At 36.1% G+C, this 1,153,433-nt stretch overlaps 1 protein-coding gene across 3 annotated transcripts; it reads left to right on the plus strand.

Annotated features, from left to right (window-relative positions):
* Positions 1-165,541: 165,541 nt before the first annotated feature.
* CSMD3 (CUB and Sushi multiple domains 3) lies at positions 165,542-897,812 on the plus strand. Of its 3 annotated transcripts, XM_074897604.1 has the most exons (71): positions 165,542-165,855; positions 251,533-251,755; positions 284,616-284,728; positions 331,810-332,004; positions 374,296-374,503; positions 410,142-410,254; positions 437,945-438,253; positions 452,685-452,762; positions 457,729-457,816; positions 473,751-473,875; positions 488,453-488,574; positions 523,255-523,358; positions 528,414-528,526; positions 579,518-579,700; positions 580,838-581,164; positions 587,269-587,463; positions 597,200-597,338; positions 602,274-602,461; positions 604,824-605,012; positions 614,226-614,342; positions 625,835-626,050; positions 626,378-626,566; positions 641,377-641,546; positions 649,747-649,903; positions 654,025-654,216; positions 657,818-657,944; positions 658,748-658,950; positions 677,168-677,359; positions 681,913-682,051; positions 684,287-684,474; positions 692,492-692,686; positions 716,173-716,289; positions 754,872-754,985; positions 755,651-755,746; positions 756,571-756,774; positions 760,854-760,978; positions 764,674-764,770; positions 765,703-765,807; positions 773,750-773,868; positions 776,468-776,537; positions 778,212-778,328; positions 784,543-784,752; positions 788,467-788,655; positions 792,202-792,379; positions 795,188-795,333; positions 797,984-798,064; positions 799,228-799,341; positions 805,378-805,566; positions 805,978-806,124; positions 808,649-808,837; positions 815,481-815,666; positions 817,011-817,205; positions 818,383-818,556; positions 831,236-831,409; positions 834,064-834,237; positions 837,102-837,287; positions 844,547-844,720; positions 852,369-852,551; positions 854,190-854,366; positions 859,901-860,080; positions 863,848-864,021; positions 867,678-867,851; positions 868,111-868,184; positions 875,621-875,732; positions 877,084-877,263; positions 883,273-883,338; positions 885,419-885,577; positions 890,844-890,956; positions 893,558-893,645; positions 896,120-896,255; positions 897,609-897,812. In XM_074897604.1, the coding sequence occupies exons 1-71, from the start codon at positions 165,678-165,680 to the stop codon at positions 897,766-897,768; spliced, it is 11,121 nt and encodes a 3,706-aa protein (XP_074753705.1). In that variant the 5' UTR covers positions 165,542-165,677; the 3' UTR covers positions 897,769-897,812. The 3 variants fall into 3 exon arrangements, with proteins under 3 accessions (XP_074753705.1, XP_074753706.1, XP_074753708.1); XM_074897605.1 differs by lacking the exons at positions 437,945-438,253; positions 817,011-817,205; XM_074897607.1 differs by lacking the exons at positions 437,945-438,253; positions 452,685-452,762; positions 754,872-754,985; positions 755,651-755,746.
* Positions 897,813-1,153,433: the final 255,621 nt, after the last annotated feature.

Below are 1,153,433 nucleotides of genomic sequence, written 5' to 3' on the forward strand. Positions count from 1 at the left end.
AAGCTTAGAGGAATTCAGTCTTCCTCTCTTACTAGGTTTCAAAAGTAGAAAGAAAAACTACAGTCAAAGACAGTATTGGGAAAACTGTTTCCTTTGCAGTTAATGCAGATAAAAGAAGTACCTCTGAAAGTACATTTAAAATTATTTCTTTTTCAGCAATATTTATACTGGAATTAATGATAAAGTCTCCAGTAAAACATTACTCTACTGGAAAAGGTAAAGTCATTGAAGTTGGAATGCTCTGTAGACCAAGATAACTTTATGTAATGAAATATATATAGAGACGTATGTGTATGTACAGATATACATACACAATCACATTTAGAATCAAAACATTTTTATTATCTATTTCAACCTTGCTACAATGAAATTTAACAAATTTTCATTACAGGATATTTTTTTCTTGTTAAATGTATTTATAATAGAATCATAGAATCATTTAGGTGGGAAAAGACATTTAAGATCATTGAGTCCAACCATTAACTCAACACTGCCAAGTCCACCACTAAACCATGTCCCTAGTGCCACATCTACACCACTTTTAAGTACCTTCAGGATGGTGACACAGCCACTTCTCTGGGCAGCCTGTTCTAATGCTTGACAACCCCTTCCATGAAGAAATTTTACCTAGTACCCAGTCCAAATTTCCCTTGACGCAACCCAAGGACATTTCCTCTTGTCCTATTGCTTTTCACTTGGGAAAGGAGACTGACACTCACACCATTGCAGTCTCCTTTCAGGTAGTTGTAGAGAGTGATAAGGTTTCCCCTGAGCCCCCTTTTCTCCAGACCAAACAACACTCAGTTCCCTCAATTACTCCTCATAAGATTTGGGGTCCAGACCCTTCACCTGAATAATTGTTCTTCTTTGGATGTGCTCCAAAATGAAACACAGTATTTGAGGTGCAGTCTCACCAGTGCCAAGTACAAGGGGACAATCACTTCCCTAGTCCCAGCTGCCCAGACTATTTCTAACACAAGCCAGGATGCCATTGGCCTTCTTGGCCACCTGGGCACACTGCTGGCTCCTGTTCAGCCGGCTGTCAATCAACACCCCCAGGTCCCTCTCTGACTGGCAGCTCTCCAGCCACTCCTCCCCAAGCCTGTAGCGCTGCTGGGGGTTGTTGTGGCCCAAGGGCAGCCCCCAGCATTTGCCCTTAGTGAAACTCCTCCAGTTGGCCTCAGCCCATGGCTCCAGCCTGTCCAGGTCTCTCTGCAGAGCCTCCCTACCCTCGAGCACATCAACACTCCCACCCAACTGGGTGTCATCTGCAAACTAACTGAGGGTGCACTCGATCCCCTTCTCCAGGTCATTGACAAAGATATTAAATTAAACTGGCCCCAATACTGAGCCCTGGGGAATGCCACTTGTGTCACTGGCCACCAGCTATATTTAGCTTCATTCACCAGTACTCTTTGGGCTTGACCACCCAGCCAGTTTTTTACCCAGTGAAGCGTATGCCTATCCAAGCCATGAGCAGCCAGTTTCTCCAGGAGAATGCTGTGGGAAATGGTGTTAAAGACTGTAATAACGTGCAAGTAGATGACATTCACAGCCTTTCCCTCATCCTTGTCATAGAAGGATATCAGGTTAGTTCAAGCAGGTCCTGTCTCTCATACACCCATGCTGACTGGGCCTGATCACTTTGTTGTCCTGCACATGATGCACGATGGCATTCAACATGAGCTGCTCCACAACACTCCCTGGCACCAAGCTCAGACTGATAGGCCTGTAACTCCTTGGATCCTGCTTCCAGCCCTCCTCATAGACGGGTGTCACATTTGCTAACTTTAAGTCTACTGGGACTTCCCCAGTTAGCCAGGACTGCTGACAAATGATGGAATTTGGCTTGGTGAGTGCTTCAGCATCTCCTTCTGTACTCCTGGGTGGATCCCATTTGGTCACATAGACTTGGTGCAGCAAGTCACTGTCTCCTCTTGGATTATGGGAGTTTATTTTACATTATATGTTCCAAGATAAAATTAGAAAATGGAAGTCACTAACATAAGATATTAAAATTCTACTGGTGTGTTTTACTTAAGTCAAAACATTTTTTTAAATGGTTGAATAGAAATTTTCAAGACATACTTTAAATTAATTTAGAATGAAATCAGATTTATGAAACTGTATAATTTCCCATGAAATGGACATTCCCACTTGTCATTTTTGTAAACCTGGATGGAAATGACTGCCCATTCACCTTATATTGTCTCTCTATATGCATGAATGATATGTTAATTTAAGCAGAGTTACCAGTGAATGTTTTACCAGAGTTTTTTTACGCTGTGAATAGTTGTGTATCTCTTTGAATAGGAGAATCTTGCAAATACATAAAGCTTTTTACAGTTTACTACACTTACTATTGTTTCCAATGCCTATTCTTGGAATTTCTTTAACTGTCAAGTCTGGGTGGGTGTAAATTACAGTTTTAACCTTCAGCAAAGAAGCTTCCACTTCCATGGATCTCAGCTGATTCTATATATAAATGGTTTTGAAATAAACAACTCAAAAGATACAAATTCTGCTCAGGAAAACTATCAGCCATGTCTCACTGGGAGAACGTACACTAGTACACTTGCTCAGTTTTTCTTTCTTAATCTCATAATCATCTTTTTCTTATAATCATCCACTGTCAAATTATCTAAGTAGTGAGGATGCTCTTAAATACATAAAAATCCAATTCTACCTGTGCTACACGTTTTAATCTGTAAGTACTTCTTAGCCCAAAAACAATCCCACAGAAAGTCTATAGTTTCCATGAGCCAATTGTATTTACACATCTATTTTGGAAGAATTATTTTAGCTTTTGGCAAAAATATCACCTACACTTATAAGTCAAAAGCATCTGTTCAACATTCCTCTCTTTCTTCCTCACAATCTGCAACTGTATGTGTTCATTGCAAAGCCTGTACAACTGGGTATAACTGACGGTTGATTCTTGATCCTTCTGCAGTGCCTATTCCACTTGGAGAAAATATGTCATTTCTGAATACTTTTCTAGCACTTTTCACCTGAGTTAGCTTTATGTGTTCTCTTACAGAAAGCTGCGGTCCTTTCTTATTTATACCTGTGTGCTGTAAAGCTGTAAAAAATTCCTGAATCTAGTTGATTGCCCATCATTTAGTAGATTGATAAAGTTATCAGATTTGTATAGCAATGTTCATTTGAAATCATTCTATAAAGTGGTGAAGCTATATGCAAAGGGGTTTTTTTACAGATCCTTAAGATTAACACAGTCTTATTTTATAGAAATTCAGAAAGTCTTTTTAGAGTAGATTAAAAAGTCTTGTTATCACTTTATCCCATGACTTCCCAATTTCTATTCTTCTGATAAATTTTTGCTTCTTTCCTGATTAAAATGATATTTCTAGTAGAAATATTCTCATTCAAGGATCTGCAGTGTCATATGGCCTTTGCAACCTCATTAAATATACCCTCAGTAAAACTAAATTGAGCCCAGTTCAAATCTATTTTCTGCTTTTTTATTAAATTAACAATTTATGCTACTGGAAAAAAAAAAAAAAAACACAAAAAAACCCAAAAACAAACAAAAACAACCCCCACCACAACAACAACAAAACCCACAAAACAAAATAAATGAAAAAACAACCCAAACTATTTAAGTACTTCATTGAAGGATGCAAAAGCTGTGCAAATAATTATGAAACCTGATAAACTTAGAAAACATTACTGTATGTACTGGGTTTGCATGGCAAGGCTTTGGTAGTGGAGTGGCTACAGGGGTGGAGTCTGTGAGAAACTGCTAGAAGTTTCCCCTGTGTCTAACAGAGCCCATGACAGTTGGCTCCAAGACACTGGAGCTCCAGGCACCAGAGCAGAGACTCCCCTGCAGCCCGTGGTGCAGCCCATGGTGAGGCAGCTGTGCCCCTGCAGCCCGTGGAGGCCCACGCTGGAGCAGAGACTCACCTGCAGCCCGTGGAGAATCACGTTCTGGAGCAGGTGGATGTGTTCAAAGGAGGCTGTGACCCTCTAGGAAGCCTGTGCTGGAGCAAGATCGTGGCAGGACCAGTGACCCTGTGAAGAGGGGCCCACACTGGAGCAGGTGTGCTGGCAGGCTTTGAGACCCTGTGGGGGACACATGCTGGAGCAGTCTGTTCCTGATGGACTGCACTTGTGGAAGGGACCCACACTGGAGCAGTTTGTGAAGAACTGCAGCTCATGGGGAGGATTCACATTGGAGAAGTTTGTGGAGGACTGTCTCCCATAGGAAAGACCCTACACTGGAGCAGGGGAAGAGTGTGAGGAGTCCTCCCCACAAGGAGGAAGAAGTGGCAGAGGCAATGTGTGCTGAACTGACTGCACCCCCCATTCCCTCTCACCCTGCACTGCTGGCAGGGAGGAGGTAGAGAATTCAAGAGTGAAGTTGAGCCCAGGAATAAGGGAGGGGTGGGGGAAGGTGTTTTAAGATTCGTTTTTTATTATGTCATTACCATACTCTGAGTAGATTGGTAATAAATTAAATTAATTTTTCTCAAGTTGAGTCTGTTTTGCCCATGATGGTAACCGGTGAATGATCTCCCCCTGTCCTTGTCTCGACACATGAGCCTCTCATTATATTTTCTCTCCCCTGTCCAGCTGAGGTGAGGGAGTAATAGAGTGGCATCCAGCCAGGGTCAACGCACCACACCATAATTTCCAACTGCAAGCACAGTAAGCTAGTAAGCCAACTGACCTCCCATGTTCTAGCTTCACGGACATTTTCAGTGTAGGGTTAAAAGGCAAAGTTAACTTTGACAAGGTCTTCTGGATTCTGGAGAGTATTAAATACTCTTTGCATTTTGTTGCACCAAATCTTTAGATATTTGCCTCCTAAATGGAATTCACTACCTGAATTTTTCACACTAGCTTCACACATAAAGCCCAGAAGCACATAAATGCATTAGAAAAATTCAGTTCCCAGAAAGGCACATACTGAATGGAAGATGCTTGAAGTAGTCAGAAAAATTGCTGATGACAGAGCCATATCTTAAATTTTGCTTCTTTTCAGAGTGTATGCTACAGAAATATCCCTTCTCTCATTTTGATTTATGCCTTTCTGGAAGCAGGTGTGGAACACCTTAGTTTACAACAGACAGATGGCAAAATTGGCACTACTTCCTTTGCTGTGCCCTTATATCTAGTATCTGAACACTCACCCAAGACTTGGATTCAGGTGCCAACTCCCTGATGAAATGAAAGTCACATCCACTATCTCACAGAAGCCTGACCTAACTACAGTGGTGCAGGTTACCCTAGACTAATGTTTGGGAAGATGCTCCATCGTCTGTTAAATAATTAAATAGGCTAAGGGACAGAGAAAAAGTGACTCTTAAGATACTCATTACTCAACAGCTTGATCCACAAATGGGCCACAACATCTCTAAAGGTCTTTATGCCAAATTTTAGTCATGAGGGCCTAAATAAACAAGGGTCAAACATCCCTTTACAATAACAGAGAGCTTGTTATCAGGAAGAGGCTTACAAGCTGCAAATCTCTTCGTTGGTAAGGAACCTTCTGGAACTCTAAAAGTGAGAGTGCTGGTGAGCCGAATGCATTTTTTTCATTGTTCACTTGTAGTATATTATGCTAAGTACTTATACCAAAATCCTTTATTGTAGGAAAATTCCGATATCTTTCAACTGAAAACTGGCTTTTAAAATCAGGTTATTCAGAGTTTTAGAATATCTTAACTGTTGTTTATTTTTAATAACAACACAAGAGACAAGGGAATATTATTCTTAAATGAAGGCCTAAAAAAGCAGGCAGTGATGGGGGAACAGTCAGTGAAATGCAAGCATACACTGACTTCTGTGCAGTGTGCTCACTGAATAGTAAAACAACCCACCACAATATTTCCTGGTGCAACAGGTCAAAGGCCAGTCCATGTATTCTGATTTTCTCTCCATAGTTAGCTGCCATTAGACAGAAAAGCTAGTTTATTGGATAAGTAGTCCAAGTAGAGTTTATAGGCCCTGGTAGGGGATGACAGGTACATATCTGTTAATGGTAGCACATATATAAATCAGAAAATATTTTAAGTAAACTTGAGGAGATATTGTGAATATGGATTTGTTAGATAATTCATATTTCATTGAAAAAACCCTTGATGTAGACTTAAACTAATTGACTTGAAGGTTTGTTTGATTTGCTAGGCCTGACTAATGAAGAGAAAGTAAAATATTCTCTATCAAGTAACTTATTATTTGTGTGAGGGAGGAAAGCAGGTAATAGATTTATATTTTATCCTGTCCTACCTAGATTATGGCAGATTTCTTTAAACCTTTAGAGAAGTAAAAAAGACATCTTTTCAGTAGTCAAGTAGAAAGTTTCCACTGTTATGTATGTATTGTGGGGTTTGTTCTCTTCTATAAACTGCATTGCATAGGTAGAAGAATTCCAGAGAATGTTGTTCTTGCTATTAGAAATGAAACCCAGAGTAGCTCTTAAAAAAAACCCAGATGGTACTTAACATTTTTTATATTTGTGACTTATCATATAAATAAAGTAAGCCTGTTTTACTACTGTAAGTAGTTAATAAAACCTGATACCAATATCACAGGAAGAAGACTATTTTCACAAAACTGTATGTTACCCATATTTTTGAAAAAAATATTAATTTAAAATAAAAAGTCATAAATACAAGTCCAGAATTAAAACACCATGCAGTAATTAATGCACAGAAGAAAAGTGATTCTGAACTCTTGTTTTTAAATATACATTTGAATAAGCAGTGGAATAAATTCAGGCTGTAGTACAACAAATGTGTAGAAAATTGAAGTCACAGTTATAATAACTAGCTTTTCCCAGTTTAAAAGAGTATAAATTACTTATGTTCATCAAGAGGGCACAATACAGACTTTAATAACTAAAGTTTCATATTTTATATTGCTGGCATTATTATTTTTAACCTTAAGGTAAAAGTTTGGAAAAGTACAAAACTGGTATATTCAAGATCTCTAAGCTGATCTTAAAAAAATCCTTTCCCCATTCCTCCTAAAAACTATAGTCCTAAACCCAGTGTGATATGAACTCTAAAATTTGATCTTGTAGAACTGATTGGATTTTTGATTTTACCATCTTTAAAACTCATTATAATATTTTTGTGTGTCTGAAATTTCCCAGAGCGGGAAAAGGATCTTGGGGCCAGAGTTAGCTGGGCTCATTGAGAGTGCTTTAAACTAGATTTGAAGGGGGAGGGGGACAAAACTGGAACTCCCAGACATAAGCCCCAGGGTAGATTACCCAAGTTTGTGGGCTGTTGTGCCAGTGACAACCCTCACCCTGCTATCCCAGTGGAGGCAAGGGATGGAGACATGCAGCACAACAAAGATGCAATGGATATGGATGGATCAGTAACCGTGGTAACATCTGTGAAAGGTCAGGCTGGAATGAGGACCTCTAAATGCAGAACAGTGCTGGGGACATCAGCCCCTCTGAAGTGCATCTATACCAATGCACACAGCACAGGTAACAAACAGGAGGAGCTTGAAGCCATGATGCAACAGGAAAATTATGATGTAGTGCCTATCACAGAAACATGGTGGGATGTCTCCCATAACTGGAGTGTGCCCGTTGATGGCTACAAGCTCTTTAGAAGGGATAGACAAGGAAGGAGAGGTGGTGGGGTGGTGCTGTATGTTAGGGACTGTGATGATTGCTTTTAGCAGAAGTACAGTGAAGAAAGGGTGGAGTGTGTTTGCGTTAGAATCAGGGGGAAGGCCAAGAGGGCAGATATCAGAGTGGGAGTCTATTATAGGCCACCCGAGGTGGATGAAAGCTTCTATAGGCACTTAGGAGAAATCGCACGATCACTTTCACTTGTTCTTGTGGGAGACTTTAACTTCCCAGACTTCTGCTGGAAATACAACACAGCAGAGGGGGACCAGTCCCAGAGATTCCTGGAATGTGTGGGAGATAACTTCCTGACACAGCTGGTGAGTGAACCGACCAGAGAAGGTGCCCTGCTGGATCTCCTCTTTGTGAACAGAGAAGGACTGGTGGGTGATGTGGCAGTTGGAGGGTGACTAGGGCACAGTGATCATTTAATAATACAGTTCTCTACTTTTAGAGAGGCCAGGAGACGGGACAGCAGAACTGACATACTGGACTTCTAAAGGGCTGACTTTGACCTCTTGAGGCAACTGCTTGACAGAATTCCTTTGGAGATGGTCCTGAAGGGTATAGTGGTCCAAGAAGGCTGGACACTCTTTAAGAAGGAAGCCATAATGGCACAGGAGCAGGCTGTCCCCAGGTGCTGTAAGAGAAGTCAGTGACAGAGAAGACCAGCCTGGCTGAACAGGGAGCTTTGGCTGCAACTCAGGGAGAAAAGGAGAGTTTACAGACTTTGGAAGAAGAGAGCAGCCACTCACAGTGATTACAAAGACACTGAGGCAATGCAGGGCAGAAAGAAATCAGGAGGTCTAAAGCCCAGCTAGAAATTGATCTGGCTTCAGCAAAGATAAAAAGAAATGTTTCTATCAGTACGTCAACAGTAAAAAAAAGACCAGGGAGAGCCTCCATCCCCTGATAGATGCAGGAGGAATCATGGCAACGAGCGATGAGGAAAAGGTTGAGGTGCGTAATGTCTTCTTCGCCTCAGTCTTTAATAACAAGATTAGTTGTACTGAGGGAATCCAGCCTCCTCAGCCAGAAGACAGAGAATGGGACAATGCCCCCCCCCCCCCCCCCCCCCATCCAGGAGGAGACATTCAGTGACCTGCTGCATCACACAGACACACACAAGTCTATGGGACCAGATGGGATTCACCCAAGGGTGCTGAAGGAGCTGGCTGGGGTGCTCGCCAAGCCACTTTCCATCATTTACCAACAGTCCTGGTTGACCAGGGAGGTCCCAACAGGTTGGAAATTGGCCAATGTGATGCCCATATATAAGAAGATTCAGAAGGATGATCCGGGAAATTACAGGCCTGTCAGCTTGACTTCAGTGTCCAGGAAGCTGATGGAGCAGCTCATCCTGAGTACCATCATACAACACGTTCAGGACAAACAGGGGATCAGTCCCAGTCAGCATGGGTTTATGAAAGGCAGGTCCTGCTTGACAAACCTGATCTCCTTCTATGACATGTTTCTGCTTGTGATCTGCTTATTGGATGAGGGAAAGGCTGTGGATGTTGTTTACCTTGACTTTAGTAAGGCCTTTGACACCATTTCCCACAGCATTCTCCTGGCAAAACTGGCTGCTTGCAGCTTAGATGGGCACACGCTTTGCTGGGTAAAAAAACTGTCTGGATGGCCGGGCCCAAAGAGTTGTGGTGAACGGAGTTAACTCCAGTGATGTCCCCCAGGGCTCGGTGTTGGGTCCACTCCTGTTTAACATCTTTATTGATGATCTAGACGAGGGGATTGAGTGCACCCCCAGTCAGTTTGCAGATGACACCCAGCTGGGTGGGAGTGTTGATGTGCTCGAGGGTAGGGAGGCTCTGCAGAGAGACCTGGACAGGCTGGAGCCATGGGCTGAGGCCAACTGGAAGAGTTTCACTAAGGCCAAATGCCGGGGGCTGCCCTTGGGCCACAACAACCCCCAGCAGCGCTACAGGCTTGGGGAGGAGTGGCTGGAGAGCTGCCAGTCAGAGAGGGACCTGGGGGGGTTGATTGACACCCGGCTGAACAGGAGCCAGCAGTGTGCCCAGGTGGCCAAGAAGGCCAATGGCATCCTGGCTTGTGTCAGCAATAGCGTGGCCAGCAGGGACAGGGAAGGGATCTGACCCTGTACTCGGCACTGGTGAGGCCGCCCCTTGATTCCTGTGTTCAGTTTTGGGCCCCTCACTACAAAAAGGACATTGAATGACTCGAGCGTGTCCAGAGAAGGGCAACAAAGCTGGTGCAGGGTCTGAAGCACAGGTCGTACGGGGAGCGGCTGAGGGAACTCAGGGTGTTTAGTCTGGAGAAGAGGTGGCTGAGGGGAGACCTCATCGCCCTCTACAGCTGCCTGAAAGGAGGTTGGAGAGAGCTGGGGATGAGTCTCTTTAACGAAGTAACAAGTGATAGGACAAGAGGAAATGTCCTCAAGTTGCACCAGGGAAGGTTTAGACTAGATATTAGGAAGCATTTATTTCCAGAACGGGTTGTTAGTGGTTGGAAAGTGCTGCCCAGGGCAGTGGTGGAGTCCCCATCCCTGGAAGTGTTTAAGAGTTGGGTTGACATAGCACTGAGGGATCTGGTGTAGTTGGGAACCATCAGTGCTAGGTTAATGTTTGGACTGGATGATCTTCAAGGTCTTTTCCAACTGGATGATTCTATGATTCTGTGATTCTGTGAAATTCAAACAGCAGTAAGAAATATAGGATATTATATTTCCTCAATTTTTAAATTTATTATGACTATTGTTTGACTACACACGTTATCACTGTGAGCTGACTGAGCAATTGCCCCATATGACCATTTCTGCTTTATGGAGATCTGCACTTGTTAGTGATTATGTTTTACAGTTTCTGTGTCAATAAAAGAATATTTTAAAATATGCAACAACTTCAAAAACATTATGCCCCTACTTCATTATTTTTATTCATTCTTTGATAGAAACTTTTCTAAAAATTGAATCACTCAGCTCCTAATGTAAAGTAAAACCAATGAGTACATTAACATTAAGTAGGCATTTAATCTGTCAGAAGCATGGTAGGCTTTTTTGCAATTGTGAGGATTTAGCAAGCTCACCTGGAAAATGACTTCTTTACATAGTTAGAACAGCATAAACTGTCTGAAATCACAAGCCAATGGAGAAATCGAGAATGTTTCTGTCTGTTGTTTTCAAATATTCATTCAATATATTAAAAGATCTTCATTCTTATTCACTCTCCGGAGTGTTGTTTGTTTTCCTCTAGATGATATAAACAATTTTTGGGAATAATAATTGGAAGAAAATAAGATATTTGATGTGAGTCACCTTCTAATGTAAAATTGCAAATTCTCCTGTTATTACTTGTGTGCCAAAATGCTGATAGAAAATGCATGATGCACATTTATGAATCTGTTACTCAGCCTGAAGTAGTATATGTGAAAATAGTCACATTCCAAGAAGGAATTCTGGGGCAAAACAATGGTTTAATAAGAGTTGTATCACTAGAGTGTCTGTATTTTGTTGATCCTTGTTTTCCTCTAATTATAATGACCAAAAGAAACTATAAGGTATGAACTGTAATTTTATGGACCAATGAAATAGTTAACTGATCAGTATTGAGGGGAGGGAAGTATTAATCAGAGAACACAGTTAATAAAAAAAATAAAAAGTTTATGTTGGCGACTTAATATCTACAAAAGACAGTCTTTATCTTCTTCATTGTCTTGAGGAAATTACCAGTGACAATGAACTCAGAAGCTTAATATAAAACTGAAACATTACTGTAGAAGTGAACTGCATAAATGTGAGTGAGAGTCTTGAGAAAGCAGACACATTTTTTCATGCAAGTACACCTGAGTCATATGTTATACATCACTAGATACTTGTATTTTCACTGTAGCTGGAATCCAGCTTGTACATTCAAGGAAATATAAAAATATAATGTTCCTACCACTCTATGGAATAATGTAATCCCTTTTCAAGGTAAAATACTGCCTATCATTTCTATCTAGTGTCACAGTCAGAAGCAGAGGACTAATGGTTGCTCGTATAGACAATGCTTTACTCACTTTGGTCCTTGAGCGCTAAAGGTCATAACATGACCAGAGCTAACAAAGGTGATGTTACGAGGGTGGTGAGACACAGGAACAGCTTGCCCGGAGAAGCTGTGGATGGCCCCTCTATGAGAGACTGAAATGTCAAGTGATTGTTTCAAATCTTGCTTGTATGTCATAGGGTGGTGTCAGTACCACTTTGACCATCCATCAAAGACCAGCTGTGACCTTTGTAATTAATCTAAGGAATGTCACCCAAGAAAGCAGGAGTGTATTGAAGGATGCACCCTCCTACTCCCTTGCAGTTGTATTGACAAACTCCTTAGTTAAACCTCAGAGAGGTGGACTGAGTGAAACCAGGTGTTTCTCAACAACAACAAGGACAACTGATCACTAGCCATTGTATAAGCCCCTTACATTGTGGCTCTATTGTGTACACCAGACACCATGTTAATGAACTGGTAAGAGGTGAGCTTTTCTGCCCCAGAAGCCCAGTGATTGCTCAGGAAGCATGAAGTCAGCAAAAGCCTGTGGGACCAGAAGAAAAACAAAACGTGAGCAGATATGCTCATCAGCTGATACGATGAACTTGTCAACAGAAAACTTTGCTGTGTGTGCACCCACTCCTGAATCTAGATCTGTTGTGCACCCACCACCAAAGAATTGAAGACTGAGGACCGATGGGATGCCGCTGGATCCATGGTGGTGACTATTCTTGCAACTCTATTCTGGATGATTGCTTTATTTTTGTCTTTTCCTTCCATTCTGTCCTATCGCTACCCCTCTTCAGTTTTAATAATAAAACCTGCTTTGAGTGTATGGCATTTGACCTCGTTTGTGTTTAATCTCGCTCCTGGGATCATATTGAAACTTCCCCTGACATTGGATCAGGACACTCTCCCTGAAAGTATTTCAAGGCCAGGTTGGATGGGGCATTGAACAACCTGATCTAGTGGAAGGAGTCCCTAGGGGCTGGAACTAGATAATCTTTAAGGTCTCTTCCAACCCAAACCATTCTATGGTTCTATGATTCTGCAGTGTTTAAGGCTCTAGGATTCTGTGAAAAATCGTAGCAAAGGAAACAGTGTAGTCCCCTGTTATTTATTTATGTTTTTTTTAATGCACACAATTTTTAAAAGTTAATTGCATACAATTTAGAAATTCAGCAATAAAGTTCATCCAAAGTTATTAGGAACAGATCAATCTGCTGTATAAACATACTCACGTTTTATTCTTGTTTGTGTCTTCCAAAAAAGGAGTTGTCACAATTTTCTGAATCAGACTTCATGTTACTTATGTTTGTTATGTTGTTATCAAAGTTGTTACTCAAACCAAGCATTCAGCAGTTTAGATAACAAAATGTTCATTAAGCCACATGCTGTCTTGTGCAGATCCATGAACATACTGGTTCATGGATAAGCATTGAATTTCCTTAGTACATACTGATTCACGGAAAAAAAGATTCTACAACTCAGAGAGAGTTATAAAGCGAGTATGTTTACTCTGGTGCCGGGGTGTAAGGGGATCTGTCCACAAAGCTTGCACACCCACTGCACATTTTACCAAAAACTTATGTAGTGTGGATATCCATATTCATTGGATTACATAACACAAACATACACATGCACGAGTAAGGCTGGGTTAGTTTGAAAGGCTGATGTTGACAGTTTATGTTCCCTTTACACCTGGACTTTGCCTCCGGTGGGCATCTTCGGGGGTCTTTGGGAGGAAGGCTCGTAGTCTTTCTCACTTTGTTTTTTCCCCGGAGCATGCGCAGATTGTCTTGGCCAATTTCTTGAATTACAAGAGTGTTTTCCAGCCTGTTTACTCTTTCTATCTTATCTAAAAGAACCAATAGAACTTCTACCGTCTGTATATGGCTATCTTTACTCATTAGAAAGACTCCAACTAGTTAGAGCACACCTGTTCCCCAAGGACAAAACCATAATATATAGTTCTTGGTAGATTTTCACAGTGAACTGCTTTGTTTTATGAACACAGTAGTCCTTGGTAAAATTCCGCAGAACAGTCTGGGCAAGCAGGATTCTTAGCAATATTAAAAAAACACTATAAGTAATTCTATAACTTACTATAAGTAAATAAGGTGCTATGCAGTTTTCTATAAGTAAATAAATAAGTCTCAAAACAAGTAGTCATTTCTGTGTATCAATATTCATCTCCTGCATACTATCCAAACCTACATTGATAATGTGGTGTAACATTAACTGGACATTAACTGCTATCATTCAATAACATTTCAAAAGTAAGTTCTTAGGGGAAAAAAATATTGGGCCAGATCCAACAGCCCAAGAGAGAGGTCACTGCCCCAGCTCCATCACTCCATGTTCTATCAGTGGCAAGGCTGAAGATGTATTTCCAGAAGGAACATGCACACAGAGCACACATACATATCACATATGTACATATACACATGGCTGGCCACACATATATCATGAACAGGCTCACAAAGCATTCACAAGCATTCACATGAACACACAAGCACCAGTGGCCTCATTCTGCTTCCCTTTCTTGCTGAGCAGGTGGAGGTCCACTAGAGAGAATACATATAAAGTTATGTACAATTTGTACTCCTCCAGCAGCTGGGATCAGACACTCAGTCTATCCAGTAGCTGTTCCTGGATCTCAGTCTCCCCAGCTGCTGGCACCTGGATGCACAAGTCCTCACTCCAGCTGTCATTACAGAACGTTTCACTCACACACACACACCCACACACCACACACCCCTGCAAGCAGGTTTCCCAGTTAACCATAAACCATACAGTCTCTCCAGCAACTGGCCAAGACTCCCCTGGTCCCCAAGTAGCCAAGTCCGCCACAGTCTCATCTATAGAGAGATCCCCTTACCCTGCTCCCAGGACACGTCTTGTACTCACTGGCTAGTCCAGCTTGACCTTCTCTGTATTGCTCACACGCTCACTTACAGACCACACTCACTCCATTTGCTGGCACTACGGACCCACATGCCTCCAACCTCTGGTCCCACCCGCAGGGCTGGCACTTGATTTCACTCAGTCAGGTCTCCCCATTCACTGGCACCCAGTCACAAGGGTCTTTCAGCCCATGGTTCCAGCCCAGTTGCTGGCACCCAGACCTAGCTGTTGCAGTTCCTGACACCACGGATACATGGGCCCCTGTGATCCATGGTACCACTCCAGTTGCTGTCGCTTAATCCGCTCACTCCAGTTTCTCCAGCTGTTGTCACTGCAAACACACAGGCCCTCTAGCCTATGATCTGGCTCCAGTTGCTGCACTCACATCCCCATACACTCACATGCACACAAAACAGAGTTCCTCACCCAGGAAAGAGTTAGAAAATAATTCAGTGAGAAGATGGGATAGACTGTGCAGATCAGGCATGGTTAGTGGTAGACAAGTGTACTGGCAACCAAATTCTTTATATATGACTGGCCCTTTTTACCTCTTTATCCTCTTTTTTCTCACACTTGTTCCTCCTCAAATCATCTGGATCCATTCCTTTCCCCACCTTTGGTTCCCTCCCTAAACATTCCCATAATAAGTCCTGTGCACTTCCAAAATGTTCTTCCCTTGCATCCCATAGCATGTCTCATACTCTTAGACAGCAACCTATCTCTGTCCTAAATGTGGTGTGGCATTGACTCATCGTGATGGGTTTCACACCTGGTAACTGGGGCTGAGGTACTCCTGGGAATGCTCTGGAAGGCACCCAAACAGGGTGTCCCTTTCTCTGAGACCCTGAATCAGAGTCTCGTCTGCCATTGGGCCTCTCTGCTCTTCTGGACTTCCGAAGATGAGCATGTGATGGGCTGATGGCTCCTGTTGTGGGCCTAGGAATAGCTTATCAGGGTATTATTTGGGTTTCTGTGCTCCTCTGTGAGGATGCAGATGAGCTTTTATCACAAAACCTAACATAAGCAATGTACAAGATACACGGAAAATATTTTAAAAGGAAAAAACCTGGAAATAAGCCATTTAGAGTCCTCAGTTATCACTATTGATTCCAGACCCTTTGTTATCCAGTAACAAAGTAATCTGTTTTAATTGAGTTGTCCCTAAAACAGAACAACCATTGCTTCTTACAAACAAATGGAGATATAGAGGACCACTTGATATTGAGTTAGTCTGAAATACCTTACTGTCTATATAGGAGCTAGACACTGTTTACTGGATAGTTTGTGACAGGTGTCATTTCATTTCATTTTAGTCAATTATGATGATAATGCAGGTCTACTTTATAATTATCAGGAATAGACAGGCATCTCTAAAGAGCAGATCATCCTGTAAGAGGAGTGGAAGATGAATGGGATGATTGTATTTATAGACTCTGTCTCTTTGTAAAGACTACTACTGAGGGAATCTGGACAAGTAATTTAGCCTGGAAACCTACCTTTTGGAGGTTAAAGATTGTGGATTTTGTTGCCATCCTGAATGCTGCTCCCACATGCCTACTACATAGGGGTAGCAGAAACTACTCCAGACTCTGATACTTGATTTCATGTGTCCATATATTGCCTAAGAAAATGTTGAATATTTAGTGTTGCAGTTGAAACTGAGCCTTGAATTAAAAGCAACATTCTTTAAAGCAGAATTACACAAGTGTATGTATGCCAACAGAACACAATCCTGATGTATAATATGGCAAATAAAAACCGGGTGATTAATTCACTGTAAAAGATGTATAGATGCAGACTAAAAACTTCAAATTTAAATCTAAAGTTTAGCTATTTCAATATCTTGTTCTGTCTGCTCTTTAGAATTACTTGACTTACTTGACTTGACCATAAGTCCTTTCATTGCCATTAATGCACTTAGCAATCAAACACTCAGTCTTACCTTAATTGTACTCTAACTACTTTTTCTGGTAAACACAAATTCTTTACTTTGCTGAATACATTTCTGTGGCAATTGAGTCACGGACTCTCCATGAAGTGCAGAAGGAAAAAACCTTTATTATTACAATAGTACATACTTATGATATGGTTAAAGCTCTTACTTCATAATTAGCGGATCAGCAATTAGACAGCTATCTACTTTTTCTCCTATCAGCATAAGACCTTTTTTAACACATGCACTGTGCAGACCAATCAACTTCTTGTTCAGGCGCTGTTCACGCAGCAGTAACTTATCACAGTTCAGTGTTGCAGTTGTCCGTTGTTTTCCCCTGCCACCTTGGCACAACTCAGCAGTTTCTTATCTTTCTCCCAAGGCCTGTTTCTCATCAAAGCCTTGCTGCTTCTCAGGGGTCTTCACAGAGGTGACAGGCTGATGTCGACTTTCCTCTTTCCCACACATTTCTAGGAATGAACAGAAAGGTGAAATTAAGACTGATATTGTGGTTTTTATGTCAACGTGGCTTCACATTATTTGACAGTGATTAAGACACATGATAGCAAGAATGGGAATAAATTCCAAACATACTTGCTTATATTTGCTGATTTAGAAGGCCTTATATTTTTTATCCTTAGAAACACAATTAAACACCGTCAAATGTATGTACGTCTAATCAAAGAAAGTTCCAGCAAGCTGCAGTTTTGTGTGTCTGCCCATGCTCATTTATTCTGAGAACCAGAAGGCAGACTATCATTGTAAAGTCTATTTTCTCCTTTCCAGAGCTGGCTTAACTTTTGCATTTTCATAAAACACAAACAAACATTTTTTAAAAATATTTTTTTAGTGAACAAATGGTTGTCCCAGAAAGTCCATCTGGTAGAAATCTGAGGTTGCTGACAGCCCTGACTGTCCCTGCCCTGCCTCCCTCAAGCTTCCCGTGAGCTGAACCTGAACCCAGGACTCCATTTCAGCCCTCCAGGACCATCAGCTCCTGTACCAATGATAACACAGCAGGGATAGTCTTCAGCTCACCACCACCCTGCCATGCCTAGCCATGGGCCCAGCCAATCAGGCCCATCCTTCAGCCAAAGGCCCAGCCTAGCCCTTGCCCAGCCCTGCTACAGGGAAGTGCCCAATGTCCAGGGCTGGGGCTGCCCTGGATGCCCCCCAGTCTGCCCTGCTCTCTGCCTGGAACAGTGGGACAGGTCTGGCTGATAGTCCCAGTCCCTCCGCCCCACGGAAGTCCCCTCCATCTCCAACTACCATGGAGACCCTGGACCATGCTCTGCCTTGACACAATCATACATTGACATCTGCTTAGGCTGAAGGCAGTATTTCACAGCTCAAATACCTAAACATATATCAGTAGAGTATAAAATGTTTATTGTTATTAATTTACATTGCTTCCATAAATGTCATGTAAGATTTATGGGACAGATAAAAAGACATGGTGCATGAAATGAAGAGCTCACAATCTAATTTTAGAGAATAGAGAGCAGAAGTAACCAAGTCATACGACTGGAGTGACTCATCAAGAAATGTGTCCAGCGGCAAAAAATAGGTAAGCTAGTATGGATCATGGAACTGGCATCAGAGGGAAGAACACAGAATCAGACAGAAATATCTGGCAGAGCCAGCAGGATGAGGGGGAAAGGATAAAAAACATGGATGCACATGTAGGCTAGGAAAATGACAATGTGAATCTCCTTGTGATAAAAAGGTATACTGGCAAAGGCTCAATAGGAATAAAAATTTAATATATTTTCAGGTGTTGGCACTGAAATCAAGCAAATAATTCTGCATGTGAATAGCATCCATAAAAACAGGATTAAGAGAATACTAATTGTATCACTCTGACTTCATAAATGTGCAAATTGAATGATGAAAAATAGCAATTTTATTTTACCAGGGAATACACAGTGAGAATACACAGTGTTCATTTCAGACAAACCTATTGGAGGAAATATAAAAATCTAGTGGCTTTCACTAAGCACCTACATAATGCCAGATTTTTCATATCACGTGTTAAATAGTTTTTGGCAGCTCATACTAGGCAGTATTATTAATGAAACTGCTGGTTTAAAAAATTGGCAGACTTGGTGTGAAAGTGAAACTAATCATAATGGTGTGATGTGGGAATTAATTCAAGACTGGCAGAATTACATTTGCTTCATTTACAGGGAATCATTTTACAAGACAAAAATACACAAGAAACCTTTCCTGAAATAAACTAATCCAGTAACCAATTAGATGTGACAACTTCCTGTAAATCTGTAATTTCATAGTCACTCCATACTGAGCAACCTATAGGAATATGACATGGATAAAACCCGTTGCATGATTTCCAGTTACTACTCAAATTTTCCAATTTCTTTATGCAGATACTCCCTACCCCTGTTCATCCTGTTTCTGATTTCTTTAGTACATCACAGAAGCATCAAGCTCAGTTCAGGCTTCGGGATAGATACCTTAGTTCTAATTCTATGGAAAAACCTATGGATTTGCTTATATTTATGTAGCGAGAGTAGTACATCTGTGCTCTATAGGTAGTACTCAGAGCATAAGGAGAAGTAGAACTTATGTTACAGCAGTGGCGCAAAATAAAGCGAAAACAGGGAGTGATGAAAGTAGAGATGTTAAAGATAGGAAGAGTCATACAATCTGTCACTTTTTCAGTGCACATTCCCCATGGTTACAATTACCTATAGATTTTTTCCTGTTTGGTTTCAACAGACAATTGTGGATTTTCTTTCAGATCTTTATTTGGAAGATCATTTCCCAGCACAAGAAATCACATTCTTGGGTCTTTCCCATGATTAATTTTGGCATTTGCACCTCAGTAAAATACTCATGAGTATTCCTAACTAGGGATATGGTGTAGTTGAGAAAGGTCCAGTGTTAGGTTAATGGTTGGACTAGATGATCGTCAAGGTCTTTTCCAACCTAGATGATTCTGTGATTCTGTAATTATTGTCCAGAGCATGACCCAAATCATGGATCCTTTTAGCCATACCTTATCTGTGTAGTGTAGATTTGCCTTTAGGCCCCAGACTGGGCAGTAGTCGTTATTAAATTCAGGGCTGCTGTAGATGTTGAAATTCATACATTCCTTCTCTTTTTGTATGGGAATGTGTTGAAGTGGAATATCTTCTGGAGTCTTCTTCTGGTGGGGGAGACCTGAAGTTCATCATCCTTGTGTGTCCAAATGAAACTTTCTGCACTCCACACTGCTCTGTTCCTCATGTGTTAACTACCACATTCCTTTTACCACCTTACTGTCAGCCTGCCCACAGATGCCAGTGGGAGCAGAGCAGTTCCTTCTGGCATGAATGGTGCCAAATGACCTTCAGCGTCTGTTTGCTCACATACAGCCCAGCAAACCACAGCTGCAATGCTTACCAAGTCCTGTGACAGTGAGCTGCACAGAGGGCTCTGCGCTATGTTAGCTTGATCAAGAAGATATGTTTTACCAATGTTTTCTCCTATATGCAAGGGAACTTTATTGTGTCTTTGACTGTATCTCATGGGTTTTGTGTTCCTGATGATAATTTGACCTGTCCAGAGGGCTTGAATCCAGCACACTTCTCATATGCACGCCTGGCAACCTACCATCTAAATCATGATCCCCACTAATTTCTAGTAGAAGATATGAAGTCCTTTAAAGGCTATAAAGCAATATTTCAATGCTTGCCCCTTTAGCTGTCTGATTTTTACTGAAATAATGGAAATATAATGCTGTTTTTACAGATGAAGACCACACTTACTTTTGTAAAATCCTTCTCTAATATATTATAATATATATTTCTCTAAAATATTATAACATTTCATGTAGAGTATTTTCCTGACTTGCTGTTTTAAACATAGTGGGTTGGCTGCCCCTCCTCAGATGTTGGCAGCTGGGGACTGCAGGGGTGGCCTCTGTGAGGAGAGGCTAGGGGCTGCCTCATGCCAGACACAGTGGGTCCCAGTCAGCTCCAGTGGACCCATGGCAGGGCACAGCTGAGCCCACCGGTGACTCTCGTGGCACCTCTGTAATAATTGATTTAAGAAAGGGCAAAAGACTGCATAGGCAGTGAAGAAAGAGAGAAAAAACTGTAAAAAACAACAACAACAACAACAACAACAACAAAACACCAAAAAAACCCCACCAACAATACAAAACAGAAAGCACCAAATTCAGAAGAGAAGTGGGGAGGAGGTGTTCTAGGACCTGGATTCCTGTCTGTGCTCCAGGGTACAGATATTCCCCTGAAGCCCATGGAAGATCCGATGCTGGAGCAGGTGGATATGTCCTAAAAGAAGCTGCAGCCTCTGGAGAGCCCATGGTGGAGCAGGGGAAAGATGTGAAGAGGAAGGAGTAGAAGAGATAAACCAACCCTCTTTGTTTCTCACCATACTACTCTATTTTTAGTTGGCAATAAATTAAATTAATTTTCCCCAAGTTGAGTGTGTTTTGTCCATGGTGGTAAGTAATCTCCCTATCTTTGTCTTGACCCACAAGTTGTTAATTTTATTTTCTCTCCCTGTCCTGTTGAGGAGGGAGAATGAGCAAGTGGCTGGGTGGGCATCTGGCAGGTACCAAGATTAAACCACCACACATGGTATCATTCTTTCACCACTTTCTTTCTTTGTAAGTTTTCTTTCTTTTATTTTTTTCCCATAATACTTTCTTTTTATTATGAATTTAATTTTAATATTTTAAAATAAATTCAGGAGATACTTAACACTATGATGCTATTTTTAGAATTATTGTATGTGAGGTAATGTTTTTGTATGCTAAATTACTAAAGATTTAATGATATTTTATTAAAAAATAAGTATCTGCTCATTTAATCAAAAGTCAATATCTACTTAATATTTGTTGATGAATTATTGAATATATCATTGCATCGTCAGTAGATCTAGACAATCATATGAAATGTGTAATTTTTCCTGCTTCAAGAATGTGGCTGATATGATTGAAGGTGTCTGAGAAATGCTAGACTGTTAAGTCCCGTTAGCATCCTTGTCAAAATACAATAAATTAATATTGGCCAAATACTTAATATTACCAAGATTAATGTGTACAGAAGAGAGAATATGGCTCCCACATTTACATGTATACACTGGGGTTTTTTAATAGAGCTTTCAGAAATGTATCAGTCCTATAAATCAGACCTGTTAAATCCACAACATCTCTGGGCAATTCCAATCTGTATTGCTCTCAGCCGAAGTTAACACCTAATAGATTTTAACATACAACAGAGGCACTTACATCTGAATCCAGTGAGAGGGGATAAAACTCAAAGCTTAGGTGAACCTCCTGAAGGATTCTGAAAAGGTCTAACTGCTGATGCAAGCTTCCTCCAAAGAATCGATTACATAAACTATGATAAATACAGTGGGATTGAGTGCACCCTCAGCAAATTTGCAGTCATTAACAAGGTGAGTGGTGTGTTGACATGCCTGAGGGATGGGATGCCATTCAAAGGGACCTGGACAAGCTTGAGAAATGGGCCTATGTGAACATCATGAAGTTCAACCAGGCCAAGTGCAAGGTCCTACACCAGGTTCAGTGCAACCCCAGGTACCAATATAGGCTAGGAGATGGAAGGATTGAGAGCAGCCCTGCAGAGAAAGAATTGGGGATACTGATGGATGAGAAGCTGAACATGAGCCAGCAATGTGCACTCACAGCCCAGAAAGCCAACTGTATCCTGGGCTGCATCTAAATAAGTGTGGCCAGCAGGTCGAGAGAGGTGATTCTGTCCCCGACTCCACTCTGGTGAGACCCCATCTGTAGTACTGGGTCCAGCTCTGGAGTCCTCAATACAAGAAAGACAAGGCCTTGTTGGACTGTCCAGAGGAAGACCACAAAAATTATCTTCTCCTATGAAGAAAAGCTGAGAGAGTTGGGGTTGTTTGTCCTGGAGAAGAGCAGGCTCCAGGGAGAACTTCTTGAGGCCTTTCAGTACTTAAAGGTGGCTTTAAGAAAGAGGGGGACAAACTTTTTAGCAGGACCTGTTGCAATAGGAGAAGGGGCAATGGTTTAAAACTGAAAAAGAGTAGATTCAGACTATAAAGAAGAAATTTTTTATGATGAGGATGGTGAAACACTGGAAAGGTTTCCCAGAGATGTGGTAGATGCCCCATCCCTGGAAACATTCCAGGTCAGGCTGGATGGGGCTCTGAGCAACCTGATCTGGTTGAGAAGATGTCCTTGCTCATTGCAGGGGGGTTGGACAAATGACCTTTAAACATCCCTTCCAATCCAACCCATTCTCTGATTCTATGAAACTAGGCATGATCAATCATATTTTCAAATCAATTGTTTTCTATAGTGCAACACTCTCCAAGTAGCACAGTGCTTAAGATAGATAGAATATCTTTCACACTGTTTATTTATTTTAAGCAGCAATTAATATCCATTTAATACTTGTATATCAATTAGATTTGTACATATGCACTGTAGGGCAATAATATGTTATTTTGCCAATCATTGCACAATGGCAACAGTGAAAGAATGCTTAATTGAGTACTATACAAACTCTACCTTCTACGTATTTCCTTGCAAAAGTGAGATTCCTTCTGCACAGTTTTTAGTGACAGAATATTTTTTCCCATTTCAGCTGAAGTAGTTAAAATAGTATGAACTCCTAAAAAATATATAGGTATACAAAAATAAAGATTTTCTTTCTGTAGTGGGAGCACTTAAGTGTTTTTCTTTAAGAAGAGGTGCACCAAGCTCTGAAACAGACATAAATTTACAGCCATGTTCTAGGTCTCAGGAAAGGCAATGAGTTACAGTGGAATTGCTGACAGTTCTGCTAGCCCTAACAGTATTGGCATAATAACTAGACGTATCTTTCTTTAAATAGATTTGTAGCTTATAGTGAATTGTGAGGAGCTTTGGTTTTTCTCTTATCATTTCCAAGAAAACCTGAAGTGGACATATTAAATGCATAAATACTTCCCCATTACAAAGACTAATACTATTAATTCATGAACACTTTTGTTGATTTATGATGTAGTATAATGCAAGGAGCTTGCATCCTGCTGATAGATTCAGATAAGGAAAATTGGAGGCTGAAGTGTTTTACTCTATATCTTGAAAATGTGCATAATCTTAATGAGCAGAAACTAAACATTTTCTCAGTTGCAACCTGAAGAAGGATGGATGGGACACCAAAATTACATATACATTCATTTGGGGGCCCTTCCTTTTTCAAGAACTGATATTTTGACTGTGTCCCTGTATTTTAATTTCTATGGAGGCAGACTCTTGAATAGCCTCAGTCTGAATTTATGCTAGGAAATGGAACCACTCTGTATTGTACCCACCAAAGTGTAGGGTGTCGGAGTAGGTTACATGGCGTTACTGTTATATTCTGACTGAGAGATTTTAATAAGGGGAAGATACATTCCAATTTAGTTTTGGCTTCTCAGTGGTCTTACAGAGAATGCAGAAATGCAATTTCAGGTGAAAAGAAAAGCATGGTGAGACATATCAAGGTTCATATATGAAAAAAAATTTCTACATTCCTTGTGCCAGAGAAAAATGGAAAAAAGCAAAAAAAGAAATAAGAGCTGAAACTGCCACAGCCCAAGAGAAGCTGAAGGTCTAATAACACCTCCCTACAGGAGAACACGCTTTTACGCAGAGGACACAGTATCCCTCAAGTCCTCATTTTTGAGTTGTCAGGAAGCTATGGCCTAAGAATCTAAAAGCATGAGATGCGACTCTGAATTGAGGAATTGGGAGCATTAGCTCAAAAGTTAGCTATGACAAATATCATTTTACATAATATGCTAAAGAAAGTCAAAGATGCACACTGTACTGGAACAGGTTGGCTATTCCACATAGACAATCATTCACTCTTTTGCACTACCTTTAGCATTCCAGTTGCTAACTGTTATCAGGGTTACAAATATTTATGTATTACTGGTTTTGATTTTTCTAACTAACCTTGGGCTGTTTTGCTAGATTAAACTGACAATTTACAATATGGTATCTCCTTGTTACATATGTATTAACTCAGGTTACTGCATAAATTTAAATTGAATAAATGGATTGATTTCTTATATTTGTGTTAGAAATAACGTTTTCACAACCCAAATACCTGATGTTGCAATTTTCTGTATCTACAACAGTATTAAAAAACCAGACTATTCCAGTGTATTCTCACACAAGCATTGTATTCCCTGTAATACTTTTTAGCTACTTCAAGAAGGAGATGTGGAAAGTTTTCTTAGACAGTCTATTTTTACTGAATTGGACATCAATAGTAGAAATGACAAATTATCCAGTTCACTTACAGCCTACCAGGTAGCTTCTGTCTGCTACTTTTTGAGGTATTATAAGGGTGCTTATGTCATGTTTATTTCTGAGAGAAATATAAGGTTGTCTTTGCACAGTTACCTGATAGAAAGAACAATTTACCCTTTGGAATTTTGCTTTTAACTGAAATAGGTGAAAAAAGTGGATTTCAGCTCAATTTTTGCCATGAGGGAGGTTTTTAGCATGCTAAAATCATATCCAGTGCATTACTGTTGTAATAAAATTTAACTACAGTTGTGTAAGGTTACACTGAGTTCTATTTTATTTACCTTTCTTCTTATTCTAGACTAAATGCCGTTCATCTAAATGGAAATTTCACTAAAAGTTTATTAAAAACTTTAACAAAATGTAATACACATTTTGGAAAAGAGATTAAATAAATCCCTCAAAGAGGAGCACTAATCAGAAAGTTTAAAAATTAAAGGCAGGGTTTCCAATCTCTTTCAAACATGTGAAACAAAGATTGTTGTAAAAGCAAATGTATGCATATGAACTCTATCCTTTTAAAAACTCAGGTTTTGAATATTTGCAAAAAATGTAAGACATCATAGATAATATGGTACGAATGTTCCTTTTTTGAAATGAATCTTTTTACTTCATTGCAATATTTTGCACCAGAGCAAAACCAAAGATTGACAAAATTCAGACTAAGTCAGTTTAAAGGAGAAAAAAAGTATTGATTTTTTTAAAAAATAGATGTAAATATGACAAATCATCAATATTATGAACTCTCTTACCATACCTCTCCAATAGTTCTGCCAACCATACACCCATTTTAAAGTTAGCTGGAAGCTGGACAGGCAAGCTATATTTGGAGTTAAAATATAGCATAAGTTATTAAATTCACCCTTATTCTTCCTTATCTATACCTAAAGGTATCATTGACGGATTGACTAGACATCTAATGATGGTTTGTGGTAAGTAAGCTCTAACAAAAACGAGTTCAGAACAGCAAATTTGATGGGGTACTCCCCTCCTAAACCTCATCACCAAACTGCCTATAGACATCTGACAATGAAAAGTAACTGTACAACAAGTCATACAAATGCAGCATGGAAAATATTTTCCTACCTCTGCAGTGTTTTTCACTGATGGAAATGTAAAACAGAGAATGATTTATACAGTAGCAAAAATTACCAGCAAGGGAACCGCTATAATGTTTCTCTTACTGGGGTTTTTTGTTTGTTTGTTTGTTTTTACTTAAGTTAGGTGCTAGATGCATGAGATAAGAAAGAAAGATACTGTAATAAAGGCCAAGGAGAAGAGGAGGAAGAAGAAAGAAGATGTGCAACTTCAGAAGGATCAGGCTAAAGTGAAGATACTGCATTATGGATGGTATATCAGGCATTATTGTCCCAATCCAATGTCAGGGGAGGTTTCAGTATGATCCCAGGAATGAGATTAAGACACAAATGAGGTCAAATGCCGTACAGCCTTTCAAATTTTATTTCCGTAAAAAGAGGTAATAGCAATAGGACAGAGGGAAGCAGAAAAGGTCAGAACAGCTAAGCAAGAAAACAGAAGGGATCCAGCAAGCTCAGTTACCACCACCATGAATCCAGTGGCATCCCGTAGGTTCAGTCTTGGTGCAGGTGATGGGGGTTCCCCCAAGAGAAGAGTATACAGTCCTTTTATCATCTCATCCCCAAAATTAGTCCATCCATTTCCACAGAGCTCATGATCATATTCGCCGCCCCATGTTCCTCCACGTGCGCATGCCCAGGTGTTCATGGTGGTCGCACCAGGGGCGGCGGGGGTTGGCCAATGATGCCTTTAGCCTCTGCATGTCCTCCTTCCGTCTTCTTCCCCCAGCCCTGCATGCAAGCATAGCTTGGTAGATGATATGAAAGAGGTAGTTTCTCCAGTTTGGGGCAGACACTGTGGTTTTTTCAGGTTTATTTCAGGGTGTACTTCTTCACAGCACTGGAATGTTGAGGCCCTGTTTAGGCAGTGGTGCAGTGTTGAAAAAGGCAATTGACACAGCCCAACAGTCTTACACCACCCTGCGGCTCGGGAGATGGTAAGGGCAAAACAGCAATGCTGAGACAAAATGGCTGACACAGTCCCTTACAATTATATCCACTGCATTCTTAAAGTTGTAAAGCCATTGCCTTTGATTGAAAGGCAAATCTAGTCAAAATTATTGGAAATAATTATTTAAATAGAAGAGAAGATGTTTTAAATAAATATAGTTCCAAATAACTCTGTGACTGTTCTAATTTGGACCAGTGAAAATATCACACCCTAATTTGATTTGGAATTTTAAGGGAGAACAGAAAAAGGAGAAGAATTAACAATAGAGAATATAAAACCACAACATCATGAGTCTTGGCCAACTGTCAAGAACTGCTTAATCGTTGATGCAATCTATCACTGAATTTAATATATTTACAAATAAGAGGTTTGATTTAAGGAAAGGTAAATGTAAAAACTCTGTGGCTGCTGAAACTGCATACAGAAATACTGAAAAATGGTTGGTAATTCCAGTGCAAAACAAGAGCAGAAATTATTTAGCTTTTCTTTAATATGTTTTAGGTTTTAATAAGAGAATCATATAAATGTATGAGCTACAGGCTGTTTTACTCTTTTGAAATATAACACTGATTATAAATAATAGAAAATCCCATAGCAGCAGCTTGCAACATTCTTCAAAAATGGATGTAAAGGTATCAAATGCTACTGCACCTTGCTAATAAGTCATTCAGACTCTAAGGGTAAGGGTAAGTATGGAATCCAAGCTCTATGCCTGAATATTAAATACTTGTTAAACAGACATTTACAGACGAAGAAAATTCACCATGTGTTTCTGAATTATCAAGCATGATATTAATATTCAATTGGTGAGCTGCTGTGTGGAAAGAAAGACCTGCTGGAGGCTTTAAATGCTAAATGCATGTCTCCATTTACTGTAACTGCATACTAAAAGCACTGCTCTGTCATACATTAGAAAGAAAAGTTCAAGAGCCATTATAATGTAGAAAAAGTCCAAATGCAAGGTACTTGGTTTGAGTTCTTAGAATTAATTGAAGTCATAAGCACAATAAAGGGAGGAAAATAATCTTTGCCTACATGCATGTATAGTAGTTTGCTTCTTAAAATTATACCTCTCTCCAGCTTTTGCATTAATCAGTAGTTGAAAGGTTTTCTGTTTAGAGATGAGTGAACTGTTCTGGTAAAATTAAAAGCTGATTCAAATGTTTTGCCATCACTTCTGCTTTTTGAACTACAGTTGGTAACATTCATATATGTTTGGCTGCAGATTTCTTATTCTAGCGAGGGAAAACAGAAGAAAATTATCGTCTTCCTAGTACACTGAGTACAGGTAAATTCACTGAGATCATATGATCTCAGAAAATGCTCAGGGCAACCACCTGAGCTGACTTTAGGCATATACCATAAACCTAATTCCATATCTTATGTAGGCAGCCAGTCTGGGTCTGGGGACAGAGCCAATGGAAAAGGGAAATCTCAGAGTCTGTATTTAAAGGTATATGGTGGCCAACACCAGGAAATCTATGTTGATAGGATGTGAGTAGGAGCTAACTTTTCATCCCCTTAAAGGCAGGGGGTATCTGCCAGAAGCACTGCACTCTTCCCTGATCTGTGTCACAGAGGAGGAAGTATGAAGGACGATTTGTCCTATACAGCGTAGTATCTCAGAGCTAATACATTGCAACCTCTGTCACTGACCTCATATTACAGCAACAAACATCATAGCACTGCAGACTCCAAATAAATGTTTTGGAACCTGCAGTCCTTCATTGTCTATAGTTGAAGTTAGTTCAGTCAATTGCATCTATCATGGTTGTATGGTGTGGCACTATGACTACTGGTCATCAGATATGTACAGAGGGTTAGGCCATCATCCATGTGGTCTGGATGTCTTCACATATCTTTGAAGGGATCGAGCTTGACAATGGTATTGTACGTTCCAGCAAGATGGTATCTGGGGCATACTCCCCTCTCTCACACCAAAAACAATTTTAGGAACAATATTTTGAGGAAGCACTTTCCCTCAACATTCCTAGAATTTTGGGCAGGACATTTTACTCACCATCTTCTAGATATGGGCTTCTGAAAGAAATGAAGGGAAATTTTTAATTCAACAAGCATTATTACAGCTACTACTGTATCTCTCATTGACAGTCTTCTACAGAGAATGAATTACACTCTTTCTAAATAACGTAGCCATAAGATTTCTGCAGCAAATAGCATATAAGAGTATGTATAACATAAATTGTGATTCACAGTTTCAAGACTTCTGCCAGGCAACATATCCTGCTCCTTTCATTTCCTTCTTCTTCTCCACCTTCATTGATAAGCTTTGAGATAGCAGGGAAAGGAAGATTTGGAGGATGGCCTCAGATATCTTCAATACAATGAAGACAGCAAATTTGATTATGTCAGAAGATGTTTTTTCAGTGATCATTATGTGTTAGGACAGTCCAGGCTCCCAAGTACAATAGTGCCCGCCTTCAACATGAAGATGAAAGATGTAAGTTATTAAGAGATGTGACCCTCTTAGTCTGTTTAACCTACCACAAGCCATTCAAGATGAAGGGGATATCATGGTCTCACAGACAGCTGCTTACTCCTTCACTAACAGTATTTTGAATACTGAACAGACTAGACAAAACAACAGCCATGACACTAGGTAATATCAAGATGACAGGGAAGAAGAGTAAAGGACAGTGACATACAATGGAAAATTCTGTTAATTTTTTCTTGAAACACTAAAATTGAAAAAGAGATTCCAGAATGGCTTCTAGACATCGTGGGCCTCCTTTCCTCGTCACTTCCACAATAAGGCAGTGGCCTATTATGCGATCCTCCCAAGAAATACTAGCAGCTGCAATGGGTGGCACTTCCAAGCTGCGTGTGAAAGGTAACGCAAGGGATTTGTTGAATGTGAGCACTTCTATCAAGCTTACCGTTGTGTCATAAGACATGCCTGAGGCAGACATCAGTCACATGCTCTAGTAATCAGTGCTGCTTAAACTAGACCACAGGAGAAATCTTTCAGATAGCTACAGGTAAGTTCACAGGTGCTAATAACTGAAGTTCTACTTATAGGAAGGGACAGGTTGGGACACTGTATGTCACTGTGTCCTGCCACAGTTCAAAGCTGAAGCCATTAGCAAGCAGGCTTGCTGAGACCACTTTGTTTCTGAGGCCTTCATTATCCAACAACACATAAGAAAACATGTCCCTTCTGATGACAACAGGACATAGCTATGAACTGTGAGGCATATCCAAATTTCATGCAAGTCATATGCAAATGATAAGCAAAATCTGATTTCTCTGCTTTATAATCAACATCATCCTTCCAGATTGCCATCATATTAGGTTTTAGTGCTATAGTAGTGTTAGTGACAATGTTACTACCATCAATATCAGTCTAAATGATTCAGAATTTTACAGCACTCTCATCAGATCGTTATGTAAATCTATTCAAATATTAAGGAAGGCTTTAACAAATTTATCTGCTACCAAGAAAGAAGAATAGAAAAGCCTGAACAAAACCATCATTTTGTCTCTTCTGAGGTAGCATGTCTGTTTCTCTGTAGTCCTATTTAAAAAGAAGCACATAGCTGTATTGCCTCAGGAACTGCCAAGAAAAGATATTATTCTATCACAAAGGCATGATTTCCTCCCTGTTCTCTCATTACTCCCAGAGGTTAGCAATTTGCTACTAGCTCTGAACAATGTCAAATGCTGTTTCAGAAACATGGAACACCTCATGGGACTTTGAGGGAAGGAGAGAAGGAAAATCACAGTTCCAGTTTTCTTTTGTCGAGTTTCCTCCTGGATGCAGTGATTAAATAAGTTCTAACTCTGCCCTTGCTCTGTCCACATCAGCTGTTGCAGCAAAGAGTCTGGGAAGAGAGTCTGAAATGTTATGTCTCAACATAAATAAGGGTAATAGACCAAGACCCAGAACTGTTATCAGTTTATACACACTAAATTAACAATTTTGTACACATGTGACATAAAGCTTATCCCACAGAATCCTTCTACCTTAAATCATATTCCTTATATCTTACTTTGAAATTTTCTAATTCAGAAAAATTTCTACTTTTAATCACTTATTCTTGTTCAGGGACTATGCTTCTTTTCTTCTTTTTTTATTTTCTCCTATAGTAGATGTGTGACTTGGTCATTTTTTGGGTAAAAATTTTAAATAACTGTTAGATATGGTATATAACTATATTTTATTCTAATTTATGAATAAAATTTATGGTTAAATTTTAGGGTTATTTCTTTCTATAATTTGAGACCAGAAAGAGACCAAGAATTTAAACTGAAGTAAACTTAAATACAAAAATGTTGTTATGAGGTAATATTTAATTAATTACTTTAGGTAAAAGAAAGTGTTAAATGGGCTGATGCTTTTAATATTGGCTCAATCACAGGTAGACAGAATATGTTGCAGCATACTGATTTCTATTTTTTTATACATATTTGTTTTAATTCATAGAACAGTATTTTCATTACTCAGATTCTAGTAGATATTAATAAGGCTCTCCATTAGTCAGTACTCATTCTGTTATCTTATTGTATATTGCATAACTTGATAGTTTCAAATATTGTATTTTCATGAAAGATGCTCAACAAATTCATGCCTGGCACAACCCTTCCAAAGTGGAACTGCTTCAAGGGTTAGTTTGCTCATTGTATCTAAGAGTTTCAGAACTTAAAGTATAGACATTGTCTGAAAGTGACTACAAAAATGACGTGGTTTCCAACATTTATTGCCTCACAATGATTCTCAGAATCAATCAGTTCAGATTATGATTCTCAGCTTTGATTGAGATGAGTTCAGTGCACACTGAAGTAACTAAAGGGAGGGAGGGATAGAAAATGCCGTTAAAAGACGTTTCAGTGATCCTGCCATCCTGCACCTGGTCAGTCAAAAATCTAATAAATCCCTCCCAGAATACTTGAAGAATACCAGACACCCAGCCTCAGAAAGTGACACAAGTGACCAAAATGGTATGAAGCACAGATCACATGCAAAGCCTCAGACTTAGTCTGTGGAAAGCAGTAGATCTATCAGATGCCTTTTAAAAATCTGTCTGATGAGTGTAAACTGGAGTCTCAAATTCAAGATGAATTTTTTTCAATGCATCTCCTAACAATAAATACTTCAGTAACAATTTACTCAACAGTCCTGATGATTATATGACTAGAATAGAATACAATCACTTTTCTTCACATATATTGATGCTACAATACTGACACAGCAAGACATGATTTGATGTTGATCACTAAACTCGTAGACATGAAGATGAACACACAAGAACATCAGACCATAGGGGAAGCATTGCCATTGATGTTTTTCCAATCAGCTTAGTTCAGCCTCTTTCTTCTCAAATATGTAGGAACAGATCCAAATAGTTACCAGACTAAGTGTTTCAGAAGCATGACACTTTTTAAGTCCCATCTTCTTTTACAAAGTGTAAAATCATTATACTTGTGGTGGTTTAAGCCCTGCTGGGACCGGAGAGCACGTTGCTGTTGTCCCTCCCCCACCCGCAGCCAGTCAGGCTGGCAGTGAGGCACAAACCCCGGGTTAAAATAAGAAGAAATTTAATACAACAGTGTGATAAACAATCTGAACACCAGTGGCAATGATAACAACAATAAACAGCAATAACAGTGAACAAGACAAATGATATACAGAGAAATACCGCAAAATGGTCAGGGAACAAAGCCGACGCGTGGGCCCCGCCACCAAAAAGCCAAAGAGAAAGTAAAATCAAAGTTTCCCGCCCCTGGACCTGACGCCAGCATGGTATGAATAACCCGGCTGGAGATCCCTTCCCCCTCTCTCTCTGCTGGGGAAACTCAACCCTATCCTAGTTGAACCAGGACAAGACTGTTCTAACAGGGCTGTGCTTTAGACCTCAGAAATGTTTCACTGGAATAACACTGTCAATTTATAGTTCAGACTTTAGTGGCAAGTGATTAAACCTTGACAAAATATCCCTCTTCTAAAACAGCACTGCATGGAAACATATTATTCTTTATGATTAATGCAGTGAAGTGTGCAGTTGTAAGATGCCTGATTCAGTTGTATGCATTCAGAGAACTATCTTTACTGTAATATATTAAAAGGTCCAAGCTGCAACTGAATAATGGCCGTGAGTTACAGAGCAAAGGAGCTCTTGGAAGTCTTTTATACAGACAGGATAACTACATGCTGTTTGTGAAAGATGTTCATTCAAGCCATACTCAACATGTCTATGCATCAGGGTATATTGTGCAGAAAGAACTTCCACAGACAAGAAGTTGTAGCAGCAGACTTCAGAGGAATCCTGTTTCCTTTTTCTTTGCAGCCGTAATGTCAAAGAGTTGTCAGCTTAAAAACTTTTCAGGTGTTACAAAATGATGTAATACCAATAATTAAAAAGATTTTATTTTCCTCCACTTGATGTTCCTATACTATCGCAAATATAGGTGAACTCATCAGCTTCAAAACAGAATTGTTTTGAAATAAGGAATTACAAATAATAATAATGTTTTATAAGTTTTCTGATATGAGTCAGAGTATTTCCATCCCACTTCTATAGTTGTAGAGGAAAAAACATAAATCATAACTTCATACTGACAGACAAACAGCCTTTGAACAGCTTAGTCTTACATAACCCAAAAACCACTGCTGAACTTCATGGTACAATACGTATCAAAACAGTCCTTTCCAAAAGGCTCAATTTTCTCATAAGTCTAACTTTTCTACAAGCAAGCTTATAAAGGCCTGAAAAATTAAACACAACCTTAATTTTATTATTTATCGTATGTGCTCAAATGATCTCATAGCTTATGTTACGCTTAAAAAACACTCATACTGGGTCTGGCTAGGATGGAGCTAATTTTCTTCATATCAGCCTGTATGGTGCTGTGTTTTGGGTTTGTGACTAAAACAGCGTTGATAACACATCTATTTTTTCACTGTTACTGAGCACTATTTCCAATGTCAAGTCTTTCTCTGTTTCTCACTCTGACCCTCCACCAAGCAAACAGGCCAGGAGTGGGCAAGAATCTGGGAGGGGAAACAACAGGGACAGCTGCCCCCAAATGTCCAAGGGATATTCCAGGCCATATGACAACATGTTCATCAATAAAAATAATGGGGGTGGGGGTGGTGTGGGGGGTGTTCAAGGTAGTTGTTCACAGACTGGCTGTGCATCAGTCTGCTTGCAGAAGGTAGTCAGTTATTGCCTTTGCATCACTTCGGTTTTTTTGTTTGTTTTTGTTTTTTTTTCTTGTTTTTTTGTTTCTTGTTTTTTTTTTGGGGGGGGAGGGGGCAGTCCTTCTTCACTTACTAAACTGTTTTTATCTCAACCCATGAGGTTTTTTGCTTTTGGTATTCTTACTCATTCCCCAGTCCAGTAGTGGAAGGGAGTGAGAAAGTGGATGCATGTGTACTTAGCTGCTACCCAGGGTCAACCCAACACAACTCTTTGAATGTTTGTCAGGGTAGCAGGCAGGTGAGTGGACTGTTGACCTGGCCCTGGGCTGAAGTTAAGTTAACTGAATGGGATGTGAGAAAGTACAGGACATGACAGAAGAAATGTCTGGACATGACAATACCAGTCTGAGAAGCTGCCAGGGGTTAAAGACAGTGTCACAAGGACAGCTGGATCTCATGGGTATGTAAATGCAGCAACAAGGAAGTCCTGAGCCTCACAGATTCCTGCAGGGAGCACTGGGTCCCCTTAGGAGTGTATTTGCCCAAGGCCAGCACTGCCAGGGTAACTGTGCCAGTCAGTAATGCTACCCACAGCTGTCACCCACATAGTGAGCAAATTATGAAACTGGGTATGGATGGAAGGTGAAAAAATAAATAAGGGCAGGTTCTTTACCTGAGGGGACAAGGGTGGTGAAAATTGGATCAAGAACCAGAAAAAGTGATAACAATGTATGTAAATCATTTCATTGGTGCTGTCCAGGCACACTTGTCAGGCAGTCCTGTGTTTGATGCCACAGACTGTGACTGACTAAATCCCTAGGGACAGAATGTGACCCCTACAATGGAAGAAGGCTCAGTAGAGATGGGCAAGGATGATGTGCCCATGAAGCTCAGAGAATAAAGTGAAGAAGCTTGCTTTATCTCAACACAAAGGGAAACAGAGGATGGCCTTCATTTTAGACAAATATCTATCAACAGTTGAGTGTTTCAGATGGTGGTGTAAATTTTTCTCCCTGAATTCATTAAAAGAATGTGAAGTGTGGTGTTCCCTCACCAATATTATGGAAAAATCAGAACAGCTGTGTTATTCTGCTCCTAACTTTGCTGGTCAATTCAGGGCTATTCGCCAGGGACCTCCAAACAGCCCCAATCACATGCTTTACTTTACCTTGTAGTCTTTTTTTTTTTTTTTTTTTTTTCCTTGTTTCCTTCTCCTGGATAAATAATTATAATCCATTAAACTTCTCCATTTGCTCCAGTTTTACTGATTTTTACATACTTGCTTTTTAATTTTGGTCTTAGACATCAAGCCCTTGCTGAACCAGTGGAACATGTTTCATTTTTTTTTAGTATATTTTGCTGAGATTCAGCTCCTGATAGTCTCCTCCTACAACTTCTAGAGTTTCTGCCTTTCTTGTTTTAGTAGCTTAGGCCCAGGTCAGGTGAAGCCAGCTACTTTTCCCCTCACATTTTCTGCAGGATCTAGAAATTTCTCATCTTGATACCCTGTTAATCTGTCCATGGGAGAGGGCTACCTACCTGCACCCATACCTTAAGAAAGACCAAAGAGGTTTACAAGTTCAAAAGAAGGCTTGCAAATAGAAGCTAGAACAAATTATGTTATCTAAATAAAGAAAATACACTGCAACTTGGTAGGACAAAATAGAAGTAAATAATTCTCCCACTGCCCATTTTGCCTTTTCAGGTTTCCGGAATGGTCAGTAGGATTGTCTGCCTCTGCTTCACATCACTGTTTGCAACTTCTGTGGAGATCTAAAAGGGAAACTTTTGTCTCAACATCCTCTTTTCCTGGAATGCTGACTGTCCCAATCCAGTGTCAGAGGAAGTTTTGATATGATCCCAAGAGCGAGATTAAGATACAGACAAGGTCAAATGCCATACACTCAAAACAGCTTTTATTATTAAAGGTGAAGAGTTGTAGCAATATGACAGAATGGAAGGAAAAGACAGAAATCAAGCAAGTATCTGGAAGAGAGTTGCAAGAATAGTTACCACTGTGGATTCAGCAGCATCCTGTCAGTCCTGTCTTCAGTTCTTCAGTAGTGGGTGCACACACAGCAAAGTTCTCTGTCACCTTTTAAACTCATCATCTGATGAGGATGGTCAGGTATTCCACAAACTCATTTCCATAAGAGATGAGGAAAAAGATGGAACATGGGTTCTGCGTATGCATTGAGGGTGAAATGGGTTGTACCACTCCTTGTCCAATTGAGTCACAATTGTATGCACCCTGACCACCTTTGTTTTTTCCTCTGTTCCCACAGGTTTTTGTTGACTTCATATTTCTTGATCAATCATCCAGCTTCTGGGGCAGAAATGCTCACGTCTTCTCAGTTCAATGGCAAAGGTGTGAAGTCATTAGCAAGGCCTCCATGGTGTCTGGCATACACAATAGATTCACAAAGTATCAGGCTTACACAATGGAGCCAGTGATTAGCAGGCCTTGTGCTTGAGAGGAAACATCCAGTTTCACTCAGTCCATGTTTCCCCGCTTTGAGGCTTATCTAAGGACTTTGTCAATACAACTGCAAGGGAGTGGGGGGTGCATCCTCCAATACACTCCCACTTCCTTTGGTGACATTACAAAGGCCATAGCTTGTCCTCGAGGTTTGTTCGAGGCATTACTGGGACCACTCTGTGACTCAAAGCACACACACAAGCAAGCTTTGAGACAACCATTTGACATTTCAGTTTCTCACACTGACTTTCACCTCCACCAGTCAAACTTTACACACAGCTGAAAATAACTGTGGAGGGCACGCGAACAGTGCATGAACAGCGAAAACTAGAGAGCATGCACTCCCAAGATTACTAAACAGTCCACATGATAACCAACAGACATGCAGTACCCCATAGCAATAGGCTGTGATGACATCCTATGGCAACATACTGTGGTAAAATAGTAATGGCAACATAGTGCGGTAAAGTGGCATAAAAGGCGAAGCCCAACAACAGGAGTGGCTGTCTCTGGAGCTCCCCCAGCATGAATGAAGAAAACGGACACCACGAGATGTCACTGGAACTCCGCAGTGGTGACTATCTTCTGCTTGAAACAAACTGTTGGATTTTTCTTACTTTTCTGTTTTTCTCTTTCTCTTCAAGAGTTACTCTGACTTTTTATACAATAAGGTACAGATAGTATCCTAACTGAAATCGACCTTGCTTTTGTCATAATTCCATCTGTAGTGATCCACAAAAGAACCTCGGAACTCCAGCAGGACTGGATTCCAACAAGCTCCTCTTTCCTAACTATGTCTCATGCTTCAGAAGAAACATCTCACGTCCTCCAAAGGGTACATGTGATTCAGTTTTCTCATAAATTTAGCACAATTGAGAATGATAAATCAAACTCCCTTGATTATCACAGTCTATTGCACATACATACCCTTTTTCTACTCTAGCCATGGCCATTATCAAGGGTAATACATGAATATGCCCAACATCTTTTGTTTACTACATCATACATGCCATTGATTTCTTAGTGATGATCACCTTAAATAGTTATTTCCTGTCTTTTAATATTTGCCTGTAAAATCCCACATACACTAGGGATATATTTATCAGCATAAACAGAGGGAATAGAAAAAAAAAATCCATCTTTAAATATTAGTTGTACCTAACTTTAGACACGAAATAATAAAACTCTTTAAACAAAATTCTACAATATTTTCATTCTGTCTTTACAAGACACTATTAAAAATATTTATTAAAATTAATCAAAGAAGCATGAATATTGAGAAACTTTATTTTCTATGTGTTTAATAGTAAATTATTGTATTTCTGGTGAAAGGCATTAAAATAAATTCTGCATTCACTAATATAAGTGAAGTAATTTCAGAAATTTTTATCTGGACAGAAATTTTTATCTGGACATCTGCAAACCATCTTCACATATGAGCTTAGTCAAGTTCCAGGCTTCATTAGTGAAAAATTAAAAATACAAAAATTACAGCATACATTATGAAAATATTATGTACAATATCTAAATCTTGTGAATTGACTACCGATTTTCCCAGGATATTACTGTGTTTCATTTATAAAGACCCCCATAAGGTTCTCATCTCTGGGTCTGGAAACTAGCTGTTAAACACTGCATAACTGGTTATGGTGTCTGAAAATGAGATTCACCTATCGATCTAGAAATATGGACACAGACTACTACTGCTGACTAATACTATATATACATTTTTTGTGCCATGGTGCTGATAGCAGCTCCTCCGCAAGCAGAAGGGAAATAACACACAATACAGAAAACCTAACTTCCATTTCACCCAAACCAACATAATTTCACATATCACAGAATGTGAACAGTATCTTATAGTTTCCTTCAAAGTATTGCATAATACAGATCAGGAATTATTACTGATTGGAGTTCTTTCTGTTTCAATAGATTAAGATTTTCTATTTTATGCAAAACAGTGTCACAATCAGCTTTTTCTAGCTGAAAGAACAAGATGAATTTCACAGTTTCTGTCTTTCTCCAACCCAACTGTGTTTTTTGGTTTGGTTTGGTTTGGGTTTTGGTTTGGGTTTCTTTGTTCTGGTTTGGGATTTTTATTATTCCAATTAAGGTGTGTGTGATCTTTAACAAGAAACATTTAATGAATCCTCTTTAGGATTTAGCACTGTTACCTGGTAGCTGGAGAAGTCTGTGTGAAAGGGCAGATGGCAGTCATATCCCACTCCAAACAAATTTAACCTGTCTCCTCCATTTTGAGTGACTGCTTTTGTGTGAAGAATTTAATACAAAGCAGAACAGTGATCTTCTAGGTGTGCTCTGCATGAGGCTGGCAGGCATCCTCAGAGAGCATTTCCCACAGTTTTAGTATGTTCCCAAAGTCTTCTATGTCTAGCTCCTTACACCGTGAATTTTATTTTAATTAGATGACATACTAAACAGAAAATCCATGTTCAGTAGCAATCACTTTGAAATTGTGTCACATTGGTGTAAAACAAACATTCAGTGTGTAAGGCATTAAAGAAAAAAGCCTCAAAGTTTTATAACGTGCAGCTTTTAATTTATTCTGTTTATTTGTAGCAATTACTAATTAAAACTTCAAATCAGAATTCCACTGTTCACTAACCATATATAACAGTGTTTCCTTAGACTTCTCCTGAGAAGTGTTCACCTTTAGCAATGACAAAAAGGTCATCTGTCATTCACAGCAAGAAATATTAAATATGTTGAGAGTTTGAGTGAGGTTGGAGGGTGAAAATCTAATTGTTTATTTTTTTCTTAGTTATGTTGTTCTGTCATTTTCAAGTCTCTTTCTTTTTGTTTTCTTCAAATAGATTTGCAAGGTTGATGTAGCAATTAGCCAGATAGAACAGAGGCTAATTACTCTGATTTACTCCTGAGAGACAGCAGAACTTTCTAGTGAAAAGCAGAGCCAGATATGTGTAAGAAAACTGAAAAATCAGCTTTCGTGAGTTTGAGAGTGAGTTTAGGAAAAATCACTGGAAATGATCACTCATACAATATTGGAATAGTAGGACAGAAAAAAGATGAGAAGTAGCTGAAACTCCAGGGAGAAGAACATAGGTTTCATCTTTTGAGGAGTCTGCTTATGTGGGATATGATAAACTCTTTGTGGAGGACAAATAAGTGAGGAATGATAACTATAAGTAAAGCCTGAGCTATTGCTCAGACAGTGCAGTGACACTGATGCTAGAGTGTAATTTTTTTTTCCTAATGATACATCTACAGTTGAGAATTTGTGTAAAACATAAATAACCACTTCTCTCCATAACCACTGAAATTAAAAAGGTAGGTAAGGGAGAAAGTTAGCAAGTTGATAAATTGATTTATGAGTTTTCTGTTAAACAACTCATTATCATGGATCAAATATGACAAAGAGCTTATTAAAATATTTCTCAGGAAAGCATATTCATAAAAATAAATATGAAGCCAAGATCTTAGTGGAGCTGGATGAAATTGCACATTTTTTGTATCATAAATTGCAATAAAAATGCAAAATGGCAATATTTTTTGAAACAAAATGTATTACATTTTGTCTTGTCAAAATACTTTGATATTGTCAAAATGTTTTGTACAGATAAGATGAAAAAGTTTTACTTAAATAGTATATTTTAGAATATAATATACAGTAGTCAAAGGAAGATGCCAATATGAAGTGTTTTGACACTATTGAGGCATTATGTCACAAAAATCTTCCTATTTGTTCTGTAGTGTGGAGGTGTGGGAGAGAATCTGTCAGAGTACAATATAATAGTGAGAAAAGAACTGTCCTAAGAAAGGTATTAGGTGACAAATACTTTTATCAAAAATATTAAATTGTGACATGGCAATTTCTATTAAAGTTACCAAAATAGAAGTGTTAACGTTGAGCATTATCAAGTGTTGATATTAATAGCTGGAAATGACTTTTTAGGCATTTAGTAAACACTTTTGTTATAATAAAGGAGAGGGAAACTGGGCAAATTTAAGAAATAAAAGGTGTATAGTGTTTTAATAGCAAATGTTACCACTCAAACATTAGTTCTTTCTTGACTCGATTCAGACAATACAATTTACTATTGAAGCTTTATAGAAAGGAGCAAATAAATATGACTGTGCTGTTTCAACAATTATATTATCCAAACCATTGGAAGTGAACTATGCATCATCTCTTTATTTTTATTTTTAACTTACATATGACAGACAGTCCAGGTAAGGAGAATGGCCAGTGAAATGGAAAGGGAAAGGAATCATTGCTTGTTTTAGTCATATCTGATGAGGCAAACCAAACATAGAAATACAGATGAGTGCAATCATTCAGTCTCAAAAAACTGAGTCACCCTTTCTCGGATGAGTCATCACTGTTCAAAGCACTAATATACCATCATAAATGTGCATAAAGCACTATCAGAAATGTGCATGGCACTTAGCATGTTCATTTAGAAAAATACCATTTCATCACCAAGGAAATTAATTTGCAACTTTTCACTAGCTATAATTCAAAAGAAGACAATGCTCCTAGGTTCAGAACACCGAAAGTGTCTGCACCGCATTCTAATAAACCTTTGTCCAGACATTCCTACAAACAAATTAAGAGAATAATTCTCAGAAGTGTAAAGAAAACACAGTTCTTTTTTATTACAGCTAAAGCTTCTAGAAAAGCAGAATTATATTTGCTATCACCATCACATTTCTGGAAAGTAAAAAACTCCAACAAAACCAAAATTCACAACCCAGTTTTATGATGGTAATAATATTCTAAGGGAAGAAAAAGAGTATTATTGTCAATGGTGGCACTGTCTCCATGTGATCCTTTTCATACGTGGCTTTGCAAACCATCTACTACTGAATGATTGTATGTGAACAAAGAAAATGCATTTTCAGTTAAAAAATACAGATGAGAAACTTGGTTGAACACAGATGGTTGAAACTTTAACTTACATCTTTGGTGAAAAGAATAGGAAGTATAAGAAAATAAAATGTACCTATTGTTAGAACACTCTGTAACCCGAAAACCCAGTTGACCTTATAGAAGGGCTGATCACAGGGCAACTAACACTGCTTCCGATGCATAGGTAACCTTACTTCAGATGGAACAGAATTAATTACAATCTGAAAAAAGTTTTCAATGAAGAGTATTATACCAAACTACACTTACACTAAATAAAGACATTTTGCAAAAATAACTGCAGAAAAACTACAGAAATTTAATTAAAAATGCTACAATGTTCATATCCAAAGTAAAAAAAAAAAAAAAAAAAAAAGTGTAGGACGGTTTTATTTGATGTGTGTAATGCTGTTCCTCAGAAGATTATACGTTGTGTGCAAATGTACACGGAGACTGAGCGCTGTCTGAGATCTACTGGTACCAAAACTGGCAACAGAGATTATGATTGTATTTTTATTATTTTTCTGTGAAAGGGAGTAATAAAGTACATATAAATTTCATTAAGTATTCTAAATTTTAATCCCAGATTATGAAAAAGATAGTATGAAGATGGGCATTGTGATGGTCTGATGAAATCACTGTTAATGTCTCAAACATCCAATAGAGAATTTTGGTAAAGATGGTCTCTGTGGACATGTGAGGGTTGTGCAGCCAACGGTAGGAAGACTCAAGGAGAGGAGGGAGACCCACAGTGTGGAACCACACTTTTCTGAGGCTGAACTTCCTCATCTTGAGCGATTCTGTAAAGAGCCAATGGAGAAGCGGTTTTCATGATGCGTACGTTAAGAATAAAGGTCAGTCATACCTGCAGGGAGGGGGGAGTGAGTCCCCAACGACCTCCAAGCTCACTGACCCACTTCCAGAAGAACCTGAAGCTACAAAATACACATGGACCAAAGCAAAGAGAATTCTAGAAGCATAGACTGCGCATGATGCCTAATTAGCCCAATGAGTTCAAGTGTCCGCCCAGAGGAGGGGCAAGGAATTATAAAAAGAACATGACTCAAAGCCCCTGCTGGCTGTGCCCCTCTGGAACTGGACCCCTACAGTCTGGCTGGAGCAACGCTGGAACCAGGATGGGTGAAATCTTTCTTTTCTGTCTTTCTCTCTCCTTCCCTGCCTTTCTCACTCTCTTTTTGTCTCCTTTTTCTCTCATTCTCTATCCTTGTATCCCTGTGTGTAAGGCAAAGCTTGTTGGGGCATGTTTACGGCTTGTCAGGGCATGTCTGCCACTTGTCGGGATAGGTTGTAAAATCTGTCACTTGTCAGCATACATTGTAAGGTTTGCAGTTTGTCAGTGTTTCATAAGATTTACCACTTGTTGCAGAAGTTGCAAGGATTACTGACAAAGTTTCATATCAATATGTGTTGTGAGCAAATAAAAATTGAGTTTTGTGAACTAAAGAATCCCTGGTGTCATTTCACCTTAATCCTGACCTGGGCATCAGCAGCTCTGAGTCACTGTCCTGAGAAATTGGGATGTGAAAGGCATACAGACAACCTGTATCAGTGGTCAATCAAGAAAACAACAACAAAAACAACAAAAAATTTAAAAAAAAAGAAGTTCTACTTTATGTTCAAATAACAGTCTATATTCAGAATCCTTTTGTTGTTTTGGGTGCCAATGTTAAAGAAAAGGTGAAGGAAGCTCTGGATAAAAACCTTGACTGACTTGGAATGCAGTTACAGATGTACTAAAAGGGAATGGCCCTTGTCCAAGTATAAATTATTTTTAAGGTAAACTTCTATTTTATAGGGAGGGGAAGGGAAGGGAAGGGAAGGGAAGGGAAGGGAAGGGAAGGGAAGGGAAGGGAAGGGAAGGGAAGGGGAGGGGAGGGGAGGGGAGGGGAGGGGAGGGGAGGGGAGGGGAGGGGAGGGGAGGGGAGGGGAGGGGAGGGGAGGGGAGGGGAGAGGAGAGGAGAGGAGAGGAGAGGAGAGGAGAGGAGAGGAGAGGAGAGGAGAGGAGAGGAGAGGAGAGGAGAGGAGAGGAGAGGAGAGGAGAGGAGAGGAGAGGAGAGGAGAGGAGAGGAGAGGAGAGGAGAGGAGAGGAGAGGAGAGGAGAGGAGAGGAGAGGAGAGAAGAGAAGAGAAGAGAAGAGAAGAGAAGAGAAGAGAAGAGAAGAGAAGAGAAGAGAAGAGAAGAGAAGAGAAGAGAAGAGAAGAGAAGAGAAGAGAAGAGAAGAGAAGAGAAGAGAAGAGAAGAGAAGAGAAGAGAAGAGAAGAGAAAGAAGAGAAGTCAAGTCATGCAGTCATTGATAGTGACAGTTTATTGTTTGTGGTACTTGGATATGAAAACCTAGGCACCATTTACTGTTTTGCCATTGTCCAAATAAAACACCTTAATGACTGTGCTCACTGCAAGTTTCCAGTTTGGATTTCTTTCTGCTAGATCTGCTGCACCTTCGGTAAGTAATCTACTGAGACAAATTGAATACATGTTATTTCGGGGAAAACAGACTGCACTTATCACACAATTTACGCAGATGTCTTCTGCTCTTACCAGAGATTCTCCCCTGAATCAAAGACACATATCTCAACAGCTAATTTAAATAAAACTGATACATTCCCAGCAAAATTTTATATTTAATTGACCATGATTGTCAAAGAGCAAACGGCTCTATCCAGCTATAACTAAAAGTATTGACAGTGTTTCTTTGTTATTTTTCACCATCCAGGATTTTTTTGAGAAAACAATTTACACTTAATCACTTTGTAAGCAACATATCAAATCTAATCAATTAATTCTTCATAAAGATGTGCAATTCACACACACATATATATATATATGTCTAATATTACTCAATTCATTTGATTTTAAATTTTCAAATTTTATGGGGGTTTCTAGTTCCTCCAGTAGGTTCAATTCACTCCTACTAGAAAGCATGACTAGGACTAAGGAAATACTGTAGGTAATTTATGGCCAGCTCAGTTAGTATGGTGGCATAGGGATGTAAACTTCTAACTCCATTAATCATTTCAAAACAAGAAGTCTATCCACAGGTAACAAGTACAATGTCTATAATTAACTTAAAAAGTGTTTCATGTAATTTTTCATTCTCCTTTGGTCAGGTAAGTGACATTGCTTGAAAACTCAAGCAACTTTCTTAAGACACCATGGGCTACCAATTAAAGCAACAGACTTCCCATGATACAGCATTCCAGACAGCAATTAAGTCAGCTTCCTTTACAATCAGCACAACACACCATCCATCTTTGGTGAACCTTGAGGTGCAATTGCACTTGACAGATGCCCCTAACTAACTACTGTGTTAGTTGGCGCTAACATTTTGAGACAGATATTTGTGGATGGCCACAGTAAGGGCAGCAGCCTTCTGCTCTTTGTCAATGTGATTCAGCCTGGAGGCTGAAGTGAAATGTTAGTTTTATTTGTTTAGGAACGCAGGCAAATACAGGAAAGCCAAAATGTGTGTCATGAATATAACAATACACTTTATGGCACATTCAATCTATTCTTCTAGTGTTTCATATTGTGTATGGGTGGAATTGCCTCAGATAAACCTTCGGACTTTATCACTGCTATTGTATAAAAAAGCATTTGCTCTCAAGAAAATCACCTATGAGTAAATTTAAGATTTAGTTATCTTGTATGCTTGACCGCATTCTGTGATATCATGTGACCGAAAAAAGAGAACATAAATGTCAGGACCCTAGTCTGAGACCTGGCTCTTGAGATATTTCTTAGGTCTTCCAGTGTTATATGTAGTGAATGTGGTTAGAGAACAAAGTACTCATGTATATTCAACATAAACAGACTGCTTTATATCTGGAAGAGCTAGATTTGATCTAGTGTCTGCTTTTTCAGTTATAGAGCAGCTGGATCACAGAAGATTGACATATTACTTTGTCCAAAATCCAGTACAGAAGTGTAAATTCTTCAGGAACTGACCAAACACAACTTCTGGGGTAGAAAACACAGTAAGTAAACGCTTAGTCATCCCATCATCCTGCAAAAAGTATAGAAACAGATTTGAAAAAAAAGGAAATGACCTACACATCCCAAAAATCTATTAACCTAACTGTTTCAACAATGTTTTGTTACTGAGAGCTGAAGCAAGAAAAAGTAGTTTTCTGACAACATAGCATATAAATTAATAGTTTATTTAAAACTTAGGAAGTTTACATTTTGCATCCTGTAGTCCTAGTCACCAATTAGGAATAGTAGACACCAGTCAAAAAATTTAGAAAAATCTTAGAGTGGGATTAAGAATACGATTTTATAATAATCATTGTTTTCTGAGTAAAACTGAGTTCAAGTAAAGTGAATTAGCAAAAAAAACCCCACAGTAAAGCCTGTCAGAGGGGATAACACTGAATCTAACACAGGGTAACTCTTTATGAAAAATACCAGACTTGTAGCCCCTAGGTTTTTGATTCACTGGACCTGATGCAGAGGAGTCTACAGGATCTCTGTGTCACTTTGGCAATATACATCAACCTTGTGCACAGGATCATCTCTAAATATGAGTCCAGAAGCCACAGTCAGTGATTCCTTGCCATTTTACTTGACAATATGGGCAACGCGGTGAACTTGTTTTTTATGGCAGACATATCTATGCACTTTAAATTTAACTAACTCATTTTGTAATGGGTTGTTTGTTATCTGATGCAGAAGGGAACTGAAAGTAAAAGACTCCAGAACACACTTGCAAGGCTCTGTGCCAAAATGAGTATTCTTCTTCAACCCAGTGCTTCAGAAGGAAATGCATACCATTTTATCCCTTTAGCACTGAGAAAAGAGTGCTACATTAATCATTCAAACTATACACAAAGTAGTCAAAATAAATTCCATCTTTCAGGAAAAATATTAATTGAAGAAAATGAGAGGACGATGCTTATTAATTTAGGAAAGGTAGTATTAGAATTCTCTCAGTCCTTTTGGAAAAAAAAAAAAAAAAAAAAGCAAAATCACACTGCAAAGAAATTAAAAGTGTGTATTTAAACTTGAGTAATTAAACTCCTGTGAACTCTTTAGAAAAAGAGTATACAGCGAATTTTCCCTGTACATGCAAATAAAACTAGAAAGGTATGTGTCACAGTATCTGGAAGTATTAAGCAGAGGGTGATCTTTTATGACTACTTTTTCCAGGGTTCAGTGTGAGCCTTATTTTCTCATTAAAATTGTTAGGGTCTAGATAAGCTCCTTGAAATTTACTTAAAAAGGTCCCAATGTTCTTGTGAATTCTGGAAAGAAACTAACATGTTTATGCTAAGACACAATCTTTATGGGTTATTCAATTATTTTTCTTCTACAATGCACTGCTTTACTAAAAAAATTCAGGAGTCCTTATACTCCTGTACATTCTAGATGCTTTAGAAAATAATTTTTGTGGTGTATTCCATTATTTATTGACTCAGAGTTTGAATTTCTTGCAAGTCATATATCCACATTATATCTAAAAATTGAATTAATAACATTCCCCCAAACTATAATGAGAATCTCTTAAGAACATACTGCATTATAATTAGCTGTTAAGAACTGAACCTAAAAGAAAAAGATAATTAATTTCACAGGTTTAAGTGAAACTAATCTGACCTGTAAACGAATTAGAAATCATTGTGAAGTTCAAATAGCCATAACCAGAAATTATTTTTCGTAAATTATGTGAATAGATTGTTTACAGATTTCCAAGCTATCACCCTCTAAAGAATTACTTCCCGATGTCCAAAAATTTCAGCTCAGTTTTTAATATATTTTTTTTTTTTTTAGTGGTAATGCTTTTAGTTAAAGTAAACTCATATCTATAAATATAAAATATCAACCCATATGAAAACTCATAATCTTTACTCTTTAATCATATATTATTTCTCTCCATATGCATAATTCATTAATTATATCACACATTCCCATGGTAGTTTTAGTTCTGATGAATCAGCATCTTTACAAATATTTTGGAAATTCCTGACAAACTTTTACTCAATAGCACCATTCAAATTTAACATCATTAATGACAAATCATATTAAATTACAGCAGGTACAGTAATAAGAACATTATGTCACCAGCTAATATGTTTAATTTTAAATAGCTTCAGTTTGCAATTTGTCAATTTAGGCTTTACATGGCTTTTCTGAGGAGCACGGGTTTGACAGTGAGTAATGCTTTTGCATCGTGTAGTAATGTAAAATGTTCAGAGTATCTTTATCCATTTCAGGCAACTGCCCATGATATATCTATTGACACTGATGTTCTAATACAGCTTGTTCCTGTCAGATTCTTTTAATCCTATCTGTCTGAATTGAAAAACTATTTAAGAAAAAGTATTAATCTTTATGCTGGCTCATGCTACAATTATTATGAGGATGAGGAATTGTAACAGTGTGCTGCAGGCCTAATATTATGTGTTAGTCATCATCTTTGATCAGTGTTTTGAAGCTTCACTGCTGATGGAAGGGATGGAAAGCAATTATACAGCATTACCATTGAGGTGTTCTTCAAAGTCCATCATGTTTCTCCTTCTTCTTCTTTTGCTCTAGAAAATGACAAGTTTTATTATGTTATATATCCTTTTACATTGTGAAAATCACCCTTTGTTAGCTAAAAACTCTTTTTATTTAAAAACTATCAACAAAACTGCCTTTGTTACTCAGTGCATTATACAAGTTATGTCTAACACAGAAGATTGTATGTTGATTTTACTTATATGCTTGCAAATGGTAAGGACATGTTTACTTCTTTATATTAAGTGAAAAACCCAAACTAAAACCACTTTTTATTGTTCTGTCATAAGAAACTTGCTGAACCTCAGTAAGAGAAAATAAAAGACAGTACCAGAATCAGTTTAGAAAGCTCTTTCAAGTTTTCACCTGAATTATAACAAACTAGTTTAATGTAAGTGTTTTCCTCTAGTAATTGTTTCTGCTGTTTCCTGCCATTGTGACATTTTCATCCCTGGCAGAACAAATTCTTACCTTTACAGAAAATTAGTTATACCTACTGTGTATAAATTTCCTTCTTCATAAAAGTAGGTGTATTGATATTCAATGGTATTCAATATTAATAGTGGTTGGGGTTTTTTTAACTCTCCACAGCTCATCTATTGAAATTACCAGGACATGCTTTATCGTTCTTCATTGCTCTGCAGTTTTAGAATGTGACTATCTTTTCCTTACTGCTTTGGTTACTGCTTTGTATGACATGCTTTGATCATGTTTTTTAAGTTTCATTTTCACTATATTCTGCAATCACACTCCTCTTTCCCTTCTAAAATTTCCAGTTTTGTGACTTCCAGAAAAATGTTGACAATCGCACCATGGAGGGTCTGTCATGCATTGTGGGATGTGGTACAGTGAAATCCTTCCCTCCCACCCCCTCCCATACACAAGAGTGAGTGAAAACATAGGCATGGCTTCTGTGATGTATTTCACTCTGTCAAGAACAGAAATAAAAATTATGAAAAGACCACAAAGGAGACACGTTATCATGGTGTTTCTGAGGCCAAAAGTGGCCATTACTGAGGACTCAACTGTCAGCACTTCTAAAATGACTTTTTGGTTCTTAGAACCACATGTGCCTACCCACATCTAAGCCAAAGTAATTCCTCAGACAGTATGAGAAATCTCCCCAACTGTGTCAAGAGTGCATATTTCTAAGAGCCTTGAGATATTGTTTCTGCTCAGAATTAGATGTGGTGCTTCTAGTAATTTACAGCCTCCTGATCTTCTCTGTGCTATGTCCCTCATTGCTGAGAAAAGTCTCATGGGAGACAATCATAAAGAAAGTTCAGGAGAAATTACCATTTCCAATATTCAGGTAGCCTTCATAAGTCAACTGTACCATCATACTTTATATGTCTTGCTTTCTGCCCCCTAAGGTGGAAGGAAGGTTAATCTACCGTGAGAACAGAAATCTCTTTACTAGCTGTTCTAAAAGATAATTATTCTCATTAAAAAAAAGAAGTGTTAGGCATCTTTCCACTGAGGAGCACATGCAGATTCACTCAACCTCAATTTCTGTCTGACTTAGAGACTATGAAATTTTTCCTATGGTCTTTTTTAATACATTGGTTGATATAGTAAAATGACAAGGAAACCTTGTTGGAGGTATTTCAAAAGCTGGTTTTGAAACCAATGAGAAATCTCAGTGCAGTAGACCTACAAGATTATGACAAGACTGAAAAAAAAAAAAAAATAGTTTTCAAGAATATAGCACATACATCTGAGGCCTATAAGTAGAGGACAATAACTTTATTAGATTATAAACATTTATTTTACAAAGATGAGAAATTTGATAATTTGCCTACAGATTGATCACACAGATTTCCTGTCACTCTCTACAATCAGCATTTGCCTTTACAGATACCACAGAACCATTTTACTACAAATTCTTGTTTGTCCAAATGTCCAAAATTGTAGCAAGTAAACACATCAGCCCATAGTCAGGGGATGGAAAAAAGCAATTTTAAAAAAGGAAAAAAACCCAACAAAACAGTTAAAAACATACTAAGACTTTTTCTTAAAAATATTTTCAACACATTCAGCTGTGAAAAGAGAATAACATATAGATAGACACTGTCCTGTTCTGTCATTTCCATATTCTAGGAAACCTGTGAAGGCTGAGATTTCCTTTGTTCCAGTTTATGCTTTTTGCATCCCTTTCTTTGCTTAATTTTCATCACCTTTGAACAGGACAGGAATATCATGGAACTAACTTTAGAATAAAGACATGCAGATTAATACTTCAGTATCCCACTATTATCAACAGATAACAGAGGTAGGTGATTGTGACACTGTTCCTGATGAATGAGAATATCTAAATCAAGCCCCTACCTCTAGATGAATATCCAGGATCTAGATCCCAAGCAGAGAAATAGATGCTTAAGATCCACGGGAGTGGGGAAGTTAAAAAAGATACATTTGCATAATATTTCAGCTTGGTTATCTTAGTGTTATTTTTTTCTTAAATGTACTCAAATGTATAGTCCTTTCAAAGCACACTGCTCTCACTATTTATTAGGTTTTTCACTATTTATTTATTAAGGGGTTTTTAAGTCTATCACCTAAATTAGACTTTTGACTTCAAATTCTCTTCACCACAGATTTCCCAGCTGTCTCACTGGACAGACTATATAGTTAATGTACAGTCTTTTCTACAATGTTTTCTAAGCTTAGTTTGATAGCTGATATTATTTCAACATGCTTTTTCATGGCATAAATTTTTTATGCAAATACTTTGACATGTCAAGCTCTCTTTTTCTGTGAGCACACTTTGGTTATTTCATGAATGTTAAAGGAACTTTTACTAGGATGAAAAAGTCAGGGGAGTCGATAAACATAATTTTTCAAGATAGAAAAGTTGAGTCTCTCTCACTGACACTAAAACACACTTGATCGCTTCCCTACTCTGATGCACTTTGTGTCTCTGGAAAGAATTATGTAAATTGGGCCACACTTAAAGTTCTGAACAACTTCACATGAAAAGGCTTTATTAACACATGCTGTTCTAAGATCCTTGTTTGCAAAAATATATAAAAGCACATTGTACTTTCCAATGAGCTAAAATGCTCAAATATTATATTAGAACCTATATGCTATAGTTCCTTTGAAAAGATTAACATGGTTTACACATATACATCTTTGGGGTTTCATGTTTTCTTTATAAAGGAATATAGGATTCAGAAGCAAGATTTAGAAGAAATTAATTTTCTTCTTCAAAGCATATTTACATTTATAATAAACCAAAGAGAAAAAAAAATCTAGAAAAGTCATTTTTCAAAGCATTACTTGACATAAGTACTTTCAAACAAATGTAAAAAATATCATAGTGTCAGAAAGAAGATATTCCATTTTAAAAATTAAGCCAGTCAAAACTGAAAACCATTAATTGCATAATTCCATCCATATTCCTGGATTTGAATGTAGTAAGAACGAGAAAATTTGGCAGATTAAGTTACTAACAGGATTCAAGTACAAAAGTGCAAAATGCAGAGAACATGGAAATGATGTGACAAAAAACTGAAAATGTTAAGAAAAGGAATTATTTTAAAACTTTGTGTCAAGGAGTTAAGACTGTTTTTTAAAGAGAAAGTTAAGCAATAAGATTATCAATGAGAAAAAGATCATGTGGAATATCAATTGTAAAAATCTACTGTTTGCATGTGCTATGTTAAAAACAGCGAGAACAATGAAACCTAAAAAGAAAAATTCAGGTAACAATAACAATATAATTATATTATTACAACTATTATATAGTTATATCAAAAAACATGGATAGATTGCAAAATAAGAATATATTTGTTCCTGAAATTGAACCATTATTACTGAAAAATAATGAAAAAGCATTGAGAATAGGCATGTGTTTAAAAAATACAACTTAAGTAAAATACAGCTTAATTTTAAATATATGCAGTTTAAGTATGGACATTCAGCAGAGGATGTTTAGAAGGAGTTAAAAAAAGATGAATGAAAGTTCTAATCTTTATGTGTGTTAACAGACAATATGATTATAAGAAAAGTTCTATTAACATCTTTAAAGGTTTTCTAATACATACAAAATCTCTTTATGACAGTTATGATTATGTACAAATTTTAGTCAAGACACCAAATAAGCTTAACAAATTTGTGTGAGAATAAGAATAGCTGTTAGACTCCTATTTCATTTACATTAAAAATTCATGCTAGAGAGATAATCCTTGGGTGCTTGCTTTTATCTTTGACTCTTGGATGTCTGGGTCAGCTTTATGTAATCCTTCCTCTTCCGCTCATGGAGGATCTCTGCAGATGTTCTATCCAGGATGGCAGAGAAAGTAATTTTGAAAAAAAGTAAGTGAATGGTCCATAATTTTGATGATTAACTATATAAACACTTCAAAAAGAAACGGTGAAGAAAAGGCAAAACCACCTAAAAATAGATTGACCACGGTGAAACAAAGGCAAAAATACCTATAAACACATTTAGCAGTTTTCAAATTATGCAGGTAATTGAGTTAGTTTTAAGTGAGACAGTTTGGGTAATGGAAGCGAAATACTCTACCCTGGGCTCTAAATTGCTCTAGCAAGACTACTATAAACTTGTTAGCTGGTTCTGGTATTACACCACTGTAAGATGCTGGTTCTCAAACTGGGTCTGTTCCTTGTGCCAGTACAACCCTGGGCAGGTGGTAACCTGCTCATCACCCCATGCCCTGCCCTGGCCCTATCCCAGTTACCTCTCTCATGTCTCTCCTATGTCTGGCAGCCTTTCCATCTGCGTGATTCATTCTGTAACGCCTTCCAGTTTAAGAACTTATTTCATAAAATATGAAGAAAAAAGAGAGAAAGACAGATTAGGGACAGTTTAATTAATTAGGTAATTATATATAACAAACCCCAAATATTCGTATTAAGTGGAAAGTAATAAATACCGTTATGTCTCAGGCTGATGAAACATTTATGAAGGAAAATAACAGTACCAGAATGCATGGATCTGAAGTTATATCTTACAAGAAAATATGAGACATACATTTCAATTACTGTTTTCCTGAATGCCATTTCAACTTGCCTCTAATGGACACTTGTATCTTGGAAAACAACACTGTTCACTCTAAGCAAGAAATAAATCACTTTCCCTGAATAGAGGTCTGATCCTTTCAAGTGTGGGCCATATTTTCACTAAGATAAATTTCAGTGAAACTGATTATCTTATGAAATCCCCTTATTGGGCCAAAAATATAATGAGATGTCATCTTTTATCTGAGTAGTTGATTCATGAATTCTAATTTACAGCTAATTGGATTTCTGATCCAAATACTGTCTCTAGTTATACACTTGAAAACATGCTGAATAAGACTGTTATTCAACTAAAGATGATATATTTTGATGTTCAAATACACTGACAAAATTTAAGTTATGAAACTTCAATTAAACTTTATTAGGTTAAAAAATTAAGTTATTCATATATTTTTTTAAGTGATAATTAACTTTTATCACTGCCATATAGACATGGAGTGTGACTAGATTGTTCTACACAAATGTAGGCTTTAAACACCTTTCATTAACTGTTAGATAATGTATAACTTTAAACATTAATTTAAAAATTTATTTAAACAGTGAATATATTTTATTATTGATACTACAAATCCTGCATTTCCATTAAAAATTCATTGTTAATATATCTCTGCATTTCCAATCTTAATTTCTGATAACTTGCACATTTTCTAACTCTCAGTGAGTTAAAATGTCATAATTTAAAATGGCTTTATTCAAATGAAGAAAGGTAACTAGTAATTACTGTGTGAGGTATCAATTACTATCTTAAAGCTTGAATTTTATTTTGAAGTATAACATTAAATAACAAATGTACGCAGAGTAAATTGGAATAAACATCTTCACTGCTCTTTAAAAACAAAATGGGTTAGGTTTTGTCAATTATTTTTAATCTGTGAAGATCCAAAACTCAATTTTTATTTCTTTTTAAACTCATGTCTGTTTAATACTTGTACCAGAGTATCTGTGCCAGTTAAGAATGGGAAAGCAAGCATGTGGAAAAGACGCACCTGGATACCTCCTGGAGGGAAATGCCGAATGACACCAAACATGTCCAAGTTCCACCAGCTGCTGCAGCTGCATTGCTGGAGTGCTGCTTCCCTTGGGAAGAGGTGTTCTCAACTATATCTTGCAAAGGCTGAAAGAGCAGAGAAGGCTCTGCCCAACAACATTTTGCAGTAAATCTCTGTTCCTAACCAATATGTCCTATTTCTATAGCTTCTATTTTTTAAATGCAAATAATAAATAAATAAATCTGTCATCTATTTACGTCAAGACCATACATCAAAGAAAATCTTAATTTTCTTTACAACACAGTTGAGAAAGTGTTCTTATACAAGACCAGCTACGTAGTCTCCTAAAAGTAAGTTCCACTCAGAATATGGCTGAGAAACATTGTGGGTTATAAAATTTCACTCAACCCCATAAAATAAACTGCAGTTCTGATTCTATGGATAAATATCCAACATTTTAGTTTATTGATCTCACACTGCACATAAGAACGAGCCAGACAACCCTAACAACCCATTTTTAACACAAAGATTTCAGAGGAATGAAATGAGTTTTTATGGAGAAACAATTTGAACGATAGTTTAAAAGGATATTAATGCATCTAGAGGAGGGCAACCAAGCTTGTGAAGGGGCTGGAAGTCATGTCCTGTGAGGAGTGACTAAGGACATTGGGCTTGTCTAGTTTGGAGAGAGGGAGTCTGAGGGGTGACATTGCTCCCTGCAGCTTCCAGAGGAGGGGAAGTGGAGAGGGAGGTGTGGATCTCTTTGCCCTGATATCCAGTGACAGGATATGTGGGAATGGTTCAAAGCTGCATCAGGGGAGTTTCAGACTTGACGTGAGGAAACATCTGTTTACTGAGAGGGTATTCAAACAGTGGAACAGGCTTCCTAGAGAGGTGGTCAATACCTTATTGCCTGTCAGTGTTTAAGAGGCATTTGGGCAATGACTTTAATAACATGCTTTAACTTTTGATCAGCTCTGAAGTGGTCAGGCAGTTGCGCTAGATGATCATTGTGGGTTCCTTTCACATGGCACTATTATATTCTACCATATTGTATGGATTCTATTCTATTCTATTCTATCCTATCCTATCCTATTCTATTTTTTTGAGATAAATGTTCAGTTGTCTTAAGCTTCAGAAAAGTTCTTAAATGATAACTCACATATAAGCTCAAAGGTACAAAGCAGCTGTAATAAGCGCTATTATCAATTAATTAATTAATTCATTCACTCATTATTTTATGAGAAGGCATCAGTTTAGTGGCTTGACATATAATGTTCTAAATTTTGACTTTGGAAATAGTTTTAAACCATCTTTCCAGAACACTGGATGCACATTCTTTTCCTGAATTTTAGTTGAAAATGCCTAATTTTTGGCTGGGTTAGTAGTTTCTCACCCAAGTGTTTGACATGCCTTAATTCATCCGTTGTGCACTTTCTGACATATGATAGGATAGACAAGGGGAGGCATAAGGCATGTGTTATTGTAGCAGCTACAAGTTACCAAGTAATTTTTGCAGGCAATCTAAATTTTCTTAAAAGGACTCATACAGCTAAATATTCTGCAAACCGTTGTCCAATGTTGCTGTCTGGAATTTTATCTAGTTTCCATAGGCCACAATGGCCTTCCACCCCAGGTATTTGATCTCTGGGCTGCGTCACAGTAACTGTGTTCTTTAATGGTTCCTTTTCTGAGACATTAAGAAATTCTTCTTAGCAACAATCCTTTGTTCTTTATACAACTGTTGCAGTAGGAATTATCTAAAGTAGATTAGCCTGTTGATAAAATTTTCTACTACCCTAGAAACAATTACAACACTTCAGTTTTCTTCTATTTATTAAAGACAAAACTCTTACAGATTTAGAGAGTGCTTTAGTGAATATTTCTGTATAATTTAGTTTTATACACAGTTACTCTGAGACAAGTTTTTAAACAAAAGGCAATATTTTTTTATGATTTGTTTATTGTTTTGGTTCGTTTTATTCTGTCTTCCTGTATGTTCTTGCAGAATTACAGCCTTGATTTACAGCTGGTTTGCCATCATTAAGTAATTTTAATATTCTACAATGTGTGGCCCCACAGCTTAGTTTGGGTTTTGATTTTTGGTTTTTTTTTTTTTTTTATTTTTCAGTAGTGGAAGTTGCCAGCTGAAATTCTCATTTTTTATTGCATTCTGCCTTTAAACACTTGCTTCTGGGAAATGCTTGGATGCTTTTAAGCAAACTTCATCACATAAAAGAAATTTGTAGTAAAAAGAGTGACTTCTCTCTGCAGGAAATGCAATTTTCAAAGACATCAAGCATAGGAGATGCCTACATTCAACTATGTATTATGACAAAGAATTTGGGTTTCTAGCAGCAGGAGTATCTCTGAGCTATAAGAAATCACAGGTCTCTTTGAAACTGGAGAATATGCAATCTATCCTTTGCTGGAGATATATTTAAGATCTGATTAGCCTTCTTTGTATAAAAAGTCAGATGAAACAATGGCTGCAAGCACACAAAAAGTGAACAGAGTGTGAAGCTGGCCAAAAACTATGTTTATGGAATTAAAAAAGGTTTCAGTACAATATGATATCAAAACCAATAGAGATGGATATGTCTTAATGTGGGAGCAATGCAAAAATCAGCAAGAGAAGTACAGAGGCAGGAAGAGAAGAAAAATAAGATGAGAAGGTCCACAGTGTTGGGGGGGGGGGGGGAAGACAGATTTGGTTTGCATCTCCAGAAAGATGGTTTTGGCTTCCTTTATGCTACATGTTTTGAATTTTGTGCTTTTTATGTATATAACAAGGACCGTGTCAAAAATATATAATCACTTTATATATATCACTAATCACAATTTCTTCCTTGATTCAAAGGGACTTTCAAGCTCACTTTTATACTAATGAAATAAGAAGAGCGAGGTACTGTACTAGCTCAAATATTGATGAACAATCAGCTCTCATGGTTTAATTGTCAGGGCTCTCACTCATATGATTTATCCCATCTCCCAGACAATCTCAATCTCCCAGACAATGTCTGAGCATGACACAGGAGAATAACAGGCCAAAGGATAGGCAGAATGAATGAAGATACCTTGTTTTACCATGAAAGAGAATACAACCATATGCAGGTGAATTAGACTGGATCACTTGCTCTCAAACAAGCAAACAGGGCCTGGCTCCTTTTTACTGGAAGAGATATAGGCTATGAACCTTCATAGGAGTCAGCTGAAGTTGGACATTATATTAGGTACAAAGCTGATGTTCCACAGTGTCAACCAGTTATATCTTAAACATTGAGTCTTCTCCCAAACTGTTGATACTGAATATTTACTGGATGGAGCAACCTTCAAGATTTCAAATATTAATTAGCTGATTAAGTCAACTTTTAAATGCACACCTCTGATGACCGTGTAATGCGTCCATTTTTCTTCAAGTTCTATTAAACCGGAATTTTATTTCAAGATTTACAAAAGTTTTAAATGAATGATTGGATACTGCAATACATGCTGCAGATTAAAAAAAAAAAAAAGAGAGAGAGAAAAAACACAAGGTTTTTTATGTAAATTCAGTTGTTTTCAACATAGTTGAGAATATCTCTAGCTTAAGGCTCATTTATGCTGCATTATTCTTGAAAGAAAGCAAATCAATATTGGTTTATAGCAAGTAGCATATATGATTTGAAATTATATACAGAATACTGTACTTCCTCTTCAAAAGAGTTCCCAGATAAATAATTGTCATTGCTATGACTGTGGAGGTTCTTAGCCCTACTTTACAAATTAACTCATTCATCTGTCTTGGTTTTCCTCTCACATGAGAGTCTAATGACCACTCTCACATTTTATTCTTAACTGTCATTACTAGTATTTCTCCTGACATAAATATTAAATACTTTGGCACCCAAAACATTTTTGACTGGCCATTTTCTAGTCAAAAAAGTGTATAGGGTCTTCAGATCCCATCCTGAAGAATGTAGAGAAAACAGTATCACAAAAGAGCAAACTGAAAAATACAATAAGCTCTTGCTTAACTAGATAAATGATTTTCCTAAATTTAAGTGCTCTAAATGTCTCTTGCTACATTCGTTACTCTGCTATATATAGAGCTGCCTTGCAATGAGATTTTCTTAGTCTGATGACCAGAAGAGGTCAGCTGTCCCCAGTAAAGCTTCATATATCAGAAATTCTGGTGATGACTGTAGTAAAACTTTGAAATCCTGATGAATATATTTTATGCATATTATCATGCTGTGACAACTAGAGTTCTTACAAGATGTTCACATCAATCAGGAGAACTTAAAAAAATGATTTAGTCTTTAAACCAAGCAATCATTACCTGGCATTACAGTAAATCCATTGTTTTCCAGAAATTTCACTGGAATTTCTACATATGCACTGTCCAGTGGTTTGTGCATAAAATTAAACCTGACTCTTCCCAGAAACATTAGATCTACTGACCACATGGAGAACAAATGTAAAGTATGTTCACATGTATCTCCACCAGAAGTAGGGGAGGCCCAGTCATATGGACCTCTTGTCCAACCAGTTAACCTCCAGTTCACTTTTATATACATCTCTCTCAATATTGTATGCTCCTAGTCTTTCTTGATGAGTTACGTAAATAGCAAGTTAGATCTGTAAAGTTGGTCTATTTTACAAAAACACTTAGCAAATGGCTAGAAGGCAAATAAGATAATAGAGGTACTTACTAATTTTTCATTCACATTCTTCACTAGATTACTAGGTAGCATCTAATCACAAAGAAAGCATAGAATTGCTATGAAGTTCCATGCAAGCTTGAAAACATATGGCATGTGTAACAGTGATTTTCTCTTTCTCTCTTCTTCTCTGACAATGAAATATAGAATACAGGAAGGCATGAGATCAGGGAGACAACTGAAGGCAACCAGTGAATTTAGCCAGATAAGCTCTTTGGATAGTTAAGCAGCAGCTCTGTTAAAATGGAAGCCAGTACTGTTTCTTTTAAGCATATTCTTAGTTTGAACAGATGTCCTTTAAATAACAAAGACAACCCTTAAATTTTTCTAATAAGGGACTGCATACAAGCAGGATGTACTGTGCTGGAAATGAATAAAAAATGCCATGCAGTTCAGCATCTTCTACAGTGAAAGTTCTGACAAGATGAAAATTCTTGCAGCCTGGCACACAGGTCAGGCAATAAGCAGAGATTTGAAGTCATAAAGTTTATTTTATATCAAGTATGACATCACATTTTGATTCATCAAACAAGATGGTTGAGGTTCTGAGCATCTGATTAAGGCCTCTGAAACAAGTCCATGGGATGACTGCAGTTAGATTCCTGGAAAAGAGAATCTGAACTTGACATTGATGTGTTAGCCAGGGAGGGTTTGTAATTCAGTCAGCATTAGCATTTCAAAACAGAAACAGTTGTAGGCACTTTGGCTAATTTTATTCTATTTTTTTTTTTTTTTTTTTTTTTTCTTTTAGACGAATAGAGACATTAAACATTTAGGTGTTTCAGCTCTTCTGTTACCTTCAGACAGAGCTTAGAGAAAATTTCAGAGTCTCAAGAGAGTGCTGATCTGATCTGGATCTACCCAAAATATAATGAAATCAACAATAACAAAAAAAAGCACATTAGGTATGGTTTCTTTCATCAACATTACAGGCTAGAGAAACACTCCTGCCTATATGAACATAAAGTGTCAAAAATTTGGAGACTGGACTTCAGTTTTCCACCCTTTCTCAAGGTATCTCAAGAGCATAGTTTTCACTTCTCTCATGTGAGCTCCCTAACCATAAACTCCTTCCTGTTCCTTCTTCTGGGCAAGGAACAATAAAGAAATAAACAAAAGACAGACTAGCTCTTCGGCTCAATAACTATCCCTCAATTCCTTCTGATGTGGCTTAGTATGTAATTGGTTCTGGTTCTGACCCTTTAGTGACTCAAATGTATGCTTAGTTCTGTGTTCAGGACCAGAATGTAAATATGCACTGCTAGAAAAGTGCCATAAATATTATTATATATCCATGGGTTGCTAATATTTGTTATTCTATTACACTTATTGCCTCTGCCTATCAGAGGTATTAACTGTCCCAGGCAAGACCCAACAGTGTTTTTTATACTTATTCATTCCTTTGCCACATCCTGGTGGAAAAGGCATTTGTTTTGGCAATAATTTCAGACAGAGTGGGAAATCAGACTCAGAGCTAACATTTCTGATGAGAAACAGGTGCAAGCTCACTGATCAGACTGCTAGAGCAGTGAATCACCTTTCCAAGATACCTCTCTCCATCCTTCAACCACTTTTACAATCTAAACAGCTAACATAAACACTCTGACTCAGTCACAGGCAAATAAATCATAGAATCATAGAATGGTTTGGTTGGAAGGGACCATCAAGATCATCTATTTCCAACCCCCTGCCATGGGCAGGGACACCTTCCACTAGCCCAGGTTGCTCAAAGCCCTGTCCAACCCAGCCTGTAACACTTCCAGGGATGGGGCAGCCACAGCTTCTCTGGGCAACCTGTGCCAGGGCCTCATCACTCTCATAGTAAAGAATTTCTCCCTAATATCTAATCTAAATCTACCCTCTTTCAGTTTAAAACCATTACCCCTTGCCCTATCACTACACTGATAAAAAGTCCCTTCTCATCTTTCCTGTAGCCCCTTTTAAGTACTGGAAGGAAGCTATAAGGTCTCCTCAGAGCCTTCTCTTCTCCAGGCTGAACAACCCCAAATCTCTCAGCCTGCATTTTAGGAATGCCTAAAGTCATGGTTCCTATGTAGCAATATCATTGACAGTAATAGATTCATTTCAGAAGCACAGTCACAACCAAATATCTAAATGAGATTGTATAAATATAGCTAAACATAATATTCCAAGAAACTCCAGACAGTATCAAAGATCATGGCAGAATTGGTACTTGAAGGCTAAGCAGGAACATGTCAGATAAAGCAGTGACAGGGACCTTTAAAAGATCTGTGCTTAGGTATGAATTCTGATTACTTGGCATTTGAAAGAAGTTCCTGAACTGTTCATGATAGAGGGAACAGAACAAGAAAAATATATAGAGTGGGAGGAGATTACAAAGAAATACAAAAGAGATATGATAGTGTGAAGGTTAAGAAGTAGGTGGGTAAACATACACACACATACACACTATATTATGTGCTTGTTTAATTCCTGTGTTGATGTAACATCAAACAGAATTAATGTCATACATACAGTATGAGATATTTCCAGGCTCAGTTTTCAGGTTCCTAAATATAACTTCTTAATCGTATATTTAGGCATAAATCAACCATATGTGTAGGTTACAGGCATTTGATTTCACACGCAATGTAAACCAAATCTGATCTGGATTTTGATTAAATTTTGCTTAAAATAAAATACAGCTTGCATTACAAGGTGTCAGTAAAAGCATTGACTAAGAATATCTCACCCCTCCTCATTCTTTCTCATTATCACAAGCTCATTAAAAAAGAAAAGAAAATAAAGAAAAAAGATTAACATGAAGGATCATTATAAATTGTAAACATTAATCCAGCATTTTATAGAACAAGTAATTGCAAATAAGTATCATAAAATTACAATGTCATTATAAAGGTTTATGAAAAAGAAACCCTAGGACAAACACAAGTATGACTGCAATGGCCCTATGCCTTTTGATGCTCTGCAATGAATGGTGCTCTGCATCATTTTTGTGGTTTTTTTTGTTTGTTTTTTTTTTAAGTTGAAGAAAACATATGAAACATCTGTATTGTCTCATATGAATTACAGAGGAATGACACTTGGCTTAGTAAATTGTTTTTCCAGTGCAAAGGTTTCATCTTTGCATCTCAGAAAAAGCTTTTGAGTTTATCTAATACATGATCAATAAGACAGGAAACAAAAGACACTACTATTTCTGAACTGAATCGATTGCATACTATTACGTTAAAAATTAGTCTAATTCTCATCTGAAAATGCTCCAAAGGTATCCATTTACAGTATGTTTAATGCTATAAATGTTACTCTAATTATATATATTAATGCCAGTAAATCAGAATTGTAAGCACCTAGGAAGCTGTGTCAGCAAGGGAATCATGCTCAATGTGTTTGAAAAAACAGTACATGACACGTCCTGACTGAGTTACAATACCCGTATCACTTGAAAGATCCTGAAATGGTGGAGAATTTGTAACATCTTGACACAGCCATAAGGGCATTAACAGCATCACATGGGCCCCTCACTCACCTCTGCACATCGACCTAGGACCTCATTTCCAGGGTCATCAGTCCCTGCCCCAGCAACGCTGTAGAAGCGCTGGTCTGCAGCCCTGTCCCCATCCCCTGGACACACCCCTCAGCCCTATGATCTGTCCTGATCCTTTCTACTTTTGTTCCCAGGTGATGTCTTGGAGGGATTGTGGACCTGGTTCATCACTTGTCATGTCAATGGACTCTGTTACCTGTCCTCAGCTCTGCCTGTGTTCAGTCCTTCCAGGACTCTTCCCCATCAACAAGGGCGCAGCCTGAGCAGGATCAGCCTTGGCTCCTGGATTCGCATCCCTTTGGGACTAGCTTGCCCTCAGTGTTCCCTGGCATTCCACTCCTGAAAAAGTTTACCTTAGATGTAGTCTGAATTCCTCTAGCTTCAGATTTTTGGTAGAATCTTTTGCTGTGTTGCAGTCAGCTAAGCTATCCTCTCTGTTGTAGGCAACTACAGATCGTGATCAAGTTACTGGTTGAAATTCTTTCGGATAAAATATTAGCAGGGTTCCTGGAACTTGAATTATTTTCCTAGCAGTTTCCTGAAGCCTATTTATCACCTTGACATCATTTTATATAAACATACAGAAAAGTAATACAATTTTTGTATCTGTACTTTTCTACTTATAAATCAACCCCTTTTATGTTAGCATTCCAGACTGTTTAGAGCCTGAGCAAGCCTTAAATGTAGGTTAAATAGACACAGGCATCTTTCAAGAAACACAGGTTACAGCCACTGCACTCCTGATGAACAGCCTCCCTAAGCTCCATGAGCAGTACACACGCTGTTGTTCCCCTCTCTGCTTCCCGTAGGACTGCTTCACCCAGCAAATTTCACAAATACGCATTGCTCACGTAGGTGATGCCTCCTCCAGTCACGACCTTGTGTCCTTTGCCTGGTGATAATAGTCTGAACCAAAACCGAGATAAATTAATTCTCTCTCTTCTCCACCTGTAAAATATAACACATATTTCAGTAGTACAACGCTCGTAAAAATAACAGACACAGTCTTAAAGTTTAGTAACCTAAAACAGAGAAAGAAGTAAAGGAATGTAAAGGTGGTCAAGAAAAATGTGGTAGGATGCAAGCATATAGCTGTTGTTTGATATAAAAACAGCAACAGCAAACAAGAAGGGGGGAAGAGTACACAATGGCCATATTATCTCAATGCATTGATGATCTGGCAAAAACATATTTCATACCATTTCGCTGGCATGCTTACCAAATGAATTACCAGTCATACACTCTTAACAAAATCGTCAAGGTGGGCAGACAGCTCTGGAGACTGTCTAGTCCGTTGGCATTCTCAGAGAAGGTAGGATCAGCTAAGGTGTGTTGCTCAGGGCTGTGGTGTTAGGTTTTGAATATCTCCAAGGATGGAGACTCCACAACTGCTCTGGGCAACTTGCTCCAGGGTTTGTTTTTACTGTTTCCTAAAACAGAGGTAGATAACTAAAAATAGACCTTCCCCCCCCCCCCTCCCCCCCCCCCCCCTTATGGGCTTATTTTCATTGAAAAAACATTCCATGCTACAGTTTTTGTGGTACAACCTGATATAAAATATTAAGGATGTTGCTAAGGATTGAATTTTATTTATGGCTGTAGATGTGTGAGCAGGATTGTTGGAGGACTTTGATACAAAACCCCTCCGAAAACCATTATTTTCCAGTGAAATTGTGAAGATGAAAAACGTTTCTGCTATTACTACAGACACAGGAAGCTGGTGATGCATTAACTAATACTTTTGAATCTTTACTAAGCTAGCAGCCAAACTGTGATGCTAGAGGGTGCAGACGTGCTAAAAACATCATATTTTGCATGAGGCATAAAACATTAAAACTATGACTGTAAAAGTCTCAGATCTGAACCGACATGAAAAAAATTTCAAGAAACTTTTGTAATTTCTTATATTGGAAATAGCCATTTCCATCTTTTTGCTAGGTTCCTGGAATCCTGGGGAGTTCAGATGATGTATTTATTAATCAGAATTTTAATTTTATATAAGATTATTAATTAAGATTGCTTTACAAGTGTCTCTCTGGTATTGAGCCCTTCATTATAACCCAGAATAAAATATGTATGTTCAGTTCAGAGATAAGGAAGCTCTCACAATTGAGCAATGCAGGTGCAAAGGTGGTTCTATGCATTCATACCAAATGTTTTCTCGGCTGTGCATCAATGAAATCATGTTCCTCACTCACATGAGACCCTTAGCCATTATGTAGGTCCTTTATTTAATCAAATTATGTACATTATAAATCTTTTCTGTAGAAAATATTCTCTCCCGGTGAACAGATGAGGAACCGTGGGGAGTCACTACAGACCAAGGCACTGAGGAACTTGGCAGTGCTTAGCAGGCATGATACTATGCCTGGCAGAAGTAGCACTCGAGTTTTTTGCAGCAGGGGTGGAGAGTGAGATGGACCAATTTGTCGTGCTGTGAATCATCAGCTTAGGTGACAAATTTAAGAGGGGAGTAAAGGGCACATTAGGAACAGCTATGCAAGAGTCCTGTCTGAAGCTCAGACAGCACAGAAATGGTGATAGGATAAAGAAAAAAACTGATGAGAAATGATAGCTTTACATGAAATTAAAAAAAGGAGAAGAAAAACTATCAGTGGGCTTCACTGTCATTATCTGTAACTAAGACTCCTGCTATGTATAACTGTCACTATCATGATCATCATTACTAAAAAACGGGTAGAGAAAGGGAACAGTGAACTGATAGCAAAAAGATACTGTGACAGCATGCTAACAAATCTAATGTTCACCACTGTGTGCTCTTGGGTGTCTTCATGGGCCTTGTACTTTCTGATAATTTACACTGCATTATCAGTTTAATTTAAAAGAATTTGTGAAATAATTTTATTAAATCATTTCTAAAAATGTATGTAAATATATGCAGTAAGGACAGAGACCTTCTCTATCTGTAAATACTAACGGCAGGAATAGAAATCACTCTGTACATTTTAACCAGAGACATTGGTCAGATCCACAACTCTGTCAAGTCAATAGAGTCTTATTAATTTTAATAAAAATTCGTCAAAAGCTATGAGCTATCAGCATCTGTTAGTTAGGAGACAAGGATTTACATGTGATTTTTTTGGCATGCTTCCCTTGAAATTATCTGGATTAGTTGCTTAGATGGTGTCAGACAGGCCCTCCTTGGTATATTTTTCCACAACATAAACCATAGTTCAGCTGAAAGTTGGTGTTAGTTGGCACAAAGCTATGATTTTTTGATCTGGATGATTGTCCATAATCTGATAAAGATACAGAAAATTTATCCCTTTCTTCCCTTTCTAATATCCCCTTTTACATTTTAAGTGCCAGTCCCCTTTTTCTTTACATTATCTAATTCATTAACATAATTAAGTTAAACTTATAGTGAATTTTATCTTGAAGTTTCTTCTTCTTGACTTTAGAGAATAGGAAAAGTTTGTTTGCTCAACCTTTTTTTTTCCTCTGCCCTTCTCCCCCCACGTATATTATTTCTATAAAAGCTATTACCTCCTTCTACAAATTCTGTCTCACTTCTATCCATAGAACTTCATGGCTTTTACGAAAGCAGTATCTAAAATTAGAACACTCATTACATGACTACCTTTTGCAGATCAGGTGAAAAAACAGAGTATATTTGTCGGTGACTTAGTACTACCCTGCTGATCAAACTATCACACACTTTTTCCCACATTTTTTTCCCCCATTCATCTACAGTGTATGTCTTTAAAATAATTACATATAAAATAAACTTTAAAAATCTTTGAATATTCATTATGATTTCACTTTGTTAATTATTTCCATGGAGAAAGAAAATATTTAAAGCGGGGCCAAGATAATCACCGAGCTGTATGAAAAATGTACGTCAGAAATCCATCCACCATTGGATTGGACATCCTTACAATTCCTTATATTATATTATTTCTGGAGAAATAATGCAAGAGTTCTTGATTTACTGCTGATATTTTGGATACTATATGTTTCCTGTAAATAGTGCAATGATAAGAGAGAACTAATTAGATCTACTAATATGGCTTCATCTTTTTTTCTTTTGTTTTATTAGTGTCATCATTTGACTATAATGATAAAAGAGAAAAAGAACCAAAGTTAGCAGTATAAGTAAATAAGGAAACATTTAAAGATTCAGATAGGTGAAATTAAAAAGACTGAAAAAAATGCAGAAAAAATTGCAGGTATTGCAAAGGAGAAAATAAATAAGTAAAGGAATGTCACATTAAAACTGGATTTTTCCATTAAACACAGTACAAAAGATTTTATTTAAAACATAAAATGCAATGTTATTTAGACAAGAAGAGTATCGTCTTTTAGTGGCTTCAGCACTGACTGGACTTCTGCAGAAGAGAGTAATTGCTTCATTTAAGAGAAATAATTGAGTGGTCAGCTAATGTGATTCTCATAAGTTGTTTCATAACATACAGTTTTTTGAGGATGAGGCTTCACACATAAGGATGTTTATTCACGGAAGACATTTATGCAAAGTGATATTAGTGTACAGATACCTCATATATTTTAAGATGAAAAATAAATTCTTGCTCTGAATCCTCATGCTGTCATTCTCTTAATTACAGTTTTTACTGTGGAATTTCATTTTCTTCCCTCCTTAAATAAATACTTTTTTTTAGACTGTAAAAACCATAAAACTACTACCTACTTCAATGAAAATTGAAACCAAGATTTATGTTCCGGAAGATCAAACAGACCCCTCGGAGGCCAATGCTATGAACCCTGATGTCGCAATTTACATCTTGGGATTTGGCTTTGGTTTTAAGTGTCTTGACATTTCTGACTAACGTTCAGCACATCTGAACTGAATTATGACAGAAACTGATCCATAACTGCCACATGCCAATCATTTATTGTGTTTTTACCAGCCCATCTCTACATGTATTTCAACAATAAAAGCAGTTGCACTGGTTGAATATGGCCACTGATACATGTACCATGTATAAAAAAAGACTATATGTAAGCAGTAAAACATGACACTGACGTCTGAATGCCCTAAATAAATGCAGTTTGGTTTATGACATATTTATATATGTGAGACTATGCTATGATTAAAGTGAAATAAACACCCTTTATCTTCACAGCTTTTCATGAGTTTTAGTATCACTATAGAAATAAAAAAAATATTTATTTATGGAAGAAAAACCTGAGTTTATACAAGTGCTATTCAGTGGAGTCACTTAGAAATTCACTCCGTTATAGCTTTTGTTTTCTGCAGTAGCAGATTTTCCCAATATTTTATACATTCAACAAGAAACACATCTTATTTAGGGAAGTCCCATTATTTTTCAAAATGGAATCTACAAAGCCAAATAAAATGTGGTAGATATGATATTACAGGTAAGAAGAGTGCCATTATAAGACAATAAAAACCTAGTGGCAAGTAGATTTGCTGAGGAGGTTGCAGTAACACTCCATTATTCCAAACCTGTTCCTGAATTTGATCTATATTTGCCCAATAATGTCAATCTGCCTCATACAGCTAGTAGTAATACTGGTTTGTTTATGTGGAAGCTCAGTGTAGGCAGTACAGGTTTGGCATCAGTAGCTTTGAGAGTCATTAATTCCTTCCAGAGAATTACCCCATGAAGCTGGAGGGACTTCAGTATGAGGGAGAGTGCCTCTTCTTTCACATTGAATGCTCCATTTGAGAAAAATACATAAATATCTGCAGTGATAGACAGTGATTTTTTTACATGGTGACTTTGTATCAGCAGGAAGATGGAAGAAGATGCCATTTGTATAAAGGTGGCCATAATGAACAGTAGTAAATAAAATAGTTGTAAAACTTGCATTTCTTAGTAGAGTCATAGAACCATAGAACGGTTCAGGTTGGAAGGGACCTTTAAAAGTCATCTAGTCCAACCCCCCTGCAATGAGCAGAGACATCTTCAACTAGATCAGGTTGCTCAAAGCCCTGTTGAACATAGCCTTGAATGTTTCCAGGGATGAGCCATTCACAACTTCGCTGGGCAACCTGTTCCAGTGTCTCTAGTCCCATCATAAAAAAGTTTCTTATGTCCAATTAAATCTACCATCTGTAAGTTTAAACGCTTTGTCCCTTATCCCATCAATAGAGACCTTGGTAAAAAGTCTCTGTCTTTCTTATATCTCCCATTACATACTGAAGTATCTTTTATATAGAGAGCTGCAACATAAACATAAATGCAAACCGGGTTTTGCTAGTTAGTCTAACACCTATTCCATTTCAGTCGATAATAATTCCACATCACAGTTTTGCTGAGATCTGGTTTCAGGCTTATGTTTGTGATTCTTACTATCCTCCATTGTACGCACTTCCACATAAAGTACAGAAGATTTACACATCAGAAATTAATAGGTAAATCATGACTGTGAAAGAGAAAATGTGACTCAGATAAACATAGGAAAGTCGGTCCACAATGAACAGAAGGCGGGTAGCTGAAAAAAACAATTAAAAAAGATAAAATTGAGATTTTGTCAGGGGGAGTGTTTTTTGGTTTTGTTTTGGTTTTGTTGGGGTTTTTTTGTTTGGTTTTTTTTTTTTTTTTGGGGGGGGGGGTGTATTTTGTTTGTTTGTCTGTTTTTTCCCCAGGAGAAAAGATGAGAGAGAAAGAACAAAACCAACCAGAACATAACAGGAAAATATCCTTAAACTGCAAGACACATCAACTACCTGCATTACACATAGATCACAGAATGTCTTCATATTCACACTTTGTCTTAAACTGATAGGATTTATGGCTGATTAACTTGATTCCCAAGGAAAATGTTTATAGAAGTACTTTGCAAGGTGAATCTCAAGAAGTCCATTGGCCCTATTTGTTCTACTCTAATAGGGCAATCTTAGGAATAATATCCAAGAATCTATAAATTTAGAATTTAATTTTTTTCACATCATATTAACTTGGAAAGCCTAAGATAAACAAACTTCGTGTATTACCAGAAAAGTAGTTACTAGACAAGTATTACTAGAAGAGTAATACTTGCCTAGTAGAAGAATAAACATACAAGGCTGGACAAATTAACAGAAGAACTCCATAGTTATATTTTAATATATATTAAATCATATATGTATATTAATATCAGATTTTGTAATTTAGAGCTGTTTCTAGGAAACTATTATTCTAATTTACTCTTTGCTAAAATTGAAGTAGTCCGAAAAGTTTGATGAAGTGTAGCAAAACAGAAAAACAAATTTACATTCATTATAAACTCTCTAAACTGCAGGTAGTCAGTTTAGGATTTCCAAGGTGCTAACCTCCAAAAGAAGTATTTCATATCTATCAGTAACAACACTAATAATGGAAACACAGCATTTCAAAGAGACATACAAAACTTCACTATTTAATGTAAAACATTTAACATTGTAAATAGAAGAGATTAACATCTAGTGCAGTTACCTTTAATCCAGATGGGTACATAATCAGTAAACCTATTATTATTTTTTAATAATCCTGAACATATTGAAGATTACTTGCCAGATTATGTAAAAAAAAAATATAAAAGCAGAAGCAGTTCAAATCTGTTAAAAGATTTTTTTCTGGGATTACACCAGTTTACCATAAAATAAATCAGCTAATTTGTCTGCTCTCTCTCTTGGTCATACTGTTTTTGTCTCTCTTTCAGACTTTTGTTATGTATTGTTAACTCTAAGTTATTTGCAGCAGAACTTGACGTTTATTGTACATACTTTGCATACTATGTATAGTTTGAGAGCTGTGTTCCTGAAGGTACTTAGGCCAACAGGCATAAGTGTCATGCCACTGAGGACACAAGCAATACCCTGTACACAAGTAGCACAGAGACGAGCAGGTCTCCAATCTGCAAGGGGCAGCCCATGCCTCAGTCCCTGTCTCAGCCACACCACTTCACAATCTGCTGTATTAGGGACAACCTGCAGCCCATGGTAGTTGTTGCTACTAAATATAGTATGGCTGAAATCGGGACCCTCATTATAACTTCACTGGTGGTAGCTTCAACAGAAATTCAGGATGGATCCCCTGGACAGAATTTTCAGTACCCCTTCTTGCAGGCACTAATTCTTTACTCAGCCAAGGCAGCAAAAATAACTGTGTTGGTTTTGATTGCTTAACTGAACAACAGAAGTAGTGGTAGTACTATTCTCCAGATTTTATGACCATGATTAACTAATCATAGTAATAAATTAATTGGCAGACAATTAGGAAAAAGTAAAGCTGTACATTTTTCCTGATAGACTTCTTACTTGGGATTTCTTTTAAATATTATAGAGTTGGAATAATCAGTGTTGCATACCCTAGAACTAAGGACAGGGTTCTTGAAAGGGGCTGTATTTGGGACTTGAAATATTAAGTAATATTTTAGGTGCAGGTTTTTTTTTTTTCTGTCCACAATTATTTGTTGTTCTCACTTTACTGATTTTATCTGTTTCTGATTACGCTTCAAGAAACAAGTCTTAGAATACCCTTTCTCACTGAACAATTAGATTTAAAATACATAATAAAGAATCCAGGCTGTTTCATTTACCCAAGATTTTTTTTTTTTCGTTTTCAATTTACACCTTGTTTTGGAAGATAAAAATGAAGTCAATTTGTAGGTACTAACTACTGAAAAATATTGAACATCCAAGGAAAAAATCAATCAAAAAAATAATTAACTTCAATATTTCTCATTTTAAACACTATATGAATTATAATTTTGAACATCGTTGATAGAACATTCATTCTCTTTTACAAATTTGTGGACTTTCTTAGTGCAATATTAAAACTACATAGTTCATATTTTTTGGTATGTAGCTACTACTTTTTATTAAACTTAATAACCAATCATTTCCAATTGTCAGAAGTAAGATTATCTGTGCCTCAAAATACTTGAATAGTATATTTGTCTTCTATGTTATCTCTGTGATATTAGTTTCTGGTAAGCGGTTTAAGAATCTATTGAGTTTAACTAACTCCTAATATTCAATCTCTTTGAGAAGCAGATTCTCACACTTTTTTTCAAACTGTCATGGGGCAACTGAACACCACCCAGCCGCTGTCTCACTCCTTCCCCCTCAGGGATGGGGAGATGGAATAAAACAAAAGGCTCAGGGATCAGAACAAGGATGGGGAGGGTTGACTCATCCATTACAGTCACAGGCAAAAGGCTGACTCGACTGGGGAAGAAAAAAACCCATTAATTTAATTTCAATTTCACCACCACCACTAATTTACCAATCAGAGTAGGAGAGTGAGAAATACAACCACTTCTTTAAAAAAACCCTTCCCCCCCTCTCCCTGCTTCCTGGGCTCATCTCTGCTCCCCATTTCTTTGCCTCCTCCCCACAGTGGCACAGGGGACAGGGCATGTGGATTACAGCCTGTTCATCACCCACTGTTTCTGCTGCTCCTTCCTCCTCCGGCGAGGACTCCTCACACCAGCTGCTCCAGCATGGGGTCCTTCTCATGGGAGACAGTCCTATACAAACCTCTCCCATGTGAGTCCTTCCCACAGGCTGCAGCTCTTCATGAACTGCTCCAGCCCGGGTCCCTTCCACGGGCTGCAGTAGTCCCAGCAACAGACTGCTCCAGCGCGGGCTTCCCTCTGAGCCACGGCCCTCTTCAGGTGTGGGCCTCGGGTCCTCCACGGGCTGCAGGGGCACAGCCTGTCCTCTCACCATGGGCTGCAGAGGAATCTCTGCTCTGGTGCACCGACCCCTCCTCCTCCTCCTTTCTTCAGCTGACCTTGGTGTTTGCATAGGTATTTCCCTCACAATTCCCTCTCCTTTCCAGGTTTCCCTTCTTAAATGCATTATCACAAGGGTGCAGACATCATTGCTAATTGGCTTGGCCTTGGCCAGAGGTGGGTCTGACTTGGAGCTCAGGGAGCTTCAAGAAGCTTCTCACAGGAGCCACCTCTGTAGCCCCCTCCCCCACTACCAAAAATCTCTGCCACACACAAACTCAACATACAAGTATTTAAGAAAATAGGCTACCAACACACATCAACTATAAAATAAACCTGTCATGCCTACTCCTGCAGAAGAACCTGGAAGGGACTTTGCATATGCCAAAATTACCAGGAAACAGCTAAAGATACTGTAGAAGATGGATGCCAGAGCTGCTAGTTGTAATTACTCTTCACTATATTTATATAGTATTTTTCAATAGCTTAATTTTTTTAATATGAAAAGAAATGAAACAATTCCTTGTATTTTTGAATGTATGGCCCACCTAATGCCTTTTTCTTAATGATCAAATGACAGAGGAGCATTGAAGACTATATGAAAGGTATTCAAAATGAACTGCCAAGTCTGTATCAACAGAAATTATAAGAAAAGTTTTATAACAAGGTCTGCAAAGTTATATCTGCACAGACATCTTGCATATGAAATTACCTGCATATTAAATTTTAGCCGGAATAAATGATGAATAATCAAAATATTAAAACCCAAAGAAATAGTCTATAAAGGAAATTTGGGAACAATTACAACTATAAAAGCACTAATGATATGGCTGGAATAAATGAGTTAGAAATAATACCTCCATATTTATGTTATAAAACTATTAATATCTTAATTGTCCACATCCCTCCATTTTCCACTCATTACAATTTAAATGTCTGAGTTAAATGTTGTCATACATAAAATTTTTGCAAAGACTGAGTAGACTGACAAGTGCTATGTAGCAGTAATAAGCGTTTCAGAGATGCAGGGTAAGCATAGCATTCAATAGCCAGATCTCAAATCTACAGTTTACTGAACAGACCTAACTCTTCTTACTAACTAAACTGTGCTGTTACTTCATGTTTTTCGGTGTAATGATAAATGCATCTCCTTTTTAACACAAGCTTCTGAATAATGATACAGACTTATAAACAAGATACCATGAGGAAAGCTAGAGCTGTTCTCTACTTCATGTTGATGTCTGTCTGTTAGCTAATATAGAATAGAAGACAGTTTACTCCTAAATAGAAGTTGTTAGTGTGATCTTACAAATCATAGCGCACATACGTGATGTATATATCTATTACACATGCGTGTGTAAGTATGTGTGTTTGTGTATTTACTGACTTAGATCAGAAGACATGTCCATACCACCATATTCTTCTAATTTAACATAGTTTTTCTTAAGTGTTCTATGCTACTGTGTAATGCAAGTATGACTGTATAGAAATAAGAACAAAGTAATTTGCATCTAGAACACTGAATTGATATTTGGTAATAAAGACTCACAATCTGATCTGACTTGCTCAAGTCATGCAACAAGGCAGCTGGTACTTTTCTTTCTTTTGTTTATCCATAAAATGTTTTCATCTACAGTTCATTACCTTTATATTCACAAGCTCAGTTAAATTAATTAATTTAAATGCCATTTTTACAGGCTTGGTTCTCATTGTTCTGGGTATTCTAAGTTACGGTGATTCTTTGTTTGGTTTTGGAAGAGACATTGTGTTATCTCTTTCCTCTCAAAAATCTATTTGATTAATACCAAATTCAGCATTCAGGATGACAGATTTAAATAACAGACACATTGATTTAATTAATAAAAACACTGTTTTCATGTTAGAATTTACCTCAGTGACCATGTAAAAATACTTCATTAAAACCATTTTACAAAAACATAAACAAGTCTTCATACAGTCTGTAAATGTTTTCAAACATTTGTATGTATTCTGCCTAATAAATTGAGTACTCTACTATATATACTTTAACATATATATTGCAATTGTTAACTATCCAACAAAGGAATAGTAATGTGTAGGGAAAAAACAAAACAAAACGCACAAACAAAAAGTGTCAGGAATGCTTTCCACATGCTAGATACATTAAATTCTTAGCTTCTGAAAGCAGGATTACTCCAAATGGCAAGAAAATGCGAAACAAAACCCAGGCATATCTGCAGATAATGATCCCAGAGTCAAAGATTGATTTGGATTGGAAGGCACCTTTAAAGATCATCCAGTTCCAGCTCCCCGTCATGGGCACAGACAACTTTCACTAGATCAGGTTGCTGAAGGCCCAATCCAATCTGACTTTGAACATCTCCCGTGATGGGACATGAACTTCTCTGGGAAGCTTGTTCCAGTGTCTCCCTAGCATCATCATAAAGAACTTCTTTCTTGTGTCCAGTCCAAATCTACCCTCTTTCAGTTCAAAACTGTTATCCCTTGTCTGGTCACTAAAGGCTTTAGTGAAAAGTTTCTCTCCATTTTTCTTGTAAATGCCCTTTAAATTAAGGCCACAGTGAGTTCTCCCTGGAGACTTCTCCAGGCTGAACAACCTTAACTGCCTCAGCTTTTCTTCATAGGAGAGGTGCTCCAGCCCTCTGATCATTCCGTGGCCCTCCTGTGGACCCACTCCAACAGGTTCATGTGTTTTTTGTGCTGGAGCCCCCACAGCTGGATGCAGTACTCCAGGTTGGGTCTCACAAGAGCGCAACAGAGGGGCAGAATCACCTCCCTTGACCTGCTGGCCACACTTTAAATGTAGCCCAGGATACAGTTGGCTTTCTGGACTGAAAGCCTACATTGTTGGTTCATGTTCAGTTTTTCATCCGTCAGTACCCCTAAGTTATTCTCTGCAGAGCTGGTCTCAACCCTTTCATCCCCCAGGCTGTACTGATACTGGGGGTTGCCCTGACCCAGGTGCAGGACCTTGCACTTGGCCTTATTGAACCTCATGAGGTTCATGTAAGCCTACTTCTTCAGTCTATCGAGGTCCCTTTGGATGGCATCCTTTCCTTCAAGTGAATCGACAACACCATTCCACTTGGTGTCATCTGCAAACTTGCTGAAGGTGCCCTTAATGCCATTACATCATTACTGTAAATATGAACAGTACCGGTCACCGTATGGACCAGTGAGACATCACTTGTTAGTGATCTCTGTTTGGACACAACCATTGACAGGAACCCTCCGGATATGGCCATCCAGCCAATTCCTTATCCATCGAATAGTCCACTCATCAGATCCCTATCTCTCAAATTTAGCAACAAGGATGTTGTGTGGGACTGTGTCAAAGGCTTTACAGAAGTCAAGAAGTCAGTTGCTCTTACCGTATCCACCAATGCACTCACTCCATGGTAGAAGGCCACCAGATTAGTCAGACCTATCATTTTATGACAACAAACAGTGAGTCCTTCTGCAACTATAGGTCTTCTTGGCTAGAAGACAGTCATGTAAACATTCTTCACCCACTCTTCTATTCAGTGGAGTAAAAGTCCACTCCATAAGTCCTCAGGATTAATGACCACAGTGAGTCTGCAAAGTATGTGTTCATAGACACATCTTGACTGGAAACTGTGTTGTTCAGTTGGATAATTAGATAACATGCAGATATCTCATTTTTTGTGGCAGGTGCTACTGTTATTGCTCTGCCTTTTTTCCCATGTATTGTGTGATAGAGCTATATGTCTATTTCCAGGCTTTTCACTGTGAAATAATGGTTTACTACACAGCTTACCTACAGTTCTGCAAGAGTAGCCCTACATCTCATCCTTGATCTGCCCAAGTCATGTAACCACATAGACTTTTGTAGTGCATCCATTAACTGATATATTTGTTCTGCACCCTATGATACTGTATCCAGCTGATGCAATACATTTACATCATGGAAACAGAAGTAAATAGTTACACAAGTATTCAATATCCATGAGTTAGATATAACTAGATAGTATTTACTGATTTCCATTAGATGGTGTTGATGTTGTTTCAGGCAAACTCATCTTTGTGTTTCCAAAGCTAATTGAAAACTCACTCAATTTCAATAATTCACTTAGATTTAATTAAGAGAACAGATAGAGAAAAGGAACAGAGAAAAAAAAAATACATGCTGAAAATTAAAGAAAGACTTTATTATTATTTCTGTCATTTTAAATCTAACTAACTCCTCTGTGGTTCTAATGCCTTCCATTATTTTTAAAATATATTTATCAATATGTATATGCTCCTTTGCCCCTTTGTAAGCACCCTGTCAACAAATTAACAAGACTTTTATGGCAAAATTTGCCTATGAGCAAAGTGACACTATCGTAGTAAAAAGGAGGTTGATTCTAGTTTCTTTTTGGACAAAAATCACAGACATCATTTATTCTCAAATGTATCTTTACCATTTTACATAAAATATTAAACTTTCATGGCATCTGGTGATAATACTATAACAGAACCTGACTGCATAATTTACATCAGTTAACTGTACTGAATTTCACCATATTTTTCACCTTTATTCTCATCATACTTCTTCCTCTCATCTTTCATCTGAAATTGTTGACTTGGGTTTTATGGTATCTGGGAAAGACATTCATCTTCATTTTCTTTCCTCCCACCCTTTTCTCTCTCACCTTTATTTCTTTACCTTCCAACTTTTACCTCCCACTTTTCTGTTCATGTTGAGTGTGTCATTTATCAATTGCAAAATAATAACAAATGTATTATTGTGTTAGTATAGAGATTTGTGTCCCTGACTTGCTATTGCAGAGGTTTATGTTTCCATTTCTAGCACAAAATAATGTTTCTGAAGATTTATATAGCTTATGCATCATAAGAGAAGTCTGAATTGGCTGGCTGGTGATGTCAGGCTCAATTACTGATATCCTCTCACATAGATTGCTCTTCATAGACATTATACATGTCTAATGATGTCTACACTGTCATGAATAATACGCTTAATCTCAATTTAAAGGATACTTGACCTCAGCTTTGCCCTAATTATATTGCATTACTTTTTACTCATTTATATAGCACTTTAATACCACACACTGAGAAACTGTTTAATTTTCAGAGACTGTCCTTCCAGCATCAAACTCCATTATTTCCTACCTTGCTGATGGCTAGGAATTGCTTGATTAGGGATACTTTCTAACTGAGCTATAATCTTTTGTCACCAATTATTAAATATGCTATCATGAACACTCTTCTAGGACCACAGATCAATAACATCTATAAACATCTTTCATAAACATCTACATGGAAATACATGAATACTTACATATAAATACAAATATTTAAAGTTATATGGCAAAATTCTGTTAACAAGTGGCTGCATATACGAGCAGGCTTGGAAATAGGCTGGGGTTCAATATAAAAAGAAATAAAGAAACAAATACCATTACCTCTGACTGTGAAAGATCATTTACTTGTATATAACATTTTTTCCTGGATAGTTAGTCAGACTTCAGGTTACTTTGGGCAGGGACATTTTTTTATGATCCATTTGTACACTGATTAGCATGATGGCACTTTCTGACAGCACTGTAGTCCCAGTAAATGGTGAAGACAACAATAGAGCCCTAAAAATTTCTTAATTCCCTCAACACAAATCACCATCATGAAGTTGATTACTTCTTGAAAAAAGAAAGCACTGCAGTATAAATAATTTATTTCCTTCTTACTAGAAATAGTTTCACTCATCTGTTTTATTGCCAAAAATAAAGACTATAGATAATAAGATGATGTGATTGGAGAGCATGAGGTGTTTGAAAAATTGGCTGATTTACTCCATAAATATTCTGACAGAGCTTTATCATAGTTTTGGAGTCATGTCCTCAGAAGATGGCCTAGGAGTCCACATGCAAGTATCTGGCAAGAAATTGTATGTGGAATAGGCAGGAAAACAAAGGTAGAGAAATATGGGCAAACAAGAGAGAAAAATGAAATAAGTTTATAGAAATTTTGGAGAAAAAGTGATGGAAGTCATGAGTCAGACCTGTAAAACTTGGAAACAGTCGCAAGAAAGAGGACAGAACTCTAATATTATTTCCTTCATAATATAAGAATATTTGAACTCTTCAGAAGAAAGTAATCTTTCAGTAAAGAATATAAAAGACAGGAAAATATTGAGACAGAAAAAAAAAAAAAAAGTAGTATTAAACAGGAAAGAACATGGAAGTTAGTATAAAAGCAAAGTTAATAATCCAAGGAAGTACTAAATTCAACAGTAGACTTTACTGTTTTGCTTATATTGCTGCAATTCTTAGTTACATGTATAAACAAGGGAAGAGAACTCAGGCATGAGGCCCAGGAAGAATTCGTGACATGGTACAACCAGGTTTCTGGCAGATCTTAAAAGACTGGTCTCCTGGATAAAACCATAGGGAAGAGAATCTCATGCTGTCTCTTTTAAGACAGAATTTGAGGCTACATTTGCAGCTATTTTTGCCTTTCCTTTCAGTATTATTGACATTTTTTCTTATAGTTAGGAGAAATGTCTTTGGCTATGGGACAATAACACTTCCCATTCGGTTTACCTCTGAAATAAATTTCTATTAATAAGACATTTCCTGCAAAAATAGTCCTTATTAATAAAATTCACTGTAATGTCAATGGAACTAGGCCATATTTTAAGGCATAGATGTATTTATTTTGTAGTACAGTAAGAGAAATACAAACCACAAAATTGCTGACTCCAGAACAATTAAAATTTATGGAAAAAGAAATTCTTTCATACTTACATAATTGCCTTACTGAATCATACAAGAAAAAATGGTATGATAAAATGGAACACAATTTGTACAAAATTTTAAACTTGTCAGAGCCAGACAACATTGCATCACACAAAAGGGAACAAGATTACCTTGCAAAACTAATAAAAATTAGCTTCTCTTTAGGAACTGAACAGACCAATAGTAATTTTTTTAAAAAATTAATTTATGTAATTTTTCTCTAAACATAACTCCAGATAAGATCTTCTCAACTAATTATTTGTGACTAATTTTCACAAAGTTTTCAAGTAAAATCTCACTCAGTGACTCAGTATCCTCCACAAAGCATTACTCTTTCCCCTTCCTGAAAGCTATTATAAAAAATATTAACAGAACTTTCCTTCCTTGAGAAATGTTCATGGCAACTGAAATCCTATTTTGACTAAAATAATAATATTTCTTATCATAATTTGTACATGAACCTTACAGTAGAAATTATATATAGGTCAATATTTCATCTTTACAATTTTAAAGACATGAAACAGAATCAGAGAAACTAGAAACTGATTCACGGTACAACGCAATCACACACACTAAAAAGATAAAAGAGTCAAAATTAGGATGGAGATTAAAATACAGAAAAACTGTTTTCCAAACAAAAAAATTGTGTGGGATAATATATGCAATTTTACCACTCTGCTTATATGGATATTATAATGTGCACATCATTATTTGCATAACTGACTTACTGCAAATTTAGTTTTATTTAAATATTCTCACACAATTTGTAGAACAGGCAAGTCCCAGTTCTATTACAACAGATACACACCATGATCTTTCTATGTTCAGATAAATCTTAAATCCAATGTAAGAGGAATTCTTTATTGTCTTTCTTACAAACATTGTTCATCCATTTCTGAATAGTCCGTTCTGTACAGTTATGTGTGAGACTTTCTGAAATGTTTATTTGTACAATATAGTTCATTGACTGACTAGTCTTATACACAAAGAAGTGAATTAATTCTGAAAGCAGTCTGGATCCCTTGATTATTAGACTAATCTGACAATATGATCTTTCATTGGATCCAACTAAAATTCTTGAAGGATAGAATTCAAAGGGTCTTGTAATGACCATCACCGCTATTAACTTTTAGTCACCTTAGTCAAACTTATTTCTTGTTGTCCTTGTTATGTGTAGGACTAGTAAAAAACCCAAGAATAAGATTAACAAAACTCAGAATGATAAATAAGAATCCACTGACACCAGTAGTACAGCTTCAATGTTCAGATATGGAAGAACTTAGTCATATTACCATAAAAGCCGGCAGAGGAACTCTCTAAGACTCATTCTGGAGTTTTAGAAAGCAGGCATTCTTTATTGCAGTGCTGCAGCACATGTCTGCTCATTGGCCTCAGTGCTCACGCATGCTCACAAAGGTCTGTTGAGGAGGGGTTGTGCAGCTGTGCTGGGTCTTGAGCTGGTTTGTTTTCATTTGTCCCGTCCTTGTTCCTGTTATCTTCAAGAATAGGCCCCAACTGTATTTATTACTGTCTTATCTTCAAACCCTTCTTCTTCATGAAAGCACCAACCTTCAGCTGTGTCTGCACATATGAGAAGCTACATTGACACTGACCTAATTTATTCTCAGTAAAAAATGTTTAGCAAGACAAAAAAGCAAGATGAAAAAAAAAAAAAAAAAAAAGTTAGCATGACATTTTGGCTTACATTTCCACATCTTATTCCTCCGCACTTCAATATGAGTTAAGCACCCCTATTTCATCTAGACATTAGCCATTTCTTATCTTTGTATTTCCTCTGTGGTACCTTTGTGCTACCCCCATGAGTGTATGAACAGCTTCACAAAATGAACTGGGACAGGGAGTTGACTTGAAAAATAACACAGCAAAATACAATTAGCTTCCATAGAATTTTTCTTGCTTTTTGAGCTGTGTAATTTATAGTCAGTTCCATGCTCTAAAGCCTGAGAAATCCCAAAATACTACAGTACGGGTATTAGAGAATGTTTATGTGTACATGAGCCCATTTTTCCTTAGACAGGATTTGAATTTATAACATCCATGTTCTAGCTAAATACTCTTTCATAGAGTAGGTAATGATAGGTTTGAATTCCTCTCAGAAGCTTCTTTCTAAATTATTTTTCTCTATCTGTTTGGTTTGGTTTGTTTACTAAAAGCCTGACTCTTACATGGAGGTTTTCTACCTCTGGAGAAAAGGGTTTAGGCCAACCCTAAAATAACCTCTTTCCTATTGACATAACAACAACAGTAACAACAGCATTACCAAACTGTGTAGCTCCCCCAAAAGCAAACAATTTTCTTTTATGTTTGTTTGATTTGGGTAATTGCTATGTAAAATGTGTAATCATATCTGAACAATTTGATTGTCATAGTCTGGCCACGCAGAATTGCCCTCTGTGATAAATGTAAAGATGTATTATACTTATTCCAGCAACGATCTTTACTGTTTAATGATTCTGAATATTTTAGAATGTAACAGGGAAAAAGACTGATTGCTGAAAATCTATATTCCTGTTATATGACCACTGTGAAAACTAAAGCTTCTTACATTCAGATGTTTATTCTGCTGAAGTGGTGTCTGTACAAAATAAACAAGCTTTGATCCCCACATTATTTTAAATAGTTTTATCTCTATAGTAATATAAGCCAGTCCAATCAGCTATAAATAAACTATTTTGCTTCTAAGTGAAAGAAAATAGCAACTAGGCAAAAAAGTAAGCAAGAAGAAAAACAGAAAGCTCAACCAGACCACTAATTCATTTGTCAAGGACACATCCACCCCTACTTCATATCAGGTTCACCTGCAATAGAAAAATACCCTTTTTCTTACCAGTGTTATGCATGAGATCAACCTGAAGATTCATATAACCCATGTTAGAGGATGCTGGATGGAGTCAAGGCTTCTGTGGCTCCCTGTTCCCAGAGTGCAGCTGGTAGAAAGCCTGAGCACATGCTCCCTCACAGGAGGAACAACCCCCACCCCATCCTCACCCCAACCCTACCCTGCTACACTCAGAGTCTGCTACGCATATACACACCCTGAGTGCACACAGATGGCTGCGCAGATAACACAGAGAGAAAAGTGCTTTACCAGCACCTACATAAACGCCCAGCACTCGCACAAACATGAACAGCACAGATGATTTGATCCTGTTCCTCTGCAATAACAGGGTTCAGGAAAGTCAGCCAGTAGGATGTATGTGTACATACACTATAGATCCCCATCATAGCTGGGCCTTTTGGTCTTGATCAGAAAATGGGACTCTGCTCCGCTTTGTATGCATCACCTGAACCTTTTATAAACAAATGAAACATCGATCTTTTATAAACATTTATGTTTCATTTCTAAGCAGCATCTTCTTTTAATTAACATTTGAGAGGTTTCTTCTCTGCACCTTCCAGAGTAGTAAGGAATGCTCCTGAAAATACAACCTCAGGTGCATGCATATCAGTGCACATAGTCTGGGCAACAAAGAGGAGGAACCAGAGCTCTGTGCTCAGTCAGAGTTATGATGCCATATCATAGGAATCACAGAAACCTGGTGGGAAAACTTACGTGACTGGAGATGGAGTTAGACTTGATGTAAAAGAGAAATTTAAGTGTATGTACATGAGCTACGGAGACCATAAAAGTTTTCTACTAAGGTAGACTTTGGATCAAGACTAGAGGGATTGTCACCAAGGGGGACTTTATGTGAGGTATCTGTTACCAACCTCCTAGTCAGGTTGACAGACAATCAAAATACTCCCTAACATACAGGTCTACCCCACTGCCTCTCCTTCATTGCCTATCCCTTCTGAAGAGTTTATAGCCATTCATTAATGTTCTCCAGTTGTGCAAGTCATCCTACTATGTTTCTATAATGGCAACTATGTCATAGTTTTCCTGCTGCACAATAGCTTCCAATTACTCCTGCTTGTTGTTCAGGCTATGTGCATTGGTGTAGGTTGGTCTACTGATCCTGACACCTTTTTTTGTGGAGAGAAGCCCTAATTCCTATATGATTGTTCTCAGGTGCTTCCATGGTTTCTAACACATCAATAACCCTTGCATCTTTGCTGGTGCATGATCTCCATCCCCTACCTCCACTAAAATGGCAGACAAAAGTACCTCACTAGCACACCATCCCTCAAACATTTGTGTGCTGTCCCCAGGCTTATGTCTAGTGAAATTGTTTTTATCCCCTTCCCCCTTTAAATCTAGTTTAAAGCTCTTTCCATGAGCCCTGCTAACTCCTGTGCAAAGACACTTTTTCCCCCTTGAGACAGCTCTACTCCATCTGTTGCCAGCAGCCCTAGTGTTGTGTAACCAACCAATGATCAAAAAATCCAAAATTCTGGTGGATATAGCTGGACCCAAGATTACAGGAGGACCCAAGATTACAGGATCTAGTAGTTACGACAACACATTTGTTGACCCACCAGTAGTGGAGGAAAGGCTGGTCTGCAGCCTCTTGGAAGGACTCAACCCACATAAATCTGTAGGCCTGGGCAGACCTCACCCCAGGTTCTTAAGAGAAGTGGCTGACATTGTTGCAAGGCCACTATCTATAATATTTGAAAAGTTGTGGAGATCAGGGGATATCCCTGATGACTGGAAGAGGGCAACTGTCATACTCATTTACAAGAAAGATCTGAAAGGGGACCCAGGGAACTACAGGCCCATCAGTGTTACTTCAGTCCCCGTGAAAGTAATGGAACAAGTCCTCCTAGAAAGTATTACAAACCCAATGAAGCAGCTTATTGAGAAAAGCCAACACGGTTTTACCAGTTGTATATCATGCCAGATTAGCCTGATTGCCTTCTACAACAAATTAAATTTTTTTCTCAACATGAGAACAATGGATGTTGTTTACCTGCACTTCAGCAAAGCATCTGAAATTTCCCATAGCCTTCTCCTGAACAAACTAGCAACATACAGCTTGGATGGGAGGTCAGTGAAACGGGGAGGGACTTGGCTAAAGGCCACACTCAGAGGGTGGTGTTCAATGTTCTTTACTAAGGCTGGCAGCCTGTCAGAAGCGGGATTCCCTAGGCATCAATACCGGGCCCTATGCTGTTCAACATCTTCATAAATGATCCGTATGATGGGAGTAAAAGCACCCTCACAAGTTTGCTAATGGCACCAGGCTGGGCGGTAAGGTGAACATGCCAGAAGGGAGAGCCATCTTACAGAGACATGGACAGGCTGGAATAGCAGGCTAGCACCAAGTGTATGGAGTTTGAAGAAGACAGTGCCTACACATGGGAAATAATGACCAAAGATCCCAGCACAGGCTAGGATCTGTGTGACTGGGGAGCTGCCTTGCTGATAAGGACCTGTGTGGCCTGGTGGACAACAAGCTGAACATGAGTCAGCAGTGCGCTGCTGCAGCAATGAAGGCAAAATGAGTCTTGGCTGCATCTACAGGAGCATTACTAGCAGAGATAAAGATGTGATCATCCCACTTTACTCAGAACTACTTGTCAGCTGAAATACTGTGTCCATTTCTGGTCCTCACAGTTCAAAATGATGTGGACAAACATCCACCTTTGATCATCTGCATGGTCCTAAGAAGGGCCATGAAGATGATCAAAGTGCTGAAGAACCTGCCTTATGAAGAACAACAGAAGATGTTGGATCTTTTCTCCCTGGAGAAGAGAAGGCTCAGGGGGACATGATAACACTATTCCTGTACTTAAAGGGTTGTTACAAAAAGGAGTCTCTCTCTTCACAAGAAGCCACATGGAGAAGACGAGGGCAATGGATGCAAGTTGCACCAGGAGAGGTTTATATATCCTTGATATAAGAAAGATTTTTTTTACAGCAAGAACAATCAATGACTGTGACAGCCTCCCTAGGCAGAGTCCCCATAACTGTAGGTTTTCAACACATGTAATCTCATCTAGGTTTCCTTTTCCACAAAAGGTTGAACCAGACAATCTTTTCATGTTCATTCCAAACTGGGCTGTTTTATAATTCTGTGATGTTGAATTCATTGACAAAATTTTGATTTCTGCTAAAATAATTTAATATATTAAAATTATAAGTTTATATAGTGACTGATTTTTTTTTTTTTAATTTATATGAAGAGAAATTTGTTTGGGATGATCCAAAATCAAAATTATACTGTGATTTTTAATGAAGGCGTATTACGAATAGTCTTTGAAAAAAAAAAAAAAAATTATGCAGCTATGCTTTGGCAAAACAATGATTCAGTCTTAGTACAATTATACTCCACAAATATCACCGGGTATATTAATTAGTCACATAAAATACTAAAAACTTATTGGTTTACTCTTTTAGAAAAAGTAAAATCTGCACACATAATCCAATGGTTAACCTCTCTCACATATTCCTGCCTCTACTTGGGGACAGATCTGCTGATGATATGAATCAGCTCTAGTCAACATTTATGTACTTTGTTCTCTTTATTCACAGAAATTTATGTTTAAAACTTCAGGAACATCAGTTATAGACCCTAATGCATGCATTGCATACCCCACTACATTAGCCGTAAAGCAGAATATTGGGGCAAGAAATAATATTGGATTTTGATCCCATGTCTACAAGTTTGATTAAATATTTTTGGTAAGAACTTGTTGAAAGTAGAAAGAATATTCAGAATATTTGAAGATTACATTTTATTTTTAAAAGATAATTTTTTTTGGCATTATTCTCCACAACCATTAATCTATTTCTCAAAAATATTTCACTGAATTGTTATTTGCTAAAAATAATTTAATCAAAAATTTTTATAAGGAAATTTCAGATAATGTTCTTCAAAATTTCACTAAGAATGTCTTATAAAATAATAGTAAAAAGTGTAAGAAACAGAATATGTTTGCAACGTTAACATTTTTGTGTGAAAACATATCTTGAAAAAATATTTGCATTACATATTTGGTTTACATTATTTTTCATCATATCTGATTTTTAGCTTATTAGCATATATTACATCATGTTAGATTACATTTTAATCTTCTTTAAAATTATTATTTTGATTTTAATTTACTCATGCAGAAAAAAAAAAAAAAAAAGTTATGTATTAAAACTATTGTAGTTTTCTGAAGAAAAGAGTTGCTTAAAAATTACCTTATAGACCTATCTCCTCCAACCAGTTTGAATGGTACTGTGTGTTGATATAAATGTGAAATAAATACTGTATTGACTTCTTACTCAAATCACTGAGTGCACTCAAGATCCATGAGTCATTGCTTTATGAAACAACTTTCCCAGAAATAATAAAAGCAACTTAACATTAATGTGCTCAAAGACATGGGAATCTTCCAGATGATCTTTCCAAACCATCAAAAGCTTCATTTGCTGCTAATAAAAATTGAGGCAAATGACAAATACAATCTTTTTCCATCTTTATAAAGACCTTTCTGTGAAATTAAAACTTGATATCCTGATACACTTCTTTTCCTCAATTTTTTAGCTCAGTGGATTGTTAGGACATGAAGAGATTGTGAAATTTATTTAAGATGTGAAAAAATAAAAATACAAAGCATTCAATAACCAAAAGTATTCTACTGTTAGCTGACTAGTTTAAGCCTAGACCTACAGGCACTGGAAAGATCTGGGAACCTACAGAGACCAGCTTACTATAGCTATCCAAGTACGCCTCAGCTTTACTGAATAATGTTTTATTAGCACTTCAGTGCTCCCTGATGGTGTCAGGGTCAGTCTGAGTTGCCCTTCCCCTGAAAATGTAAAAATATATCTCTGCGTATGCAGACACTAAAGGAGCCAGTACATCCCCTAAAGGAAGTGTTAGGGAACCAACACAGCCAGGCACATTGGATAGTGCCTTGCTCTGTGCTGACTCAGCTTTATATATCCATTTTAGGAAAAAATGGTTATCTCCCCGGTGGTGTCTCTCTCCTTCCATCAGCTGTAGACATATGGTTTCATTAGATATTAAACTTTTATATAATCTTTCAGGTGAGCTGAATGCCACCGTTAAGCTAAGCCACTCCAAAACATTTTAAGACAAGCTTTCTCCAGAAACTGAGCTTTATGCAGATATATTCTTGACATGTTAGGAGTCCTCTGCAGTTGGTTGTCTGAAGTTTCTGGGTCTGCAGAGATCCATCAATATTGTATCATACTGGCAATATTCATCAAAAGATTAAGAGGCTCTGAGGAAAGAAATTAACATGTTTTACGGAGTGAACAGCTTTTGCATATGTATAATGTAATATATGACTATTCTGGATTAATACACAATATTGCAGAAAACTTGACTACCCAGTGAGAAATAATAACAACAGATGCAGAGAATGAATTTAGTCACTGAACTGCAGAACATGGAAATTTTAATCCAGCTTCAGCTGAAATATCTCAAAAAACCTTAAGGACCTATTAACTACGGATTTAATACTTATGCCTACATAATATATTTTTCTAAGTAGGACACTTTTTTCTCTGTGTAAAGCATAACTTGATAGTGGTGGAAGTCTGTGGCTTTTCTGTGGCTTTACTGAACAAATAAAATTTTAATGACAGAAACATGATTCACAAATTAGACATCTATGCAGATGTACATTATTTATGCATTGAATTATTTCTATGTGACACAGAAAGGACAAGCAAGTCCTTTTGACCCAAATTTTACTTTGATTTTGATGTTTTAGCCATGACCTAATTTAGTTCTGTCTCAGGCATGTTTATAAAGTACTCAGCACTTAGACCATATGGTGCAGTTAGAGGCACAGAGCATCATTTGAACCTTCCCTAGAATTAGACTTCAGACACTTTGTAGTGTTAAAATTAAAGCCTAACTTTTGAAATTAGTAGTTACTACATAACGTATATGTAATTCTAGAAGGTCCTCACAAACCAGCATTAAAGCTTCAAATTATCTGTAAAAAATTCCATCTCTTTCTGATCTCTATAAATAGCATTGATCATGGAAACAGTAAATTGCTGCTTCTTAATTTATGTCTTGGTAATTATCTATCCATATAACTATATATTTACTTCTGCCTTTGACATAGGAATTGTCTGCAAGTACCAAATCACACATTGTCTTTAACCAACAATTAGATGTATATTTACACAATCTCCAGCAATGTAATTCTGGATGCACTTTACTGCAAATAATACCACTGATGCTAAAACTGTTAACTACATGAATGAATGGACAAATAAAACCTGGATGTCACAAAATGATCACATATTCTCACATAAATTTATGTGCACAAAGTAAAAAAGAATCATGTACCTGGCAGGAATCTCAAAAGTCTATCCAGTCTTTCGACTTGCTTTCCGCTTGATATTCTAGTCTATTTTATATAGACTATTTAGATTTAGAATTTGTGACACACTTTTTAATCCACTCTTGAGGATCCAGTGAGAAGAACCCAACTCATTACTAAGAAGGATTTTTAGTGCTTTGTTGTATTTACTGAGTGAATTCAGGCCTACGGCACAGGCACAATTTCCTTGCCAGATCTGCTGTAATTACACAATTAAGCTTTTTCTTTCTAATAGTTTATTCTCAGCTTTCTTATTTCAATCATGAAGCACAATGTCAAAAGACTTTAAAAGTCAAGGTATATGACTGTACTATTTCTATTCTGTTTACAAGGCCTATTATCATATTGCAGTAGTAAATTAGGTTATTTGAGGTAATTTGTTCTTGAGAAATCTTTTCTGGCTATTACTCTCCTCTTTCATTTCCAGATGATCTAGGTTTGCTAAATTATTTGTTCCAGTCACTATTTAGAAATTAATGTAAAGCTGACAGATACATTAATTCCATGGCTCCTCCCTTTCCACATTTTTTTTTTTTTTTGAAGTGTGGCACAACAATTGCCTTTTTCCTCTTTTATCCATAAATTCTCAGAATAACTATCTGTACTCTCATTTCACCAGTCAATTCTTTAGTTACACAGAATGAAAAACATTACTCTTACAATATGAAAACACCTAACTTATCTATGTAGCCTCTAGACTATTCTTGATTTATTCAAGTCTGAAATATTCTTTTATTGATGATTTTAACTATATTTACTTCTAGATTGTATCTGGTATTTTAGTCAAGAACTATACAAAAAAATTACCAAGCATGTCAACCTTCTTAGCATCATTTGCCAATGGTTTCCTACTCTGATAACAGTGAACCCATTATCAGTAAATCAACTTTTTCACTGTCTGTATGCCTTATTTTTGTAGTCAGTTAAAAGTCAGCCCAGTGATCTGTTACTATATTTTGGGAGTGATTAATCCATTTGACCACATGTAAATATCTACTATGAATATCCTTTACTGTATAGTTAATGTAGTGAAACAGATCCTCCTAGAATGCAATCCAGCACATCCTAAACTTTAGCAGAGAGTGAGTATCCGTTTTCTCCTACTCCCAGGGAGAGAGTTTAGAATTACCAGCTTACATGCAACAGTCTCTGTTGCGTATATCTGTAGTTATGTGAGGGTGCTCCCAAAAAGCATGATTCATATGATCTTCCAGATTTACTGGTCTGTGTGGACTCCCATAATGTTAATGATACTATTCTTTTTGCCCTTGTATCATTATAAGAACCCTTCAGAAAGCTCCATTTACAATTCCAGTGTCAGAATTTGTTCTTTTTGTTATAAGGCTGAGTTGGTCCCTCTTCTGTTGCCTTCCTTTTCTAGCAACTATACCCAATTATATTTGTATTCCAGTCTGGTAAAATATTTTAACCAGTCTGTGACATTCTAGTTTAATAATAATATATATATTAATAATCTATATTCATTCTGAGTTGTACAGGATGGTGCCAGTCCTGCAGAGGACTACAAAACATGTCCATCCTGCCACGTCCAGAGTCACACTGTCCAGCTGCCTCAATATTCTTACTCTCAGTTTACTTTTGTAGGGCAATCTTGAAGGAATAAAAGCCCTATACTTATGATTTTTCAGCAAGAGTTCAACAAAAAGAATCTCATAATGGAAAATCATTGAAGAAAACATTAATGAATGACATTGCTTCAAAGCCATAGTATTTGCATGATGTTATGAAAGTAAGAATCTGGAAACCAAAGTTCTCCAAAAAAATTTTAACATTTTTAAATATAGCTGTTGTAATTTATTGTTCAATGTATCAATTACATCTCATCTGAGTTTTCATACAAACTACTCAGAAAGTTTAATTTATTTGGCTTTCTTCTATGCAAATTAATATGCAAAAATGTAATAGAAGATTTCTGAATGTCCTACTCTGAGCATTATTTTCTACTTCTCTGTCATTCCAAATGTTTCTAAAGTGTGTGGTGATTATATGAAAGCCATCATTATCCTCTAATGTTTTTTACTATGTCTAGGCTGGCCTTTATATTATTTCCCCACATATTTTCAGTAAGAAAAAAGATGCTTTTCTAACTTGCAATCACAGCACACCATAGATATTCTCTTTGTTATATTGGAAGGAAAAACAAAGATAACTTATTCAGACTGGGACGGGACAGAGATGGACTTGAAAGCAAATAGCTCCCTTCTTTGAAGGTTTGACTATTTCTATTTGGTTCCAGTACTGACACCACAGAATATTAGTTGTCTTATTCCTGATTCTAATTTTGGTTTGACACCTCTGACCCACAGATTGCTAGATCTTCTTTCTTAAGCACAAGCCTTATGATGTCTTGTGGTTGGGTTTTGTTTTTTTTTTCTTTAAACTCCAGCTTGGGGAAAAATATGATTATAGAATCTCAGTATCCATTTAAATTAATAGTAAAATATTCTTGATGATTGCACAGAAAATACTTGAGATGGTGAAATCTAAACACTTATAAGAGGCAAACAGAAAAAGCTTTATCTTATGGTCACTAAGTGAATGCCATGACTATTCCAGTTCTGAAATATTCAGGTTTAACAATATTCCATTCTGTTGTCTCTAAATTCCCACTAAATGTGTATGAAATAAAAAAAAAAACAAAAAAAAAAACAAAACAAAACCAACAACCAAACCAATAATGCTCAGGAAGCATGACTATTAAAAAAAAAAAAAAAAAAGGAAAAAACAAACCCCACAAAATAACAAACAAAACCTCAAACAATTCAAAAGCAATTTATTAATTTATTTCGATACAGCATGCTACTATTACATTTTGTCTGTATAAATCAAATACAAGTAACGGGTAGAAGCGTTGTCTCAAATTGAATGTGGTTTTGGAGAAGTAATCTAGTTCTTTATAGTTAATTGTTTCTAGGCACACCAATCACAAATGAACCTAAAGCTCATTGGTGCATGATCTCTTCTGGTCTGACAGGACTCTGATCTCAGAGTGATTATTCCAGCATGTAAATTCTTTGCCAACATGCATGAGCACTGCACAGTAGTGCCTACTGTTCCCGTCTGAATTATCTTTTTGAAATAAAGATTGTGGTTGCAAACAGAAATTAAGACCCTCAGCTTCCTATATTATATTGTGTTGTAACAGTTTGGTCAGGTGCCACTGGCAGCAGGAAAAGTATGGTTTAAGCATCAGCTTCCTCTTAAAATTAACTCGTAATCATCAGCTCCAGACACAAATCAGCGTGTGTTGTAACACCAACCCCAACCCCAGTAATAACATTAATCCAACGTATATTGAAAGGAATAGTAAGCAAATGCTCTGCAGCACCTTGGTGGTTATTTTACCTTGAATTCTCCACTGATACTATAAATATTTTCTAAAGAAGTATCCCTTCCACAGCTTATTCTCCCCTACCTTTTGCCCTCTGATACTTCTCTCATGATTACTGAATGGTTAGTGTCATAAAATGGTTGTCAGTGATTAGTTGTCATAGAAATGAGGAATACATTTATGCAGACATCCCCAGGCTCTACAGAAAGCTGAAGACAGGGGGAAAAGAGCCTTATTTTGTTACTTCTTACAAAAACAGTATTTTTAATATTTTTTCAGTGTCTGCACAAAATCTTACTAGTTTTATTCCTAAAGCTGCTTGGAAAACCAGTCTTTAAAAATTTATTGGGATCTATTTCTGTCACTTGTGACTTTGGGGAAAAGCTTCTATAATACCTAATTTGGATAATGGATACAAAATATTAATTCCTGTGTTCCACTGGGGGAAAAAAAAAAATACAACTGAAGTCCCCTAGAAAAATCTTGGTACAAATTAGTCTGTGGTCCCAATAAAGTGTTTTAAATTCTTCACAGCATATACTTGCTTTCATATGTGTTCAAGTAGCAAAGGGTGCATCACTAAAGTTTTGGTTATAATTAATTCATTATTCATGGTACATTAAGTACTACATTTCTCTTTATTGAAAGTACAAAGATAGTTTTATATGTTCTATATAACGTACATAAAATGTATGAATTCTAACTAGCATAAATAATATTCACACTGGCACAAATGGGTGCTAACCATAGATCTTGTTCATTTCCAGTCGACCCAAATGTGCACAAAGATTCTTCCCCTCATAATCATACTAAAGTTAAATAAATCATATAATAGTCTAAAGTTAAATGAAATAACTGTGATGACACATCTGGAAAGTAATTGGTCATAGAGTTCAAAATTCTGTGAAATAACAGAAAACTCTCTTTTTTTGTTTGTTTTATCCTGCATTCATTTTAAAACAAAACTGAAAAGCATTTGCAGACACAGCTTTTCCTTTTGAAATGATCAGTTGCTAACAACTTCCAGTTAAAATCTTCATTGTATACGTTGGTTCAACCAGTGTCAGATACATGAATATATACATTTCTCTTTTGTGTATTGTATTTGGTATACTGTGTTGGATTTCTATAGGGAGATAAATGTTCATGACTCGCTTCCAAATATCTTTTAACAAACTGTTTGAGACATCTGCTAGTAATGTAAACCTAATAGGGCTCAAGAGACAACTGCTGAAAAGTTCCTTACATTTCAACCTAAAATGATCATTAGGCATGTGTTTAGTATGTTTATACAAGAAACTTATACAAGAACCTTAGACATGAATGTTTGAACTTTTGCAGCAGATGATTCTTTCTGATGAGAGCTGATATTTTTCACATTTGATAACATTTTTGTATTATTTCAGCATCTCCTTGGTAAAAATGTGCCATGTGAGCCAAAGTATATAAGCATCTTCATGCACTGCAAATGTCACTTCCTATTAAATTATTTTGATAAATCTACTTTTCTCTAGTGTATAGAACAGGTCTCTATATACAGAAATCAAAGAGTATAAAAAGATTTCATTTATACTGCAAAATTACCTAGATATTTATATTTTCTAATGCTTAAAATTTCTAATTCACTCTTGTAACTGAGAAAGGAGAAAATAATGATGGGCAGAGATTACCAAGAAGACCCTCTCATTTTTTGATCGTCCTTAGGAAAATGTGGCATGTGTGATGGTATTACATTTCCAGTAGGAGAGCAGGAAAAACTGAACCAAATGTAAAAGTAACATTCATTTTCTTGGAAAGCAACAAAACAAGGGTGCTGAGTAGAACAAATATGGACAGAGTGATTGCAGTGGAAGACGATATAAATATGTCTTCCTCCCCTCCCTCATTTGGCTTGTCTTTGCCATCTTCTTTTGCAAAAGAATCGGCAGAGGTAAACCTGTTCTAAAGCTGTGGTGAGCCTTTGCGTTCATATTTAATAGGTAGTCTTTAAAGGCCAGTAGCCTGGCTACATAAACGTAATCAAGAAAACTGTAGAGCAAATGCTAAGCTACGTTTACCTTTAATGACAATGCTTACACAGGCAGCAGTACAGCATGAGACATGAGTGATCAGTCTGCATATGACTTTCTCAAGTATGTTGCTAATCACCCATCTATTTTCTGTTGGAGTCTTTTATAGTCTTCTACAGAATTTACAGACAGCTCTGACTATATTGTCAAATATAGATTCCTTCATTAGGATGTGACATTACTTTATATATGTAAAAAGTAATTTGTAATAATAGCCTTAGAGCCTCCTGAACTTTCTACATATCTACTGATACTTTTGGGGTGGGAGAAGTCTGAGCAATGTCAGATGTGACTGCTACAGTCTTGTGATAATTTGATTACATATATTCTTATTCCAAATTTTTTGATAATTGTCTCTGCACAACAATAGAGTTCAGAAACATCCGTGTGCATATATATGTATATAACATATATAGTATAGCATTATAATATAGTACAGTATGTGTATAGAAATTTTGTAACTGTCATATTGATATCTATTTAATTTATAACCATGTATGGATGAGTTACAACTTAATTGTTTTCCAGATGTAAAAGTGTTGCATATATCTTTCCAAAACAAATCCTTACTACACAAAGATTTAACGGTAGTAAAGGCCACTGATTTTAAAACAAAAACACATTGTATATGGCTACAGTGTCATATACTCAGTTAGTGGAGACACAGTGGAAAAAGAATTTTGCATTACTTGTTTACTGATAAGTATTGAGCAATGAGGTAAGCATCCTCAGGCAAGAAACAAGATGGTTCTGTTTCTTCGGTACAAAAATATGATTGTTCTTGCAGGACTAGAGGATGGCTTCCTCAGCAAAATACCTCACCTTCTTGAAACTTGCTGCGTCAATCATAGATGCCTACTGCAAGCTGGCACTGGTAGACCACTCCTGAATGGTCTACCCAGGAACAAAAAGTACAGGCTGCTTTTCTTTCTTTGGTATTTTTCAAACCTCTAAAAGTCAAAGACTGGAGCAAACATAAATATGTTAATGCAGCCACTAGTTGTGCCGTTAATTTTAGGCACCATCTTGCTACACTTACTTCTTTATCCCAACTGACATTTTATTCACTTAGTCACTACTACACTGCAGCAAAATTGCAACTGCACTAAACGTAACTTAGAATGGAAAGACATAGAGCATAACACATTTCCACCTATTAACAATCAACAGTTGGGTTTTTTTCCACAATGTTAGATGCAAAATCTTTAATTCCTAAATTGTATAACATGCTTAGTCTTTGCAACGTGGCACATTTGCATATTGAAATGGATGGAAAATAAGAATAATGTACAATGCTAGGAAATCTGAACATAAACAATAAGGAAAAATGTTTAAACTCTTATTCTTTTAATCATTTCAGGATGCAGCTTATTGATATAATATTTTGTTGAAGACTATTTAACTACATGGGTTTCAGTAGAAGTTTAGACATGTCTAGATTAGTCTCAAAAATTTTTCCATTATAATACTAAGCCTCCATTCATCCTCTGATTGTATTTTGGACAGGGATTTCCATTTAGCCCTTTCCCAGCTGTTTCAAGGGTCCTTTTCTGCACAGACTGCAATAAAATATTCAGCTTTTAATTTCTAAATTTTTCTGCATATCACTACCCATTTTTCTTCCAGAATGATCTTTAGAGGCAACTATTTCTCTCCTCTTGATCCAAAACTACAAATACAGCAAACGTAATGCTAGAAAGAAGAAACAAAACCAAACCAAACCACCCCAACAACACCCCCCACCCACCCACCCAAAACAAAAAAAAACGCAAAAGCCAAAAACAACTTGGAAGAGGGATTTTTTTTTTTTCGAGCTAAAAGATCCAGTCAGCTTATCCCTCTTCATTTAGCTTGCCATCACTTAAACCTTCTGGTAATTTGAAAGCATGTCAACTATTGCACATACTCTATGCAAACCTTCAGGTGACCTACTCACAATCCATAAAATTATGACTCTTAAGAATGTGGACTCCTTTTTCCTCCTCCTCACATTAGATATCTTCTTCTTAATACCAAAACCATATTTTCAACACTTCAGTCAATAACCTGGTTACTGAGCTCCCTCTGCTTCTACTGAAGTCAAGGTTAGTTACCTTTTACATTGTCCTGTTTCTTTCTCCAATACATTTACATGGCAAAACTACAACTTTACGATCATTAATAACAGTTACAACTATGCAAGCTAATGTAATTACGTTAAAATCATATGCTTCAGGGCATAAAATGATAATCTATGGGAGTCAGGAAAGAATTTTTCTTTTCTCATTATGACATTAAACAATGCACAGGTGCTTTATGGTGGATTTTGCTGTTACTTGAAGCACCAAGTACAGGCAGCTGCTTATGGAAACAGAATGCCAGAGTAGGTTTAATGATGGCAATAATCCAACATTACCTCTTTTATATTCTCATAAAATCTCACCCATCAAGTCTCTTATCGTGACAAATAATATTGAGATTATGGTGAACACATAGCTTATTTTTATTTAATAGTTCCTTTGCTAAAAGGGTACTCCTCTGTGTTTCCACCAGACATTTGGAAATATATTTTTGTTTTTATAAATAAAAGCCCTGTGATTAACTCTGGAAGCAAATATTAAAACTGAAAAGTGAAAAGTTGCTGGGAAGTAAAGTAAGAGTATTAAGTAAGTGCACATGATTTCAAATAAACCCCCCAAAATATGCTCCAAATCCACGTTTTCCTATATTCCATTTCCCTTAATACAGAGGAAGAGAAGGAGCAAGAAGCAAAAGTTATCCAATAAAAATAACCAATAAAAATAATACAGAAACCATAACAAAATGAGATAGCAATAGAATAAACACACGCTAAATGAAGATCTTCAGTTCCTTGGATGATCTATTTCCAGAGACAATCGGCTATTTATTAATTCTTTCTACTCTAAAAAAAACCCAACAACAAAAAAACCCCACAAACAAACCAACAACCTAAACTGTGGATACCGATGAAAACAAAACAAAAAAAACCACTTTTATCAATTTTGAGTTTATAAATTGATTCATTTGTATTCATCCTAAATTCATTATCCTACAACATTACTCCAAAGTTTTGCCAGATGGTCAGTGAAATCATGAACGAAGATCAAATCTGTAGATTTTCCTCTTAGAACTAAAATTATTGACTTGAATCCCAAGCCAGAGTTTTTCAAATCTCTAACTACATTCTCCTGGTCCCTTTGGTAGTTAACCCTCCCCACCTCTCTCCCTTGGGATAAATTCTAATTGTCCCCACCAGTTACAGAGTAATCGGAGGGAGATTAAAATCACTAGGCTACAGTTAGCTTTTGGGAATATTTCCTTAGATTCTTAAAATTGTTGTTAAAGCCAGGTGGAGTGAACTCTGATTCTGTATATGAAACAATGGAAACAATTATTAGAGAAATAAAACACATCATTATTGCATGTGGATCCATAATAAATAAAGCAGTTGTTGTATCTTGGAGAGGGAGAAGATTTTGAAATTGTTACCTTGGTTCCCCAGCAGCTGGCATGAATATCTAGTAGATAAACAGTCCAGTACCAGACCATTTACCTCTCTCCCATCCAGAAAATTGTTCTCGTATCAGTTTGGTGATCAGTTCCCAAATGAGAAATGTATTCAGCCAACCTGTCTCAGGTCTCTTGGGAAATGTTACCTAGTGCCATCATCATTCTCTGTCTTCGATGTGTATTAATTTCAATTTCATGTAATGCTTGAAAGAAAAGGTATAATGAGAGTTTGCTTAATTTTACTCACCTATCTAAGCACCCATATCCCAAATTTGTGTGATATATTATCTGTATCATTGTTATCAAGGTTATCTCTTAACAGCCCTTTCTACTCCTCCTTTTTTTTTTTTTTTTTTTTTTTTTTCATATCAGGCTGCCTGCATTGAAAAATCTGAGTTTGCAAAAAGCAATACTGCTTTGGAAAATGAGATGAATTCCTGATCAAAAACCTTCACAAAGGAAGCTTGCTTGATAGACATATTTTATGTTCCTCTCACATAAACAGTGGACAGTAGTTTCTTTCTCTCTGAAGCTTTGTCCATCTGTGTTCTTTGCTAAATTAATTAGGCCATTGTTGCAGTGGACCTACAGATGGGAATAGTCTTTCTTGTTCTTGAAAACTTGAGAACATGAATGTGGTTAATTCACAAACTTGTACACTCAAATATTCATACAAAAAATAGTCAAATCAATAAATAGCTATAATGCCTTGAGACTGCTGTAATTAGGCATATTGAATTTACAGAACCTGAGTCTAAAACATTATATACTTACAAAGCCCTGTTTGCAGTATTTCCATGAAGATAAAACCTACTTTTTTTTTTTTCTTTTCCAGACAGGCTTGAGAAAATCACACTGCACTCATTATTACTGAACAAAGGAAAAAGAATTAATTTCTCAAAAAATTTAAATAAATTACCAAATTCTGGTCAGGGTGAAGACATTTAGTTTAACAGGATCTCATATGAATATTTTTAGCTGTGTTCTGCATAAAAGGTGTGTGTATGTATGTACAAAATAATAACACTTAGATTAAATTGGGAATGTAGATTTTCACTGGATCTAAATCTGTTCACTTGGTCTTAATTGACTCTGAAGTTGGAACAGGATCTTGATTCAGTTTTCACAACTAAACTGCAAACATAAATCTGAACAGACTCTAAATTTGGGACCTGTCTTTGTGGCTTAGGCATATCGTTGCTTTAAAAACCAGCAGAAATCATCCTCAGAACATAGAACGTAGAAACACAGTATCTGTGAGAGTTGCTCTTTCATAAGAGAACTATTTTATATTAAAAAAATCCCTCGAGAATAAAATCTGGATGACTGAGTAGAGGAAAATATAAGGATTCTCTTTTGCATGTTGTTTAATTACCACTGCTTCAAGCCAGAAGAATTCACTATTCCCTTTAGGATATGATCTGCAGTGTGAACTATGTTAATCCAAGAAGGCTACTGCTGCAGCTCTTTAAGGCATGACTAAAAAAATGTTTTCTGAATTCAGAAAATCTGAAATGAAAATGATGCACAGCTGGGACCTCTGGAGGTTTAATAATGAGTTTATTTGGTTAGGAGGTATTGCTGCATGCTTTACATTTTCATTTACTGTTATTTTTTAAGTCAAAGACTACCATGCACTAGTGCAAGTCTATCTTGAGAAGACTGTACAACTGCTTCATCTATCAAATTCATAAAGATGTTTATAGATTTCTCGTTAAATTGATATATTTTTTACAACATTTATTGCTATATAGATGTCTCATCTGTTTTCAGTCCCAGTGAACACTAATAGCACCTTACATCTGGAACCCTGACAAATTCAGAGGTCAAATAGTTCCCTAGAAAGGTTCTTCCATGGCAAAGAAAAATAAGAAAAGGAATAACACTGCAAATAGCTGAGCTATAGCTCAGCTGGAAAACACAGTCAGTCTCCTTTAGGGATTACAAAACACTTCTTTGCCAAAGACAAGAGCTGGAAAACAGTAATTGTTATAGTAATGAAGATAGATGTTATGCATTGGGGTATTGATATGAATACTTCAAGAACTAAAACCTGACTGAATGGTAATCAAATCTTTGGAATAACAAATCATATTAGCAAGAAGTTTCTAATGCACAGACATAAAGTCTTGAAATTCAGTGAGAGAAAAAATAGAGTGTAAAGACAGTTTAAAGACATTTGGGGGGGAAAAAAAAAAACAGCCAACAAATAACAAACAAAAAACTATCACAACCAACTTGGAAAAGTGCAAATTAATATGTATAAATAAAAACTATTCAGAAGAATTATCCCATCCAGCTGAAATAAAAAATGTCGAATATAATTTCCAAAATAACATGGATGTAATACAATATATGTAGCAAATATTCTATAGAAAAATACTTTAAATTCAACACAGTTGTTCATTTGTGTATTGCAACCTATTGCTAGTTGAAATGACCCATGACTGGGAGCTGGTCCACTGAGTTTCCTCACATTAGTACAACAGTACAATCAAGTAATGAAATGCAGTCTTCTAGACCTAACATACCAAACCGGGGAACTATGGAGGGACCCAGCTGTCAGTGTAATATTAATCATCAATTTGTTGTTTGTTTTTACACTGGTCTATCCCGTACAAAAACCCTACAATTTTATAACTGTTCTCCTTTCTATTTTGTAGGAGTCATGTGGTCACATAATAGGCATCAGGCATAAACTTAATAGGAAACAAGCTAGACTGTTATTCAGTTCTAATTTTACTGTTGTTGACCTTTTCTCTGTGTATTGCAGAGGAAACAGTAGAATAAAGTTATTCTTGTTCTATACAGTACCCTCTAGAATAGAGAGGGATTCCTCAATATCACCTTATACAAATTATTTTATTATTTTATTTTATTTTATTTTATTTTATTTTTTTAAACAGAAAATTGAGTTCATACCAGATCTCTTTTTGAATTTAGATCTTATGAAAACAAAATATAATGAACATAGGGATTTTTAGGTCTTGTAACAGCTATAATTCAAATGTAATGTAGATAGTTGTATTTAAATGTAATATTTTATAATTCCAGTAGTTTTGTGCTGTCTTAAAGAAAACCACTAAATGTCCAAATCTGCACATTTTTTACTCAATTTTTTGTGCATATGATAAACTCTGATACAATTTTGTCTTTATTCAAATACTTGTATATCTTCTGCACTAAAGGTTGTTTTTATGTTAACTACAAAAACTACACAGCTTTTACTAAGGAAATCAGTCTTATGGAAAACTGCCCAATGCCAACAACATATTTTTTTTATTTTATAGTTTGAGGAAATAAAAAATACAATAATTTTCATACCAAAAGACAGGTTTGTTTTCCCTACAAAAGTCTGCAGAATGTGAAGGCAATAGAAACCTAATATCCTACTCTCTTCAGTTATCAGAGGTATGTTTTAAAATAAAATATTCTACACTAATAGCAGTGAACCATCAATTTTCTGTAAGTGGTTATCTTTAATAGATATATTGAAATAATTTAAAGTCAGTAAAAGGACTCTCATTTTATTTAGTAACTTTGGATCAGGCTCAAACTCATTTATTTCTACTATTTCATTTTTTCTCTCATTTTACATATCCAGTTTAACTTCAGGACATGATTGATTTCAGCTAACATTAGTCTTTAAAAGTGTTAGGTATTTAGGATGCCTCTATGGTTAGTTAAGATATCTATCTAGGATATATATTGCGGAATGATTAGAGGTGCTTGTATCTCACTCCTAAATACTAATGAAGCCTAGACAGGTATATGTTGCTAGATTTGTGACAAGTAAAAGTGTATTAAGTGAATCTGATCTGTCCATTTTAAGGTCTTCAGCATATTTAGAAATTACATATCCAGATCCCCTAAACACGCATCCCAAATTTTGGATGTCCTTAGTAAATTGTACACTGATAATAGCACCAAACTATTGAATAGGTAATCTGCTGTACATGCTAAAGAAGTACCTTATTATTTCTAAGGATGGTCTTTTGATTAACATGCTAGACAGAGACTCGAGCTATCCTTACATTCACAGACAGCTCCATGGAACAGGAAGAGTCTTTTGTTGGTCTTCTGTTTTTATAGAAGGTTTTAAAAAAATCTCTTTCCCCTTTCCGTTTCTTTTAGCATAGAGCTCCTTACAAATTCAAATCCTTTGGCTTGTGGCATTTTTATTAGTGCCTATTAAAATCGAACTAATCACGCTAATATATTATCATGAATAGTTGTATTGACATATTCTCTGTTTTTTCAGATATAATTTCAAAATTATGTTAAAATGTCTACATTCATTACAATTATGATAGAAGTTTTCTTTTATACAATACGTTTTCTGTTATTAAAGCACATAGCTAATGTACCTCAATTCCATAACAATACATGTCCCTTTTTTTTTGTCTTTTTTGTTTGTTTGTTTGTTTTTCAGAGCCATAAAGATTAATACCTATTTTTCTGGAATCACAGTAGGAACTTGCAAATGACGTGTGAAATGAAAATATCCCAGTCCAGTGTGCAGGCAGAATATGGAAAATGATATGCATTCTTAGACAAGATATGGACAAGAAAAAAAAAAAAAAAATTAGAATTAACCAGAACACTTAAAGGAACAAACAAAACCCACTGTAGTCACAGAAAGACTCTTATTAACCTCTGTAGACTTCAAATGTAGTGATTCTAGATGGTTTCTTTGAAGGAGTATCTTTTTTTTTTTATCTCTTCCATCAGACTTATTTCTTTAAATCTTTAAAGCTCCTAGCAGTCATACAACTCTAATACCAAGATTTACTCAGACCATATATTCCAAATCACCTGCATATACTTGAAATATGTAAACAAGTAATGTAATAGAAAAATGACAATCATAGAAAAGTCCAGATTGGAAAGGAACTCTGGGATCACATGTTCACCTTTCTATTGAAATCTGGCATTAAATTAGGTTATCCATGGCTCTGTCAAAACAGTCGAGTATTTCCAGTGAAGGAAATTCTACCACTCCTCTGAAGAACTTATTGCAAGATTTCATTATTCCCACAGGAAAGACTGTTTCCTATACTCAGACTGAATTGCCCCTGAAGAAACTTGTATGTGTTGTCCTGCCACATGCATTCTTGCAAAGGAAATATCTCTGTCTTTACAGTAAAGACATTTTAGGTGCTGGAAGACCGTGATTACACTCACACATGCCATGCAGCCACCTCCTCTCCATCATGGATTAACTCAATTTCTTCGATATTTTCATGCATCAGGTTCTGCAGTCCCCTAATCATCAGAGTGGTGGCACTCCACTGGGCCCTTTCAATTTTTTAGTTTTTCCTCTCACTTGAACTAGAGGAACCACAGCTGGACATGTTATTCCAGGTGTGGCCTAAGAAGTTCCAAGTAGGGTGGACTTATCATACACCTTTACCTGCTGGATTTGCTCTTACTGATGCAGCCCGGGACATGCTTTGCCTTCCTCGCTGCCCTACTACACTACTAACTGATGTTCATCTTCCTGTCCACCAGGACACCCAAAGGCATTTCAGCAGAACAATAACTCAGCCTGTATTGCCACTGGGGATAATTCCATCCCCTGTGCAGTACTTTCCACTTAACTTTGTTAAACCTCATAAAATCCTTGCTAGACCAATCTTGCAGTCCACTGATGTGTCTCCATCTAGTGGATCTTCCTTCCAGTGTATCTACCTCTCCTCCCAATCTGACATCTGCAGGCTTGATGAGGAGGCATTCAGTCCTGTCATCCAGAACATTTACAGAGATTTCAAATAGTATTGGACTCAGTATTGCTCCCTTTATGGGAGAAAAGCTTTTCTGAAAATGTTCTCTTCACAACATGAGGAGAAAGAAAGCAGAAATTATTTCGGCCTGATAGAATAATGGCTCAACAGAAAATCCAGGGACATGTACATTTTACATCTAGTGTGTTTGAGAGGTGCGTTCGGTGAGAATTTGTTTTCATCCATTCTTGGAGTCCTACAGCATGCACCTGAGGGCACCACTGGTATGCTCAGAACAGTTTCCCTCCTGGTGGAACCAGTGCTGAAGTCACAGAGCAGGAAGTCACTTAAAGCACCCGTGTGAATGCAAGGTTCTCCAGCAGCTCTTTCTACATGTGCATGGCTTGTGCTAGGACCAGGATCTCATGCCAGCTTCGTTGCTAGTAATTACATGATGGGACAAGACATATGGATCTGGAACCATAACAGACCATGTTAAATCAAATGTTTTTCCTTCCTTGCATTGCACCTGTCAGTAATGTAGACATATCCAATAAGGCCTATCATTGGATTCAGTGCAATTTGATTTGGCTCCAAATACATAGCGTAATCCTGAGTAATAATCAGGAAATCTTGATTTTTTCCAGATTGTCTCAGATTCTCCCTTACAAAATAACTGTTATTTGCACAGGTAGACAGATTGTAAACTACATGACATAGAACCAGTGTAGCCCTGTAAATATAGTATTGCTGGCCACAGTGTCTAATTTAATTCTTCAGTGCCTCAGGAGTAAAAACTGTCCAGGCTGATCTTGGCCTACCTAGAATTTTGGTTTAGCTTGTTTCACTGTAACAACTGTCTAACGATCAGTTGAATACTACTTAATTCAATCTAGCTCTAGTTGAATTTTCTGCAATTGTTACACCTCTTGTTATAATAATTTTGATTTCTGTAACTAATAGATCTTAATAATCAGCAGGTTCTTTACAACCCCAGGATAAAAATGTAATGTAGAAAAGTACAAGTATAAGATGATAGCAGAGCCCTTAAGGGTGTGGGTATAGAATAATACCTGAGGCACCTAGCTTATAACACCTAAAGCGATCAGATTTTGGTCAATAATGGAATACAGCCTTGAGACCTACATAAAAGTAGTTTTATGTATGACAAAGTGAACAAAAAAAAGGTGTCCAATATATGTAAAACATGCCATATATATTTATTTCAGATATAAAGTGGAGTTTAAATTAATAAATAAAGATATAAAAAATGTAACAAAATAATTCCTGTAAATCTCAGAGGGAGCAGGAAAGAACCCCCACCAGAAATATCATATTTTCAGAAAAAAAATCAGTCAACTGGTGACTCAGCTCAAAGTTCCCCATAATTTATTGTTGAGGAAGGTTAGCCCTGTTAACCTTAGGATCCCAGAGGCAGTGTAAGGGTAAGCACGAAGCCAGAGAAAAAGGATAGATACTAGGAAGTTTGTGTATAACAATTTTAACTATATTATCAGTGGAAGTTTTCTCCTTTTTCTGTAATAATTAGATTATTTAGACTATAAATGTTACTATTGTTGGACTATTAATTTTAGTATAATTGTAACTCATAAATCTTTGGTTAGTCTGTTAAGACTTTAATTAGACTAAAAAATTTTCCCTTTGCATACAAGGTATGTTTCTCAGTCCTCATTAATTGCAGTAAATGCAACACTTAAAAAGTTGAGTGTATCTAGTCTTAAGTCACATTTTTTTCCTACTGTATTACTATTTAAAAACAAAACAAAACTAAACAAAACAAAACCTGGCTATGACAACTGCGGGGTATTTTTTAATCTTTTTCAATTAAAATATTAAAGAACATTTTAGAAAAGACCTTTAATTGTTTTGGTGAGCTGGAGAGAATTTAATTCTTTGGGCTAGATCTATGAGGAAGTTGCTATATAGCCCTGTGATCATAAAAATGAACATATTGAAATTATCTAGGCATCTAGAACTGAAATCCAGAGTAGGTTTGCCCAAAGAGGCTGTTGACCTTGAATTGCATATATTCAAAACCCAGCTGGACATGTACCTGAGCTACCCGTACTTGGTAGCCCTGCTTTGAGCAGGTAAGTCGTACTTGAAGACATCCAGAGGCTTCCAGCTTCAATTATTGTCATTCTGCAATTCTGCAAATATTTGCCTCATTCTTCATATACTGAGATTTTCATTACATAAAATATTACATATGCAGTGTCCCTAATATTTTTCTCATTAGGCCAAAAATTAAAATCTTTACCAGGATTATCAGAAGCTTGTGCTTACTTCTGTCTTCTTGTAGGCTTTTAAAACATACTATTTTATATTTCATAGAAGTACCCTGGCAGTGGGTTATGGAGCACTCTGATGTGGTGTTTCCTTTAAATATTTTGCAGAAGATCTTTAACTTCCACATAAAATTAAAACCAGGTTTGATGAGAAGGTATAGTAAACTATCTCTATAGATAGTAACTGTGGTATCCTCACAGACAAAGAATATGCAGGTTAAATGCTGTCATATTTATTAATTAATTGATAAATACTGAAAGGCTTTAATAAGGTCTCCCAGGACCCTTCTCTTCTCCAGGAAGAACAACTCCAACTCTGTCAGCTTTTCTTCTTAGGAGAGAAGTTTGAGCCCTCTGATCATTTTTGTGACCCTCCTCTGGACCCCCTTCAACAGGTTCCTGTCTTTTCTGTGCTGAGGACCCCAGAGCTGGACACAGCACTGCAGGTGGGGTCTCACCAGAGCAGAATGGAGGGAGAGAATCACCTCCCTCAATCTGCTGGTCATGCTTCTTTTGATGTAGCCCCGTATACGCTTGGCTTTCTGGGCTGTGAGCATGCATTGCTGGCTCATGTCCAGCTTTTTATCTACCAGTGGCCCCAAGTCCTTCGCGACTGGGCTGCTCTCAATCCCTTCATCCCCCAGCCTGTATTGATACTGGGGGTTGCCCTGACTCAGGTGCAGGACCTTGCGCTTGGCCTTGTTGAATTTCATGAGGTTCACATGGGCCCACTTCTCAAGCTGTAATATCACGTGGATGTCACATGGATATCATGAGGTTGTAAAGAGCTCAAGAGTTATAAAAAAAGAATCTGAACTTTGACAACATTCCACTCCCATATTTATTTCTTTCTAACATTTTCCAAACACAATACTGAAAAACCATAGATCTGTGGCTAACAGTGGCCTAGGACCAAAGGGATTGGGGGATGATCAGATGTGAAAAGATTTAAGAAATAGGAGCTGAAGGAGTTTCAGAGGGAGACACTAACACTACCCTCTGTTTTACTTAGAACAGCATTATTTCAATATTATGCAGCATAATTTGGGACATTCTTAACAATATTTCATGGCATTCAGTACAACTGGCAAAAAAAAAGTGGCATGCCAAAATTTTATGCAGCCTGGACCATAACTAATAAAAGAGGAAAAGGTTACTCCTAACCCCATTGTATGGAACAAAAAGACTAGTTTCATCCTTGACATTGTAATGCTGTAGACAGAAGGTTCATGTAGTTGTACTGATTTTTTTCTTTTTTCAAGATATAGATTTTTCTTTTTAGAAACATTGATTTCACTATATGTTTTAATGTTGTATGTGTATATCATGAAATATTTCTCCCATGAGTGTTTTACTGATATCTTTATTTCATGGCAGATTAAGTGAAATTCAGTTCCAAATTAAAACATGTATAATTTGCTTTCTAAATGTAGATTTTTCTCTTTGTCAAAACTCCCATGACAGTAAACATAGAGCTACCAACAGAAACTACAGAAATACTCAATGGCTTTAAACAGAAAGAGAGTAGATTTAGATTAGATATAAGGAAGAATTTCAGCACTAAGAGGGTGGTGAGACACTGGCACAGGTTTCCCAGAGCAGCTGTGGCTGCCCCCTCCCTGGCAGTGTTCAAGGCCAGGTTGGACGGGGCTGTGAGCAACCTGGGCTAGTGGAAGGTGTCCCTGCCCATGGCAGGGGGGTGGAACTAGGTGATCTTGAAGGTTCCTTTCAATGCAAACCATTCTGTGATAGACATATATTTACTCAACCACATTTCTCTCTAAGATCTATTGACTGTTCTGATTAGATTTTCAGTGACATAATGAAGACTAGACACGTATCTCACCCGTGTGAGATAGTAACTAAGAGAATTTATCAGAGGTAAGCCCGGGGATTAATGCCTCCAGTGTGGATGTACAAGATGTGTTCTTCATGTCATCATTTTTGAATTTTTGGTAAAACTTTGTACTAGACAATGTACTGTCAAATCATTGATTTTGTGCTATTGAAAACATTTTTATCTGAACTCTTTCTGAAGCTTTTTTTTTTTGTTTTGAAGAAAACTAAAATTGTCTATATTTGACTTAAACTGACTCTCACACTCTGACTTTAAATTTACAATATTTCCTCTGTGCTTTCTTGTTCTGAACTTGGGAAGTTGTGTTCTTATAAGTGTTAATCAGAAGAAAAGCAAAAACTGGAAACAAAGCTCACAAAACATATTTCCTTTATATGTCTGTCTTTTTCAATCCAGTTTATTTTTGTTGTACTTCCACTAAAGAATATTTGCCCTATTCTTCCTCTGCAAAATAGAAGCTCCTACTTTCTACACACCTACTTCTTACCTGAAAGTAGAACCAAATGATCTAACAAAAGAAGAAAAAAAAAAAAGATATAAAAATATCTCTCTATATATCTATCTATCTCTATCTATCTATCTATCTATCTATCTATCTATCTATCATCTCCTTTATTTATTCATGGGTCAGACTAAGCTTTTCTTTAAAATCTTTCCATATATTTAATATAAAAGAATGTTTTTTACCTGTTCATCTATGTGCCTAACAAGTGCCAGCTGGCTGTGGAATAGGGTTACTGGTATGTTTATTACTAAGGTAATTTTACTACAGCAATTTGATTTTCAGTGTGAGGTTGAAGTTAGTTACTGCGAAGTCCTGGATAAAGTTGAAAATAAGAGTGGCAAATGGACATCAGCATTAAAGGGCTTCAACATACAATGCAGTTAGTACTACTGTATTCTGGTGGTTCACTAAAAAGATTAACAACATTATGTTGACTCAAAATCCATTTACATAATATCTGATTCTAATATCTGTGCATGTTTACTTAATGAAAGTTTAAGACCTTTCTGTTTTCTTATTAGACACTTCATAACCCATGTATTTTTGATTTATTTTTAAGCTAAACTTCTTCCAGTATTTTGTGAATACATCCTTACTGAATGATCCAATAATAAGAGGCAACCAGATGATGGGAGTATTTTATTTTCCAGCAGACTACAATTCTGAAGCAAGCAGTCTCTTGACATTTAATAGACTAGCACTTAAATGAAGGACTGATTGTTTATTGCATAAAATGTTGCTTGATTTCTCTCCAATTACATTTTGGGTATTTTAATGTTTACAATGTAACTTTAAAAACTTTTAGCACATTGTGAATTCAGAATCATGTCACGTACAACAAAGGTTGGATCTGCTCTAGACCACAGAACACCTATTTCATTAAGATTACTACTTTTTCTGTCATGTTTAAATGTAGTTTAACAGCTCTTGTTTTATAAAATAAACTTGTTTTACAAAGGTACACAATAAACAGGAAATTTTGGGACTCCAGTTTTCAAAGAGAAATTGCATCAAATTTTGTTCATATGTTTGATGGCTTTCAATCTTCCAAAATGTGAGTTATATAGATAATCATCCTCAAATTTGATTTGTGGGTTGTTGGTTTTTTTTTTTCCTTTTTTTCTTATTACAGTCAGACCTTGTTTGTCCAATCTTCCCTATAGGGTACCATACCTTATGTACCATGGGCTTAGACTGTAAAAGAACAAATATATTAAAAAGTTAGAAAAGAGGACTAAGTCAACAAACTATAACTCTAATTTTTAAGACATGAGTCATAATTTTCAAAAAGGGATTATTAAAGTCAATTTGCTAAGTTTAAGTTTAAGGCAAATATGAGTACATAAACGAGTACATATTGATTTTTGTCCCCTGTGAATCTTATGTGCAAGTTGTTTCATATTCTAAAGCTAGTGGGTTAATTTAGGTAACTGAGAAGCTTATGACTTTTTTAAAATTTTATTTTATTTATTAATGATAGCTGCTCTTCCTACCTTGGTTATAGGTAAGGCTGTGATCTGACATGGATTTCTCTTGGCCACAGTTCAAGTGGTAAGCAGACTCCAAAGAATTCCCACTGTATCACCAGCTACACTGGTAGAATTTTTTGGTGGCTCAAATTGCCTGGTGAAGGAACTGTTCTTCATGAATATGATTTTGAGAAGAAAGGGAAAGAAAAAACATTTTTAAATTGAGCCGATTCATTAATTTAATTCCCCAGAGATAGCAATATCAGCGGAAACAATTGGGGCAGGAAGTGCCAGGGCAGCTGTAAATGGTAGCAGTGGAACTAGTTAAAGGAATCTATGTCAAATGATACCCTGACTGCAAAAGGTTCAGCCCTTTGTGGCAGCCAATTCATTGCTCACTTCACTTGATATTTCAGTCTTCTATGCTATAACCTTCACTTGGGCAAAGTAGTAGTTATTAACCCAAGCTTTCATATTGAAGTTCCACTAAAATCGGTGGGAATATTTACAACATTAAATGACATGTGTGTGTTAAGGAATATGGCACTGAACTCTTTCCATTTGCTCATAAGCTGCTCAGTCAGCAGACATTTCTGGCATATAAATGCCTCTGGATCTCACGGTTTTGTTTTCATTTACTAAACACATTCAAGTAGGTACATCTAAGACAAACAAAATTAAATGTGAAACAGTCAGTGAGTGAGTCATTCACCTTACCTAGTCATCAGCACTAGAAATAATAGACATTAGTATTAAAAAGCAATAGCACTAGAGGTCATCAAGTAGTATAAGACAACTATCTACTTGTTTTAAATAATGCATTATCTTTAGAGTGCTCCACTCGAAGGAAAACGCTGAGGGGTTCCTCCAGAATCACACAAGAAAGGAGACAATGTAAGGTTTACTCTAAATATAATACTTCTTAAGACATGGATGGCAGAATCCTAATGAATTCAAAGGTTTTTATTATAGAATAATGAAACATTACAAATTTTTATTGTGGTTTAGATTATTTTGCCTCCATGAGCAGAGGATAGATGAATTTAAACAGATGACTAATTTTATTGACCTAACACTTGGAAGAAGTGCTGAATGCTTACCTCTTGCAGTTACGGGTCATTTAATAAGGCTTGGTGGAAGATTTCAAAGCACTTTCTATAGGAAATAGGTTAGCTTTACTCTGCTGCCTCAGAATTGATTCACTTTTTCACTCTATCTTATTTTATTACATAAAGGATAACAAGGAGAACCTTTTTTTTCAAGGATTCTCTGTTCTTCTTACAGTCAAGAAACCCAGACTAGACACGTCCTTAGAGCTGGCCCACTGAGACTTACCTATGCTGGATATTGTTGACAATTTATGGTGAATGAACCATTTTTACAGGTAGATTCCTGTTGCCTTAATTTGAATTGTGCTTCCTGAAGCCCTGATTAGTTATTAATCAGATTCATGTAATCCTGGAAAATTAATCTGGCATGCATCAGAGTCACTAGGAAATGAGGGAGAGAAGGGCAGGAAAGACATTTTGGCAAGTAAAAAAGGGCAAAGAATAAAGAAGATGAAGGGCTGTAATCATGTGGGAAATAAACATTAGGAATAAAAGGGCAATGTTGGTAGGAAAAAAATAGTAGTAACTGGCATCAGTAATTAATATTTTTAATAAATCTGTTATTAAGCTTATTATTTATCCTAGAAATTAAAGAGCTGTGAAAATATACTATCAGTATCTCAGTGACAGTGATGTGGTGAAAGGATATAAAAAGGAAGGAAGGAAGGAAGGAAGGAAGGAAGGAAGGAAGGAAGGAAGGAAGGAAGGAAGGAAGGAAGGAAGGAAGGAAGGAAGGAAGGAAGGAAGGAAGGAAGGAAGGACAAAGGAGATGCAAAAATTAATGGTAAACTTTATTTTTTTCACAAAATAACTAATATGACTGGATTATCTATTACAGGGGACAGTTCAAGTTGTAATTGAGGAGAATGTATGTTTTTGAATGGGCTGTAAACAATTATGGAAATCACAACATAGTTAAAAAAGAATAGGAAGAAAAATTAAACTGAATTTTATAAGCTTTTGAAGAATGTTAGATTTTCTGGCACATTTGGAATAAGCTTTTACCATTTTATTTTTCTACCTTCACAGAATGCATGATACTCCTGTAATATTTTTAAATAGTACGGATGTTTATATTACTTGCAAAGCCCGTACATGTAAGAGATCAAATGTACTTGCCATTTAAAGCCTGAGTTCATGAGTCTGGGGGCAAGGATATAACTCTTACCCATATTTGTCAGTAAACCCTGTTGCACATTTCTATTGATTTCAATTTAGAAATATTTTGCTTTAAAATTAAATGGAAATTATTTTTCTTTTTTTTTTTTGTTTTTTTTTTTGAGGGTGGTAAGAGAAGAGTCTCTGACTGTTTCTGATATACACATAACTTACATCTTTCTCATAAAAGTATCACCAACAGAATAGATTCAACTGCTGCATTCAATCTATTAAGGAAAAAAATTATTTCTTTTGCCTTCTTTTTCTAAGCACCAGATGCCAGGAAAAGTTGAGTTTCTTAAGAGGCCCCTAACAGTTTCTATTTGTCTTGGGACATAACAAGCAGGCTGATCCTCTAACCTGAGTCTGATCCAAGTCCTCCTGAGGACAAATGCACTGTTATAGAATACAGCAGGAATCGAGCTAAACCGCAGAGATGAAAAACAGGTATGAGGGAAGCAGAAAAACAAAATCAGGCTAGATCACAAAGGCATTAGTTAATTAAAGAAGTGCTAAGATTTCACTGAAGCCTTGTATTTGAACCAGAGCAACGTGAGACTCCAGCACAGGAATCCTCCAGGACAGGCAGAAGGGAGGGGGGGTTGCTGCTCTCTAGTCTTGCAGCATGCACTATATTAACAGCAGTGCCTCACGGAGTCCTCTCAGCAGTGCTCCTATCTAATTCTCCACTAAGATGAGGTCTCTGTCAGTTTGTCATTACAGGATGCAAGGGATAGTGATCTATAATTCCCTTATTTCCCCTTTATCAACTGCAGTCTCCCCGCTTCTCAGAGAGTTTGCTATGGTGCTGGGGAGACCAATCACTCCAAATTCAGTGCAGTTCCTTTTTACCTACAGGTCTCAGTTTTATTCTGGATGAACACTACTAAAAGAGTGGAATGTTTGTCAGAGCAGAACTTGTATTCGGAAAGAAAGTTAGGATTTGTCCCACTTTTAGCTCTTCAGAAATTAACTCTTAGCTGAATTGAAGAGACTTGAAAACAAAAAACAATTAAGATCAATACTGGAGACCTTTCTCTCTCTAAAGAACCATAGGCAAAAACTGACAACTGAAATTAAACAAGTTCTTATCAGGGTCATCAGGGAAATCAAGACAAAGCTTCAGAAATGGAACAATGTGTTTCTAACAACCATAAGTAAATTTACTTAGAGAATAAAATAGACAATCCAAATTACTTCAGGAGATATTTTTTATGATACCATATAACTGAACAAGACAAGTGTGGTGAGACAGACATTCTTTCTGGTCTTTAATATATTCTGTGTTTGTATATACTACAGTAAAATTATGGAACCGATAAAATGAGCTGGTTTATCCAAATGGTACATCACTCTGGATAATTTTTTCTTGCTTTTTAAGATGGAAGATCTGTTTATAATTTATTGACATATTTATTCTTATTAGTATATATAAATTTCATATCAGATCATATGAATTCGTTAATAAGCAGTGCCAGTTTCTGTATAGAGGTTCTTGGTGCTTAACACCAGCAGATCGTGCCTTGCTTGGGAATAGGAGATACAAAGTTTCTAGTGAGCTACTATACAGTAATTCATTGTACTTTTATAAAGTGAACACAATTTACCTGCAGTGCTAAGATTATTAGCTATTTACTTAGTATCTTTTGTTGATTGAAACTGCTTGTGGTTATTGCTGCCAATATACAAACCCATTGTTTAAACCGGAAAATCTGAATACTATATTTTGGATCAGAATTTTATCACCAGTGTAAGTTCCTCTATACCGTGTTTATGCTTCTCTCTCTTTGTTAATTTATTTTTTATTTCTGTGCGAAGACATTCAGAGATTAAAAAAAAAAAAAAAAAAAAAAGGATACTTCATTAGATTTCTAAGTGGACCACCTGAGTAAAATGGATTTTGATCCTATATTAACCTTGATCTTCTTGAGCATATGCAAACAAGAAATGTACAATAAAATATGGCTTAAAGGTTTTTTTGCTACTTGTGTATGTTAGAAGCAATTAATTACAAAGCAACAACAGCGGCTTTTGCATCCTAGAACTATTCAAAGCTGTGTAACTATCTAGTGCTATGTTTTAGAAAATTATTAAAGTCTTGAATACAAAAATACCTTCATTCAAGATCCACCAGTGAGACAATAATCCAATCGCTGAATCAGTGAAAATTCATTATACGGAAAATTCCCATCATCTTCCTGTCTGTTCTTTTTTATCTCCAAATACATAATTCATACTTTCTTTCCTTTAGATGCAACTCACTAACAGGGTATTTCACCCTTCACACTATTCCTTGTGTCCTCACAGCAGTACTATATAGTGGGCAGTATCATTATATTCAGTTTGCAGACAAAGAGATAAAAAGATAAATGATTAATTGAAAGTCAGAAAAGAGGTCTATGACAAATAAGACTTTGAAATTTGGTGCCCCAAATGCTACAATTCTATTAGGTAAGACTTTATATATTGAAAGCAAAATTTTCATCCACTTATCTAAAATGATAATGTTTTCAATTCAACAGTATGCTCAGAAAAATAAAAATCATACCAGAGCTTAATTTGCTTATTGACCTATGAACTAAATGCATCAAGACTAGTATCTGAAATTTCAAGCAGGAGCTATTTCTCTCTTTCATTCATTTTAATAATAATATTTTTAATATTTTGTTCCATTACTGACTGAATAATTTTCTTAGGTTACTTGAGGAATTTGACTGTAAATATTCCTAGTTTTTTCAATTTTCTCAATTTTGAGAAAGACATAAAAAACTGTTTGCTTGAAACTGGCAAATAAGAATTCAAACTACACTAAAATACAGAGAAACGCTGCTGTGTGGAGTAAAGCCGAATAAAGAAAAGATAAACTGCTTAAGATACAAAACAGACAAGATATCATCTATCAAAAAGAAGAAAACACTTCAACAAAAATAGAGATGAGAATGTGGATGTTTTAAAAGGATTTCACTTGGTGTAAGTTGCCATTATGAAAATCAATCCAAGCTACAAACCAAGTTTTATTTAGTTTCATTTAGCATTGAATAACCATTGAAAAGAGGATGTGAAAATGCAATCTGAAATCCAAGCTACCTGCTAAACATAACCTGTCGTAGTACCATCATTGAGAACTAGAACAGCCCTGCAGATAAAAAGAAAAGAAACATAAAGGTGTCAAGAGATAGAAATGAGAGATAAGTCAGTCTGGAGATTTTAATAACAATGAAACACAGCAGAACATATAAAGCTAGTACACCATTCCAGGAGCAAGGGTCAAAGAAAGAAAGGAGTATTTCCAAAATGAAAGGGGGAAAGTTTGTATGTGTTACACTACAACATGGCTTATAAAACACATCAACAATAGCTGTAGATAGTTATATCAACAAAACTTAGTCCAGTTCAAGTTCTGAATCTCACTTCTCTTTCTTTTTTCTTTTTTTTTTTTTTTCCCTGTAGTGATCATAATTATTCAAAATCCAAGTTTTGAATCCTGGGCCATTATAGGCAGGGAACAGCTAAACTCAGATGTGCAGATGGACCTACCTTAATAAGCATTCTGACTGCCGTACATTCTGTAACTTCTTTGTAGAGAAGTAAACATGGTATATGAGACCGGTCTACCTAGCACTCAGCATGAAAGCTGAACAGAGGGAAAAAAACGCTAAAAAAACCCCCAACAAACCCACATCCAAAAAAACACCAACTTCCCCCCCATCCCAAATAAACAATTGAGAAAATAAAATCCTCTGCAGCCATAACACCACTATGGAATAATATATAAATGAGCTGGTTTATCCAAATAGTACATGACTCTGCATTATTTTTTCTTTGCTTCTTAAGATGAAATATCTGGTTAGAATTTATTGATATATTATGTGATATATATAACATCTTGTTCGTAGTAAAGCTCCCTGGTTACATAATTTTTTACAGCTTTGTCTTAGCATGTTGTTGAACTTCTTTTCTGATTTTGGTATTCCTGACCTTTTGGACTCTTCACAGCTGCCATATTTTAGTCCTACTCCTTAGGGTGCTTTGATTTTCTTACTGGCGTAATTCTTTCTTCATCCATAAAAGAAGTAGACTCTTGAGATGCTTGGATTTACACCTTACTTAAATGCCTTAACTGGTCATGTAATTAATTACTTAGTAGTCATTTAACATATACTAAACAATGTAAATTGCATTAACCATATTGCTCATAATAGTACCTACATATTAGGACAATGAAACTACGTGCTATACAAATGTCAACAGGTGGACACTCCAGGCTTCAAAGAGCTCACAGAAAGAATACATATATCAAGGACAGGATAAAAGAGAGCCAGAAAACACACACTGGGGGGAAAAAAAAAAAAAAAAAGGCATTAAATGAATCCTGATTTTCACTTTTGTGCTGCTATGAAAATTTTCCATCTCTGTTGCTTGTTTCTCCACATTATCCATCCACTTCCCACACACCCCCCCAGCTTTGGGGAGGGAACATTTAAGACTTTTTAGTATTAGTTGGGACTTCTCCCAACTAAATTGCTATCATTTTTCTTCCTCTGAACGCAAATATGACATAATCAACTAATAAGAATACCTTAAAATGGTGTCATTTATGACTTTCACAACTTACAGTACAATAGAAATAAGACAATTCTGCTTTAGTTTAGAATAAGGCAGAGCATGAATCTTGAGCTCAATTCAGAGACTAGTTCAATTCTCCCGATGTTTGAATTCAAAGTATCAAAAACTAGGTCTCAACAGCTGATGAATACTAATTTCTTCATTGAGAAGTAGTAAATTAAGACTAAATCTTCCTCATTATTGTAGATTTTAGAAAGATACTGATACATCTTTTTGATGTATTAAGCATAAAAACCCCAGAATACTTAAAAGTTCTAATCAAATAATTGATCAATATTTTCTTTTTCTTGTTCGAAAAAAAATGAGTATTGCACTAAAAATCTTGTTATGGGCCTGAAAAGAACACATTTTGAGAAGCCAAGAATTCATTCTTAGTCAATTAAAATAAGACAAACAATCTAATCAAAATACAAGTTATAAAAATACAACAGCAAGTTATCAGAGTCCAAAGCTGTTTGCCAGCAGCTTGACCGTTTGTTGATGGGGGCCCTCTAGGTTGGTCTATGAGCCTTTTTGTTCAGTGATTCTCAATTATTCAGGTTTTCTATCCCTTTTGTTAACCTTAAAACTTACTTTACCTTGAATCGTATGAGGTGTGATTTGCAGTTTGGGATTTCTGTTTGCAGACTAGGACTTCTTAGCCCTGTAGTCCAGTAAATACAATATTGCCATTGTTAGTAACAGGCTGTGTACTGACTTTGTGGGGCCTCAGGCCTGAGGTTTGCAAAGTTTACTTTGAATTTTCTTCAACCTGCTTGGAACTTTGTTTTTATTTAATTTGTCTGTAACAGCAACTTTTCTAATCACTGAGGCTATGCCCAATTTCTTTTACTTTTACTTATGCTTGTATAGTGTAACTATAGTTTTTATATAGATAGAAGAGCAAGCATGGGATCATAAGAGACAGAACACATGCTTCAGACCTCAGGGCTATAAACAACTCGGAGAAATGCAGACATGTGAACTGTTTTTAGGGTTTGTTATAAGGGGAACAAAGAAAAAGAAAACAGATACATAAAATGCACCATATGTAGAATATGGTTGCAGATCAATGAAGAAAGATCAAGATGCAAAGTAGGTTTGACAAAGACATAAAAATAGACCTAGATAAATCCTGGAGAGAGGAGGAGGAAGAAATCATCATCATTAACACCGTACTCCTCCAGAGGAAGGATTTAGGATGGTGATGACTTGCCATATCCCACTCCAGATTGAAGACATTTACCTCAGCATAGAGAGAAGCAGTGAAGAGATGGACAGAAAAAGGACTAGGTACTAAGATGTGTGTATAACAGTTTAAATTATTATAGCAGTGTGGGGGGGGGTCATAATGGCAGTACACTTAATTTACCTTTTCTGTAATAACTAAATCTTGACTAATAAAAATTCATTATTAGATTGTAGGATTACAGCTGTACGAACAATAAATTTTTGGCTGCATATATAAACTGTCTTTCCATAGTAAAATTTCAGTATTAGGAAGTAGCCTGTAGTATCATTTTGTGTCCACTCATCTATGCCGCTTTTTATCCAGAAACAATTTAATCTGCACAGAATAACTACTTGTTATCACTATAATCTAAAGCAAAATTTTAAAGTTACCTGATCATGAGACAAACGCTAACACATCTTAAACAAGCTAAAATAACTCAGGCCAAGAAAAGCACAAACAAGTCCTGAGTCTCCTAAACCTGGAAACATATACTTGTAAAGGCAATAACCATATTTTACTGGGCTACAGAAGATGATTTGATAAAGTGAAAGAAACACAGGAGAGATGGATTAGTAAAAGCAATTGATAATGAGAAATGGGAGAGCAGGCATAAAGGGTGTGAAGGTGTCCTAGTTTCAGCCAGGTTAGAGCTAAATTTCATTGGGCTGAGAGGGAGCACAGCTAGAGGGCTGGGTCTGGATTGATCATTGGAGTATTCCGTATCATGTGACATCATGCTCAATATAAAGGGGGACACTTTATCCGTTTCTGCTTCGATTTTGGTTTCCTGGTCAGTTGGAGGCAGAATCTTTTGTGTGGTCGGGATCACTGCTGGGGATGGGCTGCGTACCAGTCACTGGTTGGCGAGCAACTACTGTATATTACCTGTTTGGAGATTCTATTGTTTTGTTAGTATTACAAAATTTTTTTAAAATTTAATCTACTCATTTCTTTTTTTGTCCCTCTCCTATTTAACGAGGCAGGAGGGGAGGTAAATGACTGGCCACATGTTGATTGGCTACTGGCCAAGTTCAAACCACACCAGTCTTTTGGTGCCCAATGTGGAGCTAGGGGTTTGAGATAACTACAGATCGGGTCATTTTTATTGCTTGGGTACTTAAGATTTTATGACCTCACATGCTATGTGTATTTCCCATGCTGTTCTCACCATCCGTGAAAGTTGGGTTAAGATTTTGATTTTGCTGTACTTCGTAATGCTGATCTATAACAGGATGCAGTTATTGGTCCTGGGGCTACTTACAATTGTGTTTGAGAAATTCAGGAATTTCAAATATCCTTGATGCTGACATTAACATTGTCATCTTACTGCTAGGAGCTAGTGTGTTCCTGAATGTGGTTTAGGTTTTGTTCAACGTTAAGCAACTATTTAAGAGTATCACTTGGAAATTTACCCCAAGGTTGGAGAATTGAGTGGCTGGGCATGTAAAGTAGTATGGGCAAGTACCTAGAAGAGTGGGCACTTCCAGTGTATTGGAACTTTGCTCCTGCACAGGTGCAGAATCCTGAAGAACTAGTCAAATATTTGGAAAAAGTATGTTGTCACCCAGGTAACTCCGGAGAGACACAGCTCACTGCAAGATGCTGGGGCCTAGCCCACGCGCACCGAGTGCTATTAGACACTGTTCAGCACTCTCAAGAAGAAGAGAAGGGCTCTGGATCTAGTAACCAAGTAACAGAAACCGCAGCCACTACAAGCCAGAGGACGAGCGCTGCAGCTGAATCAGAGGACCAACCCATGATGATGTCAGTTGCTCCCATACATAAGAAGAAATGCACAAGAAAATCCCCTCGCACTGTACATGGTGACAATGAACCAGGGCCATCAGAGGAACAGGAGGAGCAGGCGGAGGCAGTGATAGTCACCCAGTCCTTATCCCTGAGTGAGTGGCAAGACATGTGAAAATATTCAGTCACGGTCCAGGTGAGCAACTCATTATCTGGCTGCTCCAATGCTGGGATAGCAGGGCCAGTAGCATGGAATTAGAGGATAGAGAGGCCAGGCAGATGGGATCCCTGTCTAAGGAAGGGGGCATTGACAAAGCCATTGGAAAGAAGACACAAAATCTCAGTCTCTGGAGGCATCTTTTGTCAAGCGTGAGGGAGAGGTATCCCTTCAAGGAATATTTTGTATGCCATCCAAGTAAGTACCACTGTGGAGAGAGGCATTCAATACTTGAGGGAGCTGCCATGCAGGAGACAGTTTACTATGACCCAGATAATGCACAGCTACCCACAGATCCAGATGAGGTCCAGTGCACCCGGCCCATGTGGAGGAAGTTTGTATGGAGCACACCCTCATCATATGCCAATGCTTTAACAGTAATGGACTGGAGAGACGAAGAGGAACCAACAGTGGATGAATTAGCTCACTGACTACAACAATATGAAGAAAGGCTCTCTTCCTCCCTTGTCACGGCTGCGGAGGAATTATCTCAGGAATTCCAGCAATTTAAAGAGGACATGTCCTACTCCCCACCTGCACAGACTAGAATCTCAGCTATTAGGAGCAGTCATTTCTCTACTCGAGAGCATCGCCTGCATGACTATGGAGAAGACATGAAGAAATGGGATGGAAAACCTACCTAGCTCCTAAAGAAACAGATATGTGAGTTCGAAGGAAGAACAAGTACAAAACAGGGTTCTTTTAGGAGAAAGCTGCCCCGGTTTCCAGTAATCAAGTGCCTAAACAGAGCAGAAAGGTCAAATTTGCTCACAATCCTATGAGAAGAACTTCTGATTTGTATTCACAAGAAGTGAGTGATCAAGATAAGACTGAAACCCATGCACACCACACTAACCCATTTGTTGTTAGGGAGTTTTATGACTAACACTAGAGGGGACCTGCCTACAGCCAGGTGGAGGACATGGACAACTGAGTTTACTGGACTGTGTGGATTTGATGTCCTGGCACATCTGACCCCCAGCAGTATAAGGCTTTAGTGGACACTGGTGTTCAATGCACCCTAATGCTGTCAAATTTTAAAGGAGCAGAATCTATTTGTATTTCAGGAGTGACAGGGGAGTCTCAGCGTTGACTGTATTGGAGGCTGAGGTGAACCTAAATGGAAAAGAGTGGGAAAAACACCCCATTGTGACTGGCCCAGATGCTTCATGTATTCTTGGCATAGATTATCTCAGGAGAGGGTATTTTAAGGACCCAAAAGGGTACCGGTGGGCTTTTGGTATAGCTGCCTTGGAAACAGAAGGAATTAAACAGCTGTCTGTGTTACCTGGTCTCTCAGAGGATCCTTCTGCTGTGGGATTGCTGAAGGTTGAAGAAAAACGGGTGCCAATTGCCACTGCAACAGTGCACCAACGGCAATATCGCACCAATTGAGACTCTGTAATCCCAGTCCATAAACTGATTTGTCAGCTAGAGAGCCAAGGAGTCATCAGCAAGACACACTCCCCCTTTAACAGCCCCATATGGCCAGTGCAAACTGTGGCCTGCATTCTGCTACCAGAGAGATGGATAAAAATGCATTGGCAATATCAATCATGGCATACCACTTGGCCACCTAACCTAACCTAACCCTAACCCTAACCCTAACCCTAACCATTTACTATCCTACTTACTAGTCTATTTATCATTGTTTTATAGAAAAAGATCTCTTTTTTGACATATAGGCTAGTCGTAAATAAAGTGAGAGTGGGAGTTTAATTCTTTTATCCCCACGGTGTATAAGGTATCTTAGACTAAGGTTTTGGTTCAGATGTATTCCTTGCATCTCTCCAAACAAGAAGGCATTAATGGTTAGCAAACTGATAAAACTACATGCCAAAGTGATCAATTAATTCTTAGCCATACAAAGCACACTGATTCTCCAAAGGCTTTGAAGAAAGTGCATACTTATTCCAATCTATATATTAAAAGGATAATTGCATCATAGTGATATCTACCTAAATGAATGTTAGCTTTCCTACAATTTTTAAGTGTAGCTCAATATAGAAGAACTTCCAGATAAGAGTGGGAGCTGAGCTCGTCTCTTCTATTCCACTGGAGACATATAGTTCCATATAGTGATAAGTAATTTCGTATCTACTCAGAAGAACTCCACAACCTTTCTAACTTAATTTAAAAAATCAATATCAAGAGCCAACTGTAGGTCCAAATACTGAAATTAATGCCCCACCAGAAGAGAAAGTTAATAAAGACAAGATGCTCCTAAAAGAATTCAAGGTGTTACCAATGAATACTGATTTTAGTAAGGCATTTGACACCGTTTTCCACAGCATTATCCCAGCAAAACTGACTGCTCGTGGCTTGGATGGGCACATGCTTTGCTGGGTAAAAATCTGTCTGGATGGCCGGGCCCAAAGAGTTGTGGTGAACGGAGTTAAATCCAGTTGGCGGCCGGTCACGAGTGGTGTCCCCCAGGGCTCGTTTTTGGGACCACTCCTGTTTAACATCTTTATTGATGATCTAGACGAGAGGATCGAGTGCACCCTCAGTCAGTTTGCAGATGACACCCAGTTGGGTGGGAGTGTTGATGTGCTCGAGGGTAGGGAGGCTCTGCAGAGAGACCTGGACAGGCTGGAGCCATGGGCTGAGCCCAACTGGAGGAGTTTCGCTGAGGCCAAATGCCGGGGGCTGCCCTTGGGCCACAACAACCCTCAGCAGCGCTACAGGCTTGGGGAGGAGTGGCTGGAGAGCTGCCAGTCAGAGAGGCACCTGGGGGGGTTGATTGACAGCCGGCTGAACAGGAGCCAGCAGTGTGCCCAGGTGGCCAAGAAGGCCAATGGCATCCTGGCTTGTGTCAGCAATAGCGTGGCCAGCAGGGACAGGGAAGGGATCTGACCCCTGGACTCGGCACTGGTGAGGCCGCCCCTCGATTCCTGTGTTCAGTTTTGGGCCCCTCACTACAAAAAGGACATTGAATGACTCGAGCGTGTCCAGAGAAGGGCAACGGAGCTGGTGCAGGCTCTGGAGCACAGGTCATACAGGGAGCGGCTGAGGGAACTGGGGGTGTTTAGTCTGGAGAAGAGGAGGCTGAGGGGAGACCTCATCGCCCTCTACAGCTGCCTGAAAGGAGGGTGCAGAGAGCTGGGGATGAGTCTCTTAGCCAAGTAACAAGCAATAGGTCAAGAGGAAATGGCCTCAAGTTGTTACAGGGAAGATTTAGACTAGATGACAAGAAGCATTTCTTTCAAGAATGGGTTGTTAGGGTTGGAATGGGCTTCCCAGGGAGGTGGTGGAGTCCCCATCCCTGGAAGTGTTTAAGAGTCAGGTTGACATAGCGCTGAGGGATATGGTGTAGCTGGGAACTGTCAGTGTTAGGCTAATGGTCGGACTGGATGATCTTCAGGGTCTTTTCCAACCTAGATATTTCTGTAATTCTCTGATTCTGTGAATATTAAAGGCTTGGGCCTGACATCATTGAGACTTATGTCAGCTTTTTATCAGCTGAGGGTCTGACCATGTACTGTAAAGCAATGTGGAGCAAAATTCAGCCTACCTATATTATCTGAGTTAGAACAACACATAAAAGTAGTCTCCTAGCTCCAGCAGGGTCTCCTAAGTGAGGCAGCCACACTTATTCCACAGCTTATCAACAAGATCTTTTGGAGAAGTTACTTTTCTCTGCTGACACATATCTTCACCTGCATTTGCAAATGATGTACCAACAGAACCAGGCAACAGAATATGCGAGTCGCATCAAAATACTTTATGAGGAATAGATGCCAAGTATTTTTCTGAGCAGACAGGTCTAATGGAGCAAATGTAGAATTCTTTCACACAGAAACCTCACAGTAAGTACTTAAAATAACAGAATTGAGAAATCAAGTCTTGCCAGTCCTGAGAAGGCTTAAATGCATAGCTCTGCTTTCTGAGAAATTGTATGAACTTCCAAACTGAAGCCTGGGGCTGAGCTCAGCCTTCCTGATGAAAATGGGATACTTCTTAGTAACCACATGCAGCATTACGGAAGTCATACAGGGAATAAGTTAAAAGAAGGTTGATTGCTGTATGACAAGGTCTCTGCTGAGATCTGAGATCTTTCTTCATTTCTGGTCAACATTCCCAATGGCAATTGTACATTTTATCCAATTACCTTTAAATGTAAAATGCATGTTTTTTGATGTAGAGTTCAGACTGACAGTCCTTCCCACCTTTTCACGCACCTAGTTAAGTGACACTGCAGCTTCATAAGTCATCCGTTGTGGGAAGTGCAAAATCAAGGTCTTAATTATTTAAATAACTACTTGTATGTAAATATTAAACCCTAGATATAATAAGTAAACAAATAGAATAGCACAATCAAGGGCAAATTAACAGTAATCCATTCTAGAATATTTTCCAGCTAACACTGTTCACTGGATTTGTCCAGAATTCACAAGTTCCATTCCTTAACCCTATTGTTTTTAATATTGACCACATTGTTTAACATAATTCTGTTTGGTTGACCATAATAATAATATATATGATTACAAAATACAAATTATAAGAAAACTATATAGATATTATAACTTTTGTTTGGATTTTAGTTTGGGTTTTGACTTTTATTTTACAATGATGCATATAAATTTAAGACATTTTGGCATATGTGAGTATATTTATAAAATGTCACATGCTTTGTATAGAGAAATATTAGATTAAAGATAAGGCAACAATATGGAAGGGAAAAAATTACTTTTTTTCAGTATAGTTATCAACTAAAGAAGCTGTACAATAAAGGTGTATTTAACAGGTAATATGCTTAGATTCCAATAGCTTTCTTTTAATATAACATTTTAAACAAATTTGTCCTTGCTATAACATGCACTCAATTAATAATTTATGAAATTTATTCAATGTATATCTGCCTTTTCAAATAACTGTGCACAATGCATTAATTTTTATTTCTTGGACTGCTTTTATGATCAAAGCCATGAATATAACTTTCTTATATTGAACATCCCAAACACATAGCACAGTTTGGGTAGAAGATTTTGAGACTGCTTTTGCATTTTTGAGGTGATTTCTTGGTGACCTCAAAGTCATCTAGTTCTGTTCCTATTAGAACTGGTTATACTTCTGAATCAGCTAAAAAGCTACAAACAATCAGTTTGTAACTATGGAGTCATTCACATCTCTGGTTTGCCTGATTAAAATAAGGAACCTTGAACCTCAGCCTCTCAAACCAATGTGGGAAATAAATAGCAAGCATAATTTCAAATACTTACTTTGCCTCATTCCATTCAATAGCATATATTTAAATCCCATTACCCAGCCATGTGTTACAGCCGGTTAGCTATGGGTTTATCTCCTTTATTTAGTGATTACATTCTACTGAACAGTAAAAAAGACTGAGAAAAGCAAGACAAACCAGTACCCAAAGGGTCAAAGCTATCAAAAGGTATTTAATGAATTGATCTTCAAGATTTTGTTAATGTGAGAAGGCAAAACAATGGGAAGACTTGATCCAAATGTTTTCAGTTATTCCAAGGTTTTGTTCAGCTTCACTGTTTCATGATCTTAATATTTTTCATTCTGAAATTAAAAATTTCTCTTAATTACATTTTACTCAAAATCAGTCAATTTCTCTGAAGAGCTTTTGTCTTGACAAACTGTATTTTCTAATAAAATACACTTCAGTATTATCCTAATGTCTGCTTATGATACTGTCCTGGTTTCAGACAGGTTAGAGTTAACGTTCCTTGGGTTGAGAGGTGTGCAGGTTTAAGCCTTGCCGGAATGGAGAGCACGTTGCTGTTGCCCCTCCCCCACCCTCAGCCGGTTGGGCTGGAAGTTAAACACAGACCCAGGCTAAAATAAGAAGAAATTGAATACAACAGTGTGATAAACAATCTGAACAACAACAGTGGCAATGATAACGACAATAAACAGCAATAACAGTGAACAAGACAAAAGCTATACAAAGAAATACCGCAAGATGGTCAGGGAGCAAGGCCGCCATGTGTATGGCAACCCCCAAAACCCAAAGCGAAAGTAAAGGGTCTCCAGCCCTGGACCTGGTGTCAGCATGGTATGAATAACCCAGCTGGAGATCCCTTCCTCCTCTCTCTTTGCTGGGGAAAAACTTGACCCTATCCCAGCTGAACCAGGACAAGAGGGAGCACAGCTAGAGGGTCAGGCCCGGATGGATCATTGGAGTATTCCATATCATGTGACATTGTGCTCAGTATATAAAGGAGGCGTGTGCTCTCTCATTTCCATTTTCCGATCAGCATGGCAAGATTTTTGGTGCGGTCAGAATCGCTGCTGAGGGCAGGCTGTGTACCGGTCTCCAGTTGGTGAAAAACTGCATTGTATATTACCCATTTGGACTTACTATTGTTACCGTTGCTTTGTTACTATTACTAAATTATCTTTTTTTTTTTTAATTCAACCTATTAATTTTCTTTTTTGTCCCTCCCATATTTCACCAGGGAAGGGAGGGGGGGAAATAAATGACTGGCCATGTGGCGATTGACTACTGTTGTGGTTTGAATGCAGCTGGTAGCAAATCGCCACATGGGCAATTGTTTACTTGCCCTCCCCACCCCCAACCCCCCTGGTGGAATAGGGGAGGGATAAAAGAAGAAATTTTTAGTTGAATAAAAAAAAAATTTAGTAATACTAACAAAACCAAAAGTAACAATAGTAGTCCAAAGTGGGTAAAATGCAGCAATGGCTCATCAAGTGGTGACCGGTACAGAGTCTGCCCTCAGCAGCGATACGACTGCAACAGAAAATCCTGCCACATAGACCCAGAAACTGAAAACAAAAAACCCATGTGAGAGAGCATGTGTCTATCTATATGCTGAGCATGATGTCACGTGACATGGAATGCTCCAATGATTGATTGGGACCTGGCCCTCCAGCTGTGCTCCCTCTCAGCCCAACGAAAGTTAACTCTATCCTGGCCAAAACCAGGACAGCTACTGGCCGAGTTCAAACCATGACAGATACTTATGTCTACTAAATCTAATTCTAAATGCATGCCTGTAAGGTTCTGCAAGTTTCTGCTTGAAATATCTTGTCAGGATGATGCTTTTTAACAGTGAGAAGGGTCCTGAAGGAAAAAGCGCTGAAAGAAATAACCACCTTTTAATGTTGAAAACATCAGTAAAGAGTCTCTACTGTAAAATATTAGTCATTCAGACAACAGAAGAGACTTTTAAAGGAAAACAAAAAAAAAATGCAAATTAAAATTTTATGTGAAATATTGTTTTATATATAAAGTGACAGTTAGTTGTGGAATCCTGGCATAATAATCTTCAGCATTTCAAGACAATCTTACTAGACTACCCCACTTGGAGCACTGTGTCCAGCTCAGGGGTCCCCAGTATAAGAATGACATGGACCTGCTCAAGGAGGTCCAGAGGAGGCCATGAAGATGATCAGGGAGCTGGAGCACCTTCCTTATGAGGACAGGCTGAGAGATTTGGGGTTGTTCAGCCTGGAGAAGAGCAGGCTCTGGGGAGACCTTATAGCGGCCTTCCAGTACTTAAAAAGGGCTACAGGAAAGATGAGAAGGGACTCTTTATCGGGGAGTGTAGGGATAGGACAAGGGGTAATGGTTTTAAACTGGAAGAAGGTAGATTTAGATTAGATTTTAGGAAGAAATTCTTTACTGTGAGGGTGGTGAGACACTGGAACAGGTTGCCCAGAGGAGTTGTGGCTGCCCCCTCCCTGGCAGTGTTCAAGGCCAGGTTGGACGGGGCTTTGGGCAACCTGGGCTAGTGGAAGGTGTCCCTGCCCATGGCAGGGGGGTTGGAAATAGATGATCTTTAAGGTCCCTTCCAACCCAACCCATTCTATGATTCTATATGGTAGAATTCTGTGTGCAAGTAAACTAAGTTCTGACAATCTAACATTAAATTCCCATTCCAATGAAATTTTCAACGCTTTTAAAGAAATCGAAAGATTTACTTTTGCAAAGACTCCAACATCAAAAGTTATTCTGATTTCAGCAGAAGTTTCATGGACTGAATATTTTAGAATTATGTCCTAAAAGCCAGATTAAATATTCAATAACTTTTACTTACTGCAGTAGCTTTTTTCAGGCTAACATCTTTATCAAACTATATTTAATGCAGAGCAGCTCTTTTCATGGTGGCCTGTAAAAACAGATTGTTTCCTCTTCTAATTAGATTTTCATTTGCATGAAAAGAGTATCTTTGATTAGAAGCATTTACAGCTTATTTTTTACCACAGCCTTCTGTGAAATCATAATCATTTTCATAGCAATAATTTGTGATATCACAAACAGAAGATTATTAATTCAAGTAGAGATGATGAGCTGTTAAGATCCTGTTTTCAGTCAAGGTTCTTGGCCACATGGAAAAAAAAAAAAGGGTTATATAAAACTGCACAGTATCAGTAAATACATTGACAGCACTGAAGACTGAGGTTTGTCTGCAGAGCAGTTGTCATTACTTTTAGCTTCTCACACACAGACATACCGTTAAGTATTTCAGCCTTGTTTTGAAAGAACAAATCTGAGAGACTGAGAAGGTTGTTGATTTCCTTTGTTCACCAAGAAAGGGTGACACAGAGGCCAGTTATTGTATGAGAATGACATAGCATCTTCTGAAAAACATTTTATGAATCACGGTATAGCTTCAGAAACTAAAAGCTAATATAATTTATTGGGAGACATATACCAAAACACATTTATTTAGAAATTCTAATTTGCTACAGTACAGATGCATCTTATCACTCTTCAGAGAACGTTTTGTTTATAAACAATATAAACATTTTATTTAATCTCTTTTTTAAAAAAACTTTTCATCTTCCTTCATGCACTGTTATTAACAATCTTAAGTGTAAATGGGATCTTTATTTTTTAACAGCTCATCTGTTCAGCCTGAATTTGTAATCATCTGTCTGTGGTAATATAAATTGTTGCTACAGCTTGTAGTTTTGAACTAATTTATATATTTTTCACTACTGAAGCATATTTTCATTGTAGTAGATGGATTCTGGAATTTTCACCTCTTCTTTATCAAACATTTTGATGAGTTTTGTTTAACCATGAGGTCATCTTCTATGACAGAGAAGTTTCCAGAAGCTCTAGAAAACTAGAGCACAAAGAGCTCTAGAAATCTAGAACACTAGATTTAAATTAATTCTGTTAGCAAAGGTCTCAAAGTATACCATATTGCATCAAATGCCTGACGTGTCAGCAATAACGTGGCCAGCAGGGACAGGGAAGGGATCTGACCCCTGGACTCAGCACTGGTGAGGCCGCCCCTCGATTCCTGTGTTCAGTTTTGGGCCCCTCACTACAAAAAGGACATTGAATGACTCGAGCGTGTCCAGAGAAGGGCAACGAAGCTGGTGCAGGCTCTGGAGCACAGGTCGTACGGGGAGCGGCTGAGGGAACTGGGGGGGTTTAGTCTGGAGAAGAGGAGGCTGAGGGGAGACCTCATCACCCTCTACAGCTGCCTGAAAGGAGGGTGCAGAGAGCTGGGGATGAGTCTCTTTAACCAAGTGATAAGTGATAGGACAAGAGGGAATGGCCTCAAGTTGTGTCAGGGAAGGTTTAGACTGGTTATTAGGAAGTATTTCTTTACAGAATGGGTTGCTAGGCATTGGAATGGGCTGTTCAGGGAGGTGGTGGACTCCCCATCCCTGGAGGTGTTTAAGAGTCGGGTTGACATAGCGCTGAGGGATATGGTGTAGTTGGGGACTGTCAGTGTTAGGTCAATGGTTGGACTGGATGATCTTCAAGGTCTTTTCCAACCTAGGTGATTCTGTGATTCTGTGATTATTGTCACCCATGAATCATATAATGTTTTTCACAAAAGCAGATCCTATAACTAATTAAATATGGACATATACTCATTCGTACTTGTCCATTTGTACTCAAGTTTTTTAAAGTACTTATTTCCATCAGAATTACAGATTCACCGCATTTAATAAAAGTGCTACTACCCATGGAGGGCCAAGCTGTAAAAGCCTTAAAGTATGGAATATTTCCTGTTCATAGAAGCATACGGGCATGCAATCAAAAGCAATCAATTTATGGCAGCTTTACAAGTCACTGTTCATCAGGTGAGCTATAACAGACCATATGTGCACACTTAGCTCACCCTAACTGTGAGGTGAAATGCATTAGCTTAAACTAATTTCATGGGCGTATAAATTTTACCTTACCTTTTGGCAAGGTTAAGATGATGTGTAGTCCATCGTAGTGATACAACAGCTGTCTGCTATCTTGTTAGAAGGCTGTAACTCAGTCTGGACTGATCCAGGTAAAGTTTTTAGACTATCAGGTTTAATTCTGTAAAAGGTAATTTTTTAATTGATCTCAGTGATTGAAAACAATAAACCATATATTTCACAAAAGATCCAGTCCTTATTCAAAGGATCAGCAAGAGAAAACGTCACCATTTTCTACTACTTTGATTTAATTACATCCTCCCTTTATCAAAAGTGTGACTTTTATTTCTAATTGCACCAGATTTTATGATTCCAAGATACAATTTTTCTTATATCTTTCTTTATCAGATAAAAAAGCCCAATAATAAAAAACTCAATAATTCACTGGAATTTTCTTATACATAATTTTTGTTTCTTTGAAGACTGCCTTGTGATATATCTAATTTCTACCATAACATCAGCCTCAGTTAAGGAAATTACTATCACAAATATTTTTGAATTCATCCTTCAAACCTGTGAATGTGATACACATTTTCAGCTGTCTTCATCATCATTAAGCATTTTTCACATGTTACGAGATACTGGCCATAAACATCAGCCTACTACAGTATCACTCTAAACACAGCTTTGCAGTACAACAGTGAAGACAGACATCTATGAATAGTTTTTCCAAGTGTACTTGTAAGTTAAAGCTTCTCAACAAATAAGGAATATGAACACACAATTTTGTCCTTTTCCTGTTCTCATTTTTATTGTTTTCCTACTTTTGGAATTAACAGTATCTTTTTGTCTGCTGCTTCAAACCAGATTATTATTTCACCAGGAGCTAGTGAAACTATATGCAACTATATCTTCCATTACTTTCACCTGTTACACCTGGTACACTCAATATGAGTTTTCAGATTCCATAATAATACAAATAACAGCAGATATTAATCACTTCAGGCACACTAATTGACTTCAGATTTTTCACCTTGTCAGATTTCTCTTAAAATATTTTCATTTTCTAGTCTATTCCTATTTTCAGGTCAGGATCTTATAATTAATCAAATAAGCAGAATTTTATTCCCAAATTATTAACACAAACATAGGAGTCAGAATATGGACTTCTAAGCAACATTGCATTGTTCCTGAATGAACTATCATGAAATTCCTTCCAAACTGAACTAGAACAGCTTCATTTCTTTGTGATATTCTATTGCCTAAAATACTCTTTCCACAGTAAATTGAAGATGGTAAGAATGCACATAAAATATGGTTCTAATTATAACCAAATTATGTATGGGTTCAGAGAACCGCCTCTCTGATGACTGCTGTTGTCTCTTATAGCTGTCTCTTCCAAGCAGTTAAAAGTTTTGTTAATCCTTGCTTAATCTCCTGTGTTTTTTATGACTGTACCTCCTCTCAGGATGATAGCAATGGACTGAGTATGCATAAATGCCATGTTACTTTTCTTCCACTGTACAATGTATACTTACATGCAGCTCAATAAATGTTCATATGCTTAATAAAAGTGTACTCCGGCACATACTTAAGAAAAAGAATATGAGACATGAGACCTATTCCCACAGCAAAAGAACAACTGTACAACATGTAGATAAGAACTTTTTCTTGCTTCACTGAAATGCAATGTAGTCCAATATAAATTGCCTCAAGGTAAGTTTACTACTTCCCTAATTATGACCTGTGTTTTTTCATTGCTCTATACACTGAACAATGACCAATAAAGAAAACTGTAGCATCAGAGTGCCATTTTATAGGCTTGGGAGCTTTCAGAGCTCTATTGAATATTTAAAACGTAGATTATTGTATACTGTAGATACTTGATGTACTCATGAATTGCTTTATAATAAACAAAGTATATTATTTAGCAGACTATCTAGAATTTTGAAAACAAATTGTTATTTTTGAAAACAGCTTTACCTTCCAGTGTCAAGAAACTTACGTAAAGATAAGCCTCACTAGAGAAATGATCTTGCAAACCACCATTTTCTAAAAATTTTAATGTTTTTCAGGCATTGCTCTGAATAAATCAACCCAAAAAAATCGATGTTAGCTCTTCCTCTTATAAAATCTTGTGGTATTCTCAAGAACTGTGAGAAAATACATAATTGTGCAATTATCTATAACACCTGAATACCTAAAAATGAATGTCATCACATATCTTTCTATTAAATACTAAGATAAGAGACCTCTAAAGATTCTTACTGAGACATTGGTGACTGACAAGTAGGCATGAGCTTCTGATATTATAGAATTATTTTTTTTTCTGAAATTGAAAGTTGTGGGTTGAAATTGTTTCTGAAATTGAGCTTGTAAGTAGTGAATAGTGTATCCCTAATGCCATACAAATCAAATTACATTATGATATGTACTAGTCTCAACTGAAATCTAAGCACATACTGAAGCATCCTATTGAGTTGAAAAAGACTACTCAGTACAACACAAATGATACTTAGCACATCACAGAATTCATCTTTTTGTTAGACAGAGGATAACGATAATATTGGAGCATCAGTAATCATGTTAACTGAAAACAATTTATAGATACTCTGATGAATAGGTTAGGAAAGTTCCATAAGAGATCTTGCTTTATGTTTCTGCAAAAAACATATGCCTCAGAAAAAGGATCCTTAGGCATAAGCAAAGTAGAATCAATAGTACATTAAGCCCTGCAACAATATCAAGTTTTATGTTTGGAAGAAATTACTCAGAAATAACAAGTAAAATGAAACATCAAAGAAAATATTCTAAATAACAACATTTAATTCTAAAAAATTCTAAACAACAACAACAAAAATCTCAATTTTTTAATAAATTTCTGTGTATTTAGAAGTCCTGTCATTTTTAGTATTTTAAAATTTTATCAGTTGTGTGGGTCCTAGTAAAGAAAAAAAAAAAATCCTAATATAAATGACCATAACAACATGGTATCTAGTTTTTCTGCATGAAAACTGTACACTATATTATTTGTATGAACTGACAAATTTGAACTTATAACCTTTCGTAAAAGTTTCAGCCATCCATTCACAAACTGATTAACAAAACTACCCAGAAATGAAGTAAGAACAATGAACAGGGAATAATTCATCAGTGGTATATGAACTGTCAAATTTGTTCATCTGAACTGTTCAGCAAAGAGAAGGAAGAAAAGATATTCAGTGAAATCAAGCTATTTAAGCAAACAGTCCACAAACACATATTACAGGACATTTTTTTCTTTGCAACTAACAATTCATCCTGTTTTACTTAAAGTTTTTAACAGGACTATTAACCTCAAAAAAGAGAAAATTATAGCCATACTGAAATGTCTTTATACAGAGATTGTATATTGATTCAATTCACAGAACATGCTGCTAGCAAACAGACACTCCAAAGGTAGTTAGCTCCATGCTTACATTTTTAATGTCCTTAGAGCTACTGGAGGTTACCAGCTGTGACCTTTAATTACAGTACTTCTGCCTGGATTTCTGAAAAAGCAGTTATTTATTTAAAGGTTCTCCCTACAATTATACTGTCTTGCATCAGACTTATTAGCTGTACGCATCATTTCCCCATGCAGTAGGACGTCTCCTTTTAATTTAAAACTTATTGGCTAGTTTGAAAGTCCTTTAAACAAATAGTAATGCATGGTAATTAAAACAAATGTGATAATTAAACAACAAATCATAATTTATGGAAGTTGGTCTATTGTTTCATAAACTACTCTCTAAGACCTGGCTAAGTAGGCCTTCAAGAAAGGAGGAAGGAGGTATATTTCCACAGAGCCTTTAACAGAGCTGTTGAATTAAACATGTTCCAGCAGTAAATAAGTAGATAATGTAATGGTTGAACAAAGATCCCCACTCCAGGAATTTCTTGGTTCTAAAAACCCAAAAGTTAATCTTCTTGACTTTTTATGAAGTGGATGTCTCGTTTAACTAGAATGCATGTATGCATATACTTGTTTACAATCTAGTGTATCTGATATCAAACAATACTTATATGAATTACAGATGCAAGAAAAATAAGCAATCAGTTGATTAGTTTCACACGTGTAATGTGTCCAAGGAAATCAGATGTATCTTAGTTTCACCTAAAGACTGAAAATATTTATTTCTGTGAAATTTGTATCATATTCAATAACTTTTGAAAAAAACATGACAAGCTATAATCAGGTAAACTTCTTCAGTTAAACAAACCCTAATGAAAAGAAACATCCATTTAATAAAACGTCTTCATACTGGTAGTTCTATGATTTATGTCTGGTAACAATAAAAATGTAAATATGCTTTCCTTACAATCATTCTGTTATGCTTCAGCTAATGACATTATGAGCCCACAGTATAACTTTATTAGGTACCCATCTAGAATTATTTCAGTATAAAACATATTGATCCATCAAAGATGTACTCCTGGAAAATACACAGTTGACTGAGTTGGCCATATTCAGTATGCTAATTAATATTTTCTTTCCTCTAACTATGTGAATCTCTGCCTTTGTACTCTCCAGATAAAGAAAAAAGGTCAGTTAGCTTTCGATCTGAGTCAGAAAAATAAATCAAGTGGATGTCAGAAATATTCAAAAAGCATCTTCAAATTACTTAAAAGGACCATTTTATATTCCAGATTTTTGACAAGTGATTCATATTTTTAAGATGAGCAACAAAAATCCATCATCTTTGCAACAAGAAGTCTTTGAGCTCCTAGCTGAAATTCCTCATTGAAGAAATATTTTGCAGTTAAAGAACTGGGGAACTTACTCCTTTTTAAACACTTTCCAAAGATGAAAATATGAGCTTTGTAGCACCTACTTATGTGAACAAAATTTTCACATGAGAAATTTATCAAATCAAAGAAATTATTTGGCTGCCCAACAAAAATCTTCTAAATCTCCTGCATTAGTCAAACCAGAGTGTGTTACTGAAGATACAGACAACATTTTATAAGAGAAATACAATTCTTGAGTCTTCAGATAAAACTCGAAAAACTGTAAGCATAATTGAACATAATAATATTGCTTATTAGCTCAGAACTGGCAATGTACTTACTAGCATATAGACCTGAAATTAATTCACTTCATGTGTATAACTTGGGATAAATCCATCTTAAAAAGAAAAGTGAATGTGAAGATGGTTCCCTACTAAACAATATTTCTTATCTTTCCATTTTCTGCCTTTTTTCATCGTCTTTTCTCTTTTCATTCTCCAGTTTCACTTTCCTTTGGCTTCATTTTCTTTTGATCCTATTAACTAACCCTGAAGAGTTCTATGACATCCCTACCTCCTTATTGAACTTCAAAAAGTTAAACTAAGTTTATCAGCTTACACCTTGATTACTTTTTGAGTTTCCTCCAGCCATTTCTTTGGTTTATCTTCTCCAATTGCACGATAAATTTTTGAAGAGAAGCAGGTTTTTTTCCCCATTCTGTTTTATGACAAAGAATATTTGTATGATTTTAATGAGGCCTTTAGGCACAATCATAACACAAACAATATCATTCACAATAACAAAAAAAATATTAAGAAAATGACCTTAAATACTCTTTATGCTTTCGGTTTATGATCTTCATATACTGTCAAGCAAAATTTACACTATATTCTGCAAGACAAAGATAATTCATTCACTTACATGAGCAAATGGCAAAATGAACTATTTCAGTCACAAGAATAGCTGATGAGAAAGGAGCTATTGCTCTGCATTTTTGATGCCATGTTATGGTATGTTGTACCACGTACTTAAAAAAAAAGACATAGATGTCTTGCATACTTGTTGCAGTTTGCTAAAATGAAGTAGGTACAAATAAATAATATAAAAAATAAAACCCCTGGACTTAAATAGTAATTTCTTATGAATAATTGAATGGATCTTGAATAACTGTCTTCTCTCAAAAATATGTATATCTACAGCTAGGTATTTATGTATGTACATACATAGAAACCTTAATACGTTGATCTATACCTACACAACTGCTTGTGGTAGCAGCCTTTTTGCTACTCCAGCCTATAAAGTTCTGTGCCCCTACTTCAATGACTTCAGGTAATTAGCTGTTAAATCTCATTTAAAAGCCCACATTGGTATTCTGAAGACTTCAGAATGGAATTTTGGTTCCATTCTAGCAATAATACTGGTCTGTTTTTTGAATGGTGTTTTTAGGAAAGGAGTGAAGATGGTTGTTCCCTCAGGGTATTTCTGATAAAAAGAGCTCTAGATAGTTATTACTATCACTTCAGCATCAGCAGGTAGAATCCATCCCACATAGATAAAAAGAGAAAACAGTATTAATTTACTTATGAGGTTCTCTGGGATGCTCTGAGAGACTTTTTCAACATTCCTCCATTTCTGCATAGAAATTCGCTCATTTCATTAGATCATTGCTATAACTGCAATCCCACTTAGAAATCTCAGTTACTGCAAAGGATGGATATTTTACCTTTAGCTCAGTAATATTTCACCTTTAGCCCCTGTAGTGATTTTTAATTGCTCCATCGTTAGGTCTCAGCAGTTTATTGTCTTTATTCTGTTAGTGTTACATTGTTCCCTAGTTTAATTTTATGAAGATAATTATACAATTCCTAAGATTAGTGGATTCAAACATCTTCTGTATTTTAGATACTGTTTCTTAATCTCTGCAAAAGCTCACACTCAGCTGACATTCATTGCCTGATATAATATTTTGCTTACTTTTAGTTACAAATTAGTGGAACCACAAACTTCTATGCTGTCTGGAAGCTAGTAGATTTGTCTGAATTTAGTCATTATTTCTGTAAAAGGAACATATCAAACAATTTCTATTCAAGAAACAGAACAAAAAGTTATAATGAAATGTACATTTAAAGAAAACTCTTTTCAACTCACTTTACTTTCTACCACAAAGGCATGTCCTTCTAAAACACATCTGTTTGTGCTAAATTAGTAATGTTACCCACAGCTACCATTCCTACATTAGAATGTAATCTGAATCCTGAACTACTGAAATTAGCCTCTTGAGTAAATCCAATCAGGTTGTGTTACAGCAGAAAAATTGTTCAAAAAACCCTAGATTGTATTGTAGTAAAACTCCAACGTTCTTGGACACATGCAGAAACAGAAAAACCTCCATAACTAATGCTATTATGTGAAAATTTATGAGCAATTTGAGAATGTAAAACAAGCCTTACTGAAAACCTTGATGGGTGTCATGGTTTAACCCTAGATGGCAACTAAGCGCCGCACAGCTATTTGCTCACTCCCCCATAGTGGGATGGAGGAAAGAATCGGAAGGGTAAAAGTAAGAAAACTTGTGGACTGAGACAAAGACCATTTAATAGGTGAAACAAAAGCTGCACATGCAAGCAAAGCAAGATAAGGAATTCATTCACCACTTCCCACTGGCAGGCAGGTGTTCCTCCCTCTCCAGGAAAGCAGGGCTCCGTCACGCGTAATGGTTACTTAGGAAGACAAACACCATCACTCCGAACATCCCCCCTTCCTCCTTCTTCTTCCAGCTTTTATTGCTGAGCATGACATCATACAGTATGGAATATCTCTTTGGTCAGTCGGGGTTAGCTGTCCCAGCTGTGTCTCCTCCCAACATCTTGTGCACTCCCAGCCTACTCACTGGTGGTGCAGTATGAGAAGCAGAAAAGACCTTGACTCTGTGTAAGCACTGCTCAGCAATAAATAAAACATCCCTGTGTTTTACTGTTTTGTCTGAACCTCCTGTGATGCAGCTTTGAACCATTCCCATGCATCCTGCCACTGGATACCAGGATCAACACCTCCCTCTCTGCTTGCCCACCTCAGGAAGTTGTAGAGAGCAATTAGGTCATCCCTCAGCCCCCTTCCCTTCAAACTAAACAAACCCAGTGTCCTCAGCCACTCCTCAGAGTACATGCCTTCCAGCCCCTTCATCAGCATTCTTGCCCTCCTCTGGATGCGTTCAAGGACCTTAACATCCTTTTTAAATTGTGGGGTGCAATTTACAGGATTGCATATCCCACAGTATGGGAATGCAATTAGTACAGCTATAGCTAATAGTTTCAGTATGTACTATGTCAGAATTAATTTACTTTGTACAGCCCTTTGCAGAGAGGAAAGCATGGTGTTAAAATGCACTGTCTACCAGTTCGCTTTCAAGTGCAATCTTCCAAAATGGAAGCTCAGTTAATGTCAGCTGTGGTTATTTTCTTTCCTAGGAGGCAGACATCCATTTTTTTAAGTGACTACACTGACATCATCAGCTTCATGTTCAGATCCCACCCTCAGAGTGTGGCTGTTGCTCAGCCATCCAGTGGAGAGCTGGATCTGCTGGTCATGACTGTGTGGAGTTGTACTCCAGCAGGCTACAGATGGGTGAAGGCCCTCTGAACATTCCTCTCAGGCTCCACCATTCATGCTTTGATGTCATCAAATGTATGAAACAGTGAAGTTCATGGTCAGGTCTTTTGAATTTAGATTGCAGAAAACCATCATTCAAGAAATGCAGGTTTCCTTGTCCAAATCATATTCTGGATTTCATGGCATCCATGAGAAAGAAAAAGCTGTATCTCACAGTATAGTTCTACAGCCCCCATACTCCCTACCAGCTCCTGACAGAAGAAATATCCACTAAATCAATAAACTGTGTGTGAAGAACTGCAGAGTAGAAATAAATAATGCAATGTCAGGTAGAGCGCCATGAGTTTCTGTTACAGTTTGGAACCATCAGAGCAGGAAATTGTTCTTGGAGGCATGAGTAGATCACAGGGTGACTATGAGCCACAACTGTAATACAGGCAGATGCATTCTTGTGTGTCAGGTAAGATATTTCCATAGGAAAGGCAAGCATTGTGCAACGATGTGGTGAAAACTCACCTGTACCACTGCGGACATTTCTCATTCCTGAGGTTCAAGAAAGATAAATACCAGCTGGGGTGAAGGCAAACAAAGACTAAGCAGTTCATTAGGGGCATGGAGGGCCTACAGAAGAAGAAACTGACAAGAAGGAGCAAGACAAAGGCTGAGATGGCTGCCATCACTTTCAAGAAAAGTATCAAGGTTGAAAGCCAGAGCAGGAAAAGAGCTATTGAAGTGCAAGGAAAAATATGGTAAAGAGAACAATTCAGGACTTCTTTCCAAGAAGACTTCACCATAAGCATCATGCTCTCGATGTATGTGCAAAGTTCATGCAGAGGTAACCAAACGCCTTTCTTTCACCTCTGGCCAAATGAATGTATATGGTATAAATGAACTTATTTACATAGTCTGAATGTACATACCAGTTTTGGCACCAGTGTATAAAATGACAGGAATTTCCTTACTCTTTCCATACTCAAAATACTAAATTCTAAGGGACAAAGATTTGCCAGGGTTTTAGATAAGATCTGAACATCTTCCCATGAAGTGAGGTAGGCAAATGGGATGAAGGGCTATAGGATGGTCAGTGGGGATAGGCAGGGCATGTGAGATGAAGGAGTTGCACTGTATATAAGGGAGAATTTTGCCTGTACAGCCCTTATGGTTAGAGATTGTGTGGTTGAGAGCTTCTGGGTGAGGATTAGCGGAAGAGGATTAGGGGAATGGAAGACAAAGCAGATATTGTTGTGGGTGCCTACTATCAATCACCTAGCCAAGATGGTAGCACTGATGAGTTATTCTACAGGCAGTCAGGAGAAATTAGGAGAAATCTCTGAATCAGTAGCCCTCATCCCTATGGGACATTTCAGCTTCCCAGACATCAACAGGGAATACCATAATGCCATGACAAGCAAATATGGGAAATTCCTGAAAATAATTTGTTGAGGATAATTTCTTGTCCCAAGTAATCAGTGAGTCAACTAGGAAGGATGATATCCTACACATGTCTTTTTTGAATAGAAAAGGACTCATGGCGTATGTGATGGTAATTGGCTGTCTTGGCCACAATGACCATGAAATGTTTGTTTAAAATTTTCGGTGTAATGAGACAAAAAGGTCAGCAGAGTTGCTATGCCAGATGTCAAGAGAAAAAAACTTTAAGCTACTCAGGGAGCTACTTAGCACTGTCCCCTGGGAATCTGTTTTTGTGGGTTTAGGAGTACATTAGTGCCAGTCATTTTTAAAGAACCATCTTACAAAAGCACAGTGCAGGCAATCCCACTGTGCCCTAAGTCAAGCAAGCAGGGCAGAAGAATAGCTTGACTGAGCAGGGAACTCGGTTTGGAACACAGGAAGAGAAATTGTGTGATCTCTGGAAGAGACTTCAGGCTTTGCAGGAAAATTACAGGTGGTCAATTCCCCATGCCTGTCACTGTTTAGGAGGCACTTGGACAATTACCTTAATAAAATGCTTTAACTTTTGGTGAGCCCTGAAATGGCAGGTGGGGCTGCGGGGGACCCCATCACCCCCATGCCACAATACCACCAGCTGGCAACACAGCAGTCATAATGTCCTGAGGCAAGACAAAGGGAGCATCCTCCTGTGTCCCACTGCCAGCTGGCTTCGTTTTGCCATCAGGACAGAGCTGGCCTGGGGACAGCCTGAAGATATCTGAAAGGAACTCCTTGAGGAGCCTGTGGAATTACTTGGAGGAGGCTGAGGGAAGAAGAGTGGTGGCAGGATGGGACTGCTAGAGGTTCTTCACTGCAAGACCAGCTCCTGGAGGGGCCATGTTCAAAGCTTATCTGACTGGCTGAAATCCTGCCTCAGCCTTTGGGGAACAGACACCAGCTCCTCAGGAGATTAGAAGAACCACCAACACCTGGAGGTGCCTGAGGCTATCAGGGGTTTTCAGCTGGCTAGCAGTGGCAACATCAAGAGAATGCCTTCTTTGGGAGCATTTGAGAAGCACTGCAGAGCTCACCATCATCCCCTGTGGAGTCAGGGCCACCAGCCACAAGAAATGAGATGCAAAGGTGTTTCATGGGGTTCCAGTGCTTTGAGGCACCCACTGGTATCCTGCCAGGTGTGGGAAAAATTCTTAACCCCAAGGTCTATCAGGCTGGGGGCATTTTACCACTCTCAGAAGTTCCCAAAATGGCTCTGGGTTGAGTGAAAATAGGGGTTGGGCATATTCTGAGCAACGTGTGGGACAAGGAAGCAAGTCTTGTTCAAGTACTCAGGGAATAGCTGATTGCCAGCTATGGGGTCAGGAAGAAATTTTCCCCTGGGTCAAATTGGCACTGGTCTCTGGGGGCTTTTTGTTTTCCTCTGCAGCACTGAGCACAGCAGTTTGTCAGGCCTCCTCTGGTACATTTTGTGTAGGTTACCACCTGCTGCTCATGCACCATGAAGTGACCTCTCATGCCCTGTAGCCAGGGTAAGGAAGGATTTTTTTTTCCCACAGGGTGGACCAGCAGCAGTCCCCAGGAGTTTTTTGCCTTCCTCTACTTCACTGAGTACAGCCCTTTGCTAGGGCTCCTCTGGGTCATTTTAGCTAGGTGCCTGCTGCTCATGCTCTCCAAAGGTGGCCCTTGTGCCCTGCATCTGCATCTGGGGGGAGGAAACATTCTTTGCCCCCAGGGAAGGCTGGCAAAGGTCCCCTGGGTTGTTTTTTTGTTCTCTTCAGCTGTAGCACTGATCATAGCCCTTTGTCAAAGGGCCATTTTGCCTAGGTTCTTGCCTGCTGTTCTTGCATCACCAAGGCACCACTCATGCCCTGGCTTTCTCTGGCTCTCTTTCCCATTGCAAGTTTATAGCAGGAGCAAGCTCTGGTCTTCCCTTGGCTCCACTTCCCCAGGTGTTCTTGTTTGTGCAAAACAGCCTGCACTTGGACAGGCTCCAGGCTTGCTGCACCATTAGTAGGTGCCACTTTTCAGCTCTTCCTGCATGCAATACAAGCCCAGGGCAGGCACAAGAGCACTGCTCACGCATCACTGGCCAAGAAGCACAGGAGAGCAAATCTCTGAAGGCAAAAATTATGCTTGCCATAGATATGTGTCTTACTTGCAAAAATATCCCACAGTACCACACACCTCTTCTTTTGTGTGTGGTTGGTCCTGATCCTTATTCCTCAAATTCTCACTCTTCAGGGAAGAGGGACTGCTCCACCTGTGTTGCTGCTGCTGCTGCTTTGTGAAGCTCTCTGACTTGCCTTTAACAAACTGCAAGGAATATTTTTTCAACATACACTGAAAAATGCATCAGTCTGTTCCTGGATACACATGCACATTGTGTTAATGCTTGTGAGCATTGTCTCTGAAGCAGATTCAGAAAAATAAAATAAAATAAAATAAAATAAAATAAAATAAAATAAAATAAAATAAAATAACCTTTGTGATATGTGTCCTTGCAAGTGTTTTTGGAGCTGAAAAACCCCTGGCATTTCAGGCAAAGAACAATCTTATTGTTATTCAACTCATGGTGAGTACAGGGAATAGAATAGAATAGAATAGTTATGTCTATAGTTATGCATGACAATTTATGACTTAGGTCATCCAGGATAGCAGCTATCTGCAGTGCAGGTCCCAGGCCCATTCAGAAGACAGGGTCAGAGACAGGCACACCTACAATATCACTGAGGTAGGGACTGAATCATCCCTGCATTATAAACAGTCCTTTCAGCACAAATCCAAAACATAGCCCCATACCAGCTACTATGAAGAAAATTAACTCTATCCCAGCAAAAAAACAGCATAATGGGGAATGAAATGGTTGCTTGCTAATAATATCCCCTAGAAAAATGTAACTTCTTAATATTATTTTCATGTTGTACTGAGAGTTCAGAATACTTTCTCTAAATAATACCATTTCTACTAGCATTAACAGTATTTATAGTAAGAACTTTATTCGAGGGACAAATTGTATCTGCGTCGTCCTTCATCAGGAAGTGTTTTGTCAAGCCATTATAAATCATGCTGAAATTCTGTTGTCTGGGGTAGTCTCTGAGGACAAAACTAGTGAGAAACAGACCTATCATCAAGACAGAGAAGCAGCAGGTGAAAACACACTTTTGACCACTTCATGTGAGTTCTAGTTCTGTCTTTGTGTTGTTGTGGAAGGAAAAACGCACATTCACTGTCCCCTCTGAGCTCAATATATAGAAAACTTAATGCTTCAGCAGTAGTTGCTCTTTTGTGGCACATGCTGTCTTTGTACTGAATAGAGGTGTTAGACAAGAGATTTTTTAAAAAATCACACTCCACAGTGAAACAAAACTCTCATCATTCAAAACTGTCCATGGCAATGAGAAACTACAGTACGAAATGAACTCTGCGGCACCCAGCAGTTCAGAGATTAAGAAGCTGGTAGGATACACACAGGTTCAAAAGCCAGCCCAGCATGAAAGACAGGAAAGACACAAACCTCATATCTTCTGTGAGAAAGTTAAGAAAACATAATTATCCACCACTGGATTTTTTTTTGTTCTGGTGTTCATTGGAACTTTCTATGAATTCTTTCTCAAATTTTTATTGAAGACTGAGCATTATACATACAAATTTAGTTACTCTACCATCATTTTCTGTTGAAAATCTCTCATTTACTTTCTTCAATTTAAAATGAGAATTGAATGACCTTTTACTACATAAAAGTCTGTTATCTGAATGTCCAACTATTTCTTCAGTATATATCTCAACAAAATTGTTGCAGAAAGCAAATAAGAAAAATGGATTTGCATGATCAAGTTGCATCAGTGTAACATGACAGACAAAAAAGTTTCAGTGAAGTCTTCATCTTTCCGATATGTTAGATATTACATCTTTGAGAAGCTCAAATCATTGTACCTCTCTGGCAAATTGAGTTTATGATAGATGTTTTCTTTGGTAAACACAATAATGCATTCAAAGGTTCAAAGAGTTTATAAATACTGTTCAGGCTGTGAATATATCAGTGAGGTTGGCAGAGTCCTACATTTTCATTAACAGAGTCACAGAATCATCAAGGTTGAAAAAGACCTTGAAGATCATCCAGTCCAACCATTAACCTAACACTGACCATTTTCAACTACACCATATCCCTCAGCGCTATGTTGACCCAACTCTTAAACAGCTCCAGGGATGGGGACTCCACCACTGCCTTGGGTCAGCCCATTCCAATGTCTAACAACCCGTTCTGTAAAGAAATGCTTCCTAATATCCAGCCTAAACCTTCCCTGGCACAACTTGAGGCCATTCCGTCTTCTCCTATTGCTTGTTACTTGGTTAAAGAGACTCATCCCCAGCTCTCTGCAACCTCCTTTCAGGCAGCTGTAGAGGGCGATGAGGTCTCCCCTCAGCCTCCTCTTCTCCAGACTAAACACCCCCAGTTCCCTCAGCCGCTCCCCGTACGACCTGTGCTCCAGAGCCTGCACCAGCTCCGTTGCCCTTCTCTGGACACGCTCGAGTCATTCAATGTCCTTTTTGTAGTGAGGGGCCCAAAACTGAACACAGGAATCGAGGGGCGGCCTCACCAGTGCCGAGTCCAGGGGTCAGATCCCTTCCCTGTCCCTGCTGGCCACGCTATTGCTGACACAAGCCAGGATGCCATTGGCTTTCTTGGCCACCTGGGCACACTGCTGGCTCCTGTTCAGCCGGCTGTCAATCAACACCCCCAGGTCCCTCTCTGACTGGCAGCTCTCCAGCCACTCCTCCCCAAGCCTGTAGCGCTGCTGGGGGTTGTTGTGGCCCAAGGGCAGCCCCCGGCATTTGGCCTCAGTGAAACTCCTCCAGTTGGCCTCAGCCCATGGCTCCAGCCTGTCCAGGTCTCTCTGCAGAGCCTCCCTACCCTCGAGCACATCAACACTCCCACCCAGCTGGGTGTCATCTGCAAACTGACTGAGGGTGCACTCGATCCCCTTGTCTAGATCATCAATAAAGATGTTAAACAGGAGTGGCCCCAAAACCAACCCCTGGGGGACACCACTCGTGACCGGCTGCCAACCGGATTTAACTCCATTCAAAACAACTCTTCAGGCCCAGCCATGCAGCCACTTTTTTACCCAGTGAAACATATGCCCATCCAAGACATGAGCAGCCAATTTAAAGTGGAAAGCATCTTGGGGAGCACCAAAGAAAGATCCTTCAACACCGTTGGGTGTATCCCGTCTGTCCCATAGACTTTTGTACATCTATGTGATACAGTAGATCATTGACTAACTGCTCCTGGATTGTGGGAGGGTCGTTTTCCCAGTCTCTGTCTTCTGGCTGAGGAGGCTGGATTCCCCCAGTACAACTAGTCTTGTTATTAGAGACGGAGGCAAAGAACACGTTAAGCACCTCAGCGTTTTCCTCATCACTCGTTGCCATGTTTCCTCCTGCGTCTAGCAGGGGGTGGAGGGTCTCCTTGGTCTTTCTTTTGCTGTTGACATAGAAACATTTCTTGTTGTCCTTGACTGCTGAAGCCAGATTAATTTCTAGCTGGGCTTAGACCTCCTGATTTCTGCCCTGCATAGCCTCACAGCCTCTTTGTAATCACTGTGAGTGGCTAGCACCTTCTTCCAAAAACTGTAAGCTCTCCTTTTCTCTGCAGCCAAAGCTCCCTGTTCAGCCAGGGTGGTCTTCTCTGGTGACGGCTTCTCTTACAGCACCTGGGGACATCCTGTTCCTGTGCCATTAACACTCCCTTCTTAAAGAGTGTCCAGCCTTCCTGGACCCCTATACCCTTCAGGACCGTCTCCCAAGGGATCCTGTCAAGCAGTTGCCTAAACAAGTCAAAGTCAGCTCTTTGGAAGTCCAGATTGTCAGTTCTGCTGCCCCCTTTCCTGGCCTCTCTAAGAATAGAGAAGTCTATTATTAAATGATCACTATGCCCTACTTGGCCTCCAACGGCTACATCATGTCAATATTATCTACCTGGATTTTCAAAAAGCATTTGACACAGTTCCCCATAGGATTCTTATAGAAAAACTGGCTGCCCATGGACTGGATAAGCGAACAGTCTTCTGGGTGAAGCACTGGCTGGTTGGGTGTTCCTAGAGAGTGGTGGTCAATGGAGCTAAATCCAGCTGGCAGTCGGACACAATGGTGCTCCTCAGGGCTTGGTCTTAGGACCATTTCTGTTTCACATCTTGATAAGGACATAGAGTGTATTATCAGTAAATTCACAGATTATTCCAAATTAAGCGGTAATGTCCATCTGCATGAGGATAGGGAAGCTCTACAGAGAGACTTGGATAGATTGGATTGGTGGGCCAACGTTAACGGGATGAGCTTCAACAAGGCCAAGTGCCAGGTCCTGCACTTGGGCCACAACAACCCCATGTATCGCTACAGGCTTGGGGAGGGGTGGCTGGAGAGCTGTCTGGAAGAGAAGGATCTGCAGGTTCTAACTGACAAGCAGCTGAACATAAGCCAGCAGTGTGCCCAGGTGGCCAAGAAAGTCAACGGCATCCTGGCTTGTGTCAGAAATAGTGTGACCAGCAGAAGTAGGGAAGTGATGGTCCCCCTGTACTCTGCACTGGTGAGGCCACACCTGGAGTATTGTGTCCAGTTTTGGGCACCTCAATATGAGAGAGATATTGAGGTGCTGGAGCGAGTGCAGAGGAGGGCAATGAAGCTCGCGAAGGGCCTGGAGAACAGATCCTGTGAGGAGCAATTGAAGGAGCTGGGACTGTTCAGTTTGAGGAAGAGAAGGCTGAGGGGAGACCTCATCACTCTCTACAGCTCCCTGAAAGGACATTGTAGAGAGGTTGGTGCTGGTCTCTTCTCACAGGTGATTAGTGACAGAACAAGGGGGGGACGGCGGCTTTAAACTCCAACAGGGGAGGTTCAGACTGGACATTAGGAAAAAAAATTTCACAGAGAGAGTGGTCAGACAGAGGAACAGGCTTCCCAGGGAGGTGGTGGAGTCACCATCCCTGGATGTGTTTAAGGGTCATTTAGATGAGATGCTGGGAGATACAGTGTAGGGGAGAACTTGTAGAGTAGGGCTGATGGTTGGACTCGATGATCCCAAGGGTCTTTTCCAACCTGAATTAGTCTATGATTGTATGATTCTATGATCATCCACCAGTCCTTCTCTGTTCACAAAGGGGAGATCCAGCAGGGCACCTTCTCTGGTCAGTTCACTCACCAGCTGTGTCAGGAAGTTATCTCCCACACATTCCAGGAATCTCCAGGACTGGTCCCACTCTGCTGTGTTGTATTTCCAGCAGAAGTCTGGGCAGTTAAAGTCTCCCACAAGAACAAGGGCAAGCGATCGTGCGATTTCTCCTAAGTGCCTATAGAAGCTTTCATCCACCTCACTGTCCTGGTTGGGTGGCCTATAATGTATGTTATACAGCACTACCCCATCACCTCTCCTTCCTTGTCTATCCCTTGTAAAGACCTTGTAGCCATCAACTGGCACACTCGAGTCATGGGAAACATCCCACCATGTTTCTGTGATAGCCACTACATCATAATTTTCCTGTTGCATCACGGCTTTAAGCCTGTTTGTTACCTGTGCTGTGTGCATTGGTATAGATGCACTTCAGAGGGGCTGATGTCCCCAGCACTGTTCTGCATTTAGAGGTCCTCATTCCAGCCTGACCTTTCACAGGTGTTACCACGGTTACTGATCCATCCATATCCATTGCATCTTTGTTGTGCTGCATGTCTCCATCCATTGCCTCCACTGGGATAGCAGAGTGAGGGTCATCACTGGCACACCAGCCCCAAACTCTGGTAATCTACCCTGGGGCTTATATCTGGGAGTTCCAGTTTTGTCCCCCTCCCACTTCAAATCTAGTTTAAAGCATTATCAATGAGCCCAGCTAACTCCTGACCCAGGATCCTTCTCCCTCTCTTGGACAGATGCATCCCATCTGATGCCAAAAGTTCTGGCATCCTGTATATTAACCCGTGACTGAAATATCCAAAGCCCTCCTGGTAACACCATTATCGGAGCCACAAGTTCATCTGTTGAGTTCTCCTGTAATCTTTCTCATCCATCTCTGCAACTGAAGGGATGGAAGAGAAACTAGTTGTGCCCCCAAGCCCTTAACCAGTTTCCCCAAGGCCCTGAAATGTCTCTTCATTGATTTAGGACTTCTCTTGGTAATATCGTCACTACCTGCCTGAATAACCAAGGGAGGGTAGTAGTCCTTAGATCTCACTAGAGTGGGGAGTTTTACCATGAGATCCTTTACCCAGGCCCTGGGAAAGCAGCAGACTTCCCTATCAAGCGGGTCTGGTCTGCATATGGGGCCTTTGACACCCCTCAGAATGGAGTCACCCACTACAATGACCCTACTGAGATTCTTTTTAGAATTGGCTTTAATACCTGGTCTAGAGCGACCCGGCCTTGGTGGACCTTGATCTTCCTCCTTGTTTGGCTCATTTTCTTCATCCTTCTGTACTTCATTCAAAAGTTCCAGGGCACCGTATCTGTCGTGAAGGGGAACCATGGAAGGTGAGGGAGATCAGGAGGGGATTTTCCGGCCTCCCTGAGCAGGGACCTGTTTCCAGTCTCCCCCATCTCTTAGGTGCCCTCCTTCTACTTTGTAGCAAGAGGGTGAGGGATCTCCTGACTCTTTTGGAGCCTCCATTTACTCCTTTTTCTCCAGGGGTGCTAAGGTGTTACTCTACCAATCAATGTTCCTTTCGCACTCCCTAATACTTCTTAATCTTTCAATCTCTTCTTTGAGTTCCGCTACCAGGCTGAGCAGGTCACGCAGCTGATGGCAGCGCACACAGGCGCTGTCCCTGCTGCCCTCCGGCAGGACTGACAGGCTCGGGCACTCCCTGCAGCCTGGGACCTGGACCGCTGCATGTTTGCGTGGCAGCTCCGTCTGGGTCATCATGTTCTTTCTGGTGGTGGTTTTGCCCCGAGTGGAGACCAAAGTTCCGTCTACTCATGGAGAACAATACCTAGTTCAGATGAGCTCTAGACCCAGGAGAGGGACTGTGCCCTGTCCGCTTGAACTGACACAAAGTGTTCTGATGTGCCAGGCCCTGTTTGCCCGTCCTGGTCACCTGGCTCCTGGTTGCTCTCGCTCCCTGGGGGATCCTCTTGTACATGGGAGGGCGTTGGGCATTGTCACTCCAGTCTCTGCCTGCTCCGAGTCCCCACTGTCCTCATTGGTGACTCACTCTTCCCGCTCATGAAGGAGGCAGCTTGAAGCACTCCCTCTTCCCTGGGCTTCTGCCTTCTTGGCTTGCGATTTTTACTGCAGGTTTTTTGATGCTTTCAGAAGGGTCCCCCGCCGCTGTCCTCCTCTTCAGAGCCCTCTCCTCAGCAACTGGTGTTAGGTGTGTATTTAACCAGAGCAGTGTACATTCCACTAAACTTAAATGCAATACTTAGACCACCAATATGTTGGTGGTAACATACAGTAGCACATGCTTGACTGTTGCTTTATGAAAGAATGTGGGAACTTTAATTTTGTGCTTGTACTTCAAGATTAATTCACTTAGCACATACCATATATTTTCAATTTATTAATTTGTACTTTATTTCTTAAATACTATCATCAGTTAGAATTAGAGACTGAATCATTTTGAAAAAGTCCTTAAAAAAATTATTAGCGAAAAAACTTTTTCAACTTTTTATTTTGAAATACATGATTATATATAATATGGAAAAGACCAGCTAGTTAGGACAAACATATATACCTATGGTAGAAGAAATCTTATGAGGACAAACATATATACCTATGGTAAAAGAAATCTTATGAGCGTCACCCCAGATTGCAAAGTCTGTCGATTATGAAAGAGAACAAAAAAAACCCCAGGGTACTAGCACTTTCTATTAGTTATTGAAGAATAACTTTGTATTGAACAAATGAGCAGTGAAATCACACTTGCATATAGCAAATTAATTCTTTATATAAAAAATACTCCCCTATGCAACACATATTGTAGAAATTCTGTATCAAAGCAGTTTTAAACATAACTAACTAGTCCTTAGGAAGCATTTTTAATTTTCTGTAAAAATTTTGCCCTGTTGAATCTTCTTCTGATATGTAATACATTTTCATTCTGAAAATTTTTCAGAAAAAGGGGAATTTTCCTTTCCTTTTTAGCCATAACAAAGTTATGGTAAACAAAAATTTATTAAATTCTCACCTGTGTTTTAAGACTCTTGAACATCAAACTTGCTCCACAAATGCTAGCTGAATTCTGAGTCTGTGTCTGTAATATATTTGAGTGAACACTACTGTCATGGAAATAATTGTTTCTGTGGCTTTTACTTCTTACACATATGCTCTTGTAAATTATTCAGTAAATACTAAAATCTACACTTAAGAACTGCAAGTGCTGGATAATTTGATTTTTATTACGTGTAAATGTTTTTAGTATTTTCCTGGTTTAGAAAGTTCTCTCTAATGAGCATCAATCTCACACTCAGGAAAAAAAAAGCAGAAATCTAAGCTTTACAATGTTGGTTTCGGGTACTTAAATCACAAGACTTTTCCTTGCATCACAAGGTGGAAGCCCTTTTCCTTTTTTCCTCTTTTCTTTCAAACCATTTAAAGAGAATTTAGCACTGATAAAAAGATGCATTGTGATAGTCATGGAAAGTGAGTTTCTTCTGTGCTTAGAGCAAGTATACAAAGACACTAAAAATAATGTAAATTCTAAAGAAATTAATTTATCCAACGAACTCATTTCATATGTCAGTGTTTAATGACTTAAGTGATGCTCATTTAAAGTTTCCCCTTTCTTCTGGCTTTTTTCCCAGTGTCGCGGATGAAAGTATTGACACGGTAAAGATTTAGAAAAATAATCTAGATTTATTAATAACTAACAACTATTTGTCAATACAAAATAACTCAGAAAGAAAAGTGACTTATTCAGGTTCTAAAATGACAATATTCACTCTAACTTACTTAACGGTACCTTAATTTATACACATATGTACATGCGCATACACAAACCAGACATATACATACAGAAACAAAGGGGTTTGGATTTGGTAAAATGAACACAAAAGGGACAAGCACACAGGAACAAGGGTAAGGGTACGTACCCACACACACACCCCCACCAATAAACAGGTGCAATAGAAGCTAGCTCAAAGAAAATTTCCCTCTCCAGTTTAGAGCAAATACTCACAATGCCTTGGCATTCCTCAATGGGCGATAATTGAGACTCGAGCGGGGGGACTTCGCCCTGGCCTTCCGTCTGGAGCAGACGACACCTTAAGGGTTTTGGTACCTGAGAGGCGTCCCAGCTCAGGGGAGATGCTGGTCACAGGCCGCTGCGATCCAGGAGAGCTCAAAGGGCCTCTCTGATGGTCGCAGTTTATAGGGTCCAAGATAATTGACTTTTGTCAAATATTGTCTGGTGCCTTCCGGCAGTTGCACAAGAATTTGAATAACATGCAACCCTGTTATTGTTCCATCTGATCACATCCCAGGCACAGGTGTGTCAGGCCATCAGGAGATGATGGGCCATTATAACCTTTTCCAAGCAATTGGGAGGGGCAGGAGCCAGGCTCCTCAAGGTTATCAGTCCTTATCTCCATAGATTGGTGTATGGCTTGGGGGAATGTGGATGGAATCACACCTGGCACCAAGCAGCCCAACAAGGAGGGCAGGGAGGGGTAGGAATTGCACCACCACACCCAGTTATGGAAGTAAAAAGATCTCTTGGGGTTTAGTCCGGAGAAGAGGAGGCTGAAGGGAGACCTCATCGCCCTCTACAGCTGCCTGAAAGGAGGGTGCAGAGAGCTGGGGATGAGCCTCTTGAACCAAGTAACAAGCGATAGGACAAGAGGGAATGGCCTCAAGTTGCACCAGGGAAGGTTTAGGATGGATATTAGGAAGCATTTCTTTACAGAACATGTTGTTAGGTGTTGGAATGGGCTGCTCAGGGAGGTGGTGGAGTCCCCATCCCTGGAGGTGTTTAAGAGTAGGGTCGACATAGCGCTGAGGGATCTGGTGTAGTTGGGAACTGTCAATGTTAGGTCAATGGTTGGACTGGATGATCTTCAAGGTCCTTTCCAACCTAGTTGATTCTGTTAGTCTGTAATTAGACTCCACAGGTCCTATCATTTACGCATCTCAAGGTATCTACTTCAAATTCCCTGAGGAATTTATAGTCCCTTTGAATTTGACATTCCTTTCAATTTTCTACTAAACCAACCATCATACTTGCTAGATTCACACCAGTAAAACCTTCAGAATTATTGACAATATTTGCAACAGTCCAAAACTTCATGAAAATGTATGTCTTTGTATGTTCTTTTTTCCCGTCCCAACCCAGAAGAGCAAATTCTGCATTTTTCTTTCTGTGGTCTTTCTACTTCTTGCTGAGCATCACAATCAGATACAAAGGGCTTTCTATGGATTCATTAAGGGGCAAAAAGGTGTTCCAGTTCCAAATCAGAGGGCAATAAATCATTGTGAAAAGATACAACAGAGGAATGAAAAAAATCACTCTTCATTCTACAAAGTGGTACCAAGCCAGTCCATGATTACTATCTGCTGCCCTAAAGTTGCAAGAGAGGATAGATATATACCCTAAATTACATCCCTAACATAACCTTTTCAATGCTATCCCCATAATCATGGCAAAAGTTAATTAATTCCTTGCTCAAAGGCAAACAAAGATCAAATCAAATGAAGAAATCATTAACAAACCAAACCCCTCCTCTGGAATTAAGTCTCACCTTCAGCCTCTTCTGGAAACAGGTAGCCAGAAGCATATGTTCTCTTCAGTGAGGACTGGAACAAGTTATTTTAATTTTAATGTGATTCAGATCTCTTATTTTCATCACATGAATTTCTTAAATCCTTTCCTTGCCTATTTTGTCTGTGTTCTCTCATTCTCTATGTGTAAGTGCTGCACACCACACAATTGGCAGCAGCTGGAGAAGAGGCTGTGAGTCACAATGCCCATAGGCATGTGTCCCAGCAACACGAGATACCTGGCTCTGTTTATCTTTCCCCAGTGAATTTAATCCTGAATGTGTGTGTGAGCACACGTCATACCTTAGCAAACCTCAAACTGCACTAGCTGGCAAGCAGAAGAACTGCATGGAAACACACAGAGTCTGAGCCAGGGGGTGGGTGAGGGCCCCACTGCCCAGGAACAGGTATTAGGTAGACTTAGACCACCTAATAGTAGACTAATGAGGGATCTGTGGCTGCATGGGTGCAAGATCAGTGTGAGACAGGTGTGGAAGCATATGCATCTGTTTGCTAGTGAACATCAAGCTAAACTAGGTGGTGCATAGGAGACCTGCATGCTGGATAAGGAGCCCAGGGTGCACCTATGGGCATTAGATTAGATTAGATTAGATTAGCCATGTCAATACTCAAGGAATCCATGACTGTGTGTTGTGAAGCTACAGAGTGAGGGTGTGTGTGAATTTTTACTTCAGTCCTGATCAATCAGAAAGGAGGAGCAGGACTGGGCTGCTTTATGTGAGTGCTATGGCTGTTCATAGGGCTGCTGCTAAGGACAGCGCCCTGTCTGTGGTAGCTTTGGTTGCCAGCCATGTTAAGAGTCCTCTGTGTGTGTGTGCATGCCTCTGGGACACAGGCTTAGCCTCACTACCTGCCAAACCTGCAAGCAGGGACAGCAGCAGCAACATCCATGGGAGTGAGATGGAGAGACCGCTGGGTTCCCAGGCTGCACCTGGCTGGCCTTCAGCAACTGCAAAGAAGAAACCCTGGTCCTGGAATCCACGGGCTTCAGCAACTCATAACTTCCTCAACATTTTCACTTTTGCTATCCCTGAATTAGATGTTAGTTTTGATTTGATTTGCTTTGAACAGCTTTTACACATATCCATTAAAAATACAAAACAACATTCTTTTCAGCTGTTTGACTCATATCTTTTTCACAGGAACACAGCATCTGATGTACAAGATCAGAGGCCTATTTAATCTAATTTTCAAACACTTTGTGTAATGCTAGGTGTTTCAGTGAGATGCTATGAAAGCTGTCATGTTGAATGGTTCTGTTAACAAAATCCTCATTTCAGAGATTACTAAATTATGGATCTAGGATTCTCTGAGGATTGGTAAGAACAGAGAAGTCAGCATTACACATGGGACAAGAAGAGTGTCCTTCTGAGTAAGCAAGTATCCATAACTTGAACAGATGCTGCTTCAATGAATGTTGCCAGCAAAAAAGAGAGTTTCCAGATCCTTACTGAGAGCATGAGGAAAAGGTAATAGCAGCAATGAGGACTCCGCTAGTCTGGATAAGAAGGCAAGAGAAGGGGACAGATACACTCGGACCTGAAAGGATCCAGAGATGGAAGCAGTATCTGCAGAAGATGAGGTGGCTGAGGGGACAAAACACAGTGCTTCTTCTCTGATGGTCAGTGCTTTTAGGATACTGCAATTGAATATGTATGTGTCTATAAATAAATGTGCACATATATAATAGATATATATATATATGCATGTATCAGTTAATTAAGAAATTGCTGTGATAAAGTGTTTAGAATGACAAATCAGGCCAGTTTTAAGCTTTAAACCAAACATTACTAAATTTATTAATTAACAACATATTTTGTGCTAATAGTTCTTGCATGTTACTGATCATCATCACTATCTATACAAAACTGTCAGTCAGTAATGCTAATGTGCTACATTAGTTATGAGTATACAACACCCTGGAGCTCATGATGACACCATTGGCTATGGTCCTTGGTGGTTCTCAGATGCCGAGGTTAAGATGATCAAGCCTGAGAGGTTTTGATGTGAGAATTTAGAACTGAAGTGGGTTCATTTTATTTCTTCTCCACATTTCTACCATGTTTAATGCTTTTATGCTATTTGGTCCCCCAAAGGGGAAGCAGGGGTCTCATCTGCTCCCAAAAGTGCTTATACTGTTTTTTTTCTTGTCTTACAAGTCATGCTTCTTGTGCGTTCCCCAAATTGCCCTGCATGCAGCTATACACCTTTGTCCCTTTGAAGATCACATTCCTCACATACTTTGTGAAGTGCTTATGCATTGTGTCTAGTTCTGCCATCACAGCATTCAAAATACATAATTATTGATGCTGATTACCTTGTTTTAGTACTCTTATATTTGGATTCAAGGCAAGTTAGTACTGGCTAGGGCACTTGTAGTTTCCAACTGACATAAGCCTCTGATTTGGCTACAAGGTATATGGCACCGAGAGAAGTTATTTAAGCCATAATTTCAAAGTCTTAGCTCCAAGCAAAGTGCACAAAGAGATGGGGGCATTCAGTAATCAGATAGACAACATCCAGCCCTCTGAGTACAGAGTTTCCTGAAGTCGCAAATAAAGAATGACAAAGAAATGTGTCAGGAGTTTACACACCTGATTCTCAGTTAAAGGGAAATTATTTTTTTATATGATGATTATCAGCCTAGAATTCTCTCCCGGACCTTGGTTCTTAAATAATTTCTTTAAGAAACACAGTCGAGTCACTTATTCCAAATGATGCCTGGAAGGAATTGTGCTTAGTAAAAATCTCAGGAGCAAACAGCTTGCAAGAATTTGGGAGTCAGACCAGATGCTCAGTATAGGAGACATACTATCTGGAAAGTATGGACACTGATCAAAGGAGAAAAACATGCTTCATCCCCTTGAGAAAGGCTCATGAATAAGCATTTAATGAAGAATATGTTTTAGGAGAACAGAAACATGTGTCTAGTTCTAGTAAGTATGACATAAAAACCTTACTAAACAGCCATTGCAGAACATAAAATTTAGTAAATTCCAACTTTTGTTGATTTCAGAAATATTTTCTCATCCCCAATATTTTTTCCTCTCTGCATTCACCCTGTTTCCCCTACATTCAATATGTAATGATGTGAGAAGAGATGGATGTAAGGGCCATTATAAACTGTTAACGTGAAATGGCATCATTTTACTTATGTCAGTTAAAGAATATCTACACACAGCAGCTGAAGAAAAATTTTTTAAAGGTGTATTTTCCTCTACAAGTAATCGAGTTTGATAATATATCTATGTCAAATAAACATTTATAACAGAAAATAGAATAGAATAGAATAGAATAGAATAGAATAGAATAGAATAGAATAGAATAGAACAGAACAGAACGGTTCAGCTGGAAGGGACCTACAATGATCAGTTAGTCCAACTACCTGACCACTTCAGGGCTGACCAAAAGTTAAAGCACATTATTAAGGGCACTGTCCAAATGCCTCCTAAACACTGACAGGCTTGGGGCATCGCCCACCTCTCTAGGAAGCCTGTTCCAGTGTTTGACCACCCTGACAGTAAACAAATGCTTCCAAATATCAAGTCTGAATCTCCCCTGGTGTAGCTCTGAACCATTCCCACATATTCTGTCACTGGGAGAAGAGATCAGCATCTCCCTCTCCATGTCTGCTCCTCAGGAACCTGTAGAGAGCGGTGTTACCCCTCAGCCTTCTTTTCTCTAACCAAGACAAACCCAAACTCCTTAGCCACTCTTCACAGGACATCCCTTCCAGTCCTGTCACCAGCTATGTTGCCCTCCTCTGGATGCATTCAAGGACCTTCACATCTTTCTTAAGTGGTGGGGCCCAGAACTGCACACAGTATTCAAGGTGAGGCCTCACCAACACTGAATACAGTGGGATAGTCACCACTTTTGACTGTCTGGTTATAGTGTGTTTGATGCACTCCAGGATGCAGTCTGCCCACTGCTGGCTCATATTGAGCCTGCTGCTGACCAGCACCTCCAGATCCCTTTCTGCAGGGCTGCTCGCCAGACACTACTCTCACAGCTTATACTTGTGCTCAGCGTTACTCTATCCTAGGTGCAGAATCTGGTATTTGTCCTTGTTAAACTTCATGCCACTGGTGATTGCCCAATGCTCCAGCCTATCCAGATCTCTCTGCAAGGCCTCTTGTCCCTCGAGTGAGTCAACAGCACCTCCCAGTTTAGTATCATCAGCAAGGGTGCATTCAACTCCTGCATCCAGATAACTGATAAAAATATTGAGCAGAACTGACCCTAGAATTGAACCCTGAGGAAAACCACTGGTGACTGGTCGCCAGCCAAATACAGCCTCAGCCCTGCTGCCCAGCCAGTTCTTCACCCAGTCCACCATGAACTCACTCAATCCACAGCTGGACAATTTATCCAGAAGGATGCTGTGAGTGACAATATCAAAAGCCTTACTAAAATCCAGAAAAACTACATCCACTGCCTTCCCTTCAACCATTATGTGGGTGACCTTATCTTAAAAAGATATTAGTTAGACAGGACTTTCCCTTTGTGAACACAAGCTGACTCTGTCTGATGATTGCATTGCTCTTTTTTTTAAAATGCCTTTCTGTAGCACCCATTGTAATCTCCTCCATAAATTCTCCAGAAGATGAAATTAGACAAACAGGTCTGTAGTTTCCTGGGTCTTCCTTCATGCCCTTCTTATAAATTGGATTAATAGTGGCTAGCTTCCAGTCAGGGACCTCCCCAGGCTCCCAAGACCTTTGTTAGGTAACTGAGAGGGGTCCTGCTGTAACATCTGCTAGCTCCTTCAGTACTCTGGGATGAACCCCATCAGGCCCCATGGACTTACGGACATTCAGCTGATACAACAGGTCCATTACAATTTCAGTGTCCACCAATGGAAAGCCACTGTTCCCACAGTTGTGGTCCTCCAACTCAGAGGATGAGGCAGCCCAAGGTCTATCAATATTATTAAAGACTGAGGAAAAAAACCATTGAATGCCTATGCCTTTTCTTCATCCCTATTTGTCAGATGACCATCAAGTATCGATCCAACATGTTCCTTAGACCTCTTCTTGCTTCCAGACATCATACAATTTCTTTTTCCTCTTGAGCTCCAAGAGGACCTCCCTGTTCAGCCAAGCTGGTGTTTCACCCCACCTGCTTGCTTTGTTATAGTGTGCATTAATTATATTAAATTACACAGAGTTCATATAATATATATTTTGCTATATATTTTCCACCATATTCTAGACATAATCCAGTATTTTATGTGACGAAACCAAATCAAATTATTTTGAGTAGCCTTTCAAATATTCAACATTAATTCCAATGTATTTTCTTGAAATAACTCTGAAATATCTACAAATTGAACTTGCTCCATTTAATGTCTGTAGAACTACTAAAGATTTTTTTACACTCACTCAAGTTCATTGTCAATTTTTCAACATATTCAATATTCAACAATCTTATTATTTTCTTCACTTGTAGCCCTTCAATGTTTCTAGTGCAAATCTTATTTCTCATTTGGTATAAAATATTTTTATGCCACTTATTGTACCTCTAAAATACTTTTGCCAGAGGCTATTAGGATTTCAGGGAACAAACTGCTTGCTTATAAATAAAACAATTTTCTTAAAAAGACAAATAGACTGAGATGAATACAGTGATACATTCACTAAGACAATACACTACAGTCCATTTTTCTTTGTTTCTATAATAACAACACATATATGGATAGACACTATGCCTGAAATAAAAAATGCAACTGATCACTATTTCAGAAGATAGGTAACATCTTCATATGAAACTGGAAATCCTAAAGCAGTAAAAATACCTCAGAAGAAAAAGATTAGAGGAATTTGATGACATAAATTGTTTATATGGAATAAATCAGCACAGTATGGATAATAAAAAATTAGTGCCTCTAGATATTAGTACCCTACTTTCTATTTATTGAAGTACTTTATTCTTTATAACTGAAATAGGACTTAAAACAATAGTTCATCTAGTCCATTCATGAGAATGGGTAATGTTACACATTCTATATTTTCATGTAAAAAACAATAATCACAGAACAGTTCTAGAATTAATAGTAGTGTACATAGCTTGACAACAAATTTTGCTACTCATCAAAACAATAAATAGACAAGAAGCGGCACATTCAGTAGCATAAAACTAAGTAAACTATAGATGTATAGTGCTGAAAAATGTAACCTGCCATCTGAAATGCAGACAAGGGTACTAACTAGCATACTGTCAACAGGTGACTGGTATCCTTTATCTTCTTATCTCTCCATTTTTTCACATTTGCTCCTCCCTAAACCACCCTGATCCCTCCATTTCCCCACCTTTAGTTTCTTCCCTAAACATCCCATAACATGTCTCACACAATCCCAGCATGCTCTTCCCCTGCATCCCATAATGGGCTCTGTCCCCCAGGGCAGGAACCCCCAAGTCTATGTGGTGCCCCAGAGAATCACCCCCAGGGACTCACGGTCCGTAGCCCGTGGGGCTGATTCCCTCCTGGGACAGCCCTGGTGAGGTCGTGGCAGGGGTTCGTGTCTCTGTGCTCCAATGTGTGTCTGGGGGTGAGCTTTTTATCACATACCCTAACACAGGTCAGCTCACATCTGCAATTCAAGCTGCACAAAAAATTACAGCATCACCACATCACCACTCAGTAGCTCATCATTCTCCAAGTGATACACAATGCCCATACAGAAAAAGAAGCAAGCAACAGAGTTGGTTGTGAAATGCTATTCAAAATCAGTACTGATACACTCTTCGCTGTAATACTGCACTTGGCTAAACAGGGCATGGGATTCAAATATTATAAATCATTTGAGAGTGGAGTACAGAGCGAAATAGATAGGAAAAGGGTCTAGCTATGTTCATGCATACCAAATATCTAGCTGAAACAAAATAGCCTGAAACTAGTCCAATCATCTTTTCCACCCACTCTCTAACTCCCCACCAGCTTCAGATCAGTGTCTAACATTAAATAATACAAACAAAAGTCTGAAATATTTTATTAGGCTACCTTGAACACTCTGAGACAAATTAATAATGCAGTCACGAATCAAAATTAAACGTCTCAGCTGTGTTATTTCTGTTCATCAGATACATTTAAGTTCCATTTTTGCCTGTCTTTTCTTCAAGATTAGAAATTGCAAACACTTGACACCAAAATTTCATAACCTATCTGTGCCTTTATAACCTCAGCATATGGAATCTAAGCCATCGGTATACTTTAGTTGCAGATCCAGAAATATGTCTCTAAAACAGGTTATCAGTTCTGTCTGCAATGTCAACAGTCTCTATAGTCTTAAGTGTTTATTAAAGAATATATGGCAGTATGAATTACTTGAAAATGTTCATTATATAATTCTGAATCTGAAATTAGAGTCAAGGTTACCAATATTTTACAGGCTTAGGTTTTTTACAGCTCCATGCACAGAATCCCTGTTCAAACCAAGGAGAATCCTTCATGCAGAATAACAACAAAACAGAGGCCTTCTAGATTTGTTCTCCTGTGGACGCCAGAGGATTTATATATGTAACTCCTGTAAGTATCATCAAGAATAATTAATTATTAATTTTATATCTACAGTGCTTATCTTCCCTAACATTCCAAGAACCACACAAAAACATTAAAAACATTAAACATTAACCAATGCAACAGAAAATACAGATAAAAACCAGTCACATAAATAATTAAAACAAAATGTGAGATGCAGTAGAAACCTTTTTTCTATGAAGTATTCTTTTCACCCCCTGGCTAACAAATAGAAGTTTACTGAGAAAATCTACACTCACCGGTAAGAATGCATTTCAGGTTTGCTCAATGAAGAATGATAGTACATACAGCATATCTGATTATCACTGAATGACAGTTAAATAACTGACATGTTTAATATACCTTTACTATGTCTCAATCTAATGCAAACAGGAAAGTGGAATTTGTAAGGATGTTTTAATCTCCCCCCACCAGCTCACCCACTTTCCTACCTACACAATCCACTAAAAAAATGAAATCTTTTTTATTCCCGTTTCAGTGCCTCACAACCCTTTCCTGATTTATTTTCCTTTACATACTGCAGTAGTACTATTATGACAGAAGGATAATATTTGATGCAATTCTAAGACAATTCTCTTTTGTTTATTACTTCAGTGATAAACCATAGCCATTTCCTACCATGCTTCCCCCAGTACTTACCTCTTCTCTTTTGTTCTACTAACACTACGTGCAGCCATTCCCTGTTACGGAATTTCCCTTATTTATGTCCATGGCATCCAGAACTCCAGGTGATAATCTGTCTTTAAGTATATACTAAATAACTGTATGTGGTGCAAAGATCACATGGAATAACTTCTAAACTTCTGCCACTCAAGTGTTCCTTTGGCAACCTTTGACTGAACAATGTTTTACTGTATCACATTCATAAACTGGTTGGGAGCTACTTCCATATCTCAACAAAGCAGTGCATTGAGCAGAGTAAACAATGACATCTTTAGTCATGGATCAAAGGTCCTAAACTGCCAGATCTAAGGGGTAATACAGCTAGTGTTCAAATAGCTATTTGAACATATGCCACTCAATTATTAAGGACAGGGGAATGAAGATATAAATTCTGCCCAAGCTGACTGCATAGCATATCTTAGTGAGCCTGGCCTCACTGAACATACCACGTAAAAAGTCATTCTGCCTGTGTAAAGAAGTCAGACACTTCTGATTTTTCACACACCCTATAGGATTTCCAAATCATCAAACTCTACTGATCAGAGATGGGAGAACGGTGGTGACAGATTTCGCTGAGAATGTCAGTTATCTAACTCCCAGACAAACACAACTACACACCAAGATCACCTTGTGTGATCATGACTGGCACAATAAAAATAAATTTAGTCACTAAGATATGCAAAATCTGGTAGGAGTAGGCCAGAATTCCTTGAATTCCACTTGAAAACTAAGTGTTATATAGTACAATATCTAAATCAGGAAATGTTGCACAAAATAGAATTGCATTCTTTCTCGTCTCCAAAGAGATTTCAGATGTGGCCTCTAGCAGAATGCAAGGAACATTTAATAGGGAGATAACAAAATCACAGCTAATTGTGATAATGAAACATATGATCTGTCTCCCCATGAACAGTAAATCTGAAAGAAATACTTTTTTTTTTTTTTTTTTTTTTAATCCGTCAGTGTAAGTGGGTACTCTGGAATATTGCTGCTATATGGTTTTCTTGAAGAGAGATATTTTTGTGGCAGTGGTGGCTTAGAACATGATTTATGAAAACTTAAGTTAAAAAGTAGTCAAGAGGAGGGAGACATTACGGCACCTTTCCCCTCCAGTTATTTCCATCACTATATTTGCTTTAATGCATCTTTGTTTGGGTTGTATTATACTTGATCTACATACTACAGCTGTATCCTGTACTGTGAATATGTGGCAATAAAATCAGGACATGGTAGTACCCCAACATTTGTACAATGATCCCCACCTCACTCTTCCAATACAAACTTCATTATCTGTTTCATACCAGTAAAACTGTTCTACTCTGAGTAAACAGGAGTGCCACCTACCTGGGGATGGCACAACCTCCTCTTTGTTACCTCCCCTGATGGACTCCAACACGTGTTGAAAAGCATAAGTGATAAAATGGAAGTTTAGGAGTATATTTGTGACACTCTCCTACTGTTTTCAAGGTAAGAGAAGAATGCTAGGGCTCACCAACAGACAAGCAGGCAGTTCAGGGTCATAGTTAGGTCTAACAATCAGATTTGGGTTTACAACCAGATGGACTAAATTATGGGATTTCAGAAAATTCTACATTCTGCATTAGGTCAGGATGTTCAAAGTAGATATGTGAAATATGAGTGAATGAGATTTATAACCTAAGTCAAAACCACATTTTTAAATATCATGGCCTATATGCTTTACACATGCCTACATATGCTGTCTGTGCTTGCAAGCATTGCATATCATATTATTCACAGTGTTATTTGTCACAGAAGACCCCACTGCATTTTTTAAAGCAAAGCAATCAGTCTATCTACAATTAGAGTGAGGTTACCCAGGGGTGAAATGTAGGAGTTATTTAACAAAATAAAGCTACCTTACACAAAAGTAAATGACAGTGAATGAAGAATAACAAATGCAGTTGAAAATGTAGGAGGAATTTGTAATGTAATTATCAAAACTTAAATTTGATCTGCCTTGCCAAAGTGAACAGGGAACTGTGAAGGGGGGAAAAGTGAATACCAGTAGCAATACATTATTCCATAGAACTGTTCTTGGGTATTTTTCTTGGAGATTCTAAGGCAAGAGTACATGCTTACAGATACTATAACTAAGGCATCACAGCATGGTTTACCTTATGAAGCATCCAACAATAACAGCACGAAGGAGTATCATCACTGTCAGGTCTCCAATACATGTTTTCCACTAGCAGTGCTGATATTCATGTGCCTGACAGGTCAGACATTTAAGTATCTGCCCATTTCTGATTTCAGCACATTTTAAAATTCTTGGGAGTATTTAATCACAGTGATTGACTTAATGGTCCTTGCCAAGTCACTTTCATCCTTGACTGGTACCCAAATGATCAATAAGCTTGACCACGCCAAAAGAGGGGAAAAAGAAAGAAGGAGAGAGGAAAAGAATAAAAAAGTAAAGAAAGAGGAAGAATAAGGGAGAGAAAGAAAACACAAAGGGAGGAAGAAAAACAGAGTGAGAGAGCACAAGAAGGAAAGAGAGAAAGAAGGCAAGAAGGGGAGGAAGAAGATAAGAGGGAGGGAGGGAGGGAGGGAGGGAGGGAGGGAGGGAGGGAGGGAGGGAGGGAGGGAGGGAGGGAAAATAAGAGGGACGAGGAAGATACTATATGAATATGAAACACAGCATAATCTACAGGTTGAACCCAGATCACTCAAAAGGTTATGGGATGCTAGTATTTAACAACAAAACAACCACAATAAAAATGGAACATCACAATGATTGAGGCTTGGGGTGAGGGCTATTCTACAAATTAATTCAAATCAGTCCCTAGCATTAATACTATCAAATGTGCCTAAAATTTGCCTAAGTAGCTTAAGTACTGTTTTAAAAATGCATCTACATTACTTGAAAACCTAACGGTCTTTGAAAATTAGTAGGAATTTGGCCACAAAAATTCCTTGGGCCTCCCATTTTTAACTGTAAGCATTTCTTTGTTCACATTTAACATCTAACTGATGAGCCAAAATTTCATTTTCAGAAGTAATACAGATAACTCACACCATAAATCTTACTGGATGTCAAGCAGACATGACTTCTAACAGCATTAAAATAACCCTCCTAAATAAGTTAGGTATTGAAGTACTGAGCAATGCAATGCAAGAATTAGAAATAATAAGTCTAGGTCTTCAATATCTATCTCATCCTCTGTAACTGATGAAGTATTTATGCCAAGGAGGTTTGAGTTCTAGAGCTGGTAAGTGTTCTTGGGGGCATAAAGGCAGAACTTTATTCCAAGCACATTGAAAAAGCTGAGTAACAGAAGTGAGGCCATTCCTGCTATTCTGAAAGAACAAGTTTCCCTTCAGTTTTTCATCACTCTTGAAAAATGGAATCTAGTTACATGCATACATACACGCATAAATGTAAATGCATGTATATAGTAAAGAGAGATATATTAGAATTCTTTTAAAGAATACAGTAGGCAGGTTCTGAACAGAGTGGCTTTCACCCATCCCACATGACCTAAAACAGGGACCACTGAAATTGTCACAAAGTTGATCCTATCGTGGTACTGCCCTTAACACCAGCACAGGGCTCGTATCACTTGTGAGATCACATTCCTGAGCCACTGCAGAGGAGGCGAACAGGCCCAAGTTTCAATTACAACAGTCACACTCCAAGACTTATGTGTCTGCAAGAGAGGGCTGTAGACAGTACACGAGGCCATGAAATATATACCTTTGCTTCTCCCCAGTAAACAAACTTGTATGGATCCGATGGGGCCGGTTAGTGTCAGCACTTGGAGCTGAAGATATTTTTTGCTCACACCGTCTACATGCAGTCTTTCAGCTACAGAGACGAGTTCAGCAGCCATATGTGGGGCCACACTCTGCCCAGTGCTGTGGGTCTCAGTGACACAGGACCCAGCTGTGAGCAAAGGCGGAGGGCAGGCACATGCTCCTCACCTCTGCACCCACCGGGGAGCAGACTCACGGCCAGGCGAACTTCCTCTTCTGCACTGTGCTTTGGGGTAAAGGATGAATCATTACCTTTACAGATCCCTTCAGTACTATTTGCTATGATCTTGTGGTACTACTGCATATATATAGATATACAAAATTTATATATACATACGTTCGTACAAATGAATATATGCACCTACACGTATATAGAAAGCCTCACGTCACATCCACGCTCTTATTGAAAACGGTTCCTAACCAGGACACACCTTTCCACAGACGCACTCTCCATCCACACAGAACCCCCCCCACACTGTTGAAGATGGGGAAATGCAAACGCCTGTGCACACACACGCAAAGATCCACGCCTCATGACTGCCCGCCAAAACTGCCCAACTCACACACGGCACTTCAGATTATATCCACGCACTCACACACGTGCACATGCACACATATGCCCAGACACATAAAAACATACACATGCGAACCCATATAAATGAAGACATACACGCACGTGTGCAAGACAAAACCATGTGAGAGGCATGCACATTGACACGTGTAAGAACACATGCACACATACGCACACACACAAGATACATGTACAGAGACACAGATGCACGCACATTCACCGCAGATGCATGCATACACACACACGGAACATGTGTGTACACACACACACGCACTCACCTGTAGAGAATCACACCAGCACTCAGAGGCACACCCACCCATGCGCTCACATATGCGTGCACACACACAATATGCACACACACACACGTGTACACGCAATCACACACCACGCACACGATCATGCAACGTGCACCCGCATTCGGCAGGACAGCAGAGGGGTGCACACCTACACACCCACTCGGACACAGATACGCGTGCAGACACTCACGGGTGCCAACGGGCGCACCCAAAGGCACCGGCACCCCCACCACACCGCGCAGCGCGCGCACTCGCGGGCCCCGCGGCCGCACCCGCCCCGCGGGGACGGTCACACGTGCGCACCCGCCCTGACGCACAAAAAGGCCCCCCCACCCCCCCCGCAGCGCACACCTCCGCCCGCCCCGCCACATGCGCATCCCGCCCCGCAAGCACTGCTTGCCCGCCCCTCCGCACGCTACCCTCAGCGGAGGGAACGGCCGCCGCGCGCACCTTGCGCGGTATTTACGCCGGGGAGGGAAGCCGAAAGCGCGGATCCCGAGCGGCGCGAGGCGGGGTCGCTGCCGATTCCCGCAGCCCCGTGTCCCCCTGAGCCGGGCGCCCCCCGCGCAGCGCCGCGCAGCCTCCCCCGCTCCCGCGGAGCGGCGCGGCCCGGGCGGCGCGGCGGCGCGGCCGCTAGGTGGCGCCAGCGCTCTTCCTGGCGGAGCGGCGGCCGCCGCGCCCCCGCCCCCACGGCCCGGCCCGGCCCGGCTCGGCGGGAGCCGCGGCCCCGCCCTCTGCGCGGCGCTGCGCGGCCCTGCGCGGCCCTGCGCGGCCCCGCGCCGCCCTGCGCCCTCCCCGCCCGCCGCGCCGGGGGTCCCTCCGCTGCGGGCACGGCTGTGGCCGCGCTCTTCGGGCAGCGGGGCTGTGCCCGCCGCCTCCCCTCGCCCGCGGAGACCGGGTTGTCATTAATGTCTCCGCGCAGTTAGCCCGCAGGTCCCCCCGGGGACTCACATGTTGCCGTCTGAGTGTGTGTGTGTGGGGGGGAGCGTGTGTGACACCGAGAGGGAGGGGGCGGGGGTGCCGGTGGCAGCCCCAGGCACCGCACGGGAATTCTGGGCGAGGAGCGCGGGTGATGTCCGCGAGCGGCGGCAGGACGGAGCAGCCCGCCGAGCTCCACAGCTGCCCGGGGGCCCTGCGGGGGGGGCCTGCGGAGACCTCGCCGCTGTGTTATTTCCCGAGACGTTTTCCTAGGCAGAATTGATCCTCATGGGGGAAGAGGGGGGCGGGGGGAGAATCTCGATTGCAAATACTGTTTGGAGTTTATTCGAGAGTGTCTGAGCTTTAAGATGCTTCTGCGTGGCTGCTGGCGGATGCTGTAAGGAGCCAGGATTGTGGTGGGTTTCGGCTGTGCAGGGAGTTGGGGTAGCGGGGGGTGGGGGGAAGGAAAATACACGATCGAGAGTAGCTGAGACTTTGTGCCCCCGTTGGAGAGATGGTTGAGTCCTCGTCAAGGTTGCTGTGGTATCCCAGAAACACCATTCACTCCGAGCTGTGACCGCGCACCATCAACAGCAACAACTCCGCTGCGCCTGGCCAAGGAACAGGAATTAGGAGCTCTCAAGAGTAATATGAAAGGGATCTGCAGAGGGGAAATCCGTGCAAAGGAATCGAAATTAGCAGACTTTTGGGAAAGGGGATGTACTAAATGCGGCCGGCTGGACTTCATCCTGGTGAAGAAAATGGAGATTAAAAGTGGATTTACATTTTGGAACCTCGTCTTTTTATTGATGGTTTCGTGTGTGAAAGGTAGGGTAGTATTTGAGGGGTATATTTTTAGGGGTCCGTTTGCTTTCGGTCAGGGCGTTGCAAGCTCTTGTCTTATACCAAGGTGTATTACAAAATATATTTTATCTCTTATTTTAAATTTTTACCCTGGGTACTTTGCAGTGGAAAGATATAAATAGTCGCTAAATCGCGGAGGAAAGGAGTTGATTCAGAGGTCTCTTCGGAGATAGGAAATGTATTTGCTTGCCAGGCTTGGCGTTCAATGCAGTGACTGAGCTGGGGCTCAATAAATATTCTTGCAGTATGCTCAAACGGAGACGTGAGTTGGTTCATATAGCCTCTAACTAGTGTATTTTCAAGCAAATCCCACCGGATGACTTTTTTAAGGTGATGATGATGGTAGTGGGGTGGGGGAGGTTACCCACATTTCTGGGTTTCGGTCGAGCAACGGGCTCTTTGCGGGAATGCCTGTATCAATGCACTTATTAGTTTAACCCGTTGCGTGGGGAAAGTTACGGAGGAGCCCAGCGTGTGCATAGCCGTGTCTGAGCCCGAAATGCGCTTCACGCTCAGCTGTTTGTATGCATGCAGGGCTCCCCGGCTGTCGAAAAGGTACCGTAGCAATTCAGCCTTGAAGGCATGGTCTGCCCCTGGGTGCAAAGATCGACACCTTCTCTCTTCCCTCCTTTGGTCCCTTTTCCCTTATGTGTGCCTGAGGGGCGGAGGGGGGGGGGGGGGGGGCGCTTCTTGGGTTGTTTTTTTTTTATCTTTTTTTTTTTTTTTCGAGGCAGGGGCTATTTTGCTTTCTTCCTGCTTCTGTGTTCATGAAAGGAGAGCAAAAAGGAAACCTCTAGTTCGTGGCATAAATATCTCCACTAAGTCTGTGCTTGCAGACAGTTAAGGGAAATGCTACACACAGAGGAAAGAGGAAATATGTGGCTTGAATAATGTGCAGCTTCAAAATTACACAGGCATCGCTAAACGGTGAAGTGCTGATCCCATCACGCGTGCCTTCAGTAAAAGGATCTATTCTGCAACTCCCCACAGTCGGCTGCCTGCCCGAAATAATCTCCCCTTGTTTGTGGCCAGTGATTAATATCTGATTAATCACCCTTTTATCCCCCTCCTCATCCTCATCCCTCCTCCACGCTACACTCATACATTCCCAGAATATGTAGTAGACGTTATCGATCCTCTCCGAGTTTTTAGACTTGGTTGTCGCCTACAGAGGTTGCCTGCACGGGTGGATAAGAGGTGTGTTGGGGGGGGGGGGGGGGGGGGCATTCAAAGGCGTGCCTTCCCAAGCTGGCTCTGCCTTGGATGAAGCAGTTTATTGTAGAGCTTTGCAGCTGCTTGTCCCCCCATTTACAGCGCGTGAAAAAGATAATTCGTGTTTCACGGAGACGGTGTCGAGGGCTTTTGCCTCATCCCACGTTATCCTGACGCGGGGGATGCGAGGGGAAGGGGCTTGCCTGTGATGTTAATGCACATTTTAATTACAGACAGCTTCTCTCTGTGTCTATTGAAGCGAGCTGCTCCCTGCGCTTTGCCCCGTTCCGGAGGTGGTCTGCGACCAAGACCAACCCGGGGCTTTGGGGGCATTGCTTCTCCCTGGTTCAGCCTCCTGTCCTTAACGCCTTCTCTGTGACGGGTGCGACCATTTGCAAGTAATCGGCTCGCTGCCTGCGAGGCGCGCCGTGCCGCTCCGCGGCGCTCAGCGGGCGCGGTACGGAGGCGCTGGGGCTGCTGCCGAAGCAGCTGCTTTGTGAGCGCGGGTCGCGGGGCGGCAGCATCCTACAAAATTAGAGTCTAGGGCGGTTCTCCCCTCGGTCGCGACGGCCGAGGGAGCAGCGCAAGTTTCCCCAGCACCTGTTGAGAAGCCGCTTCACTTGCCCTTGGCCGCGGGGGAACACTGGGTACGGAAGGCAACAGCCGGGATGAAGCACCTAAAACAGCACGAGAAAAAAAAAAACGGGCTTTGCAAAACTGACCCTTTCTCTTTCTGCCTGTGTACAGTCCCAGAGAGGTGCTAGTGAAGGGTCTTCTTCTCTATTGTCAGGCCCTGAGCTTCCCAGGTGCTGACCCCGGCAGTTTCCGTAGACTTCCCTCAGACTGAAGGGTCCTCACAGAAACTGCAAATCCAGTAGGTCAGATTAGACACCCTGGATGCGGGCTCTTTTAGGCAGCCAAGCTCCACCGATCTGGCTTGAACTCACTGCATCACTGCATCTGTTCTGGGCGTTTATATTTAGTTCTCTCCCCACTCCCGTGAATGAATACATTTTACCTTGATTTACATTCCCATTGTGTCAGCACATGCTTCTGCTCCCAGAAACCTTGGCAGAAGCCAGCAATGAATTAATACCTGCCCATTTAAAACATTCCAGGTGTTGGAAGAAAGGTGACTCCCCAGATCCTGCATCTGCCTTACCATTGCCTGGTAAGGCCTTCCCACCACACCCCACCTCTGCAAGCTCTAGCCCATACCCTTCTTTGCTTAATCACTTCTACTGAATAGTCCAGCACCAAATCGTAACACCCAAACTGTTGCTGAGGTTCCTGTCATCCAGACCTCTTTCACAGCTTTCCTTGCTACCTGCCTCTCAGGCCCTTCCTACTTTCATCATCATCGTGTCGCCATTTCTCCAGTCTCAATCCACAGCTATCCCACTGGTAGAGGTGTCAAACCATCCCAGGGTGCTTGAGGAGCCATGTTCATATCTGATTGTGTGTGCCTTGTATATATCCGTATAGAAAAAAAAAAAAATCTTCATGCTTATCTATAAATTTTTCCCTCTTTGCAATCTTGAAACAATACTTAGGAGGGTTTAGAAAAAGGAGAAGAAAGAAGGAGAAAACGGGAGGAAGGAAATGTCAGAACTGCCGGGGAAAAGGTGACAGGAAGAGCTGAAGTAAAGAAGAATTGTACCTTCTTCAATGAAAATCTTTTAACTGTCTGCACAATATCCCATTACACCTTGAATCAATCTCCAACAAAATCTTCCTTGGGTAGACATGGAGTAAAAAAGCAAAGAAAAGGCACCACTGAAAAGTGAGAGAAGACACAGAAGGCAAACACCCTACCCCCCCCAACTCAACCCTCAAAAAATGCCCAACAGAGTGATTTCTGGCCAGCTGCGGGGGATGATGGATCCTGTGCTCTTCCCTTTAGATGCGTAAGACACAAGGAAAACTGCTTCTCCCTCTCTTTCTGCCCCCACCACAGGAGAAATGAAAAGCACCATTTAGGCACGGAAGATACAAACCAAGCTTGTAGGAGCAGGGAGTGGAAACCTCCACTGTCCAACTCCCTTACAGAAAGGGGAGGAGAGAGGATAAAAGAAAAAAAAAAAAAAACACCACAAAGTAAAAGCAGCATCAGTGAGCTTTTCCTCCTAGGATTTGGGAGAGAAATCACTAATACCTGCACCCCTTCGGTTTGGCACCTCCCTCCACCAAAAAAAAAAATAAAAAAAAAAAATGCGTGTGATCTGTTTGTGGAAGAAAACCAGAGAGAAAATCGGGCGAAATGACCAGAGACCACAAGACTCCCTCCATCTCTTCTGCTTAGCTGTTGCTCCAAGACAGAGAGCAGCAAGGTCTGCTCTTTTGTCTGCTTGGCTAAAATGAAGCCTTGCCTCTGCTGTTGTTCCTCTGTTCCCCTGTTGCAGTTGTGACAAGCGGAACAAGGGCAGCTTTCAAAATAAAAGGGAGATGAAGCAACAGCTCATTGACAGAATAAGTGATGAGAAAATGGAGAGGATTTCCATTTCCAGTGATGGGGATGTGGGAGTACTTAGCAGGGACAAAGCATGCCCTGTTTCTTTCAGCTACCTCCGCAGTCTCCCTTCTCCCCCATTCCTACCTAACCCCGCTCCCGCCCGGCTCCGCCGGCCCCTCCCCGCCGCTTCCCTCCCCCTCGCCTGACTTCAGGAGTTACTGGCACGGGTGGGCGCAGCGCAGTGCTCGCTCTGTCCCCATCGCGGAAACCTGTGGGCGCCCCACACTAGGTTCAGGTTTCCTCATTCCCAGCTGGTCGTTGCCGCTGCTGCATCTTTGTACGCGTGTGTTTGTGCGTGTACGCACGCAGGGGTGCAGGGAGACACGGGCTAGAGAAGGGACGACGTCGTCCTTCCTCCTCAACTCCTCCGCACCCGCTCAGCTTCCCTACGGTGCCCCTTTCCCATAAACTCCAGCAGATCGCGCAGGGCTTCTGCTCCGCGGGCTGCGCACAGACCCTGGGCGATTTTTCTCAAGCTACACAGTTCTCCAGGGTTGCAAAGTTACCCTCTCTCGCCCCTCCGCCCCTTCTCCTTCAGGGCTAAACCAAGGCTCCGCTATGCCCTCCGCTTAACGCACGGCTCCTCCTCCTCCTGGAGGGGAGGAATGAAGAAACACACAACCCCTCGCAGCAGCGTCAGCGGGGACCGCTGCCCCCTCCCCTGCCCGGTGGCATTAGGCACCCGCAAAGGGCAGAGAGGAACGTCGCCTGCGGTCTCCGCTTGTTCGCTGACAGCAGCAGTCGCCAGGCGGAGCCGGCACGGAGCGGCGGCAGCCAGCCGGCAGCCTCCCCCCGCCGGCAGCCTCCTCCCGCCGGCAACCTCCCCCCGCCGGCAGCCTGCTTCACCCGGCAGCCTCCCCCCGCCGGCTGCCTCCTCTCGCCGGCAGCCTCCTCCCGCCGGCAGCCTCCTTCACCCGGCAGCCTCCCCCCGCCGGCAGCCTCCCCCCGCCGGCAGCCTCCTCCCGCCGGCAGCCTCCCCCCTCCGGCAGCCTCCCCCCCGCCGGCAGCCTCCTCCCGCACCCGGCACGGCAGCGGTCCCGGCAGCGGCCTCCGCAGCCGCCCGAGGCGGCCACACCTCCAGGGAGTCCTTTTTAATACACTCTTCAGTCGCTTGGCTTTGCTTTCCTGAGCTCAGTGGCTCCCGCAAGTCTTTTGTTTGCAAGTCTGAGGCGGCATTAGGGTGTTTGGTAGGGTGGTTGGGTGGTTGAACATACAGAAATAGCCCCTCGCTCCCTGAACACAGCGAGCCGGGAGGCTCCAAGCAACCACACAGGCTGAGGAGGGAAAGGTTGTGTCTTCAACTCTGTTATCATCAACATTTCGACTTGCAAGCACCAGCCCAAGAGACCTTCCTTTTTCAAAACTGCTGCGCAATAAACATAGCAGAAACTTGCAGTCTACCTGATTTTTTTCTTGTTTCTTTGTGGGATTTTTTGTTTGGTTTTGGGGAACAAGCCAAGTAGGATCAATTGCCCATCTTGCTTAATGCCCTTCATCTCCGACGGTGGCTTTTAGCAGCAGTCTAGGGAAGGATACGAGAAACACAGCAAGTACAGAGGTGACTAGCACATTATCCTGCATTTCAGCAGCCAGCGGTTTTGGGCCTCCCTGGCTAGAGGCTGCTTTTGGAACAGCACGTTTTAAGACTGGTCTGTGCTCCACTCATTTGTATATTCTCTCTCCTACCCCTTCCCCTTCTCCCTCCCCTCCACCTCCCTTCCATATCATTGTGTTCATATACATTCTCCATCCTTTACATCTGGGTGAGAGCACTGAATAGTATGAAAACTTGTAATAAAATTGTCTTTATTATACCCAGTGTTGTTGACGTGCTACATAGGTCAACCCCAAAATTTGAGATTTGTAACCAATGAATGCACATGGGTCCAGTAAAGATAAACACATATGTAGAGAAATTTTAAAATATTTTGAAATATCCCATGGGGATGGCTCAATTTACACGATTATAGCACCCTTTCAGAGAAAAGGTTATGAAGAATAACGTAGCCTCCTATCCCTCTTTTTTTTTTTTTTTTTTTAAAAGAAGTGTCTTGGACACTATTTGATTTTCAGAGGTATTGAGCATTTCCAATTACAGTTAGCTCCAGTAAGAGACTGAGAAACCAGTTAGCACCTCTGAAGAAAGGCCAACTGAATCCGTTGTTACAATGCTGGAACAAAGAGATAGACAATGGAAGTCAAAGGAAAACATCTGTAAATTAACTTGCAACTTTATGTTTAAAATTATGATTCTACAGAATCTGATAAATTGGAAATGGTAGTAATAGGAAAGGCTTTATGATCTGACATGAAAATTCTTTTTCCTTGTCCACTAATAGAAAACTTCCAATTCTAATTCAAGGGGATTGTGACATTTCAGACTTAACTTCTTGCTGATGAGTATCATTCGGCTTGTATTTCTGGACATAATGGTTAAGGTTGAAATGACAGAACAAAGCCTTTCTGGGGAATTAGTTTACCTGTTACTCCAAAGCAATCTCCCAGGAAAGAACAGTCAGAGAACAGACATTTGGTTTAAATTGTTGTTTTTTTCTTAGACCCCTATAATTTTAAGGCAGCTCTTACTACACAAGTTATTTGAAGAAGTAATATTTAAGTAACAAATCAGAGAGGCCTGTGATAAAAGTAGTTATTATAAGGCTATAAAAGTTATTGTTTTGATTGAATAATTTTCATGATAAGGTTTATTGCAGAATTCCAGAACTCTTATGAGCTTTAAACACGTGCCTTTCAAACAACTTTGGAGAAGAATGTTTCCTTCTCAGTGAAATTGTACATTTTGTCTACCAAAGAAAAAAAAAAAAAAAGAATATTTGCATTTATCAAAAATTCAAAGGACAATATTTGGCAATTGTCTGGAACCTAAAGAGAAGGGTGCATGATACATAATGTAGAGGATGTCATCTGCTTCTTAAAAAAAAAGCCTAATGGTATCAGAAAATGTTGAATATCTGCTTCCCAACATCCAGTTTCTCTTCTGAGAAATGGAATGAACAAGGATATTGGACTATGAGGAAGATTTGTTAAAATAATCATGCACTCACAAACACAGATATACCAAGTTTTTGTAGATGCTTACATTTAGTTGTTTACTTTTCCTGGGCAGATCTGTATTCAAGTCTCACTGCCTTGTTCTTACAGATCACGTAAGATTTACTATGGCTCCATAATTACGGCATTACAAGTGCTGAATACCGTTGTAAATGTCAAAGACGGAAATGGTGGAAATTCATCATCTCCTTCCCAGTGTCTGAAATGTTAGATGGATATGTTTATAGATTTCAGAACAGTGTTACTCAGAGAGAGAGAGCGCGAGAGAGAGAACGCCTACACATACTGGGGAATGGCATACAAGGGATTCCACCAGAACCGGTCCTTTCATAGAACTCTATTATCGAAGAGCAAGATGGGATGCAACCAGCACAGACATAGAGGGACAGACTGCCCATTTTCCCCTGGATTCTACAGAATGCATCATAGTGTCATGTATCATATTCATTTTGTATCATAGAAATAAGGTGAATAACAGTAACTTAATCACAGAAGGATTCAAGGGGTGATGAATTCTCACCTCCCAAGGCCTGTGAATTACAGAGATTATTTTTGCAGTAGGACTAAAGAAATCTGGAGGTTTGAGGCAGAAATGACTGAGTAGTTACTTGGATTTTACAGATGATGAATCACTACTTCTGACCTTGATTTCTATTTTGTCTCTTTTCCCATATTTACATATCTTATTAGCATTATATCTTTATGCATTGTAATTTGTTTGATTTCATTCTCATGGAATTGTGTAGATGTATATGTGTACACATACATATATAATATGGACAAATAGAAATTATATCCATATATTTGGTTATGTTATGCAGAAGTTCAGTAGACTGCATTGTTGGATTACAAAGGCACGGGTAGACTTGAAATGTACGTGCTTTCTAAACTACCCATTACCTCTTAACTATTGTGTATTCCCAATCTCAGAAGGAAGTTCTACTGTAATACATAACAGATTTCACTAACAAGGCAAGAGTACAAGTAGTGATAGCTAGCAAATGCTAGAAGGGAAGCTCGATAAAAAGAAAAGACACCAGTTATTAAAAACACCAATAAAAACTGATCTTAGCACACTAAGACACAATTATTTATTCCCACTGATTTAGGGAATTTTTACCAAATATATAATTTCTATAAAACTCTTTTTAGTAGAATGAAAACGTCTAATCACTTTTCAAGTAGAGAAAAAAAGATTTCTGTGCTATTTTCTGTTTTATTTTAATACTGGTATTAGCTTTTTAAAAGTCTTGACATACCACATCTCAGAGGTGACTGTATTTCAGTGGCAGTTAAAATGATCCCTCTGCGATCATTACCTTCTTATAGAACTGTTTTCAGACCCAGCAAGTGGCTATCTCCAAGTGTAGTTTGGAGTCCTTAGCTAAAATGAGCTACATAAATGCAGAGTACAGATATTCAGTGAAACTACTTGAATTACAAAACTTTTCCTCCGATATTTAATCTGACCCAGAAGGAAAACTTAACATTCACATTCACATAGTTAGCTTTTTTGATTACTGTGCAATTTTGTTTGGGCATCAAATCTTAGTCTAATTAAAACTGATCTCTTAAAAAGCTATACTAAAACTTGCATTTTTTGCTTCTGTGTATCTTCTTTGATCCAAAGGTGAATGGAAGTTATAAAACAGGTTATAAAATGAGCTTCTAAGCTCCCTGTTGTTGAGTCCATTGAAAGCAACAGGAGAGTTCAGAACAGGACCTTTGAGAGTAGACTTGCCTCTGCTTCTTTTCATACTGAGTTTTGAATTACGGTTTTCTGTACATATATTTCATTTGACTTGGAAATATAACAGAAGTAATGTATGGCACAATGCACTAGAAATTTTCAATAGAAGTGCTCTTTGAAAAACTCACATTGCATTTTAAACCTAAAGATTATAAAATTACATTTCTATTTAAGTAAAATAAATTATATATTTGGATACAGTCAGAAAATGCTCTGTCTTTCTATATTTTCTTGATGAACCTGTCAGCACTTCTAGGGATCAGTCCCCTAGAATCAGTATAATGGTACCCCCTCAGAGTCTAGAAACATGTAGAACATGCTAGCAGAAAATAAATACATGTAGATCATGTAGGGATCAGTCCACTAGAATCAGTATAATGCCACCCTCTCAGAGTCTAGAAACATGTAATATACTGAGCTACAGTCCCAAAAACTAAAATATACTGGAAAACAAGGGTCCAAACTATGAGTTTTGAAAAGTCTATCTGATTAACCAAAGGTGGAGGAAAGAAAAGAATAGGTCTTTAGCCATCTTACATAGTCAAGTCAATCAGCTCTGTAGTAAAATATGCTTTTTTCATGCATCTCTAGGTGCAGGTGGGAGCACAGACACATACACACAACGTATGCAAGCGTGTGTGTGCACGCTAGCACTTCTGGTAGCAGGCGTCTGTAGCTGTGTGCTCTATCAAGAAGAACCTATGCTTAATTCATGACTATGCTCATCTTGTTTGTTTTACCTTGAATATTCTAACTGACATTTATGCTTTAATCATATGACTACTGCTACTGACTTTAGCAATGTTTGTTGCATGACATGGCGGTTTTAATGACCACAAGAGAAGAAACACATATAATTCATAATGTATAACTGAAAGGGCAAGACATTTTCTCCAAAATCTTTACATCAATATAGTGCTCCTAAAAGTGCTTATCTGGTTAGGAAATTTTCATCAGTCTAATATATTGAAGTAACATGATACAAATTGTACTTTATCAAGAGAATATTTTAGCAATACTCATGAAAACCGTTCTTCCCTCTTAGGTCTATTACTAAAATGGCTAAGATTTTTACAGCATTCACATTATTTACCAAATATTAAATCCTTTCATATGAAACTGCTAAAAGATTTCCGCTTCAATTAGACCCTTCAATAAAGGTTCCCAGAACTGGGGGGGAAAAAGCGTTTTACATTTGATGGTCTTGAAAAATGTCCTCTTAAAATTGAAAGAGGAGAACTGACTGCTCAGTCTTCAGTTTTGGTGTGATCTTCAACTTAAAACCAAATAGGAACATCGTTACTTACTCCTTTTTACACTAGTATTTGGCATATCTATCACTTCCGTTCAGAATTCTTCTTTTCAATAGCAACTCCTTCACACAATTCACATAGTTGCTCGCTTCAGAAACTTTATCAAATCACGTTTTTACCCATTATGTCAATCTTGGTAACTCCTTCCTGGAAAAATAAAGTACCTCTGACATTTGGGAGAATATTTCTTTAGAGGTTTTTATAAATACTATTTAATGAATTTTCATATATCATAAACGCAACCATATTCTCCTTATAGCAATTATAGATGTCTTGTAAGAATGTGAATGTTATACTTCTTCAGTGGCCCAATTTTCTACTCAAGTACTTCAGCATTCTTGAGAAAGTTTAATTTTCAGCCCTCTTCTGTGGAAAGAAAAATAGCATAGACACTAGACTGGCAATAGCATTTCTGTGTTTTTCATAGAGGATACAGTGCCAGCAGAACCTCCCATGTCTTCTCATACAAGGATAACAATTTTCCCCTGACATATAAGTGAGAAATATTTTATTGACATTTTCATTGACAGCAGTGGAAAGTTACACCAATCAACAATATAAGACTGGTTTTTGTAAACATCCTGACAACCTTATGCTTCTCAAAGCTATTTATCTGTAATAGCGATGAGCAACAGAATCAATGTTTAATGCAGTATGAGTTCAACAGCCTTGGTGACTCCTGCATGCCTCCCTAACTTTCCTAACGATATGCTTCAAAAATTCCTAAATCTTTCTAGTACTACAGTTGCAGGTTATTGAAATTTGTATGTGTTTCTACACTAATTTCAGCTAGTTTTAAATTAAGCTACCCATAAAAAACCCACTCTTCTAAGCTCTATCTATATATTTTTACTACACTCAAATTCCAGCTCATCAGCTAGCTCCTGTAATTTTTCCAAATTTATCCAGCCTCCCCTGCACTTCTGGGCTCCCTTCCCAAACTCTCTTCCCACTCCACAAGTACCACTGGAGAAGTCCCAAAAACATAAAGCCTGCAGTAAAATACAGAAAGTTCTTTTCAGTTTCTATGTCATTTGCAAAGTCTTTTTGTCTCCCAAAGTAACAACCGTGTAAGAGTAATCTGTTAGGAAATTAAATATCCTCACAGCCTTACAGTCATAGATTAGATTTACTGGCTTTTTCAGGATGTTCTTTGGATTTTAAATCATCTGCAAGAAGGCAAGATTGGAAGAGTGGAGTTTCAGATATGCTTGTTTTCATTCTTCTCTCTATTGTACATGTCTACATGATTATTTTCTGGTAACCAAAATAAAACTCCTTCACCTCAAACAAAAAAAACCTTCCAAACACATGATTAAAAAAGGTCAAAACCTAATCGCAACTTCAAGATAAGATCATTTCCTGCATACAGATAAACACTATAGAATCAGATGGTTAACATTTGGTTACTTGGTATATTTTGGAAGTCCAAGATTTATCATCTTCTCTGTTTTTCAAGCTTCAATGTATGCAATGAAACTATCCATGTGACATAGTAAGGGAAGTCTTAAGGATCTAATATTACTACTGTATCCTTTACTGATATCATCATTCTTCAGTGACCACTACAGACTAGTCAGGACTCTACATTTTACAGGATATCATAAATTATTTAAAAAATGAAATAGAAAAGGCAAAAAACCCACCCCACATAGGGTAAAACAGGGCTAGATTTGTGGGGATTCTGTTACTCACTTGTTTCAAGCTTGACTTTGAGCATTTCAATGAAATCATGAGAGTTTGCTATGTATCGGCCTTGTGAAAGCTACTGTTCCAAATTGCTCCCTTTGGGACCTCGTGTACTGGTCACCTCTTTGAAATACAATGACTGCTGAGTTAACTCAGATGTGATATCTAAAGAGTCAGAGTGTGCCACAGATAACAGCTAAGGAGAGAACCTGCTCAGCAGAACCTCTATAATTATTAAGAACTAGAATTTAGTGTAAGTCTGAGGTAACTATATGTAAAAGGGGTCATTTTTTTAAAAAGGTAGTACACAATACAGTACCATTGAATCATCATTAAAGAAATTGAAGATACTACTGAAGATATAGCTGTACTTTAATGCTTAGATGGTTTCTGAAGAACATTTTCTTCATCCTTAAAAGTTTAATTTTTTTCCATTATTAAGCCAGTACACAGTGTCCTGTAGGTGAACATCCTCTGGCCAAACTGATTTGGATATACTCAGTTGGTATTTTTTTTCTCCTCATCTGCTTCCTCTGTGCTTCATTTGCACAAAGTTTATTTGCACCATCTCTTTTGTACCGTACTTTTTCATGCTTTTAATTCACAGACTGCTTGGGGCTAGTTTCCTATTCTGTGTCTGGCACACTTGGATGACTACCTGTTTTGAGAAGCTCTATCATTGATTTTTGCTGTTTGTCCATCTCTTATTAGGATTTTAAATATGCCAGTTACTTGAATATCCATATTTTACAGTCTCAGTGACTTCTTTTTTCTTTCTAAATTAACTATCTCGTTTCTATTGATGGCTCAATTAATGTTTCTAACGGTGTTTCGATTGCATGTTGCTTGGTGGTTGTCTGCATTCAAAGCTTCTTACTTCTCAAGTGAGAAGTGTATTTTTGAACAAGAGTAATCATCCATTCAATTATAAACTTATTGAAATATTTACCAGTAGATTATTTTAGAGCTTGTCCCCACTGAAATGTAAAGATTTGTCATTGACTTTTATCAAAACAGATTGTTATAACAAACAACATACTTCTTTTCAACACAGAGAAGCTTATTTAGGATGTGACAGCTCTACAAAACTTTTCATACCATGCATAAGACTAAACTGATAAAACTGAAAAACTCTAACATTTGAACTCTATGAGATTCTTTTTGGCCAGTACCCTAAAATGGTATTAGAGATAGTGGGCTAAGTAACTGGCACTCTCAAAAAACCTTACAGGCTTTAGTCCATTTCTGTTCACTGTCTTATTATGACTGTTAAATGAGTCCTAAAAAAATGTGTCAGACTTCAAGATTACTATCAGGTTTTATTATAGTTTTCAAATCCCATTCTAACTCATCATTCATTTATAAAGATGGCAGGAGAAAGCTAGAGTTCAAAGACGAGCAGAAATTCTAAAATATATTTTAAAGCCTAAAGTAAATAATTCCAAAACTTTAGAAGACAGTGAGTCAAAAGTTTATTAGCCAATCATGGTTTTTTAACTGTGATATGGTCTAGAAGTTGGCAGAAATGCATGAGAAACCCTCAGAGTTTAAAGTTTCTGGCTGATCTCTAAATCAAAAACAGCTGAGCAGATTTAAATATTTTGTGTAAACAAATTTGCATCCAGGCTGCTAATCTGCATGCCAGCTTTCAGTTTGACATTTTCTGAAATGATGGAAAAATGCTAAGCCCTTAATGCTAAATGGAGTTCATAATGGAAATGCTGACAGACCCGTAATTACCTGTATTGTGATTCTGTTGAAAGCTTCTTTATCTGTCTAATCTTTCACAATGCAGTTAAATATATAAATTCTTGAAAGGAGGAAAAAAGGACCTTTATGTTAGAAATGCTGAACTGTAGCAATGATGTATTTTCTTCCAGACATCTTATGGAGGTAACAGCGAAAAAAAAAAAAAATTAAAAAAAGATGTAGCATTTCCTATGGAACGGTAAAAGCAGACAGTGATGCTTAAAAGTTTGACTTAACCTTCATTTTTCAGTCTTTTGGAGTCACCTTTATGGTAAGGTTTGAGTAGACAGATCCACTCAACCATTTTTAATATGGCAATAAGGCATTATCATAGAAGAAATTTGTCATTGTCGACATGGCAAAAAAAATCCCAACCAATAACAAATACAGAAATTAACATTTCACTACCCTAATACTGACTATCTGTGCTAAACTCTTTTGTGCTGGGGGGAGAAAGAAATAGGGGATGATATGTTTAAAAAAACTTCTCTGGGAAATTAAGTGAAATAATAAGAAGTGAGAGAAAGGTATTTATCTAGACTCTGTACTTTAGAAAGTCCATAATTTGGAAACTGCATTATCTGCCAACCTTAGAATAGTCTTGAAGTTTCTCTGGAGGAGCTTTTTTTCAGTCTCGTTTTCATTCCCCCCATGAAGATCTTCTCCAATTTATCCAGTCTATAACCATCTGAAAAACTAGACATTTGCTCTGCAGCGACTGCTTAGGATGGATGATTCAGACATACCAGCCCTTCTCCATCCTCACACAATCTCTGTGCACTAGACAGGGCACGCAGCTGTCCCTGCAGAACAACTATAACACACCACAGTAGCCCTTCATTGAAACAGAATGTCCTCTAGCACTTTTGGCCTTTGTGGTTTACTGTAAGAATGAAACCTGTTTTTCCAAGACTCCCACAGCAAGGAAGGACAAACAAAATATCCCAAGGGAAAACAGAGGAATATACCCCTCTGATACCTTCTCTCCAAACTGGCACCTTCTTCAGAAAGTCCTGGACTTTTTATTTCTGCTTATAAAGCAGCTGCTTTAGTTCCAAGATCAGTTATTTTCCCATCTCTGTATCTTCTTTAACATCACTCTGCCTTTTTGGACTTGTGGAGATTAGGACTCCAGGCAGTGTTCATGATATGGGTACATCAGGGTTTTCTGTAGGGGATTTTATACTTTGCCTTACTCTCTTTGTCTTACTTTTGTTGATCATGCTTAATATTTGGGGTGGGAGGACTTAACTGCCATGGAACACAAAGTCAGTAATTTCAGAGAAATGTCAGTGATGGCTGAGATCAAAACTTTAAGTTCCAAGTTCAGCATCATGCAGGTATCATTTAGATATATCTTCCTATACACATATTAATCTCTAAAACTCACCTACTTATGCATTAATTTTGTGAGGACATTGTGGAGTTTCTCAGCATTGGTGCATCATTTGATTACTTAAAGTATCTTAACATTATCAGCAGTCATGCAAATTTCACTGCATACCCCTTACTCCATGGGTATGGAGATCTGGAGGAAAACTGATCGCATAACTGATCCTAGGGAAACCCCACTTTTGATTCTTCCTCATCTAAGCAAGTGATCATTAAGCCCTACCCTGCTTCTTATCCTTTAACCAGCTTTAAGTTCAGAAAAGGATTTTTCCATCTGTCCTGCGGCAATTTATTTACTTTAACTACATTTGGTGGGGAGCCTTGTCAAAAGGTTCTTGTATGTTGACAGTGACTAAATTTTAAGAGATTAGATATTTTGATTAATGCATCTTTACCCAGAATTCCATTTCTCTGGATGATAGCTTTAACCAAAGACATTTAGTGGGAGTATTTTTTGCCTGCCTCACACCTCCTTCCATAAGCTTGAATACAAAACCAAATCCAGAAGATGACAGTGGACAAGAGGTTTAGCCACTATGCAATATGGAGAAGATTAATTCAGCCACTTCAAGTGTTTGTGACAGCTGTTGAAGGCCCAAACTTGGAGGTCCAGTACAAAGAGTCAGGCTTGTAATCCCGGTTTCACGGAGATGAGTAAATGAAGTATGAGTGCAAGCCTATGGACAGTCTCTAGTGTGTCTCTTTCTAGAGAGCTCCCTATTGGCAGCCCACAGAAATCCGAGCCCTTAGCACATTAGCTGCTGTTAATGCTAGTGGAATTAATGAAGTATGTAGAAGTATGTAGTAATGAAGTATGAAGGACCTAACCTACATTTCTGAACTCCAGTCTTGGACCTCCTATCTTATGGTTTAACTGTTGAAAGAAGGGTGAGAATCCATCTCAACTCTGCAACATCTGACTTATAAGCACCCAACCTCACTTGGTCAAGACCCAAAACCACTGGAGAAAAGGGCTGTCTTCCTTTCTCCATTACACAGAAGAGCCATAAATATTTTGTGAGCAGAATCATAACGCTTTTCATGGTACTCCTGAGGTAGAATAAGCTTGTTTAGTACTTTAATAGCAGTCTTAAAAACTGTATTTCTGGAGTTGCAGGAAATGGTGCTGATTCTGTTGGAAGCACTTTTCTTTCTAGAATTTGAACTGAACTACTATTCCAGGCAAAGTGTTAGAGACACGGAATTGTTGCAGTTACCGTGTTTCAGATGAGATGTTGCTGGCATGTCTGGTCCTGAAAGATTGCATGGTATTTTTCATGGAATATTGTTATTAGCCTTCATCTGCTGGCTAAATTCCAATTTGGATAATTACTGTCTGCTATCTAAATTCTCTAAGCACAGTATGTTAAATACCTTCTATACTTCCTTTTCTAATCTTCTGAGGGGCATTTCTGAGATTTATTAAATAATAGTTCTGCTTAATTTAAAAGGCAACTGCTTCTAATGCTAGGGGAAAGTGATTGTTTTAGAAGATGTGTTGACTACTCGGTGCTCAGTGATAAATTACACAACGGCATTGGTGGTGCTTGCCATGTAGGAAGAGTTCCTTAGCACTGTACAAAACAAAAGCTAGCTGCAATTTAATTTAGAGTTAAAAGAAACATTTTAGAGAAACGATACGGTATGTTCTACTCAAGAAGATAAGAAATCTACATAGAAACTTTTTGCAAAAGTGACAGGATTTTGAAGGTTTAAAATAGATTTCTTATTCAAGATGAGGGATAAATACACACAAGTGTAGTACAACAGAGGATGGAAAAAAGTGCAAAGAAGTGCAAAAATTTGAATTTGTCTCAGATATGAAATAAATCAAAGAGACAAAATTGGTCAGTTGAACCAGTCATAAATCCAATGTATGAGAAGGAAACATGTCAGGCATAGCTGAGTAAGAGCACTTTGCTAAGCACATACTTGTTCTGGGAAAGGGAGAGGGAGAGGGAGAGGGAAGGGAAGGGAAGGGAAGGGAAGGGAAGGGAAGGGAAGGGAAGGGAAGGGAAAAAAATAAAAGAGATTAATTTAGGTTCAATATTAGTCATATTATTGTTCAGAGTGGTTTTGAACACTCCTAATTTTTTGACTAGTTTAGGGATAATTTGTTAAACTTCAGTGCATCATTCCATCCAAACCTTGTGTTTGCCCTATGGTAAGTAGCAATATTCACCAAAGTAAGAAAGAGATAGGAAGCAAAAGGACTTCACAGAAATGTCCTGCCTCAAAAGTTCAGTGCTCGAATGTTCCGTATCTCCATATTTTCTCTGTGCCTGTTGACACAGCTGTGTTAAACTAGAAAAAGCCCTCTCCTGTGTAATTTTTTCAGATCTTATTTACCTCCCACAGAATACCCTTCACCAAACCAGAAGATTTTTGCTCTCCATGAAGAAAGGACAGCAGTGTTGACATTTTTGCTCATAATTTTTCCACCGTGTATTTTGCAAACTCTATACAGGCCCACGGGAAAACTTTATTTATGTGGGTTTTACACAGAACAATTCAACATGCATAATACAAGCTCATAATTCTATAGTTTCTGGTACTGTCTGGCATTATTTTAATTCAAGACAAAAACATAATAATAATACTTACATACTGATGTTTGCTTAAACTATATCTAAGCTCAGTCCTATCTGTTTAAAAAGCACAATACCAAGAGCATTTTACATATACTATATGTAAATTAGGTATTCGTAGGGTTGATGGATGTCTGGATTGAATGGAATCAGAGTTTGTGTTTATAGCCCTTTGAGAAATCATTTAAATCTTATTTAAGGCAACAGTTGTTACAGTGCAGATGTTTGTCTTGACTGTGATCTCAAACCTTGAGGACTTCTATATTTCTCTGGTGTTACAGAAACACAGAGGCCTTTTTGGCCAGGTTATCATTATGACTTACTGTTGCTGAAAGCTACATTAATTGCTATTTTGGAGTTTTCTCCATACAGAATTTTCATTAGCTTAGTTTCTTGTTTGAATACAAAATTAATAAATATGAATGTAATACAATATGCACAGTTCCAAACCAAATAATGTCATTCTTGCAGGTAATGATCAGGAGAAAAACAGAATAAGTTAATTCCTATGTTAAACAGTTTCACTATTCGTGGGTTAGGAAAACCTCAGGTACTTTTGTTTGCAATTTACAGATAGATTAAAAAAATAAAAAATCAGGATATACGTTGTAGTTTGAAATGCACTTTGAAGTCTTCAGTTCTTTACAGTTTAACAAGAAATTGGCTTCAAGGGAATTACTGCTGTCCTTTGATAGAGAAAAACAAAAATAAAATCTTGAAGTTAGTGGGTCAAATATCATCTGCTTTAAACAGATGGAAATCATGAATAATTATTCATAAAAACCTATTTATATGCCCTTTCTAGGGTTATTATTGCACTTTTTTTTCACATATATTGCAAAGTAAAAAAGAAAAAGTAAAATTATCTCATATCTGCACATTAAGAAACAACAGTGGTTTGTTTTATAACTGTTCTGAGAAGTTGGGTGGGTCCAATTCTAGTGCAGACAACACAAAGCTAATGTTTGCCATCAGACTGTATTGCAGGATTTATTCCCAACCTTCCAACTATTTCTTAATTTTTATCATTGTGTTTCACTAATACATGCTGTTAAGAAAGATAACTAAGTTTCTGAGAATTAGATCACTAGGAGAAATTAAAAAATAACTCTCCAGATAAACTCTCAGATAATGCTTTGTTTTTGCCAGCTTCAATGAGGTTTAAGAGTACATCTTACTGATTTTTCAGTATTGGGGCTATGAATCTCTTATCATGCAGTTTGGGAATGAGACTGTGCAATATTTTCAAAATTTCCAGAATAAGATTTCTTTCATACCTGGAAGAAATACTTTTTCTGAGAATTATCCTACTTTCACAATTGTATTACTTTTCATTTTGCATTTATACATGGGTTATTTCTGAGTTTCAGCTCAATATATCATGTCTTGCATCTGAAACCAAACATTTCCCTGCTGTCTAGTGGGGTGTATAATCTTATTTAAAATGCTGAAATATACAAAAAATTGAAACCACACTGAACAATTGTATCCACATTGCCATTTAGACCCATGCATCTGCTCAGTGTCTCATCCTTCTGAGCTTGTTGACCATCTATGTTACCTTCTGAAACTTTCTCCATGTCCATTCATGCAATTCATGAAATATCACAATATGGCCAAACTTACACAATTACAAGTGCTGAAATAATTTTCTTCCTACAATCCATCAGCACATTTCAGCTTGGAGGCAGCAGGTTCTTGAATTGCTATTACACACTACAAAATAAACACATGAACATGTGTATTTCCTCCTTCACTTCCTCCTGGCTGTGAACTCAGTCCTTTTTAATAGCATATTTTTCTTTTTTTGAATATCTGTTAATTCCTAAAAAAAGTTTCAATTTCAGAAAATGGAAGGAAAAAAGGGAGTATTGCCCAAGTGCCTCTCATTCTACAAATTTCAAAGACTCAGATATAAATTTGAGAAAACAATTTTTATATTTGCAAAAATAGTAAGAAAAAATCATTGCTTGTTTCTGCATTTTGAGAAAAATTACTGTAGGTTACTAGTTAACTGTAGTTAAATTAAGGATTTTAACTGAAATTAAGGATTTAAGTTTTGCCTTTGAAATATTACTTCTCCTCCCTAATGCAATTCAAACACCTGTATATTGAAACTGTTAAAGCAACATCACCAAAATCAATTTTTGTTACTGTTTCCATTATCATCCTTGTGGTAGGTTTTTGTTTGTTTGGTTGGTTGGTTTGTTCATATATGAGTAGAGGTTTGGGGATTCTTTTTATCTCAGCATAATTCTGAGCTTTCACAAGCAATGGATGACTTTCTCTGTTGGGAGTGAGAAAGGAGGAAAAAAGAGCCAAATGGTCCTTGTGTGTGCATTTAGGGCAACATGTTCTGGCCTGACTCCAGAGATGCAGCTCTGTAGAGACAGATAAAGGACAGTTTGAATTTCAGCTCGTGATACACTTTGCAATCCTTTGGGTTAAAAGTTGCTACATCTATGCAAACATTACTTCAATAGCAAGCCATACAATACTTTAGGTATCCTCCTGTTGTTCTCTCCTCTCAGCTGGGAGGTTTATCTGTTGGTGAGCCAGCCTAGCTGTTCACCTGTACGGAGCAAGTGGACCTGCAGGGAATGCCGGATGCTCCTCCACAGAGCACAAAGCAGCCATGCAGAATGGAGCATCCTCTGTGATAAGTAGGCCGTTTCCCACCGTAGTAAAGCAATTACACACTACGTTATATTGTGAGCCTTAAATGATTGAATGTCCCCTTTGAACATTCAAAGGTTTCCTACTATACTTGCTCACTGTTATTGCTTTTTACATTGCCTTGCAGCAAATTAGTGGAATATACTGTAAGAAAAAGAAGATAATCAGCATCTTATTTGCATACAAACATAATATTATATTCAAATTATCCTCTTTATGTTTCTCGTTTTCCTAGGATGTTTTCTTCAGTCTGTATGAAGTTTGCCCATTCTATCTGTATTCTCCTATTAATGTTTTGTTGCATAACACAACAGATTTTTTTTTCTACTTTTATTCCCTCCCTGAATATAACAGCTAAATTAGACAATGGTAAGAACATCTGCAATACTTCACTATTAAGTTTTACCAATTTATACCAAGCAAGTCAGAAAAGTTAGACAAAAATGATAAAAACTTTCAACAAAAATGCAACTCTTCACTTTCTCACTGAATAGAAAATGGTTGAGGATGGCTTCAATATTCCTATCATTGTCACTTTGCCTAAATTTATAGCAAATTTCTCAGGCTTATAATGCCTTTGGCAACAGCCCCTGTGCTTTCCCCTCCACTAGAGAAGAACAAGAAATTGCAGTCACGATGAAGGCCAGTTTCCCTAGCAGCCGGCTTCCTTACTCTAGTATGTTCATGGGTGTCTCTGGCTCATACCCATTACTGTATTGTGCTTGTGTTGTATGAAATCATTTGTACTTTGAGGGACATGTGAATGATAAGAGAATGGGAGGTGATTTTTCTAAGAGGAACATAATGAAAGAAAGCTAAACTATGTACAGTTACAAGTGCCTTCATTATTGACAATGTCTGAACTGCAGACCTGCTGAGACATAATGGGGAATCGCAGCTTCAGGGAGCCATCTGTAAATCTCAATGCAAAATCATTCAACCCAGCAAAGTTAAAGCAGAAGGAGGTCTATTTTAACCTTTTTTTTTTTTTTTTTTTTTTTTTTTTTTTTTTCCTGGCTGGAAAAAATTCTTTCTAAGGCAGTTTACAGCAGAATAAAGAGATTTCCATTCTACCTCAATTCTGCCTTATCTTGACCAACTTTAGGCAGTGACCCAGTTTTCATGCAGTATGTATTAACATTGTACCACTGATAGAGAAAATGTTAATGTATTTCCTGAAGGACACTTTGACTGCAGTTTTTGAAAATAGGGAAGTATGTAATTATGACATTTCTTAATTTATATATTCTTGAATTTATTACCTGAAAAATGTCTCAGGAAGCCAGTGTTATTAGTGTTTATAATGGGAAGAGTTTGACCTTACTGTGTTAGCAGTGAGAAAAAGTTAAAATGATCTTTAAAGCAGGCTGTTTTGCCCATTGCTTTGTACCTCTACATGTCAGATTAGGAAGGACCCAAAATATGTACAGAAATCAAACGAAATAGTTTTTAATGTAACTGTTAATTGCTTCACATATTCTACATGAGGCAATACTCTAAAGTGAGTCATTAAAGAAATTAGTATAACAATCAGCTTTAGTTACCATTTGCTCAGCCATTTCAATAGGAAGGAAAAGGAGAACAAAATTGCTTCCTATGGCAAGTCTTTAAAATCATAGTATCTCACAAAGATTACTGTACATACACCACTGTTTCTGGATTATATGCAGTTCCTTGCACTGCCAAATACTGAGAAAAACCCAGCACTACACTTCAGGGTTGTGCTTAATATGAATCCAAAGTTCACTGGGCTCATTGTAGACTTCACGGGGCTTCAGGTCCATAACAGTAGCTAAAAATAAGCAAAATAGTCTTCACAGATATGAGTAGTGAAACATAGGTAAATCCAGCACTAATCGTTTAGAACTATAACACATAGAAATATTTCCTTTTCATTGCTAAAAAGAAATTATAGTGTATGATCATGTAGTCATGGTTTGACATTCAAAATAAGCCACAAATGTGTTATGTTTGAACTAGTGGAAAGAGAAATAGCGTATAGGGGAGAAGATAACACCCAGGCAGATGATCTGCCCAGTGATTTGGTTTATTTTTATTCTAAAATACAATTCACAGTTCTCTCTACCACTGATCAGGAGCAGCATGTTTAAAAGCTGCACTTCATGCGGTGTCAGCTAGTAAATATTGGCACTGTTTCAAGGTGTTAGTAAAGAAACAGCATCTTTCACAGAATACTAGTTTTCTAATAAACCCTGGCACAGCTAACTTTTTCTTGAAGGATTTTTTAATGCTGCTTAGACATAAAAAAATTTGATAGTCCTTCCGAGCTAGTGGATATTGAAGCATGTTAAAAAAGCTTTCGTGCTAACTATGAGGATTTTAATTGCTCTTGTCTTTTCAGTCTCTGTCATTATTTTAGCTCCTACATACATTTATACTATTAGTTGGATGTAAAACATTTTGTAGTAATTAAGACTCAGGCTCAGTTTTCTCAGTGGTTTCTCTTCATCATATTCTCTGTTCCAAAGAGATTTATTAGAAACAAGGATTGTTTGTTAGATTCATTCTCTTTCCCAATAACAGCTGCATTACCTTACCCATTTCTAACTGAATTGTTTTAGTCACATGCCAAATGTGTTTTTCTCCATTTTGGGATAACAGCCTTACTTTCAAATACAGACAATGCAACAATGACACAAAGATGCTGTTGTACAAACTCCTGGTCCAAAACTCCACTAAGACACTATGAAGAGAGTAAAGTACAAATGTATATATGTGAGCAGAACAAGTAGAAAGAAAAACAAAGAGACAAATGTTCCCAGAACAAATTCTAGAGACAGCTGTTCCACAACAGATTGATTAGACATTGTGCTGTTGTGATTCTGAGTATTTACGATTTCTTTAATTCTATCATGCATTGCACTTTGGATTATCTTCTATCACACAATTTATTAACAGTTGTCATTTCATCAGTATATTAAGTCTATGCAAAATCTTCGGTCATTAACAGTATGATGCATTAAATTCACATGTCTTTCAATGCCACTTACAGACATCTTTCAGTCTGACAATCCTAGGTGTTCTGGGTAGACTTGGCTGATTTTTGGTTACCTGATGAACATTTTGTTTATCAAGCTGTAACCTGTTGTTTACCAGTATCCTACTTAAGATATTTTCTACTTCTATGAACAGGTATAATATATATTTTACTATTTTTCAGGCATTCAGAGTGTTGCTTTGATCTGTTCAGTTGCTAGAGAGAAAAGAGGATAGCCACTTCAAGACAAAAAAAAAAAACAACAACAAAAAAACACAACAGAGTCAAAGCTATACCTTGAATTGAAACACATAGAGATATTTCCTTTTTAATATTAAATACTTTTGTTACTTACAAATTTGAATTGAAACACGTAGAAATATTTCCTTTTTAAGGTAAAATACCTTTGTTACTTAAAACATATCTGAGAGGTAAATAATGCATCAGAAGAAAAGGAGAAGAGGAAAATAGCTAGAGCTGAAACATGTTAATCTAATGTGTGAATGCATGCAAACTGATACAAAGTACAAGTGATCTAGCAGAGTGAGCAGACCAGCTCATTTAACATAAGGTCTTATTGACAAGTTAGGTTTAATTTCATTTTTTTAGTCTTTGAGATTCTTTCAACTCTTTTCAACCTCTGTTCAAACCTTTCTTTCAATGTACTTAATCCTTTTTGTCGCAGTCTTTAAACCGCCTTTAATTCTGCAGTGTCATTTCTGGTACAGGCTGGGCACTGCTGTATGCAGTTTTCTAGATATGACTGTGCCATTAATATTGTGTAATGGCATTTCTTAATGATCTATTGTACATATTGATATACCACCCCATGCTTTAGTATCTAGCAGTGCTATCATCTTTAATGCATGTTTCCTTATACCAATGTCATAAGGGAGCACTATTATCTTGCTTGCAGATAGAAAGTCTTTCTGCAAGTCAGTTATGGGCCAGATTTTTTAAGGGTATTTAGGTACCTAACGACCCAGGCAAGTTCCTAGCGGAACTGACAGAAGACTAAATGACTAAATCCCATTATTTCAATAGATATTAGGCACTACATTTTTCAAAATCATTCTGTGGCCTATCTGAATTTCCAGACCCTAAATACCTTTTAAAATTCCTAAAGAATTTTTAAAATGTCCAAGTGAATTCCCAAAGTTACAGAAGACTTTGGTCAGGCAGAAAGCTGAAGCTATGTCTCCTGATTCCAGGACACCTCTGTTAACATTGGATCTGTGATAAATCCTCTCCTTTTATGTGAGTAAATGTAAATTACTAACCATGTTATCTTGCATCTCTTACTATGTAAAAAGGAATAATCTCCAAAGTTTTATTATATTATTGTAAATTACTATTTTTTTTCTAATACAATATTAGGTTGCATACTGCTTTTCAATACTAACCTGCCATCCATCTAAAATAATCAGACTACTGCAATAATTAATAAAATGGAAGTGACACAAATCTCTAATTTGTAGGTGTTGCTTTTTCTGACAGACATTCCCTTTACTATGTTAAAGCATTAAGTGAAGATAGTTACCAGTGACATACATGTACATACAGTCAAAACCATTGGAAAAGGGCACATATACAATGAATGCAGATGAGAATTCTTACTATTGATTAAGACATACAAATAATTGTACTTCCATAACATATGTGCAAGATCTGGTAAATTAGTCTGGTAAAAAAGGAATTCATATTGCTTTTTTAAAACACATTTTATACATGATCCCTTTTTCAGGTGCTTATTTGCTACAGTTTCTCCAAAGCTGGTACCCATCAGGCAGCTGGTGAGGTGAGACCATTGCACATTATGGAGATCAGCACTGTCTCATTATTTACTTGCAATCCCTAGTCTGCATGCACTTGTGGTTTTTTGGTTTGGTTTTGTTTTGTTTTGTTTTTTAAACTGAAGTATTTTTAAATCAAATTCTGTGTCTTTCCTGTCTCTATTCAGTGCATAGCACAACATACACCTTGTATATGTCAATATTTCAGGGGTATTGTGACATAATAATGGTGGAAGCTACACACATCATTAATTTAGTGCATCTAATTATCTACTGCTTAGTGCTTTTGAAAAGCACAGTTGCTATAAATGATACAAAAGCATAATTTTACATTTTGAATGGCAATAGCAATTTACGTCCATATTTAAAAACATACATGACAAAAGGAGATTCACAGAGATGAAGAATCAAACCTCATCTCTGTGCAGTTCTTGGCCTTTAATAAATAAATAAATAAATTGGACTTTAGAAGTTTATAAACTCTTAAAAATGTTTCAGTAGGCTGGCTAATGATTATTCAAAATGCATGCAAAAATAACCTACCAAATTAACTTGAAAGTTGGTTGGGTTTTTGTTGTTGGGGATTTTTTATATTAAAGTTCAAAATGGAAAATATTTGTCTTGAATATCACAAACATATTCCTAATTTAACTGAAACTTTCTCATATTTTAATCAATTATTAATCTGTAAAGAAGAAACTTTTGGTGGTTTCCTGAAGGATTTTTTTTTTTTTTTCCTAGCATAAACTAATGAATAATGGATTGTCATGTTATAGATATTTGGTAAAAATATGACTAACAATATGTAAATATTCTGATCTTTTCTCAAATATTTATTGGGAATGTCTGTATTTATGCCCACTTTCAATTTAATACAAGGAGAACACATATCTTTGTCAGACATTAATGGTAATATTGACATCTGCACCCTAAATTCACAGAATCACAGAATCATCTAGGTTGGAAAAGATCTTGAAGATCATCCAGTCCAACCATTAGCCTAACATTGACAGTTCCCAACTACACCAGATCCCTCAGCACTATGTCAACCCGACTCTTAAACACCTCCAGGAATGGGGACTCCACCACTGCCCTGGCAGCCCATTCCAACGCCTAACAACCCGTTCTGGAAATAAATGCTTCCTGATATCCAGTCTAAACCTTCCATGGTGCAACTTGAGGCCATTCCCTCTTGTCCTATCGCTTGTTACTTGGTTAAAGAGACTCATCCCCAGCTCTCTGCAACCTCCTTTCAGGCAGCTGTAGAGGGCGAAGAGGTCTCCCCTCAGCCTCCTCTTCTCCAGACTAAACACCCCCAGTTCCCTCAGCCGCTCCCCGTACGACCTGTGCTCCAGAGCCTGCACCAGCTTCGTTGCCCTTCTCTGGACACGCTCGAGTCATTCAATGTCCTTTTTGTAGTGAGGGGCCCAAAACTGAACACAGGAATCGAGGGGCGGCCTCACCAGTGCCGAGTACAGGGTCAGATCCCTTCCCTGTCCCTGCTGGCCACGCTATTGCTGACACAAGCCAGGATGCCATTGGCCTTCTTGGCCACCTGGGCACACTGCTGGCTCCTGTTCAGCCGGCTGTCAATCAACACCCCCAGGTCCCTCTCTGACTGGCAGCTCTCCAGCCACTCCTCCCCAAGCCTGTAGCGCTGCTGGGAGTTGTTGTGGCCCAAGGGCAGCCCCCGGCATTTGCCCTTAGTGAAACTCCTCCAGTTGGCCTCAGCCCATGGCTCCAGCCTGTCCAGGTCTCTCTGCAGAGCCTCCCTACCCTCGAGCAGACCAACACTCCCACCCAACTGGGTGTCATCTGCAAACTGACTGAGGGTGCACTCGATCCCTTCGTCTAGTTCTTCAATAAAGATGTTAAACAGGAGTGGCCCTAAAACTGAGCCCTGGGGGACACCACTCGTGACAGGCTGCCAACTGGATTTAACTCCGTTCACCACAACTCTTTGGGCCTGACCACCCAGCCTGTTTTTTACTCAGTGAAGTGTGTGCCCAACTAAGGCACGAGTAGCCAGTTACACTGGGAGAATGCTGTGGGAAATGGTGTCCAAGGCCTTGCTAAAGTCAAGGTAGACAACATCCACAGCCTTTCCCTCATCCAATAAGCAGGTCGCCCTGTCGTAGAAGGAGATCAGGTTTGTCAGGCAGGACCTGCCTTTCATAAACCCATGCTGACTGAGCCTGATCCCCTGGTTGTCCATTATGTGACTTCTAATGACACTCAAGATGATCTGCTCCATGACCTTCCCTGGCACCGAGGTCAGACTGACAGGTCTATAGTTTCCTGGATCCTCCTTTCTGCCTCTTTTGTAGATGGGTGTCACATTTGCCACCCTCCAGTCCAATGGGACCTCCCCAGTTAGCCATGATTTCAGGTAAATCATGGACAGCGGCTTGGCGAGCACATCTGCCAACTCCCTCAGCACCCTTGGGTGTAACCCATCTGGTCCCACAGACTTGTGTGCATCCAAGTGGTGCAGCAGGTCTCTGACCACCTCCTCTTCAACTGTGCTGACCTCAGCCTGCTTCCCCTCCCCATCTCCCAGCTCCTGAGGCTGGGTGTCCAGGGAACAGCCAGTTCCACTGCTAAAGACTGAGGCAAAGTAGGCGCTGAGCACCTCAGCCTTTTCCTCATCCTTAGTTACCATGTTTCCCTCTGCATCCAGTAAGGGAGGGAGATTTTCCCTAATCCTCCTTTTGCTGCTAATGAATTTATAGAAACTTTTTTTATCATTCTTAATTACTATAGCCAAGTTGAGCTCTAACTGTGCTTTGGCTCTACTAAAGTTTTCCCAGCACAGCTTCACTACATCTTTATAGTCTTCATGAGAGACCTGGCCGCTCCTCCAAAGTCATAGATTCTCCTTTTGTTGTTGAGATCCAGCCAAAGGTCCCTGTTTAGCCAGGCTGGGCTCCTTCCCTGCCTGAATGTTTTTCAGTACACGGGAACAGCCTGCTCCTGTGCCTTTAAGACTTCTCTCTTGAAGTATGTCCAGCCTTCCTGGACTCCCATACCCTTCAGGGCAGCCTCCCAAGGGATTTTGTTAATCAGTCTTTTGAACAGGTCAGAGTTTGCCCTTCAGAAGTCTAAGGTGGCAGTTTTACTAACCCCTCTCTTTGTTTCTCCAAGGATGGAAAACTCAGTCATCTCATGATCACTGCACCCTAGACGCCCTCCAACCTTTACCTCCCCCACAAGCTCTTCCCTGTTCACAAGCAGCAGGTCCAGGAGGGCCCCTTCCCTGGTCGGCTCACTCACGAAATTCCCTTCCCTTGGCTGCAGAAAAATACAGCTAGCTATATAATACTCTGAAAAATGCAGAAATGTCAGAAAAAAATGGGCCAAACATTTTTTTTCCCCTTGGTATCCATTCAGTTCTCTATGTGAAGAGGCCAGCCAGTCAGTATGGGATGATCGTTGTTTGAATAAAGAACTTACTAAAGTATTTATTATTAATATGTTTTTTTTTTTCACTACATTGCTGTTGCTTAGTCATGAATAGTTTTGTAAGATACCGGTTATTTTTTGGCTCCATCTTCTAATTCTTCTTATAATAATTTTTCAGTGATAAAAGGGATTGCAAGGTTAAAGAAAAATAGACCAGATGCAGAGGAACAAATATTTAGGCTCTAGTATTGGTCTTGTACTTTTACATTTCAGTGTCTCAGGTGTATGTAAATGTTCTGTCCTCCTATGTAGTTGCTATATCCATTACAAGTTCAAATCAGTATAATCTTTTTTTTTTTTTTTCTGAGGTTTGGAGGTTTTTGTCCATGTTTGCTACAGCTGTATTGTTCAATGTAATACTCAAGACTGGGAATTCTACTTACAGCCATCTTTTGTTTTGATGTATAAATCAAGAGGCACAGAAAGAAAAATTATTTAAGTGATTGTTAGTGCTTGAATCAAGAACATTTTATGTCTTGTATTCTTGATCTTTCCTTCTGTTCCAATGAATATTTGTTCCTGTTTTTTTCTCTTCTTTTTGTTAAATAGCAATAGAATGACTACAAATGGAGGACTGGAGAATGTCCAACAACCATATTCTGGTGTTTAGGGAAATCTAGAAGAAAAGTGAATTCCCTCAGGCAGAACAGACAATTTCTGAACCAGGAAGAACACTATAATTATGTTTCATTGTAGTGTTTCTGCTTTTTTTTTTTTTTTCCCTTTTTTTTTTTTTTTTCCTCTGGGAGGTTTTTAAGGACAAAAAAGAACAGTGTTACATTCACTTGGTGTATTTAGAGTAAAGTTGTGACCCTCAGAGCATTTTATAAGAGACCTAGTCTATTAGATATATTTTGAGAATGCCCACTACTTGTTCTGAAGACGTGAGCAAAGGGTTGGCTTTGATCTTATCTGGGTCAAGTCCAGGCTAAGTATCAGACAGCTGCTCAGCGTCTCAATCCCATCCATATTAAAGCACAGCAAGGTATGTTCAGAGTGGATTTTAGGCACCCAAGGAACTTTTATATAAGATACTGCTTACTTTTGAGTGTATTTTCCTCTCCAAATATGACATCAGTGGAAAAGGACATTTCTGGATCATAATTTTCATGAAGATAAAATGTAGGTACCCAAATCTCACTTTATCTAGGAGTGAGGAACACACTGGAAGATAATAAAATATCTTACATCATAAATCGCCACAATTTAATGTGGGTGGGTAGCTCAGATGTCCAATCCATGTCTTCCTAACATTGTGCTATCTTGCGGAGTGTTATTTATAAGACTTGTTCTGATTTACATAAATAATTTCCCTTGGCAACTTCAAAAGGCTTAAGCAGGAATAACAAAGCCAAACCCAAAGCCAAGTGTCATGACTGATGCCGATTCATACCAGATGTTCATTTGTTTTGGAGCTCCATACAAGTATTTTTTCTGAATATCTAGCATTTATTCTTCTTGACTAAAGGAACCCAGGCTTTTAAGGTTATTTCATGACAATTTTCTTTTTTATGGCCAAGCAGATTTAGGAGTTTCATATTTAAGATACTCAGATCTCCAGAGATACTTTGACTCCAATTTCAGTAGCTTCAGTGTGTTTACAAGTAGCATATTTAATGTCTAACAGTGTAACACTTCCATACTGCTCAATACTTTCTAAAAGCAACTGTAGATGAAAGGAATATTTGGATAACATCAACACTTAATCAGTAGACAGAACACATCACGGACATGTGATTTGCTACATGTCTTTATGATCCATCACTGTATGTTTGGGGGATCAAAACTGTATATTTGGTTGGAGAACTGGAAAAAAGTTTTCATTTAGGTTTATTACTGAGTCAAAAGAGTGTGTGCTAAAGTTATATCTTAATAATTATGACAAATATTTGAATTAAAATACCTTGGTTTAAGTTTTTTACACTGGGAATTCTCTGAATAGCCAGGATTAAACAACTATTGCTGAATAACATAATTTGTTTCAGGAATTACATTTGCTTATGACTTCTCTCAATTTACTAGATAGCAATTTAAAGAGGCATGTGGATCTTATTTTCATGGGGGTTTCTACCTCTTCCTTTCTCCTAAATTTGTAAATTCCCAAAATATGAATGCATCAGAAGTAACTCACTGGCCGTGCATGAAACAGCTATGTGCGATAAAACAGTAACTGCTCTGTTTCTCATAGCTGAGTTCAAGCCAATGCAACTCTTTGTGCTATTAGGGATTAAACCTTCTCTATTTTGTGCTACAATGTCTGCAGAAAAACTTGGCATGCACTGGACCTTCTTTATCATCTATATTGCTGGGAGAGAGAGCTGCTTTCATTTACTGTATACGTCTGCTGAAATCAAACCAGCTGGACCTTGTTTTCGTGTGGGTTTAAATTTTGATGTTGTTATTTGTTTTGTTTTGTTTTTTTAAAGAAGAAATGTTCACAACAATGATACTAAAATAATATTTCAGTATTCAAGAAGTAGTAGATACAGTTACTTTTCTTTATTGTTAGTGCATTTTGATAATGGAAAGACAGTCTCTCACCTCTTTAGTCTGCTACTCTTGGCAGACTTCTGACATTATTTATCCTGCATTTGCTAATTCATTCTCATAAAGTTGACAACTCTAAAAATCTTTGTGGGTTTTTAGAGATGAATACAGCATGTGAATTCTGAATTGCATCAATTTTATCATGTATAAAATATTCTTTTTACAAGCTACATTCAGCTTTTCTGCTTGTGTAATATTTCTAATGCACAGTATGTCACAAAATAAATGCTCAAACCTTTATGTAAAATTCAATAATTTATTGCTACAGCTTCACGTTTACTGAAAAAATGTTTTGTAAACAGAGAAAATTCCTTTTCATTCCCTAAAGACATACCATAGAGACCAATTAATATTTGCAAAGGATTCTATTATCCTGAGCTGAAATACTAGGGAAAATGCTGAAATATCTATACTTTACGATGCATAATACCTATCAGTATGTTCTTGCTTCTGTGTGTGATCCTGCACACACAAGTTTAATTTCATTTGCAGTGAAATAATCCTATTAACTCTTTCCTCTTCTTTTCCTGTTGAACTGAGTGGCAAAACTCCCACAGGACTTGAAGAACAAGACAAATTTCTTAATATAGTTAATAAAGTTAATTATGGGACTAGATTCAATTACATGGGTATCACAGAACAAACAGCATCTACTTGCTGCCTTAGTACTGTTGTCTTCCCTCCCTTCTTTCCAGAGGCCATACAAAAAAAGCATGTTGTAAGCTAGAGCAGAGCTGCTCGACTCCTGGGTGTGGCTTGTGTTTAACTTGGGTAAAAGCTTAGATGGCCTCCATCACATTTATTTTTTTCAACAATTCTGAAGTCATTTCACCAGGTGTTATGGATTCCAGAGATCGACTTGCAGCCTGCACATCCACTTTTACCCAGCACTTACAAAAAGCAGGAAAAATATACATGTGACGTGTATAGGATTGTTTTTGCTTTCAGAAATTAACCAACATAATAGGCAAAAGTGATGATGAAATGATCATTGAGTTAGAATATTTTTCATATATCCATCAATTATGTAATTATACATTTGAATAATTATTATACCAAAGAACATTTAAGTGTTACATGCTATAGCATATTTCCCATAATATTTTAGAGCAAAAGCAATTCCAACTGAAAAAAATAAAATCCAATTTCTTTTCTTGTTATGTTTTTAGAAGATGATTTTCGAAGCATATTAGGTAAAGTTGAGATATCAAAAAACACTTGAAAGTACAAAGAAATGAACAGAATAGAAAAACAAAGGAATGCAGAGAAATTCAGAGCAAACAGATATTAATCCTTTATAGGAATACCTTGCTCCCATTTGGTGGCAGAAAGTGTCTTCAATAACCTTATGTATGAAGCTGAAATCACATTAAAATGAATGATAGTTCAGCACATACTTAAAATTAGTCAATTAAATTTAATTAATTCATTGAATTACAGGATTTTTTTCTTCTTTTTCTAGAAGTTTCTCAGATATTATCGTATGAAAAGTCCCTGGGCAACAGCTAGCTGTTACTCCTTCTACTCCCATATAGAAAAAAGGGCTGTGGTGGGTGGACCCTTGCTGGATGTCAGGTACCTGCCAGATCCATTCTACCACTTCCCCCTCTCAGCTGGACAGGGTAGAGAAAATATAATGAAAGGCTCATGGGATGAGATAAGGACAGGGAGAGATCATTCACCAATTACCATCATTGTCAAAACAAACTTGACTTGGGGAAAAATTAATTTAATTTATTACCAATCAAATCAGAGTAGGATAATGAGAAATAAAACCAAATCTTAAAACACCTTCCCCCCATCCCTCCCTTCTTCCTGGGCTCAGCTTTGCTTCTTATTTCTCTACCTCCTCTCTACCAGTGGCTCAGGGGAATGGCAATGGGGGTTGTTGTCAGTTCATCACACGTTGTCTCTGTCATCCCTTCCTCCTCAGGGGCAGGACTCCTTACACTCTTCCCCTGCTCCAGCGTGAGGTCCCTCCCAGGGGAGGCAGTCCTCCATGCACTTCTCCAACATGAGTCCTTCCCATGGGCTGCAGTTCTGCATGAACTGCTCCAGCACGGGTCCCCTCCATGGGGTGCAGTACATCAGGAACAGATTGCTCCAGGCTGGGTCCCCCTTGGGGTCACAAGTCCTGCCAGAAAACTTGCTCCAGTGTGGGGTTCATGGGTCCACAGGTCCAGAGACTGCTCCAGCAGGGGCTTCCCATAGGGTCACAGCTTCCTTCGAGCACATCCACCTACTCCAGCGTTGGGATCTTCACAGGCTGCAGGTGGAGATCTGCTCCGCTGTTAACCTCCACGGGCTTCAGGGGCACAGCTGCCTCCCCATGGGCTGCACCACAGGCTGCAGGGGAATCTCTGCTCTGGCACCTGGAGCACCCTCCTTCTTCACTGACCTTGCTGTCTGCAGAACTGTTTCTCTTGCATATTCTCACTCCTCTCTCTCTGCTGCTATTGTTATTGCACAGTATTTTTCCCCTTCTTAAATATATTATCACAGAGGCACTATCACTGTTGCTGATGGGCTTGGCCTTGGCCAGTGGTGGGTCCGTCTTGGAGCCCTCTGGCATTGGCTCTTTTGAACACATGGGAAGCTTCCAGCAGCTTCTCACAGAAGCCAAACGAAAGGCCCCCACTACCAAAACCTTGCCACTCAAACCCAATACAAAGGCAAAGAAATGGAAGGATTTTACTATAGTTGAGATTTGGATGATAGCTGATGTGAAATGAATGTTTACAATAGTCATTCACTTTCTTATTGAAATACTAGGCAAAACATCTTTCCTGTATTATATTTTTTAGTTAGAGGGAAAGAAATTTTTGAATGGTTTAAACTAAGGCATGTGGGTTTGTGGGTTCTTTTTTTTTTTGACTTTGATGGAACATGAGTGTGCTTTTGCAAACCTTTTTGTTATTTAGGATATGTAAATTTTATGGTTTTCCATCCCAGTTTCATTTCAGTCGTCTTAAACGTCCATCCTACTGCTTTTTATTGACAATTTTTCAATGAATTCATCAGGATTCCCAGCCTTTTCTCTAACCTCTCAAAGCTCCACTTATTTCCCAGAAGGTCTATTACCTTTTGGTTGTAAATTGCCATTTTATAGCCATAATGCATTCATTAACTCCAACACTTTTTATCACTACTCAGAATTGACCCTTCCAAATTATTTTGAAAACCAGAGTGTAGTTTCAAGCATAGTATGTTGGATTTTTTCTCTTTCACTAATGACCTGCTCCTGTGTGACTCATACTTTATTTAAATATGCTTTTGGCTTTCATTGCATCTCAGTGTCTTCCATTATTGGAAACCAAACTGAGTAATTAGAGCAAAACCTAGCCATTCATTTTAGTGAAAACTGAGCCAAAAAGGGTGACTGCAAAATGCAGGATACTTGCTTATGGGAACAAGCTAGTTTATAGACTAGAGAGTGGGCTTTTTATCTTTTCTTTTTTTTAAAAAAAAAAAAAAAATTAATTGCTTAATAATGGATACAAAATAAATATGTAGATAGTATGCTGCTTTTTTAAGGTGTATACATTTTCACTTGGCAAAATATAGGGTATGAGATTTTGAAAGCCCTTAGTATTGACCCAATCTTGTTCTCATTTCAGATACTTCCAGTGACTGCAAAAGAAGGGATTTCTGTCAGGGCTGAGTGTTGTTGAAGATCCTATCCACCCTGTTCAGTAGTACTTATCACTTGGTATTGTTTTATGAATACAAAGTGTCATATAAATAAGGGAAAAAGCCATGAGTTTGGAGTAACAATGTTAAGCATTTCATTAGTGCCAGCAGTGAGTGACATAAGAAACTGCAGCCTCAGACAAACCTTTGTAGTCCTGAAAGTGCTACATATCCATTTAAGTTAAAATCGCCTATACTGAGTAAGGATGAAAAAATTAACATGGCTTTGAGAGGGACAAACACAAAAGATGCTAGGTTGTCACAAATATAGGTTTATTCTGATCACTGGTTTTATAACCAGTAACTTCTGCAGATACTTTTTTTTTTTTTTTAAATAAACCTTTTATGCTGTAATTTCAATTAATTAAGTAAAAAGTATAAAACTTTTAAATCACTTAATCAGACTTAGGCCATCACATTTCCCTCATGTATTCTTGTGTTGTGTCCTAAAATCTTCATTTTTAATGAGTTCATTAAAAAGTATGCAATTTGAATATCAAAACCCTTTAACTGGATAAAAATATAACTACTGTGCTAATTAGAGATTGTCTGGATTTATCTCTCTAACTTAAATTTCATACTACTCTCCGCTGGCCTGTCAGTCAGATTTACTTCCTTCTTCCTTCTTGCAGTGGAACTACTTGAACAACATGAATGACAGGTAACTTGGTCTTTCATAAAAAGATAATTTGGTTTATTACAGAAATTTGGGTGTGTGGGAGCTCTACATTAATTTCCTGTATTCTTTTTTAACATTTTGAAACATTTTAAAATCATGAACTCCAATCACAGAGTCTGAAAGTAAATCCTGAAAGTTCAAGTATTCAGGGAATAATGAGCATGACAGCCAGCACAGGGAGGGAGTAACGATGGTGAACTTCCTGTGTGTAGTTCAGCTACATTTGCACTGTTCCTGAAAATTATAATTTTCTGTGATTCTGTTGATGGTTGGACTGGATGATCTTCAAGGTCTTGTCCAACCTAGACAATTTTGTGATATAAGCAGGATTCTTTATGGAAAAGGCCCTTTTAGAATTAATTCCATGTTTTGTTCTTGTGTTTCTTGGTAGCAAATACCTATCTTGTTTAAGATTTTTTCTCATTTGTATCTTATTTTTGATACTCTAATAATAAACTTTCAGAGTATACACTACACTAAATGCATTAACACAGCCAATATTATTACCACAGACAGGTCTGAATGGGTTTGGGAAGTGGCTGCTCCAGGTGACAGTAATGTGGATACAATGGAGAAGTTTGTATTGCTGCTTTAGTGTAGAAGAAAAGAGCATTTAGCTTCCAGAAAAGTCAATCTCTTTAAAGCTGTAGCATTCATTTTAAAAAACTTCCTGTTTTGCTTTAATTCTTTCTTTTTCTCTGCTGCTTTCTCTTTGTGCTTCTTATCCCTTTTTCCCAAAAGGTGTTTTTCTCACCTTTCTTAGGCAAATTCCATTCACAGCAGGATGATTTATTTCAGCGTTTATGCAGTTTTTCAAAGGTGAAGATACTTAGCTTTGACTTAAATCTGGGTTGTAAAAGTGACCCTGCCAAAGACTGCTCTGGAGCAACTGTAAGCAGAGTTGCTTGTGTGTGTGCCAGGGCAAACTGTCAAGGGAAGAAAAAGAAAGCTGCAGGAAATGGGGAGAGAAGTCTTGGCGTTGCCTAAAATGGAGCTTTCAGATTTGCTCTATGTGACAAATCCTTACCTCTTTTAATTTAGCTCTGTTGTTTATTTATTTATTCTTACTTGGAAATTAAATAAATAAGAAGAGAATACACTCATAAATGTCATTTAGGTAGAACAATATATAAAAAATATTTTGGTTATCTATATCAAGTTGGAAGTCTAGGGAATCAGAATGAAAATCTAGGATAATTTTATTCCTCTTTTTTTTTTTTTTTTTCTGACTCTTTCAAAATAATTTGTAGAATTTTTATTAGACAGAAATCAAAACCAAAAAGATGTGCGAAATCTGGGTCAGTTATGGTATGAGAACAAGAAAAGAAGCAAGAAGAAAATCAAATATAGTGGGACCTGCATTAAATTCATGCTTTCCCCTGATGGAATTGGTTATTAATGTTTCTGTCTTGGAAATAAAAAGATTCTTCACATTCCACTGATCCCCCAGCTCTGTTTTATGAGCCAGATATTTGTCCTACTAGTTTGTCATGTATGCAACGGTGCTGTAAGCAGCACACAAATTACTTGCTAAGGTCAATGACATTGCTAATTTCTTCTTAGGGAACCCATCAGTGACCAGCTTAATTAAGTGCAAGCTGGATTCTACTTCTATGCAAATACTGCTGATAGATTATACATACTATAGCAAGAGAAAGAAGACCAATAGTCTGCACAAAGCTATATGTGTTATTTTTCTCTTTTTGCCTCTGGTAACAAAGTTGGGTGAGACATTTTAGTAAGTAAAGATAAGACTTGTCCCAGGGCTATTCAGTACTCATGAAGCACGACTTCAGTGGCCTATTTCTTTATTTTAAATATAGATTTTATTTTTGGTTTGCTTGATTAGTATTTTTTTTTTTTTTCAGACAAGGGTAGCTAATACTGAAGCTTAAACCAAAGGGATTATCCCTGAACAAAATTATTGTGCTTAGGATGGCATTCAATACACTTGCCACGATCTAAGCCTTCAGGGTGTATTCAAGTATGTTATAGGAAGATGAAATCCATCTGCTAGGCTAAATTCCATTATTCAAGACTATTATTAGGGCTTCTCCATAGCTGAGTGCCTTCTATACCAGCTTTTTTAGGCAAGGTTTGCTACCTACACATAACTACAGTTTCAATTCATGTTTATTCTCAATAAATGGAATCTGCCAAAGAGCTGTAAAGGAGGATGCTCTACCATGCCTAAAGTAGTGGTCACGTTCCTTAATAAGAGTTGAGATGGAGGATAGTCTATGCCTCAATTTACCTGTGAGATATATGAAAGCACCAGCAGGGAGGTTTGCCAGGTTCCCTGCACACTCTTATTCAGACAGCAGGGGCTCACCTTTGAAGCCAGTTTTCTATGAAAACAAGATCTGAACAGTTCTATTGCTTTCCTCTGTCCCATGCTATTCAGCTTTGCACTTTTTATACCAAAGTTCTTATACCAAGTTAACAAACTTCAGCATATGGCTGGAGGTTACAGAAGTTTCCATTTCTATGGGCTCTGTGAAAATAAGTAAGGAGAAGAAAACCTAAATAGTGTTTGTCCATTCTATGCCAGTAGAACTTTTCAAGAGAAATCAGATAGACTACCACACAACAGAAAACCCATACAGATGGGTGAATAAATTGGTTCTGGAGAAAAAATAATTTCAATCAGACCTTAGAATTTACCAAATGATATAACTACAAAATAGTCCTCACAGACCAGACTTCATAAATCTGCTGCTCATGGAATTGTTAGACCTTATTTCATTTTTCACTGGTTAATTTTTAATTTTTTTTTTGGTTATGAAATTGTCTTGTTTGCAGTATAGAATTGTATAATCATTTTCAGCACTCACCTCATTTACACTTAAAAATCAATGACAATCTAAGTATTTCTGAAAATTAAACATTGATTTAAGCACCTTTTTTTTTTTTTTAGCTGTCCCACTAGAAAACATTGCTCATGTGGCTACTTCTAAGAAAATATTTTCAATGGCTTAACTGAGTAACATATTAAAACACTAAATTTAAATTTGTAAAATGGATGGCAATTCATTACATCTATAAAATTTACTTGCACTTATAATAATTTTAAATAATATTTACTTGACAATTAGGTTTTAAATATAAACCAAAAATAACCAGTTGCGCCTAATCTTTGCAGTCTTTTCCATTATCAGTTCACTGTGATTTACTTCCCTGAACCTTTCTAATATTTTGAAGTCATTAAAGGAAACAAACGTTGCTTTCAATGCTGGAGTGGCTTCATATTCATGTAGGCAGTGTTTATATTTCCGAATGCCAATATAACTTTACCAGCATTAAAGTGACCAGGATATATATTTTGGAAGATTGTAGCTGTTGCTGCAACTTGTTTCACCTCCATTATGGAACCTTAATAATGCCATGAAGAGGTCTGTGTTCTGGATTCGGTTAATTCTCAGCCTGCATAAAATGTTTCAGCTTTACACACATAGCAGAATCCTTGACATAGCTGCAGAACTGGTACAAGTTAATGTCACTGTTTGTGTGCAAGACCCTTGTCATTGACCCCAGAGACATCAAATTCTGTCTTTAGTAATACTTGTATAAATCAGAAGTAGGTTCATTGATTTCACTTACTCAGTATTTACAGTGGGATGAAACTGAGAATATAATTTGCCCTGTATGTCTAAATTTAACCTTGACACAGACATGCACAGTCCCTATTCACTTGAAATGAAGCAGTAAGGGAATTAAAAGATCGTATTGGTAAGTGGAAACCAGTGAAATACTGAAAGGGCAAAAGTTAGAAAAATAGCTGAATGGCCAGTTTAAATTAGAGAAATCACAATTTCATCTTCCCCTCCTGATCTTTTGCTTTGAACTTTCCTCATCTCTTACCAGAAGTAGCTGTATTTAGAGTCACTCTTTTGGGTGAGTGTAATGCAGTATGGATTAATCTTAATTTTTTCTCAGTGAGGAACTATTCTTAATGATGTGCTTATGAGTCCAGTTTCTGCTACTTGACTGCATGAAAACAATAGTTAGACATCTAGTCTCTTAAGAGAGACTGAAAGTTCATCTAAGCCAGAAAATGGTTATTCTTAACATGAGGTTTTGGTTTTTATAGTGAACAATGATTAATCTAAACCTTGAATAGTATTCTAATTATTAAGAGATTATTAAAATGCAGCTTCAGGTTATAGTGTGAGAAACACAACTAATGCTGTCTTTCATCCAATTATGTGGACTGAAAAGAAATTTTTATCAGGTTTTTATATCTAATAAGACTATAATAACTTAGAAAACATTAAGCTTTTTCCAGGGAAAGAATCCACAACTTTGCTTATGCCTACAAAGAACCATGTAGTTCATGGTGCTCTATAATTATACTGGATGTTCCTTGAGCCTCGACCTTGACTGTTTTGGCTGACTAAAACTGAAAGTTTATTTTAAAGTCTATAGCATTCTTCATATAAATTATTTTTATGCCTCTTGCTTTCAAAATACATTTTATTCTCTGTTCCTTAGATAACAATTCCTTGTGATATGGATATAATGATATTTGCTAAAATTTCCTATGAGTGGTAAATATTTTCCCATTTTCTGTAGCTGTCATTAAACTGTATTTCCTGTCCAGAAAATAACAAAAGATGATAGTACGATGTACCTATCAGGGTCATCACAATTAAATTGTATAGAAATACATAAAATAAAACTTAATAGAAAATTGCTCCTTTCCTCTGCAGAGACTTGTTCCTCCAGGGTTTCTTTAGGATGGGCATCTTTAATCTTTAAAACCAGATACCATGCCGAAACTATGTCCCAGAATAAGAATATTTTTTGTACAGTAAATACGTTTTGCAAAACTGAGTATTGCAGCTGTCATATTCATCATGAAATCCTCAGCATGGAAAGTTATCTCCTTCTCTACACTGAGACCACACTTGCATGCACACACATCCTTCTGACTGGGAGGTATAAACTTGTGCTGGGCAAGTTAGGGTTGGTGTTTGTTTTTTTTTTTTTTTTTCCTTCTCTCTCATGCACAGAGGAATAACCTTTTTTTAATATAAGCTTGGTTAGTTATTTCATAACCACTAATGTCTTTAACTTCATAATAATCCTCTTTAAAGTAAAAACTGTGTAAGTTTTTAAAGATAGAGAGGTGTCAAAAGATACAGGTGTGCATCTAGTAATACTTTCAACAGTGCATAAATAATTCAGTTACAGCTCTGTCTGCATCAGCAGATGCCTACCCCTCAATTCAAAGGTCCCTATATTTTGTGTAGAACATAAGAAACAAGTGGTAGAAAGTACACATTAGATTCGTAGTTTCAGGCTGAATGACCTGTTTTTTATTCAGACATGATGATATCAAAATCATCGAGCTCTTTCTCTGATTTTCATATGGTTCTGATAAACATTTTCACTAGTATTAATGTTGCAGTCCTTGTTATATGGATACAGAAATGCTTCCAGTTTTAAAGCCAGGTATTTAATCTTGAAGAAATACATTCTGTGTATCCTGATGTTATGAATTTTGACCTTACAGAAGCATGTCAAATGAAGATTAATTAAATTTGTGCTTTTATATTTACCCAATCCCTTAGAAGTTTAAGATAATCCCTTCTGCCTCCCTCAGATTTTACCATCTCCGTACACCTGTGGTGAGCAAGATACAGTGAACAAAATTCCTAGGATTTTTCATGGCTTCTGGAATTAGGAGGGGCTGGAAAGTCAACAAAAATAGTTGCAGGACATCAGAGGACATTAGATTGCTTTCTTATATGGATAATCCTAGTAGAATGTTGTTTTCAGGGCTGAATGAAGATATTAATTACTCTTCTACTTCTAGTTTATAGGTGATATGTTGATAACATATATGTACAAACGTCATCATAATTTACTTTGTAAGTTTTACCAGCTAAACTTTGGGCCCAAATAGGGGATTGTCTTACAATGAATTGATTTCATCCTCTATATGAAGTAATGCAATATCAGAACTGTAATATCAGTCAACACCCTCGATGCAAATCACCAAGAAGATTAATTCTGGATATGCTGAATTTTACTGGGACATAAAAGTGAGCATATTAGAACAGAGCAGACTTTTGGCCCACCAAAACTTCCACCCAGGAAGTAACAAAACCCTGAGAGGAAACTTGAGAAACTAGTAATACTAGAGTCATGGACAGATACAGTTTTCTCTTCAGCAAGGTTATAAACTAAGCAACGTTTTCATTATTCATCCACAAGGCCAATGATTAGAGATAAGTAGCCTTCACACTATTGCTCAATCTGCAGATACCATTACAAAGAGTTTTCCTGTAAGTACCTACTAAATATATAACAGATAGACTTACTGCACACAAAGTCTTGAAACAATCTACAACTTAGGATTTAATTACTGGAGAGTTAAAATAGGAGGATGCCAGTGGAGAAGAAATACACTGTTCAAAGAAATACGCTGCAAGATACTTTTACTTCTCTTTCATAACCATAGAATCTCTCAGTTAAGTTTTTCAGCTGCTGTGGCAATTTATGGCTCAGTGTGATAAGAACTCAGGACAGCACTCCACTGCTGAGATATTTCACCCACTGATTTTAATGCCCACCCTTATCAAGCACTTACTGTAATCATATGGAAGGAAGAACTGGTTTATAAACTATGGAAAATAGTGCATCTTTAATGTATGTAGTCAGGGACTGTGGGATACAGCTGTTCTGCTGCCTACACTACAGTGTCCTGACGACATGTGTTGGGTATAGGCAAGAAAAAATTATTAGAAAAAGAATTTAAAAAATTACTATATACTTACTGCCACCAGCTTTAATTGGAAATTATACAAGTCTTTTAATATCAAAATGAGGTAAGCAAAATACAATACTATATCTTCATTTATTAATGATATGAAGGGGAAAATATCTATGTAGTTCATGTATCTGTGAGCCCTCTTGGTCTTTTAGCATTTCTTCCTTGACTTGGACTTCATTACATTTTTCTTAATTTCTTCTTTGTTGGTTTCAATGAAATAGATGTTTTCAACCTAAAGCAATGCTCTCACCCAAGAAATTTGGACTATTAGAGACAGAAAATCAGAATGATGATAGCAAAGGAGGAGCAAATTTACACTTTTAAATAATTTCAGTTTATCATGGGTATACTTAAAAAAAAATATATTTTTTTTAATCAATTATAATACTTACCAATTTAGCAGTAACTATCAACAGAAGTGCTTATTAGGGACAGTGATTATGGCGATTCATGGAAAGAACCGAAACATTTTGTAAAACAAAAAAACCACTCTATTTTACACATAGAGTGAGCTATTACTATAATACAGACAGTATTTTGTTCCTATGCCTTCTTTAAGGGTTTGTTGTTTAGGTTTTTTTGTGTTTGTTTGGTTGGGTTTTTTTTCCAACCAACAGAGGTTCCTTCTGTTGAGACGTTATTAAAACTAGCTTTTTATAATATTAAAGGCAGCAAGTTCATATATATTTGATCTTTGCTGAATATCAGTCATGTTTAAATTGAGTCTTCCCCCCCCTGCAAAATAATGAGAAATAAAATCCACTGAGAACTATTAAACACAAAGGGATACGTCTTAACTTCATAAATTTCCAAGGAATTCAACTGCAGAATATACTAAGGAAGTTTTACTGCATGATTACCTTGTTTCATATTCTTCTCCAAGAATTTAATTTACAGACTAATGTAGCATGCAGGAGGTAGGACAGTCTAACTTTTACTATGCTTCATTATTAGGGCTGTAATAGTGACATGAGGAAAATAACACTTATTAACAAATGTGTATGATTTCCATATAGCAAGAAACACAAGTGTAATGTGATTCATGTCCCAGGCTATATTTATGGTGGTAAGAAAACTTGCATTATTTTTCCATGCTAAAAAAAAAATAAAAAAAGTGGAGCTAAGAACATAAATTACAACTTCCTAAGAAAATAATTACTGTAAAAGCATAAATTATTGTAAAGGGATCCATGCAAGACCCATTAAAGACATTAACTCATGTTTGCTCAGTGTACACCTGAGAAGATAAATACATTTCTGTGGACGCATGCAAAACGTTTGCTTTTGAACAATGTGTTGTTATTAAATCACTAGCTGGAGAGGATTCATAAATGTAGGAAGGATAGTTGGTAGCCATTTTGTCTTTTGCTCTGAAATTGGTGAAAACTTGGTATTACTGCTTTTAGTCCTTCTTAGGTGATTTCCTTCTGTTCTTCAGCAAAGATTCTGATATAGAAGCATCCAGATAAAACTGAGTGTATTTTTTTATGTTTCTTTGTGAGAAGAGGTGAATGCATGAACTGATGTGCACATGCTTCTTTTGTGTTCTTTGGTACTATAACCTGACAGAACTAATGAAGACAAATGGTTTCATTCAGCAACTCTGCATGTGTTTTCGTTTTTTTTGTTTGTTTGGTTGGTTGGTTTTTTAAACTCATTTGCAGCTCTTCATGGCCTTGTTTTGCATTAGGATGCCTAGTGTTACTTCTTCCATATTCTTTACTGTGTTAGCAAGGTTCCCATTTCTTCTTCTGCTTTCCTATTGACAGTTTTGATGGGTTATACGGAAGGAAGATAATGAGTAACACTGGTTCTAGGATGAATTAAAAAAAGAAAAAAATGGGGGTTTTTTATATCTGATGAGCTATGCATGCTGATCTCTAATTCTTTAATTTCATGTTGAGTTTGGTTTGGGCTTACATGCTGATAACCAGTTTTCAAAGGGTTTTTTGCTTTGTTTTGTGTCTTAGTGTTTCATGAGATGGTGTAATGGTAGGAATTAAAGCATGTCAGAAATATGTGAAAGCAATTTTGTCTTTTTAAGACATTGAGATACAATAATGATTTCAAGCAACCCTTACGGAAATAAATAGATTCTTTCCTAATATAGACTGTTAGCAAAACATTTTTTTTTTTAAATATATATATATATATATATATGTATGTTTCGAAAAGGCTCAAGAAAATGTATAAAGTTCTGTGGAAAGTTTACCCTACGTTATGTTTTACATAAATTTATCCTAACATAACAATTGGACATTAATTCTGTGTGGACATTAATTCAGATTTGAAATTAATTACCTTTTACAAAACAATTCCCAACTAGAAATGTAATAAAATCGTCATTTAAAATGAAAAACCCATTGGATCTAATTTAGATACTTGAATTTTGTGGCTAAATTTTAGCCAGTCAGTCAAAGGTCTTTTCATAATCAACATATGAAAACGAACAGTAGTAGTGGCCAGTTCACATGGTCCTTCTGAGATGTTAATCTGAAGACAAGATCAAGTGCCCTTTTCTCTCCTTTGTATATAAAGGAAACATAGAATACCTAGCCCAGGCTTAGAAACACAAATTTTAGATGCCTAAACCAGGTCAGAAAAATCCCATCCAATGCAATCAATGGAAAACACATAACTGCTACTTAGTTTAAATTTTCAGAGTAGGCATTTCTGATCCCTTCTGAGGCAGTCTTTTTTTTGTGTGTGTTTTTTTTTTTTTTTCTTTTTAAAAATATAAAGAAATATGAAAAGACACTCTTCATAAGAAAACAGGTCTTACTGAGCACTGAATTTTAAAATATCAAATAGGTTGAAATTAGTCACAAGACAAACTTCAATGTTTAGGACATGGACTTAAGTTTCAGATCAGATCTGTTTTAATTATTCGACTACTCAATGACCTGTGAGGCAAATAAGATTAACTGTTAGGACACTTTGTAAAATGCATTTGATGGAATGCATATGAACATCCATATAGTTTATGACTGTCATGAACGATTGCTATAACCTGCCATGTATGTCTCAGCATGGAGATGGAGGAATTAGCATGAAAGCAGTTGTGTTGCTGGGAATTATTCTTCCTTTCCCCCATTGCCTAGAAACATTAACATTTATGTTTGCTTTTGTTTAAATTCCACAGATCTCAAAATCTCTTTGGATTTTGTAGTATGGGGAAAAGTGGTCTTAAAAATACCATCACGCTGCACTGTGGGACCTGTAGTTCAGGAGGTTCATTTGCTTATTCTTCTCCAGGAACTGGAGGACTCCTTGGTGGACTGAAGTCTCTGTGCTTACCCTTTTTATATTTCCTTCATCTGTTACAGTTCACTACCACTGCCTGACTACAGCTTGGTCATGCCCCACAGCTTCTGTCATTACTTAATTTTGGAGAAAATCCACTACTTTCATGGTATGAAGGAAACTTTTATGTAGAAGAAGGAAGTAATGTATTAAAGGTTTCTATTTAAAGTACTTTCGGAAGTAAATGTTCTGCCCAATCATGGAAGTCTTCAGTCCATCTAACTAACTCATTGAAATGAACTGTGAGGACCTGATATATGGATAAGAAAGTTTCTTGTGTATGATGTCAAAACAAAATAAAACTTTTCCAAAATATTAATATGAATAAAATACTGACCAATGCTGTGTTATTCAGCAGTAAGATTCTGAGTAATACACTAATTTAAAACAGATCCTGTCTGAATTTAGTGTATTTTTCATTATGATTATTGTGCAACAGCACAGGTGTAAGAGCTTTCATACAGAGTATATGCAACACATTTCCTTTAAGAAAAAGGAAAGGTGCTTATATAATTGAAGTACATCTTTTTCATAGTACAACTGTATATCAGCTCTCAAGCAAGTACTGTAATACACTACTGAGTCTTCACTACAGGTAGCAAGATCAGGGACATTACTACAATAATTTTAACTGGAAAAAATATATGGTGTTGGCTTTTCTAAAACCTGCTTAAAATTTTCACTGAAATCAATGGAATGACATATGATTAACACCCAAAGAAGAAACCAGTTGGAGCTTTCCTCATCCTTCTTCATGGACACAGGCTATGAGAACTATCATCTAATTTATGTCAGATGACAAGGTACTAACTTTTCCTAGCATGTTCTGAGTTCAGGTAGCTTTGGGAAATGTTAAAGTTAGGAAAAACAAAACAAAATCACAACATCACATTTACGGAAGATTGAAAATCAATATTTAAAAAGCATATTTCTATATCATCTATCATTAATGAAAATAGAAGGACCATTGCAGATCACAAGCAGATCACACTTCCTGCCCTCCTAGAATAGATTTTGTTCTTTCCTATATCTTTATAGAAACAAAATGTTACAAAAGGTTAAGTTTTTGTCTTACAGTTGGACAGACAGGCAAACAAATATGTTTTCTATGAAAATCCAAGGATCCTAGGTAACACTTTCATTTTAAAATGTATTCTGGGCCTGTATATTTTAATTAGATTCTTAAATGTCTAGCGAAACAGTACCAAAACAATTTGATGTCTTAAAGCTAGTCATTCAATCATAGATACTCATTGTTTTTGGAGAAGAAAATGACAGCTTTGTAACATTTTTTAGAATGACTCTACACAGCTTAACAAACTAAGCTTACAGAGACCTAGACCTAGCAAAGCTTTTGTCAGTATTTGATAAAACAATAGTATTTTTGAAACTCTAAATTCGTTAAGAGGCTTAATGATCATTCAACAGAAAAAAATGTAAGTCCAGTCCTACTGTGGTAGTTCAGGATAGGGCAGTGTTGTCAACTATTTCTTCTCCCAAAATGGATTGAAATGTCTTTTGGTGGCTACTTCCCAACCATCTGCTTCAAAGAGAATGAAAAGGAATATAGTGCCCTCTTTTTCACTCAGCTCACAAACATATTTATTGGGCTCAAACAGGTGATCATAGTGCCCTGTCTGAAATTCAGGACAGTACAGGTACATTCAGATAAAGTATTAAACCTAATTAGTACTGGGATCATTAAAAACCAACCCAAAAGTAAAAAAAAATACCACCACCACCCCCCAACCCAAATACATATTTTTCAAAAGTTTCAGTAGTGTCAGCAAAACATTATCTTGAATGAAGTGGTAGAAAATACAGTGTATTATATGTATTCTTTGATTTGTCTGAATGATTACTGTCTAGTTTTAAATTTCACTGTAGCTTGTAGTTACTTTTACACTGAGTAGAGTTATGGTCTTACTGTAGGAGGAAAGATTCAGACTTCAGTGAAAGGCAAGACCATATGATCTGAGGCATCATTTTAATTTATGGTTCAGAACCTCAGCCAGTCTGATGATGTTAATACTTGCTTCTGGAACCATTAGGGCAAACAAGTAATTTTAATTGGGTGAAAGGACTTTTGTCTGGACACCCATTTGCCATACCCATTCTTAAGTAATACGCAAGAATGGTACTGATGAAGTCAGTTGATTCCAATATGCAAGCTTCAAGTCTATGACCCAAAACAATGTGGCCAATTGGGGAAATAAATTGTGGTGATCAGCTCTTCACATGAAGCTGATTTTATAAATGTACATCTGCTACTGCCACAAAAATATTATTACTTTCCACAAGCCTCTTCCTTATGTAATCACAACATGATTTTAACTACATAAAACCTCTCTTTTCTAAAAAGGTTGTCATGATTAAATTGAGAATTCCTTTGATTACATGAGACTTCAATTATCTGAATGTTTTGTTTCCTTTAGGACTTCAAAATACTCAAGAGTATTGTATTATCATGTTGCAGTTGCTTGCATAAGGGAAATGATAGATATTATCTCTATCTCCAGTGTGTGACTCTCTGTAGAGGCCATCTGGTCCTTAAGATTCTTGATGTCAGTCTGATGTTAGTACATTGTGTATTTATATTTGCATATATGTCCCAGTAAATCCAGGATGGCAGCATATTCTAAAGCCATGTGAGATAGTGTTCACATCTGACCAACCCATAGGGTTATCGTATCCTACTGTTAATTTATATTTTACATAATTAATCTAAAGATGCAAAAAATAAGTAAAACATTTTATGATAAGTAGCTAATTCTTTTCTCATTTTTGAGAATAGGTCAAGGACACTTGTGTCACCTGGACAAATACAGACATTTTTATAGTTTCTAACTGAGAGTTGCTCAAAAATGAGTTACATGTATTTGAATATGTAAATCTCATCCTTCAGTTGACACTGCATCATTATGGGAAGGACTGTGATATTAATAGTATTATCTATTTTATTCTGGAAAAATAAAGTGCAAATGCAGAGTTGGATACATGCCTGTCACACTAAATGGAAGACAACACTCCAGCTCCATTTGCAAATATAGTGAGAAAAACTTCCTGAATATATCAAAGTGCAAATTAATGCTTATGTCCACAGTTAGTATTAAAAAAAAAAAAAAAAAAAGTGTTCAATTTTTTCAGAGATCTCTTTTCTAAGATACACCATCAATATGCTTCTTTGATTTCTAGAAGTCATTTCAGTGTTTTCCTTGGAATTTCCAATTTGATACTTTGCTAATTGTATGGGTAAAAATGCCTTGATGATAGTCTAAAATATTTTTGCACTTCTGCTTCAGTGCTGTAATTCACAGTTTGTTAATACAATATTTCTGTTTGGCATGCCTTTTCCAATCTTAAAGCTCGCCAAGTCAGCCATGATATGTAATATGTGATTACAAATCTATGATCATACAGTAGTTCATATTCCAAAAAGAGAAGATATTGATAAATAAAGTTATTTTTCAGTCATCCCAATCCATACAAAATTTTAGCGATGTAGGTAACTTAGATGACATATTCATTGGCAAAGTGATATGGTTCATACTGTATTGTATTTCACAGAAACACTTGACTACTGAATGGTTGAGCTTGAAGGGGACCTTTGGAACTCATCTACTCCAGCTCCCTTGCTCAAGCAGGGCCACCTAGACTAGACTGACCAGGACTGTGTCCAGAGATTTTGAATGTCTCCAAGGATGGAGACTCCACAACCTCCCTGGGTACCTTCTCAGTCACACTTACATTAAAAAAAGTGTCTTGATGTTCAGACAGAACATCCTATGTTTTAGCTTGTGCCCATTGTTTCCTGTCCTATCACTGAACACCACTGAGAAGACCCTCACTCGATCCTCTTAGCACCCTCCTTTCATGTATTTATATACATTGATAAGATCCCCCTGACCCTTCTCTTCTCCAGGCTAAGAGCTCTTTCAGCCTTACTACATAAGAGAGATGCTCAAGTCCCTTAATCATCTTCATGTCCCTTCATTGGACTCCCTCTACTCTGTCAATGTCTGTCTTGTACCGGGAAGCCAACAACTGGATACAGTATGTCAGGTGTAGACTCACCAGTGCTTAGTAGAGGGGAATGACCACATCCCTCAGTCTGCTGGCTACACTCCTAATACTGCCCAGGATACCATTTGCCTTTTCAGCAAGGGCACATTGCTGGCTTATGTTCAACTTTATGTTCACCAGGACCTCAGGGCCTTTTCTGCTAATCTTCTTCCCACCTGGTGGCCTCTAGCATGTACTGGTTGACTGGTTGGTGGTTTTTTTCTTCCCCAGGGGTTGGGCTTTGCAATTCCTTTTGTTAAATTTCATGATGTTCATGTTGGCTCACTTCTTAAGCCTGTTGAGGTCCCTCTGGATGGCAGCATGACCCTCTGGCATATCAGCTGTTCCTCCCAATTTGGTGTTGTCTGCAAATAGGCTGAGGGTACTCTCTGCACAATAAAACAAAATTGAAACTTCCTTTTATGTCTACGGAAGGCCTGTTTAAGAACTACGATAAGAAGTTTCCCCATGATATTCATTTCTATATGCACTCTTTCTTTTACTAGTTTCTTCTTGAAAATTCGTGATTGTAGTCAAAATTATCTGATTTCCTCAGTCTTTCAGGAAAGCATTTAGAAAATCATAATTTACTTTGAAATGTAATGAAATTACAAAAAATCTGAAACCAAAAGATAAAAAATGTTAGTGATGATTTGTCTAAAAAACTAACCGAGTCAGTTAATGGCATCTTGGTTTTTGAGGGAAATGTTTTCAAGATTGCTTGTTCTTTCTTTGTACATTTATATCTCCTGCTAATGTTCCTGGAAATTGTCAAAAAATAGAAATATAATAGATGATAAAGGAATTTTAGGGTTAAATAGAAAGATTCTAAACACTTATAGTAGATATTAATATCTTCAGTAGAGTTGTGGGTGTCTTTCTGCACTCTACAACAATCCAGAAGTAAGAGCACGTTCCATATTTTTTCAACTCCCTCTGTTAGTTTTATACCAAGGAGCTAAACACAACAGATGCAAAACAGTGAAAAGATATCCAAGTCTGTATGAATGCAGTTAAAAATACCCAGACATCTTTAATTTATGGAATCCCAAGCAGATGGTAGAATATGTTTACTGAACTCTCGTCTCTTTTTCTCCAAAGAACTAGAAGCTTTAAATATCGCAGCATGTTTCAGAATTTGGCAGTGAAGACATGAGTTTTCTGTGGTTTCTTCTTTTTTTGATGTCCTAATAGGATGTTCTTAAATTTGGAACACTGTTAAAATTTGTGATAGCTACAAATCTCACTCAAATTACTGATTTGAGATCTCTATCATTTTATTTAAAAAAATCGTATGAAAGTGTTGACTTACTGTTTTCAGAGTCTGTACTACTATTTGATTTAGGAATTATAATTTATCACTGTCAGAATTAGGCTGCTTTGAAGGCCAAAGTTACAATTAAATAATGTAGTTTGTTTTCTTGAGTAATAGGATTATAATAAGATGATTTCAATATCTTTGCACGTAAGGACAATGTAGTGTTTGTCTTAAACATATCTTCCAGATAGATATTAATTCCTACTTTGAGACAACAAAAGATTGGAGTATGTCCTGGAGTCACTGATTGTTTCAGTTACTCATTGAGGATCCTCTTAAAACTTTCTTCTCTCTTTTTTTTTAAGTCAGTTCAGTCAAAATGGCTTTAATTTTCCTTCATTTTTTGTTATTTTTTATCTACTCATGTAAATTATCGATCATAGTTCAGTTTCAGGAATTAAACAATTTAAGTGATTAAAGGAGAAGTAATAGAAAAAAATCAGAACTACTGTTACTACATATCAGTAAGTAATATCACGTATCAGATACCACATATCAGATGCAGTTTGTACCTACATGTGGCTTCATGTTCAGGTGGTTATTTAGTAATATGTTCGGTAATATTCCCGTCTGAGGACTACATGATAGCAGTGCTCTACATATCTAGATAACTATTCATAATTATGTTGTGTTTTCATGTCCTCACATGTAGTCATGCACTTGTTTTGAATTATTCTGAGAACTTACTTGACGTTCAGAAAATCTGAATGATCTAAAATTTTTTATTGTCTCAGGCTTCAAGATAATGGAGCATACACTGTTAGCCTTCTGCATGAGGCTGTTTTTTCAAAGTGATTAGATGCAATATGTGTTAAAATCTGTGTGTACAACCTGTGTGAATCTATCTGAAAAGATCAAATTACAGTCTAGAACTTCTGAACACTTCTTAACAAAAGTGCTTGGCTGTGTGAGCTTCCTTAGAAGCCTGACTAAAACAGAACAGGACAAAGGGAGGAAGCAGGAGGCAGTTTCTAAGGTGACCATTCTTCAGGGTTATTTCTCTGAAGAAATTCCTGAAACTCAGTCTTCAGGTGAAAGAGGGAAAATGAACTTTTGGTTACTAAATTTTTATAGGCTTTTTAATGGATTCTGAAGAAACAAGTAAACCACATGTAAAACAGGAGCAGAGTACTTCTGTCATTACCTACACATCCAAGAGTCAAAGTGAAACTCCTGTCCATTTTATGGCTATCAAAAATTGTGTGGGTATTATGGACTTTCGAACATTTCCTTCCTTCTCCAAATACAGTATCATGAGAGTTAATGATAAGAGAAAGGATTCTCATGCAGGCAACTGTATTCTGTGTGTTTCAAATGATAGTTATAGTAGCAATTCATGGATGGCTAAGCCTCAAAGTTTGAATAAGGGAAGTATGTGTATGTGCATATATCCCATTTTATATATTCAAAAATGTGTGGAACTGAGTGAAAGTTGAATTTAATCTACCTAAATCTGCAGGTTTGCATTCAGCAAGTATAATCCTAATAAAGAGGAAGAGTAGTGTTAATTAATTAACACTTGACAGTTGAATTTCACATCAGAGAAGAAAACTGGGTGGTTTGGGGAAGCAGGTTATAAGAATATGTAGAAGTGCAATCTACATATCTAGAATGGAAACATATACATCTGGATATATACTTTCATGTATACATAATTGTGATCTGTTTAAAAACTTCATTTTTTTCTCTTATATTCCTAAAATTTGCATTTCTTTGATTCCAAAAATATCTTTTATTATTTATTTTGTTTGTTAATAATGATATTGATTCCTTAGAAGGTTTTCAGACCTTCTAACTGCCTACAGTAACATAAAATATGTATAAATATAAATAGTGTTATAAATAATTCTTGACAATTTTGACATGTGTAATTTAATTTATTCATTTGAACAATAACCTCTCAAACACTGACATTCTGAGCTTGTGAAACATGAGTGCTGTTCTGTGAAAACTTCTAAATAATAGTTTTGAAGAAAGTGAAGACGTGAAATATATATATTGAAAAGGAAATTGTGAACTCTTGAAAAATCTAACTGTGTGGTGTTAATTGTCCCCTTGAATGTTCCATTAAGCATAAGGATGAGAATTCACATCTTTTATTTGCATTAATCACTTGTACTGCTCTTCTGTGATTGCTAGTTATAAGCATTTGAACTGCACAAACAATTAAATCTCTATATTTTAATAACTCTTCCGGAACTCCAGTATTATATATCAAAAGTGTCTGAATCTAAATGTTAACTATCTGACTAAAAATAAAAGGTAGGGAAATGAGAATTATGGTTAAGAAAAGTGTGTTCTCAGCTGTGACCGCTTGTGACAAAGACGTATGAAACCTAACTCTTCTTCATTTCATCCAGTGACTTACTGAAAGAAGTATAGTTTTTTTTAATTAAGGCAGTGGCTATATGAAGGAAAACAAATTCTTTTCAGCCTAGAAGGTATTACTCACTTGGTGATTTTATGATATGGAAACGTTTTGGTTAAACAACCTGTATCTTATTGTTATAGAGGCTCTCAAATAAACAAGCAACCACCAAAAATTAAAAATTTATTGTAAACACAATTAACTAGCCCTCCACAAATTACAGGTTCAAATGTCCATGAGAGAGCAGAACAACTTCCTAGGGTTTAATAACAACCCAAAATGCTCTATCACTCACCTAAGTGAGGGCTCTCAATCTCAAGGACCTTGTCATGGCAGGTCCCGCCCGACCCAAGTTACCTCAAGGAGCTTTCTTGGGCAGTGTCCTGACCCAAGTTAACTCAAGGAGTTTCCTTGGCTAGTGTCCGACCCAAGTTAACTCAAGGGGTTTCACTGGACGGCATCCCAACCCAGAGAGTCCTCAGCTTCAGCGTGCTGCTCCGGGGGACAAACTCAAAATGGCTCCCCAGGGGACTCCATTTATACACAGGCTGAATCTGATCTGTGGTCAATAGTGGCTCCTATTGGCCAAAGGCCCCAAGTACCGTGAAGCCCCAAGAACAAAGGCAGTCAGGAGCTGCTACACTTCAGCAGCCAAGAAGCCGTGTTTTCATTGGGTGGGTGCACCTGCCACACTTATTCTTTCTGGAGGAACCAAAACACCCGTGGTTATGAATTACTTCATAGCAAGGCTTTGTTTTTGTGGTATCAAAGTGGGGAAGTAATCTGGTAAGAGGCTTTTAACGTCTTGTTCCTGGCTTGCATATTTCTTACACAAGGATTTTGACCAGAACTGTTGGAATTCCTTTTAAATAAGCTAAAATGATAATAATTATGTTTAAGGACCATTTACCTGTACAGTTGGATAAGTTATGGAGTCTCTTATCTGCTTTTGAATACATAATTCTGACATATCTGTTATGCGCACATTGTCTTTCTGGTCCCGAGACTATAGGAGCTGGAGCCATAATACCTATCAGAATACATTTTCTAAAGCTTTTTTATTCTTTAACCTTGTTCCTTAATGCACAAGTCTTCAACAAGACAAGAAAATGGATCTAGTCAATTACTTCTCTTCCTTACATAAAAGTACCAGTTTGTCCCTTAAAATAGTCACACAAGAGAAAAAGAAGGAAACACCCTATACAACCTGATCATCTGGCTGATTACAAAATTTCACCTAACGCTTTTCTGATTTCCTCATGAAAATAAACACTTTAAAAATGTGACATAAAGCACCATAAGAGAAACAAAGTGCAATGCTAAAAATAGAACTCCAAGTCCACTGTGAATAGTATGTTTGTGTGTATCTGTGGACAATGATTTAAATTTATACACTTGTTAAATTGTACACTACACTTCAAAATCAAGTCAGCGGATATCCTACATCTCATTTGTCCCAAATGCTGACTTTGTCTTTAAAAGTATCTTTTTTGATTTGTTGTCATATCAGTTCCTAAATAACGAAGCTAATTAAATGTGCCTTTTTTTGTTGTTTTGTTTTTCTCTGAAGATTGTAAGAAAAAAACCTACCTTGTAATTAAGTGAATTGAGCATTGTTATACAGGATTTACACTATGTAAGAGGAATTGTAATTGGTTGGTTCCTATTTTTTTTTTTAATTGTGATTACATCAAACTCTTCAAGAAAGAGCCTTTTATTGATGTGGAAAATTATATATATATATAAATGTATTTTTAAATACATGAGGATATAGCTGTAGCCTAAAGTGCAGATATAGTTTGGACAGCAAGGAGTGTAACATCAAATTAAATATATTTTCTGTGAGATTAAAGTAAATTCAGCAACTATATACCAAATTCTGTATTTAAATGATCTGGGAAACATTTGAGGGGAAGGTGGAAAAAGGATGTGGTCAGGACTCTAGAAGTCAACCCAGGGTAATCCCAAAGAGGCAAAAACCAATGTGCAGCTCAGTAGAGAGTCTGGTCCAGGGGTAAATCACACTTCACTGATCTGATTGTCTTCTACGATAACATGACTGAGTCTTCAGATGAGGAGAGAGCAGTAGATGTCATTTACCTTGACTTTAGCAAGACTTGTGACACTATCAGGCAGTTAAACATTATGATCAGGATGTGCGAAAACTGTTTGGATTGTTGGTTCCAGAGAACAATTGTTAATGTGTTGGACTCTGTCTGAAGGCTGGTAACAGATAGAGGGTCTTGGGCCTGTCTTATTTAATATCTTTATCAGCGTTTGGTAGAAGGCTGTGAAGTGCACTCCCACCAAGTTTATAGATGACACCAAATTGGGAGGAAAATAAATGCAAAAATTACACTCAGTAAAACCTCCTTTAAAATGCTGTAACTCACTACACAAACTGAGTGACTTAGGAAAGATATATGGGAAAGAATAGAATTAATTAACCTGAATGTCAGGTTAATTCACTAATCTATTATAAAATACAGCAAAATGAGTATGCAGAAAGATACAGTATCTGCAAAAAGATTAGCACAGTACAGCTACATCTCATAGGTCATTCTTTGTTTTACTTAATTCAATAGGAACATCAGAGAACTATATTTCTAGAACTCAACTTCAAATGATCAAGTTTTGGAAATGTGAATAAAATGTAAATAAAACCTAGTTAACCATCTGAATATATGACTTAATTTTCCTAGCTGGGAACACTGAGAATTTCACACTGAATTTGCAGATAAACTTGTAGATAAGCTTCTAAAAGTGTATAATTTTTCTCTTTTTGTTTTTAAATGATCAGTAGGAGATGCTCAATATTTGTTACTCTGTAAATTTGCTATGTACAGAGGAAATAAGATCAGTCAGTTGGGAATAAATACCATATGAAGATAATAATTTAATTCTATTCAGGGATGATGAATGCTTTTCCTTTAACTTCGATTTCCTTTGTTACTTACCATGGGAAATCCATGTCTGTTTTACACCTCTATCAGCACAGCTGTTGTTTATACAGTCCTTGTTTTAAGAACCTTATGAAATTTATGAACCAAAACCTGCTTCTTACTGAACTCAGTGCACCGTCTTTCAGTGGAACATTTCAGTATTTTAATGGAGGAGAAAGCCAAAGTAAGGTGTGTTGGCAGATACTACAGAATTACTGTTTGTACAGGCTGCTAGGTTTGAGGCTTGATCTACTATTCTGTCATAAGTAGAGCAACACATGTTTAGATGGCTGGTTTGGGGGCTTTTTGATACAAAGGTAATGCATCTGAAGTTCATTTTGGATTTTTTTTTGTAATTTTTATGCATTTAATTAGGACATCATAAAACCAGATTTCTGCACTATCACCTGAGTTATGATGTCATGAAGGACTCAGGTTTAACTACATATGGAGTTACTAACTTGGGTGCCAGTTCTTCATAAATTTAGGTGATATCATATAATTTCCTATAAAATACTTTGTTGCCAAGTAGGTCATATTACACTCAAGTACTTATTTCATCATTATGAATACAGGTGAATCGAAGGAACCTAGAAACTGCATACATTACTATAATGTTAAGCTGCTTTAAAAATTGTCTGTAAATTGTCTAAAAAACCACCAAAAGAAGCAGGAATAAAGGTTAGCACTGCAAGTAGACTTGCCCAGACATAACAGAAAAAAAAATATTTCAGTTCATAATTTGGCATTTTTTATTTAATAGAAAAGTATGTTTAATTTCTACTTTAATTAGGAATGTAAGAGTAAATAAAACAGAGATCAGGGTGCAGGAAATCCAAGTAGAAGTTCCTGTTTTCTTTTTCCTTGTCTTTCTTATCTTATTCTTGCTCCTATGTTCCTATTTTCAGCTTAGGCTTGTTTTACTTGTAAATAATAAATGTGAATATTTTTTGAAATGTAGATTTTATAAGACATTCAGAAAAATATCCCTGCCCAGGTCTTGTTGCAAGTCAAGGAAAAAAAGGTTCAGAAGTATTCTGAACAAAGTATTATTTAGCTCTTCATATATGCAATTGATAAAGATTGGGGGTTTTTAATATGTTTCCCATTGTAAAATTTTCATTCAGTCTTTATTTTCAGTTATTCTAAATCTTGCTAGACAACTTCTCTTGACTAAATAGTAAGCTGAAAATACTGATAGAACCCCACAATCTGACAACTCTTGTCCCCATTTTATGCATGAAGTATAGGACAGAGACATTTGAGCTCGTGGGATGCCACAGAGGTTGCGTAGCAACGGATGCGAGAAGCATCTCATCTCTGCTGACTGTCAGACTCCCAGGACAGCAGAGGAAGTATTTCAGGGATTGCAACTTCAGACTCTAACCTTTTCTGTTTAAAAGAAAAAAATATTTTTAAACAATACTGGATAAGCATACATGGCTTTTCAGGTTCCACTGAGACAAGGAGAGTTAAACAGGAATATTAATAATTTTTTTTTTTTTTTTAAAGAGCTTTTTCTTCATCCTTGCACTATCAGAGAATAAAGCTAAATATGGGAGAAAAATATGAAAGGAAAATATCATATTATTTTGCCCACTGACAACATTGTGCTACAATTAATTTTTGTCAATGATAGGCGAACACTATTTGTATTTTTCTGCATCAGTGGATCCTTTGTTGTGCAACGAGGGCAGTAAGAGATGAATGATACACATAGAATAAAGGGTTGGAAGTCAGGAGGACTGGCCGTTAAAAGTGACAATGAAAAAAGTTGCAGTTGGGCTAGATAAGACTGGTCACTAAGTGCGTGGCATTTCCCATTGTTAAAATTTCTAATATTTTGATTTCAGGTTTTTCATACTTTACAAAGTACAAATAGGACTTTAGAAAGGATTTTCATTTCTTTACAAAGAAAACGTGTAAATCCCAATAACATTTCACACTTCTATAACTGTTCTTTTAGAAGATTATAAAGCCCTTTAACAACACTAAGCAACAAAGCTTTGTGACAAATTACTCCCAGATATAAGCAAAACCTAAGCATGGCTCCACAGAGAAGTAATTAGGACAAACTGGCACGCTGTTTAGACTGGAAATCATCATAGAATAAGATTGCCTTTTTAAGCCTCTTAAAGAGCTTGAAGTGATAGATTAATTTGTCAACAAAATGTAGACACCTCCTGCATTAAGCTGAGTGAGGATTTTCAGGATCAGAAGTCTGGATTTAGGTGCCTCAAATCCATATTCATTCTCTCTGGTGCAGAGTCTTGATGTTACGTAAGTGGCTTAAAACAAACTTTTAAGGTAGTCAGTAGTTGTATGTTTGTCAGTAACCTAACCAAGGTCCCAGAGGCTGAGTATTCGGGAGTGTTAAGAGTTACAGTGTCGGTGGAGGCCGTCAGTAATGTGCTTTTGAACTTGTGTGAGATACAAAAGGTTACATAGTGTGAAAAATTAGATGACTCTAAAAGCATACTTTGTAAGGACTTCTGGATTTGAAGGCTATGAACTTCAATTCCTCACCTCTAAACTAGTATTACCTAATCTAACCTGGATATTTTTTGAGGAAGCCATGTTGACACTTTTGGGAACCGGACAATTGCAGAGGAGTTACTGTATCTGAGGCATATACACTTTTTTTCAATGGTGAAATTTCACATCCAGGCTTTGTTTTTGTTATTTTCATATTGTTTCACCATAGGATAAAATAAAATATGAATTATGAATGTTCATGTCCAATCTTTGCTTAAGAAGAATGACATGTAATTCAAGAATGGCCAATTTGTTATGATCCCTGTGAAACAAAGCCTGACCCAACTGGGAATGGTATCTCAGTGGCTGAAAATGACTGGTTTTGAACTGCTGCTGAGCAGACACAATTAGGATCTTCATATCCCGAGATGAGAAAATTCATTTCCATGCCTGTAAGCAAAAATAGTGCCAAGTGCTAGAAGCACCCAAGGCATGCTTACACAGATAAACAAAGCCTGGGATGCATTACATCAACTGCATGAAAGTAGTCTGCTAAATAGGTGGACTGCAATACATAAGTAGCATTCTTGCCCAAATAATGTTGTTATATATTTTAAAATAACTGTATTAAATATCACACATAAAAAGCTAATTAAGAGAAAGGCATTCTGCCAAATACATTAGCATTGACATTCAGAAATTGTTTTGGAGTAGATACTGTGATTTCAGAACCTGCTTTCATTTTGGAAAGGACCGCTAAATTGGAAACCTCCAGTGTTCATAATACCCACTGAAGAACCTAAAAAAATATTATTGCATAATTTCACTTGTTTAACAGCTTTAAAGTATGGTTCATACTCACCTATGGCATTGAATATAAAAGTAGCTATACTATTTGAAATATAAAAATATTTGGTAAAGCTGAGCAATTAATCTTTCCTGAAACATTTTTATTGCCAACATGTTTTACCACAGCACAGAAAATATAAAAGAATAAAATTCAGTTCTATAGCTACAAACTTCCCGTACATGATTAGGTCATTTCAAAAGACCTGCTGTATATTAGCTTAACTAATGTGTAATGACAGGAATCTCTTCAGACTAAAAAAATAATCATATAATGTGTATCTTGTGGTAAATAAATGCACATCTTGCTTCCCATTAAATAAAAGTTAAGATTTATTAATATTTTAATGCCAGCCTTAAAGCCTATTTAATTTTCAGTATGAAGTTTGAACCCACAAAAATTTATCCATAAAAATTAAAGTGGTATACACGTTTATGAACCTGGATTTTTAAAGTTTCCAGTATTACCTTTCCTAGCATCAGATAATTTAGCAGCAATTACCTTTAATATTTGACAGTGGTATCTTTTTTCCAAACAGTAGCAGGAAATTAAATACAAGAGAAAATATTTAGCCTGTGCTTTGTGGAACTAACAAATTAAATATGAAGAAAAATTATTATTATTATTCTATTCCTGTAGATGGGACACTGAGTCACAAAAATTGTATTAAGATCATAACATTGCATAAAAAGTGATGGAATAAGAATCGAAAGTAAACCTTAAAGAATTCTCTGATTACCATATTACTAAATTCTTCCATTCATAAATATTTTTTCCTATGCTTAGTGCTCAACCTTTCTAATCCATGCTTCTAGTCATAGCACTTCATTCTTACCTTTCATAACTTCCTTTCATATTTGTTGCCCTTTGTGTCCACTTTTGTAATTGCTGACAGTTCTATAATTACACACACAAAGAGAAATATGTACTTGGCATGTAATAAGTATATATATAGTATGTAGCATAACTACTTACATTTCCTAGCATTTGATGACTAGAATAACTGTGAAAATAATATAGTATTTTGGTACAAGCCATCGTTACTATTTTAGGTAAAAAAAAAAAAAAAATTCCTTTTGTTTTTTAGTCTTAATTTAGATCTCAAATATATGTAAGAAATAAGAATTAAGAAATAAGAAATAAGAACTGAGGACCACAGTGAAACCCCTTTTCATTCAATCCTTGTTTATTATGTTTTAGCACTCGCTGTATATAGGTAAATAAGTGTGACAACTTAGTTTATATTATTTCCATATATCTAAGTTTGCAAGTTAAAGAATCTATATTATCAGATCAATTTCTAAAAATCTTTTTGCATGTCCAAATAATTTTGGTTTTCAATTTTAAAAATATACTAGAGAAAATAATATGTAGCATGGTCTAGATGCACACAATTTTCATATACCGTGTTTTAATAAACATTGAAATTAAGTTCATGATGCTTTGTCTTTGAAGGAAAATCAGAAAAAAACCCCACTAATTTGTTTTCTATTATGAACTACTGAAGTTCAAACTCGTTATAAGAATCAAGTTGAAATTACACAGGCATCTTCCTCAGAATCTTTCTTCTAAATTAAGGCAAGAGTGCATTGCAGATAGATAATGATGCTTGCAAGTGTGCAGTAACAGCTTCCTTCTGTTACTTAACTGCTTATTATCTCTGAAGTGTTCTTTCCCTCTTGTCCCTTGTTACATGACATGAGAGTTTGTCCTCTGCACTTGCCTAACCTCAAAAGTAGAACCTACACATGGAAACTTATGTCTGGAGACCTTTGATGTTACAATGCAGATTATTGCTTGGCTGACCAATGCAGCTCCTAGCTGTTACCAAAATTATTTTTTTCCAGAGCTGCGTACAAAGTCATTCAATAACATTTATTTTTCTTAGCAGATATAACAGAGAAGGAATAAGATGAGGGCCCTCCTTTGTAGAAGGTTCCAAGGAGAAGATCTGTTCTTAAACATTGCGTATTACACAGGGGGGCTTGTTGTAGTTTTAAAGAATTTGCTAAATCCTGATCAGGAAAGATACCGTGTTAAGAGCAGGGGGGCACTAAAAATAATCCTGACATTCTGGACCCTGCTAACTTTTTCACATGATTGATGAAGATTTGTGTCATCTCCATATTTCTGTAAACCAGAAGTCTGTAATATTTTAACTTTCAGAACACTTAGAGATTAGTCAATTATGAACGGCTAATTACAAATTATTTGACTAGTACATAAACGTGGATGACAGAAGCTATTGATGTAATCTCAGAGAGTGTGTCTGTGAGCTGTGAAAAATATTACTGATGCTACTGCTTAGTTTATGCTGGCTGAGGGAAATGTGAGAACACTTCACCGAGAATTAATACGGCACTGCAGTTTCTCAATGCATCTGAAAGCCAGCAGATGGAGTGTTTCGGTTACGATGATGAATACAGTCATTCCAAATTCCATCAGAACAGCTGATACCTAACCCTTGCATCACAGCAGTTACACTTTGCCTTTTAGCAACCAAATGCTTAAAAGCTTTGGGATGCAAAGCAATTCTGGTGCAGACCATCTTACATTTACAAATGTTATTTCTATGTATAACAAATGATACAAATGATGCAAAACATATTACATTTATGAATGTTATTTCTATGTATTATTATAATAATAATAACAAAAATAACAATAAAATAAAGTTAATATATGTAATATAATAATACATGTAGCAATTACTATTATTATTAACTGTGAATGCAGTTCTGTATCAAGTATATTTCCTACACTTTCACAGTATTTAAGACGGTTTATGTAAATGTGATGCAGACAATCTTGTCACTTGCAAAAATGTTTCTTTTCAATTCTTTCACATTCTTTCTGGAATGGACTGTCTTGTTTGTTTTTCATATGAGTTTTTTCAATTTACATCATATTCAATGTTCTGTATTCATAGCCTCTTGTGCTCTTGCTTATTTTAGGATAGATCTTCCATGTGTAATCCAACATAAATTATTTATTTATTTAATTTCTAGAGACTAAAATGTACTTTATCTTAAATACAGAAATACAGTAAAAAAATAAAATAGGCAAAATTTAATCTTTGTTCTTCTATTTGTCCCATTTGTAATTTAAAAAAATAATTTGTATATAAAAAAAAAGAATCATACTATGGATCCCTCCAGTTACTAGTCTTAGACATTCAGACTTCCCCAGCAGCTGGCCCTGAAGGCCCCAGCAACCCTTGTCCCCTCCCTCCCCTCTCCACCAAGCAATGTCTCAGTGCACAGGAGCTGGCTGGCACCTCCTGACCCCTCCAGTAACCAACCTACAGACTCTCTGGTCTGTCCCAGATCCAGCTTCCACACCTGGATTCCAAGATTTTACCCTACTCACCAGTTAGTCCTAGTTGATATTCACCGGCCACCACACACTGATGTATGTCCTTACACACTATGGATGAACTCTGGCCTGGTCAGTCACTGTCACCAAGGAAGCATGAATGTCTCACACCTGGTCCCACCCCAGTTGCTGCATTCAGACCCCAAACAGACACATTCACGGGGTATAGAGACCCTCTCACCTAGGAAAGAGTTAGAGATGGAGTTCAATGAGTAGATAGAACTGACTGCACTGACCAGGCACAGGGCATGGCCAGACCAGCACACTGACCAGTAAACTGCTGACAGGTGACTGGTGCCCTTTACCTTCTTACCTCTCCAGTTTTACATATCTGTTCCTCCCCAAACAACCTCAATCCTCTCTTTCACACCTTTGATCATCTCCTAAACATCCAATAATAAATCTTACACAACCCTGGAATGATTTCCTATGGGGATGCAGTGCAGAGACTCAAGTCTCTGACTGGGCTACTGGGGTTTCTGCAAGGCTGTTATCATATAAGCTAACAATCTGCTTAAAAAAATCAGCTCAGAGGTAAGCAAATCTGGCCACAAAATTTTTTTTTAGGAGAATGCAAAATTTTGAAATAACATTTTATTCTTAATTGGAACATTGTGAACCTTTCACAAGGTTATACGGCAAGAAAGTCTAGAAAGACTGATAAATAATCAATGAGATCATATCAGCCATAACTCAGAAATTATTTCCTTATTAAGAGGAACTACTTTCCAAGTAAATAAAGACTGTATCTATTTTTCCAAACATATAAAGCCTATAAAGGGAAAAAATCCCTTCCCGTCCTGAAGTTTATAATGATAGAAAGAATTATGTTAATGCATAATTTTTCTTATCTGAGTAACAATAATTTTATCTGAAGGAATACTACTGTGAGTAAATCTTGTATGCAATGCTGAGCAGAAATATTTTTGCAGTAAAATTTCTAAGGTCAGATATTTTTGTTTCTCTACTAAATAATTTTCTACTTTTTTTGTATAATTTACTGTATTTACTGCATTCACAATTTTAATTCGTAAAAAACCTCTGCTGTTTCACTCAGTAAAGATTTTTAAAATCAACACTGAGATCAAAATAATGTAAGCAACACGTAAAGCTTAACAACACTGAGCTCTCTGAAAAGATTTTCAAGTTTTGAATTAAAGTGCATCTTGAGTAAAATAAATCAAAACAGTAATAGCATAAGAAAAAATATGATGAATAGCAATGTTGATCTATTGTTTTTGTGTAGGAAGATCTGAACTGAATGTCTTTATCATGGTTCATTAGTGAAATTATTACTTGCAGAAAAAACAAAACAAAAATATTCCTATTCTACAGGATCTTCAAGCCAATTGTTTTTTCTGTTTCAAAACAGAGAAGGAGTTGTAGAAAGATAATACTGACAGCAGGTTCACAATCCAGTTCAAAGTTATTCATACTGAAAAGGTAAAATCTTAGCCATTTTTGCAAATAGAATTTCTGAAAAATGCATGTTAGATCTGATCAAGATTTTATAGGAAGGGAAAGTGTTGTTATAGCGTAACATTTTATTTTCTCACATATGTTTATGAGAACCTGGATGCAGTCAGAGGAACAAATTTTCCTGTTATTTCAACCAATACTAGAAGTTCTATCCCCACTTCTTTCTTTCCTTGCATGACAGGCCATCCATGAGAACCTGTACTGTTTGTTTGGGAGTCATTATATGCAGTACTAAGGAACAGAGAAGGCACCTGCGTACGTATAAAGTCATCTAGAAAAATATAGACCAATGTACATGGTTAACAAAAAAGAAAGCACAACCCCCCCCAAAATAACACAATATTTACTAAGAAAAATTAAATCTGGAAGAAATAAATGCTGCAGATCTTAAAATGACAGTGGCAGCCATCAAAGTGTGTCTGTAATCTGGTGATGTGACATCACTTTAATATGGAGAAGAAATACAGGAGAAATATAGGAGAAAGTTATATAAACTTGTAGTTTATTCCATCATTTTTCTCTAAACTGTATAACAAGAAAATATACAGAGCTTCAGAGACTTTGATGTAGTCACGATAGGTATGTTTCATTTATTACTTGGACTGTATGCTCATTATCAGTGTGTAGGAAAGGAAAGAATAAACAATGGAAAGATTATATCTAAAGCACTTTGTGATGGAGATAAATTCTGCCTGTTTAAATGCAGCTTCAGTTAGTAGTTCATCCAGAAGGTTTTTGTAGGATGACACAGGTTTAAGAAAGGAAGAGGTTTCTGAAGAAAGGGCTTCAGTATCTTTTTTAACCTTAGATGTGAGAGAACTAGAGAAATTATGCCAGAAGAGAAAATTCAGTTGCTGTGGTTTCATAATTACATAATGTAGTTCTAGATATTAACATCTAGAACATGACTGCTTGTATGCATATGCAATGTAATTGTGGGAATTATTTCCATTGAGATAGTTTATCCTGCATTTTTATTAACTTCATGGGCTAAGTATTTTCTTGTGTGAACAGCTTCTACAGAGCACACTGGTTAAATTGAATGTGCTTTTGGGACTTTGCAGTGTGTATTTCTCTTCTTTTAATATTCAAGAATTAGGCAAGAAAATAATTCCAGAGCATCTTGTCTGAACTGTCTGACCTATCATTTAATCATGCCATAATTTCATACATCCCATTCTTACATATCTCTTTTAAATTCCCTCCTTTCATTCAGTCTCACATTGTCTCAGCATTTTTTTTTTCCTAGTTGTTGTATTACTTCTGTTTACGAATGCAATTGAAAAGTTATCAGCTGCTTATACCATTGCAACTTGCTTGGGAAGAATTTTCAGGTATATTGATTTAAAACCACAGCATTACATGAATTTTGTGGGATCACCCATTTATAATTTTTTTTTTTTTTTTAATTTTAGATCATTGCTTTAGTATAGTAGAGATTTTATTCAGATAAACAAAAAAATGTCCAGGTTGACTTCTGCAGTTTTTTTCATTAATTTTAAACCAGTTACTTTTCATTTAGAGGTGTGTTAAATCAAATCAAGTTGTGTTCCTTTTCAACCATTGTTGTTTTCTCAAATGCTTTTTTATGGTCCTTGTGAATATCCTCCTGGCCTTTTCCGTCTTTGAATCTCTCAAAAGATTTCATCACTGTAAAATTCTGATACCTCTTCCTTTAATTTTTACAAATTCATTAGCTAGTTAAAAAAAAAAAAAAAAGTTGCAGTACAGTGTTCTTTCTCTCTATTCTTAACACTCCACACAACTTAGAGTCTAATAAAGGTAAGTAAACTTTCTAAAGTATTCTGAGTTCATAGGAAATTAGAACAATTAAATTCAATTTTTACCTTTTTCATAGATGTCTATAAACTCTTCAGAAGGGATAGGCAATGAAGGAGAAGAAGTGGGGTAGCCCTGTATGTTAGGGAGTATTTTGATTGTCTAGAGCTTAATGATGGTAATGATAGGGTTGAGTGTTCATGGGTAAGAATCAGGGGAAGGCCAACAAGGCATATATCATGGTGGAAGTCTGTTACAGACCATCCAACCAGGATGAAGAGGCAGAAATATTCTATAAGCAGAAATACCGAAATATTCTATAAGCAGCTGGGAGAAGTCTCACAATCACTTTTCCTCATTTTTGTGAGACTTCAACCTACCAGATGTCTGCTGGTAATACAGTGCTGCAGAGAGGAAGGGATGGACATTCTTCCAGAAGAAATCTTAAAGGTGCAAGAGCAGACTGTCCCCACGTACTGAAAAACAAGTTGGGGGGAAAGACCAGTCTGGCTGAATGTAGAGCTTTGGCTGGAACTCGGGGATAAAAAAGGAGAGTTTATGATCTTTGGAAGAAGGGGAAGGCAACTCAGGAGAACTACAAGGCTGTTGTGAAGTTATTCAGGGAGAAAATCAGAAGGGCCAAAGCCCTCCTAGAACTTAATCTGGCTACTGCTTTAAGAGACAATAAAAAATATTTCTGTAAATATATCTTTTATTGGATGCAAGGTGAAACATAGTGACAAAGGCTGAGGAAAAGGCTGAGGTAATTAATGCCTTCTTTGCCTCAGTCTTTAATGGTAAAACTGATTGCTCTACAGGTACCCAGACCTCTGAGCTGGAAGACAGAGACAGGGAGCAGAATGAAGCCCCAGTAATCCAGGGGAAAATGGTTAGTGACCTGCTACACCACTTAGATACACACAAATCTATGGGGCTGGATCGGATCCACCTAAGGGTACTGGGGGAGCTAAGGGAAGTGCTCACCAAGCCACTTTTCATCATTTGTCATCAGTCCTGGCTAACAGGGTGTCCCAGCTGACTAGAAGTTATCAGATGTGATACCCATCTACAAGAAGGGCTGGAAGGAGGATCCAGGGAACTACAAGTCTGGCCTTAATGACAGGGAAGGTTGTGGAGCACATCATCTTCAGTGCCATCACACAGCACGTACAGGACAACTAGTTGATCAGGCCCAGTCAGCATGAAACACAGGTTCTGTTTCACTAACCTGATCTTCTATAACAAAGTAATCCACTTAGTGGATGAGGGAAAGGCTGTGGATGTTGTCTACCTGGACTTTAGTAAAGCCTTTGACACTGTTTTCCACAGCATTCTCCTGGCAAAACTGGCTGATCGTGGCTTGGATGGGCACACGCTTTGCTGGGTAAAAAACTGGCAGGATGGACAGGCCCAAAGAGTTGTGGTGAACAGAGTTAAATTCAGTTGACAGCTGGTCATGAGTGACGTTCCCCAGGTCTCAGTATTGGGGCCAGTTCTGTATAATTTATTTATCAATGATGTGGAAGAGGGGATTGAGTGCACACTCAGTAAGTTTGCAGATGACATGAAGTTGGGCTGCACTGTTGTTCTGCTTGGGGGTAAGAAGGCTCTACAGAGGAATCTGGACAGGCTGGATTGATGGGCCAAGGCCAATTGTAATGAGGTACAACAAGGCTAAGGGCTGAGTCCGGCACTTGTGTCACAACAACCCCATGCAATGCTACAGGCCTGGGGAAGAGTGCCTGGAAAGCTGCCTGGCAGAAAAAGACCTGAGAGTGTTGGTCAACAGCTGGCTGAATATGAGCCAGCAGTGTGCCCAGGTGGCCTAGAAGGCCAATGGCATCCTGGCTTGTATCAGAAATATTCCAGCCAGGAGGATTAGGGAAGTGATCATTCCTCTGTGCTCAGCACTGGTGAGGCTGCACCTCAAGTACTGTGTTCAGTTTTGGGCCCCTCACTACAAAAGAGACATTGAGGTGTTGTAGCTTGTCCAAGAAGGACAACAAAGCTGGTGAAGGGTCTAGAGAACAAGACTTATGAGAAGTGGCTGAAGGAACTGTGTTTGTTTAGCCTGGAGAAAAGGAGGCTGAGTGGAGACCTCATTACTCTCTACTACTAGCTGAGAGGTGGGTGTCAGTTTCTTTAACCAAGTACCAACATATAAGATGAGAGGAAATTGCCTCAAGTTGTGCCAGGGGAGGTCTAGATTGGAAATTAGGAAAAATTTCTTCATGGAAAGGATTGTCAAGAGTTGGAGCAGGCTGCACAGGGAAGTGATTGAATCACCATCCGTGGAGGTATTTAAGAGACATATATATGTGGCACCTAAGGACGTGGTTTAGTGGTGGAATTGACAGTGTTAGGTTAATGGTTAGACTCGATGATCTTAAAGGTCTTTTCCAACCTAAACAGTTCTATGATTCTGTGATTCTAGATGCTGCCATAGTAAGCATGATTAATAACGTACTTCTACTCATACACCCCACGTTGGGCGCCAGAAAGAACTGTTGTGGTTTGAACTCAGCCAGCAGCCAAACACCACACAGCTGGTCACCCCTAACTACCATCTCTACCAACATGTTATCTTTCATGCTGATTTGTTTCTGAGTTTATGGTTTTAAAAAAGCCTTTGTGAAGGACTTTATTGAAAGCCTTTTAGACATTCATGTAAGTCATACCTACAGTTTCTCTTCTGTGACACTATTTTGAGGACTTTCTAGTCTTCAGACACATTTTTTTGTTGTCGTTTCTCTTATGTTTCAGGTTGTTTTAACTTGCTCCATTGACACTGTCTGTATTGTGGATTTCTTAATGCCATGACTTTCACGATCTGTTTTCTAAAAACTGAAGTATGAATAGCTTTTTAGTTACCATTTTTCCTTAGTAGACTTTTTCAAATGATGATGCTACCTAATTGCATCTTAACTGTCAATTTCATTTGAAAAATAAAATTAACAAATAATTTTATACTATCTGCCTGCAAAACAAATAAACTGAATAATACATTACTATTTTTGTTTGCTTTCTGTTTCTGAAAGTGGAGGGGTAGGTTGAGGGGCATGGAAGTTACCCAGTGAGCTGTTTTGAACAGAGGTCTTCCAAATGTAATGTAAACATTCTAATTAAAGTCCTTACCTCCAGACTGAAAGAAATGCAACACGCTGTCCCCTCCTCGTCCCATCTCATTCTAAATATATTTTAATTACAATAATGAAACAAATACTTCACAGTGCATTTTGTACTGTAATAAAGAAGAAAAAAAATACTAATGGCAGAAAAGGAAAGCACATTTTATTCACGAGTGTTCTGCTGATTTTGCAGGTAGAACTTTCTTGTGCTTTATCTTGGAGATTTTTTTTTTTTTTAATTAGTTATTTACAGATGTTCGAAGGGCAATGGTCTTTATAGATACCATTGTGTAGAGCTGTAGTGGCTTTCTGTCTCTTTTTTTTTTCCCTAAGTAGATCTTTAGATGTATGATTATCTTAGCTCAAAGTCAATGTAGCTATGTCATTCTGTAATCATTTAGGTCTGATCCTCATGAATTAATGATAAGATGTAAGAATTCCTTTCTCTAACTTTTCATATAAATGTTTTGCCATAACGAATCCCAAGAAACACTAAGTTACAAAAAATTAAAGAGAAAAGTGGCGCGATATGTCACAATTTGTGAACCCAGTAACAGCTCAGTGTAGATCTGTAAGTGTTCTTTTATCTTTCTTGAGCTCATTAGCTGTAATAATCTTCCTGATTCTGGGTCACTCATTGAAGTGTAAAACGCAAAGGGATATGATTATATTTACCTCTTTTACCTCTTAAGACTTTTTTTTTTTTTTTTTTTTTTTTTGACATCTAGGGACTGATGAGAAGGGTAACTGTAACTAATGTTACTGCGTTATTCCTTAGGCATTTTGCAAATCATGTAACTCAGTCAGATGGAATATTCCAGCATGTTTCTCTACCACATCTCAATGTCATCTTCCCCTGTAGCAGGTAATGCAAACCACAGAAAGGTTACTAGCTGAAGTAGGCAATAAATTCCCATAACATGAAGTTTAAAAGACAGATCAAGAGATGTTTTCTCCAATTATATGTTTTAAAAGCAATTACTGTCGATAGTCAATTAAAATTTACTTTTATTCCTAAAACTACTTATCATCGATTTTCTTCATTTTACACAGTAATCTGAAGAAAGATTAGAGAAATAGTATTTAAACAGTGTAAAAAATGCGGAAAAAAAACTTGAAGTGGAAAAAAGCAGTATATAATTTATTGCAATGAAGACTTGCATAAGAAAAGAATGTATGCATGTTGAGAATGTGCTTAATTGTTTTGCTGAATAGGACCATCTAGGAAGACATTACCCAGAATTAATGATTGGTCTACTTTGGCAAAACATTGTAAAAAAGATAAAATGTAGATTTTTATGAACTGTTGATAAAGCAATAAAGTACAAAGAAAGGAAAAAAGTTAAATCTTCTGTTTTTCTCCATTCCAAATATAATTTTGAAATATATCTCAATGTTATTAAATTATATGTCTGGTTAGATGTATAGGGTTGGGGTTTTTTTTTCATTGTTTTATAATTTCTGCTGGGCTATCACAGGGTTTTTTTGTGAGCAAGGGAACAATTTTTGTGAAGTTGTTTTGTGAACAGAATCCTAAAGTGCAAAAAGGAAATAAGATCTAGAGGAAGTGTCCCACATATTCTAAATGAAATCTAAAAATGTATTCATTATTCATGTAAATGAACAGTCAATTCTTATCGAGAGCTGCCTTATCCTCAGAATTTCTGAATATTAGAACACATTCTTGGGTATCTAATCTCTTATCTCAAAGTATAGCTAATGTATGGGTTTCATCTGGTATTTAATACATTAAGTTCTCTGTGACTTAAAAAAAAATTAAATCACAATTAAAATGAATTCTTACTTCCTCTTTAAGTTCCTATAAGCATTTTTCAGACAACTATAAATACAGTATACACTAGCATGATTATTTTAAAAGATAACCTATTTGAGTGGTCCCCATGATTTGTTTTGTTTTTGAAGTACTGAGAAGTCCCCTCTGAATTTTGTTATTACACATATGCTGAGCTTTCAGACAGCTTTAATGAAATTTAAGCTTTGAAAGCAGTCACTGAATCCAGGCATAGAGATATTCAGCTTCTTTAAATGAAGATCTGCTATCTATAAGCTTTGTGGTGAGTTCTAAGAGTTACTCTGTTAATCAACCCAAATCATGATAACAATGTTTAGCCTTGATACACCACTTTACATTACATGTTCAAAAAGCCTTTCCAGTATTAAAAATTGCACTTAGTAGCACACAGTTATAGCCTCTGGATTTTTGAATGCACTGAGAAGCAGTTATATTCTCTCCCCACAACATAAATCATATGCAGTTTGCTGCAGTAATTCAACAAAGTCAACACATCCTTTACATCCAAGAAGTAAGTGCTATTTTTAAATAGTTGTTAGGTTCACTGTGCATTGATTTCAGCTTATTACACTGCATTAATAACTTAGTCACATCACTCAAATTACAACAAAATAATTAAGAAAAACAGAAAAATATAATTACTTTTTGTTTGAAAATTCTGTAATTTCCATTCAGACTGGGTAAATTATTCATACTGGGTGTGGATTCCATTTTCATTTCAGTGCACTGATAGCATAATCACATAGTCCTAATTATAGAGATAGTAAATAAGAGAGAAAAGAATATACCGCTCTTCACTTCTGTAGAAGTGTCTATTGGCACACTAAGCACTAATTAAAATTCATTATTGCATCACATTTTGCACAGATACAGAAGTTTTGTAACAAAAAGAAGAGAAGATATTTTGTGTGGGAAGGAGGAAGACAGAGGGTTACTGTTAAGATGTTTTTCAGTGAGTACTATTCTTGGTCTCTAGTCCTTGTTCGAATGCTTACAGTTGTTCCCTTAATGCTGTTGCTGCTGCTCACTGGTGTAATGTGAGCTGGGGCACTCTAAAAAGAAACCCATTGCAGAGCATTCATTTGCACCAGCTGCAGAGCTGATACAATTTTCATCATGTTTCTCTTGAAGAGCTGGTTAAGCAGGATTGCTATTACACACTCTTCCCCTCTTCACTGCCATCTCTCCATCAACTCCACCCTGTGCACACAAAGGCCGGATTTTAGGATATGAAATTGTCCTGGGATTCCCTGCATCTCCCTCTTGTAGGGAGGGAAGAAGCATCTGAGCAGCTTACTTACATCTGCACCTCTTGAGAGGAACCTGTTACAGGGAGGGGGAGATTTAAAAACATCTTGATGCTCCCGCCAATACCAACAAGATGTGATGGCTTCAGTTAGTACTGATGGAAAACGCCGACAGGTTTCTCCTTGAAGTGCTGTCCATCTTGCATTCTGCTGTGCATACTACAGTGATGGCGGCAGCGACGACAACTCTGGGTTGTGATACTCCAAGAGAAAATGGAGACCAGATGTTAAGCGAGTGCGCACTGCTCAGATCCCTGGCCCTCATCTCCTCCAGGAAGGGCAGGGGAAAAGAAATCACTGAACCTTACAGGTGTAATTACAATTAAATACTGAGGATTCTAAGCAATTTCCCACTTTTGCCTGATTTTCTCTTATCTTTCTTGGGAAGAAAAAAAGATGTTAGTATAATCAGTGGAAAGGACTAAACTGCAAATGTATCTTAGGCAGAACTCCTTCACTTGACATTAGGACCTGCAGAGCGTCTAAACTGAGCTAGATATTTAAATCTGTGTTATAGCCAATGGAGACTATATGGAGTGAGTTTATTGATTGCAGTATGATGTAAATGACTAAGCACCACTGAACCTATTGTCCAGCACTCCACTGATAATAACAGGAGCCTTGCTGTTAGGTTTTGTAAACACCCACATTTAATCAAATTCTGCTATTTGTATCTCATTTGTGAGCAGATGAAAGAAGAATAAATGTCAGTACTGGAACATTAAGATGACTTAAACCCCTGGACTACATTCAGCAGCTAGAGGATTCTGGATACACTGACAGAGGAGTCACTGGACATACAATTAAGGATGGAAAACAAATCTGCTTCTACAGAAAAAAACAATATAGAGGTTTTCAAATTTGGCTTTGACCCTGTGCAACAACTTAAATGAGAGCTAAGACATTCTAGAAGATATGAGCGTGAAACTAACTTGCAAGCAACCTCTGTCCAGTACTTTGCGGGACACATAACTGAGAGAACACAGAGAATGAGGACTTGAAGCTGAGTTTTGTATACCCTGTTAATTACTGTCAACAGTTAGCTATTACAAGGGACATCACTTTTAATTAGACCAGAAGTTCATGTTGGCACTAAGAAACCTTAATAAAGTACGTGGTTGGATATACATTCAAAGAAGATTGGATTTAACAAATTTTTATTATATGGCAAAAACAAAAATGAAAAGTTATATCCAAACTTTTCAATCACTTTCTCCAGCTGCACCAACCATGACCAAACAGACAGTGCCACACAAATGGTCGCATCTCCTCTGAAACAGGCTGTTTTATACATTCAAAGGTTTTTTACTTTGGTACAGTTTTCTACCATGCCCCACTTTTCCGGTATTTTTTACCAAAATTCTATCCATATTCCATGTTCTTGCCTCAGACTGAGCACAGTGAAACAATATACTACACATTTGCAGTGTGATTATGTTTGCCAGCTATTGGGTTCAAACAATACCGTTTCCCTTGTAATCTAAGGATTAAACAAAGATCTTAAAATATAATCCCTTGGTAGCAAAGAAAGTTGCCATGTGTGTTCTTAAGGTTTCTACTGGTTTTGTGGCTGGTGTGTTCAATACACCCAGATCTTCCTCAAAACTGCTGCGAGGAAATATTCACAACCTCTGAAGGAACTGTCTCCATGTTATTCTGGGAGGATTTGTATTGCAGTCCTTTTTTGGATTCCCTGAATCCCACTTTGAGCAAGAAGTAAATATTTTAATCTTGATATATGACAATGGAAAGCCATTCTCTGACTTCCTAAACTATTGGAAAAGTCTTCCATCTTATGAACAATAACTCCTACACCTTATGCAGGATGAGACTCAGCATTTCCCTATCACAGTGATCAGTCTGGAGTACTAGAAAGAACATTTTAGCTTCCTAGAGTAGTATTATAGGTATGTGCTTTCCCTGTCTTAGTACCTATAAGTCTGTCTGTCTTGATGCATTCATACACATGCATATGTACTGAAATAAAAAGTTTTCATAATGCTTCCCATGAAAAAGGCTGTCTTTATATTAGTCTTTGCTCTGTTACAAGCAGATATTTTCAATTAGTCCAAAGAAACAGGGAATTAGTGACCAACAACACAATAACATGTCTGATTTGGGGGGGGGGGGAAGATTTAAAAATAGGTAAGCTCCTTAAAATATATACTAAGGTGCCAAGAGGATCAAATGTTTATTTTTTTAAATGATAAAGTAAAAATTAAAGTACACAGTTTTAAAAGACTTACAAAAAAAGTGCCTCCTACCTGAAAATTTTGTGGGGTAAGCCACTGCTTTTATCTAATATTTAATAAAGAGAATAAAACAGATTCAGCCTGAGAAACCCACAACCGTCTTTCTTCTCCTTTTTTCAGAACTGAACAAACTTTAATACTCTAGCAAGATTCTTTACTACTGAGAATGTTTCACTGCAGTAGAAATTTGTTTCAAAGTAATAGGTTTCCTATTAGAACTAGTTTGTCATGTCAGAGGGATGATTATTCATGATAAGCCAGGGGCACTATTACCATCAATTTTTTAGAAATGGGGTGTACTGATTAATTTCAGAAATACTAGCTACTGAAAGCAGACATCAGTACTGCAGAATGGATGAGACAGCGTAACAGTTGCCAAAAGGTGAAATAAGCTAAAACCAGGGAGCACATCAATTAAAGATGTAAGTCACTCAATTTAATAAAGTTATGTGTTTTGCTTGCTTGATAAGAAAAGACACAGGCTCCTGCTGAGTAATAATGGCTAGAAGGGAGGAACTGAATGTCCAAGGTTGTGCCTTGAGCTATGCTATAAGAGATCGTCATTAAGTCTCAAGAAATAATTAGCAACATTTTTTTTTGTGCTGATATATGAAGTCCCAGAAGAAAGACTCAGACCAGACATCTACATTTTTCCCATGTATAAAATGCTTATGTGGGAATAGTAATAGTGGAATAGTATGTCAGAGGCATTTGTGAATACATAACACCTAGCACATTAGATAAAATCTGTACAAATTCCGGTCAGTAGATACTGCAAAAAGTAATATGCCAAATGCCTTTATCCCATACAAATGAACACAAAGACATCTAACCAATAATAAAATCTCAGTATTAGCAAGAATAATTTATTAAAATAGAATTGTATAACTATTCTCTCAAACAGATTTACATGCCAAGTTAAACTACACCATCCAACTCAGTACTATTTACCTAAATGTTTTTGCTTCCCATTTCTGTGACTTCAGTGCTGTGCTGTTTGACTTTATTGGTTTTCTTTCCATCATTAATCACTTTTATATATTCCTTTTCTATAGATATTGATTCAATATGGCTTTTCACATAATTTTCAGTTATTGTTTTAGTGATATCAATAAATGAGATCTCATTAAAAAATCTTATATCTCAGTGACTAAAGAGGTTATTTTTAACTTAGTTTTGATCATGCCTCAGATGACTACTGAAATTTATATTCTGGCTTATATTTAGGACACTTAGAAAAAAGTACATGGTAAAGATGTTAATATTTTGACCTACTGCAAATTCAAGAATGTGCAATGGGTTATCATTCAAAATTAAAAAGTGAGCAGAGCTGACAATATCTGAAAATTTACCTTTACATTCAGATGCATGAAAACATTGAAAATATCATAACAGTTTGAAGATTTATAGATGAGAAAAATAATTTTTTTGTATTGTAAAAGGCTGTTTCAATCAAAAATTACTTTTTTAAGAAAGTTTATGAGTAAGTGAAGACAGAATGTATGTTTTTTAAAAAAGATCTATTCTAGTTCTTGAGGAAATCCTATTACAACATACATTATGTTAAGAAATGGACATAAAATATTGTTCTTCAGAAGACTTCTACCAAGAAAACTTTCTGGTTGATCTAACGTTCTTTATATCTGGAGGTTTTGGTGTGTTTTATTTTAGAGAATCTCTGGATATCTCAGTACAGACACTTCAGTTTAATAATGCTTCATTAAAATCACAACCAGCTTTATCACAAACAATGTGCTAATACCCATTACAAGATAAAAAATCAAAGTGATACAAAATAAAATTTGTTTAAAATCTGTGGCTTGATATGAAATTCCTAACTCATAAAACTGGACTTCAAGTGGCCATATAATGCTTGAATATCTACCGTTGACAATCATTAGTTTCCAAGAGGTTTAAATTGTTGTCCATTCATTTTTAAAGTATTGTGTCAGAAATTGTCACATAGTGCCAGGTCCTTCATGAGAAGTTCTTCTGACCTCTCTGCATTCGCTTGACCCTTATATATTCTCTGGCTCTTTGGTTTTTGAAGTGGTGGCATTGTTTCACTATGATCTAGAAAATTACAAATAGAAATCCCGCCTCCGTGTGCCATATTGCACAACTGTGTGTTTATGTGTCTACTTATGGAAAGATGGTGGTTTTTTCTTTATTCTGTAGTGATCTTCACTGTATTTTCTCTTTTTGACTTCTGTTCTGCTTGCCCATTTCAGAAAAGCTGTATTTGCTAATACATTCACTAAAGGGTTTGAGATCCTTCTGATTTAATTCAAATCTGTCTCCTGTTTAACTCAAAAGTTTTGTCACTGTTTGGAGTAGATCAAAGACTATAGTTACTCTTTCCAACTGCTGCTTCCTTTAATTCTGAACATATTCTTAATTTTGCTGCCCTTGTGTAGTTTAGGCTGTTGTAGAGTGGATGAAGTACATTTGGTATAATGGTCCAAACCTCACAGTAATGGCATCACAGGGTAGATATTGGCATCAGGTTTTTATAGATGTTTCACTGAGAATAGTAATGTTTCAGAAGCGTGCAACTTTAGATAATTTTTTTTCTTCCTAAGTTTATAATAGAGTTTCAAAGGTCTGAATTTCCATGTGGTCTAAAACAAGAAGGTTTTTGTTTGTTTGTTAAAAATTACATCTCTTCTGAAGGTAATCCTTGTGAGTGAATGAGAAGACTTTCTATGTTGTTTACATCTGAAGCAATCTAAGCTGCTATAAAAGTGGTCTGTTACTTTTTGAAAGAAGGAAACAGAATATAGGAAATCTGTTTGTGGTAGCATACAGTAAATACTGAGCCATTGCTGTGTTCACTTAGAGTCTTAATTTTGTCCTGGTTTTCCAAGCACTGAGTCTTCAAAATACTTTCTAATCTTATTGAAGTCACTTAAAAACCAGCATCATATTTATTTGATAATGTTTATTTCCTATCTGAATGCTTACTGGAACTTTTTTCATCATTCTGGGTTTTCTTCCCCCTTCTCCTCCCTCCCTTTTTAACTTTGACTAAATCTATGATGTTTTAGAAGGATTATGGAAACTGTTTTTTCTTTCTCTAAAGCAATATACTAATTTCAGCAGGTTAGATTTGCAATAATCTGTTCTCTGTCACTTATCTGAAACTGCTACAAGATTTCAAACTACCAGCTGTAATATACTGTACTGTGTTTTTCTTTTCTTTACATTTTCTTCACTAGATTAAGTCTCTGTGTAAATCTCATTAGAGAGGTCCAGATCCTAGATTTTCATGAACCAGCTATATAAAGACAGAGGTTTACTGTGTATGCCAATGGGCTTTAAATTTAAGGAATGCAAGTCAGCATTATATTGACTGTTTTGCTGTTATATTACAATTAGTGTGAAAACAGTAATTAATGTTCTCAGACGTTTGAACTTTAATTTAAGTGTAGTACTAAATGTATTTTAATTTCTTCAGAAGTTAGTTTTGTTTTAACCTTTTTCTTTTTTTTTTTTTTTAAAGAGGATATTTGCTTATCTTCCACTAGTGCCAAGAGGAAATACTCTTGAAACATCTTATTGCGTGACTGTTTCCTTTACTTAAGAATTCTGAAATTTATTATTTTCACACTATTGTTCATTACTTATTGTTCTGTGGACAACTTAATTTACTTTTTAATTTTTTCCCACTTATATCTGAGACCCAAAGATCTGCAGCAAACTTTGCAGCAAAATCTTTTCTCTATCAATATTGAAAATATAATAAGAAATAAGTACAACAGTAGTGAAGCTTTAGAATATATTGCATAGATTCAACTAAATGATAAACTATTTCAGAAGTTTTAGTTTGACCTGCTACTGCAGTGGTTGTATCTTACTACTGTCTCTCATGCAGTTCACATGGAAAGGGCTGACTACTTACCAGCACTTTTTAATGAAAAGAGAATTTTGCTCTAAGGCATGTTATTTCAAAATCAATAAGGAAGTCTATGCAAATTAAGACGTTATTTCTAAAAGAACAGAAATGCTTCAAAATGTTACTGGTAGTTCATAGTATTCTGGGTGTGGTTGTCCTTGTCATTTTGACTAGTTAAGTGGTGGTTCTAAACTAACATTAAAAACATCCTTATTTAATTATGAAATTAACATTTTCTCAGATCACACATTAAAAATAAGACAACAAATGAAGCACAATACAAAACTTTTGGACATGTGGTTAGCTTTGCAGAAAAGGAAACAGTGAAAAGGAAATGTAAAATAAATATAATTCTTTCAGCAACTGATCTTTACAATGGAATCTCTGTTAATTTCTTTTCAACAGAATAAATTCTTCATGTAAAACAAACATGAAATCTGCTTTTATTTATGCTTTTGCTACAATGTTCTCTTTAGAGCTGCTGAGAAGAATCCTGTATCAGTTTCTGGTTGTATGCTGGTTACTTTCCATTCTTCAAGTGGAAGAACTGCAGGAAGACTAGGTAGAAGAAAAAGAGTGCAGGTTCAGAGTACTAATGAAGGCACTTCTTACAATTAGTTCTCCTAAAATGAGGCAGTCATAGCTCAAAATGTGATTCTTAAACACAGGAGAGAGAACAGTGGCCAAATGCCACTGAGACCAGAAATTCTATTATTTGAAATCCAAATTCTCTTAAAAAACCCAAACACCTTTAATATCTATCTACAGTCTCTCTAAACATAAGAGAGCTGATTCCCCTGCAAGTCTGGCAGTGCTAACATGTGTGAGGGGTTTTAAATATGGCAGGCTTTCAGTCCCAGAGGGTTTTTTTAATTTTTTCTGTGATGAGATTCCAAATGTCCTCTCTTGTTTTTATGTCTAGTTCAATTGCCCAGATGTTTGTGACATCTGAGAGATTACTCGTCTCTGGCTGCATGAGCAAGGAGGCAGTTATTTTGGAACAGATGATCCCTTGTCTACAAGGCATTTGAGATATTAGATGAGGAATAGGAGAGAAGTATTGAAATATCCTTAGATGAAAAGTTAATTACATACTGGGGGTAAATTCTTGAGTGTATTTCAGCTGACTTTGTTGAAACCAGACTTTCATTTGTGATGGCAGTAGCAATGCTTTTAAAATAGGAGCAGAAGGCTATTCCCTGTCGAAGAGTTATGTACAAACCAAAGTAATTAAGTGCCAAAGGGTAAGGGAAAAAAACTGTCTTTTCCTGTGAAAGTGATAGTTTTCTTCTGCTGAATGATTTACAGGTTGTAGGTTTGTTACATCTTTTTCAAAGTTTTCAGACTGGTGACACTATTGAAGTTAAAGCCTTTTTGCTTTCAGGTATAGGAAATTACAATTTTCTGTGATAGAACAAGAAATACACACAATGGCAATAAATATTTATTTCAATATATGTAACAAGAAATTGTGGATGCCTTTGTTAAATGAGATCCAGTTGTTTATTTTGCCACCTTGCCATTTTAAGCCTTCTGCTCTTCAGGATGGATTCCATGTGAACATGATCAGTCCTGCTGTTTTTTAGACCTTATGTTTCTTAAAAGAAGAAACATACTCAGTGTTGACATGAGCGGGCAGAATCTTTTGTCTCTCTTCCAGTTTTCCCAAGCTTTATCTATGATTTGTATCATTTTAAGGTTATGAGAAAAAATTGTTCTTTGCAAATAGTTGTGTAAGATAAATTGTCTTGCCCTTGCATAAGCTATAACAAGGTGCCAAAATGACTTTTCCAATCATTTGGTAGAGTTGGCTGGAAACCCTATAACAAGCTCAGTGAAATTGGTACAGAATACCCACCAAAAAGAAGCTATCACTGTAACATAATTATCACTGCATTTGAAGAGCTTCATGGAAGTACTGTTTTTTCCTCCACAGATTAATTTCTTATTTCTGTTTCAATCACCTTTTCTGAAAGAGGTTCAGAAATATTTTGGTGTTCCACTTTTCTCTCTATATGAATACAAGATAGACAGTTCTGAAACAACAACAGCACTAAAGCTTGTAGCTGGTACTACACAGGTGCAGCGTACTTCTGTTATGCTGTGCTGTGGCACAGGACTGCTGCTGGTGTGTGCACCTTCCATGCCTAACACAGTAGGAAAATGAGATTCAGAAAGAACCAGTGGGATTATAATGTTTTGTTAAGAATGGACACCAGTGAGTGTCCTTAGTGTAAAAGTCACCAGTCACACCTGTTATGAAAGCACAGTAGAGAAAGAAACAAGTATGCAAGCTGCTGGACATTTGAGGGAGGCAGAGAAAAAGGAGGAGAGTAGGAAGGAAATAAATCCAGTAAAGGAGACAGTTATCTTGCATGCTTGTACTGATGTGAAAAAAGTCAATAAAACTTTGTGTTGGAAGTTAAGGTCAGAGAAAGGAGGCTTGTTTTATGCAGAAAAGAGGCTTTTGGGGAAACAGAAAAGCATAAATGGAAGAGAACTAACACACAATGAGAAGACATAAAAAGGCAAATTTCAAACATACAGTCACTATACAGTGACAAAATACAGTCACTATATCTGATGAGAGCTTCCTCTTCCCCATTTTGCAAATGGGCTCAAATATTGTGGTGTAAGGCATGTCATAACAATTAAAAAGATAGAGAAGCTGAGATAGTTTAGAAATAAAGATTGTGTATATATTTTCCAAACATGGGAAGGACTGATAGGAGGGAGAAAAGCCTTCATGAAATAGGGAAGGGTTCACATCACTATGAAATCTATCACTGTAGCATTCCAATAGGTTCTCTGAACTGCTAAGAAACACATGTGAGAGTATAGTATGAAACTACAAAAGCAAGAGGTTTCACAAACCTGACTATAAGGGTTAATAAGGAAACAAGAGGCATGAACACACAAGTACTATAAAACTGAAGGTAATGATAATGTAGGTCAACAGAAATAGAATCCAGCACTATAGAATAGAATTAGGAGAACAATCCTTCCTGATTTATGGTCATCATGAAAATTAACTGCTCCTTGCTGTTGAAGGCAGTCAGGTGATCAAAGATCACAAATAGAAAAAGCTGCCGCAGAAACATGTAAAGAGCAGGAGAGAGAGTCAGTAAAGTTGATGGATTCTGAATGGAAGAGGACCACCATCTAGGGGGAAAAGAACAATTTTGCAAATAGGTAGATTGCACAAAAGAAGGGAGATGAACATGAATGACATGGCTAAGGAATACTTTAAGATCCAATAGACTGTGCTTTAAAAGATGGGTGCAAGAGAAAGAGATGAAAGATCAGGATATCAGAAAAGATACATAAGAAAAAAGCATGATGTGAACAACTCATCTTTTATTTTTTCAGTTTGCTCTTAAATTAAATGACGGCAAGTGTTAGATACCTCTTTAAAAGGAAATACATAAGCAACTAGAAATGCCTTAGTATGTTAAAGTAGACACATAACTATGGCGATGACTGCTATTAAAGAATACATTAAACAAAGCAGATTAAAGAAAAGGTGTGGAGTACTTGGAAGGTGAGAGGTGTGTTTATTAAACACTGTAATTGAATGGTCAGGAGGAAAAGAAAAAGCAAGAGAGTCTTCTAGTGTACTGAGTATATTATGGGCCATCTAAGGGCAAGGGGTATCGATGTGGCATAAGTATTACTTGCTTTGTTAGAAGGCAACGAAAGTTGAATTTATAGATTAAGTAAGAACTGATGTTATTGTTGCTTACAGTAATCCTACAGCAAATCAAAGTATTACTGAAATCAGGAAGAGTGGCAGTGTATTCTGATTTCAAGAAATATTTGTCCATGTAAAATTGATGAGAATTAAACATCTGAATTATAAAATCTGGTAGAAAACAATACAATGGAAACTTGAATCATACTGTTAAGAGAATATAATCAGTGGTATTGTTCATCTTCAAACTTCAACAAATATTTTTCTCTTCTAGTCTAACATCAAGTTTTTCAGAAGTCTTTATCTCATGCTTTGAATCAAATCTTCTCTTTAATGAAAAACAGTTTGCAAGTAAATTTTGTTTTGAATGCTAGTTCTGAAATCTAGATGAAAAAGATCACAGTATATGTTACCCGTTATTTCAGCATAAATTTTGCCTTGTGAAAATAAATGTCATGTTTTCAACATTTGATCAGATCAGTCAGTTAATGCATGTTGTCTATTCTGAATGTGACCAAGTTGGTCTCCCAAGGTGAAGAGCATTACAGAATGGATTAACATATGAAAGTAGAGATTAAAGTGCGTGTTGTATTCTGTTGGCATGATTTTTAATTTTACAGACTAAAAGAGTTGGTCTATAAAAATCACACTTAATTGTTTGGTTTTTTCCATTTGTGGAATTAAAAATTTATCTTCTAAAATGTGCATAGCTATGTTACATTCTGCAGTTATTGTTAAAAAACCAATTTATATAATCTTGCAGCATATGAGTAATTCTCTTTTGTTACACTTTGGATATGGAGTTAAAGGAGTAAGTGGAACTTTTATATGTCATGGAAGTTTGTATTTCATATACATGTATGGATAGGAACAATTATTGGAACCAATATGAGGCATTACATTCCTTAATAAGTAGTGTGTTATCTCACAAGGCACTTTCTCATTGTTTTGACTCTGTTGTTTTATTTTTTAAAATATAATTTTGTTTTGGAGACAGAAGAACTATTATGTGAATTTTTCTTTATAGCTTACATTGAATTAACAATAGTACATATGTAACTGATAGCTAATACATATGTAATTGATGCTATTTAATTTTCAAGTCTCTCTCTTGTTTTTTCTGTAATTCAACTGAAGTAGGTCTCAGCAAGAGATTTCTAGGAAAAATGAAATTGATAAATACATTCACTTAGCTATTTAAAAAGTCTTATTCCAGTGACTATATTTGGTGAGAGGTCCTAGATTTCTAGGATGAAGATCTTATGATGAGTAAATAGTTTTGTTTTGTGAAGTGACTCGTGCACAAACTGTATTCCAAAAGATTTTTGAAGTGCTAAATAAAAGAGATGAGCTTAAATTATAAATAAAACATAAAGGAGATTTTAAAATAGTTTAAGTATATAAGGGAGATGTAGAAAGATGTAAATAAAACAGCCTCCTAGCAATAAAAGTTGAGAACAAATGAAAGTGCATAGGCATTGATGTGAAAATGAATTCTCTAAGCTAATTTGTTATACATGTCAGATGAGGCAAATAAAGCCCTAATTACTTTCTAAGAGGATCTTCCATTCCCTCTCTGTCCTATATATCTATGATATACTGATATTTGTAGTAAAAGAGTAAACATACTTCATAAGAGTGACCATTCTCACCATTGGGTATAAATATGAAAAAGCCAAGATAAAATCTCCAAGATGCGTCCCTCTTCTGTTGTCAAGAAAAGTTACAGTGTAGCAATACAAAGTGTAAAAGAGATTTCTGCTTGGTACTTCAGAGAAAGGGGTCTCTGCACATTTAAATGCTCAACGCAAAGACAAGCTTGTGAATGTGCCATAAAGAAGATGATTTAATGAGCTCAAATATATACATGTGTGTATAACTAAAGAGACAGCATCTGGTTGGTTTGTTTGTAGTTTGTTATTAAATTTATGTTTCTCTGAAAGAGCATGTGGAGCAACTGAGTGCTTTGGGCTTTCTCTTAGTGGATGAAATCTCCCTGCTAGAAGAGGGGGCTTCCTCTAGGCACGCTTGGGGAAGAGAAGCTTCAGGGGTGCGAAAGGCAAAGGAAGAAAACTGATCTAATATTTAAGGGATAAGAGAGCAGAAAGCCTGGAGAGGGAATGTAGACCTACAGTCAGATTGCAAAGCTGGTAGAAATAAAAAATATCCTAAGGACCTAGAGGAGATAAGAACTGCAGTAACTGAGCATTAGAACTGAGAGAAAGAATATAGAAAAGGACCTTCCTTGCCAGGACACAGTGACAATTCTTGTTTTCTTTTTATTTTTCTCAGAAAATGGATTTTATATATAAAAAGAAAAATGCTTATAGTCCAAGAAAATTTGGCTTTTGAATGTAGGGTCTATTTCTGACATTTGGGGATATTTATGTTACGAAGGGTCTATTGGTAGATCCTTTTTTCAGCTTTGACCCATTGTACTGATTTTGGCTGAGATAGAGTTTATTGTCTTCATAGTAGATCCTATGGTGGTATGTTTTAGATTTGCGACCAAAATGTTGTTAATAACACAAGAATATATTCGTTATCGCTGAACAGTGCTTACACAGAGTCAAGGCCTGTTTCTCATGCAGTCTCTCTGAGCAAACAGGCTGGGGATGGGCAAGAAGCTGGGAGGGGACACAGCTGGGACAGCTGACCCCAACTGACCAAAGGGATATTCCATGCCGTATGACATCATCCTCAGTGATAAAAGCCAAGAGAAAGAAGGAGGGTGTGTGTGTGTGGGGGGGGGTGTGCCGATGTTCAGGGATATGGTGTTTGTCTTCCATTCTAACTGTTAGGTCTGATAAAGCCCTGCTTTCCTGGAAATGGCTAAACACCTGCCTGCCAAAGTAGCCAATGAATTCCTTATTTTGCTTTGCTTATGTGCACAGCTTTTGCTGTACCTATTAAACTGTCTTTATGTCAACCCACAAATTTTCTCACTTTTAATCTTTGTGATTCTCCCCCCCCATCCCACTGGGGGGGAGTGAACAAGCATTTGTGTGGGGCTTAGCTGATTGCTGTGGTTAAACAACAACACCCACTTATGGTCAGTCAAAACACATAAACTGTTCTTCTCAATATTTTATTTAGATATAGACAAGCTTACAGAGTTCTTTCTGGTTACAAATACACAATGGAGTTATTGACATGAGATAATATGCAACAGATGGCTATTTCACATCGAGTCTTTAAGTACAGAGCTTTCATAAACCATAATTATTGATTGGAAAAAGCTTGTTCATAATAAATAGCCTTTCAGCCTCTTCCAGCCCCAAAATCTGGGGAGGAGCAGCAGAAGATTAATAGATCTAATCTGTGTCAGACCTCCACTAAAAGAAGATTCATTTACTTTGCTCTGGCTGTTTCTCTTCCTTTTTTAGAAGAAGAGGGCATTGATGCAAATACTCTGCCTCATAGACAACCAAATTTAGTCATAGATGTTGTTTATATATATTTATTTGCAAAGATACCACCATATGTCTTTACATAAACAGTATGGAAAACACATTTGTTAGGTGGGTGGGGTTGTTAGGCATTAAGCGGCCAGGATTTGTATTAAAATATGAGCTTTACCTTTCTAAATGCAGTAGTCACAAAAAAGTATTTTAATATTTTTTTAGAAATCATGAATTCCAATGACATATTTTATTGAACATTGATATAAAAATGAATTGCTAACTTTTGTTTCCTTTTTTTTTTAGGATTTATTTATACCTGTGGTGGAACTTTAAAAGGACTCAATGGCACTATAGAAAGCCCTGGCTTCCCATATGGATATCCAAATGGTGCAAACTGTACATGGGTTATAATAGCAGAAGAAAGAAACAGAATACAGATCGTCTTTCAGTCTTTTGCTCTAGAAGAAGAATACGATTATTTGTCATTATATGATGGGCATCCTCATCCTGCAAACTTTAGGACAAGGTAAAGAATAAACATTAAAATGGAACTTTGTTTTGATTAAAATGTAACTTTGTTTTGCTGATGAAGGATACCAATTAAACCTGGACACCAGACTGAAAAGAGTAGGCGTATTTTACTGGGGATAACTAAATAATATAAAAATTAATACAGAAAACATACAGCAAGAAAAGACATAATAGTGCACTTAGAGCAAACAAATAGGAAAATACAGGGTATTGCATCAAATCACTACTGCATGAGAGAAGAGTGATGAAAAAAGATCCATCACCACTTGCACATGTTACCATCACCCAGCCCCGCAGTGGCTGGGCAGCCCCGGTTACAGCGAGGGTTTGCAGAGCCTGTCCCGGCAAGGGGGAAATCCTATGCGGTGCGTCCATCCGTAGGTGAGGAACCCAAAGTCGCTGTGAGCGGGCCCAGCCTTATATACCAAAAATCAACAAGCCAGAGTAACTGGCACCTTTGTTTTAAGAAGAACATCTGGTGTCACTTTCCAATTAGATTCCCCCAGAGCCTGGCCAGGGCTCAAGGGAGAAGCTAAGGGAGTTTCCCTGATTATCTAATTTATTTATGTTCTTTTTAGAACAAGGCCACATGTCTGGTCTCAAGGCCAGACAGCTGGCTTCATGGTCTTGTTAACTCGCCCCACACAAAGAAGAAGAAAGATACATTCAGGATAGACAGGTTTTCATTACATTCATCATGAGTATATGATATCTAAGATACTACATCTTTCATTAATGAGCATACATGTTTTGTTAATGACTACATACTAAATTAGCAGCTTTGGCTCAGGGCTTGTTGTTCAGGCTTCAATACTTCAATGCTTTAGCACTTTTTACATCGGCATAGTGGTTTGTTATAACTTAGTACAATACCTACTAGCACAATGGTTATCAGTTACAAACTATACAGGATTAATCTATGGATCAGCTCTGGCTTGGGCCTATTGTCCAAGCCCTAGCACTTCAAACTTGTATCTTAAAAATATCAGAGAAAATATTTAAAGCTAAATTTTTAAAATTATCAGTTATTTCTTATTTAGACTTTAAGGTGCACTTTCCTTAGTCATAAATGTCTTAAAATCTATGTGATGTGTTTTAATTCTAGATAAAGTGCTAAAATTAATCTAGCCTTCATAAAATTTGTCTCAACAAAATATAATTAATTAAGAACATGGGCATGGATAAATGAATAAAAAATGAATATGAGATTGTGGAAATCTGAGTTTGAAGTTTGCATAATCTAGTGTCAGTGGAACTTTTGCAACAGGAGGCTTTTGAGAGAGATCAGAAAATTATAATGTGTTTAAGATAGAAACAATAGGTAATTTTTTTGCAATTGTGTACAAGCATCTTCTAACACAAAGGGATTACATGAGCGAAGAAAACAGTTTGACTAATCAAGAGTGTGATGGGTCACAGAACATTTTTTATCAGTGTCTACTTCAGAGTCATGGGCCAGATACTCACTTCTGGAAGGCTGCAGCTTGAGAGATACATAATAATTCTGCAATAGCAAAAGATACATTATCCATACATTTGCTATTTATCTTTATTATCTTCTATCTTGACTTCTGTAAGCCAAGTTATCATCTACCTTTGACACAGTACCACACAACATCCTTGTTGCCAAATTTGAGAGATATGGATTTGATGGGTGAACTATTTGATGAGTAAGGCATTGGATGGATGTCCACATCCAAAGAGTTGCAGTCAATGGCTTGGAGATCAATAACAAGTGGTGTCCCTCAGGGGACACCTCAGAGTCTGCAATGGGATTAATACTATTCAGTATCTTTGTTAATGACATGGACAGTGGGATTGAGTGCACCCTTAGCAAGTTCGTGAATGACACCAAGTTGAATGGTGCTGTTGATTTCCTTGAGGGAAGGGATGCCATCCAGAAGAACATTGACAGAGTTGAGGTGTGAGCCTGTGAGAGCCTTGTGAAGTTCAGTGAGGTCAAGTGCAACATCCTGCACCTGGCTCAGGGTAATTCTCAGTGACAATACAGACTGGAGGATGAATGGATTAAGAGCAGTCTTGCAAAGAAGGACTTGGTTGGTTGCTTGATGAGAAGCTCAGTGTGACCTGGCAATTTGTGTTTGCATCCCAGAAAGCCAACCATATACTGTGCTGCATCAAAAGTATCATGGCCACCAGGTTGAGGGAGGTGATTCTGTCCCTGTATTGGGCTCTTGTGATACCCCACCTGGAGTACTGCTTTCAGCTCTGGGGCCCTCAGCATAAGAAAGACATGGACCTGCTCGAGCAGGTCCAGAGGAGTGCCATGGAGATAATCAGAGGGCTACAGAACCTCCCCTGTGAAGAAAAGCTGAGAGAGCTGGGGGTGTTTAACCTGCAGAAGAGAAGGCTCCAAGGAGATCTTTTAGTGGCCTTCCAGTACTTAAAGAAGGATTATAAGAAGGAAAGAGACTTTTTACCAGGGCTATAGTGACAGGACAAAAGGGCAATGGTTTTAAACCGAAAGAAGGTAGTTTTAGATTAGATATGAGAAATAGATTCTTTATGATGAGGCAGATGAGACATTGGAACAGGCTGCCCAGAGAAGTTGTGGATACCTCATCCTTGGAAGTGTTCAAGGCCAGGTTGGACAGGGCTTTGAGCAACCTGGGCTAGTGAAAAATATCCTTGTCCATGGCAGAAGGAGTTGGAACTCAATGATCTTGATCCCTTCCAACCCAAACCATTCTATGATTATATGGTTCTATGATACTGTGATGAAGAGTGCAGTCATAGAATCATAGAATGGTCAGCAAATACAGAGAAATGTATCTCTAATGAAATTGGTTTTCTTTGTAGTTCTGTATTTCCATTTGTATTTCCTGCTCCATAAGTGTTTGTATGCAGTTCTGGTACCTTAACTTTGTAGCAGACAAAATTGTTTTCAGGGGACTATACAGGTATATTTGTAAAATATATAACTGGACAGCTAAAAAAATTGTCTCAGATAGACAAGGTTATTATTTCTATTTCTACTACAATATTTTGATTGAAAGAAGTTTCTATATGGAAAAGATTTTGCAGTTGGGCTGTTTGTGAAGCTCATGACCTCTGATTCCATCCTCATCCAGTTTTGTACTTCTTTGTTTAATTGTTCTCCTTGGGTTTGGATCTAGATCTTTTCCTCAAACTATAAATAGAACAAGCTTAAAATAGTTTAAAGTTGTGAACTGAATGCAAAACCCCCCACTATTTTTCCATAAATCATATTTGTAATCTGATTTAAGAAATATAGTATTACTTCCTATATTTGAACTAAGTTTTCAGCAAAATTTCATACTTGGGAGTCTTTCTGGGTCATGTCATAGACACTGTATAATTTTAGGGCTTCTTGTGCCCTCCCCATGCATCTTTGTGACTTTTATGTACCCTTTCTTTCATATTTATAGCTTCCCCCTAAAAAAAAAAAAAAAAACCAAACCAGGGTTTGTTTATATATTATTACTTTAAAATTGCAACTTTGTATATACCTTATTTTGGAAAGTAGCTAATACTTCTGACTGCTGTTCTGAGTGAAAGCACTGCATTTCCAGATAAAACTCCTGTTCTATTTTTTCAAAATTTCTGCCTCTTACATAAATTTTTTGTGTTACTAGATGAATCATTTCATCCAAGCTTTTTGAAGATGCATATCAACAACATGTTTTCAATTTTCTGGGTGCCCAGCTTGAGAAACAAGGGTTTGTTTGCACTAGTGATAAGAAATCCCACTTTTAAATGAGTTTAACGGAAGGTGTGATTTGAACTGATAAAACATCTCATAAATCAACTGCTTTGCAAAACCCAGTTGGAGTCATCTGATCATACCTCTTACATGTTATGAAAATATTTTTTAGTATAACTTGTAAATAATTCACTGTAGTAGCTACTGCCATATATTAGGGAGTGGCAGTAGCAGGGCTGCTTCATGAGGGGCACAAGCCGGGAGCCAAGGGTGACCCAGCTCAGGTTGTGCTCTCACTGATGGGGCACAATCCTGCAGGGGCTGACAACAGGGAGCAGAGCCAAGGACTGGTAACAGGGTCCCTTGACAGTAACCTACATGGCAAATGATGAACCAGGTCCAGCGTCCCTCCATGGGGTCCAGCTCTGAGCAAAAAGAAAGAGGGCAGCTAAGCTCTCCACAGAGTAGAGCTGAGAGGCTCATACAGGAGGCAGGGACAGGGATATAGACTTATGGAAACCACAACTGATTCTAAACCATGCTATTAGTGGCAGTGACATGGTGCATATGTAGGTGGAGGAGTGAATGGCAACCACAATTCTGACATTTACTTGCAAGTATTTTACATTGCAACTTGGATAATTTTTTTTTCTTTTTTTTTTTTTTTAAAGAAATTTATGAGCATCACATGTATTATGCTGTCAGTAAATATCAAAGATTATGTCTGTCCTTTTCTTTTTGAGTAAGGTGCTTAGAATTGAATACTACTTTTAAAAGAGAAGTCATGCTCAATATTTTCTAAAACATCATTCTTTGTTTTAATTAGTTATCCCAACATGCAGAGTGATATTACAAATAGCTTTAAATAATTGAATAATAACTTGTGATTATATACCCAAGCCCCAGTTCCTAAGCAGTTAATTGATTCGACATTTAAATAGTCATCACAATATTAACATTTCATTTAAATCATTGAAACAAATTCAGATCTATTTTAAACAGAGAAAAAAATGCATAGCTACTGCAGTTGTACTGGGATAAATTGAATAATTTAATCCAGTATATTTCTGTCTCATTGACTAAAAGAGTCTTTCATATGTTTATGTTCGGAAAGCAGTTTTGTAGTAGCCAAAATTATATATTTCATAAAGTTAAAATTATTTAGGAAATGACAAGTCTGCCAGAATGTTCTGGTAAAAAAACCATCAGAAAATTTCACTGTGTGTGGTCTTCAAATGGACAGACATTGTATGGGAGTTTGGAAAGCTGCAAAAAGATATAAACATTTTGTAACAGCTATTCATTTGTCTGAATCAGTGAAAAGAAGTATAGATGTGTTTATCTAAAAATCATGAGAAGTGGAGGTGCGACAAACTGGAACAAACTGGAATTTTTGAACAATTAACAAATATGTATTTTGCTTGTGTTTGAGAGCCTGCAAGACCATCATCTATCTGCAGAGATATTTTAAATTGTTGATTTAGTCACTGTGTCCAAATATTTAACTGGATGAATTAAAAACTTTTCTTTACACACTTATGGTTAATTTCCTCTTAGGAAATTTGAATGGAAGAAAGCTTTAACATTCTCAATGTTTAAAAGGTGAGCTAATACTCATCTTTTCTAATCTCTTGTTTTTAAGAAAGATGAATCATCCTTTCATCTACATTCTGCTGAGGCAAACAAGAATCAAATGCACAGGTTATCTGATCAGTGCTTCTGAGCTGTATAGGAGAAATTCACTGAAATTACTGGAGACATCCCCTTCCTTTTCTCTATCGATGAATTGCTTCCTCCTAAAACATCTGACTCCATGAGCAGGCCTACATTTTTAATATTTACTCCCTAACCACTTGAAGAGAAAAAAACTTTTCAGGAGATTAATCTATAGATCTTTAAAATTTCAGGATGCTCCTAGTGTTAAATGTAATTGGGTATGCTCTCTTCACCCTAATACTTCCAAAGGTTTGAATTTGGTACTAAACAAACAGACTCATGTTTTGATAATAGTATTGCAAACTACTCAAAAAAGAAATTGTTATCACATAACAGAGGAATAAGCTTAAAACTAAGCTTAAATATAAAATACCTTCTTTTAAAAAATTCTCTTGCATATGCAATAACATATATTGTTCCACCTAGAATGGGTGGTACTGAGTATAAAATTAAAATTAATTATTTTGGTCCAAGTAATTAAGAGCAGAAAAAAAAAAATGGGAGGAAAAATATGTAACATTACAATGAATACTTTATTAATTTATATTAAGTATTGTTAGAGTTGCAGGCAGGTGAGTTGGCTGCTTACTTGGCCCCGGGCTGAAGTTACGCTTATCTGAAAAGGGCATGGAAAACTATCAGACATGCCAGGACAAGAAGCCAAACTGACTGCTCTGACCGTGCCATAGGAGTTGGACCCGCTCCAGTGGTCTGGAGGACCACAGTAGGAACAGGATGAGTGCTTTCCCTGGCTGTTAAGGAAACACCCATATGGATGAGTTGAGCATCCTGCTGTCACCCCATCAGGGCCTGCTCCTGGCATCATAGCATTGTCAGATACCTGTCTCTCCATCATAAATGTGCCAGGTATTACTAACAACATAATCAGGCATGTTTTAGCTCCGAACCAGTCACAAATTCAAGATCTATTTTCTCAGAATAATTTACATTATTATACACTGTTGAAAAGCTAGCATTATCCATATTTTTTCTACATCTAGAATTGTATTGAAAAATACTCAGAGCATGTGATAAATTAAAACAAAACAAACAGAAAAAAACCTACAACAAAATCAAAGATACTTTAGTAATTTTGTGTTGTTAAAAATATATATAACACTAAGTAAAATGCTAACAATTCCCAGTCTTATAAGGGAAAAAATACATTTCTGGAAGATTTTGCCTATAAAACTTTCTATTTTTACAGTGGAAGAATTAAAATTGACATCTTACATGTGCTAAATTGTCAAAATTATCTTACACAAAAGTTACACAGAAAGAAGGATAGCAAAATAATGAAGGTTGGCAATAGCAGAAACTTCCAGGGTCCTCATTTAGTAGCTCTGCTTGTTTTTCCATTCCTTATTTTAACTATGCCAAATATGTGTTTCTCCTTTTAATAGGTAGAAGTCTGGGTCAAACCGGCAGCAATTTGGCTATGCTGCTAACATCAGAGCAACCTCCAGCTTATTACACGTCACCTAATGCCACCACAGTAGCTACAGTAATCGTCTTCTGACTCAGGTTCTTCCCTTCTTCTGGTCCTTAGAACTTTAACCTTAATTCTTTGTGAACGTTGCATCCTTTACTATCTCCCAGACAAACTTGTTACCATTTTTTTTTTTTAATCTGTTAAGATATTATTTGTTAGCAAGTGCGCCAATCTTTCTTATATTAACTCTCAACAAAATGAGAAGATAAAAATATGCGCACATGTTTCCCATCCTTTTGCTACCTTCTTCCTCCACTTCCGCTTATGCCAGGGTTTCCACTTACAGAATTTCCTGACTTAAAGGCTTGTTTAACTTGCTCTTTCCTTTCCCACTTCTTTTGTCTTTAGTTGATCTACAGTACTACAAAATGTACTACAGGGTGCCCAGAGCTAGTGTCAATGTCTTGCTTAGGAAAAATGCCATGATGGTGTGTGGATTTTCCATTCTGAATCCAAGCTTTGTTATATGTAGCTCCATTTTACTCCACCCACACATGTGTATCCCTTTGTTCTTTATAAGCTCTTTCTCATATGAACAATGCCTTGTTTACTTAAACTATATAAAGACCCTTTCTGAGTCATTTAATCATTTGGCTTATATTATTGCCATTTCAAATGCTGTTATTAGAGTTATCCTCCAAGCTAGTTCTGTACCTTTCATCTACTATTATAAAAGTTGCTCGAGTTAGCAGACTCAGTACTAATAAAATAAAGAATAAAATGGTAACACTGCAGGGTTCTAGATTAAATCTGACAGAGACAAAATCTCTTTGACTGTTTGATTTTTAAGCCTTTAAGACACGTCAGAGTGGAATATTTCTAGTCACTCAGATCATTCTGAACTAAATTTGACAATTGAAAACATACACAGCTTCCTTTTCCACTCTCCAGTTTTAGTCTTTTTGGATGTCTTGGTTTTGGCTGGGATAGAGTAAATTTTCTTCCTAGTATCTGGTACAGTGCTGTGTTTTGGATTTAGTGTGAGAATAACTTTGATAACACACTGATGTTTTAGTTGTTGCTAGGTAGTGCTTATCCCAAGTCAAGGACTTTTCAGTTTCTCGTGCTCCACCAGTGAGCAGGTGCACAAAAAGCTGGGAAGGAGCACAGCCAGGACACCTGACGCGAAGTAGCCAAAGGGATATTCTGTACCATAGAACGTCATGCTCAGTATAGAAACTGGGACGATTTCATTGGAAGAGGCAAATTGCTGCTCAGGTGTTGGTCAGCAGGTGGTGAGCAATTGCATTGTGCATCGCTTCTCTTTTCCTGGGTTTATTTCTCTCTGTTAAATTGTTCTTAACCCATGAGTTTTACTTCGTTTTTCAATTCTCCTCCCCATAGCACTGGAAGGGGGGAGGACTGAGTGAGTGGCTGTGTGCTGCTTACTTGCTGACTGGGGTTAAACCACATTGGGTACTGGTGTAGACCAAGAGTTGTTGATAGGGAGACAGTGGACCATTTATTGAACTTTAAAAAGTTTCCATTATCATCAAAGACAAATGTAGCTCTTTGAATTTTTTCCACTCAGACTCTTTACTGTACCCTAAGTACTTTTCTTCTGTCATCACTGTTCACTTTCTGTCCAAATTGGCAACTGGAGCAGAAACTGTGAGCTGATTAGGATCAACTTAAGGATTCAGCACTTTGGAAACACCTTCGAACTGCTGATCACTGAGTCATTGATTTTTCTTTCAGCTGATCCACAGTTCTCTAGCTTTCACCATTATTTGCATGGAAAGAGAAGAAAGGAAGAAATTTAAGTTGAGAATTTAGGGACCATGAGATGACACTGTCCCTTTACAAAGAAAGTAAAAATAAAAAAGGTGTGTCAGTTGAAGACCAGTGAAGAGACCAGTGAAGGAAACAGAAGGATAAAAGATCCAAAAGAAACAGAAGGAAAAAAAGCCAGTGCAGACTGAAGGAGGAAACAATGGCAATTAAAAAAAACAAAAAAAACAAAAAAAAAAAACCAAAAAAACAACCACACAAACAAACAAACAAAAAAAAAGAAAACACAAAAAACAAACCAAAACCCACAACAAAACAGATGTATAAAAGATCCGTCAGAAACAGAAGGAAAAAAGGCCAATGCAGACTGATGGAGGGAACAACGCCAATTAAAAAAAACCCAGAAGGCACAGTGAACCAGCAGTCAAAGTGGAAAATTATGAGACAGATAACAGAACTGAGTGAACCTAAACAAGAAATTTTTCACTGCATGAACAAAAAACCAAATATGACAAAGATATGAACAGAAGATATGCAGAATGTTGAAAATGGGCTGAATATGGGCAATAAATACAGCAAAGTTGGTAGATAAAAGAAACAAAGATAATTGAAAAAATGTTGCAGCAAATAATGCTAAATATTCAGCTCTGAGAGATGGGTTCTGAGAAGGCAAGATGTTTAAAAGGAAATTTCTTTTTTTTCAATCTGAAAAGTGTGTTTTGTGAAGAAAATACATTAAAGCAATAAAATGCTTGGCATTGTGATTATAAATACAAAGTTGAAACAACTGTAGCTCACATCAATTGTGCTATAGTCTTGGGAATATTCTGATATGATGATACATTTCTAGAGAGCCATTTGATAAAAAGTGTTTGTCCAGCCAAGGTGCAACTGGTCTCTTGAACTTTTGCTGACATTACTGTGAAGAATCCAAGATTTTAGCAGTTTAGGAAAAAATGTTTAGATGCTCATTTAGCTAGCAATGAAGTTCAAAGTTAAATGGCAAGTCTTTAAAAGCAAAACTAAAACCAAACAAAAAAATTTTGGTCATTACTTGAAGGTGGAGGTAAATTTCTGCTAACTGACCTTAGGAAAAGATTTTCCTGTTATCAGCCTTCCATGGGCTATCTTTGAAGTAACTGGGATGGCCAGTTTGGTTACTTTGAAGTAACTGATGGATACTGGACTAGCTTGTTTACCTGGCTTCTCATGTAATGCAAGAAAAACCTCTTTTAAAGTCTCTGAGAGTTACCTTCTTCTTTGGAAAAGCTTGTAACTGGCATTATAGAGATTAAGAGTTTATATACATTTTTATACGGTGGTGAGTGTGGTCATCTCGGAGAAGTAACTCTGCTAAATATTTTTTTTTTTCTTTGCTGAATTGATTTATGGGATTTGAAACAGCCTAGGGAGCAAAGTTGATTTTTGCTGTGGAGACCATTTATATACAACACACATATATGACTACATTAATGGACAAGGGAAGAGCTATGAGTGTCATCTACCTAGATTTTTGTCAGGCATTTAATATGGTCCCCCACAACATCCTTCTCTCTAAATTGCTGAGATATGGGCTTGATGGGTAGACTGCTCAGTGGATAGCAAATTGGTTGGATGATTGCATCCAGAGAGTGGTGGTCAATGACTCAATGTCTGGATGGAGATCAGTGATGAGTTGCATCACTTAAGGGTCTGCGTTGGGACCACTACTGTTTAATATTTCACCAATGACATAGTCAGTGGGATTGAGTGCACCTTCAGCAAATCTGCAAATGGCACCAAGCTGAGTGGTGTGGTTGACATGTCTGAGGAACAGGATGCCAGCCAGAGGGACCAGAACAATCTCAGGAAGTGGGCCCATGTGAACCTCATGAGGATCAACAAGGTCAGGTGCAAGCTCCTGCACCTTGGGTCAGGACAACCCTGTAGTAGCAATACAGGTTGGTGGATGAAGGAATTGAGAGCAGCCCTGTGGAGAAGGATTTGGGGGTGTTGGTTCATGAGAAGCTCAACATGAGCTGGTAATGTGCGCTCGTGGCCCAAAAAGCCAACTGTGTCCTGGTCTGCATCAAAAAAAGTGTGACCAACAAGTCAAGGGAGGTGATTCTGTCCCTCTGCTCTGGTGAAAACCCATCTGGAGTACTGCATCCAGCTCTGGAGTCCTCAGAACAGGAAAGAAATGGACCTGTTGGAGTGGGTCCAGGGGAGGGCCACAAAAGCGATCAAGGAGCTGGAACATCTCTCTTATGAAGAAAACCTGAGGGAGTTGGGGTTTAGCGATGAGAACAGAAGACTTTGGGGAGACCTTTTTGTGGTCTTTCAGTACTTAAAGTGGCTTATAATGAAAAGATGTGTAAGATGGGAACAGACTTTTTAGTAGGACCTCTTGTGATAGGACAAGGTGTAATGGTTTTAAAAGTAAAAGAAGTTAGATTCAAACCAGATATAAGGAATAATTATTTTTACAATGAGGATGTTGAAACACTGGAACAGGTTACCCAGAGAAGTTGTAGATGCTTCATCCCCGTAAAAATTCAAGGTCAGGCTGCAGGAGGCTTTGAGCAACATCATCTAGTTGAAGATGTTCCTTCTTATTGCAGGGGAGTTGGACTAGAAGACCTTTGGAGATCTCTTCCAACCCAAACCATTATATGATTCTATGATTCTATGACATTATACCATAAGCATGCCAGCACACACTGTCTTTGGCCATTAGTCTTTCACATATGTTTCAGCTATAAAAGGAAGAAGAATGATAGTTCACAATAATAGTTTTGTCCCAGAAAGTTATTGTCTATGGGAAGGACTCATTCTGTTGCAGATGTGTCTAACTGTTACACTTGCTTACATGGTAGAAAGATGACTCAAACTGCTTGTTAAATTCACCTTGTATTGTTGCAGTTGACAATATCGATGAACTTAAAGTTGATAATTGAATCTGAATGTATCTAGAAAACCATTACTAAAGTTAACTCTGGATGTTTAGTTCCTACATGAAGAGACTATTGTTTTTGAAGAAAAGTATGGTCATTCTATTTTAACTGGTAAGTCTGCAGAAAGTCAAAAGAGGCGTGAGTGTATGTGCAAATATATATGTGTGTGTGCTTGCATGTATTTACATATACACTTAGAATTAAATAAAGTTTAGGCATAAGTCTTGAACTGGAGAACTTTTCTCTGTGTCTCTAATATTTGTCTTAAATTGTGAATATGACAGCTTATTACTGAAAAGTGGCTCCTATAGATTACATTACACAGTCGGAAGTGGATACTTTATCATCCAAACTATTTATGTAAATATGAAATATGTTATATTTTATTTTATCTAAGTACAAATTAATGTCAACAATATACTAGAAATACCTGAATCTGCTGACATGGAAGAGTGTTTTTTCCTAAAAAGAAACCGCAAAAAAACCCAACCAAAACCAAAACCCCAGAGATGCTTTCTAAGTGTTAGCAACATCAAAAAAATGATCTCAAAATCTGCTGTCAGTATTTCTGTAAGTGTGGACCTTCAGGATCTAAATGTAGCAATATAGTTATGAAAAAAAAAGTCTTTTTCATTAGGATTTTCAAATCCAGTCATGAATTTATACAAATTTCTTAAATGGTATTGACCAAAGTACATGACTCCAATATGCTTCCATTTGTGCATTGTAAAATCCATATACTACACATCCGCTTTTCAAGATGTATAGAAAACTTAGTTTGATAATATCTATACAAAGGACTGAACTCATTTTCATAGTTAAATATTGCTTCCTTGTAATATGAAATGAACGAAATGTATAATATATCCAGTTTTAAACAAAATTAGAAATTCTCTAAGATAAAATAGATTTGCTGTTCCTGCTCAGTTTAAAGTTACTTTCCATACATCTGCCATACTAAATCTGTTTAAGTAGACTAAGTCCTATCTGAGACTTGCAAGCATAGAATCCTCATCTCCTTCAGGTCTTTTCTAATACTATACAAAAGGAATCTTTTCTTGGACAAATACTGTTCATTCTAATCTGTGGCCTGCAAGAAACCAATAAAGACATCTATTGCTAAGGCTGCAGATGGACCTTTCTCTAATATTCTTTTACAAGGCGATTAAAGCTATTGATGAGAACATGTCTCCAGAGTAACAAGCATCTATGTACAAAGAATGTAGTCTGGGTTTTTTGAGTGAAATATTGGGTGTTAGGAAAAGTGAAATGAATAGGGCTCAGTGTGATGATCTAAATAGTAAACACTAAGTATAAAACTGAGGAATGTTGTGAAGAGATAGCACATGTATATATATAGATAGGTAGCATCTTTGATAGATGTCTTTTATTACACCAATTTCTAAACAAAACCTAGAAACTTTAGTAGGCAACTGACATGACAGGAGTGAGAAGAGATAGATGCTATAAAGGGTATAGCAGATCCATGCAAACTCCCAAATGGAACTCTACATATATAAAAGTAACAAAGTCCTGAGTGAAAACTGCCTTAATCCCAGCCTATTTCTGTACTGGGAATGTTCATATAATGTCATATTTCCGTTGTCATTTAGAAAGTAGCTGTTGTTAAATTGCTAAAAGTTTTGTACAGTTTGATGGCAACAGTAAATATTAAAGGACACACTTTTAAAATTGTAACCACCAACACAAATTTTCTCCCATGGCAAAATATGGAATTATGTCAAAATATATATATATTTTTTTTTTTTTTTTTAATTGAAACGAAGTAATTTCCTAGGTTACTGCCTTCATAGGAATTATGTAGCATGGTACTTGATAATCTAACTCTATAAATATAACCTGGATGAAAAAGTCACTGTGACATGCTAATCAAGGTAATTACCTCTCATAGCCATTTGATTATTAATAATTGCAGAAATATTCTTTGCCTAGTCCCAGTGCCATTGTGAACATGATATACCAGACCATGTGAAAATGAATCATGGCTGTAATAGTTTCTACTAATTATTTTTATTTCCTGTGTGATTTCAATTGATTATAGGAAGTGGAAATATATTTAAATATAGAACTGAAAAAGATATTTAAAATGTAAAATCATCACAAAATCTTCCATGCCAAAGAAATAACAATAGAAAAAGCAAGTAAAAATCTTGACTGGCCAAAATACAGATCACAGAGGTATGAAAAACAATATGATTCACTATATAAACATGTTAATTATTTTTCAAATTAAATACTCTAAAAAGTAGTATTAAAAAGTACCATGTTTTCCCATATAAATAATATGTACATGTCTCATTTTTGGGGTTGAGTTTTATAAATTCTGTAATTGTCGTTACAGATGGGGAAAAAATTAAAATGGAGATTTGTCTCTTTTCTATAGTTAAAATGGAAAACAATGGATTTAACTAGGCTTTCCCATGAAAAACAAACGTTGAAAGTATTTGTACCTTCCTCTTTTCACAATATTGTTTTCACTGTCAAACTATTGTCTATAATTTATCTCTTATTCTATTCTACTCCATTCCATTCCACATTCTTTAGTAAAATTGTTTTATCCATCTCTCTCCTACTCTTCTAAGCCCAGTTTAATTAATTATCCTCTCAAATTTTTATTTTTTGACTTTACCCTTTCCTATTTGTAGTTTCTATCTGTGAAATCACTTATGAAGATCACTTTTTTTGAGATCTCACAGTAATGTTAACTAAAATTACAAAAAGACCTCAACTAAAAATAATCTAGACCAGTTTCTATTTGTATCATAGTATTTGCACCTGTAATAAGCAAGATTCTGACAGGCTTTCAGCTTTGGGTACATTGAACCTTGTCACTACATTTGACATAACTGCTTAGTTTTATGTGGAGGATTAAAAAACTTCTTCTCTATCCCTGTGTTTTGAGTCAAGTAGGTTTAATCTTTCTGTGACTAAGGTTTTCTTGATGGTTATCTAGGGAAATTCAGTCTGTTTTTTTCTCAGCATTATTGGACATTGTTTTCTTGTTTAGAACCACACTAGATTATCGATCAACATGCTGTAGTACCAGATTTCATTATTATGTTAATGTGATCCAGATTTATATGGCTGTAGTTCTTAACACTGATTTATGTGGTGCAGCTGCAAGAAATTTTTAAACTGATATTAAACCATGAGGAGCCATTTCAGCCACAGAGGAGTTACTGTTTTTTTTTTCAAAAACATTATAACCAATAACACACAAATTTATTTATTGTGGGTTTTTTGTGTTGTTATTTTATTTTTTTTTAATTAAAAAATGTGTTTGCTTAAACAAAGGGCTTTTTTCAGATTGGTATTTAGAGAAGTGGTCAGTTTTTCCCAGTATTATATTCAAAGGCAAAATATCAAGAAATATCCAAAGCAGGACCAACCTTCAATGTTCTAAAAGACCCTATTTCACTGTGTACCCTGTTAAATGGATTGTGTCCTGAGAAAAATTTTGTATTGATTTCACACTTTGCATTATGTGTCTCAGTGATTTGAAAAAGTTATATTTATCTTTTTTATAAAACATACGTCCAAACAATGAAGACGTTTGAAAGCTCGTGCGCAGGCTTTTTGTTTGACTGTCTTTATCAGTTAGAATAATAAAAAGTAATAACTATAACTGCTTATGTTGGTATGAAATGTGGGTAGCTCACTCATTGTCTTTTTTGTGAGATATCCTGTTTGCAATATTGATTATCTCTCTTAAAATCTTGTTTAATTCACTATCTGATTCTGTTTAATGAGAATTGTTCTTTTAACATCAGCCAAAATTACTCATATATGGAATTACGAAAACACAGCCTAACCTACTCTTTGATGATTGCAAAATAGATTAGCTAAGTGGACTCACATTCGTATTATACATTTATTTTTATTTAAACCTACCCTCATTTATGAATAAGTACATGATACATGCAGACCTGGCAGACCTGTAACTGCACCTGTACTTTAAACATCCAGTCCTAAATACAGAGACAAACACTAGCTGCGCTTTCTTACCTGTTTTCAGCAAAAGTAACAGAATCTTTGAAAACGTATTTCCTGAAATGATAGTGGTACTCCAAGCATGAAAATAAATGTATCTGTTTGCTAAAATAGTGGATTCTCAGCATGTAATCAAAAAGATATTGTCATATCAGACTTTTCTTAGTAATGTTTAATAAAAGCATTACTTTGTAAGGAAAGTAATATCATATTTTGAAATCACTGTCTCTAAGAGTGGAACAGTACACATACACACACAGCAGTATGTTCTTAAAACTGGAAATGTAATTATTTGGTCCCTGCTGTAATAATAGTTCTAGTTATTTAAAAATATTAGAAAATATTTATTTATTTATTTATTAACAATAGTACACCATTGCATGCTTTCATGCATAGCAGAATGACATACAAAAAACTACATTGCCAAGGCATGTAGAAAAAGGAGAAGAATATTCTAGTTGTGCATTTTTTGTTGCCACGGGTAAGCTACATTTTGTCCCTTATTTATGTTTATTATAACTATTAGGGGAAAATAATTCCCCTAAAACTGAAGAGCTCTGTACTTTTAAATGCTAACTAGTCTTTTTCAGATAGGTGGTGGGTTTTGGTGGTCATTTCTGTGGTCCTTATGTGAAAACCAAGTAAAAGCTTGGTTCTCAACCAGTGAACAAATGTAGATCCTGTTTATTTCAATAGGAATGCTCAGAGCTGGTTTGTAGAGGAACTAAAAGTGTGACTCAAAGACCATGGAAATTGGTGAGAAGATGCTGTATCAAATTCACTGCCCAATGGGTGCTAAGAATCTCTAATGTTGGGGTGATAAATGTATATAAAAAGTGGTGATGGGAATGATATGCTTATTTTAAAATTAATTTTACATCTTTATAAATATTGGAAAATTTCTTCTTCTAATCAGTTAAGGGAAGATTTCCAAAAGTGGAGGTTAGAATAATGTACCTGACACCCTTCTGTTATACTATACTGGATGTTTCACTGTCTTTAATGTAACAAAAATTTCCTCTCATATTTTCTGTTTTCTTCTTTTCATTTTGTATCATAGGAGATGTTTGAAGAGAACAGTAAATTAATTTGAAAAAAATATACTTATTTATTGAAATATATTTTTAACAAATCCTGAACAATTATATTGTGGAGAGTTTTTTTCTTCCTAGAAAGTCGTCTCCTTTTCATTTTGTGGGGAGTGAAAGGGAAAAAACTCCACATGCATTCACTGTCTGCAGGGGAAGGAGAAAATTTAAAAGGAAAATCTATGTTTTCCAAGTTCAGATTTTGAATTTAGATTTTTCTCCCTTGAAAGACACACCTTATTTTCTATTTTGTATTTTAAATGGAAATATTTTCTTAAAATGCTTTTTACTTTCATACTAGAAATCTTGCTATGGCATTTTAGATATAATGATGAATATGGAATTAAATACTTACGTGCTATGCAACTGAAAATGACATGTTTATATTCTTTATGTTTACATAGTGTATATATTGTGTTGATGTAATAGATACTAATATTAATATACAACTCTTTTCTGGTTCTTTAAAGGTCATTATAGGGTCTCTTTTATGGCTTGATGGGATAAATATTTTCTCAAGTGTCACAGATCATTTCTGTCTGTCTCAGAATTTCAGATCTGCAAATGAAAAATCTTTTCTATTTTAGCCTAGCATTCTTCTCCTCCACTTCATGTTTTATTTGTTTGTCTCTCTTGTCTTAAGTTTTTCTATTTTTTTCCTGTGTTCTGAATGCCTTCCCCTCCCATGCAACTATAAAGTTTTGCTGCTTTTCTACCCACTCTCCACAAGGGCATTTTGGAATGGATATGGGAAATTGAGAGCTTAATTTCTCACTGCAGTGGGCAAAAATAAAATCTTTATACGTCTTTCTCCACTGCAGTGGATTTAGGCTTTGCCTTGAAACATCATATACTCCAGACCTCTCTATCAATACCCAGTGTTGGAGATGCACCTGTCTCTAGCACTCTCTGGACTTGGTTCTATTGCTTTCTGATGCATAGTCTGCCTGTATTTTCTCCTTTAAAGTGAACAAGGGCCCATGATAAAAGTAGGTGGCTTTTGACTCAGAGTGCAAGTTTTCTGGAAAGAAAATGATTAAATAAAATCCGTGGATTTTTTTTTTTTTTTTTTTTTTTTTTTTAGCTATTGTAGTCTGTTTTCCAGCTAATTTTGCAGATTGATACAATTTTTTCTGTTACTCAGTAATGACTTTATATTCTAAGACACTGAGTTTTTCATATTTAAAGCATAAATTCTGAAATATATGCAGATAGTTTTTCCTCTTTCACATGCCCTGCTACTACAACTTTATCTTTGTACCAGAACAGAAATAACATGTGTGGTGATAATGTCACAAGCATTTTGTTCATGGATGCATTCCAAAACTCCACAGAATATTTAGTATAAGTTGAAGCTGTTCTGGAAGTTCCTGGCATGGTGATAAGCAAAATATGGCATCTCTCCTTTCCATATTGTGCTATTTTCACACATTAAGGCAAAGTTACAAAAGATAGTTGAGCTCATCTAAAAGCTTGTTGTCACTTATAGAAGCAAATCCGGCTCCCATAGTCCTCTGACTTTGGCTGTGTGATCTTTCCTTTCACTTCAATTGGCACTTATCAGGCATATCAGGCAGATTGAGTGCTTCCTCAGCAAGTTTGCTGACGACAACAAGATGTGTGTTTGACATGCTGGAGGGAAGTGATGTTATCCAGAGGGACCTTGACAGGCTTGAGAAGTGAGCCCATGCAAACCTCATGAAGTTCAACACGGCCAAGTGCAATGTCCTACATACATGGGTCAGGACAATCCCAAGTACAGGCTGGGTGATAAGCGGATTGAGAGCAGCCCTGCAGACAAGGACTGGGGGCTATTAGTGGATGGAAAACTGACTATGAGCCGGCAATGTGCACTCACAGCCCAGAAAGCCAACCGTATCCTGGGCCGCATCAAGAGAAGTGCAACCGGTAGGTCAAGGGAAGCTATTCTCCTTCTCTACTCTGCTCTTGTAAGACCTCACCTGCAGTGCTGTGTCCAGCTCTGGGGCCCCTAATATAAGAATGACATGGACCTTCTTGAGTGGTTCTAGAGGAGGGCCACAAAGATGATCAGGGAGCCGGAGGACCTCTTCTATGAAGACAGGTTGAGAGATTTGGGGTTGTTCAGCCTGGAGAAGAGAAGGCTCCAGGGAAATCTTATAGCGGCCTTCCAGTACTTAAAGGGGGACTACAGAATAGATGGGGAAGGACTATTTATCAGGGAGTGAGAGTGATAGGCTAAGGTCAATGTTTTTAAACTGAAAGAAGGTAGATCTAAGATTAGATTTTAGGAAGAAATGCTTCACTGTGAGGGTGGTGAGACACAGGAACAGGTTGCCCAGAGAAGCTGTGGCAGCCCCCTCCCTGGAAGTGTTCAAGGCCAGGTGGGACGGGGATTTGAGCAACCTGGTCTAATTGAACTGCCAGTGGCAGGGGGGTTGGAACCAGATTCCTTCCAACCTAAATCTTTCTATGATTCTATGATACACTTTTGTGGATATGTTTCCATTTGCTAACTGAATTGACTTGGGTTTATTTTTAATGGATAAATTCTTCATGAGCGTGGTTAAATGAACCAATTCACAGAGGAGAGTGCAAATCACTAGAACCAGTGTGAAGTCAGTGTCAGAACTGTGGGAAAATTGGAAGGAGAAGGCTTTCTTCCTTTGGTGTTTAGAGAGCTCCAAGATCTGCTAAAATGTGCTGTACATCTTTATCCAGCTTTAAGAAGATGGGGAAAATAAATACGTTGTCATAATGTTCTAGCTGCCAGAGGTTAAGAATATGTACTGCTTGTTTCATCTTTTTTTAATTGTTACTTTAAAGACCTAGAATGTTTTTGAATACGCTAAAAGTAATTGTTTTGATATGTTTTGTTATGATCAGTTTTTCTGTCCAATAAGCAGGCAAATCCTCACCCTAGAAAATTTTAAAGACGATTTGTATGGTAGTGAGATATCTGGTTCTTACCATTTGAAGTTCTTACTATTTTTTATGTATTAAAATAAATTAACTGTTATAAGAAAGATAATTATTTATAGTCTGTTTCATTTCTGATTCTAAAAAGAAGTGGAGATCTGTATAATAAAAGTTTCACACTGATAATGGATGGTGGCAGTTTTTAGAAACATGCTTTGTAAAGAATATAATGATCATGCCAGAACCTGATGAGTAATTTATTGTTTAGTTCAAAGCAGCTGTTCAATTAAAAATGTTCAGCCTTGACCTATGATAATTATTTGAAAATAATAGATCACATGAAGAGTTTTGAATTTTGACAAGGAAAAATTATCATTTGATGAAAATAAATTAGTTCATAAATCATATTCCAATTTGTTAATGAATTTTTGACTAAAGGATAGGATATTTTTATTAACGTTTTCAGTGAGAGTAAAACTTGAACCCAGTCAGCCGCTTATGTTCAATCTTTGTTTTGTTTTAAAGGCTATGAAGACAAATTCTATTTATTTATTTTAAAATGACTGAATAGACATATGAAAAGTGTAGAAGTTACTCCTATTCATATTTGAGTTGGAATTTTTTTAAAGAAGCCTTTATGTTCCTTACTTTCTTCCTAATTCAATGGAATTGAATTCTGCTTTCTTGGAAGGAAAACTGGAAGACCAAACATCAGTTGAATTTTACCAGGGATCTGCAGATCAAGCTCTCAGCTGAAATTCAGCACCTTTAATAACTTCTTAACAGGAACATGTGCATACGCACATCCACACCCACACATCCACACCCACAAATTTAAACACTAATTAGATTCAGACTTAATTGTCTATTACTTAGTAGGGAAGTGTTTTCCCTTTCCAATACACTTTTGAGATTACAAAAATGTTTGTTCTGAACTGGTGTGTAAGAAATAATACCAGAAGTTATGTTGAGTTGACCTTGGCTGGCTGTCAGATGACCACCCATCCACTCCATCATTTCCCCCCCCCCAACAACAGGATTGTAGGAGAAGAGAAGATAAAAAAAAGCTCCTAGGTCAAGATAAAGACAGGAAGATCACTTACCAATTACTGCCACAGGCAAAACAGAATCAACTTGGGGAAAATTAATTTCATTAATTGCTAATTAAAAAAAGAACTGGATGGTGAGAAACAAAGACAAAAACTAAACCACCTTTCCCTCATACCCACCCTTTTCTTCCCAGGCCCAACTTTACTCCATTATTATGTCCTCTACCTTTCCCCTCCCTGAGCAGAACAGAGGAGATGGGGAATGCAGGGCTGTGGTTGGTTCATAACAGTTCCTCTCTGCTGCTTCTTTCTCCTCACAATTTTCCCAGTCCCAGCCTGGGTCCTCCATGGACTGCTCCAATGGGTCTTCTTCATAGGCTGTAATTACTTCAGGGAATGTCCATCTGCTCTTGTTCGGGGTCTTCCAGAGGCTACAGTGTGGATATATACTCTAGCATGGCACTCCATGGGCTGCAGAGAAATGTCTGCTACATTGCCCGACACACCATCTCCCTGTCCTTCTCTGACCTTAGTGTTCACAGGCTGTTTTTCACCGTTTTTCCTCACTTCTCATTGCTTGTGCAGCATTTATCCTCTTAAATGTTTCCACAGAGGCACCACCAGCTTTGCTGGTGGGCTTAGCTGTGTTCTGCAGTGGGTCTGGACCTAGCTGTGTCCAGCATGGAGCAGCCTCTGACCTATCCTCACAGAGCCTCTCCCACTACCAAAACCTTGACATGAGGTTACCCATGAAATATACACATTACAGAGCTTCAGTTTAACTCACTGCCTAGAAAGTGATTGAATTATTGAATCATGAGATTTTCATATCCCTTTTAAAACTCTATCAATTCTTAAAGTGATATACTACTGGACTCTGAATTTACTTGTTAGTTACATGTCCAATCCCTTTCTGAATCCTTCTAAACTTGGGTTAATAAAAGTAGTTTAACAAGGTAATTGAACTTCATCTTATCAGTTATAATTTGCCATTTCTAAGTTTCATAGAATTCTTTCTATTATTATGAAAGAATTAATAGCTTTTCTTTAAACTATAAGTTATTTTCTAACAAACTATAGCAGAATACTAGCAAGAAAACCATGATGCTTAATTCTTTGAGTACTATAGGAAAATATATACTGGGTCAATGGAAAAATTTTGAAGTAGAAAGGATTAAAAGGAATCTATTATAATTTTAGTTATTCTGGACTATTTTACTTTCTAATATAATGTTGGAAAAACAGAACATATCGGCAAAAAGAAATGCAAAGTATGTCATTATTTCTCCCTCTAAAATTCATTAATAAGTGTGAGTAGTGACTTGATTGGCATCATGAGTGATTGTGCAATCCAATACTTCAGAATTCTTTTGGAGCATATTTGTTAATCTCTGATTAACTACTATTTTTCCTTGACTTTTAAACCTTTGACATTCTTGGAAGTTGCTGTTTGGACATGGTCTCTTCTGCTCAAAGGTCAGAAAAGCATGGATGCATATGTGGGTGCATAGAATATGGATGGGAGAAAAGGCCAAGGCATTGAAGAGTTAAAGGGAAACTACTTTTGCTCTGACAGTTAATAGAGCAGTCAGAAATATATAATCATGGAAATATTGTTGATGTGATCCATCAGATTAGATATAGGACTCTCACATCTTCAGAAATTTAAATTCGTATGTACAATGTTAATAGTAGGTTTTTACTTTCAGAAATGTTCTGGTGTACTCATTTTAAAATATTATCTTTTTTTTTTGTGTGAAATTTAATTTTTATCATTCCTCTATCTAAACAAGAAATAAAAATTGTAAAAAATCACTTAGAAAACCAATCCCAAACATACATTGGAAACTAAGAAAAGTAGGGTGTCTTTGCAAATGTAGAAATACTCTTCTAAGATCTGTACAAGAAATAAACAGTAATATGTGCTAACAAAGTTTATAGTTGTTTTATGTGGGAACCAGTTTATTTTTATTGTAGTGGTGGTAAAGAATAAAATTCATTCATTTGTTCTAGGAGTTCTACAATGAAATTCATCTTTCACAGACAGTTTTGTAGGTTGACATGTTAGATATTGTGTATCTGCACTTTGGCACCTTCTATTTTTCCTTAGTACTGTCCTCTGGGCTTTGTTTTGTTCCCCCTCCACTCAACTAGAGGCACTGGGGAGACCTTATTGCAGCCTTTCAATACTTAAAGCGGCTTATAAGAAAGATGGAGACAGACTTTTTAGCATCCATGCATGTAGCAATAAAAGAAGGGGCAATGGTTTTAAACTGAGATTAGATTCAGATTCAATATAAGGAAGATGTTTCTTACAATGAGGTTAATGAAACACTGGAATAGGTTGTCCAGAGAAGTTGTAGGTGCCCCATCCCTGGAAACATTCAAGGTCAGGCTGGACAGGACTTTCAGCAACCTGATCTAGTTGAAGATGTTAAAGATGTTAATGAGTTGAAGATGAAGGGAAGTTGAACTACATTACTTTTGGAGGTCCCTTCCAACTCAAACTATTCTATGCTTCTATGATTTATTTAAATTAAGGGCTGTGAGAAAGAACTGTCTCTCTACAGAGATTAAGGTTTTTAAACCAAGTCTGAATCCTGGTCTCTTGTTTCTGTTCTTCCACTGGGAAAACAGCACTTTCTGACATCAGTGTGTATTGTGGGAACAAGCATGTTAGAACTGCAAGATCCTCTCTCCTGCAGTATTTGTGATCACTTAGGTATGTTACTTAAATCAGGTCAAAGAAGCTATTATCACATAGAATTATTTGAATCTGTCACCGTGTGTCTCATGGACAATTAAGGACTGGATCTGATTGCCCAGAGAGGCTTGTAGATTTTCAGGTTTTAAGAGTTATAAGGCCCTGGGCAATGTGGTCTGATCTCAGACCTGACCCTCCTTTGAGCAAGTCTCTGGAATATACATCTCCTGAGGTTCCTTCCAGTCTGATTTATCTTGTTATCTTGTGCTGTGGAATTAATATTTTAGGCTAACCAGGCAATCTTTTTATAGTAACTTTCCTATGTATTTCTCACATTTTCAATAGGACAAGTTTTGCATTTATTTATTTGGGAAGATTAATGTATTTTTGGTAAACTGCATGGGAAAGTCAAAACAAGAATAAAAAAAAAATCTCTTGTTGCATTCATTCTAGTTTACAGTGGACACTGAGAAAGTAAATTATACTAAAACAATTACAACTAAATCTCAAGCACTAGGCTGTGGAATATGATACAGAAATCCAATAGCATGAGATATACTTCAGAGTGAATGTCCTGTATGATTTTGTGTGTGGAATATGGGCAATTCAGTTTCAGGGAGGGAGGAAAAACTTTGGGTTAATAAGTTCTGGAATACTTTAAAGATGCATGGTCTTATTCAAAAGCAAACATATTTGTAGATAATGGTTGTAGGTAACTTTTACTTTTTAAAGTAATTTTATTTCTTAACTCATTCATAAACATAAAAGCACCACTGACATTTAAATAGTGTATTTAATGTCATAGATTTCATCAAAGATCTTGGTAGTGAAATGCATACTTTAATTTTGAAAAGCATATTACCTTGCCTTTCCTAGCTTTTCTGTTAACTACCTTTTATGACTCACTGTTACTGCTCCTTAGCTAGTTTTCAGTGCTTTTGGAACTTTCTACTGGGAGATAGTTAGTTTGCTGGTCAGAAATCAGAGGTGCTTGTATGTTTGATGAGTTATTATGGAAGAGACATGATAAAAAAAGACCACAAAACAGACTGAAAGTGAAACAGATTTTCCATTATCATGAAATAAGGCAACCAATAAATAATATGCCAATAGGAAAATACACAATTTTAATGTGGCAGTCAGAAATATAGGATGCCAAATTGGATACACTACACATTTAAAATTCGTACTTTACTAAGTAATCATATCTTCTCTTCGATATCTCAGTATTCAACATAAGAAAATGCCATGACATGTATAAGTGAGGGGATAGGGTCCTCAGAAACAAAGATTTGATTTGCATTAGTAGACAAATTAAAACTGTTCCTAGAAAAAAACCTGAAGAAATTTTTATTTCAGTCAACCAGATTCTGATCACAACAAATGCAGTAACAATTTGGGTGAGAAGAGGATGTTTTTATCTTAGCAAATGCAAATAAGCAATCCCTTCTGCTGAGGGCATCTATGATTTCTTTTTTTTTTTTTCTTTCAATAATCAGAAGTAGCAGGAAAATGTTAACAAGAATTTGGCAGGTAAAAGACCATATCTCACTAAATTTGAAATTGAATCGGTGTAACATCATTCTAGTCAGATGTTAAATCTAATCTGCTACTTAGAAAATGAATAGAAGTGTATATGAATGCACAAACACACAGACAAGACTATCAGCTAATAATGAATTCATCAGCATGTAGTCCAACAAGATCGAGCCCCAGCAGTACCGTACTAAGTTTAAGCTGCATTTATTTGATAAGTATTAAATGGTAGTGTCTGCATAAATAATATAATGTTACTGGGCATAGCAGCAAATAACACAATTGGTAGGAGGACTGTATTTAGTTTGATAGAAGAAATCCACTGGTTATGCAGCTTCATTTTTTTATGTACTACAGATTTTAAGAATAACACTGAAGATTATCAAGTTGCATATGTAACACTGAGACAAAAATTTCACAGTGGAAGAAAAATAAAAGTTATATTAATATTATAAAAGCAAAAGCTATAATTAGAAATATTTTGTATGTGCTTTAAATATATCAGATATTTCAATTTCCTGGAAACAGTTAAATATGGAGTAACATTTCTACTGTCTTCAGAAAGTTTGGCTTTATCTGTGGGAAAGATTCTCAGTGAAGGTATAAAAAAGTTAATTTTACCAAATTTTATTTTATATTTGGTATATTGCTTATTAGGCGTATTCTTCAGAATCCATCTTCTCCATTTGACATTAAGAATAAACAGTTCTTTGGAGATCAAACTAAAATTGAGAATGGATGGACTTTGACACTCTAATCTTAGAGTCAAAGTTATAATAAGTTGTCATGTTGACATATTTTATATTTCTGCATTATTTTATTTGTTTAGGGACACACATTTCAGATTAACCTAGAAATCTTCCTGTTGCAAAATTCCTATGAGCTAATCAAAAGTTTATTTAGATCAAGTGAAAGACTACTATTCACTTAAAAGATCTTTTGGTCAATCTCCTTGTATACTATGCAATCCAAACTGAAATATTCTAGGTGGGATGTATTTTCTTTGGAAAGCAGTAGCAGACTGTAAAAAAGCTAGAATTTTGTGAACCTGAAAAAAAAGTCTTTAAAATACACTTTTAAAAAATTGCATATTTAAAAGGGTAATTGATGTTTTGTCAAACAACAGTTTATCTGGGATATACAGGCAGTGAGGAAATGTTGTCACTTATCACACTACAATCTCAAGTAAACAATTTATCTGGGAGCACTTTTGTATGACTAATCAAGACTGCTTTCCAAGATTTTAACTTTGCAGTTATGAAGAGATTGCTCTAATTTTGTTCCTGCAGTTGGGAGCTTTAAAGTCCAGCATGCAACTAAAAGCTCACTTGATATATGATTAAAGGATCACTGTAAAAGCAGAGAACAAATCATTGATCAAACGTCAGAAATCTCCAGTCAGAAACCTTAAAATCTTGGAAACCATAAATCTAAGATGATTTGTTGTTCATAAATGATGATATAGATGATTTAAAAAAGAGAGTGAGAGATATGACAATTATTTGTGGAGTAAGTATTAAAATCCAGTTTATAAAAGGAAAACAGACAGAGATTCAACTCTTTAGTGTTGTATGACCATGTTTTTTGTGAATCTACAGCATGTGTCAAAATACAGTAACCCACAGGAAGAGGACACAGTGATACACACTGTAAATGGCATGTCTGAAAGAAAATAATTACGTAATTTTCAGTCACTAATAAAATAAAAATTATTACTACAGATTTTTTGTATATATTCAGAAATAATAAAAAATTCTTAGAATTTATTTACTATATTTTAATTAATGGTGACAGGATATTTAGAAATTCCTGCAGACGTAAGACAATGTTTTGTCGCAGACTCCATTTGACCTTTTCCTTTACTGAAAAAAGATCTAAGGATTGAGTCAGAGAACTTCCCCATATATGACACAGATTCCTGCGAAACTAGTCTTTCAGATGGAAACGGACATCTTTTAGTCACTTCATTTGTACATTGGGAAATATTCTGCACTTGCATCCTTAGTACTTAGAGACATCTGAAGACCCAGATAAAATATGTCTTATTTTGCCAAGAAATCTTAACAAATAAAAATATAACAGTTAATATAACATCAGTTATTACTAATCCACTTACAAATTAGTAACACTCATACTCCATGTAACCAATTATTAAAGCAAAATCTTATTGATAATGCAGTTAAAATTGTACAGAATCTTCCTAGAATCTACCTCTTTTCTCTGGTGGTGTTCTCACCCTTCTGATATCCCTCTGGGTCTGGAACAGCTTTGGTTTTCCTCAGGTGGATGAAGATGGCACCAGGGGGTAGTTATCATAAACAACCAGCAAGATGAATACTTTGCCAAAGAGTATGATGGTGATGATGGAGATTTTCTTCTCAGTCTTGGGTCTATTTGAGGTTATTTATACACCTATATTTAATCATATCGCACATGCCTTTTACTCTGGCTCCCAGTTACCAAGTGTTTCTGTTCTGTTCATTCTTACATGGTGAAGTGATTACAAAAAACTTTGCCAGATTCACATTATTGATACTACTTTACAAAGCATCATAATTTTGCTTGCAAATATCTAAATTATGCAAATAATATCTATATATATATATTATATCTCCACATGATAGATCAACTTTATTTTTACCATATTTACTAATGGAGTTTCAGAATTTCTGTAGACAAGAAGTTTTTCAAGAACAACATCTGATGTTTCTAATGTAGAAGAGCTGAATAAATAAAAATGTATCTGAACCTTTTCCTGCACTCCCAGAATTATCTGTTGCCTTTGGGCATCTACCCAGCTAGTTTCATACTTCACATTCACAACTTCAGAGTCTACTAGATGGACATATAATGTGTCCATTTCCTGTGGGTGTAACATACCTGACAAGCTTGCTAAGACAGCAGCGAGAACAAACCAAACATATGTATTAATTTAAAAACTTGTGTCACGGTTCTATGTTGGATAACACTTTGTAGCTGAACTGCAGCATCTCAATCAAATATTCCAGTATAATGTTAAGTTCAAGATTTTATTTTTTAAGAGTTGAAACAGAAAGAAATATATTTTTCGCAGACTTCTATAGACACTGCATTTTGGTTCCCATGGTTTCTCGCCACAGAAGCCAGTATCAGTTGCTTATGGGATATGTTTATGTATTTTAGGGAACATAAATGAGCCAATTCCAAAGCAAAAAAGGGAAAGAGGATAAGGACTGTGTGAATGGAAAGCTCCCTCCCCCTCAAAGCCCACCTGTCCTAGTATAAATTTATTCTGCCAGAGTGGTAGACTATAAAGGGGTGATTGAAGTGTCTAAACATTACATGGGGGCTCATCTAGAATCCCTAAGGGATCCTGCCTGGCCTCCTGCTCTCCAGAAGAGCGATGGGTCTCATGCTGGTCCAATGTCATATCTACCAGCTCTGTGTTGATGTCTCAGGTACCTCACAGTGTCTAAAACAGTAGAGAGACACCTGAATCACTCCATTAGGTATTTTAAATTTGAAAAAAGTTGATGCAAATGGAATGAAGTATGCAAATAGTATTTAAGAGAAAATTGCTGCAGATAAAAAAACCCCTCAGCTACTACAGGAAATTTGAATTTTAAATATGATTAATATGCAGATGATACCAGATGAAGGAGATGACTGCTTGTTTTGCATAAGTGTCCCACCTAAAGTTTTGCTTTTACCAGGGTACTTACTCTCTTCGTTAGCCATTTGTGACTGGTCTGAATAAGTGACAATCAGACCTATGCACATACATTATCTTGCAGGCATTTTGTTGCTTACCTGACATCTCTCTGCTGCAGTTGTTACGTACTTGCTATGTTTTATTTTCAATGGTAAAGAAAACTATTCTAGCTAATATTGATCTTTTTGAAGAGTTTTACACACAAGTGAGACTTAAGCTCTGAGGTCAATGTACTGTAGTACCCAATGAAAAATAGTCAAGTATTATGTTACTTCAATTGTCTGAGCAAATTACATTATATTCCCTTTTGAAAATGTGTAGTATTTTATCAAGTGATATTTGCATGTTGTATTTTACTTATAAAAATTTTTAATTAACTCTGCATCCACTAAACAACAAATAAAACCTCTGCATTTTTTCATATAAATTTAAGCGTAGCAACTGAATTAAAGAATCAAGCTGAACCTTTCTGAGTGAATGCAGCACAGTGATGGTGATAAAAGGCAGACCCCTGAAAGCTAAATGGTATCAAACGGCTCTAATAACGATCCATTTTGCACATGGACCTGTAATACTTGCCACACTAGTAACGTGTTCATTTTAAAAATACCCTACCCATCTAAGTTGTGTATATGTACCACTCATAAAATTAAATAATTTGAGATAAACATGTATTTCTTTTCCGCTGGATATGTGTTTATACCCACAATTGTCTCAAGTCATTGATTAGCTAACTAGATACCAGCTAGACCTACTGTGTGCTGCAAATTAAATTTTTATTCAAATTATTGCTTGGTTTTATGTTAAATCAGATTACTTTCAAGTGGTGATACTTACCAATGAATTAATGTATTTATTGGTTTATGAATAAGCTAATGAAAAATTGCATTGATATTGACTTGTAAAAGAGTGCATATGCCCATTTGGGAGAGTTAAGCATTTTATTAATGTTTTATTGCTAGAATAAAAATATATTTTCATAACAGAATAAAATAATGCATTTCCTAAATCGTAAATATTCTGTAAATAATGCTCTGTCTTTGCACATTCATATTCTTTAATCTACTTTTGATTTAATTACATTAGTCATGAAGATGTTAATGACAAAACAGATCTGTATATACACCTCCTTTATTGTCATTGCTACTTTTTTATGTTTTTGAATTTTCTGGTCATTATGCTGTAAATATTATTATCTTACAATTTGGTTTTCATACCTGTCATGATTGTGACCAATAGCACACATTGGCTATTGCAGTGTCTTTAACAATTGTTTCAGTGAGGGCATAGGGTAATGAATGAATATTTCCTGGAAAAAAAGGCAGGCTATTGTGGGATTTTTTGCCAAAGATTACCTAAGAAAAACCAACAACATAACACCCATTAATTTAGAGTATCTGTTCAGAACATCAAGTAGTAAGAACACTAAGGAGATAGTCATCACAGAACAATATAAAACTTTTTATGGTACCCACAGCAAATGAGTCTCAAGGTGAATTACTAGTACACTACGTAAAACTCATCTAAACGTATCTAAACATTAAAAATAGATAAATCATTAAAATAAATGCTAATATTGCAATTGCAATAATTTTTCAGGAAATAATTTCCTGACCTTTAAAATTCCGGGCTTCTCATCACTCTCTGTCCTTCCCTCTGGTGAGACTAGAAATACTGATAATGGCAGGACATAACTTATCAGTTCATTTCAGAACAAGACTGAGAGTGAATTTCAGTACAAGCAGCAGAAAATGTATTAAGAAACATTAAACACCATTGGTGTTCGCAGTACTTATATCAAGCAAAATTAAAAATATGTACTTTTATTTCCAGTAAAAAATATCAGAGTTCACATATTTTTTTGTTTTTTAAGTGTTCACAAGACCAACCTATGAACTGGATGTTCTGGAATCTTATAGAAATGTACTGAAAAATCAAATGTCTCTGTGAATCATACTTAAAACACAGCTGTTTTATAGTGGGTGTTTTACAAAGTAGTGAAGAGTTTTGGAGATTGTTTGTACATATGTACATTAAATTTTATTTCACATGTAGCAGTAAATTAAAATATAATCATGAATGTATGAATTAAAAAAAAAAAAGGAAATGGTGAATTTATTTTAGGAGAAAAGGTACGTCTTCAGCAACTTTGATTTACGTTAAGCCTACTTTGAGCAGGAGGTTGGACTGTCTGACCTCCATAACTGTCTTCTGACTTAAATTTTTCTATAATTCTAAATTCAAAGTAATGAGCAAAAATAGGGCTCAGCTACAAACACATGAAAACAATTGAATGTTAATAATTAATAAAGTAAATCATCCTAATCTGCTAGACAATTTGCCATACACAACTAACTGGGCTCCAGAGGTATGTCTAGTTTTCTTTTCTGAGTATACACTGCTAAATTATTAAATTTGTTATCTACATATTTTTGACAGGTAAATACTATGGGGTTTGTGGCTCTGGTATGAACCCTGACTGGGTTATTCTCCTAGAACAGAGGAAGTGTTATCTACATCAAATGAAAAGAATGTGTAGAGGTGTCTATCAGCAGAGCATATCAGCAGTGCTATGAGTACACAAAAATTGTCCTTTCATCTCTGTCTCAAACATGCCGGTTTTAATAAAACCAAACGAACCAACAAAAAAAACCCCTCCTAGGTACCCCGTAACTCCTTGCAAGAGAGTTGTCTTTATGGTCCTGGTTTGAGCCCAGAGGGTAGTTGAGCACCACCCAGCTGCTCACTCACCCCATCCCTGCCGGTGCTGGGAAGAAGAAAAATAATAATTTAAAAAAAAAAAAAAAAAAAGGCTGAGGAGAGATAAGGACAGGGAGGGGTTGCTCACCCATTTAAATGGTCACAGGCAAAAGACACTCCTAGGGGAAGGAGAAATAAACAAGAACATCACTTTAATTCTAACACTTTACAAAACCAACATTCAACAGACAGAATGGGACAGTGAGAAAAGTTATCATATCTTAAAAACAGCTTCTCCCACCTCTCCTTTCTCTCTAGGCTCTTTTTTTCCTGATATTTCTACCTCCTCCTCCGGGGGATGGGGGGGGTGGGGGTGCAGTCAGTCCAATGCTTCTCCCTCCAGGGTCGGAGGGATGCGCTGCTCTGCATTCCTTCCCCTGCTCCACTTGACATCCCTCTCACAGCAGACAGTCCTCCACAAACTCTCTTCACTGCGAGTCCTCCCCACAGGACACATTCTTCCTGAGGTGCTCTGGCGTGGGTCACCTCCACATGTTGCAGTCCTCCTAGTGCCGAACTACAACAGCAGGGGCTGCTTCTTCCCATAGAGCCCCGGAGATCCTCCCCAGGCTGCAGGAGGAATCTCTGTTCCTCCGGTGACCCCCATGGTGGCAGGGAGGGCAGCCCTGCCATCCATCCCACCATGGGATACAGCCCACCTGCCCCCACTGCCTCCTTCCCTTCACTGACCTCGGTGTTTGTACAGGTGTCCCTCTCCTAACTCAAAGTCGTCCCCAACTCAGGTTCCCCTTCTTAAATACATTATCCCAGAGGCACGGCCACCATCACTAAGTGGCTCAGCCTTGGCCAGAGGCGGGACTGACTTGGAGCTGGGGGAGCTTTGAGAAGCTTCTCACAGGGGCCACCACTGTAGACCCCTCCCCTGGTACCAAAACCCTGCCACCCAAACCCCGCACATGAGGGATGTATGATTTCACAATGATGCTCTTTGGATTTCCTGTTTGAGTTGAAAGCAGAAATATCTTCTTTGAGGTTAAAGTACATAGGTTAAGTAATTTTAAATTTCCTCAGTAAAGTGAATCATGGTCCCCTTTCTCTCATCATATTACTGCAGAAGATTCACCCACTACAGATTTTAACAGAAGTCAGTGTAAAATATAAAATGCAACAGATGTTTTAACATAACCCTAAATAGTATAAATTGGCTAACGGTTTGTGGCTCTTTTTTTTTTTTTTTTTTGTGTGTGTGTGTGTGTTTTTGTTTGTTTGGGGTTTTTTTGGTTGTTTGTTTTTTTTTTTTTTTTTTCATTTATTGATAATCTGGACTCTTTTTAAAGTCCAGTTTCTATATCTTACTATCATCTCTAAGTAGTTTTCTCTAAACAACATACCTTACCTGGCTCCATGTCCACGAAAGCTGCTAAAATTTGATATTGATTTCTTAAACTATTATATAAATATAATTTTCTTAAGTAAACTATATACTTTTAAGTCCATTGCCCTTTCCATTATGAAATATTGTTTGGAACAGCAACCTGTCACACACAATTCTATTTTTTTCAGACAATTAACCACGAGTTGTGGGTTTTTTGTTTTTTAGGTTAACGGGATTTCATCTCCCTCCACCTGTGACAAGTACGAAATCTGTATTTTCACTGCGCTTGACAAGTGACTTTGCAGTTAGTGCTCATGGGTTTAAAGTGTACTATGAAGGTAAGACATTCTTAACAAAAGATTTTGGATTTTCTTCTCTGTTCTCTATATATAATGAAACAAATGTCCCACAAAAATATATAGAAATACACATTTGTAAAATCTTATGTGGGTTACAGGGTCAGTCATTCACATGCATAGACTCACATCTGACACCAAAATATTTAAAACTCTACTGTCTATAGTCCCATCCAGTCACAAATGTTTTATGACCTTTAATAATGCCAAATTCTTTAAATTCTGAAAAACATAAACATGGTCTTTCTGGTTCTTCAAACATACTCTTATTCAAATTAATGCCAAGACATTATTATTCACTCTTGAATTTCACTAGATAGTTGAAATTATATCTGCAAGTTTTATGGACAGATTCCTTCTCATACTTTTGCATAGGAGAAATGCTACTCAGTTCTCTGAACTGACATAAAACTACTTCCCTACTGCAATTTTCACAATTATCTACAGTTTTCACACAGACACTGAAGTAAATGAGGGTGCACAGGTATTTCTGAAGTTCAGAAGTTCAGATTTATGTTCCAGGAAGGATGTTGTTTATGACCAAACTCATTTTAGTAATGTTTGAAGACTTGGAGTATATCATCCATCCATTTTTTAAAATCAGGTTATTGGCCCTGGGACTATGAACTCTAATATGTATTTATAGGATATAAACAGAAACTGTTGGGTTTATCTTTTTTTTATTTTCTTTTTTAAATTGATCTAAGGACACTTGATCTTTCTGCTTCCATTAAGTGTCTCTGTCAGCAAGCCAGAAAATATAGTAAACTGCCTGGAGAAGCTCTGAGGCCATTGTTATACACTGCTCAGTCCTGCCTGCAACAGAAACTAATCTCTGAGAAAGTAACTAGCTGAGTAACACTTTGATAGCTAGGAAAATATCCGAAAAGTGGTAATTCAATGAAGGGCTGCCATAGAAATACAGCCCAGAATCATCTGTAGTAAAATGTATTCAGCCATTGACATAGTTTATCTTCAGGTACGATGCATTAGAATGCTACTTCATATAGAAATTCCCTTCGTACTTATGTAAAGGTATGAAATGGAAAATGCAAACGAATTTTCAGGCCTTTCTTGTCCCTTGAGTTATCATAGAAAGCAAATGAAGCAGTTACACACACACTTTTTTCTGGCTTGTACGCAAGCAAGAGGTAATTTACAAAACACACATCCAAGCCATGTGTAACTGGTTTTGGCTGGATTGTAGCTTCTTTATAGTCTGTTAAGATAGGTGTAACAATTTTTTGGCTATATCATAGCTACTCTGTAGTCTGTTAGTTTTTCATGTGTTAGTAACTTTGTGCAGCATCTGTATTATTACAAAAATGTTATATATAAATTCCTATGGTTTTTTAACGATGAAAAATATAATATATACTACCCTTATGCATATTAAGAAAATATGTAGCATTTTGTATCATTGATTTGGTGCCATAAATTGGGAAATTCATATTCACTATATATGGTATCAGCTGCTGTCCTTATACATTTTTCCAAGGTTTTGCACTACTAATGCTAACATAGTGTGCTATGCCTTTCAGCTATGACAGAGGATGATGAAACCTGAATTAGAAGATTACCAATAGAGTTCAGTTTGCACATATGACTGATTCCTCATATAGTTCCTTTCTAGGCTAAAATAACATGCCAATTAGAAGAACTCAGGCTCCTAAATAGCTGACAAGTGTGTGGAAATTTTGCCTTCAACCACAGAAATCAACTTTTTAGAACAAAACAGAAATTTGTTACCTTGAATTTGATACTCATCTTTGAATCTGAGGCTTTATTTTGTGATTTCAGACATAGTGAAAGAAGTTAGGCTAGACCCCAGAGTTTCAGTTCACTGGAGTCTCCCTTCCCACAGCCAGATCTAATTTTTTTTAAGAGCTGCATCAAGTCAGCTTAATTCAGTGAGAGAATTTTTCTTTCAATTCCTGTTTTTCTGACTTCCTATGAAGATACCTGTCTTTACCCAGCTAGCAAAGAAATGAAAACTCGTTATGTTTCATTCACTTCATGCATCATTCCTTGACATGAGAGAATAGATGTATTTAAATGATAATCACATCAGGGCAATCTCCATTTCTGTTCTTTTACTCTTTGTGAATGTGTATAACCCTGTAATCAACATTTTCAGGTCTGGTTCTACCTAGTATCTAATTTTCAAAAATTTTGATTGCCCAGTAACTCCTTTTTAGCTTACTGATGAAACATCTGCATACTTAGTACCCCTAAATATCAGACCACATACTTATAAGTGCTTCATTATGGATTTGTAATTTAAAACCTAAGGTAGAAATGATTAGCAACCTATCATTGCAATAAAGCAAAATGATAGACAGAGGTAGCATAAGATGGCAGGATGAGCAGTAAAGACATATATTTGAAAGGATTAGATCCAGGTGTGATTTGAAAAAGAAGGAACATACCTTTCATAATCCAGGATCATTTAAAATACTTTTAAATGTTTGGAAATATAGGACATAGAGAGATGGCTATATTGGATGCATTACTGTTCACTTCCTTTTAAAAAAAAAAAAAAAAAACACCAAAAAAAACCCAAAACACCCAAATAAGCAAAGCCCATAAACATCTCTTTCTTTGGCCTCCCATAGTCCTTGACACATTTGCGGTTGAGCTGAAAGTTGACAAGAAACTCCAGACTACCTGACAGAATCTGTGGAAACGATGAGTCTACTGTGGACTTTCTTGATCATAACATAGAGGAACATATTAATCTTCTGGTCTCCTGAGAATAAAAATGTGTATGAAAACATATAAAATTATATCATCAATAGAACTACAGTGCTGGACCATCATATGTAAGGCCCTGCAATTGCGTCTGGTTGAACTAAGTACACAACAGACCACAGAAATACCCACTCTGGCCTCCTGCCATCAATATCATAAACCTCAATCTGTATCCTCCATCCCTCCATCCTTCTTACTCCTCCTTATCTCCTTCTCTCTGTCTTTCTCTTTTCACCTTCTTGCTTTCCTCAATGTCAAGTGGCATATTTGGGTTAGCTTTGGTACCATTTTGGACATACCTCTCCATGTTCATGTTCTCTATTATTTGGGAAAGAACATGTCTGAGAAATAGTGAGATACACCTCTCTATATAGCCCAACAGACCTAGAGAAAAAGGATTCCATGAGAGAAAACTGAAACTGATTACTTGACAGAAAAAGACTTACAGTGGCAACAGAAAATGGTGAGATGCATTGAAAATTAAGGAGGGATTTTAAGAAAAAAACTCGAGCTACAATATCACCAGCAGCAATTTATCATTTCATCATTGTGTAGTGACACAGCTTTGCTGGCTGGAGTGAGGAGTGGAGGAGTTACAAGTCTGCTGATTCCATGCCTATTTTTTTTTGGAGAGGGTTCTGGTTTTTTTTTTGTTTTGGTTTGGTTTTTTTTTGGTAGCTTTCAGGATTCAGAATCTGTGTAACATTGATGGATATTAATGCATGTAGGAGAAATGCTATATTAATCCCTTATTTGATAATTTAGGTGAAGTCACAAAGTATCTCTGTCAATTTAATTTAATTTAATTTATTTTGTTTTATTTATTTTAGTTTAGTTTAGTTTAGTTCTGATAAGATTGTTTTGGTTTCAGACTAGAAGAATTTAATGCACTTTTCCATTTCCTGTTGTTCTGAGATACATAAGAAACTTTATTCATTGAGAGTACAGGAGGGGAAATACAGCTGCTAAGAAAGAAAGCGACACAGCAACTTGGCCCATGCAGCAAGGGGCTTCAGTGAACTCCGTCCTGCTTTGAACAGTGCTTCCTTTTGTCACTGGGTTGTTTTATAGATATTAAACAGGTAGCTGACATTGTTAAAATCATTGTCTTCAATATCAAATTTACTGTTAGAATTTATGGCAATCTTTATTCAAGGTAAATATGATAGACATTTTTGTGCTCTCCTATTAATCATAAGGAAGAAAAAAAGAGCTTAATATATAATTTTTATAAGGAAAACTCTGAATGTCCTGGAGATGGATTGCAATTATTTATAATAGTGTTATCAAATATAATTTTATCTGTTTTGTACCGCTACACATGATGAATTATTAGACATAAGAATTCACATACTGAATTATTAGACACTAAAAATAATGAAATAGTCTTCCTGTTTGTACTGGAGTGGTGCTATAGGAATTCAGCAGTTCTGCTGAAATGCTTTTGATAGGGGTTTGAGAGCAATGTTAAAAATTTCAAGACAGATCTCATCTTTATGGATAATGGGAGCAGGGGACAGGAAAGAAGGGAGCAGATGGTGTTTATTAACAGAACAGGATTTCCATCTAGTGACTTCTAGGGACCTATCATGCATTTCTTTCAGCAACATTAAGAAAAATTGGTAGCTGATATACAGGATTATTGAAGCATGTAGATCAGAAATAGGACTTAAATGTGCCATGATGTGAATGCTAAAAATAATTTTGGCAGTTGGTATAGACCTAGAGAATGTGGACAAATAGGAAAATCTATTTTTACCTCTCCTGCACATCAGAATTCAGAAATGTGGCCACACATAATCTAAATCTTGGATTTAGGTAAGATTCATGAAGTACTAGCTGTATTAAGATAATAATATCACTACTAATTTCATATAAAAATTTAAAGAAGTACAAATGAATTATACTTTAATGTTGGAGTGGTCTCTATAAAAGGTCTACTCAAAAAGTATTTGACAGGTTGGAGTTGTAAAAGCCACAGACTTTAATCTGTAAATTTGTCACCAGGCTTATCACCTGACAGACACTACAGGTTGGGGTTTTTTTTGTTCAGATTTTGCCATAGTTATTTTGGATATGGCTGCTTTCTGTCATAAGATTTCTTCAGCAAACCGTTAATAAAAATGGAATTAAATTGAGTTTGCCTGATGTTTCTGAAAGAAAAGTCCACAAAGAAAATAAAAGAATAATTAAAATAGCATGAATTCTTTTGCATGAATAGCAAAAGAATGCTTAAATCACCTAAAGAGATGTATTCATCATGGAAACTCTTGTTTTGGAAATGAAACATAATAAATTTAAGAAGGAAGCATACTAAACATAAGAAGGCAATCTAAACTCTACATTTTTACTTCCATTCAACCTATTAGATAACAAGAAAAATAAAGGTGCAGGGGTTGGAATACTAACTGTGGACAGGAAACATCCCAACAATGCCTGTTCATAGACTTGTATCCACAGCATGTGATGCAGAAATAAAATGGCTGCATATTCAGGGAAATAGAAAACTTGAAAGATGCTTATGAGGCTTTGACTTTATTCTATCATTCTTCAATATAGTCATTAACATGGTAGGTGGTTCTGAACTCCCTTGATACAGGGAAGGCAAAGAGAAAGTTACAATTTGCATTATTTTCAAATTAATTTATTAAATAAAGGGGAACTGTCAAATGAACAAAGTTTAGAAAAAGAATAAGTAAAATATGTAAGCTAAAAAATGTGGTGCTATCTCATGTTGCAAAGTGATTTTTTTTTGAAGTGTAACTCCACTAAGAGAAATGAAGTTGCACAAATTTCATGCTGTGGTTAACAATAGCAGAATATTATCCTGCTTTTGATCATATTATTAATACTTCAGAATCAGTCCAGACAAAAAGCAGAACAAGAAGTCCACCCTATTAAAAGTTTCAGAATACCTCACATATATTCATAGAATCACAAAATCATTCAGGTTGGAAAAGACCCTTGGGATCATCAAGTCCAACCATCAGCCCTATTCTACAAAGTTCTCCCCTACACCATATCCCCCAACATCTCATCTAAACGACCCTTAAACACATCCAGGGATGGTGACTCCACCACCTCCCCGGGCAGCCTATTCCACTCTCTGACCACTCTTTCTGTGAAATTCTTTTTCCTAATGTCCAGTCTAAACCTCCCCTGTTGCAGTTTAAAGTCGTCCCCCCTTGTTCTGTCACTAATCACCTGTGAGAAGAGACCAGCACCAACCTCTCTACAATGTCCTTTCAGGGAGCTGTAGAGAGTGATGAGGTCTCCCCTCAGCTTCTCCTCCTCAAACTGAACAGTCCCAGCTCCTTCAATCGCTCCTCACAGGATCTGTTCTCCAGGCCCTTCACCAGCTTCGTTGCCCTCCTCTGCACTCGCTCCAGCACCTCGATATCTCTCTCAAAATAAAATAAAATAAAATAAAATATTTTTATAAACACTTGTATAAAGTAATTTTATACAAGTTCCAACATTCATTAGAATTAAAGGCTAGTTGTCTAGAACTTCTTCCTGAAGAGAACTTTCTCCCTCATGATACACAGAAAAATCTTTGCTTCCTTGGATATTAAATGGTTTGCTCACTGCAGTGTTTTGATACCAAATTAGATTACAGTATTTGAAAGGAATCTAAATGAATAATCTATGAAATTTTATCTAGTAAAACTATAAATTAATATTTTCCCATGTATCATATAGAGATTTATAGCCATATGGCATCTTCCTAGCCAGTGGTTTTTTTAAATCATAAGTAACATTTCCAAAGCACACTCAGTTAATGCTTAACATTGTCAAAAAATAAAATCAGTATTTCTGGAAATTTTTTTTTTTCCTAGTTGATCCAGTGTAGCCTGTGTGTCACAATACATCATTACCTCAGGACTATCTTGCTAATTCTAATGCCAGAAGTACTTGTAATGCTGTAGCACAGAAAATAAACACTGTTTGTGAAATCAATATGAGGTTGTATTGGTGCTTATTAATTTTAAATAATTTACTTCTATGTTGTATTGTTCCCACCATTCCTGTATAGATCCAGACAGAGTAAAGAAAAATAGGCCTGTGGACTTAATCTGGGTTTTATTGCATTTCACACCATTTTCTTCTGGAAACAAATTCAGCTCTTGAAGATATCAAGCTTTAAGAAAACTACCACTTTCTTTCATTCCACTGATCAACCTGACTCACTTAGAAACAAGACTATATAACTCCGATTTTTACATTTCCAGTCACTGCCTCTTGTTCTGCTTTTATCTGCTAAATTACAGAGCCCTTAGTATTAGCATCTGTTAGTTCTTATGTTAGGTTCTTAAGTACTGCAATATAATCACACACTTCAGAGTATTCTTGCTCTTTAATATGGGCTTTTAAGTTCTAACATAAAGTGTTTTGTTCCAAATCATAAATTATTTTGTGCTATTATTCTGCATTTTCATCATTTTGTGAGTGTTGTGATGTCTGTGTGAAAAACAGGCCTGGTCAGTATGCTCATCTAGCCGAGTCCCACACCTGATCACCACAACCTGTCCTATCTTCTTATTAAATCCTTTTTTAACCCTCAGTGCATTCTCACTCCCTATCCTGTGTGTGTGTGAGGGCTTCAAATGCTGAGTGGAGTCAGACTGGGGGTGCAGGTGCCCCTGGCCTGTGGGTATCAGCTACTGGAGTGGGTGAGGGTCTTGGCTGCCACTCACTGGGTGTCACATCCCACTCAGATGAGGGAGACAAGTGACTCACATTCGTAAATCACCAACAGAGCGGACAATGGTGAGACAAGTCTCCAAGTCCAAATGTTTATTAACTTCCCACAATGTACTAATTGAATACACGATAAATGGCTAAGTATACAATGAGTTGTGGCAAGCAATACAGTATGCCTTGCATTTCTTAATGGTAGTGAAGGAAAAGAGGAAAAGGAAAGGAGGGAGATGGAGGGGAATAGAGAAATAGAGATCACCGGTCTGGGTTCCTGTGTAGATCCTGCCAGTGGAAGCCCAAGGAGGCATCCATCTTCTTCATTTCACTTCACTCTCCGGGCCCCCCCTTCCAGCTGCATCCTGTGTTTTTGGGGCAGCCTTTTCAGCTTCGACCTCCACACTATCCAACGCAAGACTATAGTTTCATTACTTGTATTTGAGACATTCCTTAGCTTGGAGGGCCTCCACTCTCCTGCGAACATTTATCTGGTTCTCGGGCTGTTTTTCTCAGTCCATGTTTCTTGCAGGCCTGTTTTTACAAGTCATCTCTCACACTGGGGTAGCAACAGTGTATGTCCCAAAAACCAGCTACTGGGAGGAACAGGCATGAGTGAAGCAAGTGAGGGGCTCAGCGCCAGCAGCTGGAGCAGGCTGTGTGCCTGGTGTTGGGGGAGTGTGGGTGGCAATTGTCTGTTTTCCAAACCAGGTGTGCATGTGTCAGTCATCAGCATGATTCCAGCTGGACTTGACAGCAGGTAGGTATCAAATGGGTGCAGAGTCCATGCTGGCGAATTGTGTGAGTGCTGCGTTTTTGCTAGTGAGCATCAGGCTGGACCAGCCAGCGAGTAGGGGACCCATGGAGCTGGTAAGAGGGCCTGGGATCTGTGCAGGGGTGCCGGCCAGACAGAAGGGTTGTGCTGGTACATGGGGGACCTGCAAATGTCTGTGTACTTGTGAACCCAGATAGTTCATGTGTGTGCCTGCATGAGTGACCTCCTGTGCCTAACAGATGAAAAGGAGACGAGGGTGCTAGTGCTTGTGTTTTATGTGAGTTCTGTAGGTAGGTGCTGTTGTGGCAGTCTGTACCAGTTGTGTTGGTGTCTTCTGTGTGTGTATGTTCCTCTGGGATACATGTTTAGTTGTGCAACCAGTTAAACCTGCAAATGGGAAAGCAGGAATGAGGTCTGTTGGCCTGAGTCACACACACCATGTCTTAAGGTGCCTCGAGCTGGGCTTCTGTGGCTGGACAAGAAAAATCTCCAGGCCCCAGAGCTGCTGGAGGCAGTGGTCGCTTATAACATCCCTTCACAGCCTTCAATATTATTTGGGTTCATCAAGCATAATTTGCCCTTAGTAAACCTATGCTTGACTATTCCAAATTACCTTCATCCTTCAGGTGTTAGAAAATGGATTACAAAAGTGTGCTCTTCAGATTACTTCCAGGAACTGAGGGAAGGGGTACTAGTTTATAGTACCTTTGGTGGTCCCTCTTGCTTTCTTTGGGACAGGTGTATCACTAGTCTGTCTAGTCATGAGGGACTACACATTGCCTTTTCTATGTTGTCCATTTTTGTCTTCTCCACTTACCAGTGTATCTGTATTTTTCCCTGTCCTTTTTGTTACTAGAATACTTGTAGAATCCCTTTTTTAAAACCCATCACAGCCCTCACTAGTGTTAGTGCCCTTTGGATTTAGCCTTCTTCATTTTGACCCCAGAGTACTGAAGCAAGCAACACTTTTATACTGCTTTCTTGTTGTCTACTCTTTTTTTTTTTTTTTTTTTTTTGTCTGTGCTTCTTTGCAGTTCGTTAAGAAGCTCCTAGTTTCATGAGTTGTTTGCCAAAGTTCACTTCCCCTTAAAATAGTTGGTTGTCTTTTCAAAAGATCAGCAGTCTTTCTGGCTGTCCTTTCTCCTCATAATTGTTTCCCAGGAGATTCTGCCTAACAATTCCCCAAATAAATCCAAATGTGATGTCTTAAATTGTAGCATCCCAATTTTGCTACTTACTTCCTGGCCTTCTTTCTAATCCTAGGGCTCAGTTCTCTTCTACTCTAGTTAGGTCCCTGTCCCCTGACAAGTCTATTTTTAAAAGCCCTCCTTTTGAGGTAAGCAAGTCTGCTTGCAGTTATGTTCTTTGACTTGATCAGGTGGTTTCATTTCTTCACAGCAATCCTACTTCATCTAAAATGAGGTACCATGATTAAAGAGGCCAAACCCATGAAGACAACTGTGCAGCTAGACACTCCTCTGCTAGATTCGCTTGCTCATAGAGTTTTTCTCCTTAACCAGAAGGATTGGGAGGGATATGAACACCGTCTGGGATCACATACGCCTCAGTCTTCCCCTCAGAACCCCATACCAACCTTTGATCTCCTTAAGGTTTTCCTTGGCCATGTTTTTACCACTCACATTGGTGAACAGCATGAATTAGCAGTTGTGAAGCTGAACAAATAACAATTACTCTGTGAAATTATGTGTATGGGCTCCAGACAAGAAGCACGCAGTCCAGGATTATAGGTCTTGCTTGCAGACAGGGGACTGTGCCATGCAGGAGAGAGAATCTAACCACTAGTACCTCTCAAATACCTCTCAAATACTCAGTATGGATGGCTGTGTCACTTTATTAATAGTATGCAAAAGTACAGTTAAAGATTGTTCCTGCTGCCAAGAATTTGCCATCCTATTTTAGAGAGAATATGTGATGAATTCATCCAGATAGACTTCTCTTCCTTGTTCGTTCATTTGCAAAATAACATATAATTTGTAGGAAAAAAGCTCATGCACATGTGCTTGATTATAAACCTCGTGTTTTATTCTACCATAATTACCAGTTGGACTTTAGTTGTTGTCCTTTGGGTGCTAAATTTTCTTTGCTAAGTCTTAAAAAAAATAAATAAAGAAGTTGATTGATCAGAGAGCCACAAAACCATGCATAATTTTGTTCCAGGCAAATATGAATGGAAATATATTCATTTGTTTTAACATCTGCAAAAAAGTCATTATCTGAAAGTTAAAAACCTATGAGTAGCCTATCATTTCTTCTGCCTTAAGAAATATTTAATTATTGCAAGAAAATATGTCTCCGTTAGTCTGGAAAAAATCCACTTACTATTTCAATGTTCTGTTTAATTTATTTCTTTCAGAATAATGTTGTTAAATAAGTTATATTTGTCAACCTATGGTACTGTAATTTATCATTTTGATACATGCCTCATATTGAAGTTTAACTAAGACAGTGATTAATTTGAGATCTTAATTAAATGTCAGCCTTACTTTAGTTTTTTTCTTATATTTTCAATGTCATTTTTCATGCAAAAAAAAATATACATTGCAAGTCTTGAAAGAAATTTCCCAAGGTTTTCTGAGGTTTTCTTTGTGAACTTATATTCTTCAGCTGCTGGAGTATCATATTATTAAGATAAGTATAATACCCTGACAACAGCAAATCTTAAGACAATCTAATTTAAGATTCACATTTTGATCCCATGTCTAGACAAGTAATGATAACTCTAATCCAATATAGTTGAGACAGTATTCTGTAGGAACTAATATACTGGTCATTAAAGTATCAAATTAAATGCAGCTCCATGTTTATAAGCAGTTGTTTCCTTCATACTTTTCCTAAGTTACAGCTCAATGAAATTTTGAAGCAGTAATACACGGCAGAAGACCTTGAAATATCCATAAAGTTCATGAAAATGGAGCTACTGATAGGCAACATGCCTCTAGAACTACATGACTGAATACTTCAACCTGCATTTGGTGTTTGATAAACTTTTGGCTTTCATTTGTGTTAGCTATGATAGAGCTTCTGTATCAATAATATAAAAATGCATAGATCTTCAAGAACAGATTCAGTATTCTCAGCATGCAATCTTAACACTTCAAAAGTCAGTAGGAACTTTTAGGTGAGGAGGTTCATTCATGATGAGAACATGTAATACAGAACTGTAACCTAATAACAGACTTATTTTGTCATTTTAACAGATTTTCAGTTTGCCAGGTTTTCACAAGTTAAATTGATAGTTCATATTTGTACACTTAGATCCATAATGAGATATTTGTACTGTTGAGTATTCAGTAGCTCCCACTAGGCTTGATAGAAGTTATGTGACATGTAAAATTCTTGGGAATAGGTAAACTTTTTTTTACGTTTGTAAATTAAGAATCAAGTTATGCCAGTCATTTATATTATCCAGAACAATGCCATTATAACCACTTAGCCATGTTTATAATGACAACTTTATTTTAACAGGAAGAGTGTGTACAGTAAGTGAGAGCTCACTCAGCACTGAAACTCTCTGCCTTTTAAAATAAATCAAATTTCTGAGAAGTTTATTTTTGAAGATGTTTACATTTTTGATAAATTCTTAGCAGAAAATTGCTCATTAGCCAATGAGGTCATACAAGCAAACCTCAGCATAAATTTAGACATTTTTAAGAATAGGGAGATAATAATGCTGGGAACTAAATGTTAGTCAAATGCCTTACAAATTTTTTGGGAAAAAAAAAGTTAAAATAATTGAAAGCAATTGTATCTAAAAGTATATATTAGTCTTATGTCTGGAGAAGTGATTCTCCTTTTGTAGTTATGTTTTTCTGTTGATGAATCCCTACCTGAACAACCTAAAGAAAAAAAAAGCCATTCTTTTGTTAGATGGTTGGCAGCAAGCCACTAAAATCCCATGAACCATAAGTTGCATGCTAGAGCTAAAAATTAATTAACTAAGCTGCTTATCTAAGATCCACACTATAGATGTAAATGGGAAAGTTGTCCCAAAATACTGAATGGATTTTGAAAGTTCCTTTTTTAAATTCAGCTCTACATTAGAAATGCTTTAAAACTCCAAAGCTAACCTATTTTTTTTAAACAAAGAGTTCTATCGTAAGGAAAAATCATAACAAATTCCTGATGTTTGATCTAAAAAACTAGAAGCTTACATACTTTTAAAACATTAGTTTGTTATATTTAGAACATTTTTTTAAATAATGGCAATTGAATCATTAAAAAGTTCATAAAAATATCAGCTCAAGTTTTAGTGCAGAATTCTTATACCTTGTTTGCTTTTGGTTTTCATCTTACATTCTGTAGTTTCCCTGCCATAAAACAGCATCTGAAGACAGTATAGAGAAAGTGAATAGACCTGATATCAGAAAGGAATCCTACTGCTTCCATATGAAAAATAGAAGACTAGGAGAATTTGTTACATATTTATTGTATGATTAAAGAAGAAATTAAAGCTTCAGGATTGTAAAGACTATTTTTTTTTTTAAATTTAAATTTAGCATTTATATTGCTTTTCCTTTAATGTTCTGTCGGTGTGTCTTTAAGGAATAAGTGTTAGTTCTTTTAGGACTGGATATCCTTGCTACTTGTAGCATTCAATTCCCAGTCTCTCTAAAGAGATAATCAACACTGATGCTCTTAGTAGCAGCTGTAGAGCTGATTTTGAGATGAAGATGTGCATTATCTGGAAAATTACTTGAAACCACAGGGTAAGGAAATGCTACTAAACTGTGGCTTCTCAACATGAGCATCTGTGTTTGGGTCTGAATTGGTGATACAGAAATGAAAACCTGTGCTGTACGTTTATTTTTCTCAGCACTCTGTTTCTCTAGTTTACTAGTTATTAGTAAGTAGACAGATGACAAGAATAAGATGTTTATAGACAAGTAGTGTTGTAAAATAACAACATGCTATGTCATCTTTAATTACAGTGTAGCATTGCTCAGTTCTATTGTCACAAGAGCTCCTACTGCAAGCAATAAGAACATGTTATTCTGGGAATGAAGTATAATATGAAAAATTTTCTACCTCTATCCACAATTCTGCTACTGTCACCTCTATAATATTCTGACTTCACATATTGTTGAAGTGTAATGAAGTACAGACTACTCATGCCTCCACTTTCCAAAGTTCTGTAGTCACTTGAAATGGTCTTTTTCTAAAGCCTGCTTTATCAACTAAATACTTTTATTTACTTAATATTCATAGAATACTTTTCAAAGTACAATATAAAATAATATTTAAGAAACCCAGGAAAAGTTGCTCAAAAACAAGGAGTTAATTACAGAATCACAGAATCATTGAGGTTGGAAAAGACCTTGAAGATCATCTAGTACAACCATTAACCTAACACTGACAGTTCCCAACTACACCAGATCCCTCAGTGCTATGTTAACTCTATTCTTAAACACCTCCAGGGATGGGGACTCCACCACTGCCCTGAGCAGCCCATTTCAACACCTAAAAACCCATTGTGTAAAAAAATGCTTCCTAATAGCTAGTCTAAACCTTGCTTGGCACAACCTGAGGCCATTATCTCTTGTCCTATCGCTTGTTACTTGTTTAAAGAGACTCATCCCCAGCTCTCTGCACCCTCCTTTCAGGCAGCTGTAGAGGGCGATGAGGTCTCCCCTCAGCCTCCTCTTCTCCAGACTAAACACCCCCAGTTCCCTCAGCCGCTCCCCGTACGACCTGTGCTCCAGAGCCTGCACCAGCTCCGTTGCCCTTCTCTGGACACGCTCGAGTCATTCAATGTCCTTTTTGTAGTGAGGGGCCCAAAACTGAACACAGGAATCGAGGTGCGGCCTCACCAGTGCCGAGTCCAGGGGTCAGATCCCTTCCCTGTCCCTGCTGGCCACGCTATTGCTGACACAAGCCAGGATGCCATTGGCCTTCTTGGCCACCTGGGCACACTGCTGGCTCCTGTTCAGCCGGCTGTCAATCAACACCCCCAGTCCCTCTCTGACTGGCAGCTCTCCAGCCACTCCTCCCCAAGCCTGTAGTGCTGCTGGGGGTTGTTGTGGCCCAAGGGCAGCCCCCGGCATTTGGCCTCAGTGAAACTCCTCCAGTTGGCCTCAGCCCGTGGCTCCAGCCTGTCCAGGTCTCTCTGCAGAGCCTCCCTACCCTCGAGCACATCAACACTCCCACCCAACTTGGTGTCATCTGCAAACTGACTGAGGGTGCACTCGATCCCCTCATCTAGATCATCAATAAAGATGTTAAACAGGAGTGGCCCCAAAACCCAGCCCTGGGGGACACCACTCGTGACCGCCACCAACTGGATTTAACTCCATTCACCACAACTCTGTGGGCCCGGCCATCCAGACAGTTTTTACTCAGCAAAGTGTGTGCACATCCAAGCCACAAGCAGCCAGTTTCACCAGGAGAATGCTGTGGGAAACAACGTCAAAGGCCTTACTAAAGTCAAGGTAGACAACATCCACAGCCTTTCCCTCACCCAATGAGCAGGTCACCCTGTCGCAGAAGGAGATCAGGTTTGTCAGGCAGGACCTGCCTTCCATAAACCCATGCTGACTGGGCCTGATATCTGGTTGTCCCGCATGTGTTGTGTGATGGTACTCAGGATGAGCTGCTCCATCAGCTTCCTGGACACTGAAGTCAAGCTGACAGGCCTGTAATTTCCCAGATCATCCTTCTGACCCTTCTTATATATGGGCATCACACTGGCCAATTTCCAACCTGTTGGGACCTGCCCAGTCAGCCAGGACTGCTGGTAAATGATGGAAAACTTCTTGGTGAGCACCCAGCCATCTCCTTCAGCACCCTCAGGTGAATCCCATCTGGTCCCATAGACTTGTGTGTGTCTGTGTGATGCAGTAGGTCACTGACTGTCTCCTCCTGGATTGGGGGGGGATTGTTCTCCCAGTCTCTGTCTTCTGGCTGAGGAGGCTGGATTCCCTCAGTACAACTAGTCTTGTTATTAAAGACTGAGGCAAAGAAGGCATTAAGCACCTCAGCCTTTGCCTCGTCACTTGTTACCATGTCTCCTCCTGCGTCTAGCAGGCGATGGAGGCTCTCCCTGGTCTTTCTTTTGCTGTTGATAGCAAAAATTGGACAAAATAAACAAAAAAAATCATTTATTGGGAGATTATAATAGAAAAGGAGAGAGAGGCTAAGTATTGCTAAAACAATTTGATAACTGCAAAATGGTACAAAGGCTCTTATAGCACAGAAGTTTCTCACATTGTTTTGGTGGGCAACACATCTTAATTTTGACCAATGGAGCAAGACAAATAAGCACAATAAACGCATATTTATGTTATGACAACAGGAGATTATAACAGTTTTAGAGTTACAAATTTTCTCATCTCTTGTGTGTGTTTCTATTGTGCAATGCCTGCTAGCAGGTTTACTGAGTATACAAAACTGACTCTTGCTGTTTAGAAGGAAACGCATCACAAGATCTTGGATACCCGATTGGTTTGGGTTGCAGACTCTACAAGAAGTAAGTTTATCATATTTGGATTTGAATCTTTCATAATAGTATTATACAGTGTGACTCTTATATTCACTTGAATCGTATTTGATCAGTATACAGAATTGAAATGATAAATTAAAAAAAGAAAAAAAAATCCCAAAGATTAAACAAGTATTACAGATTGGAAATTGTTACCAAAAAATGAAACTTAATTTAAGAAGTCACAGTCTTAACATACACACAGCACTACATTTTTTTCCTGGGCTGCTTCATTTTCCCTTGAGATTTGGGTCTCCTTTTTCGAACCTCTTTTCCCAAACCCTTTTGCTTTGAAGGCTGGCTTTCCCATGTGAGTAATTTCAGACTATACTTTCACTTCTCCCTGCTAAGAGATGGATTTCTCTTATCTTCTTCTCTCTATATATTTTAGAACTTCACTGAAGTTCATTTATTTGATAGACAGCATGTTCTGAATTTCTGATGACCATGATACGCATCAGTCTTCACCTCCAGTACTACCTATGGCATAAATGCATATGGAAAAAAAAGGATACTGCCCTACTTTCTGGGACTGATGTCCTTTTCTGGCAAACTTTTAAAATTTTAATTTTAATTTCTATTGCATTCTTTCTTTAACTCTTTTTCCTTTAAGCTAAGTACGTTATCTTGTAGGTAACATCTTTAAAGACTGCTACATCGGTTTGTAAATCCTGTCACACGTGATGGATTAGGTGGTTGGGATTCACCTCACAGGATTTCCAATACACATTACAGTTCTGATGTGGATATCCTTGTCATGGTTTAAACCCCAGCTAGCAGCTAAGTACCACACAGCCATTCGCTCACTCCTGCCCTCACAGGGGAGGGAGAAAAAAAAAAAGAAAAGAAAAGTGATATTCATGGATTGAGATAAGAACAGCTTAATAGCAAAACTAAAATAAAATGAATAGTATTGGTAATGGAGAGGAATATAGCAAAAAGAGCGAGAGAAATAAAACACAAGAAAAGATGTGATGCACAGTGAAATTGCTCACAACCTGCTGACTGGTACCCAGACAGTTCCTGAGCAGCCATCTGTCCCTCCCAGCCAACGCCCCCCCAGTTTCTATACTGAGAATGATGTTCTATGGTATGGAGTATCCCTTTGTTTAGCTTGGGTCAGCTGTCCTGGCTGTGCTCCCTCCCAGCTTCTTGTGTACCTCCTACCTGGCAGAGCATGAGAAACTGAAAAATCCTTAAATTAGGCTAAGCACTACATAGCAACAACTAAAGCATCAGCGTGTTATCAACGTTATTCTTACACCAAATCCGAAACACAGCACTGTACCAGCTACTAGGAAGAAAACTAACTCTTATCTCAGACAAACCCATGACAATCCTGTATTGTTACTGCAGAATTCCTGTACAGTAGAGGGCAGAGATAAGCAGTTTCAGAGTGTCATCCATTTATTTTTTCAGTACTCACTATAAAGTAAACATAAATGACCAGTACACTTAGGTGTATAGATAAGACATATCTAGACAGAACTGTAACACACAGGTGATTATTTTTCTCTTATTTGACAGAATATATGACATACTACTACAGAAATTACAGTATTAACATTTTTTGCCCCGTTCCCCAAAATTTTCATCAGTTTAAAGGTCCCTATTGTCATATATGTATAGGTGACATGGTCAAAAACATTATTTCTGTTCCTGCCTTCAGGTCACATCTGTTGCCTTAGAAGCAGATGAACAGCACATTGACTCCACAGGACTTTCAATTGGTGGGACAGCTAAAAAGACACAGCAGTATTTCATTTGTATTCACCTTTTCCTCATCAGACAACTAGGATGAGTCAAAGACTGACCACTTCATGTGTGAATTTCTTGTGAACTTTTCTTGTGTTTTTAGCCTGTTTGCAATGAAGGCAAGACTAGATTTTAGTATATTTCTGAATTTGTACACTTGTTTGAAAGTCTGAAGCAAGGAAATTTATTATTCACAGAATTTGCTTGGTTTTGCTCTACAATTAATCGTATGGCCGACAAATCTGGCCTAAGTATGTGTGTCTTCATTCCTGATCAAAATTATGACTTCAGTTCATCTGATCTATTTCCTCTTTCTTATCTTGGACAGTAACTAAATTAATAAGAAAATATATAAATTAGTTTGTTCACAGATCTTTGGCAAGCATAAATAAAAGACAAATTCAGTAAGTTGGTGATTATTTTTTCCCTATACTATTTAAGAAGTGCAAAGCCAACATAACTTTCTATTTACTTCTTTTTCTTGTAACTAATATTGCTAATTATGCTCATACCATTTTAAGAATAAAAATTTAAAATTAAAATGTATATCTTCCAGTTTTAATCTGTGTGAGTATAGCATAGGAGAATGTAAATATTACTTTGTATTTTCCACACAAATTATACAGAATTCTAAGGATGGTTATCAACTGATTTTACTCCCAAATTAAATAATACAGAAATAATTGTTTTAATTCCTTCTTTTTCCCAGAAACAAGGAAATTCAACACAGGAGAAAGTTATATTTAGGAACAATCTAAAGTAACTAATTAGATTCAACAGACTGAACATCTACTCAAATTCACTTGGTTTTTATTCTGCAGCAACAATTCAATGTGTTTGTTTGGTATTCTTTGCTGCTACATCCAGATGTTCAAACAGTAGGTTTGTTAAAGGGCAATATCATTAGAGTTTTGAAGCAAATTTCAAGGCCTGAGCTACAGACCCTTCATGTCTTTCCATAAAATATTGTAAGATACATTTACTGTTGATTTTCATATAACAGAGAAGGTCATCTTCAGGGAAAAATAATCCAATAGCTTTTCTATGATTCCAGTCAGAGTCCTTTGAATGTTTTTCTTTCTTTAAACTCTCATATATATGCTATGCTGTCTTTTAAATGTATGAGGGACCCTTGTTGACATTTCATGTCATTCCTTTAAGCCTAAACCCATCTTTTCTGTTAGTAGGTTGTTTTGGGTAAACACCAGTCTTTAATGGAATAGAATATTTTGTTCTTGTAGTAAAATAAAGGTAAAGGTCTCAGCTACTTGTTACATGAGTCAGCTGTGTGCCCTGGAAACAATGATAGCTAATAGCTACCAATATGTAGTTAGTAAACCAAAGAAAGCGATTATTTTCCTTCCCCCTCCTCTTAATTCTGGAATACAACATCCAATATTGGATCCCCAGTACAAGAAAGGTACTGATGAATTGCAGCAAGTTCAGGGAAGGGTTACTATGGAACACTTGCCCTGCAAGGAGAGTCAGAGGGGGATGGGCTTCTTCAGCCTGGAGAAGAGGTGGCTGGGACAGGCAGGTGTCGAAGAATTCTTCAGATACCTGTGAGGAACCTAGTGAGAAAGATGTCCACTGAGGTGAATGGCAAGACAGACCATAACCAAAAAGAAGAGATTGCCCAGAGTGGTACTAGAATCTCCTCTCTGAGGTGTGATCTCCTAGTGGACCCTGCTCAAAGCAGGAGGTTGGACTGCAACCCTCCCGAGGTCCCTTCAACCTGAACTATTTTATGATTCTACACTAAGTAACCCATAGGAAATAACCAAAAGTAATAATTTTGATTTCCTTGTTTAATATGAAAATTGAATATGCATTCCTGAAGGATTTATTTCCCTGTCAGTACATACAGATTTTGTACATACGATGAAATGTAATTTTACTGTCAGAGAGCATCAAGGCCTGGAAGATAAGGAACAAGAAACTGAGAGTCATTCCACACAGACTGTGTCCTCTTCAATGAGGCACAGTCCCACAGGGGCTAAATATGGGTAGCAGAGCTAGGGGCTGGTAACAGGGTCGATCCATAATAATGATAACATGGCAAACAGTGGTCCAGGGCCAGGGTGCATCCAGGGAGTGAAAATAAATGGGGCCTGGGCCAGGCTGGAGCACCAGCATAGAGCTGAGAGTTCTTGCAGAATATAAGCTCCCTACAGCGTAGGGCCAAGGCATCTCTCCAGCAGACATCTGGAGATTGGCTGGAGACTGACACTCCTACAGTGTTGCTGTGGCAGGGGACTGGTGACCTTGGACTGAGATGAAATGGGACTGCTGGGTCCATGGGCAGGGATGAGGGCCCTAGGTGGGGCTGGTCCAGGTCTGTTGCTGCTCTTAGGGCCTTGATTTTTATTCTTTCTCAGGTTATTGCAAGATATTTGTACTCTGTGTACATGTGTTAAGTCCTTTTTTGAACTGTGACAGCAGCAACAGTGTGCAGACTCTGCAGTTTCACTAGGTACCTTGTTCATGAATTCTGTAAGAAAGCAAACATGCTCTGTTAATCTTTACTACATGATTCATTCTTTATATTTCTGAACTGATGGGTCAGAAATAGCTTTAAGTGAAGTTCCACAGGACTATAATTTTAACATTTGTAACCAGGTGACCTCTACCTTAAAAATACCTTGTAAAGCATGCTGAAGGAACATTTGCACCACTAGATTAAGGCATTCAGTTTATCTTAGAGCATTTAAGTTGGACTCTAAATTTTTCTCTGAAAAGGAACTATTTTTTTCCACTGATTTTGTGGAAAACATTGTTTCTTTAAGAACCAAAATAGGAACCTGACTGTGGACACCATGATTATGCTTTTGTTTTAGTAGAAAACTTGGCAAGAGTTCAGCACATATCTTTGCTGTCAAAGTGGTCCTCAGAAAACCAATCAAAAAAGCCCTTTATCTGCACATGCTCAGCTCTAAGCCTTAAAAGTTTATGCAACTGTCTAGTTCGTTTCTTCATTGCATGGCATAATATTAAGCACAGAAATATATATCTATAGATGCTGTGTAGCATTTCAGTCAATTAGAGTATTTTTGCACTATGGTAAATTTCTGGTTATTAAGGCATCTTCTAAATGGGATGCAATAGATACTGGGTTCAAGCAAAACTTCACTGATACTGATAATGACTTTTCTTTTTATAAATGTAATTGTATCACTGTCATCTGGTGAAATTAAATTAAGTAAATTATATTTCAGATATTTTAAAAGTGTCATTTTTCAAAGATGTGTAAAACACATTTCCTGATCCTGAAAGGTTTGCAAGCTGCATGTGTTACAAACCATACACAAGGCAAAGGGTTAAGAGAGTGTATTTCTACTTCAAGTTTATAAACTCAGATTTGATACCTAAATGACATTGCTACTACAGAATACCTCCTTGAATGTTCATTCCTCCTGGAGTTGCATTAGCAATTAAATTAATTAAATTCCATTAATTAAAGCTGCATAAACTGAATACAGAGAACTATTTGCATATTTTCTGCTAATTTTTCTGGCCAACTACCAACTCTGAACAACATAAATGCGGTTAAGTAGTTATTACTATCAGTAAAGAACTTGTACCTTATTATGTTTAAGCACTATTATCTTTATCCTGTGGCATGGCAGCTCTTTAAATAGATGGCACATTCTTTTACCTTTTCTGGTGAGTATTCATCTACTTAGTCCAACAAATAATTGAGAGCTTATTAGCAGAATTTACTTGGCTGTGACTTTTTATTTGGTAAGCAGTGTTTTAAAAAGAAAAAACCACCAACAATTCTAGTATATGGTATAAAGTAACCCTCAATTTAAAGATTAGATTCAGTTTTTAATTTTTTTTTTCCTTTTTCATTTAGTAATGGTCAACCATTCCGTGATTTACCTGGAGCCAAACTTATGTTGTCACTGGTATATTTCAAGTGAGAAAGTCTCTACAAGTCACAATACTGTCACTAGAATATCTATGGTAATATTAGAGAGATCTAATTTGTAAGAGCATGACTTCACAATCTGAACCATGAAAGTAAAGAGGTTGTCAGAAAGATTGAAAGATGACATAAGGAAACAATATCTGGTCTTATCAAAGAGCCTCAACTAGTGAGAGAGTTGTCACTGAACTGAGACTTCGTAAAAAAATGAGCAGTTCAGGAAAGATAATTGGATTATTGTGAACTTGAAAGAGTGCTGAAAAGATAATAGAATGGAAGAAGTTTATAGGATGTAGGAAAAAAAGAACTCTTCAGTTGATTTGTTTAAATTTTAAAAAAGAAAAGAGGCATTTAAATCTTAGATGTGTAACATCTTCCAAATGAGACTCAGTCTTACAATAACATATGGAAATGTAAAAATAATTTCTCTTATAGAAGAACCAGATACGCTAGCTTGAATAGCTTTGTAATTTGTGAAAGATACCTGTCAGCAGGGTGGGAATGCCTTGTATTGATTAGAAAACTCATTCTTAAAAAAAAAAAAAATCTAAATTTAAATTGCCACTCTGCTTGAAGTTTTATCTAAATTCAAACTGGGCAGTTAGTCAAGGTGTAGACTGTGTGAACCTAGTAATTAACTTATTCTACTGGGTATTTCTGTAGTGGGTATCTCTCAGTCTAGATTGTTGCAGCTGTTCCTCTTGTATGGACAATTAGGTATTTATTTCATCAGGGAGTTCAGTCTCCTATTGCAGGTGATTATTCAAAGACACTATGAAGTTCACTTACTTTGAAAATTTTGTACCACTCAGGTACTATTCTTCATATTTTTTTTCAGCTTTACTATAAAAATGCAGAAAATTATTTTGTCATTCAAAGAATACTTTTTTTTAACAGCAATATTTTTTTTGAGTCTGTTCTGAGTTTGTGGTAATGAACTCCAAGAATTTTAAAAATATGCAGTTAAAAGTCTGTGGCAGAAAAGCATTAATTCATAGGATCCGAGCAACATTACAACTGAATAATTTAAATACTTTTTATATTTCTAACATTTAGAACATCTTAGTAGGAAAACATAGCGTACTCTGTGTTACACAAAACTTTATTTATAGAGTACTAATAAAATTAACCTCATTGTAAACAAATCTTTTTGCCCAACTTAATTAAATTTAAAACAGCAATATTTAACAATGTGGACCTATTGGGGATCAGATCAACAAAGGAAAATAGAAACAGTAAAAGAGAGATGAAGATAAAGTAATATAATTAAATATTTGCATTTATAATTTTAATCTGTTGCATACTATTATGATCTATTGATTCTAGTTCTTTCCTGTATGGTTTACTCTACAAGTTTCATACTAGTAAATATTTATGTTTATGCATTTTACCTTCATCCAGAGAAACCAAGTAACACCTGAAATATTCTCATAGCTTCTCATAGCAGGAGCAAAGGCGAGATTCAGAGTTTGTATGGAGTCCCAGGTCTTATAAAAAAAGTTCTGGGTACTACACTGGGTCTTATTTCCCATACAGCATTACTGGTAAGATTTCTGAGAAAGAGGAGCCCTGATGCTGATTTCCATTAAAGCCTGCTCCTGTTCTATCAAACAGCAGCAAATCAGTAGCAAACTTGCAGGTGGTTCTCGTCCCCAGAACTTTGCCAGGACCTTTCTGAAGAAGAACTCTTAGGCAATACTAACTGCTCCTGATTTTTTTTCCTTGAGTGACCCTTTCAAATAAGAAATCTTCATATAATCTTATTGAAAAGTAAAAGAGAAAAAAAAAAAGGCACAGTCCATTTAACCATCATAAGATGGTTGTTGCATTTTGGAAGAATGTTAAACTAAAACAACCTTAATTATTGATATCTCCTTCCAAGGTCCAGTCCAGGGGCTCATAGACCTGTATGTTATTGGAAATTCGATGTCAGTTTGACATGGATTAGACCAGTACTTTTCAAGATTTAACTTTTTCCTGAGACTGCTAAACTGTTACAGGCATGGTGACAACATGCCACCACTTCCTTCCCTACTTTGTCATGAACATAATATTGGTGTGGTGTCTTGAGCTAGCAAACTGGGAAAAAAACTCCTAAAATCCTCTATATCATATTATGTTATTTTAAAGAAGATAAAAAATATTGCATTTTAATTCTGCTATAAATTTATTATTTAAATATTTTTAATAAGCAGCATAACATTCTAATGAATTGACCCATATTCAGATATGCTTTATTTTAAATAAAGCAATCATTTTTATCTAGAGAATTTTGCTGTGGTGATAGAATTTGCATTATATATTATCTTTGTAGGTATTTTAATTAAGCCTTGAGAATGTTGAAGCTATTTTCTTATCAGCCAATGAAAGTAAACTTTAAGAAAGTACCTTTATTTCCAAAATAAATATTTACTACATTCATTAAATTCTCTGAATTCTGTTAACCCTTCATATGATCTCTTTGAAGTAGATCTGGTTTAATATAATTTTCCTCTCCTGGAATCTAGTGATTAAATTGGAATAGCAAAAATGAGAAAGTAGCATTTGGTTATGCTGACAGCTGAAAATTTAAAAATGAGAGAATAAAACCCTCATTAAAGCCTTCATGAGAAACTCACTACGAGGCTAAAAAATTGTCAAGATTAGAAAAAAAGTACTCTATGTCTACTTAGACACCACCTCCCCCCCCCCCCCCTCCCCCCATCCCATGTACAGACCAAGTGGGACTAGGACACTGTAATAATTCATTTCAGAAACAGTGATATTTTTAAAATAATCTCTGCAGTGTCTGTAACTGCCAGCTTGGCTGCCATAGAAAATCTAGAGGATTCTAGGTCACTTCTCTGCTGTGAACTGTTGAACAGAAGCTTTGAATTAAAAATGCTTCTTGTCAGCATTTCTGCTGCCTACAAGATAATAACAACAGCAAAACTGCTAAGACACTTTTTAAATTGTGAAGGAGGAACTGTACAGGCCCTTTCAGTTTTAAAGTGCCAAGAGTCCCAGGCTTTTGGGTCCAGGGCAGACTGGAACCTTGTATTTTTATTTTCTATAATCTACTTTTACAGATGGCAGAGGATCTGTGACATCAGGGAGCATTTGCTCAACCTGATAAACTCCGATAGAAGTGGACTTGTAGAAGAAATAGAATAGTGAGCTAGCAGTAGTCTTTAAACTTCTCATCTTACTTTCCAACTTATTTTTTAATTACCGTTTTCCTTTACCATTTTATCTCCAGCCTGTATTTGGACACAGCTACAAAAATTAAAATACCAATACTGACATGCAAAGTTAATGACAACACTCACACTTCTTATTAATATTTTAGGCATATAGCCTTTGCCAAGCCTCTATTTCTGTGAAAAGCAGGCTTTGAGCTGGTATGCTTTCCTACCATTTACACTAGCACAGTGTGGTTTAGATAGCATGGAGAACTTGGGGTAGTAATTGAGATGCACCAAAAAAACCTTTCTGTTACAGTAGCTAGGTAGAAATGTAAATACAGTCTGTGTACAAAGCAATCTTCTTTTCAAGATTAGTGGGGTTTTTTAGGATATGCATGGCTGGAATAGCCTCTTTATAAAGGTGACTAGGGACAAATTCTGGTTATATTAGTCAATGACAATTATGGACACTTTGATAGGAGAGTATTAGTACAAAGAACCTTAAGCAAACTGGGGAAGTTGTATTTGATATTTTAGTGGAAAATATGCCAGATAAATCTGAAACAAAAGAAGACAAAAATGAAGAGTAAATAACCTGATATGCTGCATGTATTGTATTTTCTATTTGCCCTGCTTCTGAATTACAGGATTTTTCTTTTTTGCTCTGGACAACAATCAAGTTAGAATGACCAAATGATCTTTTGTTTGGACAGAAAAAGTATGTCAGAATATTCAGCAGTCGGTATCATGGAAACAAAACTTTGTTTTCATACCTCAAATTATCAGTCTTTTCACAGAATACCAAAAGCAAGGCAATACTTCCTAATCCAAACTGGCAGCTTCACAGTGCTCCAGGAGGCCACAGGACTTAAAGTAACTTCTTGCCCTTGGTTCATTCATTCAGCTCCCAATTACATTAATGTGACTTGTATGGGTAAATTTGAAGCATGATTATAGCCTAATTATCCTGACACTTGCACTGTGTATAAATTCTGCTGCACAGGAACCACACCAAAAATAGGGTAAGATCAATGTATGTTAATAATAAATGTATACGTAAAGTGGAAACAATTTTTTGCATGTAATTCAGCTCTTTATAGGAAAGGGGACTAAAAGCATTCTAGGTTACATGTCTTGCTTTTCCCTGACTTCAGCTTCAATTTTTTTTTAGAAAATATAATGGTATGGGAGAATACTGTATATTGCCTTTCTGACTTTTCTGTGAATGTTCTTGTTATTAGTTTTACTGTTATTATTTTATTATTTTGTTACTTTATTATTTTTTCATAGTGAATGAATAATTTATTATTCATGCATATGTTAAAAATTCAGTGTTCATGCATTGAAATTGAAATTTTTGTTCTAAATTTATTAAAAGGCAGTTATTCCAAGGACCTCTGTTTTAGCCTCTGAAGTCCCTAGTCATGTCATGTTTCTGCATATGTCTTGTGGTGTTTATAAATCCATTAAACATATTCTTATTTCTAGATGTCCAGCCTTCGCTCCTCTGTCAAAAATTACAGAGGTCAAAATGAATTTAGATACATGGCAAAGTAATAAAATCAACTTCTGACAGGCATATCTGATGAAGACTGAGATTGTATATCTAATTATATAGGACATGGTACAGCCACTTTCAATTTAATGCAGATTAAATATAAAATCCTATCTATCTGCAGTATCTGTAGTAGTTATTCTCATTGATGGAACAATTGAGAGGAAGATTTCTGATCTGTTCTACTGTATGTATAGCTAGAGGAGTTTATTCAATTTCATCTTTGAACAATTTAAAACCTGCTTTATATGCAGAAAAACTTGTGTGAATTAAAAATTTTACTTGTGGAAATAAAAGACAAAATAATGTTGGCAAGACTTACTTCTTACGATCTAGTTTAGGTAAATGATGTCAAGGACTATTATTACAGAATTGATTATGGGTTGGGTTCATCTACTTTAATCACAGCTGTTTACAATATTGATGTCTGAAGGTGAGCTAATTACTCTTCTTTTACCGTAGGTGAAGGGAAATAAAAGTATGAGCCACCAAACTTTGTTTATATGTTATCATTCTGAAGCTGATGTCCATTAAGCTGATTAATTATTCTTTAAAGATGCTTTCAGCTAATTATAAATGGAATACAGATGAACAGTTCATAGATATCTATACTCTAGATGCTTGTATTTATTATAATCATCTCTTGTCCTGAAAAGCCTGGGTTTTGTTTCCTTATGCTGTATTTTGTTGCTGTTTGGTTGGGGTTTTTTTGGTTTTGGTTTTTTTTTTTTTTTTTTTTCACACAGGCAATATTTAAGCACTTGATCTTAACAAAACAATAATGACTGCAGCATATGACCTACTTCTGTGGAGTAGGAGTAGTTATTACAGCTATTGTGGTGTGTCTGTCTGTTGAGCAGAACTACTATCAGTTTTATTAATCCTGACTTGAGAACCAATTTTAATTAAACGAAATTATTGTGGCATGTTTACCTTTGGCTATGATAAAGGATTATAGTTGCCAACCTTCCTAATTGGTTCTCTAGGGCGAGTAATGTTCCACAAGTGACTTGTTTGTCATGTCTCTAACTCGGGTCATGCCGGTACAGTTGAGATCAGGAAGTACAACTGAACTAAAATTTTTGCAATGAAAGAAATAAAAATTGTCAACAGAGATTTCACCTAGTTGTTTCTGAACATTTAAACTAGGGAAGCTCAGTTTGGGTTATCAGCACAGTTGATTAATCATTATAAATCATTTCAACTTCTCCAGCAAATTATGTGTACTGTCTAATTTGTGTCTACTGCATTGTGCTTTTGCCAAAGCAAATGCATTCTTTAGTGTTTCTCCTCTCTCAGATACTTTTCCAGACTTCAAAGGGTATGTAGTATTGTTTCTGGAGAAAAAAATAGTGACCAGCTTTGTTAATTTTAAATTAGTTGCTGTTTGTGAAACCAATCATGGGAAAACTTGGTTAAGAGCCCTGTTATTTTTATTTCTTGGTCTACAGGAATCTGTTTCTGAAAGCATTCTGGACACATTTAGGCTTTTAAAGTTCTGAATTTATATGTGAAAGGATACAAGATTAAAATAAATTTTAGTCGTAGCTTTCATCAGTACAGCTGGAATTTTTGAATGCCTTTTTTGTAATTTTTTTTATTAAATAAAGGACACGAATATTGTTAATGTAATTTAGTGAATTAAATCCAGAGAAGTGTCTGAAAGTTGGTTATCTGTTGAATGAATAGTTGGAAAATAGTAATATATTTTAATTCACATTAAAACCCCCAAATGTTAAATCAGAAAACATTATGTTTACTTAAGCTAAGAAATAAAACTCCCAACCTCACATTTTTACTATTTTAGTTGTCTATATATTAATGTAGAAACTTAAATAGTCTGGTTGGATTCTACCAAAACAGATCAATCTCTAACAGTATAAGCATATCTCTGTGATATATCATCTGGGACTCATGTCAGCTAACTTTAAGCATCTACAGATTATATATCTATTATGTGACCTAGACAGTATAAGCTTCCTTTTTTGTAGGAGAAAGAGGAATCCTTTAAGGAAACAATTATCTGCTCTCTGTTAGTCATTTACATTAGGAAGTCAGTCTTTCCTACCCCATCTTTCACCAGCCCTAGCAGCAGTCTTGCTGCCACACAGATTTTATATTCTATCCAAATGGTGTCAGTACAAATAAACACAAGTATCTCTTCCCTCCTCATGGACTGCTTCTCAAAAAATTTGCCATTATTTTTGAGATTCAGTTTCAGATGTTTACAATAGGAGCCTGTCTTCTGCTTATACTGCTGAAATGCTGGGGTTTCAACCCCAAGCCCCAAATTAAGGTTGACATCTGGGTGATTCCCACAGCCCTTCACAAAGAGGGGGTGAGTTTGCCTTTAGGCTTCCCTCCAGGGTGGTGCCGGCCTTGCAGACAGAGCCATGGGGTAAAGGAGCCCCAGGTGTCCTGCACTGAGTAACCAAAGGTCAGGTGTCCCACTGAGGGATAAAAGCTGGGACCCCTTGCAGGCAGGGGCAGTGTCTGTGTGTGAGGTGGATGCCCTGTGCAGAGTTCCCTGTTGGGGCAGGACCTCCTGCCTCCCTGGGACTGGGCTCCAGTCAGGTCTGGCTTTTGTAAGTGTGGGCTGTGTGGAGATTCAGTATGTGGCTTCCTTGGTCTTATGTGTTTGGCTTGTTGACTCTGTTGTCTCCTTTCTCTTCTATGGGAGACTGCATTTCACCATTTATTCCACCCATTGTTGGTTGTGTGGTGTTGTGGTTGGGGTCAGTGGGATTGATGTTGATTATGTATAATCTGACTTGTTTGTACCCCCAGTGCTCACCCATGTACTGACCCTTTAGTATCAAATACAATTTGGTTATTGGTTCATCTTTATGCTGGCTGTGTCCTTTATGCTAGGCCTGATAACTGGCAAAACAACTGCTTTTAACACTGATTCCCAGTCTCCTATATAGAGTCCTCTCTCAGAGAATTACTTTTCTCCATCCACATCACATCTTTCTCTTGCAACTGCACCAAAATGAAAGATAAAACAGTGATCCCAGCTTGAGTTTTGTGAGAATAGTTTCAGGGTTTTTAATTAACAAGGATCCTGATTGTAGCAGATGGAAAAGTATTTATGCAGCACTGACTGAATCACTTCAGTTGTGTATATACTAGTAAACTAAATATATGTAGAGTATAAGTAGAATGGGTGCAGGCCCTAGCAGAGAATCATCTCTGCTATTTAATTGTCAGAATATTTATTCCCTTGCATGTTTCCTGCTTATATCAATTAGCATCCTGACACAATTCCCAGGCATGATGTAGGGGATTGCATATGTGGATGGAGGCATCATGATTTGGGAAAAACATTAGGACATAAGGATTTTAGCCATGCATTGCCACTGTCTCTCAGGGGTGTAGAACAGTTGCTGACTGTACTGGGTCTTTGCTAGCATATATGTAGCCTCAACCTCCAAGGTGACATACATATGAAAAGCACACCTTGTGTGTTGCTTTACTAGCTAGCTAGTTCTGTATGTTCCCAGGCTCAACAGACACATCTGTGAGCTATCTTTAATTGGCACTTAGCTTTTCCAATAAATACATGGAGCTAAGACATGAAATGTAGATTTTTAGATTTTTATCTTGAAAGATGGATGTTTAAAATTTAGATAAGGCAACACAGTATTTGGGAACTTTTTGACTCTTAGATCATAATTGGATTTATCCTCAAAACCATCCTGACAACAACTAGTTAATAATTTCAAAATGATGGCAGGAAAAAGGAAAAATCACTTTTATGAGGTTTGGTAGCATTGGAAAAAAACAGTCATTTCAAGGCACACAGTCTCAGACAGGGAATAAATTATTGTTTAAGATGAAGGGCTTTTAAGATTTAGTTTCATGATTTGGTAGCAGTCCATAAGCAGTTATGGAAAGTGCATCTTTATCCTGGATAAATGGAGTGGGTACACATCCAGCTGAGAAAAAGATCACCTTTTAAAAAAAAGATTTTCAAACTTATGATAGTTTGCTATATTTGCGAGTGCCTTCTGATTCATAGTTTAATCAATGTGTTTTTAGGTCATTAGAAAGCTTTGCTTTGTTAAGTTTCACGTGCTATCTATTAAACATAAAAGAACAAACAATTGTTGGTGTAGTGTCACAAATCAATTGAATGATGCTTAATAATAATTTCATACAAATCATTACTACTAGTGAATGCATAATATTTTGAGATAACCATAATTGTTCAATAAATAATCCTTTTAATTTCAAAATTTGTGTTGGTATGTATGAAGTTACCAGATGGCATCTTAAAATACATCTAACTCTGTTGATCCGAGGTTTAAAAAACCCAAGTTTTAGGATTTTCATGACATGTCACTTCTAACCTTAGACTCTGATTTCTCAACTTGTTCAAGAGATGACTGTTCTGGCAGACATATAAAAAGAAGCAAAGTAAAACCAGAAAGAGGTAAATGAATGGGATGAGGGCAGATTAGATGTTAACTGCAGAGACATACTGGAACTACCTCCTTTTAATCTATAAAATATTTCATGCAAAATCTGGCTTAATTTGAAATTGATAAAAATGTAAAATATTCCACGAGTCAGTGATGCTGTTGATATTAATTTAATCTAGGCCCAGGAGCAATTGCCCCAATTTGAAATCAATAGATCGATGTTATTTTCAATTTTATTGCAGCACTGATGAGATTTTCTCTTTACTGTTTAACATTATGAATAATATTGATATTATGCAGCATATTGCAATCAGTGTCTTGAAATACATAAAGATCTGCATGATCATTAACTTTGCAAATAAATGAAGGAAAAAAAATGAAAGAGAAGATTTGCACATTAGGACACCACGGTACCATTATTTCACCTATCACCAAAACTACTTTTCACCATGAAAACATCACAAAATACCAGCAAATGTAACCAACTTATCCTTCCTCTGCTTCTTGCAGGAAAGAGGACATTGTCACTTCTTTCACTCTTGCATTTAGAGAATGTAGACCCTGACTGATCCTTTTCTGCCTCTGAGAGTAATTTAGGAACTTTTTGCCAAATAGAAATAATTGCTCATTAAAAACAAGGACTAACACTAATTAATTTCAGAGAAGAATATGGAGAGACAGACAGACACTATAGCAATATACTGAAGAAATTAAGTTCTGCTGCTCCTGAAACCAGTCCCTCTTTGTCTGTGATCCTATTTTACATCCTATTAAACATGCTTAGAACATGGATGTATTTGCACATGCTAGACATTTAAAAAATTACACTGTGTCTTCAGAATCTCTTGCGGTTGCTTGTAGAAGCCTTAATGTCTGTGGCAGCAGGGTGAATAGCAAGTTACAGTGAATAAACTGGCCTGATGATAGTACAGGAGCTAACACCAAGCTTTTGTATGTCTCAATTTATATGCAAAATCTCTGTAGTCTTCCAGATTGCTGCTAAAAGATGCATTTGCAATAATTCTCCTTAGTAGTAGATTTTCCTTAGAGCAAGCACTAAATTATGGGATTGCTAAATTATTGTTATAGTCTAGCAATGACAACTTTTTGTAAGAAATATAAAAGTAGAAAACCGATTCCAAAGAAACCGTTAGAACTACATGACACTGTCACGCTAATACCAATATTAAATCCAGTATCCTGGACAATTACAGTATCAGTGATTTATTCTGATGACCTATTTTGAAATAAAATATATTAATTTCCTAACCTAAGATACAATGCCCTGATAATGTACTTCATTGTAAATACTGTGTTTTATCAGTGGTTTCAGGACATTATCCTGAGTTAACGTATTTTGGATGCAGAGGAGTCTGGAAAAAACGGGGTATATCAGCTTCATGAAAAAGAATTTAGCTAATTACTTAACCATTTTATCAGTAGTCCACCATGTTGTATAAAGTGTTTTCAAAGAAACAATATAAATGATCTTTCCATAATGACAAAGCAATAGATTTTGACCAAAATAAATGTTTTTGAAAGCAAGACTATTGAAAGCCAAAATGCAGAATGCAGCTAAACCCCAAGTAATCTCTGAATTGAGTAAAAAGTAATTCTGAATTATAGGAAGATTTAATTAACACTACAAATACCAAAGCACCTTTAACAAACTAAAAGCTAATTAATTTCACCAAGTAAACATTCTTTGAATGAAAACCACCCCAAAATAATTTTATTTTAATCAAAATAGTAGTCTCTTTAAAAAATGGGTGGTCATAGATAAGAAATATTTTATGTAATGAAAGAGTTTGAGATAATCATATATCAGTGCATAAAACATATTGATAAAATTAATTAACCATACAGACTCTTATCTGAATACATTTTGTGCACATAATATATTTAAACCATTAACTGAATCTACTTGCCATGGTGTGCCATGATTACATCACAGATTTTATCTTCATGGGATGATTCTTCATAACTACCTTTGCAGGTGATATTTAAAAAAAAATAGTTTAGGTTATTTGTAGTAGTTGTATTTAATATTTAACCTGAGCAATAGCTTTCCTTTAAAATATTGCACAGTGGCAATAATGATAAGTTTATAGTGTTTAAACTGATTTTTTTCCCTTTTCCAATTTTTTAAATTTTTGAGACGTTTTTCTATCTGAAAGGTTTGAAATGTTTTAAAAACATTATACACTTCCAGAGATGAACTTGAAAATTTGACAAGGTAATGTTTGTGACTTTTATTACTTTGTCTAATAACTATGTAGATAGCTCAGACTTAGTGATACTGTCTAGGAAACAGAGAAATGCTTTAACTTCTCAAAGGCTGTGGTTATGAGAATTCCCATGTCACCTCTGGGAGATCTCCTACTGTTACCAGTCAAGGAGCGTACATTTTCAAAGTATTGGAATGAAACTTCTATGCTTTTATGATAAAGGCTTCTCACTGCTTCCCTGAACTGTGTTAGACCAAATACTGGAACTGAGATGAGGGGACCTGTCTCTCCTCTGATCCCAAGGATTCTGCTGCTGATGCCAAGCGAAGGACTCATTTTTCCAGAGCAGCCATGTCACAGTGCAAGGACTATACCTGTTCTGACTGTGAGGTAGTACTTCTGGAGTAAAGGAGAATGCAGTTACAGAAACTCTTACAGCAGCTGAAAGATGATTGGTAAAACGAGGAGGAATGGAATGATAAGCTTCTGATTGATTTTCTTGAAAAGTACATTTTTCCCTGCCAGTCACAACTTCTTTGTGCTTCATGTAGCTTAAAAATAATTTCTCCTTTCATAATTCTATTTTTGTTTTCTCGAAAATTATGAAACTTGTGCTCAATGTGTAAAATTTGTAACTGAATAAAAATTTTACTTTTCCTTCAGTAATTTTGGTTACCACCTATAAAATCATTAGACAGTAGAATATCTGCTATAGTTTCAAAGGCAGATGGGTAACGCCTGTCACCTACTTATTGTATGATAACACCACAGATCTTAACCAGTCACTAAATAAGCAGCATCCTCCTTGAGAAATTAAGGTATGAAAGGTCTTTTAGAAAATATCCACTGTGTGAGCACTCCAGACATGCTGGTAAGTGTGTCACCATCCTCTACTGCATATCTTGAACACTGTTGACTCAGATAATTTAAAGTAATCTAAAATGACCTGAAGCTAGTACAGTTTTCACAGCAGAAAGCAGATAACAAGAAGAATAATATGAGAATGAGCTGATATGAACTCATGGATGTATGTATTTATTTCATAAATCTTTTTTAAATTGTTTTTTTTAGATATGATATCTTGTTGGAAAAAAGTTCTAGCTGGTTAATGTTCAAAAGGACAGTTTGTGTTGTGAAGCATGTCTGTTACGTACTCCACATACTATAAATGCATATTTCAGTTATTAAGGGTAGGCAGATATTTAAATGAAAACATGAATCAATCAGGACCCCATGATTTAAAGAATTTTAAGCTGTAGAAATATGAAAAAGATATTAATTACACTGTCAAGTGAAGAAGATTTAATCATCAACAGGTTTTCAAATGTATCCAGTATTAGCCAGGACCAAAATTTATAGAATGGATCCATTATCGATCAGGAGTGTGTGACATTTAGGAAAGGATTTTACTAGAAACTGTAGTGGTGTAGTTTGATTTCTTGAACTTGATATGTGGATTGCTATGTATTTGAGGTTGCCTTGACATCCTTTTCTAACCTCTTGTTAAAAACTTGCCCTTTAGTCCAATTCAGAGGTGAAAAATACCACTTCAGTGTCATTTGACACTCTGACATGTACAAATTGAAAACAGTTGTAGCTATAAACAATAATTGGCATTTCTGGACTCTGCTGATACTTGGAATTTGAGTTCCAGCTATGAACCAGAGGACTGTAATGTTGAAAACAGCACTGACTTTTGAAGACCAAGCAGAATTTCATGCAGTTGACAATGCAGTCATACTCTTGAAGTGTTTTGTGGATTGTTTTCCATTTTTACCACTACCACCAGATGGATCTCAGTAAAGACTGAAGTAGAAATCCGTGCAGATAAATGAATATATATACTTTTCCAAGACAGAGGTGTATACCAGAGTTTGACTTTGCATAACCAAAAGTACATTTGAATAGTCTATTCCCAGAAAACACACTGTATCTGAGACATTTTCTCTTATCTTTAAGTTTAAACTAAGAATCTAAATATAATCCCTGTAAAAAAAAAAAATGCATGGAAATATAGGAAATTAATAATAATAAAGTTTTATTTTTTTATTCAGTCATAATAACCATCACCAAGAACAGTAAGTTCTTAGTCATTGGAGCTTGAGTATCTATTCACATAGCTAAGGTTTTGTTCAAACACAACTAAATAACTCAAGGGTTTTAATACCTAAGTAATCCCATAAACTGTAATATTGGAGAAGACTTATATCAGCAATGTAGCAATGCAAATAATACCATCCTTCATGAAACAGCTTCTAAGGAGAGAATTTTTTAGAAAATGTTAAAAAATATCTTTTGGTTTACAAAGCAAATAAAAAATTTTAAATAAGTAAGGATTATTATTTCCTACTCTCAATCTAATTTTCCATAAATTGCAGAACAAGGTACAACAGTTAGCCCTGGAGCTTTCTCAATTGTATCGAAAATGCTTTTTAAAACTGAACAAGGGGGATCACGATATAAATTTGACGAGCTAATCTCCATTTCTGTCCAGTTTGTAGATCTGATTAATTTAGGTTTTGTTACCATTTTACAGTAGTAGGCTCTGTTATAACTGTAGACTCTATATTTAAATCCTCTTGTAAAAATAACATAGGAAAGCAGAAATATACATACTGATTCCATTTAAGAGATTATTATCTTATCCCTAAGCACATCCCTAGTATCTTTGTGCAAACGTTGCTAATGTAAGAGAAGGCAGAGCACTGCAGGACCTAAATGAATGAGAGATTTTAAATGAAATAAACTGCTGCAGAAAAAGAAAGACATAAAAGTTTCAGTTTATATGAACACACTAATCTAACTAGGAGTGAATAACTCAATTGTCATTTTTCTTAATATGACAAATATGTAGAAGAAAGAAAATATGTCATAATAAAGCATTGCTTGATTTTCCTTGAAACATGGTAGACTACAGAAATCACATCAACACTGTAGTCTTGTCTAGGTAGTGTCATATGTCTATTAGTAAATATTTGATTAGGTATAATTGATAAAGAAGAAAAGTTTCCATCATTAACATACAGAAAGTTCAGTGCCAGAATTATGACAACAGAATGCTGGGTTGAGCATTCAGGGTGCTGGAACCAAAACTAAGAAATCTAGACATACATAAATTTCCTTGTCCCCAACTCCATTGTTTTTTTTTTCCTTTACAGTCTTCTATTTATATTTAGTCAGTACGTTAATTAAGTAAACAACTGATAATCAAGTCAATGTTAAATGCAAAAGTGCTCCAATTGTTAAAAACATGTCTGATGAAAATTTTTTTTTTCCTTAATGAAAACATATCTTTCTAAACTTGTTGAGAAACAAAGTAAAAACTAAATCTTTCTCCTAGTTTTTGTGGGTTTTTTTTTTTGTTGTTGTTGTTCACCTCTATTTTGCTGGGGAAAAAGGAGAAGAAATCAAACTGAAATGTTTGTCAGTTCATTAGCATCTTTCCACCAAAAATGGAAAATTAATTCTGAAAATATTTTTTGTCCATCAATTGGCATTTAGAAATTTTTATTTCTTATACATTAAAGTAGAATTCTAAATCACATGACTGAACATGTCAGATATAGACCTGATGATACATGCCTGTGTATTCCTTACCATTTCACACTGTGCTAACAGCCTACTTGTATAACATACATTTCTTTGACACTGTTTAGCTCTTCTAACGTACCAATCTGTCACTCTTTAAAGAAGTTTTGCAAAGATCCCTATAAGATATATGATCTTTCAGTGAGTTAGCACCACAATGAACACTTCATAAGCTCTGTCAAACAGTGATTTTTGCAGGACTGCAGCAGGCAATTAAACTTATCTTTTTCTAGAACATTTTTCTTTTTCTTAATAAACGCAGAGGATTTTTAAAGTCTTTAAAAGCAGAAGCCAAAGGAATGTTGTTCAAGTAGTTTCTTGATATAGAAATACCAGTAAGTTCAGAGTCATAACTGGCATGGCTTTTTCAGTATTAACCTGTCATGTAAAGGTAGCCAGAGAAACAATGGCCTACACAGATGTTTAATGAGAAGTTGATTCAAATCTTGAGTTATAAACCTTTCTATCATGTCATATTATGATCATTTCTACTCATTCCAATAACAGATTAGTCAAGAGAGGAATGACCCACAGCAGGTAACTGGAAGGGACAGGGATAAAAGTAGCTGTTATTCTGGCTGCTAACATGATTTGAGGGAAGGCTGACCATATGAGTTCTAGTTTATATTGGTTAAAAACGAGACTTTGAAGAAAGGAAGGTAATATGTCTATGTCAAATGAATTACTTTGCAGATTCTCTCCATCTCTGTATTTATAAAATAAGATTAAATGCCTTTTACTGCTTATATCTCAATTATTGTGATGTGGGAATAACAAAGGAAACTCTTTGATCTCTGTTCTTGCAGGACTCAGACCAGAAATTACAAATAACTCCTTCTGATTTAAAACCTCTGAAAAAAAAAAAAAACCACAATAGTCCATATCCCAGAGGCAATAGTGCACTGAATCATGTACATTGCTAGATTATTTACTTTTGCACTATTAGACAAAAAATATAACTAAGCACTTTCCACCAAACCCCACAAAACATAGCTTATATTAGAAGTTCCCCCTATGCCAAGTGATACTTGCTTATAGTATAATGTTGGGACATATTCAGTTTCAAAGCTCTTTCTTTTTTCAGACATTTTAAATCATTCCTGCATAAGAAAATCATTTGTTTAATCAGAAAATACACTACTTTCATTCTTCCATGCTTGAGAATTCTGAAAATGTTTTCCCAAATGTGCCAGGAAACTTGCTTCCAGCATAAGGAAAAGCACACAAATTTTGAGGGTCAAGAAATGTTCTCTATGAACAAGCCCATGCAATAAAGGTGATAATAGAATGCTGAATACTGACACTAATGTTAATTCTTGAAAAAAAAAAAAAAAAAAAAAAATAGTAGCATAATGCTGAAAGAAAAGAAAAATTAGAGATAGCTGCTTCCAAAGTGAAGGACATCTGGGAATTCTTACTAAAAGTGGAAAGGAAAGGTGGAGTAGATGCAAAAAGCCGACTTCATGCTTTTATGTTTTTGGTAGAATGTGATTTTCCTCCCATGTGGAAAGTTGACTGTTTTGGAAGGTACTATATTGTGGGTGCAATATTCATTGGTTTATACTTCAGCACTGAAGTATAAACCAAAGTTTCATGGAATATAAGTTATTCAAAAGTTTTGTGCTTGCTTTTGATGAATGACCTGTTGCAGATGTTTATTTATTCACATTACCATCCATTAATTTGACACTGTCTTTCCTGGTTAATGAATCATCATGTAAGTAATTTGGACACGATCAGTAATGTATTATTTCACCTTACGCAGTAGAGTCATTAGGCCGTAATGCAATTCAGCACTGCAAAATTATCAGGGTAACTACCATTAAAGGAAGAATCATGCATATATCCTTGACCCGGTATATTTTTAAATGTTCTTGCGTCTGGACATTTTTAATATTCATATTATACCCGAGGTGAACATTAACCAAACAGACCTTTTCTAATAAAAAGGTCTTTAGGTAGCCATCTGCTTCAGACCTTAAAAGTATGATTATGGTTAAAAAAAATGACTGCGAGAATAGCACTTTATTATGCAAAATCTGCATTTTTGGTGTATGTCTGAGTCATGTCATAAACATTGAGAAAAGTGACTGAAATAAAAGTTTTACTATTACTGGTTGTAGACTTTTAATAAACTTTGTCTTAATGTATCAGTAGTATTTTCAACTATATTCTGAGTGCAGTATCCTTGAGTACAGTTTGATGTAAAGAGAAGGGATTACACTTCCATCCTGATACGGAGTTGAGATTTTATTTCAGAATTTTGATAAAAATATTTTAATTCACATTAAGACAGGTTGTATTTGAGAATGTAATATTTTTACTTAACATGATAGTTATGCAATGGAATAAAATATGGCTAACATGATAGTCTGTATCATATACGTACATAGTCTGAAAGATGTGCTGCTGCATCATGAAGCTTTCATAAAAAAACTTTAAAAGGAATCTTGGATTAAGGATTTTAGATTTCACCTGATGTGCTGAGACGTTGCAACACATAAAATGATAGTTTGTGTTTCCTATAGAAGATGTTTGGTAATGTTCTCATGACAACCCAAAAGGCTGATTATGACCCTTTGCCATCAAATAGAGAAAGTATATTAATACTATCAGGACATGGTGGTGCTGGTAAAACAACGGTGATACAGATTTGGGAAGGAATAATGATTCAAATGAAAATTCTAAGCCATAAAACCTTCTAAATGAAAACTGAATTAAAGAATTAAGGCCCACCTTCCTTTTGTCAAAATGCCTAAAAGAGAAACATTTAGAAAATAAGTACAAGGATACAGCTCTAAATTTGTAAACACATTTTCTGTAAACAGTTTTGTTAAGGGATCCTTCATACCAGCAATTATGGTGGAAAACAGACTGAAATTTCACTATAAGAGACAGTATGTCCTTTGAGAAAAAGAAGCAGGTAGTCAATGAAGTAATCCAATTGCACCAAACATTTATATGTCTAACAGGGCAATACAGTGTCTCTTTATAGTAATTCTATATATAAACATATATATACAACACATACATATACTGAGCGTATGTAATATATATAAAAAAATCAGAATTTTGTTACCACTGATATATATGGATGGAAATGTTTGTTACTCTGCCAAGTCATACAACAGCTCTGAATGTTTCAGGTGCCATCTAGTGCCCAGTTCTCATGTGTCAAGTCCTTTTCATGAGGAGAAAACTGATTTTCTTTGTGCCCTTTTATGCCACTATCTAATGATACATCCATTACATATCCCCTACCCATATCTTATACTTTAAATTCTAGTTTTAAACCCTGAGTGATCCACTGTAGCAGATAATTTTTCTCTTTTTTTTTAAAAAAAAAAGCAAACAAACACAACCAACAAGGTGAAAAGTTCAACATACCAGAAGTTCTCTTCAATATTAAGACACAATTTATGAAGAAGGCCTGTGGCAGGGCAGCCTTGGCTAGTAAGTCAGACCAGAGGCATGGTTGATTAGCCATGGACATGTGCACATATCCTCAAACTATATGTTGGTCAGTTCAGATGATCTTTGCCAACAGGAAGCTGGAAGAGTTACTGAATACTTTCTTTGTAAAACTAACCAGATTCTATAACAATTTAAGCCATAAATCTTTCAGATTAGCATTTATAACAGTTTAAGAGTCAGTTCACTAATTAGCAATGCCTATCAATGCTCAAGTGACAAATCGTACATTTTTTTAAGACTCCTTAAGAAGTCTCAGTACATTTTCACAAAATGTGCTTTATTTAATTTTGTTCTCTGCTTTCAGTATTCCTATCATCTTGAATATAAAAACTGTATGTCTTCCTAATATTTGTGTTACATCTTCTAAAATGGAACCCTAATTTTATTAGGACTCTAGATATGACAGTACATCAAATATATAAAATTCATGAAATTTTTTTACATATGTATATATTCTTGTCTGTGAAATTTGTGTGGTAGCACACGACTTGTTTGTGCTATGACATCCTCCTTCGGTGGGTAAACTGCTTTTTCCTAAATCCATTTAGCTTTTTATATCTTCTGTGACTGTAAAGTCTCCAGGTAAGGACAGCCAATGAGGAACAATGCAACATTTATAAAGTACCTAGCATAAGGCAAAATAAGGTGAGGCAGTGGAATGAAAATAAATAATACTATGAGATATTTCTTACCATAAAAATTGAAGATTAAATTCTTTTGTATAGCTAAGAGGCATAGTAAGAAATACATATTGCAGAAGGAATAGTGATATGGTATAGGTTGTAGGATTATTTATTTATTTTCGATTGTCCTGGGCTCTGAAATAATCTTTGCTCTGTAATTACAACAGCATCTTCGCAGATGCCACAAAATATAGCTATGCCCAAAAAAGTGCTCAGAATCACTGTAGTCTAAATGGAACAATCCTGTTATAACTCATATATGGACATATCTATACAGCCATTGCATGACAGGCAGGGTGCATCTTCCTGGGCTTCATTCTCCTGGGAAGCTGAACAACCACCATGTGGCAGATACAGTACCTCAGGTTTTGGGCTATACTGACAGGGTTGAATGCTTGCAGAACAGTGTGGATGGAGCAATCTCTATGACACTAGCAACCCTACAACTGCTCCAAAACACCTATCTCCAATGGTCTTTCATGTACTATGTGAATTTACCTCCCAGCCATACTTGGGGTTTAACAGATGCCCTCAGCAGCTGTACAGGAATCTACTGCAGATAAAGCTTTCATTGAAGCAAAGTGGAATTCGGTAAAGGCAAATAAGGGTGGCTGGTGCTCTTAACTGTACAGCTCTCTTAGCTAGCTATTTGGTGTTTACCTGTTTGTCATTCCCTTCAGGTAATACTCTGGAAGTGTGTCTGGTGGGGAAATGTCAGATTTAACAATATCTGCTGAAGCTTCTAGTTATCTTTCTGTTGATTCCATTTGGTGCTAGATTATGCATTCACATGGTAAAATCAGTGACTGCCATTTTCTTTTTGTGTGGTCTTTCAGCTCTCTAGTGCTTTTCTGTGTCTTCAGCTCATTTACACAGATATTCCAAACAGTGCATTACATGTGAAGGGAATGTATGGCAAACCCTAGACTGTTTTTTGTATTATGTTTGTCATGGTCACTGTATCAATGTTACTACAGTACCACAGTTACCACTTGTTTCCTTCACCTGAAGGTTTATTTGCTGTGCTTCTTGTTGCTGTTCTCTTGCTTGTAAAAGAACTATATTAATGCAGTTCTAATTTACTTAATGCTGAAATGGCTTTGTTCCTATAAAAATAACCTATGACTTTAATGCTATAAATAGAAACATTCTTGTGTTACTTGCAAAGAAGGCCTCAATGTGTTTAGAACTAAAATCAAGTTTGGTATAAAAATTTATGTTTAAAGTTCACTCAGGACACAGTTTTAAGACACCCTTATACTAATCAGTGGCTTTACTTCAGATAATCAAGTTCCTCTGTCATTTTTTTGCACGAAAATAATTTCAATGGGAAGAAAAAAGCAAAAATATGTCATTCATTAAAAAATAGGTAAGAGACTGCAATGCAGTTAGCTGTACTATATTTAGTGAACAGTAGAGACCCTCAGTGAGGTTACTGTTATAAAGATATTTCTCTATCAAGAAAGAGCAATTAAGAATAGGAGAAGAAAAAAATGTTTTACCCTGTTTTTGTTTAGGGGGAAAAAAAAATTCTTTCTCATACTTCCTCTTGCATACTTATTTATAGCTAGATACCACAATATGACAGTCTTTTCTGACTGACCCCCATAAAACGCAGAAAGCAAGAGAAAAACTTCAGAGAAGTTTTGGTTATTATACAAGATTATTTCTATTACTGATGTAAACATATGTGAATTTCAGAATAGTGACTCATCATTCTGCACTTGTATCCTGAGATGAGAGTTCTACTGGAATCAAGGAATAACCAGTTTTATTGTTGAATTACTATAAATGAGAGACTGGATTTTGGGGGAGGGAATTTTTAAATTTAATTTGTTTTAATAAATGTATATTGCTCATGGACATTCCAAAGCATTCATTTATAACGTCTCTTTCTTTCCTCTCTGAACCATACATATTTGTGCAGTTGCCACCTAGGTATTAAGTTTTTCATTTTTTCCTTCGCTGCACTGATATTGCCTACTCTAAATTTTTCTTGTGGTTTCTTTCACTCTAAACTCAAGTGGGACAGATATGTGTATTTCCATATGTATGTAGGAAGACAATGGTATTTCTGTACTCATCAATTAATTCTTCTAGTCACTTTTAGATCTAAATCGAGACCACACTTACTCATATATTGAGAACAATGTGAATGAGGACAGAATGGAAATGAAAGTAAGCAAAATATATGTTTTGAGAAAACAAAAAAAAAAAAGAAAAATATGAGGTAGAAACTATGCATCTAAGTTACTTTTCTAGTTTATAAAAGATTTGGAAAACTATGTGCAACTAAAACCATTACAAAATTTGATAAAGGTGAATTTTGGACAACTGAATTTCAGGGTACTTCATATTGTTACAAACATATCATCTTCCCTATATTTGAAACCCTTGGAATGTATAGCACTCATTATATCCACACACATACTACATGCAGCACTTCTGAAATCAGTCTTGAGTCTACAATACCAAAGTATTCTCGCTTGTCAATCAAACTATATATGCATTTCTTTTCCAAGGGATATCTATGTACAGACATGTTCTAGTATTTCCAAGTCCTGTCCCAGAAGACAACTGGAGTGGTGCCTGGAGTGGCATATTCCCTGGCCCATACTTAGGTTTACCTGTCAGAGGAATTACTGTTTGGAATAGGAGACGTGAGTGAACAAACAGTCTAGGACTAGTGCCATGGAGTAATACAGGGAGATATCCAAACTGACAGTATAGGAATAAGAGGACTATTCAGTTTAAAATATAATAAATGAAAGAAATATTAGCTTCTATTGGGATATTTCATAGTTTTTTCAATTAATGAGTGCTCATGAAGATACACATTTTATATTGACATTATTTCTCACTTTAGCTTGGGAAAAATGGGATCATGATGATTTGATTTATCTATGAACAAAAACCGTGATAAAAGTGTGAATCAACCCTATGAAAAAAGACAAAATTTTTTATATTCCTCAATTTCTAATATCAGATGTAGTGTGTGAAGAACATTAATCTTCAGTAGAAAAAATACAAATAGTTTCCACTGAGTTGAATGCAATGCAATGACATAACAAATGCATTTTTTTACTGGAATATTTGCAAATTTTTGTTCTGGATATTTGGACATCAGATTATAAATTTTGCTTAATGAATTTAGGGAGGACAGGTGATACTCTTGATTTTATAAATAACATAAGAGAAAAAAATTCCTGACTTAAAATCTGAATAAAAAGATAGTAAATTTGGAATTTTCATATCTAGTTATGACTTGAGTGAGTGTTGAGAAAAAGAGTCTCAACTTCTGCCAGCCTTGTTTTTTGAAACTATTTTCACACAGAAATTATATTTCATGTGTTTTAATTTGAATAGCTTATTAATTAGTATTTATAAGTGGGTGAATTTCTGCTAATTAAACTATTTAAAGGTGTGTGTCCATTCCTGCTAAGGAGAACTCTGAGGCATATTTTACCCACAGCCTTTGAACAGAATTTCCATTGGCATTAATAAGAATTAATGAAATATTGGAAAGCGTTGAAGGCTATTTTATTCTTGGTATTTTATGTATCATGTAAAAAAAAACCCAACAAACTAGAGGGTAAATAAATTCATATGTACCTCGCTTACAGGTGGAATATTGATTTAAAATAGCAATTTGGTTTTGTGTAAGCAAGCAATGTACATGATTTCAGAGGTAACTGACAATTAAATCTAGGACAAAAAAATATTACTTGGAGAGAGATCAAAACAATTGGGACAGCTTGCATTAAAAGCACGTGAGCAACAATACACAATAAAAATGTAAAAAGTAGGATGGTGTAAAAAATTCAATTATGCTTATTTTCAGATTACATGAACAAGAAGTTCAGACAAATTACAATGTGGCAAATTTAAAGGAAATACTTTTCCAGGCCTCATATCTTGAATGAATATCAGAATGTCACTGAAGTCAGGAATTTGTGCAGAGCTGAACAAAAATTGCAATCTAGTTTGCTCTTTGTCAGGGAACCCAGGAATTGCCAATCTCAGATTAACAATTCTTAGTTTTAGATGGCAGCGAGTTGGTATTAGAGTGTCATATTCAGTCTGAACATCGATATTGCCTATCAAGGAAGACTAATGCAGTTACTTGGTGAGTTACACCCACCCCCTCAAAGTAATGCTCTTGTATGTGTCAAAAAGGAAAATATAGAAGAAATGAATGTATTTTAAATTATACAAGTTATTTTCTACTTTATTGTCTAGCATCAGGAACAAAATTGCTTGAAGGGTCGGAAATAGTAACATAACATCATAATATTAAAAATTTAACAGAAAAAAACAAATATTCTTTTTAGACGAGTCATATAGTATTGCATCTGGAAAATTAGTTTTATTTTAGAAGTAGGGTGATTATTAAGTATTGCTTTAAAATATAATTTCACAAGAAAATATTGCCTTATGTGGGTAATTTGTGATGAGACAGCAGTAAGAGTAAAGCAAGAAATTTTAGGCAGTGACTGTTAAAGGCATTGTTAATCTTCATATTCCTCATTTCAAAGGACGGGGAATCTTTTTGTAACCTTTTTATAAAGCAGTAAGAAATACAGGCCTCTGAAAGATTTCATCTTCTTGGAGAAGCTGAAAATAAAACCACTGTGTACAGTCAGAGTTTTCAAGTTAATATAATATGATTCATAAAATGAGAAAAATTCACAAGATTATATTCTTACCTATATTTTGACATGCTATGATGACAAATAATAACTGGAGTGGCCTTGCAAACCTTTAAAGGACTTAAGAGAAATCCCTTTGAACAAATATGCTGGAGTCAACTTCAGTGTTGCATTCTTTGTAAAGCTTGAAAGCAGATTTGAGGACAGAGGAGTTTTGCTGGAGGAAGAATCCTTAGCTTGATAAAGCAGCAGTAAGAGTATCAACCATTTAGGTGAATTTTGAAGTGTTTAAGATGAGACAGGTAATCTTAATTCTGTGTTATGTCCTTGTACAAAACAATGAAAGTCAAATCTAGATCCGCAGAGTTATTATTTAAGAGATAGAAATAGATAGCAACAATGACATCAACAACTAATCTGCATATTTAACATATTCACTTCAAAACATGATTGGTAGAGCAAGTCTTGCAGACAAACACATTATGTTTTATATATAACATGTATATTTATAGACATGTATAGCATATATAGTATATATAAATATGACTATAATGGATTCTTCCTTTTAATAACTGTTACATGGTTTTGTTTCATGGCTGGTATCAGAAATCTAATATCTTAGGTTTTGGTAATTCTTGGCATGGAAATTTGACAATGTAACGTATCTTATGAACCATACTGCTTATTTTGATAGCCATTTACATCTTATTTCTTGAATCAAAGCCTACTGTAACAATTCAAGTTATTTTTTCCATAATATATTTAAAGATGTTAATATATATATGTGTGTGCCTGTGTGCACACACCCATGAGCACATCTGGGATGCAGAATAATATTTTAGTTACATGGAACTCAGGAAAATAAATTACGAAAATACATGAATACCCTTCTGTTCTTCCATCTTGTTTTCTTATTTTGTATATTAGGGAAATTTGCTATGAATCCAAGTACAGGTTTATCTTGCCTCTTCCCTGTTAGCATTAGACTGGTAAGTATACCTGGTACAAGGTTTGAAGAGCTCAGAATAAGTTTATGAAACCTCTTTCACTCACACTTGTACAAAATCTATCTCTTTTTTTTGTCTGTTAACAAAAGGACTTCAGCAATAAATGATGAGAAATGCTGTAATCAAACTATTTATGATGCTCAAACTTCAGTCGAGGCTACACACTTGGAGTGGGAGTACCACCTAGTAAAAGTGAACTCTAATTTATGTTCTCAGATATCAAACTAACAGAAGAGCCACGACTCATTTTGCATTCCCAGTGGTTTAAAGTTCTGCATTTGATCACAAGTCACCCAGATCTATGCTATTCCATATGTTTAAATTAACCAGTCCTTCGCTCAGAAATCAGTTACCCACAGTGTCTCATCACCTTTGCCTCATTATCTAAAATCTATTAAATCATTCAACAGCTTCCTGATCATGTTCAGGATTGTGTTTGTTAAAACATTCTCTTAGTGTTCTGTCTTGTGTACTTTTATTTATTCTTCCAAATTTTGGTTGATTTCAATCTGATGTTCTTTCATGTCTATATTACAGGTTTGTTTATTGTTTTGCATTTGTAGAACTTAATCAGAAATATATCAAGTTCTTGTAACGCCTTCCTATGTAATGAGTTTTTTTCTATCAGTTAAGAAAAATATATCTATAGCTGGAGCTTAAGGAAAACCTTGTGCACATTTTCATATAATATTTTACCTTTGGATATGTGGGTACATAAGCAGATACTTAATAGGCTATGTCAGAAATGGCTTTTCAGTGTTATGAGTTGTATAATATCCAATGAAACACACTATCTGCCCAAAGTTGCCATAATTTGTGCTCTATATTCTTCAACAAAATGCAGTATTGATTTATAAAAACATTACAAATAATAAAAATATGTTTTCTCCAGAATTACAGAGTAGTTCCTGTGGCAATCCAGGAGTTCCACCAAAGGGTATCTTGTACGGTACAAGATTTGATGTTGGTGACAAAATCCGATACAGCTGTGTAACTGGATATATTTTGGATGGCCACCCTCAGCTTACATGCATAGCTAACTCTGTGAATACGGCATCATGGGACTTCCCTGTTCCTATCTGTAGAGGTAAGAGAAATGCTACAGTAATGTTCTTGAATATCTACATTATATTTATCAGTATGAACAACTTTTAATCTCTGGTTTAATTATTAATTTTTAGACTGTGATTAAAGAAAAAAAAAAACTTTTTGAATATTTTGATCTCCTGCTCGCATATATGAGGTATTTCAACACAAACACCTATCAACTTTTAAGTTAATATCCTATTAAAATGATATTTCTCATTTATTTTGAAATATATGTAATGAAATAAGAACTTGAAACATAGCAATAAGAAGGATATAAATGTCTGTGTTCAACATGTTATCAACTATGGGAATGTAAATATGGGATCCATTAATGCTTCCCAAGGACTAATTTTTGTCAAGTATTAACTTGGATGTTGAGCAAATAGAAGTTTGAAACTACAAAACCACCTGAGTTAGCAAGACTTCCCCTCAGATTGGATATCTTCTGATTTCGGTGTAGGATATCCCTTGCATTTTAACAAAAATGGTAGGTTGAACTTGCTCACATTAGAAATATAGCAGTTGTAGAGAATCCTGGTTTATGGGTAAATATTATTTTCTGAGACTGTTAGAGAGAAATAATGTTTGCAGAGTAAGGAAAGAAGCTAAGCTGATAAAATGGAGAAATTTTCACTACTATACACAACCAAATACAATATAGTATTTTGATGAAATGCTGTTTTGTCAGGCAAGCTTGAGATCCTTTTTCCGGATTTGCAGGTTAACTTTACAGAATTTAACATTTATAGTTGTTTAAAAAATTTAATGCACTCTTCCAGAGTCTACAGAAACATTCCAACTGAAATTAGCATTCGGATAAAATTCTGATTAAAAAAAATCAAAATTAATTTGGGTTAGAACCTGGTTAACCAGTACCACAAAAAAGTAGTTATATATGGGAAATGTCTATAATTGGAAATACCATTCTATTGTTTCCTATTCTTGGCTTAGAGCTATTTAATATATTTATGCATGATATTGAAGAAAATATAACGTTATTACTACTAATAATATTTTCTAGTAAAATTATTTATAACTCCCGATTCTCCCCCCCTGCTCCCCCCCAAAAAAAAAAAAAACCAAACCAACAAAAACCACACAAACAAAAAAAAAAACCAAACCCAACTAGCTAATAATGGAAATACACAGCCAAAGCATAAATCCAAATTTTGTTTCTGGAGATGATCATAAAAATGATTTGATAACACTATGTTAACTTACATTTATAACAAAGTAAAAGGCTAATGGACTTCACTGTCGACCACTGTTCAAATTCTTGATCTGACAATTTTGAAATCAGTTGACATAAAAAACTGTACTCTTAAATGAGGAAGATGAGAGACTTGAACCTGATGCTTCCACTTGCCAGTCAGTCATCACAGTCACAGTGTTACACATGCTTTCTTTTCATACAACATTTTTCAGTAGAACTTTGGATAGGTTTTGTATTTATTCCAAGGGGATGCTAAAATACACAGTGTAAATTTGAACAGGAATTATAAGATGCCATAGTATTGTGGTTAAACATAACTCTAGTGTGTAAGCAGAAGACTATCACATAAGAATATGAAAAACATATCCATTCATGACTAGAGAGGTCATTATCTAAATAGTGTCACTCTAGGACAAAATAGAGCTGACAAACTAGAAACGATTCAGAAAGAGGAAACAAGTTCTGTTAGGTTTCAAAATTGTTATTTTGTCTAGAGACTGAGGAATTAAAACTTTTCAGTATATGTGCAAGAAGATGAAGTGGCTTGCAGAAACTCATACAGAAGGAAAACAGCTTTTGGAGAAGGCAGTTCTCTAATCAACAGCAATAAAGAATAAAAAGGGGAAAGGCTTACCAAATGAAAAATAAAATAATCAAGGTACAGATTTTAATACTGGTGGTTACAAATTACTGAACGGAACCTAGGAACGTGACAGATTCTTATGTTTTAGCATCAGGCATAATGGCTTAAAGGCTTAATGCACCAAATTACTGTTAAGGTATTTTTGGTCTATGTTCGATTAAAAAATTAACTAATTATTTCAATAGCTCCTTTTCTACAAGTCTGTGTTTGATATCAGAAACATCTAACCTTACATTTACTACAGAGGCCTTTGTAGTTCCATTCTAATGAATTTCTCCTAATTTTGTCTAATGCAATTATCCAACACAGGATTCTGCAGAAGGTCGCTAAAGGTGATTACCCACTAATGAGCTTCTTATCTCTTTCTCTCTGTTTGATTAAACACTCATCTCTAAAGAGTTCCTCTGATAAATGACTCATTGTTCTGTACCAATGGTCATTACATCTAAAACAGAAACTCCTGATAGAAACAAGTGAAGTGGTATATAATTTTGAGATTATATATATAAGAATTATTTTTTCTGAATGCTAAACAACTTGACTACTGTTTTTTGGCAGATGGCCAGGTCTCTTCCAGAGACCTTCCATTTTAATATAACTGGCAGAATTGGGGAAATACAGAGTATTTCAGTGTTCTGGCCTAGGAAATATCATAGTCCTATTTGTTAGAAAAAAAGCCCCTAAAAGAGCATTAAAGCATACTTTATTCAATATTAATTTGGGTTTTTTTATTTGGTTGGGTTTACCTATCGAAAATAAATTGAAGAAAGCTCTGAACCTAACACATGCGTAGATGTCAGTGAATTTGAGCTCATAGATGTCTTTAGATCAACTGTGTGCAAATGTTATTGTCATCTGCCTCTTATAATTCAGAACAAGTGTATTTGAGGAGTAATTTTTTTTTATCATTCCTTTTATGTTGCCTTAACTTTGAATGAAGAGATCAGGAGGAGGTAATTCTTGTATTTTAGCAAAATATTGTGACACCCATCCACAAGAAAGGCAGAAAGGAGGATCCAGGAAACTATAGACCTGTCAGTCTGACCTCGGCGCCAGGGAAGGTCATGGAGCAGGTCATCCTGAGTGCCATTAAAAGTCATATAATGGACAACCAGGGGATCAGGCCCAGTCAGCATGGGTTTATGAAAGGAAGGTCCTGCCTGACAAACCTGATCTCCTTCTATGACAAGATGACGTGCTTATTGGATGAGGGAAAGGCTGTGGATGTTGTCTACCTTGACTTTACCCAGGCCTTTGACACCATTTCCCACAGCATTCTCCTGGTGAAACTGGCTGCTTGTGGCTTGGATGAGCACATGTTTCACTGTGTAAAAAACTGTCTGGATGGCCGGGCCCAAAGAGTTGTGGTGAATGGAGTTAAATGCAGTTGGTGGCCGGTCACGAGTGGTGTCCCCCAGGGCTCAGTGTTGGGGCCACTCCTGTTTAACATCTTTATTGATGATCTAGACGAGGGGATCGAGTGCACCCTCAGTAAGTTTGCAGATGACACCCAGTTGGGTGGGAGTGTTGATCTGCTCGAGGGTAGGGAGGCTCTGCAGAGAGACCTGGACAGGCTGGAGCCATGGGCTGAGCCCAACTGAAGGAGTTTCACTAAGGGCAAATGCCGGGGGCTGCCCTTGGGCCCCAACAACCCCCAGCAGCGCTACAGGCTTGGGGAGGAGTGGCTGGAGAGCTGCCAGTTAGAGAGGGACCTGGGGGTGTTGATTGACAGCCGGCTGAACAGGAGCCAGCAGTGTGCCCAGGAGGCCAAGAAGGCCAATGGCATCCTGGCTTGTGTCAGCAATAGTGTGGCCAGCAGGGACAGGGAAGGGATCTGACCCCTGGACTCGGCACTGGTGAGGCCGCCCCTCGATTCCTGTGTTCAGTTTTGGGCCCCTCACTACAAAAAGGACATTGAATGACTCGAGCGTGTCCAGAGAAGGGCAACGGAGCTGGTGCAGCCTCTGGAGCACAGGTCGTACGGGGAGCGGCTGAGGGAACTGGGGGTGTTTAGTCTGGAGCAGAGGAGGCTGAGGGGAGACCTCATCGCCCTCTACAGCTGCCTGAAAGGAGGGTGCAGAGAGCTGGGAATGAGTGTCCTTAACCAAGTAACAAGCGATAAGATAAGAGGGGATGTCCTCAAATTGCACCAGGGAAGATTTAGACTGGATATTAGGAAGCATTTATTTCCTGAACGGGTTGTTAGGCGTTGGAATGTGCTGCCCAGGGCAGTGGTGGAGTCCCCATCCCTGGAGGTGTTTAAGAGTCGGGTTGACATAGCACTGAGGGATCTGGTGTAGTTGGGAACTGTCAATGTTAGGTCAATGGTTGGACTGGATCATCTTCAAGATCTTTTCCAACCTAGATGATTTTGTGTTTCTGTGATAAATCTTATGGATTGATGTCTCAATGAGGGGAATTTCATTGGAATCGGAAGTGCTTTGTATTCCACAAACAACCATAGATGAGACCCTATTACATGCTTATGGTTTAAATTTGGTGCACAACACTGATATTGAAGTTACACATTTTTTTGTCCAAATTTTATTCATAAAGAAAAGAATTGTTCCTCAAATTGCTTCCTTTTTCTTTACCAGTCTCGTATTGTATTGCAAAATCATTGCACATACATAACAATTACTTTATTTCATATTCTGTTTCTCAGTGCACATAGTTCAAAAGCAGAGATTTTCTTTCACCTGTCATTTGCATGTTCTGACATTCATTAAATTTCTGTTTTATTATATTTACTAGAAGTGCAAAAATACCTTAAAAGAAAACTAAATTGGTTTTCTTGTATTGTGGTCAATTATACTGTGCACAACCCCTGACTATTTTTAAATAAAGTCTTCTTCACTGACAAATGAACTTTGATAAGTTTGTTTTCAACAGTGAAACATGATAGCAGCTGTATTGAACCACCCATTTCTGAGAAAATATTACAGCTTGCAGTTTCTCCATAATGCAGAAATACGGCAACCTAGGAATGATTTACTGAGGCTAATAAATAAGGTTACATTTATATATAATATTGTCAGTCTGTAAAGGTTAGAGTGATTAGACACGTTCATAATCAAGGAAGTATTCTGACTTTTATATTTTTAAAGTTTTTCCTATTCCAGGGCAAAATTAATGTTTTAAGAATCTTCATTCTAAAACGGGTTGTTTTTTAAGAATCCAGAAATTTCAAAACCAGAATATATGTTCTATTTATATTCCTAGAAGTTCTGTTAAAATATTTTTCAGTGTTGCCTGTACGTATAGCTACAAAATATTTGTCACTATAAAACTTTGTTTTTTCACTTGTTTGAATTGACATGCATTTTAGTCAGAGAAGTGCACAACCCACTGGCTGTAGGTACTTTATTTACATGGACAAAATGCATTTCTGCTTTTTTCAGTATTTATCTGAAAGTATATTATTTTTCATGACAGGTAAAAGACTAAAGAGGTTGTTATTTAATTCCAAACCTAGGAATTCTGTAATTCCCCTGCAATTTATATAGATATACATATAAAGATGTGTTTATTTCTCCTTGTCTGTATAGATGTATACTTAATTTGTTCTTGTTCAGTGGATTTATTCCCAATAAACTGGATCGAGATATTTATAAGCCCATATTTTAAAAAGTGATCTAACAGGTGTCAGATTTTAATATTAGAATATTCACCTCACTATTGAAGTATTTTACTATCTCCTGTGTGCAGAACCCACTGGAGAGGAAGATTTAATTGCAACTCGCTGGTATAGTTCTGTGACTATATAGATACATGACTATATATATATTTCAACTACCTGAGATAATTTTTGGGACAGATAAAAGAAGAGAGCATCTTCAAATGAAAGAAAAGTACATCTAAGAGTCTTGTAGACTCTTCAGTACACTTTCTTGAAGGGGTTTATCTGTTTACATATTCCCTATAATATATGGAATTCTGAAAAAAAAACAACCCAAACTTCACATGACTATCAAGAACTATTCATATAACAATGTAAGCATTTCATGGACAGATACATTTGTTTACAAGTAAGTAAATTATTTTATGACAGCATGGCAAATAGAAATTAGTAATATAAGTGTAACTGAGCTGACTCTTCATTTGTGTCTGTTGTAAGCTGGGTTTTGTAGGCTGTAGAGGGAACAGAGCAGGAGGTAAATTCAAAGTACTGCACTTGATGCTATGCAGTGCATTTACTAGTGGACTGACAATACAGAGGAAAATAAGGTGCACTAACTTAAAACAAGGAATAAATTGCATCTCATGGGGAATGAACAGTTTTTTGTCTAAGTCAGAACAGTTGTTACTGCTTGTTCTTGGGAAAACCCGTGCTATAGCTGTGTAAGACTAGATTAAAAATGTTGGATTATTTTTAAAAAGATAAAAAGAAAACTAACAAAAATAATTTGTAGAATGATGTATTTCTATATAAGATATGAAGATGACTTGATACTAACGAATGAAAGATTTTTCAGAGATTGCTTTGTAATCCTTTTTGGAACATTATAAATTGCTTAAAATGGACAACCCTCTTATGGTTGGTACATTTAAAAATGTAAATGGTCTACAAATGGCAATGATGCTCCCCTAAAATTAGAGAAGTTAATTAAGATTGGGGGGGGGGCTGTGAGAAATTATGAAAAAGATCTAGCATTTTATTGAAATAGTAGTATAATTATAAATGTTGTGTGTTTTCAAGGATAATGCTGTGTGCTTTCAAGGAGAGCCAAGAAGCTCTGTAAAATGAAACCCTGAATGACTTTTATTTTTAATGGAGAAAGCTACATTGCCTTTTGTTGCTTTGAATTTTTGCAAGAAAACACCTTTGTGATCTCTTCATTTTAGTTATCTTTAAAATGTGTAATTTTTAAGACCAATAGAATCAAACTTTTACTTCTATGAAAAGCATTGAAATTGATCTCTAGTATACCCTGCCATACTTGTCTTTTTTTACTTTATTAGTGTTCATGTCAGGATAGTATCTGGTTCTCATTATCAGGTATATTTCACATAAATATACAAATGTACTTGTGTAAACAAATATATCTGAACCTGAAGAATAGGAAATCCCCACATGAATTTTAATGTGTGATCAGATCCATGGATTTCTTATTATTCAAAATAGTGGCGAAAGTACTGATTTATTTGAGGCTACTATAAGTCATTATTGATGTGTTGTGAACCAGTAAATTGGTACAGAAATATGTCTATTATATTAGAATGATTATATATTCCTAACTAACACTAAAATAAACTAGTTTTACTGTGCTAACAATAATATTAGCACTACTAATATATTTAGTGTTTGTTAAATTCAACTCATTGAAAATATACAAGCAGTAATAATGATCGAACACAGTACACATTCCTTAACAAAACCCCATTATTTGTAAGAGTTCTGATTGGGTTTAATACATTAGTTTCATGTTTAAAACCTGTGGGTTTTTTCATTTATGATAATATTAACCACATAACTAAGTTCTTATGATGGGTGGAGAACTGGAAGTACCCATTGTGCTCATCTGTGAAAACTTAGTGTGCAATAATGTGCTATTATAATAGTGATGATACTTTAAAAACACAGTTACTAGTTTTTAGAAAAGAAGCTCAGCATGGAAACTTTGACCCAAAAAAATTTTTGTTTGTTTGTTTTTTTTTTTAATCAAGATTTAAATGTTCAAAGGTAAGAGATCTACAGAAGATCAGGATATAGTTAACAGCTTAAGAAGCTTAAATATCTTAAAATGTTTTCCTTAGTTTTCCTTTCATTAGAAATTTATATATCCAGTTCAGGATATTCATCAGAGTGTCAGAATCATGTTTTCTTTCGGTTTACATAGTTTGGCTTTGCATGTCCTTATGGAATTTCAGGAATTCCTATCAGTAGTGGAGAGAGCTGTCCTAATATCCACTAGAAACTTACATTAGCAGTGGACAAACCCTGAGCTGGTGTGATATAGACCAGAATGAAAAAGTATTTGCATCAAAGTAATTAGCATTCATCTGTGCAGTAACCATCTTAATTTGGAAAACAGACCTCTTAAATGACATCTCCAAACACTATACAGAGGACTGGGGAAAGCAGCGGAACTGTTTCTAAATAAAATTATGTTTAGAACAAGAAAGACAATATATGTTATTATTCCAGAAAGGGAACATTTGCAGACAGTTGTTCCTGACTCAAAAGTAAGGAAAAAAACAGATGTAACAATGCATTCATTATCTTGCTACTTTTCATGGAAAAAGTGTCAATAAGATAAAATTTAATAACAAAAGATTGTTATAACAATTGATACAGGCAAAGAAGAGGAAAAGAGAAAAACCAGATTTTAAATTCAATAAACCTAACCCAGTACTGAACAAAGTAAAACTTCCTGAATTCCAAAATGTTTGAGCCCACAGTTGTGTTCAAGACTGGGAATTAGGACTTCTTACAAGTGGGTGGAAGTTAGTGGGGGTTATTTATGAAAAGCTTGAAATACTGTATTTATCTCTTGGTTTTTTTAAAGAAGTTTCTTTAGGACAAAGGACATAGAAGTAAATGTTGCATTGACCATATTCACACATACTATTGAAATTCCGTTGCAAAATTGTCACTGAGGACAACATAACAGTGAGAATTATACCTGCAATTAAAGGGGGAGAAATTTACTCTGAAGAATCAAGATGACTCAATGGGAAGGAGGAATTTGGAAAAGTGAAATACTGGTTTAGGCTGATAATTGACAACAATTTGAATAGTTTGTTTTGAGCATGTGTACCGTGCAGTTATCAAAACAAAGTACTAGAGGTGCTAATTCCAGCAAAGCCCCAGTCTTTCATATGTGATTTAAAACTAATTTCTAATCAAGTTTATTTGTTAGAAAACCCTAAAGACTATTTTAAGATGAGAGGTATTAAATGTATAACTAGCTCAATATGTGTTTGGGCTAGTAAATTCTGCTTATGCTAGGTAATTGTTTCCCTATAACATGTTACATTCTTCTTGGGTTCATTTGCTATGTGGCATTCCTAGATAAATCATTTTGAGTGATCAATTAGCATAAATAATATTTTTAAAATAATTTGAGATACTCTGAAAGTAATTACTGCTAAATCCCCGATTCATTAACTCAGTTTACTAAACTGCTTAGTATAAAATGCTTTTGCTGCCCTGGGCTTTTAAACAGACTACTATAGTTATCTCAGATTATTGAAATTATGGCTTGATAAAATTTTGTATACCTCAATTTCTACCTAAAATTAGAATTTACCTAGGTATAAATGGAAAACGTGAAAATATTTTTCAGTATTTAATTAACACCTTGCAAACCCTGATTTATAACTCCGTTGTAATTACATCTGGAAAGCCATGACAAATTATTTTTCTGAGAAGTCTTTAAAGCCCTTCCAATTTTACTCCAGGAGAACAACTCATTGCCAGTAGTGGTTTTGTGCAGGCAAAAGATTTCATTGCTAAATTTCAAGCATGACATTTTAGTATTCTTCAAGACTGCATCTTTATTAACCTAAAGAATGATTACTGATTCACCTATGGAACATGAATCTTGCTCTTCGGCATTAGTTGATATTGTTGTCATCATTGGCAAGGGTGTTGCTGGTTTATTTAAATATTAAGACAGCATTGCCTTTGTCTTGTGAGATGTATTTCAGATTTGCAGCCTGTTTTTAAAGAGATAATATTTAAAATTGTCCACTGATGAAGGAGTCTGAAGATGGTTCAGTTGTGTTACAAAACTAAATTTAGAATTTCACAACATTTAATAATTTTTTATTCATCTCTGCAAATTCAGAAGTTAAAAACAATCTGCTATAAATTGTGTTGACACTAGAAGGGCATTTAAATGTAATAGAAGCCATAGCAGAGTTTTGCTGCATGTGTGTGAAAGTTTCCATTGTGTTTAAGGTGTCCAAGAAAGGCCAAACAGCACAGACTTACAGTTCTTACAGAACTGACTGTAATGGACATACAGGTAAGAGGTCTGTTCTGTTAACCCATTTATATTGTATGATGGCCTTCTGAGTTATGTTCAAAATGAAACCTTTGATAGTAGATCTGTACAAATTTAGCACATAAAATTTCTTTCACATTTCAGTCAATCAGTGGAGCTCAGCTTATTGCACCAGAACAGAGCAGTTTATGGGCAAAGGTTCTCTTTGCTGCTCTACATCATAAAGTTGATACTGGGTTCTTCTAAGACTGCCCGAGAGGAGGTAAAAAACTTTAACTGTGAGAATTTAGGATCGCTAGGTGCTTCATCAATTTAATCTTCCTAATCCCAATACTTTTAACACTGGCTGGTGTTTTACACTTCAGAGAAAGAAAGTTACTGCTGTGCAGTTATGCATTAATTCTTTCCATGTCACAGTTCCATCTACCTTTAATTTTGAATGTTTGATGTTATGTCCCAACAATATATACTTTGTATATTTTCTAGATTTTTTTCCATATCATTTTAAGTATGTATATTTAAATTTTTTGTATATATGTCTTAGAACTTTTAAAAACTCTTTAAAGCATAATGAAAAAAAATAATATAGGCTTTGTTTTTGAAGTCTGCTTGTTCCCAGTTTTCTCTTCTTCAGTAAACCATGAGGAAAAAAGAAACCTTGTTCAATATAAATACTTCAAACAAAGTAATCAAGCTGAAGAGAAAATAACTTTGCACGAGGAGCCATGGGAAACAGACACTTCAATCCACATTTAAGTCAGGTAGCAGTGGACAGGGATCAAAAACAAAGGGTTCAGAGTGATGGGAATATGGGAAGCTTCAGAAATTATAAAACATGGTGAAGAGATATCTGAACATCTGCCTCAGGTCAGCCTGGGACACAAGCAGGAGGATCTCCAGCACCATGTGAGGTCACAGAACAGTGAAGTTATTGGAGTAACTGAGACATGGTGGGACAGCTCACCTGGCTGGAGTGTGATAAAGGATGGGTACAAACTCCTCAGGAAAGAGGCAGAGATGGTGTGATGGCATCTGTGTGAAGGAGCAGCTTAGATATATGGATCAGCTGTTGGGGATGCAGAATGGGCTGGTGGAGAGGCTTGTGGATCAGGATTAGAAAGCAACAGAATAATCGTAGAACTCACGTTGGGAGTCTGTCACACACCACTGGATAAGGGTGAGGAAATGCGTGAAGTGTTCTTTCAATAGCTCAAGGAAGTCTCTAATTCACAGACTCAAGTTCTCATATATATTTGTTTAGTTGATTAGGATTAGAAAAAGCAGAGATTTATGAATAGCAATAATGATCATAACTTCATAAACTATTTTGGGAATTTTCCTGTCATTGGGGACAAAAGTTTAAAGTGCTTCTGGCACTTATCCAAGTCATGTGGACATCATCCATACACCAAGGATTTTATAAGCGTTCCATTTCTATCATTACTAGGAATACCAAAGACTGAGGTAAAATTTTATAATCATTAACAAACCCTAGCACCCCAGGAAACTGGGAAAATCAAATTAAGATATCTGATACTGAGCTAAGGTTTATCATTCATAAATAGTACAGCAAATGGATTAAGAGTACTGCTTCACTGAAGGGAGAAAGCAAAAGAATGAACAGGAGAATAATCAATAACTGACTTCTCTGGATGCTCAAAGCACAATAATGACAGCTCTTTCCTCATCCCCTGATGATGCAACTGCTAGCATAGTTGGTTCTTTTCATGTAACATGCAGTTATGCATCACTCAGTACAGGATTAATTCCAGAGTGCTGTCATCTTCCTTATTTAATTGCATAACCTCATTTAAGATGCAGCTAAGGCAGTGACTTGTCAAACATTTGCTCTTTCTAGCTGCTCCAAGCAGCCGTGCTTACAGTAGTTATTCTGGTATCTGTAGATACATGATTGCTCCATTATCCAGTTTTGCTGGTCACTGTAGCTCTTCAAGTAAGTTTGAATTGTGTAAGATAAACAAGTGTGTATATATATATATATATATATATATATATAAAATAACTATATGTGCGTACTTAGAAAAATCCCTACTATTTAAAAAGACATGTTAAAAGGGACTCTAATCCTCGCCTTGAAATTTATGACTTGCTTTCTGAGTCTGTAAACTCTTGCCTTAGATCAGCCATTGCATGCCTCACTCAGGAATAGTTTAATGGCTCTTTTGGGTACTATTTTTCATGTTATTAACAGTGCAACATTTTCTTTATTACAGTCTTGTTGGTTTTGTGGTGGGTTTTTTTGGTTGTTGGTTTTTTTTTTTGTTTTTTTAAATAGAAGCGCACTCAAATATAATCAAAACCCAAAATATAAATTCAAAATGTGGTAGATCTGTTCATGGTCCCTTTTACTTATCCTTCCTTTTGTCAACCTTATATCAATAGAACAAGATCCTCCCCTTTTGATCCTGTCTCATCTGGAGCTGCCTGAAAGTGTGGCTGAATATTTCAGTCATATATATTTGACATAATTTGTTTTTTTACAGCAAGCTGTGTTTCATTTCACTTGCAAATGGCCTTATGATCATCAGATGAAAGATATAACAAGTTACATATTTTTGTGAAATATGTGGGACACTGCCTCATTACTATCTTTCTGTTCTTTTTACTTCTGTGAGTATCAGTTAAAAGGCATTTTCTTCTATGTGCTAAAGATCATTCTCCTAAATTAAAACCAAAAAGAAGTCCACCCCCCAATTCTCTTACTGATGCAGCTGTTCATTAGCAAAAAAAAAAAAAAAAAATGCACCCCAGTGATTTTTACAGTATTTTTCTTTATTTCAGTCTCAATAGTGATACATTTTTCTATTTCTCAAAAAAACCTTGATAAACCAGGTGTTCCTTTTCACATACATGTAATCATTTCCCACTGTTATTTAAAGAATCATAGTTATCAAAGAGGGAAGAGTGCACTCCATGCTTCTTGGGTTGACTTTCAGCTATTTCAGGATGACAATTTAATTCATTCATTTTATGTAAGAATAGAGAAACTGCAGCTAAGACAGATTTTCTAGGCTTTGGAAAGTTTAAGATAGTTTTTGATGGCCTTTCTGTGGTGAGCCCATCCATTCAAAAATTTATAGTAGTACAGGTGCTTAAGAACTTTGCAAGCAAATTATTTCTGTTATTCAGTAGAAATTTTCCTCTACATCCTTAGTTACTTGTATATAAAAATGATACTACCATATTAGAGTTAAGCAATGTAGCATGTAAGTGTATGATTTTAGATTCCTGCAAAGTTTAACTAAGTATTTTCCTTGGATAGACCTTGATTTTAATCAAACATTTTCTACATTTTCATGGGTTTTTTTCTTTAAGCAAGTTGATATTAAAAACCTTGACCACTGAATGAATTTTTTTCTTAGTTCCTAGAACAGAAAAAAAAATGTTATTTGAACTGCTGTGTAATGGATTTGCATTGTAAAATTTATCTATGGCTTTTTAGAATATAATCTCTGCATTTTGGATTGTCTGTTGAAGCATGTGACACTGTTTTTGGAGGTCTGGAGTTTTCAGTAGGAGTCAGGCTATTCAATGATTATGTTGCTTAGCAGGATATGTTTTACTGTTCTTTCAGTGTTCTGTAACTATTAAAAGCAGTGGTATCACATGCCTAACATGACATCTGACTTTTCCTCTGAACTGTGATTGTTCTCAGAGCATACATATAGCTACATAAGGGAATATTCACGTGTGTGAACGAGCTTCCTGCTGACTGCTTTTGGTTTTGACCGTTAACACTTTTTGTATGATTGTTTATCAAACATATTTTAAATAGTACATAAACTACTACAACATTAACAACATGTAAAAACCTGCAGCATACATACCAGTTAAAAACAGCTTAAGATGAAATGTCTGTGTAACACAGCTGTGTTGAGATGTGAAGGAATGATAACTCAGGAGAACTTCTTTTTCTTTGCCTCAGTGCATTGACAGTATTTGGAGCAGAGATTTATCCTTCTGATTTATCCTGCCAGAAACTTTCTCTGCTGGTACATAGGTCCTGTAAAGCTTTGCTGTCTGTGCCCAGTTGTGACCTCAGGTTGTCCTCCATGTAAGTCAAATTCAGTCATAGGTGGGTGGGGAGGTAGTCAACTTATATTGAGCAAATGTGTTGATTTGAATTAGAATTTGTTGTGGACCAAATAAAGATCCAGGGAAGCTATATTGGGGCTTGTCTGGCACAGTAATGCCTTCTGAAAGGTTGTACAGAAACCATGTTCAAGAATAAGGATGAGGAATAGAGTTATGTGGATGAACCAATTTAATAGTGCTAGATCAAAAGAAAGGCAATTAATTTAAAATGCAGATAACTGGTGGCAATATTTCTAAAACCGCAAAGATATATGAAATAAAGACTGGAAACTTGGGTGTTTGAAAATAATATAATCCATTTCTAAACTAGGATTCTTCCAATGAGCCTGATGGTGATGGTAACAGGCAAAAAAGCAAATAACAGGGAAAGCAGACAAGACTGAGGATTCAAAGGATGATGCTACAATAGAGATAATATACTATAAGAAAGAAAATCTTTTATAAAAGTGTAAGAATTTTGGAAATGGAAGCCCTCTAACTGACTTCCCTTTTAGTATAAATCTGAATTAGTCCCTTTTTTTTAAGCCTATCTTTTACAGAACACCTATAATGACTCTGGAAAAGCATATGTAAATCCAGAATGATATGCATCTGCACATAAATCTGTCTTTCAGACTGTAGTTTTCAGGCATCTGTTTATCAAATTTTCTGCCTGTCATAACTCTAGAGGTATCCACAAGAAATGCAAAAACGTTGCTTTTAAGTATCATAAGCTAATGTGGCTTTACAAACAATATTTCTTCAACAGCACAAGATAATTCTTAGATTCTAGATATGGTTTCATATTTTGATCAGTGAGTCTGTTTACTGGAAAAACTACAGGTTAATCTGGTTTTGCAGTATCTTCTTCAGTCTGTGACAACACATTTATGTTTATGTGGCTTGTTTTTTCATTATGAATACTGCCTTCTGCTCACTACCTAGACTCTTGGATGTGTTGCTTGGCCTCAGGTTCATACATGCATAGAAGAACCAGACAAAAAGGGCCATGTCTCCTAAAGTGCTAAGCATGACACTGCATGTTAATTCTGTTTGTTTTGTGCTATTGCATAAAGATTTATAACCATCCTAATTTCCGTTATTTTTGGATTAAATTTGTTTGTGTCTCATGTCTACCCTGCTATTTGCAAGACTACCTGCCATTTTGAACAAGGATGCTATAATGATCTTGCTATTAGCCAAATAATTTTCTCTCAGACATAAATTCCAACACTGCATATTATCTGATTTGTGCCAGCACTATGGAGATGGTTTACAGACATTAGTGATTCTGTAACCCTCTAGTCCCAGAATAAATTAATGTATAATCTGCACGTTGTCAGCTCAGGAGTTGGCAGGCTTGTAGACTGCTGCACTTCAGCTGTTTTCTGGCTAAGATAGCACATAGAAAGTCCAATTGAGGAATTTTCTAAATGTGCACAAATAATTACACCGAAAGCTTCCTTTTCTGTCATCCCCAGTAATTCACCCTCCCAGTCTTTCTAAAGATCAGTCTTCCTTCATAATCACTGTACCATCATTTGCATAACAGTCTGAAAGATCTATGGTCCACATCAAGAAGTTGCTAGTAAAGAGCTTTGCTGTCAATATTTAATTAATTATGAACAGTAGCTTGAAACTTATGAACAACTCCTGGAATGATAACAGAACAAGTTTATTTCTGGACAGTGTACAGATACCACTGTTCGATAAGAGCTTTCAGTTAGTGGATCAATATTACACACATTTATAGAAAAATAAATAAAAAGTTATAAATATAAGCATTAAAAACTAACATAGAAACAAACAAACTTCCTTAAGTTAATGATGCTTGTTTTATAACTTGTAAATTGAGGAAAGAAAATGAAATTCTGGAACAAAAATACATTTTTCTTTTGAGCTGGGTTTCCCCCCCAATCACCACCTATATATTTAGGGAGTTCTTGAGCCAAACTGTTCATGTCTAAGTATAACATTTGTCATAGCTGCCTCCAAAGATTTCATGTTAAACTACCATTTGAGCTTTATATGAAAAATCTAAAGTAAACCAAAATAAGAAATGAAGATAAATGAACTGATTAAGTCACAGCTGCTTCTAGCAGGTAGGTAAACATTCAACAAATAATTTTCAAGATCTCATAACAGCCCCCGCCAGAGGCTGCAAATCTTGGTACAATTTATTTTGTAACACTACAGATTAAAAATGCAGAAAACAATCAACAGCATTTAATGTGAACAAATATTTGACAAGCAAAGTAGAACTGTGCAGACTGAAGCCTTTTGTAGAATATAGAAATGAGCACGTAAAGACTGTTTTGCAGAGCTGGCTAATGAGGATGAGTATGAAAGTCTGAGACTGAAGTACAGGCTGCCCCAAAGCAAGCAAGGAATTCAGTACAGTCCTGTGTTAAGGCATAGGCAGCAGGCAATGATTTGCAAGTGCCTGAAGAGCTGCTCTGTGCTGTGTTTCAGGCCTCAATGCCATTGAAGCAGTTCTAGGTCTACTGTGTATGGTGGAGTATTTTTCATACATGAAGCAAGTCTAACATTTTGTACATGCATATGTGTATATGCAGATTATTTCTTCTATGAAGTATGCAGACATATGCATAAAAATAAGAGTATTCTCACTCAGCTTCTACACAAAAAGAAATTCTGTGTTGTTTTTGTAGATTTTCCTGACTAAATGTGTTAGATGGCTGGGTTCAATTCAGCTCAGGTAGATTAAAAAGGCTTTTTACAGGGTCATTTGAAATAATGTATATAATATTTCTTGAAATTTGGAGTGCTTTATATATATACTATTTAAGTTATTATTTATATATTTTATACATATATATTAAACTTTGTGCAGCTGTAGAATTGCTAAAACATTACTTTGTCCTTCTGTGTAGGGTAGTTGCGTTGTTTTCCTTTCTTTATGAAATGTATCCTCTGGCAATATAAGTGTGTTATTAAGTGAAGAGTTGTACTTAAAAACATAAACCAAGTTGTTGCTAGACAATTAGAAAGTCTTGCATTATTTGATCACCAGTTCCCTAGAGGATTCTATCCAGCACTCTGGCAGGGTTTCCATGGAAACAACAACCCTATTAAAGCCTCCAAGAAGTCCTGTCTTTCTCCGGTTTCTTCCCTCCTGCCTCTTTTTTAGCTAGTTTGTATTGTGCATAAGCATTTCATTTCAAACAGTGCAATAAATGGAAGAATTTCATTCCCTCATTAAATGGAATATATTGCTTTCCATAATAAGCTCTGAAATTCTGTGAACCAAATGTTTTGTCCTCATGCTGCTGTCCTAATTTTAGGTAGTTTTACATTAGGGGGAATATTTCTATTCATTTATTGAGGGTGAAGGAGGAAAAGTGACCGAGACTGCTATTTTTCTGTCATGGTTAGTTTTTCTAGTGGCTAAAAAAAACCCCGCCACACAACACAGAAAGAGAAATACAAGTTCACTTCCATGTCATGTAACTTACATCATCTTACGAACTTGTAAACTCCATATCTGAATTTCCATTGTTCTTAAAGAGTACTAACACTCAGACTGTGGGTCTTTTTCTTCACTGAAATGTTTGCATTTAAACATTTCTGCTGAATTCTGAACCATGGGTATGCAATTGAGATGTCGGATGGCATATGCAGAGAAATCATACTTGCAAAAATGTATTGTTTAGCTGAGAAAATATTTTAATGAAAGATTCATTTGACAAGGTAACAGTTAATACACTGTTAAATCTATCTTTGTAATAGAAATGAAACTGTGTTATCTTAGTAATATAACGATCATATTCTGTTATGGGATTTATGAAAAGTAAGAGCTTAAGGAAGTTTGCTTTGTTTTTTTGGAAGGCATTTCACATTTCTCAAATGTGCCTTGCGTGACCTTTTTCCTATTATGTGACAAATAACCACCACTTTATATTTTTAATTCATTTTATGATAGTTATCAAAATGTTTAGAAGCTAGGAAGGATGTTTAATGAACAAATAGTTAAAAAGCTTCCTATAAGATCAGTTTAAGTGAAGATACAAATGAGACTGGTGTTTAGCTGGATTTGGAATAGGTGGGAGTGAGGGAGTCCTTCAGCCATCTTCTGTATAGAAGTCTACATGTTGATTACTTGTCTGGACTAAATTTAAGGCCACAAGAGAAAATAAAGAACTTATGGTCTGTCCAACATTCACTGCTAAAATAAATCATAGAATCATGACATCACATAGGTTTGAAGGGGCCTCTGGAGGCCTATAGTCTAACCTTTTGCTCAAAGCAAGGTCAACTACAAGTAGTTGCTTGGGGCCATGTGTACCTGAGTTTTGAATACCTGCAAGGATGGAGACTCCAGACTGGATCTGGACCTTTGCTCCAGCATTTGACTTATTTTTACTTATATTGAATCAGAATTTCCCACACTCCAGCTGGTGTTCATTCTCTATTGTCATTTCACTGTGTACCTTTTAGGTTTTCTCTGTACTTTCTCATTAGCTATTGAAGACAACAGCAAGATCTCCCCCAAATATTCTCTTCTCCAACCTGAAAAGACACAGTTCTTTCAGCTTCTCCTCATGTCACATGCTCCAGACCCCAAATCACCTTGGCAACCTTCTACCTAACTCAGTCCAGTATACCTGTGTCATTTCCATTGTGGTGGATTGACCTTGGCTGGACACCAGGTACCCACCAAAGCCGATGTATCACTCCCCCTCCTCAGCTGGAAAGGGGAGAGAAAATATAACAAAAGGCTCACAGGTCAAGATAAGGACAGGGAGATCACTCACCAGTTACTGTCATGGGCAAAACAAACTCAATTTAGGGAAATCAATTAATTTATTGCCAATCAAATTAGAGTAGGATAATGACAACTAAAACCAAATCTTAAAAACACCTTCCCCTCACCACTCCCTTCTTCCTAGGTTTAACCTCACCCACAATTTTCTCTACCTCCTCCCTGCCAGGAGCACAAGGGGATGGGGAATGGGGGTTACGATCAGTTCATCACACGTCTCTACTGCTCCTTCCTCCTCAGGGGGAGGACTCCTCACACTCTTCCCTTGCTTCAGTGTGGGATCCTTCCCACAGGAGACAATCCTCCGTGAACTTCTGTAATGTGAGTCCTTCCCATGGACTGCAGTTCTTCATGAACTGCTTCAATGTGAGTCCTTTCCACGGAGGTGCAGTCCTTCAGGAACAGACTGCTCCAGCATGGTTCCTTCATGGGGTCACAAGTCCTGCCATCCAGCCTGCTCCAGCATGCGTTCCTCTCTCCACAGGACCACAGGTCCTGCCTAGGAGCCTGCTCCAGCACAGGCTCCCCATGGAGTCACAGCCTCCTTCAGGCACATCCACTTGCGCTGGTGTGGAGCCCTCCATGGGCTGCAGGTGTATATCTGCTCCACTATTAATGGGTGCAGGTGCTCCATGGGCTGCAGGGGGACAGCCTGCCTCACCGTGATCCACGGGCTGCAGGGGAGTCTGCTCTGGCACCTGGAGCACCTCCTCCCTCCATCTTCTCTGACCTTGGTGTCTGCAGAGCTCTTTCTCTCACCTATTCTCACTCCCCTCTCTCTCTGCTGATGGTTTTGCACAGGGTTTTTCCCCTTAAATATTGTATCACCAAGGCACTACTACCATTGCTGATGGGCTTGACCTTGACCAGAGACAGGTCCATCTTGGAGCCAGCTGGCATCAGCTCTATCGGACATAGAGGAATCTTCTAGCAGCTTCTAACAGAAGCCACCCCTATAGCTCTCCTGCTACCAGAACCTTGCCACACAAACCCAATACACCCATACTGGACTTTTAAATCAGATATGATGCACCTTAAAAGTGCATATTTATCATAAATTATTATGAAAAGAGCCTAAGGTGACTAGCTCAAATATAGAAGTCTACTATGTATGTATATCGAAGCTTAGGTGAGATGTTGTTTTGCCAATTATCAGGCCTAGCATAAAGGACACAGCCAGCATAAAGATGAACCAATAACCAAATTGTATTTGATACTAAAGGGTCAGTACATGGGTGAGCACTGGGGGTACAAACAAGTCAGATTATACATAATCAACATCAATCCCACTGACCCCAACAATGACACCACACAACCAACAATGGGTGGAATAAATGGTGAAATGCAGTCTCCTATAAAAGGGACAGGAGACAACCAGGTCAACAAGCCAAACACATAAGACCAAGGAAGCCACATACTGAATCTCTACACAGCCCACACTTACAAAAGCCAGACCTGACTGGAGCCCAGGCCCAGGGAGGCAGGAGGTCCTGCCCCAACAGGGAACTCTGCACAGGGCATCCACCTCACACACAGACACTGCCCCTGCCTGCAAGGGGTCCCAGCTTTTATCCCTCAGTGGGACACCTGACCTTTTGTGGTGGTTTAAGCCCTGCTGGGACCGGAGAGCACATTGCTGTTGTCCCTCCCCCACCCGCAGCCGGTTGGACTGGCAGTGAGATACAAACCCGGGTTAAAATAAGAAGAAATTTAATACAACAGTGTGATAAACAATCTGAACAACACCAGTGGCAATGATAACAACAATAAACAGCAATAACAGTGAACAAGACAAACGATATACAGAGAAATACCGCAAATGGTACGGAACAAAGCCAATGCATGGGTCCCACCACCAAAAAGCCAAAGAGAAAGTAAAATCAAAGTTTCCCGCCCCTGGACCTGACGTCAGCATGGTATGAATAACCTGGCTGGAGATCCCTTCCCCCTCTCTCTCTGCTGGGGAAACTTAACCCTATCCTAGTTGAACCAGGACACCTTTGCTTGCTGCATGCAGGACACCTGGGGCTCCTTTACCCCATGGCTCTCCCTGCAAGGCCGCCGCACCCCGGAGGGAAGCCTAAAGGCAAACTCACCCCCCCTTTGTGAAGGGCTGTGGGAATCACCCAGATGTCAACCTTAATTTGGGGCTTGGGGTTGAAACCCCAGTATTTCAGATGTCCAGCTCCGTATGTGAAGAGAAAGAAACTGTTGGAAAAATCTGTCTCAAAGTACCAGACTATGAATAAGCAGAAGCATGAGAGAACAAAAGAGACAGTAGGTAAGCAGATTCTGAGAAATGGAAAGGACTATTTTGACACTGTTAATGGGAAAAAATCCATAACTCAAAAGATGTGACAGAACATAAAATACTATGCGAAAAAAATAATTATAGGGTATTGACAAAAGGACCAAAAGAGAAGGCCAAAACAAGGTGTACGAAAGTCTATAGATATATACAACTGAAAGGAGTATTCATTTTGTTGAGAGCAACAGATATTTCTATGTTTCCTTGCATGTATATTAATGGGTTTTGAAAAAAAACCCAAACTTTTGAATACGAGCTGTATAAGTCTACATTTTCTTTTCTCTTTTTTCCCTGTCAAACAACATATGATCATATGGTGAGGCTGCTGTTTTTCATTTGCTATAACCATTGTAGTGTGTTCTGCCAAAAATTGTACATTCCCCTTTGCCAAATTCAGTTAAAGATTTTCAGTGTGGCAAGAAGAAAAACATAAAAATTATCTTGTCCACAAACAGACTGAATGACAAGCAATCTAACTGCATCAGAGAGACTTGTAAGGGTTTGTTGATTACAGCGCAGTAAGTTCATAAAAAGAAAGTGAAAAAATCCAGCAAGATATACTTCATAAATCCAATGCATTTTTAATGAACAAATATTATGTATTTGATAAAAAAGTCTAACAATAATCTTATACATTTTTCATCAGTGTCCTTCAAGTAATATTCATAAGGATAAAGTGACTGAGTATATTATTTTTATAGAATATTATAGTAATAGTATAGATATTTATTTATAAAACCAAATACATATAAACTAAAACTGGAATGAAGTGACTTTTTATGTGTATGTGTGAACATATGTGATATTAGTTTTGAGGTAATTTAGTTCACTCATGTTTTTGAAGTGGTAGGCCACAGGCTGAGAGCTGTACTTCTGATTTTTCACAAGTTCTAATATTTTAAAAGTGTATTTTTGTAATGTTAATTTTTTATAATTTCTGCAGAAGTATATGAAAATCAGAGAATAAGGTAGGAATAAATTAGAACAAGGTTCCAAATTAGTAGTCATCCTCATTTAGCTGAGATTATTGTAGACTGAGAGAAATATAACCACTTATAGAAAAAGCTTAGGTGTAGAATATGAGAAAAAAGTAATTAATAAAGTAAGTATCAAGGATTTTTCAACATTTTAAATATAAAGTAAGAAAATTACTTAGTTCTATTCAGACACAGCTCTAGTCCTTCTTAACCGAGCAAACAATAAAACAGATTAAAAAAATCTTTGTTTTCTGTGGTGGTGGTTGGCTGAAGCACAAAAAAAAAGTAATAAAAATATTGAGCAGCAGAACTTAAAAATCTTTGTTCTCCTGTGTGTTCCCTTCTGTGGATTTTCAGGGCCTAATACTATGATTGTATTCACACTCCAGTATTTTCTGAACTGGGAGAAGTAATTTCTCTCTATCCATCTGCCTATTTTCATGAAAATCTTAGCAATGTTTTTCAAAATATGTCTTTACTGCAAAATTTGATTAAAGTTATACTGTAGATTCAAAAGCTGCTGGAGTGGGAAGAAGCCAAGCTGAAATTCTTTGTGTTTGTATAATCAATTCAGCATCGAATTTCAACAATGCAGCCTTGGGCTTCACTTGCATTTTGCTATACAAGTAATCATTTGCACTTTGTTCTCCTAGGTATAATGTTTAATTTATATGACAATAATTTACTCTTTTGTTGAATTATTTAACTTTCAGGTAGTCTGCACTGTAATGTAAGGAATGTGTTTTTCTTTGATTTTAACTCTTATACTGACATCATGATGAAAATAACATGTTACGCATTACTGGATTATTACGTTGTGTGCACTGCGAATTGTAACAATGCAAATATTCTGGCAGCCAATGGATTGTGTGACTTTTCTCAGCCAATTTCTTTTTTCTTGTTGATTTTCTTTGCTTTTCCTGTGCTGAAGATGTCCAGACACATAACGGGAATTCGCACAGAATTTATAATAAGACCCAACTGATTTTAGAATTAATATTTTAAATTCTTTTGATATGAAATTTAGCATGCTGACCTAGGGTTTTTTTTCCTCATGTACCTCTAAATACCTTTACTGAGTAAAAATCCTTCTTTAGTAAATCCTGTGTAATGCCATTGATCTAAAGGGAATTGCAAAATCTATCCATCAGTACACACACCATTCCATCATCTTCAGAAACAACGTGATATAGCAAGTATTGGATGAGAAGTGTTGAAGTTGAGTATATAAATATGTCCACATGTTCATAGCAGAGAGTTAAGAGTCTGTTGTCATGAAGAATTTTGAAAACTGAGAAATCAAACCAGTTTTAAACTTTAAAACTGAATTTTATTAAATCCATATATTAACAGCATACTTTGTGCAAACAGTTCTTATGTATTATTAAATATCATCATTATTTATACAAAATTGTTATGTCTTGAACACATATCCTTGCCAGTTATTCTCATGTAATGGTGAGGACATTAGTCTGTAGTCACTTGTGACTACCTTATCTTGTAACTTCTTTTACTTGGATGCCTCCTATGTGCTACAAAAGATTTTACCCCTTTGGTGATCACATTGCTCACATGCTTCTCAAAAATGCTTGTATATTGTGTCTCTCTATGGCATCACAACATCACAAAAATGCTTATATGCTACTGGTTATGCTGTTAACATTAGTTATATTGTTTCAGTGCCTTTACACTAGGGTTCAAGGTGAGTGAATATTAATTATACCCTGATTAATGCACTTTTAATTTATATGTATTAGAGATCTCTGCTCTAGCTACAGAAATTGGAGGGGAAAAAAAATGAAAAAAGGAAGTCCAGCTCTCTCAGTGTCTTCCCATCTGGTGTGAAGTTGGTGATACTGAGTTAAGATGTCCATATTAATTTCCTTTTGATGTTTATTTCACCCAAACACTTCAATAGCATGATTCTATTGTATTCTGGTATTCCATTTTCAACATTCTACAGATAAATAATAATGAATTATCACAATATAATAGCAGGATACTGTAAATCCTGACTTTAATTACCTTTATCAGGGGAGCACTTTGGCAACAATACATATTCAGCTTTTCGAATACCTTGAAAAGGTTTTAAACTTATTAAGAAAGAGGATATTTCACAAGGACATAAAAAAAGGAATAGTTTCATGTCTTGTATTTTGAAATGTTGGATCCTTTCAATAGGAGGAATACTTTATGTCCGCAGTTCAAACAGTGAACTAGAGGTATGAAACTTCTTACCCGGTGTCTTGTGTTCAGCTGGTATGGAGTTAATTTTCCTTATAGTAGCTCCTATGGCGTCTGTTTTAGATTTGTGACCAAATCAGTGTGGATAACATACCAATGTTTTAGCTATCGCTGAACAGTGCTGACACATCTTCAAGGCTGCCTTCTCTGTTTATCACTGCTCCTACCTTCCCCCAGCAATCAGGCTACGGGTGGACAGGAGGACGGGAGAAGGCACAGCTGGGACAGCTGACTCCAGCTGACCAGAAAGTTATTTTATGTCATGCTGAGCAATAAAACTGTGGAGAGTGGGCAGTGGGCAGTAGACATTGCTCAGTAAGACTGACTTGGCACTGGATATTGATCTGTATCACTTGGTTTTTATTTGTTTGATTGATTTTTTTAATTTCCTTTTCCTCCTTCCACCTTCACTTATTAAACTGTCTTTTGACCCACAAGCTTTCTGACATGCCCTTCTAATCCTCTCCCCTATCCCACTGGAAGTGGGTGACTGAGTGAGAGTTGACCTGCTAGCTAGGGTCAACCCATCACACCTGGTTAGGTCATTAAAAGTTTGGATCTAATGTTTTTATTGAAGTAATCTGTAAGGTTCATTTTTACTTAATAGGGTGCAAAATAAAGCCTGAGATATATATGACCATCAGTGCCAGAAGAACATCAGCAGCATGTCTAGCACATATCCTGTTTGAGGATGAGTAGGGGAATAAAGAGAAGCTTTTTCAGAATTCTGAATTCCTTTCTGTGTTCTCTCAGGAAAGAGGTTTATTATAAGGTCTGTCATCAGGGATTTCAGAGTTTTAATTCTGAGATCGATACCTCTCTAGATACTTGCTCTTCAACTCAGCTCTATTTCAGCCTGGGAAGTGCCTGTAACAACTGTAGTCATACTGTTACATAAGAGTGCTGTGACCCTTAATATCAATAAAAGTATTCAACATCCTTATTTGAAAATAGCATTGAAAAGATGTATGTACTTTTTAATTTATGATTAGCTCAGTTCTGCTATCGTTGCTTTTTTCACAAGGTCCTTATTCCATGTTTTGGCATATATTTAAGTCCTGGTAATTGAAATTCTGTAATCTTTAGTAACTGATAACATTTGGACCATGATCCAATCACTTTCTAAATTTGAAATAAAGTAGTAAAATGAACACCAATCTCGGATTTTAGGTTGACTACTACACATGCACTGTAATTTTTCCAGGAAAAATTCTATAATTATTTTGGGCACATATCTTTAATACTTTGTATTCCTGTCATGAACCAGAATGGCCCTGAAGATGCCATTACTACCTGTTGAGTAAATGATGTGTGAAATACAAAGGATTTATATTGTAAGCCTTGATGGCTCTAAAGGAAAAGCTCTTAAAAAGAGCTGTTCTGTATAACTTTTTTTATTATGATGAAGGGACAACATGCACAGTTACAAAGAACATGTGTGTGTGCATGTGTGTATTCGCTGTGCAATTTGTCATGGGGGGAAAAGAATATCAAAAAGTGTAACTTGCCAGAACTCAATCTTTTAAGCAGAACAGTGTAGGGATAGATGTGTCAGGGTAAAGCTTTTATGTTGCTCACACTGACATACACTGTGATCACTCCAGAAAGGATGTCAGTTAAGCCCAGGGAAGTCAATGCTTGCTCCAGCCAGTCTCAGTGCTGGTGCTCATGCACAGCAGCTCAGCTTCAACACAGAATGGTTCCACTGCAGGCACTTTGCCTCTATGGGATTTTGTACGGCTGCGTTCAAATGTTTCCATCAGGTCTCTACAGACAAGGGTCTTTGTAATGTATCAGATCAGTTAACAATGGCCCATACTACACACCTTTCCAACAGTTTTTGGTATTCTTCTGACAGCTGTTGATCTGTGGCCAGTGACAAGGGTTGTTACACTCAATTCTTGTTTACATTATCCTATTTGCCATGACTTGCCACAGTTTCCACTGTATTCAGCTCTTGACCTAGGTGAGGGCATAATATTTCCATGTCACAGAATCACTGAAACAGGCAGCAGCTGAAGCTGGAAGGCACCTCTGGGTATAAGCTAGTAGTCCAAGTCCCCTGCTCAGGTAAGGCCTCCTGAATGCCCATCGTCCACATCTGCTATGTAACCACTTGTTGACCAACAGGATCTGTTCACTTCCCCTCACATACTTTCCCTTTACTGGCAGGACTGAGGAAAAGAAACATCTGAGTCTCCACTCAGCCCTTGACTCTCACCCCAGGGCTATATAGCCATGCTTGTTATTTTCCAGGTCTTCCCTCATGGTATTAGTGCCCACATAGAAGAGCAGCAGGGATCCACAGGTCATCAAAGCCTCAGCAGTGTCTGGGTTCTGAGCCCTTGACAAACACCAAACCTCCCTAAATGACAGGTCAGCAGGTAGAAGCCTCCATCCCCCACAAGAGGGAGTCTCCCATGACTGTCATTTGCCACTTCCTCCTGCTTCTGCTGCAGAGCTCAGGATCAGCTGGTCCAAGTGCTTTGTTGGACACAGGTCCCAGTCCCTCATCTGCTACCATGGCACTGACCTACTCTGGAGCTGCAGAGCTTCAGAAGGAGCAGAAGCTGTCCTCATGGTGTCAGAAGTCAAAAGCTTTGAGCCTTCATCATCATGGAGTCTCCATTTCCCATGGTACTAAAAACATGACGGTAGCAGCAAAGTTATTGAGGCTTCTCTGCATTCATTAGGTGATTTTGACTATTATCTACTATTAAATTACTAATCAGATGAAAAACAATTTGTCTGTATATATATTGTGTATTCCTTTTCACCCACAAGAAGATTTTGAATGTAACAATAAAATCATCCAGTGGTAGGATGACATATGAGTGGCAGAGGCATTTGGATACAGGAAGGAGATATATTCAACTTCTACTTGAAAAACTTTGTACATCCCTCAAGCAGAACACTGAAACGTTTATTTCTAAATTCTTCTATGATTTAAAAATCTTTTCCTTCAAGTTCTGATTTTAGTTTTCCAAATTTGAACATGTCTGTGAACTTTTCAAATGCAAGCAGACTTAATTTAAGTTTGATAAATTTTGGCAAACACGATAACAGAACTGCCAAAGCAGTCATTGTAAATTGGCTGAGAAAATGTCTTCAGAAGAGGTTAAGTCCTGTTTCTCTCTTCTGGTGAAGCAGTAGTCACAGATCACATTCAGGAGTGCTGAATTTTAAGGTCTCTGCATAATTAAACAACTACAGAAATCTTGACTCTGAAATCCTGAAGACATTTTGTTATCCTTAGGCATATTGTGCTGGAATGAAAGGAAGATTCTTTTAGATATTTAACATTACAAGAGTAAAGAGATCACAAATATGCCACAGAAATTATGCTTCCTGATTTGCACTGTGCTCGGTCAGAATACACCCTTGTTGTAAAAACACACTCTTGTTATTGTTTAGCTATTTTATAAACCTGAGCATATGGAATTGTACATTTTAGAAAGCTATTTTGATGAACATTTGCATTTTTCTTCAGTTCATAAAAGTAAATTATTTTAAGCTGCATGCTCCTTGTAATCAGTTGTCATGAGGCCAGAAGTTTCAAAGGACTAGACAATGAAGATTATGACACTTGTCTCACTAAGGTCCAATGTTGAATGTAACGTAGAAAATTAGTAAGAGTTAATTGCATGGTGTTTTACATCAAAGGAGATTGAACTGGTCTCTTTTCACAATTTTTATAGAAAAGATAAAAGTGATTGAAGATGTATGCATTGCAATCCTTTCTCTATTGGATGATGTAAAACAGTCGGTGCACTTGTTCTGAGGAAAAAATAAAGCTTTAAATATCAGGCCAGAGAGTTGAAAATAAAACAAGGGAAATATTCTTTTTTCCCTGATCTTGCTCTAGTCTACTAGATTATGTGCAGGGAAGTTTTAAAAATAGTAAATTAATATGTGAAGTTTAATAAACAGTAAATTAATCCAGACAATACATGTGTGTGTCGTTGTCCCCCTCGTCCCATTCCTTCCCCCCCACCCCCCCCACCCCCCCCAAATTTGTTTGTTCGGTGGTATTCTTTCCTATCTCTAAGCTATCATAGAAATGATAGGAAAAATTATTTTGATGACTCAAATCCAACATCCCTCAAATCTGACTTTAAGTTAGATATATTTGCTTAGGGTCTTGTTCAGCTCATTTTTTAAAATCTCCAAGATGGAAGTTCCACAGCCTCTCCAGGTAACCTGATATCACAATCGATCTCTCAAAAAACCATTTTTTTAAATGACTGATCTCTAAATAGAATATCTTAATTTACAATTTGTGACCATTTTCTCTTGTCTTTTTGCTGTGCACCCTGGAAAAAAGTCTGACTCCATCTTTTCTAGAGCCTTCTTTGAGTTAGTCAAAGAACAGATGTTCGACCCAAATAAGTCACGATTATTGAAATATTTAAACTCTATTTTCTTTACTGTGTATTTAAACATATTATTCCTTCTGAATCTCCTTCCCAAATAGCATAATTCTTATAAATGAGATTTAAAATTAAGAAGATTTTTTTTTGCAAGTATAATAAACATCCTTTACAGCAGTATATTATAGGTATAAACACTTGTTTGATGACACATTGTTACGCCTGAAATCATTATGGATGACAAGGAAGCATACCTTCTATATAACTAAAGCCAAGAATGTATTGCTAGTATAATGTAAATCTCAATAGTTTAATCATTATCAGTCTGGATATAACTGCTTCAGAAAAGGAAAGAATAATAACGCACTTAGAATTGTTACACAACAGTATGTTATGTCAACGCACACAGTGAAATAAGACCATAAATAAAGCTTCCAACTCAGAACATTCGGTGTCATGGAGTCAGCTAAGAATTTAGTCCCACCTTAGGGATTTAGTTGCAGATTAGATAAAGAAATCATACTGTACCTGTTGTTCAGGTCTCGACACATCCATATTTCTCTCGTAATTTTTAAGTGTGTTAGGACAGGTAGAGTACTGAAAAAGAAGACACAAGTTTTACTGTTCTTTCCAAGTCTTATACTCTTTTCACTAAGATGTGCACAAGTATGAACAGAGCTGCCTAAGGTAGAAGTATGGCTGTACTAGGTTTTCTCTATAGAAAAGGTGGCACTTCCTGTGGACAATCCTCACTAACTACAGGGAGAGATTTCAGAATTTATACTTTTCTCTAAATCCAAAGTATAAAGTGATATTCATAGCTTAAGTGTCTCTGCTAGGTAAAGGCATGATCTGGACCCAAGATAGTAAGGTTTTATGGCTTATGTCTTTCTTTGGCTAAATCTGGTTTTGTTTTTTTGTTTGTGTTGTTTTTTTTGTTTGGGTTTTTTTATTTATTTTTTTTTTCATATCTGAAATGTGTGATTTGTTGATACTTTGATGCTTTTTTTTTTTTTTTTTTTTTTTTTGAGGTTAAGTCGTATAAGAATAACTCATATTTAAGAGTTGTTAGGTGACGAATCTTACTTAAGGTTAAAACGTGTCCATACAGCTTTGTCAAATATTTCTACTACATATTCAGGGATTTTTGAGAAATTACAAATTTTTCCAACAGATACCTGTCAACTTAACTGTAAATTGATATTTTAGACAATAATATAAATTCTGCAAAATTCTAATCATGTATTATTAATAAATTAATTTAAAGCTGGAAAATTGGTAATATGATGTACCTGAAAATAGAATAACCATTAGTAATTTTTATGATACAAATCAAGAGTAACCTAAAAGCCCACTGTTTTACTGAAATTTCCGTTTTGATCACATTACTATTTCATTAAAACACTAAGCAAAATATCTGTGCTTTGATAGGTTTGATCAAAAAATTTTAGGAAAAAAATATTTTTTTTCCCCCTAATCTAGGCAATTTGGTAATATTTATCAAAATGGAATACAGAAATTGAAATATTTCAATATTTACTGAAATATATGTGTTTTTTTTTTCTTTGAAGCATAGCTTTTGAGATTGCAAGGAGAAATTTCTGTGTGGGATAAAGCAACAACACACTTTGATGCAGTCTTTAAAAGCAGAAGTGATTTGTAGTAAAGAAGTTCAAGGAGGGAATTTGAGCAAAGTTTGAATCTGAAGTTGTAAGTTTATGGAACTCTCTGGGCAATCTCTTCCACTTCTTGATTGTTCTTATAATGAAAATGTTTCTCCTTACATCCACTGCAAACCTCTCTTCAGGCCCATTGCCTCTTGTTATTCAGGCACCACTGCAAACAACTTGCCTCTATTGCCGCAATAGACTCCCCGCAGGCACTGGGGGCTGCTGTTAGGCCCCCCTGAAGCTGACTCATCTCTGCAATGAACCAGAGATGTTCCCTCGTTCTCCTCAGTGCTCCAATCCCAACAATCCTGGTGATCCTTTAATGATTCGCTCTAGTTTATCCCTGTCTTCTCTGTCCTTGTATTGGGGAAAGGAGGGGAGGTAGTTGTGGAAAATTGTATGCTTTATTCTAGAAGCTATCAAAACCAAAACTGTAATAGGATTTAAGACAAAATTTGACAATAGTTCTTACCGTTCCTACGTGACTCTGAAACCCATATCCTTCTCTTCAGCCTGATCCCACTTCAGAAACTTTTAGCAGTTTCTTGTATTGAATCAAACTTCTTCAGACTCGGACACATTTTTATTTTCCACTGTCTGCTCTGGCTGTATGCTGTGCCTTCCTGTATTATCTTCACCTGTGTGGTGGGTTGACCCTGGCTGGCTGTCATGTGCCCACAGAGGTCTGCTCTCAGTCTCCCTCCTTAACAGGACAGCAAGTGAATATAGATGGAAAAGATCATGGGTAGAGATAAGCACAAGGAGATCACTTACCAATTAACCATCACAGAAAAAACAGATTCAACTTGGGGAAGATTAATTTAATTATTGTCAATTAAAAATAGGGTATGATAGTGAGAAACAAAGACAAAAATTAAAACACCTTTCTCCCACCCCAGCCTCAACTTCACTCCTTCATTCCTCACTCTTCCACCTTCTCCACCGAGTGGCACAGGGTGACAGGAACACTTCTCTGACCATCTCTCCTATCACACCTTTTCCCTGCTCCAGCATGGGGTCCATTCCAGTCCTTCAAGAACTGCTCCAATATGGATCCTTCCCACAGGCTGCAGTTCTTCAAGAACTGCTCCAGTTCTTTCCACAGGGTACAGCCCTTCAGGAACAGCTTCCTCAGCGCTTGTCTACCTCCTGTGGTGTGGGGTCCTCCACAGTCTGCGGTGTGGGTATTTGCTCCACCGTGGTCCTCCTTGGGCTTCAGGGGAACACACTGCATCACCACAGTCTTCTTCACCAGCTACAGGGGAACCTCTGCTCCAGTGCCTGTAGCACCTCCTTCCCCTCCTTCTTCACTGATCTTAGTGTCTGCAGGGTTGATTGCTTCTCTTTTTCCTCACTCTTATCTCTTTCAGCTGCTGCAGAGCATTTTTTTATCCTTTCTTAAATATGTTACAACAGAGGTGCCACCAGCATTGCCAATTGCCAAATTTTGGTCAGTGGTGGGTCTGTCTTGGAGCCATCTTGAACTGGCTCTGTCCAACATGGGGGCAGCCCCTGAACTCTTCTCACAGAGGCCACAGAGGTGCCTGCTACCAAAACCTTGCCACATAAACCCAATAAAATCTTCATTTGTGCAGGCTTCTTGCTTGGTGGCTCTTTCACATCCTATCTGCCGCGCTCTTCATCTGAGAAGGTCCTTCCAGCTAAAACCTGTGAACTGGTTGCCAACTCTTCCTCCCTGCAGGCAAAGTCAGGTGACAGTGGGTGCTGTGACTAGGATAAGCCCTCAGCCTTCTTGCTGACTGCCCCACCACATCATTTTCCCAAAACAGAAACAAACTTGTTTTATACAGTAAATTACCAACAGATAAATAAAACAAATACCACTTTAAATACTTAGGTACTTGTCATGTTCTTAACTTATACATTAACAAAATCCTCTTTTTGATAGTGTGTCTCAGTTGCAGGTGTGTGAAAAATTTCTTTGTGGTTCAGAGGTAAAACTGCAAAGCCAGGTCAAAAATCAGTCATAAATAAACTTATACTTTAATGTAGTTTCTTTGCTAAGAATTTAAAAAACAAAACAAATAAAAACCCAGGAAGGAATCCCTAATAATTTCCAAAATCTCAAATAATATCATGATAACCATCTCATGTTTGGCATGCTTGGTTTAAAGACAAGACAAATTTCAAAGACAATATTACATTTCAAAACTTTAGTAAAAACTTGTCTTTTCAGCTCTTAAAAATAATTAGAAAGCAAAATAATTTAATTTCAAACTGATGAATTGAAAGATTTACTTTTTACTCTTTTAAAATTTTATTTTCCTGAACAATTAACTAAAGTAGTTTCTGCTTTCTTCTACATTGTGTTTTTAATGAATTGACTCTTAAGCCCTCTGCCCCTCAGCAACTCAGACAGTAAATATCAGGCTTGAGAACTATGAAATCTGAAATAATATCTTAATTTTACACTTCAGAAATGCTAAACATTGTTTCACAAAGAAACTGGAAGCAGTTTGATCAGCAAGAAATCTTTTAATTTCTGCTGTTGTGCTCGCACAAGAAATGTCTGACCAAATATTTTCATTTAAATTTACTTGTTTTATTTGTAAAGCAATGAAGTCACCAATCCTTCCCTGTCATGAACTGGATTGGAAGCCCAGAGGGTTGCAATGGTTCTGTGATCCCCTCAGGTTAAATTAAGGTGAAGTGACACCAAATGTCCAGTTAAAATATTTTACTTGCACTAGAAAACAATTTAAACTTGGAAAAGGATAATAAGCAATGTGGTGTCTTATAAATCTATAAGAAATAAAAGAAAGGAAAGAAAAGGAAAGGAAAGAAAGAGAGTCAAAGAAATCTGGATCACCACCCCTGGATCCAGCGTTGTCTCAGGTCTAGTAATCTTGGGTGGTGAATGCCCACACAGCAAAGCTTTCTGCCGCCTTTTAAGGTCATTTTATCAGCTGATTAGCATATTTTTGTTTTTTCTCAGTTCACAGAATTTTGCTAACTTCATGCTTCTGGAATAATCATCCAGTTCCTGGGGCAGAAATGCTCACCTCTTATCAGTTCTTGTCATTTCTTCAATGTCGAAGGCGTGAAGTCATTAACAAGGCCTGCATGGTGTCTGGTTTAGTCACATAGTATTGGGTTTACGCAGTGGAGCCAGTGATTAGTAGTCCTTGTGCTTGATGGGAAACATTTGGTTTCACTCATTCCACGTTTCCACCCTTTGAGACATTGAAGTATGTTATCAATACAACTGCTAGGGCATGGGGGTGCATCCTACAATACACTCCTGCTCCCTTGGGTGACATTCCTTAGACTAATCACAAAGGCCACAGATTGTCCTTGAGGTTTTCTGTGTCAATGAATGTTTGAGGCATTACTTCCTTCAGTTCTTTACACTCCCCAATGTTCATTTTTATGTGAGAAAAAAATGTATTTCATTCTCTTGCTGGAAAACAGCAGTAAAAAAACAGTTGGCCGATGTACAGATTGGTGGGTTATCTTACTTTCTTAAACACGCTTGTGAGTTAATCCATCAAATTTCTAGTTCTTAGTCTAGAAAAACAGATAATTTAAAAAAATTAACTACCTGTGTAAATTTTTAGCCAAACAACTTCTAATGTTTGAATTCAGCAGACTGCACACTTCCCATGTTTTTGGTTTTTTTTTTGTAAAAAAAGCCCAAACTATTTGTTTTATATGCCAAGATTTTTCCCATGTTAACATTTTTCCTTCCTTCTTTATAGATAAAGAAATAAATCACTGTTCAGCATTTACTAGAAAACAGTTACTTTTCCTATCAATAACCCTTCAGAAGAACTGAACTCACATCACACCCATAAGATGACATTTACTTAGGGAAAATCAAGCAACTCAGGATCTCAGAACTCTAATTTATTGGCAGTTAACACAAACATTCAGTTACTGATTCAGGATTTGTGAAACAAAAGAAGACAAAAACTTTAACACAGGGAAAAGACCTTTCCTCCTGCTTTACTTGCCTCAACCTCACTGCAGACTGCTGCTCCCTCTCCGGTCTCCTCTCCACTTGCTTCTGCTGCCCCTCAGCCTCGGCCCCGCGGGTGCAGCGTGGCGGGGGGAGGTGTGAGGTAACAGCACCTTCTGCTTTCCTCTTTCCCTCATCCTAGTCTCCCACTCTTATCCTTTGCTCCAGCACTTCTCCAGGGGCTGCACTCCCTTCGGGACCTCCTTCCCGTACAGTCTTTGGTGCGTTCTCACATGCACCTGCCTGTTTCCTCCTGAGTCCCAGGTTGTGTCTCCACCTGTGCCCTGTGGCGGCTCCTCTGTGACACCCATTTTGTGAGGTGGTGGGTCAGCGCCATTTGTTGCATGGCTGGCTGGAACTGGCTGTGGCGGACACAGGGCAGTTCACGGCCTCCTTCCACACAGGTCCCCTGCCGATTTTGCCTGGTACAGGTAGGCACAACTGGTGTGGGTGTCGGTTGTGTTTTTCCCATGACACAGCTAATTTTTGTGGTTCTAACTCAAAAGAAGCAGGCTAGGAGGCAATTTATTCCATTTAATTTCTAGAGCACCATTTAAGCTCCTGAGCTTCCTCACCTTTTTAGTTACATATACTATTATTTGATTTTTTTTTTTTTCTTTTTTCTGGCTGTCAAATCTGTATAAATTTTACAGCTACACTGAGCATACAAGTGCAAAGTGAAGGATTTGAGGATGTGAATTATGTCAATTTACAATCATCCTTGAGTTTACTTGGAATCTAGAATCTGTGAGTTTTACAAATCACAAAGACGTAGAAAATAAGACTTCCATATGTCCTCAAGAAATGTTTTATGTCCCTCTCCTCAAAAGCTGTATGAATTTTATTTAAGTCATTAATGACAAATCTTCTACAAAGCTATCCTTAAAGATTTTCAGTTCATGGACATTTTGCAATCATTTAGTTTAAGTTTCTGAAACTTGTAAGGTTATTCTGTGGATAAATGATGAGGAAAGGCTGGAGTTTTTTATTATTGCAGGTTTATAGAAAAATCCAACATATAAATGTTTCTCAGAAATTAAATCTTTCAATACATTTGGACTTTTTAGAATATGTGAGAATATGAAATGAAAATAAATGTAATATGTATGATACTACATATGCTGTTCTCTATGCTTGAAACATCCGTTCATTTATTCTCTGACTTTGAGAATTAGATTATCGAGACTAAGTCAAAAGCACCATTACCAAGAGGCTTACTGACTTAGTAAGGAGGTCTTTAAACTAGGTTATCAAGGTTGCTGAGCAAATCTTTCAGGTTTGTCAGGGAACAGGGGATGGGGGCAAGCATGCATGAGGCAGAACAATGAGGGATTTTCTTGAACTTTTTTTGAGGGAGTGACCAGAGACACAACTCAAGTGCCTATACACAAACACAGGTAGCATGGGAAACGTAGGAACTGTAAATTCATATGCAACTGTAGATCAATGACATCAAAATCACAGAGCCATAGCAGAACAGCTGGCAAGCTGGAGTCCTGCAACAGATGTGTACAACCTCCAAGAAAGGTAGGGAGGGAACAAAAGGAGTATGTGTTGTAGTTTGTGCAAAGGAGGGAGCAGAGGGAACTCTGCTAGAAAATGGCATTGCCTGTTGAGCTTCTTAAAGATATTTTTTGTGACTGTCTATGTAATCTGTTACTGTGTTAATTTGCAAATTTCATAATCAGATGATACAACAGTTTTTAAACTTTTTAAGGGGTTTTAGACTTCATCTTATATAGTTTCCTTTCTGCTGCTTGTCTGTAGCACAGCCAATGAATAAACTTAATAAGAAGCACATTCTATGTTGTTTTTTATGAAAGCAGTATAGGATGTGCAGAAAATTGCAAAACTGGAATGTATAAAATAGCATTGGATTAGACACTGGCCAAGTGTGACATTGGAAATTTGTGAAAGTTGCTGATGGATAAACCAGCAAATCCAGACTAGTGGAACATTAAGTTCAAAAGTGTTATGAAGCTGTTTCTCAGTGCTGTGCTCTGTAGAAACAATCTGAGTGTATAAACATACAGAGCTATAAAGGGGGAAATAATTCTACATAACTGCTATAGACATATTTTAAAACATTGATAATGAGTGCCTATTGAAAATATAAAATCACCTCCCTAAACAGTGATTGGGGGGCTGCTATCTGGGTGAGATTGATAATTTATTTATTTATTTATCTATTTATTTATTTATTTATACCTAACCTCTGACAAACTTTCAGAAGTAGCGAAAAGAAACAAGGTCTTTGAGAAAGAAACTACCTCTGATTCAGAAATGTTTGTATAACTTCAGTTATAGCTAAGATAGTGTGCTGCTTCTTTAATAGACAATATTTGCTTTCTCATGGCTACCTGGAGAAGGTAATCTCATTTTCTTTACCCTTTACTTGGAATATGAAGGTAGTTGATTAAAAATCTTATTTAAATAGAAATCATTGGTAGAATTTTATAACTTTTTTTCTTTTTTTTTTCCTGTCAAAATCGAGATTACAGCTAAAGGTTTGTGGTTTGGGAAAAATATAAAAAAGTATTATCTGCATAATTAATTTCCATTCTATTTTTTTGCATCAAATAATCATAAGCTGTTTCAGAAGGACATAAAAAGCAATACTTTTAACTCAAAAACGTCTGAAAATGCTTAGAATTATGCTTCAATTTCCACATAATTATTTTATGCATGTAAGTAGCTAATTTATTTTTAACGTATTATAACTATGGGGTGAGAGTGACATTTCTCAGGCTCCCTGTTTTCTTCAGTTGACCATCAGAAATCTTAACAGTGAGATACTAATATTAAAGGCAGCAGTTGAGCCCCAAATGAAATTCTGTAGATGTTTGGAATTTGTGTAGATACATGCATCTGTGCGTGTGTTTGCTATGCAGAAATATGTAGTTTTTCACCACACTAATGGAATCAGTAGTTAGTGTTATGTGTTTGCCTATATTAAATTCTTTTGAAGAGCACTGGAGTTTCTCAAAAAATTGCTTTCTAATGTCAAGATCTTTTGTGATCTTCATTAATGTGTATATTTAAGAGCAATAATTAATATGACTGTAAAATTCTTAAAAGAGGAGGATAGAGTAGTGATTCCTTTAGATTGCTCAGTTAATTTGTCTGAAATAAGACTAAAATTTGGAAGAGCAGACAACACTATGTCTGGGGTTGTACCTGACCTATGCTGTGAAGACTGTGCCATGAATTTCATAGTCTGTGTAGATAAGATGAAAGTGTAGAGGGATCACTGCAGGTCCTCCCAGGTTTTCATGATGGATTTCTTCAAAAGTGGTTCAGCTTGCTCAGAACTTTTATTGGCTATTATAAATATCGTTGTTTAAACTTGGACAGTTGCTATACTGTTTTTCCTTGTATCATTTTCAAGAATAGATAACAGATGTCTATTACTCTGTGATGAGTCGAGTTATGCACTTAAATTTAAATGTTCTGCGCACTATAAATATTTAGATAGATAAGATGACCTGATACATTGTATGCCAGATTAAAGCTTGATCTACCATGTAATCTTACTGAATTCTTACTGAAATCCATGAATTTGCATGGTCTATAAATCACTGATAACATTGCCTTTCTTTGATCATCTATCTTCTTGAAAATTACAGTTCAATATTTATGTAACATTATTTTGAATATCACTGAAACCTACAAGAATAAGCAGAAAATTAAATTAAATAAGACTAACTAGAGAAACATATTTTTAAAATGTATTATGAAAAAGGAACAGTGAACAGCAAACGAGGAAGATGATTAGAAAATAAAATAAAAATATAAATTCTTAAATTAATTTTCACTAAAAATTATTTAGATGTATACTCATTTCACTTTATTTTTTTGAGGCATTTAGCCATAATTTAAGAAAAAAAAAAAATCTGCATGTATCTATATAAATAAAAACTAGTCTGTGCCCACAAAAAGCAAAAAAACCCCCAAACCCTCAAAACCTTTGTACTCAGAATCATCACTCACATCATAATAGCACTGATAATCCCTCTGCATAAAAGCCCTTATGCATATTCAAATACAGATCTACATTTGAATTCATAATACCTTGAAAAGCTAAGCCAAGTCCCCACTTGCCTATCACTTTGAAAAATCTTCCCCTTACAGCATATGGTTAAGATCAGAGAAGTATGTTTGGAAAAATGATGTCTTGGCAGTATGTGTATTTTTTGCATTTATGCCTTCATATCACATTTGCAAGTTTGTAGGTTAGATACATTTTCCCAGTATGTGACAAAATAATTTTAATTTAAAAATATGGGGTAGGAATTTTAAAAGTAGATTTTTTTTCAAAAGATACCATCAATGCTATTTATGTATTTGTAATTGCATGTCAGATTCTATCGAGTCTTAACCCAAAAGTATTGTCTTTTCACCATTCCTTTGACTGTTTTTCTCCATATTTGGTAACTGAAAATTAAAAGAAGAGGGACAGATACAGAATTCTTTCAAGGCATTTAGGTGCTTAACTACTGGTTGGGTATTACATTTTGATTTCAGTGATTGTAGTGTTAAGCACTTAAATATCTTTGAGGACTCCTACCTCAGTGGTTTAACAGAGGTAATTCAGAAAGTTGTGGGAGGGCAGTGAGATTCTCAAGGGTCTATACAGAGATCACTGCAAAGATTATCTTTTCTATCTTTCTTCCTCGTTCACATATCATTATTGGAGTTGTTGCTCATTGGTGAAGATAGGCCACTGTTGGTCTTCAGAAATGTTCTCTTACCAGTTATTCTTTTGTTTGTGAAGTTTTATAACTGATATCTAAGCAGTTATGCTGTTTCAATGTGATAGAAGTACAGGTGGTAAAAGTGTATTGCAGAGAAACAATTATTACATTTTATTTTATTACTCAGGGTCTTAAGCACTATGAAGTCAATGGTAGAACTGCTGTCAACTTCAGTGTTTGTCAGTTTACTCAAAGATCAACTCTTTTTTCCAGTGACTTCACAAGTTAAGGCACCAAACATTTTAATGGGGATTAATGGTTTGTTCGCCTTCTCTCAGATGTAAGCTTTTACCTATGACAATCTAACTGCAAGACTGGAAGCAAATAAATCTCAAGCAAATGATATTGTAGGTGGAAGAATATAAGAACACAGCACAGTAATTCTGTTATTTATTGGGCTAATGCTTGCATTACAGAAACTAAGATGATATCTGGTGTGCTCTTGGTTATATTTACAGCACTTAAATGTAGTTAGTATTAATTTTGTTTGTACCAAATTTGCTACATGAACCAAAACAAAATACATCATGATTTATCTGGGCCATTTTGCTGATGGTAGCAAAACTACATTTTGGCAAAAATCTCTAAACAGATGTGGCTCAGAATAGGGGACATGCTCATTTACACAGCTTGTGTTTTTAAACACAGTCACTATTCTTTTAAGTATTGGTAGAGTACAACAACTTTTTTAGTGAACAGTGTTTTATATTCCTAGGAACTAGGATAGGTTTCTCTATAATTCATTTGTGAAAAGAAAAAAAAAATAGTTGTGTAGTACAGTATTTTTCAAAAGCTCTTCTATTTTTGAGTCTGAGAAAGCTATTACAAAGTCTTTAGTCTTGCATGATACATCTAGTTTTCTGCTTTTATCTTTACATGAGCTAAAAAGCTATTTCATATGCTAAAATTTGTCTTTCTGGTTTGCATAAGATTCCATAATTTAGCTATGAAAATTTACCTATAAGAACTTTTTCAAATCAGTACTTGAAATGTTTTTCAAGCAATATTTTAAAAAATCAATATACAGGTTCTTCAAAATCATTAAACCAGTATATTACCCATTGTCTTAATGGACATTTTACTTCTGTGAAATAACAGTTAAAAATTATTCTCCTCAGTGTCCTTAATGCATGAAAACAAAAGTTCATTATTACCTTTTTTATAATTTTTTATTTCCTTCACAGTAAAGGACTTGAACCTGTGAAGTGGTGAGGTTCCTCAATTTCGTTGTATTTACTGGATGCTATGTGCACTGTCTAATTAGTAAGATTAAATCCAAGATATGTTTTTACTTTAGTAAAACATCTATCTGGACATATAATAATTTAACAGAATTTTGAAGAGATAAAGTCCAGTATTTTAAGCTCCTGAACTACTGTAAGGAAGAGGTTTCTTATAGACATTAAAGTTTTTCTTTCCATTAGATATAAGCCATTATGTGTGTCATAATTCTTTAAAGCTTTTTTTCTGTAATGCTACGTTACTCAAAATTATTATTTTTTTATGCTTATCATTTTTTTTCAGCAATATTGATTGGGTTTTCAGGCTTCAGGGCAAATTTTATTCATGTTAGCACTATAATTAAGCAGAAACAAGATTTGCTTTTCAGGTATGCTTCAGACATTTGGATAATAAACTGAATAAGTAATGTGATATGGTATTTCCATCTAATAACATGATATTTCCATGTAAGTTATTTGAAAGGTAATTCAATTTCTGAAAGTAATAGCCCTACCTTCACAATCAATTTTATTAGCTCACAGAAAAAAATTTGACATGAGATCCTCAAAACCAATTTTTGACTTATTAGACATATATGTACCATTAAGATAGAAGATACACAACATCACTCATTTGAGAATTTCTCATAGAATTAGTTCTGTTGGTATTGGAACTAATTTGATAAATCTCTAATATTTGCCAAGTTTATTCAGCATAAGATTGTATGTTAGAAAACAGAACATTATTGTGTCACTCTCTGACCAGGTTCTTTCAGATATGCCACATGTGGAGGATGTAATGTTTAATATCACATTTACTTATTTAAAGATAGTTGATGTTACACAGGACTTCTAATTTAGCAGAGTGATACAAAATGTATTGCATAACAAGTGTAGGTTACACTTAGCAAAATATATAGCAATCGCAATATACAGTTTTATCACAATACCAATGTGATTCCTATTACAGGTATCTATAGTATGCTCACCATCACAACACTGCGCATCCCAGCTGCTGGAAGAAATACATGGGTTGAAGACATCTCTAACCTGTTGCTTTCTTTGAAGTTCTTTTGTTAGTTGCCCAGTTTTTATACTCTGTGTTGGGCTGAGCCAAATATTCTCTCCCCCATGCTGGTTCAACTAACTCAGGGAGACATTCATGCTCTTAATGAACTCAGGAAGAAACATTTTTACCACCAGTTAACCCACTCAACTTTTAATAGCTCTTTATCTAAAACAAAGGCCACCCTCTGGTCCGCTTTGTGTTGAGATAAATGTCAAGAGTCTTCACAAGAGCTGTTCTCAGTCATAGACTGCATTATTCCCAGAACTTTATTGGGCACATCACCATTGCCCATCTCCTCTGAGCATCTGTCCTTTTTAGGGGTTTATTGGTATATTTGCCATCAATAAATAATTGGTCAAATAATTTCACTATTATTCATATGTCCTGAAAAATGTATCCTTGTGATCAAATTTTAAATACTTGATCTGTTAAAACTTACATTCATTAAAATTACTGATGTAAGCATCTTAACCATGAAAGCATCTTTCATCTGACATTTGGGAAACCATCCATGAATGGTGTTTGTTTGAAAACAGATCAGCTGTTTGAAAATTGGAAAAAAGAATTTTGGAGAACAAACTTAAACATCACTAGATGTTCACTAAAATAAAATATGATAACATTTTCTCAGTATCATGCAACTGCTGACATCATGTGTCAGACTGCATATAATAGGGATTAAACTCAACTTGCTTCATGAGAACATTTTTCGTTAAAGCAAAAAAGAAATTTTTGCATGCCATTGTAGAGTGGTGCTAATGAAAATGATAAACAGTAAATTGTAAAAATATGTGCTGGCACTAGTATAATAATTTTTAAATAATTGAAATCTGAAGCCATTACTTATTAACACTTGAACTTTGCAGTAGCATTCCAAGTCTAACATGTTAAAAAACCTTAAACAATTGTTCACCTAAAAAAAAAAAAAATTCTATTCTCAACAAGTAAGTGTACATTTCTAACATTTCTAAGGGGTGATTTTAATGATTTTTTTTTTTTTTTTTTTTAACAGCTGAGGATGCTTGTGGAGGAACGATGAGAGGATCCAGTGGTATCATCTCAAGCCCCAACTTTCCTAATGAATATCATAATAATGCAGAGTGCACATGGACAATTGTGGCAGAGCCTGGTGATACTATTTCGCTCATATTTACAGATTTCCAAATGGAAGAAAAATATGATTATTTGGAAGTAGAAGGTTCTGAACCACCTACAATATGGTAAGCCAACTATTTCAATTTTAATGTGGTGAAAAAAAATAAATATGACGAAATGTGGAAGGATTGTTCCTTTTCTATTTATCAATAGATAGTCTTGCTGAAAACAAACAAAGGAGTAATTATTGTTACTATGGCATAAATGTTGATATTCTAATTGTAGCTATAAAATAATTTCCAAATATATTCCAAGCACATAGCATCAAGATGAAAAGCACTATAGATTCATTCACCTCATTGTGTTCGGGTCTAACCATTCTAGCTATTATTGTATTAAAAATTTAGAATATTATTGTATTAAATATTTAGAAACAGAATGGAATGGACTGTTGTACTGATAAAGACTGGTGGAGCCTTCAGGGAGTTTCATAATGTCTGAAAGTGAATACCATGGAGTCCTTTCAGCACAGAGTGGGGGAAAGTAGCATTGGTCACACCGGTTGATCACAGGTTCTCTCTGGAGGACTTTCTGCACTCTATGATCTCACTAAATAATGTGCTGGTGAGAGGTATGGATGGTATTACACTTCTTCAGAAATTCCTGATTTGTGAGATACAACATCTTGAGCTGAATAGCCACAGCACTTTTTAATTTTGGTTTTATTCAGAATAGACTGTGGGTAGAGACTATTTTATGTTTGTTTGTTTGTTGACTTAGCAGTAGTAATGATATTTTTGCTGAGCTGGCTTCTGCGATTCTTAATCTCAGTGTTTTGTGTAAAACAAGTAGAAGAAACAAAAGAATAAACAATCCCTTTCAAGATCAAGTTTAGTTAAGTAGAAATAATAAATGATACTGTCACATCCTGCTCAGACGAGGGGGACAAGTGACTCAGATTCGCAAATCCCCAATTGGAGCAGACAACAATTCTCCAAGTCCAAGCATTTATTAACGACCTACAATGTACTAATTGAATACATGATAATTGGCTAAGTATATAGAAAGTTGTGGCAAGCAGTACAATATGCCTTGCATTTCTTAATGGAAAAAGGGAGATAGAGGGAATGGGGGAATACAGATCACCGGTCTGGGTTCCTGCACTGATCCTGCTGGCGAGGGTTCCAGGACACGGCTGTCTTTTTCGCTGGCATCCATCTTCTTCTCTTCACTGGTCTCTCCAGGACCCCTCCTTTCTTCCTCCCCCCACTTTGATTTATACCCACTTTCCTTGCGTCCGTCCCCTAGGTCGACCCACATACCTACATATCCCATGTACGGGGAGGGGTAAGGTGTTTCATGGGATGATGTAATTAGCAAGATCATGTCAGCCTTCGTTAGCATATTGAGGGGTGTTAACTTCAATATGCATTTCATGGATAATGAAACAAAGTTTATTCACTGGACAGATGGCCCTTGAAATTTGCCCCAGTGCCCCAGGGCAGAGCCGTCCCGTCTCCACAGGGCTCTCTCCCCCAGCTGCATGGGGCAGCGTTATCAGCTTCGGCCTCCACACTGCCTACCCTGTGATTCAGAGTTTTGTCTTGTGAGTGTTTGAGGCATTTCTTTGACCAGCCTCAACTTTTGCTTACTCAGGCTGGTTTTTTTTGTTTCTCGCGGGCCTGGCTTCTCATCTCTCACAGATACATTCTGTGGTTTTCTGGTCTGGTGGTTTTATGGTAATGTAGGATGGCACTACTCAAGAAACAGGAATATGACAGATCCTTGTGTTTGTTACGTTGGTTTAAATATACTATTGGTTCACAAAGAGGACATATACAAAGCCATAAATAATATTGATGTTCTCCTGTAAAATCTTAAGCTCTTAACTGGTTCATAAAGCATTATGAGTGTTCTGCACAACAGACAGGCATTTGAACAACAGGTGATACAAGAAGTGATTGGCTAGCCACATTAAAGTCAGTAGAGTCTTGTTTTCTTATTATTAATACAACCCCCCCCCAAAACATAACATAGACAAAATTACCTATATAATTTTAAATTTTATAAGAAGAAAATATCCCAAATTAGATAATTACATTGTTTTGAAAACATCAGTCTCAGTTTCTACAAGTGATGGTTATATGTAATATTCCTTACTACTTCAGGGTACTGTAGAAACCTATACACTCTCAGCTTTAGCAAATAGTATTTCATAATTTGAGTTAATTCATACTGCCACCTACACAGTTAATTACATGTATTAGAATATTTCTTGATTGCCATTGAGTTTTTCAAGCTGTTAAACTGAAATCTTTTGAACTAGCTGTCAGCTAAAATAATTTTAAAACAATAATTTATAATAATTATTAGTGAGGTAACACCATTTACATACAGACAGTGTGAATCACTTGAATAGCTAAATGTGCATTCAGTTATTCTTGAGTGTGTTTTATGTATTCAGTCATGAGCTTCAAACAATGATTTAGGTTTTTTCCTGCAAAAGGCCTTGGCTATATTTCAATGATATAATAAGATTAATTTATATACAGAAATTCTCATTTGTTTACAAAACAAAAAAATTTACAATGTTAATTAAATAATTGCTAATGTAGAGAAGCAGATTGAAAGCATATTCTTTTTTTAGTTTGTCATTTACATTCCCTAAATTAGACTGATGTATTCAATTATGCAAAAGTATTCCCCCCATATGTTAGGAAAAATAGATTTGGAAAGCTTAATTAAGAACAGTTTGTTGATTAGATTTACAGTGGTAATACTTTATATTCCCTTAGACTATAGCTTGAGGTTTAGTTGGAGATATCTTTGTTTATAAAGTCTACACAGAAGTATACTTCTAAACCTAAAACCAGGTTCCTGATCTTTCATTCTGGAAAACAAATATTACATATATTCGTAAAATTACTAAACAATATAGGTTGATCTGGATAGTAGGTAGTATTATAAAATAACTTCTTAGACATTTTGCTGTTTTATGTGACTTTTACACCTATTGATTTAAAAGAACCTCAAACTTTTCTTCTGCACATCTGCTGTGTAACAAAATCTCCCTAGTTTTTTTTTCTAAGTAAAACAAATAGCTAAAATATACATCAAGTAGATATGGGGTTATCCATGAGAGAAAACTTGGAATTCTTTATTATGTGCTAACTTTCCTTAGTCTTCCAGTCAGTCATTATAATATTTTAGTTATGTCAAGTCTTTTCTTCAGAAAATCTGAGAGGCCATTTTCATTTAAGTAATGGGAAAAAATTCCATAGATGGCTTTCAGGATTTTTGTTGTCTGATGTCAAGGGCTGATTCTGATGTTTGGTAAATTGAATTGAATAAGGTTTGTTTTTGTTTTTTTTTTTTCATTTTGTAAGTGAAACTAAGATAAAATTCTTAGTTTCAGGAAATTATTTTCCCCATTTTTTTCTTAACAAAACAAAAACCTGAAAATAAATGAGATCTAGTGAAATGTCCTTTTTGCCTAAGTGAAAAGTTAAAGTTTGAGATATTCATTGGTGAAAGAAATAGCAATGTCATTGGATAATTTAGCCAGCATATGGAGGTTCAGAGTTTAATATTCTGAGTATTCTGAGTGTTCAATGTAAGGGTTTTCTAATGCTTGCCTCTAACATATTTTGGTTGGAATGTTTCAGTGTCTTATTTTGTTGTTGGTCATTTTTAATGGAATATTAAATAATCACAGGGCAGAAAACCGGGATGATTCTCTATGCTGCTTTGACATTGTTATCCTGGATTCCAGCATGTACTATAGTCCGAATTGTTAAGACAAGTATTAAGAGTCTAGATAAATTGTATAGACAAAGTGGTAGAAAATCCTTCCCAGAATTCTCTATGAAAGATGTTCTTAGAGCAGTCTCCTGATGAGAGCGAGTAACGATGGAAAGTATATATTTCATACTGTCCTACACAGACATAAAATCTGTATGTTCTATCCCTGATTACCAGCTTAATTTAGCTGGTGTTGAAAAACAAGTTGACAATTTTCCCTCCTACCTGTTTAAAGAATTTGGTTATTACAAAAAAAAAAAAAAAAAAAAAAAAAAAAAAGCAGCAGCAAAAGTATTAGACTAATTGAACTTGAAATGATGATTAGTCTTGAATTAACTAATACATTATTTTTGGTGGATAGACTGGAAAGTCATAGAAAATAATGGTTGTCATAAAGTATGTTCTTGGAGCTCTAATTCAGAGAACTGCTGTAGTCTGAAAAAGGATCACAATTTCTTTTTAAAGAACACATTATGCAAATTATTTATTATTTGTTAACATGAAGATGTGCATTAATGTGAAAGTTTAGCATTGTCTCAAATGTTTTAGGAAAAATGTACTTCATTTTTACTATGACAAAAAGAAAAGAAAAAGTTTTAGCTCTGTTCTCTGTGGGTAGAAGTGTTCTTCTAAGAAAATCTTTGTGTAGTGTTCTAAAATTTCACCTACCACTGGCATGTTCATACAAAATAGTAGGACACCAAAGTCCTCTCTTATCAAGGACAAATTTGAAATATGGTGTAATTACTCCTTTCAAAACAAAATAACTCACCTTATTTCTCTCATACTGATACTGTATTCTTGGATATTTCAAAATATTTCCTATCTAAGTTTCCTAAAATGTAAAGGAGTCTTAGAATTTTCCATAGTAAATTGAAGTATTGCATTGTCTAGATCATGACTGTTTCTGATTTTAGCCAAATTATAATTTTTTCCTGTATAAATCTAGATACAATGTAAAATGATATATAATGAATTAAATTTGTGTTTGTGTAATCATAGGCACTTTTTTATGTTCTGAAATATATTTAAATATTTCATTGTTTGATATTGCATATTTTGTACATCATATCAATTGTGTTAAAATAGCTGAGAGCAATGGCCAACAAAATTACTTTCTCCCTTGCAACAGTGATTTTGTGCATTTTTTTTTTCCAACAGAAACACTCCCTTTGCATGCATTTTAAATATTCTGTGGAGAATGAAATTTCATTCTGTGAAAAAATATTTTCTTTAACTTAGATGCAACAGAAAAGCACCCAGTTTTAAAATATTTTGTCTGAGATACGTAAAACTCTTTTGATCCTTTTAATAAGCTTCTTCAAAATAGCCTGTTAACTTAAGACTCCCTTACAGATTGTATGGATGAGAAAGAATAAAACGACAAAAATGTGTGTCTTTGGGCTGCCAAATCAGAATTTGTTTCTTATGAATTGGGGTCTATCCTTGACCTGGGAACATTCCTGATGAACTTTTTAATGGATATGATGTATTGCCATTCATTTATTTAATATTTTGAACTTAATTTGTTTACTCTTCTGTATAGCATAGCTAAGGACAATTTAATGAGCACACTTTATTCATTGCAAATTTATGGCAACCATAATTTCCCCATAAGAGTCTTTTGAAGCCATTTCTCATTAAAAAAAAAAAAAAAAAAAAAAAAGGTGATAATTTATGAATAATGGAAGCTCAAATAAAAATATGGGAAAACATCTAATCCTAAATAAAAAGTATCAGTGTTTTTAAACACAGCTTTCTTGAGTTTCACAGTAGATCATCTTTCACACTTTGTAAGAAGATAATTACCTTTTAACTTCAAGTGTTGTTGTAATGTTTCATTTGCTGCTTTTTTTCTGAATCCAAGCTTAAAAACTTTGTTAATGAAGTTTTACAATATTACTAGTATGTTCAGAAAGTGGTTAGGCAAGTAATATACAGTGTTTTATAGAGAAACAATATGCTTAAATATTCATATGGAATAAATTTTTTGTTAACTAAACTAAATGTAATTTACCTCTAAATTAAATAAATTTCACAGAGGAAAAAAAAATTATAAAGGTTTGGTGATGCTGTATTATGGTATTACAGTAGCATTTGAACTTCATTAACAATAGTCATTTTGGATTGGTAAACATTTATGTTCGGAGTTCAGCATCTGATAGTAGCAATAACAGTTGCTTAGGCAAAGAGTAGATACCAGGATGATACGGTGTGCTCTTTCTGGTTGTGTAGGCTCCCAGCTTCTGTAGTTAGTGATTTAGGAACTTCTTGAACCAACATTTGCCTCAAAATCATGTGTTAAACAGCTGTAAATAGATCTTTCTTTTGTTAATTAGTCATTCCTCAGGGGTCACTCTTCAAGACTCTCTGGAAAGTACCAGATGAGATTTTTTAAAAAATCCAATCTGTCAGCATCAGGGAGTTTTCTGTTATCCACAGAACGGTGTATTCCTTAAAATAACCTTAACTGATGTGTCAGTCATAACTTTCCTCTACAGAAGCTGTATCATCTTCCCTTGCATTCATCCTTACATATACAAATTCTCTTCCTTTTTATAATTTTAATCAGTTCTCTGAAGTAATGAAACATATCAGTCTGTAGCTTTCTCATCACTGTGAAATAACTTAGCTCCTCACTTCAGTCTCAAGTCCTGGATATTTGGTCATCAATGTTGTGTAAGGATCTGTTTTCCTCAACATTCCCCTCTCCCTGAGACTGGATCAGATACAGTTGTGGAAACAGCGTGTTTTAGGTTCCACCTCTGATGGCAGGCTTGTCTTCATTATTCCCAATGTAGTCCTTGATCACTGTTCCAGGATGGCACAATGTATTTAGATAGCATCACACATTTTCACGTGCTTGTAGCCTTTATACCATATTGGAAAAACATCACCCTGGAGGTTTACAATACACATAACAATAATACATTACCTCAGGTATTTTGAGCACTAAGAACAGAAAAAAATATATCTTAGAAAAATAGAGAAGGGCCCAGAGGAAATATTGTCCAAATGCTACCCAACCTGAATGTTGCCCATTCACTCTAGAGGAGCCTTAGGTAGTGCCACTCTGCATTCATGGCCTGATGCCCCTGGGAACATTCCTTGGGACAACTGGTTTTAGCACTACAGGCCTCCTGCAGTATCTAGAATACAAAGTCTCTTACTCTCATATTCCTCAACAGTACTTTTTCTAAAATACACATGGCATCTTATGTGTCATTTTCCATGCCTTTGATGTCATTTGCGATTTAATGGTGGGGAAAATTAGTATTTCCTGACTCTTAATCCCATTTTACTAGTGCTCTGAGAGAACAAAATGATAAAAATTCAGTGCTTTGTAGAAGTTGTAAGCAATGTTAGTGAAGAATACATCAACTAGTGCTAATTAAAAGCGAAGTGAGGATGAGCTGACAGATGATAGTTATTACGGAAAAGGGGCTTTTTGTTGTTAGTTTTTTTTTGACAGAAAGATGCAGTTAATTCATGTTAGATATCTATATGGTAATTTTTAATTGCTAATTCAGTTAAAACAGAAATTATCCTTCAGGAAGCATTTAAAAATTAAGTACACTATTGTTGATGATTAGCCTACAACAGATGTATGCATTATCACAATAGGTTCTCAACTGTATCTTTGTAACAAAGCAGTTATTTGATTTACGCAGCCATCCAGTGTCTGAATAGGTTAGCTTTATTTTCAGTCAACATACTTGATCAAATGATGCTCATATATAAAGTTATAGAGGAAAACATCTGCCTGATATGTGTGGCAGCAAAAGGATAGACAATCACACCTTGGTAGTACAAGTACCAATTAAAATAATAATGTGTTGGAGAAAAATACAAAACAGACAAGACAAGAAGCAGAGGTGCTCATGAGTAGGGATTAAAATGAGAGAAAAAAAACCCACCTCAGACCTGGCAATTCTTTTCCTGAAAAATCACTTCAAATTAGAAAGTAACAAGTATAATTGTTTATTTTTATTAATGAAGACTGTTGACACTGCCTTACATGTTATTACTGTTTTCTCACTAGGTATTATACAAAGTTTTTAAATCTGTGCTTAATGCTCAGAGGAAAGACTCAGGAGAGTAATGGTTATGAGTAATATAATCCTAATAAGGTTGTTAAACAGCCCAGATGATAGGTGGTTTGTAACCTGAAAACTGAGTTCAAATTTAAAGAATAGTTGCAAAATGGGTACTGCTTAACACAGGAAAAATGCTTTCAGAAAAATGTTGTGGTTAAAATTATTCACTTAGAATGGCAAACAAGTGCAATCATAAAAACTTTATGAAAAGTGATTAAAAGAGTGTTTGCTGATAGTGGATAGAATTATATTTTTATTGGATTTAACTGAAAATAATATAGATGTAACTGCAAAAAGCAGCCAAGTTTTGCAGTGTCTAAGTCCTTCTCCCATTCTAAAACAGGGAACAGAAGATAGCAGAGATAATGCTTATCTGTAGAACAAGGTAAGCAGAAAGTCAGGAGTAGGAGGAATGCTAATGCTAGAAGTATTATCTGTTTGAGTCTTTCATAATCCATGCATTGTGCATTATAGTTTTCATCCTCTTTTTCTGAAGGACTGAGAACAGAAATGAAGCAGCCTTCTTAGAAACAAAAAAGTTTCCATAGAAGTAAGGTATTTCTGTCCTTTTGGTTTTGCCTTTGAGAACTGATTTTGTGCATGGCAGTTCAAGCATTTCACCTGTTGTACTTCAAAGTGTAGTGCACAAACATGTCTCAAACTTTTCAGGTTAGAGACAAGATTTATCCAGACTGGTCTTGAAAGCCTCCAAAGACAGAGACTGCGCAACCTGTGTGGGGAACCTTCTTCAATGCCTGAATGTCCTTGTGGGGGAAAAAGTTGTGGGTTTTTTTTCTAGTTTGGAAATCATTGCTTGCAGTCAGAATGAACACACAAGGATTTATTACCTCCAAACACCTCTTTGAGGTCCAAACATCCCCTGTGATCTCTTTCTTCCTCATGATAGGCAGTGGTATGACCTTTCCTCCGGGCGGGGTGGCTGATCTGGCCAGTCCTAGCTCATGTTGAAGATACATTGAATTATGTTGGAGTCCTTCCTTCCCCTGGCTCATATTGGCCCACTCATCTTACAGGGGTATGTACATGACCAGAGTACTGACTCATCCCGTCTTCCTCTAGATTACAATAAGCTAAAGCTTGTTTGGGACATGTGATTTGTGAATATATAATAGAGTCAAGTCTGGGTGAGACTACTATTTATTAAATTACAGTGTGTACTTGAATCAGGCATGGAGCCAAATGTAGTCACAGAGTCACCTTGACTCATGATGATACAAATTAACACCTTACGTGTCACAAAGTCATACAGCTTTTTTAAAAATATGTTTCCGCTCTTATTTACATGTCGCCCCCTACCTCGTGTTTGTTCAGGCATTTACATAGTCACAAAGGAACTGCACCAGGATAAAAACTTTTTTTTCTCCTGTGTTAGGTAATGCAAGAGTTGAAGAGAACAGTGAGGCACATAGGAAGTGGAAGACTAGTTCTTAAAGGAGTAGGACCATTTTATTGTCAAAAAAAGCTGTTTTCCTCTCAGCTACTGTAGATTCAATTCTAGCATTCATGCGAGTATTTCCTTTTTTTTTTTTTTTTTTTTTTCCACTTATGTGCAGAGACTTCACAGAGTTAGTTGATTTCCTTTACATTTTTCCATTGTATCCTTAGTTTATTGCTTTCCTGTGATGGTGTAAAATATTTTATTTTGATTAAGGTAGGAAGGCAGTATTTCATTGTTGTTGTTGCAAGAAGTAGTATATCCTTGTGGTTAAATGCACTTCTCTTGAAGAAACATTTCTGAATCTTCTCCTATTTTCTTACCTTTCCTATGTTCATGAGTACTGCAAAAGTGAACATTTGTAAGCCTTATACAAAGATACAAGTTTTCATTATTCTTAAAGGTACTTTTTAATATGTATGAAGTTATTCTCATCTGAAGTCAAACAGATATCCACCAGCAGTTTCAAATGGGCAGTTTGCATGGGCTTCTTACATTCTTCTCAACTGAGATAGAATTATATTAGATTAATTCCCAAAGTCTTACCAGTATTAAGAAACAAACTGAAAAATATTTCTCATGAATCATTATATGGTAGAAGAGTACTCAGGTTTTTCCACCATCCTTCTTGCACAAAGATTTACTGGCGTCTGTGCTTTTGCTTCCATGGCCCTCTTTAACTCTCTGTGGATGGAGCAGCCCAGAGTGTTTCCACTATTGTTTATCTATAACTGTGTTTTGTAGAAGCCAGATAAATAATAATCTAGACCTAGGGCATTTTACTAATGAATAGTTGAAAAGCACAATCAGTAATAAAACAAAACAAGGGCAAAAAAATCTGGAGTCCCTGACTCAGCAGTTTCTGGAAAAAATACAGATAGGAAGATGGCTTGTGAATTTAACAGGGAATGCTCACTGTGCTTACTCCAGCAGAATACTGTACTTGTTCTGATGTGGTCATTTACTATTGTCTGAGTATGGCACTTGCTGGGCTACAGAGGGAGTCTGATTGCTCTTATCTTGACTGAAACATCAGTGACTGAACTCTCAGGTAAGGCTGAAAGAGCCATATTTTATGCTGCAGGAGTCATATGATGGGGGAAATGGTATTACACATAAAGCAGAGGAAAACATAAATCTCAAAACAAGACAAGAAATAAAACCCACAGCCAAACCACAAAGCCAAAAAGCAACCCAAAATCAAAAAATGATTTTTTTTATTTGCTATTCCAGAGTAATTAAAACTTCACACTTCCTTGTCACGTGTTCTGAGTCCCTGCCATGGACTGTGTTTACTCAGCAAAGTGGTGGACTATGGGAGAACAGTAATTCCTGCAGACAATCCCAAATCACCCGTTTCTAGATTCTGTATTAAAATATGTATTGAAATATTAAAAGTATGTTTTGTACATTGGGTAATTTTTATACATTCATAATTCCATCTTTTATGTCTCAGGCCACAACAGCCAAAAGTGTAGTATTTTGAATACATGTATGAAACCCTTTGCGTTAATAAATAAATCCTGACAAAAAGATAAAACATTACTTACATGGGGCCTACAGACTACTCAGAACTTCAGATGCTGATGCTTCTTTTTGTGATTGTCCATCTGATTTGCCTGTAAAAATCACTTGAGGTGATTTAGGGCGCAAAATCACTTGTAAAATGAACCAGTAACTAAACCAAAACATTAAGCGTTCTATGAACCTGCTAATGTAATTTATTTTTATTCACGATTGACACAATGTCAAACCAGTGTCACAGCAATTTTAGATAATTACATGCCATCCAACATGCAGGTGACTGGTCACAACCCACAGCTTCCTGGTCATGACAGAACCATCAATAAAAAAGAAAATAAGCCATTCTTATATGCATACTGTATGTTTATTCTGCATACAATAGGTCATGCAAGTGAAAAAAACTCCAAAATACATCAATCTAGAGCTTCAAAAATGAACCTTGAACAAATGACTTACTCTCAACCCCCCACCCTGAAGTTAAAAAAGCCTATTGAAATTGTGTCAATTTCAATAAATATTTTATCCCATAAACTTTTAAACTGTTTTTAAGGTTAACAGTTTTAGGTGTTTATAATTAAATACAATGGATTTTAATTATTTTGAAACCCTGAGGGTAAATTAAGTATATTTTAAAAATATAAACGTTTGAAAGTTAAATGTAAGTCTCCTGTGACCTAATTCCTGAACCACATTAATATTCTGATACCCTATGTCAAGACAGGCATAATAACATGAGAAACAGAACAGAAAAGGCAAAAAAGATAGAAACAGATATGGAAAAGAATCTATAGGGAGAGGAACAAAATAGGCTAAAACTTTTAAATCTTGAAAATAAGTCAGTGAGAAAGGATATGAAAGATTCATAAAATTATGAATATTACATGTCAGGTAAATATGGAACATTCATTCTTCATTTCTTACACTAAAATAAATAGGGACGCTCAATGATTTATCAGGCATAAGATTTAAAACAAAAGGTAGAACTTTCCTGTAGCATACAGAATTAAGTTGTGGAAGTTATTGGCATGTGTTGTTATAGATAGAAAAACTATTAATAGATTGAAAAATGGATCAGAAATTCATAAAAGGAAAATTTATCAAAGGGTATTAAACATGAAGGCCTGTTTAAAAGGCTCCATTCAGGAAGCCTGCAATCCATAAAGTTGCTGGAAACTGGTGATGGATGAAGGGATGAATCTAATTCTGTATAATAACAGTTTCTGACAATCCTGGTGAATTATTTGTTACTACTTATTGTCAAAAAAAAAAAAAAAAAATTAGTCGGCGTATTTCTGATCTAACACATCAGTCCATATATTCTTAGATACCACCAAGGATGTGATGGGTATTATACAGGATATTATAATTCTAGTCATACCAGTAAGAGATTTTTGCATGATTTATATAAACCAAAGAAATTATCATAAATGAGATGTATCAGGAGTAGTAGTTTTGCCTCTGTAAAACATTTTGAGGGCTGAAGTTCAGAACTTTTCAGTTTATGTTATAAAAATATTCTGCCTTCATTTAAGGGTAGTGACAAGAAAACCTAAAGCTTCCGAGTCATTATTTAAGGCTCCAGCAGATACGGAATCTAATATTTCGCATCGAATTGTCTAATGTTTAATCATAATCAATGTTAAGACGTGAGCAATACTTTAAATGTAATTTTTGTCTGGTTTCTTTTTCCAACCAATTAGGAATTCTTATTGGACTTTGCTTCCCTCCATTAAAAAACTTATTAATTAAGATATTTATATATCTTGATTAAGTGAACTCCTAGCCTTTCTTGGCTAAGTAGACTTTTTTGATCTTTCTGTGTAAGATACAGTAAGTTTCTGGAGCCTTCACATGTCTCGATCAGCCTTTTCTTTACCCAGACTTGTAACATGGGACTGGTATATTTGAATCAGCAAAAAACCTACCCGCTGTGTAGTACATATTCTCTCATCCTTGAAGCATATAACACAGGTGTCAGCATCTTTCACGTGGATATACTGCATCGTTACACAACTTCTTTTCCCCATTATTTTTTATGTCAGAGGATACCTGATACTTTTACCATCATCTCTGTTTGCTGAGCAAGACCATACTGTCCTGCATGTCCTAAGTGAAGTTAAAGATCAGGTGAGACTGTTGCAATAAGGCTTAATTTCTGTTTAACAGCTGACACCGTGCCTTTCAAAAAACAAACCCAGCAACTACCCTTGAACTGAAGCTTCTGACTTTTTAACAAAACTTTGCAATTCTGTATAATCTAGAGAATTTCAGATTCAATCCCAAAATGCAGGCATCTTTGGTTGTTTGTGTTCTGGTTGTTTTTGAGGTTTATGTTTTGGGATTGGTTTTGTTTGTTTGTTTGTTTGTTTGTTTTTTCCATAGTTATAATAAGGGGTATTTTCCTTAAAAGGGAATTAAGGAAGTGCTACAGAGTTGAATGCAGTTAAAAGCAGAGTTCAGCTCCTGTGGGAGAGAAATAAGAGATGGTTATGATAGCAGCAAAGTCTAACAGTACTTAGAGTTATTTTTTCATTCAGTTTTGAATTACAAATGAATCTGCTAGCAAGACCTTCCACAACCATGTTAATGGATTTAAACTATCTGGTTGAAAGTTATGTTTATACTCAAAATTTTGCTAACCATGAAACTATAGCTTTGCTAAATGTCCTGGAAATTTTTATTACCATAATCTATGCATTAGGTATTTATAGCCATACATTGGAATGCTGCCATTCCATTTGCTTTGGGTGACTTTGGACAGAGTCCCCAAAACTGTGAAGCAGAGCAGCACACTTTACTATTCTGTTCTAGAAAGATTCAATACATAGAAATAAAGCTTAAATCCCCAGACTTGTGACTTCAATTATTGTTGCTGTTTAGAAACTAATGCAACCCAAATTAAATTAAAGCCTCATCTATTTAGCATGTCTATTCCCCTTACCTTTTGCAAAGCTTGTTACTGATGCAGGCAAAAAGGTAAAAAGGAACCTGGTGGCTGCAATTCCCTAGCTGAATTTACACAGAGAGGTCCATAGTGCTTTGCAACGTATCCTGTATTTCTAGTCTCTAATTTTCCTTCAGCTGCATCCTGAAACATTGGATAGATTTAAATTTTAGTGGCTGATAATTCATGATAGGAGTATCTGGCATGGTATTCAGACTAAAAAACAGCTAATGAGAACCAATTGGGTCATACAAGAGATTATGTATATCTATCTACCATTAAAAATATATATAGGAACAAACTGAAGTCTTCAATTAACCCTGAAAGAAATCAGAGTTAGAAGCAGTGTACCATTGGTATCTGCCAATGGGGAGAATAATATCACAAACAGGTAAAAAAAAAAAAAAAAAAAAGGTATTTTTTATGGTACTGCATCAAATAGACCGAAAAAAAAAAGAGGTACTGTATCAAATATCTGGTGTATATATATATTTATTTACATCAATCAAGAAATAAAACCCATGGATTTCTTACAATATATCCTTTGGTATTATATTCTATATCTGGTATATATATATCTCATATTAAAAAAAAAAAAAAAGTAAAAACAATAGTGCTGCCATTATTGAGTGTTAAATTAGAAGAACAAGTCATTCTTTCTATTATGAAAAATAATCAGAAACACATAAAGGACTATTTGATTTAAAGCAGGATTCACCTTATCTGAAAATCAATTGAAAGAGCAGAATGGCAGGATAGGGGCCAACTAAGTTTTTAGAAACAAGCTAGGTCAATTTTTCATTGCAGAAATTATTAGGACTGGAGTTACTTTTGCTTTGGTTATGAGAAACAGAAAGAATCTGTGTAAGAATATGGAGGATGGCAATTTGAGTGACATATTATTAGCGATGGATAAATAGATATCAGTACTAACTACAAGGACAACAGATGTTAAAAAACCCACCAAAACAAACTTCAAAAAAGAAGGGTTAAGATAATCTTCAGGGCATCTGGCAGTAAGTGAAAGTGAATGTATTAAGTGTTTATTAATTGAATATCCTAATATAAAAGAAAGATATAAATCATAATAAAGACCATTAAAGCTTCTGGTGCAGTCAGTAAGGATACACAGATCAGAAAGAGATTTTACAAAAGGTGAGAAAAGAACCACATGACTAATGAGTTAAAGCATAAAATAATAGGAAGATGTGAAGATACAATAAGAAAGGCTGTCACAGTTGCTGAATTACAACTACCAAAGGATATAAAAGACAGTGATGTAGAGAGTTTATAAACACATAAGAATTAAAAAGAAAACAAGGAAAAACAGGTCCTCAGTGCAAAGAAAATAACAGAGAAAATAAGACAGGGACACCTGGGAAGTTGTAACAAAGACAGTTAGCTCTGAACCCTGGAAAGAAATAATGGAATAAATGATGAAAAAATGCTCAATGCAAAATCTAATTCTAATTACTAACCATTTTCTTTTTATTACAATCTAGCAGAAAAAAGATTCAATGTTGTCTCTAAATAGGTGGTGTAATTAATTGGGAAAAAGCATACAAAGAATAGTTACTGGTTACTCTCTGTAAATAGTTTTGTGTTGCATCTTAGATGGCATAGTTCTAGGCCTGATAACATTAAATATTTTTTCTATATCTTGGATAGTGAAATAAGAATTATGCATAAATATCGTCAATGACACTGCGCTGTGGTGCATTACAGGCTTTTCATAGGACAGAAGTATACTTCAAAATGATGCTGATAAACTAAATTGAACATGAACATAAACATGAAATTTGCTTCAGGCAAGTACAAAATGCTGTAGACTAAATAAAGAGGACAAAGGAATAAATATAAAATATGGTGTAAATACCCAGAGGAAAAATACCCAGTAAGTACATGAGAAAAACACAAAATGTAAATACATATGACAAACTTAAGTGAACAGTATGTCCTTGTGTCCACCATTCACTTAGTTGTGTGTGTGCTTGTGCATGCTTTTTGTGTGCAAAAGTAAATTCTTATAGAATTTGCCCTGCATTTATGCAGGCACACACCTCATAAGTTGCAGATAGGGTTAATGAGGATGCTGAAAAGTATTTAATTCTTAAGTATCTGAAAAAAAATAGTAAATTGAAGTTCATTTGTGAATGTAAAAGATATTTGATATTTATACAGCCTTTAAAACTGCATTAGCAATTAAAAAAATCTTTTCATGCTTCCTAATCATGTATTTCCCATTATATCTTGCTAAAAAAAAGGAAAAAGAAACAGTGTTATATCATTAGCTGGTGTTGTAGCACTATAAGCCTAACATTTGTTCTCTGTGTCATGCTAGAATGGGTTTTAAAGGTTAGCACTAAAGTACACTGGGACAGCTGTGGAGCCTAAGCTTTCTTTCACATGCCCAGTCTGCTCTGGTTATTTTCCTAATAATTACATTCTTATAAGTGCAATATTCTAAAGATCAGTCTTAATTTCTAACAAGTGAATTAGTGACCTACTATCTTTTATCAGTCGTTAGATCTGAATATTTGCAAACTTTCCAACTCAGATATATCAGAATAGTGAAGTGTCTCAGGGTGTTCAGATAACATTATGATCATTAATGTTAATATCAGTAAAAGGCATCATATAGCAACTTAATAGATACTACACTTCGATACAAGATATTTTAAAGCTTTTTACTGCTTAATTTACATTATATCACTTTTCAGCCAAATGTCATACGCAGAGGTAAAATTGTTTTGGTGAAATGGAACTGAAATTTTGGCAGTAATAATTGATTTCTACGGTAAATTAAATAAAGACTATTATTCTAACGAATATGTACTTACAAACTGCTCTAATCTGGAAAACCTACATAATGAGCTGGCCTTTTAAGTGAGGCACCAGTTTTTCCTAGAGTATAAGATATTCCATTCTAACAACACAGAATATTGGTATATCTTTTAAACTTTGGTTTTGCTCTCTAGCAAAACTTTTATACGTATTAATCAACATATTAAACATTTACATAAATAAATATTTTAATAAAAATTTTATTTGTGTTCTGTATAGAAACCAGCATTCTTTAATGGGCCTACTACTGGAAGAAAAGGATCTGCGGGTTCTAACTGAACAGCAGCTGACCATGAGCCAGCAGTGTGCCCAGGGGCCCAAGAAAGCCAACGGCATCCTGGCTTGTGTCAGAAATAGTGTGACCAGCAGAAGCAGGGAGGTGATAGTCCCCCTGTACTCTGCACTGGTGAGGCCACACCTGGAGTATTGTGTCCAGTTTTGGGCACCTCAATACAAGAGAGATATCGAGGTGCTGGAGCGAGTGCAGAGGAGGGCAATGAAGCTGGTGAAGGGCCTGGAGAACAGATCCTGTGAGGAGCGATTGAAGGAGCTGGGACTGTTCAGTTTGAGGAGGAGAAGGCTGAGGGGAGACCTCATCACTCTCTACAGCTCCCTGAAAGGACATTGTAGAGAGGTTGGTGTGGTCTCTTCTCACAGGTGATTAGTGACAGAACAAGAGGGAACGGCTTTAAACTGCAACAGGGGACGTTTAGACTGGACATTAGGGAAAAATTTTTCACAGAAAGAGTGGTCAGAGAGTGGAACAGGCTGCCCAGGGAGGTGGTGGAGTCACCATCCCTGGATGTGTTTAAGGGTCATTTAGATGAGATGTTGGGGGATGTGGTGTAGGGGAGAACTTGTAGAGTAGGGCTGATGGTTGGACTCGGTGATCCCAAGGGTCTTTTCCAACCTGAATGATTCTGTGATTCTTTGCTCACAATTTTGGGGGGAGAGGGGGAGGCAAAGAGGTGGGAATTAAGAACTGATAATATTTGCATATATCACAATGAGAATGTTACATTTACAGGACACAAACATTTTTTTTTTTAAATGTATGTTTTTAACAGGTGTAAGGACAGACACTGGAATCCAGGGAGTTTTATAAATAACACAGATTGATTTAGTAAAATAATTTTAAAATATTCGCAAACATTGATCACATTTTGTTATTTTAAATAGTACTAATTACCCATAATTAAAAGTATACTATGAGATGCTATAGTACTCAGGAGAATCTTACACATTCTTCTTGTTGCATTGTTTTTTTAGACATTTATTGCTCTTTAAATCTTCAGTGTGGCCTCTGTGAACAGGGACTGTGATGTCTTCTGTTGGACAAATTAAACTACAAATGTTCAACTCAGACGCATGGTTCTAAAGCACGGAGAGGTTAAAATGCTGTGACATGGATCACTAGTTCACAATCTGATTTACTGGAAAGAGCAGGTGGCTAGCAGTCAGACCCATGCAGTGGTGTTTCTGAAGTGTATGCTCATCTCCGAGAGCAGCATTTAGTTTTTGAAAGAAAATAATTATATAAATTGTAATTTTACACACACGTGCATGAAGAATTGACATCAATAAGTTTTACATATATACATACTTCAAATTAAGAAACAAAAATCCCATGTCTCAGTTCTCATAAGATTTGCTACAAATGTTGCATTTTTAAATTTTTTATAATTATTAAAAAAAAAACCCTGACTGAAAAAATGTATGTCCATGTTATTCGGGATATCTTATCCTACATAAGCTCAGCAACTAATAGTATATCAACATTATATTTTGGTGCATCCTTTTCAATACGATCTCTTACAAGTCAGTAGCCTTTGGCCCAGACTCTTGCTTTACACACAAATCACTTTATGGGTATCTACATGGTTTGTCTCAGTGCCATACCAACCTATGTCTAAAACTGAAAGCAGTACAGCTACATCAATGGGAATTCTTGCTTGGGACAATTATTTTTACTTCTATGTGTATGAATATCTCTGTATGTTTTTTTCACTTTGAAACATAAGTGTGTGAATTCTGGCCAGTTATGTGGCACAAAGGGAAAGGACTGTGGTGCTCTGTGGTGCAAGCCTCTTTCATTCAGTATCTGATATCCACATTGTGTGTTTTTCATTGGTTCAGAGTGTACAAACAGATGTGTGATGTTCAGAACTCAGATTTAATGAGGTCCTTGGCACTAACTTCAAAAATCTCTGAGGTATTGCTCTTGATTTTTTAGATATGCCAGTTATCTATAGAAACTACACAGAAATGAAGAGGTCATTGGTTCTCAGTAAAGAATAGAAGAGATAATTTTAGACACTTTTAAAAACTAGTCTCTGGGGTCAGTAATAAACACCTTGTTTTGGATGAGAAAAGCAACTTCTGTAATTTTTAAAAATTCAATACGCATTTCATAGCGCCTCCTCCTGTAAATGACAGACTTCTGTATTTCATTTGTTTTTCTGTACTAATTTAAAAAAAATAGCCAGTGTTCTACAGTCTTCACTTAAAAGTGCTAAGTGATATAAAGAAACAACTGTATTTTCTTTTTGTAATCTGTTCTAATAGTTATTCACCATTGTTACAAAATCAGAAAAAAAATAATTACACTTTCAATATGTCTGTCATGGACTTCAGCTGCTGGCTTTTTTCATGTCTTTTCCAGATTAGAGAAAGAGATCTTCAGTGTATTTTACATTCCTTTTCTTTTAAATTTGATACATTAGGAAAAGTTATATCAGTTTTTGAGTGAGGCATTCCTTTTAGTTTCTCAGTAATTTCTTATATTGTAAAAAAAAAGTGTCAACGAAGTAAGGTTGGATGCAGTATTCCGGTAATTACTTCATGCCTACCATAACCAGAAATAAACTTGAATCTTTATTTCCAGATACTTCTTCCTTGGTTAAGTGTCTTAGGTTTGCTTTAGCTGTTTATGCTGCAGCATGTAGCTATATTGAAGGAAGATGAAAAGTGCTTAGCTCAGAAAGTCACTTAGGTCATCAGGTATGATGGCCATTTTCTTTACATTATATTATTGTCAGTCCATGAGTGTGGTAGGTTGACCTTGGCTGAATGCCAGGTGTCCATCAAGCTGCACTATCACTCCACCTTCTTAGCTGGACAAGGTAGAGGAAATACAATGAAAGGCTTCTGGGTTGAGATAAGGACAGGGAGATAACCTAGCAATTATCATCATGGACAAAATAGACTCGACTTGAGGAAAATAATTTAATAAACTGCCAATCAAATCTGATACGGTAATGAGAAATAAAACTAAATCTTAAAACACCTTCCCCCCATGCATGTCTTCTTCCTGGGCTCAACTTCACTCCCGATTTTCTCTACCTCTTCCCCCCAAGCAGCACAGAGGATGGAAAATGGCGGATACAGTCAGTTCATCACATGTTATCTGTGCTGCTCCTTCCTCCTCACACTCTTCACCTGCTCCAGTGTGGGATCCTTCTCATGGGACACAGTCACCCATGAACTGCTCCAACATGTGTCCTTTCCACAAGGTGCAGTCCTTCAGGAACAGGCTGTTCCAGCAGCCTCATGGGGTCACAAGACTTGCCAGCAAACCTGCTCCAGTGTGGGCTTCTCTGTCTCCATAGACCCACATGTCCTGCCAGAGCCTGCTCCATCATGGCCCTCTCCATGGGCTGCAGGGGAATACCTCTTCCCTCTCCACTTTTTGTGACCTTGGTATTCACAGGTTTGTTTCTCACATTTTTTTTTCCTCACTCCTCACTTCCTATGCACTTCCTATGGTTTGCCATTTCTTAAATATGTTTTCACAGAGGTAATACCAGCTTGGCTGGTGGGCTCAGCTGTATTGTGTAGTGGGTTCATTGCGGAGCTGACTGGAGCTCCCTGTGTCTGGCACAGAGCACACAATGGTCTCTACTTGCAGAGGCTACTCCTGCAGCCCTCTGTGGCAAAGAAATAAAATGTTCTAAGCTTTTTCTTCTTAGGAGCTGCCAATCTAAAAGAAAAGGAAAAAACAAAGAGGTCCCTCCTCAAAATGAAACACAATCTAGATTACTAAATCTCACCTAGTCGTATAAACACAGATTATGTGTTCTTAACTTTTAGCTTTCAAGGTTCTTTTATTATGAACCATCAAACTGGGAATTAGAGTCTAAAGTCTTCTTGTAAAATGTCAGAATAATTTATTTCAAAATGAGGCATATTTCATGAATACTGACAGTACTTGTCCAATCCCCTTTTCCCTTTATAATGCTCATCTAATAGGGCTAAATGTGAGCTGTCCTATCCGTTATTACTCACAGATCACTTCAAAGATTGGGTCCTTGCTTTTAAAGACTTTTTGTTGGTTATATTTCTATGGAGTAACAATGATGGAGATGTGTGATATACACATCTTAATTTTATCATATTAAAAATCCTCCATACAAAAGATATGAGAAAAGTTTCCCTAATTGCAGTTGGAGAACATTTGAATACAAATAGTGTAAGAGGAGTATGATCAAGTAAACAGAACAGCTGCAAATTCATACTGTTGTTTAAAGGAGAAAATTTATCAGAAAAATAGTGCAGTTGTAACAGTTAGAGCAGTTTAATTGGGGGATTTGAACTCTGTTGCGGAGGCTCTCGAAATAAACAGAATAAATACTTAAAATTTTTTTAAGTACAGTCAATTAGCACTCCATTGATCATTAATAAACTATAGATTCAAATGTCCGTGAGACAAAAACTATTACTACACAGTCAATTCAAGGAATTTCTAGGATTCAGCAATAAACCAAACTGCTCAATCACTCACCTGAAAAGTGAGGGCTTTCAACCTCAAGGAATTTCCCTGGGCACTGTCCTGATCCAAGGAGAGAGTCCTTGACCACAGCCATGCTGCTCCAGAGAGGACTATCTCAAAATGGCTCCCTCAGGGAATATACCTATACTACTCCTCCATTTCTACCCGAGCTGAATCTGATCTGTGGTCAATATCAGCTGCCATTGGTTGAGGACCCTGATTACCCTAGAGACCTGAGAACAAGGGCGTGAAAAGAGAATCAGCAGTGTCTCAACTGTGTCTCAACAGTGAGGAAGCCCCATCTTTGTTGGAGTGGGTGCATATGACAAATTCTGTCTGGGAGTAGTAGGAGCAAAGAGGACAACTGTGAGCTGAGGGTGGCCCCATGTAGACCATGCGATCACTGATGATGTGCAGTTCTGCAGGGGTTAAACACAGGGGTCAGAGCCAGGGACCTAGATAACAGAGTCAGTTGACAGTCCTCAATGTGGTGAGTGATGCACCAGGTCCAGGGTCCCTCCAGGAGGCCAGTCAAAAGGAGACAGCCAAGGATAGAGCTGGGGTGGGCTTAGGCTGAGCTGGAATAGGCTTCCTGGGCTGAAGGGTAGAAGGTCATCAGGGTCCCCAGGCATGGCTAGTTAGGGCCATGAAGGTGCCCTTAACACCCTGGCAGTTTCCAGTTTTGTCTTAGATTTTTGTGGTGGAATACATCTTATTGACTCTTTGTGCTTTGGACTTTTTGAAATGAAATAAAGAATGGTTCAGTTTCTTGATTATTTGTCAAGCACTCTGAGATGGAAGTTCTAGAAAAATATTGAATTAAGACATTTATTAGCTTACAGATATATTGCAGAAGAAGGGAAGGTCACTACAGATAAAAGTAACCAATTTTAAAATGCAAATGTCTTACGTGAGAAATTCAGTAGAACTAGAGGGAGACCAGATGTTTGAGATACAGAAGAAAATTGCTTCACAAAATGTAACTGAGCAAAACATTAATTAAAAAATAAGTAAGGTGGATTCTAACTGAGATTAATAGTTCTTTGAGTAATCTATATGGATTCCTTAACAGTAATTATATTTAAATTATGCGATGAGAGTAGCCTTTTCTGACAGATTTCAGTATCTACATTGATACATTTTCAGAAGCAGAAAATAGGAAATAAGAAGGAGAGAACTCTCAGAAGAAGATCACTTGTAGTTTGAGTTGAGTTGCTTAATTTTTATCTTCTTACTTTGTATTGATGAGTTGTTCTTTAAAGGCATTTCAGGACTGGCACTGTCTTATTATCAACCTTAAAAAAGAAGAAATAACATAACTGACTCAGGCCTAATATGACAGCATTTTGAATTTTTATTCTAATGTTAAGGAACATCTCTTTTAAGATACATTTGCATTGGATTTAATATCTATGAGTAACTAGAGTGGCAGATACTCAGCAAAACTTTAAGATTCTAAAAGTACTTTTTCTGATAAAACCCATGGGGGCCCTAATTTTGCTGCAGAGTAGGAGTAACTTGACTTATATTTTAAACTTCATCTCCAGCCAGAGTTGCATGTCGATTTCCATTTATACTGTAGAGAAAACATAATTAGTCTTGAATATTGCATACCTATATGTGCTTTTCATTTTAACTACTGTAGTTACACGAAGTATTAAGGATTAGGGTGAGAAATTAAATGACAATTAGCTGCAGGGAGAAGTACTCTTTCCTTCCTATTTCTGATGCCTCCAAGTTTTAGTGTGAATCTGGCAATACTGATATCAGTTAGTAGCCCAGTAAATAATGTCTTTTGCCTTATTACTGGGAAGTGGCTACAGGCTTTGTATTGATCTGACAGTGGGATTGTTTCAGGACTCTCCTGAGGTGTCTTAACCTGAGCTGGGTTTATCTTGTTTAAGCTCTGACAATTGCCTACTGGTTCAGTGACTATGTGACTATCATGTGTAGCAAGGGTCCAACAACCCTAGGCAGTTTCTGTGTAACACTCATTGTCCCTCTGTGTTAATTGGGACTGGCGAAGGCTGGGAACCAATGAGCAAAGAGCAGGCTCTGTTAAGAAAACATCAAATAGCCCAAAGGTGATTCAAGACTGAGGAAGGGAAGTTTTATCATTAACATCTTTCCAGGGGTGACCTCAGGATACTGATGTCTCACAATAACTATTTTCTTTGCCTGTCTGAGAAATAGTGAAGTGCTCATCTCTGGAAACAGGGACACTGAAAGGGTGAGCATAACACCAGAGAAAAGGGATAGATATTAAGAAGATTTATTTAATTAAAGAAGTTACTAGTATTATTAATGAGACTTTTTGATATTTAGTCTATTAGTCCTTTAAAGCATTAATTGGACCAACAGTAAATTTTGGCTCCATATATGGGGTGTTCTCTTCTGTCCCAAGAAGACTTTGTCTATAACAAGCTATACAATACTATTGCATATATGGTCTATTGAATATCAAGTTGTACCAGGTGCAATGTTTTTTTTGTTTGGTTCATTTATTAACACTTCCTAGAAAGACTCAAGAACAAGCTTCCTTCCGTATTTGGGCAATAGACTTGTATATATAATAATATAATAAGTATAATATATTGTTATATAATTAAAAAAAGAGGAAGTGGAGAAAATAAGCAGTTATGAAATAGTAAGATGTTGACAACATTTTAAGAGGTAAACTATGTAAGCCTCTCAGAGGTAATGGTCCCAGTAATTCAGTTTTACTATTACTCAAATAAGTAAATGTGAGATACAAGTTATATTCCATTGAGGTTTATTTAGAGTAGCTGTGAAAGTGGAGGGAAGAAATGCGCAGAATTACAGGGAAAACACTCAGATAATCACATCCATCTTCATACCTGCCCAGGGTCCTCAGGTCTCCAGCCAAGGCCCTCAGAGATTTGAGGTTCTTGAAAGAGACAGCGTCCCACAGGCTCGCTTTAGTACATGCAGGAAAACAAATCCTGTGACAGCTCTTGCTGTCCCCCTTTCCATAGCTTCTGTGTCACCAGGATGAGTCTCTTTGGGGGAGGCCTCACCTGCACAGCCTACCCAAGCTGGGGCTGTATCATCTCAGTGATGTATTCAAACTTGTGTGCCTCTGCTCCTTGCTGACTGCCCTCACCATGGCTTGGTTTCATCAGTTACATCAAGAAGCTGTGCAACTTGCCACAACTTGTGTGGCAGAAAGACCCATATGTTAACCATCATGTGAAGCTCAGGTGAAATTATTATGTATTTATATTGATTGTATGACCTGCTCAGGAAAATTGAGTTGTAAGCATGAGATCACTTTGTATATGACGTATTTGCATCACAATTACAAATAATGACTCCTTCCAAGACCCTGACATCTATATGAAAATCAGCAATTTAAGATACTAGTCAGTCAGGCAACTGGGATAGCAACATTGTCCATCAGTGTTACGCTTATCGCTTGTGTCACAAACAACACCAAGTAAACAGATTAATTGGAAAATCTTTGACATATGAACATCTGGCTTTATAAGCTGCAATCTATTTCTACAGTTAAAAAGTATTTCTTAATCTTGGCACTTTTCAACATTTTATATCCACAGTACTACAAACGTTCATTAATCATCAGTTGGACCTTCATTCAGTTCTTAATGGTCATACAGTGGTTTCTCATAGACTTGCTTTATAAGACTTCAGAATTGAACATTTTTCAATGTTGCAAAGGCATGACTGGGCTTTCATATATTTCAACACTGACATTTTAAGAACAAAGACTTTTCTTCAGTCTTCCAGGTATCATAATGAACTTGACAAAAAGTCATTGGGTCAATTGTTTTTATCCCTCTAGCTCAATAACACTAAAATTAATCAATAGATTTTTAAAGTACTTTACAGTACTTTTTTTCAAGGTGGCATAACGTAGTATTATTTTTCCCCTTCTTCCCAAACATTGGCTTATTTAAGTTTTCATGTGGTTGTTTTATAAATCAGAAATAAGTGATTGTGGTAGAGTTCCTGCCTAAGACCTTAGTTTAGTTCTAAATAGCTCATTAGGTTAAATTTGAAGAGTAGTAATTTACTGTTCTAAAAATAAAAAACAGCTTTTTGTCAGTCATTTGGCTGAAGTTCTGAGATATGTAAAAAACAATCAAGGCTATATCTAGCCTCAAACTTGTCAGTGTCCTGAATCACAGTCAAATACAATGCTTAGTCCTTCTACAATGTTACAGGAACTGACCTTAGGAACTAGGTCTTTCACTGACTTGTGCCTTTGTAACCACTTAAAACTTGGATGATATATTACCCTCATACTGCTACTAGAACATTTTATTTTAGACACTTTTCTTTTGGACACTTTTCCTTTACTTTTCTGCTGCCTATTTAACTTTGAGAAATAGCTGGCTTAGGAAGAGAAGTCTTTGCCTTCTTTCTTCCTTCAAGAATTAGTACTGTTTACTTTCTCTGAAAGATGTGTTCTGTCATTCCTTATGACTGGACATTGAACTATGGCAATGCAGAAGATTAACTCAAATCCCTCTTCTGTTTATTTATTTATTTTTTAAAAATTTATTTATAAGCTTGCTGTACTTCCAGGCTAATCTTTCTCTTACAGTGTTGTTTCTTCTTTTCATCATTTAAAGAATTAACTGGGAAACTTTACATATTTTGATATTGTAATTACCTTCCAAATTAGTCTATTTTCTCAAGCCAGTCTGTTATCTCACTGGATGGTCAATTCCTGTATCACCTAGAGAATTAATGACTCAGGTGTATTGGATACACACACAAGAGCAGCCCTAATACCCACTTAGAGCTTGAGTTTCACACATACAATTAAATTAAAAACTCCACTTATATAAAGGTTCTATAGCTTATGTCACAGAGATATATCATTAAGTCTTTTTTTGTAATACAGATATAACAACATTATGTATGTTAATGTTACATAAATGTAAGCTGCAATTAAAATTCTAGAAAATCACAGAATCACGAAATCACAAAATCATTCAAGTTGGAAAAGACCCTTAGGATCATGCAGTCCAAGGCTCTGAAAATACTTTCATGTTACTTGGTTATTTATATTGGAAATGCTGTCACAAAAGAACAATTTACAGGCAGTTATGCACCTTATTGACCTATCTTGTTATCCAAAAATAACTGAAAATATCTATTAGCATGTAACATTTGTTTTAAATCTTTAACAACATTCAGATCTTGCGTTCTCAGATTAGATAGCAATAGATTTTGTAAGAGATAGAAGAGAGGTATTTTTGGCTCTTTGACAATATATGTCACAGTGTCCTTGCTCTGAAATTATTTCATATAATTTGGATGAAACATTTCGAGGAAAAAAAAAAAAAGTGAGGAAAAAAAAGACCAGTACCCAAAATTGTCATGCAAAAGACATTCACATTTATAATGACTGCTATTAAGTCCCATTAATCTCGTCACTGGAATTAGAAACATAAAGGATATTAATAGGTCTAGCCATGCAAAAACTTACTTGTTTGGTGTTTGACCAAAAGGTTAATGGTTGGGTTAATGTCTGAACCTCAATGTAAATGTCTTACTGAGTTGATGGAACAAGAGGGATATGTTAACTTAACCATTAAGTTCTTCAGGTTTTTTCAAATCAAGCAATGTGCTAAATATTCAATTAGTTTCAGCTTTTCTTCTTTAGCATGAATCTGGTTCTTTTGAAACAGATCTGGATTTATTAAATCAGAGATCTGAGTTTTAGTCTTGAATCCGGAAATGTGTGTCCTTATATCTACATTGTGGGGTGGATTTTTTTACAAAATATGTCCATTATGAAGTTTGTTACAAGAGCTGTTGTTTTATGGGATCAAGGCAATAATGGAGAACAATGGAAAGGATGCTCAAAAGCTTTGTTAATGAGTATATGTTGTATACAAATATAGGAAGCACAGTAAGCTCTAAGTGGTTGATAATTCACATTTGTGTTTAATACACCTGCTCCCTATTTTGACCAAAATTTAACCAAACCACGTAAGTCACTGGTCACATGCTGTTCTGTTGGGTAGGTCTTCTCCTTTCAAGGGGGCTGGAGGCTGCTGTCTTTTGTAGTGTTTGAATTATGCTATGTAAGTATTAAACCCCCACTAGCATGTACATGTACATGGATAATGCACAGTAGGCCTTATCAAAATATGTGATACTTTTCATATAGCGGTTTTATTTCAAAAAGCAAATAATACCAATGAGAAAGATTCCACACGGCTGCAGTTAGAACAAAACCAGGCCCTTAAAATTTTGTAGCGCATATGTATGAGGGGTGAGGTCTGTGTATGCAACTAGTCATGTTAAGATGTAAGTCTGTGTTAGCCTAAGGTTTTGATAGTATTAGAATGGGTTTCAGCAGTGCTTATGGATGGGGTATCAACCTTAAATTCCTTTTTTGATCAATTCCATTTGTGTGAATTTCCTGGTTTGTGAGGAAATGTAGGAACTATATGCTTCATTAAAAGTTCTGTGTGAAAAGCTTTGCTATATATTTTTCACACAGAAATACTTTTTCTATTTGGAATATTTTGGGACACATTTAAAGCCTAAGGCTTGTATTAGCAGGGCTTCCATGTTTGTTACTTGATAATAATCTTCAAAATTAAAATGCACGTTTTACATATAAAGCAACTTCGTTAAAAAATACCTGATTCAGTGTCACTGATTTCTGCTCTAAACAAATGAGTAACACACAAACCTTAAATTCTACTACCATTTCATACATAATTCAAATATAATAAATAGAATTAGGGACGTAGAGAGAGTGAAGTATACCTATTTGACTTTTTATCTCCTATCTCTTATATGCATATTTTGTAGTGTCTGTATCCTTCCTTGAAGTTTTTAAACATTTTTTCACTGATCTGATTTAGGGCTTTGACTGGACCTTTGCAATCTGGGCACTTTTTGTCTCTCTTCATACCCCTATCAAGTTTAAATTACTGCTTTTGTTTATGTATTACACACTGTATTTTATCTGACTAATCCAGAATAATCTTCTGAGCCACTTCTTAACAAGATGACAATCAATGCACATAAGCAATATATGTAAAAGTGTATGAATGAAAGCAGTTGTTAAATAGTTTGGCCATAATTTATGTAAGTATGAGGGATACTATATCTGTGACATTTCTACAATATCAAGCATTTTTGCTATATAATTTATGTCTTTTACTAATCTTCATTTATTTGTCACCTGGTTTTAAAGTAAAAGACCATTCTGTTTTAATTTCTGTTTGTAGGAATTATAGGTTTAGAAGGCTTTTTGTAATTAAAGGTAGTTTGGTACATGAATATAACAGGGATTTTTAAAGTATTTTACAAGATTATAGCTAGTTGGCAGTGTGCATTTCAAATGATAAAGTGTGTAGTATTTTACGATATGTCAGTATGTCACTGGAAAAAATGGAGGATGTGCACTATGCTGTTAAAAACCACAAACAAACAAACAAACTCTGAATTCCACTTTGCAACATAAAGTGGGATTACATGTTAGATTTTTGGGGGAGAATAGAATACTAATTGACTTAAGTGGATCAGAGTTAGCCTAAAACAGAGTGATTTTCTGAAAATTACCTCCTAAATAGTGCAAAAAAGAAGGGGATGGAGGCATGATGTTGTAATGAAGTGCAAGAAGAATAAAATTTTGATTCTCAACATTGTTAGTGCCTTATTTCTTCTGTAAACCATCTTTTACCCAAAGTTTCAGACCCAATAAGATCCAAAGATGGGAACTTCACTGACACATCTAGATACATGCATAGCCTTACACTTTTACTAATCCTTTGATTAGCAACAGAGGTGCATTATTTCAGTAAGCACTTCCTTTTTTTTCCAATACATTTTACATTAGATAAAAGACTAATGTAAAGTTTGACTATACATAGTGGTGAAATACTTTAAATCTCTGGTTCACCATCAATGATCTGAAGATTATCCATGAATATTTTTAGGAGTTTATGAAAGACAATTGCAGAAGGGAGGCCTACTGTCCATTGACTTAAATTTGCTATGCAGGATTCTGTGCAGTTTTGGGGGGAGCTACTTGTTTTGAACTATAAAAAAATATGAGACAGCTGCATTTCCTTTATGGTTGATATGGTGTTTTTCTTTGAATTTTAGGAAAATATTCTAGATGATATAGTGCAGCTATGCTTGGAATAGTAGCTGGCACAGAAGTAGGTTGGACTGCCAATGCATTATGGTAATGGTGAACAGCTTTATAATTTACTGAGAAGATAAATTGATGTGAGAAGAGGGGCAGTTATTTGAACAGAATAAGCAATCATTTTCTGCCAGTTGCCAATATAAATTCTGTTATCTTGCAAATCTACTTTCTGGGAACGAGCCCATAGAGAACATGAACTGTAAAGATCAGATTTTAGGAACTGTGAATGTAGTTAGAATTCAGACAATATGAGCTTAGTTAGAATGATCAAATAACCTATAGCTGTCAAAGACAAATGTGTTAATGAGTAATTGATTTGATAGGTAAACTTAACTAGATATTAGCTATTCTAAAAATAAAACTAGTCTTTTACCATGAGCATAGTTAAATGGCTAGGGTGAGGTTTTCTCATGCCTTGGGCAATAAAGTTGCAGTTTATTTTTCGTATGTTTTTATGATTATTAAAGAGAAACCTTATTACGGGATGAATATATACTAGTCAAAATAGGTGCTAGGAAATGTGTTTTACATCCTTATTTTTCTTTCTATTGTTCAGTAAGACCTCTTCCAGTAATAGGTTTATTCTTATATACATACGCAATGAAAGGTTGTTGCCTCTGTATTGCTTAACAATTAGTTACAGGGTGAGAATTTAAATAAAAGAGCTCTTTTGTCTTGCCTCATTAGGTAATTGCATTATACAGAGGAAGAGCAGTAATTGCATTATACAGAGAAACAGTGGTGCCAAAAAGGACGGCTAATTAAACCTTTACATTCCAAAAACCAAGCATCAAACTAAAGTATACTCCTTACATTTGTAACAACTTTAGTCACTTTATGGCTGTTAGAAAGTGTGTTTCATGCTGAAATTAACAGTGACAATGTAGAAAGATTTCATATTTTCTAATCAAAACATGTAGTCTTCTGCCTCTTATGCTGAATATATGTTATAGTGCAGTTCTCACTTTAATCAGTACAGAGTAACATGCAAATGCAATTTAATAGCTACCATATAGTAAAGCTAACCAGAAAAGGAAATTAATCTGCTTTGGGGGCTTTTTTGCATGACATTCTGGATATTAGTATTTTACATAACTTTATGAAATTTCCAGTGGTTTGGAAGAAAAAAATTTGATACTGACTGGGTGGCAAATCAGAAAATGAGAGCTAAAAGATGCATTGAACCCAACAGCTGAGTAACTGGGGCCCATTGCTAGCCTGGCAACCATGCAGCAAAATAAAACCAGTCTAACCAGCTGGCAAAACAGCTAAGCAGCTGACTGGCCAATAAACGATACAAGTAGGCTGCTGCTTTTGCATTAATTAAAATTTTCACTGGAATGAAAATTTCTACAGATCTTACTGTCACAATTTCGTATCACAAATACCAATTTGATATTAGAATTATTTGGTAATAAAATTATAAATAAATGAGAATAAGTCTTGGATATAAAAATGAGTTCTTTACCCTATTAACACAAACCAAGAAGGATGCTCTGCTTAGACAAATGATTAGTGTGGATCTTCAGAACCGTAATCTCTCTATCCCACAGGCTATGTGTACTACTAAAATCCAGATTCATGAGTGAACTTGGCAGTCAAAAAAGCATAAATGATCTTGGAAGAGAGTTGGAGAGATAAGGTCTCCTTTTTGTGTCCTCTGCCTACACTCTAAACTTTGCAGGCTAGAACACTTTTCGTTTTCCTTCAGACTTGATGAATACTTTCGTTCTTTCACAGAATGTTACATTGGTAGTATGAATGGTAAAAAGTACACATAAATAAATACACATATTTGTATCAAAACTGCTTCTATACATGTAATCTGGTTTCATGGATGATGAAGTTACATGTCATTTTTTGATTCCCACGCCTTTGTCTGAAACAAGGGTTAAACTGATATATTCAGTTTCCTGGATAAGTGCTGTAACTTCTTCATTGGCAATATATGTTTAATAAATAATAATAATAATAATAATAAACTAACAAAAAAACCCCACCATAAGTAGTGTTTCTGGCTATGTTTTGCATACTTTGTATTAAGGATAGTATTACTGTCTTGGGCCTGTCAGAGGTCTACACGAAATACCTGATTTTACATACCAACTAATATAAAACCATTATTCCTTGGAGTTGTGTATTTACAGGCTCATGCAGAAATGACTGGCAATTTTGTGGGGCAGAGGTGGGGGGACAACACACCAAAAAAAAAAGGTACTTATACAGAACTAATACTAATACTGACTATTACGATACTAAATAATACTAATATAAGAACTTCCTTATCCATTCACAACATCCTTTTGCAATCTGATAGCACTAATTTTTAAGTTTTTTGGGTCTGTTTTTTGTTTTTGTTTTGTTTTTTTTTAACATCCCATCCATATGCCTTGGATCTAGGATTCTGAGTAAAATTATCAAACTTAAAAATGTTAGATTTTATATGTTCTCCAACAGCAATAAGATCAGCTAGTGTATTTCCATAGTATAAAAACATTCTAAAGCAAGTATTTGAAGGAACTTTTATGGCCTGTGGTGTCAGCCAAACATTTTGTCATTTATATTAGTGACTGAGGGAAAGAGGGTGTTAGCACAGTTTCAGAAATTTGGAAAGTGGTCTTAAACGTACTCTGTTTTCAGACAGCATGTTTGGGAAAAGATGGAAAGAACACTACCTACGAACTGTTACTCTTTCAGAATTCTTCCTCACAAAATAATACTTACACAAACTTATTAATCATTTATTTAAGGAGTATTTTTTTTAGCTTAAAAATCACTTATAAATTAGTTGCTTTATTATGAATACATTTGACTCTAAATGCACCTTGATCATTGTCTCTAACAACACTAAAGCAACTGAAAATCTGGAAGCGATTAATGGTGGAACTAAGCATATTACTTAGGGCTGACCCCTGTCGCAGTAGAGATGGACACGACAACTTTTTTTGCAGCAGAATAGCCATCTTTATTGTTCCCCCATCTCCTATATACTTTATTCTTTTATCCATACATCATTCTTATTGGTTACATGGCTGTTTGTCTACTTTATTGGCTACTTTTCTTAAAATTCCCCACTGTTCGGGTACCTGACAAACACAGTATTTTTCTTCTTTCTCCTTATCTTCAGTTCCTTTCTCAGGCTGACACAGCACTCCTCCAGGACTTTTCCAGCTACTCAGGGGTACACAACAAGCTGGTCAAGGTCAAACTGTTCTCTCTCTGTCAGGCATTCGGCAGGCCCGCTGCCTCCCCCAACAGACCCCCAAAAGAAATTTGTTTTACCCTAATAATGGAAGAAATATTTTTCAGTGTTAAGAAGGTCACTTGCCCATCCACCTCTGGCACAATTTCGAGGTAAGGCTATAATAATGTGGGGAAATCGGAACTACTTCTGATCTAGGAACTGTGTACACACTAATGAAATGATGAGAAAATTAGTGTTGAGTACAGGTTGAACAGGAAGAAAATGTCTTCCAAGCCTTTAGGTAAGCAAGAGAATCCCTGATATTTAACATTAATTAATTTTTTCCATGTTGAGTTTTTAAACTTTAGTCTTCCATCTCATCTGTAATCTAAAGGACAGCCAGAAAAACTACTCTGTTTGCCACAGTATTTTGAGAATGATTGTTGAGCACAACAGAAAAACTACCCTAAGATTGCTATTTCAGCCAGTCCTGCATAAGAGTTTAAAAAGTCTGAATAAGATGTCCTGAGTTTTGTCTTTGAAGGAATGAATGAATTGGTTTTAGAATAAACTCAACACCTTTCAGCATCTGCAAGTGCACTTGTACTACTCACCCATTAAACAATTTTGAAGAGATAAAAACATAGAAAACTGGACTTCTAGTCATTGTAAAAGGAGGACCGTAACTCAAGGTTAAGAATATAGTCTCCAAGTCAGACCAAAATCTCTAGTTAAATTTTTAATTGAATTTTTTGAAATCCATGGACTAGATAACATGAGTTTTCTTGGTTAGTTTTTTTCAGAGTTATCACACATCTTTTTTAGTGTATCATTTTTAATAAAACAGACTACTAAGGAAAAGAATGAATGAAAGTTCTAATATTAGTTTTATACAAGACAAGATTGTTCCATATAAACTATTTATTGATACTTGCCTGTTTGTTTTATTGGCTCTTAGCAACCGCCCTTCCCAACCTTACCTGCCCAGCCCTCAAATGCAAGTGTTAGAGAAATTGGAGAAGGGAAGATTTGTACAGAATCTTACTCCTCGGTTTTCCTCAAGTCATAAAATGAAACAGAAATCTTTCCCTTTGAGGGAACTAAGAATGCTTTTAGTGTGTAAGGGACTATTGCTCTTTAAAGAGAAGTATGCTTTCAATTAAAATGTGATCATATGTTAAAGGAGGGACAGCTATCAAATGAAACATGCAGTTTCCCTGGGTTAGTTGTCATAATCAGAAATCAAATATAGGCTTCTGCATTTAAAAAGCCATTAATTCTCACAGCCTGAGATGACCAGTTCATTAGCTTCAAGTCAGGATCGAGCTCAAATTTAAGTCTAGGCACTGTATGAGGACAAAGAAGCAATGAACAAAAATTTGGTCTCCAGAGACTTGCCATTAGTTTCTTGAATTTACTATTAATTTGCATTACCATTTTAGCTAGCCATGCTCTTGCTTATTGCTATCGAAATATAATTCCAAATCTTGAAACAAACATTAAGCCACAAAATAACTCCTGGGAAGTGATTTGAACTTCAGGTGGGCAAATGCTTTTGTGGACAAGGATATACACTGGCAGAGATGCAAAGAATAGAAGCTTAGAGGACGCTACTATTCTGTCTAGTTGAACCTTTGCTCTGTTACTGGTGATAATCCAAGAACTTAATGTAATACATTTATTTTCAGAAATACTATGTAAAGAACTGAAATGTCTAATGAGAATATGTTGACACAACTTGGAGTGGTGTCAAAATATTTTATTTAGATGGTGAGATAATTGGTTGGATTTAATTCTCTTAGTTTTGAGTGTGTCACTTGTATTTGTTAAAATTATCATACTCATCCAACTTTGATGATTTTCATAAGACCCCTGTGAAAAAAAAAACACTAAAATGAAAATAAAGCATTATTTCAGCACAGAGCACCATATAAAATTATTTTTTTTAATAAGGAATTTCAAATTGTTGAATTAGTTTCTACTTGAAAAAAGAAAAACATGCCTTTCTAAAGAGAACATGAAGCAAAAGTTTCTAATTGAATAAAGGAGAGAGGGGAGGACTGTGCATTCCAAAAGAACCGTGCAGCCATTCATCAGTCAATGCTGATTTGATTTTAGTTGTAAAAGCTAGACCTCTGAACTTGTAGGTTTTTTCTTCTAGCTTCTGATCTGCTAGATGACTGAAGTTGCTTTCCCTCTCTGCATGAGTTTCTCTGTAAAATGAAGATAACAATATTAATAATGACATTATTGCATTTTGCAAAGCTCATCCTCTCACTTGTGGAATGTCTGAATAGCTTTATGACCTGTTTCATAACAGACCCTTTCCCTTTCCCTTTCCCTTTCCCTTTCCCTTTCCCTTTCCCTTTCCCTTTCCCTTTCCCTTTCCCTTTCCCTTTCCCCTTCCCCTCTCCCTCTCCCTCTCCCTCTCCTCAATTTTCAGATTCACTGAAGTGACGGAGTGTTTCTTATTTCTTTGTATCCTGAATTTAAAAAAAAATACTCTTGAAAAATAGTTGTCTGGTTTATGTTTTTAGATGGTGGCCTGCACAACTGAAGCTCTCCTGTTCTATATCTTGAACATGGAATTCATAGGATACAATCCTTTTCCTGGTGCCCAGAACAGTGTTCTGCCTAACCTGTTAACCGACCTAGATAGACACAATGTTTTTCTAGGCTGAGTGTCATCTACTTGCATCATCATAGTCCTGTGCCTGACCAATAATGTGACTGGTTTCTGTATGAGCACTGATTTGTATCCCATCATTTGGTCACATGCACTGGGACAATCTTGTCTGTTCATGCTTTTCATCACGCTGATAAATAAAAAGTTCCCTGGAGGGCACATCAATGAATATGTGTTTAAAAAAAAATGTTTTCCATACAAGACCTTTATCAAAGCTTTATGAAAATCTGCTAATCTTCAGCTCATTTTTTACTCTTTTAATAGTAATTTTTATTTGTTTGTTTTACTTCAGGCTCTCTGGAATGAATATACCTCCTCCAGTTATCAGCAACAAAAACTGGCTCAGACTACATTTTGTAACAGACAGCAATCACCGATACCGTGGATTTAGTGCTCACTACCAAGGTACATTTAAAGAAATACATTTTTTGTTGTGGTTGGTTTTGTAAAAAAAAAATAATAAATAAAAGTACCTGAAGCTGTAGAGGAAATTGGAAAGGCCATTTAAAAAAATCATCCTAAAGGTGTAATTTGTATTTGTGTAAATTATAAATTCAGCCGTGCAACCTGTTATATGAAATTACACCATGTTAGACTATGGGTAGTGTATAATCTCGTGTTTCTGAATACAGTTATAAAAAAAAAATGCCTACTTCACTTTATCCTGTGCAAGTATTTAACTTTTTTAATGGTCCTAATATTCTGAAGAATATTGTGTAACAGGTACAGAAATAATGGTTTTATCATTAAAGTACATCTTTGCTTTTATGGTTTTATAAGTCCTGTTTGTTAAACAGTGAGTAAGTTTCTATTTACTGATGTAACATTTAATCACTCTATCTCTTACTCCCTATTTTTGAATACATTGTTCTATTAAGGGTTTAATTAACCCGTAAGATTCTTATCCACTGTTTTTATGAACAAGCATTATTTTAAGTAACAGTGAAAGCATCTGAAGCATTAACTTGGGAATATCACCATTTGGAACAAGGTCATTCTAATGATGCACTGCTAATGAAAACTGAGCTTCTTTAGCATATGGTAATGCTGTCTGCTTTTTCACAAGCATTGTAAATAATATTTTTCAGTATCTACAGTGTATCAATGGATCTTCAGGGAACAGTTATCCTTTTTGTGCTTTTGTGCTTTTCCATTTATCTGATCAAAAAATTCACCATTCTGAACAAGATTATTTTAGGAATTTCTTTTACAGTTCTCCACAGGAAATTTAGCATCCAAAGAGATTAGCTACATAAATTTTTGCAGAATCTAAGAGTAATCAACTAATGTGAAAATTGTAACTTACAAAAGACATGGACTAATTTTTTAGTAATTGATCTTTTATAATAGTAAACTTTTTACAACTCTGTAATTGCCTCAGATAACATATTCTATACAAGAACAGCACAAATTTAATTAGTATTTCAGCAAATATTGTCTATCTCTATTTGGACTCTCTGAGTTCATAGATGTTCTGGAATGTGAATTCTGAGTGAATTTAGGTAAACGGAGCCTTCACACTGTAGCTTCAGGGCTGCTGTAACTGTTTATGAAAAGCACAGGCTCATTTTGTTTATGGTACCCTTCCTACCAAATATGGTAAATCACATGCTTTTTTGGCAAATTGCTAGCTTGCAGGACTGTTAAAAGATATAAAGTATGAACTTTCTCTATTAGATCCTACTCCACAATTGAGAAACCATGTGATAAATATTTTGATGGTTTATGTGAAGTAATTTGGATTGTTGAGATGTTCATTTTGAACTGAGAAAAGGAGAACAAACTATGTCTCAGATGACACACATACTTGCATTCCTGCCAAGAGTGTGAGGTAATAGGTAAAGAAAGATAATAGACTTTAGTTTAGTTTCAGTATGTGTTTTCTGCAAATCACATAAAACATTTGAGTTGGCAAGTGTGGGAGATTTGAATATGCTGTGAATCTTCTATTTCTCTTTACCACCTAAATTTGTAAAGATTACATTATGAGTTTTATATTATTTTGGTTTGCTCATGTAATTTTTAATGGCATATCGCTGAATGTGTGTTAAAGTGTACTCTATGTGAAATGCTGCAGTAGTAGAAAATATCTTTTACAACACTTAGGAAAAAAAAATGTAGGCAGTAAATAACTGCAGCATGTAAAAGCATTAAATGTGCATACTCAAGTAGATATGATCATTAAAAATCATCCTTAATAGTAGAAAATTGCAAAAGGCATTGTCAGGTAATAGGGAGGAGTGGTTTCTGGGTCAATGGTAGGCTAAAGGAGAGAGTGTGAGGAAATTAAATAAACATATTAAAAATCTGCCATATATTTAGAAAACAAATAAAAATGTATAGCACAAAATATTTCAGTCTGTTAGGAATGGAAACCTTTTTTTTTTTTTTTTTTTTCCAGTTAGAAACAGCTTTGCAAATAAGACCATTTTCAAACAGTCATTTTACTGGTACGCAGACATAAGTTGTCACAAAAGTAGACAACCGATAAAAATCAAAAAAAGTATTCCAAAGAACCATGTACTACAGATACATGTGCCTGTTTTTCTTTACAGGAGTTTATTTCTGCATCATTTTTGAGACAGTGTCTGTTAATCTTTTTATTAACCTGTATTATCACTGTACTACACTGTATCAACTGCTGTAAAAAACTCTCTTTCCCCTTCTTAATTAACATAGATATGTTTGTAAATTCTTTCTGACTTCCCTCCTTGAAACTTAATCTTTCCTATGTACCACTATAATGAGAATTAGTAATTTCTTGCCACTTCATCAATTTTAACTCTTTATTCTATTGTTGCATTTTTCAAAGGAGTCAGATGCCAAATTCTGAACTTCAGAACACTGCATAATTCTTACTCCATCACTGCTTGGCACTTCAGTACTCTTTTCACTTAATCATTCCCTTGGCTTGCTGGTTTTGTTTGCACAACTGAACATTTTGTGCTAGTGTATTTGGGTGGTTTATTTAACCCTTAGTAGCAGGGTCGTGGGTTGCGATGAAGAAAAGGAAAATCACTCAACTATTGCACTGGGCAAAACAGTCTTAATAGAAAACATTTAACTAATTATTTGGGTGTTGGGCAACAAAGGGTTAAACAGATAGGGAAAACACCTTTTGTCTCCTCTTTCAAAGGCTTAACTTAATTCGAGACACTACTCCTTTCCCTTCCTTTACCTACTCTGCCACAGATCACACTTTATCTATTCAGTGATGTGGCAGGCAGTGCAGGAGGTTCAGGTCAAGGTGTAGGAGTTTCTCCTACTCTTAATTTCTCACTCTTTTCTTCTGCCATTTCTTCCTTCTTACTCATTTCCTCTGATGTGCATTGACCGTGGCCCACAGTCTCTTAGGGGAAGAACCTGCTCTAGTGTGGTTTACCCATGGGCTCCAGTCCCTTTGAGGGTGTTACTAGCCCTGGAATGGAGCACTCCTGCTCTGGCCTTGTTCCTTTTTCTGAGAGTTTACTGCCTTATCTTCCGAGAGATGCCACAAATTCTGCTGGTGAGCTCAGTTGTGTCCTCTGGTGGGTTTGTTGCAGAGCCAGCTGAAGCAGCTATGACCAACATGGGACAACATCTGACCTCCTGTCACAGAGGTCTCATGTGCAGCTTCCCTCCGCCACTTCACTACCAAACCCCTGCCATGTATACCAATTGCAATCTGAAAAAAACCCTTGGTGGTTGTTTAATTCAAACAAAAGAAAAGAAACAAGTCTTATTACCACGTTTTAGGCAGGATATGAAATAAGCATATCTTATTCCCTTATTTTCTCTTATATTTACAAAAATAGCTTTTTTAAGATTCTTTTTCACAAGGCAGCCTCACATGGCCTAGCTTCAGTGTAATATCTAAAGCTACTGTGGCCTAGACATTTGAAAAGAAGAGTAAAAATGATGCAATGCAAAGTCTTAAAATCTATCTGCATAGGAAAAAGACCCCTCAAAAACCAGAAAACATAAGGTATTAAATAAACTTTCATAAATATAATTTAAATGTCATTTTTAAGTTTTTAAGACTTTGCAAGCACTTGTGAAAATGTTTAAATTGGCTTGTACAGAACAAATGAAATTTACCGAGGTACTTGAAACTATGGGAAACTCAGCTTCTTACAAGTACATTGTCACTCACAAGTACATGCAGGTTATGTGTATTAATTTCTTTTAATAGGCATTTTAATTTGTGATATTGAATTATGCAATATTTAAATGATATTGACAACTGATAATCATTCATATATGTCCATTAGAAGAGAATCAAAGTATTTCTCTATCCAAGTTGTGGTGTCATAATGAAGACAAACTTATGCTTGCTTGTCTGATCACCTGTCTTTCAGCACTTTTTTCTGTTCACTGAGGGTTCTTCATCCTGGTGATTTCTGTCCTTATTGCTTTGTTAAATCTCCTCTTGAGTTAGAAACTGTTGGCTGAAGTAGAACCAAAGCTTCTTTGGATCTTGCTGAAGCTGCTGCTTCAGTGTTTCTTGGCACTGGTAATCCTCTTTTGCTGTTTCTAAAATTAGCTGTGCTTTTTTACTCCATCCCTTTGCAGTTCCTGTAAAAGTTCCTTTTGCTTGCTGCTTTCTGTTGGCTACTCTTTTCACTCCATTACTTATGTATGAATCCATAATATTATCTAAGTGGACAGAAGGGATTAAGTTAGCTTCACAGCTTCAAGTTTTACAGGCTGGCATACATGGCCTTCAATATTCTTTATGTCAAGCATACCTGGACCTTGAAAGAACTTTTCAAAAAGAATGCTTCATTTTCTGATAGTTGAACATTACTTTAAGAATCTATAACTTTGCTGTCTTTTGAGATCCAGCATTCTTTCTCTCTTGCGCTCTCCCTCAGTCCTTTAAAGTTCTGGAAGGTTTCAGTAGTAGCCCTATACTTGTTATTTATTTAACATGTGAAATCCATTTCTTAACTGCTTTTGCTTCCTTCCACTTTTCCTTCACCTCTGTTTAAGCCATGTACAAACTAATGCTTCTACTATGAACAAAATAGTATCAAATATGTCAGTTGAGTGCACAGTTGCATCTGCCTTCCGTTAAGAATCTTTGCTTATAGGAAAATACAGATAGAGAGATGAAATATAACCATGAGCTTTTCAGAACAGTATAAAATTTATCTGTCATGCTCATGTTGAAAAGTATGTAAATGGTTACTCTGCTTAATACTTGACAGCCAACTATGTAGAGCTGAAGTTGTATAAATGCCAGCACTTTCAATGTGTGATGAAATATGGAGAAAATAGATGTTGAAAAGTTTTCTCTTTCTCTTCTTGATTTTCCATTGTTCTTTTCTTGTTCTTTCTGTCATTTTGTATATGAATAGAAATGTATCTTCATTCAGAAATGATTTATGGAGTTAAGACTTTTCTTAGATTTTTTTCTTACTTTTGCTTTGAGAGAGAATTTGAAGCAATTGGCAATCAGGTAAAGAACAGAAGTAAGTAGTACTAAGCTGCCTCAGCACATCATGGCTAGAGTTGCCAGAAGGGGAAAACTGTCTTTATCACTTTTTTTTTTCAGAATATCTAAAAATTTAAACATAATTTGTCATTCATTCCTCATCTCAAAAACTGGTGCAGCAAACAGTACACAATACTACTACTGGAAGAAGTTGTAATGAAGTCTTAGGTGAGATTCAGCTCCAAGACACCAAAATGTAGATGTCTCTGTATCGTAAACTATAAGTTTAGACACCTATAGGTATCTTAATACTCATTAAAGTTGGGGAACTGTGGGCCACAGTTCAGCTGTATGTGAATATATGAGCACTGATGTATGAAATCACCTAGGGTATCTAAGATATTTTTATGGCAGTGGTGGAAGTGCAGAGACTCTTCAGGCAGACAAACTATGGCACTGCAAAGCAGTATGTTATGAAGTAACAAAGCTGCACCAAACCAATGTATGGGCAACTGAATCTTCCCCATATCTAGCCAATACTGTCAGTGCAAGTTGCACAGTGGTTCAGCTGACCACATGGTAGGGGTTGGATAGAGGTGCTCTAGAGGAAACGAGACATCTTCATGGCGTTGGCAAATTAGAATTCACAGGAGACCATACCATTGTGGCACAGAAACTAGATGACAGTGAAGAACACCTAAAACGACAAGAAAAAAGTCAGCTGTTTTGTCCTGTTCAAGTTGTGTATTTTAAGATTAATTAAAACACTACATTCCATTGACTACACTGATTGGATTTCCATCTCTTATAATAGTTTATATACCTAATGCAACTACAGACACACAGATGTACGTGTCTTAATCTCAGGTTGGATCTCACATAATGTGACTATTCACTGAAATGTCTTTTTACTGCCATCACGCTCATGGGCTTGAGATTCCCTGGGAGAAGTTAAGGTGTTACATCACTTCCATCACATCTGTAGAAGTCTGCTACTTAAATAAGGGTTCTGCCTGCTTCTGCTTAGGACAGTGTAAAGTTGCTAGCTACATTGGTAATTTATTTAACAGATGACAGATTTTAATTTTTTTTTTTAATTTTTATTTTTTCATATTTAGTTCTCAGAATTGTAAATCTGTAACTTTTCAATCCCTGAACTCCTCTTGTAAAAACAGCACAGATGAACACCTGATTTTGTACTGGATGGAGAAAAAATGAACCCTCTTTCCATAGAATGAAAGGAAATTACCAGAGCTTCTCAGAGGGTTTTTTGCTTTATGCCCCCAGGCATAACAAGAACTTAAATTGCATATATTGACACACAAGTAAATGTTTAGTGGATTTTCATACTCATGGATCTTTTAGCTCCACTTCATCTTACACTGAGCTATAATTTCTAAACAGATGATTTTTCGCCTTTGCGCTCTTGGGTTGTCTTTTATCCACAATTGTACACCCACAGAGTAACAGTGGGCAGAATGACATTGATTTTGCTGTAGTAAAGTCAGAGGAGAAAAATTTATACATTTTTTTGACCCTCCCCCATTTTAAAATACTTACTTTTAGAATTCTCCCACCTACAGGTTTTAATAACACCACTGTTGGTGGTTAGTTAAGTTAGTTCTGATACTGTATACAGATACAGAAAAACTTTCTAAAATTTTAATTTACTTTTTTTTCTACTTCAAATAAGATCATAATTAATTTTAAAACTCAATAGAACTAATACTAAATATGAAAACATGGTAGTCTGTGATAATGTTTAAATTGATAGATTGTAATTTACTTATGAAATAAATTTTAAGTGATGCAGTAAATAGTCCTTCCCATTTTTTAATGATTTAACAGATATGTCTTCTTAATTTCATACTTATCCTAAAGAAAAAGCCTATAATATTTTAGATGGATTCAAATGTTTTAACCTATTTCTGTTTCATTTACTATTCTACACACTTCTGTTCATTGTTTACAAAAGAGCAAATGACAATGTTTTGTGTGCTACTAAGTAATTCCATCTCTGTATAAGAGAAAAAATATACTGAATTAAACTTTATTTCAATTTAGGTAATATTTAGAAAGGAGGTATTTTTCTTACTTAGATCAGTTTTGTTGGAAGTTCAGGAATTTATATATTGACGTGAAAACCAACATTTCAAACAACAATAAAACCCCCAGGAAAACGGGATATTAAAACTATAAAACCCATAAGTAATATGAACAGTCCTGGTTTATGAAAAGAAAAAAAAAAAAAAAAAGAGTACTTAAAAATCAGTGTGGTTTTTGTGATCCTATTCATGCATATATATGAATATATATTTAAGTATTTCAAATCTATGTAACTATATATATTGTATACCTAGATATATATTTAAAAAATATATAGATTAGATATAGATATAGATATAGATATAGATGATATAGATATAGATATATAGATACATAGAGATAGAGATAGAGATAGATAGATATATATATAAAGAATCCTGTAAGGAAACGAACTAAAAATTGAGAAAAAACAACTATTAAAATAAATATCCTCTGGCAGTGGAACTCTTCTAATAATAGTACATAAACTGTAGAGTTTATAGGACCTTCAAAATGCTTCATTTTGATAAGGTCAAAACAGCAATACATTAACCTGTATATCTGCATGCTTCATGGCAACGAAACAGCATAATATATTGCACTGATGATGTGTTCTTGTCAAAATGATAAAACAACTGAAGGAAAAACCTGGGATAAAACACTTGTTTACAATCAGAATTTTTAGTGGTATGGAGATAAACTGTAGGAACATTTTGTTTCCCCTTTGAAAAATGCTGACATTCGAATGATCCAATAATATGCTTCATCTTTTTCATTAAGTGACTTATTTTTTCTGGAGTGAAATTATTTCACTATATTCAAAAGTGATAAGCCATTCCAGTTAGCTTTTTAGTAACTGACCATTATGGAGCTTACTGCGCACTGAAGGAAAAAATCCTGAAGTGGTCTAACTTTGGAAAACAGATTTTAAACGTGAAAATTAATACTGACAGTGACTTCAGATGAATTAAAATTATTTCTGCTGGGTGGTTTAGACCCATTTATTTTCCTCTTGTCTCTCTCCTCAGCATTTTCAACTTTTTTTAATTCTGTGACATTTTGGAGGTTTTATTCTGTTGTACTGTTAGAGGACATCCACACAATGCGGCAGATAATTTTGATAAGAAAACAACAGACAGATATGGAGACCTAAATAATGAAGTAACTGAATGTGAAATTTTTTGTGTCTTGCCTCACCCTTGAGTTTTCCATGTACTTTCTAATCAGGCTGGATAAATTATCTCTTCTCTCTGTTTCTTCTCTTTGGCCTAAAGACAAAGTTGTGGTTTTTTTTGTTGTTTCAATTCTTGAGAACACTTGCACTTCTGATAGAAATCATATCCTCATATCCTTGAGGATAAAGGTAGTTAGTTTTAAATATAATTGTATGAACTGGATAGCTAAGCGTTGAGGCATAAAGTATGTGAAATATAGTTGTTGAGCTCTTTTAAATGTTTCTCCCATCTTTATTAATTGTGAATACTCTAATCGCACCAGATAAATGAAGACTGAGTAATATGCTGAATAGTCTCCTGCCTACAGGCAGGAAAGTTATTATTTTTCCAATAGAAAAATTAGATCAAAAATTCTGCTCTGGAATATGAATATGGAAGTGACCCATGCAGTATGTTATGCCAGAAGTTATTTCAGAGTGTTAAATAAGATACTACAGTTTTTACCCATTTCCAAAATAAGTTAAATTGAAGATAAATCTAAAATTATCTAATCCCAGAAGTAAAAATACCTTTTGCAAAGTATTACAAACTCCTTAGTAAATAAGGATTCAAATCTATCTCATGAAAAGTTAATGTCTTAATGAATTCTACTTCAAGTAAGGAATGAAAGAATTGCTGAACTCCGTTTTCAATTTGCAGGTACACTTTCTCTATCTTGGTCCCAGTCAGTGGATCTTTTTATATTTTAAAATATGAACTGCTTTATTTGTATACACTATCAGTAGCAGTACCAGAAAACTAAAAGAATTTAACTTTTTTTTCCCAATTTACAGGCACCTGGATTTTAATTAAATATATACCTTCATTTAACAAAGTGTTTTCACTTAAATGCAGCTGAAGCAATAAACCTTGCATACTATGGATAATAATACATAATAACATTATTATATGGAATTTGTTACCCTGTAACATCACTAACTAGAACCAAAAAGATTCTCATTTATGTAATTTGTTTAGTTTTTCTTTATGTAAAATTTCAATACCATTCAAATTGGAAAGAAAACTTGATAAAAGCCCTCTCAGAATCATGTTGGTCATACCTTCTCCCTTTCTAATTCTGTCTGAAAATTGCCAGAACAACAGTAGAATAGCAGTGTGAGTACTAAAGTGTTTGTAGCATCTCCTAAGAGAGATTGTCTGTTTGTTTGTTTGTTTTTTAATTTATTTACTTGCTTGGGTTTGTATTATATTGAGATGTCAATATATTTTTTTGTCTGAATCCTGTATCATTATTAACATTGTTTTACTTTTTCAGAAAATTAAATCAGCACAGTTCACATTGTTTTATGCATTTTCAATTCCAGTGTTATTTTTTTCAAAAAGCTCATATGTTTTGGGGTTATTAACATGACCAATGACTTTTCCTGAATTTCACCTAATTTTAGCTAAATTGCTAAAAGCTTTGCAAAGCTTTGTCCATGAGTGGTGAAAGGTGTACATGTGAACTGAGGTATGGAGGTTGGGAACGGGGATTAGGAGAGAAAAGGAAGGGGAAAAAGAAATATTTGTATCAGGAACCCAAATAAAGAACTGAGAGTTCTTAATAGAAAGGAAAATGTAGAAGAAAGACATAGAGCCAAGTAAAGTGATTAGAGTGGAGAGTGAGGGATTGTGAGGGAAAGATTTAGGTGAGAAGACCAGCAGTAATGGGAGTCATCATGAAGGGAATCTGTTGAATAATTACCACTTAGTGAATAAGAAAATGTCTTATATAATGCATAGCCTGGCTAGAATCTAGTCTGTGCTAGCTGAGAAGAACTGGCTTGAACAGGTAGCAGAACAAACCGTGCAAGGTATAAAATGGTGTGTATGGAGAGAAATCTTCAAAACTGATTCTGCCAGTGTCCTCAAACTCTACTGCACAGCTGAGAATATGTTCCTTCCTGCCATGAAATAGCTGAAACATACCAGAAAAGTTTGGGTCAACAGGGTGTTTTTTGCACTGTATAGAGTGAACGGAGTTTACATTAAAAGTAGTGTCATGCAAAGTTGGCTATAATTCCTTTCTATTATCATTATGAAGAAGTTAAAAGGTGATTTGTGAATGACATACAAAATTTAAGTTACCGTAAGCAGTATCTTAGGCATTCTAAGATCGTAGGATAATTCAGGTTTGAAGGGAACCTCCTACTCAGAAGGAGCCAGGTGTTGAGATACAGCCATGTCGGACAGGAGTTTATTCACTCTTATATTGAAAAGTCCAAGGATGGAGACTGTGTAACATCCCCAGGCAATCTGTTCACAGATTGACTGTCCTCAAAGGGTAAAAGTTTCTCATATATCTGCTTGGAACTTCTTTTGTTTCAATTTATACTTTTTTCCTTTTGTCCTCCTACCTCGTATGTGTTGGAAGACTCCTTTTAGACCCTCTGAAGCTTTTTTTTCAGGGCTGAACAAGTCCAGCTTCTTCAGCCTCTGCTCACAGGGCACGTGCTCCAATACCAACCATCCTGGGGACAGCCTGCCAGACTCACTCCCGTTTATTAATTTCTTCCCAGGTTCCCTTCCTTTTGGTGAGCCTTAAACTGCACATGGAACTTCAAACTGGACACAAGTGATAAATAGAGGTCGGGATAATCCCTTCCATCAGTGTATCAGCTGTGTTTCTGTTAATACAGATCAGGATGCTGTTCGCCAGGGCACACTACTGGCTCACCTTCATCTTGCTGGCCACCATGACCCACAGGGCCTTTTTGGCAGAGCTTCTGCCCAGCCAGTCAGACCACAGCCTTTCCTGTTGCCAGGGTTTGAATTTGACCTTATTTAGTTTCATAAGATTCCTTTTGGCTCATTCCTTCTCATTTTAGGTCCCTCTAGATGGCAAGCCTGCTTTCAAACATATTGCCTAACCCCCCTTGGTTTGGTGTTACCTGCAAACTTCAAAAGATTCCAGCCCATAACCTTCTCTTGGTCATTGATGAAGGTGTTAAACAAGACGGGTCATAGGATAAAGTCCTGTAGTGTCCCACTTGTTACAATCCTCTCAGAAGAGTATGACCCACTAACCACAAACCTGTGACCCTTACCATCTAACCACGATCTGTGCTCTGCTACTTGCCTTCCTTACTCCATTCAGGGTCTTGAATTCATTTCATGGTAACTGCAGCCATGGCTACCATTGATTTCCACGTCTCCAAACAGCTCTTCCTTATTAGGGAGTAACAGGTCCAGCTGTGCATCACCCCTGGTTGGACCATCCAGTATGTCTATCAAGAAGTTGTCACTGAAGTCTTCCAAAAACCCATCGCCACAGTCCAGCAATGTGAACTGTCCTTCCACATCTCAGTTACTCTAATGATGTCACCATTCTGTGCTGGCATGTGGAGCTCAAATTCCTCCTGCTTCTGTCCCAGGCTGACTGCGTGTGTGTATGTAAACTTGAGACAGGGGTCTCTTCACCATGTTTTATCATTCCCAAAGTCTCTCATATTCCTGTAAATTTTTAATTTCCTTTCTACCTTTTTCTATCATTATGTCAGTTAAATGTGACTCATTATCTCCCTCTCCATCACTCAGTATAAACCTCTCATCAGCAAGTCGGCCAGTGTTGACAAAGACACTCTTGCTGCACTTTATCAGGGACGCCTTTACTGCTTTGAGTAACAGCAGACTGTCATCACCCTGTTTAGGCAGAGGTTTATTTTAACAGCACGTGAGATTTGTATCACTGCTTCCTAAACCATCACTGTATCAATGAATTTATCTTTAAGTGTCTGAGGTTGAGTTTTCCTGCTGTACTTGCAGGGAACTCAAAGACCTTAGCCTGTGTTGCTTCTTTGTAACTCTCTTTGCACAGTGAGCACTGCAAAATTATTTTAATTTGTGAATAAAATTATGAGATCTGTTGATCATTACTATCATCAGTAATATCAGCAAACTCTTGTGTTCTAAGGTAGTCAGTATACCAAGAGGGCAAACAAGAAAACATGCAGCTGTATAAATCGACCTGCACCTTGACTCCTGTTGTTGCTCTGGCCTTTCTGCATTTCAGAAGAATATAGCAAGATTGAAGAAAGCTCAGAGGAAGATAGCAAAGATCACAAAGCATTTGGATTATTTTCCGATTGAAAAGTGATTGACTAGTGTAGAGCCCTGCAGCTTGGAAAATAAATAGAGCTGTGGGAGGAGGAGAGATACGTAGATTGGAAACTCATGAATTACAGGGATAGTACTGGAAATAATTACATCTGGTTTGGATGCCAAAACTGAGGTGCATACCAATGAATTGACTTGCTCAAAGTCACCAAGGAAGATACCAGTGGGGTAGGGCACTGGGGCTTTTGAGCCCTAATCCAGGGCAGCTGAAAACTAGGTAACATTAACCCTTCCACTTCTCACAAAGCTGACAGAATTGCTTAGGTAATGCTGTTTTAGTTTATAGTACTGCCTTGGTGCACTATAATATGTACAAATACTTGTGAAGACAATCCTTGACTTGAAGGACATATATTCAAATTAAATAAAGCTGATATAAATACAAAAGGTAACAGGCATATTGACTTCCTGAAAGTAAAACAAACTGCTGCTTTTCCTACTCTCCTTCACCTGTTCATTCCTTTCTCTTCTCTTACTTAATAGTAAACTTGGGATTAAAGGCAGTGCCTTTTAATTCCTAATATATCTGTCTAGTGTATAGGTGTAACAAATAGGCAAATAGCATGTGTAGGGTTATATCTGGAGATCGAAAGGATTTCTTTTCATTTGTTTGTAGCCCAGTGCTGGGTAGTGTGTCTTTTCATGAAAGAGATATAAAAGCCACATGTTTAAATCATATTTTCCCTGGAAAGTTCTAAAACCTATGTGTTAAATAAATTAATGATTTAAAAAGTTATAATTATGGTCTTGAAGGAAATTTCAGTTTTTAGAAAACTGACCTTGTGTTGTTTTTTAAAGTCATTTGATCATACTGTTTTGACATTAAGAGCAAAACAATCTTTAGTACTTAAACTAAGAATCATTCTGCTTCTCAGTCACCCTAATGGGAGTTTATGAACATTAAACTATCTGGAAGAAATGAATCCTTTTACCTCTTGTGGAGGCTATCACAGTGTCTTTTTTTAGGGTTTCATTGACATTTAAGTTTCCCATAGTCTTTGTACAGAGGCAAAATATTTATTATTGTATTCGTCTTTGTAGTAATTTTTGTGTTAGAATCAATATGTGGTGTGTTTTTTGTTTTATTTGTTTATTTTTAGTTATTATTTCCTGGTAGAAAGGAATTTACTTGATACTTGATGCTGGAAATTCTCAATCACTGCTATCCAGTAACTTTATTCTCATAAAAGAAGTTACTTTGGAAATGTAGAATCTTTCAGAAACTCTTCCCCCTGCAAAAATGATCATAGTGCCATTTAATTTATGTAAAGTAAATATCTAGCAATGACAGTATAAATGTTAACAGTTTTGACTTAAGCCAAGTTCTAAGCAGAAATAACCAGAATCTAAGGAGAGACACAGAGAACATGATATGCTATAAGCACCAAATAGAACTTCAGTTTAAAGAATAAGCATTGCAGTATTTTTCAAGATCCATTCAGAAAGTTTTTCATGTCTTTCATAGTTACATTTATGCGAAGAAAAAGATTTGTAATGGAATTTTTGTCATCCAAAACAACCCAACAAAAATTCCTGCCAGTGAGAAATGCTCACATATTATAATTCCAGGAAAGACATGTTTAGTACAAATTGGTTTCCATCAAGGTAAGATTACATAAACAATTCTCAAATCATATCACTATGTGAATTAGTTTGTACAGGAGAAATTATGAAACTTGTTTTAGAGATGCCTTTTATAATTTTTTCTGGCATTAATCCCAGTAATATTTAAATGATAGTTAAACGTGTTAACCCCTAAGGACATTAAACTGTAAGGAATACTGCAAACAATGTTGCATTCCTGTGTAGAAAAACAAAATCTTCTGCAGGTATAAACACAGAGAAACTTATTTTTTACAATTAGGATTTTATTTTTACTTGGAAATATTAATAATGGAACACTACTCATTTAAAAGGTATACAAATTAGTTAATGTAAATAAATAAAAATACTAACAGAAAAAAAATAATCTTAGTGGCAATCGTAGCATCCCTAGTAAAATTCTATACCTCAGAAACTCATTAATTATCACATAATGCATTGATGTGAAACTGGGAATTGCTGCTTTTCACACAAGAGAAGATTTGTACAATATTCATATTCAAATATTTATGATGATTCAAAGAGAATCTAAATTCTGTATAGTGCCTCCTGCATTATTTTGTTTCTTAATGTGTCTGTGGTGGACCTTAGAATACTCCAAATTTTGTCTATTGACTTTGTTTTAATGTATTTTCTCAGATTGTCTTTTTCCCATCTCAGTAATGTCAATGGGGTTCAGAGAGGAAACCACATGGAACTACCTCATCTTCTCTACAGTACTTTCTTGTTCAGTCTCGATCCTGGTATTATTATCAATAGGCTGGAAATAAGGATATATTCCAGTTTTGTTTTGAAGTACCATAATTTGAAAAATATCATGACTCTGGTAGAATGAATTAAAAAACTATTCTTTATACACAGTATTCTTACATTATCTTTCTCTTTAAAGAAAAAAAAAAAAAAAGAAATTCAGAAACAGCCTAAATTCAGTACAGCTTCAGCCTTTAATTAGTAGTTTTCTAGAATGACAATATATGAACAATTCTACACAATATCTTTAAGTCTTTTTCTGCTCTCACTGTTTGAAATATCTGTTATGTGGAAGGCAACCCACAGTATGTTATGACATTTTAAGATCAATGTCTGAGGCTGAGAGCTTGCACTAGTTTTCATATTTCAGCTCCTTGATTCTAGGGGCTGCTATTTTTGCTTGCTTTCTTTTTTTTTTTTTTTTTTTTTTTTCCCAAGTAACCTATCCTGATATTAAACCTATTTTCTGGCTTTTGTTCCTTTTTTTGTCAGAAAACTGAATTCTATTCCTGCTTACCAGGATCTCTTTTGTTGGCTTCATGTTCTAATGATATGAATGTGCCTTCTAATGTAGTTAGCTTTTTTTTATAGAGGTAAAGAAATTGCTGAAAGCAGGCTCCCACAAAGCAAGAAGCTAGGAAGTCATGCTTTCTATCATTACACTAGAAAACTGTCAAATTCTGTGAAAATACTCAATTTCCATTTCTGCATGGAATAGATTTTGTGACTGAGTCCAGGAATCTATATGTCCTTGATTTGGATAAAGGAGACAATTCAGATAACTTGAGGAAGCTGAATGACTTGAAAGGGTATTTCTCTGTCTCAACAAACTTAATATTGATAACTTCATACAATTTTTTTTTTTTTTGAGAGAGTATTCTTTAGAGTGAAAATGATACGTGATCTTAGAGATTTTTTGCCAATGTCAGATCTGAGTTTTTCTGGGAAATAAATTGATTTGCTGACCCAGAGAACTTATATCCAATAATATGATTGTCACAGGAGACAGATTTCAGAGTAGGATATTTTTGTAAGAAAAATAAGAAAGTGGAAAAAATGTGTAGAATGTATATTATTCCAAATTTCTAGTTCAAATATGCACTTCCACAAATATGTGATTTCAATTTAAAGAGTATCAGTTTTTAAGACACTTCAACAAATCAATATTTTAAAAAGTAAACAGGGTCTTGGTGCTTCTGTGTATATATATATCTGATGAGAGGGAATAACAAAGATGAAGCCAGACTATTCTTGATGGTGCCCATTGAAAGGATAAATAGCAATGGGCACATATTGCAATAAGGGAAATCCCATATTCTGTATTTAAACAGAAGAAACCTTTTTACTGTAAATGTGATTGAAAAATGGAACAAGTTACCTAAGAAGGTTGTGGGAGTCTCTATCCCTGTAGAGATGGAGGCTGGACACGGACTAGACACTATTCTGGGAAACCTGCTTTAGTTGACACAGCTTTTAGCAGGTAGGGGTACTAGACAGTCTCCAGAGGTGCCTTCCATCCTCTACAATTCTGTGAAAGTCTGAAGTGTTCAGATATACTGAGCAATGACTCATCTCAAAATTTGACCTCCTTAAGTTTTATCAGCTAAGGAATGTAAGAAGTATCCAAAACCATCTGTCACTTCTGAAAATCAAATTACCATATTTTTAGACATTTCAACATATCTTTCTCCTGTCAAAGGTGTCTCTTTGTGAGCATTTCTTTGTATGAAAAAATACGCTGCTGAGGAAAGATACTTGCAGTGACTGAGGTAGCTATTTTGGATATTATAAACCATTTTGGCTATTGAAAGAGAACTCTTTCATTATTATCATTATTCTGTGGTGCAAAATTGCCTGAAATGCACATTAAGGCAATACATACGTGACTTTTAAGAATACTTTTGAAATTTATTTTAATGTGTAAGCATTTAGCTTAAAGACATCTTGAAATTGTTGGCTAATGAATCACTGGGGGCCTCTCACAGGGAAGCTTTTCTGAGGCAAAGCTCTTGTTTTGCACTGGATGCCCACTTCATGGCTAAAAAGTTCACTTACTGCCCACTTGATGCTGACAGCACATAAGTGTTCGGCAGGAATGGCTTTATCTCTGTAAAGTCTAAGTGGATTTTGAATCAGTTTCTATACTGAAGGAACCTTATTCCTTCTCAGAGAATTGCTTTCATCTCACTTAGGGCTTGACCTGTCTTAAAAAGTATCATTTTTTAGCCTGTCCTGACCTTTTAGATAAAAGGGCTGGTGATCTGGGAAACACAGGAAATCTATGTGGGGCCCCGCAGTGCAGGGCATCGCATCCAGTGCTGGTCCCACTGCCCCCAGCTGGGGAGCAGGGCAGGCCAAGGGGCAGCCAGAGGCAGACCCAGCCCTGGGCATCAGGCACCTCCATGGAAATGGGGCCAAGGTTAGGCAGGGACATTAGCCCCATGGCTGGGCAGGGCAGGGCTGTGGGGAGCTGGGGACCAGCACTTCTGTGGTGTTGCTGGGATGGGGACAGATGACTCCAGGCTAAGGGTCCTGAACCCATGGGCATGGGTGGAGGGAGGCCCAAGGGAGGCTGGGCAGTGCTGTTTAAGCCCGTTATAGCCCTCAGAGTCCCCACAATCATTGAACAGTATTTCTGTGGTGTAAAATACATAGTAACATAATTTACATTTGATATACAAAACTTCAGATCTAAAGTTAGTTGGATTGTAATGCACTTATATAGTATAATGTAAAAACAGAATCTTATTATCACTGAAGGGAGATAAATTTATGTGGAATTAACAATTTATTGTTATCTAATTAAAGTTTTAATGGTCTGGTAGTCTAAATTATCTAGTATAGGAAACCTCAATAATAATAATACACTTATAAAAGTTAAGAACTGCCTTCCTACTCTCCACTATTCTTCTCTTGTCTTACTTTCACCCCTTTCACTGTCCCTCTGGGGCGGGGATTACAGTGAATTGATAGCATCCAAAGGTCTGTGTTGGGATGAGTTTGATATTTGTGGTGGTGGCAGGGAGGGGGAGGCTTCCTTTTCAGTCACGGAGTTCAATTGTTTCTTTTTATATGTTTTGTTAACATAGACTGCTTCTTTCTCATTGTTCTTTTTACTAAAATCTGAAAATTGAACATTAGCCTTCCTAAGCCTTAATAAGTAGAAAGGGCTGTTGCTTGTTGTGCAGTGACTACGTAGCTTTATCAGCATTTTACTGTATACTGTATTCTCAGAACACAATATTCCTGAAATGCAAAGAGGTCAGGAAATATTCACTTGACTACTACAAATTATCAAAACTAGTGAAAACAACCTCAGGCGAAGGTAAGCCTGGATGGGGTCAACACAAATCTTGTGGCTTTGTATTACTAATGGCAAAATTATACTTATTAGGCTACAGACTTCCAGATTTCTGTATTACTCTTTGTTAATTTTGCTAGACACAAATAGAGTAAACAATACAAAAGATGTGCTTAAGTATTAAGATTTGTATGCTTCCGTATGCAATGAACTTATACAGACTGATATTAATGCAAACTGGCAAGATACCTTTTCTGCAAGCTTGTCCTTGCCATTTCCCTAGTAAATGGACAGCCTTTCTAAGAACTTCACTTTATTTCTAACAAGTACTAATCTGTTTAAAAACAAAGAAAAGATTCCTTAGCTCTTAAAATTATCTTCCCTGTAGTGAAGATCAATAAATTGAATAAATTTTTGGAGTCTTAAATTACTTTAGTATTCTAAAATATATATTTAGTAATAAATTTGTTTCTAATAGCTCCTTGATGCCTAACACTGGACTTAGAATAGAAAATTCTGGCATTTAGCCTGATTAAGGCAAAGATTAGACAGCTGACCTAAATACTTGAGAGCAATGATACTTTATATATATATATATATATATATAAATATATATATATATATATATAAAGAGTAAATGAAAGATTATTATGTCTGGGTTTTTCATTCATTATTCTTCCATACATCTGAACTTAATTGAAAAAAAAAAGTGGGATTGTCAGTCATATCAATATACAGTTCCAGCTTTAGTTGCTTACTTGCTTATAGCACTGAACAGATATAGGTAACTAATATTAATATCCCTCTGGCATTAAAAGGAAAGTGTGAATTTCATTTTGTTGATAAGAAACGAGAGCACTATAATATAATGTCATGTCCAAGGTGATACAAGACACAGAATTAGAAATCAGAACCTTTAGATTTTAAAATTATGGAAACCTCTGATCGAAAGTCAATGATACATGTTTACATCAAAGTATTTTTTGAAAAGGTACATACAAGATTTTACGATAGTTTTTATTGTGCTTTAAACCCTTTTTATTTGCTTTTTCTAAAAAAAGGCAAGTTATAGCACACATACAAGCAATACATTAGAGTTGTAATATTTTCCCTGTTATTTCTTGATTCTTCTCCTTAAAATCTTGGAACAGATGCTCTCCAAAACTGTCCAAAGTCCAACCATTAAAATCCTACTCATGAAGGAGTGGAGCAGCAGATTCTGTTCTGGTGTAAGATCCAATCTAATCACACTGGGTTATATTTTGCACTGCAGAATGTATAAAATGCATTTCCATTTGTCCTAAGTAGTTCCTGGGACAGAAAGAAACTTACCTTTTTGTTACATGGTTGCTATATACATTGCTATATACATAGACTGTATAGTTATTATTCTTGAATATTTGTCTATTTGATGTTACCCTATCCTTAAAAAGGGTAAATAAATCTTTCTGTTGCACTATGATTCACAAGAGGAAATTACAATGAAACAAATATGTAAGACAATATTGGCAAGGGTATTTAGTTGAAAAATACAATAAAGGTACTCTCTTGTAAGATGACTACTAGTAAATAAGGGCAATAGGTGTGTATATTTTCCATTTCCAGCATTTTATAATTCATTTCATAGATTTCTGTAATATTATTGAGAGTCTTGGAGAATTTATAAGTTTTTTTGTATGATTATGGTGGATTACAGATTTATCTTGCATTGTTGTGCACCTTTTTTGAGAAGAAAGAAAAGTATGACTATATCTATGCAACAAATGATCATCTAAAAATCTTTTACATTTCAAATCATTGCTTTCTCATTTAAAAACATTAATTCATATTAAAGTTTGGTTTAGTTTTTGATTTTTTTTCTTAAAAGTAATAGGCCTTTCAAAAAGTATTTTCTCACTGAAGTTAAACCAACTGAAAGAACAGTATCCATATGTGTGCCTATGTTGGTCATTTTCATACTGTTTTTCTATTAGACAAACATATCTCACTAGAATAAAATCTATTATTTGGATAGATATATGTAAAAGAAAAACAAAGTGGTATTTCTTTATGTCCTCAGTTCAGTGGAAGAGATAAATGATGTTAAGGTGTTCAGCATTTCTGTATTATAAAAAATTAGAAGATTGATTTTGTCTGGATAGAAATTCAGATTTTTCATATGTAATCAGTTTGATAAAATTAAGATACATAAATTTACTGTATTTTCAGTATCTGCTTAAAAGAATTTCAGGTGATTGTAAGTTCACTGAAAGAACCATCTGGAAAATCATAGAGACATGCATTTGTATATACTGAAGGATGACAAATGTCTTTTATCTCCCGCATCCCTGAACATTTCTGGTCAATGCTTAATTATTACTTTCAGACTGTTCAAGTATATGTCTTACTGCAGCAGTTGACTTACATTTAAAATTAATATAAAAGATGGACAAAAAGAGGAGAAAGAAACAGTAGAGAGGTTGAAAAAAGAGAAGAAAATGCAAGTGAAAAAGTCATAAGAGACTGCAGTAATACAAAAAGGCATCTTCTGGTAGCAAAAAGAAATAGAAATTAAATTCTGAGTAAATTCACACAAATTGTGGACAAAAGGAAGCAAAAAGTGCATAAATAAAATTTCTGTCTAGACAGCTTTTAGAGTCTTTGCCATTTGGATAAATCAAAGGATCGTTGCCTGATTGAGCTGAAGTTTAGAAACTTGTATTGAACCGTATTTTTTCAGTCATGTATTTCTTTAAATCCACAGTTTTGTTTTCTGCCTGAATAGCTGGGAATTGAAAATCAATTTGGTCAGAAGAATGTTTTATGTCAGCCATTTATCCTGATTTTATATTCTCTAATGTATATTTGTGTTTTGTTTTCCTTTCTTTTCTATTACTTATTTGTAAATCAGCAGAAGCAAAACTGTAATTTGAACTTAAGATCAGGTAAAAATAATAGAAATTTATGAAGTAAAAAGAGAAATTTGTGAAAATAATAAGGCTGGCATGACATCTAAAATAATATGTTAAAAGAGTCAAATGAGCTGTTATATCTACACTAGCTTGAAAATTCCTTTAACAGATCCAGAATACAGTCTTAAAATTAGATTTGAAACTTTATTGGAAAGTTTTCCAGCCAGCAGGTATTTAATGACAGAGAATGTCAAAGAGAACAGTTCATTAAGATATTTTATTAGAAAAAAAACCAAAACAAAACACCTTAATGGGATGCACTGGTCGCTGCAAATTTAGTTAACTATCAGAACGTTTTAAGTAAGAGTACAAAATAAATCTTGACTGAAAGTCCTTGAACATCTGAAAGAAGAGTGAAGATAGAATATAGTAATTACTATTTTTTGAAATTAGATATATAGTTGTAACCACCTTTTTTTTTTTTTTTTTTTTTTTTAATGCAGTATGCATTTTAATTTTGCTTAAGGACGTCAACAGTTCTTTCTCAATTATCTATTGTAAAAGCTACCCATAGCTTACTTCTTTGTATTGAGAGACACAGGAAAAATCCCAGGCTGACTTCATTAACACTTCACCATAGTCAGTCCCATTAAAGGTCATCTGCATTAAGGACCTTTAGCCTTGTTTGGGAAGTCTGTGGTTGGATCATATGTGTCACAAGGACTAATAAAGTCCTGTACCTTGAATTCATCCTAAATACACAAAATAGTGGACAACCTTATTTGATCTCACATTTTGAACTCAATCTGATTTTTAGGAATTAATCAGCAAAATTAACTATAGTGAATTAGAATGGCTGCTGAACAGTAGCCTTAGATCTTATTTATTTGGTCTTATTAACAAATTGCCAGTTTTCATCTGTTTTTCCACTGCTGAATTTAAAACCATGTAAATTTAGAAGATAGTTATAAATAAGTCATACTCTTCCTAAAGTCCAGTAACCATTGAAGTACTGCAGAGGTCCATCATGGAACAAGTTCTGTTCAACCTGTTTATCAAGAAGCTTGAATCAGTGACAAAGTGCAATCTATTTGGATTTGCAGATGACACCAAAATGTTAGTCAACAGTCAATATAGTCATGGACAGGGTTGCCATCCATACGGACATAGACAAGCTGGAGGAATGGGCCAACAGGAATTTTATGAAACTCAGCAAGGGCAAATACAAAGCCTTGAACCTGTGTAAGAAGAACCTCTGGCAATGGGACTGGCTGATAGCAAGGAGCTCTGCTGAAAAGGCCCTGTGGGTTGTGGCAAACAGCAAGCTGAACATGACCCAGCAGTGTGCCCTGGCAGCAGAGAGGTACAACAGCATCCAGTTATTTTAGCAGGGATGTAGCCAATAGATCAAAGTGAAGGGTTATTGTCCTTTACTCAACACTCCTGTGACCACAGCTGGAATAGTGCATCAAATTTTGGGCCCCATGACAGGAAAGATGACTTCTTCACTAGAGCAAGTTCAGTGGAGCACTTCTCCTATGAGGAGAGGTTGAGGGAGCTGGTCTTTTTCAGCCTGAAGAAGAGGGGAGAGCTAATAGCAGCTTCAAACTGCCTGCAGGGGGGGTATTGAAAAAACAAAGCCAAGATTTTCATGGTGGAGCATGGTGTGAAGATGAGAGACAGCTGACAAAATGTGAAATGAGATCTTCAGAGCAGATACAAGGAGAAACTTTTCTTCTGTGAGAAAGACATGCATTTGAGCAAATTGCTCAGGGACTTGTGCAGTGTCCATCCTAGGAGGTTTTCTCCAGACCTGACTAGATAAGCCCAGAGTAACTGGTCTGAACTCATGACTGACCCTGCTGTAGGTTGTCATGACAACAAGAGACCTCCTGAATTCCATTTCACCCTGAGTTATTCTATGATCTCATGGATAAAAATTGTTTTAATCCAAGTGTTATATGAACCAAACTCACACTACAGAATGTTCACTCTTTTTTGATCAGTTGGACTCCTAGTCAGCATGATATTACTAACCAGTGGACAAATAGAATATTTATTTGTTCATAAATTTTTTTTTCCAAAATAAAAGCAAATTTTATTTAATACTTTTGCCAAATAGGAATTTATGATTTATGAATCAACTTCTTTAGTTGCATTTCAGACATTTAATGGTGGGCTTTCAACTTAGTCAAGTTTTACTGTCTGTGGTTTCAGTCTGTGTAATTATAATATTTGGCTTGTAATAAGAGAAGTTATAACACATATTTCATGTCAAAGCTTTACTTTATTGCACTGGAAATAGTTTATTTCAGTCCAGTCAATGGTTAATATCTGAAAGCATTCTGATTTTGTAATTTCACACTGTCACTTTAGTAAATTAATTAATTTTCCTTAAAATGCTATCTGTTTGAATCCTACTAAAACATAATTCTCAGTCGTATCTTAAGTACTGGTAGTTAATTATGTTAACTTTATGAAAAAAAAAAATCTTAAATCATGTGTTAATGCATGTTGACTAATTACTGATATGTTACCTTGTGGAAAATGGTGGAACTGGAAGAGAAAACCAGTTCTGGTTCCATAGGAGACAACAGCCACCACTGAAATCTACATCTTAATCTAGGACTGAACACAATGTTAACAGCATAGAGCTCAAGCTTCTAAAACGAGCATAAAACTCACATTGTCTTGTCTGAAATTCTTTGAATTTAACAAAATAACTTATTTCTAAAATGTATAGAGATTCAAATTAAAATCTATAACAAGAATTCCATTTGTCTGATTCTCTTTTCCAACACATAGGAACTACTGTGATGAGTTTTATTCAGGCTTACAGTTTCTAGAAGTTGCTAAATTTTAATATAGTATTTGCACATTACTTACAATTTACATGAAAACATTTTAAATATCTGCACTGATTGGAGAGGGAAGATACATTGTTCTAGCATTCCCTGTTTTAAAAGGAAGCTTCTCCAAGTCATAGTCTTCTAAAAAGTAAAGGAAAAAAAAATCTTCAATAAAAGCATTTTCACCGTACTAGATACCATTTTCTGCTTTAATTTTTTTTGCGGGCAAATGCTTCGGCAGAGTGGCCAAAAGGATTCATTAGCTCCATAAATTATTTTATACCCTTAGGGATTACTTGTAAGAACTTAGTCCATTACATTAACTTAAATGAAAACTTCCACTATGAGTTTATCTGGGGTAAATTTCCTTTCTATCATGTTTTACAACAGGAACCCTGTGTATACTTGTAGCATATTGCGTATGCAAAGTCTGTGCGTCTCGCACAGATTCATAATCTATTTTTAGAGCTTTGTCTCAGGCAAATGTCAAAGGCTCTTGCCTCTTTCCTTTACTAAAAATGATCCTGGAATCAGGAGCAACCTCCACTCCTGTATAAATAGAAAGGCTTATGGGTCTTCCATATGTTTACATTATCCAAAGTTTTAGCAGTTACAACACTTTTGGGTAGTGGTTCATTCAGACTAGTTTTCTAAACTGAATTGCTGTGTAGATCATCAACTTGATCCCTTTCCGCTTCTACATAGTTGCGATTTTTTATGTGTAAATACCACTTCAAACCTTTCCTCACCTAAGCAATCTAATTTGACACAGGAAATTTCCTCAGTGTTACTGTTTATGATCTGTTCTCCAACCACAGGGACTCACTTAGAGAAATGGTTATGCAGTTTAGTAAATCTCAGACTGCTTTAGTCTGGACTCATCAGGTTCCCTTTCTTTGTGAACCCATGCTCTGAGCAACAATTACTCTTTCTTACCTCCACATCCTTATTGCTTCCTCTGATGGTGCAGCCTGTCTGTTACTTGAGCTCAAATTTTCTCAGTTGCTGATTGTGAATTCAGAATGATGAACTACCTTGGGGTTGACTGCAGATGACTGAAAATTATTGGTTTAAATTTTATCCAAAAAGTAGAAATCAGCTTTCCTTTCTTCCTTCATGTACCAGTTTTCATTGCAAGTTTTATATATATATATATATATATATGTTCATTGTTTTTTTTTTTTTTAAACCAGAATATTAAGGGAAAATAATATGTGGGGGGGTGGGGGTGGGGTGGGGGGTGGGGGGGGTGTTTGTTTGTTTGTTTTTGTATTATATAGGAATTTACAATTTTTTAAATTTTCTTTGACAAACTGAAATGTCAGATTTTACTGCAGATGACTGAAGTGTAGAGTATCTTACATTGCCCATACAACATATGCGTAAACCTGTTTTCTAACACTGTTTTCTAACATTGTTCTAAACCTGTTTTCATAGAATACTAAGACATCAAAGTTTATACTTTTACAGATTACAAGTTACATTTAGGCAAACATGTATGCAATTACTCTATGCGGTAGCTGATACTTACCAGATTGTTTATACATAATATCAGGTTTGTTTTAAAATCACATCATGCTGTTTACCTTTTACTGATCTGCATGAGTTGTTTTTTGCAGCGTAAGTGGATGTAGAAGCCTAACAAGTCAGGTGTTTTGGTTGAAAGTTGCCTGTGTACCCAAGTAGTACAGTACTTTTCAATGTATAAGCTTTGAAGCTTTAAGTAAGCATAATTTTTCTTGCATTTTCTTTTGAGATGAATTTCCTCTTAACTTGTTTTCATTTAAAGTGCTGTGCCTCTTTAAAGCACTAGGACGTAACATGCCATTTGACTGAGATTCAGAATAAAATTTTGCTTTGAGCTTGATACTGGGAGCTGCTGACTAACTGTTCTTGCATGATAAAGATGCAACCACATTGATTTTGCTTTAATAGTAGTGATTATGTAACATGCAGTAAGTTTTCTTCATTTTAATCAACATTATCCTGCTCCAAAATATCCCTTGACCATGCACCTGTATTTTCTGTGTCTAAATCTTGATACCGGTCTGTCACAATTTATTTTATCCCAAATTGTAACTAGTGTAGGTGCTTGATATTATTCATTGTTGTGATGATTTTTTTCTTTTATTCTGAAATAAAGGATAAAACATGTATAGGACTATTTTAGTTACTTATATTGCTGTCATCAAAGGACAGTAAGTAGTTTTTAGTTTGGTCTCTGACGCATAAACCTGAAGTCTTACATTGTGTGTTTAAGGTTGTTCAGTTTTGCAGAGGGAGCTACCACTCTATGATTTAGAAGTGCTGTACTGCAGAAAAAACATTAAGATATTATATATAAGATAGCAAAAATAATATGTACCCACAGCAGCCTTATTGGTTGTGTGTATAATGCTGTACAAGTATTTTGTTATGGTAGTATTTTTTTATAGTAACGCAAAATAAAATATTTTCAGCCTGAAATTTATGCAGTAAACAAAAGAGACTTTATGAGCAAGACTTAGTATTTTTTACATTAGGATCTGATCCAATTATTTATACAGTATCTTTGATAATTCCATCAAGAGATTTGATATACCTTGTGCATGAAAGCTGCTATATACTGCTTAGTTCCTCTGGGAGTCTTATTTCTATTTTCTAGTGTATAGGTTCTTCTAATAGTGCAAAAATTCTGGTTTGTTTCCATCCTGTCATCACCTACTACACTTAAAAGACAATTTTCAAAGTCTGTGTGAGAGGATAGATCAGAAGTAAAAAAAAAGTGTGAAATCTTATTGTTTGAATGACTGTTCAGGAGCCCCTTAATCATTATTACGTAATAAAAAGCCATGGTTTAAAGATACTAGTATAACATAGTAAAGTACATGCTACATCAACTTTGTTTATACTAATTTCTTATTATGAATTTTATTATGTGTTGCCCAGTCATTTATTCATTCCAGTCAAGACAGAGTCGATACTGTGTTAGATGTTCTAAATGCTCAAAGGTGAGAGACATGGCTCCCAAATATTTGCAGTCAAATCTGGGGAATGGGGAAGGATGAAAACATTAATAACGTATTTTAAATTCCCACATAGGTTATGTATTTTAGCTACTAGAAAAGTTAGAAGTGTTAATATTTGTGGAAGCATTGCATGGACAACTTTTTAACTCAGCAAACATCTTGTGGGTGGGTTTTTTGAGTAAAATAATCAGTCCTATTGCAGGAATCAGAGAGCAAAAAGAGAATGACAGATGCAGTCTTTGTCCAATATCAAGTATAGATAATTATGCTTAGATGTTTTATTTAAATGTGCACCTTTTACTGTCCATCTACCCTTGGCCTTGTATCCAGTCTAAATGAGCTTTTAGAGCCCTGTCAAGCTCTGATGAAAAGAATCAAATGTATGAATGTATTTGGCAGCTTTATTAATTAGCAGTTGGGGTACAGAAGCTTCGCCTACTACTTAGGTTACTATATAATGCTGCTGTTTCACTCCTCGATAGGGTGGTAATCATTTTTCTACATGGGGGGTCCCTTTTAATGATATAGCTGTATATATTGCTCTAGCCGTGCTGATTTCAGGGCTGAATTTGCAGGGGTGGAAATTATGTGCTGTCATTCTGACTGGTACAAAAGTTTATACTATAAGTTCTTGAGGACATTTAAAAATAAACGTGTAATATCACCATAATTACAAAATGTTCACGAGCATTAAAAAATGTTCTGATTACTTCAAATTTTTGAATAAAGCATATTGACTTTCCTCTTTTCATGTCACTTGTCTTTACTATGTTAAACAGAGGGAAATTTAATCTCTTAGGCTGATCAGGAAAACACAATTCAAAAGAAAAAGTTAGCATCCAGTGCTACTGTGTGTCCCACAGGTTCTTCCACTTTGATCAAAACTGCCTCCACTGGTGAGTTAGAGGAGCGTATTGCGGCCACTACTGGTGCTATTACTGTTGCTAGCACATCTGCTGATGTTGCTGTATCCAGTGCAGTGACCACCTATAGACAACCTTCTGAAGAGCAAGAAGTGCAAGCTATGAATATAAGAAAATCAGTTCTGGAGTCGGCCAGTTCCAAGGAAGCAGTCTCCCTTCATCAAGCAAATTTACAAAGCACAAGAAGACGACCAAGAAGTGCTGAGCAGATAGAAAGAACTAAAGAACTTGCAGTTGTTACTCATAGAGGTATTGGATATTATTTTACTTGTGCCCATGTAGTTCTGGAAAAATATCTTGTATAAGCTAAAAGTTAAAGTTCAGGTATCCATTCAAGAAAAGTAATTGAACCAAATGGGAAAGGGATCAGATCTGCTTAAAACTGAGTTCTAGTGGGGCAGCCAGATGGAAAAATGAAGTTAATAATAATATTGTCATAGTAATTTAAATTAATTTGATTTATAAAAAGACAAAAGGAAAAGATAAGGAATTTTCTTTTGATGCCACTTTATAGTTTATATGATTATATTTCATTATCAAGTGTAGTGTGAGATCTGATGCAAGTTTAGAGAATTGAGATTAAAATTTTCTGCATATGTGTTTAGACATAATCACCTATATAATAAAAAATGTACTTTATAAATAGCTGCTTTGTTCTAAACTAATCAGTGATGCAGTTGCAATCATCTCCTTTCTTAAATCTTCAGCAAATTTTTTGCTTTTTAAAACATCTGTCCATTTTTATTCTGTCAAACATTAAATCAATGAATGAAGCAAAGTTTGGATCTCTAAGGAATTCAGTTGCATGTACAAAAGAAATACAGCTAAAGATTTTATGTGTTCCTATATTCAGATGATTTAATCCACATGCTAAAGTACCAATAACGAACAATATTTGGAGTATAAACAAAGCATTATTTATTGTGTTTAAAGATAACTGACAGTATATTGAAACATGAGGCTGAGAAACAGCAATGCTCGAATGTCTTAGTTTAACCAGCATAGACATTCAGAAATAAATTGCATGTGGTATGTTTTTACACATACACAAGTTCAGGGAAGGAGTATCTTAATTTTTCAGGATAATGTTGAATGCTATTTATGATATATTTTTAGTTCTTATTGTGTGTTAATTCCTTGTTAAATGTTGATCTATTGGGCATGAAGTATTTACAAATATATAGAGGATGAACATCTTTTCTAACACAAGCAATTTGTGGCAGTCTCATTATATGGTTGATATTTTGTAAAGACAACTTCAGATTGGAATCTGTTGTCTTAATGGGTCAGATGGTCCCCTAATATAAGTTGTTGTAGCTTCATTTACTAATAACTACTGAAACAGCAGAGCTGTATTTACACAGAATTTTGAAACATGTGATTTAAGTAGGATAACCAAAAAACAAGCACTGTATTTGGGTTGCATATGAAATTAAACAGCTATTTATGTTTCATTTGTGTTAATTTCAGTACAAAACTGTAGTATTCTCATGGTTATCAAGTGATATAAAGTAATAGAGCTCAGTTTGTACTGGTTAGGTGGCTATGCATTCTCTTCAGAACTTCCTTGGTCAAGTCAAAAAAAATCAGGTGTATTTTCAGTTATAAGGGAGTATCTGGAGACCTGTAATAATCTCTTCTAAAGATGTGAGTGTACTAATTTAACAGTTAAATTTGGCAGTAATTGTCATATACATACAGTTTCTTCCATCTCCTGTTCGTAATCATTACACTACAAGGTTCTCTCCTCTGTCTTCTCAATGTCCTTCTCTTCTCTGACCTATCTTTTAATCAAGATATAGGTAAGACACATACTTCTGAATTGCATTGTTATATTAAAATGCTAAACATTATATTATGAAAAAACCATGAAAAAGTTAAGTGATCAAGATACTGCTAAAATAATATGGTGCTTATTTGTCCCATATTAAAGTAGTACCACAGGTACTAAAAGGTAGCACAGCCCACATAAAGATTAAATCAGTCTTGTATAGCCCTTACTGGAGAACGAAGCCCGTACCTAGCTCTATACACAGCTTATTCCCCCATGCAATATTTCAAGTCTTGATTTTGCTAGCATTCTTTATACAAATTCTTTTAAATATTTTTTACTTTATCATACCCACAAAGCAGTATATGTGTACATGCTATTAAACTGCGTATTTGTATACTGAGTAAAAAATTACCATTTTTGCTTTGCAAATGCCAATATTTGTTACTATTCTTATAATAGCCATGAAAACATAAAATGACCCTCATTAAATAACCTGTAATGGTCTTTCACAAAATACTGCTCATTACAAAGACACAGACATATTTCAAAAGAACGTTTGTGAATGTGAGACTATTGTTAACTGACTTGAAAAAGTTTCCATTACAGGTGTTTCTATGGAGTTTGCTGTAGGTTTCTATTGAAGTATTTTAGCTTCCCTTTGACGATGAAATATGCACAGAAGTATAAAAAACTACTTGTATTGTACTTCATATTAAATTACTATGGAACTATATATAAGAGCTACTTAAGTTGCTTATGTAAATTCCTATTAAAATTATTTCTCAATTTAATAGATATTAAAAATTAGTTTTTACTTTGGAAATATATTTTTCCTGTGCTCTTGATCATAATTTAAGAATTATGCTCCCAAATCTATGCAAATTAATTAATACTTGAAAAGATTAAATTAAATATACAAAATGTAATGTACCAAAACTTAATATATCACACGTGTGTATATCTAAAATGGTAGAAAGGTACATGTAGCCTTCACTGTAGGCTTTTTTGAGTATGTTGCTAGTGAGATCAGAATAGTGCTGGTTTATGGTACATTAGCATTGATGCAAAATTATAACTAAAGAATAAGAGTCATACTGTCGCCTTCCATGGGATTGTTCTGTGAATAAAATCTTTCAGAATGACTAAACAATAACAATACTGTTTTATTTCCTAAAGTGATATTTTTATGAAGTGTATGCATGAAGGAGATGTGTAGATAGAACTATCTATCTATCTAAATAGATAGTCTCTATCTATCTAAAATTAAACTTTTAAGTGTAAATTAGTCTACCACACTTACTATCTGGACTTCAACAATAATCGTAGGTTGTGTCAAAGGCTGGCTAAAGAATTTCTTCTCTAAACTTATTAGTTGGAAATCACAGATGAGAAGACTTTATGTTCCGACTATTTAAGAGAGGAAAAAGGAACTAGGTGCATTTGGTGAAATAAGTTCATTAAAAGTAGGGTAATAAAAGTATCGTTTTACAAGGGAGTAGTGAGATTTCATGAGGAATACTGTATATGGTTATAGTTCCTTCATCAAAAAGAATTCAGACTGAATCAGATGAATAAAAGAACTATAATGGTGTTACATTGTTCTGATCATCCCACCTTACAAAAGAAAATGTAAGACAGGATGAAAGGATAAATGTTTCAGGAAGTTAATGCACTATGTGGAGAACTTAAATAAGGACAAATGAGTATATAATATAGAAATAGATACATTATGAAGAGGACCAAGAAGAATTCTTGTTACTGGAACAATGAAACCTTCTGGTAAGGGGAGTAGATGAAGGGTGAAAAGCTTGCTTTCAAGATGCAGCTTGATAGGCTAATGAAAAATATATTTAGATATGACAGATGGAAGAGAAACATAGCATCTTTTGGGTCCTGAGTTTTAATGAAACCAAGTGCTCAAACTCAGGAAAGTGTATCTCTTACTTTATTCAGAAGTAGGGGGAAAAAAGGAGGTCTCTAACCACTTTCATTCAGTTAAATCTAGAAGCTTCAAGTGCTGAGCATTCAGTAGCAATTTATGTGGATGCTACAGTCACCGTTTCTAGTGTGATCTGTCTTCTTTAGATATGAAATCAGGAAAAAATTAAATGTGCTTTTATTTTTTGCTTCCCCCCCCCCCCGGTTTATTTCTGTTTAAGTATTTAAGTACTGTTAGCTTGATCACAGCTACGTTTATAGAGGATAATCTGCCATTTTTGGTCATTTCTACTATCTGTGTTTCATACACTAAGAATTCAGAGTTTAGTAACACTGTTAGTGCTATTGTATTTTTGTATACTTCATATCAACTGTATCCTTTCTTCAGGCTATAGAAATTTTATTTCAGCATATGTAAACATGAGTGTTATTTTAGAAATTTTTCTTGTGAGTGCTTTTATAGCATACTTTTACTGTCTAAAATTGTGCTAAGAAGCATGTGTCTAAATGTCAAGAGGCGTTTGGACAGTGCCCTTAATATGCTTTAACATTTGGTCAGCCCTGAAGTGCTCAGTCAGTCGCACTAAATTATCATTGTAGGTCCCTTCCAACTGAACTAATCTTTCTATTCTATTCTATTCTATTCTATTCTATTCTATTCTATTCTATTCTATTCTATTCTATTCTATTCTATTCTATTCTATTCTATTCTATTCTATTCTACTTTTCTATTTCTATTTCTATTAATTTTGATATGGAAGTACACATGCATCATAACTAAATACCCCTGAGAATAATGGGAATCGTACTTCTGATTTCAGTGCTGGAGTAGAAGAATTTCTAAATAAATCTTAAGATAGAAGCAAAGAAAAAATAAAATAAATGTGAAAGCTGCTGGTGTTTATACAGTAGAGGTTTCTATTCACTCATATATTTGAGAAGAATCCTTCATCTATTATTGTCAAACATAATCAAGCTTGATTCTCACTTCTGCTGACACAAAATTACAGTTCTGGGTTTTTTAAGAGGACCACAAAGTAATTTTAAATAATTTTACAAAGTCAGTGTAAAATTTTATAAAGACTCCTTGATTCTACGGAGGAGTACGAAGTAGTTTGAATAAAAAATATCTCCAATTAGGCCACTGGAGTTTTGTTTTTCATGGTAATGAACCTGGACTTCTACCTCAGAAATAAATAAGAACTAATTCCTATCACATAAGACAAACTCAGTATAAATAATGTATAGTAGCCATCCTTTTTTTCTTTTTCAAGGAAGAGCTATACATTTGGACTTTATCTTTTTATTCAGCAATCATGATTGTGGAGTCAATTGAACAGAAGCTTAATTTCTTATATTGAGAACGAAGAATAAAAGTGCTTATTTTAAATAATACTTAGAGTATTGGCAAGTATATGACTACATGCATCAAGAAAGTCACAAAGAGGAAAAGATTGAAATGATTTTTTAAGACTTACTTGATTTTAGTATACCATTAAAGTCCTGCACTCTAAGACAATATTAATCCCAAAGGAATTTCTAAATTAAGACCTCTGTACTGCAGACACAAATGAGTACAAGGTGGAAGTAATGTAGCAAGACCACTGGTACAGTTCAAAATTTATAAATGAAATACAGGAAAAATCAGTCTGAAACGGAGATATCAAGGTTGGAGAACAAAAATTGTTTATCGAACTCAAACTCAAATAGTACCAGAAAATCTTGACGGATGATACTGGTCATCATGTAACAGTTCAAATAGTGACTCAGTGCTTTCCTTAGGATCATAAATTCCATTTATTTTCAAGAGCACTTTGCATTCCAACACATTCTGCTACTCTAAACTTCTCTTTCTAAAGAGCAGAAATATCACCAAGCATTTGCAAATTTTTATCCATTTCTGCTCAGTTTGAAGAGTAAATTATGTTTTAATATTTTACTTAGCTTTTTGTTTTCAAAATCTTATTTTACTGATATTTCCATTCTCTTTCTTTCTCTATGTTTTCAGCTCTATTTTTTTCTGACTTTCTTGTAAAGCCTTTATTATTTCTCTCTCCTTTCCCCTTTATTCTTGAAGAACACTTATCTATCACACCTTACCTTATGCTTTGGTAATAGCCAGGAAAATATGAATCAGGGGTTATGAACTGGATGTTCCCCATTTTGTATTTTAGCATTTGTTATGAGGAATTAAATCAGAGGCTAATGAAACTTTTGAAAACAGAAGGATTTAAGAGAAAGTTATTTAATTCCCTTTACTTTTTTTCAGATTCAGTGAATGATAGAACACTACTTTGGGATTATTTGAAGTGAACTTTTAAAAGATTTATAGAAAATATTTCATATATCCTAATGTTTTTGAAGTTTACTTAGAAGCAGGAAGGGGAAAGTAGGAGCAGGAAGGAAGATATTTTCTGAAAAACTGTTACAGATTTTCAAGAGTCAAGTAGGAAATCAACATGTATATTTCATAATACGTTTGGAAATGCCTATTTGATAAGTGCAACAAGTGACATAGATATGTTCTGTTAGTGGGTGAACTCTATAACCAATGGTTTGTTAATTTAAAGATTTTTATTAAGGAAAAGCTGATAATAACAACCTAAGCTTCTTGAAATCTTCCCACTTCAAAGAAGTCATAGGAAAAGAGATTAGTTTTCATCCAATAATTTAGAAGGAAGAAGGGGAAAAAGATCAGTCATACTGATTTCAAGAAATTAGTTGTGTTAATGATTTAATTGAATTATTGCTCATTATAATTGTCTCTCTTTTTTTTTTTTTCTCCTAACTTGCTCCTTCTGTTTGTTTTCCTTGTAGTTCCTGCAGTCTTAAGTGTTCTTTATTATATTATACATTTACTTCTATAATTGGTATTTGTCTTCTGATGTGTTGTGACATTATTTTCTTTCAGTATTTCAGGTTTTCTTATTTTGACCACAATATGTTGGTATAAACCAAATATGTTGTAGTTAGAAAATAAAAAACAATTTATCATTAGTGCAATTGTACATTATTTTAAAAATTTAGATATTAAACATACTTGCTTTCTTTTAAATATTTTTCCCACATTAGAGATATTTAAGATACATATAATGTAGAATACAGCATAAAAAAGTGTAATTTGACCATTTAAAAATAATCTGTGTAAACTAACTATATTTTCTCATCCTTCTTAATACCAGTATATATGGAATAACATATATATATATATATATACACACCTGTAATCTGTAGAAAAAATATTTTCATTCTATCAATACATTTTCTGACTGATTTTGCATAGTTCATCTCATTATTGCATTACTTTATTATACAAAGTTATTCTTTATATTAATTGGGACTTACCTAAGGAAGTGAAATATTTTCCTACATTTTAATGAAAATCTTGTAAAGTGGGAGGGTTCCACATACAATTTTGTTGACAATTGACATAGCAGAATAGCATTTAAACTTCCAGTTCGGCTTCATGTTAATGATACGTTGCAGTCAAAAGGAGAGTTTTTTTCCGTTATGTTGAAATTTGAAAAAATTTCAAATGCATATTAAATTATACATAGCTTATATCATACTGTTCCATGAAAATTGATATAGGTTTTCATCTATGGATAAAAAAGAATCTGAGAATTTACACAATTAAAATGGAAATGCATCAGATTAAAATAAAATACCCATTAAATTTTAATATAAATGTGAAATGCACACATTGGGTTAGAAATATATGCTTGTGGCATGTTTCATTAAAGTATACAATTACGTTCATTGAACTATCAGCATTGCATTTTATGGAAAAAAATTTGCATTCATTCTCATTTACATTTTCTTCCATTCTGAATAAAACTTTTTGACTGTAGGGTAATACTAAAATAGAATGTCTTGTCAGCAAATCTAAGATACCTACAAGGTAATGTAAAGACTAATTTTATCTATTTAATAGATCATAATGTGTAGTAACTCTACGTTTAGCAAGAATTCACAAAGCCATTGTCACAGTTTTATTATATTTATTGTCCACCAGCACATCATGTTTTAAATATTGTAGGATCAAGAAACAAGTATTTATTATGTGTTGTATTAATGCAGTACACTAGTGCAGGAATTAGTAATACAGTGCAGTAATTCAATACAGTCATGTAGTAGCTGCAGTAATTCTCTACAATCTGCTTTGACCAGGGCACTTTAGGGCTGAAAGAGAAGGGGATGGGTGGAGTAATAAAAGAGCAACTAAGATCAGATCATGCAAAAAGCAAAAACGTGGAATAGTATGAAAAGTGGATGATTCACCACTTTATAGTCTGATTGATCATCTTCTGAATGGTTCTTCATATTGCAGAAATCATTAACCTACACAGTTCATGCTCTACTACAAAAACTGATGAAAATTCATGTCCTCTAATGCCAACTTTCAAGGCCCAGAAAGGCTTTAGAATATAGTGCTACATCAATTAGTGTGTTGGTCCATGGTGAATTTTATTTAGGTAATTGCTAGGTTTAGAGATTTTTAATATAAATTTCTGGACCCTAAAGTGCTATCACCTAAAAACTAAATAGATTGCTATATCTTCCTTCTCCCAGCACCCTATTTGTGCAATCCCTTGAAGTGGTGATCCCTAAGATATCTGGGTATCTAGCACTTGTGTTGACAGAGTTTGAAAATTCTGGATAACTAGTTACATCACATGCATAATAAATATGAAGTGTATGCAAAAAAACAAATGGAACTGACCTGTACATGAGGAGTAAGTTCAATGCATTCAGGCTGTGGATGTGCTGTGCATGCAGATCAACTTCTAGAAGAAATGCAATGAATTAAACGTATGCCAAGACGAAGTGGAATTATCATGTATTATTTATTTGGTTTATCTGCACATAAGCACTAAATGTCAGAAGTCCAGAGTATAATAGGCTCCTGTTTCTGTCACTAGAAATAACACCTGCCACAAATAAAGTCCGCCATCATCAGATATTGAAGATCTTGAACAGTGAATTACTCATTCTGCACCAGTCAGAATCAGTTCTACACTGCATTACAAACAAATATCTTATTTCTCTTCAGAAAGCAGTCAATGAGTTAATTATTCTTAATTTCTAGGATAACATAAATCCAACAAACATACTTATTGCAGAAGATCATGTAATTCTGAATCTACAAGTGTTTTTAATGTCAACTTGTGTCCCTAACATCTGGATGCAATGCAAAGTAAAAAAAAATATTATCGATTGCTGTTTTCTAAACAATAGTAGTGTGGTGGGAAGAATTTCGAGCATGTAAATTCAAAGGAAAGATTAAATTTTCTCTCTCAGTCTTGTGAGAAAAAGGAAAAAAAAAAATCTCGAGACAACATAGTCTCAAAGACATTCACCTCGGAATTTCTTTTAAGAGTTATTTTTGGTTTAGACATTATCAAAGAGAATCCATTGCAGTTGACTTTAAATAAATGTCAAAGATGAGAAACAGAAGAATACAGAGATTGTGAGGGGGAACTGAACCTTCCCTTTGTTTCCAGAGATACTACATCTTTTCTAAAATATGTTATATGGGCATTTATGTTTATGCAATACAAACATTTAGTTATAGTCAAATAAACAAGCTACTGCTTTTTTTTTTTTTTCTTCACATAATATTTCTGCAGATATCATTTAAAGGGGGCTACATGTGAAATCTTGGAATAATGGCTTTGGTATTATGATTTTGTTCTCCATCTCCATTAATTGTGTGGTAGTGAATATAATGTGAGAAAGTTTCAGGAGGTGGGAGGGGCTGTTTCAGTGTCTGAACCACAGCCAAGGAGAGAAGTATATAAGGTCAGAAAAGGCCCAAGTTTCCACGGTTAATACTCTGTATAGTTACTTGTATTAGTAGTGCAACCTGAGTGCCTGTTTTGTGTAGAATGGTGGTGTTTTAGTTGTCAGCATTTTAAATTTACCTTATACTTGGTTTAAAAGTTTACAAATAGTACACAAAACAAGCTGGACAATTTCTTTACATAAATGCTGTTGCATAACTAAAGACATTAATTTGTGGGTTTTCAGTGTTTTAAATAGATATCCTTCACATGGCTATATACCCCAGTGCTTCCATATTGTAGAAACAAATTTTCCCTCTTGAAATTTATGTCTTGTGTAGCTCTCAGGATATACTTTTTTGATTAAGTCAGAATTGTGTCAACTGAAAAATGTTTTCTTCATTCAAAAGTAATGTCATTTCTAGGGTCTGAGAGATTGTTGTATTCAATGTTGTTAGGCAAATTATACATCTAAGTGTTTCTTTTATAATATACATGCTTAAAAGATATGGACATATATTTTTTTTATTTATTTTATTTATTTTTTTTTTTACCTGAGGCCCTTTTTTAATGCAGTACATAGCCTGAAGAGTAAAATGCAGTAATTGTCTAGATTAGATCTCTCACAAAAGCGTTTTTATGTAGCCTGTATGTATACGTGTATGCATAAATACACAGAATTACACAATTTTTTTATCAAAAATAATTAAGACAATATTTTAATTTTTTCTATGTGTCTAAAACTTTACCTGTAAGTATTTGAATCTTCCTTATCTTACGTGAGAGACCATTTTGGTCAAAAACTTCAACAAAATTATTCTGAACACATTTCATTTTACATAGAAATTTACTACTTAAAAAGTGTGCATGAGTCTGGTCTGTCTATCAGCTAAACATTAGCTCACCCACCAGTCATGTAAAACTTCTTGCCTGGACTTCTTCCATTACCAGGACTGTTCATATCCTTCCCTCCACAATAAAATGTTCAGTTCCATCTTCTATATTTGCAGAAAACATCAGGCCTTCTAATTTTAGAAAAAGTTACATATATTATAATCTTATATTCTGTATTAAATCTATTTGAACAGGAAAAAAAGACTTAGCAGTGTTGAACATAGTCTCCAAGGTGGATGCCTAAGTAATTTTCAGGGGTTTTTCAGGGGGTTTTGATATAATCTCTGATTCGGCGTCACACAGTTCTGATGCTGCTGTTTATATTTCATCAGGTCTCATGATCAAAAATATATTCAGGATTGTGAGAGACTTGTTTAGATAGGAGATGTGCACCAGCGTTCCTGCTCGCCGAAAATAAAAATATCCAAACAAACAAACCGGCTGACTTTTAAATCTGTAAACATAATACAAGCAAACCTACAAGCCATATGTAGTTGAAGTAGTATTAAAAAAAATTAAAACCTCTCCTTGTATTGTAACACTGAACAGGTGGTTACATCAGATAGGCTTTTATAAATTTTGATTAAATTAGATTTGTATAGTCTTTCCAATTACATAATTAATGATATGAAAGTGATACTGAAGATTGATTCTATTGTAGATATAATTGATTAAGTTTGGTCTCCAAAGAGCTTGATTTCCTTGATCTAACTTTTCTGTTTTATTTTTGAATTGATTCTGAAATGGATTGAAGGCTTTGGGTTCACATCTGTTTTAGTTTATGCAATATTATTCTCCAAAGCACTGGAGAATCTTAATGCTACCTTCCATCTACACCAATATTCTTCTCAGGGGTATCCTACTTTTTTTGGCTAATCTATTTAATTGTCTATTGGCTGTTCAGAAATATGAGAACATACTAGTCTGATCATATTTAGCTGTTTGTAGCATTATCACATCTGAACAACTTGTCTTGAGAGAAGGGGGCATATCAAAGTTTAAACTTATTTCATTAGAGAGTAGGTATCTAAGGCCAGATGAAATGAGCCCTTGAAGTGTCTATATCTCTTTGTGGACTAGCTTAGATGTGTACCACTGCACTGTCTGCTGACATGAATTTGTCCTTTGAGACTTCTGAAAAGTGAAATTCACTTTGAGTACTTGCTGTCACACGTATGCTTAAATTGGCTTTGAATAGCCACCATTTTCCTCACTGTTTTCCACATTAACATGTGCAAAATAATGTTAGTTTGTCAAGTATTAAAGAATATATTCACTGTGGTTTGGGTGTGAGATTTTGTGGTGACGGTGGGATTGGTTTTATGTATGTACATGCATAGGCTGCCTGACGCAGTTTAGTGATGGCATGTTTGGACCAAATGCATTTCTATTACTACTCCTTCACACTGTATTCAGAAAGTCCTGTTCAGTAAATCACATTCAAAACCCAGTTAAAATTCCTCTCTTGTAGTGTAAAGATGCTTTGGAGATCTTTAGTTGCTTGCTTTCCTAGCGGTATTTAATAGCATTGGCAAAGTGACACAAGTAGTTATAAAAACCTCTGATTGTTTTAAATGTGTTCACCAAGGCACTCTTGTATCTATTTTCATTTCCACCTTAGATCTTGCGGACTCCGTTTCTTGTGTACATAAACTATGGATATGACATTCAGGTGTTTGAGGATGAGTAGAAACAAACAAAAAACCTGAAGCAGTCTTAATTTAATTTGTTAATATGATGATTTCTGAAAATAAAGGACAAACATCTCCCTAAGGCAAGTGTCTAAACCCATCCCAGCACCTGAGATCATGTTTTCAAGCCCACTCCCATTTTACTTAGGTGTTGGAAAAATAGCTAAGTCTATCTTCTGATTCATGAAGAGCTATTTTACACTGATGGCCAAAAGGAGCTTACAGCAATACTCCTACGTTAATATTTATGTAGAAATAACATCTTAGAAATCCCACACAATGATGAAAGAGCATTACTGTTATTCCAATATGGCTCTACAGTGTGAATACACAGTTCTTGGATCCATGACTTCCACTGAGGATAGAATTGCTTATGGACTTCAACTAACTTGCAGGTGGGAGTGTGGGGAAGGACTTCTGGTATTAAGCGTTAATATATATATATATATATATATATATATATATATATATATATAATTTTGTGGCAACAGATATGATGTGCTCCTGCAAATAACATATTTCCCAGAACCATAATCAATGTTTATAGGTTACATTATAATCATACACAGGGAAATCTACATTTTGCCTCTTGAGATAAAAGCTTCTATATATTTAGAAGATGATGATCTTTTCCATCAGAAATGTAAAAACCTTTGTTATCACATCCTATGCCTATCCTATAAATTGTCTTTCTTAGCAGTATACTATTTTGTCTTAAATGTCCTGCTATTGTACATGGTGTTGATTACTTTTATTTATGAAAAACCATCAATAAATAGCATTTCTCTACTTTATTATTATGCCTCATGAAAGGGTTTCCTTAATTATTCATTGATTTTGTATAAGAAGTTTATGGGTGCTGAAAAATTCTTTGATGGTGCACTATCTTCTTGTATTAGCTTCTCTTAGACTTCATTAATCTCTGCTGTCTTCAGCAACAGTATTAGCTTGTAGCTAATATAAAACATCTTCTTCCATATAGTTTTTAAATATGTCTAATCCATAAAGTCATTTGTATATAATCTACATAGAATTAACCTATACTTTAAATTTAAATTTTTCTAGAAAGTCCATATTTATTTATGGTACATTGCTCACTGGCAGTGTATATTGGAGAAAAGAGGCACTTAGTTTAATGACTGAAAGAAAAAGTTTCTTGTGCTGTTTTTGCTTTATTCTCTCTTACTTTTTGATATTGGTTAAGATTTGGATTTATGTACTTTTTATTAGTTACTTTGTTTCAAAAGTACATTGAGGCCACAAGGTTTGCCTGGATTAACTCCCTTTATCATAAAGCCAGCCACAAATAAAGACTTTTACAGAAATAATTCAGCTGTGGGTTTAGTGGTGAGTGGGAAACAAGTACCTTCCATATCACACTTTGAAAATAACAATTTTCAATGAAGAGGACCAGCTGAAGAACCAACCACAGAACAGTAGACTATATTTTATTTTTTTATATCCAAATCTCTGCAGATAAAACAGAAAATTAGGCTCATATGCTTAATTTATTAATGCAGTGTTTTTTCTATAATCAAAGTATTTCTGTTTTCTCTGTGTGATCTAAATGCAGGTAATACAATATCAGTATTTCCTGAATAAAAAATATTCTTCTATACTAAAGCGAGGAACATGGATTTCAAAAACAACTAGTGGAGATGCTTTTGGAATGGGGACGTAATCAGGGTGCCTACAGATTTTGAGAATATATTGCAGTGTGTTACTTTTAGAAAGACTTTTTGTTTACTAGAACATTGTAATTTTTTAGCTGTTGCCTCTGTTTTGTCTTTTTTCTAAATGTAATACTGGCTTTTAGTGTAAATTCTAAAATCCGAAGTAACAGATAGAATATGTTGACAAAAAATACGTTGGCATTTCTACTGCTGATTAAAACTTTTCAGAATATAAGTAGATTAATATATATCCTGTATTGCTTGGATGGTTATGGAATCTGAGCATATATATTGGATTTCAGTGTGCTTTCAATAGTATGTCGTGGACGACTCTTTTTTCCTTTTAAATTCTGTAGGACTAGAAAGAATAATTGAATTAAAGTTTCACAAAAAAAATCAGCTGTTTAAAAAATGTCATAGTAGTTGGTTTTTTTTTAAAGGATACTGAATTTACAGTTGGCCAACATGAGAGTAGTTTTTTGTTTCTGTTGTTTTTTAAATAGAGGGAGCAGGGGATAAGCACTACTGTTTCTTTACACAGAAGAAACACCAGATAAGATTCAACTGTTCAGCTGTTTTGAGCAGACATATCTACCATTCTTTTCATTTTCCACATTCCATATGTGACAATGTTTTGCACAAGTATATGGTGCATGGGAATAAACACTTTTATCCACAATTTTTTTTCTTGGTTATGGGGGAAAGAAATTAAGTTGCAAATCTTCTTTCCTTTGTCAGGTGTACAAATTGGTTTCAATACTTGTTTTTGTAAGTTGTTTTTGTCCAAAGGTACACAATATGAGCTTGTTAGGTTAGGTCCTCTAATTTGTATATACTTCCATAATAAAATTTGTCAAATGAAATGAAATATTTTAGACTGTATTGCCTGATACGTGTTTTTGTTTGTTTGTTTTTTTTTTTAACTAGTGAAAAAGGCCATAGATTTTAAATCTAGAGGATTTAAATTGTTTCCAGGGAAAGACAACAGCAACAAGTTTTCTATCTGTGAGTGTACTCCTTTTTTGTTACTTTTTTCTAGTGCAAGAGTGAAGTTTGTGCTGTCTGTGTTGTTTGCGTGTTTTCAAAATTGTTTATGTATTTCTGATAATATAACTGATTTAAATCTGTTTCTCCAGTCTGCATGGTGAATTTTAAATATGGTTCTACTCTAAAGGCAGGCTTTCTATAAATCTGGCATTGGAGAAAGACATGTTATTTTGTCAGTAATTTCACACTAAATTTGCTGTATTTGCAAAGAAATAAATATTCAGCTTCCCAGGTGTCAGCTGAAATCTTAGCTGTGAACAGGGATATGTTATTTTAATTGAAAATTAGTACTAGCAGCAAAAGGCTATACAAACTAAAGCCCATCCTCATTTACAAATGTTCAACTATGTATTTTTTTTCGAATTATGCACATGAGGTCACTTTCTGGATTTTTTTTTTTTTTTTAACTAACTTTGACATTTTGAAGTGATTAACTAACTATAAAAAATTCTGAGGATACTTAGTGCCTTCAATTTTAATTACAGAAAATAGAAACGGAACGTGCTCAGCATCTAAGAGCACTGAGTTCTGGTTAGCTCATAAGGAGGAGTCAGGAAACTTTCTAACATAAATTGGCATGACTATACATCCATTAAAGAGGATATCTTTTGCAAAGAACATGCCATTTTTATAGAGTTCCTTTTTGGGCTAGAACCACATTTTAAATATTTAAAAGTAATGTTTAAAATAAAGATGGACTAAATGCTTAGCCTATGTCTGCTTATACTACATTTCATTATTCTTCACAGGAGTAAAAGGACTTGCTTTTGAGGCTCCTTAGGTTGGACACATTTGCATTGATCTTTTGTTTAAAATGTCAGTGATGGATTCAGTTTCCACAATTTAGCAGTGCACATTGGCATAACATTTTATGCATTTTTTCACTTTTAGATTTTAAACTGTCAACATATTAGATGTGATTTTTTTTTTAGAAAAAGGTGTCTTCAAGCAGCAAGACCTTTAACATTTACCAAGTCAGAGAAATAAAGCAAAACAAATTTCGCTCAGTTTTTATAATGTAGCATACTGCCATATTCAACTTTTCTGTAAACTGCATCACCTAAATAGAACTGTAAGGCATTTGTGGTTTATTTGAAAACTTTGTATCAAGATATTTAAAACCAAGTATTCTTTTTATGCATATTGGGTGACTGGAAAGTGGAGTGATTATATACCAAGAAATAGCAGTAAGATAATTATAGTAGTGTTTATAAGGTACATAACTGAGGTCTCTGTCTGATGATCCATCTGTGTTTTTATAGTTACAAATAAGAATAATACAATGCCTGATAAAACAGATTGATTCTCTATAAATTTATTTTGCACAAATTGTCAAATATTCCACTATTAATAGGAACTGCATATTTATAGTGAAGTACCAGACACATGTGATGTCTAAATGTGATCGTTACGAAATTAAAGATGAAATTTAACAATAATTTTTGGAAAATATTTCTAAATTTTTATATGTTATTCTATGTAAAACTGAAAACTGTATCTTGTTTTATTGGTTATGCAGAGTAGATTACCTATATGAGTCAATAATAAGTGAAGTTCAGAAAACCTTGATGATTTGTACCTTTAGTGATCATAATCTTGTCATAAATAGATAACTAAAGTTTTATATTGTAATCTAGCATTTGGGTAGCTAGTCACTTTGATAGCTGAGGAAATTGAAGAGGCAGTATTTCATGAAAAGCCTATGCATTAAGTTGTTGACTTTGCACAAATTTCCTAGTGTGGCCTCAGCTGCATCTGTACTTGCATTAAAATAATAGACAGGGTCTTTTTTTAAAAAAAAAGCATGACTGTCATTCAACTGTTAGTACAAATAAGATAAGGTTAAGTGAATATCTATTTTACATTATGCCTTGTATTAGCAATGTCTGTAGAAATTTTCATCTAACATTTCTCACGTGTATGTCTTTTCCGTATTTTACTTTTTTTTATATAGCATATATAACATTCAATACAATATTAATGCATAGGTGATTTGCACATAGTAAAGCCAGAATGGTAATATTTGACATGATGATGCACTTTGAAACAAGTATGCATCAACTTCATTTTGTAAGTATTGAGATTAACAAAAATAATCATTGGGGGATCTAATTCAATCTGGGTTAGAACTTTGGAATTTCTTGCTCCCAGTTTCATGACCAGACCATGAATGAATGCTTCCCCTAGAGGAGCCTTTAATTTACTGCAATAAACCCTTTCGTTGCTTATTGTCATATGACTATCTGGGGTGTAAAACAAACAAATATAGATAGATATGTGGGGAACTACATAGAACTGTATTTCAGAATGAAAAATGAAGCATTATGTATGGAAAAGTAGCATCAATGCAAAACTAAAATGTGCATTTATTTTTTTGTTAAACTGTTAACAAATCAGAATGAATTTAAGTTTGTGCTTAAACATATTTCTGATTTGGGATCAAATCAGAAATCAATTTAATGACTTAGAATGTTTTCTTCTGAATTATTACAGTGGTGTGTGTCTTATTTTAATTTTGTCACTGTAGTTATTTTACTGATTTTCTTTACATAAGCCTTTATATTTCTATTTATGAATATTAATAAATCCATTATTTGTCATTTAAAAATCCATTTCACACAGTATTTTTAAGAATAGAACTTTATACAGAAGGTGTCAAACAGTAGGCTCTTCAAGTTTCGATTTTTGGTAGAAATGGAAGTATATAATAGTTCTTCCTTTTTGATTTTTTTTTTATATTAATATTTACTCTATTGCTTGTGTATGGGCAAATATAGTGTACAAAAAATATTTGAAATATTAAAACATTAGTTACAACAAATAGAAATAACTCTGTTTAAATAATATTTTTACTTTTTTTATATAGTATCTCTGTGCATAGATATATGATACAGCCCTAAAATAACACCACTGTATTTTAATTTCTTTAATATTATTATGAGGCATCATGAATAATTTCCTAACTATAGTTTAACATATGTTTAATCTCAGAAAAGTTAACAGGCTGTCACAAATGTGAGAAAATGTCTTTTATCCTACTTTTTCTCAAGAATACTTCCTTTCTCTTCCTGCATTGCTCGGTGAATGCTAACTGTCTAACCAAAATTTTAAGGTCTTTTCTATATATAGAGGCTACTTACTTATGATGATTCTCAATTTCTCACATCTTGATACTTTGGAACTATAGAAAAGCTTTGGAACTATAGAAAAGCACCCATATATTTCAAAGAGAGAGTTCATTCTAAATGTTCATCCAATAAGTTTCTGCTAGATGGCCCTGTGAAATGCAGTTGATGGAATTGTAATTATCTGAGAGATATACATTCCATCACTAGTAGGAATGTGTGTTTCTCTAGCTAATATTCTTTCATCACACCTACAAATACGGGAGGAGGGAAAGACTGAAACCCACTAATATGGATAGGTTCTAAGGCAGAGCCCTCCTGTCCCAAAAGTCCCCTGAGCCTGGAGATGCAGATGGACAGAGATTGCCTTGGTGTGCAATCAGAACAACCTTGGACATGGTACAGCTCTTTGTGGCTGAAGAGGATAAATACTGTGGTTCTCATTTGACAAAGGTTGAGCCTGATAGGTTTTTCGAGCAGCGTGTTAAGTTGAGAAGCTTTTCTTTCAACCCTCTGCAACTTTTTCATTTGGCCTTTGACTTCCTCAGGGATACTAAATCAATTCTTCCCTTTCTGTGTGTGTAAGACGACAAATTTCAAGGAAAGGAAAACTCCCAGTTATTTTGAATGTTACTGTCCTTCATTAAAAACTGAAATTTAATGAACACCCTTTAGATGTATATTTAGAAACTACATTTTTTATTCAGGTACATTCAATTCAGAGTGTAATATGATTAGCCTAAATATATGCAAACCTTTTCTTTAATGGAAAATCTAATACTGCACATTCTAGTTCCTCAGAAATAAAGAAGAATAAAGGTGAAATCTTTTTCTGCTTACCATAAATCTCTTGGTTTCATGTCAAATTGCATTTCTGAAAAAATTATTCTATCAGGCCATGAATTTACCACGTAATAGCAGAACAAACTCCTTTGCTAAATTTTTTTGGGGGGGATCTGCTACCTCCTGGTTCAATAAACTTCAAAAATTAATTACAAAATTAATAGAATTATTTTGGCCTAAAATTGTTTTTGTAAGGTATACTTTTGCCAAACTGTAAAAATTACAAGAAAGTACATAATGCGTTAAAAACAAAATGAGGGAGGAAGAATGAGGATTGTATTGCTACATACAAATTTCTGGAAAAACACACTGAAACGTTCACAGGAAGTTTCTCTCTGAAGATCCATTTTAGTTTATTTTATATGCAAATCAAACTGGCATTTGAGTTTACCTTCAGATCACCATATTTTGGGGATATCTGCATTTTCAGTACTGATGAAGGACAATTCTCTCAGCATGAGCCTATGCATTCAAGTTTTATTATAATTCAAGAAGAAAAGGTCAGCTCTTAGTGGAGGTGACATTTATTAGATTATGTTCACAGTAAAATCTTACAGCCCTAAACTTACTGAACACTCTTTTCAATGTTAATGTTTGTATAGGAATAGTAATAACATTTCCATAGGGGTTCAATAATATTACAAGCAAAAAATAGATGATTAGTACAACTTATACAAAACTTGTATTATTTTGTTGAAAAAAACCCAAACCAGAAAATATATGCTTTGCTTATTATTGGGAGTAGAAATTTATGCATTAAAACTAGATATCATATGGGTGTTCATATTCTGTACAAAATCAATTTTAAAGGACCTAAAATGCAGATAATGTACGTTTTCATATTTGTTAATTGCTTAACTCTGTATTTGCTAAAAATTGTATAATTTTATCTTTTTGTTGTTGTTGTTTATTTTCTTTTTTTCTTTTTTTTCTTTTTTTTCTTTTTTTTTTTACAGTAAATGAGGGAGGTATTAAACAGGCATCCAATTTGTGTCCAGATCCTGGAGAACCAGAAAATGGAAAACGGATAGGCTCAGATTTTAGGTAAAATATAAACCCTACCATTATATTGTTTCTCTAATACTGAACTTGGAAAATGTATATACTAAAAATGTATTGCTGTTGTTGGGCTACCCTTTCAAAAGTGAACTTCTCAGTAAAGAGTGAAATGGAATTCTATATAAAATTATGTAGTGCAATATAGCCTGTACTTAGTATACAAAGAAGATAAAATATCTACTTGAAAGAGAGCATATATTTCTTATAATTTGACAAAAAATGGGTTGAAGGTAAGTTGAAATAATTTTCTCCTGTAAATACTGTATTAGATTTGCAAATATCTTGCCTACATGTGGTAATGAAGGTTTTTGTGAACAACAAAGCAAAACAAAGAGTAAAATAAAAATAAAAATAAAGAATAAAATAAAGAGAAAAATAAAGAATAAAAGCAGGACTAAAAAGCTGTACGTCGTTTCTAACAAATTCTTACATTTAATTCTTTGCTGGCTTTTTCAAATGTTTCTAGGAAAACTGCAAAGAATCAAAGAAATATAGACTGCCAGTGATACCTTGCAACTTTTTTTTAACCTAAACTCAAATCCTGGCCCACTTTCTTCCTCCATAAGGAGCTATTTTTCAAATTCCATATCTTGTAAGAAAACAATACCAAACTTTGCAACTTTGCAGTACTCTTTCAAAATATTCTATGTCTTTTTCTTCGTGAACATATATGACTCCTACTGTCAGTAACAGTTGATGCATCAGTAAAGACACACATATATTATCACTTCTTGAAAATGTTTTGAATTAATTTTAATCTTTTATCTGAGTTTCTGAATTATTTCCTTTTCAATTGTTGAACATTCATCACATCCTGAAAAGGACTGAATAAACGTATTATTATATATTTGATATATAGACAAATTTTAGACTGTGTTAAAAGAATAAATCTAAAGTGATGTACTTGTTTTACATCATATATGAATTTCACATTATCATAATGTTTACAAAAGTAAACTCACTTCAAAACACCTAAGTGAGGAAAGAGAAAAGGAAGAAATAAATAGAAGTGAGATTGACCATTCTTAAATTAAATGGTTTTGTTATATTCAGTTTTGTATTTTACATATCACACAGCACACTTCCTAACATATGAAGATAATAAGTGTTAATCTGGGACACGAGCAAAGATATTATGAAATTATCTTACTTCATTCTTTTACATAGCTTTTTGTAGTTTTGTTTTGTTTTGTCTTTTGTCCCTATAATCAAGCAGAACTGACAAGTAAATATGCTAGCTGACAGTAGTTATTAAAATTTTCCAGTCAGTTATTATAGTCTCCCTATTTCTCTAGTTTTCAGAAAATAAAAAATTCAGTGTGCATCAGAGGAAGCTTTATAACTAATTTTATGTAGAATGGAATATCTGACATTACCTAATAAAAAATGATTTCTGGATATTTTCAGAGAAATAAAAATGAGCTGTATTTCTTAATACATGCTTTGTAGAATGTCATGCTTTGTAGAATCATTCCTTAGGCCAGTGTTTCATACTGTAACCTCAGAAATACTGCTTGGTGGTGAAAGGCATTGACAAAGGATATGCATATCCTCTTCGAGTGTTATCTCTGCAAGTGACCACTGAAAGAATAACGTGAAAGAACAGTCCACTTAACCTTATGTGAGAGTCGGTATCTCAAAGGAGATATGATGATGATCTTGCCCTCATCTTTCCTTTTAGGCTAAATTATTAGGATATAATTTAACATTTTTCACTATACATTGTGATGATGTGATTATCAAGCAAGTCTGGATAATCTTCTCTAAATGAATCCCATCGGCTGCAACGTCTTCTCAGGAAGGTCTATTCTTACTGTATTTCTCAGAAACAACCCAGAAAGGACTAGTTTCCTATCAAAAGATTGAGCCTTTACACTATTTTTGTGGTAGCCTCTCTTTTTATTTGGAAACTGGAGGGGGGGGGCGGGGGGATATATACACACACACATGTGCACAATTTCTAGCCACTTTATTGACAGGCCTTAAAAAACGAAAGTTTTGGTCTTACACATATTAGTGATAAATAAGGTAGTTTCCTATCTAAGGCTTGTTGAATGTCTTACAAATGTGAATGGTGAGATTTGTACTCGTAAAGAACAGGACTGGTGAGTTAGTAACACATATGTCATTTGTCTCATGTTGAATACTTGATACATTCAAAAGAGGTCTTACAAGGAAAGGTACAAAAGCAAACTAGAAATTTTCAACAGACTGAATAAAATTCCTTTTTAAATTAACCTGGTTTCAAGTGTTGCCATTATCATAATGGTTGCTCAAGTGCTTCATAAACTTCCAAAGTAAGAATGCTACTAATTCTTTAAATAAGACATTGAAAGAAAATGCTTCCAATCAGTTAAAAAAGTACAGTGCTATCTTTTCCAGGTTGTCTTATACCTGACAGAAAGAAAAATAGCACACTTCTCCTTTTCTCTTCTTGAAGTCACTCTATAGTGTAGGAAATAGCTTTACTTTGAGTTTGTCTCTTTTCCCCCCCTTCTGATAAGGAAGTGAAAACCACAATTAAAACACTTTGATTTTAAAATACAGTATTTTGAATAAGTGTTTAGAGCAGTCTTTATTAAGATCAATCAAAAACTAACCAGTACAATTTAATCTGTTTTAGAGAAGAGAATGCTTTTGTCACTTCTCTTTATCTTTCTTCAAATGTGAAGGTATAAGTTTGGAAGCATTTTATTGCAATTTCACTCCTGATTATAAACACTAAGTGCTCTCTCAGGACATTCATATGTTCTTACATGGTTCTTACATAGATTTAGAAAATCTGTAATGCAAGCTCTAAGATAGGATGCAGCATTTCATGACAGTCTTTATGACCTGACACTCCATGTTCACTGTTTTGGATATTTTTTCTAATGTGAAAATTCCCCATGGCTACATTTTGAATTTTCAGATATGTTTCTGGTACTAGCTGCCTATTTGAGCATAAGAGGCCTTTGCAAGTTGAAATAAAGTCAAGAAGACTTACTAATAGCTGCCAACTTTTCCTATACTGAAAAAGATATTTTACATCCGAAAGAAAACTTGCCTTCCCTAGAAGTTTCTTAAAATTTTAGATGTACTAGTGTTTGTTCTGCTGGAATTTCCAGCAGTTTATTTTACGTTACCTGTCATACAGTAAAATGAGTGTCCAATTTTAGAATCAATGCCACTATGGAAAATATAAGAAAGATGTTACAGATGAAGAGAGAAAGTTTTCATGTGATCTTGTTGCTTTTTTAATTGTTGGGGTTTGGAGGCTTTTTTTCATTGTTTATAGTGGAATAAGCATTGACAAACTGAATTATACTTGGACAAGTATTTTATTATGAAGAAACATTTTGCTCCACCACCATCCCAAAGTTCTGGCTTCATGAAATGAATGAATGAGTCTATATCCCTCTATCTCTGTAGTGTATTCCAGCTAGGTATTTAAAATTCAGATCAAACTTGGATCACAGAAAAGCAATGAGTGCTGTTGGACAGCCACAAAGGTACTAATGTGCTCTTAAAAATACAGATTCTACTGAAAGAAGGAAGCATATGAAGTATGTATTAAAGACATTTTATGATACCAGTGAGTTGAGTTACAGTATATCTAATGGTAATTTTTTCACTTATTTTATATTATAAATTAATTTATGGTTATTTTCTTTGGAAGAATGACTTTGAAGTGTAGCCACAGGGATTGATTGAAACTTTCACATTTAATTTTTCTTAAGCCTTCTCTGAAGCACATACCCTTCTCTGCAGCTATGTAAGGTGAGCTTGTAGACTCTGAAACTTCTAGCCAAATATCCTGAAAATTGAGCAAAATTTAGACAATTTGTAGTGTGAGATGTGAGGGTAGTTTAAAGGGGAAGAGTACCTGTTTCATTTGTCAGCAGTTAATTGGTTCCTTTGTCAAGCAGAAGCCTCTGAGAGTATAAGCTTTGTGGGAAAATGTAACACCATAAGAATTGTTTAAGCGGAATTACCAGTGATCTCCCAAGTGTTGGGAAATCCTCTGCACCTGAAATGTAGTCATCACTTTAGTTTGTTCGGCACATGGTAAGTATTTTTCTTGACCAAAAGTTTTGAAGGTTTATTCTAACATTAGTTCTTGGAATCCTAACATTTCTCAGCAGTATTGCCAAGTACTGTATCAACTGATCTACAAAAATGTTCTTATGCATGCTCTTAACTTGGGACAGGTTCTGTGGTTTAGTTCAACATTCCTATTGTGACTCAAAGACACTATGGTCGATTCTACCTGTAGCTTGCATATGCATAATTATGGATCAGTGGCATGTTGCTAGATTAAGAAAACCTGATACACTGCATAGCCTTGAAAGCTTGCACATAGCTTTAGGTTCTTTCACTGCAGATGGAGAAAATAACACATGCTACAATACTGATTAATTATTTGCATTAGCATTAAAATGCATCATAATATTAAAACAATTCTTTGATAGGGACAGACTTTAAAAGCTGATGTTTAGGTATTTTTGGTTGTGTTTTTTTTTTTTTTCTGTGGCAAAAAATTGTGTACTCTCTCAAACTCTTGGGTGTAGGTGTGGACAGAATAGGTTAATAGGGCAGAAAGATTTGAATCTTGGAGAATACTTTTTTCTATACTTTATATGACTTTTCAGTTAATTCCACAGAAACAGAATGATACTGCAATGTATGAATTCAAATGTATTCCCTTCGCATCAGTACAAAAATCCAAATGGCATTATGTCTTTCTTCTAGTCTGTTCCACCTATCCATCACAAAATCTGCAAGAGAAGTATAAGTGAAAAATGCAGATTAATATAATTTATTGTTACAGCTGAGGTTAAGGTTTTGATTCCTTGCATAATTGAATGTTGTTGAGTAGTAATTTAAAGAATATATCAAATAATGGAGGAAAATAGTCTAAAATGTTAGCTTGCTACACATACACCACATGTTAGAAGAATACTACTCAATATAAACTTCATATGAAGTTCAAAATTTTAAACCTGCTCTTTCACATCCTTTAGAAATTCTGTAACTTAATTTTAGACTCCTTCTCACTGCTTTTAGTTTATGTTCTTTGAAGAGGGATCCCAAATCTGGGGCAGATGCTGGAGACTTCAAAAATAGATATGAGATTAAAGTGTTTTTCTATGACGGTATTATTTAACATTTTTTAATGTTATTTTTCCATTGAAAATAAAATCATAGATTGATTTGGGTTGGAAGGGAACCTTAAAGATCATCTTTGTTCCAACCCCCTGCCATGGGCAGGGACACCTTCCGCTAGCCCAGCTTGCTCAAAGCCCCGTCCAACCTGGCCTTGAACACTGCCAGGGAGGGGGCAGCCACAGCTGCTCTGGGCAACTTGTGCCAGGTGGTGTGTCACCACCCTCACAGTGAAGAATTTCTTCCTTCCAGCTAATCTAAATTTACCCTCTTCCAGTTTAAACCTGTGACACCTTGTCCTTTTACTACACTCCCTGATAAAGAGTCCCTCCCCATCTTTCTTACTGGCCTCCTTGAAGTACTGGAAGGCCGCTATAAGGTCCCCCAGGCTGAACAACTCCAACTCTCTCAGCCTGTCCTCATAAGGAAGGTTCTCCAGCCCCTTGATCATCTTTGTGGCCTCCTCTGGACCTGCTCAAAAAGGTCTGTGACCTTCTTATGTTGGGGGCCCCAGAGCTGAACACAGTCCTCCAAGTGGGGTCTCATGAGAGCAGAGTAGAGGGGGGAGAATCACCTCCCTTGACCTGCTGGCCACTTTTTTTGATGCAGCCCAGGCTTCCATCAAGAGCTTTCTTGCATCAGGCTTTCTGGGCTGCAAGCGCATATTGTGGCTCATACTCAGTTTTGCATCCACTAATATCCCCAAGTCCTCCTCTGCAGGGTCTCTCTCAATCCACTCATTGCCCAGCCTGTAACTGTGCTTCAGACTGCTTCAACACACAGGCAGGACCTTGCACTGGCCTTGTTGAATTTCGTGAGGTTTCCATGGGCCCACGTCTCAAGCCTGTACAAGTCCCTCTGGATGACATCCTTTCCCTCCAGTGTGTCAACAGCACCACAAAGCTTGGTGTCATTGGCAAACTTGATGAGGGGGCACTCAATCCCACTGTCCATGTTGCTGACAAAGATGTTAAAAAGTGCCAGTCCCAAAACAAGCCCCTGATGAACACCACTTGTCACTGGTCTCCACTTGGACACTGAGCCATTGACTGCAACTCTTTGAGTGTGACCATACAGCCAATGCCTTATTCACCAAGTGATCCATCTGTCAAGTCCATGTCTCTCCAATTTAGAGACAAGGATGTTGTGCATGACAGTGTCAAATGCTTTGCCCGAGTCCAGGTAGACGGCATCAGTTGCTCTTCCCTTATCCACCAATGCTCTAATCCCCATGTAGAAGGACACCATATTTGTCAGGCACGTTTTGCCCTTAGTGAAGCCAAATATATCCAACTTTTGTGATTTTTTTCCTGAAAATGAAAACCTGGAAACAATCATCTTTGTCCTATTAGAAATAGAAATTAGCAGCTAAAGTTACTGACATGCATGCATTTCTGAAGCCACAAACTGCTTTAGCACAGTATGTTGTAGATGCAGCAGCTTTATATGAGAGATCAAAACAAATTGAACAGCTTGACTGAATCATAAAAATATTGATTGGAAGGGTCCTTGAGAGGGCATCAAATCCAACCTCCTGCCCAAGGCAGGACTAATGCCATCACTAAATTAGATCAGCTGTGGCTTTGTTTAACCAGTCCTGGAAACTTTCAGGAATGGAGATTTCACAACAGTCTAGTTATGATGTTCCAGTTCTGCCCTACCTTTTCTAGAAGCTTCTTGTAAGTTAACACCTGAATTTCCTGAACTGCTCCTTGTCTAATGTCTACCACATGAAGAAAAATTTGGCTTCATTATCTTTGTAACAGTTCTTGAAGTAGTTATGATATGCTGTTAGATGGTACCTTAGCTTCCTTTTTGTTAGACTAATTAAGCCTAACTGCCTCAATATTTTACTGTTAGTCATGTGCTCTAAGCCTCAGATTAATCTCCAAACCCTTTACAGTTTTTATTAATATGTCTTTTGTAGTGGCAAACCAAACACTGAGTGTAATATTGCAGATACAGCCTCACCAGTTAAGAAATAATTTCACTTGATCTGCTGCCACTGTTTCTAATGTAGCTGAGTATCTAGTTAGTTTTATTCAGAATGGGAACACATTACTGATCAGTAGTGCTGAAATTTGTACCTTTACTTGTTGAGTCTTACAAGGTTTCTGTTGGCCCAGTGCTCAACTTTGTCAAGTGTCTGGACTGGAGCTCTCTTATTCAGTGTGTCAGTAATTTTCCTATTTTAGTATGATCCATAAATATGCTGGGTGGTTATTCAGTCTCATCATTAAGGTTGAGGACGAAAATACTAAACAGCATAAGACCCCATTTTTACTTCCTAGTGCTCAGCTTATTACTAGACACAAGCTGAATATGAAGACATTGATTCCTACCCTTTGAGCACATCTGCCAAGTCAATTTTGAACCTATCTATTCATTGCATATTTTGTCGGCTCCCAAAAGACACTACTGCAAGACGTGGTGTCAGAGGCCTTGCTGATGTTGAGCATGGTTAGATCAAGTGCTATTACATCTACCACTGGTCCATGTAGCCAGTCATTTTGTCATAGAATTCAATCAGGTTGATCCCATATGATTTGTCGTTGGTAAATCTGTTTAAGGACCACTGATTTCCTGTTTATGCTAGAGGACATGTTCTTTCAAGGAATTGATGTGATGTTCCTAGCTTCTTCTTACCTTTCTTAAAATGTCATATGATATTAGGCTTTCTGCAGTCAAGTACTCATCACCAGTTTTTCATAGATTATACCAGCCTTGCATAGAATCAGACAGATTTTTCAGCATTCTTTGGTGAAAGCTTGCCTTTGAATACAGCCATCTTTTACATGTTGCTCCCCAGTATTTGCTGTCCCTATTCTTCCTAAAATCATGTTGGCACATGCAGATGTCTAGGAGCAGATGTGCTGTAGAAATTAATGCTAAAAAGATGTTGAATACTTCTGCCTTTTCCATATTGGCTTCCAGCATCACAAGGTTGTGTTATCCATTTATTAATGGACCACATTGTTTATGAACTCCTTTTTTAACTAGTTTGCTTTGCCAGTCTTGGCTGTAGCTGAGGGCTGACTCAGGAAGTCTAATTTAGTCACCCAGGGTCTACTAAATTAGTAGCTCCAGTTCAGAAAGTTCCTTAACCATAAATGATTGAAATATAGTAATGATCAGAAGATAAGCTGTACATGTTTGCCATATTCTGAATTTCTTCTCTAAACATTTACTTTTCATGACTCTCAGTATTAGCCTACTGGACTAAATGAATCCATTCTGGCCTTTGCATCCACAGATGGAACTCTTTTGCCAAATATATTCTGCTTTTGAAACTTGTTGGAGATATTCCTGCTATCCTTTAGATTTCTCTTTTTTTCGTGATGCATGTCTATATTGTATATAACAATGAGCGACTTCATAGCTATATCATGCTTCATTTCTCTTGAGATTTACAAAGCAGGCATAGTCTACACACACTTTTCAGTGGCTTCGTCTGGTAAGCTGTTTAGTTCAAATGTAAGTCAGGGAATCAAACTGCCCTTAATTGTCCACACTGGTTTTTTGACATTTGTTCCCACACTCTGTTTTGGGCTACTCTGCCATTTTCCTCTAAAATAATACCTGTGTACAGTTCAGAGGTAGACTACTCCAGGAACAAGTCCTCCCAAATCAGCTTCCACGATCTGATTTTCTCTCTCCATAATTCGTAGTTCTCTAAGATCAGATTTCCCACATGTCCTCAAGCAGTACATGCAAAGATATCATCAATTTCATCCTATCAAGAATACCTCTTTGTCCCATAACGCAGTCCAAGAAAAAGAAAAAGTAAAAAGGAAAAGGAAAAAAAAAAAAGGAAAAGAAAAAGAAAAAGAAAAAGAAAAAGAAAAAGAAAAAGAAAAAGAAAAAGAAAAAGAAAAAGAAAAAGAAAAAGAAAAAGAAAAAGAAAAAGAAAAAGAAAAAGAAAAAGAAAAAGAAAAAGAAGAAAGAATAAACCCTACTGAAATTGCTGCTATGTCACCACACCACAGCAGACCCACATCAAACCCATGATCAAATGCTCCAGTGAAAGCTAAGTCTAAGGAATATAGATGTAGACCTATCTTTTCATTTTGTTTTAGAACTAATAATTATTTCCTGGTAATCTGCATGACCTTTTTGAACCTTCATCATATTCACCTCATGCTCCATACCTTGGGAGGGAAGTGACACTTTACCCTCCTGTACTCAGTTACCTGAATTCTTGTATGTCATAGATAAAAGATATTGAAGAAAATATATCATCATCAGAAATCATGAGAAGGATCTGTCCTACTAGACAACTGTGAAAGAATTAATGTTTTTCCATTTTTGAAAGGCTGTATATGTAGATAATGAAAACATTGAAACATGTTAATTTGGGCTAGGCTTTTTTGACTGGGCTCTTTCCCGAGAGACGCAATTTCTTAACATTTTATTGATAAACTCATGATAGTCAATATGCTCGCCTTTATGCATGCCATTCTTACACTTCAAGTCCAGAAGGATTATACAGATTTCTGCAGGACTTTTTTTTTTTTTTTCCTTCTTTTGACCTTTCAGACAGGAAGTGCTTGTTTGACTTTTGAGATTATCGTCTTTTTGTATTGATCTGCCATAGGAACTGATCTCTGGCTCTTCAGTTTTCTTTTTAGACTGGTGATGTATCATCTGCTTATCTAATTACCCTTATTAGATCTCACTCACATGGCACACATGATTTTGTAAATTATCTAATCTCACTGTGTTTTATGAGTCCAGTATTCTTACAGTCATATACTATCAAGTATCAGTTGAAGATCAAGACTAATTTGGACAAGTAAAGTAGACTAGTTAATGTGAGTGTTACTTCTACTTTTGGAGGCAATAAAAATAATTAGACTTGTAATGTCTTCATAATAATTCCAAACTTCTGGAATTTTTGTCAGTTACAGTTTTGATACAGTCAGTTCAATTTTTTTAGTGAATGGTGTACTTCCTGCTCAGTGTTTCCTCTTTAAATCAGTCCATGATTAGTTAAAGGAAATATATTTCCTTTTTTTTTTTTTTTTTTAGATGCTCTTTTTTTTTGAATAATCAAAGGGGTTCAGATTTTCTCAACATGACTTTCTACAGCAGATAGATTCCTGTGAAAAACTAATCTTGAAAAAGTTATTCTTGCTACTTTTTCAACCTTCCTAACCATATAGTCTCTGGAGTAGCTGAGTATAATTTTTAACATTAATGAGAGATCATCTTTCTCCAGACTGTGATCTGTCTAGTGGTTCCTCTTCCGCAGTATCATATAGAAACTTAGCCTTACTCTGGAAGGACCAATACATTATGTTAACTTTTAAATTTTTCTCAGTTTATCACTTTTATATCTTCCTCCTTTTTTCATAGACACTGCAGCAATTCTTTATCCCCTTCTTTCACAAACTTTTTTTATTTATTCTACAAAAAGGAGCTGTTCTTGGACTAGTTCTTAGGCCACAACAACCCCCAGCAGCGCTACAGGCTTGGGAAGGAGTGGCTGCAGAGCTGCCAGTCAGAGAGGGACCTGGGGGTGTTGATTGACAGCCGGCTGAACAGGAGCCAGCAGTGTGCCCAGGGGGCCAAGCAGGCCAATGGCATCCTGGCTTGTGTCAGCAATTGTGTGGCCAGCAGGGACAGGGAAGGGATCTGACCCCTGTACTTGGCACTGGTGAGGCCGCCCCTCGATTCCTGTGTTCAGTTTTGGGCCCCTCACTACAAAAAGGACATTGAATGACTCGAGCGTGTCCAGAGAAGGGCAACAGAGCTGGTGCAGGCTCTGGAGCACAGGTCGTACGGGGAGCAGCTGAGGGAACTGGGGGGGTTTAGTCTGGAGGAGGCTGAGGGGAGACCTCATCGCCCTCTACAGCTGCCTGAAAGGAGGGTGCAGAGAGCTGGGGATGAGTCTCTTTAACCAAGTAACAAGTGATAGGACAAGAGGTAGTGGCCTCAACTTGTGCCAGATAGATATCAGGAAGCATTTCTTTACAGAACAGGTTGTTAGGAATTGTATTGGGCTTCCCAGTGCAGTGGTGGAGTCCCCATCCCTGGAGGTGTTTAAGAGTTGGGTTGACATCGTGCTGAGGGATATGGTGTAGTTGAGAACTCTCAGTGTTATGTTAATGTTTAGACTAGATGATCTTCAAGGTCTTTTCTAACCTAGATGATTCTGTGATTCTGTGATAGTTTATAGAGTTGTTATCCACTGTTAAATCCTCCTGATATGTCTGTTCAAGTTACTATATCATCTTTCATGCCCTCATTGCTTATTATCGATGTCTCTGTAAAGCCCAGACACTCCACAGATTTCATCAACTATATTGTGCTGACACCATTTCTTTCAAACATCTAACGTATCTAACTCCCTTAAAATTATTCCTGATCTCTTTAGTATTAATCTTCATTAGTAACTATTTTCATCATAGATATATTGATTACCTAACAAAAGTTGATCTCTGGAAAGTGTGTTCAGTCTTTTTAATTTTTTGTCTGCCTTTGTAAATTGGACTCTAACTAAAATTGCAACACTAAAATCCCCATCTATAAGGAAAGAAAAATGGAGCTCATTCTTTACAAGACAAACCCTTCAGAGAAAAATTAATTTTAGTGTTTCAGCAAAAATGGATGTTATCTCTCGTGGGATCAAACACAGATTTGAAGAACCCATCCAAATCAATAGTGAAATCCTGTCACTATTGAACAATATCCTGAGACCTCTTCCAAACTTTTTTCAAAAGCGCTAGTTTTAGAATTTTAAAGGAACCTTAAATAATTTCTTTAATTGAAGTACTATCCCAGAGACTTTGCTTACAGAGCTTTATAAACCAATTTAAAAAAAAAAAAAATACATAACATAGCAAAGGCTGGAAAATGGGCTAGAGATCTATGGCATCCATCTCAGAAGAATCAACTAATTCCATGATTGACAAGGTCACACAGGAAAGCTGCTATAACAGACTTCTGAGGAGTTGCTCCAGTGTTTATTCTTAAAATATCCAGAGATAGGCTGTGTGCATAGTGTAGCCAGTCTTGTCAGCCATGTACATGTGAAAAATCATGAGGGCATATACATCAAGAAAAAGTTTAAATAACGACCTGATGCTAAGATCTGGTAGCTATTATTCTATACAAAAAGTGTGTTATGAAACAAAAGTCACTTTGTATTTTGACTAGAATAAAACCGAAAAGCACTTACTATGAGCATTATCCCAGAAAAAAAAGTGTTAATTCAGTTCCTCTTTGAGTGTAAATGTAAATCCAGCAGAATTCTTTGAAATCAATGAGCCTGTGATCTGATATTTTGATGTTTGAGTTATAATGAATTATAATGTCCAGTTACTATTCAGTATTGATGGTATGCTAATTTCCTGATGACCGAATTAGGAGAGAAGATTTTTCAAGGAATTGTACCGAAATAAAAAAAAAAAAACAACCCAAAAAAACCCAACACAACAAATTCGTTTTCTGCACATGTAAGTAATTAAGGAAGTTGTTTTCTTCTGTTCAGTTATAGAAGAATTAGGAGAGAAAACCAAACCTTTCATAGTTTTGAGTTATTCACATTTCTAAATTCATTTTTTAAAGCCTCATATACAAATATATATCTACACAAAGTCATTGGAAATTATAATGAAAGTACAATGACAAACACCATTAAAAAATAATTTACTTCACCATACTGTTTGCTTTTATATGAGCACTTCCCTTATTCCCTCGTTTTCACGGAATATCACACCTATGGTTAGTTAAATTATGAGTGCTCTAGTGCTTTACACTTAGTAACGCCCATAGTATTAGCTGTGCCTAGACTAAGGAATACCATTACTCATGGAATTTGTTTTAGCTATTACATGTAAAGAAAATATTTGTTAATATTAAGCCATCTAAAAATAAGGGTAATGAAGGAAAAGGAATTTGTGCTTTTCCCGTTTTATCAGATTTTCCTTTTAGAAGCCTTTTCAAAATACTGTTTATGGTTGTCTTTCTTACTGTAAAATGCTAGTCTTGGTCATGTGCATGCAAGTATTTTTACACAGTCACTGGATTTTGGTAAATAATATTGTATGATTATTTTTTTTTTTTCCCCCCCAAGGTTTCATCACATGTTTTTAATACTAAATGTCCTGATTTAGCTTGGATAGAGTTAATTTTCTTCTTAGTAGCTGGTATAGTGCTGTGTTTTGAATTTAATTTAATTATTTTAATAATGTTGATAACATACTGATGTTTTATTCGTTGGTAAGTAGTGCTTAGCCTAATTTAAGGATTCTTCAGTTTCCCATGCTCTGCCAGCAAGCAGGTGCACAAGAAGCTGGGAGGGAACACAGCCAGGACAGCTGACCCAAACTAGCCAGAGGGATATTCTATACCGTAGAACATCATGCTCAGTATAGAAACTGGGGGAGTTGGTCAGGAGGGGTGGATTGCTGCTCAGGGACTGCCTGGGCATTGGTCAGTGGGTGGTGAGCAATTGCACTGTGCATCACTTATCTTTTCTTATCTTTACTCCTCTCTCTTCTTAATATTAATTGTAATTATTTTTCTAATTATTATCACTATTTTTAGTTACTAAACTGTTTTCATCTCAACTCTCAAGTTTTTTAGTGTTACTCTTCTGATTCTCCCCCCCATTCCATTGGGCAGGGAGGAGTGAGCAAGTGGCTATGTTGGGCTTAGTTGCTGGCTTTATCACCCACTATAAGGGTGATAAAAGTGATTATAGTCTCCCAGATTTCACTTGCACAATATCCTTCACTACAAGAGGCAGTATCACCATACATGAGATTTTCAAAATATTATTTTTTCATTTACTTGACTCTTCTCAGAATTTCTTCAGTAACATCTAGAATTTAGTGTTTGGGGTTTATTCCTTCTTAATTAAAGGGGAAAAGAAGACTGTTTCCCAGTGTCATTCATTTTTGGCACAAGCATGAGATAACACAATAAAGTGCAGACCTATGATTATTCCTCATCAGTATATATAAGGAAAATGATATAAAAATAGCAACACATTTCAATTAAAAAATGTAGTGATCATTTAGCAACTGTGAAGGTAAAAGATGTTCTCTGAAGATGCTTGTGACACTATAGGTTGTCCACACTCATAGTTTATAGAAATACTTTACAACTGTGGTGGACAAGCCTTTAGAAACAGCAAGCTAAAATTATGGAGTGTAAAATATTGCTGTCAGAGAAAAGCCTGATATATTGACTGATTTCCACTGTAATCAGGACTTGAAACAATAATGATATTAAAAGACAAGAAGAATTATCTCAATAATACACATTTATGTATTGAGATTTTTTATTTTTCAAAAATGAAAAAATAAAACCCAAAACCTCCCCTCAGAATAACATAACATAACCAAACAAAACAAGTTTTTCTGGGCTTATTTCCTGTTTTGTTCTGTGCCAAGTTTTCAAGACCAAATGTCAGCTCCATATGGAAAAGTACAAAAACTTTTGAAGCCAGCATTATCACTTCATAAATAACCACAGCTAAATACCGAGAAAGTTGTTTTTAGAATTCTTTTATTTTCTTCCATTAATTTGAGAAACATATGGCAGTTAGAGGAGCAAATGTCCATATTCCCCTTGTAACTTACATTGTCTAGTAGTTGTTACATTCAGAATCTTGTTACTCTCAAGACAAAACAAACCACTTATATGGAGTCAAGATTTACTGCTAGCCTAATTAAAATCTTAGCCTATTAAAAATATAAAAACCAGCGATTACTAGTTTATTTACAAGAATGCATTCCTAGTTCAAAACATGGAAACATAGAATGGTTTGGGTTGGAAGGGACCTTAAAGATCCAACCCCCCTGCCATGGGCAGGGACACCTTCCACTAGCCCAGGTTGCTCACAGCCCCGTCCAACCTGGCCTTGAACACTGCCAGGGAGGGGGCAGCCACAGCTGCTCTGGGAAACCTGATCCTGTGTCTCATCATCCTCACAGAAAGAATTTCTTCCTTCCAGCTAATCTAAATTTACCCTCTTCCATTTTAAAAGCTTGTGCTACCACTACACTCCCTGATAAAGAGTGCCTCCCCATCTTTCCTTTAGGCCCTGTTTAAGTACTGCAAGGCTGCTGCTATAAGGTCTCCCCAGAGCCTTCTCTTCTCCAGGCTGAACAATTGCAACTCTCTCAGCTTGTCCTCATAAGGGAGGTGCTCCAGCCCCCTGATCATCTTCGTAACCTTCTCTGGACCCACTCGAGAAGGTCTATGCCCTTCGTTTGTTGGGGGGCCCTCCGGTTCTAAAGTGAAAAGCACCACACTTCCTGAAGAAGAATCAGGGGTGGGGGACATTTACAGCAAGTCATCTTTATCCTGAGTTCTTCAATGGGAGTAATACAATGTTTATAGTGGAGATTTCTTCCTCAGTCTTGTGGTTGACCCTTTACTTCTTCATCTAGGTGATTTTGTTATATCTCTGTCTCATTGTTTTCTAGTTGCAATTAACATAAATAGCTACTGTTCATTACATAGGTAGTCAAACCTTTATTATATGGAAGTCAGAAGCTACGTCAGAAAATGACCACTTGAGCTCCAGAAGACTGTTAAAAAGAGGTAAACCAGCTCTGGCCAAAACAAGCCCAGAGGACACTGAACACTGTGCAGTCAGGCTAGTACATTGCTTGCAGCCTTTTACTACTAAGAGAAAAAAATGCTGGATTACATGTTTGTATTGTTTGTCAGGACCATCAAACATAAAAGAATGGAAAAATTGACTGATATCTATTTGTAAAAAAATGCTTCTTCTTTTTATGTCATTGTTTGATTTTAGCTTGGGAGCAACAGTACAGTTCTCCTGCGATGAAGATTATGTGCTACAAGGTTCAAAAAGTATCACCTGTCAGAGGATAGCTGAAGTTTTTGCTGCATGGAGTGATCATAGACCTGTGTGTAAAGGTAAAGAGGAATTCTTACCCTTATAGTGATTTGTTCATTTCACATCTAGCTATTTTTTTGATAGCCAATCCTATTTATATTTTCTAACTACCTGAAGTTTTAATCCTAGTGTCACCACTTTCTTACTAAAAAATGTCCCACCTGTAAGGGTTTTTTTTTAATATGAACTTTGTATTTCCATATGATTAATTTACTTGGGAACTTACATTATGAAGTTCACTTCATAAAGAGCCAATGAAAATGTATCACATTAAATATTAAGACTCAACAAGACAGATTTCAAAATTGCAGTGATTCAATATACAATCAGTAGTTCATGAAGCATCTTCATTGCTTATTTGATAAGCAGATAAGAAAGACCTGAATTTAGGAATAATAAGGACTGGTGAAGTGAGTCCATACCTGGTTTTGACCCGGATCAAATGGATAAAGGGCAAAAAAATACAGAAAAATGAAAGAGAAGAAAAGCATAAAGTCATTCAGCTTAATATATCTAATGTCCAAATACCTTGACAAGTGTTATGATGAATACCTGAATCAAGGAATGAAAGTATTAGTGTATAAGTATATACATAATGAAAATATACATGTGCATATACAAGTAATTTGGCATAACAGCAAAGCCTAATATTGAAGAGTATTTTGTTCACAATGAATGCTTGGGCATGGGAAACAGGAGGGACATTTATCTTGTAATTCAAGGCTATGGATACTTATACTAATGTCCAGAGAGAACTGTGAGGTATTTCTGAACAGTTTGAAGAGGGTAAAAATATCTGAGGGTTGTATCCAGATAGTGTGTAGTACTGAAATGCTGGGGTTTGAACCCCAAGACCCAAATTAAGGTTGACATCTGGGTGATTCCCACAGCCCTTCACAAAGGGGGGGTGAGTTTCCCTTTAGGCTTCCCTCCAGGGTGGTGCCGGCCTTGCAGGGAGAGCCATGGGGTAAAGGAGCCCCAGGTGTCCTGCACTGAGTAACCAAAGGTCAGGTGTCCCACTGAGGGGTAAAAGCTGGGACCCCTTGCAGGCAGGGGCAGTGTCTGTGTGTGAGGTGGATGCCCTGTGCAGAGTTCCCTGTTGGGGCAGGACCTCCTGCCTCCCTGGGCCTGGGCTCCAGTCAGGTCTGGCTTTTGTAAGTGTGGGCTGTGTAGAGATTCAGTATGTGGCTTCCTTGGTCTTATGTGTTTGGCTTGTTGACTTGGTTGTCTCCTGTCCCTTCTATGGGAGACTGCATTTCACCATTTATCTCACCCATTGTTGGTTGTGTGGTGTTGTTGTTGGGGTCAGTGGGATTGATGTCAATCATGTATAATCTGACTGACTTATTTGTACTCCTAGTGCTCACCCACATACTGACCCTTTTGTATCAAATACAATTTGGTTATTGGTTCATCTTTATGCTGACTGCGTCCTGTGTGCTAGGCCTGATAATTGGCAAAGCTAGTAGAAATTCACAAAAACCGGAAAATGACATGAGTGATTTTTCTTTTGGTTAATAAAATGCCAGGACAGCCTAAATGAGACTTGCTATGGGTAGGAATAAAGTGTTAGGTTTAGGTTGGAATAATCAGCTACCCAAAACTGAGATAAAGAAAAATGTAGTAGATGTTGCAGCTACAGGAATAGGTTTACAATAGATTACAGCAGTATATGCTTCAATATTACCATAGCACATAAACAAGTAAAAAGTTTAGTTGTATATGTATTCATACTATTAACACTTTCTATCCTACTACTGTATACTAGAAATTACTAAAGAGATAGATGCATGCATGCATGGCGGAATTAATCATATAATGTAGGTTATAGTAAAACTAATAAGGCTTTATCTACTAGAGTTTTTCAGCATATTCACATATCCTAAATTAGATACCTTTTTTAGGATGGTAGTCTCCTAATCTTCCAAAGGAACCAGCTGGGAGTTCAACATCCTTATACAAGTGTAGACATACACTGTTAAACAGTGTGACAGCATCTATTATTCTTGTCTGTGGATCACTTGCTGGAGGAGGTTGTCAGACAGCTGATTAAATCAAAGATCCTGTCTCCCACCTTAAATGCCTAAAGCTATGAAATATGAGTAACCCTGATTTTCTCTATGTAAATTAAGTCTCGGAATAGTGTAGACCAGTGAAAGTAGGACAGAAGAAAATATTAAAAAGTTCAAAGTTCTCTAAGATATAGCTTAATACAAACAAATGCAAAAGAATTGAGTTGCTTTGCTCTAGAGACAGAAGAATCCAATGAAAGAAGAGGGAAAGCATAAAAATAGAATGGGCTACAGTTGTGCAAGGGAAGGTTTATGATTGGACACTAGCAAAGCTTTCTGAAGGAAATAATTTTATTCGATGTGAGTAAAAGGTTTCAAGATCAGGTGAGATATACATATACCCAGGAGAGTTTAAAGACATGTAATATCATCTTGAGCTAGGGTAGTGGACTAAATATCTTTTCATTTTTCCAATTCCTATTTTCTGTGTTTTATAAACAAAAGAACATATAGATTTCAAAACTGATTGATGAAAAGAAGAAAATCAAGATCACATGTAAGCATGGCTGAATAACAGGATTTATATATTTCTTGTATGATAACCATGATAAAATGACATTCTAAAGGTTCTTGACTTTCATATCCCACATAAATGGTAACATAAAAGGTAGTTATACTGCAAATCTTGCTATCCTCTGTGTATTATGTATTTAATAATACAATTTATTAATCTGTCATTGAAAAGACACTTTACATGGAGAGCATACTGCACTTAGCATTTCATTTATCAATACCACACACACTGTCATTTTTTAAAAAAATCTCTCCTAACAGACAATAGTGTTGGCATCAGTACTGTGATAAGACTGAGATGTATGCACAGCTGCTTGTAAGTATAGTAGGGCAGCTCAATAGGTTTTGGGGACTATGGCCTTCAAGTACAAATGGCTGTTAAATATATTTGCTTTTCACTTTTGTACGTTTTGAATTCTGAATAGCATCAGGTATCAAAGTACTTAGTATAACAGGATAACCACATTCTTCAGCCCATTTTTAATTTTTTTTGCAGTATGACTATTTAGAACTAACATCGTATAATGATTTACAAATTATGTTTGTAAACCTGTTCAGTGATAAATTAAGCATTAAAACTGAAGTAGATAGAAAAAGAAAGCAATAAATAAATTGGCAGCTAGCAGTTCTGATAAACTTCTATCTATATGTGAAACCACAGAATATGTATTAACTGAATATACAAAGCCACCATTATTCATAGGCAGAACATGTGATTTGCAACCAAATGGACAGTGTTTCACTTTACAAACACTAACTTCATAGAACTAGGTAATTCCCCCTTAAACAGAGGACAAATATTAAGAAAGTTATTAGGAATTGGTACAATGCCATACATGGAGTGACAAGTCAGACAGATGGTATAGATAATATCTATAGTTTGTCAAATAGGAAATGCTTTAGTGTCATTAGCTGCATTAAAATTACTGATTTAAGTACCATTGGTGTGCTATCATTTTGGTTCTTTTGATTAACAAGTTGTTTCAATTAAACTCTTAGATACACTAAATCTGGAATATAAACATTTCATCTAGACTAATAATTATGTCTTCGTTAAGTTTCATGCATGAACACACAAACATTTTGAAAGAATTTTGCATAAGTAGAAGCAAAATCACACAGTAACATAAAGAAAATATCTGCAAAAATATGTGTGCATCTGCTTGTTGAACTTGCATGTTTGTGTACAAACCATTTGGGCAAACAAATTAAGCAATCATGCATAAATGTTACTTTATGCAAGAAATTAATATTTTCTTTGGAACTGATGCAGCTTTGGAGATAATGAGGGCACAAGTGGTATATTAGATACTTCACCTGTTACTCTATTAATTTAAAGCCCTGCTTTATATCGTGTGGTGTTTCCTGTTTGAACAGTACAGCTTGCAATTGTTTTCATTTACTTATAAATTATATTTTGCACATACCAAAAATCCCATAGTAATGATATGCTTTTCAAAATGGCATGCAAATACCAATAATTAGTTATATTAACATGCTGCAGTTGATCAAAGACCTAAACAGGAACTTCCCAATTTTGTTAGATGTATTTCATTTGACATCATAAATCCTCAGGACTTGTTCTCATAAGGCATATGAGTGGCTGAGTATAACTTCCAGACAAAAATGAAAAATTAACTCTAGGAGTTACCATGTAATACCAGCTGGAACTGGCATAAGATCACATTCAGGAAAGTAACTCTGAAGCATTTCTACAGGACAAATACAATAGGACTTTGAGAAGGAAAACTGATACAGCACTTCCAAAGTGTAAGCAAATATTGTAATTATCGACATCTTTCAGACCTTAAGACTAGACTCCAGGAAAATGCTACTCTGGAGGTCTGGCTGATATCTGAACCTTTCAAATTCTAAAAGACACAGTATTTATATCAGATGTCCTGAGTAGATTTATTTGCAGTTGGATTATCTTGTAGTTTACCAACAGTTATCCTTTTTTATCTTTTCAAGTATATTTTATAATATGTCTCCCATCACCCTACCAAAATAGCAGTTGCTTGGGTAGATGGATATGGTGACGAAATATGGCAGAAAACTAAGGCATTTGCCCCATTGTGATTTATGGACAAGGTGTATTAAAAGGAAGTTAGAATTTAGATCTATGCGAAAAGTATGACTATTTTGTAGGAGAGCAGATAAATTAACCTAAGCAGCAGCTGAAAATTAACTGATCACTGTCTGCATTTTATTGAAATTTTAGTGAATTCATTGTCTCAAACACCTGTCTTTTTTAGTGGGAGTTTTTCAAGATCAATACCTCATGCAATCCTATCATTCTGCTAGGGATTTAAAAATTTGTTCCAATTTAATTGGCCTCATGTAAATCTTGTAAAGAATACCATTGCTAAAGAACAGCAGAACAAACAGTGCCTTCCCATACTTCTTGAGAAACAAAAAGAAAAAATTCAAAAAAATTAGATGAGAATCTTAGCCCAGGCATTTATTCACATTGATTTACAGTTACCGTCTGTTATTTGACAGATGAAAATTTCTGCAGTTGCTAGTATTTCTGTATCCCAAGAAATGCTTAATACATGTGGCTGTAATAACATGACTTCTTACGTCGACTTCTCTGTGACTTAATTCAAGAGAGAAAGTTTAAACACTTCAGGATTGAGACCCTACTTATTTATCTGCCATGGAATTCAGTATTCCCCTGCAGGGCAATGCCATTATTACAAAGCCAACTTGCTTAAGCAGAGACAATTATCTACTTTATGAAACTATTTGCCAGTTGATAAATCTCTTCCTCTCATTTACGTTTCAGGAAATGAAACAGATAGATCTATTCACAGTTGGTCGATTAGCCTTTTTATTTTCATGCCTGCCGCTCCTGTTTTCTGCTTGCTTGTTTCTCAGACTCTGTGAAACATTTATGAATGCTGCCTTTTGTAAGTCTGCTGGCAAGTCAGCAACAAGTTCTGCATAAGTACAGTATTTTGGAAAAGCTCATCTAATCTGTAGAAAGAAAAAGTGGTTTTGAAATAATTCTTTGTATCTGAGGAAACTAAAGGAGAGACATGATATAAATTGTGATCATCCAATTAATGGGCAAGCTACAAAGTTAGATTATTAGTAGAAAAAGGAACAAATTATACTATGTATCTGAATTAGGTTCTGACAGATTTAGAACACAGTATTTTTGATTTGTGTTGCTATTTTGGTCAGTTTATTTCACTGACTAGTGATTTTTTTTAAAACAACAATGAATTCATGGATTCGGTATGTTTCATTTGATAGATTGTAAACATCTGTTTGATTAACATGTATATGCAAGCAGAATGGATGTTATGAATTTTAGATCGTGCCTAAATAACTTTACCTATAGTACATTTTTGAAAAATCCACCTTTTCCTCACTTCTCTCCAAAATGCAGATATGTATCTGGACCTCTTAAATGTGTTGCTGACTAACAGAGTATGTGTGTATGTATACACACACCCATATATATAGAGCTATCGCATCACAGGTAAATAGGTCTGAAAGTGGTCCTAACAGGTCAGGACTACTTCCTTACTCCAGCTGTATTTATTCCCAGAAGATGTTTGACTAATGTTATTTATTTCCAAAGAAAGAGCTCTTAGATCCTACTCAAGCACTTCAGTCCTTCATTAGCCTTGGAAGTAGAGGAATTTTTCTCGTTAAAATGTGAATCCTTGTTGCTGTGCTTATTTCAGCAAGTCTTTCTATATAAAGAGCAGGTTATGTAAGTCTTTTCAGTGGTTTATTGTACACTTCAAGAATACCTGCTCCTCTTTAAACTAACAAACAGCAAATCTATCAGTCCCTCATGAAGGTCATATTTATAGACCTCCCCCCTTTTCCATCATTTTCCCACTGGGTCTGTGTCTTTCTTAAAATAAAGTTTCTAAACATGGGCTTAGCATTTCAGAAGGGACTTTCCTAGTGCTCAGTGGAGAGGAGGAATTATTTCTCGTGTTTTCACACATTTTTCTACTTATAACTATGTGCATGTCTTTCAGTTTGATAGTCTTTTCATAACAGTAGGATATTTTTTACTCAGCTTATGTTTCTGAGCTACTGTAACCTCTGAAGACTTGCTGCAAATTACTTGCTTCTAACATTGTATTTGTGAATTCATTATTTCATTATTCCTGTTTTTGTGTTTTGTCCTATACTTGTCTCTTCTGAATTGCATCCTATTTTAATATAATTTCTTTGTTCTCTCATTTTAATTCTAATTATATTTGCTAATATATTCATAGTCCTTCCCAGCTCTTTGTTAAATGCACTTCATTCTGCTGTCCAAGGTGTTAACGAAAATAATTAATGAACCTGACCCAGGACAAACCTCTGTGAAATACCACTCATTTATTCTTTACTTTTGACATGGAGACACTGATCAAGAATCAAAGAAGTCTAGGCTGGAATGGACTTCAGGAAATCATCTGATCTCCTGCTGCAAGCAGGGCCTTAGATGAGGTTATCCATGGCTGTCTCAAGTCAAGTCTTCACTACTTGCAGTGAGGGAGATTCTACCACTTCTTTCAGCAATCTATTCAAATGTTTAATAGTTATTAACAAGGGAGATTTTTTTCTTATCTCCTGAAGATTTCTGAAGGTTTGTTACCTTTTATTCTGTCTCCATGCATTCCTATGAAGAGAGTATCTCTGTTTTCTGTAACTACCTTCTGTATAGGAAAGTACTGTGAATAGATCCCTCCTTGGGGATTCTGATCTCTAGGTCGAACAAACCCAGTTCATTCAATCTTTCTTCATCTGTCAAGTTCTCCAGTCTTTGTGGTGGTCTTCCACTAGACCCTTTCCAATTTCACAATGTCTCTTTTAACCTAGAGGAACCACAAATGGACAGTATACCATATGTGACCTAACAAATACCGAGCAGGGCTGAATAATCACACGCTTCATCTGCTGGCTCTAATCTTACTGATACAGCCCAGTACAGTTTGTCTGCTTTGCTACCAAGGCACATTGCTGGTTTTTGTTCAGCCTCCTGTCCACCAAGGCTCTCGGATACCTTTCAGCAGAACTGCTCCCCAGACAGTCAGTCATCATCTGCACTGTTTCTGGGCTTTATTTTATCCCATCTAAGACTTTAAATTTATCCTTGATAAAACACATATAATTCTTGTTGGCTCAGTCTTCCAGCCCACTGAGGTCTATTTCTTTAGTGTCTCTCTTTTTCTGGTGCAAATACCTCTCCTCCCTCTGCAAATTTGGTGAGTGTACACTCAATCCCATCATTCAAATTAGTTTTAAAAGTATTGAATACTATCAGACCCATTACTGACCCATGAGGAACTCCATTCATAACTGTTTGCCAGTTAGACTCTGAGCCTTTAACCACCATCCTTTGAACTCTGCAGTATAACTAGGGTCTTAAACTCCATGATGTTATGGTCATTGCAGCAAAGGCCAACATTGAGTTCCATGACTCCAAACAAATCTTTGGTTTTTTTGAACAGTAGATCTAAAAAGGCAGCCCTCTTGTTTGACACATTCTACAGTTGTGTTGGGAAGTCATCTAAAGTTCACTGCAGAAATCTCCCAGACTGCTTTTGCATCCCAGTGTTGCTTTCCTAGCAAATATCAGGGTAGTTGAAGTCTCCTAGGAAAACTAGGCCCTGCAGGCCCAAGGCTTCTGTGGGTTATTTGGGGAAGGCTTGGTACTGATCACATGGACTTGTCATGACCCAGACTGGGACCCCAGAGAGTCACAATGGTTCTGTGATCCCTTTGGGTTAAATTAAGGTGAAATGACACCAAACAAGTTGAAAGGTTTTACTTGTGATAGAAAACAATTTAAACTTGGAAAAGGATAAGCAGCAATGTGGTTTCTTATAAATCTATAAGAAATAAAAGAAAGAAAATAGAAAGGAAAGAGAATCAAAGAAATCTGTTCACCACCCCTGGATCAAGCATTGTCTCAGGTCCAGTAATCTTGGGTGGTGGATGCACACACAGCAAAGTTTTCTGTCACCTTTTAAGTTCATCTTATTGGCTGATTAACATATAGACGAGGAGGGTCAGGTATTCCACAAACTCATTTCTGTGAAAGACAGGGAAAAAGGGGGAGCATGTGTTCTGCACATACACTTAGGGAGAACGGGGTGCACCACCCCTTGTCCAGTTGAGTCAGTGGTTGTACTTGCCCTTCCCACCTTTGTTTTTTCCTCTGTTCTCATAGATTTTTGCTGTCTTCCTGCTTCTTGAGCAGTCATCCAGCTTCTGGGGCAGAAATGCTCACCTCAGGCCTTGTCACCTTTTCAGGCTTACACAATGGAGCCAATGATTAGCAGTCCTTGTACTTGATATTTGTTTTCACTCAGTCCACATTTCCCCCCTCTGAGGTTTATCTAAAGAGTTCATCAGTACACTGCAAGGGAGTGTGGGGGTGCATCCTTCAATACCCTCCTGCTTCCTTGGGTGACATTCTCTAGACTAATCACAAAGGCCACAGATTGTTCTTGAAGTTATCTGTGTTGATGAATGTTTGAGACATTACTTCTTTCAGTTCCTTACAGGTCTGTAGCAAACCCTTACCATGAGATCTCCTCCGATTGGAGATCTCAACAATTTTGAAACATAGGCTCTCTAGAGAACTGACCTCTTGTCACTGATAAGCTCCATGCACTCAACCCTCTCTTTAACACAGAAGCCAGCCACCCCTCTTTTACCCTTTTTGCTTTTCCTGGGTAGCTTGTAACCATCCATTACAGTACTCCAGTCATGTGAGCTGACATTTCTGTAATTCCAATGAGATCGTGATTCTTTGACTAAGCATAGTGTTCTGGTCTTGCTTGTTTCTCAGGCTACATGCATTGGCAGACTACAAAGTATCTCAGAGAATGATCACGTGCCTGAGCTGTCAAATACAGCTCCTGAGTGGAGTTGAGGACTAAGAGGGCTTACCACAGCTCTTTGTCACATACACAGTTTCCAGCACCAAGTTTACAGCTGCACCACATCAGAGCTGCCTTTAAAGCAAAGTCAGCTGACTGCCTAGGAGTGTAAAAAGAAGGCATATGCAAGGTCCCAATAGTGGACAGCAAATTTTATATTAATGTTACAGGCTATCCTAAGTGCTTTCAAAGCTGGAGGAAAAATGTAGTGGTGTTTACTATTAGTTGTGTAAAAAAGAGTGAAAATCTATTGTTGTAAAACTTTTATGGTGTGAAATTTGTTCACTTTCTTAGGGAGATTATTCCTTGTATAGCTTGGTATTAGATATTCATCACATTATCATATGGTCACCAATTATGTTGTTGTTCTTAGGCAATTCAGTGGTGTTTACTGATAGAAGATAAGCAGCTGCTATTGTCATTTTAATGAGTTCAATATACTTTTAGCATTAATTCAGCATTTACTCAGTATTAATTCACTTTTGCATATGCAGAATGACTCCATCTTCCCAAGCACAGGTAATTATCAATGAATCATATTAAGATGTTTAAGAAAAATCTTTTGAAGACTTATAGATGTAGAATAATTTCATTTTTGTGTGTTAGATTATTTGTGAAGATTTTTAACTTTTTAAAATTTAACATCCAGAGAGAAGAAAATAAATCTCTTTAAACAAAGACTCATTAGATCTAATGGAGGGATGTATTGCCTTATATTCTAGAAGTGACAGACATTTGATTTCAGAGATGCTGCATCCCATCCCTTCATCTCATGATTCCATGATTCCCCAGTTCACTAACACCACTTAAAGGTATTTTTATTTTACCCTACTAATTTGCATTTATTAATTCTCCAAAGTAATGTGATAAAAACTTGTGACAAAGGATGAAGAGAGACTGAAAGACAATATTTTGCCATTTCCTAAAAGGGAAAAAATTCTGTTATGGGCCCATATATTGTTTTGATTACAATCCTGTAAAATGGGTTATTTGGCAGAAGAATTACAAAGGAACTGAAAGATTGATAAATAATCTGATATTAACTGATCCTTTTACCATTCCCAAGAGGTGGTTAACATAGGGATCTTAGTAAAGATTCACAGAAAAAATAAGATATTTTCTTTTCCTGCCAGTTAGAACACCAAGTCTTTACCATTTCCCACCAAGGCTTTACCATCTCCCTCCAAGCCTGATCAAGTGCCAAGACAGTATTGATTGCATTTTGTGTCTGTTAGCAAGGGTTACAAATTAAATAATTCTATACTAAGTTTTCAACATGATTGATTTTCACATTATTGGCCATGACAAGTTGCTTAGACAATTTTGGCCTCTTCACAAATCATGTCATCCCCCCTTAAGCATTTTTTTTTCTTTATCATTTCTTCTGCTTTCACATTAAAATCATAGGTATAGTTCACATGAAAGAAACATTAGGACATGCAGTCCTACATTCTTTCAGAAACAATATCAAAATTAAATAAGATGCAATACAGAAGAGTCGTACTTTTCCTAAACAGAGAGTGAAGAATAAAGCGTATGTTTAAATCTTAAGTGATAAAAGCCTGTTCTTCCTGATTATTCATTATAAGTTTGTTTAGTGTCATGCTGATAATTGAAACTGTAGTGCATACTACGTGAAAGTGCTATTAATGCAGAACTAACTGAAACACCGTTAGCAAGCTAAACATACTACTGTTTATACTGGCAGAGAAATTGAACTCTTCAAGCATAAGAAGATAGTTTTATTTAAAATTAACTCAACAAAAATTGCTGTCTTCAAGATTTTAAACACAGATGTGACTGTCCTTTTAATATTCCTACTGTTATGCATTGCAGATTTCTGATGGTAAAGAAATCTACTACATTATACTGCAAAAGAACTTTGAAGAAAGCACTACATTCACATAGCTTAATTATCATCCAGTATCTTAACTAATGGGGTGCAAGATGAAAAACATTCCCTTTTTTAATTGAAATAAGTAATTGTGAATAGATATAATAGATACTTATAAAGAAAAATTGGGAAGACTCCTCAAAACCTCTGTATTTTGAATTTATTTAAAGAAATGCTCTCCAAAACCTCATTACTGACAGTTTGTGGTTTGTACATTGAGTGACTAACTTAAACAAGACTGGAGAAAACGATCTGTAAAAAATCTGTATTGGCTGCTTCCTGCATATTGACATAAATGCCATATCTCAGTGCAATGTTAGGCAAACATACATTTATGTAACACCTCAGAGATGAAACATATAAATGATGTCCTAAATTCAAAGACTGAATCATTCTGGTATTTTACCATCACTTGAAGAATTTATTTTAAATGGGAATGTATAAAATGTATTTTAAATGGGTTTGTAATACTTCTGTAAAGACATAGGTGTCACAGTAAAAACCCATGAGTCAATGAGAATACATCTTCTATACATATGTGGTTGAAAAACTTTAGAAATGTGTCCAATTAACTTTAATGACTTCTGCCACCAGACTGGAACAAGGTTTTACTAAGTTAGAAAGTATTTCTGGTTCTGAGGTGGACATATGACTGTTTTAAACAGATTTGTCACTCCATATGTATGCATACAGTGACACATGCAAGTGATGCAATAAGTTGGTAACTGAAAAATTTTTTTAGGAAAAATATTATAATTTAAAAAAAATAAGGCCACATGATATAACTTAGAGGATAGGATTTTAAAAATCAGAATTAGGAGACTGGATTTCTCAGAGAGATTAATTTCTCCAATCTGTTGGGAAATTTGCCTCACATGAAATGCTCTTGCCTCTGTAAAATCTAGTGAAAAAATCTAAAATGAAAATCTAATATATGGTGGGTAAATGCTAGTAGGAGTCGGGTAGACATAGTGCTTAGGTATATGGTGTAATTGAGACTGGTCAGTGTTAGGTTAATATTTGGACTAGATGATCTTCAAGGTCTTTTCCAACCTAGATGATTCTGTGATTCTGCGATTTCCTGCGGGTCATTGATAGTTTGTTGATGTTCTTCAAAACATTTTAACACGTTTTTCCAGAAGGAAGGGCAAAGAAATCACATAAGAATTTTCGATTGTGTTTTACTGAGAAACTGGATTATACACCTGAACATAAAACACTAGTATATTTGATTATTATATTATCATATTATAGTAGAACATTGCTTTCACTACAGTTATTTCTGAACAGAAAGTATTCTGATATTGGCTAAACGCAGGGATGCTTTGTTCATCAGTCACTTAACAGATGCAGTGAGATCAGTCATATATAGCCATTCAACCTTAAAGGTGTAAATTTTTCTCCCTTTAACTCCAATATTAACCCATAGCACTTCAGTATGTTATGTTGCTGTATCAGAAGCCTTCCTGAACTTTAAATAAGTATAGCTAATAGCTTCATCTTTGCAACCTCTTATATTTATATTTACAAATGAATGAAAATTCATACTTTAATCACTTCTTTTTTCCTTCTTAACTAGACTTTATAGAATCAAGTGACTGGTTTAATTTGTGAATGTTTTGGTTTTTCTTCTGGATTTCATACTATGGTACTGAAAGCAAGTATCTGTTACGAGTATTTCAAATGAGTATGAATAATAAAAATTAGGAGTCAAAGACTTACCTTTCATGAGGACCATGTCACTATAGAATGACGTGGCTTTCCTAAGAGACCTCCATTATGTGACTACTCTGAGTAAAGGCAGCAAACACAACTCATAACTCTACCACACCATACACTCAAAGGAGATGTGCTTTATGTCCCAACTATACCAACAGGATAGACTCACAGCTGAACATGTAAGTTTTAGAATGTGTCTAGAACACTCATTGGTTTTGTCCTCCTGGCTTTCTTCCCACACACAGATATGAGCTGCAGGAGTTGTATAGTTTCATACTAAAAACTAAGACAAAAAGCTGTTCTCAGCATTAGTCTCACTCATGACCTCAGTGACTTCAGCCTTCCCATCACCTCCCTCCTCTCTCCTTATTTTCAGGCTTCTGGTGTGGATTTGAACAAACTCTTCAAGAGTTGCTTCTCTGAGGGGTAAAAGTGGTGCTGTTTGGGTGGAAATAGTGACATTCTTTCTAAAGGCTAATGGGAGGGAAGGAACAAGTCTTCATTCAGCAGCAGCTGAATTTCCTGTGTTCGATATTGATCAAATAAGCACACTTTGTGAAAGTGCAATATAAATGTATGGTAATTTCACATATTTTTAATGCAAATTTTTATTATTCAATTAAGAAAGATGGTCTGTCAGAATACAGAGGAAACATTAATTCTTTAGCTTCTGCAGTTTATTTGTGATGTCATAATAATCACTGGAAAAAAAGGTTTAGCTGAGATTGCTTGTCAGTTTTACAACTTCATCCAGGAAAAGTTAACCAATAGTGCATTCAGCAAAGATCTAAATATCAAGAAACTAACAATAAAACTTTTATTGACTTCAGCAGACTGTGAATTTAGTGCCTTAAAAATGTCATTCACAAGCAGAAAGAGTGTGGTTTATGTTCTTTATCTGTGATGTGAGATGCAGCCTACAGTAAATAAGGATATTAGTTTGTTTTTATTTTATATGCTACTGTAAATATGCAGACAGACTTTGATTTTTAAATAAATGCCTTTTGTAGTGTTTAAAAATAGATAATATTATTTTGTGTAAGTTTAACTTTTACCAGTTTCCTTTACAGTTTTCAGTGTTTCAACCATTTGTTCAATGGGTTGGACAGCAGTTAAAGCCAAAAAAATACTGGCATACCATACATCAATACATATGCACAAAAGATTCACAGTGATAAGTGATCTTTGTGTTCTACTATATAAACTCTTGTCTTTCAAGACGTTAGTGAAGGTGATGACATGTTACTTCTTGAAGTGTTTTTAGAACACTTTCTCTTACTGTAGTTACGCTTTTAACTTTTTTAAGATTATAAGCTTAGCCATAAGAGAAAGTCTGTTTTACTTTGTCAGAATAACTAAACATGAATATTCTATTATCTTGCATTGCTTCTATTTTTGGTCAATGGTATTTTAATTCTTCACATTAGAACGTGATTTATTAATCTGCTACATTTATTTTGTGCTTGAATTAAAAGGTTAACTTTCTTTCTGCAGTCAAGACTTGTGGATCCAGTCTTCAAGGACCTGGAGGAACTTTCACATCACCCAATTTTCCATTCCAGTATGACAGCAATGCTCAATGTGTGTGGGTCATCACAGCTATCAATACTAATAAGGTAAGTTTAAAATTCTGGCTTTGCTTTAAAAAAAAACAAAACAAAACAACAAGCACATGTAGACCATTAAATTTTTCACTAATATGATTTTTTTCTACAGTCCAGCTGCTGTACTTGGTGCATTGCAGACATTTCTAAGAAATGGCTGATATTAGATGGGTATGGACAGATGTTAAAACCTGTTGTTTCCCCTAAGAGTATTTTGGGGTTTGTATGCCAAGTACATGCTATCAGGTTTTTATATGATTCTCTAAATGAATTCCCAGAAGCAACTACCCAATGATATGAAGCAATGTCAGAGGTTCACTGTGTTATAATCAGTAGAGCTGTTTTATGCATGAGAATGTTTATATCATGTTTGGCCTTAGACTATGTGAGAAATCACTAAAATTCATTAAATCACTTTCACTTAATGAAGGACTGTTCTAAACTTGTGTAATTTATTTCATTTTCTGAACCACTGCATTAAAATCCCATATACTTTATACCTACAATTTAAACCAAAAGTGCTGGGAGTTCTGATAATGCCAGATGAGTCAAAGTAGAGTAATAAAGCTAAGTTATTACACCAGTTGTCTTTAAATTCAGGAGTTAGGCACCTGGCAGGAATGGCTATATTCTATCTCCAGGTGTATCATTTTATCTGAACTGAATGTAATGGACTTGTTTAGATGTAATGAAACAAAAATTAACTTTACAGCTCAGAAATCTTTTATAATGGACTATCAACATCTGTGTTTGCTGGTACAGGTGTATATTCTACCTCCTAATTTCTGTCTTACGTTGCTGTCTGCATCACACTTCATTAATTGATCTGGGAGGCCTAGAAGGCCTACCCCTTTACACCAGAGAACTCAGTGAAATTCTGATTACATTTCAGAAGCTATTTAGCTATGTTGGTGCATTTTTCCCTCTAATATTACAAAGTCCTGTGTGGAAATCATGCTTATATTCCACTTTTGGAAGAAGAAAAAATGATATTTATTTAAGTCTTTAAAATATTCATAATGAAGATGGTAGATGTATTTTGGGGAGGAGGAAGAATTTTTAATTTTTTCCTTGTTCAGAGGACTGCTAACCCAACTTATCCAATTCATAGATTGTCAAAAATGTCAAGTCCTTGAAAGATGATGCAGTCTCTGACCTACAGGTGGGCAAGACGTTCAAAAGTAATAGTTAAGATCCATTTACCTGGCCCAAAGAAGCTTTATATTTTTATTTCTTTAATCCAATCTTAGTGAGCAAGATGAAATCTGTGCACATCTAGAATTTCTGAAAGTTCTGTCAAATGTGGCAGTAGATGGAATTTAATAGCAGTGTTTGAGGAAACTAAATGCAGCTCTTACATTTTGAACAAATTATCTAAATGGCTTGAAAACCATCACTGAGGTGTTGTATAGAATGAATTTAAGACCTTTTGGTCATATTCTGCACAAAATGGTTTCCTTTCTTGTTATGTAGACACGGCAAGGTTGTGTCTACATAACAAAGTCAAATAAGATTTTTATACATTCTACCAATGGTACAAGAAAAACCTTAAGTTCACAAACTGGTATGTATCTACTGGCAAATATCAGGTGATTGCAGGTTTAAGATATTAATGACTTGAAGAGTGGCAAAGGTATTAGTGTCTTAATGCTGCTTTCCTCCTCCCTCCCTCCCCATCAATTCATAACATGGTCAAACAGTGTTATCTTCAAAACCTCAGAACTTTGTTTTGACCAAAAGTATTTTTCACTGGAGTATTCAAAAACATTATTCCTCAGTATTATTTTCCTTACAAATCTCCAGTTTCTGCTTTTAAGGATCTTTGAATTTAAACCTGAGTGCAGGAAATTAAGAAGCGAACAAATGCTTTGTCTCTGGTTGTCAGTGTTTCACAGAGTTACAGAATGAGGTTGGAATGGACCTCTGGAGATCATCAAGTTGAACTTCCCCAATAAAGCAAGGCCACCTAGAGGCAGCTGACAGGGCGGTCTTTGACTATCTTGAAAGATGGCGACTCCACAACTTCTCTGGGCAACCAGTGCTAGTGTTCACTCACCCTCACAGTGAAAAACTCATTCCTGATGTTCATACAGAACTTCCTGTGTTTGTGCCCATTTCCTCTGGTCCCATCACTGGCTACAACTGTAAAGAGTTTGATTCCACCTTCTTTACATCTTCCCTTCAGGTGTTTGTACACACTAAGATCCTATGATCCTTCTCTTCTCTAGGCTAAGCAAGCCTGGCTCTCTCAGACTTCCCTTATGTGAGATGCTCCAGTCCCTTAATCATCTTAGTGTCCCTTCTCTGGACTCTTTCCGGCAGTTGCATATATCTCTTGTACTGGGGAGCTGCAGTTGTTATGCTCATTTTCCTTTCAAAGTGCTCGAGAGATCAAGTTACTCCATTGTATAAAATCTAGTTATAATGAAAACAAAATAAGCACCCTCTTTAGTCAGAGGCCATGACTGCAATAGTTCAAATAAAGTTTTTTTAAAGTTATTTTATGTAGGATTTTTTTCTGAAACTGTAAATACTACAAAATAGCATATTAACACAGCATAAAAACTGTTTCAGGCCCTGATTGATAAAAACAGAGAAACATACACTCAGCTTTAATATTCAGGAGTGGACCAGAATTCATAGGTTGAACTCCTGCTGGTTCATAAAATGATTCCGTGCATGCATGATTCAGTTTGATTTGATTAGTACTTATGTATTGTGTTTACATGGTAAGGTTTTGGTAGTGGGGGGTTGCAGAGGTGACTTCTGTGGGAAGAGATCAGGAGCTGCCCCCATGTCAGATAGAACCAGTTTGTGCTGGCTCCAAAACAGACCCACTACAGGACACAGCTGAGCACACCAGGCAAGCTGGTGGCACCTCTGTGATAACACATTTAAGAAAGGGTAAAAAATGCTATATAACAGTAGCTGAAGGAGAGGAGTGAGAATGAGAGAAACAACCCCACCAGACACCAACATCAGAAAAGGAGGGGGAGGAGGTGCTCCAGGAGCAGGGATTCCCCTGCAGGCTGTTGAGAAGACCATGGTGATGCAGGTTGTTCACCTACAGCCCATGGAGGTCCATGCTGGAGCAGATATCCTCCTGCAGCCCTTGGAAGACCCCACACTGGAGCAAGTGGATGTACCCTGAAATAAACTGTGACCCCCATGGAGAATCCATGCAGGAACAGATTTCTGGCAGGAGCTGTGGCCCATGGAGAGGAGCCCACACTGGAGCAGGTGTGCTGGCAGGACCTGTGACCCCATGGGGGGCCCATGTTGGAGAAATCTACTCCTGAAGGACTTTACCCAATGGGAAGGACTCATACTGGAACAGTTCTTGAAGTACTACAGCCTGTGGGATGGACCCATGCTGGAGAAGTTCATGGAGGACTGTCTCCAATGGGAGGGACCCTGGAGCAGGGAAAGAGCATGAGGAGGAAAGAGCAGCAGGGGGGGAGTGTTACAAACTGACTTCAACCCCCATTCCCTGTCCCCCTGTGCTGCTTGGGGGAGAGGAGGAAGCAGAGTCAGGAACAAAGTTGAGTATGGGAAGAAGATGGGTAGGAAGAAGGTGGGCTAGTTTAATTCTTATTTCTCACTTTCCTACTCTGTTATTAATAGGCAATAAATGAAATTGATCTTCCTCAGGCCAAGTCTGTTTTGCCCATGATAGAAACTAGTGAGTGATCTCCCTGTCCTTATCTTGACCTACAAGCTTTTTCATTCCATTTTCTCATTGTGTCCTGCCAAGTGGGAGTGATAGTGGCTTAGTGGATACCTGACAGCCAGCTAAGGTGATTTGATCACAACTTACATATTTATCTGTGTCTTCATGTATTCAAATACTGTGAAAGTGTTGCGGATATGGTAAAAGAGTGAAAAGGATAGTTCAGAACAGGTCACTTAATAAAATTAATTATGATCCTTTAAATAAGACAATAGTCAAGAATAGCTGTTAGTGGATGATACATCAGGGAGTTAAGTCTGTAATAAGAATCCAAAGAAGTAATGTTAGATTAAGAAAGATATTTTAATCTAAAACATGAATGTTGGGCACTATTCCTGCACTTCTTGGATGTACCACTGAAATTACTAGATTCTGCAATGACTTAGATTCATGATGGGCATATCTTAGTGCAAGGAGTTATCCTGTTTATTATAGATACATTCATAATAGCTTCAGCATTACCCGGAAAATACTGTTCTTTGCATGTTAGTGGTTGGACATAATTATATCTCTTTGATATCACAATGAAATAAGGACTCACAGATAATTATGTGGTTTCTAACATAGTGGGTAGATAAAAGGTTTACAACGTTATCTGAAACAACATTCAAATATGTTTATAGCTTTCAGTATAAATAGAAAAGGTGTCTAGCATTTATTAGAAGAACCTAGACTTGCTGAGTTTAAAAGAAAATTAGATTGTTTCATGAGTTAGATAAATTTCTTTTTAGCATATATTGAGGAATCTGCATGTATAAAGTTTTTGTTTATATAGTCAGTGGTTTAATGTGTTCAGTTTTTATTCATGCTAACATTGTCTTATTGTTCTGAACACAATAGTGTTTGTCTCGCATGACTGCTAAAAGGCATAACTTCCAATGTTTGCCTTGAAGTCAAAAATGTCATTGATGTATGATGAAGATTAACCATTAGAAGTCATTTATAAAGACTGCAACAAATAATGTCATGTTATTCATTATAACATGGCAATATTTACAGTATATTATACTGCAGCCATGAGAACCATAAGGACTTATTGATCCTGGTATTTCAGGACTTATTGATCTGGTATTTCAGACCTTCTTCTGTTGCATCATTTGCAACAAAATAGAACTGAGAATCTTCTAAGGGAAAAAGCACTAGATGAAAGACGTGTCAGGAACTATAACTCTGGTGTAAATGGATATTCTTCCCATGTTTACAGGCCTATTCCACAATTGAATCTCACTAATTGTCTTCCCTGACTGGTTTCAGAAATAATTTTGATATCAGTACAATATAGATGAAAGAAATATTGTTCCAAGCAATCATTTGCTTCCTTAGCACTGTACAGCATTACAGGTGGTCTCTTGCCTCACAAAGTTAAAAAGATATTCTGTTCATCTCCAAGCCTTGTTGGCAGTGAAGCTTGACTGAATACCTTAAACATGGCTAGAGAAGACAGTTTTTTACTATTACTATTAAAAAGTAGTGAAATTAAATTAAAATCAGTTGTGAAAGGCCATGTGAATGTGAGTTTATAATAAGTCATTCATGAACATGCACAAACACCTCTGATACCAGAGTTCCACATATTTTTGTTGTTCTTGTGCATGCTTTTTGCATGCTCATTCTTATCAGGATCTTGTTCTGTGGAGTCAATCCGCTCAGGAGAAAATAACTAAGATTATTGTTAGAAATAAATATATAATGTACCAAAGTTCTGAATAGTGATCCAGTGGCAAAAGAAATATGGGCAATTTGTATATAATTTCATAACAGTGAGATAGCTGTGGTTTCCTGTATAGTATGATGCCCAGATAAAAATACTTTTGCTGTTTTGTAAAAGAAAAGTCTTCTGAACTTTTTCAACTATTGCTTATTGAAAGATGTACTCTTGTATCCTGCCTAAATTTTAAATATTTCAAGACAATTGAACAACTTTCATATAGGAAGTTTACCATTGATTTATAAAAAGTTAACTTTGTAAAAATGTTTTACCCAAATATAAAAAACCCTCCAAAACCTAAATACTGAAGTAATACTGACATTTATTTTACCGTGGTTGCGGAAAATCAAAGAGAAAACCATGAGTTAGCCTAACCTAAACAGTACATTGATGGCTTTTCTTCCATTTGCTGTCTGTGAAATGCTCCACTGACTTTTCTGAAAAACTTTTTTCCTGCCAGTTGGCCTTGAGTGTGTACTGGTGCATGGTATCATTCCTCCCCAGCAGGAGAAACTTCCATTTCCCTTTGCAGAATTTTGTAAGGTTCCCATCAGCCCATTTCTCCAGTCTGTCAAGGTACCTCTGAATGGCAGCACAACCTTCTGGGGGATCAGCCAATCCTCATGGTTCTGTATCATCTTAAAACTTGCTGAGGATGCAATCAGTACCATCATCAAGGTTATTAATAAGAATGTGGAACAAGATTGGCTCCAGTATTGAACCACTAGGTGCATCAAATGTGACTGGTCTCCTCTACCCATTCTTCATCGGCTTGTTTATAAGGATTTTCTGAAAGACAGTGTTGATAACCTTAGTGAAGTTTAAGATCAGCATCCACTGCTCTCCACTCATCCACCAAGCCAGTCCGCTCATTGTAGAAGTCTATCACATTGATCAGTCATTATTTCCCCTTTATAATTTGTGCTTGCTACTTTCACACATCCTCCTGTCCTTAATACATTTAAAAATCATGTCCAGGAGGATTTGCTCCATCACATTCCCACAAATCAAGGTGAGGCTTATTGGTCTGTAGATCCCCAAATACCCTTCCTTCCTCTTGAAGATAGGGATGAAGTTTTCATTCTTCCAGTCCTCAGGAATCACTTCCTGATCACCATGACCTCTCAAAGATGATCGAGAGTGGCCTCACAATGACATTGGCCAGTTTATTCAGCACCCATGTGTACAATCCTTCAGGCCCCCATGGAGTTGCATATAGCCAATTTGTTTAAATGTTCCCTAAGCTGATCCTCCTGCAGAAAGTATAAGTCTTCCTTACTCCAGACTTTCCTTCTGATCTCAGGGGCCTAGGTTTTTTGAAAGCAACTCTTATCTGTGAAGACAAAAGTGAAGAATGTGTTCAGTACATTGGTCTCTTCGGTGTCCTTTGTCATCATGCAACCTGCCCCTCCTGTATTCTGTCATCTATCTTTTGCTGCTGATGTACCTGTAGAAGTTCTTATTTCCATTCATGTTCATTGCCAGTCTTAACCCCAGATGGACTTTTGCTTTCCTAGAGATATCCCTACATGATCAGAGGAATGTCTCTATACTGGTTGGCCTGACCCTCATTTCATCTCTCTTATGATTCCATTTTATGTTTGAGTTTACTCAGGAGATCCTAAATCATTCATGCAGGCCTACTAGTACCTTTGCTTGTTTTTCTGTTCATTGGGATGAACCATTATTGAGGTTGGAGGGAGTGATCCTTGAAAGTCAATCAAGTCTCTGTACTGTTCTCTCCGGAACTGTCTGCATGGGATTCTTCAAAACAGAACCCTGAACGAAGTGTGTTCTCCTGTGAGGGTTTTATTCTGGCCTTTTGCCTTGACTCCCTGCACTTGTTGACTCTCAATCTCCTGTGTTGTCATCAATACACTCCTAAACCTTCTTTATGGCATATGCCTCACTTGTTGCCCTTTCAGGAGATATTGGAGTGGTTTAAATTCCCTGTGAAGATCAGCTCCTGCACATGTGAGTCTTCAACAGTATACGATGGAGGAAACTCATGAGCAGTTTTCCCACTTCTAGGTTGTTTTAACATGGTTTCCACCCATTTTTTCATATACATCAAGCAAGTGATTTTTGCCACTGTTTGATCCATGGCTATTCTAGAATCAGCTAAAGCTTAGTAGATAAAAAAATAGCAGAACTATAGTTCCAAGGATCTGCCTGAAAGAAGGTTCAAGGAAATTGTGCCTCTCTGTAGTACTCTAAAGGTGTAACAGAATTTAAAGTTCTTTGCTTTGGTCTGAACTGTGATTCTCATATTAACCCCTTGGGTCCATAGGAAACATTCTTGTGAATAACTGCACAGAAATAAGAATAAGGATTTCTCAGTTTGAAGTCTATTACATCTCGCACATCTAGTAAGGAAAGTCATACTTCATTATCTCGTGGCACAAGCTCAGCAATTAATTTTTGGACCATGGTATGAATTGCTGGTATTTTATTCTGACATTAAGTAATGGGATCTTGTAATTTTATGTTTACATTTGAACATATTAACAAATTATTTTATTTTCATGGCTTAATTCCCTTCCCCTCTCCAGAAGTTCATTTTTTCTACTGCTTTCCTCGTAAAAATTTAAAACTTGATTTCCTTTCACTGTTTCTGTTTCAGATCAGATGCTTGAACAATATTTCTTCCCAATAAACATCTAGAAATATTGTTTATAAATCTTTATGGTATTCACATTTGGTTTATTCCCTTTCAGATATGAACTGTATGCATAGAAAGCAGGTCGTAGTCTGAATACTTGCACCTTGCTCCAGACCAGTCTTTTTCTCAGGCCCTATAATGACCTATTCTTGATGGGACCAGTAACATAGAGTTGGTTTATCTATAGACTTTCTTACAGAGCCTTTCTTAGAGACAGCAGTTTGCAAGCTCTGAGGTGGAAAAGAGCTCAGTGCAGAAAACTTATTTTATTTAGAGATTTGTGTAGGAAAACCATAGGTAGAAGAAGCTGATGGGTTTAAACAGAACAGAGATTTAGATATATATATATTTAAGCAAGAGAAAAAAGTTTTTTCTGCACTGCACTCATTCAGTTAACCTCAACTAGATATAGAAAAGCATTTCCTGTGAAAGCTGCTTCAACACAAACCATGACAACTTTATGCACTTTTTAAAAAAATAAAGTGTCTTTAAATTTCCCTGCACTGAATACCTGTAATATCTCATCACAGTAAACACTGAGTTGATTGATATAGCATTTTTTGCTAAATCTGGCAACCATCACAATCTGATGTTCTAAAACTTTATATCCTATTTCTTGAACTTAAACAATTATCATTATGAAAGCATTTTCATATTGTTATAAACATTGCAAGATTTTCTGTATTTTGTTGTCTGAATGACAAAACATCATTTTGTGTGTTTTATTGCTTCCATAACTCAAATATCTACTGCTGCTTGTAGTGATACAAATTCTGCAGCTGTTTCATGACCTTTTTCAGAAAATTTTTGTTGTTCATTTTAAAACACAGAATAATACACATGATAAAATTCCAGACAATAGGGGAAAGCAAGATGTTATCTGCTATTAATATTTGTATCATAGGAAAAAACAACAAATAACAAATCTGCAAATTACCTGTCTGACAAGTGGAGTGAAATCATATGGCAATTCTTCATTATAATGTTGTTAAATTATGGTGGTTCAAATGCTCTAGATATTTTGCTGGGATAAGAATGGTGAATTTAATTCTTTCATTCTTAGCTAATACCTCAAAAAATATTTTTTTTCTTTACTGTATACAATAACAGTAGTTTGCTGCATCCCTCTGATTTAGCTTAACAAAATAAATTGGTCTCATTGCTAATGAGATAAGAACTAAAAAGACTATTTCCAGCACTGTACCAAGGCATATTTTTCTTTTTATCTTTACTTGATTTACTTTTATTTGTTGCTAAGTAAAATTTGAAAGTTGCACAATTTCCTCAGCTTCACTTAACATAAAGGGCTGTTGTTTTTTAGACAGTGAGTGCCTTGACTTGTTAGGGGTTTTTTATATATATATATATATGTATATATGTGTGTGTATATGTATATATGTGTGTGTATATGTATATATGTGTGTGTATATGTATATATATATATATAGTATTCACAGACTGACCCGCTAGGTGGTAATTGCTAGATAACTGTTACAGCTTAAGCATGCTAAAACCAGTTTAGGCCAAGAGAAAGCCAAATAATGCTGATATGCTCATTGTCAGGTCAGTACAAATCTTGTGGGTATTTACAAGTAATGACAAAACTGCTGTTTACTGGGCTACATTAAAACCTAGTTTATGTTTGCTTAAATAGCACATAAGAAAACTGTAATTGTGACTCTTGATTTTGCCCTTCAGAAAAATGGGCTACAAAATGATCAGTTAAAATTTAACAGGCTAAAATATCAGTGAAATCTGACTTAGGGCTAAAGTTAACCAGTGTTCAAGTCTTATGAATTGTACTTGCTGATTTTTTTTAATCTACAGTGACAGAAACACTGTGGAAAACGTCAGTGCTAGAGTGACAGCCTTTCTGAGAGATCTCAGCCATATTCACACCACACATTGTTCACCACTATGCATTAATAAGCAGAAAAGATTCCTTTAAAAATAAGATCAAGCTGTTTTCCAAAACTAAAAAGATAGTTGAATTGTTAAATTTAGATGGATCAGAAAAATAGGTCCTGGTTCATTTAATTTTTTTCATGGTAAGAATTTTTTTAAAAAATTTTACATGGTTATGTTATTTTTTGTTTGTCACCATCATAATCTAAATTTTACATTCAAGTGTATTCTTAATACCTGCAAAAACATATTCTTTAGAATGTATTTAGAATATAGGTTTCAAAAGTTTGCTAGCGTTCACATTCTTATCTTTCTATCTATCACATTTTGAAATAATTTTGAAATCAATAATGATTTATGCCTAAGAGTTGGGAGATAGTTGGGTTTTGGGTTTGGTTTAAGATTGGGGGGTTTTAATTATTAATTTTGCTAGGGTTTTTTGTAGATGTCATAAGTATTAGGAAATTTATAATCTGAATTTTGTTGTAATTTCAGAGCCTACTGAAAATTCATGATATGTGCTTCCAACTACTGTAGTCCTTTTTACTCTCTGAGAAACTGTTAAAATAGTCCAAAGTATCTGTGAAATTCCTCACATGATATTTTCTGCAAGTCTGAAGAAGTTTACTGAGAAAACTTACAACTGTAACTGAGTTGATATTAAATGTAGTTCTCATTTAATCCCTCTACTTTTTTAAAAAATATTCTTACATTACATTCTTCTCTTTCTCCTCCTTTATGTCATGATATTGCTATTTTCCTCCTTTTTATTTCTGAGGTTTTGTGCTTTTTAGGCCAAGACAAAAATAAGTAAAACAAATTCAGAAAAAAACAGAGTGTTTACATTTAATTTACCACAGCTGTGTTGTTAACCATGTCAAAACTGTCAGTGGAACATTTCCTAAGCTTGCTGTCAAGACTAAACCCAGTTGCCATCCGTATTTATTCACATCAACAGTATAAATCTCAAGCAGGCTGGGTGCTATAGCATGAACTCAAGTACTCATTTCATTAAATCTAACAAAAGCCTGACCAAAAAAGAACAAACTACCTACAGTTCTTTTTACAAGCAAATGTCTCAAACTTGGCTTTTCCTAAGCTGAGTATGAAGATATACTGTGGGTGTTAGTCAGTGAAATTATTAGAAAATATAAGCATATTAAGATCATTCTTAAATATATATTTAACCATAATCCTGTTTTTCATCCATGCAGATTAAAAATAATAGTACTGTACTTATCAATAGGGGATACTTCTATGTGAATCTACTTCTATGTGAAACTAGAAAGTGTAAAAATATTTCAGTTCTGTTCAGAACAGATTCAATTTCTTTGTAATGTTAGCTACACTGTTCTTCTGTATTGTTCATGAATGGTTTGATCCAGTTTAAAAAAATCTGAGTGACATATATACTGAAGTTTTAAAAAAAATCTTAGGAATGTGGAGGAAGGGGAGATTGTCTCAGTATAGTAAGAGCATAGAAGGGAGTCTAGCTGTTTAAGACAGGAAGTTAGCAGGTTCGACAGTGAGGGAATAGAATTAATTGCTTAATGAGAGAATTTGGAGTGAGGACATATGTGCATGTGCTTTGGGTTAAGTGCTGGAGAAAAATAGTATAATAAAAGACACGTGGAGAAAAATAAAAGTAATGTGTTGCGGAAGGATAAATTACTTGTCCTCCCATCCTGCAATTTTACCGTAACTCTAATTATGAAAGAACAGATCCATTTTCTTAATTAATGTAGATTTTATCTTACCAAATATTCTCTTGACATTTCTGTCACTATAGGAGTGATGTTTTACACTCTGAAAATATTGTACCCATAGCATGTTTGACAGATTGTGCCTATTGCAGTAACTGCAAAAGAAGTAATTACTTCTGTTTCAGCCATCAGCAAGTTTAGATTCTAGCAATAAGCTGAATTTCAGGTATTAACTCTAGTTTTCATGAAAAATTTAGATAGAATTAAAGGCCAAATCTGAGTTTTAGCTATGTTTGACTTTCTATAAGTTCCTAAAATTGGTCTAAGTAATGTCTCCCATACACACTGATTTCAAACATATTTTCTTATTTGTATTTGATGAATATGCAAACCCAGGCTAGAACTTTGTCATGTGCATATGACCCAGATAATTTAATAGGAATTTTCCAGTGCTTGCACTGTGAGCCACTGATATGTTTCAGACTTTTTTGTTGAATTTTTGGCACAGAGACTTGTCACTTGCCTCCACAGTTGAGTTCACTTGGTTACTCTTGTGAGTGATCTTTATAGTAAATTGTTCTGCTCTGTACCTTTTTCTGAAATTTGTCTGGGAAATGGAGCTGCTGGTAGTTTATTTGTTTTCTATGAAGTGACCCCTTTAAAAATTCATGGTACCATTCTGTGGTGGGTTAACCTTGGCTGGCTGCCAGGTGCCCACCAGGCTGCTCTGTCACTCCCCCTCCTCAACAGGACAGGAGGAGAAAATTTGACGAAAAATTTAAAGGGTCAAGGTAAGGACGGGAAGATCACTCACTAGTTACTTACACTTGCATAACAGACTCGACTTAGGGAAATTAGTTTAATTTCTTGCCAGTCAAATGTAGGATAATGAGAAATAAGAACAGATCTAAACCAAGACCTTCCCTTCACTCCTCCCTTCTTCCTAGGCTCAACTTTGCTCCCAACTTCTCTACCTCCTCCCCCCAAGAAGCGCAGGGAGGACAGGGAATGGGGGTTGTCGTCAGTCTATAACTCAGTCTTTGCCACTCCTTCCTCCTCACGTTCTTCTCCTGCTCCAGCATGGGATCCCTCCCACAGGCTGCAGTTATTCATTAACTTCTCCAGCATCAGCCCTCTTCCAATGGGGTGCAGTCCTTCAAGAGCAGACTGCTCCAGTGTGGGGTCCCACAGGCTCACAGGTCCTGTCAGGAGCCTACTTCATTGTGGGCTCTTCACAGGGTCACAGTTTCCTTCAGGTCACATCCATCTGCTGCAGCATGGGGTCCTCCAAGGGCTGCAGGTGGATATCTGCTCCAGCATGGGCCTCCATGGGCTGCAGGGGGACAACCTGCCTCACCGTAGTCTTCTCCGCAGGCTTCGGGTGAATCTCTGCTCCGATGCCTGGAGCACTTCCTCTTCCTCCTTCCTCGCTGACCTTAGTGTCTGCAGAGTTCTTTCACATATACTGACTCAATCCCTAAGCTGCTCTTGCACAGCATTTTTTACTCTTTCTTAAATATGTCATCACAGAGGCACTACCAACATTGCTGATTTGCTCATCTTTGGCCTGTGGCAGGTCTATCTTGGAGCCAGTTGGAACAGGCTCTGTCTGACATGGGGCAGCTCCTGGTCAGTTCCCACAGAAGCCACTCCTGCAGTCCCTCCCTGCTACCAAAACTTGCCACGTAAACCCAATACACATTCACAATGCAAACTGAAGGGTATGCCTGTGGGAACATCCACTGAGACTGAAGTCACTGATATCACTGCTGTGTTTCTGTTCCCTTCAGTATGTGTAGCTGCTCATCAGGTTAGGCTGACTTCAGCTAGTGATCAGACTGATTACCCTCAGTGGGATGAAAAAGGGCAGACTTCCCTGCTGCATGCAATGATGTTTTTGGCTAACTATTGAATGGAAGAACGGAAGCAAGAGCAAGTTAAGTAGAAGTCTTCAGCCCATTACTATGATTGCAGTCATCTTGTTATTTAAGAACAATGATTTATTTTTTCAACTCTGACAGTGAGCCAAAGGCAGCAAGTAGAAGCTCTACAAGAAACACATGACTCCCTCCCTTCCTCTCACCAGGCAGGAGGAGGGCATGTGGGGGACAGGGGGGAATGGGTCAGGTCCTTCCTCGGAAAGGTAAGCTAAACCCTCCTCTGTCCTCCTCACCTTCCCAGTTGTCATTGTACAATAGGTATGAGATGTTGGAACTAGACGGCCAGCCAAATGAATATGGAAATGGGGACCCATCTGGTGAGTCATCCACAGCTTGTCCCTCAGCCGCAAGACTTAAAACTTCAAGTAAGAAGCAAAGGAGGGTAATTGTAGTGGGTGGCTCTGTTCTGAGGGGTACAGAGGGGCCCATATGTCAACCAGACCCATGCCATAGGGAGGTCTGCTGTCTCCCTGATTCTCAGGTCAGAGAAACTAAAAGGAAAGTCACTGCTCTGGTGCAGCCCTCTGACTGCTACCCCTTATTTGTTAACCAGGCAGGTAACAATGAGGCGGTAGAGAGAAGTCTCAGTTCACTCAAAAAGGACTTCAAAGCACTTGGGTGGCTAATTGAAGGCTCGGGAGCTCAGGTCATGTTTCTGTCAATCCCTCAAGTGGAAGGGAAAATCACTGATAGAGGGTGGAAAATGCATCTGATTAGCATGTGACTCAGACTGGTGCCACTGTCAGAATTGTGGGTTCTTTGACCATGGTGAGGTTTATAAGGCACCTGGTCTGCTGGTGACAAATGAGACGGGTGGGATGCAGCTGTCCCAGGGAGAGAAAAGGATTCTGGGGCAGGAGTTAGCAGGGCTTATTGACAAGGCTTTAAACTAGATATGAAGGGGGATGGGGAGATAACTGGGCGTGTTAGGAAGAAGCTTAAGGGAAGTACATGAAAGCTTGAAGGGTGGTGGACTGGTGAGGGCTCTCCCTCTGCCACTTCATTTGAGAGAAGGGAAAGATGATTAGGAACCGTGGAAGCACCTGAGAAGGGTCTCGTAGGGAATGGGACCCACACTCACAAAAAGGCGTTGGATTCATTAGCTCAAGTGCATGCAGTAAGAGCAACAAATGGGGATCTTGAAGCCATGATGCAGCACAAGAACTATGACATAGTCGCTATGACAGAAACATGGTGGGATGCCTCACACGATTGGAGTGCTGCAGTTGATGGCTACAAGCTCTTCAGGAGGGATAGACAGGGAAGGAGAAGTGGTGGAGTTGCCCTGTATGTTAGAGAATGCTATGAGAGCTCAGAAATCAGGTATAGTGATAACGGGGTTGGATTAGGTTAGTGGTTGGATTAGGTTAAGGGCCAATAAAGCAGATCTTGCTGTGGGAGTCTGCTATAGACCCCCCAGCCAAAGCAGTGAGGTGGATGAACCTTTCTGTAAACAGTTGGGAGAAATCTTGTGGTCACTTTCCGTTGTTCTTGTGGGGGACTTGAACCTCCCGGGTATCTGCTGGGATCACAGCACAGCAGAGAGGGAACAATCCAGGAGGTTCCTGGCATGTGTGGAGGATAACTTCCTCACACAGCTGGTGAGTGAGCCAACCAGGGAAGGGGCCCCCATGGACCTGCTGCTTGTGAACAGGGAAGAGCTTGTGGGGGAGGTAAAGGTTGGAGGGCGTCTAGGGTGCAGTGATCATGAGATGACTGAGTTTTCCATCCTTGGAGAAACAAAGAGAGGGGTTAGTAAAACTGCCACCTTAGACTTCTGTAGGGCAAACTCTGACCTGTTCAACAGACTGATTAACAAAATCCCTTGGGAGGCTGCCCTGAAGGATATGGGAGTCCAGGAAGGCTGGACATACTTCAAGAGAGAAGTCTTAAAGGCACAGGAGCAGGCTGTTCCCATGCGCTGCAAAACAATCAGGCAGGGAAGGAGCCCGGCCTGGCTAAACAGGGACCTTTGGCTGGATCTCAAGAACAAAAGGAGAATCTATTGCCCTTGGAAGAGGGGCCAGGTCTCTCATGAAGACTATAAAGATGTAGTGAAGTTATGCAGGAAGAACATTAGGAGAACCAAAGCGCAGCTAGAGCTCAACTTGGCTACAGCTGTTAAGGATAACAAAAAATGTTTCTATAAATTCATTAGTAGCAAAAGGAGGATTAGGGAAAATCTCCCTGCTTTACTGGATGCAGAGAGAAACATGGTAACTATGGATGAGGAAAAGGCTGAGGTGCTCAGCGCCTCCTTTGCCTCAGTCTGTAGCAGTGGAACTGGCTGTTCCCTGGACACCCAGCCTCAGGAGCTGGGAGATGGGGAGGGGAAGCAGACTGAGGTCAGCACAGTTGAAGAGGAGGTGGTCAGAGACCTGCTGCACCACTTGGATGCACACAAGTCTGTGGGACCGGATGGGTTACACCCAAGGGTGCTGAGGGAGTTGGCAGATGTGCTCGCCAAGACGCTGTCCATGATTTACCTGAAATCATGGCTAACTGGGGAGGTCCCATTGGACTGGAGGGTGGCAAATGTGACACCCATCTACAAGAGAGGCAGAAAGGAGGATCCAGGAAACTATAGACCTGTCAGTCTGCCCTCGGTGCCAAGGAAAGTTATGGAGCAGATCACCTCGAGTGCCATTAGAAATCACATAATGGACAACCAGGGGATCAGGCCCAGTCAGCATGGGTTTATGAAAGGCAGGGCCTGCCTGACAAACCTGATCTCCTTCTATGACAGGGCGACCTGCTTATTGGATGAGGGAAAGGCTGTGGATGTTGTTTACCTTGACTTTAGCAAGGCTTTTGACACAGTTTCCCACAGCATTCTCCTGGCGAAACTGAATGTTCGCAACCTGCATGAGCACATGCTTTGCTGGGTAAAAAAACTGTCTGGATGGCCGGGCCCAAGGAGTTGTGGTGAACGGAGTTAAATCCAGTTGGCAGCCGGTCACGAGTGGTGTCCCCCAGGGCTCAGTTTTGGGGCCACTCCTGTTTAACATCTTTATTGATGATTTAGATGAGGGGATTGAGTGCACCCTCAGTCAGTTTGCAGATGACACCCAGTTGGCTGGGAGTGTTGATGTGCTCGAGGGTAGGGAGGCTCTGCAGAGAGACCTGGACAGGCTGGAGCCATGGGCTGAGGCCAACTGGAGGAGTTTCAATAAGGGCAAATGCCGGGGGCTGCCCTTGGGCCACAACAACCCCCAGCAGCGCTACAGGCTTGGGGAGGAGTGGCTGGAGAGCTGCCAGTCAGAGAGGGACCTGGGGGTGTGACTGACAGCCAGCTGAACAAGAGCCAGCAGTGTGCCCAGGGGGCCAAGAAGGCCAATGGCATCCTGGCTTGTGTCAGCAATAGCGTGGCCAGCAGGGACAGGGAAGGGATCTGACCCCTGGACTCAGCACTGGTGAGGCCGCCCCTCGATTCCTGTGTTCAGTTTTGGGCCCCTCACTACAAAAAGGACATTGAATGACTCGAGCGTGTCCAGAGAAGGGCAACGGAGCTGGTGCAGGCTCTGGAGCACAGGTCGTACGGGGAGCGGCTGAGGGAACTGGGGGTGTTTAGTCTGGAGAAGAGGAGGCTGAGGGGAGACCTCATCACCCTCTACAGCTCCCTGAAAGGAGGTTGCAGAGAGCTGGGGATGAGTCTCTTTGAAGTAATAAGCGATAGGACAAGAGGTAATGGCCTCAAGTTGCACCATGGGAGGTTTAGACTGTATATCAGGAAGCATTTCTTTCGAGAACAGGTTGTTAGGGTTGGAATGGGCTTCCCAGGGAGGTGGTGGAGTCCCCATCCCTGGAGGTGTTTGAGAATCGGGTTGACATAGCGCTGAGGGATCTGGAGTAGTTGGGAACTGTCAGTTTTAGGTCAGTGGTTGGACTAGATGATCTTCAAGGTCTTTTCCAGCCTAGACGATTCTGTAATATTCTTATATTTGAGTCTTACTGTAATATGCTTTTGCTAGTAACTCTGCTTTATTAGCTTTTAGTCTCAGGTCTTTTTATTTATTATTTACTGGGGTGATGTTATTAATGAAATACTTTTCACCTCCTTCATAACATCAGAAGCTTAATTAAACTGCTGTAAAACCTTTCAACCTTAAGATCTATGTTATCAAAGAGACATAGCATTAAGTGCTCAAATGGCACTAAAAATCAATGCGAAAATTAATTCCAAATATAACAAATCTTTTGGAAAAAATCCTCCTATTAATAGAAAATAAAGATCCCTCTACTAGAAGAAAGAAAAAAGACTAGAATGTTTGTAGCTTTTATTGCTCTTCAAACTTATGCTTATTTGGGAGTGACATTCATCCATAACTTTCTCAGAATAACATTGGGGGATGTTCTTCTAAGATGTGCAGGTTTAAGCCCTGCCAGGACCGGAGAGCATGTTGCCGTTGCCCCTCCCCCACCCTCAGCCGGTCCGGCTGGAAGTTAGGCACAGACCCGGGCTAAAATTACAAGAAATTTAATACAACAGAGTGATAGAACAATCTGAACAACAACAGTGGCAATGATAACAACAATAAACAGCAATAACAGTGAACAAGACAAACAATATACAGAGAAATACTGCTAGCTGGTTTATGGAAAAAAGGTTCCTGCCACCAAGCCTGCCAGACAGCCCAGTAAAAAGGTTCCGCCCCTGGACCTGACGCCAGCATGGTATGAATAACCTGGCTGGAGATCCCTTCCCCCTCTCTCTCTGTTGGGAAGCTTAGCCCTATCCCAGCTGAACCAGGACATAATCCACCCCTTTATTCTATACCATCTGCGTCATGTCCAGCTGCCATTTAGCGGTTAACAATAACAAAGTAATAATTTACCAAGGCACAGCATAATTTACGGCATGTTCTCACCCAGAATCAAGTCCCCCTGTGGTATGCATCGGACCTCTCCATTGTCCTGCATCACCCACCAGGTGCACCCAGGTCCTTGGGCAAAAGCAATCCTGTGGATGGGTTTGCCTTTACCTTTGCCTGGCGCAGGACTAAGCCAGACCATTTTTCCCAATCTATTCCTCATGTGCACCACAGGGACTTTATCCCCATCTACAGCACGTGGAGGTTTCGACTGAGCCGGGCCAGCTCGACTGGCAGATCCTCTTGTGTTGATTAGCCAGGTGGCCTTTGCTAGATGCATGTCCCAGTCTTTGAAGGTCCCACCTCCCAGTGCTTTCAGTGTGGTTTTTAACAGTTCATTGTAGCGCTCGATCTTCCCAGAGGCTGGTGCGTGGTAGGGGATATGGTAGACCCACTCAATGCTGTGTTCTTCTGCCCAGGCATTTATGAGGTTGTTTCGGAAGTGGGTCCCGTTGTCTGACTCAGTTTTCTCTGGGGTGCCGTGCCGCCACAGGACTTGGGTCTCAAGGCCCAGGATGGTGTTCTGGGTGGTGGCGTGGGGCGCTGGGTAAGCTTCCAGCCATCCAGTGGTTACTTCCACCATTGTGAGCACGTAGCGCTTCCTGTGGCGGGTCTGTGGCAGTGTGATGTAGTCGATCTGCCAGGCCTCTCCATATCTATATTTCAGCCATCGCTCTCCATTTGGCTGGGGCTTCACCCGCTCGGCATGTTTGATTGTATCACATGTCTCACATCCGTGGATGATCTCTGCAATGGTGTCAATAGTAAGGTCCACCCCTCGATCTCGAGCCCACCTGTATGTTGCATCCCTACCTTGGTGGCCCGAGGTCTCATGGGCCCACCAGGCTATGAACAGTTCACCTTTGTGCTGCCAGTCCAAGTCCACCTGAGCCACTCTCATCTTAGCAGCTTGGTTTGCCTGCTGGTTGTGTCGATGTTCATCAGTGGCCCGACTCTTCGGTACATGGGCATCCACATGGCGCACCTTCACAACGAGGTTTTCCACACGGGCTGCAATGTCCTGCCGTACTTCAGCAGCCCAGACGGTCTTACCCTTACATTGCCAGTTGTTCTGCTTCCATTGCTGCAGCCATTTCCACAGGGTATTCGCCACTGCCCACGAGTCAGTGTAGAGGTAGAGCCTTGACCACTTTTCCCGCTCAGCAATATCCAAAGCAAGCTGGACGGCTTTCACCTCTGCAAAGTGGCTCGATTCACCCTGTCCCTCAGCAGCTTCAGTGACCCGTCGTGTGGGACTCCATACAGCAGCCTTCCATCATCGATGTTTTCCCACAATACGACAAGACCCATCAGTGAACAGGGCATATCGCTTCTTCTCACCCGGCAGCTCGTTATATGGTGGGGCCTCCTTAGCACGTGTCACCTCCTGTTTTTGTGACATCCTGGAATCTTTGCTCTCTGGACAGTTCGTGATCACCTCTAGTATCCCTGGGCGGCTGGGGTTCCCTATTCCAGCCCGTTGTGTTATCAGCGCAACCCATTTACTCCACGTGGCATCGGTTGCATGATGCGTGGAGGAGGCCTTTCCTTTGAACATCCACCCCAGCACCAGCAGTCGGGGTGCCAGGAGGAGCTGTGTTTCAGTGCCGACCACTTCTGAGGCAGCCTGAACTCCTTCGTACACTGTCAGTATCTCCTTCTCAGTTGGTGTATAATTAGCTTCAGAGCCTTTGTATCCCCAGCTCCAAAAGCCTAGAGGTTGGCCTCGGGTTTCCCCAGGTGCTCTCTGCCAGAGGCTCCAGGTAGGGCCGTTTTCCCCGGCTGCGGTGTAGAGCATGTTCTTAACCTCCTGCTCTTCCCGGACTGGCCCGAGGGCTACTGCTTGGGCGATCTCTCATTTAATCTGTTCAAAGGATTGTTGTTGCTCAGGGCCCCATTCAAAATCGTTCTTCTTATGGGTTATGTGGTAGAGAGGGCTCACAATCAGGCTGTAGTTTGTGATGTGCATCCTCCAGAAGCCCACAGCACACAGGAAAGACTGAGTCTCCTTTTTAGAGGTTGGTGGGGCCATGGCTGTTATCTTGTTTATCACCTCCACTGGGATGTGGTGATGCCCATCTTGCCATTTTATCCCTAGGAAATTGAATTTCCCTTGCAGGCCCCTTAACTTTCTTTTGCTTAATGGCAAAGCTGGCCTTCAGGAGGATCTCAATGATTTTCTTCCCTTTCTCAAAGACCTCCTCGGCTGTGTCCCCTCATACAATGATGTCATCAATATACTGCAGGTGCTCTGGAGCCCCACCTTTCTCCAGTGCAGTATGGACCAGTCCGTGGCAAATGGTGGAACCGTGGTTCCACCCCTGGGGCAATCGATTCCAGGTGTACTGGATGACTCTCCAAGGGAACGCAAACTGTGGCCTGCACTCTGGCGCTATCGCAATGGAGAAGAACGCGTTAGCAATATCAATCGTGGTGTACCACTTGGCTGCCTTTGACTCCAGTTCATACTGGAGCTCTAGCATGTCCGGCACTGCAGCACTCATTGCTGGCGTAACTTCATTCAGGCCACAGTAGTCCACTGTTAGCCTCCATTCGCCATTAGGCTTTCTCACTGGCCATATAGGGCTGTTGAAGGGTGAGTGAGTTTTGCTGATCACCTTCTGGCTTTCTAGTTGACTGATCAGCTGATGGATGGGGACCAGGGAATCTCGGTTGGTGCGGTACTGCCGCCGGTGCACCGTCCTGGTAGCAATCGGCACTCGCTGCTCCTCAACCTTAAGCTGCCCCACCACTGAGGGATCCTCTGAGAGGCTGGGTAAGGTGGACAACTGTTCAACCTCCTCCAGGGCAGCTACACCAAAAGCCCACCGGTACCCTTTCGGGTCTCTGAAGTACCCTCTCCTGAGGATGCGCGGGGCATCTGGGCCAGTCACAATGGGGTGCTTATGCCAGTCCTTCCCAGTCAGGCTCACTTCAGCTTCCAGTAGGGTCAGCTGTTGGGATCCCCCTGTCACTCCGGAGATGCAAATAGATTCAACCCCACTGTAGCTCGATGGCATCAGGGTGCACTGTGCGCCAGTGTCCACCAAAGCCTGATACTCTTGTGCGTCTGACGTGCCAGGCCATCGGATCCACACTGTCCAGTAAACCCGATTATCCCTTTTCCTTCACCTGGCTGGAGGCAGGGCCCCTCTAATCCTGCTCATCATCACTCACTTCTTGCAAGAATGATTTACTGGTCCCCTCAAGAGGGTCAGACATAATGTTCACCATTCTGTTCTGCCTGGGGGATTTCTGACTGTACACTGGAGCTGCGCTCCTCTTGGAGGACTCCCCTTTTGTGATGGTCTTCCCTTTTAGCTGCTCTACTCGTGCAGCTAGGGCAGCAGTGGGCTGTCCATCCCACATCCTCATGTTTTCTCCATGGTCACGGAGGAAAAACCACAGGGTGCCTCGTGGTGTGTACCTTCTGCTGCCTTCCTCTTGGGTGGGGAAACGTTTACTTCTAATGGCTGAGACATCAGCCCGTGCAGGTGAAACATAGGACATGTCCTCTTCCATTTTCTGGACCCTCTGAGACAGTTCCTCCACAGCTGAGACCAGGGAATGTTGAGATGAGGGGAGATTTCCCTCATATTGCCGGAGCTTGCCAACCACTCCATCCACTGTTAGAGTCTGTGTGTCTGTCCACCAGGACACTATTGCCAATGCTTTTGAGTGTGCTTCTGGTGCGCTCTTCAGGAACTTTCGCCACATCAGGTGTGCGCGAGGGGCCTGATCTGGGTCCACGGGTGACTGTTCATTATTCAGATCACCATAGATCATCTCAAACACAGCCAGTTCCCTGAGGTTCTGGATGCCTTTCTCAATGCTGGTCCATTTGCCTAGCTGACATAGGATATCATCCTTGTAGGGGGTGCCTCTCCCTTACACTGAACAGGAGTCGCTTCCAAAGGCTGAGGATTTGAGCTTGCTTCCCTATTTCCCTATCAATGCCATCATCCTTGGCCAAAGATCCCAGCTGCTTGGCCTCTCTTCCCTCCATCTCAAAAGCACTGGTTCCATTGTCCCAGCATTGGAGCAGCCAGGTGCAAATCTGCTCGCCTCCCAGGCGGCCGAAATCACATATCTCGCAGCTCAGTAGGGGACAGAGATCGGACAGTCACCTCTGGTCCTTCCTCCTGTTCCCCTGATGGGCCTGGCTCATCCTCATCCCTCACTCTGCGAACAGACTTCCTGGTATATTTTGTTTTCTGTATCGGGGCGACTGACACTGGCACTGGCTGGCTCTCTGGCTCAGTTGCTGTGCTGGTGCAGGCAACTGAGACTGGCTCGGCCTTTGCCCCTGGTTCAGTTATTGTTTGTGTGGCCTTTTCTTCCCCTTGAGGGCAGCGGGTGGTATTAAAGAGGACATGGTATGCATGGGCAAGTCCCCAACACATTGCAGCGATTTGTGTCTCCTGGGTTTTGCCTGCTTGGTAACACACCCTTTCTAAGCACTCCATCAGCTTCTCAGGGCTCTGCATTTACTCAGGAGTGAAGTTCCAAAGCATTGGAGGTGCCCACTGACTCAGGCCTTTGCCCATCTTTTCCCACACCCCTTGCCACTCACTATCATCTGACCTCAGGGCAGGTTTCCAGGCACTGCTATTGTTAGAGAAGTGCCGCATGGCCAAAAACGAAATCAGGCAGGCATTCAGAAGGCATTGTGCCACAATCACACCGCCCTGCAGGCTCCAAGAATAGTTGAACCTCCCCAAAGCCGAGAAGATCTCTTCCCCTGGCTCACCCACAGAGGGGGTGAGACCCCTAACAAAAGCCCAAACAGCAAAGAGGTACCAGCCCACCCCCCCCACCCCCCCCCCAGCGATACAAAGGCAGCATGAGCATTCAATAGCCCATATAACAACATAAGGCCCTTTATACATTTTCCACCAATAACAAACACCACCACAGGGATCATAAACTGGATTTAGGGAGTAATCCAGCCCTGCCACACAAACAAGTGGGCCAGCATTGCAAACATTTTCTTATCAAACAAATACAAAAAAAAAAAAAAATTACACCCAACAGATTGCTCTATCACACACTGGTCAGGGTCTGTCCCTTTTTGTTCTTATTCCATGCCCCACGTTGGTGCACCAATTAATAATGTGCAGGTTTAAGCCCTGCCGGGACCGGAGAGCACGTTGCCATTGCCCCTCCCCCACCCTCAGCCGGTCCGGCTGGAAGTTAGGCACAGACCCGGGCTAAAGTAACAAGGAATTTAATACAACAGAGTGATAGAACAATCTGAACAACAACAGTAGCAATGATAACAACAATAAACAGCAATAACAGTGAACAAGACAAACGATATACAGAGAAATACAGTGAAAAAGGTTCCCGCCACCGAACCCGCCAAAGAGCAAGGTAAAAAGGTTCTGCCCCTGGACCTGATGCCAGCATGGCATGAATAACCCGGCTGGAGATCCCTTCCCCCTCTCTCTCTGCTGGGGAAACCTAACCCTATCCTAGCTGAACCAGGACATAAGACATGAAACTTATTCAAAGACTAGATTAGACAGGAGGAATTGGAGCTGGGAGTCTGGAATATTAACATTTGTCTCATCAGCTGAATGGGAAGTTACTGTGCTTTGCAACTGTAAAAATGATGTTACTGAGAAAAAGAATTCCAAATGTTCTTATATATTGCCTCATAGCCTTGGTGCATCTGGTGAATATACGCGTCAAAACCAGACCTATGGTGTGAGTTTAAATGCCTTATAGGCTAAGTGGTTTTTATCTATGATTTTATGGATCACAACTTCACAGTTGGGAAATCCATTTTTATTGCGTTTTGGAACTAGTCTTAAATTTTATCAGTCACTTACATGCTTTTGTGAGGAAGCCCACGGATCTCAGTGTACCTGTTAGAGTGGGTTCAGGAGAAGGCCATAAAAATGATCCAAGGGCTGGAATGCCTCTCCTATGAAGGAAGGCTGAGAGAGTTGGGGTTGTTCTGCCTGGAGAAGAGAATGCTCCAGGAAGGCCTTACTGTGACCTTTCATCGTATAAAGGGGGATTATAAGAAAGATGGAAAAAGACCTTTTACTAGCACCTGTAGTGAGAGGGCAAAGGATAACAGTTTTAAACTGAAAGAGGGTAGATTTAGATTGGACATAGGGAAGAAATTTTTACAATGAAGGTGTTGAGGACAGTTTGCCCAGACAAGTTGTGGATGCCCCATCACTGGAAGTGTTCAAGGTCAGGTAGGTCAAGGCTTTGAAAACCTGTTCTATTGAAAGGTGTCCCTCCTTGTGTCAGGGAGGGTTGGACAACACAATCTTTAAATGTCCCTTCTGACCCAAACCACTCTATGACTCTATGGTACTATGATTCTATGATTTGTACTTATATTTATAAAGTATATACTTATGTATATACTTTTTAAAGATTTATGCTTAATTCAATATTCATGAATGTCTTTTAAAAAACCCAAGACATCAAATCTGCTTTATTAGCTTTGGTAAGCTTCAATTGATTAGCATTTTTATCTACAACTTTTTGCTGAATATTATTGTTTAGAGATATTTCGAAACCATTTTCTCCTTTTTGTTTACAGTTGGCCTTCTTGCCATTCTGACTTTTGGCAGCGTAAGAAAACAAATGAGATCTTAAGTTAGCTACGTGCAACTTCATAATAAGGATATAAATTTATTTTTAACCACATAGGCATGTGTTTCTATAGCGCATAAATTGTAATCAATTGCGTCTTCTCTCGCCTTTCTCTAAAATCTACCATTCCTTTCATTCTTTCCTCATGCTATTATATCAAATACTTTCCAGGCAAGGAGTTGTGTTCAGCTAGTGTAATAGGAAATAATAAGCATTATATTCTCAATACAGTCATTCCCGTATTTTTCACAACTGTAGTAAAGAAGACATGGAGGGATAATTTTATGGAAGAAAGCAACTTTATGTAGATCAGTGCCATCTAACTTTAGTCAACAGAATGTTAACTGCCGTAGTTGGTAGACTTTTTGTTTTAAAATCTCTTTCCAGTTAACGAAGAGATATTAGGTTCAGGAGAGGTACAAATCCTAATGTACTGATTAATTACTTATTCTAAGAGGAATGTCCAAACTAGACAAGATCAATTTCTCTCCAAATAGCTTATCTGTAGAAAAGCGCTAGCTGTGAAGATAGTAACTGATCATTTTTTTTAACGGATGCCCAATTCTTATTTGATTCAATTTTCACTGAATTACAGAATGCTTAAGGTTGGAAGGGAACTCCTGGCCTGCTTAAGCAGGGGCATCTAGAGACAGCTGCCCAGGACCATGTCCAGATGGCTTTTTAATATCTCCAAGGAGGAAGACTCTACAACAACTCTGGGCAACCTGTGCCAGTGCTGGGTTACCCTCACAGAAAAAAAAAAACAAAACCATAACTGCTGTTTCCTGATGTTCAGGAGGCCCCTCCTGTGTCTCAGTTTGTGCCCACTGCCTCTGGTCCTGTCCCATCAGTGAAAATCAGCTGTCTCTCTCCTCTTTGCACCCTCCCTTCAGGTATTTCTATACATTGATAAGACCTTCTGTGAGCATTCTCTTCTTTAGGCTGAATAGCCTCAGCTCTTTCAGCCTTTCCTCATAGGAGAAGCGCTTGAGTCCCTTAATCATTTCTGAAGCCCTTTGCTGGACTCTCTCCAGTATGTCCAACTCTCTCTTGTACTCAGGAGTACTGAACACCGCATCCAGATGTGTCTCACCACAGTTGAGTAGAAGGCAAGTATCACCTCCCTGGAAACTGATGGCAATACTTTTTCTAATGCAGCTGAGGATGCTATTCATCTTCTTTGCAGCAAGGGCACATTGCTGGCTCATGCTCAACCTGGTGTCTACCAGGACCCCCAGGTACACTTCTGCAAAGCTGCTTTCCAGCTGGGCAGCCCCCAGCATATACTGGTGTATGGAGTTGTTCCTCCACAGGGGCTGGATTTTGCACTTCCCCTTGTTGAACTTCAATGAGGTTCCTGTTGGTCCATTTCTCCAGTCTGTTGAGGTTCCTCTGGGTGGCAGCATGACATTCTGGCATATTAGCCACTGCTCCCCATTTGGTGTTGTGGCAAACTTGGTGAAGGTACTGTTTGCCCCATCACCCAGATTAACAATGAAGATGTTTAACAGTTTTTGTCCCAGTATTTTCCCCTGGGACATACCACCAGTTACTGGCTTGTGCTGCTGATCACCACCCTTTGGACCCAGAATTTCATCCAGTTTTCAGTCAGTCTCACTGTCTGTTCACTCAGCCCATATATCAACAGCTTGTCTATAAATACCTTGCAAAAGACAATGTCAAAAGCTGTTACAGAGGCTCTCAAATAAACAACCAGCCACCAAAAATTAAAAATTTATTGTCAACACAATCAACTAGCCCTCCACAACTATTCAATTACAGGTTTGAACATCTGTGAGAGGAGAACAGAACAACTTCCTAGGGTTTAACAACAACCCAAAATGCAGAACAAAGCACCACTTTCTAGGTTTTAACAACAACCCAAAATACTCTATCACTCACCTAACAAGTGTGAGGGCTCTCAACCTCGAGAACCTTCTCAGGGCTGCATCCTGACCCAAGTTACCTCAAGGAGTTTCCTTGGGCAGTGTCCTAACCCAAAGGGAGAGTCCTCAACTTCAGCATGCTGCTCCAGGGGACAAACTCAAAATGGCTCCCCAGGGGACTCCATTTATACACAGGCTGAATCTGATCTGTGGTCAATAGTGGCTCCCATTGGCCAAAGGCCCCAAGTACCGTGAAGCCCCAAGAACAAAGGCAGTCAGGAGCTGCTACACTTCAGCAGGCAAGAAGCCGTGTTTTCATTGGGCCAGTGCACCTGCCACAAAGGCCTACATGAAGTCCAGGGAGACAATATCCACTGCTCTCCCCTCATCTACCAGGCTAGTAATTTCATCATAGAAGTTTATCAAACTTGATCAAGCATGACTTCCCCTTGGTAAAGCCGTGCTGATTACTCCTGATGATATTCTTGTCCTTAATGTTTCTGGAAATGGTTTCCAGGATTAGCTGCTCCATGGTAGTATTAATGTTAAAAAAAAATTATACCTCAGTATAAATAATTAAATAAAACTATGCCTCAGTCTTATAATTAATGATGGATTCCATATATTTTCCTACTGAAACTATTCTGCTATAATCGAATGTATAATAACACAATTATTTTGATGGAGGGACCTGTGATTCTATGGAAAATTATTGAGGTAAAGCCTATCAATCAGACAGCACCATTTCATTAGCTTATACCATAAGATATAAATACACATTTACTTACTAGGAAGTAGTCAGACAGCCTCAGCACAAAAGCAATTAACCATCCTGAGGTCTTACACAGACATGGAGATATAAACAGGATGCATTTCCTTTCCTTGCCTAGTTTCACTTCTATCAGTGGAGGCAACAACCAGAGAATTCTTTTTGATTCATGAGCAAAGGGTGGACATAACATTATTAGCAGCTTATAAGTGTTTTTTGGTTTTGTTTGTTGTTTTTTTTTTTTTTTGTTTGTTTGTTGTTTTTTTTTTTTTTTTCCTAGAGTTAACAATAAAAACTGATGTAAGTAGATATCTTGTGGATATGTTTCAGTGAGGTAGATTTTTTGCTCTTGCTAGTATGTTTGAATCATTTGTATCATGTTTTTTTGCTAGACAGTTTTTGTAGAAATAGATTTCTTTGTACATCAATAATAGATATTTTGGGACTAGAAAGGTGGCCAGAATTTCGAAATCCAACATTTCCCTTCTTGCTGTCTTTTAGGTACAAATGCCATTCCTACATCATGTTAAAGATAGTTACTACTAGCCAGTCATTTCCTTCAGTGTCTAGATTAAAAATTTTGTCTTCCTTTCTAGTGGCAATAAAAATGAATGAAAATAACTTAATTTTAAGTATACAAGCACTAGTAATTTTTAGAGATATGAGACAGCATTAACAGAGTTTAAAATATTTGATATGAGAAGATATGGCAAAATCTAATCTGAAATAATTGCTTTGAGGTAAAAAAAGCCCCAAACCTACAACACAATAATCTGTTTCACAAAATAAGTTATATAGTAAATTGTATTGTTGGTAGCATGATTAACACACTGGCAGAAGTAAAAGCATATGTGTTTGTTTAATTATTTATTTACACACCTTTATTTCCTTTTTTTGGACGCTATATTGATCGTTGCATTAAATTGTGCAATTATTATTTATCTCTGTTTCTTTGTAAAGAAGAACATGTGCCTTATTTACAAGATAATTTTTTTTTTTTTTCAGAACACTTCTTTTCATTGGGGATGCATAAGTTGGTAAAACGTTGAGACTGTATTCCTCTGATTAATCATTCTCACAGACTGTTCTTGTGAATGCAATCCAAAACAATACAGGTCATACTTCTATGAAAACATAAAACTATAACATGAAAAATAAAAATATAATCTCTCCATGCTGTTATTTTAATGTGCAATCTCTCCATTTCAAGACTTTTCAATAGTATTTGTTATCAGGATAGGGAAGGGCTTTACATCTGTTTTCAATTATTGTGGCCCCAAAGTAAATAATTCTAAATGACCTTTATAAATAACTGATTGCAGGATTAGCCTCTATGGAAAATTAAGTAACATTTAGCATTAGTATCTGAGTTAAAAATAACAAATCAGAACAAAGCTAAAACCATTTTTAAAGAACTGCATGAAGGAAATTATACGATGTGTTTACCAATGACTCTGCAAAATAGAATTAATCTGGTATCTGTAGGATTGAGATTACTGACAATCACTGACATACAATACTCCAGGATAACCCCATCTGGTCTTCAGATGCCTTCCCAAAAGAGTACAGTGCTCCTGAAGATTCTGTATCTGCCAGATTTGTGTGGATCTTTTGGCTGCTTTACAGCTTCTCAGATGGTACTACTTAAATATATTTATGCGAGTGAATTCCGTTTTAGATGTCCACAGTGTAGACATCCATGTGTAAATGCCTAGTCTCACTTTATAATCAAGGAAGAGAAATAGATAGTCCTAAGCTGTGGTTGATTTAGTATGTGTTATCACCTTTTGATGAAACAAATTACACTCTAGACATGTTTTTTCTTTGGTTACAAAGAAGCCTCTGTCAAATATAGAAGTTTGCACTGTAGATGTCTGCAGTTAAGTATGGTGAATCCTATTGCCAACAGACTCAACAATATGGAAGAAACTTTCCAGTTCAGCTAGTGAGTATTTATCTCCTGGAATTTGTCACCTGTTTTTTTTTCTATAATGTTCTATAATCTCCAAATTTTCTTTCTCCTTTTCTTCCCCCTCTCCCCCTTTTCTCATCTCCTCTGATACTCAAAGATTAAATTAAATTAGAAAGGACAGAAGTGCTTAATATTTAGGCTGTTTCATTTTGGATTGCGTTTTGTTCATGTAATAAGTGACTACCAAGGAGCCAAAAAACTATTGTTATGCTCTACAGTGGTTCCTTGGAATTTTAAATAGTTGGATTATATGCAATGTACAGCAAAATAGTATGTAATAATGTTGTGTTCTTAGCACGATTTGTTTCTTACCATTAATATAATCTAAGATATAGTTCATTTAAGCTATAATTTAGTTTAATTTTTAAGACTCTTCTGAAGATAAAAGATTCATAACAACTTTAGAAACTACTTCATCGTTATTTTGCTGGTAAAATGTCAAATTTTATGGAGTGAAAACATTACTATACATCTGAAAATATTTTTAGAGGTACATTTGCATTGGAAGCTTTAGGATAACAGATGCACATATGGAAATACATACAACTTTAAATTTTTACACTTCCCCTTCAGAAGAACATATACTTGCTTCTGTTACACATCATTCTGCTTTGTATGTTCTGAAATTTTTAAAAGTTGAGTGCTTCACCTGGAACACTACTTTCCTTGAAAAATCTTTGGGGAGCGAGTTCTATTAGGAACTAGACACACAGTCATATCAAACAATTGTCTGGAAAGATTGCTGTCTGGAACACATCCTCCTAAGCATATTCTCCCTCTGAAGAGTTGTAGGAAGTTCTCAAGTTAGCCATTAACTATTCAATAAAGTCTTCTCTTGTGTTACTTCTGAGATGGATAACAGACTCAGTTTTACCCAAGGAGTGGGTTCCAAAGGATATGTTTCAAGGCACAGAAAGGAGGTAATGTCTGTTGAAACTTGTTAGAAATTAGATCTCTGCTCTCATTTCTTCCTTCAAAAAAGTCCTTGCAAAATTACTGGAGACCATCATAATTTTAGAGTTATTTTTCAAATAGGACTTTTTTATTTTCTGTATAGCTTGGATAAAAATTATTAGTATTGTCATTTTGTTGTTGTTGTTGTTGTTGTTTATTTGTTGCTGGTTTTATAAATCTAATTTAATTCAGCAATTATAAGTTGTTTATTGCCTCTGAGTTTATAAACAGCAAAAGCAGACCAGGATGTAGAAAGACTATGGCCTTCCTTTTACCTATTTTCATGTTTATTTTAGTGAATAAGGAGCGCACAGATCAGTGTATTTTATTTTAAATACATTTGTTGTTTATATATATATATATATATATGTGTTCATATGGAGGAAGAGGAAAGAAAAGATTACGTTCTTCTGACTAGTGTCTAGGAACATGTTTAATAATATGCTCTAAAACAAAATTTAAAATATTATTAGTCTGTATCAAAATAATTATAGTAGTCTGCTACCTGTTGAATACATCACGAAGGCTACTATAAATGTACTAAATTTCAGGGACTATTGCATAGGTCTTTCTGAAAAAGAACAGAATAGTAATTATTACGTTGCTTAATTTTAAGTAAAGATATTCCTCTCAGTTCTGAAGCTATACAGATGCATATCTGATATCATTGGTTGAATTATAATGTGTGAAATGACAGGTCATGACTATGGTGGTAAACTCTCTCAGCTGGAATACTGCATCTTTGAAATTTCCCTCTTGTACCTGCCTTCTAGAACCCGCTTTTGATAGTATCATTCTCTTATCCAGAATCTTGTGGTTCAGGCAAATAATCGGTGAAATATTTTTGTTCATAATACTGTTCCCTGAAAGGATACCTGACTGTTTGAAAATATTTTGTGGTGCCTCTGCATTTTACTTTTTTTTTTCAGTTTTAAACGAGATTGTGGTGTGGGGCATAAATACAATAAGTATATAAATACATTTTAAACATGATCACTGTTTGTATCGATCACTAAAAACAATGTGTCATATCTTATTTATATTAATGATGCTTATATCTTGCTCTGTGAAACTGGAAAAAAAAAATTACTTGAATTTATAGATCCAGAAAGAATACCTGCACCTGTGCTTCTGATTACTGTGCATCTAATAACCAGATCAATAGCACAATTTAGTAATACTAATCTGGTTTAAAAATATGTACGATATAGTACTAAACCAGCACACTTTTCCCTGAAGCTTTTATTCTTACAAACAATAACAGATTAAAATATAGAATTACCTTGAGGTTTTACTCTAACATTAAAATGATTCAAGGATGCCACCTACCTTTGGTCTGCCATTCACAGCTTTTTCAGGAAAACAAAAAAAAGACTAAATGTTAGATGACTGGTAAAAGCAGATTTTTTGTCAGGTTTATTACAAAGTTTTAAGTTATTTCCTCATTTTACCTAGATTTCAGTTGTTGTTTTGAAAGGTTCCAGCACACTCAACTTTAAATGCTGGTATTGTCAAAACAGTTTTTCAGTATTCTAAAGGGAATAATCAATATAATGAACATTGCCAAATCCAGCTGTCTTTGAATCTGATCAAACTAAATCTGGCATTGTAAAACAAGGACTCTGAAAAAGTATTTTATCACTAAGAGTGCTTATTTTCTTGCCATTCAGGCAGATTTGCAAAGGCTTCAAGTACATTTTGTATTGTACATTGTGTACTTCATATGTCAAAGATAAACAGCAGAGGATGAATTTCCAAAAAATATACACAATTGTTTTTCACGTTTACAACACATAAATGCTTGTGCATTACATATGTAGGAAATGAGTTTACTGCCTCTTGCATGTTGGATGTTGACAGTTCTACTGTTGCTGTATGTTATTCTTGCTCCATTTCTGCAAATTTCCTTAAAATTAGATGTCTTCAAGTCTCAGTTGACAAGCAGATTTCCCAAATACATGTCAAGTTTACTTTGCCAAATCCAGTTTGTACTGTAAATCAGTTCAGGTTTGGTATGTTAAACCTAAGTTGAAAGGGATTTATTAGTAGGTTACATACATTTGCTTACTTACCCTTTAATGACCTGGAGTTACGAAATATTCCATTTGTACTATAATGTGCCTGGAGTAGTTATTGGTAGGTGTTTCTAACCCTCTCCTGGCAGAGGTATGCATTGTACACAAAAGTATTTACTGGTTCAAGCAATAATAACTGAATTTTTCCTTTACATAAAATACAATCCTATTCGGTGGTTACTGCTTCTGGTTTTATTTTACTACTGGCATTTTTGTACAAAGTTGCAACATTTTCTAATTTTCAGTTGATCCAGAAACTTTTAAAAAGAAATCATGGTAATAACAACTTGAAAAATAAAATTATCAGATAAGATTCCAAATTTTTCTAGCCACTTACTATAATATGATAATTTAAAATTTATTTTTAAATTGTGAAAGTTATTAATGACTTAATTGCTACTTCTTGTCTTAAAAATGTGACTGTATGTACCATTTTCTGAAAATGTACCATTTTCTGACTCATAGAAAATGGTACAAGACAGATGTAGACTAATCTATGCATGTGTGGGTTTATACAAATACACTTTTCAAAAAGTCATACCTATCCCATTATCACTGTTTTAGGTCAGTTACAAAGAGAATGGGCCAAAAATCTTTTAAGATGTTTCCCTGAAATATATTAATGCCGCAAAACCCAAATAATAAACTTATTTTGTATGTACATCTATTTTGATTAAAAATAATAAAGCTTTCTTTATTTCAGAAAATAATTTTGTGGCTAGAACAACACAAACTATCCAGAATTTCTTTTTTTTACACTAAGAAGATTAAGTAGATATACGTGTGGTTTTGTCTGCTTTACTCAAGACAATTAGAGAAAATCAGCTACTTGCCTATACAATTTTCCATGTCTTCTCCAGCGGGGCCCTCTTAACTCTCTGAACTTGACTGTATTCCCTGGTGTATAACACACATACATGTGCGTGCACACACACACACACATTTTTATATGTTAATGTGCCAAACTAGATATTCATCAGTGTATTTATGTTCCTATTTGCACCTGTAAAGAAAAGCATTTTTCCTCCCTTTGGAACGAATCCATATTTTGAAACACAATCATTCTCAATTCCTAATTATAACAATAATTAAAGACCATATATTGCAGATACAAGTATTAAAAATTCCTACGCATAAGTATTCTGTCATTGTTATCTATATGAAATTTTTAGGAATTTCCATTATTTTCATAAAGAGAGAGTTAGCATGATTAATACATGGGTGTAAACAATATTCTTTATTTTCTTTTCTAATAAGTTTGAATTTTGCTCTAAAGTGAAAAATTTTTTGTATTCTTAAAATGGAGCTGAATTTTTTATCCTTCATCAATAAATATGCATACTGCATTATAAATTACAGGATATAAAAAAAGCCCATACCTGTGATAGTTATATTTTACTCAGGTTCATGAAATAAGAAAATTATTTTTACCTTTGATCCAGCTTTACCCTACTTGAGACAGATTTTAGATGTGAGGAGTAAATTATGTTCTTCACCTTCACTGCATTACGCAGTGAAGTACAATTATTCAGTTGTTATTTGAAGATGGTTGTATTGCACAAAGTGCAATTAGTTATGTTGCCCTTTGAGTATATCTTAATCAAAATGTAATGCAGTTATCCAGAACTGTATTAAACATGTAACAACTACATAAATAAGTGAAATGATGGTGCTTTGAGGAGGTCTGCAGAGTGATGATACCTTAAAGTTACTATACTTGATATTTCGTGAACCAAACCTGTTGGGTTAATAGCAATAATTTATTGTAAAATATGCTAAAATTACATGTAATTATTAGTTGGAAAATTTATTTACACTGCTGAAAAGCTTATTAACAGACTCGTCTCTTAGGTACATCTTTTACATTTCTAAAATATATTTACACATTTTATGTCCTAGGTTATTCAGATAAATTTTGAAGAATTTGATCTGGAGATTGGCTATGACACACTGACTATTGGTGATGGAGGAGAAGTGGGTGATCCTAAAACTGTGCTACAGGTGTAAGTCTTCTGTATTTACAATTTGTATGCATTACAGAATATCGTTAATGTGTTTTCTGATGAGAGCAAATAGTGATTTGAAACAGGTAAATCTCAAAAAAAACCCTAATATTACTGAGCTTCTAAAATTACTGAAGGTGATAGTTTAAATACACTGTTATATGTTTACTGTTCTAAAGTCAGAAAAAGATGGACTAGACATCAGAAAAGATAAACTAAAATCAGCAATTTAAAAATAAATAGTCTGTACATTCACGTGTAGTACATGTAAATTTTTAGGGATTATTTTTCTCCCTTTATAAGTGTATTCTCAAATTAAAAGTGTATAAGAAAATAATTGAAAATAGATAAATGAATGACTCGCATAAAAACTTTTGTCATACTAAGCTTGCTAGAAAAAGACATACTGTAGCATCTTGACCTTTAAGTGCTTACTGACTGTTGCAGATAACTCAAGAAATGAATTAATATAGTGAAGAAAATTACTATGGAGAAAATCTGAGTAGGATATTACCTAAACAACATATGATTACAAATCAGACAGCACTGAATATGAAATAAGGTTTTTATCATCCATTAGCATTCTTCTAAAATATGTGAGCCAGGATATAATGAGAGAATCATAAAATCATAATCAATGGGTACAAGTTACTTCTGGGGAGATTCCAATTGGACACAAGAGGAAAATTTTTCACAATAAGAACAATCAGCTATTGGAATAATCTCCCCAGGGAAATGGTGGATTCCCCAACATTGGAAACTTTTAAGATTCATCTGGACAGGGTGCTTGTCTAGACTCTGTTTTTGCCAAGAAAGGTTGGACCAGGTGTTTCTTGAGATCCTAACAACTTGTATTCCATGATCCAATGAAACTGGACTCTTAGTAGGTACCTTATGTTATCATTAGTTCAAATGAGTTACAAATTTAAAACACAGATTAGAATAGAATGTAATGTGATATTTTTTTAGTACAAAACGTATTTAATTAAAAAACAAAAGAATAGCAAAGTTAGGATTCCTTAGAATCATATTCCCTGTAGTATATTTAATGGAAATGTATTAATACTACTTTTATATGTTGTAACTTTCCATTATTCACCATAAGAATGATATCAGGAATTTTTCTGTTTCGAGTACCCTAAACCCAATGTTTATACTTTTTCTTTCCTAGTTTAATCTCATTAATATTATTAATTGCAAAACTTTGAGCAGAAAATATATTTGTTTCAGAATCTGCAGATTTTCATCATGAATACCCCCTTAGATTTATCCTTCAGAGAAGAGACTCTCTGACCTTCTATTTTTAATTGGTTTGGTAACCAGTTTATCCCTTCCTATCAATGAGGAGACCGGGGTTTAGCCAGGTATTTCAGGTGCAATTACCTTAGAATAATGCAGAGTTTCTTCAGTGGGTTGCAGATGTACTAATTGTTACTAATAATAGTTTTGAGAAGTGGGGAAGTACTGTAATTTCTGTATTATAAACAGTACCAGTCCTTCAAAATACATTTCTGATAATGCTGGAATTAAATTTCAGATATTTTAAAATTCCTAAACTATATTGAATATCCTATCATCTGGAAAGTTGACCAGGTCTTGTTAACATTTAACTGAAGTATTGTTTTTTGTTGATACTTGAATCACAGTAACACATTGAGGCACAGTAAAATCATATTTAAAATTTTGAGTAATATAATAAAGCACTCTGTCCAGATTTTATTTAATTAAAGATGTTAGCATTTTATAAAAGCATGTCTGACAATGAGACTTATGTGGGGGGAGAAATGATGAAATTACAGGATTATATTTGTCATGAATATAAAGGAATTCTGAATGATTTTATTTAATAAAATAATAAATGATAGTTGTCAGGTGTTAGCAAATTATAAGAGAGTCTGTTCCGTAACTAGGTAAATAATTTTAAACAATTACTACCAGAAAAAGCAAAAAATTCCTCAATTAATTTATAGGGTTTTGACATTTAGTAATATTGTATAATCAGTCACACATATTATTTTTGTTTACCAGTAGAATGGTCTCTGATTATTCTGTGATCAGAAGTATCAGCATCAAAGTTGTTAGGATCAAAATCTATTAAAAAATTACATGGAAGATGGAACGTAATTGAGTGCTGTAATATACTTGCAAATATTTTCTCCTGTAAGCTATGCAGACTTTGTCTGAGATATGATGCATAGCAAATAAATCAGCTATTGTATGATCTAATTTTTTTTTATTTTAAGGTTAAAAACAATTATCTTTCCTCCAGAAAACTGCTGAAGAACATTGGTTTGAATATGTCTGGTTTATGTGTAAATAACGTGAAGATATTTATCTTCAATTTGTCAGAGTTAATCAGGAAACCTATCCAAGTGTTTAATCCACCAGTTTTACTGGGCACTGCTAAATAAGAGGGTTCAGAACTAAAAACTGAATTTAAGTGGCAGTTAGAGTTATGCTTCCTAAATTGAGAATTGCAGTCTTAATTCCTGCTCTGCTGGTGCTAATCACAGAAGTAGGTGAACTCCAAAGCCCTTTCAGTACTTGCCATTAAGCTTCCCTGGGTGCCTATAATTCTATGCATTCAGCAACATGACAGACTGCTCCAGCCTAGTGAGCCTAGCACCCAAGCGAACTTAAATTTGAATGCAATACAGTTTTTGTATGTTTAACAATATTACTGTTATGAAGACATTCTTAGTGCTTTCCCACAGAACTAAGATCTTTGCAAGGTGAAGCTGCGTTAAGTTTATAACCAAGGGATAGAGGGGAAGAAGGAAAAGAAATGGTGGGTCCTCCTTTACACATCAGTCACACTTTTTCAGGATGTTTGGAAGTCTGCTTTCAAGCAACTTGCTCTGACAGTTGCTGCAGGTGACTCTTAATGTAATACACATCTGGGCACTGATTCCTGTAACATGCATTTGGAAAATTCAGTGCACAAGGCATGAAATTCATTCTTACTCTTTTAGTATGCTTGCTTTGTTGCCTGTATGTGTATTCAATCTCCAGATCGTCTTCAGCAGATGGAGAATGTTGCAGTCTTCTAAATATTCTCTAACCTAGCCTTCAGTGTACTTTCTCAGGGTGAATGTATGTCACTAGTATGCAGGAGGGGTAGTTCTGGAGTCCAGAGGAAAATGTGGGAAACAGCCTGCTGTATGTTGAAACTGTTAAGCTGTTTAATAAAAAAAAGGAGGCATCATAATCACATCTTTCCGTTTCTACTGTTGACAGTGTTCGCTGCTCAGCTTTTGAAAGGGAAAGTGTAAGAACCTACTTCAGGCGAGGTGTATAGGTAACGAATTGAGGGTAGAGGAAGCCACATAAACCCCAGGAGGAAAGAAAAGATAATTCATAACTGCAGAATTTCATTACCTTAAATAGCTTTCTTCACATAATGCTGTTGTTTCTGGATCTTATTGCTCTGTGGACCCAAAGTCTTCTCATATGTTATACAGGGATTCTTAAGCACTTAAAAAAGAGCAACAAGTAATTTGTGTTCTGCTGATTGATTCTTATTTTCAAAACTGCATTTTCAAATTATATTTTTTCCCCATTTAATTGAAAAATATTGTTTCTGAAAACTATGCATTTAAATAAATGTGTTAATAATTGACTGCATAAAATATAATACATAAAAATTTTGATGGCCATTTATAATAGGAATTATTCTCTCTGACACAACAAAGAGATTAATATTCACAATGACCTAAATGTTCCCAAAATATACTGTCAGTCACCAGCAACAATTACAAAACTGTGTAAGCCATCACATCACTGTTGTTTCTGAGGAACATCCTGTTAATCTGTTAATTTGGCAAAGACCAGTCGCACTGAAGACACTTTCCCTTGGTGCCGGAATGAGCAGTTAGTACATTATTTGGGCCAGGCATTTACTTGTTCAATTCTGGCAAGAGTCTTTGTAGTAGCTCCATCTGTGAACACAGATGTGGGAAATAGACATGAATTTCTCACACAACAGAGTAACTCATATAGAAACAAGCTAAAAAGGACCAGAGTAGAGAACTAAAATTAGTTTCAAAATATATTTAAAATACTCTGTTTGAAGTCCCAGCTAGCTTTAAAGAATGGTTAGAATGGCAAAAAAACACAAATGAACAGTTTTCTCTCATACAGTTTTGTGCTTGTGATCCATTTTACAAGAATGGAAAATGGTTTTGTACTTTCCACCATTCTGTTTTAGCTGACAAACTCTTACTAAACTTGAGAAAAGTTGTGCAAAAAAAGTGTAGATAGACTATAACATAAAACTGTAGCTTTCACAACATTTCATTTTTACTATCACACTATTTCATTCAGCAAACAGAATGAACATTTAAGATTTCATTGACTTGCAAATTTTTGCAAACAATATGAAAATTGGAAAAAAAAAGTTTAGTTCTAATCATCATCCTGTAATATTAGGAAGTTTTATATTTGTGATATCTGGTATTTTTGTTAGTGAAGGAATGAAGGTCAGCTGAGTCTGTTAGGCACATTCTTTTGTTGTGGTAGAGGTGATGAGGGGAGGTGAGAGAGTGCAGGGAACACATAGACCTTCATAATAGTATTGTTATTTAAGAATAACAACTTCCTCTTAAATGTGTAATGCCTGTATTCCAAAGTGGGTAATTTTATATCAGAGAAATACTTTTTTTCAAGAATAAATGTAGTGGCTCATGATGTGCCATTTGATATGCCTGCATGTATCTGAGTAATATCCATAGGACTATCCAATAAGGTTCAGGGTTAGGGGCAATGCATGTTTTTCTGGACCAGCAACTGAAAATGAGATGAAATGTTTCAGTACAATACAAGCAGTAGTTGCTTGCGTTTATAAACTGCTACAAAATATGCAGTTATTGGAACCCTGGGAGCTGTATTGACTAACCAGCCAGTAGATAACTACTTTGGTTTGAGCTGAACATAATGAATTTAAAAAAATAATAAAAAATAAAAATATACTTAATAGTTATTTAGATTCCATACAAAAAGAAAAAAATATAGTTACTTAATAGTTACTGGTTTTACGGATTATTTTTCTATTTATAGGTTAACTGGGAGCTTTGTACCAGATTTAATTGTGAGCATGAGCAATCAGATGTGGTTACACCTTCAAACAGATGAAAGTGTGGGCTCAATCGGTTTCAAGGTTAACTACAAAGGTAACAATACATTATTCGAAGTGAATTTAATGGTGTACCAACAGTGAAGCCGATATTACGAAATGGTTTTCTTTCATATTAAGGGATGCATTCTGTCTCCAGTTCTGTCAGTTTTAAAACCAAGAAAATGCAAGCTGAGTTGAAAAAAAAAGTTATCTTTAAGGGTCTTATATCACATGAAAGTGCACAGTTTTTATTTGGTACATTTTTACAGCAGTTGATTTTTGGCATATAGTTTTACATTTATTTTCTGTTATTTCGTGTTGCAAAATATTACAAAGAAATAGTTCTGTGATTATTTAAAGCTAAATGTGTAAAGGAAATTAATACTTCCTACATCTTTTGAAAATTTATCATGCCTTCCACAACAGAAAAAAAACACTGTAAGAGAAAAATTTGAATTACTGATGAGTCTTGGGCCAAGGCAAAGAAAAACTTACCTAACAATGTTGTTCTTTATGGTCTTAAAATGTGAAGGATCTATATAATAACTTAAGCCAGCTGGTGCTATTTGATACCTCTGGGAGAACATAGTTTTCATATAGCATGGACAGCAGAATCAGCCAAAAACTTAATAACATATATATACATATAATTATATTTATTATTTTTATATTAGATTTAACATAGCTGCATGTATTTCTTCCAACAAATTTTTAAACTGCATGCTTCCTGGCTACCACCACCACCAGATAGTAGAAAGTATGATTATTCATCAAAAGGGAAGAGAGAAAAGACCAAAGTTAAACCAACAATCGTGTGTATTAGAAATGGAGCTCTTGTTGTTGAGGATGGGCAGATGGAGTGCATAACCATATTAGTAGTAAACCTGCACAATGTGACTTGCTGTTTTTTCTGTCCATAACTTTCTTTTGGCTGTTCCTGTAATATTAAGCTCTATAGTGGTATGGCACGGGTACACTTATGCACTCTTGATATTTAGATCTAGTGCACTATGATAGGAAGATATTACTACTTCATTGTATGGTAGCTATTAAGATGCAGGATTTCCACATTCCAGATGTTGAAAGGGGCAGGAGAAATGATCAGTATAAACAAGTTTAAGAATTTGTTGATATAGCAAGCTTTGAGCCATAGCTGAGTGGAAAAGGAAGCTTTTCAGGTCTGAACTTGAAATACTTTGCAGCTCAAGTAGATGTTTCCTTTATTTACAGGATTCTTATCTAGTAAAATTAATTTTACTTGCAACGATTTTAGTTTGCAGAAGGTAGAGGATTATTTTCCAGTGTCTTACAATGTACCACTATGTCTTCTTTTATTCATGAGTTATATTTATTCTTAGAAGCCATAGTTCTGCAAGAATACAAATAATTGAATAAGTAGAAGGGTACGGAAAGGGTGAACATTTCAATCTCATCTCCATATAATCAACTTTGTGATTGTATACCTAGATACTGAGTCTCCGTTTTTCTCTTGCCCTACACAGGTATTTACACTAGCTCACTAAATAGCATTTGAATGGATTGAGCATTCAATGGATAAACACTGTGTGGTGGGGAGTTTTTTGGTTCTGTTTTGCTTCCCCCACCCCCCCCAGTTTAGAGTATGGGATAAATTTTTTATATCAGTTGCCTTTTGTTTGATTCCTGGGAATTTGTGGTGGTTTGACTTTGGCTAAATGCCAGGTATCCACCAAGTTGCTCTATCATTCCCACCCCCCCCCTTTCCCCTTGTTTTCTCAACAGGGCAAAGAGGGGAAAGAAAATAAGATAGATCAACCCTTGTGGGTAAAACAAAAGCAGTTTTAATATAAGCAAAGCGAAGCAAAGTTCTGCGCATGGAAGAAAAAAAAAAAAAAAAGCAAACAGATATATTCTCCCCTTCCCATGGACAGGCGCTGTCGGGCCTTCTCAGGAGCAGGGCTCCGATACACGTAGTGGTTGCCTCGGAGGACCAAGGGTGACCCCACCCCCTTCCTCCTTTCTCCCAGCTTTATACTGAGCAGACGTCACACGGTCTGGAATATCCCTTTGGTCGGTTCGGGTCAGCTGTCCTGGCTGTGTCCCCTCCCAAGATCTTGCCCACCCCGTCCCACTGGGGGAAATATCAGAAAGAGCCTTGGTGCTGTGTAAGCACTGCTCAGCAGCAGCCACAACACCAGGGTGCTGCCAACACCCTGCCAGCTCCCAGCATAAACCACAGCACTGTGAGGGCTGCTGCAGGGGAAATCCAATTCTGTCTCAGCCAGACCCAGTACATGTCTTCCTTAGAGATGCCAGAAACCAAGCAATGCTCCCTTAAATAAAATAGGAAAGGGGGGTGGGGGGGTGGGGTTTGGGGCGTTGCTATTTATTGTTGTTGTTGTTTTTTCTTTTCATTTAAATCCTCTCTGTTAACGATGGTAGGCTCTGAAAAGAGACAACTTAATGGGTAGTATTTTACATAAGCAGTTGTTTTGCAATTAAAGTTTTGGAACTTTTGAATTGGAAATTGAGAGAATGTCCAGTGAGGTAAGCAGTTACTAAGTTAGAACAGTACATTCAGGGCTATCACTGACTTCTCTACTAGAATAAAAAAAATTGCAAAGACTTTTCTCTCAAAAATGTTCAGAATTACTTAAAAGAATTGTGATTTCTGAAAGTCAGGGTCAGAGGACATTTTAGTTTAAGTGACTACATGAATTATTAAGAATGTATGCACAATTTCCTTGTATTTCTCTTTAATGGACTAGACCAAATTCTACTCCTGTAACTTGTCCACCTCACAATTTCCAGTATCCAGACATCTAACTATAGCTGATACTGTATCTATTTATATATTATATATTTAGATCTTGTAACTTTCTGCTTACATAAAAGGTGCAACTACATTAGCATTTTAGATTAGATCCAGCAGTGTGATTTTTGAACTGAATCTTTTTCTGATCATTCCCACTCCCCTTGCTTTAGTTTTCATCACAGAGCAATTCTGAAAGGCATAAATTACATTCCTTTGAGGTAATTCATAAAATGCACTTGAATAGCATTGGGAATATAATTTTTCATGTGCTCCAGCTTCTAATGCACATTTATCAGGACCTGATAAAGCTTGTCCAAAGCTAAACTACTAAGGCACAATGAAATTCTTATAAATAGTATGGATACGGTATCTTCTATTTTTTCACTTTATAGACTTGCTTATTTTGGAGTTAATTACTTGATAATGTACTCAATAACAGTACTTGTTAATAGTTAAAATAATTTCCCACTAAAATATTTTGATGACTAAATATTTGCTTCTGTTCATCCTGAGACTCAACTAACTACAGAGACAGTGGAGATGTGTGCCTCATCGCATCAAAATTCATAAAGACATTCTTCAATCTAGTTGACATTTAGGTCTGAGTCTGGCAGGCATTTTTAAGAGTATAGATTGTTCTGAGTCCTACATGGAATATGACAGGAGGAATAGGAGGTTGTGGGATGTCATTACTGAGTGCCCTTTACCCATTGTCCTCCAAAATGGTATACTTGCTCCAGGTGAGAAATAGAAGGTCAGTTCCTCTTTGACTAGGATAGGATTGAATATGCCATATCATTTGTAATGATAGAAACAGACAAATGAATTTTTAAATACCTCTGCATTAGTACATTTTTGCCTGAACAATTCTTTTACACTTATGTTATTAAAGGACCTAACCGTTTATTCTCTTTTATGTATCTGCCATTTAAGACAATCTAATGAGTCTCTGTGAAATAATAAACATCTTTGTCATCTTCTAGAGTAAGATCTTGCGTATGGTGTTATTTTATGGTTTTAATAGCTGGATCATATTATAATTATTTAAATATAAAATAGAGATTTAAACATTGGAGAGAGTATTTTAAAGTAAATAAGATTTTGTTGTTGTTTTTAAATTTCTTTTCCAGTATCCCATAAAATAAAACTACTTACAAAGGTAAAATAATAAATATCAGGAATGAGCAGGACAGAAATATAAACACTTTCTCACTAGGGATATATTTTACCTGTTATCTTACTATTGTGTAAGCTGTTTTCATGCTTCAAACATATGTGTAATTACTTTTTTTTTTTTTAATGTGAAAACATGGAATATTTATCTACCTGAAATTTTAAGTGCATTATTGCCAAGCCATAATTTTGGTGATTATTTGAAAAACATAGTTCTTCCTTTAGATATATATGAGCACCACAGACCAGACTGTGGTGCTCATATAATTACCAAATAAAACAAATAAATAATGAATTCTTTTTAGGCTTCCCACATCAGTGCTATAAAGAAAACTACAATTTAATAGTTGTTACTGATGACAAGTTCAAAGAATACTTTGCATCATTCAGTATTTCAGGAAATGGTGCCATATTGTTACGATAGCACTTCTATTCCCAAATCCATGGTGAAGAGGAATGAAGTGTCTATCGAAAAAATAATGGAGAAACAATCTCCAACATATTTTAACACTGGAACTGAACAGACTTCATCTATAATTGAGGAAAAAAGCAGCTTCACAAAATACAAGACAAACTAGTAAAACTTTGGCATAACGTTCAAAGACCAGAAATCCATTTTTCTAAGATCATAAGATTTTGAGGACTTGTGTCTTTCTTTCATTTCACAAAAACTGATTGAGAATCTAGCAATGGAATATTATATTTCTTTGAAAATTACACATGAGAATTCTAACTACAATAACTTCCATATGCAATAGCTTGCTTTTGTAAATTTGGACATATGTGAAAGAATAAATTAGATAAATATACCTTATGCACTTTCTCAAAATAACCTTTATATCACAAAATTTGTGGGATTAAGGAATAAAGTAAATAGTTATGGTGTAAATTCATAGGAAAAAATATTTTAAGGAATGAAATCAGTAAACACATAGTGCAAAACCATCCTGTATTAGCATAGTTGTGCAAACTGAACTTCTGTTCATGTCAGATTTGAGTCCTCTGCCACAGAGAAAACCATTCTCACAGCAGTCCAGTTCTGTCAAGTCTCAATATCATCAAATCATAGAATGGTCTGGGTTGAAAGGGACCTTAAAGACCATCTAGTTCCACCCTCCTGCCATGGTCAGGGACAGCTTCCACTAGCCCAGGTTGCTCAAAGCCCCGTCCAACCTGGCCTTGAACACTGCCAGGGAGGGGGCAGACACAGCTGCTCTGGGCAACATGTTCCCAGAGTGCCTCACAGTGAAGAATTTCCTCCTTATATCTAATCTAAACCTACCCTCTTTCAGTTTCTTTGCAGTGGCCAGATCTGAGGGATTTTTTTTCTTTTTTCTTTTGGTTTGTCTGTTTTATTTTTCTCCAAATAACTGGCTGCACACTAATAAGAATCTCTAAAATCAGTATGTTCTCCTGATAGCTCTGCCTCCTATCAGGACAAAATCTGTGTGATTTGTTGTTAACTGTACTAATACATCAAACATAGTCTAATGGTAATTACATAAGATAATAAAGTTGAAGGTCACTTTGACAGGTGTGCTATGATAAGTTTTTAAAGAGGCTTGTGTAAGATGCAAAGTAGACAGGAGTGTGGGTAAAAAGTGAATTTGAAGCAAAGTAGCTCATTTAATTTTCCACATCAATGATCTGATTTTAGGATATGGGATTTACACTGTGACGCCCAGTATTTGAAAAGATTTCTTTTTGCTTAAAGTATAACTTTCATCTTGCTTCAACCAGTGCAACTTGTTCCTGAGTTCTTGGGATACTATTGCAGCCTGGGTAGCCTTCTGGAGTTTGTGATCTCCATTTCATCCTATTTTCCTAGAAGTATCATACACACTGAGTTTCAGACACATCTGAAGTTTTTTGTCACAGATGGCACAGAGATGTTTTTCCATGACTAACTGCTCGACGGCACTTGCTTTTCCGTTGGTGTCAGAACACTCAATGATCTGAATTAGGTAGCTAGTTTAATCCAGTGTTCATCCTCTATGTCTGAAAACATGCGTTTCCTAAGTATGTGCAAGGTAAGATACACTTGCTGTAATAGGGGCTTCAGGAAAGTCTTATCTCAACAAGTTGTGAAAGTAGCTTATCTATGAAATATATCTTCATATATGAAACTTGTATATCTTCCTGTCCATTTTACTAAGAAAAATATAGCTTTAATTCTTGTGTTCATATTATAGACTAATTTTAAAATTACATAAAGACATACATGACTTAACTAAGTGAGACAGCGGACAGTTTCATTGTGTAATTTGGGGTTTCACACCACAGGATCTTGTTTGTTTGTTAAACACTACCTAATCCTTCTTGTGTGAGGAAGGGGGAAGTGAAGCTTTTGTACTTACTGTGTGCCAACATCAGGAATTAAATCTCTGTCACACTTCTCCTTTCTGAACTGTTCAGTCTTACAGTTTTCAGTTTATATTCTCTTGTGGTATTTTCACTGTTCTGATGGTTCTGTTGCCATTGTACCTTCTCTGTGTTTCTCATCATCTGTTTATTTGTGCTTTGTGGTGCAGTAGCTAGACGGGAACATGCTAGTAGTTTATTGAATTGGATTCTAATCCCCTCAATTCTATTCCTTTTATCCTAACTTTATTTTGCAGAAAGAATAACAAGCAGAGATTCACATTAATGGCAAAAACCCCTGTGCTAAATCAATGCTTTCAAATCAATTATTTCAAACCTTGTAAGTCTCATGTTTAGTTCAAATTCTGAAATACAAATACTGCTTTGTGTTTATATAAAAAGAAAATTAACACTTCTTTTTGTGCAGCCCACTAACCAACAGGTAGTTTACAAATACAGCACAACTTTCTGTGCGCCTGATTCTATTTCTGTTGAGAGTGTGTTATTGATAAATTTTGTAATTCAAGCTCATTCCTATTTCAGATCTCTCTTGAACATATTAAGCAAAAGGGCATCCACTGCAAAAAACTGAGACACGTTCCTTGTTAACTTACTGCTAAGATGAATATTGGTGCTGCATTTTACTCCATTTGTTCTTTCTGCTTTATTGGCCACAAATCACCTCAAGCTCTTTCTGACCCTACTCTGTCAGTATTATCCAAATGTTTTATTAATCTTTTTATCTAAAAAATGTATTGGACATAAGGTATAAGAGTTCCTGTTTGCAATTCCTGGATTATAAGAATATGAGAACAGCTGTGCAAAGTCATAGTAAAGATCCATTTAACTGAATATCATATAAGGAAAAGAAAGCAAGAAACAGTACAGTGATACTTCTTCAGAATGTTTTCCTATACTCCAGCACTTTGTGGCACAGCAACTTTCTAAATCCAGTCTATTTATAGTAAGTAATGATGGATTTTTTTTATCCATGACTTTGTCTATTTTTCCTCTTAAGCCTTTGTACGCTTTTAGTATTCTGAATATTTTATGGCAAGTACATTCCAGTGAAGTATTTCCTTCTGTTCACTGTATTTTTACTAGCTCCATCTGATGCCTTTTCATTCTTTTTGTAGAAAATACAGTGTATTTAATCTACTGTTTTACTGCTTACTCAGTTTTGCAGGACCTTTCTTTATATCTTCACAGGTGGTTATCCTCATTGCTGCTCTGTGTAAGCTAGTATCATCATCAGGCTTTGTCATCACTGCTTGCCTTGTTTTCCAGCATATCTACAAGCATATTGTCAAAATAGTGGATACTAAAGAAATCCATTAGTGACTTCTCTCCTCTGGAAGAACCCACCATTTACTTTTACCATCACTTAACTATGTTTTAAACAAACATTCATCAAAAGCTGGTCTTTTTATGACAGAGGTTGTAGTCACTGTAAGAACCTTCCACTTGCACTTCCTCAAATGCCCTTTGGAAGTGCAAATAGTCTACATAAACTGGGCTTCTCTCATCTCCGTGACAGCTAATCTCTCTGGAAAGCATTGGTAGACTTGTAATACAGGACTTTCCTTTAGAAAAGCCATGCTGCTTTGTGGATGTTATTTTTATCCATGAGTCAGCTGAATCTGTTCTTGATTATAATTTTTACAGGCTTGTTACATCACAGGTTTACATGTCTGTATTTTTCAGATGTCCCTTGGAACTCTTTCTGAAAATATACATTGTATTTGCCCCTCTGTCCTACTGTATTAAGATCACATTGATGAAGAAGTCAGAGATTCCTTAAGCATTTCTACCCTCACTTCAAATCATATGTCTAAGGAGGCCCCAACCCAAGCTTTTTTCCTGTGGCCATAGGTCCAAATAATTACTTAGGTTTTCAGCTGTTGCTTTACAGCACCCGCAGAAACAGTTAGGCAAATAAGAATTTTCTGTTCTTTCTGATGGTGTACCGATTTTTTTTTTTAATTTATTTATTAGTTGTTAGTAGTTTTTTTGTTTGTTGGGGGGAAGGATTACAAATGAGCATGTGTTGTTGCTAGAAACTAAGTTCTTTCAAAACCTTGATGTATACCATCAGGATACGTTTTGTGGTTTTTGGGTAGGTCGTTTGTTTGTTTTTTTTCTTTTAATTACCAATTTGTTCCAATGAGTCTTGTGACATCTCAGTCTCTGATAGTTCATCTTTATTATTAGAAAAGTTTGTTTCTTGTTCTGCTGAGATAAAAAAATTTCTGTCTCAAAATGTTTTGCATTTCAGTCTGAATAAAAGGACTAATACTGTTCTACACACCCATTATCTAATCTTAGTGAAGACTGCATTTTGACTGTGTATTTAAACACATACATATATAAACTAAGACGAAATAAAATGTTACTACATAATTTATAATTTATAAATGTTCAAAGCAATATACTTAATTCATATGTTTTAGAGAAATATAGTTTAATGTTGCATCAGATTTGATCTTTCATAGCTTCTTAAATAGTATTTCTGAGAACTTAAAAGGCTATGTAGGAAGGTCTTTAAAATTTCATATAGTAAGGGGTTAAAAAGTTATAAAATTGTATGCAGCTACTGGAATTTAGCTTTTCAGTAAATTATTGTCAGTATTGCTTGTACCTCTGTAATCTTTCAATACAATTATACTGGTCTTGGGTCATATGAGAACTAATAATAAAATGTGCCTCAAAAAGCTTTTGCATAAGGAATGCATTTGAGTGGGGGTTTTTTGTTGTCTTTAAAATAATTTCTGGAAGGAATATATTTTTGGTGTTGAGAAACTTTCATGTTTCTGTAAACTTTACCAAATAGGTGAAAATAGATATTTACTCTGAAAGCATGTTCTTAGAAAATGAAACTCTGCGTTTTATCTCTATTTCACTGCTCTGTTTACCCAAAATACTTATTTACCTGTGCTTAATACTTCTTTTTGATTATTGATTTTAATTCTGATTTCTATGCATGTTAGTATTGTTTAATACTATGTTCTCCAAGTTAATTTATAAAACGAGGTTAGTGGTCTTCAACAAGACTTAATTTAAAATTTATATTTCTACTTAATTGTTTTGTTTGGTTAGAAGGAAGGTAATTATTTCCACAACACACTATCTATGGTCCTTTGTCTACAGCTCCCCTCATATCAGTGAACAGCTGATCAGACTGCCGGCAATTTTTAATTTTATTCAATAAAACTATATGTCATCATTTCTGCTTTATAATATTTAATTCAAATAATTTACTAATCAAATCTTTTGTGATAGTATTATCTATAAAAAAGGGTGGAAGTTTTTTTCTGCTCTGACATTAGTCTGCTGCGCAATATGAATACATTACATGAGGAAAGGTCATCTTTTGCTATGCCCTTAAGCAGTAACTACTGCTTGAACTGGGACACTGGGCTAAATGGCTGTTAGTTTGACTCATACTCCTCAGTGTTTGAGAGTGTATTTAACTGTATTTAGTTCTGTTGTCTTATGTATTAAGCATATATGTTACAAGAGACTGTTTACCTCTATTCTGGGAGTAAAAAAATATTCCCAAAAGTGCTTGCTTATCTGTGGGAGTTAAGTGAAAATTTTCTTATGAACATTTCTAAACTTTTTCTTGCTTTTAGTTACAGAGATAAACATGGACGTGCTTGGGCAGATCTAGAGGATGGTCACGAAAATGATCAGGGGGCTAGAGAACCTCCCTTATGAGAACAGGCTGAGAGACTGGGGGTTGTTCAGCCTGGAGAAGAGAAGGCTCCAGGGAGACCTTATAGTGGTCTTCCAGTACTTCAGGCCTACAGGAAAGATGGGAAGGGACTCCTTATCAGGGAGTGTAGTGGGGGGTAATGGTTTTAAACTGGAAGAGGGTAGATTTAGATTAGATTTTAAGAAGAAATTCTTCACTGTGAGGGTGGTAAGGCCCTGGCACAGGTTGCCCAGAGAAGCTGTGTCTGCCCCCTCCCTGGCAGTATTCAAGGCCAGGTTGGACGGGGCTTTAAGCAACCTGGGCTAGTGGGAGGTGTCCCTGACGATGGCAGGGGGGTTGGAACTAGTGATCTTTAAGGTCACTTCCAACCCAAACCATTCTATGATTCTATGAAGAACCCATAGACAGATATTAAAGCAATTAATGCTGTTGGAAAGATCCTCCTGGGCAAAGGGTAGAATTTGAAACCCCAACATGATACAATAGCAGTTAGAATACCTTGAGCTGAAGACCTCTAAAAAGTTCCATTAATATATATTTCTGTGTCCGTATTTAATATTTTTATCTCTGGATTAATTTACCTCAGTATTTACAATACGTATTTTTTGTATTCTCCACCAAATAGCCATGATCTTTTAGATCAAACCTAACTTTTTTTCCCATGTATTTTACAACAGTGAGAATTTAGTATGCCTGATTAGTCTCCTTTTACCACACTTGAATTTAAGTTGATGGATGTCCCCTTTGTGGCTGCATTGCACCAGCTTTCTTGTAGTGGTGAAGAACTGTGTGTGGCAGCCTCTGGTGATGCTGTCTTTCAAAACATGCATCAATTAAGATACATTTTCTGCTAGAGCAGCCTGTGAATGGGTGACAGAAGCATGATTTCCACTTGTTTGTCTGCTCAAGTAGCATCATGGCATAGTTATTGCTAAATTTCTTTAGCCATTGGCATTTTATGGAACAGAGGGCTATACATTTATTTTACTTGGTTGGATGAAAAGTGAAGCTACTTGTTTGGTTTTGTGTACTTCGGTATGTAGGATAGTTACAAGCAGGTAGGCATTATACTTAAAATATAGTCAGAACTTAAAATTTGTTTATGTATGGAGGGTTTTCAAAATACTTCCAGCTGAAACACTCAGAAAAATCAGCATAACCAGCTGAGGTTTTGCACTTCTCACTTGGACTTCTGAGTTTTCCATATTGCCAAGTATTATGCCATGAGAACTTCTTTTATTTTTCTCCCAAGTCAATAATTAATTTCTGTAAGTGCTATTATGCTAGAAAACAACTACATCGACACTGCCTTTTCATAATGTATTTTCATGTTCTGAGAAACCTTTATTCATTAATTATATTGTGTTAGAGTGAACTGTATCTTAAATTTATTGATGGTTTTTTGTTTCAGTTCGCTGTTAGCTGGCATTATCTGTAACGTATTTACAGAGAAAATGCCTATGAGCTATAAAGTTTTAGATTTTCCCAGATGTTGTGGGTTAACCCCAGAAGGGAGCTAAGCCCCACACAACCATGTGCTCATACTCCCCACAGCAGGAGATGGGAGAGAATCAAAAGAGTAGAAGTGACAAAACTCATGGGCTGAAACAAAGACCATTTAATAGGTACAGCAAAAGCTGCATATGCAAGCAAAGAAAAATAAAGAATTCCTTCATTAATTCCCATCAGCTGTCAGATGTTTAGCCATTTCCCAGAAAGCAGGGCTCCATCACGTGTAATGGTTACCTGGGAAGACAAACTCCATAGCTCTGGAAGTCCACGTCTCCCTCCTTTTTTTACTGCTAAGTATGACTTCATATGATACGGGGTATCCCTTTGGTCAGCTGGGGTCAGCTGTTCCCCTCACAGTTTTTTGTGCATCACCAACTTACTCACTAGTGGGGCAGTGTAAGGAAGTGGAAAAGGCCTTGACATTGTGGAAGCACTGCTCAGCAATAGGTAAAGAATTAATGTGTTGTCAGTATTATTTTCATCACAAATACGTAACATAGCACCAAATAGCCTTTGTGAAAAAAATTAACTCTATCTTAGCCAAAACTAGTATACCAGCTCACTATATGATGGTACTTACTTCCAAAGATGGTGCACAGATAGTGCATTAAACATTAAATTCCCTTGCATTAAGCTCATTATTTTATGGACTGTTGAGTCTGTACTTTTGCTTAAATTGGTTATTGCCAACTTTACAATGTGACTGAATCCTCATCATATTTTGCTGGTGTTGAAGTAACAGTTTATTAAAAGGTAGTTTCTATGGCACTGAGAACATTATGTGAATTTCTGTCTTGGTGTGCCTTTTTTTTTTTTTTTTTTTTTGCTTTACTAGAAAATCTTTAATATAGAAAGTTTTAATTTTTAACTTACAACATGTCTTTAGCCTAATATAAGCATTATAATATAAGCCTAATAATTCATGTTGAATATCTGAAATATATAGTAAACATTCCTTTTCATCATATCTAAAGTAAGAATTTTTGTTTACTATGCTGTTGTATTCTTACAGAAATTGTACGTATGAAATAGAGCACTGAGTACGTGAAGTTTAGTGCACCTATTAAGGATGCACATGGAATGCAAATAAAAACTTGTATCCTTCAGTTAAATTCCATAATGATTTATGTTTAATGGCTTAAACTTTTGAATTAGCCATTGTATTTTCTTCTAGAAAGACTGCCAGAAAGTTGTGGGTTCTTTTGTTTCTTTCCCCTCTCTTTCATTCCTGCATGATGTATTTCTATGAACAAAATATTTAATGATATATTAAAAGTGCCAGAAAGAAAAATTGAAAATCCCCATGATGCCACAAATTTGTTATTACATGAGTTTGAATTCCTTAAAATGGAAAAATCCAGTCTCTAATATTATGAGAGAGGATGCCTTTGTCTGTGTGTCATCACATCAAAAAATAGACCATCATCTTCTCTTCTTGAATTCTAAATCTAAGCTTTTTCCTGTTTTATATATATTCTTGGACTTGAGAAGTGATTCTAAATTGATTCAGGTACAGCTCTTGAACAGTCAAGGCAGTTATTGTGTGTACCTTTCATCTGGTCAGTTGATGCTGATGGAAAGGAATATTTCCCCTGAGGTATATTCTTTTTTTCTATCGTGTATGGATGGCAAGAGGGTGGCATCTGCCTTCGACTTTAGCTTTTATTTTTAAAACTTATTTAAACATTTGCAGCATGTGCAAAACACTAAAAAATCTAATTTTAACAGAAAACAAAATACTACATGGACTGGCCTGTGCTCCAAGGTGGTGCTAAAGTGTCCAATCCCTCAGCCTTTCCTTTATTTTCTCAAAGCAACAATTCAAAATACTTTCCAAATTTTTTAAATTTCATTTTCTGTGTTTTAATATCTGGTCATATCTTCCCTTATTTACAATTAACAGACATATTGTAGAAAAGTCCTTCCATTTATATGAAAAAAATCTATTTTCAGGGGCACTCTTCCCTGCCCCTTCCTTTTCCCGCCCTCTAGGTTAAAATATTTTACATATCAAAACTCTTGCAGATCTTTTAAACAGTGAACTTCTGGTAAGCTGAAGTAACAGAATATGAGAGCAGATGATCTAAAATTCCTTTTACCTTCAAGAACATTTATGAAATCTGATTGAATACCTGAGAAATTGGGTGGCAAAGAAACTCTAGGAAGCTACAAGTTGATATGATTAGGTGAACTTAATAATTTTCCAGAAAATGTGCTGTGGAATTTAATGCTTTTGTTGCAATCTTTGTTCCACTTCACTATAGAAAGACAATGAATATTTAGAATTTTTTTTTTCTCTAATCTCTAAAGTTCAAGTGCAAGATTCTACACTTGTGGATTTAGAAACTGACATTAATAGACTGAGACAATTATAAAGATAGAATTTGACTTTACCTGACAGAATAGTTTTTTAAAGTATTTTCATGTTAATTATGACACATCCTTGAAATAGGCCACTCATGAGAGTTAGAGAACAAATTATTACTTTTTCTAACAATAAAAATAAGCAAAAACCCCATTATCGTCTGATGAAAATAGTTATTGAAGTATACCCATATGAATAATATATCTCTATTTACTTATGTATACAGAAGCAGTTGAAGCCTTCTCTGTCCATCCAAATCTTGTGAAATATTACACGGTTTCTGAACTTTTACATCTGGCATAATAAAGAATTCTGCAACTTGCTGTTACTTGTATCTGGAGAACTGTGTCCAACCCTAGGCTACCCGGTATAAGAAATGTATGGACTTACTGGAGCAAGTCACAGTGTTACAAAGATAATTAAAGGGCTGAAGCAGCTTTCATATGAGAAGAGGATGAGATCACTGGAGCTGTTCAGGCAGGAGAGCAGAAGGCATAGGGAGATCTTATCCATGTGTATAAATACCTGAAAGGAATGAATGAAGAGGGAGACAGAATCTTCTCAGTAGTACCCAGAAGAAGCAATTGCCAGACATTAAAACATATAAAATTCCATATAAGAAGGCTGTCTTTCACTGGAACGATGGTCAAACACTGGAAGAGCTTTCCCAGAGAAGTCACAGAGCACAAATCCTTGGAGATCATTCAAAACTTGGCAGGACATGGTCCTTGGCAACCTGCTCTAGGTGACCCTGTTTGAGCAGGGGGATCGGGCTAGGTGAACTCCAGAGGTCACTTCCAAACTTAATGATCTGTGAATCTATGATTCTAAGCTGAAAAAAAACAAAAACAAAACAAAACAAAAACAAACAAACAAAACCCCAACAAAAACAGAGTAATTTTTCTTGCTTTTAAATATAGGGAAAAATAATATAGGAGAGTAAATAACTTTCTCCTATTCATTTCCCGAAAAAGTATTTTATTTTTTTTTCTCACTTCGTTTCACAAAACATCTAAAGTTTCTATAGAATTGTAAACATTTATAAATTATATAATTCTGAAAATAATCTTGGATACAAATGTTTTCCTTTTTTTCCTGCTTAAAAACAAAAAAATATTAAAATATTAGGATTTTGAGCTGGAAATGTGACCATTTATCCTTTGGTTTATGTTGTTCCTCTGTAAATTATTTTAAATGTCTTCTAATTCTAACTTGCTGGTGATATGACTGGCAATAAAGGCATTTTAGTACAATCCAGTGCACCTTGAAGATAATTTTCTGTGGTTTAGTTTTGACACATTGAGAATTACTAGGAAATACCTGTTCCTTCATGATTGTAAGAACCAGAATACTATATTTTTCATTTACTGTGGAATAAGAAGCTCAACTCCCTCACTGGAACACCTTTCAATATTAAAAAATAAAAGCATACACAGACATATTTTTCTACTGAATAGTCTAGAAGAATTAAACATATATACAGTTTCAATTAAATTTCTTAGTTCACTTATTTGGCAGATTGAACAACATGCCATTTTTCCTAGCTTGTAGGTAGAGTGAGGACTTGGGAGCCAATTCCTGGAACTGTATGTACCTACATGTAACTACAACTGCATCATAAACTTGCTGATTCTATGGTGAATGCTTTATTAACGCTGATTGACAGGTGATGGAATCAGTTAATGAAATAAGACCACAGCTGACTTCTTGGCAAAGCTGAGTCAGGGGAAACTGTGTTGAACTATTTATAACTGGGATTTAGGAGAGAAACATTTGACATTATTGTGTCTTGGAAATTTTAAATTGTTTTGAGAAACTGTAATGTAACCATTAAGGTCATTATTTTCTGCGAAGTATAATTGTTTTCTTTTTAAATGGAAGTGTAGACACATTAGGGTTTTGTTTTGGTTTTTTAATGATTAACAAAATTTGAAAAATATATTCTCATGAAACCATAGGGTGGAATATCAATTTTGTCTGCATTTAAAATTACTTAGGAAAATATAGAGATGTGAACATGTGTCTGCAAACTAACTAATTGTGATTATTACTGTTGTTAGTCACTTAAGAATTTTCACTTGATCTCTGGTTTGTTACAGAGACCAATTTGAGAAGAAAATGAACTTTACTAATTAGGTACCATAATCAATAACTTTATTAAATTATCGTTAAAGAGATTAAATAATAATTGAAGAGAGATTATGACAACTTTCTGTGACTATTAATGTAAATTACTGAGCAAATACAGAAGTTAAACTGATGGAATTAATTAGATGACATTAAATTAATGAGTTCACAAGCCAAATAGAATATACCCTAGAAGGGGAACTTTAGTAGGCATTTAATAATAAATGGGAATAAAGATCTATTGCTGATGTTATTTAAAACTGACTTCACTTATTGGAAATATCCAGGGATACAAACTGAATTTATTCCAAATTTAAAGTAGGAACTTTGAAAATTTATATTTGGTGACTTTTTGAACACCTGATCCCTAAAATCATCTTCAAATCCAAAAGGTGGGGTTTGAAATTCTTCCTCCTTGAGGATGCATTTCAGAGAGGTAATCTGAAGAAACCAGGATGAGTGCTGTGCCATCCAGACATAACCAAAGGAAGTGATATAAAAGTAACTCGCACTTCAGTGGAACTTATTGTCACATTCAGTCTAGTTACAAGCAAAAGAGCACACAATATAAGAAGAACTAAGAATTTATTCTTTGTCCAATTCACATTTTAAGTCTAACATCCAGATCATCCAATTAACATGGAGAAAGCTTATTAGCAATACAGATAAAGTGGTACATAACCTTCCTAGTACCTGCTCCTTTTCCCTGGAGTTATGCTCACCTTTCCAGTGTCTCTGTGTCTTATCATCTGCCTTTCTCATGCATTTTATCAGCATCCTGAGGTCAGTGCTTGGAGGAGTATAATGTTCAGAATGGGGCTTTCTTCTCCTTTGGGTTGTCTTAGGCAATTATTCTTACATACTTCTTCAGCCAACCAAGTGGGGTTTTTTTTGATTCCCAGTTACTGTTATGAATTTGCAGAATAGCTTCCCCCATTCCCATGGACCCCAAGGGCTGTTGATTGTTACACAGTGTCTACCTGGGTAGAGCTTCACTACATATGATAATCACAGAACTTAAGCTCAGACAGGGCAAGTAAGAGTCACTCCATTACCAAATAATTGCTGTTTTGGCTGAAACCAGCTAAAACCAGTTCTGGCCAAGGCAGACCCAGCCAAACACTGAGTCCTGCCATGGCAGGTCAGTGCAATGCCTGTGGCCATCTAGTGGGGTAGAAATCATATTTACTGGGATACATAAGTTGCCTAAACCAAGACTCAAATATTTTCATAGACTTGGGATTCAGAACCCAGAGTTCTCTCCAGGATATTGCTTAGGTGATGCTAATAAATAGACTACATATGTGTTATATATTTAATAAAAAAATTACAATGTCTAAATTTCTGGATTAGTTATGTGGAAAACAAATTATGTTAAATCCACTCTTATTTCAGTCTGGCGGGATAAAAAACAAAAGTCAGCATTTCACATGTCATGAGCTAGGCACATGAGAAAGGCCAGACAAATTGTAAACGTCACTATAATTAAAAGAAATTACTCCTTTATAAACTAAGTTTACAGTAAATGATACAGAAAATTGAAGTATTAATAATGAAGAATTTCAAAAGAGGGAAAAATGTTAACTATTTGAAAGATATATATAAAACTTTTTTTTTATAGTAACGTCTGTATTAATGAAGAAAAACTAAAAGGCAGCTTAGGAAATTTGGTTGAAAGTTTTGTCTGAATTGAGGAAAAAAAAAAAATTATGGCCTTCATTATCAGTGGCAAAAATGGAGTGCATAGTTGACACTGGTGAATGCAGTCCCTTTCTTGTTGGTAGGTCCTAGTGGCTATCACTAATTTACTATTTATTACCTACAACCACGTATTATTTTTAGATGGTTATCTTTCAGTTACTTAAATAGATATAAATGTAATAGCTGTAGGTTATACACATAGCTGCAATAATAAATCTTACAATAAGCTTAACTATTAAAAGTATGAAAAAAACCCTATAGCATAAGTGTTATGGTTGCCTTCTACATGGAATTTGTTAATCATATTTAAGTTATAAAATCCTTTCATATATGGTGATAAAAACCATTGAGCACTATGGCTATCTAAAGATACTGTGTTGCAACTTGTTTATTAAAACTTACAGTGCCGATATTATTTTTGCTTCACATTTCTTATTTTTTACCCACACTCCAATCTATATATTTAACCATGTAAATATATATGAAGGAACAGAGAAAATAAATGGAAAATCCTGAAAATGTACATTGTTGTTAGTGTATCTACAAGATGGGAAAATGTCTTGTACTTGGACGATAAGAAGTTATGATGTATTCTGTTAACATGGTCATCTCTACTATTAGCTTTTTATATCAACTTAAAGGATGTCTGAAATCTGACAGTCCAGCTGCAGGCTTCATAAAATGAAAGCATGGACACAGTGTAATAAATAATAATAACATTTGGCATAGTGGTATGGTCCATTGTTTCCTACTTTAGCGCTGCACTTAAAAAGACTAAAAGCTGGACATGGGAGAATTTGAGTCCTGGGCATAGTTTTGTCTCTAAAATACAACCACCAAAGAGTAAGAATCACTTGACAGCTTCAAGCACCTTTTCTACAACTTTGTAGAAACCAAATCACTTCATCTAGTGTGACATATGTACTGTAATGTATAGTGTGCCAAGTCAATTAAATCACTAATTGTCTGTTTTTCAGAAAAACAGATGGTGGGTCAAAAATTATTCACTTTCAACAATTTTAGTCCCCACACCTATTGGTGTTATGCTCACATTATACTCAGTGTGGAGTTTAAAAAGTTTGCCAACGTCTTTTTCAAAATCCTTACTTTTCTTCTCCTCACTTCCCCACCCCTTGTTTTTAATAGTATTTAAATTTGTGGTGTTTTGGTTTTGTGTTTTGTTTTTGTTTTTTTTTTCCACAAGTATTTTTTTTTTTTCTGTTTACTTATCAAAAATGCTGTAGTGGGTTAGAAATAATCATATAGAAATGTACAGTAGAGATTGGAAGTTTGCCAGTTTTGATCTCTTCAACAAGTTATTAAGGTTATAAAGTTAATTAGCTTTTACAAGGCCTTGTTAGTCAGCTGAATGGTGCCTGGAAATTTTTTTTTTCCCATGATTTCTACAGGTTTTTTAGTTCTTTTAAGTGTCTTTTTGCAATAATCTAACAATGGCTATAATTAGGACACCTGGCTGAACATGTGAACCGTAATTAAAATCAGTAAATTTGTGGCATGTTCTGAATTTTTGTGAGTTTTGTTCTCTCTGCTCTCTAAGTGGTGCCTGGTCATTACCTTCTATGCCAGGACAGCATTTTCTTGCTGTGGATGACCTCTTGTTTATTTTTCTGAATTTTTTTTTTGATAGGTATGTCTGCTAAAGTAGAACACCCTGACAGGTAAGTTTTGGAGTAAATATTTTAGTTCAGTATTCTAATAAGACTAACAAGCTGAAAAGATGCAAAGAATTGCATTCCATTAGTGTGAAGGCGTGTGCGGGTAGTCTATGGAGAGCCAACACAAAGCTAGCTAATTCCTTTTGTGTTTGTGGTTAGCAAACCACAGCTAACCTGAGCAAAAGAATCATCGTTCCATAGATGTCTTCGGTGACTGTAAGCCTCCAATTTCTGGTGAGCCCAATACTGCTGAAGAAACTTAATATCTTACCACATCTTCTGAATTTGTATTTTCTTCAAAATCAGTAGAAATTAAGAAGGAATATCATGAAAGCATTTTGTTCTTTTGTTTTTTTCCTTTTGCCACTCATAAATATTTTCAGAGGTGTTCTACAAATCCAGGGATATCTCCATTTAAATGTGATTAAAAAAATGTTTTAATTTGACATCTTTATTTTAAAATCTGGTGGTTTAGATATTTTTTTAATTCAACAAGTGGGAAAAAAGCCCAAACTTTGTTAGTATTAAAAAAAAAAAAAAAAATTTTGTTTGCACAAAGGTTTCCTAAAACCTTTGGAAAGTCACAACTTAATGTTACCTAGGAAAATACTTGTGTATCAGTTCAATTCCATCTGGATTTATGCCCATGAATAATTTGGCCCTAATGTCAGCATTGTTATCTCTTGTTTCCAATATTTAATGCAGCCAAGATAAATGCATTTAGATCCACTACCTCTGTTCTAAGTAATTTACATATTATTATCTATGATTTGAATCAGGTAATCTGTTTACAAAGAAGCATTAAATTTTCCACTTTCTTATTAGTTATGATACCTCTGAAAAGCCTTGTTTATTGTAAATATGGAAGGTTTCTTGTTATTTGCTGATGCATTTAGTAGTTCTGTTTTATTAATTTATTCTTCTGGAACATTTCAAGTAAGGATCATTGCCAGACTTAAATATTCCTTCTTTTTATAAAATTGTCATAATTCTGGGGTACCGTAGAGTTGAATCCTAGACTGATTCCCTCTGGCGAGTTAAAGAAGATTGCAAGGATTTTGGTAGTGTGTTGTGGCCCAAGCTGAAAGTGAAGATGAATCATAGGAACACAGGGTGATGTGGACCCAGTGCAGCTGCAATTTCAGATTACTCCAGTCCTCTGCTTCCATTACTGAACTGTTAGTAATATATTTGACATACTTAAGAAATTAATGCGGTTCAATAATGATAGGTTTTGTTGACACAAGCCTCTTTTAATGAGCAGATTGCTTAGTGTATTTCAAGTAGAATTTTGCTTTGTATCCAAGTTTCTTTTGTTCAGTGAAATACATGTTCACACACATTTTCAGTATAAGATAAGTTCTTAGGGCTTCAGCCACTTGACTAAAGGAGAAAATGAGGTAACTGTTTTGTTGGGTTTTTAACTTTTCAGCTTTTAAGTCAAGTTATTTGTCTAAAGAATTTTTGTTAAAGGAAATGTCTAGTGGTGGATATTAAGTTTTCTAGAAAATATGAATATTTTACTTAAGATCTAATTTCAAATTACTGTAATTTATTTAAATGATTGGTAGCAAGGGCCAGTGTAAAGGAAAACCAAACTCCTCCTTAAAGTAACAGAACTGTTGTGAACAACCAAATCTAGATATTGAGCAGATTCACAGGACTGTCATCTTCAGAAGCATGTGTGGCACTCTATGCTAAATAAAGCACAACATCTACAAATCATGTGAACATGGAATGGACAATGTTAGAGACAAGGTGAATTATCAATGAAAGGCAGATCACAAAGCATATTATACAGAGAAGTGCTTCATGTTCACCTATTTTTCAGAACTGAAATAATTTACTGGGTGTTTTTAGTGAAATAAATTAAGTGTGGGTAATGTCCCATGAGATATTATCTGAAATGATCCAAGAATAAATGTCACTCTTTAGACTTCTCATTTTTCATGCTTTCTACTGTTATCTCATTTTTATTACTTTCCTACTTTTAAGCACCACTTACACCATTACTTTCAGTAGTGGTAGTGAGCTGATTATTGATGAAGTGAGTATTTTTCTTGCTAAGTGGTTCCAAATCTTTTTGGAGATTCCATTGTCATTTGCATTAGTCAGATCTGTAAGGTGAAACTTTAGCCTTTTCAATACTGCCATCATGAGTTTGCATTTAACACTCACATTTATAAATTTAAATAAGTGTGTAGGAATATACTTTGGTCAGCAAGATTCTTTTGAGTAACTGGCATCTGTTAGAATTTATCTGATTTTTCTTTTTTACTAATACCTATGAATCTTCAAATAGACAAAACAGTTTCCAGCTATAGAACTCAGACTCACAAATGTGATTCCTCTCTATGTAGAGATGTTCCCTTGAACAAAGGACATTTCTTTTGCCAACTTCCTTAAATACAAGTCTTGTTAAGCATGTTTCTTTCTGTTTGACTTCGCATACAGCATGGAATTATGTCTTGGCAATATTTGTAAGTGACATGGAGGACCAACTTATGATAATATTATGTCCTTCTTCCCATCACTTTTCATTTTATATTTCTTCAGTTCATTTTCAGGCTTTTTTTTTAGATGACAGTGTGCATATACACTGTATCTTCAAAGTCTCTCAACCCATAGCAAGCACAATTTACATTCCACCTCTTGAATCAGTTAATTTAATCCAATGAGATTTAGGAAACCCAGTTTAACTTGTATACCTAGAATCTGTAAGGAATTGTCACTAAATAAAACTCATAATAGAATGTTATAAAGCATAACTTAAGTGTAATACTCATGTTTAGCAATTTCACATTTTCTGACTGGTTTAAAATCCGTTATTTTCGTTTATGCTGATGCTGTGCATGTGTTTGCATCCATTAGAAACTCTAAATGTATTTAAGATTTCCAAGGAATGCAAGGGAGTCTAACTTATCTAAATTTAAATATCTTTCTTGGTGGTCTTGAGCAGATTATTTTTATTTGGAAGGTGAAGAAGACATGCTATATTTTGGAATTCATTTTCTTATATGCTTTTCCCTATTTTCTCCCTGAGGCAGCTTCATTCTTTTATTTTTTTTCCATGGCTATGATAAATGTTAATGGTCTGACCTTGAAATTGAGGGAATGATGTAAAGCTAATTGTCACTTTTTTTTTTTTTTTTTTTTTAAATGATCCCTACTATAGTGTCAACTGTTTTTTCCATTGTATGGTATCTCCTCTTTCAAAAATTAGGCACATGATTTTGATTTAGTTTTTGCTTTGAAAAATATGTAATCTGTGATTATGCAGTTCTTCTAGCAAATGAAGATGATTTGCAGGCCACATAATTTCCAAAGTACCTCACATGTCCTTCTTAAAAAGTGATTATTTAATCTATTTAGCTTCCATGGAAACAAGGAGAAATTAAACAATGGTGTGGCTCTTTGATATGTGTTAGGTATGGTAATAGTCTTGCCTGCCTGCCTTTTCGGCAAAATTGGCTACTCTGAATAGAATGAATAATTGCATTCTGCCTATTACAGAAAAGCAACAGTTAGTTACTTTATTTTTAATCAGTCTGCATTCAAAAGTTACTCCATAAAGGGCGATTCTGTCCAGTTGTAGTAAACTTTTTATCCATGATTGAAGAGATTGCATATATCACCTTATGCACATCAATAAATACCACATTCATTTAAAAAATCTCAACAGCATAAGTTAAAGTTGCAATAAATATTCTGGCAGTATCTTTGATAGCTACTTCTTCCTCATAAACCATTAAAAAGAGTAATGTCTTAATTGCTAATAGCCTTCCACATAACCAAATTCTAACTGAAATCTAAGTGGACCTGATAACTGCTTAGCTTTCTTTCAGATCTGTATAATTTTTAATACTTAGTTTTGATAAAAATATCAAATAAAGTCTGGACCATAAAAAAGCATATAAAGCCACCAAAGACTGATTTTATCTGAATGTCATTCCTTTGCAGCTCTTATTAAATGACTGTCTAATACCTGTTATGCTAACATAAACATACAGAAATGTAATTGAATAGCAGTGTTTTGAAAGCAAGACAATTTCTACTTAATGGTAATAACTGTCATGAAAATAACTGTCATAAAGAAAACATCTACTTTATAATGTAAGTGGGATTGGCTGTATGCTCATTCTCTTAAAATTTAGATGTTTTTTAAAATAAAAGTGAGTGTACCTCATGATTTAAAAAAAAAAATGTTTCTATATAGAAAAAAAATAGCTCAAATGTAATTAGTATTTGAAATCCTGACTGAGTCCATAATTACAGCTTTGAAGTATTTGAAGTGACCTCTTCATTTCAGTGAACAGCTAACTCACATACCCAGTAATACTTTAAAAGTCACAGTTGTCTATGTAGAAGGGAAAGGATGAATCACAAACCTGTTCAGTCTCTCAAGACTTGTATCTTGTTTTGGCACCTGGATGGATTGTATCTGAGAGAAGCATTAATACAGGTCCCAGTGGTCCTTTTCCACTGTGCTGGAATTAGGATTTCTCCAGAAGCTGTTTAAGATTAGATCCGTGGTTCAGTCTGTGCTGTGGTACTTAATTTTCAAAAGCTACTAATGAAACATAGTCTGATGGAGGTGATAAATTTATCTAAGTAATAGGTTGTATTTTTGCCTTTTGCTTAAACTGGGTATAGAGGGGATTGAATTCAAGAACTGTGAGGTATTGGTTTTTTGGAGGAAAGTCTTTTTGCAATGTTCAAAAATTAGGAAGTGTCAGAATGTAAGTTACCCATGAATGCATAATTCAACTTCTGTCCTGTTGTGGTTTGAACTCAACGGGTAGCCAATCGCCACATGGCCGGTTGTTTACTTCCCTCCATCCCCCCCCCCACCCCGGTGATATAGAGGAGGGACAAAAGTCTAAATTCGTAGGTTGAATTAAAAAAAAAAAATTAGTAATACGCACAAAAGCAACACTAACAATAGTAAATCCAAAACAGGTAAAATAGAGCAGTGGCTCACTGAGCACGGCAATGACAGGTACACAGCCCACCCCCCAGCAGCAGTGATCTGACCACACCAGAAAATCCCGCCACGCTGACCCATAAACTGAAAGTGCATGAGAGAGCACGTGTCCACCTATATACTGAGCATGATGTCACGTGATATGGAATACTCCAGTGATGGATCTGGACCTGGCCATCTAGCTGTGCTCCCTCTCAGCCCAAGGAAAGTTAACTCTGTCCTGGCTGGAACCAGCACAGTCTCCATCCCTTACTCCATATCATTTAGGTTATGCTCAGGTTCCAAATAAATTCCACGGAATCACGACCCCCTTTTCCCCCGTCTCACAGATATCATTCCATCAGTCTATGGGCCATCCTTCCAAAATGTCTGCTGAGTTCATTTAGTCCATATCTGAGTTCCATCTGTCATGACAGTCTTTAAGGCTGGTAGAATGAGGTGGGGTTGGCTAAGTCGGTGGAGCAGGAGGCTTTGAATGTGTCAGGAGGATGTTGTGGGGCACCAATTGCAATAACAGGGTCATTTGACAATTCAATTCATTGACTATTTTCACCTAAAATCAAATCTCCCTGAGGCACACATCAAACTTCTCCTTCCTTCTGCATTACCCACCAAGTGCACCCAGGACCTTGTGCAAAAGTAATCTCACGCATGGATTTACCTTTACCTGATGCAGGAATAACCCGACTGTCTTCCCCAACATATCTTTAATGTGCACTACAGGGGCTTTATCCCCATGTACGGTATGTAGGAGGTTTGACTGAGCAGGGCCAGCTTGATTGGCAGAGTCTCTGGTATTGAGTAACCAGGTGGCTTTTGCTAAATGCCCATCCCAGTGCTTGAAAGTTCCACCACCCATTGCTCTCAGTGTAGTTTTCAGCAATCCATTGTATCACTCAATATTTCCAGCGGCTGGTGCATGGTAGGGAATGTGATATATCCACTCAATGCCATGTTCTTTGGCCCAGGCATCTATGAGGTTGTTTTGGAATTGTGTCCCATTATCTGACTCAATTCTTTCTGGCGTGCCATGAAGCCATAAGACTTTCTTCTCAAGGCCTAAAATGGTGTTCTGGGCAGTGACATGGGGCACAGCATAAGTTTCCAACCAACCAGTGGCTGCTTCCAAGTTGCCTTGCCGACTTTCTGGGAGCGTGATATAATCAATCTGCCAGGCCTCCCCATATTTATAGTTTAACCATCATCCTCCATATCAGATGGGTTTTAACTGTTTAACAACCTTCTTGTAGGCACCCTTCAGGTACTGGAAAGCAACTATGAGGTCTCCTCGGAGCCTTCTCTTTTCCAGGCTGAACAAGCCTAACTCTCTCAACTTGTCCTCATACGAGAGGTGTTTCAGTCCTCTGATCATCTTGGTAGTCCTCCTCTGGACTCGTTCTAACAGTTCTGTGTCTTTCTTGTATTGGGGGGTCCAGAGCTGGACACAGTATTCCCAGTTGGAGTCTTATGAGGGCAGAGTAGAGGGGCAAAGTCGCCTCCCTTGACATACTGACCACACTTCTTTTGATGCAGCCAAGAATCTGGTTGGCTTTTTGGGCTGCAAATGCACATTGCTGACTCATGTTGATCTTATCATCTACCAACATGCCCAAGTCCTTCTCCCCAGGACTGTTCTCAATCCGCTCATTACCCAGACTATATCTGTTCTTGGGATTGTGCCAGCCAATGTGGAGGACCTTACACTTGGCCTTGTTAAACTTCATGAGGTTGGCCTGGGTCCACCTCTCCAGCCTGTCCAGGTCCCTCTGGATGGCACATTTTTTCCCTCCAGCGTAGCAACCACACCACACAGCTTGGTGTCATCGGCAAACTTGCTGAGGTTGCACTCAATCCCACTGTCCATATTGGCAACAAAGATATTAAACAGTACCGGTCCCAGTACCAATCCTTGAGGACCACTTGTCACCAGTCTCTGCTTGGACATTGACCCATTGACTGCAACTCTTTGAGTGTGGCCTTCCAACCAATTCCTTATCCACAAGTGGTCCATCCATCAAATCCATGTCTTTCCAACTTGGAGACCAGGATGTTGTGGGGGACAGTGTCAAAGGCCTTGCACAAGTCCAGGTAAATGACATCAGTTTCTCTTCCCTTATCTATTGATGCTGTCAAGCCATTATAAAAAGCCACCAAATTTGTCAGGCAGGATTTTCTCTTAGTGAAGCAATGTTGGTTGCCACCAATCACCTCCACATTATCCATGTGCTCTAGCAGAGTCTTCAGGAGCATCTGCTCCATGATCTTGCCAGTCGTGCAGGTAAGACTGACTAGTCTATAGATGTCCGAATATTCCTTTTTTCCCTTTTTTAAAAATGGGGGTGGTGTTTCCCCTTTTCCAGACAGTGGGCACTTCAGCAGACTGCAATGACCTCTCAAATATGATGGAGAGTGGCCTAGAAACTTCGTCTGCCAGTTCCTTCAGGATCCGTAGATGGATCTCATCAGATGCCATAGACTTGTACACCTTCAGGTTCTTTAGATGTTCTCGAACCTGATCTTCACTGACAGTGTATGATTATCCTTCTCCCAGTCCTCCCCACCTTCAACTTCTACATCTTGGGCAGTGTGGCTGAAACCCTTGCCAATAAAGACTGAGGCAAAGAAATCATTGAGAACCTCAGTCTTCTCCATATCCTCCGTGACCAGAGTAATTGACATATGTAAAACTAACTCCACCTATAAAACCAGTATTTGAGCAACTGCTGTTGATAAATTTACTCCACCAACATTTTTCCCTACAGTAACACTTTCTGACTTCTGTTTAAGAGATTTAACACCTAATTGTCAATATACTGATCTCCATGCCAGTGGTATCCCTCAGGGCCAAAGGAATTCTGCTTTCTACATTTATGTGTATTTCAGGTATCTGTTAGATCACCTTTATGCTTATTTCTCAGACTGAGCTTATAGCTAAATAAGAAAGGAGTAACACATTGTCCTAACCTGATTTCCATACACTTAACGTGTTGAGTGGATGCGTTTCAGATTGGGGGGGTGGAGAAGAATACAGGAAAAAAAAAAAATAAAATTCAATAAATTTTATCAAGGAAACAAAAACCCTGTATGAAGACAAATTTATTCAACATATTAGACTACATATTGTCATTAAAATCTGAGTCTTTTCTAAGATGTCTGTGGTTGAAGTTGAAGTGCTGGAGCACATGTCTTACAAGGAGTAGCTGAGGGAACTGGGGTTGTTTAGTCTGGAGAAGAGGAGGCTGAGGGGAGACCTCATCGCCCTCTACAGCTGCCTGAAAGGAGGGTGCAGAGAGCTGGGGATGAGTCTCCTTAACCAAGTAGTAAGCGATAGGACAAAAGGGAATGTCCTCAAGTTACACCAGGGAAGGTTTAGACCGGATATTAGGAAGTATTTTTTTCCAGGATGGGTTGTTAGGCGTTGGAATGGGCTGCCCAGGGAAGTGGTGGAGTCCCCATCCCTGGAGGTGTTTAAGAGTCGGGTTGACATAGAGTTTAGGAATATGGTGTAGTTGAAAACAATGGTCAGTGTTAGGTTAATGGTTGGACTTGATGATCTTCAAGGTCTTTTATAAGCTAGATGATCCTGTCAGTCTGTGAAGTTAATTTTAATAAGTTCACCTCTTCAGAGTAAGAAAGGGCTATACAAATTTCATTACCGCTGTTATACCATCTCGGGATTAATAAACTATCTAGCTGGACCACAGCTAGCCATTGAAGATTATTCTTTTTGTTTATTTTTCCCCAAATTCTTTCAGTTGCTTTTGCAAACCCTGTCTTGCCTATGGCCTTAGACCAGCAAAATACAGTGCCATTACAGTAAGGGTTTGTTAAGACCTTAAGTCTTCTGCTTTTTTCTTAATGGTCTTCTTTCCTAAACTTTTAGGTTTAGCTGTGATTGTGAACAACTCTATGTCAACTCCTTCTTTATTTCTCACCTTATTCATCTAATGCTTTATGCCTCATTGGAAGAAGGAATTCTCTTAAATTATCTGAGATTACTGGCCACTGTAGACCATAGTTTTATAATAGCTGCTGACTTTTTAAGAGCATGGGAGCTGGCAATTCCAATGTGTCAGAAGTCAAGCAAGCAGGGCAGAGGGCTGGCTTGGATGGGCAGGGATCTTCTAGAATTTAGGAGGAAAAAGAAAGTGTATAGACATTGGAAATGAGAACAGGTGACACAGGAGGACTACAGAGATGCTGTTTGTCACTTCAGAGAGAAAATTCGTGTGGCCACAGCTCAATTAGAGTTCAAGCTGACCAGCACTGTGAAGGACAACAAAAAGGGCTTTTTAAAATATGTTAACAACAGAAGGAGGATCAGAGATAACATTATTTCATTACTTCATGAAGTTGGTTATCTCACAAATAGGGACATATTAAAAGCAGAGACATTTAATGCCTTCTTTGCCTCTGTATTTAACAGTGATGATGGGCCCTGGGATGCCCAGAATTCTGTGACTGGGGGAATGATAAACTCCCAGCCAACTCTGAACTTGTTTGAGACTTGGTGCTCCAGCTGGATGCGCATAAGTATATGGGGCCCAATTGCATTCATCCCAGGGTACTGAAAAAGTAGGCCTATGTTATTGCGGGACCTCTCTCCATTATTTTTCAACCATCCTGGGAGTCTGGAGACATCCCAGTCAACTGAAAGCTGGCAAATATCATCCCAATTTTCAATAACAGTAAGAATGAAGATCCTAGTAGTTACAGGACTGTCAGTTTCACTTCAGTGCCTAGTAAAATTATGGAGAAGTTCATTGTGGGGGGAGTTTCTGAAAAACACTTGAGAGACACTGAAATCATTGGTCATAGCCAACTCAGGTTCATGAGGGAAAAGTCCTGCTTAACCAACTCAATTTCCTTTTATGACAAGGTCAGCCATCTAATTGACCAAAGGAAGCCAGTAGATGTGGTGGATTTTGATTTCAGCAAAGGTTTTGATACTGTCTCTCACAGTATCCTTCTGGACAAAATGTCCATCATACAACTAGACAAGTCCATAATACATTGGATGAAAAATTGGCTGACAGATCAGGCTCAAATAGTTATAGTAAGTGGGGTTATATCAAGCTGGTGGCCAGTCACCAGTTAAGAATATGGATTTTAATATGTAGTGATATATTACTGCAACATGCAATCTTAAGGAAATCTCATTATTCAGTGTTATTTTTTAAAATGCTCTTTTGATGCAGTTTTATGTTTAATTTTCCCTCTTTCTGCTGTAGTTAACTCATGATTAAAAAGAAAAATTCAGAATCATCAAACCAAGTGTTAACAGAGTCTTGTCCATGTGTTTCAGGATGCTCTGAGTGCTTGGTTTAGGTCGGATGTTTGGGTTTGGTGTAATGACATGTAAAATTTCTTCTTAAATTCTTATATGTATAGGAATTCCTGCATTATTGTTACTTAAATAATAATAAGCCATACAATTTTCTATGATCTTTTTCCCCTTCTTTTTATTCTCTCCTCCTTCTAAAACTGAAGTACTTCTGCAGTTTTGGGGGAAACTAGCTTTAGCTGCTTATTTCACCTTTAACAAATGCAAGAGAATGACAACCTCTGACTAAATTCTGAGGAGATGAGAATAATTTTAAGTTGATGTTATTTTTGATATCCAGTTCCAAATTAATCCAATATTTCTTTTGCACTGGACTGAGACTAGCTGGAATAATGTCATAGTTCCTTTGTTATCCATAGTATCATAACCCACTTAATTTAGATTGCTCTAGATGAATCATACACAATTGTAGTACCACAGGACATACTACAGACACTTTCAGAGGTGGACAGATTACCAGTGTAGTGGTTTTAGTAGTCCTAAACTGTTTATTCTTCTCAATTACTTTGCAAAGCTGAGACATGAGCAGGCAACAATCAAGAGAAACTGATAGCTAGCAAAAGAAAATGAGTATGGTAAATCTTTTATCTGGCTACAAAGAGGTGAAAGAGAGGCAAACACAAAGAAAAGAGCAAAAACAAAGAGATGAAAGCAGAGTAATGAATTCTTCTAAGAGTGATAGAGATTTAGAAGTGGCAGATTTGAGAGGCAATAATGGAGCCCATGTCCTTGTGGAGAGAGGAGACACTTGAAGGAAAGGTGTGGGAAGAATTACATGTCTAGACATGTTTTTTCTTCTGATTGCACCCTTTCACATAACAAGAACAATATATGCTCTTTCCCCATATCAAGGTATCAACAAAGCAATCTGTTCAACACAGCTATGGTGCTATATAGGGGAGAAATAACCTACAACATAACAGGTGACGTAAACAACATGGGCTGATCCATCAGATAGAGGAAAAGACAAATAGCAAATACTTATGTCTTGGTTCCACATATTCCTTTTGCTAAGCACATATGTTACCAATTTGATCATTAGTTTACATTTGTATATTTAAACCGTTTGACCCGTGGAATCTCAGGAGCACTGATTCATACTGTTCTTTGGATACTATGCCCTCATGAAGATTGAAAAGGACACTTTGATTCATAAATGAATTTACAGTGTTATTTGCTCCTGTCAAACTGTTACATACAGACACAATTTAGCAATGTTCATTTGAAAGACCTGCTTTCCCACCTCATTGCGGTAATTCTAAATAAGAATTACAAATAGCAACTAAAACCATAGCACTGTTGTATGAATCACAGAATCATCTAGGTTGGAAAAGACGTTGAAGATCATCCAGTCCAACCATTAACCTAACACTGACAGTTCCCAACTACACCATATCCCTCAGCGCTATGTCAATGCAACTCTTAAACACATCCAGGGATGGGGACTCCACCACCTCCCTGGGCAGCCCTTTCCAATGCCTAACAACCTGGTCTGTAAAGAAATGCTTCCTAATATCCAGTCTAAATCTTCCCTGGCACAACTTGAGGCCATTCCCTCTTGTCCTATCGCTTGTTACTTGGTTAAAGAGACTCATCCCCAGCTCTCTGCAACCTCCTTTCAGGCAGCTGTAGAGGGCGATGAGGTCTCCCCTCAGCCTCCTCTTCTCCAGACTAAACACCCCCAGTTCCCTCAGCCGCTCCTCGTACGACCTGTGCTCCAGAGCCTGCACCAGCTCCGTTGCCCTTCTCTGGACACGCTCGAGTCATTCAATGTCCTTTTTGTAGTGAGGGGCCCAAAACTGAACACAGGAATCGAGGGGCGGCCTCACCAGTGCTGAGTCCAGGGGTCAGATCCCTTCCCTGTCCCTGCTGGCCACGCTATTGCTGACACAAGCCAGGATGCCATTGGCCTTCTTGGCCCCCTGGGCACACTGCTGGCTCCTGTTCAGCCGGCTGTCAATCACTCCCCCAGGTCCCTTTCTGACTGGCAGCTCTCCAGCCACTCCTCCCCAAGCCTGTAACACTGGTGGGGGTTGTTGTGGCCCAAGGGCAGCCCCCGGCATTTGCCCTTAGTGAAACTCCTCCAGTTGGCCTCAGCCCATGGCTCCAGCCTGTCCAGGTCTCCCTGTAGAGCTTATATGATGTTTGCAGGTGTTTATTCTTTAGACCTGGTTACATAGTTTGCTTTTTTTTTAGCTCCTCATTTTGAATCAGAGGCCCTGTGATTAAACAAAATTGGGGGGTTTTATTTTGAATTGAGAAATAGTAGGGGTTTTTTTTTAAAAAAAAAAAAAGAGTGATAGGAATGCTGGTTCCCTTTAGTAATTTCTTTATAAAATCCAATGTCATCTAGGAACATAAATAAACATAATTTATTTAATAAAACTATTATTCAAATTATTAGATGAAGTTTAAAAGCATCTTATTGTATTCTTGAGTAACTTCTAGAGGTATGTTGTCTTTAAATTATTTCTATTGAGTCAGACTAATTTACAATGTTCACATGTGATAAAGGGTGTATTCTAACTGAATATGATCTATCCAGTCCTGTTTCTCTCCAGGCTTTTTTTTTTTCAACTTCTCAGCTAAAATTGGTGCTTACTGTCCATAATATATGCTCTACTTCTACCCTAATTCAGATTAAAAAAACAGTGATGAGAAGTATCTCTGTTCTGAACCTTGCTAGAGCGAGCATCTGGGCTTGAGTCTAAATATAAAGCTTTAAGACTACAAGTAGACATCCTTTGTTATTAACTCTTTAGTCTGGTCTCCTGCACACTTATTTCTTGCTGCTTTACCATTTTCTGCAGCATATTTTGTGGTTCAACTCTGTATTCACAAAATATCATAATAAATTTATTAAAAGTGTATGCTTCATCATACGTAAACATGTTAAACAGAGTGAAATATTGAATAAGGATGGGAACGTATTAATAGTAGACCGATGTTTCACCTGTTGTTTTCAGATGGAGCCCTATAATCAGTGTCTAGAATTACACTGAAGCCCAAGAATATTTTAAGTCCAAGAACCTTTACGTGAAAGTTCAATTATTTAATAAACTTTATTAAAATAAAATATCAATTAATTTTATCACGTATATATCATACAGAATTGTTCAGAATGTATATAAGATGACAAAAAAATGTTTACCTAGCCCTTGAACTATTATATCTCTTATGATTTATTACATCATTTATGCCTGACTATGCAAATAGTCACTTACCACCATTACCAATGGCATTTCTCCAGCATTACTGTGTGAGGCAGCCACCTAGTTTGCCCACTGTACAAATCATAATTTTCACCCAATATTTGGGGTTTTTTGTTTGTTTTACTCTTCTCTTTACTCAGCCAACTATCTCTCTCTTAATTTTCTTTGATGTGGTGTGTTAAACTCGGCTGGACTCCAGGTGCCCACCAAGCCACTCGCTCACTCTCCTTCTGAGCAGGAAAGGGAGAAAATAAGATTAAAAACTTGTGGCTCAAGATAAAGGAAGTGTAATAAAGAAAAGCAAAGACCATGCATGGAAGCAAAAAACCAAACAAAAATTACTCTCTACTTCCCATCAGTAGGCAGTTTTCCAGCCACTTCCTGCAAAGTAGGGCTTCACTACACATAGTGGATGCTTTGGAAGAGAAGTGCCTTAATAACGAATGCACCCCTTCCTCCTCCTTTATCTTTTATTACTGAGCAGTGTTGTATGGTATGGAATATCCTGCTGGTCAGTTTGGGTCAGCTATCCTGGCTATATACCCACTCAACCTCTGGCCCACCCCCAGCCTAGTGGGCTTTGGTGGGGCAGGAGCAGTTGGAGAGACAGCCTTGATGCTTCGTGAGCACAGCTCATCAGTAGCCAAAACACTGGTATGTTATCAACACTGTTCTAGCTACAAATACAAAGCACAGCACTATGAGAGCTGCTATGGGGAAAGTTGACTCCATCCCAGCCAGACCCAATACACTTGACTACATGACTGTAGAGTGTAGACAAGAGACTACTTGTTTGTGTAGAGTGTCTGTCTTGCACTGTTTTCTCCTGAGTTCTTTCCATGTCAAAACCAGGAGTAGTTTATTCTGCTGCACTAGAAAATAGCAGTTGTCCCCACATTATATTCTTGATTCTCTGTGAAGTATGTGCATCAAAGTGATAGCTAAGAGAGGATTTAATTTCTTTCTAGAAGAGAGATGTACAGGCTAAATTTTCATCAGTCTGAAAAGTGCAAAATCTTGGGGGAGCAAATATTCTGGTGTGTGTCGTACAGAAGAGAAAAGCAAATGCTGCCAGTTATCAATCACTGCAGGTGAAGCTATGTAACTCAATACTTTTTTTTAAAAAAAAAAAGTAAAGGATTTTAAAATTTCCCTTACAGTCTTGTAGCACTTAGTGAATGTCACAGAAGCTCATCCAAAAACTTGCTTGACAGCCTTTGTGTTACTTTAGGATAACATCTGTCTCTTTATTTTACTTTGTGCTGTAAATAGCTGCATAAAAATTTTATCCTGACATGCACATCTTAATTTTAGTTTAGTGTTAGCATTCTTTTACTGCTTTACCTAAGATAGATACGGTGGCCTGCAGCAGCCCAACTCCACTGTGACTAAATTTTAAGGTTGGAAAGAAATATTATGCACCTATTCACCATTACTCATTTAGTAAACTTTTAAAATAATCTCTGCTAACTCAGAAATATTTCTTGATTTACTGACTTTTCCCAGTGGTAGAAGAAATTCCTAGATGTAATTTAACAAGAAGCCTCTGACCATGTAGAATACCAAAGAAATTTTGTAGTGAAAGTCTTTCAGGCTGTTACCTCTGAGTTTTGTTTTGTAAGCTTTCCTTCAAATTTCTTGTGAGGTTTTCAGTTTCTGTATTAGCTTGAGAGTAGCGAAATGACATTCTGCTGGAACAACTCTTTTTCAGAAAACTTCCCAGTTCTAAAGAGGTGACCTTTGAATCATTATTCATTATCTAACAATGGTGTCTTTTGAAAACAATGCTTGGAAGAGTGGAACTATATAGTTACAGATTGTGACAGAAATACTACTTGTGACTATGGCAAGGCAGTAATCAAGTGTTGCATAATCAAACCACCCTATGGTGCCAGTTAAAAGCTTTCCCTAAATAGAGATAGGGTAAAGGAGCAGGTTGTAAAGGCAGTGCAGTCACTAGATCTTGCATGAAGCTGGAAAGTAAACAGGAATTTTTATCAACTTCAGATTGAACATCCAGCTCTGACAATGAAGGTAGCTGCATAATTGCTGTTTTGTTCTAAGTTTGTTGATATATCATGGTCCAGGTGTATTATATTTGCTGGCATATCACTTGGAATAATAAATCTATAATTACCTTCAGCTATTTTGTTGGGAAACTCATGCTGTACTCACAGTGTTCTAGGAGAAGTGGTGTGTTGGAGATTTTGAGGCCATTTTGTCAGGAAGTTATGCCAATTCTCTTGAACCTGAAACAATAAGCAAGCAGCTATAGTTGCTCACCTGAATTTTCTTGTATCTTTGTCACTACTTCTACACCATCTGAGCTTCTGAGAAAGAGAACAGATATCCAAGTGTTATTCAGCTTCACTTTTTTACTTAATTGTCTATATTTCACATAATAGGTACATGAAAATGGTAATAGGCAGATTAATTTTTCTGGCCACCAGGATACTCATGCTGTCATTTGCTTGAATCCTTTAACTCGGCTGTTATGTGATGTATGCACACTTTGAGTTCAAGTGCTTTGATGCAATTCCTCTGTATGCAAGGGTTTCTCAGTATTGTTCCTGTGATTCAAGAAAGAACTGGCCCAGGAACATAATTGGAGCTACCAGTATTCACATGATAGTAATACAGGATCTAGCAATGTAAATGTTTGACTATTTGTCATCAGTCCTTTACACATGACCCATCTGATCAGGGCAGGTTTGCGATTCCATGACACAGGGCTTCTGCATGGTTAAACAATGGCTCTACAGCTAGAGCACATCTGAATAACATTTTCAGTCTCTATTTATGGAATAAACACAGGCAGTGTTTTACCCGATTCCACACAAAGGTGAATATTCCTGTTCTTTAGCATTGTCTGTAATATTGATGAGATCAACACTAAGAATATTCCGGGGTTTTAATAATGCATTCTCTAATACTTTTTAAAGGTACATGGCAGCTGTAAAGTCATATGGTGTAGCAGCAGTGTCATAAGTATCCCAGTAGCTCGCATCTTGATTTTTATGAACAAGTTTTTGTTGCTGAATTTTATAAGAAGAAAGATGAAGTCTCTTGTAACACTTTTTGGTAATTTTGGAACGATGGTCTTACTACCTATCTACATGCTTGAAGTAGAAATAATTTCTGCTTAATATAAAGGTATCCAATATATGTACATAGAACTCATCAGGTATGCAATTACTGTCCCTGCACTGTTGTTTTAATTGACCTGTTTCAGAATGTAATATATTCAGGTAGTCTAAGCTGTCTTTCTGATACAGCAGAACCATTAACATGATGTATGCAACTGTGGTATTTGAGACTCATTCTGTCTATATACGAGCAATAAAAGGAAGCCATACTTATTTCTTAGACGGGAAGTTATGTCATACTTTATCATACTACATCTGCTTTTCTTCAGTACTTGTACTGAACTGTTTTTACAAGAAATTTTCAGACTTCATAGTGCATTGAGGAGATGGCAATGGCAGCAAAATTATCCCTGTTTACACAGTTATGTTTGTAACTCTATAATCTAACATTGTGGTTTTGTGTTTTCCTTGCTGTAAGTTTCTATGCCTAGCTTTTTAAACCCTATTTGTAATGGTGTCCTGAGTTGAACACAGTTCATTTTCTGTTATAAGTCAGGATTATAAATTCTACTTCTGCTGTTATCAGTTTACCCTTACCAACAATGTTTATAGTCCTTCGTAATGTGATGTCTGTAGTGAGCACTTATTAGAATAGAAGAGACTATTTCAGTTGGAGACTATTTCAATGATCATCTAGTCCCACTGCTTGACCAATTCAGGGCTGACCAAATTAAAGCATGTTATTAAGGGCATTGTGCAAATGCCTCTTAATCACTGACAGGCTTGGGGGACAGCATCTTTAGTCCAAGATGTGATTGTGTGTGGGTTCATCTTATTTATTCCATGAGTTGACTCCTAATTTCATATGCTATAGCTCTGTACTCATTCGTGATCCATTTAGAACCAAGGTTCTCTGGATCTTTCAAGTTAACATTAATGTTGCTGAAACTTACAGCATTAATAACTCATACATTAGCTGTGCAATAGTTCTTTAATGCCAGAAGCTCAGTCTCATATTTATCATGAGCAACAAGTTTAATAATATACAGAACGGCCATTTGTTTAAAGGCAATGTATAAGAATGTTGTCTTCTCTTGAACAGCTCTTGGTTACTAATTTCAAATCTATTTTTTCCACTCTATTTTTTTTTTCTATTACGCAAGTTATAAAAGTATAAAGTTATACAAGTATAAAAATAAATTATTGGCTTAACTGGTCTTTGTAAGAACCGTAATGCTGGATTCAACTTTAGCAGAGATATCTACATGGCATGTTTACAATACAGTGAGTGTAGAAAATATATTATTTATCTAAATTTTATTTTGTATGCAGAAGAGAGAGTAGATAAAACCTGGCCAAAACAATAGCTCAAGGTCAGCATGCTAACTTCTGGTGAACTGTAAAAAAAGAAAAGTTTGAATATCACTTTGTAATTAGCGCTACTGTGCATCACTAAGGCAGCTGAAAAGCTATATCTAGTGAGCAAAATAAAGTAACATGAGCAGGGATTTGGACCAAAGGACAGCCAGAAGTCCCTTCTAAACTAAACTCTTTTTGAGTCTGTGTTGTAACTTGTATGTGATGTTGTACTTCAGTAAACATTATAAGATGTCTGAACAATATTTTCTGAATTTTATAAACTTTATTTTCTCTTCTCAAATTTAATGAAAATACAGATTATAAAAAATGGGGTCTATGCATTAAACCTCAAAGTCATGGTTCCCTGTATCATTGCAAATTAAAAGCCTAATGAATGGTTAATGAATAAACAGTTCTTTAATATATTTTTAATGTCTGAAACAGAGCACTTGTTTTCTATGATCTTATGTTCTCATATTTTTATTTTAATAAATAATATAATAATTTATATTATAGGATGTATAAGCTGTCAGTAAGGTTCAGTACAGGAAGGGGGTGAAACAGAACATGAGGGTGAAAACAACAGGAAGAATAACTGATGTGAGTCTATATTTTGTTACATGGTTGTGTTCAGCAGCCTGCAGCTAATTTAGAATATGTAGTTTAAAAAGGCATTCAATCGTCAGTTAAATATCTTTGTAATTTAGAAGCTGTGCTTTTTGTTGCAGTTATTAATTATTTATTTTAACCTTTAAAACATTTGGTGTTACATTAAATGTACATAGAGTTTGGAATTTTATACCTTTGTTTAATGCTCTTAAGATATTTTCAAGTCTTTCTCATGTTCAACAAGGCACTAAAAGTAGAACACATGCATTTTATAGACTTAGATTTACTTCAATACATGGATTGGAAAATTTACTCTCAATAACACATTGACATCTCTCCAATATTTAAATATTATTTCACACATCTTGGACACACTATCATAGTAGTGATCTTGACAGTATCTTACATAGTGTTCAAGTATCTTTCTTAGTTTTATTTAATCTTCTCCCATCCATACACAAATAATATTTTCTCTCTAATTTGTATATTTTAACCATAATGGAGACTGAAACAATAAAACATATTATTGGGGAAGCTGATGCATCATTTTGAGATTGAATCATCATTTTCTAAGTAAGCTAAGACCGAGTTTAACTATTCTTTATTTCACCATTTAGAAGCTCTGATCTTTAACTGTTTGCGCTGAAATTATCTGTACTCAATGGCTGTCTCACTTAAAGATCTTATGGGCAAATTCAAGCAGAAAACATCAACATGGCTTTTGTAGTCATTAAAAATAATCTGGCAACCTTTTTGATAAATTCTAGCATTCTTGCACATTATATCAGTCACCTGAAATTTGGCAAAGGGATAAATAACGAACCAGATTCAGTTTGTAAAATTCCAATTTGCATAGGCTTGCTCACTTGTTTGAGAGGATTTAGGTTATAGAAACTAAAATCCCTGAGTGTAGTCCAAGCTGTAGTCTAACCAGAGCTTCTAGCAATACTTCTCTCTCTTCTACTTCTTTTCTTTTTGAGGAGTGAGGTGGGGGTGTGCGAGCACTCCATTTCTAACTTGATTCATTCAAAATTCAACAACAACCTTTAGATGAAATTTAGATGCAACACTGTGGTGGATAACCTTGGCTGGCTGCCATGTGTACACCAAGCTGCTCTCACTCCCCCTCCTTAGCAGGACAGGGAAAGAAGATAAGATGAAAAAACTTGGGCTGAGGACAAGGAGATCACTCACCAATTATCATCACAGGTAATACAGACTAAACTAGTGGAAGATTAATTTGATTTATTGCCAATTAAAAATAGAATGGTAAGGAACAAAAACAAAACTAAAAAGCAGCCTTCCACTCCCTCTTTTTCACAGGCTCACCTTCACTTTTTGATTCCCAACTCTTCTACCTTCTTCTTCCCCCAAGTGGCACAGGTAGATGGGGAATGGAGTTTGCGGTCAGTTCATAACACTTTGGCTCTGCCGCTCTTTCCTCCACGTGCTCCAGGGTTGGCGTCCTTTCCAGTCTACAGTTGTCAAGAACTGCTCCAACATGGGTCCTTTCCATGGGGTTCAGTCCTTCAGGAACAGGCTGCTCCAGCATGGGTCCCCCATGGGCCACAAGTCCTCCCCGAAAACCTGCTTCATTGTGGGATCCTCTTTATGGGGTCACAGGTCCTGTCAGGGATCTGCTCCTGCATGGGCTCTCCACGGGCTGCAGCTTCTTTCAGGGCATATAAACGCTGCAGTGTGGGTTCCTCCATGGTCTAGTGTGGATATCTGCTCCAACACAGACCTCCATGGCCTGTAGGGGGACAACCTGCTCTCCCATGGTCTTCTCCACAAGCTGCACGGGAATCTCTGCTCCAGCACCTGGAGCACGTCCTGCCCTTCCTTCACTGACCTTTGTGTCTGCAGGGCTCTTTCACTCACATTTTTATTGTTCCTCTCTCACAGCTGCTTTGCATCATTTTTCTACCCTTTCTTAAACATGTTGTCACAGAGGCAGCACCAGCATTGCTGATAGGCTCAGCTTTGGCCAGCAGCAGGTCCTTCTTGGAGCTGTCCCTGTCTGACATAGGGGCAGCCTCTTCTCACAGAGGCCACCCCTGCAGAGCCTGGCTACTAAATCCTTGCCATCTAAACCCAATACAAACTCACTATATGATTTTTATAGGAACAAACACTGATCTCTCTTTTTAGAGATAAATTCTCTGATATTTTTTTTTTTTTATCCCTGTACAACGTAAGTTGGAGAGATATGTGAAAGGAGTTGCCTATATTTGGAGATTTGGGTATGTAGCTGACATACAATTATAATTTTCTCTTCCCTCTTCCCCCCCCCCCCCCCCCCCAAACCTTTCTTATGTTTATTTCTTTATTACTGGAATGTTTTTTAAACCAGCTAGAACCCAGGAATCAAGCAGATAGATAGGCTTTTTTATTCATGTAGTGCTACTCTAATTTCATCACCAGTTTGGCCCAAATAACAATTGGTCCCAATTTTATTTTTTTAATACACACTTTTCCTGCTAACAGTGTATTGTCAGTGGAGTTTGCTACTATCTGATCAAATACATGAGGAATGAGACAAAATGGCTAATGCAGGGAAAACAAACAAACAAAAATAAATGAGGTGACAGTATTCAGTAGGAATCTGTGATCACCTAAGGTGAATGAATAAGTTCATTCTCAAACTGAGGTAGCTTTGGACGTAAAGACAGAGTGAGATGTCTTGAGTATTTGTTGAACTGACATTCTTATAAATTTTGTTGAAATTTGGAAAATATAATCCGTAAAATTAATAAACAATATCAATAATCCAAATAAGAGATAAAAATTTACATTAACTGTGTGTTTAAATAAGTTATACAATGCTTTAAAACTAAGTTGGTTTAATTCAACCAAATATATTCTTCTGGAGCTACTAATGATTTCTTCATGCTTTGTTTTTTGAGGCAGTAAAGAAGGTTGCATTTATAGAGCTTGAAGACAGTGTTTTTTGGCTAAAAAATGTTTGAGAGACTGTTGTGTAAGGTTACAAACAGTGTATATATGAGTCATCTTGGGGGGTTTCTGTGTATTATATTTTGTCATTAGTTCAGGCATCAAATCAGACTGGTTTTATTATGGGTGGTACTTAAAATTTATTTCAATCTCAAAGCATGTACTCAAAGATAAAAGCATTCTTAAATGCTCCTGTAAAATAGGACTCAAAGTTTTTAACAGGGTAATCTATTTTTCTGTTGGTTCTAAATACTGATAAGCATGCTGACAGACCTCGGTATACGGGCTATTATTTCTTCTGTCTTTCTCATAGAATTTAAATATTTCTGCTTATGCTTTTGGCTGAAATTAAACTTAATGCTCCAACTGTTTAACTTGGTGGACTTTTGAACATTCTAAATAGCATTTAACTGTAGTGAATAATAGGACAGGACAGCAAGGTAGTACCTGGTAAAATGTTACAGAAAAGACATTTACAACTTAGCAAATAGTATTGTGCTACCAGAATCTTTAAATCATCCTAATGACTGGTGTTTGTAAATTTTAATATTTGTTTTAAAAGGATGTGGAAAAAATATCATCCAGAACTAAGACACTTCCATAAAGAGAAAAAGACACAACTTATAGCTGAGGGTATTTGAGCATTTTCATTTATTTTTTGAACCACTGATGTGTTATTTCAGTTTGTATGTAAAACTGTCGTCTTTTTTTTCCAAAATATATGTACTTGAACCCCAGCCTTTGTGAACATTTGAATAAGAAGTCCCATGGTTGTATTAAACTGTTTGCATGGATAGAGCTCTACAGAACAGTTCCTTTTCTAAACCTAAATTAAGAGAGTAACTTATTTTATTGAAGGTGCAGTTATTATGGAAGGCCCCACAGGGCTCATTCATTAGCTGGGCCAGCTTATAGCTGGCTGATTAGTAAATAACTTTAAAAGACAGAACATGGCACTGAATAAGAAAAGAAGGAAGTATGTATACCCATAAAGTCTATAAGTACCTACATTATATAGTAGAATATAATTATGAAATATTTATTCTTATAGTAAAAAACATTAGATAAATTATACAAGAAAAATCATGCAGATATAACTTCTGTCCCTCTGAAAAATCTATTGTCATAGAGAATGGATGTAACTAGTCTTCCTTATACCAGAAATGTTGAGCACTTCTGGTATACATAAATATTACTTCCACTGGTGGTTGCCATTGTTTTCCCACTGCAGTCTCAGAGAAATTTCATCTGACTTTCACATAAGTGACTTCAGCTCCATTATCCTCCCTCAGTTAATTATGCTTCTTTTCTTTGCGAAATGCTCACATACTGGCTCGTCACTTTACGTGATCAGGAAATTAGAAGTACCCTGACAATTGGCACAATTCAGCAAAGGTGCAGAAGTTTATCAACACCTACACAGCAGGGAAAGAATAGCCTCTTCTTTTATAGATTTTTTTTCCCCCCTAGAATTTCACCGGGTGACTCTACACCCTTGGATGAATGTTCTGTATGACACATTATACAGTAAGCATCTTGTGAAATCATACAGGGACAAAACCTGACTGCATGCATAAATCCTCTTCCTCCCCCCGCTTTATTGCCTTTGCATACCTTCACCTTCTATAAAGAAACCCAGAAGAACAAATAAGGTGCTGCAACACACTCTGATGGGGCTCTCACCTGGGCCAGTCAGGCACGGCTGGAGGTTCAGTGGAGTGAACCTTCTCATGGTTTTGATACAGACATTGTTCCAACGTGTTTGTATTTGAACTCAATGCAAGATTCATTCCCTATTCTCACACTTGATATTTGCTAGAATAATAGCTACACTACATGTAAGGGCAGGTCTTTCTGTCCTATAGTTTAAGAAAAGAAGCAAACAAAAAAACCCAAGCCAAAAAAAATACAAAACCTATTGTGATCACAACTGAAGCTAAATAAATCACACTAGTTGTTCCGGGTAAGAATAGTGGTTAAGATGGAAATTCTTTTACATATCAGGAATTCCCAAGACATGGCATCTGTAGATAAAAATCTGATAGAATGAAGCAAGGGTATTGATAACCTTCAATATATAACTGAAAATCACATGACACTGAGCTCTTTGTTCTTTTGGAAACAAATTTCAATCCTTTGTTTATAAAAATACCAGTTAATAGACAGAACTATTTCCTTTATCTAAAGATACATATAAACATACTGAGATTTAGGAGAAGGTATCATCTGTTAGGGCATTTAAACTGCTTTGTTTTGTTTACTGATCATAGCAGAACCTAAACCCTATTAAATGTAAATGTGACCAATCCTTCAAACTTTTCCCATGTAACCTGGTAAGCATATAAATTCTTGCTCAAATTAGTCCATAACTGTTTGTCTGATATGTATCTTCAAGATTCTTTTTCTTGAATATACACATCGTGAAAACATATGGCATAGTTTACCATTTGCTTGTATTATTTATCATCCTAACTGACGCTAAGAAATATAGGTTCTTGATTCATAAGTTATTCATTTTTATTTTCCTGCTTTCTGCTTTTTGAATGGTTTATCTTCTTAAGATTTAAATTCTAATGTTCAAGCTAAAATAGATGATTATACTATTGGTGGGTCCTTGTGTTTTGCAAGAAAAAGTTGTACAGATATATAATGGTATTTTTTCCTAGCTTTTTTAACAAGCAGATACTGCAGAGAGAACATTGGTATGTCATATTCATGACCACATTAGATATGTAATCTATATTCAGTAATGTATATATAAATTATACATACCGCCAAGTTTTGGACTAAGATTATGTACATTTTTCCCGATTTTCTTATAAAATGTCAGTGTGTCAATATATGATGGTGAATGTTTGTAGGTTTTGACATAGAAAATTCAAAGATCAAACATCCAGATTAATTCTTTTTGAATTACATACTGGAACTGTTTCTTTTCACATACTAGTATTCAGTTAATTTAGTATGTTTTATTGCAACAAATATCACATAATTCAAATGCAGTGTTGCTAATGACAAAACAAATCTAGTTATCTGTCGTATTTCTATTGTAGTAGTCAGTGAAACGAAAAATGGGCATTATTCTAAAATGTTGTTAAGGAGTGATTGGTCTTTGCCTGGTATTTCCCTGATGTACTATAGATTTTGAATCACCGATGAAGTGATTGCAAGTCTTCAGTATTGTACTTTTTCACTGTGCACCAGTGTGCTCTTTTCTTTCAAATTTGTTTTCCCTTGTAAGAATCACATTCTTATCTTTTATTTTCCCTTGAGTTACAGGAGAGAAAAATAGACAAGCTGCCTCTTCAAACCCTAACTCCAGTGTTACTCTGTCAAAATGTATTTGTGTACTAAATGACCAGTTCTTTTCCCTAAGGGCCATTTAGTCACCTCCAGAATGTACCTGTCCTTCACAAAGAAAGGATAAAAGAAAAAGAACATTTCTATCTTGGTATCCCTATACTGGCAGCTTCTGTATAATTGGGTTGTCCTGCCAGTGCATCACCAATTGGAAATCTGTAGAACCCTTTAGTGAGATAGATATACAAAAAGTAAAAAAAGGATCATTTAAAACAAAATGAGATGCTTACCTTAATTTTCTTTCTATTTTTCTTTTATTTTGCCCTTAAGTTGATATGTTTTCTACATATTTCTTATTAGAAAATATGTTGGAAACTATAAGCTCCATTCAGTGCACTGCGACCACAAACATCCATTTCGTATGGCCAAGTTTCCAAAATGAGTTAGTCTTCAAAAAAATTTAGATCTCTAACATCACCAGAAATCATGCCTCCTTTTACTGTTAATGTCCTTCTATGTGAAATAATTTCTGTAAACAAAACTTTTAATCTTTTTTTCTCTTTCAAAAGCCCTAAATTATTAACACAGTTAACAAACTGTATTTATGCTTTTTTTTTTTTTTTTTTTTTTTTTTAATAAGAATACAAAGAAAGGACTATCTAACAGATATAATATTAGCGTAAGTGCTTCCCCCCCCCCCCCCCCCCCCCTTTTCTTAGGCACGAATAGCAACACTCACCTTTTGGATCAGAGATTTATAAATCAGTGGTAGTCACCACAGGAGAAGAGAAATCCGTTCTAGCCATCTCTTATTGTAGCCAACATGAACAGCAAATCTCAAAAAGCAGAATAAATCATGAAAGGGAACATAAATCAAAATCTAAAAATGCATAGAACCAAAATATAAAATAAAATACAAAAATGTGCTTAACTAGATGGTTTTTGACTTTTCAAAGATAGTCATTATATACAATAAACTTCTTCTAAATCCTTATACTATGCCGTAACTTGTAAAGACAGTTTCCACTAAAACATACTCTCTAGAAACTTCTGCACTGAATTGCAACTTTGTTACACATATGCACTATGTGAACAAATGTATTATAATTAGTGGTAGTTTACTAAAACTAAAACAAAATGGTGGACTCTGAGGAGTGGCTTTTTCTTAGGAATTCAGGCTATGTTCCAGGAGGGTAGCCCATAATACCTTTTATTTATCTTCACTGTTTTGTGACTCATACTGAAGCTTCCAATTTTATATTATTTTTAAAAAGTTTTAATTATGGCATTAATAATTGAGCTGTTTTAAAACTTACTGTTTCTTCTGCTAATCTTAAATAACCATAAAATAATTTCTATTTATCATAAATTAGTTATTTACAATGAGGCACAAGTGTGAGTTTATCAAGAAATGAGACTTTGCCAGGTGTTGTTGAAATGAATATGCAATGGAGGGAAACTGAAAAAAGAGTGGTAGAGCTAGCAGTAAAAAATGTGAATATGAATATCATTTGCCTCCTTAGTGATTTCAAACAAAGATGAAATTGTGATCTTTCTTAAAATCATGTTATTTAAAATGTGATTATCTGACAAAAGCCCAGTAAGCAGTATGTTTTTTCTTGTGTTTCAAAGGAAGTTTGTTGACATTCTCTAAAAAAATCTAAAAGCTATTTGTACTTCAACCAAGAAAAAAAAGAAAAACAACTACCATTTCTGCTCCTAAGGAGAACTAAGTAATGACAAATATGTTCTGTTTTGAATTCAGAAATGAACTGATGCTAACATGAAATTTACAGAGAGTATAAAAGCGGTATAAGCAAGACATGCAGGAAAGATTAAAGTAATAAAGGAAAGATTTGCTATAAATATAAATGGATATGAATGGGGTTAAAGGATAATTTATTTAATTTAAAACTGTCATTCAAATAACATCTTGTTCAACTTAATTCTGTTTATGAAGGCAGATTAAATGTAAGCCTATGTTTGTGTCCTGGAGAGAGTCTGAACATAGTTTTTACCTTTTTTAAAGTTATGAATTATATTCTTTTCTTAAAACTGTTTGAAAAAAATACAAATAAAGCGATAAGAAATGTTACTGTTAGTTGTGCTTTTTATTAGATGGCTTTCTTTTGTTGGTTTTGATATTTCTTTAATCAAACAGAATAATAAAGCCTTTCTAATCTCTATGAAGTTATTTCTTAAATAATCCTCAACCATTTTTTGTTTTATTGTTGAAATGGAACATTCTTTATCTGCTTTTCGTCCCATTTCGATTGTATTCAGTGCATTGATAGCTGAAAGCTTTGAGAAATTAGGTGTATGCTGCTGACAATATGACCCTACAAAATTTATTTGAGTTATAATCAAAACACTTGGTGTTTGTTGTGTTTTTGTTGTTTTTTTTTTTTTTCTCATAGTCAAACTACCAAATGTGGAAACTGAAAAAATGGTAGCAAGACCTTTAAAGAGAAATTTTCAAACTATGGTTAGAGATATTTTTTATTATTACTACACATGATAAATTAATTTATTTTAAGATTTCTGTCCTTTTTACAGTTAGGATCTCTTAAGAAAGAAGTTTGAGATAATTGGGATAAGACAAAGAAAAAAATTTCTCGTACTGAATTTCCATTGCCTATGTACCATATTTCCTGTATTTGTAGATGATGAATGCATTCCTAAGTTTCGTATCTTGAGCACAACATTTTCTTTACAGGTTTCTAAGACATAACAGACTTCATTCACGGGTGCTGAGACAGCTAGTGAATCTCTGCAAGGCCCCTTATTGACAATTTGTTGAGCTTAGGAGAGATCCCCAAAGACTGGAAAAAAGTTACATGATCTTCAACAAAAGCCAAAATCTTGACCTGTGCAACTTTAGGTGGACCTTTATTTAAATTCTTGGGGAAATCATGGATCAAATCCTTTTGGAAGCCATTTCCTGGCACATGAATAAAGTGATTTGGAAGAGCTAGCATGAATTTATCAATGGTATCAATCACACCTGATCAGGATGATTGCTCTTTTATAAGAAATCCTAAGTCACTGGACAAGGGGATAGCAGGGATGTTGTTTACCTCAACCTTATCAAGGATTTTCACTCTGTTCACTCATCCTGAGGTAGATATGTGAATATAATGTCCTGACTTGGATGCAAGAATACTATAGGAGGTAACTGTATGGGTGAAAAAAATAAAAAAACAAACCCAAAAAAACACAAACCAACAAACCAACCAAACAACCGAAAAAACCCACCCTCATAAAAATCAGGTTGGATGACAGGATAGAGGGTAGTGGTTAATGGATCATACTGTACTGGAGTCCAGGAGCAAGAAGAGCACCACAGGAGTCTACTCTGGGATATTCCATTTTGTCTTTGACTGTGAAGAGGCTATGAATTGCACTCTCATCAGGTTTGCAGGTGACATCAAACTAGGAGTAACAGTTGAATATGCTCAAGAACAATGCTGTTATCCAGAGGGGCCTAAACAGGCCAGAGGAATGGGTCTACAGGAGCCCTATGAAATACAAGGTCAAGTGCTAAGCATTCCTTGGCAGTGGAAAAGTTCAAAAGCATCTGGGGCTAGATTAACAGGAGCACAGATTGATAGAAGTGATTATTCTTCTTTACTTTGCCCCCCTTAGACTCCATCTAGAATATTCCATACAGTTTTGAGAGACTGATTACCTAAAGTGAGTTCAGTGGAAGACCACCAAAAAAATTAGGAGCTGGAGCACTTGCCCTGTAAGGGGACCCTGAGGGAGCTGGGCTTGTTCAGTGTGTAGACATAGGGTCTAATATCAGCCTGTGAGTAACTATGAGGAGGTTATTGAGAAGACAGAGACAGGCTCTTTATACTGGTACGTGTTTGGAGAATGGTGGAACAATGGGCATAAGTTAGAGCAAGAGAACTTCAGACTGGATATAAGGAAAAACCTTTTCCTGCATGGACAGTCAAGCAGTGAAACAGGTTGCCCAGAACAGTCTCCATCCTGGACGGTTTTCAAGACCTAGTTGAATAAGGCCCTGAGCAACCTGATATGACCTCAAAGCTGAGTATGCTTTGAGCAGAAGCCTGTCCTAAAGACCTCCTGAGGTCCCTTCCAGGGGACCTCAGGGAGGGGATCAGGAAAACCTGCTAGAGAGGGAATCAGGAAAGCCAAGGAACAGCTGGAGCTGAACTTTGCTACAGATATGAAAAATAACAGGAAGGGTTTCTTCAGGTAGATACAACAACAAAAGGTGAAAGAAACTGTACCTGCCCTGATGAGGAAAGTGAGATCTGGTGTCATGTCCCAATTTCTTGGGATGATGACTCAGATTCACCAACTCCCAGGTCAGGATTAAGGTAAATCAACACCAGAGAGTCTTCAATACAAAAAACTCAACTTTTATTTGTTCACAATAGATATTGGCATGAAACTTTGTCAGTAAGCCTTGCAACCGCTGCAACAAGCAGTAAAACTCATAACATATACCAACCACATATAACATATGCCATCTAGAGGCAGATATTATACCCAAAAAGTGGCAGACACGCCCTATCAAGCAGTTAATGTGCCCCAACAAGCCTTGCCTTATACACAGAGATACGGAGATAGAGAATGAGAGGGGAAAAAAAAAATAAACAACAAACAAAACAAAACAAAACAAAAAAACAGAGAAAAAGAGAGTGAGAGAGGCAGGGAAGGAGAGAGAGAAACAAAAAAGAAAGATTTCACCAGTGCTGCTTCCAGTATTGGTCCAGCCAGACTACAGGTCCAGGTTTGGAGGGGCACTGTCACCCAGGGCTTTGACTCGTGTCCTTTTATAATTCCTTGCTCCTCCTCTAGGTGGACACTTGAACTCACTAGGCTAATTAGACATCATGCTCAGCCTTTGCTTCTCGAGTTCTCTTTGCTTTGGTGCATGCATAGTTTGTACCTTCAGATTTTTCTTGAAATAGGTTGGTGAGCTTGGGGGTCATTGGGGAGTTATTGTCCCCTCCCTGAAGGTAAGACCGTTGTCTGACCTTTCTCTTAGTCCATGCATAGTGAAAATGACTCCTCTGTTGGCTCTTTATGGAGTCACTCCAGATAGGCAGATTCAGCCTCAGGAAAGTGTGGTCCCACCTCAGTAAGACATGGGACACCTTCCCCTCACCACATCTTCCTGCCATTACCTGCACAGCCCCAGCATTTCCACAGAAAGAATTTTCTTTACCAAAGTCCTCTGTCAGATATCTGAGACATTAACTTTGATTTCATTAGACGATCACATCTGGCTACAACTAACATGGAGAAGGCTGTGGTACTCAACAATGTTTTTGCCTTGGTCTTCACCAGCAAGTGCTCCAGCCACACCACCCAACTCACAGAATTCAAAGGAGGGAGTGGAAGAATGAAGTACCACCAACTGTAGGAGGAGAACAGGCAGGTTCAAGACCATGTAAGAAAGCTGATCGTACACAAGTCCATGGGACCTGATGAGGTGCCTCCATGGGTCCTGAGGTAACTGGCAGACAAAGTGGCTAAGTCACTCTTCATCATATTTGAAAAGTCATGGCAGTCTGGTGAAGTTCCCACTGACTGGAAAAGGGAATCATAACTCCCATTTTTAAAAAGGAAGACCCAAGGAACTACAGGCCAGTCAGTCTCACCTCTGTGCCTGGCAAGATCATGGAGCAGATTGTCCTGGAAACTATGCTAAAGCACCTGGAAAATAAAGAGGTGACTGGTGGCAGCCAACATGGCTTCACTAAGTTGGTGGCCTTCTATGATGAGGATACAGTATTGGTGGATAAGGAAAGAGCAACTGACATCATCTACCTGGATTTGTGCAAAGCTTTTGACACTATCCCACGTGACATCCTTGTCTCTAAATCAGAGAGACATGGATTTGTCAGGTGGACCACTTGGTGGATAAGGAACTGACTGGATGATCACATTCAAGGAATGCGGTCAATGGCTCAAGGTCCAAGTAGAGAGCAGTGATGAGTGGTGTTCCTCAGGGGTCAGTGTTGTGTGTCAGTATCATCTTTGTTGGTGACACGGACAGTGGGTTTGAGTGCACCCTCAGGAAATTTGCTGATGACATCAAGATGAGTGGTGTGGTTGATAGTCTGGAGGGAAGGGATGCCATCCAGAGGGACCTTGACAGACTAAAGAAGTGGGCCCATGTGAACCTCATGAGAATCATTCAGATACCTTGCAGTTAATTCCACAGAGGTAAAATGTTGAGTATAGAGAAGTTATTTTTGTGTATGTACATAATGTGTGCGTATATAAATATGTAGAAATATATATATATTTATGTATAGCCTTCTTTTGACTTTGGGCAATTCTTTTTCTGTCACTACTCTTTGTTTTTGCCATGTCATTAGTTCATTAATTTAAACTATATTGAAAATGGACGTTGTTTACACAGTAGGATGCTCGTCTCTGTTGCTAGTTTTAAGCGCTCACATACTACAATTGCTATTTTACTTAATACTATTATTGCCTTAAATTTTACAAAATACAATAAAGTAGGAATAATTTTCCTCATGTCCTTTTAATTTCAGGTACTCTATTAGCACAAAGAGCTCTGATTTTTCTAAGATACTTACACAGAACTTCCTCCTTATGAAGCTGGAGTATAGAAACAGACTCAGTGGTGCATATCAGAAACTGTTGTTATGTAGATGATTTTAATTTGCTTAGAATAATGTATAACTATTTTCTACATGTGAGCATATACCCACAGGGAGATTATTTTATTATTCCAGAAATAAATTCCATATTTTTTTCAACAGAAATTGAAAAGGAGAGCTGTGGGGATCCTGGAACACCATTGTATGGTATCAGAGAAGGGGATGGATTTTCTAACCGTGATGTCTTAAGGTTTGAGTGTCAGTTTGGATTTGAATTAATTGGAGAGAAATCTATCATTTGCCAAGAAAACAACCAGTGGTCTGCAAACATACCAATCTGTATTTGTATGTACCAAATATTTTATTATTTTTAATACATAACATTATGATAAGTTTTTTCTGATATGTAATAATTTGTGTGATTGATTACACAGTTAGCACAATGCAATTAATTCTGCTGGCAGGATGAATTTAGTTTTGTTCAGTGGTGGGTTTGCCTAATGATTATGCCCAAGATAGTTTCTAGAACTGCTAAAGTTTGGTTTGGTTTTTTTTTGTTTTTTTTTTCTTTTTCTAGCAGCTATTAAAGCAGTTGTCTTCATATGATTTGATATAATGTTTTATTATTGGATTTTGTAGTATTCTATAGATTTACTTCTATGATTTTTACACTTTTTATAGCTACTCATAAATTAATATATTTCCTTAGATTACAATTTACTGACTTGTAATCAAGGGTTTAAACAATTCACATTTTTCCCCATGTACTATATATGAATATCTTTTATCACTTAAATGACCATAGACATTTATAGTTCTCTTCCAGTTATATTATACAACATAAGTAAAAACCAGTGTTGTGATATGAACTTGTGGCAACACCTTTCTTAACATTTCCACTAAAATAGTACAGATCAAACATACACAGAGTGCAATCAGTTGCTTTTATCCCTGAAAATCAATTTGATGTGGCTTAACTGAAATGGTTGAATTTAAAATATTATGCTGATAACAACAAAACAGCTCTGTTGTCTCTTTGACGATAGTTAATTTCTTGTGCTTCTGTATGAACAACAAATGATAAGGGTGCTATTGACTTTCTGCCTCTTTAATGTGCTCAGTGAGAGGTCTGCTCATCTAAATGGTTCCTTAAAGGAGAAAATTAGTGGTGCCAAGTGATTAAGGATTGTTGAACATGGGTAAATTGTAAGGACTGCTGTGGGCTTCCAGTGCAACAGGATGTTCTTTATTACCTGAGGGCTCGCTTGGCAGGTAGTTTTATTAAGGGGAAGGGAATAAGAAGATTAAAAAAAAAAAACCCAACAAACTCCTTTCTTGTTTCACAGATCATAAAAAGTACTGAATTATTCAGTTGAAGTAATCAGCAAGTATAAGGATCTCTTACAAAAACTTAGTAATAAAATAAATCCTTATTGAAATGTTTTATTCTATTACATAATTTCTTTCTTTCTTTTTTGGCAGTTCCTTGCCTTTCCAATTTCACTGCACCAATGGGAACAGTTCTTTCACCTGATTATCCAGAGGGATATGGGAATAATTTAAACTGTATCTGGACAATAATTTCAGACCCTGGGAGCCGAATCCATCTCTCTTTTAATGACTTTGACTTGGAATCTCAGTTTGACTTCCTTGCAGTTAAAGATGGTGACTCTCCAGATTCCCCCATAATAGGAACATTTACTGGTGCTGAAGTTCCTTCCCATCTTACCAGTAATGGTCATATTTTGCGTCTGGAATTTCAAGCTGACCATTCAATGTCAGGACGTGGATTTAACATCACTTATAACAGTGAGTAGTAGTATTTTTTTAATGCATGTGTGTGTTTTTTTTCAACACAGAGTTTAGGAGATATGTATAAGTATGTGAAAATAATGTTATGGTAATACAGCTTCAAACATATACTATATGCCTACAGGTGCTAATTTAGGTGGTTAGATTTTATTTCAGATACATTTTTTGGACTTAAAATATGAGTTTATTTACATTTATGACATTAGAGGTTATTGTGATGCGAATGTTTAGGAGACTGAAATCATGCCAGTTTCAAATTGTAAAAGAGAACTTCACTAAATTTGTTAACAACATTCTTTGTGCTGCTGGATAAAGCTACATAATGTTAATCACCATCATCACATATACAAAACTGTTACTCTTGAACACTCGTATGCTGTTTTGGCTGTGAATGTATATAATATCCTGGAGTTGATGGCTACAACCCACTGGTAGTTCCTACTCACCACGGTTAATGTGGACAGATGTCGGATCTCTTTGATGAGAGAAGTCAAACTGCAACAGGCCTGTCTTCTTTTTCTTTGTTTTACCTTCCTTATGACTGATGATTTTAAGGTATTTTTCTCACTCCCAGTAAAGGACTTTTGTGCTCCTGGTACTACTTACCTTGGTTTTTTTTTGTCTTGCAAGTCATCCTTGTGTATTTAGAAGGATGTCTGGCCTATTTACAGTCTCTTGTGCTTATCTTGTCTTTTCTTTAGCAATTTTTTTTTCTACTGGGATGGCTTCTATGTGCAACTACACCTGTCTATCTTTACCCTTTTGGTGATCAAATTGATCACATGCTTATGTAAAATGATTATATGTTGTGCCTGGCTACACCATTACAATGTTAAAAAGAATACTTAACATATTGTCAGTTACGCTGGCTTGCTATGATACAGGTATATAGGCTGGAGGTAAGTGCATCCTGGTTAACACGCTTCTAACTGAAAGCTGTAATAGCCACAGGGAGAGAAATTTCTAAACTGCCATTCAGGGCAACTGCAGTAAATAGTAGTTGGGCATCTGTCTTGAGTGCTCTGTAGCTTTTGGAAGGTAAACCAGCATCTTCTGTCACCTTTTCTATTTAGTTTATCTATTACACAGAAACAGAGAGTTTCCCATTAAAATTAAGTTCTGTTTATTTCACTTGCTTCTGTCCTGAGGGAGGTGAAAATGTTGAAACTAACCAAAATAGCTCCACATTTACTACTTGGCACTACATTTACTGACAACATAATAATTGAAGGTGACATTAAATATCTTCTCCAGTACTAAATACCATTAGCACTTATTCATCTTACTTTTTGTTGGCAATACTGGCAATACATTTCTTCTGAAGGACATATGAAGAACTGCCTATGTTGTACTGCTATCAAATAATTTGGCATTTATTCCACACCGAAGTCCAAGCAGGATATATTCCCAGCTAGGGCAGACATGATGATGCAATATGTAAACCCACAGCATGACTAACACTGCAAAGTATACCTTGAGGCTCTCCTGGGAACATATGCAAAATTAAATTTTGTCACCCCAGAGATGAAGTGAGAAGGACTGTGTTTAGCCAAGTTGTTCCTTTTGGACAGTTGAAAGGAAATCAGAAGGAGAGGGAATGCCTGAAGTATCAGGCTTGCTACTATATGCAGAAGATGGTAGGGGTAACAGAGTGCAGCCACTCATCATATCCTCCATCCAGAGCTGCCTCACCTCAAACTTTTGGATTTTTTTTTTTCTTTTCTTTCTGATGGTAAAGGTAGAAGAGTAGTTTTCCATGCCAATAGGTTGACAAAATAGGTAAAAGATTATGGATATTTTGATATTCCCAAAAGTCTGTCATGAGTAACTGTTCCCATTCCTGTCTTTATTCATAACACCACAGAGTGTGATAATTCCAGAGTTTTACCTGGAATTTAAGTGAATTTTCAACTTCATGGTTTGAAGAAGAGATGTATATCCACATTCCCCTTCCCAGAAAAATGTGTTACATGCTTGGCTATATGAAAAAAGTAGTTATTATTTTTGAAGATGTTTTAGTCTGAATAAAACAAAAAGGATCCATTAAACCAAAGAAGAGATTAAGTGAGCTTGGTAATTGAGACCCAGATCCCACCTTTGTCTTCAAGGAATGTTAATATTATTTTCATAGTATTTCAAGGCTCTCTACTTTTCTTGCATCACAGTTCACCTCTCCATCTTGTTTTTTCTTCTTTTATTTTTTTTTAGGTTGTCCATCATTCAGAGAAGCATTTGTTAAGATATACCTTTAACATTGCATAGGAAAAAGATAAACTGACACCAGATTACTGTGTAAACTTTCTTTTTCTGATATTATCTTACATTTCAGCTTGCAGTCATCTCTCTTAGCTTAATCCTCAGGTCATTTCTCACAAATGTAGAATGTAAGCATGAAGAAAATGTGGTGTCTTCTTTTTGGTTTCTATAGCTAACATTCATCATTGAAAACTAAACTTTGAGCTGTAGCTATGTGTCTTAGTACAGTAATTAAATATTGGAAAGTCTGGGCTTATTCAGTACTGTTGAAATATAAAATCAGTTATAATGCAAATGAGATACTTAATCCCTGTTTCTTAACAGAAGTTGTAACATTTGCTCTGTGTTTTCCTCTGTTTCATGTTCTTTTAACATTCATAACAGTTCTGCTTACTTTAAGTTTTCACTGTGGTGTGCTCAGTGGTGTCAAGCCTAAACCTAGAGATTAAGGAAAAAAACCCTAATACTGGAGAGTCTAAGAGAGTCTTCTTGAATGAAAATTAGGTCTGTGTGTAAATGGACATTCTCAAGTCATCCCATTTTGCAGAACTAGAACTAAATATAGGTCAGTTAAAGCAGGATTTACAGTAAAAATGAAAGATGCAGATGAGATGAAATAATGGATGAAATGTAAGGATTAAATAATCCTTATATTTATTTTTTATTTTTAAATAACAAAAATTCATCAAACACTGTCAGGACTTCAGGTTTAATATTTCAGTGTCATATAAATATACTAATCTGGATAAATTCTGGTCCTTTAAAAATTTGCAAACTTCCTTGGGCATGTAGTAGTCTGATCATGATATCTCTCAATTAACTTAAAAGTATGCACTGATAGTACCAAAAGATACTATTTTAAATTTTACAAAGAAGTAATAATGCACTATTAACTTTTACCAGTTGCATAATGAAACTCACTCACTCTGAAAAGAATTATTTTAAAGAAGCTTTTACTATATTTGAGCAGTTTAACACTTTTTTTTTTTTTTTTTAAATGGGTGTATTTAAGCTAGAATCAAGTTGTGTGTGTTTGTTAAACTTTTTAGTTAAAATCTTACAAAAGCAAAAATAACTTCAGAAAAATGTGTCGAATCTTTTTTCAGTAAAAACATCTGCAATCTGATAAATTACAGAACTAATCTTTCCATAATAAATAGTTTAAGGCCAAGAGAAAGGATGGAAAAGGAATTAATATAATTTTCATTCTGTCTTGACATTCATAAAGCAAAAGTTAATTAAAAATATCAATTTTCTGCTAACACTCCTGATTCTATATTTCAAATTTATCAGTCTCTTTTCACCCTTCAAGAGCAGAAACAGTATATCACAAAAAAAAGGTACAACATGATTAATCTTTTCTAAAAGCAATGTGGGCTACTAACATAAATAACTTCATGGTTTTTTATGCATAGGATGGAGAAGAATGAAACTAAGATACTAGTACAAAATCTGATATTTAAACAGTATTTCTCAGAAACTGTTTTTATCCCATATTTATTTCTATTACAGGAACTTATGTGGTCTCAAATAACTCTTCTCATTTCAGTAAAACTAAACATAAATTTAACTTGTGTTGGAAGTAAACAAAATTTAGATTTCAAATGTCTTATCTTTGAATTACTTCAGTAGATCTGACAAAGATTTCTAATGAGTTAAATTTTGAGACAAACCCTCTGTGACTTGAAAATGGATGATGCAGAGAATGTTCCAGTAACTAAAGTTATATGAATTAAAAAAGCTGTGATTTCCAGCTGTGTCAGATCCTTGTATTGGTTTACTTATATCTGGCTATGCACTACTGTTGATGCAAAAGGGGGAATGCAGTGGGAGAGTGCTTTACTGGGTACAGCAGAGCACAGGAACAGAGCAACCTGAAATTGGGTTTTAGTTGTTACAGAACTGCATACTTACACCTTTGCTTCCAGTTTATATCCCAAATCCGAGCCCTTAATGACATTTCTGGTCTCTGTTAAGGTATTTATATACTCAGTCATCCCTTAACCTTCACTCTAATAAGCTATATGCATCAAACTCCTCAATTCAAGGGAAAGTCTGAGCCTTTTATCTCATATGTGACTCCTTTATGAATGCTTCCTGCCTTATCTACATCTTTGTTCAATTATGGAGACGTAGTATCTGTCTATAGTCACATATATTACAAGCAGTGAAGTCTCCCTGCTTCAGTTTGGATTTCCTAGTTTAGGTCAGGACAGGCAAAATGCACACATTAATTACAATTATACCCATGTGAAGGAGAATGGGTATTTATTGCCTGTGACAAAGGAGTTATGCAAAGAAGACTACAAAGTGAGTGATTTTCTCCCTTTTCTGCACTGGTAGGAGCAGGGGTTGTCAGTGTTTTGGAGGAAGTGTGTCAGCTCCAGATGTGAGAGTTTGGTCCCAGGTGTCCCTGGAGGTCGTCCTTGGGTAGGCATTCAAGAAGCAAGAGCCCTGCCAACCTCCTTTCAGGCTGAGATTGATGAGTTTTTTGAGGTGGAGAGCATCTTCCAGATTGTTTGACTTTTACTAGTTGGTGGATTGCTTTGAGCTGTTGCTCACTGATCAGGGTGTAGGAGGTGCTGGGCAAATATTTTTGTGTAAGTTTAGATTTGCTGCTTCTGCCAGTTATGCAGATTTTTTGTTGCTGTTTTCCTTACAACTGCTTAATTGTGCTTTATCTAGCAAAAGTTACAACCCTATGAACTACCTAGCAACATGCTGAAGGTCAACTGTGGGCCTCTGACATCAGCCTAATTACTCGAGTGATTTCAGCTCAGTAGGCCAAGACATTGACAATCCCAGAGGCTGCTTTTTTTTTTTTTTTTTTTATTCAAAGACTGCTTTAGTCTGTTTTATTGCTATGATAGGGTATGTCCATCATGACACATTTTTGCTGGCACTCCCTCCTGCTAGACTTTTTCAGTCTCAGTACTTCCCAGGATAGAATTCTGCAAACCGTTATGTGCTACACAGATGTATGAGTTTAGATGTGATGATACTGAATGACCTATGAGTTGTTTGCATAACTTTTAACAAGATTTATGAGCTGTATTCTTAATATATAAAACATAAAAATATAATAACTAATTAATGCAGATCTTTTAATGATATTACTATAAATATGACTCTGCTCACTTCTGGTAGGAAGATGAGCTTGTTTGTTCTCTCAGTGTAAGGTGTGTTCTGTACATGAACTATCTTTGTTATAGTATTTAGATATACGCAGGGAAATTACAATTTTTCAATTTGCCCGGAGATAAACTTGAAATTTTGGAAGGATTTGTATGTAGTAGGAATTTCTTTTACTTTAAATATAATTATGTGGTTAAAGTTTCAGGTTTTGTTTCTTTTGCCAACATCACCCCTTTTGTAGCTGTTCACCAGCTCTCAATGCAGGAAACGAAACAGACTATGGCAATGTCAGGCACACTGAGGTCAGTATGGCTCGAATGGTTTTTACAGTGAATTGGAAGTACAAAAGATGACTGAAATTATTATATCATAGATACTTGCCCTGCCCTTCTGATGGATGTTTCTGGCCCACTGTAGCATTGGATGGGCTGGGCTGTTGGAAAGGACAACTTACACATCATTGCGTACTGCCAGCGTCTGGCTGTCCAAACTATGATTTTGCTGATACAACTTTGTTTGTATCAACAATCATATTTGAAACAACTGTTTATACTAGTATACATTCTCTGCTGTTGGTTAGGCTTTTGTTTGTTATTATTTCCTAATATAGTTTGTTCTTACTAGCAGAATAAAATCCTAAAAATGACATCTTAATTGCAAAAGTTATCACACTATTTTCCCCATCCCTTTTTTTTTTTTCTTTTGAAAAGCATTTGGACATAACGAATGCCCTGATCCTGGAGTGCCAATCAACGCTCGGCGTTTTGGTGACAACTTTCAGCTGGGAAGCTCAATTTCTGTTATATGTGAGGAAGGATTTATTAAAACACAAGGAACTGAAACAATTACTTGCATGCTAATGGATGGAAAAGTAATGTGGAGTGGACCTATTCCTAAGTGTGGAGGTATGTATAATATTTCTTTCTGATTCAGGAGAATGGTGTAATGTCTTTTAAGTTGCTACCAAATGAAGTTCAGATTTTTGCAAACAGATAGCACAAAGCTCCTGTAAAAAAATAGTCCTTAATAAAGGAGTCTAATGAGGCATGAGCTGTTATAAACCTATCTGCAGGAGTGAACTTTTCACTGTTATAAGGACAGAAGAAAAACATGGAAAAAATGGGCATAAACATCAGTGATGAAAGCACTGCTGTATAACCTCTGTAACAAAGAAGGCTCATCTAAGAAACTTATTAGGACTGGAATGGGAATAGTTTACACTGCTCATACTTTCAGATAGTTCTAATTTGGCACTGGTGGAACTACATTTTCCCAAAGACATTTTATGCTTGAAAACATAATTCCTGCTTTTTTTACCCTTCTTTTTAAAGCATATATTTGTCCAATTTGAGAAAGTGTCTAAAGCAATAAGCTTCAGTGCTAGCAAGAAACCAATAATACTCATTGCTCCATTTTTAAATTCCAGTCCAATCAGTATCATGAGTGGCCTCATTAATACCTAGAAGAAAGAAATAGCAGGGAAGAAGAAAATAAGAAAATGCTTCTGCTTTCACTGAACCTTACTTTAGTATATTGAAGGTTTCTGTTCAATATTTAAAACTCTTGTTCAACTTGTCAGTCAAGGTTCTTACACAGTCAAGAAGTCTGGGGTTTTTGGGTTTTGCTCTTTTTTTTTAAATAAATTCTTTTCACCCCGTTTCATATAGAATGTTTTATTCGAAATACAGCTATTGACTTCCTACTTCACACAGATGAATAATTTAAAATTCTTTGAGTGATCAGTGACATTTACTTACACAGTATTAGATTACAATGACGATGTTGATCTCTTTTCAGATCTTTGGCTATGGTAATTAAAACCATTTAAGAGGTTTTAGCTATCTGTTGCAGTGCTTGTGTTTCTTCTCTCCACAGTGACACGTAGGCTGGGGAAGGTTTTCTAAGCAATTGATCCTATTTACAGAAATCAAATATTTCCATAGAGCACAACCTCTCAAACACAGTGTTATGCATATTTCATTGGACTGGTTTATACTAATAAATACAAAAATATAATATTTGTTTAATTAATTATCTATAGTTTAAGATCTCTTCAGCTAAAGGAAAAAAAAATCAGTTGCTTGTAATGATTGTTTTAAAATATGTGATTTGATCACTAATTATATAATCTCTGATTTATAGTTTGTTAGTTTTTATTTTAAACAAAAGCTGAGCTCTTACTTTACTATGTGACTATATAACTGTCTTCCTAAAAAAAAATTTGCTTAATTTTAAGTCATGAATGTGACTGCTTATAATATACTTCACATCCAGTTTACTTCCTATGTTGAATTATAATTGCTTCATAGACATAAATTGGGTCAGTTTCCCTAGACAAGGTTAGTACAGGTATAATGCCGTTGCTTTTTATAAGGTTCATGGAGCTGTATAACACTGCTAATAAAATATAAGATTACATTTTCAATGTTACATTAAAAACTTAAATTGATGGGGATATTTTTAAATGTCTGTCCATGCATAAGATAATCTGATCTCAGGTGGTCTCAGACTCTAAATGGAACATTATCGCAGATGAAAATATTTAAGATGGTTATGCTTTACTAGCAATTCAAGATTTATTAATGGTGTGAGGTGGATCAAAAGGTTGAATTTTAGCAGCATTTAATAATTGACCAATTTAAAGATTAACAAAGTGATTTGGTAGGATACATTATAATTAAAACAATGATTTAATTACAGATTTGAAAATTACAAGATTCACACTAACTTACTACAAGGTAAATCAAAGTAAATCAAAGAATACATATGTGCATATGTATAAACACAAAACATACACACACATAGATGGAAATATTCAGATCCAATGAAATATGTAGGTACCCACACTTGTGAAGGCAAATGTGAATATTCAAACTCATAGATAGGTAGAGACATGGATAGAAGAGGCTTGCCTGTAGTTAAAATTCCCCTCTTCTTGAGTTTAGAGCAAATACAGCGCATCAGCGCATTCCTCACTGGGTGATAGTTGAGCCTCAAGAAGTCTGAATTTTCCCTGGACTTTCATCAGCTTTGTCAGCAGACAGTTTTTAAACCTCAAGAAGTCTGTGCCTGAGAGGTGTCCCAACTCAGGGGAGAAGGTGGTCACAGCCTGCTGCAATCCAGGAGAGCTCAAATGGTCTTACTTAGAATTGCCATCATTCCAGATGATGGAATATTCTGGTACTTTTCACTAGTTGTGCAGGCCTAAAACTTGCTAGATCTTGAAGTTTTGGTATCACCCTCTTTGGGCCATGATCCAGGTAAAGAAGTAATAGGTTGTCAGGAGGTGATCAATTGAAATTACTGTTCCCAAGTGGTAGGGGAGGCAGGAAACAGGTGAGTTAAGGGGGGTGCCTTAATGCTTTGGTCCACTGCCTTTCTCAATTAATTTTAGGTTGATACATAGCCCAAGGAGGGGGATTCGCACTAAGCACGGAGTGACCCAAGAGTGGGGGGAGTTGTACCACCACAAACAGATACTAGAATCCTAGAGGTTGGGACACTGATATATTCGAATTAGATGTGTTTATTGACTGTAGAATTAGATATATTTTTAAAATTTAGGCTAAAATTTGAAGACAAAAATATTTGTAAGGTAATTTGGTCTGTTGGGATGTTCAGAGTTTTTATTGACTGTATACACCTTTGCCTGTAACACACAGTCATTTCATGTAAAGTGAAGTTTGGTTGCCCTGCACACACCTCATAACTTCATCACCATAAATATATCAAGTCAAAGGTATGAATTCCACAAACTGACTAGGAGACATCGAGCATTGCAGCTGTGCAGTTTTCCTTCCACTGCAGAAATGCTGGCTATTATAATATATAGGAGAGAACCATGTAATAATAAATGTGGTGCAGATGGATAGGGTTAGCATACTCATTTTTCAGGGCAATCCTGACCACCCTCTACTGGGGCTTCCTCCCAGACCTGCCCATGGTCCAGGATCCCATTTCAGCACAGCCTGGGGCTGTGGGTCCCTGACCCAGCAGTGCTGCAAGAGCACTGACCTCCATCTGTATTCTCTGCTGGTCTCAGCATGCTCATGGGACTTCCTGGCTTGACCTCAGACCTAACCCATCAAATTGCATTAATCTGATGGTCACCTGGCTGTCACCAGACCCTTTTCCTATCATCAGTCCAGTCCTTTTCACCTTGCTCATGTACAGGTGGATGATGCTCTGTCTGTGAAGGCACTAACTCTGCCTCTGTGTGTCATCCTTGGCTCCTGGCTTCTCTTCTCTAGTGGACCAGCCCTGCTTTTACCGTTCCCTTATGCTTTTGAATTTGGGATTCCTGTCCTTCTGCCTTTCATCCTTCCTATGTGAGGGTTATATGGAGGATTTTCCCATAATCTCTTATAATATTATGCTGTTGTACCTGTGCTGCAGTTCTAACCTTTGCCTTCCTGCGTAACTCCTGTAAAGCTTAATATCCTGCTGTTCTGTAGCATGGGTGATAATCTCTTGAAAAAAGGGTCTAAAACTATGAATCTATAAGATGTTCAGTGATTAGCCTGTCATCCTCAAAGCTTTCTTCGTACTCCCATATGGAAATTTCCTGCCTCAACTCCTGCACTTCACTATACAAAGAAATAATAGAAGCAACTTTGTGAGAATTCTTAGATCAGACTAAGATTGGTTTTAGGTATTTGTCATAGACCTGTGTTTGACAAAGAGATTCTGGTTGATGACAACCTCTATATTTCTAGTGTTTTGTTTTTAACACACTGACAGTGGGTATGAATCTGCCAGGCCACCATCAAATAGAACTAGAAGAAACAACAGAAACTGAAAATCAGTGTAAAAAGGTCAGGGAAGCAATCCTTTGTCAAGATGACTGGAGAGTTTTATTTTCTAAAGAAACAAGGCTCTTTAAGATAAGCTTAGTCACCCATATATTCTGAAGGGAAGGACTCCTAGGTCTAAGAAATCGGAATATGTTGGTGAAAGTCAAATAAAAAATTCTACTGAATTTCCCAATATAGGCATCAGGAATAACCATAATCAGGGTAAGTGTAAGAGAGATATTCTTCTTTAAAAAAAAAAAAAAAAAACACACCAAAAAAACCACAAAAAAAACCCACAAAAAAACACAAACAAACAAACAAACCCAAACCAAAAAAAGCGCAAACCAACAAAACAGATCCCAAATACAGTGAGAAATTACTCAAAATTTAGGTAATGTTATATGGGGCATTATTTTTAATGTAATATTCATGAGTATTTTTGTAAAAGAGTTATTTTTTTGTATTTCAAATATAATCTTTAACAATTTTTTGTAAATTTTGTGAAAAAAATGGAGCTTTGTGCAAGTTTAGCAATACTGTATTCCAACTATGGTAGTATACTGGCTCAGAATAAGGACATCTGGTATTATTCTTGTTGGTATATTTTGTAGTTTGTAGGATCCATATGTATTATGAATATATATAAGTAGTTATATATAATAAAATATAGGGATGATGAATGCTGGAGAGTTAACCTTCTGGTTGCTGAGGTGAATATGAGTTTAAATACCTTATTGTTTGACTGGTACTGTTTGCTGAAGGTAGTATGAAAAAGGGACTTTAAAAAATGAGAAATGCTATTTTAAAACCATTAGTGAGAAAAAATAAGTCTAAATCTGCATATTTACAAATGATTGCAACATATTAAATTCTGGAGTTTATATAGCTTTCAGATACCTTTTCTTTTCCAACACAGTAAGAGAAAAATGGGCTATTATGTCCTTAAAAATACGAAACACCTCTTTACAACATTAGTCATTTTAACATAGGAGCTTAGGTAATCTCCTGAGGAAAATGAAGATCAGATAAACACATGATAATTCATGATCTTCAGTTCAAAGGTGTTTCAAATAGAACAAAATTAATCGATTTTTGTAATGCAGAGGTCCAGAATAATATAGACAATAGTATGTACTGTGTTGCTTTGTCAAAATGCTTTGCAGTTTGTATTAGGTAAAAAAAAAAAAACAAAACAGAAATTTAAGAAATAGACACGTCTTTGGGGGAAAATGGTGTATATTTCACACTATTTTTAGTAGAGGCCCATGCCTGTCAACAGTGCAATAAGACCTTTCCAACTTCTTTGTGATATACAGTATAGCTAATTTATTTTTGTTGTGTAGCCTTGTATGCGTAGTGTTCACTGGAACAGTGGTTCTATGAAACTTCATGGTGCAGCCTTTTCTTCCTGTGAAGTAAGATGCTTCCGATCTCTAAGTAATCAAAAAATTTGAGTGTTTTCTGATAATTAAACACATAAAGAGTATGTACATTATGTTATGTTAGTGATAGGACAGAATGTACCTTCAGCAAGTACACCACCAAACCGGGAGGAGTAGCTGATACACCAGAGGGCTGTTCTGCCATCCAGAGGGACTTGAACAGGCTGGAAAAACAGGCTAATAGGGACCTCATGAAGTTTAACAAGGAAAAGTGCAAAGTCTGGCACCTGAGGAGGAACAAATCCATGTGCCAATATATACTGGGGACCACCCAGCTGGAAAGCAGCTTTGTGGAAAAGACCCTGGGGCCCTGGTGAACACAAAGTTAAACAGGTGTCCTTGCGGCAATGGTATCTTGAGATGCATAAAGCAAAGTATTGCCAGCAGCTTGAGGGAGGTGATCCTTCCCCTTGACCGTGAGTACTAGTGAGGCCACACTTGGCATTTCTGGGCTCCTTGGTGCAAGAGAAACACGGACATAAAGGAGGGAGTCCAATGAAAGGCTGCAAAAATTATTAAGTGATTGGAACATCTCTCCTGTGAGGAAAGGCTGAGAATGCTGGGATGATCTAAGGGGGAATCATCAATGTATGTTAATACCTGAAGGGAGGGCACTGAAATTCTTGGGTTTCAACCCCAAGCCCCAAATTAAGGTTGACATCTGGGTGATTCCCACAGCCCTTCAAAAAAGGGGGGTGAGTTTGCCTTTAGGCTTCCCTCCAGGGTGGTGCCGGCCTTGCAGGGAGAGCCATTGGGTAAAGGAGCCCCAGGTGTCCTGCACTGAGTAACCAAAGGTCAGGTGTCCCACTGAGGGGTAAAAGCTGGGACCCCTTGCAGGCAGGGGCAGTGTCTGTGTGTGAGGTGGATGCCCTGTGCAGAGTTCCCTGTTGGGGCAGGACCTCCTGCCTCCCTGGGACTGGGCTCCAGTCAGGTCTGGCTTTTGTAAGTGTGGGCTGTGTAGAGATTCAGTATGTGGCTTCCTTGGTCTTACGTGTTTGGCTTGTTGACTTGGTTGTCTCCTGTCCCTTCTATGGGAGACTGCATTTCACCATTTATCTCACCCATTGTTGGTTGTGTGGTGTTGTTGTTGGAGTCAGTGGGATTGATGTTGATTACATATAATTTGACTTGTTTGTACCCCCAGTGCTCACCCATGTACTGACCCTTTTGTATCAAATACAATTTGGTTATTGGTTCATCTTTATGCTAGGCCTGATAATTGGTGAAACAGGCACAAAGAGGGTGAAGCCAGAGTCAGCCTCTTTTCAGTGGTGCCCAGTGAGAGGTCCAGAGGTAATGGGGAGAATCTGAAACACAGGAGGTAATATATGAACATCAGGAAATGCTTTTTTTACTGTGAGGGTGACCAAGCACTGGCATAGGTTGACCAAGGAGCATGTGGAGTCTCCTTCCTTGGAGATGTTCATCAGTTGTGGGGTCATGGTCTAGATCATTTGCTTGTTTAGGTGAATGCACAAAAATTACTACTGGATCAGAATTAACTTATTATCTTTAATTTTTTTTTCCCCATTAAAGTCCCTAGGCAAATCATTATGAAATCAGTTTAAGATTATCTCTTGTCTTCACTGAAAACTGGATCAAGTCTGATTTAAATCTACATGCAGTAATAATATATATGACTCCATCATTGCAGCAGTAATGTTATATTCTCATAGAATCATAGAATGGTTTGGGTTGGAAGGGACCTTTAAAGATCAACTAGTCCAACCCCCTGCCATGGGCAGGGACACTTTCCAGTGGATCAGGTTCCTCAAAGCCTCATTCAACCTGGTCTTGAACACTTCCAGTGATGGGGCATCCACAACTTCTCAAGGCCACCTGTTCCAGTGTCTCCCCACCCTCATTGTAAAAAAATATCTTCCTTATATCCCATGTAAATCTACACTCTTTCGGTTTAAAACTGTTATCCTTTGTCCCATCACTACAGGCCTTGGTGAAAAGTCTCTTTCTTGTAAGACACCTTTAAATACTGAAAGGTCATAATAAGGTCTCCCTGGAGGTTGCTTTTTTCCACTCTGAACAACCTGAACTCTCTCAGTGTTTCTTCATAGGAGAGGTGTTCCATCCCTCTGATCATTTTTGTGTTCCTCCTAACCTTCTTGAACAGGTCCATGTCCTTGTGCTGGGGACTCCATAGCTGGATACAGTACTCCAGGTGTGCTCTCACAAGAGCAGAGGGGAAAAATCACTTCCCTCAAATTGCTGGCCACTGTTCTTCTGGTGAAGCCTAGGATACGATTTGCTTTCTGGGCTGCAAGTGCACATTTTTCATCAACCAATATCCCATTCTCTGCTGAACTACTTTCAATACATTGATCTCGCATCATTTTCAGAAGGTCTCCTGACAGATCTTTCCTTTGGAAGTGAATATTGAAGCACTTTGGTAATGGGCCAAAAGCTTTTGCTTGGGTTTAGAAATAAATGACAAGTAATTGTTGCATTCAGAGAGGTATAAAATTCATACATATAGTGTATAACTCACTTTCAGTGCTTTATTAACTAAGATGCTTTATTCAACAATAAAAGAAGACCTTAAGCAAAAATAAAAATATTTATCTACAAATAGATTCCTATGATGTAAATAAATATGTGTATGAGTCTAGTAAGCCTGGCAAAGAAACAAAGAAAGCTTATCCTTCACTTTACAAAATGAAATTCAGGGGAAGATTTACAGGTTGATTATGTCAGATGTGTATGAACTTTGAGGCTTGGTGAAAGCTACAGTAGTTTGGTGAATTTGTTTAGAAAAGTGTCATAAAACTGAAAATGAACAAATAAACCAACCCTGTAAGATTTTCCTTTAGAAAATGTGTTTAGTACCTAAGAGTTCAGATCCTAAGAAGTTCATCAGATTTGATTTTGGCTGGATCAAATAATTAATTGGCATTTAATCAAAGAAACTCATGATAGCAATAACTCCATCATGCATTTATAGTTCTATAGACTAATGTGTTTACACCAATATTCATAACCAACAAATTATTTAAGCATGCTTAACTGGAGAATTTGTATTTTCCTAGTGTCTATAAATTACCATGTGGCCTACTTGATTATTGTGTACAATAAAAATTTTATATACACACTCTGAAGTTAATATTCTTCTTTAATTATCTGCACAGACAAACAAATCCCACTCTTGACACATACCAATGTTATGAGAGAGAGAGAAGATTAAGGTGACAAAGATACTCAAAGATCCTTTGTTTAATCCTGGTATCTCTTCATTCAACCCTAAGGCACCCACTCCTAACACTTTTTACTGCTATTTGCAGAATAAAATCTGCTTGTTGATACCTTTTACATCTCAAGACGTTAAAAATTCTGCTCTCCAGAGTACAGTGCCCTCACTTCAGGAATGGAATGGATATGGCCAGAACATTTTGTGAAAATATAGTTATAAAAGTAAATAATTTTTGAGTCCCCTGAAAATCATCTACTCATCAGTGAGGAGATATAATGAGATATAAGACTATTGCTTGGTAACCTTCTTAAAGTGGAGAACCTACTTCTGAGAATCTCTCTTCTGCCCTGTGATGAACTGTCTTGACAGTGGTCAGCTAATGGAAACTTCCCTCATTGTGTACCAGATTCTCTTCAACTATTTAAGAATAATTGTTATTAAATAAATGCTCTTTATCTTTGTAATACCTACATCTGTGGAGATTATTCCTGTAGTTAATGTGTCATTAAGCCATTGAAAAACTTTAAATATTATTACTAACAATGTTCATTGTTATGTTTTAATACAGTTTTCCTAACTTATGTTTACTATCTCTGAGAGAAAAACTACATGTTCTTTCTAGTAATTCTGCTTGCAGATGTATTTATTACAATATTTAATATGCATATTTGCCAAATGCTTCAAAAATGTTAACTAATCTTGTAAGAATGGTAGGTATGTCTTTTTCATGAATGAGGAATTTGAACTGCCAACATGACAAGAAAGATGTATGTGGTATGACACTGGATTCATGTCAAAGTTAAAATAACAATTCTCTGCTTTCTAGCTTGATACTCCATGGCAACTTTTGCAAGTTTTTTTTAATCTCTCTGCTCACAATTAAAAGTAGAATAAATGACACTTTTTAAATGCTATGTTTTATGTCCTTTGTTACAGGAAAATAGATTATACCTTTAAGAATACATTATAAAAAGCTTTGTCAGAATGTGCTGAACAATTTATTTCATGTTTTCAAGGCTTTAATTCAGTTGTCTCCATCTAATTTTGAACCCCATAGATTGTCAGTTTCAAAGCCTTGTTACATCTTCCTGCAATGGGATTTTTTTAGTTTGTTCATTATAGATATCTGTATTGAAAGTGATAATTGTGAATTACATATAATAAGTCTGTGTTATTATACCTTTCTGTTTTTTTCAATTTTTAGCTCCATGTGGTGGGCATTTTTCATCTCCCAGTGGAGTAATCCTCTCTCCAGGCTGGCCAGGGTATTATAAAGATTCCTTGAACTGTGAATGGGTGATAGAAGCTGAACCAGGACACTCTATCAAAATTACATTTGAAAGGTTTTGGCTAATGTTTTTCTTATTCAATATTTTCCAGTTTTTACCTAGAAGCAGGAGTTTATTGGCTCTGTTATAACATTAATTTGCATTATCTCTAAAATCAAGCAATTGTATTATCAGGTAGGATTTTCCAAAACACCTTAGTGCCTTCAGAGCATTAATTTTTATCTTTACCATAATTTCTATTTTGATGAACTGAAAAGCTTTTGAAATTCCTACCTTCTTGCATGTCTGGTGGGTTAAAATTTTTGTGTTTTTAAAGATCAGCATGTTTCATTTGCTTGTAATCATATTCCTATGATGAATTATACTTATGAAGTTGGGTTTTTTCTTTCAAACCTATGAAATCTTCAATTCTAAAAATCTGAATCAACTGTGAAAACTAAATTAAATTTATTCATATTTTTATCCAGCATGAATATTTAATTATGAAATCAACTGATCTGTTTTTGTGAAAGGACTGTGTACTCTCAGGATGGAATTCCAGTTTTCCCAAATTACTGTAGCATTCCACTTTGCCTCCATTATGGCCTTTTACTTAAGTGCCTTCCTGATTCCAAGGATTGAAATGTGCTGAGAACTTTAAAATTCTCATGGTAGTAAGATGTGCATATTTCTTTTAAACTCTATGAGAAAGTAAAGCAGAAAATGTAATTTTAAAAATGCAGCAAGTTCTACATATTTTCAATGATGTTTTAGATTCTTTTAATTGTAAATATTAATAAAGATAGATGATAATCCAGGGAAAAAGAATCTTTGATCAAATTTATAGTGCACAAATATCATGCAAGTACTTTTCAGTTGCTATTTATGCAGCATATTTTGACTACTGGTCATACTCAATTTAGAAGATATCACTTCATTTCAACACAATTCAGAAGTTGTTCGAGCAGAGTATGATAATTACCATCTTCTCTTAGCAAAATTTCTCACTGTGGTAAGATTGTTTAAAACTTTTTTCTTGTATTATAGCTTACACTATAATAAAGTGTTCACATGATATGACATACAATCAGAGGTCAAGTAATACGGACACTTCATAGGTATTTCCTATCCTTAACATCAAATGAAAACTAGTCTTCCAAAATCACTAGTGCTGTACATCAATTTGAATTGAAGCTTTATCATTTTTTTTGCTACTTAAAATACAAAAGAGAAGTGAAAAAAATCCCTTTTGAAGAAGTTAACCAAACTCATATTAGTTCAAATTTAAAGAAAATTATGAGTTTTTGTCATCTTGTAAATCAAAATGAATAATAATTATGGAACTTTAAAATTTTAGTTCAGCATTTCACTTTCAACTACACATTTGATTTGGATTGTCACTTCACAGTGAAAAACATCTGTCTTTTTTATTTGCAGAATTCTGTGCCCACTGGATTTTCTTCCTTTGCCCCTGAGTGTCATTAAATCTGACAGTCTTTTGCATATACTTTTTGTTTGTAATGCATTAATGCTTTGTCATAAAATTGCACCACCTCTATTACTCTTGTAATTAAAAGTAATAGGAACAAGATGTGGTCTCTTCTGATCACAGAGAGAGCTCCTACCTTCCTTATAACCTAATCTCATTATGACATTATGACACTTCTTTTTCCATTGCTGCTAGTTTTTTGACACTCTTGTCTCTTGCTATAAATTGGACTGATATGCGTATTGCTCAGATCTAGCAATACAGGGAGGCCCAACTTACATAAAGGTGTGTGTATGCTGATGTGTTTCTGTGCAGGAGCATGTGTAAAAATTCATCTATATATGTTCACACAAATGCACTTAGATATATAATTACGTGTTTGAATGTAAAGAAAAAGTTATTACATAAACCACACAATGAAATAAATCTTTACAGAGTACTGAAAGAAAATATTTTGTAAACTATTGATGTTGTTTTTTACTTAGACTTTATTTTTTCACATATTTTAATTTACATTCTGAGGCATTTATATATTAGCTTCTTTTTAAAGACTCATTCTTTTCTGATGGTCCTTGTTCTGCTCCTTCTGCTTACAAATCTTTAGCTGGACTTTCTTAAGACAAAAGGTTAATGTTGTTGAAATATACACTTTCAAAACTATAGCCAAATGGCTTTCCTATATGATTAAAAAAATAAACTCATAATTTTGCCCAGTTGCTTACATTTCACCTTTGTCCTGAAAAACAAAAATAAATACTTCTTCTAGCTTTTCTTGGTGCAAATACTAAGAATTCTGCAATATGTGTAGTTCTCTGAAAGATTTTTAATTTCTCAGTCAGGGTAAAACATTAATAGTACATGTCTAGAACCTTTACATCCTTTCTTTTTGGATTTTCTATGAGAAAGGGAACAGTTCTTACTAATACATATTTTTTGCAGAGTGACACCTTAATATTACATCAGTTTATCACTTGCACAGTAGTTCATTTCCTTTTAATCTCCTATCTTCCTATCACTTCTTTCTTGTGACTGAATATATGAGAGAGACTGCATTTTATGATTGTATGCTAAAGTGTTCCTGGAGCCAGAGACTTAGATGAAGTGAAAGAGATCTAAAAAAAAAGTGATTACTATTAACTATAAATATTTGTACTTTCAGAGTTTTCATGATAAACTTTTCGAATTTTATGAACATGTGTGTATGCTTTAAAGAGTTTACTCCTGTTGTACAGGTAATCTGTTGGGTTTTTGTTATAGATCAGCAGCTTTTTAGGATGAATTGAAATAACACAAGTGAGAAATGTGAGAGCCATTCTTCATTGTAATTAAGTGTTTATCATGAAACCTAATTATGACTATTTAAATGTTAAGGATGTTAATCAGCAAACTACTGATTGGATTAGTAGTCACATTTGACTAATGAGTATACACTGTGCAGCAGGATATTCTACCCATATCCTGACACTGCACTGAGTTGATAGGGTGTCTCTTACAAAGATGCACGTTGTAAATATTAAAGAAGCTTTATCTAGTCAAATGAGATTAAAAAGCGTGTGTCATGTCCTGTGTTAAAGTTTGTTTCTCTCCTATATGCTTGAAGAAATTTTTGTAAGTCCTCCGTAAGAACAGACCTCACATACCCATGAAGTCATCCAGGTTAATTGAAGAATAGTGACTAGTTCAGTAGGAAAGAACATTGAAATGGATTTATCTACATGAGCACAAAGTATTTTAAATTCATTTTCCTATAAATCTCTACTGTTTTCCCACACCAGGGAATAAACAGATGATATGTGAATATATCAGATAAGTTGAGCATCAATAGGAAATGTATTCAAGGAAAAAAATATTTAAGTATCACCCGTGTAAATTAAATTTAAATTAATTTTAAATTTGCAGCCAAAGGACCAAGCAACGGCATTGTACATAATCCCCCCCTTTAAATTTATTTCAGCTCATCTCTCTAAAACAGTGTCCTCACTTTTTGTCTTGGGTGCTTACTCATTTTTTTCATCTAATTTTTCTGCTGTTTGTGGTGTTCTATATAGTAACTGAACAACAAGTATTTATGAGAAGATTTCTGTTATGTCATTGGAGACGCAATTTCATCATGTCTTGACTGGCCTGATAGTTACTTTAGATTTATGAGGTCAATGCTTTTTTACACTTTCTGTCTCAAGTATGCTTTTGATAAAGCAACTAAAAAAGCAGAGCAAGACTAAGAGATCTGTTTCCAAGATTACATCTGTTTTGTACAGATTAGTGGAAAAAACAAGTACCGGAAAGGGCAAGTTATTGCCTAGTAGCCTTTTAGCAACATACTGTGCATTCTTTTGGGAACTAGAAAAAGAAGAAATTTTCAGTTCTGCTTCTAGGCTTGTCCTGCTTCATTTCTGTAACTCCCTATTACTTTATTTCTAAGCTTTTTCTCTATGCTATTTTACAGGAGCAGGACATGGATAAAAGAAAACACATGTTTTGGAGATTTAATTTGACTTCTTGTCTTTCACCAGACTCCTTTTAGATCTTTACACCCAGACTCATGGGACATAAATACTGAAATATAGAGTTCCTCAGTGCATTTGCATTAGTCAGGTATTTCCTTGACTGGATTTCACAAAGCTGCATTCAGCATCTGTAAGAGAGAATAAGAAAGAGAATTAGGAATATCTGAAGGGTACTTGTAGGATTGTGCTGTTAATTGTATCCTTTTAATTCTGAAAGGGTTTTTCACTAATCCGTCAGAGTCCATTGAAGCAGTATGATTGATGTAAGGTCTGTCATAGCAAGCAAGAGAGACACCACTGTCAAAATACCAAACAGGTGTTTGGAATTGCTGATACCGTCTAAAACAAGGCAATGTAGCAGCACTGTCACACTCAGCTTTTCCTTAACAGAGGCAGCACACATGCTGTCTCTAAACAGGCATTTTGCTGTATAGTGCTTTCTAAACAGATTTTTTTTTTTTGCCATTAACTTCTGCCACTACTTTGAACTGAGCCTCAATTGGCACAAAGGCACCGGAGTCTCAGAGCGGGCTTAAGTAATTCTCATAGATAATTTTAAGGGTAGATGCTCAGAGTATGAGTGTTTGATAATACGAAGTACCTTGATGATATTTGTGCCAAATGGGATGGATATAATAAAAGAAGGCATCAACATATCCTTTATATAATTTATTTAAAAAAAATAATTTTGTTCTATAAAACAATTTATGCAAATATTATTAAACTTTGCTAAGAAACTATCATGTTTCTGTCTTTTGTTTCCTGCAGTACAAACCAGCTCAAGGAGTTTAAACTTATTTCTCATCTTACTAAAGCATAACCTGAAATTTGATTATTGTATTCATTATATAGGATAATACTATCACACTGATATTGTAATAGAGATATATGAAGAAATAATTAAAAGCATAGGATCAGGAAAGGAGTATAATTTTAAAATTTGACTCACTTTGTATTTTTTTTTAATTTAAGTTTTTCTTATATTTGTGCCTCTGTGTATTTCCTCAATTCCAGATTTCAGACAGAACTCAATTATGATGTTTTGGAAGTCCATGATGGACCAAATTTATTATCTCCACTTCTGGGATCTTACAATGGTACACAGGTCCCACAGTTCCTGTTTAGCAGTAGCAATTTCATTTATCTTCTCTTTACAACTGACAACAGTCGTTCTAACAATGGATTCAAGATTCACTATGAAAGTAAGTAATTCTGAATTGTATTATTTGATTCCCCCATCAATGCTTACCCTAGTCATAAAAATATAAATGTGCACAGGTCTGGTCTTTGGTAAATTCTTTTTATTTCTCAAATTGAGAAAGATTTAGTGACGTTAAACTGCAAAAGAGGTGACCAGCAATTTCACTTACAATTTAATGTCACTGCTATACTGCTCCACGCTTTAAGAATCAAAAGATGGGATTGGGAAACTAATGCCTTTATTCTGGATGTTGCTTTTATGTCTTATTATTCCTATCTTTTATACAATGCTTTTTTGTCTGTAAAACTACATGAGATCAGGAAGATTATGCAAATCTAAGCAAATACGTGCATTACTGTACTTATTGATGTACCTGCAGCTGTAACCAAAGGCAATAAGAAATGTACTTTAACGAGCTGAAAATCAATGGAATTTCTTGATTATGAGTTTGTAGGGATCTAAAAGCCTGCATATGTGATTTGTTCTGACATACAGAAGTATTTGTTTTTCCTTATTATAACCTATACTGCAGAAAGTTTCTGTAAGATTTCAATAATTTATGAATTCTTAAAATTCATTTAAGTGGATATTTATGTGATTTACTTTTTTGTGTTTCTAAATATACCTTTTCTTGTAACAAGTCATATTTTCATGTGAAATAATATTTTTCTGTAGTCACTGTCTAATTTGCTTAGTAAATTAGACATTGCTATCTATCCATTTCTGTTTCATACTACTACTTGTGGGAAATACCGCCAAACAATTTTCAGACGTTCTTAATTTTTTACATTATTTTTGGCCATTTTCACTATTCCTGATCACTAACAATAAGAATATTAAATACAATATATGTGGAAGTCATTTTACCAGATAAAATTTAGTCTGATTTGAACTGCAGTGAATGTCAAGTTCTGGGTGTTTACCTCAAAAATCTATTATTATTCCAAAATTCTTTACTGTCCTAGATTTCACCCCTGTACTTCCATTTGTATTATCTTCTACATTGTGAAGAAGTGATGATAATGTGAAGTTCTCATCCATTCTGAAGTTTGAAGGATGGCTATCCTTAGACATCAGGAAAAACAGATTAATATTGCCAGCAGAGACCACTAAGTTATTAAAACGATTGGCTAAATGGATAACGTTAAATGGTAGAAATTACACTGTGGGAATGTAAACAGCAAAACGGGGAAAGTTGCACTTTTAAAAAATATATCAAAATATTTCAATTAAAGTTGGAAAGGAAATTTGAAATTTCATTATAAATGAATTCTGAATATTCATTTAAAAAATCCCTTTTCTCTAAAATCGGCCCCCACTCCACAGTTCTTTACACTAGTGAAGAATGAAAGTTAAATTTCTACTACTCGAGAACATTGAAAATACAGGTCTTTACCATTTTGCACAAAAGAATCAATTTTCACAAGCTGTTTTTCTGCTCAACATCCTGTGTTTATATACAGACATCTAGTATTAATTTCATTTTTGTTTAATTGTTACTCGTTCATCGTCTTATATTATCCAGTACAACCCAGTTCTGATTTCCCTTTTCTGGATAATAATAATGATTAATGGTCCTCTATTCAGCATTTCTCTCTTCAAATATCCTATTCAAAGCTGATCTTTTATATGTTCTTTTTTCCTATGCTAATTCTTTCTTTTCACACTGAATTTCTTTGTAAGGAAGGGTATTTTCTGGCTTTTGTGTAGGAATAAAAGGAATAACACCCATTAAAAAATCTTACATTACAATGAATACTTCTAATTTGCTAACTTCACTAATGTTCCTAGTTTTTTGTTTCTTTCTTTGATTTTCCTTGATTCTTTTATAATGAAGTTAAACTTCTCACTGGGAAATAATCTAAAAGGTTTAAATTTTTAACACATTAAAATTCTCTTTATCAAGTCAACTTCTCTTTACTCTTTTTTTCTGCTATTTATCTTCTCAGTATCTCCCATAGCAACATTAGGTATGAGAATTATTTATGTAAATAATTGCTTTATGTAATTCAGGGATAAATATAATAAGAAATAAAAAGCATTTTAGCTAGAATATCAAAGTTTGATCAGGAAAAAATAAAGGCTGGAAATAAAAAATCTGAGTGATCATCAAAGCTTTTCAGCATCAGGGACAAAAACACTTAATGTTACTGTGATAGGATCAAACTAATTATCCTGTAAATTATGTGATGTTTTAATTCACTGTCCATAAGACCTTATAAAGGTAACAGAAAAACAGTGCAAGGATAATTCAATGAAAATATGTGATAACAAAACCTTCATCCCCACTCACAGCACAGTGAATTACTTTAATAATAATAATAATAATAATAAAATCTGTAAATTGTTTAACTTTTTTTTAGGTGTAACTGTTAATACTTACTCTTGCTTGGATCCTGGTATACCAGTGCATGGACGTCGTTATGGACATGACTTCTCTATAGGTTCCACTGTCTCATTTAGTTGTGATCCAGGTTATAGACTGAGTCATGAGGAGCCTTTGTTATGTGAAAAAAATCACTGGTGGAGTCACCCACTCCCAACTTGTGATGGTAAGGATAAATGTATAAAATAGTAAATTAAAATATATGCATTTTTCAAAATTTATTAGTCAAAATTAGTTAAATTTTGGAGTTCGCAAACCCTCTATTTTTAGGAAAAAAAAAAAAAGGAAATGTTATATACCTCTGAGATATTTAGTCATAAAGTAGATAATATACAATTCTTTAAATCAGTGGATTATTGAAAATATGTCTATCTGAATATATGTTACCATGAGCTAACTGATTGCAAATTAGCTCAAGGCATGTAATGTTAATGTATATCTGATTGTAAAGCACTTTCTACAAGCTACAAATATTTGTGTTTGGGTATCCATATATAGACAGAGGTGTGCTGACATACGAAACACGTGATGTGGTTTATTTATACATTACTCAAAACCTGCATTCTCCTGTTTCATGTTGATCACTGTGTTCCTAATTGTTAACAGGAACTGACACTCTTCAATCATTGTAGGAACTGATCAGGACCAAATTATACCTGATGATTAAGCATGCGATGGTTAAACCAGACAAAAATGGTATCTAGCAATGCCGTACATTTTGGAGTTTCCACTATATCATTAAAAAAGTGTGCTTGAAAATTATCTAATAGTTTCAGTCATGTCTTTTTATCTGAATTGTTCATTTTAATCCCTTTTCCCAGTTAGAGTGATATAAATTATACTGGATATTAAGAAAGTATATTATAATGTTTATTGTTGTATATTTGAGATGCTTTTCTCTCAAAATTTTTTTCCTTTGAGCATATACATGCTCTTCTGATGATAAAAATTTTATCAGGAATAATATACCCACTTAATTCTAGAGTAGTAGTTGAAGAAAAAAAATCTACTGAACTTCCATGAGCATAGTTACATAATACACACAATAGTACATTTTTCTAAAACACTTCTTAGTTTCTCAAGACACATGGTTAGAAAGAAAAAGCTTAATTTGAATGAAGACTAATGCAAAAGCTCACTGAAGCATGTGTGATTTGCCATATGGAAAGTTATTAATTTTCTTTTAAAAATGATAGGGGTTTTCTTGGCCTTCAGCTCATTTAGTTAGCAAGTGCTTTGGTTTTTACATTTCAATACGTTGAACATGTCAGTTTATAATGATACTCAAAATTTGTGGTGGGAGAAAGGGGCATGAATAATCACTGTCGTGAAAGCGGCACTCTAGTTCAGCAAGGCCATTTCCTAAAGGATACTGCTTCTCAGTCAGGTTCTTGTAATGAAGAATTGTAGCGTTCCCATCAGTTTTGCTGAATAGGCTATAAACTTAACTTGTGTTTTCTTATGGTGGTAGGCACTACATGGTAACCATCTAAAACAAACAGTATTAACATACTCCCGATGAATGCTGTTCTCTGCTGTGAAATAAACTTACATATTGTGATAAATTTCTTCCTCAAAATGCTGAGCTAGCATGCAATTCATTAAGTAAATGAGATTTTTTTCTCCAGAGCACATTGCTAAATGGCAATTGTCCATTGAATAAATACGCTCTAAAAGCAGGATTGAGTACATTTATTCTAGTAAATTTAATCAATTCATGGTTGAACTAATTTTAATTTCATTGCTTAATTTCTTCTCTGGTGGAATGTTTTTAAATAGTATTCGGAGTCCTTGCACCCCCGGGGATAAAAGGGCATTTGGTAAATGGGCTGTTCTTTGTATAAACTGCGAGCATGGGTTTGTATAATTCATGCCACTAATAAACACCTTGGCCACTGCTCCTGCTCATTCAGTATATTGGTCTGACACTTTCTGAGGAGCAGAGTTCTTTCTTGATTGTTCTTTTTGATAATTGCATCTCTTTTTGACAATTACATCATGTAGTGATATGCAGACAGACCATAATAATCATGCAGACAGATCATGACAACTCATGAGCATGTGTGTTTTGGAGGACGAGGAAAAAAATCAGGCTTTTCAGAACCATTTCTTCCTCAAAAGATAGTGTTGACTGAAATTCTATTATTTGAAGGTATATAAACAATTTTTTATAAAATATTTGGCTGTTACACAGATAATCATCACAAAAAGCTTATCAGGGAAGTTACACTTCATCATCTACAGGAACATTTAGACAATACTGAGAATGATGGTTTAAAAATGAACAAGCAAAACTGTTCCCTTCCTTAAAGATTGCCCTGAGGGAGTGATTATGACAGGCTGTATAATTCATTGATATCTGAATAATTGATATGCATGAAGGATTTAATAGGTAATCTCCTTTTTGATTTATATGTGTATCTATATAGATAAAGCATGCACGCTATTCCTCAGTGCACATATGTATTCTCTGTGTGTTTATACAAACATATACACAGTTTTATATATAGAGAAGTATAGCAAAGCATTTCTGAAAAAAAAAAAAAATTAGCTCTCTGACCTTTGAGGATAATAGAATCTTTTTATGCTCTTTACAGAAAAATATTTCAGGAAAATATTTTCAGAATCATAGAACACTTATAGCTGAAAGGAACTGCAGAATATCCAAACCCGTATCACTCAAAGTGGGTCCAATCTGGATGTTAGAGTAGGTTGCTCAGGTTCCTACACAACTAAGTTTTATCTCCAAGGAGGGAGATTCCATTTCTTCCCTGAGAAACCTGTGTCATTGTTTGGCCACACAATAGATATTCTTAACATCTACTGAGAACTTCCCATCTTCCAGTTACATCCACTGTGATGAAAGCTACTTGAATTTATACAGTTTTCAAGAGAGTAACTTCATTATGATATAGTTATACAACCATAAAATTAAAGTTTCTTTAAAGAATAAAAAGTAAAACTTATGATGTTTATCAAACCACCAGTCCCTTTTCAATAAATTACTGTGTAGACACTGTAGATACTGTTAAAAATACTTTAGTTTTGTTAAGCATTACCAATTTCCAGATAACTGTCTTGGCAAAGTGCTTATTTCTTTTCAAAGGGGTGTCACTGATCAAGGCCTAGACTTTTGCCATTTTTTATCCTTCCTTGGTTCATGGGTAAACAACTTTTTTATCCACACAGACCAGAAAAAAATGTTTGGTATATACTGAGTATGTTTATTTTGAAATAATTAATCTGAAGATGTGGTTTGGTCTGTATACCATAAACATCGGACACATTACCTAGGAAAATAAACATACAAATAAATAACAACCGTTCTTTTCAAATGAGAATATGGACAGGCCTTCAGAAAATAGTCATACTTAAGAGACATAAAACAGATGGTTTTGAACATTTTTGGAAAATATTACTTGTATTACATTTACACCCTTCCCATCTAATATCTGCATATGATTCACTGCGTACCTATTTATCTGGACAGCCCTGAATTTCTTGACTATAATCTCCTCCAATTTGCTTAACAAATAAGACAAAATTTTGTTTTACCATGTCTTTTCCATATGAATATTATAAAAAAAAAATTCTTTTAAGCTTTGAATATACGTGGGGAAACCTATTCTATCCAAAATATCCCATTGAAATGACAAGAAAAGTAATGTAAAAGTTAGGTAATTAAGAGTGTAAAGAGCTTTTTACTCCCTTCATTGTAACATTAAATTGGATGCTAATACATAATAATTATTATTTAGTATTTGAATTAAAAATAAATGTTGTCATTCCACTTGATCTTCATTTATTAAATTAATAAATGGCAAGAAAAATGTTCAAGCAAGATGGAAAACATTTAAAGTTTATATTGTAAGCACCTAGATGTCCAAATGAATTAGCAAATATGACTTGTGCAGTACCATGAGAAATATATCCGGGAAGTATGGCTAAGGAGGTATGTTATTTCTGTTAAGACTGTTAAAAACCTGCTACAAATATTCTGTGTGGTAGATGCCAGAATTAGAAATGGGTAGCATGTCTTGGTCTGGTTTAGATTTAAAAAACAAGGTAAAAATACAAGTTTATGTTGTGAGCAGTCCAGGCTACACTAGTTTCTATTAAGTTAGTCTCTTGTGTAATATAATTCGGGTCCAAGATTTCTTTATGGAAGTTGATTATAATAATTTGTCGTCCATACTATTATTTTCTTGTTACTACTTGACTGCATCCTACTTTAAGACACATTACATCTTCTATAATTAGGGAAGACAGATGCTGAAGTTTTTTGGTCTATGAAGCACAGTATGTAAGATTCAAATTTGAATTCACTGTTTCAATAGTTTTAAACTATATTTATATTTCCCTTTTATTACCAAATTACACAGTAAATGAAAGGCACCTTAGAATTAGAATTTTAGTTGAAAGTTAGAGATAATTAAGCAAATTAATATAATGGGGCTTCTCTGTGTTTGTGCACATATTTACTTGTATTTAGATTTATATATACGCAAACATGTCTATGTATAAATAGGTTTATATTCACTCTGTGGTTCTTTCTGAACTAGCACATGTTTTTAGTCTTTCCTGATGATTCTTGAAACTATTTTTAAAACTAATCACTAGTACTAATCAGTTATAAATGTTTTGTTTTCTCTTCCCATCACCTTTGAAAGCAAATAGTTTTCAATTATTTTTACATGCCGCAAGCTGACCTTACTGAAAAAAAAAAAATTTTTTTTGAAGGCTTCTGTTGTTCTTATGTGTATTTTCTCTTTTTTTTTTGGAAAATTGAGACCCATCGTTATATGTTAGTTTCTGACTTATGGTTGGTGACCTATGACTAGTCTCTTGAACAATATATGTCAAAATGGTAGGTGATATAATTTGAAAATGTGGAAAATGTTAATTTCCTAGATATCACCATCTTTAGTCAGGCTAAAAGGGACAATGATATGACGTTTTTATTGTATTGCTAGTGAACACCATATGTAGAAATACACAGCTACATGGATTTATATATATATGTATTTTCTTTTGCTTTACTAAAATTACAAACACATTCTCTTGATAGTTTTCTGTCCTTCTTGGATATGGTGACACACTTCTCACATCCAGTTTTCCTCATAACTTCATATTATTTCTATACCTTTCATAACTCTGAGACTGACTTGAGTTAAAACAAAATAAGTTTTAAATTGGTAGTAAATCTTATTGAAAGACCTTGGATGACAGAGAACATAATTAGTGGGTTTTGAATTTTATTTTATGGTACAAAAAGCAAGAGGAAAGAGCTTTTTCTGTGAACAAGTATCAATTTAACTATACAGGCTAACCTCTGCAGGAAGAGATTATATGGAATGACTTCTGCAGTAAGATATAAAAACATTAAAACCAGAACCAAGGTCATGTGAAAAAAATTGAAAAAAATATAAATGAACAAAAATGTCACAATCTAATGTGAAGTGTCCTAGCAGTATGTTTGTGTAGCACAGCTGCTGTGACAAGAAAGTTAGATAAGTACTTGTGATTGTTAATGCAGTGGTCATAGAGATGGAAAATGTATTTTGGAGAAGTAGATTAAGAAAACCTGTCTCATTATTTGATTAAAAGTCAGAGATACTAATGTGTTTTGCCAGTCTTCCAAAGTGAGTCCCCAAGAGGGAAAAGAACATGATGACAGTTTAGCAGAAGAACAAATGGGTAAAAATGAATAAATTTAGCTAGAAATTCTGAGACTATTTCTAGAATTGGGAGATTGGTTTTCTGTAAGAGTTTTATAGTAGCATGAAATATGACCTGAAATGGAACTTGATATTTACATGAATGACACAAATCAAGTTCTGTCATTACTACTATTAATGTATTTCAGGGATGAAGCATGGCCTGCATGTCTCCTGCTGAGACATTACAAGTAGCCTGAGTAAAGGTTCTAAAACTGTTTGGGCCAGAGATTATTTTCAAACTACATAGGGCCATTTCCTAAGCTAGGTTTGCTTGCTATCACACTTCCTTACGTCTGATCATGTTACTGAGCAAAACAAATGCAGTTATGATCATTTACAATGAAAGTAACTGTAAGTAATCAACCCAACACTGTAAGAATATATATCTACCTAAACAACTTGCTTAGCCACTGCACTCCACTATTAAATGTTAATCTTCATTCACAGTTATCCTAAACTTGCTTCATAAATTGTCACATCATTTCTGATCACCACAGGGCTGTAGAGGTAGTTCATACTATACTATCAGGTACCTATCTGTATTTCATACAGTCACTTCTATATTTTATTCTTTATTTTTTGTTATTTTGTTTATCATTATTCTGAAAAGATCATAATGGAGGGGGGAAAAATTAAGCATATCTTGATACAGCTCCTCTGCTTGCATAGCAAAGAAATTATTAGTTGGTCAACAACAGAATTTTCCAGTTTCCACATTGGAACACCCAAATAGTGCTTCAGTTATTTGCTTATATAATCATTCTACTTTTAGTTTCTCCTAGCCTCCAGCACTGTATAATCAGATAAAGTGAAAGGTTCCTTGTAGAATCTGGAAAAATGTGTGGAGTTTATCTTTTGCTGGTTTAATTTTCATGTATTTCTGTTTTCCTTTGCACTCTGAAAAAACGTCAGATACTAGTAGTGATATTACATGCTTGGGCTACTTGCCATCTTATCAGGACCAGTGCATATTTTATATTTCAGTTCTGTCAACTTGGCTTTGTTTTGTAAAATGCTCGTCCCTTGATGCCTTTTTTTGCCATCTGCTAGCATTCATAGAGTTACACTGAGTGCCTGATGGCATGCCATAGATGTTTTGTCACCATTTGCATTCTTGAAAGGTTTTCCAAACACCCACTGTAAAATACATTATTTGTTTGGGCTGTTTCCCATGATTATAAAAACTGATTACATTGTCTTATTTAATAGGGCTGGCCTAAGGTATGGACAAAGTAGCTAGTTACCAACAGAAACTCCAATAACATGCTGTCATGGCCCTGATTCTGTTTTTCTAATATCTAAATATAACAAGATCAGGTGATAAGTAGACAGTGGTTACCTTCATCAGAGAAGTGAGGAGGAAAATTAGTATGCTGGGAGGTTATTCTCCTGTGGCAACAATTAGGAGGTTGGGCAGCTGTGGTCCTAGAATGTCTTATTTCAGCCTATGGTACTGGATCTACAAATTTCCAGCTTACAACTAGGCCAAAAAGGCCAGAAAGTTGGCAGGAGTAATAGCACACACAAAGAAATCATGAGGCTACCCAGACAAATATATCATGTTTAAAACAGAAATGTGATTAGCTAGAACAATCAAACAAATTTAGCTAGACAAAATAGTGATCTTCATTCTAGGATGACGGGATGAAGTTACATTTCTGCTTTCGAAGAAAGCTAATTAGAGGTATACTTCATTTTATTCAGTGTCTTATGTTATGAAAACATTCCACAGTGCTGCTGAAATATCTGAAAAATGCAGATATTTCCTTGAGATAGATGTCTGCTTAGGTACAGGGTGAGACAGAAGATACATTCTGGATATTCTTTCAATTCACTGTATGATGTGTCCTCAAACCAGTTTCGAATGCACTTCTGCAAGCAGAAAATCATGACTGGTCAACAAAATAATTCTCAAATTAATAGCATTAATAGCAAAATCAGAGATAGGTATAACTGTCAGGATTTATCCCATCATTGTGTGGCAGAAATTATAAGTAGAATAAATGTCAAGATACAGTAGAACAGTTGGCACGATGTAACACATTGCTCACAACACTTTCTCCTGCCTGAAAAGTATGAAGATGTTTGAATACTGTTCATATACTGAAAGGCCAAACTTCTCCCAGCTTTGCAATCCGTACTGTTGAATGCTGTGTTGGCAGCTGCTGCTGATGTTACAGGAGGACTAAGAGCATGTTACACCAACTAGGGCAGGTAGGGCAGCCTCCATCAGAAGGAGGTACTGTGCCTCCAGCCTGTCACAGGCTCCTTTCCTCACCCTTTCTGATGTGGCCACGGGCTGGGAAGCACAGACATGAGCAACAGGTGAGCAGTGGCTTATATAAAAGGAAGAAGTTGTATCGACTGGAATTGCAGACAAGTAATTGCCATTTACCTATCTACCAAACTGCCTTTCAACATCTTTAGCATCTGCTAAAGGGAAAACCTGATTGTTAAAAATAGGAGTGCTGAATACTTGTTTGGGTTAAGGTGTGGGCTCAGAGAAACTATGGTTGATACTAATAAAAATTCTGAAATGACACTGGTTGAGAGCTTGACTACTTAAGGCTGAAAAGGGAGAGTTTGTGTTAATTACTTTGGAAGAGCTGCTCATATGAAGAACTGTAATCAACTTTCCTAAAACAGTCGATGTTATTTAACTTAAATCTGGTGGCAGTGATATAGTTTACCTTTTTTTTTTTTTTTTTTTTGTATTCTGGAATATTTCTACAAAATAATGCATATAATCAGGCTAAGAAAAATAAAAGGAATAGATTTTTTTTAATCTTGAAGAAAAAAAAAGGTAGAAATACTCATTTATTTTATAATGTATGTCCTGAAGTAATCTATATTCAGAGAACTATGATATAATAACCTTGTTTGGTACTGAGTTTTAATCACTGTTATTGATAAAATAATTCTAAGGTATAAGAGCCTCCTCACTATTAAAAATTAATCAATTAATTATTTCAAAAGGTCTGGAATGGAAAATTCACTATTAAAATGTAATAGTGAATTGTGAAGATATTTATGCCAGTGTTGTAATGATTTAATTTTTGTATTTTCTATTAATTCAATCTGTAATTTAATTTTTATATTTCTCAATTGCTGATTACTTTTACAAAATCACTACTGATACTGTAGAAAGCCTTATTCTTATATTGGCACTTGTCATTGTCATTTGCATTAAAAATATAGATTCATATTCAATAATTAGATACAAGAAAGCATGTCATGATCCCTGCAATATTATTTTCAGTCAGTAATTCTTCAATAGTGAGATCCACTCTACACCATTTTAACTCTCCAGCCTTAGCTTCTGGCTAGAGTGATATTGTTTGGCTTTGTATCTTCTTCTGCCTTCATCTTCCTGCTGTACTTATGAATTTCACAGTCTCAAGAAAATGTGAAAAAAGAGCTAAGGAAATTCACTTTTCATTTTCTTAGTGCCTATTAAAGCACATTAATTAATCACTGATTATATTTATTTTCATAGTGTATCAAAATGGGCTGTAGTTATATGTGGAACTGCTAAATCATTTGACCAGCACTTTTAAATCATTTTAAAGCCAGCAGTTTTTTAAAAGGTGTTTTCTTAAATTTTCTCTTATGTGTAAGATTTCTATTAATTGTTTTGTTATTTTCTTTGTTATTTCTAGCTTTATGTGGTGGAGATGTTAGAGGACCTAGTGGAACAATTTTATCCCCTGGTTATCCTGATCTGTATCCAAATTCTCTGAATTGTACATGGACAGTGGATGTTACCCATGGAAAAGGTAAATAAAACCTTTTCTCTTTTACACCTTTCTTTTAATATGTAAGTCCAGTATTCTGTGCTACACATATAGTATTCCGTGCTACAGATGGAGGTTAACAGCAATGAACTATGAATTGCATTGCTGATTTTTGGTTTTGTTTATTTTTATTGAAGTAATTCCTAGAATTCCAGAAGTGGAGTAAGCCCTAATGCTTTCCACAGAACAGAAAGTCCCTACAGGTTTATAGTCCAAGTAATAGATAGCTGGATGTGTGCACGTTAATTTGTAGAGGTGAAAGAGGATGAATGCTTTTTCTGTGTTGATAAGGTAATGTCTTGTCTTAGAGAGAGATTAGCCAGAAGTAGTCATTGATATGTAGACTTGGTATACACAGGAGAATCTGAAGTGAAGACTTAAGATATTATTCAAGTTATGGCATGAAAAAGGAATGACGTTAATGTGGGGAGTTGTTTAAAAGATTGCTCATGATGCTAAATTTTGCATTATGACTGGCTATTGACAAGAAAATGTCAGAAAGTCCTGTTATTTTGAAGAAAATAAACTTTTCAGCTTGCCAAGACACATTTTCAGGGTGGTAGCATATAAATGACAGTTTAATATGCATTTATGGATTGAATAAATAATATAGTTTAGAAATAAATGTAGAGGGGAAAAAATAAATCATGGAACCCAATTACAGCAATTGGAAAGGTGAGAAAGAATTATATAATGACTGATCACAGAAACTGAGGGATGGGGGACTTTTAAGAAAAGGTTGGTTATTTGTTGAAGGCAAATTTCAGGATAAAGATGTAATACTGGTTTAAACTTCTCTGAGAAAGAATCTTAGTAAGAGTTATTTCAAAGAAATAAAAGACATGCAGGAGAGGTCAGAAAATGCTTAGGACACAAATGGAAGCTGGGATTTCCAGGTAGCAAAATTTTCTTGAAATACTGTGTCCTAGCTGCTTTCAAATGAAAGGTTTTGGAACTAGATGAGAAAAGATGGGTCAAACTTTTAGATTTTGGTGGTATTTTATTTTAAACATAGGAGTGACTACATAGTACTCTTGTACTATGAATGGAAAGACCTAGAGAAGCATAAGAACTTAATGTTAAGGGAAGGACGGAAATAGAGATAGGTGTCATAAGAGAAATTGAATATAGATATGTTGTGGTGATAAGAACACAAAAAGGAGAATTGCATCTGTAACACTGGAAAGAATACAGAAAAGGAGTGAAACGGAGAAAGAAGGCAAGTTCAAATTTGAATTGAATCCATTTTCTCTGTGAGGGCATGAAAAATATGACAAAGTATACTGATGATGTATTTCTCTAAGAGTTACTGATAACATAAAAATAAGATATCCCTCAGAAAACTGTGCTGATATGTGATCCCCTTGCTCTGTTTTGTACAAATAATATGATAGTTCCTCATCTAGATGTTAAATCACTCTGACAAGATGTCCCATTTAAAATTCCTTAAAGTGTTAAAAGTGGCAAAGTGTATCTCTCAATTATTGCTCCAGCTATTCTGCAGTCTCTTTTTAATACCTAATGATGCCACTGTGTAAATATAATTTGCTTGTAAGTATCCACAGTGAAAAAAAAATCTGAAATTACTCAGTCTACATCGGATGCTACATTTGATTCGGAGTGGGCAGAGACTAGAGTGACGACGGCAGTTTAAAACTCATTGCCTCCACCTTTTTAGCTCAGTTGCTGAGGAGAGGGGCTCCAAAGTGGAGGATAGCGGCTGGGGACCCTTCTCAAAGTGTCAAAAAACCTGTTGCAAAACTGCAAGCCAAACAGGCAGAAGCCCAGGGAAGTGGGAGTGCCTCAAGCCGCCTCCCCCCTAAGCAGGAAGAGTGAGCAGCTGCCAGTGAGGACAGTGGGGACTCGGAGCAGGCAGAGACTGGAGTAATGAAGCCCAACACCCACAATGTACAAGAGGATCCCCCAGGGAGCGAGAGCAACCAGGAGCCAGGTGACCAGGACGGGCAAACAGGGCCTGGCACGTCAGAACACTTTGTGTCAGCTCAAGCGGACAGGGCACAGTCCCTCTCCTGGGTCTAGAGCTCATCTGAACTAGGTATTGTCCTCCATGAATAGACGGAACTTTGGTCTCCACTCGGGGCAAAACCACCACCAGAAAGAACATGATGACCCAGACGGAGCTGCCACGCAAACATGCAGCGGTCCAGGTCCCAGGCTGCAGGGAGTGCCCGAGCCTGTCAGTCCTGCCGGAGGGCAGCAGGGACAGCACCTGTGTGCGCTGCCATCAGCTGCGTGACCTGCTCAGCCTGGTAGCGGAACTCAAAGAAGAGGTCAAGAGATTAAGAAGTATTAGGGAGTGCAAAAGGAACATTGATTGGTGGAGTAACACCTTAGCACCCCTGGAGAAAAAGGAGTAAATGGAGGCTCCAAAAGAGGCAGGAGATCCCTCACCCTCTTGCTACTAGGCAGGAAGGGAGGGCACCTAAGAGATGGGGGAGACTGGAAACAGGTCCCTGCTCAGGGAGGCCGGAAAATCCCCTCCTGATCTCCCTCACCTTCCATGGTTCCCCTTCACGACAGATATGGTGCCCTGGAACTTTTGAATGAAGTACAGAAGGATGAAGAAAATGAGCCAAACAAGGAGGAAGATCAAGGTCCACCATGGCCAGGTCGCTCTAGACCAGGTATCAAAACCACTTTTAGAAACAACCCCAGTAGGGTCATTGTAGTGGGTGACTCCATTCTGAGGGGTGTCAAAGGCCCCATATGCAGACCAGACCCGCTTGATAGGGAAGTCTGCTGCCTTCCCGGGGCCTGGGTAAAGGACCTCAAGGTGAAAGTCCCCACTCTAGTGAGATCTAAGGACTACTACCCTCTCTTGGTTTTTCAGGTAGGTAGTGATGATATTACCAAGAGAAGTCCTAAATGAATGAAGAGAGATTTCAGGGCCTTGGGGAAACTGGTTAAGGGCTTGGGGGCACAAATAGTGTTCTCCTCCATACCTTCAGTTGCAGAGATGGATGAAGAAGATTACAGGAAAAGACAACAGATGAACTTGTGTCTCCAAGACTGGTGTTACCGGCAGGGCTTTGGATATTTCAATCACGGGTTAATATACAGGACGCCAGAACTTTTGACATCAGATGGGATGCACCTGTCCCAGAGTGGGAAAAGGATCTTGGGGCCAGAGTTAGCTGGGCTCATTGAGAGTGCTTTAACTAGATTTGAAGGGGTAGTGGGACAAAACTGGAACTCCCAGACATGAGCACCAGGATAGACTACCAGAGTTTGTGGGCTGGTGTGCCAGCAATGTCCCTCACCCTGCCATCTCAGTGGAGTCAAGGGATGGAGACATGCAGCACAACAAAGATGCAATGGATATGAATGGATCAGTAACTGTGGTAACACCTGTGAAAGGTCAGGCCAGACATAGGACCTATAAAATGCAAAAAGGTGCTTGGGGACATCAGCCCCTCTGAAGTGCATTTATACCAATGCACACAGCATGGGTAACAAACAGGAGGAATTTGAAACAATCACGAAACAGGAAAATTATGATGTACTGGCTATCATAATAACATGGTGGGATGTCTCCCATGACTGCAGTGTGCTCGTTGATGGCTACAAGGTCTTTACAAGGGATAGACAAGGAAGGAGAGGTGATGGGGTGGTGCTGTATGTTAGGGACTGTGATGATTGCTTTGAGCACAAGTACCGTGAAGAAAGGGTGGAGTGTCTTTGCATTAGAATCAGGGGCCACCCACCCAGGACAGAGAGGTAGATGTAAGATTCTTTAGGCATTTAGGAGAAATCTCATGATCACTTGCCCTTGTTCTTGTGGGAGACTTTAACTTCCCAGACTTCTGCTGGAAATACAACACTGCAGAGTGGGACCAGTCCTGGAGATTCCTGGAATATGTGGCAGATAACTTCCTGACACAGCTGGTGAGTGAACCGACCAGAGAAGGTGCCCAGCTGGATCTCCTCTTTGGGAACAGAGAAGGACTGGTGGAGGATGTGGTGGTTGGAGGATGATTAGGGCACAACAATCCTGAAATAATAAAGGTCTCTGTTCTTAGAGAGGCCAGGAGAGAGGGCAGCAGAACTGACATACTGGACTTCCAAAGGGCTGACTTTGACTTGTTTAGGCAACTGCTTGACAGGATCCCTTGGGAGACGGTCCTGAAGGGTATAGGGGTCCAGGAAGGCTGGACACTCTTTAAGAAGGAAGTGGTAATGGCACAGGAGCAGGGTGTCCACAGGTTCTGTATGAGAATCCAGCACCAGAGAAGACCAGCCTGACTGAACAGGGAGCTTTGGTTGGAACTCAGTTAGAAAAGGAGAGTTTATGGCCTTTGGAAGAAGGGGTTAGCTTCTCAAAACGATCACAAATATGCTGTGAGGCTATGCATGGCAGAAATCAGGAGGTCTGAAGCCCAGCTAGAAATTGATCTGGCTTCAGCAGTCAAAGATATTAAGAAATGTTTCTATAAGTGTGTCAACAGTAAAAGAAAGACTAGAGAGAGTCTCCATCCTCTGCTAGATACAGAAGGAAACATGGCAATGAGTGATGAGGAAAAGGCTGAGGTGCTTAATGCCTTCTTAGCCTCAGTCTTTAATAACAAGACTAGTTGTACTGAGGGAATCCAGCCTCCTCAGCCAGAAAAGAGGGAGACTGGGAGAAAGCCCCCCTCGCAATCCAGGAGGAGACAGTCAGTGACCTACTGCATCACACAGACACACACAGGTGTATGGAAGCAGATGGGATACACCCAAGGCTGCTGAAGGAGCTGACTGGGGTGCTCGCCAGGCCAATTTCCATCATTGACCAGCAGTTCTTGCGGACTGGGGAGGTCCCCGCATATGGGAAATCGGCCAGTGTGATGCCCATTTATAAGAAGGGTCAGAAGGATGATCTGGGAAATTACAGACCTGTCAGCTTAAGTTCGGTGCCCAGGAAGCTGATGGAGCAGCTCATCCTGAGTACCATCACACAACACATGTGGGACAACCAGAGGATCAGACCCAGTCAACATGAGTTTATGAAAGGCAGATCCTGCCTGACAAACCTGATCCCCTTCTGCGACAGGGTGACCTGCTCATTGGGTGAGGGAAAGGCTGTGGATGTTGTCTACCTTGACTTTAGTAAGGCCTTTGACACCATTTCCCACAGCATTCTCCTGGCGAAACTGGCTGCTCACGGCTTGGATGGGCACACGCTTTGCTGGGTAAAAACTGTCTGGATGGCCGGGCCCAAAGAGTTGTGGTTAATGGATTCAAATCCAGCTGGCGGCCGGTCATGAGTGTTGTCCCCCGGGGCTCGTTTTTGGGGCCGCTCCTGTTTAACATCTTTATTGATGATCTAGACAAGGGGATCGAGTGCACCCTCAGTCAGTTTGCAGATGACACCCAGTTGGCTGGGAGTGTTGATGTGCTCGAGGGTAGGGAGGCTCTGCAGAGAGACCTGGACAGGCTGGAGCCATGGGCTGAGGCCAACTGGAGGAGTTTCACTGAGGCCAAATGCCAGGGGCTGCCCTTGGGCCACAACAACCCCCAGCAGCGCTACAGGCTTGGGGAGGAGTGGCTGGAGAGCTGCCAGTCAGAGGGACCTGGGGGTGTTGATTGACAGCCGGCTGAACAGGAGCCAGCAGTGTGCCCAGGTGGCCAAGAAGGCCAATGGCATCCTGGCTTGTGTCAGCACTAGCGTGGCCAGCAGGGACAGGGAAGGGATCTGACCCCTGTACTTGGCACTGGTGAGGCCGCACCTCGATTCCTGTGTTCAGTTTTGGGCCCCTCACTACAAAAAGGACATTGAATGACTCGAGCGTGTCCAGAGAAGAGCAACGGAGCTGGTGCAGGCTCTGGAGCACAGGTCATACGGGGAGCGGCTGAGGGAACTGGGGGTGTTTAGTCTGGAGGAGGCTGAGGGGAGACCTCATTGCCCTCTACAGCTCCCTGAAAGGAGGTTGCAGAGAGCTGGGGATGAGTCTCTTTAACCACGTATCATGCAATAAGACAAGAGGTAATGGCTTCAAGTTGCGCCAGGGAAGGTTTAGACTGGATATTAGGAAGCATTTCTTTCCAGAAGGGGTTGTTAGGGGTTGGAATGAGCTGCCCAGGGAGGTGGTGGAGTCCCCATCCCTGGAGGTGTTTAAGAGTCGGGTTGAGATAGTGTTTAGGGATCTGGTGTAGTTGGGAACTGTCAATGTTAGCTTAATGGTTGGACTGGATGATCTTCAAGGTCTTTTCCAACCTAGATGATTCTGGGATTCTGGGATTTGCTGTTGTTACATCTACATATGATACATGGCTTTTAGAGTTGCAGGAATATAAGATACTGTGGATCTTTTGCATAGGAGAATTTATGTGGGAATTATATAATCATTCTTCTGGATAAGCAAGAAAGACTGACAGAAAATGTAAGAAAACGGTTGAGCCTTGTCATTTAGTTTGCACCCTATCTGAAAAGCCATTGGATAATGAGGCCAAGATTTAATTTCAGTCTCGTAGTTGGAGAGAAGTAAGAGATGGATAAAGGCTTAGCTTTATGGAGTAAGACATGACTGAAAATTATGTGAATTCTGCAGTAAACGTGAGCCCAGGTTAAGCCATGTTTCTCAGGATTCTTGAAAGATATTTTCTTAACATTTTCCTTGTTCTTAAACTAAAAATGGGGTTATGGAGGAAAGTACTTTGAAATTTATTCTTATTTTAAGAACATTGAGTAATTTTTTTGTGATTTATCTTTTTTCTTGAACCCTTAGCTAGAGAAGTACTTAAAAGTCGGGATAAATAAAAGCTGAACTTCTCAATGTGATTACATTTTATGTGAGGCTATTGAAAAAACCACCATATTTAATGAGACTCCTGAGAAAACAAATATACAGAAATAAAATATACAGGGAAAGAGAGTGTATATATAGTACATACGCACATATATACTGATACTTAAACATATTCACACACATATAGATATAAGTACATTCTTTCTGTCAGTAAGTTTTATAATATCTTATGGAAATGTTATTTAGGAAAAAAATACTGAAGAGTAATAATATGTTGTAATTTGCCTTGGGCATTTTGATTCATGCTCTCAGAGATTTTCTGGAAACAACTGAAGAGTGAAGATTTCCTGTGAGTAGGAAAATAGGAAATATTGTATATCTTGTGTTCTTGATGGCAAAAAGGTTTTAATTCTTTAAGTCCTTCCTGTACTACTGCATGAGAAAACTAGCTCTCCTTTTTTGACAATAAGTCACAGGCTTACTTAATTTAACTTTAAACTTATAACAGTAAAGTTCTAAGTAAGCTAGTCCATTAAGCCACTTCTGTATTTAATGGATAAATGCATGTATCTTTAGGATATGAGTCATTTTACCCTGAAAAAATATCTAAAATACATGGGATTAACCATCCCCTGAAGGTGCCTATTTACCATCTAATGTCGAGGAAGTTTGCATATCCCCAGATGAATTGTCTATGGGGAGACTGAATTATTTCCAATTGGGAAAAATTAATCCCATACACATAAATAGGTTATTTTAATGTGAGGGAGAAAAACTTTGTTCTGGAGATCTAATTTTCTGCTCTATTTCATGTCTAATATAATTCCAACTTCAGAATCTCAAAGACTATCTTCTACTGGCCATTAATTAGTGATAGGATTTTTAAAAAGTAGGTTTTTTAAACTCTCTTTTTTTCTGACAAAAGGTGGTAATTTAATATCAGACTGCCAAGATAATGTATGTAACTTCAGTATGTAGCTTCAGAATGCTATGGGGTAGTTTTTTAAACACATATCTTTACGTCGCAACTTCATACCACTGTTACATAACAGCAGTTAATTAAATGCATATGTTTAGTTAAGATTGGTATTTTACATCTGAATATGTTGTATTGCTAAGAAGCAGTTTCTGTGTTTGTATATACTGTTTTAACATAATCTGCAATACATATGTGTATTTTTAAATTCTGCTGTTCAAGTATATCTAAACTTCTAGAATTCTGGAAAGATTTTTATTTTTGTTCATGTAGACCAGCATTATGATTCTTGAATGTCCATTAAAACTTGATATTATTTTATTTTTTAATTTGTTATCTAGGGAATGGAACATGCACTTCAAATATAGTTAGTACGTCTAGTACTTGATATTACTTATGAAGAGGGAAGGAAGCATCTATCGTGACAACTATTGCATTTTGTCTGTGGTTAGCATGCAATTTAATATATGCTGAATTGAAATTTGTGCAGTATCTATGGTATATTTTAAACCATTTACTAATAGAACAGTTACTTTACCCATCCCCCAACAGTCTGTATTATAATGTTGAGACACAGCATTAGAGTACTATGTCTTACTGTCTTCATTTCAGATTTTAAATATTCTCCTCATAAAGAAAGGGGCATGTGAGATGGAATGAGAAGGAATCTAACTTAACATATCTTTTTAAATTCTTCTCTGGAGAAGACACATTCTGTCACACAGCTTATATTAATGTGATTAGAATATTTTCTGAAGACAACTAAATTGTACAGCTACTGCTAGGATACAGCTTGTGGTTTTGCTTAGAGATGTCCTGGCAATCTGGAAAATTGATTGAAACATTCCCTTGAGTTTGGTGTTTGACCAAGACTCAGTGAAACTCAGCTGTAATTCACAGGAATTCCATTATTTTGGGTTACTAGCATAAAATTTTCTTTGACATTTCTGATTTTGTTGTTGCAGTACACATGCATGCATAAAAAAGTTCAAAATTAATTTGGAGTGCAGTAAATGCAATGAATATAGCCTGAATTTCTGCCTCATTCTGTATATATCACATTTTTCTCTTAATAGCTCTCTTTTCATATCAGATCAACACTGTCTCCTATGTAAAACTGTGATAAAAACATTAAACCATTTAAGAGTTTATCAATCCCAAAGCTAAATTTGCATGCATTAGCTCAAAATATATGTAGCCTAACACTGATTCCAAATTTTAGTGTGTGATTTTTGCCAATTTATTGTCACACAGTCTAGGAGAATAAATAGGATACTCTTTATTATAATATAATATATATTATACTATAATATAATTATATTATATTATATATTATATAATATATATTATATTATAATATAATTATGAAATTAAGAATTTTTGAAATACAGAATAGAATTATTGGATTATCTAGTTTTATCCTATGCATAAAACACAATCCCACCCTGTAATATCTGTATCAGTGCTACTAAGGGTGTGTTTATATGGATCTGCAAGCTACAGAAAGTGAGAAGGGATGGAGCTATGAGAAGGAGGTATCTACTTGAGAAAGCTGAATAGTTCTTCAGTCTCTTTAAAGGGAAGCACATTCCAGAGGTCTCTAAAATCCAAGGGATTTCTGTGTTGCTGCTGTTTGTATGTCCAGCTGACAGCAAGGCTAAGCACGTATTCCAAAGATACCAATATATATGTGCACATATACAGCTGATCACACAGACTAAGGTGGACAGAGACGAGTGTCTTTATTGGCACACACAGAAACACTAACAGCACTCAAACAGACATGTCCACCACAGGAAGCCAAATCCTCTTTCTCCAACTGGACTGATCAAAACAGGAGTTTGCCAGGAGTGACAGAGACTCACACACATTGTGCTCTCACAACATTCCAGGTTCTGGCCCAGGACATGTTTATCAGGCAGTCCATAATAATGTGCACTAGTGGTCACACCCTGGACCCAGGACACACACAGAATAGTCAGGAACAGAGTTTAAAAAGAATAGAGGATAGGCTGTGGTGGTTAGGTGTGGGGACTAGTAAGAGAGGTTAACTCTTTCCATTTTCCCACACTTTTTTCTTCCTTATCCACCATGATCCCTCCCCTTACCTGCCTTTGGCCCTAATCATCCCACAAAAACTTTTGCAGTCTCCAAATACCATTTTAAAATCTCATATTAAATTTTACATAATCTCACTAATTCCCTCAAATACTCCACAACAAATTTCTAATTTTCCTGAGATAATCTTTCCCCCATTCCAATCAGTTACTAAGTTCTGGATAAAATGCTACCATATTACTGGGATATATTCAATGACCTATCGGTCAGAAACTTGAGAGTTCTGGTCTTTGTTAGTGTCTCCACTAAATTTTGCTCATTAAAACTTGTGTATATGTGTATAAAATTTATTACTTCCCACATTTCTTGTCTTTGCTTTCTATACTAAAAGGTCCTTGACTAGGTATCCTTATAAACCAAGTGTCTTTGCATTCCAGATACACTTACAAGCTGTATTTACTAGGTGTGACTGCGTTGTGTTAACATAAATGTCTAATGCCATTTGAGACTACCTCGGGCATCCAATGTGTTGAAAAAAAAAAATAAAAAATCCCGAAACCACGAAACCATACAGGAGAATTGTACAAAGAGCTTCTAAAGCTGCATGTGAAGTCTAGGAAACATAACCTCCAACACCTAAAGGGTCATGAGGTTCCTATGTTTAGACAGCTGAGTCAAGCACTGTTTAGCTTCAGTCCTGGATTTTGTTAATCTGTGAAGTTCAGGGGGTGGGGTGAGGGGGTGGGGTGGGGAGAGAAGTAGGAAGGGGAAGTATTTGTTTGCTTTTTGATTTAATTATGTCTACTACTAAAAATCTGTTGTCCATGAGAGAACCTGAAGATCGTTAATCTTCATATACTAAATTAATCTTCAGTTGCATTAATGGATCTTCCTAAACATTACATCATCAGATATATTTTACAGAGCTGGAATCATTGGTTTAGAAATTCTGTGATCAAACTGAAAATGCTGTTACACTAGAGGTCTCAGTTATCAATTAAGCTAGCTAATGTCTTCTCCTGTTTCTTTTCCTTGGCTTTTCTGTGCATTTTACCCAAAGATCATCGTATAACAGAAATGCAGAAAAAGTAATTTAATTGTCTGTCTTGACCTTTAAGTCATTTTATTACTATTGTGTTCCAGGATATATATTCCTTTCTAGATGTGTGATTTATATATGATGGTTTGCAAATAAAACATACTGTTGACATATACCATATCTTATTAGGAGACCTCCTTTTTTGGGGGAGGAGGTGCTGCTGTTACTGTATGTACTATTAGAATATAATGTCATATTTTTTATAACCTTTCCTTTCACTGCTGCTATACAAGGATGCTGGTGACTGTAAGAAATAAGGTTTACCTTTCCCATTTTGCCATAAACAGATTGTAATTTTGAACATATGTAGTATATCATTGGATTCTACATAAAAATGTAAGGATATATCTTTGAATTCTATAAATCAAGCATCTGTAATTTGTACCTAAAGGAAAAACTGAAAAGTTGTGATGAAACAAAAATATCTCCTATTAAGATATTTTAATATTAACATCAGGAAATATACTCATTTTTATAAAAATCAGATTAACTTCATTTTCTGAACCATGATTCATAATGCAATGTAGGAATTTAATCCTTGGTTTAATTACATTGATGTTAACAGTTTGATACGTAATTCTATTTTTTCTAATAGGAGTGCAGTTCACCTTCTACACCTTTCATTTGGAGGATCATCATGACTACTTACTAATAACAGAGAATGGCAGTTTCACACAGCCATTAGCACGTCTGACTGGCTCAGAGCTTCCTTCACCAATCAATGCTGGTCTCTATGGAAATTTCAGGGCTCAGTTGCGCTTTATTTCAGATTTTTCAATATCATATGAAGGATTTAATATTTCTTTCTCTGGTAAGGAAATATCTGGCTCCTGAAACTTATGCTGTGCCATTGTTTTCATTTGTTTTATGCACCTGGGACATTTATGGCTCTTACAAGAGTGATAAAGCTTGTTGTTTTATGCCTCTTAAAAACACTGAGAATGTATTTATTAGTCTCACTTCTTAATGCAGCATAATTGCCACGTTAACATTTACGCATTCATTTTGTTTTTAAATGTGAAATCTGAATTGATATGTGGAAATATACAGAAATTACTAGACTGCAAGATTACAAATACAACTCATAGAAAACGTGTTGCTCTCACTTGTACAAGCTGAATTGCTCTCTTGTTCTCAGAGTATAATCTTGAACCTTGTGAAGATCCCGGGATCCCACAATTTGGTAACAGAATAGGATTTAATTTTGGAGTAGGAGATATTCTGACATTCTCCTGTTCATCTGGATATCGTTTAGAAGGAGCTTCAGAGATTATTTGTCTTGGTGGTGGCCGACGAGTATGGAGTGCACCTCTGCCAAGGTGTGTGGGTACGTGGTCAGCTGCTTTCATTTGCTTGTATGTGTAGTCATTGTCCATGAATTTGCAGATTTACAGCATGGAAAAGCATGGTAATATACCTCTTTTTAATGTAATCTAATATTCTCCAAATCTCCTTAGTCAAATTTATTTAATCTTTCCTTAATATATTTAGCATTAGAACTATCAATGGACTTCATATTCTGTACTTGAAAGCATTTTAAATTGAGGGCACAATGCTTACTCTTCTCATTTTGATTCATAGATTAGGGAAACTGAGTATAAATTTAAATCAGCATTAACCAGTTCAGACACCTAATAACTGACTCTGTCAGTGCAAACTTCCAAGTGATACCTGTATTACAAAATTGTGTGAATATAGAGCACTTAGAGTTATTTCATAAAACTAGGTCTATGTATAGGAGTGCAGTCAACAAGGGCTTCCTATGTAATTTAGAGTAGAGAACCATCTCCTCAGAATACCCTCAGAACAGTTCTGGTTTTGAAATGGTAGCTAAGATAACTGAGAGGAAATACTTTCTGATTCTGTTGGTTGCAGTCTCTTTTAGAAGTAGCTTACATATGTAGCTTTGACTAATGGCTAATGTTGGCTGAGCTGAATTCTTCATAAATGTCTTGATTTTAATTTCTGTTGAGAACTGTTAAAATAACAACAAAAATCCCTAAGATTATCCTACTAATTACTTAAGTGTCTGTATTTTTGTCATTAAGAGTATATGCTACATGGAAAGGTTTATATATTGAAATATCTGTGTGCACTTGAAATATTTTTCGTACTAAATTGTATGATCGTAAAACATAAGTTTCTTTCAGAATCTGATTATATAATAACTACTGATTCGTTATGTGCTTGCTCTTATCCAGTGTTAGTTTCTGTATCATAATTTTCACATCCAAATTATTCCTATGCTTACCTTGGTATAAAAAAAATTCTGAATTTGGCATATGCATAAGCAACATTTATGTATGTATCTACAGTAGAGATGGCTTAGAAGCTGAGTCAGTGTAATGCATGAATGAAAGTTATTTTTGTGCTGAGGTTGATGCATTTTTAAACATAATAATAACAACAACAATAATAATAAAAATAGTGAATGCATGCACAGATGTGAAGACGGGTTAAATCTCAGTAACAAATTTCTGGAAGTGTTAGTACACCGAAAACGAATTGGTAAATTATCAGTAAAGAAGTACTTGCACAAAAGCATAAATGACAAAAAAAAGTTATTTAGTTTTCATGACATAAAAAATAATGTGTACGTTTGTGTGTCTGTGGGGGGAAGAAACAAAGAGAAAAGCAGGAACAAATGGAGTAATTTTTCAGTCAAAGTATTTTCTCCTTATCTTTGAAAATGAAAGTGTCCACTAGAATGACTTAATCAGCTATTTTCCCCCCATAAATGTTAAGCTTTTGTCAATTTTGTGCTTAATTTACATGCCATAATAATTCAAACAACTGGAGAGTAGAAATTCCTGTTGACCACATTTATCGGATTCAGAAATTTACATATTGTTACTATTGTTTTGCATTTTCTGCTGAGGTGATTAATGAGATTTAATGCTTTAATGTCATACACACTTTCACACACACAGAACCTCAACTGGGAACGAGTGTTCATAGTATTTGTGTTCAGCTTGTCAAGAATACAATACAAGAAAGACACAGATAAACTGTAACAAGTTAGGTGGTGGGCTACCAAGGTAGTTGAAGGCTGGAGCACAGTAGCAAAAGGTGAGAAAAACATGTCTTTTCAGCCTTAAGAAGGGTGGCCTCTTACAACAAAGTTACAGCATTGGTGGATAAGGGAAGAGCAACTGATGTTACCTACCTGGACTTGTGCAAGGCATGTGACACTGTACCACATGACATCCTTGTATCTAAATTGGAGAGACATGGATTTGGAAGGTGGACCACTTGGTGGAGAAGGAATTGGCTGGAGGGTCACACTCAAAGAGCTATGGTCAGTGGCCTGATGTCAGAGTGGAGACAGTAACGAGTGGTGTTCCTCACAGGTCATTATTGGGACTGGTGCTGTTTAACATCTTTGTTGGTAACATGGACAGTGGGACTGAGTGCACCCTCAGCAAGTTTTCTGATGACACCAAATGTGTGGTGCAGTCGACACGCTGGAGGGAAGGGATGTGCCATCCAGAGGGACCTGGACAGGCTGGAGAGGTGGGGCTGTGCAAACCCCATGGATTTCAACCAGGCCAAGTGCAAGGTCCTGCACATGGGTCGAGGCAACCCCAAACATAGCTACAGGCTGAGTGATGAGTGTGTTGAGAGCAGCCCTGCAGAGAAGGACTTGGGGGTATTGGTGGATGAAAAGCTGACTGTGAGTGAACAATGTGCAGTCACAGCCCAGAAAACCAACTGTATCCTGGGCTGCATCAAGGGAGGTGATTCTGCTCCTCTGCTCTGCTCTCATGAAACCCCACTGCGGATACTGCGTTACTCTCTGGGGCCTCCAACATAAGAAGGATGTGGATCTGTTCAAGCGGGTAGACAGGAGGGACACAAATATAATCAGGGGACTGAAGCACCTCTCTTGTGAGGACAGGCTGGGAGAGTTAGGGCTGTTGAGCCTGGAGAAGAGAAGGCTCTGGGGAGACCTTATAGCAGCCTTCCAGTACTTAAAAGTGGTCTACAGAAAAGATGGAGAGGGACTCTTTATCAGGGAGTGTAGTGATAGGATGAGGGGAGACAGTATTAAACTCAAAGGTAGATTTAGATTAGATGTGAGGAAGAAATTAATTCCTGTGAGTGTGGTGAGGCACTGGAACAGGTTGCCCAGAGAAGTTGTGGATACACCATCTCTGGAAGTGTTCAAGAACAGGTTGGACGGGGTCTTGAGCAACTGGTTCTAGTGGAAGGTGTCTCTGACCATGGCATGGAAGTAGGAACTATGTGGTCTTTAAGGTTCCTTCCAACCCAAATCATTCTATGATTCTGTTTCTATAACCTAACAATAGTTCTCAGTAGCTGTGAGGAGATCATTAAGAGGATGGAGCAAGGTTCTTCACGGTAGTTTATGACAGAAAAATGAAAGGAAAAAGCATAAATTGAAATAAGAGAGTTTCAGACTGGAAAGAAGTGAAACATTTTCACAAAAAAAATGTTGAATAGTGGAACATATTGTTAAACGAAGTTGTGTAGTCTCCATCCTTGTTGTTTTTTGACATCCAGATGGTTAAAGCCCTGAGCCCAAGGTTGCATCAGGGTTGAGCTTGCTTTGAGTAAGGGTCTGGATTACAGACCTCTTAAGGTCCCTTCGGACTTGAATTTGCCTGTGTTCTTGATCCTATATCCTCTTGATAGACATATATAGATCTCTCTATCAAGAGTCCTGTATAGTTAAGTCCTGTGGTCATGATATTTCTTCTGTAGTCTTAGTAAATGTTCATAGTGAATACCTGCCCATTGTTACATATCTTAGCTCTCTACTTTCATTAGTGTCTTGGTCCTTTGAGTTCATTCTGTGGTCTTTTCATATGTGAACCATTTTGTTTTCTTCAAAACAAAGCCTTGAAGTTATAATGATAGTTCACTACAGAATATCCTTCCAGTAGGTAATATGGGTAAGGCTGCACTAGGTCCTGTTTGCCAGTGGAGACCTGACAGCATTTTTGTTGACACGCACAATCAAAGTCTGTTTTTTACCTTCAGTCACTGCCACACCGTCATGCCCAACTTCATGTCATATTACACATTTATGTGACAAAAAAAGTCGCTAGTATTCTGGATGGAGCACTGCTCTTAAATAATTACGGTTTTGGACCACAGGGGCACCACATAGAACCTAAAGGACACCTAAACCCCTGTAATATTTGTATAGACATTCTCGGACTTCTGTAGACAGACTTAGCTCTGAGCGATATAGATGGACACGATACTTAACACTTTAGCCTGCAAACCAGTGATGTCTTCCAGGGGTTAGCATGATGATCAGTAACAAGACTAAGTACCGAGGTTGGGACCAATAAGAATGAATTTTTCTGGTGGTGTTCATATGTCATTCACTGGCTGCAAATCAACTTTGCAGTATGTTGGACTACGATAATCCTGAACCTAAGGAAATACAAAATTTGAAAAATCAAATGAATCATAAATGCCTTGTGAAAATTCCTTAAACAGGAAGAGAGTGAATTTAATAGATTAACAGTATTTTTCCCAGTGCTTAAAATTCAGTGTGATTTCAGTTGTCAGACCCCTTAGGTTGCTTGAAATTTGCCATGCAATTAAATAAAATAATCCCCATTTTGGTAATACTTTTATAGGTTTATGTATTCATTCTCTATTTTGGTTATACATATTTTCTTGAGAATTTGAGAAGATTCATAGCTCATAGCTTTCTTTTAGTATTAACAGATTTTACCAGAAGTTTAATGCAAAGGTGACTTAAGTGTGTTGTAACCTTTAATTTACAGACAGAAAATAAACAATAATATGGCAGCTATGACAGTATACCTAGTCTATGAACTAGTCATTTCAGATTTTCAATGAGTCATCACAGGATGATCTTCTACTATCTTTGCTGTATTTTTGGTGCCACATACTAAATCAAAAGAAGACCAGCAACAGAAGGCACATCTGCCAAATGTGAGATAGGGCTGCTTGACATGGTGCAGAGATTCTGGGAAATACATAGCTACATTAGATTTCCAGTAGACTGAGAATATTTAAAAGTTAGTAATTATACTCTCTGGAGTATCTTCAAGTACAGACAAAGCCAAACAGACAATACTGTCTATATTTTATACCCATTTCATCATGATGATATGCATATAATAATGGCCAACTAAATGTCCAGGCTAATAATCATATTGTCAACATTTGAAAACTCTCAGTTTGTATTATTACTCTCTGACCTATTCCCAGTATGGTATTATTTCCTTTGCAAACTGAGGAAATAACAGGTTGTGCTGTTCTGTATATTCATCTGTATATCAGGAAAACATCACATGTACATAGCTGGAACACTTTTTAACTCACCAAAACTCTAGGTAAATTATCATTCTTCTCACATCCCTCTTTTACCCTGGGCAGACATAGCAAAGGGTTAGCCTATCACCTAAAATGGTCATCTTTATGGGTCAGAATTTCATGTCAGCATTCACCCAGTGGTCTAGGTCCTGTAAAGAGAGATTAAATTTTAGTTTTTTTCATTAAAAGTACAGAGAACTAATGGATAAAGAATAATTTACTTTTTTCAGTAAAACTTAAGAAAGTTTCACATGAGATTCTATGAATTTGATTAAAAAAAAAAAAAAACCTAAGGAAAAAAAACTTTGTAGCAAAGTGAAGAACATATATACAAAAAATCGATCATATTATCATATGTTTCAGATTTTGTATCTTGCTTTAATATGTTCATTACTGATTTGAAAGAGAACTCTGTGATAGCAGTTGATTAGAATAGTTAGAACCAGAAGAAAATGTCAAAGAACCTGAGAGACTTAATATGCTGGATGAATTAACAGATAAACTGTATGATAAAATAAATGTTAAGGTTGATAAATACCATGAGGGAAACAAAAATTAAAAATAAAAAAGACAGCTCATTGCAGTTATACTTAAGAATTCTAAATAACATTAACTTAAGAAATTTATTTCAGAATCACTGAAAACAAAATAAAAATAATATGGAAGTTCGTATGGAAAACTGCTTGCAGTATCTTGTAGTTTCACCTAAAATATTTCCAAATCTATCTTCATAAAAATACTGTAGAGCTGGTAGGAGGTCAGAGAAGGGTTAAGAAGAAAGGTAATGAGCTTGTACACATTTTAATATAGAAAGAGAGATGATGGAAGTGTTTTCCTATACAAATTGCAGAAGTAAATTAGCTCAAAAGATTAAATTTTCTTTTCCATTAATGCAAGAAAATAACACTTTAAAATAGTAAAGCTGTTATAAATAAGTAATTTTCCCTTCAACATTAATTGAATTGTGGAAATAGGTCTGGTCAATGATATAACGAATTTAAAAAAGCAATTGTAGATGTAGGTGGATAACAGGATTATTCAGAATTCTTGCCAGAACATTTATCAAGAATCCCTTTCTGGATACAAAGAAGGCCAAGTGCTACTCCTGAAACAGCATAGCCAATTATAATAAATGCTAAATCAAATAATTTGCCAGTGAATCAGAAGCTGTCTTTCTTCTTACTCAGAAGTTGGATAAAGAAATTATATATATTAATTAATATTATTCAATTTATGAAGATACTATTTTCAAAACTTAATTCAAAATGAAGACAATAAATTATATTTTGAAATTAAGAATTCATAAATAAAAAGTAATGTTCAAATAGCAAGTAAATATTTGTTACTGAAACTGCTGAACTGCTCAAATTATGGCATTATCTGAATTCTGTAGGGCTTAATGCTGTGCTGGAAGGATTTTTATAACAAGTCTTTTCTACCAATGCAGAAGTATTTTTCATATTTCTGTTTATTTAGCTTGTTCTGGTAAATGACTACTATCTTCAAAGTTGATAAACTGTTACAGAATTAGTACTATTATTGTAAATCCTGATGAATGTGATAATTACAAATAACCACATTCACTTGTTACGTGATTGGTAGAGGTTCACACAAATATATGTGCATGTCTTGTTTATACATCTGTACAGCATTCCTAATATCCTAAAGTTACCTTCATAGCAAATGTCTGTATTCTCAATATAGATGAGTCCTCTGTAGGAGTCAACCATTTTGGGGGTAGATGTCTATAGTCACTTGTGAATTGCATCACTTGTGTTTCCAGCATATGTATGGAGTTTTAGGTAACTAACAATGTTAACATACTGTCATTGGTTTGTTTTCATTTGGTTTGGCTTTTGCTGGCTAATATTTTGGTATCTAAATTAATATCCCTCTTTAATGAGCATAGAGACTTGTACTGAACAATACTGTAAAATATCATGAGAATAATTGAGAAATTAATCATTTCATAATTCAATTTGGAAAACTTTTGTATTTATTTAAATATACAATCTCATTATGAGCAAGCAGTAATATCAAATACTTTATCTTGTGAAGGTTAATGTTTCTTTAAGCAAATAACTAAAAATAGGGAGGGGAAAAATTTTCTTCTTGGGGGAAGACGAAACTGTTGAAATCAAGTCTATTTAATGTGATAAGTCTTTCAACTTCTCTCTTTAGCTGCTTCCACATGTTGAAGACTGATGCCTTGTTTTGTATCAAAACATATATATTGTCAGTCTTTTCAGATTTGTGGTCATTCTTGACTCTTGCCTCTGGAATTTCTCTACTTTTCCACTTACCTATTCTTTGAAATGAACTTCCTAAAGTTCAATACATTGCTCAAATTTGAGGCCTTACCACTATCAGACAGAAGAGACACAGGCAGTACTCACATTTATATATCTTAATCTTATGATATTATGAAGAAGTCATCCCTACGGGTGAGCTATCTGAAGTTTTTGATCTACTGTTAGTACTTAAGTCTTTCTGTGCCGTTTATTACTAATCACAAAACTTTTCATTTATTTTACTGAGTTTTCCTCCTTATTCAGGCAAATTCTCCAATTTTTCAAGAACATTTGGAAAGGCGTATTATAGAAGATAAAGAATTGAAATAAAAAATAGTAGCAGGAAATTTTTCACTGGAGTTTTTTTGAGACTGCTTTATTTAATGCTGCATATTTTTATTAATATGAATGGCCTATGAAACGACTGTAAAATAGTCTTATTGTTAGAGGATCCTAATCTACATGATGGGTTGCCCCCAGCTGGTGTATGAGTACCCAACCCAGCCTCTTGCTCACTCCCTACAGTGGGATGAGGAAGAGAATAGGAATGTCAAAAGCAAAGACAAAAACAACCAACACAAACCTGTGGGTTAAAGTAAAGTCAGTTTAATAAGTGATGGGAAAAAAAGAAAAACAAAAAAAAAGTGATGCAGAGGCAGTCACTCACCACCAGCAGACTGATACCCAGTTGATCCCCAAGCAAGGACTACTTTGAAAAAACTCCGCCAATTTTATTGCTGAGAGTGACACTCTCTGGCATGAAATACCTCTTTGTCAATTCAGGTCAGTTGTCACAGCTGTGTTCCCTACCAGCCTCTTACCTATTTACTGTGGGGCAACATAAAAACAGAGAAGGCTTTGATGCTGGGCAAGTGCTGTTCAGGAGTAGCCAGAACATTGGTGGTGTGTTATCAATACTGTTTTGGTCACAAATCTAAAGCACACACTATATGGGCTACTATGAATTAACTCCATCCCAGCGAAATCCAGTACAGTCTGTTAAATGGATATATCTAATGAACAACAACAACAAAAAGCCCAGAATCTTTAAACTGCTTGCTTTCAGCTTCAACATGGACAGTGAAATTTTTTTGTTGTTTTGATTTTGAGTAATAGAGTCTTTGAAAAATACTTTAAGCATGAATACTTGTTCACTTTTAGGTTTTTTTTAGAAGCAAAATCTAAGCTCTGGATAGTCCTAAGTAATAAACATTTTCAACAATATATTAGGGGTATGTGTCCAGCTTGTGATACAGAGCACAAGTATCATCTTAAGTTTGTGAATATGCAGTTCAGTTGTTTTCATAGGGTTAAGTGTGTTATAGGCAAGAACAAACAAGAGCAATTATTGTTGCTTTAAAGAGAAAATAATGAGATAGATAAAATTAAACTTTTCTGGTAATCAATAATGGAATTAAGATAATTAAAGATCTGTGATAGTACTGTCATTCCTCAGTTTCATGCTTTCTCTTCATGCATTATTCAAATAATAACCAAATACTGTGTTCATATTCAGCACACACACTGCTTTCTCAAAGTCAGGTCTTACTTGTGAAATGTAGAAAGTCATCCCTTTTATGCTGGGATTTCTCATGTCTTTTTTTCTCTCCCCTGCCCTCTTCCATTTTCTTTTTTCTTTCCCTTTCTTTTTTCTTTCTTCCCTTACAAGGCTGTCCAATAGCCTAGCCAAATTGCATTACCTTTCATTATAACTGTCATGTCAGAATTTATAGTTGTTTCTATGTAAAGAAAATAATCTAGTCTCTTCATAGCTTTCCGCCTGTGTAGGGCCTTTTCCTTTGGCTTTTTCAAGGCCATACAATTTCTTTCCAGTCTGCTAAACCTTAGCTGGAAGACAGTGTTTTCTTGTGCTCATATGCTGCTTCCACTTATATTTCTCCTTGTAACATTTTCTGTCCATTTTTCTCAGTATATCCTAAAGAGAGTCTCTGATACTGTCATACAGATTTGCAAGGAACTATACCCCTTACAATTATGAAAAGCAAAAAAACAAACATGAAAAATCAACAGGGAAATCCATTCATTTATGTCATGTTTATTGCATACTCTCCAATTAATATTGTTTATGGATCTTTGCTGGTAAAGATTTTTGCTGAAGTGAAAAAGCTTTTTCTGTTTACCAGTGTAGCTTCTTTGCCAAGCTTGAGTTAAGGAGCTTTTCAGGGAATACCTGAGTGAAAAATAGAAATGTCTGAAAGGTTATATTGTATGAGAGAAAAAATAAATTTAGGGTTGAACTGAAGCACAATTATCTAACCAATGGAGTGAAAGTTCTACCACAGATACGTCTGCAGTAATTGCAGTCTCTTAATTAGCAGCATACCCATTAGCTACCCTCTACACATCTTATTCCATATTGCCATTAGAGTCTTTTTGCATAGCTTTATCCATTTTTGTGAATACACGAAATTGAAGGCAAAGATTGTTTTTAATATTTTGGGTTTGAAAAAGTTTCCTTTTCCTAGTTAATAAAAATTTTTAATTTATGGAATATTTTGGTAGCATGAATTCTCAGTTTAAGGACTGTGATATTCACTTGTAAATATGTTATTGATTCCTCTCAGAACAAATTAATCCTAATCTTCCTTTTGTTTGTGAGAGACAAATTTATTACTTTAAATATTTCTCCTGTCATTTCTGAATATGTTGTATTTCTGTTATTTTCTTCAGGGGCAGGATATCCTGAATAAAGCAAAATACAGCTATGGAGGGCTCACCATCTGTTAATATAATGGAATTATATTGTGGAAAGCACTTTCATAACAGTTTTTATTTTAATATTTTACATAAAGTTTTAACTGTTCCTGTTCACTGTGTGGAAATTTTTATTATGATCCAACACTTCTTGAGCTATGTTGTGTTTTGGTTTAGTTTTGTGGTTTGGATTTGCTTGCTTTGTTTATGAAAATGTTATAGTTAGTTTAAAAGTTAATTGTGCACGTTGGTTGTTTAAATTCTCCTAATGTATTTGTTAATACATTTTACCTTGTTAACGGTAATATAGAAGCTAATTTGTCATGCTATTTCTCCATCCTCCTTTGGTCAAATGCAGTGCAGGATCATATTGTTTAAAGTATATGGGACTCCACCCCTTTCTTGTCAGATGGAGCTATTAATTATGAAAAATAATAGTAATAATGTAAATAATTATATCGAACAATTATTTCTTTCATATTTGGCCATTTTATTAGAAACAGCAGCTTGACGTAAAATTATGGGTAGGTCTTAAATATAGAACCTTCCCAAATCTGACAATAGTGTTTTTCATTATAACAAACTATGCAGACAGATAACAGCAAAAAAAAGTATGTGCAAAGTATATTTAATAAATTTAATACACAGGCAGCCACATGAATCTTTTTATGGTCAGATCAGCTCTGATGTAGATGCATGTACTGCAGATACATAATAAGACATTGCAGTTATTAATTTGGGAATCTGGTCTTTTGGAACAATATAAAATAAAAGTAGAAAACACTATTCTTAGTGACCGAAGAAAACAATGTTCCTTTCATTTCTTTCAACAGCATAGGGTTCCTTGTACTTCACTCTGTCAGGATACCAAAAACACCTGGAAAACTTTTGATCACGTCATAACTCAGGTTATCCAGGGAAAGAATGCTTTGCTCACAACTTAATCCTTTCAAGATTGTCATCTTTTGTTTTGTTGTCTTGTTTTGACAAGAGTCTGTTTTCTTGGTTACATCTGCCATCAGTCGAAGACGTAGAATTCAGAAGACTAAGAATTTTATAAGAAACAGTTTGTTGAACACTGAATTTAGATATACTTCTGAAGTAACTGCTGATTTGCAGTCTAGTACCACTGTTGGTTAAAGATAAAATCCTTTTTAGAACGTTTCCACTTCCCTGCCCAGTCAAACTGTTGCAATTTTCTTAGTCTCCTAAACAAAGATAACATCTTTTCAAAATACAGAACTGCTATTTGCAGCTCTTATGTTTCCAAGTGATTGTCTTGAAGAAAACAGTGGTTAAATTTCAATCTGTAGCAACACGACACTTTTTTTTTTTTTATAATTATGATGAGCATTTCATCATCTGAATTATGAGAAACCTTGCAAAATTGTCCTAATAGTGCAATTTAAAAAAAAAAAAAAAACCAAACAAAACCCACCATTCATGGAAGGATTGTTTTGAAATGGTAACACTACCCAAACAGATGCATTTCATTCTTGGGTACAATAACAATGGCATTTTACACAATTACAGAATTTAAATACACTAATAAACTGTAGTTTAAACTCGTCTGTTATATTATGGAGATGTGCAATAAACACACATTTATAACCAAAAGAATAACAGTCCTTTCTTACAAATAGCTCATTTTATCATTACTTTCCTTTCATTATTTTTCTTTGATATTTTTAAATTTCCCTTTCTAATACTGATATAATTCTATATTTCTGCTAAAGTCCAGAAACAATTATTTACTTCAATCTTAGTGTTAGGTCCTTGCACTTTATATAAGGCTCAAATAAAGTATTCGAGGAAACAAAACTGGATGTTGGTATATTTTCCCTATTTATTTTTTTCCTATAAGCCAAGTGTGTAGGGTTGGTTCTAAGTTTCAGCTGAAATAAGTGGATTTTTTTTTTTCTAACTTTGTCAATAAAACAACCTGAATTTCACCTTCATTGAATAGGGAATGTTGCTAAAATGAAACATTAAGGCAGTGCAGAAATGTTTGTAATTTCTGCTAACATTCTAAGTATGTTTTTAAAGGATGGTTACAGACTTCTGTTCCTCTGTGATTTATCCTTTACTTCTGAAAGAGTGTTTTGTCCCTTCTTTTCCCTCTTCTATATTTTCCTCTATACACATTTTCCTCTCGTTTTATGCCAGTTTGCTTCTTCAGTCTTCTTTTCTGTTACTCGCTGCAATGCCTGTTAAAATTCTTTTCTAAACACTTTAAACAAATTACATACATTTAATATTTGTATTTATTTTAAACTTAATAACTCAGTTAACATTTTTTTTCCCCCTGACACTTTTTTACTCGAGTTAACTGCACATAGAAGTATTATGGCCCTTTAAAAATTATGCTATAGTATTAACATCAAAGAATAGAAGGCAACTATAGGTTACCTGAAGTTCCACATAATTTTCAGCCACATAACTGTCTGTATATATTCAGTATATAACACATATATTACCTGTTTGATTCAGCACTTATTCAGAAGTATACTGCTGTTTTGTGTGTGTGTGTTTGGTGCTTTGTGGATTTTGGTGTTGGTTTTTTTAAAGTAACAATTTACGCTGACAGGGAGCAAGTAGAGAAGCCAGGAACTAACTGCTGATTTTGTGAGAATCCCTCTGAGAAGTGTACAACAGAAGCTACTGTTGTAGGCTGCAGTGTGTGCTTATGTGGAACTGTAATGGTATAACTGAATGCTATGGGAGAAATTATTTTATACTCTGGTTTTCAAGACTAATGTTACTAAACTTGCTTTCTTATCTGCTAACACAAGGGTTGAAATTGTACATAGAATCACAGAATGGTTTGGGTCGGAAGGGACTTTTGAAGATCATCTAGTTCACGCCCCTTCCATGGGCAGGAACATCTTTCACTAGATCAGGTTGCTCAAAATCCCATCCAACCTGACCTTGAACACCTCCAGTGATGGGGCACCCACAATTTGGAACACAACATTCTCACTCTAACTTAAGAAAAGTACAATCAGATTGGTAAATATTATGACATGAATAATTTCCTGGTGTTTTAACAGAAAGCATAGCATGGCTTTCAAATATTAGTTAAAAATGTCCTAACATTCGGCTCCCTGCTGTGTTCAGATTTTTAAAAATTCCGTTGAATTACAGTTCTGACAAAAGCAGAGTTTTTGGATCAATTTAATACCATTATTACCTTGTCCCTGTTGTCTTTTCTATCTCTCTGAAATGGGAAAGGATATCCCACAAACCTGAAATTATAATAATCTTACTCCTATTGTTGTAATTCAAACTGACCTATGCATCTTCAGAGTAGCAAATAACCATTATATGAGAATGAAATAAAAGGATAGACATGATCACGTGGACTAAAATGTTTTCCATTTCTGCCCAGATTATGTGTATCCAACTGTTCTAAAAGAAACTGATGACATCTGAATTATTTGGGTACTTGTTCTGTGTCACTATTGAATTACACATCGTCTTCAAACATTTCTTCTGCTTTGATCTGTGCCCAATTTGGCTTTCTGCACAATGTTTGTTTTAGCTGCATACAGAAAGAGAAGTTAACATTTTTTTGCCGTTTAATGAACAAATTTGAGATACAAAATATGTATTTCAACATCCTGGATTTTGCTCAAGCAAGTCTAGTGAGGGAACTATAATAATGATAATAAACAATTATAGCTCTTAAAATAGATACCATAGATTGTTTAAACATAATTTCAAACCATTAAAAGTAGCACATAGTTTTGCACAATAGGATTTCCTAAGTTAAAATAACTGGGGTGCATCCTCATGAGACTGGGTAAAATAAATGTCAAGAATATTGAAATGATCCTGAAAAAAACCCATAAACCCAGAAAATTTAGTGTTACACTAAATTAAAAATTAATCCAAATCTGTTAAAAGAGAGGAAATGCTCTTGTCCTTAAAATATAATGACCACTTATCAAGACTAAATAAATAGGGAAGGACAGAATTGTCACTGTTAATTTAAAATACCTGGTACCTCAATGCTAAAAGTGTCTTAATTAAAATTATATAGGTCATCCAAGTTATGATAGTAAATGAAAGTTAATGCCTCAAGTTTTTATGTTTTCAAGGGTTTTTTTTGTGATTAAACTTAGATACCAAAGTCCTCAACTACAAGGTTTCTGTTTGGAAATCACAGCATTACTTGGAAACACTTTCATATTTAAATCTATTTTATATATTTATTTTTTTTCCCATCAGAATGACTATTTTTCTACTTGTTTATTAATAAAATTTTCTTTTTTATTGTTTAACTGGTAGATATACTTTTTCTACTGTGATTTATACGATTGACTATGTTGTTTATTAAAATAAATTAATAGAGAAAAATTAACTTTTTTCATTAATCTGTGTGCATCTATGTATGTATATTTATACATGTGCATGTATATATACATATATACACATAAAAACTTTTAGATTTTTTTAACTTTAATTTAATTTGCAAGTACTTATGAATTTCTGTTAGAGAAGTAAAAACAAGTATATTTATTCCAAAAGAAAATTCAAGAAAGATACTTTAAACATTATAATTATAGAATGTGCCTTAATATAACTCTCCATATCATTTTAACATAGTTTTATTAAAAAGTTTTGCAATTTAGAAGTATTCTTGTAGCCTTCAATCACTGTCATGAACACATATTTAGAACTAGAATTTAGATATCAATAGATGTTAATAATATTGAACTAGGTTGCATTAACATTCCCATTATCATCATTACTAAAATTTTTTATGTTTTCTATTAAAATATACTTTAACATTTTCTTTTAATTGCAGCTGAATGTGGAGCCTCCACGACAAATAATGAAGGAATCTTACTGTCCCCAAATTATCCTCTTAACTATGAAAACAACCATGAATGTATTTATAGCATTCAGGTACAAGCAGGGAAAGGAATCAATATTTCTGCCAGAACGTTTCATTTAGCCCAAGGAGATGTTCTTAAGGTATGTAATCATGTAAATTATTTGTTATTTCTAAACTTATAGTTCCTCATATTGTTGAAGTTTATCTGTCCGTGGTAGTGTCAGGTAAGTTTGCAATAAGCTCCTCTTAGAAAATATGTATCGAAACCAGATCCGTTTCTAAAAAGTTAAAAAATAGGCAACCTAAGGTGTTTCTATAGTCTAAACATATATTTTTCTGACTACATACAATTTTAAAAGTTTGAAACTCTAAACCATATGTTGCCTTAATGTGTATTTGTAGTCTATTCTTAGTGTTAAATATTCATCAATTACATCTTTTGTAAATCCTACTTTCTCCCTCAGTATCTTCATAACTTGAGCTATGATCTAAACATCCTAAACATTACACCTAGAAGCTTAATTTAATACATTGTCTACCCACTGCATTTTGTACATGAGGTTTATGCTTTAAGCGACTTTAATCTTGTGTGGTATATAACACCTGGAATTTCACAGCAATTAAATGTGAAGAGAATTTTTGCATGAAACAAAGAAACAAAAAGGGGAAAAACAGGATAATAAAAAGTTTCCAGAGTTTTGTAGAGCGATTTCACTCTATAAATTCCATAGCATTTACTTTGATTTGTTCATAGATTTTATTATTGTGTTCTCCAAAATATATATTTCCAAATGCATGTATTGCTTAACCAACTACATATTTAAAGTTGCTGATGATCAGAGTGTCTTTTAGTATTGTCCTGGGTAAACAAGACAAACACGTACTATCTAAATACCATCAAATATCTGTAAAAACGATTCAATAATTGTCTAAGTTTTCAGAGCACTTAATTAAACTTGGGTCTCAGAAATCAAAGGAACAAGAGGTACCATCCCAATTATGTTTGATTAAAAAAAGTTTTTCCACCATATTCTGCCATCTCATTTTTGTCTCATCTAACTTTAGCCATCTGAGTATTAGGCTAGAATTTCTGTCAGATACAGGCATTTTCAAAAAAGGTTTAATTATACTTAAGGCATAAGCAGACCTAAACAACTAATGTAAGATGAAATCAGGCAACAAGAATAAAATAATTTTTAAAAGGTTTTAAATAAAAGTATTATGTTCTTCATAAAACACAATCAAAACAAAATAAAGCAAAGGCTACTAAATACCCGTTTTATTTTGGCCTCACTGCTTATTTCAGAACCATCTAGATATCTTTTAATTTTTACATTCATTAATACAGAAAGTTTTAATTTTGAAAGATGCTTAGTATTTATTAACATATAAATAGTATGGCAGAAAACCAAACAAAACTCCTCAGTTATTCAAGTTAATGTTAAAACATGCAGAAGATATATGCAAGTATGTAATTTTAACGTTTTTGGAATTTCTTAATGAAGCAGAAAAATTAGTGAAGTTTATGGTAAGATTTTTTAGCCAAAATTAGCATAAGATTTGAATCAGGTCACGTGAATTTGAACCCTTATCCATCCAAATCACTATCCCAATATTTCTGTCCACATTTTTTATGCTCATTCAATCAAAGTATATGACTGTATTTTCCTCAAGAGTTCATAGGTTGAAACCTTTCAACTCTATTATCTTAGTGTAAAAGTCATAGCACTGGAGGGAGGGAGCTACAGTTATATACAGTTAAAGCAATATAAACTTTTATATAAATATAAATATTAATATAAACTTGAATAAATATGAAGACAAACTTTTTTCTTCTTTTTTTCTTTAATCATTTAATACACATACAATTTTGTAAAGAGAAAGTTTTTTCAAGTCCCATTTCAACCATGTGCACTACAGATGTTTAACCAGAAAATGTTAACTCAGAGGCTTATAAAATAAAATTCTACTTTAATATTGCTGCTCAATTAATGGGAACTTAAGAGTAATGCCAAATTAATTATAAATGGAGGGAGGCCACCACTCAGCTGTAAATGTCATGGGCAGAAATATTTGCTGTGTTTTGCAGGTGTGTCTATTAGATGAAAGTAATATCTAGTAATTAAAGTGTTTTCCAGATCAGTAGTCTTGAATTATAATAAGGAGCTGAAGGTAGCCCCAATCTATTAACAAAAAATACAAGAAATATTATTTATTATAACTTTTTTCAGCCTATCTTTCATTGTAGCAAGACAGAGGCACTTAACCTTTAATATTGTGGGAAGGAATTATATCTGTGGAACTCATCGTGTCTTTTCTTGCATCATCTCTCAGATGAAGCTCTTACAAATTTTGTAAATCCCATAAAACTTTTTTTTGATGTGTTCATTTGAGAAGGTGGTTTGTTTCAGGAACTATAAAGAAGCAGTTGCACATTCCAAAACTTTTCTCATGGAACCAGTTCTGAAGTTGATCGCTATTATTATTGATTACTTCTTATCTCGAGGAGCTGAAAAACAATCAGTGGTAGATTTTGTGTGTGATTGACTTGGGATTATGCCTAGTATTTATCATTAATATCTTCAAGATAAGGAAAGTAATCTTGGTTATCTACATATTTTTTCCTGTATTCTCTTAGACTGATTTACATTAATCCCAGTAAAACATCTCTGAATATAAGCTTGCGTAAACTTTCTTTTATTTTTGTAGAATTTGTAACTAAAATGGAAAAAGAGAAAATTCTGCTTAATTTGCCTGTTCTACTGACTTTGGAGAATATGCATTTGGCTACAGGAATAGGACGTTAGGATTATACTTTAGTTTTAAGTGAATCGATAATAGTCAACAGATGTGTACATCTACCTAATATATATCACTTTTTGTAAATATATATAAATATTAATGCCTTGACCAAAGTCTAAGAAATATCTGAGGTAAGTAAAGAATAATGATGTCTTCTAGAATTAAAAATGGCAATGGAAAAAAGATGAGTTAAAAAACCCCCATCCAATCTTATACTAAACAGCTGAGTGATTTATAGTGAGTGACAGTTCCCTTTTAACTACGAACTAGGCAGCGTGATGAACTCACCATTCGAAAAACAAAATACTTAAACAACAGCTTCCAGATAGGACTTCCTTTCCCAAAACACAAGTAAATGAACCCTGTATTATTTTATAATTAAAACTCAGTTTTTTAGCTACAGACTTTGGTTAAGAAATGGGTAATGAATCTCTGTTCTTCAGAACTGATAGATTAAAATGTTGACAAAGAAGTTAATTATGTACTTTGTGTTACTTTTTCTATCAGCTAATATTTTAGATTATTAGAGCTATTCAGATAAAATTCCATTCAATGTATAAAGAGACTGAATATTTTAGTAAATTTTTGATATGTTATTTAATCAAGGCATGGGGTCTACTGATTACCACAGGAATTAACTGACCATGTATCAATTTTATACCTGACAAGCATTGTGATTGAAACAATGAAAGAGCCAGACTGGGAATATAGCATTAGAGGCAAACAGCATATTTAATGCAAAGAAATCACCACCCTTACTGTTACTCCCTAGGCAATGAAGGAGGAGTTCCCATTTATCAATTCTGAACTGGTATAGAACAAAGGTTTCAGAACATATAATTTGTTTTTTATTTGTTTCCTTTAGTATGCAATTCTCTTTTTATCTTTTTGATGTAAATGCTCTGGCTACTTACATTAATGTTGCATGTGGTTTTTGGTTTGGGTTTTTTTTGTTTGTTTTTTTTTTTTTGCTAGTTGTTTTTTATTGGAAAAGATAAGAAATATATGTGTGTCTACTTCTATTATTTTTGTGCGGGGCTAAAACCTGCTCTTGATAGTGACACGTCTTGTTTTAGTATTTATGAAAGTTTCATGAAAGCATATGAAGAATTTAAGATCTGTATAGTCACTATATGCAAATCCATTAATCTCAGAAACTGTATAACAATCGTTTCTTTCTTTGTAATTGTACCGATCACTGAATTTGTTCACTACATTTCCAGAATACAAAATGTTTAGAGTAAATTTTCTTTGTGGGAGGCAGGGAAAAATAATACATGGTTTGTTTCCAAATGTGAGAACAATTTTACCTGCATTTTTTCCCTTGCTTTTATCTCTATTCACCAGTTTGGCTTGTAAACTCTGTAGTCTCTGTTAGCTGTAAGCAAACCCTTTCGATATGCTCAGAAAGGAACAGAGTTGCAATTCTACTTGCCTGAATAGTCCATTCTTAGTGGTGAACACTTAATTTGTGTTGAAATCAGCTGAATGTAGGAAGTATTCTTGTATGTCAAAGATCTTTTAATATGCTTTTCTAATTTACTGGGGGAAAGGCATATTTTATTATAATTGAAGCTTGAACAAAAGTAATATGATGATTTTCTTTATTTTCGGTAGATACCAACATAAATAAAAATGTACGTATGCATGATACTAATTATTGAATAATTTTCTCTTAATGTTAAAAAAAACAATCCCTGCCCTAAAAAGATCTGCAGGCAGATTCCATAAATTAACCTGAAACAAAAGAGAAAGGAACACCGAGTATGAAAAGGACAGAGATGGAAAAAATATCAACTGTTTGTGGGGATTTTCTTTTCCTTTTGAAGTAGGTTATGTGCCTGGCAGTATGTAGAGTGAGAGCTGATGTGCAAGATGAGATTGCAACTATGTGGAATAAAATAGTTTTAAGAATTATATTTGATACTGCAATGAATACTCTTTCTTCTCCTTCACACTCAGTGCAGCAACAGGCAGGTAATGGTGTATCAATAAACCAAATAGAAGAGCTGACATCAAGGGTCTCCTTCCTCTGGTCTTGGCTCAGCACTTGGTGCTCTTGCAAATTGTGGTGCTTTCAGTTTTACTGCATTTGTTTGTTGTCTCACCTGTGGGCCAGCTTTGAAATGTGTGCATGATTCAGTTTTTGAGGGGTTTTATGCAAAGACCTTGAAGGAAGGTAATGCCTGGGGGTTTTGCTAATTTGCTTCCTAAGAATCTCCACACTTGCTATTATAATTCTTTTAGGAATATCATCCTGAAAACATGAGTGAGAAATAGGTAACAAATACAGGAGAAAAAAAACTCACACCAAACATATGGGCCCTTTTCTGTCTTTATATTAGTGCTTCTATTTGCATGTGATATAAATGATACATTTGACAGGGTGTTGACAGCCTCAGCTTTGAGATGCTGATTTTATGTTATTTCTTCTCTTTAAAAAGGCACAGATCTTCATATCCATATGCCTTTTATGTTTCAATGACAAATCTCAAAAATAATTTGATTAAAATGCACAGATTTCATACGTTCACTTCATACTATTTCCTTGTTATAATTTTATGGAGTTAAATAAGTTAGCAGAAAAAAGACTATTAATTTCCATTTAAATTTGTTGATGGTGGAACCCCATGAAAGCTTAGGAAGTCTTATATATTCTGTAGTCATAAATGCAAACATAACCTGTCTTCCCCAAATTAAACATTACATCAGTTCAAATCATATTTATGTAAAGTGTTCAGCATTAGCATCCTTCCCTATAACATTTCAAAATATCACTGTGATATGAAGGACATTAATGCAATTTTCTGTGCCTTTGCTGCTCTTTATGAATTAATCATTTATCAGAATAGGTTTTTAAATAGCTGATAAGGATGGATCACTGTTTTTAAAATATCTTGTCACTGGCATAATCAGGCATTATATTATTCAGGCCATACATTTAGCACCCAAGTGACATAAATCCAGATGTGCTGGAAAGGCGTATAAGAAAGAATATTCCTAAATTAAAAATAAGATAATGGTGCTACCTTAATTCCCATATAATCTCATCTTCTGGATCAAATTCTGAAGCTGAACTATTAACTCATTCAAAATCTTTAGCAAAACTCCTACCTGTTTTAGGAAGGTTAGAAAGAAAATGCCGGTTCTTCAAATCTCACAAGAGAATGTAGGCTGTTACCACTTTCTTTGCAACTTAAAGTGTATAAATTAAATTACATCTAGAATTTTCTATTTAATGTCCATTAACTTAATGAAGCACAGAAATGACAGCATGACTTAAATTGAGAATTATACTACAAAATACACATGCATTTATTGTCCTAAGGGAGATCCCACTATCTCAAGAAGAGGACTATATGTCACTCTGAATATCTGTAAGTCAGCAACCAAAAGAAAATTTAAAAAATTCAGTTTCATGTTCAGATGAATCACATCCCTCTCTTCTCCAAGTGCAGTTCTCCTACTCAAAGAATCATAGAGTTTCAGAAGTGTTAGGGTACTTTAAATTTTGTTCCTTCATAGAAATAATATAGGCTTAGAAGTACTCTAATAGTGGGGCAGCTAGTTAGCCCATAAAATAGAATTAGTGTCAACTCTGGAGAGATGAAAGTTAACAAAATTGACAATAAAGTGTGTGTGTGTAAATTCTATCATGGAGAAAATTTGTATCATGAAGTGGTTTAGGGGAAGTTCTGGTGAGATATTGAATATAGTTGGTATAACTTATTAATAGCTTCCTTTGGTTAATTATAAGTGATACACACATAGCAGGAAATTGATTATTCTTATGCAGTGTTTAAAAATAAAATAAATCCTGAAACCTTGTGTGTTGTTATTAATAAGTGGCTTGGACAGATAGGAGAAAGAGCATCAAATTTAAACTGGGTTTTCCTTAAGTCTGTCATGATGTAAATATCTCAAGAAGATATCAGTAATTCTCCTGGAATGGATGTTTTTCTTTCAGTTACTGGAACAAGACTAAGTCCATCTCAGAACTAATTTTCTGGGTTTTTTTACTGACTTGATTATTAGTCTCAGTACAGTTTTAAAGAAGCTTGAAATAAAATTAAGAAATCTATTTTAATACTATTATATTTTTTATTATTTTTTAGTTGATAAGCATTAATTGTACCATTTTTCTTTAAATTAATATTTTTACTTCATTTAAGGACATTGGCATTTAAATGTGAAGTTTACTTGGAATTTATTTCCTTGATCAGTAGAAAACAAACAAAAAAATTACGCTAAGTCATTTAGCTGATCTTCTTAAACTGCTGTACAATTATTTATTAATTAGAGATAGCTAGAAAAGGCTTATTTGTTTTATTTCAACAGATCATTAAATGTAAAGTCTCTGCTATTGCTAGAGACATGAGGATTTCTGCACAATAGGGTTTACGTGTATGTCATTCTCACAGATGGAGAACAGGCATCATAATAGTTCACATTCACTTTGTTTCCTTACAACTACTGCTGGTGTATTTTGTAATTTCATTGTAGTATAGATTCCTGTTTACAAATGTAAGGTTTAATTACATTTCAAATTAATACAATTAGATCTTATTTAGAACTGGAGACAATTCCCTATTTTTTTTAACTAAAGCTTTAGAATTTCCCTATATTGCAATTCGAAAATTATTCAGAGGTCAATTTACTGATTTGCAAAGGCAATTTTTCTTAAAATCTATTTACGAAAGTTCTAGTTACTGTAGGAGTCACTAAATAAATCCTACATGACATAGTGTTTGGGTTAGTAATTATTGTTAAGTTACAGTTTAACTGTTTTTAGGAATGATAGGAATGCAGCAACCTGTGATGTTTTAAAAAAGCCAAGCTTGTAAGGAAATTTGCTAGGAATTGTTAAAAGATTGTTCTATATCTTTAGTAGTCTGATAGAAGTTTGTTTCAAATATGGAAAAGAACAACTCTTGAAGAAAAATGAATAATAAAAGTGCTGTGTTTCAATTTACATAGAGATTACATTACTCCTTCAATTTACAGAAACAGTTGTTTGATTTATTTTATTTCCTAGTTTCCTTTTACTTTATAGTAATATTTGAACCTCTCTTTACATAAAAAAAAAAAAAAAAAGAAAAAGAAAAAGGTTGGTTTAACAATCCAAAGTTGGGGAGATGTGAGCTTTTCTATTACACCACCTCAGTGACTTGAAGCAGATACAGCTACACAAAGCAGGTGTTTGCTGATAGTTTGTGACCAGCATTACAATACTGGCAGTAAAAGAGAAAACACAGGTTTAAAAACACTGAACTGATATGGCACCTCTCCCCACTTCCACTGTTATGCAAAAATGGAACTGACATATTTTAAATTGTGCATTTGAAAAATCACCACAATTAAGTCAACTTAGCTCAAGAGAGGCAAACAGCATATCCAAAGAATACTTCAGGTTGACTAGCAATAAATATCCTTTGGTAGAGCTGTCCTCCCTCTTAATTGAGATGTATAGAATTATCTTGTAAAGCAAACACCTAATTTTTTTTCTTCATAACTGTAAAACTTGCATTTGTTTTACAGATCTATGACGGCAAAGACAACACTGCTCACCTGTTGGGTGCATATACTGGGGCATCATTAAGAGGCCTGACGCTAAGTAGTACTTCAAATCATTTGTGGTTGGAATTTAACTCCGACATGGAGGGCACTGATGAAGGTTTTCAGCTTGTGTATACCAGTAAGTATTTGAGAAAACAGTAGTCATAGTTTTATGATCTTAAATGAATGAAAAGTCTTTGCTCATAACATGAAAAGGCAGTCAAAGACAAATAATGATAAAATCAGCAAATCACTCATCAAAATAATATAGTTTCATAATTGTACCTCAAAAAATATAAAACATGTAGGATATTGAAACCTTGCTTTGACAGTACTTTGCATAGATTGATACCTAAACCACTGTCTTTTTCCTAGAGTTATTTTGAAGTTTTTTTCTGTCTTGAAAAAGGTAAGAAGTTTTTTCAATTAATTGTATTAGCACATAAAAATATCTAAGTATATAAGTAACTTTAAAAGTGTAACCAAACCCCATCGTTTCATATAAATAATTAATAAGTAAAATACATTCTCCATTAAAACTTGTGTCTGATACCAAATTTGCCTTAGACTAGCAATTTCTGAGCATGGATTATTGTTTGGAAGAATACAATTTGGAACCAAACTGAAAAGAAATTCCTAAAAAAGCCTTCTTACCTATATGTAGACTGATAGAATTAAACTATAAATATTAGAAGAGGAAAAATTTTTTCGGCTCTCTGGCCTAGAGGGTATACAGGAAATTATGATACATATCTATTTTATCAAGTGGCAAGTTCTGAAAATGTATATGACTATTACACGTGTCTATTGACAAGTGCTGTATATGATTTCTTTAGTGTATAATTATTTTTTGTGACTGAATTATTATATAAAACTGAATTTTTAGCAAGCAGAACAGTATTATAAGGTAATTCTGCAATGTAGCTTCTCAAATCCTTTTTTCTTCCTGTGCTTAAATCAATCATTTTCGCTTGTTCAAAAAATGTTCTTATGCTCCAAAAACTCTCCATCATGTTTTTAAAACTAATTCTAATAAAAATAATATAAGTCTAGCAGAATGAAAGGAAAATATTTCAAGATACTACAAGAGTATGTAATTATTTTTCAGGTGAAAGTTGCATAATTATTCTATGTATTAGTCTGTGATAGCATAGGACTATACCCTATGATTAAGGATAAGCCTTCCAGTGCTGTGTTACTATGTAAGTGTCAAGGTATTTAATTTTTCTTACTTATATAGGTACGTCCAAGCCCAGCACTTGAACCTTATCATTAACATTTCCTGTCATTTGAGACAGGCATTCTCGCAGAACACACATTCCTACCCTGAATAGTTTATTAGCCTGAACCGTGCTGAATCTTCTTTTGTAGACATTTGTAGAATTGGAAGAGAACAACTGAGAAAAACCCACAGATCAAAATAAGGACAGGGAAGAAAGAGAAAATTAAAAACAAAGTGATGCAAAGTCAGTCACTCATCACTTCCCACAAGCAGACCAATGCCCAGCCAGTCTCTGGGAAACAGAACAGCCCCTTTAGAAAGACTGTCCCCTAGCTGAATGGCTCAGCATGACATTACGTGACATGAAATATCTCTTTGATCACCTGTGGTCAGTTGTCCCAGTTGCGTTCCCTTCCAGTCTCTTGCCCACTTCCAGCTTACTTGCTGCAGGGGCAGAGTGAGAAACAGAGAAGAACTTGATGCTGCTCAAGTACTGCTTGACAATAGTAGAAACACTGGTCTGTTATCAACAATGGTTTAGTCAATCTAAAACACTGCACTGTATGGACTCCATCTCCTTTACATTCTCTCTTCAGATTTATATGCATGGATAAGATCCCCCCGAGCCTGCTGAACAGTCTCAGCTCTGAACTTTTAGGAGAGATGCTCCCATCCTCTAATCATCTTAGTGGCCCTTCACTGTCTCTCTTCATTAGCTCCACATCTCTCTTGTACTGGGGAGACCAGAACTGAACACTGTACTCCAGATGTGGCCTCAACAGTGCTTAGGATAGAGGGGAAGGATCATGTCTGTTGACCTTCTGGTAACATGCCTCCTAATGCAGCCCAGGATAGCATTAGCCTTCTCTGCTGCAAGGGTACATTTCTGTCTCATGTTCAGTTTGGCATCCACCAGGACTCCCAGGGACACTTCTGCAAAGCTGCTTTCCAACTGGATGTTCCCCAGCATATTCTGGTGCATATGGTTGTTCCTCCCCATTTGCAGGACTTTGCATTTCTCCTTGTTGAACTTTCTGGGGCTCATGTAGGCCAGTTTCTCCAGCCTGTTGAGATCAATCTGGATGGCAGCATGACCCTCTGGTGTACCAGCCACTCCTCCTAGTTTCATGTTATCATCAAACTTGCTGAGGGTACACTCTTCCCCTTCACCCAGATCATTAATGAAGATGTTGAATGGGATTGGACCCTGTATTGACTCCTAGGGCACATCACTAGTTACTGGCCTACAACTAGATTTTGTGCCACTAATAATCACCCATTGGCCATTTTCCATTTTGGGAAAGACAGCTAATCCTCGTTTTACATAGACAATGAAACCTTCAGAGATTACCATGGGCTTACCCTGGTGCTTTTAAGCACTAAACAAAATCCCCACAAGATGTAATGAAACATTCTGTGTCTTCAGGGACACTTTGTGAGGATTCATCCTCTTTCAGTTGCCTAAAGTATCTAACTACTGCCATTCTAGATCCCCTTCACTATGCCTCTAGCTATGAGGTGCTTTTCCAGAAGGATACAATTTTCCCTTCGGTCCTGGTGCCAGAACTACCAGCACTGTGTTGATGGCTGGTTAGAAGTTCACTCTCAAGAGGGAAGTGATCAGTTAAAAAAACTACTTTGGTGGTGTGTCTGTAAGCAGGGCATCCAGACATGAGGACGTTTCAGAGATCATGATATGCTTTAACTTCTTTCACACAGTATGATCAACAATTTTCTTAGAAGGCAGAAAATTCTAACTGGTCAATAAGTATCAAAACTGGCAATATTAAAAAAAGGTTCTTCATTTGAGACTCACATTAGCCTCTTTTAGATCTTCTGTGGTATGGTCCATACTGGGAAACAATAGCTTAGCTAGGAATGACAAAACTTCAGCTTGGAGGTTGTGGAGGCTCTTCAGGAGGTGAGCTATTTTCAGTGAGACTTTAAATAAGCTGAAGGAAGAACTGGAATGATACATAATTTAACTGATTTTTTTTTTTTTCCTTATGTGAGCAAACAGACATATCCAACCTGCAGCATTTGATCTGTAAAACAAAATAATGACCATTTTTTCAACCAATTGATAGTAATGATTCAGTACCTGAGGAGAGATTGTGAAAGGCTACCAACATTTGACCAGATGGACAAATGCTCTGAACAATACAGATATGAAAAACTTATCAACTGCTTCCATGTCACCTACAAGTAGTAATATAAATCTGGCACAAAGTGCCTTTTTTACCTATAAACAGTTTGAGCTGCATGATATTGGTAAAATACATTTGATTTTGAACAAAGTGAGGTTTCAAGCTGCTTCTCAGTTAATAAAAGAAACCTTATTTCCAATAGAAAATCTTTCCACCAAATTACAGTTTATGTTTTCCCAAATGTTAACATGCTTCCCTGTTTCTGTATAACGCTTAAGTAATTTTGTTTCCTTCTTGTTCCATGTCTCTTAATTCTCCAAAGGGTCTAAAATGTTTCTCTTGAATTCTTTATATCATCATTATCACTGCTTCCTGTGTGTAGTTTTTAAATTTACAAGCTACGAAACACAGGATTATGGTGGGGGTTGATGAATATAACAGTATTTCTTTGGTGCCATAGGTGCTATTGTGCCATTGGTGTTACTGTGCACAGTAACAACAAACAAATCTGCTGTGCAGTTTTGTTTATGAGCCTTTAAATGTATATTCACAAACAAGATCGTCATCAAAGTAAATGGATAGTCACTGTAACTGCCATTCTACAATTTATCATATAATTTCAGAACTGATTGATAATGATAATGAATTTCCTTCTCAGTCTTTAATTGAATTCTTAGGAAAAATGTTGTTATGACAGTTTATTTTGTATGCTCTAAGTGAGGAGTACAGACAGTCATCCTACTTAGACTGTTTAAAAGCAGAGAAGAAACCTTAAATATGTCATTATATGTAGTCTGAAAATGCTTGATTTCCACCGGAAAACAAAAAAATCTTGATTTCATTAATCTATGTATCTGATTTTGTAACTACAATGTTTTATTCCTACCACAGGTTTTGAGCTTTCACATTGTGAGGACCCTGGTGTGCCACAGTTTGGATATAAAATCAGTGACCAAGGCCATTTTGCTGGAAGCACTATAATTTATGGATGCAATCCAGGTTACACACTCCATGGAAGTAGCCTTTTAAAATGTATGACTGGAGAAAGAAGGGCATGGGACTATCCTCTGCCATCATGTATCGGTAGTAGACTCTTTTATTTTTTATTTACTTAAACTATTATCTGAATATAAGAAAGAAAAATAATGTAGGATTGTTAGATTTGTGTGAAATCTGATAAGTGTTATACACATCTATTCACACTTACATTTACAGATCTGTCTGCATAGGTCTAATTCTATGTGAGTGGTATTGATTTTCTTATGGCAAAAAAAAAGATTATAATTACTAAACATCTGTGCATATTGAAATTCCTAATACATTAAAATCTGGTTATTATCATCAAATAGTCAACATTAAAAGCTTATTCAGAAAGCTGGGAGCATATATGTTTTATTAGGGGTTGTAAAGCTACTTGTTTTTCTTTTTCTTTGCTTTTTTTCTAATTTTATATAAATAATATTAAGCTAGAAAAATTTTCATATATTTACATATAAATACTACAAAATCAATTAAAATAACAAAGATACAAAGAGATAAAGACATTGTATATTCATCACTTGGCTTCTGTTATGTTGATGTGATGAAAACCACAATATGATACACTTATTACAATATTACGGTAATTTTATAAGTTGTGCAGGTATCTACAGACAATTCCTGATAAAAAAAAAGACAAGGCTTAAATATTTTAGGAATTTTCTTCCTTTTTCATATCCTTTTAGACAAAATTGGGATTGAATGAGTAAGGGAAGCAAGGGGTGAAATGTACTTTGTGCCTACATTTAAGTTGAACAGAAGACAATATATTTTGGCATATCTTCATCAAGACATAAAGCCCATTTAGGAAAAATATACAACAAATAAGAACTGAACAGCTCTCTTAGACTAATTAGGGGATAAATGCTTAAGTACAAAATTTGTGATAAGCCTTAACTAATTTCCATATAATTTAGGATATATGAAGCCAAAGAATTAGGGGGAAAACATGGTGTTGGAACATGCCAGTGGCAAGTAGGAGGTGTACAAAGAACATATGCTGCAAGTTGAAACACAAATATCAAATAAAATGTGAAGGTGCCCAGCAAGTTGGAATTAAAAGTTTGAAAAACAAATTTTTGTTCCAATATAAGGATTAAAAATTATAGGTTGTATCACTGTAGTAACACTCAGATACCTATACGAGTTAGTTCTCGGTTATAAACAGACCAAGGTAAGTATGTTTGTTATTCTTTCTTTTTTTTATTGATTATCTAGATTGGGTACTGTGAACTATGCACACTAACTGTGGGAGCTTCAACTTTATCACATTTCAAACCCTAATATAATTCAAATCTAGATGGTTTACTGGAAGGGGGTCACTAGAATAGCTCACTGATGGGAGTTGAATTCTGTTGTCATGTGTTACCTACATGACAGAGGCTGTTTGGAGGAAGATCCCTGGATTTAATTATTCAGCAGTTCCTCTCCAAAACAGATGCATACAGCTCAAAAGGTACAGGTTGGCCACCTCTGTATTAGGAAGTGAGCCATATTCAGAGCTGATATAAATGAACAAAAAATTTCAACATACTGAAATCCAGAGTTGAATCTGGACCTCTATTAAAAGTGATGATATACTGCATATACTCAAGGTTTTATATACTTTTTTGTTCCAATACTGGTAAACCATCCAAGTCAAATCACTATCTTTCAAAAAATTATACAAATTAATCACCTAGGTTTTTCACTGATACCAGACTCATTATGAAAACTACATTATAATTATTCCAAAATGTTCTGTATAGGTGAATCTATTTAGAATGTGAATTAATCTTTGGTGTAAGCTTCTTGAGTTTTAAGTTAATTTAACTCAAAACATATCTATTATTCTGCTGTTTACAGGGAGGTTACTTACCTATCCATCCAGTTCAGAATACCATGTACTTGTATGTATTGCTCTTCATTAAGCAAACAAAAGGATGTAGATTGTGTCATTTAAGTGAGTTTAGAAATTATTTATATTGATTTTGTTTATATCAATTGGGTATTTCTTAATAGCCAAGTAGTAAAACATGTTACTTGCATCCAGAGAAGAGCTAAACAGCTGTAAAGCTGTTGTCTGTATCACCGGTAGTATCCATCCTAACCTGAGGATTGCATAGGTTTGGCTAAATAGATTTTAAAATAATTTTAATTAAAACAAATAAGGGTTTTGTATAGACAAGCCTAACAAATCAAAAGCTTTTGAATGTCAGTTGTAAATAATGATCTTCCACATACCTTCTGGTTTTTCATGTTAATTAAGGATCACTGCATATGCTTTGAAATACTCTTGAAATACTCTATTACTCCTGCCTGTAAACTGAGAGGGTGCTGCTTTCTGAGAAGTCACCACCAGCACAGCTGATTCAGCAATCAGAAAAACTGGGGAGCTGAAACCTTGTTGGAGAGGCAGAAATAAGCCACTGGAAAGAGAGAAGGAATGTTCAAAAATCATAATAAAAAAGTAAACCAGTTATCTTCTGTGAAAATTAGAAATTATAAACTTGTAGTTGATCAGTGTACCTGGGTGAAATGCAATTAATTTTAAATTTCATTCAGAGTGTCAGTGAGTATTTTTTTCTTTATAGTGTACTCTATTTATATCCTTACTCTACTGGAAGAATAATGGACTATGCTATCTTCTGAGTTGAATAATTATGAAAGATTTTTATTTTTTTTTAAGAGTATTTAGGGATTAACAGATTGGCAAAATGCTTAAAAAGATATGAAAGGCCACCTGTCTCTGCAAATTTGCTTTTATTATGTGAGAAAATCCATCAAGTGTAGCATTTCAATTATATTTTGTCATGGAATTCACAGATCATAAGGTAATATATCTCTCAACTAAATATTTTAGGTGATGTTTAATCAAAATAAAACTACACTTTAGCTATACCAAGAGATCTAATCAAAGTATTAATTTGGTTTTGCACTTCACAAGAGAGAAAGCATTAGAAGGACTTTAAAAAGAAGGAAAGTGAAAGGGTAAAGCTTTAAAGGCCTCAATGATCTACATTTAAAAAATCAGGTTTTCTCAGAGATTAGGTATTAAGATTATGAGATACCCAGTTTTGCCTAATAACTGGCTGAGGCCATCTAAGAGGGAGCTATTTGCCATCTGTTATCCTCTAAGAAATACTATAGGTTCACTGTAAGGGCAAGGTTTGACAAAGATTTACAACTTTTTTCCTAGTGTGAAAGGCTGATTTTCTCTCAGAATAGCCTGGTTTTATTTAGTATATATGATCTATTTTTTAAAAATATATATTTTATTTTGTACTTATTTATTTAGTTTTTTTAATTTAATTCTACTGCTTCAGGGTGACATGGTGTTCTTGGTGTGTTGGGTTTTTTAACAATCCATGATCCTTTCATTATATAATGGCTTGTTTTCTAATTATTAAGGTGTGTTAAATTATTAGGAAAAACATATATGCCAAAGGAAAATACAAACATATTCAAATAAAACCACATTTACAGGTTCCTTTCCCAAGGCATTTGAAGTCCTTATATGTAGTTTTACAATCTTAGGGCATTATCAGTTTAGTTGTGTTACTTGCTCAGCAAGAGAGTAGATGTATAAATTGATTGCTCAGATGATTAGCTGGAAGACCATCTGTAATGAATTAAAAGTTACATGTTATGTAATGTTCTTTATTAGCTGAATGTGGAGGCCGTTTCAAAGGAGAATCATCAGGAAGAATCTTGTCGCCTGGCTATCCTTTTCCCTATGACAACAATCTGCGTTGCATGTGGGTGATTGAAGTAGACCCAGGAAATATTGTCAGGTACGGGAAGCAAATCTTACAACAGAACTTTTTGAATATATAATAACCAAGTCTTAACCTGTACAGTGGTGAAAAAAATTATTTAAAATTTAAAATTTAAGATGCAGCTCAAGGACAGTATTTTCAGCATTCTAAGTTTGAATATGTAGGTTTGTGTTGAAACTATTTTTCAATGAACATTGTCTGATGGAGATCAAACTTTAAAATTGGTTATATTTTTGTGAAATGCTTATGAAATTTAAACCTATTCATAACTGTATATAGGCAAAATATATACAGACTGGAACTTTTAACTGGAAATCTGGATTAAAATATTTAATATTAATGATATTTTAATGCAAAAGTTATAAGATTGAATATGTAAAAACTGAAAAGTGTTGGGGTCAGCAGAACCATTTAGTGGAAGACTATATTTTTAAAAAAACCTGGAGTTCAGTGGTTATTTTAGTTAGACATCTATTCACACTATATCGTATGAGTTTACAGCTCTATTTAATGTGTTTTCATGATAATGTGATACATAATATTATTGAGAAAAACAACACTATTTTCTGAAAAGATTCCGTGGATACTTCTAGATTATTTGAATGGCTGGAGTACTATATTATTTCATGGTAGGCAAATTCAAATATTATTGGTAGTTTTTATTTCAAATACATTTCTGTATTGGGCTTTTATGAATCCAAAGGTATAGATGTGAAACGTAATGAAAAATCACCCTTGGAAATCAAAGTTTATTTGCTTTCTTGATTTAGTTTTGTTGTTATATGAAAGCTGACGATAAAATCATGGTATTCTTACAGCCTCCAGTTTCTTGCTTTTGATACTGAGGCATCCCATGACATTCTACGAGTTTGGGATGGTCCACCTGAGAATGAGATGCTACTCAAGGAAATTAGTGGATCCCTTGTTCCTGAAGGCATTCACAGTACACTCAACATAGTAACCATCCAGTTTGACACAGATTTTTATATCAGCAAATCTGGATTTGCCATACAGTTTTCAAGTAAGTTGATGAATTTAACTTTTTTATAAGGTGATTCACTCACAGATAATTTGAGAGAGTTAATTTGCAACTAGAAGAGGTAAAATTTAAGATTTAAAACTCCCAACTTCAAGACATATCATAGACAAAGTCTCTTTGTTGACAACTGCTACTCTAATTGCAAACATTGTAAGTCCCAGAAGACTGAGTAATTGAGACTAGTCAGAATCTCCAACCTCAACTAGTTGAAGTGTTGAAGATGGGAAGAAACTCAGCACTCTTTCAGGTATCTTTAATGGGCAAGATTGCACTGTGCCACAGAAGGGAATATATCAGTGCATCATCTAAGACAAAAAGGAATATATTTGAAGCTACTCACACAGCCAGTGTTGTGCAGGCAGAACACTGGGAACAACTGAAATCAGTGAAAACGTTTCTGACTTTGTTAGGGAAAGAATTGGTTCAGACTTACAGGTTGGTTGTAAAGCTGTATTTTTATCTAAAAAAACCCCAGAAAACCAACCAAACAAACAAACAAAAAAAACCAAACCAAAACCAACCAACCAAAAAACCCAAACAAAACGCATGTCCTTTGCTAGTTTGGCTTTGTTTCAAGGGCAGCTGTGACAGTGCCAGAATGTTCATAATTATGAAAAGGAGGTGATGGAGGCATGTTAAAGGCTCCATCCTTTTTTAATCAGTAAGAGGTTCTGCTTTCAGAGACATCTGTGCAGAGTTTTCATTCCTGCTGCGCTTGTTTAGGATGAAATGGGAAATAGCACTACAGGAACAGCAGTGTCCTTCTCCCTTTTGCCTTCTAGCTCTATTTCATCTCATTACAGCAGCATGGTAACAAATCTAAGCAATTACTTAACTATTGTTAAATCCCTTTAGAATTTTTAATGCTGATACAGAACAAATCCTTGACTGAGGTCCAGTTTGACCTTGTTTTTTTTCTGGGCAGTGAAATTTCTATTTATTTTCTTCAAAATTAGTAAGTTCTGTTCTAATATTGTAATTATGTTTAACAATAGCAATGTTTCTAACATGGGTTGACACAGACACTCTTAATGAAAATATTATTTACCTTGTTGTGCTTCCTGTTCTTGGTAGTTGTATTAGTCCTTGTTTTCTCCTACCCTCATTCTTTCTATGTGTGTGATAAATACATGTGTGTGCGCACAGTGATTTGAAGGAAGAATGAAGTATGTGAATGAGAGGACAAAGTAAAAGGTATTTAATGTGTAGTGAAAGAGTACATCTGCTCCATCTGCTGGTTTTTGAAGCCATGAATACAGTTTTTAATTCCTTTGCTCTAAGATATTTTTGTAATTTTACCCCCTTCCAGAGCTTGTCTGGGAGAGTCTCACATATTTGCTCTTTTACTTAATGTCGAGGCCAAAAAGGGAATGGGGAGAGCATTATGCACTGAACTTATTCAGGTAGTCATTTAGGGTGAGTGGAAAAAGAGATTGATGTATGCTAAGAATGAATTTGCAAGATAAAACGGATGGGACATAGGACAAAAGCCATAAAGCAGCTACTGATGCACTTCCAGTGCTTCACCTAAAAGACGTTTTAGAGTTTCATCTGAAAGGAGAGGTATTTTATTTAATTCTCCATGCTCTTGCAGTCTGTCAAGATCTAATGATGACAGTTTAAAAGGATCCATGAACTGTTACTGCCTCAGCATTTCTCTTACTCTCAGTCCAGGTTCACAAAATCATAGTGATCCTTCTCAAATACTTGATGTTGCACAGTTTGGGTATATATTCCTTGTTAGCATCACAGAGGGTTTGTTTGTTTGTTTGTAATGTTAAGATTGTTGCTGTTTCAACATATTATTTTACTAACCAGGAAAGAAGTATATTTAAGATAGAGGAAAGAGAAAGATGTTCAACTTTGTTTCAAGCTTTCATATACTTTCTTTGAGTATATAATGTCTGAGTGAAACAGATGGTGTCTGTGTACTTTACCTACAGTGTAATTAACAAACAGAAAGCTCACACAGGGGAAGTATCTGCTTCTACTTTCCTCTTGCCATTTCATGAAATTGGGTATGAGTATTTAACAGAATTATTGACCCTTTTACCTCAAGAGGAATGTTATTCAATGACAACAGACATTTTATGTTCAAATCTTTTTAAGATCATGAATGCTTTATTATTTTTATATTATTTTCTTAATCTTTAAACTAAAAATCTGTTTCTAAAAAGTGGATTAAGTTTATCAGTTCCTTAGAGTTTTTGATCTCATTTTATCAACTGTTCATACACAGTTCTGCATCTGCTATTTATTTAATGAGTGAAAATGTTCACCACTGATAATGTGGTATAACTTGAATTTCACTCCTTTACAAATCATCCAATATATACCCAAAAAAAAAAAAAAAAGAAAATTATCTGGTAACATAAATTACAGGTGAGATAGCATTCTTCACCAAATTAAAGGGTGGGGAGAGGGAAAGCCTAGAGTATCTGAAATCTTATAAAAATAGTAGAAAGAAAATTATAATTTAATAAGTATTATGTATTCCAGCCAGCACTATTAAAATTATCTCTCTCCAGGGCTGCCCAACATAATCCTTTCCATGGCATCAAAGTTGTTAATAATTTTGTAAAATTTAAGGGATGGGAAGAAGAGCGTAAAGATGAGAATTTTTTTGCCCTCAATTAGTCTGTTTTGTTTCTTTCTTTTTGTTTTCTTACCTTTTTTGGAAGAAAAATAAAGGGGATTTTTAAAATCTGAAATAGCAGAACTATTTCCATTATTTTTACATTTATAATCTCTGTAGGTAATTAATTTGAAGAAAAGTATTTATTTTATGCTGAACTTCTAAGGAATACTGCAGACTTTTTTGTGATTGACAAGGATAAATTTTCTAAGTTAGTACAATTGTGCATTACTCTGAGAAGGAGAAGAGAAAGTGATGGATTTGGGATGAAATAAGGGAGCTCAGCCTGCTCATGCTTCTGTACTTTCCACCACCATCATGTATCTAGGACTACTAAGGTACTACTAATGTAAACAAAAATGACTCGTTGATGTCACTTCTCATCACTAAGTGGAACAGACCTTTGGTCTAGTACTGTCTTTGATGTGTAGTGTCTAATTTTCTTGCTGGATATCTGCAAACCACGATTATGGAATCTCTTCACATAAACTTTAAAATTTCTCAGTTTCTGTGGTCTCCTTTTAGATGATGGTGAAGGAATACAATAGAAAGAAGAGCCCACAAAGCCTGAAAAAGAAAAAAAAAAAAAAAGTACAAAATGATGTGTAATACAGAATATCTCAAAACTCTGCATATATGTGTAAAAGACAAATAAGAATCTGTGGGGATTCACCAGTAGGATTGCAATATCAGGATTTTGGAACATGTTTAAATGGGATGGAAAGATTGAATAATGTAGCTAAAGAACTGGTGCCACAGGTCTTCCCTTAAATAAGAGTGAAAGGTTGACAACAGGCCACAAGCACTATGCAAATAAAAAGTACCTGTTACAGAATATTTTCTCTGAACTGTCAGACAGAGCATGAAGAGCCCAATACATACTAGAAAAACACTAATGAAATCAGCAGTAAATCCATTTGGTTAGTAAATTCTGCACAAAATAGGAAATTAGACCTTCAAGAAAAGTGAAGGATAAAGAGAAGGGAACAGCAACGTATTTGCCAGAGACATAAGCAGTATATGTCAGGGTCAGACAGAAGTATTAAGCATAATGAAAAATTTTGTTCTGCTAACATTGCTTCATGTCACTAAGTGAAAGTAGTAGTCAAGAGAGGAAAAGACAGACAACAGAAAAAAGTTCAGCGAGAGCATTAAAGTGCAAAAAATTTGGTGATAATAGTGTGTGCTTAAAAAAACTTTTTAGTCTCTTTAATATGGGTGAAGTGTGTAATATCACATCCTACTGAACTTAGTGAGAGCAGCTATGCAGAGAAGGACTTGGGGGTATTAGGGGATGAAAAACTGACTATGAGCCAGCAATGGGTGCTCACAGCCCAGAAAAACCACTGTATCCTGGGCGGCACCAAGAGAAGTGTGGCCAGCAAGTCAAGGGAGGTATGTATATTTTATGCAGGCAAATATGATGAGTTATTACTTCTATGTGAAATGCCTTAATAATGGCTTGTAGCTAGAGACCTGGATTTATGGTATGGATAGATGAAAGCAGAAAGGATTTATTGAAAGAAACAGGTTAATCTGTAAATTCTTTTAAAATTATAAACAAATAAGTAATCCTCTTGGTCATGTTACTGTAAAAATTACTTATTTTAATTATATTGAAGATGGAACTTCCTTAATTTAAACCCCATGCAACATAGTTTTGTCAAACCCTTGTGACTTACATCAATGCAAAGCCTACTCACTTGCCCTAAATTTATAGATGAAGAATTAAAATAGACTTTGTCTGACTTGTGACATGGCATTTCAGAGAGCTCAAGCTGATTTGGCTCCTAATTGGGAACATCATGTGTCTCAGATTAACGTTTTAAGTTCATATTTCAGTTTCCTATGTGTGAATCTATTCTTTGAATCTGAAAAATCTGCTCGTATGTTTTCAGTTAAAGCAATAAAAAATTGAACACTGTACTTCAGGTTTCTCAGATAAAATTTGTAATTTTGGTGGGTCATTTCATCCCCAAACAAAAGCCATTGCAGATCTTTATAATTTTCTATAACACTAAATTTGGAAGAGAAAAAAAAGTCTTTATTTGGAATCATAATGTTATAAATGAAACTAGTTTTCTATTTCAGAAAAATTTCTCTTTAACTTTTATCATAAATTTTTTCTCTTTGATTAGTCCAACCTCTGACTAAATTCTTTAAAGTTAACTATTGATTGAAATAGTGCACAAACCAGTCAAAAGTCTCTATAGTAGTACATTTGTACAAATATTTGAAACTATTTCAGCTAAGATTCTTTGAAGATTTAATAGAATGTATATTATTTTCCATTTTGTATTAGTCAGTAAAAAATATAGACAAAAGTATATGGGTTATGCTATTTTGTCTTCCTAACAGCTGTGGCATCAATAGAAGGGCATTACGATTTGGTCTGTATCCACATACCCAGCTGTATGACTTTAGTCACAGTACCAAATCAGAGAATGAGGGGATAAGGAAGCCTGATCATCAAATAGTAACCTCTGCTTAATAATGCTGTTTGACTCTTTAGGCTCCTTTGGGACTGAAATTATGTGCCTTGATTGACCAGATAAGGAGTAGAATCTCAGTGAAGCTTTCCCTTCGTTGCATTTCCAATAAGTGAGCAAAACTGCATGGGACCAGGGCTTGCTACTTTTTGTCTTCTATGTATGAAGAAAAACCTCTCCAACCACTTGTCCTGTGGAGATTTCACCCTGAAAATTAGTCTCTGCATTCATGTACTACATTGGTTATTCAGCAGTCCTTTTTTGCAGTCTTGCATAGAATTACAAACTTCAGTGCAACTGGCAAATTCTTCAGCTGAGGTTTACAGGAATTATTCTGATGATACGAAGTGTTCTTACAATATGTTTTGTACGTAGGAGAATAATGTTGAGCTGGTTTTGTAGTATTCTCCAAAAAGGTATCTTGTGAAGTATTTGGTAACATACATAGAAGAAAACAGCATGGAACTGACAATCATATGACCGGGCAAACCATTTTTCAGTGGTAAAAAAATAAGATGCCATAGTTATTCTGCCCTCTGTTTTCACTGATAAATTCTGGTATTGCACTAATGCTACTTTGCAGATGGATTTTCTGTTTCTTGTTTTCAGTATCAGCAGTTTCTTTTATGATTCATGTTCCATCCTTTATATACACAGACACATGCATAAATGCACACACATGCACACAAAGAGATATGATGGGCTTTCTTCCAAGTGAAGATACATTTTTAGGGCTGTTATCCTTTTTCTACACTCCTATTACAGTAGAATGGATAAATGTACAGGAGGGACAGCTATTTGGAGATTTATCTTCTGTTTCTCCAAGGTCTTATCCTCCTCTCAGTATGTATATCTCACTGTTAGTGAGTGTAATTCAAGTATGTTTTCTATTGTATGTAATCCATACGATAAGAAAGTAAGGCATTTTTGAAGTTTTATTGATAACTTATAATGGAATGAACATATCGCAAAAATGTATCTAGAGAGAAGTAATATTGTGGGAGAATGGCCAAAATATATAAGTGAAAATCCTTGAAAGCATATCAAACTAAATTTACACTTGATCAGTGATACTTTTTCATGTTCTGTAACTAATCTCATGGCCTTTTGGAAAGCTTTCACTAGTGGAATCCAGACCCTCTTTCTCAGGCCATAATTCTTTCAAATTCTGTATATGGATTTTTACATCCCATATACATCTCCTTACTTCAGATTTGAGAAGAGTTCTTAACACGGAAGTTACTTCAAGTTTGTTAGCTCATTGTCTATTCCTACTTTCCCTTTTACTCCATTCCTGGCTAGGGCTGGGTGTTTTGTAACATAGTTAAATTAAAGGGAGATTTTTGTTACTATTTTATTGCCATATAAATATTGCTTTCTTTCTTAAAAGTGTTCCAATAAGCTGCCTGATTTAATAAAGTACAGATCTAGCAGACATTTGACTGAAGGAATGCTCATCAGTCAGTCTTTTATATATGACTGTGGAAAAAAAATGATTTGTGGACTGGTAACTTCAGTTACATACCATACTCAGACATGTGGTCTGAGATACGATTCATTTACATACAGGAGGCTGAAAACCTTGCAGAAGAAAAAGAAAATAAGAATCAGTTCTTTACATTCTTACTGTTGTGTTGGGAAGGTGTAATCTGTGTAATGAGACTAAATAACACAGAAGCTGTTTTCTGACAGTGTTCTGTAACTTTTTGCAAGTGACCATAGTAAAATGCTTTCCTAAGTCAAATGTTTTATTTATCTTAACAAAGATCAGAGTAATGGCATTCAATTGTACAGATGGAATGTTACCAAATAATGAGGCCAACTCTGTATTAATGCTAAGCTTTTCAATTATAGTACAAAAAAATCATCAAAGCAAAAAGTCAAGGATAGCTGAATACTTCAGACAGATTAAACACCTTCTTTCTTTACCAGGTCTCAGGAGCTCCAAATTTGGCCCTATCTTTAGGAACTCCTAAAATATTAATAGAGTTTCAAAACTGTAAGGCTATAATGCTTATATACAATCTGTGATACTAAACGAGAAAATACAAAATTTTACTTCTAAGATAGGAGCAATCTCCTCCTCTTTTCAGAAGATTTCAGCTCACCCAAAGTGCAAAATTAAGGACGAGGTAAACAGCAGTGCTGTTCTCTCTTGCACAATTGTATCCTTAACAGTTGCAACAGAACAGGTTTCACGCTATTCTGTAAAGAATCAAATATAAACAGATGTATTTTCACTCAGATAATCTTAATTATCTTTTCAGTGGAAATGGTATTAAAAACCGTGTGACCATTTGTGCCATTATTCAATGCACAAGTAGCCTTTGTGTGTGGTCCAAGATCCTGTTGATTGCTTCTTTCTGAGAAGCTATTTCTGTCTCCATATATTCATATACACACATAAAGAAATATGCCATCTAAAATAGGAATAGATCTGGTATAAAAAGCTTAAATGTATAGTTCCAAAATACCCAAAACTCCAAATCTAAATGAAATTAAGATTATTTTTTTTTTTTCAAAACACTTCTCCCCTGATGGAATGCATGGCCTGCATGATTACATATTGTCACAGTATCCATTTTCTGCTGAGATCCAGCAATTATCTGAAACCATATGTCAATTTATTTGGGGCTGGGTTTCATGCTCAGTGCCAAAGCTATGTGAAAATGCTTAAGGAATAATAGATGTTCAGAACTGAAGATAGCTCATGAGGTTGTCCAATAAGACATAAGAGCAGTGTAGTACTTCAGATAGTTTTAATAAAATGCATTTTAACAACAAAGCTAAACTGACAACAACAACAAAGACAGTAAGAAAAAAGAAAGTTAGGTTATCTTGTTAAACTTGTGCCTGTTCTCTCCCTAAGAACTAAAATCTGACAGTAAAATCAGATAAAGTCCCTTAGGAAAGAACTTGATCTCCACTGTTCCCCCCACAAAAGAAGATATGAGACTATAACAGGTTACAAGATAAACAACATTTTTAAAACAAGTTCAGTTAACAATTGCTACTAAATACTTTTGATTGGTAATCCATATAATGCATAAAATAACCTGGATATGAATTCTGAATACAGTAGCAATTAAATAATATTTAAGTATGAAGTTGGCCAAGAAGTCTGTGTCTTCCAACTTGAGTTATCAGGTAAGCGTTCTAAAACTTATCATTACTGGTCATAGAAACCATTGCTGTTGGAAACACAGAAGTATAAATCTCCAGGTTTCATAAAGATCATATGCAATGCAAAACAAAAGCAGTGTGATGAATATTTAATAACATGGGACTTGGCATCTACAGTAACCATGAACCTGAGATGTCTATCAGAACTACCTCTATTGTTGAGCCTTCTTGGAAAATCTAACAGGTGAATCTACACTGATTAAAATATATATGGAGTGAATTTCTTAATGGGCTCCAGTATACACCAAATATATATATGGGTTTATAACTAATCAAACATGAATATGTGGCAGGAGAAAGATGCAAACTCAAACCAAACAGATGTATCTTTTTCTTCTTTTTTCAAGGCCCTGTCCAAATTTACTTTTTTGTTCTGTTTTTTTGGTGTTTGTTTTTTTTTTTTTTTTTTTTTTTTTTCCCAAATGATTAATGTCTCCTACATGTCAAATAAAATTATTAAAATAAAGTGTTTTGATAGCTAAGATCCTTGAAACAAACTCTATGCATAGAAATTTAATTATTTGTCTTTCTATGAGCAGACAATGCAGTAAAACATTGTTTTAAAATGAGCTTTTTCCATATTTTTAAAACTGACTTGCTTTATGTTTTCTTTCAAAGTTTCTTAAAATAATCTTTCCATATGTCAGGGTCTTGAGTGCACTAAACTGGCCTTACTGGCCCTGAGTATCTTCAGCTGGGAATCCCCTTACCCAGGAGCCCCATTTCAGCTCAGTACAATGCTCCTGAGCAATGCTGTGGGAGTGCTGGTCTCCAGCCCTGCGGACGGACCCCTTGGGCCTCCGCTGTGGGGAGCTTGACTCCTGTACACACCTTTCTGCCCTATGCTGTAGGGAGCTTTGCTCCTGGATGGGCTGCAAGCCAGTCATATCCCTGGATTCTATTGCCTGATTTAGTAGTTGTTTTCAGAGGGTAGATTTCCCCGAAATCCCTCATTTTTCTCACTTGTCAAATGAGCATAGTATGTTATGAAGGTTACCAGGCATGGTTTTACTTTCTATATTTTTTATAATAATTGTCTTAAAGATTTTTGGTCAGGGTCATCTTTAATACTTTTTTTGCAGGTTAGGATCTCCCAGAAAACTTTGTACTCAATTTATGTGTGGGTGTGGATGCATGAACCTGTGCATGCGCCCACATATAATGCAGTGTAATGCAATGTTTAAGAAAATAACCTCACAAAGACATTACAGGTTATTTATTATTAGGACAGTATTACCAAAATGGGAATATTATTTGTCATATAATTGGAAACGGGGAAAGAAAAGGGAAAAAAAAAAAAAAAATAAAAAGCCATTAGCTTGTAAAGGACCTTGCCGCAGTCTCCAGCATGCATCTTTTCATGCAACTTTACAAGTTATGGCTCGCCTGTTTCTGTGAGCCTGGGGACAGCAAAGACAAATCCCCACTGATGGACTACACAGCTGCACAAATTCACAAGAAATCTGTAACTTACTTAGTGAACTTTCAGGACAGAACAATTTACTTGACTTAACCCTTCTTTTGACAATAGCATGCACACAGCCTACGTTTGACAGTTACATGTTTAAAAAGACAAGTACACAAGTATCACAAGCTGCAGCCCCTGTGAGTTCAGAGGCAGCCAGGAAATGCCTGTGGAGGGCGACTGGGGAAAAGAGTGTTACCACTCCTGTTCCAGTGTATAACCCTTCTTCAGTTATCTGTTTCCTGTTCTCATGTGTGGTACCAGGCTTGGTGCTGGGATGCATTTGGTCAGTGCTTAATGTAAGAGGGAAATAAGACTCAGAAAGTATCACTGAGAGTTGTAGAGAGATGGTAGAAATGGGCCTTGCTATCTGTAAGATAAGTACCAATCATTCCTATGGCTTTGGACAGCAAATGACCTGTTGGCTGTGCCAGAGCCCTGGATTGTCAAGGTGTTTGCTGCTGCTGCTCTGAGAAGGTTATGGAATGTGTGATCTAGTAGCTGCTATTGATAATCCTCAGTACTTATTGCTCCATCATCTCTCACAGTCCTTGACTTCTCTCAACATGAGAAGCAAAACAACCTGCTGTCTCATCTCTAGACATTCCACATGGACCTTCTCTTCTTCAAGAAATTCATTCAAGAATTTTGTCTGTTGTCTGGTCTTCTTGGAATATCTGCAACTGAAACTTAAACAGATGATTTAGCTATTTTCTTACCAAGCTTTTATTTCTTTTAGATTACTTAAGGATTATTTGAATCTGCAGCTAAGCCCAGGTTTACATTCTTTGAGCTACTGACTCTTGAACTACTCAGGAAGTTCTATGAGAAGCCACATCAATACGTATTCTATCTTCTGTTTCCAGTTAGGAGAGATTTGAACTGTGGTCTACCCCAGTTTACTAATTTCTCTGGCTTTGGTTTTTTTTTTGTTTGAGTTTTTTGTTATGGGCTTTTTTGGTTGGTTGGTTGTTTTTTCCCATGTAAAATAAACTTGACCTAGCTTACACCTCCTAACTTGTTTACTGTTGCAGAACCTGAGAGGAATGAAACTCAAATTTAAGTGCCTAAGAAGATGTAGCTATGAGTTAAGTAAACAGAGAGCTTTCCTAGACAACCTAGAAAACCTTGATTGTGAAAAAAAGTTACTCTTTTTGTTGAAAGGATGCATTGTCCCGATGAAATTCTGATTTTGTGCTTTATTCTTAATATTTTCCCATTTTAATCTTCAAACAATAACTGACAAACTTAAATAGAATCTATGAAGTCATACAAAATCAACCAGCTGAGTCTGTGGTTAGAATTTACTTAAGAATTTTAATGGCTATGCTCCTCAATATCTGTTAAATCTATAGCAGAAACAGAAATTTAAAATAGACCAAAAAAAATTCTTATCAGTACTATGGTGGTAGAAGACTCAATAAAAACAGTGTAGATATTTTATTCTTTCTTTTTCAGGAAAAAATTTATAGAAGGTTGTATTTGAGATAGAAAATACCAGGCTGACCTGGTTGTTGAACACTATTAGAGATGCAGTGTCCGTATGGTTAAAGTGGAGTCTGGGACAGTTTGAATTTTGAAGGTGCGGTCTGTCAGGACTGGTTCAGACTGATACAAGTTTGAAAGATCAACATCCATAGAAAGCCTTTATTTAAAGTGATAGTAGTTTAGAAGAACAAGGTTTTTTAAGTAAGTTGTTTTTTGTGGTTTGTTTTTTTTGTTTGTTTGTTTTTTGTTTTTTTTTTAATATATATGCTGTGTGTTTTGAAGAGCTTGAAATTTGGAAGGCTTAGTGCTTCCACCCTGATTCTGTGCTCTGTGGAGGAAAAAAAAAAAAAAAAAGTTGTTTTTTTTTTTTTCCCCCCTATTTCTAAAACAAACAAATAAAATTCCCCTTTTTTTTTCTCTCCAGAAAACATGCATAAATTAATCTAAAAGAATAAGTAATGTTGTCTCAGGGCTGGGATTCAGACTTTTTACTGATATCAGACTTGGCATTCAATAGAAAACTAAATTTAGAAATCACTGTTAACAGCAAGAAATCCCAAGATATTTATTATATTGATCTCAGCATCAGTGGAGTCTATTAGTGCCTTGTCACACTTTTAATACCATGTTTCAAAGTATCTTTCCTGCATGAAAATGGAGCTGTCATCTTAGGACATTACAAACACATATCAAATTGTCTGGGCTTATGAACTATCAGAAACCTTTGGACCCTGGCAGTAGCTTACTATTTTTGAAGCAGGAATGATCAATTTACAATAATTTAATTATCTGATTTATTGCTTAAATACATTTTAGTGACTTATTAAAAAGGTGTATTGAGATGTTTTTATACCTCATTTCAAGGACGTTTGTAGACAGATCTGTGTTTAAGCTTTCTGGGTATGACTGAATGCTGGTTTAATGGTCTCTGCAGCTGTGTAGGAACATTTCCACAGTCATGTACTGCTAGTCAAGTAATGATTTTAGTCTTAACTGCTGAGAATATATGAACCTGTTCATATGAGTGCTCTTAGGACAAATCCAAATGGAAGGTGGGGAATATATTACATGGCTTTACTTCTATGAAACTCCAAAACAAGGTTCTGCCCCACTTCCTTCAAGTCACATATCAGGAATGGGGTAAAATAAGTAACTCTCCAGAGTAAGTATTATTTGTTCCTGTGCATCGACACATGTTTTCTGGAGAACTGATGGTCTCACATGCAAAGTCTACCTTAGAGAATATGTTGTATGGATGTCTGAGGTATGTCTCACTTCTAGGTCCTTTGGCTATTGCTCTATTAGCAAGTAGCATAGACTAAGAGGAGCTGATCTACAGATTGAAACAGCTAGTAAAAAACACTGCCGGCAACACTGTTCTTATTCAGAGATATTTTTAGTTCAGAGTTGTTTCAATGTAGTTCAGAAGTGTTTCTTTCAGTTCAGTTTCTTCCAAAAGGAATCAACTCACGTGCTCCAAAACTGTGCTCCGTAGTAAACCAAAACACAATCTGGAGTTTAACTTCACAAACACACTCAGCTCTGAAGTGTGAAGTGCTAATATTGAAACACTTTCTATCTGACCATGTAGAAAGACATACAAGATCTGTGTGTCTAATCTGTATACTAATATCTCATCTACTGAACAGTTTGAGCACTCATTCATCTCAATCTTGTAGCTGGAGTTCTTGGGTAAGAACTATCTCTCTGAATTCTTAATCTACCACAAATCTTTTGACTAATTGCAGTGTAATTATTCCAAACTAGAACTGCCCAGAGAAAGAATAAAATAGGTTTCTGCATTTCTCTATCTTCATTAGGAAAAAAAAGCTATCAGGTGAGCACACACAGGCTTATGCTACACACATAGTTGTTCCTGCACCTGTCATGCTGCATGGACTAGGCAATGGACACTTTTTTGAATTTATCTTTTCCCAAAACCCAAAAAGCAATTTAACTGATTAAACTTACAAATTGTATCTAATTTTCAATTATTCAGGTTATTCAAGATAATGAGACTGTAAGAGAAGTCTTTTCGTAACTCTGAGTTTACAATCTTTGTAATAGAATAAAACCTGATGTATTCTTGTCTTACTTTATTGATCAATTTTAATATGTCATGAAGAACTTTAGAGCCTATACATGAATTTATGGGGAATTGTGTTAGCCTGCTCCATTTATTTTGCAGAAGGCTCTCAAGTTTCCATTGCAGGTATGACATCAAAGTTATAAAGGACTTTATAATTCCTGAGGTTTTTGTTTACTCCACAGATTTTCATGAGGAATGATATGAAGGTAGTGATTGAGGTGCCTGAATATGTAATAGAAAAAAAAAAAAAAAAACAAAAAACCAACAGTTTTTGTACTGGAATATATACTTCACAAGTAAAACAGTATAGAGTGTTCAAAAGGAGACCAAAAAAAAAAAAAAAAAAAAAAAGGCTGAAGGTAGATAATGAAATGAAATATTCAAAAATAAACAGAAAAGGAAAACTTGAGAATGCAGTACAGAAGACACCCTATCAAGACAATTACAATAGAGATCCTTTCTGAAATCAATCAAACACAGTTTTTAACAGTGGTAATGATGGGCTAGAGTCAGGCACATGAAACAAAAGCTAATGAGTAAAGAAGACATTACAGAAAGCTGTGATTAAGAAACTCTATTTGAATATATAGTTAATATATTTTAGCACTCAAGAAATGCACTGGTTCTATAATTATACACAGTGCTGAGTTTTTGCTTCTCTGGTTCCCTTCTAATATAATTATTTTTTAACCTCACCCCCCAAAAAAAATAATTTCTGTATTTGAGGATTCTTATCCTGACAATCTAATTTGGAAAATGAAAAAAAAAAAAATCCATCTTCTTTTTGAGGCAAATACATGACATTGAGGGACTCAAAATTTATTATAATATAGGATTTTTCTCTCAATAGAAAAAGATTGATGTATCAGGTCAATGTTTCCTTCTGTTCCCAAAACATGAAAATGTGAAGTGTCTAAGAAGTAGATGTTTCTCCCTTGTGATGTTGACGGTACAGGGAATCTGGGAAACAAGGCTATTAATATGACACCTAAATTTCACATGTCCAAAATTAAGTTAAAGTAATCTCATTCCTAATTAAGCAAGTTGAAATTAGACACATGCTTACGGAGAAACATATGTGGTTTTCAGAAATGCTGTAAAGGAATAATTTATTACACTTTAACCTCACTGTAAGTGTGGGACTGTGTTTGGATATCTTCTCCTAGTGTACTCCTTTTTAAAATCAATCAGAAGGAAAAAAAAAAAAAGATAAAAATGGTCTTTTTTAGGATTTATATAATTCTCAGTTATTTCCTCAACAAAATATGAGAACAGGTAAGAAAAAAAAAATAATCTACTACCGTTTATATATATTAGCGTCTACCACCATTTAAAATGACAATCAAATTAAAATGAGAGCTGAAATTTTGTATCTAAATTTGTTCTTTACTTTTGTTAAAATGCTCTGTAGAGGTATGTTTGTATTTTGAAATGGAGGTCAGAGATAGATACAAAACTGACTGGAGTGCTTTCTCTCAATAGAAAATATTGGAGATTTTAATATAAGTATAAATTAAAAATTTAGAAGAAGATGTGTCAAAAACTTATCTATGTTTGACTTGTCCAGTATGCATACCTATCCAAGGATTTTACCTATTTTTACTCAATCACATTCCAAACAATGTGGGACAAATTATGCTAAATATTCTAAGTTACTAGCTTTGTAAATCTACAGGGTACTGGCACTAAGAAATCAGCACTGTTTTATTATCCTGATGATGATATTGAAGATAATGTCACACAACTGCTTGAATAAATAAGTCACATATCATGTAGTAGCAATATTATGGAGGTTTTTTACTCTTTCTTAAAGTGCCTCCCTAATTTAGCACTTTAACAGACAACATAGAAACAAAATTTCCCATGGATTTTAGACAACTAAAACCCAAATTATTATTTATGTATGAGAAAGTAAAAATAAATATATCAGTTCATGAATCTTAGTGCTTTTAATGTTCTTTCCCTAAAACAGTCATAGAATAGTTTAGATTGTAAAGGACCTCTGAAGACCTCTAGTCCAACTCCCTGCTCACACACAAGTCAAACATACCAGACTACTTAGGGCTTTGAATATTCCAAGCTTGGAGATAACAGCTTCTCTAGAAAAAAAATTCTGGTGTTTGACCCTTGTAGTGAACCAGTTTTTTGTTTTTACGCAGTTGTAGTTTTCCTTGTTGCAACTTCTGAATATTTTCTTTCTGCTTTTGCTGAACAATTCCAAGAGTTTTTGCCCTCTCTATTCATTTCTGCAAAGCTGCTTTCTGGCAAATTGTTTCTTGGGATTGATTTTTCCCAGATGCAGGATTTTGCATTTCATTTTTTGAACTTCATGAAGTTTCTTTCAGGTCCTTCTCCAGCCTGCTGAGATCTCCCTAAATAACATCACTGCACATGAGCTTATCAGCTGATCCTCTAGTGTCTGTAAACTTGCCAAGAGTTTTCTTGGTCCCACTGTCCTCATCTTTAATGAAGGTGTTGAACAATACTGAAGTCAACATCCACCCCTGAGGGACACTGCTGATAGTCATCTGCCACCTGGTTTTTGGATCATGGGCACTCTTTGAGCCTGGCAGACTAGTCTGTTTTCCATCCATTTCATACTCCACATTATCCAAAGCATGTTTCACCAATTTGGCTACAGAGCCAAAAGAAAAAGAAGTAGGTTGAACAAACATGCAAGTATGCAAGAAGGCTACTACTGTACATGGCAAATAAGGAAAAGTTTATCGGTTTGGCATATGTAGCTCATATTATAAAGTTAATTTTCATAAGATTAAGACATGAGATTCAAAAAAACCCAAAGAGTTTGTATCAGGAATTCCAAATACATCTGGGTGGCCCTTTACCTTCTTTTTCAGCCATATAAAATTATTTTGCAGAATGATAGAATCTAGTAAGAACAAAATGATGTACAGCTAATAACAAATTTTATAGCAACAACTTCCTCTCTTGAGCACTTCAAGACTGATTACAAATTCTGTGTGTCAGCCTCTATTCTTCTAGAATTGATTTCAGCATGTTTTACATAAGGCGCAGGAATGTTACTCTAGTTTATGACAAGATTCGAGGCAGGTAGTATTTAAGTGGGCAGCATAGAGTTTCTCTCTAATATGGACTGCTCTGACTGGCCAACACTAATCAAAAGATACAATGATGTGTTCTGTGTTCTTCGAAGGGAGGAATGCAGATTAATATATGACTATTTTTACTACTTGTTTCAATCTAGTTTAAGGATTTCTTTTTTACTTCTGACCTGTGTTAACACTATGAACCTTTTCATATTTGATGAAATTTCACTCCCGTGTGATCTAGCTCCAGTATCTTATTCTCTTACATGCACCATGTACAAAATCTGCTAGTATAGTGCAGTGAAATTTAATAAATCCATATTTTAGAAGTATTTTTTCTAAATTGTAAACCAGCAACATTTAAGATATAAACAGGAGTCCTGATCATTGTGTCTAAAGTAGAAATTCTGAAAACTTTCATGATTATATTAAAAAAAAAATCTTTCATTTATTATGCTGTAGTTTATATTTTAAATAAATATTTGAGGAATAAGGAGGAAAAAAAATCCCTAACTTTCAGTCAGAGCTGATTTCTTCTGTTTTTGGTTTGGTTTTTTGTTTTTTGGGTGTTTTGTGGGTTTTTTTTGTGTTTTTTTTCCCCCTGTACTCCATACTTCTTATGTGGAAAAATAACCCCATAAAAAGCCCCATAACTTTATAGAGCTGATTCTTTTCTTTTTTATGAAGTATGTCTCGGAAAGCAAGATACGTTTGTTTGTTTGTTTAGGGACATAACCCACTGAGACCAAGATTTCTTCTTCAGAAACATAGTAAATATATAAACCATTTCAGATTAATACATTGCTGTTTGCTGGTACTAGCTCCCCAGAAAGAGGGCATCTGAATTAATTCTTAGTACTGCCACTTTGTGTTTATGTTATACAGATTACTGAGCTCAGTGGGACTAGTTCCACAGGCAACTCTGACATCTGTTATCTATTTGTAACACATATAATATATTTCAGTTCTCTAATGTAAGTAGGAAATAATATTTACTTAAATAAAAATTTATGTGCTTACTTTTCACATAATCTTACATATTTTGGTGCATAATATATTAAATAATACATTGATCCTAATATGTTAAATCTGGGGAAAAAAATCTATAAATCTCTCTTACTTCTCTTGTAGTCATTGTGATTAAGTGTTTTAGGAATAATTTGTACTTATCCTTTATGTGTAGCTGTATTTTCTCTCAGACTAAGTCCATGTGTATTTTTCTTTTTGTAGGTGATTTCTTTAATATTTTTTCAAAACCCTAGCATGGTAGATATATCATGTTAAAGGGTATATATATGAATGATAAATTAAATTCACTTCCAAATTCTCTACTAAATGTTATGCCATACATACTTTTAAGAATGATAGAATTGTGGAGAACTGAAGATGTGTACAAGCATGGCTTATTGGACAACCTGAGGTTCTTAACCCATTCTTTCCTTTATTCTTATTAAAATTCCTCTAAGTTAGAAGTGCTGAGTGTCCAGGATACGAGGAAATCTCTTACTTCCCTTTTTACATGTTATAATGCTCCATAAATTAAAAAAAAACAAACAAAAAAAAAAGGTGAAAAATTAGACATTTTCAATAATTAAAGCAGGTGGCAAAAATTAATAGTATAAACCCAGCAGATTGTTGTATGATTTCTCAAAATTTTAGAAGTGAGTAGGAAAATTTTGGATTTGCAGATCTTCCTAATTAGGAAAAAAGTAATAAGGAAAAAATGGATTGCAAAGCTGACTTCTTAAAAAAAAATATTTTATTTTTCCCCTTCTCTGCTAGGTTCTGTAGCTACTGCCTGCCGTGATCCTGGTGTTCCCATGAATGGAACTAGAAATGGGGATGGAAGAGAACCTGGAGACACTGTCATTTTTCAATGTGACCCTGGCTATGAACTGCAAGGAGATGAGAGAATAACCTGCATTCAGGTAGAAAATCGGTACTTCTGGCAGCCCAACCCACCAGTCTGTATAGGTATGCAGAAAAAAATAAAATGTTTTCCTAAATTTTGAAATTCTAGTACGATGAATCACACTGCTCTAGAAAATTTCTTTGAAGAACAAATGCATACAAGTACTACACATCTCATAAATTATTCTGTATAAAGCTCCAACAGACATTACAAAAATCTTTCCTCTGTAGTTGCAATAGTTCTCATCGTTTTCCTCTCAAGGACATATCATTTATAATTTGATGATCTGTGACAGAGAAAGTGAGAAAGTCAATGTCAGTAACACTCAGCTTTGCCTTAAAATTGAAAAATGGTGATAAATGGGGAGGTTCATATGCCCATGCATGTAAAATATCAGGCAAATTACCTGGTGAATTTATAGATCAAGTAACATTATGCAAGGGCTAAAGTAGGGTGCCACAGAGAAGAGTGAGAAGATGGTAGCCTCATTTCTCTGGCAGTCTTCGTTATTTTAGAAAGAAAAAAAAAATTCATTAGTAAAAATTACTATGTACCATTTATTTCTAGAAATGCCGTCTTAGTCTCTAACGCTATTCTGATTAACATAGCTTGTATTAAATGGATTTTGAAAGCATTTAACTCGGTTAACTGAATCCTGATGAAAAGTAATAAGAAATTACAAAGGTCTCTAGTAGATAGTAGCCTTCCAGTAGTCTTTTCTGAGGAAAGCCTAATAATTATTATTATTGATCTAGAAAATATCTGAATTGAATAAAATTTTACTTGGGAGATATTTTAAAAAGTTGAAGATTAATGGGGGTTTTTTACTGCTGTTAATGGTATAGTTTGAAATAAAAAATATTTTAACTGTCCAACTTTGTGTACTTTAACTCCCTGGAGAGTCTCTTTGATTATCAACTAGACATTGGTAAGGATTAAATGAAAGAATCAGTCTCACTATAAACAGAAATAGTAACTGCTAATGTGTGTAAAGGAAAGAGTAAGTAGATAAGAAAAAAACTACGAATATGCAAATATTCTATCAATGAACTTAACAGAGAACTAAAGTAAATCAAGACACATCAGGAAAGTATCATGGATGCAGACGTTGGCAGAAAGTAGTCTGAAACAGGGTCGTGACAGTTTGAGTTAACAACTTTGTATCAACGTATGTAAGTTCAGGGTGACTCAGAAAGTATCATCAGACTGATACAGTTTAGGGGTCATTTCAGTGAAGCTTGGTTACAGTGGATAACCTTAATGTTCTCTTCAGTACTCTTCACATTTTCATTCTTGAGATACAGATAGTGCAGCCTGAACCATTAAAGTGCTTGAAGAGCATGAATTTACAGGGCTATACTGAAGAACACTAGTTCAAGGTCATGAGTAGCATTTACATTCCATACAACCTCACAGTTCCTGTTTTGCACAAACTTTTAGTTCAGCAAGATAGAAGGTTACAATGACCTCTTTTACAGTTAAAGGAAGCGTATTGCTTTGTAATAATTTAATATTATTTTGTTTCGGAATTGTAACAAAAGAACATTAAATAAAAGATGTGACTGATTAGAAATAATGCCAATTTTAATCTTGTGAAGACAGAGAAATTGCCATTATTATCCTTATTATATAACTAAGTAAATGATTTGTACTAAATCAAAATCCACTAGTCTGTTACCTTGTAGCTAATGCAACTTTCTCTAGCAACTGAAAAGCTCTGAGAAATATCATGATGAAATTTTTATTTGGCGATTGTTAAGTGAAGCAAAAAAAAAGTGCTTGGTCTCAAAAAATTATTATATACATTTGCTAGTACTATTGATTTATAATATTTATGTGTTCCTAGAACAAGATGGCGTTTCAGCTAACTGCTTTTACACAAAACAGTGATTTTGGAATTCATTACCACTTACAGTGTCAAAATATAATGGAAGATTCTAATTTTATTTTAGTTTTGAGGTAATTTAGCTATCCATTGATCCATTTTAATATAAGATAAATAAATAAAATGTAGGAAGACTATACTGATATATATTGTAACTGTGGATTAAGTTTTCTACTTGCACTACTTGAATTCTTAAATGATTTGTGATTTATTTCTTATAGAAATTAGAACTTTCATTAGAACTCACTCTGTATATTTCCCACTCAGTTGATTTATATATGTACATATAATTTTGATCTGTACCTGGACTTTAGTAAAGCCTTTGAGACAATTTCCCACTGTATTGTCCTGGAGAGACTGCCTACTCATGACTTGGATGGTGTTGTGGTTTGAACCTGGTCGGTAGACAATCACCAACTGGCCAGTCTCTTACTTCCCCTGCCCCTCCCTGGTGAAATAGGGGAGGGACAAAAAAAAAAAGAAATTCATAGGTTGAATAAAAAAAGTATTTAGTAATAGTAACAAAACAACATTAACAGTAGTAAGTCCAAATGAGTAATATACAATGCAGTTGTTCACAGAGACAGGTACGCAGCCCGCCCCCAGCAGCGTTCCCAACCCCAACAAAAATCCTGCCAGGCTGACTGGAAAAAAAGAAATGAGAGAGCACACATCTCTGTTATATACTGAGCATGATGTCACATGATATAGAGTACTCCAATGATTGATTCAGGCCCGACCCTCTAGCTGTGCTCCCTCTCAGCCCAAGGAAAGTTAACTCTATCCTGGCCAAAACCAGGACAGATGGGCATACTCTTTTCTGAATAAAAAAAATGGATGGATGGATGGATGGATGGATGGATGGGCCCAAAGAGAGGTGGTGAATTAAGTTAAATCCAGTTGGCAGGTGGTCACAAGTGATGTTTCTGAAGGCTCAGTATCGGGGCCAGTTCTGTTTAATATCTCTATCAAAGATCTGGATAAGGGAATCAAGTGCAAGCTCAGTAAATTTGCAGGCAACACCAAATTAGGCAGGAGTGTTGATCTGCTTGAGGGTAGAAAGGGTCTATAAAGGGATCTGGACAGGCTGTATTGATGGGCTAAGGCCAATTATATGAGGTTCAAGAAGGCTAAGTGACAGATTTTGCACTTTGGTCGCAACAACCCCATGCAATGCTACAGGCTTGGGGAAGAATGGCTGGAAAGCCCTCTGGCAGAAAAAAAAAATGGGAATGTTGCTCAACAGCTAGCTGCATATGAACTGGCAGTGTGCCTAGCTAGCCAAGAAGGCCGATAGCATGCTGGCTTGTATCAGAAATAGTGTGCCCAGAAGGGCTTGGGAAGTGATTGTCCCCCTGTTCTCAGCACTGGTGAAGTCACTCCTCGAATACTGTGTTCAGTTTTGGGCCTCTCACTGCAAGAAACACACTGAGGTGCTGGAGTGCATCCAGAGAAGGGCAACAAACTGGTGAAGGGTCTAAATCACAAGTCCTGTGAGGAGCACCTAAGGGAACTGGGGTTGTTTAGCCTGGAGAAAAAGAGGCTGAAGGGAGACCTTATCACTCTCTACAACTACCTGAAAGGATCTTGTAGCAAGGTGGGTGTCAGTCTGTCTCACAAGTAACAAGATATAGGACAAGAAGAAGCAGCCTCAAGTTGTACCTGGAGAGGTTTATATTGTATATTAGGAAAAATTCCTTCACTGAAAGGGTTGTCAAATGTTGGAACAGGCTGCCTAGGGAAACGGTGGAGTCACCATCCCTGGAGTTATTTAAGAGATGTGCAGATGTGGTGCTTAGGGACATGGTCTAGTGGTGGACATGGTAGTCTTAAGTTAATGGTTGGACTTGATAATCTTAAGGGCCTTTTCCAACCTGAGTGATCAGCTCCTTTCCATGGTACTGCAGATGATCACTTCATAGAATTCAACTTTGCAGAGTTATAAGTCTTTATAAAATCATATCTAGAATCTTTTGAATAAAATAAGAAGTTCTTTCAGAAAAAAATCTTTAGAAAACATGCTTATTTTCTTGTCCTATATGAAGTCTCAGTTAAAGAATGATGAAGTAGAAAATTTCATGAGGGTAGCGACACTTTAATCTCTTCTATTAAGTATTTACATTTCTGGACCACAAACACACAACATTTAACAATTTTAAAATCACTCATAAAAATGTGTTTATCTATTCTGTATGTGCTTGGAAGATATTTTATTTATCTCTGAGTCTGAAAACTGCAATTACTAGAGTGTTTTCTTTGAATTTCATTTATATATCAGTCTTGATCTGAATTAGTAATCAGTGCTGTCTGGTGAAAATGCAACGACTTGCATTATCAGTGGATGTAGATCATATTTCATGACCTAAGAGGCTTCTTTTATAAAGCCTTTAACAAGAAGTAAAAAGTGGAAAGCTTATCCAGTCAAGATTTTTATGTCTGCAGCCAGAATATTTTTCAAGTTCACAGTATTTTCAGAAGAGACTTGACAGAATGTTATGCAAGCAAATAAAAGGACACAGAGTTCAAAAACAAGTGCTTCACTTAGTAGTATTAGTATTTGTCTAAGGAGAAATGTGAATACATTTTTCGTTTCTATTAAAGCTTTGTAAATACTTCACTTGTTTCTTGTTTAACTTTTAGAGGACATTAAATGTCAGTGAACAGCTTGCTGGTACTTGCTTCTTTCTCTCTTACCTTCTTTCTTCAATTCCAGTTTATTTTTATTCACAGCTCCCTGTGGAGGAAACTTGACTGGCTCATCAGGTTTTATACTTTCACCAAACTTCCCTCATCCTTATCCCCACAGCAGAGACTGTGACTGGACTATCACTGTTAATAATGATTATGTTATATCATTAGCATTTATCAGGTAAACTGCTCTTTGCTCATAATTTTTGAAGTCATGTTTGTAGCTTTATTATTGGCAATTGTTCAGAGCCTTGTAGGGTAAAATATTTATTATTAATATAATTATTAAAATTATTATTAATTGTTATCTTTGTTAGCAGTCACAACAAATACGTTAGAGTATTCAATACACATAGAGGTGGAGCTTGGAAGCTCATAGCTCCTGTTCAGTTACAAGCACTCTCAGTTTACACCGAATAATGTGGAAGTGGATGGTGCTCAATTTGCCAAGATTCTCCTCCTAAGAAGACAGCATGAAGTAACTCACTGGATTGTCCCCAAACCACAAGGACAGTTTTTAATGACAAAGCCATCTGATTCATCATATTTTGTAGGAGACACTCACCTGCTATTTAAGCAAGATTTCAAAAGTAGTCTTAAGTTTTATTAGTCCATATTATTGGAGGATAATTCAGCAGGATAATTCCTGTTGTTCTGGTTATTAAATGGAATTTTAGTTATAGTATTGAAATTTTAGTATTTTTCTTCATCACAATGCAAAATTAAATGGAGCTTAATAGAATCCACAGAGGGGCTTTTTCTGTCTGCATTGTATTTAACCCAGAAAGTAAATTAATATACATATTATGTGTGGAAAATATGCATCCCAAGTGGGGCATATGATGATATCACAGAAAAGTTAAAAATTTTACTTGTAATGTCCCATCAAATTTAAATCCTTCTTTTGCCAGATGTTCTGTAATACTGGCTTTATTTTTCTGATCAGTGATAATGTGGAAAGTTGTTTAGTGTTGTAGGTCATACAGTTGTCTATTCTCAGTGCTCAGTGATATAGTCTGTGTTTTGAAGAACTCCTGCCAAGTAAATTAATCAATCAATTATATTTACATAATTAGCAATTTAACCATTTTGTTGGAGAGTTCAGAATGCTGTAAGTTGCTAAGCAACTTTCTACCTTGCAGTAACACTTTTTTCTGTTTGATGAAATATCTAAGAATATTCTCCTCTTTATATTCTACATTTAAATATGAGATCCTCAATCTTACAATAAAAATGATGTTTTACATTGTGACTCAGTAAAATATATGAACAGTTTATAGATCCCAAATATTGGCAAGTTGGTCTTAAAATCTGGACAATTGCTACAGTTCTTGACAGAAGCTGACAAGCTTAGCCTTGGTCAAAATATATTGCATACCTACTGAGGCTTGCCTCACTTACGACACACAGAGTGTTCCAAACTGAGGAAAAAAAACCCCTCCTGCATAAACCAGACTCTGGATACTCCACAGAGTATTGTTAAATATGCTTTTGAGTGGGACTTACTGCAGCTAACACTTTTAAACTCAAAACAAGCCAGAGCACTTGAAAAATTGAAGATGTTGACATTTGACTTTCACATTTCTTTTGTAAGGAAATATTTTTTAAATAATCCAAAATTTTAAAAATATTTTCCCTGAAGGAGCTGTATCAGGTCTTCAATACCTACATTTATTTTATTCAGGAGCTGGTGTCAAGTAGAGGAAAAATCATTCTAATGGTTGGATTTTCATTCTTTTACTAACAATCTTTTTTTTTTTTTTTTTTTCATACAGGGACAGTTTTATAAATAATTTTAACTTAATTTTTAAAATTAAAATTAAATTTTTAAAACTAAAATTAAAAATTAACTAATTAAGTTAGTTAACTATAGTTACACCATTAACTGAATTAATTAATTTTTTAAAATTAGCTAAAATTAAGTCCAAAATGAAAGATGATGTTTCAATACTACACCTTCTCAATTAAACTGATTATAATCAAAACGCTTCTTGCTCTTAGGGTTACTGGAAGATGATCCCCTGACTGTGTGTAAGTGTTCAGTCTGACTGGAAGCTGTGTGCACTCTGCAGCTGACTGCATTATACCATAAAATATTTCTACCAGGAGTTCCAGTAGATCTATGTTGTTTATATCTCTAAAGTTTCAGAAATATGGTTTTGGTTATTTTTTTCTATTTAAAAAATTTACTTGTTCTTCTGACTAGCAACAAAATATTATTTCTAAGTGGAGAACTGACAAATATTGTATATCTGTTCATTTCTAATGAAAAAGCTCTACACAACATTATTCTGACAGTGGAGATTTTTTTTCCTCTTATGAACACAGTGATAGTAAACTTTTACTTAAGACAATATGAGTAAAAATGTTAGGCAAAGCATATTCTAGCTAATACTTCTCTTTCTTTGTTCTACAGTTTCAGTATAGAACCAAATTATGATTTTCTTTATATCTATGATGGGCCAGATGGTAATAGCCCACTGATTGGGAGCTTCCAAGATAGCAAGCTGCCAGAGAGGATAGAAAGCAGTTCAAATACCATGCATCTGGCTTTTCGGAGTGATGGATCTGTTAGTTTTACTGGATTTCATCTAGAGTACAAAGGTAAATAAAATTATTTTTCTTTTCTACTAAAAAAGTTCAGTGCATGAGTGTAAATTTTAATCTGTTTTAATTTCCCATAGTTTTTTGCCTGGTAATGTTTTGGTTTTGCCTGAGAGTGTGATAATGTGTATTATCTGTATATACAAAATATAATGTTACAAGTTTAACGTAAAGCTTCTAGTATGATTTCATTTAGCTGATACATGATAATGTTAAATACATTATTCAAAACAAAAAATATATTCAGACAGCAGTTTACAGGTTTCAAAAATAATGATGCAATGACAAAACTTAACATCATATATACATGGTTTTTTCAGAGTAAAATTTATTTTTGTTTTTCCTTTACGTATTAGGTCATGTTGTCATATGTGTATTTAAGTTCCTGTAAGATGAAACAATATGCTAGGATCTAGGAGGCCAATACTGAAAATGAAAAAAGTATTTCGTCTAGACTTTTGTATGATAGGCCATGGTAGAGCTGTCTACCTGTCTCAGACAGAAATGTCTGAGGTCATAACACAGTAAATAAGAAAATACAGGCTTGTAAAATTCATAATCAATAGGAGTTTTCATAACTGCCTCTGCATGGCTCAAGAAACAGAAATATTTGATAATAAATGAATATGAAGACATCCAATAAAGACAACCAGAGGGAAAATACAGATGTTGCTGATATAGAGGCAGTACATCCTAACCTCCTTTGATTTATTTTCTTCTTCACTTATTCTGAAAAGAATGAGTAAATGTAAAGGTATACAAGGGAAAGACTCATGCATTTGTTGCTTAGACAAAGCCACAAAGTCTCCTTTTACTTTCCTAAATTCATCGGATTCTACAGAGGTAAAGGAAGCTGTCTCCACAGTATGAGCTAGTGCTAAAAACTAAAAATAGGTGTCAAATACATTGATGGTGAGCCCAGATGTATGTACTGTTCCACATCACTTAAAAATATTTCTTCTTATTTCTCAATTAAATTGGTAAATGCAGATGGAAGTGCTATAGAAAGCAGTTCAGAGACACAGAACTTCTAAAAGCCAAGAAAATATATTGATTTTTCAAAAGGGCCAATCTTTTTCTGCTGTGCTGTGGAATACAGTCTTGTCATTAGGGGCACAGTCTCTTCTCATTCTTGATCTAGGCTTAAATAAAGAAATGAGCCACTGTCCTTTGGAAACAAGGCAGAATATTACTCTAAGATTACTGCTAGCCTGTGTGTGCCACTAAGATCTCTTATTTCTTTCTGTGTTTCCAGAAGTCACGATGACAAAGAAGTAATGTAGATTTTAAACAAATTTGTAAAGGGACTGGAAATCTAAGTAATGGGAGGATGTAGGCGTGAATTTATGTGTTTGTGAGTATATATGTGAGGGGAAATTTCAGAAAGGAATCAACCTAATCCTAGTTTCCCTGTACACCTGATATAATTATGTCTCCTGCTTTTCTCAGAATATATGGAGAAAGTATTTCAGCATCTGCCTTACATAACAAAACATAAACAAAAGCAATGTTTTAATTTTAATTTTAAAATTTCATCCCTTCTATTAAGTATTTACATTTCTGGACCACAAACACACAACATTTAGCAACCTAGTGGTGGAGTGACAATCCCTGGAGGTATTTAAAAGTTGTGCAGACATGGTGCTTAAGAGCATGGTCTAGTGGTAGACTTGACAATATTAGGTTAACAGTTGGACTCAATGATTTTAAGGGTCTTTTCCAACCTAAACAATTCCACTTTGTAAAATTTCAAAGTGATATAGCTGTTATTAATTATCAAAAGAGCAGTTGTAAAATTCTTAAATTTTTGTTAGTTTCTTGCACAGTGGATTGTAAGTATCACAGTAATGTAAGCATGATATCTGCAATAGAAAACTTGACATGCCTCTGACTTAGTCAAAATTAATAATTACATTATTGAGGAGAAAACTCAATAAAATATTTTATGAACCAAGTGTCTTTTTTTTTTTTTACTTAGAATGTATGACTGGGCAAAGAACATACAGACTTCAGGGAGGAGTTATTAATGGTGTGATATATCATAAATAGGAAAGAAAAGGCAGAGGATGGTAAAGAAAGAATTTAAGGTGTACACCTAAGAAATTCTAAACTACTTTCAATAAGAGCTGCAATTTTGTGAAGGATTAACATTTTTCAAGAGCAGAGAATGGTTAGATTACTTGAGGAAATGAACTACAGATGATAATTTTATAGGTGCCTGACACAGATCAACTGGCCAAGATAAAACAGATGATACCTGGAAGAAGCATAGCCCTGATACTCACAGGGAATTTTAACCTCTCCAGTAGCTGCTACAAATACAATGTGGCTTAGAACAAGAAGTCCAAGTGATCTCTTGAGTGTGTTCCTGACAATTTTTTTGATGCATGTGATTCCATAGCTGACAAATGCTCTGCTGGAATGGTTACCTACCACTGAAGCTGAGGACACAGTGAAAAGAAAATGGAAAGGTTGTGGTACTTAATGCCTTTTTACCTTGTTTTTTAATGGCATATTTTGCCTCCAGTCCTCCCTGAACCTACTAGTAGAGTTTGTGAGAGTGCAACATTATCTGCAGTGGAGGAAGAAAGTGTCAAGAAGTAGTTAAGCCATCTGGTTGAACATATCATCACTGAAACAGATGAGATGCACCCAAGTGTTGAGGAAGCTGGCTGATGCCACTGCAAAGTTGCTTTCTATCATCTCTGAAAGGTCGTGACAATCAGTATGGTTCCTGGTGAATGGAAAAGATAAATCACTTGCACCTTGAAGAAGAATGAGAAGAGGACCTGGGGAAGTATAGGGCTGGTCATTTTAAACTCCATCCCTGGAAAGATTATGGATCACATCAGCCTGGATACTATTTCCAAAACAAAGGGCAATTGTCTGATTTGGAACAGTCTGCATGGATTTACCATGGGGAATCATGCCCAAACAACATGTCAGTGTCTGAGGAGATGAAAGTGGGAGAGTAGTGGACAATTAATACTCTGACTTCAGAAAGGCCTTTGACACACTCACCGCCAGTATCCTGAGAGCCCAGTTTGATGAGATATGGGCTGGGTGAGTGGACGATAACATGGGTGGAAAAGTGACTTGATTGCTGAGCTCAGACTCTTGGCTAGTATTAGTTGTGATTAATAATGTGGCCACTATTATCTTTATTGATGACCTGTATGGTTGCTATATGCCCCATTAATGATATTACGGTAAGATTCATCCAGATTAATGAAGAATTAATTGTGATGGAACCAGAACTGGCTTCAGCATGCAACAATCCAACACCACACGCCATCTCTCATGCCCTGAGGGACTGTTATGACAGGTGGAGCCCAAAGTCATGGACTAAACGACCTCAACCGACATTTTAGAGGGATGGTCCATAGGCTAAGGGAATATTATCTGTGTGTATGTATCAAAAGACAGAAAAGGTGGTGATGATTAATTAGAATGTATTGGAAAATGTGGGACCTGGGCATGATGTAGATGGTATAGAATAAGGAGTGCATATAAAAGGACTGTCATGGTTTTGTAATTGGCTCGAAGGTTTCACTCAGACTTTGAGGTCAGCAGCTTGATGTCCAAGTGGAGACCAGTGACTAGTCGGGTTCCTCAGGGATTGGTATTAGGACTGGTGCTGTTTAACATCTTTGTTGGCGACATGAACAGTGGGATTGAGTGCACCCTCAGCAAAATTACACCAGGCTGTGTGGTGCAGTTTGCACACTGGAGGGAAGAGATGACATACTGAGGGACCTTGACAGACTTGAGAGCTGGGCCCAGTCAAACCTTATGAAATTCAGCAAGACCAAGGGCAAGGTCCTGCACATGGGTTGAGGCAACCCCATACACAGCTACAGGCTGGGTGACAAGTGGGCTGAGAGAAGCCCTGCAGAGGAGGACTTAGAGGTATTATTAGATGCAAAACTGACTATAAGTCAGCAGTGTGCGCTCACAGCCCATAAAGCCAACTGTATCCTGGTCTGCACCAAGAGAAGTGTGGCCAGCAGGTCAAGGGAGGGGATTCTCCTAATCTACTCTGGTCTTGTGAGACCTCACCTGCAGTACTCTGTCCAGCTCTGGGGTTTCCAGAATAAGAAGGACATGGACCTGCTTGCACAGGTCCAGAGGAGGGCCGTGAAGATGATCAGGGAGCTGGAGCGCCTTCCTTACAAGGACAGGCTCAGAGAGTTGGAGTTATTCAGCCTGAATAAGAAGGCTCTGGTGAGATCTTATAGCAGCTTTCCAGTAGTTCAGGGGGCCCCAGGAAAGCTGGGGAGGGACTCTTATCAGGCAGTGTAGTGATAGGACAAGAGGCCATGGTTTTAAACTGAAGGGCAATATATTTAGGTTAGATCCAAGGAAGAAATTGTTTACTGTGAGGCTGTTGGTTATGCAGTCTGAATCCTTTGAAATTGTAACTCGACTGGACAAAGGTGTGAGCAACCTAATCAAATTGTCCCTGATTTGTGTGGGAGTTCTGCTACATCTCTTCCAACCTAAATATTTCTGATTCAATAAACTTAATTTTTTCCACACAAATTGTAGCAGCTGCCATTGTTTCCTATATGTATGCTAATCCTATGTTAAGTGGCATTAGTTCTCAAGTTGTACTTCATTAACAGGACGGTTTTCATATAGAAATCTCAGACCTGACCCATGTCTCAGGTCTGGTCTGTAATCATGTTTCTGGTTGGGTTTTGTTCTTCCCTTCCTCCCTCTCCTCATTTCTATTTTATAATGGAGGAGCAGCTTATTAGTTCTAATAAGTGCTCTGGAGAATAATTATGGAATGTTTGCTATAGTTAGGTACGTCTGCAATATTCTCTCTAAGAAGCTTATTATGGCTTTTTTCTCTTTGAGACTTAGGGATGGAGTAGTAAGTCATCAAGTTCTGGACAAAACACCTGCTTCTCTTGGCTTTCAAATGTTGTTTTTCATGCACTGAGAAACTAGTTTTCTAGAGGGTTTTGGCATCATTACCATATGTTAGCCAACAGAGACTTCCTTGTTGAACTTGAGATTGAAGCAGCGTATATTGCTGTTTTCAGCCTGTATTTCAGAAGCCTTAATTGATCCAGTGGTATGCCACAGTTATCAGAGAAGTAACTGCTGTTTTTCTTGAATCTTGTTGCAAAATTTTATTATGGACAAAAGGAATTTACACCTGTTACGCACAGCCAAGAATATAACGTTACTGTAACTCAAATCTTAACTGCCTAATGAAACAACTATTTTTAGTCCATACCTACTTATTACAGAAAATAATTTTATAAGTACTACTACAGAAAAAAGTCCACATAATAATACAGCTTAAATTGTAGCACACACACTATCCAGTATTTTTTCTGGTGTTCTGCTAAACCTGCCACTGCCCTTCTGTGTTTTCAGATTAATGATACTAACATTCTTGGGAAAGAAAGGGGAAGGGCTACAGGGGTCATCAATGTCTTGAGTTCTTCAGTTGGAGCAATAGGACATTGATGGTGTAGGACTTTTCCTCCTGTCTCATGGGAGCACTTCTATTTTATTTTTATATATTTGATAATACATTCTTCTTATTGGCTCTTTTTTTTTCACTAGTTCTCAGCTAGACCTGAAGAAATCTTTTGCCACCTTTGACATAATTCTTCATATATTGTAGCATAGTATACTGACTTTCTTTACAAGTTCACTTAGCAGCTAGTTCAGATTTGCAAAAGTAGTTTAAAGGTGCTAAGTATTTCTGGCTTTATTTTTCAGAATAGTTATTAAGAAACTGTATTTCTATAGTGACATTATTACTGTTTAGTCAGCAACTTCAGGAGTCTGTCACAACTGTACCTTTGGGGAAAAGAAAATTACAGGGCTGTAATTTTTCCCTAGAGAGAATTTCTGCTGTGACAGATCATGTCTTTCCTCAGTTTTTGATTTATGCACCAGACATAATAAATTATTTTATCTTCTTCTCTCTTTAAGTTCTCTCTACTTTATCCAAGAATCTGCTAGACTTATGAAACAAGGGTTTCTTACCATAAACTCAGGAATATGATCTCATAATATCAGTTGTGTATCAATACAAATATATCAATATCAGTTCAGTAAGAAGAAAAAAATTGTTCTGTTGACATTGTCAGAATATTAGTTATAATTCTAAAATAAATCTTTTTTTTTTTTTTTTTTTTTTTTTTTAATTTGAGAATTTGGAATTGAAAGAATTTTCAGTTTGCCCTAAGGTCTCCTCAAATGACAATGTGGTTGGCTATACATAATAATTATTAATATCTATGTGATAACTTACAGACTTTCTAGTAAATTTTATCTTTAAACTTGTGATTGTCCACCGAAATTTTTGAATATGAGTGTTACAAAAGTTTTAGCCTTTCTTATTGTAATGTCACACTGTATTTTGAAGCATCACCATTCAGAAGAGGAGATAGATGTTACAGGCACCACACTACAAATACCTAAATGAATCAATGTGCATATCAAATACATGTTCTTAATTATTAACTATGTGATGTAACTATTACTTGTTATTGTACTGTTTTCCATATCAGAAGTATGCTCTGTAAATTAGATATGCGCATCCTAATAAATTAGGACATCATCATGTTCTTTTGGAAGATGTGAAGTTGAAATTTCAGAAGAATTATTCTGTGCTTCCATCTTTAAATGTAAATGTTCTTTTATGGGTTTGCAATGTAATTCTTTCTCTTCTCTTAGAAACACTGCAACATAAAAATGGCCTTAGGGAGTCAAACCAACAACCTACTTAATTCATTATCTTGTCTCTAGTAGAGACCAGTGGTTGATATATGTCTAAACTATATAGAAGTCAAATATATAATAATTTTTCCCTATTGGCTGTAAGTTTTCAGAAACTTCAGCTTAGGTACTGCCAGAATCAGATATAGTGTCTTTGTACTTAAAGTTCTTAAATAGCCTTGCAGGAATTTCAAAGTTTATCTAGTATTTTGGCAACCATAGCTACCTGTAGCAGAAAGTTCCCCAGTATAAATATGCCTGGAAAAAACCCACCTCTTTTGATGTATTAGAAAGCTGGCACTGTTCTTACAGAAAGTGAGTAAGTGTTCCCTATTGATTTCTCCACAACACCCTTAAACGGTAAAGAAGAAAATGTGAAATTTCTATCTTCTGCTTGTTAAAATAAATTACTTCAAACTCTATCCTGCATAGCACAAAATCATCTGCTTCATTCCAGCACCTACCATTTCCTAATACGTTTACTGTTTTTTCCTTAATGGAAAAACTTTGCAGATTTTTCCAAAATGTTTACCTTTTCTCCCCTTCTGAGTAGTAATGTTGTTCATTAGAAGTGCCAAGTGGTTATTATTGTGCAATTTGTTATGTCTTGGATATTAAACACTCTAGTATTCACATTATAGAAGGAAAAGAGAAGCAAAGAGAAGAGGACATGTGTATGTTAAAATTTATTTCAATATTTTGAAACAAATAGCTATAAAAAAAAAAAAAAAAAAAAAAGATAAATTTAAGGAATATTGTCATATTTTGTCCTCCAGTGAGGAAAAAAAGCTATATAAAAATATATCAGTATAACATATGCATGAATACAAATAATTCATTTGAGTTTTACGAATTTTCAATAAATTCTTGTTTGCATACTTTTTCTTTCATAACACACTACTTATATGGGTATCCTCTGCTTATCAGTTTTCAGATCACAAATTTTAAAACTAGGATATATCTTGGCTACTGGAACAGTGTCCATATATCTAAATTCATCTAAATACTTAACTGCATCATTGGTCACAGTCAACTCTGGTACAATGGATCTTGTAATGTCATTCTATAGAAGTTATTTAGGAAAAATACAGGAGACAATGAAGAGAGAGAACATTTGCTGTAGAATGGAAGGATTTTTAAAGAAAAAAAAAAAAAAAGCAACATCATATGTCTACAGGGTGCTCAAAGAAGACCTTGAGAGAACTCCAGAATATGTTTGTAATGTTTTAGATTATATTCAGAATTATGTTTGCATTTGTTTCCTTTATAGCAAAGCTTCGTGAGTCTTGCTTTGATCCTGGAAATATAATGAATGGAACAAGACTTGGAATGGATTATAAACTGGGGTCGACCGTCACATATTACTGCGATGCAGGTTATGTTCTTCAAGGGTATTCTACACTAACATGTATCATGGGAGATGATGGAAGACCTGGATGGAACAGAGCCCTGCCCAGCTGTCATGGTAAGAGAAGTTTTTCATTTATTATGGTTGCTGTTGTTATTATCCTTGATTTGTCATATGGACAAAACAGGTATAAAATAAGAAGCAGGTATTTTAGTAAACTGCTCTTTTAGGGCAAAGCCTTTTTCAATGCTATATTTAATAAAATAACATATTTAATAAGTTAAGATAAATATTGTTTCAATTTTTTTATAACATTAGATAAATAGTGCTACAAGTTATTGTGAATAGAGATTAATAGTAATGTTGTCCTCTATGCGAACCTGTATTTTTGATTTAGCAAATTTACAGCACAGTATAGTACCTTATATATGTATTTAAATAGAACATTAAGTATACTCTGGATGTCACAACATATGTTTGTTTGTTCTGTTATTACTGCTTTTTAAACCTTGTAGGTAAAATATTTTGTATATACATGACACCACTTAACCTGCTAGACATGTGGTCTCTAGAAAAATTCAGCCTAGAAATGCACCAAAGATCCAATCATTCAAGCTTTTATGGATATGAAGAACTCATTTCAGGAATCTCTTGGCTTCAGTTATATTACCACTGATTCTCTCAGGCGTAGGAATTTTCAGATTTAAACTCTAAGAAAATATTTAATTTTTATTTTATTGATTTAGTGTTAATTCTTACCAGCAGTGGATAGCTCCTTCAGAAAGAAAAAAAGATATATATTAATTTCACATATTTTGTAAGATTAAGCACAAAACCTCTCCCATGATCCAGATATTAATAAACACAAAATTGCCAAGTTATAAGATCATTTGCTTTATAAGTTAAAATAAAATCTCCTCAGTATCTTGTTAATTTCAATTCCTTTTCATAATTTGAAGACAAATAACCTGTTAAATCCGTTTCCAGTTTTAATATATTTATTTTAAATAGCATATGGATTTCCTTTTTTTGTACTTAAATTTCTATTGCAAAGTGGATAGTGGAGTACCAGGAAAACAGGGGGGGGAAAAAAAGTCAACTATAAAGAATAACCAATAATATAAGCATTTGAAGAACTGTAGTATTTTCATTATCCACCAAAACCATCATAGCATTGACGTCAAACTTCAGTGTCATCAAATTGGAAAACTGTCCCTAGCAAACTTCTGGAAACATGTTCAAATTTGTAGACTGTGTGTAACAGAATTCAAAAGTTTCTTCCTCATTTTAAAATGAGATATGGATATTGTTTTCTAGAGAGGAGTCACTGAGGAAGGTTGTTGTATATAAGAGGAGAAGTGTTTTCTTCTTTTCAAGGATCTTTTTCATGGGTAATGATAAAGAATTTATTTATCAATGATGCCATAATTGTGTCTATTCATGACATAATCTACTTAGCAAACTTCCAGTGTTATCTATTTTAACATTTCTAAGGGAGAATGTTTTTCTTGGAAAGACTGTCATTTTAATAAAAGGAGAAAAATCTAATAAAAGGGGTAGTGGATATCTATCACTGATTCTAATGGGACCATTTTCTTTCCTGGATGAACAAGGCCTTACTTAAAGGTGACAAACACCACACTTCTTTAGGATATGATGTCACGCAGTAAGCTCTATAAAAAAGCCTTAGTTTTGTAATTTTCACATTTTTTTCTTGCATTGCTTTTTCCTCTAGTTCAGAGTCAATGAAGGTTTGCCAATATGTTGCTGTGATATATAATAATACATTTTTACCATGTAATCATTGTTTTTCACTTTTGTGGGATTTAGCTCAAGAAAAACAGAATGTTTATATAGCTGTGAGAAAGATTATATCAGTTGATTAGCTTTCAGTTACACAGAGCTGGCAGAAACAGTTTGAGAGCTGGATTTTTCCTCCTGACCACCAGTCTCACCTACATAAGAAGTTTGCTTAGTAGAGAAATGAGAGTCCTCCATTCTGGAGTTGTATTTTTGAAACTCCACTGAAACTGATATAATGAAGTGTTGTACAGAATACACCTCAGTATATTTGAGGGTTTTCCATTTCCTTATTTATTTTTAAGAAAAACTATGAGAACCAGAACCCCCTTTATACCTGTAATACTTAGATCTAATGTTTTCAGTATGAAGTAAAAAAGGTTTTTTAAAAGTTACTTATCATTCTTTCTAAAATTCTACATTTATAATATCAATTTAGAATCCAGGTTCTTCTGTCAAACTCCTTTGAGTCATACTTAGTCATATAGCTCTATAGGGGGAGTGAAGCATCTCAGAATATGGAAAAGAGAAATATTACAAATAAGTATTCTAATTTTGCTCGTTTTTGGAGCTAAGTAGGTCAGAGGAATGGAAGGGAGAACTTTCAACACTCCAGATGGCTCTCTGGGCTCAAGGGACATGCTTTACAATGTATAGAATTGGTCCTGTAAAGAGTATAATTCAAATAACATAGCAAAGCTTTTTCTCTTCTAAGAGAATTTGTGTCAGTAATATTTGATCATTTCCATGAATAAAATTATTAGATAAAAACATGGATAGCATGAGGGTGAAACTGATACAGGGGTCCAAAGTCATACCCTATATAAGTAAAAACTCTTCTTGTTGCAATTAGTATGGATATTTTCAATGAATAGTAGAATCTCAATAGAGGAGGATAGGGTACCACCTCTATACCTATTCTGAATAACTTGACATAACTTAAGACATACTTCTGAGAGACAGTAGACGAGTTTGAATGGCCCACGTAGAGTTATGTGTCTTACTTGTTCTAAAGTCTAGGCTTTTAGATAAAATGTGAGCAAAAATACATTATCCATTGAGAATTAAAAATAAAATTAAGGCCATGGCTTTATTATATTAGAAGGGCAGCCATTTGGGATGGCTTTAAGCATTCTCGGAAAATATCTGGTACATCAAGCCCCATAGGAAATCTTTGTTGAGGAACATTCATGTTCTTTCTGGGTCTGATCAGGCTTTAGCATGAACTGACTGATAATTTAGTCTGTCAAAACTTGCTTTCCTGGGAATGTGCAAAACTAGAAAATGAGTATACAGACCCTGAAAGTCAATAACTGATGATTCTGGAGATAGATAAAAGCTGAGCAGAGGCTTTCAGGATCATAGAGGACTAGTTTTCCAAAATGTGCTCAGTGCATAAGGCTGATGATTTTACAATTGTATCTTTATGCACCAAATAGTTTTTATGGCCTAGTCCTATGTGCATTAGGCATGACATGCATTTGGTTGAAATAATTATTTAAAATGACCTTGAGCCTCTCTAATAAGTGTGGGAAGTGAACCAAATCATCGGTTTCATTCTTTTATGAACACATGCAAAGATTATCCAGGTTAATAAGCTAAGCTATTTGTCATTTCATGGTGGATGTTAAGAACAGGATGTAATTAACATATGCAGATGCAATATTACTGTGACAGAGATTATGATTAATGATTTCTCTTAGCTTCACCAACTATAGTTAATTTTAAATTTTTTGGTAGCAAACAATTGTTTACAGAATAACAAAAAGCCCTGTAATGGGAAATCACATTTATGGCTGAGTATAAAAACCTTGTTTCTATCAGAAGAAATAATTTACTGATCACTAAAAAATATTGCTACATTTCATTATAGCCTGTTGTTTAATCCTTGGAAATATTTTAATCCAGGCTTCAAAATATCTCCATCTGAATGATATATCTAAAAATCTCAAATATTGTCATGAACTGTGTATGATGGTTTTGGTTTTGGTTTTGGTTTTTTTTACAGAACATCAGTATTCAGGATATTTGTATGTACTATTTGTGTTTTGTTTAAAAGAAATCCAAAAATGTCGTGGGTTTTCACACAGAGTAATTCCATACCATGATATTTATAAGCGAAAGAAACATTCTTAATTATGACTGAAACAAGAAATCTTAATTCCCAGTCTCATATACACAATTACATAATATAGCCATGGTGGTTTTGTGATTAAAGATGATGCTAAATAACTAGATGCATGTGCATTATGGGAAAGAAGAGAGAACCTTGAACTACGTGTCCACTCCTCTGTCATATGACCTGGGGGATAATTTACAAGGGATGTCTGCAGCCTCATCTTGTCCCAGATAAATGTTTTCCTGAAAACTGAAATGTCAGGGGAAGTATCTGTTCTTTGTTTTGGCTCTGACAGTAGCTCTTGGTTTAATTTGCAGTTATTTATAATTTTCTGTATGATTTTTCTGTTTCTGTCTGTATTAACTTGTTACAGCTGTTTGAGGTAACGTACATCAGGTTTGTATCTAAAATCTTTTAGGATGGAAGACTGCACAGAGAACCTTAATCTAGCTATTTATTATTTTGTAATATATTAAATATTGACAGCTTTTTCATTAATCATTTAGTATTAATTACTTCATCAGAGGCTTTATAGGTCACATTTTTATGCAATTTTTACATAGTGAAGCTATGATTCTAATGCGGTTATTGCATACTGGTGTGGTCTTCTGAAACCATGACTTCAGTCAGCCAATACTTTACACGATAAATCATCGTCAGACTGAGTACTGTTATATATTGCAAGAAAAAAATTTAAATCATCATTTTCGCCATTGATAATACTGTACAGAATTGACAATGTTCTTGTCATAGGCACACATATAAGTCTGGAAGCAGATAAAAGACTAAGGCACATTAGGCTAAAATACTTTCTTGAGTGATTTTTATTTTTGGTAGGTAGGTAAACACAAGGTTGAATTTCTAGGTAATCTAATATACATTTCTTTAAAATGCTCAGGTGTGTTAAAAGAACAATCAGGTGGAACTGGAATGTGATGGTCTATTTTATACATGTAAGAATCAAGGCTTTTGTTGGGTTTGTATTCTGGATGTAAAGATTTTGATCAAAGCAGTTGGAACTTTCATTAACATTTTTGTCCCATTCTGCTTTTTTGGAGTACAAATGCAGAATGCTTGATTATATTCCCAAATCATCAACTATCATATATAAGCAATTAAAAAGAAGATTTTGAAAGCCACAAAACAGTTCTTAGAAGCCTAACATTCATTAACTTCCATCTGTGGTATTTAGCATTTTCATCTTTATTAAAAAAGCAACCAAACAAAATACATTTCTAGAAAAAAGCCTGCTTGTTTTTAATAGACAAAACAGACCAAATGCATATCTAAAATATAACTGAGATCAGGATCAGAGATTACATGGATACTTTAGATGGATAGTAGTAACTGTATTTTGGGTTGGCTACAGCTACTGCTCTTTAATTATTTTTTGCTAGAAACTTATATTTAAATTCTTTTTAGTATTTCGTTAATTTATTGTGCCAGACTTTTTGCTTTTTCATTTCTCTGCAAGAGGTTTGTTCCTCAGTGTGAATAATTTGCTTTAAAATAATGTATTTGTCAGAGAATTACATCTGCAGTGAACACATTTTCTTCATACTTTGAAGGTGGCAGAGGATTGAATGATATAATAGAAGCAGAAATACAGTGAGGATACAAAGCCAGGATGACTTATAATCACTAAAGAATTCTTGTAAATACTGAAATTAATTCTCAGAAGTCTAATATCTATCTTTATCATGTTAGGAAAAGGCCTTGGCCAGAAACTCTGAGGATGACATGAGTTTAAACGGTTAGTGTTTGTGGTATAGAGTTGAACAAAGGCATTGAGAGAGTTACTGTGCACTGGAGTGCAAGGACCAATCTTAGCCATCATTTCACTAAGGTAGTAAAAGTCTAAAGGCATTAAAACACGTGGCAGAGGTGGCATAGGTGATGCTGCAATAGTAGTCATCCATTTACCTCCTTTTGAAGCATGACACTTTCATTTAAAATAAATTAATCCCTATTCATTTTACTTTTGAATTATGACTAAGATATTAGAGAGTGAAATTCATTAATTGCCATGGGCATGGGAACAAGTTGTGATACCTGCTCTTGAATTTTCAGTGTTGAGAGGTCATTCTGACTAGATTTCTTCACTACCTACTTCAGAAACGTTTATTAAATGAGCATTCATACAAGGTTTAACTTTTTTTTCTCAGATTGTGCACTTTTATCATGCACTGTCATGCTTGCACAACATCTTTGAGTAGGTGAAGAATTGAACTTCATGGCATTTATACAATAAAACAAGATGACAAGATTGATGCTTTTATTTGAAAACTACTCAATAGTTCCCTTAAAACTTTATAAATAAAATCTGTAAAACCAGTAGTATGTGTGTGGGGGAAATGCCATAGCCCCTTGAAGTGGCCGTGTTTATGATATCGTTCAATGTCACCAATTACTATGTTAACTCTGCATAAATATTTTTAAAGTTGTGGAGAATGAAATGACACATGAGGAAAAGTCAGATGAGGTGTCTAGAGAGGGAATATTTGTCTTTTATAATAACAACAAATATATTTATTTTTAAAGAGTGTAGTAAGACATACATGTATGTTAAAGTATTAAACCGTCATTAAGAATCAATGTATGTGTGTAAAAGTTATAAGTAGTAAACTGATGTATTTATTTTAGAAAAAAAATAACAATATAAGGCTAAAAAATCTAACATTGAAAAGTTAGTCAATGACATAATTAAGGCTGTCATGAAGGTGAGGGTGTGTTTGAAACATCTTCAACAGTGATCTTATATACCTCTGTGGCTGGGAGGGGGCATAAGGTTTTTTGTTTTGATCCAGTGATGATATGGAGTTGCTTATATTTGAAGTCACTGTATGAAGGGCCACTGTTTCAAAGTTCAAGAGTGTGTAAGGAATGAGTCAGGCAATTGCAGGAGGAACAGAGTATTCTTGCAGCTCACAAAACTGAATGTTACTGTGAATGAGACTGTGTTTGTGTTGATAGTTCCAAAGTAATGTTCAGTTTAACCACTTAAGCAGTATGCTTTACTTAAAATTGTCATGTTGGCTACTTAAAAAGCATTTCTCATTTTCTTTTTGCCCAGAATAATGTCTGTTTTATAGAATCACATAGACCATGATCTGAGTACTTAGAAGTAGAAACGAAATAATCAAGATTGGTCTAAATATGTAAAATGTTACTCAAATGCTATGTATTCTGAGAAGTTAATTCTTAATAGTCAGACTTAAAAAGGCAATTGAAAGACTTCTGAAGAAAATATAAAGAATTTTACTTTATTGTGACTGAAATATCTTCTCAATACTAAATTTTTGTTCACAAGCTTCTGCTGCCCAGTATTTTACAAATATATTCCTATTGCTTTACCATTCCAAGCTTTCCAATGTAGTCAGTAGAGAGAGAGGTTGCTTAAAAGGCCACCAAAGGGGATTCAAAGAGCTTGTTAGGAAGGTATATTTTCCTCTTTGAATCTGGACTGAATGAACAGGATTTACAATGTCTGTATGCTAGCAGAGCGTGACAGAGCAGTAAGATAGGAAATACTAGATACAGTGAAATATCTGAAAACACTGTGTAGAAGCAATACTGCTTGAGAACACAGCATACAACAAACACTGTTTTGGAGGGAATGTAAGTTTACTTTTTGTGTGTATGTGTAAAAATTTGACACTTAGAAGATTCCTGAGAAAGAGTAAGCATCCAGGTTTCAGTATACCTTAACCTATAAACCTCTCACTACATACTTTTCTGCATGAACACACTCATTACTCCTCCTCCATGGAAAGGAGACCATTGTACAGCAAGAACTATCAAGTCAAAAAGCCAAAAAAGAGAAATGGTAACTTCAACCTGGTGGATTTGGCAGTAATTAAGTAGAGATCTGGTTAACAGTATATACTTCTTCAAGACAGTGGGCTCAATTTTTCCTAGGACAAGCCACTGACTATTTTGAAATACACAAATGGTTTTGGGAATAGGGAACAGAAATAAGACCTTTCTATATGGCTATGCAGATAGATGGTATTTTGCAAAAAGCCCCACAGTTTTTGGAAGATGTGATTAAGTTAAAATCTCAGCTTTTCTTAAAACTGTTCATATTAAAGAAAGTTCAAAAACATTACTGGAATGAACTATAAAGGTTAGTAATTGTAGAAAGCTCAGAAAACAACTAAATACAGACACATACATATACCCACACCAAGCATTACTTTGAGTGTCTGACCTTTTGCATATACATTTGGAATTCATAATATGGCTTTACAATGTCAATTGAATAATAAATGCTGTGTGTAATTATTCCAAGCTTTCATTAAAGAGGTACTAATGTATTGGTAAATATAAGAAATGTAGAATAGGAGTTAATTACAATGATCTCATTAAAATCAGCTGTTGGAGAATCCTAATTTCCAAGGTATTTAAGGGATTAGTTAGATAGTGCACCATAAAACCAGGTACTTCTTCTCCTCATGAACTAAATCTGCTGCCAATTTTTAGAAGCATAGTTTAATGAAGAAAATGTTAGAAAGAAGGAGGAATAGTTTAAGATATGTGAACTTTGATTTTTTTTTGTCTTAATATTTTATATTCTTTATTATAAGAATGTATCTGAAATTAGATGTGTATATTTAAGCCAGAATTTTAAATAAGTCTGCTTAGATGCAACTGTTAGTTTGAATAAACATCATGAATAAGCAAGGAAAGTAGAACAGGGAACTTTAGTATTATTGAGAATAGCCTGTAAATAATAAAATATGTAATTTATTTCACAGTTTCTGATTTATTTGGCAATAAAAGCATATAGAAAGCACAAATGAAAATGCAGAATAAAGCATGCAAATTTTTTTTATTTAGAATATTAAAAACTGACACTTGTTTGTTTGCTTTGAATATGTAAATTTTCCGGTAGAGGATTGAAAAATGTTATTATTCCATTTAAAAAAAGGGTTATTTCATTGTGTATTTTTAAGTGGAGAGAAAAACAGCTTTTAGCACTAGTTTAAGTAAATATATGCTTGTTTCTGCCTTAAGTGTTAACGTCATAGGTACATATTTGAAGATATTTAGAACAGAAAAGGTGTCCACAGGGGATTCTGTTCCTAGAAAGAAAAAGAATCCCTATCATTTATTTACACAGATAAGTAAATATTTATTTTCCAGAGACTGAAAGACAGTGAAATAGAACAGGATTATGTAGCATCAGTCAGTAAGTCAATTAATTAACAACTGGAATTAAAGAAACTAATCCAGTTATCTGCACTGGCTATACCTGATAAATATGCATGTTTCTAACTTTACGTCAGGCAGCAATCTGAAGGGCCTCACTCCTGTCTAATAAAACTTCAGTAATCCATTAGGTGGGATATGTTGGTGGTTACATGTATAAGAGTCATATTTCATTCTTTGCACAAGTTTTGTCACCTTCATACTGACTATTGCAGCAGAGACTAGGGGATAGTTCTGTGGAATAGAAAAACCTGCAGTAAGAGGCTGCGTTGTTTTAAAATGAAATTCAGTTTTCATTTCCTTCTTGACTGGGCTACATATAGCAGTTACTCAACCTACTCTAGGAATGGTAAGCAAGACTACGGTCCAAATTAAACAGAGTAGCTGCTTCTTTTAAGGTCTTGTATTTCTTGATGTTTCACTCAGAAGCTGAATACATAACAGTTTTTTTTCTGATCTCGCCCTCTCTTGAAGGAACAGTATTTTCCACAACAAAACTTTACTTCTAGTTTTTAGGTATTCACTGGTACTTTTTTGTTATATATTTCTTTCTTATATTCTGAATTATAGCTAACAGATATAACTTTTTTATATCCTGAATTCTGTGCTTTCAGAAGTTAATACAATGAATCACAACTCTAACACACATTTGTGTACTCCAGATACTGCAGAAGTTGTTTTGCTGTTACCTATTTAAAAGGTTACACTTCCTTCTCTATTATACTGCACTTAATTTTATATTTTTCTATTGTTTTTATAATCAGTTAGTGATTAAGTGGGTAGTTTAAAGCTTTACTTATGTAGCATGCCAGGACATACACTGGTTTGGTTCATGGGTGAATTTTTAATAAATACATCTTCAGACATTAAACTATATTTAGAGTTACAGTTGAGAGCACATATAAGTAACTGAAGGTCAGAGAACATTACAGTGATATTTTAATTACCCTCAGTTCAAATATTAGTGAATCACTTAACATCTTTTTATTTCAGCATTAAGATAAAAGTACCAAATGAATAAACAGCTGGCCTAAAGCAGAGCAGATTTTCTCAATGAGAATGTGACAATTATGTGCTCAGAATGCATCCAAAGTGTCCATAAGGCACTCAAAATGGACATCGTGGGAGGAAGGGAGAGAAAAAACCTAGAAGTATTTTTTTACTTTGTATGGGGAGCTGTATGAAAATGAGGAAGCTCATTGAACTTAATTTGAAGACCACAGCAAAAGGTATTTACTGGTGACCTGGAAATCATGTAGAAATACATTTTAGAGTCTCAGCATTCTTGAACTGTGTCAAAATGGAAGCAGTTATAGAAGAGATGTTAAAGAAAATCAATAAATAGAACCACAGCAAGTTGGTAGGATGAGTCAGTTTTTTCTGTGAAGTTCTGAAAGAGCCTAGATGTGAAGTGTTTGAAGTACAAATGTTGACCTTAAAGTTGTTAGCCTTTCTATCAAAGTAGTGGAAGGTGATGAACACGTCAAAAACCTTCCATGATAAGCAACTGGCTGATTTCCCAAGTTAGCAAATAGGTAGAGATTATAGAAAAGAACAGAAGTAGGAGATGCATGGTTAAACATGTTGAAGAAAAATCAGTATAACTTTTGAAGAGGAATGTGGAGCTTAATGGTCATTGCAAATCTATCACATGTAACATACTGAATTAATTTTATATTTAAACTACAAGGAATCAAAAGGAAGGTTCGGTAAAAGAAAATTTTAGGTACTCCGGAAATGATTTGAAGATGGACTCAACATTTTATTAAAAATATTTATGGACATATCGGACATAGATGGGATTTTCATCTAAATGTGTGTTTATGCTTACAAGATCACATTACTGCTGTTAACAAGATCAGCTCGGAAAGAAAGGTGTTCTTTGGAGTATGATGAAAACTGTGAAACCGGAGTCTTCCAAATTTTGTGGTATACACTTGGAACAGAAACCGTCAGGACTGTGTAATTTTAAACCATACCTTCCTTTTTTTCATATATTTCTTTCATAAGTTTCCCTGGAGGTGTTCAAGAGTAGGGTCGATTTAAAGTTTAAGGATATGCTGTAGGTGGGAACTGTGCTAGGCAAACGGTTGGACTAGATGATCTCCAGAGTCCTTTCCAACCTAGATGATTCCGTGATTCTTTTTGTCCCTCTCTTTCTAGTCTATCTGCTTCCCTAGACATTCGCTTTCTTTGTGTGTACTCAAAGCTTGACTTGCAATGGATATGCATAGAACATTAGAAATTAGAAATGTAATTGCTGTAATCTTGCTTTAAATATAATCAATCATTCAAGAATTAAGAAGAGATATAGTATAATCAGAAAGTAGCCACACATAATAGAGGTAAACAATATGCGTAGGCATTCTATAGCTCAGCCAAGAAGTAAGATTTTCAGATTATAACACTGGTAAAATTCTGCACTTCATGTTATGTAAGAGGCCACATTGATAAAAATGACCATTTTTATTCTTATATAAATCTGTAAACAGTAGTTGAAACGTCTTATTATGTGCTGACATGCCACACAATCAAAATCGAGTAGAGACATTACTGGTAATGTCAGAGTAATGTAACTGTCTTTTACAGAAATGGTTTTTCTTTTGTATGTAGAATCACTTCCACCAGGCATAGCAAAACCAGTCTAGATTAGATTAGTGAGTTTTGTGGGTATTTTTATTTTTTATTTTTTGTCTATTTGCTTGCTTTAAAATCACATCTTTTTTTTATTTTATATTTTTAATTAGTACTTGTGCTCAGAACTGTTCATTCCATAGACCAGTTATTTTGTCTATTGTTTATTTTACTATTAACAGTTGTTTCTTACCCTTTTTTTCTTTCCTGTGTTTCAGGAGTTGGATCCTTTTTCCTCATTTTCTGGGATGAATTAATTATTTTTATTTGCTTTTAATGTGAATGTGACTGTATTTATGGATTGTGTATAATTTGGCATTGGTTTTTTGTTTTGTTTTGTTGTGTTGTTTTGTTTTTTGTTTTTTTTTTCTCAATCATATGTCTTTTTTAGTCTGATACTTCAACATTTTGGTTAGTAGCTGAGAACTAGAGTTCTCCAGAGGGAATAACAGAATGTGTTTTTCTCTCTACTAGTCATAGAGAGTGCCTGGATGGCTAGACAGCTGTGTATTAGAAACCTAGAGTTGAGAAACATGAGTCTGTACCTCATCGACAATAATCTTAAAAGACATTTCTCTTGCTATTTGAGAGACAGGCACATGCACATATCTAGCCCAAATACTACAGGGTGAGATGAATCATCCTCTGGGGAAATCTAGTTCTTCTTAATTTTATCCCTTTACACATATATGTCTGAAAGCAGCTATGCTTTGCTGCAGTTGTTTGCTTGGATTCTTTGTGTTTCGGTGTATTTGTTTTTCTCTGGCTTGTATTATTGAATTGTCATATTTAATTTGCTACTGCTTTGAGAATGGCCTTATGTAAACCTTGAATTAATTGAGGTATTGAAGTAGTTGCACTGAGATGGCTGTTCTTTCTGTATGTATTTTAATATATTCTTCCCTTTTAACCACAGAACTGTGCTAATTAGAGTTCATATTGTTTTCGGTGTACCCTGACATTTTATTCTCTAGGATACTTACTATTTTGACTTTTTTCTCTAAGGAACAGTTTGTATACCAAACTGATATTTACTTTCTAGGTTTGAATCCACTGGTAAATTTAATTACTCACAAGTCCAGTTGAAAATTGAAAGGGGGGAATCATTTAAGGAGGGGAGTTTGAAAAGTGGAGATTTCTATCTTAAAATTATTTAAAAGCCTGTGTTGCAAACATACACCATAATGATAGCAAAGATAACTGAGACTTAGCAGATTACAGTGAATGTAGTTAGTCTATCGTTAGTTGTCATATCTCAAATTTAAAATTAAATTCATTAACTGCTACTGTAGTTTCCTTTCAAACTGCTGATGCTTGCACTGACTCAAAATATTGGAAATCACTTGGAAGCCAAGCAATCATCAACGCCTTGGAAACCTAAGGAATCACAGGGTTGCATTCTAACATTGTAACAGTATTCTCAGATAATTCAAGAAAAAGCTCATTCTTTGTAGCAGCTGTGATTCACTGATAGTGAATTATTTGGGTCAAGGGACATTCTAGAGACATGCAGATGGGCAGCATACAACAACATCAAGGATTTTTGGGTGGGTAATACACTCATTAAAGGCTCTCCACCCCTAAAATGCTGAGCATCTTATTATCAAAATAAGATTCAGTAGATCACTTACCAGATTTTCTAGTAATAAGTAGATTCTTGGTTCTGTGCAGTTCTAAATGAACTCATAGACCTAGTGAGTTCAAAGAAAGCTCATGATTTTAACTTTCATCCTCAAATTTTGTAGGTTTCTTCTTCTGCATAATGAAAACATGTTTTAAGTATATCCTTGTCCACTAAGGTTATGAAACAAAAAATATTGTCAGTGAGACCTGTACTGCATTGTTTATCAAATGACTTAGAAGCAGTCATCACATTCTTCATTATATAATAAGAATGATTCTTTCTTAAACTAAATAAGTATTGAAATATAATTTAGATATAAAGAGTGCACAGGTGAATAAATAAATAATACAGAAGCTATATGTCCTCAAAAAAAAAAAAAAAAAAGTATCTGATTGGAAGGGATGATTATTTCTTGTGAGGAGATCTGTAAAACCTTACATATCTTTCATTCGTACTTTCTCACGAGTCAATGCCTCAATTCTGCTATTGTAGCTAAAATGTGTTAAGATTTGTTGATCTCTGACTTACTTTTATCTCTATACATCTGTAAGTAATGCTCTTTTCCTCTTGCTATCTAATAGACTTGAAAGACTCTGAAATGGTCTCCCCCAGAAGACTCCCTTACTGCCAATTTTCTTTTCTCTTTTTTTTTTTTTTTTTTTCATTTATTATGTTGGTAGATAAAAAGCTTTAAAATGAGTGTTTATTTTCCTCCATAAGTTCCTTAAATATGTCAGAGCTTTGCTGCAGATGACTGACTTGAAAAATATTTGTAAATTTTTATTTGGTTACTGTTTTACAGCTGTGGAAACTATAACTCTGGTGTGCTCTTTCAAAGGGATGAACCTGTGCTGAGGCACAGGCTGACAGACTGAGCTATTCCACTTCCATTTGTTATGATCAGAGACACTTTCACTGCAAAGACATGTATTCTAGCACAAAATATGTTAGACAACATCATGTGTTATTAGATGGCTCCATACTCAGAGCCTGCTCCTTCATTTTATTGGCAAAGAGAAAATGCACCTTAAATGAAGGAACCACAACCTTATCCCATGAGTTTCTGAAGATGGACTCCTGGAAATGTATCTCACAGAGTTCTGCTGCAATTATCAATGGGAGCAGAGATCTCTGGTGCAGTGAGAAACATGGAGTGGGGGCACCTCACCATACTCCAGCTTGCCTGGGAACACTTAAGCCAGAGAGATCTCAGATCCTGTCCCTTGCTTCAGAGGCAAGCAACGTTTAAAAATGTCTTTGCCTATTGCAGAAAGGCAATGTGATAACTCAGTGAGGCTTTCATGAGCTGCATACAATTCCTTCAAAAGTTAAAAAGGAAAAAATAGTGCATTAAACATCACTTAAGAGTCTAGAAGACTGTACCACACTAGAAATTAATTTGTGACACTACTATCTGTTGAATTGTTTTTCTTACAGAAAGCTATTTATTGCACTATTATTAACAGAAAAATGAAGAATTAAGATTAATCACTGTCTACAATTTAGCTATTTTAGATTTGAAATTTGATAGTGCATCTGTTGAAGAGGGATTTAACAAAACAATTTCACCCTAATTTCAATCAGGTTAATTTTTCAGTTTTTCAGTAAGTTATTAATATATAAATAATATTTGTTTGATATCTGATTATGATTAACTACTAGATATTTTGACATCTACATGCCACAGGTTTTGATAATAAGTAATTCCTGATGTGTAGCTCTACCCTGACATTTAGAAATAGAAACTTTATGAAAAATAAAGGTTTTGAGTTATAAAAAGTGAGACTCTCACTTTTCAAGTTTTCTTTAAAATTTCTTTCTAGTACTTTGACAATTTAAATAGGAGCACTGGCTTTTGCTTTTATGCTTTTGCACTCTACTGGCTATCAATATGGACATGGATTAACTCAGCCAGGACAGAAAGAGAAATATGTCTAGTTTCCAGCTAATTGCATTTGTTCAGGAAAATATAGGGAAAAAAAATGAGACAATAATTCTGCAAATAAATGTTATTTTGGCTATTTGGATAATAGCCAGTATTGTGAAGGAGCCATCAGCTGTGATCATATTCTCCAGCAGAAAAAATGCAGAATTTAGATAATGTGCAACATCTCAGTTCATATCAGAAAATTAATTTTAAACTTTCCATAATGAGCAAATGAGTAAATTTAATAAACTAATTTTGAGCAACACATGATTTCAGTACCTATTAAAACTCTATATACTTTTTTAAAATTTTGTACATCACAGTTCATAAGGAAAAAAGTAATTTAACTGACATTTAATAATCATTAATTGTTAATCTGAGAGCAAACATTTTTTCCAAACTTAGGCTAAAAGAATTCTCCATTGTATTTTTCTCCCTGAATGTTGAAGCATATCTTATATTCAGCTATATCAAATCTGCTTTTCATACTTTCAGAAAGACATTTAATTTTGCTTTAAAGATTTATAATGAAAGGAAACTGAAGACACAAAGTTGGATTTATTTTTAGCTTTGTTGGTTTTAGAGGTAAAAGTTGGTGAAAAATATACATAAATAGATCTACACAGAAATAATTTGATTAATTGCATTTTATATATTTGTATGTACTTTATGTATAAAAGAACAAAAGCACAAGCTGAAAATTAGCTTTCACTTCTACTAATTTTTTTTTTCTTTTTATTGAAAAGAAAGAGGTACTATCCTCTTGAAATGCCTTCCTTAAAATGTATCAAATTATCTTTCTCTGCTAAACTACATAGATTTTGGGTTCCACGGTACTCTCCTTATAAGGCATATTTTCTTGACTATATATCTTTCAGAAAACTTTCAAATTTTTTATAATTTAATTTATGATAGGGGTATTTTTTAATTTATATTGAAATAATTGCCTTTTAGAGGTTCTTCCATTTTATACTTCTTTATTAATAACCTTTTTTTTATATGAAATTTAATTTTTGACATGAAATATGATACTTCATCCTCTCAGTTTGTGGTTTTAGCATTGCTAGAGTAATGAAAATGAAATGTACCCCTTTCTCATGCTATAGTCAATTAATATGCATAGGTACATTACTAGTTATAGAAAACTGAAGTACTGTCTCTCGTCTGCTTGGATATACTTAACCCATTATGACAGATATTTATATGTCTTGTTCTTCCAGGAATCACCAAAAATTTCAGTAATTTCCCCAAAGTAGTTATGAGAATATCTAAAATTAATTGATTTTACTAAAATTGTTGGCATTATTTCTTGTCCTATCATTTATGGATGAAGAGAAAAATTAATTTCTGTAGTCTTTATCCACCTCATCTTGAAAAAGTGACTAGTCTGCCCATGGTTTCATTCTTCTCTTTTGGAGACTAAACAAAACCAATTATTTCAAAGTTTCCTGCTAATCATAATAGGACCATTTTCCATATTTTTTATGATACTATTTTCTTTGGTACTGCTTTCCAGCTGTATGATAGTGCACTCTCTCTCTCTCTGTATTTGCTGGTTTTATTTCTAATGTGTTTCTGTATTTCCAAACAGTAGCTAAAATATATATTTCTGTATCAGATTGTCTTTTCCATATTCATTGTATTGTCAAAACAATTTTAGGTGCTTCATCACATTCACATTTGCAGAATGATATCCATTAAAAAAGTATCTGTAATTAGGATTTTGGAAAAAAATCTTTAAAAATTCTACAATTCTTATCTGTTAAGATTTCCTTTGCATTATTTGTGGTGATATATCAGTCCTTATATTAGTTTTATTGATACCTGTGTATTAATTAGTCTTGATTTAACCACTACAAGAAATCATTACAACTGTAAATCTCATCATTTGGATTAAAAAGAATAAGTAGAATGACATTGTATTATATGAGACTGGGAAAAATGGCAATCAATGACTTAATATGTGCTGGTTTTGGCTGGGATAGAATTAATTTTCTTCATAGTAGCTAATATGAGGCTATGTTTTGGACTTGTGCTGACAACATTACATTGATAGTTCAGGGATGTTTTCATTATTACTGAGCAGTGCTTACACAACGTCGAGGCCTTTTCAACTTCTCACACTACCCCATCAGTAAGGAGGCTGGGGATGCACAAGAAGCTGGGACAGCTGACCACAGCTGACCAAAAAGATATTCCATACCATATGACATCATGCTCAATGTATAAAGCTAGGGGGAAGGTTGGCTGGGGGGCAACTGCTCGGGGACTGTCTGGGCATCAGTCAGGTAGTGGTGAACATTTGCATCACTTCTTTTCTTGGGTTTTATTTCTCTCTGTTGTTTTCTTTTTCATGACATTTTATTATATTATTTTATTTTATTTACATTATTAAACTGGTATTATCTAAACCCATGAGTTTTCTCACTTTTACCCTTCTAATTTTCTTCCTCCTTCCTGCTGGGTGAAAGTGACTGAGCAGTTGTGTGGTACTTAGTTGCCAGCTGGGATTAAACCACAACAATATATTAAATTTAAAAACATACATCACATCACCAAATAATTCATTTTCTTTAGCTACTCATTTAGAACAACTAAATATTTGGTATCCTAGTCTGGATTTTGAAACAGCAGCCCATTAGATAAAAAAGTCAGTATCCCATTCAGCAGTTCAAGGCCCATTTTTCCTCCTTTTGCAGAGTTTATGCACTGTTATTCTTCATTTTTTATTGTATTTGTAGCTGTGTAATCAAATTTATCTGCATGACATAAAGCCATATTGTGCCATTCATTTTTAAGCAGTATTTGCCATTGATTCCACTGAGGAATGCTGTTTAGAAATGGATGGTGCAATATGGCACTTCTATCTGCAATTGCAATTAAATTTTACTAGATCTTAGCTGTAGGAGCTAGAAAATAGGTAATCTGGAAGCCGTAGTAGGAACTAAAAGCTTGAAGCTGCAGAAAAAGAAATGATAGCAAAAATATTCAATTCTTTACAAGATGAAAAGATTCAAGATTGATTCTCATACTTATGTAGTACATTCTTCACAGTTTTTTTACTGAAGTTTTTCCTTGTGGGTTCTTTCCTTTGGCTAAACTGCAAAGCCATGATGGAAAACATACGAGCAATAAGCACATGACATGAGACTTTTAACCCTGTAATGTTTTGCTGGAGCTGTAGAAAATTCTGCTGTCGTTCTGCTGTGTGATGTTGCCTCTCTGAGGTGAACATCTACATTTCTTTTACAACTAGCCTATGCTGAAATGTGAGAAGTGGTGTCACTGCTGATGGTAATGCATTTTATATTTTATTTCCTATTTACTAATGCATTGCCCTAAAGAGGTAGAATTTAGTTCTTTGTGAAAGGTTTATGAATACTAATGATCAAGATGGGTAACCTTCCAGATAAAAAAGCTTACCAACTTACAATACAGAGTGGGTGATACTTCGTTGCTGTTATGGTAGGGCTTTTTCAAGGGCTGCAGGGAGTGCTATTTTACAAGACAAGATACCATTACAGTGAATTGAGCACACACAGAAAAGGAACTTTTTGCCTTTAATGCTTAATAATGTTTCAAGTAAACAGTGACCATTGCATCAACACACTAGCTCTTATCACATTCTTACCGCAGTCAAGTCCCTTTCTCTCCTATTAGTGCCCCATTGCTGATCCTGGAAAGCAGGATAAGGACAGCATACTAAGTAGTATTTTTGTATGTCAGAGAATAAACTAAAGCAAAAATAAATACAAAAAGTGCTAAGTATTTCAGAGTCTAAGCAAACATTATTAAACAATACTGGAATACTATTAGAGAATGATATTTGATGATATCATTTGCCTTTTGAACTGTTTTTTTGGTTGATTGGTTTTTGATTTGTTTTATTCTACAGGATTTTTGTCATTCCTAGGGAAGTGGTGCTCAGCATTTGTTACTTTTTTTGTGTTAAATAACACAGTTTACATTTGTAGATGTGATGGGCTTGTTAGGAATTTTACTGTAGGTAGACCTTTCAATGCACAGCATAATAATTAGACATGTTGATTTTCACAACCTTTAATTTTTTAACTTTGCAGTTTTTAGGAAATTAAATAAATCACTGCATTGTAAAAGTGATGCAAAAGCAATGAGACCTACACAGCTGAAATAAGCTTAAGTGAAAGTCAATAGGTAGTACTGTGGCTATGGAATTATTATATCCAACCACACAACTTGATACTAGATATTTTCCAGGGGAAAAAAATGTTTTATTTTTGTTTCAATTAATGTTTTTACTTCACTGTAGCAATGGTTTCATGTCTCTGGATCCATCTTTTATTTCTTAATAATAATGTTTAGTGATAGTCATGGTAGAATCTCCTGTTCCTGAAACTTCTGGCACTTTAAAGTAAGCATTTCCCAAAAGTAAGGAAGGAAATATAGTCAGTAAACTCTGGGTTTACTAAAATATCAAATAAACATCATCTTCCTTCCCAATACATTCAGAAAGGTCGTGGAGGACAGCCTTGCTGCTGTAAGAACTAAATGGTTTACCACCTAATGATTTATGAAGCTAAACTTTTTCTCAGATTGTGAAGGTCAGCTGCGTGCTTACATCTTGATTCCACTTGCCTTTATACTATTTGGTTTTGAGACCCAGGACTGTGAATTCTTGTGAGGATAAAGAGTCATTGTAGCAGCACTTGGAAAACAATGGGAGACACCATAAGGGAAATTAGTAAACTCAGAAAGGACATAGTGAAAAAGTCCAGAATGAGAACACCAAGTGTAAGAAATGACTATGAAGTACTCAATTCAAGTATGTTGTTGCTGCAAGTTAAACTTTACATATGTCAATGTGTCAGAATGACAAATAGTTCATCTCTAAATCCAGTCTGTACTGGGCACGTTGTAGCATAGTCTGCAGGTAACTCTGTTGACTAAGGGTCGTTTAGATGAGATGTTGGGGGATGTGGTGTAGGGGAGAACTTGTAGGGTAGGGCTGATGGTTGGACTCGATGATCCCAAGGGTCTTTTCCAACCTGAATGATTCTGTGATTTTGTACCTAAAGAAGCTCTGCCGGAAATCTTGCTTCCAGCTTTGTACTGTGTCTCTGGTCCTCTTATGTGACCAGATATGTGCCCACTATAAAACCAGTGCAGTTGTATGTTGCTTTCATGGTATTCAACGTGTGGGAAAAAAATTTAGATGTTTCAGACAATGTGTCATACAAACATTTTAAGTAAAATCTATTATAAAATAAAATGGTATTATCTTCTCCTCTTAGAGACACTGAAGTTGTTTTAATCACACTTAGTTTTAATGAGAACTCTCAGATTTTTGAAGGTGCTAAATCTTATCTTGTATTGTTTTATTAATTTGCAAAAATTGCTGGGTTTAATCACTTTTAGAAATCTATGTGCATTTGTCAATGAAATTTTTTTGTGTGATTATACCAGCTGTGATAATATCACCACTCAAATATTGTGAAATATTTTGGCTGGATATATACATAGTTAACACTTTGAAAGTGCACTAGCTTTCTTAAATTCTTGTGCATGACACAAACATAATTAGTTTCTCTGTTTTCATAGCTTTAAAAGTATGTCGTGGTGACATCACTTTGATATTACAGTATGTTATCAATATTATTCAGTGTTACAACATCAACGCATCAACAGTGTTACAATATTTAGTAAAGATATAACTCAAAAGTGACTGTTGATTGTAGATAAACAACTATCAATATCAATAATTTGCACTAAAGTGAAAAAAACCTTGTAAAATCTGCAGTAAAACTGATTTTTACTTGTTTGAAAAATTATATGTTGAATTATTGGAAAAATTTATATTTATTTAAAAGAAACTGTTGGGTGTTTTTAAAATTTTGTTCTGTTTTAAGCATACTAGTAGTTTCATAAAATCACAAATACCTTGAGTAACTGTATAACTTGTATGAATAAAAAGAACAGGGGTATAAAAAACTTGGACTTTGTAAGTAATGGTCCACTGTATGAGGAGTACTAAATATATAGCTATTAATTTAAAGTATTGCTATTGTGTGCTATTACTTCGAGTTTTATTAAAAATTAAGGATTAAATTCTGTCCCTTTTGGTGTCAATGTCATTGACTTAGGTTGAATCATACTTTTACCCTAAATTGGCACATTATTGTATATCTGCTGATTACAGAAGTATAATAATTATTATAGGAGTGCTGGAGTAGGACTATTATCGATCTTTCTTGGAGTAGTTCATTTATTCAACTCACAAACAGGAAAGAAAGAAATGGCATTAGCGAGAAGTAATAAGTTTTTGGGAATCTCTTTTCTTTAGTTTTAGTGCTTCTGTTGCCTATATTTTTCCATATGCTCTTCTGTTTCCTCCAAAATCTGGAATAGAAAATCTTGAGTATTTACAAGATGATAAGCAGATACTTTTCATCAAAAGTATTTACCACATTCACATAGTGAAGAGTTTCTAGTTTGTGTTTTTCAAATAACTCAAGGCAAGTAAGTCCCTGGATGTGAGACTCAGACAAGAATCTATTGCTTTCTGGCAAAAACCACCAATAATTGTATCATCTGAGTACATACTCACAAGAAAGCATTTATTTCTGATATTTCACATGATGGTGGATTGAGGGAAGACACTGAGATTATTCTTTCAGTCGTAGCGAACAATACTGCATGTGTATGTGGTAGTCTTAGTGCTTACTTCCTATCTCAGGGAGGGTGCCTAGCAGTAAAGCTGTGCTTAGCATCGCCAAGAATATGTCCTCTTCTATGTCCTGAATAATTTGCTAATCTCTAATACGTGTGTGACGTCTACCACATGCACACACACATGCACAAGCAAAAGTCAAGATCCTTCTGTTGACCTATTTCAAATACCATGACTTTCAAGCTAGCCCACTAAATCATTTACAAATTGTATATGCAGACTGGAGCAATAGGTACCATCTGCTCCTGTTTTAGGTACACAGTCTGTCAAACTCTGCAGCTACGCCATTCTGAGAGGAACCCAAGTTAACATAAATTACAGAAATCCATGCTCAAAACAACAGGGTCTTAAGTTGCTAGCATTAAAAGACATGTTCTTTTCATGGTATATGCTACCATATATTTTGTGTGAATTAACTAAAAATAGTCTTAAAACATATGATTTATAGCTACACTAATAAATAGCTTGTATTTAGTATTAAAAAATGAGATAAAATCTTCTTAAATAACAGTAAGAAGACAATTTTTTATTTAATATAATTCAAATTATATTAATGTTTTGAGAGCATATCACAAAAAAAAACCATTTTTGTGTGTGTGTTTAGCAAATGAAACATTGAGTAGTACTTATTTTAGATTATTTTAGAAAGTCACGTTTTAACAGAGGAAATCAATTTGTTAAATAGATATCTTAACATTAAATCCATTAAAAAATATTTTATAGTCCAGTGTGTTAGAAGTATCCTAAACAGATGTCATAATCTTGACAATAGATTATGAAATTACAAGTGTATGAGAAGCAGCTAATAGACATAGGAAAACACTAACATTTATGACTGTTTCAGATAAATGCACCTGAACATCTGATGAAGAAAAAGAAGAGCTTTTTCTTGCTTGACAGTTTTGAATAATACCAAATGCTAACTTCTACTGTTAACCTTAGAAAAATACATTGTTGTAGTAAATACCATTGTATTTATGTATAAAATGTATGCCATTTTACCAAGTATTATAGCTATTAATGGTAGAATAAACCTGATGTTTGTGTGATAAAGTATTTGCTCATAACTTTGTATGTATAATGTTATAAATAATTGAAATATAAATAAGTGGTACATCATGTTCAGTCAGGGGATCCTGACTTTTTTATTTCAGTAGTTCTACACATTTTTTTGAATTATGAGTCTATTGGCAGGAGTAAGAATTTACTAGTGTGCAAAAAGGGTGCATAATCTATGCTTTTATCATAGTATAAAACATCATAAGAATGAATAACAGTTTTGTATGCTGTGAATAATAGCACACTGTGTATAAAGTACATCATCATTTTCTTAAGATGGTTGATAAATGGTAAAGAAAAAAATTAATTGCTCTGGAAAACTGTGGAGTGCCATCAATTCTCTTTTGATATATAATAAAGTAGTGCATACTTGGTACTTCACAGGATATACAAATTTAATCCAGTGTAGAAGTGTAATAAAATTTACTGTTACAGCATATACCAACATAGAACAAACCACTTTAAACTGGCTTTTTTTTTTCTGCTATTATATTACTCAAAACTAATTATCTTCACTTTTTAGCACCCTGTGGAAGCCGGTCAACAGGGTCTGAAGGCACTGTATTATCACCAAACTACCCCAAGAATTACAGTGTTGGTCACAACTGTGTTTACTCTATCACTGTTCCTAAGGAATTTGGTAAGTAGATTTGGTCTCACTCATATCTTTTTGTTGCTTGGATACTTTCAAACATTCTGGATGATTTGTGTGATTGCTTTTATATTAAACATATTAATGTGAAAAAGCTATTTTAAATTGATATTTGTTTATGCTTTTATCATTCATATAGTGCACTGTTTTCTCAAACTGCTTATATTTACCATTATCTTTTGAAATTACTGTTCATTTATTTTTGTCTCACTGTGACAACTAATGTGTAATTTAGAATATTGGTGTGATACTAGTCAAATATATTAGTGGTACCAGTTAAGGCTTCTTTTCACTCAAGATCATGTGGCAAGGCTCTAGAAACTGTAACATAGCTCCAGCAAATTCATGTAAGCAGGGGAAGCAACATTTGTCTTCAGTGTTTGGTAATATTCTTCTCATAATCCTTGTCTTCTCTGTATCATGAGGCAATGGCATAGTCTTTCCTGAGGACTGAAATTAGTGCAGCATGCATCTGTCTGGTTTTTGTAGATTTCTAGATCCTCCATCAAAACTTCACTCACATCCTAACATTTTTTTCTGATGACTAGATGAATCTTTTAAAGATGTTTTCTGTCCCACAGAAAGATGGGGCTTTCACAGTACTGTTTTATCTCTCTGGATTTATGAACTATCTCGCTTTATTATTAAACAATACCTGTGATGACAGCTGATAGTTTGTTGTTCACTTTGACTCCTTGGTAAACAGTGTGCCACATACTGAATATAATTTATTCTTTAAATATTCACACTTAAGATTTATGCTTGGATAAGTAGGATTTTATTCTGACCCACTGCTCACATTTTGGTTCGTCAAATAACAGATGCCTGGAGATGGGGATCGGTATTTATTAATCTTCCTTCATGTTGATTCTGCAGATATTTTATCCAAATTAAAGACAACGCTTGAACTGCTGTGTATCCATCTGCCATACTCATGATGACTGAACTCCCTTAATATCCAATTAATTTGTTCTTACATGTAGCATAGAGGTGCATAGGCTACTACAAAAATCCCAGGCTTTTAAAAGTATTGTCTCCTAAGCCACTGGAATCTCTACTTATTCCTCTAGAACATTCAGAAAAAATTAAACACATTTACACAATTCTGGAATCATTTCTAGCTGTTACAAGCATATGCTTTTGACCTAGCTAATTTGTTTTAGATAAACTGGAAAGATTATGTTCTCCCATTTCCATCAAATACGATGCTTAGTTTATGACACAGATGTCAATAAGTAAATAGCTAAAATCAGTAAAAAAAAGATTTGAAATGTTAATGCTCTACACTTCCTATCTTTGACATTGTGGATGGAATATGATTTCTGGAATTACGTACAGAATTCCCAAGACCAGACATGGAAATGGGGAAAATTCCCACTGTTCTGTATAGCTACTTGGAGTAATTTAATAAATACTCATTTTCTTTACACATTAAGCATGTTAAGAACAGTATTAAGGAATTTTGTTTGATCCTTTCACAGTGCTTATACAAAAAAAAAGAAAAATGCTGATATGAAGAAGGAAAATCATGGTTTAGGTATGATTAACCCTGCTGTACAAGGATTCAGTGATTTATTTGGGATATGATTATAATAGAGTATCTGTCATTTCTCTCAAGGTCTCTGGTGGTCATGCCTCAGGATAGACCTTTACTTTTTTTCTTGGGTTTAAACAAGAAGTATGCCAGGTACCCATAGAATATGTCATGGAAGTATTTAATCCACTTTTTTGAATACAGAAATATGAATGCTTGTTTGTTGAAAGAGAAAGGTAAAAAACATACCTGGCAGCAGCCATTCAAAAATGAGGATGACATGACACATTGAATAGGCCAAAACAAGTATTTCCATTTTAGCAGTTTTCTTTTCCAATAATACTCCTACAGTAACAGGGAGCAGAATTCCTTGCACCTAAAATCTCAAATTTTAAAATATGAATCTTTGTTTGAATTACAAAGTGATGGGGTGGGTTTTTTGTAAATTATTAATATGGAGTTATTTATGACCCATGCTCTTTCTCTATCATTACTGAAATTACTCCAGTAACAAACATTAAGAAAGACAAAGTAATTTTGACAATAAATTTAACCTGAGTTTTCTACACTCAAGATAATTATTTGTCTCAGTCTAAAATGTTAAAGATTTGTGTAATCAATGTGTTTTATCTAATAGCTTTCATCTCTAGCTCATCACAATATATTAAAGTACAGTTGCAGAGAAGGATAGCCATATTTTTTTAATGCTGAGCTCTTTAAGATCATTTTTAGGAAATTATTACCTGTAACTCTATTATTTTGTGTCCTGATAGAAGACGTTGCATTAAGAAAGAGTCTTCACTTGTGGTGCTTGATATGGATTGTGTAGGGATCACTCACTGACAAGGTGGTCCCCAAAAAATGCTGACCTTTGAGGATAAAGACACCAACTTTCATCTTGAATTCAGTTTCTAATGTGCATCATGACGTGTCGATTTGTCACAGATTATTCACAACAATGAAGAGCTGAAATAAGATTTTTGGAGAATGAAGGGGTACTCCAGCAAAGCTGCTGACATAGGATAATTTAAAGCAATCTTCCTAAAGAAAACAGCAAAATCTCTTCTTCCATAATCTTCCCTATATCTCCAACTTTCAATGTGAAATATAGTATTCAAATATTTGCTGAATGTCTCCTCTTCAGGAACTATTTTGGCGTCCAGTATATCAGATCTTTAATAGATCAGAGTTTAAGCTAAAAACCAGGTCAGTATAGAAGAAAACAGCAAACAACGGAATAGCATACTCCATGTGTAGAAGGGAACTCGTTGGCCTGGATTAGTTTTTGATGGAGTGAAAAGAAAAACTATTTCATGTGCAGCTTTTCAGGTTCTCAAGCCAAAAATTCTGTGGTAAAGTCATTGCAGTGTGGACTTTTTTCAATGGTTCATTATTCTGTCATGCAGAATCACAGTTGCAATATTTCATACCATGACAGCTTTAAGCTAGGAGATAAATGGTTCACAAAAGCACACAGTATGCCACAGGCAAATCTTTTGTAAAAACAGAAGACTCATCTTCTTTGACATTCTCCCACTGATATTTTAAAATGGTGTAATGATTGTTAATGGCTTAACACTGAAATTGAGCACTAGTTACAATTAAAATGCAGATGTTTAAGAATTTATTTTGTTTTCCTGATGCACATGAACTAATTTGTATGCTCTGCTCTGCATAGAGGTCTATACTTCTTGTTCATTTAACAGTAAAATAAATTTTATAGCAATGTGCCCCAGCAAATGGCTTTCCCTTCTGTTAGAACAAAAAACATAGACTGAACATACACAGTAAAGTATGTAAGTGTAGTTTATGAGCTATGCTATCAGTAAATTAAGTATTGATTTTCAGTGGCCATCAAAAAATATGAAATTTAAATGAGAACTCTATTTTCCTACAAAGAAGCTAAAAACCATGTATATAATTGGGAAGATGTCTAGTTTCCATGGAGACTGTACATTTGCTTTACATTTACAGAAAGATAAAATATTTTTTAAATTACAAGCACTTTATTGATAAGCATGACATTTTGTGACAAGATTTAGAGTTTTGGCAATGAAGGTAGACCCAGGTTGCTTGCTATAAAGAGGGAAGTTAAAATCCACTATTCTTTTCAACCCCTCAATAACTGGCTTGTATTCACAGACACCTTTCTATCACACAATTATACCATTTTCAGCTTTTTTTGGTGTCTTTTCTTGAATTTCTATATTACGAGATAGCTCTGAATTCTTGTAAATAAGCAACAGAGAGAAGAAACACATAGAGCCAAAAAGCAGGAGTTTAGTAATATTTTAATTATTATTATTTATTAGATTCCTGAAAGAGTAACTTTTTGAAAATACTGGAAAGTACACATACAACTTTTATTCTGCCGGTGAAGACACGCATTGAGCAAACAGTGTTGTCAACATGTGTTTTCTGTTAGGCAGCTCACTGCTTCTATATTGTTAGACAGCTTAAAAGCCGTGTCACACTAGAGTAATTTCAGTACTGTTTGATTTGATTTCAAACAGTTTATATTTGGAAAGAAAACCTTACATCAAGAGGGAACAAGAACCAAATTATATTTATGATAATACTTAGCTGTATTAAAATAAAACATTTGCTTTTAATAACTTGAATCCATCACCACTACTGTGTACATCTTACTTTCATTTAAGAAACGTGGCAGACCTGTATAGACTGACATTTTTAAAATGTGGAAGATTTAATTCTCCATCTTAAATTAAAATGGATGGAGATGTCTGGCTGAATATGTGGCTTTAGTATTTTTAACAATGAACTAAGAAATTACTGAATTAAGAAATAATTTGCTGAATGAGAGGTAGAGATGATAGAGAATGATCTGAAATATCAAAATGCTACCATAGTCAGGCATCTTGTTCTGTTTCCTACCCTCTTCTCATACAAGCAGCCACTTCAAAGTCAGTGGGACTTAATTGTCGAAACAATGACTGCACGTCAGTAAAACAGAATGAAACCACAAAGGCTGCTCCAAATGCTTGTCTGCCCAACTGTATAAAGGCTCAAGACACTAAATGCAGGAGAAAGGGACAATGATCCAGTTTGTACCATATATTTTATAAAAAATAAATCAGCCCACCTTTCCTTCCCAAAAAGAGAATTACTTCAAAACCATGTGGCTTCCATGAAAAGTGACCATTATTTTTTTGTACATTTTAATCTTTTTTTTTTTTTTCTCCCAGGTAATCATGGTTTTTAAGACAAAATCTTCTATTTTTTGCATATGTGTTTACAAGAATTTGGCATAAAACCAGAAAAGCTGACTGTATCATGGGACACTTCATATAAAAACTAAAAATATTTTTAAAAGATTAATCACTTAATCGAGAAATTTAATGAAGTTCAATTTAGTTGATCATGCCAAGTAGTTAGACTAGGAGTATGGTACTTCAGTTTTCTGATTTATTTTCTCAGTTTTCTGAAGTATAGAGTGAACATCATACAATACTGTGGATGTACATACAAATATTTATTATTAACATTAGGAAGAAGTATTTGCTGTGTGAGTAAAACCAATAGATGATAGAAAGTTGACACGCCTTTCCCTTCTTTCTTGGCATTCTTACAACTCTGTTGCCCTGCTGTCATTTCTCTTTTTAACACCATTCTGTTAATGTGATATTTTCAAAGGATCTTGTACTATCATCTGAAAACATTAGAATGATATTTAGTAAATTATTAAAACAGCTTCAAGAGCTCAGCATTAAAAGGTGTATGGAAGTCCTTTTCCGCAATGTTTCTCCAGCCAGCTAACTAAGCTTTATTCAAAAGTACATAAACAGCAGTGTTATCTGTGATAGAATTTAGAAACTCCAGTGAGCGAGAACGGAGATGTCATTGTGCAGAGGGTATCAGGCAGGCACAGAACTGGTTTTCATCCCAGAGACTATAGGCCTAATTAAGGTAGTATGGGATCAGACATACAATTGGCAAAATATTCTTTCTTTCTCTTTTTTTTTTTTTTTCTTAATGATGTATTTATTATCAGTATGGAAAGGAAACACTGCAACATTGCCGTAAATGCTGCTTTATGTTAATTTAGCTTTTTGCCAGAATACTGTTTTGATTTGAAAATTCTCTGAGTGGACTTAACTATGGCAGGTACATGTCTTTTCATTTGATGTTTTTGTCAAGTTAAATTTTGAGAGTTAATAAAGAACACTAAAGGGGAATAAGAATGGAGTCAGGTCACCTAGAGCCAGAAAAATATGTAGGTTGTGTATATTGTGCTAGAAACAAATAATACACCCTCCGACCACAATGGAAATTGTTTATTCTCAATGTGCATTCAGTGTGCATTGAATGACTGAGTATGAATTTATTTTCCACTATTGTTTTGATTAAATATTAAAATAAACTATTTGTTTGAAATGTACAATGCATTTTTAAGACATGATTCATTTCTTCCTTAAAGTAAGACTATATAGCTATATAATAAATGCAATAAAAATGGGTATAATCTGGCTCATTGTATTGTGTGCATTTTAGCAAGAAAAGAAGGTGGTGAGCCAGAAACAGAAGAAAACTTAAAAGTATATCTCCTGCATAACTAATAAACATAAAAAGCTTAATGAAAAAAAAAAAAATCACCTGTAGGTGTAAGATCTCGACCTTTGGAGTCAGATGCAGTTACACAATTTGTGGTTTATTCTGTATAATCCAAGTGGGGATGCTTTAAATCTGTGAATGTATCTTGTTTCGAAAAGCTGCCCTTAAACTTTGTTGATTTATGTGCCTGTATGTTTTAGGCTTGCAGGCAAAGAAAATAGGTGTGTATACATGTAATTTAACCCCTTGATGGAAAAAGTTTCCTCTTGCTTTAGTTAGGTACCTAACTATTCAAGTTATATATATAGTCTAAACCATTTAGATGCTTGCTCTAATCAACAAAAAGAGATACGTATTCCCATCTAAAATGATTCATCCCATCTAAAACATCTATCTGCAATTTTTGGAAGGAGATAAATTCTTTGTAATGTAAAAGAAACAGCATGGCTTCATTTTGTCATATTTGTTCTGGCAGCTATTGGTTAAGTGAATTAGAGAATATTGCTGCTAGTGTAATCCATATATATCAAATAGTCACATTGCACACACATAGCTTCATGACTTTATCTTGTGAGTATATGGTAAGGCTGGCAATTTCAGATACATTTCAGTTAACAGCCATTTGGGAGCTTGAACTTGGATGATTCAAATTCAAGCTTTACCTAGTGATTCCTTATCCTCAAATCTTTTAAATCTAACACTGGAGAACAAAATCTGTGTCTTATTATTAAGCATATATTAGGCAATAACACTCCTGCTTGTTTAAATGTTGTTAGATCATATACTCAAGAAGAAATTCAGGTGATGGACTGCATTATGTTAGATACAGGAACAGGAAGTCGTGGCCTATTGCCTGTCTACACAATTAATACATAATGAATTTATGTTGCCATCTGGGAAAAGAAAATGAGAGGCAGGTTTACTTATATGGTGGAAATATTTTCTGTTGTGGTTTGGTTTTGGGTTTTTTTGCGAGTGTTAAGTATTTTCTTCTCCACAATATATAATAAATGTATCTTAAAGTGCTACGCAAAATTTTTTATACCAAATTTTTGGTTTGGTATAAAATTAATTATAGTGCAAGAATTTAGGTTAAATATTCAAATTTTCCCATTGATGTAAAAATGTATTTGTCTTAAGATTATTTTGCAAGTTTTAACAAGGTTGTGCCAAAGATTTTTTTTTTTTCATTATATTTCAAACACAGAGCAATAATACTACTTAATTCAGACATCAATAGGCTAGTAGCAATATATTGTATATTGAAGATATCTGATAGATAGTGAATGTATTTTTTATCATAATGTTAAGTAAAGTAGACATGAATTACTCTGCTACCCACTTTCCATAAAATAGCTGGAGATTGCAGTCACAGATTTCAGGAGAATAGAGGTGAGCATTAGTTGTATAACTATTAACTTCTGGTTTGCTTTTCTAATTCAAGGCCAAGTTTGTGTCATTCAGATGCTGACTATATTATTTAAAGAAGCACCAGAAGGTCATTTCACATCACTTTGAACTTATCTACGAATCTCCTAGGTTTATGAGAGGAAAGACTGGCAGGTTTTATATGCAAACTCACAGCTGGGGAGTATTTCATTCATTGGTTCAGTGCTTAACATGCTTGCCAAGTGAGCAGATGCCAATAAAAAAGTCACCATAGGGTGACTTTTAAAGGAGATCAAACTATTCAATGTAATTTTTAAATAAAATTTGAAGAGATTTACTATTTTAGTTGCTTAATATGATTTGAAATCACTTTTTCAAAGATGCTTTTATATTTTTTCAATAAATATGATTAGTTTTGGCTCAATTATCAATGATGGTTTTGAATATAATAATGACCAATTTAATACAGACCACTAAACAACTTATGCTATTGAGTTTGAGTATAAAGATATCAGAACAGTATAGCTGTATTTTTAATAGCCTAATAACAAAGTGGAGTGATGATAACACCACATCTGTGGGCTTCGAAGAAATTCATGGTGTCACAATAAGTAAAATAATTTGACTATGCCAATGAATTGATGAAAGATTTCTAAAGATTTTTTTTCTTTTTTTTCTGAGCAGTGTGACTCCAGCTGCTCCAAATATTTAATTATCAAACCTTGTTCATAGAAAAGGCTGTTACTAAAATAGCTGACAAATGACAGAGGACAGACTACATTACATTTGTCACTTACATGCTTTCCAATACATTCACTATCCTAAAGAGAAGACTGAGTGGTGGCAGATTTTCTAAGCAATTTTGGTTTTTTGTTAGGTTCACTTCTTAGGATTGAAATACTTTAGCAGCACAGTACCAAAAGCTTGCATTGATTAGGTTCTTTTAACATAAAGTTGTATTAACAATGAAGGTATCATTTTTACTCTTAACCTCTGTATGAGTGAAAAAACTTCCTTCTCACTCTTCAAGCCTGGCCAGAGTGGGGTTGATTAGGTGGTGCAAAATTGCTTACTTCTGACCGGCAGAATTCTGAGATTCAGAAGCATCCTGCCCCCCAGCAACAAATGTCTGCACTAGATGGGAGTCTTCCTCATTCCTGTTCTTGGAACAAGGCCACACTCCACCTCAGAATTCACCTAGCTGCATATGAAGCCAGGAAGAGAGCAGGTAAGCTCTCTCTGGAGGGCCTGACTCTTCAAAGATTAGCTAGGCTGTGGAAATTTATAGTTCTGCTCTCTAGGAATTACAGATAACAAAATAATCAAGGGAAAGTGGTTACATCAGTCCTTCCTGGTGGAAAAAAAAGAGCTCTTAGAGTTTGTGATTCTTCTAGAAACATTGATTTTACATATATGAATGACTACATAAGATGCCAGACAACTGGAAAGGCTAACAGTGTTTCTATTTAGATCAAGGTATAGTTTGTCTGATAAGGTACACTTTTCTGATGATAGAACGAATGAGGTTTCAATTTTCCTCAGGCTAAAGAAAGTCTAAAACTCACATAGTTCTTTAACTAATGGGCTATAGAAAAATATGAAAAATGCAAATCATATCAGACTCACAAACCAGTCTAGAATTTATCTAAACAAATGGTGTTCTACTGTAGGGATTGGTAGATTTGGGCTTATAAATCAGATACTAAGGTCTGGAAATAACTCTTCCTGCCTTTATAAAAGGAATTAATAGTCATCATTACTTAGCTGTTCATAAATACCATTTATCTTTCATTTAAATCACCTGAAAATTTTTAAGTTAAATGTATTTTCATCAATCAGTAGATACAGGCCATTGGACCAGGCTGGGGTTTTTTTTGTTGTTGGTTTGTTTTGGTGTTTTGTTTTTTTTTTTTTCCTGCATTTTCTCACCTTTGTAGCTGCAAAATTTGATAGGAAAGTCACCCAAACAGAACAGCTGAGGAATCTCCAAGTGCCTACTTCCTGATACAGAAGTTTCACTGGTTGGCAGTGAGAGAAAGAGAAACCTGGCCAGGGAATCTGTGGGGAGAGATTGTGACCATTGCCAAGTTTCCATCCTGAAGTATTTTGCTATATTTCAGGGAAGGACTTCGTTTGGATCATGCTAGGATCAAGGAACTGCAAAAATTCCTTTTACAAATGTCTTCTATTTATAAAACTTTTCAGTATTAGGCCCTGCTCATGTAGTTATAATCTCTACTTCTCACCTTTCCTCTTAATTATATTCCTTTGGATATAAACCATTCCTCTATCAAGTAAGCTTATCTCTATTGACTCAGATGTTTGTGTTCACCACTGTGTATGCAGATACAATCTTCAAAGATTTGGGATTTCTCTCAGTGATTTCCCTGTAATTACCTTTGTTTAGAAAACAAATTTAAAAGTGTTTGCAATTCTCACCACACTTTTTGTGTTTCTTGCAATCGCAGTCCTGATTGCAGAAATGGGTGATTATTCTGCGCTCTTAGAATCTCTGAGCACTCTATTTACTGAAGAAAGGTTGGGGTTTTTAGCTGTTTGTTGTTTGCACTGAATTACTTATTTATAGTAATTTTAAAAAATATATACTAATTAAACTTGGGATAGAGCTGAACTGCATTTACTGTGTTAAAATTGGTAAATTTCAGGAAATTGTGATTAATACCTCCAAGGGGGAAAAAAAAAAACAACAAAAAAAACAAAACAACTCGAAGCCGGACTCCTGCACAAAGTTTGTGGAAACAAAAGCCCTTTTTTTAAGAGTTTAGAATTTGAAATGTATTTTGAGAAGTCATTAAAAGACTGTCAAAATATAACTATTTGGTGAGAGGAAATTACTTTGACTTGCTACTTACAGAAGATGTTGACTTTCTGTTTTAGGGGCAGGTGTGCAAAGCCAGTAAAGGATGATAGTCCTGTTGCTTCTGATAGGTTCTACCTGGGGTACATCAGGCAGGAAAATGGAAGAGGACCATATAATTTGATGATTACAAGGGATAAATAGCAGAAGTGATGGGAAGAACAGGAAAAGGAATGTGTATACATATATATGGATACATATCCATATATGTTGTCAAAGGACAAAGCCTCCCTGAAAGCAACACTCAGTTAATGAGACTTGCCCAGTTTTAACTGATTATATGAGTGTTGCATGCACTGGGAAAAAAACCAAAACCACAAACACTGATATTACTATGGGGTGAGACCTACCCAAGAACATTACTCAGGGAAAAGTCACCTGTACCACATCTGTCCAGGTCTAACAGACAAAATTATTATAGTATGTGCAGAAAAGAAGAAAAAAACCCACAGATGAAGCTTGTCAAAGAGTTACCCTAAGGTGGAAGTGGTATGTATAGGCATCAGATGGCCAGCCAAGACTCAAGCATGTCAGGCATTTGGTGCAAGTATTCTGCTTCCCTACATGTATTGTACTGGTCACAGCTCGAGCGGAGGAGCTGGTGTCTTGGCCAGTGTGAGTGTGAAGTTATATATATGTCACAGAACAGAAGTCTTAGACTATCACTACCTACTTCTATTGACTACATTATCCACCCTGCTTTGTAAATATATTTGAGATTATATGTCACTGAGTTTTGTGGTTCTCCTGTTGTGACTGTCACACCCCAAATTCCACTCTAAGAGTGTACATATTAAACATAACATTTGATAGACCTCTGCTTTTTTCTTTAATACTTGAGGCCTGCATAGACCTGTAATTTTTAAATATATGTGAAGGTGAACATCCACTTGCACTGTTCAGAAGTTATCACAGCCAATCAGAAATAGCTTTCTAAAAACATTGCTTTTGTGAGACTTCTTTTCATGACTGAATCACCAAGTCAAACTGTCATTTCTCCAGGCCATCTGTTCCTCCTGCTCTCTTTCTCCTTTTTTCCTTTCCCTGTTTCTATAAAACACTGTGAACCTTTAAGCAAACTGTTTTGGCCATACCTTCTTGTCTATACTTTCAGCAGTGGCAATAAAAGGGTAGTAAAAATCCTCAAAACATTAACATATACTATTAAGAATTATTGAAAATATTGATGTTTCATATTGTGTTGTATAGAGAGGACAAATCTTGTAATAATATGACTACAGTGCTTATTTGGTATAAGTATTGTTGACCAATGTCTCGTAATTTACAGGAAAGAGTATTTTAAGAAAAAACTCATGTCTTCATTTTGTATGTCATGTACAATTAAATATTTAATTTTCTAGTTTGAGCCCAGAGGGCAACTGAGCACCACTGAACAACTGAGCGACCATTCACTCACTCCTTCCCCCCCCCCCCCCCTCCCCGCACTGGGAAGGAGAAAAATTAATCAGAAGGCTCAGAAATTGAGATAAGAACACAGAGGGGGTCTCACCCGTTTAACTGTTACAGGCAACAGACAGACTTATTAGGGGAAGGAAAAAACCCAAGAACATCACTAATTCAAACACTAACAAAGCTGACACTTAACAGACAGAATGGGACAGTGAAAAGCGTTACCATATCTTAAAATACCTCCCCACACACATCCCTTCTTCCCAGGCCCAACTTATTTCCTGATATTTCTACCTACTCCCCCCGCAGTGCAGGGGCAAGGGATGGGGAGTGCAGTCAGTTTGCCGCTTCTTCCTCCAAGGCCTTTCACAAACCCATGCTGACTGGGCCTGGTTGTCCTGTATGTGCCATGTGATAGCACTCAAGATGATCTGCTCCATAACCATCTGCAGCACCAAGTTCAGACTGACAGGCCTGTAGATCCTGCGATCTTCCTTCCAGCCCTTGTAGATGGGCATCACATTTGCTAACTTCCAGTCAGCTGGGACCTCCCTGGTCAGCCAGGACTGCTGATAAATGATTGAAAGTTCTTCTTGCTGAGTTTATATCACCCTGTTGAAATCAGATCAGTCAGAATTAGTATGTTAATGTGAATGAGAAACACAAGTGTCTTATATTACTGTAGTATGACTTTTCTTTATTTCTCTTTCCTTTTTTCTTTTGGGGGAATGGTCTTTTGCTTGGCAAAGCTCTTTCTCAAAGATAGTCTCATAGTTATGAACTTTACAGGTACTTAACTTTTGGGTTTCGGCTTATTAATTTAGTTATTGCTAAAATATGAATATTATTTTCATTTCAAGAGTCCCAATCTGTACTTTAACACATATAATTTTAAATTTTCTTGTAATTTTAATGGCTGTGCTTAAAGCTAGCATCTGTCTCTACATCATGAATATCCTGCATGTATGCATGACTAAGGTTAGAAGATTGTGGTGGATTGACCCTGGCTGAAAGCCAGGTGCCCACCAAAGACACTTTATCATTCCCCTCCCTCAGCAGGACAGGGGAGAGAAAATATAGTGAAAGGCTTGTGGGTCAAGATAAAGACAGGGAGAGATCACTCAGCAATTACCATCACAGACAAAACAGACTAGACTTGGGCAAGTTAGTTTATTACAGATCTAATCAGAATGGAATAATGAGAAGTAAAACCAAATCTTAATAAACTTTTCCCCTACCTCTGCCTTCTTCCCAGACTTAACGTTGCCCCCAATTTGCTCTACCTTCTTCTTGCCAGTGGCACAGGGGGACGAGGAATGGGGGCTGCGGTCAGTTCATCACACATTGTCTCTAACGCTCCTTCTTCCTCAGAGGAGGACTCCTCTTACTCTTCCTCTCTCCACCATGAGGTCCCTCCCATGGGAGACAGTTCTCCATGAACTTCTCCAGCGTGAGTCCTTTCCACAAGCTGCAGCTCTTCACAAACTCCTCCAGCCTGGGCCTTTTCAGTGGGGTGCAGTCCTTCGGGAAGACTGCTACAGTGTGGATCTCCCACGGGGTCACCGGTCCTGCCAGCAAACCTGCTCCAGCATGGGCTCCTCTCTTCATGGGGCACAGGTCCTGCTAAGAGCCTGCTCCAGTGTGGGTTCCCCACAGGGTCACAGCCTCCTCTGGGCATATCCACCTGCTCCAGCATGAGGTCCTCCACGGGCTGCAGGTGGAGATCTGCTCCACTATTGACCTCCATGGGCTGCAGGGGCACAGCTGCCTCATCAGCTGTCTGCACCACAGGCTGCAGGGGAGTCTCTGCCCTGGTGCCTGGAGCATCTCCTTCCCTTCCACCTTCACTGACCTTGGTATCTGTGGGATTGTTCCTCTCACATTCTCACTCATCTCTTCACCTGCAGTTTCCCTTGCGCAGTTATTTTTCCCCTTCTTAAATATGTTCTCACAGAGGTGCTACCACCATTGCTGATGGGCTTGGCCTTGGTCAGCAGAGGGTCCGTCCTGGAGCCGGCTGGCACTGGGTCTGTCAGACACAGGGAAAGCTTCTAGCAGCTTCTCACAGAAGCCAACCCTGCAGCTACCAAAACTTGACAAACAAACCCAATGCACAGATGGTTTGGATGCTTCCAACTGGACTTTTGAAAGCTCAAAATACTTCTTTTGTGAGCTGTTGTTATGTTTTCCTTGGGGGGGGGGGGGGGGGGGGAGAGCTGTATAACTGAAAGCTTTGGTTTAATTTTAACCATTTTGTCATAGTATCTGCGAGATTTTCAGTCTGATTTCTCTGGTGGTTTCATTTCCTGTCACACTGTCCAAAACCAGATGTGAAAAGTCTTAGCTCATGCTAAGATTTAGCATCTTTATGTTACATCCAAGGAGAATAAAATTTCTTTTTATCTCATGGGTGGAAGAGGTCCTAAATTTTAGTATCTAATGATTTTTATGGTAGGTTTAAAAGATCAGACTCTGAACTGAAATAGGAATTGCACTAGAAAATACAGACCAAAGGAGTGGTGTGATGGTAATACTGAAACTCAAAAATGCAAGTCACCTATTTTTGTTCACAGGTGAAGCTTTTAGTATTCAAATAATTGGTATATGTATGGAAATGTGCGGTAAAATCCTCAGCTGAAAAACAAGGTATTCTAATATGTTGACTGTAGGTTAAGACAGTTTCCCACTAGTCACTCAGGATTATAAAGCAGTTCCACTCATATCACTTTGATAAATGCAGAACAGCTAACAAATTAAAAGTTAGCATTATAAAGTAATAGAAATTGATATTACAATTAATTATTACAACAGTTATTAATTAAAATAATGAATATATGGTCATTTCAAGAAGAAAATAAAAAATTCAATAACACCTTCCTCATATTTAGGATGCATTCACTATCCCTTCTTGTCTGATCTGCTAAAAATAAAATGACAAGCTTACAGTTATGGAAGATCTGCTTTCTTCACAAACAAAAGGTTTCTTATTTAGCTCTTGAAACATTTCACTGTGAAATATTCCCTAAGTTTTGAGTTAACATTTCAGCTATAGAATCAGGCAGACTGAAAACTCTGATGAATTGTTATGTCTACTTTAGGGATCATATTAATGAATTCCTGTTTCTCCTATTTACAGCTATCAAATGACTTGAATATTTTAATTATTTTTCTTTCACAGCTTTTCTTTATACACCTTTCGATAATTGTTATGAAGAAGTTTTTCAATGTTTCCTAATTTTATTATTTTCCACTGGGAGTTGTTTTGGGTTTTGCCTACTAATGAAAAGAAAAAATAAATATTCACGTATTAATTTCATCCATGTGATTCAGTAACGGAAATGATAATCTGTTTCAGAAGAATGAACTGATGAATCATCTGATCTAAACAGTAACATTTACTAGTAAGATAATAAAAGAAAATTATTATACTCAGAAAACTGTTGTACTCTTAATTAGTAGCTCTAAATTATCTGAGAAGTGATTGAAGAATGAAACATCTTTTTCAAAATAACTTCTCCTGTAAATCTAGAAGCCTTATTACTTAATTAATAAAATGGCTTGAATTAAACCTAATATCTTAAGATTTTTTTTCTTAATTGTGCCTCAAATAAAGTAACATTGGAGTATAATTGTTTTTATTTTATTGCTATATTATTCATAAAATGAACAAAGGAAGTGATCACAGAGCATGCAATATACACAACTGATCTCAGAATATCTGAGTAGTAGTTTTTTCAGCATTAAAAAGTCAGTAGCTGTTAGCTGTACAGTCTTGGATTTTTTTCCTCCATCCTGTTCATACACCTGCTGCAGGTGACTAAAAAAAAAAACCATATCAGCTGTAGGCTACAATTACAGGGTCGAAGAGAGAAGTGTGCCACCTAATTGTCTTTTTCCTTTCAGACTATCCTGACTACTTACATATCATAACCGTAAAGAATTGGTTTTTATTTAGATTAGATCCTGGAGAGAAGGAAATAAGTATATTTTAATTTTAGGATCTGAAGAAAAGCTTTTGCACAAAAGCAGAGAGGAGATTATTTTAAATAAACAGGAATGTTGGACTATGCATATTATGCTTCAAAACCCAGGATTCTCAAGGTAATTTGAGATTATTAAGAAATGGAGTAATAAAGTAGAAGTGACAATACAGTGATAAGAACTTGTTGTTATTACCTGGATACTAAAAAAAGAAACATTCCCCTTCCCTTTGTTATCTTCAATAATTAACTCACGTCTGCTAATTCTTGTTGCCTTAATTCTCATTGCCAATGTTCTTAATAATGACTCGAAACATGAATATGTATTTTACCTTAAACTAAAGCCAAAAGTCAGAATGTATCTCTAGTACTTAAAATAAATTAAATTTACAAAGATTAATGCCTAAATTAAATACTTAAATTAAATAAGCATATAGGGCAAGAGTTCTCTGGTGATTTTTATGACAGAGTATTTACATTAAAATTCCTCCCATCTGACTTTAATAACTTTACTGAAAAATGGCATAAAGTGTTTTCAAAACCACTATACAAAGATAGACAACTCCTTCAACTTAAAGCTGGCTCAGTTACCTAATATTAATAGGACCCTAATTTAGAGATATTGTTCATATCTAGAAATATCAATACAAGCTTCAGTGAGCCTTAAAATGCATTTGATCACTGAATTTGTTGTTAGCACTATTTTTTAAACATATTTTCCTATTTAAAAATACTTTAAAAAACTATTTTAAATTAATCCATCTGTTGGAGGGTTTTTTCAGGTTTATATTGACTAGGAATGTAATTAGATTGTTGGGAATTAGAGTTGGGTGATCACAAACAATATGGGTTGCAATCATATAAATAATCATATGAACATAAATGCTTCAAGTTTTAGAAAACAAATTTGTATGGGACAGTGACCTTGGGAAAAAAGGATATATTCAACTTTTGTACCTTGTTTAGAAAAGCTTTTAATGATTTTCTATCCATCCTTAATGTATGAAAGAAAATAATGTAATTTAATTATCTAACTTATTTCTAACCCTTTTTATTTTTCTTGGTTTCTGCAGTTATTAGTAGTATTTTATAGTTTCATCCATCTAATTAGAAATTAATCTGAATAAGAGGGAGATAATTAAAAATTTTCTCATGTTTAAATATGGCTTCTAATATAAAACAGTTTTGTCGAACTCTGTATGGTTTTGACTTTTTAAAATCTAACAATAACTCATGTTCATAATTTATTTTCTAGTTATTTGGTGGCCACTATTCCTCCAAAGGTTATTGTATTAAAAAACCAAAACAAAACCCCAAACAAACTTCATAATTAAAATGAGGGCTTGTTCTAGACCAATCTAATTAAGTCAAATTCTTGCTTTACTTTTCAAAATAAGGCCACCTAAGTGTTAAACTAATGTTTCCTGGACCTTATTCAAAGTGGTAAATTTTACACTCAGTGCATTTATATTCCAAGTTTACTTCGTTCCCCCAGAATGTAACTCACTGGAAATGAATAAAAAAATCTTCTTGATAAAGGAAGTGAAGAAACTGACCCTACCACACTTTTCCTCAAACATGAATCCCTGATAGGTCTTTAAAATTATATAAAAATCAGAAACAAATATAACAGTATTAACAGAAAAACCTTCTCAACATTAATGTTAGCAAGTATGATCTTTACTAAAGAATATTTTTCTTAGACACTAATTATATGGCATATCTGGGTTAATTGGTGATAATGGTTTAGGTAATGGCCAAATTGGAGAATGGCTTTCTTTTCCCACGCATCAGGTGGAAGTAGTCATAATCTAAATGAAGAAATGCTACTGGTCACTGTTTGTGGGGATGTTTGAAGATTTCAGCAGCATGGCTAAACCCATACTGGTGTTTTTGTGTATGTGTTTGCCCCATGCCTATCAGTAATTCTGAGTCCATAATTGCATTTGTATTTGTAAATGATCATGTAGTCTGTTACTTATCACAGAATCATAAAGTCATGGAGTGGTTTATGTTGGAATGGATCTTTAAAGTTCATTTAGTCCACCATCCCTGCCAAGGGCAGGAACATCTTTCACTAGATCAGGTTGCTCAAAGTCCCATCCAACCTGGCCTTGAAGACTTCCAGTTATGGGATATACCCAACTTCTCTGGGCAACCTGTTCCAGTGTCTCATCACCTCATCGTAAAAAAATTTCTTCCGTATATCCAATCTAAATCTACCTTCTTTTAGTTTAAAACATTGTCCATGCAACTAATGTATATAAAAACAATAAAAAAGTATTTTGAAAAATTGATCTTGCTTTCTGTGTCAACAACAAAACATCTGAGGTACAGCAAAAAGCAAATCCAGAGTTAATAAGTATTTGAAAATTTTTCTCAAGTTCAGGGGAGATATAGCTAGGAATCTTGTCCAAGATTCAGTTTTAAAACTCAAAGAATTCAAAAGAATCTGGGAGAAGAGTCCATCTCTGGGATATACTGATCCATTTGGCTCCATGAATTGGATATCAAATAAAAACCAGTAGAATTTGTTGATAAAAGCATACGGCTTCAGAGGTGGAAATCATATTGCTTGAGTTCATACTATTCAATAATGTACATCCTGCAACACATAAGATGAGAGGATATGCCAGTAACGATCTTCTTCAACCAAAGTTCCCTTTAATCTAGCTGTAAAAAGCTTAATGTCAAATAACTGAAATGTGGATAAGTCGTGACACCTTGCAATACAAATATATGCTAAAGAGTTGAACAAATTAACAAAATATTGTTTTCCAGGTAGAGAGGTCAAACATAGTTACATAGATAATGTATTAGGCAGGCCCAGACTGTTGCTTTGAAAACTGTTTTTAAAAGTGAATAGCAGAGTACTCCTGGTTCCCTTAGGACAAAAAGTTCCGTAGTAATAAGGAAAAACTTCTGCTGAGAGATACTTGACTGTGTGTCTCTTTAGTGGGATTGTGTCCGTCATGACTAGTGAGAGGATGTGAGAATTTAAATTAAATCTTTTTTTACCTTTTTTTTTTAAATGTATACTTCTTGTCACATAAAATGAACAATGAAGAGAAGGAACCAGAAATTATTCTATAAAAATAATGTTTAAAAAACAGCAAGGGAGAATAAATATTTGCATGTATATATTAGTTGGACAAAGCACTTATGTCCTCTACATCTCTGTTTATCCATCTGTAATACAGAATAATAACATTAACCTCAAAGAAATCCTATGAAAATTAACCGGAGTAACACTTAAACAATTAAGTACAAAAAGGTACTATGTAAATCTGAAGTGAAATACAAATCCTATGTTTTATGTTACACCAAGAAAATGCATAAAACCTGACGGTAAGCAATGAATTGGTTTTTACAGTCTCACATAGTCCCTTTGAAGTCCTACCATTTTCTTGTAACTGATATACCATTGAGTTGTTACCCATGAGGTATTGCAATAAGATACAGGGTTTGCAGACTAATAAAAATGAGTATTTCAATAACAAAAAGTATATGGAGATGGACAGTAGGTACTTTTCTATTATTTGGTAAAATTTTATGCAATTTTATAAGGCAGAAAAATCATTTTGGTCTTTAAAACCTTACAGTTAGTTTGAGTAATAAAAATGGTATTAAAGATGTCTTTCAAAAACTTATTTTCTCACCTACAATATTTAGATTTCTTACTGATGGACTTTCAGAGAGGTGAACAGATACTTTTTCTCCCTTGCTCTTCCCCTCAGAGTAGATTTGAAGCTAGAATTTTAAATAGAAAGCTGTAAGAATGGAGGGAAAAAAGGTGAAAACTGACTTCTAAAAATAGTGGTATTTTCTTTGGAACACAAAGAAAACAGTTAATTTTAAATAAGCATCTGAGAACAGGTTTTTATTTCTTTATAAAGTTTTACAGTTCAAATAAACTGTCAACTGATAGTTCTGAAAAATATATAATAATCTGATCTTCCAGCAGTGAAGGTTAATTTCTTGCTGAGAGAAAAATCATTGAAGAAGATTGAACCTTCTGGTTGAGAAAACAATTCAAAGTGTAATTATATGTATTCTATGTAATATATTTTAATGTATTCGATCAGGTCTCCATTTTTAATGTTTATAAATTACCATTTACTAAGATCAAAGCCTTCTGGATTTTCTAAAACCATTTGAGAAAATTAAGACTGTCAATATTGTAGTCAACTGTGGAATGATGTTATGCTACCTGCAACATATGTGACTAATATGCATATATAATGAGTTAATATAAAGTGGAGTATAAACATCTTTGATGCCATTCTTTTCAGTTGAGTGCATACTCCTTTCTGCTTAGAGAAGATAATATCCTATGGTATGTATAATAGAACTTAAATCATTTCATATTCTGAAATTTGATACCTTTATAAAATAAAACATTGGAAAACAATGCTTATGGTTACTTACATTAGAAATCACTGTAAGTATCATCACAGCTGAAATCTGAGTATAACAGTATTCATGTTAACATCATGAAAACTGCAGACTTAGGTGCATACTGAATAAAATTTAGACATAAATAAATAAAGAATACACAGAAGGGAACAAATTAAAACAATAAAAGTACTGGAAAATTGAGTAATTTGCCTAAATAGGTGCTGTACTTCCATTGCTTAAAGTATTTAAATCAAAACTTTCCAGTCATAATAGCTTCAAATTCTGAAACCATAGACTTAGACCGTAAGAATCATCATAATACTGGGTCAGAAAACAAGAGTCTGCCTAACACAGTGTCCTTTTAGCAGTAAGAAATGTGGCTATCCAGGTTAAATATAATCTTATGACAATGCTTACTGATGGTTCTCAGAAGTCCTTTCTCTTCTCAGTCTGCATCAAGCTGTCACTGAAGGAGCTGTTGATCAATACAGAGTACCTTTTAGTAGCTCTTTGTGAGTTTCTCTTCTATTAATTTACAGAACTGCTTTTTTAGCCCATTTAGGTTTAACACATGATATCCTGTAGTAAACACTTCCACTCTACAACCCTGCATTGTGTAAAGAAACATTCCCAGTTTTAAATGTGTTATTGTCTTTTTTCACTTGACTCTCTCCAATTCTTACACTTGAAAGGACTGTAAAAATAATTCCCTGTTCAATTTCTCCATACATCTCATGATTTTATAGATTCCTATCATATTTGCCCCTTAATAATCTCCTTTTCAGAATGAAGGATTCAAACCTATTCATGACTCAAAAGAGTACGTTACGTAATTGCTATTATCCTGTTCATACTTCTCTATGTATTTTCTAATTTCAGTCATTTTTTTTTGCAGAGGGTAGACCAAAATGTCTATCCCTTGCAACCCGGATTTTCACATTTTGTTATACTTCCTTGTTGTTCTCTGCACTTTTCTTGATAACTGCTATTATTTTATTCTCTTTCTATCACTTCTGAACACTGAACTGAAGTTTCACAGGAATAACTTGTTACTACCTCAAGATCTCAGTCTCAGGTGGTTAACAGCTAATTCAAAGCCCATCATTGTGAATATAAAGTAGGTTTATTTTTTCCTCATATACAGTACTTTACAATAAATTTCATCTAGCATCACTAGTCATTCATTACCATGATGCCTTTCTGTAACTTTTTAGTTAGTTCTTGCTTTTACTTCTTTGTTAACTTAATGCCATCAACAAATTTTGCAACTGTTACTTACATTTGGTTTTTTATAAATATATTGAAAATCACAATTCCTGCATGTGGGAAATTATTTATACCTACTGTTTTCTTAAATATCCTAAATGTACTGTGATTTTCCTAAATTTCCTAAACCATGTAATTTTTTTTCTTTTAGAACAGCATTTGCTGAAATACTTCATTGACTGCTTTTTGGAAATTGTGAAATTGGGTACTATTTATAGTTAACATATGCATAATTTCCTTAAAATAAAAAATCTAACTTGTGTCCTAAATTATTGCTTAGACATGTCATGTAATGTAACTACATGGAAATAGAGGATAAAAGCCTTCTAATTTATGTCATAGTGATTTTGGCTAATATAAAGTTAAACCCATGCTATATAAGGTCCTGATTATTCATCTTGCAGGATCACTTAGTATGAGAAGCAATAAGTTATCTGGTGTTAGAGAAGTTTAAGTTCTCAAGTTTTGCCAACTGACTTGGTAGAACAACCTCAGAAAACACAGCATGTGCAAAGTAGATACGAAACACAAAATCTTATTATTCTGGTTTTAGATAGGTTTATACATTAATCACTAATAGATCTGGGAGGCATTATCACAGATTTAAGATGTGTTGTGTTAGATAGCAGAAAACTTTTTTTCAGATTAAATCAATTCTAAATTTCTTATTCTCACTCTAGTCAGTTCTCTGAGTCTGGGTTTGTTCACTCACTCTCAGTTTTGCTTATAGCCATCTATCTCTATTTTTTGACAAACTGTTCTACCTGGGCTGTATTATCATTTCAACCCCCTTTCCCTGGTTTAGAAATACCATTGGTAATATTCGATAGGAAAACATATTTTTCACTCAAAACTTTGAGACTGATGTTTCAAAAAAATAAGAAAAAAATAGTAAGTCTTAAGCATACATCAGAAGAACAGAGGCCTTGTTCTTTTTAAATGTGGTGCTAAGATCTAAATGAAAAAAAGATAAGCCATAAAGAATTCAAAAGCTTGCTGTCATGCCACAGTTGTTAGAAAAAAATCATCTTCATCAGATATGTAGTAGTGTTGCTTCTTTTCTGTTTAGTGTATACACTTGTATCTTGGTTTGTAATTTATTTTTGTTCTGTATATGTATTTTTCTTCTGTACTTTTTGCTAGCTTTCACAAGTGCTTTGTTTTCCTCTTTTGGCCACACTAGTATCCTCTATGTTTTTCTAAGTATTCTTCTTGTATCCTTAATTTATAGGAACTAAATGAAGGAACACAGAGGTTGTCGTTGAACAGTTCAGTATGTGATGTTTGGTTGGTTTTGATATTGAGCAAATCATTTACCATCCATTTCCAATTCTGCATAGAAAAATGTATCTATCTGGAAGTATAGTCAATGTTCTCCATACTAAACAGAATACCAAAATGGATAGTATTTATGAAGCATGTTTTCATTAACTGTTACTGTTTTACATGCCCTATGCTTTAAGATTGGATAAAATTATACCCCACAACTTGTCCTTAAAGCAGCAGCTAAATGTGACCTGTGTGTAACAAGAACATACATCAACATAATAATAACAATTGTGTCTTAGTTTTAAGCAAGCATCAGTTAACTATTTGTGAAGTTCTTTGATGACTAGAAGCAACCCTGATTCATGCCAGTTAATGCACTAGAAACTTGTAGCACCAGTGGCCTGTCATAGTTTAGCTCTTCTTGTCTTAGAGATATGTTGACATATTTTGTATTGAATATTTACTGTTCATTATAATTGTTGAATCTCATTAACTGAAGGAAATCCTAATGTAAATTATTAGTGTTTGAATAGGTCATTGATTTTATATATTTTTGCTTCGCCAATTATTAGGCCTAGCATAAAGGACCCAGCCAGCATAAAGATGAATCAATAACCAAATTGTATTTGATACAAAAGGGTCAGTACATGGGTGAGCACTGAGGGTACAAACAAGTCAGATTATACATAATCAACATCAATCCCACTGACCCCAACTATGACACCACTCAACCAACAATGGGTGGAATAAATGGTGAAATGCAGTCTCCCATAGAAGGGACAGGAGACAACAGAGTCAACAAGCCAAACACATAAGACCAAGGAAGCCACATACTGAATCTCTACACAGCCCACACTTACAAAAGCCCGACCTGACTGGAGCCCAGTCCCAGGGAGGCAGGAGGTCCTGCCCCAACAGGGAACTCTGCACAGGGCATCCACCTCACACACAGACACTGCCCCTGCCTGCAAGGGGTCCCAGCTTTTATCCCTCAGTGGGACACCTGACCTTTGGTTACTCAGTGCAGGACACCTGGGGCTCCTTTACCCAATGGCTCTCCCTGCAAGGCCGGCACCACCCTGGAGGGAAGCCTAAAGGCAAACTCACCCCCCTTTGTGAAGGGCTGTGAGAATCACCCAGATGTCAACCTTAATTTGGGGCTTGGGGTTGAAACCCCAGCATTTCAATTTTAAAAGAAAAGTCTTTAAAGTCTTATTCTTTCACTTTCAAAAGTAATTACATATAAGCATATAGAAGAATATATGACATAATAAATATCATTTAAGTCAAATTCCATGTCAGTATACAGTTGAATACTTTGATACTGATGTTAGATGAAAAAGCAACATATCTTCTAGCTTGTCCTTTGCACAACATATGTAATTTCCTTCTTTAAAAAAAAAAACCCAACAACCAAAAAAACAAAAACCAAAATGCATACTCTGGGTGAAACTAATATTTTCTGTTGGTGGACACTTGACATGTTATAACTAGTCAGCTTGTGCACAGGTAAAAACACATTTGTTTAACATACTTTTTTTTTTTGTGAGATAGCATTTCAAGTATTCAGTTTAGTCATTTTTTTAAGACTGCTTTGTAAGGCAACAAGAAGAATTTATTGTGTCTGTAAGGTCTAAACATTATAGATAAGGTTCATCTCAACTTTCTCCAGCCACATAAAAATTGAATATCTAGTTTACGTTAGTTGCCCAGGTTCTCACTCTACTTAATGGAGAAAGATAGACACCTCCAAAGCATGACTTATTCCACTTCAGGAAAAATTTCAATAAATAAGCCCCCCCAGATATCTCAGTTTTATGTAGCTTAGGAAAAATGAGATAAATTCAACGTTTTAGGTATACAATGAATCCTTAGAGCTTTCAAAGTAGTCCAAATGGTAAGAAACAGTTTTTGTTTCTAGGGGTAAACAAAGCAATGTTACTTGTTTAAAGAAATAATAGATGCTTGAATTTCAGTTTAATCAAATTGAAAGAAATGAATATGGAGAAAAGATGGTGTGAGGTTTCTTTTGGGATGGTGTATTACATAGCAGATGCAACATACTAGTATTATTTATTCTTACTGCAAATAGTATATATTATCATTAATATAACATAATATAAATAGTCATTAAGAAAAAAAAGAAAAAGTATTGTTTTCACTTCTTTCCTCTACTATTGTGCTGTTGCAGGTCCAGAAATGGTTTCACCAGTCAGATCAGAGAGAGGGATGTGAGCTGCAGAAAGGGAGAAGCAGATAGGGCAACTGAGGTTTGAAGCCAGAGGAGAATGATAATTTATGTAATGTAATCAACTTCACTGATTTTAGGAGCAAGCAAGAAATGTGTTCAATCCTGTTCCAGCTCCAGTAAAAGGCCTGAGTCTCACTGTTCTCCTATTTAATATGGAATTATGCCCATTTGTGGGGAAATATGCATGTAGCTTTTCCTGTGCAACTTCAGTTGGCTTCCTCATTCTGAGATTCTAGTGTTTCTAACTGCCCTATCTCCTGCCCCCAAATACATTCTTGTTGTCTTTCCATACATTCAGATAAAGAGTTCTTTTTTTCAGACATGAGAAGATTTAGCATTTCCCATCTCCCTTTCCTATTCTGGGAATGGAGGAATACAAGAAAGATGACAGGATAGGACAGAAATACAAGAAAGAGGACAGGCCAGCATGTATTCAGTCAACACTTCCTTTACAGAAGAAAAACAAAGGAAGAACAGCAGAGTATGACTTACAGCTCAGACCTAGATCGGTGTGTTCCTGCTTTTTTCTGTCTCTGAGATGATAGAGCAGGTATCTTTGCCTGCATGCAGGTGAGGAAAACAGCACCTGAGAGCTGTAAGAATCAGAACTCTTTCTGCCCTTCCTTACCTGCTCCTTCTTTGCAGAGAGAATCCTTTATTCTTTCTTTTCCTCATTAATCTTCTGGATGTCTTGCCAGGAAACAGAGGACTCCATATGAGAGAACAACAGCCAAGACTACCAATGGAATACCGATAGCTCATGATGAAAGGCAGATAGCTCAGTAAAGGTTTTTTCCACAGACTAAGAGATTAAGAATGAGACAGTGGTGCATGTCACATACATTATGAAGAACTAGTGTAAATTCACATTAATTTGCATTATCCAAGTACAGTTACCTGGCACACCTATGTATGGTTTAGAAAATCACCACAACTTTTATGTTGACTCTTGATATTAAATGTAACCTTATTCAAGCATATCTAATTAGCTAATAACAATAAACATGCTATACATATAACATTGAAATATTGAGATAATTAAAAGCTCTTTAGAAGGGATAGACAAGGAAGGAGAGTTGGTGCGGCGCTGTATGTTAGAGAATGTTATGACTGATTCGAGCACAAGTACAGTGAAGACAGGGTGGAGTGTCTTTGTGTTAGAATCAGGGGGAAGGCCAACAGGGCAGATGTTGTAGTGGGAGTCTACTATAGGCAGGACCAGTCCCAGAGATTACTGGAATGTGTGGGAGATAACTTCCTGACACAGCTGGTGAGTGAACCGACCAGAGAAGGTGCCCTGCTGGATCTCCTCTTTGTGAACAGAGAAGGACTGGTGGAGGATGTGGTGCTTGGAGAACGACTAGGGCACAGTGATCATGAAACAATAGAGTTCTCTATTCTTAGAGAGGCCAGGAGACGGGGCAGCAGAACTGACAATCTGGACTTCCAAAGGTCTGACTGTGACCTGTTGAGGCAACTGCTTGACAGAATCCCTTGGGAGACGGTCCTGAAGGGTATAGGGGTCCAGGAAGGCTGGACACTCTTTAAGAAGGAATCCTTAATGGCACAGGAACAGGCTGTCCCCAGGTGCTATAGGAGAAGCCAGCACCAGAGAAGACCACCCGGAATAAACAGGGAGTTTTGGCTGCAACTCAGGGAGAAAAGGAGAGTTTACAGCCTTTGGAAGAAGGGGCTACACACTCACAATGATTACAGAGATGCTGTGAGGCTATGCAGGGCAGAAATAAAGAGGTCTAAAGCCCAGCTAGAAAATAATCTGGCTTCAGCAGACAAGGATAACAAGAAATGTTTCCATAAGTACATCAACAGCAAAAGAAAGACCAGGGAGAGCCTCCATCCCCTGATAGACGCAGGAGGAAACATGGCAATGAGTGATTAGGAAAAGTCTGAGGTGCTTAATGCCTTCTTTGCTTCAGTCTTTAATAGTAAGACCAGTTGTACTGAGGGAATGCAGCCTCCACACCTAGAAGTCAGAGATTGGAAGAATAATCCCCCCACAATCCAGGAGGAGACAGTCAGTGACCTGCTGCATCACACAGACACACACAAGTCTATGGGACCAGATGGGATTCACCCGAGGGTGCTGAAGGAGCTGGCTGGGGTGCTCGCCAAGCCGCTTTCCATCAGGAGGGTCCTGACATATGGGAAATTGGCCAATGTGACACCCATATATAAGAAGGATTGGAAGGATGATCCAGGAAATTACAGGCCTGTCAGCTTGATGTCGGTGCCTGGGAAGCTGATGGAGCAGCTCATCCTGAGTACCATCACATAACACATGAGGGACAACCAGATGATCAGGCCCAGTCAGCATGAGTTTACAAAAGGCAGGTCCTGCCTGACAAACCTGATCTCCTTCTATGACAGGGCAACCTCCTTACTGGATGAGGGAAAGCCTATGGATGTTGTCTGTCTTGACTTTAGTCAGGCCTTTGACACAGTTTCCCACAGCATTCTCCTGGCAAAAGTGGCTAGTCAGGGCTTGGATGGGCACATGCTTTGCTGGGTAAAAAACTGTCTGGATGGCCGGGCCCAAAGAGTTGTGGTGAACGGAGTTAAATCCAATTGACAGCCGGTCATGAGTGGTGTCCCCCAGGGCTCGGTGTTGGGGCCACTCCTGTTTAACATCTTTATTGAAGAACTAGACGAGGGGATCAAGTGCACCCTCAATCAGTTTGCAGATGACACACAGTTGGGTGGGAGTGTTGATGTGCTCGAGGGTAGGGAGGCTCTGCAGAGAGACCTGGACAGGCTGGAGCCATGGGCTGAGGCCAACTGGAGGAGTTTCACTAAGGCCAAATGCCGGGGGCTGCCCTTGGGCCACAACAACCCCCAGCAGCGCTACAGGCTTGGGGAGGAGTGGCTGGAGAGCTGCCAGTCAGAGAGGCACCTGGGGGTGTTGATTGACAGCCGTCTGAACAGGAGCCAGCAGTGTGCCCAGGTGGCCAAGAAGGCCAATGGCATCCTGGCTTGTGTCAGCAGTAGCGTGGCCAGCAGGGACAGGGAAGGGATCTGACCCCTGTACTGGGCACTGGTGAGGCCGCCCCTCGATTCCTGTGTTCAGTTTTGGGCCCCTCACTACAAAAAGGACATTGAATGACTCGAGCGTGTCCAGAGAAGGGCAACGGAGCTGGTGCAGGCTCTGGAGCACAGGTCGTACGGGGAGCGGCTGAGGGAACTGGGGGTGTTTAGTCTGGAGAAGAGGAGGCTGAGGGGAGACCTCATTGCCCTCTACAGCTGCCTGAAAGGAGGGTGCAGAGAGCTGGGGATGAGTCTCTTTAACCAAGTAACAAGTGATAGGACAAGAGGGAATGGCCTCAAGTTGTGCCAAGGAAGGTTTAGACTGGATATTAGGAAGCATTTCTTTACAGAGCGGGTTGTTGGATGTTGGAATGGGCTGCCCAGGGAGGTGGTGGAGTCCCCATCCCTGGAGGTGTTTAAGAGTCAAGCTGACATAGTGCTGAGGGATCTGGTGTAGTTGAGAACTGTCAGTGTTAGGTTAATGTTTGGACTGGATGATCTTCAACGTCTTTTCCAACCTAGATGATTCTGCAATTCTGTGAAACTCAATTTAATTGTAAAGGGCTTCTGTGGGTTTGTATTCTATAGTCATACCTTTATACTTTGCAAAACTAGTGTAAGGTTAATCTATAGCTACAGTAGCAATTGAAGAGCTATACAATTGTATATTTATGTGTATTTTGTATTTATATGTTTTTTACCTGACAGCTTTAGCATCTTTTAATTTTCAGTCATGTCATGCTTTCTTATCTCTATATCTTACCTTTTTTTGTAACGTTATATCAACTTAATTCATTATTATTTGCTCAGTCATTCAAGCAGCTCTTTACCCTTACTCATGTGAGTAAGAACACCTCTTCTAGTGGTTTACACATAAACCCATCATTAGCCTTATTTCGATGTGTAGTCTGCCATGCACCCAAGAGGTTTACACTGTTAGAATCAACTTTTCCTGCCTCAAAAGTCAGGAACACTAGACAGTTGTTCTATTCTGGTATTTGATTTTAAATGAATTGAGATTTAGCCAACATGATACTACTAGTAAAGACTCCTTATTCACAAACAATTCATATTTTTGCTGTCATAGCATATGCTAAGATGTGTCAACCATTACAGAGAAATCTAAGATACCGCTAAATACTACTGCTACAGACACAGAGTGGTCTTAATGTATTAATAGTAATGGCAGACAACCAAACATTTGGAAATATAAGATAAACATTACAAGAACCCTCTGCTATTGTTGTCATTTAAAAACTGAATAATGATAGTAACACTGCTAAATCAGAGATACTGTTATGTCAAACTGAAGTATTTCACTGAACTGTACAAGATCAAATCTTCTAATTTCTTTTCGCAAGCTAATCAAATTTTATTTTTGTTTCCTTACTGAAAACAATATTTCTATATGCATGAATTCTGTGAGTCCATCTCTTTAGGATGTCATCTTTCAGTCTTTCCCTTCAAAAACTCAGTGATTATCAAACAGTTTCTCTTTGAAGACCCCAACATACATTCAAGTTATCTTGCAGTTTTACTGGACATTTTTCTCAGGTGAAAGGGGATGAATATTAGTTTATTTGGTGTCTACATGAGTATACTCTATAAATATATCACCAGTCCATCATTATAGTGTATTGCTAGATCCTAAATACAAAGGAAAACTGCATACATTTTTCTTTTTGCTGCTTGTTATTAAGCTAAATGCTTAAACCAACGGGATTACTCACAACGGAAGGCATTTTTCCAGCAGGAGGAGGCAAATATAAGTTGTAACAGTAGGTAGCCCCTGACTTTTTCTGAAATATATTAAAACTAATTTTTCTCCTTTCACCATAAGACAGTGATAGGTTATAATAAAACTTTTCTACCTTTAGCAACTGTGAATTTATTAAACACATTTTCTATGATTAAAGCATTTTATGTAAAACTTCTGACTTGCAGTACATGAATGTTAAGTTACTCCTGTGAATAAATAACAGGCCTTAACTTTAAAATCCTCTAAGATGAAGATATTCTGCTGTTCATTCATGCATTTTATTTTTTCAAGGCTACTCCATGGCTAGTTCTAAGAATCTTGAATGTGACATCTACAGGAAACGGTAGAAGAATTGAAAAAATAAATTATATCCTACTTCTCACAAAGAAATGTAATTTCTTTCCTCCCCTCCTCTTCCTTAAAGAAAAGAAAGATTTTCTGAAACTCATGTGATGAAAGTGAGATTGTCATCATACTAGTGTAGTCAGATCTCAATATAGTTGTCTGATTTTGTGAAGAATTCCTAGAGTTTCTCTTATCTGATGATCATTTGACTGACAAATATAATCTGATCAGCTGTAAAGCCTTGCTGAGTCTTTTTCATTGAGAGAGAATCTTACACAATATTTTACTGCTTTCTGCTTCCTGTAGTTATGCCTGAATCTTGCTTACTTAAAGCATAGCTTTTCTCCATTGGCATTTATCATTTAGCTGACTGGCCATGATCCACCACTCAGCACAGTGAATGGGGTCTCCAGACATGGGAGTTAACATGCATGAGAAGTTTGCATTTCTTATTTCTTAGTGTGTACTTGTTATCTTTAGTCACCATAGAGACCATTTCTCTAGTGAGAGATTTCTTTCCCTGTCTTTAAAGAAGGTTGTAGCTTCTTAGCAATGCCTTTTATTTTTCCTCAAAAAAAATTTAAATATGGTCTTATAATTCCTTTACAAGACCTAGTAAGAAAATCATCATAGCTAAATAATAAGCAAAGAGAGGATGTCATCAGTGGAGCTGAAGAATAATTTTTCTTTTCTCTGTGAAATAAAATTACCATGCTGTTGTGAGCAAAAAATTCTTTTGAAAAGATTTAGTCTGATGACTGAAATCGTGTTTGAAACTATGAGAAGTTAGCTTATGCAGAGTAACTTCATATTGTGAGGAATTCCTCTAGCTCTGTAACAAGACCTGTGTGTATACCACAACTATTACACACCTGCACACCTTAAATTTTCATTCACAATCAGAATAAACTTATTTTAAATATAGTAGAAAATATTTATCTAAAACACTATGCTCATGTGCAATTTAAAATTATCATTCATAACAAATGGATTGCTTTATCTTGGTTTTGGTTTGTTGGGCTTTTTTCCAGTTCTTCAAAACTGATTTAGTACTAGAGAAATGGTGATGTTACTGTAGAAAATAACAACCATGATATGGCCCATGTATATCTTTCCCATACTGAAACAGATTTTTTTACTCCTGTTCTGAAATAGTTCCTGATTGGAGATATATATATATATGTATATTAAGAATTAAAGAGGTCATTTGGGCCCTATTTTAATTAATAGGGTTGATCTTCCTTTTCCTTTATCAGTGACAGTTACTAAGACCTACCATTATAAGTGCTCAGTCAGTCTTGAAGCAACCATCTGAGCTTGATCAGGAGGGTTTATATGAAACACACATTTCAGTTTATGTATTAACAATGCTTAAACCATGTTAATTCCCTTTGGTAGTATGTTAAAGGCAAGCAAATCACATCAGTAATGGAATTGATTTTACACTAGAGTTTTCCAAGTTCAATAAATCATTATGCAAACAAAATATCTCACTGATGTGAATGAGAAACCTAGGGTGAGGAAAGACAACTCATCTTATTCTACTGATACCCGTATAAAGTATTCAGAGTGTTTCTTTAGCTCTGATACCTGGCATAAGCATATATTTTAGCCATGTAAATATAACTGATCAGTATAGTGTTAGTGGCAATTCTATACTATCTGTAAATGTTTGACTTCTGAGTTGAGTTTAATTCTTTACCGGGACAGAAGTGACAGGAATTAACAATCTGTTTGGAAGAATTTTATGGTACATGACTCTGGAGAGGTAAGAAGTCCAGGACATCTAGTTAATTTTCAGGGATCACCTCCTCCAAGTTCAAGAATGGTCTATCCTAATGATCAGGAAATCAAGCAAGGGTGGCAAAAGGCCTGCATGGATGAACAAGGAGCTACTCATAAAACTTTAACATAAAAAGTGTCCAAGATGTTGAAACAGGGTCAGATGTCTTGGGAGGACTAGAGACACTTGAAATCCACTGCAAAGATGGGGTTAGGAAAGCCTAAAATCCATCTATTGTTGAATCTGGAAAGGGACATGAAAGGCTACCAGCAACAAAAGGAAGAGCAAGAAAGATGTAGGTCCATTCTTGAATGGGGTGGGATTCCTGGTGAAAAAGGATGCAGAGGAGAATGAATTTAGATGTCTTCTTTGCTTCATTCTTTACTGGTAAAATAGCCTTGAGCAATCCCAGACCCCTGAGACTCAGAGAAAGGTCTAGGGCAAGGATGACTTTGAGGAAGACCAGGTAAGGGAGCACTTAAACTGGACATACACAAACCCATGGGACCTGATGGGATCCATCCATAAGTGCTAAGGAAGGTCAGTTACCCTTGAAAGGTCATGATGGTTGAAGGAGGTTCCCAAGGGCTGGAAGAAGACAAATGTCACTCCTAACTTCAAGAAAGGCCAGGAGAAGGATTGAGAGAACTATAGGCAAGTTGACCTCACCTCTATACCTGGGAAGACAGTAGAACGAATAGTCCTGATGTCCTTAATATGTTTGGAGAAGGTTAAGAAGATGATTGAAAAGTATTCACCATGGACTTACAAAAGGTAAATCAGTCCTGACAGACATGATAGCCTTCTAACATTAAGATGACTAGCTTGGTGTTTGAGTGGAAAGCACTGGATGTTGTTTAGCTTGACTTTAGCAAGCCTTTCAACACTCTCCCATACATCCTCACTGACAAATTGATGAAGTACCAACTAGATAAGCAGACATGAGGTGAATAGAAAAGTGGCTGAACTGCCAAGCTCAAAGGGTTGTGGTCAGTAGCATGAAGGATAGCTGGCAGTCAGTCAGTAATGTGTACCCCAGAGAGAGATACTACAGCCAGTTTTATTTAATATCTTCATAAGTTACCTTCATGATGGGACAGAGTGCACTCTCAGCAAGTCTGTAGGTGATACAAAACTGGATGAGTGTCTGATACACAATTCCAGTTGTGCTACCATTCAGAGAGACCTCAAAGGCTAGGGGAAATGGGGAGACAGGAAGCTCATAAAGTTCAACAACAGGAAATAAAGAGTCTGCAGCTAAGAAATAACCCTGTCTGCCGGTACAGACTCAGGGCCAGATAGGTGAAAAGCAGGTTTGCAGAAGAGGTCCTAATATCTACTCTAAGACTCCTCTGGCACAACTTGAAGCTATTTCTTCTCATCCTGTTTCTTACTACCTGGGAAAAGAGACTGACACCCACGTCTCTACAACTTCTTTTTAGGTAGATGTAGGGAGCAATATGGTCTCTCCCAAGCCTCCTTTTCTCCAGACTAAACAACCCCAGTACCCTCAGCTGCTCCTCGTAAGACTTGTGCTCTAGATCACAGAATCAATCAGGTTGGAAAAGACTCTTGGGATCATTGAGTCCAACCATCAGTCCTACAAGTTCTCCCCTACACCATATCCCCCAACATCTCATATAAATAACCCTTAAACACATCCAGAGATGGTGACTCCACCACCTCCCTGGGCAGCCTATTCCACTATCTGACCACTCTTGCTGTGAAAATTTTTTTCCTAATGTCCAGTCTGAACCTCCCCTGTTGCAGTTTAAAGCCGTTCTCTCTTGTTCTGTCACTAATCACCTGTGAGAAGAGACCACACCAACCTCTCTACAATGTCCTTTCAGGTAGCTGTAGAGAGTGATGAGGTCTCCCCTCAGCCTTCTCTTCCTCAAACTGAACAGTCCCAGCTCCTTCAATCGCTCCTCATAGGATCTGTTCTCCAGGCCCTTCACCAGCTTCGTTGCCCTCCTCTGCACTCGCTCCAGCACCTCGATATCTCTCTTGTATTGAGGTGCTCAAAAGCACATGCAATACTGTTTTGCCAATTATTAGGCCTAGAATAAAGATGAACCAATAACCAAATTGTATTTGATGCAAAAGGGTCAGTACATGGGTGAGCACTGGGGGTACAAACAAGTCAGATTATACATAATCAACATCAATCCCACTGACCCCAGCTATGACACGACTCAACCAACAATGGGTGGAATAAATGGTGAAATGCAGTCTCCCATAGAAAGGACAGGAGACAACAGAGTCAACAAGCCAAACACATAAGACCAAGGAAGCCACATACTGAATCTCCACACAGCCCACACTTACAAAAGCCCGACCTGACTGGAGCCCAGTCCCAGGGAGGCAGGAGGTCCTGCCCCAACAGGGAACTCTGCACAGGGCATCCACCTCACACACAGACACTGCCCCTGCCTGCAAGGGGTCCCAGCTTTTATCCCTCAGTGGGACACCTGACCTTTGGTTACTCAGTGCAGGACACCTGGGGCTCCTTTACCCCATGGCTCTCCCTGCAAGGCCGGCACCACCCTGGAGGGAAGCCTAAAGGCAAACTCACCCCCCCTTTGTGAAGGGCTGTGGGAATCACCCAGATGTCAACCTTAATCTGGGGCTTGGGGTTGAAACCCCAGTATTTCAGGGTCCTAATGGATTCCAAGATGAATATGAGCCAGAAATGTGCTCTTGTGTCAAAGAATGCCACTAGCATCCTGGGATGCATTCAGCAAAGCACTGGCAGCACCTTGAGGGATGTGATCCTTCAGCACTGGTGAGATGCATTTGGGGTGGTGTATCCAGTGCTGGTCTCCCCATACAAGAGAGACTTGGGTATACTGGAATGAGCCCAATGAAGGGGACTGCAAATGATTAAGGGACTGGAACATCAGATATATAAGGAGAGGCTGACAGAGCTAGGACTGTTCAGTTTGGAGAAAGTGCAATGGAATCTCATCAGTGTGTACAAATACCTAGGAAGTAAGGGAGGCAGAGCCAGACTTCTCAGTGGTGCTCAGTGACAGAACGAGGGGCAACAGGCACAAAGTGAAACACAGGAAATTCCCTTTAAACAAAAGAGGAAAACTGTTACTGTAAGGGAGAGGGGACATTTGAACAGGTTGCTCAGGGAAGTTATGGAGTCTCTATCCCTGGATACGTTCAAAACCACACTGGACATGGGTCTGAGCAATCTTTTCTAAATGACCATTCTCTGAGCAAGAGGACTGGACTAGATGACCTCTGGAGGCTTCTAGTCTCAGTTATTATATGATTTTGTGATAGGAATTATACTGAGAATATTATTCATTAATCTAATACTATTTAAATTATACCAGTATTTTTCTTATTTTTTAAACAGGCCAATTAAAAGACAGAAGTAAACTCCATACATGTTTATTTGTCACTTTAAAAAGGAAACCGACATTTCTTTGATCAAGTTTTTAACCATTTTGTTCCAATTCCATCTGTTGTTCGATGATTTCCAAACTCATTAAAAGTATTCAGATGTTACAGTGATGAAAGCCATAGACACATTTAGGTATTTAAAGGTGTGCAAAGTTTTCTTGTCTAGCTCTTGCCTGGTTAAAATGGAGCCTGCTTGTGTTGTTGTATTTTGAATTAATGGATTCTCTCAATTTTCTAAATTAATGACAGTACTAATACTACAGTTTGCCTGGAATTTTGACAGAAAAAACCCCACACAAATGAAAATCTTTTTAAAAAGCATAGGAACATATCTGGTTTATTTTTGAGGAAATATATGAATTAGTGTTGTAACTATAAAAATTCCAGGAGAAAAGCTTCTTTGGATACCCTAGCATTGTTGATCTTGTAAAATAAAATACACCAATATGTCTAAGCAAAACTTTAAGCCACAAAATACAGAGAAAAAGAGACATTATTTTTAAATAGCATTGCCACAAAGCAATGAAGGCCAAGATGAACACAAATTCAGGAATATTTTTCAACCCAACTTTGGATGCCAAGTTTGGACAGGAGACTTTCAGTCTTTCATGATAGTTGGCAGGGGATAGCAAATGACTGAGAGTGAGTCATTCTTTAGAGAATACTTATTCATCCATCATTTTTAAAAAAATGCATCACCCCCAAAATTCTTCAGTTAACATGTTTTGATCTTTACTTGGACGGGGTAATAATTTTTAATGAGTTTCCCAAGGGCAGATTATAGCGGATACTCACATTTATATTTTACCATTTTTTGTTAATTTCAGAACAGATATTTTTGGCAGTGTCTTCAAATTATTTTTGTTATTTTTTTAAAGGATATTATTTTCAAACACTAGAAAATAAACAGAATAAACGCATGCCAAATGGGGTAGACAACAATCCCTAGAAAACACAGGAATAATGAACTGCACTTTTTCTAATAATCAGAATTTCCCTTCTTGTGACATAATGTCAGCTTCTCAGGTATCAGTCACTGATCTATTACAATATGTAACAGCTGATTTAATAAAAAATAAGTATCCTGGCACAGGAAGAGTATCTATTTTCTATCTCCACTACTGGCTGCACCATATTCTTGCCTGAATTGAGGAAGCAGCTTGATGCATTGAAACTTAAAATTGATCATAAAACTGTGGACTCAGAAACCCTTAGTTGAGTGTGCTGATGTTTCATATTAACCACTTTCTGTCAGTAGGTCTATTTGTTAGTGCTTTGTGATGTGTCACATGTACTAATCACCTTAAATCTCTTCATAATATGTTGGATTTCAAGCCAATGATAACTTTTGGTTACCTTCTCAGATTTTACCTGTATTTTATTAAGAAGTAAACAACTGATAGTGAAAAAACAGTTACCACAAATGGTATGTGGACAATTCTCTTTCCAAAATGACCAATTTTAAGTCACAGATTTGTTCACTTTCTTCAGTGTCATACTCTTAAACAGGAGGGTGCTTAAGACAAAGCTGGAGGCAGCAACAATCTTGAAATACATACAAAATGTAGAAAAAGGCCTTTGAGTTTGGCTCGCTCTATGGTATAATTGCTGTATAAATATTTTATAATAACCCATTACAACACGAATATAGCTTATCAATTCCGTTTTTAGAGTTTTCCCAGAATAGAGCTCTTGATAATAATTGTGTGCTTGTTAAGTTATGCCTCAGCACTTGCCTGAATTTTCCATATATAGTTTGCAACTTTATTTGAAGTGGAAAACAGCAGTGGAAGTCACAAGGAAATTTACTTAGCTCATTGGCAAAATGAAATTCATTGAATGTGAAAATAAGATTTGATAAAAGTACAAATGTGATAGAAAAAATTGGCTGAATTGTTTGTTAGTTACCTTTAGCAACATCAAAGAGAAGACTTTGATGCAGCTAAATATTATTTTTAAAATAAGTAGAGCTAGCAAAAACAAATGTTTAGTTTTCTGGAGACTGGAGGAAAGATGATAGAGATATTTTGGCATATCACTTATTTTTCCTCCTAAAAATGGACAAAAATTCTTGGAAGTGTCTCACAGACATTTTAAAACTCATTTTGTTTGAACTTTTTATAAATATAACATCTAGTCTTTCCCTTCAGAAAAAGATTTTTAAAAAACGGTTTATTTTCTTCTTGCAAAGAGGGCATGATAAAATCCTGATTTGGTAAAGTGGAATAGCTTTTTTTTTTTTTTTTTTTTTTTATTCAGTCAAAAAAAGAGGAAAAAAGTCAACAATTTGAAGACACATTTGTAATATTCTGTTTTTAAATCTTTAAAAGTGTATAAATTGAAAGCATTGTAGGTGCTCTTTATAGGTGTTTCAGTACCTACAAATACCTAACTACTTCCACCTTTTTACCTTTATAGTCCTTAAGCCATTTTCTCCTCCATTGCTATTAATGGTAATAAAATTGGGATATAAATGTTTTGTAGGTACTAGGGCCAGAATTAATTCAAACAATTATTATTTTTTTTTCCATTGTTTATTTATACTGAAACTGCAAACACCTGTGATGCGAATGTGCTGCACAAACCTTTGAACTCTACTGCAAAAATAACATTCTTGAATGGAGTTTTTCTACTAGCATGATTTTTAAAAATAATTTTGTGGTTCAGTATATGTATTCTGAAAAGTGTCTGTTGCTTTGAATCAGTAGCTCATTTATTTCACAAAGATAAAAATGCACTGAATGTTAATGTTCTTAAGAAAAATGAAACATTCCAAGGTAAGTAAAACTTACAGAGGCTTATCAACAAAATTATTTAATAAAACACAATATATAGCAGTATGCCTAGAATTATGAAAGAGGACATTGAACTGAAAATTAGATGTGTGTTGGGTGGGGGTGAGCATAGAATTTGAAAGTGTATTCAACAGTAGAAAATTGTTTTGTTCCCTCCTTACTAGGATCTTTTAACAAGTATATATGTGGTTTGTGTACCTTCATTGTATCTTTTATATATATAGAATTACATTTTTATCCATTTACTACTCTAGTTGTATGAAAAGGAACTAACTTTAAACTCAAGGACAGCTACTTAAGTGATTAGATAAATCAATCAATAAATTTAACTTCTTATTTAAATATTTTTAAAACAATGTAGTAATATATATTTTGTTCTCTCCTTTTTTGTTGTTTTTTTCTTTTTCATTCTGTCCCACTTTTCTGTCCCACTTTTTTTGGCCACTGGTGCCTCTTGCTTATCCTGCTTGCTGTTTTGTCAGTGGTTTTTGGCCAGTTTGTATTTTTCCAGACATCACTCCATGATGTAGTTGAAGTATATGATGGCCCAACTCTGCAGTCAGCTTTGTTATCCTCTCTCTCAGGATCTCATTCAGGTATCCTTTAATAGAACTGTCATTAAAATGTTATTTATTTTTTAAGAACCTAGAAAGGGTCTAGCGTAGTCAAAAAAAAAAAAAAAAAAAAGAAAAAGATGATTGTTGTATTTTCTTAGATTCAATTCGGGCAAATATATGAAATAAGGATTTTTAACTAAAAGCCTAATCACAAAAAACTCTTTGCATTAATAAATATAATGAAGTAAAATTGCATCTATTATTTTTAGGCTTTTTTTCTTCTGATATTTAGTTATTATAGTGACTGTTTTGGGCTTCTTACTCTATGCCTTTATGACTTTTACCTAGTGAAATGGGTATTATATATTTTAAAGTGAAAGCAGCATGTATTTGTAGCAAAGTAAAATTGTAAAGATTGTATAGATTATTTGTATGTTGACTCAGTTAAAAGAGGTATGAGGTTGGGGTGGGTTTTTTTGGTAAAGGAAAAAACCCTCAAAATATTCCTAACAACTGTGATTAGCTTTAGTCCTCCTTTTCTAGGACAACATAATATTGAAATCACATATGTTTTGCAAAGTTTACTGAAGCAGAACAGGATTTTTGGAAGGTTATTTCTAGATGCAAAGATGTTGACAGGTATTTTAAATGCTTATTTAGTAAAAAGTGGTTATCACAGCTTTGTATTTGTTTTGTTTGGGTAGGTGAATCCCTTCCATTGAGCTCAGGTAACCAGATCACGGTTAGATTTACTTCAGTTGGACCAATAACAGCTAAAGGATTTCATTTTGTTTATCAAGGTGAGACAACCTGGAAAAACATGTACGTTGATTCTTTTCATCACAAATTGTAAATCAAAAGAGAGGAACAGACTGAGAATGTAGAGGGAAGTAATAGCCTGTTAACAATATAACAAGTTTCACTATTTCTGCATGTTTTGAAAAATGTTTAGAACCATTCTTTTATCTGTATTTTAAAGATTAAATAGAAAATTTAAGAAGCATAGATGAGGTTCAAAATTTAAGGAGACAGTTACAGAAAGCAGCTGTTTCTGTTTGCTAATCTGGTTGACTAATATTACATCCATATGGCTGCTCAAACTGGTTTATCTCTACTGTTATTAAGATACTTCTCAAGGTTTACATTATTTGCCTTCTTATGGGTCAAACACAGAAATGCTTATACATCAACACTTGCAACTGCAATTCATTTTTTTCTTTAAATTTAAATCCTGATTTGACAGTCAGAATACACATTTAGAAATCCATGGGAATAAAGGTAAATAACTATCTGACACAGTAATGTTATTCTTAAACCCTGTATTAGCGGAATATTTCATAGTAGTATTTCTTTTCAGTGCCATTTTAGAAAGGTTTCAGTGTGTATTTTATGCATTACTTTTAATCTTGGCAAGGGTATCAGTGCTATGCTCTTCTAAAGAGTAATTCAGACATCAGAAGTATGCAACCGGTATTGTGAAGATTCATTTTCAGATTATGAAAATGTTCTTAACTGACAAATAATGGAATGTCTCTTCCAGTCATTTTGAACATTTGTGTTACAAAATCTGTATTCCTCCACCAAATCTAAAATTAAGACTCCACAATTGTTTGTATGTTTGCAGCTGTTCCAAGAACAAGTGCAACACAGTGTAGCTCTGTGCCTGAACCGAGATTTGGAAAAAGGATTGGAAATGAATTTGCAGTTGGGTCACTGGTTCTTTTTGAGTGCAATCCAGGCTATATCCTCCATGGGTCAACAGCAATTAGATGTGATACAGTACCAAATGCATTGGCACAGTGGAATGATTCACTCCCCACGTGTGTTGGTGAGTTCTTAAGAGTTTTTAATAGAACTAATTACTGCCTAAAGTGTAGACCATTCTCTCCATCTGAATGTGTTCCTTCTTTGTCATCTGTACAGTATTTTATTCTTGCTTAATTTTAGTCACTTCTTCATTCAAGGTTATGATTTTATTCCCCTATTCTAACCTTGCTGTGACATTTCATGAGTTTCAATGAACATACTCTGCTGCTATAGATTATACGTTAACTTCTTCTGCATTAACATCAGTGGCAGTCCTTGTCTGTCCCTTAAGACTCAGAAATATCAGTTTGTGCTCTGACCGCTTGCAAGACTAAAATGCTTTCACCTTGCAGATCTCTAAGATATTGCAAGCTATTAGAAAGAACAGTTTTATATTAAATATTTAGTAATAGATAAATAGATACTCTACTATTTCATTACTTGTCAGAAAAAAAGCAGTAATTTTTCAGATCAGAAAATATACTTTTTCTGTTTCTAGTCATAAAAGATTAAATTTTCAAAGTTAAATTCCTAAGTTAATTTGCATCCAGTGACACTTATGAAGCTGATTTGCACCGATCGGAAATCTGGTGATTGTGATGAAAAGCCCCACAGTAAAAAGATAAAATTCTAATGGTACATTTTTCTACAGGTTTATGTCAAGGGCAAATAGGGTACATTTACATATTAAATTTTATTAGAGTTTGACTCATTTTTTTATATGGAAAAAAATTAGTTGTTCATAAATGAATTAAAACTGCTTATCATTTGCACAGATGCTTTTGCAATGCCATCAAACTTTTCCACCTGTAACAACTGTTGCAGTACTGACTGTATCATAGATTAATTTTGTGCAAATTGAATACATTGAAAACTATTCATTTAGAGGATGAAGACATCTGAAGAAATCCATTCCTAGGCAAAACAGTAAATAAATGTTTGAGTTAAATTTATTTTACTTTTCTTGATAGAGAACAGGTTTTTAATAAAAATGATCCTAGCCCACTGCAAAAAACACATTATCATATTGACTCCAGCATTGAGAAGTACATAACCAGAGTTTTAGATAAGTGGAGGAAAGGAAAATAGAGAACATTTTTTCATTAAGTTGATTTTATATCTTCTATGCTAATCAGCTGACGGTGCATGGTAGACAGTGATTTGTCAGTAAAATAAAATATTTTCTTCAAAATACTAAAATCCTGATAGAGATCAAAACTAAGTACCACTGAGGTAATACTAATAAAATATGATTAACCAGGTACTATACACAAATTTGATTAACCAAGTATTATACACAAATAATATTTAGACTGTTTCAGCCATAGAAATAGAACCACAATTTATCAATAAGGAGCTGAATTTTATAGCTATATTTCATTTATTCTCGGTGACTAGTTTAATCAGTAGAATTGTACTATTTACCCCTGAAGCAGCTCATCCTGAGTAACATCATACAACACGTGCGGGACAACCAGGTGATCAGGCCCAGCCAGTATGGGTTTATGAAAGTCAGGTCCTGCTTGACAAACCTGATCTCCTTCTGTGAAAGGATGATCTCCTTACTGGATGAGGGAAAGGCTGTGGATGTTGTTTACCTTGACTTTAGTAAGGCCTTTGACACTGTTTCCCACAGCATTCTCCTGGTGAAACTGGCTGCTCATGGCGTGGCTGGGCACACGCTTCCCTGGGTAAAAATAACTGTCCGGATGGCCGGGCCCAAAGAGTTGTGGTGAACGGAGTTAAATCCAGTTGGCAGCCTGTCACGAGTGGTGTCCCCCAGGGCTTGGTGTTGGGGCCACTCCTGTTTAACATCTTTATTGATGATCTAGACGAGGGGATCGAGTGCACCCTCAGTCAGTTTGCAGATGACACCCAGCTGGGTGGGAGTGTTGATGTGCTCGAGGGTAGGGAGGCTCTGCAGAGAGACCTGGACAGGCTGGAGCCATGGGCTGAGGCCAACTGGAGGAGTTTCACTGAGGCCAAATGCCGGGGGCTGCCCTTGGGCCACAACAACCCCCAGCAGCTCTACAGGCTTGGGGAGGAGTGGCTGGAGAGCTGCCAGTCAGAGAGGGACCTGGGGGAGTGATTGACAGCCATCTGAACAGGAGCCAGCAGTGTGCCCAGGTGGCCAAGAAGGCCAATGGCATCCTGGCTTGTGTCAGCAGTAGCGTGGCCAGCAGGGACAGGGAAGGGATCTGACCCCTGGACTTGGCACTGGTGAGGCCGCCCCTCGATTCCTGTGTTCAGTTTTGGGCCCCTCACTACAAAAAGGACATTGAATGACTCGAGCGTGTCCAGAGAAGGGCAACGGAGCTGGTGCAGGCTCTGGAGCACAGGTCGTACGGGGAGCGGCTGAGGGAACTCAGGGTGTTTAGTCTGGAGAAGAGGAGGCTGAGGGGAGACCTCATCACCCTCTACAGCTGCCTGAAAGGAGGTTGCAGAGAGCTGGGGATGAGTCTCTTTAACCAAGTAACAAGCGATAGGACAAGAGGGAATGGCCTCAAGTTGTGCCAAGGAAGGTTTAGACTGGATATTAGGAAGCATTTCTTTCCAGAACAGGTTATTAGACGTTGGAATGGGCTGCCCAGGGCAGTGGTGGAGTCCCCATCCCTGGAGGTGTTTAAGAGTCGGGTTGACGTAGCGCTGAGGGATATGGTGTAGTTGGGAACTGTCAATGTTAGGATAATGGTTGGACTGGATGATCTTCAATGTCTTTTACCAACCTAGATGATTCTGTTATTCTGTGAAATGTATTCTCTTTCAGATGTAAAAACTCAAGAAAATGTTGAAACACTTATTTTGACCATTGATCACAATATATTATTGATATTTTAATATGTGATTTAGTCTGTGGAAGGGAAAGCTGTCTGTCTCTAGGCAAGATGAACTGAGAACAGGTTACAGGCCACCTTATGTGTAAAAATCACTGTGGCAATAAAGGTGATAAAATATATATGAGGTGAAAATTACATGGAATTAAATCAGTTTAATAATTGAGGTGGTAGACATGGCCATATTAAATTGCCTTAACTCTAGTGAATGCTTCAATATTTCCTTACAGATTGGAGACATCAATCGTTCTGTCTGCTCATCCTTTTATGAGTAATTATTTAAACACTTTAAGTGACACTGACCTTTAGTTTATCCATGTAGTTCCCAACAGATTCTATCAATTATATGCCACACAAAATGTAGCTACAGTATTCATTATTAAGATGTTGCATTCTCCTGTTTTCTAAATCATATTTTTATCTAATGAAATCCATTCAGAACCTAGTAGTGTTGCACAAAAGTGCTATATTAGTTTCTAGTGGTTTTGATAAGCCATCTCATCAATCTTTTTCTTCAACTTCTTAAATACCAGCAGATTATCTGTATTTAGATTAAGCTGTAATATTCTTTGTCCCTATTAGAGCATCTAATGATCTAGACAAGATAAATTTAAGATGAATATTCAGAAGAGAAATTTGATGGTACTGAATGCCTCTGTCCTATTTCATGCTCAACGCTTTTATCAATGCATGGGCATGGATATGATGAGTGCAGTCTTGAAAGCATTTAGCAATTTCTTTACTAATATGATAGATCCATAGTCTGTAATGGGATAACTCACACAAGCAAAGAGAACAGTCAAGGAGTTGAGACTGGTGCTATTGAGACAACAAAGTAGCAATATTAAAAAAGAATATATTTTTTACTACACTTTTTTATCTTTTGTACTAATACAATACATAACTGTTCAAACTACATTACTAACCTCTAAAAATAATGTTTTATTTTTATAAGATTACTAGGAGAAAATGGAAATAGATTTCACTTTGTTAAAGGTTAAATATATAAGGGGAATATGAGCATGATTCTTTCAGGTAAAAGCTGACATAATTCTAACTTTCCTTTGTTCTTTTTTTGGTCATTTAAAAGAAGGTTTTTGAGATACAAGATTTTATTTCCCTGAGGCAAATATAAATTTTTTAATGTAGCATAAATTTTAAAAAGTTTTCAGCCATGGTATGCTGAACATTGTGCAAGCTTTTACAATAACTTTTCTCACTTTTGAAGCTTCTTACTTCTTTTCTTGCCTTATGCATTTCCTTTCAGTGCCCTGTGGTGGAATTTTAACAAAGCGCAAAGGGACCATTTTGTCTCCTGGTTACCCTGAGCCTTATGACAACAATCTGAATTGTGTGTGGAAGATCACAGTACCAGAGGGAGCTGGGATTCAAGTAAGTATACTTGTTATTTACTTATCATAATGTTTAAAACTGTTTTTACTGATGCAAGAGCCTGAAAAGATCATTTATTCATACATTTTTTTTCTATCCCACTAATGATTCTCGCAATGGAATTTATTGCACATCTTTTTATTCATGCAGTTGTTAAAAGAAACACTTGTAACTTTTCACTTAGAAGAAAATTACCAATAATTTAAAATGTGTTATTTCAATAGGTTGGTGACTCTTTGTAAGCCAGAAGAAATAGAGAGGCTTTCTTGTGATATTCTTTTTCCTGTCCCAAAATGGATAAATCTCCTCTAACAGAGTGAAATTAAGTGGGTTGCTTCCATGGACAAGCTATATATATTCTCCTAGAAACTCTGTTATTTACTCTATAGTTATGGAAGTTCGTTGTGATATAGAGATGCTTCAGTATGTTTCAACATAAGATGGGACTGGTCCTTTAAAATATTGTCAGAAATCTCATTTACTAAAATTTAGATTAACTTCATGGAACACACATCTTAATGGATACTTTTTCTGCTAAGTCATGTATCTCACTTTAGAGTTCACTAAAGAAACTGATAGAAATCTAGTTATTGGAAAGGCAGTTGAGTTTAATAAATTAGGATTTTAATCATGATCTGATCAAATTCCTAGTAAAATGCGTATCAAGAAACCATAGTAGCAAGTTTTCTATGTCTACCTGTGGTTCAAAATATAACCACTGTAGAAACTGAAAAAATAAAGAGCTCAGTTTCTCTAAGTAAAGATTTAATAAAGAAAATTAGGAAAACCATTGTGTACAGTTGATTAAATTTTTTTTAAAAAATTACATCACAGAGCTTTTAAGGTATTCTACCATGTCAAGAAAAGTTTTCAAAATAGTATGAGTTTATACTTTGCTACTTTATAAGCATACCAAAAAAAAAAAAATCTATTTTTCATTGTAAATAACTAAAATACTTAAGAAAAACACAAAAACTTTATGGAAGAACACAGAAATCATCACAAATACAACCTAATTTCATACATTATAACCTTTGTAAGTTCAATTTTCTAAGCCACCAATATCCATTATCAATAATATTTAATAACCTAAATGAGTTTTGAGATTGATTTTGAGGAACATGACTTGATTTAAACAGTTAACTAAGTTAGGATACTTTGTTCTGTGTATTTCTTATACAACAAGTAATGTAAGTTAAACACTATGGGGATAGTTCAGAGGATTTAAATTAGGCATTAATTGGCATACCGACTTGCAGTGACTTGCTTTTTGGCAGTGTTTATCACTTCTCACAGACTGCATTAGGTGATTAAATGACTAACTTTGATTTCAAGTTAGTTGTCTAACCCACATGATACTATTTTGCTCCAGAGTGATAATAAAAAGATATATTTACTGTTTGCTTTTTTCCTAGTTCTCCTGAGGATTATTGCTAAGCTAATGAATACCATCCATCCTTTCTATTACCAGTTACTGAATAAGTTACTCATTTATACTTTGAATCCTGTCTGATTTTCAGGGCTAGGTCTGAGGAAGATAAAGTTCCCAATACAGTAAACCCAATACAGCTGATACAGGATCAGTGAGACAGAGTATATATCAGAATTCATCATACCATTTTTACTGTGTTATTTTTCACAACTGAGCTTAGCTTTATATCTACTAATGGCGTAAAAAAAATGGCATTAGAATTGGTTCTGGTTTTTTCACTTCATAGGAAATAAAAAACTGAATATACCTATATAATAATGCAATTATTACGGTGAAAATAGGCTACTTGAGGCAACATTTGAAAACTTGTGTGACTGGTTTTGTCCAAGCTGAGAATGCATGCAAATGCAGATATTCGAGATTCTGTGACAGCTAATGCTTTTGTGTTTATGTAAATGCATAAAATATCTGGACAATTTTCCCGACCAATATTTTCCCAGCTTTAAAGGAGATGAAAATGTATCACCAATGTATATTCCTCTGTGAAATGTGTAGATGGAATTTTAAACTATTTAGGTATAACAACTATCAATATGTATGATTACATTGTTGAATTTGTTGTAACAGTGTGATCAGATGGAACTTCTGAGCTGTCTCATATCAAATCAAAAAGCAGACATTTAAAAGTAGATTTAGATAAATATGAAGTGTGTACCAAAAGCCTGCCATGAAATATCTTACATCAGGAAACTAATGTCCTGTAGTTCCTTATAAAGTTAGGGTAGAAAGGCACATTTAATATAGACTCTGGCTCTGAATCACTGCCTGAAGGTATGTCTCTCTATTTATTGACTACATGGAGAGGTTAGGGCAACTAACATCAGTTGCACTAAAATAGAAGTTTTAAATTAGGTGGTTTATGACATATATAAAAACTGTAGTCAGTAGCAATCTGGCCCTGATAACAAATTAAAAAAACCAGATCATTTGAGATTTGTTCTGAAGGTTTCCTAGGTGCCTACACTTCAAATTCTGTATGTCTTCAGAAATATTCCTGACAGAGAGAACACCCATAAGTTTCACCTAAATCCCTTGTGAACCAAAAAAATAAACAGCCAAGTCTTAAAGTTTTCTGAGAGACCAGATGCAGTGGGCCTCCTCAAAGTATCTAAACCATGTTAGCAGTCAGGGCCTCTCTGTTGCTTCCCTTTTTAAAAATAAAAATATCTTCCTCTTGCAGTAGTATCTGACCAATTCCGACAAAACAGTACAGTGTTTAAAGACTGCATCCAAGAAATAGGTAGCCAAACTGAATATTCCTTTTATCCAAACTCATATATTTCGCCTCATTACCTAGTTGTACTGGAATCAGTGCTTATTTCTTCTGTTGAAGCTGTACCGTTTAAAAAAAATAAAAATAAACAGAAGAGGCAGAAGAACAGTAAAGGCAGTAAAGGAAGCATAATTCCCTAACTCAGTGGCTAAGGTATCCCTTTTTGAGGCTTCTGTAACTCTTTAAATGTTTTTCATTAAACAGTTGTTTCACTAAAACAAAAAGGTGCCAGACACTTTCCCCTCCAAAACAGGAAATGGAACCTGGCATTTCTTTACTTCATGGAAGTATTTTCACTATGTGAGAACAGATATACCCTCCTTCTTGCAGTCTATCTACTTACCACTTTGTATTGCCTTATGAGTAGAACACTGTTGTCACCTCTGAAAGGAATGAAGTGAATGTTCTGCCTTTTGCTTGTAGCGTGATAGTGACTGCTCCTTCTCAGGAGATGTCAGTGATGAAGGTAACCAAACATAGGAGGTTTCTCTTGCCTGGAGGCAGAATTGAACATGGCAAAATAGATGAAGCAGCATGCATCACTGTGGGACTATTTTTAGCCCTGGATAAACTAGAGAAAAATCACAAAGAAACCACAGTAATTGATGATACCATGTTTTGTCTTTCCAATGTCCTCTAAACAAGGGAATCATATTTTATATCCAGATGATTTCCATGGTTGTGTGACTTTTCAGAGCTTATATGTGGTTGTTGCTAAGGGTCACAGAATTTAGAAGTCTGAAGTGGCAATTAAAGAAAAAAATGTTACAATGCAATTTATTCACTTAATGATGATTTTCTATTCTCTTTGACAATAAGAGCAAGACACAACTTTTTATGATTGAAAGCAACGGAGACTACTGTTTACAGTCCTCTTTCTGCTTGAATACAGAGAAGTTTATGTCCTTTACCTCACATTTTTCTTCATAGGTACAAGTGGTGAGTTTTGCCACAGAACACAACTGGGATTCCTTAGACTTTTATGATGGTGCAGACAACAATGCTCCAAGGCTTGGAAGTTATTCAGGTGACTGAAAATATTTTACAATAAATGTTTTACAGATTCATCTCTTTATTGTAAACACACAGCTCTTTCTGGTTCTTGTGTGTGTGTGTGCATGCGTTTGTTTTTCTGTAATTAACAACAGGTAGTAATATTCCTGCTGTTTTAATCAGTCATCTCTTAGCAGACTTTCATAAAGCTGAATCCTTGAAAATGTTAGAAATAAAATAACGTTTGAAGGCTCCCAAACTAGATATCTATTTATCTAATTTTCTGCTCAGTCTTACAGCAGGGTACAGAAATACAGACCTCTAAAAGGGATGCCTCTTGAAATTGTACATGACTAAAGGATGCATTCTTTATCCTTATTTTAGATAAATGAGACAGTTGTGTTTGCCTCTTTTTTTTGTTTGTTTTCCTTTGTTCTACTTCATTCATATGTATGAAATGCTATCACAGACAGTAAGACTGTTGTCTTGTTTTGTGCTGAAACACAAATAAACAATCAATCAAATTTCTAAGAATAGCCCTACAAAGTATATTCACAGCTGCTTGGTATATTTGCCTGTTACATTTAAAATTATTCCATTTACAGGATTTGCTCTTGCTTTTATGAGAACTCCAGTGAACATTTCCTCTTTTGTGGATAAAAGCATGTAACGTAAATTTATCTTAAGCCTTGCCTCCCTGCGTGCCTACAGTTCATGTCTCTGATATTGTGGTGCACTGAAAATGTAACAAAACTTTTACAGGAACAGATATTTTGATAGCATCCATGATGACAAAATATGGTGGAATTGGTTATGCAACCTCTCTCTCTCCCCCTCCCATCCTCTTTTTCCTCTTGTCTGCTTCCTCTTATTCCCTTTCTCTCTTTTTATATACACACACATATTTATGTATGTATTTAGTCCAGTTTCTGTGCATTTCAATAATATTTTGGTTTCTCTTTTCAGGAACAACCATACCTCCACTTCTCAACAGCACATCAAATAATCTGTACCTAAATTTTCAGTCTGATATCAGTGTTTCAGCTGCTGGATTTCATCTTGAGTACACAGGTAATGCAAAAATGTTTCAATTAATTAAGAATGCTTGCTAGTTCCAGACATCAGGTGTACCTAAGCTACAGAAAAGAGGAATATTTAGTCCTACTGCACATAATAAGCTATATAACATTACTTCAATGTCATTGGTAAAATTCCCATTTAATTCCAAATGAGCAAGATCAGGCCTGAAACCTGTGTTGTAAGGACTGGGGAGTTTAGTTTGTCTTGCTTTCTCCTTTAATATGTTTTTGCTCTCTGAAAATCTTTTCTGAAAATAACAGCAGCCAGAAGTAAATGCAGATATGCTCATGTGGGAATCCTAATCCCAAAATATAACACATTCATACAATTTTTGCAGGCAAAACTAGTTTACTGATTTGAGGCATTTCCATTTAACTTCTTTGTCAATTAACAATTAATTACTGGTTCTAGTATTGTAAATAAATAACAACAAACAAACCCTTAGGAAAAACTCCCCTGCTTCCCTCCAGACACCTCCCCACACACACTTTTTTGTTCTTGCCAAAGACTAGACTCTGGGCCTTTGGTGAGGCGAGGGCAGTGGAGCGGACTGAGTCAGTGTCCTGTGGTTCCTACGGTCCCTTTTGTGTCCCACCTCTCAGTGCTGGCTCAGGGAGACATCGGGGCTTCAGCCCAGGCTCAGCCAGCTGCTTCACCTGTAGCCTCTGCTCACTCATGTTCTTCTCTCCGTCCTCCTTCAGTGAGGTCTCCTCTTCCTCTAGCACTGTTCCTTTTTGAGGTGCTTACTGCCTTTTCTTAAATATGTTTTCGCAGAGGCACGCCTGGTTGTTTCAGAGGCACCACAAACTCCTCTGGCGGGTGCGGCTGTTCTGGCTGGAATTGGCTGTGTCTAGCACAGACCCCCATCTCTTCCTACAGATGCCACCCCTGCAGCCCCACAGCCCCCCCCAGCCCCCAAATCTGCAAATTACGCTCAACACAATCATATATATACTATATAGTATGTATTTTATATATATGTGTAGGACACAAAAATTAATCACTCTTAGTGAAAATCAGAGAATAAACAAACCAAATAGCAGCTGCGCTCCTTAACTAACTGACAAAGGCTCACAGGTTGGTGAGAACATAGCAGAATTATTTCAAATGTTTTTATTATTGCTGAGTACCTCACCAGCGGGAAAGGCTATAATTGTAAACGTACTTTCTGTCTGAATGAGATTGCCCTAGCTGACTGACAGGAATTCTGGCAATCACTAATATTTTGTTGCAGATTTTTCCTTTTTTTTTTTTTTTTTTTTTTTTCTTCTTCCCAGCTGTGCAGTTCCCTCTGCTCATATTGGTTCTGGTGTCTGATCTGCATAATTGTGTCACAGTTATTTCTTGTCAGTTTTACAGTATGCAAATCCTACGCTCTGGCTGTCTGATTAGCTAGTCGGAGAACACGGCCTTGCAAAATTGCTGCCTAATCGCTTGTCTATAACTAAACATTAATTATAGGTTAGAATTATTCTGCCATTTCCTTGAAATGCAGATACTCTCTCAGCTGCTTACAACTTCAGAGGGGAAAAAAAAACTGCAGGAAGTTATGAAAATAAAGTAAAATGAAACTGAATCCAGTGAAACTGAAAATGCATCTGTGTATTTCTACATGTCCAAATAACTTAAATGTGTAGGGTACTGCCGGTATACACCTTTCACCTTTAATAAAGAATTCATGGTATATCATTTAAAGTATTGGTCCATGCCAAGAGTAATAGCTATATATGTGTGTATAGATTTATACAAGGGTGTATGTGTGAATCTGTACAAGTGTAGTATATTTTCTGTGTGAGTGTATAATCCCAAAATATATGGTGAAAATTTGTAATTCAGGAAACAATATTGATGTCCCTCAGTAGATACCCAGTTAACCAGTAGCTTAGTGAAATACACTGTTTTACAAGATGAATGATTAACTTTTCATGTGCAGGTGACAGACGTGATTAAAACATCATATAGACTTTGGGATGGTGTGAGGAAATTGCAGAACAATGTCTGACCCTGTAATCTTTATTGGAAACAAATGTAAATTTTAAGGGCAAAAATTTTGTGCAAGTATAGAATTGAAGAGTAAAATATGATAACTTCTGAATTAAGATTTTATGATATGTGATATATTTCATAAAGATATCCTCTAAAATAAACATAAATTATTGTGCAAATGTGGGAATTATTGAAGTAAAATCTGTGGTATTCAAAGTACAGAATAGGATTAAGTGACCATAATAACTCCATAAACTCTGTGGAATACACAAGCTATAAAATGTTAATAAGAAAAATAAAATAGGAAATATTGTCAAGATTATTTTGAAGTTTAAAATAGAGGTACATTGTAACTAAATACCCGTACTGCAAATTGCTAGATAATGGCATGATTTCATAACATAAATAGGGAAAAATGTAAAGAGTTGGGCACCCTTATTTGTTTACCATTCTCTGGCTCACACCATGGAACTAAAGCATGGTTTCAGAACATGCAATCTGAATTCCTGTCATTCAAAACTAGATAGGAGTATGTACCTCAACATCTCAGCCAATATCTTCAGCTACTAATGAACAATCAACCTATAGGACCAGACTAACTACAGCTATTAATAATAATTAAAAAACCCCTTTAGTTTAGCACTTATATTGGATCTTGAGTCCTAAGTATCAGCTATTTCTGATCCATGACTATTACTTCCCACTATGCACTAAGGAAGACATGGTCTTTATTACCTGTGAATTGAAAGAAAGTGTTTTGTTTTGGTTTGGTTTAAATTTTGTTTTTTTTTTTTTCATCTGTAGCTGTTGCATTTAGGGTGAGAATAAATTTGGTAAGAGATGAATCCCCTTGTGTTCTAGCCTGTCCTCAGAGATTAGATGGGCTGGGGGCAGCTGGACTTATCCCTTAATAGGTATGTCAGTTGGGGCTGTAACTGTAGGTCTGACCTGGACACACAAACAGCCCGTGTGCTGTAGGTCCCGTTGCGTTCAAAAGAAGCCGTCAGATTCCCGAACAGTGAGGATTAGTGGCCATCACTATAGGTCTGACCCAGCCCAAACAGCCCATATGCTGTAGGTCTGGTTGCATTCAAGACAAGCAGTCAGATTCACGAATAGTACAGTTTATTTTTATGCAACATCTATAGATTCTTTAAGAATGCCTATGATAAATGCACAAACTGCAGGTTGGCTATACAGCACTACACAAAAGAAAAGCAATTGCAATCACATACACTAAGTTCCCGGGTATACACTTGATGTAGCCGAGGAAATCTTACCAAAAGGCGTCCCTTCTGGGGTGGGGGGGGGGTGTGTGTGTGGGAGAGCACAAACCCATCAATCTGTCCCTCCGATTTGGTGATAGATTATTGTCCCTCCATGTTAGGTACAAATTTGGAGTAGTATTTATCCTAGTTTGTATGTGTGAGTGGGTGGGACTGTAGTCAAGCCATTATCTTTCGAGTAACAACACACTACATTCCTTGGTGCAAGGGGAACAGCTGGGTTTTGTGAGGAAAAAAAAGGGAGGGTGAGGACCAAGGCAGGCTACTGCAAAGTGCAGGAGATAAATCTGTCCTTGAAATGAAAGAATGGGGCCACGCAGCCTACACCCCACTTAGCTTTCCTCCTTGGCACCATGACAAACACAAATCACTGGACCTCCATCCCGTCCTGTGCTTGCTCTGGGCACCCTGTGTCATGGAAATGTGTGTTTTACAGATTTCTCCCTGTTTTGCTTTTCTCACATTTCCAACAGCTAGCAGTAGCTTAATCTTTTTTCAACAGGAGACTCTGCAAAAATTCTGCATTGGGGTGAATCATTAATTTGATACTGGAGATTAAGATAAGAGGCAATAATTTCTTGTCATTGCTAGGAAGAAAGGCAAAATGAAGTGTATCTGGATTTTCATCTCTTGCAGTTTTCTGCAATGGAGAGACATGATTTTTTTTCAGAATTCCAGAACTCTCAATTCTGCTGTATTCCTACTGAAATTTCTCCAGAAATGCATTGGTCGGAGCAGAGTTCACTCTCCTCAGTTGTAAGTCATCTCTGACTTTCAGACAACACTTCCTGCTCTAAAAGTTCTGATGCTATTTTTAGAAATAGTTAGTAAATAGAAAGCAATGGATACATTTTAATATCAGTGTTTCATACATTTATTGCATTTCACTGGAGCCTGTACTGTCAGAGGTCCTCAAGAGGAGTCAGCTAAATTAAAGTCTTAGTTTTTGAAGTAACAGTGCACAGTTCTCATTGAATATCACATCAGAGCAAAATATTTATATTAAGTAATTTTCAAGTGTGGTAGCCATAAACCATTTTCTGTTCAATATGTAGTACATCTTCCAAGTCTATTTCATGTATTCCAGCAGACACTAGTCTGAGGGGAAGTGCAACCCTCATCTCAACAACAGTTTTTTGTAAAAAGGTTTCATTATGTTTCACTTCCAATATATCTTTTCACCTCTTATTAATAGGTTTTTCACACTGTCCAGTCTGATTTATCTTTTGAACTGCTACAAAATCCAAATGCATTTTTTAATATTAGAAGAAAACAAAGCAAAGGAACTTGACTTGTTGAAGAAATATTTTAAGACCAAGCAAATGATGCTTTGACATAAGGAATCAAGTATTCATACTCCAAAACTGAATAGTGGTCTTATCAATAATCTTTTTTCTAGCATACTTTTATTTCTTTGTTGAAGCCTTAAATTCTTATTATATTCATAACATGCAGTTTATATATTCTAGTGGATACCTTAAATATGAAAATATATTGCATCAGCTGAAGTACATCAACAAAGAGCACCACAGAATGGTTTAACACATAATGTTTGTATGGTTTATGCCACTATAAATCTTATTTTAGTCCTCATTTGCTAACTAGTAATTGATTATGCTGTATAAATAGTGGTAATATTCTTTGAGATTAGCAGTTTGTCAGATTGCCTCATACATAATTTCTATGATACTTTTTTCAAAATTAGTAAAAACTGACATACTAATTTTCATTCTAAAATATAATCTCTAGAAATCTATATATTTAAGATGTATAATGTATAATTCTAACACCATAAATGATAAAACATTTCCATAAAATTACAGTAGTAACTTAAAAAAATAAAAATGCTATTACTTTGAGGCTTGCGTAGTCTCAGAGTTCTATATCTACAATTTCATTGGTAGGGTTTTGTATTTAGAGCCATAGGAACTGTTGGAGAATGGCAAGACAGGATCAAATAGCTTATTTAAATCTATATACAATTCCTGTTATCTAAAAATTACAAGATACTGAAAGTATGTTTTCAGTGAATGCTTATGTTAATTTATCTTTTCTCTCTAATGATATTGCTCATGAAAGTTTAAAAATTTAACACTTTCTACTGAGATAGTAGTATAAAGTGGTTCAAGGAACTAGTTATGCACCACAAATGAGTCAATAATGAACAGAGTTCGGTTTATTTATGCTTACACCTGAATAACTATCATGGCACTCTAGAGATACAAGTTCTGAACTAGCCCTCGGTTGGGAAGGGGGCAAACCCTTTTATGTTTCAGGTTGTTGCAGATATTCAAACTGCTTTTTTTCCCCAAGCATTATTTTATTAATTGAAGTGACATCACAGTAGGATGAACACCTGTAATCTGTTTTGAACTGTTAAGAAACCTACTCTGAGAAAGGAAATTAAATAAACTCATTTCACTTTTTGTGGCCTGAGTATTCACATAGGTTTTGCATTTCAGCTGAAGGTTCAGTAATTAGAAACTGAAAACTGCTAAGTCTTTCTTTAACTGTTCAAAATAGATTATAAGCACTCATCTGTGTCAACCAAGCACTGCTGTTCTGCATTGGTACATGAGGTGGATCATGGTCAAGATCTCTGAAATGTAAAAAGTGGATTAAGCCCATCAGCCAGTTTCAAAATAGAGTCTTTGATGTTATTTTGGTTTGTAGATTGAGAAGAGAAAATAAAAATTTGAAAGATAAAAATCATCTATTATGTAAAAATAGGTTACAAAATAGTTGCTTGCATCATTTTTTATGTGACAAATATGGGATCATTATGGGATCAGTAAGTTTGTGATCAATATATACAAAAGTATTATTGTTGTAGATGAAAGAACATGCACCCTCCTCTGTGGACCTGCAGAGAGCCCTGAAGTAAACACTAACTTTTTCAAATTAGCAACATTCCTTTCCGTGCAAAGTGATGCAAGCCAGTAGTGAATATTATGGAAAACATCTTGCTGCTCAATTCTATAAGTTCCTTAATAGCAAATAGCAAATAGCAAATAGATATATACATAATTTTTAATATAAAATTTAAAAAAAAAAATCTCACAAAGTTAACAGTTACCAAAAGCAATAACTCGTCAGTTTGCAAATCTGTATCAGTCATTTCTGATTACCATTAACAAATATATGCAATAAAAAACTATGTTTTTTGCTCTCATTACTGTTCTCAGCAGAGAAAATATGTATTGCAAAGTCATTAGGGATTTTTTTCTGATTTAGGATTCAATTATGTTTTATATCAGGAAGTTTATATTGTCATGCTCCTGAGTTTTATAAATAAAATGTAGATTCCAATGATTTTAATTCAAACAGTTTTTTCTTTTATTATAACTTTATATAAAATTTCATGTGCCCAGTTCATTTTTTAAGAACAGGAATTACAAACTAGATTATCAATTATATACTTATTTTCTAAATTTAAAACTTTTTTCTCTTTTTTATAATATAATGTAATTATAAAAATATGATACTGAAAACTATTATTGGTGTATAAAACATGCCTTATAGATAAAAAATAATGTCTATGCTTTATAAATTCCTTAGAATTTGACTTTCAGCTTTCAGCTTTCATTAAGTATAAAATCCATCATTGTAAGAGTCTTCAAATAGTAGTTTTTACTTAATGACATTCTTACCTGAAGTGATTAGTTACATTAAAAATGTGGAGGTTGATAATACATTGAAGAAATGCCATTACACAACATTTCCCTATTACCCTATGTGCTGATTTTCAGTTGCTTAAGAATCCTGGCTTCACAACTAGTTAGGGTGTAATTCTTACAGCAGGCAAAGACAGTAACTGAGCTGGTTATACTTCATGTTACACATATTCTTATATTCCTGGATCTTCCTGGGTAGATGAAGTATTTACTTATTTCTTTTTTTGATGACCATGAAAAAAAGCATATGATCTCTTGGAAAACTAGCTTCTATTGCAATAAGAAATTTGAAATATTAGTGTTATAACTAACATTATAACTTAATTATCGAGCTATTATATTATTATAACTTAATTAGTGATTAAGTATTATAACTTAATTAGTGATAATTTTAATTAGTGAAATTAATTTCACTAATATTATAACTTAATATTAGTGAAATTAGATGTAAAAATTTACTCTGTGTGTGTGTTTACATGAATGGAAGAGTGCAGTCAGGCCTGTGAAAAATTGAATGCAGGTGAGCAGTTACACTTTGCACTAATTTTCCTGGTTTTTGCACTTGGTGTGGTATTGGCCAGCATTCCTGGGAACAGACGCTGGGAAGGTGGGGGTGCTCCCAGTTTGAATAAGGTAGGCTACAATTAGGAGTGAGACTAGAGATGAAATGAATGAGTCTGAGCCAGAAGATAGTGGGAATTTAGAGGAGACTTTGAGTTGAGACTGCAGATTGTTGGGAAGTGTTTGTTACCACCCTGATTATTTTTTTCCTTTCCTTTACTCAGAAAAGAAGGTTTTTCTCCTTATATGACAGTTTTCCAAAATAATATTCCACTTGCTTGTCCACAGACAAGCTGCTGGTACCCAAGATCTTCCCAAAATATACCAATACATTGTGCCTATGAACAGTGTACAGAGAAGTTCTATGTGAATTTAAAAATAGATTTTATGTTCCTTAGAATGTCTAAACTTCTCAATTTTTCACAGCTATAGGTTTGGACTCTTGTCCTGAACCACAGACCCCAAGCAACGGGATCAAAATTGGAGACAGATACATGGTTGGAGATGTGGTGTCTTTTCAGTGTGATCAGGGTTATTCTCTTCAGGTGAGCGAAGTTTCCCGTTTCAAATGGAGCCTTTTAGTTCTTTAATATGGTTATGTTTGAGTCTATCAATATGAAATTGACACTGAGCCCTTCAGGAGTTGTGAACACATGATAAGCTTGCAGGACTGGTAGGCTTTTCTGCAAAATATTAAATTAACATCTGTCCAAACATTCCACCAGAAGTGTATGGCTCTGTGCTCCCTCTGAATTAGTGATTACAGGTTGTTATCTATTATTGATGGCATCTTTGGTATTCATAGCTGAGCTATGCAGTGTTGGCAAATAAAGTTAAATCACTTGATGAGCAATTATCAATAGCTCTCTATGTACAGGAGGAAAAAAAAAACTGTGAAGAGGGGGAATGAGAACAAACAAAGGGAAAGGAAATAATTGTTCTTCTCAGTAGATCAGATAATGTCAGGTTTTTTTGTTCAGTAATTTCTTAGGATTTTTTATCTAAAAAAGTTTTCGAATACGGGTGTATTTTGCCAAGAAAATTTACTATGCTCTTGCATTAGCAAAAGGTAGAACTAGGGGCAATGCAGTAATTGTAAACTGTGACTAATTTGTCCCTTTGTGTTACTTAGCATATATAATGAGTAGGAATCTGTCTGCCTACAGGAAAGTTCTTGAAAATATTTTCAAAAATTTGTACTATTATGCTGCAGAACCAAATCCAAAACTGAGTACTTTTTTCCACTTGAGAAACGCCCCAAAAGGACCGATTCCAACTGACAAGTTACTATTTTTTTGTGTCTCTGCAGACTCTACAGTCTTCATTTAATCTAGCTCTTTGAGAGCACAAAAAGAAAGTAAACAGTTACCTATGCATAGGAAAAAGAAAATCCTTAAAGGGAGGAAATGTTTTGTATAGAACAGCACATGATTAACTACTAAAGGAGTTATTGATACCTTTGGAGTAAAATAGCAAAAAGATAACTTACCTTCCTTTCTTCATTAACATCAGTCTCACCCATAACATGCTGATGAGTGTTAAGCTAACTGAAGTTTTAAAAATGCTAGTAATTTCAAATATTTATTTTACATAATTTGCTGAAGACCTAAATACTGGGATCATATGTACTGCGTCAAAAATAAAAATTGAATTACTTTCTTGGACTAAAATATATTTTTTAAAAGCTGCAGTTTATGTATTGTGATAGAAACTAAAAAAACTTGTCTGCTTCTAGATTTCAACTGCCATTTGGATTTGGGACCTGTATCCCAGTTTCCCCTTCAAGACAGAGTTCCTAGTCATGTCTGCAGCCTTCTAACTGTCAGGAAAAATGTATATGTTCTGTGATTGCAACTCTGACAAATGACTCTTGAAGTTTGCTTCTTATATTACCTGATTTTAGCTGGTCATTCTTGGGAACAACCTGTCAATTATTTTTTTCTTCTTTGTTTTAATTTCATACTTAAATACAAATATGTGAGCAGACAAGCTACAGTAAATGGCTGAAATAAAGAAAGTATCAAAACCATTGGCTCATAGACTGGGCAAATATACATGTAAAGGCTCTTCCCTCCATACTGTTTTTCTGGCTTATACAGTATGACTTTGCACTTGTTTGGTTTTGGTTTTTGTGGGGTTTTGTGTTTTTGTTTTTTTTTTTAGCAATGAGCAGATATGCATACTTGCACTATGGAGAAAGTGTGTTTATTTTTCTTCTAGGAGAGAAAAAGGATGGGTTGAAAATTGATGAATAAACTGTTCACAGTTACCCTGGATACTTTAGAGATACTCCATTCCCTCAAATGCTACAGGCTCTGAACTGATAAGGAGATTTAACATGAAAAACTAACTTTTCTCTTCATATGAAGGTTTAACAAACAGGCTACAAGCTACTGATTATTTTTTTTTTACTAGGTCACCTTAAAGTGTATACTATATGACTTTGTAAGATATCCCAAGTACAGTTCTCTCTTAAGATTTTTCATTTTCATTTGCTGTCCCTGGAAGACAGTTGCAATTATGTGAAGCTGATGAGCAATGCAGAGGGTCACTCTGGTGGGTCTTGGATCTTATTGTAACAGATTGCCTTAAACTGTAACAACTGATCTGTTGTAAAGTGACACATTTTGTAAAGAGGTCCCTTAAATATCTCAGCTTTTGGCAACTTAAGACAACTGTTGTCGGGGGTGAGGGTAAGGACTGCATTTAGAATAGGTATTTTGAAATCAAAAGTCATTACTGTATAATGAATATAGTTCATAACTTTTTATTATGTTCCACAAATGATGTAAAACAAAACTATGTAAATATTGCTTCAATGAGACCTTTAATTTATAGGCACTTGGTTTATACTAAAGCTGGTATTATAGAATTGAGCTGGAAACTGTTATACTGTTAGAAGTAATATTAAAGACATAGACACAATTCTCTAGTGGGCTAACAGTCACACAGTTAAGAGTAGTCTTCGCTGTTATACTGAAGGTATGATAAAATTCAAAGTGTGAAATATATATGTTATAGCTTATTATTTCTATATATTTTGAGATATTTTAAATTATGAATTATTTTTGTTGAGATACTAATGATGTGCCATATATTGTATATTTTTCATTCTATGAATTAGAAAATATTGTGTCATTTTAGGGGCATTCACATATCACCTGTATGCCTGGACCAGTAAGAAGATGGAATTATCCGATTCCAATATGTTTAGGTATGTTCAACAATCATAAACTTTCTTAAATATGCCAGAATAAGAAAGTCAGAGAACTCAAAAATAAAAGACATGTATAGGGGAAAGACTAGGGAGAACTGAAAGAACTTAATTAAAAGTGGAAATGGTCAAATAAAGCTGAAGATTTTCAACTTATACTTCACACTTGTTTTGGCAAAGCTTTTCTGAAATGTCCAGTCAGAAGATGAAAGAATGCAATATATTCTAATCAAAATCTATCATCAATTCACTATCAGTGATGAGACTTCCGGAGACCCTTGCAAACAAATTAATTTATATTTATTAATAATTTCCACAGCAGTGATGACTATTATAGAAAATACTAAAATAAAAATAATATTACATTTTCATCTATAATAAATTCAATATAAGGCATGTCTGCCCGATTTAAGAAGATATATTATTTTTCAAATTAAACTATATACATGAACATAGTAATATTATTGGAAGAAGCACTGGAATCCTGACAGAAGCCCAAGTGACACACCTGAAGTACATTTAAACACATTCTCTTTATATGATGAATAAATATGAGGGATATAAAACTTTCTATTTGCATTCACTTTCACTGAATAGAAATTACTTTTTGTTTCAATTCCCTAACAGTAAAAAATATCTGTCTTTGTAATCTTGAATGCATGGAAAGTAAGATACTGCAGATCTCATTAAAGGTTTTGTACTTTGCTTTTTTTCAAAACAGATTATATATCCTCTTGAGCTACTTCACGTAATCCTGTTCTTAATCCTGTGAGTTGTTAAAAACCTCATGTGAGGTACTAAGCTCCCTCAGTTTAGAATTTATAAATATTCAACAAAATTCATATATTTGGAAGAATTCTTTCAAGAGTTAGTCTTCAGGTTCCACCATTATGCATTGACATATGTCTAGGAAGTCTGATATGATAATTGTACTGCTGTATGGTGTGCTGAAATTTTAGGGGGTTTTCTTTTCCTATTTTTTTTGCAGGTAATGATTTTTAATTATTTTTCAAAGGATGTAGAAACTGTTAATTAGATAAAAGTGTTAAATAAAAATGTATTAACCATAATTAACATCTTCAAATCTAATATTTAAGTACTTTATTCACTGATGTTATACCTGAAAAAAAGGTTAAAATTATGTTCAAATATGGGTTTAGTTCAGTTTCTGGAAATGCGTGAGTGTGTACATTCTCCAAGTCTGTTTATTTTATTTCGTTTTTAGAACAGCGGGATACAAATGTAGTTTTTAAAAGGCTTCTTGAAATGCTTTGAGTACAGAATCTTTTAAAAATACTTTTTTATTACATTATTCAGATCTTCTTTTACAAACTAATGTGGAATTGTGTCAATTTTGCTATGAGCATATGTGTACTGCTTGCCTGTTCACAAGAGTGGTTCATGCAGAGTGCAGAGTAAATATCTATTCTCTTTTCAGGTGCATTTGTCCCCCAAATTAAAATCTAGTTAATTCAGAGTGGATACATCTATTTAAAGCACCTACTTTTAAGTTACTTTGTTACACATATTTAGTGGTAAAGGAATGTTTCTGTACTTTTAGAAATATAAACCTAGTTATTATTATATTATTAATGTTGGAAGGATCTTCAATGTTGTGGATTAATTTTTTAGCTCATTCTACTCCTCTGAAAAATGTCTTTGCTTTTTTTGCAGCACAATGTGGTGGTGGCATGTCAGACTTCAGTGGAGTGATCCTCAGCCCTGGGTTTCCTGGCAACTATCCTAGCAGTTTGGATTGCACATGGACAATAAAGCTGCCTATTGGTTTTGGTACATGTTCTTTCATGATTAAATTTGTTGGGTTTTTTATGGATTCAAAAAACTGAATATAGATTTTAAAATATAGTGAATATTTATGCCAGAAAAAAAAAAAAAAAAAAAAAAGAAGAAGAAGTTACCAAAGCCTTAAAAGATATAGAATAGGAAAGCTACAAGCTTCTTGGTTTTTCATTTAACATATACTACAATTTTCTGATAAAGTAGTTAAATTAGAATTAAGCACATTTTTTAAACTTAACAGCTTGATTTCTCTTTGTGAAGTTGTAAACACACACAAAAAAAAATAGGTACAATGAATATTTTAAGCCAAGTCAGCATCAGTTTAGAGGAAGTTGAAGCTACATTTGAGTTCATTATTTTATCATTAAGCTTCTTTGCATAACCTAGCTGAATATTGCAGCAGCATAGAAATATTCTTGGAAGGGACCTCTAGAAGCCTCCCAGTCAAGGTTGTCAAGCTTCCCACTCAAAGTGAAATTTTCAGTAACTCGAGATCAAGTTCACTGTAACTGGCAGATCTGTCTCAGCTGTGCTGCTACTCACCTATTCAATTCCCAACCTGTACCAACTGATAAGGATGTTGTGCTCCAGAAGTAGAATTTTGCCCTTGTGCAAATCTTTGCTTGTTTACTCATCCCAGAATTTGCGCTATTTACTGTATCACCCACATCCCCTAGGTTAGTATCCTCCAAAAATTTATTGAGGATGCATTCTAAATATCCAGGTCTCTCATGAAGGTATTGAATAATTAAGCTCCCATATCAACTCATAGAATATTACACTTGTTATTGTCTACCAACTGGACATTGAATAGACAATTATCACTCTTGGAGCCTTGAAGTTCCATTAATTTTTTACCCACTTCCTCTCCATTCATGAATTTTATATCTGTTCAGCTTCCAAATGAGAATGATACAGAAGACTGAGTGAAAAGTCATAACAGAGTGAGAGAACATTATATCCATAATTCTCCCTTTGTCAATTTAATCACAGAAGAAAATAGCTGATCAACTGTGATTTTCTGTTAGTAAATACATGTTGACTGCTTGTGAGTCCTTTTTGCCTTCTATGTGTTTGGAAATTGCTTCCAATTAGTCGAGTTCCATAATCTGTAATTTCTGGAGACTGCAGAAAACCTGCAGTTGCCATTACCTAGGTCGTCTATCTTGTCTTAAAGGTGAGTATAGCTTCAAACTTTTTCTGTTCACCAGAATTTCTCTTATTCACTATGATTTTGCATAGATAATATCAGCATTTCAATTATACTGGCTAAGCCCTTGAGCAATTTTGGGTGGATCCTATATATCTATCACTGCAAAATCTTCATTCAAAGCTAGCCAATACAGTTGCCCCATCTTATTTTTTGCACTTGTGGCACTTTTGTGGAAGCACATGCACTTGGATTTTTTTCTTTATATGCTAGTTAAATGGCATGGGTGTTTTTTTTTCAGACGTGTGTCACTGTTTTCTATTTTATATTTGCCATCTTCTGTCATTTTTTTACTTGACAGTACAGAATTTCTGTGTCTTTCACAGTAACTGAATGTGACATCCCAAATAGTTTTCCCTTCTGCATCTGTTAAGATTCTTTCTCTCCTCTTTTTAAAATCAATTCTGTGATCTTTTCCATTATAAATCCTGTGAGCCTGGTTCACTTATCATTCAGATGAAAGTCAATTATTGTGCATGGTTTGTTTAAGCTGAATAATATTAAAGATAACATTGACTTAACAGAATCTATCTGGAAAATACATTATGTGAGGATAGGGATTTCCATATAGAACTAATTGTTATGTTTGCATTTTATTCAAAAGTCATAGTATTCAGGCCAATAATTGATTTTTTGTATTAGCATTATATAAATAGTATAGATACTTTAATTCTGCCATGAACTGAATTTTAGACAGCTCGATGTGACAGCTTCTAGTGTTTCATCATGAGTCATAATGCTGTCTAGAATCTTCAGATCCCCTACAGTTCCCTACTAGTCCTTCAGTTCATGTATAGGAAAATTAAATGTTCCTTTTTCTAGAAGAAAACTAAAACTGCTCAGATTAAAATGTGCTTGACATTTTTGACCATTTCTAAACAGGATATGATTAAAAATGAATTGAAAATTAAAGTAAAATTTCATTGTAAAATTGAAAAAATAACATTTGAAAAAGTGATGGCTAAAACTGACTTTAGTGATCTTGTGGTTCCATTCCAGTGGACGCAGACACACATGAGTCTTCTAAGTAGTAAATGGAAAAACTCAAAAACACCATCATGGGAACCTTCTATAGGCCTTCACTTGTTTAAATGTTTCTAACACGTTTTTTACCTGGTTAGAAGCTATGGATCATAAGCTTTTCCACTTTATGTTAGCTAATGGTGTCATCTAAACCAAAAACGTCATGTTGATTTCAATCAACTTTTGAGATTTATGTTTAGCTTTTATATATAAATATATTAAATACTCATTCCAGAGGGGTGTCCAAACTGCAAAAGCCATAGAAACAGTCTAACAAGCAGAAAACAGACAAACAGAGGCAGAGGCTACAAGCTGAGTAAAGGATTAATACTTTGGAAGATTGATATGGCTCAGGAACTTGTAGTGAAAGACCGCAGAGTACAGAGAGTAGAATGATGGGAAAAAAATATATTAGAGCTGGTTTTGTTTTGAACAAAGTGAGTGAAAGTGAAAAAAATTGACAGTAAGATAACAAGAGTTGGCAGTTATTAATGACACCTTAAACTTTGGACAAGTGTTTGGTACACAGGGTGAAATAAAAGGCCAAGCCTACAAATACCACAGATAGAGAAAGAGCAAAGTTTGGATATAACTGGATTCTCTGTGTAGGAAATATTTGGAAGGCTGGCAAAGTCAAAGAATGACACTTAAAGCAGAAGCTTTCTTATCACATATAGACTATCTTCAGATAAAGAGAGACAGAAACCATCAAGGTAACAGTAATTTAATTATGCAGCAACCTTTTTTCCTGTAGCATATAAAATGTTACATGCTTCAGAAAACCATTCATAAACTTTACATGGTATCTGGGGAGAAAGCTCTAAAAGACAAACATATTTAGCTATTACAGTTTAGGAGTTACTAAATTATTCATGATTTCTCAATAATTAATCTGACATTATATCTTTTCCTTTCAATTTTATATGAAATCATGTTGATTGTCTTTGTCAGAAACACCAGTGCGACTCAATCATCTTCTTAATGAAAATATTCGATATTATAGTTGCACTAACTCCAGACAAAATCCGAACTCTACTTCATTGTAACTGATATAGAAATATGTATAAACAGGAAAATGTTTAAACAGCCCTGTAACTACTCAGCTGTTGATCATTTCCTTCTTGTCCTGCTCCATAGTTGTTGTCATACATCTGGTTAGGAAAGAGAACTTGCTAATGGATAATAAGCCATCTTCCTGTTCCTTAGTGAATCAAATAATCAGAAATTTCTGTCAGCAAGATTGTTATGTGGCACAGTGTGTGTGTATGAGAATTAAAGAATTGAACTGCATGTTTAGTGGAGATGTACTGATGAATGATGGTTACATAATATCATTTATATTTTTTGTGACTGAAAAGTAATATATATGTTAAGTGATGTAAAGAGTGTGGCCACCTCCTCCAGCCACTCCAGCCCGGGACCCTCCTACCCAGCCACTGGAGCCCAGCCTGGTGCCCGGGGACACAAGGTCTCTGCCCAGGCTGAGGGACATGGCTGCCACTTTCCCATTTGCAGATCCAAACAGTCAAAAAGCTGAGAACAGACACACATAGAGGACACTGACATGGCTGGTCACACAGGCTGCCACAAGAAAATGCTGCCTTTAACAACACCTACATACAGGACTCATGTAAAATACAAGCACAGGCAACCAAGTCCCTCCTCTTCTTGGTCTGGCAGAGACAGAAGGTCACTGGTGCAGGCACACACACAACACCCTCTAGGTTCACAAGCACACACACATTGGCAGATCCCTTGAATGTCTGCCCGGCATCCCTGTCTGGATCTCAGGCCCTCTTATCTTCTTCATGGGTCCCCTACTCGCTGGCTGGTCCAGCTTGATGCTCGCTGGAAACACTGTGTTCACACACTCATTCCTCAGGCACTCCACATTTGTAAGTCCCCCTGGGTGTATCAGCATGGACTTTCTGCCTGCCTGATAACCTGGCCTGGACTCAAGGCCTTCCTACACAATGGCTACTCCAGATTGAAGTTGTTCAGCAGATGATACATGAGCACCCCCACACACACACACTGGAATCAGGGAAGATTTAGACACTTGCCCTCCCAGCAGCCAGCACCAGGCACACAGGCAGTGATCCACGGTCCCACTCCAGCTACCACCTCTGAGCTCCTTACTCACCTCACTCATGCTGGTCTCCCCAGTAACCGGCTTTGAGATCATACACCATTCCTGCCCCACGGGCTGGAAGTTGAAGACCCTTGCACTCACTTCAGGCCAGAGGCAGGAACACCCCTTCTCTGACCCCAGTAGCTGGCACCCAGTCCACTCACACTGGTCCCCCTATTAGCTGGCATTCTGGACACAAGGTCTGTAGAATCATAGAATAGTTTGGGTTGGAAGGGACCTTTAAAGCTCATCTAGTCCAACCCGCCTGCAATGAGCAGGGACATCTTCAACCAGATCAGATTGTTCAGAGCCCCTGTAGGGCCCTCCCTAGATCCACAGAGCTATGGCTGCTCACTCACTCTAGTAGCTGACACAACGGGGCACACCCCTGGTCTGACTGCAGTAGCTGGCACCAATTTTCACCTCTGCCACACACAATAGCTGTCACTGACACCCCCCCACTTGATCCAGTAGCTAGCTAGCACTACAGGCCAGGGGCACCCACACCCCTGGTCTGACTCCAGCAGTTGGCACCAAATCCCACTCACAGGTACGGGTCTCACCAGTAGCTGGCACTTAGTGCTTGAAGCACACATACACATGGGATAGAGAGTGACATTATACAGAGAGATAGGTAAGAAAAGATTTAATAAGAAGATATGAGATGACAGGACAGACTGGTGATCAAGTGCAGGGCTCAGCCAGACTGACCCACCACCCCATTCCACATGCAACCAGCCATTTTTATGTCCTTTTCTGCCTACCCCTGTCTTTGTTCCTTCCTACTCCCCTTTCCCCTGTGCATCCCCTCAGGGATTTGCATAGGTCTATCAATTCCTGCATCCCTCCCAGTATGGGGTCACCGTGGTTTACAGTCTTATCAGCTGCAAAGTCCAGGTTGATATCCTGGAAGTTGTGTCTGTAGTTTCTTGACAGCCCATCAATTAGTGTGACTGGCAAGGTCTGTTTCTTGTCATTGCCTCCATGTTCGCTTTGTCAGGTCTGTCTCTTTGTGTATTTTTGTTTCTGGTTTACCCCCTTTCTGTTGGTTCCCCAGTTGATAAAGTCCCTGATCATATAACCTCACTGGAATAAACATTCTTACGTTCTCACTCGACCTCATCAATTAATGTGATTGACCAGGTTTGGTTTTCATCACTGCCTCTCTCAGGTTTGTACACCTTTATGTTCTTGTTTATGGCTTCTTCTTATTATTTTCCCTTGCTTCATTGAAAAACGTCCTTAAGCAGATACCCTTAAAAGAGCAGACACTCTCCTTCCACATACCTTTACAATGTATCTAATCTATATTATATGCATAATTTTTACTGTGCCTCATTTTATATATATATATATATATATATATAAATATATATAAGCTGAGAGAGATCAGTTTATGCACAACTAAAATGCAGCTGTCTCTGGGGTAGAATACTGTCACTGTTTTTTTCCAAGTGTGGTACATAAAGCATTTTTTTCTTTTAATAGAACTGGGAACTATTTTATGCAATTCAAAACAAGAAAGATTTAACTAAATTCAATGTATTTAGTGTTCAGAGCTGAAATTTGCCCCAATGCACAAACAACAAACTTTGCCCAAAAGTGACATATTAATAACCTACAGTTCAATGCTTTAGATTGTATTAGTATTTCAGTGTTACATTTCTTACCTTGTCAGCTTATCAGAATTAGTAATGCATGTGAAGGATTGCATCTGGGAGTGTAACACATGCATTTCCACTGCTTACATTATTTTCTGATATTATCAATGTAAAATGTACATACTTTTTCCCTCCTGGTAGTGATACTGATGGCTTTTTTTAATCAATGATGTTTTTCAGGTGTCCATTTGCAATTTATGAATTTCTCAACGGAGACCATACATGATTACTTAGAAGTTAGGAGTGGATCTACAGAAACTAGCACTGTTATTGGGAGACTAAGTGGCCCTCAGCTACCAGCCTCTCTGTTCAGCACAACTCATGAAACCAGCTTATACTTTCACAGCGATTACTCACAGAACAAACAAGGATTTCATATTGTATATCAAGGTGAGATTTTGACACTTATGTGAGAATAAGGTGGCTGTTGAAGGTTATTTCTTTTCTTGTCATTCCTAAAAGATAAACATAATGTAAAAAAATTTGCGTATTTGAAACCAAAGTATTATGTATCAAGATCAAACAGAAGAATGCAGAAAATTAAAAAGGAAAAATAATTCTCTCTATTCATATTCTCTCTAAAAAGCAGTTCAAAAGTAGGCAAACAGATAATTTCCCATATCTGGTTTTGGTTGGCAAATTAATTTACATTGCATGGCTTTGAAAAGTAAGCATCTACATTATTCGATCTTCATAAGCATATGGGAATCTCGATTTTGTGTCTTGGATTCTGGAAGGGGAAGATTTAAATATTGTTTTAGAGTACTGGATCCATGTAGGCTATTACAGAGTAATGCCAACTCAGTAATCTCCAAATCCGTTTTATTTCCTAGTTGGCAGTATCTGTGGAAGGTTCTTGTTCTGATGAACCTAAATAGATCATGCTGAGCTGGTGAAGACTGCAAGATCATAATTCTTTTTATATCACTGCAGATTCATTTAAAAGGGATTAGATCACCACTGTTCACAAGAAAAGATAAAATGTATATTTTAAATTACACCTGTTTTCATTATATGAATAATGTCAAATAATGATTTAAAGTTTTTACTTTAGAACAGTCTCCTATTACTCTTTCAATAGTCTAAATTGACTTGAACTCTATGAAGCATTCTGGAAGTGAGCTACTGTAAAAAACATTAGCTTTTAAAGCTGGTAAGATTTTATTCACTTCCTATTTGTAGTATGATACAATTTGTAGGAGTAAAGGAGCTTTAAAATCTAGTGCTATGAGGACAGTAAAAGACTTCTGAGCATATACTATTTCTGCTATTAATAGTAACAGTAATAATTTTGGAGACATTATGTGTCAAAGAATTTTAAAAAAAACCCCTCCTGTCTGTGTTTTTAACCACCTAAGAGAGAACTGTTTCCTTCAAACATATACAATCTGTGATCTTCTGATTTTGTGGATTTTGCATAGTGTATTTGTTCTCCATTCTGTAATACAAAGTCAGTGTTTCAAATCTTTTTGGAAAAGATCACCAAGATGTGGGAGAGGATTATTTTCAAATCTTACTTGTTTGCTATAAAATCTCTGATATTCATAGTTCATTAAAAGTCTTTTAATTCTTCTGAGAAAAACAAGTAAAATTATAGGTAAATTTATTTCTCCTCTTCCTTAAATATAAGAATGTAAAAACAGAAACCGTCTATTGGATCAGAAAAAAAAGCTCCATCTACCTCAGTATGGTATTTCCAAATGGCAAAAAGAAATGCTACTTAGCAGCACAGAAGCCCAGATGATTTCTTTCCTTCACGAGCATCCACTTATTGTCAGACTCTTATTTCTATTACTGCGGGATTTGATGGCATTTTCACATTCAGCCTTCCTCTGTCTTAATGATTTTTGTGAACTTCAGTCATATCGCTCCCAACCTCTTTCCCAAGAAACGATGTTTAGCCATGTGTTATTTGTTATTATGGGCTGTATCATATTACCAGGTATAGAAGTCAGACTCACTGTTTCATAATTTCAAGGATCCCCTCTAAAGATAGATGTGATTTACATTGGGAAATCAACACTTCTTTAGATCAGATCTTGAAATGATATGATACATAACTTAGTTCAGCAGCTTTTCTGGATGAAGAACTGCTCCTAGTCCTTTGCCTTACCTATTTAATGTAGTACTTTTGTATTTACTTCAAACTGATCGAGGGCATTAGAACTGCATAATACAAGTAACATATCTTGTTTGGAAATCTCTACACCATCTTCTGCAGTAAAGACAGATACAAAGAATTTATTGAGTTTTTCTCTCTATGGCATCCTAATCCTTGAAACGCCCTTTTTTCTTATTTGTCATGAATTGTCCCACCAGTTCCCTAGCAGACTTCTTGCTTCTGATGTTGTCAGATAATTTTTTTATGATTAGCTGAGATATTTTCTGCAAGACATTTTTCAAATTATTTTTGCTGTCTTTATTTTCTATTTAAATTTGACCTGCTCTGTTTTATGACTTTCTGGAAAGGCAGACTTTCGTTATTTAAATGGCAACCTTTTCCCTATTGTAGCATCTTTAACTTTCCTACTGAATGACACAGGCATTTTTCTGAAGCACTTTAATGTTTTTTTTATTCTGAGTTGTAGAACATGTTTTACCTAGTCTTTTAAAGTAGTGTCAATTAGCAGATTCCAATCTGTATTACCTCATTTTTTGTATAATTTCCTTTCCAGAAAATTGAATAACCCTGTGCTGGATTTATTTGACTTGCTCCCTCCCAGTACAATCAAACTGCATTATGAATGCTATTATGGAGTAACTCTCCCATGAATACTTCTCAAACTAAGGCTTGAGTACCAAGCTGGTTTAAATCTAAAATAACATCTTTTCTTGTGGGCTCTCAAACTGCTTGTTCTAGGGAACAATTATTTCCTGCATTCAAAATTTTATTTCTTTAAGTTGTCCTGGTGAGTTGAATATTTGGGTACTCCATTAGTACTACCTGTCATGTTTTTGCAGCTGCTATAATTTTACTTAACATTTCCTGCTCACTGTCATTTTCCTGTTTAGACATTCATAGCAGCAGCTTGGTACTACACTTATATTTCTGAAGTTTTAATTTCCACCTATGAGTAGTGCTTTAGTGCTTCTTTTTTCCTGGTAATATTTTTCTTCTATAGCACTTCATATAATTTGTAAACAACAAACCTGCTGCTCTATGCTATGCCTTTCATGTCAGGGCTTTTGATTAGTTCAAGCATTCTAAATCCCACCTCATGTGTTTTGGGCTCCTGTCATTGTGTGAAGGGGCTTCTTAGTTTGGCCCTTGTTCTGTTCCTTAATACTGTACACATCACTCAACATGCAGTGTAGGCTGCCTGATTTACTTTTCCTATTTATTGTAATTCTGCTGTTTGATGTTTTCCTGCATGTTTTTTAGAGGTGCATTGGCTGTTAGACACTTGCCTGTTATGGCACCATATCAGTCTTCTGTGTCCGTTAGCGTTAGTTTTTTCTCATGCTTCTAGTTTAGATATTCTTCTACAGTCTTTTTTAATTTTTGTTGTCAGAAGCTTGGATCCATTTTGATTAGGGTGCACTTAATGGGGGCACTTAGAAGCAACTTGGAGTCTTAGTTAGTCAGTGGCCTACCTTTTTGAAGAACTAAATAAAGAAAACACAAGGTCTAAATTCCTTTTTACTTTCTTCTCTAGTGCAGTGCTTGTGTACTTAGTAAAATTAAAAGATAAAATTAAGAGGCTAGTCTCATTTTTGCCTTCATGGACTCTGTTTCAAAATTTCAAAAACCTGTAGGGTAGGGTGTTGGGTATTTGTTTGTTTGTTTACACTCACACATTATCAAACTATAAAGAACATAAGATCATTTAGACTTTGGTTGTACTATTATGTTTTCCTTATGAGGTTTGGAATTAGAAATTATTTTTTATACATATTTCCAGAAGCACTGTGGGAATATGTCACTGTGCTTCTCCTGGTGTAGAACCAATGTTTTTGATTGTCACCATGATGGAACTTAAGATATATGGGATGTCCATGATATTTAATTTTTATTCTAATGAAAAGCTTTTCTTTTTGAAGTGATAAGAATTTGGATTTTACTTATTTTTTTCCCCTTTATTATTATTTACTTATTTATTTCAGCATATCAGCTACAAAGCTGTCCCGACCCTCGACCATTTCGTAATGGTTTTGTTATTGGAAATGACTTTACTGTGGGACAAACTATTTCATTCGAGTGTTTCCCTGGCTACACATTAATTGGAAATTCAGCTCTGACTTGTCTTCATGGCATCAGCCGTAACTGGAATCATCCTCTTCCCAGATGTGAAGGTATGTTCTGGGTGACCTACGAACCCTTCATTATTTGTAACTCTTCCTAAGTACTCTTAACTGAAGTGGTTTAATTCTAGCTTTTCAATTTATATAGACCTGTATTTTTATACTGTGGTCTTCACAGAAGAAGTATTCAATTTTGCATGTGAAATTTTTTGCAGAGAAGCTGAAATGTTTCATGGAATTATGAAATCTCTGAAAACCTATCTGAAATAGTAAGTTTATTTTTAGAAGGTTAGGCTTAAGGTCTGGAGTGTGGAGACCTGTGCTGCTTTTTAATCTAGGTGATGTTACAGAGTAAAAGCTCTGCACTGAATCAAGAAAAGAGAATTCAAAAATTGAATTTCCCAACTCTGGCCACTTATAATCTGTCTTATCAGGTAGAAAGTAGTGCCAAAGATGGCATAATGTGCAGTTGTCCTCCAGTCAGTGTTGTGTGAAGTCCTTTATACATATAGTTTTTGTGAATGGGAATTTTTTTGAAAAAAAAAATATTTTTTAACCTTTTGCCTTTTTTTACACTGATATACTTGCAGCAGCTAAGCAGATTCAAGGAACTGTGGGTTGCACGTACCTGAAAATTTAAGGAGACAGAATAAATGTATATGATGATTCTGTAGAGGTGTTTATCTTATCCCTAACTATTTTAAGGGAACTTGCACCTAAGTAGCAGGTCAAAGAAGGTCATTTGTCAGTTATCAGCAGACTCTAAAACAGACAAGGATGGATGTTTTGGTAACACTGAAATCTCTTTGAGAAATATATCTGTGCACCACAAAATCTATTTGTGGAACTGAGGACTGATTTTTTTTCCATATGAAATAATTACTTTCTTCTGGAACCTCCAGGTTTGTCACAATTGTGGCAACATTCAGACACCAACATTAGGTTCCTGGAAAAACATACACACTGAAAAAACTTCATATCCAAACTGTTGTCTCAGAATCCTAGACTCCTGGGATCACAAGATCCAAACACATTTACAATTAAGTTATTGACTGTGAAGTTCTCTGTATGCCTAAACATAGTTTTGCACAAAGACAAGATCTGTACAAGGTGTTGAATATCCACTTTCATATGCCCTAAAGACCCTCCACAGTTTCAGGAGGGGTATTCAGGACCTGAGTTAAAGGCCTAACTTCCCTCTATATTGAATGGTAATAGCTCAGTATTAAGAATGGGCTCCTCAATAGTGAGCAAGTTAAAGTGGAATGCCTGGAAAAAAAACCAAAACAAACAAACCCACAAACCAAAAACCTCCTTCTTTTCTGGAGTTTTGCACTGTATTCTGAATCATCTACCTAAATTTAGGTACTTAAATGAGAAGCCTCATTACTCAAAATTCCTCCTGGAGTCAGTGAGCCACAGGCATTTCTGAGGGATGTGTTAGCTAAATTAAGATGTATCTGACACTGAATTCAGAAGGAGAAGCCTTATCACATACAAGAGAGATGACACCTACACTGTCTATCTTTTGAAATGAGAAGTTATTTCATCACAATTAAGTTTCAACCCCCATTTTTCGGATCCTGAGGGAATAATAATGGTTCATGTATCAACTGCTAAACAGTTTAGCTTTCCCTGTTACTTAATTCTAGCTGTAATTTCTGTGCCTCAGAATCAAGAAAAATAATTTACTGAATGGAGTGATTCTGTTTCTTTGAATTATATTACTGGAACCAAGATTTTAATTATTAAATTCTAAGATGCTTACAGTTGGTGTTCTATCACTTTTGATGAAGTTTCTGAACAGTAGTTAGAAGTTCTTTGTTTCTACTTAATGTGACATGAAATGATGCAGATTAAAAAATCAACCTATCTGGTAACAGAGATCTAACATGTGTGCTATGCTGCGTGATTACAGACTGGCAACAGTACTCAGCTCCCAGAGAAATTTCTTAAATTACATGGAATTTTGTGCAAATATTTACTGTGGTATTTTTATTAAAGAGGTTTTGATGGTTTGATATGCTACTGATGGTTTTGAGTTTGGTTTTTTTTCTTTGTTATTGAAGGAAAAAGATAATTAAGTATAATCTAGTTGTATTTGGTTTGATTTGAGATAAAGGCCTTGTGTTCAAAATCATTAAAATGAAGTGGGCTTCTTTGTATAGAGCTAGTGCCAGAAATATACAGTATATTTTAAATTTGTATTTGCTTTAATATCTTTATTGTAAAGCAGCATATACTGAGGCTTATTTAATGCCACAGACTTCTTGAAGTAGACATTCTGAATGAAATGTCACTGACCATGATTCTTGTTTAAACAGTTTTGTTTTCTTCTCCTTGCATCCTCATGCACCTAACATCCCTCTAACCTGTGCTCAGCACCATCTAACAGACTCCGACCCATCTTAACTCATCTCCCTCAGTTTCCTCCTTTCGGAATATGTTCCCTCTTCTTTTCTAAGAAATCCCATTGCCTGACAGTCATCAGCCCATGTCTTTACTCCCCTAAAACCCTGCTGAAAAATCAATTCTTCCTGTATTGCTCAAAAACCATTGAGACTTTGAAGCTAAAAGCTGAAGAAAAGCATTATACCAGCTGTGGTGTCTGAATGGACGAGGTGTGACTATGAAAGCCTCCTTACCTTACAGTTCATTACCAAAGTATATATTTTAAAACCATAACACATGCTTTATCTAAATAAAAACAGTGTACAATTCCTGTATGTCAAACTTATATTTCCAGCAATCTGTTCTCTGGTTAGTGGTTCTTCAGCATATTTTAGGGAATCTTGGTTGCCATTCCATGTCTATTTGGGGTGGAGTGGGGAGGAATATATGCAAATTAAAGCAAATTATACCGGTTTAGGCTTTGCTCACTTTTCCATATCTAGGCCTCTATAACATAATTTCTCTTCTGTAATAAGCGGATGATGTTATATTTAACATGTATCTGAAACCTCTGTGGAGAAAATCATATGGTTTGGACTAATAGCTCTCCTGAAATGTATAGATATGAAAGTTCAAAAGTTGTATGGTCAGTCTTGCACTGTATGATGTCTGAAATTAGTGCACTTCAACAAGAATTACAGAATTTTGTCTACCACAATTTATCTCCGAGAATGAAAAATTGATATTCATACTGTTGCACACAATATTTTCATTTTCAAACTTCCCTCTAATTTTCCCACACCCATTCCCCATCAACTTAGCATACCTGTTCTCTCACCTGATAATTTTGTTCATGTGACAATGAATAAAGCAGTTCATGTGTTTCACTGCTAATGTGTAGCTGGTGTTTACACAAAGCTATAACAAAGTGGGTTTTGATTGTGCAGGGAATAACTTAACACAGTGACTAAATATTACTCTAGTTCCAGTTCTGATAGTATTTATGACATCAGAATTGCTTTTTTTTTTTTTAAGATTTGATGGATAATGTCAAAACAGACTTCTGACTCTGCAAATAGCTCAGTAGTGGTTTTCCATCATCTAGTTAAAGTGTACCAAGTGTGTTTAAAAGTATGGCTTTTACATGGTCTAAGAAGAATGGAAGAAGCATCTAATCTTTTTTAAAAACAAATTTCTCTTTTATAGCCCTCTGTGGAGGAAATATAACTGCAATGAATGGCACCATATACTCTCCAGGATATCCTGATGAGTATCCAAACTTTCAAGACTGCTTTTGGCTTGTAAGAGTACCACCTGGGAATGGAATCTACATCAATTTCACAGTTCTCCAAACAGAGCCAATATATGATTTCATAACTGTGTGGTAAGAAAACATTTTTGTGTGACACAATGCAACAAAGGATGACTTAAAACCAGTGTATTTGTGATTTCTTCCTTGGCACTGCTGTTCTGTCTAGGGGCAATAAGTGATTTGCACCAATCCATGTTTTCCAGTGTACCATTCTCTCTAGATAGCACTAGACATGAAGTTTCATAGTCCTTGTTTTAAGAATTCAAAACCAATAATAGTGTGCCTCAGTTTCTTGATGAAGAAAAGTGTTCAGAAATATGCTATGACAGATTGTCAACAACCAAGAGAAATAATACTTAAGTGATAATAAGCAGTTGCAGCTGTGTTTATGACAAAGTTTTCATGTTAATACAAGAAACTGCAGCAATACTCTCTTAATTTCTTCCAAATTGTCTTCTATTAAACTGTTAAGAATATATAAAAGGAGAGACTTCATTTTATTTGACTGTGACAAAAAGAATTGACTTAATGATAGCTGTAAACAAATTATATTCTCTATATACATTAACTCATGTCTATCATTAATCTTTTCAGATAATTAAATCCCCATTTTTTCTAGTTGCAAAGTTGGTAAGGGCAGCAGTCTGTAATGAAGTGTAACAGCTCCTATAGTACTCTTGAAACTGTTACCAGTCTATCTCTTAGACATTTCAGTAGTGGCTAAAACCTTTTGGAAACTTGCCTAACACAATAATCCACTGGTTATTTAAACTGCAGACTGAAAATCCTCAGGTTGAGAGAGCAGTCTTGTAGTCTGAGTAGTGCAAAATAATGAGAGGCAATTTGGAATATTAATTATTCAGTTTATGTTTCTGTTGCACAGAAATCTAATTTGGATTAGTGCAAATTCATATAACGCAGGATTTCATTCCTACTTTTCTAGACATTAAACAGTTCTCTGTACACCTCTGTGTTCATTCCGTAGGTCCTGGGTTTTTTTCATCTTGTGTTCTACAAACTATCATGTCCTGCATCCCAGATACTTGGTTGCTTTGCCTTAAAGTCTAACAGAAATTTGAACAGAATATGTACCCATATAATTGCCCTGATAAAACTGATAATTTTAAATCCCTTTAACTCTTCACCACTTATTTTGTGTAACAGATTTAGGCTGACCTGCAGAATCTTTCCAGAATTAAATTATAATTTTGTGGGCATACAGACATCTTTTCTCTATTTCATCCCCCCCAAACTAGAACACTACTCAGTGTTCTGAGTAGTTCAGAACACTACTGTCCATTTCTAGTGCTTCTTCCATTTGGCTCTTCTTTTCTATGAATGATTTCACATGCTTTTGGTTGTACTCCTGGCTGTGTTACAAACTTCATTCTTACAGTAAAAGTAATTGTATATATCATGCCAAAGATAAAACCTCAGTTTTATTTCGTTATGTGTTAATTGCTGGATTTTTTAAGATGTTTTGTATCCTGTTTAGATTAACCACACTTTAGGAGAATTTTCTGGAATTAGAGCATTTATTATTGTATTTGTGCATGTACCATGTGTGTTGTTACTTATGTATGATTTATATACCTGTATAAACGGTATTTTATACATGATATCTATATAGTAGACTATTCCACTTCTGGGATATTATTTATTTACAGAACTGGTCAGGAATTTTGATAGCCATTTTCAATAGAAAAAAACCACATTTTATTCACAATTAAAATTCTACTTCAAATCATACTATTTCCCAATAAAACAGAAGGGAAAGGGGCAATGTGCAAGAATTTGGACAAATGTATTATGGCAAAATTTTCAAAACAAAACATATCCATAATTTCATTTTGAAATTATTGTCAGTTAAAATATCTTATACCAATAGCAATTAGAAAATTTAAACTTTTAATGTTCATCAGTTATGTCCTGGACGGAAGCAAGTACAAAAATTTAATGCCCTTGCATTATGATTTTGTTCTCTGTACAGTTCCACTCTTGTTTAGTACTAACTTTTATTTCATTTTTCTCTTGAAAGGAGTATTTCATTCTTCAGTAAGGTAGCAGTGATATTACCAGCAGTACATGTATTATCTAAACGATAATAAATAATTCAAAACAAATGTTGATCAATGTATGTGAACAAGGATTTAAGAAATTAGTCAATTGCATGTCATACTTAGATTTGATTAAAACTACCAAGATTTATATGAATCTTTACCTCAGCCAAAGAGACACAATCATTTATATAAAATGAATGGCACATCTTTCTCTGCAAGATATTGATTCGGAAAACTCTAAACTAGTCATAAAACGAAACTTTAAATTTATTCTTATGTGTCCATATGTAACATAAATTATACATGATAGCATTATAAAATTTAATTGGGGGAGTGGGAAGCTAAGGTAAAAAATTCTAACATTAGAGTATTTCTACAAGTATGTCTTAATTTTCCTAGAAATGACGAAATTCAGAAGGCAGGGGAGATGAACAAAATTAAGTTTATTTATTTTCTGATAGCCACTTTTGAAAGGATAGATAAGTAACGTGAGCAGAGTTTGTGGGAGGAAGAGGAAGTACAATCACAAATTCAATCATTTTGAGCTTGCTGCAATTTCTATTTAAAAATGAGAATATTTGAATGAAGTATCTTGCTTTTTAATAAATTTTGATGGCACTCTAAGCTACTACCTGATATATTCCAATCCACATAGAGAATTTCAGAAGGCTTTCATACTTTAATGGTTTTTTTAATCTGATTTTAGAGGACTCATGCCTTTTAGAGTAATATAGAGAAATATTGCTACATTATATTAAAATGTGGAGAAATTAAATTATTTGTTTTGGCAACAAAATCTTTATGTATCTGTTTTTCTTAGGGATGGACCAGACCAAACTTCTCCTCAAATAGGACAATTTAGTGGCAACACTGCATTAGAATCAGTTTATAGTACTTCCAATCAGATTCTAATCAAGTTCCACAGTGACTTTACTACCAGTGGCTTCTTTGTGCTTAGTTACCATGGTAAGTGTGACAACCTGAACTTTTTCACCATCTCTACTGATTACTCTCTACTGATTACTGCAGGAAGAAAACTCATTATTTTTTCTAAGAAGAGTTGCTGTTATTAATATGACTGACAACCACTGGGGTAATGCAAACATATGAAAGACTAATATGAATGATGAAAACAAGCTATTTTCTTGAGCAGATATTAAATTTACTAGTAGTCAAGCAAAGAAAGAATACACTGCAAAGGGACTGAAGCAAAGAAGGTAGCATCAAGACCCTGCAGGTCAAGGTGCTCATCTTCTCACTGCTTACAATGCTTCTAAAAGTCCTTTGTAATCTAAATGTTTGTGGGGGTCATTAAATTTCTTGTAGATATTTGAATATTTTGAAGAAAGTACTGTTCTAGAGATTTCAATGATAGTAAACTATACTGTGTAGTTGATATCAAATTTCCCTTGAATTAATTACAGAATGAATAAAAATGCATAAGTATTAATGCACCAAATTCTACTTCTTTTTATAGTCATTCAAACCTTCTGTGGCCAAGTGTTCTCTTGCATTCCTATCATTACAAGGAAGCAGATTCAGAAGCAAGGATGATTTTAGGTTCTCTGTGAATGCCTGTTGGATTGACTATTCCAGGAAACATGTACAGACTACAGTCTGGTTTATGGATCCTGATCAGATTTTGGGACTAGAAAGCTTTCTTTATGACTTAGTAAAGACCAAGGTGAATACAGATAGACAGAACTGAGGGGATTAAAGGAATTTTAATCTAAACAAAACAAAGCAAAACAAACAAATAAAAAAGACCTGAATCCCACAATGAAAAACCACCAGCAGCAGCACTTGAATTGATTATGGAGTACAGACTCCAGTAGGATTAGGTAGAGGGGTGGCAGAATTTTCAGTCCAGACCTGGGCATCTAAACTGCATGTAGGAGTTTGTCAAGGAAAATTAAATTAAATTCAATATATGAGTTGGTATGTATCGATATATATGAATATATGAGTATATGACCAAACACATGCAAATATTCTCATACCTAATAATAAAGTGTCTCTAAAGAACTTGTTCTCTTTATACTTGCTTCTTTTCTTATTATGGAAATTGTCATTCCACAAGTATGGGCTCTAATGTGTAATAAAGATGCAAACTGAGCAGCTCAAAGGATCATTCATGAAGAAACTTAATGATTTTTTGATTTATGTTGTCAAGATAAATAAATTTCTCAGTCTGTGAGTCTATGATCCTTCATATCAGCTACATACAATTTGTATCAATAAAGGCAAGTCAGTGGGAGGAGTCAAATTTATATAAATGAATTATACCCCTAAATTAGAGACATTTGAGATAAATGATATGAAGTGTTTAATGAATCTATTTTTTAATTATGTTGATTTTTTTTTTTTTTTAATGCAAATAGCACAGCTGTTTCATATTTGCTTGGTGTGGTTTATTTTAAATTACTTTATCCTAAAGCAGGATGTTAGCTTTCTGGGTCACTGATTTAAGTGGCTTTTTATTATATGATCAACAGGAGCGAAATAAAAAGATGTCAAATATGGGTGACTTAGTAGCAACAAAAAAATCTTACCTTAAATTTTGTGATTGACAAAAATTTGACCAAATTTGATTACAAAAGGATTCAAGCACAGGAAGTAACAAAGAAGTGTATAACGGAGACTGAATCATAATCTGTCATAAATAGATGATGCTTTCTTGCTAATGAGAGATGTTTAAAACAATTCTATAAGAAAATGTACTATGAGGGAAAACCAGGCATACTTGATTCACTGATCAATCTGAGTCTACATGTTAAAATTTAGAAGACTTCACTGTCAGTATAAATACTTCAGTGTGATTTCTTTGGCTGGATTTCTGTCCAGATTGCTTTCAGATTAAAGGGAATTCCATCTGTGTCCAAACACAGGCCCATATTCATAGGTGATCTGCAAAAAAAATAAAGCTATATAGATTCTGCATACTCTTCCTACTTGTCTTTTTTTTTCATAATTTGTTTCACAAATATTTTTGCCTGTCTGTTCCATTCCTGTGTTAAAAGAAAATTATTTCATGTAAGACTTCAGATGAGAAGTTTGAAAGAAGAATTATTCGCTGACCCTCTCTGCAGGGTCATAGATGTGCTCCACAACTATTCATTTACTGGGAAATTTCACAATCAAAATGCTTCTTTCCATCAGTTATGCTGCCTCTGGGTAGAATCTTTTGGATTCTAAAACTTGTCTTTATTACAAAGTTTCAGAAGTGGAAGAATGCAGCAGTAATAATGTATTTTAAAGAAACAAACCAAACAAACCAGTTATTGCACAATGAAAAAAAAAATAAATTTGCTTTTCATACAAGATCACTTAGGTGAGAAAATTGGCAACCACTTCTAAGCTTCGTAGGTTATTTATGAAGAGGGTTTTGTCACTGAAGTTAAATAACTAATTAACAACACAGATGCAACTTCTAATGTTTCAGTAACTTTGATATTTATATGTTTCCCTTTTGATTCTCTTGAAAGTTTCAGAGTAAATGAATAGATGTGGGTTGTTTGGGTTTTTTTCCTGTCAGTGTGGGTATTGACTATGTTTGCATGGCTCTATTAACTGTCTAAGTATGGGAATGTCAACTGTGCTTTCTTCCTGTTTATAGCCTATCAGCTCCGGGTTTGCCAGCCTCCGACAAATATACCAAATGCTGAAATTCTAACTGAGGATGATGAATTTGAAATAGGTAATATAAAAGAAAATAAAAACAACATTTGTTTCAAAAATCAAGGACTGCTATGAACAGAAATGTCTTGATTTTCAGGATGCAAATCATGCCTGTAATATGTTAGATTATATTTTTAAAATAAATTTTTTAAGAAGTCATTCCTCTTCCCTATACTTCCTGAATCTATGTTTCAGAGATCACATATAAGTACAACAGTAACTCCTTTCTAATTAACTTCATCTTAAAATACTTTTCTCCAAAAACTTAGTATAAAACATTGTCTTACACTGAAACAAACAAACAAAACTCACAAAAAAACCATGCAGACAGTAGTATATTCTTTATCAGAATTAAGGTGTCTGTCAGCTGAAGAGTAAAATCAAATCTGTAAAAATTAGGAGAATCTGGGAAGAAGATGACATTCTGAACTTCTAAGACATGTTAATAATATTACTTAGCCACGTATCATTCAAAGAAATATGATTCACATGATCAGACATCAGATGTCTGACTAGCTACTTTTGCTCACGTTATGGCAAAGAAAAATAAATTTATTTTTAATATATACCAATATTTGATTAGTTATATTGGTAATAAAGAGAAAAAAAAAAATTTCTTCTTTTATGCTCTGTAACCTGAACAAAAAAGAACAGCTGGGATGTAAAAATTTTTACTTTTATTGGTACATATAACTATATGAATTTTTCATTTCTTAATTAAAAAAATAAAATTTCTTATTCTCACCGTGACAATTTTAGGTATTATCAACTAAATCCAGTTACTATTTAATTTTTCTTCCTCAGGATTGTATGGGTTACTGACTTGATCTTATCTCTTTATTTCATTCTATAACAGTTAGCCAATAAATTATATTGCTTAAAGCTCTGTGGACACATGGTTCACACAGCATCAGTCAAACACAGACAAATTAGTAAACTATCTAAGTAATAATGGGGTGGAAAACAGTGATAGATGCAGCATAGTGTGCAACACAATGCTCATTTACCACATTTCTTAGACTAATTAAAGTTGTTTATGCCAGAGGTCATTTAGCCCATTATATATGGTGGTAAGAAGCTTCATTAATCAATAATGTTTTCAAAGCTAAAAGTCCCAGTTAATTGCTGTTTAACGTTTCTTTTGTTTGTTTCTGTTTTGTCTTGTTTTGTTTTCCCAAACAGGAGACATAATAAGATACCAGTGTCAGCCAGGGTTTACATTGGTTGGTAATGAGATTCTGACTTGCCGTCTAGGTGAAAGGCTTCAGATGGATGGAGCACCACCTACCTGTCAAGGTTTTTTCTCCTATTTCTTTTCCTTCTGCCAGACCAGCTGAACGGTGATTCCTTAAATACCCTCCACTATCTCTTTACATAAGATGACACATTGAAAATATTTCAGACCTTTTGGTGCTATTCCCAATATTATCACTGTTTGTTATGCTGAATGTGTCAAATATTAATGCAAAATAATTAGTAATGTTTTAATGAATTTGATGAGCTTGAAGGACTGCTACCTTACTTTGTAAAAATAATAAAATCACAATTATTTTTTTGGAGGCAGTCTAAATTTAATAAATAATGAGATTATTTCATTTTATCTAGAACATAATACTATGAAAAACTACATGTACATTTTTAAAAATGCTAAATTAACATAACATGGATTTGGGTGAACAAGATCTCAACATCATTGTTCGGTGCAACTTTACTTCCACTTTTATTCAGTGTTTTTTAAATAATAGGTTTTATATGTGTGTGCATGTGTGTGTGTGTGTGTTATTGAAAACTGTGAATAGAGAGATGTAATACTACATCACTGTTAAGGTCGAAATAACATTACAGTCCTGCCAACCACTAACATCACAGTTTAAACCAGTCTTTATTAAACTGACATTTGGTGTGTTATGCTAGAATAGAATTTTTCCATCATTTTTGAAGGAAATGCAAGAGTTTTCTTTCATACCAAACCAGTTAGAGAGCTAATGGAGAAAATCCTTGCCCATCATTTATTTTAAAAAATGTAATCCCTTTCAAGTTTCAGTGATGGGCACATGTTTATGTTTTCTTACTAATTCTTCCTTTATTTCCAGAAAGATAAGTAGGGACATACAGTTATAAAGAAGTATGCTAAGACATTTTAAGAGGAAAAATAAAACGAAACTACCCAGTCTCATAAAAATATAATTTATGTTAACAAAAGCCATTTTGAGTCCTACTAGTTGTTGTAATATTCCTTTGTGATCCATCTACTCCTGAGCTTAATATTTTAACATCTACTACGAGATTAAAATGCTTTCCAAAATCAGTCATAATAATTGCAGTTGATTTATATTTGTATTAAATGAAAAATACTGTCAATATGTATTTTCTATCAATCAGATATTTAGGGTTCCCCCTGCCCCAGAAATCTTTATTAATTAGCGTATCTATAAAACATTAATGAAGAAAGACCTTTTTGGAAATAATAAATGAATAGTAAATGACTTATTAATAAATCTACTACTTTACAAGTAAAGCTTTAATATTTGACTGTTTCTTAGTAATTTCTGATGTTTCAAACTGGTGTACAACTTAGTAGTTAGGCATTTAAATTCATCACAATAATCAGTATACTAATTTTTAGAACTTAATTATGACTAAAATGTTCAACTGTTTTAGCTGAGAGCTGAAAAGTTACTGTCTTATAAATATAACCTTTTTCTGCATTCCTGAAAAACTGGAAAGATCAACTACTACTTCTGAATAAACTCTTTTCCTGTGATTTTATGCACAAAACTATGCAAAAGTCAATCTTGGTGGCAGTTCTTAAAAATCCAAAGTGATCTTGAATTGTGAGTTTTATAAGAACTTTAACACTGATGATTTCTGCAAATCCACGCATTTATTTAGGTACAAGTGTGTCTAGGAATAGCTTCCAACACCCCAGTTTAAATTAACATCCTAACTTAGATGTCTCATAGCATTTAATGGGTGGAAAACCATAGTAACCTCCAGGCACTGCTTTAAATATTAGGATGATATAACAATAGATAGGACAAACAGAGACATATGTGCTGATCCTGAAGCGTTCTCTCAGCATGTGTTGCTGAATGCATATTTATATTCATTGCAAGTCTCAAGACAAAAACTCGGGAATGATGACTTCAATAACAATAGTAATCTTTGCTCTGTCACATATAAATGCTAAAAATTAGATCAAATACTAAATATTACATCAGTGCTCTTACAATTTCACTCTAAATTGGAATGAAATTAACATAATCTTCAGTTAGTAGACTCATCAAATTAAAAGAAAAAAAAGTAATTAATTAAAACGTTTAAAATGACCATTCAAACTGGCCACCTAGAGTAAGCAGTAACATAATTTTCTCTTATATTTATTTATATAATGTGTAAGCTTGAATATAACAATATTTAAGGTAATGAATATTGAAACCCAGATCAGTAGAGATCTTTGTGGCATCTAGAAGCAACAAAAGTATTTGCCTAAAATTTATGTCTTTCGTGGTTTTAGTATACTACGTTGGTTTCCATATACTATACTTAATTGTGTAGATTATAACACATTCCGTAAGAGTCACTCTCAATGAATAAACTAATTTCTTCTCTTGGTTCATATTTGTATTATCTATTAATTCTGTTCACCAGGCAGAGCATATGTTTATTGTTAGACTTCGTAGTATTACTGAACAAAATTTAAGTAACAATGTTTTAGTTTTGAATCTAATGTGTTGCAGTAAAGATATAGTAATCAATAATGAGGTATCCCTAGGAGAAAATATTGAAGCAAAATGTATTTAAGATTTTATTTGGTGATTTTAATTGTTACAGGTTAGTTTGCACCACATTTAGTACTATTTAAAAATACATCTCCTTTTTTCTATTTTTCTCTAATGTGTATAAGTTAGTTGTGCTCTTCTTAAAATTCTTGAAGATCTTTAGATCAGAAAATAATCTCTATCTCCCACAAATTTTACTGATGCCTATCATCATAGACTAGATATTAGAAAGCATTTATTTCCAGAACGGATTATTAGGCGTTGGAATGGGCTGCTCAGGGAGGTGGTGGAGTCCCCATCCCTGGAGGTGTTTAAGAGTCAGGCTGACATAGCGCTGAGGGATCTGGAGTAGCTGGGAACTGTCAGTGTTAAGTCAATGGTTGGACTGGATGATCTTCAAGGTCTTTTCCAACCTAGACAATTCTGTGATTCTGTGATTTTCTGTCTTCTTTTGTTAAAATAGAATATTTCCCATATGCAGTATGTAACTTTGCCCTTAATTTCCTTTGAAGTTAGCTTCTACTTTTCAGATAAAATGAAAGTTTCAGAGTAAGAAGTCCCAAACTTTATTTTGCATCATAATTAGAGGACCATGAGAAAATTCTTGAATGATGACTCTCAGCTATATTTTAGCTACACTATCTCAGATTCATAAAAAACCCTTACTACCCAATTTCCAAGGGAATCCATTAAACAGAAATAAGTCTTTAAGCTCTCTATAAAATTCCTGAGGGATGTTTACCTGGAGATCCTGAAACAGGAAAGTTTGCAAAGCAGACTCATATGGATACAGCAAAACTATCTAAATAAACTAATGCAGCCAGTTGACTATGATGATCTTCCTGCCTTGCTGCCACGCCTCTCTGTGTGTGTTTACATATATGTATGTATGTATAAAGCTTGAGAGGATAAGTTTTTTCATTTGTTTGAGATATAAAGGCTATATCACAACTGGCCTGGCACTGTAATTTGACAGCCAAATTCTAGCTATATGAATTTTCTCATGTGGAGTGGAGGTGTTCTATTCATTCTCTTCTCAATTAACTGAGACAAACACAAGAAATGAGAAACAATTATTTAAATGTAGCAATTAGATGCTACTTTTGAAAGTGAAAGATAAATATTTTTAGATATATAGACAGATTCCTTTCTCTTTTTCAAGGTCTGGTTGGATGGGGCTTTGAGCAACCTAATCTAGTGAAAGATGTCCCTACCTATGGCAGGGCATTGGACTAGATGACCTTTAAAGTTTCCTTCCAACCCAAACTATTCTATGATTCCATGATTCTTATAGTTATGCTTATGAAAATGATTATTCTTTTTCTCTCTCTTTTTTTTTTTTTTTCTGCTTTTTTGGTGTTCCCTATCTCTCTTCATAGTCCAGTGACTTTTTCCCCATAAAAATATTATTTTTGTGTTTAATAAGCCAATATTATTTTTAGTGTACTTAAGAAATTTAAGATCCTATTATTTTCTTGTGTGACTTGTAATGGCTCAGTACTAACTCACTTTCACTAAGTGTTAGCTATGAATATAAATGCCAGATTTTAAGGCTCCTGTTTAGAAGTGATCTGAATAAACTGTAGGCACTTGTTCATATAACATGAAGCAAAATCAGTTATTGAAAAAAATTCCAATAGCATGGTAATATCAAATATTTTTATTTAATGGCTTTGTTAGAGTTCTAACAAATTTAAAATCAAGCCTCTTCATCATACTTTTAAACACCATTTTTCTCAATTTCAGCAGCAACTTCAAATAGTGGCTTTAAATATCTGAAGATAACATATTTACAAACATTTATCCTGTTAGCATCCACTATCCCTCCTGAAACTATGGCAATTAAGAATAGACAAAGCTGCTATGTGTTTTCCGGCACAGCTGTAAGTGGAAGATTAATAACTTCAGGATATGCTGTATAGTATAAGAAAAAATAATTATTTTGAGTAAAGTGAAGGTATGGTAGGCAAAACCTACTGAAGAAGTGAACACAGATAGAGCAGGTGTAGTCTTCTATCCCTGCAGGAAACACTCTCATGTTGTGGGGTCTAACCTCTCCCAGCCATGTATTAGAGAAAAGCATAAAGCATGTTAATTTTCTTATTGCCTAGAGTTAAATTTGGGAAAAAGGTTATCAGCATTTAAGAACTTCAGATTTCCCAGCCATGTATTAGAGAAAAGCGTAAAGCATGTTAATTTTCTTATTGCCTAGAGTTAAATTTGGGAAAAAGGTTATCAGCATTTAAGAACTTCAGATTTTCATAATTTCTTCTTCAGCTGATTTATGTCTACTCATCAGGGAAACAGTCTGTCTCTGTGTTACAAGGAAATATCCAGTTGTCTGAACTTGAGAATTCACTAGGAACTTGAATGTATAACCTAAAAATCTCTCATATAGAGATTTAATAAAAAGGAAGTGGTTTGTAAATACAGATTCAATATGCACATAACATGCATGATACAGTTACACATCTCTTATGCTTACCAAAGAACTGAAGGATAATGACAAATATGGAGTTAAAATAAATATATATCAGAGTGACTCTTGGATTTTTACTTTTAAGTGGGGCAGAAATCACCTGGGGTTTTTTCTCCTAATTTAATCTTTATTTCCTTAGAAAGTGTTTGTCATATGGTTAACTGTTGTACCTGTTTTTAAAAGGAGGAGCTATTAGATTAATTGTCAAAGGTCAGACTGCGATTCTCTAGCTCTTTCAGCGTTATTACACCAACATCTTGTCTCCTAGTCATAGGCTTTGATTTTAAGAACTCTTCTTTGCTGCTTCTTTTGGTAAAAGATAAGAAAGAAATGGGACTGTATTAGGTGTGGTGAAGGAAAAAAAGGAATTCAAGTGTTTTTTATTGCATGTAAAGAAAATAACCTAGCATTTTCTGAGGTCTCTATTAATCTAAAACTAGAGAGCTGGATTAGCACAAGGCATCTTCTTGTCTCATTAGTCCTACTAAATGTCAGCCTGAAGTGTGTCTTTTAGTTTCTAGACCAAAAGCATAATATAGTGCTTACATTATGTGTAGGTACATCAACGTTCTTGGAGCTTGATTAAGGATCTGAAAATTTAGGTGCTGTATTATACAGAGTGTGGGAGGTATTGATTACTCTTTATTTAGAATCTGACAACCAAAAAATCACAGTGTCTTCAAGTTTTGCTTTCAGTGCAAGACTACCTGGAATTATTGCTGACAGTAATAGCAATCTGAGGTGGAAGAAAAAGTCTGTGGTTCACTTTTTGAAAAATGCAACAATTTAGTACTTAAGCACAGCCCTCAAAAATATCTTATTTTCCAGAGAAGGAGAGAAAAATGTTATTAATTGATAACTCCTGAGTGTTGCAGGGCTTATTTTTAAGATAAACATTATTTTAGATCTTTTGTCTACTAACTGACTTTGTTTCTAAAATGTTGTCAGTCTTTCTGTATTTATAGCAATAAAATGAGTAAAGCAGATCTTTTAAACTCAGGAATGCCTTGTCAGTCACATGAAACAAATAGTAGGCTTTAGAGTTTTTTACAAATCTTTTCTGTTTCACAGTTCTCTGTCCAGCCAATGAAATGCGTCTGGATTCAACAGGCGTAATACTGAGCCCTGGATATCCTGACAGCTACCCAAATCTCCAGATGTGTGCATGGACCATTACTGTGGAAAAGGGTTATAATATCAGCATGTTCTTTGAATTCTTCCAGACAGAAAAGGAGTTTGATATACTTGAGGTGTTTGATGGTAACTATAGGATGCATAACTTCGAATGATACTTTTTCACTACATATATGTATTTTTACATTGCATCTGTGTAATCAATATTGTTTACGCATACCATAATTTCTTAGTATTAAAAAATCTTAAGCAATTATTGGGATTTTTTATGATAAAAAGAACTGTTGGATTACTGTGTTTCAAGATTGTACTGCATTGATTATGTTTAGAAACAATTTTGTTTCTGAACACATATGTAATCTCTAGTATATAACATGTAATGTCAACCTGCATTTTTAATTCAGATAAATTTGCCATTTGCTTGGAGGATGATTTCTATGTATATTAATTGTATGGATATAATTTATTGTATGTTATTTTAAACTTTGTAACTCCTTCTTTTTTTTTTTTTTTTTTTTTTTTCTTCCTTGTGTCAAGGACCAAATAGTCATAGCCCATTGCTCATTTCTCTCAGTGGGGACTATTCGTCTTCTCTAAATATAACCAGCAATGGCCATGAAGTATTTCTCCGGTGGTCAGCAGATCATGGCACCAATAAAAAAGGTTTCAGGATAAGATATATAGGTATGTAAATCAGATATTCTTTAATGTATATAAAATTTCAATATGAAATATACTTATTTGTGTGAAAAGGGTAAGGTAAGCTCTACTTTGTAACAGCAATTGCCTATACTGAAAGGAAATCCAATCTGGTTTATATATGAGCCTGATGATACCAATCTTGTGAGGAAAAAAACCCACCACACTCTAAGTAGGATATATGAAACACATGTGCTCTGTAGAGATTCAAGTAAATGTTTTGCAAGACTTTAAAATGGCATAAGCCAGTACTAAAGATGAAAGCAGCAGCTTCTCCCTTCTCTCTCCTTTCATTTACTTTCACTCATGTGCCTCTGTTCTTCATGTTGGACCTTTATGCAATTTGCTGTTAACACTTTTGCTAGGACAGAGGAAGAGGTGGCAACAGGGCAGGAATGAGCATCTATAGGTGGAAAAATGTGAGACACTGAAGGATTGAACACTTTAAGCTACAGCAGAAGCAGCAAAACACATTAGAAGAGATCAAGAAGTATGTCAAAAAAGCCAGCACTCTGTCTGTTGTTAATTCAGATGGACATATTTATAAATAGTGCGTGAAGATGTTACATAACAAAGATTGATTTTTATATAATTGATTTTATAGAATTATTATATATATATTATCTTTTTATAGGATAATATTCATTAATCAAGCTAAACTAGATCTGTTGCAATTTACAACAATTACACAAAATCTTTATTTGATTTTTTTATCATGACCAAAGACATGAAATATGCAGAATGAAAAGTACTGAGGATGGTTACTCTATGTTCTAGAGAAGTTGTTGGCATAAAACAATTTCACTTTACAAAGCAGAGAAAGCAATAGTGAATAAATATAAAATTATTCTTTCTATTGTGTTTCTTTGTTTTTCCTCACTCAGTTTTTGGCTACTTCGCTATTGCAGAAAAATAACTAGGCTCACAACAGACTGTAAAAGTGTATCAATGTCATTCTTCCCTTTAGGAGGGGTCGGTTTTCTCAGAGGCAAAATGGTTTTTGTATAGCTAGATAAAATTCACTGTTGGCTAGACACTAAATATTGTATGGTACCTATTTTCATTGCCTGTAGTAGTACCTGTTGGATCTGTTAAAAGAGAAAGAAGATAAAGTTCTTAAAACTCTGCTTACTAGCAGTGAGAGAACTATTGAGAGGTAGACAGGATATATTTACTAATGATCTGTATCGCTTGGAAAATGCCAATATATTTACTTATACACTAAAGAAGTAGAAGTGTCTGTATCTCTGGTTCGTCCAAGAGTATAAGGCATGAGCAATTTAATGCAAGGAAGAAAATATTTTTATAGTATGTGCTCTGAAAGATATGGCAGTGCTTCTCATTCTGCTGCTTGCTTTAATAAAGAGTAAACAAACATCCACATGACTCCATCCTGATCAGGGGAAGCCTTTACCTGAGAAAATCATTGACCTAAAGTAAGTCATGGGACATAGAAAGGCTTAAAAAGTGCAAGTGAAGCAGCACTTACTCTATTTGCCCGAGAAAATACATACCAATTGTTACCAACATTTCTTGAAAGCATGAAGGAAACACTTGAAAACAAATGTCCAACTTCATTTTCTTTCCTACAAAATGATAAAATGGCCATCTAGGCTAACCAGTCTTGGCTCGTCCTCGAAACAAGAAGATCAGAGACTAAGTTCTTAAACAAACATTTATCTTAAAATGGCTACCAGGTTTGTAAGTCTCTTCTGGTCCACTCCTCTGACAAGGTAGCCAAAACCAAGTGACTTTGTACTCATGGACTTAATGAGTTAGAAGAAATATAAGCATAATGACAGTACAATAAGTAATCTTTATTATCAGAGAGACTTAAAGTACACAAATCCTTTCAGATTATAACAACTATATCTTTTAATGGTCTTTTTGCTCTCATAAAGATTTATGGTGAGTTTTTTTAATAGTATCTAAATAGGACTTCTGTAGGACCTTTTGTGTTCTAAAAAAAAAAAAAAAAAACAAACAAAAAAAACAACAGATTCATTTTTTTTCCTATGGAGTTATGGTGACACTCAAATATGATAAAAATCTATTTTAGATTTGCTAGTTCAGTTCATTGTAGAAGGAAAAGATTATTTGAAAACAATTATGTGTAGCATACCCTTGATGTTCCCTTCTTTAAAAAAAACCAAACAAAAAACATACTACTGAAATTGATACAATTGCAATAAATTTCATCATTAACTAAAATTCTGTAGCTTACTTGGTTTAAAAAAGGAGATGGTTAAAAATAAAGCCCCAGTTGTAGAAGTGAGCTATCACTATATTTCCTTTGAGGCTACTAAAACCTTATAATGTCCTGTTCTTTCACCTTTATAGTTAATGAAATTTCTTGATGCATGCATGATCACAATACAAAATACAACAGCTTGTAGTGATGTTTTCTCAACTTGTTATCAGATGTCCACTGAATTCAATAAGAATTTTTCAAGAATTGTCATCTGGATTCTAAATGCATCTTTTATTTTTTCAATATTTATGTTTAAAGCTCTCTACTGTAGTACTCCAGAGTCCCCTCCACATGGTTTCATTGTCAGTCAGACAGGTGGACAACTCAACAGTATGGTTCGCTGGGCTTGCGATCGAGGTTTTCGGCTCGTTGGGAAAAGTACTGCTGTATGCAGGAAGTCTCCGTATGGTTATTACTCATGGGATGTTCCAGTCCCAGCTTGTCAAGGTAATTTCTTTTATTATAAAATAATATACCCTAGGAAACTTTCCTGTAAGCCATCAATTTTCTGATGCACAATGAGTAACAGACAATCATTTAATGGTCATGCCTCCATATCAAAATATTTCTCCCTAGTAAAGCTTATTAAAAAAAAAAAAAAAAAAAAAAAGTTAATTTTAAGAATCAGTATTTCAACAGAATTTACAAAGACTGGCAGATACTAAAATTAATCACTGTGAGGAAAAGAAACCCCACCAATTTAAAATATGATATTACTAAAAAAAGTTCATTTAAAACTGAATATTTAGTAAAGTTCATTTATCATGATCCAAGAACTGTTTAAAAAGCAGAAGGACCTGAAGCTTACTACATTTCCAAGAACAGGAAACTGGATCAAAAAAGCATTGCCTATGATGCCATTCTAATCTTCCATGGTTCAAATGAAATTTAGAAGAGAATTAATTGGGTTAACTATATATTTAGTTTCTTCTGCCTTATAAAAGCAAAACATACTCTATTTAACAAGGAAAAGGAAATGGTTAGTTAATACCCATCACAATTGTATTCTAATTCTTCCATTCCTGAAAAGAACACTACTGTTCTGATAACTTACCTATGTCACTTTTCAGTGAACTATTAGAAGGATTATTTTTCATTAAAATTTGCAGACGTGCTTATTCAAAATATGTACATTTTGTTCCTGTTGACCAGTGGAGATAAATGCTGTAGGAATGTTCCATTTTAATTTGTTAATTTCTCACCAGGTTGTTTAATGTTGTGGGTTTTGTTGTTGTTTTTTGGTGTGTGTTTTGTTTTTGTTTTTGTTTGTTTGTTTGTTTGTTTGTTTTTTGAGTATTTGAACTGTATTTTTCTGAAGAAAACTATCTAACTTTTGTCAAAGGTGAAACAATCTCAGTTTCAAAACTTTTTGGATAAATTTCTATTAACATATAGAAAGTGTGCTTGTATTTTTAAAAACTGAAAGTCCTTGAAAAAAGAAATGTAGAGGCACTGCATTTGATACATATCATTCTTTAGCTTTTTCTCCTCATCAATTATCTAATGACTGCCTTCATGAGAGTTATTTGTGGTACTTGATCAGACTGTTAATTAGATGTATCAAACAATGTGGAATGAAAAAAACCCCAACCAATTTACCAATTTCAAGTAACAAATTATTATTATCAACATACTGAGTAGAGTTCAGTAATGGAAATTGTTGCAATACCTAGATAATACTTTAGGAACAGGTGGAGTTAAGTGTTTAGTAATCTCATGGTGTCTGATCAAGTACAAAGACTGTTGGTAGCAATTGTTAGCATATTGAATATTATTTAATCTATGTATTAATTGAATAACAATTATAATTATGCATTTAATGAGGACTAGCTTTGATACATGATATGAACTTTATTCAATTCTTCCATCAAGTCCTTGTGCACGGAAAGTGGTTTGTGGCCATGGTATGTACCTGCAGCTTGCAACAGCAAACTTCAGATTCAACTTAAAGACACATTATTACTTCAAAACCCTTCAGGAATAAGCTGTTTCCACACATCAGTCATACCCCTAAACTTCCTGTTGTTTTTCTGAGGTGAAAATTATGCCCCATACCCAGATGATACGGGAGATTTATGATATGATCTCTTGTGTCAAAAGGTTAAGAACACCATCAGTAAATGCCCCTCATGTTTTTTCAGAGGATACTTACAAGACACAAGGGCTTTGCCATTCCCCCTACTACTGAGCAGTACAGCTTCACCTCAAAGTAGTTCTAATTCTTTTAAGTATGGGCTAGTGGGTTTTAGAACTTCATGATAGAGAGGATGAACACTGTTTTAACAACTATAATAATTTTTTTCACACATCTGAATGCAGGGTTGCCACAGATGACCATTTAACACAGCAAAAGAAAGGCTTCATTAACACTGCAAAAGAAAGAGTTTTTTTTTTTTTTTTTTTTTTTTGCATAGCAGTGCAAGTTAAAAAAAATGCATTTGCAATTTCTGTAAAAACAGTGCATCTCATTTTAATCTTTGTTTTCTGTCTCCTAAATGAAGATTACAATCACAGTAGTAGTTACTAGCATCATCCTATAGGAAATGAGATATCTAAGGCCTCAAAATTTATGAATTCTTTAATGATACTTCTGCAATCAGCACAGCTAGTGGTTTGTGGTGGTTTGGTGGGCTTTTTAGCAAAAATAAGTCCATTCCTTGGCAAACATTTTCTACTGCCTGCAGAATATTTAATGGTTGTATTTAAACTAATGCTTTGTCTTTACATTTTTCACTTTGTATCTGTACCATTATTATAACTTCTGAATCCTTTCCTATAACTAATGAATGCCAGTAGCCTTCTCCACTACAGCTTTTTTTACCAAGTTCATGAGTAAATGTTAGAGCAATTTTTAATGCTTTCATTCTTATACCTATATGAATAGGAATTTTGAGCTTTGAACCTCTAAATAGATTATACCAGCCATTCTTCAAATCACTTGCACTACAGGGCTGACAGAACCTGTAAAATCCGGATACACGCTTTAACCTTGGATAAAAGCTTTTTTACATTATTTATAGAATTAAACGTATCTCAGTAGAAGAGACTCAATGCAGTATTAAGGAATTAAAAAAAAAAAAGTGCCTCAACCAGACTTCAGCAATTATATGAAACCTGTTTCAAAGTTAATAAAAAAGCACCCTTCCTCTGTCATGAAAAGTACAAGGAAACTGCTTCAAAATCTAACAATGTATTAGTATAATGGTAAGAATAAAAAAAAAAAATAATTGCAAACTTTTACTGTTCTAACTTTTGCATATTCTTTATTCTGTTTATATAGACATGCATTAAATGAATCATAATGTGAAAGTGTTGTCATCCATGTATCCATCTCAGTTGTAATGATATTAAGCCTCTGATCACAAGTCAACACAAGATTCCCATGGTTAACTAAATTATGATGTTTGATTATGATAAACTTTTGAGAGAATTAATAGGTTTACAATAACCTGTCTGAATACAAGAATTAACATGAATTCATATAAATGCTTGAATATTTACAGCTGAACATAGATCTCAGAAAATTCAAAGTGTTTTAAACATTTGGTTTTCTCCCAGTTATTTTTTACATTTTAATTTTTTATCCCAGAATTACATGATTTTTTGTTTTAATTATTAAATATTTCTCTTGCAAATAAACATTGTCTCAGGCCTCATCAGAAATCAGTATTAATATTTTATAATATCATATATGGATAACAGGGAAATGATTTTACAGGAATTCTAGGTAGACATGTTAAGTAAGTAAAGTGTAAAACATAATACTACATCCAGAAGAATCTTCTAGCTCAGTAATCTAAATTGTCCATAACAGCAGACATAAGTTTTGCATAACTGGTGATTGTTACACAAATTATAATAAAGCATTAAGCAAGAAAACAAACAAACAAAACATACCAAGAATACCTGGTTAGGTATTACACCTGATGAGTTATGATTCTCTCAAAAATTAAGCTAAAGTACATTTATAGTGATCTGGAACAAATATCTGATGTGTAAAGCATAATACCTTCCAACTTTACATTTTTTTTAGACATGGCTATAGATTTGAGATAGTCATATTCATATACATTAGAACAATTAATATAACTATGTAGAACACAAGTCTTGTATTTATTTGAAATAGACTTCTGTTTATTTTCAAATATATGGCTGTATCGGTACGGGTGTGAAAACTCAATTATTAACTTACTAAATGCCAAAGAAATAGCTGTCATCCTTTAAAGTTATTTGTAAGGCAATCTACAGGAAATTTAGTTTTCATAAAATTTCTTAATTCTTCATGTTAGATGTCCAAGTTGTTAAGTTCAGTCGAGTATGTCACTGAACAGTTTCAGTAGTCTCACCTATGTTTGAAATGTTCCTGGTAAATGTTATCAGCTCTAGACTGATGTCTGCATTGATTTTTTTTTTTTTTTTTTTTCTCATATCCCCAAGATGTGAAAGGAAGCTACATCTACTAAATGTCATTCTTAAGTGAGGCAGAGCAAATCCAAGAACTGGAGGTCCTTTACAGGGTGAATAGTCTGATTTCTGTTTGTAAAAGTGTCATCACATAAACTTTTAATAGTGCTTTAACATATTTAAGAACTTCATCCTGGTCTAATAATAATTCCTGAAGTTTCAGGGTTTTTTTAAAATATGCTGGTAGTCTTTGAAAACTAATAAAGTTAAGGGCTCTGTGGGGCTCTTCCAAGGGCTCTTCCAAGGGCTCTGTGTGTGTTTCACTGGAATTGGAACTGTGTTCTGAAGATTGTGAACAGAGAATAGATTTTAGTGTTTCATTTCCCATTATAATTATGAAGTTGATTTGCAATACTGATGAAGCTGACATTTAATGACCAAACATTTCTGTGATAAACCTGGTTTGGGGGCACTTTGGAAGTTCCATATTTTTAACTTTTTCCTGTCAAGTTGTCAGACATGGCAATAACTTGTCTTGTTCTGTTCATATTTTTTCCTTTAACTAAAAGATACATTTCTATATAAGTTTCCACATATGTAAAATTCAGCTCTTAACTACTGTAAACTAAAAATATCATTGAATGATTCCTTGGGAGCACTGTTGTTTATATAAAAGGCTGTTACGAAGCATGTGGTGTGCTGGGATTGGACTCGTTTCTTAAAAATTTTAGGTTAAGGGAAGGATACATTTTTCTTGTGCCACGAGATTGATTCTGTTAACACGGATAATATGACTCTACATTTATCAAGTCACTAATTTTTGAATACTGAAGGAGTAATAATCTCAAGGGTAGATATAAAACATCTGAGGTTGTGTCTACAAAATATCTGCTATATATTTTGCTGATTGCTAAGAAACAGAATATGCAGTATGCGAACAAATGGTGCTATAGTGTTTGTTGGTGCTTAGGATCTTAAGAAGCACCTGTTAATATATTACAGGTCTTTTGCCGGTGTATATTAATTTTTATACCCTGCTGAATGCTGGCCCTGATGTAACTGGCACTGGACTTGGTTCTGGCAACTCCATTATTGTCTGGAAGTTCTTTTTATGATTAACACTTGTTTTTGAAGGAAGAGGTTAGCTTGGCCAGTTATGCAGTAAACAATGTTATCTGATTATACCTTGGTTATACCTGCTTTATTTGTCCTTCTCTTTGCATGGATAGCTCTGCCTAATGTTTGCTACTGCAATTCAGACTATTGAGGAATTTGAAATATAATAAACATCAACTTGGTCATATGTTTTCATTTTAGTGTCGTGGAGGCTCAGCTTCTTTCTTTGGTGATACCAGGTGAAATAGTACAGCTTTGTCAGATGTTTAGTAAGAAGTAGAAGATGGACCTTCTGGTTTAGTTAACTTGTCACTTATTATCCCTCTGTGATCAGGTCCTCTTACCCTCTGGAAGACTGAATTCAATGACTCTCTTGGGGCCTTCATTGTCTCCTAATAACTGTTTTCTTATTTTCTTTTAAATGTGTGTTTGTCTCTAGTTGTCAGTAGATATTGTGATAGCCATAAGATATATGTTTTTATGGTTGCCCAGGTGAGGTGATGAGCATATTAATAATAGTTTTCTGTAATATCAGTATACTGTATGCCTTTTAAAAAAAATTACATGTTATATGCAATTTATTGTTATGGCAATTCAAGCATATTTTAACACTGATCCTATCACCTCTGTTCTGCAAATTGTGATAGCATTAATGCTGTACCTGTGTCTCAGCTGTGATTATTAGCTTTGGTACATTGCCACATTGTTGTTACATTGCTTATGAAGCAGATCTGTCTTACATCAGATCAGATCACAATAGGGGCAAAAATAGATTACTCTTTTTTATAAAGTATTCATACATAGTCTGAGAGGCTTAACTTTTCATATCTCTGTGTAGGCAGGATAAGTGATTTCTTAGGGTTCAAAATTCCACTTCAAAGCAAAGTACTTAAGAACTAAGTGTCTAAACCCTTTTTTTCTTTATCTGACCTGCATTAGATGTATGGTGTTAAAATGTTGAACAGATTGAGTTTTGATCTTATTCTCAAAACAGAGCATTATTTAGAGCCAGATCATCTCTTCATAATTTCCTTCTGATGAATAATTATTATATTAAAAAAAAAAAAAAGAATGGCTTACATTTTCGCTTGCCAGTTTTCAATAACTTCAAAAGGGTATTTTCTTTCTGCTTTGCAGGAGGTAAAATGGAATGCTGGAAGTTAATTTTAGTGCTTTGCTAGAGGTCACACAGTACATTTGATGGAAGAAATCTGAGGTAGAAACTAGGTTCTTAATGTCTCAGACTGGTGCTTTACTCGTTCAACCATGCTGATCAGATTTTTTCCAGATATTCTCTATTCCTTCTTTTTCGATTATCTTCTGCATTTTGAATGGATAGCTGCAGAGTTATGAACCATTGTTCTTATTTTAACCTCCTCCATCAAAAAAGAAAAACTTTCTGAGATCTATTTCCCTAAAAACTATTTCTAGGCTTAAAACACACATTAATGAACTAAAAACTTATTTTTATGAATTTAAGACTTTTGATTCTACAATGCATAAACAGTTTGAGATTAACAGAAGCTTATAGTGAAGAAGGTATAAAATAACTGTCTTTCTCTTTATTCAGCAATATCCTGTGGAATTCCTAAAGCCCCATTAAATGGTGGGATATTAACTACAGATTACTTAGTTGGCACCCGTGTTACTTATTTTTGCAATGATGGATATAGACTATCAGCCAAGGAACTTACTACTGCAGTCTGCCAGCCGGATGGTACCTGGAGCAATCACAATAAAACACCTCGCTGTGTAGGTAAGTAACATGCTAAAACTCTCCAGTGAGTAAGAACATGGCTGTACATTTTGTTTATTTATCGAAGTCACAAATCTTCACATTACTTAAACTTTCAGCTTCAGGTTACTTTAATCTATTAATAATTGCTGGTATTAAATTCTTGTGAAATACATATTTGAAATGTATACATATTCTGTAACAACAGAAGAAATATGCTAGAGATTATAGTATATGTTCAAACTGATAATTAATTTACAGCTAAATCAAAATTGATGGTCACGGAGGTTTATGCAAAAGTCATCTCTTCAGTGAGAGCGGCACAGTTCCTGTGTTAACGAACCCTATTTACTATCCAGAATTTCAAAGTCTCTGGTACTCTGGGACACTTGCTTGAAACTGCTGCTTATTATTCATATTCAGCCCATCGTTATAATCCTACACCATCTAAAACTTGAGGGAACATCAGTAAATAGAAAATGAATGTTCAGTCCCAAAGAGAAGTGGATACCATCAGTTATAAATGGAGTATCAAAACCCAGGTGATTGTAAGACTGACAGAAATTTCAGTGTCTGATGTGCTTTAAGATTTGGATTATGTCACCCAATGAATTTTGGAATGGAAAGAAAAGTTACCCTAGAATAATTTTAAAGGATTTTTCCCTTTTTCTTTCTTTTTTTCTTCTTTTTCTTGTGCTTGTAAATTGCATTCCTTCATGCCTTTTCCTCTACCTAAAGAACCAGTCTGAATAGAAAGAAAGTAGTGGTCAGCAAAGATTTTCCTCTGTGCATTTTGGTCATGGGAAAAATTGTTTTGCTTGTTAATCTTTTTCCATTATATTAGGATTGTAGAACATTTTTGTTTGTTTTTTGGAGGAAGACCACATAGAATTAAGACATGAAATAAAAATGTGTAGCTGCTGAACAACCATCTTGGATATGGATATTGTCACCAATGTGCAGCCTCTCCAAATGAGTCTTTAAGATCTCATAGAATTTACCTGAGTAGAAAAATAATTCCTATATTGAAATGCAGCTAATGTTTTAGTAAATATTCTGATGTAAAGTGTCACAGGAATTCTGTGACTGAGAATCTGCAGTGAATTCAGCCGTGGTATAGATTCTATCTACACCAATTGCATAGTTCTACATACACAGTCACTTCTCTGTCTGGGCCATAAATCATTATCAATTGAATGAGAGAACTCATACCTGCTAACCAGATGCAATTTCAAATACAGCCTTACTCTTCAAATATTATGTCACTGTGTTTAAAATATATTTCTGAATTAATAATGGTACATATTTTCCTAATTTGCCTGTACTAAGCCACAAATAACTATGTGGGGTTTTTTATTTTGGAAGTTGTTACATGTCCAAGCATCAATTCTTTTACACTGGAACATGGAAGATGGAGAATAGTGAACGGTTCACATTATGAGTATAAAACAAAAGTAGTTTTCAGCTGTGATCCAGGATATTATGGTTTGGGACCAGCATCTATTGAGTGTCTTGCTAACGGCACGTGGAGTTGGAGAAATGAGCGACCTTACTGCCAAAGTGAGTACATGTTGTGTCTGCATCTGCAGTACAGATTTTCAGATAAAAATGTTTATTTATTTGAAAGTAACTAATTAAATATTGGAATCAGTTAATTAGAAAAATGTTTCCTGGCTGGAATTCCTGGGTATCCTAAAGGGTATTATTTGGAAATGCAATCCATATCTGTAAGCACACTTCTGGATTTTAAAGGTCCTTAAATCTATAATGGTACAAATAAGTAATAGAGAACATTTTCCTATATATTTTTCTAGGTCAGGAATGCTGTATAGTTTAGAAAAATGCAAAAAATTTGTATCCTGTCTACACATGATAAATAAAATAACCTTTCCTTTCACCTGGTTACTATATGGTGTGCAAATCCACAGCATTCCTACCATTAGCCGGAATGCTGATAACCAGCAGTAGGTACTTTTCAAAAAAAAAGAAGTATGTATATCTCTGTGTATATAGATATTTTACATACTATATATGTATTTGTATCCCTTTTTTCTTTAAAAGACAAACATTTTTCACTATGTTTGGGGAAGTTTTGTTTCCAATATTACCATTACATTTTTTTTAGCATTAAGTGCACTAGCTGCTTTCACCCTTTGATAATCCACTATCTTGTTTACTAGTAGCAAAGTTCTTTTTACTAATTCTTAGAATAAAATTATTAAATTATTATTATTATTTTGAATAAAAGGGTGCATTGAATTTTAAATAAATAGCAAGGAATTCCATGCACATTGTTCACTCATTATAACAACATATTGTGTGAATGCTAGAGCAAGCATTTCATTATGACCTAGAACATAAAAATTACATCTTCCCAAAGAAGCATAAAGACAATTTTTAAAATGAGAACAATTGTGATTTTGTAATATTAAGAAAAAGTAATTGAAAACAATGTAATTAAATAATAATTAATAAAGTTATGAATTGTGAGGATTTTTAACTTCACAGAGACAATTTTAATTGGTCCTCCCCTGCTGTTTCATAGGTATTATTTCTGGGGAAGTAGCAGTCTTTGTATGTGGAGATTTTAATCTATTTTTTCTATTGAGCAAAATATTTCAAGCTGTGAAATTTATTTATCTGGTTGACTGGTTGACATGTATTCCTGGTTGATAATTCTGTGTGTGTTTCTGATTCTCAGTTATACATTTCTGTTTTGTTTGGTTTTGCTCTAAAGTTATTTCTTGTGGAGAACTTCCTACACCTCCAAATGGGAATAAGATTGGAACTCAAATTACATATGGATCTACAGCTATATTTACTTGCGACTCGGGATACATGCTAGTTGGCTCTGCAGTGAGGGAATGTCTGTCTTCTGGACTCTGGAGTGGAATTGAGACCAGATGTTTAGGTAGGATACTACTGTCATGGCTTGCCTATTCTCTTTCTCTCTAGCAGACAAATGTAAGGAAAGCGAAACAGCTTGTCTGTTTCTGTTATCACAGACAATGAAGAGAGTTCTGCATTTTAATAAATGTGTGTGGTTATGTTGTTTTTCTTATCAAATATTGTTTGAGTTCCACAGATTTAATACCTTTTTCAATATCTTCCCAACATGCAAAAACCTGTGTCACTGGATTGTTGCATAGTCTCTAAAGTCGACCTGTACATAAAGAACAAGACTGATTGATTCCAGATGTGTCAGCTTTAATACATATCCATAGTAAAATATCTGCATGGTAGACCTGAACTCAGTGGTTATGTTATAGAATTAATCTGTACCCTTGCAAAAGATACAGGGGGGGGGGGGAAATATTTGTGGAAACTTTGACAGAAGCATTGTGGCCTTCTTTCTGAGAGAAAATTACTATCTATAGAATTTTACACCATTTAGTTGTACATATTTAGGCATCTTCACTTATTAAAAATACTCAGACACCAGTCCCTGAGTTGTTTATGAATAAAATGAACATATGATCTCAGTGAAACAATTTTTTTTTTTTTTTAATTCATTATGATCATGTGTACCTTGATCTGGGTTATTGTGTTAATTGCAGATACATTATTTTTAAGTCTATATGCAATTAGCATTTTCGTTTGAGTTGAAGTCAAAGCTATGGTAGTGTTCTGATTTTAGGATGCAATATGAAAGCCATATTGTACCTTGCCATTTGTGGGGGCATGAGAATATAAAAAAAAAAATCCATAAACTGAGACTTTCAGAGGAATCTTTACTAGTATATACATTAAATATAGTGGCTCACTGCAATATCTCTGTGCAGATTGCCATTTATCTTTTTAGACTACTCTCCCAAATAATTTTACTTCTGTAATACAGATTTTTTTGGTACAAATCTTCACTTAAGCTTAATTTAAATTACTCATGAATGAGGAAAAGTGATGCTTATCAATCTACAAGTCTAAAGCTGGAATTTCTCCTGACATATATTTGAGAGGAACAGACAGGCTTTGTTTATGTTTCACTTTTACAATTAAAACTCATTTAACGGGGGGGTGGGGGAAATAAAAGATCTTCATGTTTGCCTTTTTTTTTTTTTTAAGTAGTCATTAGCCATTTTCTTACCATTTAAGAAATGGTAAGACAGACAGACTGTTTTAAATCTAAAAGTGTTGGAGCACAATAGTATGCATGTAATATAAATGTTCTCACTTTTTTTTTTTTTTTTAATATTTATTGGTTTGTCTGCAATGGTTACAGCTATTGAAGGTTGGAGAAATGTGAAAATTTTCATCGGAGAAATGTGAAAATTTTAATCAGAGAAATATTAATGTAAAACAAGCCAAATTATTTTATCATTTATCTTAAAGCCTTTCCACTTTTACTTGCTGAAAAATGTAGTTGTGCTTGGACTCAGGTGGCTACAGGTGTATTTCTATTTTAAGTGTCGAAGATGCCTTTAAGAGTACACTTAGAAGACATTAATAAAATCCTACAGGCTAAAATAATAGCCTTTTCCAAGTATTTTGTTTAAAATCACAAGTTATTTTTTCAAAAGTTTTACTCAAATCATGTTATTTAATAATTGTATTAGAGAACTTAATTTTTATTCCAGTTACATGTAATTTGAAAAATTTATGAAAGGTGTAATAAATAAGAATATAAGTATCAGCAACAGAACCTAAAACTAGTTAGTGTTGAACCTAACAAAAAAAGAACACAAAAAAGAATTAGAACATAGATAACCTCTAAATTACCGAAAATGCTGACTAAAATCCAAATTGTATTACAGCACAAACAAAATTCCATGACATTGTAGATGGTTGTGCATGATTATAATGACAGCCATAATAGTGTCAGAGTATGATAATAGTTTTCACAGCCTTTTTTTATCTTTCTTTTTCAGTTCCTGCTTTTATTACGAGGACAATAGTAGTACTTTATGGCTATTGAATCAGGAGACAGTAGATTGCAAAGATAATTAGAACAGTTAACACAACTGCCCTCTTTTCTGAACCTCCTATTTTTTTTTTTTTTTTTTTTCCCCTGCAAAATACCTAAATAACAATTTAATATTCTATGACTAATCATATTAATGTAATGATCTTGGTTTGATCTTTCATTGGATGTAGTAGGAAATTGATATCTGGATCAGTATTCTTGTTCTCCACAGCTGGTGAGAAGAAACAATGTTCAAATTGAAATAATAAAACAAAACAGAGAGCCCCTGAAATAATTCTGTTGTGGAGGTCTTAAAAACAAATAAATGTTTCACAAGATTTTATGTTGAAAAAACTGAAAAAAAAAAAATCACTTTAATCTTTTAAAATAAAGTAACAGTCAAAAACAAAAGCCATGACTGTTGTGTCTCCAAGGTTACAGACTGCCTCTCACAGTTTATTCTGCTTGATCTTTTTCTATACTGAAAACATTAAATCAGTTTCTGTGGAAAGGTCTATGTAATAAATCCTGGAGAAATATTCAGTAACAGAATAGATTTCTATTGACTATCCTATTCATTAAAAAATGAAGAGATCTGTGTATTTTGTTACACTTTCCTCAGGGAAAAATATTTAAATATTTGATGAAGAAATTAATTGTTCTGTTTCTGGTTATATGAAAACTTAGTATACATTATTTATTTATGACATTAATTTTATTTGCTTTAATTTACTCATGAGTAACTGTAATCATTAGAACATATATTTTCATAACTATAAAAAAGTTTTATTTATTTATTTTAATGCCTATAATCAGCTATTTATTAAACTGAGCATTTCCCAAAGCAGAAATAAATTTGGTCTACTTCAGTAACACCACAGTACTTTCAGGTTTTTTATGATGAACAAAATTTCCTGACATTTTCTAAGGTTTCTCTAACACTGAGATTTTTCTTCCCTTTCTTCATTATTTTCACTGTTTTCAGACTTTTTATGTACTCAAAGGAGAAGCACTATCAGAAGATCACTACTTTTACAACATCACAATTTGAGGATCAGGTCTACCTTTGTTGTTGGTTGGGGGTTTTTTGTTTGGTTGTTGTTTTTTTTTTTTTTGTCTAATTCAGCTTGGCAGGAGGAAATACATAGACATTTCCAGAAAGCTGCACAATTTTCAAAGTGACTGTGGATAAAAGTTGATGTGGTGGAGATCAGTATGTGTTGAAATGATTTTTCTTGAGATCATTTGTTGTCTTCTAAAATGTTTCCTGTATTCATTTGGTTACCATTTCAGAAAACATAGTTAAAAAACCCCCAGCAAAGTAAACTTAAGATACAAAAATATATCATGCTTTGAAAAACCTTTCTGTTGGATCCAGTTCTTTTCATACTTAAAAGCAACAGCTGTTTTCTTAAATTATACCAAAGCATTCTGATTTCTTTCTGGGACCTTGTTTATTGTTAATGTAATGTAAAAAGTTTCATACTTCTCTTGGGGGAGGGTATCTAATTTTATTGAGTTTCTCTCTGTTGTGTTAGTTACATGACTGAGTAATTTTAGAAGGTGCTTAGACATCATATCAATGAAACCCCTGTAAAAACTAGGAAAAAAAGCTATTTTCAACCGTCAAACTCAGTAGAGGAAAGATACCTTATGCCAACTTTTCTTTATTGTTGTTTAGTAAACTAACTCCAGCTTTTCACATTTAAGTTGTGAATACATGCTCTTAAACACAGCTGGGCTATCTTCAACCCTTATTAATTAATTCCTTCTTTCTCAATTTTTCCTGACATCTAAACACATTGATAAAGCAGATCTGTTGATATTGTCTCCCTTCTTTACCAAAATTAATTGCTGTCATTTCCTGCATATGTCCTAGGCAGAATCAGCAATTGCTGGAATGACAGGTGTGTTCAGTTCTGCAAGTTAGTATTAAATCTGAAATCAAGGTAAAGAAAATATGATTAAATTTTTTAAAGGTCTATAAGATCTCATATTTTGTGGTTAACCTTGATGTTATGAAATGATGTTATATTTAGTTCACTTGGAGAACTAAACACACCTTTGTAAAATGCTAAGTATGCATAGGAATTAAAATGCAAAAAGGAAGATGGAAGTTTACTTGATCTATAAGACATATGGATGTGTTTTTCCAATACATGACTGATACTAGAGGAGTTTTCAACAAAGAAAGACAAGTAGCGGAAAAAAGTTAACCCACTCAAACTGCATTCAAGAGAGCATTAAATGCCAGCACTTACCCTACAATAGTATCAGGAATACCTTTCATCTCTTCTCAAAGAGAAACAGTATGCCTCACATACGGTGTCTTTGCATTAACAAATAATCCAACAGAAAGGAGCAGATCATGAGACCAATAATTTCTTCTGAATTCTCTATATTTGCATTACATATGGTCAGAGAATTTTCCTTGGACAGTATCTGGTCTAGTACTCCGAGCTAAATGTCATTTTAACTCATATGATTCTAAGCTGTCAGGAGGATCTGTCAATAATTTTGACCTATTTGTCTGCAAAAGGAGATAGAACACTTGTTTTGTGCACCTCAAGTTGAGCTTCATAATGTGCTTCCTCTGAAAGGAAGATAATTTGTTCATATCAAAACTACTCAGCACATTTAAAAGTTACAAGGAGTATCTGAACCAAAATGCTAATGTAGACACAACATGTGACTTGTTATCTGAGGGATTTATACTCAACTTCCTCTCTTCCTTTCATTTCATTAGAAATGAAATACCAATTCCAAATACTAATGAGTCATTGGTGGCGGCCTGCTACTCACAAAGAAAATGTAATGACATATGAGAAAGCAGTTATCCATTAATTCTTTACAAAGCAATGTTGTCAATGGGGTAAAAGAGTAGTAGATATACTGGTTGGGGCAGAGCAACAATGTAAGCTGACAGTGAATTAACCGGTGCTGTGGAGAGGTTATGGGACAGGTAAGGATCTGCCATTTAGGACCTCCAGTCAATTCATAACTGAAAGATAACAAAATAAGGGATGAGGAGTTTTTTTCATAAAACTGGTTTATAAGCTCTGTGTACGTTAGTGAATGAAAGCACCAGCAGGGAGGTTAGATAACCAAATTAGAAGGTATGAGAATATATTAAATTTATGTATGTTGTGGATAAATTAAATCAGGAACTGAAATATATACATATTTAAGTTATATGCAATTTATTTATTTGGAATAGCAAGGTAGAACAGTAGAGCTGGAGAGTTATATTTCAGTTCTTTTATTTAAGAGGAAAGTATGCATACTCAGGAGTGAGCATACCTTTACATTTCTACCAGGTAAGGACAAAGGAATCATAGTATTTATATTTTCCCAATCAGATTTCAGTCACTGAAGGGTTTCTGTGGCTATGTATCCTCTGAAGCGTAGCCTTTCTGCCACTATTTTCATCCTTAAAACTTTTGGAAAAACATACAAGTGACTAACATCTTCCTCTTCACTGTTTTTAAACATTTTTTTTTTTTTATACTCATGGTATTTCAACTTAAAGGGGAATCTATATCTCCAGTGATACTGAATTAATATATCTAGAGTTAGACATATGCTTCTCTTTGTTCTTCAATACTACTGCATAATAATAATAACTAGACTTTCAAATGAGCTATATGATGTTTCATCTTTAAAGAATTAGTCAGCCATTTCAAGGAATTCAGCAGAGAACTTCTGTGGATGATGGATTGAAAAAGATTTAAAAGAATGTTACCATTCATCCTGAACAGTTTTAGTACAGCTTGAACAGCTGGCAAGGTGAGGATTTTCTGAAACTAGAAGGAGAAAGAGCCCAAACACTGTTTTGTCCAGGGCTGTACCAGTGTTGTTTCAATACTGTGATTTTCTACAGAAGATGTTGTTTGTGAACAAGAGAATGTAAAAAAATTCACAATTATAAGAAATGCAAGCCTTGTAGAGAAGAAAGATACTCCATCAACTAAGTATTCCCTCCTCAGCTGAGGTCATCTTGACAGCTTAATTAAATTTGTTGAATAATAACCTAAATCTCTTTTTTCAATAATATACTGATATGTAGATTTCTTTCTCTACTATGCTCATGTTTGACATTACTGAAGTTAAAATAAGCATAGGTACGTTTTTGCCATTTAATATAACGTTTCTGTATTCATTTATTCCTACTCTTGCATCTCAGAGAGTAATCTGCAGAACAAAAAACTTCACTTGCAGCTGAGGTTTCAAAGATTCCGACAGGAAGTTATTATGCTCATTCTTCAATGCTAGAGCTGGATTTCATGTCACGATAATAAATTTATTTGGTGCTCATATGTCATTAATATCCTCCATTTCTATTTTGTTTCTTAATAATATTTCATGTAGTTATCCTTCTCAAGCTTTGTTAGATTGAAAATTGAGAATTTTAGTTATTTCCCCCCTCAAATCTGTTACTCAGTAAAACCTTCACATTTAATATCTTTCTTTGTATCATTCACTCATTGCCTTTGGTTCAATATTATGAATTTCTCGTTACATTAAGCACTAGAGGTCTCAACTGAATCCATAGAACTGTATATAGGTCTTTTATATCCATATCATAGAAAAGATGGAACTACACCCAGCCTTATGATACAGCACTAAAATAAAGTCATTAACAGTGAAAAAGGCTATCCTGAAAACAGTCTAGAATGGCCAAGTCTAAAATAGTCTAGAATCCTAACGTAGTGTGAAGTCAGCTATTTGCTACTAAGGTGTTAGAACATTTACACCCCACTCCTCCAGTAACAGTAATTATGACAATCTAATTGTTGCAAATTGTTGAATGGAGATTTTGCTAATTTTATTTGCTAATTTTATTTCAGCTTTTCTTCTATCCATAACCCAGTAATTAATGCAGTACAGTAAACGTATGTATTCAGCAAGGTACCATGCAAGGGTGTAATTTTTTTTTCTCTCATTCATTCTGATAAATGCAGATTAGAAGTACAATATTGATCTTACTGCTTTACACTTCATCTGTCCCATATTTCCCATAAATCTTATATGATTAGTTTTCATTTTTTTCAATAGCTTTCCAAGGCGACTACAACAGTTTTATATTTGCTTATAACTGGTCTTAGAATCATACTACTACTTTGCGGAAAAAATGTGATATTCCATTAGATAATAACAGTACTATTAAGTCTTTTATCCATGATAAATAAATGCTCAGTCACTTACTGGCAATTTAAACATGACTGTAAAATGATAATAGAATCGGCATTTCTTAAATGCTTTCTCATCTATTTGCACAATAAATTTCCTAGCAAACAAGAGAAATAAAAAACAAAAAACAAAAACAAAACAAACAAAAAAACACCCAAAAAACAAAACCCCAAAACAACAGGAGACAGATCCGTTGCTGAGTATTTCAACCATTATTTTCCCAGCAGTACTCTTAGTCTTTTCTCATCGGTCCTTTACTTTCTACTCCCTTTTCTTTTTGCATGCGTTTTCAGTTTTCTGCTATAGTTTTTCAGGCAGATTTTGTCTGTATTTAGAGAGAGCTCTCTTAATATCATACCCAGTTTGCAGTATTTGCATTCAGTCCCCAGTGAAAACACTCCAGCTTCAGAGCTTAACTCCTGAGCAGTTTTGTATCTGGATTGTATTTAGGAGGAATAATTTAGCTATCTCATTGCAAAAGACAGTTAGCTACAAGTTATGGTTATATTGAATGAAGGCTGAGTATTGCAACAAGCAGTTTTACCATTTTATTCAGTTTCATTATACCAAATTTCACAACTAAAATATTCCTCTTCCATAATGATTCAGTTGGGGTAAGTATGACATATTTCTGTAATGAGAACATATTTAAAATTATGTCCCTTTATGGCTTTGAACTATTTTTTGCAGTAGTGAAATCGTATGTTATTCCCTGTTTATACTGGTGTGACAAAACTGACATCAATTACTTGGTACAAGCAAGTGAGGGTAAAAAGGTTCTAGGGATACAGCTGTGAAATAAAATGAAGGATTAGAGTTGATCTTTGATGCCGTTGCACAATAAATAAGTCTCATTCAGAAAGAAAGGCAGTTTCTCAGAAAGCTATACATGTGCAGTATTTGTTTTTCTCAGACTACCAAAGAATCAACAGTAATTTGAAAGCTTTGGAAATTTTCCACAATCAAAACAACCCTTCAAAACCCCAAACTCATTTTATATATATATATATATATATATATATATATATATATATAAGCACCTATATATAGAAATGCAAACACATAATACACAAATAAAAGCATCAAAGGCTACTGAATGACACTTCAAAAACTAATTTCAGAATGTTAATAAGGGCAAATAAATATCTTTATTTGTCACAAATCTCTTAAAATAAGAGTTTAAATGAAAGTACTGAAAATAATTAACAACAGAATTAATTATAAAAACTACTGGAATATGCAGTAATGAATATGAGCATATCCTTAATGTATAATGAACATTTTGGAATTCTTTTTTTCACAGGTTTACAAAAGGGAAGAATTCTGCTAATAGTCATGAGAAAAATAAATAAACACCTTGCTTTTAGAAGAAATATATCAAAATCAGTATAGAATGGAAGAGAAATTAAGTAATAATTATTTTTCCAGATATGGGTGTGGATTGTGATAGGATTTTTTGTTGGTTTGGGGGTTGGGGTTTTTTTCTTCCTCTTCTTTTTTTATCGGTGTTGGAGAAGTAATAATAGCAACTATTATAAGTGAAAGGTCTTTATTTCCTCTGAGGGAGACCAACTCTGTGGATGTGTGAAACAGAGTGGGAAAACAAAGCAAACAAAGAAAAGTCTTCTGGAAAATATTAATGAGACTCTGACTTCATCACAATTTAGGGAATTTATTCAGCTGCATAAATTAGTGGAAATTTCAGAAATGTTCTCAAAGGTTCTCTTAACAGGAACTACCATTACATATACTTTCTGCAGCAAACATACTGAACTGCTTACCATATGCACCTACATGACAGATGGTATTTTGAAAATGAAACAAATCAGACTGAACTCATCTTAATGCTCATCTGAAAGTAGAGTGAAAACTAGAGACAAATCTTTCAAATCCCAAATAGTTTTTGGTTTTTAAAATTGAGATGAAAAGGGTGTCACAAGTCTGGCATACCCTGTTTTTAAATAATAATAAATTCATTAACACTGGCATAATAAATTGATTTAGAATTCTGTTATGATATAACTACAGTTTTCTAATATTCTTCATACATTTAAATCTCAATTTTTCAGTTTACAAACCTTACACAGTGACAGGAGTACACTCTACTATTTAAAAAAAAAATGTACTTCTTTACTAATAGTGCTCAGTTCACAATCACTCATGCAATATAGTTAGGGCTTCAAAGATAGACAGAGTGGGAGGAAATAGTCAAGAAGGAGGGATTTGAAATAATAGAATCATAGAACAGCCCAAGTTGGAAGGGATCCCGAAAGATCATCTGGTCCAAACTTTCATGGGAAAGGGAGCTCAGATGGATTATCTAGCACCCTGTTCACTCACATCTTGAAAACTTCCAGAGATGGGGACTCCATCACATCCCTGAGAAGATTGTTCCGGTGTTTGTTTGTACTGTAAAAAAAATTCTTTCTTATGTCAAGATTAAACCTCTCCCAGTGCAACATGTACCCATTGCCCCTGGTCTCCATGTGACTTCTTGTGAAGAGGGAGCCTCCATCTTCTTTGTAAGTACCAGAATACTGTGATGAGGTCCCCCATGAGCCTTTTCTTCAAAGTCTTTCCTTCAGCCTTTCTTCATATGACAGGTACTCCAACCCTCTGATTATCTTCATGGCCTGCCTTTGGACACCCCCCCCCAGACTGTTTTGCATCTTTCTTCAGTGGTGGGAAGAATGGACACAGTACTCCAGCTGCAGCCAGACAAGACTGGGTAGAGTGGGATGATCACATCTGTATCTCTGCTAGTAATGCTCCTGCAGATGCAGCCCAGGATCCAATTGGCCTTCATTGCTGCAGCAGCGCACTGCTGACTCATGTTCAGCTTGTTGTCCACCAGGACTCCCAGGTCCCTTTCAGCAAGGCAGCTCCCCAGTCACACAGATCCTAGCCTGTACTGGGCTCTTGGTTATTCTGTCTCAGGTGTGGGCCCTTGCATTTGTCTTTGTTAAACTCCATACACTTGGTGCTAGCCTGCTATTCCAGCCTGTCCATGTCTCTGTAAGATGGCTCTCCCTTCTGGCATGTTCACCTTACCACCCAGCCTGGTGCCATTAGCAAACTTGTGAGGGTGCTTTTACTCCCATCATCCACATTTGTTATGAAGATGTTGAAGAATGTGGGGCCTGGCATCAATCCCTGGGGAATCCCTCTTGTGACAGGCTGCCAGACTGAGTAAAAATCATTGATCACCACGCTCTGAGTATGGCCTGTTAACCAGTTCCCTACCCATCTCCCACACCACCCACCCAATCTGTACCTTGCCAGTTTGTCCAGGAGAAGGCTGTGGAAAGCTGTCAAATGCTTTACTGAATTCTAGGTAAACAACATCCACTGCTCTCCCCTTGTCAACAGAAGATGTCAAAGAAAGTCAAAAGAAAAGAAGAAAGAAAAAACAAACTCAAAAGTCAAAAGAAGTCAAAGCTAGGGTCTGAGAGGTTTATGACAATGAGAGGAAGTAGGCTGAGAGGATGGGAATTTAAGATGCTAATGCAAGACTTACAGGTGATTTTCAATTACCTTTTCACCTGTCCCAGTTGAATGATTTTTGTAATGTACATGCACAGCTGCAGAAACTGCACTGTGATCTTAGTAACCTGATGTGTTGAATTACTTCAGTTTTATTCCCTCTGCACAGGAAATAGAGCTTGACATTAGGGTGGTATAGTCTGCTTCCACTTTACTGCCATAAAGCAACACTAAAATCTTAACTAAGAACTAGGCCAAATATGGAAATTAAATGCAATTAGAAAATTATTTCCTTGAACATGGTCTGAATCTCTGCAAAGAGTCTGCTTGCACTTTTGGTAGAAATTGGTATTTTTTAGCTCAGTTTTTACTCCTCATCTGGTTAGTCCTGTTTATCATCACAAATATGATAGGGAAGTTGGACCCTTTGTGGCATGTTCAAGGAAGTCCACTATGTACTGAACAGATTATGACTTTACTAGAGAATTAAGAAGTTTACTGACAAAAAAATTTCTAAATGTATTATGCTATCTAATCCCAGAAAACGTAAAACAAATTTCAGGTATGCTCGGTCCTTATGTAACACTGGGGAGGGGACAAACAGGGGTTATATACCTTTGAACAGTACCAGATTCAGACTCCTGTTCCTTATACAGAAGTCAAATTGCACTCATCAATTTAATCTATGTGAAGGTTCACATACTATATATGTTGTAAATTCTGATGGCTTTATCATGGTTTATATGATGAAGAACTATATGAGGCTTAAGCTGCCAGAAACAAGTTATAATAAAATCTCAGATTTGCTTGCTTTTTTTTTTTTTTTTTTTTAAATAGGAATTGTGTACCCTGAAAGAATGAGGCAAAATGCTGAAAATTACATCAGTGTATTATAAACACTTAAAAGTTCAAAGCCAAAACCAATCTAAAGTATATTGCTTCTAAATGTCCTTTCTTATTAGCAACCCCAAGTTTGGGGTGTTTGTTTAGGTTTTTTTTGAGGAGAAGTGGAGAAGAAAGGGAGAGCAGAGGAGTTTGGGTGGCTGGTAATAATTTTTTTCAATTAAATACTAGCTGAAACACTGCTCATTTTTCTTGCTTGCCTTACTTCTTTTTGCAATGAGTTCTCTGTCTTATGTCACAGTCTCCATGGGGTCAACCATTCTTGGAGGATTTTCCATTACCACATTTTTTGCTGAATCACAGTACCCATTTTCCCGAGTAAAAACAGTAAAATTGACACATGGTTTATTCTTTTTCCCAGACTCTCTTTAGATTAAATATCTATTTGTGACTTTCATAGTGTAAATAAAATATTTCTCGTATTTTGAGAATGCAGGGTAGAAGATTAGGCCAAGAGATAGAAAGGTTTTTGTTTGAGGACATTTAGATGTAGTTGCACCAATTGCCTTTAACATAAACTTTCTGGGATTCTTCTGGGATCAATAGGAAAGAACTAAAGACAATCCAGAGAGTCAAGCTCCAGCAATAAATTGTCCAAGTTAAATTTAATTTGTTTCTATTGTAATAAAGGTATATTTATAACATCCACATGGATTGATATTTGTAGTGGATTCATATTTATAATGTATTATTTTTACTTGTATTTATATGGAATTTTTATATTTATTTAAATGTATAATGGTGTAATGTTAACTTTATTAAGTTTATCTTAACCAAAATAATTCTAAGGTAAATAATCCAGAATTTTACAGATTTTAATAAAAAGAAGTTACTCATATTTTTTTGAAAATAAATTTGTTAACATGTGACATTTAATCTCTTCACTGCACTGTCTTTTTGTAATTTTTATATATGTACATTCCTATTTAGAGAAATGCAATACTTCATTTTTCCCCAAGTTAATAAAAATAAACCTTTGAATGAAGCCAATAAAAGAAATTGAAAAATGTTCACTTTTTTTTTTTTTTTTTTTGAGGCATTTGTAAAATCTCTCTGGCATATTTACTAACAATTTTTTATTTGATTTTTTTTTAATTTACATTGAAAAATCCAGCTGGTCACTGTGGTATTCCAGATCTGATAGTCAATGGTCAAGTAATTGGAGAAAATTACGGATATAGAGACACAGTTGTATACCAGTGCAGTCCTGGTTTTCGGCTGATTGGTTCTTCTGTACGAATATGTCAACAGGATCACAACTGGTCTGGTCAGCTTCCATCCTGTGTGCGTAAGTAAGCATGGCAACACATACTGATTTATATTACAGGAATGTCTATGTCAGACAAGATGAGCAGTGACTTTGCAACTTAATATACATTTAAAAAAAAAAAAAAAAAGATTTAATGAAGATCCTCAAAAGTGGCCACTTAAAATCTGTGATTCATCTATCAGGTGAAGTTTAATGTTGTCACTTAAAATTTCCATTGAATCTTTCAGCTGCTAAATACCTGTCATTTATATATGAATATGAAACTTCTTCAAAAAGTGATGGGACTGAAGCACCCAGGTACTCAAATTTGAACATTTCTTTATGTCCCTTAGTGGCTTTTGAAAATATTTATTGTAGATTTACTTTGACTGCAGTAGTTAGGTAAGTAGATACTCTCAAATTGCACTGTCAGCACTGATGATTAAAATGTTTGCTTCAGCAAACATACTGATTTTTTTCTTCTCACAGAGATACTGTTATTTTGGTTTCTGGTTTAGGTTTTGGCTTTTTTAGCATGAATTTTGCATTTTGTTAAATAAAGCTCCTATTGTGTTATAAGTGTGTCGACATATGACATGAAATACCATTAAGTAATAGCAGAAAATGCTGTATTCTGTAGGAAAATGTGAGAGTTCTCAAAAGACTCTCAATAAATTACAAGTATGTTTCAATAATTCATGTGCAGTAATATCAGTGTATTGAAAATATATCAGTCCGTCTTCAAATATTCTGATTTTACAGCTACATTTTTGTAGAAGAATCTATCTGAATGATGAATCATACATTCATTATATTTACTACTCACTCTTTGCTTTGTTTTACATAGAACTAGATATACATAACACTACCATAATAACTGTATTTCTTAATTTTGTTTCCACTTTATGATATAGTAATAGATCATTACTTCTTTATATTACGTTTCAGACCAACGCACATTATAAGTAACTGTTAAGTCAATAAAATTAGATACCATTAATCAATAATTTCTAAATTAATATGCTAATATCAGTGGTGGAACTGGAAAAATAAAATTGTTTTGGATGTGCTAACAGCAGAGAAAGTGAATGTATTTTCTTCCTCAAATCAAATGGAAGCTGCTTGTTTGAATAACAGAGGATGTACAATACAGCACTTCAGAAAAAGACACAAGACTTGGGAAAAAATCTTAACACTTGCAAAAGGCTCCTATAAACAGCAGCCACACCTAACTTTGTGACAGATATTTAGGAACAGCTCTGCTTCAGATCAGAGGTTCAAGTGAAGTTTAGAAAAGTAATCTCACATTTCTTTCTTTCTTTAACGTTAGATGTTTTAATTGAATTTTTGAGATAGTGTTTAAATTTAGTGATTCTGACCCTTTGACTTCTGAATTCACCATTTCTCTTGCTTATACAGTGGATTGATGTATTACTACAGTTTTGTATTGCTACTCCATATGCATACGTATTATTAAAATTTTTATGCAAATTTCATACTTCTGTTTTCACAAGAATATCTTTTATTGCTATTACATGTACATTAAAAATCATCTCTGTGAGCTAAATGCATATCTTTGCCTGACAGTTTTACAGATGTTAGCAGTTTAGTGTATGATTCCAATTAATCTTTGGGGGAAAAATGCAATTCCTTAAATAAAAATTTCTGGTAATAGTAACATAAGGGTACTATATTTAATTAAAATAATCTAGTGATATTAATAGAACATAGAGAATTCAATTTAACTTTCATTCACAGAACATACTGTGACTTGCCTGTATGCTATATTAGTCTTAAGGACCATTTTCGCTATTTTAATGTTGCTAAATATTATTTTATTTAGATTATATGAATGGGTTTCTTTTAGAGATATCATGATAAGTCTATTCTACACAGAGAACAAGAACATATATTTGTCAGACTTAAAATTTATTTAGATAAATAATGACATTTCTAAAGTGGTAAAAATTTGAGAGTGACTATTTTGTGATTCTTATTTAAAATTTATTTTAAATTACTGATAAACATTTTATCAACAACTGGAGTTTGTTAAAACATGGAAGAACATATTTATACATATTTTGACTTATTTTGGGAAAATTAATTTGCGTTTTATTTTCCTTACTATTTTTTGCATCTGGCTTTTGTGGGCACAAAAAAAGAACTGTAACTTCTGTAATCAGTTTTGGTATAAATACAAGAAAAGTTTCACAGTGCCCATAATGTTTCATATGCCCAATCATAAATTTATAACTTCGCTAAGTATTTAGGCCTCAAAGATTAAGCAGAGTGAGTCAGTACTAAGACATACTTGTAAGAGATAATACCCAAGGAACTAACAGACTGAAATATTTCCTTTCCATTTTAGGCTATATATAATAAAAATCAAGTGCTTGCTTTTCTCCCAGTTCTTCAGAAAAGTTTTCTTCATTTTCCTAGATTTCTGTATGGCAAATTCTATTTATTTTATTTAAATATTTAAATAAGTGCGTGAACATTTACTAAAATACATCTTATTTTCTATTCAGTTCAGACAAATATTAATCTTTCATGGAAAGTACTCAGTATTTTATAATACCAAAACTTTAAAATATTATTATATAATTATCATAAAGATAATATATCATAAACCATAAAAAGTGATAACAGCATGCTCTGTTTGTTTTTTGTTTCTTTGTTTTGTGCTATGCTAGCTGTTAGCTGTGGTCACCCTGGTAGTCCTATTTATGGAAGAACAAGTGGAAATGGTTTCAACTTCAATGATGTTGTGACATTCTCATGTAATACTGGGTATGTTATGCAAGGACCAACCAAAGCACAGTGCCAGGCTAATAGGCAGTGGAGCCACCCACCTCCAATATGCAAAGGTAAGAATGCAAGCATTTACAGATTTCAAACTTTGTTGGAAAATTAAAGCGAAAAATAAACTGAAAGTAAAAGGATACTGTCAAGACCAAATGATGTCTCTCTTATCAACAGGCATCAAATTACTAAAGATGTTTCATGATTCTATGATTTTTCAGTTAGTTCTGTTCTACATTCAGGTTGCCAGGATAACTATTGCATAGAAACTTTCTTATGTGTCTGTAGTTTGTACTTATTTTTTTTTAAATGGTTTCTACAAGATTGTTAAACAAAATTATGCAGAGATAATTAAGAGCTTAAATCCTGAAATAATGTTCTCTGCATATTAACTGATATAGTTTTAATAGCTGCATAAGAAAACATATTCTTTTTTCCCCCCTTTTACATTTCCATTGATCTGCCTGCTCATATTGACTTTTAAAATTTTAATTCTAATTTATTAGCATAATCCATTTGGGTTTGTTCTCAACACTTCTGGATATTATATTTAAAATTCTTTCACTGAAAAGGAAAGAATATTATTAAATTAGTTCTGCTTGAATTTTCATAAGCACTTTTAGAAAAGATTTATCACCACTGTCCTTTTTAACTGTGGTTATGTTCTTTTCAAATGCTTTAATTGTTCTCATTTAGAAAAATGTAATTTTTGCTGTAACCTGCTAGCACATACGAAAAATTTGTAATAAATTTTTTTCAGCATCTTCCCAGCAGCTTCCATGGATTTTTATCTGTACACAGCCTAAATTGTGTTACATATTTATAGCAATTTTATTTACTTTATTTTCCTTCCAGTAGGTGTTCTCTTGTTTCTTTTGATAACTTTGCCTTAAGTGATACTGCCAAATAGTTTAAAGAACTTAAATTTCCAAGGACCTTTTTGTTGATGATATTATTATTTTTGAATTTTCAATACTAAAAATGTACTGTGTATTAAGGGTACCTAATGAATTTAATTTTCAGTCCAGTTGCTATAAATCACCTCAGTATTCTGGTATTGCAGAGTAATGTGTGAAACTGTCTGATATTATTTTTCCCCATAGGGATCAGTAAATAAATTGATCAGATTATTCCTTGAAATTTTACACAGTCCTGAAATCTTCTATTGGTTTTAGAACAAACTTTAAAAATAAAAAGAACCAACTTTGTCTGGAACATTATTAGGGGTGTCTGTAATGTGCAGTGAAATTAATCCTAATTAATATGATTTTGTTCTATTTCTATTCAAGTTAATGTAAAAAATGAAAAGATGTTACCTTGAATGTTTGCCTGAAGCACAGTACTATAGAAAAGGCTGCACTCCTTTGTGAATACTGAATTTGCAATCATTATATAAATTCAGCAGTACACTTGCTGTTATACTGTCAACAACGCTGCTAGATAACTAGTTTCCTAGACAACTATAATAATAGTAGAAACTATTGAAATGGTCAAAGCGTCTTGGTTTGGGTTTGGTTTTGTTGGGGTTTTTTTCAAGTGTTCACTACTCTAGATTTATTAATAAATAATTTTCATTACTTAAAGTGCATGCTCAATAATGTGAAGATGAATGTTCAATTGTTATAGAACTCTTGTCTACAAAAATCAAAATGGATAGAAATATAGCTCAAATTTTCCTCCAGAAAAAAAAACAAACAAAAAACCCACCACATTTTTAATGCTGTCCATCAATATAACTAAAAAAATGATCTATCATTTAATGTCAAAAAAAAGTCAAATCCAACCAGAAAGTTATTTCTATCCTTGAAAAATGTATGTATTCTAGTCTTGCAGTACCAATATTTGAGAACTGCTAGGCGAAGCACACAAGCAGACTCTAACATTTAGGATAGTGACTAGAAAGAGGTAGATGAGCCATAAAATAACTGCATTGAGAGATGGAGGTAAGAAAAATGGTCTTAAATTGCATCTGGCAATATCTTTATTTTCTTTTTAGATTACAGACCTTTTTGGCATAGTTGATACTTTTATTTACACACATTCATGCATATATGCACCCAGATGTATTTTATATATATATATATTTACACATGAGTACATACACATGTATGCATATAAACATACAATTGATTATAAGGATATAGGGATAGTAATTTTTACAGGAACTGTAATTTTTTAGAAGAACTTTGAGTAGTTGGTGATGTGTTTACTTGACCAGAGGAGTCTATTGCATGGAAACTGAAAAAAATCTCCATGACCCCCAAAGTAAGTATTACACTCCACTCACCAGATGGCTATACATCACAAAAAAGAACAAAAAAACAAAAAAAATCAATCTCCAGTGATTTTCAAACATATGAATCCTAAAGTAGTTGAGGACTCAAAAAATCCATTGATATTCTTAACCATCAAAGTATACTCCTATGTTTAAAAACACATACATATTTGTTGGTATATTTCCCTGTTCTACAAGAATCACCACAGTCTTACCTTAGTGACTGTGTGCCCTTTAGCTCAAAACTTCTGCCTCAAAGGTGCTCCATTATCAAAATGTTAGTACAGGAACAGAATTATATTTGCATGGAATTAGACCAAAGGCACATCTAGCCCCATAACCTGTTTCCAGCTTTAAGTGATAGTTTATGTCACGTCAAGAGTATAAATTGAATATATAGGTATGTCCAGTCACTTCTAATGGAAAATACTTTTACAGCATCGTCACACTCAGTGAATAAACATTTCCTTTTATTTGCTCTGAGTTTAGCATCTCCTGGTTTCATATCATCTTCCTAATTCAGTATCATTATATATAAAATCAGGGTAGAAGCACTTTGGAAGTTTCTCATACAAAGGATAGGACACCATTTAAGGACGATTTCAGTAGACTGTAGTTGTATGATTCTCAAGTCTGTGCTCTTTTTCTTTTTAGTGGTCAATTGTTCTGATCCTGGAATTCCTGCAAATTCTATAAGAGAAAGTAAAATCGAACATGGAAATTTCACATACGGCACAGTGGTATTTTATGACTGTAATCCTGGATATTTTTTATTTGGCTCTTCAGTTTTAATTTGTCAACCAAATGGCCACTGGGACAAACCTCTACCTGAATGCATTAGTAAGTAGATAATGTGTATGCTTCCGCAAAGAATGTAGACTAGTATTATTTTATACAACATTTCCATCAGCCTCATGACAGCAATTAAAATAATCATATTTATATACATTTGTGTGTGTGCAGTAATGATAGTAAGTCTCAGTAGCAGCTGCAGTATGCAATTACAGAGTTATTTTATGTAGCAAATAACAAAGAAATCTTGGGAAATACAATAACCGAAACAAACATCTCTGAATGCTTCAACACAATGATCCCTGGTAGGAGGGTTAGAAGGTGAAAACATATCAGTTGAATTTGCCAATACATGGCCTCCATTGGCCACAAGCTATGATCACACTGAAACTTAAAAACTGTAGTACCCAGTTATTGACGTATGTCACTATAGTGCTTTCTGGACTTCTCTTGAGACAGCAACAAGATCAGACTATCTATGAAAACACAGTAAGCAAGTAGTAATGGCATTATAGAACAACAAAATTGTTCTCTGAATCATGTCTTCAGTTTACCACACTACCAGATGTTTCTGAGCATAATAGTCATATGCAACCTATCCACTAAGGCAAGTGGAGAACACAAGGATGTTGTTTTTGTCATAGCTTGTCATGAACAACTTTCTAACTGTGATGTAGATATAGCCACAGATGTTTCTGAGGTTTTTAATTGGCTGGACAGCTAGTTTATCCAGTTCTCTATAAGTCTGTGAAAAAGGTTTTGGTTTAGGATCAAAGTTTCTCTCTGAGAAAGATGGAAAGCTTTATTTTCTAGAGATTAAAGGGAAAACAGGCTAAGGGTTCCTTATTTAGGAATCATGGAGCACTGTTTGCAATATTGTAGACACTAGTTCTCAGGTTTACCTTTATTAGTCTTCCTTAAATGAGATTTGTCCAGTTCTGCTATTCTCTCTCTAAAATAACAAAAAAAACACCCCACTTTGTTTTTACTGTTAAAATATTAGTTCTGGAAGTTGTCTCTTTCTTTGATGGGATAAAGAGCTTGGTTACAAGTAAGTTAAACTTAAAGAACCTAAGAGTTTCACAATAAATTTTAAGGTAACATTACCATTTCAGAAAGATAAATACTTAATAGTAACATATCTCCAAAGAGGAAGAAATTCTGAAGGTAAAGGTACAAAGATTTCTTTCTACTTTTGTATTTTTATCTCTTAGTCTTCTTTCAGAATTGTCACAAGTAATTTAATAATACAGATTTTACTTTTCTTTTAAGCTGACCTTTGGGAGTAAGTATGCTATATGTACTTTTGAAAGGGCATCCTCAGCTTTATTTGTGTCATTTATATAGAGAGGTCATTGAATTCTAACCTAGGCACTATCCATGATATTTTGTAATCATAAAGCTTACCAAAACTTATTTTGATGCAGCTACTAAATATTTTTTTATAAGAGCCTTTCATCTTCTGGAGTTTCACAAATTGTGTTCATTATCGGACAGATGCAGGGCAGACATTTAGTAGCCTGCTCATTTTTCCACTGAAAGAACAATGGAAAAGAAGTGAATGTTTTTCTTTGACCCAGGTTGTACTATTTTTTTTGACCTAGCTGGATTTCAATCTCTCTCCAACTAGTTACAAAGAACATACCTTTTTTTGAAATATTGCTAAAGTAATGAAGAAGAAATATGGTAACAGAGGAAAAGCTGCTCACCTGTAAAGTGACTCAATTCCTTTGAAATGTGTTGTAGATAGAGTACTTCTAGCTAGTACAAATCCTGTAAAAGGCAGAATTCAGTGTTGGCCTGGATCATAATGGCATTTCATCTGTCCCTTAGACTTTCAGAAGCATATGCTACTTAGGCACATGTTGCTAGTAAAATACTTTAAATTTGAAATGTACTCAAAATGAAAGATATGTTTGGATAATATACCACAAAGAATTCCAGTGACCATATCAGATTTTTCTGTACTGCAAAGTATTCTCAATTTAGTTCTGACAGACATGGTCTGATTTGTTATTTTTAAGCTACTGAGATGTGAGTACACACAATCCACACCTTCCAAGCTTGAAATCCAAATAATGTAGACTAGATTTTTGCTGATGTCTGTACCATCCTCCCAATGATTCTATTGCAGCATGTTATCCTGACATTTATTCCCTCACAACATGATATATACAGACATTCCCAGCTGTCAGATAGAATGATAAGAATTGTTGACAACTGTAGAGAGTAAAGAAACTTCAAGTGTACTTTTTAATTCAGTACTCAAGAACTTGGGTATAACATTTGTAAATTTAATCAGGCTTTAAACTAATAATGCTCTAAGTTTACTGACAGTCCATCATATTTAACCAGAAGAGGATGTGATTTTTTACCTATTTCTGGTTTTCCAGAATGTTATATATCTCATCCATAATCAGTATTAGCTGTGTATTTTATTTATTGGGATTTTTCGAGGAAAAGAAATAGCCAGTGAAATGTCACACCGGAAAAATAATTATTTGCATATGTTTCAGAATTTATACATATATATATATATTTTAAAGAAACAGAAGTTTCAGTGTGACAGAACTTAATTGATAATTGTCTATTATGATGAAAAAATATAATTTGACCTCATGTTTTTACATACTGTGAAGGAGATTAATAATATTATTCTGTCTTATTTTTCTTCTTCCTTTATTATTTTTTCTTTAAATCTCAATCAAATCTTAATATTAAATTAGCACAGCTATAGAAAGGTACTGTGTAGGTATGTGATGGAACAGGAATAGATCAGCTAACATATCTTTAAGGACGCTTTCCATAGAGCACAAGAACTCTTGTTCCCCAGGTATAAGAAATCAGGAAATGAAGGCAAGAGACCTGCATGGCTGAGTTGAGACCTGCAAAAGGGAAATGCACAGGCAGTGGAAGCAGAGACAGATATCCTGGGAAGAGTATAGGGACGCTGCCCAGTTATGTAAAGATGGGGTCAGGAAGGCCAAGACACAGATGGAACTTAAACTCAAGGAATTCAAAGAATAATAATAGAGAATTATTATGACTACAGGAATGTCCGCCAGAAAAGGAAGGTCAAAGAAAGTGTACCCCCACAATGAGCATGACTGGCAAACTGGTAACAAAAGAGGAGAAAGCTGAGGTACTCAATAATATTTTTGCCTTAGTCTTCACCGGCAACCTCTCTTCCCACACCTCTCAAGTGGATGGACCATAAGACAGGACCTGGGGGAAAAAAGTCCCTCCCACTGTAAGAGAATATCAGGTTCATGACATGAGGAACTTTAACACACATAAGTCTATGGGACCCGATAAGATATATTCCATAGTCCTGAGGGAATTGGCTGATGTAGTTGCCAAGTCACTCTCCATGATATTTGAAAAGACATGGCAGTCAGGTGAAGTACCTGGTGACTGTAAAAAGGAAACACTGCACTCAGTTTTTAAAAAGGTAGAAAAGAGAACCTTGGGAACTACCGACCTGTCAGACTCACCTCTGTGTCTGGAAAGATCATGGAACAGATCCTCCTAGAAGCTATGGAGGACAGGAAGATGATTTGAGACAGCCAACATGGCTTAACCAAGAGCAAGTCTTGCCTGACCAACTCTGATGGAGTGACTACGTCAGTGGCCAAGAGAAGAGCTATGGATGTCATCTACCTGGACTTCTGTAAGGTCTTTGACATGGTGCCCCACAGCATCCTTCTCTCTAAATTGGAGAAATGGGTGGACTGTTCAATGGATGAGGAATTGGTTGGATGATCAAATCCAGAGTGATCAACAGTTTAATGTTCAGATGGAGATTGGTGATGAGTGGTGTCTGTTGGGGATCCCTACTGGGACCATACTGTTTAATATATTTGTCAATGACATAGTGGGATTGAGTTTTCCCTCAGCAAGTTTGCAGAGGACATCAAGCTGAGTGGTGCAGTTAACACATCTGAGGGACAGGATGCCATCCAGAGGAACCTGGACAAGCTTGAGAAGTAGGCCCATGTGAACCTCATGAGGTTCAACAAGGCCAAGTGCAAGGTCCTACACCTGGGTCAGGGCAACCCCCAGTATCAATACAGGCTGGGGAATGAAGAGATTGAGAGCAGTCCTGCTGAGAATGATCTGTGGGTACTGGTGGATGAAAAGCTGGACATGAGCCAGCAATGTGTGCTCGCAGCCCAGAAAGCCAACTGTATCCTGGGCTACATCAAAAGAAGGTGGCCAGCAAGTCGAGCAATATAATTCTGCCTGTCATGTCATGCTCTCCTCTACTCCACTCTGGTGACAGTCCACCTGCAGTACTGCATCCAGCTCTGGAGTCCTCAGCACAGGAAAGACATGGACCTGTTGGAGTGGGTCCAGAGGACGGCCACAAAAACGATCAGAGGGCTGTAACATCTCTCTTATGAAGAAAGGCTGAGAGACTTGGAGTTGTTCAGCCTGGAGAAGGCTCCAGAGAGACATTATTGCAGCCTTTCTGTACTTAAAGGGGATTTGTAAGAAAGATGAGGACAAACTTTTTAGCAAACTTTTACATGATAAGACAAGGGTTAATGGTTTTAAATTAAAAAAGGATAGATTGAGAGAGAGAGAGAGAGAGAGAGAGAAGAGATTTTTTATAGTGAGGGTGGTGGAACACTGGAACAGGTTGCCCAGAGAGGTGGCAGATGCCTCATCCCTGGAAACATTCAAGGTCAGGTTAAATGGAGCTTTGAGCAATAAGATGTAGTTGAAGATGCTTATTGGGAGGGGGGGGGGGGGGGGGGGGGGGGGGGATGTGGACTGGATGACCTTTAAAGGTCCCTTCTAACAAACACTATTCTATGGTTAGATAACAGAGAGGTAGAAAGGAAGGAATTGACTGAAATAAAATGGAGGATGAATTAGCATTCGGAGAAAAAAAAAAAGAAGAAATATTATCAACTCTTCATATAAAATCCTCACCTGAAAAAACAAATATCAAACTTTGTAGAACGTATAATCAAGTTAAGGATAGCATTACAGGGTGGTATAATTTCCTAAATCACTTATTAGGCATCCAGGACTTTTAGACTAAGTGTAAACAAAAAAGAGACGTTTGTATAGGAAAGCCTAGAACTGAATGTTGTAAGGTACCAGTATGAAATTAGCTTTTCCTCTATGACAACACCTGAAAGGGCCGAAAGCATCAATCAAGAAAAATATAGATAATAAAAAGACTCTGAAAAATTGTGAATGTTTTTCGCAAGAAGAAACAGTTTCATTTAATTAAAGCCTGCAAGACCAACATGCTTTTTGATTAACAGTGTTCTAAGTTTGCCTTCCCTACAATCATATTTACTTATAAGTAATCGATTAAGCAAATAGTATGCTAACAAATGCCCAGTTTGTAAAGCTGACAATTCTGACCATTCTACTTGAAGTCCTTCAAGCCTACAAAATGTTCACAGGGGTCAGTGGCATGAGGTAGGAATTGAAGTCAATCAATCACATATCACATTCCTTAATCCTTTGTGGGGTTGTCAGGAAGGTTCTGCACCTTGCAAGTTGGACCTCTAAGAGAACACGTCACTTAACACACATCAGTATATGTATAAAGGCAAAGCTCTAAGATCAAGAATAATTATTAGAGGAAGATGAATCATCACATATGACTTCAGTCATGTATTGTTCAACCATTGTACTGTTGTATACATCTGAAGTGGTACGGAATTGAATACATCCTTTGATAAAAAATTCCTGCTGAAAATATTAGGGTATTGAAGATGACAAAGTACTGATAAAAAATACATTCTTAGGATTTAAGGGACTGTTTTACCTGATATTAGCAGCTATAATTCATGGGTTTCATGGTGCAAAAATACAAATATCTTTGACCAAGATATGCCATGTGCCATGGACAGGTGTAAGGTAAAAAGAAATCAAACATGCAAGGCTAGATTCCTTCTATGAACAGACTCAATTTGGTTCATGAATTTTAACTGCATTTCCTGAACTTGATATATTTAGCCTGCTTTTAAATTAGCTTCTTGCTCTGAATTATTAAAATTTTTCTCTATATTAATTCCACATCATGTGAGGGGGTTTCTTTTGACCATTTTTGATACATGCTCTTAATCTTAAAAGCCAGACTAGCTATTGCTTTTCAATACAGAACTTTGTTTCCATTACATACATTGTCCATGTAGGTAATGTTCTCCATAATGATTTGTAAGAACTTTCGTTATTTTACTTTAGTCTTATGGAATAGCTAGCTTCCTGTTGATCTAGCCAAGGTAGCTTCACTGTAACTTTATACAACTTTCCAGGAGGCTGATGAAATAATTTCAGTGGTATTATTCTGATTTTTGATCAGGTTTCTATCATTTAGCCTGTTGTGGTTTATTTTAATTCCTAAAACTATGACTGGTTTTCATCATTAATAGCAAGAGGCATTTATCACAATTTTCTGTACAAGAAAGGACAAAAGATACCATGCTAAATTGTCCCATTTTCTTTCCTGAGTTTATGTACTTCATGATATTTGAGCCAGTTAGCAAAATTAGGTGTGTATAACAATTGGACACCCTTACGTGCAATCTATAAGTGGAAATCACAAAAAAATATCGACTAAGACTACAAAAATTACTACCAGTATGAAATTAGCTAGCAATTATTGATAAAAATTTACTCAATATACAACTGATGGGAGGTTTATCCATGCCCACGTCTAAGACTGGGATCCTATAGAAATTCCCTCCAGTCCCTGTTCAATGGATGATGCCTAGGAATACATTAAAAATCCGTAAACAAATATTTTATTTATGCAATCCAATAATTTATGTAACCAAAACCATGAATATGAAATTAGTATATTTGCGTTAATGTTCATAGCAAAATTTAGCAAAAATTGTCTTGTTTATAAACCTAATAGATTTCATGACCAATTGTTTGGGACCACTGGGTGAGGGATGAAGGTCTGCATATTCTCTACCTCAGCAGAGACTTTTGAAGATACTGTATTCCTGTATTTTTTTCTCTGAAGAATACATGCATGAGTGTGTGCGTATGTGTGCACGTGTTCATGCCATAAAGATCAGCTTAGTGAATGAGTGTCTCTGAATGTCAATAGCTTTATCTAAAATACCTTTATGACATCTGTAAACATTTGTTTCACAGCTTTTGGTCTGTAATATATTTTGCATTTCTAATCACACAATGTTCTCCCATTCCCCAAACCCTATCAAGGTCAGCCTCTTCACAAAGTGTATGTATGGAGTTATGAAAATGATAACTACAAACTGTTTGATCAGCGATAATAACCTTTTTTTATCTCCAATAATTATGCATTGTAGTGATTGACTGTGGCCATCCTGGCGTTCCTCCTAACGCGGTCCTGTCTGGAGATAAATACACGTTTGGGTCTACTGTTCATTATACCTGCACAGGTAGACGATCACTGGTAGGACAGTCATCTCGTACATGTCAGTTAAACGGACACTGGAGTGGATCCCTTCCTCATTGTTCAGGTAATATTTTTGAATTAAGTAATGTGCCCTGAAGTTGTTTTGAATTTACTTTGATTTTATTGGGAGACCATTTTAAAATCTGGAAAATCATGTATAAAACTGAAGTATCACAGAATCATCTAGCTTGAAAAAGACCTTGAAGATCATCCAGTCCAACCATTAACCTAACACTGACAGTCCCCAATTACACCATATCCCTCAGCGCTATGTCAACCCAACTCTTAAACACCTCCAGGGAAGGGGAATCCACCACCTCCCTGGGCAGCCCATTCCAATGCCCCACAACCCGTTCTGGAAAGAAATGCTTCCTAATATCCAGTCTAAACCTTCCTTGGCACAACTTGAAGCAATTCCCTCTTGTCCTATCGCTTGTTACTTAGTTAAGGAGACTCATCCCCAGCTCTCTGCAACCTCCTTTCAGGCAGCTGTAGAGGGCGATGAGGTCTCCCCTCAGCCTCCTCTTCTCCAGACTAAACACCCCCAGTTCCCTCAGCCGCTCCCCGTATGACCTGTGCTCCAGAGCCTGCACCAGCTTCGTTGCCCTTCTCTGGACACACTCGAGTCATTCAATGTCCTTTTTGTAGTGAGGGGCCCAAAACTGAACACAGGAATCGAGGGGTGGCCTCACCTGTGCCGAGTCCAGGGGTCAGATCCCTTCCCTGTCCCTGCTGGCCACGCTACTGCTAACACAAGCCAGGATGCCATTGGCCTTCTTGGCCACCTGGGCACACTGCTGGCTCCTGTTCAGACGGCTGTCAATCAACACCCCCAGGTCCCTCTCTGACTGGCAGCTCTCCAGCCACTCCTCCCCAAGCCTGTAGCGCTGCTGGGGGTTGTTATGGCCCAAGGGCAGCCCCCGGCATTTGCCCTTAGTGAAACTCCTCCAGTTGGCCTCAGCCCATGGCTCCAGCCTGTCCAGGTCTCTCTGCAGAGCCTCCCTACCCTCGAGCACATCAACACTCCCACCCAACTGGGTGTCATCTGCAAACTGACTGGGGATGCACTCGATCCCCTCGTCTAGATCATCAATAAAGATGTTAAACAGGAGTGGCCCCAACTCCGAGCCCTGGGGGACACCACTCGTGACAGGCTGCCAACTGGATTTAACTCCGTTCAACACGACTCTTTGGGCCTGGACATCCAGACAGTTTTTTACCCACTGAAGTGTGTGCCCAACCAAGGCCTGAGCAGCCAGTTTAGCCAGGAGAATGCTGTGGGAAACGGTGTCAAAGGTCTTGATAAAGTCAATCTTTGATCATCTGGCTGTCCCACAAGTGTTGCATGATGGTGCTCAGGATGAGCTGCTCCATCAACTTCCCAGGCACCAAAGTCAAGCTGACAGGCCTGTAGTTTCCCAGATCATCCTTCCAACCCTTCTTATATATGGGCATCACACTGGCCAATTTCCAATCTGTCGGGACCTCCCTGGTCAGCCAGGACTGCTGGTAAATGGTGGAAAGCAGCCTGGCTAGCACCCCAGCCAGCTCCTTCATCACCCTCGGGTGAATCCCATCCCGTTCCATAGACTTGTGTGTGTCTGTGTGATGCAGCAGGTCACTGACTGTCTCCTCCTGGATTGTGGGGAGTCATTCTTCCAGTCTGCCTTCTGGCTGAGGAGGCTGGATTCCCTCAGTACTAGTCTTGTTATTAAAGACTGAGGCAAAGAAGGCATTAAGAACCTCAGCCTTCTCCTCATCACTTGTTACCATGTTTCCTCTTGTGTCTAGCAGGGGATGGAGGCTCTCCCTGGTCTTTATTTTGCTTCTGACATACTTATAGAAACATTTCTTGTTGTCCTTGATTGCTGAAGCCAGATTAATTTCCAGCTGGGCTTTAGACCTTTTGATTTCTGCCCTGCATAACCTCACAGCATCTTTGTAATCACTGTGAGTGGCTAGCCCCTTCCTCCAAAGTCTGTAAACTCTCCTTTTCTCCCTGAGTTGCAGCCAAAGCTCCCTGTTCAGCCAGGGTGGCCAGTACTATCTCTGCAGAAGAAAAAAAAGTAAAGCTAAAATAAGCATAAACTATTATCAAGAAGATAGTTTGTGAGAAGTAGGATTTCTCAGTGACATTTAAGATGAATAGGAAACTGCACATTGAATAAAATGTTAAAGGAATCAGTTTGTTTTGAAAATACTTTCTATGTTATTTCTGGAAAGAGTATTAATTTTGACAGAGAAACCTTGCATCATCTCTTCATGATGATGGGTTAATTTATTTTTTTTAAACTTGCAAAATATCTACTGACTTGATCACACTTCCTGTAATTATTAATTGCATAATATATCCACCTTGATAATAAGGCCATGGGCTCCACATAATTTCAGGATAGGATTCTTGGTTTTTGAGGAAACACCATCTAATCCTTGTAATAGATTAGCCCTCACTGAAGCTGCGATATGTTTTCTGAACAACTTAATGTTTAGGAATGTTCTGTTTCACAACTTCAGTTTGATTCACTTTAACAGCAGTGATCAAGTGAAAAATAGAAATCCAAGTCACACATTAATTTGCATTTGACTAAATCCCATTTCTTATCTTAAAATATGTAAACACAGATTGTGGTAGAGGTTAATCATTTTATAAGTTTAAGCCTCAATAAATACTTTTAGGAGGTTCTTTCTTGTCATCCTCATATTTCCATTATATAGTTTAAACAGATCAGTGGGGTTTTGGACCTTATTCAGACCTCTGTAAATCAGAGTACTTAGATATCTTCAAAGGCAGAAAATAGCAAGAAAACAAATGACATATTTTTTCTTGGATTACAGCTATGCCAAAACAAGAAGTGAAAAAAAACCTGATATGCAAATCTGGCAGCACTGCTCTACCAGTTTCACGCTAAAAATCCAATGTTCTTTACAGCATTAGTAAATCATAGAAACATAGAATGGTGTGGATCAGCTGGGACCTTTAGAAATCATCTAGCTCAACCCCTCAGCCATGGCAGGAATCATAGAATCAGAGAATAATAGAATGGGTTGGGTTGGAAGAGACCTCCAAAGATCATCTAGTCCAATCTCCTTGCAATGAACAGGGATGTCTTTAACTAGATCAGGTTACTCAAAGCACCGTTCAGTCTGACTTTGAAGAATTCCAGGCATGAGGTCATCCACAACTTCTCTGGGCAACCTGTTCCAGTGTCTCACAACATTCATAGAAAAAATGTCTTCCTTATGTCCAGTCTAGACATACCCTCTTTCAGTTTAAAATTGTTGTCCCTTGTCCTATCACCACAAGCCTCAACAAAAAATTTCTCTCCATCTTTATAAATTGAAAGGCTGCAGTAAGGTCTTCCTTTCTCCAGGCTGAAAAGTCTCAACTCTCTCAGCCTTTTTTGCATGGGAGAGGGTGTTCCAGGCCTCTGATCATTTTTGTGACCTTCCTCTGGACCTGTTCTAACAGGTCCATGTCCTTCTTGTACTAGGGACCCCAGAACTGCATACAGTACTCCAGGTGGGGTCTTACATATTCCAATCCTTTTTATTTTCCCCTCTTGCCTTAATCTCTTTAATATATTCAGGTATAAAGTGATTATGTCGGCTACAGTTTCAGAATACACTTTATTTTTTTACATCCCATGGCACAGAAATTGTTAAAAAATAAGAGAATATCTTAAAATAGTGTTTCATGGTTAAAATCTTGCACTAAATTCCAAAAGGTTGGAAGAATTTTTCACTATCTGAACTTTCTGCTACACACTTTTAGGGAGTGCTTGCAGACAAGGACAATCTAAATATTATCTTGCTTTATGAGTCCTTCCTATTTCAATAATTTTCTATTACAACCTAAAATGTGATGGAAGCTAGAAAATGTGAATACCTAGTTCAATCCCTTAACTTTCTATCCATAAAATCAGAGGGAAATTTGCAAGTATAGGAAAAAATATAATGTTCTTATAACCTGTGATGTTTAGACCTGTGCACCAAAAATCAAAGCTGAATGTAAAATATTACTTAATGATATACTTATGTGAATTACAAATTCAAACTAGGTTAATAAAACCCTGTTTTTACAGCTAGTATGCATAAATATTAATGTGGGGAAAAAAATCATCTTTAAATAAAATCTAAGGCTATTTATTGTAGTTTTCATAATCTTCATAAGCAAAAAAACACCCTAATTTGAGAATTAAATAATTAAAGACAGGTAAAAATATCAAGGAATACAAATAGGAAGCCTGAGAATGTACATGAAAATATCAAAGAAACCCTACTGAAAATAAGACTATTCTATAATCATCCTGCTATTAAATTAAATCAGTGTTCAGATATCTTGGGATAAGCATTTGTAAGTGAGGTACCTGAAAATCCTTTATTTTCTAATTATGATTTTTACACCCAGAGCCTTGATAACTTGATTTCTTCATTTTTAATGCATATTTAAGCCTTAAACTTTGTATTTTTTTGCTTGATTATATTAATAATATATGATATAGAATGTCTGACTGACAAAATATACAGCATGCTTGTCTTTTTCATACATGGAGAAGAATTCATACAGTAAATGCTGGGTCAGCGAACATAAGGTAACTAAATTTTGCCACATCATCCCTAAGACAGTTTCCTTTTTGTCACATGGCACTTTATGTTTCACATTCTAGAGCTAGAAGTTGTCATGTCCCATTGATATATATTTACATCCAGAGACAAAAGTTTTCAGTCATTATGTGTATCAGCTGAAGTCAGAAATTAGGAGCAACTTAGAATTCCTTATAAGTGCAACAAAGGTTGTGTACTTACTAAGCCGTCTAAATACCCTCCTTCTCATTAAGATTAAATGCCAGCTGAGAATTTGTTACACATGTAGGTGAAGGATGGCTCGTAACTGACTGTGAAAATCACTTAGTTGAATCTCTGCATGAGGTAATGAAAATATGTTCTGTTATGATATCATTGATTATATCACTGTCACTTCCTGATGTGATTAGTCATTTAGAAAAATTATTTCTGTAACCTTCAATCAAAAGAGCTGGTGGTTAACCTCACTAAGATTAAAAGACTAATAATTCACAGTAATAATTAGGCGTTAGGAAAGAACATATGATTTCATTTACAAGAGGAATATATAATCTATACTTGTCAAAGCAAAAACCCTATTTTCATTTTTTCATCATAAAATTATTTTAGGCATAATGCCAAGTAACTTGCCAAAAACTGAGCAGTTATTGTAGAGACTTTACAAGTACAGAATAATGAATATGCCCTGTCCAAAATTCTTCATAGTCTAAATAAATAATATTGGAAATAAGATATGGATGCCCAAAATAACAAAAAAATATTGATTTAGGAAATTTTTTATCATAAAAATACCTAGCAGACTATTTTCAAACTAGAAAGAAGTTAAGTCACCTAAGCAGCTTGCACATTAAGTATTTTGAAAGCTTATAGAAGTCTTTCACTTAATATAATTTGGAACTATTTACAATTTTTCTTAAACAGGGCTGGTAGGCTGCTTTACTGATCTGTGTCACATAAAGAAATGGGTAAACAAAGAAGACCCTAAACTTCTGAGTGTGGGATTTTGAACCAGACAGTCAGCCAGCTCTTACATTCACTTGAGTTAATGTGTTATTTCGGAAAACATCAAAATCCATAAGACAATGTACTTTTTGCACATACATGCTATAAAAGTTCGCAATGTAACAGCCGTGCAAATTAATTTCTTTGATTATTCTCAAATTAAAGGTGTCATGTAAAGCTTGGCTAACTTAAGTAATAAAATTGGCTCCTAAATTAGTGAGAGTGGTTCAAAATTAGACTACTTTGTCAGATGCTTCAGGAAAGGGTTGGGTAGGTAGTATGAGCTTCCAGGTTTGTTCTCATTTACATTTCCAGGAAAAGTTCTGCAGTTTTCTTTGACTCTTCAGATCTGCCTTCAGAATGAGACTCCATAGCTTCATTCACTTTTTCCACAAGCCTATAGGACTTATGCAGATCAGCTCCTGTGAGGTGCTCAGTTATATTGTTTTTCCATTAATTTGTGGAAGAGAAGGAAGGATGGCTCATATGAAATGAAATAAAAAGTAGTAAGCGTGACCTACAAAACTGCAGGTTGGTGCATGAGCCACCTTCATAAGTGACAAAAATATGGTCAGCTTCTTGAGCATATCAGACTCAATCCAGTATTTTCTCATGCACCATAATTTTAAGAGCAAAGTTCTACTCTTCCTTTCACCATTCAGTTCTGTACATGCATTTGTTTATAAAGAGAGATCTCCAACCAGTCACTCCAACAGTATAGTTTACACACATACACTGCCAACCAAGACAAATGAAGCTCTGTTTTTCTCTGCATCTATAAGTCCAGGGTCCCAACTTACCATAGAACTCCTAGATAACGAGTTTGTCAGTTCTGGTCTTCTGGGTACTTGGAGCAGACAGCTTTGTTTACTACTTCTATGTAAGAACTTCTTTTATTACTACTATTTAAGCTTAGATAAATATCAGAAATGTATGGCTGTTCTACAGAAAGCATTCTTTATGTAATTTGTACAAACCTTTTAATATAATTGTATTTACTGGAAAGCTATAATATGACATTGTTCAGTAGTTGAATTAAAGCTTTCTAGCTGATTCATAAAATATTTTTTCTTTATTTACATTAGTGTAACTAACTATGAAATAATGCAGATATGGTCTCAAAAATATTATCATGTTTGAATTATTTTTTGTATAGAAGATTGTTCAGTTTGTTTGAAAATTGTTACCGAAAACTGTAAGCTGAATACCTGTGGATGAAAACCTGAAAGTGCAGCTACAGGAATTCTAGAATTGAACTCTTCTGTGTTGAAACTCAGTAATACAATATAACTTCATCTCTTATTACATAGAAAACTAGGTTAAAGACCTTAAAAAGATAAACCAGCAGATCCTAAGAACATGTTAGAAGATTTAAACAACTGATATACTGTGCAAATACAGTGTTACCTACAGCTTCCTAAAAGTTCTCACCATAAATAAAGATTCTGATGTATAATCTCAGATATTATTATTATTATTACTATATTAATTATTTTGACGTTAATATACAACAGATGGTAGAAAACCCTCTATCTTAGAATTTGCTTAAACATTTCTAACTGAGGGAGATTTTAACTATCTAGCAGTCTTGAGGTGAACTTTCAGCATTTCTATAAATCAGGGAAGTGCTTCATGTCAGATGTACATAAAATTGTTGACTAGAGATTTCATTCAATGGTAAAAGTGTCACAACTCTAATGATATAAAACTAGAAAGTATTTTATGAACACTTGTTACAGGCAAACAAGAAAATTATGAACAGGACCTTAGTCTTCCTCAAAATTCCTTACTTTAAATTAAAAATTACCAAGGTTTTATAGCTTTCTTTTTTTCCCCTGTTCTTGTTTGATGATTCCGTTACCAAAAGTTTAGCATGGTCTAAGCAGAATCTTGAGATAATTATAATTTCTCTTATGTATTTATATAAAATAAGTAAAAAGAAATTATTTGAGAATCAAGAAATTTTGTATTTACAGGGACTCATACCCTCTGAGATATATGTTTTTTTTTTCTAAAAACATATATATTAATTTATTTATAAGTAAATAGAAACATATATTTTAAATGCAGTATCATAACATAATAATATTTATTGGCTATTCTGATCTTTGCATTCTAAATTCTAGGTGATACAGCTGGTTCTTGTGGTGATCCAGGTATCCCAGGTCATGGGTCTAGAGAAGAAAACAATTTTAAAATTAAAAGCACGGTACATTTCAGCTGCGATATTGGATATATCCTCCATGGCTCAGAAGAAAGGACATGTATGGCAAATGGAAGTTGGACAGGAAGACAACCTGAGTGCAAAGGTAAATCACACGTGATCCATCCTAATTTTAAACTGTCTTGTTAAACATGTTAATCAGAAAACCAATTTTACATTGCCAGTTTTGTGTTGTGAATAGTATACAGATGATTTTGGACTGTTTTTTCTAATAACTATTTACACCATAGCAATGGCTTAACATGAGGGACAAATCTGCAAACTGTTCCTGGCACACATGATACTATATGTTTTCAAAGTTTTAAGAAAAATAAAGTATACCAGACTGTTTATTTCTTCTGGTTTGTGTCAGCATCAACAATATGTGTTATCGAGTACAAAAACAATAAACAGAAAAATAAATACATAAGGCTTCTAGACCTCAATTTTTGCTGAAAGATTTTTTTCCCTTAAAAATTTCACCATCACCTGATCTTTAATTACAAACATTATACATCTGAATTTCAGAGAAAAGAGTTGAGTTTTAGGAAAATGTCAATGTCAGGATTTCATTAGATACATCTATATCATGAATGATTGGCTTAAAAATTTTATTTACTAATACTGTTGACATTATTTATCAATAGAAAAAGAATGCTGAAACAAGTTTATTTGAAAAAACTGTTCTAGAAATTTCAAGCTAGATGTATTATTATAAAAGACAGTTCTAACAGGATATTTATGGATATTACCTTAATTATCTTAATTCATAAAAAGGAAATAATTCACAACCCTCTTCTTCAAAGAAAAGCTTTGAGAACGTGTACTCTTATTTTCCACTTTATCACTGTTGACTGCATTATCTGTATGAAATAGCAATCTCATTTTAAAAACTTATTTCACAAGCTGGTTTTCTAATCCTCTTTCTGCCAAATGATTGTCTTATGAGCACAATGTAAATATATATATATATATGTGTGTGTGTATATTGGTATCTGAAGGATATGCTTAGCCCAACTGAACTTTCTGCTGTTCTCCGATCTTACCTGTTAGAAATTGACTGCCATTCTTACATTTTAAGATACTTTTGGTTATTTTTTTCCCCGAGAAGTCTCTTGAAATGATGGCTCTGTTTCACAGATCTATATAGGTGTAATGCATACACAGATATATTGTTCTAGTTTAGGTCATATAGATTAGATGTATATATGTAATCATATAAGAAGACACATTCAAATTCCAAAGTTGAATGTTGAAGAACTGGGAAACACCAGGCTTACAGTTTCCTATGAAATAATAGCTTTACTCTATCCTATGCTTTGAATTAGGTAGGAAACATACTTTGGTGATGCCATAAATGCATACATACTATAGATTCAAACTAAATCTGCAACGATAATTGTAGTTCAAATTAAATCTACAATGATAATTTTAGATCAGGCATTTTCTTATAATTGGGAGTTTGTCTTTGCAGCTAAACTAGCTTTCCTTTAACGCAGATTTTAAACTTGAATTTGTAGGCTATGTTTCCCTACATACTAAAGGGTAAAACCAAATAATTAATGCAAACAGCTATTTACTGTATAAAATGACTTATGAGTAGGTGGTGAAACTTACATTTTTCAGGACAATAGCACGGATTTCTACCACATAACACTGCTGGCAGCAGGACTGTCCTTAGACATTACTATTTCAAAAATCATTTTTACTACATTTTCAAAACATTTAATGTTTTTCTTTACAGCTGTGCAGTGTGGTAATCCAGGAACAACTGCTAATGGAAAAGTATTTCGTATTGATGGAACTACATTTTCTAATTCAGTAATTTATTCATGCATGGAAGGATACATACTTTCTGGATCATCTGTAAGACAGTGCACTGCCAATGGAACATGGTCTGGATCCTTGCCAAACTGCACAAGTAAGACACATCTCTTTGGAAAAATCTTTGGGTTTATCTCCTCTGAAAGTTATTAAAGTAAAATATAGAGGTTGGATGCAAATAATTTTTTTCAGCTTTTTCTTGCACTACTTCATACATAATTTTGTACATTAAATACTTTTTAAAAGTATAGCACTATGACAAGATGAAGAATATGTGTTTTTTTAAGACAGCCACAGTATAGTAAAATGCATTAACTGCTGTTACAGTTTAACAGAGTTGTATGGTTACATGATCTACCTACTTTAATTCTTTCCTAGTATATATCTTTAATCTTTTTAATGTTTTGTGATATGTCATATTCAGACATTATTCATTTAATTGCTTTTGTTCATCATGAAAAGTTAGCAGTATAATATTCTGGTCTTCCAGAGGGCAGAATATAAAAACCTTGAAATAAATGCTTGAGAATTCTGTCTGTAGTGACTCTGAGGTGAAAACTGTTGTCATGCTCTCACATAACAGCTTCTGGCTGGCCTCTTCATTAAAGTTATACTTGCTTTGGTTACTCAGCAAACAGAATCTATTTCAGCTTCTCTCGCATTCATAATAAGCATTTTGCAACAGTTTATTGTCAAGCCCATCTGTTCCTGCTTTATTACATGTCCTAGTTAATATTTTAGTAACAATTATGAAAATTTTATATGTATATGATGCATGAGACTGCCTATCATTTTGAGAAAACATATTCTCATAGAGTATAGCAAACTGTTGCTTAAATTTTGAACTAGTACCCTACTTTTTGTAGAGCTGGCTACTTTACACACTTACAGCAACCCAAATAGAGGCCAAAAGTAAGATGATAAAGAAAACTTGTCCTTCTTATGTTGTTTTTAAATCCATCTATCAAACCTGTGACAGAGCCCAATGTTTTTGTTTATTTTTTCCAAAGTTATAATGAGAACCAGTTTAATAGTATCAAGGGTAAAAGTCTTTTGTGGCAATAACTGCATCTATATTTTTTTCTTGTATTTTAGAATGACATTTAGCTGAAGTACTTGCTAGAACGGTCCTCAAAAAACACTACTCAGGTAGAAGCTTAGGATTTTTGCTTAAAACCTAGAAAAATGCCTTAACAGAGAAAGTATGTTAATAAAACAAAGAGAGACATTGTGAAGATTATATGTAATTTAAAAAACAAAAAAGAAAAACAAAAACAATTTACTTAATATATAAGAATTTTAACTTTGTTATACAATAAATCTATTGACATTCCTAATACACACTTCTCTTTTTGTATGATTGCACATCTAAACAGTATATCCCCTTATATGTTTATTCCAGTGATAATGTTATTTAGGGGGTTTTAGTTTGATGCGTATCCCCTGGAGTGGTCAAGAATATGAAAAGAACAGTTGAATGAAAATCTTACCAAAAAAGGTATGAACTCTGAGAATCTCAGCCTAGGTGATTTCTGCCCTTTTGAACATTGCTGACTATTAAAGAACTCCTAAAGGGGGGCAAAAGTGCTATTAAGTGATACAACTTGCATGTAAGCTGATACAGGTACTAGCAGCATCTCTAAAATACCCAGAAATGGAGAGCCGATTTATAGCACTACAGAATGGCTGAGATCAGCAGTCACCTGAGTGACTGGAGATTGCTTAGTCCAACCCCTCTGCTCATGGCAGGATCAGCTAGAGCAGGTTGCTCGGAGCTGTGTCCAATCCATGTCCCTTTCTACAGACCTTTCACTTTACAATTCCCTAGCATATATAAATATAAAATAAAAAATATATTAAACTTCACTATACTTAACTTGCTATGTCTTATGACAAAATATCAATTTTAAATCAACAGATAATTAACAAGAGTTAATGGACAATATTAGCTAAATAGCTAGTTAATAGATCATGAGCTAAGAATCCCCTCTCTCCTACCAGTTTTATCTCCAGGTGTATAAAAAATGCCTGAAGATTATCTGTTGTAAGGGAAAGCATTTCTCATAATTATTTCAATGTGTATCCTAAGCAGTAGAATTGGTAGTGCCAACAGACTTTGTTGACAGGGCAGGTTTTATTTAATTTTATTCCTAACTTTTCCTACCATTCTGTTGTGCTTTGACCCCAAGAGGCAGCAAAGTATAACACAGATGCTCCCTCCCTCCCTCCCTCCCTCCCTCCCCTGCAGTGGGATGGGGGAGAGAATTGGAAGAGTAAAAGTGCAAAAACTTGAGGGCTGTATTATAAACAATCTAGTAGGTGAAGCAAAAGCCATGCATGCAAGCAAAGCAAGTAAGGAATTCATTCACTACTTCCTAACAGCAGGCAGGTGTTTAGCCATCTCCAGGAAAGCAGGGCTCCATCGCAGTAGTGGTCTCTTGGGAAGGCAAACACCCTAACTCTGAATGTCCCCCAGCTTCTGCAGCTTTTACTGCTGAGCATGATGTCATATGGTATGGAATATCCCTGTGGTCAGCTGGGGTCAGCTATACCAGCTGTGTCCCCTCCCGTCTTCTTGAGCACCCCCAGCCTACTCACTGGCAAGATAGCATGAGAAACAGAGAAGGCCTTGATGCTGTGCAAGCAGTGCCCAGTAATAACTGAAACACCCCTGTGTTATCAATGCTGTTTTCAGCACAAATCCACAGCACCATATGAGCTACTGTGAAGAAAATTAACTCTATCCCAGTCAAAACCAGTACACATACTCTCGATTTTTTATTATGACAAGATTTCCCAAAATTTGCTTATTGCCTGTTCAGGTCATGCAACCACATGGAACCATTGCATGTTTCCAGCACAGCTTAGGCAAACACCTGTCCTGGGTAGCTGTCACAGGTGACACGAAGTAAACAGCAACCCTTAGTGGATCAGGATGTTGGCATCCATTTAAGAACCATGCAGTTTAGAACTTTTACCTGTCCGATTATCTCACACTTCCTCTCCCCCTCTCAGGATTACGTTTGGGGTGTTCTCTGCTGTCCTGGGAAGGATGGATTCAAAGTCCTGTTGGTTCATGCTTTGCCACTGCTCATATGAAACTCATCTCCTGACATTTGTCTCCACATATTCTTTTCTAGGATCTTCCCCAATTACAGGATCTTTTATCCAGACAGGGTCTCCACCTTCTTTCTGGGCCACCAACACCACTCTAAGCAGACACATAATACATATCAGTGGCCTGACTGGTAGTTCTGTCCCATGTCTCTATTAATAGGAAAATTCAGGATATGCCACTTTTGTTTAGTCCAGGTGTTATCAAAATTTACAGCCAGACCATACATATCACAGCTACCAAGTAATGGGCTGCTTCTTGAGTATCATTGAAAATGCTATTTCTTTAGAGCTAACACTGTAGGAGAATAGCATAGATAATATTTAGATGCTGGGAACCCTGGGCAGTGTAGCATCAAACAAGACTCTGACCTTCATGCAGCATGCCATAGCAAAGATTCTCCCTTCAGTTGTTCAAGCTATTTTCTTACAAGGAAATAACTCTGTGTTTTCTACAGTCAAACAGAAACAATGTTCTTATGAGAACTTCTTGCTGCGCTGCGCAAGAACATGAAGGTGGTGTAGTCGCTGGTGCTGAGTGGGAGCTGCCTGCAGCTCCTCTGTTGCAATGAGTTCGCTGAGGTTGTGTCCTGGCCAAGGGATCTGTGTGGCATTCAAGGTGATTGAAAAAGCTGAGAGCATGGGTTTAGCTGGATTTAAATAAACAGTGAAAAAAGTTTTCAACGGTATAAAATAAATGGATAGGTTTTGGAGCTGTTTTATCATATACGGTGTATGGTGTTTGCACGTTCTTAAATTCATAAGGCAATGATTTGAAATCCTCTTCATACAGGAAAATCTAAAGAGATGAAACAAGGATTAGGGAAAAAAAGGATAAAGACATAAGCATTATGTTGTAATCCAGTCAAAGCAATAGTATACCTGGAAAAATATCAAGGGTGATTTTAGTTGAATTTGCAACATTAAGGATAGTAAGTGGAATGTGTCAAATAAGGGAATATTGAATATACTTGTGTAACTATGAGAAACAGTTCTGTCTTTCACAGCTCTATATTCTTTGAAGAATGACAAAGAAAAATCTGACTTTTTAAGTTTAAAAAAATAAAAATTACCATGTTGCTCTGTAAAATAAAAGAGGCTGGTCTCGAGTTTTCTTTATCACTGCACTAGCCACCTTTAGATTAACCTAGATAACCCTGTGGTATACTTTGTAGTCTCTTCTGTATCCACAGACAGCGATTGTGTGGAACTTTTTTTTTTTTTTTTTTTTTGATATTTGATACATGCAGCTTAATTAGTATCTGCTTACTCAGCCTGTGATAAACTGCAGAGCAGGCATACTTTAGACCTTGGATTCTCAGCTCCACAATTTTTTAGATCAAGGGATCTGGCCACAATACACTATAAACTTGTAGTCATGGGTTTACTCATTTTGAAACAAAGATACAGACAGTGAGGTGCCATTCACATCAGTCATGCTTTGGCATTGAGTTAGAAGTGGCCAGGATGTGCTTTCTGCGCAGGAAACTGCCTCTCACAGTTTTTCAGAAGTAATAACAATGCTGTAGGGGAATTGTCAAGCTTACTGTAAGATAAAATGTAAACAGCACATGGGTGCTGTATTTTGTATGAACTAGACTATTTTTGTTGCCAGTGTTTTTGTTTTGTTTGGTTTGGTTTTTGTTTGTTTGGTTGTTTTTTTTGGTGTTTTTTTTGTTTTGTTTTGTTTTGTTTTGTTTTTTAAAACAGATTTTTATCATTGCCATTAGGGTTCTCAAGATTTCTTCCTCTGACACTTTTCCAGAAATTGATAGATCCAATAGACCAGATCTGAAACTTACCTATTTTAACATTATTTACACATTATAATGATAAAACTCTTTATTGCCTCATTATGAATATTTAGTCTCATTAAGAGATTATCTTTAACAATTATCTCCTGACACTAGAAGTCACAAGAGGTTTTGCCACCATTCTCACTCATTAAAGTACAATAGGCCTAATTTTTGCATAAGGCCTGGCCCGTGTTTGGGGGTTGCCTGAATGTTCTCATATGTTTATGTACATAGTAACCATGTGAGCATTTACCAAGGGGGAGCTTTTTTTTCAGACATTTATCTTAAATTTTCCAGACTGTGTTTCTTTTCAGGATGTACCTGTGGAAAAGTGAACTAAACAATAGATATCTGCTTCTTTAATAATTAAACTCTGAACTTAGAAAACTTTGAGGGTATCAAAGCGTGCATTATTTCCTTTTTTTTCTTTTCTTTTTCTTGAAATTTTACTGATCAAAATTTTACAGTCCATTACTTCTACTGGTGAACAGATGTATTGATATTCTCCAAATATAACTGTTATACAGTTCCACATGTTGTGTTTGGCAGCTAATTCAGATGACATGTAATTTTATCTTTTCTTGATTGAGATAAGATTTATGATACTTTTTCCTTTTCCTTTTTGCCCCAATAAATTCCTATTTTTGCTGTGTTTTTCCCCTCACATCTATATAAATCACATGTAGGTTTTAAAATCTGTTCCTCAAATATTTACTTGCAGTTATCAGTTGTGGAGATCCAGGAGTCCCAGCCAATGGCATGAGATATGGTGATGATTATGTTGTTGGACAAAATGTTACTTATATGTGCCAACCTGGTTATACAATGGAATCAAATAGCTCCTTAATTCGCACTTGTACAAGCAATGGCACGTGGAGTGGAGTAATCCCAACATGCAAAGGTACAACATTCATTTTGATTGTCGACTATTTCTTCTATGACATTTACATCCACTGTTTATTGTAATGTCAGGCAAATATTTCCACAGAAATCAAAGCCTACTGTTAGTATGAATACACTGAACTGACTTTTTGGCTGCAGGAATGGTAACTTCATCTTTTGCTTCTTTTCCCTTTTATTTTTCATACTGGCACAGTATGTTGAATGGTTTTTTGTGGCTTTATAGAACATTTACTACTTTGCTGCTAAACTGAATTAACCAATATGAGATGATGGTTTGGATTTGTTTGTTTGTTATGGTTAGCGTGTCATACCAAATATGACCTTATATATGTCCCTGTCTTTACAAAAAGGCCACTCAAGCACATGACAGACATTTTTGGGAAAGATCTGCATATATACAACAGAATTTTGTCAATGGCAAAATGTTCTGGGTTACCTATCCATAATACTAGCATTTTTCTCTGATCCCTCCTTTATTGGACATACACCTTTGTGCATCACTCTGCTGTATCAACATATTCGCAAAAAGACTGAATCTTTCTAGCAAATTTTCTAATAAACAATTTTCTGCTTCATGTTATTTTCTCTACTGTGAAAAACAAAAGGATTAATCTCAAGATCTTCCTTTTCTCTCTTTTACTAATTGCATTCCTGATTTTCTGTTTTATTGGAATATTTTTAATGCTCTCTGTTGAAATTTAAACAGCAAAAATTCTGAACATGATTGAAGGACCACCTTATCTGTCTCATCAAAACAATTTTCTTTGATAAACTCGCTTGCTAAACTCTAAAGTATCATGTCTAGAGAGTCATTTTTCTCACTCTTCCTGATACCACAACTGTAGAGATGCAGCATTAGCATTTTGGTGTTTTCTTTCTGGGTTCACACTAAATATGTCTGATCTCTATTCTTTTAAAAGTTAGCTAAGTTTGTACTTACTTTGGTCTTATCCATCTTATTTCTGTTTTGTTTTCAGGAAGTACAGTTACATACCTGCTCAGTAGTACTCATTTTCCTCCCCTGAATTCATTCTTCAAAACAGATGAAATAAATTTCGAATCTCTACCCATTTACAATTACTTTCATTGCCGATTACAATTCTCCCAATATCTCACTAAGTCCGGTTAATTTCATCTTTGATAATGTCAGTTTTTTAAAGCTATTATCCCAACACATTCTTGAGGATGTCAGACTTCAAGATCTTCTTAATTCACTTATTTTTCTAGTTATATTGTGGTCTTATCCAGCTTCAGCTTCAGTCACAGAACTGATTTTAAGAACAGAAGAATGGCCATACTGGTCGTATTGACCAAGAGTCTGTCTCTCTCCAAGAGTGGCTGTAAGTCAACAGCTAGAAGATCGTAAGATAGAACAAGTATTTATGATAGAATCTCCCAGTCTCAAATTCTTAAAGATGATAGGGCATCTAACTGGCAGGAGGAGATCTAACTCTGATTTGATTCAAACAGAACCATACAAAGACTGTCAGTTTTGACTTTAAGTTTTTCAGTCTCTGCTTTTAGGTCATACATATTTATGTCTTGTATAAATACTAAATAATAATCATATGCAGAATCTCTAGTGTTCTCAGAATTTTGTTCTACTCCACACACATTTGTGTGAACGCACTAGGTAAGTTAATAATCCCCATTTATTTGACTGTGTAATTAAAAGTAATAGATAATATGCGGTAGTGTGTTTGAAATATGTAACAATTTGTTCTTACTGTCAGAATGAAGTGCCAGGGTGCTCTGGTACCATTTAGTTAAAATAATGGAAAAATGAACAGGGCAGAAAATGGATGCATAATTGTCACTGTGCCATTGAAATAGAGATATAAATAATTCTCTGGCTTTGCCTAGTTGGAAAATGATGCATGTTCATCTACAACTAAATATTCAACTATTCAATCATTATGTTTTCTGAAGACTTGCATTTGTAATATACTTTCAGCTCTTAAACTGAGAAATGTTGCTGTACATATTTATGGTTAAATCTGTGACCAAAATAATTAGAGGCATTCTGCCTTGCTGCTGAATATTATTTTGTTTTTCTTTTTTATACCCAAAAATTCTGATATTACATCTATTTTCATGCTACTTCTTCTCTCTCCTTTCCTAATTACCGACTGGCATTTCTTTCTATATTATTCAGCTCAGAGGTTAAAACATACAGATCTTTTTAAAGGAACTAATCATGAAGCTCTTGGAGAATGCCGACAGACTTTTGCTTCTTGGAGTACTTATTTTGACTTTTATTAAAGAACTGTGAAAGTGTAGCAAAAGATATCATGTCCTTTTCTGGGTTGGTTGGTTGGTGGTTATTTTTAAACTAGGAACTAGAGCAAGAGAAACAGAAAGTATAAAAAATAGGGCCTTAAAATTTAGATTTGGTTTACTGATTGGCAAAGCAGTATTTGATCATAGTACTACCTTCATCCAGCATTCTCAAACAGTCGTGAATGATGCTGCAGACCATCTTTGTGTGTAAATAGTCAAGATTCTCTCACAGAAGAGTATAAAAAGAATGGAGAAATACATGGTGAACCTTCTACAGATCCCATTCAGATGTGCAATACTCCTGATCTAGTGTCTCTGTCTTCTTTTGAGCCTGCAAGATGACATGTCTAAACCTAATTTTAAAGGCTATGAGTGCAGCATTTCATGTCCTCCATTCTTGTGACCTGTGTGTTCTGCTTTATTTTTAGTCATCACCTCATTTACTCCAACTGTCTCAACTAAATTAAATCTTACCAGTTTCATTTGCTTTCTTTCTTTGTTGATAGCATAATTTCTCCCAACTTTTCTCTTTTTTTACCCCTTTTCAGTTTGTCATTCATTCTAGTAACTTTGGCCTAAGTTTCCCCCTTTCTCTTTTTGATACTTTTTTTTTTTTTTCATTTCTTTCATACCCTTAATTTCTTTTATACCCTCTTTCCTTCAGCTCTCAATTAGCAATTGTTTGTTATTACCCCATTATCCAGTGAATAGCACCTTTATCTTCATCACTACAGTTATTTCTACTGTCCTCCTGTGGTGTTTTTCAGTTCTCCTTCCTACAACTGAGTAGAAGATGTTTCTATCTTTTCCTGGAAGGCCTGGAAATGAGAGAATGTACTGAAATACTTCTTGTTGGCCTTCTTAGAGGTAGCAACACCGACAATTTCAAGAGGTTGCAAATTCTTAAATTGTCCCTCTCTATCTAGAAGCTAAGATGCTTTCTGGTGAGGAGCTATTCATGATGCAAGTACTAACCAAACTGTGGTACTTGGAAACAGACTTTCAAGTCATATTTTGGAACAATCATCCTGGAATTTCATCCCTAGGCATTAATATCCAACAAATGCCTAAGCTGGTTAACAGGAAGAAAGTATTTGCTTATTACTGTGGTAACTAAATATAACTGTAGTCTATGTTGTCTAAACAGACAAACAAAATAATTTTGTAGTATACTACCAGACATATCTTAAATGTTATACACTTCATAGTATCCATACTGATTTTTAGGGTAGTCTTCCTATTTGGTTTGATGCAGCATCCTGTTTTATTTAAAACATTTAATCAATCAGCCACTGTCTCCTAAATGGAGAAAACAAGACGTACTAACTTCAGGAAATGTGGCAAGAATACAGTGAGGAAGATAGCATGTCCTGACTGTATTGTCCTCTAAAAAAGGTGAAATTAGCACATATGGTTCTTCTAGTAATTGTGTACACTGGGGATATTTACAACAGCTGGGCCTAATTATTTTGAATATTATTACAGCTGTTACCTGCCCAACTCCTCCGCAGATCTCTAATGGAAGGTTGGAAGGAACAAACTTGGACTGGGGATTTAGCATTAGCTATGTCTGCTCTCCAGGATATGAACTCTCTTTTCCTGCTGTTTTGACTTGTGTTGGGAATGGAACGTGGAGTGGTGAAGTACCTCAGTGCTTGCGTATGTATTTACTGTATAGTCCTGTATCTCTTTATTCAACTATAGTGATGTTTTCCTCTTTAAAGTGTTTGCTTTTTTTTTCCCCCAGCAGTGGCTTGGTTGTTTTCAATCCTGGGACAAATACAGGATTTGTATCTATATTTTCCGGAATTGTAACATAATTTGTAGATTGAGGAAGACATAAGAATATCTGTAAATGCTTTGTGAGCATATAAGAAGCCTTAAACACAAACATGGGGAAAATATTACAGGCAATGCATACAAAATGATCCAGGACAAAACAAGATTAAGAGGTGCTGTCTTGTTTTCAGATCCAGCTACATATATAATAGGGGAAGTTTCATTATAATCTCTTTTATTTGCTCATTACTTATCCTTAACTTTCTCTGATGTCAAAGAGATTTTTTTTCTATTTTTGACTAGGCCCAGGGTGCTTCCTTGACAATTGTCTATTTTTCCCCCTACAATAAATGAAATTATATGTTTTATGCAGCAAATTTTGTTAAACTGAGATAAAACATTGATGGATTTTTACACTGCTAGAAATTCCATTACAGTAGCAAATGTTTCTTTTTCTTTAGGTTGAAGTCATTCCACTCATTATTTTAAAAGTCTTTCTAAAGAAGCGATTGTGATGCTTCTGAGAGATAGTCGATCAGTTACACTGAAGATGGATGTTCTGTAGTTATCTGTAGAATAGTTATACCACTGAAACTCATGGTTTTGGTGGTCTTGAGCAACAAGTATAACTGGAAGAGGATAATTTCATCTCACGGCAGAAGTTTAATTCAAGCTTGCCAAGTAGTTGAGATTGCCAAGTAGCTTGTTAAATGTTGCAAAATGCGGTTCCCCGTTCTTTTACTATTTTTTGCATTCTTCACCTCTCCCTTTCAAAAATGTTCTCTGTTTTGCCTATGTCCTACTACTATGAGAGCATATCATATAGATGATATTTTCCTTTTTTTCCTAATGATATTCTCATACCATCAACAGTTGCTTAGTGCTGCTGAGACTATGTGTGCCAGAACTGGAACATGGTGAAAAGCATAGTTTCTGGAAGGAAAAAAAAAAACAAAACCTTTGTTGTTTAAGTTGTCTAGATGGAGCTCTTCTAGAGTCTACATTATAAACATCAAAGACCATGAAAAATTATTTTCATCATTTCTTCTCAATTGAAATATTGTGTCCTTCATTCATTTTTGAATACCATAAGCTACTTGTCATCTTTGAGGCTGGAATACTCAATACTGCAATATGCTCTGAAAAGGGGCTTCACCTTTAAACTCTTTAAAAGATATAGTTAGCACAAAATGCAGCTGCCTGGGAGTTAAAAGCTGTTTCATGCAGAGATTACATTAACTGAATGTTGTTAATGTGCAATGGTTACCCATTGGCTTGCAACAGAAATCAATTGGCAGCCATTGCTTGTCAAAGAGCTTAAACTAGCTGCCATCTGGCAGAAATAAGAGGGAGCTGGTGAAAGTCATTCTCAATGAGCAATCTTTAAGCAGTTCTTGACATCAGAAATTTAGTTCCCAGCTTGGTGCCATAGAGCCTGTAGCTGAAGATATGCATAGTGTAGTTATAACATGGCATAATTATTCAGAATGGAATATGGTCATATCTTTGGTTGAGTATTTCTCAACTATGACCTAGTGAATTTGTTCACTTAATTATTCATACAGTAATTTGAGTAAAGGACTGCTGTTTTTATAAGCTTGGCAATAGATGGAAAAAAAAAAAAAAGGCCTATGCCTGAAAATTCCTAACTATAGATGTAACTTGCTGTTAATCAATTAAATGTCTTCGAAGAATGAGTCTAGACTCACAGCCTCAGTGCCAGAGCTCCACAGTGCTGTCTCTGTTAAAGGGTTTCAGAGTCCTTAGGACAATGTTTCCAGTGGGAGTGGGAGCACTCACCGAGATTCCAGTTTGCTGCAACTTGAACTTATTCTGTAGTCCCCTGTTCCAATATCAGAGGAAAAGTGCTATGGTTTACTATGGTGCCTGGTTTCCCTGGTAACCTATATAGAAGGCAGATATTCAGTAGCTATTCAATGACTGGGTAAAGTTGACTGATAACTAAGTGGTGGAGATTACTTAGTTTTTTAAAGAAATAATAAACTTACCAAAAAGCATTTTTTAATGTGAGGATTTTTTTCCTTGAGAGTGGTTGCTACTTTGTTGGTACAGTTTCAGGAGACAGTTTCAAGCCTCTGTTAGAAATCTGTGTTTCACGTATTTTCAAATTAAGACTTTCACTGAATTTTCTAATGAAAACATAAATTACAACCATGATCTGTCAATCACACAATGAGGTTCACTATGTTGCACAATCCCCAATTCATAGATCTTTCAGAAGCCTGTATTTTGCATATAAATATGCAGACAGTCCCATTCCACTTAAAGCCATACATTTCTGGTATGTTACAGATTAAGCCCTTTTTCTTCAACAATATGTGTGTGAATGAATTCCCCATACAGTCAGTGTCTGCAGTCAGAGGTGAAGGGCAGGACCATTTCACGTGAGCAGGTCCTTTGGAAAGTTTAAGGCATAGGTGACAAATATAGAGATAATAGAAATGTATTTTGAAGGTGGTTGTTTAAGAGATGTAATTTAAATTTTGTCTGTAGAAGAGAAAGGTGGAGCAGAAAATTCCACTGTCTGTACAACAGGCCTTTTTAGTAATATATCATTGCACACATCCAGATTAGTGTTGGGCTGTTTGTGTGTATTACAGCACTTTCTGTTTGGTAAGAAATTAGACTCTACAATATTGGAATTCATGGTGTGTCAGGGAATAATATAGTCTGATGGCACAGGGTTTACCATAGCTGATTGCATTTCCTGAATCAATTATTCAAAATCCAGCTTCTGACAGTAATCAGTACTTTATACTGCAGAAGGCGGCCAGTAAATTTGCCATCAGTGCATTTACTTAGTTATGCTATGCTACAGACGTAAGAAATCTTTAGTTGATCAGTACAAAGTGAAAAGATCAATTTAAGAATATGTTCTTATCAGTCAAATTTATCCTGCCTAATAACAGCTTATTAGTGTTTGACTTTTAGATTGCTGCTGAAATTTGTTTACCTTTTTTTTGTTGTTGTTAGCTGTTCTGACTTTCAAGTGTTGCACTTCCATACATAGCAAATCTTATATTTCAGTGAAGGATAAGGAGGTAAGAATTTATGATTCTTAAAATCTGTCTGACAAATCCTTTAATCATACAAAACTGTTGAGCACAGGGTAGATGGCAGAAGCAGGAGAGGACAGGAGATTGAAATGAAGGTTTGCTACACTCTCTGATTGCTCTCTATAGGAGGATTTGTATATTGATGTGGCTTGGGGCAGAGGTGAACTATAGACATTTGGGCCTTAATAAAATAAATTGTATAACCCTGAGTGTCAACTTCAAGCTACTTACCAAGCCCACTATGTAGGCATTTTGTACAGCTAGCAAAACTACTATAAACTGAAACAGGCTAAAAATTGGCTATCTAGCTTCTCTCTGAATTCCTATTAAATGTTTCTGTATTTAACCTGTGTTTAATAAAACAAATATAAAATTTAGAATAACTGCTTCACTAAGTTCACGTTATTTTTTTTGTATTTTAATAAATGACACATTCCATTTCTATCATGTTTCTCACAGCAAAGTTTTGTGGTGACCCTGGAGTACCTGCTCAAGGGAAAAGAGAAGGGAAAAGCTTCATCTATCAGTCAGAAGTCTCTTTCAGCTGCAATCCTCCCTTTGTTTTGGTTGGCTCCAGCACCAGGATTTGCCAAGCAGATGGCACATGGAGTGGTTCTTCTCCTCGATGTATCGGTAAGGTTACACCCATATTATTGACATTTCTTGAAATGCTCAATATTCCTTTTCCTGATAAGTCAGTCTAGAGTTTTCAGCTATTTTGAATTATCCTGGTGCTATTCCATGTTCTTTAAGAATCAAGTCAATTTATTTTTATCTCATTGGTTTATTGGATGTCATTTAACAAGCTTAATTTTGTGATACATTTGTGTATTTCATTAAAATACTGTAATTTGTTTTGTCTTTAATTTATTGTAACTTTTTTTTTTTAAAGAACCTACTCGCACAGCCTGTGAAAATCCAGGAGTCCCAAGGCATGGGTCACAAAACAACACGTTTGGCTATCAGGTAGAGTATACTAATTTTTATTAACTTGACTGGTAAAAAATGTTTATACTACCTCAGAGTCTAGAAACTTCTAATTAGAGGTCCAGAAACTGCTCATGCTCTGTAAAAGCTGGTTGCTGGGGTGTTGCTGTGTTTATTTCTAGCTGTTGGATTACACTGACCTTATGTCCCTATTAGCAATGCGCTATGTGAAACACTGGTGATCAAGTTCTGCTTGGTTTCTCTTTGGAGTTTAGTATCTCCCCACCAATATGTAAGTGCTCCCTACTGTTTATCAAGTAGGCTTTTTCTCCTTAAAAGTGTGTATACTGTGTGACAAATTGCTAGTGTAGACACACTCCAAAAAACAGTGGATACTTTTTTCCTGAGAGCAGTTCTGTTGTTACGTTTGGAAATGATGTGACCACAAAGGAATCAGAGTCATAGAGGCTGACAAGTGCCTCTGGAGAGGTTCTAGTCCAACCTCCCTTCTCAAAGCAGGGTCAGCTTAGAGAAAGTTGATCAGGTCTGTGTCCAGAGGGTTTTGAATATTTCCAGGGATGGAGATTCCACAGCCTCTCTGGGTAACCTTTTCCAAGTTGATCACCTTCACAGTGAAAATGTCATTTTTTTTATTTTCAAACAGAATTTCTTATGTTTCAGTTTGTGTCTGTTTCCTCTTGTGCTGTCACTGGGCACAGCTAAAGAAAAGGTATCTGTCACCTTTCCAGCCTCCAGTGAGTTTTATTACACACTGATAAGATTCCCCTTGTGCCTTTTGCAGGCTGGGTAATCCCAGCTCCTTGAGCCACTCCTTGTATTCCAGATGCTCTAGTCCCTTGCTCCCTTTTATGGCCCATCACTGGATCAATGCAGTATGTCCCTGACTCTCTTGCACTGCTGAGCCAAGCACTGGACCCAACACCCACTTGTGTCTCACCAGTGCTGGGCAGGGGAAGAATCACCTCCCTCAACCTGCTGGCAATAGTCTGCCTAATGCAACCCAGGAGGCTGTTGGCTGCCTTTTCTACAAGGGTGTGTTGTGGCAAATGGTGTTTGCATATGCTTCTGTTAGAAACAGAATCGTGAAATTGAAAATGCTTCTGAATTTCTGATTTTCTAAATCACAAAACCCAGTGATGTCAGTGAGACGTTTTCATGGGTGAATGGTGTACAGATGCAAAAAATGTGCCCTATAATTTACTAGGATTCCTTGAAATTTGAAAAGATCTATAAACTGAAATTATTTCTTTGAAAGAAAGGTCGTAAATAAAGACTTTTCAAAATTTCATGGCCAAAAATTTCTTTGGTTTGTCATTTTGGTGGCCTTTATCCAGTACTCCTCCTGATTAGTGATTGTTTTAGCAATCTTCGGGTTTTTAGATTGTGCTAGATCACAATCATATGTGAGTGGTAATATAATTGTCTCAGTTTTCTCCAGGGAATGGAGTGCTGTTTCATGCCAAGATAAAATATACAGGGTTAATTTCCTTTGGGCACAATACAGTATTGTACTAGAGGGCAACTCTTTATTCAACCATGTAAGAAATAAATCATTGCAATGACCATTTTCTACAATTTTATTGTCACAGTTTCTCTGGAATATTAATGAGCTTTCTACCACTGAAGAAGCTAATGCAGACTTTCTAATTTGTGATGTAGTTGTTGTAGTTGTGAATGAAAGCATCACTTACAGCTAGCATGGAACTGTCAAAATACCAGGCAAAATATCAACTGATATATAATTTCTAAAAGAAGTGTAGCTGCTGGCAGAATTTACAGCCTTGATCCCACAGTTGTAAGGTTAGTACCTAGCAGATTTAAACTGTATGTCTTCTTACCTAGCCAGCAATTTAGCCTCACACTCATACAACGAATTTGGCTTTATATCTAGTACCTAAATGTCTGCATGCAATTTCTGGTTACTCTAATATGATTGCTTAGTTAATACAGACCATGGTGGGAGTATCATTCATACAGATGAAGCTGAGTTTAGCTCTTTATTGGGTGGAAACAACAAACAATTAACATTATTAGTTTTAGACAAATAGATAGTCTATAGACAAATAAATAGTCCATAGATCCTGAAAAGAAATATTACATTACTGTATATTCTATAATGTAATGACTCATTTAAACTGCAAAGATATTGTAAATGAATTTATATTATAATTAACTTCCTATATGAATGGGATAATAATGACCTTTGCTTTCATCCACAGCAGAAAGGTAAAGAATAATTCTAAATTATACCAAAACACAGAACATAGGATAGCTTTGATTTTATTTTGTCTGATAAATCTTCTATCATTTTAAACAACAGACCAAAAGAGCTTATGAAAAAATAAGCAAAAGGTTTTGCAGTTGGTAAACACGTAACAAGGAGTTTTTGCTGATGAATATATAAGATGGTTTTCTGACTTTAACCCAGGGTGAGGAGTTTTTTTCTCATTTGGGGGTTTGATGGGATTTTTGGTTGTTTGGGTTTTGGTGGGTTGCTTTTGGGTTTTTTTTTGTGTTTTTTTTTTTTTTAAAAAAACTCTCTTAAATTCTTCACATTCAAACTAATATTAATAAGGTCACTTATGTTAATTGTTAAGTTTCAAATTTATGAAATCTGTCAAATCTATCAAATCTGTCTCACAAAAAAAATCAAACTGTAGTCTGATCATAGAATTCATGTCTTCATATGTGGAGTTCTGTTTAAGTGTTTTTCAACAAATGACAATACCTCCGTTTTAACCTGACCTTATCCCTGTCACTTGTTTTGCACAATACTAAGGTCAAGTCATGAACTTCGACAGAAGTGGGTTTTTTGTTGTCATTTCCCCTACTCTTGATTATCTCTTTTCCTGTCTCATTGATTGCATTGAAAGTTCAGACATATGCAACATAATTCCAGGTTTGACTAAAAGGCATATCAGAACCTGACCTCCTGGAACCTACACTAACAAAAGCACAAATATCACAGCCTCACATTTGAATGGTGTTTCAACTGTTAAATAGGAGCTTTTTAACAAAGAGGTAACAGAATTTTGCATGGATTTTGTTGTTCGGTATTGAATTAATCAAGCAGAAGCAGATCAGGTTCTTTTGCATTCAAATAACATCAAAATACCAGTTTAGTGCTACTTGGATATCAGGCATGGCATGTAAATGAGTAGCATCACCTGCTTTAATTGTTATGAATATGTACTTCTAGGATGTTTACCTTTCATCTGAGAATTTTTGATTTGACAGTGTATTACAATGAAGACAAAGTATCTTTAGAACTTAGTGAATACTGACTTCATCTGTAATCTGCAAAATAAATTGATCCTTGGAAAGAAAATGGTTTTGAGATATTTCTTCAGATATATTTCTAGTAACATAGAAAATTGCTTATAGCATTTTCACCATAAACTGTCTCAACACAAGATACTACTGAATTGAAGAAACAGTTTAGAACTTCTTAAGACCAATCAGTCAGATTTATTACTTCTCATACTTTTCCAGCATACATTTTTGTAGAAATTCAGCTATTTTCCCCACCATTAAAGCCTGAAGGGAGCCAAAGGGCAATCTGATTTTAGAAAGAATAGCTGCATTACAATAGTGGTAGCCCTGCTAGCTCTTTGGTTCTATTTTGTGAAATCCTGTATGAAACTTGATCTGCAGATGTGAAGCAACTTTGCAAATAATCTCCCTCTGTGAATGTAATGTTTATAAAACCTTTAGTGTTGATTGAATTGTAGGATGAAATTCCAATAGAAATGCTGTACTAGCCCAGTGTAGATGTCTCCATTAGCACAGTTGGCATCAGCACTGCATCAATGAAAATGTCATTTAAGCCTTATCAGACACCATGTAATTTTACTGGCTCCTTCTGCTTCTCAGAATCCTGAGGCCTGTGGCTTCAGACTGATGTCAGTGGGGGATGTTAGTCAGAATGTGGAGTGCTTCACTGGTAGGAGTGTGCTTTTGATGGTTTTTGATATTTGTTGGGTTTTTTGGGGGGTGGGGGTTTTTTGGGGCTGTTATTCTTGATACACCTGGGGTTATTTATAATGTTTTTACACTTTTACACCACTCACACTGCAGCTCAACACTATATTTCGATCTACTCCATAAGGCATATTTTACCTATGTTATATAATTGTTCTTTTTCTCCTGTTAGAGAATAGTAAACATATGGTCTTTGGTTCTTAGCAAAAGGAAAATCTAGTGACGTTGATGATGATGACCAAACAATAGCTGACTGTGCATATAGAACAGTTCATCCCTAAAACTAGAGAGTACAGTGAACAAAGATATTTCAGCTGTTTCCCCAGCTCTCCCCACTAGTGCTTCGATTCAAGCTGTATAACAAAAAATTCGAACAAATCAGAATATCTCAAGACTGGGAATTTTTGAGGACGACAGAAGGCTGTATTTTAGCGCCACCTGGTGCTGCTGGCATAACAATATTGGAAAATAGTTTTCCCAAAAAGTAATTTTTAAATTACTCTCTTTTAATTTATTTTTTTTAAATTGCACATTGTTCATAATCTTTTTATTGCTATTATTATTTTAGGAGCATGGAGCGTAATTCCTTTATTTATTTATTCATTATCTTGAGCAGCATTGCAACACTTCTAAAAACATTAATCACTTGGGCAACTTGTATTTTTTATATCAACAATTATTTAGGTTGGTTTTGTTCATTTGCTGTGGGTTTTTCTTGGTTGTTTGATGTGAGGTTTTTTAAAAGTGTGGAATGCCAGTAACTCAACCTTTTAACTTACTTGGCAATTTGAACCATTTCTTTATCTCATGGATATATTTCTAGTACTAAAGAACTGGTTTGATTAGGCAATGAAGCTTCAGTGAAGCCATAAGTTAGGCAGAGCTTCAGTGAAGATGGGCAGATAGTGGAAAAAATTGGTCTGCATTTCTTGGTTCTGCTCTTCAGGTGAACAGTTTTCCTTCACTATATGTGTTCAACAGAAGTCACTAATAGGCAGCTAAAGAAGAGGGAGAAGCTACAGAAAAGTGAAAAAAACCACACCTCCTTCCTTTTTTCACTGTTACCCATTGAGTCCTGTAGGTCTGAAGAGTCTATGGACATGACTCTCCAATCCTTTCAACTCATGAAGTATGAACTTTCTGTTCAGGCCATTCTTAATGAGTAGACTTACAATATACTACATTTTTCTGAATATACTGAAATTATTTTGATCTGTTGACTTTTTATTTCTCTAAAGAGATTCTATACAATTAGAAATTTATTTTAGGTAATATTCTACTAAAATTTAGGTGAAAATTTCAAGATTGTAATTATCTGATTAATTCAGGAGTGCCCATATTTAGGTGGTGTTGAGCTAATATATGAAAGATAATCACATCATGAGAACTGTCAAACTCTGAAGATACTTTTTTTTAAAAAAAAAAAAAAAAAGAGAAAGTACCATATAAACTGTTAATTGAAAATAAGTGAAATAGTGTAACTAAGCAGTTAAAGCCATACAGTAGCTATTTCTTAAGTTGACATTGACTACTGTGGTTTGAATCTTTAACTTAGTTACAGTTTAGAACAGATACCTGATTATAAGTAGCCGATTAACTTCTTTACCTCATTAACTTCCATGATGTTCAGCTACACCACATCACAAAACAGTTGTATTTTTTCTTCAATATTTTATATTCAGGAAAAACATCAAATCAACTTTGAAATAATAAAGGAGAAAGAAATTTAAATTCCTATTCAGATGTATATTAAGAAAGTATATTTAATGGGTTTTGTTGGATTTATTTTGGTGTGAGCAAGGGTGAAAGGGTTCTGGGTTTAAAGACAGTGTTGAAATACTGTCTTCCTTGTCAGCTAAAGACTAAATGTGGCAGGTGTTCTTTCCATAGTTGTGAATGGAGACTGCTTTGATAGAGGAAGATTACTGAAACGAACAAATCTTTCATAAGACTAGTACTTGTTGTAAAGTAATATATTGGTGGTGGTTGTTTTAACTAAGCTCTTTACTACACAAATAAAAATGACTTCCATTTTTATTTGGTGCAACTTCTAAAACTTTTATTATTTTCCCACTTTGTGCTTAATCATGAAAGTGATTTTGTGTATTTTCTTCAAAATCTTTTAAAACTAATTATATAGTCCAGTGAACACAGTAAAGAGGGGGGGGGGGAAAAAAAAAAAAAAAGAGATTAATTTTAAATCACATACTGCCTTGATGAGCTACTACCTGTAGTTCATGGGTTATTATTAAATTTCATTCTGATTAGAAGCTTGAGCTGAAATGGAATAGTGCTATAAAGTTTCAAATGACTGCTTGTAGCAGTAAAATGTTGTTTCCCAGGACTAAATTATTGTGAAAGAGTCCACATTTTACCTTTGTTCATCAATTTTAATCAAGTGTTATACATTTAAACAAAGTAACATAAAAAACCCAAAACAAACAGAAACATAAATGTGCTGGCACATACAGTTCAGTTTTCAACTTCTCATTTAAACATGAGTTGATAAATACATTAATACAGGTCACTACAGAACAGTAGATGTGATCTATGGACCTTAATATTTTAGTTAACCACTCACAGCATGTAATAAACTACTCTCTGAATGATATACTTGTAATCTAATTTCCCTGCTTTTGATGGAAACTAAGAATTATTTGCGTTTTCATCAACGTCACCATGACTGGACATGCTGAACAAGTTATTTCATGTTGTTTTTGCAGAAACTGTTATTGACTAAAGAATTCTATTTTCCTTTTTATTCAACACATACCCATAATAAGCATAATAATTAAAAACTAATCTCAGATGGATTGCTATTGTGAATTGTAATGTACTTGTATTCCAGTTTCTATTATCTGCATGGTATAAAGAACAATTCTTTTTTACTTCTTGTCATTAAAAACCAAAATTAAAATATTATAGGAACATTATAGTTTCTGAAGCATGAGACAGTTTTGTTGACCAGGCCAAGCTTTTTCTAATGAACTATTTCTCATTATAATTTGTGAATTCATTCAGCATTCCACGAAGGGGGGGGTGTAGTTCAACAAAGGGCCAGCAGAATCTATTACCCATTTCAGCTTCATGACTTCTTCCCTGGTTTGCTGCAGGATTGCCTAACTGCCTTCTCCTTGGGCCAGAGCTAGGAAGCCACGGTAAGCTTGGTTTCTACACTCACGGTGCCTCAACTGTTCCAGGCACAAAGAAGTACACCAGAGAGACCACAGAAGATGAGATTTTTATTCTCTTCCATGGAGGATTTCAGTTTTGGGGAGAGTAATTTTAATGAGAATGAAGCAAATTTTTATTTCAAAAAATGCTCTGTGAAATTTAATTTTCTTTCTACAGAAAAAGCATTACAATTCATTAGCTTGCACAATGCGAAGGAGTTTGTTATCAAATTTGGGAAAAAAAACCCACAACTGATATTTATTCATAACAATATTACTGTGTTTTCTACTTTTCAACAGGTGGGAAATATTGTTCAATTTCAGTGTAAAAAAGGACACCTTCTCCATGGCTCAACAACACGAACTTGCCTTCCTGACCTTACATGGAGTGGAATCCAGCCAGAATGCATACGTAAGTAAATGATAGATTTCTGATCTATCACATTTTTTATCTGGGCTATTAAGTAATAGTAAGTAACATTGTTAAAAAATTATTTTATATAGTTTTACTAACTTACTATAAATTTGCATTACTAGCTTACAGCAGCTAGAAATGTGATTTTGTGAGTGAATTTTTCTACAATAGCCTATAAAATTAAAAAAAAACAAAACAAAAAACACACAAAACCAAAAAAAATCCAAACCAAAATAATGAGAATAACAGACAGCTCTTCATCCAGAGAGATGCTGAAAATAGTAAGTTTCTGTCTAAGAGGGTGTAAACCTTCCAAAGAAGAGAGTAGGTGTTGAGAACAGGACCTATAGAAAAGCCCAGCACATCCCTAACTTGGACTGGATCAGATAGTTACAATCAGTTCTAGTGAAGAGTTTGAGCTGTTTCCCAACTAAAGAGTCAGGATATTTTAAGAAGGGGAAAATAAGGTTTGTAATTGGAAATTTTTAAATCTGAAATAGAGAGAATCTTCACTTGTGTACAGGAAGTGGCATTTAATATCTTAGATCATTTATACTTTGGCAATAGTGCTAATTTACAGAAAGTATAACATTATTGTTACTCTTTCTAGTTTTTCAGCTAGCCAGCTGTATTTTTCTGGAAATAGTCTCACCTTTATAAGGTATGACCTTATAGAATCACTTCAGTGTGTGGAGAGCATATCCACAGAAGAAAACAACATTAGTGTTTCAGTTGGGGCTAGCATTTCCCCTAAGCAAACAGCAAACCAGTAGCTCAGTGTGTTGAAAGGTGAGCTTGCTGTTTTTGAGGTAACGCAAGACCCTCAGATTCTGATGATTGTAAAAGACATGACACTTTACATGAGATTAGGAATGGTAATTAATTTTTCTGACTGATATTTAAAACTTGCCTCACCTACAATTTCTCCTTGACCTTTCAAAGTGTTTTCCAAATGACCCATTTATTTACTGTTATTCAGTACTAGACAGATATCATAAGTCATGTAATTCATAAGCCACGACTGTTTTTAACTGTAGTAAATTGTGTGCTGCTTATGTTTGCGTATGCAGACAATCAATTTTGGTTGTGCAAGTGCATTTAAGTTAGTTCTTGTTCACTTGAAATTGAAAGGTTCACTTTCAAGAGTGCATTTATAGGCTCAGAACAGTAATTTATAGATTACATAGTAATTTTTAATGTGAATTAAAAATATATTAATATTTTATTTTTATTGATGCTTTTCTCTTCATTAACTACCTTTCAGAATGGTTATTTTAAAAAAATAGATTATTTTTTAAGAAATATTTTCACTGTTTTAACTGAAGCATATTTTGTCTCTTCTTTGTAGCTCACAGCTGTAAGCAACCAGAAACACCAACTCATGCTAATGTTGCAGGAATGGATCTTCCCTCACTTGGTTATACGTTGATTTACACTTGTCAGCCAGGCTTCTTTCTGGCAGGAGGATCAGAACATAGAGCCTGTAGGTCTGATGGCACATGGACTGGGAAAGTTCCAGTTTGTGAAGGTAAGTTCTTCTGTTTCCCACTGCATCTCACATACTTCGGTGATTTTCTTTATTTGCAGTCTAATAAGATAAGGCAGAATGTAAGGAGAACTAGGAGGGAGAAAGTCTAAGAGGATAACTCTGATCCTTTGCCAGTGTGGTTAATGGGAAATATGCTTTCATGTACTTGTCTTTCATTTACATTCTCAGAGGTGTCAATTCCAGACATAATTCCAGGGGCCAAAGACTTGGCTAATATCTGCTTTTAGACTTCCGACTGAGTCAGCTGTGGACTACATTCTCATAAACTCAGTAGAGTAAGATTCCCAATGCTTTTGAACATGCCTACTAAGATCAGGATAATTTTATTTACAGAGATTGTGTCAGCTGCAGGATAGCTATGACAGTTGTAATATTACTATGATACAGCTGGCATCATGGAAATGTGGTGGGATGACTCATACAACTGGAGTGCTGCAATGGATGGATATAAACTCTTCAGAAGGGATAGGCAAAGAAGGAGAGGCAGTAGGGCACTCTGTATTCAGATCCAATGCTGGGAGAGGTTTCGATACGATCCCAAGAGTGAGATTAAGACACAAACGAGGTCAAATGCCATATACCCAAAATAGGATTTTATTATTAAAGAAGTGGAATAGTGATAGGACAGAACGGAAGGAAAATACAGAAATAAAGCAAGGATGCGGGATAGGGCTGCAAGAATAGTCACCACCATGGATCCAGCGGCGTACCGTTGGTCCTCAGCCTTCAGTTCTTCGGTGGTGGGTGTACACAGATCTGGCTTCGATGGTAGAGGCACAGTGAGTGAAATTTTCTGCTGACTTTTTAAGTTCATCGTATCCTCTGATTAGCATATCTGCTCGCCTTAATTTTTTTTTCCTCTGGTCCTATAGGTTTTGTTGCATCTGGCTTCAGGGCAGGAATGTTTGCGTCTTGTCAGTTCATTAGCAATGCATGGGGTCTGGCCTACGCAATAGGGCCACAAACGGCTCCAGGATGGGGCCAGCTCAGCACACCTCTGCCCCTTTGAGGCTTGTCTAAGGAGTCCGACAATGCAACCACAAGGAATTGGGGGGGCGCATCCTTCAATACACTCCTGCTTCTCTGGGCAGCATCCCCCAGACCAATGCACAGGCAGCAGCAGTTTCTCTTGGAGGTTTGCACAGACACAAGCAAGCTTGGAGACAGTCATGTGACATTTCAGTCTTCACACCCTGTATGTTAGAGAGTGTTTTGATTGTCTAGAGCTTGATGATGGTGATGATAAGGTTGTTTATGGGTAAGAGTCATGGGAAGGGTCAATGAGGCAGATATCATGATGGGAGTCTTTTATAGACCCCCCCCCCCCAAGAAGGATAAAGAGGCAGACAACATATTCTATAAGCAGCTGGGAGAAGTCTTACAGTCACGAGCCCTTGTCCTCATGAGGGGTGTCAATATACCAGATGACTGCTGGAAATACAATCCAGTGGAGACTAAAGAGTCTAGGAGGTTCCTGGAGCATGTGGAAGATAACATCCTGACATGGATGGTGAGTGAGCCAACAAGGGAAAGCACCACGCTGGACCTGTTTTTGTGAATAGGGAAGAATTTGTGGGGTGTGATAGTTGGAAGCTATCTTGGGCATAGTGATCACAAAATGATAGAATTTTTGAGTCTTGGAGAAGTCTGCCAAAAAGCAGACTTTAGCCCGGATAAGAGTCTGATTGACCGAGTCCCTTGGGAGGCAGTCATGAAGGACAAAGGAGTGCAGGAAGGCTGGATATTCTTCAAGAAGGAAACCTTAAAGGCACAGGAACAGGACATGCCCGTGTGCCAAAAGACAAGCCAGTGAGGAAGAAGACCAGCCTGGCTGAACAAAGAGCTTTGACTGGAACTCAGGAAAAAAAATTGAGTTTATGATCTTTGGAAGAAGGTGCAGGCCACTCAGGAGGATTACAAGGATATTGTGAGTTTATGCAGGGAGAAAATCAGAAGGGCCAAGTAGAACTTCATCTGCCTTAAAAGACAAGAAAAATATTTCTATAAATACATTAGCAACAAAAGGAGGGCTAAGGAGACTTTGCATCCTTTATAGGATGTGGGAGAAACATACTGACAAAGTATGAGGAAAAGGCTGACATACTTAATGCCTTCTCTGCCTCAGTCTTTAATCGTAAGATGAATTGTTCTCAGGGTACCCAGGCCACTGAGCTAGAAGACAGGGATGGGGAGCAGAATGAAGGCCCCATAATCCAAGGGGAAATACTTAGCAAACTGCTACACCACTTAGACACACACAAGTCTATGTAGCTGGATGGAATCGACCTAAATGTACTGAGAGAGATAGCAGAAGTGCTCACCAAGCCGCTTTCCATCGTTTATCAGCAGTCCTGGTTAACTGAGGAGGGACCAGTTGACTAGAAGTTATCAGATGTGATGCCCATTTACAAGAAGGGCTGAAAGGAGGATCCAAGGAACTATGGGCCTGTCAGTCTGACAGCAGTGTCATGGATGGTTATGGAGCAGATCATCTTGAGTGCTATCACATGGCACGTGCAGGACAGCCAGGTGATCAGGCCCAGTCAACGTGGATTTATGAAAGACAAGTCCTGCTTGGCTAACCTGATCTCCTTCTATGACAAGGTGACCTACTTAGTGGATTTAGCAAAAGTCTATGGATGTTGTCTAAAAGGTTGTAAAGCCTTTGACACCATTTCCCACAGCATTCTTCTGTAGAAATGGGCTGCTCATGGCTTGGACAGGCACACTTTTTGCTGGGTAAAAACTGGCTCGATGGACAGGCCCAAAGAGCAGTGGTGAACGTAGTTAAATACAGTTGGTGGTCAGTCATAAGTGGCTTTCCCCAGGGCTCAGTGTTGGAGTCAGTTCTGTTTAATATCTTTATCAATGACCTGGATGAGGGATCAAGTATATCCCGAGTAAGTTTGCAGATAACACTAAGTTGGTCAGGAGTGTTGATCTATCTGCCTGAAGTTAGGAAGGTTCTACAGAGGGATCTGGACAGGCTGAATTGATAGGCTGAGGCCAATGTTATTATGTTCAAGAAGGCTAAGTGCTGGGTCCTGCACTTGGGACACAACAACCCCGTGCATCACTACAGGCTTGGGGAAGAGTGGCTGGAAAGCTGCCTGGTGGAAAAGTACCTGGAGGTGTTGGTCATGAGCCAGCAGTGTGCCCAGGTGTCCAAGAAGGCCAGTGGTATCCTGGCTTGTATCAGAAACAGTGTGGCCAGCAGGACTAGGGAAATGACTGTCCCCCTGCACTCTCCATAGATGAGGTCACACCTTGAGTACTGTGTTCAGTTTTGGGCCCCTCACTACAAGAAAGACATTGAGGTGCTGGAGAGTGTCCAAAGAAGGGCAACGAAGCTGATGAAGGGTCTAGAGCACAGGTCTTATGAGGAGCAGCTGAGGGTACTGGGGTTGTTTAGTCTAGAGAAAAGGAGGCTCAGGAGAGACCTTATCACTCTCTACAACTACCTAAAAAGAAGGTGTAGTGAGGTTGGTGTCAGTCTCTTTTCCCAAGTAACAAGTGATAGGACAAGAGGAAATGGCTTCAAGCTGTGCCAAAGATTTAGACTGGATATTAGGAAAAAATTATTCACTGAAAGGGTTTTCAAGTGTTGAAGCAGGCTTCCCAGGGAAGTGGTCGAGTCACCATCCCTGGAGGCATTTAAAAGACATGTAGATGTCACACTCAGGGACATTGTTTAGTGGTGGACTTGGCAGTGTTATGTTAACTGTTGGTCTCAATCTTAAAGTTCTTTTCCAAACTAAATGATTCTGTGATTGTATGATTCTACTCCAATATTGGAGAAGGATGACTAAAGTCCAAGTAGATGTTTGAATCACTGTATGGAATTAATCTATAGGGTTTAATATTATTTTATATTCTATGTCAGCAACAATACACTAAGTGGAAAAAAATATTTCTTTTCTGTGCTTTTTTTACTTTGTCCTTGATGTTAAAATATTTTATTTTGTTTCTGATTTTTACTACATACTTTATCATGGCAGAGAATTAAAAACTTCATAGCAAAATCATGCTGAGAATGTTTTATTTCATGTGAGATAAGAAACATCCCCAAGTATAGCAACTGTTTGGAACTCTATTTCCTGAATAATTAAAGCAACTTTCAGATTACTAATATCTAATGTTTCAGATGTGGTTATCCCCAGGGCTCTTACAGAGGCAATCAAAGGCTATATAGCTAAGTACTACTACTTGGAAGAGAAATAGGAAATGAATATTTTGTATTACTATAAAACAGGTGTCCTGGTATTACATGCCAGGCAAGTGCTGGGGGAAAACAGAGCAGAGCTTTGGGAAAGTGTTGGAAAGCAAGCTGCCAGGAAGCTTATGAGTTGTTCCATACTCAGGAAGTGTTATGGCAGGCCAAATGTGATTCATGGATTGTATTTTGATCCAAGAATTTTCTGCTGATGTTATTGAAACAAGTAGTATATTATCTGTCCTATCTGATAGTAAGGAACCTTTATGAGATTTAAAAAACAAAAAACAAAAAACAAAAAACACAAACAAAAAAACCCACAACAAAACCACACCAAAACGTTAAAGTATTACTCTGAGTTTATCTACCTTGTGATATAACTTAGTTTCCCAATGTCCCAATGTCCTGAAAAAATGTTATAGAATGCTCTAACCTGAGCTTTATGTAGACAAAAAGCATTGCTCTTGAGACACACCCTCCAGGTCAACCGTGTTCAGTGATGTTCCATGAGTTTCTTTCAAAACAGAGAGGAAATAGAGATTAATCGCTCAGTAGTAACAGACCATGAGAACTTGAGGTTGAATTCCAACCACTGCCCTTGTTTCTTGACAGTTTTAATCTATATACCAAGAACAAGCCTTCTGTAATAAGCTAAAAGTTATACTCAAGAAAAATATTCCCAGTTCTTCTTGCTAAAGTTTCCTTTTTATGCAGAAAAATACTCCACTCAGGGAGAAGGAAGTTGCTTTTCTTGTCTGTTCTTTTTGGTTGGTTGGTTGGTTTTTTTTGTTGTGGTGTTTTTTGGTTGTTTTTTGTTTTTTGGTTTTTGGGTGTTTTTTTTTTAGAGTATCAATCAGAAAAGGGAGAGAAAAGGCCTGGCTTCAAAGCCAAGATCCACAATCCAAAATATTGAAATAAGCACTGGAGCAAGTAACGGAGCCTAGTGCTGCATGAGAGTATTTTACATAAGAGACAAAATTATGTGTCTTCTTTATAGTTCAGTGAATCCAAATTAGTTTCTGCAAAATAAAATAGCTTCAGTTGCAGGAAGTGACACTGTCCCATTGCATTTAGTTCATCATCTTCAGCGGCATCAGAGTTCCTGCTCTTAGCAGAGAAGAAACGAAATTTTCCAATTTCCATGTTCAAATCACCTGAGCAGTTTGAGATAACCTCATTTGTTTCTTTTTTGTTGCCATTCTTTAACGAAATAGTGATCTCCTCCACTGTTAAGAGATTAAGCATTCATCTTTGGGTTTTCAGTCTGGAACACAAGGTGCCTTAGTACTGCTGAAGATAATTGAGTCCTAGATAAAAACATGATTTAAAATGCCCTTGATATGTTTCTCTTCACTGTTTTGTGTTACACTGATTCCAGTAAAAGCACTAGTCACAGTGGTATTTTGTGTGGATCCTGATTTAAATTATATAACTTGCCACAGATGACATATTAGAAGACATTTCACATATTAGGTGCCTAGTCCATGACTGTGAATCCTGAAATGTGGATTCTGAAGTGAAAACCTACACTGCTTGGGTATTGCAAATGACTTGGTAGCATCTGAGTGACATGACTTATGAGAAAATGGAAGAAATCAGTGGGCATGTGCTCCTGTGATACTAAGGCTTAATTGAAACCTTATTTGTATTTGAGTTTAAAACATCATCTTATATACTTTGTAACAAATAAATTCCATTATGGAAATTATTTTCTTAGTTTCTGAGTAACATATTTGCTTATGATTTGTCTTTTTGTCATTCATTCTTTCTAACAGCTGGTTCCAAAATATTAGTGAAGGATCCCAGACCAGCTTTGGGAACACCAAGTCCCAAACTAAGTGGTAAGTACTTTGATGTATTTTTAGTTTTAAACAATTTCTGTAGAAAACGCAATGGGAATCGATTTAGTGAGATGGCACTGAATGGCTTAGAATGGATAAAGGCTATTACATTAACAGAACAAAACCATAATTAATTAAATTATTCCCCAATGTTTTAAGTCTGTTTAGACTATATGGTATTATTTATATTCATATACAATTTCTAAATGTTATGTGATGAGAGTTTTATTGGTTTCACTGAAATTACCGTTCTGTGTAAGATCCTATGCAATATACCCATTCAGAATCTACATTACTCACCCAGAAATAGTTTCACATCTTTTTTCACAGTCTTGCACTTCTTTTACCTAAATAGTTCAGTATTAGCCTTCAAAAAGCTAGTTTTAGTCTAGAGAAGGTAGTCCCTTTAAATGGGTGAAGTCAACTTCAGTTTTCACTGATTTGCTAAAGAAGTCTATCTTTGGATGTCCTGACTAGATCCAAGAGAAACTTTTCTCTGTCCACTGAAGAGATTTTTTGAAAAGAGACATCTTCTTAACTAGAATTAGCCTTTGACTATAACTACATTAAATGTCTAGCAATAATGAATAAAGATTTAAAAGTGATTCCTTATCATAGGGGATTTTGTGGGGGTTTGTGAGGTTTGTTTGTTCATTGTTTTGGGTTTTTTTTAATCAGGTTGTACATGACTTCAAAACTGTGTTTGTTGATGTACTTCATGGCAGTCATACAATCGGTTCTTTCATTCTGAAGCTTTGTGTACAACTAATCACAAAAAAAAAAAAAAAGTAAAGATCAGATTTTTCTGAAAGTAGGGAAATAAATATCAGGGATATCACAAATCAACAGAATCAGACTATTTGCACCATGCAGTTCCCTTGCTCGCAGTTTACAGTCCCAGTATCTAGGTGGGGTTTTTTTTATGTGTTTACTTGTCAAAAAATGTATGCATCTATACATATATATACACAAATAAAAAACTAGGAAAGGTCTTTTACCCTCCATGGCGAAGACAGCCTGTCACTGTGACCCATCAAATAAATGATGAAGGAAGACTGTCAGGTATTTCAGTGGGCCTCAGTCTTGAATTTTGGGATATCCTGTGAGAGAAGGGGCAAGTATTCTTCTGTGTTTATCTGACGTGAGATGCCAATTAACACATGAACCCAGAGCTTTAAATTTTGTGAGAGTGACTCCAAATAACGTGAAAGTGCTGATTTTAAAGAGTGATTATTTATTATAGGGCTAAGAGTGATACATTTCCTTTGGAAAGTGTAGTAAACCCATCCTAAGTCACCTTCAATTTAATTGTATAAATGGTATCTCATGTTAAGATTTTAAAGATTTGAATGTATCTGGTTTTACTGGATAGGTAACTTTTTTTTTTTTTTTTTAACCATACTGTTCCTGGAATAGCATTACTTAATTTTGCAGTTTGATAATGACAAATATTAAATGTAAAGGTATAAATCTACCATGTTTATTCTCCCTGCAGACTGTGATCTATTTTTAGTTTTAAATTAGGGAATTTTTTTTCTTCTGTTGAAGCTCATAATGTTTTTAAGCATTTGAAGATAAGATAATACTTCGTATATAAATTTTTCTTTAGAAAAATTGACTAGGTAATAAAGAAAATGCTTATAGCCTTTTAATGTCATTTAAATATGCTGGTAAAATTTTGATATCTAAATTGATATTAATTCCTGCAAAACTTAATCCTAGTTGTATGTGCCTGTCTGTGCTGGCATAGAAAAGATTCTGCAGTGAGCAGAATCTGGTCTTCTGGTTACAGCTGTTAAATTAGATTTTGTGAAGTCAGTTAATTTTAGGACATGTCCGTATTTGAGGAATGAAGCAAATGGAGGTAGAGTTGTGGTTGTGTTCTTCAGTACAAATACATTTCTTTTGTAAATGATGATGCCAGATTTCTATGCTTTATATGTGAATATTATGCCCAATAGACTTAAAAATAGAGAGGGAAGAGAAAATGCTAATATTTAACATATACTTTTTTGAATGTTTGACTTCATAAGTATCAAATATTGCAAAATGTACTGAAACATGTTTGATGTGTATATAGTTCCTGATGATGTATTTGCCCAAAATTATATATGGAAAGGATCTTACAATTACAAAAGCAAGAAACAGCCCATGACTTTGACAGTCACCAGTTTCAATGCAACTTCAGGAAGAGTAAATGCAACGCTTACAAACAGCAATATGGAATTGCTGCTATCAGGTATGGGATAAGAAATATTCATTTCCACTTATTTTCTTCTTTATGCATAACACTTAAACTTTTAATATCTTCTGGCAACTTTCTTAGCTTATCAAAGAATTTCTTATTATAGTTCAGTTACTTTCAAATGTAGGGATTTTTCCACCTTTTCCTTCTCTCCCTTTTTTTAATTTCCTGGGTTTTTATTATATTTGGAGTTAACAGTCAATGAGGAACAAAAGAATCATCCTAGTTCTAATACTCTTCCTTAAATATAACAAATAAACTTAAATTACTGTTCCTGAAAATTTCTTAATTCTTAATCATACAATTTCCCTATAATAGCCTATTAATAACTAATAAGCAATATGATTAAATTGATATGTGTTGGCCTAATGACATGAACTTGGAGAGCATGGAGAGGTTACACTTGTTAAACTAGCTGATATAGTTTAAAAAAGTAGCTACCCTTCATGCTGTGATTTCAGAAGAAGACTTTGATTGCAATCTTGGTTTATGACATTCCACAGTTCCTGCCACACAGAACATTGTTGCCATGGTTATGTTGGCACAATATGCAGTTGTTTGTACTGTGAACCATCAGTAGAAACTAGTGATATGGCTTGACAAGCAAGCAAACAAAAATACTGTAAAAATGTTTGGGGTTATAGTTTTTGCTTGTTTTTTAAAAATCTGTCATTCCTGGGATTGAGCTATCTCAGACACACAGACAATGGGCCTGTCACCCCACAGGAGTGTCAGGCTGTAACACAGGGGTGTGAATAAGCATAAAAGACACACCTGAAATCAATATTATCACTCAAAACTTAGTTTCTTGAACCTTCATCCTTTGTCTACAACACTTTTTACAAAGACTTAAGAAACCTAAAAATCACAGTTATGTATAGGCTGGACACTGCTGGTTTAATCTTTTTCATCCCTTAAGGAACCCTTTCTCTCAAGTAGGTTAACATCACTCTGTCTTTGCTAACACATCTGAGATAAATGACCGAACATTAACCTGTTGGAAAAAGATGTGGGGGGAAAGTTCAGCCCACATGTTTCTGAGAGGAGTGGTCTACAGGAAGAATGTAATGGGCCAAAGAATCCATTTCTCTGTTGAGCTCTCAGTTTCTAGTATTCCGTAGAATAGTGAATTTTTGACACTAGGTTTGTCTACTGAAGTTATTTTGTAGGTGCCTTTTGAAGACTCTCACTTGAGAGGCTGTAGATGGACTGGATGTTTCATAAAATATTTTCTGACTGGTAACTCTGTTTTCTTGACTATCTGTGCTAACTTATTCTATTGTATGATGTCTGTTTAGGTTCAGCCATGCCATTTCTATAAGGGTATTAGGTGCAGCAGATGTAGTATTTCATATTTTTAGGATTAGTAAAAGTACAAACTGTGTTTTCTCACCCAACCTCCTCTTCCAAATAAAAAGGTTCCCTCATTTGGACACAAAAGTGATTACAAATGCCCATTTTTGATCTACATACAGGCATTACACATGTCATCAGGTAATTAATATTATTTTCTTTCCCTGTTTCACAGATAGAAAACTGAGATCCTGTATATTGAAAGAGTATCATAGGGCCAAGGAAGTAAGGATGAATCAAAAAAGACATTTAGATGCCAGGAAGCTGATTTCTCCTATACTCAACTTGTAGTTTTTGAAAAGAATAGTAGTTCTCTCCCTGTGAGATACGTAGTGTTTTGCATTCCATCATTTGCTGCATCTTTTTTTAACTTCTTTTTATTCTGACACCTGCACTTGCTGTAATTATAGTATATATGTCTGTCACAGATTAGAAATGGTCATGTTCTTTTGATCAGGTTAGGACAAGTGAAAATAGCAATGCTCTTACCTGTTTATTTGGCTCAGATTAAACACTCTCTTGTACACTGGGAAACCAGTTGCCAGCTCTGAAGAAGCACATAGACCTTTCACCAAGAAATGCTTGTGAAACCACCATTGTAACTTAGCAGGGAACAGTGATGCCTTGGTCTGTGGGATAATTTTTCACTATGCTCTTGTTTGAGCATATGAACATAATGTTCATGCCCATGTACACACACCAGAGCCCTCAGCCTCTTGCAAGTATTTCCTAAATGTATATTTATAAGATACTTCCATGGCAGATGTGAGAATTTTTTTTTTCCTCAAGTTCCAAATGAATCCTAGATGCACACTGTACAAGCTCTTGAAGAAACCGAATACTGTGTGATAATGTTAATGCAGTCCTGAAGACAAGAGAATAAACCCTATCTTACCAAGGCATATTAATTTGAGCTAAGTGCAGTGTTAACATGCAAGTAAGTCTTCATATTAGCTCAGAGATGAGTTATATATGATACCTCTTATATGGCAATCACCTATTCTTAATGTGGAGAAAGCTTTTGTTCTGTGAATTTAGACATGTAAATGAGATGTGAATTAGGAATCTCATTGCTCTGTCTCTTACCGCAGTTTCTGAAAAAAGGAAGTTTGCATCTTAAATTGAATTGAACTTTTGAGATGCCCATTTCTGTTTAGTCTGTGGTAAGAGCCTAGAGTAAATAAACTAACAGGACAAAGTTAAATGTCTTTTCTTAGTTAGGATATATCTGGGCAGGTGATCTTTTTCCATTGGTTTGGGATTTTTTTCTCAGATTAGCAACCAGCAAGACAGACGTAACCATCCTTTTTTTTTTTTTTTTTTTTTTTTTTCCCCTCTGGATCCACCATTTTCTTCTGATCACATACACAAAACAATTAGTCTGAAGACACTGATGTCTCCCAGATTGTCTCTTTGCAGCACTGCAGTCCAATATTAAGCTATTGGGTTGTGCCAGCATTTCTTCCTTCTCTACCTTAAGATGCAAAGACCACTAAGTACATATTTCCTTCCTTCCACTACTGTGTTAGGTAGTGGTTTTGTGCAGCCTTTTTTTTTTTTTTTTCCCCCACTGGAGAGTGTGGTGGGTTGACCTTGGCTGGATGCCAGGTGCCCATCAAGCCACTCTATCACTACCCCGAAAAATGTGATGAAAGGCTTGTTGCTCAAGATAAGGACAGGGAGAGATCACTCAGCAATTACTGTTCTGCACAAAACAGACTTGACTTGTAGAAATTAATTTAATTTATTTGTTGCCAATCAAATGAGCATAGGGTGATGAGAAATAAAACCAAATCTTAACACACCTCCCCCCCCCCCCCCCCTCCCTTCTTCCCAGGCTCAACTTCACTCCCAACTTCTTTACCTCCTCCCCTCCAAGCGGCACAGGGAGATGGGGAATGGGGGTTGCGATCCGTTCATCACATGTCTCTGCTGCTCCTTCCTCCTCACACTCTTCCCCTTATCCAGCATGGGGTCCCTCCCACAGGAGACAGTCCTCCATGAACTGCTTCTGTGTGGGTCCCTTCCATGGGGTGCAGTCCTTCAGGAACAGACTGCTCCAGCGTGAGTCCCCCACGGGGTCACCAGTCCTGCCAGAAAACCTGCTCCAGCATGGGCTCCTCTCTCCATGGGTCCACAAGTCCTACCAGGAGCCTGCTCCAGCACAGGCTTCCCACAGGGTCACAGTCTCCTTCAGGCACATCCACCTGTGCTGGTGTGGGGTCCTCCATGGGCTGCAGTTGGAGATCTGCTCCACCATTAACATCCATGGGGTAGAGGGGAACCACCTGCCTCACCATGGTCTTCACCATTGGCTGCAGGGGAATCTCTGCTTCGTCATCTGGAGAACCTCCTCTCTCTCCTTCTTCACTGACCTTGGTGTCTGCAGAGATCTCATTTATTCTCACTCCTTTCTTCTGACTGCTGCTGGTTTTGAACATTTTTTTTTCACCCCTTCTTAAATATGTTATCACAGAAGCTCTACCACCACTGCTGATGGGCTCAGCCTTGGCCAGCAGCATGTCCTTCTTGGAGCCAGTTGGTATTGGCTCTGTTGGACACAGGCGAAGCTTCTGGCACTTTGTCAGAGAAACCACCCCTGTTGCCTGCCCTGCTACCAAAACCTTGCTATGCAAACCCAATACAGAAAGCCAGTACCTTCTCCTACATCTCAGTGCTGTCTTCAGTTCTTGTTCACATCACAGAATTTGGATGCACATAAAACTGGGAAATGACAAAAATTAAGGGCACTGATATGTTATTGGAGTTTTCAGTTAATAAAAAGAGATCCAGTTTAGTTCATGCGTAGCTGACACATACTAACTAAATCTAGACTGAAGTCATCCACATTTGTTAGTCAATAAAATATGAAGTCTGTTCTGTGATGTATTGAGTCTATAAAATCATGGATTTTTAATTTCAGTTTGGTGGAATTTTCTGGAGGTGGAAGTATAATTGCGGGGTTTTGGTTTTTTTGTTGTTTTTTTCTTTTTCTTGGTTTTGGTTTTAGTTTTGTTACTATTTAAGTTTTAGCCATCATTAACTTTTGTTCATGTAAAGAGCAAGATAACCTTGCATGATTACACAAATAAAAAGCTTCATATGAAATTAACAATTATTTCAGCATTCTGACAGAAAGAAAATATCAAAGAAAGGTCTTCTATCTAAAATCTGAATTTTAATTGATAACAATGTTTAAAAATGTGGGGGAAGAACATCTTCACTGTATTTTCACTATTCACCATTGGTTTTGCATATCATACTATTTTACCTTCATTCTCCAAATTAACAAATAAGGTTATTTGGATTCTAAACATTTTTTCTGCAAGAATGAAGATGAGTTAATTATCCCTACAAAGTAAATAAGGTTATACACAGGTTTTATTGTCTGGAAGAAATGTGTTGTAATATGACTATTGAAGAACAATTCAATTTTTTTGAGATATTTTCAAATTTAGAAGTTTTTAATTTAGCACCAGCTTTTGGAAAATCATTTAGATGTGTATGTTTCTATTACTATCTTTACCTGGTTAAGTTACAAATATTGGAAATGGGGATGAAAGGTTCAAATACACTCTACCTGATTCAGAACAGTATTTTCCATTTCAAATAAGATTATTGTCAGTTTGTTCTCTCTGTACTAGTTACGGTAACTGTTTAAGTAACAGCTGTGTGCCTAGGGTTTCCCTTCTGTCCTCTCTAAAAACAGTTTATATTGAAATCCTATGATAATTGAAAAAATTTCATAACAGAATGCATCTTGCTAAACTAAAATGTTGCTAACAACACTACTTATTCTTCCTACTTTTCCTTTTTAAGGCAAGAGGCAAGAAATTAAATGCTTATTAAAGATTAAATTATTTCTCTACTCAACACAAAAATAAATTTTTAAAACTATATTCTACAGGAGTGTATAAAAGCCAGGAAGCTCGGCTAATGCTTCACATATATCTCATTAAAGCACCCTCCCATACATCTGTGAGCAAGTTGAAAGAGGAAAAATGGGCTATGGATGGTTTTGTGAGTATATTTCTGCTACAAAAGACAGAGAAAGGTTGTCTGTGGGGTTTTTGAAAAATCATGCTGGTGTTCTACACACAAAAAATCCTGAGTCATATCAAAAGGAATTTTGCTAGCAATGCCAATTCATTAAATGAAATTAAAATTTTATTGTAAGATATAGGAGATTGGTCTGAGGGAAAATATGGGAATAGTTATACTGTATATACAAAATTATAATGCATGTTAACACAGAATCCTTTCTCTTCTCTTTGAATTTTATTCCAATATATTGAGAAATTTTATCATCATTATAATAAAATATCAATTTATAATAATAATATATAGTAGTAATATAATAGCAATTTTTATCATTAGTCTAGCAGTCATGTTTTACTTTTTGGTGATATTTTTAGAAATACCATGAAAAAGCTCAGCTGTTGTGGTATGGGGAAAACAGACTAGGTTGCTCCAGTTAAGCATTAGGCCCCTTGGAGGTTCTGGGACCGAGTTTATTCTTTAAAAGGGGGAAGAAGAGAGCACATAGCTGAGAGGAGGAGAGGTGAAGGACAGGGGTAAAAAGAAGAAACAGGCCAGGTGGATGAGATGTGTTTAAACAGTGAAAAGAAAATCCCTTCAGAGACAGACAGGAAAAACAAACATCACTCAAGTTATTCCTAAAGTGGGGAAACAGCTGCATGGTTTTGGGGCTTGAGACACTTTATTTGCCAGAGAAGAAAGTAGATTTTTAAGAAAAGAAATGGTCTAAGATTTTGATGATTATGAACACTCATACATCCCTATTACATCTTATTTTTCAAGTCTGTTTTCTTATGTTTCACCTTCTGGTAAATCATTACAGTGAAACCAGTATGGGTGCACAGGCCAAAAGAAGAGAAGATGTGTATACTGAAATCTATGCATAAATTTATGTTTGCATAACTTGTGGCATTATGTCAACGGTAATTTTTTTTAGAGTTGCAAAGCCAAAGCAAAAAACTCAAAACTGCTTAAACAATAAATATACTGGTAAAAGAGCTTAACACCCTTGGGTTGTGCAAAATTTAGGCTCCATGAGCATGCTCCAGAGGTGAAAAAAATATGGTAAAAATCAATAAATTTAATTTCAGAGTCCTAAATGTATGAAAGCCCTCAGTACAGCCCCTACATTCTATGTGCTATTTACATACATATGTATGTATAAAAGACCATACATTCTATATTTACATAGCATATAGAATGTTCTTATTTGACCATTTTCTTTTTTATTTTTAAAATCTTGGAATAGCTCAAACAGGTTGCCTTGCCCCAAAGTAACACATTCACCTGAGAAATGCACCCTTTCTTCAGTGAAATCAGCTTCAGGTCATTGCTGAAGACATATTGTTGCCTTGAGAAAGGAAAGCTTAAGGGAAAATCTTGAAGGAACATGCCTCAGCACCACTGAATTTAAACCTAATAACGAACTTGGGAAGCAAGTACCTGTAAATTTGAATATAATGTGTTAGTTTAGTACTTACCCTAATAAGGGAGATAGTCATAGGATAACAACTCTTTCTTCCTCCCACAAGAATTTTACCAAGGCCTCATTCAATATTATTCTGGTCTACAGCTGTATAATTAATTATTGAGATAGAGCACTGAGAAAGAACAAAGGAACTAACTGTCAATTGAATGTGAAGTATTTTCTTATTTACTTTTAAATTATTAAAGCCTCAATACTTGCATTCTTGCTTATCTACAATATAACTGTAACTTTTGCCATCTACTTCTTAAACAAATCAGATAATTATGAACCCTGTAAGATGCTTAAAAATACTGACATCTTGAATTACCAGAAACTGAAGTTTTGTTGGTGTTACAGAGACTCTCAAATTAGCAAGCAACCATCAAAAAGTACAAATTTATTGTCAACACAATTAGCTAGCCCTCCACAAATTACAGGTTCAAATGTCTGTAAGAGGAGAACAGAACAACTTCCTAGGGTTTACCAATAGCCCAAAATGCAGAACAATGCACCACTTCCCAGGGTTTAATGACAGCCCAAAACACTCCATCACTCACGAGTGAGGGCTCTCAACCACAAAGACCTTCTCAGGGCAGTGTCCTGACCCAAGTTACCTCAAGGAGTTTCCTTGGGCAGTGTCCCAACCCCAGGGAAGAGTCACCAACCACAGCCTGCTGCTCCAGGGGACGAGCTCCCAATGGCTCCCCAGGGGCTCCATTTATACCCAGGCCCAATCTGACCTGTAGTCAGTAGTGGCTCTTAGTGGCTGAAGGCCCCAATTACCACGATGCCCTGAGAACAAAGGCAGCCCCGAGCTCCTACACTTCAGCAGCCAAGCCTTATTTTCAGTGGCTGCACCTGCCACAGTTGGTTTTAAAAAATAGTATAGTTAAAGGTAGTAAAAGGTAGTCATGTGTCTCTAAGCCAACATGCCCAAGTTGTGCCTTTAACAGTTCTCTCTTTTCTTTTGAACTTTATAGTTTTTCTAGAAAAAATACAATGTTTTTTATTAGGGAATAACAACTACCAGTCAAGCATATTAGGGTATCTCTCTTCCAAATATATATTTATCACAAACTTTCCCCCATTTAATTCAGACTACTTTTTGTTTACAGGTTTCTGCTGAACCTGATGGAGCAACATATGTTTTTCAAGGATTCATCCAGGGTAAAGATTATGGACAATTTGGACTTCAAAGATTAGGTATTCAGCAAATTCTAAGCTTTTGATAGTCCATTGTTCCATATTCTGTTTTATTATGTACAGTACTCTAAGGGTATGTGCAGGATGTTATCAGTACTGTCATTTTATAGAATACTGAGATATTCATAACTTTAAAATCTCCTTTAAGTAGTACTTACAAAGAGTGTTTTGTCAGAAGTTGTAAGGAGTTACAGATGCCTTGCAATGTACTACTTAGTATAGCTGTGCATTTGTAATGTTTTGAGCAATGTTTTTCTATAAATATGTGTAAAATGCATTTGGTTTCACATCTTAATAACTATTTAGAAAGTCCGTGTTATAGAATGCTCTGCTAAACTGGTCTCTTGCTCATCGTGCTGAAACATTTCCCCCAACCATTTGCTAGAAGAGTGAAACCACTGAGTATTTGCAAGTAAATCTTTATGTTACTCTTAAGAAGCACAAAATCTTACTTACTGGCCAAATATTTATTTCCTAAAAATTGACTTCTTGGTTCTGTACATTCTGTTCTACACCAAACTGATAGTCTTTATATGTGCTTTCTTGGAGAAGATAGCTCTGGTAATAGAGCTCTTGTAACAATATTCTATTCTGCTCTTTAAGAAAAAGAATATAATTTACTTTTCTGATACTTTCCTAAGAACTGTGATATTTCTCCTTCAGTGACAACTTGAATGTAGTTAATCATGAATTCTTGAACGATAAAATACTATCGAGAATGTCTTAGAAGAGGAATTACTTTTCACTAAAGTAATGGCTCCTTAGATAGAGAGCTTATCTTCAGACAAAATTCCAAAACAAAATGTTTGCAAAACTAGGTTCTTTCAGCTGCAAAGTATTGTCCACTTTTATTTTTTCAGTAAAACCAGGAAATTCTTTAATTCTTGAATGTGCTGGAAGGATTTATTAATGAATGGATGAGGTAAAGGCAAATCTATCTTTTTTCACAGTTCTGATTCACAGTAAAATGCACTACTTGGGATTTTGATTTTCACTGTGTTTGCACATGCAAATTATTTTAAAAAAATCAATAAATATTTCATTTAACTGAATACACAGGGTATTTTCCTTTATTAACTTCATCAAAATATTTAAAAGTCATCTAACAAAAATTAAAATTCAAGACTTCCTTGACAGTGTTTTGACAGACTCTATGAAAATTGTATTTCTTCATTTGATTTTCAGAGGGATTTTTCTTTTGTTCTTGTTTTATTTTGTAGTTGTGAGATTCTATTATGCAATATATTGAAGGTAGTTTTTATTGGTTTATATCTTCTAGGAACAGAATGGTTCACTAAGGTTTAAATTCTATAAGAGGATTAATTGTAATTAATATAGTCAATAACACAGAGATTTGAAATCATTGAACAGATTTTTTTTAGGATGTTTACCACTTCATTATTTCAAGCACACAAACACAAAGCCAGTTTCTCTAAAATATTTTTATTGTTCTTCCCATACAATTTTCCTCACATTTATTTTTCCTACATTTATTTGTCTGTATTTTAGTATAATGATTATCTGTTGTTTCTTTTTGTTTGTTTGTGCTTTTTAAAATTTCTATATATTACCTTGTAAGATCAAGAAAATCAGAAACTATCATGACCTATGCAATTCTAAAAAGGTCCCGTTCAAAGCTTAAAAATCAACTTTGTAGCTGTATTGGTATTCCTTTCCTCACAGTAAAAAGGTGTGTATCTTGTCTGAATAGATAACCTAGATAATGTGTTCCTCAGCTATGAAGCAGATCCTATTCATGCTTATATTTTCCTCAATATCTGGCTTTAGCTCTTCACAATCGTTCCTACCTCTTTCACTCTATGTATCAATAGCAGTGCCTAATGAAATCAACATGCTGAACTTTCAGTTTGCCTCTTTCCTTGAAATCATGTTTGCTTTGTATGCATGCAATATTTTTTAATTTTTAAAATATACAAATATAATCAGTAATGTAATAAAAATATGCATTATTATAATTTTTAATTTTTGTTACACGGTACATTAAAATTTGTTAATAACATCCAAAACCTGAATCACATACAGAATTATGCAGTAAGATATTTATTGTACCAGTGTATATGTATTGTTCTCCTGACATTTTGCATCCACTTATTAATCAGAATATGGTATACCACACTACATTTTCTTTCGAGGTGGTCTCAGCATAAAGCTGTATGTATACAGCTGAACACATAATGATGACCCAAAACAGATTCTCTGAAACAAAATATTTTGATAGCTGTTTCCGTACAATCTTCCTCACAACATTAATTTATTTTTTGAACATTTAATTTATTTTCCTCTATTTTAGTGTATTGATAAACTGCTTGTTTCTTTTTATTTATTTGTGCTTTATATATATGCTTATATTCAACAACAAGGTTGAATTACTGAATTCTGAAGTTGATGGAGTAGTATGTGCCGGGAGTAACAGATATATATCTTACATTGTATTTTCTTATTATTCTTTTTAGGTCTTAACATGTCTGAGGGTTCAAATTCTTCTAATCAACCACATGGTACAAATAGTAGTTCAGTGGCCATTGCTATCCTCGTGCCTTTCTTTGCCCTTATATTTGCTGGTTTTGGTTTTTATCTTTATAAACAAAGGTAAGTACAAATTATGTATATAGAATTTCTGTATGACTTGGTGGTTTTTTACCTTCAATTTTTATTAGTGTTAATAAAGTTTTCTGTTAAAACCACAAAATGTTTGCAAAATGTGCATGTAGACAGTTCTTCCTACCTCCATGAAGGTCTGACATAACGACTGAGGGATCAGTTTATTGTACTGTTCTATGCTTTCATTCCTACTTATTTAAAACGTTATAAATTTCTCTCTTTATGATAGCAAAATGGATGCTATAAACTATGGGCATAGGGGGAATAATATAACAACCAGTCTTTCTGTGTACTTACAGATGTTTGCCTGTATTTTTTTTTTTTACATGTGACAGAATTATGAGTCATATATTGAGTAATTTATTTTAATGCCTCCTCTGTTTATGGGCTTACAAGTATATGCAAGTTTTATTGAGAGGTTTCATTATGGAACTGTTTCTGCATCTGAAATTATTAGTTCTTATGTTACATAGCCACCGGTCGTCTTTCTCAATTTCATTAGTCTTAAATTCAACAATTTTTTTCATGTTATCAAGGCCAGTATTAGTTCTTTGGATTCAGTGTTAAGTAATCTTTTCCTATAGCTTGAAAGCATTAGATGAGTAAAGAAAATTTAATCACCTTAATGACAAGACAATTCATTGCCTACTAACTGTCAAAATGGTGATTTACATCTGGTAGCCTGACAATAATAATTGCAATATACTTTGCAGGATAACATTAGTTTAAAACACATACCATAATTTTAAATGCTACTTGGTTTTGAACTGCTTCAGAATATGAAAAACTTCTCCTGTAACTTTTTGTATATTTACCTGTATGCCGTAAGCACTTGTCTTTACATTTTATATTGATGATTTGCATTAGAGTATGCATTATGCATAACAATATAGATGAAGCATTTTCAGGGGATTGTACTTTGATATTGTGAGTTATTATGGGAAAAAGAAAATGTTTCAGCTATAAATTAATTCTTGAATGTATAAGTAACTTGTTGAGTGTCCAAAGGGATAAAAGAAAATCTCCGTTTTCTGTCTGGGGAGTTACTGCATCTTTACAAGATTTTGTTGTACTCTAAACTACTTATCTGATCATCCAAGTGGAAATACCTACCTCTTCTAAGGTTGTTAACTAAGATTTGAAGTGAACATAATTTTAAAAGAATCATAAATCCCTTAAACTTTATAAAGAGAGTACTTAGCACAGATGCTGTAAAAAAATTGAGATGTTGTATTTAAATCCCATAATTGGAACTGGGAGCTAAATTCTGTTCAGATTCTTAAGCTACATCAAGGCAGTGAGGAAAACTGCAGTTACAAATACTCTGTTTTTCTTCTACAGGACTGCACCTAAAACACAGTATACAGGATGCTCTGTTCATGAAAATAATAATGGACAAGCTGCTTTTGAAAACCCTATGTATGACACAAATGCAAAGTCTGTGGAAGGGAAAGCGGTACGATTTGACCCCAACTTGAACACTGTTTGCACAATGGTATAATGTGGTAATGATATGTCTTCAAAGTCTGGAAATTGACACACAACACAGTGCACACACCATTCACTGATTTAAAAAAAAAAAAAAAATTAAAAAAAAAAAAATTAAAGCACACTTTTCAGGATATACTGGGTCACCTTTTCCTGAGAATGATAGACAAGAATGGGTTGTGGTTATTTTGTTTTTATTTTCTTTTTCATAAACTGGATCAGAATTCTTCATGTGCATCATGGAGAGTTTTTAAAAAATTTGCTGCACTCCATGAGTGCTACTCACAGTTTATTTGCTTTTTTAAAAAAGGAGGTTATTCTAAAACATAAAACATATTTGCATATATTGGAGGAGCATCCACTATCAGTATTTCTGTGCTTTATAAAAACTATAATAGAGGAACTGGGTTAAAAAAAAAAAAAAAAAAAAAAAAAGATATAGGTAGAAAATAAGAGCTATACTTACAGGAGACAATAGGTCACTGACTTCTTTTTAACAGTCATATGCTACATCTTTCTCATGAGTTTGTACCTTTTTTTTCATTTATTCAGCCCATTTAGTATTTTATTTTTATCAGAAGAGTTAATTTTTTTAAGTCCAGGGTGTAGTATTTAAAATTCAGCAAGTACAACTTACTCTTTTCACTTCACAGAAGAAAAATTAAAATGTCATATTCTTATTTAATGAATTTTCCTCCCCTACTTTATATCTTGATTCCTTTCCATGTTCCAAGTCAGACTCCTTTTCTCTGTTTCCATTAACAATACCCAGAAATGGTAACGTTTCTACATTTCTTTTGTCAAGCATACAACTAGACAAATTTTGCAATCACGGAGTTAGTATGAATTGAGCTTTGTCATATGGCTATGGTACTTACTGTTGAAGATCATTCAAAAGGGTGATTATCTTACATTTTTTTTCAAATGTGAAAATATAATTTAAATATATTTCCAGTTAAAAAGTATGGTTTACAGTAACATTAGTAATCAAATCTGTATCTCAAAAATGTAAGAGTCCATTCTTCAATCCATGCTAGTTAAATCTAGACTGTATCACATCAGTTTATTCCTTCAGCATTTTGTCAAAATGCATGCATAAAGCATGGTGAAATCCCATCGAAGCTGATGCATTCCAACAGACTTTAATGAACTTTGGATCAGACCTACAAGGCAAGAAGAAGTTATAATTTGATAATACTGTGTTTTCATATCTATTTTATCTATATATTCCATACTTTATGGAAACAAATCCTTACAGATAATGATTTAAAATTGAATCTATTACAATAGTGCAATGAAAACAAAAATATTAAATATATATATATATATATATATATATAAAGCCATGATTTTATTAGGGACAATCCATTCATTTTAGGGACAATTCAGAATCCACAGCCCTCAGACACAAATTTTACACATTCCAGAATCACTTTTAAGGACATGTAATTTTTAGTTATTTCATATCAAAATTATTCAGTGGCAACTCAGTAATTTATTTGATGTAGGTCATTGTCTTCCATTCGTAGCATGACTCACAAATGCTGTGTGTTAGCCAGTGTGAATTATCTGTTATTGTCCCTTTCAGACATTAATAATTCTGTGAAAATCTAAACTTTTTCTTACCGTAATAGAGAGTGCCTACCAAATATCATTGTACCCAGGATTGCTGCTTGGATTTCTATAATGTTTGATGAATTTCTAATAAACCATTTTACAACACTTTGTTTTGAATATTCATACAACTCTGTCAAACTGTATTCTACTAAAAGGATGCTGTTTTATATTTTATACCATTGGTTGTTATTTATTCTTGTTTATTCAGATGACTGCAATAACTATGATTCATTCATTAATGTTAAGGTTAATACATTTGAGATCGTTTAAAATGTTTCTTCTGCAACTGGCTACTCCTCTTATATTAATGCATACACTTTTGTAAAAAAGTATATTTTTATGAAAAAGGATTTGTAAAAGTATGATGTAAATTTTCAGTGCAAATGTAAACAAAATAAAAATGGACAATTGCTTTTTTTAACCATGTTTCTTCTTTGGAAGATGAGCTTTAAACTCATTTCAGTTGTGAAGATGAAAAAATAGCCAAATGAATAATTCAGATTTGGTATTTTTTCTGACCCTTCCTGTGAATTTTATGTAAAGTAGCAAGACTTAGCATACTTTCACAAATAACTAGTGAGCACAATATATAAAAATACCTATTCCTTAGTGTTCCATGAGGTTGTAGACAGCCTACTTTGCACGTTAATTTTGTGACCTTTCTGCAGAAATATACAGGACATATATATTAATAGGTAGTACCAGTACATACAGTATTTTCTGGCATTAAAAAACCCAGTGTCATCTTTTAATGACATTGAACTGCAGGGGAGGATCTTAATTATCTTACTATAATATTAAACCTGTCTTTTAACTACCCCTTCTGCTTGAAAGCATGGAAAGCAGATAAAAAATCCTGACCTGAAATCCTATTCATAGGATAACTGGGGGGAAAAAAGTCTAATATTCTTTTGTGAATTTGGTGCTCTACATAAACTGAAAAGGCCCATTCAGGCCCAGATTGAAATCACTGAAGACTCTGTTGTTAAATACACTGGAAAGAGAAGCAAGGATTCATTCTGAAAATGATACTGTGAGGATCATGCGCTAATGTTTTTCGAGAGGGTTCTAGAACAAAATCGTTAATTCTGAAAAGCAAAAAAAAATCCTGTTTCACAGTGGCCAAACTTTCACATGCAACCTAGAATCTGAAGTTAAGTTTTTCCCTCTTTGGTTTATGCATTACAGTTTTAACATATAAAGCAAATAAACTTACATTGAACTTGTTCAGCATTTCTGTCAATGCTTAAGCTAGTATCCAGTTTGTGCTTTTCAAGAATTACACTGACTTCACTGTAACAGAGAATGCACTATTCATAATAGATGGGGTGGATTTATTGGGTGGATTTGTTTGGTTTGTTTTGGGTTTTTTTTGGGGAGGAGGCGTTTGTTTGTTTGTTAATGTAGCTCCTAATTCTACATTATTTGTGTGTCAAGAGCCAATTGGTGCACTACATCTCATTAAAGTCATACTAAAATCCAATTCATTACTGGAATCCAGAAATCACACTTATCACCCAAACTCACCACAGTAGCAGTCAGAGTAGAACTACTCGGAATAACCAGACCATCATCAAATAGAGCTAAAAATGTCTGATTTTACTTTGGTTTGTGAAACAGACCTGGCGTTACTGTGTACAAATCTTATCCTGGAGGAATTCTTTGGCAAAAATACAAGAAACTTTTCTTTTTAAGGATAATAATTTAATAGCTATAAATCTTATAGATTCTCATAAGGAGATAATGGGAAATAAAGTGAGTCTACAGCCAAGTCATTAATATATTAATCTAAGAAAAATACAGCTTTTCTTTTCCAGATCTTAAAAGCACTATTGTAGTTGGCTGAAGTGTTATGAAGTATTCATAATTTTTTCCAAAATTAGTGAAATGCGGAGAATTTAAAATATTGGATATCACTGCACAAAAACATCAGCAGATCTGTATCTCAGCATGTACATTCAGCTGTAAGTCCCTAACTACTACCTAGCTACTGTAATATCTCAGTAATGCATAGATCTCTTGTGCAGGAATTGATACAAGGAAATGATCACCTGCTTTGCAACTTATTAACTTATAGCAACTTATAATGATTTCTGAATATTGCTTAACAATCCTGCTTGCCCTGACTGTTCTGTGGAAACTTAACAAGAACTACTGTGTTTGGCAAAAATAAGAGACATGTCCTTGGAAAGCAGATGGGTTCTAACAAGTTGAGTCTTTGTGGTGGATCGACAGCTGTATATGGGTGGTATAAACTGATATACTGGTGCTTTTAGATAAGACAGAGGTGGTAAACCAGCGGGAACCACTCTTGTTATTCAAGAAACTGGCTAAGAGAATCTGTGCATGCTCTGAGGAAAAGTACAAGGTGAGTAAGACTATGAGCCTTCCTCCAAGACACCCCCGAAGATGACCACCAGGAGGCAATGCGCAGGCGCAAAGATAACATAAACTGCTGACACCAGCCTTTTGAACTAACCCAGCCTTACTTATGCATATGGATATTTGTATTATGTAATCCAATGAATATGTATATCCACACCCTTAAGTTTCTGGTAAAATGTGCTGTTGGGGTGCAAGCTTTGTGGAGAAATCCCCTTGCACCCTGGTGCTGGAGTAAACATACCTGCTTTATAACTCCCTCCGAGCTGTAGTCTGTTTCCACAAATCAGAATATACCAATTTTTTACAATGTATGCTTCTGCCCATGATCTTTCTATGAAAGATGATTTGTTCCACAATAAGACAGTCAGTATGTGTTGCAGCATGCTTCTTTATAAGATGATTACAGTTTGAGAAAAACATTGTATCATTTTTTAGATTAAAATCCCACAATCCTTGTTAGATTAATTTGTGAAAATATTTTCCAATTTCAGGTTGTCAGTAGGGATTGATATAAGTACATGAAGTGTCTGTGACTTCGGGAGGACCAACCAAGCAACGGTAAATTCAAAAACCAAGTTCCAGAGCTCCTTTCATACACATTTTATTAGCAATCTTACTAGCCTTACACAGTACTACAGAAAAATCTATCTAGCATCTCTCAAATCCCCCAGATTTTCCTTTTTGGAATTTCTGTGGATTTCATTTCAATTTGGTCACCAAAAGTTCAGTCAAACATGATGGAGAAAGATGAAATGGGTCAGTTTTCTGGTAAAGCTGGAAGTTCATAAAATCTGTATTACTGATTATCAATTAAACATGTTATTCTTTACCTCCTTTTATCATTCTTTATGTAATAATTAATTCTTACAGAAGAGAATATTCACATGAGTGGAGCGTGATACAACATTTAGGAATGAACTGGAGTTTAAGATTTCTGTGCTGTATATTTATTTTCCAAAATCTTTGTGTGATCACAGCCGACATTTTTTAAACAAATAAAGGCCTGTCATTTCTGCTCTAAGTTGATTTCATCTTTAGTTCCAGACTAAGTCTCCCACTGTTTGATCATTTTGTTCATCATCTACTTTGTACTGCTGTCTTAAATGACAGCCAGGACAATGGAAAAATGATTCATAGTTTGGTTTCCTTATGTGGTAAAATAAGTACAATGAATAACGGCTCGGGCAAATACTTTTGAATAAGATTTTGGAGTGTCAAAGATTAAACAGGACCGATATTAAATGAATATTTAACTACGTAAAAAATATTCCAGTGAAGTAGGTTGTGTTCCCCATTTATTATCTTCTTGATGATGAAACTATGGCAACATAATATCCTGACTTCCTCAACCAGGAATAAGTATAGTAGTAGTAGTTCTGAAAAGAAGTCCCAACATTTTGTGAAAATTTATTAATGTTAAAGACATATATCATTCTCTAGCAAGTAGTCAAGTATCCAGTAAATATCTCCCAGTGCTTCATACTTTGCTGCATACAAAATCATGCCAAATCAGCCACCTTAGGCTGATTAGATCAAAACACATTTGTGTCTGAAATATAATGAGAACACAATTGTAGGAACCGCTGTAGATACCAAAGAGACTGAAGAGAAGTTAAATTCCATGAAAGGAGCTGCACATCTATTTTAAAGTAACATCTTAAACCACTTTAACTAGTGTCCAGAATTTTATGCTCTAGCTGCATGTCCACATTTCTAAGAATATGCGTAATGTTTATCAGTGTGAACTTTAATCCCAATTACCTTGTACTGATAAAATAATTTATATTCCTAAAATAAAATATGTTATGTAGGGGGAAAATGAATTACATGGTCATTTTTTTTCCCAATACTTAAATTATAGGAGATTATATCTGAAAACTCTAAGTATCCTGTGGTGATTCTTATGAGACTTTCCTCTTGGTGTTTTATCACATTCTGCAGTGATAAGAATTTAGTCAGTGACATTCTAGAATTCAGAAACCGGGAAATAAATAAATAAATAAAAAATCTTCAAAATATGAAGAATAGGCTCTTCTCTAAGAGAAGCGTAGCACTGAAGGATTCTGTTCCCATGTACCAACTGAAGAATTTGCTAATCTATAGGAAATCACATTTATGGTTAGCCCACCAAAAGAATGCCCAGTAATGTAATTTGAGCAATGACTCCCTAAGATTATTTATTTAATTTTCACTCACGTGCATTCAGAAATAGGTTGATGCTAGAAAAGTAGTCAGAAAACGCTAAAGGTGCATTAAGAAAAAAGAAAAGAGAGTCTGGGAAATCATAAAGAAAGAAATAGATTCATGTTCTATGTTAACAAGATAAATGGTGTTATATTTGATCAGTGATTCTGAAACTAGATGAGTAATATCAGGCTGAGTGACTTTGTCTTCCAGACCCTCAGAGCAGCTTAATCTGTTCATACCACCTATACTCATTTCTTGGCAAAAGTTTTTGTTCCTCTACCTCTTATCCATTGAGTTATGTCTTACCTGGATTGAAAAGTTGTTTGATCAAAAAATAAGTTTTGAAGACTGACTGTGAGGGACAGGAAATTAGAAAATCCTTGTGAAGAGGGTCCGTCTTATTTTAATGACATGCTAAAAAATATAATTAACATGCTTTTTGATAGCGTTTCTGTTTTTTATTAAGGTAGAATTAATATACTGTATCTCTTAAACCAACATCAAAGTGTAAACATATTTTGAGACCTGTAAATTTATACTTTTGATTTTATTTGTAAAATATATTTTTAAATGACACATAAAGTCATTACAGTCAGCTACCATCAGTGTTTTGTGGAATGCAACACTTATCTCTAAAGTGATGTACAAAGGGAAAATGAATGAAAGCTCTCACTGCACTTACTACTGCTATTTTTACATTGCCTAAAAGTAAGTCTAAGATTGCCAAAGATGAAGCAGGATCTTAGATGTAAGACTGATTAAATAAAACATGTTTCCAATAAAGTAACTGTGCTTTCTCCCTTTTATTATCTCCTCTGGATGCTGAAACGATGTCAACATGATATAGATTGTCTGTAACCAAATCTAAAAAAAGAGTAATTGCTCAATATCGGTCATGTCTGTGTTTCTAAAAAAAGATGGTGATGGACTTTGTCATTAGTGAAAAGCAAAAATAATATGTTTGGCCTGGAGTACAGAGCTTTCCTGTAAATGAAGAAATTGATGCCTACCACATTTTAATGAGCTAAAATGAACTGTCAGTTGCCCTTTGAGGAGTTTATATAGCACAAGAAAAATTCAGGAGAACAGGCAACTGTCCTCACCACAGCCATGGGCTCCAGAAAAGAATGCAAAGTGACAAAAGTAATTAAGGAAGCTAAGGAGCTGCTAGTTGAGAAACTAGTTAAGGCAGATGCCTCCTATCATTCCTAAGCATGTCCAGAAGATACTGAGGTATATATATGTTCTATATATGTATCTCCTGTGTGTATATAAATATACATATGCACAGTATATATATATATATACACTGTATAACAAATATTAAACTATATCTATACACAAAACTAATGTAAAATAAAGCCAGTAGTTGTGAAATTTTCCCGAGATTTTTTTTACCAGAAAATCAAAATATATGCAATATATACTATATTTTATATACATATACTATGTATGACTACTACTATACATCACATTGTAGGTTTATATAATATATAGGTTATAGACTATATTGTATATAGCATAATAAACATTTTTTATATAGTAGGTATGTATGGATATGTAGAAGTATATATATACACTCATATATTCATTTATACTTATGTAAGCTAATTTTCTGAGTAGTGGACCCTCATAAAACATTTATTGCTTCAAATTGTAATATATTTATCACATTTGGAGCCATAACTGCAGAAAGACCTTGTAGATAACTGTAAAAGGGAAGTGCTTTCAGTAATAAGGGTATGCAATATCTGTAGTAATATGCTATATTTATTGTTAAGAGATTGCAAGTGTGCAGTATGACTTGTAAGTGCCTTTATGTTCATGGAAGAGAAGGTATAGTCTGAAAAAGAGTGAGTTTATTACACTGAGAAGACTGACTTTTTTAAAAAAATACAGGGATTATAAAAGTCTTCATAAAATTATGGCATGATATTTTTTAAGCAGAATTAGAAAATACAGTAGTAAGTTTCCTCCATTATATGGCAGAACTATAGAACAAGACAATGTAACACTTCAAGCTATTTGAGGTAGAATTGATCAGTGTTAAAGACTGAAAGCTAAACATGTGATCTCCTGCAAAAATTTTACAAATACACCACAAACAACAGAAAAAGGTACTGTATCAAATGCTATAACATTAATAGACACTTACAATGAACTTAGTCATCAGTAACCTCATATCTTAAAAAACCTGAAAACCTTTTTAAGATCTTTTCAGTCTAGTAATATAATTCTATGCTTCATGCCTTAATTCTATGCTTTCATTCTAAAAAATAAGACACTTTGTATCACAACAAAAATAACCAGCTACATGTGATTCGGTCCTTTATCATGGTTCTTACTACCTCTGTGAGTAAGACCCACATGTGAATATGTTTTTATTATCTCTACCAGTCACTTCTCTGTAGAGGAGATAAGGCTATAGAACTCATGGTAGACACAGAAACAAAATTACAAATTCTCAAAACTGAAATATACATAGAAAACTCTCAATCTGTCTTTCTAGTCCATTTTTTCAACTTCAAGCTCAGACTTTTCTGAACTGTCTGCAATAACGGAAAGCTGCAGTTGTCATAGCTGGGAATATGACAATGGGGTAGGAAAAAGTTTTGAACAGAGCATTGAAGTAGTTCATTCTCAGCCATAGAATCACAGGATTATATCATCGTAGAGTAATTCAGGCTGGAAGGTACCTCAAGAGGTCTCTATTCTAGCCTCTTGCTCAAAGCAGGGTCAGGTCCAAGGTCAGCCCAGGTTGCTCAGGGCTTGGAATGGAAACTGGAAAACCTTCCTTGGTAACCTCTTTCACTGCCTGACTGTCTTCATGGGGAAAATGTTTCTGTGTTAAGTTGGAGACCCTGCCTTATGGATTTTGCCAATTGTTTCTTGTCTTCCTGTCATTTTATGGTCTGCTGGTGACAAATGAGACGGGTGGGATGCAGCTGTCCCAGGGAGAGAAAAGGATTCTGGGGCAGGAGTCAGCAGGGCTTATTGACAGGGCTTTAAACTAGATATGAAGGGGGACGGGGAGATAACTGGGCATGTTAGGAACAAGCTTAAGGGAAGCATGCCAAAGCTTGAAGGATGGTGGACTGGGGAGGGCTCTCCCTCTCACTTCATTTGAGAGAAGGGAAAGATGTTTAAGAACCACAGAAGCACCTGAAAAGCATCTGGTAGGAAATGGGGCCCACACTCACAAAAAGGTGTTGGATTCATTAGCTCATCTCAAGTCCATCTATGCCAATACCCGCAGTATGAGCAACAAATGGGGATCTTGAAGCCATGATGCAGCACGAGAACTATGACATAGTAGCTATAACAGAATCATGGTGGGATGCCTCACACGACTGGAGTGCTGCAGTCGATGTCTACAAGCTCTTCAGGAGGATTAGACGGGGAAGGAGAGGTGGTGGAGTGGCCCTGTATGTTAGAGAATGCTATGAGAGCTCAGAAATCAAGTATAGTGATTGAGAGTGTTTGGGTTAGGTTAAGGGCCAATAAAGCAGATCTTGCTGTGGGAGTCTGCTATAGACCCTCCAGCCAAAGCAGTGAGGTGGATGAAGCATCCTGTAAACAGTTGGGAGAAATCTTGCGATCACTTTCCGTTGTTCTTGTGGGGGACTTGAATGCGGCGGGCGGAGGAAGCAAGCAGCCGATTCAATATGAATGATAGAGCAAGCTTCAACTTTATTGAAAGAAATCACCCCTTATATAAGCACTCTACAATAATCATGCATACTACTCACAAATCTACTGGATACATGTAAAAAGCTACATTATAATATCCCAGCCCCCTGTGGCATCTCAGACATGTCACAACATCTTCCCTCTTCTGGCCTGCCTCCTTTCCCAAGGTTGTTTTTACCATCAAGGCCATTGTGTACCTCAGTTTCTCTCTTTGTTAACATAACAGTCTGTTGTTTGGCATAACTGTACCCTGGGTTTTTTCCTTTGTTTACCTCAGATGGCTGCAATCAGCTTCTGCAGAGACCCATGGCCTTGCTCTCTGCAAGCCGTTCTCCAACACTTGAACCTCCCGGGTATCTGCTGGGATCACAGCACAGCAGAGAGGGAACAATCCAGGAGGTTCCTGGCATGTGTGGAGGATAACTTCCTCACACAGCTGGTGAGTGAGCCGACCAGGGAAGGGGCCCTCCTGGACCTGCTGCTTGTGAACAGGGAAGAGCTGGTGGGGGAGGTAAAGGTTGGAGGGCGTCTAGGGTGCAGTGATCATGAGATGACTGAGTTTTCCATCCTTGGAGAAACAAAGAGAGAGGTTAGTAAAACTGCCACCTTAGACTTCTGTAGGGCAAACTCTGACCTGTTCAAAAGACTGATTAACAAATTCCCTTGGGAGGCTGCCTTGAAGGAAATGGGAGTCCAGGAAGGCTGGACATACTTCAAGAGAGAAGTCTTAAAGGCACAGGAGCAGGCTGTTCCCATGTGCTGAAAAACAATCAGGCAGGGAAGGAGCCCGGCCTGGCTAAACAGGGACCTTTGGCTGGATCTCAACAACAAAAGGAGAATCTATTGCCCTTGGAAGAGGGGCCAGGTCTCTCATGAAGACTATAAAGATGTAGTGAAGTTATGCAGGAAGAACATTAAGAGAACCAAAGCACAGCTAGAGCTCAACCTGGCTACAGCTGTTAAAGATAATTAAAAATGTTTCTATAAATTCATTGACAACAAAAGGAGGATTAGGGAAAATCTCCCTCTTTTACTGGGAAAGATGGTAACTAAGGATGAGGAAAAGGCTGAGTTGCTCAGCGCCTACTTTGCCTCAGTCTTTAGCAGTGGAACTGGCTGTTCCCTGGACACCCAGCCTCAGGAGCTGGGAGATGGGGAGGGGAAGCAGACTGAGGTCAGCACAGTTGAAGGGGAGGTGGTCAGAGACCTGCTGTACCACTTGGATGCACACAGGTCTGTGGGACAAGATGGGTTACACCCAAGGGTGCTGAGGGAGTTGGCAGATGTGCTCGCCAAGGTGCTGTCCATGATTTACCTGAAATCATGGCTAACTGGGGAGGTCCCATGGGACTGGAGGGTGGCAAATGTGACACCCATCTACAAGAGAGGCAAAACAGAGGATCTGGGAAACTATAGACTTGTCAGACCTGTCAGTCTGCCCTCGGTGCCAAGGAAAGTCATGGAGCAGGTCATCTCGAGTGCCATTAAAAGTCATATAATGGACAACCAGGGGATCAGGCCCAGTCAGCATGGGTTTATGAAAGGCAGGTCCTGCCTGACAAACCTGATCTCCTTCTATGACAAGATGACCTGACTATTGGACAAGGGAAAAGCTGTGGATATTGTCTACCTGGATTTTTGAAAAGCATTTGAAACAGTTCCCATAGAATTCTCATAGAAAAAACTGGCTGCTCATGGCCTGGATGAGCGAATGGTCTGCTGGATCAAGGACAGGCTGGATGGACATTCCCAGAGAGTGGTGGTCAGTGGAGCTAAATCCAGCTGGCGGCTGGTCACAGGTGGTGTTCCTCAGGGCTTGGTGTTGGGACCATTTCTGTTTAACATCTTTATTGATGATCTTGATAAGGACATAGAGTGTATCATCAGTAAGTTTGCAGATCACACCAAGTGAAGCGGGAGTGTCAATTTTCATGAATGATAGGGAGGCTCTACAGAGAGACCTGGATAGATTGGATTGGTGGGCACTCTGCACTGGTGAGGCCACACCTTGAGTGTTTGAAATGCTGGGGTTTCAACCCCAAGCCCCAAATTAAGGCTGACATCTGGGTGATTCCCACAGCCCTTCACAAAGGGGGGGTGAGTTTGCCTTTAGGCTTCCCTCCAGGGTGGTGCCGGCCTTGCAGGGAGAGCCATGGGGTAAAGGAGCCCCAGGTGTCCTGCACTGAGTAACCAAAGGTCAGGTGTCCCACTGAGGGAAAAAGCTGGGACCCCTTGCAGGCAGGGGCAGTGTCTGTGTGTGAGGTGGATGCCCTGTGCAGAGTTCCCTGTTGGGGCAGGACCTCCTGCCTCCCTGGGACTGGGCTCCAGTCAGGTCTGGCTTTTGTAAGTGTGGGCTGTGTAGAGATTTAGTATGTGGCTTCCTTGGTCTTATGTATTTGTCTTGTTGACTTGGTTGTCTCCTTTCTCTTCTATGGGAGACTGCATTTCACCATTTATTCCACTCATAGTTGGGATCAGTGGGATTGATGTTGATTATGTATAATCTGACTGACTTGTTTGTACCCCCAGTGCTCACCCATGTACTGACCCTTTTGTATCAAATACAATTTGGTTATTGGTTCATCTTTATGCTGGCTGTGTCCTTTATGCTAGGCCTGATAATTGGCAAAACAGGTACTGAATGTGTTCTTTGCTTTAGCAAAAGGAGAAAAAGGAAAACTTTCTGACTACAAGGTACCCCTGGCCCCTGTGCTAAAAGGCAGGGTTCAAAGAAGAGACCTACCAGCATTGGATGAGGGATGAGTCAAGGATCACTTCAGAGAACTTGAGCCATGTATGTCCCTGGGATGGACAGATTATATCCAAGGATGCTGAGAGCTGGGCAATTTCCTTGCAAGACAAGTCTATAATTTTGAAAAGTTATGTACATACTGGGAAATCTCCAGTTAATGGAGGAATGCAAGTGTTGTACTCATCTTCTAAAAAGTTTGAAAAGACAATCTAGAGAACTACCAGCTGGGCATCTTTGTCTTCAGTCCCTAGGAAAATCATGGAATTAGTATTTTTGAAAGTAATTTCTGGGCCTCTGGAAGGGAAAAATTTGATAACACTCTGTCCCAGCAACAGGCTTGTATCCAGATTGGGATGTTGTGGTTTGGATGCACAGGCAATTAGGCAGGAAAAAAATCAAAAAAATTGGTGGATTATTAGACTAAGGCAGCAATGGTTAATGGGTCATACTCTCCCTAGATGCTGGTAACAAGCAGAGTGACACAGAGCTGGGATCTGGATCCAATCTTGTTTAAATCTTTACAAAAGACTGGAAGGAGTCAGTGTGTCCTGATCAAGATTGCAAATGACACCAAACTGGTGCATGGACCAGTCACTACACTTGAGGACAGGGCTGCCACCAAGGAAGATCTAGACTAATGGATCAACAGAAGCCATGGGACGTCCTCAGTGGGAGGTCCTGTACCTGGCAAGAAATAATCCCTGGCATCAACATGGGGCAGGGTCTGATGGCCTGGGCAGCAGCTCTGGTCGACAGACCCTGGAGGTCTTGCCAGAAACCAAGCTGATGATGACACAGCAGCATGCCCTGGCAGAAAGAGAGACAAGAGCCACCTGTACTTTATTAACAGAAGCACAGACAATATGTCAAGTGAAGTTATTATTTTTCTTTAGTCAGATTTCATTAGACTACATCTAGAATACTGTGTTTGATTTTTGGTCCCAAACAGAAAGAAAACAGTAATCTAGGGAGAGTACAGTGCAAAGCCACTATGCTGGTCAGGGCATTTGCCTTGTGAGGAGAGGCTGGTCCATCCTGGAGAGGGATGACTATGGGGAAATCTCATAGAAGCTGGGGAGGCCATTAAGATGGGATGAGGTTCTTTGTGGGGGCTACTGATGGAACAGAGACAGTAGGCATAAGTTTAAAAAAAAAAAAGAAAGATTCAGACTGACTATAAAAATTTTGAAGTAATGAGCACAGTCAAGCTTGCCCAGAGAGGCTGTGCAATCTCCAGCTCTGAGCAACCTGGTCCAACTTCATGGATGACCCTGCTTTGAGCAACAGCTAGGACTAATGGCCTCCTGTGGTCCACCTCACTCTGAATTATTATATCATTCTATAAATTTCCATAGAAAGCTTTACAGAAAAATATTGTAAGTAATGTTTAGATTACTGTTAGTAATGAAAAACTGACCTTCACTTGTAGTACTACATAAAAGGACTCTCAGAACCGAGGGTGTACCAATAGGCCTTAACTGTCCTGAACAGTGTCACATGGGACTCCCTGTGTAAGCACAGACTTGGATCTTCAGTTCCAGCCTGAGTTACTTTGTAGGTGAAATGTACAGATTCCTCATATATTGCCTTTCAACATGAATTCCATGGTCTATGAAACAGAAGTAACCAGATATAATTTCAAATTCTCTACAGTGATTGCCACCTTCTTCAGTGGATATGGAGATCTTGCACTTCAAATTCACAGTAACTTCATAGTAGTGCAGAACAGAGATAAGCTTTAGCTTACTTCTAATAGCTTATGTATTAAATGGATAGGTACCTTCACTTTTTTTCTTATAATTACCTGCATTACAGTGGCAATGAGGGTACACAAGGAAAATGGGAGAATTAATAACATTGCTCTTTTGCATATTAAAAAATCATCTGTCAAATGTGCATTACACTTGTCTAATGATCAAATGAAAAATTCAGTGTTTAAACTGTACTATCTTTCTTGATTTATCATACTCAGCTGCTAACACTTTGATAGACAGATACTCTATGATGTTGAGGCATATTATAATCTGATTATAGAACTGCTTATATTTCCATTAGAAGACAACCAAAAGACAATAACTGATACAAATAACTTCAAATTCTATGGCAGTAAAGAAGCTAGTATATAGATTATACAGTGCTTATATTGAGAGACTGAAATGTCAAATGACAGTCTCAAAGCTCGCTTGTGTCTGTGTAAACCTCAAGAACAAGCTGCAACCTTTGGATTAGTCTAAGGAATGTCATCCAAGGAAGCAGGAGTATATCGAAGGATGTACCCCCCACTGCCTTGCAGTTGTATTGACAAAATCCTTAGATAAGCCTCAAAGGGGGAGACATGGACTGAGTGAAACCAAATGTTTATCACTGGCTCCATCATGTAAGCCCAATAATTTGTGGCTCTATTGTGTAAACCAGACCCCATGCATGCCTTGTTAATGAACTGATAAGAGGTGAGCAGTTCTGCCCCAGAAGCCAGGTGATTGCTCAAGAGGCATGAAGTCAGAAAAAACCTGTGGGACCAGAGGAAAAACTAAAGGTGGGAAGTTATGCTAATCAGCTGATATGATGAACTTAAAAGGCAACAGTGTGGTGCACCCACAACCAAAGAACTGAAGACTGAGGATGCTTCTGGGTCCGTGGTGGTGACTATGCTTGCCTGATTTCTGTCTTTTTCTTCCATTCTCGCCTATCACTACCCCTTTTCACTTTTAGCAATAAGAACTGTTTTGGGTATACAGCATTTGACCTCATTTGTGTCTTAATCTCGCTCTTGGGATCATATCAAAACCTCCCCCAACGTTGAATCAGGACATGTGGGCATCCAAATAGTGAGTAGAATGTGAGAAAAAAAAATGCAGTATAAGACTCAGCATAGGTTGGTTTGTACTGTGCCTGTGAGAGTATGGTTCTCCTCTACATCTTCTGCATTTGGATGTGTCAAAAATAGCAATTTGAGATTTGTATTTGAGTACACTGTTTTCAAAATATTAAGCTTCCAATGAGAATTCATTTGAAGATTCTATTTAGAGTTCAATAGTGTGAGGGTAATAAACTTAGAATTCATTTACCCATTTACATAGATTTTTTTAAACACTCAGGTTTTGTTGTTGAGTTTTTCATGAGATTTGTAATGGAACTGGTGAGTATCACACATTTTCAGGAAAATGGATCTTTCATATACTAGTGTAAGAAAGGAATCACTGAGCCCTCTGGTAGTCAGCCTGGTATATATGTGAAGAGAAACAAGGGATGACATTTCAGTTTATTAACTTCATCTATCTTCACTGTCATTTTGCTCTTGTTCAGCAAAAGAATGGCAAAAGCAAGGAGAAAAAACCCAGTCATTTTTATTACTATATTCCAATATCCATAATGTTAAATAGTTTGAAAACTTTTTAAACCTGAGCAACAGTTTCCTCACTCTTATGTTAGTCCAGAAATTGTCCTTGTGCACACTGAAAAGAAAAAGTATCAATGAAATTACTCTTCAGATCTGTGGTGAAATGTTTTATTCTCTAAACAGTGATGTTATTACCCACACAGTTCTCAAACAAGAAGATGCTCAATGTCTCAGTAAAGAGGTACGTATAAGCTGTGGACACTTTTGGAAGCAGAGTAGGAAGGACTCTGACTAGAGAAAAGTATTTTTCTGAAAATTCATGTAAACTTACTCTGGACTCTCCTTTGTTACTTCAATTAAGAGTATGACTGTTGGACAAGCCTGGAAAAAATGAATTGTTATTCTCTGTTAATGACACATCAGTTGGTAGGAGGAAATTAAAAAGCTCTCTAGAATATATTTCACAATTTTATTATATGAATTTAAAAATAACCATTTAAAATTATTGGTATTGTAGTTGTCATTTGAGAATAAAGGCTGCCAAAAGTAATGCATGTGATGTACAGAACAGTGACTTCTAGTTGACAAAAGCTAAGTAAATTTCCTACTGTGCTTAAAGCCAGCAAAGCACTGTCTTTTAGCTGACTTTGTAGTGTTTCTGCCTGGGGAGGATTGGATCCTATTCAAAGATGGGTAGCATATTCACTACTCAACCAGAGTTGCAGGGATTATTTCAGCCTGGTCTTCAGGCAGCTCTATAATCATCTGTTTCTTATTGTACCTGTTCCCAAGTCAGCATCACAGATGCTTTCTTTTAAGTTCAGTTATTAGTTTTCCCAGCTGCTACAGCTCAGGAAAACTTTTCCCCTTTCCTTTTTCTACCTTATGTAATAGGTCACATAGTACCTTAAAGAAGGGATAATCCTGACCGTTAAGTACACTTTTACTGATTTTTTGGCTCCTTGTATCTTTGTCTCAAGAAAATAGTTTTTGAGCTGTTAGATAATTTAAGAAAATTATTTTTTTCTTTCTGTTTTCATTATTACAGTTTACTGTGTTTAGATTTCCAAAACCCTTCTATGTCCTGTACCTTACCCTATGTGACTAACTAGTCAAGGCTTGAGAATAAACTACACAGCAGCGAAAGAAGAGACATTCTTGTTTAACAGATTTGTTGAATGAGAGCTTCCTTCTACTCCTTCAAAGCATGGAAACTTAAAACAATATTTTAAGCCAAATTGGCTATTTTGCTTGAAGTAGATTAAAGTATTCTATGCTCTTTTCTTTTGGCAGAACTGAAAACTGGGGACCTTCCAGTATATAGCAGTAGCCAAGCAGCTAGAGAAGCTAAATCTTGGTTTTGATCACTCTAACTGGAACCATAGGAGCCAAAGCTTAAAACAAGTCACATAGGAAATAAATTGCTGTTAACAGAAGGTTGAGGTGGTACATAACAATTTAACTGCTCAGCTGTTTTCTGAGGTGGATAAGACCTTAGTCAATGTCTTAATGTCTTAACAAAGACTGTTGAACTGAATTCCCAGAATAGGAATATTATTATCAAATAAAGATTTATTGCCAGTAAATGATACTGTCAACTAGAAATCAATGATAGTCACAACCCCCCCTCCAAACTATTTGCTATTAGTAACACACAGTAAAACTAAGCTGTATAGAACAATGAAATTGGCTAAATTAGAAGCAATGGGATATACATTATGTTAGGAATTTTGAAAAGATGATTATGTGGGAAAGCAGAAGTCTTTTGTACTCTTTCCTTGGTATATTTAACATGTATTACTATTTCTTAGGTTGTCTGCATGTCATCTGCAATTGTTAGGGGTTACTGAATCCAGTAGCCCCATGGAGGTGAGACTGTTGCAGCTCCATGTCTCCAGGTCCAGCCAGGAATGAAGTGGAGAATGTAATACCAACATGCATACACAAGCATGTAATACACATATGTTGTATTCACATGGCTGTCCATGCAGATCAACATCAAAAAACTCATTATCATTCATCCAAACAGAAACAGCACCAATGTCCTCATCCTGTTTCCTTTCCCAGATGAAAGTCTGTTTGTGGGAAATAAGTACATATATAGGTACACTTACACAATATGGATCCCTCTAGTAGCTGGCTTTCAACAGTCAATCCAGGGGCAGGCCCCAGGAACATTTCATCTCTGGTTGCCTCATGCACAGAAATACACATGCAAAAGGGTCTCTTAGTTGATGCCCAGACCTCATGGTGTCCCCAGTCAGAACCGTGATAATGAACTCCTAGAGGCACACCCATGTCCATTCCAGACTTCTTGCTGCTTTGATACCTGGCTCCCAAGTCTCATATTGTTCTTTTGGGCTAGCTTGATATCAGCTAGTGATCACATGCTGTGAGAGACTGACATATCAAATGACTGTCTCAAAGATTGCTTGTGTCTGTGCAAACCTCAAGGACAAGCTGCTGCAGGATGTCACCTAAGGAAGCAGGAGTGTATTGAAGGATGTAAACCCCCATTCCTTTGCAGTTGCATTGTCAGACTCCTTAGATAAGCCTCAAAAGGACAGACATGGACTGAGGTGGCCCCATCCTGTAGCCATTTGTGGCTCTGTTGTGAAGGCCAGACACCATGCATGTGTTGCTAATGAACTCATAAGAGGTGAGCATTTCTGCCCCTGAAGCTGGATGCAGCAAAAACCTGTGGGACCAGAGAAAAAATAAAAAATAAAGGTGGGCAGATATGACAATCAGCAAATACAATGAACTTAAAAAGGCAACAGAAAACTTTACTGTGTGTGCACCCACCACCAAAGAACTGAAGAATGAAGACCAATGGGATGCTGCTGGATCCATGGTGGGGATATGCTTATCATTCTATCCCGTCTGCTTGCTTTTTTTCTGTCTTTTCCTTCCATTCTGTCCTATTGCTACCTCTCCACTTTTTAATAATAAAAACCTGTTTGGTTATGCGGCATTTGACCTTGTTTGTATCTTAATCTCACTCATTGGATAATATTGAAACCTCCCCTGACATTGGATCGGGACACATGCTGGCACATGTATCCACACACTCTGAACATACTCTTGTCTCTTCAGTTGCTACACCTAGGGCACATGGGCAGTGATATGACTGCAGTATACCCCAAACACACATATGCACACAGAACAGAGTCCTTCATCCAGTGAAAAAGTTAGAAATCGAGTTTAATGAGGACAGACTGCACTGACTCAGCACAGAGTGTGGTCAGACAGATATGTATGCTGACCAGCAAATTGTTTACAGGTGACTGGTCCCCTTTTATCCCCCACTTCCTGCATTTTGCTGTTTATTCCTCTCCAAACCACCTGGATCCCTCCCTTTCCTTGCCTTTGGTTCCTTTTTTAAGCACCCCATAAGAAATCTTGCACAATGCCACCCCACAGAGCAAGCACTCCACACCCTCCCCAGTCTGTGCAGCGCCCCAGAGAGCTGCCCCCAGGAACTCATAGTGCCAGGTGTCATCCCACCGATGAGGCTAATGTTCTTCAGGACAGCCCTGGGGGGCTGGGGCAGGAGCTCATGTCTCTGGGGCACTGAGTGTCCCCCGCTGCCCTCTGCCTTCATGCTCTTCTCTGTGTGTGGGGATGAGCCTTTAGCATGTACCCTAACAAATACTACAAATAGACACAGTACATTAAAAATGGTGTATATCCATGGTTTTTTATGCCCTTCTAATTTATTACTTGTTATAAATAGACAGTAGATGTATACTAGAGGATAAACATAGGATACTGCATGTCTGTGGCTTCTCACATTTTCTCTCTGCAGAATTTTAAAAACAACCAGGACCAGTATTTTGTCAACTTCAGAACTGCATGTTCTTCAGATACATTTATTAGCTTGTTAATAATGCTCCATTGACACAAATATAATTATTAAATTAACATTAGAACTCTAATTTGTTTCAAATTAAAACAGATACATATAAAGCCCTGATTTTCCTTTTAGTTAAATGTATTGGGAAAAAGAATCACACATTTCTTCTCTTCCCATAAAATGATTAGTAGCTGTTGTCTGCCTGATAAAGGGCTAAATCGTAAGCTTCTTTGTGTTTTCAATACTTTCCAATTCAAAAGACATTCTGCTCATCTGTGCTTTCCTAGAAACAGGAATGCACTAATACACTTCCCCTATATATAAGACATACATAAATGTGCACCGTTCAGCTGCCCAGTGGGTTTGCTTATGAACGTAAAAAGAGAGACTGTGAAAACTATCACACAGTGAAAGGGTAAAGGGTCCTAATAATCTCTTTGTTGCAATAGTGTTTTCCAACTTGTTTCCAGTTGCAAACTTGATGGTATGTGGACTACAGGGCTGTGGTGAATACGCTATATGCAATTTATACCTGTAAAAATTATGCACCTTCTCTCAATCTTCCAAGTCCTGGTGTAGCTTTTGTGTGAGAAACAAACAACAATGTAGCCATACTGTGTTTACAGGCGTATTGCTGAAATGTAACAAATATTAAACTATTTAAAATATTACATTTGGACTACATGATTGTTGTAGGTCCCTTTCAACCAAGTATTATTCTCCCTTCCCTAGTAAGAGCTAAATATTTATACTGCCTGAAAACGAGTAATTTAAAGGTCACTGTGTTATGTTTTTCTATGGTAGGAACAAATTGTCTGTGATATGAGTGTTTACCTCAGAGCAGCACTGGATGGCTATAGAATTTACTCTCAAATATGCTACAGTCCTTCATGTTCATCACAGCTTCCTTCCACCTCACATACTGTTAAAGCATCATTGAGGAAGTTCCTGAAGATTTTTCTGGTTAATTTTATGCTCAAATCTTTTAATGTTGTTTCATAGAAAACTGAGCATGTGTTATCCCCCTCCTAAATAGCTTTATTCCATCTAAAGTATACTGAAGACAAAAATCAATGTCACCTAATGTTAAAAAGAATTAAGTAGAGGAAATGGTGTTTGAAATAGTTTCTATGAAGTGTTATTACTAGCTTGTGATAGAGTGCTTTTCTTCTGCATCCACATATCCAAGGAGACCATCTGAGAAGTATTTGCTATAACACATGCCCCATCACTAATCTATCCCATTTTGACACTTTCAGTTCAATTACATTACATTTGGCTACTATTGGATTCAACAGAATGGCATAACAGATACACTTCTACTGCATAACTTTTCAGTCATATTTGCAGGATGAATAACTTTTAACAACAAAAATTAAGGTTTTACTGTGTTTCCACTGTTCAAATGGAGTGTCTATTTTGTAATAAACAACATTCTTGATACATTTTCATTACCGTGAATAATAAAAATTAACACTGCAAGTGAAATTTCTGGCAATTAAGCTTAATTTAGCTGTCGACCTAAACAGGGCCAAACCTAGATCTATTCCTTACATGTCAAACTCACATCACTGTGAATTTGGCCCATAGATTCCCCTGAGAACTGGACCTTTACTCTAGTTTGAGTTTTTGGAGAAGAGTCTTGAAGTGCACTTGACCAAAAAAATTCCATGCAGTCTGTCACATACCTCTAAGTAGAAGAAAAAAGTCGTGTACATTGACTAGCACCAGGAGAGTTTACCTGTATAGCTGTTTTTTCCATTGATGTGTTATTACCCGTCTGCAACATATACATCCACATCAACTTGTATTACTGTTTTCTGATCTCTAAGAACATTTACTGATACAGTTTCCTGAAAGGTTTGAAAATAATAAACAGGAAATTAAACAAGGATGTTCTTTTCAGAGTTATTTTTAAAGTATTTTATGAATATACATGTGTGACGTTACACAATGTATAACCTTGCTCTCTAGACCCCATTGCTTTAAAAGAATGTTAGGAGGACTTCTTCCCCATGTCTTTTTAAGAGTCTACTAGAGAACATGAGTAAAATTAACAGAGGTATGGAGAAGATTTTGAGTAAAGTGATCAGACTACAGTTTTAAGTTTGACAATAATAAAATAGAGAAGTTTTCTTCAGAAAAATATGCATAGTTTTGTTTTTATTTTATTTTCCTTTATTCAGTGGCATTACTTGGGTGAGTATTTGATGGTTTTTATATGCAGATCAGTGAGATAATAAAGATAGTGTTTATAAAATATGCTATTTAGGATTATATTGTTAAGAAGACATTGACTGATAAAAATAAGAAGTGCTTCATCAAGCACGTGGGAAATTCCAAAAGATCACTGACATATACCTTTATGATGTATCTTTAAGTGTGTTTCTTAAAAGTAATCCCTGATATGTGTTTAAAGAATATTCTATCATCTTTTAAAATACAGAATAGAGAGTAACATGAAATATTTGATCTTATAATTTTACCAGAATCTTTGATGTTAGAGTTTGAAATTTGCATGCAAACTCTATAGAGATTGGCCAACTGAAGATATTTGTTTCTGAGAAAGTAAATTTTACAGATTGCAGTTTGGAAAATAATTTACATTATTTTAACCTGAATTTTGATGGAATAGCTTCAACTATTATATGTCCAAGCAATTATTTTTCAAGGACTATTTGAAAAGCTACTTAGTGAAATAAATGTTTGGGGTTTTTTTCCCACTGAAAAACAGATGTGCATCCTTTAAATTTCCAGTAGGAAGTTAGTACTTAATTTTTCTGAGACATGCAATTATGTTGTGATTTGACACACCATGAAATACCACCTAGTAAAAATGTAAAAAGATACAGAATGATTTTCAATGGGAAAGTTAAAACCATTATTAGTTTAACACAGCAGATGTTCTGACAGAACTGTATGTTTGAAATGTCTGCTAACTGCTAGCATATAATCCCACCCAGTGTGGACATCAAATGCAAATATATAAAGTGGCAGGACTGCCCATCTTTCCTTGCCCCTGGCTCGTTTTTATGCCTATTCAGTCATACATATAGTAGAGCAACATTTTGTAACCCAGGGAAATATATTCAAAGTAGTATAATTTTGTTACTCTCAATTTTATTATAAGAATCAATAAGTTCTTCAAAACACCCAGAAAAAAAAAAAAAAACAAAACAAAACAACAACCCATACTATTACAGTACTGAAAACAGAGAGCGATTTTCACTTCAGTGACTCAAGTAGAGAAACACTTCCATTATGTTTTCTTCACTGCCTTGATTTCATTGTGCCATAATTTCCTAAAATATTTAATGTTATTAATTTTATTTTCTCCAGCCTCAAGATCATTCTGTTGATCAGACTTAGCAGGTATACTGCCTCTTTGCTTTTACACCCTCACACGACAGTAACCCTTAGCAAATGCCCTGCAATGCAGCAGAAGCATACACATTTAGTTACAGAAATTAACAGAATTTAGATAGTTCAGTCTAAATGTAGTTAGAGCGTGTAACTAGGACTAAGACACCGCAGCATGAGAGCCAAAATGTGCAGCATTTTGAGGTTGCAGTGTGAAAAGCACTGCCGCCTCACAGCCACCACTGAGTGTTCATACAGGTTTGGTTTCACTGAAAGGTATATTTTTCCTTTCTTAAAGATTTTCATCCTTCCAACCAAAAAAGAATCTGCATATAATTGCGTAATTATGATCTATAGTTTGATACAGAACATCCTTACAGGATTTAAGTATCCAATGTACATATTGCACACTGGATTGCTTCAGAGGAGATATGTTTTAACAAGGATAATTCAATACTTTTTGAAATAATTGAGTCTCGCTATTTGTCTCCAAAGATTTTAAATCAGAAACTATAGGAGAGTTATGAAGAAATGCATTAAAATCATAGATTCTTAGAGATGTCTAACTCTTTTTTTGTGTGTAACTGATTTTTACAATTTCCTTTAAAGTTTGGTGGCTTTGAGATAAATAAAAAGTAGTAAATATGGATTTTAACAGATCTGCAACCCATGCAGAACTATTACACTCATTTTATCAGATAATTACCTTAAGAGATATTATGAAGAAAAATACTGAGCAATTTCTACATCAGCTTGTTCCATATATATTTTAAGAGATGTTCTGAGTTACACAATAAAACGGATGGAGAATAATTTAGTTCACTGTTAAATTAGTTCACCAGATTAGTTCACTGTTAGTTTAGTTCACTAAATAATTTAGTTCACTGTTAATACTATCACTCAAAAACTTGAATCTTCTAGTCTTAGCGACCCTTATTTCAGTGTTTTACTATTGAGTTTGTTATGTCCTCTTTGGAATAACTTAATTTATCCTGCAAAAAGATTATTGTGAAGACTCTTGTAAATCATAATCTTTACTTCTTAAAGAAATAAATTTATTGAATTGTGTTACTTTCACAAGAATCTGATTTTTTTTTTTTTTTTCCTAAAACACAGAATCAACCTTAGAGGTTTTTCTGCCTTTTTTTTTTTTTTTTTTAAATATAGATTTCAAATCTTCGTTGAAGATCCAGGCATCAGAAATGGATATACTATTCCAGCAGTAGTCACACTAATTCTTTGTGTAGAAAATACCTACTGTTTCTGCTTTACAGTCATCTGCTAAAAATCTACACATTATGCTAATTCATTGAGCCACATCACTACAATAGAAAGAAACTCATATTCATATGGTTTTATATAGCAAGACCCAAAGTTATTTTTAGAATTACAATATGTGGCTTCCCATCACTGTAGAATATTTACTCTACAATGCATATTTGTGTTGAGTTTGAGTGTGGCTGGGTTTTGATAGTGAGGGAGGGGATACAGAGATGGGTCCTGTGAGAAGCTTGTTGAAGCTCCCCTGGTTCAAGGTCAGACCTGCCTCTGGCCAACTCGAGCCAATTAGCAATTGTTCCATCTCTGTGATCACATATTTAAAAAGCGGAACTGTCCCAATCCAATATCAGGGGGCTTTCTTAAATGATCCCAAGAGAGAGATTAAGACACAAACAAGGTCAGATGCCATACAACCTTGTGAATATTATTTTCTCTAACAACTGTTCACAGCAATAGGACAGAGAGGGAAAGAAAGGAAAAGTCAGAATCCCTAAGTAAGAAAACGATAGAGATGCAGCTAATTACCATCACAGATCCAGCGACGTACCGTTGGCTTGGTCTCGGTGCAGGTGATGGTGCTCCAAGAGAACAAGAGTGATAACAAGCATTCTGAGAGAGGAGTATGCAGTCCTTTTATTGCCCCAGTCCCCATGATTTATCCGAAAAGCCCACCCATTTCCACAGAGCTCATTGTAATACGTGCCGCCCCGTGGTCCTCCATGCGCACATGCCCAGGTGTTCACGGTGGTTGTACCAGTGGGGGGTTGACCTGCAGCGCCTTCAGCCTCTGCACATCTTCCTCACAATGATTCCCTCTCCACACAGCTCGCGCACAGGTGCGGCTTGGTAGGCATTGCCAAGGATGTTGTAGTTTCAGCTTCAGGTGGATGTGGTTTTGTCAGGGACAATTCATCTCCTTCAGAGTGTACTCCTCCATGGTGACAGGATGCTGAGGCCAGGAAGTGGTAGTGGTACAGCAGCAATGTTGAGACAAACACAGCCCAACACAGTCCCTTACAGGAACCTTCCAGGGAGGAAGGGGAGTCATGAGGGACATACCTATGCAAACACCAAGGTGAGTGGAAGAAAGGAGAACTGGGGGAAGTGCACCAGAGCAGAGACTCCCCTGCAGTCTGTGGTGAGAGGGCAGGCTGTCAACCTGCAGATGGAGCAGGTGCCCGCCTGCAGCCTATGGAGGACCCCACACCAGAGCAAGTGGCTGCACCTGAAGAAGGCTGGGACTCTGAGGGAAACCTGTCCTGGAGAAGTGTGTTGCTGGGAGGACTGCACTCCTCAGGAGGGACCCAGGCTAGAGCAGTTCATGAAGAAGGAAGGACCTATGCCAGAGAACTTTATGTTGCTCCCATGAGAACAACACCATATTTGAGCAGAGGAAGAACATGAGGAGTCCTCCCCCTGGAGAGGAAGGAGCAGCAGAAACAACAGGTGTCAAACTGACTGCAACTCCCATCCCCTGCCCCCTTGTGCCTCTGGAGGGGAGGAGTTAGAGAAACTGTGAGCAAAGCTGAGCCTAGGAAGAAAGGAGGTGTGGGGAGAGGTGATTTAAGATGTGGCTGTATTTCTCACTGTCCTACTCTGATTGGTAAAGTAAGTGGTGGTGGTGGTGTTCAAATTAAATCAGTGTTCTTTCTCTTCTCAAATGGAGTCTGTCTTTTGACCATGACCATAATGGGTGAGTCATTCCCACCTACCCTTGTCTATTCCTGATAATTTATTTTCTCTTCCCCATCCTTGAGGGGGAAGGAGTGAGAGAGTGGCTGCATGGTGCTCAGTTGCCCTCTGGGCTTGAACCATGACAACATTATATATGGCAGTATAAAAATTAATGTAAAAGATATGATTCCAGGCTATTATCAATGTTGTCCAAAGTATTTGTAATTTCTCTGATGTATGTGTATTGCCAAGATTATACTAGCACTGATTCTACATTTTCTTCTGGAAAATTGATAAGATTTACTGAATATCATGGCTGACAACAGATCGCTACTGGACCACATTAAAAACTTCTTGTATCATTTGACAGGATGTATAGCATAACTGTAGATGTTAAGGTATGAATTAAACATTTTTAATTGATCTGGTAAAAGTCACACTGTTTTTGTGTCATAGCTGTTTTTCTAACCAGACTGCCACTTAAACATTGTATAAGAGCTTATGTTTGTCAAATTAGTTACTTTCACCAAGGTTTCATCAAAAACAAAGTAAAAAACAATCAAAACTATCAACTCAAAAGACAAGTTATCTTTTGTAAATTTTTACTATTATTATTATTGTTAAACAGTTTTCTCATTTCTTAACTGCGATTAGTGATGCCCTACTCAACATACAGTCACCAACTTCATTCCTTCAACTCCTGAATATAATCTCTCTCACTTTTCAGTCTTCTGGTACTTTCTCAGAATTCCATACTTTCTTAAAAATCACTTCTAGCGATTAAAAAATTACTGCCAGAATGTTAGTAAAATCCTGCATACAGCTGCTTCTTCTCTTCAGATTTTAAATGTTTCTTCTGTATTCATGACACATACTCTTTACTCACTGAAAGCAGGAAAGTCTCTCTAAGCCACATAAACATTATCCTGCTTCATTCTGAATATAGGGCAGAAATAGTTAATGAATATTTTTGTCTTTCAGCAATACATCTGAGCAACCTTATCACACTTGCCTAGAATGAGACATACTGGAAGTTGTAGCTCATTCATAACCTCATCTTTATCCATCATAATAGTCTTACATAGTACCATGATATCACCACAATTATAAATTGTCTTTAAATAAATTATCACACAGCACTGATATAGTTTAGTGCATCCCTTTAAAGACAGACATTTTCAAAAGACAGATACATAGAGGAAGCCCAGGAAGGACTGACTGAAGTCAAATGAAACAACAATTATTTTTTGTGAAGACAAGCTAGAGAGGTCTGCCCTATGGAGGAACTGAGACTTCCAATGAGCATTAAAGAAGAAGAACAACAACAACAACAAAAAAGGATCTACCAATGGATTATTATAATATATAGCTGCAATTCTGTTTTGGAAAATGAGGAGAGATAGTTCAAGCTACAGTGTCAGAGTCAAAATCTGAGAAGCAGTAATTCTAAGATTCAGCACAGCAACTGGCAGTGACAATATTGCTGACAGTGAATACCGTCAGAATCCCTAAAGCTTCAATGTTGAATGACAGACAGGGAAGCAAATAAGTTTAGTTCTTAAATGCAATAGTATACTTTGCATTAACCATTTTTAATACTTGGTATTTGAGACAAGAGTTTTTAATGACCATATCATCTAGTGATAGCAAAAAGAGTTAACTGTCCTTCCAGGAACAACTTTTCTCTTGCAGAGCTCCATTCCCATTATTCACACACACAGAAGTAAATTCAGGCCTTCTTAATCATACATAAATTTGGACTTGGTCATGCACCATACACCTTATTCTTCAAAAAATCCAAAGAAATTAAAAGCCACGTTAAGTCTGTGAAATTTATTGAAAGATTTATTTATTAATGTAAAATCCACCTCAGGTTTGGACAAATCCCACCACCCAGATTCCCTGTCTATGGGAATTTTTCTATTAACATCACGAGGAGCTGACTGATGTCCTGAAGCTGTGAAGGTAATTACTATAAAAAGCCTTTGGCCTCAGGACTCTAGTCATGAACAGATAGTTTGCATTCCCTCTTCTTTCCCCATTCCACACATTTTCTCCATAGAGAGAAGTCTATTTACATAGAAATTGCAAAAATAACCTTTTATGAATGTAGCACTTACTGTGTGCTTTATTTGTACCATTCTCCCTCTCGGGTCTTGTGAAGGATGAACATTACAATAATGCATACATATTCATAAAGCCATATTGTAGAATAATTCTCAAAAGGCTGTTATTGTTCACAAGTTATAAATGAATTATTAATAGCCACTCAAATCTATAAATAATCATCATATAGTAGGCTTTGTTGGTCAAACTGAGTCATTTAGCTGCAGCACAATGACTAAAGAATATGAAGAATTTAATATCAAGTGTGCTTTCTTTTAACATAGAATTGAAAAAAGATTATATCAGCCAAAACACATATTTGATGTGGAATCATCTAACAGTATCTTATGCGTTAACTTCTGTTCATGAGCTTACATCTTACTAACACATTACAATGGACGTTTATATTGCTGCAGAGCAGTCAGAGATTCAGCTGACTAAATCTGGAGATCAGACTTAGAACTACCATAATGCACCACTGTTAGTGTCCATTATGACCTCAGTAAGACAGGCGTTGAGACTATTCCTTAAGCACCATTTATTGGAGCAAACACTATAAAAAAAAGAAGAGGATAGATAACATTATATGTCTTCAGAAGCTAGGAAACCTGTGCTGTGCCACACTGCATGGACCTCCAGTCATGGCATGGCATGCTGCATGCCATAAAAAGGTTCACCAACATTATTGTCTTTAGAGCTCATAAGATTTTCTTAGATGTAACCAAATCTATTAATCATTTCTATTGTCAAGCAAAAGGACAGTTGGACAGTTGCACAGGAACATGCTTCACTTTTGGACAGGGAAAAGGCAATCACTGGTGCCAAGAGGGATATGTCTACGTGTTCCTCCATTACAATTAGCCAGCTAAGTTTATCCTGCGGCCAACACAGGACCACTGCGGCTAAGCACTTGGGGTTCCTTAAACTACAGGAGAGAAACTGTCACCTCTACACAGTGATTCATTTTATTATGAAGTGGAAGTCTAAAACAAGTCAGAGTGAGTTTGTTAGCCTCCATTCTAGGCATTATGTTATTAAGGAAAAACAACTTGCATTTCTCATTTTAAAAAGTTTCTAGAGTTCATGATTAAATAATTGAAAGTATAAAGGCAAAACATGAAAAATAAAATTAAAATAGTCTAGTTATCTTCTATACATTATGATTCTGAATAGCTGGTATCAAGTTCATTTTTAGGGCTACTGAGACCTATTCTCAAGTAAAAATCTTCCCACACAATTAAAGGCATTTTTTTCCATAATATATTTTGGGAATTCCTGACCAGTTTATCCCGTAAACAAGTCCTGCAATTTAGGAGAGTGATAGCTGACCTGGGGTGAAATTGTACCAGAAATTAATCAATTAAATAAGCTTGATGATACATTTCCTGCTTGATTCCATGAAACTTTATTCAGACATAGCCTTGAATCCTTGTCATTATTGCTGTCTCAGACAGTGGGAGAAAGGGACATGTGCAAAAAAGGGAATATTGACTTAATGATTTTAAAGTATGATAAATCAGTATTTTGGAACATGTTTGCTTACATGTTACTGATGAGAATTTCCTTAAGATATCATGTTCTCTGGAAGCTCATAAATAAAAATGCACATCTGTGGAAGCTTTTCTGGTGAATGAAATGCATAATTACAACCTACACAGTTTTTATTATCTAAATATTGAAAATGTATTACCAACACAGAGTTAAAAGTGCCTAGAAACAACGCAAAATTCCAGCCTGTTACCTCACTTGTACCAATCAAAGCAATATGTACTTTTCCTTGAATTCAGTCAAATCTTTATCAGCACTTTCAATTGCTCTAGAAAATTTTAAGCGGCATGCATAACAAGCTGGAGTTTTGAGCAGACTCTCAAGAGTTAGAGGCAAACTGTGATATTTCTACTGCCTTTGGATGGTTTTGTGTATATGTCCTTCCCAGGATTTAAACAGAGTGTGGTGGGTTTGTGTGTGTGGCAGGGTTGTGGTTTTTTTTTTTTGGGGGGGGGGAGGGGGCTGCAGCAGTGGCCCCTGTGAGAAACTTCTCAAAGCTCCCCCGGCTCCAAGTTGGACCCACCTCTGCACCAAAGCTGAGACAATTAGCGACCATGCCTGCACCTCTCCAATAACATATTTAAGAAAGGGAAACTGGGAGGATGAGTGGGGAGTTGGGAGGAGGATCTGCAACATCTATGTGAAGACCCAGTTAGGGGGAGGTGCCCCTGGTAAGAGGGCAGGGCCACCCCCCCGCCACCCATGGGGGTCCACAGTGGAGCAGAGCTTGACCTGCAGCATGTGGAGGACCTCACTCCGGAGCAGGTGACTGCATCCGAAGAACACCAGGACTCTAAGGGAAGAGGCCCCCACTGTTGTTGCAGTCCTGCCAGAGCTGAACATGAGGGAGTGACCCACGATGGAGCAGTTAGGGAAACACTGTGTACGGTAGAGGGACTCTCATTGGAGAATGTTTGTGGAGGACTGTTTCCCATGAGAGGAGAACCACACTGGAGCTGGAGAAGAATGTGAGGAGCTCCCCCTCCACCCCCAAGGAGGAAAAAAAGGCAGGACTGACAATTTTTCAGTGTTTAAACAACCCATGCATTATTTCATCTTTTAATGTCACAGCTGAAAATTCCACTGTCTTTTGCTCAGTTTTGTAGACAAGAAAAGCTTCATGATAATTGCTTTTGTAGTGGGTACAAGAACAGCTACAAACAACTGACCTGACCTGGGCACATCTGTTCCCAAATTTTTACAGTTGCATGCATTATACTGCATAATTTTTCTGTATCAAGTGGGATACCAGACCAGGTTCTGTCAACAACTGAAAGCCGCTGTTATTGACATTGTGGTTTGCAATGCAAATCTGACAATAATCACAACTGCAAAAGTTTGAAAAAAAACTTGACAAGCAATTGTTAATGTTGCAGCATTCTGCATAAAGAAGGCTGAAGAGAATGGGGAAAAGAGGACCATGTCCTAGGAGATGGACATAATGATTATTAGAGGTGCTTGACCGTCTCCTTAAATCATGCAGATTACATAGAATTCATCAGATGGCCAATGCAAGGGTCCAGTCTGGTCTGATGCCTGCTAAAAGACACAGTCACTCCGAGTCCTTACAGAGTACAAAACTACCAAGTGTAGCAACGGGCAGGGGTTTTTTTTAAAAGACTAATGTTAGGAGAAAAATATGTATTGAAACTGGAGCCAAAAATTAGTCTGGAACAAGAAATTTTGAAAAAGGATTTTTTTTACAGGACTTTTTTTTAAAAAAAGATGTACATACTAATTAAAAAAAATAGTAAAAGTAATGAAACAAACACTCAGATTTGTCCTGAAAGATTTGTCTTCTGGCAAAATGTAGCATCAAAGAATGGGTGAATATCTCTGAACTACTTAGAGACTGTGGAGACAGAATGGGAAGACAGGAGGACAGGTGAAAACCTGTATTCTCAAAGAAAATCACTAGCGTTCTTATGATGAAATACATTTCCAAGAAAAAGGAAATCCAACTTCATCAAATCCAAAACAAAACATCAAAAACCTGAGAGGATGAAATTGATAATACTAATTAGAAAAACAAATTGGCCATTTAAAGTTCAAAGATGCTAACAGGATAAATAAGTGTCATGAGATACTCAATTTAAGAATTAGGAAAATTTTAGCACCATGACTTGATGCATTGAAATGCACTCCTGACCAACATTCCCTGAGAATAACTTTATATATATATGTTTTAACTCTTATTAAGAATAGGAACACTGACAAACTAAATTTTTAGAAGGGCATAATCTATTTTATCCTTCTTTATAAAGGATTACCAGCAACTGAAACATAAAAAAAAAAAAAGGAAGAGGCTGAAATCCATAGTAAATTATGAGGATTAAAGGTTGCAAAAATGTCATATAAACATATAGAAGCCAGACATATGAGTTGGCTAAAACATACCTATAAACTCTCATGAACTTTTATTCTAAGGACAAGAGAAATGCAGTACTTGATTTGAACTAGATAAGAGGAAGAAGACTAATAGAAATTGTTTCTTTAATTGCACCACTGCAGTATATTTATAATGGTGGATCTTGAGTAGAATCAGTGTTAGAAATATTTATCACTGATTTGCATGTAAATAAACTTAGTAAAATCTGAGAAGATAGTGAAGAGCTTTCCAGTATTTAATAAAGCTTCTGACATGGGTAGTACAATGGTAGGTAAAATTCCCTGTTGAAAATAGTGAGGCTATTCGTAAACTACTAGAACAAAACTTTTAAAACCAAAGCAGTGTCTAGATAAAAATCTGTTTGTTGTATGCTAATAAATGGTTGGGTTTTTCTTTTTTCTTAGAAAATGAAGACATTGTTGAAAAATTATTCTGGGAAAAAAATCCATTACCCAAAAATGAAGTGGAAATGAAATTGAGACCTCACTGAATTTTGGAGAACATCAGTGACTACAGCCTTAGTTCTTCTTCTACCTTATTCTGAAAACAAATGGTGCTGGACACTGTTAAGTAAAGGAGGTCTAACCAGACAAACCATTGGTCTGAATCACAGTGTGTCTCCATTATGACATCTCTATGGTAATCTTTTCCCTACCTTGCACCAGTATTCTATCTCCCTAATCCTTTGTTATCTCCTGTTTCTTTCTTCATTGTCAGTCTAGTAAATTGGGAAAGGGAAAGCAATCAATAAATAGACTTTTGAAATATGAGTATATAACACATGTCTTTCCCAGTGCCCTTGCCATTCCCAGTTATTGCAGCTGACATTAATTCAACTGAATAAAATCAAATCAAATACAAGCACTTCCTTCTACAACTTTTGCAAGATAGTTGTGGTGTGCACCTGTGAGGCCATAGGGATTTAATTTTTTATTGTTATATGCTATGAACTCAAGGACATTGAAAAACCTGTAAATGTGTCTGAAAAAAAAAGTTTAAATAACATATACACCTATAATGGCAGGTGTCACCAAAGACATAGCTAATACCTGTAAAACTTAACAGCATATAAAAATTGCACTCAGTACAGTACAATTATATTGAAAACAAAACAATGAAATGTCACAGCAAAAAGTAGAGGAAAATATTTTGTTAAAATTTAAGTTCACTTAATAGTTCAGGTTGCTTCCTAGGCAGAAACAGATTGCATTAATACAGTGAACAAAAGTACTATTACTAACCTTGTCAAAGCCATTTATAATTTTCAACCATCTGCAAAACATTTAACCATCTGCCTCTCCAGGTTCATGGATTTCAGAAATGGAAACACAGTGATATAAATGTTCAATGAGGTTAAATATCTTGAGGAAAAAAATATGCATTATATGTAGAGTATCTGTTGGATTTAGTTTCGTAGCTTCTTTAAAAAAAAAAAAAAAAAATCATTCTAGAAGACATATAGTACAACTCCCAGAAAAATGCTTCTAGACCTAACCCTGCTACAACAGAAACAGTGCCTCAGGCTCAGCCTACACTTAGGGTTAGGGTTTGAGTTGAGAGAAAAACAGAGCTACGTGTGCTGTAGAGCTGGCAAGGTGCTATGAAAGGGAACAACTGGCTACAAAGAGTGTTGACCTGTGCGACATTCTTCCCTTGGACCATGACTGGGAGCCTTGTCTAAAGTGCAAGGGAAGTATCAGGGTTAGAGTTAGGGATGAGAGAAAGAGAAAACATCTCTCTTGTAGCAAGTTTTCTTGGGTATCTTGGTAACTTGTCCTTTTTTATGCTAGTGATATACTATCTGCAATTATGTGACCTTACTTTTTACTTATTTAGGTATTATTTTCCAGTGTGGAAGTACTTTGGCTTTTAAGTGTTCATGCTGTTAGTCTTAGATTGCTTTTTCTCATTCTTATACACCCATATACTTAGATTTTTTTGCTTTGATGTGTTTGCATGGGAAGTACACATCAGTAGTCTCAGTCACCTCTTTTCTCCCTACATCTTTTCCATGTCTTGTTTGTGAAATTTGACTCATATTGAAGAAACTAAAGCATAATTATCAGCTGAGTAGACAATAGTCATTTGAACACTTGACAAATATTATCTACTAATATTATGAACAAACTTAACAAGCCAAGCAGTGTGTAAATTTACTCCTGATTAACACACTTCAATCAGTGCTAATAACATCATAAATAGCCACAACGAATAGGGAATTTATGCTGCTCCTTGTGGATAGTCTACAGAATTAGAGGTGAAGCACAACAACAAAAGATCATCATCTTCATCATTGACACCTGCTGCACTGGTGAGAGCTCCCAGTGATGAATGCTCATCTGGGACTATGTTGCTCCTCTTCCAGACAGGCCACCTGGGGAGTTTTCCCTTTTCTCTCTCTCTCCATCTGTCTCCTTTTTTTTTTTTTTCCTTTTGGTATGGCTTTCATCATCAAGTTGATGTATGCTGTGGGCTAGACTCCACTAGCAAGTGCAAGTCTGCTTTCCACAGCAGCAGAGAACAGTGTTGCAAGAACATTTTCCTCTGGGCAATACTTGGGTGTTTTCTAAAGGTCAGCAGAAAAGTTAGTGTTGAGAGAAAGCATAGTGAGTTGAAGTGAGAGTGAAATGGCATTTTCAAAGGAAAGGCATCATCCTAGAGCCTTTGGTTTTATTTTCTCATGTATAGAGACTTTTGCCCTTTTTTTTTTCCCAAATTTTTTCCAAGTTTTGTAGTATTCTTCATGCTCTCTAGATAACTGTTTTTTCTACTCCTATAAAAGTGTCTGGTGTCTGGAGGAGAAATAGTACTGCATTTGCTACAGTGTCTTCTAGAACCTATTTTCAGGGATTGTTATTAACTGTTTTCATCATTAAATGCATTTGGAAGAATAGAAATGGAATATTACTCATCTGAATTAATGAAATTCTGTCATAACTACTGAAATAATCTAAGATATGGTTAAGGACAGACTGCCTGAGTATATGCTAAGGCAAATATGGGAAACAAGTTCGCAATGGTCACTATTAAGCAGAAGTGTGAACATACTGTCATGCAAAAACTCCTACCTTTTGGCTACCGTAAATTCTTTCTCTATATCAAACAGTTTGATTTTCTCATCCATTCTCAGAATAATCAGTTGCCTGACTCACAAGGCAATTTTTTCTTTTATCTTTCTCTTTTATAGAAGTTTAGTCCTCCTATATTTGAGCTTCTGTGGTTTTTTTTTTCTTCTGAATAAAAGGCAAAAGATAAAAACATGAGCCCATGTCCCAGAAACACGTACATACACACAGAGAGGACACTAACAGCTAACTGCCTTTAGCAGCAGCCCTGTGAACACCACAGATAAAGCAGGACAGCCCTGCTCCCTCTTTCCATCTGATCAGGACTGAAGTGAAAGGTCACACACACACTCACTCTGTAGATTTACAAACACATACACAGTCATGTGTCCCTCAGATATCCATACAGCCTCTCAGTCCATCTAATGCCTGTGGGTGGACCCTGAGCCCCTTGCCCAGCATGCAGGTCTCCTGCTTACCAACAAGTCCAGCTTGATGTTCACTAGCAAACAGATGCATGCACTTGCACACCTGTCTCACACTGCACCTATGCAGTCACAGATCCCTCAACAATTGTCACAAAACCTAAATCCACACCCAGCCCCTTGCTCAGATGTTTCTAGATGTTGGTATCCTGCTTGCTAGCTAGTCCATCTTGAGGTTTGCTAATGAATGACACATGAACACATATCCACAACTAAATTGACTCAGGAAAGATAAATACACCCAGGTTCTCCAGTTGCTGGCAAAACACAGCTATACGGCCTGTGCCTCCCAGCTTCTTTTCCATTCGCTGGCATTCATATATTGCCATACTCACATAGGTTAGTGAGGTTACACAAAAAAAAAATAGTTAAGGATTTAATAAGAGGATAGGTGAGACTGCATGGATCTTATGTAGGGTACAGTCAGTTAAGCACAGCAACCTGTTCACATGTGATGGGACCCTCTTACCCACCCATCTACAATTTCCCATCCTTCTTCCTCCCTGATCCATGGCTTCATTCCTTTTCCCTGCCTTTGGCCCTTCTTCTGAACATACCATAACAAGTTTTGCACAGTCTCACAAGCCCTCTCAAGTATCACAAAAACACTCATGTCACTCTTGTTTCCCCCTTATATCAGTGACAAATTCAGGCCAACCTTCTTCAAGGTGGTGCCTGAGCTGCTCTAAGACCCAGTCCCTCAGTGGTTGATAAGTTCTGGTCTTCTCTGTTGTCTCCATTGCTGTCTGGTCCATAATGTCTGTGTGTGTGTGTCAGTTTTCTTCTTATTTGTTATTCCTTTTGTACTGAATGGTCCTTAACCAGATAACTTAATGAAACATGCTCTTTTTTCCACATAACCTTGCAGCTTTGTTACAAGTTCTGCTAAAAATAAACACATCTGAGTGTTCACAAATGAAAAAAGAAAAAAAAATCTGAATTTAAAGCTGTTTATTTTTAACATTGTGTATCCACTTTGGTTAAAACATTTAACTTACTTGGAGTTAATTGCATTTCCATAAACTGAGATAAGAGGAAATGTTAAATTACTTTTTTTATAGGCTTCATCTTTCTGATCTACAATGGCCTGATGAAACATCTATTAGAAATCATTAGAAATACTGTGTTGATTTTATGAGTGCCTGTATAATTTTCTACGCAAGCTACTAATATCTCAGCCACATAATAGGAAGTCTGTATTAAAATGTTACTTTTTTCATATCAACAGAAATAGCAGGTATACTGATTTGCAATAGTCATGACAAATTCTATTTTTTCATTTCTTTCTCTTGCAAGATTACAACTATAGTGTACTTTCTTAAAGACCTTGGTAAATACTAACATGACATGTTTCTGGAATTTCCCAGTGATGGATTTTCATTACAAAAATATTTTATTGCACTTATGTTCAGACCTTTGAATACTGTCTGCTATTTAGAGAATATTGGCATAGTGTAAGGATCTGAAGGCTTTTATTGCTTATCTTCATGGTCAGAGTGTTTTAGGGTTTTTTCTTATGTAATTAAAATCTTACAGAAGTTCTCTAAAATGAAACAAAGTAGTAAATCAAACATCATAATAAAGTTCTTAATGGAAACTTTTCCATGTGTATCAATAATGACTCAAGCTGTCTGATTATTTTTAGGGACAAGGTCACCTTTTCCAAACAGCAGTATAGATCCCCACTGAAATAACTGAAGTCAAGACAATTACATCTATTTTAATCAAGAGGTATTTATAATCAGAATTAGGTTCTCCTGCATATAAAATAAAGATTAACTAATGGAAAGTCAGTTTGGCAGCATGTAGTATAAGAGTGACACCCTGAGAAATTTATCAGGACCTTTGGACCTTTGAATGACAATCTAGCACAGGGTGAAAAATCTTGGTTCTACAAATACTCTATGGAAAAGTTTCATCTAAATGTAATTTGGGTTAGAGAAATGAATACATGACAAGTCTGAATAAAGAATTTTCAGAGTTCTTTTAATGTAAGTTTTGAATACAGCTGCATTGCTGTTCTTGTGGTTGCTATATATAATATAACCTATACAGTCTTTACATTAATTACTCATTAACCCTCTCCAAAAACTGATTAAAATCTTGCACTTGAAAAAGCTCTATTCAATTTTACCTATGTAGAAGTATAAGTACTTTCCAGAATTACTCTGTTCCTATTTCTTAGAAAAGTAGGTGAGCATTTAGCTTTTATTGTAATAACTAGATACAATTTACCTAAATGTTTTTGAGATTGACATCTGAGAGGGTCTGTTGTTTTTCTCCATTTCAATAATTTGGATTATCATTGTATTCTAAATTTAATTAGCTATTTTGCTAAATGCTAAATTATTTTAGAAGTAATTTGCTTTATTTCATTGTTAATATATTGTTTAGTTTACAAATGTATGTTTTAAGTTACATCTTTAGTATGTAATAGGGCTATTATTAGTTGATTCATTCATTATGTGCGAGTAGAGAATAATAAATTTCCAAGACCATTGCATTTTAGTACATAAATTAAGATGAGGATAATTACTGGCCATTGTGCTTCAAGGTAAAGTATTTTCCTTTTAGTTTATTTTTTAAAACACTCAAGGTATGCTTTCTAATAAAACATGCACTAGTTGGTGTACCTAAAAAACATATCAATCTGCTTTCAAAAAATGCAGAATTATTTTGTTTTGGCAGATAAAATTATTTTAGTTAGTTTAGCAATGTGACATCTTGAAAAGCTTTCCTGATGTACTCTTTTGATTCCCTTAGTCACACAGATCAATTCATGCATTGAACAGATCATACAGAGATTATTTATACAGCACAATACTTTTAGAAAGAATATATGCCTTTGTCATATATTAAGTTTTTTCTGAGCTTTACAGCTTTTGCACTCATTAAGTCTTTTGTTTAAACAAGATGGTAGCATGAGCACATCACAAAATCACTTTTTCTTGTTCAGTCTTAAGTCTATAATTCCAACTCACCACTGTGCAGAATAAGATTTTCCACTTTCTAGAGATGACCCCTTTTTTCCAAACCAGTTCTCATTAGACTATTTAAAAAACTCATTTTATTGGATTCATAGATTTGTATCACTGTGTTAGCAATCTGACCACATTATTTATTACTAAACCAATCTGTGTGACATCTGCAGCCTTTACTGGATATTAAATATACTTTTTTAATTAACAAATGAAATATTACACAATGCTGTATCTAGACTGATTTTTGTTTGGATCCTTAGTTTTCTCTCTCCCAGTTTGTTTCAGTAAAGGGAAGAATCCTATGGATAAATATTAAAAAGGGCAGAGATCCTTGATAAGGTCATTAATATTAGGAGAGATTCTGTATGAAGAAAGATGAGTGAATTTACATGAAATTTACAATATATAAAATAAAATTATTACTTCAGATTATTAACAACTAGGGTGCCTCTCCTTCAGAAATCATCAGTAAAGAGTAAAACTAACATTTGTTTTAGAATGATCTGTGATTTCATAGGTTGTTTAAGGAAGGCCAGGAAAAAAGAGAAATTACAATAAAAAGAAATAATGAAAAAAATGATAATAAAAATAAACAAAAGCTCATTTAAGAAATGTTCTTCCTGAAACTCGTAAGAAATGTCTGTAGAGACAGCAGATACCCCAGCACTGTGGTGTTTTGATAGCTATTCTCTATGAATTTCAGTGCTTTGCTTTAGATATAAACTACTTGCCCAATCCTAAATATCCATTTATGTAAAACTGGCTAGTAATTTCCATATCTGTTTAAGCAATTTCAGTGATGATGCTAATAATAATATAAAGCTGAAAGGATTTATTATTCTAACTGAACATTCTGAAACTCTCCAAACATACTCAAAACAGTTTATAATCTATTTCTTCTACTTTATCACTCTATTGCCTAACTACAATCAGTCATCGTGGTATGAAAAACAGAAAAAACCTGGAACACTGTTCTTTATTTTTCCTGATCGTCTGTTCAAGTTTTCAGGGAATAGGAGGAGGAAGAGGAATTTGCATTGGGGTTTTTTTGTGGCAAAAGAATGTTCTGTTTATTGCCATTAGCAGTACTTACCTCCCCAGGTTGGTATGTTGTGGCAATTGAGGCACGGTCTCTCCATGTAGTGCAGAAGGAAAGACCCTTTATTATTACAATAGTACATATTTATGCTGTGGTTAAAGCTCTTACTTCATAATTAGCAAATCAGCAATTAGAGAGCTATCTACCTTTTCTCCTACCAGCATCAGACCACCCTAACAGGCGCTGTGCAGACCGATCACCTTCTCGTTCACACACTGTTCACACAGCGGTACCTGCTCACAGTTCAGTACTTTTCCACAGTTCAGTGTTGCAGTTTTCCCTTGTGTGTCCCTGCCACCTTGGCACAACTCGGCAGTTTATTTTTCTCCAAAGGCCCGTTTCATCAAAGCCTGGCTGCTTCTCAGGGACTCCGCAGAGCTGACAGGCCTATGTTGACTTGCCTCTCTCCCACAGTGCGTGGCCCAGGATGGGGAGAGGATCACACTAACCACCGGGTGCCTCAGGAAGGGTGGGAAGGAATTGCACCACCACACCATCTAAACCCAACCTGTATATTTTCTGAAGTGGTATATATGTAGGCTGCTAGTCAGAAAGCAGTTAGTGAAATATCAGCTTTTTGTGAGGGACAAGGAACTCAACTGCAAGGTAATACAAATACAAAATGGGAAAAAGCAATATCCTTAGCAAATGTGTTTTTTCACTCTTTTAGATCTACAGATGAGTACTTTGTGAGACAGTGTCCTGGTTTTGACCAGGATGGGTTAATTTTCATTAGAGTATTTCATACCATGTAATGTCATGCCCACCAGGCCTCGAGGTTCTCCAGCAGCACAGGGCCTGCGGTGGGGGGCGGTCGCTGCAGTTGGTAAGCCACTGCTGCATTATACCCCTTTTCTTTTGAGTTCACTATTGTTACTCTTGTTCTCTTTTTATATATAGTAAATTCTTTCTTGTTATTCAACCCACGAATTCTCTTATCTTGTCTCTCCCCTATCTTAGCAGAGGGGAGAGGGGGAGGTGAAGGGCTGGCCACATGCAGTCTGGTTGCCAGCTGAGTTCAGACCTCCATAGACAATTTAATTGTATCTGTTTGGTTTCTCATTTGGTGTGATTACTTCTGGTAAAAAAAAAAATCATACATTTTACATTTTGAAAATATTTCATCAACACTTTTATAATTTATATGCTCTAAAAATCAGTAAAGTGAAAACTAAAGTTGCTTTATTATTTGTGAGGTTTATGTTTCCTGATGACAACAGCAAGCAAATCTATGTTCAGTCTACACTGACATCAAAGATGCACAATACTGTGTTCCCCTACATATAATGAGTGCCAAAGTCAAATCAGACAAGAATATCTTCTTTAGAGTCTTTGATATTACTGTCAGATGAGCCCTAATACTGTTGTCTTACACGATAGGTCCCTTGATTTTTATGAATTCCTCAGTAACTCATGTTCTTGAGATTTCAGACCCCCCTCAACTAGTCATTATCATGTGTACAAAATTAATAATGCTATGTAAATAGAAAATTAATCAAATTCCCATTTATTTTGGAGGCAAAGACTCCTTTTAAAGAACTTCAGGTCCATCCAATATAATGTACACATTTTTCATACTCTGTGTCTGTCTGTTGAAACTTGACATTTAAGCCTCAATGGTCAGCACCTTAAAGAAACAGGAAAAATATATCTCTTCACCCATCTTAGTTCTCACAATTACAGTACAAGACTCACTAGAGGCGTAGGGTTTTTTTCCTTCTTTTCACTCTACAGTAGAATTTATTCATATATTGGTCTAATATATTACAAATGAGTGATAGAAATATGTTATCATACATTAATAGTTCATCCCATCTTGAATACCTGAGGGAGAACTTCAGAAAATACAGCTAGTGAATTTGGCTCCCTACTCTGCCATATTTTGTTTAATAACTTCTTTGTTTGTCTAACAAATTGTTTAATGAACTTTAAAGGATCTTAAGGAAATCCTTAAGGATTTAAAGGAAATATTTAAGACTCCCTAAAAGCAAATGCTCTTAACTGTTTTGTAAAACACTCCATATATAGTATGTGGAAACCTCTGTAGGACTAACTCATGTGCTTGTTTTCATATAATATTACACAGCTTTCACATGCTACAAACTCAAAACCAGGATAAAAACCAGGGCAATGGGAACAGAGTTGCACTCCAGTCACAACAATAAAATGATAGAAAAAAACTGTAGTGTTGCTCAAGGATTTTCTTGGGTGTTTTTTTTTGTTTTTTACCTGAGCTGTTTCTGTAGTGTTTCTCTTGCCTACTTTTACCTAGATTCCCCTAAATGTTTCATGCCTTAAATAAACAGAGAAGTATGCTGTCTAGGTGACATGAGTGAAGGTTATTATTATTTTGCTAGGCTGAAAAAATAACTTAGTATATTTACTTGAGACAGCTTGGAATAACAAGGTAGGAAAGTATGAGGAATAAAGTACTGCTGAAGCTCAGAGACTAAGATTGAGGAAAAGGAAAGAGTCACTCTCTATAGGGTATTCCTGCCTTCTAAATTTGCCCCGCACTCAATCCAAAATACCATATGGAATTAATTTTTAATTGTTCTTCATAGAAAGAAACACTATATATTTTCAGTCAACATTGCAAGTCAAGACAATTGCCTAACAAGCTCTGTAACTTATATTCCACCAGCTTCAATACTAACTATATTTTCCCTACTAATTCAAATTATCTTGTTTTTAATGCTATTTGCTTTTTGGTCAAGGACTTAATTTGTTCCCTGAAATTTATAAACAAAACAATAAAACTAGATGGTATTATGTATGTAAGCCATACCTGGTATTGCAAGTTCCAAAGTAGGTCTCGCCTAACCTCTCAGTGACGCATAAGATTACGCAAATGCAGTATATAATTCAGTAAGCTACCGCTTCTCTTTCTATTTTATTTTCTGGTTTTGGTTCTGTTTGGTTTATTAGCAGAGTGGAATTGTCAATAAATTTAATTAAAAACTAGTTTTTTTAATTGAGTAGATTTTAAAAAATAACTTCACTTGGGAAACAGAATAATTATTCCAAAAGTTGACAGTTTAACTGATCCAGTAGCAAGATTTGAATTATATTTTCAACTATTCCATGCATGGTACTTTGTGCACAGTCATGTAAGTGGTTAGAGACACTCCATCTGGCAGTTCAGTTCATGCTCTCCTTTTATAGAATCAAAGAATCATAGAACCATTTATTTTTGAAAAGACCTTTAAAGATCATCAAGACCAACCATTAACTTAACACTGCCAAGTCCACCATCAAGCTATGCACTACATCTACAGGACTTTCAAACACCAGGAATGGTGACTCAACCTCTTCCCTGAGAAGTGTGTGTTAGTCTCCAGTGCTTGACAACCATTTTTGGTGAAGAAATTTTTCCTAATATCTACTCTAAGACTCCTCTGGCACAACTTGAAGCTATTTCTTCTCATCCTGTTTCTTACTACCTGGGAAAAGAGACTGACACCCACCTCTCTACAACTTCTTTTTAGGTAGATGTAGGGAGCAATATGGTCTCTCCCAAGCCTCCTTTTCTCCAGACTAAACAACCCCAGTACCCTCAGCTGCTCCTCGTAAGACTTGTGCTCTAGATCACAGAATCAATCAGGTTGGAAAAGACTCTTGGGATCATTGAGTCCAACCATCAGTCCTACAAGTTCTCCCCTACACCATATCCCCCAACATCTCATCTAAATAACCCTTAAACACATCCAGAGATGGTGACTCCACCACATCCCTGGGCAGCCTATTCCACTGTCTGACCACTCTTGCTGTGAAAATTTTTTTCCTAATGTCCAGTCTGAACCTCCCCTGTTGCAGTTTAAAGCCGTTCCCTCTTGTTCTGTCACTAATCACCTGTGAGAAGAGACCAGCACCAACCTCTCCACAATGTCCTTTCAGGTAGCTGTAGAGAGTGATGAGGTCTCCCCTCAGCCTTCTCCTCCTCAAACTGAACAGTCCCAGCTCCTTCAATCGCTCCTCACAGGATCTGTTCTCCAGGCTCTTCACCAGCTTCATTACCCTCCTCTGCACTCACTCCAGCACCTCGATATCTCTCTTGTATTGAGGTGCTCAAAAGCACATGCAATACTGTTTTGCCAATTATTAGGCCTAGAATAAAGATGAACCAATAACCAAATTGTATTTGATGCAAAAGGGTCAGTACATGGGTGAGCACTGGGGGTACAAACAAGTCAGTCAGATAATAATAATCAACATCCATCCCACTGACCCCAACAATGACACCACACAACCGACAATGGGTGGAATAAATGGTGAAATGCAGTCTCCCATAGAAGGGACAGGAGACAACAGAGTCAACAAGCCAAACACATAAGACCAAGGAAGCCACATACTGAATCTCTACACAGCCCACACTTACAAAAGCCAGACCTGACTGGAGCCCAGGCCCAGGGAGGCAGGAGGTCCTGCCCCAACAGGGAACTCTGCACAGGGCATCCACCTCACACACAGACACTGCCCCTCCTGCAAGGGGTCCCAGCTTTTATCCCTCAGTGGGACACCTGACCTTTGGTTACTCAGTGCAGGACACCTGGGGCTTTGTGAAGGGCTGTGGGAATCACCCATATGTCAACTTTAATTTGGGGCTTAGGATTGAAACCCTAGCATTTCAGTACCTCAGCCTTTTCTGTCTCCAGTTTTAGTCTATTGTTCCAATACAGGCCAGAAAATACTTCTTTCAGTACTGTGTATTTTCAGCAAATATAACTATTAAATACTTTACCAAAGTTTTAAAATATATAAAAATTAATATCTTTTTATAATTTTAAAGTGAAAGCATTTCACTCTGTTTTCTGTATTAGCCTACTGAAATACTAATTAAAAAAAAAAAAAAAAAGTGGGGGCATTATGCACCTATTATTAAAATGTATAAACTATGGAACTCAGGAAGCATTCCAAAAAATGATGGCATTCATAAACTATACTTGAAGTAAAATGTCACTGTGATTTTGGAAAGCCTATGCTTAAAAAAATCATTGCTCAGCAGAATGATTTTCTCCCTGTGTGAAAGTAGAGGATAACAGGTACATGTCATACAATTGTCATTTTTACTTTGGAGGGGAGAGGAAAGGAAAGGGGTTGGAAACCATACTATTGTTTTAAAGGAAATGCTTCTTAAAGAATACAGAAAGTAATGGATCTATTTTATGATGATTAGACCAAGTTACTCCAGTGTAGAAATTTGTCATTTATTATTGCTATTGGTAAAATATATAATGTATATCTTGATTTAATAGGGCCACGTCTGTACTGATCACTTTTCACTTTTTCAGTTCTGTTAAATTTAAAATCATGTTTACTTGCACAGAAAGTATATGACTGGATGTGTGCAAAATTTTCATCTCAGCAAATTTCTATCCTGCGATTTTGTAAATATAATCAACTACATAACTTCATCTATAGATTTACTAAATGGGTAGGAGCATAAAATTTCTCACATATGCCTTATGAAAATTAAGACTAGAAAATGGTTACTTGTTCCAGTGGCAATTTATTAACTATGTAGTCATACGATAAAAGGTCATTTCTTTAACATATCCTAGTAAACTGTTGTTCACTAACACCACATAATGGTGCTTTAAGATAATTACTTCAGAACTGAACTGGTGTATTTGAGGCAGGCAGCTATTAGGGCTCAGCTGATGCATGGTAATTCATTAAGCCATAATAACTGAATACCTTTGGCTCATTTGATAAGAAAGTATATGTAACTATTTATTGTGTTTATGCAAATTACAAGTCAGTGAGTAATTTCTTATGCTTCTACCAAAATATTCTTCAGTGTTGTTTCTGTGACAGTAAGAAGATTTTTTATTTATTTTTTTTTTTTAAAGTATAGAAGCAATCTAAATTTTAGTGTTAGGAATGAATTACTAGGAATCGATAAAAATCAGAGATACCTTACTTCATTTTGGTGTAAACCACTCACATTCATAGCTCTCTAATAATTGTATTGATGTCAGTGTAAACCTTGCTGGTAACTGTTGTATGTTGCTTTAGGATTATGGTGCCATACACCTTAGGATACCTATCTTCCACCACTTTTTTCACTAGTAGTACTAATACATTTATTAATACTTATAAAAAATAATAATATTAAAAATATATAATTAACATTATAAATTAATATATTTGTAATACTGTGTCTCTCCGTTATTTCTTTCCGTAGAAATACACCAATTGATCTAATTAATGAAGGCCAGTATATATCTATAGCTAGTAGTAGTACATTGAATTTAGTTCAGTACTACTTGAACTACATTCGATGCTCTATTAATATGATGCATCAGGAGCAAAGAAATTAAGATCAAATATTATGTTTTCTAACACTTGCTTCAAAAAAATCCTCATAAGAAAACCTTATGATTTCAACGTGCTGTCAAAGCTGGAAAAATGTGTAATTTAAAATAAAGTCTTGAATAACAGGTCATAGAAGGGTAAAACATTCTTTTGTGTTATTTTTTTATAACTTCAGGAACAACCCATCAAAGCATATAAACATAGTAACTCCATGCCCTTAATTCCTTTTTCCACCATATAATCATTCTAACAGAGCAAAGACAACCTACTTTAATACAGTGTTTATTTACTCCATTATAACACTCCTTCAAAAAAAAAACCCATGCTGATAATTTTATCTGATTCTTTCAATATCCTTCCCCTTCATGCATTTGCTTAATCCATCTCATGTAATTTCTTAATTACGAAGTCCCTCCTGCAACTGCTAGTGAGGACAGTTTAAATTTTGTTGTCTTTCTACAACATTAGCACAAACAAATGACAAAATATTACTTTGTAAGACAGGGTTCATAGCAGGTAGGTCATGAAAGGTCTGCATTTTCCCCAGTTATCTGAAAGAACACTAAACTTAAGAGTGCACCTAAACCTCACAGTTAATTTGGTTCCAGCTGTTGTTGAGTTAGGACATCTTTGAACAAATGTTTGGAAAAGAGACTTCTAAAAGAGATATATAAGCAGCTGGTAAGAAGTTCCCATCAGTTTAGAGAACTCATTGGGAAAAATAGTAGCTGATATATACTAAGCAAAGGGATAAGGACAGATAGTAACAGTTGAAATAAAGAATGTGGCATATATATAAAGTTTGAACTAATGGAGAATTTTGCATTTGATGTTTTGCAGCTGGTATAAAGTACTCCAGAAGAAACCAACACAAGTACAGTGAAGACAGAACAAGTTATAGAAAATAATAAAAGGTTACCTTTAAATAGAAATCTTCCAATTTATTCTCTTTTAATGTTAGGTAATATTAACCTCATTTTATAAAATTGCAAACAGTATTCTTCCTAAAATTCAGCTGCAAACTATCTGTGTGTCTACTGTACCATTTTCTGAAAAATAAACCATTGCTATTTCTCCTGTAATTGCCCCTAAAACACACCAATTCAGCAGTACAGTACTACTGCTACTGGAATTCAAATATCAGTCTCTGTGATATTCTCCATATTAGTCACACTGAACAGAGAGCAAATAAAGGAAGAGTTTGATATATTATCTCTAATAGGGAATCAGTGCCAGATGTTGTGTGAAAATAATGAGGAAAAGTAGTATGTTGAACTGAATAGTGCTTATATACACATTGTAAATCCAATCTTGAAAACTCTGCTTTTTCATAACAGCTATTATATTTTGTGGGAATTTTGCATCCCTAGGTATTACAAGTTCATGTGTTGCTTTCTAAATTTATGAAAAGGAAGATGAATATGCTCAGGAAGAGTAACAAAAAAAAAAAAGATTTTAAAACATCAATAGTAAATAATGTTTACTGTTTACAACAAACAGAAGTAGTAACTTAGACCTTAAATGATGTACAAGATCAGTTTTAGGCTGGGTTGGAATAATTTATGAAGAAATGTTGGAAAAGAAAGGTATAAGAAAGGTGGTAGGACTGACAAAGAAACAGCTGTTAGGCTGATGGTTAAGGGAAATTTATGAAGAAAGAACCAATTGGACAGTGACAAATAACAGGAGAGGAGAACAAAAGAAATTGTTATGATTTTACTGGGAATGACCTTTTCTAAATTCACTTCTTTAGCTGATCCAATTAGTTCTATTCATAGTATAATATAATCAGCATATTTCGGAAATAAATTTAACAATCCATTTCTTTTTGCACATGTTCACCAATCTCTACTGTGAAAAATTCATTTAATAAACTGTGCACTATAATACTACATATCAAACACTATCAGATCATAAACCTTTGATGTCTGTCTGGAGAATATATGATTTTCAGTTTAAAGAAAGGTGTCTCAAAGTAAAATTATGCATTTCACAGTACTTATAGAGACTATGCACAAAATAATAACAATTTTTTTAAAAAAATCGTATTTGTAATATTTAATAAATAAAAAATAAAAAGTGTGATGGTTTTAAGCCCTGCCGGGACCGGAGACCACGTTGCCGTTGTCCCTCCCCCACCCTCAGACACAAGTAGGGCACAAACCCCAGGTTAAAATAAGAAGAAATTTAATACAACAGTGTAATAAGCAATCTGAACAACAACAGTAGCAATGATAACAACAATAAACAACAACAACAGTAAACAAGGCAAAAGATATACAGAGAAATACCACAATGGTTACAGACAGCCCTGTGCTCCCCAGTACCAAAGCCACAAATGAAAAAGCTCCCGCGCTGCTGTGCCCGGACCTGACTTCAGCATGATATAAATAACCCTGCTGGAGATCCCTTACCCCTCTCTGCTTGAACTTAAACTTAACCCTATCCTAGCTGAACCAGGACAAAAAGGAATCTGCTTCTTTTCAAGAGTTGATTCTGCAACAATGTTATATCAATCACATTAAGATATTTTACAAAAAAAAAAAAAAAAAATTGAAAGATAGAGAACTTCCAGTTTAGGTTTATTTTTATTATTTCTTAAAGCTAAATATTTTCACTGATTATATCTTCTAAAGTGTGATTTTACTCAGTTTTGACTTCTATTTATTTAGATAGCGCTAAAATAAAAGTACTAAAATAAGTGTGGTGATGGTACTGTTTGGACTTAATGATCTTTCTAGTATTTTGTTGTATCAATGGATTGCTAGTTAGATTGCAAGTTATTTTCACTGCCCCTCTAACTTCACAAATGCCCACACTTTTTTTCCTCTTTGTGTACCTTAATAAATGTAGTTATGAAGAATGAATATTTTCCACCCAGGTGAGTTTCAAACATATTCGTGGTTACTCTACTGAACATCCAAGAGTTTTAATAATTAATGCTGGCAATCAGAAAATACTGATATAACTTTCCCCTAGAGAGCAGGTCTCAGACTTGCTTGTGAAGAAATGGCAAGACTCTCTGTTATCTGTTGGACATACCGAACAAAATGTGTTGTGGTAGCAGTTACTAAAAGGTAGTCTGATACGCTAGTTTTAACCATATACACTCCTTGTTGTCAGTCCACAATACCGTCTTCATTTATATTAAAACACCCAATGTGAAAGTTACAGGGCAGGCTAAGGTAAAGGAAATAATATAACCACTTGGCAACATTAAAAAATGGAAAATTAATTGTCAAATTTTATAAAAGTTAATAGTCTAGATAGAAAATTATGTTTAATCAACTTTCCTGTAGGATGTCTGAGAGATTTTATCAGAGGTTAAAATACAAGGAAAGATACTGCAAAACCTTAAATGAAAGGCTTAATATGCAGACCATCACATTTATCCAATAGAACAGATAGAGTTTTAGAAACGGGGATAAAAAACTACAGATCTAGCAGTTTAGCCCTCCTGTTTAAAGTTCCCAGGCTACTAACAGAAAAATGATCCGTATGCTCGTATACTGGTATAGGGCAACATACCATACAGGTATATAGGAGGTGTTGAATATGCCTTTTTAAATAACTGTCTTTATATTTCATACTTATGCTTGTTTTTATACTTTGATATCTGTATTTAAGGTTTAAGATAGCAATCATAAAATGATGAGTAATTTTGATCTTTTATTGTTTTGTTTGGTTTCTTAAACTTACTGATAGTTTTATGAGCATTCAAATACATTAACTTATTTAATGTTTTAATACAAAATTTTCTTGTGTCATCTGGCAAAAGGTAGAATTGCCAGTGAATGTTTTGGATGGTATTCAGAAAATGTGTCATACAGTCTTTGCTGTAGTTGCCACAAACGGTATGAAATGGATCCTATTTGCAAACTATTGCTGCCCAAGATAGAGAGTTAGAGCTATCTGTCACTGTGTTGTCCCATCTAGGAGGACTTTCTACCCTTGATTGTAGCAGGAAAAGCCAGCTTAGTGCAAGGCCTAGTACTTGACGTAAGGTTAACGCTGCTCCTGGCTCACAGTTATTAGATGAAGCTTGGGTGAGAATTTTGCATCAACAAGAAAGCTGTTTTCTACCACTAACATACTCTCTCTCTCTCTTTTTTTTTTTTTTTTTTTCCCTGAAGAACTCCATGTTCTTGCACTGTATCTGAAATATTAAAGTCATAAAGATGTGGAATAACACGGTAAGGAAAAAACTTGCCTATTAAAGGTTAAATTTCATCCCATTTTTTAATTAATACAAGAAATACAGACATGTTCATTCTCATCTGTATCTAGTTACTCCTGAAATACTATTTGATTTAGTTTTTTAAATTTATTTATTTATTTTTGTATATTTTTTTCCTGCTAGTCTTTCACTGTGATCAGAATAGTGCTCTTGGAGATGAGATACTGCTAACACTTCAGCAAAACATGGAAAAACAGATCCTATTGCACAACTGGAGTTACACTCGCAGAGGTCTGTAGAATTATGATGCTGTATACCAAACTTCATGAAGAACTATATATGAAGATTTGTTACAGAAATTATGATTAGTCACATGAATGATGCAGAAATTTTTTCTTTGTCACTTCTTCTTTCTCAGATATGTTCAGACTTAAGTATTACATCTTGTCTGTAGTGAACATTTTATGGGAAAGACAAAATGACATGGAAGAGAAGGCACAGAACTAAATACAGGATTTTTTATTTGTTTTTCTCACCTAGATTTTTCTTTCTCTACTTTTTATTCTTTTTATTTTTATTTTTTTAAAAACTTCCTGAGTGTTTTTTCTAAACTAAAGAAAAACCCAGTATAAAGTCTCATTTTCGTAAGTGTTTAAGGAAACTCATCACTTCATAAAACTTCATTTGAGAGCCTCTAGTATTTATGTGCTTTGTTTTATTCTTTATCAAGCAAGTGCAGATGAAAGATCCCATCTGTGTTTTAGAAGGTTTTTGCACTTCAAATTTATTAGACAACATTAAAATGGACAGATGGCAGATAATTTTGCCTTCTTATACAGTCATGGCCACAATGCACACAATGTTATGGAATAAAGATGTTTCCACTTGTTGCCCATCCACACCAGGCAGTGTGGTCAAACAGAAAACGACCAACTGTTTCTTTGGCTGCCTGATATGGATATTGTTCCTGAATGTCCTGTGGTTTTTGAAGTTCACCATTTAGACTGTATTGTATACATTCTTACAAATTTCTCCAAATACACAGGTGCATAACATCCAAATCCAAATTGGTAACACAGATTTTATAAAAATATATTAAAAAAACAACAACAACAACAACAACAAAAAAAAAACAAACACAAAACATACAGCATTTATACATATAATTAGTTTTGTAAATATCAAAAAATCCTTGAAAATAAATTTTACTGTGTGCTCCCATCACTGTTGGTTATTATCACTTTAATTGATTTAGAATCCATGTGCAAAATATATGTATTTTACTTACTAGATTTTATTATTAAAAAATTAAATCTTTTCCCATAGTTGCAGAGTGAATGAGGGGCATTGCTGGGAGAAGAAATAAAGTATATATGCAACATTATACTTCATCCATATAGACAGATTATGCATGCACCGATTACATTCCTTCAGATTCTGAATATTTTCAGGAAGTTAAGACTATATGGTCTTAACTGCCTCTAGACTAAATTATGGAATTGTCTCTAGACTATCATGGGCTCATTGCTAAGTGAAACAGGTCTTTCAGTGAGACAGACTACAAGAAAGGAAGAGGTATTCACACAATTACCTAAGCTTTTGTTGCAAGTTCTTCTGGTTTTGGCTGGGAAAGAGTTAATTTTCTTGAGCTGGAAGAGAGCAGAGCCAGAGCCCCCAGATTTCGGCCAGGATAGAGGTAACTTTTCTTGAGCTGAAGGGTGGCACAGCTGGAGTGCTAGACCCGGACTGGCCATTAGAATGTTCCATATCATGTGATGTTATGCTCAGTATATAAAGGAGGTGGGCGCTCTCTTGCTTTGGGTCTGTGACAGAGGGATTTTTGCTCTGTTGGGGTTGCTGTGGAAGCAGTCTGGGTATTGGTTGGCGGGTGTTGAGCAATTGCATTGTGCATTACCTGTTTGGACTTTCCATTACTGTTTCATTTTATTACACCCACTAAACTGTTTTTATTTCAACCCACGAGTTGTTCTTGCATTCCTGCAGTCTCCTCCCCTATTCATGGGGTGGGGAGAGGGTGAGCGACTGGCTGTGGCTGTGTGGTCTTTGGCTGCTGGCCCAAGTTCAAACCATGACAGAAGTTCAACTCCCAGGTTTTCCAGGTCTCTGTGCCCAGTGCCAAGGTTTGGGAGAGAGGGGAGTAGAGGAGCCTGAGTTGGGGCTCCTCAGGTGAGCTGGTCATTTTCAAGTTCATGGGACCAGGTTGGATGCACTGAGAGAGCTGACAGATCTCCAAAATATAATAGTGAGGCAGTTATCTATTGTGTTTGAAAAGTCCTGCTGATCAAGGGAGGTCCCTGAAGACTGGAACATAAGTCTCTTACACTATCCTGGTAGTCAAACTGGAGAGATATGGACTGGGTAGGTGTACTGTATGGAAAATCTAATTGGACTGTTGGGTAGTGCTTCAAAGTGAAACTAATTAATGGTTCTGAGTGGTGTTTTTAAAGGATTTATACTGGGAACAATTATGTTTTGAACATACTTATCAACAACCTAGACAATGGGACAGAAAACAAATTCTCTGATGACACAGATTAAGCTTATTGGGCTATGTTAGCAAGAACATAGTCAGTGACTGGGGGAAGCAGTTACTCCTCTATACGTGGCTGTTGTGAAGCTGCATCTGGCATTTTGTGTCCAGTTTTAGGACTCCCCATTTATAAAGAAATATCAACATGGATGAAAGACTAGGCTATTGAGATGTACTTAGGGGTTTGGAATATATGAGAGACTGAATGAACCAGAAACTTAGACTGGAGCGGAAAGATAACAGTGGAGCTTATCACTGTTCAGAAAATTTAGAGCTTGCTCTTAAATTGCAGTTTTCTTCAAGAAATTCTAAAACTATCATGGACACATTGAACTTAAATAATGAAACAAACACATTGTATGAAAATGTTCATGCCGGCAACATATTTAGTTTGGTATACATTAATATTTGTATTATGTCATGGGGTTTTTTGGCCAACAGCAACTGAAGAGTACTGTAGGGAAAGTGTGTTAGACCTCGTATTTAATAAAAGATAGAAGCCTTCAGCTGCATTTATGGTACCATTCATCCAACATTTCTTTCTGCTGTGCATAATGTGCATAAAGTGAAGTTACATAGTCTTCAACACCACAAAACTCTTTACTAGCTTCTACATCAGGTAAAAATAGACAATATGATGTTTCTTGAGAAAATGTCATACTGAAATCCCACTGCACACATGAAGAAAGTTTCAGATGAGAAGAAATGCGGGAGAGCTGAGCACGCACACAGCCAACGTGATCAAGCAATGCCCCTACTGCCCGCCGCGGACCCGGCGGCGCGACCGGCAAAGTAAACAAGTTTTTTTCCTGAGCTAACGCGACGGGAGCCGCTAGGGGCGCCGGCATCTGAGGCGAATTATCAGAACGAGATGCTGCTCTGATCGCTACAAAAGCAGAAGCAGCCGCAGCATGCTCGCTGCTCAGCTCTTGCAAAGTCTCACTGATTTGTTTCCAGAGTGTGCTATAACTGCTCACTTCTTCTGCTGACCTTCCTCCATCACTCGAATCCCAAAGATGCTTCCCTATAGACTCCCAAGTAGATATGTCAAACGCGAGACCTACACTCGGTATAAGTCCCTTTTCTCGGCTCCATTTTAATAAACCTTCCAGAGTAGACATCATATTTTATACCTCTCATAGAGAGGATATACTGGAGGAGTTTCACCACTGCCTGTTGGTCCTTGGCAAGGGCAGCCCCCATTCCTCCCTGGCCGCCGCCTCTCGCAGATCTGTTATCTTCAAACTCTCCCTCTATCTCTCCCTTTTAAGTTACAGCGAGCTGATTCTCACCTTCAGACACCGGGGCAGTGCCTGGATATGTTGACCGGCTTTCTCCCCCTCAGATTGCACTCTGACGAATCCTCCCCAGTGAAGACTTTGTGCCAATCTTGAGGGCCCCACCCAGGGACGCCACTTGTGGGAGAGCTGAGCACGCACACGACCAATGTGATCAAGCAATGCCCGTTTATTACAACTAAGAAAGCCCTTTTATAATGTTCTCCCTCACACGTGAGTAACATGCAGTACAAGTCCTCAAGACTGGACAGCTGACTTAGCCCGCGCTTTAAACCTTCTTATGATTGGATTAAAAGTGCCCCATCAGCCTTGCCAGGCTTCCTGCTTCGTGGAACTTCCTCTTCCGTCCCAACCCCTTCCGGGGGTTGTTTGTCTCGTCGAGTTTCTCCCCCCCTCATTCAGGGTCACATCCTTATCACATTCTTGCTCGGCTGAGGCTCTTATCACTCTTGTTCTCACGCAGGATTGCTCACATGGACATTCTCTCGCAGAAAGCCCTCTAGAATCCCAACAAAGAAAAACCTTATAATCTGTAACTTTGTATGTAAAAATTTTTCAAATAAACTTTCAAATAGACATGGGTATTTCTTTTCTGTCATAAGGAACATGTAAGAGATCGTTGTGTTGTGTCAATTAATTGCACTAATATTTTAATTTCTCTATATCTTGAGACTGTCAGAGGGCACAAGGATAGATAATTTTCTTGGTTTCATGTTTCATGTGTTGAATGGGCAAGAGAGTAGCTTTTGTATAAGTTTTTTTTGAAGCAACCACTAAATCCTTTAGACAGGACGAGTAATCAATATCTATTGACACTGCAGATTGTTGTAACTGGTGTAGTCAGCTATCAGGAAAGCCTTGTACTTGAGGCAGGGGGGAGAAAAATATCTTTGGTAAATTTGTACATTTTATTTCTTTGCCTTCCTTAAAATGTGTGGCTACTTTTCTCATCAAGCTAATCTGGGGGGTTTGTTCATGCTCCCACATTGGTTGTGTAGCAGAGATAATTAATATTTGATCATGCTTCTTTTAATTCTCTCTGTTGGATTCTTTATAAGAAAGGAAGTGGAGTAATAATTCTTGACCAGTGAAAGTATAGGCAAATAATAGAGACCTAGATTAACTGTATGCAGCTAGTGGTTATGGAAAGAAAGGAAATAAATTCTGCAACTTGATGTGGATTTTATAAAAGACCTTCTTTTTTTCTTCTGAAGATAGTACTTGTTTATACTGTGCAAACTGGTGACCAATCCAAAGGAAATTTGAATAGAATAGAATTCAAGTGAACTGAGACGTCTTTGCTAAGGAAATAAGGCAATAGTTGTTATCAGTGCCTCAAGAACATTTTTCGATCGTCAGTAGAGTAACTGAGGAAGTGAACAGTCTGTGATCAATAAATTAAGGGGGGGGGGGGGGGGCGGGAAGTGTTCTTTCATTCTGCTTAAGAGCCAGTGAAGTAACTGTCATGTTTGGGACAAATTGAACAGAATGAAACAGAAGGCATACCTGGGATGTTGTACAGGGTTCATAAACACAAAGCAAAGTTGTGGAGGCTCTGTCACAAGATACTTTGGATACAAAAGGTGACACTGTTTCAGAAAAAAAAAAAATAGAAAAAATTCTGATGGAGAAATTAATTAAAAATTTGTTAAACACTTAGAAATATTTTTAAATTTGAGAAATTCCTGAGAAATTTAGGAAGTATTTGGGGGAAATACATATGCTTGTGCTGTTCTTATGCTCTACCACAGTCATTTGTATTTTTCTACTTCTAGAGATAGGACACAAAGTTGGATAGATCTTTCATCTAACTATATGAGGTTGCTCTGCTATTCTTACTTATTTCTGATTCATACTAGTCTTTTTTGGCTTTGTTTTCAGTTTCTGGTTACTGGCAGTACTACAGTAGTTCAATTCTGTAATCACAGTTACTCTTGGTGATAATTTTTTTGTGTGTGTAGTCTTTTTCTTAAAGTGTAATGCATTCAAGAAGATAGCTTTCTCATGACATCTAGTTACATTTGAATTATTTTTTAAAGATGAAAAAGCATCGGAACTTGTATTGATCAGATTTGGTGTTGCAGTTTTCAGTTAACACTATTGTTTTTCTTTAAAAAAATTATACAGAAGAGAAAAGGTGGTATTTGAACTTCTCTTAGAATGCACACCTGTAACAGAATTGGTTGAGACTTAAGTAGTTCTAGTGCTGATTCACACAAGAAGCAAACTGGAAACCCTGAATAAATGCATAATCACTAATTTTTGCCATGAATGATTCCAAAGATGGTACCCTGTGTACAACAATTAGCTAATTAATAAATTAACATATTGAATAAATTATTTAGAACAAAACAGACAAAAAGAAGGGCACAGTAGGCCAGATAAATGATCAACATAAAGATGTAAGAGACATACAGGCAGTGCAGAAGATACCAGTGCAACGGCCTGAAGAGTCTGCCAATGAACCAGATGCTGCTGTAGGGAAAATATCTTTTTCAGCTGGCATATGAGTAGTATTTGTAATATTTGAAAGACAATATGACTTACGATTATAATGTTGTGGGGTAAATAGTACCATTTCATCACTGTACAGTCATCTTTATTAAGTGTCTTTGGAAATCCATTCTGTATGTGGAGTTTTCACTTCACTTGTGACAGAAGTACCTCATCTAAGCCATCAGGAGAAAAGTATTTGGTCCTCAGATAGGTAAATGATAGTTCAGATTTTAAAAAGTTTCTTATTTTATCCATAGAAAGAACTGCAGTCTATCTTTACTCTTTGCATTTCATTGCCTGCTATTTCAGACTATATGAGAATAATAATTAATATTTTATCTTTTGAGACAGGACAAAGATGAAATCAAACCAGTGTCTGTGATACTGAGGATTTTTTTCCTAGTTGAAAAATTCTGAAAGGATACTTCACAGACTTTTTTTTATACCTCTTTTTATAGAGATAGACCATATAGATCTCTACAGAGAGAGATGTACTGAAATAGACAGAGCATCCCAAATGCCTTCTTACAATGTGTGAAACAATCAGACTTCACCTTTCAAACTTTTTTCCACTAAAAGACCCTCAAAACAGAATTACCAATGATCCAAGTGGTGCTCTACTTCTCAATATATGACAGGTCTGGAATTCTTTGTACTTCAGTGGAGTCTTCATGGATTGTCAAGGGATTAAGGGATTAAAAGGGCCAGAAATGTAGTTTAGTAATATATCAAATTGCTATAAGAAAAATAATTTTTTCTTTTTAATCTCAGTACAGATAGATTTAAGTTGACATTCTGTACTCTTTCACTGTAAAGAGACCCAGTGATAAATTACAAGTGAAAAAGGCAACAGGGTGAAATGTCTGGTTTTCCTACTGGATTAAGTGTGACAAGTTAATGAACAATATACAGTTAAATCTTAAAAAATGCTGTTATACAGCTAAGAATTTTTTAAGAAATTAATTGCATAGTACAGAATTGACCATGGGTTTTTTGGGGGGTTTTGTTTGTTTATTTGAAAGAATACCTCATATCCTTAATTAGGGTCCATCATCACTGTGTGTGTAAGTTTGTGTTTTTGTTTTAGTGTGATGATATCTTTTGTATTTCCCCATTGTTGAGTTTCTGTGGAGTACTAATAAAGCTAGAGTACCCTGTTTAACAATAGAGAATCTGTAACTGAAATAAGCAATTTCATCAATGGGCATTGCCAATACCTTGACTTAATGGAGCTTTTCCTAGCCAACCTATTTATGTTAAATATAGAAACAGAGAAGACAACAGGAGACATTGCAGCCTGAGCTGCATTGGGACAACCCATTATTTAAGCAATCTTCCAGTGGTTTTAGGGATTTTATGCACTTCAAAAATAACCACAGGAGATAACCAAGCCCACTGCCATAGAAGACCAAATCTAAATTAAGGGAAATGTAACACAATATTTTATTTTTATTTTGTAAACATATATAACACAATAATTTTACTGAGAGATTCAGTAAATCAGATCTATGTTTTACAGTGCTAATACTAAGCATGATAAAAATCCTACCTTCCAGAATAACACACAGTAAGTGAGAAGTACAGTTACCCTGGTACTAGAACATAGAATTATAGAATAGCCCTGAAAAGATCATCTGGTCCAACATTTTGTGGGAAAGGGAAACTAGATGAGATTATTTAGCAGCCTGTCCAATCACAGCTTGAAAACCTCCAGTAATGGAGACTCCACCACATCCCTGGGAAAGTTCAGTGATTTTCAGTGATTGATCGTTCTCACTGTAAAAAATTTATTTTTTATCAGGATGAATCTTCTTCCAGTGCAACTTGCACGTGTTTCCCCTTGTTCTCTCCACATGATGACTGGCTGTAGCAGATTAACACAAGTCCATTGAAGTAATTGGAACTGCACCATTAGACAAAAGATTTCTCGTAGCCCTATTAACCTATACACCCAGCCCCATCTCCATCCGATAGCTGTATCAGGATCTGGATTTGCTCTTTAAAGTCTTAGAATATTCTATTTGGGTTAGTGAGAATTTAATGCCTCAAATAATACAATCATTTTCATATCAGAAGCTGCTTTCAGTAGAGACTTAAATGCTGTAATATTATTTGGTATTCACTCTGTTAACAAAAAACCACTCATTGAACAGATAGCACTTCTAAGGCTCTAAGGTTGTAAGTAATGTCCTGATACAGTGCTTTCTTATGGGGATCTCAAATTCCTTTGTAAACATAGGATAATATATTGAAATGTCATGAAAAACAAAATATAACAGCCAATGAATGTTTCAAGGAAATTAATATTGTCATTTATTGTTTTGAGTTTTGATGTTTGGCTTGTATTTGCATGTCCTCCCACAGCTAAACAGCAATTCCTAGGGCAAATAAATAAATAGTAATTTTTTATATTCATCATTTCAAGGCTATCTATTCCACCCATTATTCCAATTTCTAAATGAAAAAATAAATTCCTTCAGTGTTCTACTTCATTTAGCCATTCTTGCAAAACATCGGTTTTCATAAGCAAGAATTCTGTTTGTTTGCATATTGGAAATCTTGTTCTCACTTATACTGTAATATGAAAATAATAAATTATGTCTTTTAATATAGTAATGAATATTGGCAATACCTGTGTCTAAGAAATTAAATGGCTATATAGCATAACTGTTACCACAGGTAGCAGTAGATTTCAAGGATAAACCAGGTCAATCTCAGTTTAACCATCTGTCATAATTTAATAAAGTTAAAATAATTTCATTGATCTTGTGTTTTTCCAGTGTGTTGAGGGCAGTTCTACACTTAGAAGACTGTTTTACGAACATAGTGACTTTCAGAGAAATTTGTCAGATATATTCTGTGCCTGATAAAGTATGGGTTCATTAAGAATTTCCCAACTGACAAGGATTCTATATTAATAATAATAATAATAATTAAAAAAAAGAAGTCCATATCTTTGTGTAGGTCGGTCCCATTAGAATATTCTGTTGTTCCAGTGTGTTAGCAAAAACACACCGGAGATTTCCAGGGTAGACTACTTGGAGTAACAGGAGGCCAGAAACAATCAAACTTGTAAATAATTTAGAGAATAATAACAAATTGTGTATGCCGTATTTCAAGAAATATAATTCAGTATTTTCCCACTACTTTGCACCAGTAACCCACCAATTTGCCACTAGAATCTGCTTTAAAAATTCTCTTCAGAAACTTTTTTAAAAAATTCATATTAATGTTTACATTATTCTAAATGAAATATAAATCCATTCATTAAAATTAATAATGATAAATGTCCTTGTTTGCATGAAATGGAAATGCATAATCAGAGAAAATTGAAGTAATACGAATTAATTAGTTCACAAAATTGGGAGATGGTGGGGATGCCAAACAGATGCAAGTAAATAAACGGTTGAATGAATAGTACATTATCAATTTGTATGGAGGCTGTTCCGCAATAGGCACAACTGTCTCTTTCAGTTCCACAGGCAATAATTGAAAAGTTAAACTAACTAACAAATTGATGTGTTGTTTTTTAAGGGAAAACAAATCTGCAAATGAACCCCACAGAGTATCTGATATGGCAAATCAAATTCATTAAACACTTGAGAAAATAAATGAAAATGAGAATATTATTGATCAAATACAAACAGTTTTTGTTTAATAGATGTGGAAATTTCTAGAATTTGGGGGGCTTATTTCTGAAATACTTACCATACATGATTACTTCACAAGGAAGTTGTTATTCAAATTTTGAAATGCATGCTCTGTGTGTTTCTATGTATTTTTTTTGTTCTCTGATGAGCTGACTTTGTAACTAATGAACTCAGTGGGAAATCTGATTATCATAATCAAAATATATCATTCCAAATTTGCTTTCTGCAAATACAGGGCACAAGAGCTTAAAATCCCCATAAACATTCTAACAATGGCTACTATATCTAACAAGACATGATTTGTCACCAATAACAATACTTTTTCCACTGCACAACCTTATTATCATTTTGCTTTATGTATCTTTATTCTGCTTATTCTGAATCCTCAAAATATTTTCACAAGTTCAGTACTTAAAGTTTTTTGCAGAGTGCTCATCACCTCATACTGCATGAGGGATACTCTTTGCTGCTGCCCTAATGCAAAAAAAAACCAAAACAAAACAAAACAAAAAACAAAAAAACCCACCCCTAAAATTATATTCAATTGCTTGGAGTACTTGAGGCAGATAAATACATATATAACAATATGACCATATTTATTTATTTATTATTGTGTCATTGAGGTGCAAATGAGAATGGAGCTCCACGGTTCTAGGCACTGTACAAATAAAGACTGAATGAAGCAGTGGTGTGGATGGGGTATGTGGCCACTTTTCTGTCTCATGAGCAAGAGGAACTGCTGTGCCAGTCAATGACAGCAAGTAGAAGCAGGCTGCTCTCTCTAGACAAGAATGTGATGCAACAACAAAGGAAAATCTTTACCAGGCCAGTAACTAGTCACTGGTAGAAATTGCTATATTGGAGTTTCTGTGCTATTAACTACACTGGGTTGTGTACTGTGTTCACCTTCCCAGCTGTACTTTATCACATTTGCAGTTACTGACTATGTTGATGGGATGGAGAACAGAAAGGTTAGTTTGAGATTCTGTTTTCAGGAACTTTTTATTCTTTGATCTTTTCATTAGCTATAAGGCAAGAATACAGATATATTTTCAAACTTGGCCACTGGCAATAAAAACCTATAGGACTAGGTGCTTACAGAACAAAACCAGCTTGGATAATCCATTTATTCAGTGTAATAGTATTTTGCAACAGGTGTATCAGGACATTTTCTATGAGTAATTTATACCCATGGATGTTTTTATAGTCATCGTTCAGGTGACTGTAACTCATAAGTAAAACAGCTGATTATCTGTAAAGACAATAACAGAATTAAAACTATAGATCTCTTTTTTTTTAAAAAAAAAATCACTGCCTACCAAATAATTATTATTCTGAACAAAAGTTCATTGTAATATAAACCAATAAAATCTTAGAGCTATAAGACCTATGGAAATTTTTAAAAGTAAAACCAGCGTCATGGCTTAACCCAAGTGGTCAACTAAGCACCATGCAGCCACTTGCTCAGTCTCCCCTGGTGGAATGCAGGAGAGAATTAGAAGTGTAAATGTGCAACCAGAAAGCCTTCTGTATGTTATTTCTTCCAAGCTAATTTTTATTAGACTGAAATCTATTAATGAATTTTACTTACTTAAACTTGGGATTTTTGATTTGGTACAACTTCATGGATTTTTAAAGCAGAGTTGATGAGTGACCTTGTTCATATATAAATTGAATTTAATTCATTTAAAGAACATGTTTATCAGATATAAATCATAAGGAAAATATCTGCATTGTATCTAGAAAATTCTTTTTATTATTCTTTTTTATTTTGATTCCTAATTCCCAAAAATTGAGAAAATTACTGAAGCAAGATTTTATTTGTGGGAAAAAAACACTTAAATGTGATCCATAGTGGCCCAACAGAGTCAATACAGTCTGATTAAGTACCTGTCTAAGCTGGGGGTGTTTGCTATAACATGGGGGGAAAAAAAAAAAAAAAAAAAGAAAAAAAAAAAGAGCAAGGGAGATGTTTATAGCCCTGGCAAGCAAGCAGAATAGCCCCAGAGTGCGAATAAACATTACAACAATGTAATCATTTATAAAAGAAAAAATATACTAGAAAATAGATTGTATTTACTTAATCCTGTCACCCCAGGCTTGCAAATGTAAAGAAAGTGACTTAGTGCTAAGTGATTTGTGTTATTCAGTGATGTACTGCAGTCAACTGGCTGATATTTAAGACAGACATTAAGAGACAGCAGCATTAACCTTGTCCCTTCATCCCAGATCATGCAAGATAATTAGTCTTTCTGCTTCATTAGGTGCCTAATTCCACTACTCTGGCACCTGTTACATCTTTCAAAATGTATGTTAGTTATCACTAACTCAATAGGTACTTATTTCTTTGGTGAATGTGAACCAAGCTATTTAAGGTAACAAGATGATAGAAATTTCAGCTGAGACCTCTCTGGAGAGAAAATCTCAAGATAAGTGCTCCCCAGGTGCTAGCCTCAGAAAAGGCCCTTTCATCTGCAGTTATCTGGTGCATGCTTTGGCTGTTTGAGGAGATATTAAAAGTATGCAGGTCTGTGTGAGCTGAAGCTGAACACAGATGTCTAGGGTGACTATCAGGCTTCTGTCTGTTCTCAGATATCTCAGTATATTCCTCTGACAGACATGTTCTGCTCTATAATCAAAGGACTAAGGGAATTTAGGGATGAAAGAAATTGTTCATATTTTTTGCAAAAAGGTTTTGAAACTTGGTGTTTCATATCCCTTTGAGAGAATGGTATCTCAAGGTAGTGGGTCTTCAGGGGTAAAGTGTTGGCTCTGTTCCTTTAAAGATATGACAGATAGTGAGCCAAAAGCTGTGTAATGACAGCTTTTGAATATGGGACAGTGGCAATCCTTGGCCTTGTCAGCAGCAATTTCCCAGGCACAGTTTGACTAGGATATATTATCAAAAAGCACTTTTGTTATACTCAAAATTTTGTTATGGGAAAAAAAGGAAACAACTTATACATAAACTCAGGAATTTATTGTTACTATAATTAAAATCTCAGCAGATTAATTGAAGAATCATTATTAGTCCAGGTCTAAATATCAGAAAAATAAAATAAAATCTAGAAATGAATACATGCATATATATAAAGTCTCCGTAATAATAAAATTGATATACATGCACTTCCTCTTTTCTGTTCTTCTGCCTAATATTACAGCCACCTTTCATGTTTTTTCTGGGTCCTAATTTTCAAGCTAGTACTGATGTTAATATGGTGAATCATCAGTACCATGAGTCCTTCCAGAAGAAATATGATGTTCATGGCTTCCTATTTCTTCTTCTAGGATCCACTTGAGGTCATGTTTATGTTTGCTAACATATTTTTACACCTTACTTTTACACTTTTATGGGTTTGCATCTCCAAATTACATCCAAATGTACTGTATATCATAGAATCATCAAACGGTTTGGATTGGAAGGGGTCTTTAAGGATCACCTAGTTCAACCTCTCTGCCATTGGCAGGGATATCTTTCACTATATTAGGTTGCTCAAAGCCCCATCCAACCTGACTTTGAACAATTCCAATGATTGAGGCATCCGTAATTTCTCTGGGCAACATGTTCCAGTGTCTCACCACCCTCATTGTAAAAAATTGTCTTTCTTATGTCCAAACTAAACCTAACATCTTTCAATTTAAAACATTGCTGTTGTCCTGTCACTACAAGCCTTGGTAAAAAGTTCCTCTCCATCTTTCTTCTAAGTGCCATTTATATATCAAAAAGCTGCAATAAGATCTCCCTAGAGCCTTCTCTTCTCCAGGCTGAACAACCTCAACTCTCTCAGCTTTTCTTGATAGGGCAGGTGTGTTCCATCCCTCCGATCATTTTTGCAGTTGTCCTCCAAACACACTTTAACAGGTAGGTCCATGTCTTTCTTGTGCTTGGGACCCCAGAACTGGGTGCATTACTCCAGGCGGGATCTCACAAAAGCAGAGTAGAGAGGCAGAATCATCTCCTTCAAACGGCTGGCTGTGCATCTCTTGATGCAGGCCAGGTTATGGTTGACTTTCTGGGATGCACATTTTCAGCTCATTTCAAATCCTTTGTCTGCCAGTATCTCCAAGTACTTCTCCTCAGAGCTGCTCTCATCTATTCATCCTCCATTCTGTATTGATACTGGGGATCTTGCTGACCTGGGTGCGAGACCTTGCACTTGGCCTTGATGAACTTCATGAGGTTCACATGGTCCCACTCCTCAAGGCTGTCATCCCTCTGGATGTCATCCATTCCTTCTTGTGTATCAACTGTACCACTCGGTGTCACCTTCAAACTTGCTGAAGGTGCACTTGAAGCTACTGTCTATGTCACTGATAGCAATGTTATTAAATAGTATTGGTTCTAATATGGATCCTTCAGGGAGACTGCTTGTTATTGGTTTCCAGGTGGATGCTGAGCCACATATGGTAGCTTTTATGTATGTTGGTGTGGTGGTGCAATTCCTGCCCCCCTGCTGGGCTACTTGGTGATTAGTGAGATTCCTCTCCCCATCCTGGGCTACATACCAACCTGGGGAGGTAAGTACTGATAATGGCAGTAAACAGAGCATTAAGGCGCCCCTTTGGCAAGCTTGGCTCTGCCCTATCAGTTGGGAATGGTTATAACAGCCCATCACCTTCTAACACCTGGGTACACTTGTACCTGAGATGTGGTCAAGGGAGAACATTAACAGAATTGCACACCCATCAAGTTCTTGCGCAGCTGGTGGAAGACACCAGAATACTTCACTGTTTGAGCTGGGCCAGAGTGAAAATGTACCTGACAAAAGTCAATTATCTCGGACCCTGTAAACAGTATGTGGCAGGTGCATCCGCCCAATGAGAGCAGAGCTTCTTGGCTGAAGTGTAGCAGCTCGGGGCTGCCTTTGTTCTCAGGGCCTTGTGCTAGTTGGGGCCTTTGGCCAAGGGGAGTTGCTACTGACTACAGGTCAGATTGGGCCTGGGCATAAATGGAGTCCCCTGGGGGAGCCATTTTGAAGCTCATCCCCTGGAGCAGCAGCTGCGGTCGAGGACTCTCCCCTTGGGTCAGGATGCTGCCCAGGGAAACTCCTCGAGGTTCCTTGGGTTGGGATGCTGCCCTGAGCAGGTCCTCCAGGTTGAGAGCCCTCACTTGTCAGGTGAGTGATAGAGCGTTTTGGGTTGCCCTTAAACCCTAGGTAGCAGGGCTTTGTTCTGCATTTTGGGTTGCCGTTAAACCCTATAGAGTTCTTTGTTATGTGTTCTGGGTTGTCATTAAACCCTAGGAAGTTGTTCTGTTCTCCTCTCACAGACATTCAAACCTGTAATTTACAGAGCGCTAGTTACCTGTGTTAATATTTTTTTATTATTATTTTTGGTGGTTTGTTGTTTTTTTGGGAACATTTGTAACACATTAACCACAAGTGAGACCCTTTGAGCTCTCCTGGACTGCCTATGACTAGCATCTCCCCTGAGATGTGACACCTCTCAGGTATTAACTCCTCAAGGTACTGTCTGTTGATAGAGCCAATGGAAGGCCAGGGTGAAGCTGACCCACTCAAGTCTTAATTATTGCCCATTGAGGAATGCCAATGCATTGTGAGTATATACTCTAAACTTAAGAAGAGGGAAATTTTAACTTTGAGCTAGCTTTCCTTTTACCTGCTCTCTCTCTCTGCTTCCTGATGTTTTTAGTTATACACAATTATCTTCTTGAGTGTGATCTGGATCCAAATATTTTTGTCTGTCTGTGTGCTGTATATCTTGGGTTTGTGAATGTGATTGTATATAGATTTAAGGCAACATATATTAATTGAGTGTGAATCTTGTCATCTTCAAATCTGTAGTTAAGTTGCTATTTTAATTATAACATATTTTACCGAACTATTTTTAAATCTTTAAATTGGTTAATGATTAAGTGCTGCTAGTCATTAATAAATACTGTGTTCTTTCATCTGCAACAGTTGGGTACTACTTCATGTTCTCCTGTTCCCCCTAAAATGAGTTTGCTCCAATTCCATGTCTTCATTTCTTTAACTGGGTATGGATTAATTTTTTATAGACATGAGGTCTCTAACGCCAAGCCTGTGTCCCATCTGTTGTCATCCTATGCCTGTGCTGCTCTACATCACATCCTATGTCCCCACTTTTCAAGGCCTTTACTGTCCTACCAAGCCTGTGTTTCTCTACATCTTATCTCTCCATCATTCTTTTAGATTCATAAGTTGTTTTTTTTCCTACATGGAAAAATACTTGTCAATACTGTCTTTATAAAGCTATGGTTGCACCACACAAAGACAAAGTAAACCAAGTTTTCCGTACACACTTAGTTGGAAGAATAAATGCTGCTATGGATAAACCAAATATAAACCAAGCTGCAAGCAGGACAAGGAAAGTTCAGACAGAGAAAACCTGACATACTTCAGTTCTGAGACAGGGTGTCCTGGTTTTGGCTGGGATAGAGTCAACTTTTCTTAAGCTGTGAGGGGGCACAGCTGGAGTGCTGGGCCCGGATTGGCCATTGGAGTATTCCAGATCATGTGATGTTATGCTCAGTATATAAAGGAGGCAGGTTCTCTCTTGCTTTATGTCTGTGACTGGTATTTTTATTCTGTCAGGATCACTGCTGGGAGCGGCCTGGGTAGCGGTCGGTGGGTGGTAAGAAATTGCATTGTGCATTATCCGTTTGTACTTTCCATTATTGTCATTGCTTCATTTTATTACAATCACTAAACTGTTTTTATTTCAACCTACGAGTTGTTCTTGTGTTCCTGCAGTCTCCTCCCCCATTCGCAGGGTGGAGGGTGAGCGACCAGCTGTGTGGTGTTTGGCTGCTGGCCAAGTTCAAACCACGACACTGGGCAAACTAACTACAAAGCCTGTAGCCTTTTACTAGCAATGGCAATACAGCATTACTGAACTACAGGACGACAGTTTGTCCTTCCTAACTTATGTCACAAGAAAAGAGAATCTAGTAATACGGACATGAGCCATTCTGTTCAAATTAGTCTGAGCTGTAAAAAACTCAGATACAAGTTTAGATATATTCTTAGTTTCTCATATACTCTATAGAGTCCCTGACTAAGTAAATATCAGTTTGATAGTGAAATTCCACTAGTAAAATGTTATTTATGTTTAGATTTTTTGATCTTACATATTTTTGAGAATGTAGCTCTCAGATCTGTGTTCTTAAACATATTTCTGTACTTCATTTGACACTGCATTATATCCTATTTCAGTTCTGATACTGTTCTAAGGCCATAGGTATTAGAGAGATCAATACTGACTCAAGTCAAACCACTGAATGCTCCAAAGGAGGAATCTAGGACTAAGTGGATGAATCTCAGAATTTGAGGCTCATGCCATGGATAAACTCAGACAATGGTGTAATGATGGGCTGGAGGGTGACTCTTTCCCAGTTATGGTCCTCAGCCTTGAAACCTTTTGAAAGATTAAATCCCTAAGCTGAGTTAATATTATTGTCTCCTGTTCACAAACTTCTGCACTTGCACTATATTTCTCAGTATTCCTCTTTCTCCTACGGGTGACCTGAAAAAGCTGATTCATCATGGGATTGCAACTGCTAATGAGATAGGTATTTCTTTCATTACTTCAGTGATATTGCTTTTAACAAAAAAGCCTGTATGACTTTCCTGTTTGTTAGCTTCCTTTAAAGCTTGGGATGGAAGTTTTTGTCACCTAAGACTTTGTTTCAATAATTTGTCCTGGTGCAAGCTTAGTCGTCAGTTGTGTCATGATATAATTACATGGTCAGTGTTGGAGCACTGTGGAGGCAAGCCTGGCAGCCAGAAGCTGCAAGCAGAATCTGAAAGTGTTGACTCACTCTTAGTAGTCTAGCCCTAGCTTTCTGTAATACTCACAGGCTACACACTGTAGAAATAATGTGACACTCACATACCATCACCATTGTCCTGGTTCAGCTAGGATAGGGTTAAGTTTCCCCGGCAGAGAGAGGGGGGTAAGGGATCTCCAGCCGGGTTATTCATACCATGCTGTCTCAGGTCCAGGTGGGAACTTTTTTTTCCTTTCCTTGGTGGCTTTTTGGTGGCGGGAAGCACACGTTGGGTTTGTTCCCTGACCATTTGCGATATTTCTCTGTATATCGTTTGTCTTGTTCACTGTTATTGCTGTTTATTGTTGTTATCATTGCTACTGTTGTTGTTCAGGTTGTTTATCACACTATTGTATTAAATTTCTTCTTATTTTAGCCCGGGGTTTGTGCCTCACTGCCAGCCCGACCGGCTGAGGGTGGGGGAGGGGCCATGGCAATGTCAACGTGCTCTCCGGTCCCGGCAGGGCTTAAACCACCACAGCCTTGAAATAAATCCAAAAACTATATGGAATGAAAGGCAGAGAGGTATATAATGCAAGGCTAAAACACCAGCCGCAGCAGTGGCAGATACAGTAAACCAGGCTCACAGACTCTCTGTTCTCAGACTTACGTAAGAATTTCTTTTAAAGAATATTCCCACATTGCTAGGAAAGCGATTGATATTTTATAGCCTCATTATTGGTCAGCCTGACCCTGAAATAAAACATTTGCAATATCTAAATTGCTCTCTGTATGAAAATCTATGACTATGATACCATAGTAGATAGGATATTGCATGTATTTTGAGACACTGAGTGCAATTTTAAACTTCAAGAAAGCTAAAAGAATTGCCAAAACTTCCTGAGGGAACATCACTAAGCTTTTAGTTTGATATCTGGTACACTCTGGATTGCAGTTTTTTATGGACTTGATCAGTCTCCATCTCTGTGTATGGGTCCCATTTCCTGTGCCCTGCTTTTGCAGTGTTTTTTATTCTGCTTCAGTTACTGGAGTGTGGGATTATGTGCTAGAAGTACTGTGCTACTTTTTCTGTGCTACTGCTGAGATTATATTTATTCATGGAATTTTGCTTTTTTGACAGGCCCTGCTATTACCTGGCATGTGCACTTCCTGGTGTTGTGTTGGCCACACAGTGCACTTCTACAACAATCGTGTGACCAGTCTTCCTTCAGATGAGATGCATCCTTGTGAAGCTCTTGCATACATTTTCCTAGGTGACTAACTAGATTGGATTTCCCTCACCAAACACAAAAAGTAAGCAAGAACCAACCTTTGCACTTCTAGAATACAGGGAAAGATGCTTGATGACTCTTAAAACTCCGCCAAAGGAGAATAGAACTGGTTTTATGCTTCGTTGTTCTACCTTTGGCTTATCCTGCACAAATGATGTCGAAAATTTAGCTTCATGAGACCGATGGTTATCACAAATGAATTTGGCATATTAGTGTATGTTTAGGATGCAGTTTTCAAGATACTGCAGTTCTTTGGCTCTCACTTGTGGATTTCCAATAATATTTAACAATTTAAAGAACAAGTTCTTGTGAAAAATGTGATAATCATGACTAGTAATACAGCTTCAACTGCATTCATATTTGGAAATAATACTGAAGCATGGAGGACTGGGGAGTTAAGACACATAGAATACGTCACACAATAGATCAATACCAAAAGAAATTATTCAAGTCCAATTATATTGAAAGTTTAAAGCAGAAGGCGGCAGCTAAGAAAGTACTGTCACTTCCTACAGTTTGCAAGTTTATCTTCTGTCTTCAACAAAAATTCCAGATCCTAGAATAAAATATGAAGAAAAGATGAGAAGAGTAATTAATCTGGGTTCTTTCCTATTAAAATCAGATCATAAAATGTATCAGGAGAATTGTTCAAATACCACAGTTTCTCAGTCATTGAACCTGTAAGCACAAGTTGAATAGCTACATGTAGAAATGTGCTAACATTTACATACAAGCATAATTATGGATTTTTGTACACATATTTTGTATATTTCTCACTTGACATGCCCCAAAGCAAAGCCTTCAAGAATAAGCTCCTCCTTACATGAGAAAGAACTAACATTTTTGCATGTATGCTTCTATAGCACTTCAGACACGAACGAGCTGAGTTTACTGAACTGGATGGTGCTATCACCTTTTGGATTTCTGATCAGTGAATAGTGATAAATTTATACAAAACGTCTGACACTCCAGACATTTGGAAGAGTATAAAATGTCAGTTAGGTCTTTTATTTATCATCATTACCTTATGATCCAGTAAGCTTTCACCAGAGAGACTGTTTGGGGTTTTTTCTCCCCACAGTGTACAGCACCTGGTCTCTCTTGGCAACAAGTTCTGTGTGATATACAGCAATTACCTCTGAAAAATAAAAAGCTCCCTGAAATCTGGAGTGGAAATCTAACTTCATGGAGTCTTTTCACAGTCACCAGAATTATATATGGTTTTCACTGTCTATTTTACATAAATTTCCAAAAAGATTTTGCTGAATTCAGCCCTTTTAAGCTGTAATTCTTAATCTAGTTAGCATTTTTGACAGGCAGTTTTGAAGCTCAGACATGCCTAGATATCAGAGGAAGAAAAAAATTGGAGTCTGGGACTTTATACATTGCATATTGACTCTGGATTCAATTCACTAAAATAAACTGATTAAATGTTCTTGTAGTGAAATATTTCTGGTTACTTTGTATTTTAGAAGAAAGTCCATCATTCCACTGAATCATATGATAATAAGTATGATGAAAAACTGACATAAGAAAATATGGTGTGGAATTCAAGAACTTGTTCCCAGAGGAACAGAACAAGCTCTTGAAAATTCAGAAAAAATATACTTGTCACTGCCACAGATAAATTACTCATTTTCTGTGGCAAAAATGTAAAGAAATAGCCTTCTTTTACCAGAAATTAATATTAAAATGTTACTGAGATTGTATGTGCCTACCATTTATATGTTGTATTATTATGTACTGACAATGACATGATGATGAGCTTAATGTGACAGTTCCTCTGCTATTTTCACCAAGAATCACTTCATTGGATGAGCTGCCAGGGAATGAGATGCAAGGCTAGAGGGCAGAAATAATATCACAAGGGAATCTCAGTGACCTTCAGAAAGGAGTGTAACAAAGTTAGGAATGGCATAGTGTGCATCAGCCTGAATAGAGAACAGCCAGAAAGAATAGGGAACAACTGTAAAAAGCCAAGAGAATATCAAATCAAATTGAAGACTATAGATATATCTTGGCCAAGGCTGAACCTGAGGGCAAGAGCTTTCACTACCTCTTCCATTTTCTAAGGAAAAAATCCAAACTATTTTGCTGACATACTTATGAATCTTATAATTTATTTCTTTTATCTTTTTCTTAAACTTATTAAATAGCTATGGCAGTGAGATATGGACTTTAAATTTGTCTTAAAATGATCAGAACACAGCAAAAACTGTCTCATAGCTGTAGTTCCAGGAGTCAGCATTTCTGTCTTTTCTTCTTGCTCAGTGGTGCCTCTAGTGTGAGGTAGTTTGTCAGTTCTCCCTTTCTGGTCCATGCCTAAATTGTGGAATCAGGAAATCACTTAACCCTCTATATTTGGTCAAATATGATGTATGTATTGTGTGTCTTCTGTTACTTTGCTGACTTCCTGTCATCATGTAAGCCTGAGCGTGGTGGTGTAACAGAGCTAGCTTGGAATAAAGATGTCACAATGTCACAAACAGCAGTTTAATTTTTAAATTTGTCAAAGTTTATTCTTTAAATGGGCTGATAATTTTATCTCTAGGAGTAGACAAAATCGGCAATAGGACATCCTGTGACAACAAATCTGCTGATTTACGACTTTTCTAAACCAGGCTGATTGCTTACTGCTTGAATGGCAAATTCAAATTGTAACTGCTCATCAAGGGTAATTTGTGACCAAGGGATCATCTGTCATGGAAGGCAAGATGGCCAACCCTCAGAAGGGGTTAAACTGGATAGATGCAGGAATGCCAATGACAAAGGGACTCCCTTTAGGGGAATCAAGTTTCCCTGGCTGATGAGACAAGAAACAGCCAGCATTATCCTGTCTTGTAGCCATCCTGGAATGTGAGCACTCATGGTCCGTATTTGGGTAGCAGAACTGGGCTGCAGTCTGAACTCAAGGCTGAGCTCAGATGCCCCATATCAACTTTCACAGGATTGGTGCTGGTGCAAGTGTATATAAGGAATCGGCTCATGATGCATCTTTACAGACTCCTTGTAGAAGAGTTTATGGTGGTAGGACTCTGTTCAATTCATTGTTCATTTTAAAAATATATATATTTAAGCACAAATGCGTGTTTATTTCACCTCGAGGGGTACAATAAAAAATCCCAAAAATGCTGATGTCACTTGAAAGGTGATGTTGTTTGTGTCTGTCCCTCTGCCTATTCCGTAGTGACAGTGGGAACAACAAGTCCAACTTTTCTACTATGCTACATTGCCCCAGTTCCATACCTCCCTACTACCTTGCTACAACAGCTTGAGGGCAGCAATATTCAAATTACCTAATATGAAAGAGCTGAAAATAGGGAAAGAGCTCCCTGGTAACTATGAGCAGCTTCTGAAATTGTAGAATACATAGTAACACACTTCTGGGAACCAGTAGCTAGGGTAGGAACCAACTGGGTAGAAACAGAAATAGGGTAATATTTTTGTGTAGCAATTTCCTATGCATAGCAATCAGTGGAGAGCATTTGGGCTTGCATGTTGCTTTCCTAAGAACACATCAGTAGTAAAATAGGGCTTAAGGTTAACAAAATTACCTTATGTCTATGTGGTAGAAAATATGTAATTATGCCATACCTCCAGGCAGAAACATGAGGTCTCCAAAAGCAATGAACACTAAATATTTTGTGAAGATACACACATATTTATGACAAGAATAGCTCCAGAGTAGGACAAGTCCAAAAATAATGTACCATAAGAACTTGAATCTTGTTCTCATTTTTTACATACTGATGGCAAAGCAGTTCAAAATTTAAAATGGGTCTCAAGAGATGTACAGGTTCTGGAGTGCAGCTTAAACAGAGTCTATTTTACATCAAAGAAATTGAAATATCATTATCACACAGCAACCATCTTTCCAAGGTACAATAATCTATGCCACATGTCAGCCTGGTGCCCACAATGAATGCAGATTGCCCCATTTATCACTTATCATATTATTTAGGGTCTTGGAATTGAAAGTAGATATACTACTCCTTCCTTGGCTTCTCAGTAAAGTTATGGAAGAATTATATTTTATTTTTAAAAAATCCAAAACAGATAATTGGTTTATGGAAGGGATTTCATTAATGTCTTGAAGAAGCAAATACTAGAAATTAAATTTGTATATGTTTTATTAGAAATGATCACCCATTTTTATCACACAGAAGCAACAGGTCATTTTCACTAGTGCAACCACGTTGTTCCTGGCCTAGGACTAAGAGAAGAGGAGGACAACGTAAACTTGTTTTTTGCATTAAGTGGCACACAGTTGCCAATAAATTTGCCTGACCTTCTAAAAGCTTAACTATGGCATCATGGGCTTACTGGATCAGTCAATCAAGTATGACGGCCTGAAAACAGGAGACATCTGGCTGTATCTCATTCACAAGAAAAAAAAATCTCACTATTCTGTTCAACTACATTCAATCTGCTTTGAGATGTTGAATACGCCAGAAATAGTCAGACCTAAACTAGCATTACATCCCAAATTGTTAATATATGCGTTTTACTTTGTGGGACTATTATAATGTGGTCATATGTATTGCACCTCTAAAATATTTATGTTATTTCCAACTCTTAAAATTACTATAGATTATATTTAGATGGGGAGAAAGAGAAATGGGATTATAATTATATCAGAAATTAAAAAGTAATGCACATATATAAAAGCTGGTTAGAATTTAGATAATAAATTTAGATTTGGATGAAAATTGGTATTTACATTTATTCATATGCAAAGTAGATTTTCATCTTCCAATCTGCCAGCTGAATAACTAGCTTTAGTATGTCCACTAATCTGAAACTGAAATAAATCATTAATTTGATAGGGTAATATTTGGCTAAGACAAAGTAAGCAAACAGATAATTTTAAAATGTAGTACAACTTTATAGGAAACATTCATCTGATGTGTTGGATCCTTTTTTTTTTTTTTTTAAAATTGAGATTCAGACAACTTCATTATAAACATTTGTTACAGATTTTTAATACTTTATCAAAAATGTTGACATCATACCATATATTGCAAAATAAAAGTATACAGCATGCAAATGAATATTAAAAAACTGAAAAATATCTGAACATTTCAGAAATAATCAGGAGCACTTATTGCAGACAAGTCAGACTGGATTTTTAATTGTCTTAATGCTTCAAAAGACAGTATGACCTTTTTTAACATTAAACATATGGTGTTGAATAGTGTCTGTTTTCTGTGGTGCATGAAGGAATAAATGTGCCTGGTATTTGGGAAATTCTGCAATGCTAGACTGGAGATGGATTCCATCATTTTTTGAGATATACATATGGACTTTTTGATCAAGTAGTGTGAATTTCTACTAAACTTGTGATTGACTTTTACAGCAAATAGTGAAATAGTCAGCCTAAGTACATTTCGGTATTCCTTATACAGATACTGGAGAGAGTTAAGTTAGGACAGTTGAATCTACTCTGGAATCCTTTATAAGCATCAGTCTTATTCATTGGATACAGACAGCATGAACTATATAATACATAAGATGATTCAGGTGCTTCTAGACATATATTAGAAATAGTTGTGCCTTTATTGTTAGTTATGAGGATGGATTATAATTTACACTGCACTTGAAATTCAAAAGGTAGTTTTATAGTTGGCTTTGCTACATATACTTTATCTGGTGATATTTTCTTTTCAGAGAGAAGCACAAACCCGCTGTTTCTGACTGCAGTGTTAAGATATTTTAGATGCAGCTGAAATAGTTTAGTAATTTGCAGTTATCTACTCCTAAAATATTCTTCCCCTGCTTTTCATATTCAGATGTATTTTTTATAAAGCTTTTTGTTTTAAAGATTTTATTTTCTGTGTCTAAACATTCAGAGTAACTTTTTTCATTCGGGATCTATGCCTGAAAATTTATTAAACTTCCATGTTGAATAATTCAGTTGCTGCTTATTCTGAGGCAAATGGGTAAATTTGATAGTTTTAGAAAGCTTTGTCTTATTTTGAATAGATACAGCATATCTATACATAGGATAGAAATTTAGAAGGTCTTGTTCTGAAATGTGCTTTTTGAGGTCCTTCTGAAACCTGCCATCATCTTCTGGGACTCCCAAACTTTGAAAAATGTTATTTTTTCCTCAGCAGAATGTCCCAGGGTTTTGCTGAAGTTTCTAGCATTTCTCAGGGTTTTTTTTCTCCCCAAAACCCTATAAATGCTATTTCATATTCCAGTGTCACATGGCCTCTTCAAAAGTGCAAGTCTCACTAAGAATGTGCCAAAACATAAAGACTGGATATGGAAGCTGGACACTGAGCTAAAGGCAACTGTGGGAGTTCCTGCAGCTCCACCAGAGTGAAAAATGAGAAAGTGATAGCAGGGAACATGACCTGGTTGTGGCTCCTTATCTCAGCTCTTTCACTAGATACCAGGAAACTTGTATGTCATTCCTACCTAGGTGTTCTCCTAACAAAACAAGGTTCCCATGACCTTATCTTGAAGGATATGATTTTTTTTCTTCTTAGAGAGAAGCAGAGACTTCTCAGGAGATACAGGTTAGCTGGCTGATGGAAGGAGGTGAGCAAAGGTACAGTTAAGGCACTTTACCTTTTCAAAAAATTGGGCTTTTCTCTACTTGTTACTCTTCATCAAATGAAGGGGCTGTATTAATTATGGTAGATACCTCTTAAGTATTTGTACATAAAGATTTCTCAGTTACATGCACAGACACTCTGTATATGCACAATCAATGCACAAAGAAATGGTTGTTATAATTGTTATAATTGAAATCCTAAGAGTCTAACCACTATCAGTTCCTAGCAAACTGTTACAGAAAAAGAAAGAATAATAACGTGGTTCAGACTGTTACATAGTTATTTAGCTTCTATCCCTTTCCTGGTATTATGCTCACCCTTGCCCTTCTCTAGGTTGTAAGAATGGTGTTTTCATGTTGATCATGGTGGTGATGGGGTGTTAGAGTGAGTTGTCAGCTCCTGGAGACTTTCACCAAGAGGAATATGATGTGTATGTTCGTGGATTCTTCTTCCTCCTTCTAGGGTCTGTTGGAAATAATTTTTCTGTGTATTTGCTAACACATTTTTGCACCTTCACTCTTTCTTCATTGATCTGCAGTTCCACATTACATCCAAATTTACTGTGTGTGGTGGCTTTTACTTATGTTGAATACTACTTCATTGTTCTTATTATTCCTCTCAAAATCAGTTTTCTTGTATTTTCAATTTGGCTTCATATGAATATGATTTCATATAAACAAACAAGTGTGCATCCAATTTAGCATTATCCACCTGTGTAATGAGATCGTACAACTTAGTTTCGTTACTGCTATTCATATACCAAGTGACTTACAGCCATTTTGGGACAACCACCCACAACTACTAGCATGGCTTATACTGTGTATTAGCATCACAGTGTCTGTTTGCATGCTTTTGGATCACTAGCTGAGGAAATGTTTCAACTTTATTGTCAATATTTGAGAACCTTTATGATAATTTTTTGATAACCGCATAATTTAAGACTAATAACACTAATGTTGAGTGTTATACCCAGCTGAATAAGGATATAAGTGTGATATAAAATGGCTATGTCAGAGATCTACTGGCCCTCTTGCATCCTTTCACTGGATGAAAATGGAGCAACAAGAAAAACACCTACTTTTTTATCCTCTCTCATGCCACCATTTTTTAATATTTCAATTCCTATTAAAAGGCTTAATTATTTTGCAGATTACTTTTACCCTCTTCTGTTTAAAATCAAAAGTCGTCCCCCCCCCCCCAAATAACTTTTAAAAAAATTTCTGTTGAAATTTCAAAAATTACTAAGTTACATTTGTGTTAGAACATGACTATTAGTCACCCACACATTTTTACATGCCTTTTTACTCACAGGAAAGAATGTTGGGTTTTTTTCCCAACAGAATTAAAAAAAAATAATATTTGAAATATAAGCATGAAGTCATTCTCTCTTCTCTAATCACTTCTGGAAGCTGAGCCATTTGGGGAAAAAACAAAAGATACAAAATATCGGGGAAAAAACTACAGTTCCATGCTGGGAGCTGGCAACATTGCAAGCAAGCACCCTCCGGGCAGGCAATTAAGATGGGTCAGAAATAAAAAAAATGTAACATGTTTGAAGTGCCCTTTTCCTCAGAGCTCCATCTGCTTCCTGATGGTAGAAAAGTCAGTTTTGGAAGAATCTCCACCTGTACAGCTGCTTGAAGAAGAGCTCCCCCTGGCAGCACTGGATACAAAACTCAGTCAGCACAGGTTAACATCTGAAAAGCTGCAAGTATCCATTCTCATTTAAACAAAATAAAACTCTTGTTTATTTCTGCTTTGGTTATTTGGGGTGGTTTTTACTTATTTTTTTGTTTGGTTGTTTTTTTAATTAATATTTGTTTCTGCATCTCTGTGCATTCCCATAAAAATGTAATAAATGCTGATAAATATTACATTAAATATTAATTTAAATGTGTGTACTAGGTTCTTTCCAAATATTCAGGAAGGGAATACTCATATTACAAGAAATAACCATCTTGGGATAAATAAATGTAAAGATGTGGTGTAAAAAAAGGGAACAGGAGTAGGGAATTCCCAGAGGGGAAAAAAAATGAAAGGAATATAAAAATAAAATAATATCTGAAGGTACAGAGCAATTTTAAGTATTAGAGCAAATCAGTAATGTGCTGGAAAACCTCATGAATTGCTATAGGGAAACATGAAATAACAACAGTGAATGCTATATATTTTCAGTGTGAAAATTCAAGCTTTTCCTTTTTTAAAATATTGCATTTTGCATCTCCCTTATATACGAGCTACTAAAAATCTGGAAGCAAAAGGGCTGGTATCAGCACATAGCCAGGGTTCACAGAGAATTAGAGGTTGAAGCATAGACCATAGATTGAGGAAAGTGATTATCCCCCATTATTCAGCACTTATTAGACCACATCTAGAATTGTGTACCCGGTCTTGGGCTCCCAACTTAGAGAAGATATGGAGAAACTGGAGAGATTTCAGTGAAAGGTCACCAGGATGGCTGGGTCTGGACCACCTGCCTGGTGAGCAGAGGCTGGTGGGCTTGATCAGCCTGCAGGAGGGACAGCTTTGATGGGGTGGAGGATTGGTTGAGGAAGGTACCGGATGAGAACAGTGCATGGTGTGTGGACAAGCAATGTGCATAAGTTGGATTTTTTTCCCCACTATTGGAAGAGGATTCTCAGAGAAGTGGTGTAGTCCCCATCTGGAGCTTTTCTACTCCTGGATAAGTCAACTGGGTAAAGCCCTGAGCAACCTGGACTGATCTCCCAACTGACCTTGCTGGACTAGAGACCTCCTGAGGTCACTTCCAGCCTGAATCATCCTACCTATCCTATCTTTAAGTGCTGCATAAATTAAGAATAATATTGTGAAACACCAGCCAGTTTTTTCTGCTTATTCCAATATCACCTTCCAGTTCATTACGTAATCAGCACATTTCCTTTTTAATGTGTACTGGCATGAAGTCAGTGTCATCTTTTCTGTGACTGAGATATTCTCTTTTATGCAGCAAGAAATCTCTGGCTTCCAACATTCTGCTGCAAAGAACAACCAATAGGCAAAAAGATGTACTAATAAACGGTGACTTCTAACCTTTCCCCACTGTTTTCATTAAAAATACATAAACAATAGGGCTAAAAGCCACACCATTAGAATTGTACAGAGTGTTTCATCCTCAGCATATATCCTCTTTTGTGTGTGTTAATTTAGGTATCTTATTTATCCTATTTCATTTAAAGTATATGAGACAGAATAAGATGTTCCGTTGGTCTGCTGACAAATGATTATTCATCAGGTAAAGATAGATACAGTTTTAAGGTCAGAAAATATGGCAATCTGTAGCTTCTTTATGTTTACAATAGTGCATGGGTTTTTTGTATTCTTTTTTAGAAATTCATACAATAGAATGAAAATTTCTGAAAATATAAATTCTTAATTTCTTCCAAACTCTTAAAAATGTCATCAAGCATTTGAAATTAAAATTAAAACACTAAAAAAAAAAAAAAGAGTTAATTACAAGTTAGACATTTTTTTCTTATTAAAAACCATTAAGCTGTTTTAAATACAACAGTGTATTAAATCGGTAATATTACCATTGTTAAAAGTTGCCATTTTAGAAAGTTAAAAAGACTTACTGAAAATTTCAGAAGAAGAGTGCTATAGGAAAGTTGAAAATTTTCCTTCTTGTAAAATGAAAATATTTGGCACTTCTTTATCATCTTTTAATTTTTTGTCTATCTATCTGACTCATTACAGAATCATAGAATGGTTTGGGTTGGAGGGACCTTTAAAGCTCATCTAGTCCAACCTCCCTGCAATGAGCAGGGACATCTTCAACCAGATCAGGGTGCTCAGAGCCCCACCCAATCTGACCTTGAATGTTTCCAGGGATGGGGCGTCTACCACCTCTCTGGGCAACCTGTTCCTGTGTTTTACCACATTTATCATAAAAAATTTCTTCCTTATATCTAGTCTGAATCTACCTTCTTTTTGTTTAAAACCATTATACCTTCTCCTATTGTTACAGGCTCTACTAAAATTATATGTCATACTGATTGGCTATCAGTTGGACCTCAATGACCTTAGCACAAACCATGGATTAAAATTCTATCTGCTCTATATTTGTTTTTATTATAATATCTTACAAATTCTCTTTTTGCTGTCTTTCAGATTAATCAGTGAAGCTTTCCTCTGAACTGCTCAGATTCTTGCATGCTTCGCTTTTTTTGAAAAGTTTATTCCTGGTGTTACAACTCTCCACTTGTGATAGAGTTATCACATCCAGAAAGTAAGTCCATCTTTTTCTGTGATAAATTTTTTAAAATGAAGTTTGGACATTGACTTTGTTAAAATTTCTATCCACATTTACACAATAAATGATCTATCTTTTTTGGCAAAACTCAAAGTTCTAGTCACACATATTTTCAAAGTCAGACTGCAGATCATTCTGTGAAAGCATAGAATTTTTAGGAGCTGTGTTTTAACAGAATGATGTATTCCCTAAGTACAAGAAAATCTTTTTTTTGTTGTTGTTGTTGGGTTTTTTTGTTACCACATTGAATTTCATAATCCTTTCACTGAGCTGTTGTTCCTAAATTGTACTTCCTCATATCTGGCAGTTACTCAGTCAGAGTGCCCTTATTCACAATAACCTCATCTCTGTGTGTGCTTGTGAGATGGGAGGATTGGTAATTAAGTCTGTAAGACCTGTTAATATTTAGGAAGCTGGTACTCCTTCATGAATGGAATATTGCTGTATACTCTGTCTTAACAAATATTGAATAGGTGTTGAATGTCCTATCTGCAGCCTGAAAGGATGACTGTCACCTAAGTCCTCCTGACTTCAGCTCTGCTGGCATGCTGTCAAGTTTTCTGTAGTGAATATGAAGATATTAAAGTTCTGTAGTGAATATGAAGATATTAAAGTTGAGATACTAAGAAAAAACATGAGATGAAATTTTTTTCTTTTTTTCTTTTTCATCTAGGTTGGAAAAGACCTTGAAGATCATCTAGTCCAACTATTGACCTAACACTGACAGTTCTCAGCTACACCATATCCCGAAACGCTATGTCAAAAGCCGCTCTTGAACACCTCCAGGGATGGGGACTCCACCACTGCCCTGGGCAGCCCATTCCAATGCCTAACACCTAACAACCCATTCTGGAAAGAAATGCTTCCTAATATCCAGTCTAAACCTTCCCTGGTGCAACTTGAGGCCATTCCCTCTTGTCCTATTGCTTGTTACTTGGTTAAAGAGACTCATCCCCAGCTCTCTGCACCCTCCTTTCAGGCAGCTGTAGAGGGCGATGAGGTCTCCCCTCAGCCTCCTCTTCTCCAGACTAAACCCCCCCAGTTCCCTCAGCCGCTCCTTGTACGACCTGTACTCCAGAGCCTTCACCAGCTCCATTGCCCTTCTCTGGACACGCTCGAGTCATTCCATGTCCTTTTTGTAGTGAGGGGCCCAAAACTGAACACAGGAATCGAGGGATGACTTCACCAGTGCCGAGTACAGGGGTGAAGATCATTTCAGATGGAGTAAGTTGTGTGTTTGGGGGATATGATAATTTTGATCATAGAGTTAACTGTGTTGAGATCTTCTCTTGACCTCTTCAAACTCTGCAGGGTGTCTACTCTGTATGGTAAAACATCATCTTTGGCAGGATTTTTACCTTCTAAGGTAAACTGCAGCATATTCCATGTAGCCACTGACAGCAGCATCTGCCTGTCTTTAGGAAAGGTATTGTCTTACATTTTGCAAAGAATAGAATATGCTCTTTATTGGGGAAACTGGCCCATTATGAGATATTTGATTTAACATTAAACACTCCAATATTCCCAGAAGATGTTGACTTTCCACTTTCCTGATACTAACCATCATACTTAATCAGCCTTACACCCCAAATCATTCTTCTTGGAAATGAGTGTATAGTTCCTTCCTAATTTTTAGTATATGAGTATTTCATTTCTGGATCCATTTTATTCTTCTGAAGTTGTTTTGTTTTTCTAATATATGTGTATGTATTTCATGCAATTGTGGAGCTGGTAAGCATTAACTAATATTAGAATCATAGACTATCTCAAGTTGGAAGGGACCCATAAGCATCAACAAGTCCAACTTCCTTCTCCTCGGAGGACTACCTAAAAATAAACCATATGATTAATACCATTATCCAGACTCTTCTTGAACTCTGATAGGCTTGGTGCTGTGATCACTTCTCTGACTAGCCTTTCCCAGAGACCAACCGACCTTGCAGTGAGGAACCTTTTTCTAATGTCCAATCTGAACTTCACCTGATGCAGCTTCTTCTTTCCATTACCTCATGTCCTATTGTTGGTGACCAGAAAGAGATCAGCACCTCCCACTCTGTGCCTGTCTTGAGGAAGTGTAGACTGTGATGAGGTCACCCCTCAGCCTTCTCTTCTCTAAGCTGAACAAACATAATGACCTCAGCCACTCCTTGTAAGTCTAATTGTTGGGGCAAAATTTAGGACAAGACTATATCTGTAAATCAAACAGTTCTATGGGGTTCTGGCACTATCTAATTTAGAAGTGTACAAATAGCCTTAGTAGGTTGATTGGCTGGGCCTGAACTTTCCAGAGGATTTCCTCTGGTGTAACTGTATACACTTGACATGCAACTGTACCCAGTTAATATCCATTTCAGATAGAGTGTGTGAGGCAAATGCAGATACAGAGGGTGAAAATACACTGTCATTACATAGACTGTAGAAGAAAGTGCCTATAAGGGTGGATATCATGTGAAGAAAAATAAAAGCAGAGACTGTTCCTTTTGGAAATGAAACTCATCATCTCCCATTTCATGTCATCTGAAGGGTAAAATAAGACATTTTTGAAAAATAATGTGGGTTTTTATGAGATAAAGCCAACTTTCTTCTGCTTATATTTCATTTTTATATACTGCGATAGCTTAGGTTCAGCTTTTCTGTCTTCAAGGATCTCAATATTCACCCTTTCAAAGGGCATTTTTTTTTTTTTTTTTTTTTTTTTAATGGATAGAGTGTCCTGGAGAACAATTATGTGAATTATGCACAATTTCTGAAGCTAGTTAATGTGTCACACTGAACTGCAAAAGCTTTGGAAATACATCTTTAAAATGCCAATTTTCAAAAAAGATAATTATGATGGTATGAATTACTACATTATGACAATTCTATGAAATAAAAAGAAAAAAGAGGATAATGAGACAAGTGCTGAGGGCATATTTGTTTCTATCTATGAGAATCAAATAGAAATGAAATAATATGATGTCCTACCCTTACAAAACTATATATTATCTACCTCTAGGCAAAGGAAAATAATGAAATATGTAATAACCTTTTAAACAGATCACATCAGAGAAAAGTGTTCCTATTAGCTCCATGGGTTGATTTTATTTGTCCAAAGTATTTGACATACCATGTTATAGAATTTTGTACATTACTGTTGGACACTTTATCTTAACTACTTTACAAAACTTTAAAAACAATATTATTTTGTTTCAATTGTAACGCTTTTGAACTTATTGTCTACCTTTGTGCATATGTAAAATATTAATAACTGCAGTTTTTCAGTATAACAAAGTTTCAGAAGTGAAGCTCAGTATATGTCAGAGATCAGATACATCCTGAAGGATTTGTCACCTTCAGATGACAAACCCTCAGAGAAAAGCTTAATGTATAAGTGAAGTATTTGGAAGAAAAGGTCATAGCAGCGCATGAGTGAAGCTGCAGCACGTTACCTCTGATTATCCAAAGGTTTCAGGTGTTGAAAGGAACTGAAGAAATTAATGCCTCAAACATTCATCAACACAGAAAACCTCAAGAACAAGCTCTGGCCTTTGTGATTAGTCTAAGGAATGTCACCCAAGAAAGTGGGGGTGTATTGAAGGATGCACCCCCACTCACTTGCAGCTGCATTGACAGACTCCTTAGATAAGCCTCAAAGGGGGAGACGTGGACTGAGTGAAACCAAATGTTTCTCATCAAGCACAAGGATCGCTCATCACTGGCTCCATCACATAAGCCCAATACTTTGTGGCTGTATTGTGTAAACCAGACGCTATGCAGGCCTTGCTAACCGCTTTGCAGCTTCACCATTTAAGAGGTGATAAGGCCTCACAAGAGGTGAACATTTCTGCCCCAGAAGCTGGATGATTGCTCAAGAAGCAGGAAGTCAGCAAGAGTGTGTAGGAACTGAGGAAAAAACAAAGGTGGGCAGGGTGAGCGTGACCACCGACTCAATTGGACAAGAGGGTTGGTGCACCTCACTCCCCCTCAGTGGATGTGCAGAACCCATGCTCCACCTTTTTCCTTGTCTCTCATGAAAATGAGTTTGTGGAATACCTGCCTCTCTCTGTCTAGTACACTGATCAGCCACTAAGATGAACTTAAAAGATGACAGAAAACTTTGCCTTGCCTTGCCCTTCCCCTTGCCCTTCCCCTTTCCTTCTTATAGATTTATAAGAGGCCACGTTTCTTATTATCCTTTTCCAAGTTTAAATTGTTTTCTACCATAAGTAAAACATTTTAACCAGTTGTTTGGTGTTGCTTTGCCTTGATTTAACCCAAGGGGATCACTCCCTACGGGCAACTCTGTGGGCTCCCAGTCTGGGTCATGACAGTCCCCCACGGGATCACAAGTCCTGCTCTAGTGTGGGCTCTTCTCTTCATGGGTTCACAGATCCTGTGGAGCCTTCTCCATCACAGGCTTCCACAGGGTCACAGCCTCCTTCCAGTACATCTACCTGCTCCAACATGGGGTCCGACATGGGCTGCAGGTGGAGATCTGCTCCACCGTTAATCTCCACAGGCTCAGGGCACAGCTGCCTCACCATGGGCTGCACCACGGCTGCAGGGGAATCTCTGCTCCAGCACCTGGAGCACCTCCTCCCCCTCCTTCTTCACTGACCTTGGGGTCTGCAGGGCTGTTTCTCTCACATATTCTCACTCTTCTCTTCTGACTGCTGTCGTGCAGCAGTTATTTTTTTTCTTCTTCTTACATATGTTATCGCAGAGGTGCTACCATCATTGCTGATTGGCTCAGCCTTGGCCAGTAGCTCCATCAGACAGAGAGGAAGCTTCTAACAGCTTCTCACGGAATCCATTCCTGTAGCCCTCCTGCTACCAAAACTATGTGATGTAAATTCTATACAGCCATATACACAGAATAGTTTATGTTTTGCATTGCATTGAGAGGTATTAAATTAAGATTTCTCTCTATTATTGCTGGTCTGAAATGACTGCTTGTGTGTTATTCTACTTACCTGATGCATGAAAGGCAAAAGGATGAGAATCTCATGCAAAAATCAAACAAATATAAAAGTAGGTTGAAACAGAGCATAAGTCTGATCAGTGTTTCATAGAGGTATAGCAAGGAATAATGACCGAAAGACAAAAGAAAGTATAGCCATGCCTGGAAATACTACTTAAATATAATCCATCTACATATATCCAGCAAACAGAATGCTGGATAACCAGTCACTGGATCAGTTGAAACTGGATTGGTCAAAACGCTTGTGAATATAGAACATCCAGCAATTCTTCATTTGTGAGTGAGGGAGTAAATGACCTACCACAGTTTGATGTTTTTTTCCTCATCACCAATTTATACTGACGAGTGATCACTTATTGAAGCTGTTACCAGTGTCATTAACAGGACAAATTCTGTAACCAAATGTGCATGCTAGATAAAAACCCCAACAACTTTCCATCCATACTAAATAAGTCACATAAACCTAAACAAATCAATCCTAGGTTTCTTGTAATAATATTTTCTGGATGAGAAAGCTCTTAGTAAAAGAAATCATCATTAAATCAGAAAAGTACATCATAATGTATTTCACTGCCAAAATATGATTTCATTTTGCACGTTCAGTAAAAGTCAAATACATAAAAGAGTTACAAAGCATAATCAAATCTGCTCTATATCTTAGAGAAGACAAAGTTTTCAATCTGAAGTCCATATATAACCACTTTTTTTTAAATTTTTTTTTTAGGAAGGTGTTATTTTCTTCTCCTTCTTCAATTCAGAGAGATAAATACATCAAATAAATACAGAGTAAGATAAGATGTACCCAATCTGCACTACACCTGAGGACTTTCTAGCTATGGGGAGGGGAAAAAAGTGTTGTCTAGCTGGACTAATCCAGAAAGGAAATAAGAGACTTTAGAGAATCTGAGAAGGGAGTATTAAATATTCTGTTTTCTCATGTCCAAGGATATTGCCAGATTACAGTTTGATTGGGAGACTTTAAAGCCTGGGAAAGGGCTTATTTCTATCAGACGCATTTTTTGACAGGTGATCTGAGTTAAACTACAATATATTTATTTCCTTGAATGAAATCCTTTGAATTCAACCTTCCCTTTGAAGCTAGCTGAGAAAAGTCTTGTTCCTATTTCTCTGTTAGTTAGCCAAAACACATAAGAATAGTATTCAGAAGGAAATTACAGAGAATCAGCAATCAAAGGACACTTTCCACAATCCTTTGCTATCATTTCTGTTGGCTGTCCAGCTACCGTCCTGCACATAAGTGAGAAAAAAGTGATAAATTGCCATGATACTACAGCAAGCATTACAGGCTGAATCTTTTTGGGAGAAAAGGCATCACTGTGGACCTGGCTCTAGAACTACATCTTTCTATAGGAAGATGAGAATTTTAAAAAAGGCAAAAAATGGGACACTATTAACTGATGGAAAAAGGTAATTTCATCTACCTACATGACACTGACAAGAGCAATACTTGAAAGGTGGATACAGTTAGGCATTCAAAAACATAAGGGACTACCAAGGTCACTGAGCCCAGAATTTTGCAGTTCATCATGCTGTGTAACAGAAATTTTGTCCTGAAGAGATGAAAGAAAAATCACAGTTTGCTACATTCATACACTATAAAACATAAGGTGTTCCCCAGCCTGCTTCACAATGCTAAAACCTTTTCTACTTGAGACACAAATACTGTAAAACACTGGAGAGAGGAAGCAGGAGAGATCAAAGGCAACATTACAAAAGGAATAAGAAAACCTTTAAAAAGTATCAGAAAACTGTTTCTAGAGCATCTTGTGATCTCATTAATGCACTTCCTAATAAGAAACAAGGAAATCACTATATAGTTCGTTGCCAAGAAGATTAAGGAACTCTATCATGATCCCATGAGATCCTATTCTATAAATGAGTTATTTAATTCAGTAGACGAAAGCATAAGAAAATCAAACTGTTATGACTTGAAAATTCTAACTTGAAATAAACTTCATATTTTAACATTGTGCTAATCATGAATAGTTAAAAACAAAAGTAAGTCTTCTAAAAGAAAAAAAGCCCAGAACCTTAGTGTAATCCACACTTCAGCTCACTGCCAAAGTTACAAACAGAACTGTGCAGCAGAGTTAACATAACAGCTCAGTAAGACCAATATGATTCTTCTGACCTTAAAATGCCCGAGGTAACCACAACGCCTGTGTACAGTGCACAATGTCCTAATCACTTCTAATGACTAACAACTAATCACTTCTCTCCAAATGTACCACTGTCGCTACTAGACTTCCAACTCATTTCGTATGCTGATTTTCAAATATAATTATCTCTATCTGAAATTGTAACTTTAACAGGTCTTCCAGATGTTGGGCTAGTTCAAGAAATTAAGTTACATAAGTAAAGACCTTCATAAGTCTAGTATCAACAAATTGGGCTTTACCTAGTGGCTCCAATAACATTGAATACCTTTTCTGGATATATATATAAACAACATTTTCTCTAGCAAAAAATAGGTTATGAAATAATGAGAACTTTAAAGAACAGAGGACATGAAGCAGCTTTGAAGAGAAAATAAAAGTGATAATTATTTTTTGAGACAAAGAAATAATTCACATCAGTTAAATATATGATAAGGAAATAACCATGTAAACTTAATTTCTCCCTTCCTTTTAACTGAATATGATATTCACATTTAATCCCTAAGGTGCAGCACACATAACCCAAATTCGTTTCATATCAACACAAAGTATACTTAGTATTATTTTGAGCTCTGAGTTGGCAAAATATGAACTAGCTCTGATCCAAATGTCATATAACCGTGTGAGCATGGCATTGTGTCTACATTAATACTGCCTTTTGAGAACTTCATTGCAGGTGCCCATAAACAGTGATAAAAATAACTGACTTGACAACTGAGATATGCTCTAAAAACCTCATCTGTCACATCTTCAGTATTTTATAACCACTGTTTTCACCACCTCTCTGTTCATCATCTTCTCTTCCCTTTCATAAACCTCTACCTTTCCAGGATGTTCAAGATATAAACATTACACTTTTTTGTCCAAGTGGAGTTTACAGAGGACGTGTTGATGATACTATCCTTTCTTAACCAAAGCATCCCAAAAGCAGTTCTTGAGTTGCTAAGGTTTAAAGGCATGCTATTATGTGTAACTGTCGTCCAAGTGAAAAAAATGTTTGCCTTGAAGAACAGCTACCTAAACAATATATTATCCAGAGCCCATTAAAAATATGCCAGATATTTGTGTGATATTTTTAAAACAAAAAGTAGAACTTAAGCCATGTAATTCACTTCAGTCTTTATGAAGATATATGCAATGTCTTACAGAAATGTTGTCCTGTTTTAAAAAAGAAAAACTTCTAAGAACTAAAGACTTTCACAAGAAGTAAAAAACCAGAAGTGAAGACCTGTTGGAAGATACATTTGGGTTTAGCAGATTAGCATGGACTGCTATAAAAAAGTCTGGGCATATACTTCAATGGCAGACTAGCAGAGATAGGCTAGCCTCATGCTGTAATTCCAGATCACTGCTGGACTATGGGTGGAACTTTTATCCATACCGAGTCAAAGGGAAATGAACTGTACACATGAGAGCTCAGCAGAGCAGTTCAAGATAAAAAGCAGAGATGAGAAGGATAACAGAGAAATAAAATGAAATCATTTGGAGTAGAGGAATAGACAAGGATGGCGATTAAAAACACAATGGAGACACATTGAGTCTTTGTTGTGAATAGTAAGGGAGGAGAGTGATTACCAGAGGGCAGAATAGACAGTACTGGATGGCAGAATATCTTTTACAATATATTCAGGAGAAGAGCACTGTTGGTAGGATAGAAGAATAACACAATGGATTCCCACTGAATGTGGATGGAGTCACCTAACAGCCCAGATGAAGTGTGGCTAAAGAGCAGTAGGAATGAGGATAGCCATCAACCCTCAAAAGACAATATTCAAGGAGAAAATGACCTTAAGTTTCAGACCAGTAGAGAGCTGTGTAAGACTTCAAAAGTTAGTATCTTGAAGGAACTTAAAACAAGGGATTACAGAGAAAGACCATGATCTTTGACTTTGTCAGATTTCAAACATTTCAGGTGTCCTACTAAAATAAATCAGCAGACCGTAGTTTGAACTTGAGAAGCTTAATGAAAGTTTTGTGTCTACAAGAATCAAATTCCCAATTAAGTAATTTCTTCCAGAATTAGCAAATCACACATTTCTCAGATTTTTTTTTTTTTTTTTTTTTTCTTATTTCTTTTCATTGGTCTTTTACCTCACAAGAGCTGAATCTTATTACTCTAGTTGGGAAATTCTTAGCAAGGAAAAATATATTAAATGAGGTTTGAAGTGATTTAACATCATGCTATCAATGTGCATTGATCATCTCTTTTTCATTGTCTGTCTTTTACATGACTGCTAAATGCTAAGAAAATAAATAAAACTTTAACTATATATTTATGTAGTTTTGGTTTTTTTTAAAATAATTAATTAGATGGCATTTCCTGGCCACTGAAGTCATCCTGCAAGTGTTTATAAATGGCCTTTACAGAAATAACCAGTTTGTCACTATTTAAATATTCATAAGTCCTTCTTTTCCTAGCTACCAGAATATGCCTATATCTTTCTATTAGGGGCTACATCAAATCTGAATGGGATATTATTTTTTCCACTGTTTCTGAACAATAATTTTCTATTCCAGTTCTTGAAAAACTAAGAGATACAGTTTTATCAACTAATATTTACCTCAACATTTAGGAATTTAAATACTTATATTAATTGTCAAAATATTTAAACTGAAAGACAAACATTTAAATAATATATTAATCCTCTTAGTACTATTATATTTTTAAAAGTAAGAAACATATTCACTGATACAAAAAAGAAAAAAGAAATTGTTTCAAACCAACAAGAACCAAAAGTGCTAGAAGGACTATAATAATAATACCATTATTTTATTCTGCTATTTATAAGTTCTTTGTTCTTCCATAATATCTTCTTTTTTTCTTTTCTTCAGGAATAAACACATAACAGTACAGAAAAATGTGGAAAATATTCAGAACTGTCAACCTTTGAATTAAAATACTTGCAGTGTTACCCACAAAAAAAAAAAAAAAAAGTGATTCCATCTCTCTGTTCTGTTAAGTCTGAGTTGAAACAGATCATATCTTTTTACTTACTTTATATTACTGAAGTATTGATTAGAGTGGCCTAAATTTTTTTTTGTAGAATACCTATTCACAAAAAAAGGATGTTTATGTAATGTGATACTATTCACATATTAAGGAATAGGTGTCATGAATTTTTGCCCTCCCCCAAAAAAGAAGAAATAAATTAAAATGTCATCATGGTTTCTCTCTATCCTTTTAGATAAAAAACTACATTTTTTTCAAGATAAATTCACAAGAGTAATTTAATCGTTCCTCACAAAATACAGAAAGTTGTAGCACTGTCTTCATCACACAAATTCAATACTTACAGCATTAATATAGGAGATGTAATATCAAATCTGTTTTATAAGGCTAAGCTGAACTTTCATTTGCTATTTTGCTAGTGCTTACAGTAACTACTGCATAATGTTATATTAAGCATTTCTCTTTTGGTTTTTTCCCCTCATCCAAATAATCTTTGACTATTTATCCAAATTAGTATAGTTCAAGTAAGATAAAAATAAAGAAGCACACACTGGTGTATATTTTATAACTTCTGGTACCTTCATGAGGGTTAATTTCTTTCACACAAGAAGAAAATTGATAGTAGATTTTGGACCTCCTGAATAAGTGTTATGACACTCTTTCTTTGGAGTAACAAGGTCCCTAGCCTTGTAGGAGGGTGTAGTTCTCTCTCCTCATTGCAGGAAGATGCTTCTTTGAAGTTCAGAGTGAGTCAGGCACTGCAATGGCAGAGGCTGATCAGCTGTCACACCCTTTTCCTTGGTATTTCCTCTTGACTAGTTTAAGCAATGCTCAGTTTACTGGCTGGCTTTAATGAACCCATTCTCAGCATATACCATATAAAATACCTATTGCTATACTAATAAAGTAGACAGGGATGCATGTTTTAAACACCATTTCAAAATAGTTCATGTTATTTAATTGCTAGTGTGCTTCTGGAAATAGCTTTGCCTTTATCAACTAGTGCTCTTCATCTCTAGATGATGTTCAGGCAGTTTGGGGGAGTTTGTCCTCCAGGGTTTGTTCCTCCCAGGCAGCATGGGTGACAAATCTCTAGTTGCAGCAAGGTGAGAGTTTAGCTAAATAACTAAAATCAGCTGCAGCTCCTGCCCTCAAGTTTAGAGAATGATCCCAAGTCCATTTTATTTTCTAGGACAGATCATAATATCTGTCTAAGGATTTTGGATTCCAGCATGCTGTTTGCCTGAGCACCATGTACTTTGTCTTTTTCCAGAGCTATTCCTTAGTGATTTTCAAGATGTTATGATTATTTTTCAGGCCAAATACATACCCTTTGAAGAATTCTGGGCCAGACTCCAGGAATAGTACAGAAGAGAAAGCAAGACTTACTCTCATAGCCTCAGACTTCATGGCAACACTTGAAATTTTACAGTCCTCAAATTCACCTGATACATAGTCCTCTACGACAATAATAAACAATTCACTCCTGCCCAAACAGAGAAACTGAAGTAAAGAGGTGATGGATTAAATAATTAAAATTTAGAGCAAAGAAACAGATGTTGTCCTTTGTAGGACAATTCAGAAGGACACTTAATAATATGCTTAACATTAAGCACGTATTTCAGTTTCAGAGTCAGTTGGACTTATGCATATATTAAAATAAAATTAATAAAGGTACATCTATAGACTGATTCAGACTGTGTGCGCTCAAGTGACACTAAACAGATGCACCATATTAATGACATCTTGAAGAACAAAACTTCTGTGTATTTAGTAAAAGTGTTAAATATTTTGTTCCATAAAAACAAAATGAGAATATATTTCCTTGGGAGGCAAAAGAAAACTATAATAAGTAACTGAGATAGTTAAAGTAACATGTATCTAAATTTGTTTAGTAGTAGATGACTACTTTTAAAGTCAGCTCACTGTCTAATCTTTTACTATATTCATAATTTTTTTTAAAAAATAAAATACAATATCACTTTTTTTCTCCTCTGTATTTTCTTTAGTGCACTCTGCTTTCAATAAATAACCTGTTCACATTTTTTCACATTCAATATACACTATAAATAATTTTAAAATATTTGTTAAATATATTAGGTCTACATTTTTTTTTTAGTTTTGAAAATATGGCCTATTTTTACCCTGACAACTTAGAAACCAAGAGATAAACACAAACAACCAACTAAAAACGACACACTTCAAAAACAATGAAAAGATATTTTATGCTCAGTTACCTTCAGATCTCAAGATTTGATGAACAGAGTTGATTAATTCATCATTTTTAGCCCTTCAGAATGAGAATGGCAATGTTTTTCTTAAAATTACTGTAAAATTACTGTTTATTACATTAATACAGTAGACCTAAAGAAAGTTTTTGCTATGATTGAGAGAAAAATTAACACTAAATACAGGTAGAAATTACACATTTATAAAGCATGAGTTCTGCATTTTAACTGTAAAACTTCATAATCTAGCAATTGAACCTATCCTTCAGACAATACCGGTAAAGAGGTGACACTGTAGAAGAGATCAGTTACAGAAGCATGACTAGAAATTATTTCTCTTGTTTCCCAATTCAGCATCTTGCTGAACTATAGGACTGTAAGGCTTTCCTTAAGGTGAAACAGTGGTACTGTTTTTGTTGTAATCTGTTCAATCACTCTTGAGTGATTCTGGTGCCACTGGAAGTGAAGTTTGGCTCTAAGGTTTTAATAAAATTCTAATTCAATTTAGGTCAAAGAACAGATGCCTTTCATTAATTTTTATTTAAAAAATGACAAACACCCACAATTGGAGGACTGGTATGCACATTGTGTTATGTCAGGTTACTTTGTGTTGGTCTGTTTGTACTGCCAACGTATTCATTTTAATAGAAGGTCCATCTTGGCACTGCATTATTTTATTAGTCAGAGAGGAGATTAGCACCAGATGGTGTTTTGCTACTCCTATCAAGCTGGGGAAAAAAGAAAAAAAAAAATCAACCAAAACCCAGTGTTTTTTGTGAGATTGTGACTATATGTGTGCTTCTCATTTGAAAGGTAAAGAAGCAGGCAATGGTACTGACATTATACAATAGTGACATAAAAGTAGAGCTATATTTACCTGAAGATTGTGAGAGACACCGGTTACAACACAGACTGGGAGCCCAGAGATTTGCAAAGGTTCTGTGATCCCCTCAGCTCCTGCCAGAGCAGATGGATATACTGGAAGGAGGCTGTGACCCTGTGGAAGCCTGTGATGGAGAAGGCTCCACAGGATCTGTGAACCCATGAAGAGAAGAGCCCACACTAGAGCAGGACTTGTGATCCCGTGGGGGACTGTCATGACCCAGACTGGGAGCCCACAGAGTTGCCCGTAGGGAGTGATCCCCTTGGGTTAAATCAAGACAAAGCAACACCAAACAACTGGTTAAAATGTTTTACTTATGGTAGAAAACAATTTAAACTTGGAAAAGGATAATAAGAAACGTGGCCTCTTATAAATCTATAAGAAGGAAAGGGGAAGGGCAAGGGGAAGGGCAAGGCAAGGCAAAGTTTTCTGTCATCTTTTAAGTTCATCTTAGTGGCTGATCAGTGTACTAGACAGAGAGAGGCAGGTATTCCACAAACTCATTTTCATGAGAGACAAGGAAAAAGGTGGAGCATGGGTTCTGCACATCCACTGAGGGGGAGTGAGATGCACCAACCCTCTTGTCCAATTGAGTCGGTGGTCACGCTCACCCTGCCCACCTTTGTTTTTTCCTCAGTTCCTACACACTCTTGCTGACTTCCTGCTTCTTGAGCAATCATCCAGCTTCTGGGGCAGAAATGTTCACCTCTTGTGAGGCCTTATCACCTCTTAAATGGTGAAGCTGCAAAGCGGTTAGCAAGGCCTGCATAGCGTCTGGTTTACACAATACAGCCACAAAGTATTGGGCTTATGTGATGGAGCCAGTGATGAGCGATCCTTGTGCTTGATGAGAAACATTTGGTTTCACTCAGTCCACGTCTCCCCCTTTGAGGCTTATCTAAGGAGTCTGTCAATGCAGCTGCAAGTGAGTGGGGGTGCATCCTTCAATACACCCCCACTTTCTTGGGTGACATTCCTTAGACTAATCACAAAGGCCAGAGCTTGTTCTTGAGGTTTTCTGTGTTGATGAATGTTTGAGGCATTAATTTCTTCAGTTCCTTACAGGGACCCACACTGGAGCTCTCTGTTCCTGAAGGAACTTGAAGTACTGAGGCTGTGGGAAGGATTCACACTGGAGGAGTTTGTGGAGGACTCTCTCCCATGGGAGGCACCCCACTAGAAGCAGGAAAAGAATACAAGGAGTCCTCCTGAAGAGGACAAAGTGGCAGAGAGAATGTGTGATGAACTGACTGCGACCCCCATTCCCCATCCCCCTGTGCCACTGGAGGAGGTAAAGAAAATCAGGAGTGAAGTTGAGCCTGAAGAAAGGAGGGCTGGGGGAAGGTATATCAAGGTTTAGGGGTGTCTTCTCATTACTTTGATTTGACTGGTAATAAATTAAATTAATTTCCCCAAATCAAATCTGTTTTGCCTGTGGTGGTAATCCCTCTCCTTATCTCAACCCATGAGCCTTTCATTGTATTTTTTCTCCCCTGTCCAGCTGAGGAGGTGAAGTGATAGAGCAGCTTGGTGGGTACTGATACAAGGAAATGATCACCTGTTTTGCAACTTATTTAACTTACAGCAATTTACAATGATTTATGAATATTGCTTAAAAATCCTGCTTGTCCTGACTGTTCTGTGGAAACTTACCAAGAACTATTGTGTTCATCAAAACAAAGCAGTTTTCTGTGGAAACTTACCAAGAACTACTATGTCTGGCAAAAATAAGAGACATGTCCTTGGAAAGCAGATGGGTTCTAACAAGTTGAGTCTTTGTAGTGGATAGATAGCCATATATGGGTGGTATAAACTGATATACTGGTGCTTTTAGATAAGATAGAGGTGGTAAACCAGCGGGAACCACTCTTGTTATTCAAGAAACTGGCTAAGAGAATCTGTGCATGCTCTGAGGAAAAGTACAAGGTGAGAAAGACTATGAGCCTTTCTCCAAGACACCCCCGAAGATGACCACCAGGAGGCAATGCGCAGGCACAAAGATAACATAAACTGCTGACACCAGCCTTTTGAACTAACCCAGCCTTACTTATGCATATGGATATTTGTATTATGTAATCCAATGAATATGTATATCCACACCCTTAAGTTTCTGGTAAAATGTGCTGTAGGTGTGCAGGTTTTGTGGATAAATCCCCTTGCACCCTGGCACCAGAATAAACATACCTGCTTTATAACTCCCTCCGAGTTGTAGAGTCTGTTTCCACAAATCAACACCTGGTGTGCAGCTGAGGTCAAACTCACCACAACGGCCTTTTAAAAATCAGATACTTCAGATCTTTTGGGTGTTAATAGTTAAGTTCTACACCCAGATCACCTTCATGGTGTTCACATTTTGTCTAGCCATACTACCACAGCTTAATCCCAGTGCTACATTAGCGTATATTAATGGAGTTATACTGGCATAAAACTAGAGTTACACAGTGAGACACAGCCCACACAGTTATTGGTAGATTTGGAAGTTCCAACATATTTAAAATTTAAGCAAGGAAAGAATGAAAAAAAAAAAAAAAAAGAGAGGATAAAAAGACAAGATGTAAAGAGGTAATCTTCTATTTTCCAAAACATATTTGCTTCTTTACTTATTACTAGAGATTTTAAGTCATTACTTAGACAACTGTATTTTACAGTTCTGCATGTGTATATCTCCTCTAGCCCTGTGTCTGATCTAGGGAGGAATTGAGCCTGATATTATAGAATCATAGAATGTTAAATTGGAAGGGAACCATAAGGATCATCCTCTGCTCCTCAGAGAATTAGCTAAAACTAAACCATATGACTAAAACTGTCATCCAAATGCTTCCTGAACTCTTGACAGGCTTGGTGCCATGACCACTTCCCTGGGGAGCCTTTTCCAGTGACTGACCACCCTCTCAGTCAAGAATGTTTTTGTAATGTCCAATCTGAACTTCCCCTGATGCAGCTTCATCCCCTTTCCTCCTGTCCTACTGCTGGTCACCAGAGAGGGATCAGCACCTCTTGCTCTGTTGCGCCCCCTTGAGGAAGCTGTGGACTGCAATGAGGTCACTCCTCAGCCTTATCTTATGACTTATTGACAATAGGATTCAGTTCATGTCATAATTTCAGAAGCAAATAAGTGATTTCAGTAATGTTTGAATTCAAGTTGAGAATCATGACACTAACTTTCACTGGGAATTCTGCCAGAATAAGAACCACAGACACCTACTAAAGAATGTATGATAGAAGAAAGTGTTAAAATTCATCAATGGAAGGCAAGAGGTAAAAAGACACATTAAATTAAGTTTCCAGAAGCACAAATAATGCAGTAGAACAAGACTGACATTGGAAGGGGATCATAAAAAGGAAAACACAAAGGAAAATAAGAAATTCTAATGGGTTTATAAGGAACAAAAATCTTTATGAAAGTATCATTACTTAAACATAAAAGAAGGGAAAGACAAAAAGAAAATATCAACAGTATGTTGTAATAATGTAAAAGGTTCAGGAAAAATACACAGGAAATTTTTAATATGAAAGGTGAGGAAAATATACATAGTAATTTATTTTGAAAATTATTATTATCCTTCAAGGAGCAGGGAGTTGGACTTGATGATCCTTATGGGTCCCTTCCAACTTGAGATGTCCTATGGTTCTATGATATTTTTTATATAATTACACTATTAGATGTATGCTACTAGATGTAGATTTTTCTAAGATGCTATTTTCAATATCTCTTAATAATATTGAAAATTAAAAAGAAACAAGAATGACAAGAATTAACGCTATAAAGAATACTAGAATAAAAATTGTGAAAGAGTTCAGTTTACATGGATAACATGTCTAGCTAGAAAGAGCAAATTAAGCAACAAACCATGTTTATAAGAAAGCACTGGAAATCTTGAGAACACTGTATGATATAAGCAAATATGCTACTTATCTTTCAACACAATAAAAAACCTGATGTGTCAGGAACTCCTGAAGTGTTCAGTATTCTGTACATTATTGTGTACATTCTAGTTCTAGTACAACAAAGTCCTAAGAGGGGAAAGAATGCTTGGATATTAAAGACAGGAGGAACAAACAGCATATATTTAGAGAAAAGATTTTTTTAAAAAAATCCAACTCTTTCATTCCACAGTTTTTGCAAGAAGCATCATAAGAGATAGCATAGAGTTAATATGTTTAAATTTTCATATTTGTGACAACACTAGGAGTTATTGGAGGAAACAACCTCTGAATACTGCAACAAATGATTATTTGGTATGATAAAGAAACACTAAGGAATGGAAAGGAAATAACAAGTGAGGATTTTATAGTCAATAATAGCTACTGTAGTACTTTACAGAATAACGATCTGGAAGGAGGGAGTAAACAGCCTGCTATTGAAAATCACTGATTATCTCACAGAAGAGCCAACAGAAAGAGCATTAGCAAGGTTAAAAATTGGGATAGAAAAAAAGTAGTATGTCCCTTTGGGGGTGTGTGTAGGGGTGTATGGGGACAAAAACCAAAGCAAATCCAAAACTAATCAAAGAGAAGAAAAATCAACAACCTCCCCAAACCCCCAAACTCCAACCAAAATCTGTTTCACCTTGGAAAGAGCAAGTTAAGATACTCAGTGACACTAAGGAGTCAGGAATTGGTTCATACAGTGGTGGAAAAATTAAAAAAATAAGATTTGAGAAATTTATCGCAGAATATCACTGACTTTGATTTTCCATTGTGTAAAATGGAAGCTTGGCCTTCCAGTCACCACTTAGAGTAGACAAACGAAACAAACGATGTGGGAAAATATAAATCCTTCAGATCTTGGACTTGCTGACAGGCCTACTTACTCTGCCCACCTCTCTTTTCCATTCCATTATTAACTTCTCTAATGAACTCCAGCCTCTCAGGAACAGGAAGGTATTGCCAGAACTTCAAGACTTGAAGGAAAGAAGAAAATAGATACCGTAGAAACCATGGAGGGATCAAAAATTTTTACAAATAGTGGAGCTGTTTCAGGCCTGGTAAATTCCTTTGAGAACAGATCACAAGGTATAATTTGATTCTTGGTTTTGGGGAGATATAATATGAAGACATTAAAGTAATGAAAGTGAGCATCACTTGTGGAACTGGTAATGCCAAATTAAACAATACTCTGCTAAACAGTGTTTGGATAAAACAGGTCCAAACGATTTTAGAGCATTAGCAGACAGACTAATCTGAAGCTCCTTTAAAAATACTGCATCGACAAATTGAGTAAAACAGAAAACATAAGATAACTTCAAGAGAAGTTTTTCTTTCCCTCAGTGACATGTTCTTTAAGTCTCTGTAAAGATGATACCACAAATGCTCTATATCATCAAGAACAGAACTTCCTTATAATATAATTAAGGAAAATAGTTTTTTCCTTATTTTTTTCCTTTCCTCCAGCTGTTTCCCTGAGCACTTTCTACTTTCTTTTCTCTGACATATTGGAAGGTGTTGCACAGCATCTTCCATGGTGGATTCTGCTTGCCTTCCTTTCCATTTCTTCTTTTTGTTTTGCTTCTCACTGACAGAGCTCATTAGTTAATCGAGATACTTAGCTGTGTTTTTCACTGAAACAGTATAAGCGTAACAATCGATTATAACATAATGAGTCTCAGTTTGAAAATATTGGAAGAAGAAATCTGAATTAACTGTGGACAAGATCTGTCCTTCACCATGGCTGATTAGGATATAACTATGATTTACTATGTTTGGCAGTAGGATTTATATGCCAAGCTGCCATTAAAATCTTATGATGTGAGATCTCAGGAGTCAGCACATTAGTCTTACTACTCTTATAACTTTAAAAAGCATAAAATGAAGACAAGGTCTTGAAGTTCAAGTAAAAGTTTTTTCTAAGGTATTTAAAACTTAAAATTTAAGAAAAAAAAATGTAGTCTATTCTTTTCTGACAGTTTTCTTTACCACTGGAAAAAGTCTAATTATCTTAGATATATAGCCTTTTGGCTTTGATCAGGTTTTATAGAGTACAGATTAAACTACAAATTAATCTAGAAGGTACTTCTGAATTTATATTCCTGGAGGTCCAAATTTCAATGTTAAAATTTTTCTCTACTCATTTATTTGAGGATTTTTCTACATTTCTAGAATGGTTACCCTTTGGTTGTCACTGTAGTTTCTGGAAGACAATCGAATTTACTGAGCAAGTAGAAGAGCAGTCACTAAAGAGAAACATGAGGATAAGCAATGCATTCCTTAATGGGATTTGTATATGCATGAAGTATGTGTGAGGGAAAGAGAAACAAAGACAGAAAAAGCTGAATAAGATCCTGGTTGTTCAGTTCTGTATGAGAAAATAAAATCAAGCCAAAAAGCCCTACACTGACACTATGAATGGACTTGACAAATCAGATGCTTGTGTATCTTCCTTCCGATCAAAAAAAAAACCCATCTCTTGCTGCTAGAGACAAAGTCAATTGACAAAGCTGAAAGCATTTTGAAAGAGTAAAGCTCAAAATCCAGTCACCTCAGTGTGATTCAGAATGAATAGCTGCAACACAGAAACGAAAGCTAATGTCTCCTTCACTTGGCCTGAAGGATTTTTGTGCCTGGAATAAATTTGTATTTGTTTAAAAACACCCCCATAGCTTTCAAAAGTCTAGGCACTCCTCTGAAAGGAAGCCTCATATATACATTTTCAATGCAAATTTTCACCCAGCTAGTGAACTTCAGCATGTATCTAGTTTCAAGTATTTTCTCATAGTTGCTTGTATTTGGTTCACAGAAAAGAACAGAAAGGCAGATAGACAGAAAGATCTTTGAAAATGATGAGATCTCTGATGAGATTTCAAACATATGACATGTTAGGCTCTGTCCTGAAAAATGCTGAATTATTAAAAGATTACAAGTGATCCATGTAGCTTCCAAGGAAATTCCAGGTTTTGGTAAATATCTGAACAGTGAAAATGAAGCTGTAGGATGAGAAGGTTCAAAAATCTAAAAGTGGTTAAAATATAGTTCAAAACCAGATTGCATTGAATTATTGAATGAAAAATGTAACCTCATGGACATATTTAACACAAATTCAATGCAGGAACCGTGCTCCTGCATTTAAACAGTGCAAGGTCATCAATAGTCCAATACCACCTTAAACAATCTGATAGTGCTTTATAAATTTAATCCCAAATTGTGAATGCCCTCAATAATCAACATCAGTCTATTTAATCATTACACCGTTGGCACAAATAAAATATCAAAAGGCAGAGCAAGGTTAAGCACAGACTGGTTCTTGTGTCCTCAAAAAGCTCAGTAAATCAGCTCAAATGATGTTGAGACTTTGACTGACCAGGTAAACATTACAAACAATACTGCTTTTTAGTTATGTGTGAGCAGCATTTCTTGTTAAGACTTAAATATTACAAAGTGTTTCATTGATTATATTACTTGAGATTTATTTTTTTTTCCTGGAGAATTTTTGTTTTCTCTTCTTTTACAGATTCTAACAGTTACTCACTGCCACAGTGCAAGCAACCTTTCCCCTGACAATTATTTTCTTTCCTGCCTGGGCTGTTTTCAAATCAAAAAAGTTCCTGTTAACACGGGTTTTACTACTGTAATACATTCTTTGCCCTGTCACCCTTTTTGTATATGTTATATTTAACCTAAGAATCATTCATATTCATATCATTCTTATTTAAATATTAGTAATTTAAATTATTTTTTCAAGTGTCAGTTTGGCAGATTTATGCCAAACTCTTTTCATGTGCTCTTTTCCAAAGGAGTCTAACAAACTTCAAACAATTTGGTAGAACATCATTTGTCTTTGGCCTCCAGAATAAGAGGCTCAATCAGGCACTCTGAAAACTTCAGTTTGTGCTTCTGCTCTGTAACAGACAAGGTAGAATCCTTTTCTCTATCAGTTCCTGGTACAGCAATTTCACTGTAATTAAGACAGGAATCATCCAGCTACAGATACAGAGCACAGAATTAAATGGGGCATAAAAACATAACCAAAAGAGCTCTTGGTTTCTTCCTACAAAGGAAATAATGAGGCCTGTAAGGCACCTCCAAAGAGGTGTGTGTGCTTCAATGACAAATGAGAGGATGAGCACATTTTGGCAAAGTGTAAAGATGTCACGTTATTTCAACTATAAAATGATCAAAGATGCATTAGCACCCAGGAGGTGCTCATTTGTAACCATAGGATTCATAGGCCTTAACCATGTCACATTGTCAGATTGCATCATTTAGAAGTTTATATGTTCTGGATTTGTCTGTTTGTGAGGTTTGGATTTTTTGTATTGGTTTGTTTGTTTGTTTGAGCTTTTTAGATTACCCTGTTTTGGGGGCAGGAAACTTTCCTAATTACATACATAGAGGAATCCAAGACTAAGCAATGATTATATCTGAGGAGATTGGAGCACACTCAACCCCTTAAAAAAATTATTTCTATAAAATGAAGAATTATATAAAAGAACTTACTTCATGTGTATGATAATTCTGTATTTCTATGTATGTCATGTATTACTGTACATCCTATGACTCAGCATTATATAGTGTGGTATTTTGTTTCTCATATTACTCATAATAAAACATGCAACACACAATTTTAACATGATACTGTCTCTGGGCACAAATGATATACAGGTGGGGCTAAATTTCAGATCCATGTTCCTCACTGCTTTATGGAAAATGCTACTTTTACTTTTCTAAATTTGAAATTACCTGTGTGTCAGGATATGCCATACAACAGATATTAGTGAAAAAACAAACAAAACCAAACCAACTTTCACTAGGTGATCAGAAAAAATCTAAAACATATTCCTCCAGGATGTTATTTTTTGGAAATGTGCAGAATATTGGGAAAAAAAAATCGACTGAATGAATCACTGCTTTCTGAAAACTGTAACTTTTCTTACATAGCTGTAACCTAATGCCTGTTAGCCTGGTGCTCACAAAGAGTCTTATTATATGCCTTTCTATTTTTATCATTGTGTTTAATTCTAGATGTCTGTCTTTGAATAGTGCTATATTTTGTGTCTTGGATGTCCTGAAAAATAAAGGAAAATATTAAAGCCTAAATTTGGATTTTGTTTTTAGTTTTTCCCAGGCATAAATAGTAAAATCAGAATATTAAGGGAGTTTTGTCTGGAATTTTCTGGTATTTGATGTTTGCATAATTACACATAATCTTTCATACCATATTTATTGACAGAAAAACTTGACATATTATAACAAACTAGATTTTCAAAAGTATATCAGGGAAATGTTTGCATCCTTATTTTGAGAAACAAGTTCTTAATTTCTGATACAACAGGTATACATAAATTGATATGCTGGAAGCAGGACTAATTTGTACAGAACAGTTCATAACATGAGAGAGGTGGGCTTTTTTAAAAGAACCAAGGATAAGGTCTTGTTTTTCTGATTAGTGGATTTTGTTTTGCCCATGATCCACAATCTGTAGATTTTGCCAAGCTGTGTGGTAGAGCACAATCACAGTAGGCATCATGAGAGTCTGTGGTGCCTTTGCATAGGTGAAGAGTTGCATCAGCCTGGACTCAGCTTGGCTGTGCCTTTCTCTTTTATTTGCTTCCTGATCCGTAAATGACTGTCATCTTCTTGGTTCTCCATACATAAAGTCACTTGTGACAAAAATACTTCTTCTTTGTTAATGTGAAGTAGTAAAATACTTTTGAACTGTTTCATGTGAGAAACACACTTGCTACATGCAATTTTTCTCCAATTAAATGGTGCCCAGCTACTGGCCATGGGAGAGGTCAAATGGCTGCCAAATGCCACAGTTATGCATTTACAAATGTACATCTGATAAGTACCTGAAATAGATTGAAGAATTAAACACAAACAGTCAAACTTAAGTGAGAAATAAAGAATACTTTTCTAATGCAAGAGGCTATTAGTCATTAGAACGGACTAGCAGACAAGCAAATGCATTCTTAAACATTATTTCATCAGAAAGACATTTTAATTAATCTTTTATTTTGGGTTCCAGTATAGAGGTAACAGGACAACACTTTATGGCCTGGACAAACCAGAAAATAGAACTATAGCCCTTAATCTGTGTTACCATCAAGGGTAATTTCATAAGTAGTTTGTATCTTTTGAAGACTGCTGGTCAGCCATACAAAGATAGATCCATGGAACAAAAAAAAAATGGACTGAGAAGTTTGACTGCTCAGGGGTCCCCAGAGGTATCAGCAGCACAGGGCATCACAGCCAGCCCCACCACTCCAGCCAGGGAGCAGGGCAGCTTGGGGGCAGCCAGAGGCAGACCCAACTCTGGACATCAGGCGCCTCTCTAGGGACAGGGCAGGCCTTGGCCAGTCCAGGACACTGGCCTGCTGGGGTCCTGATCAGGCCTGATGAGAGGAATGGGGGTCAGACATGGCCATGGGGTCACCGGGCAGAGCTGTGGGGATGGGCTGAAACCAGGGCAGGATGTCAGTGGGTGAGCAGGGCTTGGGATCAGGATCAGATGGCCCCATGGCTGGGCAGTCCCGGGCTGCAATGTGGCAGGAGCTTGGAACTGATGACAGAGCCTCATCTTAAAAGCAGCCCCCCTGGGCAGGAGGAACAGGCCCTCAGTGAGTTCTCTTTTGGCTCTTTCTTAACAGTTGGCCAAATCCTTCGCCCCGAGCCCAGCAGTCAAAGCCCCAGGTGGAGGAGGCCCCATGCCCAGGACCCTGACAGGATACATACTGTGGAAGGCAATGCCTTCTACCTACTGCAACCAAACTAGTGAGAAGTGTCTTTCATTTTCACTTGATAAACAAATTTCTTTTAATGCCTGAGGCATGGCCCACACCTGGTCATGCTGTGACCTGGATTACAGTGACCTAACAGAAAAAAATGAGGAAAACAGATGTCAAAATCAGGACACATAATTATCTTCTTACCAAGTTAGCTATAGCATCATGGGGTGATACTACATGAATCCTCTGAATGACTGCATTTGCCATCTGCTATTCACTTGCAACACATGCTTCTGCTTAGCACTCCTCAACTCAGACAAGCAGTATCCAGCTACCTTCAACCATAAACAGGAGTAGTGTGAGCCATGCCTCTATAAGAGCAGCTCTATTTGGTAATATGGCACCAGCATGTCATTGTAATGAGCAGTTAATGTTAACATTGGTAAAAAAGATCTGACTCCAGTTTCTGAGTGTACAAAAATCTCTGGAGTTTTGTTGTCAACAGGAGGTCCTTGTTTGTACATTTAAGCTGGTGAGAGAAATTACATTCATCAATGTTCATGATTTTAACCTTTCTTTGGAATGGGTATTAGTCTGTTTAAGGTTTCTGTGCAGTCAGCCTTTATGAACAAAGAAAGCTGGAGTTTGCAGACTGTTGTGATCTGAAAACTGAATACAGCAAAAGAAGAAACTCTGTTCCCTTGACAAGACTTGGGTGGGATCAGTTTACTGAAGCACAGATCAGTGTTCTGTCTTTTCAGAATGTATTAAAAAGGAATCAAACCTCAGGGCAATTATAAGCATGGAACAGAAGTTCCCTGCTGCCTTTCAAAGTATAATTTCCTAGTCAAGAAAAAAAAACAAACTAACCTACATAGAAAATATTTTTAGTACTTTTAAAGATGTTTTCTATACAGAATAATATGGATAACTTTTAAACTAAAAAATATTTGTAGTAAGTCTGCTCACATTCATCTTATACACTACCCAGCCTTCTTCTGATGCATATTGTAATGTAGGATTTAAAATTAAAATTTATACTTGAAAACATATAAAACATGCTTCTTATGCTTTTTCCCCAGGGCTGATTTCTTAATCTATTATTTCTCCTCCCAGAAATGTTGCTTACACATTCAGATGTTAAAAATAACTTCATAGCAACTGACTTCTCTTCACATCCTGTGCAAGGCCACTCTGGAAACTATTACTGTCAGAAATCCAGCCCTCTTGTCAACAAGTGATTGCTCTCAGTTGCTGATGACACCATCTAGACAAGTTCAGTTATAAAGTCTGTATGAAATAATGTTAATACCATGGATTTTTAGAAACAGAAATAGGAACATAACTTGAAAAATATGTTTTCCAGAGTAGAAGGATGCTGTAATTGATCATTTAATTTTGAACCATAAGAAATAGTTTTTTGGGAGTAGATGAAGCAAAATTTTCCTGACAGTTTTATAGTCAAATCTATAAGACTCCAAATGTTTTGTAATAAGGGTATTCTGTGACAATAAATACATTGACACTAGTTTTCTTTGCAGTTAATAACTACATTAACAAAAGTAAGTATATCTTAGTATATGAATAGAGATAATTTTGCATTAAGTTCCTTGTTTTTTTAAATGGAAGAGACATTTGAGATATGACTTTAGTAGATTCTTGCTTCGGCTTAGAATCCTCACTTTATGAAATTCAAATATATTAATCTTTTTTGTTATTAATTACCTTCATACCTCTATCCTGTGTCAGCATTCTTCACTTCATCTGATTGATGACTAGATTTTAATAGAGAGTCCAGATGTAAATGAATAATTTAATAGCATTAAAGGCTATAATTAAATAAATGAAGTAAATATACTATTAATTACAACAAAATAAAGTTAACAATATTGTTCACAACCCTTGATGACATGAAATTTTGACAGCATTTTTTTTGGCTTTGTATATTCATATGATTAAACAAAAGGATCATCTTCTGTCACATAGGCTGCAAGTCACCTTGAGTCAGGTTCTTGTTTTAGTTGTTTTTCTGACGGCCACACTGGAAATACTAGGAAAAATAAGAAGATTTGCACATATACTGTACTAGCTACAAACTAAATTTGCCTTCAAAATTAGATGCCCAGTTATACTGGAAATTAGATTCATGACAAGTAATTATGATCTTTCTTGTTCTGGTAGTTTGTCTGAGTCAAAATTTAGTAATTACCTCTTAGGATTCTACAAATGAATTGTAAACTTCTGCCCCCACCACTGCAAAATGGTTGTACTAGTTATACATTCCTTCATATAAAAAAAGACCAACACAACATTCGTTTTTCCTGCTAATTATATTTTAGGATGATGCAGATGTGCATAACTTCTTATTTTTCCACCCTTAAATAGGTAGAATTCCCTAGGAATTAGGGAAAACTAAGATCTGAGTCTACTGAATAACTGAGCACATAATCAGCAAAAAGTGAGTTTGTGGCTTTGATTATACAGACTATGCAGTTTTCAATGAAATGTGATTCAGAAAAATCTTTCTACCTTGCAAATCTTCAGTTTAAATAGTAGTTGCTGGAAATTTCTACTTGCATAATAGAATGGAAAATTTACTTTTCTTCCTACTTAGATACTGAAGTTATCACTTAACAGTTTTTTTCTGACTGACCAGCTCTGTGACTGAAGGACAACAAGCTTTGTTGTAAGAAAATATGCCTTTACATTTAAACATATGATTCTGAGAATTTTTATTATCTGCTTGGTTTCTTATAGAGTTAATATTTGAATCTGACGTAGACTCAAGTCCATTCTGAATATACCTGAAGGTCATATACAGCTGAAAATGAAACTAATAGACAATCTAAGTATGCCTGTGTTAGGGATAAACTGGTAGAGTTGCATAGCTATTGTATAAATAGCAAAAGAAAACGTGCTTAGAAAGGATATGTTCAGTACACAATAATGTTGAATTACCAAAGTGGGATCTGAAAATCATTCTGCATTGAGCTAGTTGGCTATATAGTTTCCAGAGAGAGATGATTAAACAAAGTATAATTATAATGCTTTAGGATGAACTGTCATATTGGCCTAAAAAAGTGAATGTATATTTGAAGAGTAGGTGTATATTAATAAGTCCATTTGGAGAACTGGAATTAACAAATCAAGTTTCTCAGGGAGAATTTTATGCAAAAAGCCAAATCCAGAAACTGATCTACTGGCCTCTGAGTTGTGGCAATTGGGTCAGTTTGTAGGAGAAGATAAAAGGAGTCTATAATTAGAATCAGCTACTCCAGTATCTTGCCTTGCTGTTATACTAAGCTTTTCAACATGCTATTGGGTCTGAACATTTTGAAGTATTTTCCTACAAACAACTCATGGGGATGCAGTCCTTGTACTGTGAAAACCCATGTTATAAAGTCTATTTAGAGTCCATAACAATGGTGGGAAACTTTCTGTACATCCCTATGTACCAAACAGTTAAGGCACAACCAAAGTGTCAAACTTGATCTGGATAAGAGGGGGCATAGTTTATACATGGAGATAATAATATATTATTAGTCTACTTATAGTGTTAATTAACTTATCAAATATAAAAGTTAATAATACTAAAAATGCAGGTAATTTCCAGTTACAACACTCTTAGTTCAAATGGATTCAGGAAAAAATGCTTCAATAACACAGTTAAAACTGTAAAAAAGTCAAAACCCCCAATCTTATTAGTTTAATTTCTTTTATTCCGGTGCTACTTTCAACTGTCCAAAGTCCTTCTGAATCATTATGTGAACAGTATATTTTAAGCAGAAATTTGTCTGTTTAAAAACAGATTAAAATAACTCAGGGCAAGACAAATGCAGAGTTCACTCAACAACTCAACACAGGCAGGTCAATACAATGTCTGGGGCCTTCTCTTAGGGGTGAGACAAAAATCAAATTATTTGACTATGCTGTGAAAAATCTGTGGAGTCTAAGTATCCCAATGTAGCCAACTAAAAAGATGATAAAGAGATATTTCAGGTGAGAATCGAAGAAAGACAAAGGAAGTGTAATAGTCTGTTGGTAGGGATGTGGAATATCAGTAGTTGTTTCAAAAATCAGTTAAAATTTATTTATAGCTTAACTAATCTGGATGAAAGATTCAGTTGATCCTTTTATACAATCTTATTCAGGAGTGACCAACTCTACATCCTGACCCCAAATCCCAGACCGTTTATTCATGCAAACTATCTCCTAGAGTCTGAAGATCTACATCTTCCACAAAATCTACATGCCACTTTTGGAAACTATAATCTATATTTTTATGTTTAAACCCACATCACACATCAAGTAAATATGTGTGTGTGTGTGTGTGTGTGCGCGCGCGCGCATATGTGTGTTCTGGTTCCTGTTATGGTAATTTCCATTAATATTGCTGTTTGCCAGTTGCAAACTTAAAATGTAATGTTCGAGATGCACTTGAAATAATGAGGCAATGAAGTCTCAGAGGAGAGAGCTTCTGCAGAACAGGAGGGAAGATTTTGAACGAATTTGTTCACTAACCATCTAACTGCACAACGTCTTGGCGGATATCTGGCACTGAAGTGAAAAAACCCCAAAAAATCTGTTACAGGCACAATGTCACTGGAAAGATGGACAGGAGTGTAGACAGACAGAAGATGAACAATGAGTGTGTTATACGTTTACTAAAGATAGGAGAATCTTGCCAGACCTTCACTGTTCACCCAGAGGATATGCTTTATGAAGGATATGCTATCTCTAATCAAGCTCCTGGATGTACTGAATTTGTTGCCTCCAAATAAAATTTGCCACCAGTGTTATATAAATATTTCTGACTCTGTCAAGATGTGTTTATTTCTGAGTCATGGTTGTATGCTATGGTGTAAAGTTGTCATTTAATAGATTGTACCTTGTTATGCCTCATGACTCAAGTATTCATTCAGTTGCGTGACCACATTTAGGTTATCTCTCTGACAAATACTGTCAATGTACAAAGTCAATAGGAAAGGTTTATATGCAGTGGTTTTTATCAAACCCTTGGAAAGGACTGTAACATTCAGTCAAGCCAAGTTCTGTGGATATTTAATTAAGGTGAAGTTAGCATAGGCTACCTTCATATATAATCAATGGAAAGATTCAATGGAAGGGTAATTCAGAACAGAAGTCTGACAGTCTGCCTCCCTCTGCTAACTGTAAAAGGAACATAATGAGCTGAAAATTTTCTGTTCAAGTAACAGCACTGCAGGAGAGCTACTCCTAATTTACACCACTTTAAGAAAAATAAATTTATTCTCATATTTTTCTTAAATAACTGATATTTCTCAACATGCATCGTTTCTGACACAAAGAAGCAGGACTCGTCTGGAAAGAAGACCATGATAAGCCACTGCCAGACAGTACAGAAATGTGATACATATAGCCATGAAATTCACTGAGGAGTAAAAATTCCTTCTAAGATATATTATGGTGAGGACTGTAAAAGCTGAGAATTTTTTTATATCGGTGATTGTCTTATTTGTATTGAGGGCTTAAACACTAAGTTAATGACAAAGGTCAGCTAAATGACAATGCATGTCCCCAAACACCTTATTTTCTAAGGTTAGTTAATGGAAGAGAGTTAAGTAGTTTGAAAGCACAACATAAGAATATCAGTATGAAGAGAGGAAGGTCATGTGGTAAATTGCATACCCACAGCATAGGTTTGGAAGACCAGAAGAGTTTCCCTGAGATTTAAAAAAGTCCTTGAAAGCTGATGAAGACATTGTGAAGGAAAAAGTGTCTCTTTGATTAAGAGACAAAATGGTTATATTAAATTGATCTTACCCATCTGATTCAGTGTGTGCAGGTGTCTCTGTTTAATGAGTTGTTGTGCTCCATTTTATTATTTTTGCATTATATTAAACATGGTGCTAAGCAGATGACTGGAAACTTACTATTAAGCTTATTTTAATCAAAAATGTGTGTGTGCATATATAAGTTTGTGTGTGGTGTGTAAGGGTGTGGGAGGAAATTTCCATGTCAAGAGCTAAAGATCATGTCACAAAGGTTTCAGCATAAGACAGGATATTAAGTTTATGGAAAATTCCATTTTTCACAATATGACTTTGATCAAAATTAGATCAATTTAATTAAAAAACAATTTTGTGAACAAGAAGATTCTCAGTATCTGCTTAGTAAAACTGACCTTCTTGTCAATGTTGCTGCTAAAAGCATTAGTGGACCTGATGAGTATGTTGCTTTCATTTAGCTTAATAGCTGATTCCCACATTTATGGCTGATTCTGTTAAAGGAAGTCACAGAATCTGATCTTCAGTGAGAGGCTTAGTAATTTTGGCAGTGATAGCTCCAGATGGGTGTTCCTCCAGGATTTAGGGATGAGCCAGACTCCAAATAGAACATGAAGTCTCAGAGCTTTCAGATGTCAAACATCAAGGGAAACAGTTTAGGTTACAGACACTAGGTTCTCCGGGCTTAGAAGTAGCCAGCAATGTAGAAGGCTAAGGAAGTTCTTGCAGACATTTTAAAATCTGAAAATAAGAATGGATTGGACTGAGTAAGAGTGAGAGAAAGAAAGCCTTTATATATAAAAACTACTTTTGGCAAGATAATAGAGCATATTATTGCATATAAGAACATTATGATTTCAGATAGATTGTTCCTTGGCTATAGATCCAAAGTAGCTAAAATCCCTGATGGTAAAGCAGATCTGTTGAACTCTGTTGGGTATATTTTTTTATTACAGAGCTGGCCTAAGGATCATCATTGCAGTATGCTTCAGGATTTGAAAAAAAAGACCTGGGTCTTGCTGTAGGACAGATCCAAAAAGTGACCTAAAGAAATTAATTAATGCTACATGTAGTTAGGTTTCAAAGAAGTCAATTTTTCATACAAATGTCTGAGATTGAGATCTAATGTGTTCTCTAAGAAGCTTAACCAGAAAAAATAGGAAGTGAAATTTTCACTTGCTCCAGAAGTAAAATACCCACTGGTGGCTTTCTTATTTAATCTGAGAGTTTTCTAAGCACTTGAAAGTAAACATGTTTGCAGAAATGTCTAAAAATATAGATACATAGCTCTCGATAAGCTTCATTATGACCTAAGCCATTTTAGATATGTCTACCTTTTTTTTTTTCCTTAATTCTGAGATGTGTCTAATCCACTAGACATATTCAAAGCACACCTGAAAAGAGTTAGACCTCTTTCAATTTGTCTCTATTTATTTCATACATTTACTGTCTGATAGATATTGAAACAACCCTGCAATCAATGACCTCCAAAAACTCCTCCACTTTCTTCTTCAGTGGTACATACCCTACTTGTAAGGTATCTACTTGCAGAAGATGTGTAAGGACAGTGGGTCAGCACTGTACACATGAAGTCTGCAGTCAAATGTCTTAACTATACAGAATAGTGGTGTTTGACTTGCCCTTCTTGTATCCAGTTCTTGGCTAGTACTTGGTAGCTCCACTCTTCATGTACAATTTCTCAGTCCATTTTCATGGATTCTTTAGATCTTTCACTGCCTGAATAGAAAATTTGAGCATGAAGTTCATAATGCTCTAAACATCATACTGGAGTCAGGAACCTAATTTTTTAAAGCATTCCAATATCTTTTGTAAGGGTACCTCTACAAATAATGAGATCCATACCCACCAGAACTTTATAACACTCACTAAAATCTTCTGAGTTTTAGTTCCTTTTTGCACAAAGCATGAAGGTAACACATGATAGCAAGACACCTAACAAGACAATACACAGGAACAGGAAGTTCAGAGTGGAAGAGAATAGGAAGCACACTGCTCCTACTCCTGCACATTAGCTCTCAGTGGAGATTTCCATGGCTATACCCAGAGTCACAAAAATGAGCATGTGAGAGCTCAGATTGAGTGCGCCTTCTGTTTATGACATGAGAATAGAGTATTATTGTATAATATATCTATGTACTTTGACCGTCCCTTTAACAATGAAGGTGCATCGAGTGGATTTATTTATTTATTTTTTAAAAAGGCTAGTAAATGCATTACAGAGTTTTGCATGTTCATGTCCCTGTGCAATAGACCCTCATGAGGATTTGTCTGATTATCAGTCTCTAAGTTCAGACAGAAACAGGAGGCAACTCAGGATATATGGGATGTGATGTATAGATGAATGAATGTTACATGGTTATTTACACCATAATGGTCTTTATTTATCTTTCTAGCAAATAAGAACTAAATATTGATATCTTATTAGCATTGTCCTGATAATAGACAACCTATACTATTCTTGTTTCATAATATAGTGCTCTCATAAACTGCTGACATGTTATATATGAATTGTTGAATCATAGGATTGCTGAGGTTGGGAGGGACCTCTGGAGGTCATCTGGTCCAAGCCCCCTGCTCAAGCAGGGCCACCAACAGCCAGGTACTCAGGAGCATGTCCTGACAGCTTTTGGATATCTCCAAGGAGGGAGCCTCCACCATGTCCCTGTCAACCTGTGCCAGTGCTCAGTCACCCTCACTGTGAAAAAGTGTTTCCTGATGTTCAGATGGAACCTCCTGTGTTTCAGTTTGTGCCATTGGCTCTTGTCCTGACACCACAAAGGAACATGTCTCTCTTCTTTACACCCCTCCTTTAGTTATTTATATACAATGATAAGATCCTCCCCTCTTCTCCAGGCTGAACAGTAACAATTCTTTCAGCCTTTCCTACTATGAAAGATGTTCCAGTCCCTTAATCATCTTCATGGCCCTTTGTTGGACTCTCTCCAGTATGTTCATGTCTGGTTTGTACTGGAGCCCAGAACTGGGCATAGTACTTCATATGTGGCCTCACTAGTGCTGATAGAGGGTAAGGATCACCTCCCTCGACCTCCTGGCAACACCTCTCCCAGTGCAGCCCAGAATACCTGCACACATGCACATATACATACACATACACTTGGGCACATACACAAATCTACTATAAAACTTTCATGTTTAGATATCTCGCCATGCCAATGTATTAGTCTCAGCTGCTTTCCTTGGATTTAAGATTGTCCAATTGCAGAATACTTCACAGATCTTTATAGTGCTCATAAGTAAACTTGGCCACTGAAATCATAAATGTGTAATTTGTGTTCTTTTATCAAAAGCCCATACTTTGCCCCATGTGGAATGGTCTGTTTTAACACTTAAATCATAGACATAAATTTGTGATTCCTAGGCTATATGAGGGTTTAAATATTATATCTCTAGGCAGATTTCTTTTTTTATTGTTACAAGTATAGACATGGTTTTTTAATCTATTAGAAACGCAAAAGAGATTTTTTTTTTTCCCCTCTTATATAGAACATTTTTCTATTTTATTCTGCTGTAGAAGTAATGGGCTATTTCAATATCAAATATAAATATAATACTGTGTTCTTTTCAGGTTCCCAAATTCTGTTTCCTGTTAGTACTATGCAAGTCCTTCTCTTCTGAGACTGTGCTTGGAGAACAGCATATGAAATTTCCTTTTACATTAAATGACATGGTCTGATCTAAGAGAGCTAAATGTGGTACCGTAATTCTTCTCTGACTAAAGAAAATAAAACATTTGGGTTTGAATGAAGAATATCCTGAACTTTTTCTATAGAAAAGTATCTTTCTTTCCACTTGTCCTTTCATTAGTACCTAATGTACTGAATGCCTTGAATAATCACATTTTCATCAGAATGTTTCAGCTAAATACATGCGATGACCATCTGGGCTTAGAAGGAGTATCTATCAAGCTTCAAATTTACTACCTAGTATGATTTTATATCATCATACTGTGGTTCATAGGTTTTCCTGAGGCCAAAGACTGGAAAGAGGCTGATTTTTTTTTTTTTTTTTTTCAGGTATATACTTTGAACAAATATTTATCTAGTCTTAGGAAAGCAGAAAGCCTTGACACATATGCATATTAGCTAGCAAGGGTTATTACAGATGAGAATTTTTGAAAGGAAACTGATTACTTAGATAATGGTAGTAATAAATCGAACTATTTCAAAAGAGAAATGCTTATTATTGTCAGGATTTCTTTCCATGGATTTTCTTTTTTTTTTTTTTTTTTTAATTCTTTCGCATTTTAGACCTCTTTTGGAAGTTTTAAAATTTCAAATCTCATAGAATCTTCTAGCAGAAATCCATTTTAGATATTGCAGAAAACAGTTCATATTTGTGTCACTGTCATGACCTGGATTGGAAGCCCAGAGAGTTGCAATCGTTCTGTTCTCCCCTTGGGTGAAATTACGGTCAAACGACACCAAGTGACTGCTTAAAATGTTTTAGTTGCTGTAGAAAACAATCTAAACTTGGAAAAAGATAAGAAGTGATGTGGTCTCTTATAAAACTATAGGAAAGGGAAGGGAAGGGAAGGGAAGGGAAGGGAAGGGAAGGGAAGGGAAGGGAAGGGAAGGGAAGGGAAGGGAAGGGAAGGGAAGGGAAGGGAAGGGAAGGGAAGGGAAGGGAAGGGAAGGGAAGGGAAGGGAAGGGAAGGGAAGGGAAGGGAAGGGAAAGGAAAGGAAAGGAGAGGAAAGGAAAGGAGAGGAAAGGAAAGGAGAGGAAAGGAAAGGAGAGGAAAGGAAAGGAAAGGAAAGGAAAGGAAAGGAAAGGAAAGGAAAGGAAAGGAAAGGAAAGGAAAGGAAAGGAAAGGAAAGGAAAGGAAAGGAAAGGAAAGGAAAGGAAAGGAAAGGAAAGGAAAGGAAAGGAAAGGAAAGGAAAGGAAAGGAAAGGAAAGGAAAGGAAAGGAAAGGAAAGGAAAGGAAAGGAGGAGGAGGAGAAGAAAAGGAGAAAATAAAAATAAAAATAAAGAAAAATAGAAAAAGAAAGGGAAGAAAGAGGGTCAAAGAAATCCAGATCACCAACACAGGTTCCAGGGTTGTATAAGGCCTGGTAATTTTGGGTGGTGGGTGCACCACCCATCAAAGTTTCTGTCACGTTTTAAATTCATTTTTATCAGCTCATTAGCATACTTTGTGTTTTTTTTTTTTTTCTCAGTTCCCAGAATTTTGCTGACTTGATGTTTCTTGAGCAGTCATCGGTCTTCTGGGGCAGAAATGCTCATCTCATATCAGCTCTTGTCACCTCTTCAATGGTGAAGGCATGAAGTCATTAGCAAGGCCTGCACCGTGTCTGGTTTACACAATACAGCCACAAAGTATCCTGCTCACACAATGGAGCCAGTGATCAGTGATGCTTGTGCTTGAGGGGAAACATTTGGTTTCACTCAGTCTACGTTTACCCCCTTTGAGGCTTATCTAAGGGGTTTGTCAGTACAACTGCAAGGGAGTGGGGCGTGCATCTTTCTTTATACTCCTGCTTGCTTGGGTGACTAATCACAAAGTCCAGAGCTTGTCCCTGAGGTTTTCTTCGTCAATGAATGTTTGAGGCATTTCTTCCTTCAGATCCTTGCACTCGCATAAAAATTCACTACCTTAAAATACACATTGTCTTTATTCATATGATAATAATTCATTTAGGAAAGAAAATGAACAAAAAAGAACCCTATAACTGAGAAAATATTATCTTTTCTTCCCTATAGGTGAAAGATGCTAAACACACAATGAAGGAATCCAAACAGAATCTAGATGTTCCCACTTGAATCTAAACTAAATTTACAGTGACATACAAGCAACATTCTTTGGAGAGAGGAGGAGAGGAAAAAGTATTTTCACATAATTAACCCACCTAAAAGTAAGGTGTCAAAATTAATCCTTTTCAAAGTAGTTTCAAGCTTTTATGGAGGCATGTAATTATAAAGTGCATCAACAGAGATAAAGCATATACTGCTGTCTTTATCAGCTTGCTCATAAATAATAGAATCTAGGTAAATCAGCACAACTCTTTTGTGGGTTTCACCATGTACCATTTCATTTAAACTTTCTATACTTTAGTAATCTCTCTGTAGTCTGCGGTTATCCCTTCATTTTTTCAAATATGGCTTACATACAGCACTCTAACTAAAGAATTCAAGTAAATGGCTCTATCTAAAGTGACTCTTCTTTGTCAAGACCTTAAATTAGGTGTGCAGAATCAAACATGTTTGGCAAATGACAGGCTGCATTCGTAAATTCTTAAACTTTCATTAATGACATTATTGTGGATAATCAATAAAACCACTAAATTATAGAAGCCTGTCATTTTTATCGGCTAACAGTATGTCTTGAGTGATTCAGAGAAATATAGAGAAAAATAAAGCACCTTTGTGCACCTCTTTTTTTTTTTTTTTTTTTTTTTCTGGGCTTATGCAGTAAGTTACTTAAAGTATAGTGAAATTTTAAACAGTTTCTGGATTGTTCTAACAATTTCTGTTCAGGAAAGACTACATTAAGATTATTCCTGAAGCCATATTCTGAAGATCCTGTTCTACCTCCATCTCCAGAGTTTGAATGTAGAGGAGGGTGTGGCTGTGCCTTGGATTCTGTTTTTGCCTGAAAATTAATTGTCAGAGTCTATTTTAAGCGGATCTTTCTTTTGTTTGTTTATTTGTCTCTTTTTATAAGATACCTTCATCTTCAAAGAATGTGAAAGGGTATTGGTGAAAATAGAAATACATATTTTTTATGCCAAAGACAGGTAAGAATATTTTAGAATTTATTTTAAATTTTTTCATATTGGCAAAATACCAAATGTGGAGATTTTATTGTGTACAGAGGCAACGATAAAGCTCTTACTGTACAAAACTTCACAATCAAGGTATGGATAAAAATGTTCTTCGATGTATCTGCCAATAACATTTGAGCTGGTCATCTTCAGAGACAGCTCCATACATTCTATAATTAACACTGTCACTCTATTTCATTGACATTTAAGCAGAATAGTGCAGGACTCTTCTACTTTTTTCTTCTTAAATCTGAAGTAAGGACATACTTCATACATTGAAGTTCAGTTCATACTGAGAAAAGGTCTAGCTTTGTTTCTTCTTTCACTTTGAGATTTATGATTAAAAGTAAATCTAGAATCTCAAAAGTAACTTTTTTTTAAAAAAAAAGTTTCTCCCATTGCCCCTCCTCCAAATTAAAGCTTCACTGAAGATAGATTTTTCTAAAACCCATACTGAACACTGTAACATGCGTGTCATTTAATTTTCCATATGTGATTAATGATAGCAGTAGATGCAAAAAAGATGGGGCAACAAATTCTTAGGTAACTGGAGAGCATGGGCAATATCTCATAACTGCAAGTCAAGTGGTCTGAAAACTTTTATTGAAAAGGTCTTGCCTTGTTTTTCTTGCCAAAATTGCAAGGAAATGTCAAACACGCTATGATTTTTTATCTGAGTTCTGTCCATTTAATTAATTATGGTATCACCTTGCAAGAATAGCTAGCTTCCTCTGTTGTATAGTATATTAAAAAAGAAAAGAAACACCAGAATCTTATTCTGAGCCCTGCTCAGTAATTTCAGCCAAGGCACAAATTTCATAGTTACCTGTATCATCAAATCTTTTTAATAATTTAATGTACCAAAAATTTAAAATACCTCCAAATACTTTACACCAGCATTAGATATTTCTAAGTTGCTTAAGTTATCCACTTAACAAAGATGAACAATTTACTTATATCCTACATATGCATATATTTATACTAGATGTTGTAATTTATACAGTATACTGTATGTCTTATCCGTTTGTTTTAATAAATACCCCAAAATATTAATTTCTTAATATGACTATTTGCCCCTTCTTTTTTTGTCAGTGGAACACACCATAGACAAATAAAAAAAAGAAAAAATAATTGTATTAGAATTTCCTTTGGTGGTGCAGCAGTCCCACTGGGAATTTTTATGATAGCTCAGTTCTTATACAGCTGTCTCACAGGCCATGATTTATTTTTCAGTCCCTGAGTGAAAGTGCCTGAGTAGCACAGTTGGAAACTGACTCATTTATTTATTTATTTAAATACATGAAACAAAACGGTAAAGGGAAAATGCAGTGCAAGATTATTATTGCAAATATGTTTCAAACCTGGACTGTTCCTCTCTACTACTAGGATAAAAGTCTTCCTAACTGCATGCTATTGAGTCATTTAATGCTTTCTATAGGTTGCCACTAAAGGAGGAAAAGTGTGACTGTTTAATTATTTTTTTCCCAACCTGGTGAATAGCTCTCCACTGGAAACTGGATTATGATGAATCAACTCACCTTGTGTAGGTCAGGAGATAGCCATCAGTATTAATTTCAGGGTTTTACTTGGAAGGGAAATACTGGCAATTTTTAGAAGTCCAACCCCACTCACAAATGTGTCCAATTTGAGACAGAGAGTATCTATGCTCTGCTAGTCTCCTGTGGAATTTCTAGTCTTGTGTAGCAGATGTGAATTCTGGCAAAAGGGCTGATCATTTCCCTCCCTTGCTACACTAGTCAGATTTGATGCTGGGTTTTATGATTCTGTGCTTCTTTTCTTCTTTTTATTTTGTTAGACATAATCTTGAGTTTATCCACTGTAATTTTTATTATTTTGTTGTCTTAATTTTCCTTTAGATCAAATAATTCCCTCTTCCTTCTATCTGCATCCCTAGTTTAATTATAGAAAAAAACCTGCACTCCTTTCTAACTTTATCTTTCACAGAAGAAATGAATCCCAGACTTCCTTTTTCTTCTTCAAAGAAAACCTTTATTCTGCTCTTTTTAATAATCTTTCTCTGCATTTATTCTAGTTTATGGAATCTATGTTTCTTGACTATTGATTAAACAGCAGTCCATACTACTTAGATGAGTTGTAATCAATGCTTTGTACATTGACAGTAACATGACCTTATGTTTATACTGTGTTTGTTATATCTTGATATTACATCTGTTTATTTTCCTGTCTTCATCAGGTAGTTAACAACCACCTTATTTTCAGCTAATATATCCTGCTCTTATTGCTGTTCTGCTTTTATTCAGTGAGTGCCAGTTTCTTATTAGCATCAAGTAAATGGCTAGGCATTGTTCCACTGAATTTCATTCTTCCTTTTCCATCCCTAAAGATTATCCATCCCTTCATGAATGATATTCCAAATCCCTCATGTCTTGCTCATGCCTTTTAGATTCATGTTATAAATTAAGTAGATTATCATACTTCTTACATCAAGAAGGCTAACAAAAATTTAATATTAATATAATCAATCCCAAGACAGATTCTTTAGGAATCTGTTAATTCTCCAATGTGATAATACCATACCTAAATCAATAGATTTATTATTATTCTGCTCCTTGGTAGTTTTGTAATAAATTTATTTTAGTGTTATGGGAAGGAGATTAAGCTACACTCTCTGAACCATAGTCAAATGTAATACAGTTCCATAAGTGTACTTCTATTTCCATTAGCCATTCTACTTTTGCCATGTGTGCAAAATTATATCTGATATAAAGAATTTATGTAGTTTTTAAGCAATATCTAAATTATCTGAAATCTCAGTGCTGTCTCTATAGCATAATGGCATACATCTCTCATTACTTTTAAGTTTGAAAAATAGTATTTCTCTTGCTTTAATTAATCTTTGTAAGATCTATTTTGGAAGAATTTATTAATCTCTTAAATGGTAGTCTAATTTCTCACATGGTTTGATAAAATGCAAAATCATTCATTTTGATAAGTAAAGAAACTGGTCTGAATTTTTGTCAAGCTCAAGATGACACTGTTATGTCTGTTTTCTTGATTCTTCTTTGTTTCATACATATCGAAGGATGCCTGTATGCCTTCTGTGGTCACAAAGATGAAATATAATTCCTTTTCGTTAGGCTGTAGAACACAGAGATGTGATGTCCTATGTATGGTGCTCTGACATTTGAAGTGAAAGATGTTAAATTCTGTTATGAACACATTACTTTCTTCCATTCAGGGAAGAAAAAAATAATATCAATAAAAATAAATGGCTTTTGTACTCATTCTAACATCGGAACAGCAGGAATACAATGATCAGTATACATTTAAGCACAAGCCTTAATCTTCATCTGTTATATAATCTCTGACTGTATATCTCAAAAATAAGTCTAAGAAATAAGTAAAAGGAAATAAATATTTTTGAGAAAGAGCAAACAAAAATAAAACAAAATACCCCCCCCCCTTCAACATTTCATTATTTATACAAAGACTAAAAACATGTTCCTATATGTTATTATTACACAATAACCAATATATTAGGTGCTGTGGTAATATACGTAATGGTCAGATCATTCTATTTTACCACTCTGTACTCTAATATTTCATTTTACACTTATCTGCGTCAGAAAACTGTCAGTGAAGTGCTTGTTATTGTCTCGATGTGTGATTGATGGCTCATTTTAAATATGCCAGCAGCACGATTCAGCAGTGGCATAAGTTATAGCAGAATATTTTAATATTATATATTCTGGTATTTTTTCTGCTTTGAAAAAAAGCTAATATTCATTTTATTTTTAACACAGAGCAGAGCAGCATAAGGATTTCTAAATTCTGCCATGTCATTGGTGTCTTTAACACCTAAAATATTAGTAAATAGCAACCTATATAAGCAAACCACTGAACACCACACATCAAGTATGTGACTTAAACTTAAAATGGGAGAAATGTCTTCCTGCAGTTTAAATAAATACAAATAATTGACCAAATTAAATTAAAAGGAAAAGAAGAATACCCAGAAATATTTATTTAGTTTTGTTTATTTTCTTATCAATTATATGGTAATAAAACTTGAAGAACTGGAAATATTATGTTTTATTTTCTTTTAAAGAGCCTCAAACACTTAAAAAAAAAGACATTCACAGACATCATAAATATAAAATATTTATAACTTTTCAGTCCATCTTACTGAAATTTCTATATAATTTATATTATTAATTATCCATCCGTACCACTTTGCAGTCTAGCTGCTGTATTTTGAAACCCTCTCAAATGTTTGATGTGTAAATACTTTCTCACATATGTATGTGTGGGTTTTTATGCTTATCATTTTGAAATGTTAGTTTAGGAGCCTTATGCAGCATTCAGTTCAGAATTCCAAGGAAGGGATTTCATCCAGTCCTTTCAGTTCTTCAGGAAGGCAATCATAGAAACACAGAGCCTGAAGCCTGGTTGTCTACTGAAGCCTTTTTAAGTAACTTTCATGTTTCAGGAGGTGATAAAACACCTTTCCTAAAGAATTAGACTTCTTTGTTCCCTTTACCTGGCTTGACTATGAAACTGCACTCTTTTTTTCCCCTTGTAATTCCCTCCTTCCTATTTCACTACATACTTCACTACAAAAAAGTAATGTCAGTCCCTACAGACAATAATTTTCTTCAGTGCGAAACTCTAACATGTTTGAAGTCCAAATTCACTGAAGTCAAGAGTCCTGAACCAGGAAGAGTATGATGTTCATAGTGGGTCTTTCTTCATCATTAGTCTTGGGCCACTTGGGTCAATTTTTATGCTTTCTTAATGCAGTCTGTATAAGTTTTCTTTCTTTTCTTTGCTTCTTTTTTTAAAAAAAAAAAAAAAAAATCTGTTCTCTTTGTTACCAATAAAACTGGTTTTACCTGACCCCCAATATTGCACTTCTGCAGTGACCAGAAATTGACCACAGTGATATGTGGAACCATCTAAGACCTCTGATATCATCTAATTTTTCTGCTCACCCATGCCACATTTGTTCTAGTGTCACAAATAGTTCATTCCACAATGAATAACTACTCTTCCTATAAACTAAACCAAACTGAAAGCAATTAAGGAAGAAGCTTCCTGACTGCTACACAATTTCTACCAATCACAGCTAAAACAAGTCCAGATCAGCTCAAGTCACAACAGCCTCAGACAAGATGTCATGCATTGTGCTATCAGGTCAATACAAAATCTGTAGCCTTGAAGTGCTAAGGCTTGGACAATAGGCCCAAGCCAGAGTTGACCTATAGATGAATCCTGTATATTATGCTAACAGGTATTATACTAAGTTATAACAAACCACCTATCCTGATGTAAAAGTGGAAATGTTGAAGCCTGAGCACCAGGCCCTGAACCGAAACTGTTAACTCAGAATGTAATCCTTAATGTTATATGCATGGAGGATGTAGCTACCTTGAAAGTATCTTTCCCTTCCTTTGTATGTGAATAGAACAACAGAGTCATGGAGGCTGGTGTCTGTCCCCAAGACGAGATGTGATGTGAGACCTTGTGCATAACCCCATCAGATAAGCAGAGAAGCTCCCTTAGCTCCTTCCTTGAGCCCTGGCCAGGCTCTGGGGGGAACCTAATGTGATATTGAAACCAGATATTTCCGCTTAAAACAAAGGTGCCAGCTATTCTGGCTTGCTGATTTTTGAGTATATAAAGCTGGACCCGCTCACAGCGACTTTGGGTGCTGCAACTATGGGTGGACGCACTGCGTAGGATTTCCCCCTTGCCGGGACAGGCTCTGCAAACCCTCGCTGTAACCGGGGCTGCCCAGCCACTGCGGGGCTGGGTGATGGTAACATGTGCAAGTGGTGATGGATCTGTCTTAATCACTGTTCTCTGTCTCTCAGCTAGTAATGATTTCATGCATTACCCTGTATTTTCCTATTTAAGTGCACTATTCTGTCTTTTCTTACTGTATGTTTTCTGTATTATTCTGTAATATTATTTAGTTATTTCTAGTAAAGTACACCTACTCTTTTCACTCTGGTGTCTGAGTTTAACTGGTATCCCTAATCAGCAAAACAAGCCTTCTATTAGCAAATTATAATGGGCTAAAACTGTTTTTTTTTTCAATCAATTTGAAAAGTAGGAAGTCTTATTTGTTATATTACATTCATCTCTCAATGAGTTTCCTAGGAGAAATTTTAGTTTAATGGAGTAAATGGTACTAAATTTTCCTTTTTAAGTGGAAATATACCAGAAGGTTAATTTTGCCTGTTTGTTTCACAGATACTTGCTGAAAACAGAAGAGTACTGAGGCCCAAGGATTTTGACTGTCAGTTCAAATTTTAGAGTCTCTAGGTATTATAGATTCATGATTCTATTCATCAACAGCATACCCAAGTTAATTTACCTTTTCATGAGCTCTATCCAACACCCTTTATTAATACCTCTTCTGATCACCTTAAATTTTTTTCTTTGTGATTTGAACCTGTGAATTAGTCATGTGCAATGGCAATGCTACTAGGCCAGAACAAAGAACCATAAACATTATTACCACAGCGGCTGTTACTATCTAAATTCTGCCCAAGGTCTTATATCCTTCCATCTCAGGTAATTCCTTGTGTCTCTGGAGATTCATCCTTTCTCATTTGATGTTCAGTGTACCTATATACTTCTCTTATACTTTAGTCTAAAGATTCACTGCCTAACATTTGATTTGCTGGATTAGTCACTTTATGTGTGAATTGAATCCTGTAATATGTCCATATTTGGCAGCAATGTGCAAGCTATTGAATTAAGAAAGGGGTTGATAGAATCAAAGACTTCAAACATAAACTAGAAAATATTGGAATCCAAATCTGTGCTGTTCTGAGTCATCTACTTCTTATGAAATTTGCAGTAAGTCTTCAAAACTTCTTGTCAGTTGGCTGGAAATTTCCACTAATTAAAATCTTACTTGGGGGATGTGCCAGGAGAATACTTGGACTCAGAGACAGACTGAGCTGTATAAACTGCCTTTTCATAGGAATCTTGTCTAAATACACATAAATTGACTATAAAACACCCCTCAATAAAAAAACCACAAATATCTGAATCTTTACCTAGCTGAAGGCATGAAAAACTGCATTGGGGCTTTTTCCTTTCTGAGTAATTACTTTTCTGATCTATAGCAATATTAATTTAGGAATTTCCTGTTCTTCTCTTGTCCCTGTTGCTCTTTCTCACCTTTGTAACAGGTTGAAAGTGTCCTGCTTTGCCAATACTGTTTTCCCATGAAAATAAAAAAACAACACCCACTTCTTTTCACTCAGGTTTTATTCATATATATACATATATATGTACATATACATGCATATATAGTGTTCTCATTCATTAATCTAGCTCATGACCAATTGTTCCCAGCGTTTGAAAAAGCAGGTAAGTACAGTAAGAGATTTCTTAAGCAGATATTAATGTCAGAGTCCTCATACCAAATATTTCCTCTCATTTACATCTATTTTGTATTGCTGTTACCATTAGTTATTTATATTATAGAAATTCACAGCAGTTGTACACATGAAATATACATATATGCAAAAATTCTAATTCATACAATATGATGAAAGACAAAAAAGTGTGTAAAAGTATGCTAGCAAGAGAACCAGTGATGTAAACCATCAATAATTCTATATTTTCTTATTTGAATTTGTGATTGCCTCTCAAACAAGTTAAGAAGACAGTGTATCCCTTATCTGGAATTTTAGGATATATAACTTTTTCTTTCTTTACATGATTGAAGTAAAGCAAGATGATTTATACTGACTTCAGGTAAACAGAGGCTAGAATCATTAAAAAATGTATTTTAGATTTTATGACCTAAAGATTAGCCATCAGCCGTTAATGAGACACCTCAACATTGTTCTCTTTACTTACAGAAAACATAGTTGTCTGAATGTTCAAAGTGAACTAAAGTTTTTCACACCTTCATAAGAAATAGTCTCATCTAATAGTTAAATGGGGATATTGAGAAAAACAAAATTACATAGGAGGCAAATTAACAACAACAGAATTAACAATGTGAGAAGGAAAGCTATTTGGTCCTCTCTCCTTTTTTTTTTTTTTTTTTTTTTTTATCAAGGCCAGATACGTTTGCCTGGACACTGTTCCTTGAATATTTATTCGGTTAGTTTCTTTCTGCTCTGCAGGTGGTTAAGAATTCATCTTTTGTTCTGTCAAGCAGCATTCATGATTTGAATTTCTCATCAAAATTTCACTTACTACAGTCACTCAATTCTAAATTTTGATGTGCTGTCATTTTTCTGAGCTTGAAATAATTAAGTAGATAATAGAATCTTCCTGCAGTATAAAATAAATAGAAGTATTTAGAAGGAACTATGTATAACAGTGAATATTTTTCCTTTGGCTTGTCATATCCTAAACACCATTTCTGGCTTTTAAATAATCTTGCAGATTATCGCCACCTTGGTAGTAACTTCCAGCTGGCACTAGGCAAAAATACATTAAAAAAAAAAAAAAAAAAAAGATTTTACTCTCTTGCTCTTTGTCTTTGATTTTACTACAACCTTATTTAATGCTTTATTTGCCAAGTTCTAAAATTTTTACAAGCATTTAACAGAAAACTCAGAATTAATAATTTATCAATAGCATCCATGTCTTTTATGTTGGTTAAGCATAAGCAAAGGTTTTGGGATTTGTCTGTTTAATTATCATTGCCAGTTTTCCAGTGACTCTTTAGCCTATACAAATTTTAGTAAATGCAGTACAGAATAAGTATTTTTAGATGGCTCTAATTGGAGAACTGAGATCTCACATAATTTTATTGGGACTACAATATTAGTCACTTGCATGATATTGTTTGTGTTGCCTTACATAATCCTTATGGAAATTACTCTGAAAACACTAATTGTAATCAGACAAAGTAGTGAACTTGAGAGACGTATAATGTGAGATAAGACAATTAGAGTATTCAGGATTGGCATTTTTCAGTGAGAGTGCAGATTTTGTTTTAATTCTATCAATCACAATATAAAATTTTCATGTTTGGATACCATTCTGGGAATTGCTGGAAGAAAAGCAAATTCTCCTTGGAAACTGAAGAAAAAGCAGGTGTTCTGACTTGGTACGCTTTTCTTAATATACAGCCTTGAAAATTTTATTGTCCTAGCATAAATAACATGCCTTTCATTTCTCCCATTTTTCAGTAGTCATGACTAATGCTGAGATCTGGTACTTTATCTGAAGTTTAGCAGTCAGATCCTGCCCATGCCGAGGTGATATAAATGTGCAAAGACAGAAAAAAAAATGAAAAAAGAAAAAATGGAAAAAAAAAAAGAAAGGAAAAGAAAGAGATGAAATTTCACACGATGGTAAGGAATCAGGGGTCTGGACTAGGTGATACTGTATCTTAAAAAAAAAAAAAAAAAAAAACCACAGCAAAACTAAATAAAATTAACAGTGACATTCAGTGGTGTATGAGATGAATTTACTGAGGCGAATATAGACAATTTACTCTAAATAACTCATGAAGCACTACACACTTTAATGTTATTCCTGATGCCCTGGGTGGGAAATATGGAAAATAAAGATGGTTTCTCTTGCCTTCCACCCATCTGCTGCTGACAGTGGAGACCACAGGGCAAGTAGCTTCTGCAGTCAGTCTGCAGGACTCTTGAAGTGGTCCTTACTAGAGAAGCAAATAAATGAGGCTATTTGGGGAACAGTTAATAGAGTTCAGTGGGAACTTCCCAATATTTCTAATTTTCCAACATTTCGTGAGTAAATAGATAAGTAAGAATGTAAATAAAGAAACCTCTCAGAAGATAGAAACAATGAGGAAAGAAATCACATGAGAAATCAAATCAGTATCCAAAGAGATTGCAAGGAATGATTCAAGATATCAAAATTTCTCGGCGTAGTAAAAAAAACCAGCAGAAAAATAAGAGAAGAAAAATAAAATACAAAACAGTTACAAATGTACCCAAGATGGCCTCAGGAGCATCACATCTTGTTGCAAAACATACTGAAAAGGGCAAACAGGCTCATATACTTCTGCAGTGTTAATTTTGCCTCAGGCTATAGATACATGCTGAGATCTGTTTGGGCATTCTTTCTCAAAAAAGACAACAACTCCTCTTCAAATGACACCACAAGGAGTAGAATCACTGAAATTTCAGGAGACATAAAGTAACAAATAATTGAATGTATGAAATGAGTGAAATATACCTCAGTAGATTTGCTACATACTGAGATGAAAGTACTGCAGCAAATTAGTTGTGATGATTCAGGAAGGATATTTTTGCAATGTTTATTTATGAGAAATCGCAGTAATGAAACAGGTCAGTCTTAAGAAGATAGTAATTCATCTTATAAATGAGAGTAGGATCAGATCTGCCTCTTGTGACTGTTCATCACAAATTCCTGAGGGTATTTCTCGCACTATTCTTGTCTGATATTTCAGCACTTTGGCCTTATCTCATTAATATCATCCTTTTTTCCATGCAATTGTGTTGGGGAAGGCAGGTGATCTGCCGATAACCTGATTCAGTTGATTGTTTTCTATTTCATAACACTTCAAATACAGTAATTTAAAGTATTAAAATGAGGTGCGGTGTATCCTTGGTAAAACTTCAAATCTCCTACAAAATTTGGCCAGATTATAAAAATCTGAAGTATAGGCTCAACTTCTAGAGATAGCAACATTGCTACAGTTATTTATCAACTCTGTTTTTCTAACAGTGGGAACAAGAGTACAGTCTGCTTTGTGGGCTTTAAAATGTTGCCATGGTTCTCAACTTGCAATTAAGACACTATCTGTCCATAAAGATCCTGAGGATCAAGGAGTTTAACTGCAAGAAGAAGACATCAGTTTTACTAAAAAATATATAATTTATTTAGAAAAGATAAAAACATAATGTCTAACAGGAAAAGAGAAAATTTGAATCTGTTGTAAATAAGCATACCACGTTGAACATAAGTCTGATTTTTTTTACACATAATTTAATGAGTGTGCTATATGTGAAAGCTGTGGGAGATTCCTCCCCATGGCAGACAGAAGGCCACACTGATGAACCTGCTTGACTAACTCAGACTGAGGGTAATCTAGACTGATGATTCTTGTCCAGCCCTCAGACTATTACCCATTGCTCCTCTTCCATGTGAGTGCTGACACTGCCATGGCAAAACCTGGAGAGTATCAAGTTTGACTACATGCCTCTGGAGGTGAGAGTGAAGGGCATATTGACCCAGGTGGTTTTCTCCTTGATATGAGAGGAAAAGGCTTGAGGTACAACTGGATCCTGTAGGTCAACACTTGTTTGCACAGTTGGTGTTGAACAGAGGGTTTAAGAACAGGACAAATGTCAGAACATCCATTTCTTTAAGTTATCTGTTTAAGGACTATTCAGTACAAAAGAAATAAAAAACAACAAGGAAGCAGATTAATTAAGCACACAGACCCTCAAACAATAATTCTCTGGCAATGGGGACAACAGAGAAGACCAGAACCCATCAGATACTGAGGGATGGGCCTTAGAGGAGAAGCTCAGGCAATGCCTTGAAGAGAGTCAGCCTGAATTTGTCACTGATACAAAAGGGGAAACAAGAGTGACACAAGTATTATGGGATATTTGAGGTGGCTTCTGGAAATGTAAAGCTTACTGTCAGATATTTGAGCAGCTTTGTGAGATATTCAGGTGAAGGATCAAACTTGGGGAAAAGGGGGAACCCAGAGGGATGAAGGAAGTACAAGTATGGGAGAAGGAGGACAAGGGCCTAAAGGAGCTAGTGCAAGTTCCATAGCTTATGGAAGGGAGTAAAGAACATGGAATCATACATGTCACAGAATCATAGAATTGTCTAGGTTGGAAAAGATCTTGAAGATCATCTAATCCAACATTTAACCTAACACTGAAAGTTATCAACTACACCATATCCCTAAGCATTATGTCAACCCAATTCTTAAACACCTCCAGGGATGGGGACTCCACCATTCCAACGCTTAACAACCTGTTCTGTAAAGAAATACTTCCTAATATCCAGTCTAAACATTCTCTGACGCAACTTGAGGCCATTCCCTCTTGTCCTATTGCTTACTATTTGGTTAAAGAAACTCATCCCCAGCTCTCTGCAACCTCCTTTCAGGCAGCTGTAGAGGGCGATGAGGTCTCCCCTCAGCCTCCTCTTCTCCAGACTAAACACCCCCAGTTCCCTCAGCCGCTCCCCGTACGACCTGTGCTCCAGAGCCTGCACCAGCTCCGTTGCCCTTCTCTGGACACGCTCGAGTCATTCAATGTCCTTTTTGTAGTGAGGGGCCCAAAACTGAACACAGGAATCGAGGGGCGGCCTCACCAGTGCCGAGTACAGGGGTCAGATCCCTTCCCTGTCCCTGCTGGCCACGCTATTGCTGACACAAGCCAGGATGCCATTGGCCTTCTTGGCCCCCTGGGCACACTGTTTGCTCCTGTTCAGCTGGCTGTCAATCAACCCCCCCAGCTCCCTCTCTGACTGGCAGCTCTCTGGCCACTCCTCCCCAAGCCTGTAGAGCTGCTGGGGGTTGTTGTGGCCAAGTGCAGAACCCAGCATTTGGCCTTAGTGAAACTCCTCCAGTTGGGCTCAGCCCATCGCTCCAGCTCTCAGTAGAACCTCCCTACCCGCAGTGGCACCCAAGACAAGAGGCAATGGGCTCAAACAGAAATTCAGGAAATTTCACTTTAAAATATGAAAATTTTTGTTGGTTGGTTTGTTATTTTTTTGCTGTGTGGGTGGTCAACTCCTGGAACAGGTTGCCCAGTGAGGTTGTGGAATGTTCAGCCTTGGTCATGTTCAAAACCCCACTGGACACAACCCTGAGCACCTTGCTGTAGTTAACTAGATTGATCGACACACATCATTCATTTTGTGATTCTGTGATCATTTGTTGTTGTTGTTCTGGCCCTAATGAAAGTGCTGTGAAATATGAGCAAGATCCTTCCCCTGTCCTATGGGTGTAGAAAAGCCAATGAATATTTAAAGCACAGACTGGTGACACTAGGTCCACTAACATGACAAAAAGTTATTATAATTAAATCAGAGATGGTAATTTAAAAGGAACATCTGCTCATAGATAGAGGATTGTTTTTCCTTATATTTCTTTTGATGTACATTTCTAGGGCTAAGGCTGAGCAAATCTTATATTGTTTATTAGAACAGGAGTAAATATTTGATGTACACTATTTTTATGTTTAATAAAGCAATGTTAATACAACACCAAAGGTGTGTAATTCTGTTTTCAGACTATATATGCAACAGGAAGTAGGCCAACTATTTTAAAATCAGATTCTTTTGTCAGATTATTAAGTAAAAAATGTTGCCTAAACAAAAAGTTACTGAATTCTAAATTGTGGTAGCTGAACTCTAAACAGTAGTTGAATTCTAAAGAGTAGTTGAAACAGTTCAGTTTATTTGTATGCCTGTGTGTCTGGAATCTGGGTTTAAAAAGAAATCTCTTCTACTACTTTGAGACAGTAAAAATAAAACTGTCAGTGTCTCATGGTCTTCCTACAGTTTCTGTTAAGTTTTGTCAACCTTTTCCTATATCAACATACAAGCCCTTATAGATCTACTGTAGAATACATCTTAAGTATTGCATTTAGAAGACTAGATTTCATGGCAAATTAGAATTTATACTAACATTGATGCCACTTAGTATGAGCTATTAGATTTGACATTTTTCAACTAAAAAGATATGTTTTTAAAAATCGGGAATGAAATGTTCAATATATTTTTGCCTCATTCTATGCTTTCAGTGACTAGATGATTAACATAAATGCATGTTGTGGGTGATGTAAAACTTAGGAGGTGAAGAGGAACTATTATATTTTGCAAGTTAACAACCAGAATTCTCCATGGCTCACAATATATTAAAAACCAGAAGATTCCTGTAGTAACTCAGGTTCTCAGATATAGAGCAATGCTGCCTCAAGTGAATAGTTTCTTGCCCTTTTTAAAACAGTTTTTGCTGTTGTTCATACTGTTTGTAAATTAAGTTTCTATAGCGACATGAATATACAGTGTGTATTATTTCTAGTGATTCTACAGTAATTTATATAAAGCAGTAATCTACCCTGTTAAACATTTAAGGTATGAACTGTAATCTCAAACATCAGAAATATATTTAAAGAATTATTCATGTTGAATATTTTCATATTCACAAGAACCACTGGGCTATTCTTGACATTTTAATGAAAATCTTATTCTGATCATACTCTGAATAACACTATCTTTTATCTTGATAATAATTATCTGTAATATCAAGTTCCAAAGCCATTGATTTAAAAATTTAGCCTTTGAAAAATTAAACTACTTGTTCCATCCCTTTCTGTTCTTTATATTTGAAACATGTTGTAATTAATCAGATCTTTTTTGTAATATTTTCAGTGTTAAGTGGTAATAATTGCAAAGGCTTGAAAGGCCAACAAGAAAAGGAATTCTGGGATCAGAAACTGAATATGTAATTTTGTTTGCTTAAAATATAACCAACTTACTTTACTTAATAAATCATTGCAATTTATTTTTAATCTATTTAATGTTTCACCAGTTTAACCAAAACTATTTAATTACTTATGATGGTGCTAACACTCACAGTCTAAATTACTTACTAATACGAAACAGATCTCTTAACATCGTTGAAGTTAAAAGTTGTATATCCTAGGATCGCTTATTTTTTCTCTGTGTTACATTCACTCTTCCACTGAGCCTGTGTATTGAGAAAAGTTTTGGGAGCATGGTTATGACAAGTTGTGAGCCTCCTGATGTCTTTTCCAGGAAAGCAATCATTGTCATGGTGAGCTTTTCTTCCTTCTGTTTGTCTGGAGGGCTGTGTTGTTAACAGTGACTATTTCTTCTTCCTTGCTGCGGGGTCCACTTGGTTCCGTTGTTAACCATTTTTTGTGGATGTTGCTTTTTCTCCATTAGTCTGCAGCTCTGATATTTTCACCTTTACTATATGTATTGGTTTTTTAGTACGTATTACATACCTACCTTTTTTTTGTTGCCGCTAAAATAATTTTTTCCCACCTCCTGAGTTTGAACTGTTATTAATAACTTACCATTCATGAGCTGATGATAACTCTAGAGCGTATTTTTATCTCTAGTATCATTTGGCCCATATCTTTAAGGTCTCTGCTGTACTCTTGTCTTGTATTCCTTCAAATGCATCATGACCTGCTTAGTGGATGAGGGAAAGGCTGTAGATGTTGTTTACATGGACTGTAGTAGAGCCTTTGACACCACTCCCCACAGCATTGTTCTGGAGAAACTGGCTGCTCATGGTTTGGATGGGTGCACTCTTTTCTGGTTAAAATCCCAGCAGGATGGCCAGGCCCAAACTGTGGTGGTGAATGGAGCTAAATCCAGCTGTGCCAGGGGACATTTAGACTGGATATTAGGAAAAAATTCTTCATAGAAAGGGTTATCAAGGACTGGAATAGGCTGCCCGGGGAAGTAGTGCAGCCGCCATCCCTGAAGGCATTTAAAAGACATGTGGACGTGGTGCTTAGGGATATAGTTTAATGGTGGACTTGATAGTATTAGGTTGGTGGTTGGACTTGATGATCTTAAAGGTCTTTGTCAAACTAAATTATTCCATGATTCTATTATTCTTGGATCATAGAAAGCTCTTTCTACACAGTGTAGCCCGTTGCTCTGTATATCACAGATAAAAATAGGACATAAACTACACAGTTACACAGAGCTTTAAAAAAACATACCATTCATCACAAAACAGACTTGAGCCTCTGTTGAAGTTTTTGACCATTTAAACTTTTCTTCTATTTTTCTCTTTATCCATCAGCAACAAGGCTAATATTTTTTCACCAAATGCTTTGACAAAATTAACTTTTCAGTACAGCCATCTGAAAGAAATGAAGGCTCATTAATACCTTTTTTAATCTCAAAGATTTGCAAGAGAATGTATTACAGGCAAATTTTAACTCTGAGTGATGCATCAGTTTTGTCTGACCTTGTTTAAATAACAAAAAATAAAAACATTAAAAATCCCCTAACCTACAGTGTAATTGCTCCACTATTTTCTATGTAATGCCTCTCCACTTAGTTCTAAGTGCTTTTTTTGCTGTAATGCAAGTGAACAACAAGCTTTAAAAACTGACCTAACACACCTTATCTCAACAGTTGTATCCTACAGAGACTGTAACACTGAACAATGTCTGAATATGGTGTAGATACAAAGGAAAAATTTATATAATTTAACTGGAAATATTAAAGTAGAAGAAAAAAATTAGGAAACTGTCTTGTACAAGACCATGCATGAAGTCTGTAGAAAGATTAAATTAACAAAAATTTTCAGTAAATGGTAATACTACAAGCATCTTTTCTTTATGTTTCTATTCTGTGTATATTTATTTTCTCTGCTTTGACACCAAACATATCCGTTTATAGTTTAGACTCACTGTTTTATTTTCCAGTTTGCTGTATGAATAAAGGATTTCCTAATATTTATTACTTCTACAATATCATAATTCTTCCACATTCTTTGTTTTTGTTTTGTTGTGTGTGTTGTCTTTTTTGTTTTGGTTTTCTTTTTGTTGTTTTTTTTACCCACAGAGTTTAATTCGATCAATGTCATTCTTCCCTTTCATTCCTTTTCATAAAATAAAAGCTTCAATTTTATTTCAAATCCTCCATCACAGCAATTGAATTCTGCTACTTTCTTTTTTCTGTCTGCATCTGCAATACTTTTCTTTTAAAAAAGAAGACATGCCAGTCTCACTCTTTTCTGTAGATACAATAAACAAAACTTAAAGTAGCATCAACTTTGTGCCAGGCTGAGTTGCAAAGAAATTTCTATCTCTTCTGACAGTATTCCAGTACTTAAATGGTTATCCTTGGAAGTTTTTATGAAATTAAGCTATTAATTTTCTTTCCTATTTCATGTTTGCAGGTTTTTTTATTAATAGTACATTTGTTGTAAAATTTGTCTGTGTCAAAGATACGCTAATCTTGAGCTTTAGAATTCAGAATCCAGAGCAAAGTTGGGAGATAATGACATTGGCTAACCAGGGAAAAGCTCTCTAAATATTCAAACAAAAGTGTATAAAATCAAGTTCCTAAGAGGCAAGTTTGGAACCTAGGTTAATAGCCTGATTTTAAAAAATGGAGTTATCGGTGACTCCCACTGTTTTTCTGAGTGCAACTGTGAAAGTATAAGTAGAAATTCTGCCCTATGTAAAGATGATGACCCTATATGACTATAAAGTAAATAGTGCAGTCATTAATCATTGACTCATCACATCTTTGTCCCAAATCTAAAATGACACCCATAATCGACACACATGGCCATCTACATCCGTACTGGATCTTATGTTTTTCTGTTTATACCGTAATTGCAGAGTAGGCTTTTTGCTTGTTCAATGGACATGTCAAATAGAGTGGTTCTACAGAGACAAGTAGTGGACTCTGAACTTTCAAGACAGCCCTCATGGTAAGCAGACCAATCGGCATTATAAATAAAATTATAAAATAGATAATTATAAATATAGATAAAAATAGACTTATTGGTGTATCTTACTAAATATGATTTTGCTGTTGCTAGTAGAAAACCACAAGTATTTCATTGACCCCTCAGTGCAGGGACTCGGGATATGTCTGGGATTGTCTTGGTCAGAGGTCTTTTTAACTTCTTTAAAAAACTTCCTAATGGCCAAGTGATTCTTGTTTAGCTTGTCTAAATTTACTCTCTGACTATTGAATATGGTAAAGTTCTAACAAATCCAGGTAGTCACTTCATAGCAAGTCATCAACTTTTATGTTATTTGGAGTTTGTGGAGGCTATTATGCAACAAATTGTACAGTCAAACTGTAGCTGGGGATGAACGAAAACAAAGCAGTCTGTGCTAAGAAAGCCCAAAACAAGAGCTCAAATCAGATTCTGAGACTGAGGAGCAAGGGACTCTCACCATGAGAATGATTTCTACAAAGTGAAAAACTCAGGACACTGAAGACTTCCTCTGACACATCATCACCTCTCTGCTTGGGAAAGACTGTTGCCAATGACCATGAAATCCAGATAAATACTGGAAGGATGTGCATAAATACTAGAGGAAAAGGGTAGTTATTAGAAAAGTTGGTTGTGTTGGTTTTTTTGGTGTTGGTTTTTTTTTTTTTTTATTTCTATAACAATTTTGACATTATTATTAATTAGTCTTTTTATGTTAATTTGAACTCTGAGTGTTAGCATTACTGTCACTAGGCTATGAAGAGCTGTTTTTTGTGGTTTGATTCAATTGCTAAGCTTTTAATTAGTCTAACAAAATATTCCTTGCTTCACGTGTATATGGCTTGTTCCCTTAGCCCATTAACAATATAATGAGTGTAACAATGATTACTGGGCAAAAGTTCAGGTTTTTTGCTAATGAAAGATCTATACATAGCATGGAATGTAGAGAATTTTCCCAGGGTCAAGCTGATAATTACTTAGAAGAATGCCAGTTTTGAATATTACTTAATTCCTCTTTCTTTATGTGTATATTTATATCTGATAATTACACTCCCATCTAAGACTATCTAAAGTAAGTCTTTCATTAAGAAGTATAATTTATTTCATTAAGAAGTATAATTTATTTATAACTTGGTTGGTTTATTTTACCTCTTAGTGATAAGATAGATCTCCAAGTTTTTGATAGCCTGAATGAAATGGAAATTGTACAACCACCACAAACATGCCATGGCACTCACTTAACACCATCTGCATTTCAGTAAACTAAAAGTGAAAGAAAACACCAAGATGGAGAGAATTGGAAAAGAGATTGGAAAAGCCTGTGAGAGAGCATATAGAGTTTGTTTTCTTGTTTTCTGGGGGAAAAAAAAAATAAAAGGGGTTAGAAGAGCTGAGGAAAAAGCTAGGATGGAATTAAATCAAAGGGGAAAGAGATTGGTAAGGAATATTTAATCTTGCAGATAGAAAGATATGATAGGGAAAATAAATGGAAGTCTTCATGTCAAAGTACAAGAGTCACAGGTGAAGGAACTGACATATTAGATTGTGATACTTAAGTTCATGGAAAAGTCAACAAATGCCATGTAACTGCAGAACAGACATCAAGGACTGGATTCTGGAGTTACACTGAGTGTAGAAATAATGGTGCTTGCTGTGGAATATAGCATAAATGAATGGGAGAACAGATTGACAATGAAAGCCTAACAAGTCAACACAGCATTACTTCATAGATCCTCCACAGTAAGTTCAAGCACAGGAAGGAAGTACTTTTGTGGCTAGTAAAACTGAGTTTACTAAACTTTGTACAGTAATACAAAAAAAAGGACATAAACACCTAGGAGGTTTAACAGCAGAAAGAGAGAAAAAGGAAGAAATGGAAAATTAAAAACTAAGTACGGCTACCAACTAATGGACAGAACAGTTCAGAATTCATGGTTAGAATATTAATAAGGAAGAGACTAGAAGGAGCATGTAAATAGAATTGCTGGTCAAAGAAAATCAACTTGGTAATAGAAAAATCTGAGGATAAACTATGTTGAAGAGTGGAAGAGATGAGTCATGGCTAAGAATCACAAAAGAAAATAAGGGTAAGGAAAAATGAGACTAGAGGGACATTTGAGACATCAATATAAATATAAAAATTACCATCAATGAGAATGGAAAATTAAATTCTTCATATTCATGCTTTCTCTCAAAGTAAAAGCCGTTCCACATCCCAGCTTAGTTGGATGAACCAAGTGCTTCTCCTTGCAAAACTTTGGGAAAAAAAGCAAGCACTAATTTGTTATATGTAGGGCTTTTGCATGTGACTAAAGCCAAATGTACACTCATGGAGTGAAAAAATTAAACTGATTTGGTGAAATTAGTTCAAACAATGTCTACAAATTTGAGATTTCTAAGGTTGAGGGTAGCAAACATACAAGCTAAGGTCCAAATTCTCAATAAAATAGACACACATGCAGCTGACCATATTCATAAACTCAGTCTTGTTTGACAGAAAGTAAATTCAGGAACGTGGATGTACAGGCATATATATTTTGTTATAGTGTTCCTTAAAAGTATTTGCTGGTAAAATGAGGTTTCTACTGAGAACAAAAAAACATGTATTTTCTTAGTCCTTTGTACATTTAACAGCTTTTAATTTCATCAGATAGGGGCTATAACCCCAGAAATTTCACTGACAAAGAGACCTGCCAGAATCTGAAAGATTATTAGAATTTAAAGAAATTTACAGCAAAAATGACTGTCTAATGGTAGAAATCTGAAAACAGTAGGAAAAGAGAAGGAAAGAGTGTGAGAGAGAGTCAGAGAATGAAAGCTTCACTTTTTCTTGTGAGTGAAGTGAGGAAAATTATGCCCGTCCTTAAATTTTGTGTTGAGTGAAGTTCTCTTCTCTCTCTCTTCCCCCGCCCCCTTTCAATGTGCCAATCACATACTTATATGAAAAACTCCCATTAATTCTTATGGAATAATTTTAGATCTACATGTGTTAACCAAAAGGTGCTCTTCATTTAGAAGCTCTTTTTGGTGTACTATCAACAGAGAATAAAAAATTGCTGTTAATCCTGGGCTGAGTCAAGGGAATGGTAGATGACTTCTTGGAACAAAAAAGAAGTTCCAGAGAACACTAATTTGGAAAACCCACTCAGATCAGGATTATCAGAAGCTAGCAGCTCTTTTCAGAGCTAACAGCCCTTCCTGTCTCTCTCTAGGTACTGGGAGTCGTCTGCATAAGGAAACTATTATCATGCTTGGACACAAAATTATCATCCATATCCATCTTATGTCCATCACAGCTATTGCAGTCCCTGAACTGGCACAAGAGAGTGTCCAGTTGGTTCAGAAGCATTTAAGACTGACTGCTGATCAAGCCCATTTTTTCTTCCTTATTAACAGCTCCTGTCCATTAGATAGATACTCATCCTTAGACATGGGTAGACAGACCAGCCTTAGCGTTTGACCTTGCAACTTCAGATGTGAACTTCTGCTTCAGCCAGTATCTCTGTGAGTCAGTGGCTTTCCTGGACACAAGCTGGGAGCTCTGCTTAAGAAATATAAACATGATTCAGTTGTTACAGATAAAAATTGTTTCCTCCAAAGAATTTATAGACTCAGTGTAAGAAAGGACATACCAATAGCCTTTGAAAGTAAGATCTGTATTTTATATACAGATATATGTAATGGACTTTCTATAACATTACAGAAGGTGTTGATCTCTCCAGTACCTGACATTTGCCCACACCAAGTTCAGTCCCTGATATGCAGTCATTAGGATGAATACACTAATCAAACAAGTTTTAAGAATATGTAGAACAGAGAAACTGGAAGTATTCTGAAATACTGCCACCTTGAGATACTTGAAAGAAAAAAAAAAAAAAAAAAAGATTTTGCTGTCCTAAACCCAAGAAAGACATGCCAATATTTTATGATTCTCTCCTTAATGTATGTCTTTTTAACTTTGTTAAGTTTCTGAATGCTGTTCCTAGCAAAATGAATGCGAGGTTTTTGTTTGTTTGTTTGTTTGTTTTTAAAAATATACTGTCCTGTTTAATTGCTGGAATAAATTCTGGCATTACTTGAGAAAAAGAGAAAACCAGAAACTTTTAGAATATTCCCCTTTTTTTTTTTTAAGATTATATTTGTAGAAGTTGTATTTGGTTTTGACACCCTTTTATTTTGTTCATTTAAAAAAAAATATTTTTTTTCCTTTTACTTCTAATCACTTGAAGATAAGGCAGGCACTTTTTTTTATAGTTTTGCTTCTTTTTTTTTTTTTTTTTTTTTTAAATTAATAAAGTAAACAGGAAAACATTGCTTACCATGAAATGAAACATATTTGGCAGTAAACCACAAACGGCAATATTTCACCTTCAGGTTATTTAGTCCCTTCGAGTTCATAGTCTGAGTCAGCACTTAGAAGTACAAAATATGCTCTACTATCTTACTTAAAATAAAGAAAATACCAGTAATATCAACCTCAATGAAAACACTGTTTCACTCTGTTGTAATGTAATATTGATAAAACAGTTAATGTTCTATTAATGATGTTAACATCCATTTTTCATTTTCAGTTTAAGCTGCTTACAAATTTTCTACTAAATATGCGGCAATGATTTATATACTACCTTGTTCAAATCATAATGTACAGATGTACAATGATTACTCTTTTCACCTGCTAGGACATAACCAACATTGGCTTCGAATATAGTGTCTATTCTAAACATTCTGATACGAAAGCAGACTAGTTTAGGGACATGAAATGAAGATATTTACACTATCATATGAAAATAAAGAGAAAAAGATAATATAATAATGTAATTTATGACGTTTGGGGGGATATTGGGATGCTTCTTTTGGCAGGGTTTGATCAAAGTAACTAGAATATAATATGAAACCTTCATCAGTGAACTTGAAATAGCTGTCCAAAGAAGGAACAAAATTAGTCTTCCTTTCCTTTCAAATCAATCTCAGTTAAATTGGCATTATATTATCTTATGAAAGAGGATCTAAATGCCTTGGGTAAGATGAAAAGAAAAAGATTTTTTAAGGGTCAATTCTTCCCTTATCTGACGCATATTAGGTGTCAGTAGGAAATGAAGCTATGCATAAATTTCATCTTACAGACAAAACTTCACTGTCATTAGTGTCACATGGGCAGGAAGTACAGAAGCTCACTCTAATCTCTTAGTGTCAAATAACTTTTACTTCTTTCATGACCTTTTGCAGTCTTGCAGGTTAATAATCTTGATTAGTTGTACTCTACTAATTCAAAAAGGTCTGCACTGTCTCTTTCTGTTACAGAAAATAATCACAAATATACATATTACTCTTGAGGAGTCATGTGAATGTCTGAAGTGGCTATAACATACCTAACATACCAAAACAAATAGCAGTTTGCTTAAAAAAAAGGAGTAGATGCAAACCAAATATAATCAGCTATTGACACATTGCAAGCTTGCTTTCCCATACTAACAAAAATATACTTCAAAAATATTAATGCAGGGATTTTTATTTTTTTTTCCTAGGCAGTTTGCAACAGTTACAGACACTTTCTTTTATAGAAAATTTGCTTCAGCTTCATTTTGAAGGGAAATTACTACCGTCATGGTAGTCTTAGTAAGCATGAAGTTATCTTTTACCCTTTTTTGTCTGTTATACTTAACTTAGAGGACAGTTACATATATTTCATGTATTTAATGGGTCCTCACATTTATATAAAAAATTACCTGGAAGAAAATGGAAAAAACAAGCCTGTAGTTTTAACATAATTGAACTACAAAGGAAGTTTAATATAATAATATAGGACCTACAGATTTTCATTAGAGAAATCAATGTAAAAGCATTTTCTCATTGACATCAGTATCTCACATGGGGGTCAACCTAGCCAGAAAATCTTTAATTTCTGTATTTCATATTTCCAAACTGCAGCTGATCTGGAGTGAAGCCAGCCCATTCAGCACAAATCTTAGTCTCCTGTGGAATTTCACTCCCTAAAGAAAATAAATAAAATTTTAATGTATTTCAGCATCAATATCATAGCAAACTAGTATTCTAGAAGATAGGTTTAGGAGAAGTTTTTTTCTGCTCAGTTCTTTCTGACTGAAGCTCACAAGATACTTCTAGCAGTTCAATGCCCAATGTCTTGGCAGGTCCTATGTGAAACATGAGCTCCATTCTAGCTCAAAATCAGATTTTTCACAAGGCTGTCACCCTTTTCATATATGACAGAAGGAAATGTCAAAAACTTCAAAGATGGCAGAAGCAGCATGTAGCTGGAGACTAAAAAAAAAATACTTTAAAAAGACAATACAAAGTCAGTAGCAGTTCTCTGATATCAAATCGTTGGCCTCACCTGAGAAATGACTCCATATTTCTTGTATATAAACTGCTGTGCCATTTGGGAACTATGCACAGACCTTTTTTTAACCATCTCAGCTAAAGTGAACAGGGATTTCCATTATTTTTGCTGTTTCTCACCTTATAAAGCGTGGGTTCAAACAGGCCTGCTCTCCTCCATGGTTCATCTAAAATTCAGTGGTGGGACATATGACAGAAGCAAACACATATTGATTGGCTGTGCTTTAGAGAAAAGAGTTACTGTTGTAAATAACATAGATCTCTATTTTCAAAGCTTTTATTACATTACAAAAGGCAATTTTCAACAAAGCTATTTTAAAAGGGCATTATAAGTAAATTCTTTTTGGAATACTACATGGTATAAAACCTTCAGTTACAAGGACTAATATGAAGTTTTTAGATCATCTAACCCCGATAAAAAAATTTTTGTCCTCTCAGCATATTTCTTTCAGTCTATATAGTTCTTGTAAAGTAGTTTTTATAATTTGAAGTTCTACTGACTTCACATCAGTTTTGCTTGCACAGGCATAAAATTTGTGTTTGACTTTTCAGGTTAGGCTCTAAAGCTTCTTGCAGAGACGTGGTTTAGTGATTAAAGTGAACAAGGAAATACAAAGTCCAGATGGTGACTAGTAACTTGGGGCATTCCTCAGCGATCAGTACTGGGATCAATGTCTGATATTTATAAACCTGGATGACAGGGTGGAGTGTACTGTCAGCAGCTTTATGAAGGACACCAGGTTGGGGGTAGTTGTCAGTGCACAGGAGATGAGGGTTGCCAACACAGGGACCTTGTCAGGCTGGAGAAATGAGTCAACAGGAACCTCATGAAGTTTGACAAAGGAAAATGTGAAGTCCTGCACCTGCGAAGGAATAACCCCATACACTAGTACAGGCTGGGGTCTGAACTGTTGAGAAGCATTGTTACAGAAAACAGTCTGTGGGTCCTAGTGAACAAGATGACCATGAGCCAAGGGTGTGTTCTTTAACAAGGAAGACCATCAGACTCCTGAGTTGCATTAGGCAGAGCATTTTCATCAGGTCAAGGGATACAGTCCTTTTCCCTCAGCCCTGGTGAGACGCATCTGGGTGCTGTGTCCAGTGCTGGACTCCACAGTAAGAGACAGGAACGTACAGGAGATAGTCTAGTGAAAGTTGTAAAGATGGTTGGGTCTGGAGTACAGGTTGTACAAGGAGGGGTTGAAAGAGCTAGGCATGTTCCATCTGGAAAAGAGAAGACACAGGGCAGACAATATTGTTAACTTCAAGTACCTGATCAGAGGGTAGAGGGAATACGAGCCACACTATTTTGGAGCTGCACAACAACAGGACAGAGGCAACAGAAATGAGTTTAAAAATGGGAAATTTCTAAGAGACATTAGAATTTTATTTATTTACTAATTTACTCACATATTTTGTGTGAGGGTGGTCAAACATAAGACAGGTTACACAGAAAAGTTGTGGACCATCAATCCTTGGAAGTGTTTAGGGCTCAGCTGAACCTGTCCCTGAGCCAGATGACCTAACGAGTCCTGCTTTGAGAAGGGGGTTGGACCAGATTGACCACCATAGGTCCCTCCTGATCTAAATTATTCTGTTTCCATAATACTATATTTCTTAGGCTCTTAGCTATGCATTTAAATTAAAGGTATGGGAATTTTTACTTCTACTGTTGAATATGTACTTTCATGACTTAGCGTACTGAAATAAGTTGCTTCTAAAAATTTCTTACCAAACCTAATATTGACAGGTGTTTGAAGAAAAGAGCTTTGCTTTAGTTTGTGCCATAAGACTGTTAACTAAACTCTTAATAATTATAAGCATAAAATGTTTTCTTATTGCAATCATTAGTGGGCTTGAGTGTTCTTCTTTGTAGAAACAGAAAGCAGTAGACTACTTCAGAATTTTTAACAGCTATAGGGAGGATGATAGTTTTCACTCTTTTTTTTTTTTTTCCCCAACAAAAGTAACGTTTAAATGAAACTTTTTTTTTTTTTTTTTTTTTTTTAGGATAATAAGGAAATGTCAATACATTTATTTTTAAAATCTCATCCTGAACTGTAGTGATTGCTGCCAGGCTACTAGATCAGTTTTTACAAGATAAGCCTGTGTTAATTCATTAGAACTGTTGAATATGTGTAGATACAGCCTCTGTCCTCTATTTCCTTTCTGTTTGTTTTGAGTCAGTATCAGTTGTCTCTAGTACAATGGTACATCTGAAAATTACTAAATAGTCTACTACAAGAAATACATAGTCATACACCCAAACACCTGACACAGCTCTCATATTTTCTTACTTTTTAACATATTAACTTCAATGCCGGGGAATCACATACATAAAACAATAAGGAATGTACAAATGATACGGTGACAAAATAAATTTTTGAGTAATCTGTCTTAGCTTTTAGGAAGTCTTGCAATAAATTTTGATAAATTCCGTAGGTACCAGATTATATATTATTTGTTCAGATATGGTTATAGTTACACTGATTACAGCTGCATATATGAATGATCCATGCATATAATTTGGATTCAGCTATAATGAAAGGTTATACAGGTGTGAGAAAGTAATAAATAATGATGTATCTGATGGTGCTCATTAAAATTCTGACTGGAGGAGGTGGTATTGTAAGTTAAATATATGTATTAGAGATGTCTGCTGCTATATAATAAAACTTGCAGAGAGCTGTTCATGAAAGTAAATTCATTTCCATTACAGTCTTTATAGATCTTTCATGACAAGAGAGTGATTTTTTTCCCCCAATATATTTGGAAAGTGAAAATCTTAAGAAACACTGCAAGAATATAAGAAAATGGGAAGAAATTTGGGTACTGAATATTTACTGGGCCATTACATGTGAGAGGAGGAAGGTATTTGTTTTTCTTGTAAGGCTTAGGAAAGTTTCAATATCTATCCAACTATACAAATAATAATACTAGTCAAAACTAAGATAATTAATAACAGAAGCATCAAAGGCAATGTCAGGATGTTGGACAACTCACGAACTAAGAACAATTTCACTTGCACTTATGAACTCCTAATCAAGTTCTATCAAATGAGTGTTTCCAGTAATGCCTTGCTAAGATATAAAAACAACAATTCTACAGAGAGAATATATTTTTTTCTTGTAAAAGATTATAAATAAAATATTTATAAAATTTAAAATATTTCTTTAAAATTTATGTAAAGGTGGTAACGTTTCAATTGTAAATATATATATATATAGTTTCTAATAACAATATAAATTACTATATTAATATTGTCTATTGTTAAATGAAACAGAAAGTTTGTATCTGAAAAGGTTTGTTTCATTTTAATTTTTGCAAATGAAACATCACAATATTTGTGGCTTTCTTAATATTTAACATGTTGGGATTTTTTTTCCTTTTAAATTAATTTGGAAGAATAAGTTCAATTAGATCTGTGTTTTATTTGTGAACTGCATAGGAAAATAGAAAAAAAACAAACTGTTACCATGCTGAATAGATGAGAAAATACCAACAGATTTTTAAAAATTTGAAAAGCAATAGGCATGTAATCAGAAAAACATCTGTAATGACAGGCTGGCTTGGATCAAATGACCAAAAAATAGAAAGGAAAATAAAAACTTCTTATGGAGGTGTTACAGGAAAAGGCTTAAATTATATAAACAAAGACCTCACAGAATCACAGAATCATCTAGGTTAGAAAAGACCTTGCAGATCATCCAGTCCAACCATTGACCTAACACTGACAGTTCCCAACTACACCATATCCCTCAGCACTATGTCAACCCGACTCTTAAACACCTCCAGGGATGGGGACTCCACCACCTCCCTGGGCAGCCCATTTCAACCCCTAACAACCTGTTCTGTAAAGAAATGCTTCCTGATATCCAGTCTAAACCTTCCCTGGCGCAACTTGAGGCCATTACATCTTGTCCTATTGCTTACTCCTTAGTTAAAGAGACTCATCCCCAGGTCTCTGCACCGTCCTTTCAGGCAGCTGTAGAGGGCGATGAGGTCTCCCCTCAGCCTCCTCTTCTCCAGACTAAACACCCCCAGTTCCCTCAGCCGCTCCCCGTACGACCTGTGCTCCAGAGCCTGCACCAGCTCCGTTGCCCTTCTCTGGACACGCTCGAGTCATTCAATGTCCTTTTTGTAGTGAGGGGAAGGGAAGGGAAGGGAAGGGAAGGGAAGGGAAGGGAAGGGAAGGGAAGGGAAGGGAAGGGAAGGGAAGGGAAGGGAAGGGAAGGGAAAGGAAAAGAAAAGAAAAGAAAAGAAAAGAAAAGAAAAGAAAAGAAAAGAAAAGAAAAGAAAAGAAAAGAAAAGAAAAGAAAAGAAAAGAAAAGAAAAGAAAAGAAAAGAAAAGAAAAGAAAAAGAAAAGAAAAGAAAAGAAAAGAAAAGAGGAAAGGAAAGGAAAGGAAAGGAAAGGAAAGGAAAGGAAAGGAAAGGAAAGGAAAGGAAAGGAAAGGAAAGGAAAGGAAAGGAAAGGAAAGGAAAGGAAAGGAAAGGAAAGGAAAGGAAAGGAAAGGAAAAGAAGAAAAGAAAAGAAAAGAAAAGAAAAGAAAAGAAAAGAAAAGAAAAGAAAAGAAAAGAAAAGAAAAGAAAAGAAAAGAAAAGAAAAGAAAAGAAAAGAAAAGAAAAGAAAGGAAAGGAAAGGAAAGGAAAGGAAAGGAAAGGAAAGGAAAGGAAAAGAAAAGAAAAGAAAAGAAAAGAAAAGAAAAGAAAAGAAAAGAAAAGAAAAGAAAAGAAAAGAAAAGAAAAGAAAAGAAAAGAAAAGAAAAGAAAAGAAAAGAAAAGAAAAGAAAAGAAAAGAAAAGAAAAGAAAAGAAAAGAAAAGAAAAGAAAAGAAAAGAAAAGAAAAGAAAAGAAAAGAAAAGAAAAGAGAGAAAAGGAGAAAAGAAAGGAGAAAAGAAGAAGTTTATGCTGCTACACATCAGGTATCATTTAAAGAACTTAGAAAGATGGGAACAGCATTGCAAGTTATAATAATAGAGAGAAAATCAGACATGGGCTAATAAATTCACCACCACCAGTGGCAGAAGAAATTGAGATCATAAGTACCACTCTTAAAGACAGTTGTAGCCATATGTGGTGACAAAAGTAAAAGTTCATGACTCAGATCATATTCTCTCACCCTTCTATCACAAACCCATCCTTTTTTTTTTTTTTTGTAGTAATGCATCTTCAACTTCAGTGCTATACACTTCTACCCTTAAACATTAGAATTTAGTCAGTTTGCCTTACTATCAGATCTCTCTTTCACACATCTAGAGCACTCATCAGAGGCCCAATTCTTTTGGAATATCTGAACCAAACCAACACACTATTTTACACCTACCCTGAAGCCCAAAATAAAAGGGGCTTTAATTCCAAGGTCATCTTGTGTGAGAGACTGAAACGTCACATGACTGTCTCCAAGCTTGCTTGTGTCTGTGCAAACCTCCAAGAGAAGCTGCTGCTGCCTGTGAATTGGTCTGGGGATGTCTCCCAGAAAAGCGGGAGTGTATTGAAGGATGCACCCCCCCAATTCCTTGCGGTTGCATTGTTGGACTCCTCAGACAAGCCTCAAAGGGGCAGAGGTGTGCTGAGCTGGCCCCATCCTGGAGCCGTTTGTGGCCCTATTGCGTAGGCCAGACCCCATGCATTGCTAATGAACTGACGAGAGGCAAACGTTCCTGCCCTGAAGCTGGATGCAACAAAACCTGTGGGACTAGAGGGATAAAAATGAAGGCGAGCAGATATACTAATCAGAGGATATGATGAACTTAAAAAGGCAGCAGAAAATTTTGCTCAGTGTGCCCCTACCATCGAAGCCAGATCCGTGTGCACCCACCACCGAAGAACTGAAGGCTGAGGACCAATGGGACGCCGCTGGATCCATGGTGGTGACTATTCTTCCAGCCCTATCCCCATCCTTGCTTTATTTCTGTATTTTCCTTCCATTCTGTCCTATCATTATTCCACTTCTTTAATAATAAAAAACTGTTTTGGGTATATGGCATTTGACCTAATTTGTGTCTTAATCTCATTCTTAGGATCATATCAAAACCTCTCCTGACATTGCATTGGGACATTCTGGAAGTTCTTAGAATTTTAATTATTAGGGATACTGCTTCCTATCCAAGCATACCCTGTATATCCTCAGCGTTTCTCTTACTGTTCATTCAGATGCTGCAGTGATTGGTCCTTAGTGACAGACCCTTGAAGCCAAAAATGAGACACCCCAGTGTAATTTCTGGTGTGTGATAAGAAATAAGAATCTTGGAATAGACCCAAAAGAGGCATTATGTTGAACAGTCAGATGCTGACACCTTGCAAATAGAAAATGATTATGAAAAAGATTTGACTGAAATTGAGTTTTTTCCCTGTGAATGAGAAACTGCAGGAAAGACTATTTACATGGGATCTGCAGTCAGAAACAACAGTTCTGTCAAAGTTTCTACCCTATTTTTCACAATGGCAAATAGGAGGTGCTTTAACTTCAGAGTAATGATGGCAATCTTTGTTTGTTTGTTTTCCAGGATTATTAAGGACTAGGAATATTTGTTCAAGAAATAGAAGACACCTACTGAATTTCTTTTTTACCTTCAAGGACTCAACTCCACTTTATTTTTGTAATACAGAGTGCCCTGAGCACATGCCCATAGGATATGTTGGCCAGATGTGGGGGCAATACTCAGCTGCACCTGCTAAAATGTGCTATAAACTATTTGAGATTAACTGGCCTTGGAAGAGGGGAAAAGGTCATGTCTTAACCACATTTTCAGGTTTGGGGGCTTTTGAAACACTGACATTTTTAAAAAGGGAGTGAATCACTTATGCAGAAGTTTTAAGATAAAAATGGCAGTTACAATTTCATTCTTTGGTATAAATGTATTCCAAGAGTCTAAAAAGGAAAACTCTCTCCTTTTCTGATAATTTGAAAAAATGTCAACTGTTTGGGAATGAAACCAGACCAGTTCAGGAGTTACAAAGATATTGATAAAAGCTTTACAGCTGGTTTAGACACCTCCAGGTTAAGTGGCAGCTGAAAAGAAGTGTTAAGGTTTGTAGTTTTAAGTTTAAGAGGCCAGTGAAGAAGGTAAGTATGGAAATATTCTGAATAACTGTTCTTTAAAAAAAAATTAAAATCTTATCAAATGTAATGTATGCAGTGAAATTTCTATGGTCTAGTGGATGCAAAAGATTTTGCCCTTTTAAATATCTGACCTGTAAAGGTCACTGATTTGTCATTTCTTCCTTTATACATGGATACTTTTAAGGTAAAAATAATTTATAAAAATCAAACAATACTAAAAATATTTAAAATGTAATATTATTAGATTTTTTTTTTTTTTTGGGGGGGGGGGGGGGATATTGTCATGTCTTGCTCAGATGAGAGAGGCAAGTGACTTAGATTCATGAATTCCCAGTGGAGTGGACAATGGTGAGACAAGTCCATACATAGATCTTTATTATCCCACAGTGTACTAACTGGATACATGATAATTGACTAAGTATATAATGAATTATGGCAAGCAATATGGTATGCCTTGTGTCACCTAGTGACAATAAGGAAAAAGGAAAAAAAAAAAAAAAAAAGAAAATAAGAGAGATAGAGAGGTAGAAATAGAGATCACCAGTTCAGGTTCCTGTGTTGATCCCAACGGGGGTTCAAGGATGTATCCGTCTTCTTCACTTCACTTCACTTCACTCCACTTCACTCCACTTCACTTCACTTCACTTGCTTCTTTTCACTCCTCAACAGTTTCTACACACACCTCTCAATTTATACACACTTTCCATGGGTCACTCCCCTAGGTCAACCTAATTATCTATTGTATCTATCATACGTATCAAATATGGAAAAGAGTAAGGTGCTTCATGGGATGTTGTAACTAACATGATCTTGTTAAACTTCATTAGCATATGCAGGAGTGTCAACTTTAATATGCATTTCATGGATAATGAAGCAAAGGACATTCAGTGGACAGATGGCCCTTGAAACTTTACAAGATGCACCAGTGCAGAACTGACTTGTCTTCACAGGGCTCCCTCCTCCAGCTTTACCCTGTGCTATCCAGGCACCCTTATCAACGCCAAACTCCACATTATCTACCCCATGACTATACTTTTGTTACTTGCAAGTGTTTGAGACATTCCTCAGCTTGGAGGGCCTCCTCCTCCTGCCATCCTTTATCTTTACCAAGTCTTGTTTCTTGCCCTTGTTTCCCTCAGGCTGTTTTTCTCAGTCTTTGTTTCGGTAAGTTACAAGTCATCTCTCACAGGGTAGTTACATACTGTAAATATTAAACAAAAATTAAAAAAAAAATAACTTCACAATCGATATAGCAACATTAATGTTGGTTTTTTTTTTTTTTTTCTCATTTTTTTTTTCCTGAGAATCTCAATATTTCCAAAATGTTGTGACATGAGAACCAAGAGAAATCTCCAGCAGGAAAAAGAAGTAACCTGAGGAGTTTACTAAAAAAAAAGAGGAATATATCAAGGTTTCACCCATCCAGTACTCAGTGACAAGAAAGGAAAGTCTGATCAAGAAAGGGAATTCTTATACTTTTGGCCTCATAAGAAACCACTTTCCCCTTATGCAATAAAAAAAAAGGGAATAAAGTCCACATCTTTACCGACATCATTGGGTTGCTTGTCACATTTATAAAGTTTCTTTTCTCTTTTTTTTTTTTTTATAAGATGCAGTATTGATCTTTTAATGTTAAGCCAACTATGGTTCAAAAATGCTCTGCCTGCGTAGCCAGTCAGTCTGCATCTGACACGTATCTATGTGGTTCAATTGCTCTATCAACTGTCTTTGAACGATGACAAGCAACTTGAACAACTCACTATCTGCCTATGCAATCTGTCTTCTATAGTGGCTCATCATTAATGTAGCAGACAGGTTTTGTATCTATTTTGATGATACATCTGTAGATGTTTAACAGCTTGAATGACAGGAAGGTCGGGGAACAATCCAGCTATCATCTGGCAGTTTCAAATAAACACAAATATCACCTGAGATTCAAGCTTAATAATTTTCCTGTCAACAAAAGCATGCAGAAAAACTGAAAATTAACTAGATATTAAAGGGGTCCAATCAGCTGTATTATGAAGAACACTAACACAAGTAGTGCAGTAGCAGTTAGAATTACTCTTTAAATAAATAAATAAATAAATAAATAAACCCAGAGACTTTGGATAACACTTTATAGAATTGTTATGGTGATTTTCCTAAAGGCAGAAAAGTCAACACACATGCAGAAAAGCTTGAATGAAAAAAATAGGCCCAATGAGATAATAAATAAGTGAAACTAAATATGCCCAAACCTCACATTATGAAGCAAGAGAAATTTGACCTATAAAGGTATTAATTCCAAAATAAATAACAGTATCACAGAATCACAGAATCATCTAGGTTGGAAAAGACCTTGAAGATCATCCAGTCCAACCATTAACCTTACACTGACAGTTCTCAACTACACCAGATCCCTCAGCGCTATGTCAACCTGACTCTTAAACACCTCCAGGGATGGGGACTCCACCACCTCCCTGGGCAGCCCATTCCAACGCCTAACAACCCCTTCTGGAAAGAAATGCTTCCGAATTAAGTCTAAACCTTACCCGGTGCAACTTGAGGTCATTCCCTCTTGTCCTATCGCTTGTTACTTGGTTAAAGAGACTCATCCCCAGCTCTCTGCACCCTCCTTTCAGGCAGCTGTAGAGGGCGATGAGGTCTCCCCTCAGCCTCCTCTTCTCCAGACTAAACAACCTGCAGTTCTAAGACAAAAGTCAAAATGGCTGAATCACTCGTGAAAATCTTGACAGAACATATCCAATGTTCATTGTAGAGCTGGGTAAAATTATTTCTAACTATTTAGAACACCTGCATACAGTGAAATAGACAATATTGTAGCTTCAGAGACTAATTATTCATTACTCCAGAAAAAACAGAGTTTCTGGGAAACTTATAGTAATGTGAGTATTTATCCTTTCCTTTGCCTTCTCTCTCACAGCTAGTAACATCTTCCTGTGTGCAAAAGGGAAAAAGGGCAAAGCAGTTTAGAATAAATGGTTGTGTCTTGGGCCCTATCTTGTAGATTTAGTAAAGTGAATTCCATGGTGTCCTAATTTGAATTGCTGTGATTTTCATTCGTCTGCCTAAGATCCTGAAATAAGTCATATTTATATAAGATTCTAGTTCTATAGAGTGAGGAGGACATTTTACACATCATCCAATATAAATAAATATAACACGAAGGGGTTGTAATTGCACGTAGTACTTAGCTCTTAGGTGGAAAGTAATTTGCATTGGAATGTTTGTCTTTCACAAATATTTAGAAACAGTCATGCTTTCAATTTATATGTTTGATACTAATAAATAGATAACTCAGCATTTAAAATGTCAATAGGCTTTTTCACACTGTGATAATATTTCCTGCAGCTATACTGTTAGTGCAGTCTAATGGATCAACAGAGGATGCTAATGCAAGATTTGCTTTAAGTACAAATTCCATTCTTATGTTATATATTATCATTATTAAAAAGAGAAGATCTGGTAGGTTGTTCAGCTTCATGTTACATAGTTAGGAAGGAATTCACTAATGTTATTACAAAGCCTGAGTACCTCAGAAAATTCTGGGTGTTTTTTTTTTCTCTCACATATGTATCATAGACCTGCTTGAATATATGACCAATCTCTTACTCCAACTCTCTCAAGTCTGTATGACATAAGATTGACGCACACTCTGTTCCACAACAGCTAAATATATTTTAAAAGTATTTACATATTCAACCATACGCACTGAATTCAGTGGGTTTTAATTGTTGTAGTACTTCATTAAATTGAGATTTTTTTTCTTTTGAAAATACCTATAAGAAATCAAGTCTTAGACCTCTTTGGACCATTTGATCTATGCATTAATGAAACATTGCTTTCTTCCATACTATTCTCATTGGCCAACTCAAAGTATATAAAATGCAAATCCTCCCTGGAACAACCTGATCTATTCAATTTTTACCCATTATGGCATTGTAATCCACATCAAGATTTATGAGTAAAACTATCTGTGCAGATTTAACCCCTGCCGGGATCGGAGAGCACGTTGCTGTTGCCCTTCCCCCACCCACAGCCGGTTGGGCTGGAAGTTAAATACAGACCCAGGCTAAAATAAGAAGAAATTTAATACAACGGTGTGATAAAACAATCTGAATAGCAGCAGTGGCAATGATAACAACAATAAACAGCAATAAGAGTGAACAAGACAAAAGCTATACAAAGAAATATCGCAAAATGGTCAGGGAGCAAGGCCGCCGCATGTATGGCAACCCCCAAAACCCAAAGCGAAAGTAAAAACGCTCCGCCCCTGGACCTGGTGTCAGCATGGTATGAATAACCCGGCTGGAGATCCCTTGCCCCTTTCTCTTTGCTGGGGAAAAACTTGACCCTATCCTAGCTGAACCAGGACACTATCAATAAAAATTTATATCCAGTTTTCTTTCATTATAATGTATATTTGAGGTGAGAGTTTTTAATTTATGCATTTGAAACCTTCTCTATGAATAACACTGAGTCCATATAGAAGTTGAAGATATATGAAGGTCTGAATTGTTAGACACTGTAAAGCATCACAGAATCACAGGATGGCTGAGACTGGAAGGAATCACCATAGGTCATCTGGTCCAAACCCCCTGCCTAGGACCATGTCCAGACAACTTTTGCGTATCTCTAAGGGGGAGACTCCACAATGTTCCTGGGAAACGTGCCAGTGCTTAGTCAGCCTCACCGTTAAAAAGTGTTTCCTGATGTTCAGACAGAACCTCTTGTGTTTCAGTTTGTCTGTCATTGGGCACCACTGAAAAGAGTCCGTCTCTGTCTTTGCACACTCCTTTCAGGTATTTATACACAGTGATAAGATCTCTCTTGAGCCTTCTCTTCGCAAGGCCGAACAATCCCATCTCTTTCAGCCTTTCCTTATATAAGAGCTGCTTCAGTCCTTTAATTTTTATGACTCTTCGATGAACTCTCTCCAGTATGTTCACATCTCTTTTGTACTGAGGAGTCCAGAACTGGTCCCATTACTGAGTGTGTCCTCACCAGTGCTGAACAGAGGGGAAGGATCACTGACCTGCTGGAAACACTCCTCTTAATGCAGTCCGGGGTACCATTAGCCTTCTTTGCAGCAAGGGCACATTGCTAATTCATGTTCAACCTAGTGCCCACCAAGATCCCTGGGTCCTTTTCTGCCAAGATGCTTTCCAGCTGGGTGACCCCCAGCATATACTGGTGTATGGAGTTGTTCTTCCCCAGGTGCAGGACTTTGCACTTCCCCCTGTTGAACTTCCAGAGGTTCCTGTCAGCCCATTTCTCCAGCTTGTCAAGGTCCTTCTAGATGGCAGCAGAACCCTCTGGAGTATGAGCCACTGCTCCCAGTTTGGTGTCATTTGCAAACCTGCTGAAGGTATACTCTGCCCTATCATCCAGATCATTAATAAAGATGATAAACAGCTCTGGATCCCGTACTGATCCTTGGGGTACATCACTAGCTACCAGCCTCCAATTAGACTTTGCACCACTGATCACTACACTCTGACTCAGCCATTCTGTCAGTTTTCAGTTCACCTTAATGTCTGCTCATCAAGCCCATATATCAACAGCTTCTCTGTGAGGATCTTATGGGACACAGTGTCAAAGGGCTTACTGAAGTCCAAGTATAAAACATTTACTGCTCTTCCCTCATTTACCAGGCCAGTCTCTTCAACATAGATGTTTATCAAGTTGGTCAAGCAGATTTCTCTCTGGTAGAGGCATCTTAATTACTCCTGATTAATTTCTCATACTTAATGGGTCTGGAAATGCTTTCCAGGATTAGCTGCTCCATCATCTTTCCAGGGACTGTGGTAAGAGTGACTGGCCTGTAGTTTCCTGAGTGCTCCTCACCCTTCTTGAAGATAGGAGTGACATTTGCTTTTGTTGAGTTTTCTAGCACTTTTTCCAGTCACAATGATCAATCAAATGTTATTGAGAGTGGTCTCACAATAACACCTGCCAGTTCCCTCAACACCTGTGGATGCATCCCATCAGGGCCTATGGATTTATGTATATCCATTTTGCTTAAGTATTCCCTTTTCTGATGCTCTTCCATCAAGGGTACCTCTTCCTTTCTCCAACCTTCTTCCCAGTCTCTGGGACCTGGGCTTCCTGAAGGCTGATCTTGCTAGTAAAGACTGAGGCAAAGAATGCATTCAGTACCTCCTTTCCAGGTGCCCTGTCTCATTGCGCTATGGGCCCACATTGTTCCTAGGGTTCCTTTTGTCACCTATGCACTTATAGAAGCCCTTCTTTTTTTCATTGACATTCCTGGCCAGATGGGATGTTCCATTTGGTCTTTAGCTTTCCTAACTTCCATCTCTGAATGATCAGACAATGTTTTTGCTCTCCTCCCAGTTTACCACTACTTGCTTGTTTCCTATCCCTGTATGCTTCCTTTTCCTGTTTGAATTTGGTGAGGAGCTCCTTGTTCATCAGGCCTCATCCTATTTTTGCCTGACTTCATATTTGTTAGACTTATTTGTTAGAACTGTGTTGTGGCATGAACTCAGCTGGTAGCCAATCAACACACGTGGCCAGTTATTTACTCCCCCCCCCGATGAAACAGGGGAAGGACAAAAGAAAAATATAATAGGTTGAATAAAAATTATTTAGCAATAGTAACAAAACCAACAGTAATAATAGGTCCAAAATGGGTAAAAATGGAGCAGTGGTTTACCAAGCGCAGTGACAGGCACACAGCCCACCCCTCCACAGCAGCAATCCAATCACACCAGAAAATCCTGCCATGCTGACCCAGAAACCAAAACAGGCGTGAGAGAGAGCCCGCATCCTCCTATAAACTGAGCATGACGTCACATGAAATGGAGTACTCCAGTGACTGATCTGGACCTGGCCGTCTAGCTGTGCTCCCTCCCAGCCCAAGGAAAGTTAACTCAACTCTATCCTGGCCAAAACCAGGACAAACTGTTAGACACTGTTAAGCATCGGTTTCTATAAACATCCAAGCTGCAAGTGTGATTTGGCATTTATTCCTTCTAGACAACATTCATCTGGCACATTTAGAAATTTTTTGTCAGAAGTTCATATTTATAAGTGTTGGGTTTTTGTTCTTTTGGTTGTTTGGTTTGGTTTTGGTTTTTTTTTAATAAGGTTTTTCTGTCATAGGGAGAAAACTTCTCTTAGCTGTTTAGTCATACTCCCTTCAGCTGGTCAAAATAAGTATCTTCACAGAACTAGAACCATAAAAATCCTGTAGTGGTTGGTTCTTTATATTAAGTTAAGAAACTATGGAGAAAGGCATCAGTATTTTAAAAGCACTCATAGACTGAGATAATAGAGTTGAGGAAGTCTTTGTACATGATTCAAGTATTTTATTATTATTATGGAATTAAATGCAGTTTGTCCTAGATGTACAATGACTCAGAGTCCTGCTTGAATTAGAGTCTATTGTGCTGTGTATTGTCACAAGCAAGAAAACCAGCAGTGAGCCTGCAGGTGCTTTTAAACATGTTTGTTCAGCATAAAAGAGGTGATACAAAATACAGTGGTTACAGTGCTGCTTGTATATGTTTGTCCTCTGGAAAAGATATATTGTATCCAATTATGATCTTCCTATGATATTCATCTTCAGACAAGGCATGAAAATTTGTAACCACAGTAGCATCAGTGACAGACTGAATAATTTAACCTTTATATGTGAATGTTCTCTTACACTCACATCTCAGAACAACCTGCTGGGTATCAGATATCTTAATTGTCTGCTGCTACATATAAGGAGCAGTCATACTATAGAAGTGGTACAGAAGAGCTTGCAGCAGCATCATCTCCAGTGAAAAAAACTCTCAGGACTTCTCACATCTCTCTTTTTAAGGTGTAAATTTACTAGGAGACTTGGAAGAGGCAGCCTCCCTTTGCTGCCTCATATACTAATAAAGTTTGTGAAAAAAAGCTCTCACAGTTCAGCAGGCATTTTCCCCCTTTTTCCTCTCTCATATTCACATCGTGCTTACATCTCTCCTACACAGAAAATAAATGTTAAACTATTAAAAATATGTGTTTTTTTAAGAAATTGTTCTATTTGCTGCTGGAATCCTCCACATAATTTGCTTGGAAATCTTTGACGGGGAAAATGAACAGTTAGAAGAAGATTTTAAAATGAATAGACAAAAATATTTTTATATTTTAGTTTTAATTATATATGCATGACACCAATTTTGACCTGAATCCAAATCTGAAGTGTTTATGACCACCTTCCCTTTTAAAATGTATGTCATAATGACATATCATCTATGAGATATTACATAAAATTAGTATTTTTCAGAATAGGTGCTTTTGTCTGGGCTGCAACCTAGAGTCAATGTGGACATTAAAGGATGACATCACCTGGACTCATATATATATCTTGACTGGTAGGGTCCTCTCCTGGAATGTGAAAGAGATTCATTAGAATGTCCTCAGACAGAATAGAGAATCTGAGGCAAAGTCCTTCCTTTGTATTAGGAAGGTCCTAAACATAACTGTATGTTCGGATGTCTGTGGCTGTTTTCCAACACAGGGAAAGCATTCTGGGAGAAGGACCTGGCTGCGCAGCTAGCTGAAGATGTTGGTTTATATTTCCTTTCTAGCCCTATCAGGAGTGGACCAGCGGCTAATACAGAGCCAGTGGCATTTGAATTGGGTTTTCCAAGACATGCTTAGCATGTGGTTTTTTACCTTCAAAGCACCTAACACAATGAAAGAGTGATGTGTTTGATCAGAGGGCACTAGCAACATGTGTTGCCTTGGGGCACAGCATGAGAGCATGTTGACATATTTGAAGATGCAAGTCCCATGCCAGGTGGGAGAAGTCAAGCATGACATACTCATACTGTGCGTTTGGGACAGACTGTGGAGAAGCTGTTCTGTCGAATCTGACATGATTTTGTTTTGGAAGGAAATAGCTGGCTCAATCCAGGGGGGATCCAAGGGCAAATGAGCATGTATACACAGGGATGATTAAGGGACAAGGACCCTAGAGACGAACAGGGAGCAAGACAAGCAGACAGTGTGAAAACATAGACCATGACTATACCACTAAGTTAAACATACTAGCTCTACATACAATTACTCCGTATTACCGAGTCTTCTGAGAACAAATGCCTTGTTTATGTATCTTACCGTAAAATAGAATTCTTCCATCAAAAGTTTTGGATTTCATTATAACAGTATTGTGTTGTATTTTTCATACCTTGAAATGTAGGTTCAAGGGAAATAATATACTGCAGCTCAAAATAAAAAACTAAATCTAAACTTCATCATTATGCTGCATGATGTTTACATACAAAAGAATTGGGGAGTAAAAAGATATCCTTTGCACAAAAAAGAGAAGAAAAGATTTTTTTTCCTTGGTATGTAGGTGTTAATAATTCTACCCAGAATTATCAACTGCTTGCTTTAACAGGCTTTATTTCTTAGAGGTATTGTAAACAACAAACAAACAAACAAACAAAACCCACCACCAAAACCCAACAAAACCCCCTGGATGTAACAAGGTACTACAATGGTAATATCTCACTGAATTCAGTGTGTAGGGTTGAATGTGTAAATATGTGCTAAATATGTTTAAAACAGATTGCGTGATGAACTTATACAAGTAAAAAAAAAAAAAAAAAACCAACAAAAAAAACCCAAACTGAGAACAAAAGTAATTTTGCTATCACTCCCACAAAGGACCTACTCCCCAAATCCCTCAACATTCTCAATAATGAATGAAAGATAAGTTCAATAGTTGGCTCATTATTCAACTGTAACCATAATCTGTACTTCAAAGAAGGATCTCATCTAACTGCATTTGAAACAAAACTTTTTGTCTCTACAAGCCAGAAATTGTGTTTCCTCTGACTGGTCATTGTGTATCTTAAACAAGTGAAAAAATCCATTTTGACTTTTCTAACAAACTTATTAATCACAAACCCTCTCCTACATGAATGGATATACTGATAGAATTAATGTTTTGGAAAAGATATAGGAAGATAAATCTTAGAAATTGATTGCAGAGTTTATAATAATTTTAAAACAGTGTCTGTCTGAGAGGGTGCCAGCTATTTGAATTTTTTGTTGGTTGAGGATTATTTTAAAATAAAATCAGTTACTAAGTGATGTTATAGGCTAAATTTTCATCTAAACAGGGGGTGATCAAGTTGTAGTCCAAAGGAAGAATAATGCTTCTGTCTTTTCTCCAATGTAATTGCAAGTAGAATATTTTTCAGCTGTCTTTCATAGCAGCAAATTATTGACTTTTCCCAAGGCTCTAGTAGTCAAGCATAGATAAAGAATAAAATGCTGGTTCCTTTCTACTGGTCACCTTATCTATATGGTGTGAAGGTCTCATGTAACATGCATAGTATGTGTAGGATTAAAAGAAAAAAAAATTACTCCCTTGATATTTGAACAATTTACCTATACAGGATTATAAAATTTAATTCATTATAATTCAGAAGTTGACCACACGGGGAAACAGAAAAGCAAGACAGCAAAATTGTGACATTTCAGAAGTCATTGTAGATCATCTGCAAGTTTCCTAAATGTAGGCCAAAGAAAAGTGTCTCTGAACTTAGATGAAATTTGAATGAAGTTTGTTTATAGATCTGTCTTTCCTTAGTAGATATAATGGTAAACATTTTTTTCCTATTCCATATTTCATTTTACTTTGTTATTTAAATAAAACTCCTAGTTTAGCAGGATTTTAAAAAATAAGCATAATCTAAATCTTTAAGTTGTGGAGTAATTCTATTTTAAAATAGGAATTTATACTGTCATTTTATGCATTTTTTTACATGAAATACATTACTGAATTGTTACACATTTATTAGCTATTAAATCTAAAGAACATTCCAGGAGAATTTACCTAATCCAAATAGCTAGTCTTTCACTAACCTCAGATGACTTTTTTAGTGAAAGATATTATAATCTTTTGTTATGTTTTGTAATAAATGTGAAGGAAACATGTTATAATTGCTTGAAAAATATTAATTCTCAGTAATAAGTTCATATAGTTTGTGTATTTGTATATTAAAACTATTTTAGCATCCTTCTGTTCAGAGCATACTTTGACCAGGCTTTATGCACTTCAGGAGAATTTCATTCTCATTAATCAGAGTGTAATTTTGCTTTCAAAAAACTCTTAATTTTTCTGTACAGTCTTCCATTATTATTACTGAGAATTATGTAGTAGAAGAATAGAGAACAAACAGAAACTTGTTTTATCTTTAAATTTTAGTTACAAAGTAGGAACATTCCCAGCTCTACCCATCATTCTACTGCATTTTGTCATACTATGATTAAGTTATTTTACATTGCTGTGAATATGGCTTGGGTTATGAAGGTATCATGGGTCCATCTGGTCCTTTCAAATTCACTTTCAGTTTCTGAGTTCTGCTACTCATTGTTTTATGAATTAAATATTATGTTATATTACATTACATTGCATTACATTATATGATATTAGTATTATTATAATATCATATATCATATCATATCATATCGTATGTATTATTTGTAATAATATTAAGCCTTTTTTGACAAACTACTCTTGATCTATTCTTCTTTCCAGTTCAGCAATTCTCATTGCTAGATCTAGTCAAACAGTGTATACCTGATGAATCTCAAGAGTAAGAAATACTGTTTATATAAGGTTATCTTGCATGACTTTGTAGGGAATTGTAATAGACCTTTAAAATTCTATGAATGAAGAATGAATGTGAATATCTGGATGCAGGAGCCTATAATAAAAGCATATATTGATCCCAAACAGACTAACAGGTCAACAAGATTACAACACATCTATGTTCAGCTTCTCAAGACACACAAGCTGGGAAACAAAGGACTGCAGTTGCTAAGGCAAGATGGAAAGAATAAACGCTGTCATGTACTGAAGACTACAAAAAAGATATATCCAAAACCAGCACCTTATCATCAATTTAAGAAGAACCAAAGAGATGCAGTGAGAACTTGATCGATGCCATCATCTGTCCTTCATTTCATTGCAAGGATATCTGTGCAGACCACCTGAATACATCCATCACAGTGCCTGAAGGCCAGACAGATCACTTGTCTATACATGTGGCTTGGAGTCTGAATACTGAACAAATTACTTAGGCACATGTTTCTCAGTGATTATAAGTATGCAAGTATGAAAGTGTGAGCAAGTGAAATAACTTTAAATAAATAAATAAAATCTAACATCCTTCAGTGTTGTTTTCTAAAACTTAAACAATCTTATCCATTATTAAAACAGCAGGCTCATAAAATGATTTCAGGTTGGAATAGACACCAGGAGGTGTCTAGCTAAATCCCCTGCTCAATGCAGAATCAGGCATGAGGTCAAACCAGGTTGCTAATGTTGGCCATTTGAGTCTTAATCACCTCCAGAGATAGAGACTGAACAATGTCTGTGGGCAACCAATGCTTGACTGTCCTCACGGTGAAAAAGTTTCTCCTTATACACAGTCTGAACCTCACTTGTTTCAGCTTATGCCCATTAGCTTTATCTATTTATGTGGATCACAGGAGCTAGAACCCACAGTCTTGGTAGCTTGCAAGTAGAATGCACAGGTCCTTAGATTAGGTTAATAATTTGCGCTCTGCTTTTGTAGTCCTTTGAATAGGTTTATTGCTCAGTAAATAACTTTATTATGTTTCATATCTGGACTAACTCATTATTTACCTAGCGAACTATTTTGTGGACTTGATGTTCAAACATCATTGTATAAATTCAGTATTAAAAAAACATTCTTTGACTTCCTCTTACTATGTTGCTTAAACAAAAACTCTGCTCTTTAATGTATCTTTTTAAAATACGTTGTCAAACTAAAGGTGTATAATGAGTACCAAAACATCTATATATTCCAATTTCATTAGCAACTCTTAAATATTAATTCTTTAAGGAATTCAGTCATCTCTATTACTGAACTGATTAGACTGGTCAGGCTGGTCCATGGCACAGGACTGAACCTTGCAAATGTTTGAGAGCTAGCACAGGGAAGAAAACTTTTTCAGTAGGCAGTTTCAGTGTGGTCAATGTGTTGGAGGGTAAAAGAGTTACACAGTATGAATATGGGCAATTTTGTGCCAATTTCAGTTCTAGAAGATGGCCCAGACTTGTTTAATTTATGCAGTTTGTAGGTCTAGTAATTTGCCATCTGCTTTTGCTAAAAAATAATGTTCCAGCGAACATGATGAAGTGAAAGACAGACATTATGGCATAAAACATGTGTTCATAACCACAGTATATTTCAGTTTGATGTAGAAGAGACATCAGCCTTTTGTTTTGTTCTGAGTACAAGGAGACCAAGAGTCTGATTCTTCACTCAAAGACTCCCTTGTATTTACTTGATAGGCATAGTCTTTTTTTCCCAATGAATTGCTTAATAGGACTTCATTTATCCATATTTCTATCAGAAAAGTTCTTTAGCTTTTTCTTCTTATATTTCATCTCCTCTTTTAACAAAGATGGAGGGATCAGATGTTAATAAAAAATATCAGGATTGAGATACTTATTTGCTTGTGGGTAGAAAGATACTGCATTCATCACTATGCTTTATTTACTCAATAGTGGAGCTGTAAGTTATTGCTCTGAACTTTATTAATATGATGCAGTTTTTCTTATTATGTTGAAGTTTACCATCCTTACAATGAGATCTGTACACAGTTATGTATGTGATTTCCTTTTTCAGTATTGATAAAAATAATAAAGAAGAAAAATATATTAAATATATCCAGTAGAAACATTATATATTAGCTGTTTATGAAAAACCTGCATTAAAATACTTTGAATAAAACTAGTTATCTTCATCTTCTCTCTTTTTTTTTTCTCCTTTACGTATAAGCAGAGAGCATCAGCCCCTTGGTTTTTTAATCTAATAAGTGCTTGTATGTTTCTATTAAACCACTCTCTGATTTACAGAAAATTTATACAGAAGATTTTGTACTATAATTGAAAAGAACATTCATTTTTATTGGTCTTTTCTATCGCTTATTATTCTCTGAGTTTATTATTCTCCTATCTGTAACATCTCCATTCTCCAAAGTAGGATTCATCCACATTAATGGTTTGGAAAGTAGGCATCACAAAAGATGCTACACAGAAGAATATACATCAAAGAAATAAAATGATAACAGTAGTAACTAACATAATTGTTCTCCTGTGTTTGTATTCTCAGTAACAATTTCTCACAGTCCTCCTCATCTCAAAATACTTTTGTAGCCAAGAAATCATAACAGAAAATACAAGCTAATATTTTATAAACCAAAAATTGTTCTTTAATTGGGGTGAAAACTTGTCTTTTTTTTTTTCTGGAACCTTACTCACCTCTTTTGGGGTTACTTTTTGTTTAGAATTTTTAAATCTTAACTTTACATGCAAAAGATAAGTACAGAAAGCCCATTTCACCTTACTTCCATCCTGCAGAATAAAATGTTACCTCTCATTCTGCAGTGTCTAAACTGAAATGCAGGTATTTAAGTGTGTTTCATCAATACATGACATTCAAGGTTGACCTTCCACTTATCTGGCATGGGTAAATCCTAGGTATTTGTACTGATTCTACCATTAGAAACCTTAAGATGGTCACCAGAATTTGAAGTTAAATTAACCTTTATAGAACTTTTCCAGTTTCTAGAAATGCCGTTTTGCCACTTGAGTGAGAATATAAAAGCGTCTGGACACTTCAGGCCTCTGAAACCATATAGATTAAAAAAAAACCCCAAACCAAAACAAAACCAAAACCAAAAAAAAACCCCACTGAAAAATCCCATAAATTTGAATCGTGCCCAAATCATCTGTATCACCATCTTCATCATTCTCCAACATGCATAAGATTTTATATATATATATTCTGTCAGAATGTGCACAAAATATATGGTACCAGACGTGAGAGACTGAAATGTCAAATGACTGTCTCAAAGCTTGCCTGTGTCTGTGCAAACCCCAAGGACAAGATGTGGCGTTTAGATTAGTGTATGGAATGTCACCCAAGGAAGCAGGAGTGTTTTGAAAGATGCTCCCCCCACTCTCTTGCAGTTACATTGACACAAGCCTCAAAGGGGGAGAGGTGGACTGAGTGAAACCAAGTGTTTGTCACTGGCTCCATTGTGTAGGCATTTGTGGCTCTATTGTGTAAACCAGACCCCATGCATGCCTTGTTAATGAACTGATAAGAGGTGAGCAGTTCTGCCCCAGAAGCCAGGTGATTGCTCAAGAAGCAGGAAGTCAGCAAAAACCTGTGGGACCAGAGGAAAAACTAAAGGTGGGAAGATATGCTAATCAGCTGATATGATGAACTTAGAAAGGCAACAAAACTTTGCTGTGTATGCACCCACCACCGAAGCTAGATCTGTGTGCACCAGCCATCAAAGCTAGATCCGTGTGCATCCACCACTGAAGAACTGAAGACGAAGACCAACAAGATGCTGCTGGATCTATGGTGGTGACTATTATTGAGACTCTATCCTGCATGCTTGCTTGACTTCTGTCTTTTCCTGCCTTTCTGTCCTATCGCTACCACTCTTCACTTTTAATAATAAAAACTCTTTTGGGTGTATGGCATTTAACATTATTTGTGTCTTAATCTCACTCTTGGGATCATATTGAAACTTCTCCCAACATTGGATTGGGACACAATATACTTGAAAAGCATCAACAGTGAAAAAAAGGTCCTGATTTTCTACTTACTTGTTATCACTTCAGTATTAGCAAAATAAGCAACATGGCCTCCTACTTTAAGTGTTACCTGCAAGATCTATGGTGGTAGATTTACTAGTATCTACTAACAGTAGATGTACAGTTGGACAAAAGTTGAATTTTCTTTGTTGCTTTTCTAGCAGTGATTGTTATATGTGAGAAATATATTGGCTCTTGAACAGGTGAAAACTGTGATTAGATGTACTACTTTTTTATATAAAGATGTATAATAATAGGGGTTTGTAATCCGATTAATTTTCTTTGTTGTATTTGCTTACTTGGTTCAGCCCAATAATATAACAGAAATACAGTGGAAGTATTTCTTAACATTGTAAGAAATGAGTGAGGTTCAAATGTGAAAAAAGTGTCACATCAAGTTTAATGAAGACCATTGAAATTAATTCAGATGTAAAAATTAGTGTTTTGTTTTCTATTTATTCCAAAAATATCATAGTTTGGTTTTGCACTTTAAAAAAAAAAGCAAAACCAAATCAGATTCAACAGCTATAGGCACGTAAAAATATGCACACACAAAATATTCGTATCAAGTCTGAAGAAACATGTCTCTGAAAAAGCTATTCACCAGGAGGCAAATCTTGGACAAGATTTATCTCTTGGGTCAATAAATCTTAATTTTTCATCTCAGCATATGTCAAAATTTATTTATTTTTTATTTAAAATTCTCAAGGGATGGCTGTTGTTGAAATAAAGTAAAATAGAAAATATCTTGCAAAATAATAAAATAAAAATTGTAAAACTTTTTTTTTCCTAAAATTTAATACAACTAATAATGGAGGGATTAATTTAGAGGGCAGTAACACTTTTTAAACAATTATAGCAAAATAATACTTTGCTAAACTGAACAGAAATTCAGCATTCCCATTGCTTAGTAAGAACAATCTTGCATATGGAAACTAAAATGGGATTATATTTAAAGAAATCATTAGGGGAACATTACTGGGATTTCTGAGCTTACTGAACTGGTAGTAGAACCTTGTCTGCTTACTGTGAACTCATCATGTAACCTTAATGTGACCTCATTTAAACACCAATCCTACAATTAAATCAGCTGGGAGGACCTTATATTCAGTCAGGATTCCTCTCAGTTGCATGAAACTGCATGTGTCTTTCTGTGAAGATTAGATGTCAGGATCAAAGCTAAGGTATATCCCAGAACATATATAAAAGCTGCAAAGAACGTCCTCTTGACCTACTTACATCTATATATACCTTGACAGCTCTTTGTTATTAAAAAAATCCTGCTAAGCCTCATAAGCCTTCTACTCCATTCATTATATGGGGAAAAAAAAAAAAAGGTGAAAGACATACCTAAAGTTCTTCCAGCACTAAATATGTTCTGAAATATTTGTTAAATTGAAGACTTTTTATCTGTAGCTGTTCTCAATCTATCTCAATCTACTGAGTTAATGAAAACCAAATCTAATTTGTCTTAATTTTCTATTTTTTCTTTATTTTTTCAAGGTTATTATTAAACACTGACATTTTTTATTGCCCTAAATAAGAATATGGCAATTTTCATACACATATATGTGTATTTTAATTAGGGATTTTAGCTTTATAAAAAATGCATTTTAGAGAACAACATGTTCCAGTCATTTGTCTAGTGTAGAAAATTATTATGCAAAGCCAAACTGAATTTTGTTTGAATAGCTATGCCCTCAGAGGCAGAGTAAGGTGTTCAAATCATGAATGTAGCACAGGACCCTGATAGAGCAGGAAATTGACTTTCCTCTTCCAGACAAAGATACTGTAGATTGGTTTAGCAACAGTTTACTCACATGAGCCTCATAAGACACATAAAGACCAATACTGAATGGTCTTTTATTCAGACATAAAAAACCATTCAGTTAGTAGTTTGACATAAAGATATACTTTATATAATATTTATCAGTTTAGAAAGAATAAAGTCCCATCTTAGAAATACTCTGTTGTTTAGAAACAGATTAACCAATATTAGTAGATTTACAGAGTAGCCATCCTCAGAACTGATGCTTCTCATTATAAAGAAGGTCAGTCTTGCCATATGTGGTAGTGATTTTCAAGAAAAAACATGACATAATTTGGGGATTTGGATTGTTTATTTATTCTTACATTCCTTCATAAATATAAATGTGTTTGTTATTGAGTTCTTTTCATAATGTCTTTTGTACTAATCTTCTTGAAAACATATTCTCAAAAATGAACTTTGTATCTGATAGAAGGTGTAATATTTTAAATCCCATTTGCCATTTCCATATACTTAAATTGCTCAGAATGTTTATGTTAAGTACTGATAGGTGACTTGGAATGCCCTCCTATGTTCTGTTTTTTGTTATTTTTACACTCTGTAGATTTCTTAACATCTGTAGAAAATTATGCATGAGCAAAAATGTATGAGCTACAGTAAAATAAGTAGCATCAAGGAAGGGCTGATCAGACTAAAGTTCAACTCTGGAGTACAGAGAATAACCATTTACAATGATAACAGGGTTGTCATAACCTTTTGTCTCTACTTATCTGCTGCCCTCCATAATAGAGAGGGTGATGCATCTTACATCTCTCAATGTTCGAAGAGCAAGAAGAGTCACACCAAATGCAAAATACTGTTAAACAAGGACCATTATATTTAATAAACGTTTATAAGATCTAAATAAAAAAGGGTAGGCCAGTATTTATTTCTTTCATCCTTCTTGCTTATATTTTCTCTGAGAGTGTATCAGAAGACAAGATGATCAACATTCTCAAAATTTTCAATGTTTCATCAGTCTCTTATCCTTCTTTCATAATCCTTTCTCATTTGTTTACCTTCTTAAAATCATGGAATTATAGAACGGTTTGGATTGGAAGGGACCTTTAATGGTCATCTAGTACAATCCCCCTGCAATGAACAGGGACATCTTCAACTAGATCAGTGTTCTTATGCTTACTGCCCTCTGAACCAGGACCTGTATTGTCAAAATATATAAGGCTTTTTATAGTATGAACTCTTACATACATATAAAGATATGTCTGACTCTGAAAGTGGGCAGCTCTTGAAAAGAAGTGGAAAAATAGAGGTGTCTCTTTTCATACACTGTCTACGTTATGGTTTAATATTTTTTTCTGTTGTGTTTGGGAGTTCTGCTTATGTCAGTGTTTGTGTTTTGTGTCCAAAGGTGCAGTTGGTCTCAGGAACTGTGTCTGGAGTCTGAAGAGACTCTTCAGTTGACGAAATACAGACATTTCTCTCCCTACAGAGAGTGTAACTTAGACCTCATGCTGGTAGTTTCATATAGCCTCAGCTAGTTGCCCTAACTAGCAGACTGTTTCAGTCTCTGTGCAAACAGAAGTCTTATAAGAACAGTTGTTTTTATACTTTTCCTAATTTTCATCATGGATAATTGATTTTCATTGCCTTTCCATCTTCCTCTCCACAATCCATTCATTTCACTTACTTCTTCTCTGTTGACTTTCTGTCACGTTTCCATTGCTTAGCATGTTAGTCCATGGGTCTATTACTTTAATGGCCGTGATTTGAGGGAATGGTATGAAAGCTCATTTTGCCTTTCTAAATTATGTCTGTCATCCTGGAGAACTTGCAACTCTCAGTCCTCTGTTCCTACTTTTATCCAGCACAGATACAAATTCCAATGTAAATCTTATTGTGGTTCTGCAGTTCTTCAACCACCGTTTTGGATCAGTCTCAGAACTACTATTGCTAATAGTAATAAAAGTAAATCACCATTTTTACTGAGATTTACGTTCCTAATATAAAGCACAGTTGTTAGGTTGTTTTCAACAACCTTCATTCTCTGTCAGATGAAGTGGGACAAAAGGCAAATCTAATTAAAATTATAAGAAAAGTTCAAGTATGAGATCTGAATTAAATATCACACAAAATCCCAGTCTGCAGTAGAATGCTGATATGTTAATTATCTCATACTTTCACTAAAAGAAAATGTTAAAAAAGATCTCCACATACTTTATAAACAGAACAGCTTGAATAATGTTTATCCTTAATCTAAGATATCTTTTAATTAAATAATTATTTGGGGTTTATTATGCTCATTTTTACAGTAATATATTCTTATCTTCTACAAAGGTAAGTAACATTATTATTAATTTTAATATTTAATTATAAATATTTATTTTTAGTGTCTTAAAAAGTATTCATCATAGTCCTTTGGCCGAAACAAGGAGGTAGAAATATGAAAATAATTTAGACATGAAGCTGGGAATGTCACACATTTGCATATTGAAATTAAGATACAAATCAAGTTTCAGGGGCTACCCTTTGACCCACCACTTTGAGCTGATCCAGAACATTAGACATTTGTCTGTCATTTGACATAAGAGATACATTCATATTGCAATCAGTTTTGGAGGGGTTTTTTAAAATCAATTTCCTTTCATTTAAACAGGAATTTAGGATGTCTTCTTTCTTCAACTTCAGCAGGAGACAGTGGTAATGGCAATGTACTCAGTTGCTGTTCAAGTCAGAAAATGGAGTTCCAAAATTATCTCAACTTGTTGTAGTTATATTTGCTATAATTGTTTTTTGTCTTTAATGTCTTTACTTCTGATTATTGTTCCTTTTAAACTTAGTCTTGTGGATCTTTCATAAATATGAACATTTCGACAAAGAATAGTCAATAAAATGTCTATGGCTAAGTATGGTTTATAAATTAATCTTGTTTATTGAGTCAAGCTATGTTTGAAGATTTCCTTATGCTTTTTCATACTTGACCCACTTTATAATGCCTCTGTAGGAGGCTGCAGCTACCTGGTATATAAAAAAACCTAATTACTTTTTACAGTTAATTAAATAAAAGGGTGCTTAATTATCCCAAACCCACATCAGTACTTATTTATGGTTTTATTAGAAAATATGATCTGCATCTTTGATTGCACAGGACCGTGTGAATGGAGCCTAAATGCCTTAGAAAGCAGTAGCCTGTTGGCTGGGAGAAGACAATCCTTCTACCGTTGCGGCAGCTGCTATGTGTACACCAACTCAGAATGTTCAAATTGTTGAACATACACTTGTATGCCTTTACCTTATGACTATGACACTGCATTCTAGAAATCTGCATAATCTATGTCTGAATATCTCCTCCATGTGTATTAAATTTCGTAGGGGTGACAAAAACCAAAAAAGATTCCAACAGCTTTGATTTAACTTGTATTTTGTATGTATAAATAATCCAGTGAGAAGTGCAATATCTGTGGACTCATCTATCTCTGAAGCAAAGTGACAGTTTGACATGGTGACAGTTGCTCTTGATTCTAGAAATAAATATATTTTTAAATACTTCAATATTACAATATTTTGAAATATTTCAATATCACAATACTTTTGTCTAAGGAAAGGCTGGACTTAACTGATCAAGCTTTTTTTTTTTTCTTTTTTTTTTTTTTTTTAGCATGACTGTCACCATGTCTTTTTCAGAAGATAACAGCAGATCTTCCGTGACTGAAATTCTACAGGCCAAACAATTAGATGTTTTATATAAAGAGATGCCTTGAACAGGTCAGTATTCAGAAAAATGGCTGAAGAGAGACAGAATTTCTCTTTTGCTATCACTTCAGTGACATAAACCCCCTTCTGTCTTTTAAAATAGGCATACTTTTTTCAAGGTATGGTAAAGATCTTAATTTTTCCTTTTCAAAAATCTGTAACACAGTGAACATCACTGGCTGATCAATACACGCTTGTCTGACAGAATAACACTTATTAGAATGTAACCTGTTTTTTTCACATGCTGCCTCCTCCTTCCCCTCCCTCTAGCCTTTTCGTATTCAGTGTGTCTGGGACAGTTTTTGCCCGATTTGATTATTTTGTCAGAACTTTGACGGGTTTTTTTACTTTTTCTGTCTCAAGTCACAGTTATTTTTAGAATAAAATACTCAAAATGGTAACTGAAATGTGTGATTCACTTCAAGATGGGTTGATAGTTTTGCTGAAATGGTACAGAGGACTAGATGATGAATTTGAGGCACCTAAAAGTAAAAAAACAGTATGACAGCAACTTTCTTGAAAAGTTGCTTGTCTTGAGACAATAACAGGGGGCCCAAGGTGATAAATAGTTATGAACAGCTACTGATCACTAAAAGAATACAGCCCTGGGAGATGGACAAATCTGTTCACAGGGATAGAAGCAAGGAACAAGTATCCAATGTATATAAAACATCCCGTGGGTAATAAAGCTCAGATACAGCATGGAATTTGTTGAACATTGCTGACAAGGAAATAAGTAGATGGTGAAATAAGCACGTAAAAACCTTCTTTAAATAATATTATGGATAGCCTGTTTTCAACTATCTTTGGCTGAAATTAGGGAAAGCCTAGTCTCATAAATTATTTTATCTGAAATGAGGTCCCTATTGACTGTTTTCCAATATGCTTTGGAGAGTAAAATGTTTCAGAAATGCTCAGACACCTGACCTCTCAGGTTGGACATTTTTTAAAGATTCAGAAATTTCTGAGAGGATTTTCTGTGAGACTAGGGAGACAAGGGGCATTTTACAGTTTGGCAGAACACCAGCATGGCTGAACTTGCTTTTATAAGTCAATGTCAGCAATCAAATTAAAAACCACTGGTTTGGAGGAATCATGAATTTTTGCTTTGGGGGTGGAGAGTGGGGAATAAAATAACTGTCCATTTCTCTGTACTATATGGAACAAGACAGGAATTTGCTTTTTTGGTCTTACATAGAAGAGGTTCTGTTGGTTTCCAGTTGCTCACAGGTTAGAATGTAAATCCATGATTATCTAAGCATTGCACTATGAATAAGCTGTGGCAATACTTGATGAGACTATGAACCATCTATCACAATTTTCATACATTCAAAAACCTGCAAGACAGATGTACAGATCAAATGTCTGAAAAGAAAATGAGTCCTGGAGAGAGTTCACATGCAGAAGAGAACAGCAGGACTTCATGACTTCATCAGGTCTTAAACATCTTTTAGAATTGCTGGGTACACAACTAACTACCAGGTGAATTTGATCTCTACTATCTTGCTGTCTGATTTTCTTTTAGAGCTGGGTGTTCAGAATAGCTGTCTTTCAGTGTCCTGACAGTTTAACCTGATCACACAATGTATCCCAACCAGAAGCTCACTTCTTAGTCTTAGCAAGTTATCTTTTTAGCAGGTTCAGGCACATGTGATGAAACAAAATGGAAATGAATCCAGATAAAAACACCCATAGAAATGTAGAATTTGAAACAGCATGCCTGTATAACAAATCTACTCTCTTCTCATCTCCCTCTACTGTCTGTAATTGTGGATCTGACTACATTGTTTCATTTATTGGTTTTGATTGTTATGAATTAACCCATGCTTTTATTATGATTTTCAGAGCAGTATCTAAAATTTATATTTATTTATACCAATAATTTTACACCAGCATTATTATTAATGTCCGGTTTAGGGTGAATTTAGAGTTCACATTGCAGACAGAGAAATAATAGTAGTAATAATAAGTGGAATATCAATTTATTTTTTGATAGAGCTGCATTGTCTCTGAATGCCTCTGAAACATTCCCCATGGTGCATATGTCTACTGTCAGAAACATGGGAACCTCATAACTTGGCTGTTATTGAAATGAAGGGTATAAAATCTTTACCTGCTTGTTTGCTCGGGACAAGACAAATACTTAAATCTCTGTACCTAGCTAGTCCTCATCTGTTTAGAAAATCTTGCCTGAATATTTTTTCCTCCTTTACTCTGGTGCTGACACTTATCATTACCATATATGACAATCATTAGTAAATTGAAAGTACTCCTTAAAAGTCTGAAAATTTCCTAAACTCATTAATAATAATATCTGTAATCATAAATTCTAACTCCAAAAAGTGTGGAATTACGAGCAGCTATTAGATTGGCTTTCTGACTTGAACAAAGGAGCAGGGAATGCCAGTATTGGATATTTATGTTGCATTGGTTTTGAAATATATTTTTTTATAGAAAACATTAGGATTAATGCGGGCTTTTTTAAATCCATAATAAAATTTTGATCATAATTTATCTTTTGGATACAACATTTTTGTTTCTGTTGTAAGGAAAAAATGTAACTTCAGAAGTGTCAAAACCTAAATTTTTCCTACTTCTTAACTTTCATAATTAAATAGTGACTTGAATCTTCTGACATACTTTAACTCATAAATTTGGTACTACGAGAACTGTTAGATGACCTCTTTTCAATATATTTTTATACGTATATGTGTATATATATGTACATAAGAGTTTATTAAAAAAAAAAAAAAAAAGTTTTCTAACTAAACCACACTAAGATTCTTCAAGAAATGGAGCTCATTATTTTCAGAGATGGTCAACAGTGCTATTTTTAAAGCACTCCCTATATATCTACATATACACTTCATGTATATCTACATATATATCTACTATATATGCAGCACTACAGATACGTTAGCGAAGCCATTACACAGGTAAAGCTGCCATCAAATGAATATGTTCAAAAGATATGTATGAAACTTATTCTTACCACCTCACCGTCCAATGGAAAGCATTATTATTTCATGGGACTAGTGTAGTTCTGTTGCATTTGTCTTAATTTTTTTCTAAAACAAAATGACTGGATCAAATATTCTTTCATTATTATGAAATTGTTGTGGGGAGTCAAACGATTTGGGAGATATTCTTGCTTCTGGAAGTGATCTTCAGTATGATCCTGTCTACCAACTTTACCCAACTTAGTTTTTTTATTTCTGTCTGTCTCATATGTATTGACAGAAGGATACCTATGTCATTCACTGCCCTTTCTTATATGTCAGTACTAAGCTAACACAGATGGACTTTAAGAAGGCTATGTGGCTTGTATAAAGTACTTTAGTTAAAGAAAAAAAAAAAAAAAGAATTGCCAAAATGAGTCATACCTAAAAGGGCAAAGAGACTTTATCATTTTTTAAAGAGTTATATTTCTTACTTAACACAGCAACATTTCCTCCCTTTGGTCTTCAAAAAAAATCTTAATTGCTTTAATTTCATTAAACCATAGCATAAAGTTCAGAGGAGTAAACATGCACACATACACACACAGATAAGATAGTTACCTCTCTTTTAAAAATTAATATTAATAGCTGGTGACTCATCATTGTCAGAAGGGTTGGAAATTAACTCATACTGAAAATACACAAACACAGGAAATACTCCTATATTGTCTGAGGAGGATCTTTATGTCTCATTCTGATTCTTCTGATCTGTAAAACCTCACACGAAAGAATAAGCATCATAGACATTTGTAGACTATGGATAGCTAGCAGTCACATGAATAACTTCTGGAATATTGCTAATAATTTACTTTCTTAGGGTATAACAGTGGTTTTGGTTTTATGCAAATCCTCTCTGGTCATTAGTATTTGAACATCATTTCATCTGTGGACATCTCAGATGGAGATCTCAGAAGCACTGGGCAAAACATATAATATTAGAACAAATTTGACTTGTCTATTATTCTAATGAAAAATCAGGGAAATATCCATGCAAAACCCAATAAGATTAATAATATTCCATGAAAATTCATAAGACACCCACCATGGATGTGCTAACCTAACTGGTGTTTCGTTCATGTCATGTTTTTGTTCTGAGTGATAATTAATTTTACTCTTATATTTGATGTTGCTTCTAATAAACCAAGTGCTGTAAAGAGGTGTCTTCAACTTACACTGACTTCAAGGGAATCATTCAGTATGCTGCAGACTGGTATGTCTTCTTACAAACACAAAAATTACTGTCTTTAGGACCTAGCATCTTCTGTGAGAATTTTGGGACTTAATGTCTCTGTCCTTTCTAACAAAACATCCTCTTTCCTTTTTTTTCTGCAATTCCCAAAGTGAAGCTGAGATATACTGGACTAAGGAGAAACTGATATTGATTGATGCATACAAGTAGATGTCCAAAGAAATCATGATCTGGATCAAACAAGATAATGTTTTCTGTATGACCTTGGTTAGATCACTTCTGTGGGCACACAAGTCTAGCATTAAATTACAAGAAAAACACTGGTAAGCTGGAAGAAATTTAGATTAAGTGGAGAAGAAAACTTTTGAAAAGATTTCTATAGAGACACAAACGGAAATGAATTTTTAAGTGCTGTTGGAAAAGGTGCAAAGTTTCCTATAATAGAATAAAATGGAAACCCATCAATTTTAGGCTAAACATTAAGATTTTGTAACAGTCTGTTAAACTAATGAAGGCCTTATATTGAATTGTTTTAGTAGGACTCATTAAAACCAGCTCAGAATCTGGTGTAAATGTATGGTAAATATATCTGCACTTGGGCCACAACAACCCCCAGCAGCACTACAGGCTTGGGGGAGGAGTGGCTGCAGAGCTGCCAGTCAGAGAGGGACCTGGGGGTGTTGATTGACAGCCGGCTGAACAGGAGCCAGCAGTGTGCCCAGGTAGCCAAGAAGGCCAATGGCATCCTGGCTTGTGTCAGCAATAGCGTGGCCAGCAGGGACAGGGAAGGGATCTGACCCCTGTACTTAGCACTGGTGAGGCCGCCCCTCGATTCCTGTGTTCAGTTTTGGGCCCCTCACTACAAAAAAGGACATTGAATGACTCGAGCGTGTCCAGAGAAGGGCAACGGAGCTGGTGCAGGCTCTGGAGCACAGGTCGTACGGGGAGCAGCTGAGGGAACTGGGGGTGTTTAGTCTGGAGAAGAGGAGGCTGAGGGGAGACCTCATCGCCCTCTACAGCTGCCTGAAAGGAGGGTGCAGAGAGCTGGGGATGAGTCTTTTTAACCAAGTAACAAGCAATAGGACAAGAGGGAATGGCCTCAAGTTGTACCAGGGAAGGTTTAAACTGGATATTAGGAAGCATTTCTTTCCAGAACGGGTTGTTAGGGGTTGGAATGGGCTGCCCAGGGCAGTGGTGGAGTCCCCATCCCTGGAGGTGTTTAAGAGTTGGGTTGACATAGCGCTGAGGGATCTGGTGTAGTTGGGAACTGTCAGTGTTAGGTCAATGGTTGGACTGGATGATTTACAAGTTCTTCCAACCTTGATGTTTCTTTGATTCTGTGGGTTTTGCCTACAAAATCTATCAATTGAGGGGATCTATCAGTTGAGTATGTGGAGAGCTATATTATTATTTTGTAATTTTATGTTTAGAAGAAAATCTGATGTATCTTTTCATGTTACATTTTTGGCACAAAAATATAATTAATAAATTACTCTTGTCCAGCATTAGGACTGCAAAGGAATATTTAGTCAAAAACCGTACTGAAATATAATTACTTTAAATCTAGGCATGTATAACAGGTGACATGCATTATTGTAATTCTAGAGTGATGGTTTAATAACAAAGGCAGCAAATAGTCTTTCTTGCTACAAGCAAAGAGCCTATGAGAAAATACAGAAATCTAACCTGACTTCTCAGTTGTACCATAATTAATTCACTTAAGTTCTTTGTTTATTTTTAAGGTCTTTCATGTTTCTACTCAAATTATAACTTTACACGGGTGGGTCTACTATTAATGTGGAACTACTACTTACAGATATTTTCTTTAAACTTTCAGATGCCAGAAGGATGATTCTTAGTTTCCTTCAAGGCAGATCAGAGTCCAAAAGCTCTCTGATGCTGTCAGGGCTTCTAATTACAGGATGTGGATCAATTAGAATTTTCCCCTTGAACACACCAGCTATCTGTAATATTCAGTTTCAGATTAGTGTCTTCAGCATTGTTTATTTTTAGACCTGGAGTAATCTGGATTAAAGGCTGGAATGAGACAACTGGGAATCTACTATGGACCTGCTTGTAGACCCCATGGAGGGTGAACATATTGGTGACTCTGTAGCTCTATCAATCAGAGGTGTGAAGTAACCATACCTCTCTGTATACTATATGACATCATTTTACCAGCACTATGTGTTGATCTGCAAAGTATAGTACTGGTTCAAATAAAGGGGAATTCTGTGCTGTGACCAAGGGAATTCTGTGCTGTGACCAAGAGGGTGTCAGAAGGAGTTGTTGCTCAATTATTTGCAGTTTCAAACTCAATATATCCCCATCTCTGGCAGTGTTCAAGGCCAGGTTGGACGGGGCTTTGAGCAACCTGGTCTAGTGGAAGGTGTCCCTGTGCATGTCAGGGAGGTTGGATCCCTTCCAACCCAAACCATTCTATTTTTCTATGATTCTCCTAAAGCGGGCAGTACTTCATTCTTTTACTCCCTGCTTTTTGATTCTGTGAATTAATTGGATGGTGTGAATAGAACACCTGTTGGTGAAGACTGAAGCAAAAAAGTTATTGAGTACCTCAGTCCTCTTCATGTCGGCTGTAGCCAGGTCTCCTTTTTCACTCATCAGGGAGGGTACAGTTTCTTTCATCTTCCTTTGGTTTCCTATGTACCTAAAGAAACACTTGTTATTTTTTTACATCCCTAATGAAGTTCATCTCCATCTGTGCCTTAGCTTGCCTGATCCTCTCCCTGTACTTTCAGACCATACCCCTACAATATTCCAAGAATGCATATCCCTGCCTTCACTGCTCATGCATTTTGATTTTGTGGTTTAGTTTGGCTAAGAAGTCTTGATTTCGCCAAGTTGGCCTCCTGCCTTCCCTATCTGATTTCTTGCATATTAGTATTGGGAACTCTTGCTCCCTAAGAAAAATATCTTTAAATATTTCCAAGCTCTCATTCACTCCTTTGCCTCTGAGGGCAATTTCCCAAGGGATCCCACTAACACCATAAATATTTGAAGGTTTATCTTTCTGAGGTTTAGGGTCCTGACTAATTTTTACCTATACACCTCCAGATTGAGAGTTCCACCAGGGCATGATCACTGCAGCACAGACTACCTCCAATCTTGACCTCTTCAGTAAGTTCTGTATTAGTTAGCAACAGGTCCAGCAGTGCCTCTCCTCTGGTCAGACTCTCCATCACCTGTTCTAGGAAGTTGTCCTCAACACACTCCAGTGGTTTCCTGGACTGTTTGTAGTTGTTGTGCCAGTTTTCCAGCAGATGACTTGGTGATTGAAGTCCTCTTAAAAATGTCATGCAATCAATTATTTTCTCCTCAGAAGTTCTCCTCAGATTTGGTGGTATGTGACAGACAGTCCATAATTTATTATTCTTTTTCTGTCTAGGAACTTGAACCCATTTTCATTACATGTTAAATTGTTTAAATTATTAGTGTGTTGATTTGATTCAAAGCTCTATTTAAGATACGATACAGTTCTTGACTAGCACAATCTGCTTTGTCTTATTTTTATATCACAATATTTGTGTTCTTTTTGCTGCTTTTCACTCTCTTCCCAGTATGTTTAATATATCAGTATCTTCCTGAAGACCCAGATGTCTCATTTCCTGTAATAATTTTTACAAATCATGTAGTAACGTGTACCAGTGTTCTTGTTCCCTTAGGATCCTGTGTAATTGACAGCTTGTTTTCTATTTCTTATTTGATTATTTCCATCCTTTGAACTACCCTTTGCATGAAGATACTGTTAGGTTACGCAATAAAAGCTCATCTGCACATCCACAAAAGAGCACAGGCGGACAGTGGCAGGAGGAAAAGCCCAAAAAATATCTTGCCCAGCTATTCCCAGGCCCATCACAAGAGACATCAGCCTATCATAAATCCATCTTCACAAGCCCAGAGGAGCACAGGGGCACAATGGCAGGTGGAAACACAAATTAAGGACTTGGAGGAAGGACAAAGTGTCCAGGCCCCTAACAGGGCAGTCCCAGGAGACCCTTAGCCTTAGACTCCATGTCTAAGTGTGAAACCCATCCAGTTGAGTTGTCCGGAGCAGCTCTGTGGATCACCTTTAATACTGAGGGTAGGATCGCAGCCTAGCAGTGGGACATATGGGATGCAGGGGAAGAACATTTTGGAATCAGACAGGACTTATTATTGGTTGTTTAATTGAGAAACCAAAAGCAGTTAAAGATGATTTAGTTTATTCAAGGAGGGACAAGCACAGGTAAAGAGAGGCATAAGGGAATAAAAAGAACCTGTCATGTGTAAATAATTTGCTGGTTGATATGCTTGTCTGGCCATGCCCCATGCCTTGTCAGAGCAGCCTGTTCTGTCTTATGAAACTCCAACTATTTTCTGGTAGGGGCTTTTTATTCCTTGTGCATTGTGGGTGGTGAGAATCTGTGGGGCCATCAACTGGAGTGAGTGAGTGATCACTAGCAGTGATCAAGCCAGATCAGGTGGTAAGCGGGTGAAGTTGCCTAAGAGCCAAGATTGTATGTGGGTCTCTAAGGCATAACCCTAAGTGGGGGAGCACCTGTGTGTTTCTGAGGGTAAGAGCACAAGGGGACTGACTATGGGACCAAATGTGCCCCAGCCAGCAATTTATGTGTACATGTCTGAGTGAGACTGTGTGTTCCAGCAAGTGGAGAGAGGCTGTGGCCTTGGAGGATCATATGTGCAAGTGACAGTAACCTATAATATACTTCTTTAATAATAACAATAATAATGTATATTTTATAGATAATGAGACTCTATCTTGCTCAGCCAGTGAGAGAAGCAGGATGAAGCTGCTGGTGTTGTGTCATCTGTGTGGCCAGCCATAGATAGATAGATAGATAGATAGATAGATAGATAGATAGATACCCATGTATGTGTGTATGTATATGTATATATGTGTTGTGTATGTGTATTTTTTCAGCTTTGCTATTGACTGGACTTGGGGGCACAGAGCTGAAGAGGCCTCACTTATCTCAGGCTGATCTCTAACAGATCCAAAACCTAATTTCTTAATCTGTTATACAAACATAGTCCCAAAAAGTTTGTACTTCTGTACTTTCCAGCTTTCTCCTGTTCTGCAGTTTAAATTCCATATATGCTCACTGCTATACTGATTTATTTATTGCCATGTTGGGGCAAAGTCTAAATTATTGCACTCTTTTACAAGATAAAATGACAATATTGATCTTCAAAATTCAAGCTCAGAAGAATACAAGTCATAATACTTTTTTATACCTTAATGAGAAACTGTTTCTTAACAAGAAACTTTTACATATTATGTAACAGCTACATAAGCCAAATTATTATTTCAAATGGAAAATGAGTCAAATCTCATCTACAATGTTATACTCTCCAAATGCCATTACTTGGAGGCCCATTAAAGTCCATGAAAATTCTGCATGCCATGACTGTGAACTACCAGACAAGTACAACTCTTCCCTAATGGAAGGGATTAACTCTTTAATGATTTATCTGAGTCTTGGCTTCTGCTTATCCTGTTTGAATTCAGTGAGCTAAATGGCAACTCTGACCTGATCTGATACGGACCCTATATGGCATCAAATCTCATCATAAAATGAAAACTGGGAATTAGTCACAAAAATCTTGATACTATATGAATTTGTCTTGAACACCCAATCTCTAAAGAAACACAAGCCCTCAGATATGTGTGCTCTGCCACCAGATACGATGGTATGAAATACTGACCAGCAAAAATTCCTCATGAGTACTGTCTATATGGCAATTCTGCAAAGTATGTCAGAAGGATAAACACATATATAACCAAACAAGATCTGTAAGATATGAGGGAAAAAAAAGTGTAGTTACTGAAGAAAGAACTTCAAGAACACTTATGTAATTTCAATTAACTGACCAATTCTTTCAAGCTCTTAAAAACAAATTAGTGGTAATAGAACTTCAAACTGAGGAAAAAACATGACATGTATTTGGAAAAGAAAGGTTTTAAGTGAAGGGTGCATCAAAAAATATCAGCCACACCAGAGTGATTCATGAAACTGGTGGTGTTGTCAAGTTTGCAACTAAAGATAATTGCACATATATTTCTGCATTCGGCTATGAACTCATTAAAATTGACTCAATTCCCATCCTACGGTAGAAGTTATCACCTTAGCTACACCACCATAAGATGATACTAATCCATTTGAGGAACATAGAACTCTCAGCAGATAACACACTTCTGTAAATAGGACACTTGGAGGCAAAACATGTTTCCTATCTCCCAGGAGAGCTTCCTTAAAGATCAGGCCATAGCAGAGTCTGGACTGGAAGGAGGATAGAAGAAACTCCCAACACCTTCTGTTTAAGCTCTGACACTGTTTAGAAGAAAGAGTTGTTAATCGATTCAAGAAGTGATAGAAAGTAATTTTACAGACTCTTGGTAAAGCACTTGTTTGGGAAGGTGACAGGCTTGACCCTGACTTCAGAGCTAATTTTGAATTTTATCCATTTACTCTTACAGATAAAGAGCAAAAGTACCTGCCACCACAATGGCCATGAATTCAAAATGAAGATGGCAAGATTCACTGTGTGAAGATCTGATCCTGTCTAGATATGCTAGAAAATTTAGTGAGAGACTATTGACCTGGGGTCCTAAGTGTTTTCAAGTGCTGCTGTGCCATACTTCTGGAGCATAACTGGATTAGATAGAAGTCAGATATCAAGTTGCTTAGACTGGAATAATAGTTGACACTGTAGAGGTACAACCATCAAGGATTTCTATTGCAAAGTGGAACACATCTTTAAAGTTTTTGAATATTAAGATAAGCTGACAGCAGTCCTTTTGGTAGTGATAGCAAGAGTACTTTATTGATGTGCTAACACAGCTTTTGAAACTGTGGTGCTTCAATGAAAAGTACACAAAGCAGAGAGAATGAGTGGGATGCAAAAAAAGTAGCAATAATGGCCAAATACCAAAATATGTGTTTTCCCCATCAAAACACTCTGAGAATAAAATGAAATATGCAGGGTTTGAATATTTACTGGATTTTTAACAGAAATTTGCCACGTGGAAACAATGACAACTGAACTATACCTTGATAGTGAATAACAGTCATGAACTTGTAAAAATTGAAAAGTTTAAATTATTACCACTAATCTCATAAAGAATGTTGATCTGTATAGAGCTGAAGTAGATGGAGATGTGATTGAGGGAGCCACACAGCCCAGTTGTTGCTGCGGTAAACCCATGCCTGCAAACTAAATAGAGAACGGAGAGCAGAAAGTGAACAGTGTAACTGTTAGGGCACTTGTAAACAGGAAATTGTCAAATATGGGGAAATTGGGATCTGCAAGGAAATCAGAATGTGAAAAGGACCCATGGGGATGTCTACAGATCCAAATTAGTTCAATCAGCTTCATTTCAGGGTAGGACAAAGACTTATTGTGCTCCTTTTTCTTTGAGTGTGTTGATTTGCAACTTTGGACACAAGTAGCTAAGAAAAAAAAAAAAAAAAGAGCCTAGAAAAATGTATAAATATTAGCTTAAAGGAAAATTAAATTAAACTTGTTTTATAAGTTGACAGTTTTGTTTCGGGTGCTTTGGGAGTAGGAAATGAGAAGAGGATGTAATCGTTTAATCATGAAGTTTTGTTGCACAGCTTTGGTGTTTGTTTTTTTTTTTTGGTTTTTTTTTTTTTTTGGGGGGGGGGGCTTGTTTCTTTTAATTTATAACTAACTTTAATTATCTGGGTTTTTTTCCATCTCCTCCCCTACTATCCAAATGATCTTTAACTATGCAAAAAATCTTGATCAGGATTTGCAGAAATGCATCATGACAATCACAATGTGATCACAACATCAACTCCTGCTTCATGATGGAAGCTTCTCCCCTTTTGATGATGATTCTTTACTGCTTTCTGAATGCAAGTTTAGAAATAGATTTTTTAACCCACCAGTTCAATTCCTTTATGTGAACACTGCATAATAGCAGTAGGACATCGATTTCAAAGTGATTATGATTAGTAATTATTTGACAGTTTTAATCTTAGTAAAAGAGAGACACGCTGTGGTCTAATAAAGATACAGAATCTATGGTTTCAACAATGATATTAATGTGTCTTCTGGGGAAAAATTAACAACCTAAAATTACTTCATATTAGAGGAGTTTGGTGCTGCAGTAACATGATTATATAATTAATCACTCCCACATACGTTTTGGAAAAAAACTAAAATAAAACTAATCTACTGGCATGGAATTCATATTGTAAGCTAGTGTGAAACAAAGTCCTGTAGACATTAAACTTGCTTTCTTTTAGCAGTTTTTATTTTCACTTTTAGGGAAGCTGTTTGAAAGAACATATGAAACAGCAGGATGGTCAACTTTTTATAAATGTAAAGTCTATTATACCCATTATTTTCCTATCTAAACATATATAAAATTAAGAAAATATTTCCCACTTCATTTTACAGCTTACTGCACAAATATATTGTTAGCTACCATGGCAATTCTCAAATTTACCTCAGTTGTTTTGTAGATCCATGGGTAGATGGTTTGACCATGAAGAATGTGTCCCTGAGAAGTCATGCCTTGAAAAAGCCAAAGTTTTGGGTTCTGCCTTGTCATTGGATGGGGAAGCATCCCAGTGAGATGCAAAGGTCAGGATTATAGCTGCTTCAAAGAACTGAAAATTAGAGGGGAAACTGACAGAGTTTATGTTGGAAAATCTGCTTACACAGCCTAAAATCTTGACTGGAAAGTCAAAGACTGACCTTATAGATCTTTAATTTATAAACATGATCTTAATTCAGGCAAGCTTTTCTTTATTAGAACTACTTACTCAGGCAAAGATTGCTTGATTTTTCTCTAAATGTTACTATCTGCTATGTCTCTTTGTTACAAAATTGCTAGATGGTGTAGGGCCTGATATTTGTCTAGTGTCCACCCCCGCTGTGGAGAACACTGGAAAAATTTCAACCAGCACCTGCACTTATTCTGACTAACTGACTGCATGGAGAGATAGGTTTTCAGAGAAAATGTTTCTCACTGTTTCTATTGCTAATCTTTTAGAAAATAGATTACGTGTACAATGGTTCAATGTCTGTAAGTTACCCAGACCAAGTCAATGGATGTGAAATCTCCCGGGAGAAGCACAGGCAGGTTACACTAGCACTGGTTTCAGTTACCCATGTAATAACCATCAAATCATATAGGTTGTTAGAACACTCAAGTTCCTTTATATTTTACAAGCAGTAATTGAGGTGAGCTACTGAATGGAGTTGAACTGCACACTGTAAAGGGACCAGAAATGCTTACTTTCCAGGAGGTGGTGTTTTGTTGGGTTTGATTTTAATGTCTGCTGTGCATGATCATTGAAACATTTCAGAACATGTGTTTCATAAACTAAGCAAAACCATGACCAGAAATATGAAAATAATAATTTTAAATATCTGACTTTATCTGCTTTATTCCTGCGGTGAGGTTGCAGGTATTGTGGTCATTTTTAGTAACAAACACATCTTTTCATTTGTGATGATAAACTGTCTTGATAAAATGCCTTGTTTCTACCAAAGACATGCTTTACAACATCTAACAGGAATCAGAATAATAAAATGGTCAATCCTTTCTGAACTAAGCTTAGTGACAGATGAAGTTGGCAACCCTCAGTGCTTAAATGAGTGTTTCACCAGTAATCTAAATGGAAGCAGATGGCAACTTCCTAGAGACTGTGTACGTTCCCTGGGGGAGAGGAGAAACGTTACAACACTCCACCATTGCACTGGAGCAGATAATTAGGCAATTAGATCTATTAAAAACTGACAAAGGGAAAATTATAGATGAACCTTCTCCTTAGGCTTCAATATGGCAGTACTTGTAATAGCCTGTATAAAAGTGACAGCGAACACATGATTTATGAATTTTAAGACTGATTTATTGTGATTTATGTCTGTATGAACATAAGCACACCTAATATATACAGGGTATGTTTTGCATACATACATGTATATGTTTACACACATATGAGTGTATGCACGACTAATATATGCTAGGTATATTTTACATACTTACATATATGTTTATATATGTATGTTACATATATCTGTGATTACGAAGAATTATGTCTTTTTTCAGACAGTGATGAATTTGTTAAAAAGTCCAAGGCAAAAGTAATTTATGCTCCAATTTCTCCCAGCAGACTTCATTCCACACAGATCTGTTTCAAGATGTAGAAATATAAGGACTGGGAAATATTTTCTCCTTCATGGAGTCTAGTCATCTTCCCCAGTACCTCTGGAAGAGACAGATGTTCCCAATAGTATAAACAGATAGATTCTCCATTTCTTAGAGAATATATCTGATAGGAAATGAACTCATTTTCAGTGTGGACTCTCTGTGCGTGTCTGTGTCTGTGTGTGTGTGTGCGCGTGTGTGCGTGCATCCTTCAGCACCAGCCAGATAAGTTTTTAACCAGTTTAACGACTTGTGTCATGGAATGAAAGATTGTTATGAAGTCTTCAGTAAAGATTTCAATGAATCTGTGACTTCTTCCTTAACCATTTCTCCCTTCTACTTAAGTAATATGAATATATTACTAAACAATGGAAAAGGCACAAATGGAGTGAAAAGTCTGTGTTAAAAGCAAGTACCTATTAAGACACTGCTTCGGTATCATTAAGACGAAGTTCTCCTCTGAACTTGTACCAAAGAAATAAAAGTTGTTTGTCTATTATATGTCATGCAATCCATGAAATTTTTGTTAAACCATGATAAAAGGTAATTGAGATGGTGTAAGAGAAGTAATGGATTTTGAATCAAAGTAATCAACATAAAAAGAATTTCAAGAACATAGAAATGAAATAATGTGGCAGCTAATGTAAACTGTAATGTTAGAATTGTGATTATTTCTAGAAAGTCTTGCAGTTTTAAGTTTTACAGTAATATGAGTAGTTTAAAATACTATAAGCAATGCACCGAAGACTTTTATATTAAGTGTAAGTTTAATGTTCTTTGATTCAAAGGAAGGAGAATTTATGTTATTTTTGTCAGTTACTGCTCAATTTAATGTTACATATATTAGATAAACTCTTTTCATTCATTTTATAAATAGACATGACTTATTATATAGAAACTTGATTCTGAATGGTTCTTTACTGCTACTGAACTGTTTTTCTGTCTAATTTTTTACTCAATTCAGAGAATGGCTGTGTTGGAAAGGAGTCCATGAAGTTATCCAGTTCACTCCGTTTAAGTAGCTTTAAGTCATTTTTAACAGATGTTTTTTCTGCTCTCAACAGTGGTGGTGGAGGAGTCTCCACATCCTTCCCGGTCTAGTGCAGTACTGTTCTATCCTTACCACCAGATGTCTCATATATTGAATTTCTTTGCTACAACCATTATTCATGCTACATGTGCATGCATGAAAAGCAGGAAAACTGGAAAACATAGTTGGTTTGACTAGCTGTTCCCGTATTTTTTCCAGGAAGTGAAATTAACCAGATATATCTATATTTGCTGATTCCTCCTCTTTTATTTTATAAAAACAGGAACCATAGAGCTTTTTCCAGTCTTTCAATATCTCAGCAGATTTCCCTGAGTTCTCAAGAGATAAAAGGTTTTGGCTCTGAGATTTCAGTAGCCAAGGTCTAAGTATCTTTGTATGAAAGTAACCTATACAATGAAAAGGTACAAATTACCTAAGTACTTTTTAAGATGTTCCTTGATATTCCTGACTAAGATTTTATCTTTCTCCTTGTAATTAATACCTGGTCTGTGTTCATCAGTTTAGTATGATATTACTTTATTTGATATTACTATGGTTTTCATAGTCTCTCTCTTGATATTGTTTTACAGAATAGTGGCTGCTGTATCTTTTTTCCTTAGTACATTTCATTTCTGCATTGGCTTTTCTGATATTGTTCATGTCAAATTATGCCTAGTAACTTGTCCTAGGCTTCACTTTTTCTTGCACCTCTTATGTCTGAGATTCATAAAGAAACGTTTTGATTTCACCAAGCTGATTTTTCAAAACATGCCCAAGCTTTCTTGCAATAGTATATTTTGTATGTGTGTTTTCAATACCATTCACTAAAAATGATCAGTATTGTGAGACTTTACCACTTTTGACCTACTTCTTAGGATGTCTTCCAGACTCTAAGTTTATTTTTTCAATCTAGTATGCTAGGGTACAATATAAAATATTTCTACTTATATATTTCTACTAAAATAATGTAATATAAACAAATATATTTAATTCCTTCATACACTGAATTTTGATGTTATTTTTGCTCCCTAGCAGAAGAATGATGAACATTCATTCTGTGACCATTCTGACCTAAATTAATTTCCTTCCTGATATTCTCAATATTCCTAGTTTCTGAATGAACTGTAGGACAACCTGTCCTGAAGGTATTACTAGTATATTATTATTATATATATAACTATATATTCAAAAGAATTCACTGGGATTCAGTTCATAAAACATTACCTCCTTGTCAATAGCTACTACACCTTCATCAATCACCTAGATTCTCTTTATAATCTCTAATGTAGTGTTGTGTGTGATGTGATCTAAGATAAGGTTTTATTCCCCTGAAGGTTTTTAAGCTGATAAACACTTGTGTAGCTACCCAGCATTAGGTGGGTCAAAATCCTACCATATGTGTCACGCTGTACTACCTCTCACAGTAGCTTAACAGGTAGATGAAGTATCCCAACACCAATATTCCAACCCTTTACATGATTCTACCAGCTTCTCAAACAAAGATGCATCCTCCTGCTCTTCTAGAAAGGTTAGTGAACTCATGACACACAGAAATCTATTACTATTTTTTTTTTTAAATATCTATCACTCTAAATTTTAGATTCCAGAGGATGTGTATTTGATCTTGATGTACAAGGAAAACACTACCTATTTATGAAGTCATCGAGGTCCTTGTGTAACCCATTAATGGACCTCTTCATTTCCATTATCTTTTCTTTATACTTTTTCTAGGCTTCTGTTAAAATTATTATGTTAATTATAGATAAGAAAAAGTATAATTATACTCTGTATTCCCATCATTATTTAATATAAATGCTGATCTGCCATTTCCTTCTCCTCTCACATCAATAATTACGAGCATGTCTATCATAACCTCCATAACTTAATTTCTACTGTATTATATTTCTTCACTCAAGACTCCCTTTCCTCTGACTTCCATGATGGCAGCTTTCTTCTTCTGTGATGGCAACTTTCTCCTTCTGGCTTGCTTAGCTTTCCTAAAAGTAAAATGTATAAAAATCTATTGCCTGAATGCTTCATATATATGCATATATATGAAGCATAAAGTTATTACAATATATTATATTAATTATATTATGTTGTTATGTTATTAATTGTATCATATATGTGTGTATATATATACACGCACACACACACAAATATTTTTTTGCCTTACCTTTACCTTTTTCAGTCTTTTCCCCTGTTTTTCTAAAATTTCAATTTATGTTCATTCATTCTTTCATATCTTAAAATATGGATTTCATGAACAGGCCATTCTATGCCTCTTTTAGACACTGAAAATAGTAAGAATGATTTAGATATTGAGATTAGTTTTCCCTATGCCTGTTTAGTGTTAAGTATTCTGAGTGTGTCAAACTAGTTTATGAATTAAATATTTTCGTGCACCTTTGAAATAAAACAGTCTAATTTCAGGCAATTGAAGCACAATAATTCAGAAATAAGCCTACATTCTGAGGCAATACTTCAGCTCATGGTAAAAGTCAAAGTTGTTTGGTGTGATTCCACCGATGACATTAATGTACGTCATTGTTCAATAGTCATCAGAGCTGCTACTTTAAATGGAAAAAACAGGGACCTGAGAACTTTTCCTGCTTTAAGTATAACTCTTTTGATTTCAAAGTTAAAAATGAAGCTCTTAAAGCTATCGTAAAACATCATTCCTGACTTAATGCTGTGTCCCCAAGGAGCTTTTGACAAAAGCTTACAAGATATCCTCTGAAGATCTCACTGTATAATAGAAAATTAGACATTTAAAATGTATTTTCACAAATTGGTCATAAAAGGAAACAAAATGAGGTGCTGTCTTTTACAAGTACTGATTCATCTATAATGATTTTTTTTTTTTTTTTTTAACTAGCATCAATATGGAATTACACTGTTCTGAAAAACAGGAGCTTTCTCAGTTTTTAGGGCCTTTTTTTTTTTTTTTTTTTATCTAATATATTTATATAACTGTTCTTTTCCTAAAGAATAAATGCATTGTGTCAGTAAAGTCTGTGTCCTAGTTCCTCATCACAGGTAGCTTAACAAACTACTATAAAGAAAGAAATTTAAAATAGAATGTAAAAGAGATGTTAGCCTCTATCATACACTGGATTCAGAATGTATATGAGGTACATGATAAAATCTTCACATTAGCATGTTCTGCAAGTGTCTGTTAGCAGCTTTACAACAGGTAACACTTTCATCCATATAGCATGAAAGTGATTCATTTTCCCCAACTAATCACAGTACATTAATTGGCTCGATTATAATTTTCTGATGTAATTTGTTAGTTCCTGACATTTAATAGTGAGAATGTTTAGCAGAGAATACTATATTAATCCAGAATTTTTCTACTATATCCCTTGATATTTGAATTTGATGATGTAATTCAATTGCTCATCTGGGTATAGACAAATTTCCCTTGATCAAAATCTAATAAATATTTAATCTAAAACAGTAACATCAGCCTATACGTCTAGAAGCATATATATGTATCTGCACATATGCTTATATGTACGTGCATGCATGCTTATGGTAACTTTAAACCCCAAAATTCTATTAATTTCTTAACTTTACAAATTAACCCCTCAAAGTTAGAAAATGAGAAATGAGTCGTGTATAACTTTCATATTATTCATGTACTCTTTAAGCTTTTAGTTTGTTTATATCTATTCTTTATAATACTGTCTTTATGAGACCATAAATTTCATATTTTCTACAAGATCTCTGCCTTTTTTCTGTTCAGAAATATAATTGTTCTGTATGTGAATCTTGATAGTATATATTACCTATTATCTGGAAGAACAAAGTGTCTCTTTGTTACTGAATCTTAAAATTAAGTGTGTAGAGCCAGGAGATTATAGTAGTATAAATGATCTATTATAGTTAGTTGAATATTACCTTTGGAACTGTATATTAAGCTTGCATTTGATGTATAGTTTGCACATAATATTGGACGAAGCAGTTGTAACAAGCTCAGCATTTGTGCTTGGTAATTTAATGAATAATTGGCTGAAAATCTATTAAAGAGAAACAGACAAGATATTTGTTGAAATGTTATATTCACAGCTTCTCTAAAGTGAATCTTAACTGGCTGGAGAACAGCCTACATTTCTAAATGAAGTCAGGGAATACTTCCAGACACAGGAATTAGATTGTCTTTTAAGTTGGGATAATATTCCTAGTTAGACTATGGACTTAAAAGTCACCCTTTATCTTTGATTTGGCTTCACAAAACTTTCCTCAAACAATTCAGAAGCAAGGCTCAGAGGTTAGTATTGGTTAGAGATAATATCCAATAAGCAGTTAGATGTGATGAAATGTTATTCAGAGAAATAAGATGAGATAGTTTGAACAATGGATGCTCAGTGACAGAGAATAGTCCAAGGTGTGTGTAATTTTCTGTTGTAGACACAGCATGGAGGTCCCCTATGTTTACAATTTCTTCTTAAATATGAAGGGGTCCAAAGAACACATCAAGCTGAAAGACAGACATTTTTGTCCATGAAAGAAAACAAATGCTTATAAACAAAGAATATCAATTTCTTGATCTAAACTGGACATTTTCTTTACATTCTCTCGGATACAATAAGAGGTCAATACAATTCTCTAATGAAAGACCTCCTAATATAAACTCCTTTTTCCTGGTCTAGCCCAGCTACTTGACAGGATGTTCATTATCCATATCAATACTGTCCTGTTTTTATCTCTCTTTTGCCCAAGAATAAAGGGATTAGGTGCTCAAAGCAGAGTTAAGACTACTTCACTACAATGGAAAAGATTCCAGAGTAACAGCCTCACAGTCAGAGAAGAGTTCCAGGTATATTGAACTTACAAGTAAAGACATAGATACATGTTGCCTATTAATGCAAAATATTATTCCCCAGCAGAGGATCTTCAAGCCTTCAGATCACAAAATAAAGTATAATTTTAGTCTTAATCACTAAGCATACAGATCCAAAAAAAGGACTTGTTCAGACCTTAAATAAAACAAAAACTGAGCATTCTTTCTGCTCAGCAGGTCCATGCCCTGGAAATACCTAAAACTCAGTAAACACATCACTGTTTCTTATTTCTGACCATCTGATCTTCTTTAGAGCATATATATCTCAGCAGATGGCTATCTACATCCTGCTTGAGTTAAAGGAAAAAATAATGAACAGCTAGGCAGAGAAAAATTGTAATCTCTCAGGAGATCAGTTTATTAAGGTGTGATTAGATGAAATCTACAGCATGCCAGAAGATTCAGAACATTTCAGAAACTAAGTCAGTACTCTATTTGCTTGAAAATGCAGTTCATTGTAGAGGAGGAGAAGACATACCATCAACTTTTTCTACTGAGTCAAAATTTAGAGCCTCCATTCAAGAAATAGGAAAGCAGAAAACTCAGTGCCTTTCCTGGCTCCAGATCTCTCCAGTTTCTTAAACCATCTTTTTAAGCACCTCCCAGAGTATGTTTTGTTTGATTATTGTATTTCTAAATTTAAAGGCTTTTAATCCAATGGCAAGGGCAACTCAGGGAGTGGAAAGTCTAAATTTTTGACTCCTTCGGACACATGGATACTCTGACTACTACTATATTAAAGAGTAACGTTGCCTTTTGATTATTCAGACTTTCACCCCATGAACAATTTGGGAGGGGTTTGGTTTTTTTCCAACATAATGTCACAGCTTCAGAAAGGTATGGAAGAAGAATCAGGGGGTCACTAATGAAAATGGGCTAATATTTAACATACACCTTCTGGGAACTGCGTGATTAGCATTATCTCAACTAGCAGAAGTTTTAAAGCCAGTTTGTCATGGATGATTCTTCAGCTCCTAGGTTGTTATATGAGTCAGGAACCATCCATAGCTCCTGCAGCTCTGTTATTGTGAAAGCTGCAACAACTGAATATTTGTGTGATGCATTAAACGAACTGTCTGAAAACTTACTGGGCTGAACCACAGAAATTTTTTATATTTCCTTAAGGTTTTGAGAACACTTAACAAGAAGACAAAAGACCAACAGGGACAAAGTAGTCCCTGTCTCAACAGAAGCCTAAACTTAGTCTATTCATCTGTCTTCTTTTGATGAAGCTTTTTAAGGGGATGCAGTTGAAAAGACTTAAGTTTAAAAAATGTCTTCACCTGAATTTAAAAAAAACCCTGACCAAACAAACAATGGCTTGATATTGTCACACATCATATAACATCTGTTTAAAAAGTTAATGTTTAGAAAATTATCAATCAACTGTAAACAAGACCTTACATGGGAAATTTGGGTTTACCTCACTATTATGTGATGCTGCCAACACCACAGTCAGCATGTGGGATTCTACACATAATTTGATAGCAAAAAATACACTCATAAATACTGACACAATGAATATTGCACAAACACATTGGAATAAACAACTGAGTACAAATAAACAAAATGCACTCCCTTGCTGAAGGGAACTGGTTAGATTGTTTTTTCATTTGTTTTAAAATATTTCATCTAAAAAATGAATAACCATTTTACGTCACAATATTTTTTGTAAATTGACAACCATAAATGAAAATTAAATTTGTTCTTTAATGAACATAAGTTATTTATACTATTGCATTATAGTTTTGCCAGCTAAACTTCTTAGAACACTGTTGTTTCAGACTGTACTGAACCACTAAATTATAATTTCATATTTACATTTTTAGTACCTCGGAGACTTCCTCACAAACACATGTTAATTACTGTGCTGTACAAACACAAAATCAAAACATGTGTTCTACTTACAATTTCCTTACAATTCTGATACGAATAAGAGACTGTAGATGAGGCAGAAAGATAGGTGGTGGGAAGAGAAGTTTGGACCCTGATCTTAGAATATCAGCACTGTCAGACTCCTTCTAGGCAATGCAGCATAGTAGATTGTTTTGAGGAGAGCAAAAAGAGAGTAAAAGATCTTTTTCCTATATCCTTCATGGCATACACTAAGAAAGAATCTTTAAAAAATACATTGCAAGTGAGGCAAAAGACAAAATTCACTGCCACATGTCTCAGGATGTATTAAGACCTCTAGTTATACGATATGCATACCTTTAAATGCCAGAGTTGCAGAGTCTGTACTGGCTTTTCATAGGTCCAACTATGGTACTCTAAGATTGAGCCGGTGCCATTAGGCAGCTAGATCTGTGAGAAACTCCACAATGTCAGCTCCGATATCTCCTAGTCCCTTGGTTCTTCACACAGCTGGAGATGTGGGTGATTAAACCATTTGAGTGAGCTCAGGCACACTAACAGTCACATGATATAACCTTGACTCTAGGTCCATGTGAGATATTTAGGATTTTGAGATATTCAAAAGCAAATAAAAAATCATTGGTCATAGCCATCAGGATTTAACACGAGTATAGCATCATATATTTTCAAAACCTCAACCTGAGAACTGCCATCTAGCACAAAGCTTGAAATTTATAAGAAATAAAATTAATTTGTAGTACTAAAAATTGCTGAGCAATTGTTCCTGTGCTGCTTTTGTTACCTGTCTTTAACTGGCTTCTGTCTTTCTCATTTCACACAGTTCCTTTATCTCTTCCTATGTCTAGCCTTCAGTTCATACCTCACAAGTTTATGAATCCCCTATGGAAATTACCGGAAGTTTACCTATATACCATCCTGAAAGTCATGTTCAGTGTCAAAGCTTCACTTCTATGGAAGATAGCAGCAACACTTCCCAGATGAAAGGGTGTGGGTAAAAAAAGAAAATAAACGTTTGAAAGAAATGGGGGGACTATGACTACTTAAAAATAGGCAAAATGAGTATGTTATCGCCAAAGAGAGACTAAACTTTTTGTGATCCCCTTGGGTTAAATTAAGGTGAAACAGCACCAAACGACCAATTAAAATGCTTTATTGCAGTAGAAACACCTTAAACTTAGAAAAGGATAATAAGACTTGTGGTCTCTTACTGATAAATCTATAAGAAAGAAAAGAAAGGAAAGAAAATAAAAGTAAGGGAGAGAAAGGCATTCAAAGAATCTGGATCACAACTCCAGGTTCCAGCATTGTCTCAGGTCTGGTAATCATGGGTGCACACACAGCAAAGTTTTCTGTCACCTTTTTAAATTCATTGTATCAGCTCATTTGCATACTAGTGTGGTGGTGCAGTTCCTTCCCCTCTCTCTCCTTGCTGGGCCACTCAATGCTTGGTGTGATTCCAAAATCCCTCCTGGGCCACATACCAACCTGGGGAGGTAAGTACTGCTAATCGCAGTAAACCAGAGTGTTAAGGCACCCCTGTGACAAGACTGGCTCCTTGCTCTCCTTATTGATTGGGAACAGTTATAACAGCCCATCACCTCATGACAGCCTGACACACCTGTACCTGGGATGTGGTCAAGGGAGAACAGTAATAGAATTGCACTCTCAAGGTCTTGTGCAACCAGTAGGAGACACCAGAGAAGTGTCTTCTTTGGAAGACTTGGAGCTGGGCCAGAGTGAAAAGTATAAAGTGACACCCTTTGAGCTCTCGTGGATCACAGCCAGCCTGTGACCAGGATGTCCACTGAGCTGGGAGACCTCTCATGTACCGAAAAACCTTAAGGTATCATCCACCGTTAGAGACACTGGGAGGCCAGGGTTAAGTTGACCCACTTGAGTCTCAATTACCACCTGTTGAAGAATGCCAGTGCATTGTAAGTATATACTCTAAACTTGAGAAGAAGGAAATTTTAACTTTGAGCTAGCTTCTCTTTCACAGACTCTCTCTTTGCTTACTGATGTGTTTGGGTATACAGTTACTTTCACAAGTGCGGGTGCAAACTATTGCACTGGATCCAAATAATTTTGTCTGTGTGTACATCTTGGGTTTGTGAAGGTGCATGCATATATGTATATAGATTTAAGGTACTGTATAGTAAGTTAGTGTGAATCTTGTAAATTTTTAATCTGTAGTTAAGTGCCTATTTTAATTATATTTTACTGAACTATTTTGTAGATCTTTAAATGGGTTAATGATTAAGTGCTGGTAGTCATTAATAGATCTTGATTTGCTGTTAAATCATTACTGTGTTAATACTTTCATCCACAACAAATAGACAACAAGACGCAGGTATTCCATGAACTCCTTTGCATGAGAGACAAGAAGTTGGAGCATGGGTTCTGCACATGCACTGAGGGGGAATGGGGTGCATTATCCCTTTTGCCCAGTTGAGTCAGTGGTTGTCATCTTACCTTCCCCTACCACCTTTACCTTTTCTTCAGTTTTTGTTTCCCGGGCAATTAATTAGACATTAGCTCCATCTGGTGTCAGGTGTTTTCTCTCTTATCAAACTTTTAGCTCTTCTTCAGTGCTATAGTTATAAATTAAAGTGTAGATATTAAATCATACATATGGTTTTCCTCAGCCTACATCTCCCCCCTTCAAGGCTTATCTAGGGAATTTGGCTATACAGCTGCAAGACAGAGGAGTTGTGCCCCCTTTGATACACTCTGCACATCCCTAGGCAGATAATTCATTCCTGAGACTAACCACAAAGGCCGCTAGTTGTCCTTGAGGCTTTGTGTTGATTGTTGATGAATGTTCAAGGCATGAACTCCTTCAGTTTCTCACAAGTCTACGAAAAAGCTTAGTGGGATGTGAATCTAAACAAAACCATCTCCTAGATATTATTCCACAATTGTATTTCAATATTCATTAATCCTCTTTGTATTTTAATTAGGTCTCATTCCAGTGTTTATGCCATTATGCACCTTTCCCTCTTTTCTGTTAAATCTTTCTCCTCTTAGAATACTTATTTTATTAAATTTTGATATTGATTTGACTATATTTCTATAACTGCTTCTAAATTTCAACTGTTTTCCCCTAAATGAAGAAAGATTTTATGAGACTAATCACTGACTTATCTGAATATTTGTCAAGCAGGTCATTGTTTTCAGAACAATATTCTTTTAAAATATTGTTCTTTCTCCTTTCATATTTCTGAAATGTACCTTTCTGTAAACTTTCAAGATACTTTAATAGATATCAGAAATTTTCTTAACAGTTAATAGTTAAATCCAAATAATTATTAAAATTATCATCTTCTATTTATTCATACAGAATAGTTACTTTTTTAAAGTCTTGTCACTGAATGCCTCTGGTTTTGAAGATGTGTCAGAAATTTATGAAAACATACCTCCATGAATACACATCCTTCCAGAGTAGTCAATGGCGCATTAATTGAAATCCATAATGATTCATGTTTCAAGCCTTGTTAAAGGCCTTTGTCATATGCATAAAATATTTCTTGTTCTTTCTCTTTAGGAAATTCGAGTTTCCCACAACAGTTACCTTTGCATTCCTTAATCTCAGTACTTCAATTCTTTCCAGAATTTTTTTTATTTTATGTGGTCACAATTTGTTTATTTGCTTTCATAAAGAAAATTTTTCTCTCCTGGTTTGGTCATCTTCTCTTTTTAAAATATCTTGGTGTATCAAAATCAGAATTATATCTATTGTCTGTTTCTTTTAATATTCACAGTGCCATGTATATTGCATAAATAACTCCGTTGCTGGTTTGAGGTAGTATTTATAGTAATTTTCAATGAGGATGAACAAATAGTATAGTAGTGTGTGTGTGGGACAAGAGGGCAGGTGCTCAGACATATGATCCAGGAACTAAAACTTAAAGTATAATGTATTGCCTGATTTGACAAACTGCCTGTCTCTTCTTCATAAAAAATAAAAAAAAATCCCACAGCCTCTTATCTAGGTCACAGTGAGGAAATTTTAAATAATTTTAAACTAGACTAAGGGACAGTATGCGGTGAATTCAGATAATTCCTAAATCTGAAATAGCACATACATTTTTATGTTCTAATAATTAATAGACTTGAAAAATTAAATTTGTGAAAAACTAATTAATTTGTTCTCTAGAAATATTTTGTGAGGATTTTAAAATCTCTTTGGTATTCAAAAATGATCATATGTGCCTATTATTAGAGATTTTCACACTTTTAGATCCTGTTTAAATCAATGGGAGTTTATGTCCCTAAATTGCTTTGAAGTTATGATTACATAAATATCGTTGCTGAGGAGAGGGGCTCTGAGGAAGAGGACAGCAGCAGGGGACCCTCCTGAAAGTATCAAAAACCCGTGGCAAAACTGCGAGATGTGAAGGCTGAAGCCCAGGGAACAGGGAGAGCCTCAAGTTGCCCCCCTATGAGTGGGAAGAGTGAGCTGCTGCCAATGAGGACAGCTGGGACTCAGAGCGGGCAGAGACTGGAGTGACAACGCCCAACACCCCTCATGTACAAGAGGATCCCCCAGGGAGCATGAGTGACCAGGAGCGCAGTGAACAGGGTGGGCAAACAGGGTCTGGCGCGTCAGATCTGTGAGGGATGGCAGTTTGCACGTTAGTTCGCACAGGCTGGGCACAATCAATCTCCAGGGTATGGAACTTATATGAAGTAGTTCCATCTTACTGTCCTCCACGAGTAGACGGAACCATGGTCTCCACTCGGGGCAAAACCACCGCCAGAAAGAACATGATGACCCAGACGGAGCTGCCACGCAAACATGCAGCGGTCCAGGTCCCGGGCTGCAGGGAGTGCCCGAGCCTGTCAGTCCTGCCGGAGGGCAGCAGGGACAGCGCCTGTGTGCGCTGCCATCAGCTGCGTGACCTGCTCAGCCTGGTAGCGGAACTCAAAGAAGAGGTCAAGAGATTAAGAAGTATTAGAGAGTGTGAAAGGGAAATTGATTGGTGGAGTAACACCTTAGCACCCCTAAAGCAACAGGAGAAAATAGAGGCTCCAAACGAGGCTGTAATCTCTCATCCTCTTGCTAACAGACAGAAGGAGGAGACCTATGAGATGAAGGAGACTGGAAACAGGTCCCTGCTCAGGGAGGCAGGAAAGTCCTCTTCCGACCTCCCTCACCCTCCATGATGCCCCTTCACAACAGATTTGGGGCCCTGGAACTTCTGAATGAAAAAAATAAAGAGGAAGAAAATGAGACAAACGAGGAAGACCAAGGTCCACCAAGGCCGTGTCATTCTAGACTAGGTATTGAAACCAGTTCTGAAAAGAATCCCAGAAAGGTCATTGTAGTGGGTGACTCCATTCTGAGGGGTGTCAAAGGCCCCATATGCAGACCGGACCAACTTCATAGAGAAGTCTCCTGCCTTCCCGGGGCCTGGGTAAAGGATCTCACGGTAAAACCCCCCACTCTAGTGAGACCCAAGGACTACTACCCTGTCCTGGTTATTCAGATAGGTAGTGACAACATTACCAGGAGACATCCTAAATCAACGAAGAGAGATTTCACGTCCTTGGGGAAACTGATTAAGGGGTCGGGGGCACAAATTATTTTCTCCTCCACCCCTTCAGTGGGGAGGATGGATCAATAATAATACCAGAGAACTCATCAGATGAACTGGTGACTCCAAGACTGGTGTTACCATCAGGGCTTTATATTCTTCAGTCATGGGCTGGTATATAGGGCACCAGACCTTTTGTCATCAGGTGCAATGCACTTGTCCCTGAGGGGGAAGAGGATCTGGGGCAGGAATTAGCTGGGCTCATTGAGAGAGCTTTAAACTCTATTTGAGGGGGGAAGGGCGCAAAATATCAGCCCCTCTGAAGTGCATTTATACCAATGCACACAGCACAGGTAACAAACAGGAAGGAGCTTGAAGCCATGATGAAACAGAAAAATTATGATGTAGTGGCTATCACAGAAACATGGTGGGATGTCTCCCATGACTGGAGTGTGCCAGTTGATGGCTACAAGCTCTTTAGGAGGTATAAACAAGGAAGGAGAGGCGGTGGGGTGGTGCTGTATGTCAGGGACTGTTATGATTTCTTTGAGCACAAGTAGAGTGAAGACAGGGTGGAGTGTCTTTGTGTTAGAATCAGGGGAAAGGCCAACAGGGCAGATGTTGTAGTAGGATTCTACTATAGGCCACCCAACCAGGACAGAGAGAGGTAGATGAAATATTTTACAGGCACTTAGGAGAAATCTCACGATTGCTTGCCCTCATTCTTGGGGGAGACTTTAATTTCCCAGACATCTTCCTGAAGTGCAACACGGCAGGGCGGGACCAGTCCAGGACATTCCTGGAATATGTGGGAGATAACTTCCTGACACAGCTGGTGAGTGAACCGACCAGAGAAGGTGCCCTGCTGGATCTCCTCTTTGTGAACAGAGAAGGACTGGTGGAGGATGTGGTGGCTGGAGGCCAACTAGGGCACAGCGATCATGAAATAATAGAATTCTCTATTCTTAGAGAGGCCAGGAGAGGGGGCAGCAGAACTGACATCCTGGACTGCCAAAGGGCTGACTTTGACCTCTTGAGGCAACTGCTTGACAGAATCCCTTGGGAGATGGTCCTGAAGGGTATAGGGGTCCAGGAAGGCTGGACACTCTTTAAGAAGGAATCCTTAATGGCACAGGAGCAGGCTGTCCCCAGGTGCTCTAAGAGAAGCTGGAGACAGAAAAGACCACCCTGGCTGAACAGGGAGCTTTGGCTGCAACTCAGAGAGAAAAGGAGAGTTTACAGCCTTTGGAAGAAGGGGCTAGCCACTCACAGTGATTACAAAGAGGCTGTGAGGCTATGCAGGATAGAAATCAGGAGATCTAAAGCCCAGCTGGAAATTAATCTGGCTTCAGCATCAAGGACAAGAAGAAATGTTTCTATAAGTATGTCAGTAGCAAAAGAAAGACCAGGGAGAGCCTCCATCCCCTGAGAGATGCAGGAGGAGACATGGCAACGAGTGATGAGGAGAAGGCTGGGGTGCTTAATGCCTTCTTTGCCTCAGTCTTTAATGACAAGACTAGTTGTATTGATGAAATCCAGCCTCCTCAGCCAGAAGACAGAGACTGGGAGAATGACCCCCCGCAATCCAGGAGGAGACAGTCAGTGACCTGCTGCATCACACAGACACACACAAGTCTATGGAACGGGATGGGATATACCCGAGGGTGCTGAAGGAGCTGGCTGGGGTGCTCACCAAGCCACTTTCCATCATTTACCAGCAGTCCTGGCTGACCAGGGAGGTTTCAAACATGAATGTTTCAAGTTCTCATGTAATGAATACCATTTTCTGGGTTAGAGGAAGAATATAAAGATGATTCAGGAAGGAAAAATTATTTTGTTTCATTTAGTATACTTTTAAAAAATTATTTTTAATTATATGGGAGAAATGTGATTCTTATGACCCTAAGCAGGTTTTAGCTTCATTTTGTGACACCTTGATATATCAAAATATATTAACAGTAATTTGGTTATTACACTGAACTCAGTAAGTACACCTTACCTGGGACTTACCCTTTTTGATCTTTTCCTATTGGCTGGGTTATGTATCTCCCTCTTACAGTGGTTTTTCTCGCTCACCTACTATTTTCTGTAAAATGAACTCAGCTCCTAATCCTGGCTGCTTCAAACATAGATACTGCTGTTGTTGTACACCCAAAGTTTTGATGAAGTATAAGAATAATTTTCTTTTACATTCCCAAAGAAGTTGGGCTGTATTAGACATCTATTTTTCTCTTCAGCTCTTCTTTTGAAATTCAGATTTCCAGAAACACATTCTAAACATGCCCTTTAAAATTAAACTGATTTTTTTTTTTTTCCTGAGTTATATGGTATTGAATTAGGTAAATGACTAAATTCTGTAGTTATAGATCTTACACATTCATGAATATAAGTATGCAGGTTATCATAAGTTATGTCTACATTACAACTGACGTTGGGACTGTAACATCGAGGTAGCCTGAAATTGTTATTTTTTTTCTAAAACTAAGTAGAAGGAGGTGTTATCAGAAATTTCCAAAACAGCTGAGGCTCAGGCTTATTAGGGGAAAATACAAACTAAAGATCAACCTGTAATTGCTGCAAAATCCAATCTCACATCTTCACTGAAGAGGCTACTTGTGCTTTTCAAATCAAAACATAGAAATGCTTATGCCTCCTGTGATCTAAAATTCTTATCACATATATCTTTGATGACCTGCATGCATTCAGACCAAATTATGTTTATCTAAGGATGTAATGTAATGTGGTATACTCAAGAGTTAGCCACTGAGTAAAGGAAGAGATTTTTCTAACCAAAGGCGTCGTGTTACTGCAATGGGTGAAAGTAGTAACACAGTAAATGTTTTAGCAGCAAATCAAGATTTATTAATGACTAGCAGCACTTAATCATTAACCAATTTAAAGATTTACAAAATATTTCAGTAAAATATATTATAATTAAAATATCAACTTAACTACAGATTCCAAAATGACAAGATTCACTCTAACTTACTATATGATACCTTAAATCAATAAGTACATGAACGCATATTCACAAATGCAAAACATATATGCAAAAAGGTTTGGATCTACTAAAATAATTATGTACTCACACTATTGAAAATAATGTATATGCCCAAACACATTACCAAGCAGAGAGAGAGAGTGGGTAAAAGAGAAGTATCTCAAAGTTAAAATTTCTTTTTTCTCAAGTTTAGAGTAAATACAATGCATCAACATTCCTCAATGAACGATAATTGAGACTCAAGTGGGTCGACTTTGCCCTGGCCTCCTGTCAGCTCTGACAGGAGATGGTACCTGGAGAAGCTGATACCTGAGCAGCATCCCAGCTCAGAGGAGTTGCTGGTCACAGGCCCGCTGCGATTCTGGAGAGCTCAAAGGGTCCCACTTTGGGTTGCAATTTATAGGATCCAAGATATATAATTGACTTCTGTCAGATACTTAACACTCCGGCCTAGATTGGACAATTGGGTGTTCTGGTGTTCTCACCAGGTACACAAGAGCTTGTTCGATGTGCAATTCTATTATTGTTTTCCTTCAACTACATCTAGGTACAGATGTACCAAGCTGTCAGGCGGTGATGGACTGTTATAACAGCTTCAAAGAAGAGCAGGAGCCAGATTCATCAAAGGGGCGCCTTAACACTCTGGTTCCCAACCATTAGTAGTCGTCACCTTCCCAGGTTGATATGACCCAGAAGACAGTTGGAAACACACCAGACACTGAGCAGCACAGCAAGTGGGAGGGGGATAGAATTACACCACCACAGTTATATAAAAATAAAGCAAATATTACGCAAATCAGAATTATGACAGAAACTTTTAAATAATGAACAGATTTTGGTAACACTCATTGGCACTTTTACTTTAGTGGCATTGTATTAACTTCCAAATTTACAGAGTCATCGTAAAACAACATGACTAAAAACTGTATCTAGAGAAAGCTGGAACCTCTGCCTTCTATTTCCAGGTGACTCTCTGAACAACCTGCTGGAATACCAGATATTCTCTGTCTCTTTCTCCCTCTATCTTTAATTATGACATGGAAATGGAACTGATTCAATGGGAAAGAGATGATAACATAGTGCCTTTTAACATTATAATGAGTAAAGAATCTATGAGGAGATATGAAAACTGCTTCAGAGTTCATGGAGAGAAAGAAAAGAACAAAATGCTCATTCAGGGTCTAACTGCTCTGTAAATACCATCTAGCAGTACCTTGAAGAAAAAAGAGAGTTAGCTGCTTAATTATTTCAAAATGTGGTGTAAGAGTATTCAATTAGGAGAAGGTGCTGAAGTATGGATATGAAGGTGTATGGTTAGGACTCTGATGTGTTTAAGTATTCTGACCACATTATTTAGGTACCTAACTCATTGTTTGAATGTCCGCTAAGGGGTTTAGCTGCTAGAGAAATTATATTTTTAGAATTTCAGCTTTATTTTCTTTTGCTTTTTAAAACCATCTTCCTAAGACTTTTTTTATACAATGTGTTGGAAAAAAATTTCAAATCACTATGGTTGTATTACTCTGTTTCTATAGCACATCCAAGACATTCACAGGAACCTGGTCACTATCAAACTATTGAAAATGCCATGTTAATATTTTTTTTTTTCTCCATGAGGCAGAAAATTTTACTTCCAATTACTTGTTAACATACTTGCAAATTTGTTTAATTAACCAGCACAGATGTGTTATGATATGATTAAGATTGTTAATTCTGGTAATTTTTGTGAATACTCACATTTAATAGCATGACTTTGTGCAGCTTTTTTTCATGACCAAAAAGAGTGAAGTTTTGTTATTATCCCTGTAATATACTATGACTAGTTTAGGAATCCAAATCAGTTAGCCAATTTCCCCAGTCCTTTTAAACTTATTTTATCTCAACTAATATTTCCTCATGATGCAACAGACAAACAGCAAAAAGCAGATTAGGGGAAATGGTGTCAATTACAAGAATGGAGTACAGCTAAAACCAGCTGTCATGACTTAGTGCTTTAGACATAATTTTCAATAGCTGCAGACATTTTAGAAGCTGATATTGTGCAGTTCTTCCAAAATGTTGTAGCTCTTCTCACTTACTTTGGGCTAGGGCCAATATTTTTTTTTAAAATGTTTTTGTGGTCTTTACATTAGTACAAATGTAGACAATGGCAGATAGATTCTGTATTTCTCTATGTATACGTGAAGCAGTGAGACTAGATGATCCCATTCCCAGTGGAAAAAAAGGAAGTAAATAATGCAAAAAAAAGAGTAGTACCTTATTTTCTTCAGGGATTGAGACACATCCACTTATATCACATATCAGCAGCTGACGTTGTTCCAAAAAACCACAAAGTATAAGCCAGAGCAGGAACTGCTAGTAACAGTCTATGAAGTTTATACCAAGATTGCAAGGCTTAGGACTGGAGTCTGTCCTGTTTACTCTATCTGAATTCACCAGTATCCCCAAGACCTTCTTCACATGGCTGCTCTCAACACGTTCATGTCCCAGCCTGTATTGATACTGTGGATTCCCCTACTGAGCTGCAGGATGTTGCACTTCGCCTTGTTGAACTTCATGAGGTTTCACATTGGCCCACTCCTCAAGCTTGTCTATGTCCTTCTGGATGGCATCCCTTCCCTCAGCGTATTGACTGCACCACTTAGCTTGGTGTTACCTGCAAGTTTGCTGAGAGTGCACCTGATCTCACCATCTATGACATTAATGAAGATATTAAATAATATTGGTCCCAATATGGACCCCTGAGGGACACAACTCAGCAGTGTTTCCATTTGGATGTTGATTCACTGATTGAAACTTTGGATGCAGTCATCCAGCCAATTCCTTCTCTATTAAATAGTCCATCCTTCAAACCCCTATCTCCCCAATGTAGAGGTAAGGATGTTGTGGATGACCGTTATAAAAGGTCTTACAGAAGTCAAGATAGATGACATCAGTTGCTCTTCCCTTGTCCACTGATGCAGCTCGCTCCATTGTACAAGTGACGTAAGGTGGAGAAATACAGGCCTGATATGACAGCAGAGTCCTTGAAAAGTGCAGCAACAAGATGCAATGTAGGGGATTATAGGCATGGGACATAAGCTTTTCTCTAGAAACCGCTTGGTTATAAACTTACCTGTGATAGATAAAAGAAATGCCGACCTGGAGCTGGACAAAACTGATTCTAAGGGTAACAAAGGGAACAGACAATTATGTACCTAACCTATATAAAAAGCACCATATATAGCCAATATTGATGTAAGTTGGACCTGCAGGACCCTGAAGAAAAAATGTGCTACCAAACATGAAAATTACTCCAAGTGGACCATAGAGAGGGGAGGAAGAAATTATCAACATGAACATCATATCTGTCTGCCTTGTCAAAGGACTCTAGATGCTAACAATTCCCTGTAACACTCCACCACAGATACCAACACCAGAAAAATCTTGGGATATAGGAGCAGGGGAAGGGTGAGCATAATACCAGCAGAAGGAGTAGAAACCGCTAACTCCGTATTTAAAAATTTTAAGTGTATTATTATTTTTTATTTTCTTGTAATATTTATCTAACTAACAATTATTATATTTTGATTATAACTAACAATAAAATTTGTGCTTTATATGTATATAAAGTGGTTTTTGTCTTCGCCCATAAAAAAAGATTTTAAGTGTAACAACCTATGGAAAAGCTATCCATAAGCCCTTCTCATCCTGGCATTAAAACTCTTGGGCATATTTTTAGAGACTTTTTCAGCATCTCTGTTCCTTTCAAGGCACACAAGCGTAATAGAAAATCTGGGAGTGGGAGAATGACGGGATGAGTCAGGAGCACAGGAAAGAATAGCTTTGTTGTTTGCAGGAGGAAGAACCAACACACATGCTGTAAAGGTATTGGATATCTATATAAAGGTTTTTTAGGAGTAATTTTACATGTACCTCTGCCAGAAAAGACTCCTAAACAAATTCACAGCATATATTGCGAGTTTCTTTCTGAATCGAGTTTAACCTTATACCATGTCCCTCCAATGTCTGCACTGGACTTACTGTTGATTTACACTGTGGTAACTGAGATTACAGTTTGCTCCAGTGCTTAAAGCAAACACTTAGGAGGAGTTGAGCATACAGGAATAGATTCAAGTGACATCCAAAATATCATCAATGTTATGCAACTGAAAAAAGCAACAGTTAACAAGCCCGGTGAAGCAACAATAAACTGGGACTTGACATTCCTCCCTTGTCTCCAGGCTGTTGTTGGTTTGTGCAGTACAGAGCACTAACTGGCCATTCACTGAATTTTGTCAGTCTGATTATCTTTTTTCACCTGCAGGGACTATCCAGTGTAACAAGGCCTTAAAAAAACATCATAGTTCTTTAGCCTTTTAAAGTAATTGAAGAGACAGCTTCTAGATGGTTTAACCCCAGTGCCCTTTTACAAGATGAATATGTGAATACAGGTGGGTCTCTGGAGTTGTTTGTTGCTCTTTTTTTCTGTAGACATATTATAACTCAAAGACTCCAGCTTCCTGAAAAATCATTACTTCATTGTCCTTTTATCTGCCAGTAATTTTAGTGGTTTTATTATTCCCTTCAGTCTCTGTTCGTCTCTACACCTTATTGCACAAGATGGAAAGTGTAAACACATAACAACACTCACTTCCCAGTCATCATCTAGCATGGAACATTTATATCTGTTAGATTACATGGTGTCTGTGCCCTGCAAACATATTCTGAAATCTAGATGACAGACCTGATCATAAATATCTTGACAGAGAAAAAAATTGCCTACAGGCTCTAGCCAGAGTGTCCTTATCAGTTTCCAGTTAACAGAGATTCATCCAGGGTTCCCCAAGTCATATAGCTTTAGTCTAACTTGGTCTCAGTGAATATTAGTTAACAAGTAATGTCTCCCTTGCAGCTTCTGAAGTACTTTATTTACTCGTATTTTTGTAATGTTGCTAACCAGGATCTTGGCCTCTTGATTTCCTTGCTAACATTTTGTCCTGTCTTAGTTTTCTGTAGATAACTATTACTGGACCTTGTTTGTTATTAGGCTGTCTTAAAGACTTCAACTGTGTTCTGCTCACCAAAAGGAAACTGAGCAGTTAATAGGAGTTAATAGATACCCATGCCTGTGTTATGTTTTTATGCATCTGCTAAATACTGGCACATCTGCTATAGGTTATTTCTGAAGTACTATAACAGTTCATAGGATAATAGGATAGTTCAGCTTGGAAGGAACATCAGAAAATTTCTAGTTCAACTTTCTGCTCAAAGATCGGTGAACAATGATACTTTTGATGACATACTTTTTTTTTTTTTTTTTTTTTTTTTATTAGTCTTACCACTTTCAACAGTGCTGCAGAATGCGTTCATTGGGAGGTAGATTGAAGGTTTATAATAATGATATACACTGATTATTTCAGATAACTCACTATTTGCTTTATTGTTTGATACTGAAAACTGAGCTGATGTTTACATGAAGCTGCCTATTATATACCCAGGGTTTCCCCTCTGACTCATTGATCACATCATTTAAATACATGAATTGATTAGCCCACTCATGATCATAGAATCATAGAATCATAAAATCATAAAATCATAGAATCATAGAATGGTCTGGGTTGAAAGGGACCTTTCCTATAAGCTCCCTTTCTACATTGAAAGGCCACAAAAAAATGACATCCCAGAACATTGTCTTCTCCAGGCTCAACAATCCCAACTCTCTCAGCCTTTTTTGCAAAGAAGAGGTATTTCAGTTCTCTTACCATTTTTTGTGGCCCTCCTCTGGACACACTCTAACTGGTCCATGTCTTTTTTGCACCGGGGACACAAAGCTGGATGCAGTACTCCAGGTGAAGTCTCATGAGAGCAGAGTAGAGAGGCAAAACCACCTCCCTCAACCTGTTGGCCACACTTCTTTTTATGCAGCCCAGGATATAATCGGCTTTCTGGTCCACAAGTGCGCATTGCCAGCTCTTATTCAGCTTTTCATCTACCAGTATCCACTTACCAGAGAAGTAATGAGAAACATTGATTTCTCCTTTAAGTGATAAAACTCATTCACCTTCTCCAGGACTCAGAGTGGTAACCTAGAACTCTTTGAAGCCTGCTAAACATATCTGAAAGAACTGTATCACCTTTGCCTGTTCCCTTCTCCATTAGGAAAGTCCTTCATAATCCTTTGAAATCTAAGTTGTGCCACTTCTGTGCCCTTTTGCATATCATCCTAGAAACATTCAAATCATATAGTTTCAGGAAAGTGATGTTGAATGCCTTTTGGTATTTTAATGACAAAAAAGGCCTTCAAAAGTGACTGAGCATGTAACAACGGTATTTCACAGATAACTTCACTAGGCAAATTGAAATTTTACAGGCAATTTCACTAGGCAAAGGTAGGGACGTGTGCCTCCAAAGAGTCACAAGAACCTTGTATAGCATATATTTCACAGGGGTTGACAAAACAGGAAAACTATGACCATAGGTTCTGCAGGGTAGGTGTGTCTCAGAAATATATCTGATTCTTTATTTCTTCTACATTCACTTATAAATACAAAGGCTGACAAGTGCTCTATTAGCAAATCTAGTGCAAGGATACACCCATATACAATACCTAATCCATCAAACCTAAGATCTTCCCAGATATTTCAGACACTATTTCGATAATCAAATCACTATTTCGATACCTGGAGTCAGTAGCCAGAATAAATTATGTGCCTAAAATTATTTTCTGGAAAAATACGCGTTAGTCTCAACATATTTTGAACCCTTCCAAAACAAGCAAGACTGGACTGAATATGAAAGAAGTCAGATAAAAAACTTAAATTATGTATTTTTAGTCTATTGAAATAAGAAATTTCCATTCTGAGCTAGATTTGTCAAAGAATGTTCAAAGGGTTACACTCTACCCAATTAGCACAATTAGCTCACTCAATTAACAAATCTCTGGAAAAACTTAATTTGTTTTCAAGTTTTAAATACAATGGCAATATCAACTTGACTGATTGCTGGCATTTTAATTAGGTGACTCTAATTCAGGACACTACTGATTGTATTTTAATAAATTATTTTATTGTCCAAATTGTTAATCTCTTTCCTGTGACCCACAATCATCCTTTCTCTCCTTTCTCAATGCTAACTCAACTGTTTACGTGACAATATAATATATGGACAATGTTAATGTTCTTATCTTTTCCTAGTTTTACTTACCCACTGGAAAGAAGAGAACATAATCACATGTCCGTTAATCCTCAGTGAGCTGCTAATAACATTTTAGGAAAGATTGCAGTGACCAATATTTTGGAAAAGAAGTGTATTTATTCCTGATATCTTTTAGCTGAAGCAACACAAAGTAATGACTCATAAAACTTCTAAATAAAGTTAATAATTAGTTTATAACTGATAAATGTTTAGTCTAATAACTTTAATTATACACCATTATTGGAGGACAGCAATTTACTGCCTAGTAAATTAGTCCCTATCCTACAGTTTTGCTTGTAATTTTGCCCCCTTATCATAACAAATTATTACACAGCTATGACAATCTTGCTAAAGTAACTATGCCTTTCATTTGGGGAATCAGTGTTATATGGCATAATTAAATGATTAAAACTGATAGTAATTTTATGTAGAAATTCTATAGGGAATATCAGAAGAATAACTAAAAAAGGAAAGATGTGAGTAGCGAAAATTATTTTAAGAGGAAGAGGTTTGTAATGCACTAATGTAGTATTTAATATTTTGCTCTCTGTGTTGAATGTCATACAATAGTTGTATCTATTACACAGTTTTCTAGAACAAATAAAAATCTATATTGATAAAAGACCAGATATAATATGATTGTAATACTCTATGATATCCTTTAAATTTATGCAAATGCAATATGTTTTGTAATAAGGCTAATTGGGAATCTAACTACAATTGCATGTACATTATATCATTTTACTTTCCCAGTACCACTGAATGCATGAGACCATGAATATCTCTAAGCAGTATGATGATGTTGTGTCAATTTCAGATACTAGTTTACAATTTGAAGCAAGAAGTTATGATGTAAAACAGGATATTATCTACTGTAGAGCAAGAAGCTGTTTTATACATTTTTAAACAGACTGTGGAAGAGAGTATCTTCTACCATGGAAGTGTAACATTGCCTATATCTGTCTTCTTAGCAAGACAAGTAATTATTTTCTAAGATTCAGTATATTGATCACAATAACATCCTTTTAAAATGCTTCATTGTCTTTAATTTTGAAGTTTCAATGAGGTTGGATTGGCTTCTTAAAGACTAGACTGATATGCTAAATGCAGTAACAGAAGCTCTGAAAACTGAAGTTCTTTTCCTCCATACATTCCTTTGTGAGTACTGTACCTACTTTATAATCAATAAATTTTCCTAGTTCAGATTATTCTGTAGGTTCATATTCTTGTTTTATCAGATATCTTTCTTACATCTATTTTGGAATGTTATCATAAGTTTTTGTTTTCATTGCTACCAAAGGGACTTGAGCCAGATTTTACTTTCTTTGTTTTCAAGTTTTTTGAGATTTGAAGAGATTTTGAGATTCTGAATCCAGAAAAAAGTGAGAAAGATAATAAGAAATAGTCCAGAAGCCATTCGAATATGTCATATTGATAGTGAGGATGTTTAACAAGAAACTGTGACAATAAAAAATCTGTTTTGTCTGATTTAAACAGAGATTTGTATTTCAGTGTTAATCGACATACAGAAGCATACTAGTCATTGATGTTGAATGTTGTGGAATGAGATATGACTGTTTCCTTTGCATCAGAGCAAAAACATAAACCTGGATTTCCCATTTATTGTGTGTCTTCCCTAACCAACGACTTACTGCATTATAATGTTTTGGCTTTGCCAAAGAAATAGAGGAGGTTCAGAACCTTTTTAAAATTCTGTGTAACAGCTCCTATTTAAAGTTTTATGTTTCTTCTTTTGGTAATGCCATTAAAATTAAAAACTAATCTGTTTTCTCAGTACCTGTAGAATTGTTAAAACTAGATAGGAACTCAGGATAAATCTGTATAGAGATAGATATTCTTTTGTAATTTGTGGTGTGTTGTGCTCTTTTGGGGGTTTGGAATAGGGAGGTTTAAATTGCACTGACTGAATAATGAATTACCAAAAAAAAAAAAAAAGACTGCCTTAAATAAAAATAAAAATCACTGATGATGCATAAGCCACAGTGCTGTAACTGTACCTCAGGCATGCCCTTTATGATAGCTTATTCTCTTAATATATTTTACTTAGCAATGTATTAAAATGTGTCAAGATTTCTCAGGAAATTAGGGTAATAGATCAGCTTTAGAAAACTATTTAATTTGTTGAAATATGTCTCACAGGTTTTGAAGTGTCTTCCTTTAGAAAACTGATCATGTGCCAGGGAATGCATTCCCCTTGGGTGGGTCACTGATGGCCTGGGCTGATGGCCAGCTCTGGCACTTATAAATGGCAAGCTTTGTGATTCGTCTTCAGAGTTCAGCCCCTCTTCTGCTTGGGCCTTGTTTTCAAATTCAAGATCTAGCCCCTAGTGTCTGTCTGGCCAACATGGCAGCTTTGCCTTGAGCCTTGGTCTCTTATCTTTAACCTGACCCCCAGACTTTCCTTGACCCTGAACCTGCCCTGTACTACTGGTGTGTAGGGTGAACACCAGACTCCTGGCTGACGCAAGCTGCGGCCCCAGGAGCTGCCCTGCTCACCTTGCTCAGCCATGCAGGGCTACACCCTGCTAGCTTAGTCCCTTCCCTGCTTGTCCTGCTGCCAATCCCACTCAGTCTCCTTGGCTTGCAGAGCTGCTTGGCTCTGCTGCTCCTTGGTGTAGCTGTGGGGAAGCAGAAACAAGCATGCAAGTACAGAAATTAAAAGTTGTTTTTCTAGAATTTTCTTCATCCAGTTATAAAACCCCCAAACCTATAAGGAGATGAAGTATGCTTATATCATGAATCTACATGAGGAGAAGAGGGTGCAGTCAAACATACAATTATGTAATAGTTACTTCTATACCTGTGTAGTGCTATTCAGCACTGGGTATTAAGATCATTTACAAGTATTGATAATCTCAACACTGGTAAAATAAGACTTCATCAGTGATGTAGTTTAGAATAAGAACAGTATTGATACTGCTTCTCCCTATTATTGTTTGCTTCCTAATATGCATTCTTGTACCTGTATGCATTGGAATGAGTTATAAAAAATATGATTATATGTCTTTTGAAACAATATTGCAGACCGTAAAAACAAAATGAGCATTAAATTCTAATCAGTCATGCAGCTGATAAATACAAAAAAATATAGTTGATTGTTAAATTTGATTTTTTTTCCATCTCTGTTAGCAGGTTTTCAATCTACTGTTGAATATTTTGTTTGCTATTTTCTTACATATTTCAAGCTTGCTTAACCTAATTCTAAGAAGCTTTCTTTTGAAAATAGAAATGTGTTTTCAGCGTTTTCTGTTTTTAGGATAATCTCACAGTAATTCACTTATCTAACAAACAAAAGTATTGCACTTTTGAAAAAGCATCATCAGCTAGGATCTGATTAGCTTCCTCTATTATCTTTCTATTTTATATAAAAAGAGTAAAGGAGATGATATCTGTAGTCTCAGACTTCCCATGAAATGATCCTGAAGATTTATTAACTCTGACATTTGTTGTAGGCTTCTTTAAGCATGAAATCAAGAAAACAGGTAATTCTTAGGTTTACGTTTTAATTTAAATCCCCTTATTTGTTTAAAATCCAAATATATTTACTTGAAAGTAATATTTGCATAATTAAAAATATTAATTCAAGGAAGGAGCCAACTAAACCATCTGACATATAGTTACTATGAGTCCTATAAGACTATTCGACATATAACACTATTCTAAGTGTTGTTGATTAATTCAGAATAATATTAATACTGCCATATAAATATCATTTAGCGATGCAATATCCATTTATATTTTCAGATGAAGATGTTATGATTCATCTATGGAAAAGAATAAGAGACTCAGGCATCTTAATAACAAAGCTGAATAGATGCATAATCTACTGGCACTAGAAACTTGTCCACAAAAACTATTCCCTGTGCAAATTGACTATATGATAGACAGTTATATCTGTTATGTAACTATTGCCCTTCTTTTTTCAACGCGGTTTGGACTGTCTATGTGTATATTTACTGCTTAGTTGGTAAGACAACTGACAAACAGGAACATTGACACTATCCCTGAAAAGTAGTGTAAGGTGAAGACATCCATTGTTCTATATCTCTTCCTTCAGATCAAAACTTTCTCCTTTTATTTTTCTTTTCCTATCTTCAGGAGAAATTACCATGTGTAACCTAAAACCTCATAGATTGTGAAGACACTATACAAAAATGCAAAACAAAAAAATCAGCTTAAATACATTTTATTACTGTATATTATTATAAGGCCTGAATAAGACAGATAGCATTTACACTATTGACAAAAGACAAGACAAAGATTGTACTCTTCCCAGAATTTCTTCTTTTCTTCCAGATATTTTCCTCTAGGTTTGTCTGTGGTCTAGCAGTGGTAAAGCCTGACTAGAAGTGTTTTCACTATGTTGCTTTCCACTCTGATTATTTTCACAGCCCTTCTCAGATCCTTCTCAGATTTCTCTGATCACAGAATATTTAATTAGAATCATAAAATGTCCTGAATTTATCACTCTGAATGTGTCTTCCATTTAAGATTAAAGTGATAATTTAGAATACTTGGAAACGAAGAGGCCTAGAACTTTATAGTCAAAGCAGTAGTCTTGTATCTATATTCCCAACAAAGAGGAAAAACAACTGAGTAATCTGTTTACAGATTGATCAAGTCTGGTTAATAACTTAGAAATGTAAAACAGCAAGGGTATTTCAAAAGACAGGTAATGAAATTTTGACAACTCCAAATTAGAAGTCTAGTGTAACAATGTGTGAAGTTTAAAATTAGATTTTTAAAGAAAATGTAATTTGAGACACACAGGATGAAAAAAAGTTAATTTTATAGATAATTAAAATATTTTGGGACTTATGTGTCTGAATGTAAGTGAAACCATTTATTACAGAAATGTGAGCAAAATTGTTAATACAACTGTGGAAGAGCAAGATCCATAAATGAAATAGGAGGAGATAGATTAATAAGTATCATTACAAGGTAAAGTGTTAGCTTGGTATGAGAATAATGAAAATAACTACAAGGATTCGTCTAGCTTTGTGTTAATATTCCAATTAGTCACTATGGCACAAAAATTAGTGGTGTAGTGATGAAATCTACTGATGGCACTAAGTTGAGACACTTTATCAGTACAGAGAAGAAACAGGATATCACAGAAGAGGAACAGTTGTAGAAACAGAGGACAAAAATTAATTATAAGAAATGCAAATTTGCAATCTTAAGATCTGTTAAAAATGTTATAAGCTGTTGTGCTCTTCAGTTGGAAATAATTGAGAAGAAAAAGGATGTGGGCGTACTTGTTGATAAAAGGAGATCTTATAGGCAGAATACTTGAAGACAGATACCTTAGAAATTGAGAAGTACTACCTTTTTATACATGGGATCACCAAGAACTCATTTGAAATTCTGTATGCATCTTTGGTTCTCTGTGGTCATCAAGACGAACTAAACCGTAACAAGGGGAGAGGATGACAGGTGGGATGACTAGGAAAATTGAAAACTTGTCTTATAAGAGGACACAAGTGAAAAAGGAAAAGGCTAAGAAGGCACAAAATATATACTATATATAACTAGCCATTACCTTAGTAGGGTAGCAAAAATTCTTATGACTTGAAAACCATACTAGAAATCTTAGGGAGTGACTCTGTAAAATGTTCTAATTCAAACGTCATCTACCAATGATAATATCTTAGATCTTCTATGAAAACCTTTTTTTCTACTATACATGCCTGGGTAAAATGTCCTATGTGATGATAATGTTGCTAAATACTGTATCTAGATATTTTCTCTGTCTCATAAACCCTCTTTATAATCTTGTTTTCAAAACAAAAAACTCTGATTTCAAGCCTGAGGATATTTCTTATGATATGCTGATACTGATGGTCAAAGACCAATATTAAGAGACAAAAACCTTAACTTCACTAAAAGATCTGCACTTCCTTTATCTACTTCAACACATCAATATTAGTCATTTATGTGTGAATCCTCTAAATTTCAATTTTAAAATTTTCATTGTGCTTTGTTTTAAAGGCATTGGATAAAATGGGTCTTTTCTAAAGGTATGCAGTGTTAGGAATGCCACAGTACGAACCAAGGTCAGTCAGTTGTTATGAATCAATTTTTTCACTAGACAATACTATCTAATTAGTAGTATAGCACTGACTCAAAATTTTTACTAACTCCCCAAACCAGGTTTAAAATGGTTTATGTTTTCAGGAACAAAAAACCTTATTCCACAAATATTTAACCTATTTTATTGTAAATTCTTAGATTTCCGTTTTCATTTGAACTAAAGAGGGATTTTTTAATGGGTAATATATCAGTACTTATTTTGTTAAGGTCAGGCCCAATCTGATACTCATAGGAGTTCTCATCCCCAGTTTGTTTGGTGCTGTTGGATGTCCAGATGGTAGCAGGTCTGAGCATGTACTCCAGAACTATAGATACACATGCACAGAATGCACAGAGGTCCGGCTACACAAACTGACACAGACAGAGAGCAGTGCTCTTCCTGACACCCACATAAAGCCCAGCAGCCCTCACAAAGACATAACAAACCAGAAAAATCCTGTTCTTTTCTGAAGTGCACTAGAAAAGGACTTCCTCACTTAGTAGTCCCCCTAACTCCCAACACTCTTGATCCACCGACACATACATATCTGCAGGCACCTCAAACCCTGACCAGTCTGCCCCAACCACATCTGTCTAGAGTTCGTGACCACATTTGTCCAAGTCCACTTCAGTCCTGACTTTGTCTTTTTCCAGACTCTGGTCTCCTCTAACTTGCTGGCCAGTTCAACTTGAGGATAAATAACGAATCTCAAAAACACATACATGGATGCACACACGTACACAGAGCAAAGCTGGTTGAACCTCTACAAGTCTGTGCTGTACTGTTTTCCTCAAAGACCCATTTGTTAGTGACCTAAGAGCTCTTTGGTATTTCCTCAGAAATCCACTCTTCATTATGGTTTGTGTATCTGGGTTTTTAATCTATTATTGTCCTCTTGAAAATATAGTTAGACATATATTTTAGCTTGAAAGTACTCATCATAGTCAAATCAGTTTCAGGATGATTTTAGAGAGCAGTGTTACACAAAACTCTCATGATACAGTGAAATGTTTTTATCTATTGAAAAAGGGTGAAAACTGAAACTTGAAAGTCAAATAGCTATTCGAGAATACAGGATCATTTTCTGTATCTCTGTGGACTGGTTTAAGTCATGACTTATTTTTAAAAAATGAACCCTGACAGGAAGAAGCAGCTGGTTGCCAAAGATCCATTTTAAAAGCATTACAAAATAATTAAAATATCAGACTGACTGTAATATTTGGACATCTTGTCCTTGTTGGCAATTGTACAAGAGAGAAAGGACTGTACATAGTGACGACTACGTAGGAAAAGCTTGCAAGCTAAATCTCTGTTAAGAGGTTGATCTTGTTTATTTTCCAGGTGTTTATACACTCAGGACTCATAATTTGTTTTAAAATGATCCTCAACTCTGAGATTTTTTTTTTATTTTTTTTTTTTCCTCCAGTACTATAAACTGGGCTCTTGGCTATCTACCTTTGATATTTTAAAGTTGGTCAGTTATTGTGTACAGCCACATAAGACAACTTGTGATTCATTAAGTCAACTAAGAGTGAAGGTGCAGTAGAAGAATCAGAGGACTTTGCCACACAAGTTAAAAGGTTGCAGACATTTCATGCTGATGTTATTTTAAACCATTGATTCATGATTGAAGAAAAACCTTCTGTTTGTTTGCTTTTAACCGACCATATGTCAACTATGATTTGGAACATAGTTTAAGATAAAAGAAAATAATCAACTTTTCCATTCTAATAAGTACTAATGCAAATGTGAAATAAACAAAGCTTGGTAGACTTACACTACTTTTTCTGCTTTCTTTTGTCTGTGACTTTGTCTTCTGCCGCTTCTACCACTGCTGTTTCAATCACAAACTTCAACTGTCAGTCACTAAATTCAGATGTTTCCTTCTGTATTGAACCAGTTTCTTCATCCTTGTTAACCAGTTTCGTCATCCTTATCCTATCTGACTTGCAACACCCTTGTCCAGTCTTTGACATTACTGGTACTAAAGTAACTAAGAATCTACATCAATAATCTGCAATATTGTTTCAAAGAATAAGTGTAAACCTTTAAGTGATGGTTTTGCTTGTCTGTGTTTTTAATATAGTGCCATTTACTTACCTAATCTTGTAAATTGATATAAATACTGTGAATTGTTGGTGGCACTAGCTGAGTCTCATAATCCTAACGACAATTCCCTTTGAAGTTACTGGGGTGTGTAGGCTTATACAAGATCATACTTCCCAATGGAGTAGTTAATTAGTGAGGGGGTTGCATAATAACATCTCAACTTGTTCTGTGGAATAGCTAATAAAACAAATAGTTTAAAGGCAATTTATTGAAATGTGGCTTCGATTGATTTGTCTGTTGATAGTGTTTGAATTTATTTATTCAGGGCTAAAGCACAAACTATCTCTTTCATAACAGAAAAATCCACATAAATGACAAATACCAATGAATACATGTGGGGAAGAAACAGACCAACTGGCAATTACAGTTTTATGAGACATAACACCAATTGAAGCTTCCTTATGGTTAGAACATGATGTAACTCTCCAACGAGCTTGACGATGTCTAGTAAAAATGGACTTTACACCACAAAAAATGCTGTAAAAATACCAACAAAGAGTTTCTGGAGAAGAAAGCAAAGCAGAATCTTTTGCATTCCACACAGTTGTCAGTGAGAGACTACTTGCAAATTTTAAAGCTTGCATAAACAGGAGAACCAGAACTTGAACCCCGACAAACTTAAATGACATCAAAGGAAAGAAAGAAAAAAATAGTAGGAGATAAAAGAGTCAGAAGTATAGAAGAAAGAGTAACAAAGCAAAAAAGAAAGAGACTGAATAAGCTGAAAATGATTTACAGGCTTCTGTAATGGGTAGGGAACAAACTTCAGTTACCAAATAGGGTGCTAATGAGAGACAGACAGACTCAGTAATAACATTGGCAGAATATATGATGTTATGGCTGACAAAAGTTGCAGTTTTCAAAAGCTTTCAACATTGCCTCTTGTCTACAAGTAGGGTGGTTAATTGGATTTTTTTCTTCCTCATTCTATTGAGAATTATTGACCATGCAACACTCAATATATTTACATCTGTATGCCTCAGTGTGACCATTTTTCAAAATTTTTCAGCGAGCATAGGTAGGATATTATGTAACATCAAAGTGCTGAATTTTGTTTATGTTCACAATACTTTATTTGATGTAGTAGTATCTTGAAAAAAATAGCTGTATCTCAATATACCAATGTATTTATTTAAACAAGTTCCACAATGTTATATTCTTCAGGAGGACATAGAAGCAATGTGAGATTTACCATGAAATGTTTATATTCAAAGGAAATGTATGATCACATTGGAAATGTATGCAATTTTGAACCCACAGTCTCATGGGCTTAGATTACACTACTTTTTAAACATTCTGAATTGTTGATAATGAAAGTTCTTTTATCAGCAATGTTACTCAGGGTTTACAGTGATAAATGAATGTACATTCCACGCAGAATGAGACAACGTACAAACTTGAAGGCTTTGAGTTTGTAAAGACTAAACCAGCTCTAACTTTTCAGAAGAGAATGGATTATATCTTATCATCAGTGGTGTGGATGTTTTCCTGCTTGTGTTAATACTGGATTTTCTTAGATAGCTTTCTCTTTGCTCAAAAGTCTTTATTCTTTTTATCTGTTTGTACCTTATATAACAGGAAGGATTCTTGGTGCATGACTTCAAGTCATGTAGCTGCTGCTAGACAGTAAATAAAGCAAGAGCAATTGGCTATGACTCTGAACCAAAGATGCGAGGTCAACACGCTAGGGGAGATCCCTCCAGTTGTGGATTATTGCTATGATGTTTTTTTAGTTAGTTGTCAGACAGTTTGATTCAAATTACTGCAACACTAAACGTTTATTTGGAAAAAATCCTCTAAAACAATTTATTCTTGTATTCAGTTCATCTCCCATGTTGTTAGAATAAATCATATGTGGCCTCTCAAAAAATGCATGCAATTGGGTCAAGGTTTAACCTAATTAGGGCTATAATGGCTATTTTCCTCCAATCTGTTAAGCAAAATAAATTCAACGAAAATCTCCAAACAAAACAAAAGAAAACAGCCTGTTTGACTAAATCGAAAGATTTATTGAAAATAGTGTAGGAAATCATGTCGTGCAGAAGGGGATGTTTCTTTTGCCTGGACTGGTAGGCAGTTAATGAGATAATGCGTTATTCATCTTCACCTAGACAGGAATCCAACCATAGATGCCTACAGAAAAGAAAAAAAAAAAAAAAAGACAAACACTTGAGAACTCATCACATGAAGAACCCAATAGACACATATCCATCCTCACTTATTTCTGATCATGTCTTAAAACACATCATTTCTAGTTATATTATGTCAATTCTGGAACTGCTAATGAAAAAATACACACACACAAGAAAGGACATAATGCACGAATCTACACTTGCCTCAAGCACTTCACATCATCACAAGTTAACAACTGCAAATGCTTCACACTCTGTTAATTTGTCTCAGTGGTAGTGTCTTTTTGCAGTTATGTCTGCAAGGACTCAATTTTTCATTTGATTTTATTTGATTACACAGAAATACCTTCTTTATTTAAAAGAAAACAGTAAAAAATCAGGAACTAGTGTAAAGCACATCACAGCAGCAAAGAAAAGCCTGAAATGTGCAGTGTGTATGCCAGTAATAAGAAGAATCCAGTCATTCCAGTTTTGGTATTTTTATATTGCCATGTTAGAAGCTGACAAAGCCCTTCTGACTAATCTTTTAATCTTGAAGATATTGATATTTTAGTTATCTGTTACAGAAAATGTATGAAATTTCTTTTCACCTGCCTTATGCTACAATGATCCTCAACAGATTCTTTCAAAAGGAAATAAACTTTCAGTGTTACTTTCCTCTCTTTTTCTGGTACACATACAGGATATATGTTTGCACCTACAAGTTTCCAACGACAGAGCTGTAGTTTCTCTCTGATATTTTGAGCACAAATGACTATTTTTCTCCATAGCCAATATGAGATACTTCATCACCAGCAAACCTCCATTTCACTTTTTGCTTCTAACAATATGAGTTTCTCATGATTTATCACTATGAAATCTTCAAGTTAAGGAAGGTTTTACACTGCTGCCACTCAATGACTAAAACAGTATGCTAATAAAATAACAAATATGGTTAGAAAATTAGACATGATGAATTAATCCTGAGATCTTAACTCAATTAACTAAACCTAATGATATTTCTGATATGAGAAGAATTGACTTACAAATGTTTATCTTTTATTAGATTAAAATTATAAGTGGTAATTGCCTTATTTTAGCATCCACAGTCTGAAGACTGCATCTGAAAGCTCAACTAACTGTTAGTAAATTGCATTCTTTTCTCTCTCAATTATTGGCTAAGAATATGGAGAATATTTGTATCAGTCAAGGAAAGTAAAGAATGATGTGGTATTAATACCACACTGCTTACAAAAGGAAAAGAAGTAATGAAGTTAGGAAATGGAAAATGGATCCTAAGTGCTAAGAAAATTCCATCTAGAAGGATCTATGTCTGAGAAAATGTTTCAAAAGAAGCAGTAAAATCCAGTCATTTAAGGTACATAAGACTAGACTTTCTAATTAAAATTCTCAAACATATGCTGGGCAAAACCTTACTGAAAGAAATATGACAAGGATCTGTTTTACATGTTTCTGAATTCACTCATATCACTTAAATAAATATTGGTCCTGTGCTTCATTGCCAAGTTCTGTACGGTAATTAGAGAAAGGATCAGCTGCAATGGCTACACGTGATATGACAGAGCTGTGCATATAACTTGTTTCTCTGTTTAGCACATAAGGATAATGTGTAAGCAGCAGGAATTGCTATTGTTTTTTTTAAACATGTCTCCACACATGTATTTCATAGTCCCAGTCAGTTATTTGGATTGAATTAATTTGCAGATAAAATAACTTCTCCATTACTCTCATTCTTTTCATTATTTAAAAATATTGCTAGATCAATAGGCTCAGCTCTGCTGATTCACTCTCACCCAAGAGCTTTTTCTGTTTCAGCAATCTGGGAGCTTTATTAATGGATTCCTTTCATGTATCATTCATTATTCACCTAGCATGCAGCAGCTAAATTTTGTGTTATTTAACTTTAACCATATAAAAGACAAATTTTCAAGGCTCAATTTCACAGAATCAGAGAATTATTTGGGTTGGAAGAAACCTTTAAAGATTATCTAGTCCAGCTCCCCTGCTGTGGGTAGGGACAATTTTTCTCTAGATCAGGTTTCTTATATGCAACGATTTAATCTACCCTCTTTCAGTTTAAAACTGTTACCCCTTGCCCTGGTAATACAGGCTTTGGTAAAAAGTTTCTCTCTGTCTTTCTTATAAGCCCCCCTTATATATTAAAAGGCCTCAATAAGGTCTCCTGGAAACCTTCTTCAGGCCAAACAACCACAAACCTTTCAGCTTTTCTTTGTAGGAGAGGTGTTCCAGCTCTATGATGATTTTTATGGCCCTTCTCTGGATCTGCTGTAACAGCTTCATGTCTTTCTCGTGCTGGAGACCCCAGAGATGAATGCAATACTCCAGGTGGGATCTCATGAGAGCAGAGTAGAGGAGGAGAATCACCTCCCTTGACCTGCTGGCTGCATTTGCTTTTATGCAGTCCAGGATATGATTGGCTTTCTGGGCTGCAAGAGCACATAGCTGGCTCATATCTAAATTTTCATCCACTGGTATCCCCAAACCCTTCTCCAAAGGCCTGCTCCAATCCATTCATCCCTCAGTGTGTATTGATACTGAGGATGGCCTTACCCAGGTGCAGGACCTTGCACTTGGCCTTGTTGAATTTCATATTGGCCCAGTTCTCAAGCCTGCCAATATCCCTCTGGATGGCATCCCTTTCCTCTAGTGAATCAGCTGCACTACTGTCATAAACTGTTCATAAATAAGAAACTCTTCATAAAGAGGATGTCTCAAACAATCTGAGTGGGATGCCCTGTGGGGGAGAAGCAGAGTAAGCTCTGCAGAGCTGGGGCAGTGTGCCGTTTCTCTCTCCCTCCCTCCTGTTGTTGCCCAGAGACAGAACTTGCCTAACTGCACAGGTACGAGCCACAGAAAATGAGAACCTTCTGGAACAACCTATTGTGCATGCATAAGAAAGACTATATAAAGGCAATACCCCACGTGTGTCTTTGTTGACCCACCACCTACAGACCAGCAACAAAGTGGGATCCAAGGTATCCTTTTCCTATCCCTCCTCCTCTCTTTTTCTGCTCTCTCTTTCTTACATGTATTCATGTCTATAAGTTTTGGAGGAGTTGAATTGTGATTGGTTGATTGTTGACGGGTTATTAGGAAAATAGTCTTCTCATCGACAAAGTGCCTTTATTTGTTATCCAAATGGTTATCGGTTGATTGTTGCCAAATTATCTCCATTCACTTACACAAGTGGTCAGTTAATAAAGTCACCAGCACAATTGTTCCTCTGAGTCATCATGGTGAGTTGGCCTGCCCTGCAGCTCTGCCAGAGACTGGATCTTCCACTAACATGCAGGCTCTCAGGGAATTCAAAAGATTCACCCCCCTCGTAAACCACCGTTTGGGACAAGGCAATCACTCAGCTTGGTGTAATGCACAAACTTGCTGAGGGTGTACTCATTCCTCACCATCTCCGTCACTGATGAAGAAATTCAACAGCACCAGTCCCAGTATGGATCCCTGAGCAACACCACCTTTTACTGTTTGCCATTTGGACATTAAGGCTGTAAGTCTTCAGCTGAGGCCATTGAGACAATTTATTATCCATCTAATAATCCATCCATCAAACCTATATCTCTCAAATTTAGAGGCAAGGATGTTGTAGAGGACCATATCAAAGGCCTTAGATATGTCTAGGTAGAGGACTTGTGTAGCTCTTCCTTTGTCCACTGATGCAGTCACTCTATTGTAGAAGACCACTAAATTAGTCAGGCATGATTTGTCCTCGGTTGAAGTCATGTTGGCTCTCTCTAATCAAATCCATGTGTTCCATACGCCTTGACAGAGCTTACAGAAGGGTCTTCTCCATGATCTTACTGTGCACAGAGGGGAGGCTGGCTGGTTAGTAGTTCCCAGGGTCCTCTTTTCATAATTTTTAAAAATGAGTGTGGTTTCCCTTTTACCAGTCTCTAGAGACTTTGCTTGACTGACATAACCATTCAAATACGACACAGAACAGCTTAGAAACTACATCTGTGAGTTCTCTCAGGACCTTGGGATGCATTGCATAGTCTTTTGTACGTTCAGGTTCCTCTGATGGTCTTGAACCTAATCTTCTTCTATGATGGGTAAGACTTCATTTGCCTAGTCCCTGCCTTGAGATTCAGGGACTTTAGAGATGTGTGAAGAACAATTCCCAATGAAAAATGAGGCAAAAGTAATTGTTGAGTACCTCAGCCTTCTCCATGTCAGTTGTCATGAAGTTCCCTGTCTCATTTTTTGGTCGGTTACAAATTCTTTTGTCTTCCTTTTCTGACTAATGTACCTGTAGAAGCTTTTCTTTTTAATCTTCACATTCCTAGGAATGTGGAAAAGGTCAGCTCCTCCATAGGATGAGCTATTCTTCCAGTTTTACAATTATTTTTTTATTAACCACTGGTGAAAAATTCCTGGTAAGCTTAGATTTGATTCCTAGTTTAGACTCTGAAACTAAAGAGCTCTTTTTTCTTTCTCCCTATCAAGGTCCCTGAATGACAGCATAACCATGTGGTGTATCAACCATTCCTCTTTATATTGTCTGAAAACTTGCTGAGGGTGGTCTCTGTCCAAGTGTTCAGATCATTAACAAACATGTTAAACAGTATGGGCCCCAGTGTGGATCCCTGAGGTACACTGTTAGCAACTGGCCTCCAACTGGAATTTGTCATGCTTATCACAACTCTTGGAAGCCTGACGGTTCAGCCAGTTTTCTGTCCACCTCTTTGTCTGGTTATCTAGCCCTTAATTCATCAGGTACCTATGAGGATGTTATAGAAAACAGCAGGAAAAATGCCATCCAATGCTCTTCCTTCATCCACCAAGTCAGTCATCTCACTGTAGTAAGCTATCTGGTTGGTTAAACACAATTTCACATTTGTAAATCCTGATGACCTTGTGTTTAATGTGTTTCCAAGAAAAATTTACTCCATCGTCTTCCCTGGCATTGATATGAGGCTGATCAGCTTGTAGTTCCCCAGACCATTCCTCTCCTTGACATTCTTGGAGACAGGAATGATATTTGATTCATGCCACCTATGGGCAGCATCTGTAGAAAAAAGTATGCCAGTCCCTACCTTATACAGTCCTCTAACACTATTAAAACAAATCTCAAGTCCTGAAACATCTCCAAGTGGCACAGAGTATCCTGACCTTGGAGTCATGCTACTAAAAGTTTCAGTGTAGTGTCCATTACACTACCCTCACATCACATTAGAAACACCAAATGAACAAAAGTCATCAAAGAAAAATAATCTTTTAGAACCAGAGAGTGTCACTAAATTCCAAGGGTGGAAAAAACCTTGTGCTCTGCTCTGCATGCTTCTAACAGTATAGCCCCAGCTTCTTATTAAGAGAAACTCTGTCATGGCAACTGAAGCAGATGAGCATAAATTAAAGCAGTCCTGAACTTCTCTGATAATTCTGAATGACAAAGCTCAGGTTTTTTTAATTTCTAATTAAAATAATCTATGCATTAAGACTGGACACATGCTGCAAGTTTTAATAGCAAGTCATTACCTATTGAGACAACTTCTCAGAAAAATCTGTGTATTTTCTGTCACTTGAAGCCTTTAAGAATTTCCTTAATGTATGTAATGTCCTCACCGAATGTAATTGATGAAATTACTCAGTGTGAAGTTTTGGCCTATGTTATACACAAAACAGGATTATATGATCAAAATAGAAGTTTTCATGGTAAATTTTACTATTGTAATTATTTTTAATGATACTTAAGGAAATTGCCCAGAAAACGTTAAAGCATCTTGGGTGAACTTTTGGAATAATATAACAATACTTATCTACAGCTATTTAAATTCTCTAGGTGTTGTAAAAATCAGTTTGCTAAAAAGTTATTTGTCCCTCTCCATGGTCCAATGCATCAGCCATCCTTTTTTTCTATCAAAGCTTTCCAGTTCCTGATCAGTCCTTTCTCCTTCAAAGTTTCATTATCACCTAACAATCTCCAATAGTTCCTTATTAAAGTAAATCAGTTATTGCAGAATTTAGGTGTCAATTTTACACTAAAATAACATTGTCAGGTTTCCTCAGTTAAGTTTTTAATAACATTTCAGAACCTAATTTTTGTAATGATATTTTAAGTTATAGGGAAAGAGGGGAAGATATAAATCTAAACCATTTTTCCCTAGCTCTAATTTTCAGTAACAGTCTTGCTTAAAATTTCCTGCTCTCTGACCAACTGATAAACACCTGAATCGGGCATGAAGCATGATCAGCCTAGTTCTTTTCTAGTAGAATCTAACAGCAAGAGTCCCTCAGTTTTTCCTTCTATTTAGAGATGACATGCTCAAAGAGAAATCAGGAAATCCACAAACACAGGCTGGGAGATGAGTGGGTTGAGAGCAGCCCTGTGAAGAATGACTTGGGGGTATTAGTGGATGGAAAACTATGAGCCATCAATGTGTGCTCGCAGACCAGAAATCCAACTGTGTCCTGGGCTGCATGAAGAAAAGTGTGACTATCAGGTCAAGGGAGGTGATTCTCCCCCTCTACTCCACTCTTGTGATACCCCACCTGCAGTGCTGTGTTCAGCGGTGGGGTCCTCAACATAAGAAGGACATGTACCTGCTCAAGTGGGTCCAGAGGAGGGACATGAAGAAGATCAGGGGACTGGAGCACCTCCCTTATGTGGACAACTGAGACATTTGGGGTTGTTCAGCCTGGAATAGAGAAGACTCCATGAAGACCTTATAGAAGCCTTTCAGTACTTAAAGGGGGCTTACAGGAAAGATGGGGAGGGACTCTTTATCAGTGACTGTAGCAATAGAACATGAAGTCATGGTTTAAAATGAAAGAGGGTAGAATTAGATTCGATATTAAGAATAAATTCTTCACTGTGAGGGTAGTGAGGCATTGGAACGGGTTACCCAGAAAGATGTGAATGCCCCCTCCCTGGAAATCAAGACCAGATTGGATAGGGCTTTGAGCAGCCTGGTCTAGTAGAACTTATATCTTCCCATGGCAAGGAGTTTGGATGATCTTGAAGGTCCCTTCAAACACAAACTGTTCTACGATATGATTATTCTTAAGTCAGTTATTAACATGTCTAAAAGATATAATTGCTTGACATGTTAATAACAACAATAACAATATAATAACAATTATAATAAGAACAACTGCAACAACAGGTACATATATATGTGCCAACATTATAGTGTGAAAGCAATTTGAGGGTAGTACTTGGTTCAATAAGAGTTGTATAGAGACTAATAAACACCTTTGGCCTCAACATTTATTGTTCTAGAATGTGGTTATTGCCTCGTAAACAAGAAACACCCTCAAATTATCATAATCAATCAACTCTGCCACAACATAATAATCAACTCTACCACTTATCATGAGTAGAATGCTAAAACCTCTAAACTAGTTCAAAGTAAAATCAAGCACATATTGGTTCCTTTTGTGGTTTGGCTTTGTATTTCTAAAGAGAAAAATCTGTGCACCAACCACCAATTTATTGGAGCATTGCTAATTTGCATATCTAATTTCAAGCTGTACTAATTGCCTTTGAAAATGCCAAGCTTGTTTATTAGTCATTTCTTATTTTCCTGAAGGAAGAGTCTATTTACACAAAAACATTCTCCATAACTGAAAAATCATTACCCTGGGACCTAAGGAAAAAAATAACCCAACATTTAAAACACATCATGGCAAGGTACAGATCCTTTGTCTTTACATAAAGAAATTTTACAATGAAGTTAGCAGATACCTCCAGGCATTCTGAACTGGGGTGCTGTTTCTATTAAGTTTTTCTTCTGCTTTAAGTATAATGGCTTTGAATATTTGTACAGCTTTGCCAGCAGTACATAAATATTTTGCTTTCCTTTTTTTTTTTACATGTATGTGTTGCATTTAGTGGTATAGCTCCGGATAAAAAGTGTTATGAAATTTAATTTGTGTGTGCCTATTTCTTTTGAAAATAAATAGTATAAACACTAAGATGTCTCAGTCATGAAAAGATTTCATAAATGCCCTCTGTGGATAAACAGAGTTCCTTTATTTATCTACCTCCTAAAATGTCTGACCATAATAAAGTTAGCTTTGCTATGCCTACAATACAAATAATTTAATGTTTACAATTTAATTGTACCTGTGATAAGAAGATATGAACTGCTAAAGTTAATACTGCTGGTAGTATACTAGAGTCTAATACATAAATAGAAACAACGTGAGAAATAGGGAAGTAAAACATTTAATAAACAACATTATTCTTTCTAATCAAATTGAATAAGTGCAATAACAATATTTTAGTGCAATCTACAGAGCTTATTCCCACACCATACTTTTCCATGGAAAATCTGAAAATTCTTTTTCTAATTTCTAATAAAAAAGAAAATTCTGTCCAGATGTTTAAAGCTGTGAACAGCAGGAAGCAAAATGAGGACATTTTTTGTAGTAGGTTTTGATATTTAGCTTTATAGAAAATTCAGAACAGATACAGAAGGCTGTTCTTACCAGTGATAACTATTTGGTGCATGATATATTTATATTTTACAAATGATGGTGGTAGCAACTGGGTTTTTGCTTTTAACTCCTTATTCTTAAAGCAGGGTATTAATTCTTTTTCATTTTCTCATTCACATTCTTAGAAGAAAAAGATTGAAAGAGAGCAAAGAAGGGAAAAGTGTAATGATTTAGGCCGAGCCAGGCAATGAAACATCACGTGACTGCTTACTCACTCCTCCTCGCCACGGTGGGATGTGAAGGAGAATCAGAAGAAAAGCATAAAAGTTCATGGGTTGAGATAATGACAGTTTAATAGAACAACACAAGGAGAGAAGAAAACTATGAAAACAACAATGTTAATAAAAGAATACATAAAGTGAGTGATGTACAACGTGATTGCTCACCACCCAGTAGCTCACACTCTGACCATTTCTGAGCCGCAATTTCTGCCCCTTCAAATACGTACTGAGCATGACATCAGCATGGTGTCAAATATCCCCTTGACTGGTTCACGTTATCTGTCCTGCCTGTGCCCTCTCCCAGCTTCTTGTGAAAATTAACCCTAGCCTATATGAACCCAGGATATTATCCACCCCTTATTCTACACCATCTACGTCATGCCCAAATCCTACACTTTCCCATTATTTATCACCACGTTTTTCCTGTCCTTGATATATATATATGTACACACACACGTATATACACACAGACATATCATTGCCTTAGTCTATGAGCCCTCCCTCTAACGTGTCTATTGAGTTTATTTAATCCATGACTTTGGGGCTCCATCTTTTTATTAGAAAAGCGTATTATTAGAAGGCTTATTAGAAGGATGAAGAAAATTAGTCATATAAGGAGGAAGATGAAGGTCCACCAAGGCTGGGTCATTCTAGACCATGTATTAAAACCAATTCTAAAAAGAAACCCAGAGGGTCATTGTAGTGGGTGACTCCATTATGAGGGGTGTCGAAGGCCCCATACACAGACCGGACCCTCTTCACAGGGAAGTCTGCTGCCTTCCCAGGACCTGGGTAAAAAATCTCATGGTAAAACTCCCCACTCTAGTGAGACCTAAGAACTACTACTCTCTCTTGGTTTTTCAGGTAGATAGTGATACTATTACAAGGAGTAGTCCTAAATCAATGAGGAGAGGTTTCAGGGCCTTGGGGAAACTGGTTAAGGGGTTGGAGGCACAAAATATGTTCTCCTCCATCCCTTCGGTTTCAGGAATCAATGAAGTAGATTACAGGAGAAGTCAACAGATGAACTTGTGGCTCCAAGACTGGTGTTACCAGCAGGGCTTTGGATTCTTCAGTCATGGGTTAGTATACAGGATGCCAGACCTTCTGGCATCAGATGGAATGCACCTATATCAGAGAGGGAAAAGGATCTTGGGGCAGGAGTTAGTTGGGCTCATTGAGAGTGCTTTAAAATAGATTTGAAGGGGAAAAGGACAAAACTAGAACTCCCGGATATAAGCCCCAGAGTAGATTACCAGAGTTTGTGGGCTATTGTTTCAGTGATGACCCTCACCCTGCCATCTCAGTGGAGACAAGGGATGGAGACATGCAGCACAACAAAGATGAAAGGGATATTGGTGGATCAGTAACTGTGGTAACACCTGTGAAAGGTCAGGCTGGAATTAGGACCTCTAAATGCAAAAAGGTGCTGGGGACATCAGCCCATCTGAAGCGCATCTATACCAATGCACACAGCACAGGTAACAAACAGGAGGAGCTTGAAGCCATGATGAAACAGGAAAACCACAGAAACATGGTGGGATGTCTCCCATGACTCAAGTGTGCCAATTGATGTCTACAAGCTCTTTAAAAGGGATAGACAAGGAAGGAGAGGCGGTGCGGTGGTGCTGTATGTTAGTGACTGTTATGATTGCTTCGAGCACAAGCATAGTGAAGACAGGTTTGCGTTAGAATCAGAGGGAAGGCCAACAGGGCAGACAGATGTTGTAGTAGGATTCTACTATAGGCCACCCACTCAGGACAGAGATGTGGATGAAATATTTTACAAGCACTTAGGAGAAATCGCATGGTTGCTTGCCTTTGTTCTTGTGGGAGACCTTAATTTCCCAGACATCTGCTAGAAATGTAAACACAGCAGAGTGGAACCAGTCCCAGAGATTCCTGGAATGTGTGACAAATAACTTCCTGACACAGCTGGTGAGTGAACCGACCAGAGAAGGTGCCCTGCTGGATCTCCTCTTTGCGAACAGAGAAGTACTGGTGGATGATGTGGCGGCTGGAGGCCAACTAGGGCACACCAATCATGAAATAATAGAGTTCTCTAGTCCTAGACCAGGAGACAGGCTGACTTGTACTTATTGAGGCAACTGCTAGACAGATTCCCTTGGGAGATGGTCCTGAAGGGTATAGGGGTCCAGGAAGGCTGGGCGCTCTTTAAGAAGGAAGAGTTAATGGCACAGGAGCAGGCTGTCCCCAGGTGCTCTAAGAGAAGCCAGCGACAGAGAAGACCAGCCTGGCTGAACAGGGAGCTTTGGCTGCAACTCAGAGAGAAAAGGAGAGTTTACAGCCTTTGGAAGAAGGGGCTGGCCACTCACAGTGATTACAAAGAGGCTGTGAGGTTGTGCAGGGCAGAAATCAGGAGATCTAAAGCCCAGCTGGAAATTAATCTGGCTTCAGCATCAAGGACAAGAAGAAATGTTTCTATAAGTATGTCAGTAGCAAAAGAAAGACCAGGGAGAGCCTCCATCCCCTGAGAGATGCAGGAGGAGACATGGCAACGAGTGATGAGGAGAAGGCTGAGGTGCTTAATGCCTTCTTTGCTTCAGTCTCTAATAACAAGACTAGTTGTACTGAGGGAATCCAGCCTCCTCAGCCAGAAGACAGAGACTAGAAGAACGACTCCCCACAATCCAGGAGGAGACAGTCAGTGACCTACTGCATCACACAGACACACACAGGTCTATGGGGCTGGATGGGATATACCCGAGGGTGCTGAAGGAGCTGGCTGGGTGCTCGCTTTGATGCTTTCCATCATTTACCAGCAGTTCTGGCTGATTGGGGAGGTCCTGACTGATTGGAAATTTGCCAGTATGAAGCCCAAATATAAGAAGGGTCAGAAGGATGATCTGGGAAATTACAGGCCTGTCAGCTTGACGTTGGTGCCCAGGAAGCTGATGGAGCAGCTCATCCTGAGCACCATCATACTACACATGTGGGACAGCCAGATGACCAGGCCCAGTGGGTTTATGAAAGGCAGGTCCTGCTTGACAAACCTGATCTCCTTCTATGACAGGGTGACCTGCTTATTGGATGAGGGAAAGGCTGTGGATGTTGTCTACCTTGACTTTAGTAAGGCCTTTGACACCATTTCCCACAGCATTCTCCTGGCGAAACTGTCTGCTCACGGCTTGGATGGGCACACACTTCACTGGGTAAAAACTGTCTGGATGGCCGGGCCCAAAGAGTTGTGGTGAACGGAGTTGAGTCCAGTTGGCAGCCGGTCACGAGTGGTGTCCCCCAGAGCTGTGTGTTGGGGCCACTCCTGTTTAACATCTTTATTGATGATCTAGACGAGGGGATCGAGGGCACCCTCAGTCAGTTTGCAGATGACACCCAGTTGGGTGGGAGTGTTGATCTGCTCGAGGGTAGGGAGGCTCTGCAGAGAGACCTGGACAGGCTGGAGCCATGGGCTGAGGCCAACTGGAGGAGTTTCACTAAGGCCAAATGCCGGGGGCTGCCCTTGGGCCACAACAACCCCCAGCAGCGCTACAGGCTTGGGGAGGAGTGGCTGGAGAGCTGCCAGTCAGAGAGGCACCTGGGGGTGTTGATTGACAGCCGGCTGAACAGGAGCCAGCAGTGTGCCCAGGTGGCCAAGAAGGCCAATGGCATCCTGGCTTGTGTCAGCACTAGCGTGGCCAGCAGGGACAGGGAAGGGATCTGACCCCTGTACTCGGCACTGGTGAGGCCGCCCCTCGATTCCTGTGTTCAGTTTTGGGCCCCTCACTACAAAAAGGACATTGAATGACTCGAGCGTGTCCAGAGAAGGGCAACAAAGCTGGTGCAGGCTCTGGAGCACAGGTCGTACGGGGAGCGGCTGAGGGAACTGGGGGTGTTTAGTCTGGAGAAGAGGAGGCTGAGGGGAGACCTCATCGCCCTCTACAGCTGCCTGAAAGGAGGTTGCAGAGAGCTGGGGATGAGCCTCTTTATCTAAGAAACAAGCAATAGGACAAGAGGGAATGTCCTCAAGTTCCGCCAGGGAAGGTTTAGACTGGATATTAGGAAGCATTTCTTTACAGAACGTGTTGTTAGACATTGGAATGGGCTGCCCAGAGAGGTGGATTCCTCATTCCTGGAGTTGTTTAAGAGTCGGGTTGACATAGCGCTGAGGGATATGGTGTAGCTGGGAACTGTCAGTGTTAGGTCAATGGTTGGACTGGATGATCTTCAAGGTCTTTTTCAACCTAGATACCTAGATGATGATTCTTTGATTCTATGACTAGAAGACAGATAATAGAGGTCCAGGAGATGAAGATTCATTTTGAAAGTTATTGCTGAGTTATTCTGCAGATTTAAGCTTTGGGGTTTTTTTATTTCCTTCTTTTTTTTTTTCTTCTGTCTGATTTTTTTTTTTTTTTTGGTGTGTCTGTCACTTCTAAGAATATGAGCACTTTTTTAGTCCATGTTAGCCTACCAACATACTGCTGATAAACACCATGATCCTGTAATGTAAGGTCATTCACAATGTGAGAAACATTCAATATAATTTCTGTTACCTTATGATATTTTACAATATATTACAAATATCACAGTTACAAAATATTAATAGTTTCTCGTTATTTGACTATGTCAACTATGGTTTGATTCATAAATAATGCACTATTATTCTTCCTCCCTTTGAGAACTGCTCAATTACCACATTTGTCTACTACTTGTAATAAGATCTGCATATGTATGCACCCTGTAAATAGCAACTGTTCTCATGAATCAGTGCATATTGACAGAGTTGTTTTTATCCTCTAGTCAGTAGATTGTCTGACCAGCTCATATATCTGCAACAGTATTAGCTGAGTTAGAGAAGGTGTTTTTTTTTTTTTTCTCAATAGGCAAGATATCTGTGTTTTACAAAATGAAGATCATGAGTACTGTGAGTACTATTCCAGGTGCTATGTAGATGTGGTTGGCTGTTGGTTGGTTCTGTCTATGAAACTGTCCATTATTTCAAATACTTTAAATATTTAAAATTGTTGCATTATCCTTGAGAGTGTAAAGGTCAAGGCTATTACTATATTTACAGAATTAATCTACTGAAATCAATTTCACACAAATACTTATTATTATTCTACTGCTTACTATAAGAACTTAATTAAAAATGTCTTAGAAAGGGCATAAATTGGTTATCTTGGGTATTTGACAAATTATAATGTTAACATTCAGCAGTAGGACACATACACACAAAGAACATTACAGACATGGGCAATAAAACTGATACATTGAGAAAAACAACTAACAGTCAATGGGGCATAAATGTGGTAAGTCATATGATTCTTTTTCGTTTAATTCCTGATAAGCATAAACATTTTAATGATTAATTTAACTTATATTGTTGGTGAAACTCAAAGAGGCCCATTATTCATGGTAGCATTGTCTATTTGGTAAAATGTCTTTAGTTAAATAAGATAATTGCCCTGAATAGGACAGTGGTTTTATAATTACAAATTAAAAATAAAGATATGTGTGAACAGATTCCCTTTATTAAAGCCACTTCCTAGATTCTGCATACTGTAGGTAGGTTTTAAAAATAGTTAGTAATTTATATTATGTTTTTTCGACTAAAATATAACACAACCCTCCAAAAAAAAAAAAAAAGCCCTCAAGCCTGTCATGTTAAATTGCTATAATATATCAGCTCTGAGACCCTATCATGCATACTAAGTGAATCTTATACATCAGCCTTTCCCCATGTGTCTACTCAGATTCTTAGACCAACACCCTAGAAAATCATGTTGGAATAACTAATAACATATTAGAATAGCTAGGATTCTGGAGTGTCTCAATCTACCTGAATCCCTCCTGAGACAATTTAATAAGGGGCCAATATTCTTATATTTTTATTCATAACTCCTGAGCATCTTGGTCTTCATTTATTTGTCCCTGAGTACTTTTTCTGGATCACCTGCTTCAAAACTTCCCTTTCTCAAAATTCGGTTTAAAAATAAATAAATATATAAGCCGTACATTCTGACATCTAAGGGATGGTGCAAGATGTTTTATCACGTGGGGTTTCTTCTTGTGTCATCAGAATGAAACCTATGAGCAGAAAATGTGCCCTTCCCCCCAAATGTTCCTTTAGTATGAACACTATATACTGCAGAGCATTTCTATTTTCCAAGTATATCTTTTAAATTTTATTGCAAAGTATATTTGAAACTCGTGTTAAAATAATTCTAAGTGACCATTTCCACAGTTTCTATATCAAAAATTCAAGGGGATCAAGTTTTAATATAGGATTTCTCACTCCAAATTTCTAAATGTTGCAGAGTATTATGTGTGAAACTTCAATTCCATGTTCATTAATGCAAACCAGATTATATTTAAGCAATAAGAAGGAAAAAATATGGTTTTATTTCTGCATTAAATATAACATTTGTGATGGCTAAACTTTTTGTCCTCTTCAATGTAGTCACTGAAGGCCATTTTTCATTACATATCACCTTACACTGGGGATAGACTGAACTTTTGTACATAAAACAGATTTTATAAAAATAGGAGCTTCTTCCTGCACAATAGCTGCTGTACGTTAGAAGGTCATCTGCAGATTCATGAAGTTTCTGCTCTTCAGAAATAAATAACGTCTTTAGAAAAAATCATCTACACACCCACATACTGTCAATTCTTTTTAAAAAAAAATGTACTGTGTATAGTATTTCTGCATTAATTAAATATTTCTATCCTTACTTGAAAAGAAAGTTTCCGGCCAGATTATCTGTGATGAAACTAAATGAAGACTGCGTGGATGATAGATTTAGCTCTTCCTTTTTGTTATAATATAAATGACTAAGAGTGAAAAACATCTCTGTGGATAACAAATACAAGTTTCTGAAGTACTGAAAAATTTCAGAACCATAAATTTAATAACAATATACTGCACTATAGCAAAACATATTCATTGACTCATATTACCTCAAAACTGGAAAAGAAAAATGAGAAAAACAACTTTCATTCTGATGCTATCCTCTATGTTTGTAACATTTTCCAGACACTATCAAGTACTTTCAAATTATTTGTTCAAATATGGCTGCCTGCATTTCCAAAGAATTTTTTTGGTTGGAATAGCTTATAAAGTCATCACACAATTTTTTTCTGACATCTGTTTCACTGGATTTGGATTAGAAATAAAGATCCTATCTTTGTATCTTTTATTTAATTTGAAATCAATATGTCCAAGAAAGAAATGACATATTTAACCACGAGCTGGACTGAAAGTAAATAATTTTTATATGGAAGATATCTCTAATTTTTGTTTTTTCCAGGAATAGGTTTGAACTGAACCTGGTGTTCTAGCAATGACTTTTTCTTTAAACAATACTAGTAATAAAGTATTGTCTGTATTTGACTCTGCTTAAGCTGTTACTGAAATATTATTTCAATTGTACAATATCTAACCTGCTGTAGTTTAATGAATTGGAAAAAAGATCACCTGAGATACCCTCAGTAATGAATTCAGAATGTATATGCATTTTAGAAACGTATTATAAGAGAAGGAAACTCAGGGCAGATGGATGAAACAAAATTTTTATGTCTAGTTCAGAGGAAGGTACCTTCTGCCTCTCCATTCGAAGTCAGATGTATATGTATACAATGCTGACAATAAGTATCACAGGTAAAAGGTGGTGTTATTATTGGTCAGTAACCATTTCTCAGTCCTTTTTTAGATTCCCATTCCCCCCCCCCCCCCCCCCCCCTCCCGGTCTACACCAGAGAAGTGACTTAGTTTGAAGCCATCAGCTTAAGGTGATGCCTTTGGCTGTGTTACATTTACCTGTGCTATTCAACAGCTGTCAAGGTGCTGTCTGAAATAGATGTAAGTGGAAAGCTTTCTCTATATACTGTTTTAAAGGAAAAAATGCATATTCCCATTTCTATCAAAGGCTGAATGTTATTTTTCTATGCACTTAATAATTTTTTGTACTAAACTAAAATCTTTTTGCTTTAGTCTAGAGAAAGTAAGTAGTGTGCATTTTCTTTAACTCTTTCTTTGTATAAATGCACACATAGTACATGTATATAAATATATATACTTATACAGAAAGAGAGAGAGAGAGAGAGAGAGCAGTTTCCATCCTACACCATTATCTGGTTACGCTTTTGTTAGGTAAAGTCATCTTATGCTATTTTAAATTTAATTCTTCCTCCAGCATTTTGTCTTGATTATATTTTTAAATACTCATAGTCTAGAATGGCTCACCCAAGTGAGATAGCACTGTAAAAACAGGTTTGGACTTCTAGAATTAACTTGACAGCTCAATTAAATGGCCTCCAAAATTAGTTTCTTTTTTTTCTTTGTCACAATACTTTTACCATATTCTAGTCTCTGCAGGATGTTACGGCAAGAGACTGGTGGCGCTTTTTTTTTTTTTTTTTTTTTTTGTGTAAATATATGCTGAAATTCTGCTTCCTCAGAGACTGGTTAGCAAAACTTTTAAAAGTTATTTCTTAATGGGTAATCTAGGTGGTTTTACTTTAATGTCTGAATTAGAAATAATATATTAGTCTGGATTCTTTTGTTTCTGCACATCTCATAATAAAAAAGGGGGGGAAACCTCACAATTGCAGCCATTCTTCCAGTTTCCCAACTTGAAACTTCCATTGTTTCTCAAAACATGCTAGATTTACAGAGTAAGCCTTAAAAAAAAACCCAAACAAACAAACAAACAAAAACAAAAACAAAAACAAAAACAAAAAAAAAAAAAAAACACCCCACAACACCATAGACCAAAAGAAAGTAAAGATGAGGATGAGGATGGGGAAGGGGAAAGGGAAGGGAAGGGAAGGGAAGGGAAGGGAAGGGAAGGGAAGGGAAGGGAAACTGACAGTACGTTATAGATTGACAGTTGATGTGTGATTCACCTACAGAGTGCACTGTCTCCACAGTTAGAAAATTCAGAATGTTTTAGAGCCTAAATTATAGGATAAGTGATTTACCATATAAATTATAGTTGATGAAAAATGATAGCTATATTCACTCAGCTTTTAGAAGCAATTAATTCACTCCAGCTGTGCTCATGTTCATCAAGATCTTGATAAGGGTTAGTAGAAGCAGTACGAAAACAAAAATGTTGAATAGTTTTTATTCATGACAACTTGATTCCAAGACTTAAGTCCATTCAGTCATCAGATGATACACTATAATTCATTCTACAATTTAATTTCTGAAAGACAATTAACTTTAAACATGAAATGAAAAAGATTATTCAGAGCTATCTAGTGGACAGTAATGAAGTAATAGGAAACTTGAGAAAATAAGGAAGTTAACGTCCAAGTTTAATTTGAATAATTAACATTTGAAATGCTGATGCACAGGTTTTTATTTACTTAATATTGTTTGCTTTTTAAAAATCCAGAAATCAGAAACTTTTCATTTTATGTGGTGATATATCTGGTGTGAATGAATGGGTTCTTACTGTTTCAATATACTGCTGGAGTTATGCAAAATAATTAAGGAGAAGATCTTTTAAATAAATAACTAGAATTTCCATTGAAGCGAGTAATGTGTATAATAACTACATGTATATGTGCATACATATATATTATATATTTATAAATTTTATTTGGAGAATCTTAATTATCAAATAAGCTTAATACATGACTGTGAACATGAAATGATGGCAAAATCATAATTCTATATTTAAAATACACGGTGAAAAGAAACATAGACCCTATTTTGATGTTAGCTTTTCTATAATCTTCCCTAATTTTTTAAAATATGAAATACTAAAATCTGTTACTCCAAATTATATGATGCATATTTTACATTCAGTATAACTTAAAAGGTCACTTATATGTAAAATATTTTAATATCAGTTTTAACCTCTATTACCTTTACAGAATATTTGAACATAATGTTTGAATACCTATTAGTTGTAAAATTCACAGAAGTCTGTCAGATCATGTATGATCTATATCAGTTCCTATAGTAGATTTGTATAATGAACTGCCTTTGTGGGAAAAGTAAAGACAATTTAAAAAAGAAATATTATCTCTATCTATGTGTGCTGTACTGCCTCAGCAATAATTCTATATACTAATTAGTGAAATTTATTAACAGTGTTAAAGTAGTGATTTCTTAATGTATCTAATTAGAAATGTCTTATGTTCACTCACACAAACTCATGCCTTTGATATTTTTACTAAAAGAACACATGGAATGGCTACTTGTTAAGACTAATATCAGCAATTTTCTAATTTGGACAGAATTAGCATTTTTCAAGGCACTATATTAAAAGAAGTTAATTTTCTAAAGAAAGGCACTCTTTTCATACGGAAGCATATAAAATTTCTTTTCACCAAAGATCTCTACTTGTCCTTCATTTTTTGTTTCATTTTATAGAAACATGCGTCCATTTCTCAATCCAGAATGTAAAAGTATCTTCAGAACTCACAACTCCATCTTGTCTGCCTGTGTTATGGGTGAGGATGAAGAGAACACTAGCATGGGTGACATTGTAGTGAGTGTCTGCTAGAGGTCACCTGACCACGAAGAATCAGAAGGATCAGGCCTTCTGCAGACAGACAGAAGCACCCTCACATTCACAGCTTCTGGTCCTCATGGGGCACTTCAGCCACCCCGATATCTGCTGGAGGGAAAACACAGCACAGCATAAGCAATGAAGGAGATTTCTGGAAATCATTGATGACAACTTCCTGTCTCAGATGATAAAGGAGACAAATGAGGAGAGGTTCTCTGCTGGACCTCATACTCACAAACAAGGAGAAGCTTACTGGGGATGTGAAGGTTGAAGGTAGCCATGGCTGCAGTGACCATGAGATGGTGAAGTTAAGGATTCTGAGAGCAGGGAGGAGGGCAAAAAAACCAAGATCACAGTGCTGGACTTCAGGAGAGCTAACTTTGGCCTCTTCAAGGATCTTCTTGGTAGAGTCTCATGGGATAAGGCCCTGAAGGGTGGAGGGGTCCAAGAAAGCTTGTTAGTGTTCAAGGTTCACCTCCTCCAACCGCAAGAGCAGTCCATCTTAACAAGCAAGAAATCAGTTGAAAATGCCAGACCTATGTGGATGAACAAGGAGCTCCTAGCCAAACAGACACAAAAAGGAGGCATATAGAGGGTGGAAGAAAGGATGAGTAACCTGACATGAAAAATTATGGAAAGTTAAAAAGGAAATAAAATTATGCTAATATTCAGAAAGAATTGTTAAGATAATTTTAGTAACTCTAGAACTAATTAGCTTAACACTTTAGGTATATTAATAGAAATGCTAACATAGAATCAAATAAGGTGTTAAAGAGAAAGGAATCATAATAATCAGAATGGTGTTCTAAACAATGTTACTTTTAAAACCTGGCTCCTTTTTTGATGAGATTGACAAAGCCACAAATGATTAGACCATTGCTCAGCTCACAATTCAATGTCACATTTGTGACATTTTGATTTTTAAAAAGCAGTATGTTTTAAGAAAAGTAGGGTTGTTAAGATGATGAAGGCATTGGAGCATCTGGCATATGGGGAGAGACTGTGAGAACCAAATCTTGCAAGAAGTTGCCCAGAGATTGTCCAAGTTGTGGAGTCTCCTTCCACCTTGAAGATGTTCAAAATCTGACTGTACACAGCCCTTAGTAACCTGCTCTAGTTGTCCCTACTTCAAACAGGATGTTATGGGCTGCACAATCTCCAGAGGTGCCTTTGAATATCATCCATTCTGTGACTCTGTGAAAACTAGGAGATATTGCATAGATTATTACTGGACTAATATATTTCAAAACACAGCTGTCTGTCTGTGTGGATTCCTGTTTGAATAGCAAACTCCTTTTGCTAGGGGGAGTCCAAACTGTTTGATATTAAACCCAACACTATTAACATTGTAATGAATGCTTTCAAAGTCAGTATCAATTCACTTTTGATTACATCTACAGATGACAAAAAGATTGACAGAATGAAAATGAATGATGAGAAAGTAGTTATACAGTAGTCATACTGTATTGGAACATGAACTGGTCTCATTTAAAGAATAAAAAATAAAATATTCTACAAATAAAGTATGAAAGCTATAACTACAGACTAGGAAATTATCATGGAAAGCAGTGACTATAACAGACTCTAGGGTTAATGCAATATACTGTGCAACACTGCAGAAAAGTAGGCTTTTTTTGAGGAATAGAGAACAAAAGTAAGAAGGAGATTTTAGCTCCCTTGTGACATTAATGAGTTATTGTGTGCATTGTTATAAGAAATTGAAAAGATTTTAAGAAACAATCAGAAAAAAAAAAAAAAGTCCCAAAAGAAATTGCATCAGTTTGCACATCTTGTCTGAAATAAGACAGATTTCTGTAGAAGAAAACAGAAAAAGCCATGAGAAAAAACTAGTATCTAGGTCTTAGCAACTGAAAAACTCAAATGGTAATGAAGTCCAAAGTTGGTTTGATTTGGATTTGTGTGGGTTTGTTTTTTGTTTATTTGTTTGTTTGTTTTTAAGAACAATGTTTAACTTCTATAAAGAACAGCTTTAAGAAATGGTGAAATACCTGTGTTTTGGTGTCTTCACAATCTATGAGATACTTTCCTGAATGTAGCTTTACTCAAATATATGATCACAGGTTCTATACACCTATTACTGAACAAAATATAAGGCAAGAAGATACACAGGATATGGGAATAAATAGACCTAGCTTTGTTTGCTCACCTTTTACTTTGTGCATCAACTTAGAACAGCTATTAAACTCAAGGAACTTGTTACTTTCTACATTTATGTATTTCGTACGTAAATGTTATGATCCTTCTGAAAACATGAAAATAGCATTTCCAAATATAAGATGAAAGATTTCTAATCAGAACAGGAAATTCTTCAAGCACTTTCCAATAAGAAAAAATTTAAAAAGCACTATGTCTTAAAAGCCAGTGCTACTATGAAGCACAATTTGAGAAAAGATGTAATAAAAACCATGTACTCAGGTGAACTTCACATCAATTTATTCATACATTGGTTTCAACAGTATAAAGACCATTGTGTTACCTAGTTTGACTTTCTGAATATCAGAACTTACAATATTTTATTTTATCAATCTTCTGTTAACCCTAAGAACTGTGTTAAGGTAAAGCTTAAGTTTCAGAAAATATTTCCTATTAGTGTGAGGTTATTAAAAAATTGAGATTTCAGTGCACTACCTCCAATAGCATTTTTTTTTTCAGTATTTCTATATTGTTTCTGTATTAAATCACTCACACTTTGAAGAACAGGGCTACATTTCTAAAATTATTAGCTATAGCTCTCAACTTTTAGTTCTTATTACACCATTCTTAGCTTCTCTGAAGATACATTTTGCATCGAGGATTTTCTTTATCATGAGAAGTTCTTTCTGCAACATAATCTCCTTAATAAGTTAAACACAGTAAGTTTATCATGAGAGCATTTTTCCAGTTATTGAACCATTATATCATCACTTTCAGACAGCGTCCTCAAATTTTCAGTGTTTTTGCTGAAGATGCTAAAACTTTAACCAACACCTTAGTATTTGTTTTCAAATTTTATCGACCTGCTCACTATTCTTGTACTGTTTCACACAAGGTATGAAATACCCGGTCTCTCTTAGCATTAAACTGAGTGCTTATGTTATGTTTATTGTCCAGCATGTCACCTGAATCACTTTCAGAGTGATTGAATGCTACAGTGTAGCATTCAACGTGCTGTTCAACAAACTGTAATCTTCTGATCTGTTATTCTAGAGTTTATCTGTTAGACAGTCCCTGTTGCTTCAGAGATCTCCCTGACCAAAAGTCACTAAGGGATCAAAGGATCAACCCACTACCTGCTTCTTCTGACTTCTTGGGTGTGCTGAAAAATTGTGAACATGTAAAAGCATAAAAATTCAAGAATTTTCCCCATAATTCTAGAAAATCTTACAGTACCAAGGTGTATATTTGAAGTCTACAGAATTAATTGTGAAAGGAATTATGATTCATTATTTGAATTTATAAATGTAATCAGTATAATTATACATCATTGTCAATCGTTATCCTAATTCCACAGATGGTCAAAGGCAGAAAGATTAACACAGAAATAGAGTTTACTGAGGAAAGAGTGAGAAAACTTATTTTTTATTTTATTTTTTCATTCAGTTAAGAGTACTGTAGATTTTGTGCAGGTGCTCAGTCAGTAACAACAATCCTTTCAGATAGTTCTCTTTTTTCTTGTTTTGAATAGTTCAGAGTGTGCTTCTCCAGTCTGCTCCAACTCAGAATTTCTGCCAGTTTTCTACCTTCATCTCCTGACTGTATCCAGCTCAGGCCACCTCAGAAATCCAGTTACCATACTAGCAGATTAACAGCATGGAAGAAACAAACTGCCTTTAGTAATTTCTTTTGCAAAGCTTTCATTCTCTGTATCAAATGAAGAAAAGATACTGCTCATTTCCAGGCCAGAGGCTGCTTAGTCTGCATGGCATCATGGGTTAACTTGTTGTGATGTTCTGTCAAAAATTGTCAGAAAACAGATGAAGTTTGACTTTTCCCATTAACAATTAGGAAGATTTTTATAGGGAGACCCAACAGGGAGAAACAAGTTCTTTCAAATGTCAAGTTGCAACTCTGGAATACATCTTTGATATGAACCCAAGAGCGAGATTAAGACACAAACAAGGTCAAATGCCCTATACCCAAAACAGATTTTTATTATTAAAAAAGTGAAGAGGGGTAGTGATAGGGCAGAATGGAAGGAAAAGACAGAAATAAAGCGAGGATGTGGGATAGGGCTGCAAGAATATTCTCCACCATGGATCCAGGGGCATCCCGTTGGTCCTCAGCCTTCAGTTCTTCGGTGGTGGGTGCACATGGATCTGGCTTCAATGGTAGAGGCACACCGAGCAAAATTTTCTGCTGACTTTTTAAGTTCATCCTATCTGCTGATTAGCATATCTGCTAATCTCTAGTTTTATGGGGGTTTGGGTTTTTTTTTCCCTCTAGTCCCACAGGTTTTGTGGCATCCGGCTTCAGGGCAGGAACGTTTGCCTCTCGTCAGTTCATTAGCAATGCATGGGGTCTGGCCTACGCAATAGGGCCACAAACGGCTCCAGGATGGGGCCAGCTCAGCACACCTCTGCCCCTTTGAGGCTTGTCTAAGGAGTCCGACAAGGCAACCGCAAGGAATTGGGGGGGTGCATCCTTCAATACACTCCTGCTTCTCTGGGAGACATCCCCAGACCAATGCACAGGCAGCAGCACCTTCTCTTGGAGGTTTGAACAGACACAAGCAAGCTTGGAGACAGTCATGTGACATTTCAGTCTCTCACATGGTATTACAGTATTATTAAGTAAATCATATCACAAAAGTAGGCTTTATGCTGAGACTGTCTTTATAGTTACTGACATGTTAGTATTTCATTTCAGTTATATAGGTAAAAATCTTTAATAATTGCTAGCAATGACAGGAATGAACTTCAAAGAGCTCTAAATAAAACATTAATGCTGAAATTATTCAGAAGCATAACAAAAGCACCTTTAAAAATTCTCACAGGAGTTGTGCTCATTATCATCAAATTTATGATTAATTAGAAATGCCACTACTATTAATTCATTATATAAAATCCCTTATTTAAATGCCTGACAAAAAATTTGAATTCATATTTCATCTATAACCATTGGTCATAACTTTCTAGCATCTGTGTAGTTCTAAAATTATATATTAATATTGAGAATAGTCAAAGGAAACTATAGTTTCAAAAAGACCATTCACTTTAGCCAGATATCAGATAGCTAGGTGTATTCCCCCTTCACGGAGTTTAAAATGTTCAGTCTTATAACTATAAAGATGAAGTAGAAAAGAATCTCTTCTATGAGTATATTTTTATTCTATTTTTAACAATAACTTTTGCAGATAACATGACGCCTTAATACTGTCACTCAAACCAGCATGGATCTTAACAGCGTATTCCAGGCATCTATTTATGAGCATTGTTTAGCATTCTAACATATTTTAAAGCCTACATTTATTGAAATGGCAGTAAAATGTACAATAAAAGAGCATCAGCTACATGAATGTAAATTAAAACACTTTCTCATAAAAAAAATTAAGCAGTCTTCTTCAAAGTCACAATTTAGAGTCAGAAAAGATCAGCACATATTTCATTTGCAAGGTACTTAGTGCAGTTCAGCTGTCTGTATTTAGAGAGGAATAGTTCTACCATGTGATCTTCATGGATTTCAAGGTCTAGAATCATCTGGTGTCCTTTCTAGGAGCCAAGGGTAATATTTTAACTGATATAGAGTTAGAACATCATGAAGTTCAAATTAGTGATCCTGATATATAGTGATACATGTCTCTTTTTCCAACTGTCTCCTTGTAGAACAATTTTTTATATGGTATCAGGTAAATGACTTGGCAGCAGAAGAAAAACAAATAGTAGTTTAGTATAGGTGAGTAATTCAATGAAGAAATAAAATAACAACAGCAATAGTAATGAAAAGAGGTAGCTAGAAATTAGAATTAAAATAACCAGTCAGTTTAGGACTGAGAGACGTAGACAGTTCCCTATCCCAGAATGTTCAGATATTGTGTGGTATCTCACTCAGCTGGCAGCCAAACACCATGCAGCCAGTCACTCACTCTTCCCCAGCCCAGGGAATGGAGAAGGAGACTGAAGGAACAAAAGGACAATTCGTGGTTTGAAATTTAAAAAAGCAGTTTAGTAATTGTAATAAAACAAAACAATATCAATAATAGAAAGTATAAATGGGTAATGCACAATGCAATTGTTCACCACCTGTCGACCGATACCCAGCTCGCTCCTGGCAGCGATCCTGAAAGAACGAAGATCCCACCATCACAAACTCGGAAGCATAATACTGCTCTATATACTGAGCATAATGTCACATGATATGCAATATTCCAATGGCCAATCCAGGCCCGGCACTCCGGCTGTGCCCCCTCCCAGTATCTATTTCGGAAATGCGTCCAATTTTTTGATTCAGTTCTTCCTGGGGTGCCATGCTGCCAACAAGACTTGCTTCTCAAGGCCTAAAATAGTGTTCCAGGCAGTGGCATGGGGCGCAGCATATATTTCCAACCATCCAGTGGCTGCTTCCACCATTGTGAACACATAGCTTTTGTCATGCTGAGATTGTGTGGGCATAATATAATCAATCTGCCAGGCCTCCTCATATTTATATTTTAACCATTGTCCTCCATACCAAGGGGGCTTTAACTCTTCTGTTTGTTTGATCCAAGCACATGTTTTGCATTCATGGGTAACACGTGCAATAGTGTCCATGGTTAAGTCCACCCCTCTGTCACGAGCCCATCTATATGTTGCATCTCTTCACTGATGGTCTGAAGAGTTATGGGCCCAGTGAGCCATAGATTTTCCCCCCTTATGCTGCCAGTCTAGATTCACTCAAACAACCTTAGAAGCTTGGTTCGCCTGTTGGTTGTTTTGATGCTCTTCAGTGGTCTGGCTCTTAGGTACATGACCATCTATATGGTGTACTTTCACAACCAAGATTTTTACCTGTGCAGCAATATCTTGCCATAAGTTAGCAGCCCAGATGGGTTTGTCTCTGCACTGCCAGTTGCTCTGTTTCCACTGCTGTAACCACCCCACAGAGCATTTGCCACCATCCATGAGTCAGTGTAGAGGTAGAGCACTGGCCGCTTTTCTCGCTTAGCCATATCCAAGGCCAACTGGACGGCTTTCACCTCTGTGAACTGACTTGATTCACCTTCTCCTCAGCAGCTTCAGAAACCCATCGTGTGGGGCTCCACACAGCTGCCTTCCACCTTCAATGTTTTCCTACAGTGTGACAGGACCCATCGCTAAACAGGTCATACTGCTTCTCATTATCTGTATATACACCTGTATATGTACTATTTCTCATATATCTATATAATAAACTATGGTGGAGACTCTTTAGCACATGTCACCTCTTCCTCTGACACCATTCTGAAATCTTTGCCTTCTGGTCAGTTTGTGATCATTTCCAGTATTCCTGGGTGACTTGGGCTCCATATCTGAGACGCTTGTGTGATCGGTGAGAGACATTTACTTCACGTGACATCTGTTGCATGATATATAGAGGGGATGCTCCCTTGAGCATCCAGCCCAGCACTGGCAGTTGGGGAATCAGGAGGAGCTGTGCTTCAGTACCAATCACCTCTGAGGCAGCTCGAATCCCTTCATATCCTGACAATATCTTTTTTTTTTTATTATTATTTTTTTTTGGTTGGAGCATAGCAGGCTTCAGAACCTCTATATCCCCAGCTCCAAAACCCTAGGTGCTGACCCTGAGTCTCCCTTGGTGCTCTCTACCAGAGACATCAGTAGGGCCATTCTTCCCAGCTGTGGTATAGAGAACATTTTTAATATCTTGTCCTGTCCAAATTGCCCAAGGGCTACTACATGAACTATTTCCTGTTTAATTTGTTCAAAGGCTTGTCATTGTTCAGGACCCCATATGAAATAATTTTTTTTTTTCTGGGTCACTTGATAAAGAGGACTTACAATCTGATTGTAATTTGGAATAGTATCCAGAAACCCACAATGCCTAAGAAAGCTTGTGTTTACTTTTTGTTAGTTGATGGGAACATAGCTGTTATTTTATTAATCACCTCCATTGGAGTCTGACGATGTCCATCTTGCCATTTTATTCCTAAAAAAACAAATCTCCTCTGCAGATCCTTTGACCTATCCCGTTTTATGACAAAACCAGCTCGCAGAAGGATTTGGACAATTTTTTTCCCTTTCTCAAAAACTTCTTCTGCTGTATTACCCCATATGATGATGTCATCAATGTATGGCAGGTGTTCCAAGGCTTAGGAAACTATTCTTTGTGACCACAGTTTAGCTGCCTTCTCTTCAGCTCATACCAATACATTCTAGGTCTATTAGCTTGAGCTTGAAGATGTTTCAAAATAAACTAACAACGCAACCTAAATCATAGAAAGGGGTTCACAACAGATAAATGAAAATGGTTTTAAGTTATTTGTTTAACTTTAGCAACAGTCTGGATGATGAGTTTTCCTCATTTCTGATGATTGTCTTAATCGCTTGGGTACCATCTGTTCTGCCATAAGTATCTTTCATTTTGAAATGGCTTGGTTCAATGGTAAGCTGGATTTTATCAAGTTTAAACTTATGAAAAACTTTACCAAGCACAGTTCGTAAGAAAATTGCCTGCCAATTAAGACAAAGTGCATAGTTTTCTCACAGTGTCAGATGCATATTTTGAATTGATTAATGCCCAAATAGCAGCTCAGAATAAAAACATTAAAGGTCAAGTAAAAAATAACCTGCTCCCTTGACTTTCTTTTTTTTTTTTTTTTTCCTATTTTCCATCCAACTGGAAACCACCTTCTCTGATCTCCAATGTCTGCCTGCAGAGGTCAAGAAGGAATTTCCATCACTACGGTTGTGATACAACTTGGCAGGACTTTGTGCTTATGTGAATTCCTGTCTTGATTTCACTGATTTCTTGTTGTAAATTTCAACCTGAGGGAGAATGCATTGTCTTTTGGGAGCCCCACATAAAAATAGAACACAAGAGCTTCAGAAGGAAGCAATGCAGAAGTCCCCTACTCTCTTCCATTACATTGTCTTTCCTACTGGTACCATTTCCACTGCTGTTGGAGCAGCTAAAGAAAAATGTTTTTAGAAAGGGTGATTTGCTGCAAATTCAACATCTGTAGATGCCTTAGTCTGATTTTGGTAGAGGAGACACAAATGGGGCCAATAGTTCAAAAGATTGTTGCAGTGAAACACTTTTGAGGAATGGATAGATATGTGTCTATGTCGGGGAAAGAATTAAGAAAAATGTTGAGTTAGGGTGCAAACCAGCAAAGAGTAATAAGCAGAGACCAATGAAATGGAAAATCATTAAAGCTAATTTGTTAGAAATTGAAATATTGCAAGAGGTTTACAGTTTTACAAAGGAAAAATTAGTTCACCTTGTATGCATTTTACCTTGTGCGAGTGTTATAATTTCATATTTTTAACTAAAAGATAATTACTGCATACTTTTAATTTCTAAATCAGCAGCATAAAATGTATAAGTGGATAGTAATTTAGTATGAGTAAAAACAGGCTCCTTGAATTTAAAATTTCAAGAATAAAAATGTGATAAGTAAAGAGCTCTTTGAATTTTAAACTGGTACTATAAAGCATGTCTTTGGAAAACTGCTCGACATCCCCAGACTATTTGAGTGAAGATTAAAAAATGGTTGCAGGTATGTTTTGTTGTGTTAACTATTAACTCAACAAAGTATTAACATAGGATAATATGTTTATTAAAAAAGTGTCATAAGAAGTCTTTCATTAGGTAGAACTAAATGACCTTTTGCTACTCTTGATAAACAGGATGACAATTTAAAATCCATTGGTATTTTGTACTAAGTAACTCCATTTTAGATACTAGTATTTTCCTTAATGAATAGTCTTGTAAAAAAAAATAAAAATGTCTAGAACTGGTGCTGCACACTGATATTTGCAAGGAGACAAATACATGCAGCTAAGTTTAGGTTTTAATAATAAAAGAATCATTAAAATAATTTCTTGTTCATTTTACACTCCTAGCTCATGAAAGAAAGCACATTGAATGGTAGTCAAAGGTGACACTAGATAGAATTCTCTTCCCTCTGTTTCCAATATGAAACAATATTAGGTTTAACAAGAGTATTTATTGAGAATGACATATAGACACAGACCTCTTGCTATCTACTTGACTGTAAGTCTCTGTGTCTCCCGTGTGCAAACTCTGTAGGCAAAAGACGTGTGCAGACATAGACATTGTATTTCCTATAATTTATGCATTTACCCCATAACATTTTTAAGATATAAGCATCTCCCATCCTCTTTTTCTTGACTGGTCTGACAGAGAACTGTGGAAAACTAATAGGCTTAGCTTAGGGACTTGACTAGTCTGTAGAAATAGCACATCTAAATCCTGTAGTACCTTGGGATTTGGGATTTTTGGTTTTGGATTTTAATATGCATTTAGTGTGCATTGTTCAGATATATTAGTTCATATTTCTTTTCTCTGTTTCTGACTGGTTTATTTGGATTGATTCCTATACAGTTATATGGCTATTGCAATCATCACTAAAATTTCCCTTTACAGTTTGTGATCTATTTTCTTTTAAGTTTTTTAGTGGTTGTAGACCTTAAAAGACCAGTTTAACAAGGTGTTTGAATGGACCCTTAGACTACTCAAGCTGCAATTTAGTCAGAGTATAGTTTCTTCAGTTCAGAACAGCTTAGAAAAGCGCTGTCTAAAACATAGGAGTCTAAAGCTTCATTAGACAAACAAGGTTATAGCCATAGTTAATCATGCATCTAACAAAAGCCATTTAGGATCCAGAAAACACGTATTTCAGAGCTTAAAACCTCTCTTTGGAAAGCCTACTCAGACTAATAGAATAACGTAGGATGAAAGGGAGAGCTGGAAGTCATCTAGTTCAACCACTCTTGACTAAGTCTAGCTTTGAAGTTAGGTAACGTTGCTCAAGGTCTTGTCTAGCCAAATTTTCAATATCTATAAGGACAGAGATTCCACATACTCTGGCCATCCCATTGCAGTGCTATCTCTGTGAATTATTTTTTCCTTATATTTAGACAAAATTTTCAGTCTTGCAACTTGTTCCTCATATATATTATGTTAAACAAATAACATTAAAATCCTTCTGCCTTGGTAAGTAGTGCTATTTTCTGCTTGCCTTTGGTCTCCATAAAATTGGCAACCTGTTTTTGTAATGACGTAGCATCAGTGGGAAAGGTTGAAAATACTTTTCGTTCTGGTTATGAAGTCAGCTTCAAAACACACATATGGTAGCTGGTTGCATAAAGCAGCAAACTGCCAGAGGCATGACAAGCAGTAATAACAACCCATTTAGGCCATTATGCAAACCACTTTTAGATTAAAATAGCAAACAATGTGCCTAAGTCAGGAACAATGTTTGAGATGCAACCACATCTTCAGAAAGGCACATAGCAAAATAGAGAGAGCACTTCCTCTGTAGTTTTTTGCACACTTTTTAGCAGCTGACAGATGCTGGAAATCACAGTCAAAACATCTTTCTCTTTGCTGTTCTTTTCATGCATCTTATGTCAGCTAACTTTTAAGCACTGTGGAGCTGTGAATCAAGTTACCTAAGTGCATTTACTAAATCTAATCCTTTTTTATTTCGTGTTGAGAAGGAATGCATCTTCTGCTTATCACTCCCATCCACATGGATTTCAGGACAGACATGGGATGGCAAATAGAAAGGTCACATACTTTTGTATTTTAGGATACTCTGAGGTTCCTTTTGTTCTTTCAGCAGGTTACAGAAGATGTGATAAACATTAAGATACAGACCTCATTACCATATCTGCCTTTGTTTTTTTCCTGCTGTTTGCCAAAATGGATTCAATTTAATTGAAGCTACAACAGATTGATGGAGAAATTCAAGTCTTATTTCTTTAGTAGTTGTGGTGTTTTGACCTTGGCTAAATGCCAGGTACCCACCAAGTTGTTCTGTCACTTCCCTGCTCTCCCCAGTTTTTTCTCCAGAGGGCAAAAAAGTGGAAAGATAATAGGAAAAAAACCTAACCCTTGTGGGTAAAATAAAAGCAGTTTTAATATAAGCAAAGTGAAGCAAAGGTCCACACATGGAAGCCAAAAAACCCTCCAGATTTATTCTGTACTTCCCATGAACAGGCGCTGTCAGGCCTTCTCAAGGAGCAGGGCTCTAGCACACGTAGGGGTTGGCTCAGAGGACCAAGGGTGACCCCACCCCTCCCTCCTTTCTCCCAGCTCTATACTGAGCAGACGTCACATGGTCTGGAATGTCCCTTTGGTCAGTTTGGGTCAGCTGTCCTGGCTGTGTCCCCTCCCAAGATCTTGCCCACCCCATCCCACTGGGGGAAATATCAGAAGGAGCCTTGGTGCTGTGTAAGCACTGCTCAGCAGCAGCCAGCTCCCAGCATAAACCACAGCACTGTGAGGGCTGCTGCAGGGGAAAACCAATTCCAGCTCAGCCAGACTCAGTAGAGTAGACTTGTTATTCTTAGAATGTCAACAGTTGGCAGCTGTACATAGGTAATATTGCATAAATCATGAAGATACACATCAGAGGGCAGTAGAGTGAAAGTGTCTTTAACGATCTGTGACTCAGTCATTTTCTCTGGGTGTATTTACTGTAGTATGCTTATAATGAACTGATTTTATGATGAACTTCAAATAGAAATTTGGAGACATACCTAACCTATTTATAAAATGGAGAATAAAAATTCTTACAATAGGAATGAGGTGGTATAACTTCATTAATAATTACACACATCAAGTTGCTGAAGTGCAAGTTATTGCTGAAGTACAAATAATTGTTACTGCTGAGTGCAATCCAGCTTATTCACATTTAGTTCCAGAATAAGTCAAAGACAGGCTGATTTGTGGGACATGGAGATTTATGGGACATTTCTTTCAGTTTTCATGATGTTTTAGTAAGAAGAAATGTGTGCTGCAAACCAGGTTCCCTAAGATTCTGGATGTGCCTCATACAGCTATATTTGTGACAGTGACAAATCTGGCATATATAGGTGGGATGGTTTTTTTCTATGAAAGGAGGTACTTGATTTTACCTGTAAATACATTGATAACTCTTCCAAGATATGCTACTTTAAAACAGCAGTTTAAATGCTCCTAAAGGAACGATTTTCTTCAAGGCTATCATGCCTTTCAGTTTTCCAGGTTTCCCTAAAAGACATTTGACATTATTGGGCACAGAGTGCCCTTCATGTGTGCAACAACACAGTTGTATTACACAGTTCTGCCTCTCTGGGTTTAGCAACGGAGCCTGGAAATCTGAGGAAATGATTCTTGTTTAGCATGTAGTATTTTCTTGCTAATAGTAAAAATATCCTAGAAGAAGATAATTTAATTTTGCCATTTGCTCTGTTGTGCTCTGTACCAAATTGAGAAAACATTTGCACTGTGAAATAATTCTGGTTTTAGCTCACTCCCAGGTCTCAGTCTCTTGATAGCCCACATCACACTGTTGTGGCTTCTCTTTCTCCGAAGAAAAACAACCTTGTCCAAAACAAAATGCAATTTTTTGATTCTGGGGATAGTTCACTCCAGGTATCCTTTCAATAATGTTTACAGGTGATAGTGTACCATGTTTATGTCCCTCTGCTCTACTTAGTGAACTAACACTACTCTGTCTGATATTGCACTGAGTACCTCTAGAACTTTTCTGACTGTCACACTTCAGTTCCTCTGGTATGTACCATAAGTACCTCACTGGAGCATGATTTATCCTTCATTTTAACTCAAAACTAGAAATGAAATGCTCCCTCAAATTTTAGTTATGTCTGAGAGCCTCCCGACACCATGTAAAACTCAATCAGCTCTGGAAGTGCCTCATTCTAAGGTGTGAAACCATAAGCATTTTACAGCCTGGGTCTGGTGGCTGGAGCCTGTAGTAGAAGCATTTAGCGATGTAGAAGTAGCCATATAATCTAGTTCAGAATTAGCACAGATTTTCGATTTTTTATAGTCTACCAAGCTGGTGTAATGCTTCCCTTTCCATTATAAATACATCATACAAGTGCTTTGTTCCCTTAAGGGAACTGCATCACTAACAAATGATGAGAATGACATCCAAGTCAATTGGTCTGAAACTCTGAAGGATAAGAGCTAAAGTCCTTCTTTAGAACTTGATACTTCAATCAAACTTCATTCATGTCCAGCTACACCTCTCACTGATAGTTTCACTGATGTTAGTATTCCTGCAGGTCACCTTTCTGAGACTGGATGTAATAGAAGTAAGGGAATCACATGTGTTACCCTTTTTCTCTACTTGAAGAGTAAATGTTGCTACACAAGGAGGAAGAATATTCTCTCAAAGATGTGAGCAAACAAAAACTGCTGACAAGAGCTTGCGGCAGAGAAAATGAAAAAGTACAGACATGATTGAATGAAAAGCAGTTTAAAATGTGAAAATATTTAGTAACATAGTTCCCAGACTGTGTTAATTCCTTGTCATTTCTAACTCTTGAGATATTTCATGTGCCACATCTCTTAATCAATAGAGGCCACCCAGAAGCTGTAATTTCAGAGAAGTGAGAAAAAAATAAATCTATCGCTTGAATCCATGTGATATAAAGCTCCTAATCAAATAACAGACCATAGTTTTTATTTTCTTGACAGAAAGCATCTTCCTGCCACCAGTATTCCGATAATTGGCGCCTATCAAATGTGCTTTAAAATCTCATTAAATCTGTATAAAATTACAAATTGCAAATTAAAAGACACAAAGTGTAGCCAAAAGGGCTAAGAAAATAGCAAGGGCTCAGTCTAATTTTCTTTAAACAGGAAAAAAAATCAAAACCAAACAGAAATCAGTAATTACAAAAGCCGTTGTATAAGGCAAATACTATAAAGAAAGATAGCAAATAGGTAAATATTAGTTTTATTATTTGGTTTATTTTCAGCTGTATTGATTTCAAATTGTACAGTCAAAATATACAGGTTATGGTAATTAATGGAATATTGCAAACAGTATTGATTATAAACAAGCCAAACAGTATTGATTATAAACAAGCCACTGAGCAGTTTCTTTTTCAAAGGCTGTCCACTAAGTGCTATGCTACTAAGACTACCAGATATTGTTTATAATGTGCTAAATTTTGCTGAAGATTTAAAGGACAGTATCTGGGTGTCCCCCAGGGCTGGGTTTTGGGGCCACTCCTGTTTAACATCTTTATTGATGATCTAGAAGAGGGGATAGAGGGCACCCTCAGTCAGTTTGCAGATGACACCCAGTTGGGTGGGAGGGTTGATCTGCTCGAGGGTAGGGAGGCTCTGCAGAGAGACCTGGACAGGCTGGAGCCATGGGCTGAGGCCAACTGGAGGAGTTTCACTAAGGGCAAATGCCGGGGGCTGCCCTTGGGCCACAACAACCCCCAGCAGTGCTACAGGCTTGGGGAGGAGTGGCTGGAGAGCTGCCAGTCAGAGAGGGACCTGGGGGTGTTGATTGACAGCCGGCTGAACAGGAGCCAGCAGTGTGCCCAGGGGGCCAAGAAGGCCAATGGCATCCTGGCTTGTGTCAGCAATAGCGTGGCCAGCAGGGACAGGGAAGGGATCTGACCCCTGGACTCGGCACTGGTGAGGCCGCCCCTCGATTGCTGTGTTCAGTTTTGGGCCCCTCACTACAAAAAGGACATTGAATGACTCGAGCGTGTCCAGAGAAGGGCAACGGAGCTGGTGCAGGCTCTGGAGCACAGGTCGTACGGGGAGCGGCTGAGGGAACTGGGGGTGTTTAGTCTGGAGAAGAGGAGGCTGAGGGGAGACCTCATCGCCCTCTACAGCTGCCTGAAAGGAGGTTGCAGAGAGCTGGGGATGAGTCTCCTTAACCAAGTAGTAAGCGATAAGACAAGAGGGAATGTCCTCAAGTTGCGCCAGGGAAGGTTTAGACTGGATATTAGGAAGCATTTCTTTCCAGTACAGGTTGTTAAGTGTTGGAATGGGCTGCCCAGGGCAGTGGTGGAGTCCCCATCCCTGGAGGTGTTTAAGAGTAGAGTCGACATAGCGCTGAGGGATATGGTGTAGTTGGGAACCGTCAATGTTAGGTTAATGGTTGGACTAGATGATCTTCAAGGTCTTTTCCAACCTAGACGATTCTGTGATTCTGTGATCACAAGCCAGCCATTGAAAGGTTTTGTTTGTTTGGTTGTTTTTTTTCTTGGAACAACTATTGCAAAATATGAGAGAGTCAGTTTTGTGATGAATGGAAGGAATATATAAACAACAACCATTAACACCTTGTTCTTCATATAACAAAATCCCAAACATATAATGTAATTATTCTAAGAATACTTGGTGAGGCAAAAAGTCCACATGTTTTCTGAGATATGTGGCAGATAAATCCTATGAATATTGTTAGGTTGTTATCACAATAAATAGTAATATATTTGGTTAAGATAAGTAGCAAGCAGACATATTATCTTTCTTATTTACAAAGAATATTTGACAGTGAGCAAAGAAAAGAAAATTGTTTGTTACATGACTTCCCCTCAGCAATATTTTTTACAAAAGTAAGACCACTTATGATATTTAAACTTATCTGACATGAGTATACATTCCTAAGGCAGTCTGTTTGCAAGCAATCTGTGACAGACAGAAGTGCTATGTAGTAAACTGGAGATGACGGATTCCATAAAACAAGCTGTGTATTTGTCAGAAGATGTAAAGTATCAGACAAAGGTCTGTAAACACTGAAATTTTAGATGTAAGGTATTATGTCCTATGCTTTTAAAGAGTTATAGATACATAGAGAATTTGTTTTATATTTTCTGAAGAAACAAGAAAGGACTTTCTCTGCTTGGTCAGAATGTAACTTCAAGAGGAGAAAACATAAAACAAATTAAAATAAAATCTTCCAAAAAGTATGGAGGACTTCAGGAAGTGGGGGTTTGTTTAGCAAATGCAGGCATCTTGACTGTCATTTAAAGAGCATTCCAGTCATACAGAAGTGATTACCCTCAGCATTTTGAGACTTCTGTAAGAGGTCTACTTTTTAGAAGGCTTCCTCAAACACTTCATGAAAATCAGACCTTGAAAACATTGTCAACCAAATGCATGCATATTGAGCTATAAAAACCTGTTCACTCTTTTTTTTTTTTTCCTCGCTAGTCTTGATTTTTATGCAGTTGGAAGAAACCCCTGATGTAAACATCTTTACTAGCCTAGAGCATGCTCAAATAGAATATTGTTGAAGATAAATATATGGTAATATTCTATGACTAGGACTGATTATGGTCAGCTTTTAAAACTATCTTGCTTTAGGCTTCTTTCTGATAATGTTCTTTCTGCTGTACAAAATCCTAAAACAAACAATGAATTTTTATTTGTTTTTCTCCATTAGGGATAGGAAGGAACCCCATTTGGAGCTCTGTCATATAAAATATGGAAAGAAATTTGGTCTTTAAATGAGGATAAGGCTCTGAGTTGCCATGATATTGGAATATATAGGCTTGATGAACAAAACTATACAGATCAGTGTTCAAAGTGTTTCTGCTTTTGGTTGCTGACATGAAGCTCGAAACAAATTCCATGTTTAACCAGATGGTGTAATAGTAAACTGGGCACAGAGCAGGAGTCCTGGCACAATCTAACCATTTGAGAACACTGTAAGATTCAAGACCAACCTGACATTTTCAGGATGAAGCATTAAGAGAAGGTATACTATAAGCCGAGAATAGTGCATAACTACAGAACCCATCATAATTTCTTGGTATATTTAAACCCTGATTAGTCCCATAGTATTTCATTCAATGTTCCTGATTTTATTGCCTTTCTAGCCTCATGTAATTTAAACATAATAGCTTTATAGCAGCTACATCCTCTTATAATAATTGCCAGTGACAAACGTACAGTTGTTATTTTTCTAAATAATATGTCAAAGGCAGTTCTGGCCAGCAGATGATGTTGGTCAGGACATCTGCTCTTATATTGTAACATATTACTGCAGCTTTTAAAATGCTCTCCATTTGAAAGGACCATCCATGACCTGTGCCTGTAATCAATATGCAATGAGGGACTCATCTCCCTTACCTAACATCTAGCTTTTTTCTGTCATGTAATATGCTATCACTATGGTATTAACAGATAACAAGCTTTTTATTAACTCTGCAAGGCTTCAGAAATAGGATTGGTAAGACTTCCTTAGTCTGGACACACATTGGCCTGCCAGGATCTTGCTTGTCTAGTTGTTACAACTGTATAATGACCAGATAACTATTATCTGTTACAGTTTTGGTTTAGCTTTGGACAAGCACCTACTGTTCTTACAATTTTTATATATTTCTGGAACTAATAAGAATAGCTGGGTTTTTGCTATGTGTGTTCACACTGAGGAGTACAAGCATAGGTTGATAGCAGAGATCTTGAAAATATGAAGACAACATGAAACCAGAAGCTCCAGGCAAGAAACAAATCATTAGTGATCAATTATTCATCATTAAAGGAAGGAGGCCTTGGGAACTGGGTAATACTGGCTTTATGGGTGACAAAGGGAACACAGAACAAGTATCCAGCACATGTAAAAGGTACAACACGGAGTGAATTCTGAGATCATGTGGAGTTGGTGACCAGTGATGAAAGATCGAGGTGTAAAGAATGCTAGAAAAATGCATAAACATAAACCCAAGCAGATTCCAGAATAAGGAAAAAAGACATGTTTACCACCAATGTCACAGTCCTTCTGCAAAGCAAATTATGATGCATATAATTTACTGTTAAACCTTTCTCCTGTTTTCTTGAGTAAAACAGCCCAGTGAATTTTAAGACGCAGAAGGGATAAAAAGGAGTGTAGTGCCAAGGGAATAGGGTAGATTCAAGAAAGGCTGTGTATATTGGATTAAAATATAACATAGTTAGGAATTTTAGATTATAAATAGTAGCATTATTGTAACTTGAATAGCAATACATTTTGAATAGAATATTATGAATCTGATGTAGATTCTGGATTTCTGGCTTGACAAGCAAAGTATGTTTCTTTGTCCCATGTAAGTGTCATAGTTGTTTTGGTCTGGTAGCCCTTAGACTTGGTTCTAATATGGATGAAATGGTGACCCTACTCAGGAAGTTCTTACTTATTTTCTTTTTCATCCTTATATAGTAAATGTTTATTCGTTCAGTGTCCTGTCTTATGTAAAAGTGCTAACAATGGAGAGATAAGGTTGAGAAGCGAGTAAAGAAAAGTATGATCGTGGATGGGATTGATTGATGGATCAGTTTTCAAAGAGCTGTGGTAAGCAGAATTTATCTGTGGGTGCAGTTTAGGTGGAGAAAAGGATGAATATATTGAATGGCCTTTCTTCAAGCAAGCTGATATATGGACCTATCTACAAGAACAGCTCTTTCACTGGAGTAACATCTGGATTTTTGTGGAAGGCATATAACTAGGGAACTGATGGCTTTTATATCAAAGGAGGGTTGTATTTTGTTTGGAAGGCTATCGAAGCACCATTATCCCTCATCTCTTCAATCCCCCTTCTATGCCAGTGTTCACATCATGCCACTCTGTCACTGCCCCCAACCCCAAAAGAAAAAAGCTAAACAAATGAACAAAAAATCACACCCAAACAAACCTTCAAGGAATCAAACAAAATGGACTATAATGAAATTAATTTTATTAAAGTAGA

Source organism: Athene noctua, chromosome 2 (genome assembly GCF_965140245.1).
Source record: "Athene noctua chromosome 2, bAthNoc1.hap1.1, whole genome shotgun sequence".
NCBI lineage: Eukaryota > Metazoa > Chordata > Aves > Strigiformes > Strigidae > Athene > Athene noctua.

Bases quoted from the DNA above. Each gene is read 5' to 3' on its own strand.
- CSMD3 (XM_074897604.1), top strand. From the start codon at position 165,678: ATGAAAGGGATCTGCAGAGGGGAAATCCGTGCAAAGGAATCGAAATTA. The intron at 332,005-374,295 runs GTAAGAGAAATG...TTTTTTTAACAG, and splicing joins CCCTGTTCCTATCTGTAGAG to CTGAGGATGCTTGTGGAGGA. The intron at 760,979-764,673 runs GTAAGTATACTT...TTTTCTTCATAG, and splicing joins CAGAGGGAGCTGGGATTCAA to GTACAAGTGGTGAGTTTTGC.